This window comes from Anopheles maculipalpis, chromosome 2RL (assembly GCF_943734695.1).
Source record: "Anopheles maculipalpis chromosome 2RL, idAnoMacuDA_375_x, whole genome shotgun sequence".
In the NCBI taxonomy this organism is placed as follows: domain Eukaryota; kingdom Metazoa; phylum Arthropoda; class Insecta; order Diptera; family Culicidae; genus Anopheles; species Anopheles maculipalpis.
This window is the reverse complement of record NC_064871.1, coordinates 60,335,431-61,395,543: the sequence shown is the minus strand read 5'-3', so window position 1 is coordinate 61,395,543 and position 1,060,113 is coordinate 60,335,431. Positions and strand designations below refer to the sequence as shown.

Sequence of the window (1,060,113 nt, the reverse complement as noted above, 5' to 3'; positions counted from 1 at the left end):
GTTCTAAGGGGATTCCCATCTTTCTTTAAGGAATAATAATCCATCTTCTTGGCTTAAAGACCTCTAAAGCCATTTCGATGGCCAGTCATGCCGGCCATCGAAATTGCTTTCTAGAATGCCGATATCACGTAGTTGGTTAGTCAGTCCTCACTACGTGGGGACAGCCCGGATGGGATTTGAACCCCGGTCATGCCGTTTGAAGACCGGCGCCGCCGTTGCCTAGACCACCGAACCGCTCCTCCTTAAGTCTTTCAATTTAAAAAGAATGAATTGTCGTTATGAACTTGGAAAATTATGTTGTCATACGCACTTTTCCGTGCAGAGAGGAATTCTTTTTTTTTGCCGGCAAGTTCCTTTGCGACAATAAAAGGGAAGTGTTATGTATTCAAAATGTTTTAATTTCTTTTACTCATAGCTCAAAGCTTTTTTTTACTCATAGCTCCGCATACAGAGAAGGAACTGTTTATATCGACTACATAGATATCCATAGCAGGTTGAACGCTATCTCTTTAGCAACCATGTTCTGATCATCCATAGTAACATCACTACCTTTCGGATGCAGTGGAAACCATCACATTACTTAATGCATACAGAACAAAACAAATATTACACACCACTTCACAACATATTTTCGGTAAGAACCATTTATTGGAAAGCACATCTAACATCAAGACGTACCGATATGCCAAAACAGCACAACAATAGTTCTTACATATTTTCACACATCGCACAACGCTCTTCACCTCTATTTCCACCTCCAGCCTCCTCCCTCTTCACATCACACATATCGCGAAGGATTAGAAAATAACCGTTCGTTCACTTAGATGCTTACTTCTTCTTCGACACACCGACAGTACGACCACGACGACCGGTAGTCTTGGTGTGCTGACCACGGACACGCAGACCCCAGTAGTGACGCATACCACGATGAGCATGGATACGCTTCAGCCGCTCCAAATCCTCACGGAGCTTCGAGTCGATGTTGGACGACGTCAGCTGCATGAATTTACCGTCGACGATATCCTTCTGTCTGTTCAGGAACCAGTCAGGGATTTTGTACTGCCGAGGGTTCGAGATGATGGTGATAATCTTCTCTACCTCCTCATCCGAACACTCGCCGGCACGCTTGAACGGATCGACGTCAGCCTTCTTCAGGACGACGTGGGCATAACGACGACCGACACCCTTGATGGCAGTCAGTGCGGTCGGTACCGTACGCTTACCATCGATGTTGGTGCTGAGCACACGGAGAATGTGCTGGAATTTCTCTGGAATCACGAGCGACTAAAACGAACAGAACAGAGATGCAGATTAATTGTTGAGATTGCAATCCAGAATGGCAACATGTAAAACTTGACCCCGCGCGTCATGGTGGTGTCGTGATGTCAACACTGGCAACTATACGCGAATCAATTCGTCGTACTGCGTTCAGTGCGGCTTCACCTATGCAACCAACAACATATCCACGAGGACACACACGAACTCTTTTGTAAACGGCACAGAAATTAGTCGAAATAAGACGTGAATTACCATTTTCAATCGTATTTGTCCAGCGATGCAGAATGTGCCTGCTTACAAATGGCCGAGTACACCGGAAAAGAGAGAAAAAGCGAGAGAGCAAAAGCGAAACCGAGTCACTGTCAGCGATATTTCCGGTGAAGTGAAGTTAATTTGACAGCGGATTGAATATAACGCTTTTTATTTCAACATATTGCAGTAGTGGCCTGGTCGCGTGGATGACAATTTTTCTTTAGTTCTTTATATACACTTTTCAGCGTGTCAAATTAGTTAGTTGATAAACATTAACTTATTCCTATTTCATACAATATTATATGTAACTAAACACTAAAAACATTGACTGTTTTATGCGGATTGTTTACCGATAATGGAGAATTCATCTCGTCCTTCGTAGCTTTCTTCTTGCTGCACTGTCAGTGCTGCGGACAGCTGTAACATAATCACAATATTATCGTAGTGCGGATTTTTGGTTGGCAATCGTTCTGTGAAAAGTTATCTAAATCGTGTGAATCGAGGGTGGAGCACCGGAATAGAAAAAGGATGATTCATATGTCCTCGCACGTATTAAGTGCATTTGTGTGTTATTATTTCACACATACCCAGCTGGTACACATTAATCTACAAAATAGCGTTGTTTCTCTTGATTGATTGTATTTTGATACGATTTTCAGATGGTAGAAAATATCTGCAATTACTTCCACTAAGCGCACAGTCGTTTATCAAACAAAAGAAAATTTCCCTTCGAGTTTTACAGATGTAAGCCAGAGACAGCCCTGTTAATGTAAGCGCAATAGACAAACAACAACAACAAAGAGTGAAATCGGAATTGTGACACAAAAATGCATTTCTTTTATTAGGAATTGAACTTCTATGGGAATTAAGGTACAGTAGAGGAAGTTTTTCATCATCTCATATCTAGAAAATCATCGGAAATTTGTACAGTATGGCATTCTCGGTAGTAGAATACTACGGGGAGAACTCGTCGTATCGATGCGGATATTGTAAGCAGCCGAACTCATGCTATTCGTACGGTATGATTTGTGTCAGACTTTTCTATTTTATCAAGCAAAGCTTCGGCATTACTCACTGATTAACCGTCACAATTTATTCGGCAGGAATGTGGGCTCACAAGCTAAAGTGCGAGGATTATCAAGACCTGATCGATCGTGGATGGCGACGTTCTGGTTGTTACTGCTACAAGCCTATGATGGACGTTACCTGCTGTCCGCAGTACACCATAAAGTGTGATGCGTTAAACTTTAGGCTGAACAAATCTCACAAAAAGATTCTAAAGCGTGTACACAAGTTTCTGCGTGATGGCAAACGGGAACCGACCGAAAAGAATAGTCTTGGAAGCAACGATGAAGCCACTGCCGACGACAGCGGTGGTCACGAGCATATGGAAGTACCCTCCATACAACCGCATCCTGTAGATCAGCATGTAAAGGAACTGATGGAGCAAGACCACCCTGAGAATCAGCCACCTGATGCTGTTGAAGGCGGCGAATCTAGTGGTTTGAATGTGTCCCATTTCGCCCAAGGCAGCATGAGTGCTTCAACACACTCAACCGATTCAAATCTGCCCAATCAACCAAAGAAAGCCAAACTGATGCGCATTGAAAGGAAGCGGGAAAAATTACAGAAAAAAGGACTGTCCGGCGAAGAGATCGAAAAGATGATGAAACCCAACAACGGTAACAAAACACAGGAAAAATCGTTGGAAGACTTTCTTGCTGAATGTCCGCAAGAAAATGCGTCACCAGCGCATCGTTTGAAGGTAAGCGAGAATTTGACATGTATAGTAAACTTTTCGCGTGATTTATATGTGTATCATTGTTCATTTTACAGGTAAAATGTGTACCTGCTAGTGAAGGTGCCACTGTCACCACATTCAATCTGTACAGCTTATACCAACAAAGCATTCACAAAGATCCAGCATCAAAGCTAAACATGGACCGCTTCAAGCGATTCCTCGTGAAGTCTCCTCTTACGGTAAATGATCTCTAGCAGAATCGTTTTAATATAGATTTTCTTCTTCTTTTCTCTTTCTCCCTTCCGGAACCAACTAAAATAAAATGCAAAAATCCCGCATCTGTTGCGTAGATCGTGACGCTTCTCACTTCTGGAGCAAAGTTTAGAGAAAGTTTGCATGTTTCATACGCTCTGTATCAAAAGTATCAGACGGCCATTCACAAAGATCCGCCCGGTGCGATAGAAGAATATCTGGACTTTTTGGTGAAATCGCCCTTAAAGGTATATTTTGTCTTACTTTGCACGTTTTCGTTGATGAACTGATGCTAATTTCCAATTCCTTACTGTATTATTTCACTGTTTGTCCTTACAATTTGCACTGTTTTGTTTGTCTTGTCTGTTGTTTGAATGGGATTTAAAATGGTATGATTTTAAGACGACAACAGAAGTTAAACTTTTAGTGGCAAAACGACGATGTAAGTAAGGGTTTAGCTTTTTTTCGAATTTATTGAAAAATATAAAAAATCCCATTGATGAGGTGTTCAACTTCAGCGAAAAACATTAATCTTTCACCAAAATCATTAGACGGTAGGCACCATTACGCAGTTGATCGTTACTCTGGACAAGACTAAAAGGAAGCAAGCAAGCATGCCGAAGCGACTGTTAGATTTAATATTCAGTTTGTACGATCTTATAACCGATAACGAGAGAAGGCGTATCGCACAGGTTAGATTAGACGAATGTATGTGTCATGTTAGGTTTAATAAACTTATGATTTTCTGTTTAAAAATACACATAATCATTAAAGCCGGCGTTTGGAAAGGTTAATTAAATTTCACACTAATTTATCCTCTTTCCCTAGGGCTCCCAAGGATTCGGAAGCTTTCATCAACAGTATTGGTTGGACGATCGTCTGATAGCCGTGGGTGTGATCGATGTGCTGCCAAACTGTGTCAGCTCAGTTTACTTTTTCTACGATCCGGAATTCAAGTTTCTGTCGCTTGGCACTTACAGTTCGCTACGGTAAATTGGAAATTGTTAAAGCTATTATCTTAAAAAAAAAAACAATTATCTCCTTTCGATTTCATTCACCCCATTCAGAGAGGTAGCCTTCACACGTTCGCTGAACAGAAAAATTCCTAGTATTAAAAGTTACTACATGGGATTTTACATTCACTCTTGCCCTAAGATGCGTTACAAAAGTAACCTTCAGCCATCGTATTTGCTTTGCCCGGAAACGTATACTTGGCATTCACTTGGCACAATCATGATAGCAAAACTTGATGCACACAAGTACAGCCGACTTAACGATGATGCCGAGGCGCAGGATATAAACAAACCGACCGAGCAGGATGTGAGTGACGTGCTGCTGCTTGTGGGTAGATCCTACATTACGTACGCTGAGTATTTGGTAAATTAACTGTCGAAACAACACATAAGTTAAGGCAAGCTTAAACTCTTTTGTCCCTTTCCTTTGTTACAGACTATGGCCGACAAGGAAGTACCGGTGGTGTCAGAATACGCTCGGTTGGTAGGCAAACACTGTGCAAAAAGAATGATGCTATACCGAGTGTAGAGAAAGGAGCCGAGTGTGATGTTGGAACAATCCGGAGAATGTTCCTTAAATTGTGTGTTGCAGTTATTAAACATGTGGCAATTAACTACTTAATTAATTAAATTGCTGAACTAAATATGTTGTCTTTGAATCGTATTTTAATTGCGTTTGATTGAGGATTAAGAATAAGCCCCCAGTTGATATTACGTTTGGACTTGAAAGTCTTTGGGAGGACTTTCAAGTCCAAAGTCTTGAAAGTCTTGAAAGTCTTTCAGATTTTCAGATTTTTTTTTCGGACTTGAAAGTCTTTCAGATTCGTGGGAAGTTTCCTCTTTGCCTTCGCTACGGATTTCAGTCCCGCACTGCAAATGTGTTTCCCCGTTGCGTCGGAAGAATTAGGGGGATCGTCGCTGGTTGAACCTTTGTCCGCGATTACAAACTGATTGTGGATAGTTCAGGAAAAAAAGATAAACTCTCCTTCCTTAGCCTTTTCAGCGAGCAAGTTCGTTGCGTTCCTCAACAGGAACCATTAGAACAGGATTCAAAACATTGAACCTGGCAGCTTAATTTGGAACCATTCTGCATCCTTGCATCCGGTTTTGTTCCCGACAGCAACATTTATATTAACGTCCAGGAACTGCAACAAAATGCGGATCGATTCAGTTCAGCAAATGTATTGACGGTATGATAAAATCACACTACTACTTAACTTTTTTCGAACAGCTTTACCAGCTTATGTGGCTTATGAGAATGACGATGAGAGCGTCACTATAACTAAGATGCTGATGATGATCCCACCAAGACTCGGAGATGGAAACTTAGTGAATTATCCAGTATAAGTCAATAAAAATCCTGGCAGACGCTGATGATATAGACATAGTTGGTTAGATAACCTCTTATGCAACAGAAGCTTACCAAAAGGTTAAGCAGGCGGTTCAAAATGGCTGTTGGCTGCCAACCGATCATATTACCTTCTCTGCACAAAAATCAAATACTGGTCTAAGGCATGAGCCATGCACGAAACAAACTAAAGACCCTGTTAGCTGTGATCGAGAGGACGATAATCAGAATGAATCCACCGCTCGTGTAGAAGAACAATTGAAATGCTGCTATCATGACGAGCGATATGAGTTGTACGACGATCCCAACATGTCACGTCATGAGGATGGTGTCGAACAACCCAGCCAGATAAGTCTTTTTGGACCGTCTAGATCAGATGCGTGGTGAACTCCAGTTAAGTTGAAGTAAAGACAGTGAACCGTTCACCAGTACATGAAGTGAATTATATTTTAAATATTATATTTCAATTGAAGGGTGGCTTAATGTTTATTATGATGCAAGTTGCGTTAGACAAAAACGGCACGATTAGCTTATTTTTATTATAACTTTACACTCTGGTCCTCGGGTTCTACAGCCTCTACCGTTGCTTTCTCTTTGATTTCGTTCCATTTCTGTACTTTTCCGGAACCAAAAATAACAAACGCGATCCCGGACACAATGTAGAAGCCGGCAGTCAGCAGAAACACATATTTCCATTCTTCCATTGTATTCTAGAATAGGTTGTTAGACATCTGGTAAAAGCGTCCAAAACAGTATTTTCTTATCACTTAGAAATCTTACCTTTTCCTTGGTAAAGAAAGCTACTGTCATGGGTGCTAGAAAACCGGCCGTTGTTGCCAGAAAGTTCATCATTCCGTACAAAGTGGCCGCAAAGTTTGGGGCCAAATCTTGCGCATTTACCAGATTGGTAATAGTCGATGCTCCGTTAAACCCGAGACACGCCACTATGCATGAAACGGTAACGATTGGATCCTGCGCGATAAAGGGAAGTGCAATCAGAAATGCGCCTGGTAAGAAATGTGCTGCGAAAAAAGAGGGAGGACATTATTACTGTGGCATTGTTAGTGAGCGGCGTAATGTAGAACTTACAGAACACGATGAACGATTTGCGCAAAGCAGTAACGGTCATGAATTCCCTTCGCCGTAACCAATCTCCGATGTATCCGAAGAAGAATCCTGAAAACATGCGTGCCAAATAGGGCAAACTGGAGAGGAAACCGGCGTTGGTTAAGTTAAAGCCAAGCACTTCGTTAATGAATTTGGGGGCTTGTGTGACGAAAAAGTTTAACCCCCAAAAGCTGCTGTAATGAGATAGGATGAGGGCAATGAATGGGACAGACGTAACAACTTCCAGCAGTGGAGGTTTCGCCTTCGTTTTCGAGACTGTGTTTCCAAAGGATGCCTCTATGAGATCACGTTCTTCCTTTGTAATTGTTTTATGTTCACTCGGAGAATCGGCGATTAACCATAACCATATACCGCCGATCAGAGCGGAGAGTGCGGCTGGAACATAAAATGCGTACATCCAACCGAAGTGTTCCGTTAGAAGGCCTGCAACAGGCCATGTAATCACTGTTCCGAATGTACTGCCACCGGCAATACAGGCGACGGCTTTACTTTTCTCGTTCGGAGGAATCCAGCGCGAAATTAGATTATGCAGCGTAGGATACACACATCCGCTTAGCAAACCGATTAGAAGGCGACCAGCAATGACAGTCCAAACATTGATAGCGGCAAACAGTGGGAAAAGAGCGGTGACGATTGCGCAGAGCAGAAACGAGTAGCCGATCAATCGCTGTGGACCGTATCGTTCTGCCAGTGGACCAGCCGGAAGTGACGTCAGTAGATAGCCGTAGAAGTAAGCTCCCAGGATGTGGCTCTGGGTGTTTTGGTTCCAGTCGTAGCGTGGCCCATAGTCAGGTACAACCGGTGCAGGAACGATTAGATTATCATCGAATGTCACATTTGCTGTTGCGTTGGGCGTTGAGGAGACCGAGTTCGTGTCGTTCAGCCCGGTGATACTGTTGTTTGATGGTGCGGTAGCAGTTGGTTGTATCATTGCCAAGAGATTGATCGACATATGTACACGCAGCATGAACGACGCTGTGCATGCAACGAATATCATAATCGTAACGATCATTCGTTTGGGGAAAGTTCCTACGAATAGTGGACGTTATCAGGAAAGATGCAAGACTTGGCGGAGTAATAGCACACATACCCTTCAATACGGTTGTTGTAACTATCATTTTTCCAGAAGTTGATAATCAATATCTAAACAAACTGGTACATTCCTACAGAAAAAGGAAATAAATTTCGTTAGGGAAAAGTATAATGCAAATAAATAGCTGGATTCTTATGGAAACTAAAGTGACTTCATCCATAAGGCACTCTTTCTTTGATTTTTAAGCAGCCTACTTCAACTGTACCACAACAGATCTTGACCCTTTCGGTTAAACAGTTCAAATTTCGGTTCATCTGCCCATCAAGAATAGTTCTCCAAAAGTGTATGGGTTAAATTATCAAGCTTCCTGGACTAATTTGAGCGAATTGACTAGTTTATCCATGCGTAAGAAACGTCGGATCCAAATGATTTTTCTATTAAACCCGCGTACATTCCCAGTATAGTACGAGTAAAAAATTGTAACTGCAGGGATTTCTGGATCTGGCGGTCAGTTACCTTTGGGCTTTGTTCTTCCTGTCGATGATCCACACCACTGGACATCCGTTGCTAGCAAATTATGAACATACAAGGAAATGTATTTTGAATTTTGAGAAGCATATGTGATTCGCTATTAAATGAGATGTAATGGATGCAATTAGGTTAGACACTCAATGAAACATGTGATTCAAACTTATAAATAAGTCCATATTTTTTGTCTTTTGGTGTAAAATTTGCAAAATAGCGCAAACTAAGAGATTGAGAATGAGAATATTACCATGTGTTAGATTAATTTTGAACCAAAAAAATGGGAAAAAATACAAAACAAAGAAACACTAAGCACTGTAATAATTTTTCAAAAGATTGAAAATGCAATGTCATTGATCACCGTAAATGTCAATGCCGCGTGTACCTTAAAAAAGCTAGTTAAAACCACACGATCAATGACGATGCGTGTAATTCGCATCGACGAGTGTACATAGTGTTTCAAAAATATGGTTCCCGGTTTGGAAGTTGGAACCACACTCGGTCGTCTGAACAATTTTGCCGATCAACCGTTTCCATAAATATACAGCTTGAATGACACATGACTAAACGACATCGACATAAACGAAGGTATAGTGCAGGAACCTGGCCTTACTACCGGAAAGCGCTCTCTGTCGAAATTGAATTGGTGGACGTTACATGATGGTTAGCTCTTTTGATGCACAGCACGATTTCACGCAAGCTTTTATGCTTCGATGTACAGTACAGCTGTTTTTCGGTTGTCCAAATATTCGCTAATAGCGGTCAAAAAAGTGGTTGTGGATTAAAGTAAAATAATAACGCTTTAACGCACGTGCAGCAATGCGAAAGAGCTTTGAACGCCCTACAAAAGAAGACTTATCAGACTTCCACTTTCCATTAAATCATGCGTGAAAATGTGGTCAACAAGAATTATTTTGTCTGGTGGACAAAGGGCCGAAGTAAATTACGGCGGAGGGTAAATATATGTGGATAATAATTAACACGTTGCGAGATTCGTAAGTGAAAGAAACAAAACCGAACTTTAGTAGCACATTGCATGGCACGAATGTATGTAAACAAATTGGCACACCCAACAGTGTAGTCCCTCCTCTGCAACCATCCATCCAGCACGATCATGTTGAGATGTATGACGGAAAAACATTAAAGAAAACTGATGAAAGTGGCTTCTGTGTGATACCCATGTGAAAGGAGAAGAAATGGCCAAAGTATCGTTTATTTTGTTAAAACTACGCTGCGAAACCAGCTCTTTCGAGCTTTAAAAAACAGATAAAAACAGAGCTAAAACAGATCGCCAGAATCCAACAAACACAACAAACATCAATTCGATCGAAACGAGGCAGAAAACAATCTGAAAAGTTCAATGGTCGTAAATAGCCGGTTTTACCGACATAACATGCACGTACGGTAATGGGCAAAAAAACTGGATCCTGTTATCATTTGCTCTCGGTCATATCCTTCAAGATCGCCACCATGGACAGGCTTGGAAGGTCAGGCTTGTTTTTCGCATCTGTTACATTCGTTGTTAGATTGGGATGTTTGTGTTCTCCAGTGCGAGGTTACAATGGGTTGGAAAGGGTCCACCAAAAGCCATTTTAAAGCATTTTATTTTCATATATTGGTAAAAAAAATTTGCTATGAAATGTTATCCGATAGTTAAGTTGCTATGGAGCTGGCGAAACATTCGTGTGGTTCTCAAGTTCCGGTTCAGCTGCTCGTAAAGGGTAAGGTCTTTCCTTTCGATAGCCGTTGGCAACTTGTTTGACCTCCGTTCATATTTTTAACACTTTTAATCACTTTTGATCACTTTTGATTTTGATCAATTCGTCTCAGTTGAGTGATTTTTGTAATTTTATTCGTAATTTGTAACAACCACACTACATTTCTCACTTTAATCCATATTTGCACTTTCATGAACATTTTCTTAAATTGTTGTACGACAAAAAGCTTTTGCGATACATTTTGCATATTTAAATGAAAACATATCTTGTTAACAACACACACAGCATAGCTTTTTATGCGCTAACATACGTCGCGGGTCCCTAAATCACCAAGCCCGTTGCAGTTCGGTTGTACTCACACGATATAGCAAACGGCACCGCTATAGCATTGTATTCACCGTTTTCCCACCGTTTTGCACTGATCGGAGATGCGTAATATGTACTTGAAAGCAACTGATTGTTGTGGAAAATTGGAATTCAACCTAGTGTTATCGAAACGTATGGCGCACGGAACCGTTGATCGGCGCGTTCTGTAGCGTGATCGATCGAGCACGCATCTGATTCCTCAACATGATTTTTTCCACTGGTTAGCTGCTGTTCCAAACGGTTGTTATTTCACTCTCTCTCACTCTCCGGGATTTCATGTCGCACAGTAGAATAAGCTATTCAATCCAGCTTTTGTATGTCAGTCAAAAGTTCCAAATATTAACGTTTTGTTATAAGTATGAACGGTTTATGACAATATTCAAGATCTACTTAGCGTATACCATTAATTATTTTTAATTTTTTTGGAAGATGTACTATTGTTAAACGGTTTGCCTGTTAAGCCAGCCTTGGGTGACTAACTGTAGTTTGAATTTTACGGTAAAACCATTAAGCTTATCAGCATGTATATAACCTAAATAAAACTTATATTAACAGCTGACGCGTGTTGTTCAATCGTACATTCACGTTTACCCACCTGTCATATTATAAATTTTGTAAGATAATAGTTTTTTGTTGATTCGTGATCCATAGTACATTCGTCACATGGTATGTGGGCCGTTCTCCCGTAGTGTGGAGTGACTATCCAACTACGCGGTATCGCGCAAGCCATTCGCAAGCCAAATCTAGCAAGCCATTCGATAATCGATCGCAGTAGGCCCAGTTTTTAGGCGAAGAAGAAGAAAAAGAAGACGAAGAAGCGAATGCACAATAAAGTGTATTTTTATTTATGTATTTTAAGTATGACGGCTTACGCCGTATTGTTAATAAAGTGTATTTATTTGATTTATTTTTTGTATACTGGAGCATTCTTCTTCTTATTATTATTATTCATGGCCAAACGACTTGTGAGTCTACGTAACCGAATAGTCAATACTTGTTACGGTTACATCACCGAAAGTATCACACAAATGAAATTAATAATAAAAACATAGTATATGGCAATTGTAAGCCGTAATACTATAATGCGAATAAAAATATTATCTGACAATACGATGGTAAACCGTCGTACTGAAGTATAAATAAAATAAATAAATAAATATTATGCAAGGGGCGGCCAGAAGGTGAGACGAAATCGGCACCGGTCTTCCAGATGGGGTTCAAATCTCATCCGGTATCCGGTATATCGGTATCTACGTGGTATCAGGAAGTCTGGTAAGACATATTAGATGGTCGGCTCTTCCAAACTGTGAAAAAGGTTACATTTTACAAACATTTTACATGTTTACTCTATTAAAACCCTAAAGGACTTTTAAAGCCTTTGAAGCTCAGTATTGTTCGGACAATTTTAAAATTTACAAATAAAAAACGCAGGAGTACAAAAGCAAAAATCAGTTGAAAGTTATTTTACACGAGTCCTTTTCTGCTTCGTCGGGGAAACTAAGCATCGCATTTTCGCTTCAAAAGCTGCGGATTCTGTGAAATGTTCCGTCCATTATTGGGAAAAGCTTCTCCCAAAATCCCAGTATTAGCTGAAGTCCACGCTAACTATTTACTAATGAATTTACACTTAATATATTTAAGCTTGATGAACCTTCATCGAAAGTGGTTTACTCTAACAGTTCCGTTTCTGAGCTGTTGTACCCATTTCCCTCACAAAACATGAAACGTACGAACTTTATTTTATTTTAACAATTTGAAACTCAATCGTCCCAATGTGCAGTACACAAGACCGGAGAGAAGTGAGAGAGTGAAATAACAACCGTTTGGAACAACAGCTAACCAGTGGAAAAAATCATGTTGAGGAATCAGATGCGTGCTCGATCGATCACGCTACCGAACGCGCCGATCAACGGTTCCGTGCGCCGTACGTTTCGATAACACTAGGTTGAATTCCAATTTTCCACAACAATCAGTTGCTTTCAAGTACATATTACGCATCTCCGATCAGTGCAAAACGGTGGGAAAACGGTGAATACAATGCTATAGCGGTGCCGTTTACTATAACGTGTGATTGCTACGGGACCCACGTCGTGTTAGCGCATATAGCTAGTGAAAAATATGTATAAAGTAACGTGTCTTATATGGATTTGTAAAAGGATCAATGAAAGTACAGATTCGGTACAGAGATGAAATGAATGGTGATCAAAAGTGTTAAAAGTATGAATGAAGGTCAGATAAATCGCCAACGGCTATCGAACGGAGAAAGGCATCCACTTAACCCTTTACGGGTTGTTAAACTGAGCTCCGTGAAACAAAAAGAGAGGAAGTTATGATTGTATATTATTTAGAACTAAGCAATATAACTTATTATTTCATTGCCTAATTTGACTGATGATGGTGTGTCAATACTGTTCATAGGAAAAAGGTTCTGATGAGATTTCTTAAAGCGTCCCTGTACGAAAAACCCATCCATCCTAATCGCTAACGTAAAAAATTATAAAAAAGTTCTTCATTTTTCATTCACTGACCTTAGAGGTTGTTAAGCTAAGAAGAAGATACAAAATCCATTTCGCTCAAATTTATAAGTATACGATTTTGAATGAAAAAAATGGGTAATTCCTATTGCTTTCCACTTTTGACACTTGTACATATATAAAATTCCATTTAAATATCTGAAAAATATAACACGCTTGATCAACGTTCAATTCCTTCCGGATAACGTTAGGATTTTTTTTTGCATCGTGTGTACCATTCGAAATATACTGTTTGTGACAAATATAATTTGTCAATTTGTTAACATGTTGGGAGTGGCTGTTTGTGCAATAAATGTTCCATCAAAATGCTGCTTTGTTTCGTCCGTTTCGTTTTTGGATTTGAAAGTGTGTTAATTGTAAATTATATATTTACTCCTGACGTTGACACATATCCACGTCTTTCTTCCTTTCTCTCTTAAATATTACTCAAGTGAGCAATACAGTCAGGCGGTCCCTGAGAAAATAATAAACAAAAAAAAAAATACTCAAGTGTTAGTGAATACAGATATATTTTTTATTACCTAAAAGACAGATTTTTGCAAACAACTGTTGGCAAATATTTAGTAAATTCACCACGTGGGTTGTATTTGAATTCATTGCATGTGGTGTATGAGATTAATTGAATGGAAGAGCATTGTAGAACTTAGAAAAATCTGCTTACAGGGTATCTCGGTTATTTTTTATGCTTTCGCATATATTTTGATCGCAGGTTGTTTTTACGCTTTCGGGTATATTATCCTTTATCGAAACAGTTATTTTTATTATTATTTTATTTATTTATTTGCTATATGACGGTTAAACGCCGTATTGTCAACACCGCTTGTGATGACTAAATTATATGAACATAATGATAAGGCATTTCATCCTTATTCTGTGCCTTATCACAGGCATGTACGGTTATTTTTATTATTATAATAGCGAACACCGAAAATGTTAACAGGGAAAGCGTCAAAAATGTTCGGGCAATCATTAGTAAACCATGGGAAAGCACTTAGGGGACGACCCCGGGGGTAAAGGTTTAAGCGGCGCCGGTCTTCACAAGGCAAGATTAAAGTTCAAAGCCCATCCGAACCATTCCCTCGTAAAGAGAACTGATTATCCCACTACGTGGTATCAGATCATAAGTAGGTCGTTAAGTCAAGAAGAGAGAGAGAGAGAGAGAGAGAGAGAGAGAGAGAGAGAGAGGGAGAGAGAGAGACGCTGTATAATGTAAAGCTTAAATTACAAGTAATTTTCCGGTGTAACCATGTAACACGATACACATAATTCAATGCATGCAACTGTATTTACGATTATCACATTATTTAACATGTCTGCTATTATACTCTTGATTAAACATGCAATGCACGCACAAACGAGATTAAACCAGTACAATCATAGACGGACCAACAGCTTATAGTAAATTGAAGTAAGCTGAAATCCTATATTGCATTACATTTTTGTCAGTATATTAAATTTTTAAGTTTTTTGCGTGCAACTTTAGGAAAAATCCATATTTTTTTAGTATTTCGTATTCAGTACTTAGTATTTTTATTTTTATTCATTTAATGTTTTATGGTATTATAAAGCTTTTTTTTTTTCAAGATTTGATTGGGATTATTATCTATACATCATGACGATTTTCTCCGGTTTTGCTACTGTCGCGGGAAACAGCAAGAACTTTTGCAATGTGTTAACATGAAGTAACCAAAACTAGTTTTTGATAAACCTACAGCTGCCACTACTATTCCTGGGCTAGCCTGTGTATAAGTGAAAATGTAGAGTCCCTACCGCGATACCGTAAATTTTCTGCTAGCTCTTAATACCTTATCAAACCACACATACGCCACAATAAAGAATTAATTTGAAAAGGGAAAGATTTGTGTAATCATTTGCTTAGTATTTTTCTAAATACTTGATACAAAGAAGGGTGTGCACAGTTTCCCAAATTACGGATAACGGTACTTTTCTGACTTTTCGCAAAATAACACAGAGTATCCGAAAATGGTTTCATTCTTTCTCGTGGTTTTCTTTCATGGGTTTGCAAATAATTTTAGTTTCAACTCGAGGCAGTCTTACAGTTTCCAATCCATTTTCGGTTTCGTTCCGAGGTTTTTCCATCTTAAACTTTATCCCAGATGTTTTTGGATTTGTTGTAATATTTTTCAAAAACCGATTTTCTTTTTAGAATAATGCAAAACATACATATGGTCCCTGAAAAAGCTTTATATATGAACTCCAGCCCGCATACCACGAAGAATTAGTTTGACATGACTGTTAATCGTGATCGTTCAATTGTGTGCAACTTGCACGCAGGAAATGTTTCATGGATAATTTTAGCAGCGGTGTGATTATGATTAACAGTGCAGCAAGTTATTTCTTCCTCGTTGAAAGACTTGGCGATTGGATCGAAACCAGTGCGAAAAGTAGAGAGGCGAATTTAGTCTCTAAGGCTCAAAGCCTCTATAGCACTAAATTGTGGAATGAGTACTGAAAGTACTTTTATGTGTTTTTTTATTTATATTCTATCCTCACACGCCTGATTTGATGCTACTACTAGTTAATTCATGCAAAACAAACATTTTATTTATCCCGCAAAGTTGTAAAAATTATTCGTCTTGCCCATCAATTTCATAAAACAATTTTGTGTCTTGACAAAACAAAACCATAAAACAAAATATTTTTGTGAAATCAACGTAAAAAAATTGTACGTACAACAATTAAACACACAGTTTATCGGACTCGATTGGTCAATTTAATCCGTATGTCCACCTTTCCCTGCTCTGCAAACGCCTTTATAGGCGGAAAATAGGAAATTTGCTGCCATTCTTGCTTGGGAAACTCTTTTAGCTAGTATAGTTTCTAGACGATCCCACAAATTCTCTATATGATAGAGGTCTGGAGATTGGGAAAGATGCGTTAGCGTTGTTTTGATGTTGTGCAGTAACCCTTCCTTAGCCAACTTATAAGCATGTTTCGGTATATTATCTAGGACAAGGTAAATAATGGCTCCATGGCCCAATTTTACAGCACTTGCTTTCAAGCTATTTTTCAGAATGTGTAAACACTTGGATCGATCCATTGTAGAATCAAACAATGTCATGTCTTAAGTACCATTTGCACTGAAGGCACCTTTAATCATAACAAGCTCACCATTATGCTTCACAATCGGCCGCAGAATTTTTGGATTTTCAGTTGAGTATTTGGATTTCGCCACACTCTCCTCCATTTTGAACATGAACTCCTCCATTTTGACCAAGTAGTTTTCAGAACACTTTAACTGCTTTTCCATGCTTTTGGTAGATTTAAGCGATTTCTTAAGCCAAATCAATGCTCTCTTCTATATGGATAAAATTCCGTAGTGTTTGCGGACTGACTTTGATACTTTCGTGCTTTATGAAGCTCGTCAAACGGTTGGTATGAAGCTTGCGGCCTTTAAACGGAGTGGTCTTAGTGGATTTTATCTACTAAAAGGTCTCACGTCACGTCCGATTTTGTGTATGAATATGTTATTTGCTCGAGAAAAACACTTAAAATACAGATATTGATCCATCTCAGGCACGAAATCGTATCATTGCCGTTTGTTTTCCATTGAAAAAAAAAAGCAAACTTTATTGTGTTATTGTAATAAGTAATCGAAGGTAAAGGATGATTATTATTTGTATTTCGTTTTATTAAAGAGTTGTTCAAAATTAACCTTACTCAACAATGCTTTCCAACATGGTGTGTTTGGTTGTACAGTCTCATTGTGGTAGATTGGGCGGAAATGTGTTCATCCTGTTTGCCTTTCTGGCCTTTCAATTTGTGTTGTTGCGCGTATGACTATGACGTTGTAATATTTCATAACACATTCATCTAGCACACATTTCCAGTAAACTGATTCCAGCTACAATGCTTTGTTTTGATGTCATATAAGAAACAATAGGGTTATAATAATATTATTTTAATATTATAGTTATAATAAAATTATTATTATAGCAGTTAGATTACGCTAGGGGGCTGACAACTATGGGTTACTTCAAGATGTTTCGAAGTGATCCTTGTGTATATGGATGAAGCATAAGCTGTAAGCATATAGTAAGTAAGATATCAATTTTACTACATCATTGATTGGATTTATCAAATTTATCTGCGAACTCAAAGTGCATTTATCATCGATGTTACATATCATGTCATTCATGCGGGTTTCACCTATCGAGGCGCGCATTATCAAATCTGTTATGGATGATGATAATGGTGATACATTGAAAGCGTCTGAGATGAGTGAAGTTTCGAGGGCCATTTCGTGTAGTTTATGGCAGATCATTCCAAATATCCTGGGAAGTACCGGACTAGTACCGGATCTTGATGATAGCGCCGCTTACAAACACAAATCACACACGGTATAAAATTTTCGCCTGGACCTTTCTGCTGTATGCAGCTTTAACTATTCAGCTACGATTACATTAAATCAAGAGAGCAGGAAATGACCAAGGCCTGTAGATATTGTTGTTTCAAGAAGTGGAAGAAGCAAACCAATTAGAAAAACCAGTATACATGTACTTGTTCTTTAATTTTATACACATTGATACGTCGATCCTTACTTATTTATTTGTCAGTCGCTACAAACGCTTCCTGGTCTTGGTCTGCTGCAGAAATCTTCGAAACCATTCACGGCCTAGCACCGTTGTGTGCCAATCCAATATAGTCGAATCATAATCGAATCCCTGTCGAATCGGATAAAAACCTTATCGGCTCTCAATCGAATCCATATGTAATTCAATTCGAATCATTCTAGGGTTGGATTTTGCGAATCTTCTTAGTCGCGAAACTGTCAACACTAATCCAATATGCCTCTTCCTCTCTGGTGGACCCATCAACGCCATCACTCTATCTCATCCTGGACCGAAGAAATATCTACCACCATATTTCTTCTGTCCATGTCCGGATTTTGTCGCTTGCACAATTATGAGATCATCGTACAGATCTCGTAGGGCTCGTCATCATCTAATTGTACATCAATGGCTTCTTGGCATAGCTACTAGACTTGCTTATTGCGGGGGAACGGTTCAGAGAGGACTTGAACCCCGGTGTGAAGACCGGGACCCTGCCTCTGTCGTGTGAAGACCGGCGCCGCTGTCGCCTCAAACAGCGAGCTTCCCAATTTGTACATCTCTCTGACGCAAATCAGAGTTTGTTAGCAGGGCCGCTATTGTTGCCACCATAATTTTGGTTTTCGGCTTTTTAATCGCTATCCCGAGGTACTTTTGTACTTCCGGCGCCTGCTCGATCTTTTGGTAAGCTTCTGCTACATCGGAAAGCCTCAAACCAATGATGTCTTTGGCACCAGTGTATGCAACGATTTTAATTGACTTATATAGGATGGTCCACAAAGTTTCCATCTCTGAGTCTTGGATAACGCTCTCTAACAATAAAAATTGAGCGAAGACAGCCATCTCCCTAGCGACGGCCGTAAATGATAGCAAACGGCCTTCATTTTTTTCCATCCATGTTAGGTCATTGTCAATCTTACAAGTCTGATAAGCTAAGGGCAGGATTCCAAACGAGCTCGCCATGATTCAAAATTATTTGTCTGGGTATTTGCTTTGAAATATTTTAATAAAACAAATTCTACGAATGCTATCGCCAGAAACATAGTTAAAGGGTCAACAGAGTTGTACTATGTACCGCCCTTTTATTTATTAAATACGCAGACACGGCTGACCTTTGACGGTGGAAGTTATGACGCAGGAACGAAAAAGAAAGAGCAAAAGTTTCGCTACTACTGCGAGTCAGCATATGGCACGGTCAAAATTGTAAACATTGTTGTGCTTGAACTTGTACCATTTCTGGTATGCATGGTAAGGTGCGTCTTCTTTTGGTCCGAATTTGTACCCTTTTGGCAAAGGAAAATGGCAAGTTTTAGTGCATGTTATCGGAAGCAAGAGTAAAACATACGCTTAAGTATGTTAAATCCTGGAGCGGGTTTTTGGCCGCTACGGAGGGGGACATGATAAATTTGAACCATACCGGATATCGCTCTATCAGTCACAAGGTACCTAAAAACCGTATCATTACTTTTATTTTTATTTGTATAGTGCGTGATGTGTGTGTGTGTGTGTGTGCATGTTTTTGTTTCAGCAAATGCCGCACTTTTATCAGACTACAGTTAGCAAAGAAACTATTGTTTGATACGTCACATTCTGTACATGTGCATGCTCAGATGGCCCCAAAAAAATGTACACTGGCTCGTTCCTAAGTTTTCGGAAGAGCTTTTCACCCTACCATCCCGTAAACGGGATATGCTCATGTGCCAAGGAAACAGGTAAGAGTTGGCCCAAAATCTTAAATGCACGTTCCATTCGCATTCAAAGCAAGTTGTTTGTTTTTATTTTACGAACTCTGACGGTAGAGTGTGTCATTTTGTACACCACGTTGCGTGCCTTGCCGACCCTTTGGAAATAAAAAAGGAATATGAGGAAAGTGCCATGTAGGTTTTCATCGCTGGAAAAGCTTTCAGCTAAAACCACTCACCGTTGGCCTGTCATACTGGGAGATAGTGCGTGGTTTATAAAAGCCCTTGCTATCCGGTGTGGCCATTTTAGTTTGGAGCCGTATGGTTTGCCTACAGGGAGCATCTGCTCGGCAAGGTACGCAGCAAATAGGCGGCAGTGTAGTAGAACTTTAGTGCAAGTGTACCTAAAATAAACGATGATGGGTTCGAGAGGACCGTCACTTTGTCCGGTTCTGTTCGTGGTGCTCAGTGCAGCCTGGTTGGTTCTGAGCGGAAACCAGGTTGAGAGCGCCCATACAACCCCCGCCTTGTTTCTTACTGTGAAAAGTTGTAACTTTTGCATGACAAAGGTGGATCATGTACAGTGTGGTTATCTGGTAGTGACAGACATTTTGATCAGTCCCGATGGAATGCCCCTTCCATTTTTCCACGACAACAGTGAGTGTTTTTAGTTGGTGCAGTGAGGCGCGAAACGCGCAGAGCGTCGTGCAATAATGTTCTTTTTCTTTCCGAAAGGTGTCTCCAAGAAGAAGACCGGATTGAAGATAATTGCTTCGTTCGGTGGATCCGTTGTGCCGTCAGAGCTGTTTGCTTTCCTAACGTGTGATGATCGACGACGCGGAGCTTTTGTGAACAATTTGATCGAGTTTACGTTAGCTCACGGATTCCATGGCATTGATTTGGCCTGGCTGTATCCAGCACCCCAGGAAAGGGTATGATCGTTGACTGCAGCGATGGGTTCATAAAGGATACTCATTGCTTTTGTTCTGCAGGATCAGTACGTACGACTCATCAAGGATCTTAGGAATGCCTGTGATCGCAATGGATTGGTGCTCACGATAACCGTTCCTAGCCGGCCCTCTGTCATCGAGGTGAACTATCCGGTTGATAAGCTGGAAAAGTACGCGGATTACGTTATTTTGAGTACGACCGAATTTCGGAAATTACGAAAAACATCCTTCATCGCACCGTTGTACTCTTCTAGTCCTGGGTCGTCCAATAGCATAGTGAGTATATGTGCATTGGAGCCAAATGGCAATCAATAACTGGGTTTGTTTAAATTGTTCTCATTTTAGGACTATCACGTCGATCGATGGAAGATGGCAGGATTAAGCAGTGGCAAAATCGTGATAGTAATTCAGACAATGACCCTAACGTACAAGCTTTACATTCAAAACGAATATCGCGTGGGCACTCCAGCGCTACAGCTTAAGATTCGGCCATACTACAAGATATGTAGGAAGTTGTACAGCGGATCGCTAGAGATTTGGGACAGCAATGTGAAGAGTCCGTATGCTTTCCGCGATCTTTCCTGGTATTCATACGAAAATGAAAAATCCGTCAAGGAGAAGGTCTGCTTCGTCGTGCAACAGGGTCTTGGAGGATTGGCGGTGTTCTACTACGATGAAGACGATCCGATAAACATTTGCGGCGATGGGCAGTATCCTCTAACGGCGATCGTAGTGGCAGCGTTACAATCACAGTACATGCCACCTGCGGTCATTTCCGATTCGCAGATTTATCAATACGATTCGCCTTCCCTGACACCCCTGTCACAGATAGACTATCGGCATTACAGCGAGCTCGACAGCAACCAGCCTGTGGTGGTTTATGTAGAGGAAAAGCAACCCCATAAACAAACATATGTACCAAGCGTGCCAACCACTCAATCCACCGGAACCAATTTCGCTTCAAACTCAATGCAATACATGTTTGGAATGCAAGTTTTCAATACGAGTGACACCTCATCCACGATGCAATTGAATGATCCAAGCTCCTCCAAGGACGTGTACGATGCAGTGGAAAATATGTTCAGCGGTTTTGAATCAGGATCGGATGAATTTTCTGAGGATTTTATTATTCCATACGATTTAATAGAAGTTGGAAAGGGTGTCGACATGGTTGCTCCCAAAGGCGAACGTCCGACGATCTTCAGCGATGCAGAACCATTACCCTCAACCGTGCAGCTGTTTTCGGAAACTGTACCGACCCAGAATTCACATACATGCAAACTGTTCTCGGAAAAGACAAATAACCATCCGGTAGTGTACACATCGAGTGCCAACTGCAAGGCGTGTAGTAGTACACCAAGGCCGTGTGCCCATTGCGCTTCTCTATCGTCTTCCGGTTTACCTGCAGGGCATAGGACGAGATGTTCATGTCCGTATCCAGGTATTAAAATTTTTGCCACTGGACATGCACCGACACCGGCACCGACAACTACGACAACCACTATGGCACCGCCCATGATGCACTTCTTTACTTTGGGCCCGGCAACATTAAAGCCTCCAACATGTTGCCAGGGATGCCAGCAGTGTGTTAAAGTGGTAGCGACTAGCAGTGCTGATGTTCCACAGATGGTAGATCATGCTTTACCTTTCCCTTGTTCAACTCCCGCACCCGGTCCGCTAGGTCCCCTGTACTCGGAACAGCCGTGTGCATCGTCGGTGTCTGGTTTAAAAATTCAAGCACAAGCTGTTGGTGCTCAACCGATTGTTCCCTTTCAACCGTTTGAGGTAAACATTTGTCCACACGATGGAATCCTACGCGATCCTCACGATCGACGATCGTACTATCTCTGCAAACGTGGCTTGTGAGTATTCGTTGATATGGTAGCAGCACTCAACTGTGCGCATTGTGATGGTTTCACTGACACTGATGCTGATGGTCTTATCCTACTTTCAGGCCTATGTGTGATGAGAATAAGTTTAGCTGTGCGCATGGTTATATCTTCAACGAGACGAGTAAAAAATGTGTCCCCGAGGGATCCTTCAAATAGTTTCATCGCACGGTTTGTACGGATGTTTCTGCCTACAGCAAAAGATGTTGATCGTGCGATCAACAATGAAGGTCACGGGAAATGCTTGCATGTCACCTAAACAATCCAGTGATTGTGTCGGTCTGTCTGGGTGAGCGTCGGCAAGTAATGTGTAGGAATAATTGTAGATAATAAATAGATCTTTAACCTTAAGTTGTAACGCGTTTTCTACATGGATTTAAAGCAGTTGACAAAAGCGATACAGAGCGATAGTGCATTGCCGCTATCCGTTACAGGGAATGACCACATGGAACAGTCCAAAACTGTGCCCTACGCAAGATTTTTTCCACCATGTTGGCGATGTTGGTCACGTAGTTATCAAAAACCGTTACGAAAAAAAGTTTGAAACGTGCTCTTGGTTATCAACTGTAGGTTATCACCTTGCAAATGATACCAAACATAAAAAATGAGTACTTTTCGCTCTCAAACCTGAAACTTTTACTTTGAAAAGCATGGAAGAAGATTTTGATCGAAAAACATTGTTGAATTGTTGGTAGTTTATAATTATTTTTATTGACTTCTTTACAATTTGGGTGAATCGTTTGACGATGAAAGCAACAAAACGTATCGTTGGTATGCCTTTTCGTAAACCATTTTATTGAACAAAAAGTCCCCCCCCCCCCCCCCCCCCCCCCCCCGGTGTCGTCAAATTCTTTACGATTTCTCATTTACATATCACTACGTTAGCAAAATTTGTACGATGATCAATTTTAAAAACGTGTGCCAGATTGACCTAAATTAAACTATCCAATATTAAAGCAGTTTCGCTTGGCTGAAACGTTACCTTCGGTATTGATCAGCGTTATAACAGAAAACAAATGCCTAGGAGTAGTACCACTCCAATTGAAAACGACGACAAAAATGCGAAGTTTTACAGATAAAACTTATCCTGTATGGTACGGCCTAATGCACATGATACTAGAGTAACGTTTGATACAAATCGAATTTCCACGCTCCTTGGCCAAACGCGCGCTGTACTGCTGCAGTCGCTTGTAAATGGCTAAGGCGTGTAGGACGTGTTTGGACGCATATAAAACGGATCTAATATAATACATAAAGCTAGATGTAATGCAAGAGCACGGTTTTTCCTTTCAATGCTAATAATACTTGTTTTCGTTCCATTTTGCCTAGCCAGTGTGTGTGTGTGTGTGTGTGTGTGTGTGTGTGTGTGTGTTACACCACCTTGCTCGTAAAGCTCGATTTATCAACCATAGTTTTGTCCTGAGATTCAAAGGAAGGCCAGCAAAGGAGAGGAAAGTGAATGCGCCGTGCAGGAACGTTTATGCTTCCGGGCTGCGGTCCACCGTAGGTGATTTGATGTGCAAGATTAGGTGTGCTCGTGAGCTGGTGTCGCTGGTGTTTGCTTCGGTTCGTTCCACTGCTGTACCTGGCCTGATCCGAACACAACGAATATGAGCGCTGGCACGATGTATGCGGCGGCGCCAATCATGAAGACATACTGCCACTCGTCCATGGTGCTCTGTTGGGCGGTAAAGTGAGCCACCAGGATCGGAGAGATGAAGCCACTGGACGTACCGACGAAGTTAATGATGCCATATAGCGTACCGGCAAAGTTTGGCGCCAGGTCCTGAGAGTTTTGTAGATTGGTCATCGTGGATGCACCGTTGAAACCGAGCGAAAGCGTAATGATGGCGACACAGACGTACGGATCAAAGCCGATGTAGATCAGCCCAACGAGAAACAGGCCGGGTATTATGTGAGCTGCAATTAAAATGGAATCAGCAGTTGCTTAGTCAGTTAGAAACGGTCAGCTGATGAGTGTGTGGACGAGATATGCACACCGAAGGTACGCGCCGGCCGCCGACCGATCGATCCGCCGGCCCGCACCGTGTAAGTATGAGTCTATTTATAGGTCGTGCAGTGCAGCTGAACCGCTGTACATGAAGTACATGCGATCTGTTTATGTTGGCAATTTCCTGCGAAAATTGGCGTCAATTATTTATGCCAGTGGAAAGATGAGTGGTTGGTGATTTTACTATTCCGTAACGCTTGCCGCACATGCACATGCACATGTGCATTTGTTCCACTGTGTCGCATTGCCATTGATACCGATTGGAAAGCTTTTAAAAACGTCAGCCCTGATTGAATCGACGTGCTTGCAATGCTGACACGGCTATACCGTACGAATGTGACGTTTGTTTAAACTTTTTTTCCATTACTGGACAGTTTATCGAGTACATTTTTTTATGTTGACCATGTTTGATGAAACGATGTGATGTTAATAATCTCAAAGGAAAGAAAAATAACCCGAAATGTGTGTTAAACAACTTGAACTTGTGTCCAATCACAAGTTTTGCGGGAGATTTCTGGAAAAAGCACTTGAACCTGAACTGGTTCAAGGTGCTTCACCTCGTATAATATTTTAATCGACCGGCAGAAAGCACCACCGTGGTACAGCATGGCAACAGTAGTTCCCAACGCAGATGAAAGGTTTCACGGTTTTTTTTTGCCTCATCAACTATCACGTTTGGCATATGTATATCTGGCCGGTGTGGAGTTTAAAATGGAAATGAGCTATGTGTGATCTAATGCTGTTGAAAAGCTGCGTTCCACAAACAGAAGCGGATCGGTTTTTTTTTACAATATTTTCTGTAATGCCGTGCGTTGTGATTTTGCTACCAATGACCTAATATTTATAACGATAAGAAACAATGTACAATAAGCTGAAGATGAGTGTATCAATACTTACAAAATAAGCAGAAGGACTTGCGTATTGCCGTCACGCCCATAATCGATTTCTTTCGTAGCAAATCACCTATCGTTCCGAACAAAAAGGCTGCCAACGATCTAGCTAGATACGGCAGGGCAGATAAGAATCCAGCTTTGGCCAGCTTAAATCCGAGCACCTGCGAAACGAGGAAAAAGATGCAGATGTACAAACGAACAAACAAAAAACTCCGACTGATGCAACCCGGGACGTACTTCGCTCATAAATTTAGGTGCAGCAGTTATCAAAAAGTACAGGCCCCAAAGATTTCCAAAATGCAAAACGAGCAGCGCCAGGAATGGTAACGATGTGGCAAGCGAAGCAATCGGAGGCATTAGCTTCGATTTGGAAATGGTATCGCCTAGTGACTTCTCGATGTAGTCCTTTTCTTCAGCCTTGATGCGAGGATGCGTGGCAGGGCTATCGGCCACGATAATGTACCACAGTACTGCTGCGATGGCAGCGATGGCAGCAGGGATGTAGAATGCGAAGGACCAGCCGAGGGTTTCGATCAGTACTCCGACTAGGGGCCAAGTGATCACCGTGCCAAATGTTCCACCCATCAGAGCAGACACGAATTTTCCCTTCTCGTCCGGTGGTGCCCATTTGGAGATGAGGTTGTGCAATGCTGGATACAGAAACCCCTAGCATAAAGCGGAAATAGAGTATGATAATTAGTAACATGCAACTAGAACAAACAGGTGTTTGTAGTAATTCAATATTTTTGATTCAAAACAGAGCAGTAATTGCTGTAACTACAATAATTAGGAGCGCGAGAATTCCTTTGTAAACGTTAGACTCTCGAGGCTATAAAACAGAGGCTTAATTACTTGCCTTTCACTAGCATGCATACAGAACGGGTAGATTAGCGCTGGAACTGTTGTGTAACAGCAGTTACAACGGATTCAATAGGTGAATGAACTGACATTTGAATGAGCTCATAATCGAATGAAAAACTATTGACCAACCACATTTGAAGCGAGCCTAAAGCAGACATGTAAAGCTAATGTAAACAATATAATTTTGGCAACAGTTTTGGCCCTGGCCAATGATTGCCGTAGCCACGTGTATGCCCCGTGGTGTTTACTTTCACTTATGTGTGTAGCGGCTAAAAGCACAAAACTTGAAACCTTTTGTTGCATTGATTTAGGTAGGTTAAAGACGTTTAGCACAGGTGTTTGGGCTATCCAAAGCTAAAAAACGTTTCCTTCGAAGCAAAACTGCACCAAGTGCCGGGGTAGCAACCGTGTTTACTTACACCTAAAATTCCAAGCGCCACGCGGTTGGCGATTGTGGCCCACATGCCATTGTCGGCGGCCAACGGTGTCAACGCGGTGAGGAGTGCGCTAAATGCCAACGACAGTCCAACCATGTTACGTCCACCGAAACGCTCCGCAAAAATACCGGCCGGCAACGAAGATATCAGATAACCGTAGAAATAGGCGCCCAAGATGATGCTTTGGTCGTGCGAGCTCCAGTTATACCGTGGACCATACTGAAATAATGGAGAAAGCAACGGAATGGGAGAAAAATAAATTACACACATACACACATTCACGCATACAAGCATGCAGCGATAAATATGATCGAATCGAATTGATCATGCATCACCTACATCGGGGATCTTTGAATGTCCTACGATTGTCTGATTAATCGCTTCGCCAGAGACGTTGTTATGGGAGCCGGTTGCGGATTGTTTGATGCTGCTTTGAATCGGCTGCACCATGGCCAATATATTGACGGACATGTTGACTCGCAACATATAGCTGATCAGGCATGCCATAAACAGCATAATAGATACATTGAACCGGGTCGGTATGCGATCTGTGAAGTAGAAAGGGGAAAGGGAACCTCAGATGAGAAAGGTGCGCGGGGTGGCGTGATGAAAATTGTATCATTTTTGCTATTGGTGAATTATGTTCGAATTTTGCACCGGACGCTAATCGTGCTCTGGTACCATTCATTGCAATATTTTGTTACGTTACGGCGTAGGCTCAGGTGACATGTGTATAGGCCGCCATGACTATTTTCGTGTGGGGGAGCATTTACGAGTTTGAATGTTTTTTTTTTAATGTTGCTTTAAACAACTGTATCGATGCTCACAACTGCAAGTGTTAAAACAACTGCTGTTGTTTTACTGTTTGGACAGTTGTTGGTGGTGGTGTAAATTTGTCCACCAACACTTGCTAATACTATAATTTTTCAACCATACTAAAACATGATCACGCTTTGTATTAGCGCCAGGGAACACAATAACAGAAATCTGCGTAAATATGACTCTGCTTGCACATTTGCACATCACGACTATTTGTTTCACACGATTTTGTTTATGGAACAAGCTCACGCGGAACGAGAAAAGATATTGGAGAAGTGGTCTACACTGATGAAATCAACTTTTTTTTTTAAAGCAAATTCATCAACTATCAAAAGCAAAATAGTTATTACAGCTAATTGATGATTCACACAGTTACGCAAGCATTTTTCTGATAACTGGTTATGAAGAACCTAACTTCCATCTTGTTTGCTTTGCCACCAACTACACTCAAACCATTGGAACAAGATTCTTCAGGTGCACATAGCGCCAGTAAAACCTGCGTAATCGTACAGGATCTTGCAGGCAGGCAGGTGTACATTCATGGCGGTCGACATAAGAGATTCTTTGTTGCGTCAGCTTGTTTAAACGATCATTAACCTAGCGCTGACAAGTTTACGGCCATCGGTGTGCTATCAATTTGATTGCTTAAGAAGGAAACACATAAGGTTTGAATGTGTAGCGATAAATTCATGTACATACAAGGTGAAGCTGTATACCTGAGCTGGATGAGCGCAATATCTTAACAGACTCTGTACGATTGACGGTTTTGCGAACTGACACATATTTGTCATTTACGATTGCAATAACAAAACACAATGCAAGATGATCAGTAAATATCAGTACATCAAATAGATTCGTTGGAGTCAAATCACTTGAGAAAAGGCAAAAGTTTGTAGAATTATAGTTTACAAATTTTACTAATTCTGTCAAGGTCCTTGCTAGACGTAAACAACGAAAATACGGTGGTAATTGAATTTGGGTTTAACATAATTATTTAAAAGGAAATGTAGCTGATTACATGCACAAACCAGTAGCATAGAACATTCTTTGTTACGATTTCTTGTCCTGTTACATAGTTGACTGACCCCACACGCTAATCACTAACAACGATCATATGTTGTTACCTTTGGGAGAATGATCGATCAACGGTAAAGTAATGTTTCGTTATTGAAGCAAATGAATGCAATTGACAAGAGTTTTGTCCCAACTTCACTTCTTAACAGCAAGGTTAAGTATAAATTATGTGTGCCTTAAGGACGCACCCATCAGTACCCATTTTCCAAGAGTTCAACATGCATCTTATACTGAGCAGTCTCCTCTCCTTGGCCGTGCTAGTGTATACGGCTCCCGGTCCGTGCGAACTACCAAACTTATCGGAAGTAGGCAGCCAGTATCTGGTGTTTGGCCAGGATTGTCGACAGTACGCTTACGGGTACAATGCTGGATCATCGGCAAAAGTTGAGGTAAAGACCGCAAACGGTACGGTATTTGGAGCATATCACTACATCGATGCCAACAACGTAACTCAACGGGTCAACTATACGGTGACTGATGAGGACGGGTTTGTGGTGGATGCATCAAATTTGCCCATGCCTGTGAAGGACACGGCTGTGGAGGAGTCAACAGTAACCGAAGTCCCGACAACACTTCCAACCGTTTCTTCAGAGGAGCCTAGTAGCCAATCAAACCTGGTACGTGAATCTGTCGCGGGTGGATCTGCCGATGGAACCTCATTTTTTAAACCAATCCTGTCGGTATGGTTCCCAGCCAGTTCGTACCATCGCGATCAAATTTCCGTGCAACATGGGGAACTAGCAGGTCAAAAAACAAAAACGGTGTAAATAAAAAAGAACTGCCAAAGTGGCAGTGGCAAGTAGAGATACATAATTCTACTAATATGACATTTTTGTGCTCTTCCTATGTTACTCTTAAGTCACATGATTAATAATCAATAAAGAAATTGTAATGCTCTGCTTTAAAATACTCTCATCATTGATGTTACTTACCTATCGCTTTGATGAATTGTACCAGTGGTCCGTGCATTGTAGAAGATTTGTGATAACTTTTTCTACTTGACGATTCACTCAGATAACCCGCACGCAATATATCACACTATATGCTTGAAAGACACCCAATTTTCGACGTTAGATTTCACCAGACACGCACAAGTTTTTTTTTTAGCACAAATCAGGAACTAAAGTGTACCGTCCTAATGTCCCGAACGGGGTTACGCTTCCTTACTACTCGACCACCGCACTTCAATAACCATGAAATGACGGAAGATTCACCTTCACTTGCTGCGTTTTATTTTATTTTGCGAACCGTTCCGTTCAAACGCGCTTAGAATTGATATTATACGATCGGTGCAATCGTGTATTGCTACCTGTTCAGCAACAGCTGTTCATGGCTCTGCACACCGTTCATCGGCAGATCCGATGGTTGAGGTCAAGTGCCTCGATCGAACGCACCAACTAGTAGATGCTGGTGGGTTGTCACATTACACACCGCATGGTTGATGCACTCTACCGTGGCGAGGCGTGTATGACGCGGCAACAGTAGTGAGATATCTGTAAAAAGAAAGAAAAGACACGACAGGGAAATATTAGCAATGCTTAGCACCTTGCGGTTTCAGACTGTACGCTTTTGATGAATGTTGTTTTCCTTAAGGTATGCTAATAGATTTTTTTGTTGCTTCTATCGATCACAAGTTCATCAAATTTACCGTGCGGAAGGTAAGACGTGTTTTGCGCGTATTCCTGTGATTTGGAAATACGACATTACTTAAGCTGCTCGCTGACGACTAACGGACACGCTTTAAGGATTATTGTACGACAAGGGTAGCAAAATTTCCTCTCCGTATCATCCACTGTGCGATCAATAAACACAGCAGCAGTGCGTTCACGTGGCCAAATGTAATAGCCTAGGTAGCGGTTCTATGTCCGAGGTCATCGTTGCAAGGTAGATAAGAGGACAGGTAAAACAGGAAGCTAGAGAAAAAATGTCATTAGAAGCAGAGAGGCGGTAGTTGTGACCCGTAGGCACAGCACCAACTCTACAATATAACCTTGCTATTTAGGTAAAAACATTCCAGTCATGTAATCGTGTGTAACGGTGGGTTTACAGAACAGATCATTTGGAGGAGCTCGTCTCCGGCGCGACAATCGTATGATAACAAGTGCTAATTCGTGTGTGTCAATTACTTTAGGGGCAATGCAGTGAACTGTATCGTACAGCAGCTGTACCGAGCCGGTGGTCTGTGTTATTCACGTTTCGTGATTGTATTTCACTCTTGCCATAAATTACCTGTTATAATATTGAAATAAGTGGGCAATTATCAAACTCCTGCAAAGGTTATGCTATTTTATAATAAATGTGATAATATGTTCATTTGACTACAAAACTCAGCATGAAAGTTAAAATGGCTCTCAGATGTTTCATCGACCGAAGTACGGAACGACGATTGTTTTGGTGCTCGTTTTTCTTACATGCGTTATTTTTCAGCGTTACAGCGTACGATAAGGTTGTTGACGAAATAGTACACATACGAAAACGTAGGAGTTATATAGCTTGTACCAAGCCTAGACATCTATATAAAGCTGTACAAACAAGTAATATCGCGGTTGTAAATGCGAGATATTAACAAGATAACAAGCGGTACAAAACCATCTATAACCATCTAAAGATCCATGCTAAGGACAAAAAGACAGTAAATACTTCAGTGAAGACGCACGTCAATTAACACTAACGATGGGAATCCTTGTGATGCTGAAGCATCAGGGTGACCCATTAAAATGTTTACACCAAGGACAAGTTGCACTACGATAGGATGATGCTAAGGGCACTATTTCACTACTATAAACATTAACTTGTTGCCTTTGTTTACGTTAGCGGCCTGAATGTTTGAACCATTATTTGTCACCAAATATGATGTCAGTGCACTAGTCAGATGCACTTTCAAAGGTAAGATTTTACCGGAAGCAATAGCTACTAGTTACTAATTCAATTATCGGCAGTTACGAATTATACGGTAGGTATATCATCAATGCCCTGGTAGCAGGAAGATGAACGAATCAGTAGCAGTAGATGATTACAGCTGCCTTCGCGATAAGCTTATGATCGTTACAAACAAGTCATAGAGTACTTTCCCAGCTTTTGTGTTTTCCATCATGATAAAAAAAATCAACCCATTATCGCGATCGCGATGCTACCGCAAATACGTTTCAAATGTTTCGTGATGACAACACAAAATATAAGCCACAAACGTGTCACGCATTAAAAAAAACTGGGCAGATGATGAAACGTTTTTCGCACACTGTTTCAAGCCAAAGTTATTCACGAGTTTTCACGAGTATATCACACCCACAAACTTAATTAAAAGTCACGAAATATTACCTCGACTGATTATTTCCCCACTTAACACTGAGACCGTTCTCACCAACGGTTTGCAGCGAATATTTTATCTTTCATAAGATAAAAAGTAAAATAAAACTGATTAAAAAACTGCAATGCTCTGAACCACTTTGTGCCACGCGCTGGTTTTCAACGTACACTCGATCAACTTCACTAGCAGCAACGGTCGCGCTGATGATCGTGTGTACAATGTGCGGTGTTGCTGATCACAGACAGACTGATAGAGAAAATTTCCCACCAGACAGTTATATTGGCGAAAAAGCTTTCTCGTGTGCGATCTTCGCTGGCTGCTGTCACAGTGCCACTGAATGTGCTAACCGATATCGCCGTGAGCGAGCTGATATTTTTCCTCGCAAAACTGGCTCCGATCGAGCCAGTCGAAGGTGTCATGCACACATAGGACATCGGCTGATCGGCACCACCGTATGAATGGCAAGCGTTTGAGTTACATACTAGTCCTACGCATCAAGATCGCACGAATCTTGGGCAAAGTTTGTTTATTTCGACATTGAAATGTGCCATTCGAAGATAACAGGAACCCGGACAGGTTGAAACTGTTTGTATTGTTTTCTATGTTTGGGCGCGTTTTATGTACAATAATTGACTAAATTTTGTTTTCGCATGCATGTTCATGGACAGGCTCCATGTGGAGATCCTATGAACATGAACATCATTTTTGAGAGTGATATATTTGTTTACCGAAAGTGTTAATGAAAGCAAACAAATATGTCTGTTATTGCCATTAGTCATCTATAAATGTATGCATTTTTGGAGCTTGTTTTTTCTCATGCAAATGCTTACTTTCATCCTTACGATCATAAAAACGATTCTTAATTTTACCTTTTTTTTAAACCAGTTCTATATCGGTTGCCGGTCTTTCTTCTATTAGTGGCTTGTTTTACAGCTTCATCCAAAGCTCCAATGCATGTACAGAGCAAAGCGCCCAGTCGAGATTTGGTCCTGCAGCTCTAACATATGTCGTTTTTGAATTTTGAAACTGTATCTCATCGTTACTACATAAATAGCGTAACTGTTTTACTAGACACTTAAAGAGCATAGAGTATATTATAATTTAAAAATATAGAAAAACTTTATTATTAGACTTTGGTACTATCTGTCTTCTTCTATCTTCTATCCGGAAATGATTGCAAAAAATAAAATCAATTAAATAAAAAGGCCATTCAAACCAGAGCATATGATGAGAATAGAAAACATACTGTGTCTTTTGAATGTGTATATAGTTGTCTGTATCATTTTATCACCTTCCTCGTGAATGTATTTTAAACAAATCAGTTGCAGGCAACATTGGACTGTATTGGAATACTGCATGCAACGTAATTTTTCTGCCCAGTTCTGGTTGCAAATTTATTGAAGATTTGTGATAATTAGATAAAGTTTGTCAGGTCCACTAGCTTACGAATGTCTATAGGTCCTATAACGACGCCTATCTTCTTACGACGGGACCGGGGTTCAAATCTCACCTGCACCTTCCACCCGTAGCAAGGACTGACTATCCTACTACATGGTACGGGCAAGTCTAGTAAATCATTAGATGGCTGGCGTGACCTAGTAGAAGACCGTTAAGCAAAGAAGAAAAATGAGAAGAAGAAGATAAAGAAGAAGAAGAAGACAACCAAGAAGAAGAAAAGGAAGAAGAACAAAAAGAACAAGAAGAAGAAGAAAACAATAATAAAAAGAAGAAGAAGATGAATTGATGATGTTTGTCTAATAAGTGTGATTCGTTTATAATATGGGAAACGATCATCCCGAAACGTGTGTTTGACATCCCTGCGCTACCGCTGCATGGTCTTCTTCTTCTTGGCTTAACGACCCTAAGGACAGGTCGGTCATCGAATGGATCACTAGACTTGCTGATACCAAGTAATTGGATATTCAAACTACGCGGGGACGGTCCGGATGGGATTTGAACCCCGGTCCTGTCGTTTGAAGACCGGTGCTGCTGTCGCCTGTCCCACCGGGTCGCCCCAAAGGCCCCAAAGGGCAACGCTGCGTGCTCGTTTCCCTTTTTATATGCATGAATACTGGTTGGAGAAAACAATTTCCATTGAAGTGGTGTATTAGTTTTGTGAGATATGATAGATATGATTGTGAGATATTTCTGATCAATAAAGCATAAAATAATGCAATTAGCATCAAAAACATACAGAATATTGTTTTCCTTTGTAATATAAATCCGCCAGTGATAGATTTATGCTCAGCAGTGTACGAACTCTTTGTTGACATGTTGTTTTCTCTGTCTATCGCTCTCGGTGAAGCAAAAGCCGATTTGACAGCTGGTCGCAGGAGCCAAAAAACAAAACAATAATTTAGCGTTCGCATTCGTTACTGGAAGTAAAAGGATTTTTGTAATTGCATCAAAACTTAAGTGTTATTAGCATCCTTTTCTTTGAAAGAAGAACATGTGTTTTGTATAGAAACATCGGATGATTAAGTGTATATTTTCGTGTGAGTCTTTGACAGACCAGAATTTACATCACACACACCACCGCTTGAGCTAAATGATAACAAACACACGAAAACTGATAACCGGCCGCGCAATCGAGCATCGTTGCTGCAATATCGCAGACTAAACCAAAATTGTGTTGCAGGAGGACGATTTTAAGAGCGACCTGCTACTTCTTTAGATTGTGCCTTCATTAGGGTGTAGTTTTTTGTAGTTAAAATCTTGTTGGCATAATGGAAGTAGACGGCAATGCAGTTTTGGCGAAGGCACTTCGAGAGCAGGTATGTAGAAAGATGAGTGGCTAATTAGACTAGCACAGTCGTAGTTTAAGACCTCGGGTCAAAGTTTAAATTATTCAACGATGTCAGTCTTCTGACCATAAATTTGCTCTTATCACGTTCATGTTGGACTGAGTTGCAGATAAAAACTTGCTACGTAATTGTGATCATCGAGTGTAGAGCTGTTTGTTTAGTTGTTGTGTGTTTGATTAATCCGATTATTGTTTGCATCTTTTTTAAATCTTTTTTAAGGGAGTCGAATATGTCTTCGGCATCGTTGGAATACCGGTGGTTGAACTGTCGATGGCTATGCAGGCCGAAGGATTGAAGTATGTCGGCATGCGCAACGAACAGGCGGCCTGTTACGCAGCTCAAGTAAGTGTGCTAGGCTGATATGATTCTATGTGGAAAGGGAGTGCTACACCTACTTTTTTCGCATTGCAGGCAATTGGATACTTGACCGGCAAACCGGGAGTATGTCTAGTAGTATCAGGACCGGGTTTGCTGCATGTGACCGGAGGAATGGCGAACGCGCAAGTAAACTGCTGGCCGCTGCTTGTTATCGGTGGTTCTACATCCCAGGACCACGAGGGTATCGGCGGATTTCAAGAGTGTCCTCAAGTTGAGTTGAGTCGACCGTACTGTAAATATGCAGCACGACCTCCAAGCGTGAGCTTAATACCGCTTCACGTCGAAAAGGCTGTGCGCTTGGCGTGCTATGGAAGGCCCGGTGCAACGTACCTAGACTTCCCCGGCAATCTTTTGACGGCAAAGATAGCGGAAGATGCCGTACCGGTGCAGTATACCCATCCAGCTCCACCGGTACCATTTCCCGATCCGAAGCTTGTTGAAGAAGTGGCACAATTGCTGTGCGCCGCCAAGCGTCCGTTGGTGATTGTAGGCAAAGGGGCGGCCTACGCACGAGCCGAGCTGCAAGTTCGTCAATTGATACACCAGACAAATTTACCGTTCCTTCCTACGCCTATGGGAAAAGGTGTCGTACCAGATCTTGACCCGCAGTGTATTGCTCCGGCTCGTACACTGGCACTGCAAAAAGCGGATGTCGTACTGCTGCTTGGCGCCCGTTTGAACTGGATACTGCATTTTGGACGTCCGCCGCGTTATAGTTCGGATGTAAAAGTTATACAGGTGGACATTAATGCAGAAGAGCTGCATAATAGCGTACCGAGCAGGGTGGCTGTTCAATCGCACATTACACCCTTCACCGAGCAACTGATTGAGATTCTGACAAAGAAAAAGTTCCGTTTCGGGAACGACAATGAATGGTGGAAGGATCTGAAGGCAAAGTGTGAGAAAAATCGTAACACAGTCCAGCAGATGGCACTGAACGTTGAGGTGCCGTTGAACTACTACGCAGTTTTCCATCACTTGCAGCAGTACATTCCCAAGGACGCCATAATAGTTAGCGAGGGTGCTAACACGATGGACATTGGTCGTACTCTACTGCACAACAAGCTTTCTCGTCATCGTTTAGATGCTGGTACATTTGGAACGATGGGTGTGGGTCCTGGATTCGCCATAGCGGCGGCTCTATACTGTAGAGATCGTTATCCAGGCAAGAAGGTGATCTGCGTGGAAGGAGACTCGGCGTTTGGATTTTCGGGAATGGAGTTGGAAACAATGGTACGGTATGAGCTGCCGATAGTGGTAGTTATAGTGAACAACGGTGGGATATATGCTGGATTTGATAAGCAAACATACGACGATATGCGCACCGGTGGAGATCTTACGCAGGTGTAAGTATGCTCAAATTTATTGTACTAGTATTGTATTGTATAGAACTATAACTGTGCTCTCTATTTAGAACTCCGGCATCAGCATTGACACACGAAACGCGATACGAAAACATGTTGAACATGTTTGGTATGAAGGGACACTTTGTACGTACCATTTCGGAACTGCAGGCTGCCGTCAAGGAATCGCTTACAGCAACGGATAGGCCAAACATTATCAACATTGCTATTAGCCCGCAGGCGGATCGCAAACCACAAGATTTTAAGTGGCTCACCGAGTCGAAACTTTAATGTGAACACAGTTTGGGATTCTGAGGCATTTTATTTGCTGTTAATTTAAGAGGTGCTTGGGTGCAATAGTAAGGTATGTCGAACAAATTCGATTACATTGGGGCCGAGATGTTGTTATATGTAATTGGGAAAATAAAGGTGATTAGTCGTGAAATTTAGCGCCATATTTCGTCCAGTTCTTGAGACGTTCCATGTTCATTTGACCGATGCGCCATCGTTGAGATTCTGATGTACTACTACAGTGGTTAAGGAAAAGCCTGCGATTTTTCCCATCGGCTTCGAAACAAAACTGCTTGTTTTTACCGACAATAATTTGTTTGGTGTCCTGAGGTGCGAAAAATTTGAAACATTAGCACAATGCAGTTCGTTGGTAATGGTATTGTATTTTTATGAACCAGTTGTTAGGATGGATTGCGTCTGGTATTATTTGATGAATGTCCATGATTTGTTGCATTAAATTGTTAATGCATGATAATGAAGTTAAATTCGTTTTATGTTCTGTTGATGCTTTTTACCTAAAAATGAGTCAAGCATTGCTAAATGTAACCGGTACAGTATGCTTACCACGTCATACCGGAACATCTGATTACCCTGTTGGTTGTGGCATGGGAAAATTTGCAATCCGGCTCCAACGGAATGATTGAAAACATCAGCACAGTTAGAAGAACGCACTGCTTTGATATCGCGCCGCCATGTCATCCTAAAGTGCTGCTCAGAACGTTCGGGGAGTGATTTATTCTTGACACACAACGATAAGACAATGCGCTTTTCAGTAGAACCATAATCTTCCTCCAGGCAAAGGTTCTCGTAAGCTACGTTTTGTATAGCACCGGAGGCAAAATCTTCCGGCTCTACCGGAGGATAATGGTCAACCAAATCTGGAGCTACTTCCGTCATGAACCACCGAAAGGGTTTACAGTTGAGCTTTTTGCGCAGTTGCTTCATCGTGGAAAGATCTCCAGCATCAATAGCGTATTTAACAGGATCCCTAGCATAAACATACCGTTTATACTCATCCATCCACACTTCTGCAACGCGTTTATGATTTTTGGCCACGTAGTTATACGTTTTGGCATTAGGGAATGGAGAGTAGCTGCGATAAATGTGGCCAACCCTAGAGCAGGGAGCATCGAGCATGCGACCACCACACATCCATATTTTGAAGCTTAATTCATACTGTTCCGCTCCCCATATTTCGAGCTTTTCGTCATATCCTCCCAGCTCCCAGAAAAATTGAGCACTTATAGCAAACAGCCCTCCTGCCATCACTGGACTGGGAAAAGGTTGTGTCGGATTAGCCAAATCTTGCGGCCTTAGAGGCAACCGTTTGTACAGCATGTTCCAATCGAAAGCACCGCGAGCACCTTCATCCTGTGCCACAAGCGCGAACGTATCGTCTTTAATAACATCTATGAAGGGACAAACGCACGTACGATAATTTTGAGCGATAGGCTCTAGCAAAGGTGGAAGCCAGTTGATTCCTGCCTCGACGTGCGAATCCAGGAACAACAAAACCTCTCCTGTGGCAACTTTCGCTCCCGTTAGTCGGGCCGTGATGAGACCGCTTCGTTCTGGGTGATGAATGACCCGCACCAAGTGCTTCAGATGTTTTGCTACGTAATCATCCAGACGTTTCTTGAGAAACTGCTTCACGCTGCCATCGTCGACAAGAATGATCTCTTTGAGCAAAGCTGGTGGTGTCCGTTGTATGATACTGTACACGGTACGCAGTAGTGTTGTCCAGTGTTCGTCGTAAAATGGCACGATAATGCTTGTCTGTGGTAAAGTTTTAGAGTAGTTGATGAGCCGACATCTGAAACATGGAAGAGATTGTATTGGCAGGAATCAGCAGGTAATAGTACTGATGAACGATAAACAATTTCTACGTAACATGGAACGTTTTAAATGAATTAAGACCACGCCAATGAAGCTGATTAAGAAATGTTATCTACAGCCAAAGTACGAAGAAAAATACGCTGTAATCTTATTGATTTATTCATTAATTTAATGTTTAGCTATCACATAAATTTAGCACCATAAGTTTGCCATTGTTTCAACAACTTCAAGTTCACGCTGCCAAACTTCCACCGTTGTGTTACACTGTTCGTATCACAAGGATTCACAAACACCTCCTTTGTTTGTGGATCGCTATCAATGCACACCCCATTTCGCTTAATTTGTTGTGTTTTCTGCAACAAAAACAGCATTAAATAGTTAGCTCAGTAATTGTTTTTCTATGCTTGCTTATTAAACGAACTTACATGATCGTATCGGAAAAATTGATTTCCCTGATGATAATGGCAGGTGAATACGGTGACCATTGAACGGGGCTTATTATCCGGAACATCAAAACATTCTTCGCCATACTTGAGCTGTATATCCCGGTGCCAGCTATGTACAAAGTACTGATTGTGATTCGTTGGTGTTGCCAGATTGTCAGAACAAGGATATAATCCGACGGGCTTACCACGGCCTCGTTGCATAGTATCGATGCACAGGCTAGGATCGGCAACATTCTGAATAGAACCGGAAGCAAATGGTTCAGGCTCGACGGGAGGGTAAAGCTCAATGATTTCCGGAGCCACCTCCTGCAGGAACCATTTGAATGGTTTGCAGTTGAGCTTTTCTCGTATCGCTTTCATTTTACTCATATCTCCTGCGTCTGCTTTGGCGTAACGGTCCGGGTCACGATCGTAAATGTACTGCTTGTACTCATCCATCCATATTTCGGCCACACGCTTGTGGTTTCTTGTGATAAAGTCATAATTTCTAGAGTTTGGAAATGGGCTGTAGGTGCGATATATATGACCAAACCTGGAGCAAGGTGTGTCCAACATACGCCCTCCGCATTGCCAGATTTTAAAACTTATCTCGTACTGCTCCGCACCCCATATGTCAAGCTCTTCGTCGTAGCCCCCGAGCTCCCAGAAGAAATCGGCCGCTATCGCAAACAGTCCACCGGCCATAACGGGACTGGGAAACGGTTCCGTCGGAGAAATTCTGTCTTCATTCTTAATCACAATGCGTTTGTAGTGGAACGTCCAGTCGAAAAGTCCTCGGCCACCCTCATCCTGGGGATGCAAGTCAAACGTCTGATCGTTGATGACATCGATCAAAGGGCAGACACATGTTTTGGGGTTCTCAGCAATTGGCTCCAGCAGCGGAGGTAACCAATTGTATCCGGCCTCGGTGTGAGAGTCTAGAAACACTAGTACATCGCCAGTGGCAACTTTAGCGCCGGCAAGGCGTGCCTTGATCAGCCCGGTACGTTCCGGTTGTCGAATCAGTTTCACTTTTGGAAGATTTCGTCTTACATAGTCTTCGAGCTTTTCATGCAGGAACTCCTTTGTGCTCCCATCGTCCACGATGATGACTTCTTTTAACAGATGCGGTGGCGCTCTGTTAAGCACACTGTATACGGTTCGGAGCAAGGTACTCCAGTGTTCTTCATAGAAAGGCACCACAACACTTGCTACTGGTAGTTGGCTCAGGTATGATTTTAGTTTGCAGCTAAAATGGAAGCATTGAAAGTATACTTTGTTATTAATCATGGCAGCAGTTGCGTTCTTCACTTACGGATGTAGAGCACAGTTTAAGTCGCCTTTGACGAATGTGGCCACCGCAATAGGCATAAAGTTTATGATGAACTGATGAACATTACGTGGGGTGAACAGATGTTAAAATTAAAGTTATTGTACTTGATAAGCTTTTATATTAAAATCTTACACCTTAAGCTATACGATTATAATAATGAAGCTATCTACGTTTCCTGTCGGGAACCAACCAACCGTTGATGTACTGAAAACAGTGGTGACGACTGTCTCTCTTAAAAAATAACAAGAACCGAACCTGACACGGAATATGCAGTTGAGTAAACATTATTGCAAACAGTAGGATTCTTACTTTGGCAGAAAGCTACTTTCAACGAAATTCATTGTATACATGAGTTCGATATAAAGCAATCAAAAATAGTTGATCGATTTTTTGAACATTTTTGAACGCGCCTCGGATGCTTAGAGGTGAGTTTATATCACACGTTAGAACACCGGCTATACGAGGTACCAACATGACACGTGTATAAAGCACTTGGGTGCCCGCTTACACTGTACACGTAATCAGTTTGCATCGGGAAACTGCATTGCTAAACACACAACACACAGTTGCTTGTTATGATACTTACCCTGGGTGTCTTAGGTCGGCTATCGATCGATTAATGCTGATCTTATCACTGAGCAGAGCGTTAAATCCATTCTTATAATAAAGCTCTTTGCGTCGCTCGCTGTCACTTTCTTCTGGGCTGAGAGTGGCCGCTTTGCCCTGCTCACCGGGACCGACACGGTTCAAATCATTTTGTATCTGTTCATAGTTATGGTAATCAATTTTCTCTACCACACGGTTTCTGTACCGCACATCTTTAAAGTGCTCTCCGAAATGGCCAAATCCACGATCGAATATTTGCTGCTTTTGCTGACGAAACAGTAGCACTAGGATCACTGTAGTAATGATCAGTAGCAGGTATCTGAGTGGGTACAGAATTTTCACGGTGGTGCGAATGATCGTTCGTACACGCGCCCGGCGAGCTTTGTGGAGTTTATCGTCCATCGTGAAGCAGACGAAGCTACAGAGCTACCCACAAACCTACTACAAACCGTGAAGGGGTTGAGTGTTGCACTGAAACACGATTGGTTCGATAAGTTTGCAGCACCCGGCAAATGCGACACGGCGCGATAAATGCGTGGAACAGTATTGCCGCATTGTCACGCCGACGAGCAAGCACTCTGATAATGTTTTCGTGCGATGTGCTACGCACCCAGATATTCGGACAGCTGTTTTGAGCCGCTATTACCACACATCACCCTGAAGCATACTTGTTGATGTAGATTGTCGGGCACGAGTTGGTGATAGTGTTGACGTAGCTCGTGCCTACTTGCGTTATGCATTACAGAACCGACCGGTATCGCCGGTATAAACATTTTTGCGTTAGCGGTCTGCGAAAGAACACGTTTGCTATTTTTTTAAATATCGCTTTATTATGTTCTCCAGCTTTAAGACATTTCTTTAAAAAAAAAGATCAGTAAATGTGCATTACGCCAAATTTTTAGCTAACCTCCAGGCACTGAATTTACTTTGGCCTATGAAAACAGAATGAAAGGACGATACTTTGGCCACACGTGATAGTTTTTTTTTACCAGTTTGGCATATGGCCAGTTTTTGGTCCATTTTCGGGTCGGAAACTCTCGACTCACTATTTTTTGGCTGTCTGAACAATGACCAAAGACAACGTTCTTTCACCAAGACTTGGTCCAGCCTTGTTATCCAGGATGTAGGATAACGAAATATCGGCTAATCCCTCAAAATGACTTTTTCGATCATTGCATGAGTCATGAGTGCATCAGTTTAGAAATATCTTTTCATAATTAATTAATAGACTAGAGCTTAATATGTTTGATAAAAAAGTAATCATCAGTCCAACAAATTTCATGGAAAATAAATTGCTATTATTGTGGACAATAGAAAAGCGCAATTGTTGCACAATCTTGGTTTCTATCGTTACTGAATAAACTAGCGGATGAGAAAACCAATTTGGACAACTTTCACCGAGTAATGGCTATAAAATTATTATTATGACAAAAAAATGAATGAAATGACATTTTTTGTAACGAAAATACCACTTTGTGTCTAAAAATTTGATTTTTTTTTCTGCGTCATGCATAGCTCAGCCATGTGACGTAAACAGCACACGTCATAACTAATGACTTTGTCAAGAGTAGGTTAAATCCTAGTACAATCGCTTTTCTCGTTACATTTGTCTCCAGTATTTCGTGAGCACACATTTGCTATCCCATATCGCGCAAATTCCCTGTGTGCCTAATTAGTGGTTCGTGATTGTGCACTCCAATTCCTTGGAGGGAAATGAATCATGGTGCGATTCTTGAAATCGGTTTCGATTACATCTATCTCACGGTAAAAACTGGCTTCTCTTTATGTGTCGTAAAAACGATCCAATAACAGGAAGGAAAGTTGAGTCTAAAAATTATTCGCGTTTGATTTGCTCCAACTACTGGTTAGTATGTATTATGATCTTTTTGGAGCAAAAATGAACAGACCGTTCGACTGCTTCGGGGACAATGCGTCTCGAGGGAATTCAAGTAATGAGTACCCATTGGGAAAACATTTGACCTATTGTGATCGATTAGCATATCTACAAGCTGTCTTTTGTCAATGACAATGACAATGTTACTCAATAGTGTTACCAAAATAATGAGACCGAGTGGCACAGTTAAGAATTCATTTTTGAAAGAGTTAAGGAATGTGGCCGACATGGTAAACTGGGTTCATGGCTCTGTGGATTATCGATGATTTTCGCTTATAATAGCTAGAAAACAGAAATAAATGAGGCTTGCATAGGGTTGCTTACAACCGTTTTATTGATTCAGAAACAATGTAATCATATGGATTCATAATATTTCATTTCACGCAGCAACAGACGTTGGCTTGGGTACTTGAAAAGCTACCTTTTGCCCATTTATAACCTTGTTCACCTCACCAAGCGCATGCTGGACGGCAATGGAAATGGTTTCAATGAAGTTCAGCTCGTTCTGAGCGATTGGACAGGTCGAGATTTTATTTTTACTGGCGGCATCATTAGTAAGGGTTTTATGTACCTCCAGCTTTTGGTACTGGGCGGTATTGTAGTTTGTGAGCGCAGCATCGATTTGTATCGAGCGCTTGCCACGCAGATCTCCCATTCCTCCCACCACTTTGCCAATCAGTTTGCGACCCACTGCGGATGAGTAGAGTAGGGTAGATCGTGGAAAATGAGCTACCTCAAGCAAGTAATATCAATCGCAAACAAATACTTCACTTACCTTCACTATTTTTCAACTTTTCAACAACGGCACTAGCAAAGGCCATACCTTTCTCCACGGCTGCATTTGCCTGCTCACTGATGGCTCGTTTTTCCCTCGGATGGGCCGTATTTTTCGCTACCGACTGTTAGTGTGTGTGCGTATGGGGGGTTGAAAAAATCAGCAAACGAGAGAGGTTACCAACAAGACGAGAGTAAATTTATAGCCATGCCAGAAGGTTGGCCGTATAAGGTCATTAATCAATGGATCGTGGAAACAAGATTGGAAAGTCGAACTTACCGCAAGGATCAACGCGCCAAGGATTAATAGTGCACTTGAGGTCCTCATAGTTGAAAAGGTTATTTCGGAACTTTGCTGTATCTGTTCGGTTTGAAAGGTTCAACTGAGCCGTGTGTTTATATATGGACAATAAATCGATAGGCCGGTGGGCGGATTGATCATGATATTGACACCGAGAGTAATTGGATAAATCCGTTCGACATGGGCTTATTTAAAATTATTCAAGCACGAAAGTAGTAATTAAAACTTGCATGGTTTACCTATGTGCTATGATCGATGTAATTCTAGCGATAAGTTACGATAAGTTTCAACGTTTACTGGAACACATTTAATAATAAAACTTAAGCCCCATATAAGCCATTTTTTGACTGAAGCAATAGCACCAGAAACGAATGACCGCTTGAAACAATGGCAAGCTCATAATAGATTTGTAATTCACTATATAATTGGGTATCTCGCTCTCAACTTTTAAAACATTCGGCGTCTCAGCGTCTCGTGTCGTAGTGGCCGTTATGTCCGAAAAAGTAAGAAATTTGTACAGCATGCACGATGGAGCATGCTGTGCCTGTGCATTTGTCCAGTACGAGCGCCGGTATCGTTTTTAAAACAGTGTTTTACGACCGTGCTACTGAAGCAAGCGCCTCAGGGTACAATGCACTGCACATCTAAATGATGCACTGGAGTGACCGGAAGTCTGAGACTTTTTTTGTTGTTGTCATTTTTAGTTTTATCATATCCAAGTTCAACAACCTTATTGTCTGCGGCTAGCGGCATTCAAAATGTATGGGATGGGATAATTTAGAACGAATGATTTGTTCAATGGATTTTAAAAATTTAGGTACAATGAGTTTCTTAAAGGTTTAATTTAGTATTCGGACTGGTTTTAAGATAGGTTTTTGATGTTTTAAGAAAAGAGTTGAGGATTTAATTTTCTTTGTGGTGATCAATAAGAATATTATTTGAGCGTAATCGTAAAACGAGGTTAGCGTAAAACAGGATTAGTAAAGAAATGCTCAAAAACGAACGGAACTGACTAAATACCAAGTACGTTAGACATGATCATCAAGAAACTGGGGCATGCATAATTTGAATGCTGGACTTGGGGCACCAGTAATGAATAACTCATAACGATGCATGTGAATGATGTGTCAACGCTGACGCGTTTGAGTTTTTATTGCTGTTATTAAATAAGATTGACCGGATTCCGTGTAGGTCACAGATTTCAATGTATATTTAGTTACTTCTTATGCAGTATTACAACCTAATAGTTGACATTGACTTCCCCGTGACAGTAAAATCTGGATGTTGTTCCTAGTCCTAGCAATTGTTACAATCATATTGGATGTTGAATAGAAAAAAAATCTTACTTACTTATTACTTTGTGTCCTACTGGCTGCCAATCTAATATCCTAGGTGTTTAGTATCCCACTCTAATGTATGTATTAGAATCCATCTTAGTTTAAGCCTACCACGTCTCCTATGTTCATGAGACGGCCTTAATAGATTTCATGGGCTGGGTCGTCCAGAGTCAATCTCATGACATGATCAGCCCACCGGAGATTGATTAGTTTTAATTGTTGCACAATTATGATATTTCCGTACAGCTTGCACGAAAATGAGTATAATTAAATAAACGGCGTAGCCTGTTCTCGATAAATAAATTTAATAAATCATTTATTGCAAACAATCCCCAAGATACTAAAACAGGAACAAAATCTTAAAGATTTTAAAAGATGAACTATTATGAAAAATGTATCTTTTTACGTTGCTGCAGATCCGCTTAGTATGTAACCGGCCGCTCCAATCTAAATGTTCGAGCGAAGGGAGTTCATTCCGAGTGTTCACTCAAAGCTCCACGCAGTGAACAAGCAAAGCCATGAATGTTCATCCCGTCCAATCAAACTAGATATTTGTTTTTTCGATTCCAGTAAGATTCTAATGGTTTAGGCTTGTGGAATGTATACACATTTGGATTTTCCACCACGTATTTTAACAGTTTGATTTTTATGCTGGAAAAAAAGGTTTATCAGATCTGATATCGTTGTTCCAAGGCTTAACGTTTTTGGTTTTAATTTTCAATCATGTGTTTGGAACCTTTTCGCAATAATAGAAAAAAGTTGTATTATATTTTAATATAAGATAAAAAAATCGGCGTAAGTAAACGCGGGACAGCATCGGCATTGGCAACAGGTTCCCCCAATGTTAATGGGGTGGAAACGATATTGATGCAAAGTTAAGCAATGGCTTTCTTCGCAAATGTCGCCTCGCGTAGCTTATCACTTTCTATTTGGTTGACATTACTTGATGAGCACGAACAGTCGCCGATAAGTAGTAAGAACCTAGAAGCTCTCTACAAGTGTCCGGGCATACAGCTCTCATGTAAAGCATTACGAGTGTGGGCTGTCGGTTCTGAATTCTCCAATTGATGCGGTAAATGCTGTTGCTTCTTTTGCCGACGGTATCGATGTGTTGCTCAATATTCGCGAACCGAGCCGCATGAGGATGCTTGAGTTTGACGTATGTTTGCAAATGAGAAGGCTTGCGAGAATGCCGAGTGAGAGCGACCCATGCTGGGTAAGGAAGGTCGTTCTCGTCAAATTTGCGCTAGGTCGCCAAATGCGCAAGCGCCTACGCTCGGGGTTTCCGTTCATTCATATAAAAAGGATTGCTGAATCAGGCTATAAAGGACATCGGGATATAAAGAGGATTGCACTTGGTTGGTCAGGCGATTCCAGTCGCGACGCTGAGTGGTTTGCATAGTGGATTCCCGTTGCTTAGCGGTAGTGTTTCGTTTAGCGTGCAAGTGCATGTTCTTTTATCATACTTGAAAGGTCTTGTGTGGGATAATTGCAGTGCTGGCGATTGTTGATTTATCAGGACTTTATTTGTGACGAGGCGACGGCAGCTTTTTCGCGTTGTATTGTGATCCAATTGTGGAGCTAGATGCAACAGTACATGGACAGTGTTGAAACAATGTAACTCTTGGTGGATTGGTGGAAAACTGAAATGTGCCCCGGGATATCATTGGTGTGGTTTTGGTGAAGTTACTAAGACTGATGGATTTACGCGAGTAATAAAGTGTGTTACCTATAATCGTTTTCTGTGTTGACAAATTGAAAATTAAAAATCTATACGGAACATCGTTGATCCCTCCTATCAATTCATTTCGAAACTTTATCCTCAGTAGGTCTGGTGTTACTACTGGAAACGAAGGCTACGTCATGCACCTACACCAGTAGGTTTCTGTAGCATCCGGACGGTATATTTCCGTAGCATGAAGCGAAGGGACACGATGTGCTTGTATTAGCGAGTAAATTTTTGATTACGGTTTGCGGTTGGTTTGGTGACCTTTACGAGAATACGTTTACTCATGTGTGTGTGTGTGTGAGTGTGCTTGCTCTTACGTATGTGTGATGCTCTAGCTGTAAGTGATTGAAGAAAAACAGTGATTGTACTCTATTGCTATGGCAATAGATTGACAAGAATTGTGCCAGAATTGTGTGAGAAATAACTACAGCGGGTTTTGTAGCTACATTCTCCACGACCTTGCGAATCGACTTGTGTACCTAAACTTAGATGAATTTTAAATCGTTGTAATGCGGTTTAAATAAATTACATGATACAAATTGTTTAATTTTGAAATAGTGAATATAATGTTTCTTTTTCACGTTTATCTATCCAGTTAAGTGCAATAGCTATAAATGAAATTTGAGTCGGTTGTGACTTAGTGCATTAGAGATATTGTTTAAGATTCAGGAAAGAAAAGTTTATTACTCATTTCGTGTGGAATACAAGCGAAAAGGTGAAAAAGAATGATGCTGCGGAGTGAAATGGTTTTACCGCCAAAGCTGTTTTTTGTTCGTGCGTTTCTGCTGCTTTTCTTAGTTTTTCAAAATGTAAGTAAACTTTTTAATTGTGTTTGGAAATTATATATTTCAGGAGTGTAATAATCAACTTTTGTTGTGAGAAGAAACGCAAGAAATTGTATATGTAGCAATTTTTAGTTTGATTTATTTGATTTTACCCATAGCTGGTTAGTTACCATCAGTGCTCTGAAAGGCAGTCCTTATAGTTTGGACCATAAGAGACCGATGCCACTAATCCATTGCTCATTCATAAATAGCACAAACCAGCTACGAGTAAAATTAAATCAATGAAGCTGGTAGGGGCAGACCGACGACATTAGGTGTTATTTCTTTAAGTCTTAGATTCTTAGCAATATAACCAGGCCATCCTAACGGAATAAAAAAAAAGTTTTAGGCAGACACAATATCCCAATACAGGCCCAAAATCTGTGAGTAAAATTCCAAACAAACAAGCAATTTTTTTTTCTCGAAATTTAAACGGAAATGGTTGATTGACCTGGAACAACAACAAGATATAATCGAACAAATGGTCCTTGTACCTTGAGCATTTAAACAATATTAAAAAACGCTGCGTTGCGTTCTACCATAAACTTCCTTTTCTTCCAAAAATTTGATCAATTCAATAGTCCTTAAATGTTCGTGATGTTTTTGTGTATTTTTTCGAATTTCAGTACTGTCTTCTTCAGTCTTGTCCAGAATATACAAATAATATTTTTAACAAATGATTGTTTTGATGTACCCTGTCTGATTAGAGTTACTGTCATTAAAACGTTGGTCAAACACGGAAGAATCTAGCTACTTTTTCCAATGTATTGTGTTGGGAAGATGTGTATCGGTCGCTACTTCCTAGTCCGAATAGTTACACCTAATCGTGTGTGCGCGTGCGGATAGCCTAACCTAAAGGCGCGAACAAATCTTTTTGGTTGTACGTTTTGATTGGTTGCATTTATGGTGTAACTAAACCGCAGTTCGATGATTTAATAAATGTATCTCAACGTGTTTTATGTGTGTTACGTTTTTTGTTGTTACAGGTAAATGCACAAAACTATGATAGTCGACGCTTGAAACCATGTGAGCTGGAATCGCTGCTCAGAGATCTTACCTACCCGGACGAAGGTTACGAAATGCATGCCGTTGCACTTCGTAACCAGCTGCGACATATTTTGGAGCGTGATCCGTCTGAAAATTATCAAAATCTCGATGATAGTTCGGAAGTGAGCCGTGGTCCGTACGAGGACAAGCGGTCTTATCGTTCGCTGTTGCGTGACGGAGCCGTCTTCGGAAAACGAAACGTGGGCGCACTTGCACGGGCCGGATTACTACGAAACCAACCGGAATACCTCAAACGAAGCTTGGCAACACTGGCCAAAAATGGACAGCTACCATCGCGTGACACCGAATCCGAGGACACAACACCCGATGGCGAATGGAGTGAGGATAAGCGGAATGTCGTGTCGGCGTTGAAGTCGGGCTACATGCTTAATGGCAAGCGTAACATTGCTTCGCTCGCCAGAAAGTATGAATTGCCCGGCAAGCGAAACATTCAGTCGTTGCTGCGTACGGGAATGCTGCCATCAATTGCTCCGAAACGTAACATCCAATCGCTTGCTCGTGAAAATGCGCTCGCCGGATATGGAAATGTTGATAAGCGAAACATTCAGACGCTGGTGCGCGATTGGAGCTTACCGAAGCAACACAATAAACTTTCCGAAGGCAGCAGTTCAACAGGTGATAACGGTATGTAGCTTTAGAAGAATGAACTGGCTCAGATTGAATTATTCAATCGAACTTTGAGCCACACAAAAGAGGGATAAATGTTTAAGTAATGCAAAACAAAACCAAAAGCAAAAGAAATGTTGAGTGAGAAGCCAATAATGTGCCGAGTCGTGCTAATATCAAATGATTGTCTTCTTGCCTGCTTGGACAGAGAAACGTAATATTCAATCGCTGAAGAATTCACAAGGTGGTGGACGCAAAAAGCGGTCGCTGTACTATGACGAGTTGGAGGAGAGCAGCCCGGAAGTTTTGGAACCCGTCTACCAAACGGCTCCATTGGACTACGAGGAGCTTATGGAAGCGATGGTGCAAACCTATCCACTCTACAGTACCGACAATCATCTTGAAGAAAAGCGATTTCTTGGTGAGTAGATGGGTTTGTTGGTGGAACCGTAAATAGCACATATTGTACTTTAGCATTGAAGAAAACAAGTGCAACACGGAGTTAAGGCTAGTTATGAACAATTTGAGTGTGTATTAAGCAGCCTTTACCAGTGTTTTGCTACTTTTTTGTACCTATGAGAAGTAATGGTTGAAGTGGAAGTGAGAGCAGTTTCGTTTGCTCGCATAAAATAGCATTAAATCGTGGAAAAATCTGTAAATGAGCAATTGATACCTGTGTAAAACGGATGTGTGCGGTACAAGGCGTACGTAGTATAATTGATTTTCTGGTCAACACAGGCCTCAGAAGAAGCGAAGACACCACCAATTATGGAGATGACAGAACGGACGCGGATCTGCCATTGCGAAGCACGCCACTCGTAAAGCGTCACATTGCCTCGATAGTGCGGTCCGGCTGGACACCATCGTTCCGGCCGTCGCGTGGAAATCGCTTCAGTCGGGCCGGCAGGGCGAGGTCTCACATAGTAGGAAGTTGAAACGATTCATTGTTCGTAGATGTTTAATCAAAGGAATGAGCTGGATGATGGTCATGATGATGTTTGATTCTGTTTGCCTATTGATACCCGCCTTGTTTCCCCTAAGTCCTTACTGGAACGAATGCTACACACGTGCTTCCCAATGTGCCTTCCATTGCTCTAGACAAGTCCGACTGAACCAAAAACAAAAAAAAAAAAACAACCTTGCTATGAGTGTTTCCTTAGGTGCCTATTCGACCTCTTTAATATAAGCTAACCATAGAGTTGCATATGTCCTTTATCTGCTGTATAGTCAGTCCTTCCGACACCCTTTCTTTGTTGAATGTGAAATTGGATTAGCTAGTACTCTTCGCAAAGCCTCGTGAATGCAAACCATACGTGGCTCTTTACTATATTTTGATAGATGTACCATACTACTCTAACGAATACTGCTCACACAACATAAACACACCTCTTATACATGTACGGCAACAGATATGCGGATAGATCCACTAGCAGGTATAGTGTTTCTTCAATTGAATGTTTTTCTGGGTGTACACTACCCAGGCTTAGGTCAAGCTGTGAGCTGTTTATTGATGGAAAGAAAAGATCCTAGACTAAACGTTTACGAAGCTCCGTACAAGTGGATAGTACATTTGCAATGTTTGAGGCTTTCGAGCACATCCGATGTTTAATGATTTAAAATGAACTATTAAAAGTGCAAACTTGCTATTAAGGAAGTGCAACAACTCATGAATCGAATTCCTTTCTTCAAATACGACGGCATGCTGTTACGATCGAGCTTGGTTCGTGAATGTTTGTCCTCATAACAGGTTGGCTGATAAGTCCCCGGTCTAACAAAGAAAAACACATTTTTTTTTGTCAAAATTCGTTTTTATTATTCAACATAGTTCCCTTCAAGAGCGATACAACGATTATAACGACCTTCCAATTTTTTGGAAGGAGTACTACCATTTTGGTAGTACTCCTTCGGTTTTGCCTCAAAATAGTCCTCAGTTTCGGCGACCATTTCTTGATTGCAGCCAAATTTTTTCCCTGCGAGCATCCTTTTGAGGTCTGAGAACAAGAAAAAGTCGCTGGGGGCCAGATCTGGAGTATACGGTGGGTGGGGAAGCAATTCGAAGCCCAATTCATGAATTTTTGCCATCGTTCTCAATGACTTGTGGCACGGTGCGTTGTCTTGGTGGAACAACACTTTTTTCTTCTTCGTTCTTTTTTCGTTCGTCAAGCAACCAAAAGTTGCTTGACAAAAGACGCTCTGTCTCACAAACTAATTGACATACAGACGTCAAATTGTGACATGAATCATTTGAAGGTTGGTGCTATATAAAAATAATATGCATTTAATACTAGCGGCGCATTTTATGTGTCAGACCGGGGACTTATCAGCCAACCTGTTAGTCGTGCTGTCATTTCGAATAACGTGCTTCTCTTCGCTCTACTGAATATTTGTAGAATGTTTTAATTAAAAAATAAAAAACACGATATAATTTTGTTACAGCCTGTTTGCTGTAGTTCAAAAGCATTATTCTCTTGTTGTTTCCATTTAGGGCGCATTGAAAATCATAAACTATTTGTATGGGAGTTTTGAACGTTCCCGGGTTTTCTTTGCTGTCGGATAACGTGTGTTCGCGTACTGTGTGCGGAAATACAAACCGTTTTAAAGCGTATAAATGATTCAAATAATTTTGCTCACTTATTAACATTTTTACATTAAATTAAACACAAAACTTTAGGGTCATGAAATATGAGTTAGAAAGGATATCAAATAAATGTTTCGACGCAGGGACGTATTTGAAACAGATCGCGATGGAAAACTGTTTTGCGACTTAAAACAATTTTTACGCAAGACCCTGAATAACTTTCTTGTAGTTGATCGTATTACGAGATTTAATAATAATTTATCCCCTTCATTTCTACTCTTCTTTTTTGTGACCATGTGACACAAAAAACTAAAACTAAACCAACAAAAAATACCTCAGCACGACCTCGAAGCAGGTGATGAGCGTTTTACAATTTAACATACAATTTAACGGTTGATTGCACTAAAAAAATCACACGATCGTTAGTCAATAGTGGATGGATGAATTGTGTGTCTTGTTTTTCACTGTTTTTTTTATACACAAATTCAATCAAGTTAAACGCTTTTCTAATCTTTGCATGCTGTTTATGAAAGTATATGGTTGATATTTGTTTTTTGGTATTTTTAAGATAAAATCATGTTTATCATATTGAAACCATATGCCACTTTTTGTGAAAACTTGTATGTGTTTATGTTTATTTTAATTTACTGATGCACATGTATATCATAATGTTCGTTTTCGTTTACTTATACGTAGAGTAACTAATGGAAAATTTCTTCCCCTAATGTTAAGATCAAATTTTGTTTGTTAGATTGCACGTCATGTAAGCAGAAGTAATTTAACACGTTTACCGCCCGTAGACGATTTTGATGGCGTGCCAAACAGTGCCAAATAATGATAAGATCTGACCATTAACACCTTGCACTATCCAGTCACTGGTGGTTGGCTTGGTGTGAACCGAAAGTCTAGTTTTGAATCAGCTCACGGTGGTCAACGTGTTAAAGTACATGTGATTTTTTTTAAGTCTCCAACACCTTTCTATGTTTGTAGAAAATTCGTTGAATGTAGAGTGTTGAATATCTCTTATGAACATTGACTTATACGGTTTATCACATTTGTTTGGTTACAAACTAACCAGGTCGAATCTTACTCCCGACCCGAGCCACTACGACAACCAACCAGCGGCGTATGTAGACAATGCATTTATGGATTCCGAGGTACCGCTAGTTGGGGAGCTCCAGGGCTACAGTCCACGTGGGGTGCTGCGCCGCCCAGAGTTGCCGCGTTACACTGGCGAGGCCTTCGCGAGTCACCCGTACGTGCAGGAAGAGTACAGTGAACGTGTAAATCCTTTCTACACCGATGAGGAATATCGTTGCGCCAGCCGTCTCCGTAAGTTACTTTACTATCTGAAAAAACAGTATTACCTTGACAATAAATACATTCAAGCAACTTATGGTCGGAATGCGGGTTACTATAAGTAAGCAAACAAAGCTCGCAGTGAATATATAACATACCGGACCTGTTGCATTGGAATTGTGAGCATTGATCCCAAAAGTTGCCAAACATATGGAACAAACGTATGATTCTATTTATCAAACCAAGCATGAACGAAAAATGGCTGATTGTTTTATTGCATTTATGAAAACTTTTAACTAGACAACTAAACGTATAAATATACAATCAGTTGATTTTGTTCATATTTTGCAATGTCCTTTTCCAATATGGATCTTTAAAAAAAATTGTAATCGAGTATATGACCTGAGTTTTAACCTATATCTAAGCAATTTGGGAGAAAATGCAGCTCAAGTCTAGTTTTAACTTTCTAACTATCAAGCACAATAAAGTGCGCTCAAGAATTTCTATACTACAAAAAACAAAAGTAATATCCAGTACGTTCATATCCGTTCGCTCATATCAAATCGATTAAATGATTACCAATATAATCCAGATGGTAGTGAATGTCTGAAAGATCAGTACTATACATTATACAAGAATCTTCCAACTAAACTCCTCTTGTATGATCTACACGTTTTTTTTTGGTGGAATGAAAGATGGCTAATGTAAGAATTTAAATTATAGACATCAAAACTGAAACATTATTCGAATAATCTGCAGACGGTAGACCATAGACTCCGAGCAGAATGTGAAGGTTATTAATACATTTCGGTATACCACCGTAAATGGAGAACAGTAGAACTGACATTCCAGCGTATGCACCTGTTCTGTCTTTTCGGTGGTGGCTTCGAGGCTTTTCGGACTCCAAAGAGCATTCCGAGATTTTCCGAGCAGAGGGATGGAGTGGGATAACGGAAATTGATAACGAGTGAACAAAAAGGGAAAAACAAATCACGTTCAATTACAAACTACTAAACAGCAACAACATCAATGGTTTCAACATCTAACGTCAGTATTTGGTGCGCCTCTGCTCGGTAGATCGTGCACATTTGCAGCATGTGTCGAATGGAGCTAAATAGCTGAATCTACACTAAACAATGGGAAACGGTAACACACGGTGTTTTTCTACCATCTGAAAGGCTTTGGTGGATAAGTTATTTGGAATGTTTGGAACGGGTGACAAACGTTTCAGCACTGCTGCTCATGGCTGCTGACAGTTCTGCCAAAGTCTATGAGCCTACAGGGGAAGGGACAGATATGAAAATGTGCTTTGAAGTCATTGGTATGTGTTACGTTGCATTATGTTGTTGAACAACTAATTTTCACCAATCCAATCACCTTCACCAATCAATATGCCAAGGTGTACCAGCAGAGTGAAAGAGTGAATCAACGGTCTCCTTGGTTCTCTTTGACTTCTTCAGCTCTAACCGACTCACATTTTGAACGGTAGACTTTTGGTTCTGTCATATTCAGACAACTATTTATGCTACTGGGCAAAGTAAGTTCTTAACTAAAATAAGTACAGTAAAAGATGTTGTGACTCGCTCATCACAAAGTTTAAACTATAACCCAACCGAGTGCTACAGAAATAAAATCAAGAGGACAATAAATACAGCAAACAAGTGTTCGTAAGCGAGTGCAAACTTATCTAAGATTGAGCATAACGGTCAATCAAAACATATTTTTAGATAGCACAGTCAGAAATTGACTGACTGCGTATGAATGGACAATAATGTTTGGTTTGCATAAAACGGAACTAATACAACAAACACATCATCGCACAAATCCCACACAGCATTAGTTCGCTTGCTAGATTTGTTTCGAATCACTTAAAGGCGATGATGCGTTGCTCTTTCTCCGAACAAACTATCGTACGAGTGATGTAGTGCAATCGACAATATTATAAACAAAAAGGAAAAGAAAAAAATAACGTCAATACTGAAGGCTGAAACTAAAATCAATGTTGGATGAGTGTAATGAGTGTAAACAAAACAATGTATTATATCTACAAGGGACAATAAAAAGAAGTAACAATAATACAATAACGGCAAGTAAATGTCGAAGCGAAATGAGCAGGACGAAATACACAACAAAGCTAGCAATTAAGATTGTATGCAGTGCAAACGAGACAATAATTTATAACACATACACACACACACACAAAGCAAGGCATGCACAAATCCATGCGAACATAGGTAGTGTTACGTACGAACATCGTTTATACTTGAATGTTAAACATCCACTAACTTTGTATGCATATTCACTGTACTCCAAAGCTCCAATGAAATCAAAATCAAACCAACCAAAAACCATCAATTTACTTGCTTACCTACTGAGCTAACGCAGCACAAGGAATTCATCCTTCACTCTTCATCCTAGTATTAAACGTCAGTGGTACTAGGCGGGAGAACACTCGTTTGTCTTCAGCGGATATTCAAAAGAAGGTGTTGATTATGTTAGTAAAAGTGTGTAATATAAAACGCTTTTCAATGCTACTGCTATCAATAAAGTGGAGCTAAATGGCAAAACGGCAGTGAAGGAATTATATACTACCAGCATACATATTCTTATACATGCTATATACACACACGTTATATACATACAGTGAAAAGAAAAAAAAACCAACAACTCTATTTATCAGACTCTCCTTCACCTCCTCCTAATTATATGTGCTAAGGAAAACCAAACCAACCCAAATAAAAATTATTATAAAATCATGTAAGAAGAAATAAGACAATGGAATAAAAATGTGCATAACAGCAGTCACAATTTACGTGCACACATCTATTTACGGAATACGGTTGTTTCTCTTTTTGTGGTAATTTGGGTCAAGGGTGGAGCATGTTTGTCATACCGGTGCCGCTATCACCTTATCAGTGGTGCCAGCGGATGCAGTAGTGCTGCTGGTGGTGACGTTGGTTCCAATTTTAGGGGTTACGGTCGTTACAAGCGGAAGTATACCATCGATTTCGTCGTATGCGTTCAATCCTTGCGGGCCCCAGCTTGCGTGTCGATTTGAAGGTGATGCAGCATTCTCTTCGTCACCGGTGTCATCCGTCATCTGATCGGGAGCCATTACAGGGGCGTTCGAACTTCCCAGCGTTATGGTGGGCGCTTTGTTGGCACCATTACCACCTATCCAGTCCAGCATGGATGGGTTGTTATTGCCGGAGCTGCTGACGATGCTGAACACGCGGTTGTTATTGTTTTCTCCGGGGAAATTAATCGTGATGTCACTTCCATTCGCTACCAGCACCAGTACGGGAGAGCTGTTGCCAACCTGCAACTGGACAGTGAAATCGCTCGGCGGGTGTCAGCATTTAATGTCAATGTGAGCCATTTTTTTCCGCCTCTGAACTTACCAAACCCATGCAGCAACACATAAAATAGCACAGTTTTAGCTTTGTCCAAAGCAAAAACATTATGTTTGATTCCAGCAGTGTCCACTTTGCTTATTAAAAAGTCGGAATTACAAAACGCTTCACTGCCGATACTAAGCTTGAGAGGACGGGCCTGGTACTGCAGCAGATACCTCTGCTCTCGAGATACAAAGGTTGCACAGTAGAATGATCTTTGCCTTGGAATCGTTTATGGTGCCTGTGTGGAAGGTGAGTAAACTAGCAAAACAAACGAAGGTAATATACAAATGCATAGAAACTCGTGTGTTACACAAACGTGGTACGTGCTGTATAGATAATAGAATGTGTATTACAGGAAAGTGATATTGGGTCGCGGTTTCGCATCCCCTCGATTATGGCTTCTTAATTTGTTCTCGTTTATTAATGTTCTCGCGGTTTGTTGTTAGAAAAAGTTCACCTGGGATTAGAATTTTGCACTTTTGTTTCTAAGGTATTGCATCAAAGCTGAGTGTGGAGAAAATTTGGGAGGAAAATAGTTTAAAAAAATATTTCTTCAAATTGGATGTGAACCCAGTTTTAAAAGTGAAAGCGGGAGTACCTATCTGTTGATTGATTTCATGATAAGTTCAAACACAAAGATCACAACGATGACGCATACAATGACGAGAGCTGGACATAACTCTTTAATTGGTTGTCGAAATAAAAAAAACTGTACCACAAATGTGCATAATAATGTTTATTGAATGATTGGTTATAAAATTAATTATATACTCCAATAAAGGACAATGCAAATAAGGCTTCGATGGCTATAATACCTATTAGGTGCAGTATTGCAGGCGGCTGTTGAATGTCAAATCGCCAGGACAGAGCACTAAATTGTATCGTAGGCGTCGGTTTGCCCAAAAACATTGAAAGTATGCCCTAGGATTGTTACTGTTTGGATAGTTTCCCTGTCCAGGGCACAGGTAAGCACACTCGCCAAACGTGGAACCGGTGATAAACGCAAAGTTGGCTCGTTTTGGACATTTAAAAACAAGCGGAGCCTGTCCGGAACCATCACATAAACCATAGAATCGTTGGGACAGACCGTATCGCACATGTCCAACGAAGTTAGCCGTGCATTGCATCTTTACGCAGCGTGAAAACACATTTTCTAAACCGCATAGCTCCAATGCTGGATTGAACGCGTATCCTGCGGGACATCTGTAAATGGACGAGCTTTGTCCTATATTGGTACATCCATGATAGATACGACAGTTACTAGCATCTGTTTATTGCAAAAGAAAAAAAGTAAACCAATATGAAGGGGGTTTAGAGATAGATCTTTTAGGACTACCTACCTGGGAGGATTCCAACAGCTGGGCATGTAACTGGGTTGTCTTCAGGAGCCACACTGCATACATTTGGAATTGGAACGTTGGAACAGTAATCTGAGGTGGTCCCGTAGTTACAATACGGCTGTTCAGTAGGGCATGCGACCGTCGCCCCAGGTTCCGTTCCCAAGCAAACGCGAAATGTGTTACATGTATCACATACAAGTTGTTTTACACCGTCACACACACCGGTTATAGTTGATAAACGTTGCAGCTGGCTATCTGAGATGTTGACCAATGTACCCGGTATGCCAGAACCTAAATCATCGGTGGAGCTATCAGACTCTTCTTCGTTAACTTCTAAGTCTGCAACGGTATGCGCAAGAACCACCGCGATGAAGAGGAAACCCGTTCTAAAAAGCATTTTGCTCAGCACTAGCAGCATTTGCTGTCCATGGCTAGTTTATAGAAAACCAGGTTTGTGGAATTGTATTGCAGGAGGTTATTATGATTGACATTTCTTAATCTTGTTTTCCGCCAGGATCCAGTATGCTTATCTTAATTCATGGGTTTGTATACTTTTACCACACGTCAAGAGTACTGTTTCGAGAGCTTTGCTGTTTCAAAGTGTTGGTTTCAGATGCAAAATAATGCAGGGAAAGCAGCGTATTATGGATATGATTCTTTTGTAAATATTGTTGAGGTAGCAGAAGCCATTTCTCTTCGAATCGTTCGCAGTTAAAAACGTTGTGTAGATACGACCAGATTTTGAATAGTTCCACAAACAGCTGCAGTACATTGGTGCAGGTTCAATCAGATGATTGTAGAATGTACGGCCAACTCATTAATAAAAGGGTAATGTTGTTGCTGTTCTGTTCTCAATATTCCGCAAGGTACAGATGTTCTTTATACAAAAAAGTTATACGCATCAGTATTTAAATAATATGTGCGCAAATAAATAACAGCCTTTTTTCATAAGCTTGTTTTTACTCGTGGCATTTTTATTTGTAAAAATTGGGTAAATTTTTTTTTATAAAACATTTATTAGAAAAAAAAAACATAAAAAACCTTAAATTCTAGTTTACAATTTAAAGAAAACAAAAACTGGGTATGAAAATCAACTACAAAGTTTACAATGAACATTTAAGGACTTCTACATCAATCACAGCATTGTTGTTTCCAACAATGTGGATGATGTAGTTAGCAAACAAACGTAGGTTTGGGATCCGCTTACTTTTACTAACATTTGTTAGAACAGGTAAGCGGAGGGATTGGAATGAGGGAGTAAGGGAGGTTCGACGTTTTGGATAGCTTGCATCAGAATACTCCAGGCTGTGGACACTCTGGAACACAAAGCAAATTTGTGTTCAATTGTATCCACCTGGGAGCACTCTGCGCAAGCTGAGGATCCACGATTCATCCTGGAAAATAGCTCTCCGTGAGTTATTTTAAAATGTGCCAGCAAGTACAAGACTGATCTCTGTTTGGAAGACAGCCGTTGCGAACCGATGTTGCTCCACACTAGTCGCCAGTTTACGGTTGGAGATTCCTGCTCGACCTTTGTGTCGGGAAGCCTCTCAACTAACATCCGACGAATCGCAAGGGCGGTGATCTTATTTGTTATGGTTGGTATGTATGCTAGCTGCATGACAACCTTTCTGAGGCACGGGTAAGTTGTTGGAACAGGGTTGATGTTCGGCGGGTTTCCCGCGTACAAAATTTGCTGGCCACCGACTCGCAGATAGTCCTGTTCTGCGACATACCTGCTGGTCAGCAGCGCCTGGGTGTTGATGGCCGGAATATGCAGATTTAGCCCTCCACGTGAATAACAGCCTTTTTTCATAAGCTTGTTTTTATTCGTGGCATTTTTATTTGTAAAAATTGGGTCAATCAAAGTATTGGCTTTTGTTATTTTTTACTTTCTTCCACCTTTCGGGTAAACCGCGGATTCTTTTTCGGTAAATGATACGTTTTTTGACGACGAATCCAGGTATCCAACCAATTCTGGATCTGTTCATAGGAGGAGAACTGCTGGTCAGCTAATCCATATGCCATGGATCGATGAACAGATGTAAATCCGATGGTGCCAGATCCGGTGAATACGGCGGGTGCTGTAAAACATCCCATTTGAGGGTATTAAGGTAGTTTTTCACAGGTTGCGCAACATGTGGCCGAGCATTGTCATGTAGCAGAATAAATTTGTCATGGCGTGAAGAGTATTCTGGCCGTTTTTTCGCAGTGTTTGGCTTAAACTCATCAATTGTTTCCGGTAGCGTTCACCAGTGATTGTTTCTCCCGGTTTCAGAAGTTCGTAGTAGATGACGCCGAGCTGGTCCCACCAAATACTCAGCATAACTTTTGAGCTATGGATGTTCCCCCGAGCTGATGATTTTGGGGTATGGCCGGGAGATCCCCAAGATAATTTGCGCTTAGGAATGCTGAACAAAATCCACTTATCATCTCCCGTCACGATGCAAGCTTTTCTTGACTTTGGCTATGCTTTTCTTCTAGTACAGCCGTCAATTTTTCATCGGCGAACGTTTTGGGCCTTCCTTCACGAATGTTGAGCATTTTCCACGGCTAAATCACCGCTTCGAAAGCGTCGAAACCAACCTCAACGCTTTGTTTCCCTTAGAACAGCATCGCCGTAAACACTCGAAAGCTCTCGACGCGCTTCGGCTGCCGTTTTCTTCGCTCGAAACAAAAACAGCAACACCTCCCGTATATGGCCTTTATCCGGCTCAAAATCAGACATTTTCAAGAACTAGGAACTTTTACTCGCACGAAATAATGACTAATTTGTTTACACAGTTTGATTATGTCGTTTGACTTGATTTATGACGTTTATAAACGTCAAAATCGCGTCACAGTCCACAGTGGCTTCATCGATTTCAAAACGGCCGTTATTTATTTGCGAACCTAATAGTTAGCACTACTGCCAGGTTCTACTCGAGCGCGGTCTCGTTGATCCGAAAGGTATCTTGCCCCACTGTGTATCCAAGCTTGGGCACTCGTGCCAATCCCATCCTCAAAGGCGAATGATGCAGCATGGCTATTATCCCCAAGCCGCCTTCGGCCAACGATTTTAATGGACTCATGGTTCTGACGTACTCTCAACGAAGCTGGAGCCTTGAAGAAACTACGAGAAACTCGTATATAATGCCCTAGCCACACCGAATTTGGACCTTGTAGCACTACAAGCGATTCGCTGGTTGAGAAATGATGTACACAACAGGCATGGTAGAAACTGCTACGACTTCGTTTATTTGTGATTTGTGATTTGTGATTTGTTCGTGATGATTTGTTCTGCGTCCGCCAGGATTAAACAATTGACCAGTGTCCTAGGCATGACCTTATAATTATCCTGGGGGATTTCCATACAAAAGACGATAGGAGGTCAAAGTTTGGTATTACGTGGCAGTTGACTTGAGCACAGTAAAGATGATAATATTAGAAGAGCTAGAGGGGAAGCTGGTCAGAAAGATTATGGGCCCCGTATAAGAATGAAGGTTCCGATACCATGACGAGCACTACGAGCTGTACGGTGATCGTACCATTGTACTGGGTTGGTCATGTCGTGAAAATGCTACGCTTTTTCTTGGCTTAACGTCCTTTTGAGGTCACGCCGGGCATCCAATGGCTTACTAGACATGCCGATACCACTCAGTTCGATAATCAGTCCTCACTACGAAGGGACGGTACGGATGGGATGTGAACTCCTGGCATTTGAAGACTGGCGCCTCTGTACACTTCACCCCCGGGCCACCCTACGCTGTAAAAATGCTGCACTACGACCCATATAATCCTTTTAGACTCATTATATGAACGGAGGTGGGTTGGTAGATCCAGACTGAGATTCAGTGATGGTGTTGAAGCGTCTGCTAGGAAGTCCAAATTGGCAGATGACAGTGCAAGTTCTAATGTAAGTAATTGAGTGAGATTTGCTTGATATAGTATAGTATAGTATAGAATATTCACAATTACTTGCGGATATAAACGATACTTTATTTCTTATCATACGAATATAAATGAATTGTAGAGAGTAGAAGATGACCGACCGTACTTTACTAACACACATATTTATTTAGCATAGAAATTCAAATGGTATAACAGCTGATGAACGTTTCATTGTCGTGTACAGTATCGCAAAGTTTGATTGAATACGGTGCCTGTCGGACAATCGAGCTCATTGTATACTAAGCGACCATTTGAAATGTAGCATTGAAAGTATGAACTGGGATTATTACTGTTAGGATAGTTACCCTGGCTTGAGCAAGTGTACACGCACTCGCCGAAAAGTGAGCTAGATGAGAAGTACGTAAAAAGGGCACCGTTTGGACAACGTAGTACTTGAGTAGGCAGAGTCACACCGTTACACAAGGCGTAATAAACTCGACTAGTGCCATAGAGAACGTAGCGAGGAGATCCAACAGGACAAGTCACGGTAACACAGTTCGCTGTCGTTAGTTGACGAATGCAGGAAGAAGTTACGATGTCAAAGGCGTATCCTGGTGGGCATCTGTATACGGTGGAAGACTCGCCAATTGATAAACACACATGGTAGTTGGAGCAATTGTTGGGATCTACAAGCGAGCGAATGAAAGTTTTGATGATAAAATCTTGATGGTTAAATCTTAAGCATAAGCAAACGTACCAGGAAAAACCCCCGTTGAAGAGCACGTAAATGATGTGCTTTCTGTAGTCGTCACACATTCCTCCGATGGTGTCGGTCCACAACGATCAGATGCCGTGCCTTCTATGCAGAATAATCCTGTGGCACAGGTAAACGTAGCATCAATTTCTTGGGTACCAATGCACGGTCTTCGTGATGTGCAAGAATCGCAAATGTACGTTTTTACTCCATCGCATCCCTTTTTCACAAAGGCCCTAGCATTTAGCGCTGTACTGTTACTGCCCACTTGGCTAAAAGTACGATCGCAAAGAAGAACTATTGCAATGTATGTTATTGCCAAATGCCACTCCATGTTGAAACCACTGTAACTATTCGGACATGCAACACAAACTTGTCTTTAAATAACTCAGATCATATGGAAATCACCGGTCACATTCGCTTGGATCTGCAACGTTATCAGCGTATTAGATCAATGGAATTAGTTTTCCGAGAGCGTGTGCAATAAAGATAAGCAGATTTGTTTTCCTTATCAAACGTCATGTTTCCGTATAGTAATTACAAGTGTTGTTTGAAGTAAGTGAATGTTAGGTGTTGTCTGTTACTTGTGTGTGTTGTATGCATGATAGTACAACTATTTAGTTTATCAACAGAGTGAGAGATGTGGATTCAAGATTGTAGTAGCGCTGGTATAGTTTTGATGCTGCAGAGATAGGAAAGGATGGAAGAATAACAGAAAAGGCGATAAAAAATAGATGTAATATTTTTTTTTATTTATTCATTTAAAGTATGACGTCTTGTTCGGCATTGTCACGGATGGTCGTGCGAATAGTAAGATCAAGCATGGTTACTATTTTTGTGGCACTAAATTTAGTAGATTTACTGTCACAAAAGATTTCGGAGTTTAGCTTGATGAGAAACTTTGTTTTCAAGTTCATATCGATATCAGACTGAATAATGCTGAATAAAATGCGTTCTCGATTCTCGTAGAACGCGTAATTCTCACATCCAGCTTTACCTCTTTACCTCCTTTTTTAGCTTTACCATACTTTACCTCCTACCTTCTTACCAATGATCTGGTTGCTTCCGCTCTACTTTCCTTGATTCCACTCTATGCTCTTTCACGTCACCTGCGCGATTGACACCAACTCATTATTCTCTCCCGCCATTCACGTCACGGCCAAAATGTCCCATTACTACGAACGCTTTCAGTTTTAAAAGTTTCGTACCTCCTATTCGATTACAACGCTCCAAGATCCCAATTCCGCTTCCGTTTTCTTGAATCCTCGTCCCTCTTGCTTACCTAGTTTAAGTCCTAGTTTTGAGAAGATATTTGTAAAATCGTAGCATCAAAAAAATTGATAATAATAATAAAATAATAGTGTATATACATTACAGTCATACATGGGGTGGCCCGGTGGTGTATGCGACAGCAGCGCCAGTCTTCAATCGGCAGGACCGGGGTTCAAATACCATCCGGACCGTCCCCCCGTAGTGAGGACTGACTAACCAACTACGTGGTATCGGCAGTCTTAGTAAGCCTTTTTCGATGGCCGGCATGACCTTAGAGGTCGTTAAGCCAAGAAGAAGAAGAAGACATTATAGTCAAAATCAGTATCTTAATTTCAAAAATATTCGTACAACAGTTATAAGGAAAAGCAATCACGCACGTGATAAGCAAGATGATTAGAGTTTCGAGATCAATGCGAATTGGAAAGATCTGAGAAGTAAAATATGAATTGAAAAACAAATATGATTTTGTGTCATACGATTTGGGGCCTACGATTTATTAACCTTGTACGATAGTACAATCAGAATCATTTTTAATACCCGTAAATTACTGATGTTTTTGGTGAGGCCATGATGAAAAATTCTATTCTATATTTTACGATCGAGTTGACAGTGATTGCGAAATTTGAAATGGTACACATACGTAAGCAAATTTACGAACTGTTAATTATTAAAACTAAACGATTGCTCTAAACCACGAGAATATTAAAAGTGCTGTACTGAATATTAGAAGCTAATAAGAGAAACCATTGAAGATCATCTATGATTGTGTGAAACTTAAATTGGTTCATAAAACAACACGTTTGCTTGAATTCTTGAAATAGATCGCAATAAACTCACAGAATTTGATAATTTTTTGCACGTGTGCATGTTTTGTTGCGATCTTCATAGTAAAATATTTGCATTTTCTGACTGATGAACTTTGAAGGTTACAATTTTATCTTAGCCAGCTGAAAAATATGATCATCTGACAAAAGATAACTGAACTGGATGCTCAGAAACCATCGGAGGACTGATAAAGCTTATCTAGGTACTTTGGGTTTTTTAGTTGGCTACAAAAGTATAAAATCGGCTTGCCAAAAACTTGCAACCATTAGTTCACAACCAGTCAAGCGCTTAGGAGTATTACGTCACGATAAGTTTAGCTGCCATCATGGGAGTGTCTGTTTGGCTTTTGGGGCTATTTTGTGTAGGCGCTGTTTTGTTACAGGTAAAGTTACTGAGCAGCAAGGTTTCATACGATTATGTGCAAAAGAACAATTGTGTGTTTTCATTATTTCAGACAGTCGTATCTCAAGACAGTTTGCCGATCATCTTTGCGAGACAAAGAACTGCTGTAAATCAATCAGATGATTTAGAAACGAATGATTACACCTGCAAAGAAGAGCGAATTACTTGTGGCAGTTGTTCGAAAATTATGGTAAGCTTTCTGATCTGCAAATAGCTTTATATAAAAATGGAAAGTTTATTTATTTTGTGTCATCGTGTTAGATTTGCAACTACCAAAAACAGAATGTTGGTTCGTACGAGTGTAGTTCTATCGATCCACAACGTCCGTACTGTACTGATAATGGAGTTTGTTCAGCTGAAAATAAATGCACAATTCCAAGCGACCTCTGCCCCACCAAGGAATATTTCTATCCAGGTAACTTGTTGTATAGCACAAATATAGCATCCAATTATGTTGTTTTCGTACTTGTTTCAGTCCCCAGCAATTGTGGTGAATCGGTTTACTGTGGCTCGGATCTGCAAGCAACCAAGTATTCTGCTCCTTCCTCAGCGTACTTTTTTGATTTTAAATCTCAAAAATGGGTCGCTCGCAAAACAGCAGCCGACTGTTTCCAAATTAACTGTGCCACTTCTGCAATGCTGAACAAATTTTTTGCATATAAACCAAATCCTCAGCTATATTTTTACTGTGCATCAAGTGGTCCAATGACTTTCAGATGCGATGCCAATAAGATATTCAATGAGGCGAAGAGAATGTGCGAGTTTGGTTGCATCGAGGAAGGAGATTTCCCGATAGCTGGCGTAGACGATCGCTACTACGCATGTTTACCAGGAACGAACGGAGTGGTAAGGGCATTGCTTCGATAAAAATGTTGAATTATGCTTCATTTGTAATGTAAAACTCTATTGCAGTTACAAAAGTTCGAGCTGTCTTGTCCGCCTGGTCTGAAATTCGATGGCAAAGTATGTGCAAAAGCGACATCAACATAAAGAGGATTAAGCAGATGATGAAACCACGCATGATCTGAAGAAATATTTTATGTATAGAATAGGAATGGGCATCAAGTGTAGCTGACCTAACCTAACATAACACCAGAGAAAGTGGTATTAAATAGCGAATAAAATATGGGATAAAATCACCGATCAGGGAAACATTACACTGTGCTTCATTATTGATTTTTACTAATTGAAAGCAATTATTTCCGAAATTATATTACAGTACGTTTCAACTCTCTTTTCCTATCCCAGAGATTCAAAACCATGTAAAAACTTTCAAACAACAGCATGTATCACTTCTCACTTTGATATGTACAATGGATTGTTGAAAAGTCGGAGATAGATTGGATAGATAGAGATCTGATGCGACCAACCCCAAGATGCGACAGGGGCGCAGGATTTTCACAAGGCAGGACTGGGGTTCAAATCCCATCCGGACAACAACATGGGATCTGCAAGTCTAGTAAATCACTTGATGGCTGGTGTGACCTAGTAGGTCGTTAAACCAAGAATAAGAATGCTGAAGATAGTCAAATAATGCGGTTTATGATTAACTCGGGTTAAAAAACTGGAATATTCAGCCGTTATCTTTAAATTGTGCAACAATCCTGAAGAACCTCTTTTGTAGAACCTTTGGGTCTTTCGGACCTTATTCGGTTTTTATCCTGAAGCAATTTGGCAAGTAAAATAAGACCAGATACATTAATTGCAATTGATCTAATTTTGTTGATTATTGGTAAAGCAGACGAAAATCAAATGGCGTTCCGATGGTCAAGCTGCACCATACATTTTCATGTATGTAGGAAGGTTTAATTTGTTGTCGTAACTTATCTATTGAATAATAGAACAATCTGTTAAAAGAAATGTCAATATTTTCTTCTCTACTTTTTTCTTTACGTCTTTTCTTCTTCTACTTTGACTTGCCATTGTTAGCTTCCCACACTTAGCTTAACCGTAATGAGATAGTCAGTCATGCGTAGAGGGAGCTTGAATTACAAATTTGTTAATTTACTTATCTGAATGTGGAGGAATGATAACAGTTTTAAAGTCTTGGTAAATTGCGGTACCGCCGGTTCTTCTTGACGACGGTACCAATGCGAATACAGCAGTCTGTTTGGTAAGCTTTTTCACCTTTTTTTGGTATGTGCAATAAACGGTAAACTCGGTTTTCTGTCCACATATTTACGATGCAACCGAGCATGCCCGGGATAAGGCAAAGAATTAGGAGGAAATGCCTTATCATTATGTAGACAGGAGGTGTTGACAATACGGTATGGTACCGTCATAATTGATTGTAAATAAATAAGCAAGTAAATAAATAATTTAATAAATAAATAAAATATTTACGATGAAAGTGTAACAAAGAAAAATATTTGTTTTTGAAAGTGAAAAAGTCACATATAAGCAGAAAAATATTTCAAAATGTTTTTAATTTCATGTATAGCGTTCAAACTGTATTAGGGTTTGGAAGCTGATAGTACATCTTATAACGAATTTTCGATTACAAACTCATTTATACTTATCGTAGAATAGGAGTTTTTGAGATAAAGCTTAGTTTTAAACTAATACAATGAAGGCTCAAACGGAGACTATGCAGCAACTTAGTGCACCAATACAGGCTAGTCATTTAAACAGGGTTTACAACACAAACGAAAGTTAAGGAATGTTACTTAATGTCAGAGCAGATCGTTTTTAGATTTCCAATCCTAATAAACTATTACATTCCTTTAATGGTAGTAAGAAACCACTATCAAATTGATTCGACACTGCTGATAGTGCTCTAAATAAAGCTGTTGATCTTGATTTTAGCCATTTCTTAAAAATCTACCCTCACTCTGTACTGTGTAAAACATGCTTTGTAAATTTTTACGGCTTTGATGACTTTTTTATTTTTATCAAAATAAATATAAAAAAAGCCATCGATTGATAATCTCAATTGGCAAATATACAATCACAACATAACAACTTAATGTAGTTAGTTTCTTACATAAAAAGTACAGAAGATAACGATACTAACTGACACTAAGGCTCTCCGTCTTAAAAGCTTAGAGCCATACATTGAAAATATGTATGAATAATAAATACGAGCACTAACACGTAGAGATATTCTTAATAAAAATAATCATTCAGCTTAGATACGTTTCGTACATAAACGAATTATGTTAAAAATAAACATAAAGAATCGTCTTTCATGAAACATTTGGAGACATTTCGACCCAGCAAAACTAGAGTTGTTTAGTCATTGTCCACCTTTAGTTTTGGCACACGCTTGTGTTCGTTTCTAATCGTTGTTCGTAGTTAATCTCATTCGCGACAGATCGCTCGCTCGCTAACCCCCGCTCCCCAATTGTTGCAAATTGTCGCAAAAATTGTTGACCAAGGAAGTTGAATAGTCTTCCCCAGCAGGAGTTTAGGATAAAGGATAAGGTCGGCGATACTTCGAAGTATCGAAAAGCCCGTCGTAGCATCACCATCTCGATCATCCAGATCGATTCGGCGACTCTAATGCTTCGACCTCCTTCTGATCACAACACATTGAGCGAGCAGTTAAGAAGATCATTATTGTATTTTTGTAAATATTTGGAATGAATGAAGCTTAACGATGTTTTTGGTGTGGTTTGATGCTTAGCTGGACTGTTTTTAGTGAGAAACATTTACAGAAAAACATATATTTCTTGAAACTGTTTGAAATCTTCGATAGCTACGATTTGTATCTATGTGGTATGTAAGTTTGTTTGTAAGACCTGTTTGGCCAAGTGTAAATATTTGATGACCATTGAAATAAAATTTAGCTTTATCTATGCCTGGAACATGTATGACTAGCAAGATTGGGGGATAGGGTTTATGTATCTTAGATAAACATAAATATTAGCATAATAACTGTGCGGGATATTATGTTTTGGGGGATATTACACAATATTTGATTAGAAAGTTATGTTTTTGCATAACAAATCATTAAGGTGTTGCATGAAACTATAGAGTAATTTTTTTATCATTCACATTTATTTCAATGGTAATGGTTGGGTAAAGTCTAACAAAATAACGGTAAAAAAAAACATTTAACTAATCTTGATCAAATATTGCCGCTGTGTGCCGTTTTGTGTGTGGTATCTTATCTCATGCTTCTGCTATAAAAATATTCAAAATTGTGTAACAAACCATAACACAGGTAGCGACTATATAATGAAAGAGTGCCGCGTTATGATGCGCATTACATTCTAGAAGTCTTGAATGAAAATGTTGGTTCGTGCATTAATTTTAGTGCTGTCAGTTTGCGCAACAGTGAAAGGCGAGGTACTCAGTGTCTATTTACTCAACTTCAACTCTCTTAACGAAGCTACTTTATATGATGATTTATAGGAGCAACATGGGCTTCGGTCTTTGTTATCGTTACGAGGACCCTTGCGTCGCTCACTAACATCGTGTGCTGCAGGACGCCGGCAGGATTGTGAGGATTGCAACACGGTAAAAATTTGCAGCTACGACCAGATTCCTCTCGCACAGTTTCGGTGTCAGGATGTTGATCCTTCCAAACCTTATTGTACTGGTCAAGGTATTTGTTCTAATGTTCCGGACGTCGATGTCATTTGTACGAAGACAAATGATTTGTGCCCGATGAATGCCGCTGGATATTATCCGGGTTAGTTGATGATTTATATTTCATCTTAGCGTTTCGTGGTTAGCAAATCTAATTATTACGTACTACATGTTTAGATCCATCAAACTGCACCCGCTACTTATACTGTGATGAAAATAGCGTAAGCTACGAACAAACTTGTGTGGCAACCAATAATGTGTACAACCAGACGAGCGCATCGTGCTTTCTTAAACGTCGTTCGGCAGATTGCTTCCAGGTGGACTGCACTAATTCGCGTAACAAGGACAAGTGGTTCGTTTACGACCCTTACCCCCAGCTATATTTTCTGTGCTCATCAAATGGACCGCTGATGTTCAAATGTGCGCGTGAAACAGATGTTTTTGATTTGACATTGAAACGATGCGAATTTCAGTGTCGCACTGCTGGGCGTTTCGTGCACCCGTCTAGCTCCAACAAATATTACGAATGTGCATATATCAGTACTACGAAGGTAATGTATTGAAGCTTGACTTGCATATTTCAAAAACTCATAAATCGAATTTTATCTCCGCAGCTGGAAAAGTATGAACAAACTTGCCCTCCATTGTTACAATTCAATGAAAATGATCAAAAATGTGTACCGGTATGATGCACGTGCTGCAAAAGGAATAACAAAAACTGATGAAAACAGGAATAATGAGAATGTAAACGTATTGTGACGGATGTAACGGAACAGGTAACTCAGTAGAAAAATAATAAAAATAGATTGAAAATAAAGCACATTTCATGAATTATTTTGTAGTAGATTTCAAGGTCGTATATGATAGCATAGCCAGGGTAAAACTCTACGAGGCCATGAGCTTTTTTGGAATCCCGGCCAAACTGATCAGGCTTGTTAGAATGACCATGACCAACGTCACATGCCAGGTGACGGTGGATGGAAAACTCTCAGGGTCCTCTGCTACCACCAAAGGCCTGCGTCAGGGAGATGGGCTCGCCTGTCTCCTATTCAACTTGGCGCTAGAGAGGGCCATCCGTGACTCGGAGGTGGAGACTTAGGGAACCATCTGCTATAATTCAACCCAGATCCCGGCATACGCTGATGATATAGGTCATCATTGATCTGCGGCTCTCCCAGGTAGCAGATTCTTTCCAAAAGATCGAGCAGGCAGCAGAAAACCTTGGATGTACGGATAGGTTATCGCAAATTTGAAGTCGTCCGAAACTTCACCTATCTCGGGTCAAAAGTCAGCACCGAAAACAGCATAGAGACGGAGTTGCGTGCTAGGAGGCTGGCGGCCAGCCGGTCATTCTACAGCCTGAGGAAACGTCTCACCTCAAAAAACCTGTCGCGACGGTCGAAGCTGGGACTGTATCGTACCTTTTTAGTCCCAGTACTCACATACGCCTCTGCGACAAGGACCCTGTCTAAAACAGACGAAGCCCTCTTAACCGCGTTCGAGAGGAAGATGCTCAGAAGGGACGTTGGCCCCGTATGTGTGGAAGGACAATGGAGGAGCCACTACAACGACGAGCTGTACGAACTGTATGACGACCTCACCGTCGTGCAGCGAATTAGGCTCGTCAGGCTCCGATAGTCTGGTCATGTTATACGGGTGACATGGCATGGCCGTCCACACAGACAGAGGAGGCGTGATAGGCCCATATTGAGGTTGAATGATGGCTTGTAATCATCCGCCATCAAGGCCGAGATAACGGATTGGCGAGCGACGGCGCGGGACCGTGAGCGGTTCCGGATTCTGCTGCGGCAGGCCAAGACCGCAAAGCGGTTGTGTTGAGCGAATATTTATGTTCATATCCGCAATGATGCTGTGACAACTGTAGGAATGAATCATTTTTCATTTGGTCATTTTCTTGAAATGAAGTCGATCTTAACTCATTGATTATTTATGCGGATTGCATTAAATACCTTCTAGAAACCTTTTTTTGCGATAATCTAAGAGCTTTCAATCAATCCAAAATAAAGCTGTCGTTTTGGAAAATGCAGTAAAACGTTCTACGTGTGTGTGGGAGAAGTTCTTGTTCAAATAAAAGATTCCTAGCACAGTGAGAAGGATATGAAGACTCAAGCTAGAGTCAAGCTAGAAGAATAAAAAAATATAAGCGTATATTTTTTTCGATTGACTCAAGCTTAATAACTCCTTATTACTAAAATAGGTTGCATATTATGTTGACGATCTATTGAGTTGAAAAAAGTATAAATAAGAAATTGTCGTACGTGTCCTGTGTCTCTGTGCGTCGGTCGCTTATCTTGTTATTTTTCCGGATCATATGGTTAGATAGGTTCCGTATTACCCTTATTATTACCCTTATTACCTATTACCTATTATTACCATTTCGTATTACCCTTATTATTGTATTACCCTTGTGGATGCAAGTACGCAGAGTCCTTTTTTACCATCACATTTTTGAACGTGCGCTTTCCTATTCTTAATCTGAAACGGATATATTAGGGCTATATGTTAGCTAGCAGCGCTAGTAGTGAGTCGCTCCGGTTTTACAAGCTACCTGCAGCTGGGCTATACAATTTCATCAATTTTGTTCGTGGTCTAGCAACGTACAACATCCGTCGTAGTCCATTTGGATCCTGCAGAAGCGTAAACCGAACCAAGTGAATAAGCGTTGCATCTGTCATTAGCGCGCCGGTAGAGCAACTTAGGCAATCATACAACAGAAGCATATATCAAGATCGACTGTACCAAAGAGCAATAAACTATCTTGATTTATTTCTTCGTTTATTTAAAGTGTTTTACAGAGATAGTTTGAGTTTTAAAAACTGCATTAGCCTTGTGTGCTACGATTGCATCAGCAAGCCGATCAATTATTTCCCCCGTGCTCTAGCTGAACGTGAAAGTTAACTTTTCGTCAAGGAGTATTCCTAAGTCAGTAACACAATTTCTGCGCTAAATTGTAGAACCGATGCGAAATTTCACATGTCGCAAGGTCTTTCGTCACGAATAAAATTAAATCTAGAGTGAATGTTCACGGTATACAATTACTATTTCCAAAACTACTTTATTACAACTATCACGATGCGCTGTCGGAAAGAGAGTGTCCTTCCAACTCGATCACTCTCGATCCTGAACCCCCACAGCGTCTCATGGGATGCAGCCACTAATCGTTAAGGTTGGACCACGTTAGAATTCACCATAATATACGAAAGGACACCGCTTTCTCGCAGTGATCATGCAATGAGCACCCGAGTTACTACATTTATGCGCACAAAGAACAGAAGCGGTCCAAGACTGCTCCCTTCGGAAATCCCTACTCATCACAGCATCGATACATTGTAAATTCTCATAAGAACGCATACAGGTCAGTAGATGCACGGGTAGAACAATCACTAGCGACGAGATTTTCCTGGGGCAGTTTAAATGACTTTAGCAATTCACTGTGTTGGTTTAACTATGTTACAAAAGAGATAAACTGTTAAACTGTAGAGTTCTTAAATTCTGTATTCACACGTAAGCTTTTCACACACAAAGGCGTAGTGTTTTTGCAATGTTCATATGCTAATGAGGAGCTCTGATATCCGCCGCTGAGGGAAGCATTTTTGTTGTAGAGGCTTACAGAAGCACTGGGTTATAAAGAGCATATGTTCTAAGAAAGATGGGTGCCAGTTCCAGTATGCTTTTAAATCTGATGTAGTACAAGGACACTCGATACACGGAGATGGAAGTTTCGAGGACCATCTTCTATAAATCAATCCTGATACTGACATACGATGATAGCATATACTGTGACGAACGGTCGAGCGCGAATCAACGAGGCGAAAGTCAAAAATGGATCACAATATCGAAGACTTTCTAAACATTGGCTATCCGGGATTAGAATTCAGCTTCTTCCAATAGCATATGCGATGGACGACTTAGCACATTGTACGTTTTTTATCTGCACTTGCAAAATGATAGGAATCGACGCTGCCTAAAACAGATTAAAACTTTCTTAGTTCGAGAGGCAGATAAGGGTTTCTTTCGAGAAAGGGCAATGGAGGAGTTCTATGAGCTGTACGATGTCGTCAGTACTGTATTTCTATGACGTGTTAAATTCGCCTGACTGACTTCGACGGATTTCGGATGACCCATTTTTCATTGTTATAAGGCGTTTAGTTGAAAACATTAAGTAGTAGTAGGCGTAGTGGCATTAATGTGTGAGTGGTTCAGAATACTTTTACTGCAGACTAAAACTAAAAAGAGCCGCAATGGTTAAGAAGTAAGAAAGTAAAATAAATACCAAAATAAAAATTAAAATTTGTTAACAATTAGCACATGTTTCGGTAATATACCTGCAGAAAGAACAAACCAAAATAGTGTGAAGCCCACAAAATCAGCAATGCAAAGCTGATAAAGACCAAACTTTTTATCTTATCAATTGTTGTAGGCGCATATCGTACAACTTTGGACGTGATGGTTCATATAAAAAGCTTGGCGCATGATTTTATTGACAACTAGAACATCTTCATCATGTGGTGGAAACGCATAGTTTGGTGTTGTGTTGTCATTTGTGTGCAAGAGGTAAGCCAATAAGAAGATATAAAAACAGTCCATGCATGCATCATATCTCATTTCCAATATTTTAAAGGCAGCTTCGTTGAGTCTATCACCTGTAGTTTCCGGTTCCCGCGTTGTGAGTGATAAGTGTGAATCCGGCAAACGTCAAGGTTGTGGTGATTGTCGTACGGTGAACATTTGTAGCTATGATCAAACTGTTCTTACTAGCTACAAATGTCAAGATGTGGAACCAGATAAACCTTACTGCACAGGAAATGGTGTCTGTTCTGCGGAGTATGAGTCAGAAAGCACCTGCGCGATGGCAGATGATCTTTGTCCCTTGTCGAAGGCTGGATTTTATCCAGGTATGATCGTGAAACAGATCGTGATAATGCTTACTTAGGTATGTTGCTATTGCTTTCATCATTTATCCAATAGATCCAGCCAACTGTACGCAGTACATTTACTGTGACGAAAAGCAGATAGCTACGCCTTTGAGTTGTTTAGCAGCGAATAACGCCTACAATCATTCGTCCTCGTCGTGCTTTCTACGAAAAACTTTGGACGACTGCTATCAAGTGAACTGTGATTTGCCGTTGAATCGTAATAAATGGTTTGTCTATAAACCGTTTCCACAACTTTACTTCTTTTGCTCGAGCAGAGGATTACCAGTGATGTTCGAATGTCCTAGCGCTTTGGAGGTGTACGATGTGAAACTGCAACGGTGCAAATTTGAATGCCGAGAAAGTGGTCGCTTCCCGTACCCGGGAGATAACAAAAAATACTATGAATGTGTTTACGTCACACCTTTCAAGGTAAGTGGTACGAAACGTCGTGCATTGCAGGCCTGTGTGCTTCTTTTCCTAACAAAAGTTTTCATTGTTGTGTGTCTAACTAATTGGTACAGCTGGAATTGTTCGAGCAGCGATGCCCTTTACAACTCACGTATGATGAAGAGAAGAGGATCTGCAAGGCTTTAAAAGAAACAATTTAACTAGTATTCTCTAATACCCTACGGTCAAAATAGAACGAAAACTGTTTGAATAAAGTGAGTTGATCGATATAAACTTCAAGTGACATTTAAATTGGCACAGACAAGAATTCTCATCCGAGAATGTTTATTTGTGTTCTTTACTGCTTTCAAATTTGTCATCTTAAGACAAATAAGTATAATAGCCAGAATAGGCGGCCTGTTCACTTTTCAACACAATCAGTATGTGTTAAGTTGTCCAGCAAAATCGTCAAAATTCTGTCGTCTACTTTTCGTTCGATTTCGGGGAAATCCATGCATATTTACAATAGATCATGTTTATTTCACGCGATACAGGGCTCTAACATATGTTTTCATATTGATATTGATCATGATGATTAGAAGTACTTCACACTTCCCTATTGCTCTACTTTGCAAAGCAAATGTGGGTTGTAAATGGCAATAACAGTGGCGCGATGGTGAATAAAAGGCTGCCGCGCATGTTTGCCGATCGAGTAGTCGCTATTCTGACTATTGATGTTGCAGACAACTATGGCGCTTCGTAAGACTGTTGGTTTGCTTTTGCTGGTAAGTTATTGTACAATTTAAGCTCTGCATTTACATGGAATAACACAACGTTTGCCACTTCTTTTCACGTTTACTCACCAGCTTTTCCTAACCGTTGCCACCAAGGGACAGGGAATGTATTCGGACTCTTTGGAAACGGGTTTGTTTGACCCCTTTGCTTCATCCGAGGAAAACTTGTTGCCAGATAACGAAATGCCCAGTTCATTGTGGTACGGTGCGTTGTTTAGTTCGAAGCTTTCTCCACCTTTCATTGACAAAACATTGGCTGGCAGCTGCACCAACACCACTACGATCGTGTGTACCGGATGTCGACGAGTCCGTGTCTGCATCCCAGGAATTAATGATCAGTCATTGTTGCCGGAAAATAATTGTCCCCCTTCAACGTTTTGTAACACGCTTGCTACAGGGATGGGAGGTTCCTGTCTGGCCACTGTTGATCCCACATTTCCCGAATGTAGGTATACTGCTGGTGTAGACGGCAATTATGGAGAGAGTGGTGATAGCCGTATTGGTATGTTGTGCACCGGAATAGGAGTGTTTCCTGATCCTCTGGATTGTAGAAAGTTCCATTACTGCACCTCAATTGGAAGTTACTCGCGAGCATTCAAATGTCCTTCGGAATATGTGTACAACTCTAAGAAAAAATCATGCAGCCGTAATAGCCAATGTCGAACGATACAGTGTCGTTCAAATGCGAGATCTATATTCATACCGTTTCCGCAGGATCCCAACTACTACGCGTACTGCAATTACAATCGTAATCGGAATCGTCCTACGTTAAGAAATGTATTGGTGTACAAATGTGCTGAAGGTTCGGAATTTAATACGCTATCGAACAGTTGCGTGTTTAAATGTCCACGGGAAGGATTCATAGCAAAGCCCGGCGATACTTCCAAGTTTTACTGGTGTCGTAAAGTAAGGGGCAATTTGTTTGGTTACGAGCAAGTGTGTCCAGGCGTGGGTTCCATATTTAGTCCCAGACTCGGAATATGCTTACCTCCTCCGGTGTTGACTACTACCACGGCCATTCCTTCTTCCACCATGTCAACGATGAGTGAATCTAGTTCGACTACACCAGTCACCGAAGAACAAACAGAAAGCTCCACCGACCCAACGATTGTGGCGGATACACTAGTGCAACTTCCACCTTGGCCAAAATGGCCCTCTATTTCTGTATCTTCGCTAGTTTAATACGTGTAAGCTCATTGGTCGCCGCATTCATCACAAATACTGAATAAACTGGGTACACTTTTTTTATAACTATAGCACTTTTTGTTTTGAATCTCATTCTAATTTTACTGCCTTGTGTAGTAATAATTATCCGTACACGTAAATAAATAGATAAATAGGGAAACATTTCTCTATTCCTCATCTCCTACATTCTTCAGTAATTGCAGTTCAGCAATTTAAAATATACTCTGGAATTTGCATACAACTCGGAGCGGTATTGTGAAGCCCCAAAGTGTATAAGCACTATCGAGCCTATCAGTTAGTAACGCTTAAGTGAATTGAAAGTGCGCAAGTATTATAGATTATGTAATAGGATTATAGACATTTCATATCTTCTGGAAGTAAATACATAAGTCATCTCGTTGATTTTAATGGTTAAGAATAAATTTTAAAACCTAAGAAAGTATTTTTAAATTTTAACGGGAATGGGCTGAGCATAGCAACGATCCTATTTAGAGTCACACTTTAGAGTGACGAATGTCATCTCAGAGAATCAAAGCTTTTGTAAATAAACGGAAAAAATCCCTTTACCCAGAAAATTACATTTTTTACCATCGATGGCTGTTTGGCTGTAAATAATTTATTGGTAAGCTACATATTGGAATAAATGCTCAGGTTTCCTATCCAAAACTCCAGCTAGCTAAAAATGGTGGGGAAAAAGAAGGTAAACCGAGTTGAACTGAATCTTTTCCAACATACAAGCGAGAACATATGTATTTTGATTGCATACCTTTAGGCGCTTGTAATTGATCGACGTTCATGGCTGCTAGGCAGGCATGTCAAACCTTTTAATGTATGTAATCATTGAGCTTTTGGAACGTAGGTTCGTTCGGTGGTATTTATAGAGAATTTTAGTCATTTCCGTTTCCTCAGTTTAAAAAACGTAGGACGGTTTAATCTCTGCGTTGAGGTTTTTTCCTGAAATGATCTTAATTTAGCATTCATTAGTTCGGAATGCAGGTATATTGCGTTGATAAATTTACGTTCATAATAATTTTACTATTATTTTAGCGCTTTTCACACATACGTGTATGGCAACCGAGACGTCTCAGTCAAATCGTGCAAAATATAATCAAATAATTTTTTCTGATTTAGTATTTCTAAACCACAAACAATTTAAAAACATCAAATTATAAAAATAATAAAACATAAATTATTATCGTTGTGCTAAGACGCTCCTTTCAATCACTCGTATAGGTGAGACCAGTGAAAACGATTAGTTTTATCGTCTCAAAAAGCAGTCTCACTTTCAATATACAATTCTTTTTGGAGAAGTAATGCAGCAAGTGCTACGTCCTGCAGCCATCTTTCTTTCCGATACGTTGTACAGAACAGCTTCTTTTAACAATTAAACAAACATAATTTCTACTCAGTTTTAAGTCGACATTCTTGGTTTATACAATAACAATGCTTAATAAAACCTTAATCAATTTCGGACTGATGCACATCTATAAACTGAAAGAAATGATACCTTCATGATGGTTCCGATTTGCAAACGCTCTAATCGAACAAATTAAATAATACATAGCGTAGTAGGTGCAGAGCAAAAGATTTATTTGACAATTTTTGTATCATGAAACGTGTTCTTATGCATCTAAACAATGTAGCAATTATTTAGCTAAATTCTTACTTACAAATTAAAGCAGAACGAGAATATCCAAAACTGCTATTTTACGCTAAAACGTTATGCTAAAAGCAAAATAAATATAGAAATTGCCTTACCTAAATAACTAATTAGATCCTAGAGAGTCTAGCGGGGAACGTAATCACTTGAATGCTAAGCTGCGCTATTGCTAGTGCGCCAAAGAGTCTTTTTCGTCGCGAGAGAAGCTTCTTCGTTTGCAGTCTATTATCAATCAGCATCTTTATCTGAATAATGAGGTGGTGTGCGTGTTTTTTTTTTTTGTCGCATAACGGTGCTTTAGCGTGAAAGGATGCATTCTCAAATGTATTGCGATGCGAGCGTGCGAGTACCTAATATCACGATAACCAATCAGGACCAGTATTTGTTAGGGTAGGATGTGGCCGCCTGTTGCATTGAATGATAGTCTGCTGCGGTAGCAGTCGTAACGGGGGGCGGACAGCCGACCAAGTTGGTAGCATACGCCTGACCCGGATGATGGGGTGGATAGGATTGACTCCATGGTGTTTCCTGGGTCACGATGGGCGCTGCCGCCGGTGGCGCAGGTGGTACTTTGGCGTAATTTTCAGCCTGCGTCGCAGAAGGGCTCAGTTTGATAGAATTCTCGTGTGCCGGCTTGATGTACTCCTCGCTCATCATTTTGGTGTACTCTGAAGGAAGGAATTCTGAAAGCAAGCAATGATCGATTACTGTAAAGTTTCGTCAAGGCAGCGCTTGGGTAGCTTTTTCTCTTACCTTGATTGTTTTGGTGGAAGCCCATGTGGTTGGTCGAGAAGTTTTGCCCTCCAAAGTGACCGTGCTGGAAATGGCCGGTGGAAAACGACGAAGGATTTTGCGCAACAAACTCATAGTTCGCTGCTGCCGCCATTTGGTACGAATCGTTGGACGCCACTCCGGGGTGATACTGTGACATTGGCAGCGTGCCCAAACTGCTGAGCGGGGTGGACATCTGTGCTCCAGCGTGCTTGCGAAGCCGAGCGCGCCGATTGCTAAACCATACCTGTATGCGTGCTTCGGTAAGGTTGGTGGTGGAGGCCAGCTCTTCACGCGTGTACACATCCGGATACTGTGTACGCTGGAAGGCCTTTTCCAACGCTTCCAGCTGCTCACCCGTGAAGGTGGTCCTCGATCGACGCTGTTTCCGCTTCAATAGTATTCCCGGTTCCGATTCAGTGTCACTCGAGTCCGATCCGCGTCCTAGCAGATGACGAAACACCGATCATGTCGCAATGGACCAACGATCGATGGGGACAAAATGGAAAGAGAGAAGTAGAACGAAAAAAAAAGAGGTTTGAAATTAGTCACCGCTACGGACGAATGGTGGTGGTTGGTCGGTGGCATAATGTGGCGTGTAATTGAAATCAGTTAAAACTTCGACCCACCAACGACACTGGTCGGGCAGAGACACACCAGATGTGGTGGAACATGAAAACGCACCAAACAAGTGACTGTATTTATTACCCTCTTCATCGTTGGTGGTTTGTTACCGAACTGTTTCGTCATGTCAAAGCAAAAACATACCAAAATTAACGGAACTGTTTCGGAAAATCAATACATTGCCATAAATCTGACGCTAGGTTGGAGTGTCCAGATGTTTCAACTACATAAAGATTTGACATGATACCACCATGTTTTATGCTCGTAAATCCGGTAACGCGTAAACAGTAATTATAAGAAATGAATCTGTATAAAGAAACCATGTGTCAGTAAAAAATGCAATATCGGTACGTATCAGTTCCTCACTACTATAGGAATGCTGCTATCCTTTGGCAAAATTATACGTCGTCCAAATTTTGCAATCTATGTCAAATAAATCGCATTGTCGTAAGAATGCTGGTGTGTCCATTCATGAATGCGTTTCCTTAACACTCCGTTGTGAGCCACAAGCTTACGAAATCGTACATTTCAACGCTTTTTTGACAGTGGGTTTTTTTATGTACATTATAATTTAATTTTGGAGAAAATAATTTGAAGAAAAGGAGTAAAAAAAACGAGCACTTATATCCGCAAAACATGTCACGTGTTTTTTTGCGTAGAACCAGCACAAACGATGTTTCTGCATTGCAGTAAATGTGGCATAGATGCTTTAAGAATTATTGTTAAAGCACCGTTTAGCAGTTAAATTAATTCACATTGGCCAAATAGTTTCACATGCCATGGTAGTCGTATGAGTGATAAAATGAATATTGTGATTTTTTGGCTTTTGATGTCTTCAACTTTGCACAATATAACATAGTTGTTAACATGTTATACAAAAATATTGGTTGGTCAATTGGTTCCTCCCAATAACTCACATCAGTTGAATGGAGTGTTAGTTAAGACGCTCTACTCTGCTGAAATATTAGAAGAAAGAAGCAAAGTCCTCGCATACGGAACAACAGCAGGTACCATTAGAGTGTCACAATATTCACAAATCAACTTTAAACGTTCTCCGATTTTTATGATCCTCCAAAGGCTTGGAAGTGTTTGTTGCTGTTCAGAAACCGTGCGAGATATTATTCTTTTTTATTGATATGTAGCATATACAACACAGGAAAAAGAATGTTCGTTAAAAAGCTATTAAAGCGAACTGGTCATTAGGGTTCTGTGAGTCGGTTTACAAAACCGAAGCAAAATTTAGGACTTTCCTGTGGTGGATGAACCTCACGGATCGATAGCAAATGACCAGCGACAGACGAAAGGCTTCTCATCACAACGAGACCGACGCAGTCCACTCAAGATCAGACTGACGGCGTTGGTGCTAATCTGGAAGCAAAATAGCTCATTCACTGCACCGACACCATGCAGACGAATGGAGAAAGACAGAAAGCAGCAAATTGACTCGCGCAGACAGCGTGGCTTTCTGGGAGATGTCTGGAAGCATCCATCCACTTGAAATAAGACGTGCGCAAGAGCTTAACGTAAAATGTCGTCAGCACGCGCGAAATTTCAACGCAGCGTCGATGGACAGTATGTTCAGCGTTTTTTTTTTTTGGTTGGAAGGTGCAGACATTTGGGCAGTCGTTGTTCGGTCGATTGTCTTTTGCAATATTTCTATGAAAAAAATAATATCCCAAAAATTAGGCTTTGTCGCAAAGGAAGTTAAAATTAATCTCGGTATACACACAATGGGCTGATAACGGCAGAAAAGTCCAGTTGTAATATTTCGATAAATGTTAAGTGTATTTGCAATGTCCCTGTAGGTATTGAAAATATTTCAAAATAAGAACTGTAAGCAACATGTGTCGTGATCCCGTTCGTCTTATTGTTAATTCATTACCTAAAATGTGTTCAAACACACAGAACATGCTTGCACGGTGGTTTTCCTCGTATGTTTGAAGTTTACGAGCATACCAAGTACGTCATAAACTTTCGAGGAAACAGCGCGCAGCTCATAATCGGATATTGAATGTCATTTTTCAGTAATCAGTGCAGCAAGTACAGGAAGTTGTGACCGGTGCTGCAATCGTGTGAGACACCATCATGTTCAACACCTTCGGTGTCTGTTCGGTAATGGTGTTTTTTTTTTGTATTCTCTTTAGCGTTTTCTTCGAAACATCATCCTCGGCTCGGCCGGTCTGTTCTACAGTGAACAAGCGAGAACAAGCGTCACTACGTCTGACGGTTGGAATCCCCTTAATAAATTATTATAAGGCTAAAAGGTTTCGTTTACCAATTTTTCATTTCATTTCGCCGCGACTGAGCGTCTATGGTGTACGGATGAGCCCTCTGCACTTGAGCAGAGGAGTCCAGAGAGCCTAAGCTTTTGAAACGAAGTACCTTCATTTATTTGGCTGGCCGTCGGTTTTCCTTAGCTCGTTCGGACATTCCATCGCGTACAGTACGTAAAAATCGAATCCGAGCAGGTCCGGAGGAAAGAGATCGCTTTGAAGTTTACCGCCACCAAAGGTATATTGGCTTCGGTATCATGTGACCCATTGTGTCGGTTGACACTTAGGTACAATTTTGCGGTATTAGCTGCTGTAAACTCACACTCATTTATTAGTTGGTCCCTTTTATGAAAGGATTTCGCCTCATTTGTTCAGTGTTGGAGGGCACAAATGGGAGTAATATCGGTCGGTACGATCAAGGGATGGACGACACGGTACATGGATAGTGCGTGTGCTGTGTACGGAACACACCGAACAACAAGGAAGGATTAGTGTTGCATCAAACGCTTTAAACATATGATGTAACCATGAGAAAGGCGCTTCGGTATTAGGTGTGACCTAATTTCCGGAAGACATTTGATATTGAACCGTTTTCGGAAGTAGCTTTAAATCTGGATAACGAAAATAGACATTTTCGGCATGGGACAAATCATTGTCAGGAGTAATGGAACTTTAACTTGAAAAAGAGTTCAGCGAAAGCTCTTTAGTAGGAAAACTAAATTTTGTTTGATTTGGTGTTTTGTTTAAATGTAAGTTGTCTGTGTTATGTGTATGTTGATTTTCCATATACAATTAGATTTTGGCATAATTATACAAAGCTTGAATTAATATCTGTAATAATATGAAACTGTTTATTGTTATTATCACATTTACTACTGTTATTGAATAATATTACTGATATAACCACCGGGGACGGCTCGATGGTAAGGCGACAGCGGCGCCGGTCTTCAAACGGCGGGACCGGAGTTCAAATCCCATCCGGACCGTCCCCTTGTAGTGAGATCCTACTATCCAACTACGTGGTATCGGCAAGTCTAGTAAGCCATTTCGAAAAAGAAGACTATTAATACGGAAAAATGGCTTTTGATAAAGTAGCTAAGGTGACGTATAATCAACATTAGAAATTTAGACTGCCTACTATTATTGTAATAGTAAAAAATGAGATTGTGTTGCCCTTCTATAAGAACAAACACGCTTAGCATAGATGTTCGCTTTATAAACTACTGTAGTTTTTCACAATGAAATTAAAAATACGACAGAAAGTAAAAATGTATTGTACGATGTTTCTATATTTTGGCATGGCTATACCTAGTGTATCGATAGTAGTAGTTTCGAAATCGAATACTTAGGAAATGTTTTGTTTTATATAGCAAGAAAATAAATTAGGTTTGTTATTTAGGAACAAGTGTTGTTGTGTGTGAACAAGTGCATACCAGAAATGACTTTAGAATACCTCCCATGGTAGAGTCAAACAATGTTTCAATGGACGAAGTAGTAGTAGATGGTTCGAAGAACGTAGAAGATACTGTTTTATATATAAAGAACTGCTAGCGTAGAAGATAGTATTAGAAGCATTAAAATGATTTCCCTTCGCAGATTGAACTGTTTTCAAAATTGGTCCGCGGTGATGTTCAAAGCCATGAATGTTTGTTTCAAACTACTATACGATGTGTGAACCAACACTACTTACAAAGGAAGCAAACCGTCAGGACTCCTATCCTTCACATAACAACCACTGAAGAAGAAAAAAAAAACGATGTAAAGCAGCAAGAGTACGAGTAAAGCTTGGAATTGCTGCAGGTGCATCAGGGCATTTCAAGATTAATGATGCATGTATTACTCATCAAAATAGATTCAAGAAAAACGCCGACAACTTGCCACCAAAAGCTAGAAGCTACGAAGTAAACTTCAATTTATTGTATAAAACTGTTATTTCTAGAGTGTTAACTTCCTGTATCCCCTACATGATATTCTAGATAGAGAAAGTGTTTATGTCAAGGAGAAGAATGAACATTGTGTAAAAAATGATCCCGAAGAAGACAGATAAAAACTAATAGATAAAATAAGCAAAAATGTGTACATTGTTGTCTAAATCGAAATCTAACATTTGAAGTATGAAGAAGAACGATAATTGCATAAAAACATATAAACAAACTCAAAAGCTTCACTCCTATGATTTTGTGTTATTGTGCAAAAGTGTTACCGTGTTACAAAAGTCAGAAAGCCAGAGCAAGAGATTTTTACTTGCTCGAAATTAGAAGCTATCATTGAAGAAGGATAACACGCAATAATGTTGGGTATACGCGGCGAGTTACATTTTGATTTATTGCTAACATGTGGCGAAAGATTCTCTGCTCTATAAAAACCGATGCAGTAGTATCTACGACCACCAACGAAATCTGTACCACTACTATCCAGCTGTTGTAGGTGCATGCCCTTACCTTTGAGCGTTAAGATTTAATTGCTAAGGAGCCCGCTAGAATCATTGGTTTGCCGTCACTCCGTCTCGTATTTCCTGGTTCTCAGATCCTCCTTACGCGCTCGGTTGCGTGACACATTAGGAAGTCAACCACCGAGACGAAAGTGTAACCATCGATAAAGAGCATTCGGGAGTTACACTGCTCTAGATTTTCAAGGTTTCATTTGTGGCGGTCCCGCATCAAAGCGGCACTACACAGCACCGCCAAAGGATACTAACGGTTAGGAAAGTTAGAAAATGATGTTGTACGACAACCTTTTGATTATTGTCACCCTTCCCGGGTGGCTTTTCAGGTCGGAATCCTTAGAAAACCGATGCCCGTGTACATCGTCGGTGGTAAATGGTGAAGAAACAGTAAGAGAGCCTTTACCACAAATCACCGACTGAAAGAGGAAACCACCCGGAAGAGACGCTGGTTGCTGGTTGGCGGGGCTGATGCTGAGATGACCGTTTGCTGGAGGCGAAAAGAAATCCCTAAAAAACTGGCATCAGCAAACCGAAAGGGATGGGATGCGATATGGGATTCTTTCGTTTAGGTGTGAGCCTTGTCAGCCTTGTGAGCGTGTATCTTAATGGTCGTTTTGTGAAGTGACATTTTTCATGTTTTACTTTTCTATAGCGCGTCCCTACATCAAGGGACAAACATAACACAAAAACAAAATAGCGAGTGTTTGGCAGATAATTGCTACCGAAGGCGGGAGAGATCAATGATCGAAATGATTTGATTGATTATTGATGCTTTGCAGAATGATAACATAAGAGGGCGATCTTATTGGCAGGAAAAGTTTGCGAACAATGCTATGAAAAAGAATAATAGTTTCGTTGGAAGGTTCTGATTTAATCTTCAGCATTGGTTATTTAGGTTATAAGAGAAAGGATGGTAATAGGATGAATGCCGCAATTTATTGCCGGTTGTACCAAGATCGATAACTGCATTGAACATAGTTAACAATGTTAAGTACTTGTACGTAAATGATTTAACTAAATAATTTGCAATTTAATAAACAATGAAAACACTCCGTTTTGAAGTATTTTACAGAAGTCTTTCTAAATCTAAATCAAAATCTTAAGTAATAAAATTTTATAAGCTTGGTTTCTTCACATTACTTTAAAATTGAAAAAAAAAAAACATTGTTATATGCTTTGCAATAACAATGCTTTTGTTTCTATGTTTACCAACAATTTATTGTTTGCATTTGGCTGTTTCCATTGTTTCCTTTTTCTCAAACAGGTGTGTCAAGTTGCATGTATCGAGGTTTCCGCACTCCGACCGGATAGCAGCGGAAAGTGCAATAAAACCTTTTGTCATGCTCGCCTCACTTTTGAACGATGCCATGCAAGCAGACTTGTTCGGCAGCCAGCGTCAAGATTGCCATAATACTGAGCTAGAAAATAATGGTGCAAACTGCAACTGTTTGAAAAATCCTCTTCCGGACATCCGGTTGGATAGTTTGCAGGGAGACCCCGTTGGCTTTGATGCAAAGTATGGCCTTCTCAGTCGTCGTTCATCGTATTATTGGACATTGGTTGGACTTACAACTACTCTGCAGGAGGCATAGATGCACTACCACATGGGCACATGCTGCATAAATTTCATGCCTGAAATGCGCATTGTTCCTCATGACCTAGAGCAATAGCGGTGTGCAGAAATTAGTCAACACGTGGTCTTTGTCCGATGGCATTGTTTAGTGAAATAATGATTGACCAGTCTGTCTTTGGAAGCGGCAGTTACAAAGAAGATCAAACTAATTTCTCAGGTATCTGGACAAGAGATGTTCATTCATGTGTTTAAAACCAACTGTCAAAACAGCTGTGGACCACCAAAGCTGAAAAAAACACTCTTTCTTTAATTGTTTGAATATAGACTAGCAACAAAAGTTGTTGTTAGTGAATAATACTAAGACTATATCTAACAACAGTTTATTAGTAGAAAAGAAAGAAAAAATATTGATAATCTAGAGAGAATCGTTTTAGCACAAGAAAAATTTCAAGTACAACATGTGTTCCTCACGTAACGTACAAAAGTGTTTATGCAATGACAATCGCCATCACTTGAAATGGCATTGAGCGTATTCTACGTGGTCAAACAGCTATTTAGCGACAAACCTGCTACTTTTTCAATATTTGTTGTCTGACCAAAACAGTCGCTTGGGTTAGAGGCTACGGGTAACGGGTACGGGTAAAACGATGTACATAGTTCGTGCTTAGAATATTGGCGTACGAACTTGAACAACTACTCTGCTTAGCGAAAATAGTATAACCCAACGGTAGAAGCTTCGAACGAAACAAAGTGTCACGGAATGAGCATGTAGTTATCACCGAGTATCGTGTCAGTCAACTTGTGCTTTTTTAGAGCGCAGGACGTGTGACTGAGAAGGGAGCTAGTTTTGAGATCTCAAATCAAGTGTCTCTCCTTTGAGATTGCGCTTGCACCAGAACAGCATCGCCCAGGCTGTAATGTACAGATTAAGTCATTTCGAAAGACCGGTTCAGTCCCCGTGACAGCTATGATGTCTGGTTTCACTGTCGTTTCAGTGTCTGCCACACTTAGAGCATGAAGTAAAGGCCAAGTTTGTCCGATTACGTGGAACAGTGGCTGGCAGCATCTCTCCCAAACATTAAAATTTGTTAGGCATTATAAATTGCTGGAAAAGACCGAAATAAATGCAGAGACCTAAACTCTTCTCAATACCACAGTTGGATAAAGAAAATGCTTTAGCTACATTAATTGTTGGCATTTCGTAACGGGAGAACAAAGGATTTTTTGAGCAAATATTCTATGAACTGGTAACATTCTAGGAAGCGGCCCAGCGATAAGGTGACTGCAGCGCCGGTCTTCACACGGCAGGACTGGGGTTCAGATACTATTCGGACCGTACCCTAGTAGGACTGATTATCCAATTACATGGCATCAGAAGGCGTGGTCTATAACGGATTTTTTATTAGATTCGAATCCATAGTCCGTTGTGCGTTAGAAACGGACTATGTAACTGTAACTGTCACAATGTGACAAATGTGCAAATGGAGGAGGTAAATGATGCTTCATTTTCAGTGCAGAACATACAGAAACAAAAAAAAACACGTAAACAAACAGGGTGCGCCAGTGTATAACTTACCTCCCAGAATACCGTGTATGCTGTAGTCCTTCCGGCCATCATCGTCTTTCCGGCCCGGCTCAACGCCACCACCGCGCAGTAGTCGGCTTATTGAAGAAACACTGGGCGGATCCGTTACTCCTTCCTGCAAGCAAAACCGGTCAAACAATGGGAGATGATCAAAAGCTGCTCGATGAAACAAATATGGAAGCTGCTCGTTTGTTCGTTTTATTTAATTCTCATTAGACTTGTTTCCGAAGATTCCTAGCCGGTTACCCTGCACTGTTTATCCCGACAGCATGGCAGACAGGTTGACTGTTTCTTTGGTTTGAACCTGAGGCGTTTAGGTTTCGTTACACGAAAATGGTATTGTTTTACGCGGCGATTTCAGTGAAGTGGGGCAAAAAAAAAAATCTTCCGATTCTGAAGCTGTAAATTTGTAGGTGCTAACACTTTTCACAGCTTTTAATTAAATTTTCCCACTATGGAGAGCCACAGTCACACACATCGTTGGAATGTCTTCTTGGCCGATCGCTTCCTATTACGTTTTGTGTCCTGTTAGTTTTTACCCATTTTCTTTTCGCTGCGCTTTGAGGACGTAGGTTTAAGGGCTCATGTTTACTTTTAGCATTATAGACTCATTTTACAACCATTAGGCATTAGGAGAGATGTTAATTGTCTGGGTATGTAAGTGTACGTGGAAAGATGCGTTGAGTTTCTGTATCTTTTCTGTATTATGGAGCATTTGAGGGAATAAAATTGTTACATTCAATATGCGTTGTGTGTACATTTGATAATCTTTCAAATGAGTATGCCACGAGCAAAACTAAGCAGTAGCTAGTTCTAGTTCAAATTTTCAATCAATATCCACCTGTGGCACTGTATTGCAAACATCTATGCGTTTAATGCCGATAGTTTCCCGCGAAATTGTGTTCTTCCATTATATTTTAGGCCTCACGTCCAAAGCAAAACAAAAACCATCAAATACTTGCTGTCGGTCTTTCCTTTTTGGTCTTTAATTTTTCAATTAAATTTACCACAATCACGATTCCCGACCGTCATCAGACTCGTTTTGTGGTGGTGTCATGATGACGCCTCGGCAAAAGCGAAAGGATAGAAACGCCGAAATTCAAATCAAACAGGAATCAAAGATATTGACCGCTCCCTCGCGGAAGACAGAGTAAAGCAAGAAACCCAAAACGGGTCTCGTGCCTTTTCCACCATTCCTTGCGCGTCCCGATCGTGCGTTTGTTAATTAAATGATGATCATGATAACACCTATTCGACATTCAGTCAGGTAGGTGAGAAAGTCAATCATAGACGAGAGGGAAAGAAAAAATGAAAAACAGCATTGGCAGTTAGGTGTCGCGGAAGAAGATATTAGAATACTGCCGAACGGAAAACGTTCAACATATACCGACATTTAAAAGTTTTAAAAACCTACAAAGGCGCACTTTTTAAAGCTTTAATCAGATAAAGGATAATAGGTATTGTTTAAAACAAAATGCTTTAATAGGCTTTTAAGGTGCAATTTAACAGCTGAGGTAACAGCTCTTGGGACAAATCCTACCCATCTAGCAGTTTTAAAACTTTTTTTTTTCAATTAATAAATTAAATTTCGGCAATTATTGTTTCAAAACCTGGGAACTGGGTAGGGATAACGGATCAAACCATTGCTCTGTAGGACTAACAATCCAACTACGAGGTACCAGAAAGTCTGATAAGCCCAGAAGGAGGAGAAGAAACCCAACCGTCCATGCTTGAAGTGTCTATCAATATCACCAACAAGCAGTTTTGCAGAGATTATTGGTAATCATTGTTTTGGGTATCGCATTTATTTCCCTTCCCGACTGTCTAATCCATCAATCTTTATGTGTTAATTAGAGAGAGTTTGCGTGATGTTCATACTTGCAGCAAGGTAGACAACAGACAAGTATTAATTTGCACGTCAACAGTTGTTACAGCCCGTGCTCTTAATTAAGGGTCATTCTCGCCTACGCCTCGCCTCAGTCAAAAACGTGTGGCTTGCTCAATTTAGCTCTACACCTTAATCCCTGTACCACTCGTCTCGTTCGAGATCTTTGACAAAGACTGTGTAAGCATAAGGAAGAATAATTGCTTAATATTGTATTGCACATCGGATGCATTTTGGTGGGCGTCAAAAAAAAAAGGAACTTCGCTCACCACTCAGATTTGCTGCGGTTCCATGGGCAACAGGTGTCAGGGACTCGCTTGGTACATATGTTTGATTTTTTTTTTGGGTTAGGTCCAATGTCAACAGAGCGTTGACTGGAGAACGAACTAGGAACAGAGAAAATTTAGGCGATTTACCTACCGAAAGATAGTGAGTCTTTATTGTACAACTGTGGCAAAATTTGAGTTAGATCTCTATGGTATAATGAAAAATTTACTTGAAAAATCTTGCGATGGCATTGCTCAATATGCACTAAGAGTTTAACGCTGTTTAGCGAGTTTGATAATGAAAAAGGAAATCCGTAAAAATGAGGACGGCTAATCAAGTTGTTAATAGTGACATACTGACTCAACGGATGAAGTGATAAAAGAAAATCGAATCAACAAACCGAAAGAATTTCAATCCGCACTGAATAATGCCCGGACACATTATACGCCGGAGAATGCACAGCTCGATTGTCATATTAAATCCTCTTTCGTACACACCGAAGGCAGGCGTTATGAAGGTTAAGTTCTCATGTCGGATTTAAGGTTGTTTCTGCTGTTGCTGTTGTTACTTCGTTTTGTTTTGTTTCTGTACTGTGGCTCTTTCTTTTCTTCTCATCAACATGGAATATATCTCGGGCCCGGGCAAGTATGCGCTACAGCGCCGGTAGATGCTGTCGCTCTGTTGTGCAAAAAGCGGGTTCTGCTCCAAATGAATTATGCCGTTTTCGATCATTTACAGGCCCTGGGTAAGCTGTCCGCAAAATTACGAGCGGCGCTGAACACAAATGCTGCCAGCTGCCTTCTTGTTTGATAGCGCCCGAAATGCTGTCGCCTAATGTAAATAAGCGTTATTTATTTCGTGCCGCTTTTCAATAATTCCATTGACATTAATGACAGGATGCCACGACATTAACCGCGATGCTGGTGCTCAGATTGTGATGGATATAATTGCAGAACTTAATTACTTTCCTTGGCGATTCGGCCAGATAGAACTGCTTTATGTGTGTGTGTATGAGTGTATGGAGTTGATACTGTGAGCTGTATTATACAAGAAACCCATTTCTCAAAGTCATATTGATTTATGTTTTCATATTCGATTGTCATAACATGGTCTGCGAATGCGAATTTTCGGTGATTCTACAAAGATTTGCTTGAGAAATTCCTACTTCAGGATTGTTTGTGTTTAACGTAAGAATAATTGAATTGCATACATTTATGTTATGTTAGACTTTGGAGTTCAGCTAGGATTCAGATAAACAATAAGCAATAGTGTTCATTGTCTGCTGAAGGACTAGTATCAAGATGGGAGGTTTTTGTACTACAAAAAGGCATTTACCTGCCGGTAGCCCACATCAGGTCCTAGTTGACCAGAATGTCTATTATCGCTGGGGTCGTCCGAGCCGGCCGTCTAGAATGGTAAAAGAGCAGAAAGGGAAAAGTTCTATTCCATAATCTTGTTTTTTTCCTTCGTTTTATAATTTATTGTTTGTTGTCTTGCGCTTCCTTTTTCTACCTATTCATTGGGAGGTTTGATGTTCCTTTTGGTGTTGCCGACTGAATGAACGCACTCCTGGCAGAGCAACACTACCGCACGTAAGATACACGCCGTGAGATTGACATGACAGCTCGGGGTGAAAAAATAAAGAACTTATCTCACAAACTCACCACCAAGCAAGGTAAAGCAGTTTTTGCTCCAATTCATCGAAAGCAAGATAAGAAGAGAGCTACCTTCCGAAAATGCTTGTTTTATCTCGTGTATTTGACTGTCAGCTTCGTCGAGGTGTCCCGTTGACGTTTCGTGCCTATCATTTCAGGAGGTTGATAGAAAACAAATTTCATTAATCGGATCATCGCGGTGTAATTTCCCATGTATTCCACGCGCGATCTGCGAGCCAGGTACGTGCCTAGTAGCGGCATCGAAAAGTTTCCGGGAATGAGTGTCAGTAGTCGGCAGATTATGCGCCTGATCGGTGATGTGTGATCGCGATCGTTCAATGCCCAGGCATCTGGCCGCCCAGTACAGCGGTAAAGGCGAAGCATTTCATTCATTTACCAAGTGTTGGAATGACTTAAATAGCTCCATCGACCTATCAAACAGATACCCACAGATTAGAGTCGAATTATTTCGTTTAGCTTGCTGTATAGAAAAGATAAGCTTGGAGGGGGAGCACCGCACCGTACATGCGATGGGAGTGGAATAAATTAAACTGTTCACAAAGAATCTCATTTGGAATCAATCAAATTCGGCAGATCGATTCTTGGGAGCGAGAGTTCCTTATTTATTCCTTCTACCGCCTTACGACCAACTCGGCTACTGATCGTACGGCCCCTGGTCCAACACACGACGCAAGAGCGTGTTGAGGAATATTGGGATCCGGCAAACAATTGGATGTATGTATTTTTAAACAATCCGTGACTAAAGATCAGATACGCTACCGGAATTTCCGTTGGGTGAGAAATGTTACACGGTTTCAGCGTTAGGCGTAATCCGTCCCTCGCGGGAGATCGGTTTTAATGGGTCGCATTGACTGCGAGCTGAAGCGACCGTCTTGGCCGCCCGTGGCCGCCCGCTCTTGGAGCTGGCTGGAGCTGGCTTGCAAAGAATTTCATTCACGACTTCATACGCATCTGGACGAATGTTACGTCATGATGAGTCACGGTAGTAGATTGAAGTTTCATTGTCGAAACACTTTTCACTGGGTGGAAAATAAATTATGTTTACTGCAAACAGCCGCCACACGACCTGCCATCGCCCAACGCTCGTACGTACGTACGTTGCTCACACCCGATTGAACGGGTGTTTGTGAATGATGTTTGTATCAGGCCGATTGCAAAAGTCTGTGTCGATCGACGGCTACTTTGGACGAAATGATGAGCTTTTTTGTCAATTTTCAACTCGCTTTACGTCTCATTCTCGCTGTCTTGGGGTGCTACATTTCCCGCGATCGCCTTTCGTTCTTCTTGCCTTTCCGCGCTTCGGCAGCTTCCCGTGATGATCTTCCATATCATCATTCATCACAATTCGCCGGCTAAAGCTAATATTCCACAAACACCTCCGGACGAAATGAACAGCCGCCAAAAGCGGACTTTCGACTACCGAAAACGACCCCGAGGGCTATTCATCATTGACGAAAGTCATTAGCGGTATCTGGGAAGTAGTAGATTCGGGCACCCCAGCAAATTAACACTCAAAAATGATTCCTAATTTTGGTACCCTCCCCTTGGCTTCTCAGCACTGCTGAACACTGGTATCGGTGTTGATGCTAGCTACCAAGACCTCCAACCGCAAGAGAGAGAGAAAAAGGAAGATTGATCAACGTAAAGCTTCATTGAAAGTACGCTTGGGGCTAGTAGCCGCGTTTACTTGCTTCAATGCAATTATACGGCTTGACCATTACTGTGTGTTGGAAAAGCTGAGTGAAGTGAAACAAAAAACTCAAAACAAAACAGATCAGCATCATAACATTTGTATCGAGTGTTGGATATCCACGAAAGTAAAACGTTTGTCTTTAAAACGCTTTTAATGTTACCATTTACAAGCGATTGATAATAAAATCTTCACGTGCATAAGGTAAAATAGTAAAATGTTGAATATTTTATGCATATGAGCAGGTGGATCTCTTATTGATACTTCAAAAGTGTAAACTATGCACAACGTGCGCTCAACGGTGTCATCGAGAATAAAAAGGGATAAACAAAACATCCAGTCCAGGAAGCGTGATCACGCTGTTCAATATATCCTCATTATTATCACATGTTCATACGCTAAGAGAAAATCGATTACACCGAGCTAATAACAGCAGCATGACTGAGCTATTTGCATTATCCTTGACAGAACTGCAGAGCATGAATCGAGAAAGGCAATAAGACTATTGATGTATTGTGTAACGCGATGGTGGTAGTGGTAGAGATGAGGCAAATGGTATGGTATTTTTCTATTGCAGAGCTCAGATAATGATGGTGATGCTACCCAGAGTGAATAGCCACGCGAGAGATACAATCTTTGATTCGGTTTTATCAATATTGGGATGCTACTTCTGCCTGATGATTAGTTTTTGTTCTCGCTGCGTTCTGCGATACACTCACACGATACAAAAACCTTAGAGAGGAATCATTTTATACTTAAGAGGTTTTTCTTCTAGAATTCAAAAGTTGGTTTGTATGTACCTTGACATCAAAGTCTTTAACCACTGCTCTAGCAATGCTTACCTTAATCAACTTTTCTCGTATTTCCCAGCTAAAAATTCCCGGGTTCATCTTCTTCATCTCCTCGATTCTAGCTTCCACTTCCGGTGTCGCTACTTTGGGTTTTGAGCCACCTATTACGCCGGGACGAATCGAACCGGTTTCTTGGTAGCGGTTTAGGATCTTCGATACACATCCATGAGAAACGCGCAGTTGGCGTGAAATCACGCAGGGCCTCACCCCTGATGCGGCCATCTCGACGATTTTCAACCGAATGTGGTTCGGCAACGGTCGCCCATTGATAAAGACACCCCCCAACTGGTTCACACGTCCTTGACCTGGGTAGGAAAATGAAGAAAAATGTAGAATAGCTATTAGTTTTATACACAGCAAGGTTTGGTCGGGTTGTATTCGTTTGCAATCAAGTGAAGTTTAGATTTCTGTAGAAGTCGTTTGGATGGAACCACGAACTCGGTTTATGTTTGCGCTGGGGTCCCCGCGAGCCCCAACTTTGCTCAGCAGAAAAATTGTACCTAGAAAGTTGTCATCGAACCAGATGATTGATGTCTCAAATTGTTATTCACAATTATGCTACGGTCCTTTACCTAACTATGCGAACATACTGTGTTTTATGAATAAACCAAAACTAGCAGAGATAGGCAACATTTACTTTCTAGTGAGTTGTAAAGAATTATAAAATACACATTTTAAGCACTTTTGCGTAATTTCACAAACTTTGACATTTTCTTTTCGCAGGTGTTTTTTTTTTCATATGTCTTCATATATAACTTTCGTGTATCGCTTCACCCTTCGATCACGCCGGATACGAACATTTAACCATCGTTTAACACTTTTAAACCATTTCAAGCTACATTTGGTGTTTCACCGAGCTTCAGCTACATCTTATCCTAATAAGTTTAAAATTGATCTTAAACCAGTTTAATATAAATTACATTTTCGATTAACGTGACACAAATACAAGTAAACCTTGATTTTTATAATAAATATTACAAGAAAACTATAGGTAATTAGCTTTTGGGAAAAGCATATTGCAGTCATCAAACGTCATCGCGCTAAGAAAAATAAAATTTAAGAAACACTCCAAGATTTTTTTATTCGTAGCAATACTACAACTTCCAACGCACAAAATTGACCATCGTATAAAATGAAACATCACTGCTCCTGCAACAATCTTTCCTCACTAGAAAATTGCGCACTGATGCGCATCCATTAGCAGCTCTTTTCGGTAGATAATTTTCAGCTGCTGCACGCCCGGTGTGAAGAAAATTGGAAAATGTACAACATGCATTCTTTCATCCATTCGCTTTCATCACAACGCTTGCTGTCGATGCTGACACGAGCGACGAAAAAGATGCAAAAGCACTTAATTGACAGCGACACTCTGACGTCACGTATGGACAGTGTACACGTGGGGCGCACGCTGCATTCTATACGTCTTTTGTGGAGTTGTTGCTCGTACGCATACATATATGTGTGTGTGCGTGTGTGCGTGTGTGCGCGTTTTTTGAGCTTCAAAAACCGATGATCTTATTCCAGGAGCCATCATCGATCGAACCGGATCGATCTTGGGCAGGAAAACATCTGGTCCAAGCGTGAAAAATTCCGATTTTCCGGTTTTCCATTTCTTCTCGCCCCCGGTTGACCGGGTTTGTGTTGTGGTCCGATTCGTCGGAATTCAGGTATGGCTAATTTGTACACCATATGCCTCACCGCTGCAACACTGCTGCCACCGCATGCCTACTACCATACCTTGCGCCTCGCCGTACAACGAAACTTTTGAAGCTCGCGAGAATATTTGCCTCTGCGTGTGGCGGTGTAGGCCGGCAGAGGATAAATGTGGCCAGTTGGGAGATTAGAATGATCATGGGTTTGAGAAATAAAAGGTGAGATCCTTTTCCTCAACTCTCCACTATTCTTTTCGTCCATCGGAATCGACGATAGACTTGGCTTCCCGACCATCGTCTGTTGTTCGGAATGCGCATATCGCCACGGTGAATTTGCGCTTCGACACCTTGACTGATTAAGCAGACGGCACAGCCCTGGAGCATCCTTAGCTTTTGAGCTGACAATTGAAACGATAAAGCGTGTGGTGTATGTTATATGCTAGACATTTGTATTTGAAAGGACTACATGTGCCGACGATTATTGTTCTGATTCTTCTAGTACTTGGATTCTAGGTAAACTAGCTAGAATTTTGATCTCGCTGTAATAGATCTAGCTTGAAGAGTGTATAACTTACTTTAATTCTGTATTCTGTAACTATAAAAAATGTTCAGTCTTTATGGTTGCAAGGTTGAGTAATTTGTTTAACCGAACGGGAACTTTCCAAAGACTTTAATACTCTGTAGGTTTCTCAAGCCGTTTTCTGTTTACTGATTGTCTGATAATGCTGTTATTTTACATGAATTAAAAATTTATATCCAGGGTTAACTTATAATACAAGACATAATTAAGAAAACCAGTTAAACGACATCGTTATTGTGTGTAAGTTATATTTTCAGAACCTTGATTGCTTGAGGCATACCCTTAGTGTGGATCTACCTCGTAGAAGGATAATGAATAGAATAAGAAGGGTAGGAATATTGTGTTTACCTTGAAAGGGATAACCGCTAAACAAAGGTCTCATGTTTAGGGAATTGGAACCGGACATATCCATGATGGTTTCGGTTGCGAGATTGATTTTGAATACTTTATTCCATACACTTTTAGCAAAAAAAAGTTTCTTTTAAGTTATCACACGTGTTTCACCTACACTTAGCTTCTTTTCAATTCGCAGCAAGCAAAAACTACATTTTTGACTTCAGTATCTACAAACACTTCGTTTTGATAACACTTCGACCATTGTAAACACCCGAAACACGATCGTAGAACATTATTTTCATTAGCGCAGTAGTAGCAGGATGCAAGGATGCTATTATCAGCTACACTAATCACTATCATCTGCCACTGCACGCATTAATGCACAGCGAAATGCACTTCTACAGCATGTCAACGATCAACGTGAAAGTCGCGCGATGGCTGCAAAGAGCGTAGAATCACACTTTTATGTGGCTCGAGACACTTTTCTGAATCTATATCACCCGTAGCAACATTGGTCATCGTCGCTCCATTCTTGGTTAGCCGTTCGTTCGCGAGATCGGTCTTTGATGAAATTAAATTAATTAACATAAACAACAAAATTGCCTCCGCCAAACACTATCATTAAGCAAGCAATCACCGTGCTCGTGCTGCTGTTAAGAATTACACGCCCATCTGGACAGCGGGGTGAATAAAGCTGGCTGGCACCAACACTTGTTCTTCTTCGTGTACACGCGAACCTCCCGAATTGGTCTTAGCTGCAGAATCTGAACAGAAGGAAAACTGTGCCGTTTGATGGAGCTACGCAAGCGCCAGCACGACAACGTCAGAACACTGGAAACTAACGACGCCAATGATTGAAGAGCGCTAACGCACGCGTCTGGTAAAAGAGATCAACGCGTTTTATGATCGATTTAATTATCTGCTTCTCAGTAAAAAACTAAACAGGAACTTTTGTTTGCACTAACGACACACTTTGGTAAAGCACATGGAAAGATCGTTTTCCGACAAGAATGCTTGCAATCACGCTTTTTGTTCGACGAAACGCCACATGAAGATCGCACACGTTGTACCGTCGGTTCTCCGGTCACATGAGAGCACGATTGTAGCTGGGTTTGGGACACTCGTGCATAGAAATCTTTCGTCTGGACGGAGAAATCTGGACGCGCACACAATGCCGTTGTTCCCCAAGTTGCGACGGGGATCAGCAACACGATCGTGAATTATTTCAGATCACGTTTCGGAGCGAACCGTACCGCGTAATGCGTTCGCGCGACCGCGACCGTTTGCCGAAAGTATTCCCAAGGAACTGGTTGGCCATGGGCGAGAAAACAAAAACACTACTCGCTTGTTTCTCGGCGGCAAACTGCGATTCCGCGCCACACTCATACTACAACGGCGCGCTGTTTGATCGATGGGAGGGAGTTGCTTGTGTCGATTGCTCCCACCTTTGCGAGGCTGTGATGGAGATGAAACGAGTTCCCTTTCTCGCACATGGCAGCTACCGACGCTAAGGGCGAGTCCCAAGCGGTCTATCGTTCACCCTTCTCCCTAGCGATCTGCTCGTTCGGCGGCGTGTAAGACCTTATGCCTCTGTGTGCGGTTCATTATTAGCTAGCGACTTTGACTACCACCAGCGAATGAGGTATCAAACTGGAACTGGGGTCTTCGCTTTGGTGTGTGCGTCAAGGGAAGGGGACAGCTGATCTTTGATGTGCATTCTCGATTCTAGGGGACAGGGGAAGCGGAACCCTCACGAAAAGGACCCTATGCCCTGATGCTTCCGGTGATCTGGACGGGTAAAATTGAAAACCGAAACATTTTCGGCCTACCTCGTGTCTATTCTGGCCGCCGCCACCACCGCCGCGGTGCTGGAAGCGCGAAAGGGAGCCAACACTGTGGCAGGCGATGATAGGCGAAAGCCGGAACACGCAATCAGTGTAGGGGAAGAAGCGTCGTTGTTTAGTGTGGACATTAGAACCTAAAACAAAACATAATACCCTACGTCGTACGTACGCTGGCTTGGTCGGCGCACGTTGATTCAAAAGCAGCAATAGCAAGGGGTTACCGTGACGAGCTTCATAAAAGCGGAAGAGATATATTTGATCGACGATGATGGTGGCCGGTTTATCGAGGAAAAATAAAAATAGAGTAGGAAAAAACTCCGCCTACTTTTCGTATCAAACTTAACTGCTTATGAAAGTCGACGATGGGAACTTGCGTTGCGTCCTCGCTTTCATCGATTTGATGTTCGTCGACTGGCGGAGGTATGAATTAAGGTGTTATTTATAGAATTTTAAATATGCAAGATTTACACGGTAGTGTTCATCCATCACGTGTACTGTAAATAGAATATTCGGGTCCAACACCTCATAAATGTAAGTTTTTGTCAACGGTAAGCTACGGACGACATGCCAACTGTTGGTTGGCATGTCGTATCAGCTTTTTGCCGTTGCTGTTTCCTGCCATCATAGCCGCTTTCAGTGTTCTCCATCGAAACTGTACCAAGCGTTTATGCTAGATGCAGCCAGTCTTGCATTCATACCAACATTTTAAAGCAAATGGAACCGTAATTTATGGTGGCGTACAAATTTATGTTTGTGCAGAGGGAGCTATGAATTGCCTGTTGCCGATGTGACTGGGACCTTTGATTGTGATGCCAGATTGAAATAATTTATGTGACACTTGGCAGGCTTTTATACGATACAAAGTCTGTAAATACTGCCATCGTTGGCGATCGTACCGGAGATGTTGCGGTCGGTCAATCGGATGATGCTGGACCACGTTTAATATGATTATGTTCACAAACATTCAACATTGAAAGATGAATTAGGTAGTTTAGATCAATTTAAACTTACAACCTCTCACCTCGAGTCGGTGAAATTAAAACGAAAATTCGAATTGATAGGGGTCTAAAATATAGCTGTGGAATATGGCCAACTGATATACTCGAATCAGTTTCACGTTTGATTTGTGTCGAACTTGACATTCCCTGCGCTCGTTGATATCTGCGTACAAACTGCATGAAGGCGTTTAACTCAGGTTCTATTAAATATTGGCAAATTTGGATAAAATCATTCGGAGTAGCATTCGGAGTAGAGACGCTTGAAAATTCATTTAAACAAGAAGAATTTATACATAATTTTAAATTCTTGGAGGACCTGGCCTGGCCATATTGCTAAGTAAAAGATTATTGTTTATTATTAAGTTTATTTATTTATTTTAGAATGACAGTACTGCGCCGTATTGTCAATACCGCTTGTGATGATTACGTGATAAACAACAGATCTATTATAAAGTTGTTGTTTTCGATATTTTTTACATATTCATTGAAGAAAGAAATCTATAGTCTACATAACTATCGTAAGAACTTTTTATGAGTTACCGAGGAATACTTACATAATATTACAATCAGGTATTTATGGAAACTAGCTTAGTGAAAATACAATGTAACAACTACCAAGTTGCCATTGTTTCAACATCTGTTGCGCAAGATTACCTTTCGATTACTTAAACTGACACTGAGATCGACAAAGTTGTTTACTGAGCAGTATGAGCTAACTATGCAATTTCTTAGCTTGCTGTTGTAGGCTTCCTTGACTTGGAAAACATTACAAACCTTGGTGAGGCCCTCGGCCATTACATTCAAATTTTGTGGCTCACAAATTACCTAATTGAGCAACTCCATGACCGGAAAAAGATTTTTTCAAGAACGGATAAGACGGTAATAAATGTTTTAAATAAATTTGTGCAAGACAATGGATGGTGGGCCAACCATTCATGTACGTTCGAGGAAAGTCCAGTCCGAATTTAATTCGCCTAGTACAGTACAGAAGGATCTAGCAATCCGGCCAGGCCAGGGTCTCTCATGAAATTAAAAGCAGGAAGAATCATGTGATTTACATACGCTAACTAAGCCCCTAACTGAGCTGTAAAGTTCTTTTAGTCCGGTTTTAGTTACTACTGCATTAGCGAGTGACGAGATAATCATGGCTGGTCTGCCAGTTCAGACTTCTTTGACTTCTTCTTTTTCTTTGAGAATTAACGACCTACTAGGTCACGCTGAACATTGACTGGTTTAGTAGACTTGCTGATACCACGTAGTTGGATAGCCAGTGCTCACTACGGAGAAACGGACCGGGTGGGATTTGAACACCGTTCCTGCCGTTTGAAGAGTCGCTTCCCCAATTTTAATTGTCCGTCTTGTATATAGGGAGATGGTCTAGATGGGATTTGATGCTCCGTTCTGCCTTGTCTTTACAAGGCAGAACGGAACGGAGAGCTATCGGCTAGACCGTCGTAACATAAATTATAAATTAAAAATGGCACGGGAGTTTTAGTTGCTACATCAGTTTGGGATAGTCCCTCTCTCGATTATTACTGAAACAGATAACCGAGGTTGTCGGCTGGTTTTCTTGAAAGATATCCTAGAGCAATTTTCGTTGTCAATCACTGTTTGTGAAGTAGAAAGTGTTCAGGGCGCTCAATATCCTGTTGAACCGAAATATTTTCAGTGAAAACCACAGCAATGTGCATAATACCCGTTTACTCATTCTGTTCACGTCCTGTTTTTTTATTTCTCCGTGGATTCCAGTAGGTTCAACCGTTCAACCTCACTACGCGGGGACGGGTCCGGATGGGTTTTGAACCCCGCTCCTGCCGTATTAAGCCCCCGGCGCTTCTGTCGCCTATACCACCGGGCCACCCCCTATTATATCGACACTTTATGATATCGAAGGCAAATAGGACCATGGGCCTGATTCGAGGACTAAATCAGGAGATGAGAAACCCTTCTTGTCTTAAAGTTTTGTTATGCAGTCTTGATCGTTCCTCTTTGAAATATGCCTCGACCGTTTTTCTCGACCACGAGTCTTAATCATAGAACGAATTTTTTTAATGTTTTTTTTTTATTAAAAACTGTTTGCCTCACCTCACATTCATAAACTGAATCTAATGTTAAAACTCAATACTGTGGTAAACTGAAGGAGCCACAGTAAAAACTGAGCCAGGATAAATTGAACAAGTTCTGCGTTACTTCAACAGGATGGTTATCAGATGGTTTCTTGGCCGTACAAGCTCATCACTTCTTTCCTGCCAAGTCCGATATCGGATGATGAGTTTGGTGTCACTGGAAGATCGGCGTTATGTGACTCAAGCCGTGTTCGTTGGAGCACTCTGCATTCTCCAACTATTCTTTTCATTTTCTATTTCCTAGTGAGCCATCGTCAATTCAATGTTTTCAATTCCTTATTCGATTTTCATTTAAATCGAACACCTTTAAGTCGATGGATTTGAAAGACATTATAATTAAATTTCGTTTTAAAATCCGAGTTTTTTAAATGTTAAGGTAAGGTAGGTTTAAGCTTCTTAGGATTTGTATAGCCGTAGTGCGAAACAAATATAATTTGCAATAAATATATAAATTTATGTTTATAATTCTGTCCAATTTTTATGCAAACGAAACGACTGTAAGTAATATAGAGTAAGTAGAGTTAGAATTTTAAATCTGTTTCAGGACGGAACTATCATTGCAAAAACGTCAGTATGTCGAGTTAAAACCAATGACATAAGTTTGTTAGACGAGTGTTAGGACTTATAATCGTTTAGAAGTATGGAGAATCTATTTCAGTTTATAGCAGTTTTTCTATGACTGCTGTTGTTGAGCCGGACCCTAGTCCCGTACAGCGGATTGAGACCGGAGGATGCATCCGACTTGAATGAACAGACTAAGGTGTTGGTTAGAATGCTGCTTTATTCAAATTCTTACTTGCTAGTTAGCGTATATATCTGATCTAGTTTAACTGCTTTCGTTAACCTTTCACTTTTTGGCGCATCTATAACATACGGCACATCGGTGTGTCATCAACAACTATATTCTCACATTTTCCATATTTCACTGTCACATTTTCCATACAATTAAGCTATATTTTACTAAATTATATATTAGCCTAATATAGCTATATTAGGCACAACCGAGTATGCCCGGGATAAGGCAAACGACACGGAGGAAATACCTTGTGACATTTTTGTAAAAAATAATTCTTGTTTATAACGTAGTCAACACAAGCGGTGTCGACAATACGGCGTAGAGCCGCCATACTAAATTAAATAAATAAATAAATAAATACAAGCTATATTTACTATATTTTCCATTACCATGCGAGGTACTATGAATTCTCTTCAATTATTTATACTTTTTTCTATTTTTATCTACAACTTTAGTTAAGTGTAGCTATAAAAAATCCATTGAATGACTGTCAAAATTTTCAAAGTATTTATAACTTTTGGATTGTTGTAAATTCATTCCAAGAGCAAAAGAAATCAAAATATCTAGCGTTCTCATAACAAGCATGTTTCAAACAGAAGCTGACAAGTAAATTCTTTAGCCACTAGTTTTGTCTTTACCGGATGTTTCAAAACATACAGCTTCTGTCAACTGAACCTTTTCTTATTGTCAATTTAAATGTTCCTACAATCTTCGCATTTGATGCACAGGTCGTTGTTACTCATTGTGCAAAAGTGCAAGGTTTTGTGACGATCATTACCTCATAGTATGGAACCCTTGCTGATATCGAGACTACGTTATTGATTCACTTTTCCACCTTCTTTCATTGACTTTGACTACTTCTATGCTCCATTGATTGATCATTGCCATCCTCGGGTCCGTCTAATGCATGGGTCAGCTTTTCTAGAAGCCCCATATGCAGGTCTCCATTGTCTTTTCGAGGCGTATGAGATCATCACTCAATTCATCAACGATCGAGTCCTGCAATGAAGCAAACCTTAAACAAAAGCCATTTGGCGCTCGCTATGTGGCTGGATGAGAAGGAACGACGGTGAAATGGTGAAGCGAAGATCTGCGTTACTGCCGCTACTGCCCAGACTACGGCGGCCATTAGTGTTTTGCGTAATGATCGAAGTAATTCAAGTAGCAGCAGCAGTTAATGATCCGCTGTTTGAAATTGCCACAACAATAGCGGCTACCGCTGGAGCCACTGTGGAAGCAGTGCTTGGCAGTTGCGCATTGTGCAGCTGTTAACAGCGATGATCTTTGATTGCATAGCAGAGTGTATCGTGCTTGTAATATTACTATTTCTTACACAATTTGTAGGTAAATGATTAATTTTTAGTGTTAGTTGAGGCATCAAAAGTGAGAAGGCATCAACACAACACTAAAAAGTGTTGGACTGTATGCTTAACTCAATAAATACTTTAAATTTCTGAGAGACCGATAGGTTCTCAATCCTCGAATTAAGTCTTCCATTGGGCTTTGGAAAGTAAAATTTGTACTAAATAGTGCACACTGCAAGCAACAATTTTTAAAAGTCATTTTAATTTGTAGAAATTATATTGAAACTACAGTCTCTTTTTCTATAGCTCAAATTTCATTGTAGGTAAAAAAAATGAACCAGAAACTGCAGGCTTAAGTACTGTGCTTTCCACAGCCATCGATGGAATGTTTCCTTTGTAGCTTGCTCATGTTTCTCGTCTGCGACTGTATCAACCTATGTGAGTTAATATTTCGTAAACTTTTGGTGCTAGAATGATCAACATTTTACCCGTTAGCTTCATACCGTCTATTATCGGCACCGTTTTTGGGCAGGAATTGGAGAAGCGTAAAAGGGAGAAACATTTAATTGAACACAAGTTACCAATGCTACCGAAACTCAACTTCCATTTTCCATTCTATTTTCAAATTTCCTTTCCAATCAGCAGATTCGGCCAATCAATGATTGGCAGCCATTACGATGATAGATTTGATGATAAAGAGAAAAAGCTCAGGTAAGTAGAAAACCCGAAACACCAACTCAAATCAGGCAGAACAGTAGCCGTGGGACGCTAGGTGTATCTGCGTGAGGGTAGCTTTTGTGGCGTTCCCTTTGTACTCCGAAGGCGGCAAGAGCGATGGAATAAAATGTATATAAAATTGAACTGTTTTTCTTCCTTCATTTGGCCGCTATTGGATGGGAATAAAAGGAAAGTACAATACGGGTGGCAAAACGCTCGATGAACAGAAATCAGCTACCAAGTTACCCTCGGCCAACGTTGCTGCATCATTCATAAAATGGTGTGTAAAAGAGACCACGTTTATTGTTTGTGTACAAACAGAACCAATAGTAAAGGAAAACTGTAGAAAGCTATCTTTTAGTAATAAAATATATTTTATTATTGAACTACATAAACATGCTGAAGTAGTTAAAATGGAAGCATTAGAACAAGTTAAGTTTTCTAAACTTTTAAACAAAATATACACTAGAAGTATGTTGAAGAAATTACTTTTATTTGCGAAGTAGTTATGGGAGATAAGGCAAGGAATTTGGAAGCTTTTTTAAAAATAATAGATCATATACAAAAAATAATAACTAAAAGAGTTTTAATAAAAACAAACAATTATAAACAGCAGTAATTAAAATTTGTTTTCAAATTAGCTGATGAATTATGGATATTCTTGGGTTTTTTTATTAATAATGAATTAAAGTATATTAATTTTCAACAGTGTCAACAGTCAACATGTAGTATGGAAAAGTCAGAATGGATGTTTACTTTTTATTAGAACGTTCTCCCGTATACAACTCTTGCAATCCAGCTATGGGTGTCTCAAAAGTCAAATAAGCCAGAAATGTCAGACCAAAAACTCCCAAGGTGTCAACAAAGCCGAAGAAGCATTAACCCTTTTGCAGTGCGACCCTTGGGACGGTGTCCTAGAGGTTGGATTCCTATAAGATAGCTGCAAGACTATTCTGGCAAACAAAGGGAACGAATCGATCATTTCACTCTCTCCTGCACAATCGATCCACTGACGATGAAGATAAATCACATTCGGTGGGAGGTTTGACTGTTCTATGAACTCTTCAATCACTACCAGATTCGATTGCATTCAAAAGAAAATCTAAAAGTAAAGAAATGCCCGACTACCTCACAGGTTTTCGCATCGTGTTCAGGTTTTCAATTTGCCAGACACCATGTTTGCATTCCACTGCAAGTTACACCAAAAAAACTCTGAAACGGTGGCATTAACTCACTAGTGGCTACTCTTCTCTAGCATTCCCATCATCCTTCTGTCCAATACATTGTCTCATCGTGCTCCCTTACACGCTACTGTCGTGCATCGTGCATTTTTTTCTGTTTAAAATAGACTGACAAACTGGTTTGAGTGATTGCTTCCCTAGGGAGAAGCTTATGAGTGCTTCTGTAATACTTTTCCGGTGGTCAAATGCATTCCCTGCCGAATATTTTACTGATCGTGTTAGGTCCCTTTGGGTACAACGGCACATCATCGGCGAAAAGTGTGCAGAAAGTTAGAGCATTGGCGATAAAGCCATCACGCCATAGGAACATGCAATGATGGACACTTGTTATTGCTATCACTTCAGTGAGTTGTTTTGTGTGAAGTTAGATGTAATGTAGCCAGCGTCTTATTCTCCTTGGCTTAACGATCTACTAGGACACGTCAGCCATCGGATTGGCTTACAAGATTTGCTGATACCATGTAGTTAGATAGTCAGTCCTCAAGAAGGAACTGTTAAGGAAACTTGCTTAGAGCCATATAATTTCAATAAAAGCTGTCAAGAATTTCAAGATACAAGAAGGAAGAGATACAATAATTCGTACCCGTTAGCACCGTTCCATGATTGTATTTTCAAAACAGATCGTACTCTTGAGCGTATATGATCTCGTAATATATCAGTTATTCTCCACTAGCACACAATATTACTCTCCACTATGCACAATCAACTTCCGAGGAACGCCGATTCGAAGATGCCAAGTTTAGCTAATAAATAGTAGCTGATAATTAGCATCTCTAATTAATACCAACTTGAAAATAAAGTCCTGAAATACGTATAATATAGCATTTTATTCATTATTAAGTTTGGCGGCTCGTTGTCACGTATAACATAGCATATTTTATTTATTTATTTACAATTGATATTGACGGTCCAGTGCCATATTGTCAACACCGCTTGTGTTGAATAAATTTTATAATCTTATTGGTAAGGCATTTCCTCCTTATTCCGGGCATATTTGGTTAATAACAAAGCATACGTAAATGTAATTTTTTTTTCTGACATACCCCAAAATGGAGTAACAATAATATCCCATGTCCTATTATTGTTATTTATTTGTGCCTTCAGAAGTTAGTCTTGTGTTGTTTTTAAATATGTCTTAACTACTAAATAAATTGTATCTGAAATAATATTCGAAAGAGTGGAAATAAAACAGTCACAATTTTATTCTCACTATAGTATGGATAGACTCATACTAGATTAGGGACGGAAGACAAAAAAAATGCTTTCCCGTAGACTGAGCGTGGGATTTTTACGGTGTTTTCACTTAGAAAGTGTTCGATATTCACTTATATAATAAAACACCTTTTCACCAATTTTAGCATAGTCTTCAAGTCACAGCGTTGTTTGCTACATACGTTTGGTTATAAAATGGGAATTATTTCGTTTTTTATATGATACGCATAATTTTTGTACATTTAGTTTAAAGTGTATAAATATTTATCATACACAATACATGCCACAACCCAACAACTAACATACTTAAGGCTTGAAGAAAACAACATTCAACTGGCTGTATTGATTGAATGAAGTTTAAAAATTGTACAGCCCGTCGTTAGTTGATTTGTTGGTCAAGGATTGTGTGACGATCGCTTTTGCGCTGCTAGTTTTTATCTCCTTCGCCGGCCTGGCTCATTGACGTTCCTGCAGCAAAAAAAAAAACAAAAAAAAAAACGTAAGCCCCTTCGAGTACCCTTGGCATGAATTTACGATATTTCTACAAATATCGACAGAGGTGACTACTGCGTCTCCTTCCAGAGATCACCTTACTAGGGTCCCCCAGCACCACACAGCCAGCACTGGGGGTCTTTGGCTAAAGGAAATGCCTAATTATCTCGTGGCTAATTGTCTTCCTTCATGTTACGAAGACCATTTTTCACTGTTTCCCATTGTCTGCTGTGAGGGGGAATGGCAAGGAATGGCATACGAACTCATGCGCGGAGGGACGGAAATGAAGTGGGGTCTCTCCGCTTCGCTGTCGATCGATCATTCGATCGATCGATCCATTCATTTCGAGACCCAATCTTTACGCCATTCGTTGTAGTAACACGGTAGCGCTCTAGCAAGAAGAAGTGGAACGGGCTGTGCCCAAATGAGTCAAGAAACTTTATCAATAGACAACGCGATTGCCGTAGCTCGTGGAGCACCGCAATCTCACCCACCTCAGCCCATTGCCGATCTTCTCACGCGGGGAAGGCAGCGATGCCTGGTAGCTGGTCATGATTGCACCGGTGCCGGGTTCCGAGAACGGCGGAGCAAAAGTATCGCTTAATGATTTTAAAATAACTCTCACACCCATTTAGGCACCTTCAGGTGTTTGCGGGCCCGTAAACAGAGCCTGACGGCGGCACACCGGCAAAGGTGCCCCTTCCTCGACGTGTTGCGCAGGTTTTATGAAGTGAGTAATGATAAAATGATGATCGCGGTTCAATCAAACAATAAACAACAAACATCCTGCCGCGCTCGCTGCAAACCGTGTTGCCGTGCCGAAACTTACCCGTGTTCGATTGGTCGATATATCCCGAAAACATAATCGAACCGTAAAACGCAAGATCATCGTGCTAGTATGGCGTGCGCTTCTTAGATTCCGTCTAAAGACAGACGTACGGGGCATAGACGTGTTCGGTTGCATGTGTGTGTGTGTGCAATATTCTAATATTCTTATCCCGGCTATAGTACCGAATCACACTTTGCCTCCAATGATGAAGTATTGGCCAGGACCAAGGAAGGCGTCAAATGTCATAAGCATAATCCTATTTAACTTGTTAAAGACAATCCAGTCGTCGCATCCAGTCGTCACTCACATTAGCAGTTATCTAAAGACAGTCTGTTGTGGGATATTGTTCCCGAAATGGGTAAGAAAACTATTTGAAAACCGATAAAAACAGCAGGGAAAGAAAATTTCATCATCGAAGGTGTGAACTATAAGGCAACATTTAATGTTTCACCGTGTTCTATAGCTGAAGCGTCTTCCTTTCCGATTCATTCTTCAATCATTTCTTCACCATGACAAGGCTGAATGTTAAGTTTGTGTATTCCGTTTTTTTTGTTGCTCCAGAGCTTTTTCTCTTTCTAACTACACGTGTGATACACTGAAAAATCCAAGGGAGCGAATCAACCTGCCAGCGCACACAACGGACACAAATCGACTCAGAAGGGCGAAATCAAGGGCAAAGAAGAAGAAAAAGAATGAAATCAACAAAACCATAAATCGGTAGTGGAAAAAATCTTTAATTAACTATTATCTTGCTACCGTTTTGTGAAGGACGGTCGTGCAGGAGCGTCTGGACGTGTTCCTGCTCCTTTCAGAAGTTTCGCCGGGCGTTTGGTTGGAGTTGGAAAGCTGTGGTGGTATGCTGGAGCACTCCGGCTTGCAGCGCGAAGTTTCGGAAAGCATTGATTACGACGTGTTACCACACCCAATTTCATTCACACCATTTGGCATATCCAATCGACACTACAAAATGACTCGGCGGTACTGGGCTGTAGTCGGTTGAACTGTAGCAGGAGTACCCGTGTTCAAATCCCAGACATTTGCTCTGGGAAAACGATAGGTTCTGTAGTGGTTACCATTTTAAATATTCGTTTTATTCACTTCTCCATTTTGTTGTGGGAGAAATTCGCAGAAAAATGAGTGACATTGAAGAAGTTCTAATGAAAGCCTTAATGCACCCTTTAGCCTTTCTCTTTACCGGCCCCGTTCAACATCTGTGTCCATAAGTAGCTAACCAAGTTTTCAAACATTGTCACTGTAAAGCCTGTCCACCGTTGCTTCGTTCGCCCGTAGAGTGACACTGACTGTTTAAGCATAACATTTGAATAATTGAGCTGTTTTTCACAGCTTTTTTACAAACAAGAGAACCTCCGTAGGCATGCTGCGCTTACCGGAAAGCCACAATAGGTATGCGAAGCCGTCAGAAGCAACCAAAAAGTGCTTCTAGTAGCTCTTGTAACAGGTTTCCGTGTCCTTCAGTGGATGATCAAACGGCTACGCTGGAGTGCATTTCTATAAACTAAGCGTGAAAGATACGAATTCGACCTCGTCCCAGTCACCGAGTCGTTGAGGTACATTAAGAATTTCATGGCTCACCCCGTGGTCGGTGTAGCCAATATGAGCTTCTTTTTTTGTTTTGTTCACGATACACACAAAACTTCCAACTGTGTCACGGGAATACTGTTCTGGGCGAAAATGTCCAAGAGCGAGTTTAATACTTGGTGCGACCTTCACGTTTGACCATCGGAAATGTACAACCTAATGTCACAGTGTCCCTTAGTATCGGGACAAAATCAGTAGACACCAAAACCAACAACAACGACGCTAAGCAAGGCCACCGCAACAGTGCAAGGGATCCGACAAGAGAACGAATGCATACTGTTTTGACGCCTTAACCGAAACCGACCGAAAATGGAAGGAACAGAAATGTGTCATAAAATAGTAAAATAACCATTTTCCAGCACTGAGAATGGTGAGTTAATTTATGTAAGTAACGATAATGTACTTTAAATGCATTTCTAAATGTTAAAAAAGATTGTTTTCACTATAAAAACTGCGTATTTAACAATGTTGGGTGCTAACATCAATTGAAGCTTTGAAAATAATTAAAGACAATCGTTGCTTTTTGTAGAATACAATTTGATTAACTACATGTTTGTATTTGGTTGATATAAAAATACACTTGCAGTAGTTAGCAAACATGGTCTTACTCTACATCAAGGAAAAAAGAGCTTTCTGGATCAACCGTTGTAAGTGTATAAATATTTAGAATCGAAAGACAAATACCGTCCACACACTTTTCTGAACGTTGTAATGAAGTCAAAACGGAAAGGGTTAATCGGATTAAAAGTGTTAAAGCTTCAGTTTACATTCGGGTAGCAACTACAGGTACGTTCTCTCGCTCGTACAGTTCCCTGACCAGCAAGAAATGGGGATTTCTGGAAAATTTTGCTAGATCGTGCAACAGTGAGCGATCTTAACCACGCATGCAACAAAAGTCGTCTGTTTCAAAGGACGCATTTTGTTGTCTAACGCTTCGTTTCGAGAACATATACAAACATGACTTGCCTCGAAGGAAAAAAAAAACTGTTACAAACAACAAACAATACAAATTGGATTAGAAGGTAGAATAGAAAAAGGCGATACCTGCACATGTCCTCATCCGTCCATGATCTTTTCTCCTGCTCCAGCTAATCCTTTGATGCGAAAGTTGCTTTCGCTCAGGCACCGTTGAAACCTTGAGATTTCGGGGTGAGAAGTGTTAGGCCCGGAGGTCGGCGAATGGCAGTCAAAAGCGATCGGTGCAAAATGCCGCACGCCGTGAGCAATATTGAAGTTTTATTTGTTTATTAACTTGTCGCTGCGTGGTGCTGGAGGCGAACAGGGATGTACCTCCGAATTTGCTACAATAAACACATTATCCTCTGTTAATTTTTCGCTCTAAGCGGTTCCCCCACCAGGAGGAACGATTCCTTCAACCATGTTCGGTAACGAGATTGGGCGATGTTTCGGCTTCTTGCAAGAAAAAGGACCCAGAGCTCAATATTGGATACGAACGGTGCAGCATACAGCTTTTGCCTAACCTTCCAAAGCCTTCGATAATTGTCAGTACACGGCGTCATAAATGGATAGACGAACCTATGCACACAGAAACGATCTGCGACCAATCTGCATACGGAAATAAATGGCGATGCGATCGGTTGACTTTTGCTGGAGAGGATCAACCCAGCCGAGAGGTAGCCTCGACGAATGTGACTCGACCACGGTAGGACGATAGACAATCCCTCGCACTTTTTTCCCCATGGGAGTTTTATACACGTAGTTGTCCCCGAAAAACGCACAAAACCGGCCTTTATGATACCGTCGTAAAGCGATCACGAAAAGATGGCTAGAATCGGATATCTTGTGGACAATAAAGGAATAAACAATTTCATATAAAATGTGGTTACATGTCACTTTTGCTTGCCTGTTAGTTCACACTGTAAAACGGCATTGACTGTAGGTTTTCGGTACCTTTTAAAAGGGTGATCAGTTTACTGAACGTTACTTATTATTTTATTTGTACCGCTATTTGCACGAACTCGTTGTTGGAGCGAACGAGTCGGCTAGTGGCAAGCAATAAAGAATTGAGCGGCGTTGAGTGCCTGGAACGAGGTACTCCGACAGCCGTAATGAAACGCCAACGCGCGTCAGTTTAATTGTAGAATAATTATGAAATTATTACGGTTATATTACGAGGCGATATGGTTTGCTTAGCACAGCATTATGGCGCACATGAACTACAGCGGTTGACATCCAATCCGGTAAGCGCAACGATACGATGGAAGAAATTGGTCGTAGATTTATGAACAATTTACGACGGATGTTACGAGCATTGGGAGACTTGTGTAGCTTCGAACCCGCCGCAACCAACTGACAACGCAACCAACGCGCACAAGAGCAAGTCGATGAAGATGCTGAACAAATTAATTAGAGCCATTTCTTTTGCCATCGCTGGGTTTCCACTGGAACGAAGCGATAAATGGTGGTTTTTTTTATACATGTAAGAATCGTACATCAAGGGTGCCCAGTAAATGCCAAGACGACGGATGAGCTTTTTACGACTTTCCTCTCGTGTGTTTGTACACGTGTCGTGACAATAAGAATCCGAAAGTGACATTTATGATGTTCTAATATAAACAAATTCGATTCTTAGAGCTCTCGTTGGAGAGATCAAATCGAGTACACAAATGGGACATAAATGGTTTGACAAGCGATTTTTACAGGAGGAGAATAAAGAATAAAAAGATTTCTTAAGTCTTCAAGCTGAAAAAAGAGAAGATAGTTAGCAATGACGGTTTATCAAAAGCTGATATTTTAGCTGGTAACACTAAAGTACATTCTTTTTTATTCCGTACATTGCCTATCACAAACGCTAAAAAAGGAAAGTCCAACAATGAAGGTCCTAAACGAAACATGCTCAATATAATGCCTTAATTCGTAGTTCATGATAGACGATTCGACTCCTCGCTTCTGGGTGGCCGGCAAAAATCAAAGAAACGTCCGATCTTTTCACCTTCATTGAAGTCACTTTGCCACAAACGTGTTCGGTGTTGGAGTTCCCACCAAAGAAAAAAAAAAGGAAACCTGCTCGCTCCATACACCTTACAGTCAACTTGAACGCGTCCTATTCAACGTGTCGGGAATAGGCTGGCTCTTTTCCAATTGTTGTCTTCTGCTTCAAGTATGTGGGGTGTGCTATTGTGTTTGTGTCTGTACCGATCCGATCGGTAATGATGTGACGATCCGTGGTTAGATATCATCCTCTGCACATATTGCTCGGACCGACCGTTAGGGGATTCGGGATAGCGATTTGGGATGTGGATGGGAATGAAGGAAGGAATTGGGAATAGGCATTCTCAATTTCCAAACGAATCGGAGATGATCTATTTGTAGGCAAATTTACCAACCGAACCGAAGCTGGAAGGCCCTGTGCGAACCGACAGGAGCTCGTCAAATGGGACGCAGAAGAACGTGGATTAACAAGTATGAGCAGCCCGTGGCATTCTTTGTGTTTCATCTACAATTTTACATCCATTCTAGGTTTGAAGGCTCGGTTCCATTGGTGGACGGTAGGCGGCATGCGTCGTAGTCTGGCATTTTGGATGTATGATACAGCAATAAAAACGATTAGTTTAGATTTTGAGATCATGTAAGTGTTCGGGCAGGTGCGTTTAACTGGGGTTTCGATTACTTACTTTCCGCGTACGGGTGAAATGATCTAACCAACCCTGGAACCTGTAGAAAAATGTGTATCTCTACTAATTGTATCTCTTACCTTTTGAAGAATGGACCGAGAGAGAAAAAAGGGATAAATGTTGCAGGTGTATTAAATCAGCTTGTATTCGTATTAACTGGGAAAACAACAGACAAACAGCTAATCACTTGTTGGGTATGAAAGAACACAAACATCAAGCTAAAGGCTCAGTTTAGGGGTCTCCAATCTTTCAGACTTCAATATCATAGTTGCGCTCCGATATTAAAAGGATCTTTCCTGGGCAAGGACAGCGAATCCGTTTGAAGTGCCTTGGACCAAGGCGCTTTTAGCTGTAGATTTTAGCTTTACTTTAATTTTTTTTATTGATTTTCGTACATTAATGTCTATTTTCTGCTGCAAAATCATGCACTGCGTCTATATTATCAAACATTGTCTATCCAGCGCTTCATTTCTAGGGCAAGTTGACGAGATGTGTTTGATTTCAGTTTCTTTATATCACCGGAATTGGGGCGCCCCGGTGGTGTAGGCGACAGCCTTCAGACAGTCTTCAAACGGCAGGACCGGGGTTCAAATCCCATCCGGATCGTCCTGTCGTAGTGAGGTCTAACTAACCAACTATGTGGTATCGACAGTCAAGGTTAGCCTTTTCGATGGCCGGCATGACCTTAGAGGTCGTTAAGCCAAGAAGAAGAAATATCTACTGAATTAATACAGGTTTTATACAGGATAAGAATGTGCAAACACTTTATTAATGGAAAATTGATAAACGTTCTTTGCGTATAATAGAGATCGTGATAGATTGGATTTACGTATATAATAGACGAATGACTCAAGGGCTTCATAAAATAACTCACCCATAAACCACTTTAAGCCGAAATGGACATCGGTTTTATGCAGAACAAGATGCGAATTAGTTGATAATAAAACTAATAACTAAATTAAATTTCCTAAAGGCTTCTCTCGGGCTTCGTTGCGAAGTTTTGCCAGTTCCATTTGGTCCGTGGAACCTAAATAAGGGCTCCCAGATTTTGAAGTATTTATGTGTGCGTGCACTATTGAAGTTTTTTTTTCAATTCATTAGAACACACCATCAATTGTGTAGCGTAAGAATGAAATGTGCACTGAATGTGCGATTCCCTGCTAGTTGTAGCACTGTATTACTACTCGGTGTACGAGTATTGCGACCAACTATTGCGACCGGTGGGTTGGTGAATAATTGTTTCTCGATACGTTAAAGCGAAAATTGCCTATCGATTGAGCGATTTCACCGACAAACGGATGAGCACCGGAGCGAGATGTGCCTTTCATGTACAGCATAGTGTGGAACATCGCCGTAGGTCATATGTCACAAAGGCTTTGAAAAGCCGCAACAGGTTACGCTGAAACGCGCGGATAGTTCAAAGCGAGCTGCGAAACGAAGCCGACATACTCATGAACGGGTTTTTATGATCCAGAAATGCAGAGTGGTTGTACGTATTGAACTTTCGACGGCTGTTCCAACTATTATTCATTCATACGCTTGCCGGGGCGGCATACAGCATATTCATTGCTGGTGCATGAATTGTTAAAAACGATTCGTTTTTGGTGATTGATACCACCCAATGAGTGAATTTAATGTACGCGTTGGTGTGTAACCTACAATGGATACAGTTCTAAATGACGTGAGTTTGAGATAGTTTATATCTACAGAAAGTGAAACATTATGATTTTGCTGTTGATTATCTTATCGAGAGGTTGAAAGCTACAAAAATTTACGTTACAAAACATCACAAAATCGAGGTTAAAACTAGAACAAACTTCGATTGACTGTCATTTGCTATATTGAGGATTTGCTATGCGAAAAGATAGCGGATGATGCGGTCAGAGCAACGCGTTTTTTCAGTTTTAATTTATTTCGCTTGGAGTTCTTGGTCATGGCTTTTAGAATGGCCACCTACCACATGCGCTTACCTCGTGAGGGCATTAAAGAAAGCACTGACCGAAAGGAGAGAGATCATATCATTGAACTATTTTATGACCGCACCGAAGTAGCGGTGGCAATTTACACCGCTGACCTCCGAGGTGACCAAGAACAGGGCCCCATCGAAGCTACTTGCTATGATGCGCGAAGCTGCAAGTCAACTTGTTAGAATGTTACTACTTCGTTTGCTTCACCCTCTGCATCGTCTTGTAATAGAATGTGCGAGGAAGCGTTTCCTCATCATAGGTGGGATGCCACTTTGGCCTGGTTTGTACCTTCACCTAGCAGATCATGTTCGGTGCAATTTTATAGGTTTCGACAGATGCATCCCGGGCAGAACTTATTGCGCTTGGTCGATTTCCTCATTGCACCGGGCGAATATTTCAATTACACAGCTATTACAGCCCAGCCTTGTCGGTATCATGTTATGACGTGTAGCTAATAGGAAAGCATGCAGAACAATAAAAAATCAGAGCTCCTTAAGACGCGCTCGAGCCGGTCTGTATGGTGCGAATTGTACCGTGCATCGTGGAACGTTTCGCTAGCCAGACCGGCACCGGCAAAGCGTTTTTCTATTAGCTGGTGGTGCGCAGTGTTTATGTGCGCCCACCGGGTGCACCAAGTTTATTGTTGCATAGAATGCATAGAAAGCTGGTAGGAGCGTTCGATCGCACCGGGAACACCGAAATGACCAGCTGAACTGCGGCAACCCGATGAGCTCGCGATCGTAAAACATGCAAATGTGCTACTGCACATGTATGACTTGATGACCTCAACGTTTTACAGATTTGCGATAAGTTAGGTTCGATGTTACTGTTGCCGAACATGTACGGATGGATGGTAGATTCAGCAATAAATGTATTTTGCCTGCCAGAAAGCAGAACGGCTACCAGTGAGCATGATAAATTCGTGGCATTGTTTGGCAATTGCGATTCGTTAGATGTGGTGTTGCAGTAGCACACAGATTTCGCGATTAAGGTATCTGTACGTATCGTACGTACGTAAGGTTACTCCCGGTAATGCTTGACCAGCACCAAAAGCGGCACAATATTGAATTTATTCGAAAACGACAAATAAATAACTGCCCATATTTCTCCAACCCAAGCCGGTCGGAATCCAGAAATCCCAGCTCACTTCTAGTAATTAGAAATACGCATTTGTTTGCCACTAACTTGCATGATATTGGTGGGTCAAGCCGATTCTTACCATAAACAAACTGTGGTCGTTCGATGAAAATGAATGAATGAACTAGCTCCATCATTGAAGCCTACGCGTACCTGCCAGAGCCACTCACGCTCGGTCGCTTCAACGACTAGAAGCTAATCCAATGGTTGCGAGCATAATAAATGACCGAAACAAACATGATTTCCTTCAAACTGCGGGAACGTCCTGTCTGCATATGATCCACGGCCCAATTTCTTTCATCCAAGTGCGGCAATCTTCCTTCGTTATCGAAGCAATCATTCAGCATCTACCGGAACCATATCTATCGGTCTCTAAAACTAAGCGATTGAATTTCATGGGGTGTATCCAAAACGAATTAGAGTCCGCACAACCGTCCCTGGACAGTGTGTGTATGTGTGTGTGTGCGTCCGGGGCGCCAACGTAGCCGCCAGTATTTATGATGAAGTAGGTGTTCTACGTGGCAGCCAACCGAACCCTTTTACAGTAAGTTTGATCGTAATGCGAAGGATACAGGTAGATTGATTTTGTCCATATTTCATCATCCTTTAGCGACGCATAATTCCCTTAACAAACAAGCAGGCTTGCTAAACCTCCGGTCAAAATTGATTACCACTTGACTCGGTAGTTACAGGTTAATGCATTATATGGGTTACTACTGTCGAATGAAGCAAGCTTTTTTATGTTTATTTTGGGGAATGTAAACAGTGTTTTTTTGTTGTATAAACTTTCAAATGACCGTGTGTTGTTTCGCAGTGGTGATAATGCATCCGTGAATGCTTTGCTGATAACTAGCCATGAAGATAGATATTTAAATCCAAGTTAGAAGTTTCACAAAGTATGCAACAATACTTGGATGTATGGTGCAGAAGAAATTAGATGCCTGGTTCTCCCGAAAGAAGGGCTAGCGTCTCAAAAGCACCTTGTAAGAGGCAAAATACGGAGCTTGTATTTCTTGAAAGAGGTTATTTCTGGAGGTTTTACATCACTAGCAGAATAGTGAAGGCCTATGCCAATGCTACGAAAAGTTCCTTTTTTTGGTGCTTGAACTTGATCTGTGTTTTTTAACAATCTGTCACGTTATGTTATCAAACATTGTTTTTGATCCAGGATCAATTAAAATTAAAACAGAACAACAGAAGGCTACATAAGTCAAGCTATCGCTATGCTATGCTATGCTATGCTATGCTGGATGTTTCATTCTGCTTTGGCAAGCATAAAAATGATTTTTTGGTACGTCTAAATAACGCTACGTTGGCATCATCTTTCGCTTCATTCTCAGGCTGTACTACTCAAAATAAATGACCATAATCAATAAATCGTTACACTACGGAAAAAGAGGATCGCAAAGTACAGGCTTCAGGGAGGGAGAAAACTAAAGCTTCTGCTCTGATTGAGCTGATTGATCGCTTTTGTCGGAAATACATGGAAGCTCAAGCATCCAATTATGCATCTGCGGACGTCTAAACATCAACCCCGCACGCTAGACGCCCGGATCAATGTTTAGAAAAACTCGTTCATCCAATCAAACGCACATATTTCTTCCTCACTGGCGTAAACAAAAAAAAGAAAAACAACAACACGACTTATGCCTGTAAAATGCTTATCTCTTAATGAAAATTACAGCGCATCTAAAAAGGAACCAAAAAGTGGTTCGGGTTGTGAATTTTTTTTTTTTTTTTAGTTTGCTTTTGGGGAAGAAGCTTGGAAGATTAAAGTATGTGGGGAAAATAATTGAATTGCGGTCAAATAAAACAACCAACCGCAAGCGGGAGACGTAACCACCGGTCGGATCCGGTATTAAAATGCGATCGGTTCCAGCAATTTCCCAGTTGCTATTTTTCCTTTTATTTTTAAATGCATGCAGGACGGCTGGTTTGTACAATCTTCGCTGAGATGGATTAGAGAAAAAGTTGAATCGTGTTATAAAGGCTTAATGAATCTCTGTCTTACCGCCAACATTGAAGTTTGGCTATGAATGAAAGACGCTTCGGTTCGCTTAATTATCCTGATACTTCCTGTCAGTAATACTGACAGCAAGAAGCTCGTGGGAAGAATCGAACTTATCGATCTTCTTAGGAAATTTTGAAAAATTGCACACATAAAGGTGTAGTTTTTCGCTGTTTGTGCAAACTCACACCATGTCTTGGGATCGAATCTCTTCTGAACATCTGAAGCTAAGCAAAATGTGGAGAACTAAAACATAGTTTAAGTGAAAATTTAAGAAGAATAACTAAATTCAGGTTTTCTACTTGTTGTACAAATAAAATAAAATGCTCATGCATTCATGCATACATATCGTAAGAAAAACAATTAATTAAAAGCAAAGCAATGTAGCAATTTCTATCATTTCATAAGCTGGTTTTAATATATTAATAAACTAATCAATTGATCTTCATATGTCACACAGCTACTAACTCATTCCTCACGTTAACACCATATAACCATACCGGGACTTCAAACGGCTTTTCGAACCGAGCGGTCCTTTTGACTTCATTGTTCATCACCGCTTGTTTCGTTCTAAACTGTCTCATAATCTTCTGGCGCTGATAATAGCCGACCGACAGAACAAATGGTTGGCACATTTGTCATTACATTCGGCCCGCTAAGAAAAGTTAAGTTGACATTTATTTCCTTCGGCTGTGCGATCTTGGTGGGATCGACTGTGCTGGTGGGCGCTCTAATATCCATCGAGCCAACGCTGCTGATGTTGCAACACAAAGTCGAATCAGCATGCGTAGAATGTTTCGAGAAAAAGTGGGCGCGGCATCGAAGTTACACTTCATGTGTGCGTGTGGAAGCGAGATACAAAACAGGGCAGGTGAACGGATCGGCATCGAGACAAAGCGAAATAGATAGAAGAAGGATGGTACACAGCAGAAGGCAAGAGAAAAAACAAACTTCTCGACGAACACAGCCCAGAGTCAAACCTGTTCATCCGAGTGGGTTTGCAGTTAATCGAGTGCCAACATCCTTGCGAGCAGCATCTTGGGAGAGATCTTCCAAACACCGAAGTTTGCTTCCGAACAGAAGGTGATCGTACGCAGTGAAATTGAGCTAAACGATAAGTGATCCCGTTGCAATAAGTTAAGCGTGTTTGGAGAGTTTGGTGTCTAGTTGCAAAGCTGGTGATACAGATACAGGCACAGTGTGTATGCTTGATAGTGTTAACGATTGTTGCTGTTATTCAGAAGAATTCAGACTATTCCGAAGAACGAAAGAGTTGGACGATTCTCAACGGAGCTTGCAACCTGTAGTGGTGTGATCATTGAACCGTGTTTTGGAGTTTCAACAGATAACAGTTTTCGATGGCTGTTGCTAGCTTAAACATGTCTCCAATCTTCAGCGGATACCCTTTCCAAGGTAAGTTGTGAATTTTCATCCACCGACGGTATAAAAGTGTTAGAAGGATCATTTGTAAGAGGCTACACACTTTTTCCATTGGAGGATTAATAGTAGCATATGCTTCGATCAATTTCCACTCTAGGGTGTGAGCATGATCATAAATCATTCCATACACCTTCGGATAACGGTGTGAAACTGAAATCGATAGCTAAATATAATTACGATCACATACAACAGCTGCGAAGCACATGTATCGATGTGCGGGTAGGCGGAACTGATGTTGTTCGGCAACATCAAGAATTTGGTCACTTTTACCTAGGATCGAATCGAATGTTCGGTACATTTCAAATGAATCGGTAGCAATGGTACTTTCAAACGAACGAACATCAAATCGTTGCGTCATGACATAGGAAGCACTTGGGAAGCTGTCTCACTTTTTTCTTCTTTACGGCAAACTAGTTCAAAACGAACGTTGGGATGAACCGAGCGCTATAGCCATGATCTACCTGAACCAGCCTGGCTAAAAATTTCTCCCACATGCTGCTTCTGACGCTCACAAGATTAATGGTTGTAAATATTTTATTGTTGGTTATTGTGCGCTTCTCATGCTACGTAATAAACCCGGACCAGAGAACCAACCCACACGTTCCATTCAATTAGCTTTGAAAAGAATGCCCTTCAAAGCGATCGGCGAGTAGAATGACGATTATGAGAGGTTTTAAAGAAATTCAAATTAAGATCAGAACTTGCATAAACAAAAACGAAATTTCCATCGACCAGACGTGTTTATCCGTACAGCCACGGGAAAGGTGGAACTGTGAAGCAATCCACCGGCAAATAAGTGTCAGAAGGGCTTGCTTAGAGATCAAGGTGTACACGGTGTACATGGACTGACCGCGACCAGTTCGCCGTCGGGAAAATTGGTTGGGAAAGCAACACACCGAGAATGGAATCTGCTTCAGAACAAGCGCAGAACGTGGGCACCGAGCTTGAGGCTGTCATTGTTTTCACGGACTGGCAGAGGATGCCCATCGATCGTAAAAATTCGACAGACAGTATGGCGCGGCGTAACGTACGAACGCAAGTCTTGGTAAGGTTCGTGCAAAAGTACTTTCCGCCTGAGTTTGGTCCCTTCGCGAAGAGCCAAGAAGAATCGTTGCCGTCGATGACAGCGATGATGATGATGATGATGATGATGATCTTCAGTGTTCGTTTTGGTGTTGCTTTTTAAGCTCCCAAACGCCTTCCGATCCCGCCGCAAGACTGAGGGCGGCATGGTGGCTTTGATGTTATTTTTGTAATTCCTGTTTCTCAACAACACAACAACAGCTTAAGAAGCTCGCGCGTCACATTCCACACGGCGCGATGGCCATACGGTTCGCGATGGCCCAGCGGTCTGCCCAACACTCAGACGGTGGTTGCACAGCGCACAATCGTACAGACCGGGGCTTCAAGCGACCTTAAAGGTGAGCTGGGTGATCGACTGAAGCTGGAGCGAGCGTCGAAGGGAACTCGGTCGGACCTTCATAATGATAATGTAATGGGTGCCCCGGAATATTTTATTACTTTCTTCCTTGCAAAGAAGGGTAACCCTCAATGCCTCACGGTGTCCGAGTAGAAGGAAAAAAAAAACCCCCAGCTCAAGATCAGCCAAAAGCAGATCGCTGTTGATCGCCGGAACACGAATAGTACCGCACCGCGTTGTTATTTCGGTCGTGATCAAACCCCTTTCGGCTTCAAAGGCCTAACCCCACGATACGCACCCAGTATCTTGGGCCGAGTATCAGGCTCCAATTGGCGAAGCTGCTTTCAACACGTTTTTCCGTTTTGCCCGCAATGCGTCATCTCTCCATATGCCACACGTACGCGTGAAATAAATCGTCAGGAATTTATTGACGTTCGCATCGCATTCGGTCCTCTTGCCGGTTGGAATTCCTGCATGACGCTTCACACTAACAGCCTCATTCGATAGAGATAGATAGAAGGGGAAGCTGAAAGACAAAAGCAGGTAGAACGGGAGAGTGATATTGCTTACACTAATGCAATAATTTATACGGATGTTTAATATATTTATAAACTAAATGATCAATTTATATGATAAAGCACTGTGGGCGATGGAGCCGCTAGATGATAGCGGGAGGCCGAAAAGCGAAAGCGTCCAATGGACGCTTCCATTTTTTGCAGTGCGAAGGGGTCCCAGTGTCGGTGTTTTCAGATCCGGCAGAAAAAGGGCGTATTCGGGTTGTGCAAGAAATCCCCTTGGGGTCGACCGATACATTTTAATCAATTGATCAAATTTGGATACCGTTTCTTCGCCTGCAGATGGTTTTCACGCAGTGTTCATTGCGTCCATCCATTACGGTTGCCCCGTTCCGCGAGTTGTTTAATGAAACTACATCACTAAACATTCGGCCGACTGGTGGGGCTGGTGCAGAGCGCGAGAAATCGAAACCTGTATGCGCCAGCGCTCAGAAAGGATGATCATTGATGTAATTTATCTTTTCAACGCCTGGCTTCTTGGGATGCTGTTCTTGGAGATCATCGTGAGAATCGAGAGCGAACGGTTGGTAGTTTATCGCTGCGGTTTGCAACAATGACGAAATTAATGGAATACTGATGAACAATATTAGAAGGAACGACACAAGTCGGCGATCTTGCATTTGCCAACTTGTGTGAACGAAACGAACTTTAAATGATTAAGTAATTCTATGCCAAACTGACGTATGCATGGGTGTGCATATGAGCCTAGAGCCAAACCAAACCGCAGCATTGCACACATCGAAACTTTAACAGCGAGGATTTATCTTCTACACCTATTTTGAGCGTCCCCAACGAATTGGAAATCAAACAACGCGATCGCAACTGCCGAGGTGTGTAATTACGTTATATCAGGAAACCTGTAATTGAGATACTGATTGATCGATGCACGATGGGTGCCCCAATCGATAGCAGTTTCCTTTCACTCAATCCTCAACGTGCGAGAGTATGTGTTTGTATCTATAATTTGGAGGAACGCGTTCAGAAGCTTCGATGCACAAACATCATTAGCAGTCATTCTGCTGCTTTGTACCTCACACATGTAGTTGCAGAAATTGTGCACATTTATCGTTCAGCAGCACTAGCTTAATCATCTATAAAAGTGATGAAATGGATTCTGTTTGTAGTGCACAGCAAAAAAAAAGGCACTTCCAAAGCACAATGAATTTTTTTCAACTACCATAGCGAAGGTGTTTATCAGCAAAATCTTTCCACAAAATTAGGAAAACGTTTTGATGATGATACCGAAAAGACCATTAAATTCAAATTAGGCTAGCAAAGATTTGGCTTCTGTTTCGCGTTTGTGTGCTTCGGTTGCATGCGCTTTACACTTTATGAATGTGATGATCATCACCCACCGAAAACGAAAACGGAATTGGTGTTAACAAATGGTAACATAAGACTGTTTGGCCTTTTCCGGCTGCTACTCTGCTACAGTAGGAATGATAAATGGACTGTTCCCCCTGGGCTTGGTACTCTTAATAAGCGTAACCCATGAAAAGGTGTCCAACCTGGGATGGGTTGGGGATTTGTTTCACCCCCTCCTACGTTTTTTGTTGTTTCCTTGCTTTAATTTCGGAAACATGTGTTTCTGGTGGCAATTCTAAGCATAAAGTTTTAACCTAATGGTCCAAAGGCCGTTTGAATATTTTTACACTCTTGTCGCTGTTATGTAGTTGCGTTGCGTGTGTTTGAGTTTATTGCAATTTACGCCTAATTGATGACACTGATTAGCATGTACACTCATGTAACTTCGACTGGAGCGGTTGTGTAGCGTGAACTTCTTTGACCACATCATGCTGCAGTTTTTATTACACGGCCGCCGATGCAAACGGCGGCAAACCGGTTACAGAGAGGGTGAAAACAACGTTTAAAACGAAGGCGAAAGCATATCATTTAACTTTTCATCGACATGATTGAGTTGATGAACGGCAGTAAAACTTAAAGATAGAGAAGAAAAAGGCAATTTGTTGTTGAATTTCCAACCCGACATCATATTCTTCTGGCTCGGTTCGCGAGCGAGGGTTCAATCGGAGAATGATGAGATTGTTTATAAGCCTCGGTACCGGAAGCGTTCGTGTCGAACGTGTCAGAACGGAACGCCCAGGCCGAGCAGCGGAAGTGTTTTAATTGATTTAAAGTTCTCACCCAATCGCCGTCCACGACAATACACCTGAAACGCTTGTAATCCGGGAGTCGAGGTTGGGAACTGCTCAATCAAGGGACGTAAGGAAGTCGTTAGGGACCGGGACGGTGGCGGTAAGCGGTCGAAGAAGCAAAAAGGCCCACTAATGTGACCGAACAATGTGACACCATTGCTAGCGCCTTGCTGGCAACTCGCCAACACGAGCCGTCTTAGCCCTCGCTCTGCACACTGCGGCGGCATTTTTGGGCGATCGCTTTGATCTTGATCTCCGAGGACTATCGCCATAGGTCCTAGCGCGATACGATCGCATCGCCGAGTGTGGTCCTCTGGGTGTGCTGTGTGACAATGTGTCGACGAACATGACACGACCCATTTGTATTGTGCGCTTTGTGGCAGACATTCTGGACTACCTTTTTTCCCTCATCCAATTTTCGTTCTACAACAGCTCTAACGATCCGTCTTTTCCCTGCTTTTTCCTCACTTTCTTCTTCGCACAGGTCAGGGACGTGTGAACCAACTCGGTGGTGTGTTTATCAACGGACGGCCCTTGCCGAATCACATTAGACTTCGCATTGTAGAAATGGCGGCCTCCGGTGTAAGGCCCTGCGTCATATCGCGTCAATTACGAGTATCGCACGGTTGTGTGTCGAAAATTTTGAACCGATACCAAGAAACGGGCTCCATTCGCCCGGGCGTTATCGGAGGCTCCAAACCGCGCGTGTCAACCCCGGAAATTGAAGCTCGCATTGAGGAACTACGCAAAGCGAACCCTGGCATCTTCAGCTGGGAAATCCGAGACAAACTCATTAAGGATGGGCTCTGCGACAAAACGTCCGCACCGTCCGTCAGTTCCATCAGCCGGCTGTTGCGCGGTGGTCGTCGTGATGACCTAGACATGCATGGTAATCATTCTATCAACGGCATCCTGGGAGGATCTTCGTGCGATGAGGACAGCGATACCGAATCGGAGCCTGGAATTACGCTGAAGCGCAAGCAACGCCGATCCAGGACAACGTTCAACGGCGAACAGCTCGAGGCACTGGAAATTGCATTCAGCCGTACCCAGTACCCGGATGTGTATACACGCGAGGAGCTTGCCCAAAAGACGAAGCTAACCGAGGCACGCGTCCAGGTATGGTTCTCGAACCGTCGTGCACGACTCCGCAAACACATGAGCTCCCAGCAAATGGTGGCTTTTGGTGCTTCGCAGTATCCTTCACAGTTCGAGCAACAGGCCGCAGCTGTAGCCGCCGTCACTGCATCGTCCGGAACTGGATCCGGTTCACCGATGGGAGCCGGCGCCTGGTCCCAATGCTACTCCGCATCCCCGAACCAAACTGCTTCGATTCATGCCCCGTCACAGTCTTCCTACAATCCGCTAGCCCATACCATGATCCATCCCACCTCGGCTACCATGAGCCCACCGGCTTCCATGAGCCCCCCAAGCTCCATCAGCCCTCCGGTGTCACATGCCGGAGCACACTCGACCTCCGCCTCACCAATTCCACAGACCTCGGTACCGAGTGGAATAGCTCCAGTCGGCAGCGGCACACAGTCGGCGGCCGGATACAACTACTTCTCCATGTTGGATAGCAACCCGCAGCATGTCCAGCTGCATCCACATCACGCCCACGCAACCCATCACCATGCCGGTCAAATTAGTGCCGCTCAATCGTACGCAGCACCCATCTACCCATCTGCTCCGGCCGGTGCCAACATGGACTCCAACACACAGTGGCAACGCAGTTCCGGCACCGCATCGCACAAATCTTCCACCAGCGAGTGGGACGCTTATAGGTAGGTTAACTTTACGGCCTCTTTGTGCTGTGTGTGACGGCATTTGTCTTCCGGTGGCTTTTCTAATCCGTGCCCACCCACATCCTTCCCCCGTGCAAATGTGCAGCAATTAATAGGCTTTTATCGTTTCTTCCTGTGTTTCTTCTGCTCAGCTCATTTTTCTCCAACAACATGGGCCATCATCATCATGCGCACAGTCACCCACACTACTCGTCGGCAGCAGCAGCTGCAGCGGTGGCGGCCGAAGCAAAATCAGGCTATCCGTACTTCGGGCAGCTCGGGGGACTAGAAATGAGCCGACTGCATTGTTAGGACAATACGGTAGAGGTTTGAGCATATTACACGTAGAGAGTTGAAAACCAAAACTGTTCTGTGCAGGGCCGGTTAAAGCCTTTTATTATCAACAGGATTGATGATAGGCTTTGGAACGGAAATAGTGGACCGAATAATTCGCAATTTATTTACAGTCATAATAACTGCAGAGTTTACACTACTGCTAGTACAGTGTTACCTCCTGATGTATGGATAGCATAAGAATAGAGCTTTTACTGTCGGTTGATCTTCTTAGAACCTTACCATGATGCTACCATGGAAGATGACTTTAGTTTGATAGGAGTTTCATATGCCTTAATGTAGAGTATCGACACAAGAAGAATAGATAAGATTTAGAGCGATCAAAATTAGCACGTAGCTATCGAACGTTGAATGCATTTAAATTTCTCTTTAAAGATAGGACTTATGCAGATAATTTATAATACACTTAAAACCCACTATACTGTACTGACTATGTTTAAGAAGATTATTTGATTAAGAATAAACCCAAATCAACGTATGTTATAAAAGCTGAAAAATTAATCGTGATTTTTCTTTAATTTACTACATGAAGCCTTATATCACATTTATCATAATTGTTGAGTTTTGCTAAAGCTTTGATGTGTTGGTTCTCCTGTATTTCGTTCCGAAAATAAAACATTCCCTAGTATTGCCAATCACGTGTGTGATACAAGTGTGAAAAAATGTCCTCATCGTTGTGATTTACCTCAACATTTATCGCCAGGTGCTACTCCAAATCGTCCATCAATGTGAAACGATAAATCGCTTTGATAACTCTCGACCACGATTGCATTCATCAGCATCCATCACGTACGAAAACACCGAGTGAGATGTGTAGCAATGTACCTTTCATGGATGTTGGGCACGCTGTAAACTCGCCATAATGTACCGTCCCACCCAATTTATCGGTCCCGATGAACTACTGCCGCTGTGCTGCGTGTATCGGCAATGTTAGGCGTGAAAAAAAAAAGAACGTCACAAAAATGCACAAATTTTTATTACCAATCATCCTAGAACGGTGCTTGACGCACGAAGGCTACTCCACAGAGCAGCGTCCAGACATGTTTATGGCGGACCGTTGATGGGTCGGTTGTAAAGTGCTTATTCAACCTTGTTAGCGCTGCTTGATGCTTCGGCAGGGAGGGAAGAAATTTGGAAGAGTCAAACGGGATGCGTTTCCAAGTCATCGGATGTGTACCTCCAAGGAGCTGGAAGCAGTGGACTTCAATGAATTCACCCGGAGCACACCATTCGGGGGAAGTGGCCAATAAAACAACTTAAGCAGTATGGAGTCCTTTTCGTGAACTGGTCGATTTTCCTTAAAGCAAACGGAGCATCCATCCAGTGGCTGGCTGGCAACTGGCAACGAACGGAACGGAAAAAGGACATCCCGGGACAAATTCCATTCCGATGCCCTTTTTTGTCCCAAGCATGTTGGTACAGCTTAAGGCTCATTACCATTCTTCTTCGGGTCGGGCCTCCGAGTGTGTGTGTGTGTGTTCCTATGTGAGTGTCACGCCAACCTCTGCACAAATTCGTAAGCCTTGAACCATCACTAAAGCCTTAATTATTTGCCATCGCCTCGGGCGGCAATTTAGAACTAGCAGGACGCACGTTTGCAGGGCCCGATGATGACAGAACGCACACTGTGCGGATGGATTGTTCACATTTCAACACTCACTCGGAGGGCCGAGAGCTTACCAGCTTCTTGCTTCGTACTCATTGACGATCATCGGGGCGGAACAGCGGGAAGCGTGGAAGGCCAAAAATCTAGGACCTTGGACGACGAATCCTTGCAATAATATGCTAGCCCTGGTCAACACATTGGACATGAGTGGCAGAGATAACGTGCCTGCAATGATAATGTGATGAGCAGCAGTGAATAAGACAGAGAGAGAGAGAGAGAGAGAGAGAGAGACCAAAGAGAACGAACCGTGTCTTAGCCATGATGCTGCACAGCGAGAGGAACTGAAATTGTGGAAATTAATGAATTTTCTGGTTTCATGGATAATTTTCGTTGCTGCATTCCACGCCGGAAGCAGTATCGTTTGCTTTTCATTCCAGCGTTTGTTTTCCTTGACTCCTTCAGTGTGACCCCCCATCGGTGTGGGACAGTTTTCTGGCATCGTCGTGGTATGAGACGACGCAGCAGTGCAGTTTGTTTGGGCGACTGTGGAATACGTAGTAGCGAAGGACATGGTTTTACGGGAATTCATTTCAATGTCGTGCTCAGGCTGCTATCACACACACACACACACACACACACACACACACACACACACACACACACAGCAAACACGGGCAAAGTAGAACAGCAGCAAAAAGGACATTTCTTTGATTATAATTCTAGCCATTCCATCGTGCAAACTTATCGTCGGAAACAATTCTAGCTTTGCTATTGAGATAACAATTTTAAGTGTTGTGTCACTCACCAAAGGAAAACTCATTTTCAACAGCACATTGAGCGTTGGTATAGCGCATATTCATACCACAATTCTTCAATGTAGTTTTTTTAATGACAGTCATTACTTTTGTATTTCCAAACGTTAACCATTGCCAAATGTTTACAACATACCTTCAAATGTGTCCCGTTTTGCCTTGCGCCATCTTTGAGGATCAAGTGCGTTCTTAGTCATAGCTAATTACATTTGTGTATAGGAGCATTGATCTGTTCTCGTCTGTAAAAGCCTGAACTGATTTCCAGGCAGATTCTCACAAAACTTGACTAAGCCACTTCACCGGACCGTTTTGGACCGAAACGATGCACAATGTAGAACAAGAGCATCATTCTTTTCTTTTGTTGCTGATGCTCTATCCCATAGGTGAGGGTATTACGTTTCGGTTAAGCTGCTTTCGATGCTCGGTTCATGTCCTGGCGATCGATTGACATTGTTTCACAGGCATATGAGCACATACGAGTATGTATGTTGCCATTTTTATGCATATGTGCTTCCTTTACTTCATCGCAAATTAAGCGAAACCAACGCCTTCACATACTGCTTGTGCGCATCAGACAACGGACGCATTCTATTTCGTAAGTTACCCGGCGAGAATTAAACGGATCAACAAATTCGGTAATTTTCGCTTCGCTCAAGTTTAGCCAATTAAAAGCGCAAACGCCCAGTGAGAAAGACCGTAAAGAATGAAATGGCTAAGGAACGGTTTAACAGGGCCTGGGTAGGGTTTTTGCGCTAGCCTGCCCTTTAACAAGATGCTGTTCACATAGAAATAGACACGGTACACACGCTCTTTCGAGCACAATGGTGTCATCGTCTGCAGGATGGAAGCTAAGATGTAAGATGGAACACAACCACTTGAATTGCAATTCCCCACATGAGCACTGCCAGCCGCAGCTCGTCAGAGTTTGCTAGCGTAATCTGGCTTTGTTGCAATTCAATTATCTTTTAGGAGTCCGCCACCGAAGAAGCTGGAACTGTTGGTACGGCGTGAAGATAGGCTCACGTAAGTAAATTATTACGGACAGCTGGGACATCCCGGCTTTACAATGCTTCGGAGACGATTGGTTTTCTGCTACGCCAGGAAGAAAAACGATATCGTAAATACAGTTTAGAGTTGGGTTTCTCGTGCAAGTTTGGCACATTCCCTCCGGTCAGTAGCATTCGTTTAATGCCCATGACTGGTGGAGTTTGTTATCTTGCACACTAGACGATAAGAACGAGTTTAGGTTCGTAAAATGATGATGCATGAAAATTTGACCTTTTTGAGCACACTTCCCGAACGAACGAAGTATCGCTAAGATGCGAATATTTCACTGCAGAGGAAGGAGGATTGGAAACGAGCAAGTGTGACTAAATTGCTGCACCTGGTACACGAGCCGGTGGCTCGATAGTCCGTGCTTGTTCGATTATCAAACTCGGACAGGTTGTTTTGTGATAGTTTACTTTTCTTTTTTACTTCCTTGCTCTTTCTGCAAACGGTGAGCTAAATTGAGGAAGGATACCCTATAATTGATACCTGCGTTGTGGGCTCCGTCAATAGCACGGTATTCATCATCCTTCTTAACGCCGTTGATCGGTTGGTTCTAATCCATTTGAAAATAGAAGCCATTTAACTTTGTTGCCTGAGTGACTGTTTATTGACACGTGATGCCTTCATCTATATTAAGAAGATAACACTAAGATGAAAAGCCTATTGAGGCTATAATTAAACCAAACCTTTTGGTACACGCTGTCGAGAGTTGTTGACTTACTTGATTAAACATTCATTAATAATTAGAATTCTCAAATGACAATACTGCAGTAAGCCGTAATATTATAATATAAATAAATATAATGCTCGGATATGACTAGCTGTTGATCTTAACATCCTAATAGACAGTTATACAATGCTGGACGTTTGTTGAAATAATATTTCAAACCACATTCAAACCGTTTACGAATTGTGTTTGTGACGTTTCGAGATCAATGCAGTGCATCAAAAGGGTTTCCATAAGCAGAATCGAAACTCTTTCGTAGCGTGAAGAAACGCCAGATGAAAACACATTGACTTTCGACCTTAAATGGCTTACCATTATTGGGTGATCGGTGATCTCTATCATTTTCGTTCGACAGATGCCGAATGACGATTGATCTTGACCGTTCATTCGTCTTCGTCAATCTTAATTCATCGACGTTTGTTCGACGATGCTTCGGGGTGGCCCGAAAAGATTCGCACTTAGACTAGTTGAAACCGATTCATGCACGGCAGTATACGAATCACTGGATCAAGCAAATGTACGAAGCATACGTGTTGAAATACTGTGTTGCAATGTGTAATTTGCTCAAAATAACTTCACCTATCTAAACAACAACTCAAGAGAAAAACTCAACATCATCGTCGCCGAAGATCGGAGAAGAATTACATTTACAGAATTTTTTTTTTAATTTCATTGGTCTGAATTGAAACATTCTTATGTCAAGCAGAAGCTATCGCTATCACAATTGATCAGTGCATAGTTCTGAGTGTTATAATGTTATAAATTTTGTTACATGCGTGACGTATGATTTCATTTTATGGAGCTACATACTTTAACTGGCTAAAGAAAATGTTAGACGACAAAAATGCACACACCGAAGGGTATAGAATCGAACCAATATTTAGTTTGAAAAGTTTCTTAGCAACGCCAACATAAAGGTTTTAGATACTATCGTCATTGTTTGGAAACCAATTCTTCAATGATGTGACCATTGAGCGCAATTCCATTGTGTAATAATGGCAGGAAGGTGCATCGTAAAGTAATAAACATAAACGAACCAACATGGATTGAATGTACGGTTCTTCAACTGTGAGATAAAGTTGTCTTAATGGTCAGATATTTTTTACAATTAGAGTTGTGAATGAAACTTAACACAGCCAGTCCCGAGAGCTGCGTTGAATCGGTTACCGTGGTGTTTGTGATTTCTCCATACGGGTAAAGGTTGTCATTTCCAAGAATATCCAATATCATGAAGATATTCTTTTTTTAATAAAAGAACTTTTGGTAAATGTTTGTACTAAAAAAAAAAACAAAACAAAAAACTTAGAAAAACATTTATCTGAATCGTACATCGAGTGATAAGATTTCACTTACCCGTGGCGACAATGTAAAACATACGACCAAACCATTTCGAACAATTTCCAAAGCAACAATGTGTGGGGGAATTCCATCCATTTTCGATGCCTAATGAAACTATTAGCACACGAGCTCCAAATTATTCCCCAAAGGCGATCGCGCCGCCAGGGGCTTACATACCGATGGACCACCACCGGTTTAGGAGCCTCCTTTAAATTTCACGTAAAAGTGGAACGAAACACATCAACATTTCAATTACATCAAATCTCTAACCTAAAACCACAATCCCGTAGATCGTAGTCGCTGGGTTGGCTCAGGTTGGCGATGAGCAAGTGTGCTCGAAAGCAGTCACGGCGGTAAAGAATATCCGAATTATGATGAGCATCGTCGAATCGGATGTAAATGATGATTGATACGATGTGATGTGTCTCTTGCCACAGCTTTTCAACGGCCAACTACACCGAAATGGGCCGCTCTGCTGCTGGCCGCGTCCGATTCAGAACCGAAGGAGTGTTGTGAACTAATTATACCACCATCGAGTTTTATTTTTCGGCCCGATGCGAAGCTTCCTTTGTACGCTTACAATTCAATTGCCTGTGGGATGGAAGTTTGATTCCGTGATGCTTTTTCTTCCATTTCTTGATGGTGCGAATCATTTGTTCAAATGGCCCCGAGATGTCTACGCCGAGTTGCGTCCACATCGTCTATCAAACATTTTTCCGCAACAGCAAGGGTTCACTGATGGTGATGATGGACCAACCGCAGACCAATAATGAACGAACGACAATTTTCAGACAATACTCAACACCTCCGGCTTTCCTTTTTTTCTTACCCATGAAACGCAGGAAACACAAAACATAGTCTCGTTTGGTTGAGTGTTCGTTTAGTAATTTAAGATTTGATTATTAACTGCTAAATTGTTTCTTTCCATCGTTTTCGCTGGCTGCTGCCTGATGCTTCTGGCGACATTTGAGTGCGTTGATGTGTGTGTGTGTGTGTGTGTGTGTGTGTGTGGGAAACGTTGTTTTGGAAACTTTTGGTTTGCCGGTTTCATGCGCAGCTAATTTAGAAGACATTCAGCAACAATGTATTTTTGCTGTGCGAATCAAAAGGACGTGACTAGAAAGAACGAAAATCCTATTTTCTAAACTCTAGAACTTCAACAAAAAGGAAGTATTTCTAGCTCATTGCTTTTGTAAGCTAACATCAGCACGTTCATTTTGGAAGTGATCTTCTTTTATAAGCTGTTAAAGATCGAGAACCCTCTCATTAGCTTACTTTAAGTTTATCAGTGTTGACAACGAAATTATCTTCCCGTCGAAACTATGGTTTACTGTCTTCAATCAAACAACTGCTAAGAAGCGTAGAAAATCTTGCCGAGTAACCGCATCCGCTGCAATCGATTGGATCCAATGGCAAGGAACGCGGGCGCAGACAAACCAACCGTCAATTCATCCGTATAACTTTATCACTTTATCCGTTCGCTTCGTACCCGTTTCGTGATCCGATCATCGCGATAACACATCTCGATCGGGCCACAATCGAGCGGATAAATTTGGAACGCCTTTGGTGGCGGACGTCGCCTTTGGGTGTTGCTGATCAGTTGACCGTGGTTGACTGGCGCAGGATCACCAAAGCGGACCGAAGAAACGCAAACCGCTCGAAAACTGCTGTCTCGCAAACGCAAAGCCGTTCGCAGTGTCAGTGGGAAAAATAACCAACCCGTTCCCGTCTTCCGTCCATGTTTGTGAGTGTTGAGTGACGAGTGTCGAAGGTCCGTGGTCGTCGTCGTCTTCGTCGACGCGGGAGCGCAGAGATGCATGAACGTGAGCAAATTACATGCCATAAAGTGTTGCAGTATGTAATCAAATTAAGGTATTCGGGCCCTTTAGTTATCTTCGCAGCCGCATCCTCAGCCACAACCGCAATCTCACGTGTGCATGCACTGCACGTTCCCCGATCGACGGGCAGAGCACGGGCACAGCACAGCGGTGCACCGAATTTCGCGACCTGAGCCCTGGACCAAAGAGGCACGTAAAGCTTGCTTGATTTAGAGTAGAAGAAATTGGACCAGCACAATCAAACGGCAAGAATACGGAAAACAATAATATCGAGATATGAATCGTCTGGCGCTGGGTATGTCCCCTTGTACTCCACCGGGCGGACTGTATCGCATCCTTCAGGCTCAATCGTATTCGTACCGATGCCTGATGTTGTTCTAACAATTCGAAATCATACAGCAATCGGAGGAACAAACAGAGGGGGAAAAAACAGTCGTTCGCTCCAAATGGAACGGGAATACGACCATTTTCCCGTAGTCCTGCACACACACACCCCGTCAGACCGATTCCAGCAGACCTATCATTAAGACATTGCCCTCCGAGTCCTGAAGCGGGGTGATAGTGTGATAGTAACCATGCCACGGCGGTACTTGGTACCTGATCTGTGTAAGCAATGGGAACACAATTCACGTCCACGCTTAGACAAGAATGCGATGGGGCCGTTTCGTGATGAAAAGCTAATAGCAAAAATGTGTATCTTTAGTGTGCCCCTTAAAGCTTCGTTTGACTTTTCGTGCAATCGTGCCAAAGGTGTCTGCTCTAACTGTTGGGCAAATGTTGAAATGTTGTATCAATAGAATTTCCATATTTTGCTGACTTTAAATCCACGATTTCATAAAACTAAGAACACTTTAATGTTGTCTAAAGTGCGCCCAGTGAAGGAAAAATGGAGCCACCCACGAGATTTATTGAAATGCCAACATAATAAGACGATTTACAGTGCGAGATGGCACACGTTGAGACAGGTTAAACACACACAGGTCAAAGTATCCCAGCCTATTCGCCTGCTATGTGTGTGGCAAACCAACAACACGACTTCTGTCCTACGGCGTACGCACCGTTGTCGGACCGTTGGGTAGTTGCTTTCCCTACATCGATGTAGGCCCGCTGTACGCAGTTGCTGATACGCAGTTCAAAGCAATGCCTCTAGGCAGAACAAGTCCTTTTGTCACTTCCAGCCGACACTGGCCTATGGGGCCGGTAGTTTTCAACCTGTCGTCACTTTATTTATTGGGTTCCTTTATACTTTTTCCGAAATTGCGTTTTCATCCTGAACGTATTGTGGCTCGTTCTCTGATTCTCGTTTAGGATGTTTAGGCCCCCGCCGTGGACCTTCGTCCTGGCAAGCTCCTGGAGTTATCGTAAAACGCCGTCGGTGTTCTTCACAACGTCTCTCTCCTTCTCTCTCTCTCTTCGTCTCTCTTATCCAGTCGACTTCCTTGCTGTCAGCGTACGTTTCTGACCGATAGCCTCGGCAAGATCTGTTCGGCCAATCCTGCCGATCACGGGAAGCGCTGCCATGTTGCATGGGCGACAAAACGGTCCGAAACGATAATTAATTATTTTGTCATAGCTCATTTCGTACGCAAAACGAGACCATGCGTTCGGTAGCGTTTGCTGTGAAACATGAGTATGAATTAATTTCGGTGCGGTACTTTGTCATGGTTCTAGGGGTTGTTTTCTGCACACGCAAAAACTCCATTTCCCTTGAATGTTCGTCGGGAGAACTGCAACCACCAAATCATTCGAATGCTCTGGTTCGACATGTGTGGGTGAGTTTGTTTGTGTGTGTGTGTGCGTGCTTTTTTTTCTGTTGCTATCGCACTTCATTAGTCATGTTACAGAAATATTTTCCAAAATGCCTACCAAATGATTGTGCAAACCATAATAAATAACCCGACTCGTTGCACGTTTCACAACCATAAGCTGCGTTGGGACTTTCCATGCTTGTAATTAATTGTCACGCTTGCAGAACTTGCAACCTGCAACGATACTAATTAGCACTAATAACAATTGGTTTGTTTTGCAGCACCACAGGTTGAACATTTTGTACATTCCACACGGAAAAGGCATATCTCATACAATTGTAATATGAAAAGTATTCGAAGTTAAGTGCAGTCTATTTTCCTTTATTTATATTACTCCTGCCGAAATTATATTTATGCCGAGCCCTGTTAAAACTGCGCTAGCTATAAATCCTTGCAGCACTCAAAATAAACGTTATCTATTGATTTGCATTCTACACGATGCTTGTAATCGATGTTCCACAATTTATTTTAATTTGGTAACGGCTAACAGTGCGCTTTATTAGATATGGTCAACAAAATTGGATATCTGATCTGGCTCGTGGCACTTCCTGCTTCGACCGTGAATTTCCCAAGAGGCTGTATCAAGCATCATTGATGGTATTATTTTCCACTTCCTTAAGTAGGTCATTCTTTACGCCTTATTACAAGGAAAGCACTGATTGTAGAACTTAATAGCCACGAAAACCAGTTTAAAAAAGTACCAACATTCGAGGGCAAAAGTTACAATAATTTAAACATGTTGTCACACACGTCACATGGCTTTTATTTACACATGTCACTGCTGGCATGCGCCTAGCTGTGGTTGGCTTCCCATTCCCTCCAATAGGTGGATCTCCATCCTTCACACGTCCCTAGCCGCACCGCTCTTCGACAGTTCACGCTCTAATGTCCTGTGGCAGGGTGATTCACATTGGTTTGGAGTAACAGCTTCTTCCACTTGTAGAGGAGCTTGTGTGTTTGTTGTGCAAGCCTAACACACCATACATGGCCGTGCGAACTTTATCAAATCGAATTTGCTCGGTTGAACGTACCAGAAAAATGTTAATAAGTCATACTTCTTAAGTAGATGTAGATAATCAAATTATGAACGATTGAAAGACGGTCAACTCACGGTCGAGGGGTAGAGTTAATCAGGCGCATCGTTTACTATGCGACAGGAAGCCTCGGTTTGCGTGTGGCTTCATTCATAAACGCAACATTCGTACAGCCGCAAGGGGCACCGGGGCAATCGGGTTTTTAGCTACATACAGGCAGAGTGGGGCCTATTCCTAGTCCATCAATTAGTTCTATCGTACGGTTGCTTCCGATTGGATCAGCCAGCAAATAAACTGTTCGAGTGTTTATTTACCCGACTGCCGCCAGTGCCGATGCGAGCAGCAACAAAAAGTTATAATACGCCAAAACGCAAACCTTGCGCCCGAAACGAATGACCGTACCGACGACCGTACCATGCCGAAAGTTGGGACGCTGAGAAGGAAACGATTTCCGGATTGGACTCGAAATTGGACCAGAGCAGAATCGATTATCCATCGAGTTTTTGGGCTTTCCAAACGATTCCAGCCGATCTCATTCGCAGTCTATCTTGGTAAGATTCATTTCATTTCATTAGGAAATGAATGTGCGTTGCTTGGTGTTTGGACTTTCCATTTGCCAAAGCACGTGAAACAATGCGTACGAGGGAAAGGTGCTGCTACTGCTGCTGCTGCTGCTGCTGCTGCAGGACGCTTGCTTTAAATCAACGACAACATTCCCAAAAAAAAAAAATACATTAAATAGAATACAACATTTCGAGTCTTTGAGTGCCCCGCCACACACCGCTACCGGCAACCCCGACAAAAAAAGAGCATCAACGTCTCGTTGCGATCCCTTTGGCTGCGACAAACCACAACTACCCAACGCTGTAAACTCTGCCAAGTAATCAAACGGGTCCGGAGACTGGCACGGAAAGAGCAAGACTGGCAGCTGCACCAAAAATTTGGAAAACTAATTTTCACGGGTCTCAAACCTTACGTTCGACTGGAACGAATTTTCTTTCAATAAAATACCGAAATGCGTTTGCTGAGGCAAAGGTAGCAGCACCAGTCCCTTTTCCGTGCTGTGCTTTTCCGAGACAGACCGAGCGTGCACTGGGCCACGAGAACGATCTCTCAGGAATGGTAAGCTTTTGCAGTGGGCCGCTTTTGTGCTGTTCGTCCGAATGAAATTGTAGAAAATTCCAGTAGGACTTGTGAGTGGTGATAGTTAGGCAGTTAGTTAGTTGGTCAATGGTTGATGCTTGATTTCGTTACTCATCGCTGAATGTAAAGTTGTGAGTCTGTTTGAAAACTATGCGCAGGAGCTGGTGTTGTGGGAGTTTCATTTCACGTTTGAGCTTCAAAGCATTCCATCTCCGGTCTAGGTAAATGTATTAGATGCTTCAACTTTCACAAGCAAAAGTGCTCATATAAATTGAAAAATGTCTTCCGAACGCGAAAATATCGGTGAATATTCATTGAAACTATTTTAGACCTCATTTATTGTATTCCTATTGATGCATAGCGTTAGACTTTTACTAATTAGAGATTTACTCTATATAAACGATTCACAGTTTCTTTGTTCTACAATCAAATCTGAATTGTTCAAGTCCACTTGACGAGAAGGAAAACCCATATAAAGACCCATACAACCAGTAAATGAAAGCAACAAGCAAAGCGTGAAAGCAAACCAATATTACCGTTTGTATCAAGACACTTGACACAAGGTTGTCTAATAGAAATTGCTGATTGTGGAAACGAAATTCTATTACGCGACGGATGCTTACCGGATAGACTGACAGGTATGGCGTAAAAGATTTTTAAACTTTCCTTCCACCGACAGAGACACACACCGTTTACGCATGCTCTCATCTTCGATCTCAGGACCGAATCGAGCCCGTGAATCGCGAGCTACGATCGGTGTGACGGAACGAGTATGGCGTGATTTGGAACTCATTGATTTTACACTTGTTCCGAAATACAATATTACCAAGCGCTAGGCAATTGGGAATGCTGGAAGGAAATGGGAATAAATAACTGGTAGCACCCGGCAGCAGACTATATCACCACCAAGCTAATGGTTGATTTCAATCAATCGAAACCGATCGAAACCGGAGTGAACGCAATGCACAGCGAAAAATGCGCTCCATCATCCAATCTTTCCAAAAAAAAAAAAGCTCCGCCACTCCGGATCAGGATCATTCTGGCCTACTTGCCCAAGCTCAAAACCTTCCGAAAACCTTTTCTCACGTCCCTTCTGCCTGATACCGGTTGATGTGATTGCTGTTTGGCTCCCATCGTTAAAGTGGGAGAGCCCGTTTAATTTCAATTTCAATTTCCATACTGGAAACAGTCCATGTGTTGCGAATCGACGACGGGATGGATTACATGCTTTGCACTTTGGATATGCCTTGGGATGCTTGGAGATGCTGGGACTAGGCAAAAAGTATTCGATTTTCAGTAAAAATCATATTGTAAGTAGCGCCAAACTGGCCAAACCCAACCCAACCTTCAGGAAGATCCTGAGATTCGTTCTTCAGCCATACTTTCCTATCAAGGACGTGTTCTGGCCGCATCCATAATCAACCTACAACACGAGCCAGAATGACGAATTAGGCGAATCTTTCAAACGAAAGCTACCTACCTACAGGTAGTGCTGCATCTCGTACACTGTTTGCTCTACCGTTTATCATCTAACGAGTCATTCTGACATTTTTTACGAAACTCATAAGAATCCGTAGCTATTTGTAACCCTTGTATCCGTAAAACGGGGCAGTGCAAGTAATTATTTTTTCCTAACTCTTAAGACAGTGTTCCGTGGCCGGACCGCACCAGCCGAACTCTCATTAGCCGATTGAGAAACCTAAAACCAAAAAAACAAAGCGAACCACCACCAGCGCCTAATTAATGCTAAGCAATAAACCATACCCATCCCTCATCGAACAATCAGTCAGCCAAAATGCTTCAATGGGAGAGAATAAAATAAATGTTAAGCAATTAAAGGCAAGCCTTTCTAGTGGAATGTTCGATTCTGTTGGTAAGGACGACGATGCTCTAAACAACTCGGCAAGGATGATGCGGTGGACCATTGTTATGAAACGCTTGTTTTCAATCAAGCTGACTCTAAGTGCGGTTAAAATGTTTGGAATGTTTGTAGTGATGTACTGTTTGATGTCGTTTGATGTTGTTTTGTTTTTGATTTCTCATCTCTCTCCAGGCCGGACCAGGTATACATCATAAATAACGAATATTTTCAATAGTATAATGATTATTTCTAAATTATTTTCTAAGCTTGATGAGACGAAACTAGTGTTGTTTAATTTGTAATAAAAATGAACCAAAATAGGTACAATAGAAACCAACTTTTTGCCTTTTTATTCTAAAACCTTTCTTGATCATTTTGTTTGGAATGTGACGTATCACCGATGCAACTGTTTTACAAATGTTTATCGTTTATATTTATTTAATCTATTCATCGGACCATTGGCTATCAGGTTGCAATAGGAGCACACATAAACGCTCAAGGAATGCGGACAAAGACATAATAATGATGATGTGTCCCTCCTCATATCCCTCACTGGATTGAGATGGGCGAAATAACTGGAGAAAATATTTTTTTTTTTTTTTATTCATAAGGGACGGCCAGGCCGTATTGCTAACTGGAGAAAATATATACATTTAGAAATTACAGAAGTTACAGGGTAATGACGCGATAAGAGTCACTTTGTGATTTGAACACTGTATTTCGTCGATTCTGATTTTTTTTTTTCGTTTATTTATGAAGTGAGTCTTTGAGTCTTAGAGACTGCATTCGCCTCTAACGATTCTGAGATGCTTTTCCATATCTGTCGAGCAACTCCATGCAAAGCATCTCAGAATCGACGAAATGCACCGTTAAAATCGCACAAGTGACTCGATAAACCCTGTATTGATACAAAGAAAAAAACATCATCATCAAGACAGTTTTTACAATACGGCTTAGAGCCGTCTTACTAAATTCAATAAATAAATCAAGACAGTTGTCAGTCGTAGTATCTACATTTTACATGCAAACTACACATACATTAACTAACACAACTTTGTACATAACTAGCACACATCTTCCTGAACTTAAACAGCGGCTTTGCTCAACTCAATTGGAATCCCTTAAAACAGCTTCAATTTCTGGTTACTACCGGCTCTTTCTGGCTTTGTAGTTAAGATTTCTTGCCTCTCTTAACTTCTGCGTGTAAAGTGGTCATGGACGTCATAGCCTCTAACTATTCTAATGCTTAGTCAGCGAGGTAAGTACCCATTGAGCAGTTTATAAATAAACGTCATCGTCTGATACATTAACCTCTGGTTAACAGACATCCACTGCAAAATTTGACGCATTACTATAGAGTGAGTGTACCAGCTCACAATCAGAACGTCAGAACTCTATTTTGCAATTGCTGAATGCTATCAAGCTTTTTTACATTTGCCAGGTAGAATAGGATCGATGAATAGAAGTCAACATGAGGAGCTACTAATGATTGGTAAAGTTGGACTTTTCCATATAAATTAATATCCTTCCTAGCTCTACCGATCACTCCCAATTTTTTTGCCATTTTTTTAAATTACATTGTCAATACGAGCGGAAAATTTAAGATATTCGTCCATTATCGCAGGTAAATATTTTATTTGGTTATCTAACTTAATTTTTGTGCCATCAATTTTGACTATTGGTGCGTTGTTATGGGTGTTCCGAGCCATCGACAACATTTCATTTTTATCAAGATTCAGTTTTAGTTTCTTAAACTTTATCCACCTGTCTAGTGATTTTATGTCTTCATTCATTGGATTAGCCATGTTTTTTTCTGATCTTCCATTGCCAATTCATTGCATTGGAAATATAAAATCTTATTGAAGACGCTCTGACCGAAACTGGTGCGTATAAAGCGACTATAGACATATTAACCAGGACTTCTTTTACTTCTTCCTCTTGGCTTTACGACCTACTAGGTCAGCCCAGCCTTCAAATGGCTTACTTGACTTGTTGATACCACGCAGTGGGAGAGTCAATCCTAATTACAGGGGGAACGTACCGGATGAGGCTGGAACCCCGGTCCTGCCGTGTTTAGACTGGTGTCATTTTCGCCTACACCACAGGACCGCCTGCCGGTGGTTCTTAACCAGGACTAAGAGTCCCAAAAATTTGAGTCAATCTCGCAGCTGCCACAAAGAAGCGTTGGGACTCTCGTTCCTAAGGATTCCTAAGGAAACTGTTTAACGTTATCAATGTTACCATTGATAACGATGTTAACGTTATCTTTGCTGCATATTTATACAATCTTTTTATAATTATAAAACTGTAAGTTGTATTAAACATTGCTTTCTAACATCGTTTTCGAAATTTTTGTCTAAGGAAATGAGTCATGAATAAATTGTTTCTCGCGCGCAATTATATTATCACATCATCGAAAAGATACTTTTTTTCATTTATGAAGTTACAAGCGAAAATGGCGAATAGTAAAATAACCTTTAATCATTGGATTTAATCATACGAACGGCAAAGGGTATGATTTAATAGGAAAAAGCGATGCACAGAGACTGAATATTTAAATTGAATAACAAAACGATGCACAGTTATACTGAAGTTTGTGGATTTCTACACTCGTATGTGGAGTTGACTATCTAGCTATGGATCAAATCAAGAAAAGAAAATCGAATAAATGGCAGTCGAAGAAGGCCTTTCGAGGTTCTGATTCCAAGATGAAGAATAAACTTCTGACTAAACTATTATATTTGCCAAGAATGTCACCACCGCTTAAGCTTCGACTGGATATAAACTCGACTGAACGCGAGTGGAAATAAAATTCTTTTATTACGAAAATTTTATCAACCAATCGGATATATTAGCAGCTTTGAAGGTAATAATATACAAAATTAGGGCAACCATAATCGGACGAGACGTCAAATGGAATAACCACCTATATCGGTGGATTGGTTTTTCGATAAATTGGCTTCATTTTGCTGTTCAAGCTCAGGTATTATTTATTAAACTAAGACTTTTCATTCCCTTCTAAAGGACTGTTCATTTAGAATTCGGTCACACTATCTTAAGTATAGTAGAGTCTCCAGTGGCGCTATATGGAATTTCTGGAGCACTCTTCCCTCTTATGGAGTGGTTTTGGTATGATCGTGCTTGTTTCAGTTACTATTAATGACGGAGTTGCAACGTAGACAATTAATTGTGCACACGCACACGCAAAATTCAACTTGCTCCAGGATAAAAATAGGAAAATTTATTAAAAACGCATCTTCTACTTATGAATATGTTTTGAAACGGTTTCGGAAACGTCAAAGCGTGGCTAGAATGTTTGAACAAAATCGTCGTACAAGAACAATGTCCGCTGAGCTGGAAGATGTTGAGAGTGTTACAGGCTAAGCTTGGACTTTCGGATGGAGATACTTAAAAAAAAAAGAAAATACGGTGCAGCCTAAGTACCGTCAAAAGAATCGGATTGAGTGCAGACTAACGCTCTTTTCGTGCCTCAAAGCAACCAAACAGAACTCTGAAGCATAATTACAAATTGTATGACCAGATTGTAACGAGGTGCGTGGCAGAAAGCATCTTCTTATGGATGACGAAACATACATAAAAATAGATTTGAGGCAGGATTCTGGCCAAAAAATTTATGTTGCCACAGCACGGGGCGATTTTCCCAACAAAAATAAGTTTGTTTTTGCTGACAAATTTGCACAAATTTGAGGGCACAAAACACGGGTTTTTATAACAAATCAATCGATGAACTCGACAGTTTACGAAGACCAGTGCCTGGAAAAGAGTGTTTCGCTTTTTATTAAAGTTCATAAAGGCCCAATTAAGCTCTGGTCAGATTTGCCAAAAACTGACGTGGATAAACTAGTTGGGCGGCAGCTTATGAGAGGTTACTTAAATTTATCCGTACATAAACAAATAAATTGTTCTTGAATTTTGATATAAAAAAAACAATTAAAAAGAACCTTTTGTTTGATGTTAAAATTACATTTCTACGCTGAAAATTAACAATAAATAAGAGTAGTTGGAAAAAAATACACAAGTTACAAGTTATAATGTAAGAACATAATACAAGCAGACCAAAAGAACAGTAGATGCTTTCGCACAAAGATCGACAATGTTGTATTTGATTAGGGATTCAAATGTCTGCGATCTAAATTCAATACTAACATAAGTGGTGGCTTTAAACTTGCATCATCAGCTAGGAATTGTTGTTCCAGTGACTATTATTGATTGGCAAGTGAGTTTGTTAGGGTGTTGAAGAGTTCATGTAACGCTCCGATTTCAGAGAAAATTCATAATCCTATTAGAGAAAAACTTGTGTCTAAGAATATGAATCCTTTATCACAAATTAGCAGACATGAGACATTTACGGCTCGGGGGCGACAGCGGCGCCGGTCTATCCAATTACGTGGTATCAGCAAGTCTAGTAAGCCATTCGATGGCCGACGGTATGCCATGAAAAAGAAGTGCAGTAATTAAAATATTTAGAAGTGAAGCAAATTACACAAGAGCGATTGTTATAATAATAATCAAATGTTACGCGCTCTTTGCATAATTAAGCTTTACTTCGAGTACTCCAAAAAAGCGTTCCTAACTCCGAAGTTCTACACCATGTGATTCGATAACCAGAGCTAACAAATATGATCTGCATGTTGTAAACCATTTCACATTTACGATAGTGTGATGTCTTACGCTACTGCTTCATGATGATGAAGATTTTCCAAAACTGATTATTTTGGCCTCAAGCCGGTAGACAAATATGACAAGGGTAATGGGATCCGAAACAACAGCAACAACAAAAAAACACACACGACGTTTTTTTTCCCTCTCCGTTCATTTCACCCATTAACACATTTTAACGATCTTTGCCGATCTCCTTTGGAATAATGAGACGTCCCGGGGAGTGTTTTTCGAGTCCGGCAGGAGAAGAGATACCACACGACACCCCGAACCCGGTGACATTTCGACGAGGGAAAATCCGTAGAACCCCTCCCCTAAATGATGCTCCCTCCTTCTCGTCGGCATCATTGAAAGCTCCTCCTCGAGGATGGTGATGAATTTATGGAAATCACCACAATACCTGCCGCGGCTGCATAGGCTAGCTGCATTGGGAAAACTCACGAGCCGTACGAAAATGCACACGGGCCCCGCACACATCGCAAACGCGGACAGACGAAAAGGAGACGAACGAACCAAAATGTATCAGCAAAGCAAACCAAAAAAAAAAAGAAGAAAAAAAAACGAACGAGATGGCAGAGGCCCGAAAACGAGAGAAAATGTTTGATTTGTTTGATTAAATTAACCGTGAAGCGTGCAAAAATTCAGCATGCAGCTGGAAACACAGTTTCCCTTTACCTTTCGCCGTTGGAACTTTGTATGCGGCTCGTTCTCCAATCATAGTCGGGATAATAAATAGCGTGCATATGTGTGTGTGTGTGTAAGTATTGGGATAGGACGAACCGTTGACGACCCAGAAGCTTTTCCCCGTGTCGCAGGATCAACGCTTGTCTCTCGACGCTAAATGCCACCGTGTAAATGGTCGCCAAACACTGCTAACGCACTGCGACGTGTCGGTAGCAGCAGCAGCGAACGAATCGGATTGAGGCAAAGTGTCATCAATATTTCATAAATGATCGTGATGGTGGCCTCCGTCCTTCCTTTCTTCAACCTTTCGCCTATTGTTAGCGGAACAGCGGAAAAAATTGGATCTCCGTCCGTCCAAAAACTTTATCGTCACCGCACACCGCTCAACGATGCTAGTCCTCCGGCTGTTCCAAGGATCGGAGTTACGAGAGACGACTCCAACGTTCACCATGGACCGTGGCATACGACAACGGCTGAGGAAAAAATATACACCCCGAAAGGACACCGTAAGCGGACGTAACGACACAACGTCGCTAGGCCGGGTGCGTTTGGTTTGATTAGTTCCGGCAGCTACATAGGCCTGATGACACGGTGGCATACTTCATGGCCATCGACGACTGGCACGACAGCACACGAGCTAGCGTCGCTACGACGGGGCATTAGATTTGCCTGGTTAGCCCGTTCGTCCTGTGCCGGATGCAACGTCCTGGTGGTTGGGCTGCTCGAGCAAAAAGATTTATTGAGTGCTGCCATTGATCGGCATAATCAAGTTTATTGTACTTTGGGTTGCAGTGCATTGCTTTTTTTTTTTGCTGTTAAACATGCAACTATCATTCGTAAATCCTAATCTCATAGTTGTGCATCTGAAACCTTTTCAACTATCGTTCGCTCATTCATGGCCCGTTGTACGCAGTACGAAAAGTTCAAAACAATGCAATACCAACCTTGAAAATTTATCCAGAACCGGTTGCTACTGCTTAGCTTAGTCACTGGGAACGCATGACGAAAACAACGCCGATAAGCTCCATTCGCTTAGGGCGAAATGTCGCGCTTGTGATATGACCTCGCACGGTGTGCTCCCCCGATTCGCCTTCAACAGCTTACGTTATGACGATAAGCGCAACGGCTGTATTATGGTTCGTAGATATCCTTTATCGCGAATACGTCTACCTGTTGCAGCGCCCAGCGGCTTGCAAAAGTGTTTTCATCGCAGACTTGTGCTCAGCTCAATTCTCACGGGGAAATAATGCTGAAGAACGTGTTTTGTTCTCGCACTTTTTTTTGTTATTGCTTGTAACCATTTTCAACGGTTAAATAGCGTGCGAACCTACTGATGAACCATCTGAGACATCCATCCGTCTAGCCATCTATCGTTTTCGTGCATATCGTCAGCAAACGATAGTTCATGTTTGGGTTTTTATTTTTATCACCCATGTGCGTTTCATGTGCGAGGACTTTGTTGACGATGGTTTTTATATTCTTCAGAGTTTGCTCTCTACCTGTTTCCTGGCTTTATTTTCCTAAATATTCGCATAAAGGGGAACAATTATTATCAGCAATGTAATTCCCTTAAATTATATTGTGTTTGATGGTTTGATTTTGTAGTTAATGCTTCAGTCCTCCATCCACGGCTGCATCCGACCTCTGACAGGTTAGACTCCACTTGATCCTGCCAACGAGCTCGCTGTGCTCCTCTACGCCTCGTGTCGAACGGGTCGCTGACGAGCACCTTCTTGGTGGGGCATGAGTCCGGCATTTCTCATCAGTGATAGTCAATAAAACTCCGGTAGTTAGTATTGGACGAATAAAAAGATAGAATTATCACAAAAAAGTCATAGTAAATCGATGTTTTTGGACTTAAAGAGAACATAGTTTCAAGGCCATTGTTATTTGAAATACTAAGACTCTTTGGTGTTAGGGATAATAAATATTAAATCATGGTTCATGGTTCATAAACTTGCTCCAAAGTAGAACCCACAGATTCTATTAATAACTACCTCTCTGGGCGCCGATCTGAGGCCCGTCGGCTACAAGAAGCGATGATTCACAATCCTTTAAGGCTTAAAGAGACCTCGGTTTACTATGTTCTCCTTATTGATAATGTGATAAAGATAGCATCAAATTAGAAGCATGATTTGTAAATCATTGTAAAGTGACGGCCCGGTGGTGTAGGCGACAGTGGCGCCGGTCTTCAAACGGCAGGACCGGGGTTCAAATCCCATCCGGGCCGTCCCCTCGTAGTTGAGGACTGACTAACCAACTACGTGGTATCGGCAGTCTAGAAAGCCATTTCGTTGGCCGGCATGACCTAAGAGGTCGTTAAGTCAAGAAGAAGATTTGTAAATTGTGCTAGCAGATTGAATGAAACGGAAATTTAAATTGAATTTGCACATCGTAATTCCATACCGGGATTTTTGTTACCCTAATCTACGTATGTCCACAGAAACTCAATTATTGGAAGTGGCAGAAATGGCAAAAGAAGGAAACGAGAGATATTCTAGATTGAAGGCGATAGAAATCATCTCTACCACAAATGTCAAATATCCTGCAATGGATATCTTTTTATCAAAGGTAGGTACAAAGAACTATTATTCTAATTCTATCATTCTAAAGAATGGTTAGAAAACGATATAAACACCATCTCTATTTTTAAAAACTTCGTCGTGGTTGCCACATTTGCAAGCTAGACACATTTAAACATCAATAATTCAAACCACTTAATCCAATGAAGGGATTAGTGGCAAGTATTGTCGTTATCATCAATTCAGTTCAATTGGAAAAAAAAGAAAATCCTACCAACAATCACAAGGAATCCGATACAACCACTCATCCCCAATGAGGCCACCGTGCAAGTATGCGGTCCAAATTATACGCCTTGCACCGAATGAGCTAGTTTTTCACGCCCAGCCAATTTTTCTTACCATTATGTTGCCACATCACCGCTCGCAACACATCCAAACGCATCCTGCCCGAGCTGACGACGGTAAGCGCTGGTCGGACGCACGTCTTTAGCCCAGAACTGACGCTGTTTCCTTACACCAGTTGGATGGGTAAAGTTTCCACGTAAGGGAGAGCACATTCCATACCATGGGCCACCGTTTTCCTACATCAAAGGGCAGCAAGGCGTACGGGTTCGCCGATTCGCTCACTTTCGCTTTTCATCGGGTGTGGAAATAATTAATTAGCATCGATGCGTTTTGGAGCTCTGGTGCATCACCGCTCGCTGCACAGCAGACACGAGCAAATGCATTTTTAACAAGAAATTTAGCACCTACACCACACGCACAGCCGTTCCAAAGATGCGGTGTTTCGTGCCGTGGTACGAAATGAGGCGTTCCAAGCGTCGATGTTAGACGATATTTTATTCTAGCGTTAATTCGTGGAAAGCTCCAAGTAGCTGTTATATAGTTATGTGTGTGCTAGGCAGTGCAGACAAGTTTGGATCATCTCTGTTTGATGTTGGCACCAGGGGGTTGATTCCCTTCTGTTTGAAACTATACGTTGCCCCACAAACTATCGAATATCTCATTTTATGATTGCACACCCGGTGTTATAAATTATCTCTTGTCATCGAAATACGTATGACGGCCTTTCGTCGTCGTAGAAACTTCGAATATTACATCGAAAAGTATAGGTTGGCATCTCGTAAGATTGTATCCAAAAAAAATGAAGTAAAATATTACCACAAGTAACTACAACAAGCACTAGAGAATTTACGAACTAATCGTTTTCGTGCATTCGCTAAAGTCATCGGAAAGATTCCTAGTCCTAGGTTTGTAGAGGTAGATTTCCTAAAACTATGAATATTTCGTAATGACTGATCGATTTCTAACATGCAAGATTCGGTATTATATCCTGTCTGTACTGTTCTCCTGAACATGGGACACACATTCCAACCAAAGACACACAAATTGTCAAACTAGGCACCAGTGACAAGACCAGGGACCAGATGATGTTGATACGTCAAAGTGAAGAAGAAGATTAAATGAATCCGAAGTTTCATTTAAATTATCTTCTGTTTTTTTTTTTTGCAAAATAAATTTTGCAGCATCTGAATACTTAAGTAAGAGAAGCTATGTCAAAGGCAATCATGGAATTTTATTTGATGCTTTGCTCGTAATATCTGCTTTAAGTGAAAATAAAGAAGTGAAAGATTTTGCTCTAATTCCTTATCGGCTATAGTCGAATTCTTCCAGGAGAAAAGCGTGAGCAGCAAACATGGACCAGATTTTGGTCACCCAGCAGTATTGTGGGACTTTAAATTACACCGGGAGCTGATGAGTAAAATCCAGGTGTATTGATTCACATCACATCACATCCAAAGGGTCTAATGGACAGAGTATCCGTTCTAATAGCCAAGACCTAAATAATAACAACATATTTGTACTAACTCCCCTGGCCAAGTCGTGCATATCTTAAAAGAGCGCCTGTCTTATTCCCAACATTGAGCGTGCAGTTGATAGAAATGACTCCCAAACCTCAATGAGGCCATTTCCAATTCTGTGCCAGATACAGAGAAATAAATAAGCGAGATGAAAATATATGATCATTAATTTTTGTGCTAACTATCGCAAAGGTGCCAACTAAATTCCGAAAAAAATGTATTTGTCGCTTTGATTTTGTGAAAGGCTTGTTAGAAAGAGGTTTGAAGTAAAATTAATTTTATCTAATTTGAATGATAATTGAAAATAATGAATTTCTATAGAAGCTTTATTTTAATACATTCCGGAAACATATCCAAACAAATTTAAACCATGACTCATCACAGTGAGTATCGCAAATTTATATTGTGCAGTACAGTGATGAATACAGTACAATTAATGTATCATCAAATTATCAGGCGCTTTGCTCAACCAGATGCCTAACACATGGCCTTGTCACAACCGGCTGAAAGTCTCCAATAAAATAATTCAATTTAAACTGAGTAGAAAAATCTATGTATCTATGCTAGATCCAATCCTTGCACCCTTGTTGAATATATATTATTTCTAGTACTCGTTCCAACCAAGCGACATTGCATTCATCCTCACTGTAGCTAAATCAACATCATCTAAAAATGGCAACAAACCATCGTCCATGGATAAGAAAAATATGGCTTCAAGGCAACATAACACACCAGTTTCAAAAGGATTCAACGTCATCTAGTCGGGGTACCAATGCTCGCGTGCTTGGCATACAAGTCAATTCATCAAAACACTCATTCATTTGCTTTCCATTCTTCTTCGACCTGGAAGTTGTTTTTCCTCCCTGTTTGTGTTGAACGAGAAGGACTTTTTTTTACAATTTTCTTGTTGAATCATAGATGGGAAAGTTGTTTTCTGTGAAAAATTGTCTGCCCGTTACACAAGCTTCAATTGACTTTTAAATGGCAGCTTACGATGACCGATGAAATATGGTATCGTTTATTACGTATGTGTGTTTTATTCATTCCACTATAAAAAAAATGAAGCATATCAATGAATTTTGCATTCCGTATGCGTCCAATGATGGTTGCCTGTTTAAAATTCTTCTCATCAAATGGAAAAATTCAAGAACCAAGCAATACTATCAGTCGAGCAACAACTTACACTGTCTTGTGACACTTGTTGTTGTTGACATGTTTATTTGTGTTTATTTGAACGCTGCTTATTCTTTCTTGCTTCAATGTCTTTCTTTTTTGACGTCTATACTGTTCATCTATTTGCAAGCTCTCTTGAAGATAATCCATCCAGGATGGATAAACCTATTTAGAAAAGGAAAGTATCAACCTATCCCTAAATCTATAAGCTAATCTGGAAATCTAGTTACCGGCCTCGACCGGCATCTTTGGCACTGTGCCACAACGGAACGTGTCTCCATTCCTGACTACCTGTCGTAAGGAACTGGATTCAATATTGCAAACTTGTTCCTATCGCACCATTTCTCTGTTATTGCCTTTCGCTGATAAGCTGCTCGCATGTGGATGCCTTGGGATCGGATCACGAGCCTAGCCGCAGGATGAAAGGATCAACCCTCCTGTATTGCTAAGGTTGATCTAGCACACAGGTTACCAGACCCCGACCAGCCTCAGGCGCTTGCCCAAGCCCAGTCTGTTTTAAAGCATGTTTCCATAACATCGGCGCAAATGGTAGGGCACAGCAAAACATAATATCCTGATGAGTGAAAAAGTCAACTCCTTAATCTCAAGATTTCTTGCTGCATCTTCAATCGTACTCAAAAGCAATCAGTTTCTATTTTCTAGCGTTTCAACAAATTTCTTTCTGTACACATTCGTTCGAGAATAGCTCAAAATGAATCCGAAAAGAGTTGATCGAATGACAAAGTCAGGAACTATTTCTCTTCCTTGGATCTGCTGTTAACCTGTTTAAGTTTGTTTGTAAAAAGGTCAACGTGGTAAGATTTCTCTGCTTACCATGCATAATCTCGATGCAAAGGATAGAATAATCTTGAGACTCGCTAACACTTTTTTCGATTTTCTGCGCTGTTTGGGCGATATGCTGACCAAACCCGATTAACTTTGCGATTAGCTTAAGCAAATCATCCCAAAACCCTGCCATATCAAACATTCCAACATTTGATCTGGTTTATGACTTTAACTTTTTCTGTTGGGTTACTTTATGAATAATAATATTTCTTAAACTATGTGATAGTGTGTGGTATTGCATTTATCTGGACGGGTATCGAATCCCGTCCGGACCGTCAAGCGTTCACAGGACTATCAAGCTACGAATATAATTGACTCAAGAAATGTCTGAAATGGCAAGAATTAGATAAAGAAATTGTACAAATATATCTTATGGACCATAATGATCTTCCGGTTGACTTAGTCAGTCCACACTACTTTCCAGGAACGATTCGGATGCAATTATTGCACAAATATATCTCATAAACCACTAGATTTTTCTCCACTTAAGGCTTCTGTTCCTCAGTACGTTAACATCTCACTACTATAATTTACAATGTAATGTATTAGAAAATGATCAAAATACTTTTGTCACCCTCTGTTGTATAGACCAGCGCATCGGTAGCATTGGTGTGCTCAAGCAGCGAACCAATCTCTATCTAACCAGTTGGCTAATCAAGCTACTAAATTGATAACCACCTCACTGTCAGCTTTGATGCGCCATGAGGGTAAAGTTAACGAGATGATGATCCATGTTCGAACAGGTGTAATGAAGATTCTATGCGCCATAGACCACTGGATGTGTCATGGTGGCACATTTCACCTATCACTTCACAAAGTGATCATGGCGAATGGATCGAGCAGCATTGGGAAAGGGTAGATATTGCTTTACCCATGATCTGTGAACAGTGTCGAATCATGAGATAATACAATTTATGATTGTCTAGAAATAATCATTTCTATACGCTTGTCAAAAATATGTCTCACGGGCGGTAATCACAGTGTTGATTGATTTAACGTGTATATTCTTAGTTGCATTATATTACGGTATTAGAAATCAAGCTTCAGCATGATGCTGTGATCTATATTTATTTTTTATACTATCGTGAATTCCAATTATACGAATGCTTATAAACATATTTTCTCTTAATTTTGATCGAACGTCACATTGCTGCATACATAAATTAAAAAAAAAGAATATATTCCGCTACAAATTGCCTTTCTATTGATTAAAATTAATTTATTAAGGAGTAGATGTGAATTGGTGATTTATTCTTTGGAAAATGTTAAAGATTGATACTGCCGTTAAACGACACTCATCGGTTGAAAAAATGAACTGTGGTAGTCATTTAAATGAAACATTTCAGTTTTTGAATTTTTCATCATAATGAAATTTAAACTGAAACATTTCATCAAGTCGTGTAAGCGGTTTGTGATTACCGATTGAACTAAGCGATAATTCGGAATACAAGGGAGACAGTTGTGCGAGAAATTAAATACTTTTGACGAGAAAGACACCATCGATCGAAAGAAATCAATATCTTTAATTCGGCTTCTTGATTCAAACGGCACATCGATCATTTCTTTTGCTATTTGCATCAGGTTCATCGATCGAAACGCAATCCCTCCCTTGATATAGAGATATTTAAGCATTAGTTTCAACTTTTTGCTAGCCACTCACTATCGCAAAACTTTTAAATAATTGTTTTGTTTTGGTATAAACCACTTTATGTACACAGTAGAGAGGCGAATGTTATCTCAGAGACTCTAAGGCTGTAAGAATAAACGTAAAAAAAGAACATCGTTTCCTTTCCTATGAATTCCATGCCGTTCGTCTGAATTTATTTAACGTTGATATAAAATTGACATGCAAAAATATCGTTATTTTCCTATTTTAATGCGTCTCGAATACGACAAGGATAAATAAAACTGGTCCCCGAGTGATATCTATTTATTGCTGTTTATAAAAAATGCTCTCGAATCAAATCATTGAATCGAATCGTATAAGTGAAAAATAGAAATTATAATTTAATAAATAATACATTTGTAGTAATAAATTGAAGGAGAAGGAAACCCTCCATATATAAGCATATAAGTTGGAAGAAGAAGCTAGAAATAAGATTAGATTTGAAAGAATACGAATAAGTAATCCAGGTGTCGCGATTCATTAGGTATGACATATTTTGTATAGTAATTAAAACGACGGGACAGTGCAATGACCTATGCGGTAATGGCACTGTTTTCCGTCCAGAACGTTTCGCCATACGTTACGGGTATGATCATGTCAAAGAGAAGCCAGAAATAGGTCAGAAAATCTCTGGTGACAAGTGACAATAATAGTTGCAGAAGCAGTAATAGAAGTTGAAACTACAGTTCAAGGACATTTTGAAGTAGCTATAGATGAATAGAGACAACGAACCCGCTCGAAAGATGGGTACAATTTTGTTAATGAATACTATCACAATGACAATGATTATACGATACCTATGTAAACACCTTTTGCGATGGTGGAAAAGTTATTCAAAATGCTTTTAAGCCAACGATGAACTGTACATAGCGCAAAATTACCATTTAACAAAGGGGAACGGTGTAAAAGGGAAAAATCCTAATGTTAAACTAAATATTAATGAAGTACCGTATCATGCCCCGTATTTATATTTATATGTTTTGAAATATTATGACTTGGCTTTATTTTTTAGAGAAAATATAAAGCTAGAGCCGTGTCAGTTAGCTGCGAGGTTCAATTTAGATAGCTAGAAAGTGTCAAATCCTTACATCTAAAGTCCCTGTTTATAGAAAATCGTACAAAGTAACAAATATTGATGAAAGTATTTGATTTTGTTTGTAGCTTTAAAAATGGCGCGGTAAGTTTGCGAGACTTACAAAAACAAAGCAAAATTGATGTCTTCCAATCACAAAATGTCACTATGATATTATTACACTGCTGCTATTGAAGAAAACAGAAGTATTCTTCTTAGTACACGTTCGGTTTTTTTCTTTCTGATGTATGTATTTTTAAGGCGTAAAGTATCATTAATATTTCAGCTCATATGAAGGCGCCCATACAACACAAGAAATATACGGTACACTCGCTTAGAGAAATGCAAATGGAGTTCCAATCAGCCAAGAGAAGTAGACACTTACAACAAAAGAGGGATGAGCCGTACTAATAAAAATAAAGAAACAATTCGAAGAACGAATGATAACTTGAAACACGGCAATGCGGCCTGGCCGTCCCTTATGAATAAAAAAAAAAACTTGAAACACGGCCGTGATATTAATAAAATACTCTTCTGCAACTAACAGCGTTATGGTCGGCGCTTTGTAAGTTATTTTATTTTCATTTCAATATCCTATTAGCACACTATCGGTAGCTCAATTTTAAAGCCAAATTTTCTAATAACGGCTATTGGCTATGTTTTCCTTAGTCGAGTAAATTGACGGAACATTGTTAAGCCATTGCATATCCTGCTGCTGCTACCATAGTCTAGTAGTTGTAATGCAATTCATAAATAAAAGGCAAACCCAATACGAATAAGAGTACATTCAAGCGTTGGATTTACACACATACTCTCCCACATACCAATCGTGTTCCAAACAACCAATTAAGTCTTATCCTTCCTTCTACTATTGTTCATTGCTTTAACGCTACGAGTTTAATTCTGTTTATGACTAACTGTCGTATTCGTCCTATCTAACAACAGAAAAATCTATCATTCAATTTGCGTTGGAATAGGATTTGGAAAAAGTGTTTAAGTCGGAATAGTTTCCAATATGTGTGCACTGCGCGGTGTTTGAACAACCGATCATCAGTGGCTGAGATAATATTCTAGAACCTGTCTGGCAACTGTCTACTGTATTTAGTTTTAGTCACTACTATCGTTTTCCTTTCCAGAACAACGTGTAACGTCTTTGTAGTTGTTTGGTGGTATGCTATCGAAGAACAAGGTTAAAACATTAGGTGCCGTACAAATGTTTTGTTTTTTGTTTTTTTTTTTTCTTTAGGAATTCCCATTTGCTAGTATTATTTGTTGAGAGTGCCAAGAAGTAGTCTCTACGATGAAAGCTCTGCTCGTTCCGTAGGAGGATTCCATAGGAGGGATAATTTATCTCTTTAAGTCCACCTACTTCCGGAATGCAGAAACCATTCCCTTTTGCAAGGGGACAATCCTTACAAACACAAGCACACACATCGCTATCGTCTCCTCACCGAAACTGACTTACATATGTCTACGTCTGTACAGTCTCACTCTATCACATAACGTATTTCGATTCATCATCAACCATATTACTTGGGTGGAAGTAGGAAAGCGATCATTATCTATCATCGTGCCATAAATTACCTGACGATCTTCGGTACCGATACCATCGATTTAATCACTTTTTCCGCGTCTCCTTTTCGTCGCCCCGTTCCGATCGCCTGATGATCAGATCGTTATCACTGTTTGGCTCCGTCTCGTCCGACACATCCTCTTCGTTGGAGTAATCAATGGCAATTTTCAGATCCTCGCACGTTACCACATCCTTCCGATCAGTCGACGAGCATGAGGAATTGCGTGACAGTGAGCAACGTCGCTTAGCATCGATCGGATGTTGCATAATGCGCACCTCTGCCGGTTCTCCAGCCAACTCTGTATTAGCCTTGGAAGTGGTAGCTTCGGTAAAAATTTGCTCAAGGCCGCCATGGATGCATACGCGCAATGAGCTGTCAGTATCACAGGGTGCTGAAATCGATTGAGGAATTAAGTTGCGAAGCGGCGTTCGTACTTTACGTGGCTGGCCGCATTCAGTTTTGTAAAATTTAAATGGAAGGTTTGAGTTCGATTGCTGCACACTAGTATCTTCAGGAGCAGCATTTGTTGGCTGATGGTTTTGGTAAACTCGACCGCTGCGGTTGTCGTTGTACGGATACGGGTGATAATGGTCCGGTGGATTCATTCCACGACACGATCCAGTCGAATGGTTTCCCTTGTATTTCTTTAACGTTGCTGGAAGGCTTTTTGATCCGTTTATTTCAGTGCCATAAGACTAAAACGAAATCATCGATGAGTGAGAAAGAAAAGCGTATGTCGAGGTTTTACGCTCGTAGACTATATTTGAATATACTTACATCACTGTCTCCATCTTCTTGCACAGTTGTATTTTCGTTGTTCTTCTGCTTCTTGTTCAAGGCCGCAGCGAGACATCCGACACAAATGTCACCGTCTTGTTGTGATTTTTCATGCTGCTGTCGTTGACTATCGCGCTTGCTGCGTCCTTGCGCCGAACGCCTACCTGACGATTGCGGATTAACACAGTCTTCATGCTCCTGTTCCGTTTCCGAATCGGAAGAGCTGCGTGACATCTGAAGTAGTACCAACCGAAAACGTGCGATTCGATGTTTAATCGTCATAGCTGGAAAAGCATTTAGTTTTCAACTGTTACCTGATTTTCATTAGAAGCTCTTATCTGTGGCAAAGGGCTGACGCTGTTCCGTCTTTGATACCCTCCATCAGTGCTGCTTCTGTCGTCAATCAGATCTCCTTCTTCCATGTCCATGTCTAACTGAAGAATGCTTTCTTGACTACCCGTAAACTAGGAAAACAAATGGTAAACCACGAGGCAAGGGTTGTTGTATTTTACAAATGAATGATGTTCTTATTAAATTGTTGATATAGTATGGAGAATTTTGTATCAACTGGAAATTTGATGTCGTGGTCTACAACTCAATAAAATATGTCAACACAGAGCAAACTAGCGCGAACTACTAAGAACTATTGAAATCCATTCTCATTTCGTACCGAGCGTCATGCACTAAAAGCGGTATAGAAATGTAACATTTTCTGAGCAAAATTGATGTTCAATGACTTCAAAGAGTAAAACTGCAATAGTTTTTTTGTTTGTTTTTAGTGTGAACAGCGAATATTTCAGTACTCATTATGAGTGCAATATTAAGTTAATTGACAAAAGGCAATTAGGAGAGAATATTATAATTAAGTCTTTTTAAAAGAATCAAGCAGTAATGTTAGCTAACTACAAATATATAATTTTTGTGTTATTAATTGAAAAAAAATTATCAAAAGAAGTTTTGAAATACACTAAAAACTACAAAACTACGAAAGTGATCATTAATTACAAAAAAAGGATTTAAAAAGCTGAGCTAAAAACTATGCTCTTAAGTGTAACGCACAAAATTATAATAAACAAAACATAATGAATGAAAACCATATCTTTTTTATTGTTCTTTACATGTTTTTTGTTGATGCTCTTATGCCTCAGTTTGCTAAAAGCTGATTCGTCATTCGCTAATTTTTACCCGTCGTTATGAGCCAAAACTACACAATGGGTTGCCGATTTCGAGGATGAAAAATAGCCATTTTCTATCATGAAATCTATGTCGCACAACGTTTCCGAGCCGAACGTACGCAATGCCATTTAAGTTTTACTGTTTTTTTACGGTTTGTTTTCATGCCATGTGCATCAGTTGTATCTAATTATTTCATTGATGCAAATGACATTATTTTCAATCATCCTTATACTGCTTTGATAATAAAAAAATCCGAAATTAAGAAATTAAGTAGCTCACACACTGTAATTACATATTAAGCGCAGCACACAAACTAGTGCATTAATCTATGATTTCGTCAAAAATGACCAAGCTGTTGTGCTATCTGCTTAACAAAATGGGTTTAAATAAATCATAAAACCATTGATTATTGTTGTAGAAGAATCTATCCTTCTTGCATTAATAATGCGAATCACTGCGTTAACTAAAAAATTCCTCTCTGCTACCTACTACTACTGATGTAGATCGTTCTATTCAATTCAAATATTGCTTCAGCGAAAAAGGGACTAATAGTAATTAGTAATAGTAACACAAGCATTCGTTGCACTAGCTACGACAAAAAAACAGCGTTTACGGAGGCTGATTGGTTTCGATTACGATAGTGAAAATAATAATCATAATAATGTCTCAAATTGTATCACAGAATCTTACACACGATGCTAGTGCTAGTCAATTAAGTATTATTGCGCGCGTCCGATCATACGGTACCCACTGTAGTAAACACTAACCGTTGCATCCTAAATTCATTCTTCCCAGTTCTTCCCACCGAGAACTTGTTCCCTCTTTCTATATGAACCGAACATTAAAGAAAGTACAAAGAAACAAAATCGACATGCAATCATTGTTTTACTTCCAAATGTCGACTCTGCAATGTTAAACGAGCCGGCTCGCATGGCACATTGTAATATTGCCTTCAATACAAAGCAAGTGTAAGACAAAACCTGCCTAGTTCCCTTGTTCTTGGTCTTACTTTACCATTTGCAAATCGCAACACATCGGTGATGCAGGGAACAAATGATGGACCGTATGTATGATGAAACCGTATTTTGAGCTGCTTTTCTCTCACACATCGGTTATTTGTTTGCTTATAAGATGACTGTCGCTGTTACTTTCGCTATTATCGCCGCTGTTTGTATTATTGCTATCACAATTACTATTGTCCCTGTTATTACTGCTAGTACTGCTAGCGGCACTACAATTTACATCGTCATGTGTTGAAAGATCGCACAATACACCCATCATACTGTTGCTACCACCACCGCCACTCGTACCGCTACTGCCCCCAACAACACCAGTATCATCGCGACCGGTGGAACTCTCGTTATCATCGATGTTGATAATGATTGTTACGATATCGGTCAGCTGACCAACGGAAGTGCCACCATTGCGACCGGCAATATAGTTATTGCCGAACAGCGTCGTTGGTACGCTCCCGTCCACTGTGGCAGACGTACTTGGCAGACCCATACCTCCTGCCCCAGTGGACCAGGACACTCGTCTTGATGATTCTTCAGTCGACGCAATTGAGGACGTAGTGATGGTTGACGTGTTAGAGGGCGGTGGCGGTGGTGCAACGTTTAAATATTCTGCGATCGCTGAATTGATTTGAGAAGACGAGGAAGAACCCACCACAAAGCCGTAATGCTTGAGAATGTCCATTTTGCACATTGGGCAGGTACGGTGCTCAAGTAGCCAAGGATCTATGCAGACCTTATGGAACTCGTGCCTGGGCGAAAATGAAAGAATATTGTGTTACAAGTTGTTATTGGAATTTCTGCGTTGTGTTACGTTTTTCACTTTATCACAATCTACACTTTGCTTTCGAGTACTTACTTGCAGGGAAGAACACGTATGACATCAGTTACTTTATACGGTTCGATGCAGATGGCACAGCAATCATTATCAATTTCCTAAAATGGTGAAATGATTTAATTCAACTGTTTAGTTACATTTTGCCCACCGAAAGTAAGGGCTTTATCATCGATACACGAAATGGATCGTACCTTGTCATCTGACTTAATACTTTTGGTTGGAATTTTGGCTATTATACGTTTTGCTACGCTGCAGAGTCGTTTCTGTGGAATAAATGACAACAACGTTTATGTAATCTTGCCTGTTCAACCAACTTGATCGATTACAAACAAAAAACAAACAGACAATTCATATGTATAATCCAGATAATACTTACCGATTGTTTGTCTTTGGTTTGCAGATATCTGAACCGCTGAACGTAGTAGAATACCAACCACACCAGAGAAATGATCATCAGCACAATAAACGAAATTGACACAAACAGGACCGAAGTTCTGCAATATAAAGCGTTTACAAACAATTATAACAAATGCTACACAATTAAACGAAACAACATCCAACTCACCGATTTATGTTTCCTATGGTGCGAAACTGACGAGATCCCTCGATGATCTGCATCTGCACTTCATATTTCTGTGTTTCTAACAGATCGACCAGCAGAAGCCCGACTCCTTTGGAGGTGAAGACTGCAGTAATATTTCCTGAAATGATAGAGAACAAAACAACATTTTATTTTTGGTCGTGGAATAGTTTTTAACACACCACCAACACACTGAAATGAAAGCAGGTCTTTTTTTTCACCCGTGTACAACAATACAAGCAATTGTAGCACATAATCATTACATGGCATCATTATGCAGCTATGAAGGCCTACATAAAGCCCAGTGAGCACCATGTAGATGTACTTATGCGCAGCCTGTTTTTCATTGCTTTAGGTGCGTACATTTCTTACAACCGTCTGATAACTTAACCTTCTGATAGCGTACATAGCCACATTCCAGTTGGAATTTGTTGGTGAATTGGACAAGTAAGTAAACACAAAAAACGATGAAAAAATTTCTTCGTTTGACCCTCGGCAATGGCATGACAATGTAATGACAAGTCGAATATGCTTGTTTATTGTCAAAATCTCGCTTAGTGAGGTTCATTTTTATAATCGATAAAGAAAATCAATTGACCGAAGCGTCCCAAAGTTCACCTAAAATAAGCAATATTTTCAACCATTTTTAACCAAAAAATCACAGTAATGATTTAGGTAGCGTGAACTGGACGTGGTCTGTAAATATTACATACAATGAAAAATCAGCTAGAGTATCAAATAGCTTTATTGATTATCATCAGGTAAAGAAACAGTGTTTTGAGGTTCATTTTTATAAAACACGGATTTATAAGCACACAAAAATCATCTAAAAATATGATCATTCTTCTTTGCATTAATTAAAAAAGTGCTTTATTTCGCTGCCACATTGTTACAGATACGTACATGTTGCAACAAGCAGATTCTTATGAAACCAGTATGAGAACAAATTCATGAATCCACATACATCGGTTTACAATGGAACAATTCTGCTGAAAAATCATACTCTCACAGATCGCCTCTAACACATTAGGCCACATGGCGAACAACAGATACAGCCAGTCTGTGGTACCAATGCCATGGCATTAGCTGTGATGTGTGGTTTTACGCCGACGATGAGGAGGTCGCTCAGCGTCACAAGTGAAAGTAATCCACGAGCATCGTCGTGTATCGTACTTGCGCATCGTTGTCTATATAAGCATTGGTGCTTGCGTGGGGTAGAGCTAGACGGACTAATGGCTAAACCACGTTGGGGTTATTGCTTTCATGTTATGGCGGATACTGTGGATAAAAGGCAGATGCAGTTTTGCTTCCCATTATAGCTGAGGTTTTGTTGAGACCAACGCTACGATTTCATTTCCCTAACGAGGCAACAGATTTTGTTCTGCGTTCGGCCGCTAGCAACAATCTGTTCCGCAAGTTTATCAATCGTTTTAGTTACCTCTGGCACTTTAACAATATTGCATCAACAGTGCTAACAAACATTGTGCTGGTGACATTTTGTTTCTGTCTGGTAAATGATGACGATATTGGTAGAAAGAGAACTAGCCTCTACAACGATTGTCTGCATGCATTATGATTTACTAGACTAGCTTGTTAGTGAAAAACATAGAGATTCGCGATTTGAAATCAAATACGTTCCCCTTTTTAGGTAGGATTGTGACTACGATCGTCTTATTCGATCTTTTTCTGTCAGTTTCTACATGCAGTAAGTTTTATACTTCTGCGTCAAAATATAAGCCTTTTCTGGAAGTTATGGACAATACAATCTACCTATACGCCTACCCTGCCGTTGTATGACATCTAATACTTACGCTCTTTATCGTTGATCTTCATTTTATCTAGCCTGGTATCGTCTTTGTCGTTGTAGATAATGACGCCCCCTGCACCGTGTTCGTAGCCATGTTTGACTTTGTCTTCAAAATTGCAACCACCGCGTCGTACAAGCGCAATCCAGGGTGTATTGCGGTCCGGGATGGGTTCGCCCAGTGTGCCGCTCCAGTGCTTGTAACACCCGGTGTGGTCTGAGCGATTGACACTGCTACTAACATGAACCAAAATACCGCTTCGATGCAGAATTCTCCCTTCACCGTATTTCGCGCTTTCGTTACCACCAAGCTCCACCAGGTGGCCATCGGACCCTATGTAGCTGTAGTTGAGCACAGCCATCGTGAAACTCTCGATAGCCATGCGCTCCTCTGCCGGCAAGGCAAAGGACGACACGCCATTGCTGAACTCTGTCGGCTGTGACAGAGATGCTATATCGTGGCTCGGAGATGAATTGGCCGCAACTAGGGAGGCGCCTACCAGCAGCGATAAGAAGTTGTTCATATTCACCTGATGGCTTAACGCTGACATCATGCTTACTATTTGCAATATTTATATCACACACCGCACAACCGAATGAGCAATTTTTTCATAAGTGTATCCCGGCCGGCTTCCGGACGCAAACACTTGGGCACTTTGTGTGAACACAATCCGCACCAGTCGTCGTACACAGACACACACAAGCAATACACTTAGTTTACATTAACCAATAATGTCATTCCGCTTTCTTTAATGTAAGCCAACGATTGTAAGCACTTAATTAGAAGAAGCTTTTCTGGTTGAGATTGATCTCCAGAAGGTTAGCAGATTGCACCACACAAAACACCTCGAAGATAAACCAATCTAAATAGGAATTTGGTTTTGTTGCACTTTAAAGAACTGATAAATCTTTAATGTGACCACATCAGCATATAAAACCATTGCCAAGGGATAAACGATGCACACTCTAACAAGCTCGTATTTTTCACTTTTCACTTTCGCTGTGTCATTAAAAATAGCGGTAGAAATGAACACTGCTGCAACTAATGATGTCCGATCAGTTCAAGGATAATGCACAAATGCAGCAGCAATGCATCAGTCAGTTTGACCTTCCTACTGGTGGTGGTGGTGTACGTACATTCGTATGTGTGTGTGTGTGTTCGATCAACTTTACCACCCGCGAAGGTTGAACTCTACGAAATGCGATCGTTCTGCGTTCTAACTTACTTTAGAGCACGTTTTTAAACTGCTGGAAGAGAAATAAAGAAAAGAAGATAAATCTATAGGTCGGTGTACAGTCCAGGCTGTTATTAGAGCCGATGTATTCCCGATCATTGACTACGGTGAGTTCGAATTTGCCCCCTCCTCATATGCAGGCACATGCAAACGGAGGCCGACCTTTGCATTAGTAGCCTTGAAGTTGAAGTATGACGCTTAAATGACAAAGCTAACCAGCGTTCCTTCGGCTTCCTGTAGGCACCTTTACCACGAACCAACAACTCCTATCAGTTGTATAACGCGATTAAGTGAACCTGTAGAAAAATGGAGAGCAAAAAAAAAAGAAGAATGGAGTGGTTATGTTCGGAATCGTAAAAGCGAAACAGTTGACAGTCTCAAGCTCCTCGAGACAACCAAATTTATCTTCAAGTGTGTAATTGTATTAAAAACTGAGATTCTGTGATGCAACACCTGAGCTACCGGGGGTAGAATGTGTGAACCGTAACCGTATTGGCAGAAGATGATGACAACATATTTCCACGACCCGTCTCATAATATGATACGCGCAACAACTTCTTACATGACGAACTTATCCAGCAACGAAGGTAAACATAAATAAAGACGAGTCAAATTCTCATTTCTAATATCGCTCTGTTCCACACAACGGCACGATTGAAGGCCACACGAATATTGATATGTACAGGCAATACCGAAAACATTGTGCTCGATTTTCACGGTTCGCTTGTGCCATTGACCTCAAACGATGTAACCGTACTTCCTTTCTTGTCCTTCGTAGTAACGATTGAAAGCAATTTTCTAGTGCTCTGGTTTACGTTTTCTACGATACAAAACTCTATTAGCTGTAACAAAAAATAGCAAACAGTCATGTAGAAAATAAAGTTTATTTCACAACTATTCAAGTTCTATTCATATGCGAACACCATATATGTAAATGATCCATGTAAAATAATAATAAACATAACTAAAAAAGGGAATTATTATCATTTCCGGCTCATCGTACTCACACACATCCTGTATCGTTTTTATACAACAAAGATGCAAAGTGATTGTATTTCCCTTGGGTAGGGATTGGTTGCTGATGGCAACCTTTAGCTCCACTGTTACAAACACCAAGCCTCTCTGTGAACTACGTCAAGCTTAAGTGATATCTAATCGGATCGATCTGTTTACTTTAAGTAAGCAGGGTTCAACGCGAATCAACATGCTCAGTCACGGTATGCGCCTAGTGTTGGTGTAGAACAGGGGTCGGCAAAAAATCCGGCCCGCCATCTGATTTCATCTGGTACGCGATAAAATTTTCTTTTTAATGCATGATGGCACAACACCTAGAACGGTAGATATGAATATATAATTGTTTATTAGCTATTTTTTGTACATTTCATGGTTTAAAAACACACAAAAAAGGACATGGAATTTTCAACCCCTTTCCGATACAAGTTTGCCAACCCCTGGTGTAGAGATAATACACAACCACGTGCACACTTCAATAGAATAGTTAGTTCATTATCGATTGTGAACTTCCTCAAGATGCATTATCTAGTTGAATACGGTTTACAAGCGATATCTCGCTACAATTATAGTTTTGAACAGCTCGTGTGAGTAGATATTTGCTGATCATGTGTGTTTGTGTGAGAGAAGGTAGTTTATACCGCACTTTAGATGCAATTTGGTAGAAGGGAAATTGAACTAGTAAACCCGTTTTGCAAATCTTTTTTATTACAAGAACCAGCACATACTGGGTCACATATTGATCTTTCTCTCTGCGCGTTGTTCGATGTTTAATCGAGCTTGAAGCTTGTACCATGATGCAGCTTAGGTCAACACCAGCAACACGATCAAGCAGAAGGTACAATGAACCTATGCCATCGTATTATTTGTGACTTCACCATTGTAAGCAACGTGACTTTTATTGTTCAAGAAATCAAACTCGATAAAAATCCATGACATAGTGAAGATGAAACAGTTGAGCCGTATTTAAAAGAGAGATTCTCCAACGACCTGTGTAAATAGTGTTTTTCCAATGTTTTCCTCAATTTCAAATATGGTTGCTCTCATCTCCCGAAGCATTAAAAAAAACCAGTTCGAACGAAACAACGCGTCGTGTATGTGTGCCCAACGATACATTCAATAGAAGTATGCCCTGTTCGTGTGCTGTTCCGATAGTAATCATTTTTGCAAGACTAGTTCAATTCACTGATGCTCTCTAGAACCGGTTCCAGCAGTGCACTTCCCCGGTAGGATCAGGCGAAAGAAAGAATTTCCAACCTCAACGTTGTTTAGACCGGCGTGCAAGAATGCGTGCAAACGTTATTTCAACTGTTCGTTCCATCTTAACCCAGACTACTATCATCTGCCGCGATCCTACAACAACGGAACGCGATGGGGTCGAAGAAACCGGTAAAGTGTGGCTTGCTTGTAAACTGTGAATCCATCCAACCTGCCCGACTTGCTCCTCTCCCTCCTGCCATCAGTTCCCGGCACTTCCGATCGAGGAAGGTGGGTCATTGAATGCGCGAAGGTTAGCGTGAGTTTATATTTATGTTAACGAGTTGAATGCATCGCCCCACGACGCGTTGGTAGCGTTTGGTGTGCGCTTCGTCGCGTTGTCCACCCGTGGATCTAGTGACTCGCGACAAACAACGAACGCCGATCTTCCCACACTGAGACGCCACTCTAGGGGAGGTGCGAGATATAGACAAAGCCCTGGGCCGTGGTTTCTTCGCGTCAGCTGTCGTCAACGAACACGCCAAGTAAGTGCGTTGTTGTTTTTACAAGTTGCTCTCAATATTAGCAGTCGATTATCTTGCGCACAGGTACGTAAAACGTAGCTCTTATCGTTGCCTGTGTATGTATTTTGGTGTAGGTTGCACAGAGCAGGGGGATAAGATTTGAAGTGACCAACCATTCGTTCGTTATCTCAATTCATCATAAAACTAGCTCTTGACAGATTTCTATCTTATGTGTGTGTGTGTGTCTGTCTCGACAGACGACGGAGTATTAAAGCCAAATTCTTTGACTAATTAAATAAGTTCGTCCTGCAACTATTCAGAACTTTGGTCGATTGCTATGCGCATGATAGACAATCAATCAATCAAGAATGATAATGTAATGTGACCAAATACCAAGATGATACAAAACTGAACTATTGCTTGGGAAGGAAGTTATGATTCGCTATGGAAATGAATGAATGAATCGATTAAGTATGAAACCGATACTCCATCATTGAAAGCTCCTCTACTAAGAAGTAATCATTCCCGGCGTCAAGAGAAGCCTGCTCTCAACTGATTTGGGTTCTTGTGCTGTATCCGTATTCTATCCGCAAAAGGTTTTCACGACAAAATCTCCGAGATGTGCGCTTCCTGGCAATATTTGCATAGCGCGATTAATTATTCTCCATTGGCGACAATGCTATGCTTGCCCATACAGCCAAGTACTACGGGGATGGATGGTTGGGCGCACCATTCGGGAAGCGCTGGGTGGTGGCGCAGATATGCACGCTCAGCTCAGCCACCCGGACGATGAATTATTCAGCAGCTGATGCGTGATGCGGGAGGCTTTCAAAAACAACGCATTTCAAGTCTATTTCGTGTTGCCAATCATTTGCGTCGAATATTTCAAACGAAGCTGAAACGTGTGCAGAGTCTCTACAAAGCGCCATGAACTTCAAGAACATCATGCAATGGGTATCCTTTGAATTTTACGACCCTATCCAGGAAACTGTATCCATTGATAGCATTTAAAATCAATGGTTTGGTAAGGTTCTTTGTTTTGGATGATATTGGATGTATTGAACAGGAGCTAAATCTATCGTTTTGCAGCTCACAATAAACGCTATCAGTGTATCGCAGTTTTGCAGCGTGACTTATACGACAACTTTCATAGACGTTTACTGCTCGGCTTGATGACTGCTGCTATACAGTAGACACGATTTAGTATCAATTGCGATATTTTACATTGATTTTATACACATACACATAGACCCACAACTCTATAAAGAAAAACGTTGTATGTAATTATCGTCACAAATAGCACTGTTGCCGTTTCTTAACGCGATCAAACTTAAGTAGCCTGACGCGATCAATCTGCCGCTAACATCCGCGTTTCAAAGTCATGCGTATTATTAGCGGCTCAGTTCTAAACCACACGCGCGTCCGACTACAAAACGCGCTGGTTGCGTGTATTAATTTCATTTGAATAATTTTCCTCTCATTAAGGGTGTGCTGAACACACACTTTGCCACATCATACGCATGTATGGGCAATGTTTGTATGCACCACCACATCTTTGATGTTTATTGTGGTTTTTGGTTTGTAAACTACATATGTTTTAACATAATTCTTGTTGTCCAAATGATGCTCATGTGGCCCGGTACCTATAGATATTTTCAACAGCATTGACCTCCTCTATTGTCTACAATATTGTCGACTTCGAAGTGTAGGGACCTGGTATTTCTAGCTCCCTTGACTCAATTTTCATGAATTCGAATGGTCATTCCGGCCTATAAGTTTGCAGCCCTAGTTCAGTGTCTTTCCTTTAGTTTCTTCTTCTAATTCTGACAAGAGGGCTATTTCATGCCCTCTCAAGTATTTCTACATTTGCACCTAAAGCACTGTACCAGAAGAATCTAGTCCGCTTCAGAGAACAGTCCCTGCCTGAAACAAGTGCAAATTCGCATATCGTTAAGTGGAACAACATTTCTCACACCTTTACCAATGATTAATGCAAATGAAACGGGAACCCTTCCACTATTCAAATCTAACGCAACAGATGCTTCTCGAAGTATTATTTAACAAATTGTTTAAACTAAATTTGCACTGCTTAATCCACATAAACCATTGTTTGAACGAAGAACTATTCGTTTGATGCTTCGTGAAAGTATTCATGTAGTATTCTGTATGTCCTTCCAGCGACACTAATTAATGCTCTACCTCAACAGTAGTATATCCATTTTCTGCGCTAATAAACAAAGAGCATTGGGCACCCTTTGTCCCAACCCGATCAACGTTTCGGCTCCACTTTGTGTGCACGTGTGCACATATGTATGGCCACGGGAGGATTTCTTGTGCACGAGGAGATCAATAGCTTTGCGACGATTGGAACGTACTACACGCTTGTCGTCTTTTGTTGCCACGGCTAAAGAGGTATCCCGTTTTAATGCTTCTCTGCATTTTCAGCACCACAGTTGCAGAACTCACGTGACGAGAATGGTAGAATAGACAAATAATCTACAAGAATACCGTCCATCCGGGTGGACTGTGAAGCAATTGCTCAAGGCCATACTTGGCTTTTTTCTATTTATGTTGGCCAGTGAGCTAGCAAATGGGACGGCCGATCAATTTAAAACGACGCGCGACATTACAGTTTGCCGAATGTGACTTTCCAGGCACACGTTGGTCCAGGATTATAGAAGGTCTTTCGCTCTGGACATGCAGGCATGCTCCAGTCTTAAACTAATCGGTGATGCACGTTTTAGTACCGATCATGCGACATCCATCCTTCACGTTGTCTGGTAACGTTTCCAGTCGGATTTACCCATGCACCACCACACAATCGTTACAACGGAAACCATACTTGGTAAGAGCATTTTAACACCTGCTCTAGCCAGTTTTTTTTCTTCTTGACCAATGTTCATTCTTCCATCCTTCCTTCGTACTTCTGTTAGTCTACAGTCAAGGAATGGCCATTGCAGGACATGTGAATACACTAATTTAATTTACTTCAGTAGTCTTTTGACGACTATTTTGGTTTCGTGTAAATGGTTTCCCCTGCAAATGGTCATCAACCAAGACCAACATGATCGTAATGTGGGGAAATTGTTGGGGCCGTCCTACCTCAACGTTTTAAAACAAGTGATAACTTTGACCTATCTTTGCAGGTTCTAGAGCCTTTCCCTTTCGAAAACCCCAAGGACAACATTACCTTCGGATTACCCCCGTAAAAGAGACAGATTAATCGAAAACGCATCGCATCGCGAACCGAACGCATGTTACGGAAGCAGTCAGATATGACGTAAAGCAATAGAATAACAAATCCCAGGCAAAAGTGGACAGTCCGTAAACATTCTCCGGACTGCAGCATCAGCAGCAGCAGAATCTCTGAGCGCTGAGCCAAAATAGCGAGCAAACGACGCGCTCAAAACCGGGAGCATCAGCGACACAACCACAGGGCGACAACGTTCTCCGGATGCTTTTCTGTTTGACCCACTTTGAGCCACCGTTTTGCGTGGATGAATGTATCGTAGTGGGTGAAATGACGACGGGAAATAACGTACTTTTATCACTTTTTTTTTTAAATAGCTCCCGTCTAGTGCCGATACGTGACAGAATCAGACAGTATGACATCTGCTGTGCTCATTCTGTTCCCGCAGCCCTGGGATAAACCGCGACAAAGCGACAAATCAAAACATATTGCACGCCACAAAACCCCAACCACGCGCATAGTACAAATAGTACGGAGGCATTGGGATGGCGTTTGTTAGTCATTGGACTCACAAACACCGTTATTCTAATCTTGCCGTTCGTTCTTGTTGCGCTAAAACGGCGAATGAAGGAAGAATTATGTAAATACGTGTGGCTGTGTGCGTCTTACCTGCGACGTCTTGCTTGCGCGTTGATCTCGTCGAGGCCAGCTGGTTCCGATGTGCCTCTTGCTACCTTCCGGGTGTTTCTTCCGGGTTGTTTTCGGTTCGTAGCCGGTTCCGTTTCAATTGTGAGGCGCACAACAGCACACGACAATTTTCACCGAAAGTGCGCTATATTTTTAGCCCCCTCCCTCCCGAAAACACACAAAGGAGAACCTGTGTTCGTTGTTTGATTGAATCACGGGGGTGCGAGAGACAAAAAAAGAAAACAAGAAGAAACCTCCAACAAACTCGGGTTGTGCTCTTCACCGCGTACGGTGAGGTAGGATGCCCCACTTTAGCGACGAGAGCGCACACAAACAATACACTGTTTGAGATTGAGAAACGGACCACGATTTTCTCTAGTGTTTTTTGTTGTTGTTGTTTTGTTCTTTTTCTCACGCCCTCACCACCAAGGGAACACTGCGCTCAAGGAAGGTTTTTTTTACTCTTTTGCTGCAGTTTGTAGCTTACAAGCACCACCTACCACGTAAGGTATCCGACCATTATCACTAGTACGTTTGGTTTTTTTTGTTGTTTAGTCACAGATAAAACAGTATTGCTTGATGAATTTCAGAAATTGGTATCTTTCCCATTCACCAACTCAACACACGCACGCACGCTACTGCTCTCGCGTCGTTTCGGAATGAAAAGTGTTGCGAAAATGTTGATGTTGTTTTCCTGCAGTGGATCGACTGGCTGTCAATATACGAATGTCAGGCGCATTTTGACCGATCGAAAGCACCCACTGTGCTTCGGCAATTGCGCAGTTTGACAGTTTGGATTCGAAGCTGATTTGAAAGTAAAGCTCAATTGAAACCGTTTTGTTGTTTGGTGTAAATTGGTAAGAAACGCTACGTTACCACAATTTTTTCTAAAAATCACCCAGTAACACAAATAATAGCTGATAACACTAGATTAAAAAATCATTCAGAGTTTTCTAGAGCAATACGTCAATGAAGAGTTTGAGCGTTAATTTGATTAGATTATCAGTTTTTATTTTGCTTTATTTCGGTCTCTGGATGACGTCATCAGAACCGACGGTGATAAAATAGGAAAAAGCTTTCAGCTTCAATAACTGTCTAGCTTTCTGTTTCGCTTGTGTGCCTGCGCAGCTTTGAGGGGCATGCGGCGAAAATGAAAATTAAAATAGTCATGATAGGATCCGCCTAACGTCAGGGAATAGAATGTAGAGACCGCTAGCATCGTTGCAGCGCCACCTCTAGAGAAGTAGTTGAACTAAACTCATAGTTTCCATTTGGTATTCCTCGGTACACCAAATAACATTTTTCAGCAAGAGGATATTTGGTTATTTATTTCAAGCGGTTTGAAATATTTCAAGTTGAAATCTAAAATAACTCGGTACAGGAAAAGCGACATCGATCATCAATCGAAAAACTACCCAACGATCATCCCGGTTTTGTTCAAGACGTTGTTTTTGTATCTTTTTATTTAATTTTCGTTATTGTTTTATAACAGTAAATATCAATTAGTGCCAAATATGATCATTACACTTTTTTCACAATTTTGAAGAATTTTCTTATGCTTCCAGTTAGGAGCGGCATGCTTAATTTGGTTTTAAGTTTAAGTTACGTCTGTTCGTTCCTCGGTAAGTCGGCCTTTATACAGTGATCGTTCAGTAGAATTTTGAACTTTGGACTAGACTCTTCTGACGGGGCTTTATTACCCCGGGGAGCACAAAAAAGGGCTTTGGTGTTCAAGCTCTATGATGTTCTACTCCCTACATTCATCGTGTGGCTTTATTTGTTAGTAAAGCGATCGATCGTCACAATCTTGTTGAGCCCTATTGCAAACGAAAGGGATGAACTGAAACTCCCCATCCCAAGGCTCTTTTGACGATTGGATTGGATTGAAACATAGGCTTAATACTTGTAAAACGTAATCGATTACACCAACTGAACGATACGTTTCCAACTAATGTTTTTAATTTTTTTTTCCGATAGGTAAATTTTATCCTTCTAACCTGTCCTGCGTTTGTTGGCCCTAGATCCATGCTAGCGTGCCGTATGATCCTTCCGAATGTGGAAACACGTTACGCACTACACTGCATTAGCTGCTTGCTGCCGATGCAAATAATTATCATAAGTTTTATGTTTAATTTGTTTACTCCTTTACAAATGCTATCAAATCATGTGACTGTCCGACTGACTTTGCATCTTTTTGTTTTGTTTTAGTTTTGTTTTCTTTTTGCTTGCACAACGCACACATACACATGTTATCTCGTATCTCGTAGACAAATTTTGGTTAGAGTTTTGGTTTGCTTGTTAGCTTGTTTGTTTGTTTGTTTTTCTTTAGTTACTTACTTTTCTTACTTTTGCAATCATAATTTTTCGTCTAAACAACAGTGAAGTTAGAAGTTATTTTCCTAGAGAGTTTTGCATTTTATCCTTACTGCATGCTACATCGTCTACGTTTTTTGTTTGTTTTTGTTATAAAGAGAATAATACAAGAAAACGCTCTAGCATGGGCATCCTACATCCAGATGGGTTTTCTTCATTTTTTAATATTCGCTTCCATTATCTTGTTCCGAAACTGGAAATTTTTGTTCGAGTGTTTCAGTTTTTGGTTGTTGTGTGTCTTACTTGTTATTTACACAATTGCTAAAGTTTGTATGAGTTCAGTTCACGAAACTGAACGAACGAATGCGTACGGATACGGACAAAAAAAAATGAACAGAACTCAAAACGAATCATATCACATTGTATGTTTCAGTTTAAAATTAACCATAAAAGTCACCATTAGTCCACTTGACTGCTGCGTTCATACTGACTGGTAAGGTGGTGTATAGAAATATTGACATAAATAGTTTTGGGTTTCTGTTGGGCGTTTCGGGGAGAGAATGCCAATCACACATGGCCGATCATACTGCCCAGTTTTGCATTTGCTTTTCTTCTGTTGTCACGTGGTGTACAGTCCATGCCGTAAAAATAGAACATTTACCAGTGTCTGCCGGTGACACGCTTCATTAGACTATATGTATATGTGTATTGTAGCCCCCCTTCCAAAACACTGGTTTTAATCTCCGCACATTAGCGGCCGGTTGTAAAGATTAGATCGTTAGATCGTTAGAAATTGCGCTCAATTTCCTGCCGCCGATATTTCGTTGATGGCTCACATGCGCACGCTCACCTGTTTGTTGATTTGTTGCACTAAAACTGTTGCTCACCTCTCGCCGGAACATTAGTTAATGTATGTATATGAAATTCATTAAATTACCCTGTTTTTTTCTTATTCATTTGTGTTTGCTTAAAAACGGTTTGCTGGTTTCATTTCAGCAGCCTTTTGCGCGTTTACTTCTTCCACTTCAATGCGAGTGTGCGTGAACTTTGTGGCGTGTATTAACTATCCGAATGGTGAGACAAAGGATTTGCCGTGTTTCAGATGGAATTGGAAAGTAAAATTAGCTGTCTGTGTGGGTTTGTGTGTTTGTGTCCTATCTAAAACAGGAAGGTTCGATACCATGTTCGATAATCGGATTGTCTATTGTTGTGATGGTGAACATGAAAACGAGGATGGAATTGTACAGCAATACAGGGTGGTGATCCATATAATGAAGAGGTTGGATCATTCAGCATAAAGTTTGACATAGCTAGTGGAAATTTGTAATCGTACAATGACAATCACGTGTTGGACCAAGGTGGATGGAAAATTTTCAGGGCACCATCATCAAGAACGATGTTTTCTAAGTTAATACAGTTAAAAACATAATTGGTTAGAGGTTATCCGATGTAACCGAAGTTTACCAAAGGATCGAGTATGAGGCATCAAAATGCCTGTCAACTCTTTTATCAAATACAGATTTAAGTCGTCCAAAACTTCACCTATCTCGAGTCAAAAGTCAGCATAGATTTTGCATGCACTGCACAATAATTCCACATGTGTGGAATTGGATTCACCGGACGCTGGTCGGCTGGTCATGTCATGCAAATGGTACCGGACGACCCAGATGAGGCAGTTGAATGATAATCTTCTCCATCTGACTGCTGCTGATGATTCCAGCAGGATGACTACATATTTCCACTACCCGATAGAAGCATTCTCCTGACTTGTTCAACATTTCCATCATTCAGATCACATCCCTGCAAAAAAAGGCCTTTCTTTACTTTCTCTTCAATCCTACTCGGTTTGCTTTGTGTATGTTTCCTGCAATTAAAAACTAGAATATTAAGCAGCCTTTCTTTGTGTTAAGCAAATGTACTTAGTATTGTTGTGGCACCATGTGGGTAGAATCAAACAAACGAAACAATTACAAAAATACACCCTTAGATTCTTCATACTTAGAATACACGCACTAGCGCGGCCGCGCGCGCACGCACACATTCTCGCATTAGTGTGATGCTAGGTTCGAGTTCCTGATTTGTACATATGGTTTACAATAATATTTTATCCTGTTCATGTTTTACGGTTTTGTGTCACAGATGTGTTTTTTATGTTCTTTTTCCCATGTCCGTTTTGCGTTGGTTTGGTAAACCTATACAGCTCCACTATTTTACATGCACTGTCATTAAGTTGTAATGAACACCAAGGAATCTAGCTGTCCTCTCTCTTTCTCTCTCTCTCTCTCTCACTAGCTTTCTCGTTCTCTCTTTCTGTCATTCTTCGTATACTATTCACTAGTAAGAATGACACTAAAAAGACAAATGATAAAAGATAAGTTTGATTAGCCTGAATCGCTATTGTACCACTAGTCTTCTTCGTCTAGCTATAAATGTCCCATTCCGTTAAGGAACTGTCCTCCATCTTTAAACGTTATAGCTCTTATATAGTATATATGTATATATCCGTATGCTGTTCATACACTTCTTGCGCAGCGTACGTGGTTTTGTAGCTTTTAGATTTGTACATTTACTTTTTACAACTGTTTGTTCTGTGTTTTACGGTTTTCCACCTTTCAATGCAGTTCTTGAATAGCTGCTCTGTGCGGCTACGACGATCCTTACCGTTACCGTTTTTGACACCTTTTTATACTATTGACACCATTAGCAACAGAACTGTAGTTCATTGTTTGTATGTGTGGATTTGTGTGCGCGATCGCATAGTAATAAGCTTGCGCCCTCGGATGGCCCAAAATACCATGAAGAGCGTTTTGTTCGGTTGCAAACTTAACACAACACGCAATCCTGTTTCGCAATTCTGTGTCCGTTCGGGCAGTCTTTGCAATGCAGTTTCACATTTCCATTCGTGCATTGGCCGTTTCCGGGTTGCTTTTCTTGTGAGGTGCTTGATAATACTCTTACCCGCCCTATTAATCCGTTGTTCCGCTTATCAAGATGTCAACTTAGTTTATTGAACATGATTTTCGTTTGCCGGTTTGCGGTTGCTTTCGGCAAAACTTTACTAGTCCCGATTTGCGTTTCGATTCCTTTTGTATGTAAAATACTCATCGCTCTCGCCCTGCTCTCTCGGTTGCGTACCTAATTGTGATCTATTGGTTGTGTTTGTATAAAAATATTTGTAAAAATTGTTCTCGTTCTCGTTCACGTAGTTTGATGATCGATTTGGCTCGATTGATCCTGGTACTGTGTTTTGTAAAAATGCAATGTAAAAATTAGTTCATTCAACTCAGCTATGGATATTGTAACTGTTTCTAACAGCTTTTGGCGCTATCTTGTAAATAATAATAAAAAACGAATGCATCAATTCCAGCCGACGCCCTCTCGTCGCACCATGGCTGGAAGGAAATAGTGCGGGAGCCGCAAAAGTTGCTCCGTCGATCCAAACCGTGCAAGCTGCACGGGAGACTTTTGCACGACTTGCCGCCTAATCTTGGCTAAGGATTCCTAGCGGGATCTTGGTACGTGTCACGCAAGGGCGTCTGCTGAGAGGAATCAGTGTTTTTCTTTATTTGCTTCGTTGGCTTACTTGTTAATATTGTTCAACAAATAACTGTTGTCAGTTTTATTGTATATGTATATTTGATTGAGGAACTATTGGTTGTGGTTGCTTGCGTTTTATATCTTGCTTGCTTGCTTGCTAGACTTCTGTTACCTGTTCTATCTATTGCATGCTAGTTTGTCAGGTCAACCGATTCATATGCGCGCCAACATGCGCCTTTAGTGTTGCACGAAGAATGTCAAAACATAACGGTTTAACTCTTATTACGCACGAATAGTAAACTCTGTCACTGTACGGTTTCAAATGGGTGTTTGGGTGTGTGTATGTGTGTTTGTATGTTTTGAACGCACAAAAGTGCTGTTCGATATTTACGCTATTGTGGTTAGTTAACAAAAAAACAAAAAAAAAAAATTGCTGGCACGCCTCGTTCTCGAATCAATATCAAAAAGGTGATGCTGGCAATATAAACTTTAATAAGCAGCAATTATGATCGCGATCTCATCCCCAGTTGGAGGACAGTTATGTGTAACATGGTAGCGTGTGTTTATCGTTAGAAACAGTGTAACATCTAATAATGCATTAGAATGCTTTTAAGGTGTTTGGAAAACATTTCAAACGAAATCGTTCACAGTGTTGCTGGTGGTACAAATAAAGCACAACGAAAATCACTCTGTAAAGAAGGATGATGATAATAAATAAATATAAAACAAAGAATAAAAAACACAGCAATACATAAATTATGCATATAATTCGGTGTGATGCAGTTCAGTCTTATAACCATGCCAATTTCGATGCGAATTGGCTCATCGCGGGTGTGTAGAGTTTGGATAAGATTTCCCCTTATTTGTTTATTCTAGTACATGCTCCCTACTGAAAAAGAGTAAAGCAAAAAACGAAATCATACAAATGGAACGCAAGAAACACACAAAAAAAATCAAAACACAAAAGTAAAAGTAATTACTACTTTTAATAATATCTGCTTTATTAATACTGTATTGTTTATCTGGTTTTACTTAGCTCTTCTTTGAAGTTACGCCTTGTTTCGATGTGGTCGCGCTCGATTGCTTCTACCGTACTGGTGACACAACGTAAAAGTTAAATTATACCGTAAAATCGTTCGTACAACTTAATAGGAATCAGAAAGAAATCAGGAAGCAACGTTGTTTTACTTAAGCATCACGTTTTTCATCAAAAAAAAAAACACAAAATAAAAAACAGTAGAATAAAATAGACGGAATTTAAATTTCAACGCATTGTATACATCATATAGAAATGTAAAATAATCCTATCGCTCTACCAAGAAAATAAGGCCAATTACTAAATAAATTGCATTCACAATTGCATTCATCGCAGTGATGATGATGACTTACAGACTAACCAAGATCTATCTGTGGTGCTTTTTTATAAATAATACAAAAGTATATGAATAATAAATCGTCAAAAATCTGCTGCAATCATAACAAAACAAAATAACTGAGAGTATCGCTATGTAAAAACTATGCGCGATCGCGATTCATTGATCGATGTGTTTGTCTGTCTGTTTGTGTGTGTATGTATGTGTGTGTGTGTGTGTATGATTGCTAGTAATACAGTACCAGCTACCGGTTATGGTTGGTTCTATTGATTCTTTGCGTTTAAAACTTACACAAAACTTAAGATTACTCTTCAGGAAGCACGTATTTTCAACTGTTTTGATGTACAACCTCACCTCACTGTGCGGCAGCACACAGCAAATCGTTGCACCGTCCATTTGCTTTGTATTTCTATTATTTGATTTGCTTGTGGAATCATTTGACACGTGGTTAGACAACCTTTTACTATTCTCTCCCAACAGCAAGGGGCGAAGAAATCGCCCCTTTTGCGCGGGTTCTTATCAATCTGTCCACGGTTCGCTTCGGGTTTCGGGGCGCGTTGCCATTATGGATGGAAGGAAGAATATAAACATAACTTAACAGAATTTAAATAGCCAAAACCCCCGCTGTACACATTGAACTAAGATACCTCGTTAGGCTGCAAAATTAAGTACTTTTAACACATTAAATAGGTTGTGCAGTTTCGTGTTTCATGTCAGTATAATCCTCGTTGCTGCATCTCGTCTCACATTTGCCGCTGCTCTACGCTTCGTTGCAAATGACCAGTCTTAGATTCTAGCCGACTATGTAGGCATGTTTGTCTGTTTGTTCAGCTGTATCGCTTTAGATATTGCCACGGAAAACTTCCTTTTGTCTTCCATCCACCGATATTGCTGCATCACTTTCGCGTGCGCATTAAATAAGGTAAGAATTTTTGCTAACACATATTCACTACAGTATTGCTTGAACTAAACACATTCATTCATCCCGGACGCCGAGTCCAATAGACTCCATATTCGATCTTTTCCAACGTTCGTTTCCACAGTAAACGCTCGATTTTGTCGCTTCACTCGGTTGTCCAAAGTTCCGCACAAAACTGAACCCGCCACAAACAAAAATCATACTTCGTGGGAAGTACACTATTGTAGGAATTTTGGGAGCGAATGATCTGCCCGGTACCAAACATAGGGTGAACAAAAATTATGCTAAAAAGGTGACAAACAACAACTAGAGGAAGGATGAAACAGCTAGCCTTTTATCCATTCGGCCAAACCTAGGGAGGGTTCCCACTTCCTAGGCATGGGCTTGCGAGTGGAGTGTGCTAACGAATCTTAAATATTAGTCCTGCCCGTTCTGTTGGTATATTTCTCGCCGGCTGTCCGACAGCTGCTCCGATGAAGGTCGGTTAAGGGCCAACGGTTGGGGAAAATCATCGTCCAGCGATTGTTTCGACCGATCACTCTTGCAATCCTCGTCGACGGACATCGGTAGCGTGTGCGGTGGGTGTCGTTCCGGTGGCAGCAGGTTCAGCATACTCAGCGGCAGTCCCGGAAAACCACCCGGGAAGTCTGGATAGAAACCGCCGGGGAACGGGTTGAACAGAGGGTTCGGGCTAGACAGCAGGTCCGGTTCCGAGGAAGCGGATCGAGGTCCTCCACCACCATTTCCTGGACCACCACCACCACCACCGTTCGGTCCACTGTTACCATCCCGACCCGTTCCACTGCCCGAATGGTGACTGTGGTGGAGGTTGGAGTCTTTGCCTTCCTTCTTCTCCTTGTTGCTATTGCCAACGCCCATCTGCAGCAGCTCGATCGGTGGCCCACTAATGCAGTCTTTCCGCAGCTGCTCGAGCTTTAGGCTTTTGCCGTACTTGCCCCTCACGTACATTAGCAGCGAATTGTACGGTATGCCGAAGATGCGCGACGCTTGACTCGTCGTCATCTTCTTGTTCCACACGTGCTGCAGCGCTTCGGTTAGTTCTGCGTTGGTCCACGATCGGGGTGGTCCTCCGCGTGGTGCCGAATGTTGTCCTTTTGGTCGGTTCACTGAAATTAGACAAGAGAAAAGGAAAGTGGGGTTTTTAGTATTACGATTAGTTTGGCAAGTAAAGTTTCACGTTAGTAGAGACGAATGCCAAAATCGTACGCGCTGCAGGGAAGTGAAAGGCGATAGGAGCGTCTTCTGAACGAGAAGTGATCTGCTGCGCACTGTTCAATTGTGTGCTTCTGTTGTTTAAAATGCAGTGATTTCGAAATCGTGACCAAAGGTGGCAGCTAGTCTGCGTATCATCCACCGTCAGCGATGCCGACATAGCTTGTTTGAAGTGTGCAGCGCTGAGCGATTGAGAGGCGTACACCCCCTGACACATTCGGGGTAGTAATCCATTTGTCCAATTACAGAAACAAGTATCCCGTCCGGTTCGATCAATTAATTATCGTCGAAATCAGCCATCCCCCTGATGGCGTGCGGTACACCTGGTTCGACTGAAGCGTCATCAGCTGGATGTGTCATTTGCTCAGCCGGTGGTGAACCGAACCGAACCGGGAGTAGGACGAAATGGCTCAAAGCAACACGTTTGTGCCGGCGAGGTGATGATCTTCATCCAAATCTGTTTGCCGCATCCACCACAGCACTGATAGAGCGGTGTTTCTGGCAATACCTGCATGAAAGCATGAGGGTCTGCATTTTCGCCGACTCATCATGACCTGTCCACTATTCGGGCGCTGGTTGATCGCTGCTACGGATTTTGCCATCCGCGCGAGCTCCAAAATATCCGTTTAACCGTGTTTAGTTTTCATCAATATAGATTCGTGCGGTAGGCTTTGTGTGGTTGTTCAACATTTCACGAACCGGCGGGCATCATTTGAAACTGCCGTCGCTGCGACCGTAGTGCAGTATGATGATTGGAATGATTGCAGCAGGGCGGGATAACGCGTCTTGTTAGCGTTTTGGTTCCTCGCAACAAACGCAAATTGAACATTTGCCTACTAATCTAGCCCTCGATGGGTATATGTGTGAAAGGTGAAATGTATTATTATTTTATTGCTACAGTCAGCGTGATCGTGCAACTTAAAAAAAAGCAGGTTAGCCCGCTTTTCACATCAACCTGGGATGGTATTTGCTATGGTTTTTTTTTTTTTTTTTTTGGGAGATGGAGGAAGAATTGGATCTCTTCTTGCTATTTTGCTCGCAATGCCTTCACCCGTAGCCCGTGCGCGTATGTATAGAAATTGATCTACGTGATATTTATTATACAAACAAGCCACACATTGATAGACTTGATCTCCATTCTTCCCGCCGTGGTGGGAATGATCTTTATCGGGTTACAGATTCTTTACACTGTTTAATTGAATTGAATTGAAAGTTAAAAATGGACAAGTAAACTGGGCTCATACGAAACACTGGTATTTCGTGCGTGGTTCAAACACTCAGTACGAAAAACAGATATTATTGTGTTGGTCAGTCAGCAGTTGGTGGTCAGCAAGCTAACGAGATATGTTCATTTCGACGCAATTGCATGAGCCGAGCCGAACTAGCGAATTGTATACTGACAGGCTTCGAAACAGCAAAGTCGTGACCGCACTCTCTACAGCTATCACACCAGATCAGTCTCATCATGCGGTGCGACTGCATACGATCGAAGACTCGGTACCGGATATGAATCTTGAACCGGTGACTTTCAAAAGCGCACCTTTAATTCAATTCTGTGCTGAGGTGAGAAAACTCACGTCTCTCTGTCTCTCTCTCCATCATCAAACTGTCGGCATCTTTTAGATTGGCTAGCCTCTGGAGATGTTGCTATGAAATCATCTGCAATATGGTTCCACGGGGGGAAACCTTTTTCAAGTGGCGTACATTAATATTACCACATATCCTCTCCACATAGAGCTTCAGTTGGACACATGACGGAAGAGGTACGTGTGTGGATCGTATTTTGGAAATTGTATTACTCCACCAAAGCTCGATCAAAATGCACTCGAGGCTCACTCACCACAATTAAACCCAAAGAGAAGCAAAAGCTCAATACGTTGAGCCGTTGAGCATCAAAAACATTGTTTACAAACTGTTTTTATTGGCAAAGTAAAGGCACAATCATTGGTACCGCAAAGCAAGTGTTTTTGTGCAGCCACGGGGAATAAAAACTTTTGGAAAAACTCCGCCAACGTGACCGTGCTGATGTGCTGGCTTTTTTTGTGACCGCTGGTAATCCATACATGACTGTATCCTGCACTCCATAAAACCGCACCGAAGCTCTCGGCAACAAGTACGATCGCATGATAGAGGGGCTTTTTTTTATCGCACTCGAGACACTTCCGCTTCAGTCTGGCAGGAAAAAGCCAAGTGATTACTTCTTCTGAGTTCTTCTTTTGTGCTTCAGCAACCGTGTGAACCGCAGGATCAATTGAAAGTCCTTCATTTTCAATTTGTATTTGCCGTTCAAGCTGGCACGATGATGATTTCGGTGTGCGATAAAATCCTTTCGCTTCAGTGCGACCTTTTTCTTCCTGTGTTGCACTAGTTGTAATGCACTTGACTGTTTATCCATTACCAGTGACCATCCAGGTGGCTAGTAAGAGGTTGTGTTGAGCTATCATTCGATTAATGCTGGAGGGGCGGTCTCTGACGATTAATAACGATCATTTATTTCGAGTGAGTCTTAAAGGACTATTTGACGACCTAACGTCCTAAAGGTTATTCGGCTTTCAATTTGGCGTACGTTGGAATTGATTACAAAATGGCAGAGAGGGAAGGTCAACACTTATTTTATGAGTCAAATTCATAACAACAAAATCGTTAATTTTGAGCTGAATTGTAATGGTTACTCAACATACTAGTTCTATTTAATGAAAGAATATGTCGCTTAATATCGTTACTCGAATTATTGTATTCCTTAGAGCTACGGCCGAATTATACAGTTAGCGCGCAAAATTGCTTTAATTCAGCCGATAATCATCATGGCGCATTGATGTCGAATTTAGCCGTTTACCGAGCATCAATAGACCGCGGACCTCACAAGCCCCCGATCACGGGTCTTCATTTCAGAGGCGCCCACACTCGTACCGTGCTTTCGGTATCGATGTGCTTGAAGTTGATTCGGTGGAGATGTCTAAATATGCAATTAATCGAATTGATTGAAGGAAGAGAGAAATTGATTGAATTAAAAAAAAAGAAAATAAAAGAAACTTACACGGTCGGGAGGAAGTAGAGCAAACGGACGGCAGGAGGCAGCCAAGAAAAGGAAAGAATCAACGAAACGCAAGCAACACGAAACCAGTCAATCCGACCAGCAAAACGGCCCCAAATCCCGTCCAAAAAGAGCGCTCTGAAGCGGAGAGTGTTCAAATGGAACACGGCAAAAACGGTAGTCGCACAGTGTCTTGAGAAACAGTAGGTGAGAATAAAGGCAAAAGAGTTCTTTTAGCTGGACAATGGCCAGGAAGGTAAGGTGTATTATTATCTTCTCTGTGGTCCATTGCTCTTTCTCGTTCTGGACTCCTCTGCATCTCCGGGTCTTCCGGATGGGAGAAGCGGAAGGGAGAGAAAGATTATGCGACGGGGGGAGGGGGGGGGGGGGCGGGTGTACAGGCGCCAACTCTATGGTGTGTGGTATTGTAGGCCGCTTAAATTCTGGCGCTAGTTGCAGCAGCAAGTCCTAAGCCTCGATCGTACTGGGCTGTTGTGTCGGGGAGTTGCTTGCTTATGGGAAAGTTGTACGTTGAATGGTAGCTTAAGTGAGTCTCCGACAATTGATTGGCGTATCAACGAATGCTAAGCCTGCGCGGAAAGAATATGAGTACTGTTAGATTCATCCTGTGGTTTTTGGGGTTTTCGAGCTAAAGCTCCCGGAACCACGACCGGTAAACGTTTCCGGATCGGTTAAGAAGCGCAGCCACATCGCACCATCGCCACTACCATATGACGTTTCAACGCATATGATCGAATCGATCAGCAAGACGAATTAGCGAATAATGTGAATTAGCTACGCATTCCTCGTAACAGCTAATTGGCACATGATGGAAAGCTCTTAGCTAGCGTGTATTCCATTTAACCGTGCGTTTGACATCGAATAGCTGAGCACCAGTCTTCCCAACGATTGCCAGAACAAGACTCGAGGGTTTTAGGAGCAAAACTACTACTACACTTGTCTTTGCGTCTTGAATCTGCACCTTCAAGTCTCCCGTTCGCGCGATTGTGGCATATTGGGTCAACATGTACAGTAGACGGCCCCGGATGCAAACCCTCCTATCGATCGGTCAAACGTGTTTCATTCAATAGAGTCATTATGCTCTACCGCTCCTTTTTTTACCTTGCTGGATACAATCATTCAATTACTCAATTTTCTTCCGAAAAGATCACCGCGATCGTACTCCATTCGCAGGGTCCTCCAAGTCCTCCAAGTCCAACCTAAGACACAGGACAGCGACTTGGCCAGGAGATGCCTGTATTTAGCGCCCCGAAGGCATAAGGGGGCGTTCTTGCTCAAATACAATCAGTTTTGACCCATAGTGAAGACAGATTGAAAAGGGCACAATCGTTTGAACAATTTTCAAATTAAGGATAGTTCAGTCCGTTAACATATCGGGCCCGCGTGTAATGATAGTCATTTCGTACACATTTATTCTGCATATGCGCTGCACTTTATGGCTTTGTGGCTCTGCTGTCGTTCGCCCGGTTCCGCTCGTCTGCTTCTCAGATTACCCAAAACACCTCAATTACCTTCCACCCACCCGAGGAGGATTGTCAGCAGCCAAACTAAGCGTGTGTGTGTGTGGAGTTGGGAATTTAAAAAAAAATCCCCAAACGGTGTGTCTTCGAACAATTGGTACAGCAACGCCATCGGCATACGGGACTGATTGATGATTTATCTTGATCGTTTGCGATGGCGGTTATCTATGGGTTTGTTTTTGCTTCAATTTTTACCGATCCCTTTCACCCAGCGTTGTTTCTTCACCGTCGTGCAGACGCGTACCGGCGCTAGTAATGCGCAGAGTAAGCAAAGGTATGGCACTTTTATTTATTTGCTTACAGCAAATTGCAGCGAATTGTGCAAGTGAGCCGACGAAGCAACGCCTGGCTGTGTGGCTGTGTGGCTGTGTGTGTGCATTTTGTACCCTTTTAGCGTAAAAGCACGGAGCAGGCAGGCCGAACCGGTGGAAAAGCGGCTCGATGAAAAAGGTCGATTGTCGATAGGACGGCAGCTCGGCTGCGTAGTGGCATGCAGCCAAAAGAAGTCCCCGATATCGATCCACATCCTGGCCCTCGACTGATGGGTGGCCCTCGTTTTGTGGGTGAGAACGAGAGGTTGCCGTTGATGTTTTGGCAAGACATGGCATGTGCGATGGAAAAGATCCTCTCGGAGAGAAGGTTCCCAACAAGATGCGAAAGCAAAATATGGTAAATAGAAACAATGCAACCCAGGGAGGTTTCTGGCGGCATTTACGATTTTTTTTTCTTTTACAGGGCTGTGTAGCATCTATTCTTTCGTCAGAATTTGCATATAAAGCTTATCCTAGATGCAGATCAATTGCACAGCTGGAATCATGATGATTAAAGGCGCCACTTTCTAGGGTAAACCCTGCCTGGGTTGGCGTAAAGTGTTGAAACATATTTATGAATTAAAGTGAATGAATACGCATGAGTTAACTTTAAATAGTTTGAGTCAACTTTAAGCAGTTAAATAATAGATTTTTAATTCGAGATCGTTTTATGACTTTGGATAGTTGAATAACTCTACGCAGCCTTTCGAACGAATATTAAAAAAAAAAAATACATGCAAATGTATGGAAAGATTTCGTTTTCTTGCACTAGAGCATGAAAAACCGAGAAACACATCGAGACATACGAGAGACAACCCGTGCAAAAAAATGTTGCATCCTTTCCTTGTATCCTTTCAGTCCGGACATACGATACGGAAGGTTTTAAGCAACACGTGAAAGTTTTCCGCACAAAACGCTCCACCAAACCACCAGTATGGAGTAAAAGAGCCAACGGCAGTTTCGCTCAGAAGGTCCTATCCTATCCGTAGCGGTAGCTTCCTGTTCCACATTGTCAGCCCCAGAAACTAGATGTATGTAAAAGGAGAACAAAATGATATAATGTCTTTGATCACATGCAAACGTGTATGAAATCGGTTCAAAAGTTACGCCCCTATTACTTCTGGTGGACTTGTCTCGAGGGTATAACAGTGAACTTTTACCATCAGAAATGTACTAGATTTTGTTTATGGCCAAGTAAAGTTCAAACGACGAGGACCTTCATGTGACGATTTGTTTTCGTTTTCGTCACTTTTTGCTCTCACATTTAGCTGATGCGGAAGTTGCAATTAAGAGCACAGTAAGAAGTGAAGGTGGTAGCAAAGGTTTGCGATGATGCTCCCCATACATAAGGATGGTCGACAAGTAGTTAGTTGACTGCACGGTGTATGTAAAGTTTTTATAACTGTTCTAAGAGGAAAAGCAAAACCGCACCATGATTCTAAAACAAAAATCACGAAGAATGATGTTGCTCCCTGGATCGAGACTTTGACCTATCTTGGCCGTAATCACACCCCAGCATAGTTGGCGTAGCTGTGCCCACCACGAATCAAGCGACGATCACGATTCCGGGATGCGAGTAAACCAGTTTACGCTGACCAACCAGGCTCGCACACAAGCCATTGTGACTAGGGCACTTTCCAAAAATAACACGACATCGAAGCCACTCCAAGCTTGTGGACGGGGGCTTGCCCTTGCTAGCGATCGCTTTATTTCGCGCCAAAAACAATCGGAATCGGGAGCTTTGATCTTCTAGTACCGCACCCAGGGTGATGAAAACCGCCGGCAAGGGATCGATCAGGGCGGCTAAACTCCAAACGCAAAACGCAAAACGCCGTTGTGGGCCAAATTGTTTCAAGAATGTGCGACCAATAACGACGACGACGACGACGCTACGCACACTGTAGGCGGCAGTGATGTACTTCTAATCACGGGATATGGATGATCTATGCGGTAGGAATCTTGTCGAAAGTTTTAACCCGTCTGTTCGGCTTGCCTGAGCCCCTCCTGTTCCTAGCGAGCATGGTCTGAGTGTGGTCCTGTGCCGTACAACCGTTCGCCTCTTCTCTCTCTCTCTCTCTCTCTCTCTCTCTCTCTCTCTCTCTCTCTCTTACACGCATGTATGTTCTCGGTGCGCTTTCGTCAAATTGATGCGGCGAGGATTATCGCGCTGAAAAAAGATTACCGCCTGATGGTCCGCAGGTCGGTAGGTTTCCGTTTGGAAGTATGATGATTAATAATTTCCCACATTGTCATGTCGTTTCATTTGAATCATTTATCTCTTTCTACTGTCGTGCGCTTTCCTCTCCTTTTTACCATGCGATAGGCATTTGATACACATTCTATCATCATCATCATCATGGACTTCATCGAGCCCGTCTTCGCCACCATCAGAGGGGCTGGGTTCCGTTCGGCACCGAACGCCCCAAGAAGAGGCACACAGTTTACGCGATCACACAATCGACCATTTATCCAGTTTGTATACTCCCAGAACTCCTTTGAAGCATCTCTTCCACAGCCAGCTCTTGCAGCATCGATACATCCATCTCCGTGTAGCAAGGTTAATTCACCATACGTGTGTAAAGTTCTCCACTTCCACAGTATCATCACCCGTATATACGCTGCAGTGAAGTGTTGTGCGCGGTTGTTTGTTTTTTGTGATTCGCTTCACTTCGTTTCTGCCAGTCAAAATATATATTGTGAAAGTTTCTGGTGCATGCTATCAGACCCGGGACTCGATATGATAAACCCACAGCCAGCTACATTTATGATCATAACTCTCCTAACCTAATCAGCAGCACAGTGTGTAACCGGCAGGCAGCCGGTGGACTGCTTCATCCTTCACGTGGAACAGTGGAACACGATAACGATTTCAAGCTTACCGCGGTTATTGAGCGTCCCGTGTGAAGACACCGAAGAAGAGGTAGCTACTTAGTAAGTGATGAATTCGGGAGGGGAACAGTATTAATGACATGTTTATGAGGGACGTGTTTAAACGTCACCAGGAGCGTGTTGAAAAATGTCGTCAAAATCGTTCTACCGTCGAGTGACTTCCACTTCAATCTAATCCATCCATTTCGGCATCGTGCAGTAAAAGGAGGAGTGCCAAGGAAGGATATATGTCATGATCGAATAGCGATAACTCGATATGAATAATTTTATCGTTCGCCGCATTGGGAGGTTGGGTAAAAATTAGTTAGGACGGACGGAGAGAGATTTTCAGATTTTTAATGCCACGTTTTTGTGGAGGTAACTTTTGGGCGTAAAAGTCTAGCTTGGAATATGGTTGACGTTAATTTGACAAAACGAGCCATTGGCTCGGATGATGCATGTGCGGTCGAAGTATATGTTGTACTTGTACCGGTTAAAAATAAGTGTAAAAGTGATGTGTCACAGCTGATGCAAAGTTGATTTGATACGTTGAGTGAGTTGGAGACAACTCATCTCAATTACATTTTAAATCAAATCATGCAGACTCAACACTGAATTCTGCTGTTGTATGATGTGTTGTATCCCCGGTAAAAACTATAGTGCGTGTAGAAATGAAAACAGTTTGAAACAAACTGTTTTTTTTAAACAATTTTTTTGCCACGATCATGAAATGCGACAACAATAGTTCACGTTTGATCCCACACACCCGTCACACACAACCAAGCTTTAATAAATTATGTTTTTATTCTTTGCTCGTATGATTTATTGCCAGACACGTTGATGGCGCTGCACATCGCTACCCATACTGGTCTACTCCTCTTCCAGCTTGTGTTACGGGTTTGTGGGGGACAAGAGAAGATACGTTCAATGTAAGGAGTAGCAAAATTCTGAAAAGATTTTAAATGATTGTTTTCTTTTAAAAAAAACGAAAGGTATGGCCTTAAACTTAAGATTTAGAAGCTTGTAAATGTAAATTCGCATTTACAGCAAAGTTGGACTGATGTGTAGACATCACTTGTGCGTGACAAAAAGTAAAGACGTATCCAAAGCACACAAACAGCTCAACACCGCGTCATAGATCGTCAGTATCGCACTCACCCCTTCTTCTGTAGTGGTTAATCCGATTGCTATAACTGCAGCTGAAACAAGCGATTAACGACCGATGGAAATTGTATCTCTGAACCGAAACCAACCAAAGTCAAATGGAACGAATCGCATCGCACATTGGTGATGGCAGTGGTCACAAAACTCACACACACGCACACACAACCTTCGCAAGAAGCAAACGACAGAGTGACAGAGTTGTTCGATTGCGCAGCTGGAGAAGCTAATCTAACCACCACACATTTAGAAAAACGGAGTTCTAGCCTTCTGAATCCACGACTTTGAAGCTCGAAAGCGTGAATTCATTTTCTTTTTCAGACCCTTGAACGTGTGGGGGATGTAGCAACGCTTGCAAGTATGTGGTAAGTGTTAGTGATTGGTTTGCGGTTTCGGCAGTTTTCTAAGTGCGGTTTCAGCTGTTCCTAAATGCTGTTTTTGTTTTTTTTTGTTTTTCAACTTAACTCGAAGGAGAAATCGGCGAACAGTTGATTTGGGTTTAACATGGAAAGTTGGGTTGTTCTATAATTTAATTACACCTGTTAGTTTGCGTAGGATATTGCCACGCAGGAAAAGGAAAACATGAAACAAAAGAAGAAAAAAAAACATCATAAAAGCAACGAACTTTGAAGGATCTTACTCTGGAAGTTGATCGTCGTTCAACTCAGCATAGCTTTACTATGTAGAAACGTTATCAAGCTTTAAATGTATGAGATTAAGGTTCGTTAAGATGATTAAGATCGTAGAAAGCCTATCAAATATATTTGCCAGCTCGTCAAGAGTCTTCCAAGAAAAGTAATCTCTAACTAAGGCTGGTGTCATTGCTCGGTGGCATGCCACTAGTTGCAAGGGAAATGTATGGTATTTGACAGTTGAGGTTGCTGGATTTGACGTCAAACCTCAAATCCTATACATTTCCCTTGCAACTAGTGGCAAGCCACCGAGCAATGACACCAGCCTAATATTATAACTGAAAAAAAAACTGTTACTTTGTGAGTTTTTTTTTTCGTTAATTAAGTCCAAATAACATCTCAGATATATGTAAAACTACATTGAAACTCCAGCATTCGCAATCTCGCAACAAATACTAATGAGAGCTATCGCTGAATTACTATAAAATCTATAAATACGTAAAGTCCGTTACATGAAGTCTAAACTCTTGTATCTGGATGGAAAAAACTGACATAAGTGTTTAGCTCACCAGCATTTTTCTTGGCACGGAACTGACATCTCTCTAGACGGTCTTTTTTTGGACTATCTTCAATGGAAAATAGTGGTGAAACAGCTCAATTGAACTGGCGAATGTTACTATAAATACGCCAGAAATTATCATTATTTTCGATCAACTCGTTATAACCGGATTATGAACTAATAGCAAACAAAAGAAGGAGTTTTAACAAGTATTCATATTTTAAGATGGTTCAAAATCAATTTTCTAGTATGATTGTAAAAAAATTTATTACTTTTTCGTTTTGAATTTTACTGTACAATACATTAAAAATAAATGCAAACCGATGAAAACATTGCATATTTCATTATCACTATCGACACCGCAAAATAGTTGATAATTTGATTTTATGTTTTCTAAACGCAGCATTCATAAAACGATTTGATTTGATTTGAAGCGTGCGGTGATGCCGCTAAAATCTACATGTCTTTGTAAAATCGTTTCTATTTCAAATAAATAATACGTCTGATTTGATTTCCATCACTACAAAAGCATAAAAACAAGCGAAACAAACCAACAAATCAAAAGAAAACTAACCCACAGGGAGATGTTAATATATAAAACAAAATCATACCATTTGACACGGAAATTGATCAGCTCATTTCGTTGGCTGTTGCACGATGCCGGCCACCGGCATCGCGTTGGCCGGAGCAACGAATTTAAATAATGAATTTTATGGAACAGCAAGAAAAGAGAAAACACAAAAACTATACCATCGACAAAATATATGAAACCGTGCGCGAACCCAACATGAAACATTAGACGGTTTAATGTTTTCGTTTAGAGTTTTTTTGTTGTTGCTTTTTTTCTGTTTTTTTTTTGTTGTTGTTGCTATTTACCCTTCTTGCAGCGACTCCCGATGCCGGCCCGATTTTTATTGTATTGTGGGCAATTGAAGTTCCCCACATCAAAAATTCGTCATCGTGTAGCGTAAGGTAGGTCGGTCGTTTAAGTTGGCAGGTGCATGAAAAGCGCAATGCGCCGACATTTAGTTTTCCAAAATTGCTGCTTAGATTTTAAAACAGACCGGTCCTCGATCGATTTCTTAAATGGTGGTGCTCGTCCTGAACGTCAAAGCAAAGTTTGCCACTTCAGAGCACGAATAGCGTCTAGTTTGAATGACATTTTTAGGATTCCGGTACCGGTGGAGCAGCGTATTTGCATGGGCAGCTCGGCTAATAGGTAATTATATTGAATATTTAACGCTGAACAATTGCTGAACACGTATTGCTGAACAATTTCGAACGAAACGCAAACGATAATTCAAGGTTGGGTGGAAGCATATAAGTCACTGTTATTGATGCTATAATTACAGCATTTAACTCACCCCCTGTTGTTGGTAGAGACGTTACGTGGGATTGAATTTATCCATCAGGAACAGGTGATATATTGTTCGATTTCTCCGGCCACCTACTAAACCATCGACATGCGTTTGTGCGGCAAACACCACAGGGCTCGAAACGTTCGAAGTAGAAAGCTAAACTAATGCAACCAAATAGCCATTAAGGCGAATCAAACAAAGCACACATTTGGAGTAGTTTTAATTTCCAAACATATACCGAGCAAAAAAGCACATGTATCAATTCATTAGCTATCATTCACTTTCCATGTGTCGCGTACACAGGAGTGAAAACAAGCTGCTTCTACGATTGGATTGGCAGCGAATGAATTTAACATACCCTGAGACTGTTAACCATACACAAATGCAATCAACGTGCGAAAAATAGCGTTACTAAATTACGAAGAAAAGTAAAATCTACCAAAAAACGGTTTCAAAAACTTTTTCTGCCAGCTCGTTTCCACCTGCTCCCGTCCCGAACTGCAGCTCATGCACGATGTAATGCGGTTTGCGCGTTCCATGTGTTGCTCTGCGTTGCGATTTGCATGTCCATTCGGTTGCTCCACACAAAAACACACACACAACGAACGGGTTGAAGGGGTGAACAAAACACACCCCACCGTTACCACCTTCCGAGTATTGAATCTGGAAGGAAAAATGAAGAATCTGCCAAAACTAAGGGCTCACGAAACGATGTCAGCAACGGCAACGGCGACATTGTTTAATCGAAATTTTAAAAATAACAAATCAACATTGGCTTCATGGGGTGGGTAAAACAAAACAAAGCAAAAAAACAAAAAAGCTTGCTGAACAGCTCAGAGCACCTACGGGTCTTACCGGTTGAGCCATCTTTCAAATTTGCTACCGAACGGCTCCCGAAACGTGGAACTGTGGGTGATGCACGGCCTCGCGCGCAAAAAAAACCTCCATCACCACACAGCACGATAACACGCTGAACGGGTTTTTGGATGGTTTGCGGAAAATCGATTCCAGTTGTTTGAATGCGGAAAATGGAAACTTATAAAATTGGGCACAGCAAATAAAATATACTGAATCTACACACAAACACACATACACCTACCATGCTTCCTCGCAAATATGTCCTCCTGACGCGCTAGCGAAAGAAAGCTACAAACAGGAGTCGCATCAAAAGACGCTTAACAAAACCGATGCGATTCGGTGCGGGTTGGGTGCATGCACCCGAACATTCACATAAAAGGCGCACCAGAAAGTGCAAAACTCCCCCGCCCCGGCTGCACTCACTTATTCTATCCGCTCGGCGTCAAAGGACACGAGGCAACGATGCTGAAGATTATCCTTTCGTCTAGAGCAAAATGTTTGAATGCCTTGAAATAATTGTTTTGCCACCACCGAGCGGTGCGGAGCCAAGAAAATAAAACTGCACAAACAAAAACCTTTCGCAAATCTTTCGCACAGATTCGCACAAATGACAGTCAGCGCTACGCTACGTACGAAGCGCAGGAAGAACGAATCTTTCCTGCTACGTACGTACGTCTACCACATCTATCATCGAGCAGCACCAAAAACGGTACCCCCCCCCCCCCCCCCCCCCCCTACACGGCTGACAGCGATGGTACGATGTGTTATTGCGCGAAGTAGTAGAATGTGAAAACTCCACCGGGTCGTCGAAATCTCGACACCGGGCATGCATTGACTCATTTGTGTGTGATTTTGTTTTCACTTCTGGGAACGGGTGTACGGGTTTTGAGCATGAAAAGCGAATGAAAAGTGATATATGCAACGGGCTTATCATCTGTGGCTGTTTACGGAAGATCGGCCGGCGGTAGGTAAGTTGTAAGAAAAGCGAGCATCAGCATTACATTTCTTTTGCAGGAAGAAGTTTTTCCTTGAAGTTAATCACATAAACAAAACCCATGTGTGGTAGGGGTCTTAAGACTGACTTTCGCGATTTTTTCATTCGTAGGTTTTGCGTCCTATCGATACATTCAATCGCTAGTCGTCTGTTAATCATGTGTTATATGCTTGGAGAAAGAAAAAATGTTAGGATTATTAGTAACTCGAGTCCAGGATAAATTCTTCCGAGAGGCAAATGTAGTCTCTAAGACTTAAAGCCTCTATCCGCTGCCACGACGATAAGGTAGCTAGGGGATCCTGGACTCTGGACATACGCGAAAGCGTCGCAGAGAGGAGACCATGGAACGCTGGCAAAAACAGTGGACAGCTGGAGCGGAACAGCAGGGATCGCCGGGGATGAAGACGAGGAGACTTATCCCGGACATTATGTCCTGGGTAAATCGTAAGCACGGAGAAATTGATTTGTATCTCTTTCAACTCTTTACAGGGCATGGGTTTCTTCGGAGCTACCTCGTCGAGAAAGGCATCCTCGACGGCTCGCCAAACTGCCCGGTGTGTGAACACGACGTGGAATATTTCGACCACGTAATGTTCCACTGCCCATGGTTTGCTCGGACCCAACAAGAGATGCAGCAGCAGAGCCACTCCCGCTTGACGATGGACAATCTGGCGGCGGAAATGTGTGCCAACCGCGACACATGGGAAGCAGTACGGACTGCCGCTCGGACCATCTTCAGAAACCTCAAACTGAGGAGGAATGAGGAAAGTCCACCAACGGCAAGACGGAGGCAACAACAACGACGGCGGAACACGGAACGAACAAGGCAGCAACAGCTGCCGTAGTAACCGCCCACAAAGGACGACAACGTAAGCAGCAGCAGCAGCGACAAGTAACCAGAGCAGCAGTAGTAGCTTAGACCCAAACAGGAGTAACGGCTACGGACGGGCGAATCTGAGCAACAGCAGCGGAAAGGAAGGCACGAACCACAAGCAGCAGCTGAGACAACTAGGACGAATGACGAAGCAGGCGCGCGTCAACTGGATGAGTGCATCGCACAAACGATCCTGCATGGAGTACTACGCACATCAGCGCATCGGCAGGTTTCGGATCAAGTCGAGAAGTGGTTTAGTTGGGTCGCATCGGCTGCCGGGTCCGCTTAACGGGCCCAACGTCACGATGAATCCCACATACCCCATCTTGAGGGTTGGTCTGTAGCCGCAGACCACCTACCGAGATGGGGACCTTTTGAAGGTTCCCTCCCCGTTACCAAAAAAAAAAGACTTAAAGCCTCTATAAATAAATTAATAAAAATAAGTTCTTCCTATTGCCCCGACGCATGTTTGAGAAGAACGGAAGGATGTTTAAATCATTTGTACTCTGACATAACTTTAATTTAAAATGAAAAAAAGTAAAAAAGTAAAGTAAAGTCCACTGATTCACATCTGTAAGATGACCAACATGATGTTGCTGAGGAAAACTGGGTCTCATTATAATCTTTACATAAAAAAATCAAGAACCAAATATTTGAACTGATTCACTGCAGTACTAAAACACCATTCCTACTTGCTTATGGCTCTAGGGACTACCCTACGAAGCAGGAAAATCTAATGTATCTTAAATAAGTCCCGTAAAATCGTCAATATATGCATTTGATGTGTATAATCTTTTGTGAATAATAGAAGAATTTGATAAAGAAAATTGAGACATTATCGTTGTAAAACTTGGTTTGCATAGATCAGAGAAACCAACTCATAAAACTCGTCTTCCATGTCCAATGTCTGTGACGAAATCGTTGCTGGTGATAATTACGTGAAATATCGTTTTGAAAGTTATCGCGTCGTCGATCAAAAAGCTCTCCTAAAATCGTTTTCTAATAACAAGAACTAATTGAAGTACTGGTCTGGATTAAGTCGTCAACAATCTGTTGCTGGTTCTCATGACCAGTTGCAGTATTATCCAATACATGCATGTTGGCAAATACATTTTTAATTGCTTAGCTAATGGCTATCCGCACAAAAAACTAACATAATTTACTACGGAAACACTGGAATGCTCATTCATTTTCATTCATCTCACATACCACATTTTGCAACCCCAAAACCAATGTGTGAAACTTCACACATGTCCCCGATCGAAGCGTGTGAACACGTTACTTGCCAAGTGTATTTGATTAGAGTAAAAAAAAAACTTCCTCCCTCGGGGGGTTTCCAAGCGATGGAAGTACAATAAAATTTAGCTTTGAAAAGCAGGAAGGATACGTTTTCGAAAGGCACCCGATGTTAATTGTTCACATGTGGCGAGACACATCGTACATCTCAATAATTTCGATCAGATGTTGTGTTCGGTCAGGCGTATCAAGAGATCACCAGTACACACACACATCCCTCACCACACCTGTCGATCGAACAAGGTATCAGGGGGGAAAAAGAACTGTGAAAATTGCATTAACCTAACTGTGCTACAAACACAACACGTGCTTCGTGAAACACGTCGACGTTAGCTAAGCATGGTGTCGTTTGTGTCATGTGGCTGCCAGTTGACGGTTAAGAAATGCATCTAAGCGTAACCGTCGTACTACGAGAAAACGTCATTTGAAAAAGCTTTACTTTCTCGCTTCATTTGGCATTCTGAAAGGAGAGGTTTTACCTTCGTTTCTACACTAAACCAATATGAATGTTAACGCTGTTTTTTTTTCTCTCTCTCTCAAATGGATGAATTATATTAGTTTGTCATTAAACGCTTTACATCAAACCAGCACAGTTATGGAATACATACACTTACTTTTCTTCTTTAGGAATGGCGGTCCGTCGTGGTGCAAACTTCGTGGGTCCGACATTTCCATCAGGGGGCTGTATATTTTCCCCGGATCCATTCCTGGCGGAAAAAGTCCTAGCGGCGAATCTAGTCCAAACACTGTGAAAGAATGAATAGAGGAGATTGAGAATTGTGATGAGTATACAGAGTGTAAGAAGAAATCTGCGTGTCTTTGGCATAGCGCAGCGAATGCTGCGCTCTCTCACATTGTGGTGCGTCCAGTCCGGACGGACCATTTTAAAACATATATCAACGCTATAATTTTGAAGCGTTCTGTAAGACGCCTGACGCGTGATTACAACCAACAAAATAATACACAAAAATCCCACGATACGCGTGAAATCATAATGAGCAGGAGCATAACAAACGCCCCCTAGATAAACATACTCACCGGGCGGACACACGGGGCCGTAGGTTAGATTCGAATAAATTGTACCCATTCAGGTCATGCAGCGCCCTTACCTTCACTATCTCACATACATTAAACCAAACTCGAAAAAGCTGGCGAAATTGTAGATGAGCTAAGGAAGCCGAGCCCCACCGAGCTCACCTCCAAAAGAAGAATGGACGGAATTAAGGAAGGAATGTCCAATGACCTACGCGCTGTGTGAGACCATGCAGCACAGCTTTTGCATTTCGAGCGTTCACATGCCACGGATGGGACGGACGTTGGATTTCCCAAAGTCGTCCCCGAAGCAGCGCAGTTGCGAACTTTTTCGTCCAAGCAGAAGATCAAACCACTCCAATTCCACTCCAACTAAAACAGACAGCCCAACTGTCGTGTGAACTTTTCTACACACACTCCCAACCGAATGTATGTGTGTTGGTACACTCATGCATACATACATAGTTGGTTAGAAAAACAAAACGGCCCAAAATGAGGGGAAAACAACTAAAACAAAAGGAATAATGACGCGTTCGAGGAGGGCGGCCGAGATAGTTGAGATTTTTCCCGTGCTAATCATGTGCCATTGGTTTGTAGGAGAAGAGGGGCATGGCAGGGGTGGCTAGAAGCACTCCCCCAATTTCAGTCATTCAAAAATCGTCTCACGTCATGTAGAGAACAGCCGAAAAAGAAGGTTAACGGGATCGGTTCCAAAAAACGACACCTTGTGTCTCAGTGCGTTAATTACGCGTGGTCGCCGGCAAGACGCACTGAGCGACATGAAGAACGGACGTATTTTTGGAGGTTTTCCTTTTTTTTGTTTTTTTTTTTGGCTGACGATATTATCATTGACGATGGAGCATTTTTCTCGTTCAACTGACCGGTGGAAAATCACATGAACGTCGACGTCGACAACCCCGACGCCCGTGCTACCGAGCGCACCTGTGAATGAACGAATCATTCGGATCACCTCAACGCACCACACGGACGGATGGACGTCCGCGACCTCGCGAGCGTGTATGATAAAATATGTAATTTTATATGGTCATTGTTGACCGCATGGTTCGCGGACGGTTCTCGTGTCGGGCGCCACCACACTGGGGCGGTTGGTGAATCGAGACCGCAAAATTTCGGTGGAAAACAATAGGGGGAGAAATATCTTAATTTTTATTTTTATTGCCCGCCTATCGGTGAGGCGGGGTGGAACACCGAAAAGGAAAGCCAAACGGGTAGTTGGGGCAGAACATTCGAATGCTTGAGACATTTTCCGTCGAGAGCAGTGCGTGTGATCGCAGATAGAAAGATGTGGTCTTGTGGTTGGTGTTACAGGTGGAGATAGTGTTGTTAGCAACACAGCAATACAAAGGTTAAATGCACGTAAGTCGCGCTCAGCAGGAATTATTAAACCTCATCAACATTGCGGCAAGTTTTTGGACAAGCAATACATTGTATGGATAAGGTTTTGGGCCACTTTCAAGCATCTCCGTGAGAAGAAGGTGTCCATATCTCTGCATCGATTTGCCATCCTCTTACCACCCGAAAGCTGTTACTATTTCGTGCAAGGGGCGTGCATGATGTGGATAGAAACGTTAGTAGGACAGACTTAAAATCGGCATCAGAGAGAGAAAGAGAGAGAGAGAGATTTTGACGTATGAATCTTTTTCGTTAATAGGTTAGGATCTTCCGGTAAGAACAATTCACGAGCTGATTCTTCATATCGTAATACTTGTAACGTATCCCAAAATCACTACAGGTTGGGGTGACTATGCTTCCTACGAAAATGTACTGCCTATATGTTTAAAATATTTCCACAAAATACTTACTGTGGGGCGGTGTGAGCGTGAGTGACGAAACCGACGGCATGTGCGGAAAGGGAAGTGGCGAATGGGTCGGCCGCGGTGGTCCTTCCGAGTGATTGAAGAAAGGTGGAAAGTTGAGGGTGGGACTGTGTAGAAAGTCTTTCGGCCCTCCAGCAGATCCTTTCGGACCATTGTGTGGATGATGATGCGGATGATGACCGTGGTGAAGACTGTTGTTGCTGCTGGTACTATTACTGCCAACGTTATTGTTGTTGTTGCTGTTTCCGAGGTTGGATGAATGCTTGGGAGTTCCTGGTCTGCCGCCACTACCACCAACCCCACTGGGCGGGTGGTGATGCTTGTTATTTGGGTTGCTGTGATGCTGGTTCAGGATACTGCTGTGATTGTTAGCGTCGGCGCTACCGTTATTATTATTGCTGGAGTTACCGCTATTATTCTGTTTGTTGCCGCTGTTAGTGCTGTTATTGTCGGTGCCACCGCCATCACCGGTGGGGGGTCGCAGATGGGGGGAAGAATTGCGTAGATGGTGCTGATGGGCTAGATGATGTGCTAGTGGATGCTGATGTGTGCTGAGCGCCAGATCCATGTGGTCTAAAAAATGTGGCGGTTCCAGCATATCGTCGTGCAGCAGCGAACGTTCATCCTCACGATCTTCCAGCTTCACACGCTTCGATTCGCCGTGATGATGATGATGGTGATGGTGGTGATGCATCAGGCTCAGGGCCGGATGCAGATTGTTGTTTAGCGACGCGAACGAGGGTGGTGGTGAGATCGATCCGAGCGAGCGATTCAACGCCGCACGGTTCAGGTGCCGTATATCCTTCAGCGAAAGAAGCCCCCGACTGCTCATGTGACCACCGACGGTGTCGGACAGTGGTGACGTGTCCTTGCTTCCTCCGTCCGGCAAGCGTGCCGCATCGTCCCGACAAGCGGTCCGGTCATTCGTTTCGGTGCTCGCAGTATTGTTGTCCGAGGCGTCGATCGACGATATTCGATTACGCTGCTCACCGACACCTCCGCTCGCAATACTTCTAATTAGTTCGGAGCTACTGGAAGAGGATTTTTTCATGCACAGATTTTCCGGTCCATCAGCCACCGGTGGAGATTCGGCCGAGGCCGGCGCCGTCTCGGTGTGGAGATCGTCTCCCTGCAGCAGAAGTCCCGTGCTACCCTTCGAGGAAGATGTTTTGCGAGGGCTTAATTTGTGCAACGAACGTGATCGCCTTTCATCGTTGTTCGTCGTCGTTGTCGGTGCTGTGGTTGACGTCGTCGTCGTCGTCGGCGGGGTTGTTGTCAAGCTGTTGGAAGATTGTGTTCGTAAGTCTTCCTTTGCTACCAGTGCCGCCAGTTTTTCATCGACCGATTGGCTTCGGTGCAAGATGCGCTTCAGATCGTCGTCATCATCATCGTCCAATTCCTCTAAATCATCTTCATCGTCCGGACGATCGTCGAGCAGGTCCCGCTCGGTGTCGTCATCGTCCAGGGTCTGTGGGATGGGTGTGGAGGGTTTGCTGCTTAGGTCCTGCGGTGCACAGTCGCCCGAGCGCCTTCGTGGGCGAGCCTGTTTACGGCGAGGCATTGGGGAGGTGCACGGATCAACGGTAGCACTGGGGAGACTGATCGACGGGTCCGCAAACACTTGCGGTGGTAGCAACAGTTTCGGCGCGGTCGTTGGATGATGCCGAAGCTGTCCCGATTGGTGACTCGTTTGAAAGTTTGGCGAGGGTAACGAGGGTGATGTTGGCGATATCAGTGAGCTATCCAGCAAACTAAAGTCTTCGGGAGACTGGGCCGGTGTCGGGGTATTGGCTGCTACCGGGTGGTCTACTAAGCCTCTGACCTGTAGCGATTCGCCGGCCTGTATCAGTACCGAAAGCCGTTCCTGTGGTACACTGATTTCACCACGGTACATAAAATCTACGATCGCTTGCACGACCCATCCGCGGAAGTCCTTCAACACGATCACCGGATGTTTGCAGGGCGTTTCGGAGAAAACACGCTGAAAGAACGGGGAGCAGGCGGACAACACTACCTTATGCGCTCGGATGCTAGTTTCGGCACAGACCAGCGTCACATCGACGAGCGTTTTGGTCTGCAGTAACGTGTCAAACGCACGAAGTATATGGTTTTGGTGATTGTTCCACCGAAGGCTGTAGTGTTCTTGATCAGGCATGATTTCGAATGATTCTTTCATAGTTTAGCTGTGTGTGGCTGTAGTTTTGCTGTTTGTTTGTACCACTTTACTTTCTGCTTCCGCATTCAAATGTTTGCCCTGTAATGCGTGTGGTGTCTTGAAATGCTCAACAAAACGAGTAAAAATATCAAAGAGGTCTTGTTCTTGTAAAAGTGTTGATTCGATCGGTTTTCTTCCAATGTCACTATAGCCAGATAACTCTCGAAGGATGTTAGTTGCGTACGATTCAAATCAAAGTCTTACGGCATTCTAAGATCCATTGTACGGCAGTTGCAATGCATGGTCTGTTATGGGACCGTTTTGTCTGGTTGGAGGATTTTTGGTTCCTTGCGTAGTTCCTTACGATGCACGGTGTGCAGCTGTCCCACCCTGCTGTCTTATCACTGTTTCTCTGATCTCTGCATAAGCATCGGGACTTTTCTATTCATTCCATGGCATGATTCATCTCACTGCTCGTGTTCGTCGTGTCTATTGTACGTTCTGTGGAGGGGGAAAAAAAGATAGAAAAAGAAAAGAATATCATATAATATGATTGCGAGACGAATAATGATACTCAAAAACAGAACAATTTCAACGCAACGCTGCGGCTGTAGCAAACATTTAAGATGTTTGAACAAATTGTGGCTTTTGTTGCAGTTGGCCATGCATGCATATGACGGCTGTTTACTTGACAAAAAATTGCACAACCAAAGGGTAACCAGAAAAAGAAAACGACACGTTTTTTTTTTCCTTTCTCTGGCCGAAAAGTGACATACACCAACGGATGTTTGTTTTGCATTGCATGGCTTTTTGCTTGTCATTCTCAGTAATTCATATTTTCTTCTGCTTGGTGACTGCTACTGGTATTTAAACAATTTGCAAAAGTACTGTAAATGATTGAAAGTTTGTTCTATGATCGTCATTTGTTTATGTTTATTGTATCCCTTTATGTTTTGTTTCACTACATTCGGAAATAATTTAGCATACATTAATAACTACTTGTACGTAATAAATCTAACACACTAACGTACAATAAACATGAATTATTTACAATTAATAATGCCGTATTGTCAATAAACATGAATTCGAAAAATTCACTTTTGCTTTTGCTTTTGCGTTCTATGATTTTGCTATCACATTTAAAGGTGTCATTTAGCCGTTATCGTTTTTTGGCTTTGATTCACAGTTTACGATTACAGTCGATTTACGATTACGATTACGATTCAACAATAAGTCGAGAAAAATTTATTTCTCTTAACAGTGTGAGAACCTATTTGTGCTCCTAACAATAAAAAAACGTTTTTTTATTCCAGGAACGAAAAAATGTTCTCTAAATCCTTCTTCTTCTTGGCTTAACGACCTCTCAAAGGACATGCCGGCCATCGAAATGGCTTACTCGATGGCCGATACCACGTAGTTGGTTAAGTACGGATGGGATTTGAACCCCGGTCTTGCCGTTTGAAGACCGGCGCCGTTGTCGCCTCTACCACCGGGCCGCCCCCGAGTTCTCTAAAATAAATAACGCATTTTAACGTAATTTCAAAATTATCAACGAGAATTTCTCTAATTGCCTAGCCAAACGAAACCATGTGCTTGCCTATCATTCGAAAAAATTAAACACAACACACACTTGAAGCAATTAATGTAATTTTATAGCTATGAGGATTCGTCGTATGCCTGCGTAGTACTGTTTTATGCAATTACATCTTGGGAACCATATGAGTTTCGTTAAAAAAAAAAAAAGAAATACTAGCAGCTTTTGTGTATGTGTATGTTTGCCTCCCCATAGGCAATGTGACTGGGCACGAAATTCTAATCGACGAAATGACGTGAGAGTTTGTTCTGTTAAGACCTATCACTGCAAAGAAAACCACTCGCATCGGGGTTGCTTTCACTATGGGTAATTGTAAAGCAATAGTTGTTATGTGATGTTCGTAAAGATATATTTTATTTATTATCTAAAAAAAACCGGTCACAATTGTTTGTGGCTTAAACCAATAAAAATGTCTGTTTGCTCAGATAACCACTAGTAGTTTCACGTCATACTTGTCATCTATAGAAAAAAAAATGTCCACCAAGTCTGAATTATCTTGGCCCACAGTGTTTTGGCTGCAATCATCAGCAACTGCAGCATAACATCCATGCACGGACCAAATGGGTAGCGCTAGACGAGAGTCTACAATACCACGAAATCGAGGTAAGAACAGGACACATCTATTCCTGAAGCAGCAGCAGCAGCAGCAGCAGCATGCTGGTTTGCCGTGTACACCGTCTCGAGTTAAGTACAGCTTCCGCACATTTGCATGAACCGAGCATACCATAACGAGGGGTGACACGTATTAACACATCATAAGGAATATGTTACGTCGGGTAAAGGTTGCCCGAAAGAAACCTACAGCCCAGCACTGTGGGGTGGGCGAACCGCTCACGAGAGCGAGAGGATTTCTCGGTGGACTAGATCTGAAAGACTCGAGGGTGGCCTCCACAGGTTGTTCACTGGTGTAGTTGCGGCCCTTTAAATGGAGGAGGCGCATTATTGCACACTGCTAACGTTAACGTTGTCGTCACAGGTGCAGAAAAGCCAAGCACAAGCCCCAGCCTGGTTGTCTGACCTGCACCGTTGGTACCGGGGCCGGGATTGCAGAACGAGTAGGAAGGAAAATTGAAATGAAATGCTTTCGCTCGAAATTGTCCCCAAGCAGTGTCGCGTTGGAGTACACGAACCTGGTAAAACCTAGCTCCGTACAGCAGTGTAAGGCTTAAAGCAAACTACAGCATAGTTTTCTGCATTTCTGCACATCGCTCAACAGAACATATCACGTGCTAGACGCAAGGACAGCAGAGGGATTCGTTGTTCACACCGTCTCACACAATCACACACGACGTACACGGGTGTATCGTGGCTACTAATGCACGGTAACACGGTTGAGAATAGTAAGGGGGTGTTTTTTGTGCTAATTTGTGTCAAAAATTTCACTGCCGCACCAAGGACTAGTGCGTCACTACCCTGGGAATGTTATTATGGTTCAGCGAGCGGGTGGCGAAATGAGCAGCAATATATTTGATTAATTGGATGCTTGCTTCAAGTTACGTTTCACCACTGCAGTCAGTGTTGGGAATAGCCTGGGCAATTTTGAACAGAGACACAGCAGAGCACTTCATCACTTCCAATGATTTCAACCAAATTTTTAAGTTTTGAAGTAATTTTCTGATGGAAAGCTTTATGTCATTCAATATCGTTTCCAACCAAAGGAAATTGTAGAATTTCTTCAACAGAGCTAGCGAGTTTAAGTTATTCTTCCGAAAACAACTTATATTGACACATAAGCCTTTAATTGGTACAAGTTCTCATATGTAAATTTCGTTCTGTATTCAAAGAAATCACGCGTCCATTCGGTTGGCTCTGAGGAGGGTGAAACTTAATTAAACAATTGCTCTGATTTCTGTCTTTACGGGTATTTCCCTTCCGGTTGCTCGCACTTCCGAACGAACTTACACACATATAATTATCGACGTTGATTCACACCAACACGCAATTCTCGTGAAGGAATAAACTAGGGTGACCGGGGTTAGCCAGCCGGGTTTGCCCTTTCGACGTTCGCTTCAACGGTCGCTTGACCAACAAACATATCCTTTCCTTGCCTTGGCTAGCTCTACCTTACCGTTACTATGTTTGTAACTGATCCCGTTTTTTTATGAGAAACGGGGTAAACTAAGGATACGTGGAGTGTTGATTGTTACCACACATTTGTTCAGACTACTAGGCCTTTAACCAGAGTGGTTTCGAGTAAACCCGAAGTATCGAGTCAGGTGTTGCAAAAGATTTGATTTATTAATGGTTGTGAAGAATGTTGTTGCTACATAAAGTTCTTCTACGGGGAACACACTTTTCAAAACTGAACCCTGCAGCACACACACACGCACGCACGCACACATTCGGAGCGTGTTGTTTGTTGTGTCACATAAAAGCATCCCCACCGCCTAGATTGAGGTAAAATCTGGCTACTAAATGCTTTCCGTTAACGGCACCAATCTTAACATAATGCTCCTGTTTTGTCAAGTAAGAAATACATACGACGAAAGCTGCCTCTTCTCTAGTGTTTGATTTGAGCTGCGAAGAATTAGACCTATCGACCGATTAGTGTTCCTGTGAGATCGGAGCATGGTGTTAGCACATTAATTATCATAATTTATGCCATAGCATGCCTTCGTTCGGAAAAATTCTGATACGAATGAAAAACACACCTTATGAACTACATGACACCTTCAACATAAGACATGATGTTGTTGTGAAACAAAGTTGGACGACTTTAAGCGCGTAATTAAATATCTATCACGCGGGGAATATCTTTGCACATTATTTCCGGTAGAGAAACAAAAAGCACCAGCACTCACGTACAAAATTTACAGAAAGGAGCTCTTACAGAACTATTTCGTTTAACCACAAACGTACCTTTGCTGTTCATCCTTGTGTTAATGCTGCAGAATTCCACGTTTGCTTCACAAATTTCATAACGCGCTCGTCGAAATGGATTCATAACATAATTTTGTTTTGGTTCGAATCAACTTTTTGTTTTTGTATTCGGTTAAAGTTAATTGCTTGTTTGGATAACTTTAATTCGATTTTTCACCAACTAAACTGACCTTTGCTTCACCGCAATCACACACATTTGCAGAACAAGGTTTTCTGTTTCCAAACCAAACTAAGTGTTACTTTAAATGTTGCCGAAGGACAAATTTGGTAGACCACAAATAATGCAAACACCTCGATTAACCGCACACAAGTCACTTTCACATTGCACGCGTACCCAAGCTGATGTTGCACTAGCCCGTAACACTGCACCCTTTGCTTTGCGAATACTATTTTGCCACACACCGTAAGACAATACTAAAACTTTTGCCTTTTTTTTTTAAATTTCACTACGGCTACTACACGGTTGCACAGGAGGATACACAATCGATGAACTTAACACGTAATATCGGTCGAAATCTTGCATCGATAGTTTTGATGTTGTTGTTGCTTACCAGACGTTTGTTTTGCTTTTCTATCACATTTTTCACACAATTGCACACAAAAACGGAAAGGAACACAAAAGTCTCGAAAGGAAACTAAAGCCGTTTTACCGTTCCGAAAGTTCAATTTTGACGATGCATTTAAAACCGAAGCTTGTGAGACGTTCACTTAACTCATTATTATAGTTGTTTTCCACTCCACTGCTGGGTACTTTCCATCCTTTCGATTCGAAGGACTCGTTCGATTATTTGGTGACGAACTGGATCAGCGTTCCATGTTAGTGTTTGCCGAGAACAACGTTTCCAACTAACGTTGTTCGGTGCTTGTTGTGCTGCGTTTTCTTTGCAAGCACTAGCATGATCGGATTCACAAGGTTTCGTTTCGGCAGATCGTCCCCACATAGAAGGACCGGTATAGAAGCCGTGTTGATGTGAGTTATAATAAGCTTTTCATTTCCATTTCACAAACACCAGACATCAGACACTGAAACGATAATAGAGAGAACGCTGCCTTTTAGCATTTGTCTCATTTTCGTTACACTTTTCACAACTGCCCACGAAAGGATGCATCAGGAATTACCACAGGCAACACTAACGACAACATCACTGCGATGGATCCGTTTGTATTATTTTACAACCAATTTCCTTCGTTTCTTGTTTAGAGCTGTTGTTGTTGTCGACACACACCTTTTTTCTGGATGTTTTTTTTATTTTTATTGCACCTGCCAGGGGTAAACTACAGTAGCTTAAGCACTATGTCGCCCTCCTTTCATCTTATTCCAGCATGATCGACGACAACGCTACAACGCCATAAACGCCTAGCCCAGCGATCTACTTTACATCTTGCATCAATTCACACACAACACAGGTACGATGGCGATCCCGAGTGAAACAACATGTTGTACAGTGCTGGTAAGAAGGTCATTGTTCTTCTAAGGATGCAGTGTATGCAGGTGCATTAGCAGCTCTTTTTTGTAATTGCAGAAGTTGAGAAAATGGTTTCAAATTAAAGATCAAACTCCGCCCTGTTATTCCTGCTCCTTCCAAATGATAACTTTATTTTACCCGAAATCACTTCACTTTCGAATTCTTTGCCAAGTTTTGCTCTTCCAGATGTAAGTGATTTTATGTTTTGGTTTGTTTTAGAATTTTTTCTTATGTTACACTTGTTGTTACGAATGCTACACACATCACTTGCACACCGTTTGAGAATGAATGTCACCAATAAATAATATGCCGTCGATACAATTTACGTGTTGTGCCAAAAAATCTGTGCATTTGCCCTCTTTTTTTTTTTTTTTTTTTTGTATCGGATGTTCCGTACAACCGTGGCACGACACTTGCTTTTCAAACGAAATGAGACCGAATTTCGACTGCCGCCGCCAACCGAGTGCACATTTTGACCGACCGAAACAGATTAATTCCCCCTTTTGCTGGCAGCATAAGCATAACCCTGATGTGAGTGTGAGCGCTCGTCGAGCCGCTCAGGTTCACCTTATGTTGAGCACCGGCACCGCTGCGTGGTAACGGTGCTGCGGGTGCTCGTGAGCTAGCTTTCCAGTGAGCGATCGCATTTACTTCGTAGCTTTGAGTGACCCGAAGCGGGTAGTTGTGGATATGTGAACAATACAAGTGCCAGCTTGTGTGGCTGGCTGCGTACTTTAGTAAGTGTTTAGAGAATTAGACTTTACCAGATAGTTCAAGAATGTTTGAGGCATGTTAAATACAAGTCTGGCTTAGAAATAGGGTTCTACAAATAGTAAAAATGTATTTTTATTCATCATCTTAAGTTACGAAACTCAAACATATATACTGACCTATCAAACTGTTTGGAAGATGATAGTCTCCATTGTTTATAGTTCATCTTCGTATGCTTAGTTTAATGCTCATGTGAAAAAAAAAATCATTGGCTGGAAAGTTTATAGAGATCATTAGACTTCATTCGACTCAAATGCTTCAGTTATTATGTTAAGAAAATAGGTTGTTGTACAACATCTCTTGCAGTAAAAGGTAAATAAGAAGACAAATATCAAAAATTAAATCAATCAAAGGACGCAACCTGCAACGTTAGATGTTATTCAAACATTACATGTTCACATTACTTCTGCCAGGCGTTCGGGTCGCTCAAAGCTACGACGTAAATGTGTTCCCTCACTGGAAAAAAAAGATCCATCTCACGAACACTCAGCATAAGGTGAACCCGAGCGCCTTCAGAGTGCTCACACTCACCTCAGAGCTAAGCTTATGCTGCCAGCAAAACGGGGGTATTAATCTGTTTCGGACGGTCAAAATGTGCACTCGGTTGGTCGACGGCAGTACGGGATTCTGTTGCCGTTTCGTTCAAATAGCAAATGCTAACAACTGTTGTTGTTGTTGTTGTTGTTGGTGTGCAATATTGAGAGTAAAAAAAAAAACGAAGCCGACTTGGAACGAGGGCCACGATAACTCTACACCTTTCTCTATTTTCCTAATCTCCTTTTTCCGTTTGAACACACCATGGTAATGCACATGCGCATAATTATTTTACATACACACCCGTACCCCATATATTGAGAATTAGAGAAAAAGGACAGCAAACGAATAGGTTAAACGAGTAGAAATGAGTGAAAGCGACATGTTTCTAATTTCTGATTAGGTACTACTGTTTGTGCTTGTGTATATGTGCGAAAGGGTAATCTTAAAGGTAAAGCACACTCATCCTGAGCGGCCCTTCTTTATCCATTCGAGTTGCCTTTTTTATGCCAACTGGCTCGTATCGGGTCGGCTCATCTGTGACACAGATTTGGCGACAAGTATCGTGCATGAAGTTGCGTGCGTACGTTTGTCTTTTCCATTGAAACAGATCAATTTATGTTTTTTTTTTTTGTTTTACACATCGCTATTATGTAGTAAAAAGAACTGAAGTTTTACAGTCTACGGAATGTTGCAGAAGGCACAATACACAACTGTTATTATTACTGTCCAACGGGATGGTCCGTATGAGTAGCTCAAAAAGGGGATGTACCTTGTATGATAGGTTTCATATAGCAAACATGTATGTGCTCTCACTCACCTAATCTCTCACGGCGTGCACACGCCCAATGCAGGTTCACATACTGCTGAAGCACGACGTCAACTAGCATCCAATAGAAAATAGTTCGTTCCAATAAAGAATCGCATGCTCCACGAGTGTGTGCCATGTATAGTTCATTTAATTAGAAGTTCACAACTGCCCCAGAAATTGATCTTCATAGTTATTCTGTTCTCTGTCCTTTCTGGACTGCTCACCGTTGCGTTCATTATATTGTTGTTTACAAATAACGACAGAAGAACACCTTTAACGTAGACCCTCGTTGAGAAAGACGATATTCAAAGTTACAACAAAAAAAAAGGAACTTCAAGAAATTGGCACTTGCAACGCTACGAGACATAAATATAATAAAGAAAACAGAACTAAGAAGAAAAAAAATCATTCAACACGCTCGAGGGCCAAAGTAAGCAGGAGCGGCTTTGGGGGGGAGGGGGGGGGGTTGAAACGCAAGGTCCAGCGTAAAAGTCGCGACCGCTATTTTGCGCGTTGGGTCGACCCGTCTGCTTTAGGTTAGGTTAGTTTCTTTTTTAACAGCGTGCGCCTTCACTTCAAGACGGTCATTTAGACCGTTCGGTTTTTCTTATTGTTACGCCATTCTCCTCACGCCGCTGCTGTCGACGCCCGCTTTCGACTTCTTTGTGATTTCTCTTCCTTCCGGAAAGTTTTCCCGTCTTTCTTCTGTTTGATCCTGCGGACCGTTAACGGTCAGTCGGCCGGTCATTCGAAGCCTTCGGTAAAGATTTTTACGTCGCCGGGTGACCGGGTGACGGAAGGTACGAAAATACGAAGATGGAAAACTGTCCACCAGACTAAACGTTTTTAGGAAGGATGAGTTTCCGTAGCCGTTGCGGAATGCATCGGAACGGTCGAGGAAAACGGCTGCAAACAAAAAGGCAAACGAAGAAGGCTGCAGAAAGTTAAAAGGGAAATTTCAAGGCTACGGAACTTGCCGCCCGATTGCCCCATCCCCGCATTCTGATTGACCTAGTAACGTCGCGAAGATTATCTATTCCTTTTTTTGTGGAGTTCGTTTTTAGTGTATTTTTTGGAGGATTTTTTCTTGCGATTGGGAGCTTCGGTCATTTTCAAGCAGTATCTAACAGATCGGTGTGTTTTTGTTAAACTTGCTGTAAGTGAGCGAAATTTTCGCCTAACTCTTAAAAATCATTAAGCGAATAAAAATATTTTTAAGGAGCAATTCGCTCAAGCACTTTCGATTTCATGAGCATTATTTTCGTCCTGAGAAGCGAGCGTAGAAAAGTCTCGATAATTGTCACCGGTATCGTTATCCTCGCCGTTGTTGGTACCATGTGAAGCAGGAACTAAGTTAAACAAGTTAAAATTCATTAACGCTCTACTCATCGGCCATGACGAAGAGGGCAAGATTAATTATTTTATAATCTTGGTACGAGATGGCCTTTGGCTTATTGCAGATTCAGTGCTGGAGGTGGTACAGGTTGGTGACGAACTGCTCATGATGGATAGCTGTAATAGTTTAAACTAAAGGGGTTTTATCATGGTTGTGAAGTGAGTCTAGAAATAATATTTTGCATTTGAATTTTTATTTTCAAATTTTATTCCTTCACACACTTTATGCACCCAAACAAGCAAGCTTATGAATTATGTTTTTGCCCGAATATATCTCGCTAATTGCGCTTTTCTTACTATCTTTACACTTTGCATTACTTTACGCCGACATACTCATTAAAAGCTATTTCGTATGATTAAGCTTGCTGCAGTTGGAACAAATTAACGTTCGTGAGTGAAGCCTTGCTTGAAATAATGCACGGCGAACTCACACTCAGGATTGTACCAATTTAAAGCAACCAAAATTTAATTGCAATCCTGTGTTAATGATGGCATTTGGTTGGAGTAAATTGATTTCGATTTACCAATATACCGATTTCCGGACCATGGGTGGTGTTGGATAAAACGTCACCAGAATTAAATGGTGTACATTCTGCATGAGTTGAAATGGCATGTGCATAACATACTGCATTCGATTCTTTTTCTTTTTATTCTTTGATTTTAATGTTTGAATTAAGAATTAACGACCTGTTGACACCTCGTATCTATCAAGGCCCGGTAGTAGAAACAAGAGCGGTGTCTGTCTTTACACGACAGGACCAGAACACAAACTCCATCCGTATTCTCCGTTCCCGTTTTTGCCTCTTGAAGTCTTCTAACAAGCACACCTCCACTGTCCTTGTGGGCGGCCTGCAAAGAATATATGCCAAGTCAAGGATCTATGACAAGCCAACGAACCTTATATCCTGTACAATAGTGAGGACACTGCATTGGACTGCATTATAAAGATTTTTAAGCAATAGTTTTTAATAATAGGTAAGCCACATTCAAAATAGTTTTGTATTAGTATAAACCACTTTTTGTGCACAGTAGAGAGGTGAATGTAGTAAATGCAGTAAATAAACTAGAAAAACTGCATAGTTCATAGAGTTCATTTCTATCTAACAGCATTGTATCCTTTTTTCAACTTCCACACAAATGGGACCAATAATTCTTTTTCTACATATTTTGCTATCTTTTGCCATGCGCCTGTGAGGATCTCATCAGTTCTGAAAAGATTCCTTAATATCTAAGATGTGTATGGAATTACTAGGGCTGTAATTGTACCGTTGATTCCAGGCTGGTGTGATACAGTCATGACAAGTGTTTTCAATAGAAAACTGCATACAGTCAATCGTCATCACTTTTGCGCGTGTCTATAAATATATGATGTTATTGGTACTAATTTTTGACAAAAGATAGGTGAAGTTTTGGACGATCTGGTACGGTCGCTAATGGTGCTATAATTTTGGATTTTAACTCAATAATCTCTAAACTAAGGCGAGGTATTTGTTTATTTATTTATTTATTTATTTATTTTTTCTTCTTCTTCTTCTTGGCTTAACGACCTGTAAGGTCATGCCGGCCCTCGAGTGCCGTCATAGACTAGGCGATACCACGTAGTTGGTTAGTCAGTCCTGGCTACGGTGGGACGGTCTTGATGGGATTTGAACCCCGGTCCTGCCGTTAGAAGACCGGGAAAAGTTGGAAAGTTGAAATCGAAAAGCTCGTGATCTCTTTTGAAAGAAATGCAATCTCTTAACCAAGGATCATTCTGGCCAAAAACCGAACGGCAGGAAGGGATAAATATGGGTGGTCTATCACGAAGTCGACGAGAAGGGACATACAGGGGTATAGAAGATAGAAGTTCAGAGGAAAGGATACATGCGATCAAGTAGGACTGCGACTGTGCGAATGGCGGGATCTAATATCTATTAAACCCTACATATGGCAACGGAGAGAATATGAGGACACAGGAACGGTGTAGCCGTGTAGAATTCTACGGACAGCGAGGCGCATAAACTTCCTCTGAACCCTCTCTATTCTCTGCATAGCGGTTTCTCCGGCAGGGGTCCACACTGCGCTTGCATAATCCAGAACGGAGCGAACCCAGCAACAGAACAGTGCCTTTAAACGAAAAGAATCTCTGATCTCAGAAGCCTTGCGGAATATTAGGCCTAGTGCTCTATTAGCTTTATACACTACATGGTTAATGTGTTCATCGAACGAGAGTCCCTCATCCAACCAGACCAAAAAAGATCTTTCACGGTGAATACTCCACTTATTTGGGTGCCGCATAAGGAGTAGTCCCATAACAGCCGACCAGCAGAAGGCCTCCAGAAAGAGACGACATAACATTTAAGGGGGGTATGTAAGAATATTTGCTGATTCATAGAAGATTTCCTCCCAAGGTTTCACCTACGAGTCTCGGGTGGGTTTCATTAAAGCTATGAAAAGAAGACAGAAGTTTGAGGGCACCACACGTCCACTGTGATACACTTCTTCTTTTGCGCTTCTTTGAGACTGTCTCTTCGAAAGATCTTTACTGAGGTTTACTGCTGCCTTGACCTAATTTACCGGTAGCAGATTAGAAGCATGTATCATAAGAGGAGATGGTTTTGAGAGCATATGGTCTCAGTCTATTCATGTTGTTATCCGATGATGCTATTTCAATAAATACAATTGTAGAATATTATATTGATAAAGTTGAGGCGGCTCGGTGGTATAGGCGGTCTTCAAACGGCAGGACCGGGGTTCAAATCCCATCCGGACCGCCCCCCCGTGGTGAGGACTTACTTACCTCACTACGTGGTATTCATAAGTCAATACGGCCAGGCCGTTCCCAAGAAAATTTTTTTTTTAGAATATTACATTGAAAAGGTTGGTCGGTGGTATAGGCGACAGCGGCGCGGGTGTACAAACGACAGGACCGAGGTTCTAATCCCACCTGGACCGTCCCCCCGTAGTGAGAATTGACTATCCTACTATGTGGTATCGGCAAGTCTTGTAAGCCATTTCAAGGCCGGCGTGACCCAGAAGGTCGTTAAGCCAAGAAGAGAGAGTAGGTGAGTACTGAAACATTGAGGTGATATAACAAGATCGGAGCTTTGTTAATGTTTTTTGAAGGAAGGAGACTAAAAATTTAGTATTTTGAAAATGATACGGGAATTTTCTTCATTTGATCCTGTAGCACACATTTCTATCAAATCATACGTTCCTACAATACCTCTGCAAACATGTGTTACGTTACAACCGCTTTGACCCGAAGAGAGTTTTTGCCCAAACGCAAGCATCAGACTGAAGAAACGTACACTTAATTAGAGCACGAATTTTCTTATTTTCACTTCCCAAATTTGTACATGCATGCAGTTCGTATGTTTCCTTTTCCCTCGTACGGATTAATCTCCGCCGATTGATATGGGACCTGTGTTCCTGCACTTTGTAAGCAGTTTTAAAAACTCGCTCGCTCGTGTGTGTGTGCTCCGCTTCCGTGTGGTGTTCTGATGTTTTTGCGCTCCTTTTCATTCGAAATTATGTTTATGCAACAGCTTCACAGTGGTTGGGCAGACGGGTACGAATGTTTTTGAAAATTCTTTATCAACTCTCGAAGGAAATCATACTCATGATGGCTCGAATGTAAATCTCGTTCCACTGTGTTTTTTTATTTTTTGTTGTTGCTTTTCTTACTGGTTCACCCCCTCACGGAACGGCCCTAGAATAGGATCACACCGTATCCTTAAAACCACATACTGCACAGCTAACTTTGTTGCACTCATCAAGAACAAAACTGGCAGAAAAGGAAACGGGCGCTCGCTCGCTCAAACGACTCGTGCACGGTGGCCCACGGTGTAACACAAGCGCCGCTTCCAACTGATGAGGTTCATGATGTTAGCAGCAACTGCCACGGGTAGATGCAGTCGAATGTAAAAATACACATAAGTTTTCACTCCTTTGCTGTGCGAGATGGTGAGCTGTTTTGCACTATGTTGTGTGATGCTTTTTTAAGCGTCGTCTTATTTCTGTTTTCCGCTTCACTCCTTAGCACGTCGGTTTTTCACTTGTCGTATCCTTTTAAAACGGTGGTGCCAACATCTTTCGGTAGAAGGCGCAGGAGCAAGTGAAATGGCGTGGGCAGCGGTAGCGTTAATTTCGATAAAAACTAACTAAAAAACTTAACTTATTTATTTGCTCTCTTGCGTGATGCGGGATTTTCTAGCGTAAGAGGCAAAGCCAGCGTACCAGGGATGGATGTACCGGTGCAATAAGCGTTCCTCACGTTCCCGCACCACATGCGCGCCCACCTGCTCTATCTAGTTATCAGATTGAGTTTGCGGGAAAAGTAACGTCGGTGAAAAAAATAAATGCGAGTAAAACAACAACTCAAGTGTTTGCAGAACTGAAGAAATGATACGTTTTCCTTGACTGTGCTTTACCTCTTAAAAGCATACACACATCATCGCAACTCATGCCCCAGGTGAACTTGTTCAGACTTTCATTCTATTTCTGCTTATCCTGTTTTCATCGCACAACCGACGACCTAGATGTACCGTATGGGTTGGGTGTTTTCCGCCTGGGATGAAACCAAAACCGAGTCTGAACTCCAAACGTCCTTACGGAGGGTTTTTTTTTGTTCTCTCCATCCTCTTCCTCTTTTTCGTCTTCTTCATTTACCTCTCAATCTTCAATTACCACAACCAGAACTTTCCGTTTTCGTAACCATCTGCAATCGACTGCAGCGTAAAAGCTGCATACGAGCTGCTGCGTTTTTTCCCCCCATCTTTGCTTGTCTTCCCACAGCATAAAACAACGGAGCGGAAAAAGGTTTTAAGAAGCGGAGCGCCTTGAATGGAAAATATAAATTCACAAATGGCATCAGTAGCACACAAATGTTCCTATTTGCCTTATCGGTCCGTGTTTCTTAAAAGTATTGAGCTATTGTATGTTGTCCTGTATGTTCGCGAACGCTTTTACTTAGCTAGATGAATTATTTAGCCACTTAATGCAAAGTTATTCAATGTCAAGGCTTCACAGTTTTCATCCAAAAATTAAAATATTGATAGCTGTAGGTTTAGGTTTTTCTGCTCTGTGCCTTAGATATTGGGTGACATTATTTGGAAAGGACATGTCCTTCAGCACAAGCCAGGGTATACAGCTGAAGTACCGTGATACTTAATTAGCAATCTTCATACCAACATTGCACAAGATCCACATTATCCATACCGACTGCACGAACATGAAGATGCACTCTCGGCAAAGCACTTGCATGCAGTCTAGCGTTTACATAAACATAGGCGCTTATAATGATCGCTACAAACTTGTGGCCATGTAAGGCAAACCGTTCGATGGAATGATCCAAATAATGAACGATGCTGTAACGATAAAAAACCAACAGTCCACTTCCACCAGCAAAAAAGAAAAGCCGGCATCTCGGTAAACTTACCCACATTTAGACATTCCGCTCGTCGAAGGCATTCGAGTGGCTTTTTGCTTCCATATTTCCCCATTCGGCAGAGGAGGCACTTGGGATTTGAAAAAGAATTCATTCACATGCATACGCCATAAAACTCCGTGAAGCATTGCTGTTCCTCGCAGCAAACTTATCCATCCCTTTGTGATACGATGCATTTTCCACTTGTACTTTTGGGTACGGCTACAACCCTTCTAAATGTCGCGCATCGTCATTGTCGCTTTTCATAGCCCAAATTAGTGGAGAAAAGTAGCAACTATGAAGAACCCTTCTGGCAGTACTTTCGGAACCAGAATTGCCATGCCACAAATAGTCATCGGTAGAAAGTTTCGGCCTGGGTTAGGTTAACACATTTGTTTTCGAATTGGGTTTTGGGACGGTATAGAGCATGTCCTTGAGAAGCTGCACTTAGCTTCTTGAAATGTTAATGCCATGTGGAGGAACTGCAAGGAGTAGGCCCAGCTCGATTGCATCAGTTCGATGTAATCGACCAACCACAAAAATAATGTTGGAAATGTATGGAAATCGGAAGTTTAGAAAAGGATTCTTTATAGCACAATAACCGGATCCTAAGAATATCCTTAGAAAGTAGTTGAATGTTTTTTCCAGCAAGTTTAGATTTAACTGATTTTAAAATGCCTTACATCTTCAAAGGTAGTTTTAATTTGTAAAATACCTGAAGAGAGCAGATGCAAGAGTTGGATAAGTCAGTCAACTTTCGGGTGCCATCACAGTCCTGAATGTTACCAATAAGATCCTGAAGAACCTTGCTACAGATGTCGGCGAAAGTTACCAATTTTTATTTGTTGGCGGATCTCCACTTTTCAGCAGATCCGCCATGCAAAACCTGGTCATCGATTTCGAGGACTATGATACTAAAGTATCAGGCTCAACTATGGAATATCATACAGCAGTACTGGCAAACTGGTACGACTATTGAAGTCCACAAAGGAAGGCCAAATGAAGTGTCATGATAAAATGCCGAACATGCATTAGTGCAATGAGATGGGAATTCGGACGGACATCTCTGGAGGTATGTGAGGCGTACACCTGCGTACCTTACTGATGCTCGAACCATATAGGATTGGTGTTTAGGTCGGTTTATCGTTCATGCTTTGGCGCATAGTTGAACAAAAGTGATTATATTTTGGTAGTAAATACGGTCCATGTGATTCTTACTCCAGAAGAGCTTAAATTGAATACTTGTACAAGCTATTTTGCTCAATGACAATGCTCAATGATATGAGCGTGTGAAGTAGCCTTTAGTACACGACTGTTGACTGTGACAACGTGAGCAGCTACAATGAAAATCTTCACAAACTCCTGCAATCCGAAAGACTCTAGCACACGAAATTATTGATATATCGCACACTGATACATGTTGTGATGTTCCACAGGCACGAGTCCTAGACTATGCTGACAGGGGATGCCAATGCACTTGTCTAAGGACTAACTTTGGTGACGTATGCAAGCTGCTGATTTGTTTGTCTAAGTCTGGTAGTCCAAGTTGCAAGTATGAATGAGGCACGAGATGAAGATACCGGACCCAGCAGAACAAGCTGATTGGTCAAATCACGTGGAGTTGAACCTGTTGTCGATCGGATCCAGTATAGGATCATTTTTAGAAATATGCGGCACAGGATCGAGTATATTGGAAAGGATTTGTGTCCGCGAGGAAACAGATTGATTGTTTGAAGATCTTCAAGAGAAGTATGACCGTTTGGAGGTCTTCAACCGTGCAATCATATGCAAAAAAATAAAAAATAAAAAAAGTATATTTGTGACTGCCAAACTGTTCTTGGACATTACAATATATTCGTAAACTCATCTTGTAAGACAACCGGGACGAGCATTTCAGCAAATAAAATTCTTCTATTAATTCTAGTAAAGAATTTATAGACTGGCAAAAACATGTGGTAAATACGATCATTTGCGGTCCAAGACGGTAGTGGTGCCAGTTTATCTAACATGTTAGTACTTGGTGTGTAATCCCATCCGGACTGGCCATTTACTGAATATCTAGCCTCATTAACCCATAGGTAGATGAAGTCCTGGAGTCAATTATGGCATGGCAGGCGACAGGCCGAGTCAAGAAGAAACGGTTTGTGGTACATTCCTTGTATACTTTCTTATTTTATAAAATACATTTTCTTACAAAAATATTACAATATCACATCAAAGGTGTAGATTTCAGTTCATTGTCAGCACGCTCACAAATAAAATTACTCTTTATGTTCAAATTTCAAGTCTGCGTAAAAAATAACTTTTGTTACTGTACTAAATCACTTTGATGCTGCTGAAACATGCTATCAAACACATTAGTTAAACAGCATACAACATTGTTTAACATCTACTTCACCCGAGCGAAACTTAGGCCGAAAACATACACTTATTACCATGATGTATGGTACAATCACTTTAATAAACTTGTTCATCAACTACCACCCTAGTGTGTGTGTGTGTGTGTGTGTGTGTGTGTGTGTGTGTGTGTGTGTGTGTGTGTGTGTGTGCGGCCGAGGTCAAAAAGGAATGCGTCCTTTATTTTGCCTGCTTTCTGTTTTTTTCGATCCTTACGCACCCACATACAGATAACCGAAACACCACAAGGACAAACGCTAAAGGGTTGACTGCGGTGCGTTAGCGTTTGAACCTGGCGAGAAAATGCGAATGAAATGGAATGGAGTGAGTGTGGAGGGAGCATTAGAAATTATGTAATTTTATGAGTGCGTGTAAGCATTTTTATGTTTCTAGCGAATTAATGTAAATTTCCCATCGACTTGCTGCCCCCGTAGACGAGGTTGAACTTGGTCTTTTTGTTTTCTGGCGTTGCTCCCTGCTTCCTTTCTAGTCGTAGCACTGCCTGCCGAAAACGAGGTTGGATTCATTGCACACAGGTAAGCCGCGGCACACAGGAGTGGATTAGAACCAGGCCAAGCGAATGGGTTTCGCCTGCCGACGCGTGGTGTGGCACTCTGTTGGTCGTAATTTCTTCGACAGTGTGTCGTTTTTTTTTTTTGGGTTCTGGGGGTGGTGGGGTCGTTTGGGTTGGGTGGAAACGATATATGACCAACTTGTGTGCTCCGCGCTGCTACCCTTCAAACGCTGTGGTGCGCACAGTGGCAGTCATGTTATACGGTACCACTTGCGGTGCGTTCCCTTGCCCTTTCGCTTGTCACCTTTGGCTTGCTGCCCCATTCACGTGGCTGAGTGGATTCGTTGATATGAATATATTTTATCGATGATTATTTTTTATGTTATGCTTCTACCACTCGACAGCCCGGCCAGCATGCTTCAGACCCGCTCCGCGTTCGTGTGTTCCCGCATTCTGATGTCACCCATGCTTACGAACACTAAAGGAACGACGTCTTCACTGCGTCGTCCTGAAAACCGTCGACGGGTATGTTCGTGGAACGTTTTACCGTGCGTCATCGGGAAGGAAGCGGACCAGGGCCCAGGGCGCCGGGAGAATGTCAAAATTGTTGTGCAAAGAGAGCGCTCCTTTAATTTAGAAGCAGTTTACTTTTGTTTTCGGAGGTTTTTTTTCCCCCAATTGGCTGGCATTGCTAAGTCGAACTTTTCTGTCTTTTTTTTTTCGTTTTGGTTGCTTTACTCCGACATGAATGTTTTTCCGTTGAGACCGTATTTTGTTGCTGCTTTGTTTCTTTCATTTGGTCATTGCGGGTGAGAGTGTGTGAGCGTATGTGATTGCCCGGGAAAACCCCTACCAAACGAATGCCAACGAAAAACACTGACGAATGCCAGTTGGGGGACGATCGATGAATAGCATGCACACGGCACGTGTGGGTATTGTGAGGTAAGAGCGGTCCGTTGATCTTGTGAGCGTCCTTAAGCGAAAACATTGCGACATTAGTGACATAGCTGGGATTAATTTGTATCAAAAATATAAATTATTGTTGGTAACTTTGCTGCTCCCAAGAATTCAAATTCGATGTTCGTAAACCAGAAGCTAGAGTTTATTCGAGTTTGGCCTAAATCTATCTCGAGACAAACAGCACTTATTTCTATTATTGATTACTCGCCTAGTGTGAATGAGATCCGGTTCATCTGTGAGGTATTACAGACCGATATGATCGATATTTATTGTGAATTACGTTCCCGTTGAATTTGCATGTTCATATAAATTTACCAAAACCAATAAATCATAAACTGCATCTACAGCCGCGTACCCACCAACAACACTCCAGCGTACGGAATTACTCGTCACATCGCTACCTTCGCCCCGTGTTTGGCGAGCTCGGCATATATTTTCCCTCGGCAAAGCGACCGTGCTTGTGTTCCAATTCTCCTCGTTCTCTTTAATCACTTATATTTTCCAACAATGCGAAACAACCGCAGACGCACGGATGTCGTTGACAACTCAAGGATGTGGTCTCTCCTTAACATTGTGTCACCCGATGTCTCCCGGTATGAATATATCCTTTGCTACTCTCTTCAGTTTCTGTGTGTGTGTGTTTTTTTTTTTTTTTTTGTAAATTCCGCTTCCTTCTTTCTTTTCCTATACCCATCTTTACAGTTCGGGAACCTTTTTTTATTTTTGACTGCAAGTTTATCTATACACGGTTTGGGAAGGAGTCTGCTTAGCGTTGCTATCAGCTGAGACATCCGAATCCGAAGCAGCGGATCAGGAAGTGGGCGCTAAAGAACTCCCGCACCATCCCCGGGCGAGAGCCGTAAAACATTCGCTTATGCTGCCGCATGTATGTACATTCATTTCCACTAATTTTCATTCGATTTCTCATCTGTGGGAAGCTCATCCACGGTGCCAGAAGCTGTTACAATCCACTCGCTTCGGGTATGATGGAGGATATGTCTTCTCAGATTCGCAGTTCGTACAAGGAAATAGTGTGTACCACCCGGTTTTGCCGGTGTTTGTTGGATGTTGTAGTTCGGATCGCCTTATAGCGGAGACATATTTCAATGGCACAGAGGATTGTACAAAAGTATGATTCAGCTGAGCACGGCGAGGAAACAGGCAAAGAAGTTTTGCACTCAAGGAGGCTTAAAACCATTTCCGCCTGGGGAATGTGGCCGTACTTTGGGAGTAAATATGCGATAAATGGAAATAAATGAATCGAATGTATATAAATTCACATGAGAGCTGCTTCGCTTTCCCACATCTTCTGGCTGGCTCGTTTCATTTGCTCCTGTGCCATTTATTATGATATGCAAAGGCTGTGAGATGTGTTTTTTCTTCTCTGTGTTGCTTCTAGCTGGTTCCGCATTTCGTCCCGTTACCGTAATGCTGCTGTTTGCTCGTGTACTTACATTTCTGTTCAAGATTTCTGTCTTATGCTATTGTTATACGGTCTCTTCAACGGTTTTCTTCGCTTCAGATGCTCTCGCTTGCATATATGCTGGTGCTAGTGATTTTGAATGCATCCTTGAATAGGTTGGGAATTGATATGACGGAGAATTTTACTAGACACGTTTTCTTACGGTAGTCTCTTATTCCACAGCTTTTTTTTCCTTCATCTGGTCGAGTATTTTCTATGTAACTGTTCTTTGGTGACTGTTTAGCGGGAAGTTTGTTGTGCAGAAGATATTTTGTGTGCTTTAATTTAGCTTTAGAATGAAAATCTTGGTCATGTAAATAGAGCAGTTCTGCTTCTGGAATCCAAACCCTTGAAACCGTGTTACGGATTAAAATGTAATATTCAAATAAATATTTTAAAAAATGGTCAATGGTTAAAGTTAAAATCCTGCAATTGGGCATTGATACTGCTTATGGATTACTGATATATTGAAGTATTTACTGAAGGAATCATCGGATCACTCAGACTAAATATTTCTGCAAAAACCGATTCTCAATGTCGAATGGATAGTCCTACACATCATCACAAACAGATGTCTCTTTTATCTATTACAAAAGAAAGATAGGACGGATTCCCATTATTAGCTGACGATGTGCAACCTTTACACTTTGCACCATCACTTCCGTTTTTGGCGATGGTATCCGGGCGTGGTACAGCACATCCTTACTTCTGCTCATCGATCGATGATTTGCTGTTGTTGTGTGACTCAAGCCATTAAACACATGCTATCATTAGGCATCTACAAATCAACGACTTTCATCGCGTTACATTTTACGTTCAGCTGATAGGCCATGCGGAAGGTTTTTTTGGGCATCTTTCACGCTCATTTGCATGATATAAGGAGTTTTCCGCCAGATGAGGAGTGCTTGAGTATGTGAACATCGTATCATTTGCGATGCGTGCAGAGACAACATAATTTCATGTAGACATGTTATCTAACGATGCTGGCACAAAGCGTCTGGACGAGTATGTAAGCGTATGTGAGGATATCTTACATCCTAACACAAGCACACGATGTTACACACCTAACACATGTTATGGATTTCCTTTCGGCTGTCAATAATGATAATGTGATTCGGCGTAATCGCGTCATGAATACTGAACAGAGTCATTAAGTGGTTTTGCAAGGAGCATGAGGAGTATGTTCGTACCGTTTTTTTTGAGGGCATAATCATTTAAAGCAAAACTTCAGACAAGCGTAGAAGATATTTTTTCACTATAAAAAGGAAAAACTCCAAATATTCGAACCCTGCAGTGGCACGTTAACTTTATCAAATCGAATCAATTCTTACCATGCACAATAATTACAGAAAACAAATTTCCACCCTAGCCGATCACCCAGAAAAAAAAAACCATATACTTTCAAATTCTCACCATTTTACTTGATGGACTCATCCCCTGCTCCAACGGTGCGGTGTTTTGGTAATTTAAATTGTCTAATTTGTATCCAACGCACTTGAATAAAACATACACAGCGCTCGTGCAGGTTCGTTGTTCGGGCTGCGTTTTTTTTTCCCAGATGATAGGATTGGATAAATGATAGGACAAATCTGGTCAATCTTCGGGGGCAGCTTCGTAATTTTCGGTTATGGTATCGTTGGGTTCCAGGTGTATGGCCGTTTCCAACGTTGTGATTCCCTTCTAATTCCAAATTTTTGGCAATTAGCGACCCGAGATGAAAGCCAAGAGTTTCCCGTAGCAAGCTTTTAATTAGGCAACCATCCAACTGATCCACTTTAGCCTTTCTCCAATTTGCGACCATTTGCTGGTGTCGCTTAGCGTTGCGTTAGTGGCAAATTCAATCTCACGCATTCGGGGTAACCGGCGAGGTTTATCAAACTATTGCCAAGTCTCAGGAGAAACTTGCGGTGCAACAGGTGCGCTAGTCACCTAACGAGGAGGTTGAAACTATTCGCATTTACAGCTGATGGAGTGATGATTTGACGAATTCGGACGCGTTATTGATCCAGCCAGCGCTCCGGTAAGCTGTTAAACTGTTGTTTGACAAGTTGTTGTGTTAAATAATTTTGAAAAATAAACAGTCAAAGTACGTCATACTGAAAATAGCCGTTAATGCTGAAAATTTCCTATACAAAAGATTGTAACACAATAATCGTATTATTCAAGGCTAGTCGAGTACCCTTTCTGGAAGATTTCATAGTCCATTCTACAGTAAACTAATACGGTGGAAACAATGGACGCTCTTCTCTTATTATCTTTGACAATCTAACATCACAACGACACCCGTCCTCACATGAAGAAACACATGACTGACAAATAGGTGGCATAAAACGCTCGGCAATCACATTGCCATCTCGCTCCGTGACAACAACGAACTTTAATGTTTATCTGTGAAAGCACTTGTTCAAACTCCCGTGAAAACCTTCATGACGAAACATCAGAGCCAAACTTCCAACTCAATACATACCCGTACACATTGCACTGTTCCCGTGAACGTTTGGTCAGCGTTCGCTTATCCATGGGAAAATGTTGTCTAATTGTTAGTCTTGGACGTCCGACGTTGACTGCAAGAACATATAGAAATGCCGAAAAATAATGATCGGATCTTCGTGGCTAGTGCCCCGGGAAGGGGGCTAGCTGCGCGGGTTGTGCTGCCAGACTCAAGTGATACAGTGTAGTACAGTCCGTACAACGGATTTTGCCGTTGGTTCCCATATTAAAAATTTTAATGATGATAACTGATTAGCCTTGTTTTCGAAAGCATCTGGTTCAAACCAAACTTTGGAGGTGAGAAGTATTGTTGGAAGGTAAATGCTGTGTGCTGTGGAACTGGGAGGAAATGATAGGGGGAAACTTTAGTGACTTGATTTCTCTAGACCTCTTGGAAATGTGTGATGAGTGGGCCGTTGAGAATGTGCAATAAAATGGATGATATATTACAGACAGAACCGTGGAAATACTCTTTTAATCGTTTGTTTTTTTTTCGTTCGTGGCGTTGTTGTTGAAATTTGTGGTTTGGAAATTTTTATCAAAAATTTTGACATTAGGCAGCACTTTTAAAACACATTTTTAAAATCTTGAAATGCTTCGAAATGTACACATTGCAGTGCAACTAACAAATCAGTGTACACATTGGAAGATGAAACCATAGTTTATTATGTTCGTAAACAAAATTTAGCTATTTGATAAAGTCCAGTAACCCGTTGTATACCAACTTTGCCTGTCAAATCGGTACGTCAAAACGGACTTATTAAATTATCGTATGGAGCATGCAACGGTTAGATGTTAAAGAACCACTAAACAAAGCTATGGACAGTAAACAATAGTAAACCTTAATCAATGGCTGACCACTTTGACCCTTGTGTAAGATCTTTGAGTGGTACTCGCTACACGTAACGCATGTCAGGGTGTGTGGTTTATTTTTGTTTTCCCAATTTGCTACAAGAATGGGAACAATGGGTAAATCGTTGATCTTTGGATAGCATTTTCTAGTCGCATCTAAGGATTAAGCAGCTTTGCATTGCTTCGGTGCTGGCGCCGGTCACATATCCCATACTTGGCTGGCGCCAGATCAACCAAATTTGTGCGATGCATGGCGCCCATTAATGAGCCTTCCTGAGCCGTGCGAGCGGTTGTTAACCATGTCATATGCCAGCCTCAAGTACCGAAAGCCATAAAAATCACATATTCTTCATTCTTCGAGTAATATGATTTTGTAGGATTTGGAAGGCTTATCGCATTCATCACCTTGCGTCCTCCTTTCGATGAGATCTCGAAGCAAGTGGCAGAGTTACAGATTGAACCGAACCGAACCACGGCACAAAAGTGAAACGGAAACAGTAGAAGGAAACAGGTTAGGAGGGACTCGTTATACGGATATTCAAGATCACGGAATGTTTCAAGTGGTTAGATGGAACGACAGGTAGAAACGTGCGGAAATCCTTGCTAACGGGAGGCAAGGAGGCATTCCGGTGAATAATCCGTCCCTTGCCTCAAACGGCGAGCGCATATGTCCCGCATGAAGGGCATGCAGTGAGTATTTGTGTGTATGTGTGTGGGTGAGAATGCTGTATTTTTTCTTTACTCTGCCTTAAACGATGAAATCAGGAGCAACCCGACCTGGCGGCGAACGGTATTAGAAGCTAAACTCTGACGCGACATATCCTTATTTCAACGACACGATGGATCAGCAAGCTATAGATAAAGCCATGTGCGAAAGATTTACACAGAATCTCGATTCAATAGCATGATAATAGATCGACAATGGCTCAGAGCACTAGTAGAACTCAACATCAGTCAACATGGACTCAGTTAAACAACACAATTTATACATGCTTGAGGGTTATTAACAGCTGCATATTGATTGAAAATTTGTCGTACCTTTATTGACGATATCTGAGCACATGTGGTTAGCTAAAATATCATCTGCAAAACGATGTACAACGACAATATAAGATATTCACTCTGGGATTTCTATTATTAGTAGAAACCCACAGATGGACAATTTGTCAAGTTATTTCTCGTCTTTCAACAGCATCCTTCAAAGATAGAAAACTTACAAAGCAAACCTCTGCTTGCCTCGAACCATACTTCTTCAATGCCAGCCACAGTTTTCCTTCCCTCCAGCGAGCACATAGTGTTAAATGTTGCGTATAAGTAAAACCGAAAGCATACGTGAATTTAATTTTCTTCCGGCAGTATTTTTCCAGTTGCGAGACGAACTCTAGCCGGGATTTAGCAAGCAGACGATAACCAAATAAACCGAAGCGCAAGCCTCGGAGTCTCGGTGAAGGCGTATTAAGCGGAAATCGAAGAAAAAACTTTTCCCCATTCTAAGGCACGCGTGAAAGGAAGGGAAGGCGAAAGGAAATTTGAATTTTCAGCAAATTCACACTTGTAACTTGTTTCGAATTGAAATTCGCAGGAATCAAGGGGCCAGACAGAACAGACTGAAGACAAGTCATGTGAATATGTAATATTTTTATCGTACATCCGACCGTACCGTCGACTGTTTTGCTATGCCGGAAGCGAATGCCTTCTTATGAGACTTTGTGCGGAGAGAAAGGAAACGTTTTTTTTTTTGTGGCAAGAGATTTCCCGAGAGCAACCCACCGGTGTGTATCTCGCAAATTAAACTCTGGCCGTACACCCGAAATAAGAGTGAAACATTGATTTTGTCTGTTTTTGCTGCTATGGCAATGATGTGCGGAATTTCGAAAAGTGTAAAAAAAGGTTAAACCTGACCTATCTCACACGAGCTGTGAAGCTAATTCAGCAAAACGATGAAAAAATTATAAGATGCGGTTGAAAAAAAATACAAGTTTATGGTACAGCTCCACTAAAACATTAGTCCTAGTCTTCATATTCAATTTATCTGTTCATGTGCATCGATCAAAAATATTGTTTGTGAGAAAAATTCACATAAAAAAGCTTATTTTAAATTCTTGAGCAGAGACGGAGATCACGACATCACATGAAATACTCTACAACGATCAAATACCTTCGGTGCAATAATCTTCTTTTACAATTACTGTGAATTGCTTTTGAAAGGGTGACCCGGTGGTTCAAATCCTATTCGGATCGTTCCTTCGTAGTGAGGACTAAATATCAAAATAATAAGCCAAAGTCGATAAATCAAAGAGAAGATGAAGCTTCTGAAGATGGTTATGATTACGCTTACGAAGTTTAAAACAAGCTGTTGGCGCCGGAAATCGTTACATAAGATTTAAATTCTTGAAAACAATTCACTCTTTCAACGCTGAATCTGCAGACCGGGGAAGGTTTTGGGTGGGTTGTGGGCCCCTTACTTCTCTCACAATTCAATTTATTACTGTTAGTATACTTTAAGAAATATTGTTTAGTGATAAAACACGAATGATTGGTTGAAATCAGTTGTTTTAAATCAATAATCTCCATTACATTCAGCGATCATGTCTGATTTACTATACTTTCCTATCACGGACTGATCGTATTCGCATTAATTGCTGATGAACAATTAAAAAGTAAAATGTTCTCACTTTCTCCCAACCGGTATTCTTCTACACTTCGTGTGGAGCTACCAACCAGGTGTACGAGCGTAAATGTATGTTACTGGGAAAGAGATGTCCATCCAACTGGAACTGCCCACAGTTTGCTTACAACGATAAGAAACTATATTCTTCAATCCGATACCGAAGCCATGAGTAGCATATGGGTGCATGCGATGAATTTAGTTTCTTTCTTTCTAATTACGAACAGCCCACGCTGGTTGCACATGGCAGAGGAGGTAATTGAATTAATCGACTCACCGCCGTACTGTAAGCGGGTACTTGCTACTTCCAACGGAAAATACGTCTCACGGGGTGGATGGAAGTCACAAGGAACCGCATGTAGTCCAACACATATTTCACGCTCGTATGAGAGAGCTCCAGATATGTAGTGCCGATGTATAGCGTGTAGCAGCGTGCGCCTCAGCGTCGGTACCGGCCGCATAGAGACAGCGATACTGCAGAATCAGCTGCAATTGCATGAACTGGATGGATCGCATGCTAGATGAATGGATGGTTGGATGGATGGATGGATGGACAGCGAGTTATCCGTTGGGCAGAGATTTCGCTACAAGAGTACAGTTTTCTCCTGCATGGCTGATGGTGTTGCTGGCCACGTTCCGTTTAGAGGTTTTCTTTTTTGCGAAAATGCGACGACCGGCTCCGGTAAGCAAATTGCACGGAATGGAATTTCGCTCTAGCTGCATGATCAAGAGTCTAACGAGTGAAAATGTGCATCGATGTGTGCTTTTGGCCAGTGACGAAAAAGCCCTTCCAGTGCGTGCAAGCGAGATGGAGAATGGAAATCGAAAATCGCATCATGACTCATTTCATAAGGGTATATCACGGCATCGCAAGCAGAGCATTGAGGCGCATTTAAAAGCAGGTGCTAATCATTGTGCTCATCAGTTGCAGTTTGGTTATCAGCAGTGAAACATCCATCCAACATATCAGCAGCGCCAGCGGTGTAGTGTCAGAGAGTTAGTCTGCGTCGACGGGTTCCGAGTGTATTAGTGTGAGTGAAGGTGCGCGACGGACTTTTAAAAGCTAGCAAAGCCAACATGTGCAACCGAACCATCATTGCGGAGCTCCTGCTCGTGGTCGCCCTGGCAACATCCGCCCTTGGTGCTGCAGGAGGCTGCTCGTGGCGTGCCAGCAGCAGCTGGTTCGGAGGAGAGATCTGCATCCTGCAGAAGGTCTACGACGATTGCCAGGAGACAGCGGACTTTACCGAGTGTCTCAAGCAGAAAGCACTGACCTCCATCTCCCGAGCGATCGATCTGGTAATATGAGTTTTCATTGTCTATTTGCAAATTGGTCAGCGTGCGCATTTACGAACCGTAGCAACTCTTTGGCAGGATTCCATCCAACTGGTCGATGGAGTGACTCTTGTCAAGCAGAAGAACGTGTCCGCGAATGAAAAATCGGAAAGCGCCATCCTCGGACTATCCGATGCTCGTTCGATGGAAGGTCTCGGCGAAACGGATAAGGCTCTCGTGCAGAAGATTGACAAGTTCCTCAAGACCCACACCATCAGCTTCGATCTGTCCGAAGCGCGAGGAAGTGGTAACAAGAAGAACGGCAGCCGGTACGTCATCGCTGCCCTCCTGACCGCCATGGGTATTGCTGGACCGATCGGTCTCAAGACGCTCGGAGCCATCGCATTCAAGGCCCTGGTCATCAGCAAGGTCGCTCTAACCATTGCCAGTATCATGGCGCTCAAGAAGATCTTCAAGGCTGACCATCACGAGGAAACCAGCTTCCAGGTGCACACTGGCCATGATAACCGTCGTGCCACCTATTTTGTGCGTCCGGTGCGGGCAAACGACCCTTACCGGTACTACTACGAACAGCCAGCCCACTAAGCTAAAACTCCGTGCCCCGGACTGATGAGATAGACAACACAGAACCATGTTGCATTCTCAACCATTCCAATCCCGAGACGCCAAAATGATAATGTTATGAGTCCTCGAAAGCAAAGCCCTTTTATTCAGCAATCAATTTAAACCAATCAATACCAATGGGTAGGTAGACCCATCCAAATATTGGCAAATGTTTGCCACATGCAGAAATTCGTTTGAAACCTCATGGGACAGATCATCATTATCGAAATACCGTACGATGTGACCTCAACGTTAAATTATTCTCATCGGAATATTTATTTATTTATTGAACGGAAAAGCGGAACATCAGAAGTTGATACGTTTTACAAACCAGGTAGATCGTACAATTTATCATTAAGGAAACAAAGACGTGCAATAAAACCATACAGTGAAATTATGTACTTATTTATTTGTTAGTCACTGGATAATCAAATGAGTGCAGTTAGGTTTGATACGGTGTCAATAATTGACTTGTTTCAGGGTATTTCTCCAAAGTGGAAATCATACTCATCATCTGTTGAGATCTTTACCATACTCATTGGCTTCAAGCTCTCCTACGTAGCAGAAACTTAACAAAGGACACCTGTACAAATGCTTGTGTTCAGGATTGCCTCGGCAAAAACTGAAATGACAGTGACACAGCCGAACAATCTGGTGGCACTGGACCTGCTAACAAATACTGATTTACGTTGGGTAAGTGTACAGATTTGTAGGTGATCGCACCTAGAAAATTATTCAAAACTACACCTACTTCGAATCAAAGCCAGTGTCGAAAAGAGCCAATATGATAAAGTACGAGCTACATATTTGTAAAGATACAGTAGGTGTAGAATTGGAATGAGTATCAATGAGACGAAGACAAAATACCTGCTTGTCGGAGGCTCTGACCGTGATAGATCCCGACTCGGAAGCAGAGTATCAGTTGACGGCGACGATCTCGAGGTGGTAGAGGAGTTCTGCTACCTTGGTACGATCATAACTTCGGACAACAACGCAAGCAGCGAAATCCGAAGGCGCATTGTTTAGGGGAATCGTGCCTACTACGGACTCCACAAACTCCTGCGATCCAGAAGACTCCAACAACACACGAAATGTACGATTTACCGCACCTTGATACGTCCGGTAGTCCTCTACGGGTACGAGTCTTGGACTTTGCTGCCAGAGGACATCAATGCACTCGCCATTTTCGAACGGCGGGTGTTAAGGACTATCTTTGGATGTGTGAGAATGAGAATGAACCACGAGCTAGCTGAGCTGTTTGGCGGTGCTGATATCCTGACGGTAGTCAAAGCCGGAAGGATACGTTGGCTGGAGCACGTGATGAGAATGCCGGACTCATGCCCCACCAAGAAGGTGCTCGTCAGCGACCCGTTCGGCGAGGAGCACAGCGAGCTCGTTTTATAGATGAAGTGGAGTCTAACCTGTCGGAGATCGGATGCAGCCGTGGATGGAGGACTGCAGCCCTAGACCGAGTTTCCTGAAAACTAATTGGAGACCTGGCCATGTCGACACGACATGCTCAATCCTGAGCAGGCCAAGAAGATGAAGAAGACAGTGGGTGTAGCAACAGGTTAAACTATAGCATGAGAAAACTGCACCCTTCCTAAAAGCTGTCGTGAAGGATGGAGTTGGAACTGTATAGAACCTTTGCAGTTCCAGAACTCATATAACATAGGTTAATGGACAAAGGAAGAACTGCCATAAATCCAGCCGCATTCTATGAGCTGCATGGTGCGGTGAGAAAGCCACCTAACGAGAATGTAAGGTCTTGTTAGGTCTGCTCAGGGTTGAGCCTTGATGACATATCCTGGTATCCAATCCGTTTTCAGAACTCAGTCTAGGGTTTCAGTCTTCCATTCACGGCTACATCCGATCTCCGACAGGTTTTTCTCAAACTGATCGACGATCTCACTCTGCTCCTTCTACGCCTCGTGCTGAACGGGTCGCTGACGAGCATCTTTCTGGTGCGGACTATTGATCCAATAACGTTACAACGAAATTAAGGACAGTAAAGGCATGATAAGCCGAGGATGAGGTGTAATGTCTGCGGTGATATATCCGTCAGAAAGGCTTGGTATATAGACATGGATGAAGACGGCACTTGACCGTGAGCTTTTCAATGCTTGCTTTCAAATTAAATAATAACGAAGCTTAGCATATACCATATTTGAAACCGATGTCTAGTCCTCATTGTATTTAGTGTAAATTGGAATTCCAAGACAAATGGACTCCTCTTTTTATATCATACTTGAACATTTGCACCCAAGATTCTGCAATCGTAAAATAAATTTTGAGTCATACGCCTTCTCTCTCTGCGATCGCACTTACTCGGTACGAATTGGCGACTTTCTTTCCAGCACCATAGTGGCATCATCCGGCATGCCGCAAGGAAGCAACCTCGGGCCACTGCTGTTCAACATCTACATCAATAACATCTCAACGATTCTACCAGCTCATAATCATCAATTTTACACTGACGATGCAGCAATGTTTCGTACGGTTCGCTGTCTTGCCGGTCGAGCTATTCTCCAGGATTCACTCATGCTGTTTAATTTCTGGTGCAAACGTAACGCGTTAGTACACTGTGAGGCAAAGTGCAGCATTGTTACGTTCAGTGATCCGTCGATTTATACCTTTAGAGTTGACGACCATACTCTTGCGTTAAGGATCTCGGTGTCCTGCTCGTCTCCAGGCTATCCTTCAAAGACCAGCTCGAACACGTCATCGCCAAGGGTAATCTTCTTGTTGGTTTGGAAATTAATCTAATCTGCGAGCTCCATGACCCATTCTACGTGAAGATGTTGTATTGTTCCCTTGTTCGTTCGGTACTTGGGTACAATAACGTTGTTTGGCGGCCTACTGCCTCTCAGCCTCTCCATTCAGCGAATGTTTTCTCGCTTTACTCTGCATCCTTGCGAATAATCACTCCGACTATCGGACCAGGTGCCTGCTGCTTGAGCTCCAGCCTCTCAAGGAAAGGATGCTGAACGCAAAGCGATTGTTCGTGGCGGGGCTGCCACGAACAATCCACAAAGTAAATAGCCACATTGATTGTGCCGTTGCTAGTCTCGGCTGTCAATCTCTACGCGCCTGTCCGTGTTTTACGGACACTTTTGCTCACTGTGGATGATCGGCTTTCGGATCTTCCGATCCGTTTCTCCGTATGTGCCGTGATTTCAATGATATTTGTGATGCGTTCAAGGATGCGGTATGTCAAACTCAAACAAAATATGTGTGTAAACAATATTAATGTCCTGCGTGCGACGCTGTCAGAGCTGTAATTATATTTCCAACATACTTTTACGCTATATAGTGTTTCTTGTAGTCCGTCGGTCAATAAACCAAAGAGTGAAATTATGAAATGTGGTCATGGTCTGACCGAATAAAAACAAATTATTAAACATGTTAAGAAAGGTATTTATTGCTTTATAAGACTAACTTTGTTATAAAAATGTCAATATTGTGTAATTTTAACCAAATCTTTAGCGTTAAGCCTCGTTAGTTTTTTTTTTTAATTCAATGCTCTCTCTCTCTCTCCTTCCCTCAGTCTCCCTTATTATGACCGAGCGCAAGTTATAATAGAGTTTATTTTAGTAAACGTATGCCCTGTTAAAAGTTGAGCAAAAACACTCGCGTTTAAAATGTTATTCATTTTCAAACGCTACACATACTCTTGCTCTCCGCCCAGCAAGCTTCATGTGATTCTTTGACTCGTAGCGTGCACCTGGGCTTGGTTGTCATGCCGACCCCATACGCGTGATACTCAAGCCCTGTGTCCGCACAGTTGGGACGATTCAAATCTGATTAATGGTTCCGAAAGCATTGGACTTGTTTGACAATTAATATCTTCCGCGACCGCCAAACGACCATCGTACACGATCGCTGGCCAGTCGATCGCATGCCCTCTGTGTGGGATTGCTTGTTTAAGCAGCAGCAGCAGAAGAGGACGAAGCAAAGAACAGTGCGAGAAAAAGGAAACACTGACAACAGCGACAACAGCGACAAACGCTCAAAGCAGACTCTACAAATGTGCTTTATTTGTTTCTACAATTTCAATCAATTACGTATCTTTCCTACACTTTTGCACCACCATTTCGCACGGAACCCATTTGGTGTAGCGTTTTGGATTATTTTTGAAGGTGTGCCTCAAATTCGACAACCTGTTCCCGTGCTCGTGGTTGGATCTATGAGCCAGGCACCAGGCCTTTTTGGAAGCGAGTTTTTGACTAATGTGAAAAGCTGCGAAATGACTATCCGTGTGTCTAGTGAAGGTCATCGTAATCTTTTCTCACGCCTACCACACCGGTGCGGCGGTCTGGGTTGAGTTCGGCATGAAGAGGAAAATACAGCGCTTGGCGCACACTCACACACATCGTCTAATCCTTTCTAAATCCAGTAGCCCTTTATTGATGAATAACTTGGTGTGTTTAGTGGAAAAAAATGGTGGCATTTGGCCGCGCTACCGGATCTCAGATAAATGTTGACGTAGAAGAAGACAAACAACAAGACACGCACAGAAAAAAAAAGATGCAATGATAAAGCCTAACTTGGGTGAAGCCGAATGATGTGACTACAACGCCACCAAAGTGCAGAGCTGCTTCCGAGGCAGTTTTTATTGTTTCGGGTTGTATGCTCAATTCGAATGTTTATTTGGTGAAAAATTGAAATTTTATGCCAAGTCGCGCCGAACCAAGCTTCTGTGTATGGTCGCGGTCAAACCCATACAACATCAAATCCTGCCATCATTCATCTTCAGCCGCTTCATTCATAACGCTGGAGGTACCGGGGTTGGACTAGGCTTAGAAAGTTTTTTTTTTTGTTGGTTACCTCTTCTTGCCTAATCTTGCGAGACATTGGAGAGACGAATCGGTGGTACAAGTGGGATCAAGCCGAAAAAAAAAACACCCAACGCGTTAATGATTAATAAAGGTGCTAAAAGAGACAATCGAATATCATTAACAAATGAGCATCTTATCTACAAGCAGCCGATGCCTCTTAAGGCTTTCATCGTGTTTCGGTGTGCCGGTAAGTGGCGTTGGGCAAGTACTCCGACCCAACCGAACCGTACCGGTGCGCTAGACCAGCGGGGAAACACTTTAAAGTTTTCGAGCAGCCCGGAGATGCGATGATCGATAGCCGTGTGGCACACTTGGAATTATTGAGGATCAAAACTTGCCTGGTGGGCTGGTAGAGCTAAATGTTTCATATAAACACCGAATCGGGTGCTTTTTAGAGGCTTACACAGCTTCCAAAATAAACACACACACACAAAAAAAAACATCTTCCAGACGTGTTCTCCCACGCACGGGTTTTCCATAAGGCGGTGTAATGTCGAGTTAGATTATCTATTCTGTGGTGGTTGAAAATGTCTTAAAGTCGTGTAGAATGCATGATCTCGCTTTCCTTACTAAGGAGAACATACATCAGCGAGCACAGGTTAACGCTCTCTAGCTGCTCTGAGTCTGACGGTCGAACAGTCGAAACACACAGTTCTCATCCCGCGCAAGCCGTGGATCAGTTTTTACCATCAGCTTATATGACTAACGTTCCCGATCGACACATACTGAGAGCTTCAGCAACGACTGTCACCGGCTTCAAAGCTACCGCCCTGACATTAGCGCTTGCAGCCTACTCACAATAATGGAGTAATTCCGCGATAGGACAAAGCATACAGGTAGCTGGGTGTGTGTGTTTTTTCGCATACAGATTCCGGTGGTAGGAGAATGCCCGTGGATGCAGAAGAACTATAACAGCTAACGATAAACATGGCCAGATAACATCGGAAACAAAATTGATTGTAGCACACCGAAGCTACCGGATCGCTTCGTTGGGGAGCGAGCTTCAACCATTCGTTGAAAGATCGCCCAACGATCGGTGGTCCGACTGCCAGAAAGATGTGAATTTATTATTCCCCATTTGCGTCTAGCGACTTTAAGTACGAATGTAGATCGTTGGATGCAAAAAAAACCCCCAAACAACAACTGGTAGGTAGGTACAATGGCGAGAGCCAGTACGCTTTGGTATTATGATTTTCCTTTTGCACTGACATTCGAGTTTTTATCGAGTGAGACTGATACGAAACTTTGGATTAAATAAAACCCGCTTATCGACGCGATAATCGCCATGCTCGTCGTAATCGTTGAGTCGCGGCATGTACTTGATGTAGTTAATGATTGTAGAATGAATGTGTAAAAGCTGCGAAACGTACTAACATAGTTGAAGTGATGACTATTGATCCTGTTTTGTTTTACTTCTGCGGCGATGTTTTTATGCAATGCCTAGCACAAGCACATCCATCGTCTTTGAGCCGCTTCCAACTTTGTACCTTTACAGGACTGTTTGACTGTTCGAAGCTTAAAGCGTACTTTTCCTAATGGAAAGAAGTTCGGTTCGGTTGAACTGCCGCACGAAACTCTCATTAAAGCGAGATTTATTTTTTCACTTTAAAATGCATTCTGACACATATTCTTCCTTACCCCGATTCTGGCTCATTGAGAAAAGGTAAACATAACAGATAGACGGTATCGAATGGATGATAACATACACGGCCTCATGCCTCCTTGTTACGTTTCTCTATTGCCGCCTGATCCTACCTGTACCATCCAGCTCTTGCGACTTTTATCCTTTCTTCATTCTTTTTCCTTCCTTAATACTCACACACACACACACACACACACACACACTCTCAAACCATCTCACACATCCACACATCTCCACATGCACATGAGTTCGTCATCACCTCGACCAGACAGCAGTGTGATATGTCACAGTCGTCTGGCATATTATTTCAAGGGTTGAAATTAACGAAGGGGAAAAAACAACAACAACGAAACCCAGAGTTGAAAGGCATTAAATATTCACTCTCTTACCAAATTGCTAAATACCCGCTCGGAACGCATCCGTTTCCGGTCTATCACAAACATTGGAGATCTGAGGTGAATGTGAGGATTCTTGCACCGCACACGGCAGCATCTTCACCTTTGTCGCTAGGGCCAGGGGATGGTTTCCAAAAATCTCATTCAAATGCATCCTGCTAAAAACGCTGTCAAAACGTATGTGTGGGGAAGAGCATGAATATTTGATGAATTTAAATACGTCGCCCAAGAGACTTTTTCAATGGCAACATTTTTCGCTTGCCTTCTCCTTATTTCCCAACTGTCCCCATAAACCGGCGAAGCGGCTGGTGTGACGTGTTGCCGGGACTATACAGCCGAAAAAATGATCACCCTCATCGACAGCAGCGTTTAGTCGCCCGTTGCCGTATCCTTCCCAATCATAGACCGGGATTTTCCATCGTTATCATTACCCATTGCCGAAATGTGTGATAGTCATTAAAAATGAAGCCAAAATAAAGAATACAATGACTGCCTGCCGTACCCCGTATGTGGTTTTGCGTAATGTTGCCAAACAAACGCTGCCAGCATGAATTTTAGCATGAGTCGAAAGTCACAGTGTGCATTTGTTTGAATTTTTGTCATCGGCGAGAATTCCTTTGCATGGGTTGTTTGTGAAAAAGGAGCTCAATGAGCATTATGAAGTATTCTCAATCTCAACAATTGCTAAAAAAGCAAACTTTTTTCAACACTTTAAAGTTTCACAAGCAAGAGAGTCTAGTCTAGAACGATGTAAACGAAATGGTTCGATAGTTCTGGTTAGTTTTTAAAAATAAATCTTGATAAACATAGACGACAAAATATGCTGACGTCTTCCAGATCCCAAACATAATTAAAGATTTTCAATTGACTCGATTTGAAAAAGGAGTTTTTCCAACGCATCCTGACACGCTAGGACCTGGGGTAGATTATAGCCGAATTGCAAAGAGAAATATTGGAGCATATCGCTTAGATGAGTAACCCAAAATGAGATCTTCTTGCATCAATATTTTCATAAATTATAATTGCGCATAGTTTTTTCACACACATAAAAATTGATACTTCCATCCAACAACCCACCAAATATTTAAATTCATGCTACCTTTAAATACAAAAACATTTTACGCTTTGTTTTGCGCACAAATTGCTTCCTTGTGTTAAATACTTTTCCTCGGTTCCGCTTTTATGCAACCTAACCTTTGTTGTTTCTCATCATTTTCTTACTGTTTCGTTGATTTTGAATAGCTCCCATTCGCATTATGCATCCTTCATTTGATATATGCAGGACATGGTCGTGCAAATCGTTTCGATAATCGTTGTGAGCTGTCGGTTTGCAACTCCCGTGCAGAGAAAGAGACAGAGCGCTCTCGCAAACAGATGGCACACAGCGGACCAGTGAAACAATCCGCCGAACCCGCGCGAGAGTGTTCCGCGTGTGTTTCATACTGAGCGCGGCGACCACGAACGGTATACGATTTATTTTTCGAATATGAATATATGAATCTTGTACTTATTAATTTACGCCATTCATCAACGACGGCTAGCTCCATGCATTTAATTTGTCATAAAAGCTGTTTCAAGAAGTCAGCAGACACGCTGCGCTTGCGAACCCCCCTTACCCGTACCTGCCTTGGAGTATTTGTGCATCAGCTCGAAAACCTTGGAGCAGAAATCTCTTCGCATGCAATAGTTCTGTATGAATACGTTGGCGAATATCGTCCCAACGCAGGACCACATGATGATAGCGTGTTGTGAGGCGCTGGAGTTGATTGATTGTTTGAAGTTAAACTCTGGTTCTGTTTCCTCAATGGGTATTTGTTTTTAAGGAACTGGCGATGCATAACGTTGTTCTTGTAGGTGTGCGTGTGTGTGTGTGTTTTTTGTAGATTTAAAAAAATCGTTCAACAACGCAGGTCCAAAGCTTCAACATTTTTGAGCTACAAATTGCAAGACCGTCCCCAATTGATTGGAGTTACAATTATTTCTCATGTTTTACCATTACTGGATGAATTGTACATTCATTGGACGTCGTAGAGTATGTTCGCGCAAAACAAATCAGTCTACGACGCAAGGACGCGAACGTGTGTAACACTTCATGCATTTAAATGGTAAAGACTTGCTGTTAGTAATGGGCTGCGTACTCTCTTATTCAGAAGACATTTTCAATATGTTACAAAGTATCCGTTACCATACAACGTTACCATAACACTTCTGAATTCCGTTGACAGTGACAGTTGAGTATTTAGAATTGAGATGGCCTGTGGCGGGGATTTCTCCGAGAATGGTTCTAATAAACCATGCCTCTTAGACTACGACATCTCTTGGTAATGATAATTGGACATTTGGCAGGTATTGAGCCCTGTGGCAGAGGACTGCATGATTACAAAGTCTGTTGGTTCTCGTCGAAGTATTAATAAACAACGACATATTTTAATCGGAGAGTGGTTTTTATCTCTTGGTAGACGATTTCTCAATATAGACGAAGTTCTTAAACGTGAGCCTTTTAGACTGTCTAAGAGACTCTTCTCTTAGTAAGACGAGCACACTTGGACAACTAGTCCGGCGAGCATGTATTTCTGGAATATAGGGAGCCATGAGTGACGCTAGACAACAAGGCTCTTAGGTGCTGCTAACTGTACCCAATGTGGAGCCTATCGCTGTCCTAAATCCTAGGTCAGACATCGAATTACCCATTGTTTATGAAAATGAAGCTAAAAAATCTTTTCACAATCAAGTTGAACAAGCACAAAAATCTTCACAAAAAACAATAACGACAGAAGGCTACAATCGTTTTGCGGTTGCTGGAGAATATTTGTCTCCTTTCCTGTAACATATCATTAGCGATATGTGCCGCGAAACGTACAGTAGATGCAACAATCACTAACCTGGCAAATCGTTGCTTGTCGTTCTGTATAGATTGAAACGTCGCACAGAAAGATTGTACAGTAATTTGCCAAAGTGATTGCCTTCCTGCCAACTTCCCCTTAACCGGCCTCACAAAAGGTAGACAATGATACATTTCACTTCACTTCACGATGAGTGGATTGTGTGGTATGACTTTTGGCCGATATTGAAGCTACACGGGAGGCACAAGAAACTGTACGATTTTCTTCATTTCAACCAATTTCAACTACATTAGCGGTATATAATTGAGTTACAAAGCCAGTGTTCTCCCTCGAGACGCTTTTTTTTTTCTGCAACCGAAACCATCAGCGAATAAAGAGATAAACTCAAAGATTAGCATGCTTTTTACGTTCTCGCATGAATGGTCAATGCAGGCGCCTTCTGAAGCACCGCCAAAGTTGAACGACTTACCCGGTGGGATAAAAACAATCTTCTTCCCAAATTGATCGCCCGAGAAGATGATCGACCGGCGGATGACGATGAGTATCAATCTTCCGTACCCATCGTCAGGGGACCGACGATCATCGGTTATGCTCACGTGTTGCAGTCCAGGCAACTTTGTAGCCAACAGAATTGAAATGACAATAATAAAGATAATAAAAAAACACCGAGCATAATAAAGTCGTCGTCGACTGTACAGATTAATAAGGTGAGGATTGAAGCTATTGCTTTTAAAACTTTAATTTCCAAGGATTTGCTATATCAAAATAAAAAAAAAGAATTTTAATTAAGAATATTTGGAAGAGAACTTGATTTAAGAAAAACTTACACTTCATTGTCGTAGCCACAATTAGTGGATATTCAATTCAGAAAAAAATATTACATTCAGAAAATGTGAGGTTACAGAATCGTTTAGTTATTTATTCATAAAAACAATATTCCTTGTATATCGAATTGAAGACTGAGATTCAATTGTTCAAATGTCCTTTCCATACAGAAGATAAACCGTGTTTGTGTTATCATACTAATACCGTTGCTCATACGAAGAAATTGTGTCACGGTAGTGTTCGGGAAACTCCGATAGGGTGGGTTCAAACAGAATAGCCGCCACGTGCTGTATTACCACACGGTAACCACACGTGAGCTTGGATTGTTTCTTGCCGCAGTTTATCGCCCCTTATTTGCATACTATTCCTTCGTTTTCTTTTTCACTTTCGGAGCGGTATGACTTCGAAAGCCATTTAACGACTGTATATGCATTAACGGCAACCAGTAAAGCAGGTGAGAAGGGTTAGACATACTTAATGAAATGTATCCTCACATACACATTCCTTGCAACTCTCGCCTCCTTTACGGAATAATCGGCATTTTCGTCCTTGATGTGTGAAGAAGTATAGATTTAGAAAAGCTAGAATCGTATAAACGAAATTTTTATGATTTTAAATAGCATAACAACTTATTAACGATACTACTAAGAATCAGAAAAATGAGCCTTTTAGCACTGACAAACATCTTCAATGTTTAAATTTTATACATTTGGCTTCTCAAAAAAGGGGTTTGGGTATGTGAGCTTTCTACATTGCACGTTTAGGCAAATTCTTTATTCAAACGTGAACATGGTGGGGATCCATCAACGGCCCTGATATATGAACACGCTTAATCCACACATAAGAACGAACCTCTCTAGAAAGTAATCATCATTTACATATCACAAATACGTTCTATTCCAACCTAGCTTTTTTATGTTCTTCTCAAGTAAATTGTATGCAAATGTGATGATATGTACGACTAAGCTTATAAGGTACGTGTGAACGATTTGCTGTGTCCAACCCCAATTCTAAGGTGCTAGCAATGTCCTGTTGGTCAAAGGTTTCAATACAATGGGTCATAGGTTACAGCCAAAAAAGAGCATAGCACTTTCATGCCATCTTTTACTATTTTTACCTATGAGTATTTGTTACATGACCTACAGTATGGCCGAGATAAAGAAAATCACTGGATGGAAATGCCTTATTCATTTCTATGTATGTAACATGGTGACAGCTGTTACATTAAAATATAAATACAAATAAAAAACGAAAGAAATAGTTCTTTTATTTACAAAATTATTATTCACCATTAACGTTTTTGTGAGTTTTATTGTGAGGACTTTTATTTTGAATTTCTTTTCATCTTAAGAATGCTTATGAAATGAACTCCCACTTTTCACACTACTGTTGTACAGAAGTAGGAACATTTATATGAAAACATATTTTGCGTAAAATGTTATCTTTAATCTTGCTTTATTTTTCTTCTAAAAACTCTTCGGCTCCCGAATTTTATCATCTATCGAAAATCCTCAGCCGTAAGTGTAAATCGAATTTTCATCTTCGATATTGAAAACTGATTGAAATTTATGTATTCAGGACTGCTAATTCCTGCGAATCACGGAAGAGCATTTCGTGTCGAATTCCGTTAAATGCTCTTTAACGACCTCCGTTTGACTGGTTGTATTTTTTTTTTTCGGCCGATAAAACCTGCGGGACTGCATGACGGCGAAATCCAAAGTAAACAAACTAAGAATGCAAGCCAAAAAAAATACTCCAGTTCACTGTCGTCGTCCTAAAGCTTGGCACGTTCAGCGATATTTGGCATCGTGCAAATCAACCGTTTAAATCAATAAGGATGAGCTTTTTCAGGTGGTTTCCGGCAGTCTTCAGGCTTTATGCTTCTATGTCTCATATCCTTTCATGGGCGAACCTAAGTACACTCCTTGTTGACAAACAATGGGCAAGCTCAGATCATACCGGAACATTTATTCATCTTTGGTTTAAGAACTCTGTGTTTTATTACATGCTTTGAAAATCCAACGAAAAATTATTATTGAGTAAAATATATGTTTACGTTGCATTCAAATAAATGTAGAATATTCAATAATATAGTTGATAATTATATTTTTAAATGAGTAATTATCGTTTTACAAAGTACAAATACTTCACTGAAAATTGATATACTTCAGACATTACCTTCAAAACTACATCGCAAATCTATACCAAATAACAATGATCAATCCTTGATTCGTTACACATTGTCATTGATGAGTGAAGCTTGCATCTGTTCTTGAATGTTGACTTGACATAAGGATTTCTTAACTCTTTTTGTTATTATTTGCGCCCACTTGAATATCACAGTACCAGCCCTTCAATAAGCATTTGCGACCGTAGATCAATTCATATTGCATTACATGTTCTTGTAGTTACCGCCGAGCCTACAGCCACAGAAGTTCATTCGTAAAGACATCGTAAATTGTTCTGTGGAACATTTGTTTTTGCCACTCATGAACATCCCAGCAGTCAGACCGATATTTATATTCTCCCCATTAACACATTCGTTCTAATCTATTTTTCCCTTTACGCTGGTTGATAAAGAACAGAGCCTGTGTTTAAACGACATAAATTCAAACCCCCGTGTACGCAAATTTACATACGCGATGCTCTGAGTACGCCTGAGACGAGTCTTTTTTTTTTTTTTTTTGTTGGACCGTTTGTTCTACGCGGGTACCTTTTCACCAAGAGGGACTTTTTTTTTCTTTCCACATTCATACACTTCACGTTCCTCGCGAACGCATGCAGTGGATTTTTTTTGCCACGGTCTCCTAACAAGGGTATCCACACACAACGACTGGTGCGGTGTGTGAAACCGAACGCACTTGGCCCAACATACCCAGACTTGCACACACTGCTTAATTTCATCCCCGCGATTGCTGCCATGCACCCTGGGTCCCGGACAACCCGGCTAACAATGTTTTAAGGAAAACCCGCGTGTCCTTGCGTTGATGAACGGCTGCGTATTAGTTGTGACGCATGCTGCTCCTGGGTTTCCGCTCCTGCCTGCACCAATGCTAGGACTCCTTCCCAAAAGCGTTCGTACAGTGGGTTTTGTTTTCTCTGCATTAGCGCTATAAAAGAAATCGATACCGATATTTTAAGGCACCCACACGGTTGAGCGCCGTCCGTCCGGGGAAGGTTTCCAACGCTTTTTTTTTTCTGCCACATCATACTCATACGCGACGATTGTACTGTCATGGAACGGCAAAAAAAAACCTCCATCTAATGCCGACAGTAAGAGCGACAGCCAGAGAAAGGAACTTGAATAAAGACGTAACAAGCATACACAAGTTACCCGAGAGAAGTTTCCTAATTTATGAAAAACTTCAGCGCCTATACACAAGAAGAAAATATTGTCTTCCTTTCGCGAACAATATTCACCTAACCCGATTGCTGTTTGTTTAATGGAAAATGAAAGCATCATCAACGCTTCCGTACGATTGTTGTCCTAGAATTTTGAAAATCATGCAAACACTTAAACACACAGACGCCAGAGGTCCTTCGATGAGGTAATATATCTCAAAGATCACAATCTGCCCTCGTCCTCCTGCACATCTCTGTACATCTCTGTAGAATCTGTGGAACTGTCCTAAAACACACGCAAATTTACTTATTTCCCATTCATATCTTGTGTGTCATGTGTGTCCTTAGAGGTTGGTTATAAAGTACCGCGAACGTCTGAAAGATGATTTAAAATATTCAAGATAAAGTCATAAAAGAACGAACGCTGCAACGTGACTCGATAAGCGAAATTTGTATTACAAGCAACAAAGAACTCCAAGTTTGATCAGATGAATACGTGCAAATGTTCTTGTCCAACGTTTACATTGTTAACCGAAAAACATGCGTATGAAAATGCAGCCAAGACATCAACCATTAATCGCGCGTTTGGGAAAATACTGCCATCTGTAGATTTTATAGTGAACTACCCAAGGATAACGACCAGCAGCAAGCGTGCTGGAAGTGTAGCTGTTGAAAAGGGGAATAAGATTTTATTTTTCCTTTCGTGTATGATAACCGTATTATTAGTAACCGTACAATTTTCTATTTTGTTCAATAAATCACAACTACTCCTCAAACTTACACTGAACGTTATACGACAATTAGGATTCAGCTGTAGGTTATGCGTTTCCTTCTTTTTGTCAAATTAAACTCCTTTTTTTCGATTCAAACAACTCGGCAAGAATTCTCTTCACTTTTAAAACTGTGTAGCATATATCTGCATGTACTTATTCTGATTATATGCATATTTAAATCACGAACAGGCACCATTCACCATCGTTACCCGAGGACGCAAAGATGCATAAAAAATTGCAGACAAATAATCTCATAGCCAACGCGAGAGAACAGCTTTATTTTTTTTTATTTCGCCCCCAATCTAGCTAGAGCCGAAACCGAATGATGTACTGCAAGATAATGCCACAGCCGTAGAAGATGAGATGAAAATCTTCCACAACGGCGGGTTTTGACTCGGTAAACATTAGTAAAAATTGTAACTGATTAAATTAAAGCGAGTATGGAAACCGAAGCGAAAATAAAAGGAAAATAATGCTTGGTCGAATGCATTTTGTAAAGTATTTCGTCTGCTTTACCTTTCTCTTCCTAAACACTGACGCTGACCATGGTGGTGCCGGTGAAAATGATCTTCAGGTACATTATAATGATTGTTGCGTTTTTATCATTTGGCTTCGCTCTTTGAGCTGGGATGTTGGTTTTCTTTTTCTTTCTATTAAAAAAGGGTTGGCGCCAAAAGCGCTTGAGTGCACATTGCATTATTTTTGCAATCGTTCGCACACAATCGTTCTGGTGAAAAAGTTATAAAAATGTACCATACCGTTAACGCTAGAATGATGTTTAGTCTAATAAAGCTACTTTATTCCAAGCAAAATGCTTTATAATCTCATCGTAGTTATAGTTCAATGTTTACTGGCCTGGCCGAGTTAGCTATGGAAGATTGGTTTAGTTTAAAATAGATTAAACCGTACAGTTTTGAAAGCAAACAATCCGTACCTTTGTGTCATTGTAACGATTCAAAGGATCATTCATTTAATTTGGCTAAGTTTCTTTACAGCTGCAGTTGAAACTACTCACACACGTACATGATTCTGCATGCACTGCCAAATACCCTGGACCAATGATGAATATCGTTTCGGCATAATAATGGGGTGGAGTTTGAGTGAAGCCTTATGCAAACTTCAGTACCATACATTGTTCTTAGGCCGCATGGGAACAGAGTGGAAACGGAACGGCCATGCATGTGTGAGGGTTGCAAATGCATGTAGGGTGCTGTGATTCAACCATTCTACGAAATAGCCTCCCACTTCTGTTTGCTGAAACTGAAAAGGATATCACAGCGAGGACGTGGGATGTGGCCAGTATCAACAACAGTGATAGAATAACGTTGGTTTATTCGATACAACGATTATGGCTGAACATTTTTAAAATGGACGTGTGTGAAACTAAGCTTCCGATATATCATGTTCAAAATTTACGGAATATTTAAAAAAATCTTTTTTGATTCATTAAGATAGCTCATGTCGTATTGCTAAACAACTTTTTCTTCTTCTTTTTGGCTTAACGACCTCTAAGGACACGCCGGTTATCGAATGGCTTACTAGACTGACTCTCCGATACCACGGTCCGGATGGGATTTGAACCCCGGTCCTGCCGTTTGAAGACCGGCGCCGTTGTCGCCAAACCACCGAGCCGCCCAAGTAGACAACTTATAAGTAACAAATATAGTTTGCTGATAATTTGATAGTTGTAGAATAAAAATCCATCCAACAAACAATTGATTCATATTTTGTTCATAGATTAAACCTCTTAAAGGTCGTTAAGTGAAGAGAAATAAGAAGAAGTTTATTCAACTAGGAGGGTCGGTCTGGCTGTATTGTTCGTTACAGTTTTGAATTGTAATCTAAAATTTTATTTAAAACCTGCAGTTGAAAATTGATCAACACCATGTGTACAAAAATTGATGTCTCCAATATTTATGTAAAAAAAAAACCAATCTTGTTGAATACTAGGAAATGCAAATGACAGGATGCGACTGACCAACTTGACCATTAATACAGAAACCCCCAATACATGGGCCAATCAGCAAAAATAGTTAATGAATCATCCAAAATAGTTACGAAAACGGGTGGAATTGACGTGGAAAACGAAGTTTGAAAGGCCGTCAAATTATTTCCATATCAATTGCACACTCTTCCATAACTAGTTTTGGTGATTCGCTAAAGTATTCGCTACATCAATGGTCGAAGTTTTCATATTCGATTGCGCTATTCTCTAAAGTTAGCCGCACCCTATCATTTGCCTTTCCCTGTAATATTTGAAGCTTTGATCTTAAAAAGCACCAGAAACGTCAAAAACAGATATGAATATAAGTCAATAATGTATTGTTTAATTTATTTAATTTAATTTATCATTAGTTAGGACGTATCAATGCCGTGTTGGCGAATTCTTTTATTTTTATAATTATAGTTATACTTTGAGTGAGTCTTGTTCGGTTCGAAAGCAATCGTTTGAAGCATAACAGAACATTTTATATTCTGCCATAACATTTTTCAAATCGAATGCCTCTTTGTAAAGAAGCTTCATCCTGAATAATCAAGATATATATTTACTAGAGCTGGTACGCCATACACATCAAATAATACACTCGCTTTGTAGAGCAAACAATTTTTTAATCACCAACCGTATGCACATTGGCTTCCCTGTGCCTTGGTATGAAACCCGAATCCTTCTAACGATTTCAATTTATCCATTGGACGCGCAGGGAAAGATCGAAAGCGTTAAATACAAAAAAAAAAAAATCTTTTACCAGTCGAATGCATTCAGTTTCAATGCCTAATTTACATATGTTAGCTACGCAAACCACGGATGCTGTAAGGCTACGGGATGATTCGATGGTGATGTCGCAACGGGGTTAGATTGCAGCCGCATATCAAAAGGTACCAAACAAAAGCAACGGCAGAACGCATACAACGAGTACAACGGTGAAGGTCAGGATATGGTGAAGCCGAAGAGTGTTTATGACGCTGCCAGCAGCTGTTTGAATTGGGTATACATGTTTTTTAATCGTACTACAAATGCTGTAGACAGAAAGCACACTCGCGATGCATATCGATTGGTAAAAAAAACCTGGACAATATAATGAAAATTTTTAAACTTGCAATAATTTCTAATCACTTACTTTCCAAAACTGTGGTGTTAAAAGTAAAAACTGTCCTAAAATATTGTGCTAGAAGTGTAGTTCTTTTCGAGTAAGGATTTTTCGTGCTACCTCCAACTCGTATTTAAGTTCAGGACGAAAGGGGGAAAACTATTTCCTAAACGGATTTCGATAAATTTGAATATTCAATTAGCATAGCATCGGAACATCGACGCACGCAGAACGGCACATATGAACAGGCATATGCATTTTCTATTCAACCTTTATTTCAGCTCTTTCAATGTCCATCTTTACCACGTGATGATTGTAGGATTATTTCCAGTAACGCTCATACTGCTGAATCCTGAAATCATAAAAAAGGAAGTTGGGAAAGCGTAACCGAGTCGTCCAGGTTCACAATCACCAGTTCTTCCTTTGTCGCTAATATATTCACATGCTGACGATTTGTCATCTCATTTTGCATTTGCGGGTGCATAATTTTGCAATTATTGCAAGTTAATCCTCTCACCACTTACTTCACCGGTTCCAGTTCCGAACGCATAGAAACTCGAAGGGAATAATGTTGCAACGCTTCAACGTTGCCAAAATATTGATGTTCATTGCAGGTAGTGTGTGTTGTTTTGTGACAATGGAAAGGAAATGGGATCGATGACAAGAATAGAAAACAGCAACAGATTTGCGGTGTTTCGAAAGCCCACCAGTGTGTTCGTGTGATGCTAGAGAGCAAACCGAAGGGCAAACCGTTTTACACTCACATGCGCCTGCAATTGCAGCTTTCGCCCGAGGGGAAACCAGCGCATGATGAACACAACCGTTTGCATTTGCACACGCTCCCTCGATGCAAGAATGCAGTTTTGCATGGTGATAGCTGTGATTCCTTTCTTCTATTGTCTCCCATTGTTGAGCGGTGAATGTAATACGGTTAATGGTGTTTTAGTGTTCTGCGCTCTCGAATCATGGAGAAGTGTGTGCAATACCGCACAAACGTTCCACTCGTCGGTGCATTCTGTGCTTCCCCGCCGGCTATGAAGGGGTGGATCAAATGGATGCATTTGCCAATTGACTAGGGGTTGCATTTAGCCCACAATTTGCACCTGAGGGGAATGACTGCAAAAAGTGCAACTTTTTGCCAAGTGATTCGGGCCAACTCGTCGCTCGCCGTGGCGTTGTCGCGTTGGCGCAGGGGTGATGGATTTGTACCGCAAATTACCATTCTCGAATCTGCCATTCGTCGGTGCATGGTTTTTCGGAGTTTGATAGATCGGGATTTTATCACCGGGAACCGAATCCAAAGGTTCTGTTTTGATTGGCGGCTTTGTGTGCACATGCATTTGCAGATACTACTACTTGGGAAGCTGCACTTTGCGCGTGGGTTTTTGTGCACAAACACGAAGGGAGGGTCCGAACGCTTGTTGCATTGTGCTAAATGCCTTTGTGTGCCATTTTCGATTTGATGATGGTTGTGTGTTTATTCAAAGGATTTAACAACTTAGCGCTGGGTGCAACTCGAACCACGGCTTCTTTAACATCAATAAAGAAAGTCAATTTGCGTTAATACATTTATGCACTTTCATGGGTGTGACGTCAATGGCTGGGGTAACAATAAACATCTAGCATGGGTGTGACTTTGACGGCTTCTAACTGATGATCAACACATTCTAATACACTTTCAATAGTCGTTGAAATATTTGAATCATGTGTTTACCCATTTGCTAAATTACCTCCAACTATTCTCTTATCAGGCGCTACAACCGCTTTGCGGTCTTGGCCTGCCGCAGCAGAGTCCGGAACCGCTCACGGTCCCGCACCGTCGTCCGCCATTCCTCAATCTGGGCCTACCACACCTACTCTGTCCGTGTGGACGGCCTAAAAGGACTTTCTGAGCTGGGTCGTCCGGTGCCGTGTGTAACATGGCCAGCCCATCGGAACCTGGCGAGCCTTATTTGCTGCACAGTTCGTACAGCTCGTCGTTGTAGCGGCTCCTCCATTGTCCTTCCACACATACGAGGCCAACGTTCCTTCTGAGCATCTTCCTCTCGAACGCGGCTAAGAGGGCTTCGTCTGTTTTGGACAGGGTCCATATCTCAGAGGCGTATGTGAGTACTGGGACTATAAAGGTACGTTACAGTCCCAGCTTCGACAGTCACGAAAAGTTTTTTGAGGTGACATGTTTCCTCAGACTGTAGAATGACCGGCTGGCCGCCAGCATCCTAACGCGCAACTCCGTCTCTATGCTGTTTTAGGTGCTGACTGTTGGCCCGAGATAGGTGAAGTTTTGGACGACTTGGGCGACCAAAAAGTTCCGGAATTCTTAGTAGGGCCGCTGATGGTGCCACCATGAATTTAGTTTTTGCTTCGTTAATCCACAACCCGAGGTTTTCTACCGCCTGCTCGATCCTTTGGCCTTCTTCAACTAGTGAAATATTATTATCTTTTATTCGATTAGATTAGGTATTTTCTAGACAGAAAAGAAGATTTAATTTACTAGATCAACGAGTATACAATAATAAAAGAAATTAATAAAAGTCTATTAAATAGCTTCAACACAATGGTTGGACTTTCAAAGGTTCTTCGGAAAACAGTGTGATTGAGCAAGTTTGCATACTACACATGAAATCATCATCCTTGATGCTACTGGGAACTTACATTTACAAGGAATTTACAAGTGTTATACATCTCTGTAAGGAGTTAAATTCAGATTGAATTTCTAATTTTCGCATAAGACTTTTTCGCATAAGAGACATGCACTCTGTCCAAATCTTACAAAACACTTTAGGTTAAGGCCTTTAAACATGTCCGCCGCATAAACAGATCATACGACCTCCAGAAAGGCAGGGAAATTGTGTGGATCGGCTGACGATTGTAATCCCCCTTAGCAGTTCAGAGGGCTTCTGCAAAAGACAAATAACGCGAAGGCGCTGTTGTAGCTCTTAAGTTAATAGTAAGTAAGTATCAATTTCTGCATTGAGCTCCGCAGTCGTTTTTAGAATTGCGGGAATCTTGTTGCGGGAGACTCACATTCCCTGATCGAAAAGACGAATATCAATTTGATCTCGTCATGATGTTAGCAGCCTGTACAGATAACCAATATACAACTCTTTATTATTCTATTATCACTGTAGCCATCTAACAATTTCAAGCCATCTAACAATAATTAAGTTAAAACTAAAACAATTATGAAAATTTGAACTTGAATTATTTGTTTTTTGCATTCAACAGCGTTTACTCCTTCTTTAATTCAATAAAAATGCTCTTTAATCCAACACCCTGAGCTGGAGCTGGTGTGGTCCAAGTTCCATCCATCATCTTTCAAAGAAAACCAACAGCTGTCGTGTTAGAACAAATAAAACATTTCAAATGTTTTATTTCCAATTCTGTTTGTCGTTTAATTCAAAAATTAACTTCTCTTTCAGTTTATTTACATAACAGGACGTCCATTATGTGAGGTCCTGGCCATAATGCAGCCAAAAATTGTCACAATAAAATGCTTTAAAAACAAAACAACATTCCTTTCTACTCCCTGCAAACCGTACTAGTGCACCATTTTGCCTGAACTGTCGTCAAAAAAAAAAAGGCCAAACCATCCGGCAATGGCGACCATTCTGTCGCTAAAATATACCACCATAAATCTTGCTTAACTTTGTGCCGGTTTCTTCTTAATTCTTCGCACACATGCCACACCGTACGGACGGATCTGCTGCATTATCTCCTCGGCAGCGTCCACCGGTCCCCATTTAATTCCAGTGGCAGGGTTTTGTTGTCCGTACTGCACCACACGGAGGTGGTGGTTTCTTCGCCGTTTTGCTCTCCCCCTCGGAAATCTCCTTCGAAGCTATCATCTTCATTGTTCCATAATCACCCATCTCTTTTCATTAAAATTATATGTGCACACATACAACGCTGCCACGCGTTTCCCGGGCATGGTCACAAGCGGGACAGATCTTCACTCCCCGGACAACACGCGTTGAATTTTTCTTTTCCCCCTGTGATGAGTGGCAGAACCCGTGGCATAATACTCCAGCCGTAGTAACACCCGCGAAAGTGAAAGAAGAATAATGCAAGACCCCATAGGAATAATTTTCCTTCGCCGGGCCCGGAACATCACTACGAGCCCGGAAAAGTGTGTGCTTCCAAGTGTGGGGACGGGGAAAGTCCAATTGAAACGGTGGCCAGATGGAACAGGGAGGTTGGGTGACGTGCGGGTGACGGGTGTGAGAAGTGTGAGAGCTTAATGCGAGTGAGGCAATCACGGTTGGCCGAAGCGTACATGGGATGCGAAATGAGAAAAACACACATCGAACGAAACGGAGAAAACGCGCTGCTTGCCGGGCGGTGCGCCGCCGGCCGAAGGGAAGCAAAATGTCCTGGGAAAACGCACCACCCATTTCTGCGTCACATACAAATACATACACGTACGCGAACCCTCTCTAACGTGCAATAAATTTTTATTTTATATTTCTCTCTTCTTGACACCGCTTCTACACAAAAAGCAGAGAAGACGAATAGAGATGGGCAACAACGAAAAGCGCCATACTTATTTTTCCCCCTTTTTCTTATTAGACTATGCAGAAGGGTGGTGGGAGGTGTGGGGGGGGGGGGAAGTGGTCGAAGAAGGAAGGGAAGCCCTGCTTACTGCTCCCGCTTGCTTGCTCCGTGTCGGTGCCATCCTCTTAGTGTCTTGGCACTTTTCTTATCTTTTCCGCTTTTCTACTCATTGAGTAATGAGAAACGCGCAAAACCACTGTAAACCGGTAAAACTGTAAGGACGCGATTGCTGCTTTGGAACTCGGAAAGGAAACTCGCTCGCCCGTGTGCGGACACAGTCATCTTGGGTCGGCTACCAAACCCATATAAAGCGTAAATAAATGAATAAATAGCTTTTCCTTCGCTGCTCTGCTTGCACGAGAGTTGGGCGCTGCGCCATGGAATGAACAGTTTTTCGTCCGTCGCTGTCGTCGGAAGTGTTGTGTCGTGTGATGGGCTGGTGGTGGGCAGGGGGGATATGAGTACAATTTTACTTTTCCACGTCTGTAGCAGCTGGCATTCATGCATTTCACCAACTACGTACGAACTGCGGAGAGAAAGAAATTGAATTATTTGGGCTTGGCCCCGGAGACAACCGTCCCGTGCTCATTTATTAAAAGCCTTGAGCGCAAGCTTGGTTAAATATGTGTAATGTATTTAAGGAACCGGCATTTACTTATGTGCAAGAAATGCATGCAGGGTTGTGTGTTTTATTTCATTTTAAATAGCGCAAAAAATAGCAAAATTTCTGAAGATTTTGTGTCATCGAAAATGTAGATAAAGTTGATGCTTTTTAATTACGTTATCTCTTTACCTTTTTTGGACTCTTGTCTTCAATTCATCGAACTATTGCAATCATTTTATGCCTTTAAATGCCATCACAGAAATATTGATTTTTTTTGCTTTTTTGTGAAATATTTTTACCCACCGACCGCGACCAGCACGAATCGATCGATTAAACGCAAATCTGCTCTAACTGCTGGCAGAGTGGTGGAGGTGGTGGTGGTGGTGGTCTGTTTTGTTTCCATCAGTCGGTTCTCTCCTACCTCCCCTTTGCATTACGTTGAGTGCCGAAAACACAGTAAGAAAACAAACTCCCGATATGGTTCCGATCACAGCGGCCCCCTTTTCGGTACGCCAACTTAAATGTATTTTTCTTAATTTTGCACCTTCTTCATTTACACACGCACAACCTTTCCCACCGTGCGTTCCTCGTCGCCATCACTCATTTCCATGCTATTAACTTTTGCTTGTGCCACCTCAGAGCTGCTCGCCACCCAAAGCAGCCACCAAGAGGGAAACGAAGAGGAAGAAAAAAAAAAGAAAACAGAAAGGTCCCTTATTCTTCATTCGTTATTTTGGACAAACAACAGAACCGACAACGACATCGATTTTTCTTTTCCCTTTCGCCTTGTCGAACCGACGCACCGTCACCCATCTTCGGCGCCCCAGTCCCCAGTCTTCCAGCTATCACTGATAGCAGAGTGGTCGAACGGAATGGTCCAGTTTTCCATCGGAAGTCATCTCCAGCGTACCGCGTACCGAGGAAAGCTAACCTGAATGAAGGCGGAAGGGATTTCCCATTTTTTCCCCCCCACTCGGTCAGCACGTGAAGCAAGTGTTTAAAAAGCGGAAGAAGCGAAGAAATGAAAAGCAAGAAGTACCACACTAAGCAGATGAAGCTTGGAAGAAGAGGAGAGAAAAAAAAAAAACATCTCCCAAACGTCACCATTCGTCCGCTTTCCCTTTTCAGGCACACATTAAGGACAGTGTGTTGGGCTTACGGAACTCTGTCTGCTTATTTTCCGCGATGCTAAGTCTTACTCCCTATTAGAAATTCGAAGCATTTGGGAATGAGGTGTGGAAACAAAAATCAAAATGGGTCCCAGCAACTTCACAGCAGCCGTCCTTTACTTATATACGCATACACTCACGCACGTACACTAGGCGTATGGCAATCACAATCGAAGGTTAAGCAAAGAAATCGATGTTTGTTTTTTTTTTACTTGCTTCTTAAGGCAGTAACGTCCAGCTCAAGCGTCCTACTAAGAATTTGTAGGCAAATAGCGCTACGAAGCTGCAGCGACGTACGAAAAAGTCAAGCAGGAGAAGATGATGTGGAAAAAACTCTCCCAATTCGCACACATTGACGATGATGCTGCTGATGATGATGAAGATGATGGCCGGGCTGATGATGAGGGGACTACTTATTAATAAAATCAATACACGCTAGGACGACTGCTGATGAACGAAGCTGCGAAAGTGCTGTTTCATCAGCGGAAAAAATTGATCCAAGAACAAAACAAAAAAACCAAAACAAGGAATCATCTAACCCTGGCACGATTGTGTCCTTTTTCGTCGGTCATTATATCAGCGTAGTAGTATCAGTAAGTTTTTTTTTTCTTTATTGTTTGCAAACGCAACTCATTATACAACTGTTGGTTGCAGTGCCAGAAATTGTACTACAGCAAATGGAAAGTTGAAGAATAGATGAAATTGTATCTGCACAAGGGAACGTCTACAAAACTAATACGAATACTCCTCATCATTGTGGTGCAAAATGAAATTTTTCACTCACACAACTCTCCACGGCGCACTGTCGCAAGGAACGATCCACGGCCGAACGGTCCAGCAAGAGGTACGAAAACCGCGAAAAAAACTGTAAGCAGCATCAGCAGCATCACAGTCATCATCCGTGTAAGCGAAGGGTACGGAACTTGTAACGGAACTTATTGGGAATGGGATGGAAAGAAATAAAAAATTAATTTCAAACCACCCTGTTTTTATTTTCGAATATTCAAATTAATTCCCCTGCGCTCACAGCACGACCCGCACCAGGTTCCAGGCTTTGTGCCAAGGACCCAACCGTTCGAACGTGGTGTGCAGCCGGGGGTTAAAACGCGTGTCTATGTGTCGCTAGGGCCACATGGTTCGAGCGTATGTGCTAATGAAATTCGTTCGTACGTTCGCACACACCAAGAAATGCTCACGCAGAACATCTTGCGGAAGTACGTTTTACCACGCACACTTTGAAGTGGTGAAAGCGGGCGAAACATAGAAAGTAGTTGAAACGTGCCTGTCCGTTAATGAAACCTCAGTTTGATACACGGAACTTGGCAAAGGATGCTGATACCTAGGGTTTTTTTTAACTTCCTCCTTTCGTTCAATACGACCGAATCTGTTGGCCTTAGTAGAGTTGCAAAAATATTCTAAAACTCAGAGTAACATCCTGAAGGTCAGTGACATCTCCTAGAATTTGTTTTCGTTGTTCTCTCTTTAATACTTTAATAGCCTATCATGTCAATAGTCCATCAGCTTTTTTTTTCACGGCCAGTTTGTATGTATTTCTATTCTAAACATTATTCTAAACCGACCTAAAAACTTGTTTTTCATACGTGAGCAAGGTGGCTGCCTTGACTCAAGCGTAATATTCTCATCCCAAATTCATATAAAAATGCCGGAAAACCCTGTCTAAATAATGCGATCAGCTCAGCGTGGAAATGGGAATAAAATTTCGATTAAGTTGGAAGCTTGGAACTTGTTTTACTTTAATTTGATCTCATCGTCTTCCAAAAACTCACAACTCCCGCACGCAACCCTTTCAGTATGGCACATCCTTACAATCAGTGTGAAAATACGATTCGCTTTGAATGCTGGATTCCAATCAACATCTCGGTGTCCTGTTGCGAAGGGGTCATATTCTCATTCGCCGTTAATGTATCGTTCCTCGTTACTCCAACGGACTGATATGAGCAGAAATGCTTCTTCGCTCTGCTGTAGTCCCATGCACACGTACTTGCCTACACACATACACATAGCGAAAAACTCGCACAAAAGTCCGCCGGTTTGCTTCAGCCATGCTCTGCACGCTCGTAAAGCTACCCACCCCAGCACAAGTCGACGATTGGGAGAATCGGCCAGCCACCCTCGAGCGCGTGTTTCCGATTTAACCCTTTTTCGTCGCGAAAACTGATACCGTAAGGGACCACCCGATTGCCAGCGTATGTACAACGCGTTATGTGTGAGAGTGTTGGTCGACGGCAGCTCTTGTGCAATAGCGTTAGTACATAAAAAACGTACTAACGCACATCTTTTGCTTACGCAACGCCTACCGTGCCCGTGGACGTTGAGGCTAGCGTAAGTAATCCTTGCAACAGCCCCGCACACGAGTGGTAGTGGCAGCGAAAGGAGGTAAAGGGATATTCGCGAAGAAAAAGCAATATGGCTTCCGATGGGAGGTGGGTAACGCGTAGAATGACGCGTGGTCCTACCGTCGTTAATATGGATATTGCAGTAAGAGAGGGGCCGTCGGAAATAGAAGATCGGCTCGTTTACCGTTTACTGCTGCTGCCCCTGCTTCTTTGATATGGCTTGTGGAGTGGGTATCAAAATGGGCACCTGTACACCTGATAGCAAACGAAAGAGTGCACGAAACCCAAGTCAACGCGTTTGGCATGGGTGCAGATGTAAAATGGAAGTTAAAATGAGCATGAAGAAGAACTCTGCACACTTGAAGCAGAGGAGTTTGGAAGATAAATAGACTCCTCGTGTCGATGACTGCCAGCAGGATGGTAACGAAACGCTAGCAGCAAATGAATGCAGGATACGCTGAATGGAAAGCGTCAGAAACACACATAATGACCGGTTTACATAACCTTTCGTATAAAAATTTCAAACAAATCATAATTGTGAATATTCTTACGAGCGAAACGTCATTTTTAGCGTTTATTCTTTTTTGACGTCGAACGGCGAATACATTTCTTACATTCAATTGTACTTGCGTTATTTAATAAGATCCAATACAAACTTCTATCACTGCGTAGGTATCCGTCGTGTACTTTTATCGGCATTGGTACGACACGAGGTGGTACAGTATTGTACTTCAGTCGAAATTTGTAAAATGGTGGACGCTAAGGTCATGCTTTCAGGATGTCGATATCATATGGGAAAGTGGAACCTTGTCCATACGTTCATCAGCTCCTATTAGATAGAGTCCTCAAACGAGAACCGTCTGAGAGATGGTCACTATTTAGATACAATCTTCTCACACCATAAGGAAGGAAGAAAGTTTAATAAGAATTCTTAATAAAGGTCCGTGTTTTTGAAAAGCCATCAAAAGCAGTTAGATTGATTTATGTGGACATGTTGTCCGTAAACTCTCCGGGAAAGCATGGCTGAACGCAATATAAATAACTTTCGGCAGTCGGAGGCATAGTCCGGTGTCAAAAGCGACAGATCGTTACACGGTAACACCGGATCCCATCTGAACCGTAGTTCCATTGTAGTAAGGACTAACTATCCAATTATGAGGTTCACCAATAAGTTTCGTAAGACATTAGATGGCTGGTCCTAAAACCATGATAAATCCCACTTGATTTTCATTGAGCAGAAATGATATGCAAACATAACGCGAAACAGCACAAAACTGAGCTGAGTTAAACTGGTCATCTGTATACGTTGCTAGAACACATAAAATTTTGTTCATTCCTTGTGCTATATAAAATCAACGGGTTCCGCAAAAGATCATAATTGCATGATATTCATACATCATTCTTGCTCTTAATTACTCCACTAGTATCTACCTTATGAGCTTTACTATCATCAGTCAAACATCCTTTACAGTGTATACGAGAAGTGCCGCATTTCAATTATCTTACGCACTTACTGGATGACGAAAATGAGACATTGCTACTACAATCCTTGTCCCACTGTCACGCAACCTCACCTAGACCAATATTCACTGGACACGAGGATGAACACCCTTAAATACTCATCCACGCTATCGTCTAAATGGATCGTTTTAACCCCTCTGTTGTAGCCAATTAATAGCCTGTTATGCTGTCATTCTGTCGCCTGAGGTCGCCTAATCGTTCTATCTATGGGCAAACAACGGCATAAGTGCCTTCTCGACTTCCTCATCACTTTACAAATTGAGCAGCGTCATTACATCCATGTGAATTGGCTGACCATCGTCCACCAAAACTCGTATCGTTCGTGTGGGGTTTTCAGAGCGCAACCTAAACCCTTTCCGTAGGTAGAGCCGTCTGACCCTGCATATGCCACGTGCATCAACGATGAGTGTGATAAATAGCAATAAAAAATCAAATAAAGCCTAATTACGCTATAAATAACAGAGGATGAGATGACCATTAGTTGTACCTTTGCCGGAAGTAGTGACCTCTCCAGGGGGAACCCTTTTGTGTTTTGCCGTGTTTCGAAACGGTGGCACAATTGAATCAACAAATATTATGACACCATCCACTCCCAATGGACAATGGTCAAAATGGGAAAACGGAATAAAGACCCACCTAAGGACAACACTATTTCGATCGAGCACGTGGCATCGTACCCAATGGTCAAACCGGTTTCATAACAATCCCATAACACCGCTGACTTGACCCTTGCTGACCAACGTACGAACACGAACAAAGGCCGGAAGGGATACCACACATACTGCCCGATTAACCACAGGTTTCGGGGTTGGTACCGCAGATCAAGTGGTCATCCATGTTATGGTCAACGCCGTACAATAATGCCACTTAGTAGGACTATTTGTTGACCCACAGCAAGGGGTCAAAGGGCCTTGGGCAATTATACTCAATTAAAATATGGTTCTCGTGCCATCATCCACCGTAGAAGGCGCATGCCAGGACCTCGGCTTAGTTCTTCCCCTAGTGGAAAATATTCTAAGATCCGCACCGGATACGCCTAGGACCCTCTCTTGCCGAATCGTTGTTAGCCTCCTGATCAAAAAAGTGCAATGAAATATCGTAAGGAAAACCGGTTTCTCACTGGAAAACATTGGCCGGCCAGAAGAAGGAGCAATAAACAAAAACAAATACCCTTCGACCAGTACGACCAATTTTAGCCGGACCCTTGCAGTACAAAGGGTATCAACATGTCACACGAGTCCGGAAATGAAAGGCTGCGGCCAAGGAGCAGCTCATACGCTATGCGTCGTTGAAAAGGGTTGCATATTAGCTATGGACACAAATCGCAGGTAATTTGAGGAAATAAAGAATAAATCCACAACCGACCAACCGATTGGTAGCACGAGCGGAACACGAGCGACGAAGTTTGTCAACGTAATCATTTTTCTTATGAACCTTTTTTTTGTTGAGAGTCTCTGTCATATAAACCCTGTACCGGATCGGAATGAAAAGAGCTTTGTATTGTTGTCGATTGTTGTTCTTCGGCAGTATTTATCAATTTCTGTCCTGGCTGCTTGTTGAGAAAATTCTATTTCTAAGAATAGTTTACAAAAGAAAATAGTTTTCATAGCTAGGTCCAGAATCCAAAAGAATTCAACAATTGTGATGATTATGGCATTAAACCAGTAGATCTTGATAAGATTCGATTGTTTTCTCGAAAATTGTTATCTTATTAATTAGGTCTAGTGGCCTCCTAGCCCTAGGCCTAGAAGCAGATAAGTTAAATTATCATGTAAAGGTATTGCATGTTTTTCGATTAGTATCATAGTTTGTTAACCACATTGTTTGTACTTTTTTAGGTTATTTGTTTTTGAACTATCAATAGTGATATCATATGGGGGCGGCCCGGTGGTACATGTGAAAGCGGCGCCAGTCTTCAAACGGCAGGACCGGTGCTCATATTGAATCCGGACCGTCTCCCCGTGGTGAATACTGACTAACCAACTACGTAGTATCGGCAAGTCTCGTAAACCATTCGATAGTCGGCGTGACCTTAAGCGTGATCCGGCTAAGCCAAGAAGAAGAAGAAGTGATATTATGACCCATTAATTTGAGAATAGTTAGACTCTGAGAGAAAGTATCTTCTACAGAAGGTAGTGAAACGAGTCGTGCCATGCTCAAAATGGGGCTGAATATATCATTTCTGTATATCTCCGCCCAAGCCACTTCAAACTACTGTTTTACAAGTTCCGAAATTTTTAGTTCTCTGTTTTCTTAAGCATTCCAGTTTTTATTTTTTCACAGTTTTAGCACTATATCAATTGTTAATCAATCCTCCAATTGTGTGATTTACGGATGAAATAAGTGGTTCTAATCAACTTCTTTTTAAATAGCATGCAAGGTCCACAAACGTTTTTGATAAAATTGCCTTAATAATCGCTATCAAGAGTATTAATCAATACAAATTTGAGTTAATAGCAAATTTTTGTAAATAGAGAACGTCAGTTTGTAAGTGAATATAATCCACCATCGGAAACACCTAACATATGCGTCCGTTATTGTGATGCTAGTGTGTTATTTGACACACAGTTTGATTTACCAAAAATTGGTGTGATTTGGTTGATAATCTTAGTATAGTAATATCGAGTAGATCTCAGATTTTAAAGTGGTTGTGGTGCCTGGTGAGCAAGTAGTAAGTACCACACTATCTTTGTAATTCGTACGCACTCATCCGGATTGATCTTCTCCTTCTTCTTCTTCTTGGCATGCTCAGGATTGATCACGTCGCGTCGACATGGCCAGGTCTCCAATTAGTTTCCAGGAAATTCGGTCTAGGACTACAGTCCTCCATCCACAGCTGCATCCGATCTCCGACAGGTTAGACTCCACTTGATAGAGCCAACGAGCTCGCTGTGCTCTTCGCCGAACGGGTTGCTGACGAGCACCTTCTTGGTGGGGCATGAGTCCGGCATCCCCATCACGTGCCCCAGCCAACGAATCCTTCCGGCTTTGACTAGAGTCAGGATATCAGCACCGCCAAACAGCTCAGCTAGCTCGTGGTTCATTCTCATTCTCACACATCCAAAGATAGTCCTTAGCACCCGCCGTTTGAAAATGGCGAGTGCATTGACGTCCTCTGCCAGCAAAGTCCAAGACTCGTACCCGTAGAGGACTACTGGACGTATCAAGGTGCGGTTAATCGTACATTTCGTGTGTTGTTGGAGTCTTCTGGATCGCAGGAGTTTGTGGAGTCCGTAATAGGCACGATTCTCCTGAACCAAGCGCCTTCGGATTTCGCTGCTTACGTGGTTGTCCGAAGTTACGATCGTACCAATGTAGCAGAACTCCTCTACCACCCCAAGATCGTCGCCGCCAACTGATGCTTCCAAGTCGGGTTCTATCACGGTCAGACCCTCAAGCAAATAGTTTTTATGTCTTCATTGCATTGATCCTCAATAAAATTCTATTGGTCTAGAGTTTCAGTCGGGTGTACGCCTCGCACACCACCGCAGTTGTCCGTCATCGGGATTGATCTCAACAGCGTATCGAGCCTTTAGTTAAACTATAGCTTAAAAAAGGACAACAAGATCTTCAACATGAGAATGTATCTTAGTAGACGAAATCCCTTACATGGAGAGGTCCATTGGACGAAGATTTCCGTACAAATATAAGGTCTCATAATCAATGAAAATTCACTAAAGACAATTCGTCTGGGATTATTCGTCGAAAACTGTTCATCAATTTATGTATACAACAAGAACATAATGCAATAAACAATTCACAGAATCGTTTATTAACTTCTCATTTTACTTAACAATGTGTTATCATTTATAAAAATATAAGTATTTTAAGCATTAAGGCATCAGAAGAATCAAGTATGAGAAAAAAAGTTTCTGTGGTTTCCATGTAGAGGGAATTCCTTCCTAAGATCCTAACAAGATTTAATCAAAGAACCCCCCAAGGCAAGAAAACAAACCATTTTACAGCCATAATCACGATACATGTAGATGTTTCTCACTTACTATATGGCATTGATTATTTTCTGGTCACCCTGTACTGTTCATGTGATACGTGCCATACCGAAGCTACTCGGACACAAACCGGGAACGGATTGAAACGGAACGGTTCACCGCATGTGAGAGCACAGCATGCGGCATCTACATTCGACCGTGCTTCCCCTAGGCACAAAGGATTCACTTCCGCGTTCTACGTGGCGCCAGCATTTCACATACACGCACGCAAGGGTAGGCACAATAAACCTGCAGATGTTGCCACCCCCTTGTATGCAAATGAAGAAACAAAATCAGTTGGTCTGATCCAGGACATCTAAAAAAGAACTTCCCCCCGTTCATTCGAAACACAAACTCTCTGACACAAGGGTTCGAGAAGTACAAGGGTTGGCCTGTTTTTAGTTCTTTTTTTTTTTGTACCATACCTTGCAACAGAGGACAAGCCATAAGCGTTTGCTACCCTGTGAGTCAGTAATACGCAGGCCGCATACGCAACGGTTGCGCACACATGAACACCACTTACACACGTCGCATCATGCCACAATGGTGATCTAATTTGCATTTGTGTATGCAAACGAACACTATGCTACCGGGCTATTCAGGACTCGCTATCTGTTTTAGATGTTCGTGCCAGGACTACGATTCCTGGGCGTTTGTTTCGCAGAATAAAGGCGCCATAAAAAGGTAAGATAAACTGAACACTACCTACCATACGTTTACAGTAATCGAAATAAGCTTTATCGTGATTTGTTTTGTTTCTGCCAAGGCGTTAGAGTTATTGGAACAAATCCATCCATATCTTACACTAAGGAAGCGATTTAACGTCACCGTAGGATGTATAAAAAATCTAACATGTTCAGCAGTAATTTAAACAGTCTAAATTCTATATTTTAAAACCTATTTCCCTACCTTAACTTTCCACATTTTCGTTTGCGACCTCTTGAGGATGTTTTCATTCGGCTCGTCCATCGCCATGTGCGTTACAGTATTCGAACAAACAATGTTTTCTCCCACATTACGCACACCCATGAACTTCACGGTGAAGTGGTGAGTCTAAGCTATGGAGGATTTATGAGTAATTTGATGAAATATGGCGTCGTTCTGCAACAGCAGGAACACGCCGCACCAAGAGGCTTAGATATACTTTATTTTATCGTCCTGGGTGAAGTATCGTTATCTTTTCCTCGTTTTTCACCGGAGCCACATGTTTTATGCCGAGATGTAGCAAAAGTTTGACTAACTGACATGCCGTGCCCTGGCGCACAGCCTGCCCGATGGTGGTTTTTTCTGTGGCCAAATATGAGCCGAGCCTTCGTACCACTCTGAAACAACAATCGTAGCCATTGTCAATTTCGTCGACCATTTTGCTATTCCGCGCATGGGAGAGTGCGGGATCAGTTTAGTTTCGCACCATATCAGGCCTAATATTCTTGTCCAAATCCTTTCCCTAGCCATTTTCCCGGCCACCCTGCCTACCGCCAACCACCAACACTGTGTATCTTTATTACGGAACATCCCTTGTTTCTTGTACGTCGTAACAACACAACCCCGGACTTGTGCCTTCTCTTTAGGCATCCCTTCGTGGGACACTAAAAGAAGGGATGTATGGAAGACAATGGTTGGTGCTGCTGCCAGGTTGCTGCCAATGCTACTAGTGATTCGGCAGGATCACAAAGGGTCACCCACCATTGTGTGGGTGGTATACTTAAACGGATAAAAGCAAATCCCGTCATCTCTCTGCCGTTCTCACCAATGCCGTTACATCTACATTACACGTAACAAGTTTCAGTCACTGCTCAAAATAATAAATCGTTGTTTGCTGTGTATGATGGCCTACATTTTGCCCTTACCTTTTCTCTACCATCAAAACTCGGGCTTCCGGAAGCTGATAAGATTGACGTAGTAAAGAACAAAATGTCGTCTTATGCTATCGGATCAAGCAGAAGCTTGTTATGCATGTACTTGGTGGAATGTTGAGAAGTATACAAAGCGTTCCAAAATACTTTATTATTTTATTTTAATTGTAGTTGTACTAACATAGGTTGTTTTTCTTTCGATTGAACGTTTGAATGCCCAGACCAACGTCAACCAAAAGTCCGAAAATAATTGTTCATAACTCGCATATTCTAGCGGTAATATAAATATTTTGCCTTCACAAACATTTTCGCCAAATACTATAATTTGATTCTTCTTTCGATATACCAATAATACTCACACAACATCTTCTTCTAGAAAGGGGTTTTGTAAAAGGCGCAAGATTCGGCAACGTCTACCCCATCTAAAGGCGGATGAAAAGGTCTTAGTGTATCTTTGTTTATTGAAATTATTTCTACCCTGTTGGTTCAGTGATGAGATGATGCCTCTCGCCCGTGCTTGCTACCCGAAACCCCGGCGTGCCCTACTCCTCCATTTACTTCTGCCAGCTATCGTTTATTAGTGACGAAACATGCCTCGAAATACAGATTTTTCATACTAACCGAACGTAACAACACGCGTTCAATCAATCCTGCCAAATAAGAACCCGAACCAAAATGGCTGGCTGGAAGTAATCCCGTTTCCTAGCAAAAAATCGCATTTTCTCGACACGCGCGCGGAGGACGATGGATGGAAAATAAATAAATGCCAAATGTGTCAAAACAGAAGTAGATCGCATTTATCAAATTTTAATCGCGCGCGAAGCGCAACATCCATCACTGGCAATTGAGATGAAACGGCCTATGGAATTCGCGCATATCGCGGTGGTGGTTATTGAAGTATTGAACCTCCAGTGTGGGAGAGTGCAATCGATAAAATGTTTGGTTTAAAAGTAGTTGTAGTACGAAACATCGCTCGTTACTATTTCGAAGGAGAGTGTGTCCGAATTTTAATGCTTCTAAGAAACATCATTCGTTATGTGGTTTTATAAATTATTGTATATGTTGGTGGCTTCAATTCTCAACAGAGTTTCAATACATTTGATCAGCCATCGTACACGTACACTTCCCTTTGTCTCCGTAGCGATTCCATCCTGAGACATCCAGAGCCCTAAACACCCAACCATAAAAATACGTTAACAAAGGTAAACCGAGTACATCTCATTTGTGACTTTGTTATCTCGCTTTCTCCTGCACGTACCATCGCGACGCAACATTGTCCCTCTCCGACTCGCTTATCTTGTTGCTAGCAACAAAACCCTTTTGCTGGCACCATTCGGTGCAAATAAATAAAAACCGTACCAACTTATTCATTTTCGTTCAACCCTTTCGACCGACCTCCCTTTATTCCCTTTGCTCGGCATGGGACGCAGGAACAAACGAACCTTCGCCTCGCCGTTCGGTGGCTCGGGCACTCTTCTGCCTCGCAGCTTCTTCATTGCCTTCTTTTGATTCCTCGTCACGTCGTTTAAGATTCGCCACCACGCCAACATCACACCACGCGCGCGCCTTGTACCATCTCTCGAGAAGTAAAAGTTTTTAATTTCACTGAAATTTCGTATTTTCTATTTCGTTCTAATTTTTCCCATTCTTTCCCATTTCGGCCGTTGCTGCCGCCAGCCACCGCCAGCGTCTCAGCCGAACCCCGTTACGCATTATGTTGACGTCTTAGTCGTATATGAGACCATGTTTGGGGTTGCCATGACGCCGTATTTGCCTAGCAGCAGCCGTCCACGGGATGGGATTTTCTTACGGTTTGGTGAAGACGACGACGACGACGACGTCGCCGAGGACGAGCGTAGTCGTCTTTTATTTTAAACAGTATTTTCCTCCACCTTCTCTCGGACATCAGCCAACACATACAACCCAACACATTCAAACACCCATTAACATTCGTTCGAAAAAGCGCGCACACTCACAGAGGTAAATAGTACACGCCGCGCCACGAATCACCGCGGGTCTTCTTGGTTAAACCGTCTTGTTACTAAGCTTCGTGCCCAGTTTCTTCGCCGGATTGTAAATGAGCGAAACGCCACACACAAACAACATCAAACTTCCTTCCCAGCGCGTGGGCACATACACTTATAGCACACATACGCGTTCGCATCTTCATTCGCCGTGCCATGCAAACACGCACATCCCCGCACGATGGCAGAAGATGCTGGGCTGGTCTAACATAGAAATACTTTTAATTTTCTTCCTTTTTTGTTGCTGTGTTTGAGGGTGGTGGGAAGCGTTCCATGTTAAGCTCTAATGAGAGCGACTGTTTCTTCGCGACGTTCGCGTTCCGAACCCTAGTAGGAAGCAGGACCGTAGACAGACTGACAAGTACAAAGGACGACGACGACACACACATAGAGAAACGAGGGTGGATTGGAGTAGCTTGGACTAGGGAGTGAAGGTCAGATGATGACGGGGTGGGATTGGGGGCAGAAGTAGGTGCGAGCAAAAAAGGCTATTACTTCTTAAACTTTGTCTTGGCGGCCATTCTTCACCTCGCTCACTTCATCTCCACGTGGCATCTTTCGAATCGTGCGCCTTCCTTCCTTTCTTCGATTTGGGGAGACCTGTACAAACTACGTATAGGGTTTATTAACGCTACATTGGTCACGAAAGCTGGGACGCGGAGAATGCGAAGAGAATATTGTGAAATGTTGGAAAAGTCTTGCGATAGACACACTCAACGGGGTTTATAGTGTGTTCAGTAGTAATACATATATCAGATTTTTTTATTCATCTCATTACATATTTTCTGAGCAAAAGTGTAACATCAATTGCAGTGTTAGTTGACTCAGCTCAATGTGTTCAGATCAGTTAAGTATCAATCGTGATGCATTAAACGTGAAACGTTTTTAAAATATGTTATAATTCTAGCTAACTTTACCTCATAAAACCGAAACTGTTCCTATCAAATGTGTTGGAGCTGCACGAGCTGCTCTCTACTTTCAACTAGAACAGCCTCCATTTTGTACAGCGACGATACATTCAGTCGCCTTCGTGTGTATGTACAGCGACGCAACCCGAGAACATTGGCGAATAAAATATGCCCATAATTAATATCGCTGATTAAAAGTTAAACATCACTCGGCTGCTCGGATACTCCACGAATCACAAGTCAGTACAAATCCTACCTATCTTCTGGCCCACTCACCCATTCGCACTCGTACTCCTTAACCGTGTCTTCGAGATGCTCATTAAAATTAAGCAGCAGGAATGCCCGTGGTATAGTCTTAGTCTTGTAGGTACTACATTCGACAACCAACTGATGTGGACGCTGCCTGGACGAGACGGGCGGGACGAGGGATGAACTGAAATGAGGGCCGGGCATGAGAGATAGCAGTGCTATACGACGAGTTTGCTCCGTCCCCTTCGGTGGTGTTTTCCTTTGAATGCAGGAAAATCTCAAGAAAAGCAACGCAAACAACACAATGCCAGAATGGCGAACGCTCAAGAAATTAAAACGAAAAATAAGATCAGAAATTAAGGCACTTTTCCCTTCCTGCTTTCCTGCCTATCCTACCCCATCCCACGCCTGCCACACCGTTCGCACGAAACGGGCAAGAACGAAGGGGTTTTCATCCTCTATGTAAATATATGAGCTCAACTATGAGTCTCGTGCACAACGGTCGGGCGAAAAAGAGAGCCACACGAGTGAAGACATCCGCCAGTAAATGCGTATACACATTTAACCGTTGTTTCACTGATGAAAATTTATATACCAACGACAAACTTGCCCATCGTTCCCGTCCGTCCACACAACCCGTCCACGCCAGTTGTTGAGGACCAAGGAATGATGAAATGATGAGCGAGCGCACTGAGGGATACCGTCGCTAGGGTCCACCGGTGATAAGCGGTCACTGGTCCATGGGGATCTTTGATGAAAAAACGACAAAATTACCGAAACACCGTTGCTAAGGAATCGAATAGCTTGGTTGGCGTACACGAAGCAGCATCGGCGCAACAATCTCGGCACGGAAAAAAGTCACAAGGACGTAGTTTGGGGTAATGTTAATCAAATTTCAGCATCGCAAAATAGTATTGCACGAGAGTCTTGTTTTTTTCCCCAAAAATTAATGATAAATACAGTATATTTTGCTGATGTGTTTTGACGTGATACTTTGAAAACGAATCTTACAATAATATTACAGAAAACATGGGCAATAACAACGACAAGATAATACATGAAAGGGAGCTAAGTTTAATTTTGCAATATTGAATCCAATTCAAACTATTTTTTCTGATACGTAGAATACGTCAGCAACCATTTCATCGATTTCTTTAATACATTTTTTTTGTTTTGAGGTGGAGACTTGCTCACACGATCAAATGGCCCGAAAAAAGAGGTTGGTTAGAAAGTTTACTGAAACTTTGACTCATTAGGCTTCAATCGTCTTTTAACTCGATAAGTCCTAGACTTAGTCCTTCACACGGCAGGGCCGGAAATCGAGTTCCATTAGGACCTTTCCCGCTTAGTAAGGACTCGTAGAAGTAAGTCTAGCGCACAAAACAAGCGCATGATCTAAAGTATCTATTAATTGAGAAGAAAAAATCATACATATAACAAATTCTCTCTATTGATAAGTCCACTATTGGATAGATTTATTTGCTTTCTTCGTGAAACTGGGAACACTTTTTCAATGTATTTTTATTAAATATTGTATGAATATATTGAAATGTAAATTATCTGCTATTGAAGAAGTTTAGATTTTAATCGGATAAACGTACGATAAAATTCAACCATTTTAAGTTAAATCATGCAGTGCTGCAAGCCAAGATCTCGTACTCAGCGTTTATCACACAACAAGCGAGGAAACAACCGTTTTGCACGTGAAATGAAGACGATTAATTTCATTCTCCTTGGTTTTGTGTCCTTGTTGGAAGAACACATTATTCACCAGACGTGATTCATCAACAACCATCTGAAGAAACTGACGAAATACTTTTTCCCCCTAAGTTTCTTAGGTTTTAACATTTCTTTTTTGCCGGCAGCACCGTGGGTTAACGGACCGTAAAAATACCAGAACGCTCACAGGGTAACGCTACCTAGGTGTGTAGACACAGACCCTGATCCTTTTTTTTTCGTTCGTTCCTTTCCGTAGAAGAGTTAGACGACAAAAAAACCGCCGAATATTAGGCCCAGGTGCGTTGCGCCTTCAGATACTGTAATGTGCGCAGCGTTTGCATCCGACTTACCCTTTCAATATTGTAGCGCACACAAGCAAACTCTACGTACATGCGATTAGCATTTTGAACTTTTCACTTTTCATTCAGAAAGGGATGAATGGGTTATTCAAAATATCAAGATGCATATTTTTGCAGCATACATTTCTTGAACATACCTTTGAAAATTTACGACAAAGGTAAGTATAAAGAACTTAGCAAATTTTTCTTTGCAATTTCAGATATCATAACATTTATTCCTTCGATCGCGGCTTCATTTTGCCATTACGTCCTAACAATTACCCAAACAGAAACAATGCAAACATATTGTATGCACATATACGATCAATTATTTAAACTATTTCCCTACTCATGATTGCCATTAGTTTGATCTTGGCACACCAAAGCCACTCTAACTCAGATCGTTTGTTGTTTGAGTAATTACACAGCAATTACTAGCTGAATTGTAAGTAATTACACATCTGCTTTCCCGCCGATTCCGATCATCGGAGGAAGCGCTATATTGTGCTTTTGGTAGACATCCGTTGCCGGTGGTCGTTTTGCGGCAACGCTCCGGCAAGCGACATGTAAATGCTTTATTTACACCTTTCTCACCATCCTGCCACGTCCGTGTGGACGAAGATTTAGCTCGTTCCAATTGCTGATACTGTACAATTACCGAGCACTATCGCTTCTTCTCCATCGCAAACTCAATTTCTTCCAATTGCTTTTGCTGCTCTTGCACTGCACGATTCAGATTGCACTGCACTCCAGCAGACACACATGAGTACATTGAGTGACATTCGAACCATGCAAAGACGCTATGACAAGGCAAAGACCCACTTTACTTTTAAGTTACATTTCTGCTTCCTTCCTACATAACCTAACCGGCACCGGTACGATCGACGTGTAAAAGCCATGGCAAGCCCTTGAAGAAACTTTTTCAACCTTTAACTTCGGTGGATCGTTTCCTCAATTATGGGCTTTAAAAATTCTCAATTTTTACAGCATTTCAGGACGTGTTTAAGTAATGTATGGAATAAAATATAAACTTTGTACTCGAATGGATAGACAAAACGTTTGCGATGATATCTGATATACAACCTGTGTCAAAATAGCTACGTTGTTTGACTATACTGTTTAAGGCTAAATGAAATTATGCTGCATAATACACGAAGACCCATGACACCTGCTTCACTCACTTCCACTTCAAATCCGTTACAATTAGATACACTAGAAGCATCAGCGAAACACCGCTCAACTCAACTACGGTAACACTCGCAAGCAACTGAACAATCTGGAACAATGTGTGTAAAGAATTAGATTACCAGTTAATCGACCCAAACGAAGCTACACGTGAGGTAGCTCGGTAAACCACCACCAAATGAAACTCCATCCGAAACGGAAGAAAATGATTCAACCGATCGGTACACGATGGCCACGCACATTACTTGTCTGTCAATCAACTGGAACGATGGACATCCGGTTTGAGGTTTGACGTTCCGTTCGATCTGGATTACTTTCGTGATTATAATTCTCCACGTACGTACAACCGGACGACGAGATTCTGCTTTGTAAGGTTGACTCATTCCTCAGCCCAACACGAAACACATACGATACGTGATATGTCCGTTAGCTGATTTTGGATGGTGGTACGCGCTTCATCCTATGTTTCCTTCACTAAATGAATGAAGTTATGAAAAGTAGTTTATTTGTATTTTATCAGGCACGCAATCTGTTCGCCATATTATCAACAAGGTACCGAGCGAGCTTTATAAAGAGAAAATTGTTACCACGGCTAGAAAAGTAGTGCAAGGCCCATTACGGCGGTGTAGTGTGGATATATTATCTCCCTTTTCCTGCCTACAGCATCCTGTCCATTTCCTCGCGTATCAATCCAATGACGTTCGGGCAATCGGTGCATCGAAAGTTACCGATCCTAGCTGATCACTCACCGTGCCTACGGATGCAACGCTTCTGCTGGCCGCTGGTACTGTCGCAGCGCTCTGCATATTGTGTCTGACACATCCGCACCGGGTATCGGAGATTGGAATGTGCATTTAATTTCGATATTATGATTAAATTGATTCCATTCCCTACGCCCGGATAACAAAGGCGCTAATGTTTGCCATTATTGAAATTACTGGGCCAAAGCTGGGTATGTCAGAGGTTAAATGTGTTCTTACTTTCGTATGCCGGATCGATCGATCGATCGATTTAGTTTCCTTCTTTTCCCTATTCGCTGCATAAATGCATGCCCTCCTCCATTTTGCAGGATTAGCGGTACATTCGGTACCACGGTGTTATTTTTCACGAGATCACGCCCGTTTGCACCCACAACCCCGTGTACTGGATGGATCAATCACTCATAAACAGCACCTTCTCTTGCTTGCTGCAAAACGGGCTGCCTACAGGTGGTGTGGCCATTATTCTATACTCTGTGCAATTTATACTTTCTGCTACATTCTCATATCATACCCGACGCTTTACAAACTGGCTTTTTGGCTTAGGATCTAAGAGTATCGACTCTACATGTATAGCGTGACTTCCAAACGGGTCCAAATAAGTTTTAACCTCAGTAACACAGAATGCAAACCATTCCAACAGTACCTGTTCGGAGTAGACGACTACACTTCAAAACGTACACATCAACAGTCCACCCAGAATAACTCATTGCTTTGGCCTGATCCTTAACCTTACAACTCAACAAGCAAGAGAGTGAGCAGTGCACGCATGAACTTGATGCACTTTTACCACCACCGAGAATCAACGTCGATCCACGCCACGCAAGAACGGCTATCAAAACAAAAAAGCGTCTGTTCCGTTTCCAATCCAATCCAATTCCACGATGAGAAAGGGTTAAACAGAGGGCTTCAACATAGCAAACACAAATAAAAACACGAAAATATATTTAAAAAAAACACGGAACAATGAATGAACATCGCCAAAAAAAAAGGAAACATGAAACATCACCATATGGAAACGGTGCGGCAGCTTCAGAACAACCTCAGATACACGTAAGTGTGTAGTTGCTTTCTCAGGACCGTGTTCAACCAGCTCACCAACCAAATGGTAAAGGTTCTTCTTAAGCCCACGAAACAGCTGTTGTTGACAGACCCGAGCGCGTTTCCTTCTCTCATCAGTTTTCTTCCCAGCTGAGTTCGATTCTCCTCTACGGTACGGGACAGCTCCCGCGACAGTACCGCGCGCGCGCCCGCTCCCTGCTCGATCGGAACAGTGAAATTCACCTTGAAAATGAAACCACACAGAGTGTTCGTCTGCGAGCGACGTTCGTTCCGCCATCCGCCATGAAGCTTCCGCTCTAATTTGGATCATGTGCACGATCGGTTTGCTTTGCGGCCTATGGCTACGTACGAATCAAACCGCTTCATTTACGACAGTACACATGTACGTGAAATTGGGTTGATCAACATCCTTTCGAACCGGTGGATTATTTCGAAGATCACACTGCGTTTGCAAGGCAAATGCGTTTGCTCTCTACTGTGGTATGGGTTTTTTTCTTCTGTTGTTCAACTACCGTGTCAGAAATGGGCAGATGGACACGTCCCTTATGAGCAGCAGCTAATCGGATCACTGTTTGAACAAAAGACAATTTCGTTCTTCTTATAGTGTTTAGGTTAGACTTCTTCAATGCGCTGTGGCACTTAATTTAGTACCTACATTTAGAAGAATCTCTTTGCGAAAAGACTGTATTATAACTAATAAACAAACCTGCTTTCCGTCATCTACCACTACCGTCATCTGCCACAATCAATCCTAACTTGTCTTAGGGTTAGGTTTATTGTTTTTTATTTTATTTACTATTGAGTATGACGAGTGATGGTTGAAAGAATTATTACTAAGGCATTTCCTCCTTATTCTTTGCCTTATTCCATGCATACTCATGGATATCTGGAAAGAGCTCACAGGTCGTAAGGTTTTAAGATCGTAAGGACGAGAAGATTCTTAGAACAAATAAAATAGTTTAAATTACTTTAAAACAACGAACTTTGCTAAATCATATTTTTTACACAGACTTCGACAGTCTATTTTCTTTATAAACATTAATTGGACCATAATCTTCAGAATGTATCCAATTGTTCTGCACTCTTTTGGCTTTAGCACCATTCATATCGTGCACTGTGTTCTAAATTCAAGCATCTACCATAAAAGGTGTTCTGAATTGTTTTACATTTGGTACATTTGGTAATTAATCCGTTTGAGAAGATTTCTCTTTTTTAGTCAATTAGGAACTCATTAGAGGGTTAAACAAATTTACCAACAGAATATCATTACGCTCTAGAGCTGCTTTAGAGTTGGAATTTACGCTAAAAACAAGCTTTGTATCCAGTTTTAACGAAATCCGATGCTCAAACAGCTAATTAGTGCTTGCGATGTAATGTTTCCCCCGTTCTAAAACATGAAAACACTTGGATTTGTATTCAATCGAGTTCGCGCATTTCATAAAGCAAAAAACCCTATACGAGCATTACCGAAAGGATGCTTCATGATAACATTTCGTAAGGTTCCGGTACGACATTTTGCGCCAATAACGCCCCCCACCCTTGCCGCGTATACTGTGTTCTTCTCCTCTTGGACACGGTCTGGTTGCACCCCTGTGCTCCATTCGCAAGGTAATTTCAATGCTGGCGGCCAAGCGGCTAAGTCGCAATGGTCGTGTAGCCGTACCACAATTTTCCTGCATTCCATTTTCATCGAAGCGCACTGTGTCCTATCCTTTCGAATGGTCGTTTGCGTCATTCCATAGTCGAATTCATCCTCAGTGCCATCGTCGGAGCTCGTGACCCGTGACGGTGTCTTTTGTTTGCCATTTGTCACTCAACCGTTGCTCGAGGCTCGGAACTGTTCCTGATATGACCATCAAACGATCAACAGGAGGGAGGATTGTGCAAAAAAAAAAAAAAAAAAAAACAAGAGCGCTCGGGTTGCCACAAGGAGCCGGCGAGAAAGGTGAGATTGTTGGAAACGAATGGCGATGAGGAATTTGCGATGGAAAATCGCGCCATCGCATCTGCATGCAAGCGCATCGGAGACAACCATTTTGCACTTATTCAGACTATTTGTGTGTGTGTTTGTGTGTTGACATCGGTCCAAAACATCCAAACAGACTGCTTAGCGGTCCGGTTCACAATTCGTCGAGATTTGGTGTAGAATAAGCCAGCTCTGAACAAAAGCACCACAATAACTTCCACTCAATCCTTCTTAGCAGAAGGATAAAAATAAATATGCTGTATCTTTCGAAGCAAAACCACAATATACTCACACTCCGCCGAACGAGGATGCACCATTGTTTCTCTCGTTTTCAATTTTCAACCAAGGAACGACGGATCATACATCAGGAAGTAGGCAGGTTATGTTTTTGAAGGATTAAAACGCTGATAGTTTTTCACAGCTTTATATGAATTCTATTCACCAATCCGCATGAGTGCGGATAACTTAGAGACCGGTTCCGATTTGGGTGGAATAGCAAACACAGCACTTATCGAATCGAACCATAGCATCGAACACTACTGGTTTTCCATTATTCAACGGCCTATTCCAAAACCTACAATCATATCAACATTCCCATGCACTGCATCGAAAACCCAAACCGTTGCATCTTGATGACCAAATACCTGTTATTATCGGATCATTTCAAATGCAAACAAAACCTTCTCTTCGTGACGGTGTCGTCCTAGATTACACGGGGGCGTCCGGCTGAAGAGGTTGCAACGATTTTTGCCCTTGCTGTCCTGCTAATTATGCCCGTTAAAAATGATCTGATTGGTCTAGCCTCGTGATCCGTACTGTGCGCGATCGAGAGAACGGGGGGTCTACCAAACTCCCTCTGGCAGGATCATCTTCGCATAAAAATCATCTATTCGCGTTCAAATCGTGATGTTTCATAATTGATTTCGAGGAAATGGTTGCACACCCGTTGCACGTTTGCGACGCGACGTGCATGTTCATATGGGACTACGTTTCATGAGCGCATGCCGAATGAAAGCATGATCGGTTTCAACACTTTTTTCATCAGTACACAGAGCAACAGCAGTTTATTCCGGTCGCCCTTAGAGAAGATAATTCATATCAAACTTATAACATAATAATACATTGCTTTCCGTAGACACGATGTTTTCGATAGCGCAAAACCGCAGCATAGAACACTCTCATTGTTATTAATAACTGGGCATCATCACGGTCACGAGGCAGTACACTATTCATGAGCACATTTCATCACTTTCTTCAATTCAATATCGACCCAACAGCATTGCAACAGCGGCTGGACAGAGAAATTAATTTTCGCCCCATTGCAAATCCACAATGCGGCACTGTTCGCCGACTACGGCTTGGTCCGTTCGATACAAATGTAATCCAAACTCGTGGTTTCATCGATTTCATGATCATCGCTAGAACATGATCCCGATGCACTACACTCAATTAATTCCTGTGTTTCATGTGTCTGATCTCCCGTTTTAATGCTCTCCTCAAATTTTCACATTAATTGGAATGGAAAGAGCAGCACAAAAAGGTTACCCAACACGTCGCTTCTGGCCACAGCTATCAGAGAAATCACGAGTTTCATGTCAACGGGGTAACATACTCGTGGAAAATGTGCAACAAATTGATAGCGAAATAACAGGCGTTCACTTGTCATTTTTGCTTGCTGCACGGGTTACAGCTACCTCAAAATTACTCAAAGGTAGTTTTTAGTGAACAAGATTAATTTTATTAAGTAAGTTTTTCATTGCTTTACTTAGCCTCCTCGTGAGACTCACGTGTTTTAACTCTAAAAGAAATGTATCGGAATCAAGCGTACAGTAGGTAACTTTCCTATCACACTGTCCCTTTCTACGTTTTCTTGTTCTGCTGTAAGGTCATGTGATCTCTCCCCCTAGCTTTCAAAGTTTAACCTTACCGGATCGTATCGTGCAATGTCTTCAATATTCACTGTATCGCTTGGAAAAGCAGCAAAACGCTCGGAGGATCAAGGAAACGACGCTAACAATGTGTCATACGAGGACAATATTGGAAGGTATGGAACAAAACACGCAACACGCTACTATATCAAGCTATCTTTCTTTCGGCGCCTCGTTACATCCAGCCACATCCAATTAGACATAAAAGCTCTAGCCTTTTACCTTCTAAATACTACTCCGAAACGATTGTCTAATAGTGCTAGTTGCCTCGCGCATCTAACACACGCTCCAGGTGACTGTCGTTGCAGTTTATCAGGTGCTACTTTGAATTATTAGCCTAAGTGATGTAAAACACCACATAACAACATGCACAACACATGCCGATCTTGGCCTGCCCGACGTCGATCATGGGAGGACATTTCAATCAAAACCGTCGCAGTTAATAATAACATAAATGCTGCGGAAGTCATTATGATCATAACGTGCGCCCATGAAGGTGAGTTGGACGCGAGCGATGTTTTACAGCAAACTCGGCTTGTCTCTCGTAGCGAGCGATAATTTCTTTCCCTGGCGGTGTTTGGCCAGTTCTTATGCTCACGAACGAATGTAGCGATTGCATACGGCGGGAGGACACGACGAGATCGTAGTTCCCAAGCTTCCCATCGTATCATGGCCGTTGCGGGGGCCTGTGCGCATCATGTCCTCCACTTTCCGGTCGCTCTTCCTCGGTTTTCATTTTATCGCTCCGCTGCTTTACAAAGAGCTGCTCGTATAAACAAAAAAGTCGTGACTTTTCTTGACAAATAATTTCTTCTTTTCCCGCGCATTGCTTCCCGTGTGCTTTTTGTGCGAGGAGCCCAAAGACCCTTGCGCTGGTTCCCCCAAAACGTAAAAGGTCTCTTGGCGAATGTGGATGGATGAACGTGTGACTCGTGCGCGCAGGCTCGAGCATCACATTGAGCGGGCGCAAACGAAACGAACGCATGTAATGTTTGATATCCATGTGCGCGATGCTCTTGAACAAATGGTTGAACTCCCCGTGTCTGTCAGGGCCAACAGTTTGCGCTGTATGTGAATAAAAGTACACCCTCTGCGTTCAAGTTCGTATACGTGCACGCGAAGGTGTGCCAACACCCGATAGCAAGGGTTAGAGCTGTCTGTTAGCAAAATTGTAGAAACATTTCTACTAGCTGCATAATGGGTTGTCAATAACACACCATGTGAGACAGTTTGATGGAGCAAAGAGTTCAAAACAGAACACTGGAACAACATGCGAAACCGACACTCATATTCTTACAAAAACGCAAACAATTATGCAAAACAATAAAGTTGCAATTGGATGTAGAATTTTGCGAAATTCCTGTGAGGCGTCCTATAATCTTTGTTCCATTGGAAAATTCCTTACGGTACAGTTCATAGGCTACGCGGCAGATCGCACCTGCTACTAGTGGAGACGCTTTCAATTAATGTTCACGAACTGTGCATTCAACAGCAAACTCGTCGTTCAACTGACGCTCAAAGATCAACCACCAAACGGAACAGATGATTATTGTGTTCTTCCAGTGGCGAGATCCTCTTTCCTCTTGCGGCAATGTTGAAGCATTGCAGCCGACCCGAACCGAAGCCAGGAACTAAATTGCTTTGCGATCCACGTATGTTCGCTGGTTCGTAATGTGAAATCACATCAGTGCACGTTAGGATTGGCAAAGTTGCATTCAGCATGTCTCCCATGCTGCCATTCTGTTCCTTGCGCACGGTTTTCTGGGAACGTGCAATGTAATGCTTGTACACAATGTAACATTGCCCAAACACGTCACGTCAGTTCGCTCAAACGACAGATCGTTAAACATATTGTAGTAACAACGAGAGCATGATTTCAGTTGCAACCACCGTACGCCAATCGTTAAATTGAACCCCTTTTTACACAACGCACCAATCGGTTGTGTCGGCTTTTGTTGAATAAAGTTACCACAGAAAAGTAGTTTGTTACAAAACTTTATTTTTAAGGTGTATACCAATGTTATAAGATTGAGAATTCACTTAAGAAATACAATTTATGAAATAAGCAAAACAAAACTTATCTTATAATTGATGAATTGATGAATTATCGGCTCTGCTATGAGTTAAAGTGTAGACTAACAATGTACCATAGCCATCAGCCATCGTATACACACATCGATATACCACCGAGCTGCCAGGAAGGAAGCTCAGTAAGAAACTTCGCCGAAACTGTCGAGTGTGCTGCTCAAGTGGTCAATGCGAATACAACCAAAAAAAAAAAAAGGGATAGAACGTTGCACAAGCACAAGAGAAGCAAAACTTTAACTTTTACCATCTCTTGAAAGTCAAACCGTAACGTTCGTGCATGCAGTGATTTTTTAGAAAACTTCCAACGGCAACGATCATGGCCGAAAGCGGAGAGGAATCAATTATGCTTCAAAGTTCGTATGCTCATGGTCTCACCTACTGTAACTTTTACCACGAGAATACACTAGAGCACACAGGCTTTGCCCATGTGATAGTAGTACAAATTTATTTATTGTTTTTATGTCTACAGTTTTCTTCGGGGAAATATAAGGGCCAGTTATGAGTTTTACGCAGTTGTTCGACGTAAACACTTAAGGAGAATGGTTTATAGATTTACACAAAATTAAAGACTACAACTGGGATATTGTCGAGTGCATAGGTGTGCCTTTTGCAACCTCTTGTACATGGCAAGCGGTCGAAACTGCGACCGTCATGATATCGAAAAAATGGTAGCACATTAAATCGTTTATCGTAAGCTTCTTGCGTACGGATGAACACTACTGCAAAGATTAGAAAACCGGGAAACGCGAAGAAAAGTAGAATGAAATTGGACTTTCTGCAGTTAAGTGGCGTAACTTACACCGGAACCAAGAATAATGTTTTTCCTCCAAGGCATGGGATGTAGTTTCGCTGCGTACTGTGCTCCATCTTTCGGTGCCTGGTTCAAGTATGTGATAGTACTCAACCAGCGCACAACGATCACTTGCCTACAGCCAATAGATCACTGGGTGGAGAGAGTGTGAAAATTGCTACACACGCTTTGCAGCCCTAATGGTTGGGTTGGCTAGGTTCAGGTGAATATTCATGGACGGGTAGTAATAAAATGGGCTCCATTTGCACCAAACGTAACAATCGTCTAAGTGATTCCATATTCACACAATAAGGTGTTCCAAACTTGTTGGTGCAGCTTAGGAACTGATGTTGATGCTTTGATTAAATCAAAATGTTTAAAAATGGAGCCGATTACTTTTACTTCCTTTAAATAAAAGCTGACGAACACAGCATACAAAACGGAAGCATCTACAGTGAGGATAATAATTTGAAGAAATTGTTTCCTAACATTTTTTTCTTTATTCTTCGTGTTAAAAAACTTCATATATTCTTCTGCTTGACTTTGTGTCTCATCCATCCTATTATAACGTTAAGCATGAACGACACGAGCATGTTCAGCTACCCATAGCAAATATTTTTAATAGAGTGTGATAAGATGTAACCCCAATGATACATCCTGATGCATAGTTCGTTCGGGTCATAGGAGCAGCTCACGCAAGATTCGTTCGAACCGTTTGAGCACCCAAGAGTCTCAATATCCAACGGAATCGATCGATTATTTGCACCAAACGCCGCCTGCACGAGCTGATATTGAAACCGTCCGTCCAGTGTAGCGTTATGGGATACGTATCGTTTCTGCCCTTTTCTCACTGTCCTGCCGCGATCCACGCTTTCCAATTTCGTTGCTAATCGTACTTCCTCCATCCGCCTAAGGACCTCGGCGGGGTCACACGGGGCATCACGCTAAACGCAGAGGTTGATAAGGTTAATTAAGAAGTTTCATCTGATAAGCTAACGTGCAGTGCTGCCGTGAATTAACACGCCAGTGTGCTGCTTTACAGTTCTATCTGGCATAAAGGGCTCCAGAATTATAGTTTATAAGAGGCCACAACCGCAATATTGCTGCTACTATTTACTAACAAATGCATGACAATTGCTGCTTAGTTTATAAAGCACTACAATCTTATTTGTATTTATCATTATCATATCACTGAACGAACGGAGGTTTTTTTTTAAACTGGGACAAAACTGACATGGACAACAACCCTCCAGAACTCATTATGCAGTGCTCAACACGTGCCATGTTTTCATGTTTACAACTTTTTTGTGATTGAAAAACAGCAAAATTCGTACAGTTTACACTAATCTTCAATGCTCTGCCGATCATGGCCTTCCCGTGTGCCCGTTGACCTTCAAAACGATACATCACCTCTGAGTACGAGAACAAGGCGAACAACCCGTCAAATTAGCATTCAATGGGCTTTCTAGTGCACCTTACCATTCATTCATTAGTGTAGTACGCTCGTGAATGCTCTTAGTCTTTACATCCAATTCCCCGGTAGTAAAAGCATCACATAACCAATTACTTCAAAATATTCACACGATCTCGCACTGTGAGTATATTGATGCGTGCGGCATGCGTTCTCGTGCAACTTTCTACACGAACTAGTGAGTTGGATGCTTTCAATGGCACTAGTTGTTGGAGTTTTTACGGTTCGTGTCAGGTCATTAAAGTTAATTTAATTTACTTAAAATGGATAAATACTTTCGTGAATGAATCTCAACAAACTTAGGCTTCAAATATCGATCATTGGATGCATTGCTTAGTGTGAAACATTGCCTATGAAATGCTCTACATTTGTGTTGTTTGCCTTATAATGCCAAATCACTTACCTGCTCGAAACCTGGAACACAACTCTGAACTTTTGATTTTTTGTGTACACTTCAGCATTCTATCATAGAAATAATCCACATTTATTTAACTCAACATACCCCGCTGTAGCATAATTTTATTTATTGTGTAACTTTATTGCTTAGTCACAGTTTTTATTCATTAAATCACAATTTCAAATACTTTCACACACATTGATATCGAATAAAATATTCGCCTTGATCCTATTTCACAGTTGTTTAAGCATTTGAAAAACCATTTAAAACACACACTGTAAAAATTCTACAATTCTGAAACACTAAATCATCGAACTCACTGTGACACAAGCAAAACATCCAAATACACACACACACACACGCACACACACCAGCACTATACTCAGCATACCCATCGATCGCGGATGCAACGTTTCAACTGCATTTTGTTGCTTCTGATCGCGAGATCATTGAAGACGGAACAAATTATCCACCACTCTCCCAAACGTGTGTTGTATGTTTCACCCCACCCTTTAAGCGGTGGTCACTGGACGCGCCGAAGATAATAAGCCATGCCAGCACACACTAGCGCGGTAAGTACGCGATAACGCCAGCTTCAACAAATTCGTTTAACCAGCGGAAACTCTCACACCGCTCGGGAATGGCCAGTGGATGATCAAAAACACATAAATATACCCGAGATTGCGGTGCGCTTGATCGCGAAAAAGTTAAACAACTGTTCAAACCGTCAGCCTCCACGAGAGGTCAAGCGTGTTTTTCGAATGTAACCGAGTATCCAATTCGCTCTCCCTCTCTCTCTCTCTCTTTCTTTCTCTCAGCTGGATCAGCAAAGAATGAGTTGCTTCTTACGTTGAGCAATAACATAAACAATGATCCGGAGTACAGCGTAAGAAGCTAGTTAAAAGCGAGTGATTCCGATCGAGGGCAAGCAGCGGCACTAAGTTTCGCATGATTCCCAATATGAGTAATAAACGATACATCAACGCTTATAAATTTAAAAGCTTACCTCCGTAATAGTTTGCAATTAGTGATGATTATGAAGCTAATCAATATCGAACCACTGCAAACAACAAATGACAGGAAGAATCACAACTCCGCTTGACAGTTGGCTATCACTGCGATGTGTTTTTATTGACTCCTTTCTTGGGGGCATCGAGCAGTACAGTTTTTGTCGATTATACGTTTAAACATAGTTTTAAAAAATATATTGTTTGCCAGATGAGCAAATCTTAAGGCTTAAGTGATCACAGAGAATCACACACCATTTTATGGTACTCTCTTTTGTGTGAGCTCTATTAGTTAAATTAAAATAAAACGATTTTCTTTCAAACTTCTTATCTTTTGAGTGTTGATTAAGAGACTTCGTCATAGCTTAAAGTGCAAGCGTAAACAATTTTACGCTCTCGAAACGCATACCTGTCGTGTTGCACCTCTACAGCATCAAAATAAACTTTTGTCAAACTCATTTCACTAATTCGTATCGTAGAACATCTTCCACGTCAGCCTCTACCAAACACGTAAACGACATCTTTTGATGACGTTTTAGTCTAATTAGAACTGCCTATAGATCACCCGCCTATAGAAACTCCTTCTAAACTCCTTTCCGATGTGTTTTGCTAACGAACAAATGGCAGCAAACGTCGTGCAGGCAAAGTTTAGGTACATTCTGCCATCATGTTTTGGTCCAATTGCAGCACAGCAATATTGCTGCTGCTGATGCTGCTGCTGCTTCTTGGAAGTTTGCCTGATCTTGTGTGGGTACTGCTACTGCTGCCATCTAAAAACCAGCCCCGTGAGCCAAGCGCAAACAGGAAAGAAATTTGCTAATTGACTAAATTAAAACAGAGAGGCTGCAATTTTCTTTAATTCATACTAATTCAATTCGTGCTGAATGCACATTTTCCCCGGTCCCATGATGCACAATTACAAAAGCATGCAGGAAAAATTGAGATGAAATAGATGAATGGTTGCAGTTGCCTGGCACAATCAAACAGTGTTCATAAACAATGTTTGATTTTGTTTGTAACGAGCAGTTTGTAATATGATGAAACCAAGAAAATAAGACGGACGGAACATAAACATCTAACAAGAGTTAAATTAACATTTAAAGAAGACTTCAATTGTGTTAGATGCAGGATGCCAAATTATAAAACTATCCTGAACTTAGAATGGCTACGTTTTTAAGTTAAGTTTTTTGTTGAATATTCTTTACATGTTGAAATTATTTGTTTTGAAAACCAAATTTACTTCGTATTTTAAGGTTGTTGGCGTGCCATTCATGACTTTCGTTCACTTTATTTTACCCGCAGCTGAACATAAAGTCCTGCATACAGGATCATATACCCATTCCTACCGTGTGAAGTCCGGTGACGGTACTGCCTGGCTACCACCCGAAGATCCTTATATCACACATAAATTTTAAACTGTTTTTTAAGTCCTAGAAGAGACGATAATCTCTAACGCAACGAGCAAGTTGTAGCCCAAAGCCCAGCCATTTACGTTGTATCTTCAGTACCAAAACACATCTGGGCTCAGGTGACTACGGTAGACGATTAACCCCTAGACATTGTAGAGCACATTCATCAGGAATAATAAATTCTGCTAACGAAAAAGATAATTATTTAAACGATGCATACGTTGAACAAAACTTTTTTGCAATATGATTGCATGCTCACAAGAGTTGACGACAATTTTTATTGACCCTAACCTGACGCATTTTCTTGCATAGTACGTATTCTTTTACGTTTCTTTTGTGTTTTAAGAAATCCATTTGAACAATTTTTTTCAAGTACGGTAGGATCCGTACATATCTCATAAGTTGGAGTTAAATACAGGAATAAAATAGAAATGAAAAAATTATTCAAACACAAAAATATTGCCCATTTCCCTTCTCACTCGCACATGCATAGTGCAGGTTAGGGTTAGCTGTAGGTTCGAAACTAATGACATTCCTGACGCTTCATACCGTACCGAGATCGAATGAATCGATCTCACATGATCCAGTGTTGGGTTGACGGACAGCTTCCAATTTCCCGAGTCAAATTTTCATAGTGAGTCCACGGCCTGCTGCCTTCGTTGCCAGGCACGATAAGCGTGAGCAGAAGTAAAATACGCTGCAACTCGATAATACTTCCAATCGCTGATTCCAGTGAGTGTAGGGTACTCGCGAGCGACCCTAACACGAAGCACGAAGTCGAGTACCACACGGCCACCGGGTACTCACTCACCCCCTTATTGCGTTCCCCCATCAGCATCGCATCCCTCACTGGAACGAACGAGTTGGGTGTGTGTGTTGCCGAGCACATATGATGCAAAAAACCACACGCACGCCAGCACATATACGCGTATGGGTTAGTTGTACATAAGCGGGTGTTATGTGCCTACAAGATGCGCACACATGCGCACATACCGCAGAATCCAATCCCTCTCATATGGGGTGGTGGTGGGTGACATGCTTTTCACACATCCGCGAGGTGAAAGAGCACGCGGTTCGCGCGTCCGGTCTCGCTCACGCTCACGGTGACACATGCTTATGCAGTAGGCGTGGCTTTGGTAGGCTTCCAGCGAACGGAGTAATGTTTATGCTCATGTTTTATGCTACACTCGCACATCGTACATAGAGTGAGCCCGAATCGCCAAATACAGTGCGTCACACCAAATGCAAAAGCAAAAACCCCTATCCCTCGTAACTCGTTCCAGTTACGGTACTAGTACTGCTGTGGCTGAACCACACAGGCTAAACACACTGAAAGAGGATGGGAAGGATGGAAGAAGAAGAAGGAAGAGGAGGAACGAATGAGTGGAAGGATGCGAAAAACTTTAGATTATTCACTAACACTTCGTCCTGGGTTCGTCACGTGCTCACAATCTTATCACATGCTGAATGTTTATGTATATGTGTATGTGCGTGTACGTGCGTGTGTGTGTGTGTGTAACACAGGGCTCATGTATGTATACATTCGCAAGGATCGCCCTCTGATGGCGCGAATGCATTACCAAAAGAGTTATCAGGTGTAAAATGTACCGAATGCTTAATTAGAAATCCCCAGAGGATTTTGATAAGTGACTGCAAAGACAAGACAAGCCAGCTTGTTCCCCCCCCCCCCCTCTTTCTCCCCCTGCTATTAGCTTGGTGTTTTTGTTCAGCACTAAAACCGCGTCCGACCAGTCCGCAGTATGCAGTTAAACGTACAAACTACGTGACACGAATCGCGCACTGAACGTGCGGACCAGACTGGACTCTAAACTGGACTGGTGGAATCCTTACGGTGTCCTTCGCCATTGCCAAAGTTGACCAGGGGATTGACCCGGACCCACGGTCCCGCGGACGCCGAAAGACGCAACGAACATCTTACTATTATTGCGCTCGGCGACGGCGAGAGAGGCGGAATAAAGCGAAAGTTTTCGCTTACGATCGAATTTTCTTCCCGAGCGCCTGTTTTTTTTTTTTTCATCACCCCCCTTTTTGGCCTGCACAGTCTTATGCCCTCGGCGAAGGACGAACAAGTTTCACGATCTTTTGTTTTGATTCCATCATTCTATTCTCGTTTATCTTTGTGCAGCGTTTTGTTTGCCTTTTTTTCTTGTATTATTATTTTACCGAATGCTTCTTTGAATGGTGCAAGCCGAGGACTGGTCGAGTGGTCGTGCGGCTGGATGGCTGGACGGCTACACTGCTGTCACGCTGCGTTCGAACGAGAAGAAAAAATACAGAAAATCGTAATAGCTTCACAATTTTTGCCTGTGCTTTCCGTGAGGTTTTTTTTTCTTCCCCCAAACATCGCCATTACTTAAGGTAAGAAAATGAAGGCTAAAAAACCCCGACCCGGCCGACCATATTAAAGCTAATGTCTGCTTTATCAGCTGACAACACTTTTCCTTTCCAACTGGCTTTTTGTTTTTGGCAGAGGCCAGCCTACAAAGGAATGGCTACAAATAAAATGTCACTTGCGTTTGCACATTTACATACTTCATATGCTTTTTCCTGCTGCTGAAAATACATACCGGGATGTATGTAAGTACGCATGAAGCGGTACATATGTAAATAAATAAATACTTGTCCGTCGCCAACTCTTCATGTTCGTGTCGCCCCTCAAGGGAAAGCTCACCACCATCAATAAATAAGCGCCCAAAGTCACGAACAAATAGCCCGTTCTCGCATACACAACTGACGGTATGTGAGATACGATGTTTATGTGACGCATGTATCGTTCGCTCCATCGCCGCTAACCCGAATGTGGACGGCACATGCATCTCCCGTACGCGCGCACAACTACATAACACACGCACACACGCTCTGCGCTCAGTTTCTTGCGCATTTCGTTAGAAAAGCTCCAAGGACTCCATACCGCAATAAGCACGAACAAACAACAACCACGCACTCACACACACACACATCCATTCTCCATACACGTACACTTATTTAGGGAGTACACACACGTACACCGACTTCCTCCTACATCGTGCTTGCTTCGTTTCGTATCGTCGAGAGGTCTGTGCCATGTATTACGATCAGTGTGTTCGAGCTGCCGCTGCTCGATGCTGCTGCTGCTGCTAACTCATATATACACCCGCTGTTGATGCTGCCGCTGGATGCTGTCACACTTTTCACATTTTTCCATCCCCAAACCTCTACCCTGATTCCGCCTTTCCACCCACCCAGGTCCATTACTCTTTCTATCGGGCCAACTCCCCCTGTGGGTGTGTGTGGGTCCTTCGTAACGCTTGTCGTCGCACTTTCTCCTCGTTGGGTTGCACGTCCTTTTTTCCTTTTTTCTTTTTTAATGCTCTCCGGACTCCGGTCTGCCATCTCCGTTGCGCAGTCTCCTCTGTCAATTTTCTTTATGCCAAGGCGTATGTACATGTGGGAGGGCGTGATTCGTCTTCGAACTTCTCCCCTTTTCCTCGAGCCGCCAGCAAGTGCGGGGATGCGCGTTGTATTTTTATTGGTCGAAACAGTTCTGTTTGTCATCATTTCATAACATTTCTTTCAATTTGACTCTTTTCTTTCTCGTACGGCACAACTTTTCCCTTTTTTCCATACATCCTCCTTTCCCGGTGTTCGGCAGGACTTCCGTGCTACAAATCCGGCAGCGCCGAGCACTGTGTGTGCTTGGGAAAAGCTCTATTCTGCTCCCTGTCGTCGTCGTCATCGTCGTCGCCGTCATTGTGTGAGTTTCATGTTTCCTGTTGCCAGCAGCAGCAGCAGCAGCGGCAGCAGCGACGGCAGCAGCGACGGCAGCTAAGACACATCATGCAATTCCGATTTCAATTCCGAATGCCAATTTACCCTACGGGGAAAGCTATTGCTTTTGCGTCCTTTTCGCTGGTACACTCAGCTCATATTTCTCCTTCACTTGATCAAGGGACTCTAACGAAGTGCCGGAGCGCTTCGAAGAAATCAAGCAAGCATCTTCAACTCATTGCTTCGTCCGTGCCACACTCCACGGGCGCAGACGAATTGCCAACGAGACTAGATTCGGTTCGTTCGTTTGTGCTTTTCTAACGTAAATAAAATATTATTTTGAAATAAAATACTCACAACTTTTTGCTCGGTACCGCTCCATCTTTCAAGCGCGGATTTTATCACAGATCTCGGCATCACCATCGACCACATGAAGCACCCGTATTTTGCTCACGCCTGTCGGTCGCCTGTTCGTTTTTTTATTCGCACAACAGAACCCAACATTATAAAGCTACATGCTACAAACGGTACACCGGGCGTACTTGTTGGGGGGGGGGGGGGGGGGGGGCAGTTTTGAGATAACGAATGTAAAGCTGCCCTGCCACGGTATCCTTTTGTACGTGTCTTTAGTTTATAAAACTGAACTTTGGATACTGGCTCTTATTGAGAGTTCGCTCATCAAGGAAAGCTCTGGAGGGTTTACTTATTTCCATTACTGCTTTAGAATACTTTATAAAACCTAGATAAAAGTAAAATGAAAATTTTACCACTAAGTATTCGCGGCTGATGCGTCAATTATAAGCAACTCATTCTTCTGCACTCATATTTGTACTATGGCCTCGTAGACTTTATTTATGACATAACATTTATACAGGGCAGCCCGGTGGTAAAACTACAACGATACCGCGGTTCAAATCTCCATCAGATCGTTTCCCCGTTGTGAGGAATATCCTATTATGTGGTATTGGCCAGCCTAGTAAGCCATTCATTGGCAGCCATGATCTTAGAAGGTCGTTAAGGCAAGCATAAGAACAGCTTATAACATTTTCAGGGTACTTTTTATTATATTTGGATGCCACAAACAATATTCCAACTTCAACTAAGGATCACCACGATTAAAACTCTTATATTTAATTTTCGAAGCCACATAAAAAATCATTCCCATGTTATTAGTCTTAGTTTTCCTACGCGAAACCACCATTTACAAACGCTTCTTTGACCAATATCGACCAATGCCAAATACTATTTCGTATTCTCTCAGTACCGTCTTACAAAATGAAAAACGTCATTACGATAAATTTCTTCAAAATTGTAAAATTCGACCTTCTTCCCAAAAACCCCTTCGCCAGAATCGCTTCCCTATGCTTCAACGGGTTACATAAGTCGCGCTTGGCACAGTCGCTATCGAGCTTCCGGCCCCAGCACGGTCGGTCACCAATGTTGTATTTACTGCCACCCCCGAACCCCGGCACGAACTACTGACTGACGGCGCAACGAGTCACTTCACGTCAGAGATTATCCGATGGTTCTAATTTTCGCTTTCACTCTTTTCAACTGGAATTCGGTTTGCTTTATCTCATATTTACACATGATTGATATTTTCATGGGTATTCATCATTTTAATGAACTAATGAATATTCATCGGTAAGCGCTTCAGTGGAGATTTTTCGCGATTCATGCAACTTCGTCCCCCGCACTGGTGGCGATTATGCCGCGAAATTGTCTTTATCGAAAAAGGACGCCCAGCTTAATCCATCCCCGGTTGATCCGGTCCGGTGCCGGGAATAAAGGATTGCCTCCATCAGCGCGGTACGGTAAGCTGACCCGCTAAAGAACTAACATTCCACGTTAATGAGATTTTTCGCTACGTGTTTCTTTTACGGTGTTGCGATCGGTGGGCCAGTTGTTTCAGTTAAACTTTAAGTCATACATGGAAATAAGTAATTTGCTTCGATGAACAAAAAACCAAGACAATTAAAATACAATCAATCATCAAATATGGACCAGTGTTAGCGCTATATAACTTACACTCTTAGCGTAAGCAAAATACTTTTGCATCAGCATTATGGATGCTGCCACAAATCCTCCTCTTTGTTCCATTTTCCTTCCGAGCAATAGATTATCTGCTCAAGATAGTCTGCCAAAGTGTAATGCAAGGTATCATATGCCCCATTCTACTCCATGCCACACGCTGTACAAATTATTCTCCCTTGACAAACATTGCTGATGTTTCAGTGTAATTCATTTTTGTGTAACACAGTACAATGTGCGATCAGCTTTCATCTTGCACGCCAATGAAACGGATAAACTAGCTTTTTTTCATGCTCTTCATCATACTACACCCTAGCACAGCGGCAACACTCTGCACATACATTTGAGAGCCAATTTGTGAGCTTTGTGAGCAACGGCCTATTGAAAGTGCAAAAGACAAATGATGTTAGGCACACGATATTGGTTACATTAAATGTGTCCTAGTCCTATCCCACACAAGATGGTATGTGACTGTGAGCAACAACGTTTCGACTCTCGGTTGCTTAATACCCATGAGCCAACAAAGCCACCAAGGGTCAATCACGATTTCAAAGTGTCTAGGAAGATTCAATCCATGCGCAATCCGTTTCATTCGTGCATATCACCAGACACATCTTGAATGGGTTAACTAGATCACTATGGGACAGTAAAGGTCCAGTGTTTGGCATTTTTAAGTTTTCAATATTACAGTAATTAAACCTTGTTGTTAAACCACTCCAAGACTCATTTTCCATTGTAATGTAGACATGTTTTATTTTTTATTGTTCTTTTTCGGTTAGTTGTTTTAATACTACAGCTCTTCAAACATTACAAATTACTAGCAAACGTACACAACGAATGTGCTTTGATTTTGTAAGATTATCCAGATGGAATTCGCTCAGTAAGCAATCCACATGACCGTTCTCCGATACAATAGAACGTATGAAGCGTACAAGGCAGTTTGGTGAGAGAATGCACCAGTTTTTGCGTTTTTTTCTCTTCCCTTGCTTGCTTCACGTTATCGCTTCACAACGCAAAGAAAAAGCACTCAGTAAGAACGACTTCATACGTGACTTCATTGTTTATTATTCATTATTATCATCATTATATGATCAGAACTATTATTATTCATTTTCTGGCAACATCAAACAAGCGACGAAAAACTGAATGCGAGATCTTCTTCCCGGCCCAGGTGGACCCAGGGGCCAAGAATGTGAGAGAAAGATAATTCAATATAAAAACCGCATCATAACGTACACCGGGTAAGTAACCTTCTATCATATCTGTTTACATCACACGGCGGACAACGGATCGAACCGAGTAGTGCCAGAGCGACCACCAGATATCGTTCCCAATGAAGGATTTCACCGTCGAGAGGTAATGATTGTGAAGGAGTCGCATTTCATGCTTGAAGCACATACCCCTACCCTTCCCCCATTCGTCCAACACTCGCCAAACAGCATCAGGCATACCGGTGCGGAAAGCTGATATGGCCACGTATCGCTACAGTCAAATCACGCAGGCAAAATCTCACTCTCATTTACATGTGTATTATTATCCGTTTATAAACCGCACATCGCGCTGGTAGAAGCGTCGTGCATGCGGTATGGAATTGCTGTGTACGTATGGTTTGCGATTTAGCCAACAGTTAAACACACGACTCATTTCTCCCGGGATCTGCGGATGTGCGCCCGAGGATCACGTAAATCCATTATTTCCAAAAACCAAAGTATAATGGGTTATTGTAATAAGTTTCCAGAGTTCACACTCGCAAGCACAGGCGCTTAATAGCTGAGCATACCTTTAGAAGTTGCACTGGCCAACACATGCACTAGCGGTTTTTATAAATTTGTTCACAGAAAAAGTTGCTAAACACGAAACAGAAAGGTTTCAAGTATTAAACTGTATGTAAATAGATTTGGAATTGATCTTCACCCAATTTTGCCAGGAGGTAACATGGTAAAATGCTTTCGTTTAGCTCATGTTATAATTGTTCTTCAAGTCAATCTGTCGTATAGAATAATACATGATTGGTGCTACCTTAAAACTTGATAATCCTTGTTGATTATTGTTGCATAAGGTGGCGTCTATAAATTACGAGACGCTGGAATGCATGGTGCATGGCCAGATGGATTACCCCCCTATCCTTACAATTTTGTTACACAAGGTTGAGGAAAGGTCCACTTTGTGTTACGTAAAAGAAATTTCGGGACTTTGCTTACTTACTTACTTATCAGGCGCTACAACCGCTTTGCGGCCTTGGCCTGCCGCAGCAGAGTCCGGAAGCACTCACGGTCCCGCGCCATCGTCCGCCAATCCGTTATCCCAGCCTTGATGGTGGATAATTCTACGCCATCCACCCACGTCAATCTGGGCCTACCACGACTCCTCTGTCCGTGTGGACGGCCTAAAAGGACTTTCTGAGCTGGGTCGTCCGGTCCATCGGTGCCTGGCGAGCCTAATACGCTGCACGACGGTGAGGTCGTCATACAGTTCGTACAGCTCGTCATTGTAGCGGCTCCTCCATTATCCTTCCACACATACGGGGCCAACAATCCTTCGACGAGAGCTTCTTCCTCTCGAACGCGGCTAAGAGGGCTTCGTCTGTTTTGGACAGGGTCCATGTCTCAGAGACGTATGTGAGTACTGGGACTATAAAGGTACGATACAGTCCCACACTTCGACCGTCGCGACAGGTTTTTTTGAGGTGAGATGTTTCCTTTCGGGACATTGGTTTTTCGGGACACGCTTGGTTTATTTATGGCGATTGCTCAAAAATTGTAATATTATTTCATACATATTATAATCAATGTTTTGAACCTTTGTCAAATGTCTCATCGCTGTTTGTATTATATCTCTTCATTAGAATCGTAAATGAAAAACTTCCTGCCGTGTTAAGACCGGCGTCGCTTTCGCTTCTACCTCTGGACCAACCACTTTCTTAATATTTGGGATAAAATGTTTAATCAACTTGACATTTTATCCAAAATTTTATAGCCGGGGAGGGGAGGGTTCCCTCCGTTCGAAAATGGCGAGTGCATTGACGTCCTACGTCAGCATAGTCCAAGACTCGTACCCGTAGAGGACTACCGGTCGTATCAAGGTGCGGTAAACCGTGCATTTCGTGTGTTGTTGGATTTTTCTGGATCGTAGGAGTTTGTGGAGTCCGTAGTAGGCACGATTCCCCTAAACAATGCGCCTTCGGATTTCGCTGCTTCTGTTGTCAGTGTTTGTAGCAATACCGCACTGATACGGTTATGGTCCGACACCTCTTGAAGGTTAATATAGGATCTCCATACCCTACTCCGACTCGTCCACGGCGTACAGAATGTTAACATATCTCTCCAACTATCTGAGCTTGGGTACAAGGGGAAATCATGGGAAAATCGCTCAATAAATTGAACGGTGGGGAATAACTGGCGTCTGTTAGGAGCGGCTGGTTGTCCTACTGTCCTGGCATCCTACGGGATTTTAATCATCAAGGATGCGTAGGCCCTGCAGCGAGACAGGTCCACGAGACAGGCAAGCCACCCCAACACCATTGCAACGAAAGGAATCAATGAAATTTCGAATCGGACCAACAGAATAAGAAATAAATGTCTTATTAATAATGTTGATTGTTTCAGTAATTGCACATGGTGTTAATAACAATAATAAATAAATAAATACATAAAATTGTAAAACACCTGCTTTCATTAAATAAGATATAATAACTTTTCTTCTTGTAATTGACCCGATGACCTACTAGCAAAACTCATTAAAAAAATTTATATAGCCTAGTAAAGCGTAAAAAAATCAGAGATATCTTATAAAATCCTCATGCTGTCCTATTTAATATTCGCAAAATTATAAATATTAATTGACACTCACTGCTTTTTCTTGTAGTGGTTTCAACCTTACACTACAACATTACTTAACAGACAATGAACCGTTTACGATTTTGTAGAATATGTTATGCAGTCGACTATTTGCTAGCGTGCTTATATATTACCACAACCGAACAGGTGAATATCATTCGCGCATATCCCAAGGGACAAATGAACCGGCAAATCGCTTCTAAATGACTACGTAACATACTTTCAAGCAACCTAACCTCGTCATCGTTCGTAAGAAACATTCACCGCCCGGTCTCGGTAGGTTTCCTCTAGCAGATACCTTACCCTGCTTGCATTGTTAGCCAAGTACGGACTGCCAAACCGCTTAAATGAATTCAAATAAAGGATTATGTTTGCGCCTCAATTATTCGACTGTATGTTGGGTTCTTTTTTGCTTGGGATCAAAAATACCCGCGGCGAGCAGCCGCTAGAGTCTGCTGCTGTAAATTCTTTTCAAACTGAAAAATCTCTTTTAAATGGGCAGAACGAAAAAGGGAACAAAAACATAAACACACAAAAAACAAGGTAGAACACCAACCGATTTCAATTGTTTCCGGACTGACCACTGGCTAGCTCGGACCGAGGGGTCTCTTTATCACAGCTCTGGGAAAGGATCATACTAACCGAGGGGAAAGCCCCTGCACTGTCCTGCTAAGGTGGTTTGCGTTTGGGTGAACGTATACTTCTGTCTGTGTGTGTGTGTGTGTGTGTGTGTGTGTGTATTTTTTTTGTTTAGTATTGTTTCGCGCAATTGTTCAAAAGTCATAAAGCTAATTGACTGTTGAGGTTAAGTTCCGGCCCGGGATCCGGTCGGCCAGAACCGTAACGAATGGTCAGACACTCAGGGTAAAATATGAAACTGCTTCTTGTAATATGCATTTTCTGTAGGGCACCTGATGCATCGTTGTGAAGAAAAAGTGACAGAAATAAAGGAGTGATTCGCTTGGAAGGAGATGGAAACTGACCGTAAATTTACGAGCTCATCAAGGTAGTGTAAAACAGTGTTTTATTAAACTTTTCTTTTAGTCATGCAGTTCGCCAGTAATTTTATAATTTTTTTTTTTTACTTCTTAAAACCATTTCACATCACATGGTGCGTTTCCACGTCCAGGTCTGTATGGTGATCCAAAGTGTCAATAAAACAAACCATTCTCCTTGTACGTGCGAGAATTACTGACGTCTGGATATATTCGACCATCCCGACATTCGAGTTGATATCTCCCAAACCAATTCCAGTGTCCAAGTTCACCATCATCCATCTGCTCCCCATTGGCCGGAGGCGGCAAGATTCTAAAAGGCTAATCAAATTAATCATCACTGAACCCAGCATAAATCACGAACTTCGATTTAGTTCAGGTTGATAACACAACTTCAACAAATCTCAAACAACCCTTCCCAGCACATTGTCCTTAAGTTTACCATCGGTGACACATCAATCCTTTGTCCCTTGAGAGGTGAGAAGAATTCACGGTCAGTGTGTAATTTGCCCCGTCCCATTCGCTTGTGCCCGGTAATAACCGGCTAGCAGACAAACTTCAACACAACTGTGAGTAGGTCTGCCAATCCTACCAGGAAGAATGATTGAAATGTCACTCCCGAAACCGATCTCCGAACCGAGCAGGGAAGTGTGTATGTTTTCTTATCTAGTTCTGTTTGGCATGCTTTGTTCGTGTATGCAAATTATTTGGTGAAATTTCACGACAATATACTGGCTTTCCGACCATCAGCTTAAGCCATAAAGTCTCACACCAATGTGCCTGGGACCGTGCACGATGGGAAGAGGTTCTAGCTGTCAAGAATGTCTTGATAGTCACTGCTGTCAAGTTGCTGTTCTTCTGTTCCCTGCTCAACGGTTGCGGTTCAATACAGACGTATGACACCGTAGCTATCCGTGTGTGGAGAATGTGGTTTCGATATCACCCCTGAGGATATGTTTCAAATCAAAATCCGAACGAAAACAGAACCTGTTAGCTCATCTTTCTTGCCGTACTGCGTCTTCTGGCAAGGCTTCCTCAAGGGCCAGTTCTTTCCAATTCCATAAATCTCTTGCTCGACCACCGATCGTCCTTACCTTCCTTAACGATTAGTTTAAGAGGACAATATTGATGGTAATACGAGAAAGCCGGACCCTCCCTTACGGAACGGGCCAGTAGCAAGATGAGGTACGGGCTGCCAAGGAAATCATTCTGCAAACTTTTCACACCAAACCTTCCTCTTCATGTTTTCCCATGTTCACATAAACTCGGACAAACAGAAGCTACGGGTGACGGAGTTGAGGTTTTGCCGCAGACTCTCGCTTCACCACGCAGCAGTGTGAGATGGGACCATTTGTTTTATTTTATCATATCATATATTATTTCATAAATCTTACGTCGGGTCCCGAAGAAGACACGTTTCAGTCGTGAAGGCAAAGGTACAGCAGTTCAGCGACGACGGATTCAAGGACGATAGTTGCGTTGCGGTAACAGAATGAAGGGTGTACCGTCCTGTCGAAAGTAAGCAACTTTGCTCGCATCTTGACGTTTTGTTTTAGTAATGCGCGTATTGATAAAGTTGTTAAGCTTAATGTGCTACTAAGTGTTTGTAAATTTTCTTCATTTGTAAAGAAATTATGTTGTTAAGGAGTCAGCCGACTTTATCAACTACTACTCAATAATAGTGACAGTGGCAATCCTTCCGACTATATTGATTCTCTTGACATCCTGTATCCGTATCACTTTGCAAGCAGGGCACATAATGTTTAATGCGAGCACCTTTCAAAATTCTTTAACACACTTCAGTACAGAAAAGATACACAAAGGGAGTTGGGCAAACAACTAGCGTATTCGATGCTGCTGCCACAGCTGCTGTTGCTGCTGCTGCTGCCGAGAGTTTGTCTACAATTTTCTACTCGAATGCCTCAAGGAAATGTCAGTAGTTTGTGACGTGGGAACGAACGATGCAATCCCTAACCCGCAGCAAGACGACGTACTGCTGCTGCTGCTGCTACTACAACTACTACTATTGCTCTCTCGCAGATTTGACCGATCCCGAAGTGTTATGTGAAATATGGTAAGATTTTCGTTTTCATAGCACCGGGGACGGATAGTGTACATTGCGGTTTCGGTCTTTTATTTTCGTCATTCTCAACCATCTGCAGCGTCATCCGTTCCCGTCCACGGCCGTCACTGGCCGGCGTCGCAATCGCTGCACAACCGAAACGTAAATCATAATCCATCGCCACTTGACGACTGCATTGGCAGTCTTTACTACCGGGAAGAGGTTACCAGGCAAACCCGCAGCCGGAGCTGCTGAAGCTCGGCACACCGTTACTTATGTTGCTAACGTTGTTGCTTATGCGGTTGCTCATACTTATGCCTGCGGTATTTCAGGCAGACAAGACCCCGTATGCAAAACGCTCGCCGTGGTATTTACTATACGGAGAGCAGTAATAAGGAAAGCACATTGAATGATTTTTGTTCCACTTTATTTCTGTTCGGTACGGCAAATGCAATAGTTTATTCGGAAAATTTGCCTTCTCATTGCGACATGCTCCCATTCGAGCGTAACGCATGATAATGGGTTCCATATTGATCGGTAATGTCGACTGCTTTGTTCCGTCTCTTAATTTCCTTGTTTAACTGCAAGTATGTACTGCTGAACTAGGTAATGAACTGAACGTACAATTAGCTCCGAAAAAGTCAATAAATCAAAATCGCTGCAATATGAGCATAACGACAGACGGTACGAATAATCAACCATCACTGTACATGTTCGTTAGAGTGATTCGTCGATTCTATTCAGCTAGAATGTTTTCAAAGGAAGTTTTTTTTATACTTGTTATTGTACTTCTAAGAGTAACATTTTTTCTTTTGATAACGATTATAATATTTGTTTACAGCACTTCCATAATGCTATAAAAAAGACTATAATCTGAGTGATATTGATAGCAAGCATTGATATTTAAGTGATATTTGCTCTTCACTTATTTTCTCTTGTTGCCATACAATCTCGAGAGATATTGACCTATCATTACTGACTGTCTAAACAGTAAACTTGATCATACTATGCAGTCGGTCCGAATGGGTTTTGATACCTGGTGCTGGCGTGTGGATATACCGGTGATGCCACGGTCGCATCTACCACCCGACTATCCAGAAAACCCCTTACTACCAACAAACAAACAATTATCTTTTCTTTTCGGATCTTTTAAGCGGTACAATAATGATAGCGTGTGTTGTCTCTCAAGAAACATTTCCTAAGCCTTTTACTACTCAACAAGTTTTATTAAAGCTCTATGATCGGCCTAGGACGGCTCGTTGCTGATGCCGTCAACGGCGTCGGTCTTCATACCAGGGCAGAACCAGGGTTCAAATCCCATTCGGATCGTTCCCACTTCCGGATGGGATTTGAACCCTGGTCCTGTCGTTTGAAGACCGGCGCCGTTGTCGCCTGTACCACCGGGCCGCCCTTATCCAACTACGTTGTTTTAATACGTCTAATATTTCGATGTATACATCTAGTAGCCATTCGATGATCGGCGTGACCTAGATGGTCGTTAAGCCAAAAAGAAGAAGAAGAAGAAGAAGAATAAAAGGAAGAATAAAAAAGAAGAAGAAGCAGAAGAATAAGAAGAAGGAGGGCGGTCCGACAATCAAATCAGTTTTATCATATTTTTTTGAGTTCAAAGCAGTTTTCTGCATAATCTGTACAAATGCTAGTTTAAATTTAAACCTCCAAAAGCACTATTTAAACCTTCTTCAAGCTTGTTCATAAATACAATCCGAAACTTTGCGTTGAAAAATCAACCAATCTTTTCTTTGCAAGTATTAATGCCATAAGGACTTCGTGTCTTAATATCAATTAACTTTATGTACAAAAATATTAACACTGCAAAGACACTTGTGACCCCTTAAACTAAATTCAAATTACTGGGAGAGTAGACTTAGTTATGACATTCAGGCATTCAGGATAAGATAAGTGTGTATAAGTCTTATTTTTCTTCTTCTTATTGGCTTAACCTCCGGCTATCGAATGGCTTACCAGACTTGCTGATAATACCACGTAGTTTTATAGTCAATCCTCACTACGGGGGGAACTTTCCGGATGAGATTTGAACCCCTGTCCTGCCATGTGAATACGCCGCCGTAGTCCCCTACCACAGGGCCTAATAAGTTTTAAAATGATTATTAGTAAAATGGCATTAATAGCATGATACGAACTGTGATAGAGCATGACATGTTTCTTATGACATTAAATAGTGACTTCTTGACTGAACAAGATGCTTTCACACCAAAATGCACTTAAACCAGCTTCTGAACATAGTTCATAGAAATGAATATGCTCATAAATGTTTGTAAAACATGTTGCGCGTTCGCCATTTGTACGAAAGATGGAAGAATAATCTACCCAACTCATTTGTTCATCTTGTGCCTACACCGATTCTGGCACGTTGATAATGATGTTAAAACTCCTAACCTTCATTCCCGGTTCGATGATAGCGGTAGCACTTAAGCTCATAAAATGCGTTCGTCCATAACCTCACAAATCTTACAAATAAATATTGGCCTCTAAATGAACAGCTTAAAAAGAAATTACTGCACTTACCGCATGCACCTTAGAACACCAACAAGCCAAAGACATACGAGCCACAGTCGGCTTGGTATGTAAGATTCTTTGCACTCCATTCTTTCGCCTCAGTAATGCATTTTTCGCACAAGACGCACAGTTTTTCTCATTCGCTCTTTATTAAAGATTTATAAATCACTGACTCTAATTGCATGGTATTTATTTTATTACATGTCAAATATTATTTATCCATTCCTTAAATATAGCTCTCGTCAGGCACGAACATCACGGCGATGACCAATAACAGCAATAGGGCAAATGTGAGCCACGTTTCGCTCGCTAGTGTTTGATTAACATCGAATTTCATACATATTTCCAAATGGGCCGAGAACAACTGTTGCGTTTCCGATTCTGCCTCAGGATAGCTCGGAATGAGATGCTGTGAGGCAGAGTGTCAGACACATTTAACCAGACTCATCGTACTGCGCTGACTACTACGAAACTATGAGCCAATGGCAGCTAATTATGGGTTAAAATTGGCGTGTTTACTTCTTTCCTTAAAGCTATAACTACACATGCTTTGTCATGAAATACGCCTGTTTGATCACAACAAATAACTCTACATTCTTCCACGTGCTCCGCTTGTCATGGTAAAATTAATTTAAAACTAAACATTACTAATTTTTACAAGGAATGCACAGCACACATTAACATCTTTTTTACCATCGCCAAGCGGTTTCATGCCTCAACTACGAGTTCACATGCAATCGGATTGAAAAGTTGCTCACGAACAAATTATGATAGTGCACAAAATACTGACCCGATACATGAGAGATGTATCTTCCGGCGGCGAAGGTGAAATGTTGGCAACAATGGTAGGTGCGGGGCACTCGCTGTGAATCTCGACCGTGCTGCCCAACTCAATTGCCCATCCCGTCAACTCGATGCGGTCTCGTTTTTCTTCCTTCACATATTAATCAGCGATAAGAAGGAGGCCAAATCATGTGAGAAGTAATGTTTGCACAGACACCCCTCACTTATGCTGCGAAATGCTGGGCAACGGCACGATCTCATGAAAACCGGGCATGAAGCAAACGGTGCGATTGTGGCCCATCGCCGTACAGCGCACGGCACGGACAGACGCCTAGAGTGGCCAAATAAAGGGTAACGAGAATAAATCTTGTTTGCTGGACCCATCGGTTTGCCGGTTCCTTACTCGATGAGCATTCGCTTGTTAAAGTATGTGCACTTACACGGCCATTAAGATTTTTGATAATTTAATAAACACCCTTTGCCGCCTTAATATTCAAGGGTACAGATGATCCCCGGAGATGCACCGTAAAGCCAAAGGATGTAAACACGAACAGAATTGCGAACCGGACGGCAAAGCAGGCGCAGTTTGCAGAGTAAATACTGAAACAACTTAACTCACATACCTTTTTTTTCTGTACCATTTTTTCATAACAATTGAAAAATATTTAAGGTTTGTTTTCTAGTTTATGTTTTAAGTGTGTACGTACTACATTGCACATTATTTTTAACTGAACTTTATTGGTAGGATTTGAAATATAATAAAAAACTGACGTTGGAATTGAACAAACTTGCATCGTTGAGACTTTTTTCATGACAAATTAATTTGCTTTTGCTTGCCACTAGCATCCAACAACTTCACTGTTCCTCAGAAAAAAAACATAAAAGTCACCTGCAGCTCAAAAATTGTTTAACCATTCGCACACCATTTGATGAATTTTAATGCGGCAACAATTTGTTCGAGTTTAGGCGCACATGGAACGGTTTGTAATGGTTTTCACCATAATGCACCAGACTGCTAAAAGGGAGAAAGACTGCTAGAAAGGGGAAAGGAGAAGAAAGTAGAAAATTAACTCCCATCCGGTTCTCTGATAGTAACTTGCTCTATAACGACGGTTGCCTAGACATTAGAATAAGAATATAACCTGGACATGATGTTTTGTTTTGAAAGATTTATGAGTGATGTGTTATTTTGAACAATTAAGAGGATGGAAAATAGCAAGACGAACGGAGTAATCCAAAGAAGAAAAATTATAAAGGGATAACACTTCAACGGTTCATTCTTTTCGGTTAAATGAGCTATACTTCCAGTTACCAGTAAGATTCGTTCTAGGTTTAGTTAGTTTTTGCTCAGGAAGTGTTCATAAACTGTAATCGTCCAAGCGTTAAAACATTATAATCGGCTTTTTTCTACTTCAAACATCGACTACTGACATCTACATCTACAAACTACTCATGGACAAGGACTGCTGTCTGTCATTTCTTTCCAGTAGTACTGATGTATGGATGTTTCATGCCATAAATTGTCTCACGTTAGGTGACCCTTACCTCACTTCTAGGACAGACGAAAGTTTTAAAATCTCAATCCAAAATACTAATTAAAGATGGAGAAAAATTGGTTACAAATATTACTTGCGTTTTGTTCTAACTCGGAACCTGGACAGTCACTTTCGACCCACCAAACCTTTTCAAACGGTTTTTAAAACATACTTCTCAACGAAAAACCTGCAAAATTGCCATGTTCTCATCTATCTTGCTGTTGCAGTTTATTCGAGTTTTTTTTTTGCCCCTGATCGTTGTTAAAATTGTGCAGCTTCTTATGATCGATCACATTGCTGACCTGTTGAACTCTTATGACCGAGCGCGGGAAAAAGCAAATTGAAATCTCAATCTTCTCCTCAAGGTATGCGGTGTCGCCCTGTCCGCCCTCCATCCACGTGCTTTCGCATTTTCTCAGCGCACCCGATTTCTGTCGTCGCTGCGGCCTCTGGTCATCGAAGAGTTAACCTCACGAACCATCATCATCCTACATATTGGGAGCCCCAATAGACAATCAAACAAACAAATCATGGAAAAGAGAGGAGCTGCACGAAAACTCCAAAGAAAGCACACCAAAGATATACATAATTAATAGATCACGTGTATGATCAGCAGATCAATCACTACTTCATTCTTTGATCACGTTCAATCCGTTCAATGATGTGATGATTTGCCGGCTTGATCTCCGCGGCCATCGTTCAACGGTGGTCGTTTGAGCAGCGATGTCTGGTGAAGCAGTTCCCTCGACTACGGTACACCCTACTTTCATCTTTGCTGTCCACCAGCACCGAACGCTTCGCGCTGGTAGTTGTTTGCACCGAAACCTCAATCATTACCTTCACTATGCATCTATTTACTTTGACTTCGAATCGAGCGAAAAGCTTCACTGATTCGACCTCCAATCTGAAGATGCCTCTGTTTCCCAGCACTATCATTATCTTACCATAGAAGAATAATAGTCCAGGCTGCAGAAGGGGTTATTCCAGCTAGTCGACGAAGGGGCTTTGTCAGCAGCATGAGATTTCGTGATAAACTTACAAGTTTTGGCCGTATTTGTTTTTTTTTTTGCCATACAGTATGCTTGACATTACAATAAATAAATCAACATTGTAACCCAACAATTCATCTTTACTTAAAATCATTGATTATGTGTGAAACATTGTGTGACTTCTTTTCTCGAAAGTCTCGTCTCCTGTTACCCAATTTCAGGGTTGCTCCTTACCACATTTATTTTTGTTCTCAAACTAACTCAAGCTACCTTCCAGCTAAGGAAACCCATTTTATTGGTATTTTAACGCTTATTTAAGAGCGTTTTCCTATCGAAAACCCTTCGTAACATTCCTCAAAACAGAAATTGCTTGTTGAGAGGGCGCCCCATGTATCTTGTACTTCATCCTAGCCCAAAGTCGTCGAAAATCTAACGAACCGCTTTGGCATCTCGCCGTACATTCATGGAAAATTTGCCAATAACAGTTACACGAAGGGAACACAGTTTACGGTAATAAACTCTTATGCTTTCAAACAAATTAGATATTTGAATTTGAGAGTTTATTAACGAAGTTGCCCGATTTCTTATATTTTTGATTCCACACTCCGATATCCACAGGCCTCAGAACTCATAGTCTTCAGAACGGTTAAACACTTTCAATGTCAATTGCTTTAATTTTACTACAACACCAGCTATTATTACTTTACCTACAGTCAACTGATGGTTTAAAGAGAATAGAGCCTTTATCTACGGCTATTTTCTTCAGAATCGTACAAAACATACGTACCCGTGCGACTGCCCCAAAAGTAAGACTACTTCAAATCATCTCGCTCAGTATTAACGATATTAAGGGAAAGAAAAAAAAACAACCACCCCATGTGTTCTGCTTGTTGCGTGAAGTATTGAATTCATGAACCGGGAACGATGAATTATCTCATCGCATCTAAATTGAGTTCACAGCGTTTGGAAAAATACCTTTGTGATTCCCCAAACTCGAGGCACGTTCGCCTCTGTCGTGTGTTTGCCTACCAACCATCGAATCGCGCGAGGGTGCGCATATTTACGATTGACAATTCACATCCTGTGGGAATGTAAGCCGTTCGACATTCATCGACGCACGGTGAAGCAGCTTTCACCTATCGGGTAATTTATTGCAAACGAATGTACGTGCATAAATTACTGTTCAATTATGCAAAGCACAACAATGTAGGTCAGGTGGCAGCGAATACCTTTTTGTACATCGTCTCAATCGGTTACAAAATACAATTTTTTTCTTTAATATTCCATCGAGTTTGAATAATCTCGCCGGAAAGCGGACGCTCAATTTTACTTCATCTACCAGCTCTACTTAAAGCTAAACAATGCCCACAACTACGTCGTTCTTAGCATTGCTATCTTCATATTCGTTTATTGATCGTCTTGCTTGTGCTAGCGTACATCATTTTCATCCGGAAGAAAAGTGCCCCAGAAGCATGGCTAAAAAATGCTTTTCTCACCTTGCTGGTGCCCATACACCACCACACATATTGTCTTCGGGGCGTCTTGCATCGTGTGGATCTGTAACAGAATACTTATCTGCAATCAACTCCTCCCATATCCTCGGGAGGTTTTTGGGAATGATTTTTATCTCACGTATCGCCTGGGCAGCCGGCTACACCTAGTGCTTATTTCAATAAATAAAGCACCCTCCGGCAGTCAAATCAAGTTTGGATAAATTATCACACCTTGAACAGCTGTGTGGTAAAGGTTGCATAATCGTAGGATCGTTTTCCGCTGCGGGACCAAATGTTTTTGTGATTTGAAGTTATAATATTGAAATTATATTAGCGGGATTTACCCATAACTACAACGCACTTTTACTTTGTACACATAAATTCTTACGAATAAAGCTTACTGTTACGTATCGACGTAAAAGAAAAGCAGATATTTTAGGTTACAATATTTTTATTAAACTGTACCAAAATTAAGTCTACTCTTCTATCGCGGAAACCATCGAATAATACCGCTTTCACTCGCCCTACTCCTATTTATAATATCCTTCGAAGGATATTCCGCCATCTCCAAACTTGGCTCGTTGACCTTACGCAATTAGATGCTTCAATCCTGCTGCTATAAACACCGCTGTGTTTATGTTTATTCCCAACAGCCTGTTTCTTTTATCCGTGCGCGAAAAGTGTTGCCAAGTTGTCAGTATCTGTTTTTAACACTTACACTGACACAAGAATCTTTAAGTAAAACTAGAACACGATCAAAATTAATCTGCAAAAATTGTCCTTTCCTCATAACCGTTTCGATTATTCAAAGTATCTTACGTGGAAGTACAATTTTTCATCCATCTCGTTCCATTTTCTATTAGTTCTGGTTTTGTGTTCATTTCCGTATGATTTATACCACAAAAATATCACAATCGTCTCGTTAATCACACGACGTGATAACCGAGAAAAGCTGTAAGCAGCAGACTCTATGAAACTGGCACCGTCTGAGCCGTATGTACTTTTACGACATTTCTGCGTACGTTCAATGCACACAAAAAAAAAATGCGCAGCGAACGAAAACATCTTCACGGTTGTGGATAAATTTCGTCCATCCGCAGGAAAGAAACAAACGGTCAAGAAACGTATAAACCACATGAAACAAAAACTGCTTGGTTGGCACATGAAAATTGTAAGCAAGAAAGAACGAAATGTCTCACACTCACACTCAGTTTGCAAAGGAAACTCAACTCAACTGCTCCCGTGCAGAACACTACGCGCAAATGAACTGGAAAACCCAGGAAAATAATGAAAAATTGCTAGGAAATTAAGACAAACTCATTCTTCAGCTGGACGTACGCTTCCTTCGCCGAAGTGCCGGAGGTACACATGGGCTCTGATATTGTTGCCTAGCGGATAAACTCCAATTCCAAGCGCAGGCAAGGGTTGACTGCTATTTGGCGGTTGTGAAATTACTCACAATCCTTACACATTGGAGATTCTTTTTCGTTCGTTTCGGACTAGCTCGTACGTAAACGAGGAAAACCAACAAAAAAAAGAACAGCACGACTGCCAAGTAGAAAAGAACGTAATTAATTGGGGAAAAAGTTAAGACGCAACTCAAAAACATTCATTGAAGCATATATATTTTTTTAAGCGAAGAATGTTGCCTATAACGTACACCCCCGCGTGCAGGAACATTTTGAAAAATGTGCATCGTAACTTGCTTCATCCGATGTGTTTGAATTTTGTTTTTGATTTGAAAAGATGTTAACTTCTTGTTAAATTATTTGTTTTGGAACTCAGCTTCACATCATGACATTTGAATTGGGTTTTATATGTTATTGTTTTCGAGGCGGCCCAATGGTGTAGGCGACAGCGCTGCCGGGCTTCAAATGGCAAGACTGGGGTTCAAATCCCATCTGGACCGTCCCCCCGTAGTGAGGTCTGATTAACCAACTACGTGATATCGGCAGTCCAAAAAGCCATTTCTATGACCTGCATGACTTTAGAGGTCGTTAAGCCAAGAAGAAGAGAAAGATATTACAGCATATCTAAAGTAACTAACAATTTATTACACGCGTAAGTAATTTCGCAAGAAGAGTTTAAGTGTTCTTTAATTCGTTGAAAGTACTCTTAAATCAAACTCTATTGCTGCAGTTGGCCATATTTCTCTTAGCCAAAAAACACTTCTTATCGTACATACAACCTAGACAATACTTTTTAGCGGTAAATGTGGCTAACTCCAACTCAGTTACAGGTTTTAACATGTCGTAGCGAAACCGCGGGCATTGGTATGTACAAGAACAAACATACCGCCAGCCAAACGGATCGCCACCCGTGACGATCAACTGGATCCGAATCGAATAACAAAACCCATAAAGAAACGCATTACCTCAAAGATCGCCGCCAGCAATACTCTATCAAAGTTGCCAGTTGTCGTGGCAGAATCGTGGGAAAAAACTTTGATTTTTTTCTTCTCTCCACCGTGAAACCCACATCTACCCGGTCCGGTTACGTACATGGGGAAAAGAAGTGTATCACTTTGTGTACTCTACTCTCACTTTAAAGATGGCTCTGGCTCTCAAACTTTGCTTGACGAAGTCTAGTGTCATTGCCCAGGAACGGCACGAAACGTGGACGCACCGTAATGCCCTATGTTAATCGGTTCGTTTTGATCTGAACTATTTTCCTATCCTATCCGCCGTAACCTATGCGGGTGTTCGGTCTCATTGATGTAGCGGAATTCCAAATATCAGTTTGGTTTAGAATGTCGGTGTTTTTTTTTTTTGTGCATCGCGGTGTTTCGATGTACGATTTTTATAAGCTTTTTATGTGTGTAAAAACAATCAAGGTAAGTCAATCTTGTTGCACCTATTATTTCAACTAATATTTGACCAAAGTTTAGGAGCGGACTAAAGCTCTCACGAAGCAGGACAATTAATCTCGATTCAGTTCTAGAGCGATTCTACAGATATCGTCATCATCAGGAAAGCATTGATGTCAGCTCCTTCAACACCCTTGGAATGGAATTTTAGATCCCAAACACTTGACACACGTGTGCTACGGACTCACATAAAACTAACTGAATTGAATAATTTTCGAGAATTTCTCTGACCATATGCTGTGCAAAGTTTTCCAAATTAATCTAAACCTATTTTACAATTCCAAAAACCGGGAGGTTTGTAGAAAAGCTTGTGCAGAAAACTCCGTACGATTGATATCTCTTCTTGTTGTAAGAAATTCTTTTAATAAAAGGGACAGATATCCTTTATCCATTCAAACGAGCAAAAGAAAACGGACTTCCAACTAGCCATGGTCAGGACTGTCTCAGCATCTACGAAACACCTTCCAGGACACAGTGGCCGGCTGTGTTGGGTTGATTAATAAATCATTTTAAGTTTTTAGCACCATCAAACGCGTCCGAACAAACGTGTCTTACAGACTGTGTCACATACATTATCTTTCTATATGCAACCGAAGGTGTGAGTGAATCACATTGCGAAAGAGTTGTGTGGAAGACGTGAAGTTGAATAATTTATGGCTGTTGAAACTTTTGCTCGTGCAGGCAAAACTTATTTGATCTGGGGACAATTACAAATTAGCATAAAACGTTCATGTGCTATTCACCCACACCCCACAATCTGCACCATGAATTCTGCGCTGAATTGGTTGTGTCGCTCATCCCTCCACCCGGTTTCCACGGGCAAGATGGTCTAGTACCGAGGGATAATCCATATGAGAAATGAGAAAACAAGCGCTTGTTAGGAGGACAAAATTATACGCCTCATATCACATGAAAGCTACACTCGTACACCAATGCACTAAATACCTCGGATGAGAAGGAAAAAGGAGTACGATCGGAGAATTCTGATAAGTGGTTCAAGAAAATTCAACCTCACTTGCCGGTTACCGTGTGCGTGTGCTATCTTGAACAGAGGATGATGGTTCATAAATCATCCTAGTCAGATGAAACCAGCAGCTCTTGAGTGTTCCGCTTGCTTTCATAGTATTTAATCTTTCACATATTTTTAACTTTTCCATTCTTGCTAATCCATACCATAGCATATGCGTGATACAGTCTTTTCCAGACAAAAAGAATATTTTTTTATGGAAATCTTAACTCTTGGTATACTGTAATGTAGTGTGCGTGATACGGTCACTCAAGATCCTGCCAACAATCATGGCCTTGTCCAATATGCGAAAAACCTGACTTTCTTTCTTCATCCAATAATAAAAGGTTTTCATAATTATTTTATGATTTAAAAAATCTATTTTTTTTTTTTGGTTTTTGCACCAAGTTTCTATTACTAATTCTATCCATAGAAAAACACATATTTCATGCATTTGTCACCTTTAATTGTACTATTAGCGAAGGAACCACTTGCTTCTCTAGCACGAAAACTATTACCTAATGGGTTGTTAAATGCCTAAACACAATGCAACTAATGCAACTGCAATGGCAGTGAATTGATTAGATCAGCAGTAAGTACGGTTCGTGTTATTTGAGTACGGCGCAAACTATTGCTCGAAGAACTATTGAGTGCAGCAATATCGCATGAGCTAGCACACCTATACGACAGTACAATGACCGATCGAAAGTACCGGTTATTACTGGTATCATTACATGCAGCATGATTACAAATTGAAAAACTAATAAACCAAGTTTGCATTCTTCGCCGTACCTTCACTACACCGAAGCGAAACCGTAGCCCGCGGTAAGCTGTTCCCATTTTTATTCAAAACTTAATTAATTATTATTTATTAGTCAAGCTCCAATCTGATCCAGTTTATGACACGAAAAAACACTTACTGCGCCAACTAACGCCAATCTTCGTCTCGGTCGGTCGGTAAGTGAAGACACACGATTTTCCTACCAGCCGGCCGTGTTAAAGTGTTGCAGTAAATGGCTTTCAAATTGACTCGTTTCAATGAGCGGGTGCATCGTTCGTGTTTTCTGCTCCGAAAGAAACAAAACAGCTATGAGAAACAGTTGCCCTATGGCTTTTGTGTGACATTTTGTATGTCGAGCACGAGTGTGCACCAATAAATTATTGAACAAAAACTAAATGTTTCTCAATTCCTTTCTCGCTGTATAAGATTTGAATTTTCGAAATTTAAGTATCTTTTACTTACATACCCAAGAGCCTTACTTCTACAAATTCTAAGATTAATCTATTAACTGTTTGGTTTGGTAAAATATAAATATCTTCTCTTTCGTTGCAATAGATCACGTTTGAATAATTTGAATTATTCTTCATTTTAAATCAAATATTCAAGAAAGCCTAGTACAAAACCATTTCCAAAACATACACTGACTGCAATCGATCATACAATCTAGCCGCATTTTTTGTTCACACCACTTCATTCATTGCTTGCCTAATCGAGAAGCATTACTAAACGCCAATCCCATAGTTATTGATTTTCTTCCTGTCAATCAACCATGTTAATTTGTTTGCTGTGCACATCAAGCATACGAATTCGGTATCCCTTGATGACAGCGAAGGAAGCTGAATATAGCATAAAAATAAAAAAAGGAAGACACACAAACCAACCGCACCATACGATGCCGGGCTCGCAACCATACCCAAGTAAGCACGTGCATTTACACACGTTAATAAGATTAATACCCCGAACGTTGCCGTACATCAGTTGGTTTGGGTTTTTCTTCCTTTTTTTTCGTTTCTTTCCATCATCAAATGCTTTTAATAATAAAGGTGGAACAACAATATTTACATTAGAGAGCTCCACAGCATAATTCCTGTCTGTAGACGGTTGCGCTCAGTGCGTGACTTGGCGTAGGCGAATGTTTAGCATGTACCTTCCAGGACGTGTTTCGTACTCATTGGCTGTTGTTTTATGTTTCAGTTCTATTTTGAAAACAATACAATAACTAGCAAAATTTCATTTATTTTTCATTGCTAACAAATAAGCACTTGTTGGCAGTTGATTGGAAGCAAAAGAGGCACATGTATTTAAAGCCAGCAAATACGTATTGCAGAAGCAAATCATGGTTATTAAGAAAGCATCTGGTCCTTATTCAGTGCTCCAGTTAAGTAAATATCTAAAATTCAAACACAAAGTTCACCTCAGAGATAAGAATTGTCAATAGTATCTAAATAGTATGGAGTAATAAAATTATTGCTTAGAACTTATCATAATAAACATTTCAGAAAAATATATAATAACTTATTACCATTCATTTCTTTACGCTGTAACGAACGACAGATTGGTAGAATGTTTGGACCATAAAGACCATAAGTCATTTGACGTAGTAATTGACGCACAGGTTTGCATATTAAAAATAAAAAAGCTTCGATTTTACCCATTTTTCACATACCACAAAACAATCATATTAAGCTAAAACTAATGATTAAAAAAACCTTTTGAAATGTGGCAATAAGTAAGCACAAATCAATATATATAACTCTCTTCATAACAAATGGCACTTGTATCCGTTTTCGATACCGAATGCAATTTAATCAATTCTCAACTGAGTATCACTTGCCTGAAAGACAAAAATATGTTTGATTTGAATTCCATACAAGAAACGAATAAATTCCTCAGAAAAAGGGGAATGTCCTGGTTTCACAAATTTTCTTAAGGAAGCTAAAGTCCAGCTGTGGCTGAGACCATTATTTCAGATACCTATTTCCATTTCTCCGTCCTTCTATCTTTTCGGTCATGATGAACGTAAGCCGCAAACCACATTCGAAGAAAATGAATGAGGCGTCTGGACAGACCTGTGGACCAAAAATTTGTACACCCCTCTAACCTACTTTCCAACGCAACCCAGCAACGGCCAACATCACCGAGCATGGATACAAATTGACCTAAACTAGATTATGAAATATCAGCACATAAAACATCTCACAGGCTCCTGTCCCAGTCAGGTTAAACGGCAAGCTAAGATGAAATTCTTCGAGAACCCTTTCTACACATCCACATTCAAGAAACCGAAAAAGAAAGGAGGGATATTCTTACCCCATCTTGGCTCCCCGTGTCCTGCGCCTTCCGGTGTAAACCACCAGATACCGGACTGCCAACCCTTTGCGAAATAACAATAACGATTTTGTGTACCGGTGCTAGAACGCAACCGGTTATAGATTGAAGCGTATAAATCATAATGAAAGTAACCGGCAGCCCGGCCAAACACCCGAAACTGGATACTACTGACAGGATAAAACGCATAAGCTGTACATTAGAAAGGAAATTTCACTCCACAAAGTCGCACGCTCCAAGCTGCTAAGGATGGCGCTGGAATGTCTTCATCCTCTTTTTTCTTTACCATCGATAGCTCAACACAGTTACTAGATAATCGTAATTAACGGCCACATGTACCTAAAACCTATGAGAGGAAAGGGTTTACATTTAATCAATAAACCACATAATCGAAGAGCATTACTTTATTACGATCAAAGCTCAATAAATTCCCTGTAATGAGAATTAAGTGTAGACTAAACTGTGTAGACGCCGTTATACAAAAATTTAAAATAATGGTTTTCAACAAACCTATACTACTTGTTGCCTTGCTGTGTGTAATTCACCGAAAAGGAGAGCAACAATACCACCACCATCACCAATATCATCGCATTGTCTGCTAATTGATCTCATCAACAGGGCCATTCTCACGTTTCGGCACTCACACCACAAAGGACCATTTATTATATTTCATACAATATATTTGGTGCAAACCTTTAGATAACACTTTTGCTTCTCTACTGCACACATAGCTGCGCCGTGAAAAGCTACATTAAACCTCCATCAAAGAGTCTCCGGATATCCTAGGGCCCATGTTACTTCTGCAAGTAGCAGCAGATAATCTTTACCCTATTGTTTCGCAATATTACGACTAGGAGCATCGAGCATCTCCGTACTCCAACATTTAATATGTAAATATTTATTTTAGAAATTTATTTCTTTCTTACCCTTTTTTTCGCCAAACTCTTAACATTAATAAATCGTGTTGCAGTAGGTTAAACTTACATTAAAAATTTAATTTCAGTTCTTTCAGCTTGTAATACCCAGCTAACTAGCATACTTTTCAACTCATCTACGTGCGATACTCATACAAAGAAGATTACGTCTGTAGTACTATTCATCGCACTTGGTCGTGTCAAGTACAAAAGCTACCCAAAAACCAAGTAAACAGCCCTTCCTCCTTTTGGTTCCCGAAACGAGGTCTTTCTGCTGCAAGGTTTTGGAATCGGGATGTTGCACCACAATGTTCCTACCACTGACGCATCATTACTACGTGCTGGTAGGAAATGCCTTTCTGCCTTGGTTTGGTCACAGTTGAGAAATTAGGAGTTTTTGTCATTACCTAGCTTAAAGTGTTTTCATTCTCTAACCTTTAACATTACTGAAACCTTTTTTTCCATTACATGGACCACATTGACTTTAGTACTTATAACAGACATCTTATTAATTAGGGGATTCCTTTATAATTGCACAAAATATTTTAGTTTACCTACAATCAAATACAGGATAGGCCTCGATAGGCCGAGAAGAAGAATCATAGTTGCAATGAATAATTAATGAAACGCTAACAAACATATGTTTAACACACTCTCTTGGTTGATTGCACCTCGCAAACCATCAACAAAACCACATTTCAAGCCTCACCAACCTCCATTCCACTTGCAGGCGACTCCCTCCCTAATTGACTGACAGATATTGATCAATCTCTTGGGATACCTATACTGTGTCACCCGCATCAACCCCAACCAAAAAGAAAAACGCATCACAACGACCCTCTAAAACATTCACCATGCTTTTAAAGTGGAAGATTGAATGATTTGCTAAATTATGCCAATCTTCATTCCGCATCCAGCGCTACTCTTGCTGGGTTGAAAAAAATTCGCACGACCATAAAAACGCTTTCCATCCATCGTCGACGTACGGGCTGACGGGCGCCCTTTTCCGACTATCGGGATTACATCTCATCGTCACATCGTTTACCGCATGCTACCTTACTATCGCGAAATGCGATTTGTCAACCGATATTTACACACTCAACCAGGCATGAGGGGGGTGGGAAATTTGTTGACTGAAATACAACGACGGAAACGCAATGAACACGTCTGTTCCGAGTTTGGGAAGTTGCGAAATTTTCCTATTCGGAAGGGAACCCTTACCCATTCATTCGATTGGATTTATATCGAACAATAAGATTTTTAAGTATTGGAATTATGAAAATGACAGAAATAAAAGATAGGAAGAGATTTTGTATGGTATCCACAATTTTCTATGTTTTAATATTTTTTACTTTCATAATTTGATGTCATATTGTAGATACACATATTTGACGATAAAAGATGATTTTGCAGGACAGAGGTATACCACTGGAAGCTGCAGAGAATACATAAATTTGCCAATACAGTTCATGCACCGCCTTTTTAAATTGTTATTTGATGATAAATACTACTATTCCTGGCAAAAAATTACTAAAAATATGCATCAAAATATAAATGCACCTAATAGAAGACTTGCAGAGAGTCCTGCGAGTCCTAGGTGACTCGCAGTGAGCTACTGTTGATGTTTTCTTACTAATTTGCCTAACTAACATCCTCTCTCGTTATGGATTAGTGGTCAATAAATTCTTTTTGCCCTTCTCAAGTTTATAGATCAAGATGTTTACAGATCAAGTATAAATAACATTAAAGCTACAGTGATCGTAGTATTACACCTATCACCAAAACTTTAAGTCGCAAGATTTAAACGCAGCAAGATTTACTGTTAAGTCTAATAACGTGAAGTACAAAGTTGGATATCAATTTTACATGTTTTGTCCCTCTTCATGCTCAACAGACCCCATAGTGAAGAATGTTCATGCACTAGCCTAGCTGTTAGAGCAAATACAGCGGACGTGTCAAAGCTAACCGAAGAACCAACATTTGCTCTATCACTAATCCTGCTCGACGAATGACGTGCATCGGTGCGGTTGTGCAAACCTTGATACCACTGGGTGGTATCACTCAACGTTTTGGTGAAAACGTTCCGTCCATATCATAGCACGTCTGAAACAATTTTATTGCTTTCGACTCGAGGTTCTTCCGGTTGACGTGTTCTTGCGAGAACAAAAGTGCAGTCGCTCCACATTACGACGCGACCGGCGATGGCGATGAAGCGGTTCCAACCGAATCCAAGCGATGCAAACATAATTGAGCGTACGATGCCGCTAAGATCAAGATCAAAGACGTACGTGTTGAATTATGGCCGTGATTACTTTGGTGCACCCGTGAGATAATCGGATCTTGAGCTGATACGTTTCGTCAGCTTGCCGTCAGAAGCGGCACCAACGGTACGCAGGAAATTATCTCGTGTCGAATCGATCGAAATCGATGTGCTTCAATACTGTAGCTGCTGTTGCTGCTGCTGTTGGACCACTACCAAAGCCACATAAATCAAGCGAACACATATAAAAACAATATTGATGCTGCTTCCGCTAGCGAGTATGCCTTCCGTGGTGAACTTTCATTGCCTGCCCTTCCTTCTTCAACGCGTACGCGACCTGAGCCTGCGTCTCCAAATACCGGTAGGAATCGCCATCATCGAACGTGACCGTATCAGGGCGAGTTTGCCCAGAGTCGCTCGTGTGATCATATCATTTGGCTTTCTTTACTCTCAAAAATAGAGCGCTTGATTACAGTCGGCTACTGATTCATTTTCTATAACGGTAGTTTAAATTGCTAATCATTAAGTAAGCGTAACTTTAATATTGTCAATCGTACATCCTTCGCAGTTACAGATACGTAGTAGGATCATGCAGTTGGATTTATTTACTTTGCCTTCCTATAGCGATCGTAAATTCTACTGTAATTCAAAGTTGGTGTATTATACTTAAGTATTTTTTCCTCATACCTTTCTTATTATGTAGAAATAATTCCGAAATTGATAGATTTGGACTGTCATTTCTTCGCATAAATTTCGCAGAACAGGGTATCGGTCAGGATTTGATACTAGTCACCTCATACTAACAACCCGGTCGCACAACGAGACAAAAGTTTTCTTAAGCTATCGCAAACCAATAAGCTTATCAAATTCATTTTGAATTTCTCTCCTCCTTCTTGTCCTTCTTCTTTTCCGCACTGCAATCTTGAGAAGCATACCATTCTTCTTCTTAAAGTCAGTATAGTCAGTACTGTAAACGAAGAGACGGTCTGGATGCGATTTGATACCCGATTCTTCCATATTCAAAATCTCGGAGACGCTACCCTTCTTCTTGGCTTAACGACCTGTAAGATCAGGCCGGCCATCGAATGGCTTATTAGACTTCGCTGATACCACGTAGTTGGATAGTCAATCTTCCACTACGGAGGAAAAGTCCGGATGGGATTTGAACCCCGAACCCTATATCTCTATCGATTTGATTTATTCCACGGTTTACTGAGCTATGTATTGAAAGACTACATTTTTAAACTATTTTCCCAAAACAAAAGAAAGCAAGAAATGCTTTTTTTTACATAATTCTTAATTGCGATTACATCATTTGCCGCTTTACACTCCCACCAAACTATTTAAACCGAATTTGGTTTCCGTTCACAGTTTTAGGATTTCATCAACAAAGTGCCATGTGCCAGGTGTTTGGCCCGAAATCTTTACGACAACGTTGACGTGTTTGAATAAGTCAATTAACTCGCAGTATTACCTCACCGCCTTTGGGTGGGCGGTTACTCGGTTGCCTCGACTTCATTAAAAACCGTTACCCCGGGAATCCTCGCGGTGTTGGCCACGCGAAGCCATAGAAAGCGTTAATTATTAATTTTGCTCTAAAATATCAATTACACACTGATAACGCCCATAAATTAGTTTCCTGAGCCAGAACGCTAGCCTGCCGGCCTGCCCGTCTGCCTGCCTGCCTTCCTGCCTAGGTCCTTCCATGAAGTTAAAAAGGAAAACCCATCAAAACAACTCACCTAATAACTCTTGGATGTGTAACATTTTTAAACCAGTTTTAAGCAGGAATAAGCCAAAACCCTGCAGGAGAAGTGTTGTGCTATGTCCGCCAAAGAATGGCAAAAATTCAATTTTCAGTTTCAAAACTTTTGAACTGGCACGAATATAACTATTGCTTATTACTTTCAAATGTGTTGTAATTTATTGGATTCGAACCAGAAACTTCTAAGCTCGAAACTGTCTTAAGGTAAAGTATGTTCTCTACAAATATGATTATACTAATAATCCTGAATTATTTAAAGTAGTCTATATCAACTTAGAATTAACGTTCATTACCATTTAACATGTTTATATTAAAATCATCAAAACACAAATCAGCCAATTATTATTATAGTTAGCTTCATAAAACAATACATAAAAGAAAATGTCTAATCCACATACCCTCGGAGTGACATCAACTTTAAGGAACAAAAGTTTGCTGTCATATCTAGACCCATATTCGTAAAGTTGCGTTGCTCCCTCCTGGAAGACAACTCACCAACATAACGTTGCGTACGAAACAAAACAACTGCAACAAAACAAACAGCACGAAATTTAACAAATCCCAGCTTTATTCCACAATGCTCATATCCCAGTTATATCTTCTCCGCGAAACAGCTCGGAAGGAGTAAGGCAAATAAAAATACTCGATCCAACTTTGCAGTTCCCACGTTTCCCACGAGGTGAGTTTTCCAATTCGAAAAAGGCGTGGTTTTACTGAGCTCTTCGCACATACAAACATACGTTAAGCGGGTTTAAATACTATACATAAAACATAAAAACATTATATTTCAAAAATATACACACCACCGAAGGATGTGTCTTCATCACAGTCGAAGAAAACTTTGACGGAATGCACGATTCAACCAAGGCACCAAGGTACAACTCTACTATCATATCCTCCTAACGTTTCTGCAATTTCTCCGATTATGATGGACCCACGAGCACTCGAGTGTGCCAACGGTGGCAGAAGAAAAGCTCGGGCAATAAGCATATCCACCGGATGGGAGTATGTTGCTTTCTCCCAAACAGCACAGTAGGGCGCAATAGGGCGCACAGCAAACTGATTTCCATCCTCCCATTCCGCTGGCTGGTGGTGGAAAACAAACGTAAAGAAAAGTTTCCACCCGGCCGAGTTTGCCGAGCCTTGGCGCTGTTGGGCTCTCCCATACAAGCGATACGTAAGCCACGTACCACCGTTCCTCTAATGAATCAAGGACAAAAAAGGACGCTCGGGCAAGGCGTAGTGAAGAAACTCAGTCGATTATATAACACCAAAATACTATACGAGTTGAGCTACAAGACACGGGTATATGTACCGCGGAGAGCCATGTGCTCTACCAATTTTCGACGTTCGTCCTAGGGTTGAGTCGGAGCCCGAGAAGAGTTGCGAGCTTTTTTGGTTCGCTTTCATCCATATTGCTCGCTCTCGCTTCAGCCGTACACTTCACTTCTCAACCGTGCTCAAATCCTTCTTTTCTCCACCGATCCACCAAACATCCGACGCGAAATGTGGCGGCATTCTATCCCGCTTCGTCCCGGTCCCGGTTTCTCGCTCGTTCCTGTTGGGGTTACTAGCGATATGCGTATATTTTTCTCACCCATCACCCATCAAAGCATGTATATTCGCGAAATGTCAGAAACGCGAGCTTGATGTTGTGTATACGAGTGTGCGCATACGCTGCCAACATGTGGCCTTCGGCGGCGTCTTATCGCTGTGGTGGTAGTGTTGATGATGATCCTACAGCATCTACGGCATACAGCATTCCGGCGTGGGCACCGGAAGGCTGTGGGCAGCGGGAATCCACTGCCACAGCAACCAATACACCAAATACTTCTAGGAAATATTGCGCCACGAGGCCACGAAAAGGCTTCAAATTCAAATATAAAAATCAATCGGAAGGGCCAACGCCAACGTCTTACGCTGGATCCAGGCAGAGAATTTCGGTTGGTTTGAGAACCTTGTGGATGTTTATTTCGCCATCCAGTCTGACGTAACTCGACAGTACTATGTCTAAAACGGAATCACTGGGTTTTTGTTCTCTATGTTCCTAAACATACAAAAACATTTACATTGAACTATTTACATTTTATTCGAGTAAGAGGGCAATGCGTTTTCCTTTACATGTGCATTCTACATATTCAATCATGAGGGAAAAGTTTTTTTGAATGCAGTAACTTTCAAAGGGAAAGAAATTAAATGGAGTTTTTATGATGCGTTCGTCTACCAGACTCATTCCGTAAAGGTTTATTTTTCTTTCCGATTTTCCATATTTGTTTTGAACTTTATACATCACGAGTAAATAGTACATGTCTTTCACCTCTCATCCTTCTGGATACAATTCGATGTGACACTCACAATTGCTTTTAAAAACCCTGCGAAAGACAAACGAACCCATCTAGCGTGATCGTATCTCGTTCGTCTCCTCACTTTCAGCTCCACCCGACTATTCCAACGAGAAAAGAAGTAAAACATAAAGCCAATTCCCAGCCAAAGTTAAGACATTACACTAAAACATCTTAGTGAGGATAATTAGTGTTAGATAACAGTCACTCCCAAGCTCACGTCCCCCGCTTATTTCTGAATGGTGCTTGATTAAGGCAACGGCCGTTGTACCGTTGGCGATGCTTGGCGAAATGCAATAATATTTGCTCTGCGTTATAAGCGTATATCAATGAATTCTTTTTCATCGCTGTCTTTCTGCTGTTAGGCGTATGATTAGGTGGATTTTATTGTCCTAGCCGTTTACTTCCGAAGGATTCGGTCGAACATCGACGCCTCGGGCAACTGAATTGTATACTTCTTTCCGCTGCGCTACAGACAAATGGCGACTTTTGTTGGTTTTGTGCCCCTTCCACAGATGGAAAGTGAAAAGTCAATAAAACGTAATATCTTTTCCAAGTTGTTAAATTTTAGATACCCACCAGGTGTCTCCATTGGCACTGGCCGAACAAGCAAGCGCATCTCATCTGACAGCTTGCGACACATAAATCGCCAATCGGAATCGTTTGATATCATCGGGCAAGCAAGTTAATAATATTTTCAAACTTTCATACGAATCATGTCTGTGAAGCTAACATTCACTAATTTATTCTTCTGCTTTGGTCCTCAACAACCTCAAGAGATTTTACTTAGCCTGTCATTTCTGGATTTCGTTGGCTTCGCTTTACCCGTAGCTTAATAGTAAGTCACTTGTTAAGGGGAACAGTCCCCGGACAGGATTCGATGTCCAGTCCTGCCGTATGAAGATCGGTACCGTTTGCCATCAGCTTTTACTTATTTTTATCAACAATTTCATAGCTTTTGATCGACAGTAGATAATGTTTCGGTGACACCGTTGAGATACAGACTGAAAACCATGTTATTCATTTACATATTTAGATTATTGGTGGGGCGGCCTGGTGGTGTACGCGACAGAGGCGCCGGTCTTCAAACGGCAGGACCGGGGTTCAAATCCCATCTCCCATCCGGGGACCGTCCCCCCATAGTGAGGACTGACTAACCAACTACGTTGTATCGGCAAGTCTAGTAAACCATTCGATAGTCGGCATGTCCTTAGAGGTCGTTAAGCCGAGAAGAAGAAGAAGAAGAAGAAGATTATTGGTGATTGTTCGAGCACAATCCTAACGGAATATCGACTTAACGAAAAACGATCGTGTGTTTCGTTAAGCACGGGCTCTCGCAAGGAAACGCTCGGGATACGAGCAGGGGTTTCTCATTCCAAGTGGAAGTTTATTAATATAAATACAATTAGGAAAATAAACTCTGCTAATATTGAATATAGAATTACGGCGGTACAATTATTTTACATTGATTTGATATAGATTCTTCTACATGTCCTGTTTTGCCGAAATAGGTCTTTTCCATTTGTAGTCATACCTATCGCTGATAATCTATGACTTCAGATTGCTCAATCGGCCCTGTTTACATGATTGATATCATCTAATTATATATACAATCTCATGCAGAGATAGTTCCAGTCGTTGAAAGCCATTACACTTGAAAGGCCAAGAGAAAATTAGAAAGCATTGGGAGCAAAAAATACGATGAAAAATTCATTCCTACATGAATATGGCCTCTAATAAGTACAATTCGAACCCAAATCCAGTTTGCTACGGAATAATGTTCCCCATTGTACTTTATCCTTCATCTAAAGCCCAACCTTTTCAAGGTAAAAACATTCCAATACTCTATCATTTTCTTATAAATGAAAAATTATTATTGATAAACAAATTCCTGACGTAACCCTTATACGTGGGAGTTTCGATGCATTTTTTTCTATCCAGCAAGGAGTCCGTCCCTAAAATTTTACAACAACAAACAACAAATCCACATCACAAAATACAAAATGCCGGCCATCATTCGCAGCGCAGCAGAAATGATGGAACACCCTCTTTTTTGCAATATGCTCGCATGTCAGGCATGGGGGCATGGTGACATTCTTCGCGCATTGAATTGGAAAAATGCTATTATTTTCTGCTGTGCCATTTCCACATAGAGCAAACCACGAATCGGCATGCATGAGAAATACTACTATCTGCTTCACTCACTCTCGGCTGCTTCAGCTTCACTTTTTTTCGCACTCTCGCAAAAACGTTACATGCCACAGTTCGGTTTACCCTTCCTTCAGTGCTCAAGTGTCACATTGCTATGTTCTTTCTTCAACTTGCACTTGGTGGTCGGTCGTAACATATAAAAGGAGTCGCACCAAAAACTGCGCAAATACACCCATGCCAGGGAATGGGCCACGCGTCCCACTACCCGCAGTGTGTGAATGGTACACACCGAAAAAAAAGGGGGCGAAAAAGCTCAACAAACCATAACCGGCTCACACACATAAAGTTTTCTCTCCCACAATCGTCTCCTGATTGTGTAGCCGTCTCCATGTATCCTGTGCGATACACCACCACCCATGTGCGATACACCGTTCCTGCTTACTCTCTGTGTCAACTCCTTGAAGAACTTGTCTGTTTTTTTTTTTTTGTTCTGCTCTGTTTTTGGTTCCGCACGTTCCCGCTATATCGCAAAATACTCTTTTATTTCTGTCTCCTTTATCTCTAGTCTCTCCGTGCTAGGAAACTTCCTTTCCAGCGACTGTCCTGAATCGCGATCCATTTTACTTACACATGCACGATTTCAGCAGAAACCGTACGTGCCACAACAGAGCACCCACGATGAGAAGGTACATAAAAACCGAATCCCACCCACCAATAAGTCTGTGTGATATTTCACCCCAGCACCATCGCCATCGTTCCACATCCTTGCTTTTATCGCTTTGCTGCCACCCCATCTCGGGTGCCATCGTCATCCAATCGTCAAAGCCGAAGGGTTTGGCCCTCACATTCGTCAGTATCACACAGTATCGGAGCCCTTCGAGCTCGGTAAAAATGGCAAATGCAAAGTGAAAATCTGCACACACAAATTCTATTTTCCTCCATTTCTTTTTTTTCTTTCTTTTGCATTCCAACTTTCTTCTCTGGGTCTGCTCATCATGTAGGCAGAACTTTGAGGCAAAAGCATCGTTTGACTTGGCTTCGGTCGGCTTAAAATGGTTTCATGTGAATTTTGATTAAAGCACTCTATTTTACTTGAACCCATTAAGGAGGAGCTGTGCCGACGACTACAACCCTCATTAAAACCCCCCCACAGGTCCGGGTTCTCTAGAACACGTACACATACACGCCACAATTCTTCCAAATGTCTTATCTTTGTAATTTTCATTCTGCAAGATGCGGTAGAATCTTATCATCTAATACCCACGCACACTCATTGGTGGCACTACAAACACGTTGTTGATATCTATTTAGTGTCCGCGCACCAATAAACAAGGATCGCGCAAAGTCTTGGTCCTTGTGGATGAGGCAGGAGAAGCGGATTGATGCCTATAAAAGGATGTCACGTTTGCACTAAACTGGGCTGCAAATTAATCGCAACAGTGAAGTTTGTTGTGGCAAATAAATAAATCTTTTATATGAAAAAGAGATTTTATTCAAACTCATTGAAGGTTTCATCAGCATGCTGCAACAAATTCAGTTGTATTATAGTTTATAAAATGTCCTAATACTTGAATATTTATTTTACTTTAAATTTTTATACTCTTCATTCATTATTTGAGAGAAAAAAAACACATCGTTGTCTTCAATTTTTCGCATTATTATCTACCTTCCAACTCTCGGATGTCGACTGGCATCACGAAAGGAGAAAATAAACAGCTCGTGTTAAGACGAAGCATCCGCTTATCTATAATAAAATATCTTAAGTACACATGTAGCCGTTTCGACACTGTTGCTACCTGTTTGAAGGTCCGCTTGCTTCCCCTTCAAAGCAGCAACACATTTTTAAAAACCATGCAGGTCAAAGCAAGCGCCAAAAAGGAACCCCCAAACTTAACCGGTGAAGGTGACAGTATAGAGATTTCGTGCAACACTAGCGATCATATGATACCATTCTGTATGGCTCTCTTTCTGCTGTTGGCTCCTTTTCGTAGCCTGCACTTTTGCTTCCACTGTGCCAATTCTATTAACCTCAAAATTTCGTAGGCAACGATGTGACGATGGCGATAAGACATTTTTTAATTAAAGTGCCTCCCTACCGACAGCCCTAGAAATGGTGTTGCTAGTACACCTGCTAGTCTTTCTTAACGTTTCCTTTCCAGCACTGTCACTGTTTTCTGTCCTACGGTCATCGGTATTTCTTTCTTTAAGCGAGAATATTTTTTGACAGTATTTAAGAATGTAAGTTTGATAAAAGTACCTCATGGCAATGATTGTTTATTTGATAAATCTAAATTTAAGTTTAATCAGGGAGTTGAATAAATTTAACTTCCTGACGTATTCTTGAACAGTTTTAAAGCGATTCGAAACTATAGTTTTGTTTTGTTTAGTTTAACCACTAAATACCCGCCAAAAGTGATGAAATAAATAAACATTCACAATAAATTAATAAGTAGAGATAGTAGAGTTTCACAAGGATATGAGAAAACGAAAGAAGTTTCACAAAGACGCTCATAAAAATCGAACAAAGGAACATTGTAGTCGAACAGGTGGCAAGCGTTGTTGAAGGCCTAAAGGTATGTTTTTAGTCGCCCAAAGTTACATGGGTATTATAGCTGTTTTACTGTTTGGTTTAGGTTAACAGATTAATGTCTATGTATCAATGCATCGATTTCATCAATTTAAATTCATCTGTACTAATTTTACCAAAATTTATTGGTTAACATAATAATTGATACAGGAACGCTTGTTCTTTATGCGAAATAAAAATGAAATCTGACACACCACTGTAAATCCTCAATCCTATTTTTATTCGATTGTGCTCTTGTTAGTTCTTTTTCAAGCAAACACCTGAGATTGATGTCAACGAAATTGATTGGAGTGGAATCGATGAAGAAATGAATGAATGAAAAACAATACGTTTCTATAAATTACTTGAGGAAAATTTCATAACACTTGTTCCACTAAAATAAATGTGCTTCAAAAACAATAATTTGACAAAATTGGACTGTTGATTAGAATGATATAAGAACTATTTTGTAATAACAATAATCGTTCCAAAACGATACTCTTTAGTTAGCAATAACGTTAAGCTCATATTCAAACGCATCACCTGTTCACGATTGGATTCATTTGATTTGTTTAGAACCGTCACATAATTTAACAAAACAATCGATATAACGATTATATCGCCTTCAAAAGACGGACACGATAACCTAGATACGATTCATAACTGTAGTTGTACCCTCCAGTGCTTTCATACTCATTATCTACGGAAACTTTATCATTTTCTAGGACGATTCCGCACAGGTCCTGCCGTCTTCACACCTAGCCCATAAAACGCGCTGCACGCTTCCCTAGCTGAAGAGGCGCCCGGAATCGGTACGTATCGAGCGCGGAGTGGGAGAAATTAACATCAACGTAGAAGACACGACAACTTCCTTCCTGTCAACAGAGGCCTCATCAGCAGTTTGCGTTCATCTATTGCTTGCATACTGCCTTCGCGTTTTTATGCCGGCTAACCTTTATGCTTGGCAGGTGCCACTCCTTTTCTTAGCCCCTGCACTGGTGGCCGGTGGTGGTGGTGGTTGAAAAATTAAGCACGGCCGTGTACGACGAACGGACGCAGAAGCCTGTCAATCAATATTTCACAGCTCAGGAAGTATTCTTAAACAGTCGGCACGTCTCTCTTTTCGCCGTTGCGTTCATCAAACTTGGCGCTAAAATCGGCGCATTAATCGATCCAATATTTCCACTGGCTTAACAAACAAAATCACTATACCGCATACAACACTACTTTGCCGGTCATCAACATGAGTATTAAAGTTTAATGAAAACGTATGAATTAGCTATCAGTTATGTTAGATTTTCGTTTTTTTGTTCATAAAGGACGGCCACGCCGCTGTATTTCTGTTTAATTAAACTTAAATATATTTGGTTCTGCTGGTTGCGGTAGTGTTTCTGCTAATCTGTTGAATATGCTGTGTTCTGCCTACGATAAGAATCTTGTTGTCACGTAATATACTTCAAAACATTTTCACCTAGATGAATCCTTTTTGGAAACTACTGATGTGGCCAATATGCATGGGGTATAAGAATTGCTTCATAAAGAAGAAGCATCAGCAACATTTTCATGATAGTTATGTCTACGCGACGTGTTCTATGCTGAGCAGACCAAGCAGAAGAAGAAGAAGATAACCTATTGAATAGATTTTTCTTCTTCTTTTTGGGATGCTCAAGGTTGAACTCGTTGCGTAGACATGGCGTACAGGTCACTCGGTCTAGAGCTGCCGTCCTCCGTTCACGGCTGCATCCGATCTCCGACAGGTTTGACTCTACTTGATCTCCAATGGGCTCACTTTGCTCCTCTACGCCTCGTGCCGAACGGGTCGCCGACGAGCAACTCCCAGGTGGGCATCCTCATCTCGTGCCTCAGCCAACGTATCCTTCCGGTTTTGACTATCGTCAGGATATCAGCACCGCCAAACAGCTCAGCTAGCTCGTGGTTCATTCTCCTTCGCCACACGCCCTTCGCAGCCGTTCGAAAATGGCGAGTGCATTGACGTCCTCCGTCAGCATAGTCCAAGACTCGTACCCGTAGACGACTAGCGGACGTATCAAGGTGTGGTAAATCGTACATTTCGTGTGTTGTTGGAGTCTTCTGGATCGCAGGAGTTTGTGGAGTCCGTAGTAGGCATGATTCCCCTGAACAATGCGCCTTCGGATTTCGCTGCTTACGTTGTTGTCCAAAGTTACCATCTTACCAAGGCAGTAGAACTCCTCTACCACCTCAAGATCGTCGCCGTCAACTGATACTTCCAAGTCGGGCTCTATCATGGTCAGAACCTCTGGCAGATAGGTATTATGTCTTCATTGCATTGATCCTCAATAAAATACTCTTGGCATCGAGCTTTAGTGGGTTGTACGACTCGCAGGCCGCTGCAAATGTCCGCAGTGGCGGATTAACTTATGGCCAGAGGTTGCTGCCACCAGGGACTTCGCCGACCAGGGATGGCTCACCGACCAGGAAGAGCTCGCCGACCAGGGAGGACTTCGCCAGAGAGAGGACCTATTATGGGGCCTCACGTGATAGGGAACCTCGTGTGGGAAGGAATAATACCTCCAACGCCCACCTCAGGTCAGCACTTTTGATTTTGATAAAGCCCCGCTACTGCATGATGCTGGGCATCAATATAAATTCCGCCATGAGCCTCCAAACACCTTGACCCGTCACTGGATATCCGTCGGATGATGTCAATCTCATCCGCGAAGCCAAGAAATTAAAGAGATCGGATGGAAATCGCGCCCGGATGTTGAAGCCCGCGTTTCGCATGTACAGGAATATACAGGAGACAACGTTCCCTTGACTTGCCTAAAATGGATGAATAAAGTGAACTATTTTGATAAGGAACGCAACAATCAAAATGACAAATAGTAAGGCAAAGTAAAGAATAGCGGAAAAGGATTTTTCAGATCTTCATCAATGTTTTTAACATGAGAAATAAGTCGATTCCTTAAAAAAATCTCCTTCAGCATTGAATGTCTTTTCTACATGTACATGAACATCGTTTGGCGCCATTCCAAAATATCGGTTTTTCTAGAGTACACGTCACAGTGTTTACTCGCATATCTATTCCAATATTATCTAAAGCTCATATCTTTATGGGCCTTCTATATCGTTTTAGACGGCCTAAAAATACTGTACAGACTGGGTTGTACGGTACCATATGTATGACATGACCATCCACCCCACGGAAGCATGGTGGATCACAATGATGAGATTTGCATAAAACTCGAAGAGCATGTCATTGTAGCGGTTTATCGATGGTCTTTTTTCACATATGTATTTGATACAAATTTGATAAATTCATATGTATTTCATACAAATTTGACACAAATTTGATACACTTTGCTAATTACGGCGATGCTCTACGTCGACTATCGATCTTGCGCGGAGCAATCTCGGCGGCACGTATAGGCTAAGGCCAGATAGTAGCGCCGCCGAGTCGATCCGGTTGACCAGGAGTCCCGGAACATATGGAGCCAAAGCATTTTTTTCCCGGAAACTGTTGAGAGAGCTTCGTCAATTTTAGACAACGCCTATGTCTAGAGATAAATCCTATATAGTCCCAGCTTCGTCCATACTAGTAAGTGTTTTGATCGAAGAAATATTCGAGACTAATTATGTTGCAGTTGCTGAATTACTCAATTCAGCAATCGATTACTAAAATTCAATTATGTATTGCTATGCAAATAAGTAACAACTTAAGACGGGGATCGTTTATGATCTCTTTCTTTTCCTTCTGGAGTTTTAAGCCATTTAGATGTGCATCGCATTTCACTATATGGTAATCATTAATCATCAGGTCAATAGTTCATTACGAGAGAACTTAAACTACTGTTCAATGCGATCAATTTACATTATTCAGCTACAAGTCATGGCGGACGGCGGTTCAAATCCCATCAAGGCCGATGACCGAATATCCAACTACGTTGTATCAATAAGTATCGTAAGCCCCTAGATGGATGTCGTGATCTTTCAGGTCTATAAGCCAAGAAAAACTATAAGTCACAATAGCAACCATCTGCTTCTACTAACGTAGACATAAGACACATTAGCGAAAATAATATTGTAACAACTTATATCGAAGCAAAATAAATTTCCATTTCCATCACGCATTCGGCTTCACCCACAGAAACATCAAAACAAAACCGGCCATCAACAGAACAAAATTAAAACATTGTGCTTTGTCCATACCATCGACTCGCTGCTTAAACACATTTGAGTATTTCTTCGTTCTGTGAAAGAACACAAGTGTGATGAAGAAGTAGCCGTCGTGCTACAGCCGTGTGAAGGAAGGGCAGGAAAAGTTAACGAATGAATGGTGCTCGGATGACTAAAAAAGTTGAAATTGTAATATTTTATTCAACATTAAGCCACACAATTCGTAAATTCCAGTTCGCTTCCAGTACACGTCATGTAACTGACTGTACCAGAAGCCAAAACCGTTCAGTGTGCTGTGCGCCTTACCATCCCATCGATGCTCGAAGGCAACGGAACCGAACCGAACCTACCAAGAATGTCAGCAATCGAATGCGAAGCAGTGTGCTGTGGCCGGGCACGGTTCAAGTTCGAGAGAGTATGTACTTATATTTCTACTTTTTAATATTCTTTCGCTCTTCATTATAAATTGTCCCACAAGTTCGCGGCACGATCCCTCGAGTCGGAAAATCCCGTCGAGTGGAAAATGCCGGGCATGTCGCTGGTAAGGACGGAGGTCAAAACCAATGCCGCAATCACTCATCCTCTCTAGCTCTAGCTCTAGCGACTGATGAAGAATAAAAGCAAAATAGAACCAACCAACAAAAAATAAACCACACCACCACCGCGAATCGCAGCACAAATCCGCACAAAAGTCTGCAATTGTTCCCAGCTCCATGCTACCACCTGTGCTTGCACCAACCTATGCAACGAGCAGCAGTAGCAGTTCGAACCATTTTTTGACAAAACAAAAGTCCAGACAAACTTATTTCTTCTGTCACAACCTCAAATTTGATTTCTACGGAATTCAAATTTATTCCTCCTTCGCTGTGCTTACATTATACAAAGCAGTACCAGTCGATCGAGTAGATCGAAAAATGTTAAGAGCCGCTTTTCAAGAAATCTACGCCAACAGCGGAACTTTTGCTCAACATTCCAGTGCATGCAAGTCAAGGTGGAGTCAATATGTTCTCCTAAAGTAACATAAAACGTCTACAAAGTAATGTTGGCAATACACCTTGGGAAAGTTTTGGTCTGCTTGATACTCTATCTCCTGTGCATTTGGGGATTTGTTTGTGGTTCTGTCAAGTTAGAAACCTAATCCAGAATGTACTTCGAATGCTTTTCGATAAATGTGCAATCAAAACAAATAACAAAACGTACTTTAGTTCATAAAAATCTCTCAACTGCAACGAAAACTCCTTTTTATCAAAGCAATGTTTCTGCAATATACGTTCAATGAACAAGTAATCTAAATGCATCAGATTCTTCAGCTAGTATCTGCTACGCAATCCTCACTATTGATTGAAGGAAAATATCTATCAATCCTGTGTCAATTTCATCTATCTTGTTTGCTCAGTTAAAGCACCCGTTCACAAAACGGTGGCCATTCGAACATTATATGCAATTCGAGCGTGTTTAAAACAATCCTACACAAACACGGCTTGACCTACTTCCCTGTGCAAAGCGCAGCATTTTCTAGGAAACCAAATCCATTTCCAATATGTTACGGCATTTAATCAGCTCGATGCTTAAGTAGAAGGGATTATTATTCTTTTTTCACAAAGATCGAATATAAATAAGTCTTTCAAGAGACGCGCATGGGACGCCCGATACAATTTCTACTTCCTGCTACCGCCTGACGTCGGTCGAACGCACGTGCCGATGCCACTGTCCGGATGAAGGGGGAACAGTGAGTGTTTGAGAGATAGTGTGATCCTTTCCCATTTCATTTCCCCGGAATTCACATCTCCTTGCGCAATTTGCCTGACTAGGATTTCAACCCAACCCGCCAAACCGTTGGCGAGTGGCTCCGTGACCTAGGCGATGGAGTGGTTAAGATACTGCCAGTGACTCCATGGGTTGATTGGGAGCACGAACTTTGCCTTTGCAGAAATCAGTCCGATTTACCATCATACTATGTACTATACACACATACACACACAAAAAAAGTCATTTTTTCAGCTTTATTAGATTTCCCGTTTCTTCCGCTATCCTACTCACTTTGGCTGGTAAAATTAACAAAAGGGAGGAAAAAAAAACATCCGCCTTCAATGCTAGGGGATGCCGTAAGCGGAATAGATGAATCGATTACATGCCAAAAAAGCTCCTTTTTTGAACAGGAACTTACTCCATTGCAAGTGTGTGTGTGTGTGTGTGTGTGTGTGTGTGGAAGGAGAGGGAATGGTCCACATCGAATCCGATTTCGCGACTTCAAATCAGTCGATTAATTGGAAAATAATCTTTTATATTTAGGGAGTCTTTTTTGTCGAATCTTGGCGGACTCGCTAGATTTATCCGTTTTTCACTGTTCCTTGGAATCGTGTCAGTACTACTACCAGCACATGAAGACCATCATTAATAACAAGTGGTAATGAATCCATTCAGTTGAAAAGTGAAAATTATCCATTAGATACACGGTACTACATTTGCAGATTTGTACATGTTACAGTCCTTCTGGAGCTAAATAGAAGGATCGAAATAAAAACAATCCTTGCTATTAGTCTGGTGACCCTCTTGAGTGTATTCTTTTTCCAAAATCAAAATGTAATGTATCTTTAACTTGTTGTGGGAGACTGAACAACAGTGGAAACGAAGTGAATACGAATGATTTATTAGACAATACTTTAAAACCACTGCCTTGAACAAGTATTAGAGGCGTAACATTCCTTGAATAATGTTATTCCTCTAAGATTACGCCTGAAGAATTCGATTGATGATCAATGCGACGTTGACGAAATATCTGCTTCCCGGAGGCTCTGATCGTGATAGAGCTCGAGTGGGAAGCAGCGTGTTAGTCGACGGCGACAACCTCGAGGTAGTAGAGGAGTTCTGCTATCTTGGAACCTTTCGTAACTTCGGATAACGATGTCAGCAGCGAAATCCGGAGACGCATTGTTCAGGGGAATCGTGCCTACTACGGCCTTCACCGTCTGCTGAGATCCAGAAGACTTTGAGACTGCACGAAATGTGAGATATATCGCACATTGTTTCGCCCGGTGGTCCTATATGGCCACGAGTCTTGGACCATCCAAGCGGAGGATGCTAACGCGAGTGTGGAGAAGAAGGATGAACCACGAGCTTGCTGAGCTGTACGGAAGACCGGACATCGTGACGGTAGCTAAGACCGACAGGATACGATGGCTGGGGCATATTATGAGGATGCCGGACTCTTGCCCCGCCAAACAGGTATTCGTCAGCGAACCCCAGTTTGGCACGAGGCGTCAGGGAGCACAGCGAGTTCGTTGGCTTGATCAGGTGAAGGGACACCTGTTGGAGATCGGGTGCCTACATGGATGGGAAACTGCAGTCAAGGATCGAGTTTCCTGGAGATCTATTGTTGACCGGGCCATGTCACCACGACGTGCTCTTTAAAAGAGCAGGCCAACATGATTGAGAACATTCCAACGAAAATGTTTCCAAATTTTGTATCACTTTTTGTATCACATCGCTCATCTTCTTCTTGGCCTAACGACCTTCTATAGGTCAGGCCAGCCTACTAATGACTTACTAGACTTGCTGATGTACCACATATGTAGTTGGATAGTCAGTCTCACTACGGGGGAACGGTCTGGATGGGATTTAAACCCCGATCCTGTCGCGTGAAGACTGACGCCGTTGTCGCCCCATCACCGGGAAGTCCCTGCATCGTATACGATGAAAGTTATTAAAATTATTTGATAACACGATAAGCTATATCGTAGAACCTGTTCTATAGTAATAGATGTAGAAAGGGTATTCCGACGGTTATTGACGCTTTCCCATGAATTATTGACGATGGCCCGGATATTGTTGACTTCTTTGCGATGTTTTTCGACATTTTGTCGTATATGTTTGACTACGTCTCAAGGTGTGTTAACGAGTTCCGAGATATTTGTGTTTTCGTCCCGCTGATTTTTCACGGTTTCTCATAAATTTTTCACCGTATACATGTTTTAAAATAGGTGTTTTTATACGAAACTTCACACAGTGGTTAAACATTCACAATATGAAAATTTTAGACTCACGCGTCAGTTTAATCTTTTCAACTTACTGGAAATTGGACAAGCATATGTTTGAGCCGAACATCAAAGGTTGTAAAAAAATGACCAATTTTCTTTTTTTATTGAATTTTCATTGTATCTCACACCTCTGGACGCATTTTGTATCTTATTTTTCTTCCACATCTTAAGAGGCAATGAATCATCACCACCCTGCAACTTCATAGCAATAAGTAATATTTCTACATACAACACGATGTTCGTTAAATTATGTAAGTTAAAAAAATGTATAAAATGTGACAATTTTTTATTACCCATTCGTTCCTCAAACCTTCTCGTATAGAAAATATTTAGGATGAGTCATTGACATGACGACAGTCGCTAATATGCTTAACATTTTCGCTAAAATTGCTACACAATATCATCAGTTATCAATACATATCGTTTAAAAGCAGAAGCCTTGCACAACTGGTACAGTTGATTTTTCAACCTTCCATACTTATACTTCCGCTAAACTCCAAAAGTCAGCAAAAAATAAATTAGATTGTACTCAAAATCGGGCCTGACACACATCCAACACTCCCAGCGCGTGTTGATGCTCAAGAGCGTAACTCAATAAACAGCAGTCGCGTCCCATCACAAGCCATCTCCAAATGTTCTCATTACGTCATGCCACGCTTTTGCGCCAGCTCCTCGAGCGAAATTGGACAGGGAAAGGCACCCCAGCCAACATTCACGAACGAAAATTAAACGTCCGTCTGTAATGTAATGTACAAAGAGGAGACAGACCAACTCCCGGTCCGGCTGGAATGGACCATTTTCACCCTACACACTGCGTAGATATGCGTACCACGAAAACGAAGCCGAGTATTTAAGATTTTATACATCTCGAGAGAGTGCTTTCCTGCGCGAGTTTTCCGGCCCAGCAAACCCACTAGGTGACACACACACACACAAGCACCCAAACACACGCTGTTTTGTTTGTGTTTGCGTCGATTTCAGTTCGTCCAAGGGAACAGTTCGTAGGCACATCTTAGGCAGGTTGAAAGTATTGTTATTAAAATTGACTTTTATTTTGCCTGCTCGTCCGAGGATATGTCTCCGACTGCGTGTTTGCATCAGAACGCCTCGCCCTTAGATGTGTACTAAAGATCGCTCCCGATGGGAGATAGCTTATTACGGGCAACAGTGGTGGCGTTGCAGAAAATATCTAACCAAACAAGAAAAAAAAAGTACTACAGCAACAACATTGCCACATAAAAATTGATGCCACGGATTACTGAAATCTTGTAAGTAAGGAAACACTTTCTCTTGTACTGCTTTTTCTCATTTCTTCTACAACAACAAAAAAAACGCGAAAAACCGTACATCCAAAGCGGGAAAGCGGGAAGTTCTTTTTTTCCTCCCAAGTTTTGCATGGTCATGACCATCGGTACCATCGCGTCAACGATGTGCGTGATGGTAGATCATGAAAATGTAATGAATTGAGATTTTCCTATCCCAGCTTCCCAGCAGCAGCAACAGCAGCAGCTGATGATGAGATCATTCTAATTATACAAGCATACAGCACGTCATCACTGTCAGGTTTTGCTGCCGAACAATATTCGTTCGGCATTATATTCGTCCCACCGAAGAACGCCATCGCCTGGACTCATAATGAACATTTGCCAGCCGTGTCAGCCATACACACCACAGCACAACAGTATCCGAAAAAAAAAATAACAAGTGCAGCAGGGCAGGGAAATATTCTACACCTGGTGGTGGCCCCGTACTGTATGAATCTTTAATAGCACGACGCATCATCGTTTTTTAAGTGAACATTAGTAGGAAGTAGTTTGACCAAGGTTTTTTGGCGTGAGGTAAATGATGATAATAGTCATCATATTTAATGTGTATGGGACCACACCGGACATAAATGCTGTCATTCATGGTAACTGGTGGTTTGCAAGAAGAATGTATTATTTAGTTAATTTTATTAGGCATTTACATAAAATTACTCATTTAAAAATAAACCACTCCCATAGAGATGTACTAAGTTATGAAAAGCTAACGTGTTGCGAATAATTATTTTGTCCTAAACGAGGCACGAAGATTCTAAACATAATTATCAACAGACTCCACAGAGGAATTCAAATTTCACAACTAATTCTAATCTAATGGAAAGTGTAGTCGATTTTTAAATCCTACTTATCAATCTATAGCTCTACTAGTATTTATCAGTCTTTTAGTAACACCAATAAATGTTCGAACCTTCTTTTTTCTATTAATTATGCACCTCAACAGGCGTATTCCCTCCTTGGGCGTGTTGTTGCTTCCTGTTACTTACTACATATACGAAACTATAAAATAAAAATCTTTTAGAGCTTGCTACACGCTTGCAACACTTCGTAAAGGTTGTAAAATTGTGTACGATGTCCATTAGGCATTCAGTTTCAACGGGAAACTTTCCAACAAAGCCTATATATTCTAAAATATCTAAAGAAAAGCTTTTTTTATAAGACCTATATAAAGCTTTTTGAGTCAAATGTAGGGTGGCTCGGTGGTATAGGCGACAACGGCGCCGATCTTCAAACGGCAGGACCGGGGTTCAAATCCCATCCGGACCGTCCCACCGTAGTGAGGACTGACTATCCAACTACGTGGTATCTGCAGTCTAGAAAGCCATTTCGATGGCCTGCATGACCTTAGAGGTCGTTAAGCCAAGAAGAAGAAGAAGAGTCAAATGTGATAAGACTTTTCAATAAATAACTTTTGTCTCCAATAGTGGCACAGATCGCTTTCAATCTTGCAAACAATCCTGAGGGTTTTCGCAACCAGGCGTAGTTTTCGTTTCACACATAACATCCTGTTTATGTCCATATAGTGGATCAAGCCCCCCACTGGCGCTCTCTGAGGGGCTCTAAGCAGAATGAAAGCTATAGGCTGTCTACCCGTAAAATCCGAAACAAACGGAAACACTGTTTGAAACCCTTTTTTCGTATTTCATGAGCGAACGAGCGAGAAAACGAGGCTCATGGTGCCTCTTATGTGAGACCTCCTTATGGAGTTTTCTAAATGCTCGAGGACCCCAGCATCTTTTCCAAGCTGCTTCTAAACATTTGCTTAGTTTTGCTGATAATGAGGTCTTTTTTCATTAACGCAGATGTTAACGTGATTGTTGGAATTTGTGTTGGAAATTTGAAGAACGTTGTACTTTTCTGAAGTTCGTAAAAATGTTCTTAAGAAACGATGATGAATCATAGCACACGGCCCTAAAACGTGAAGGTTAAACGCACAGGTATGTGATCAGACCGTTAACAGACCCTTGACAGACCCTTAACAGAGAAGTGTTTTTATAAATTATACTGAATAGAACATGTATGAGAATGTTATACATAAAAGAGAGTAATTAAATCGGAACTCGTTCCTGAGCCATATTTATAATTATAAAGTATCTCTCTCTCTCTCTCTCTCTACCTTTTTCGCACTCTGCTCATTTTAATTCATCACTTGCCACAATTTAAATCTATTTCTTATCATTTATCATACCAATTGTGGCATTGAGTGCATTAGTTCGATTAGACGCTTTAAAGCAAAAACGGTCAATTCAAAACGCATATTTTTTATCCTATTTTTTGCGACTGGCCTAAACTGAGACAAAAAAAACTGCCCCAGCTCCCGGTCGTTCAGATTCGGGACCAACGTTTTACTACACATCCATCCATCCCCCCTCTGTCCGAGGAGCTAGGTCAAGTGAAATCGAAAGCATAATTTAATTTATTATTCAAACCCTCAAATTGAGTAAAATTTTCCACGCAACGGTCTGGCAGTCGCCAGTCGCCGGTTGGTTTGGTGAAGAGCTGAACTTATTGCGGTATCCGACGAACTTCTCACTTTCTTCAACACCGGCAGGGATGGAGACGGTTTTTTTTTTTTTTTTTTGTATCCTCCACAAAGGATCCTTTTGTTAAGCGAAGGTCAGTTCGCTGGCCATTGCAGAAAGTCTAGCAAAAGCAAAGACAAAAAATTCATTCACACAATTTTCCATCCCTCCCTCCCTTCCTTTCATCCCCCAAACGAACATCTTAGCAAATCGGTTTCGATTCTAAGATCACAAAAAATGTGCAGTGCAAAGTGCTAACACGGTCACGACGAGCGGCGAGAGCGACGGAGGCTAGACGAAACAAGATACAAAAACATCACCTTCCAAGCGTTTTACCCAAACTGGTCAAGAAAACCATTACCCGCGAACTTCCGGTTGGCCGCTTTCACTACTACGACACGATACTTTAATGTGCTAATTTACATCGAACCTATACTTGTGCGAACTGGCACAAGCTACCAGGCGACTCCATGTACGCGACATGAAACTGGCGACTATCGACTGCAATTAACTTCCATTGTTTTTTTTTTACCTTTTGTTGTTTGTTTTCACCATCTTTTAATGTTGGAGAGCTTTAATTTTTACTTGACCAGCTGAAAGGTTACAACAAGGGACAGGATTTTAGACACTTTTTTTATATTTTACTTAGAATTCTGGCCACAAAACACAATGGTAGACCAACGGTTAAATCATAAATTAATATTCGTATGACCTAGAGCGGCCAGGTGGTGTACGCGACATCGGCGCCGGTCTTCAAACGGCAGGACTGAGGTTCAAATCCCATCCGGACCGTCCCGCCGTAGTGAGGGCTGACTATCTAACTCCGTGGTATCGGCAGTAAGTCTAGTAAGCCATTCGATGGGCGGCTTGACCTTAGAAGGTCGCCCCAAAGTTCTTATTATAAAATGTTAGGAGATGAAAAATGTATGATCGTATAAAAAAATACAAGCTGCAGAAAAGAAGTGTAGATGTGTATCTCAAAATTATAAGTGCCTTTTTATTTACAGCGCTCAGGGAGGTATTTCTGAAAGAAACTGTAAATAATTTTGTTCAATCATTTTGCGGCAATTATTCCACATGAATCTCTATCTATTTAGAAAAATAATCTGTTAATTCTGTTTTGTGTCATTTACACTTACAATATCAGATAATTAATGATTTGTAAAGGTAATGTCTAAAATTCCTTCTTTCATGTTTGATTGATTTAATGTCTTGGCCTTCCCATCGCTCGCTCAATCCTACGGGTACGAGGAAGATTGAGATGCGGTTTCATAAGAATTCGACGGGTAAAAAACTTGCGCCCCTATTCATTCAAAAATAAAACCTAATAATTTCAAAAGTTAATTTTAACGTACAAAGATTTACGCGTTGTGAATGATTTTAAACTCAACCTCTGGTAAAGCTGAGCGAGAAAAATAAGCTATTACGCAAAAAGTGAAGTAAAAGAAGTTATATATTAATTTCAAATCTATTTCACAATTAGACATTTATCAGGTCCGTACCAGCCATTAAGATAGAGATATTAAACCTGCTACCCTATACTCTCTGGATGCAGTAAAAACAATTAGATATGAACTGTATCCTTGCAAAGATGCGATAGAGAAAAATAGGTGGTCTGAAAATATCTTTTGCTTCATCAATTCAAATGTTTAGCTTTTAAGTTCTTTCCAGGAAGACTGTAACCGCAGCTTGTTCAGGATTCCGCAGCAATATTCAAGCAGTGATCAATACGCAATTTAAATTTTATAGAATCAAACTAATTTTTTAGACAATACGCCGACAATACGTAATAACAGAAAATAAATAACCCAGATTTTGTATAATTATCCCAAACATCCTGTGTTTGCAAAAATTAAATAAATTAGGTAATTTAAACAGAAAAATAGTTTTTTGTAATAATCAATTTAACGATTATTAACATACATAATTTTTTCGACTTCACAAAGTCAAATAAAACCTCCAGTGTGTCTGCAGGGTTGGTCATTTTTAAACACACTCTCCCACACACCCATACACAGCTTGAACATGAAATGTAAATGGACGAAACGGCGCTTAAGAAGCGGCTGGCTAGGAAGATGCCGATGACTTACCTGCAGTACATGAAAGGCAAGACACTGGGTGGTAGTAAGTAGTATTTCATACTGTACTGTACGGCGACAAAACAAAAGCGACAGTAGACAAAGACAGACGACTATCAAGAAAATTTGCCTTCTCCCTTCATGTTGCTTCCAACGCTCGTACGTAATTTAATGCGGTACGACAGGAATTCAGACGTCAAGAAAAGAATATACCCGTTCCATCAACAATCGGCTCCACCATAATGTTGAGACTGACGATCATCGTGATGGACGGATAGATGCAGACCAAATTGACGCTCTCCCAACGCATCAGACGGCAAAGCAGCTAACCAGCTAGTGGAAAGCAAAAGGGGGGAGGGGGGACTATCTCCCTAGCAGGATATAAAGGAGCAAAAAATTTGCACTTGCTAGAGCAAAATTAACGTGGAGCAGGGGACCCCGCCGAGATGCGCGAATGTTCGTGTGTGTATGTGTGTGTGTATGTTGTGTGCGTTCAAGAGTCTCATCCTTTTCCCAGGCGATCTTCAATGACTTCCAACGACAGGAAGATGTGTATGTGTGTGTGTGTGTGTTTGTGAAAGAAAATCTTAGTAGAGTAACGGTCCAACCGAAAGCCAACCAAATCAACCAACGTGAACATTGAATTGGTCCATCGTGGGTAGTGGGTAGAAGAAGTAGGAAAATAAGTTGTTTTGCACGTCAAGCAAAAGACGTAGGATCTCGTCAACGCTGGACAGTATACGCTCACGAGACACTTTCTCTCTACTTGGACGGCTCTCCCCCGCAAGGGATTTGAGATAATCATAATGAGGATTCATAATAACGAGCATGAACCGTGATGATGACGCCCGGTGCACATTGGAAGGAGCAATGAACAACAGCATCAGCAACTTGCCGTTCGTTATTCAAGCGCATAGGAGAGAAGCAGCAAGATAAAGAACCAATCATTTGCCTTTTTCGAACTGCAAGCGCACCACTGCTTTAGCATGGCATCGAAAAGAATAATCACTAGCATGCACCAACTGATAGAAGGCAGCCATGCATCCCAAGGTTCAGTAGCACGAGTTTTTATATCGTACTTTTTCTGATGAGAAGTCAAAGCAAAGTATGTAAACAAAAAATGTATAAAATTTAAACCCATAGTTTAGTTAAATCTTTACACTGGAATTAGATACCGGTATACTGAAATTGTTATTTGGATTTCTATGTCATCAAGCTACTAAGCCCATAATTTGTCTTAAACACCTCAGTTACCGAACGAGTAGAGAATGTGCATCATTCATCCAGCGTACAACAAAAACGACATACTGAACTGTTCAAACTTCACATTCCGGAATGCTGCTTTCAGTATCCTGTCAGGAATACCCTTCTCGTGCCCGTGCCCGTGCCCGTGAAATCGTGCCTACTACGAGCTCCACATACTCCTCAGAACACTAATGAACCGAGCTTACGTCCCACGGTCCTCTACAGGCATAAGTTAAAGACTGCAGGACTGACAGAGGACTGACCATCTTTGCCGTTTTATGGCGACCAGCTGATCTGTTTGGCACCGTAGATATCCTAATGCTAATGACAGCCCTGGACCGAGTTTCCTGGAATCGACTAAACCAAATGGCCATATCAGCACGACGTTAGATGTTAAGCTCCTTCTCCTTATGCCAATCTCCTAATATGGGCCATTGGCGAATCTGAAGATGCATCAGTTATCAGCTGCGCATCGTTAAACTCCTAACTCACACGGGCAGAAGTATCCTTATATATTCAAATTTATAGAGAGTGATAGCGTTGATGTTACCCTCTGATTCAACGTACTACCGACAGGAATTAAGAAAAGCACTACTAATACCAAGACCGATAAGCGATTGTAGTGGCTACATAAATTAAATAATTAACAGTATTACATCTTTGAGACTCTACTCGGTGTTTTAATTTAATCTATTTTTTTATCGCTGATAGCAGCGACACATACTGATAGCAGTTATCAAACAGTATCCTAATTATATGTATTACCTTCCAATGAAATACATAAGCTCGATCTTGAGCTAGTGATTATGAATCAAATTTATTTTCAAACGTTTCAAAACCATGCAAATAAATCTCCAGATTAAAGGTTGAGAAAATAAGTAACTTATCACAGATCTTAGCAATGCAACCTGTCTAAATACGTTCATAAAAACGATTGAAACATCTTAGCTACAAAACAAAGTTCTGCAAAAGAATATATATATATATATATATATATATATATATATATATATATATATATATATATATATATATATATATATATATATATATATATATATATATATATATATATATATAAACCTACATTTATTGATGTTTATAAAACTATCTAATAACATGTTTAAATGAAATATTACAGTATTATACCTCTTTTTAACTACACCTTATTCTTCGTTTTATATTTTTAATAAATTCTAACCATACACACTTCAACGCAACGCGTCAACGCATATCTATTATGGAATCTTTATCAATCCATTTATAGATATTTTATTTTTATCTTTATTTTGTTCTTATATTATTTAGAGATTTTATCAAATTAATAACATATAAGAGAAAAAGAACCACAGCCATGATTGAGAAATATTCCCATTTTTTCTGAACATTTTACTAATTCTTTCATGGCTTTCAGTTTGTTCAGATCATAACAATTTTACCTAAATTCTATTCTTTAAAATGGAATTGATATATCTAATAACTGCTTACCTTACTAGATTTCCGTAAAAAAACACATTTTTATGGTAACCAATCACTGTCGTAGCTTAGTTCTCCATTTTCTGATTTGTGATCGGATTTCATATCTACATCACCGTTCTCATCATCTACTATTATCACATCACCCGTACTTTGTGCGGTGCTGCCATCATTTCCCTCACCTGATTTCTTCCGAACCGATAACGAGCGAGTTTTTAGAAAAGAGGATGGTTCATTTGGCATAATTACATCAGCACCCTTGACGGGTGTGATAAAATTCGTTATAGAGAGCTGCAAAGCCTTTCGCTGCGGCCGGACATCTCCCTGATACCATGAGGCAGGCACTGTTGGCGTTCGATTTTGATTAGAATTTCCATATGGCACTGTGCTAATTACCTCGCGCGGTCTTATAAACTGTACAAAGCGTTTCAGCTCATCGAAGCTCGAATGTTCCGAATATTCTATACCCACTATGTTGATTCGCCCTCGGTACTGCGGTTTGCTATTTTTCTCCCATCCACTGGGCCGTATAGCAATGACGGTATCGTATCGGTCTGGAAACTGGTTCATGTATTCGTTCAATTCCTATCAAGAGTTTGAATAAAAAAAGACCTTAATTCAGGAATGTCTCACTACCTTCAAATAATCATACTTACATCGTACGAAAGTTTTTTCATAGCCAACACGTGTATATTTGCCTGTACCGGATCAGCAACAAGCAGCGACAGATGTTGCGGATCCGCTATTGCGGTCAACGCTTTCCAACGGTTCGGTTCCGTCCATACTTTCATACCACTCGCCATAGCCAACTCGAGCCAAACCTTCTCCTTGCCTATCAGATAACTGCCGCAAACGATTAGCACCTTCACACCGATGTTCTTCTTCAAGAACGTTGATACAGCTTCACGGGCATCGGCCACGCTTTCCCACTGTGATTTGAATGCGTACTTGGACGAAAGGTACGTTGTGTCGAGATAGATGCAGTCGATTGGAAAGTTCCAAAACTCCGGATACTCTTCCATCTCCGGCGATGCACGGAAATCTCCCGTATGAAGTATATTGCATCCATTTGGTAAGCGGAACAGAAACATAACGCCACCCGGGCAGCTAAAAATGCAAATAACGTGCAGTGTTAATAAGTCTTTAGCTTGCAACGAATAACTTTGTTTACTTACTGATTAGCATCTAGCGCTATTATCTCTACGTTATCAATAGTAATTGACTGATGCAATTCGATCACGCGATAGAATTCTTCGCCGACATTAATAAACGTCTTCACAAGTCTTGCCGTTATCGAAGACATTATGAGTGGTTTGGAAAATGTTTTCTTCAGTCCAATATAGTGGTCTGCATGGAAATGCGTTAGGAAGTAGTGCGTTACACCCTCAATATCACCGTAACGGAACGCATCGACGGCAAAATTGGTGCCCGCTATGATTTTGTACGAAGGACAAATGATCTTTTTGCCACTCTTACTTCGACCACCAGTGGTAGACCCCTTACTACGGGAAGCTTTTGATGCCGGCGTTATTTTGTTGTTTGGTGTTTGTGGAATAAAGCTAAGTCGATTATTCTTTTGAGTCGTTTTGCTCTGTGTTGTTGATGGTTCAGTCTTCTTTATGCTGACTTTGCAGCTATCAAATTCATTGTTGTTGTTTGAAGCAGTCGATACTTCAACCGGAAATGCCACACGTTCCATATTCCAGTCTTCTCGTTCGGGATCGTAGCATGCACTTTGCATACGTTCAATGCGTTCCATAATTTGAGATGGATTCACTGCTGTAGCCGGATCTGGTAAAGCGAATTCCGACGCATGTTGCGAGAAACTCAACCGCTCTGTACCTTCATCCACCGACACACTTAGCATCTGCTCGATATCCATATCGCCGGTAATGATCGCTGGCATGACCGATTCTTTCAGCACCCGGCAATACCCAATTCGATCCGGATCTTCCTCTTTATTGAAGAAGTTTGTTATCCGTTTTTGCGAATCATCAAAGTATTTCTTCGTAAGCATCTTAATGTTGGTACTAGGACAAATCTTGCGCCGTACTTTGCCAACGTCTTTTCTGGGTAGGGTTTGTGGACCATGTTTTTTCACCGATGATTGAGCTAAAACAAAACAAAGCAAATAAGTTAAATAATTTACATAAATGCAACTGCAAGCATGAAACATATGACACTCTACCAGCACTGCTCTTTTTGCCTCCCGTTGTCCAGCTAGCGGTGGCATCCGAAATGTAGCTTGATTGTTTAGTTGGTGTAAAATACTTCCTGATCGACCTCTTCGATGGTGTTTCCCCATCATTTTCGTCTTCACTGAGTATAATGATAGTTTCGGGCGAACACAGATTTCTCCTAACAGTAATGCCACTCATACCGGCAATGCCGATTTCTGTGCTTATCGGCTCCGAGTTTAAAGCATTTTTTCGGTTCTCGTTCACCGCTACTACTTGTTCGATCCTGTCAGACACATCCGGGGTGTACACACATTTAGGCGGCATTACACTTGGCTGTGTTGTCGATACATTCCTTGAACAATTTTCCTCCGTTTTCCCTTTCTTACGGGTTAGTGAAAGTGATAATCGTTTAGAACTTCGTAAAGTTCTTCTCGGCGGAGAAGATTCCATGACTAACAATTTGATGGTTCATCTAACTGCGATTGTTTTCGATTTTGCACGAACTGACGTTTATTTTGGCGCTGCAACGATTTGTTTTGATATTTCAGGTGTGTCAAACGAAGCAATGTTGCTTCGTTTGACGTTCGTTGGGAAACAAAGAAAAAAATATATAGAAAAATAGCAAATTCGTTTTTTAGCTTGTTTTAGCATATTATTATTTTAATTTTCATTCCAACAGTTTCCTTATGTAAATAAATTTAGATTAATATCAAAGTACAATTCATGCATCCAATAAATATCATTTCTCAAATTTTGTAACGATACGATTACGCTGAATGCAACAATGAGAGAGGCTAAATATGGTTCAAAAATTTGCGAGAGCTCTTATTCTCTACACTACACCCCGTTAGCAACAATTTACCACAAAGTTAGAGCGTTCGTTTATTAAGTTTTAATTTTTTTATTAGTTATAATCCCGTCCAAAGAGACATATATCTCAGTAGAACTAATATACTAACCCTACACACGCACTTTTTAAACAAATAGTTTACTGATATCTTCATAAGCAACGTTGCTCACCAATCGCCCTTTCAATGGTCCGGAAGCTATTTCTATCGTCACGCTGTATCGTTCTGTGTTGATCGCTTTCAACGTTGCTGTACAACCTCGATAGCCTCCGTTCAGCACTAAGATTTGTTTCCCAACGGCAGGAATTACGGTTTCCAAATGGGCTTGATCTACCTTCAATTTCTCACCAGTTTCAAGCAACTTCAACTTTGCACGATACTTTTCAATCACCTCCACGACTACGCCTTTCTCCTTGTAATATTTTTCGCCTAAGGAACGGGTGACCAGCTTGACTACAATTCCCTCTGCAAGCCAATAGTCCTTGCGGTTGTTTTTCTCCTTCTTCTGCTCCTCCTCTTTGATAAGCTCGTCCAATGCGGATAACTTTTTCGTTTCTCCCCCACTGCTAGAAGAAGATTTTATCTTTTTCTCCTTTTTCGAGTCATCTATCGCATCGAATGGACGCTTGATTACCACCGCCGGTGTGCCTTGTTGCTGAGGCTGTTTAATACTCAGCTTAAGGTCAATTTTAATCGTTTCCTCCTCATTCGCTCGCTTCAGTTCCGAGTATCCCGAGCTACTGGGTTCGTCCACAGTTTTGCCCCTCCGCACCTGTTCCTCGATAAAATCCGCCAATCTTTCCGCATCATCTTTATCCATTTTTTGCTTCTTTGCCATCTTTTCTTGCATTGCCAGCGTTTCGGGATCGCGGTCAATGTACGTTATGAACCAGCCTTTATCCGTTTCATCCGCCACACAGTGCCCATTCCGACCAAGGTACTTTACAAAGTCGGACAGCGAATGCCATTTGGTAGCGTTCATGTGAAGATGATGACGATCGGCGATGTACTCCTGGTACACCTTGTTGGCAGCAACACGCTTTGTTCCGAACTGTCGCCGCAATATCTGTAGATATCCTGTCAGGAACTCGGAAGAAAATCCATCGATAAAACGGCCAGCATTATCCGCAAAGAGTAAAATTTGTCGCTGATGCGATTCACTCATGGTGTGGCACTTGAACCCGTTCTCATCGCGACACTGCTTTTCACACATCTGGCAATACCAACGCAACTTTTGCAAGCCTTTCGCCTTCATTTTATTGGCCAAATACTTTGGCGTCCCAACTTCTGCTTTTCCTTTACCCATTTTGAACGAGTTTGCCGCACTTTTACGGAAAATACGCTTTAGAAAAAGTATCCCGAGTGGAATGGCTTTTGTTGTTTGTTTACGTACCTATGAAGCATACGAAAAGCATATCTAATTAAATGACAGCTCGAAAACAATCTAAAAACCGCACAGTGGAAGAGCAGCAAGAATTTAGATCTCAATTTTTGCATCTCTCAAATTATGAAAAAAAATTTCAAATTAAGATTTTAATTAATTTAGCAATTACCAACAGATCCTTTCTTTTTTGAGTTTGTTTAAAAAAAATATCGGCGCAATCTGTACAAACGTTATCGATCAGATGAATGTGCCATTCTGGCACTTCCCGCACTAGTGTCAGCTATACACATTGCGTTCGTTTGCCATTGTTGACAAAATAAATATTGTGCATAATAAATCCCGAAATTTTAGCTTATTTTAGTGTTAATGTTAACTCAAGTGGTATTACGTAGTACTTACCTTGTGTATCGGCAAATCATCAACCGGAATGCCAATACGCTGTGCAACATTCAATTAGGGTAATTTTGTAACAACAAATCGATTCGCATGTCGTCACTTCTTCTCTATGATAAATGTTTTACAGGAAGTCATTGGTTTACCGTACGACCAATACGATAAGAGCAGTGCATAATAATCGAACAGTAATTAAGCGAAACGTGGTAGCTTTTCCCAACATGGCAACTGAACTAACGAGCAAAGCACAACTGTCCAATGCTTCGATGTCTCTCCCTCAATCGACTGCAAACGTCCCGTTCGAGCGTATCAATACGATTACAAAATCCATTCAGGACAATCGTGATTACCGCGGGTTAAGGCTTTCAAATGGCATGAAAGTTGTGCTAATATCGGACCCCACCACCGACATTTCAGCTGCCGCTCTTTCCGTCGCTGTGGGCCACCTAAGCGATCCGTTGGAAATACCCGGTTTGGCGCATCTGTGCGAACATATGCTGTTTCTCGGCACCGAAAAGTACCCGAATGAGGATGAGTACACAACATTTTTAAAAACGCACGGTGGCAACTCAAACGCTGCCACCTGTTCCGACATGACAAAGTACTATTTCGACGTTATTCCCGGCAAGCTGGAAGAAGCACTGGATCGGTTTTCGCAATTCTTTATCGCACCACTGTTCAACGAGGAAGTAACGGAGCGGGAAATTAATGCGGTAAATTCGGAGCACGAGAAAAACGTATCACAAGATGTGTGGCGTATTAAGCAGGTGACCAAGTCGCTGTGCAAATCGTCGCACCCGTATAGTCGGTTCGGAACGGGAAACAAGCAAACGCTTTCCGAAAGTCCGAAACGGAACAACATCAATGTGCGTAACGAGTTGATAAAGTTCTGCAATACGTGGTACTCGTCGAATATCATGAGTTTGGCTGTGTTTGGGCAAGAGAGCTTAGACGAGCTGGAAGCGATGGTAATAAAAATATTCTCCCAGATTGAAAATAGGCAAATAGTCGCACCAAGATGGCCCGATATGCCATACAGAAACGAGGACCTGAGTACGAAGACGTACATAATACCGGTGAAAGACATACGATCGCTTACGATATCCTTTCAGATGGAAGATCTCGAACAGTACTACAAGGCTGGCCCCGAACATTACGTGAGCCATCTGATTGGGCACGAGGGCAAAGGAAGCATTTTGTCCGAGCTGAAGGCTAGAGGTTGGTGCAATAAGTTAAGCAGCGGTTACTGCAGCTTAGGCCGAGGATTCGGAAGTTTTGACGTGATGGTCGATTTAACGGAAGACGGATTCAATCATATCGATGATACGGCGAAACTCATCTTCCAGTACATCCACATGTTGCGGGTGAAAAAGCCCCAAAAGTGGATATTCGAAGAGTACTGTAATCTGTGTGAAATGGTGTTTCGCTTCAAAGACAAAGAATATCCGAGCACGCTTGTAACGAACGTGGTTAGCTCGATGCATCTGTTCCCGTTGGAGGATGTGCTCGTGGCTCACTGCTTGATTACGGAATGGCGACCCGATCTGGTGGAGGATCTCATCAGTAAGCTGACCCCCGATAAAGCGAGACTGGTTATTGTGGGACAAAAGTGTGAATCACTGGCCAATGCCGAAGAACGTTGGTACGGTACAAAGTACGGCGTGTATAAAATCGAACCATCTGTATTGGAAGTAAGTAGTACACGTTTGGAATTGGATTGGTTTTGATTAACATTAACTTGTGGCGGTTTTTTTAACCTTCAGTACTGGTCTACGCCCGATTTGAACGACAATCTAAGTTTGCCCGAGCCGAATCCATTCATTCCGACCGACTTCGAATTGTTGCCTGTTGACAGTGGGCTAGAAAATTTTCCCATCGTTATACAGGACACTCCTATCATCAGGACGTGGTTTAAACAGGATGTAGAGTTCCTGAAGCCAAAAGCTTTGATGAGTTTCGATTTCAACAGCCCGATCGTGTACGCCAACCCGTTAAATTGCAATCTAACGCGTCTCTTTGTACAGTTACTTAAAGATCATCTGAACGAGTTCTTGTTCGAGGCAGATTTGGCCGGGTTAGGATTTGGGGTTAGCAACACAACTTCTGGTATCAGTGTAAGTATCTTGGCCGAATTACATTACTTAGCGCAGTGGTATGCAAGAAAAATATGGTATTAATTTCCTTTTCGATGCAATCGTTTAGCTCTCTATAGGTGGCTACAGCCATAAGCAAGTTATACTACTCGAAAAGGTATTGGATAGCATGTTCAACTTTAAAATTGATCGGCGCCGATTTGAAATTCTAAAGGAGCAATATGTTCGGAGTCTCAAAAACTACCAAACAGAACAACCTTATCAGCATGCCATCTACTACCTTGCACTGCTTTTAACAGAACAAGCATGGACAAGGCAAGAGCTACTGGATTCCACCCAGTGTACGTATTGGTTTGGTGGAGCAATGTTACAATACCAACCCCGATTCTTGTGTTTTATTCTTAAATTAAACTCTTTTTCACAGTACTTTCCTTGGAACGATTGCAAACGTTTATCGAACAGTTGCTTGCCCAAATGCACGTCGAATGTTTCATTTATGGAAACGTAAATAAGGAAAAAGCATTACAAATGACACGTTTGGTGGAAGATAAAATGAAATATACCGATGCAACGCTTGTACCGCTGCTGGCAAGACAGCTGCTTCCGAAACGTGAATACAAGATCGGAAAAGGTAAGGAGCAATCAGAACCGTGACGCCAAAGGATTTTAAAAAGTTTTAACAAAACATTCACGTAATTTTTCCCAGGTGAAAGCTTTCTATTCGAGGCAACGAACGAGTTCCACAAGAGCTCCTGCATGGAGCTATACTTGCAGTGCGGTCCACAAGAGCCTCATTCGATATTTGTCGACATTTTGTCACAATTGCTAAGCGAAAAGTGTTACACGCAACTGCGCACCAAAGAACAGCTTGGCTATGTTGTATATTGTAGATCGCGTAAAGCAAATGGCATCTGTGGCCTACGAATCATTGTGCAGTCGCTCCGCCATCCGACTTATGTGGAAGAACGGATTGAAAACTTCCTCAACAATATGTTGGTAAGTGCTAGCAATTTAAAAATTAATGCCGGCAGGCTAACAATATTTCTCGTTTCCTTTCTAGGAGTATTTAGAAAATTTAACGGACAGCGAGTTTGATCGTCACAAGGAAGCACTAGTCGCACTGTTTCTAGAAAAGCCGAAGCGATTGATTACACAGTTTAACATATTCATTCAAGAAATATCGCTGCGCCAGTATCACTTCAACCGTGCTCAAGTAGAAGCCGAGAAGCTCCGAACTTTGACCAAGCAACAAGTCATTGATTACTATAAGGTATGATAAAATAACCACAAATATACAGACAAACTGACCAGACTTAAATACTCCATAGGAACACATTATATTGGGTGCTCCGTCCAGAAGTACTTTATCGGTGCACGTAATTTCCACTGCTGACAGAGATGCTGGAATACGCACGCCAGATGCAGAAGAACCTCCAGCCGAAGCGGAAGTAACAGATTCTACCGTTGTTTTGAACGTTGCAAAGAAGAACCTGATCAGGGTACCGGATCTGGCCAGTTTCAAATCATCTCGCTCACTCTATCCATTAGCTCAACCTTACATGGAGGTTTTGCCGAAGGGAGGGCGATGCAAGCTATAAATATGCCTGTAACGGTGGAACAGATTGGTCGATCGATCTGCATGGCAAAAATAATCCACAATTGTTCACACAACTTTCTTATACCATCTGCTAAGTCAATCCTAAGACACGTAACATATTGATAGCACAAGACAATTGCCGTATAGTGAACAGCTTACTTTCTAATATACTATGTGCTGGTGTTAATAGTGTTAAACCAACGAGCCAACCTTTTATTCACTGTTGAAGCAATAAATCTGTGTAACAACGAAAGGATTAGCCTTTCTCTGTTTTTATTATTGTGATGAATAATGAATACTTTCTCGACGCAACAGTTAACATAATTTAAAGAAATATAATAACCTTAACTAGCAGCTTATCATCCTTCAGGTAAGGCTCTGCTGTCAACGCGGATAGTGGTGCCTCAAATTTCGCATTAGTGTTGGTAAGATCGGTGGAAATTAAATCACTGAATGGTTTATCCTAAAAGCAGAAAACGTAAGTAAAGTATTATTCTCTAAACTGTCCAACTAACTTGTGTTTCTTACTTGGTTGAGAATCATAATCTTATGACGGAAGAATTTTTTCGTTTCCACCTGCCCGTAAAGTGCTCCCGAAGCGAGGATAACGTTCGGAGTTTTTCGTAGAGCATCGTCAGACGCGGACAACTGTTCCAGTTGCACGTGCAATACTTCACCGTTCGGTTTCATTGTTGTTTTAGCGTGCAGACGAAGATTCAACCCGGAGATCACAAACACTGGGCTGGAGAAGGTGGCTCCTTTCAGGCTTGTGGTGGCGGCACGCACCCGACTCATGAAATTTTCAATTTTCCAAAAGTATTTGAATACTTTAGCGTCGCCCGAAGAGATGACGGTGTTGTTGAAGCGATAAACTTCATAGTCTCGTAGCCCTCCACTGCAACGCGCGTGTTGTTTCGTTAGAAATTTGAACAAACAGAATAATATAAAAAAACTAAAATACTTACGTGATAAAATTCTTTTCGATAGGTTTGTCGATCGGTTTGAAGTCGATCGGTGCTGATACTGGTGGTAATGGTTTTTCATCCAGTGATAATCGCGACACAGAACGGGTGTTATTTAATCCGGACGATGGAAGATTTTTGACTAATTCACTATTTTGTTTCTTAGTGCCTTTGTGCAAGCTTTCCGAGCTCTCCTCTTCATCCTCATCGTCATAATCATCCGGGAAGACGACTTTCGCTGAGGGTGTCGTTGTTGATACTGACGATAGTGACGCATTCATCTGCTTAGAAGATGCGGTACCAACTTGCGATCCATCGGTCCGTTCCGCGGTTGACTGCTGAGGAATTGCTGTGTTGGAAGACGTATTTGAGGCAGTTGTAGTTCTTTTGATTGATTTGTAAACAGATGGACGCAGCGGCGGTGGAACAAAGTAAGGATCACGTATCATCTTCCGAAGGTTGTACATCTCCTCAAGCATTTTCATCTCCAGAGTTCGGAAGGCCTCCAACATTTCGTCTAGAAATTAGAACAATATGAGAATGTTATCGGATAAAGGTTGATTGAAATCAATAAGAAATATTACCTGAGCCGCACACTCCTACTAAAGTTTTGCTAATCGACGCTTGAGCACTAGCTTCTATATCGCCGGAAGTAATCGTACATTGCGCCGTTTGCGTCTCGTATGGGGAATCTGGTGGTTCTGAACTCGTTTCTACAAATTAACCAATACTTTCGTTACATACAGCCTAAAGAGTGTTAAACGTGTCCCCAGAGTCTTACTTTCTTCTGTCGCTGCTGATACGAATTGTGCGAGCAATAACAAGTACAACAAACACATCATCCCAACCGTTCGAATCACTTGCTTCTTACACATGTCTACAGTCACGTGCATATTGGCGGAATGTTTGTTTCTTTAAATTCACTCTATGCGTCTTCGGTTTCGCAGTTTTACGGGCACTTACAAGAACTATTAAATCTATCACTGGCCCCTATTATGGTTGCACCTACGACAGTCTAGTTGAAAGTGCAAACGCGTTCTGTACAGCTGACTACAGCGACCCTCCTGATAGATTTAATGGCGTGGGGATTTTGAGAGGTGCTATTTTTAATCGGACGGAAGAGAGAAAACATACACAAAAATACAAACACACTGTATGGCGCCCGGTTTCAGCTTGTTCAGGGAATTTCCGTACGATGTGGTTACCTTTGAGCACCACCGGTCAGGATTGGAATCAATGGCAACTTCAAACCAGAAATCGCAAAACCCCTACCTCGCTCGAACTCATTAGCTCATCAAACGCACAAACACACGTCTACAGTCCTTCAATCGTTCCTGCACTCTATTAAGTTCTTGAACAAATATGCGAAAATGTTTGGAAGAACATTAAAGGTCATGGAAGCGTGACGATGCGCTCGGAAGCGTGGAAGGTTGTTCGCCAAAATGTGGTCAAAACTATCAAATACTGCTTTTGCAAAGAAAGTTACGCTGATCTTTTGGCAATGAATTATTCTTCATATTTCCATTCGTTCCAAAGAATAATTGAGAGAATGATTTCGATAAAAGTCAACAAATATTTGGAAAATGTCTTGATTTATGTTGGTTTAATAAGGTGAAACATAATTCTGAGTTATGAATATTAAGATATTTATTTTTTCAAAACTACTGCATATAGCAGATAGAATAGAGTCAATTTTAAAGTCATACAATTACCATATATTGTATCCCGAAGCTTGAGGTTCATTCATTACCAAAATAGTTTCACACCCTTAATACAATACTTAACTCATCATCAAAGAAATCTATCTGAACTATCTGAAGAACTCAAGTTTAGATAACATTATTGCCATGCTCCATACCCTTTGTGTTACTACATCCACTCGTGCTAATAAATTTACAATGATAATAAGAAATTATGAGACGATCAATTTCAGTTTTGCTTTTAGACTCAACGGTGTCTATGGATATGGCCTTACCCCAGTAAACGCTTCCCCTGATTCGAGGTCTACTCTTTCCGCGAGTATGTGGGGACCTCTTTTGTTGGTGTTTGCCGGTTAATAATTCCCTCGACTAGCGGCGTTCCATTCGCTGCTTTTATTTCCTTGACGCATAAGTCAGATGGCAAACTTAGCGAACGTGTACGCAGTTTGGTCCAGCTGATTCCTAGCATTGGCGTCCGGAAAGTGTGGCGCAATACGGGCGTAACCGTGCGGTGTGTGCACGCATAGAAATTAATTTAAATTCGGAAGCGTTACGGTAGCCAAATTCGAACGGATTACCATTTCACCTTGCGCTATACCGCATGAATAGATCCATTTCCCTCTTCCTGTGTGTCACAGTGAATCATTTTGTGCATCATGATCGGATCGGTCGAATCCATTTAAAGTGCTCTTATTATTTCGTTTGTCATTTTCCATTTCTTAAGCATAGTCTTCGTTAACAGAGGTTTTTTTTTCAGATTATTAATTGTGTTTTATTTGTGTCAAATAAGAAATCCCTTACTTTCTTACTTACTTAAATCATAAACCTCTTTAATTATTATTTAACTGATACAATGAAGAAGATAGCTAACTTTCGGCTGACATTTCCCCACTGATACAGCTCAATTGGGAATGTTTGGTACATAACAAGTGCCCGTATGGAGCTCGTGCTAAGATTAAATAGCTTTCATCCAAACCGTTTGAAAGGCATTTTCTGTAACCTAAATATTTGATTGATCAGGGAGCGTCGTCTCGCGCCATGCCGGTGGATAATAGGAGCAGTACACTTTAGCAATAGAGGACGTATAAAGCATTGCCGCTGTGCCGAACTCCTACCAATTGCTCCATTGCGCGCATTGATGAAACGATATGAGGAAGGGACGTATGTACTGGACGTCGGCACTTGTAACAAGTAATAGGACATTGAAAAAAAAGGAGGCGAAAAAGTCAAGCACATTACGCTCGTTTTGCTATGATGCAATTATTTGTTACGTTATATGTAAGCCTGATTGCACGATGACGCATAATCTGTCGCGTTAACCCGCGGTGGTTTATTCATTAGCGGAAAACCGTACACATCCTCAAACGCTTTGCTAATTTTTAATTAACAAAATTACTATTACGGTAAAACGTACTTTAACTTTTGACAGTTTTTTTTTCGAAAATTTATGTTTAATTTATTTTTCCTTTTCTACTGTTTTACCTTAGTTCTGTGCAGTTTTAAACGCAATCGTAATATGACGATATGTAACATGTAAAACAAAGGTGCATTTTTAAATGAATATCGGAACATTTAAAAACTGTTTTGTTTTCATATATTTTTATGTGCAAAATATATGGATTGTATAAGTAAAATACATACTTATATGCTGTCCTTCAATTCCAGCGATGCTGAAAGCAAGGTAATAGTTGAAGAATCCCAATCAATAAAATAATCGTTATTCTTTTGATCTCAATAGATCAACCTTTCTCAGTATATGAATCCCTTAATAAAAAATCTTGGATGAGCTATCTTAGAACCTAACATTAGATAGCAGTTTATCGTACATGTGGACCGGAACTACTCAAGATTTAAGTAGAAATTTTGAGCGTTGTTAAGGATGACTGTGTATACATCAATTATCAATGAAATTAAAAAGCATACAAAGAATTTCAGTTTAAGTTAAATGTAAAAATAAAATAAACAACTGCAATTTAAAATTAACAGCCCCATGATGCATTGGCTGCTTCCTTCGGTGATGTAGCGGATGTAAACCAACACTTCAAGCCACACATGCTAGTTGATCGTGTGGTTCAAAGCACTGATGCATTCCACTGAATCCGGTTTAAGCGCTCCGACGAGCCGCAGCATGCATATGATGCTCACAGCCGGCCGCAAATCGCATAAGCGAGTCTACCAACTTTACTTTCTCCAAGAAACATCGTTTCTTTCTTTCTTTTCGTTCGAGAAAAAAAATGATAATGAAAAAACAACTAACTATCGCATCCAGTAAGAATAGCTTCGATACACAAATATCTGAGAGTATCCGTGTTCGCAAGTCTTTAGTTACAATTGTTGTTTCTGTTGAAACAATTGTTGTAATATTTTTCCTATTTATTTTTGTTAAAGAAGCTTTCTGCTACACAATTGATGAAAGAAGCTTGAAAGATTTTAAAATACATTCCACTAACAGCCCTTGAATATATTAACGGTGTCGGTGGTAGGGCCGAATGGTTACCAAATTGTTGTTGCCATTGACATTTAAGGGTCTGGCTTTATTCGAAGGTAAAACCAACTGGTTACAAGCGGTTTGAGGTTCAATCATGTTTTCTGGAAGCTTTTACGCTGACATTCATTACGGATTTTGCAATATTTTGGTACGTAGGCTGAAGCATCGCTTTTTCTTCGGTATAAATACGATTAATTAACTATAAAGGTAATTCTCATGGGCGGTGATAAAAGCTAAAAGCTAAAAAAAATCGTTTGTTAATAGAACCCTATTCTACCGGGCTCTAGCAGTATGCCAGAAAACTTACCAACAAACACATCGTGAATAGGTCAATCCTACTTTCTCATCCGTTTGTGCCAATTAGAAAGATAGACCGTAGTCCGATACTATGCTGCCTAGATTTTGGATGGAAAGGTAAATATTCTTTACTTCCGTATAGCATCTATGTTTTATTTTCAAACCATGAGGCGTGTTATAAACATGGACCCAAGTACTGAAAACGGAATAATGTACAAAAACCAAATTTCTACCCCGAAATAAATTAGGCCAACCGGTATCTCAGTCGAAATCACTCCACCCCACAAGGGGCCCAGGGTCCGTCCATTGTTGTGTACTATTCGTACACAGTTATTAAACATGTTGCTCATTGATTCGGCACAGCACCGCACCATAAGGGCGACTGACTTTCCGGCCTAGCGTAATAATGGTCCTATCTATTTATTATGAAATCTCTCCCCATATGTGCCGTATGATGATGAGCGGTCTTTTTCAGTAGTTGCCCAGCGTAAATCTTCGCTAAAGAGGCTCCTCATCGCCGACCAATCACGCCGTTTGCATAATCGAGGTCAGCTGCCCAGGTTCAGTTGCTTATTAGTGCAATTGTCTTACGTTTGGCAATGCTTCTCACATTTCATCAATATAGATTAACGTACATAAAAATAGCCCTGTCCCTATGCTAATGCATGTCGTGCATGTGGTTGAAACTGTTGAAACCATGCGATTAAATGTCTTCCAGCACGATTTCCATTGCAATGATGCACTTCTCCGTGGAATACTAAAAACCGAAACTGTCAATGTTGCCGATAATTTCAGATCGATCGCGTTTGTTTTTCGATCGAGTTTCAACAGGTCAAACCAAACCTTTGCCCCCATACACTGACTGTTCCGTTTGCTTCCAATGCAGTTCCCAGATGGTTCGCTGGCCTCGCTAGCCGTTGCCGCATCAATGGGCGGCAAAGTAGCTCAAGATCGAACCAAAACCTGATAAACGGTTAAAATTGGAAGCTCTTGATACGCAAATTACCTCAGCGGAATCGAAGAGTGGGAATCGGTTGATGATCGCCAAGCAAAACCATACAATGACCAAACGCGCTCGATGCGTACTATCACCTCTGCATACATGTGTGCTTTGTTATCTCTCTTTTTCTATCTCTCATGTTCAGTTCTCACCTGTACCGTACGGTGAAACAGACAGAAAGCTTGCACGATCACGGTGGTTTTCGTAAACCGTGGCGAACGGCCGCCACGGCTTTACTGTTGACCAGAGCGGCTTGCATGAACAAATGTGGTCTTCCTATTTCTTCTTTCCACGAGCTTTCGCGGATTCGCGCCTCGACCAGTTGCACCCCAAAACGAAACACAACAATACCCAGCCGCGATGCATTTCTATTGCCCGGCAATCGTTGTTTATCTGCACTACTAACACTGGCGCACCTTGCCTGCGCACTACTCCAACATTTCTTCGGGCACGGCCGTTAACATTGCTTTCATCACACACCGAAAACAAGGAAAACGCACGGAATGTATGTTGGTAGCACAGTAAGGGACGTAAAACAGCGCATCCGTACCCACCATAACTACATATATTTATATTCGTTTATTATACAATTTGTTTTGAAGGTCAATCAATCCCCCGTTACGAGTGCTCTTGTCACCTCTACCACCGGGATCCTCCTTCTATAATTAACAACTGAAAATGGCTTGAGCGGGGGACGTTGCAAAAGACCTTATCTAGCAAAAGACTTTCGGAGGAGTCTTCACCAACCAAGGATCCTCGTCTACCAAGAGAGCTAATCATCGTAGAGATCCATTATTTTCTGCAAGGTCTTTTTGGTTAAGGAGTCTTGATGTGTATTGATTCAGCAAGATTTAAAAAATATTATGATGCGGTAGAACAATTCACAGCAATGTGGAAATACCTTATTTAAGAAAACGATAAGATATTTGCAAACGAAAGATTGTTTTGTTATTAATGATCTTATAATGACTTCAACGATCACTTTAAATTTGTGTTCCACTATTTCCATCGTTTTTACCACTACTTCCGTTTTCTGGCTTTAGGCATATTCAATGGCGCCTGTAGCGACGATTTTGAACAGCACTGTATTTCGCAGACCCACCAATTCATGGGCAACAGCGAGCATCAGCTGTTGCGAGCTGCGAGCAGAAATTTCGTACGCAGCGCTGTTTAGTGTATAGCGTGGCTTTCGATCAGTTCGGTTCGGTTATGCCCTGCCCGGCAATCCACTACTGATGGGCCGTTATTGTCTACCGTGGCTGCAGATTCGCAACTGGGGTGTTAGTATGTGCGCTACTTCGCTACTCCGCACAAGCACTGTGGTGTCTGCAGCACTAGACGCGAACTTAACCGCACCAGAATAAGGGACCCAAAACTAGCCTGGCCCGCGGTACATGTTTTCGCCACTTTCCAAAGAGTTTTCCCCTTTAGTGGAGTGGACTGTTTTCCTGCGTTGTGTGCTAGTTTTTTTTATCAGAAAATTTCAAAAAACGGGATTTTATTTCAAACGGTACATAACAATTCGTTATAAGTGCAGCATATTGGTGAAGTACTCTGGTATCTCCCGGATATATCCGTTGCAATTTGGTGCAGTGAATTAACAAGTTCTGCTTGTGTATAATCGTGCATGTGTGTGTATGTGTCTTGTTTGCGTGCAATATTTGCAGCAATATTGAAAACCGTTGGTCACATTCCACGGCATTTAAATCCCATTCAGTGTTCACTATTGCCAGCGTGTATGCGATCGAATGATTTCAACGCGAGTAAACTCAGTTCAACGTTTACGCCGCCCTCACGGAAGTGTGTTACAGCCCCAGTGTCCAAGTGCGACAGCCAGTGAAAAGTGTCGCACAGTTTGGGGCTTTCGCGAAACAGCGACAATTTCTGTCCATGCACAAGTTGTCGGGCCATTCCGCATCCGATACCCAGCAGCCGGTGTTGAGTAGCGGATCTCTCCAGCGGGAACATGAACTTTGTGAAACCGTGCAAAAGTATCTGCTTCATTTTTTTGGGATTACTATCAGCACTAAAATGTCAGTCATTAGAAAGCGAAGACTTGCATCACCTGTCGGACCGAGAAAAAGGTAGGTGCAGTGGGATAGATGTTAACTTGCGCGTTTTAATGGCTTTCCATTTATTTAGCAACAGTCTGCCGAACTTTGTGAAGTCCTTTCACTCAATTGCTCCACAAACGCCTAGAGCAGCAACTTCTTTCCTATCGCCTTTCTCACATGAACTATTACTATATTTGCCTGTTGGCTAACACGTGCGTGTGTGCTTGTCTGTGTATGTGCAATCAATTGCATGCTTAGGAATATGTCGATTTAGTCCAACGCTAGTCATTCGTCGTGTTTGGCTTCCTTCTTTCTCCAGCCTTGCGTTGAACTTGACTTTGGTTGGGTTGGTGGCAAAGCGTTGCTTGCTGCCGATTCACACAAACCCGTCGCTCTGTTCGGTTCGGCGCTGCAGAAATAAGTGAAAGTTTTTGAGAAACGCGACGTTCACCCATGATCATGCGACCGAGCCGACACATTCGGTCAGACGTTTTGCCTTCTTGGGTGTCACACGTATGACAAAACGAGTGCTACGAAAGCCGTCACCCTGCATTCAACCCTTTGCAAGATTTGTTAAAACTTGAAGAAGAAGAAAAAAGGCAATTAGCAATGATTTACGAGTTTGCCCTAAGCTTTTATATCGACAGACATTTTATTCTGTAACTAGGAGATACTTGGATAATGTTTTATAAGGAAAGTTTAGTGACTGGGGTGTCGTATGCGGCGTCGATCTTTACGCGGCAGAACCGAGCATTGACTTCGAACGTCGTTCGGACTGCCTTTCTCGTACGCAGCAATGACTATCCTTTTTCGAGTATATTAAGTTTAGAAGCAGGGCATGTACAGCCAAATCCTATGGAAATTTGTATAAATATTAATAATATTTATTTATTTATATTTATTTTATTTTAAACAAGCTTGCAATATAATGTGGCAGATATACCTGCTAGCTAACAGGTAACCAATGCAGTAAATAGTCGGTGCAGGCCGGTGAGGCAGGCGACAGCGGCGCCGGTTTTCAAACGGCAGGACCGGGGTTCAAATCCCATTCGGATCGTCCCCCCGTAGTGAGGACTGACTAACCAACTACGTGGTATCGGCAGTCTAGAAAGCCATTTCGATGGCCGGCATGACCTTAGAGGCCGTTAAGCCAAGAAGAAGAAGAAGAAATAATCATAGAAAAAGACTACCATCATATAACCTAAAAATTAGCTTATGGTGCCGATTTTCAACGAATGCACTTTATTATTATTATAACTATTTACTGAAATTGTCCGACTGAATGGTTTAAGAATATTTAGGCCGAACTTAATCGCTAGCGTTTGCGGCAATAAGGACGAGGAAAGGATAAGGAATGGATAAAGGTAGAGGTGAAGGCACGAAAGAGTTTAAGGTGAGATGGAAGTCAACTAGATCGAAAAAGCTGTTGAACGACCGAAGAGAGATGATAAATGGACTGTTGGAGCAGTAAAAGATTGAAGAGGACTTGGTAAATTTAATGTAAAATTTAGGTGAATGTTCTGAATCTCGTTTTACCTTTACGATGAAAATATTGTCGAAACACATGAGTCAGTAAAACAAGACCATTCATCAATGCTAAAACTTAAATCACAATTTTTATTAGTTTTGGGTATTTTTTCATTTTTTTAACTAAGCATGGAAATAAAGAAAAAGTTACCTTTTCTACATCGCAAATAGTTTAAACACTTATTTTAAGTTTTTGATTATTACACAATGATGAGTGAATACAAAATTGCTATAGAAAGTTAAGATGTCAATGATACCAAATCTTACCAAATTTTGGTGTTTACCTAATTTTACCAGAACCAAGGAAATCGTTTGGATTTTTAAATTCCGATTCTGACACATCCCTATGGGATCTTTTATCAACAGATCGTGTAATTTGATTGTTCTTCTTCTACAGCTAAACTGTAAACTCTGCCCACTTTGCTAATTGTGATTGTAAACCGTTTTGAACTGTGTTGTAACAATAGATGTAAAACAGTAACAAACAATTGATAATTTTTTCCCCTCTCGTTTCCTTTTGTTTTTCCAGTCGAAGCGCTAGTAAAACAATGGGCACCGCTAGTATGGTTGGCACCGAATGAAAAATACATGCCCGGAGATGTGTCCAAGTTTCTCGAGCATGTGCACGCGGAAGAGGCGAAAGTAGTGACAGTTTATCCGGGCAGCGAAATTACAGAGCTCGACGATCTCAAACACTACGACGATGGGATGACTAACGAACTGTCGTACTACGATCCGGTAGATCAGCGGCAGGGGCGCTTTCGCAACAAGCGAAACTTTAAGGATCCTGCCGTATCGTTGGACTTACTGTTCGACTTTCCGATTGGGAATGAGTCGAAAAATTGGTACCTAGTGACCAACAACGACATCGACGAACTGATCACCCACAAGGACTCGTTCCTGCATGGACAGAATCCGCTCAAAGAAAATGTGCCAATCTACGCGGTGGTCAGCATGTGCCGACATTCGCAAGCGGATATATCCCACAACCCGGACACGGGTGTACCATTCACGCAGCCGCCAACGACGACCGCATATCCGTCAACTCATCTGCTTCATGTAAAAAATAATCAAGAAAATGGTACGAAAACGACCAAGCGGAAAAACAAACAGGCAAAGTTGGAATACTTTACTAACATTCCTTTCCAATATTTATTTTAGAAGTCGCCTACACAGCCAAGGAACGACCACCGTACAAGCGAAATCCGTACGCTCCAACGCCGAAAAACATCTTCGAACTGCAACCCAATTTGCGCCAGACGATGAATAAGGTAGAAAAAAGTATACGTCTGATTCGCAGAAAACGAGAACTAGTGGAGTCCACTACACTCGTGGGCCAAACGTCCTCCGACAGCACAGATATACCACCAAAGCAAGATGCTGACGACCTCACCGTGGGAAGGAAGGTTACTATCGATTCCGACGATGGAAACGGTAAGCACAATTTAAACACCGACACGGACGATTCTGTTGAGAGTCTACCGAGAAGCGAAGAAAATGAGGAGTGGGAAACGATCACCGAACGGAGGCATGATACCGAACGATATCGTGAGGAAGTGTCCCATGATTATCCCCACTTTCACGTCACGTATTGGATGTTCTATCCCTACAGTCAGGTATGCAGAGAAAAGATGCTGATGGCCTTTTGTACTGGAGTATTAGCTTAAAAAAACTATCTTTCCTTTGCCTACCGCAGGGTAAAATAATGTGTACCATCGATTTGGGACCGTTTGGTCCATGGCCGATACCTCTAATCTTTGGCATGTGTCTTGGGACGAAGAAAGAGTTCGGCAGCCATGTTGGCGACTGGGAGCATATGAGTCTCTTTTTCCGCGGCAGAAAGGAACCAGATGTAAACTACTATTAGCACTTTAACTAATTTTATCTTGGTTTTCGAAAAGGAGAACTCGCTCACACTGATATCGTTACTGTTCGGTTTGCAGGAAATGTACGTGTCGGCCCACGATGCAGGGGCATTCTATTCGTACGAAAGGCTAACGGGAACGTTCGAATATCATAGTCAGGAAACACGAAAAGGAATTCTTCAACAGCCAACCTTCCCCAAGACGGTCGTTACATCCAGCAATCATCCCGTGCTGTTTGCAGCGGAAGGCTCCCATGGGTTGTGGACGGCACCCGGCAAACACAAATTCGTACGCGTTCCCCGTCTCTACGACATCAATGGATTCGGCATGCCGTGGTCAACGTGGAGGAACGTTCAAGTCATCTACGAGAATGGCCACCAAGGTGATCTCCGCCGAAAGGATACGCCACTACATGACACTCTAACATGCCATTCTTTTTGCTTCCTACCTCCTCCCGGGTGTACTTGCAGGACGCAGTGCACTGCAACCGAAATGGATGAAATTCAACGGACGCTGGGGCAATCCGAAGACGAAATGCCATCCCCTCAAACGGATCGGTTTGCATATATGTGAGCTAACCGATGGTCCAACGGGAATCCCGCGTAAAAAACATCACTTTAAATGTAAAGCATGACACGCCATGGCGCAACATGACCATACCAACAGAAGAACACCTACTGACGTCCGCTCCATCGTAAAGAAAAACAAAAACATGAGACGATGATTTAGTTGATTGCATACCAGTTCCTGGGAGTTTTACTGTAACCTATCCCACCCTTCTTGCTCGAGGAGTATGCGGGAAGTTCGCATAGAATAACTATTTATTTTCCCTTTATTTATTGCGACCCCCGTAGAGATGGTCTCTTTTATGTTGTTTTTTTTTTTCATTTTTAATGATCGCTTCTGCTTCACTTGTCATATCGCGTAAAGGGTAATTAGCTGTTGAGCACACAGGTCTCCTTGTAGCTGATCAATAATTGCTATTCGTTTACGATTTAATTGTATTTTGCTATTCTGTTGTACATAGCGCATTGTTTCGTTTGGTATGTTATCATTTAATGTAAATAAATTTTAAAAATTATAATCGCCTTTTTCGGTGGACTTATTGGAGCCGATCATCAACCGGTTTGCAACTGAGAAATGGTCAGAAAGTGGAAGAAAAATGCTACGATTAAATTTAGGGCCCCGTATGTAAGAAAGCGTGGTCCGGTGGTAAAGGCGATAACTGTGCCGGCGTGACCTATGTAGTCAGGCCTTCTTGCTCCATGCAGAAGTATGTAAGAAAGCTACATTTAACAGTAGGGTGAGGAGTTGAACAATCTATCCAACCATTTCGAAGCTCACCACGATCTCCGGTTCTGAGACTGTGTCCTCAAAGATGCGATTCGCTAGGCAGAACCATTTCCTTATGCTTTCATGCAAGTAACATTGAAGGAATGTTGTTGATCAGTTGTTGTAAGAACGTACATGGGTGACGTACCACCCTATACAGAAATATAAAAATGGAAAAGGATAATGGAGACTCCACAGAATGACGAGCGCTAAGAGCTGTGTTTGGTGATCTCAACATTGTACAGTGAATTAAACTCGTCTCTAATGTGCCGGTTATGTCATGAGGATGGTATCGGACAACCGCACTAAGATCGAGGGATGGCATCGATGCGTCCACCAGAGTGGTCGGGTTATTGGTGATACAGACGCCGGCGCTAGTCTGTGATACATTGAGCACTAAGCTTTTTCAGCACAGTTCTTCATAAATCTGCAAAGCATTGCAACATAATGTCACTTAGACTAATTTGTACCGAATTTCTTTAACGATTTATCAACAAACGGAAGACAAGCGCAGTATCGTTACGATGTATCGTTGCCACAACTGTTTACTACATTAAATCAGCTTCGATATGTTAAGAAAATGCACTTACCTCGCTGGAAATGGCATTAGTCTGGATGAGAATTCCCTGGATGTCAGACCTGGAGGTCTGGATGAGATTGCCTGCCGTTTCGACTGTCGTTTCGTCGATAGAAACGCGGCAATACCGCGGCACTATTTCCACTTCAAATTCTTGCAAAAAATACGTTCCGGCGGCAGCTTGAAAAATATACCCTAAACAAGATTGTTACAGTTCAATCCTCTATTTACCTTGATAGCATGGTTCGGGGATTTCAAATTTTTGCTGCTCATGTCAAGTTTAAATTCATTTATCATAGATTCAATTATAAAAAAGCAATCACATTTAGTTCCCCTTACCTTACCTTACTCAATTGTATAAACATGTGCTCAATGTGCTACTTGTTGTATTAAATTGAATGTACATAATTATAATTGCAAAATAAAACCGTTTGACTGTCGTTGCTGAAGTCCTGATAACAAGCACACTGTGGCAACAGTTTTCCACAACAAACACCTCCCATCACATCTTCAATCAAAACAAACTAACCGCATCAGCGTGGGAAAACATTTTAGTTCAGCGTTATGACTGGAAATACGAGAAACCCGTTTGAGTTGCTTGTCCAACAAGTTCATAAAGGACAAAACTGTACGAACAAGTTACCCGTTCGTAAAATATACATCGATGAAGATCCTGCGAAGGTAAGGCCGCTTGCCGGTTGCTGTTGGTGTCTCTCCTTTTTCATACACGACGGGCTAATTCATCCCATTTCGTGTTGTCTCGTTCCAGGAACAAATGGTACCTTGCCCCCGGTGCCTAGATCGCGACCAGCAAAACATGGTGCGCTATTTGTTCATCAATTTGAATGAAGCTATTTACAAATGTGAAGCTTACGATTGCATGTATCCCTTCCGGGACTTTAAGTTCAAAAACTTTGAAGAGAGTTCCGTGTACCGATATGAGCTGCAGTCATCACACCAGCATGACTTCGATGCGAATTTCGGTAAAATCTTTCCGACCAGTTGCAACAATTACGAAAACCCGATGGAACATATCGCTTCGATAGATTTCAATGTGGATTTCTTATCTTACGATGGTGTCGACGACAAACAACCACATTTTTCATCAGATGCCTCAGAACCACCCGTTTTTGCCCAAACGGCACGTACCAGTGATCCCGCAACTAACTTTGATACAGGATTTATTGATGAAATTCTTGAAGATCTATTTCCTGCATCATCGAACATCGTCCCAAGCACGATGGAAGCAGCGGAAGTGAAGGAAGTTTCGTCGAGAACCATTTCTACTGGGCTAGCGAATAACCATTCATCGTGCAAACCTGCCACACCGGCTAGCAGCAGTAGTGGCCGTAAGCTCGAAAAATGTCTCAAAATATTTGAGAAATCGTTTAAAGCTAGCGAAGATGACGTTTTTAAGAAGCCAAAGTCTCCGGTCAAAAATAGCCTGGTCGTTGAACACATATCGCCTACCAGACTAAAGATAAAAAGAGTGCCGGAAGTGAGCGGAAAACCACACAACACGACCGATGCTGGCAAACACAGGGAAAGAATAGCCAAAGTATTGCCGCTTGATGTTGTCGGTTCGAACGGTACGCTGAAGTCGAAGCAAGCGCGATCGTTGGTAAAAAATAAGAAATTAAAACCACTGGACTTGGTGTGTAAGCTAAACACGATGAACCAACAAAAAGAAGCCACACCATGCTCGACCGCATTGTGCCAACAACCGACAACGGTACGGTTTAGCAGCGCTAAAGTACAAAAAATGCTCAGTTTTATACAGCGCAGTATGAAAACGAGTGGTGAAACTGAGGGCAATCCACCTAAGACTGTGACACATGCCGAGGGCGACGATGATAGGAGTAGAACTTCGAATATAAAAATTGAACCGCCATCACACCCCAGCACAATATCCACACCGATGCAGAATGCCGAAATTTACACTACCGGGAACAGTACCGAGGACCAGATGGATAAGAAATATTCTTCCGAAGCACCAACGGGTTCCGCTTCCGGTGGGATGGAAGTGTTGTTTCATTTTATGCAATCGTAACATTTTTAGCTTAAAAATATGGCAATAAACTAAGTACAAGTAACTAAGGAAGCGTAATTCACTGGGAGGACGTTTTATACAAACGAATGGTTTCCTATCGCTTTAATGTCATGCTTTTGGTCTTCGATTGCAGCACTTAATGGGAAATATTACAATGAATAGAATTGAATTGATCGATAGAGTAACACAAACATCATTCATCTGTGGTCAGATGTAGCCGTTCGGCAAAGTACTCTTCTCGTGCGACCCCAATAATGGCGCACGCAATGCAGTTACCCGAGTTTCCAGTAGTTTTGCTGTAATCGTGTTTCCCACGTCCCAGATCATCCTCAAACTCGGTAATGGATAGTGTCCTGCCAATGATGCTTCTGTCACCCACAAGTGTAATCTTCCTGGCCGCGATCTGTACCTTTGCCAGTCCGGTACTGTACGCCATAATGTTGCCAAGATCGCCAGCATGAGAGTTACTATCGTCCGGTGAACCATGATCATTTCCGTCCGGATTGTAGTGTGGACCGGTCGAAAGACATCCGCGCGAAAAATCACCAAATTCGTGAATGTGAAATCCATGCTTGCCCGGCCGTAGTCCTTCCAGCGCACCCGTAATAGCCACGGACGTTCCCTGGAAGAAGAAAAAAAATAAGGGGATTCCGAAACACTCGCAGAGCAACATTTTTTGGTACACAGCACAGAAGTAGAACAGAGGTTTGCGATCGTTTTAGTAACATACAAAACACACATATCTTTATTTTTTATACATTTATTGACCACAAAATGTACCTGCAGTAGTAGTAGTAGTAGCAGTAGCAGACCTTTCCCACTTCTTAGTAATGGAATTAACAATAATTTTACATCAACTCTTCCAAGCAGAGAGATGGCGGCATACATACATGTGTGTTGTGTTACGGTTGATCATTGAATGCATTTAAACGTATGTAGTTTTGACGGTTTCCCTGCCATTTCTCACATGACCGAGAGCATGGACGCTTAAATTTTGCACAATCCAATCACACCGCAAGCCAAACGTGCGCCGGCATTTCCAGTCGTTTTGCTCAGCTCGTGTCCTCCCAGTCCGAGATCGTCCGGATCGGCGTGTACTACCAGTGAGCGGCCCACCACGTTCATTGGTCCGCTCAGCGCAATTTGGCTTACGACCAAATCCACCTTCGCCTCTCCGCTCGCATCGGCAACGATATTTCCCATATCACCGGCATGACGCTCGTCGGCATCCGGAGCACCGTGTGTTTTGCCGTGCGGATTGAAGTGAGCGCCCGTGGACATGCAACCGTTGGTGTTGTCGCCGAACTCATGAATGTGGAATCCATGATCGCCCTCTTTCAGACCGGTCACCGAGCCGGTCACTTTGACCGGGTCCGATTCCACCTGCGTTTACAAATGGGATGAATCCAAATTAATGCGATTGAATGGATGGCTCCCTAATCACTTATCGGGTATGCATACACACACACGCACACACCCACCCGGGCCGTGCAGCAGCAATCCGATAAGGTGTTATTGCTATTATTGCTCTTATTGTTATTCTTAAGAGCGTGAACTTCAGCGTAATGGCGTCTTGAATAATCAATGATAAAAAAAACAAAAGTGGAACCAGTCATGACATTGCGGTTTTTTTTCTTCTCGATTTTTTTTTAACCAAACGAAATACGAAATTAAGAACAAATGGTGCGCCGAGCTGTAGAATTTCTTCCGCATGCTTTTGTTAAGCTACATATCGTTTCGCAACTACTACCAGCCGCACATTGTACGCATTAAAAAGACGAGATTACATAAAATTGCAATTGATTTCCGGGAACAACCCCCCAAGAAGGTACGGCTTGGCTTGGGTAGCTTTGGTACTTCCTATTGTACGCGAATCCCGCGCCGAAACGCTCTATCCACAAGCAATACTTACACTCTGTTCGAAGAAAATCGTTCCCTTCACTTCGCCATTAAGAACGCACACGGCTTTCAGCGGCATTTTGCAATTTGTTCGAGAAGATCGACTACAATTCTTATCGTAAACGATGAAGTGACTTCACTGTTTCACGGGAGCAAACACTATCCAAGTAGCGGTCGCAAACACACTGGCTGCACACAAATGGTGGTTAAATTTCACAACTGTCACGGGAGCAAATTTAATGTTATGACCAGCTGATACTCCCTTAGTTTACAGTGCGCTACAAACGAAATAATGATTCGCATGCTTATAAACCTGCAATCACACCAAATCGAGAGATGAAGAAATCGTGATAAGCGTGGTCACACGAAACAACGCACGTGGACAAACGGTCGGCTTCTGCTAGGACCGTTGCATATCTGAATCTAGAAATAGGCAACGTGGGAGTCTTCGAAAATTGTGTGAAACATTGTACATACCTGTTGTCGATGTGTTTCCCCATAGTTTCTTGTTGCACTTAGGAGCTTGGACGATGTTTCGCAGTTCTCGGCCAAATTTGTTTCAACAGTTTACCACATAATTAAGAAACATTTAAATATGCACGTCCTTGGTGTCTTGGTAAAGCGAAACAGGCCAGCAAAATCGTTGTACACATTTTATTTGAAAAAGTGTTCACTGGCAGGATATTTTAACATGTGTGGTTAAAAAGCGTATAGATAAAATAACATTCGATTTTATTGTCAATTCAACATGGTTTATGTTCACTCATTCTACGTTTTGATACCACCATTCGGTAGGTAACTCTCAGTCTCGCGGTGTATTTCATCATAAGGCTATTATAATAGTTGATTTGCTGTTCATCTTTTGGCGGGGTTTGTTGGATGGTTTTTTTTCTCTTTTAGTAACAATTTGATATGTTCGAAAGTTTCATAAGGCACCTTTTACAAATAGTTGTCATTCCTGAGATGGGTATGATGATGGCGAGAAATATGTACTACTCGCGTGATGCTCCTTCTTCTATACTATCGATTCTTCCGGCTCCCTGTAATTTACAGAATGGTGCATCAGAGTTTCATTTCCATTTTAACGGATAGATTCAGTTTTTGTTTAACATTGAACCCAATTACCAGTTGTCTATGTCTAATAACGCATGAACAATTGCCTTGTAACATAAAACGAATTGACCGAACCCAATTTATTATGGTAGTTTGAATCGACAATGTGGTCGTACCATCACGATGAATAAAAAACACAATGAACCAGATAAAACCATAGTGAAACTATCAATCCTATAATGCAACAGAATGCTGTGTCCATAAACAACGTTACCATAAACATGTAAAACTAAGAATAAACCAGCATTGCCAGAAAGAACATATAAATCACTAGCACAAACCCCAAAACAAAAACAAAAATACCGAACCAATGACGAACAAATGAGAGGAAATATGTGGTACACAAAAATGAACAGAAACTTAATAAGATGAATCAATTAACTTTATTATACACGCTACACAATGCTTGGATAATGGAAGCAGGATGACAACGTTGCTACTATGCTAAAGATGTTGACACATGATGTATGATATATTAATATAAAATATAAAACAACCTCTAATTACGATAAGCTAGCTATTCATAGTGATGGGGAGGTTCTCTGAAATCTGATATATAAATTATAATACACACCATTTAGTTTAACAAATCGTTACTTTATCAACTATATATATATACTGCAATTTTTCACTGTAACATATGTTGCAAATACTATGTAAATGAGATTTTAAAGTAATTGAGTACGCGCAGTATTTTACAGTAAAGAAATTAAGCAAAACTATATAAAAACGATATGGATTTTAATGGCCAGCAACTGTAACACAGTATAATTCACTAATTCAGTGTGTTCAACGCTAAAAACGAAACGGAAGCAAACGATTTCACAATGTGTTTACGCTTTTAACTTCTAACAAAGCTTCTTTCGAATTCATCTGTTCGAGATGTATACAATAATCAAACACGAACTTGCAATAAATATTGAGACTCTTCGTCGGTCATGTCCGTCAATGTAATGATTACATACTGCAATGTCCAAAAATGCATTGCTTATACATTTGTAGAGGCTTTGTTTTGTTAGCTCTCGAACAGGGTAAATGGAAAGAAGCAATGGAGTGGATAAATTCTTTAGAGAAAACACTTTTAAATCAAGCGTACGCTCAACCAACTCAAAACTAAACAAAACAAAGTGTAATACATGAGATTAAACACAACTTACAGTTCCTCAAAAAATGCTACTCGTGCTTTTGTTGAACCGGACTTAACCTTTTTCAGGGTGGAATATTTTGTCTCACCTAGCCGCAACTGCTCGGCATTGATATCATCCAGTGGACATTGATTCTCACCAATCTTTAGCTGTTCTATTTCCGAGCGTAGCTCCTTCAGCTGATTCTGTACCTGTTTCGATTTGGCCAAATATTCAACCCTACAACGACACATGATGATACAATTTTAAATTAATACATTACATATGACTCACGCCATACCTAGAGGCAACCTAGGATTGTTCTTACCGTTCTTTTTCAATTTCTAAAGAGAGCTGCTCCATATCACCATCGGCCAACAGATCGTAGGAATGCATTTCATGCATTGGAGATTCCGGTGATGATGAGGGTGTTATGAGTATCGATTCGGTGGACGTTCGGCTAAGAAAGTTTAGCAACTTTTCCTTCGCTTCCTTCTCAGCCACCCGTGCATGGATGAGCTCGTTCTTTAACTTATCGGCCTCCAGTGCGCGCTTGCGTGATTCCTCCATCATGTGAGCAGTGAGCATCTCCGCCTCTTGTGTCTTTCGTTCCAGGTACATTTTTTCCTCTTCCGTTTTGCGTGCCGTCATACGCATCCGGTTAATCTCTTGTTCCACCTCCTGTGCCTTATGCGACAGCAGCATTGCCTCCTCCTCGGCAAGCCGATTCTTTTCCGCCAACAATTCTGCTGCCTCCTCACTTCGATGCTAAAAAGAAACACAGGGGACGTAGATGATAATAGGTTAAGAAAATTACATGCTCTTGGTGAAAGAAATTGGCAAATGTAGTATTAATTCAATTTGCAGTGTTTGTAGCAATACCATTGGTATAGGTATCGATTCCGAGCCTCTCGAAGGATATATAATAATAGGTTCTCCAGCTCAATACCAAATATCTAAGCTTTGGGTCCGGGTCGACACGTGGGTGTAACGAGTTTGGGCCAACCAGTAGATGGAGCAAAGTATATGCGAGATCGTGTCGTAGGTTCGGGTCGACTTCTGGGTGCAATGGGTTCGGGATGACCAGCCAATTAACTATGCTAAGCCCACCCCAAGGTACAACACAGATTTTAAAAGACAAGCTGATGGGGCGAGGGATTTCGGGATCGGGCTTGATGATCGAGGCAATATCTTTCGATGACCGCTTGCAATGATGAAGCAAGAAAACAGCAGCAGCACAGCAGATTGCAGACGGGGTACTTCGACAGACACCTGAAAGGAGATGCAGATTCAGGAGATGCCGGGAAGCTCTGGAAGGTGTCATGCGTAGAATCAGATTGCTAATCTGAAACACGAATTTCATCCAATTTCTCGAAATCCTTGGCTTCGCAGATGATATGTCGCAAGACACAAGATCTGAATGCGCATTTTTTAGAGAAATGCCTGCTAAGAGTCTTGGACTATGTTTACAGAGGACGCCTATGCACACGTCATTTTCTGCAACATGTGTTAAAGGTGGTAGACGATGTCACACGACTCCAGGTGATACGCCTGGCACAATTACGGAAATTCTACAACCAACGGAAAGAACCCCCACGGAAACACCACCGCAACATCAGCAGACACAATCGATCACACTGCTCAAATTATGCAATGATATGTTAGAAAATATCTGCCTGTTTGGTACGGTTCATCAATACACCGTTGTTAAATTATGTACATACCAATGCTTCGTTGGCCGCTCGCATTTCTTCCTGCAGCTGCATTAGTCTCTGTTCCATTGCAGCCTTTTCTCGCTCGGCCGCTTCACGCAGCTGCTTTTCGCGTGTGAGCTTATTCCGCTCGACTTGTCTTCTCTGTTTTTCCTCCTTTGCTTGGGCTTTCATTTGCTGAATTTCCATCGTGTCTGGTTTGCGCCGTTTCATGTAGAGATCGTGATTTCCCACGCACAGATCCAGTATCAGTTTGTTGATGCGAAGCTTTTGCGAGTAGAATATCACAGGCTTGGGATTTTTGCTGTCGTTCGTTTTGACCACAAACTTGCGATCGTCGAAGCTGATGTGTAAAATCTCGTTCCATTGGAAGGTCGTCACTGGTAGAAGCTTATTTTCCTTGTTGTATATATTTAATCCTAACGCCGTCACTCCAAGCCACACTTCGGTGTTTTTCTTATTCTACAAAGGAAAACCAAGAAAGCAAAACGAGATTGATAATTGCCTTTTGCCCAACGAAAGATACCACCCGACAGACTTCCTACCGTAATGGGAAAATAGTTTACACCAAACATGTCTAGATCTTGGGCTATCTTGAGATATTCCATCTCTGCCTCATCCCTGGACATGCCTCGATGATCTGCGTACCACGTTTTAATGCGTTCTTCCCACATCTGCGGTGTCATTTGGTATTGATCGATCACTCGTTGCGGTAACAGATTTTCACTGATCAGCATTCCCGGTTTGCACACCGCTTCGTCATAATCGCCGTACTGCACAAAATTGTATAATTGGAATCAATTAATCAGCCCTGACTGCAGCCTAAACCATGAATTAGAATTCTAAGTTACCTTTGCTTGCACGGCGTACGAGGCAAGCAGTACGGATGCCTCCGGAGGGCAGTAAACGTCCATCGACAGAATGGCTTGCTTAATTTGCAGGAAGAACAGATGCTGCGTTACTTCCTGTACTAGTTCTTCGGCCACGTTTTCGGGAAAAAACTTGGCTAAGAACACGAACATACAACTGCCGTTTGTCATGTGTATGCTTTGATCCTGCACCTTCTTATCCATCTTTAGCCACGAAAGATTCCCTTTCAAATCTTCGAACTGCAATCCAAAGTACCATGTTTCACGTAGCCCGATCGTTCGGCATATGAGATCGAACAAATATCTGCCTGTTGCACGGTGCTGAGAAGAAAAAAGGCATACAATTAGACATACTCTATTCTCAGCGCGAGCTACTACTACTGCTACTCTTGGTGTTGGCAGCGATTATCCTACCTCAAGGTGAAATTCAAGCTCCGAATCAAAGGTACAAACTTTGACTGGAAATTGCTTGTTTGTTTTCTTACGGCGAAACGGAACCATCATATCGTACCAGTGGCCAGAGCTAGTTTGGTTGGTTGAGCTTTCTTCCGAATCCAGTCGGAAACGCCCCGTCGTGTGTCGTTCAATGATAGAACTGGAGTTGAGAACGGGAACAGTAAACAGCACCCTGCGGGGAATAGATGATCTGGCGCGCAACCTTCGTTCAATGATGCTAGCAACACCGATTGATGTACGGTTTGTTTTGGCTAGCTTAAGCGCAACTTGCTTATACTTTTTCGTATAAGCGCTCAATTGCAGGATTCAGGATTGTACAAAGAACCCATAAACAGCCCACTGTTACCACTTTGTTTAGGTTACACTGTAAACACCATTGCTACACAACTGAGAATATTGTCGGACAAACATAGAAAAAGGGGTTCTAGCTACAATCCCGATTTATGGCCTTTTTTAGATGCGATTCCACAGCACAGCAGGTCGTAGCTGCGTAACATTCGGATGAAACAAGCGACAACAGTAGGGAAAAAAAAAACTATATCGAGATCATTTTACTGTTTTGACAGCTGGGTTTGTGTTTCGCCGCATGCTTCTCGCATTCAAGCAATTTTCGCCCAACGACTTGATCGAGCTTGAAGCGCATTTTGTTTATAGTATCGGGTTGACATGGAGCAAAGATTGCCGCGGATACTTTTTCTAAAAATCCTTGTACACTGTACGCCATGCACGCTATTGTTTTGAGTTTATTCTTTGTTTTCGGTTTTTCAAATTGAGCATGCAAAACTGGAAGCATAATTTTTTCAATAACTCAATTAAAAATGCAGTATAAAATCATGAACTATTGCTAATAACCCAAAGACCTTTATTTTTTTTCGAACGCTACCGTCTGCAGGGGGCTTCATTCTTGTTGCTCGATTTCATGGCCATCTGATTCACATCCCTTGCAGGCAAGAGAGCAGGAAAAAACGCACACAAAGTTTTCTTACGGAATGTGTGTAGTGCGATTCCAAATTAAGCAGTTTTGTAATCGTCCATAGTAATTCGTCGTTCGGTTGAAATAGATTGTATCTGCTGTACTAGTTGACTGTTTGGCAGAGCATATTATTGGTGGTGTTCATAAAAGCACAAGTGAATCGAGTAGAGAGCAGCAGTTATCGTTGTGTTATTTATGTTGTGTCTCGATGATGTACCGTATCTGAAAACAAGTGGAAAATCGGAGTAGTGGTCATAAATATATATCCCAAGGTAAACGGAATTCCTCGTCCGCAAGGCAGACACAAAAAAAAAACGCGTAATATGTGCGAGAGATGATTCATGTTTGTCGATAGAATATTATATGGCAGCACCGTCGGATTTATTTGCACACAGGGTCGGGAACCTGTAGCAAATGTTTCGGTGTAAAACGGAGCGGAAGTGATATCGGAAATAGATAATGTGTGCTACCATGCCTGTTAGCATAGCAGAACGGTGCGCATTCATAGCAAATGTTTGATGGCATGGCAAATTTCTAAAAGGGGAAACAACGCGTAATGTAACCGTAATGTACCGAATTCTGCCCTGGCCTTGAGCGGTGGCTGAGCGCGAGAAGTGGCGTATGACAAAGAGGAACAAAATTGAAACCGATAGCACTTAATATAAACAACAACAATAACCAGGTATTCTGGAGCACTCAGCAGATTGGTGAATGAAAAGTGTTATTATTTAAGTTTGGAGTAATGCTGATTGTACTGGGTCTCTAGTACTATGGACGTTTCGTATCGTCGATTAGTTATCTAAAGATTTTTTTTTCATTTTACGCATGTACAGCTTACGACCCGTAGGTACACCTTGAACTTTTGCGATTGGAATACACAGGCGACGGGGCCTTGGATTGCCGCATGGAAGCTCTACTTCATTGGCCTCAAAACGATTGTTGAATTGGTGTTACATGTTGCATTGTGTGGGAGACGTAAGACATTGTTTTTGTCTGCACGTTTGCTCATCGTCGTGCGTTGATTCTTTGACAAAAAGCGGAACCACATCGTAAACAGTGTAGCGGATTCTCGCTGGTTACGATACAGTTTTTAATCGGAAACAAGTGAAAACACAGTACGCCACAGTCAAAGAAGATTTGAATTTGGCACGATTTCCCATAGCAACGATGGACTATTCGACTCTATGATAATTTAAAACTGTGTGTACAAAATACAGTAGTGGATTGTATTTTACGGAGTCGAAGGACCGCCTTAAAATGACGTTGTTGAGGTAGCGGTACCGGCTGCTAACGCTTCGGGATCGGTTTCAAATCTGATCTATTAAATTCTCCCGTTTGAGGACTGACTGTCCAACTATGGATGAAGAAAAAGTTGCACAAACCAGAAATGGCCGAGAGCACAAGTCCTCTCGCAATGTAAACATGTAAGAAAATGCAGTTTGAGATTTAGTTTTATTTAAAATCATATCCGTTTTTGGATTTCCGCTTATAGTCATGTAGCAGGAGAAATTAATGAAGGATTGTTGTGAAATTTCCATACAACGGCCAGGACATCTGATCTGAACAAGTTGAACTTCATCTCCATGTTTCCGTTTATAAACGAAAAAGAAGCGGTAGACCACGTCGATCGAAGAGATTCTCAACTGATCTCATCAGCAACAAACATTTTACAGCTTTTGAACAAACCTCTGGAGCATTACCTTGCCCAATCTTTTTCTATTCAAAACCATGTAATTTTTAGCAAAGCCCTAACTAAATTTTCTTCACCTGTAAGTATACGATATAGAGGTATTTATTATCAATCCTTATTTAAAATCAAATAGAGTTTTGATGCTCACGCAACAGATTCCTTAATTTTGGATGATTTGCAATATTCTTCATTCTGGTCTCGTCTCACTCGAATACGCGTTCCTCTTAGGATGGCGATCAGTGATTGGCTAAGAAAACATAACTAAGAAGGCAACCGGTTAGCTTGAAATCGGTGTCGATAATAGCTTCATCGATCTGGTATATTTATCAGTTCAATTGATACCAGAATTACAATGTTAGGAACCAATAGAACCATGCTCGAAAAACCTGCAACTCGTTCATTGCGCATATCGACTAACGTAGATGAGGAGGATCTCATACAAAAACAAAATACTTCCCGTTTTGGTATTAATTGGGATAATGCAATAAAGCTAACCTAATCTGCTCAAAGGTCCTTTAATTGAATAGATAGTCAACATTGAGAGCGTGACTGAGGAGACGATAGGAATGAATGTTTATAATAGACGCGAGAGGAATAACCAATAGTGCTAAACAAAGGTTCAGATTTGTAAAGAAAAACACAACTGACGCACGTAGTATTATCATGCGTTTTGGTTGTTAGTGCACCGGATTGATCATGCAATTTGGTTCTTGCAACGCCCACTATACTGATATCAATGAGTCGATATCGCGTTCCTATGTCTGATTTCAGTGAAAAATAAAAAAAAGGTCTAGGTTCGGATCTCAACATGATCCCTGCCTCCCCCCTTGAATATTCGGCTGTGGCTAATTCAAGTCATATCTCTCTTCCTCGGAAAGGCATTCCAATAAAATCCTAAAAAAGATGTCCCAAGAATGGAAAATTGCCAAGTATGACCAAATAAAAGTTTATTATGCGTACTGCATTTTAAAGGCTCGTGTCCACTAGTGTTTGTGATTAGTAGATTTTTACCGTGTTTAATTTATGCGCCCTATTTGCACTATTAACGATAGCGATACATTCATGTATATATGCAAAACATTTAATGCTCGATATAATGTTAAAGATGCAAACCAAAACTTTAAAAATAACTATATAACTAACCATTCTTAATCGGGATTTTGAGTAACTTAATATCATGTAAAATATGGTGCCATATCGGTTTCAGTTTCATTTATTCATGTATAAACTCTTTTTATTCACAAAAACATCGTGTCTAACGTAAAGTAGTTTTCCTTGTTGTATGTTACAATTTGAATTAAACAAAAGAGAAAATACTAATCTTCATGCAACGTTTTTCTCATTTCTTTTCAAGCTCCTTTCATGTGCTGACAAACATACTCACTTCACCATTAAACATCAGGCTGCCGTTACTCATACACTTCCTTTTATATATTAGTCAGAATTTGCATCATTAACTTCCAAAACTGCTCAGCGACACTAACTCTAGCATTCAGTATTGATACACTTTACATCGTTTCCCTCAAGCCTGCTGAAAATAATCTAATCTACGAAGAACCTAAAACGGGAATAATTGCGCTTGTGTTGTGAATGCTGCTTAAATGGCGATCTTCATATGCGAACTCGATCGAGAGTGTTTCGGCTTGTGGATAGTGCAACGGAAAACAGTAAACCATAACTAATTCCATTCAAATGATACTAGTAATACCAATTTACTGAACACCAGCAAACCCCTCCACGGCAGGTGGTGGTATCAGATATGGTCGATGAATCGGTCCATAGAAAATAATGTAACGCGCGTTGGAGGAGTGGAAGACCACAGCCGTACTGTCATAAATTACATCCTTGCGCGCTGTAAACTTAATCAATCGATAGCAGCAATCCGGAGTGCAAATTGTTTGCGCGAGATAAAGGACAATAATTGGAACAGTGAACATGGAGACTACTCATTTGGTCACGGAATTCATCACGCATACTGGAGCTAATACACAAGACGCCGTCAGCTGTTTGAAATCTTGGGAATGGGATTTGAAGAAAGCGCTAATCGATTACAATGGTATTTATAATCTACGTCTATTAAGATATTTGGTTGATAGTCCTTACTTATTATGGCGGATTACAGTTTACGTTTCATTAAACTTGATTTTTAGTATTTTGGCAAAGTCTTGTGTTTTCTTTCGCGTCTTGTGTGGCTTTAGTTTTACAATTCTTCCACAAAATGGACCATGTTACAACTTGAGTTTTACTCTTGAATCAATAGTAAACCAAATCTGTACAATATCTTTGTCTAATCTACAAAATCTTTGTCGTCTTTGTGTGCATAGTTAGCTTCTTGCGCCTCATCTTGCTCATAAAAAACTAACACTTTGCAGCTTTTTTAAAACATGTCTTTTGTCCAAGCTTTTGTCTAGCAATCCATGTATTTTTTGTCACTTGATTTTTTTTCTTCTAATAAATTGTTGTCGTCCTGCTCCCTAGTCTGATATTCTATTAATTAGTAACTTCAACATATCATTCGATAGATACTTCGACTACGGAATATTTCAACAACAAGAAAAATGAAAATGAAGATCTAATGAAAGCACAATCATCTGCATCCACATCGGTGCCACATTTGTACGGATCGGCACAGTCTCCTTCAATGCTGCCACCGACAACAACGAGATCGATGCTATCGTCGGGTACATTTAGCAAAGTTCCACGCCAGCAGCAACCGCCACAGCATATGCAACATATTCATGATTCACAATATTCATACGTCACTAACGGTGGTGTGATCTGCAAGAACGGCACGTTTGGTGAAAGTAAAAGCAGAATTAGCAATAGCAGCAATAACCTAGCGACCGTGCAAATGCATTCGCCATCGGTAAAGCTATCCACCTCATCACTGTCTGCGGCCGGGAAGCCGCATCGCAATCCATCGTTTAATCATTTTAACAATACCGGGTCTTCGTCCACCGGGATTCCGATGGTGCATCCTGAGAGCTGCAGCAGCAGCAGCAACAGTAGCAGCGGGGTGAACTACACTTCCGCAGCATTACACACACCGACCGTACATCTGAAGCCAATGCTCAAGAAAGCCGATTCAATTGACATTTTCGATAGTATGTTTCACGATTTTCTATACACATTTGCACCATTTCTCTCTGTTGTATCTCGTATGCCAGTTTTGTGTTTTACTTACAAGGTTATTTAAAAAAAATTGTTTCGTTCACCGTTTACGTATTTCTTGTATGCTATTTTGTATGTCTATTTAAAAAACAACAAACCGTGTAAAGCTTTCTCAGTTACCATACAAGGATGCAAAGTAAATACGATTGTTTTTTTTTATTGCTGTCGTGCAATTTTTACAAGAATTCTGCAAACACTAGGCTTTTTACAATCGTTGACGAATCGTTTAGCTCTCGTACGCTCTAAATATGCTTCTATTTTTGTACATGTGTGAACGGTGCCGAAAGTGTGCAGATGCTAACTAATGCTTTTGTTTTATGATCATTTTCATTCTGTATTCCTTCCTTAAAGGCAAAAAATTAGAACGAGGAATTTCACGTGCCACCGAAAATGTGACATTGGTTTCGCGTGCCAGACAAGAGTTTGAGATGGATTTTCACGCTCACATTCACGAGCAGAATGATAAAAATTTAAACTTCATTGATACGCCGGACTATACGTTCACGCTGCCTGATCTGACGAAATATACGGACGACTTCCGGTAAGTGTGATAAAGAGTGACCATTTTTGTATGAATATATTGTGCCAACATTTGTTTTATATTTCAGAAAATTTCTTGAAAAAGATCTTATCGAAAACTCCACCCTCAACTCGTTGGAAGCAACAAACCGGCTGAACTGGTGGTACGAATCGGGAGCCTGTCGCAAACTGTGGCCACTGGCAACTACGGGCGATGGCAATTGCCTGCTACACGCCGCCTCGCTGGCCATGTGGGGCTTTCACGATCGACGTTTAACGTTGCGCCGTACGCTGCATGACATCCTGTCGAAGGAAGAATTTCGTGACGCTCTTTATCGGCGGTGGCGATTCCAGCAGACGCGCGTCAACAAGCAGGCAGGCTTTGTGTTCTGTGAAAGCGAGTGGGCCAAAGAATGGGAAGAAATTGTAGCCATCGCATCGCCCGAACCGAGACGCAATTCGAAAAGCACCGGTCCCTCCCGACGTCGATCTCTGCTGATTGAGAAAAACTTTGACGCCATCACTGGTGGGCCGAGTACGGCGGCGAACAGTGAACGGGAAGATGAAAATGCTACTTACGAAAGCTTGGAAGAGATCCATGTACTAGCACTAGCGCATATTCTGCGACGCACGATCATCGTGGTTTCCGATGTGTTTCTAAGGGACATTAATGGGGAAGCATTTTCACCTATACCGTTCGGTGGTGTGTATTTGCCGTTCGAAGTACCGTCGAACGAATGTCACCGAGCGCCGTTGCTGCTGGCGTACGATATGGCACACTTTTCGGCGTTAGTAGCGATGGAAGCGAGTAACGATAGTCCTCCGGCATTAATACCGTTGGTGGATGAAATGAATCAGCTGCTTCCAATACAGTTTTGCATTGATCCGGGGAGGGATTTCAACTGGAGCGAATACGACGGTAGCGACGGAAACTGGATACTTACGGATCGTGAGCATATAGCGCTGTTGAAAGAATATCTCGACATAGTCCATGCTACCGGCATCGAAAGTCCGGACGATGAGATCTACTACGATGATTACTCCGATGATGAGTATGAGAAGAAAATTGCGGAAGGTGAAATAGTATTCACATCGGACGAGAATTACAATCATAACGTTAGTACAACGATACCGTCGGCGGGCACTAGTGCAGCGACTACATCCTCGACGACGACGACGACGACGGCGAGTAGCACTCCAGTTGGTGGAGGAACAATTGCTTCCATGACGGCTTCCAACCAATCGTTACCCGCCGGTGGCAGTGGGAAAGATGCTGGAGGCAAAAGTAAAGCGGCAAAGCAACTGCAAAGCGTTGCGAAACAGTTTGGTAGCATTGGCAAATCGATGAGCCGTAAGTTGCGTAAAAACATTGGTTCGATTACACGGATCGGTAGTAAGAATAGTCACAGCGGCAGTAGCACGAGTGGAGCGAACGGTAAAAAGTCTCACTATCACGATAAGAGCAATTTCCGGAGCGAGTACCCGAGGTTTCGTATTTTGTGTGCACAGTTAAAGTCTCGTCGTCACGAGTACCAGGAAGAGATGATAAAGAACTATCTCGAGTGCGCTCAGGAGCGTTACCTGGAAGCGGAGAAGATGCGCGATCGGAAGGAAATCGAACGCCTTACCAAGTATGTGGCAGAGGTAGGGCAGTTGCACCGTGAACACGAGCTTGAGTACGCGGGAGGAGATGCAGGTGTCGCGGATCTATCCGAACTGGATGGAGGCGCACCGGTTAACTGTATCAATGCCGGGTGTCTCAACTACGGTACGGCGGCGACCAGTTATATGTGCCTAGAATGCTATGAAATGCAATGCAAACGTGAGTCATCGAACACGAAATGTAACGTCGATCCGATGGACTATACCCCTCGCTATGGGACGGGAAAGTCCAAATTTTACACCGAAGCTGATATGGATGCTCACGATCGGATACAGAAGCTACCGTCGGCAAGACGATTGAATGATCTCGATCAAACGCTCTATCTATCGCGATCTACGTTCTACAATGATACTAAACCGGACGATATCCACTTGCTGGCGGGTTACAAGCAGAGTGTGTTGGAGCAGACGCCTCACGCAGCAGCGCTTGTTAGGCAAAATTCTCACCCGCAACAGCTTCATCACCATCATCATCATCACCATCACCAGCAGCATCAGCAGCAACACCATCAGCCTCACTATCTGAGAGGAGAAGAGGTGACCAAACAGTTACACCAAGCTACCGCCACGTGTATGGAATATTCTACCAGTGCCAAACCACCGACCGGTCCATCATCTTCCGGCTCAACAACTTCCAGCTCTAGTGGGATTGTTGCATCCGTTTATTCACCGGGCGGAACTGGACTCGGCGGGAGTCACAGTTCGAGCACACCGTACACCACTCGTACCGGAGCGGTGTGTGTGGTAAATCTTCCACCAGTATCGGGCAGTGGTACAGATGGCACCGGTCAGTTTACAAGCAGCCACAATGGCATACCATTAGCGCACGGTACAGCGGCTACTGGTATGGCTAATGAAGCCATACGATCGATGCATCCTTTTTCGTCATCGTCGTCCTCGTCCTCTATAGGTGTTGGGGTTGGCGGTGGCAGTGGACACCAAACATCACCGCCGATCGTAAACAGTAGTCATTATGGCAAGAATCAGCTATGCCGCACAGAAGGATGTAAATTCTATGGTAGCATCAATACTAATTTCTACTGCTCCAAGTGTTGTCAAGAGTACAACATTTAAAGTTGCTGCTATATTTTCAAAGTGTGTGTGTTTTTTCAATCCTTACTCTTTTCCGTTGCAGAATTGGGTTGAGGAACAAACCAATACTCAATTTTTTGTCGTCCTGCTATTTTTGACAGAGTGTCACCCTGTCTCTCTATCTCTCCGTTTACCTAATCAGAGAGAGTGTACTCGATCTGCCGAATAGACAGCTATTTGCCAGCAAATTATAATATAAATGTAAATGACAACAACAACAACATGGAAAAACCAAAAGAAATACGAAGGGATACAGGAACACAAAGATTATATTGGCTGTTGATGTAGCTTAGCGTAGTAGCGAAGTCAGTAAAATTGTGATATAATATAGGTCATATCCAAACTGATTATCCGTTTTTGCGAATATTGGTATATTGATGTACATGTTTGACATACCTATGTTCTGTGGATATCAGGATCAAAATTTACATAGTGCTCTATAGGCTTCTTACGAAAGGGTGTGAAGGAGGAGAAAACCAAATGCTTATAGCAATGCTGCGACAATGTTGGAATGTGTTTGTACTGGAACGGAAACGGAGCCGGTGTTGTTAAGAATACTGAAATTGAAACTCAAACTGTTACCTTCATCTATCTTTTTTTCAATTATTTAACAACAATATTGATCCTTGCCTCGAATAAGGATCATTCAATTCAACACGTGACAGTCCAAGATGGACAATGCGTTGCGTTCGTTTTTGTGTGACTATATTGTGCATCATATGTTTACTATCGCTAAGAATCCAGTAACACAATATGTGCGACGAAGCTGCAAGTGTTTTGTTATTTGTTTTAGTTTTGTAGCTTGTTTTATGGTAGTCCCTCGAAAGTGGTAGAACAAGAAAGGTCGGTTTTTTAATTTGAATGGTTTGCACACGTGTGATTGCATGCGTGCGAGTTTGCAATTTTAACAAATTAAAACATGATACACTATCGTTTGTGTTGTGCAGTACAGAAGTTATTGTTTGTACAATTTAAATAACATGTTTCTGTTGAGAGCCATTAAAATTCAAACAAAACACGACGTGGTCAATGTTACCTAAAACTAGAATCGTAAGGTTTCAAAAAACATACAGCGAATGGATGCAACATTTCATTTTAAACTACTTTCATGCGATTGTTATGCACTAGACAGCTTCTTTTGAACAAGCGGACAGCAACATCGAACGATGCTTTTGTATTAGAATAGTTTCGGAAGAACTAGCAGTGAACATTATTACCAAAAACCTTCCAAAGTTTCAGCTCGTGCTAGTAACGGAAAATAATTTTATTTGAAAATGACAAAAAATGACGGCTATTTATTATTCAATCTAATGCAGTGGAGACGAACGAGCAAAGTGCAACTAATAACGTTTAGTTGAGTCAGTTTGTGAAATGATATATGATCACCGACGTGTGTTTCGGCACTACTTCATTAACCTTGTACTATGACGCATCACATGGCTAATTTTATGTGTAGAGTTTTAATTTCTGATGCTCCCAAAATCCGCACGCACTCTTACACTGAGTTATCAAATGCAGCGCCAACACGTGTGATGCTCTGAAATAGAATATATTGATCCTAGCGGCATCCGTAATTAGGTAGTCATACAAGAGAGTAATAAATTATACACGAAGGAACAGATCAGACGGCTCGATATATTTATTCTATACATAACGCATCACCGCAAGAAACTCGCGGCGATCACTACAGGCGAGGCGTTGATGGAATGTTAGGCCCCCAGAGTCAACTGAGAATCAGCAAGAATAAGAAGAAACAAAACTCCCGAAAAAAACCTGGCCCAAGCGCCTACGATATTTATCTTTTATGCATAACCAAAGTTTGTGAATGATTTAAAACAGAGCAAATTGTTCTTGTAGAAAACTATAAAAAAGGTGAGCCGAGAACGTACGTGCGGTGCAAAAGGACTCATGAAATAAACACTGTTGATGATGTGAGCATTCATTGAAGTATTACGCAGTGAAATTGATTCAACATCCGGAACCGTTGAAGCTGTACGATATTTGTTTAGGGCACATACTGTGGAGGATCATTGAAATTTCATCCGAATTCTCGAATTTCTTGGCCCCGCGAGTTACATCGATGTCATTGAACGTACCGTACCTATTGTTGACCGGAAACTCTAACCGTTTGGAAGTAGATTAAAGTGGCGATCATAAGATGGCGAAGTAGAAGCAACTTCGATTAAGTACCTAACCACTGATGTGCATGATTAAAAAAAAAAAAGAAAATGAGTTGGGCCTATTATGTACAAACTCCTGCGATCCTGAAGACACAACAACACACAAAAGCCTTGTCTTTCAAGAAAAATCGCCATTAAGTGACCTCACCTGATAAGAGGCATCGTAGTCGATGTGGTTTCTTCGTCCAACAGATCTTATCTATCTCCTCATCTACAGAGTTTCGAATTATTAAGAGTCCTCGTAGACCGAAGGATCTCTTCTCCCATGCGTAAAAAACACTTTTTCTCATCTCACCAAGAGACCTTATAATCGAAGAGATTTCGTGCCCAAAACTGAATCTATCAAAAGACTTTGGAATCAAATAACTATCAAGAGACCTTAAAGACATACCACAGGAGCAATATCTTTGTCGTCGTATCCTTGCATGGGTCTTGTAATTGACTGACACTAAGAGCCGAACCGGAGCTGGTTCCAAACTAGTGTTGGATGCTGTGATTCAAACCAAGTAAAATAGTTCCGCAACAATGAGAACCAGTCTTTCCGGTTTTCGCTCTCAAAACAGTCAGAAAAACGACTACGTGCTGATATGCTGATGATTCATGTTTAGTCGAAGAATTCATTCTGGACCTGTTTCTGGATTATTCCGATAGTTGCGAGGTATCCTTGATGCAACGTGGTCATGTGTCAACTTGCGTCCCGGTATGGTTGTTTGCGCCCCAAGACGAAGAGCGAATGTACGAGCGTCAAACGCAGGATGCGTTACCTGATCGTACTGTTCCACGCATATCTCTATGTGTTGTCTCGCGACGCAAGCAACCCAGAGGGCTAACTAAATCATTCAGTGAAACTGAAGGATTAAAGAATATTAACTAGATTTCATGAAAGAAGCACTTTCAACCTATGAATAACAAACTTTATTATGCCAAATTTGCTAGAAACCTGATGCACTATTAACAGTATATATTGCCAATTAATATAACGCATACCCCATGCACACGATTCACAACATTATTACAACCGTACTTCTTGTATCGTTTGCGTAACCCCAGCGCGCAATCTCAGCTGCTTTTGGGCGTAGTGGACGGCATCGTGTATGGTCGGGTACGTGCGTACATAGTTCTCCTCGCCACCGATAAAATTGCATTTCTTCATCTTTTCGAACACCAACGGTGAGCAGCCGGCAAGCAGCGTTTGCACATCGATCACCTCCAAATCTCTGACGAACGTTTTGAACGTCGAGATAGCAGACGGATCGATGTAGCTGAGTGCGGTAAAGTCCAGAATCAGGTATTTGATGGCATCGTCCGCTTCGACAAAATCCGGAGCCTTGCGCCGTTTCGTTTCCTCCGTTATGTTAATGTTAAGGAACTGGCAGATGTTGCTTTTGAACACGGCCCGTGAAGCAAAGTGTAGTCCTCCACTGTAATGTATGATCTTGATGCCTCGATGCTCGATTAGCTGGAAAAGAAAGCAGATAGCAGATAAATAGTACCAAACCAAAGGAGCTAACAAGCAGCAACTTATCGTGCAACTAAGGTACGTACTCCTTCGTAGCGCGTTATGTCCAAGTATACATCCGAGTTCGGGACATTGCCCATCTGGCACATGTATGGTTTGAGAGCACGGAAAAAGATGCTCGAAACGCTTAGCGTAAATCCAACCAGCAAACCAACGTCAATCGATACGAACACCACCGATACGAAGGTAAGCACCCAGGTAACGCCATCGAAGAAACCCTGGCGCCAGAACTTGGGCAGATCCTTTGCCTGCATCAACAATCCCTGAACCGAAACGGCAATAATACTGGCGAGAATGCACCGGGGCAGGGGTTGGAAAAATGACGCCACAAACAGCAACACGACCGCTAGCAAACTGCACGAAACTAGCCCAGTAATTTGTGTCTTGCCACCGGCCAAATACTGGATGGCGGCACGGGATAGTGACGCGGCGTACGGATAGCACGAGAAGAACGATCCAAACACATTGCCCGCACCAAGTGCCAACAGTTCCTGGTTGAAGCCGATTTCGTAGTTTTCTTTCTTAGCAAAGATAATCCCCAATGATACCGATACGGTGTAGCCCACGATGGCCACCGAGATGCTTTCTATGAAGATTTCTGGTATTATGTTAAAGTTTGGAACGGTCGGTGCTGGAAGTGGAGAATTGTCATTAGCATAGAATTCTCACGGTACAACCAATTGCTAACTAAAACTCACCGGGCAACCCTTGGGGAATGGATCCAACTACCTTCAAACCATAGTTGTCCTGTAGATTAAACTGAATGGATAGCAGCGTGCCACTGACGACGAGAATCAGTTGGATCGGAATCGGGATTATGCACACTTTGGCTAGACGAGGCTAAAGTAGTTAGAGGACATATGGTTAGAAGCCGCGGAACAGTAGCCATATGATGTTACAAACCTTAATTATTTCATTGTTGATCAGCAGTATAATGATCGCAATGATGGCAATACCCAAGTTCAACAGATTCGTATCAGGTATTCTTTTCCCCAGCTCGTAATAGGTCTATTTAAATAGTAAATAAAGTACATGAAAAGATAGGTAAATCGCCTCTTGATCGATGCTGTCCTGCTGCTTCTACGTACATGGACAATTTCGAACCTACTACCCAGCGGTGGTAGTGTAACACCTAAAATGTCCTTCATTTGCGAAGTGAACACGTAAACCGCGGCCCCAGTAGTGAAGCCCGACACCAACGCTTCGGACAGTAGAAAGGAAGCAGCACCCATCCTGAGAAGACACATTACAAGCTGCAAGCAATGCACAAGGGCGTATTTTTTAAAGAACTTGTCTTTGATTTTTAAGGTTCGTTAAAATTCCGCATGATCAGTACCTGTATTATGCCAACTAAGAAACACAACGCCGTTCCGACCTCTAGATTGGTGTAGCTAGAACCCTCGCCAGAATGATTGTAAACCACCTTACCGGTCATGATGGACACCACAGCCAATGTACCTGTAGTGATGAGAAACAGTGAGAAGGTATCGTGACGCACAGTCGTCCCCACGCTCCCTGGCTGCCACACCTACCCATGGAATTGTGTCTCGATGTTCCTAGCAGGAAGTAAATGAAGACGGGAAAGAAGGCCGTATAGATGCCGGTAATTGGAGGCATGTTGGCGATAAGCGCATATCCCATCCCTTGCGGTATATGCATCACACCGACCGTTAGGCCACTGATCAGATCCCCAATTAAGTCGCTGGGAAACGAGTATTCGGGCAGCCATTGGAAAATTGGAAACAGTCCAGTGAGGCACGTTTTCGTGTCCATCTCACGCATGCTTTCCATCGCTTCTTGGTAAAAGTTCGACTTGGGCTTGAAGTAGTTAAAAGCATTGTTCAGATCCTCCTGCTGGTAGTGTGGACGGGCAACAATGACCTGCGATATTTTCGACCTCGACCGTCGCCCACCAGTCCTTTCGGGTGTTTCGTTGCCATCACGGCTGTACCCGGGATTTGTGACTCCATTCGAACTGCGCGGAGTCGATCGCATCTTGAAGCGGGTTTGTGCGTTATTCTTTTCTCTCCGTGACCCAAGTCACCTGCTGTAAAATAGGAAAAATTAAAACATTCAGTTGTGTTTAGTTTTACCATAAAATAGTCAAAAAAAAAAAACACCATTTAGGAAGCAATTCGTGCCAAACATACGAATCATCTGTGCGTTTGCTTTAGCACACACCGCGGAACGAGGATGGCCAATTGAATGTTTAAACATGGCAACAGACGGCTGTAACAGATTTCAAGGGTAGATATGCTTTTGCCGCTAAGCGACTTGTGTACTTTCGTTTATGAAAGGAATTTTGTTGATAGAACACATTTTCATAACAGGTGTGTTAATGTGTTCATTTGATAGGCTATATCATACGTCGGTTTAGGTTGAGAACCAACATGACACAATTATTGCATTGTATACTAATTGGTTGTACTACGTCGAGAAACCCACATGCTCCAAATCTATTGTGGCTATGAATCGAACTCTACTTGTATTGGCAGTGGGGAAAACACCGATCGGATAGCTTTTGTAAACACGTTTAAATGATGAAACAGAAATTAGCAGAAATGTGGTAAATACCTATTAGAATCTATGGCTACGTAAATTGATCTGTAAAATGGGATAAAATTTAGCTTGTTACAAGCCATGACTGTAGCGGGCAAAATTTTCTTGATTCGATGTCCTGAATCATCTTTACACTTTATTAAAAAAAAATAAGCGATCTGTTCCGACGGATTTATACCTCCTTTAAATAGTGATATAACACAACCACCTTTTTTATGCTACTTTTTATGTGACTTTAAGCACCACAATGTATTTGCACCGTTTTTTCCGATCATTATTGTCACTGCTTTTCAAACTCAACTTTACCAAAATTTGTGTTAAAGTGAAGCGTGTTTGCACTAACCTTAAACAGCAAAACACACTATTCAACTCGGTTGTGGGGAGGGGCACGTTAACCGATAGGATCGCATGAAACGATCTGATCTGGTTGCCGATACACGTAAGACTAAATTGAACACTTATCAACAGAGATATCGATGGTTCGCGCATCTGCTACTTACAGTTCAGCTGTGCCAGAATTTCGATTCGCGCGTCAAATAATCGTATCACAAAGTTGCTAATCGTTAGCGATGATCAATTAGCAGGTCTATACGATCATCCTTTTTGCCATCAGTAGTGTCAACAATCGTCTCACTAATAGAGCGATCTCTCGAATAACGCTCGAGATATATGATAGAGCTTTGAGTTTGGGGCAAGGTCAGAATTTAAAAAGCCCTGTGCACGTGTTCATTCCAGCAGCTCACGGATCAATAAAAGTGTGAAATTGGGTAACCTTCAGCGTGGTTTGTCTAGCGCACACAGCATGAAAAGATGTTTAAAGCTATAGTAGCATTGAAAGTGATTCTGTTGCCTTTGTCGATAGGTGTACAACTTTCGATTAATCTCTACTAAAATATTCATAAGAGGGTTTGAAATTGAAATAAAACTGCTGATGATCAATGATGCAAAGAATGTTGGAGTACTCAGTAATAAAAATTTAAATGTTTCTCAATCTTACCACTCGTGGTGCACTCCTGAAGTCTCCTGATCCGCTTACGACCGAGCGTTGTCTTCTGTTTATCCCAGTTGGATTAAACATATTTTATAGGATGGATTACCGATCCACAGGAACCTTGTAAGTTTATATTCAACGCACAAATTAAATAAGAGGATAGAAAAGGATTGCTTCAGTAGTGGATTGTTGATGATCGACAAAGTACCAGCTTTGTCCGCGATAGATATTCTGAGCAAAGAAGTCTCATTATGCTATACCACAGACTGTTTTACAAATGGTTTCCTACACCTTCGCTCAATCTTCGCTTGGTTTGCGCGGGACCGATGTAATTTCGTGACTAAGTTTCGATCAATGTAAGCAAGATAAACGATATACTAAATGGTACTAGGCATGAGCCAAATAACTGAATGAAGAGATGGCTGAGGGATGGAAAGAATGATCGAACAGAGGAATGAAAGGCATAGGAAACATTGGTATATTGAAGCATTTATAGGATTTATAGGAGTCTCTGCGATGACGAATACTTCTGCGTGCCTTGAATGTAATTGTGTATGCAACAGACTTTTTTTTCTTCTTTGGTTCTACATTTTCAAGAGGACCTGGCCTGTCGTTACTTCCGTTTTCCTTGAATTTGAATTTTTTAGTCGTTTATAGACAGTCCTGCGTGTGGGAAAACGATCCGGACGCGATTCGTTACTCGGTTTTGTGTGAAAATCAACGTCAACGGATCCGCTCCACGATCCTATTTCATTTATACATGTTTTCGATCCATGTAGTGGAATCGTTTATTTGCTTAGTGGAATTTTGCAAATGGATAGTGGAATACTGCAAGTTTCTTGTGGAAATTTTCAATCATACAGTGGAATCTTGCATTTCGTTAGGGGACATTTATAACTCGAGTGGGGAAATTTGCTATCTGTCATTTGCATTTAAACGGCTTTTCTGTTTTTTTAAACTAACGCTCATCATAAAGTTCCACAGACGAGATGCAAATTTTCTCTCACTGAATGCAACATTTCTTTTTACGATTGCCGTGTTTCACAGCGGGTTAGCAATATTCCACTTTCCATTGGAAACATTGGCCTAAGTGATTCTATAATTCTATTATATGGATTGAAATGGATATGTGATTCCGCATATACCTCATCGTGCATGGTAAGTTTCCCAACATTTTTTTTTGCAGTACTCAGAATATTGAATAAATGTGGTTAATATTTTAAAGTACATACTCTACTTAATCTCAATAGCTGACGGTAATTCACAGTACAGTAGTTGTATTCATGCACAAAATATTACCTGTATTTTGTTCAACACCTCGATAGAACAAATATTACAGATTTTTCAGTTGAAATTTCTTATTCCGATCCACATTCCATGAATAATGGGTGATTAATATTTTATTGTAAGTCTACCAAAACCCTTTTTATTTCTTTTTCACTTTTATAATTTCCTTGCTCATTTTCAATCACAATTCATACTTTATTTAAAACTGTCTGACATTATGTCTGTCTACATATATTCTGTATTATGACTGTCTGTCTGATAGTTCCGCGATGATAGAATATTTACCGAGTATCGAAATGGAGTTTGCTGTGGTTCCAAATAGCAATAGAGTTTATTAACATTAATGTACTTATATTTATAATGTTTTTTTTTTGGGTTTTCATCCCCGCTCTTGAGCAGTGTTATTTGGGAAAAATTACACACATGATACTGTTTCGTTAAGTCTATCTCCCATCAGGGTTGTGCTCGAACATAGATTTCTTTATTAAATAGAAGCAAGAATTAAATCTTTGCACAATTTCAAGACACACAAATCATTGAACTCATCTTACCTAAACGTCTTTTTTAAATACTATTTCACGTTATCATGAGCATAAAAAATGATCGATGAGCAGACATCGGCAGTCATGTTTTGCGTAGTTGTTATTGTGAATTCCAAATTCTACGGTAATGCTACCATCCGTATATGAACAGGTGTTGCGCCTGCAATTAAACACAGCGTTTGACATCATGAATGTCTGGTGAGTTGGGGACTCACCGCACTAGATGAACTGCTTGATGAAAGAAGAAGCAAATAATTAATGTAATCATACGAAAAAGAAGAAATGAGCTGAACACACACACACACATTGTGATATCAATCATACCGGATCATTGATATTTGATATTGATATTGATATTTTGTTTGTTGTCCTGAAATTTCTATTGCTATTGATATGCATTTGGCTGCGTTGCTATAGATTTACGTTACAACACAACGACTCTTTGCAACCACGCAGTACATTTGTTAATAGTTCATTTAACAGCCTTGTGTGGTTTTTTTTTTCCTGACATACTTAATATTAACAAGTTGGACTGGACATTGGTCACAAGTAGTTATAAAGATTTCTACAATTCAAATAACAAAGAACGAGAAAATGGGAAAAGCCTTTCGCTATTCAATTGACTTTTGAATATGCTATCGCTTTTGTTATTTCGTTAGCTACTAGCTAACTAGCTACTAGCTAGTAGTAGCTAGCTGCTGGTCTTAGCTACCGTCACGATGTCCGGTTCTCCGTATAGCTCAGCAAGCTCGTGGTTCATCCTTCTCCTCCACACTCCATGCTCGAACACACCGCCAAAGATGGTCCGGAGGATGCGACGCTCAAACACGCCAAAAGCGTTTACATCCTCCGCTCGGATGGTCCAAGGCTCGTGGCCATATAGGACCACCGGGCGAAACAGTGTGCGATATATCTCACATTTCGTGCGGTCTCAAAGTCTTCTGGATTTCAGCAGATGTTGAAGGCCGTAGTAGGCATGATTCCCCTGAACAATGCGTCTCCGGATTTCGCTGCTGACATCGTTAGCCGTAGTTACGACAGTCCCAAGATAGCAGAACTCCTTTACTACCTTGAGGTTGTTGCCGTCGACTAACACGCTGCTTCCCACTAGGGCTCTATCACGATCAGAGCTTCCGGCAAGCAGGTATTTCGACTTCCTCGCATTAATCATCCAATCAATCCAATTCTTGCTGCTTCACGTTACAGTCGGGTGTACGCCTCACACACCTTCGCTGTCGTCTTGCCGACGATGTCAATGTCTTCCGCGAAGCCAAGAAATTGAAGAGACCGGTAGAGAATCGTACCACGGATATCGTTGTCTAGCCCTACGCTTCGTATGACACCTTCCAAGGCTATATTGAACAATAGACAGGAGAGTCCGTCCCCTTGCCTCAGACCCCTGTGAGATTCGAACGATTCCGACAGCATGTTCGATACTCTCACTTTGCACTGCACCCCATTCATGGTGGCCTTTAGCAGCCAGATCAGCTTTCCAGGAAAGTTATGTTCCATAGCTCATTTCGATCTATGGTATCGTGGGCCGCCTTGAAATCGATAGACAGGTGGTGCGTAAGGATCTGGCGCTCTCGGCACATCTGGAGAATCTGCCGAGTGAGTGAAGACTTGGTCGGTGGTGGATTTGCCTCCAACAAACCCCGTTTAGTAGCTGCCGACGAAATATGTAGCTGGGGGGACAAGTCTGCAGAACAAGATCTGGGACAGGGTCTTATAGGCGGCATTAAGGACTGAAATGGCTGGACAGTTCGAGCATTCCAGTCTGTCGCCTTTTTCCTGGGTCTGTCGCCGTAGACTGGGTGAATGACGCTCAGTTTCCACTCCTCCGGTAATTCTTCCTGTTCCCAGATTCTCCCAGAAGTCCATCACTACCAGCAGCCTTGTTGCTTTTAAGCTTGATGGCGCTGACAACTTCCTCCAGAGATTGCGGAGGTACTTCGTCCTCTGCACTATTTCTGTCACTGATGTTGTTGCTGCTGTGTTGCTGCTGCTGTTGACTTGTTCTGCTACTTGCATCAAGCTCTCCTGTCTCTGCTCCGTTCAGATGTCCTTCGAAGTAGCACTTTCACCTTTCGATCACCTTCCGCTCGTCTGTCAAGAGATTTCCGTCTGCGTCCCGACACACCGCGGTTTTAGGAGCAAATCCACATCGTGCCTCTTTCAACCTCCTGTAAAACGAGCGGGCGTCCCCCGACTGAGAGAGCTGCTCCAGCAGCTTTTTATCTTACTCTTCAAAGCGTTGCTTCTTGTCCTGGAAGAGCAGTGTCTACTGTCTCCTCAGTCGTTTGTAGTTTTCCACATTCTGACGGGTTTCATGCTGAAGCATGAGGTCGGGTACTGCATTCTTCTCGGATAGTGAACGAGTGCACTCTTCGTCGAAGCATTCCTTTCGCTGTCTACGTGGTAAGTGGCCAATTTTCAGTTCGGCTGCGTTGCTGATGGACCGGACCACCACCAAAGCCAATTTTTTAATGGTCATCTTCTATCTTTTCCTGTTCTAATAAGACTCCAATGTTGGTCCGAATGTTGGTCTGTCCTCGCTTTGCATCTGGGAAATCAATGTCAATACTTCGAGTCACTTATCGAGCCACCATGCTTTTGTCAATGCTACCCGATTACTCATCGTCACTGGGTTGTTGTGCTCACTTAGTCAGTGTACTAATTTCTATAATTGCTGGCTACTGGTGCTGCTCTCAATGTTCTCCAGATGATTGCTGAATTTTTCTGTTTCGTTTATACGTTTCAATTGGAGTCAGTATTTGATTTACACGTTACTCGAGTTACGTGTATTTAGAGAAACAGGGTTTTGAAAATTTGGCAATACTTAGGGTTTATTAATAATGAGACAGTTCATTCTTGAGTTTAAAAAACCGTTGAAATTAGAATTTTATGTTTGAAATCCGAATGTATGTCAGGAAATATTTAAACTCGCAAATTGAACTCAGACCAGACAGACTGAAAGAGAATCCGATGTTTTCGCTGATAGATAAAATCGATCAGTGTTCCTAGCTTGTCCTCCTTTGGTTCACGTAAAATTAGTTCTGGAACGATTGAAACAACTATTTATGACCTAACGTCCATTGTCCTTAAGGACCTTTTTTGAGGTTATCTGGATGCCATAGATGACACTGAACATGTCTCTTAAGGCCCTTCTCTTCAGGGCTTGTTGGAGACGTATGATAGTTCAACGTCAGAAAAACCACAGTTTACATTGCCTGCAAAATACGGAAATGTTGCATTGACTGTGTACTGGGCCGAAAGTTGGCGACTTCTCAGCTCACAACAACCGCTTAAGTCGTCAATCGTCGTTGAATTGGTTTGCTGACCACTGGACCCACGTGCACTCGCGCTGCTGCTCTCCTCCATTTTCTTAACGAAGGTTCCGAGTACGTTCTCAAGCCGCTTCACGGTGTTATCTGGTTCTTGTCTCGGATTTTCGCGTGACGCATATTATTGGTGCGATTTTCGGATGGCGGTGCTTCCGAAGCCGTTGTTGGTCACCGAGGACGTGGTCACCATCGTCCTTGGCCTAGCAAACGGCTACTTGCCTGCATTTTCATTTGTGATTGTCGCGTGTCGCGGGCTGCGCGAAAAACACCATTGGGGTCGGCCTTTGAGTCGCTAAACGACGGGCGGTGCCCCAGCGACATACATTCGACACATCCATTCTCGATTACACACGGATGCATCCTCGAAGATGCATTCGAGGTGAAAGAAACGGCAGCATCGATCACATGCGACCACATTGTCCAAGATAGCGCCATTGGTAACGAACCATGCCTGTTCCATTTTGCTTATTGGCGTATTAATGTGAGTGTTGCGGTGTGTTCATTGAAGTCCCTCCACGAACACTATTTTTTTGCATTGCACTTTACTTTCTCTCGTCTGAATTCCTTAAACACGTCATGCGTCACACGATCACGAATGGTTTACACCGGGGTTTTTGTTAAACGAATAACGAGATTTTTAAATTCTTGCGTCCTGCAAAAGAGCTGTGCCCCGCAGCTCTATCCTCTCTCCTGCAGGCGATAGCAACAATGCTATTCGCAAAAACCAGAACTAAAAGGTGTCCATTAGGTAAAAGTTAAGCTGGAAAATTTCAGAGCGCTGCATCTCGTCAGTGCGTTCGCGGCTCATAGTACATAGTATGCTCATGTTTATGTACTTATTTATAATTGTCTGGCTTATTGTAAGTTATATTTTTAAGTGTTGCAAAGGCCGCTGCGTGTGCCACACAATAAATTCGAATAAACAGTTACATTTGTGTGAGATGCTTCGATTGAGTAGACTCGTTTGCTGTCAGGAAAAGCTCGGGGGGATCAAAAGGAATTTGTATAGTGCATGGAGACACTAGTGGATAAAGTCTGCGAAATGACGAAGTACATCCAACACCGACACATCGTGCGAACGACCATTCTCATTCCTCGACCACACTCCGACTACTTAGCCCAGATCCGCTTGGAATGGTCATGCCATCGATCTAAACATTGTCATATCAAGTGAGATCATGGCATGGCATGTGGTACAATAGGTTATAGCGCAATGCCACACGACATGCTGTACGTTATTGGAATGCGATGGAATAGATCACCTCTTTGTGCTCTAGCCGCTACCGGAATGCTCAATGTGTCTTCATCGCTAACTTACTAATCTTCCACATCAATTCTCCTGGGCTAACTTTATTTAATTCAGTTACACGCCCCTACCGGATCGCTTCGTTCTCGGGACCTCATCGCCTTACGCGTTTTGGCGATCTGGATCCATTCTATATGATGTGCCGTCAATTGAACACTTTCTGTATAACCTATTGGAGCCCTGCATACCTCGCACAGAGTTTCTAACCAATCTGACGGGTAACCTATTACCATCCAGCTTACTATCCCTTTCTTTCAAACGTCCCAAGAACTTCCTTCTTCTTCTGGGTTTAATGACCTTTTAGGTCATACTGGCCATCGGATGGCTTACTAGACTTGCTAGTACCACTTAGTTGGACAGTCGGTCTTCACTAAGAAGAAATGGTCCGGGCGGGATTTGCCGGAGAGAGGACCGGCGCCTCTGCGGCATATATCGCCGGGCTGCCATAGACTGAAATACTTTCAATAATTATAATTATACACTTAGTGTTACGACAGTTTTGAGAGTAACGGCTGGTGGTGACTTAAATTTGACAGGAGAAATGACAGAACGGAATAGGAGAAAAGGAAGAAGAATCGGTGACAGGGAGAAGCACGGAAACAAGGACGAAAAAAGGGTGCACCGATTTTGAAGTTGAGTTTTTGATTTGGATTTATTTAGAATTTGGTGTTGGGCAGTGTAAATTAGTTCGGAAAATAAACGGTCCCGGTAACGGCGGAATCAAAAACCTACTACAAACACTCTATCAGTTTCCGCGGCTACACTTAGCTTAGTACTGTATTCGAGTGGGCCTTTGGGTCCATCCAACGAATAGATAAAATGAAAATGAAGGTGAGAGAGTGCCAACTTTTCAAGTACTGGACGCTTCGAAGCGGAGAACAATTGGATGTTTTTCCACAACTGTCCCGCCTCGGATCTCGGTGCCTGAACTGAACTGTTCGATACCCTTTGGTGTAGCCATGGAACAGTTTATAGTTTGCTGTATCACTCAAAAAATGCATTAAGAGCCAAATATTTGCAGTAACACGCGCACCAAAACACAACGAAGACATCAACACTGTTTAGGGTGAACCCTATCACAATCTCCAACGTGAATATGCGTAAATCTGGTAATTACTGTACGTTCTTATCGCGACTTACAGGATCTGTCGATAAAGCATGCTAAGTGAAAAAAAATCACGCGCAGCTCAACCGGAAGAACTGTCAGAACGGTGCTAGGCTGTTCACGAAACAAAGAATGCCACTAACAGCGATTTCGCAAACTAAGCTAAGCCAAAATCTCTCACTATCAGAAACTCATATGAGGCGATATGTCCTTGTGGGTATATTTCACAAGCGGTTTAGATGACAGCCGTTTGTTGATAATGATAGGTTGTCACACGATCATTCGCGATTATACCGGTAGATTTTCATCCCAGACACTAGGTGGCGCTGAAATGCCAGAAGAAGGTAATTGTTGCATGATGTTTTGATGCAATTGATGTTGCATAAAATTATCTCTTTGAACGATACATGTCACTCTTCGTTCTGAAGAATACAAATGAACAGAAAGATTGCTGTAGAAAAGCTACAATAGCTCAGTTAAACCTCCATCATTCAAGCAATTCGAAAATTTGGAATATTTGAAAACGCTTTAAAAGAGTCTGAGGAGTAGGGATCATAATGCAAAAATAACCAATCTTGGTAACAGGAATCGGCATTATTGGCTAAGATATAGACTAGTAACATGTGATTATTTGTGAACATTTCAAAATTTAAGAAATTTACTTTATTTCATGATAATTCACAGTATAATATTAGTATTCATGCACAATATATTCCCTGCACTTTGTTCACCACCTCGATAGAACACGTATTACAGACTTTTCAGTTCAAATTGCTTATTTTGATCCACATTCCATAATGAGGTGATTAATATTCAATTGTAAGATTTCAAAAAGTTGCGTTTGATGATGAATATAAATAAATGATTTATATTCGAACAAGACTATCGTGGAAGTCTACCAAAAATCCTATTCCTTTTTTTCCCTTTCATAAGTTGCTTGCACATTTTCAATCACAATTCATACTTTATTTTAAATGCCTTACATTACATACCTCCTGTTGACCCTCGTTTGCATTTCATAGTATCGTACCTATGGTATTACATATAAATTAGTATAAAAATATAGACTAAAGCTTAAATGGTTTGTGTACGAGCTGCAGATACACAACAGCTTTATATCCAAATATATACAGAATAGCTGAAAATTTGACCTTCATGTATATGGTATGTAATGATGGGCGACCACACACCTTGTCGATACCTTATTGCTACTAAATTTTATTGCAGTGCGATTCCTCATGCGATGGTTTTGACGGCGAGCGGTACAATCTTTGGCAAATATGGAAATTTACTTCTGTTTCTTTCCCAGTATTTTTTGCAATCCTTTCGACATAAAGAACGGTCGCTCGGCACTGCCATCATTCCGCTCGATATCTTCCACTGTAAAAAGAAAGCAAGAAAAAAGGCACATTTGAATATTTCGCTACAAACCATATCCATGCGTTTGGATTTTTTGGATGTGCCTAAACACTTACAAAAGCACAAAAATAGGGTGTCAACAGCAACGGAATAAACGCTGAAAAATATCGATGCTATGATATATGTTCCAATGAACACAAATACAGCTGGTACGAACGGATAGTTTAGTGGCGTTTTCGGTAGGTCACTATCGAAATACGTGTACGTTACAGCCGCCATACCGGAAGCAAGCAGCAATTTAGATAGGAAGAACAGGAATCCTGTCACCTTGTCCAAAGCAATTACTCGCAACACGTTACGGGTGAGCAAGCTGAACGCATCCTTTGCACTGGAGCAAAAGTTTTTCCCATAAATTGCACACATGATGTACGCATTCGTGTTCAAAAATTTCAAAAAGCTTTCCAAGCACCAGAAGAAACACCGGCAGCAACAAAGTATGGCACGAGTTACTCCGTTATCATAGCGTTTCAATTTGTGGTCCAGATATTCGAGGAAAGCTCGGATAATTTTACAGATGGCAATTATCAGTGAACCGAATGCCAGCGTGCCCAGATGGTAAAAGATCGTACGTGTGACACCACGCGTTAGAACGAAAAATGGGAGTCGAGACTTCTGGCGCGTCCAGTACCAAGTAGCAAAGGTGAACGCTAATACCATTTCGCTGAACGCAGACACAAAACAAATGCACCAGAAAAATCCAAGCACGTTTAAAGCCTAAAAATATAATGAAAAAAAACGCGACATTATTAACCAATATCAGTTCGCGTACAAAATCGCACAGTGCTTTAAACTAGCATATTTACATGAAAGTAGCCCACTATTTTCGGACTGTCCACTTCCTGAAAGTGACAGGCTGCATCGATGCATCGGTCTTGATCGTAGGCTCTGCTTGTATCTCTACAATTTTCATTGAATACGATTGGATCGCAAATGTCTCCTTCCTTGTAGCCGTTGCTGCACATACAACTAACCGATGAGTTAAGACCATTGATCTTGTACACGGGATCCCCAATGGATGCCAGGAACAGCAGCACTAGCAAAGCAAACACAATAACTGCCGCCTGCAGTACCCATGGTACAAGGGGGAAAAAGACGGTGGAGTAGCTTGCACTAACAGCTCTGAAAATAAAATAAAAGAGAAGCAATTAACAATACAACCTAATAAATGTTTAACATGGGCAACATACTTGCTGCCTTCCTTCACAAGAGCAATTGCAATAACGATCCTTTTCCGCAGAACCAAAACTACCAGCAGTAGGACAATCAGTATAACCGATAAGACAATCAGTATCCAAAGCCAGGTTTGATCCGACTTAAACCAAGAGTTTACCAGCGAACTAAGGTTGGGAGACACATTCACATGTGCTGCGACAGGATTGGCGCGAATTTTCTGGTATTCCCGGAAGCTGTAGTATACGCCGTAGCTGAGTGCAGCGATAACGCCTATAATAGAAATCCACACTAGGGGCTTCGCTATCCATCGAAGCATCGTTATGAGAATTAAACTAGCCAGGACAGAACATGCCACGAAGACCAATATCATACGCCACGATTCCAGTATGTCTTCCACAACCATTTGGCTTGTCTGTAAATGAGACAAACATTGGGTTTATATTATTCGATATTCATATATTTTTTTCATGCTAAATAAAAGCAACAAATAGTTAGCTCTACTCTTCTAAAATACTTTGAAAGGTTCTACAATACTAATTTGCATAAGTGTATGAAATTACAGTCAGTTCGCGACTTATGCGGATTTACATTTACGACAGTACTGAGAGTAAATCATATTTACGAAAAATAGATATCCATGGAACAAGTCCTTTACAGAAATGAAAATTGCCAAGAGTATAAATGATGTGAACAGCAATATGTTCAGGCCGCTCTATCGGAATAATAAAAAAAAAACTATGTGAACCGCAGTGTTCGAGATACGCGGATTTCTCTGGTTTGCATTATCCGCATGTGTTCGAGAAGTGACTGTAATTTATTATTTGAGTTGTAACTTGATTAATGAAGAAAGTGACCAAGATTTGTATGCGTTTGTGGTAGAGATGGTGAGGTATGGTATTATTAAATTTTGAAGTAAGTAGTTTATAAATAGTTTCAAATCAGGATCAAATCCTCGGCACGGTAAGAGCTAAGAGTATATTTTTAAAGCCAGTATAATTTAACAATAATAATATCAAATAACCCAGTTTGACCAATGGTTTGCTATAATGATGGCCGTTCACCTACCCCGATAAAAAGTTTTAAATTCTTTATCGCTTCGTCCACCGATCGCTGAACATTCCGCGCCCCATTAGCGATTGTTCCTACATCTGGAATGCAGCGCTTCGAGACTGACACATCGCATTCGATACCGATCGTGACATGACGTGTAAAGTTACCGTGGATTTAATGATAAAACGGGCGTGAGTGAGAATATATGGAAAGAAAAGATAGGGTAGGCAATATAAGTAAATAGAGCATAAATGGTAATAAAATGATGGTGAATAAAGATTGTTGTAGAATTTCGAGCGAAATTAATAAGCGTCTGTTAACAGAACAAAAGTACATAGTTGTGAAACCTCCCTTTCTAAGTTCAAACAATAATGCAAACAACTGTACAGCTAAAGGATTATTGGTTAATTTGAAACACACATCGTATTAGTACACTTCACTAGGTCATTAGCATTGATTATGGCTACAAGGTGACATAATTTTATATAGCACATCATAACGAACGGTAAAAAATGAACACAAACCTGATGGACGGTATTGTCTTTCGTTATGACGGATATGAGATTATTCACGTATCTTGCCAGAAAAGATTGTAGCTTAACAATTTTTTCTTCCAAAATGTTTTCGAGATCACGCTTTTCTTTACATTGTTCAGATGAAAATTTAATTTTGGTACTTGCTACTACTGGCTGCTGAGGGGATCGCTTGGGCCCAAGTGGGCATTGCACTTCCGGAATGTTAGATACGCATCGATTTGCCACTGGAAGTAATAGTAGTTGTAACGTTAACGAAACACAGTATCTTTTCTTAACCCCAAACATTAAGGCCTGGTTTGCATGATTTTACTTTTGTGTTTTCCATGGATTTTTTTAAAATTACCACACACACAGCACACAACCACAGTCCATGCGTTATTGCTTATCAATGACAAACGTTGTTGGCATTCAATCGAACATTAGTGTAGATTCGGGTTGTGCTGAATGGGTATTTATACTTACATGAGGTGCTTTTTTGAACTGTCTGTGCACATCTCTCCGCTGTGATGTATTCGCGTATAATTTGGCATGTCTTAAGGTCGATCTTTTTCACATTTTGCTTGCATATTAATTTTGCACGAATTTCGTTTAGATTCGATGGATTGCAGTTAGCAGACTCAAAGTCAAAATTTTCGTTAGGACATTCTCTAACACACACCTAAAAAATACAACACAAAAATACAGAGTGTAATGGGCAATAATAATTTTCATAAAAGTAATTCTTTACACATCTGCAGCACGATCTACATATCTAACCTGTGTGGTACTACAACCGGAAATCGGCACATCAATTTTGGCACACTCGGTAATGTTGAAGAACACAAGATACGGTTCATCACGAACTTCGCTGTCCACACCACATTTGCGACCATCGGAATCAATCGGCACAAGCAAACGATTTAAGTCACCATGTTGTACAGCTATTAGTAAGATAATGAATGTTACCATATCATTAGTCGGTTTGTCCTTTCCTCTCCCATCCCCATTCCACTTACCATAATAGGCTACGTATCCCCAAGCACATAAAAACGTGACAAATAAAAATAAACAGGGCAGATCCGTGCACGATCGTTTCGATAAAGGTCCTTTGAAGTCGGGGTCATATTTCAGTGGTTCCGCTGTTTTATTTTAAGATGGAAGAAATAAAAAAGCAAACATATTCAGTATATTCAGTATTAGACGTACACGAGTTATACCACCACATTCCATCGTCAGCCATTTCTGTAATGTACTCAAAATTGTGTCGGCGCTTACATTCAGTTGGATGCTGAACGTCTTCTTTCTCGTGTTTTGTCACACGATCGCTACTACCACAGCACAATCCCATGGCATAAATCAGTTTAAGAATCTGGAGATCTTCACCAACTCACTCACTCACTCTGCGGGCTCAGTCGAAATATCTATTGCAGCTTGTTTGCGGTTTTGGAGCTCTTGCAATGGCTTGGTCAAAAAGGCATACACTTATGATAAGATAAAGTGCTCTTATCTCACACCGAAATGTTTGATGCAGGCAAATGAAACAAACGCACGTATATACGCACTGAGGAAACTCACGCACACATAAAGTCATATAAAAACATAAACAAAACAAAGATATATAGTAAGGCACTCTTCAGAGCTTTGCTGTTGGTGTGGCGTTGAGATACTAAACTTGCATCGCTTATGCTTGAATAAAAAAGAAATAATTTTTTACAAATTTTAGCTTATTCACATCGTTTTTAGAGAAGAATTTCAACGTTGTCTACACACACTAAACACTCCACAGATGACAAATATGTCCAAACGTTTGAGATAATAATTAGCAACGATTCGAAATAGCGTGATTAGCTCATCAATATCACAAAGCACACTACTTTATTCGCCGAGAAATATTTTTTTACTGTTTAAATATATAAAAAGAGTTCCAATAACGCTGCTGCTTACAAAATATTGAACACAACACCGTACCGGGGTGCCGTATGATGTACGTTTACCACCGGGTTTTACATGCGATACACGTCACCATCGCACAAACAAGAAGCCCCTTAAATGTTCTGGGCAGTATTTCGTAATTCTCTGGCTCGTGGTACCAACCAAATTCAAGATTTCCTAGCAAACAGTGACACCTACGCACACTACGCTGTTCACACAAGCTAAACACACTACGCTTGTTCTCAGCGAGATTGTTGTTGGAACGCACTCTATCTATCGCTGATCACTTGTGTCACACATCGGCATTCGGTGTACGATCAACAGCTGAACGCACCGAGCTCCAAACCGCTACTGGCTCGTTATCCCATCGTTTTGCACATGGGCACACTGGGTATATTAGCAGCCAGCGTCAGACACACATTTACGGTGCTGACCATGCAAGTGTAAGCGTTATATGACGAAAGGCTGGCCTCCCCGTGCTGCCCTTCTAGCAGTCATTCGCAAGTGCTTCGTTTCATGGGAACTATACCATAGTTGGGGGTTAGGTTTGCGACTGGGATGCAGCTTTTGTACTTAAACGTATCGAGGCTACATCCACCAGGTCAATCTCACGGTCGTTGCATATACGGCGATGCATTCGGATGCATTTGATCTTTAATTATTGATGTAATGTTACATTTGTCTCTCGCTCTCGCTATTTATTCTAACGCGCTTCGCTGCCCTATCTTCGTACTTACCTATCTTTGTCTTTCTAGATATGTGTATGTATGGAATGTATCGAATATCCGTCATATATTAGTAAAATGAACAGAGCTTCTGCTCTGCTTGAAATTGGAATAAAATGTGAATAAAGTACATCCAGATAAATGCTATTCTAAAATGGTTGCTTTAGAGTTGTAAAGAGCATCCAGATAATTGCACAAGGTATAAAAAACTTGTTGGAAAATCGTTTCACGTCATTCAACAACACAAAAGCAGCAAACGATTCAATGTAACGTGATAATGAATAATATTTTGAAGTACGTGGGGTTGTGTACGATCGCTTCAACTAAATGTGTACACAGTCAGTCACTACCATCATGTTTTGGCATTTTGATCACTTTGAGCCACGCAGTTTCAAGTGAAAAGTGTTTGGCCTTATCATAGAACTAGAACATAAAATTGGAACAGCGTCACAGAGATACACATACGCACACACACACACACACACTTTTGCCACGCTTGGTCGCTGTGTCGCACTGTGACATCTGTTTCAATGCAATCACCCAATTTTAAAAGCACTAAAAACAAACGTTTTTACGTTAGATAAAACTATCAACTTAGAATGTATATGCACCATTACTCACCTATTACCTGATCGCCATTCGAGCAGCAGGGCATTATGCACGAGTTGAGTTCTCCTGTGGAAAGAATAAAAAAAGTGAAATAAAACTGGTTCACATGCGTTTCGATGACTCTTGCATACGATGATCAAGTCGATTATTAAAACTCTAGTGCCACACAATACCTCACTTTTACCCCGACACGTTAGATGTTACTGATTGTACTGAAACGGTGCTGTTAGCAAAAGTGTTCTTTATCTTTATAGAGCAGAAGTGCTTTAGTTTGCTTTGCAACCGGCAGCAATGCAAGTTTACCCCTCCACGGCCCTCTCATTCACGGGCAAGCTAAAAGCGGTCCGCATGTGATTTACTTTGTCCCATGTTGTTTTGTTACTCGATGAATCATCGCACATGCACTCATAGTCACGGAAGTTTAGGCACTCGTGTAAAATGTCTCTTGAATCTTCTTTAATCTCTACCTATGTCTGATAAGAGATTTCAAAAGCAAAGAAATACATTTTTTTATTGTGTTTCAATTACATTACACATAGGATGTTATATATATTTTTTTAATTCCGTTAGAACGAGCAGGTCGTACATTTTTTATAGCAAAAAAAGGACAGAGTTGTGGTAAACATCAAACAATATAGAGTATGATATGTGTGCTAAGAAATTGGTGGATTCCCCATATTTGTGCCTCATCGACCATATACGCCATTGACTATTTACGTTTCAGACCGTGTAATTGCACGAAGAAAGGTTGAATGTCATTATTTTCTCTAACCCAATTGCATTTAATGTCATTTGAATGTCAAAAGGATATTACTGTTTAACCTTATCAGCTCAGTTGCAAGCATGTAAAAGTAAATGTTACAATAAAATAAACGCTTTTTAAACCGTGTAAAATATGCTGCCCATTTTACTTACAACTATTAAGTTAAAATGTAATATACAACTCACATCTCAGTTCTTATGGAATTAATATTTAAATAGTTCAAACCGCAACTCCTCATTTCCTTTGTTTAACGACCTACTAGATCACGCTGACAATCGAATGAATGGCTTAATATACTCCCTGATACCACGTAATTGGATAGTCATTCCTCTTTACAGGTGAACGGCGTGAATCCCATATGAGATTGGAATCACGGTCCTGCCGTGTGCAAACTTGCGCCGTTGTTACATCTTCTTCCGAACCGGGCCGTTACAGTTATCTTTTTTATTGTACGATTTTTGTTATTTAAGTGTTATCTTTTTTTCGATATCAGAACGATCAGAGCGCGAAGCACTCTAATGCGGATAAAGATTATTTTTTATTCCAATAGCGAAGCGAGATTTCTATTAATGAGTTTTAATCGACAGTGACCAAACTTTACGAATAAAAAAGTTGGTTTTTTGGGATAGTTCGGTGGGTGGCTGTGTCATTCCTTACTAAACACAAAGGGACCGTCAAACGGTATCAAATCCCTTTTGGATCGCGTACCTGTGGGTTGAACTTACTATCGAGCTAGGGATTATTTAAGTCAAAGAAACCAGGAAAGGGCTAGACCTTATGAGGTTATATTGCCAAATCAACATATAATTTAACAATATTTTTGGTTAAGTTCTAATGAATTGATTGATAGAAGTATTATCATTATAAATTGTTAAAAATTTTGCAACATTGATTAATAATGTTTCACCGTGGAACAATTTATTAATTCACATGTAAAACTAAAACCTGTATGAAAGAACCAATATTGAGGAATTTAAGATAAACAAAAAAGTTGCAAAAAATTACTAGCAAGGCAAGGGTGAGTCTAATAAAATAATAGATCTAATAAAGGATTAACTTAAATAAAATAAGTAAAACCTACAATCATGTACCCCTTACTGTTTGTTTGAGATTTTTATCGATCCATCAAACGTTATAACTTAACCCATTTTGACTATTACTTTTCGTCTCCAGCTGCATTCCGCTCTCGGTTCACAATCTCAAAATTTTTATTTTATCCCTTTTATGTCGTTTTTTTCTTTAAAAAAAACTTTAATATTGCCTTAACCAATATGTTCCAATGATGTACCGAACGATACAAGAGCGATAGTAGTTTGAAATCTTAAAATATGGTTTATATTGAACGGCACAATAAGTTGCGAACAACTTAAGCAAATTAAAAGAATGTTAAAAAAAAATTTAAATAATGTGCATGCCGCTGTCTGGATACATTTTTCCAATACGAAGTTTTTTTTACGCAATTTACTTGTAATACGAATTTTCTGACGTTTACCAGATTCCATGAATCTCGAGTAGCATCTCTTGTAGTAAATGATGCCCCCAATCAGTTTACCGTTCGTCTGTTAATCACAAAAACTCTCCACAATACGGGCGGAAGTTGAAAAAACGCAAGAAGCAGGAGAAGAAGCATTAGATAAAACTAAGAAAAAATGATCTATTTATGTAAGAATATATGTATCTGCGTGATCTATTTCGACAGCGTATGGCTGAAACAGCAGAACGCACATGTTATTTATTTTTAAACGTGTTCTAATAGTAAAACCATAGGCCAACGTAAGAGATATTGATCCGAATGAACGGAAGATCCATACAACGAAGCGTAAATACTACAAATACGCACGGCTGAAATAATATTCTTTTTTTTTTCCTTCAGTTACTCAACTACGGTTTCTGGGGTTATTTTGGATATTTCTGGATATCACTACTTTTGCATATTACGAAATAACGGCACAATAGCCAAACAGTTTATAGTTTTGTAAGATTTTCAAACGCAAGTTTTCCTAAGATTGAAACAACAGGATCACTGTTTAATTTGTATGATAAGAAGGTCAACAAAATAGTGGATTTAAGGTCAAACTTCTACAGGCAAAGTAAGCAAGCAGCGCATCTTTGCGCCTGTTTAGACACATACAAACACAGTTCCACATTCATCCACTCACTCATAAACGCGTTCGATCTTGTTGCGCCAATTAACTGTTTCCACAAATGGTGAAGTGAAACTCAAATTCCAAGCACGACGGCCGCTTTAAGCGAGACATGCGTTGAAGTCAACCAGTTGCGAACGTAACAACAACCATCCCATTGTGCCCAGGGATTCCCTCAAACAACAAAGAAACTACGTCAAGTATTGTGCGAATATGACCACCGATGAGTGTGTGTTTTGGTAGTGAATCCAACAGTTTTAACACCACCAAACTCAACAGGTTGGCGCTAATCGTTTGGTGGGAGTTTGGTTGGTAAGCAACAGTTGCCACGAAGAAGCAGCGCTTGCTTGTGTTATGCAAATCAAGTTACTGCTCTTTAATAAAAACAGATCGTTTTAGATTACTGGTTGTTTAAAGTGTATTCGCACACTTGTTACGGCACTAAACAAGTTAGAGAGAACTGTAAACGCATATGTCCATCGGCGAGTCAATATCACGTGAATACATCAACACACCTACACGTTCCTAACCGTAAACAAAGCAATGCGAACCATGTTGCCCCTGCCTTGTTTTGGGCTTGCTGCACTGATCAGCTGACAAGCCAGCCTGCCCGTGGAGCTCTCTCTCTCTTCAGGACGGTCAATAAACCGCGCTTTTTTGCGAACCTTTAGGACACTAGCTTTCCGGAATCTGGCTCTCTCGCATCTTCAACATATAAAAAACTCACCTAAAGGGAGAACTATGCCCGGTTACTCTTTGTTTGTGTTGTTATCCTGCTCTAAATGGTACGGTTCGTATACACTCGAATGAAACAAAACACACACACACGCACACTTTCTTTTCTCCAATTCCTCCTGGGTTTTGGATGCTGCGCTTGGCGCGGAACTACATTACATAGAGTGCGTGTCTAGCACATCGAGAGTTCTGCGACCTCTCTTTGTTTTTGAAAATCCGACACACACGAGACTGAAATGCACTGAAATGTACAGCCTTCAATGATACGAAACAATATTCGCCAACTACGATCGTTCTAGCGTCTCTACAATGTGGATCTTTTGCTGATATATTACAACACTTTCACCAACACATTTTGTATTTGTATCGGTATTGAAACTTTCCCACTTTCCCTTTAAATTTATAACCAGAGCTGGTTCGAGCTGCCGAACGAACAGTTGCGTCACAACAGGGCACACTTGTAGCTAGCAGAGATGGCCGTGGTTGCAAAAATAAAGCATTCAAAAACATCACCACGCGAAGGTATTGTCTACGCCCGGACGGGTACGGGTACAATGGCTCAATACAATACAATGGTAAATGCTTGCTTTATTCGTACCTGATCGTGTTCGTGCAGCGGAATTTCCGACGTAAACCAAACTGACTCACAACTGAATAACGAATGAAATTGTGCGTACGTTCGACCGGTTTCCTTCTTTCTACTAAAATCCGTTCTCGTTTCGCTCGCGCTCGCTCACCAAGCAGGCCGGTCTCTCACGACTCTCTGCTGCTCTGCCCCGTTCGTGATGGTAGCGAATGCATAGAAAAGCTGTGGTAATGCGCTCTTGAATAGATGCAACGGGCATGCTATATGGTTGATGACTTTCGTCGAGTGTGGATTGTAGCAAAAAAGCATGCAACTTGTAATTCAAACATTTTCCCATTTCTCTACCATTAGAAAAAAGTTAGAGCAATAGATGGAACAACATGCTCGTACTTACTGGCGCGAATTAGAAACTTAAACAATCTGTTGTTGATCTCCAGTGATAGATAAAAAAGGAATGACTTAAAACAGACGATTGAAATTTGAATTTTTACTGTGCACTATGTAAATGTGAGCTTTTATTTTTGAATTGCACAAACGTACACAAGTCGCTTTTATTCAATTCAATTTCTACTCACCAAATTTTGTTGTTATCTCGATTATAGATCACAATCATTGAATAGAGGCGATTGGCTGGTCTCAAGCTTTTATGTTACATTATTTCCTCAAAAGACACTCTAATTTGATGAATTGTTTACATGGGAGAACAAATTAGGTTTCGAACAATCAATCAAACTGTTACCGCCAAAATTCGCAACAGAATTGAAATTAATTAATAAACGAGTATAAAAAAAAAACCTTTTCATTTCATACATTGCAGTAACAAGAGTCTTGACCCCTGACTGATATCCTATAGGCTATTCACTGTATGCGAAGAGCCGCTGCTTCAATTGACCGTTTTCAGCGTACAAACAGCTTCAAGTGCTTGCAGCTTTTATCCAGTCCTTAAACAGCTTGAGAATTGTGAAGCGAAAATCGACAAAAGCTAATCGCCACGAATGATCGATTCGAACCAGTCTACACGGTATTGCTGCAGGATACCATTGTGTGATACAGTTATCGTTTATATTCCGGCTTTATCATAAATAAACACTTTACAAAAGTGTTCAACAGTTTCGGTGATGACAAAGATTTTCGGTGAGATGGAATATTTGGAAAATTTAATTTAATTTTGTCTTTAGTAAAATCTAATCCGTGTAAACAGGCGTTATGCTTGAAGGTACAAACAACAAAACTGTCAATTATTATGTCCACTGAACCGCACCATGTGCAACCATTTAATTCAACGTCAAAATAGCGTTTCCCAAAAGTGCAGACATCGCGTTCTTTTGTTAAAGCCCGAATGTTAAAGACTATTGTTACGTTTCGGATTAAGTGTAATGTTAAATGTTGATGGATGTAGTTTAGGTGTCGTATCTTCTTAATTCCTTGTCCTGCTTTTGGCCAGGGAAATAGTGGTAAACCGTTGTGAATAAGGATAAGTTACAGTGCGTCAAAGTAACAAGGTCAGTTGCAACGCGTCCAACGCGCATAGCTTAGCTTCCTTTTTTGTTTGTTATGTTCCGATGCATAAATGGAAATCGGACAAATTAGGCCAATCTAGTGTCGCAGAAAGTTGGAAACGAATTAACTTCCCAACACAAAACAGCAAAAAGAATTAAAGTTCTCATCGTGTGCGTAATCTACTGCCGTTTTAATCGGTGGTATTTCAACACAAGCTTCCGCAATTGTTGATAATTGTGAAGTCTTCCACAGTTTTTGCATACATACAACTACACAATGCAAACAATGGACAGTTTTGGAATTAATGGAGATTATTCAATTTGATAACAGTTACGAATGGTTAATAGTAATGAAGTGATCGTTTCGTGTATGATATGTATTTGGTATGAGCTATAGAAAAGCACAGTCGAAGTGGTTATATTGTGGTTAATTACAGTTAAATAAAAACTAATATTGATTTACAGCTGATCAGCCCATGGGTTTGTAGGCATCATAATTCACAACTGATGCTACGTGGCCAGTAAACGTACATGCAAAACGTGCATAATGAAGTGAATAGTATGTCCATTTGGTGTTGTGTAACGCTGCACGACCGTCATTTCCATCGTGGTTGTATTGCTCTTCTATACGTAGTATGCAAAAAGTAACAAAAGTAACGAAGTTTAAGCTGAGCCATGTATGAAGTTGCTGCTCGTTTAAATATTAACAAATGTGTGCGTATAAATGTGTGTGTGACTTAAATTGTAATATTTCAAACACACAGTGAATTAGGTAATATTCGATAAAGTTAATAGAAAAAAAGTAATAAAATTGCAGATTATCGTTGCAGCTTACACTATCGCACACTCAAAAATGGCACCTGGGAAAGAGGCGTATGAGTAAGCGACGAACGTTTGGGCGAAAGGTGGTACGATTGTTTAGTCACAACTGTGTTGAAGTGCGTGCGCAGCTTGAACAAGTGAATACGGTGATTGACTTATTTGTGCAGATATAAAGGAAGTACCTTAACGGTATTACCCCTTGTAATGGCATCCACCACAACGGAAAAGAAATTATTATCAAGTGAATTGGAGGCGAATGAGCTGCTAGAAGCTGTTCTAAAACAGATGGATGGCATTATATCAGGTATGTTACAAACAATTTCCCACAGAACAGTTCGCAAAAAGTTTAACTGATGTTATATCCACCAAGTTGTTCTTTTCCGTCTCTCGATCAATGCGGCATGTTTCGGTTATCTTAATCCATCCTTAAGATAAGCGTAACTTTCGTCTGCGATGGTGTCACAAAGATGAGTATTTTGAACTCTGATATCAATAACGCATCTAATCTTCCAGTCCCCTAAACTCGTCAAAGTCCGAATGTTAATAGATTCTAATGGGCACGTCACGCTATCGCACGAGCTAACTTACGTTAACAAATTGCTGCCATCAAAGATTTGCTAGCAAATTCCATGTTAGCACGTGTAGGGCGTATATTGTATTTTAAACTATCGCGGTTTCGCTTTAATATGGTTTGAGCGTAAGTAAACTGGTGAATATAATTGAGGAATTGATTATTTTTGAATCTTTTCATTGGTTCGATTCTATTTCTCATAATGCGTTAAAAGTCACTTTAATATGTGTTATTAGACTTGCTGATTTACAGCATAGTTGGATAGTCAGTCCTGACTACGGGGGCACGGTTCGTAAGGGATTTGAACCCTCGTCTTGTGGTGTGAAAACCGGCGCCTCACTACCGGTCTGCCTTGAAGCTATGAGTCTAAGAATTTTAAAAAGCTGTGATTTTGCGACATTTATTTTATTTTATGCTACACATATCGATTAATAAGTCTATTGAACATTATTTCATTCGAAACGACTACATTTTTGCATCTTTCCGTCCATATTTTATTCAGCGTTATTGAATCAATTCAAGTTTAATGGTCCGTAATGTTAATCGCTGTCAAATTTTTGTTGTTGGACGGAAATGCTGCACACGTCTTCGGTCGTCTTTCTAATATCAAACATTTGGGTGCCGAACTTTGTTTTGTCCCTGCTACTGGTGAAACAAAGGCTAACGAATAAGACAGCTCGGCGATCTTTTAACTGGTCCCAGTGAAAAATGTCTACAAAAAAGCAGATTACCCCGGAAGTATTCGGTAAATCATACTGTGTAAATCATACTGTGAACGCAAATACTGTGTCCGAAAAATAAAGTGACTTTGCGTTTTTTTTTGTTGAGTGTTTTTTTTACTAGGACAAATAAAAGTCATCACCTTCGAAGTAATCCCCTTCCGATGCAATGCACCTCTTCCACCTCTTCTTTCACTCCACGAAGCAGGTGGAAAACGCGGATGCTGGGATGTTTTTTAGTTCCGCCTTCGCTGCGGATTCTATCTCCTCGATAGTGTCAAAACGGTGTTCCCGAAGCGGCCGTTTTAGCTTGTTGAAAAACCAGACGTCGGATGGTGCCAAATCTGGCGAATACGACGGTTGCGGTGCTTTTGTCGCCGTACGGAGGTCCCGAAAGGTAGACGGGTTGATGTTGTGACTTGAAACGTGTGCAGAGCTGTCAAAAACATACATATTGACAAACCAAAAATAAAAACAAGGGGCTTCTTTTGGTGCGCGAAATTTGACAATAAATGTCACCTTACTTTTCGGACACTGTAGTATTTATGGTCACTGTGCTGACCCGGTGGTGCAGGCGAGAATGGCACCGGTCTTTACACGGCAGGGGTTCAAATCCCATTCGGACCGTTCCCTCATAGGGAGGACTGACTATCCAACTACGTGGTATCGGTAAGCCTAGTAAGTCATTTCGATGGCCGGCGTGATCTAAAAGGTTGGTAAGACAAGACCGCACTTATGGTCACTAGACATTGTAAATCTTCTCAAATTTTTGAGGTTCTATTTTTCTAGTTGAATAGTTTACGGCCAAATTTTGTTTAACGAGATAAGAGTGACTAACAATGAATATCTTGCATTCCTACGTCACATGTCAGATGTAGGTGGATAGGCTTCCTTTTTTCCAATTTGGTGTCACATCTGGTGTCACAGAGGGCCTTCCGAGACAGTACAGATCCTGGCATACACAGATGGAATAGGGATCATTGTTTTGAGGTCCGCCTGTGTAGCATACTTCGGAGGCACTACCTGCGACCCTGCAAACAAATCTGATGTACGCAGAGCTTATTTACAGTGATAGCACTTTTCTTGCCATTCAAAAATTCATCTATCTAAGATCAAAAGTCACTATCTGTAAAAACATAGATGTTGAGTTACATGCAAGGATGTTCCATAGTCTCTCGTTATGGAAGAATTATTCTTCTTTTTCTTGGATTAAAAATCTGCCAGCTAGGTTAAGTCCATTCCACGAATGTGGCTTGCTTGCTGATAATCACGTAGATGAATAGTCAGTTCTCATTAAGGAGAATTTGTCACAATCGGATTCGAACTTTGGTACTGCCGTGTTAAAACCGTCGCAAAAGTCGTTCCACCTTCGGAACATCCCTCGAAGGACGAATAGAACTTTAATATCGTAGCACTCAAATAAGCCTCTGGGACGCTACCGTATTTTTCTCCCAACTGTCCCCGAATCCAACTGTAACATACGCTTATTTTATGGTAAAGAAATTATAAGTTACAGATCAAAATGGTTCGACGCCGTCAAAAGAAAAAGAAATGCGAACATATTATTTTATGTTGCGAGCCATTGGAAATATACATGACGCATCTCACTCGAAGCCTTACAGGGTTTCTGAGTAGAACTAGATAAGTGCGCCAAAACGCTTCAAACCATTTCAAATATGACTGTTTAATTCAACTTGACGTTTGTCCACTTCAACCTAGCGTTTGTCCAGTTGGACTTGATCACTGTCGAGAAAGCGCTACGGTTGTCTAGTTCAACCTACCCGCTGTCCAGTTCATCTTGAGCGTTGTCTAGAAATCCCTCGCACTTGTCTAGTTCTACTCAGAAATCTGTAGTACCGATTTGTCTTCCATGAAATTTGATGAGGTACAATTGAGATTCTTCCGTTTGAGGATGCCAATAAGGGTATATCGGTTCTATTTGAAATTAAGCTTTCAGCGAAAAGGATGAAAACTGTTCAGTCCTTGAAGTGAGCGAAAAGCTAACCCGCGAAAGCTTAGCTAAAGCTATGAGAGGAACTTAAAAGTTTTGTTGTAGTGGGCCATAATGCAACGACATCAAGCGTGTGATAATATTTGCAAATGGATTTGCTATGAAAATTACAAATACAATCACTATAAATTTATTTTATGTTTCGTAAGTATCTTTGCAATAGAATTAACTTACTCTATTTTTTAAAAGATTAATCGTCATCGCTTAATAAAATGATGCATAGCTTGTGTGTTCATTTTATGTTTTAATTTCTCAAAAACTCAAATTGTCAGCAATAAAGATAATCAATAAAAACTATCAGCCTAATGCCTTTGTTCAGAATGTTAATTCATTTGCTAGTACAAGTGTTTAAGTGTACGAAATATTACTTCTGTTATTTTGAATAACAGTGAAATCTTCATATCGTAAATTTTAAGAATGTTGGGCAAAAAAAAATAGTTTTGTTGCCTCCATCAGGCGTCATTGAATTAAACATAAAGAGAACAGTGCAGAAAAAAAAATGTTACTCCAACGCTTCAGAGGCCTATAAAATCTTTTGACTGTTTGAAAATTCTCTTGGCTTTGATTCTCTCGCGTAAGTTCATGGGACGCATGTCCTGCAGTGGATCCTTTCTGGAAGCTGTGTGAGCTTGTATCTGTTGTCGCTGAGAGCAGGTGGACACGAAATGAAATTAACAGTGATAACGCTCCGGCAAGAGCAAGAAACATTTGTTGCTCAGCAGCTCGCACGGGGGTTGATATGATAGCGAGAGCTATTGAGCGTGCCCTTACTTTGCTGCGTATTTATTATGTGAATGTCTGTTCTACGTTGAAGAAGCATTTTTGAGATAATACTTGTTGACAATATTGCCGGTCTCGTAGCCCTCGGTAGTGATTTTAAAAGGCACTGCTAAGTTTAATACATCTGTGCGTATCGCTTTTCGACGTTTCGGTGTCCGGCGTGTCTGTTGTGTTTGTTAGTAATTAGCAGCATTTGGTGAACGAGATTGGTGCAACAGTGTAATATTGGGATTTCTCGAGAAAATCTGTGACTGTGTTTGTGATTATTGAATACATCATTATAAGCATATCGTGCAATCGGAGGGTTGAGAATTTGGGAAGCAAAGTGGGATCGATAAAGAAAAATGCAATTTTCCTATTTTGCATCCACGAAATAGTTTGCGCACCGCCTTTTTCTTGACCATATCGTTTCAATATGAAGCGATGCAGAGCAAAAAAAGGATTATGGTTAACTGCATTGTACACAGATATGAATGGAAGAAGTGTGCGTGAAATAGTTTCAATTTAATAGAGTAGATGTGATTTACTGTCAACATTATACGCAAGGAAACCCGAGGGACATTTTTAATATGATACTGTTATTTAAGGGTAAACTGTGAAACTGTGCAAGATGTGTGTACAAGATATATTATGCTACCATCTGTTAGATGATAATCACTTGTTTCGAACAAAAAAGTTAAGAACCAAATTTAATTTCAAACTTATGATTGTAAAGCGTATCAAAGTAAACTATACTTAGTGATAAATAATGATAAATATGATCCAATTTTTTATCAGTATTCTACAACGTTTGCGACAAGATTTTATCATATCAGAAAAGAATTACAGTCTCTTTAGGAACTGTTTAAAATGCATTGCACACGAGTAAATGCTGAGGGAATGCTACTGAAGCCAGGAGGAAACATGTTATGAAAACGCGTATGGAGGAAGTTGAGAATGATGTGAAGCGTGAGAGAAAGAGATTGTCCATAGGAGAGTAGAAACAATTACACCGTCAAGGTATTGAACAGCAAAGAAAAGGGAATAGCTATTTCTTTTTATTAAAAATAAAACCTAGAGAAAACTGAACGATACGTCAAATATTGGAGAAGCAGAATCAAAACATCATTACGATTGCAGATTTATTGATTGCAATTATACGTTTGCTTAATGTAGGATGAACCGTAATTAATTAGGTTAAGGAATTGTTTTAATTACAAGAAATCTTAAGACGCAAAATTAAGACATTGCTCAGAGTTATTTAAAAAACTTACAAAAAGTCAAACTTATGATTAATTTCCAAGGCGTGATTTCTATTTATTGCTATTTGAAGTTGTGAATAGTTTTAATCTTATTTTCTAATGTTCATCTGTTGATGTAATAAACATTATTTTTTATTAGAAAAAATATCTTTGAAATTTTACCATATTAAGTAACTCCTCCAATGTATTGTATTTTTATTTTTATTTTAAATCAAAAAAATAATCTTCTTTCTCGTTATTTTCATCTTGTTTAAATCATTTTTATGTGACGATTGTTAATACATTCCAAATGGACAACTTACTTGTTGCAGTACAATTTGGATTTTCGATTGAATTCAATTCACGAACTATATTTACTACCTGTTGAATACCTTTATGGTGAAGGCTTTCCCTATTTCTTAACATATTATTTTATAAACTACAGTTTATGTTTGCTTTCAAGAAAATATAAGTAAAGAAAAAAGTATGAAAAACAAGGTAATAATTTCTTAGGATTCTGCTTGTAACGTTCTTAAGCGTCTGTGACGTATCAAGAAAACCTAAAATTCTTCGTTAGAAGTATAGTGCAAGCCTACACAAGTACATATTTATTTGAAAGATTCCAAAGAATAGATAAAGTTTTCTGTTAAAAGGAATCTTAACAGAATAGATTTACGTTGAAAGCACTTATGTAGAGAAAACAAACGCAGAAACGGAAAATGTGTTGAAGTATCCTTGAAGAAATATGGACAATCATTGCTTTTCTAATGCTGTACCTTATTGATTGCGAAGGCCTGGTAGAAAACGATGCATGAGTTTTTTTTTTTACTACGAAGCTACAATCGTTTCGCGGTTTCTGAGTTTTTGGTTTAGCTTGTTCAAAAACAACGTTTAGTCATGTGGACCGATGCGTATCCAGAGCTAATGCAATCTTAACATGGATCGTTGATCAAATTGAATCCTTAGCTATTCGTTCGCATCCTTGTGAAGGTTTTTATTACACTTCATTGGAGGGCTTTAACTACGTCAAATTGGTTCGGGATGTGCATAATATGAGCCGTGTGCTATTGTCTAACCGGTGGCGATTGTGACGTTACAGAAAGCATTTGATAAGGTTAGCAAAAAAAAAAAAAAACTACAACAAAAGAGAAATGTAAAATATATGATGCAACAAAAACCAAAATCCATAATGATGAATGTCCTGAAACTGTCGGTAAAAGTCCGTAAAAAGAATTATCATATTTTTGATAGCTGTGATTGTCAGTTGTGATTGGTACATAATTACATTGAAGTAAGATAAATATCACAGCCAAATAACAGACCCGGCTTTGTCCGGCTAATGCTAGGATTTGGACCGAACGTTTGGTCGTCCAACTAATGAGCCGTAAAAGCTTACCGAGGAAAGCCTACCTACAGCGGATGTTGACTCATTAGAGTAAGAGAAAAGTTGGAAAAGCCGATGGCGACGTTTTTTTTTTAGTCTGTCTTCTAATAATTTTGCAAAACCATGCACAAGGTTATGCTTGTCTTTGAATTGTTTACTTCATAAGGTCAAAATTATAATTAAATCTATAAGCCGCCTCAAACTTTGGATGGTTATTGTAACTAAATTAGAATTAGTTAATTTTTTTCCGCAAACGAGTAACTGATAAAGAAGCAGTAAAGAAAGCTCTGTGTGTCGTTTTTTACGTTATATTGAACTATCTATGTCATTTAGTAGTGCTATCTTCTATAATTACTTTCCAATTAGACTACTGCTGGCTTTTTCGCAGCTGGATGTCCCACAGTTCCTCTAACAGTGACTAGCGACAAAGATACGTGCTCCGGCTGGTTATTGTTGTGTTCATTTTTCAGTTTCTCAATGAAATTGTGATGAAATTGATGACGAAGTTCTTCGTTGTTATGAAAAAAAAAACACTCACTCACTCAAGAAACTGTGTCGCTACTTTGTGTACTGTAAGACGAATCAGTTGGTATTTTCAGTTTTAATGAGAACCGACGTTTCATTATGACACTGTGCCTTCTGCTTCCTGTAGCAGTTTCAGTTAGTGTCATTACTATTTCACTCATTGCACCAACAACATATGTCTGGCCTGGCAGGCAGTCGTTTCTTTCGTACATTTTTCCGCTGTCGGAGATGTTCTAATTTCGCTATTTCCCTTCAAGCTGCATCCGTTCTGCTGAGTAGACAAACCGACCTAGGGATGGTACTTTTATCACTAGATTTGCCTTGAATTTTCGGTTCTAAATTTGCTTAAGTAAGTACAGGAAAGGGAGAGTTTTTTTTCTAAAGGAACGACCTGATTGTATTGCTAAAGAAAGAGTTCGGTGTGGCTAAATTTGGGTTAAATTACGCATTAAAAATGTAAAGCAATAATAAACATCTACTGTTTGTCCTACTAAGTGGAATGGTTTTATTTAGAATAGTCAATGAGTGAGTCGGGCGGCCCGGTGGAGTAGGCGACATTGGCGCCGGTCTTCATGCGGCAGGACCGGGGTTCAAACCCCTTCCGGATCTTTCCTTCGTAGTGAGGATTGACTACCAAACAACGTGGTACATCGGCAAGCTTAGTAAAGCCATTCGATGGCCGGCGTGACCTTATTAGGAGGTCGTTAAGCCAAGAAGAAGAAGAATTCAATAAGTGAAATGATTAATACACACTGCTGTATCAAGCAGCGAGCAAGCATATTGTTGTTACTAAGGTTGTCAAATTCTTACTGAACTGTGCAAGTGTTCTTGGATAATTCTATGTATTTTGGTTAATACTGTGTTGTATTCATATGAAAATTGATGTTCAACAGTGGTTAAACGTGTCAATTCTTAATAGTGCTTACCGTACTGTGGCAGTGCTTCCGTTGTATGTGCGTACAGTTTGCTACGTATTTATTGTAAGTGTTGTTGCAGCTACAGAACTGTAGTGTTGGCGTGTACAAAATTTTAGCTCTTATGACCCGCTGGTGGTGGTTTCGAGCATGTAACAATCCAAATTCACACTCCAGTGAAAATGGCAGCATACCGGCAGATGGTGTTAGCAGAAAAGTTAAAAACTCTTTCACCGGCAGGAGTTGTCTTAGCTGTAAGTTTCTATTGCGCACCTGTTTGAGTATATATGGTGAATTTTAGATATTTTTTGAGTTTGGTAATAGTGATGTGGTCGCGCGTTCGATCTGGCGTCGACTCAACTTTCCGTATGAATGGTGTTAAATGGATTTACGAGCTTCGAATCCTCGTTCGAATATTGGCAATTACCTCTTCGACAAATCCGCCTCTATTGAAGTCCTGGTAATATCAGGGAGAAAAATTTGTAGATATTCTACATTATGATCACTAATGTGATCAAATTAAAAAAAAAACTACTTTCAAACAGGGGCGCAGCGTGTGCATTCAGTGTTTTTCAGTGGCTTTTTTGTTTAATATATAGGCTATTTGTTTGTTTTGTGAATTTATCAAGCTCTATGGATGAATACCGCGACGTCGTAGTAAAATTTTTTGCGAAAGGTGAGCTATTTTGGCAGTTGAAGTTGCAGAGTTTCCCCCTTACTATGCGAGGTCTCAATTTAGAGCCCATTCTCGGAACACATCGACTCGTCGATAAATCAACCGCTTGATCGAAAAGATCACTGGAGACATGGATGTGTCAATCGGGAATGCCCGAACCGCCATGACGAAGGATCTGGGATACAAGCCGTACAAGAAACACTGAGTTCACACAGGAGTAACGTAGGCTATAACCAATATTAAGCTGAGCATAGCCAAACTGATACTGTCGCGTCATGCAGGACGCTACGATTTCATGTTTTCTGATGGGAAACTCTTTGTTTTGCAACAACTGCATTATGTCCAAAATGCATTTTGACTGTGAGTGCTTTCATTGGCCAGCATCCTCACGTTAAACATCCATCGGTTCTATAGCGCCGATCTTGAGCCTCATCCAGGCGTAGGAAGTTCGCACTGGTGATAATCGAGGAAAGGTTGAAAATTAACGGCTAATACAATAAAAAAGGGTCAAACGGTGAAGATTGTGGGCTGGCAGTTCGGAATCTCTACGGGGAGGATGCATTGTGACAAAATTTTTAGTTTTTTTTTTCGTTCATTCCTTTGAAAACTTTGTGGCCTCAAAGCTATCCGGATCAGAATTCCTTAGACTTTTATCCATGGTCTTAGCCAAGCTAATGGAATATGAAGTGAGTCCTGTGGTCCAATTTATTAACAAGTTCATTTCCAAGCTATCTCAGTCTGCTGAAGTCTCTTGTTTTTCAAAGGGTTTAAACGGAAATTTGATCCCAAAAAATATGTCCTAATGGTTCTCTATAAACAGTACTTCAATTTAACTCTGGCCAGAAAAGATTATCTTGTTGCTAGCATCTAAAACCAATCGCAGATAACCATAAAACTGAGTGTGGTGCGTTAAAAAAGGTGTGCATAATTGAATCGACAGAAGTGTATTCAAACTTATTGAACGCCCTGTAAATCGGCAATCATCGATTTACTCGTTACCTGAATATTTCAACACTTCAACACATAAATTTTTACATTGTCATGTTTTTGAAGTATAAATATAATCTGCAAAGAAATATTGCAGCAAAGGCAACACTAAAATATCTTCTTCTTGGACTGCTCAGGGTTGAACACGTCGTGTCGACATCGCCAGGTCTCAATCAGTTTCCAGTAAACTCAGTTCAGGGCTGCAGTTCTCCATCCACGGTTGCATCCGATCTCCGACAGGTTAGACTCCACTTGATCCAGCCAACGAGCTCGCTGTGCTCCTCTACGCCTCGTGCCGAACGGGTCGCTGACGAGCACCTTCTTGGTGGGGCATGAGTCCGGCATCCTCATTACGTGACCCAGCCAACGTATCCTTCCTGCTTTGACTACTGTCAGGATATCAGCACCGCCAAACAGCAAGCCGCCCTGCTCGCACACACCGCCAAAGATAGTCCTTAGCACTCACCATTCGAAAATGGCGAATGCATTGGCGTCCTCCGTCAGCATAGTCGAAGACTCGTACCCGTAGAGGACTAACGGACGTATCAAGCTGCGGTAAATCGTACATTTCGAGTGTTGTTGGAGTCTTCTGAATCGCACGATTCTCCTGAACGATGCGCCTTCGGATTTCGCTGCTTACGTTGTTGTCCGAAGTTACGATCGTACCAATGTACCAGAACTCCTCTACCACCTCGAGATCGTTGCCGTAAATTGATACTCTGCTTCCAAGTCGGGCTCTATCACGGTCAGAGCCTCCGGCAAACAGGTATTTTGTCATCGTCGCATTGATGCTCAATCCAATTTTACTGGCCTCGCGTTTCAGTCGGGTGTACGCCTCGCATACCACCGCAATTGTCCGTCCGATGATGTCGATGTCATCCGCGAAGTCAAGGAATTGCCGTACCAGCTTCCCAGGGAATCCGTACTGCTGCATGGTATTCCATAGTTCGGTCCGATCTATGGTATCGTAGACCGCCTTGAAGTCAATGAACAGGTGGTGCGTAAAGATCTTGCGCTCCCTGCATTTTTGGAGGATCTGCCGTAGAGTGAAGATTTGGTCGGTTGTCGATTTGCCTCCAACAAATTCAGCTTGGTAGCTTCCGACGAAATCTGTAGCAAGAGACTCCAGTCTGTAGAAGAGTATTCGGGACAGGATATTATACGCAGCATTCAGGACTGTTATGGCCCGGAAGTTAGCACAGTCCATCCTGTCGCCCTTTTTGTACACTGGGTGTATGACACCCAGTTTCTACTCGTCCGGTAATTCTTCCTGGTCCTAAATCTTAACAATCAGCCCATGCATGATGGCGGAAATCCTCTCCGGACCAATCTTGAACAATTCGGCCACCAGCCCATCGCTGCCAGCGGATTTGTTGATGAGCTGTTTGATGGCACTGATGACTTCGTCCAAGGATGGTGGGGGTACCTCGTCATCGTCATGCTGGCTGGCGTAGTTCTGCACTCCTCTGCTCTCTGCGCCTAGTTCGGTGCCTCCTGCAACACGAAAATATATTTGATTATTATTTCAAACACTAAAATATATTTGAATTCATATTTCTTAATAAACAAAAACCACCAAATATATTGGTTCATGTTTAGTATGCGAAAAAACAAACCATACATTCATCAACCAACCTCATTATAAAAGGGGTCCGAAAATCACATCGAATGAATAAAACCATTTTAATGACTCTGAAAAGGTTCATGCGGGTCGCACCATCAGTTAGCCTAAAATTAAAAGTAATTAAAATCACATCATCTCAAAGATGAATTGATTTGATCATGTCCAAACAATGCTTGATACGTAACGTAACAATAATGGTAAGAGCTTTAGATTAGAAATGAATCCTAAGGGTGAAATCAATAGTCCCCTATTGTTACTAATTTGGTTCATTGTATTCCATACATTGGAGCAACATAATTTTGACTTCGTTTTTAATAGAATTTAAAACTTTGCTCGTGTCTGTCATTTCCAGATCGTCAATCAATGCTAGCGTACCAAAATAGATTCCATCCTTCGACTATTACGTGAGTGTGATTGAATTAAATCTTGCTCGAATGCTTCGAGGACTTGGAACCTGAAGAGAGTTTTAACGTCAACGTTAGCATTACTTTTGCTTAACAAAAATATGTTTTGAGCCAAAAAGTCTTCCGTGTGTAAGGTTAATATTGCAAGTTATTGCTCATGTTCCAGCGAATTGCAGTGTTTTTTTTTTCATAAAAAGCCCCTCGGATGCTTCTATCGGACAAAATGAATTTGTAGATCTATTGAATCTCCTTAACAGGGTTGAAGGTGTTTTGTGAGTTTGGGGCCTAATGGCAGCTTAGTCCGTGTTCTGTTAATCCCGCCACTGATTGTAATGAATGTGAAAAGCCCAAGTACCTTTTCCCGTTGAGCACTATACCGTCAAGAATATCGACGGTTTGCAATTTATGAATTTCTGGATTTTATATCACTCGTAGATAATCAAACCTGCGTTCGAAGGGACGGTCCGGCAGGGATTTGTTATCCGTTGCAGCTAACAGCAATTCGTACAAAAGATCCCAATAAGTGGGGCCAATTAGGGGCGACCCGGTGGTGTTGGCGACAGCGGCGCCGGTCTTCAAACGGCGGGACCGGGGTTCAAATCCCATCCGGACCGTCCCCACGTAGTGAGGACTGACTAACCAACTACGTGGTGTTGGCAAGTCTAGTAAGCCATTTCGATGGCCGGCATATGACTTTAAAAGTCGTTAAGACAAGAAAAAGAAGAAGGACTCAATACAATAAGACATTAAACAAATGATTGATTGTAACATATCCTGTCTAATGCTTTAGGATGAGTTAACCAATTTTGGTTTGGAATTTAAGGTTTCCTTAAATACTTACCTTAATACTAACTGGAAAAGCGATAGAATGTAGCTACTAATACCTATTACATACGCCCTTTTCAACCGTTCAACGGATGCCTTTAAATGATTTGTTTCAATTCAATGGAATACAAAGCAATTAAGGAGACATTGTTGCTTGGAATGCCGTCAAACAATAATTTAAATAAGCGTAGAAATTGAGATGAAAATATAGAAACACACCTTTGTGATTATAATTATTCAACTGTAACCTTTATTCTTGTTGCTGTACGGTTAGACTGTTCCTTGTAAGCAAAAAATAGTATGCCGGTTGCGCCGGCAGTTCCGGTTGCATCGCGTTAGTGAAAACCGTCTTCCGTGCATTGAAGAGAACGGATGAAACACTTCCGTTCACGGAATAATAGTATGGATGGTGGCGACAGTGTGAAAACCAAGCGCATCAGTTGACAGTAGAAAATCAGCAATGTAACTTTGCCAGACACAGCACGGTGAACACTTGAGGTTTCTGCCCCTTGCCGGTAGAAGCAAAAGCAGGAAAAGACTCTTAAATTTTTAATGATTTAGCATTCTATTCACACTTTCGCTCGGTATGGTATGGTTACAGATTGGCATCGGTTGAGTTATTCCATTAACTCTTTTTTTTCTGTTTCATGTATAGATCATTTTAAAACATAGGAAAATCTATTGACACCGTAGATGTAGCAAAAGTTAAGCCTTTCAAAAACTGAAGCTCACACGACAGGACCGGAGTTCAAATCCTTTCCGAGCCGTTCGCTAATATTGAGAGAGTGACAATCCAAATACGTGGTATCGAGAGGTTTAGTAAGCCAATCGATTGCCAGCGTAACCTTGTAGGTCGATAAACCAAAAAGAGAGACAGAGAGAGAAACGAAATCTATTAGTACATCATGCTTATTTACATGTATGTTACAAAAAAATGTAATGCTATCTTCCTTTTTCTACTTAAACATTTTCCAGGTGATACAGACTACCTTGCATCGCCTGATGATGGAGGAAACAACCCGTCATCGAACGCTGGTTTACAACATGGTATTCGATCCACATCAATCCTGGCAGCTGCTCAGTCGCTTGCTATGGCGCTGCAGCAACAATCATCTAGCTTCCACCCGTCGCCGGATCCCATAACGGCGGATATCATCAATACGTGGCTCGATTCCCATTTACCGGTGAGTAGAAATGATAATAATTTTTGCAATTGATTGTGCCATCATGTGGCGGAATGAAACTACCTCTAGTTAATTTCTTACACCTGTACCTCCTGTCCAGCAAAACTTGGCTTGTAGGTACGAACGGCATTTACTAGTATTACCAACCTAGTAAAATGCTACTTTAACCAGGTATTGGGTGTAGATTGTATTCCGAGAAATAGTTTCATTCCGACGCAGTGCATAATTAAAATGTAATGAAGTACTGGTGCCATGGTTCAATGTTCAAGGACTGGGTTAAATATTATAAAGTTAGTGGTTAAACCGCAACAAAAACATTCTTAAGTCCTATATGAATAAAAGAAGGTTAATATACTTACATTAGTATTTCATAAGGAAAACTCGTACAATAGTTTATCTGTAACGAAGAATATTTTATTTTAATTGAAAGCTTATATTATTATATAAACTTTCAATATAATAATATAATAATATTCAATTTTAATTTAAAGCTTATATTTATTATATATTATTGAAAAGCAATATTACGTAGGCTTTTATATCTTTATCATGTACACGAATCAAGCTGGCAATGTATCTTAATCATTAGTTCAACCTATGGTTCGCTTCTTCACCCATTATTAAGGATTTTCTCAATAAAGCCAAGCACTTGATAAGTGGAAAAGTTTGACAAGAAAGAAGCCCGTACGGCTTTAACGTATGGAACATTCTGCAATATTCGAGTCACTCGCCACTTAAATGATGCGCCAAGTATTCTTGTGGTTCAAAAAATGGGTCAAAAGGTTTTGAGAGACCGGCACTACAGTATTATGAAAAGCGAGGGGACAGCGATCAAAATCATCTTGAAGGTTAAAAAATCAACAGCGGCAGCGTTATGGACGGAGTCTATCGGTTTCTTCGTGATACCAAAAATATACTTATTAAATGATTTGTGTTTTCTTTTTGCATTTCATGTAGTCTTTATTACAGTGTTTTTGTTCTTTTATTGCAGAGCATTTCATAGCAATGCAACTTAAAAAAGACTTGCTAATAATATTTAAAATATTGCAATAGCTCAACGTGTTACTAGAAATGAAATTAAAATGCAAGCATACCTTTTGTTTTTGATTAAAGGTATGTTCATATCGTGAAAGCATTATAATCAGACCCTGCCATACAAATGATTTTTCCTAAATCCACCAAATCCACCTTTTATGTACGGACAGCTGAAGCATTCATTTTTATTGGTTGAAACGCCTAATGAAAACTACAAAAGATAAGGTTGATAAACAAAAACCAAAAACAAACTACAATAAAAAAAGTCATGCGTTGTCAATGTACAGTGCTGGACAAAATAAATCATACGTGTAAAATAAAAATGCTCTTCAAGGAGTATTTTCTTTGTTTTTCAGATAAATTCTATGATTTATTCGGAAAAATTATCGTATTTTCATTAAATTTTTAAGTATTGCAGAGAAAAATATTAAAAATAGTTTTATATGCATACAAGAAGTTGTTATAGCCAACAGTTGGTTTTTAGGCATGGACAAAATAAATCATACAATTAAAAAAACATTTTTTCTTGCCGTGATAATTCACTAACGTTCTTGCAGCTCTGTAAAACTAGCAGCCCTGTGGCTTATTTGGCCGTTCTTTTACTGGAAAGCTAGTGGATTAAAATATTGCGTCATATGAAAAGTGTAAAATGTAAGGAAAATTTATGTGCGAAATATGGTTATAAGCGATCGCAAAAAAGGAATTGCTTTCCGGAAAATTGCTGAAAAGTATTCGATTTCTATTGGAGCTGTGCAGCATATCTGGAAAAAACACGAAACCTTTGGAACTGTGCGCAAATTATCTGGACAAAGACGACATCGCGTTTATTCGTGCCAATAATTCGTATGGCGAAGCAAAACCCTAAGTTGTATTCCAGGGAAATTAAGGAAACGATAAATCTGGATGTCGATCGCCGTACCATACGCCGGCTCCTCAACGAGAGTGTTTTGAAAAGTTGTTTGGCATCGAAGCGCCCTTTCATAAACATGCAAAACAAACGAAAGAGATTGTAATTTGCCAAAAAGTACGCCGGGATGTCCATAGACTTTTGGAAAAGCGTTTTGTGGTGCGATGAGAGCAAGTATGAGCTGTTTGGACAAAAACGTCGATCCAGGGTATGGCGCAAATCTAGTGACGCACTTAAGGAACTATAACATTTCCTTTCCTTCCAGGGCGTTTGGGATAATTTTGACAGTTACATTTTTGTTTATAACTCGTGATGGCATAGGCACAGGAAAACAAGTAATACGTCATTCGACAGCTAAAAGTGTACGAAACAAGCAGCGAAAACATCCCGTGATAAAAAATGCCAAAAAAGAGTACATTGTGGAAGCGGATCACATGCATCATGATGATCCGCGCCAGACGCGACAACCGCCGGCACGGTTAACACCCAGAGCAACCGGTGGCTGGCTTACTGCCCGGCGGACGTGCCACGGGTGCCGCAAACCAAGTTCCCCCAGACAGTGATGGTGTTTTGCTGCGTGTCATCGGAAGGGGACGTGATGCCGCCCCACTTTTTCGAGCAGGGTCTGAGGCTGAACGCGTACGGGTACATTTCCATGCTGGACACCGTCGTAAAGCCTTGTATCACGAGAGTGGCCAACGGCAGACCGTACGTGTTCCAGCAGGATTCCGCTCCGTGCCATACAGCCTCCAAAACGATAAAGTGGTTGGCGGTCAATTTCAACGACTTCACCGCGCCGAATGTGTGGCCTCCCAGCTCCCCGGATCTTAATCCAATGGATTATTTCGTGTGGGGCGCGGTGGAACGGGACACCAACAGAACCTCCAGCAACACCAAGGCGGAGCTGATGGCGAAAATCAGGTCCGGTGTTCCCGGTTCCGGAGACGGGTGGAGGCCGTAATAGAAGCCGAGGTAGGATATTTTGAATAAAATGAATAAAATACATGGTAAGCTACTACTACTAAAAAAAAAAGTTCCCCGATGATTGATTTTGCCATAATTTTTTTTTTCTTTCTCCGTAGGTGACTGTCAAAATTATTCCGAACGCCCCGAACGTACATTCAGAAGACGGTAAAGCATGGAGAGGGGAACATTATGGTTTGGGGATCGTTTGCGTGGGCTGAAGTCGGAAGTTTAGTGAATATCAAGGGAATTATGACCGCAGATGTATTAAATTGTTGAAAATTTGCAGGTTTCACTATTGAAAACTGGCCATGAAACAAATTACATTTTTCAACAAGACAACGACCCCAAATATACGGTCAAAAAAACAACTGCGTTCTTCAAATCTAACCGAATTAAGGTGCTCGAATGGCCGCCCTAATCTCCCGACTTGAATCCGATAGAGAATTTGTGGTGTTATTTGAACGACAAAGTGAACAATACATCGATCTCCAACAAAAACGACTATTTTGATGTTTTGAAAACAGCGTGGGAGAAAATTGATCAGAATATCTACGGAATCTCGTTGAAAGTGTGCCTCGTCGATTGGAAGCGGTGCTGAAGGCAAAGGGTGATTATGCCAAATATTAAGGGTTCAAAAACAAACGGAGATATTTGATATGAGCATAACTTGTGAATAAGAAATCTGGTGTATGATTTATTTTGTCCATGCCGATTCTCATCCTTTCCTGAAAGGTAGCATATATTTAGAAAGTCATGCGTAATTCTAATAACATTTCCACATCATTATTGCCTGATAATAGAGCAGCAACTTTCCTAAAGATAGCATTGTTGTAACTAATACATGGAAGGAAATATTGAGCTTGTAGAAAGAATATTTAAAGAAGAATAGTTAAAGCTTGTAGAAAGAATAGACAAATGAATTATTTTGTCCAGTACTGTAGCATAGCTTCACGGTCGTTGCACGGTCACTTGAAGATGGTTAGAGCGCATTGATGTAAAAATGATGGAGCGCTACGAATTACAGAAAGAAAACTTTAAAATCAATATTGTTCGTGTTAGGTTAACCAGTTCATAAGACAAGCGTTCCAATACTTTTAACATTTTCTTTGTTCTAATAAATAATTGCACAATTTTTATGTGTACAAATCTGCCTCATAATTTACTTTAATTAATATTTAAATTGCACAGAATCATATAAGAATCAACACATTAGTTTCGTAATATTTTTTAAGTATCAAACTATTGATTCGATAGTATTTGATGATACCATGGCATTCACCCACAATCGATTCACGTTTTACCGTTCACAGGAAAGAGAAATTACATCGAGAAACACGCCTATGCTCGAGGTAGTGGCCAATGTTTACATGAAACCTGTTTCAACATCGTACTAAAATTCTTTCTACTTTGTTTATGTGACCGGGGTGTACGGGTGGGAAATAAATTTAATAGGTTGAGTGAGCTCAACACAATTTGAAACATGTTCATAATAAGTATGAATAGTATAATATAAAGCATAAAATGTTCTCTATCCAAAATGTTCTTATGTTGTATAATACGATGTTAGTGCATCATGCATAGAGGTACTTCAAACCATCCTATCATCATCATCATCATCATCATCACCATCAACGGCTCTGATATGTGTCGGACTATCTATTTTTAGTTGGTAAGATTCCAACAATAAGAGAACTCCTTTGTTGATTGTATCATCTGAGCGTAATGAGATTTTACTAAAGATATAAAAGTTATTATCAACTTTAAATAACATTTAATTCGATTACCAATTCGCGGTGCTATTTTTCTGTTGGTTTTTTTTTTTGGCAAACGCCTTTAAATAATTATAATTTGATTGATTTTTCGCACTAATAACTTTGTATTTATTTATGTTTCAGATACTAAAATGTAAAATCTAGTAATGAGTTAACATGATTTGAAATACGAATAATTCGAACCTGTGAAAATAAATTCTATTTGATTTAAAAGTCAAATTAAAAACCATTCCACAGTGTATAAGCTTGTTGCTGCTCTAGTCGAGCATCATTAAACTCGATTTAAATTTTCTAATAACAGCACCTTAACTGCTGTTGGCTTTTCAAACTAACAAAAGCTAGCAAAGGAAGATTGTTGCCTCACATATGGTTTCGTCTGTAATGCTTATTTTATGCGTTCCGTCCAGCGCTACGCAATGCGTGCGCTCTATATTTCGCTCTTCTAAACATCCTCAACAGCAGACCCGAAATTAGTCTCCCGGCTGTCGTCAGCCTATGAAGACCAATCAGATTAAGCATGTGTAGCGCGTGCTGTTGCTTTACTTACAGTTTGTGCTGTAAAAGTTTTGTGTTAGTATAAGTGTACAACCTTTTTATCACATAATCAGTTCAAGCATGAAAATGATAAGGGTGTCAAAAACTGAAACTTAAATGCACGACAAGTGTCTAGTGAATGTAGAGTCATTCTATAGTGTATTTGTAATACAAGCAAAAAGCTTTTTCCAAGAAGGTTATGAATTCTTCCAAGTGTAAAAGGTGTTTTATTAGCGTATAGTGAATCTGCTTTGCGATTTGTTATGTGCCAAATGAGCTGTGATATAGCCTTATTGGATTTTAGTATGGATCTTACAGGGTTATAAGAAATGCACCGTTTATGAGACAATATATGATGAATGAGTAGAACGTGCAAACGAATTTGGTGTTGTATTTTAGCTCGCGTCTACTACACTCAGTGGAATGTAATTGGCAATTGTGCTGATATCATAGATATGATACAAATGCTTCTATATTGTGCTGTGTATGAATATCAGTTACAGAAGATTATAACTTATTCGTCTGCAGCAGCTAATTAGTTATCTGGCTATGAGAAAATTTGAAATCCAGACAACCTAAAAATAGCCCGGTTCTGTTCACTAGTGTACATCGTAAGCTATACTTGCTATGTTGCAGAGTGTCTTAATGTGATGGCAGAATGCATGAGGAGGCAATAGTTACATTGGTTTTTGTGTTACGTTGTGTTTTAAGTGTTAAAAACCTCATTATTTTGTTACAGTGATAGGTATTACAAAAGTGCACATCGCAACAATTTCCATTTTTTCCAAATATTTGGCTAAAAAAAAAGCCAGAAACCAAACAGAAATAGCATTTCTTTGTTTTCAGTAATTTAGACCAACTGGCACGAGTTACAAGCATTAGTTATCGCAAATATTAAAGTGAAACAAAAAACTTTTCTATTCCGAATTTTACACATAAAATCGAAGATCGAACGCAGTAAAAACTAGTGCTGAATTCGTCTATGGGACGTTCAAAGATAAGAGGTGTACTTGTCTGTAAACACAATCACCGAATACGCCCTAGGTTTAACTGTTTTTTTTTTCGAACGAACTCGACATAACTGTTCCTCCGATGTCAAACTCTTTTTCATCGTCGTCCTCGGAGGCGACATCTCCATCTTCTGGAGACGAATCTTCACATTCGTCCGCTTGTGAAGAGGAGGATATGGATATGGATACCAGCTTTGAAGCTTGCAAAACGACACACAACAATCGCGAAACATTACCATGCGCTACATCAAATACAACTTCAGCGAACAGTTCGTCAAAATTGTTGCGAAATGCATCGAACAAACAGGATGTGGAGAATAGCAGTCGAATACCGCTGCGATTACACGAGGCCTCTTCAAGTGTTGTTCAAGGTAAGAGGAGTAAGTGAACTCAAAAAGAAAAGAAAACAAAATAATTCGCGACGAAAAAACACATTATTTTGCACTAATTTACGTGATACGTAAGGAAAATAAATGTCTGTACAAGTCTGACAAGAAATATGCGTGGAATTTTAAGCTGATGCTCAAGCAGTCTTTCACACCGCATATCGAATCCCTTCCGGACCTTCTCCCAATCTGCCGACACATGAATATCTCCATCTAGGGGTAATCTACGAGGGTAATTTATGTGAAGTGAGCCAAAAATCGCAGACTCAACCCTCTCGAAGCTTTGTAGTGCCAAAGAAGCAGGGGAAAATTGTGCGTCACAAAATGAAAATAAAAGTATCGCAACTATTTGCTAAACCAATCCAACGCATGTTTCACGCAGAACGCCGTCATCAATGGGAAATGAACGTTTGAACGCATACGCTCGTATAGGCGTATAGTATGCTTCTTCTTATACAAACAACCCCAATGTAAACCATTGGAATGTATTTAGAGAAAACATCTGCTCAATCTAGTTGATCCTAAGTCGTCTCCGCCGTTTTACCATCAGCGCAGATGTATTAATATCACGAGCCAGCCAGCCAGCCAGTCAGCGTAGCCGGCTTAATGATGTAGTGGAACACCCAATGCTCACGGCCAACGGAAGAGATGGGGACTTTTTACTCTCTTTCTCGTGGAAACTACACATTGACTCATCCGACGGTTCTCTGTTTACCCACTAATACCTAGAGCTAATATCTTTCGTTTGAAAACGTATTGTGACACATACAAACGTTTACGGGTGCAATAACAGAGCGAATGCATGGTGGCGTTTGAACGCATATTCAGTTGCGTACTACTACATTAAATCATCACGATTATACAAATCATGCTCGTAGAATCGTCGTGGTGGTGTTAGTATTCGAACGGTCAGACAGTCGTATCGTCGTGCTTCATTCATTCGGAACCGTAGATCGCGAGTAGATAGACGGATCGGTTATTTCTGTCGCTGACAGTGGTCATAAATGTGGGCGCCTTAGTGTATTATTTTACAAAATATTTGTTTTTTTTTTTTTGCGAATGTTCGATGTGCGAAAATGTGGTTCATGTTTCAATTTATGCATGATAAAGTGAGGCGACAAATCAAAATGCGTGCGTTTTAAGAGAAGCTGGGCTGGGTTGTATTGTGAATCATACGTGTTCCTCACCTGCTTTGAAGTGTGTATTGAAATTGTTACTGATAACAGTACAAGACGTTATCTTTGATTCAATGAGTAACGCATTTTGAACCGATTTAAAAAAATATATACAATCAATTTGTTAGAATTCAATTTCTTTTGAGCATCATCAAGATCTTTTACGATGGCCTGAGAGATAATGTGTTGTGAATATTTTGTGCAAAAGTAATAACTGTGAACGAAAACAATATTTAACGTTGGTTCAGATCCGATGGAGAATAAAAAAGATATGTGCAACGAGAATAACTCATCAGCAACAGGACATCCTGCAGATTTACTGCCAGTCTCGCAGCCCTTCTCCTCATCACGATCACGGTGTCATCCCGTAATATGTGACGTGACGCGCCTTGAAACCATCCGTGAGCGCAATAGCGTCTACAGTGAGGATGGCGAGTTCATTGACTTGCCTCTGCCACCCGTTCCAAACGGCTCAAATGCAGCGAAGGGCGAAGTTTCGGCTGCACAGTACGGCAAACATGACAGTCGTGGGAAGGGTTCCGACATCCCATCGGAAGCAAATGCATATTTGCAATCACGGCTGCATGATTTTGAAGAAGCAGAAGACGTTGCGACAAGCGCCGGAGATGGAATTAAGAAATCAATACGATCGCTTGCGATTGATTGCGATTCTGATGTCAGTTGTGCTGCTGGTGATCTGACTAAAGCAAGTAAAACACTGTTACTTTTAATGGAAGAAGAGATAAAGTCAATCGATAGCAGCACGGCATCAAATACGCTGAACAAAAGCTCGTGGAGTGTAGCATCGGTTGGTTCGACCGGTGGCGAATACTCAAACGGAGATTACAAACCTGGCTGTAGCTCCGAAAGCAATGACAGTAGCGACCAACCGGAGGAGGATGATTATGGCGAACATTCGTCTGGATACCGGGATAAGTCTCCATTTCTTCGCTCAATATCCCTATCACCAGTGGAGCGTCGCTTTCGTAAACTGTCCACTACTCGCGAGCGCCGACGTCGATCTGGCTCTACTGCTGGTTCTGGTCAACCATCCCGAACCGGCGAAGGGTGGAGACGCCAACGATCAATGCCGGGTGCTGCTCATGACGCAGGTGAACAAGAAAGATAATGTTATGTGATGTCTTGTTAATGTTTAGCCTGTTTTACTGACGAAATGAACCATAGCGCAATTAAAATACTTGCTGTAAATTCGGTCTTTGAATGTCCCAGAGTAAGGGTGCTGATTTGGTGATGCTTATAGAATAATGTCACGCCAAAAATAGATTTTTATTTGGGGAGAATTCGTTTCTTGTGCGCGTGCTCTAGTAGTATATCACTGCTACGATCTTTAGTTGTAACCTTGCATGTCAGAATTTTGCAATTCCTTCCAACGCGTAGTCTGTGGTTCGAGTTTAAACGGAGCACGTGACCACGTAGAAAGAGTGTGTGTACTCACAGAGTTTGTAAACATGGTTTATGATGACTCGTGGCTTCACTTTGGAAGCATACACTTGACTATCGCCGAGTGGCATGGAAACTTTAAGGGTAATTTCAAACAGCGTCACATTTTCAGTTGCACACGAATTGCACTTTGAGTGGTAATTGATAATAATTAGTTTGCTAACATTTTGAAGAAAGGTCATGATTGATAGACGAATAGATGGGCGAACGTTATAGAGATTGGATTAGTTTAAAAACGCATGATTGGATGAAGGGAAATAAAATCTGACCATGACCATGAAGTATTCTGAATTATTTTGAATTCTGCTATGAATGGCCTAATATATTCTCTCATACCTAGTATTTGTAAATTCATTCGTCACAAGGGGTCCTTCCACTTGAAGACCGGTGCCACACCAACGAGTCGCCCAATTTGCGATACTTAATAATTTTATTTGTATTATTTATTTACATTGATTATTACGGTCCCGTGCCGTATTGTCACCACCGCTTGTGTTGAATAGATTTTCACATATTGATAGTAAAATAGTAATTGTTGTTCCAGTGTGTCTTGATGAATTTTTTGTCGAAGTTCAACTAAAGCAATACTCTTGTTGGTTTAATTAGTTGCACTAGGAATCACATGCTATGGTCATATTGATAAAAAGATACTTCAGAAAAAATCTGTTCTTGTTGACTTCACTAGACCTACTTCTTCCAAGTAATTGGATAGTCAGTTATTCCTATGTACCAGAATGTACCAGATGGGATTCGAAACTTTGTCGTGCAAAGTGAAAGACTGCTGCCGCTAACTATCGGTCCCCAAAATTATCTTACGTAAGAATCTTTTGCAAAATAACAAGCGTAACATTGGAGTACTTTGAAAAAATGGGAAGACTTCGCTGGACACGTTCAAGACGAACATATTGATGAGAATTCGATTTTTTTTTTTGTATCAATCTTTTCATGCATGATGTACAATATCGTAGAAGATTCTACTTGCTGTGATGATGACTTTACTTGGGTGTATTCCCATGATCGAGCCGAAGCACCAAAGGCGTCTGTTGAATCTGATCGACGATCGGTTTCGCAAACGAAACCCGCGACCCGATCGGTTCCACGTGATCAACGCAGCCTAGAAATGTCACTTCAGAAAAAGCAGCAATGTCAATCGACCGAATCTACTTCTACTACTCTTGGCATAGGTGAGGTTGTTCCTAGTGGAAAACCACCCAGACCTTCACGAGAAACGGGCAGTTTAGATCGGCGACGAAACTTAAGCGCAACTCGTCACGAGCGAGATGGTAAAAGTCGTAGCACACATTCGCTCAAAGAAAAATCATCATCGTCTGAGCTCCACAAACATGACTCTATGTCAAGCAATCTTAGTTTAAATTCCAAAGGTGAGCCACCACACTGTTTGAAACCAACCCCTTTTGCATGGCTGCACTCGAATGCATAGTATCGTTTAGAAGTGCGGTTGCGTGTATTCTAATGATGTTTAACTATCTTCTACGTTGTTTTTTTCTAAACGAAGATCACCTTTACGATTCAGGTAGCTTTAATAACTACAACAGTAGTGGTAGTGGAAGCCAACATCAGTACCATTCTTGTCCACCACCCCATGCGCACAACCCTCGTATGAGTCCTGGCATTTGGGAGCCACCACCACCACCTCCTCTATCACCGTGGGATCCTCATTACTACTGGAACCAACCGCACCATCACCACCATCATCAAAGCAGAGAAGAGCTAAGGTTGATCGACTACCATCGACGACAGCAGGAACTGTACCACCAGCATGGAGGAAACAGTGTCTTAGGCAGTACGCAAGATTTATCCTGCTCTAGCAGCTGCTGTAGTCGGAACTATTACCATTATCCACCAGTACCACCATGCTGTCCAATGGACCATCGATCACAATGGACCAACGATTTGCAGGTTTGAAGAAGCGAATTTAGAGAAAAAAACGTAACATAAACGTAAATCATTATAAAATCAGTATTTCATTGAACCATGCACTAAAGAATATCTAGGAATAAAGAAAACTACATAACAAAACTTTATAAAAAAGAATAACACTATAATATAATGTAATGTTTCCGTTTTTCTTGTCATCAACAGCGTCAAGATACCGATGAAAGGCTGCGACGATTACAAAAGGATAAAGAGTCACTTGCACTGCAGGTCAAAACCCTTACCGAGCAAATGCAATCGCAATCCGCCAAGCTCAGTGAACTAGAAAACATGATAAAAGAGAAGAATCAGCTACTGTCGAACGCGGAAGATCTTCTCCAGCGAGTAAGCGTATTTGCAAAAACAGTTGGCATCCAGATTGACAAACAAAAAGTACCGCGATATTTTACATTTTTTTTCTTATTTGTTCTGAGCATATAGTATGTTATCTCTCACTTTTGTCTATTTCTTCTAACTCTATCGTAATGTTCTTTTAAATTATTATCGTTCGGAAACAACGTTTGCAAATGTATTGTGTATTAGATTCGTGATCTTTTCGACTCCATTGAACTGAACTTGTTTACCAATTGTTTCAAAAGTTGTTTTACACTAAATTTGGTCACTCTATATTGGCGTTCAGTTTTGTACCAAATTTTTAAAGAAAACATAGTTCAATGGACACATTTCTTTGCATTTTCATCCAATTTTATAACGTTGTATGCAGATTTTCTAACTATCCTGACTGTCTTAAATCCCTCTTTCTACTTCCCATGATTTGTTCGATAATGATCATTTCCTATCGCTCATTGTAATGTGTGTTCATCACATTATAGCGTTGCTTGTTTTTATGAATACACAGCAAATAGAGTTGTATGCTACACCGCTACACATGTCAAGCAACAAACAGTTTTAATATTATTATGTATTCCACTATACCATTGCTAAAACTGATATAGATAGGGTTATATTGCCTGCGTTCTATCGAAATACAACTTTTATGTCAAATTTATCCATATTCTCTGTCGAATGTCGATCGGGTCGATCAAAATAACACACCAGTAAAATACGTAATCGTTGCCAAGTGTTTGTCAGTTGGGTTGCCAAAATGCGGTTTATATTATGTATGAATGAAACAAATGTTTTTGTTTGGTACTTGTGGTTACTGTTTAACTATTGCATTCATTGTGTGTGTTGGTGGGTTTCTTTTTTTTAATCTATTTACTCCATAAATCTCCTACTGTGAAACGGCGCTATTGGTTTTGTGGCTTGTTAGTTAATAATTGAACATGTGCTAATTATTAGATTCCATCATATGCGACTGAAACTGTTATATATGCCTATAACTGTTTTATTTTTGAGCAAATTTGAAGATGTATTTTTTATTTTTTTGGTAATGGAATAATTTACATTGTTTTTGTTTTACTTATTTTGCCATGCTAAATCAGTTCTGAACTGAATGTTTGTGTTTGTGATTTGTTTTTCATTGTGGCTAAAATGAAAGATCGATCTCTCGATATTAATCTTAAGTTACTTAGCGCCTCTATTTATCATGACGTTTACTGAATCGCTGAGGGTTTTAAACATGGGGTGGTGAATGAGATTAAAAATGAATTGCTCCAAAAACTTCCTGCAAACTCATTGTGTAAAACTAGTACTTCTTTTGATAGCATCTTCGGTTAACAACACACTATTGTGACACATTCATTTTATATATGAGTAGCGCAATGGTTTAATTAAGGGTTATAGAATCTTTAACAATCTATGAATCTTTTAATAATGGATTATGGTATAAAAATCATTCCATGGACTGACATATTAATCTTTTCAACCTTTTCAACCTTAACCTAATGAATTAACGATTACATCCAGTAGCGTGTTCAAGACGTAACGTATTAAAAGGAACTGGCAATAGAATAAGCTTTCCAGCAATCTCGTGATTGAGCCTGTTGATGGTTTGTGCATTATCTATATATTTGCACAACTTATTTGTATGGTGACTAAGAAATAATAAAGCTTTCAAAGATAAAGTTGCGTAAGATTGTAACAGTCAGAAATGTTGATTTAACAGTCATTTCCACTTTTTGGATTAACACTAGAAGATGTTTTTTTTTTTTAAATTCATATACGGTCTTGCTTTCTGGCAGATGTTTTCGATAAACAAATAATCATGTTCGATAAATTACAGAAATAACAGACTGCAGATGTACATAGGGAAAATAAAGTAACAGTAATATAATATTAGCAATACGACCTTGGTCGTTCTTTATGAATAAAGATTTTCTGCAAAATAATCGACTAGAATGGTAATCCATGTAAAAAATATCTTTACAGAATGCTTAAGATAAAAGTGAGCTACAGGGTAGTTTAACTTTTTAATCCGTTATTAATTTTAATATTAAGCTTCTTTACTATTTGAAGTGATTTTCATTAATCGAACTTGGTTTTTATCGCGTGTAGAGTGTATGTTGAAAGATTTGAACGACTAATAGACCAGTCTGTTCCCTGGCAATCGCAACAATTTTTTTTTTCAATGGATATGGAAATCTGTTCAATCATGGGTTGGTTCATAATCTTGATCTAAGTTTTCAAATATTACTAACATTTTCTTTCTTTCATCGCCTAACCTGATATGCCTTTTATAACATAAGCAGTGCTTTTTTTCATAACGGCTTTTTCCGTTTCCTTAACTCCGGATATTATTCATTTGTACACTGCGTACTAAATAATTGCTAATGGTCCACAAGGGATAATTTACACATTTTTTTTCTTTGTGCCTTATTTTTTGGTATGATTGAAGGAAATGCTTTCACGATCTTCACTTGAAACACAGAAACTCGAGCTTATGTCAGCGATGAGCGAACTCAAACTCCAGCAAGCTGCCCTGGAGAGGGAAAATCTCGAACTGCGTACCAATTTTGTAACAAGTACCGTAGGATCAGCCGCATTGATAAATGGTGGACTTACCAATGGAAATGGAGGTGGCAGCGCAATGATAACAAATGTGCTTAATAACAATAGCATTACGTCTAGTTTGCTCCGAAGACCCCAGATTATTACGAATACCAGAATGGTAGGCATGTCACCCTCAACGCCTGGAGCATCACTGATCTCATCTCCAATACATCATGGCAGTCACGGTAGTTTACCGCAAACAGCAATAAGCCCTATCACTCCGAAGGTAAGCAATGCAGCAAAAAAAAAAAAAAAATTGTCGCTAGAATTGTCGCTAAATACGTTGTGCCTGCCTCATTTGCATTTTCAGACCCCACCGGCATCTTATCGACAGCGCATCGATGTTCATTACAGTAGTCTTCCACGGCAAGCTTTTGCTACCACCTTATCGACAGTGAGCACATCCAGCGGTTCTTCGACGACCACCGACAGTAATGCCAACCCCAAACGAAACGTAGCTTTTGGTAAATGCTTGCTGCCTTCATTAGAAAATTATTTCCAAGACTCTTATGCAGCATCAAACCATGCAGCAGAATCGTTATGTGCACAGATTGCTGATGCAAAACAAAAACCGGAACATAAGTCAGATAGAAACTCGCTGCCCTTAGCCGTAGAGTTTGTAAATGATGCTCCGTCCGGCAATGTTGATGATAAAAAAATCCAAACTTTCGCTTTAGGTAATATGCAGTCTAGCAAAAAACCCACTCTACCAAAGAGTGGAATTACAGCGTCAACCTCGATGAATGCTCTCTTGCTAGCTGCGGCCTTGCAACGGTCTGAATCCAATCTAAAAACTATGAAATCATCATCAGCATCTGCACAAGAGCTTGCATTCGACTCTGGCGCACGCACTGACCAGGGTGATGTTGTAGCACGAACGAAGAGTGAAGTGCATCGTTTAGATAATGAGCTTCGGCAGCAGGAACGCGCAAATACTGAGCCTCCATCGCCAGCATTATTAGATGACGAAGCGAGAGCATCATCATGCATTGCCGATGAAGCTGCACCGAACGAAACCATGACAAACTGCGACACGGCATTGACATCCGATACGCTGCAACGATTAAAATTGCCACGTTTTGATTCAAAGCCCACCGCCGCTAAACCCCGACGCGACGAAATCGATAAACTGCGAGGATTTTCTGTACCAAACCTAGGTTTTATTTTGTATCCTTTTTCAATGCCTGTGTCGGCGTTTTTTATGTGTTTGCGCTTACTGTTCAAATCTGTTGTTTTCAATTGTTTCGTTTTCGGTGTGTTTATTTCGCTCGTTTGGTGTTTTCCAAACCCCCATAATGAACTAATAATAAATCGCGATAGTTCATCACTGATCACTGAGGAAGCATCATGCATCAATAACACACACATATTAAAACTTACTACTAAAACAATGATCCGTATTGCTAGACTCCAAACCAAAATAAGTGTGCTTCGAAAATTAGACACGTGATGTGCGTACGTGTTGTTGTTTAACCTGCTACACATTGATCGAGCTATGTGTGCATAATAATACCGTTATAAATGGGTTTTCAACCCATTGTTGCTTTCTTTTACGTTTCACTTGTTCCGTTGCAAACAAGTTTACTTAATTTCAAATGCATACACCTTTGTCAGTTTTGAAAATCTGACAATTGGAGCTGTAGGAGATCACTACATAAAAAATGTGTTCTTGTTGTAATGATAATTGATCTGATCAGAGCTATATTAACCATTCATTAATCTATATTGTTCGATTTATTATGTTGATTGTGCGATAAGATTGTACTAATATCTTTACAATTTTGCTTCAACCCTCGTCATTGTAGCTGAAACAGAAAATCGAGACATCGGAAGTGTTGACCAAACGGAAGGTGTTCTACCAACCCGTAGCTTCACACCCCAACCATCGCCCTCACCTTCGATGAGCAACAAATTGAAAAACATATTTGGTAAGATCAAACGAAGCAACAGCGGAACGTTGGACGATATGACCTCGTCGGATGGGGAATTCAAACGTGGTGGAGTCCGGGCAACTGCTGGTGCCCGTCTAGGATGGAGCGGACCGTCTCAGTATCGCAAGCCTGACAAACCCTTTAATGAGTGGGATTTGGATGCAGTTTGCCTATGGTTTGACCATCTTGGCTTAAGCATGTACGAAGAAGATCTGCGAAGGTGGCTTAAGCTGAGCTCGGTACCCGGAAGTGAATTGATGAAAGCATCTCCAGTAGATTTTGAAAAAGAACTCCCACTGCGGAATCCATTGCATCGGAAAAAGATAGTGCTGGCTATTGCAGACATTTCGGGAACTGCGAACGACGATGAGCTGTTCAAATGTGCTGGCAAGCTGGATGCATCATGGGTAAAAATTGCACCGAAGCTTTTCCGTCGCATATGTTTTTTTTTCTGATTTATTAAAATTGTCTTTTACCTACTTTAGGTTCAGCGCTGGTTAGACGATGTTGGTATGCCGCAGTACAAGGAAACATTTATAGCAGCACGCATGGATGGTCGCATGCTCCATAAGCTTACGATGGACGATTTGGTTCATTTGCAAATGTCGTCCTGCCTGCATGTGGCTAGCATTCGGCGCGGCATACAGCTTATGCGTAGTGAAAAATGGCATCCTGACTGTCTCATTCGTCGTCCGATGCAGTTAGACCTAAATGCCAAAGACGATGTACGGTTGTGGACAGCGCAAAGAGTGCACGAGTGGTTGAGGGCAGTCGATCTGGCTGAATACGCACCGAACTTGCGTGGCTCGGGCGTGCATGGTGCGCTTATGATATTTGAAGTAAAGTTTACGGCCGAACTTTTCGCTGACTTGCTAAACATACCCACCAGCAAGACGTTGTTACGGCGTCATTTGGCCACACACTTTAAGGATTTGCTGGGACGCGATATCATACAGGTGAAACGCGAAGCAGAAAATACCCTCGGTTTCCAACCGTTGACCATTTCCGCTAAGATAAAGGTATGTATTAAAGAGCGCTTAAATGTGGAAGTTTAATGCAATGATTGAACGAAATTTTCATTTTCAGACTCCAAAAAAGTCTCAATTCTCGTTGAAACGTAAGAAAAGCAACAAAGGTAGCCAGCTGGGTGGAGATGAATGGAGCGATTATGTGTGCCCGATGGGTGGCTCAGGTCAGGAACATTTAGTGCCAGCATCTTCTTCTTTGGCTTATGCTGCAACTAGCACCAATCCAAGCGGCAACACTCCAAGTGCCGCTTCTGCCTTTACTTCAAACGCTTCTTCTGCTAACACTAATATTGTCACTAGCATTGGCGTAAGTTGTATCTTCTGACTAACGATATTTCTATTATGTTTTTTCTTTGTCTAGCTTTGTACTATTCTCTGTAACTCGTTTATATTTGTGGTTATGTTATCATCTTGTAAGGTTTATGTTTGTGTGTACGTATAAAAATCATTTTCACCATTGCTCATTCCAATTTTTAAGTAATGCAGTGAATGGTATAAAAGCATGTTTGCTTGACATTTTTTTACCCAGTCTTATACTTGATGCTTCAAATCATTTGTGTATGTGAGTGTTTTAGTAGTTAATTTGTAACTTGTCCATAGAATATCTGTCCAAAACGAACACTGCGATACATGATTCTCATAGAAATATCTTCCACTCCAACAGATGACGAAGGATCCCTCAACGGCACCAATTGCCTGTCTAGACAGCACACCCAACATCACCACCAGCACAACTACTTCCGGAGTCGGGTCGGAGCATGCTTCACTTCAACGTCAGCCGTCGAGTAGCAGCTCGCAGCAAATGACATCGGCGTCGATAATTAACAATGGCATTGTGGGAAGTGGTGGCGGCGGAGGTAACGATTCGCCGATATCGGCACGCAGTTCCACTACTTCAACCTCCTAGCAGCGGCTGTTTTCCTGTTCCGTTTCGTCGACCGCTTCCTCGCCCGTTCTCAGCAACTTGCTAACGAACAACAATCGTTCCGCAGCGTCCGATAACGACAATAATCCAGCTGGTCCAAGCTTTACCGGTAATGTCATTGCATCCTTCTCGCCAGTGAAGGATGTTTATCACATGAGCTCGGTCAACTACTCTACTTACTCTTCCTCGTCGTCGCTGGTATCGAACAACTCTTCGAAAAAACAACACTCATCGACCGTGACGCTGATCGGAAGAAAATTGGCAGACGTTACATCGCCATCAAACGGAACTGGTGGCAGCCAGCAGCAGCAGCAGCAGCAGCGAGCAAACGATCGAGCCCCAATTGAAAACGATGCATCCAACATTCCAGTGCAGCGTTCGTCTTCGTTCAATTCGGCTTGTACGGTACCGTTGAGCGTTAGCAAAACGATGCAGGTAAAGAATTCCGCTTCATTCAGCAACTGTTCGATTCTGGCAAAAGTGGCTAAAAAGAGCTCGGTCTTGACGAGTTTGACCACAAATCCGCTGCTTAAGTTTACTTCCAATTCGGCTACAAACTTGTTGAAGCAGCAAACCGTACACGTGTCCTCGAGTTCGGCCAACTCCATTTCCTACCAAAGCAATATAACGGAAACACTTGCAAATGCGGGCAGTAATAATCACGTGCATCAGGCTCACGCGCGATGCAAATCGTCCTCTACCGGTGGCAGCCTTTCATCCTCCACCGGTCAGCTACCATCACCTTCAATGACTTCCCTTTCGTCCACCACATCAACCGTGGCGAATGGGCCCACCAGTAGCATTAGCAGTCCCATTTCGCTTAATCAATCGACCAGTACGACAGCTCTTTCGCTGGCTCAATTCAAAAGTAATAGTATCGTTGATTATTACGTTTAACTAGCGCGTGATGTAGTATTTTTCCTGTCACGTAACTACAAAATTTCTATTACTCTCACACAAACACACACTCATGCATCTGTATCTAAATTGAAGTACCTAATATCCACTATGCGGTTTATCGAACTTTGTACATGAAACAGTTGCACCATGGGTTGGATATTTTGATATAACATTACACACAGAGCTATGGAATAATGCAAGCATAATCAATGCGAATCTTTAAAAAATGTAGCGCACGTTTAGTGATTCGAAACCATTTAAATACAACACACGCTACGACGTTGTCATAATGTTTAACTATCTCTACATCATTGGAAGCCTACGGTATGAGGCTTTCAGAAACCATATTTGCATTATAAGTAGTGGACAGGAAAGTACTCTGCTGTGTATGTGGTGGATGTAAATGAAACTACTATGGACCAAATTTATTGTAGACGCAACTGTCTTCGAGCTGAGGGACGAAAATTATTTTCAAAAATTATAGATTAGAAATGATATCACCGAGCACCCCATCCCGTTTGATGAGTTTGACGCTCGGTTCTGATTAAATACTCTAACGTATCATACACATGCAATCACAGGGTAATTGAAGAAGGTTTCTGGATTATACAACATACTGTTACATTTTTAAGATAAACCAAGACCATAAAAAAATATGAGAAACAAAAAACTGATGGTATAGTATGGTAATCACATCCATAAGATACTATTAACGTTAGAGGCGGTACATTCGAAGCATTGTTGAAGCAATGTATGTTACACACAGTTGAAAGCCAAAGACAATAATCAGCCCCTTGCCAAGGGCCCAAGCAGAGCAAGATCCGACATACGACACTTAATAGCACACATATCTTCAAGGGTCTGCGCGCACTATTGTCTCCCAATGTTTGCTTAATGGTTAGGTCGTAACAAGATGACCCGGAGCGCAGGTTTTGATAGCACATTTTGCAGCTAACCTTCCAATGTTTGTGAATTGCCTGGAAACTTTCCGTTTAATTTTAATGAATCGTTTTGATTTTAACACTATTTTTCATCCAAATGTTACAGCCAGACAAACAAACAGGGCTCTACACCATAAGCAAACAACCAACCATGCAAGTTGTTACCATTTTCATTAAACGCTTTTCGACAGACAAAACCTTATCGATCAGTTCTTCTATCAAATTACATTAGAGCAGTTTATTATTGTATGCGATAGTAGACAGCGACTAAAAGATATTATAGACGCGGGCTTTCTCGAAAAAGATTCATTTTGTGAATATACAAGCATTGAACTAAATAGTATTCGATGGGATTTCAAATGAATTTGCCTAACTTCATAGTTTACATCAGCGAAAAATAGTATGCATTATTAATAGGAAAATTTTAGATAAAACAATTTTTTTATTAGACCATTATCGAATTGGCAAATGAAATTATTATACCCGATAATGTTGATGCGACATTTTGCAGCATAAAAGTACACAATTTACATAAATTAGATATCCAAAGGGATGAAGAGACAGAGCGAGATTCTGTGTACGCGCACATCGATTGGCACACACAGTAAATCGATTTTTAAATTTTGTTTTATTTGTGCGGTAGACAAACGCGGTAGTAAATATAGGCTGCTAACTTATGTCTATACTTAATTTCCATTTATATGGTTATCAAAACGTTTGCTTGAAAGAATATTATCCTGAAAAAAACATGCGGAACAGACCGAAAAACAAACACGAAATGCCACCTAACAATTCGATAGCGAACGATAAAATAACGTAGCAACGCGAAACTTACAAACAATGATAATATTGCAAGTAATAATTACAGTACTATAAGCATACAAACGATACAAAATAAGCGTTACACGCATCCGTAGTTTGAGAGTTAAAAGTGCAGTAACATAAACCACCTTTAAAAAAACAGTTGAATAGTGTGAATTTGTGGCGAAAAGTCTGCTGTTGTTCAAATGTGTACACAGCATCGTACCGCGAATTGTTTTTTTGCATGAATAACATGCCACAATTGACATAAAATGTTAATAAAGTGATTTATTGGATACATAACTGTATGGCATTATTATATTCACAATACATGTTGACGATATGGACTAGACCTGGGTGCGTTGTTCTCTCCTTGTGGAGTAGTACATCAAATGTAACATATATACGGTTTAGAGTATTGACAGATTGAGAACAACTTTAACTTTGAGCGAGGAGTAAATTGTGCGTTATAGACCAGGATTTTCACATCAGACTTAAGGTGACCTGCTGTCAAAATAAGGATGTGAATCTGGCCAGTTGTTACCCAGAGGTCCTCCCGCTGTGAACTCTGTATTCGTGCGAAATGTAATCTAGCATAGAGGAATCTCGAAAAACCACTCGTTAGCTCAAGAATCATAGAACCATAGAAGAACAATAATTACGGTGTAGCTCTCGAACAACAAATTCGTCAACTTATTATTGAGACATTGGAAAACGGACTAATGCCTTGTGATTGAAACCTGTGCAAAAGGCATTCAACGCAGTGAGCTGTCATCAAATGCCGGTTAAGGAAACCAGACATGCCCAAGATGGATTGAAAACTATCAGCGCCGATTGTTGCCACCAAGACCATGATTTTCTTCAAGACAATCTGGCCCTAGAGCATGCAAGACTCGATGGTGGAAACTTAGAGGAACCTCTTCTGTAAATCAATAAAAGATTGGATTGAGGCTCTTCTATGTTTTAGAAGCTTAAATTTGATCAACCCTGCTAACAAACATCGATTTAGGCGGAGATGAGGTACTGATAGGTAATCGCACTTTTGAAGCTTTCCAAAGCTTAACCTATCTGGAGTCAAAAGTCAACGTCGCGTAACGGATAAAATAAGACTGCATTCGACCTTTATAGACACTGGTCAAATCTGACGAACTCCTTTTTGCCGCATTCGATAGGAACATGAAGAATTTTTGCTCAAGCTACCGCTACAATGGCGTGCTGTAGAAAGATCTTAACATCGTGAAACGAAATAGACTCGACCGGACTCGACCGAAAATATTCACTCACCTATGGCTTTCCTGAAAATTGGCTTAAAATACAAATTTTCAAACTATCGTTTTGTTATTTTCGTTTGCACACTGAAGTTAAAACACGCCTTCCTTTACTACACAGGGTTAAAAATTAAAGAATATTGAGAAGAACAAAATGAAACAATAGCATTGGCTTTATTTGTGGTTAGCAACGCATCACCCAGCGCTCTAGGGTTAATAAAAAAAATAATAAGGGTTAATAAAATAAAATAAAGCATCAACGCATGCTTTGATTATTCGGAAGAAGCTTGGACATTTGATGTGCGGCCGTTTTGAGTTACTATTTTGGCAAAATACACAACGGTTGTGTTGAAATTAACATGTGTATCGTCCTTTAGAAATACAGTTTGTATGATTTAAACAAAATTCTAAACCTGAGAAAAAACATGCCCGTTCAGGGTGAGCAACCAATACCTCCATCGATAGAAGCGTTAGGATATCGGTGGATAAAGCGCATAAGTGAAGGTGCATTTTCAAAGGTACGTTTGTTTGGGGGAATCTTCACTCGGTACCAGTCCCCTGTGTAACGTTTCCGGGTTCATTCTTTCAGGTGCATCTTGCCGAATATTACAACCGAAGAAACAATCGTCTCGAAACGCTAGCCTGTAAGCTGATCGACACGAAAAAGTGCAGCGAAAAGTTTCGCAAAAGATTCCTCCCAAGGGAATTAACGATCCTGCTCCATGTGCGCCACCCGTACATCATCCGCATACAGGCCATTGTAAAGTGTCGCAGTAAAATCTGTATCTTTATGCGTTACGCTGAAATGGGCGATCTGCTGTCGTTCGTTATCGAGCACGGTCCGCTGGGAGAACCACAGACGCGAATCTGGTGTCGCCAGCTTGCGTTGGCCGTCCAATATCTGCACGAATCGGGCATCGCCCATCGCGACCTGAAGTGCGAAAACATTCTACTGTCCGCGAACTTAAACGTAAAGCTGAGCGATTTCGGTTTTGCCCGATATGTCGCCGAGAAAAATCGTCAACCGCAGCTGAGCACGACGTTCTGCGGGTCATTTGATTATTCGGCACCAGAATTGTTGAAAGGAAAACCATACAATCCAAAAGCGTCGGACCTGTGGGCACTTGGAGTGGTGCTATACATGCTGCTCAACAAATCCGTCCCGTTTAAGGGTAAAACGCGTCAGGTGTACGAGCAACAGATGACACGAGCATGGAAGTTTCGTTCGCGTGTGAGCGATAAATTATCTCCGGAGGTTAAAACTCTTGTGAGGAGTTTACTCGAACCGAATCCGTTGATTCGATGGACGATTGAGGAGGTGCTGGTTTCTGATTGGTTGATACAGGATCGTCGTCTGAGATCATTGAATGCTGAGGAGTTTTCGGCCCTGGCAGAGGCAAGAATTTTTGCCCGATCGTCCATAGATATGGAGCGTGTTAAGGAAAAGTTGCGCCAAATGGAAAATGCCGAACAGTCGGTCACGGTGATCAAAGAAACTGGATCAAATTTGGGTTTCGTGAAGCATTCCGTTTCGTTGGTGTCTATGGCCACCTCGCTTTTAGAGAAGGAATCGATCTTTAAGCAAAGAGATAGTAAATGAATATGGAACTCAGCTCGTAAAAGGCGATTATCTGTTTTATAAACATTACAAAGATAGTCCTGTAGTTTTCAAGCTGATTAAATTAAACACCAAATTAAATTAAACATATCTCATGGCAAGTCCGAATAGCATTTTCAAAGATGCTGTCTATAGGCCCTGGCGGCAGCGAATAAAAATGGAGCGATAGATGACAAGAGTCAAGAAGGAAGGAAGAATAGATCCAAAGAAACTACTCTACCAACGAAACAATCTTTAGCTGCTTCTCTTCGTGGTTTTTATTTTGCCAACCGGTAGCCACATTCCAATCCTTCGTCCTCACTGATCAATTAATGCATTAGAACATTTTAGATGTATTTTAGAGCTACTGCATCACAAATGGTCTGGCATGATATAGAAAAAGTTCTCCCTTATCGACACCTATATCCTAAGCGAGGTTTTGATGGAGTGCAAGCCCCATTTCAAAGACCTTGGAGTATTCCTTGAGTTGAAAAGTTTAGCTTCCATGAACAGTTTGAGTTCACTATCGTTAGGAGGACATAGCTTGTAGGTGTTGCTACTCTTTATTTCGATGTTTAATTGGAGCTGCCGTCCATTATGCTGGAGCTTTCAGAAGGTTACATTGGCACTCTTCTACATACCATGGGTTGAATATTAACGAGGCAAAAATCAAAATGTTTTTGGTACCATCAGTGACTTTTCATCAAACGCAGGAAAGAGCTGCAATGCTCTACGCAGTAGCAGTGAGGTATAGATAGGTTTGCCAACATTTAACCTTCTTCTTCTTCTTGGCTTAACGACCTCTAAGGTCATGCCAGCCATCGAAATGGCTTTCTAGACTTGCCGATACCACGTAGTTGGTTAGTGAGTGAGGTCTGCTCACTACGGGGGGACGGTCCGGATGTAACATTTGACCTATCTTTGGTTAAAAGCTGAAATTTAATTACAATTGTGAGCTTTACAATTTCATCTAAATGAGATTTTCATCTCGAACTCATCTCATCATTAATATGGACGATCTATACAGGGGCATGAAGCATACGGAAGATACCCTCTGTTAGGTGTTTCGTATTTTGGACTTTAAGTAGGGCCGCGTATCACCTTTAAAAGGCATCGTGTTTTTCATTTATCACAAGACACATCAATGGTTGTACTAAATATCTAATTCCGATCAACTTGGACGTGTCTCCTAGGACGCTGCGCACACAAGCAATGTTGGCAATTACCAAAACTCAAACTTACTACATATCTTTAACACCGTTACATTTAACGCCGTTTGCGATATCTTAAGAGAGGCCTATGAAATCCAACGAAATAATAAAGAATACATTTATGAAAAGTTCGAAGCATCTAAAAAAGAAATAATCGCAAGGATGCTGGTTACCAACTGATCATAAGACAAACTGAAATAAGATTTAAACTGAAAATATCAGCCATGGAGCTGTTATTATATGGAATATTTATGCTCGGGGCCGCCCGGTGGTATGGGCGACATCGGTACCGGTCTTCAAAGGGTACGACCAAGGTTCAAATCCCATCAGGGTCGTCTCTCCGTAGTGAGGACTGACTATCCAACTTCGTGGTATCGGCAAGTCTAGTAGTAAGCCATTTCAATGGCCAGCGTGACCTTAATTTAGTGGCCGTTAAGCCAAGAAGAAGAAGAAGATTTATGCTCTCAGTGCGCCATGCGCCTCAGAAACACAGACTTTTTTACAAATTTGATAAAAACCTTCTTAGCTCAGCTTCGAGCTGCACGACAAGTCTGTATATCCGTGAAAACACGTACCGTGATGATGTTTGAACCGTCGTACAAATAAGGTTCCCGTTTCAACTGTACGTTATTACCAGTAATTTATACCACAGTGTTAAAATGTAAAAAAATAAATAAAAATACTGAGCTCACAGTTGTACCATACCAAAATCGTGGCGTATTCGTAATTAGTCGCGTGCGCAAATATAGCAAAACGACATTTCAATCGCCTTGAGGGTGTCACAGTGGAACAGTTAAAAGGGTTTTAGACCGAGAAAAGAATGGACAACTATCCGCGACGATGGCCACAGGTCGTCCGAGGTCAACTCGGGTTCCGAGGGTTATCGCTGCTATTAAAAGGAAAATTAGGTAAAATCCAGTGCGTTTAACAGGGAGTATGGCGAAGGATCACGGGATCAGTGACTTTACGGCAAGGAAGATCATAAAGTTTCCTTTCGAAGGAAGATCATAAAGTTAAAGTTTTCGAAGCTGCAAGTCGAACGATGCCGTCAAGTCGAAGAAATAACAGGTTGGCTGATAAGTCCCCGGTCTAACAAAGAAAAACACATTTTTTTGTCAAAATTCGTTTTTATTTTTCTACATAGTTCCCTTCAAGAGCGATACAACGATTATAACGACCTTCCAATTTATTGATACCATTTTGGTAGTACTCCTTCGGTTTTGCCTCAAAATAGGCCTCAGTTTCGGCGACCACCTCTTCATTGCAGCCCGAAGCCCAATTCATGAATTTTTGCCATCGTTCTCAATGACTTGTGGCACGGTGCGTTGTCTTGGTGGAACAACACTTTTTTCTTCTTCGTTCCTTTTTCGTTCGTCAAGCAACCAAAAGTTGCTTGACAAAAGACGCTCTGTCTCACAAACTAATTGACATACAGACGTCAAATTTTGACACGAATCATTTGAAGGTTGGTGCTATATAAAAATAATATGCATTTAATACTAGCGGCGCATTCTATGTGTCAGACCGGGGACTTATCAGCCAACCTGTTACTTGAACTTCCTGTAGCGAAAAAATCCGGTAGTCCTGTTCACTGAAAAGAGTATGTTTATCGTCGATTCGGTATCAAATTCTAGAACCGATCGATATAATAAAACTCTTCCGGTAAAATACGTGTCTGACAAGCACAAGAATGTTTATCTGACCAAGCATCCTGCTAGCGTTATAGTGTGTGGATTGGTGGCTTCCGATGGACCCGGTGTTCATTCCAGTAGGCGAGAAGGTCAACATGGTGGTCTACATTGGAATTTTAAGTAAGTGCGTTCTTCCGTGGATCATAGTACAGTACGGTCCGAAGCCAAACGTTTTGATTCAACAAGATGGGGTTCTGTGTCACACCTCGAACCGCACTCAGAAGAGGTGGCATGAACAACTTCCGTTTTGGACGAAGCATATGTGACCGCCATCCAGCCTGATGTTAATGCGCTGGATTACTCAATATGGCACATCATGAAGGCCAAGGCCTGTTCTAAACGCCACCCCAGTACAGTAAGCCTCAGACAAATATTGTTCCGTATCTGGAGAGAAATAGATGAAGATTGCATTATTAGAACCTGTCGTGTATTCCGGAAGCGTGTCGAGGACGTAATTGCAACAAATGGAAACTTGATCGATGATTAACATAGTTTGGGACCCAAAAAAACATTCTTCCTTTGAATAAATCAATAATCTCGAACACGAAAACGTTAACAACGATCCAGAATATTTTTCGGCAGACTTGCGCGCGATAAAGACAGTTTTTATACGCAGTCGTAGAGGGAGTACGACCATTGCCCACAACACGACGTCAAGATTGTCATCGGAGATTTTAACGCTCTGGTCAGACGGGAGGAGCTATTTAAACCCACGATAGGAAGTTTCAGTGCCCACCAGCTGACGAACGACAACGGGCTTCGGCTCGTGAACTTCGCCTCCTCCAAACACATGACCATCCGCACCTTCTTCCAGCACGCACTTCGTTTCAGTTACACCTGGAGATCACCACAGCAGACATATTCCCAGATTGACCACGTTCTCGTCGATGGAAGGTACTTCTCCGATATTATCGACGTAAGGACCTATAGAGGAGCAAACATCGACTCAGATCATTTCCTGGTTATGGTTAAGTTGCGCCAAAAACGTATCGTCGCCAATAAGCTGCGCTTTCAGCCTACCCCAAGGCTCAACATTGGTCGGCTGAGGCATGCTATTGTGGCAAGGGACTTCGCAAATGCGCTTGGGGAAGCGCTGCCGGAGGACACCACCACCGAGGCAATGTCCCTCAATGATCACTGGCGTATGGTGGAGCAAGCCATCAGCAACACAGCCGAGCGAACAGTTGGCCGCGTGACACGTAACCAGAGGAAGGAATGGTTTGATGCTCCAGCGCATGACCCAGCAGAACGTGGAACACTACAGATAAATGAGGAGGCAGCAGACCCGGCTCTTCCAGGACAAGAAGCTCAGCTTCAAAGAGGCGGACGAGAAACTGATGCAGCAGCTATCCCAGTCGGGGGAAACTCGCAAATTCTACAGGATGTTGAGTGCGGCACGAGGCGGTTTTACTCCCATGTTCGCTATGTGCCGCAGCGAAGAAGGTGATATCCTGTCGGACGAGCGAGAGGTGATCAACAGGTGGGAGTGCTACTTCGACAGACACCTTAAAGGAGCAGATGCAGGAGGCACCGAACTAGGCGCAGTAAGCAGGGGAGTGCAGAACTACGACAGCCAGCATGACGAAGACGAGGTACCCCCGCCATCCTTGGACGAAGTCATCAGTGCCATCAAACAGGTGAAATGCAACAAATCAGCTGGCAGCGATGGGCTGGTGGCCGAATTGTTCAAGATGGGTCCGGAGAGGCTCACTGCCATCATGCATCGGCTGATTGTTAAGATTTAGGACCAGGAAGAACTACCGGACGAGTGGAAACTGGGAGTCATACACCCGGTGTAGAAAAAAGGGCCACAGAATGGACTGTGCTAACTTCCGGATCATCACAGTCCTGAATGCTGCCCATAAGATTCTGACCCGAATACTCTTCTGCAGACTGGAGCCCCTTGCTACAAATTTCGTCGGAAGCTACCAAGCTGGATTTGTTGGAGGCACATCGACAACCGACCAAATCTTTACTCGAACTGAGTTATGGAACACTATGCAGCAGTACGGATTCCCTGGGAAGCTGGTACGGCTGCTAAAGGCTTCTATGGACGGGGTGCAGTGGAAGGTGAGAGTTTCGAGCATACTGTCGGAATCGTTCGAATCTCACTGGAGTCTGAGGCAAGGAGATGGAGTCTCCTGTTTGTTGTTCAACATCGCTCTGGAGGGTGTCATGCGAAGCGCAGGCTTCGACATCCGGGGCACGATTTTCACCCCATCTCTCCAATTCCTTGGCTTCGCGGATGACATCGACACCATCAGACGGGCAACTGCGGCGGTATGCGAGGCGTGCACCCGACTGAAACACGAGGCCAGTAGAATTGGATTGAGCATCTATGGGAAGAAGACAAAATACCTGCTTGTCGGAGGCTCTGACCGTGATAGAGCCCGACTCGGAAGCAGAGTATCAGTTTACGGCAACGATCTCAAGGTGGTAGAGGAGTTCTGGTACCTTGGTACGATCGTAACTTCGGACAACAACGTAAGTACCGAATTCCGAAGGCGCATTGTTCAGGGGAATCGTGCCTACTACGGACTACTACGAACCAGTACGACTATGCTGACGGAGGACGCCAATGTACTCGTCATTTTCGAGCGGCGGGTCCTAAGGATTATCTTTCTCGGTCCGGTTGAACTAGCTGAGTTGTGTGGTGTTGCAAATATCCTAACGGTGGCCAAAGCTGAAAGGATACGAAGAAAATACTGGTCAGCATTCGGTAGAAAACAGCCTCGGTAGAATTTATTTAGTGTGGTTAGCCTTTTCCGTTATTACGGATTTTCAAACAGTGTTTGACAGAGTATGTCATTCTCTGCTTTTAGCTAAAATTGGCAAACTTGACGCTTTTTTCGGTTCAGGTGAGCCTCAGGGCGATTATCGATCAGAGTGTCAGGGCGAGCCGACTTTAGCTGACATTTGCGAGCGCGAAATTGACTCTGACCCTGGCTCTATGACGTGTGGGAATCGAACCAACAACAGGACAACCGGCATCTTGTCTATCGCTTTAAACGCAGCGCTATTAGCTTTTTTGTGACGGGACATGTGCAAACCTTAAATGTAAACAAAGAGTGGAAAATATACTCGTGCTGTGGTGGAAATTATGGACAATTTTTTTGACTTTGGCATCTCTCTTTCTTCTTTTCGTTCTAGACTTTCTTTCTCTTTTACTTCTTAATGTTCTTCTACTCTAATTATTTGTTATTTTCTTCGATCCTGGCTCAGTTTTTACCGTGGCTCCTTCAGTTTACCATAGATTTTAGTCTTAATATTAGATTATGTTTATGATTGTATGGCCCGTGAGGCGAACTCTCACTCTCACTTATGTTTGCCTGCTCTTATAAAGAGCACGTCGTCGTGACATGGCTCGGGTTAACAATAGATTTCCAGGAAACTCGATCCCTGGCTGCAGCTTCCCATCCGTGTAGGCACCCGATCTCCGACAGGTCCCCCTTCACCTGATCCAGCCAACGAACTCGCTGTGCTTCCCAACGCCTCGTGCAGAACTGGGGGTCGCTGACGTATACCTTCTTGGCAAGGCATGAGTCCGGCATCCTCATAACATACCCCAGCCATCATATCCTGCCGGTCTTTGCTAAGGTCAGAATGTGCGGTTCTCCGTATAGCTCAGCAAGCTCGTGGTTTATCTTTCTTCTCCACTCACTCACAACGCCAAAGATGGTCCGGGGGATGCGACGCTCAAACACGCTAAGGGGGACAAGTCTGCAGAACAATATCAGGGACAGGGTCTTATAGGCGGCATTAAGGACTGAAATGGCACGATAGTTCTAGCATTCCAGTAAGTCGCCCTTTTTGTAGACTGGGTGAATGACGCCCAGTTTCCACTCCACCGGTAATTCTTCCTGTTCCCAGATTCCCGCGATCAGCTTGTGCATTTCGACGGTAAGTCTCTCCGGCCCCATCTTCAGTCCATCACTACCAGCAGCCTTGTTTGTGCTTTTAAGCTGATTGATGGCGCTGGCAACCTCATCCAGAGATGGCGGGGGTATTTCGTCTTCTGTATATTGCTGTCACTGATGTTGTTGCTGCTGTGTTGCTGCTGCTGTTGGCTTGTTCTGCTACTTGCACCAACCTCTCCTGTCTCTGCTCCGTTCAAGTGTCCTTCGTAGCAGGAGGTTTCCGTCTGCGTCCCGGCACATCGCGGTTTTAGGAGCAAATCCACTCCGTGCCTCTTTCAACCTCCTGTAAAACGAGCGGGCGTCCCCCGACTGAGAGCAGCTCCTCCATCAGCTTTTCATCTGACTCTTCAAAGCGGCGCTTGTCCTGGAAGAGCAGGGTCTGCTGTCTCCTCAGTCTTTTGTAGTTTTCCACGTTCTGACGGGTTTCATGCTGAAGCATGAGGGCGCGTGCTGCATTCTTCACGGATGGTGCACGAGTGCATTCTTCGTCCAACCATTCCTTTGGCTGTCTGCGTGGGAAGTGACCAATTTTCAGTTCGGTTGCGGTGCTGATGACCCGAGAGGCGAACAGTTTTAGTATTAAACAATGACAATAACATTGATGTCCATAATGTCATGGTAACGATAACAACGACCCTTTGTTGGGCACGCTTGGAAATTAAGAAAATGCAAGAAAACCAAGCAAAATCTGCTATGGGAGTTCGCCAAATGTCCGATTGTACCTACCTAGACAATACGTAGGAAATCAACTTACTCGTTTTTGTTAAAAAAAATTTAATAAATCTAACCAATCATTAAGAAAGTCCTACAAGCAACACCTAAACTGCAGCTACTTAGTACCCGAATGCAGCAGGCCCGATGAAAGAAACACGTGAGTTCCCGATGCGAGATAGTATGCACCACACAGTGAGTGCCTTATTTCCCCATCGTCAGATGCACTTTCGCTTTCATGAGCGCTCGGTCAATAATTTTCCCCACGCGCTATTGCTTCGCTGCTCAGCCCTCTCCCACACACGCTGAGTTCCCCGCTGTGAGTGATGGTTAGTGCGGTAGGTGCTGTGAGTTCTCCCGGCACTTTGAGTGCTTGCGCTTAGCGATGGTTTTTGGCCGGCATCGCGCGAGATCGTGTTTCAGTTCGATTTTCCGTCTCATGATGCGCACACAGTCGGTGTAGCGCTACGCAAATCGGGTGAAACATATGTGAAATAAAAATAATCCAGTGGAAAATCGGACGGAGACGTTTTTGTTGTGTGGAGAGGAGCGATAACACGGCCAGCCGTTGCAAACCACTCTGCTTGGCATGTGATAATGTGTATGTTACCCGGTCGGCAGTAGTATCCGTGCCAGCACCAGCCAGTTGGGATAGAAATCGACAGTGATCGTGTGTCTGCTTTTCTTTAGCTTGTTGAAAGTGAAATTAAGGATAACGGCTCCGTAAATATTTGCTGCCGTGCTGGAAGCGCAAAGCTCTTCAGGTCTCCGCCAAAGTGTTGGCAGTTATTACGGTTATTTAAAAAAACCGTGGAACGCCGGAAAGCTTCTGCTCGACTGTCAGTATTGCCCCGTGTGTGGGATTTGTGTCTCTGTGTGTAATATATCTAAAATTGGCTCAATGTTGGAATCACTGCTCGAATCCTGCAGTTGTGCTCCAGCAGGAAAAGCCCGAGAGTGTGTGTGTTTGTGTGTATGTATATGTGTGTGTGTGTGGATCTGCTGTGTGTTAGTGATGTGGCGTAGTAAGTGTGTTGTGCTGTGCTGTGGAGAGAGTTTTTCCTTCGCTCATTGCTAAAGAAGGAAGCTCGGTATCCACCGTCAAAGGATACACGCGATAAACTATTCGAGTGTCGCCCGTTGTAAAACGTGGGTCGATCCGAAGAACGATTTAACCTAACCCACCAACCAAAAAAAAAAAGAAGCTTCTTCCCAATGGGGAGTTCTTAAGAAGATGCAGGAGTCTCTTTCATCCAACGATCGTCACTTTTTTGTTACCGGTGGACGGCGCCAAAGTTTTCTGTTCGGTCGGTGTTACCTAGTGCTCGCCAGATAAAGTTTACCAGTACCGTGGGTCAAAGCGGTGGAATTTACTTCTAAAAATGAATAAGTTGTGCTTTTGTGCGATGCAACTGGGTGGATGTGCCTGTGTCTGCCTTCACACAAGGAACATAACCAGCCAAGGCAGCTGGAGAGTTTGATATGGAGGTCAAACGCGGCAACATCCATTGCTCTGCTGCTGCTGGTGGGGATACCTTCCCTGAATCGGTGCCCTAGCCCTAGCCCTCTGTGGCCGGTGTGAGCAAAATTAACACAGCTCAAGTCAAGTACATGCGATAGTGCTTTAGAAGTGAGGTGCTACGTTCAGGATCATTTAAAGTGAAAAAAAAGGTTACACACTTCCCGTGCAGAAACCATTGTGAATAATTCTATCGATTATGACTAAGTTCACGTCACTGTGCCCCATTGTGGCAATTCATAGATCATTGTGTGTGACTCTCCTCCCTGTTCGGATGTGTAGTGGTGAGCACAGGCACTGGTACCGCTTTTAAGGGATGTGCCCCGTACCTTGGAATGTTTGTGTATGGCCCGGTCCTGACAGAACGATCTGACAGTTCCCTGCACATTAGAGAGAAAATTTCCTCCGAGCAAGCTTCCCCGAAAAATATAAAAAAAATTGAACCGAATTGAGCAAGAGATTGCTGGAAAGAGTGCAATGGATTGGATGCCGGGTTCTGCTGGATAAAAATTCTCTCCCTCAACAACAATAAAAAAAAGTATAAAACTTTCCGCAGAACTAACACTGAACTGGTATTTGTAATTAAATATTGTAAGTGAATGTTTTGTTTTCAAGAAACACAAGTGTAATGTAAAGCTCACTTTACACCGCGCTGTACAAATTGTTCGAAAGCAGTCCAGAGTGATGAGTAAAGTGGGGAAAAAAAGTAAACAAGAGATTATGTTGGCTCACGGCACGGGCAAATGTGAAAGGATCTATTGTGTAACAATCGAACACAAGGAAAATCATCAAAGCAATCATGCCCTATTTTAAAACCACCCGAATGCAACGAATTACAAATTGTGCGAGGATTGTTTTTCAATAATACAGCAATTTTAAAACTATCCATCGACTAACAATGGAACAAAGTCGTCCCGTATTATTCATAATCCTGCTCAAATAGGGCGCGCCATCATCATGTTCGCCTCAAGAACTTCCTTATGCGCAATAAAGTTGCATTTATGACTGAATCTTTTTCGTGGCGTGAATAATATGGACCTCCTCCTTTGTATCCTTCATTTAAACCGTGATGTACAGAAAGTTTGTGAAAAAAAGATGTGCCCATAAGATGGGCGCGAGTAAAGTGTGCAGCGAGACAAAAAGGATAACATAATCAAGCGGTTGTGATTGGTGAGGTGTGATGCGAAACACAACAGTGATAAAATGGAAGGAAATATGTGCGATTCGGTGTCGTGTGCTAATTTGCTGATTTTGGAAGTATATGAGCTTCTTATCGTTGCTTAACATCTTCGAAAACATCGAGTGAAATTGTACGGAAACGGCAATCGTTGTTTATGTACCACACCAGTGCCAGTGCTTATTGGAACACAGAGAGAGAGAGAGAGGGATGTGTTTCTTTTTAGCTGTCCATGCTAGTGTATGTGCGTGACTGTGAATGAAAGTTTCATTCAATTTTTATAGTTAAAACTCTTTGAAACGATATGGAAACGCTATCCAATCCAGAAAAAGGGAAATTTTAGGATCCACAAGCTGTGAACACCGTTGCCCCTAAACTAGGGTGGGGAAATGAAGCCAGGCTTTAGTCGGGACACAAACCATCGCTAGTCTGCATAGCATTCGTTTTTTTTTTTAATTGTGGAAGGTCCTTCAAAAAGCTTTTTCTCAAGCCGAAAATGAAACAGGAATTCAATCGAAACAAGTGTTTCTATAAGTGTTAAATGAGTTAAAGAAGCGGTTTAATCAGTGTTGCAAGTGAACACATCCATCTCAAGGTGTGAAGAACGATAAACAGTTCGATCCCCGTGCCATCTCCCTTCGGAAGCTTTTGATAGTACTAACGAAATGTAACTTGCTAGTGATGCCAAGGTGACACAGTTTTGATTTAATATTGCGTGCGTATTGTTTGTACTGTTAAGTGGTTTTAACACACACACACACACACATGCATACATACACACAACCAATTTTAATTGTTTAAGTGCTCTCTCCATCTCTTTCTCCCTCTACTTCTCTACCAAAACCCTAGTGATGAATGAATTCTCTCTGATTAAGTATTTTGTTTGAAATCGGATAACATGAAGTGATTGGAATTAATTTATGACGCTACTACCAAAATCAGGGTTCATTTTGTTTTTCTTATTTTGTTTATTTAATACAACATTTCGCCCAAGAATGGTGCTGTGATCATTCTGTTGCGAGAAATACTAGTCCAGCGCTCGGGCCGGAATTGATCGGTGTTATCGCGGTTCAAATTATGGCAGTACAGTTCAACCTGCTGAAACAAACAAGAATTTAGCAATTTAGCAGTGGCCGGCTATTACTTAACAAGCACTCTACACCAAATGCAGAGGAACTCTGGTGGAAGGGGCAGAGTTTAGAGACGAATATACACAACTGATCTTCAACAAAAAAAAAAAAACAAAAAAAAGGTTTGTATGATTCTATGTTTTTACATGCGTATGTCTTGATTATTTATAACTCATTTTTAGTAAGTGCCGCAATCAATTGATTATTAATACTTTTACTGACCTAACAATCAGAACGGTCAAACTCTGGATCTCTACTTACAGAATGACTAAACTTAAAAAAATGTCATTAGGAGATCCCTAATAACTACTCAAAACATATTTATCACACCCAAAGCCAAAAGATTTGTTTGCTTTGAGAGACTTTGAATCTTTCAAGAACATGCAACGCTTGACCACAACAGTTTGAGCTTAACGATGAACATTTTCTTATACTATAATAGCTTATTACCTAATATCATCCCACTGATCTATCACTCTGGATCGATATACACAGGAAAGTGGATGACAGACCAATAAGATCACCCTGAAGATCGTGAAACCTGGGAAACCATTTTGGATATGTATTATGTTTCTTATATTTACAAAAGATATCCGATCTATTTCCCAATTGGTTTCATTCCAAAACAAACAACAAAGGATTGGAAAAATCTTATCTTTCTTTAGTATTTTTTTGTACTAGAAACAATCGATTTTCTCTTTTAATTTTCAAAAATCGAAATAGCTAATATGACAATTTTTTTGTAGTAAGGTTGCGTTTATGTGGTAAAAAAAATTAAAACAATACTTCCTATATTTAAAAAAATAACTTTTCTCATGAATTAAAAGGCATAATCGTTTTCTCGAGAGGTTAAAAAAAGTCTTACAATATCAAGAAAAGTTGATTCGTTAAATATCTACTCCATAAGCAAAATGAAGCAGCCTGAAGTAGATAATTTGCTACGAAAACAATTAATAAACACCAACCAACCCTCAAAATCATTCGTTCGCACGTTATGGGTTTTGGGAGTGACGACCGCGGTGGTCGTCACTTTCCGGGACGCATACGACGCATACGACGGGACGGGTCCGGCTGGGCAGAGCACATCTGTCTAGGGCTGCAATAGCACACATATTTTCCTATGACGAGTTGCTGCCTACTCTCCGTACGTGCAGCAGACGGCCACCCAAGCACACACAAGCGCCCGCGCACACGCGAGTACTCTGCTGTAAATGGAAAGGAAAGCGAAAAATTAGAGCAAACCGTTCTGACCGATTTTCTCCTCCGGAATATCGTTTGGCGCTTCGCTTCAGCGCAAACACACAGCGACCATCATTTACCTGACTTCCCCGGGAAAAATTAATTCACGCGCTCTCGCCTTCTGCTTAAACGGCCAGTAATAAAGATCGGCGGTGTAGCTTCGAGCCCGATTTCGCATCGCCAGCAGAAAAATTGTGCCCAGCCCATTTGCTGCTGACAGGCGATTGATTTTGGGCTGCAAGTTTTTACAGCCCACAAAAAAAAAAATGAATTAAACAGCACACCCAATAGAACATGATGGCGATCGAAGGGCCCTCCGATTGATCGTTTCGATCAGAACGACGTAAGTTTTGTGTGCGTGTGTTTTTGTTGCGATCATTTTCCCTTAAAGACACAGAATGATCGCGGCTCGCACCTCCGAATGGATCGTGGTAAAGCGCGCCCGAATCGCCAACCGATCGACCGATTGTTCAGCGCGCGGATTTGCGTGCGGATTATCAGCAATAAGGAGGGAATAAGGAAAACGATGAAGATGTGTGGCGATGTGATGTGGGTTAAAATTACAACAAAAAAAAGCAGAAGACAACAGCACCTCACTCAAACATGAGCAGGCACCAAACGTTATTGGGAAAGCATGCGAGCAGCAGGAAGCAAGGAGGGAGCGGGTGGGGGGGGGAGGGTGTTGATGCGGCCAATACAGTGAAGTGCCGTGCCGGGGGAGGGTGGCGAGAAAGCGGCTAAAACGGCGAACGGCGGTGTGGACGGCCGCTTTTACATTACTGACCTATATTTGCTTCTCGTACGCACTCATACCCGTGCAAAGCGCACAAACACATGGAAGAATGGGGAGCACCGCGTGAAGGCGGCCGCGGACGATGTACAATTCACGTGGATAGAAAGAGAAAATGAAATAAGCGAAGAAATTAAAAGCGAGCACAATTGGAAGGAAAATGCCACCCATCGGCCGTGCCGCGTCCAAACGCGGAGGAACGCGCCAAAATGTGTGTTGGTGGTACGCTACACATTGCGAACTAGTATTATTTTTGAACCCGTAATAGTGTTGTCTACTGCTCCCTGCTGCTGCTGCTGCTGCTGCTGCTGCTAGCAATGCACTGGCAATGCAAAAAAAGAGCATGAACGGGTGAGAAGGGACATTGGCGGGTGTGCAACGTGTGGGGCCAACCAACCCTCTCGTGAAGCTCGACACAAGTCGACGACCGACCGAGATCAAACCCGCGCGCGGCACACACTCTCACCGATGTGCAGGCGATACTCACGCGCATTGAGTGGGGTTATGGTTTTGGTACGTTGTGACCTGATTTGCCGCGCTCGGCCCGCCGCACAAACGAACATTACGCCATCCTCTTTCGACACAACGACAAGTTGCTTAGGTTAGGCCCTCCAACGCGCGCGCGATGCCCTATGAGGGAGAGCGCTCACGCTTACCCCATCGAACTCAGCAGACACTCGCCGCTGCAACCACCGCTTGGGTGCAGCGGCACCCACTCTGAGTGCAGTCGTGCCGGTGCAGCAGCGATATAGAGCCACTAGAGGTTCGAGTTCCACAGATACCGCCGCCCATGAACGGTGGCGGTTTAGGCCAATAGGTTTTAGGATGAATGGAAAAACAAGCTTACCATCACCACCACCACTTACCAGCCCAGATCTACCCAGTTTGCTGCTCATTTATCTAGGCCACACTGTGCGTGGCGGACCCGACACGCCAAAACGCAAGCCAAACGCAACAACAACAACAAAAAATGGCTTGCCCGCTTATGGGTCATATAACGCACAGCCGATACGCGATGCGTAACTCGAAATCAAAGCCACGTGGAGCGCACAAATGGCACAAATGGCGAAAGGCCGCCGCCGCCGCCGCCGCCGCCATGCATTAATGATCCACAGCTTCCCTTTGGCTAGCCTTTTTTCCGCGCCGAAACAGGTGGTGAGGCAAGACTGGAAAAGTCCGCAGTCCGCCCCTCATGTTGATAGATTGGTTAGATGGACATGGACATCGGGCAACGGGGTATCATACACACCGCCGATATCGGAGAAAACAGCGACAGGTTATGACAGGTCGAAAAACACTACTAATGCAAAACCTACCAAAGGGGGCCACACGGGCCGCGATCGCGATTCAGATGCATTATGCAATCGTGTTGAACAAATTGGAAACCATTTTGCAGCGCTCCCCCCCCCCCCCCCACCAAAAGGGGAGGGAAGCATGTCTTTCCTTTCTCTTGCCCCTAGCACCACGAGTCAGAGTGTGTGTCATGTCTCGCTTTCTCTCTCTCCCACTCTATATCTCTCTTTCTGGAGCTCCTTTTGCTTCATTCCGACGAGTGACGCCACAGACCCCAGCAAACAAATGCTGGCACAAACAGCGAACCAGAGAATAGAGAATAGTAAATAACGAGTGAAAATGGCCGCAGAGTGGGAGTCGGGTGGCACAAATTCTACTGCTGCTGCTGCTGTTGAAAACGAGAGTTCGAGCAAGAGCGCTAAGGCCGACGTTCGTACAGCAGCAGGCAAGGGTGGCTGACACAACAAGTTGGTAAGAGACGCGCCTACTTCTAACGCCTTTTGGAGCAAATGGGCATTGCATGCCTTTCCTTCGGCGACTGCAGCCAGCTTTTGCAGAAAGTGTTTTTCGTTCGGGTTCGTGGATCCCTTCCTTTCGTGCGACCTTTTAACGAATTATTCCCCACACAGACACACACACACATTACATAAGATGGCTCTTATAGTGGCCATCGATACATTGGTGGAATCATTCCAACACTTCTCAATGATCGCTGTGAATGTGTTGGTGCTGTTGCTTTGTTTTTTTTTCTCTATTACGATCTCTTTCCATTCCACTATCGCTCGTTTGTCGTCGTCGTCGTCTGCTGGCAGCAAGTGGCACTAGTTCTTTGACCTCATTTTGCCAGACGGGTAAGCCGCAGCGAACGCAGTGGCGTAAGTAACACGACACTGGTCTAATGAGAAATTTCCAGGTCCAGGCACTTGCCGGGACCTGCAAGTGCCTCACTATCGTTGAGTTCATACTGTACCTAATTTTTTCGATAACATACAACAAAGCACATCTAATAGGTGATGGACAGTACCGGTGTTGAATCCTAGAGGGGAGTTTGTCAGGATTAACTATCCAGCAAACAAATGGGCTAGCAAATCTAACACGGTTAGGACAAGATCTCACCGAGGTGCTACAGTCGTAAAAGTCTTACACTTTATTGCTCTATGACTTAATAAACAAACGGAATTTTCCACACGTTTCAAGTAAACAGTGGATCCGAACAAGTTGCGGGTCTCTGCAAAAGACCGGGCTCAGGCCAATATGATAGCGGCCGACCCGTCCTTTACGGAGGATTATCGGGTATATATACCCGGTGGATTGGTGGAAATCATCGGTGTTGTAGATGATTTCGAATACCCCCTAGAGGACATCCTAAAATACGGAGAGGGGGCATTTTTGCACCAATCAACTCCTCGTGCAAAGGTCCTTGAAGTAAAAAAATTGTACGCTTCAAGCATGGTTGACGGAAAGAAGGTGTATCGCGAGACATCCTCGCTCCGAATCACCTTCGAGGGTACAGTCCTGCCAAATTCTCTTCTTTTTGAGGGACTTCGAGTACCAATCCGTCGATCATTTGTAACTAAAATCGCGACTTGCATTAACTGCAGTCAGATTGGGCATTCCGCTCCTTATTGCACGAATGCAACAAAATGCAGTAAGTGCAAAGGAGCGCACTCCACACTAGAGTGCAAGTCCGCAGCCGAAAAGTGTCTGCATTGCAATCAGCAATGGCACGAGGTAAACTCCTGTCCTGTCTACCGTAGAAGACAGGCAGAGCACAAGCGGGCCACAATAAAAAGTGCCAGGGGATCGTACGCCGATGTTTTGAAGACGGCCCCAAGCGTGAATCCGTTCGATACGCTCTCAGAAGCAGCGGAAAACGAATCGTTGCCCAATCTGGCTCCACTCACGGGAGTAAAACGATCGATCTTCCCAAGGTTGCCAACAAAAAAGACCGTAAAAAAGGTACAATCTTTACCCAAAAAGGCACCACGGCGTCACGTGGAAACAACGCCACTCCCCCCACGGGACAAACCCACACGTGATTCTCGTAATATTCCCTCCCAATCCCGTGAAAAACCGAGTCCCAAAAACCTGGCGTTCCCAAGTGAACCCAGATCCTTCTCCCAGATCCCTAGCTTAACAGAGATTCTCCAATCTCTGATCGAGTCCCTCCACCTCCCGCAACCACTTGCGGGTATGATCCCTTTGGCTTTCCCTTTCCTAAGAGGAATGGTCAAACAATGGCTGCAACAATGGCCTTGTCTTAGTATGATGGTCCGTATAGACGAATAATATGTCCAATGGCTACCATACTACAATGGAACTGCAGAAGTTTTATTGGAAAAATAGACCTACTCAAAATTTTATTAGGGCATCATAATTGCAATGTGTTTGCCCTAAGCGAAACTTGGCTCTCACCAGAAAAACAAATAACCTTCCCGGGATATAACATCATACGTCAAGATCGTTTTGACCCAACTAGTAATAGGCGTGGTGGGGGAGTATTAATTGGTATTCGAAGTAGTCACAGCTTCAGCAGAGTACCCCTCCCTACACCCGAGGGCATCGAATATGTCGCGATCCAGGCAAAGCTAGGAAATCTTGACGTTTCTATTGCTTCAATTTATATCCCACCGGGAGCCAACATTGACTCTGAGAAGATCAAAAAGGATCTTGAAACGCTAGCTACGGTTCTACCAAAGCCGTTTTTTATCCTAGGCGATTTTAACGCTCATGGGCAAGATTGGGGATGCTTACACGATGATAACCGTGCACCAATCATTAGGGATTTCTGCGACACATTTAGGTTGACTATTCTAAACTCTGGTGAAGCAACTAGGGTGTCATCACCTATGGCACGGAATAGCGCAATAGACCTATCTCTATGTACGTCATCCTTAGGGTTGGATTCAACATGGAAGGTTATCCAAGACCCGCTTGGCAGTGACCATCTGCCAATCAAGATCTCTATTATCAATGGGATTCGTTCAGCCGATCCAGTTCCCGTCGAATGTGACTTGACGAGGAACATCGACTGGACGAAATACGGCGATCTAATGTCTGCTTGGCTACGCCGTAATGAACCCAGTTTCTCTCCAAACGAGGAGCACAAAAATCTCGTTTTAGCGATAAATGAGTGCGCCCTTGGTGCCCAAACAAGGCCGCCCCCACAGGCAAGGAATTTTTTAAGACCCCCTACTCCTTGGTGGGATGCGGATTGTCAAGCGGCATTCTCAGCGAAGAGGAAGGCTTTTGCCCAGTATAGAGCCACTGCCTCCACAGATCTATATGATCAATATAGAGGACTGGAGCGCAAGTGCAAAAACTTGCTTAAGGCAAAAAAGAGAAGCTACTGGAGGAGGTATGTAAATAACCTCTGTCCTTCCACTTCGCTCAGTTCGCTACAGAGCATGGCGAGAAGGATGCGAAATAGCAGAGCGTCCAACGAGAGCGAAAGAGTTTCCGGGGCATGGCTAGAGCCATTTGCTCAGAAAATCTGCCCAGACTTCGCTCAAGCACCTCCTTTCACTCAGAGTGCTCCTGGTAGTGATTCCTCAATGGATTCCCCCTTCACAATGGTCGAGTTTTCGCTTGCACTGTACTCCAACAACAATTCCTCGCCAGGAATGGATCGTATCAGGAACAAGTTGCTCCATAACCTTCCAGATCTGGCGAAGAAACGGCTATTGAGGCTTTTCAACATCATGTTGGAGCTTAATACCGTCCCGTTGGAATGGAGGGAGGTGAAGGTTATCGCCCTGTTGAAACCTGGCAAACCCGCATCAGAGTTCGACTCGTATCGACCGATTTCGATGTTGTCGTGTCTGCGAAAACTTTTTGAGAACATGATTCTTTTTAGATTGGACAACTGGCTCGAGTCCAACGGCCTTTTGTCAAGTACCCAATTTGGATTTCGCAAAGGCAAGGGTACCAACGACTGCTTGGCGCTTCTTGTATCCGAAATAGAGCTGGCGCATTCCCGAAAGGAAATGATGGCCTCTCTATTTCTTGACATCAAGGGGGCTTTTGACTCAGTGTCAGTACATGTGCTGTGTCAAAAGTTAGAAGCTGCGGGCTTAAGCCCGAAATTAAATAACATCGTTTTTAACCTCCTTTCGGAAAAGGCGATGAATTTCGATAACGGCCATCTAAAAATTCGAAGAGCCAGTTTCTATGGACTACCACAAGGGTCCTGCCTGAGTCCCTTGCTGTACAACTTTTATGTCAACGATATAGATACATGCCTAGCTCCCGGATGCAGCTTACGGCAATTGGCGGACGACGGTGTTGTATCAGTCGCCAGCAACAACATCGCAGATCTTCAAAGGCCTTTGCAAACCACACTGGACAACCTAGAAGTGTGGGCCAGAAACCTAGGTATCGAGTTTTCGCCCGAGAAAACAGAAATGCTCATTTTCTCGTTTTTCTACGACACAGAGAATAATAGACGCAATAATTTGATAAACCCCCATTTTGATATACATATGTATAACAAAAAGATATCCATTGCCAGATCTTTTCGATACCTAGGCGTTTGGTTCGATAGCAAGAATGTGTGGAGGGCACATATTGACTATCTCGTCAAAAAATGCACTAGAAGAATCAATTTTCTCAGAACAATTACAGGATTCTGGTGGGGTGCACACCCATCAGACATCCTCAAGCTATATAAGACAACGATACTGTCCGTCTTGGAATATGGATGCATATGCTTCCATTGGGCATCCAAGTCGCATTTGATCCGTCTTGAACGTATCCAGTACCGTTGTCTTAGAATCGCATTGGGTTGTATGAAATCAACCCACACGATGTCGCTCGAAGTGATGTGTGGAGTGATGCCGCTTCCGCTCCGTTTTGAGCTACTGTCGCTTCGCCTTCTCGTACGCTCTACAGTATCAAACCCATTGATAATCGAGAACTTTCGAACACTGCATGAGATAGGTTCTAAATGTAAAATCATGAAAACCTTTCATGATTTTACTTCCTTACAGGTACACCCTAGCACTCAAGCTAATTCAAATCGTGCCAGCTTTCCAGGGTCCTGCAGTTCCCGGTTTAGAGTAGACACCTCGTTGAGAGAGCAAATCAAGTCTATCCCCGATAGTCTTCGCAGGACAGCAATTCCCAGCATTTTTGTGGAAAAGTATGGCCATTGTGACAGCAACCATTTTTATACTGACGGATCCTCATCAGAGCAGGGCATCGGTTTTGGCGTATATAACATCGTATCCGAGGCATATTTCCAACTACGCCAGCCATGCTCGATATATGTAGCGGAGCTCGCCGCAATCTTTTACGCCTTGTTAATAATAAGTGCTTGTCCTCCAGACGAATATTTTATATTCTCCGACAGTTTAAGCGCTGTCGAAGCATTAAAATCTGTGAAGGCTATTAAGAGCCCGGACTACTTCGTAAAAGAAATATTAAAGGTCTTAAGCTCATTGTTTGAGAAATCATTCCGGATATCTCTTGTTTGGCTGCCTGCACATTGCGGTATCTTCGGCAATGAAAAGGCAGACCAATTGGCCAAAAAGGGTGCTTCGGAAGGGTCCTTTTTCGACAGGCTTATCTTACCTCACGAGTACATGCGTGCCCCACAGTCTCTCTGCATGGCTCGGTGGCAGAGTTTGTGGGACACCGATGAGCTCGGGAGGTTTCTTTATTCGATCACTCCCCAAGTGTCCTTGAAGCCTTGGTTCCACGGCATCTCAGGTGATCGTGCGTTCATTCGAATGATGTCTAGACTTAGGTCCAATCATTTCGCTTTGGGCGCGCATCTCCAGCGTATAGGACAGGTCGACTCCAAAGTATGTGGCTGCGGCCTCGGATACCATGACATAGATCATCTTCTATGGTCTTGTGTGGAATACGAGGCTGCTCGACCCGCCTTGTTAGACGCAGTCCGGGGCATTGGAAAGTTGCCGGATACTCCAATTCGGGACCTGCTGGGAGACTGCGACGAGGTCTACCTGAGAGTAATCTTTCTCTTCTGCCGTGCTAACGGATTATTAGTATGATCCCCTTCCCCCTTTACTCCCACTGTTTGTCTGTCTTATACATGTTGTACCTCGCTTGTATGAATGGTGATGGATGAATGGATGAATGAATGAATGTATGAATGAGTACGATGCGTGAAGGGTTGGGTAGCGTATGGAAAAATTGCATCGGCCTATGCTATGGACGGACAAACCAGCGACGGGGTGAAGAAGGACAGTATCGAGACTTCATCACAACAATCGGACACAATCAAGGAACTTTCGGAAAGGAAAATGATCAAGACCCCCGCTACCATCTGGACCACGAGCATGGATACGCCTGACATACCCCGGGATAAGGTACCCTCACACGATAAGACCCCCGCTAGGAACACGACTTTGGCTTTGGATGACGGAACACACGCAACGGAACAACCGAGCACACCCGGGATATGGTGCCCTTTCACAGCTCGGAGAAGGAAATGTCTCCCTGCAAAGAGGAAAGGAGTATACTAATTTTAAGTTTATTGTAAGCAATACGGCCAGGCCGTCCCTCATGAATAAAAAAAAAAAAAAAAAGTAAACAGTGGAAGGGCAAAACAAGAAGACAACCCCTAATATGCATGATTTAAACTGCTGTTCTCGATACTTTTTTCTAAACACACTTAAACTTAATTTTAACAAAACAGCAAAATCTTTACTTTCGGTAAGAAAATGGCGAATCAGCAGGAGAATCCCTTTGAATTTCTTATGGCGGAATTGTATAATTTTATTATTCAACTAATTTTCCCTATGTTTTCCTCCAATTAGTAAGAAATTAATGAAAGTGTTGATTCTTTCTTTTGAAAATTGGCGCCTTTAGTTTGTTTTAATCATTTAAAAATAAAGAAACGTTGTTTTATTGTTTGTTGGTACTAAGCAGAAGCCGCGACACAAACAATAATCATCCCAACAAAGAAAACCAAACTCTCCTAATTGATCAATTTTATTTAAATCGAATGGTAGCGTATAACAAAAGTTGCAAACTTTTAAATACTTCAACTCGCAGAATAGAGGTTAAAATGAAGGTCTAAAGTATAAACACATAATTTACAGGTTGAACCTAACAGAAATTTATAAGGATTCAATTCTAGTCGCGCATATTCACATATTCACTAATATGTAATAGGAAATCCAATTTATAGTAACACTCATATCTAGGGAGTAAAAAAGATTACTCACTTCTTAAAATCATTCACGTTTTATCTCCTAATAATATACTGAGTGCGTATTGATTGATCGCGTTAGTTAGACGAGTACAAAACACTAGGCGTCTCCATAGCTTAGCACGGCGTTTGTCAAGGAAAGCATAAAAATGCGCATTGTTCGTTCTTAACCTTGAACTAGAAAATGAATTCTTGCATCCAATTGAAACCGTTGGATACGCCGAAAATTCCAAAAATAACCCATTCACAAAACTATACCGAAACGTTCCCGTGCCGTAGCCATTATTTATTGCAACACAAACCCTAACCATCACCACCGGTCCTACACTATCTAACTATCCACACACCAGCAGAGAGCGTATGTGGAAAAAAGGGAAAAGTAACGAAACCACTACCATCAGCTGATTTTGGTATGCAACGTATGCGATGCTGCTGCTGCTGCTGCATTCGCGGCGATATCACGAACACGAAGAGGAGGTGGGCCAGCAGTGGCAGCATGAGCGACGGAGAGTAAATATGTTCGCCCCGCAAACAGGTTCTGAACCATGCAGTTGAAATAGTGCACGAGTCAAAACATCGCACGTGACGTCACAGTAATGAGCATTGCCTAAGAGCTCGAACACTCGCTACGTCGTCGACGGCGTGCGTGTGTATCGTGCAATGTAACCGCTGCGCTTCGAGTGAGTGCTCTTTAAAAGCACCAACAACACTGCAATACATAGTGAGAGAACGGCAGCTAGTGAGGGGAATTGAGTAACTCAGCCGGGTGGTGGTGGTGCTACGCAATTGCGGTACACACATGTGTGATGCTGCCATTTTTGCCAGTCTCCACTTTCGTTCGCGCAACCCTCTACTGATCACTCCCGGGACCGGAGGGATTTCAAACCAGACTAAAAGAGAGAAAGAGAGAGAGAGATGATGCATACGTCACACTCACGCCACTTGTACAACAAGCAGCTAAGTTATAGGTTGTCTCGCTAAACTTACGGTTATTCAGGGCGTGACGTTCATCATCGATGAGATCTGTTCATAAACCCTCGCAGCCATCGGGGGCACCCCTCGGTGGGTGGTGGTGGAAGTGTGGGTGGGTGGATCGATGGGCCGCTTTGCCGGTGGCTCTGAAAGTGACTGAATTGCCAATTTAGTCCATAGGGGTGTTACAAGTTTTTTACCTTCTGCTTTCAAAATATTTATACTTACATCTAATGAGCGTTCATTGTAGTAGTTGATATGTTTCTATTGCTTCCAGTAAATAAAAATTGGAATCTATTGGGAAACAAAAAAAAAACAAAAAAAACTTATTAATTTATAATTTTTTTGTCAGATAAGATAACAGTTCGATAACTAAACCAAAACCCCATCAAACTTAACACCTGTTAAGACCCATTCTGTTACCGTGCTGTAGGCTTAAATAGAGTTTTACTCTCACTTCAAACGGTTTCTCAAACGGAGGGTAAAGAAACAAAATATTCTCGCTAATCCTTCCCATCATCTGGCAGCAGATTTAGGGCTCGGAACCCATTCTCCACCATGGTTCCGACCACTTCCACGGTCGGTCATCACTAGCGAAACCGGTTTATCGCACTCACACACGAGGGAGCACGTTTACCTTTTTTTTCTGGCACAACATTCATTCGCGCAAACGTGCGTGGCCTATGTGCAGTCGGTAGCTTAACTCACTTTCGCTTCATTCATTCAATGCGCGTAGTAGTGAACCACGGCCGATGTACACTCCCGGCTGCCAAGCGTGATGACGATCGTACCCCTCGGCGCACACATATTTATGGGTTGGCCGTCTTCGCGATGTCTTTCTGGATTTCTATTCGGATTTCGCTTAGATAAGCCACTTCAGGCCTACTCAACGGTCTGGAACCTTACCCTCCCCCTTGCCTGCCTGTCGGGTGTGTGTGTGTGACGGTCTCGACGTATTGCTCATGCAGTCAAGCGATTTAGTTGGTCATTGGCCCACGGATCGCTCCGCGTGTAAGCGTATGCGAATGAGAATTAGTTTCCCGCGTGTTGGATTGAAAAACGGAGCGGCAACTCTCCACGGCGTGTAACGTCACACGATGGGGTTTGGTACACAGAACACTGGGTCGAGTTTTGGACGCTCATCACCATAGGGGTTGGTTGTGTTATTTTTTTTTTTTTGCATATTTCATGTGAGTGAGCAGCAGCAGTCGTGCGAACGATAATGCACACTGGGATATGGTGAGTGAGAGACCAAACCAAGCGAGTGAACAAGATCGTCCGAACGGACAGGGATGGTGGGCGCAAGAGCGAGAGAAATTGACCTTATTTTCTATTTCTGTGCTCACATGCTTCAGCAAGTATTCAGTTTCTGCATGCTGTTTTAACCGCACTATGTTTTCATTCTGAAGAGCGGTCCTTGTTTGATTTTGTGAGCGTGAGTCTGTCATTTGATTTGTCAAACCAATGAATTTATTCTACCCATCTATGTATCTCCATAATCAATTTAATGCTACATTCGCATCTTGTCCAGTGTATAAATGTTTAAATATTTCCTCTAATCTTTTAGTACATCTAATGGGTCACCATTGATACAATCAATGCTAGTTCTACAAAACAGATTCTTAAATAAATCTATTACAAACCTCGAAGTAATTGGCTTTTTATCAATACCAAAGAACGTTAACATTAAAAATGCAATTGGACGTTAATCAAGAAATCAAGGTAACTTCTTCAGCAAAATCATAATACCGGGCAATGAACACATTGATCAAAGCCTAAGGCTTGTTCCGAAAAAAAAAGGAGAATATAAACATAATGGTGCTCTTATCGTAATGGTTGTGTGCTAATTTAAAAGGTTTCCATTTCATTTCGAACATCTTGTGCCGTGTCCTGTACACATCAATGATCCCTCAGGTGTCATCAAATATTTATACGCACTTTAGCAGCAATGGGTTGCTGGAAAATATATATCCGGTGACGATTAATTAGTGTAATTGTGCTGGCCACTGTGCTGAATCCTTCTTTACTTATTGCCGTTTGCCATTTGCCAGTACGAGGAAAAAGCCTTTCTAAGATAGGTTTTTTACAATGCCATTTTTTCGCAGGTACGAAATCAGTACACTTGCAAATATTTGAAATTGTCGGGATCGTTTTATTTATTTATTGTTTTTTTTTTCTTTTCTTCTCCTACTTGTAGTTTCTCATCCTACACAAATTGGAAGAATTAATGAAGGAACATTTCAAAAGGGCTGGAATGTGAGGGGGGACAGAGTTGATATGAATAAGAAATGAAACAATTTCCTTGGGGCAACGGACCGCACTGTAATGGAATGATACACTGCGAACCGTTAATGAACACGTGTACGACGAGCTCTAGGACGAAAGCACATTTTTATGACCATCATGGTCTGTTGTGATTGAAACCTAAATTTATCGGTATCGGTTTCACATTTCAACCATTTATTTTTATTTGAAAGAAAGACTTAAAAATGTGTCTTCATACTGCACATAACGGGTGTAAAATCAATTTCCCACATTAGGATTCGGTTTAAATCTCTTTTAAACGATCTACAACTATCTTAAGATCATAGAAGGTGTGGAAAAGATATTCTAATACCTCTGTTTCTTTATGCTTTACTAAACCGAGACCTTGATGCTGACTAAAGACGTGAAATAGTTGTGAGAAAGCCTATAATAATAATGAACCAACGACAAGAAACGCAATATTGTTGTGCACCATAAAATTCACGAATAACTACTCATCTACATTATGTGTAACTTCTGTTAGAAAATTGTGCTACAGAAAAACGATATTTAAAAAATTGCTAAAAAGGTTAATTTTACCCACGAAAGTAAAGAAATAAAAAATCAGAGTAACGCACATCGCATCTTCCCAGCCAATCCAGCCACAATCCAGTCTCGTGGTTGCAGCATCTCCCACTCTTTGCTTCATTTTAACCTCTACCAGTTTCAATGGTGGCCGTGGATTGATTATGTAACCAGCGACAGGCATAAAAAGGCACACAACACCACCACCACCATCAGCAGCCGGAGTCCGGGGGAACCTAAAGAAGAAGAATAAAAAAAGAATAGAAAAACGTGTTTGCCAAACCAACCCAAAGAGCTTTGATTCATCTTTGCTTAACTGGGACATTTCAATCGGCATGGGAGCGGGCTTGATAGGGGCGGACGGGGGATGAGGAGTAGGGGGTAGGCCGCCGATGGGATCGTAGGCTGCGGCCGGTTTCTAATGGACTCCCCAACCTCGGCAACGCTTCCCCTATGGCTATGGAGCTCACTAGTTCACTGGGTTGGCTTGGCTGGTCGGTCGGTTGCTTGGTTGAGTGGCTGGAAAGTATGTCACGAGACTGCTGTTAAAGTTGCTGTTGATGGGGAAACACCAAAACGCTCCCTCAGCAAGGCCCATGATGATCGACTGTGAGTTAAAAAAGGAAGAATGGGACCGCGAGTGAGCAGAAAAAGAAGATCGATAATACGATCGTAGATAGACGTAGAAATTATCCCCGGGATGTGCTGTTGTTACGCGTGTTCAAACAAAAAGTAACTCCGCAATTGAACAGTTTGCACCCTTATCATAATTGTTCCTTTTTGAATAAAAGCTCAGGAAGCAAGGAGTTCTGGGTGCTTATCGGAAGCGCTGTAATTGCTAAAAAAAGAAACCATCCAAAGAGCTTCGTTTGTGGCTTGCCAACCGCTTCAGTGGCACTGGTGGTAGTAATCATTATTGCAAAACAGCACAGCAGCAAGTATAAACTGTGCAGCATCTGCATTTTACATAGACAAGACCGCACGTACAACTATGTCGTCTAAGGCACGATCATCAGCGATGCTTTCAGCGTGTGCAATGCCAGAATACCGATCTCGCCGCCGCCATGCCTGATTTCGGAGACCTGCTTGCAACACAGCGCAGCCGAGAGTTCCTAGAGGGGTGTGAAATATCACCGTCATCAGCTGAATGTGCCTTACCTGATCTTGGTTTCCCCGAACCGACCGAGGATCCGTCGTTATTTTATCTCCACCACCTTTCGAAATCGGCCCGAATCCGACGAAACCGTTTCCCTTCGCGTTGTGGCATGATTGGTGGCCTCCAATCCGAGGAAGCCTCCAATTCGAGTGTTTCGGCCTAACCTAATAAGGCAAATGTATGCTGCTGTTGCTGTAGCCCTACCGCTGCTGCTGCTGCCGCCGTGGTTCGTCATTTGGTTTCAGCGCGGCGGCTCCTCCAGTTCTGGTTGTTACCGTATAAAGAAGTGGAAATTATGTTATGGGAACATCGTCCATCACCGGGCTGGCTCACCAATTCTGAGGGCTCCGGGTATGCTGTGCACTGCTACGGCTCACTGAATCTAGCTCCACGATTGTGCCACACATTGTGCCGATGAGGAAGGGGAAGGAGGGAACCGATGGACACTATGGGATCATGAGCAGTATTGTTTTTTAGGTTTTCCACTCGTTTCACCTACATTTGACAGTTTGAAACGAAGGAAAATATCAAGTTTAGGCTTCAAGCCTCACACTGCAGCCAGCGTCAGTTTCGCAATCTACCTGGGAAGACTTCTGCTTTGGATGTAAAACTTCGCAATATATCGTTAACCTTTTTGCCATCTGTACGTTTGTGGACGAACAACAACAGCAAAAAGGCGCATGAGGAATAGGGAATTTATGGGTCAATCTGATGGCTCTTCATTTTCTGACAGAAACCTTGAAGGCCACTCACTATTGAATGGACCAGAACGGATTCCTTTACTTGATGATAACTATAATAGCGTGCAAAGCAACTCGATATAACGACACCGTAGTAGATGAAAAGCAACATAGAACGAGTGATACAAATATATTTCTTTCATTTCTTAACGGTTGATCCGGTTAATAAAGACAAAAGAATTAGAGTTTTCGATTGAATTCAAATCTAAAAAGGACCATCCCTCTTTAATAAAAGCTTGTGACATCTCATTTGGACTACACTCTTGTAGTAAAGGTCTCTTGTAGTCTACTATTAATACGACCGGGGTTCAAATCCCATCCGGATCGTCCCACCGTAGTGAGGACTGACTATCCAACTACGTGGTATCGGCAGTCTAGAAAGCCATTCCGATGGCCGGCATGACCTTAGGAGGTTGTTAAGGCAAGAAGAAGAAGATTAATATGTTATGGTATAGATAAGTCTAGGAAACCAATAACCACTCAGGAAGGAAGCAACTCAAATACTTAGTACAAATACAAAACTTTATCCTTTTAATTCTAGCTTCTTCTACACTTAATTTACACGTAGCTCGATATATTATCCTAGTTAGGGGAACAACCCGAATAGGATTAGATATCGGTTCAGCGACGTGAAAGAACTGTGCCTTTGTCAACACCACCATATAGGTTATAATTCCTACACAATAATAGTCTTGTCCCTGCCAGCAAAGCACTTTAAGAATAAAACACAGCCGGTTTGCAAGAATTTAAATATAAATTAAAGTAAATACTAGCATGCTGCCACTCGTGCTTGTGCGTTAATTACATGTGTTTTCGAATGAGTGGACAGTCAGAAGAGCGTAGGACGTGTTTGCAGAGTCAAATATTTGTTTTCGACTATTTGAGTTTCAATTTCCAAACACACATGTGGTTGATAAATTGTCTCATTTTTTTTTGGTTCCATACATTTAGCATCAAGTCATTTGCCTGCTCATGCGCCTTCCCCGTAAAAGGATCTTGTTCTAAATCCTAAAATCTTCACAGCAAGCATTTTGTGTTAATTTATCTACCATATACACGTAATGGTGTAACAAAATTTATGTAACAATTTAACATACTTGATACCCCTATAGGCAAAATTGCCCTATTAATCACTACTAAGATTCTTTTCAATACAAATTAGCCTTAGTAGTACCTTGGTTGGCAGATTTATATTGATTTTGTCAATAGAGTATGAACAAGTTTAGCGTTCGCGATTATTGATAATAAAGGGATCCTTCCTAATACCAACTTGGAACACATTTTCCTGTTTGTAACTTTTGGTCTAGTGTGTTAATTGGTAGAGTTATTATACTGCCGATCGAGTTATGGTTCAATTTTTCCGTTAAATTGGTAGGTTCTACGTTATAACAGGTTCTATAAGACTGGCATGCAACTGTCATTCTACAGAAGTCTCTAAAGAAGACGCATTCCAGCAAGTCAACTGTCCATTTACAAATGAATGTATAAATGGTTTTGATGGTTGGCTATCCAAAGAATGTTTGCACCTTACGCTTTCCGTAAATTAGGATGGGTCGATAGTAGATTTAATACACCTACACTATCCACCAGTGGGGCGGCTCGGTGGTATAGGCGACAGCAACTCCGGTCTTCAAACGGCAGGACCGGGGTTCAAATTCCATCCGGGCCGTTCCCACTTGGTATCGGCAGTCTAGTAAGCCATTTCTCGATGGCCGGCAGGCATGACCTTAGAGAGGTCGTTAAGGCAAGAAGCAGAAGAAGAAGAAGAAGATTATTCACCAGGCATCACCAAACGTTACTTGTCACACGCTCGCGCACGAAGTACGGATATAATGCTTCCCTAACAGCAATGATACGCCGTTTCAATTCGCAGTCGCACCTGTTCGAATTTTCTCTGTCCAAAATTTGTTGCACCTCAGTCCACTATATGTTATGGATAAGGATGAGAATATTAGGATCAGATTCGATAAGAAAAACCATAACTTTATACTATAGAAATATTAAGAAACCGGCTAAGTTCTCTTTTGTTTTGCTTAAAATACAAAATTTGATAACAGATTGAATAATAAAAAAAATATATATAAAATCAAGTCACTCACATGCAACGCACGAACAATTATTGATAAAAACTGTCGATGTGCTAAACGATACATTAATTTAATAATCATAATCTCTAAATATGCTCAAGGTCTAAAATAGTTCTTTCCTAGTTGTGTGAAACCGAGCATTAATTCCAAAAATTTTGGAAAATACACAAACATTTCGCCACTAATCCTTTATTTGCAAAGCTACATTCGACTGTTTTGCTATTGCGTTGTTGATGATCTAAACGCCAAACTCCCAAGAACTCACGTTCCCCCAAAAATACAGGAATTTGCCAACTTGGGGAAGTATACGATTTCCTCGTGAGTTCCGGTAGCGTAAGAATAATCCAACCGTCACGCGAGCTCCTGTCGATGTCCTGCTCACTCCTGAGGTTACTCGGGTTCATTGTCCCGATAAAATTTCTGGATCCTGCGGCTGTCAGAGCCCCCATGCCACCGTTCCCCAGACATAATGTGTTGCTCCTTTTCTCTCCTGCCCTCCCCCTTCCGCATCCGTTCAATGTCAATGACTTGCGTTCGTTGCGTCGGTGCGTAGACACGGAGAAAGGTCAATGTCCTGACAGAAGTGGTAGTGCTTTTCGGGATTCTCCCGTTTCCTACATAATGTACATAATGTACACAGTCCCTGGTGTGTAGGCTTTTTCGGTAGGCCTGAACCGAGGTCGCGCATGCAAGTTGAGAATGATGGGCGAGAGAGCGAAAATGTAAACGCACTTTTACGCATGCAAGAGATGGCGCTTTCGTTAGGCTGGGTTCACTGACCGAACCGATGAGTGTTGCTCCAGAAGGAACAAAATAACGATTTCCCAGTATACACTTTTCCTGCGTATTGATTTCTTTGCACCGGAGGAGCGGGGGCTTTGCGAGCTTATGGGGCGCCTTCAATAATGTGCTTTTTTTATCACAAGGTATCATCGCGATATGGTATGACGAGTTTATGGTTTAGGGCTAGAAAAGATTAAGGCGTATATTCTTTTCATTTCTATAGCACTTTTGCTAACGTTTTTTTTGCATTTTGCTTTATTGTAAGATTAATCAAAGAACTTGAATTAACTGAATCGCAATCAGAATCCCTGTCCGTGAATGAAGCATGATTTCCACATATGATTGTTATTATCACCTCATATGACAATATCACATTCCACCCGGCGTAGTGCACGATTGCTCACACGGTTTTGATTTCATTTAGAAATGAATGAAAAGCGACAGTGAAAATGAAAGGAAGCAAAAGCCAAAGAACCAGCCGAACGGCAAGCAGCAAACTATTCAGCCGCGTGTAAAGTATCGGCGTCGGCGATGTAGTGTGCGAAGAATATTCATTTTCACTTTCATTCGGAACTGGTTTACGCTCGTGTTTGCGGCCCTCTAATGACATTCGTATGCTGTAAGCGCGTTAGGTTCTTTGCAACTAAGACTCTGGTACGAAGAGAAATACATTCAAACGCCAAAGCTTTATGTGCCAACGGCGCGTAAGACATGTTATCAACATTAAATTGTAGGAATAATTATATTGAAAGTATATGTTTCTTTTTAATATACGTATTTCTAATAGTCACGGTGAGGACTTGACTGTCCAACTACCGATACCAAGACTACCAACTTTTTCCAAAAAATCCAATAATCTATTTACTGTCCGGCGTGAGCTAGCACATCGTTAATAAACGATGTGCAATAATTTTTTTTTCAAAACGATTTTCTTGGTTAAATAAAGAAAAATTTATAATGTACTGTAACCAAAGCTTTGCAATTAATTTTCTATTCATATACATAATATGTACCATATATTCGAAATCGTTGACTTGGTTTAGTGTTGAGCTGAAGCAAAAGTAGTCTAAATCTATACTACAAATAATTTAATGAAAAACTTAAAAGTTTACATGAAACAATTAAAATAAAAACTTAGCTGGCATGAACCTGGAAACTGGAACATGTATTAACTACATCAGGTGGTACATTTTTGCTGAACCTTAAGCTAATTGCGCATCTATTACTCGAATGCTTGTCATCTGCTCGACATCAGGTTAGACATATTCTACAGAAGCACAGCCATCCGTTTAAGACACATTAGGTGATGGAAGGCACAACATAGTTACACTTGACTTGACGCTTTTCGTTCACTACCGATCCAGTGCCACACAAGCCATACGGACCTGCCCAAAGTCCATGGCCTGTAACAGACAGCGCGCTCCTTACACACCGCATTGAGTCTTACACACTCTTGCAAAGAGTAGAGGGGCCGGACCATATACCCTGTATTGAACCTACCTGAAAGCCCTAAGGCTGGAGGTAGTGCCACTGTATGCGGGAGCTTTCGACATACAATCCTAAAATAGAGCACCAATACCCAGAGAGACTGTGGACATCGTGACGACGGTGAAGGAAAGTATGATTGCCCGTTCCTTACCCCATGGACGTTTTCACTGGAGGCTCTGAGGCAACATTGCGGTCTACTGAAGCAATAGAAGTCAGTAGTGCGTGCGTGCAGTTCGCCGCAACGGACCTCATCCATAGCTCTTTTTTTTATATTGAAAAGACTCTCTCCTTTCCTTGGCAAGGCGTTGGAAAACAGTGCCCCGCTGCCAGTGGCCGAGTCGACCATCGGTGAAGTGAAGTTCCCATTTTTCATCACCACGGACGACGTTTGTGATTTCTACTGCTAGTTATGCACATTTTTCATTTTCTTCCTCGTTGCTCGCGCTGCCTCAGCCAGCCTCGCCCGTCCGTCCGGTGCAGATAACTATCTGAGGCAGTTTCTATTTCTTATACCCCGTCTTGCAAGCCGAAGGCTGCCTTGCTGGATGGCTCCTCTCTTTGGAAATACTTCAAGAGCGCAAGCGAAAAGCGGTGGAAGGGTAGGCATGCACTAAATACGCGGTGTGAATTGTGAAACAGCTTCATCGGTCACTACGGAGTGGCGCATGGCCGGGCAAATCTGACAACTATCAACAGCAAAGCCAACTCCGCCGTGGTCCGGGAGAGCAGCAGTAGGTTGATTCACTTGATGTTGAAAGCTCGGTTCCTTCGCCATCGTGATCATCGCTAGCGGTGCCACCGCCGCTTTGGCAATCGTGTAAGCCTTCGAGAGAGGAGGAAACTGGGAAAGAATTAATTATGAAGCCACCGACCGAACGAGGACAGGTCGAACGTGTGCATCGGACCTCGGTAGCGCGGTAGCGGTACGGTGGTTGTGTTGGTGCGATTGTGTGTGGCAATGGTTTCACTGAAAGCAACACCCCACAACCCTTGGCCACTCATATTCTTATGCGTCCAGGGCTGCACACGAGCAACAGCTGATTGAGCGTTAAGTGAGGAACGGCAGCTGGGGCGGCCGGAAATTTTGTGGGTTAAAAGTATTCATTTATGAGCGATGTGTTTATGAAGGATTTTGTCGCTCTTGTCGCATATCGTAAATAGAAAAACAGGTAGTTGCACTACAAAAATCAGCAAATCTAGGAATATTGAGATAAACAGTATTTTCTTGTCTATTTTTTGTTGTCATTTTCTTACCGATCATATCATAATTCGGAACTACTAATTATTGCTCCTAACAGCAACACCCCTAAGCGCACACACCGCTGCGACTGTGGCGCTCTGTAGGGCCAGCCAGCTTGAGCGTATGCAGTAAGTCTTCAAAGCAAGGCCACACATCACTTTACCGTTTTGGGCAAGGTACGCCTATGGGGCAAGAGAAGCAGGGCGATTCAACCAACAGGTTGTTGCACCGAGCTAATTGGGACACCGACGCAGCATTGCGGTGCAGGCGCACGGTATTAGTAGCACTCAGTGAATGCAATAGCGCAGACAAACGAAGGTGAACGGATTACGGGACACAACACTTGTTCGCCGATGGGGCTAGCGGGCGAGAAATGTGCATTGAAACAACCAGGGCAGAAGCAAAACGTACGCAACTGACGCGTCAGGCGTGAGTGGGATTTTCTTCGAAACAAACACTACGTTAAGCGGGGAGGCGCAACCGACGTCTTTTTTTAGTTTCATTTATTCTTTCTGTTTAGATAACTACTGTCGCACTAATGGTTTAAGTGTATCACTGTTAATTTGATACCAAAAATGTCATACAAAGTGCTTTGCTTTGGGTTTATAGGCCATATAATTCTTGATATCAGCGCCAGCCAAGAATAGAAACATAGATTAGGTAATAGGTCAGATACTCCTGAATGACTAACCTATTACGGGTAAAATAAAGACAAGAAAGTCAGGAATGATAGTACAGTTCAATCATAGCTGCCCCATGGGTTCAAATCCCCCTACTGGAGTATGCTGAATCGTGAAGAAATTAGAATCAGCGATAGTCAACAAATCGGCAGAGTAGATTGAGAAAAAAGTATATCATAATTTCAATACGCAAATTCATGACAAAGGATTTTGAAAGTAAATATTAAACTTGTTCACAAGCATTCTACATGACATTTTTCAAATTTGATTCAAGATAGTTGTACTGTAAGTTTAGCTTTAAAAAAATTTAATAAATATTAATATTTGCAGAAATTAGGACCTTTTTAATAATTATTACAAGCTCAGGGCAAAGGAAGAAGTTAATAAACTAATTTAGCTAACCGAATGACAATTCTTAGTTAACTATCTGAAACTGCTCCTGTACTTCAACATACAGTCCAGTACATCAATAGTTGACAGTCTCGTTTTGCAGGTTCCTATTGCCTTTTCGTTTTCCGATCATTCATCAAATGCTATCCAATGATGAAATGATTGAATATAGCTTTTGAGCAATGTGAATTACAGCGCTTAAGTACCATTCGCTAGCATTCGATGGGAATCGATAGGGAAGCAGCACATCTCCCAACGCCCCAATCCGACCGTTGCGGTACTGGAGAAAGCAGGCTGAAACACAGGTGAACTACTACCACATTTTGATGTGCAAGTCTGCTGCACCTCGCCCCCAATTCTCTTGATGAAACCATCCACCGGATGGGTTGCTGGTCTGGTTTTGTTTTCGTTTGGCTATGCTGCGGCAGCAATCAACGCTCGGTTGATGTTGGCCGGATCGGATTCACGCTTCTTCGTTGGAAGCATACACAGCATATGTTTCAGTAAAATGTTGACCTAGTCCGCAATAGGTGACCCGTTTATGAGTGGACTCGATTCGGTTAAAAGCATTCGGACACAAGCACAAGCCGGTCTATATCGGGAAGCGGACTGCGGGCGAGCGATGATTATGTAAATATATGAACTTTAAAATATGATGTGATTGTGCTTTAGTTTACGATTTATGGCATGATCGATGCAAAACTATTTCACTGCTAATAACATAGATTTACACTTTTACTAAGTTGTGGGAGCATTTGAAAACTATTACTAACTATGGTGGCACCAGCCTCTCACACGATGGAGCTGGGCATCAGATCCCTACCGGACAGTTCCTCCTTATGCAAGAGTGACTATCTGTGTGGTTTTGGAAAAAATAAGTCAAGGTAGCCATAAACAGCAGTCCAAGGCCTTCTGAAGATGTATTGCAAAAGACGAAGAAGAAAGGACTTCAAACGATTGCAAAGACATTTCAATTAAATAAATTTGAATTTTTTAAAATGAATTTTTGAAAATATAGTGATTTTGAAGTGGGCCGCTTTGGTGGTAGTGGTGACACAGATCTTCATACTGGAGGACCGGGGTTCGTATTCCATCCGAGTCGTTACCCGGTAGTGCGGACTGACTATCCAACTACGTAGTATCGGCAAGTCTAGTAAATCATTAGATGACAGGCATGGCCTAGTAGGTCGTTAACCCTAGAAAAAGAATCAATTGTGAATTATGTTTCAATGCAAAAATGTTATAAATAGTATTAGTTAGAATTTGATGTAAAAAATAAGTAAATAATATTACAAACAGCAGAATATGTTAAAAAACCATTTATCATATACACATTTTTTTCGTGGTAAAGTGTTTGCGCATTGCTTTTTGTGTATTGTATTATACATGTTTCGTATAATTCAATTGCATAGATCCAATAGTGACCAGAAAAGTCCTGCATTGCTCGTTTGTGTAATGTGACAAAAAATAAATAATGCGTATAAAAAAATAAAAGATATAATAAAGTAGCAAAAACTATTGTGCTATTGTGTTGTTAATTACAAAAGCTACAGTTTTTCACTTTAACAATAAGATTCATTTGTGCACAAAAAGCGCAAAGTGAGACATAAGGCAAATAAGGCAAGACTTAGAGCGTCTAAACACATCGTGCCTAACATCCTGCTTTCCTAAAATGAAAAATATGTTTGAATAAGCTATTATGTCTCTTTCTTCTCAATATCCTGTTCCTTCTTCTCTCATTTATTCTCTAAAACTATCTCCTTGTAAACAGTTTACCTATAAAATTCAAATACCGAAGTATTTTCATACTTTTGTGTAAAAAATGTATTGTGTTTTCGTTTAATAATTATTCATTTAAGAAGCCTGTCCAAGCCTTAACTTAAGTAGGATCTATAGTTAAGTTAATGACTCCTCAGTAGATGGCAATGAGAAATTGAAGTTAGAAAATGAATGACGTTCAAGATTGTTGAAGTTACTATTGAGGTATAAGCTGCTGCTAATGAGCATTATAGACGCAAATTGCCAAAAAAAGTATATTGTTTTTGCTAAAGTGGATCAAGCAAGAAGAGTACTTCTATTTCTTCTTCTTGGCTTAACGACCTCTATCATGCCGGCCATTGAAATGGCTTTCTAGACTGTCGATACCACGTAGTTGGATAGTCAGTCCTCACTACGGGTAAACGGTCCGGATGGGATTTGAACCACAGTCCTGCCGTTTGAAGACAGGCGCCGCTGTCGCCTACACCACCGGGCCACCTTAGAAGAAGAGCACTTTGACAGCACATTTAAGTGTCAATTTCTTCCGAAGGGAGATTAGAATTTTAAATGACTAACGTACGCCGGAATCGTGTTCCAAGCTCTACAAGACCCAACATTTGACAACGGAAAATAATCTTTTCCTCATCCCCACCTTTTCCTAACTTCCCAGATACAAATATGTGGTTATCCAGGCTTTATTTGGACAGTTTTTGTTTCTCTCAATCAATCGTGCTTCAATTAAGGATCAGCAGCCTCTTCTTCTTCTTGGCTTAACGACATCTAAGGTCACGTTGGCCATCGAATGACTTACTAACTAGACTGCCGATACCACGTAGCTGAATAGTTAGTCCTGACTACGGGGGAAAGATCCGAATGGGATATGAACTCAGGTCCTGCCGTATGACGCCCGGGCCGTGTCAGCAACCTAGGCGCCTTGTACAATGAAGTGAATGTGCTAAGAGGCTATCCAAAGGCAGCTTGAGCGCCCGATATAATTACCTATTGAAAATAACTCACTTATATCTTTCAACTGAGCACTTGTGCGTAATGGGTTTCTTTACGTCTTGTGTTAAAGCCTTAAGAAGACTTTCCTTGCGTTTGCCAAAACAAACACTATGTTAACTTATTTTATAACTGAGTACAGCACATGGAAACTTTTATTTGGCGCTAAATCTATTTCTGATTGTCTTTGCGTTGGTTTCACCCGCAGCAGGATTGTAAGTCCTGCATACGGGGGAACGGTCTGGCCCAGTCCTGTCACAACTGCCTCAGCCAGACCGCATTTTAAAATCACAGGAAACGTAACATTAACCTAATTTAAACGATTTGTTTTTCCTTTCAGACGCAGAACGAAGGATCCATTGCTTGAATTGAGTACAAATTTATTGCCAAAATTGCAGCAAGCTGAGTAGTGCATAAAAACAAGAAGATAGTAGTATTGTGCTTGCTGCCGTTCTCGTCTACCAGCTGCTCAACAAACGCCGCAAAACGAAACGTTCCGCGAACAAACGGCGTCGGAGTGTCCGTGGACAAACCCGAACGCCGTGTCCGCTTCCGATAGCACCGATGTCCACTAGTGAGCCGGACTCGGCTGGATCCTCCTCTCATGGACTAAGAAGGCGCACAACGCACGGTTTACTGAAGCACACGGAAGCGGCAGCAACTTCTACGGCCTCCGCCTCGGAAGCAGAAGCAGCAGTGGCCGCGTTGGCTTCGATGATGGAACCACCAGCCAGTATCATCATGAAAGCTGCTGCAGCAGCGGCGGCGGCAGCTGCTAAGGCTGCCGCCGGATCCGTTACCACGAAAGAGGAGCCTGACTGTGGTGAGATGAACGATCGTGTTGCCTCCTCTGTGGACTCTAGCATGGACAGCAGTGCGCTCGCCAGCTGCCTTTCGAGCACCATATCGTCCATGCGTGGTTCTAGCAACATGGGCACAGGAAATGGCGGCGGGGGCGGCAACATCAGTGGAGGAGACGATAACCTTTCGGACAATTCGGAATCTACCTCTGGAGCAACGACTACCACGACAACGTCGAGTGTGGCAGCAGCCCAATTGCTGGAAAACCTCAAACACAATCTCAACCATCATAGCCACAACAACAACAATACCAGTGTGATCAATAACAACAATCCACTGCATGCTAACAACAACAACAACAACAACAACGGCAACCGTAAGCTCTTTGAGTGTGACGTCTGCAATATGAAGTTCTCCAACGGGGCGAACATGCGTCGCCACAAGATGCGCCACACAGGCGTGAAGCCGTACGAATGCCGAGTCTGTCAGAAGCGATTTTTCCGCAAAGATCACCTGGCAGAGCACTTTACAACGCACACGAAAACTCTACCCTACCACTGCCCAATCTGCAATCGAGGTTTCCAGCGACAGATTGCAATGCGTGCCCATTTCCAAAATGAACACGTCGGTCAGCATGACCTCGTGAAGACATGTCCTCTCTGCAGCTATCGCGCTGGTACGATGAAATCGTTACGGGTGCACTTCTTCAACCGGCACGGCATCGATTTGGATAATCCGGGACCTGGGACACCATCGTCGTTGCTGCTTGCACTTGATCAGCACAATCCGGCCAACTTGCTACCGGCGGCCTTGGCAGCCATGAACGCAGTCAATGCCTCATTTGGGGACGGAGGCGCGGCGGCCGCAGCTGCTGCAGCAGCAGCCGATACGATGCAACGGTCGATAGATAACGGCACACCGCCGATGCACTTTCTTACACCCCACGTTGAGATCTCGATGGATAATGCGGACGATGATAACAGCTTACCATTGAACTGTAGCCGAGATGGTTCGGTCGGTGCTGGAGGTTCGGCGAACAGCCAACAGGATTTACAGCAAGGCAACCGATCGCACAATGGAACGCCAATGCTGCATTCCAACGGGCCCAGTCCGGGCAGTAACAACGATCGCAGTACACCGACAACGTCAACCTCATCCGCCACGATCTCGTCTGCACTGGACATTAAAGCCATTGTGCGACCATCTAACGGCGGGACACCAACTGTGGCGTCATCTGGATCACCGGCTGGTTCACCCCATTCGGCAGATTCAAATGCTCCTTCCAGTTCCCAATCTTCGTCGTCGTCGACGACTACCACGATGCTTCCGACACTAGTACAAAGCTCAAGGCATATTATTTTTGATAACCCTATTACACCATCGATTAGCTTAATACCTATTAAACAGGTAAGTACAAACGGCCATCCTTCACGTGACGTGAGTTCTAGTACGTACTATTTCTTATGGAAAGAGCTTTCTTTACTGATGTTGATGGTGTTCAGTATCTGAGGGTGACACTATAGTCCACCGCTAGGAAAAGTATACAAGCTTACATTCACAATGTATCATTGCCTCATTGCTATACTCTAGGAACCAACATCGAACGATGAGTACAACGATATTAAACCCCGAAGTAGTAGTAACACAGAGCCACCAACCTCAAACATCAGTAATTCAACGGAATGTGCTACCCCGTCGTCCAGTTTGACTTCACTCATCAAGGTAATGTGATCTGATGTGTATTTGATGCATTTGTATTGTTTCACTTTGTGTGCAATATAAAAACTTTATTGCTCATTGCAGGTATCGCCATTGAAGTCATTGTTGCGAGAAGACCTGAAACGAAGAATCTCGGCCCGCGCAACGACACGCGGTACCCGCAACGGAATGCTGGCCAACAGTTCCCCTATTCCGGCCAGCAGTCCCATTCCGAACAGTTCAAGCGTTCTTACGCCCGGTGCCGCACAGGAGGGTGGCAATGGCAGCAACAGTTCCAGCAGCTCGAGCAGCAGCTCCAGCAGTAGCTCCAGCAGCAGCAGTAGTACGGCTGCCATCGCTGTCGCAACTACCTCAAATGGTACCATCACGTCCACCGGGCAGGAGACAGACCTGCTACTATCTCTCACATGCAAGGCGAAACGCAACTTGCAGTGTCTTTTCTGCGGCATTGAGTTCCCGGATCAGACACTGTACTTCCTGCATAAGGGATGCCACAGTGAAAGCAACCCCTGGAAGTGCAATATCTGTGGCGAGCAGATGAACAACGTGTACGAGTTCAACTCTCATTTGCTCAGTAAAAGTCATCAATGATGTTAAGCGAGGGAAAGGGAAACAGTTTACTGGTGATGTTTCTCTTTTTCTGATCGCTTACTACACGTCCGACACTCGTAAATCCCACAAGCCGCCGTACACTGTTGTCGAACGCTACCTTGTTTAAGAAACCTTGGCCATGGCTTCCCATCCAAGATCCAGGCCTCGATTCGTCGTGCAGCTTTTGGGCAGAAAGCAACAAAACAGCGCAGAGGTAAGCCATCGCTAGGGTGTGCTACCATTATACAAAATTCGTCCAAAGGTATTGTTGTTGTGTATTGTACCTTTAGTAGTGCCGTGCTACGGCATTATACGGCGGCGTGACTGCGTACTGCGTGGTCCGCACTCCTTCAGGTTTCAGAGCGATAAAAGCAATAGGCAAATGAACCAATAGTAGACCGAAACACGTGCCTACAATACCTACGCGTGGTAACGAGCGCACCGAGTCGAGAGTGCTCTGTTGTCGCTCTGTTGTGGTAGGTAGAATTCCGGCAGATTAACAGTCCGTCCAGTAGACTTTAAAAAAGAAAAACAAAGTGTATGCAAATAATAAAAACGCGTTGCAATTCTAACACTGTTCAACGGTGTGAAGCATGGGTGTGTTAATAAAAGAAGAAACTACTTGCCTAGCAAACTAGCTAGGTAAACGATGAAGAGCTAGCTGAAGAGGGAAGCCTCCAAGGATTCATGTTTTTCTTACTCGAAGTAGCATCGCACAGCAGCGCGTCTGTGAAACTTACAGATTATAGCCAAAGCACAAATTATATGAAGCAGGATATGTGAATAGCAAGTCTCCATCCGTCGTGTTTGCATGCGCAGCAACGCTATCGGTTTATGTAGCTGTTACTCGTACAACACCGCAGTTGGTTTTGCAGCATCACTCATTTCTCAGACCATCGAAATCGTTATCGAGCAGCGAATGTAGCCGGCTCATTTGCCATGAAGATAGCTTGCAACACCAGTAAGCCAACTGCGGTGGTTGGTGGTTCGAGTGTTTAGATCCTTTACTTTATGCATCATCCGACATTATTATTCGAGAATGCATCCCAACATGGAGCCGACCAAATTGATGATCGTGATTTGTACGATCATGAGAGATCGATCCAACCATTGGTCAGACTTTGAGTTGAATGTGATTGATCCAAACGCAAGAAACCACCATTTGTGTGCTTCACAGTACCACCGTGGCGCAACCGATTTCACTGTAAATGAAAAACAAAAAAACACACACACACATAAACACAAAGTCTACCTTTAATAATGTAATTGTAATATTTGAGATTTAACGTCCTCGTCTTAGTGTCGCTTGGCGTATTAAGTTTGTTGTTTGGTTTTTCTTTGGTCAAGAAAAAGTTAGGAATAGATTTAAGGTGTGTACATGTTCATGTTTGTTGTTTGTTTTGTTTAGTTTTGTTTTTTTCTCTTTCTCTTTCATGTCTTCCCATTTATCTTTAATCTGCACACCAACATCACAAACAATTTTAAGGAAAAAGGAACCTTTCAAACACAGTTCAAAATAATTGTGGTTTTTTTTTCTCTTTTGCTTTGCACATTTGATCCCCAAAACAGTATCATCCAATTGTTTGTTTAACGTGTGATTCCTCTGTAGGTGTGTGCGTGTAATCCTACATTTATAAACTTTTTTGTTTTGTTTTTTTTGGAACACATATGTTTGTGTATGTGTTTTGTGTGTTGTCAGCATGTGTGTATTGTTGAATGTGATTTTTGCTTCTTTTCGTTTGTAATTTCCCAACATTTATTTGGTTTGCGTGTTTTGCTTTTTCGTCCTTTCATTAACCCATTTTTCAGCTTTCGTTTGTGTTTAGAGTTAGGTTAGACATTTACCTCAAGGAAAATTACTTTAACTTTAGTAGTAATAGGCATCAGGAATGGAATGAATACAAATGTGGAAGTTTGCTTGATTTTTTGGTCTTTGGGATTGGTTGGCTTTTCGATTGGTTCAGCAAACTCTTCCATTCGGTGTAATTATATAGGATAGATAAAGTATTGAAATGAAATATGTTACAAAGCAGTAATTTGTTCAAGTTTAAGTAATGGGAAGCGTTGTTATAATAGCAAAAGTTACGGGGGATGTATAAACAGCTGCACAGAACAAAAATACAATTATATTTATACAAACTCTTGTTGTTGTTGTTATCGAAACGTTTGAGTGGAGAGCAGAAAATGTTGAACGTGGGTGTAAAAATTCAAAGCATAAGTCACACACACACATTTGATTCAGCACTAAACCGGCATGTAGAATGGCGATACAAAATCAAAACCTCACTTACGTGATGCTGGATTAGTTCAGACAGGAATATGTGGCGTGCTTACAACACCTTATAAAAGCAAGCAAGCCTAAATTTTACACATTTCCAGCGTTGGTAGCATGGAAATCAACCGGCAAAAAGACATTCAATGCAATTACCAAAGTGTCGAAAATATCTACAAAACCCAAGCAACACGCATTGTAGTTTAATTACGTGAGTCAAACGTATCGAACTGTTTTATAGCTGTGCAATCCAAAGTTAAAAAATGGTACATCTTCACAAAATACAAAATTTATTCGATTTTTTTTTCATGATACCGCCGCAATGATTTCAGCCATTCTCTCTCAACAAAAACATTTCAACCCAGGGAAAATTTTAAAGCTACAAAATCACGCATCATAATGCCTTTGGTTATGATCGTTCAATGCTCACAAAACTGTACAGAAAAACAAATGGAAATTAACACAACATTTACACCGTACATTAAAACTTCTTACATGCATCGAAATCTATTGGATCGAATCATCCGAATTACCAAACTACACCATTTTGCTACCGTTAAGGGCAACTCTAAAAAGTACAACAAACTCAGAGACAAACAAAACTTAGAAGGTGAAAGAGTAATATTTTGGTAGCGTTAAGAGAAAACAGTCAATGCGAAATGCATTGCAGTTGAATGCAACAATTTTAGCTTACCTATCAGTACCTAAACACTAAAGTAATGCAAACGGCAAACTATAGAAATCATGGCATAAAGTTACATAAACATTTTCTAAAATATTTTATAGATGTTTTGAATAATGGCCACACATTTGACTATCCCACAGTTCGATCCGTGACGAAGTGATCGCATAAGAGAAAGGCGGATGGCGTACAGGGATAATTAAAATAACAGCAGCAAAGTAAATGAGAAAAGCACTATAAAGATGAATTTAAACGTTGAAATAAGCATTATATAGAAAAGAAAAAAAACTTTCATTGGATCTGTTGTAAGGAACCAAAAAAAGGGAAAAGATTCACTGTACGTTCAGACCAAGGGCATTTCTTTCACAACGCAGATATTGTTCAAAATATTTATCTCTCTCTCTCTCTCCCAAATATTCTGGTTTTCTCTAAGTGGTTTAAAAAAAGCGTTAGTATCTAAAGCAAAGCTAAACTATGCACTCTCAGCTGTGCGGCATTCAATTCAGAGTGAAATAAAAAAGCTAAAAATCAAATTAAGCCAACCAAATGTAGGCATGAATGGATGAGTACCCCATACCGTACACAAGTTCCAACGCAAGCACAGTTAATGATGTTCTTGAACCCATTCGAAGTAGTTCCAAATATGTACAACTTGGTATATTCATCTTGCAAATAGTCATTCTAAATTACGAAAATTTAACAGTAATATCGATTACATTGGTCTCCTTATCGCTTAATATTAACAAAAACAAAATTCGACTCAAATTAAAATTTATATCTTTAAAATTGCTACACACACACACAAACAAAAAACAATTTGATCTATAAATGGCAATGCAACTTTGCAAAATATTCAAAATTTAACAATACACAGATAATCATTGGCAAGTTTAACGGTGAATGAAAAACATGTTTCGTGCGCACTTCTTTCGTACATTTCACACAGAACCCACCACACACACACACACACACACACGCTCAATATGCATCCCAGATTCAAATCTGGCCAGCATAAATGTGACCATAATGAAGAAAATCTACCAGTCACTACATTTCGAGCAATCTCAACTGTTCTCAATCGTGAATATTGTAAATAACACACGAATCGAAACACGCATGATGCACGGCAATTAAATCTAACTGCAATGTTTATCGATCAAAATAACCAAAACAAAAGTTACCTCTGTGCACCAAGTTGTTTGTAACGTTTAAAACATAAAGCTTCTTCTGATCATGAAATATTGGGAACTGCTGCTGAACTGATTGGGAATGAGGGACAATGAGGGACACGCACACACATACACGCAGTATATGATAAGTACAAAATCAAATTGTCCGCCTCGAGAATGGTCGAACGGTTCAGCGTACTGCGTGCATCTTGTGTTTGCACAAGCGAAGAACTACATAAATTGGAATTAATCTTTACTGGGTTATTTGAAACACTTGCAGCTATCCTGGTTTCAGTAAAAGATACGCAAAAATTAAGCAAACACCACCACATTCGTGTGAAAAGTTTTACAAAAAATTACTTAAAACAACCACCAATAATATAGCTCTGCAATAGATAACCTAATTTCCCCTTTTATCCAGTGGTTACGAGAGAACGAAAAACAATAGATAACGCAAATTAGTCGAAAACAACACAAAAAAAGGGTGCCTTTGAACGGAAGCTTGTATAAATGCTGAACAACTGGATTGAAGGACGCTCATGTCCGATTCATAACATATTAACCAACATTATTATCTAGCCAGCAACAACTTGCCTCAACAAATACCTGGTTGAATTAAATTTAGTGAATTTAGTGCTGAAAGTTAAATCTCCAAATGAAAGTGAACATGTAACAAGAGCCAATAGCCATCAGCCCAACAATAGAATAGGAAAGACACAACACAAAGTTTACACGTAACTATAATGATACACGGTAAGTTTAACAGATAAAACACTGTACCAAATCGAAACAGGCAGATGGGAATAATGTGCAAGTTGAAACAAAACAATGAAACCAAGAGCGAATTATAGTCAAACTGGGAAAAAGGATGATGGAAAGGAAATGTAAGTAAAATGTATTGTTGATAACTAGAACAAAAAAACAAAACGTAGATAGACAAGAATATATTTCGAATTGAAAGTGGGAAAACAAAACACACGCACGCACACCGGAGAAGCAAAGAAGAAAAAAAAATAACAAAAACCTCCAAACTCGCCCGAAATAATAATAAAAAAACAGAGCAAAAGAAAAATTAATAAAATGCATTAGTCTACCTGGTAAGTGAAACAAAAAGATTTTTTGCAAATTGTAGTGCAAGCATTGCATAGTAAATGCATATTGATAAAAATGGACAGGAATTCAAACGCAGATGTAATTGTAGTGTAGTGTAATAAAACTAGTAAGAAAACAAGAGAAAGGCAAGAATGCTTGTGTGATACAACCAATGTACCAGGAATTAGAGATCGCAACGAAACTAAATACAAAGGATGTGGCAAAGATGGTCGAGTGAAGATAGAAAATTTTTAACACAAATTCAGGCCTTATAAACAAAAACCATAGAAAATGCAGCAGATAAACAGAAAATGGTAGCATCATGCTTTCCAAAACTCTACAAAACAAACAAACAAATTAAAATATTGCCCTAGCAGGCATGGAAAACAGCTATGGTCATGTACTACTTGGTTTAACCACTTGTACTATAACCATTGTACCATTAGATACTTTAAAGCGAAATTGAATAACTCATGCCAATATACCTCGAGACAACAAAGCAAAGAAAACGTGCAAATCAGCATGCAGGCAAATATGTAACAAAAATAAACAGGTAAAAAGCAAAAGTGAGAAAATTAAACAGGATCAAAATAAGCATATTACAAATTACCTACGGTGACAGTGAATCTAAGCAAAGGAAACGTCTTACAAAATCTGGCAACTCGTTTTCATTTCAACAGTGTATATTTTTCTTATAGTTTTTGCACCGACATGAAGCCAGCGGCTTTTAGAAGAAAGCTAACAGAAAAAGAGAAAAAGTTTCAACACATGCTCCCAAAATGATTTTCAATGTTCCTTGCCTAATAAACGACAGGCCACAAAAATTGTTTGCAAAATACCAAATGAAACACCTTATCAGAGAACCACAACAGGCAGCAAACTATTGCAAGACAAATAACAGCAAAAACACAAACGTAACTCATGCATTCCGTCTTAATGTGATTCAAAAAGGAGGATGTTGTGTGTAGGTTGTAATATGTGCAATTTTTCTAACTATTAGATTTAGTAAAAATTTGAAAATGAAAAACAATTTGCAAATTGCTAAACGCTTGGTTTCGTTCTTACTGACCATGCTACAAGCCACCACCACACACAGGAAAGCGTGCACACATGTAATGTGTACCATTTAGTTGTTCCTTTTTTTATGTTTTTGCTATCGTTACACTAACTGCTGCTGGATAGTTATACTACATACAACGACTTAATGGAAAATGTGATGCATATATAATGTAATGATGGTGTTTGTTGGTTTTTCTTTTTCGTTTTCGTTTTGAACTTTTTATCCCTTTTTCTCTTGACTGTTCTTGTCCTTGGCTAGAACCAAAACGTGTTCTAACTATTATAAGGATTTGAGTTTTGATTTTCTTTTGTTTTTTCATTATATTGCTATTGTTCAATAAGCATAATAACTTTGTACTGTGATTTGTTTGTTCATACTAGACCAGTTTCGCGAAGAAAAGCAAAACATTTGTGCATGTTTGTCACTTTGTTTTGTTAGTGTGAGAATTACAGATAAGCTATGCGAAGGGGGGCAACGGCGTCGTCGGTTTCACAATTTAGAAGAGGGAAAAGTTAAGTATTTTCATTTCGTAAGTAAAACAAAACAAAAAACTAGATGCTGGTACTGGAAACTAAAAAATAAGCTAGAAAGTGATAAGGTTATATGAAAACATAAAACAGAATGCTAAAAATGTGTGTGTGTGTGTGCGTGTGAGTGTATGTATGTTATTTTTCTTCTTCTTCTTTTTTTTAATGCGGTAAACATAAAATAAATTCTTAGCGAACAAAAAGTACCTAATTGAATAATGCTAGCTGAAACGAGTAAAAGCAAAACACAAAAAACCGATATATTTACAAATCACAACCACCAAACACACACTCATTACTGCTCTCCGTGAATGAGATAAAGGAGGAGATAATTTTTGCTAAAAACCTCAAATTTCGAATAGAACGTTAAGACAACATGTGAACAAATATTATGCTTCTGAACAGCATTAACCTACCTCATGGGGTTATGCAGTGAGACGGACGAATTCGAATTCTATTCTTCACCATTCTCAAGTACACACATGCATCCATAAATGGAGAAAAAAAAACACAAACACACACACGCATGATATGGACAAATTGAAAATGTGACTAGTAAATACAAAAAAACATCGTCGTTTATACATTCACTGCATGAAAATACTAAGAATCGATGATTACTATTAGACGATGGTGATGGTTCAAATTAAAGAAAAGTAACGAATGAATTGTGAATTCAGAATCAGAATGGTAATACAAAACTACAATTATATTGACTTATTAATATAATATTAATGATATTTTCAACACCTACAATAAATAATGGTTTTTCAAACGAATAACAAATTGTTCAATTAAGGAAAGAAAAACTTTCTCGTCTCCTAATCTTAATTTGAAATTAGTCTCTTCCAACCTAAACACCATGGTTAATGCTTGCGACACTTGAATTGAAGCCGTTGATTTCGTATTACACTTTATTATTTGTCGTATGTTGGAAACTATCCGTTATGGGCTGTTCTCTATGACTTTAGATTGTGAACTGTTCTGTATGAGACAACTTTGAATTTGAATTGATTTGAAAGACAACTGACCGGTTTGAGTCGCTATTTCCCTTTTACACCCCTTTACATCCATATAAAGAACTATGCGTTGGGTGAAGTGAGACCACAATGCAAGGAAGAGTTGCGCCTAGAAAGATGCGCATCCCGACCGATGCGTAAAGCCTAATTCTTGCGATATGCGACTCCATATTTCCGACTATGTACAAAGATTGTCGTTTTCATTACAGGGTTTCTGAGTAGAACTAGACAAGTGCGAGGCATTACATTACAAGTGCATTACAAGTGCGAGGAGCGGGTAGGTTGAAGTGGACAAACGTCAAGTAGAACTGGACAGTCATATTTGAAATGGTTGGCGAAATGGTTTCGAAGCGTTTCAGAAACGCTTGGCAATAATTCAACCTTGAAAAAATAACTGCTGAAATACACATTTTTTTCTAATTTCTAATCTCAAATAAAATTCCCAAACGTACGTATACTTTCACACCGAATATTTTTACAATCAGAATGCATGGTTTTCTTTAAAAATGTGAGGTACAAATTTTTATCTTTTGACAAAAGATGACAAAAAACGTTTCTGTTTATAATCACTGAATCGAGTTTCGAGAAATGGCGACGGTTGCCCAGTTCAACCTACCCGCCGTCCAGTTCATCTTGAGCGTTGTCTAGAAATGCCTCGCACTTGTCTAGTTCTACCCAGAAACCCTGTAATAACGTTCAAGATGAAGAAGCGGCGATTATGTGGTAGATGACTTTTCCTTTTGAGGAGGCCTCTATCACGTACGAACCCCTTACCACCGTATGCGGGGCCCCAATACGAGCTACTACCCCCTTACGATGGAGCTACTACTGCAAAGGTGCAAAAGCGGAGCTCCTTTTTACTAGACTCCTTTCCTTGTACCAAGCAATTGCCGGTGCCCTAGATGAGCGTCTTGTCCACCCACCGTTAGATTAGCTACTGGACCGGCGTAATCTAATAGCACGTTAAGCCAAAAAGCAGATGAAGATCCTGTCACTTCTCAATCGCATGCTTTCATCATTCTTGCCGTATTCTTCACATGACCTGAATGAGGTCTTAAAGAACTAAAGCCATCAGAAATAATTAAAAAAAAAAACATAACTACAAAAAACCGTAAGAACAGCGAAACAAACCGAAGCAGTCAAAGAAGCGTTACATTTTTAAGTTTCGTTTCGATATGTTTCGATTGTGTGTGTTCCCGGGCCAAAAAAATCTCCCGTGACCCATGTCAACTTATTAGGGGCTTATTAAGCTGCGCTTGGACACTGGGCTAAGCCTGCCGCTTGGGAATTTGGTTTGCCATGTCAATGTCGATTATGTACAACTACGGCCACTGAACTCGAGTTTGTTTATCAACATTACTTTTATGCCAAGAAAAAATCGAGTATTTTTATCAGCCAGCAAAACATTTGGTTAAATTTGGCAGTGAAATCCAATTCAAGTGGAAACGGTGCAAATAGAAAGTGGTAAAACTCCTCAAAACACAACTTGCGTTCTACAAACAGCACTAACAATGTAAGACCATAATACATAAAAGTCCACAACACACCGTAGATATGAAGAAAAAGGGAAAAGCGAAGTGGCAGAATGCTCGTTCAATTTCAAATAAATTAAATGTGTGACTTTGGATTTGGATTTACGGATTAAAGATCGAACTAGCATCCCGTGCTGCTTCAGCCAGTCCTGTAACACTGATTCTACTATTGTGCTTTACGCGATGAAGTAGAGATGATGATTGACTAGCATTATACATTTTTCCTCGTTCTATAGGGCGGATTACTGGAAGTCGAATGAGCGAAAATACTGTGATTTTTGCAAATGCTGGATAGCCGATAACAAATCCGTAAGTCAGCATCACGGTTCCTCATTCTACTACCATCTATAAAACTGATTGTTCCAACATTACAGAGCGTGCAGTTCCACGAAAATGGCAAGCGACATCAGATGAACGTACAGAAACGAATTTCAGACATCAGCCGTAATAGTTACAAAGCTCAACAAGAGCAAAACAAGATCGACGCAGAACTGAAGAAGATGAATGATGCGGCCATGAAAGCGTATATGCTCGATATTAGTTCCGGGGCCGATATAAGCTCGCGAGAGTTAGGTGAAAAGCAAAAGCTTGAACAAGCAAGCGAAATACCGGATCAAATTGGCCCCTATGCCGGTCCGTCGGTAACAAGTACCAGCGGCCCATCCGATAGCAGGCGACCGAGACCGAAAAAAGGTCGGGAAGCCGATCCATTGTACATGCCAGGCCTGGACAGTGACGAGGATCCCGAATCCTCCAAAGCGAAAGCGATGGCCAAGAAACGGCGCCAAGAGGATGTTGCCAAACCAGACAATGGTTCGATGTGGGTTGAGGCGGAAAACGATGAAGGATTTCCGTACTATTGGAATGTTAAAACAGGAGAGTCCGTTTGGGAACCACCGAAGGAGGGTTTCATGAAAAAGGAGGAGTATGAACAATTGTCTAAAATCGCTTGGCAAAAGCAAAAGGAAAATGCCGCTAACGATGCAAGATACGAGCTGGAAAATGCGGATGAAATAGCTGCACGGCTTCGACGCGAAAATATGGCTCACATTTTCAAGCACAACAAAAAGATTAAGGAAGAAATCGAGAAAAAGGTGGATCATGGGCGGGAGGCAGCTATGACCGCCGAAATTGAACGATCCAAAAATCCGTACGGCAACTGGGAATCAGTCGAAGTCAAGTGAGATATTCAGTGATACAGTGATTAGAATAAAGCAGACACAAATAAACAATTTTCATATACTTACCTCCACAGGCCGGAACTACCGATCGATCTACAGCTGCCAGTTGCGCCAGCTCCATTGTACGTTCCAAGCGCACCGCCGGAAAAATCGGAACCGAAATTCAAGGAAAAGGTTATTGACCACGTACCACCAGAGACAAAAGCAACCACAAGCGACACATTTGTGAAGAAGCGAAAAATTCAACGCAACTGCCGACAACGTTTAGACGTAGACTAGGCTGATTCTTGGTACTGTGCGAATACGAAACAAACAAAAAAATGGTCTGATTCACACTCACACTCGGATGTCCTTTTTCTTTGCTGCTCTCTCACTCCCTTGTGGATACACATAGATACAAATTTTGCACACATGTACAAAATTTAGGCTCATTGTCGTGTGCCGCCATTTTTCAGTTAACCATTTGACGTGAAAGGAAGCAGTAGTAGGCCGTGCTTGCGGATTGAGATTTGGAAAATCAGAATCAATCGGTATAGAAATTTCATCACAGCGATGAATCGAAAGAGTAATTACAAATCGAAGTTGTGTCCAACTATGCAGAAAACTCGAGAAAATCCTATTTTTACTGAGGAGGACCGTGAAGCGGAAGCACAACGGTTGGCGGCTTGCATCTGCGCTCGTAAGAACACAACGGTTCAGTGCTTGCGCTGTGGAAATCTGTATTTCGGCAGAATATTCCGTTCCTGCCCAACGCATCCCAAAGTAGGTAACGAGTTTGTGCGTGTGTGTTTATGCTTGTTACTCTCTGCATGAACGAAATTGCATGTTTCCTTCCCCAGGTCGTTTTTCTTTACGACATGCGAGTGTGTTCGATATGTATGGCATCGACGAAGGATCTAGAGGAGCTCCCGATCGACCACGAGACGTACATGAAACTGTCGCGAGTGGGGAAGCCGCGTTCATCGGCGTAATTAAATGTGTGAGTGTGTATTCCTGGAGTAAATATGGTACTACTATCGAATTTATGACGACATCGACATAACAGGCACTAATAAAGCAGGTTTTATTAGCTTACTGTAGCAATATGCTCGATTAAACTATAGTAATGGTGTTTTGTTGGGTTTCAAATCGAAAACCAACCAGGTGTACCGGGCCGGTCTTTGTTTTTGTCCAGAAACTTTTTGTGATTTTTCTTCGCGTCATCAAGCGATTTTTTGTCGTCCTCTATTTTTTTCTTCGCATCAGATGGAAAGATGTCCGGAAAGTCGAATTTCATGGTATTGGGCTGAAAAATGACAAAGAAAGATAAAACATCTAGTTATCCAGTCCTCGCGATGTCGGACCCCCTAGCTACCGCCAGCCATATCGCGTACGAGATGGCTGCTGCTTACCAGTGTGACATAGGCCAGCTTTGTATCTTCCTCCTTCGTGATGTATCCCAGCACTAGATCGCGCTTGGTGTTGCCCAACGCGATGCGCGTACGAACGTTTACCACCGGAATTTTGTATATTTTCTCCAAGTAGTTTTTCACATCATGCCGGGTCATTTCCATCGAACACGCGAACTGTACAACGTTCGGTGGTTGCTTTTGTTCCGGCCGTACAAGCTTCAGCCAAAAGTTGGGCAGAAACACTCGCAGCTGGGGGTTTCCTCGTTGGTAAATAGGGTACCAGCGGGTAGACATTTCTTTTGGTATACTACAAAAATTTCTTCAATTGTGCAAGAAATGCGGCGACTTTTTTTTTTCAAACCATTTGTAAACATTCCCAAAACTGTCATTTACATAATATACGGACAAGGTAATTCAATCAGGGTGGTTCGCTGGGACAGCTGTCTTTATAATCCTTGATTTTTCTTTAACTGAAGGCTCATCTACACAACAAGCAATTTCACCGAATTTCACCGCCAATTCTATCCACCAAACAGCCAAACTTTTAAACTCAAAGCCTCTATAAATAACCGGAAAAAACATTATAATGATGCGTTCAAAAGCAATGTCGTGAGCCACAGGATTTTGAGAGGGATGGTCTGGCCGTATTGCTTGTCACAGGAGTTTTACGAATATCAAAAGAAAAATAAATGGAGATCTTCAAGCTAAACTGAAAACTTAATGTCAAAAATAGTTCTTTTCATTCCGTTCTATGAGTGGTGATAAGAGCTCGTACGTTGTTCGTTGCGTTTTCTGGAAATGTATGAATTGTGACAGACGCACGCTGAACGCAGAAGAGAGCCGAAAAAGTTTTCACCATAGGCGCATGCGTTCACAATTGTCAGTTGTCAGTTTGAAATACTGGTATGAGATACATTCGAGTGAATACATTGCAACAGTTTCCTATTAAAACCATTAATATCCATCGTGCGGTAATATTAACATTCTTAGTTAATAAAAGTTGACTTGCGTAGGTGGCATATCGTTCTCGAAAAACAATTTCTAAGCGAGAAAAAATGACAAACATTCAAGAGAACATGAAATTTTGTTTTAGAAACTTCCTGTGGCCTGTGGTCTGACACGAGATCGGTTGCTTTTTTCCAGGTTCAGTTTTTCAGTTCGTTTTCAAGCTTTCTCTGAGCACTCTCTTAAGGTCTCGAGCCATGCGAAATTTCAAACTGAAATCGATATGAAACTGTCATAAAAATCTCATAATTCGGATTTTTGCTTTTTGCCCGATGTCCCCAGTGGGTAGCTTGTGTATGCGCCAGGTTCTCAAAAAGCGATATCAAAGCGAGAAAATTTCACATACACTCATGAGAACCTGATATTATCATTTTGTAATCTGCCTTGACCCGCAGCCTTAAAACTACAAACTCTTCTATAGGCCGCGAGCCACGGGAGATTTCAAAAACAAAATTTCATTATTCAAGTGGTGGTGAACTTTCATGACTGGCATCGCTTTTTGAGTAAAAGCTGAGATATTTTGACATTTTCATATCAATTTCAGCAGTTCGGAATTTTCTTTAGCCTGTGTCCTTGTATGATATGGACATGATTTGAATAGTTTTTTTTATTCGTTTCACGAAGTGTAGATATGCACCCTAAGCCAAATATCGATATGTCAAAATGCTGCACTGTGGGCAAGGTGAAGTTGGAAAAGTGTCATAATTACCAAATCAAATTGCTGAAGTGACATTGTTTTTCTCTGTCACTGTTGGTCCTGAATAAAAATTTGGCTCCGAGGCGTGTGATTTTTCTTTGGTGAAATTGTGTTGGATTACACCAAACCGCGAAACTAATTGAAACGGTAATTACTCCAAAAACGACCCTCTGTATTTGCTTGAGCATTGTAGTGCAGTTGCCTTGAAATGCAACTTTTCACTGTCTCCAGATTGTTATTATGATTATCCTCTGTACTTAGTTATATAATGTGTGGGTAATGTTTTTCTTCCACTTTCAGCACATTTCTCGGTGTTGCGGGTGATTTTGCGGATTCAGTAATCATACAACAATGGGTCACGGATTCGGTGAACTTGCGAAGGTACGTGGAATTGTCACGCACAAAATCTCCCCCTTCGAGCAGCGCGCCTTTGCGAATGTGATCAGCAAGGGTGTACCGAACACGCTCCGTCGAATTCGGTCCCAAATTTTCATCGTGGCCCCGCGTAAGTGTATTTCTTTCTATAACGTCCAACTGCACTAGGAAGTTATCCACATACTAATGTTTCCCTTTATACTTAAATCTGGGCAGCATTCGTTATGGGATACATGATTTACAACTACATCGAAAACCTGCACACCCAGCTGAATCGTAAGAATCCGGCCGAGTTTGAGAACGACTCGTAAACGTACTATCAAAAAAGAAGGGAAGCCTTTGCATAAATTTGTTAAATGTTTCACCGTTCAGGCAGGATAGCAGCATAATAAACAAACTTAAAATGTGATGAATCGTCGTCGTGAACATTTTGCTCTGAGAAACGGTAATCATCGTCGTTCAAGGTTCGGGTTCGGTTGTGTGCAGTTCAATTCTAATCATCTAGGGTACGTTTGCTTTGTTGTTCAAATGGTACCACTGTAAGTGAAAAGTTCGAACTGCGGTCCGTCTCACCTTTATGAAAGCTTGGGAATTTAACGATTTCTCTAACGATGGAAGAATATATGTTTTAATAAAATTTACGGATAAAACGTTCCCATAGCTACACAGAAAAAAAAACGAAAAATATCAAATTCCGGCAAAACACATACGGCCCGTTAGTCACTATCTCTATGGTAACGATAGTTCCCTACTGTTGTTTGCTTTCTTGATATTGATGAACTCCTTGTTAACGAAATTTCCGTTTGCCACAAAGATAACGATTTAATCAGCAGTGCAAAATATCATTCTACTTTCGAAATATTCAAATCGCAAAGCCAAAAATGTGCACAAAATTGGAAGGATGTGACTTTGAATGGATTGCGTGCTGAGTGTTCAAAAATAGTAGTGCGTTTGCTTAGATTTGCTGCTGCTTTTTTTATGTTTCGGAACCGTTCTTTACTGCCCGCTGGAAGCAAACAAAACGACGTTTTCTGGTTTTTATGCCATCGGTAAACGAGTGGAATGTCGATGGAACCGAAAAGGGTATCAACGAACCTTGCCACCATGTATGGTAGGTAAGTCACAGGATACTAGTTCTGCAGGAAGGTTGTGATGATGGTGGTTGGAAGAGCAGTTGTTGATTTGAGGTCATAGCGTGCATGAGCATGCTTTCAGATGTTTTTTTTTTTTCGGGCGTTTGCAAATAATTCGTACGGCAGGTCCTTGTCGAGTACGTGCATAAATCACAATGACAAAAACGGGACACAAAGCGCTCCATGTCGAAAGGGCAATGCTCTACATAGTGAACGCAAGTTTTGGATATTGAAAGCCCTTGAAATGCCTTTTATATGGCGATCTAGTAGGATAGACACAGTCATGCTGCACATTTGACCCAGCGCACAGTAGTGACGTGCCAGCAGCGATGAAGTGTAGTAGATGGAGTGTGGCAGCAAATATCAGCGAAAAATGCGAAGAGGTCCGTGTTGTGTCCGTTGACTGTAGTTAAAATCTCGTTTGCTCTTTTCTTTCCCTTCCGGTAATGGTACGATGCACACACAAATGCTAACCTATGTCTAGGCTTGCCACAGGTCACGAACGGATGAAAATTTGCTTCTGCACCGATCTGGACAAATCGGTGCTGATCAGCAACTTTGAGAAGCGTGGCTGGGTGCAGGTGACGGCTGATGACGACTGGAACTTCTACTGGGCCGGTACGGGCACTTGTCGAAACATTTTCAGCGTTGACAGTGGATACCGGATGCACGATAACCAGCTCATCAACCACTTCCCGAACCATTACGAACTGTCGCGCAAAGATTTGTTGGTAAAGAACATCAAACGCTACCGGAAGGACCTCGAGCGGGATGGGAACCCGTTGGCGGAAAAGACGGAAGCAAACATTCCTGGAGGTTCCAAGTATTTGTACCTCGACTTCATACCGATCACGTTCGTGCTGCCGGCCGATTACAACATGTTCGTGGAGGAATATCGCAAAAATCCGCAAAGCACGTGGATCATGAAACCGTGCGGTAAGTCTCAGGGTGCAGGCATTTTCCTCATCAACAAGCTGTCCAAGCTGAAGCGCTGGTCCCGAGAGGCGAAAACATCCTTCCATCCGCAAATTGGCAAAGAGAGCTACGTCATTTCAAGGTACCTTGGTCGTAAGCAGCAAATGATTTATTCACAAGTAATGCTAAACGCTTCTTACTCGCGCTTTATTTTGACCAGATACATCGAAAATCCCCTGCTGATTGGAGGCAAAAAATTCGACCTTCGATTGTACGTTCTGGTGACTTCGTTTCGCCCACTGAAAGCGTACCTGTTTCGGCTTGGGTTTTGCCGCTTTTGTACGGTAAAGTACGACACAAGCGTTACGGAGTTGGACAACATGTACGTCCATCTTACAAATGTTAGCGTGCAGAAGCATGGTGTAAGTATCAGCGAGGGCACCTAACGAGAACAGAATTTGCATTGAAAGCTTGCATCCATTTTGCAGGGTGAATACAACAATCATCATGGCGGCAAGTGGAGTGTGCAAAATCTACGCCTGTACCTCGAGGGCACACGTGGGAAGGAAGTAACGGATAAGTTGTTTGGGTCCATCACTTGGCTTATAGTACACTCGTTAAAAGCAGTCTCAAGTGTTATGGCCAGTGATAGGCACTGCTTCGAATGCTACGGTTACGATATCATTATAGATAATACATTGAAACCGTGGCTGGTCGAAGTGAATGCTTCGCCGTCACTAACTTCAACAACGGCCAACGATCGAATCCTTAAGTACAAGCTGATAGACAACATTCTAAACATTGTGCTGCCACCCGACGGAGTACCAGAGTAAGTAAATTATTAGTTTTATCTTACCGACATCGTTGGAACTGGAAGGAATTCATTCCGCGTCGTTTTCCTTCCAAATTTAGCGTGCGATGGAATAAAATTCCAAGCCCGGATATGTTGGGAAATTTTGACCTGCTGATAGATGAAGAAATAGCAGCACAGGACGATAACATACAAAATAGCAACAATGGAAAACATCGCTCAAACAGCAATCGATGGAAATAGCAGTTAAATTAGTGTACAATACAGATACGACACAACCACTGAACGACTGCAATAAATAACTCACCACTAGTCATGTCCGTAAATCCGATGTCCGATAAAATATGTTGTGAATCAAACCAACACACAAACGTACGCTTTATATTTCTTGTTCGTTTATTTGTTCTATTGCTTGCTTGGGCTTCGTGTTAAATGTTTTCCTGTTGTACGAATGTGTCTTTAGCTGTAACATGTACAGTTTTTGTTTTTGGTTGTTGTTGTTTTTGTCATATAATTTCGAGGTTTCCTTTTTTTGTGTATATTTCGTGTGTAGCGCAGCAGCAATATTCATTCACTCTGTTTGTAATTTAATATTCTCTCCTAATAGTTCTTGCTGTTACCGTTGCAATCGTTATAATTGGTTTACTAGTTTCGATTTAATGTTGACTTTTGTTTCCTTGTGTGTGCGTCCATAAATATTCCTACTCCCTTTTTTTATGTGTGTGTGTGTGTGTGTGTTTGTTTCTTTTTTATATATATATTTTTTCTATTCCCAAATTCAATTCGTCCTTAATTCGTACTAACCACCGTACCGTAACGCGCTTTACTGCCGGGAATCTTTGCATGACCCAATTAAAATATACCACTTCCTAATTTTCCACCGTTGTGCGAGCTTTTTTGTTTCATGATAGTTGTTGCTGTTCTAATTTATTGCAATTATGTTTGCTACAATAATATTCTTAACGTTCACCAAAGGATTTTTCATGATGATCAAAGCTTTTGAGTCACTCGACCAGTTACACGCGTTTTCCTTCCTTTTTTTAAACAAACGAAAAAATACTTCGACATTGTGTGTTTGATGTGAAAAAACACAATGTTCGTAGGTAACATGTAAGTGGTTTCCCTTAATAATCAAACATGGCTTTTGATTATATGCTTATGCTATCAAAAGGAAAAGAAACCAAAAACTCATTTATACATGCATTTTTTGTGACTTCACTGGCATGGAGTTGCAAAAAAAAAATCATGGCTAATCATTTATATACAAAGAGAGATTGTCGTACTTCTTCAGTTCACTGGAATAATAGTAGAACTACAAAACATATGGCAGCCTACTATGGACCGAATCCGAAATGAGATAAAACTTTCAACCAGCACTACCGAAAAGAGAACATTTAATTTGAATTTTTATGAACAAACGTTTAAAAAAAAACGGAAAGCAACACGTAAGCAATTACGTTCGCATCAGTTTTGCATGTTTTGTTGCTCCATTTGTAATCATTACAGCTTTAAAACAATGCTTAACAGCGCATACGACAGTTGCTCGATTCGAAATTATTCACATGATTTGCATTATCTTGTTAATTGTAATTGTACAGATTCTGATGGAACATGTTGGTGTAGTTTTACTGCTTTCGTTTTGTTTTAAATCTCAATCTGGTTTAGTTACTTTTCTGTTGTATCCGAGCTAATTTAATGTGTTCCTCCGCTGCCATGCATGAAAAACATTGTTCCTAATTTGATTGACTTTAGGTTTAATTGTTTCGTTTCTGCCATCGCATCAAATCAAACTCAATATCGTGGAAGATTTCCATGGTTAGTGTGTGTTTGTTTTTCTTTTCGTCCCTTTTCAAACTTTGAATTTCTTTCTTTTAATAATTTGTTTAACCGAATGCAATGCGCTTCATTCTTTTTGGGATACATTCTTCATTCAATTTGTCAATTGATTTTAAGTTCTAAGTTTTGTGTGTGTGTGTGTGTGTATGTGTTTTTTTTTTATTTTGAATTTTACTGTTGTTTTCCTAATGTTTAATTATTTTGTATGTGTTGTTCGTTGTTAGCTACCTATGTACATCAGAATCTCTTGGTTATCCTAAAAGTTTTTATACTAATCTAACCATAATAAGTTACAATGCATAGGCTATGTATATATATTTATATATATACTCAATATAGTCTTCATATCCTATATATCCTTATGTATGTGCTGTTTTGAATAAATAAAGATATATAAAATATAAAGACATACAAATACATGTTCAATTTCCAGTCAGTAAGAGACCTATGTAGAGGCTCACTAGCTTTGCATTATCGCTGCTGATAAACGTTTATACTTGCTATAGTTTTTGTTTTATCAATTTCTACAGCTTTCAATACACTTCTAATAAGGACATTTAAATGGGAACATAAGGGGTATGCATTCGTCTTTTCAGCGCAATATTTTGCTCATTAATTTATATATTCCAAAAACTAAAAGTGCTATCATTTGGCTTCTATATACAGTGCAAATAGCGTTAGAAACATTGAAATCAAAACATAAAAAACACAGAAAACAACTTGTACGAAACAATCATCGAACGAATGACTGATCTAAATTAAGTGTGATAAATATATTTCTATAATTCCCTTTACTGACTGACTGATTGACTGACCTGTGGAAAAATCCGTTTGCATTTGCGTTGCTTGTCATTTTTTTTCTTTTTTATGTATAGAAAGCGCGCTGTCTGACGGAGCTTACTATTTATATACTTTAGTGTTTTATTCGGGGTTTGAATTATTTTAAAACTTTCGATTTGAATTAGATAAACTGTTACCTCTAAATGGTTCCTACTACTGTGTGTTAGTTAGCAAGCTGATCATTTTTCCGGCACGCATGTGCCAGTTTTGGTGTTCAAAACAATGTGTTAGGTATATTAAGCGCTTTTGACTCACGTCGTCGTACTTATCGTCCACATAAACAAATAGATGTATTATTCCAACTGTTGTAACCAAATTTCGTTGTAGAGAAGGTATGGTTTATTTAGCAAATTTTCTCACCTTTTCCGCGCGCAAAAAATCCGCGCAACTAAAGTACATAAATATTTTTTTATAAAAACTGAATAAACTTTCGCATTGATTTATCTGTGCTTATACTGCATGTTGAACTCAATTGCCCCGATTCGTTTTGCAAGTGGGTGGTTCTAGTCGTTGTGTATCATTTAGCTTTGTTTAGCGCTGTTTCATTCAACGAGATAGTTAATCGTCTTATCGTATTGATACTTATTTCACTAAACGGCATACATTTGTAGTTGTAACTCTTTTTTTTTATTTTCTTCTATGTTCATATTAGCATTATCGTGGATTGAAGTTGTAATCTTTTGTTCTAATTTTCATACTTTTCAATGGAACAGCACATGGCCCATTAAATGTGTTTTTGCTTTGTTGAGTTACATTTAGTTTGTTTGTTTGTTTGTTTGTTTCCTAGTACTTTCCAAGGCATCGTGAGATGCATCGGTATGTCATCTTTTTCTAAGGCTCCGTAAAAATTTAAAAACACTTAATTTCATTACGCTAATGGTTTTGTTTAATTATACAGATAAAATTTTAATTTCGTAAAAATAAACTTAATGAACCTTGGCTAAACGTTAGTATGAGTCGTGTAATGGGGTTTGTGTAGTTGTATGAATAAAACATGTCACAAATTGCGCTTGTTGGTTTGTCGAATGAATAAATAGTTGGAAAACTTCAATAGTTCCAAAGACGTTTTCCGTCTGTTTTTAATTAAATGTGAGGAGGAGCGTTTGCGTCGCAAACTCATTGCTAGCAAACAACATAATGGCTGATCTTAAACAAAAACAAACAAACAAACGTTCAGTTCAGCAATAAATCACTGCTGTCCAACAAACGCAAGCAGCGTCAGAGAAGTTTGAAATAAATAATTTTCCTTACAGTTCCCTTTTTTCGTCAATGACTAGAACCAAGCAATTTGTTGAACCATTGTGCCAGATTTGCCACAATTACATTAAACTATCTACTTGAACTATGTCTATAGGTTAAGATCTATCCTTTTGCTGTTCTGTTTGTTATTCTGCGCAAACATGCTGCTTAACTGCTTAGGAGTAAGTAAGTACTGATTATCCACCAAACTATCGAACACATAGTACAATTCGGACGAAACATTGCATTCCGCAATCCAATTTGAATGTTTCATCCAGTATAGTTTACTAGTTTGTACACATTACACTATTTTTATATATGTATATATTTATATATGTATAGCCCTTTTTACGAACTAACAACCTTCTTCGTTGGTGTCAAACGTATGCAAAATCCAGAAATTTGGGTCTCCCTTCCGCAAAATTTAATTGAATTTCCTTTTTCACTCCCTCCAAACCCTCGATTCAGGCCAATTCATATTGTTGGTTACTTTCGTATTTATAACTTTCCGCATCTGTTGGAGGAGAGATTTTTTAATCATACAACTTTGCGAGTTAGTATAAGTCGCGAGCGCGCGCTAGTTCGCGCCCGGTGCATTACTTTACCATTGATCGGCTTTATTTTTATTCCATTGTTCATTTTATGCTTTTGTATTGCGTCAAATGTAAATTTTTGTTTCCTTTTTTTCCTTTTTTTGTATGAAGGCGGAGTTGGAGAGGAATGCATTTTAGAATATATATGTATTTATGTACGTGTGTGTTTGAGTGTGTGTTTAGATCAATGGCGCAGGAATCTTTGAACAGTTGAACGTTAAAATTGTCAAAACCTGATTTTAATAATATCGATATTAGTTCAGGTATGCGATTTTGATCAGAGTTAATTTTTGAAATTGTTGTACTGTTAATGAAACTGGTTAATAATTTAGTACCGAATGTAGTTGTGTGTGTGTGTGTGTGTGTATGTGTGTGTTTTCGACATTTAACTTATTCCACTTTGCCACCGCATGCAAGTAGAGATTGTTTTTGTTTTTTTTTTTGCGTGAATCACAAGTGCCTTTTACATGATACTACAGATAATGTCCATGTACAAAAAGTCGCTCCATCACTCACTCCAATGTTTAACCTTGAAACATGTTTGCTTTTCGTTGTATTGATTCGCGCAGTTTTGTCGACAATATAGTAAATTAATTTTGGGAAAAGTTTTGGTTTGCGTTTGAATTACAGGCTTGTGTTGTTACGCGTGACATTGAGAATCCTCCTATCCACGTTCTTCACTACGTTTCGTACGCTTCGACGCATTGGTTCGGAGGCGACCTGGAGCACCGGGAAGATGATCCACGTCCGTATCACTAACCGCATCGATAAACGGGGGTATTTGCAGTAGGGATCGTTTTCGGTGTGTTTTCGTTGTTGCTGGCGCTGTTGGCTGAACGGTGGTTCCGGCTGATCGTTGCTCTGCGTCAGTCGTAAGTTCCTGAGGCGCAGGATCAGAAGGTTGAATTGTGCCGCTACTGGCTGGTACCGTTGGCAGCATATTTTCGTTGTTCGCTGTTGGCTGTTGTGGTGCAACGACCGAACTGCCGATCGATTCTGGAACTGCAATAATACCAGCACCATTGACCTCAGGCGAGGCAACTGCAAAGGTCCGTTCAATTGGTGCTGCTTCATCGGACGCTTGATTAAACGGTTGTTTACTGCTAATTGTGCTGCTTGCAGATATGGCCTTTCTAGTGGATGCTGCTGTTTCGCCTCCACTTTCTCCTCCCACTCTATCTGGTTCCGTTGGCATTGCTTGGCGGCTGCTTCGGTCAACTCGGCTAGCTGCTTTCGATAAACTACTGATCGCCGCTGTCCTGTGAGGCAGACTGTGGTGATGCTGCTGCTGCTGCTGCTGCAGTTGATGCTCCAACATCTTTGGGGTCGTTGCTTGCGATGGTTTATTATGATAAGGTGAGCTAGAGTTGAGCCTACTGTTCGCATTAAGCTCTTCCACCATTCGTAGTGCACCGCGATGATTAGCAATAGTGCAGTTATCGTCGTAACGACAGGTGATTTTGCCGTTCTGCATATGCAGTGCCCCGGGTATGTTGTCGTTGTCGTCACCATCAATCGTTTCCCGTGTTTTGTAGCACGTGTTTAAGAACGAAGGGTTGATATGATTGAGTTGAGATGGTTTGATATTGGAGTTTTTAGATTGTTCAAAAGCAAAACGATGGTTAGGTTTAACAAGTGTGCATATGTAGCGCAAGATGCAATTAATATTTTTATATTGATTTAAAATGTGTGCATCGGTTGAGTTTTGGTTTTTAATGTTGTTGGTATGGTGGTGGTGGTGGTGGTGGTGTTCGGGTGCAGTTTGGGTTGATTATTGTACCAAGTGCAGTTGCAGCAACGGTGCGAATGTTAGGTTGCCAAGACGTGTTTCGGTAAAAGGTGTTCCAAATCGTTGTTCACAGTTGATTTGGTTTGTGTAGTGTGTGTTGGGCAGAATTTTGGTGGTCATGTTGATTGGATGTAATCACCGATGTGCGTGCATGTGTTTGTCGATTGTGTAGATAAAACGTAGAAATGTGAAACGTACGCAGCGATGTAGCGTTGTGGAAAGGGAAAGAATAAGATAAAAACAAATTAAGACACAATTAAATTAAGGGACGCTGATTATATTATGTTTACACATACGTGTACACTACTTATTGTCCTACAAAAAGTATTTTAAAGTAACAAAAAAAAAATAATAGTTCCATTTGCTAGTATGTAAACTTAGATTTTGCAATATTTAAGAACTTTTTGTTTTGCAACACGTCGTACAAAGCAACATTGTTTTGTTGTTGTCTTTTCTTTTGTCAAAGTAATTTGTTTGGAATTTTATGAGTTTGCGTTAAACCGATAGAATCTTTTTGCTTTTTGGTCAGTTGCATGCATCCTTGATGATACTCATATGAGTAGTTCTAATTTCCTATGTTTTGTGACAATTTTGTTTAAGTAAATGAGTTCTTGAATATTTTTTTTTATACGTTTTTGTATATAAAATATACTAAACGAATATCTATAAGATATTTATACATTTTATTGTATTGAATGGAGTGAACACAATCGTTTACTAAGCGTGCGGAAAGGAACAAATAGAAACAAAAACTAAAAAAACATGCTTCTTTATTGCTAGTTTAAATGCAAAATATAATAACTATCAGCGCAGAATTCAACTACGAAAACATCAAACAAAAAGGGTGCATTAGGTAATACTGAAAAAAGAAGAAAAAAAAAACGGAAAGAGAAAAATGGAAATTATAAATACTCGCAGTAATTACCCGAAACATATATAATACATATATGCTTGGCTACAACCAAACAAGAGGAATATAGTGTTGTGCGTATGTGATTTTTTGTTCTTCCTCACTGCCTAACAAGCTACAATATACATGTGTGTATTGGAAGAAGGCAAACCAACTTGTGTAATACATTTGCAATGTACAAACTAAACTCTTCAGATGCCAATCAGTGAATTTTGCAGGGGAAACTTGTTGTGCTCGTAAAGTTGTGTGTAGGCAAACTAATTTCAATTCACTCTTACTCAAACTATTCTCTTTGAATGTGGTTTTTTTATTACAAATCAACCAATATGGGGTATACAATCGATCTAAACGGGTGTACTAATGCATCCACATCTTGAACGAAGTTGAACATGGAGTAGAACTAGAACACTCACGAAAGTGCTGGTGGAGAATATAAGATAAGTTACAGGTGCGGTAAAGGAATTTTAAAATGCACATCAAAACACTAGATCACTGCAAGCGGATAGCAATCAGTGAGTGTGTGTGTGTGTGTAAAAGTATGTAAAAGTGCCCACAACAGTTAGATAAACACGGTGGAATTAGTTACAAACTTGCTTTGGAAGGAAAAAGTGAGTGATGTGATTTCACGTGGTACGAAGTTGCTAAACGTGATTGGTGCAGGATGTTTGTTTTTGTTTAACTTAATATAATCAAACCATAAATGTTAATAAAATTAATGGCGCTTTAATTGTAACATAACGGAACGTTAAATCACATCTATGAACTCGTGTGTTTGCAATATGCACAGCATCGTTTAGTCAATGCAAACGAAACCATGTTACTATACTTAAAACAATGTTAATATTTTTTCTGTAAGTTGCCTGATAGTTGCATTAACATATATTTTATGGCTGAGTTTAAAGAATATTAACACAAAAACAAAACAAACTCCAAAGTTATTTTATCAAAAAGGTGGAACGAAGATTAAGATAGAGAGACAGAGAAAGAGACTATACATATTAGCACAAGTTCTTACGATTGGGTATGTCAAATCCATGAGCATATTTGCAGATTAATGCAGAGGGGAGGTTAATGAAGTGCGGACAATGGTCTACTGCATGATCGGCATTTATGCAAATACATGTTCGATTTTGTGACTGAAAAGACATAACTTGCAAACTCTTAAATAATCATCACATCACAAAAGTACGGGTGAAAAAATGAAAATCTTTTTGCCTTTCCCAAAAACTGTGTGCTTCACATGGATTGTGATTGTAGGTTGGAAAAATCTTTATAGCTTTTGCTTTCATTTTCAAACTTTTGTTCCTAATAAATCTTGCATTTTTGTTTTTGCGTATGGTATGAAAAAGAATGACGAAAATTGTGAAAGGGCTTGCAAGCTATTGTTTCGGTTCATCTGGGTTTGTGTAGGGTTTTATATTTGTTTACATTTGATGATTTTGCACTTGCTCTAAATAGAGTAAAATATCGAATGCACATGGACTGCGTAAAATCATTATTTAAGAAAAACCCCAAAACCAAATATAGTACATAGCCAAATAATAAAAGCCGTTGGCAGAAAACAGAGGACTGCAATAATCAACAGGTGTAAAGTACAGTAAAACGAACTTAAATGATAAACACAACTTTCAACGACAAAATGAATAACAAAACACAGAAATTTAACACAAATTCAAACAAATATCATCGACAAAAGAAACAACCGAAATCATACGTTTAACTCGAATGTTAGTGTATTTAAAGAGTGATTTTTTACCGATGCACACAACACGCGGAATTGCTCACCAGTAGGGCACAGTAGGGGACCTGGAATGTAATTTGTTCGCAGGTTACAGGGTTAAATTAGTTAAGTCATGTAGTATATTATGTTTTTTTTATGTTAATATCGAATACAGAGCTGTGAAAGATAGCAAGTTCTAGTAATCAAAGATATAGAGGAGAGACAGTAATGTAAGTAGGAAAACAAATGTATCTGAAAAAAAATGTGTTTTACAAATAATAACGGGAATGGAACGTATGTCGTAAAGGGGGTTAGCGACTAATATATTAGTATCTACTATTATTCGTTCGATACCGGTGGAGTCAAGCGTAGAAAGTTAGCACGGAAAGCTACTGTGTTAACACGAAACTGTAAATTAAACGACCGATGCAAATGAGTAGGATGTTTAAAATTAAAGTTTAACTGGCCTAGCGATTTACTCGTAAAAACCGGTAGAATCCGTACACAAAAAAATAAGACCATTTGTTATACTTAAACGTATAGAGTGCCAAAGAACAACAAGTCATTAAAGTCAAGCAATTGAAGTAAATAAATTAAAGAAATTCAATTAGTACGCGCACAAATTATGCCCTCGGGAAAGTTGTCTTTTGCACCTTATCCTAAAAATTATCTCTTGTCCAATTGTTAAAAAACTTGCCACAAAAAAAGGTCAACAAATGTGTTAGCACCAGTTAGCATTGACATTCCGTAATTCTTCAAAAGTTCATAAATAAGAAATGAAATAATAATATTTATGTTTAGTTCATAATATTCATTTAGATTTGTTAGGAGTGAAAAAAATCAAACGATTCTCATGGATATGGATATCTTTCCACGCATGATATAGCTGTCCAAATAGATAACAATCATTTATCAGATGTACGAACTATATTGCACGATTGCAGTATTGTATTATCGAACAACGTCCAACAGATGTACAAGCCAATACACATGATACAATGTCACAAGAAGTACTAGATTTTCATGCAGAAAAGGCAAAAAAGAAACGATTAGTTAAGCATGATCTCAAATATATTTTCATTAGCATGTTTCGTTATTTAATATAATCTAGATAGAAGGCGCCCCTCCAAGCAAGGACGTGTATCGTGTTTTTGTTATGCACATTCTTGAAAAACTTAATGTCCGACCAACTTTGGTCGGTGTTCGGTGAGAGTACGCGTATTGTATTGTTATGCGAAATAGAAAAGCATCAGATAGGTAAGCTAAATATAGCCCTTGTCGCACGGTCAGGGACATCAAGCCACATTATTAGTAAAGTACGAGAATGTTGACTCCACAGCAAATACAGTAAAATGTAGTAGTTTGTACTGAGAGTGTCCAAAACAAAACAAAACAAAACAAAAAGAAAAGGGACACACACATTTGCAACTGCTGGTTTTTTTTCTGTTGTTGTTTTGGTAGAACCTAATCTTCATCTTCTCTAACTTGTATAAAAGCAACTCAAAATAATAAAAGTTCTAATTGCTGTGGTTTCGGCAGTGCTACCAATGTTTGTAATATATAGGCCACCGTAGAAGCGAAACCGACACTTACCTTACAGGAACAGGTGGTACATTCTCTGGACGGATATTTAAATGGTCCAGGCGGGTATACATGGTTCCCGTACAAGCATGTTGTTCCGACATCGACGTCTTCAGCGCTACTGCTAGTAATTAGTTTCGTCAGGTTCGCAAACCCGCACCTGTCGTCCGGACATCGTGGACAACAGTCTGCCGGTCCGGCCGGCATCGGATTATCACATGTTAGTGGAGGACACTCAAGCTTCCAACAGTCAAATTCGCCGTACTAAAAAAAGAGAATTGAACACAGAAAAACACAAAACGATCAAATTGAAATCGCGTTTAGTTGTTTGCGGCGCCGTGGTGGTGGTCGTAGTCGGCCTTCGCGTTCGTACGTACCAAACATTCACACGTTTGACATTGATATATCCACTGCTCGCCACTGCGAAACGTGACATGCTTCAGCTCCTGGTGCTGACAGGATTGTTTCGGATCGCACTGCGGGCAACACAGTTCGCTGACGACCCCTGGCCGCCACGACGAACAGTTGCACGGGGGCTCGACACAGCTGATCACACCTTTCGAGCAGGTACACATTTTGCATGGTGCATTACTGGGTGATACTTTGTCACCGTCTCGCAGCTCGCGATCCTCGAACATACAACTTAGTCTACAGTCTGGATCGCCTTCCGCCGGACACTCGCATCTGAAGTGTCCCGGCGTGTTCACGCACCGGGCCGTCGGATGACAGCTATGCGTATTGAGGTAACACTCATCTATATCTACACATTCTTTGCCTTTGGTTTCGAATCCAGCCTTGCACTTGCAGAAGTACCTAAAAATTTTAGGTAAACGTCAGAAAAATTCGTTTGATCGCCACGAAGCAGATCTACTTAGAACGGGTATATATTGATACGTACCAGCCCGGCATGTTTACACAATCCGTCGTGTCCTTACATCGATGCAGACCTGTTGCACACTCGTCCAGATCTTTCTCGCACGATTCACCGATGTATCCCGTGCGACAGGTGCAAACGTTCGGTGATCGACACTCACCACCATTCAAACATGTTTGATTGCACACAGCTGAAATTATAGAAAGAAAAGGAAAAAAGATGCAATTAATGCAATATCCATTTTCAACATTTATTGGCACCTGATTTACTTACGTTTGCAGTCGCGTCCATCGCCTGTGTAGCCTTCCTTACATTGGCAATGGTACGAGCCTAGCGTGTTAATGCAATCTGCATTCTCGTGGCAATTGTGATCGCCAGTTTTACATTCGTCCATCTCCACGCAGTTAAACTTGTCCTGTCTTCGGTAGCCAGGTAAACACTCGCAAATGTACGAGCCAAACGTGTTAACACATCGCGTGTTGAGATGACAGTGGTTACCATTAAGACCACCCTGTTGAGTGCACTCATCCACATCTGGTTGGCAGCATCAGTAGAAATGTAGCGAATATGGAAAAAAAACGAGAATCAGTTGAAAGGTATGTTCTAGTCCGACATCGCAGAAAGAAGACATTAATCACTCATTAAACGTCATATCCATCCATACCCCAAATCCAATCCTCCCTTATCGTTAGTGCATTATTTCGATTTTTTAATCGCGTTGATTTGCTTAGTTTCTAGAGTTACGGACGTTTCTAGGTTTGTAATATTTTGCAATTTAGAAATATGTCTGAACATACATTCTTGACACAAAAAAAATCCTAAACCACAATAACAAAAAACAAAACAATTGTTAGTGAAGCCATCCTGTGATGTGCCGTATTTCTGTGAGCAAAGTGATTAAGCTCTCTTGGTTTAGCTTGTGTTGAATTGTGTGTTGTTGATTGTAAATGTAAGTTGTACTGTATTATTTGTTAGAGTGTGTGGAAAAACGGTTATCTTCTCGCCCTTAGTCATGTGCTCAACTCTATACATGTTAAAGAAAATATGTGTTTATGCATGAAATTGAAAAAAAAAATGTAATTAGATCGTGTAGATTAGAACATAAAATCAAACAAAAAACAAAGGACACAATATTTCACCTTCTGTCGTTTGCAACTGTAATGCTTGTTCGTGCTTCTTTTTCTTTGAATGTTTGTTTCTGTGAGTAGAATTCTTGTGATGTTGCCTCCTATTACCGCCGCCGCCACCACCACCGCCATGCGGTCGCTTGTGTGGCCGTGCTTTTCGCCTATGTGGAGTATCTAAATTATTGAATTTATTTATTGAATTTTCTTATGTCGAGAACAAAGGTGTTTTGGGTTGAATGAAATAGTAAACGATTAACCACCGTTGGCAGCAGCTGGTTGGTGTGTGTTGATCTGTTATCTTTGTGTGAAATAATGCATTAATTGTTGCCTAAAACAGAAAATGACATCCATGTTGGTTATCAAGAAACATCGTGCTTAACCATGTTTAAATGTTCAGTTTATATCAAATTGGATTACATTCACCAATTTTAAATTCTAATAATAGTCATAAATGTACATAATAGGATTAGGTACATAGTCAAAATGCACCCATTAACCCATTGAGTGACATTTTAGATGAATTCACACTCTAAAAATATGTACCAACAAACACTCTCACTGTATTGCCTGTTGGCAAAAGTTTGTACTTAGCTTTAAACGCGAATTTTAACGATATTTCGATTCCGATTGGCAATACTTCAAATGTTTCTATTTTGTGTTAGTGTCGGCGCAAAGCATCCAACAAAATGACAAATCGAAAAATTAATAATGATGTGATAATGTGTTGATGAATGGTGCTGATTTGTGTGTTAAAATCTGTTGGGCCATAGCCAATTGCTGAGATGCGCCTGAATACGTCAAGGGCATAATCGTACCACCGAAATGACAGTCTTTCACACTGACTGTGTATTTATTATTTTACATTTGGCAACAAAAGATTCCTGTTAACCCTTTCTTGAATGTTTTAATCGTCTTAAAGTTGATGCTATTCTGCAATATTATATAAAAGTCGATTGACGTACACATTACTTGGTTACTTGACAATTTGTAATGCTAAAATACAACCACATGATAAACACGTCCTATTGATCGATCCATTTTGTTCTGTGGATAGTCAGAACATGATTTGTAACAAAGTTTGCTATTTTTGATGATTAACTTGAAAATTTTCTTCACAGCAAAGCAAAAAAGTTGAGACGAGAAAGTTGGGACGAGAAGCGATAAAATCCACAAATCTAATCTTTCACTGAAATTCAAATCATGTGGCAATGAAGTCTTACTTCTTTATACATATACAATTATAATCCCACAAGCGGTCCACATAGAAATAGCACTCGTAGAATCGATTTACTTATGGTAGTTTGGTGGACGCATACAGCACATATTGAAAGGGGGGAAAATACTCTACACAACACCCTTAATAAGCATTTAACATCATTTTGTTGCGCTTGCGTGAATGGATATGAGTAGGTTAGGATGTTTAAACCACTACTTACCGAAACATTGATACCCATCTCCGTGGAAGCCCGAACGACAGGTACACGTGTACTTGGTGTTAAGGTTAAGACACGTAGCGTTATTATGGCATGCATGGCCCTTTGAACAATAATCCACGCCTGAGGAATTGTGTTATGTGTGGCGCGCCAGTGCATGAAGGCATGAGTTTTGCAATAGGGTTGGGTTTTGCCAAAATGATCATTAGTATAAAGCATCGTTAAGAAGCAGCAGTAAGGTAGAAGGTAGTGTATTAGTTCCAGATTCCAAGCAGTAGTTATTCAGAAACCATTATCCAGCGCGTAAGAATATAATTTTTTAGGATAATCGGTTAGAACCGGGTTTATTGTTTCGAAGTGATTGTTAATATCAGACATGAAAAGAAAAGAACACATAAGGTTGATTAGTAAATTTTGATTTCTTTTAGCATAGAGCTTTGTTATTTAAAGAGCAAGTAAATTTCAATCAAGAGCCGTAAGCCGTTAAAATTGCTGAATGTCTTGATGTAAATGAGTTTATGTAGGACGATTTGTCAAACGATTTGAATGTTGATAGATTACAGGCGATAGATCAGTGAAGAATAGAACTGTTATATACTCAGTAGAAGCGGAGCGAGTTGGAAAAGCGACAGTAGATACAACTAAACCAAGTACAGTTGTGTGTCCTGTTTGATTGGTGAATGAGCGCAATGGACTGATGGTGATGATGATGATGATCGGTCGTGCACGTTAACAGATTAGGTAGCGTATAGCGTAATGCATTTATGAACTCGTTCAACGTTCACGTTGGGTGAAATTGATGGATTTTGGATTAAAATGAGTAAATGTATGGGGCTGCTGGTGGAAGGCAGTAGTGTTTCCTTCCCGCTATTTTCGTATGTTTTGTCGTATGTATAACGTACTCCGTTTCTAAAACGTTGGACTAGAGCACCATACGCAAAGCATAATTGCATCAGCCCTAATAGTCATCGAAATGCATCGGACTCTCTTGTGAATTTCCCCAATTGTATACTGTCGGTTTTATCAACATCAATTTCTTTGCTTTCTTGTGCCACGTCGATGTGTCTGTGTTTGCTGTGTGTTCGGTCATTTCGTTCCTCATTACGGAAATTCGCCGTAGCATGCGAACGGTCATTAGTGATGATTAGCATCGAGAGAATCTGATCATCCTCATTCAAAGGTTCTTCTTCATCAGCTCGAATCTGGTCGACTGTATCTTCACGATCAGTTGGTCGGCTAATAGTTTTCTGATCGATGAGAAATTCCCTAATAAATTGAGAATTACTGTCGGCACCGAAGGTATCGGCAATCGTACGTCCATCATTGTCATTTTCTGTTAGAGAATTAACACCTCCGTCAAGCTCTGTTGGGCTTGTAGCGTTATGGAGGTTTCCCTCATAAACAAACGAATCCTGCTCTTGTTGCTCTTGCAGGTTAAGATTTCCCTGCTGTGGTTGATGTTGCTGCTGCTGGTGGTGCTGCTGCTGTTGGGACTGCTGATGAGTGTCTCCCAAGAATATATGATCTTGAGATGGTAGTAATAATGGAAACGATGAAATACCTTGACAAAACTTGCAGCATTCATCCGTCACCGACATTTGTTGCTCTGGTGGACACTTCAGCTCGGGACACTGCAGAAATTCACAGTGCATATTACCGTCTACGCACGAACAGTTTCTACAGCCAAGAATTTGGATTTCACCATGCTCAAAGTCTTTCTTAGTAATGTAACAGCTTTCTGCAATTGAAATAGCACAAAAACAAATTATTACACGTTTATATTCATGGATCTTTATGTATCGTGTTATGGGTCGTGTTTGTCAATGTAAAAATAGTTGTCACAACGATGGTGAATGAAGCTATCGTTGATACATTGTTATGAAAGTCAAGTGTTTGTAACCGGTTTTGCATCCATTGAAAACAGATTTCCTTGTTTTGTACCAATCTATGAATTAACTTGAATCTGCCAGTGCCAGTACACAGATTACACTAGGTAATGAAGCCATTGCACGAACCAAGAGTACCGTTTCATGATGGCTCCATAAACAATTTATTACAGATTTAACACAATATCTAGACAACGCCGTAACAATGACTTATTTCACACATTAGTTACCACCGCAATATGGTAACCTGTTCCTTCGAGAGAGAAAAGCACTAGATGGATATTTATCATCGACGCATTGAAGGTCTCAGAACAGAGTACTACGACTCTCCTTTTGCCTTTATCGATCTTAACAGGAGTTCAGTGTTACGGTAACGTAAGGAAACAGTCAATTCTTTCTATCTTGTGTTTTGTTTTTGTGTGCCAATATTACAAACAAAATAAAAAACGAATACTTACTCAAACACACAGGACAACATTCGCCCTCTTTTAATACTGGATGTTTACATTTAACTTCTGGACATGGTCTTGGACCACATTTGACTATGCCTTGTTTGCATTCACATCGACTGCAGCCAATATCCCAGGCATCACCATCGTTCTTAGTTGTACCATTTATTAAGCATGATTTTTTACAATCACATTCCTCAATGTATGAGACGCGCTTCTCTGCTTCCACTAGCTGCAATAGACATGGGACATATGGAAAGGTTTTTGTTAAACTATTCGCTGGCATTTTCGCTTATTGAGCCGCCAAAATGGCTGCTAACCACTTACCCTTTTTGTTAACAGCGACATTGTTTGTTTTAATTCTAATAAAGCATTTTCTAACTCTAAGAACTGTCCACACGTGGGACATTGTGCGTCCATCAACTCGCATTGAGATAAATAACCATAAGACCCAGTGATGAGACGTAAATCTTTTATTTCTCCCTGTTTGCGAGAAGCGAGGCATAAAGAGGGAAAACAATGGCAAAAGTTATCAATTAGTTGCAATTTTGTTGTGAAAGTTTGGCGTTTCACGAAGCGCGAAACGAAACCAGCTTACCTTAAATAAATAATGACTATTTGAGTTTCTTTGCCCGACGAATAATTGCATATTGGAAGCACTAAAATTTCTATCTGGTAAAAAATGTGTCACTCTTTTATACAGTGGATGGCAGTCGATGAATAGTTGCATTTCAGTGCCGCTGACTGTAAGCGACACCTTGTGCTCGATATCGTCCGCTAGTCGATACGGAAACGTTTCCGTCAGAATCTGCGTTGCACCCGCTGCTGTTATGTGTGTGTAATGAAAACGTATTTCGTCACGTCTTCCACTTGATTGTAATTCTAAATACCTTAACATTAATATTAATTATTACAATGTTTCGATTAGGATTAGAGAAAAAGAAGATGAAAGTACATGGAGAAAAAACTGGGCAAAAAAGAAAACACAACACAGGAAGGGAAGGAGCAGGATGTGGGAGGATCTGTTTGCAGCAAAAGGACGAGGGGACAAAGTGAGGGGAATTAAGGAATGTTCAATCATACACCTATCCTCACACAAATTGGCAATGTTTAGGAAGCAAATAGTTCAATTTAAAAAATGTGTGTGAAACTATGGATAATTCAAAATTGCTCAAAATTGCTCAACTTTCTATAAAGTAAATGCAACTGCATGTTGGATCATAAGAGAATTAAATACTTATCCAATTTATTGTAAAGCTTTCGTAACATGTTTTGAAACATACGATATTATTCTGCAAGACTCTAAATCAAGAAACAGCAATCATTTTGTACAAGCGATGGCATTTTCGGCAAGGATATAGCAGGTAGATGAGTTGACATCGGGAAAATAGAATAAAATCAAAGGAAAGGAAGAACGTGTAACTTTGAACTTTGAAACCTACCTATTAATTCCGTTAGAAAATGATATTATGGTCCCAGAATTTGATTGCTCTTGCTTTAGGACAACGGAAAAGGTAAATTCTGGAGATTTTTTCATCTGCTCGACTGCCCGGTGAAAAACCGCAGCCGGAAGAACAAGATTTCGATCGAGACCTGTAGAAAACAGAAAGGACGAAAACATACACATTAGGAAAAGCCAATCGTTTATGTTTGGTAATATGAAGCTGATTTTAAAATTCTGTTAATGTTAGTCCACCACAGTCCATGATGGTTGCCGTTCTCCAAAGATAGCCTGGAAATTCTTTTTGGGTTTCAATCATTTTCAGCAAAATAGACCAGCCGAGTCAACAAACATTTAGGTGATAACATCTAATTGATTTGAACGTTGCAATGCCACCGAAGATAGTACGGAAAAGCGTATACAAGCAAACGAATTGCTTCCGCACATGCGACAGTTCCAGCTCCACACACATTCGCATGTGGCTGCTGCTGTCCTATTTTAGTTTTAAATGCATGATAAAAGCAATAAACATGCACCATATGTCGCTACCGTAGGTGACTAAACGGTAAACAACACAGCGGTGCCGCAAATAATGTCCAACATAGACGGACAATATTCACGCGATATTATTAATTAGTGTCCAGTCCAGTCCGTTTGCGACAATTTCGTTTGCCGGCTAGTGCGTCACGGAATAAAAAAATCGTGCTAGCCAAGATGTCACTGGTTTCTACCAGGGCAAGCGCCAAAGTTAGTCTTTAATGTTTAATGGGTGTCTGCTAAGATATTCGTACAATCTGAAGTGAAGTTGTTGCAATGTCTAATGATCATGGTTACATTATAGCAGTGCGCCACGATTATTTCTCAAATTTCTAAAACCATGTTGAAGAACCCAGTCCACTACTACTTGTTCAAGGACGCAAGGACCAAGTGTCGTGTAGGTCAATGCTTCGTACGTTCGCCTTCAAATGTCACTGCTAGGTGCTGTGTAGAAAATATCGCCATCGGCATTGTAAAGCCATGACATTACAATATTGGTGTGAAATTCGTATTTTGAACAAATACATGCTCTTAACGTAATCAAACAAACTTTAACATTTAGTTTAAAACCTTACCTCTGCTATCGTGAATGAAAAAAAAAAGGTTTTTTTAGCGAAACGACTTACTGACATGCAATATAAAAATAAGTATACATAACAGTCGCTGATAAATGGATTGATAAAAATAGTTTTAATTGACTGAATAAACTATACATAAAAAATAGTTACCAAATACGCTACAGTGTTGATGGTCGCGGCAGCTAATCAATTTTATATAATGGTCTGGCCGTCTAAAACCGTCAATACAGCAAAATCTTACAAACAAATAAGATGTAATCCTGCGTGCTGTATGTATAATTTTAGTTATATAAAATGAACTTAATACTTGACAATCTACCCTTCCCGAAAAAAGGAAAACATTCACAATAAGACGAACCTAACAAATCTGCATTCAACTCGTTCAAACTGGCCATACATTACAATGTCACAGTAAATAGTTAGAGACGCAGGAAATTAAACGAGCGATGATTTATAGTGCACCCTGCATGTTGGATTGGTATGAATTATGTCTGTCATTTTGGAACGCATATTATATGCCCTTGGATAGGTATTCTGGCTCTTGCTCTGCTTTGCGCCCTGTACAGTTTTGATATTTGGGATGAACAATAGTAAGAAACAGTTACAACTACTTCTTGGCTAAACGACCCAGCTATACTAGGTCAGGTCGCCGGTCATCGAATGGCCTATGGGACTCATCGATCAGGGGCATGCGGTACGGATGAGATTCGAAACTCGGCCCAGCTGAATGAGGACTAAACTGTATCATTATTATCGAGAAAATGATTTGTGTTATCATTTGCTAAGTTCTAAATATGGCTTCAAACATAAGTTGCCGATAAAAAACCACAGTTTTGTAGCAATTCATATTTTTATTTGATTATTCCATTTTGTTTTTGCTTTCCCTACTTGATCTTTCAAGCACGAAACATGCAAGCGCTTTTGCAGCTCGATATAAAATTAGCATGACAAAACATATTAAAACTATAAGGGTAGAAAATACATCAATAGAATACTTTGCCATGTATCCTATTCCATTTAAATTATCCAGCATGTGCATGTGCGTTGTTTTATTGTGATTTCTTATCACCCACTCTACAACCCAAAGGGCTTTCATCTGAGCCGTTATTTGTTTTTCACGTATGATTTGGGACATAGCTGCTGTACTCTGTTTGTACCTATGAAAGATAAACAAACATTATTGAAATGAACTTGCAGTTCCGCAACTCCACGTTCAGCAGCATACACGTACCGTGAATCATTCAGAACGTTCAGCAAATTCCTTTGCAATGTATCTGGATTTACATCTTCAAGAAGGAGCCGCCTTGCCATTCCCATGCGTTCCATACGTCGAACGTTTTGATATTGATCCCCATAGTTGGGAATACCGAGCATAGGTATCCCGTACCAAATTGACTCTTGCACACTGAGAAGTCCTCCGTGTGTGACGAAAACATCTACCATTCCGCTGCCCAGCAGATCGTTCTGGGGAAACCAATCGGAGGTTATCATGTTCTCGGGGATGATCTCATTAGTCGGTATGTCTACTTTCCACAAAAACATTACATATGGCAGCAATCGTGCTGTCGCCGTTATGCTTTTAGCTAAGTGATTAGTTAAGCTATTAATCTTTACATTACTTCCAAACGATATATAAACACATTTATCGTATGTTTTATTCGTACGATGGTAGAACAAACCTCTGAGAGGCTTTGGAGCGGTTATATGCAATCCTCCAACGTTTACTACACGCCAAATGTGCGGTTCTGTTGGATCGAGTTGATCGATAGAATTCATCAGCACCATAAGAGCCTTCGTTTCGAGGCGTGAAACTGAAGATACATTTTGAAACCGACTTGTAACTAGCCGATCAATTTGTGGGTTGCTGTAAAATCGTTTAAATAACAATTCGTACACTGTTAACATAAAATTGTACAATCTTTGTCGATATCCCGCTGTCGGTGATGTATCGTGCAGATAGCTTGGAACGAATCCTGGATACAAGGGCGAGCCGAGAATGGGCTCCACACTCGAAAGAACATTTGTAGCTGACGCCATCACTAATGGGGGGAAATCGAATCGCTCCAAAAGAAGTAGCAAACACGGACCGGCAAGATGGTCGTGAATGACAAGATGGAAAGTAAAGTTTTTGGGATAGTTAAGCAAGCTTAACAATTGTTTAGATGATAGAGCATTTTTGCAAACCATATATTCAAGGTCAGCAAAAGATGCTAACAGCTCCAAAGCAGACATCGAGTGCATTGAGAGATGATCCATTTCCTGGTCCTTCGACAGTTCTTCCTCCACTCCATCAAGCTTAAGAAAGTGAAGGTTATGCTCGGTTCCTTCCTTGTAGATGCTCAGCAAGGTTACGTTGTGTCCCTGGTTGGCTAGCAGTTTAGCTAACTGTTGACTCCTGCAAACATATGAAACACTTTGTCAACTTGCACCAGATTTCGCACCACCAGCTTACCATAGAAAGTGACTCGGAGATGCAACCGCACTTATGTAGAGAATGTTGTTGAGCTGCAAACTGTCGGTAGTTGCCACACGCAAAGTTATCAAACATGTGATAAATATCATCACAAAGTGCCATAAATTTCCCATTGTTTTTTAAGCGAACGTTTCTTTTCACTAAATCAAAATCATCGTCAAGTCTGACGGGAGCATACAAGAATACTGACCGAGTTGATGGAAGAGAGAAAGATTAACTCGATAGCATGAGCCTAATGTAGCATGAGCGACTGGTGCTCCGATTTGGAGAACTCTGATTGAGGTGAAGTGAAGATTTACAGTGTGGGATTTAGTTTTATGCTCGAATGGCTGTTTCAAATGTTTTGAAACCAATTATTTCAGTAAACTATACAATTCAAAACTCTAGCAGGTCATATAAAATATTTTAAATGTTCAAAAGTAATAAGAAACTAACAGTATTCGCATCTTTGTTAAGTCTGACACTTAAAAAATCTTCGTAAAAAAGTTTAGTCTGACATCGTAAAAAAAATCTTAAAAATAAAGTTCTTATAAAAAACAAGTTAAACGAACATCGAACAACAAACATAATAGCAGTGCAATGCTTATTTTATGGTTTTTACGTTCAAATATTTAACTAATTTTGTCTACCAAGCATAACGATGCTTTTAACACACACACGTTTTATTTTATTTTCCCACTTGAACGGCAAAACACACCTTGCAGCTCTACTATTATACTACACACTGTAGTGTTTATATTGATAATTCTCGTAATGGTCCCAAATCGGTCGTAACTGTCGCTGTGATGATTTATTAACACAGCAACATTCTGTACAACGATACCGTTACCTAGACGGCACCACAAACACAAAACACTGTACACTCTAAAGTTATTGAATTGTCGTAAAAATAGAAGTAATGTTGACGGTTCACGATTGTTCTTTTTGCTATCGTTACACTTGGAGTTTATTTAACATTTGTTTTTCATACATGTTATTATGAAAATACGTACAAAACTTGTTAAAAGTGGGTTTTAAAACTGAAATTCGTCATTTGCGAGCAATGCAAATGAATCAAAACAAGCTAAAACATTAATGGTGCTATCCTACTCCGTACAACATAAATGCTTCCAAAGGAACTTGACTTATGAAAGTAAAAATAAAGCTTTCTTGCTATGTTATGACTTTTGGCTATTTGTAACAAAGATTACCTTCATCAAGTATGAACCAGCAGAGAAGTAAAATGTTTCGAAAAACATGTTTGGCGCTTTTCGGAGGTTTTCCATGCTGCAGTGAGACAACTTTACAAAACAAATACATTCTACATCGATACGAATACAACATATAAAAACGTTGTTCGATGCCAAGTTTAATGACAGGCCATCTTTATCCTGAATCATCCTTAATCCTTCCTGACCAACGCTTATTTGTGTTGTAAATAATCGACTCCTAACAATACGGCACTGGACCGTCATAATTAATTATAAATAAATAATCGACTCCTATTTAACTATTGCACGGCCAGCCTTTCCTCAAAAATATGTAGAGTCGTTGATGAATCTTTGTTGAAGTAGTTGGTCTCATCGTAACAGTTAATATTTCGTTCCTCGGCTCCATTAATATCGTGTGTATCAAGTAAACGTTCAGCCCAACCCAACGTTGGTAATTGTAGCCTATATCAACAATCCCATTTCGATACATACATACATATATTTTGCAAACCACCTTACGTGAACGACTTGTCGCCAACGCCTAGAAAAAGTGCCGCAGAATCACTAGCATACGCAGCAAAAAATATAGACGCAGTCTAGACGTGATCGCAAAGTGCACAAGCGTAGTGGTGTCATTGTCTAGACTTCTTCCTGGATAGAGGTATGGACGCCAATTCCGGTCAATATAATATACATAAACCATGGAGAAATCTCGGTTGCAAAACTCTGCTGATATGAATGGTTTGACATGAGATATGAGATACGTTTATGCCACAAACGTCCAGTAGAAGAATTATGTAAAAATAATGGAATCAAATATTTGCCAAATCGGGCTGGACGAAGCTCTTTAACAAGCTAATCGCTTAAGGAGGAACTCGCTTAGTTGATTCTAACTTCGATAAGTAAGTACACGAATCAACGGTCAATGAAACGACCATTTATTTCCATCACCGTGTTCTAAGTCTGTAACATTATCGTACAATCTATGTTGAATTAACCAACATTTCGTTCTACGCATAATAATTAACAATCACGCACTATCAATAGCGCAATTAAAAGGTCATAGATGCCGAAGTCGGATAAGGTGTTCTTACCTGACAAATGGAATACTCTGGATGGTGTTATCGTCACCCCTTGGTATTGCGACAGGTTTGAGTGTAGATTTAACGCGTCCAATAAATCGATGCCAGGATCCAGCGCACCACCTAGAATGAAGAAAAAAAGCGTTGAAAATATTGTTAGTTAAATGTGGAAACACTATTTTTTACAAATAAATATAATACCGATGTAGAGGAAAACACAGATGTAGGAGTCGTTGATACATTCGATTGAACATTACGAAAACGGTCATACGAAGCTCATCAACCTGAACCATTTTATCATTTTCAGATTTAATATATGACTTTATTTATTGCATGTCATTACATGCAATGGCTTTATAAGACAATTGAACCAATGTACCGCAGAAACCAATAGCCAACACTCATACAAATGTATATGTATAAAGCTAATAAATAAAAAAAGGCACTCGCTTCAGGGCAATGTTTCTCGACAGTCTTAATAAATCAATTAAAACTGTCACGGTGAGATTGCACTCGGTTGTTTTCTAACTTATTTAGCAATACACACAAAGCCTTGCCGAGTCTTGCGAAAATCTACAACATGGAAGCACTTGCTTCTATTGATTGTACAATATTCGAATCGTAATGACACATGCCTGTGTATTGTGTGATGCTGCAGAACAACATCATGACAAAAAACATACGCAGCTTTCTTACAGTAAACACTACACAAGAATGTGCAACAAGCGTTTTCCAATAAATACAGATAAATGTCTTTTGCGGGTGGCAGCAAGAATGTAGGCTCGTGGTATTGACATCTCTGAAGCAGAGCAACAGCGACGCCATTGTGGTCGTTAACGGTCTCGCCAAAACACGTATCCTGCACAAGCTCTTACACTTCCGTGATTTTATTGTTATGATTTATGTCGCTCTCATAATGCTGTTGTTAGTGTACCTTTTGTACAAGCGAGAGGTTTCCCGTGTTTTGCAGACATGGTTGATGGTTTTGTCTGGTCAGATGAACATTTGCCACAATCTAGCATAGGACACATATTGCTAAGATTTGCTACAGATAAAGCTATAATTGCTTATGTCCATGGAAAAAGTTTCCCCATTCAAATGATTGAAAATCATCGTTCCGATGTTGTCGCATAGTTTTGTATTTGATTCGCATCGATGCTAGTTATTGTACTGGTTATACTATAATCAAGCTTTTACTTTTTACATTTTCAGGATATTGTTCTCATACTCGGAAAATCTCTTTTGACAATTTAAAACGACTAAACTATGCTTATTTAACGCAGCTTTCCGCCCTTTTTCCATTTCGGTATCGCGGGTTTCATCTAGTGAGCTTTCGTTACAAATATGGTTCGACAAATTATGCTTATCCTCGCCGTCGTCCACCGACACCGACGCAAAGCTACACAAACAGCAGATCTGCCGCAATCTAAGCTTACTCATGTCCTGAGAATAGAAACAGAACATTTAATAATGCAATGGTGATTCAAACAGGAAGCAAGAGAAAGTTGAATAAACACAGGCAAAAGAAAACTTCCAACACTACAATAAATCTGTTTATGGTCGCCCTTGGGGCGCCAGTTTCTGTGTTACTGATACCTCCATGATGTGGCGCTCCTTTGCAGCAGTTTCCGCCAACGAATGAGTTTCTCTGTTGATGATGCCACAGTTCTTGCGAGGCCTTATTCCGCGTAGCAACAATAACCATCGAGAGTTGCGAGAAACTCTGCAACGAACGGTAATTCCGATTCCACTTGCTTTCAACCATGTCTAGCCATGGATTACATTTGCTATCACAAACTGTTTTCGTATTGTCCTTTTTTCCGCGTTGAATCAAAACAATTATTGGACGGAAGTTGTCTGTATGCTGATTTTAAACAATTAGAATTTTACTTCTTTTGCAAACTTGCGGTAAATACGTCTCCCGTGCAACATGTTTTTGGAATTTCAATTATGTGAGTTTTTTTTTTTTCATCTTGAATGATATCAATTTTGTCCTCTGTTTATCGTCCAACTTTTGTTAGGTATAAAATTTTGCTGGATGAAATTTACAAGAAACTGGTAGCAGCACTAGAACAAGTTAAGCCTAGAAGAAGAGGGAAGTAAGCTCTTGCAATTGGAGGCTTGGCAATATTTTTTTAATTCAACACAAAGATTTAGGAAAACAGATGTCTGGTTTAGTGAGACTACAGCGGCGACGGTCTTCACACTGCAGGACCGAGGTTTAAATCCTATCCGGACCGTTCCCCCGTAGTGAGTGCTGACTATCCAACTACGTGGTATCGGCAAGTCTAGTAGCCATTAATATAAATTTTCTCATTTACAGTCATGCAGGGCAACATTTTGTTTTTAATAATGGTAGGAAAAAAATAAAATAAAAAGCTAAAGATTACTTGTTACTGTGCTTGTGTGTTACAACTATTAAACATGTTCCCATTTGTCACGATTAGATGATTAATATGGCCAGGCGGTTTCGAAGTCGACAACGGCTGACCATCACCATCCAACTACTTAGGATCAATAAGTGTCGTAAGCCATTAGATGGTCCGCTTGATCTAACAGGACGTTAGGCTAAAAATTAGACAGTTCATCGTAGCAGCATATTCAATAATAAAATCACAAGTAACTTCAGATGCAATTATTCAGAAACATATAAAGAAGAATAATTTTTAGTTTTAGATTAGAGGCCCTGTTTATTTGTTATTGTGGTTAAATTTAAATTCAAAGGAGTCAAACTACGGCATTCAAAAAGACAGTTCATATGATTTTATCGATATGAAAATGGAAATGTTAAGCCATTTTGGTATTTTTGCTTTTATTCCTTTCATATATCCTTCTGAAAAGTTGAAAGTCTTTAAACTTAAGTAATCACAGTGGATTACAAAACGGAATGGATGTAAAACATGTGAAAGTTCGTAATCTTTGAATTATGAGATGAGCTAATCAGCGGCCAGATAAAAAAAAAACTCGATTTTGTAAATTCTGGACGACTTTTACGACAGCTTTCGTGTTTATCCTCTACATTATGATGTTGTCTTACAAACAAGCTGCCATTTAAAGACTGCAAGATTCAACGATCATCTATAGGAGGTTTAATGCAATTTAATTTTACAATTCATTGCTATGAGTTCTTCCTTCATCGACTACAATGTGTCCTTAAGAGTGTCTTTTAGTATTGATGTAGATATCATTTAAACTATTGCTCCACTTGATTGTAGTATTTCTTGATTTCGGATCTCCGGGAAAGTAGTGAGTTTGCAGCTTCGAAGAACTCCAGACTACTGTAAAGGGGTTTAAAAGGCACATCATCATTATCCACTACGATTTCATAACTAGAATTATAAACTATTTTGCCATGCGTGTAACTGTGCTCCACGATTATTGATACGTTGAACGTTATAACTAATGATAAAAAGGTCGTGGCTATGACGCTGCCTTGCTGTCGAAAACTATTAAATGTTCCGATACGTGATTAAGCAGTCGTATCACTTAGTTAAGATGCAAATGTTTAGTTTTTCAATGAATTATAAGTCGTTATTCGCAACTCGAGTGTAAACATGATGGAACATATTTCAACTCTGCGCATAAGCATTTCAGCAAGCACAGCAGGTGTCCTCGATTGGATTATAAAATACGATCAACAAGAGCGTCGCTCAGTGATATCAGCACAGACCAGGCAGAGGCAGAGAGAAGGGCAATCTGGCACGTCGTTTGTTGGGCGGCACATAAAATGACGCACAAGGGTGCTAATTCGTGATCGGATCATATTTCTTTCCATTTTCACAACCGCGCAGCCGACGACATCGCTTTGCAGGACACCCAAAATTTGGGCAAACAGCAACCACCACCCAACCAACCAGCCTACCTACGAAAGAAGATCTTAGCCAGCAGGCTTCCCATTTCGTTGCGGTTTAGATAGTTTACCACTTAGTTATTTGTTGTCGGTTTCCGCGTGGTCCACCACCACCAACATTTATTCTCACAAGTCAGCCGACAGGCCTAGTGTAGCGCCATAAAATAACAGCTCGACGGCAGTAGAGATAAGGATTCGTCCGGATTCCATTCGACAGCCTGACGCACCGTTAACTTATGTAAAAAAGGGCACAAAAACCTGTCAAAGATCAAGACTCTCTCACTGTTGAGTGCGATCATCCCGATGCAGACCATCTTCACTCGGCCTTTTTTTTAACGTGTTGGTGCTGCTTTACCAGTTAATTTGGTGGAAGAAACAAAAAAAAAAGGCTTGCTTTTTATATACCTTCAGAAGCAATCTGATGTTGATGACATGCCTTGCTCAGTCCCAGGGTTTCACATAAAACAGCATACAATCGACAACAGGGAAGAAAAAAAAGCCCACTATCCAGCATCGTTGTTGAGCCTTTTAGCAAAGCAAACAACGAAGACAATCACGTTTTCTTCACATCGATATCATTCTAAAACTTCACCTCTTTCGCTTTCTTTTATTCGCTTTCGTATTGTTTCTTTCCCCCACAAGTTCTTGGTGGTTTGGGAGAGGCTTATGAGACACAGAAAAAATACCAAACCAGACACTCTAAGAAGCTAAGATTCTGATTTATGATACCATAATTATCGCAGTATTAAGCTGAATACCTCTATCTTATATAACCTGGAGGAAAGCAGTTTGTGCACCTTTCTTCAACTCTTTATAAGCATGCAGTTTCGCAATCTTTAATGTGTGTTGTTGTATTCGTTCAATACACTGTGTGTGTTAGTAGGTCGAAACAGTTTTACTTCCAAGCATCATCGACGTTACCGTAATCCGGTACAGTAGGGTACTTTAAAAGCTCAGCAGCTTCGAGTTCGTCGACCTGCTCAGTTACAACAGTTACACATGAATTTACTCAAAAAGCTTGCTCAATTTACTTTTACTAATTGTAGTGCATAAGTCTACTTAATAGCATCTTAAAGACCAAACCTGTACTCTTGCATAGTGTCACCACAATAAACCTGAATTGTATCGTTAAAAATAAAAATCAGCTTTATTATTGTTGTTCTCCTTTCCTGCTTCGTTTTTATCCCAGTAAAGCCGATAGCCAAATTTTGGCCTATGTATGTGTGTGTTTGTGTGTGTTTTATTGCACACATTTTAAAACATATGAATATTCATCCATTTGCTGACTGGTTTAACTAGCGGCTAGCGGAAAATCCTGCGAAATGTCTACGAAAATAATTGTCGAAAAGACGTTTCCCACCTCAGCGTGCTTTGCCCCACGAATCTCGTTCTCTCGTCAGGTGTGGCTTTAATTTGTTTAGTTTACAACTCTTGATTTCACACTCATCCTTTTATACATCGTAAACGGCTTTTTATATCCCCATTACGCCCTCGGTGGACCCTCGGGCAATTTTAAGAAAGTGGGCTGAGGGAATAAAATTCTTCAGTCATCAATTAAGCGATAAACGCCATAAACACATGCCATATAATTTTTCCGCCACAGAATTAAACAATAGATTAGCGAACTACCGAACTGCGATTTTGATCCGCACGTGGAAATTGCGACAAGCGAGATTGCAGGAGGTCTTAAGCTTGTTTGCGGGTTAAAGGATTATCATAATTTGCTGTCTGCTCTTCTTGTATCCCTGCTTCATGCTTCTCTTAGGGACAGCTTGTAAAACGTTTTGCTCTTACTCTATTGAAATGTGAGATTAAACACGACACGACCTGTTCAGATGTGGAAAGAACCGGGAAATTTTAAATGCTTAAATAACGTTTCACTTATAGTAATCTGGCAGATCTGATAGAAAAATAATACGGTCACAATAACCTGCAAGAGCTGGTTGTGTGTTTCGCTAAACGTTAACCGCTTCCAAAACTCGTAAATTCACACTGCACAATGGTGATCCGCTTATTATTACACTCTACAGGTTGGTATCGTTATTATAAGCTCTAACCCTGTTGGGAATATTCATGGTCGAATAGGATAAAAACCCAACCTATCAAGGACCGAAGTCAATCGATAAAAAATAAGATTTATTGATATTGGTTAAGTCTCTTAATTAAATTTTTTCATCGTCTCATCACAAGTTGAAACGTTACCTGTACCTGTCACTGATCGGCGACACGGGAATTTATTCCAGGGGAATATCGATGGCTCTCTGGAGACTCATTCAGTGCAGCAGAATCGTACCTGTTACGCGCCCAAACTAAGTTTTCCCCTAAAATGTCACGGATATCAAACATACAGTAACCTCACGTTTTACTTCTATTCCCCCCGATTACATGATCTTGGATGGCTTAACTTTCACATAAAGGCAACATATGTTCAGCCTCTGGTGAATGAAGACAATGTCGTTCAGATTTGATATCGGATCGGAGAATTGAAACATTTAGCAAACATACTGGCAACCGACGCACATACACACACAACATCCATGCTTTTCCCGGACAGAAATGGTATGGGAGAAATTACTCATACTGCCACTATCAGTTGGTCTCTGAGACGTGGATAAATTTACAGCTAGACATTACGTGACCAACGGACATTATCGTGCCTAAGATGGTGCTAATCCTCGGCAGCCCATCGTCCTAAATAAACTTACTGGAAAGACCGCACAACTCTACTGATCTGGACCGGGAACATTTGGCGGATTGGAATCAAATTGAATATCCACATTAAAAGAATCAACGCAACATTGGTGTTTAACACGGCAGGGTCTGGATATTGAATCCCCATTCTTAGCCGCTAGCAATGGCAGGTCTTTTGAGACTGTGATAAGAAACAAAACCGAAAGACGCAATAATTGTTTTTGCTTTAGAAATGTACAAGTTTTTGCTGCTTCTTTAGTTAAAATAGAGGTTTTTTTCTAGTATCAAGGTTCAAAAGAAGAAGAAGCTGTTTTCCTGCATAACTAATTGCTATAAATGAAACAGGTTCTACTATATACACTAGTAATTGTCAGTTGGTAAAAAAACTTTCATTTTTAATTTATTTTGCATTATAAAAAATAAGTTATTAATTGAAATTATAATCGTTTAGATGCATTTGTAATATGTTTCCAAAGCTTAACATAAACATTTGTTTCACAAACATTGCTTGCAGTTGTAAATATAATGATACGTTTTATCAGTAAATTCATCGTAAAATTGAAAAGCGGAATGCAAAGTAACCTGTTTAAGCGTTCAGTCACGAAACCTCCATGCACCATCAGCATGGAAGTTATGCTTCGGTACCGCATGTGTGTGTCTTAAAGCAAAGAAGACATAAATCAATTATATATCGATTAGTGCAATGGGATAGCTGTCATCGCTGTACACTGTCATGTTGTGTCATTATTTTGCAATTAGCCATCACAAATCGTAAATTTTTCAATTTGCATAATTAGCAATCGTAATGAACCCTTATGGATGGATGTGATGCAGTGTTGCTAAAAATTTCGTTTGCTTGCAAATTAAATACCATTTTATACTACTTGGGCCAAGCTTGAATTGTCTAAATTTATTATTTAATATGGCTCTGAGATATTCTAGGTGGCATTCTGTTATACTTTAGCCATACTCTGTTCTACTCTACTGACTTTGAAAGAAATTAAACAATGGAATTGAGCGGAAAGTAAACATAAACCTTTGTTGAGCTACATCGGAGAAAGTGCACATTTTCACAAGATATCATTGTGCAAGGAATGTCTGAGTTGTTTGCAAATGTTGACGGGCACTAAAATCCGTCATAATATGCAGCAATTAGTCAAATGCCACCACGAAACGATATGCAAAGGTGTCCGTTTTTCGTTTTCTCTCTCACCACAAGTCCTGTCGCAACACACTAGAAGAAGAAGCAGTGAACATTCAATACCAAGAGAAATGGCAATGAAATCAGTAAAAAACACAAAACTCCCTAACCACTTCATAGCTAACCACAACAACAACACGGCACGGTACGAAGTGTTGCAAGATAAATCTTGACACGGTGAACCGCCCGTAGTCGTTGCGCTGCGGCTTACAAATCACCCAAGAGTCTTCCCGAGATTGTACATCGTTCTTCCCAACCGTTTACATGCAAACATCGACCATTGACGAATATTGCCTCCTGGAATGGGTAAGGTCCGTCGTTGTACTCTGCTTTCTTCCATTACCCAACGCAAGCACAGCATCGGAGCACCCGTGCTACAAATGACCAATCGAAAGCATTTTTGCAAAGACGCGAACACATATGTGCTGTCATATAAAATAACCACATCAATCATTCTGCATAAGAAGTATCTTTCGCTCTCGCCACTTGTTTGCGCTAGCCAACAGTAGAGTTTAAATTAAGTTGACGGGGCTTGACTTAGCAATCATATACGCCCATTGAAAAACACAATCGATGAATGTCATTGTTTGCCTGATTCACCACCACCTTTTCCACTAGATTATGAGAAATAGAGAAATTTGTCAAACCACACGCCGCTGCTGTCAGCAGGGGCTGGTATTATTTGTGCAAAGAACGCACATTAATTGTGCATGTGCCGATGTGAAAGGAACGTACACACAGCAGAAAGCCTTTGAATATCGAGCCATTTGCACGTGGAGTGTGTGTGCCTCCTAAATCATTAGCATAACAAATATTGGAAGATCCTATTAGAAATCCTACCAAGAGCAGCTAGCCCGGAAATGGGAAAGTGCAAGAAAGGATTTCAAAGGCAACAATGGGAACAATGTGCTTTACTTGGCGCAATAGTTCATATTAAACTTAGCTCGCTTACGCAGTAGCTTACGGAGGGTACTAATTAACATATTCAAAAAGTGCACAAAGGCAAATACGAAAGAACAAAAATTTTCATTGAAGATAGTTTAAGACAATGTTTTCCCCTTGTGCGCAAAAACAAAAAAAAAACCTGATGCTTGATGCTTTGGAAATTGAAATTTTCGATCCAAATATCGAACGCTTCACAAGGCCACCATCAAAGTCGCATCAGCCGAGCGAACCAAACCGGGTAAAGGAAGAACCAGAGAAGATGCACGAATTTTAAAGCGCTCTTTATTAATGAGGAAGAATTTATGCTTCCGTCGGAGATTTAACGTATTCGTTTCAAACCGGTCAAAGAGAGCGAGCACCAGATAAAGGTGCTGTCGGTTCGGTAGGTGTCGGCTGAGGCTTCTGATGAATAGAGACAGCATAGCCGCCTCAAGCGTTTTCAGCAGGAATATGGCAGTATCATTATGTAGGCCACGTTCACATTGTCCCCACGGTTCAAGGACTAGCCGTTTATCGTAACTTAATTTTGGGACCGTCTTTCGCTAAGCATGAAACGAAACCATCCATACTTGACAAATGACTTGTTCTCGCCGAACTCCAACCGCGTGTCGGAATGGCGGGCAGTCCGACACGTGACGTGTACATAGATTGAAGCCATTAATTAAACTTCATCACAATTGGCAAACAAACAATGTTTAAATTAAGCTCAACACTGCTAGATTAACAGCTGATCTCAGCTGGTTCAATCAAATGCAGTTGAAAATTAATTTCAATAACGAGGAAAAAAATGTGTGCAGACACAAACAAGAAATTAAAAGATAAGACACATGTGTCCATGAAGCTTCTGCAGTTTTAATTGTCCACTGCGCGCACATTATTATTTTGTGTGTCTGCATAAATCAAACGCGAAAAAAACTGCAATCGATTGGTCAAAATTGTTGGCGCCTTCTCTGCCGCGCACCCTGAGCACGCATGGTAACGCGTTGCATAAAGATAAATGCTATTTATTTGCATACTATTTCTGTTCGTTAAAACGAGCCGATCGTTTAATTTCCACCCCACCACCAATTGATTTATGCAACGCTGTGCAACTTTCTGCTAAGCAGTAACCAACCAGAAACCTTTTGCTAAAAGAGCCTAAAATTGAGACCACCACCCTAATGTTTTGTTCTTCGATTTTTACTGTCACATTCTGATGACAATATTTTTCCTTAATGAATTCGCATGAACTTTGTTCGCATTTCCTTCCTTCCTTCTCGCACTGGCTTGCATAAAAGCCAAGAGCTTTTTGGTGGGTAAAGAATAACAAACACACGATAAGAATATGATTCTGCTGATTGATAAGTTTTGGTTGTTCGGGCACACATGTTTTAAACTGTTTTATAAATTGCCATCACAGGTCCAGATGTATAACTTTCCGTGTAAATCGTGGTAGAATATGTACGGCTTTTTTTTGGATGTTTCACTGTATGTTATAAAGATTTAGTGAACATTAATTAACACTCTATTTTGACGATTGTGTAAATCTTTTCTATTTATAGTTTAGAGTTTGTTTACCTCAATAATTCAGCAAACTTGAACCGCAGGTCAATCGGGGATCAGCAGTAACTTCATCAAATTAAATTCGTATTTCACAACATTATCTAACGTACGCCATCTGGCGGTTGGCATTAACAATGGGTGACCCATAGAATATCGAAGGCACAATCATCTGCTACAACGTTTCATTCCAAGTGGTCAATAACTGAACAAACCTTTTTCATGTTCATTCAACACTGGTTGGGTGGGATGCCTCATTTACATACTTGTGAAATTCATCGATGAGATCGTCCAATTTAGATCACGATGAGTTTATGCTTTACTTTTGTTTTTGGGCAATGGAATTCCTCAAACATCGAAAGCCACACACGCACACAAAAAAAAAATTGTGGGCTGTTAGGGTGAGGGACATTTACATACTAGTTAATACATACATTTGTAGAATTATTTCCCGCATGCCACCTTACACGCCCAGCGGAGATGAAACATGCGGGAACCGACAGAAAAAAAGCTACATTCAATGTTGACTTTTTTTTTTTTTGTGCCGAGAACAATAAATCGTCCTCAATCTGAATGTTGTGTGACAAGATATAAAACAAAACCAAAAAAAAAAAAGAGTGAACACCAAGGGAAGAATATGGGATAATTAAATTTGTCGCTCTTCCTGTTACTTTTTGTTTTTTACATTTTCTTTCGGTCTTCTTTCCACACCCCGTTACGCACCTTCTGCGAATACGTTTTTAAGGTGATCCGATTTTACCCCGAAACACATTATTTAAATATTCAGCCAGTTTCCAAAAACCTTCCTCAACGAAATAGCATCGAACAGGATTAGTGAAACCACGGCGGACGCATCTCACCACCTTAACGTCTTTCCGACTATTTTTTCACTCGTCTAGAGAGATAAGCGCGACCGATGCTATGTAACAGCAGCGCTTTCAAAAAAGCTCGGAATCGTCCCAGACGGTTGAATTAAAACCAAAAAAAAACACACACACACACAGAGAGAGAGAGAAACACGAAGAAGCATCCCACCGAAATGGATCCCCACTTGGTGCAGCTTTCATTAGTTTTTTTTTCTCAATTAACCGAGCTGCTGGAGTTTGTTTGGTTGAGGTTTGTCGAAAGGCTCCAATTGCTAGACGCGTTTCATAAATGAATGAATTTTGTCAGCTGATTTCGATGTTTTTTAAAAGCCTTTTTACCCTTACAAGCTTTTTCGACATCTTTCATGGTAAAACTCTGACAAAGTATAAGGTAAATGTAATTGTATTTCGTGTAATAACCGTGTTTGGAAAATATAAAAATTACCAACAATACTGTTAGAAAATTGTGCTCCTTACAAGTAACTTATATGGCGTAACTTATCTTAAATAACAAATATTCCTGATGATTAATTCTATACCTGACTTTGTTGTACTATTTATGAAGAATATATGTTTTTGAATATTTTATCTACCTTTTTTTCTTTTGTTGTAAGTACAAGAACTGTTTTTGTTTAACTTTAAGCAGCCTAAGAACCTTTCTTCGTCGTTTGTTTGTTTGTTGATTTAAATTACGTTTTAATAATTTAATTATTTATTTATTTGCTTACGTTGGCACGACGTTGAAGCTTAAGGTGTAATCTTGTTGTGGTGCGGTTTAAAACTAATGATAACAAGTTAATTATTTTATGTAGGCTTACTGGAAGGATAGTTGAGTAGCTGGATGATAACAAATGTAAATATGAATATTCGTTCACTGGATGAATTGTAAAATCACTCTTTAGACTGCAATCTTAGACTCCCTCCCAAGTAAACATATTTTTACTTCCTCAAGCTACCATTTCACAACATAATAACGTTATCGATTCTTGAGTAAGATGTCTTACTGCGTATAGCAAAATCATGAGCAAATCATTGTTTGATACCCCTTGGGAAAAAAATCTAAACCTAGCCGATGTCTTTCATTGTAGAAATGATTTGAATGCTCTTCCGCATGCTCAAGGGTTCTTTTGTATGTATCTATATGAAGTGGCGAGGTTTCACAAGTGTCTCACTTAGAGCTAAGCCAGAGGAGAAAGATTTACACTGGAATCAACGCTGAGTTGTGTTTAATGCTTGTGACAACTTGACCATCAGTATGGTAAGTGTGTTTTTTCGTTTGTCTGTTTCAGAAAGAGTATAATAAAAAAGTAATAAAGATGAAGTAAGGCGACAACGGCGCTGAATTTTACATGGCAGTACCGGGGTTCTGATCCCATCCTGACCGTTCCTCAGTAGTGAAACAGCATGCCTGGTATAATATTAGACGGCCGAAGTGACCTAGAAATATTTTGCCACGAAGAAGACTCTTTTGGTACGGGATGAAACTCAGGAAAGTTGTATAATTTGATTGTTTATATTATATTTTGATTGCTATCAATTTTTCCATCATATCTTTACAGACTGCTCCGTTCATCTGGACTGGAGCCGGCTGTGGGATAAACTCCACCACGGACAACTGCGCCATCAAACTTCTTAATCACACCTCCATCTTTTCCGCCGAAGTAATAGCAATTTAACTAGCCGCCGACGAAGAACTACAGACTGACCGACCGAACGTCATCTTAAGCGACAGTGCCAGAACACTGGCACTGTCGCTCTGGAACACGGCAACTCCAAAGTCCCCCACATCCAGCTCCTAGACTCAATACCTGCATCCCCGACAGTCGTTTTCGGTTGGATTCCGGGTCATTCCGGAATCAACGGAAACGAGAAAGCCGACCAACTTGCCAACGATGGTCGGCTCTGTCCTGACGAACCATACAACACCCTTACACGCCGTGATACCATCCGCTTCACCAACACCATCATCTCCCAACACTGGAACTCCACATGGCACAACGTAGACCTCAGCAACAAATTCCATCCTATCAAACACAACACCTCTTCATGGGAAGATACCGAATCCAGCCCCATGCAACGAATCCTTTCCCCCCTTCGTATAGGTCATACCCGCCTTACGCACTCCTACCTCCAAGAAAAATCTAATCCTCCACTCTGCAGCTTCTGTGATGTTGACATTACCGTCCGCCACATCCTCACCGATCGCCATGGATACACGACACACCGAGCCACCTGCCAACTAGACACCGATTACACGACTATCACATCACCCGACAAACTTCAACAGAACCGCCTCATTCGATTTTAGAGCAATTTAAGCAATAGTTTTAACTAATCCATTAGCATATGCCATAATCGCAATAGTTTTCCATAATATTTAAGCCACACCTGCAATAGTTTTGTATTAGATTATATCACTTTTCCATACAGTAGAGAGGCGAATGTAGTCTCTAAGACTCAAAGCCTATATAAATAAACGGAAAAAAGAAATTGCTATCAATTAAGTGCTTTCATTGCTTTGATAGTCACCGAGCCACCAGCAAACTAGACACTGATTACGTGACAATCCTATAACCCGAAAAGCTGCATCAGAATCGCCTTATTAGATTTTTAACGCCTTATTAGAAATTTAACGATTTACACATTTCAATATTATTTTCTTCTTCTTGGCTTAACGATCTTCTGGTCCATCGAATGTCTCTCTACGGGGGAATGGTCCGGATGGGATTTGAACCCCAGTCCTACCATTGGGCTCCCCCTAGTAACACCAAAACAGTGCGTTTAAATGAATTGCGGTTTTATCACAAATTGGCTGCTTTAATGAAATGGATTCATTTTCACGAAGGGATGGAAAAATCAATCAACTTAAAAAAGAGGGGTGAATATGAATAACGGCCGCCAAGATGTACAGTGGATACAGCGCGAGGAGAAAAAGAAAAAAGTATTACGTAGTAACGATTTAAGAAACATGAACTAAACGTATCTGCGCTTATTTATGAATGAACTGGAACCGAGCATACGGGAAAATATGTGTTTACCTTTCGTTGTTAGTGTTCCATTATGTTGACAAATTTACGCGCTATAAATACTTTATTAGACTAACACACCATACCAGCAGTGTTCACATGGCAGCAGCTTAGGAGCTTCAAAGAAAAGCAGCTAGCAGCAGATCGAGTATAGGAGACAACAACAAAAAAAAGGAAGATAGCAAACACTTGTTCTACTCGATAGAACCGGTCTAGATAGCTGAACGGCAATGATACGTAAACGTCACATGATTGGACAATGCGTGGAGTAAATGTCTTAGGTTGCGGGTGAATGAGAGTAGCTTAAGAAGAAGCTATTAAGTGGCTGCGTTAGCGATCACTGGCATGAAATCAAAAGGCGGAGATAACATCGCAACCGATTAGCATACTAAAGCTCCAATGAATTTTGACCAATCGCTGGTTACCAGGCTACTCCTTTGCCTCGCTACAGTGCCTTTACCAACTCTGGTCTCTGATGAGATACTTTTTGATGAGCCGGCCTGTTTTGATGATACGCTGCACGACAAACGATTCAAATCAATCCCCGGCATCGAATATTCATAAGCTTCTGCTAACGATATGTGTGAAAATATCGAATGCTTTTGATCCATTGATCTCGGTGAGAGGTTTCAATCGGTTCCTTGTTGAGCATAATCGTCATGTTGAAAATGCACACAATATACCTTTCAACATCATAATTGCTGGCCGATAAATCAATCCCGTTCGAAGGACGATCGATTCCGTACCACAGCATTGCTAACTGTGAAGCGGAAATCAAAAACGAAAAAAAAAATTAAAACATTTGCCATGCATTTTCATTCCCCAGCGAGTCAACCCATTTTATCCCACGTTTGTTCCTTCCTGATTCTGTCGTTTCCTTTATTTTTAACCCTCTACCGATGTCATTCATTCGGTTTGGTTCCCGCCCGTTCTACGCTTTCTCTCGGAACACATTTATTTCACACTCAGCTAAAAAAAAGGTTCATATATTTCATCATTTTTTCGTGCACTGTCATCACTTTTGCAGAGCAGCACTTTAACGTGGGAGAAATAGTGCCGCCTTTTTACCTTATTCTAAATTATCTTTCATTTATTTATTGGCGACTCGAACGCAAGACGCTTGCTCGCAAATGTTTCGCACTGCGACAATTTAAAAACTCAACACCCATTTCATCAGTTTACCTCCAACAACCCGCCTATAAGTGATGCTGGCTGTTGGATGGATATGATCAAAGCCGATATATTCAGCACGTTTAATTGAAAACGGATGATACTAATGTATTTTGCTCTCATCGGTACAGTATTAATTGCCGAAACTGGTATTATGAATCCAGAGCATAAAACAGCCGAGTTCACTTCTTTAAACGTTAAAAATAAGAAAACTTAACGCGTGTACTTTAAGTGGAATTCACTATTTTATCCCTTGTGAGATATTTGCCAACATTTCCGACTTTCTTCTTGGCCTGAACAACCGGTCACGAAGTCTTAGGCCACGCAAACGGTTTGAATGGGATTTCAACCTCAAACCAGGCGTGTAAAGACTGATGCCGTTGTTGTCTCTACCACCTAACCACCTAATTTCCAATCATGTTATTCAAAACTACCCGTTGCTGGAAAGCCAGTTAAACGTCTGAGGAGTATGGAGTTTGATGTCAATTTCTTCGTGTTACCGTTTTAAATAAGGCTCCCATATATTACGAATTCAAAAAAATCATATAGACTTTTTTTTACATTTAAATGAAAATACTTCTTCAGAGGGTAAAGAAATACTGCATAGATTTTTTTTTAAATACGAGGGTGTGTTAGGTGCCGGGGATGGGGGCACATTAGCTTCCAATTGTAGTAGCAAATGATTGTCAGGCAGTGCCAAAAAAAAACTGTAGGCATAAATGAAGATTCTATTCTATAGAGGTTCAATTAAATCAGAATCGACCTGCAACAGAACACCATCGATTTAGATACTATTGTGGCTGCCCTAAAGAATTTTCAAACATTGTGAAACCCAGGATCCGATGGCATTCCGGCAGATGAAACAGTACTCGACGTTATGCTCTCTACTTGTCAGGATTGTCAAATTATCCATTGAAAAAGGCGAGATCTCGGCTATTTGGAAGGCTTGATGGATGATCCCGCGGTACAAAAGTGGGAAAGGCAACTTACAACCAGCTACAGAAGCATCACATCGTTGTGTGCGTATGTAAAAGTAATCGAAATATCCATTAAATAATGCATCCTCATAGCGTCTCTAGGCTGCGTAAAGAAGCGTTGCCCAAGCGTTTTACCTCTATAAGCGTTTAACCTCTATTAATACAATTTACCACCGAGTGGGAGAACCGCATGACCCAGGGTTTACAAGTCCGTTGCATCTACACCGATCTATGAGCCACCTTCGATAGCATATCGCACGATATACTATTGTGAAAACTCCAAAGGATATAGGCTTTTGTAGGCACGTCCCCAGAGTGAGGAGTAGGAGTTCCCCAGGTTAGCAACTTGGGACCACTGCTGTTTATCCTATACATCAATGACGTACGCTCTCTTCTGCCTGACAACTGCTACTTGCTGTATGTTAACGACGTCCGTTTGGAGTTTCAAAAACTAGGGCGTCCCAAACTGTGTGTCCTTATGTACGGAAAAGGGTTTCGTTTTATCCTTCACGCGTGGGAGATCATCGGTGAATTAGGACTATTCTATTAACGGCGTATCTAATAATTATTTTACTTTACCAAAAATTGACACGTGTACTCCATTATGACAACGCTATCAACGTTATCAGGACCACGAGAGCTCAGAAAACCTCGATGACCTTTTCAAAACAGAGCTTTTGAGCTTTTGAGAAAACATAGTCCAGTAGAACATCTACGAGCACAAGTTGCGAGCAATGTTGATAACATTTTTACGTTTGCTCGATAGTGGCCTGGGCGTTTTGTCACTTTTTTGTGAATATGTGCGATACGCTGAATTACGCGATACGGTGATTATCATCCCTCCCATCATATGTAAAGCATTGTCAGCCTCCTAGGCCACGAGACTTTAGAGCATCGACGTCATTTGCATCAGACTGCTTAATAGCATGACTACTTTTGGGCTTTATAAACGATCCTTATTTGTTACACGAACATAGATTTACAACATCTAGATTCGCGCAGATCCTCTCGCCATTTTTTGCTTGTCTTAACGACCTACTAGATCAAGCCGGCCATCAAATGGCTTACTAGACTTGCTGATACTACGTTAGTGGATAATCAGTCCTCATTGCGGGAGAACGTTCCGGGTGGGATTTGAACCCTGGTACCGCAAATGATATATGTTTCACGCTTGCGTACGAAATACGGACATACTGCTCCTCGAAAACCATGATCCGGTACTTCAATAATTACTCACATTTGTTTGACGTTAACTTGTCTCTTTCCTCGTTTAAGAACTTTAATCGTTAAGTCATAATGTCATAAAATGTTTATAAAAAACAAACAGAAATAAAATATGACGAAGAAAACAATAGAAAAAGTCATATATTTAGATTACATGATGGCTCAACGCTTTATTGTCATATAAATTAACATGAAGGCATCGTTTTTTTATTTTTATTCTGCTAGAAGGACCTGACCGTTTTGCTATTTCATTTTGTCGTTACTTCAAACATTTTATTGATATCAACGCGATACACAACTGTGTCACAAAGGCGACTGGAGGCTTGGCCCGGTAAAAACATATACTGAAGTCCTTACTCTTTGAGGTTGGTCTTTTTGAATTGAAACCCCAAATCTGGCGAATATTTTAGTGAAATAATTACTAATAAAGCAGCACAATCCAATTTCCCAAAACAAGAACATTTGCGGAGATTTGTGAAGAATCAATAGGATTTAACGAAGAAGATACTGACGTGTAACAAGGTACAAAACTAATGACCTCCGGAACATTAGAAAACATAACGTTCAATTTGGTGAGCGTACAAAAATGTCAAATCGATAGCAACATGATTAGTTTTTTTTTATGTTTTTATAAAGCCCAACCGTTATTGATAAAACTGAACATGGACAGGATAGCTTGGACCGTTCTTCATAACAAATATACACCCAGCAACGCAAGCTGCTTGCTACCATGGTGCAGCAGCAAAAGGGTGTTCAATAACGGGCACCCACGAACCACGTTCGATGTCTGTATGCCTATGCCCTCACCCAATAACCCTTAAAGCTGATGTTTGCTCCTGCAGGTGAAGTGGTATAAGCGGCATCCAATAGGAAATCAATTAACAGTATTAGTCAGTATCGTCAGTATGCGGGGGAGGGTGGGGGGGGGGGGGGGTGAATGAGGTAGTATCGAAAACAAGGTACATGACAAGAGCAAAAAAACCCTTCAGTTGTGAGCTTATGTCAGTCGACCTCGTCGGCGAAAAAATCAGGTTAGAACCGAACAGCAAGTCTCGGGACGACGCGCTGTACATGTGCCAATAGCCATCCAGCTAACCTCGGCGTCAGTATCGTCAGGTATTACGTACATGTTTTACAGTTCTATCGTAAGTTCCACACATGAGTTCCTAGATTCAGGTGTGCGTGAAACGCTGCCCGAATGCATCCGCTGAAACGTTCCGCTTCCGGATTCCGGTATATTGTGACTGTAGTGATTTTATTTTAACTTAAGAAGAGAGATAGTAGAACTTTACGGCGCATAACAGTGAGATACACTTTTAGTTTGTTTCAGCATCGCAACGTTTGAAAGTCGTTCGTAGAAATCGTATGAATTTCAATACGGGACACGCTTCTCTACGGCTTGTATTCCATTTAAGCCCATACAACTGTACGCCCAAGTGTGTTCGTCCTGCTGCCTAGTCAGTCAGCTAGCCACGGAACGACTGATTTAGAAAACAGGCTTTCTTGAATAATTTTCCCTTCGGCAGGCACCGGCACGGCGGTACAGGCGGTTCGTTTATTTATTCAAGCGGTGATGAAATTCCTCAGTTTTGCACTCGTTTTCCGATTTCGCTCCACGTTCTTAGGACGAATTCTTTCGATTTCTTTAGGTTTTTTTTTTTGTTTTGTGCAGTCCATGCCGTGCTGCAAATTCCACTTCCACTAGCATCATCAGCATCATCAGCATCATCAGCATCATCATCATCCGGTGGTTCCGTGCGGTGCCGAAAGCATCGGGAAACGTGGTGCGACAAGAGCGATGATACGCGCTGGAGAAAAAAAGCGCATCACATCACGTGTTCTTGTCTTCGACATTCAGTGTTCTTCCACGTCGTCCCTTTATTCCCTTTTTTTCTGCTTCGTTCCAGCCCCATCTTCTCATATAATGTTCATATTGTCAGCCACTTCCTTATAGGCCGCATGGCTCTGGTTTCCTTTCTGTTCCACACAGCCAACGGGCATGTTGCCCACCATGTTCGCTGGTGTGGTTTTGATGCGCGAGCCATGGAAGAATTTTAGGTAGATGTCGCGAAAAATTTAAAGCCGAGAAAATCCAAACGCACGCTCTTTCCAGCATACGGCGGTGCCGTTTTCTCGTATTTCATATCCTCTCCCGGTTCTCCTATACTTTGCGACCATTTCCTGTCTCGCTTCGCGTCCGATATTATGCTCTTATGTTATGTTCATGCTCGATTTTATGTTCCCAGTTCCCCCTCCCTTCTCCCCTTTCTTTCCTGCTTGCTTGACTCATGTTAGGCATGTTGTGCGATTCGATTTCCTTCGCAAACACGTGGTCACATTTCAAGCAAAAAAAAAAAAAAGACAAAGATTATATATATGTGTATACCATACATACTACCCATACACATCCAAGGTTGTTCATGAATGATACACTCGCGTGCTATTAGTTCCATACTGCAGCACAGCCCGATCTTGCTGTGCTGTGCCCTCAAATACTGCTGGCACAAGGCATTTTGGCCAAAAACCGATGCACACGTCGTCTCGAGTGCTGAAACTTCCAGTCCAGACCGTAACCGAACCCGAATGAAGCCAAATAGTTTATGTTAGCTGGAATCCCAGCCACTGCCTCAAAATCGCAAGGGTATTAACGGCCAGGCAGAATGAAGCGCCACCATTTCACCCAACCACAGCCCCCACCCATTACGCCACCTTTTGTGTGCTTCGCTTACACACAAACATACACACACACACAAACACACAAAAATCAGAATTTAATTGATGATGAAGCTCATCAAACTCAATTCTGCAAACCAATGCAGGATTTTTAACACTTTTCCAATTAAAATAAGGACAATCTGTGTTCTGTTCGCACACTGTCGTTTGCTGTGCGAGATGTGCAAGCTGGTTCCATCATCGAGAGTTGTTTCCAAAATTATTAATTAACTTGTGGAGACATAATTTTGTTGACGTTTTTTAGACTTGATCGTCCGCAAATAAAAAAAAACAAAGACATATCCATAAATCTGTCTCTAAAGTACACCTGAGTTTGAGACAGTGTTATTCACAATTCTAGCGTGCGTCACGAGTATAATAAAAAGAAACAGTCCTTCAATAAACATTCGCAAATATTGGCAAGAAAAAATAACCTGGCAGCAAGTCTGTAGTCCGACCGACTTTCGCAAAAGCGCTAGTTTCACGTGTAAAATGGTTTGCAAAGGTCTTGTTTATCATTCGTAAATTACTCATTTTAATGAATTGAGTATAAAAACAAAAATTTCACCTGCAAATATAAATAATTCCACACATCATCGCAGCCGTCAGTTCGTGATGGCCGCTACATTTTCATTAGAGCAGCCAAGGGTAAGGACAGTTACCGTTTTGGAGAACACAAATGATTTATGGCCGGGATTAAGAGAGGGGTTGGAAAAATTGAATCGGTTAAATGGAGAACGAACGAACGAGCGAAAAAAGAAACGATCAAGTGGCGATTAAGGGGACTTACCTGTACCGGGCAATAGCAGGATGGTCAGGATCACTGCCAATGCCTGGACACATCGCCAGGATGTATCGCAGTTCCAGAGCTGCTTGGTCATGGCAGAGCTACACGAATCGCGGCTGCCTCAGCCGGTCGGGCTCCTTACGATAGAAATTTTGCACGTCGAGCACCATCACAGTTCAACGGCACGTTAGAAATGAATTGCCTTTTTGTATTGCGCGCGTGTACTCTCCGGTTGTGTCGTACCAACCAATTCGGCATAAATTGATGCAAAACCAATCTGCACACTGCCCTGGATCGATCCACCACCACACTTGACTTGACAGCCGTCGTTAAGCAACCAGACCGATCTGCCAGGCCAACTTTGATTCTAAACTGATCCGCGCGCTATCAATGTAATAATCTCACCACACCGTGGACAATTTTCACCATTAATACCGCATTTGATCGCACATTTCATTAAGGGATACCGACATTCGATGGCATGGCAGCACTGATGTGTACGGAACGAAAGGAACACATCCGATTGATTCAATTAAACTTGCAAATTTTACCACCAATACACAATCACACACTTACACACAAGCACACTCAAATTGCACAATTCTTCGACGATATGAAACCGATTCGCAAAACCGTAGAGAAAAGCATGCTAATTAAACGTGAACACAGAGCCAACACTTAAACATCACATCCACCACACACCAATGTAGGTATCTTCTGGCTGTTGTTTTTTTTTATGTTACTTTTGTTGCTGTTGTTATTAGATCGATTTTCATTATCCTCCCCAAGCACTACTCGCAGTCACACACGCAGTCCTTTTCCTGCGTCCCGATGATGGTTTACTGTTGGTGCTCGATGATGGTGCTTTTATGCTGCAAAATCTGCTCGAACTTCTGCTGCGGAACCGGAATAACAACACATGCGAAAATAAGATTAGCGGGTAAGTACGCGTGGTGTTCTTGCCATTTCTTCTTGGACGGGTTTCGAACGCGAACAATTTAAAGAACGGGCCATCCTTGTTTTATTTTTTTGTGAGTTTTTTCATCTAATTTTTCCCGCAGTCTCTTCTCTGCTGCTGTGGTGTTATTTTTCTCTCTCTCTGTGTGTGTGTGTGTGTGTGTGTGTGTGTGTGTGTGTGTGAGTGTGTGTGTGTGTGTGTGTGTGTGTGTATGTGTGTCTGCGCACGATACGTCGATGCAGTCAAACCGCAAAGCTTTGCCTACTTAGTTCGGCATTTCGGCTGTCGGTTAGTTAGACCTGTACGGGACAAACGGTGTTGTGCCGCTGGATAATTTGCACGCATTATAACCCTCTTCAGTGGCACCCTTTGGAGATGTCAGCCTCGTGGGTTTTGTTGCGCGTTTTAGTCGCTGAGTTCCGAATTTTCATACCGACAAAAACCAGTTTTGGGCATTTTCTGTTCCTTTTCCGTTTTCATTCTCAAATGCCGGTTGAGCTGCTCAGCTAAATATACACATACATACACACATGGGTGGTAAAAAGGCTACATTTTATTACAATTACTTGCTGCGAGCAAGGAGTTAGGACTTTTCACTTAAACTTATTGAACAGCTGATAAAAAAGGAAGCTCGTCGCTAATACTTATATGTTAACCAGAAAGAATGCGTCATAAGTGAGAAGACTTTTCGATTGTGCCGATACGAATATTATTAAACTTTAACATGTCCTGGTGTTCTGGTGTCCTGGTCCCTGCAATTCCACCGTTACGCTACCAATTCTCAGAACCGCATATCGGAACTTTTGTCACTCCGATCGCCTTATTGTACTTTTCATTTAAAACTGCATCGGCAAATACACCACAGCACACACACACGCACACAAACCTACACATACACACACAAATGCAATTTAAATCAACACTTTTCTGCAGACAGTGCCACAGTTCGATAATTGTACTTTCAGGCAAGTATGATTGTCCATTCGCAAGAAGAATAGCAAGAGTTATTATTCACTTGGCTGTAGCAAAGCCTGCAGAAAATGCATATATTTCAAGCTCGAAAATCCTTCACCTCGTGGTCGTGCGAAAGCCTTTCCCGTCAGCGGAAGGTTTCCCCGGTACAAGATTTTGGAAAAACATGCCCCCGCAAGGGCCTGCTATCATGCGAATCTGCTTATATAATTAACATGCCAAGCGTCTCCCAATCGATGCTATCAAAGGCTTCAACGGTTTGGCATGAAAGTAGTGACATTACTTATACGGTTTAATATATGTCTGCACATAGCAGAAAATGTCGATAGCAGTAAGGGCAACTAGCACACAAAAATTGATTTTTCCTGCTGCCCCCAAACACTCACAAGGAAACCTCTCGATGGCCTACTTGGTTCTGACAAACGTCGGCACACACAATTGCGGCTGCACGAGTTTATGTAAAATTTCACTTTCACTCAAATAAGCAAAACTTTTCTAGTCAATAACTTCAACATCCGTTTTTGCCTAACACTTTCGCTGATGATCTTATCGTGAATATTACACTATCGAATTCGTTGCTACCGCTTACGTATACCGCGCAGGATAAAATTCTTGCGCCAATCGCATTCGATACGCAACGATACGCGGTGCGACAGGTCTTCTCAGAACGACGAAGTGAACGAAATTCTTGCGCCAAACGCATTTCATACGCAAGCAACATCGCCGCGACAGGTCGGGTCTCGGTCGGGTTTCTGTTGCCTTCTCTTTTTCGCCTCGCAAGACTTTCTCTGTTCTTCCTCTAAAACAGACACCGTGTCAAAGCGGGAGAAAACGTCTTCGGTCCTCTATCGCTCTGCTTTCATTTTGTTGGTAACGCAGTTTGACCAGCTGTACCCCATGCCCATAGTGCTCAGGTGTCAGCCAGGCAGGAACGAAATCGGCAATCGCATTGCAATGCCTTCTCGTTCCCGTACATGCGCTTATTCGTTTCCCCCCCTTTGCGAACGAAATCAACATAGAAATTCTCTCCTGTGTCGAGCGCGCTGGTACGAAAATAGTGCGAGAGGGAGCGAATTGTCATCTCCTCTCTTTCGAATCGTGTTCGGCTTTTCCAAGCAGAGTTCGAGAGCGAATTCGCTCCAAACCAAGATTTTATCTCTCTTTTATCGCTCGCTGCTCAGATACACACTTTTTGCCTGGAAATCTATCAGGAACAGTGGTCCATTTTCGTTCAAAATTTCGACCAACGTTTGCTTTTCAAACTTTTCCACCCATTGCACTCCGATTTTTACATCACCGATTGGAATCAAGACAATTCTGTATGGAATGCGAAAGGTATTTTAATGACAGAAAAGTTATATACTAAATGTACAGTGAATAACGTTTGTAAATCTGCCCTTCGTTGTGTTATAACTGCACACAAATTGTAGATATCGGAATGTACTACTGAAAATACATACAAGAAATGCATCCACGACTCATGTTGCCACAAAAAATCAATTTTCAGAGCTCCAAGTAACAAGTTAGTTGAATTGTAGTGTTTGAATTGTATAATTCCCATGAGTATTCCAATTTCACACTACTCCATGCTCAAATGGGGAGTCAAGCTCATAGTAATACAAACTTACACTTCAAAGGATAGTAACATTTCTCATTTGGTATGTACATAGTATTGTGCTTGACAAAGCTCTTCTTAAGCTTAAAATTGAATAATAGATTACAAGCAAAAATACTAAAACCTTTGCCAAAAAAACAATGATTATAACACTTTTAGGGACACTTTCTTTTTAGTTTTAATTGTGCTCGTTAAACTGCTTTGTTGAAAAATCGTTTAAAACATTTACAACAATTTACTACGTTCGCGTTTCAAATTTTAATCATTGGTTTGAAATATTCCTTTTCAGCTTTGCCAAAAAAACAATGATTATAACACTTTTAGGGACACTTTCTTTTTAGTTTTAATTGTGCTCGTTAAACTGCTTTGTTGAAAAATCGTTTAAAACATTTACAACAATTTACTACGTTCGCGTTTCAAATTTTAATCATTGGTTTGAAATATTCCTTTTCAGCTAACGTATCGCTATTGTAATTTTACATTTTACACTTGGCCCACTGTGCCGTAACACGAGATATGAGGAAAAGTAAAGGAAAACGAACCAAACCTCCAGGAACACCGGTACATTAATGCAATTTTCATCGTACGATTCGATCCTGTTCTACGGCAGGATACACGGGCAGCAAATGAAATGGGAATTCACCGAGCTTTCTCTGGCTGGTGGCAATAAGGCCAGCAAACGAATGACACATGATGTTATCGGGATGAAATTCCTGCACTGTATAGCTTCAACACACACACGCACACGGCCTATACCACACAGTCACCCAGGGTTGAGCCGAAAATTATTGACCGATTCAAACACTGCGGCACCACAATTAAGTGACCTGCACCTTTACATAACTCCTTAGTATTTCAATACCTTTCAGCGCTTGCCACAGCCTATAACCCACTTGGAGTTCATTGCAATACGTGACTAAAACACCGTGAATGTGCACGGTAGTGTATGCTTCTTTGCAGTATATTATCAATAATGTTACTGTGTTTTTTTATTCTTGTGTGGCCTCGTGGAATTTCGCCTACTCGCTCTTCTAGTTCTAGTAGTATACTGACGCAATATTTACGCAATATTTTCTCTCTTTCAGCATTATCCTTTTATCTCCCGCTCCATTTTCCGAGAGCATTCTTTAACCCCGACACAACTTAGAAAGGGGTAGACTTCATGATAGAGAAACATATCAAGCATATATACCTGGTTCGACAAACTAACACACTGTTATCCGAAGAACACACATTCTTCGCTTTGGCAACAGTTTCTCCGGTTCTGAACTCTTGACTTCCTCTCGTGTGCTAAGGACGAAGCATAATAATACAATCATTTCATTTTTTATAATGTTTTTTTTTCCTTATTTGGATATTGAAAAGCCGGCATAGTCAATTTGGCAGCATTTTTAAATTCAAGCTATACATTTGAATTTTCAACGAGTATGATTTTTTTAATACAATTATACTCACTTATTTTATTTTATTTCCTATTTGTAAAAAACAGCAAGGCAGATGAGTGTATTTACATAAATAATGTACTAAATGCAAGAATTCCAAGTTCCACGTTGCGGAATAATTAGTCTTAATGTCTTACTTAGAACTCAAAATATGTATCTATAACTCTGGAGACGCCCGAAAAGCCGACGACTTATAATGTAGTAAATGGGGTAAATCTTATCGTTTCGATATGGAAATCCTATCTCCTCCGTCCGGACTGAATACGTTTGTTTGTGACCAAATAGTACGTTGCGGGAAAATCAATAGGTCAAAGCAAGTCAGCACTAGTGCTATTTATTTATGTATTTTCTGTCACTTTAAAAGTGACTCGTACTAGAACAATAGCTTTGCAATAGTGTGCAATATTAACATTATTGAAACAAAAAAAATTGGTCTGGGATTTTAAATAAAAATACACAAAGAAAGATTAATTCGACAATTGAAGAGAGATCAGGATGATTCTTTTTTGTTAATAATTTTTTTATTAAATTTACATAAAACCTTAAGAAAAGCATTGCCTTGGGTCTGTAATTTCTGTGTGAGGCATTAACGGCAGACATCTGTTTCCCGAGCAAAGTTAGCAAACAATTGTCCAATACTATTATTCTGTTACAAAAGGGGTTTATTGAGTTCAAGACACACTTACAGCTCCACATTCGAACGTTGATGAATTGGTAGTGTTGTGCAACGTGGAGAGATAATTCGACGTATGGCGTTTGTTTGGTAGCCTGTCGTTGCCCGTGGTAACACACCAGGACTGCAATGCCACTGAGTAGCAGCAGTCTAGGGTCTAGGAGATTACTTGCCGAATGTGGGTTTCAACACTGTCGGCACTAGCTACATACATACACATACGTACATACATACCAAATCCAATATCAATCTGTTGATGGGTTATTACCTATGGAACAGGGTCGTGGCTATGTGGCAGTGGCATTTAATGGCATGTATTGCAGAGCCAGGTGACCGCCGAGTGCACTTGTGTAAACGAATACAGCCGGTCAACCAACTGTAGAAGCTTTTGGAACCGGTTAACGGCATGGGAAATATAGAGGGTGAAGTAATTCCGACCCCTAACTGTACCATTTGGATTTTTACTACTGGGCTGGTTTATTTGCTACCCTAGCTGGGTCGGTAAAGTCGAATCCTGTGTATACACGCCAGTCGAGAAATAAAATAAAAAAAAAAACTATCCACCAGCAGCAAATGCTGAAAATTATTGGTCATTTTTAGGATCTCTTTTTAAGCACTGAGTCTCAGTATCAGTACATCTCTTTAGTTTATTAGTGTTTTGTCACCGTTTTCCAGTGACAGACTTTTCGAGTAAATTTACCAACCGGTTTGGATTAGAAATATATTGCAAGACTTTCCTTAAGAGATATTCTTTTGTGTTATTGAACAACGTTTTTATCATGCACCATTTGTTAATTTAAAATGATGCCTCCATCTCTATCCATTATAATAGTAAATCTTTCGTTTACCTGAGGAACGAAACTGCATGAAAAAATGTTTATTAAGACCACGTTTTTAACACGTAAATACACAACACATAACGCAGTACAAGCCACTTATAATGTACATTTCTTTGCCTAACTAATTCGCATCTTTTACGATGCTACACTAGACCAATTGTCAGTACAGTTTATAAAATTTATGAAGACTGTGTATCTGTTCATCAGCAAAATCAACTCCAAATTACCAAGTCATCAAGAGAAAATGAAAGAACGAGAGGTACCGGAGTCAACGAACAGAAAATTGGTGGTCAGGCTTTAATGTTTTGCAACAATCGGTATGTTGTGTTGCAATTCCCAGAAATCGAAAACGATAGCGCTCTGATAGCTGACACAAGAACGTTACAAAATATTACTTCGTTAGTGCGAGCGCTAAACAACCCAACCCGTGTTGCTAACACCGTGTCCTTCTCAGGACACGTAAAGAAGAAGGCAACCCGTTCTTCCGTAGCAGCCGCGTAGCTCGGTGCCTTCATGCTCGTTACTTGACCTTGTCCTTCATCCTGGTGAGATAATATTTCTGAGACTCTTGATCCGCAACAATCAGCCTCACGCTGGCTCTTAGATATGACAATTTTATACAAACAATTTTTACAAACGCTCCGATTGGACACAAATCCCAGAAGATGGTAACATAACGATCGGCAAACATTAGCGAGTATAACATTTCTCCTCCGCTCCGAGGTTACCTATCAACAAGCTCGTTAAAGTCAGACCGAACCACACTTCGTCTAGATATGCCACACGTATCAGTCGAAAGAAACGTTTGTCCCAATTTACAAACGTTACAAATGGGAAGAAATCAATCTAGAAATTATAGAGCTCTTGGGGCCAAGAAAAAGGCTCGTCCCGGCTTTACGCAGTGTTTCGTGCTTTTCTTTTTAGCTTTGCTTGATGATGATTACGTGGAACGTATCAAACTATGATGAGATACTCGCAGCGGGAAGCATAGAAAACGCGTATAGGGATATATGTATTATCAAATTTCACTATTTAGGCAGCGAGCAGACGCAGTTCTCGTATTACTTTGCGTTGAAGATGAACCAATGTTGTCAAGTGGCCAGCTCCTGCGTATATCACATGTTCCATACACCACGCTAAGTAACCGGCTTTAAAATGCTACTGCTCTGTAGGGGATTGTTCGGTGCTGAACTATGACTAATCGATACACAGGTCTTCCGGTGCATTTTATTTCCTTCTCTTTTTTTTCTTCATGATCGCTCCCCTGGCAGTTAAACTTGATGCTAGTGTGGCAAATGATAGGGAAGGGTAGAACTCCCTCCCGGCTAAGGTCGTATAGTCGCAAAACCGATGGTTACTTTCACCGATGATTTTCCACCTACAGGGAAGCTACACTCCATCTTCAACCAGTCTTTCGAAACACACATTTCCGGTTATATTAATTAGGCAATAAATAGAGTAGGTGTAATTGATATTGGTGCAACGACCACATGGCAGTGAGTACGGCGACATTTTTACTGATTACGCATAGTGTGAATGTTTTCTCTAAAAAGCCATACATGGACGCATTATGTTACTTGAAATTCTTTTATAAAAAAATAATATGTAGTACAATTTTAACATTAGTTACCATAAATCAACCTTAAAGTTTTCTGTGCAGGGAACAAGCAAAAACATAACATTGACATGCAGTTTTAGATGCAGCACCCTAAGTGTAGTAAAAATTGGGACATTCAATATCACAATAGGAATATCAATTTAAAACCTGAATGGTTTTCATTACCTTTAATTGTTTTATTGGGATTGAATTACCATTATCATGTTGCACACTCAGCAGCAAGAAAAACAAGATCCAATCATTAGGTTTTAATTTTTAGTTAATGTTAAATGCTTCTTGGTGTTGATTTGAACAGAATGTGTAAATATAGTTGAGGAAGGATTTAAAACATACACAACGCAGATGAATCATTTGTCACCAGAATTGTTACCCAAACATTGTGACAAAATGCTTATATGTTGCAAAGATACCACCATCGAAGGAAACATCTGTGTCTCCTTCGGTAGCCATCGATCGATACGATCGTGTTGTCCACGTGCCCAAAAAAAAAGGATCATCTTTCTTAACGCTCTCGTGTTCCATCGCACAGCAAATGTACTCTCGCCAGAAGCAATTGGTCGTGACAGTTGTGTAGCGACAGATCCTATTTCAACCCGTTTTTCACAACCTTTTTTCCTTTCCCGGAACATTAGACACCACGCATTGAAATCATGTTTCGCTCATAAAGTGCCAACAACGTTTATTATCTAGAGAATTTCTTTTCCGTATCCACTTTTCGCACCCGTCGGCTCACCATTATCCAAGACTACGACGGACGGAGTGCTGAAACTGTGGTCCGAGCCCAACGAAATATGGGTGAGCATAATAGAACTGTTGTAGCACTTGATCGGTTTCTCTACCGCCAAAATCGAATTTGGTTGTGAATATGACATATAATTTGCAATGTATCCTATTTCAAAGTGGCGCATTTAAATTGGTTTTTTAGTTGAACTTCTTTTACCCGTTTAGAACGTTAGCTGGGAAAGATCATGTTAGTAATATTTGTGCGTAAAATGCAATTCCTCAAAATGAATTTTCATTTGTTCCTTTTTCGTTGGCTAGTCTAAACATAGACGAACACATGTAGTAATTATGTTAACATGTAGTCCCGGCAAGACCCGGCAGTCTTTTGTTGTTTCTCTCAAATGTCCCACGGGAACCGTGCACAACCGTCCCCAAGATCAATCGTCCAGTCGGTGCTGACAAATGGCTGAAAGATGAAACGCTATTCCCAAAATAAAATTACACTCGCCCAAGACTTGGACGACTTTCACCCCATTCTAATGATGTCAATAAACGATGGTGATATAGATGTACGGCCTAGGATAATGGTGAGCCGCTAGACAGAAAGGGATTTTTCGTGAACGTTTGTGCCAAAGGACAGTTATGCTCTGATGCCTGTCGGTAGCATTTCCGGTAAATTACATCAGTGGTGACACTGACCGTAAACCCTCGGATCCGACCCCACATGCACACACGTTCGCGTGCGAAGAAAGGAAGTGAACCACAACGATCGTTGCACATTTCCTGCCCGGTGTCCTTTTCAATGCCTTTCCATTTGAGTTGTTCCTATCTGACGCGGAACGCTACTGGGATGAACGATCCTAACCAGCTTTAGTTTTATTCTTTGTTGTCGTTGTACGTTCTTTGTTACATTTGAAAACATTTGAAAAAAAGAAACCAAATTCCGATTAATATAATGAATATAATTATCGAACTTAATTTAATTTCTCTTTGATAGCTTAATAGAACAACTGTTACAAAAGGTATAATAATAAAATGAATTCACAAATTTTTAGGAAACAGTAGAGAAAATGCAGAACGAAAGCAAAAATGTCTAAGCAAGCGTCAAAAAAGATTGACGCAAGAACGAGCGAAAACGGTAAAAAAAACTATGAAACTGATGCAAAAATATCTGAGAAACTTTCGAATATCATCGACAGGGCGGCCCAAACGTACAGGCGACAGTGGCACCGGTCTTCACACGAAACGACTTGGGTTCAAATGACCGGCGTGTTAGAGAGATAAGAGAATAAATAGTAGTAGCTTAAAAGTAATTTCTTATCATTTGGATTTTTATAGAACTCGTGAAGTTGTCTAGACCTAATGGCATCCTTGACGTAATTTACCTGTAACAGGATAGTTTGTTTTGCAGACATGGAACGAGACGGATACCAAGATAGTGATACTAGACGGACGGACTAGACGAATACTGAAGATACTGAGGTATTTAAAAAATCCATGATAATACTAATATGTCTCTGCTACCCCTACATCACCCACTTTTGGCCAAGGCGAAATTAGCTTTAAGTCTATTTATACTATGATGATCAATGCGTTTCTGTGAGTAATTGGTAATATTCTTAACTTTACATAAATCCCATACCAGCTCGACTATAAGACTAGGTGTCTGTTGTTCGGAGTGTCTTTCCTGTATGAGCATCTTGAGCAGGCACAGGCCTTTTAAACGATAGCATCGATTGTCTAGCATTACTATGTTCGATTAACTGGTACGTGCCCGCCAGATCGCTTCGGACTCGTGCAATATTGGCAATTACCAAACCATGGTTCTCTTTTGGCTCCCGTGACCCGGCCGTGGCGTTTTCGAACTCAGGATCTCGGGTCGAGTTTGTGAATAGGGTCAATGCAGTCCATTGAATTAATATTAAATGAACAAATTTATCGAAACGCAAACGTTTCATTTTTTATAAAACATTTATTAGAAAAAAAACATAAAAAACCTTAAATTCTAGTTTACAATTTAAAGAAAACAAAAACTGGATATGAAAATCAACTACAAAGGTTAAAATGAACATTTAAGGACTTCTACATCAATCACACCATTGTTGTTTCCAACAATGTGGATGATGTAGTTAGCAAACAAACGTAGGATTGGGATCCGCTTAATTTTACTAACATTTGTTAGAACAGGTAAGCGGAGGGATTGGAATGAGGGAGTAAGGGAGGGCTCGACGTTTTGGATAGCTTGCATCAGAATACTCCAGGCTGTGGACACTCTGGAACATAAAGCAAATTTTTGTTCAATTGTATTCACCTGGGAGCACCCTGCGCAAGCTGAGGATCCACGATTCATCCTGGAAAATAGCTCTCCGTGAGTTATTTTATTGTGTGCCAGCAAGTACAAGACTGATCTGTGTTTGGAAGACAGCCGTTGCGAACCGATGTTGCTCCACACTAGTCGCCAGTTTACGGTTGGAGATTCCTGCTCGACCTTTGTGTCGGGAAGCCTCTCAACTAACATCCGACGAATCGCTAGGGCGGTGATCTTATTTGTTGTGGTTGGTATGTATGCTAGCTGCATGACAACCTTTCTGAGGCACGGGTAAGTTGTTGGAACAGGGTTGATGTTCGGCGGGTTTCCCGCGTACAAAATTTGCTGGCCACCTACTCGCAGATAGTTCTGTTCTGCGACATACCCGCTGGTCAGCAGCGCCTGGGTGTTGATGGCCGGAATATGCAGATTTAGCCCTCCACGGTTGCGGGGTAAGGCTAAATGTAAGAGAGGTACAAGAATGCCTCCAGATCCTTGCCAAAGGAATGAGCCAATCGTCAGTGAGACCTTTGCTATGTCAATGGCTCTGGTGCCACATACAGATGCCACGTACCATAGCTTAGGCAGAAGAAACCCATTTAATAGGGCTATCTTCTGTAAAAGGTTCAAGTCTCTCATACGGTGAAGCCAGACCAAACGCCGGAATTGGTTGATCACGATGTCCCAGTTGTGTCCCACCGCTTCACGAACGTTGTTGGTGAAGAGGATGCCGAGAATTCGCAACCTTTCCACAGTCCTCAGCCAAGGAATAGTGATGGTGTTGTTAACCGTGACATGTCCAACATCGAGTGCTTCGGTTTTTCTGACGTTGAGTGTGGCACCGGAACATAAACCGAAAGCGTCAATGGCCGCTCTGATCCGCTCGATTTTTTCGGGAGAGGTAGTCACCACGGAGATATCGTCAGCATATGCATTAACCAAGTCGTCTTGACCGCAACATATACCTTCTAATCTCGTGATGAGGGGTTGTATGTATAGGATAAATAGGTGCATGGAAAGCGGATCACCTTGACGTACAGAGCTTCCTATGGGCAAGGGAGAGGAGAGGGTTCCGTTGATAAGGATGCGGGACGTTGACTGCTCACCAATCCTCCGCAGAAGTCCCACTAACTTAGGATTGAACCCCAACGAAAGCATGTTGTTGAAGAGAAAATTTCTATCGACGCGATCAAATGCACGCGAAAGTTCGAATGAGATAAGCTTACCTCACTTGCGTTTCCTCTGCAAATCAACCACCCGCTCCTTAACAGACAGAACAGGTGGTCCTGTATAGTAACCTGGTCCTGAATAATTGGATAGTCAGTCCTCACTACGAGGGAACGGTTCGGATGGGATTTGAGCCGTGGTTCTGTTGTGTGAAGACCGTCGTCGCTGTCGCCACCACATGATACCTGGAACAGTTCACTATTGGTCCCCCATATTGAGGAAATTATTACTGGAACTTCAGCGATAATAGGTGAACTATGAAATTTGAGAAGAATAATTAGTAAAAGAAAATACTACAAGCAAAAAACTGCGTCGGCAGAATATCATGTGTTAGATCGTATGAAATTATTTGTGTTGCTGGATAGCGTTCATCACACGGAATGAATAGAAAATGTCACGGTTGTTTCGATATTTGTAGAATTATTCTTACAATATTTGACCTTTTGCTTTTTTTTAAGCTGATCGCTTCGTTCAAGCTGGACTTAACAAGCCTCCATGGTGGAGGAATAAAAAAGCGCGTGTTTCCCATACATGTAACCGCGTGTTTGATTAACCAGTAAATCAAGTCACTGGTAGCGGTTTGAATGAAACAAGAGGCTAGGCAAGGCAAGACAGGCAATGAAAACTGAGTTAGACAATGAATATTTGTCATTTTTGCACCTCACATGTCGAAAGCCCAATCCAATACTTGTATGTTGTTATGCACGATAGAATGCTACTCCACTAATTGGTAAATACATGTCAAATTATTGAACAAATCATGGGTCTTATAACGAAAATAATAAAAATTTAAAAAAATATGCTCACCGGGAGTACAGTAATTATCATTTCTATTCATTTTCAAGCTTAATTTTACGTATTATTTTTTACATAATAATGGTATGAATTTCATTCATACTAAAAATGTATTTTCAAAACTCTTTTTCTTTAAACTATTTCCCCATACACTATAAACAGCCTTTTAATTACAATAGTATTTTTTTATTGAAATAATATAAGATAGTAACAGAAATGCTTCCTTTTCATGTTGTTTTCGTATAACTTGCAGTCATTGGAAGACGTACCTCGAACATCGTTTTCAAAGTTATTACCAACCCATAAGGTGGTTTATACATTAACTAAAGGAGTTATTTTAAGAAAGGTGGTATAAAACTACTAATATAATTCACTAGTATATCTCACCTATACGAATATCATGAAACCAGCGGTCTTTTTATGCCAAAATAATGTGTTTAACGATGCGCCACTGTCTACTGTCTACCTATTTTGACCCAACTCGACGGAAACCATACCCAGCCCTATACACTTTATTGCACCGGTTTTTCGAATTGTGTCGATATGGCTAAGCCATTTCTATCGATTTGCTTATTGATATGTGAGATTTGATTTATTTAGCGTACGCTTGCCCGATGCGTTGGCAGCTGCACATCACAAATCAATTACATTTGCATTTATAATCAATATTAAATAAGTAGCCATTCTATGATAATGCATTGGTGCAAAAAAAAAACAGCAAAAACTACTGCCTCACTTGCCATTGATGCGCATTACTAACATGTCATGACTGCCAACACATGCTGTACAGCGCTGGTACAAACTTGTTGCTGATGGAATGCATAAGACCAAAAATTAAAATATAATAGAGTTTAAAAGAGCATTACCTTGTTACCGCTAATTCACTTCCTACACTGGACTGCAGAAGCTAGCCGATTGGTCAGGGGTGCCCCGACATCATAAGAAAGCCTACGGGGCGATGCAAACTATATACAATGAAAATAATTTAAATGGCGCCATAACGACGACTAGTTGTCGGTGTTGTCTATTCCTTGCTGTGAAACCATGTTTCTCTTTGATCCTCTGATCCTACGGCAGCCAGCGGAATCGTCTGGAATTGATTCCATTGAACGATTGCCGACGACTGGCGCTCTGTGTGGTATGGTACGTGTTACACATAAAATTTACTATCACGTTCTCGGCACCCGCAAGTTGTGGTCGCTCGCTGGACGCGGCAACCATAAACTATTTTGGTTAATGCAATTATTAGTCGGCATTTAAATTTAAATACGTTCACCAATTATTTTACCACGATTGTAAGCTATGATATAATAATAGCTCCATGACTTGATGATGAATGAACGCAACGCATTAGACGTAGGAAGAGAAACAATATCATCATTGAGCGAGTCGGACACGTTTCGCAAATGCAAACATATTTCGGCGACAAATTGCCAAATAGAATAAATTTGCATACCGAAGATGCTCCCCGTTGGTGGATGAATTGTTTGTATGATGGCTCATCGTTACACTTACATATCCCTTGATTCAATTTACCTTTTCAATGCTCTATCTACAGCCGAGTTTCCTTATTGCTAATTTTGATAGTGATACAAGAGCACTATCCTTGACAAGAGTAAATAAAACGTTTCCCTTGCAGCGAAGGAATTTCATCATCAGGAATCGGTCAACATAATTCAAACCTTTTAACAAAGATTGCATCGTTGCACACGCACCAACAATGACAACAAGGTCGTACGGCATTGAAACGAAGAATAATAGCGTCTACGTTCATAGAGTTAAATTTCCGATTAAACCTGAATGGCGGTAATATGTTACAAACATTTTCTCAATATTTCAACTGTTATGTCACGACCGCTTTGTCCTGTTGCCAACGTTGCACTACGGCAAGAGGAATGCATTGTGAATGAAAAAAATAAAAAATTCTCGCGAAACACAAAAACTGCAAACTTACCTTACCTTAAGGAATAATAATCTCGTCCATCGTTTCACTGAGATTGATGCGGATGGTATCAATTTTCATACCATTTATCAAAAACCACAGGATTTTATGTCCCAAACCGAACCGAATCTTCCACGGTATATACAAACGCTGCGACCCGATGGAGTAGGTTGGAATAAAAAAATTGCCTTACTGGGGAGCCTTAGTCACCTATGGTTGTCTAAAGACCGCAATGCACTTGGATGGCGTAACTAGCACGGAGCTGTACAATCATTCTATCTAGGATTATTGTTTCAACTAGCGCCAGTGGAACAATTTGTATTAAGCTGTTTTATTAATGATTTATGTCTGTAAGTATCCCAGCCATGACAAGTATCATGTCAATCAACGTGCGTAATGCAATAACTTTATTCATTTACGTATTTAACCCGGCTCGGCACCGAATGCAATGTCTTACTTCCTGTTCAGCATCAGATAGCATCCTGACAGTCGTTCGGCAAATCGGCTGCTAACCTACTTGGAAATGTACTGATTGTCCCGTCAGACGAAGGCAATCTATTTTGCATGCAGTAGTAGACTGGAACAAGATTGGTTACCGCTGAGGTTGAAGTTCCTAATCGATTGATTCGATTTGCACTGCCAGTGGTCTGCGACAGACGGAGCTTCAAGCTCAAACTATGACTAGATTAGCATAACAAGTTTTGGATGCTTTTCTACTATACTACCGCCATCGCTTGGAACGCACGAGTTAATCTTATTGTACGAAATTAATAGAGCTTCAGCTTTTTAATGGACAGCCAAAGGGTGGGTGAGTGCGGGCGGCTGGATGTGATTGGTTTCGATTAATTAAGTTCTGACAATTTAATTTATCATCGTGAGCAACCTGCACAATCATGCATTTCTGAAGCTGACATCACTTAAGTTTTAGAAACGTTGGACTAATGTATTTTTAATTCTGCATATGCTGCTATGCATATTTTGCGCTTTATGAATAATATTTTGAGACGAAACAGTAGTGAAATAAAAAGAAAGATAGTTTAAAAATAAACGGCCGGCCGATCCGTCTAGAGCGAAGCGAAAAAAGACTGAAAAAATTAAACATTTTCATTATGCATTAAATGGCACAAACAGTTATTCAAACCAGACTTTTGATTGTTCGTTAATGACAACGATAAACACGTGACACCTTGTGGAACACCAGATCATGTTCGTTTCTATTTGCACTTTCCTTGCAGTCTCGCCATAGGTATCGCGATTTTTCTACACTATAAAGCTATCAAATTGATAATGGTAGATATAACGTTGTTTTGTAGATAGACACCGCAATCAAACACGTAGTTTTAATAATGCAGCGCTTATTTGATAATTATATTTTGATTAGGATTAGGAAGAGGCGAATTGGTTGTAGAGTTGAGCGCCAGTTTTCACATGGCAGGATCGGGGTTCAACTCTCATCTGTATCTTTCCTCAGTTCTCACTACGACTATCCAACTATGTAGTATCAGCAAGCCTTTTCCAATCCTGGCCTTTCTGGCGGACACAACACTTCCTCAGGCGGCCTAAAAATAATTTTCACACCAGGTTGTTTAATGTCATTCTTATACGGTCGTCAAACTAATACGGGTCCAATACCATACAGTAGCGGGGCTTTTCCAAAAACACAAGGGCTGAACGGGAGGAGGGGGGGAGGTTATGATTCCTTTTCGCAGGAGGTTCCCTAACCCGTGAGGTCCGCAGATCGGTGAAGCTCCTCTCTCATCGGCTCTCCACCTCCCTGGTCGACGATGGCCATTGGTCGGCGAGGCTTCCCCGTGGTCGGTGAGGCATCCCTGATCGGCGAGGCATCCCTAGTCGGCGAGGCCTCCGGCCCACCATTGTGTCTCCACACAAAACCGGGTCAAAAATCCTTGACAATAAATGTTCCATGCAAACTTTGTTAATCGCTACAGGTGTTTTGAGTGGATGAGTTTTGTCAGGCATGATTCTCAGGCTCATGATCGGTTGACAGCCAGCACCCTTGATCGTAGCTCAACAGCATGCATGATAACATGATGATAACAACATGTTGTTGATAGTTGATCAACTCAGATAGTTGATGTTTTGACGACTTCAACGGTGAGATCACCTATCTGTACAACACCATTGCGGAAATTAGTATTGATTTGGAGGAGCCACCATTAATTTGTGTTTCCCAATCTCTATCCTGAGCATATGTTCTGTTTGTTTGATCCTTTGGTAAGGTTCTGCTATATGGGACGGCCTCAAATCTGAATGTGAATGGACTTAGGGTCGTCTATAAACTATGTAACGTTTGAGTGGGGAGGGGAGTTGCCTCTAGCGTTACACAAGGGTTGTTACAGAAGGGAGAGGGTTGTGTACTTTGTGTTAGGTAACAGAAAGATAAATGTAACAAAAGTTTCGGATATTTATATATTTTTCATTGAAATCGTTTTCTCCAAAATAATTTCATTATACTCCTTTTTGTGACCCTTTGCCCTATTTCTCATCGAATTTTGTATCATATATCTTTGCTACAGGCAAAAAATTTCAGAAATATTGATTTATTTGGAGCTTTATTAGTTCAACATTCAAACAAGAGGTATCGAGAGTATGCTTAACTTTTTAAATAATATTCTTTTTCTTATTTACTTAGCGACCTACTTCATCATACAGGCCGTATAATGGATTACTAGGTTTCTTGATATTGAATTGAAGTTGGATAGTCAGTCCTCACTGCACGGTTCTAGATACGGTACGGGTAGGTTTGAACCCCGGTCCTGTCGTGTAAAGACCGGTACCGTTATTGTAATTTATGGACGGTCCCTTGTGCGAAAAAGTCATTCAAGTTTCCACCTCAGAGTTTTTGATTGCCGTAGAGGCCGTTGCCAAAGGCCTTTAGTGATAGCAAAGTTTGATTATTTCCACTCTGGTCAAGTCTGGTAAGATTGGCCAGGATTCCAAAACAATATGTACAATGCAATGTGCTAGACGTCTATTTAATATTGTTCTTTTATCTTACTTCTTTAGCTCTTTAAACACGAAACAAATTAGACAATAAGACCATTGGTCAATATTCGGACGCAAAAGGAAAGCCTGCTTAAGAACACAGAACTCACTAATAGTAAATTATTTTTTTTATATTTTCATAAAAAATATATAGAAACAGAATCGCGACTAGACAACTGTTGCTGGTTAGATAATCTAGTAAGTAACTAAATAAATTAATAAATAGACAGTAAGCTTTGAGTATAAATAAAACTTCAACATTGGCTTAACTTCTTGATTAACTGGCAATAAATTGGCTTATTTTTTTTTTAATTCAAATTTTGGTGATTCGACTTGTACTGGTGTTTTGCTTGAGGCCGTTTTCGAGAAATTTCAGCCCTGGTGCGCCGCGAACGGGCTTGAGTTATACTACAACTACAACTTGAACAGTCATTGAACCAGCTTATACTTGAGCAACCAGCTTATTAGCACATTGGCCCAACGTCTGGCACAAGATCTAGGTGATTCGATTTCGTCGTACGAATACCTGAAGTGGCCTACAGCTGCTAGTCTGGCGCGCTTGGAGTCCATCCATCGAATACTCAACCATTTCACTGTACATTGCGGTCTTCGTGCTATATACACTGCGGCAGCGTACCTGTTACATGCAGAGGTCCTTTTGAACAATCGGATCAACTCGCCGGTTCTTCTCTCTGCGAACCCGACGAGAACTCTCCGAACTAGGAGATTATTAGGCGTTGAGGAATACCGTACTCGTTTCGGTTCCTGAGTAGTAGTAGCTCTTTGTAGGGAATCGTACTTGGCCTCCCTAATGTTCTTGTTTTGCCCCGAAGCAGCTTGTCTCAATTGTAGCTTTTAAACACCAGTAAACTCTTACTTTCTACATAGTTTTCTGGAACCCGTTTGCATATTGCTCATTCCCGCATTGATGATAGTTATACATCTACGTGTACCTATAAAAAAGAATTGGGGTTACTCAATGCTCAGAATTGCTTACAAGAATGATTTTACCAGAATAATTAAAGGCATGTGACCAAGCATCGAATGAGCAACAACATTTTCATAAAGTTGCGATACTACATCGATCTCATCGTCTAGCAGTGTCATGTGTTTTTTATTTATTCCTTCTGCCTGTTTTACTAAACCCATGGTAAACTTATAACAGATCTGCTTTATTTCACTGAATACGTATGTAATATCCAGAACGAGCAGTGCTCGGTAGGTAATTCAATTGATTTAATAATTTTTGATAATCACATCCAAAACTTTACACTTCACTGCGGAAAGAATTTCGAAAAGGAATATTTGGTGCATGTAATCGGCACCCTGAAATCTGCAAAATGAAAACATTGTAAATAAAATAATGTTATTTTTAGGCAGTCTGACAAGTCCTGCCAAACGTATGATTGCACCAAGTTATCTCAAGGACAGGTGTGCTCATAGCAGTTTTGGTTTTTTGTTTTTAATTTCTGTTTGAAAATGCTTTTCTTTTTCAGGTAATTTTTCGCCTCATATGATTTGATTACAAAATTACACAGTTCAAACATAATTTCGCGAATTTATTGATATTTATACATCCATGAATATGACATTACTTGTACCACGGAAACTTTCTGCTTTCTAGCCTTGCGAAAGTTGTGAGCAAATAAGAAAAGTAACTCAAAATGTTTCTTTAACAATTTTATAGCTTTCTAAACAAATTGTTTTTTGAATCATCAAGCCAAATACGTTCGCTTTGATTTAGGCTGTTTCACGCAACACTCCATATTGTGATTAGAACACACAACAATGATTTAATTTGCTTTAAAAAAAATTTACGCATTCGTTAAAATAGTAATTTAAGAAATAGTTTTACTTTCAGAAAACTCAACTGCAATTCATGAATATATGCCTCAAGGGTTAAAACGTTATTCAGGGGTTGCTGCATGGGCACAAAGTTTGCTCTGCTGGAGCATGTGTGTGCGTGTTTCCTGTCAGTTGCATATAAAAGTTGCAAGAAGGAAGTGTGCGTACCCGATCAGGTCTTCTCTGACACAGAATCGCTTTTCAAGTGAATTGAAGTAGGCAGCAGAGTGAAACATCGACAGTGAAAAAAGCAGTGTTAATCGAGGATACAGTTGTTTTCAGTGCACAAGATATTAACGATTACGGCTGGAGACGTAAGCTCCGTAAAATCGTGAAACAGCAGTGTAATACCGTGAAACCGATATCGTTGCAAATCGCCTGGTATCTTCCAGGAATATTAACAAGCAAGAATCAAGCAAAGCTGCAAAATGTCAGTGATTGGAATTGATTTCGGAAACGAATCCTGCTATGTGGCGGTTGCTAAGGCCGGAGGTATCGAAACCATCGCAAATGACTACAGTTTGCGAGCCACGCCGTAAGTATGAAATAGTTATAATTCGTAAAGCTGAATAGGGTTGCTTCTTCTCCCTTGAACTTCCATGCAAAAAGTTGTCCGCTTGGTACACATGTGGATGATCGTAGGAGTATGCGTGTGTGTGTGTGAGTGTAGCTCGAGTTGTACAGCATGTGCAATGCTCAAGATATGGCGTGGAAGATTATGTAAAGTTTAACAAGTTTTTATTTTCATCTTCCGGGGTTGGGCTTTACCGATTCGGTAAAGCTGTAGCATGAAACATTCTGGAAAACATGTTCCTTTACGTTTCTTGCGGCATAATGTAGTTTCTCGAATAGTTTGACAGTTCCCAAGCGCAGCGCATAACATAACCTCAAACTGTTCGAGAATGTTCTCGTACTATTATCGATTTCTCGTCGTATCTGGAACATTTGAGTAGAATCTGCTCTAAATAATTGTAAACAACAAATGTAGCAAACTAAATACTCGCTGTCCACTTTCGCTGTGGCAGCCCTGTGAATGGATTCAGGTCCGCTCGGAAGAAGCAATCGAACGCGAGGGGCTATAAGCAGGATTGTCGCTGATACGCACGCCGGTACGATAGGATTTTGAACAGGGCAACCAGTTGTGTATATAGTAACATATACACCACATTGCATACTCGATGCTGTTAGCCTAGCAACGTGTTTTGAAGGGTAGCCACAGCTGGTATGTGGCATCTGGTTCTTTTTTCCTTCCACAATCTACTCCGGAATACAAAGCTACGTATTTAATTTAAGCGTAGGAAAAATCCGATACTTCAATCATATGAGTTCATCTAAATGAGCATTTTTCGAATTGATTGCTAGCTGATTTTAGGTTGACTTCTACGGATTCCAATATAAAATACAATACCATAGAATCAATGCAACAGTGTTCATGTGCCTTAAACATTAGTTGCACTTGAAATGATCAAAATTGAAGATAAAAATCGTACATTGAATATCATACTGAACAAGTGACAACGGCTTGTTAGCAAGAGGTGCCCATCATTCGCCGAGATATACCTTAAATGGATACATCATCTGTTACAAGGTCCGCTAGCACATTGGAAACGATCTTACTTCATGATTCGAGCATTGTTGGGTGTGATGGAAGGAAAGGGTTTGATGATAATAATTGGACATAAAAAATCTCCAGATCATGTTTAGAAATGAAACAAAAAATCGTTTGTAACAATGCATAGCATTTAAATACTAATACATTGATACATTTGCACTGTTGTGTATGTGTTCAGCAAGTTATGTCCTTAAAAGGAGTGTTTTTGTATGCATGCTTATCGACAAATACAAGTTGTTGCTCCAAACACATGAGATATGTTTATGCTTTTGATTTTATCGTTTTATCTTTTCTGTGTCTCCTGGTAGGGGAACACCATTTCCTAATTTGAAATAGTTTTCCTTGTAATCCTTGTACGGGATATAAGCTGCCGTTTTGTGAATGGTTTTCCGTTTTTAGTGTACCATAAAATCTTGACTAATAGTAGTAATAATCGCAAAACCGACATCTTCGTCTAATTAGCTAGCTCAATTACATGGAGTATTGTGCTGTGTAATTGTATCTTAAATATGACGCCAATTGTTGTCAACACTACGGACTAAAAGAGATATTGAGACCCGTGTGTTCGAAGTGTGTTCTAGTTTAGATGGAAGCAACCACAGTTGTCTCAGGTAGATGGTGTGAAAATAAAGGCCATAAATATTATAGAAATTTACTTTAATACTGAAATAGATTTTGGCTAACCTTCATCTGTGTTCAGAAGACCTTACATCGTGACGGGAACGACCTGATCACCTGAAACTGATCGTAGTAAGATCGTTTCTGTCTCCAGTTTAGGTAGCGGACGCTAAAACTTGCAGGTCGAAACAGATGCGACGTTGTTTTGTAGTGCATTACATATAACGCAAAACGATGCGTTTTTACAGTCACCACCCTCTCGCCAATCGCACAAACCTGTTAGCATTTCCTTTGACGCCCTATTTCTATCATTTTTCTTGCTTTGAATGTGTCGCTCCGTAAAACCGTATGGTCATCTTCAAGTAAGAGTCATATAATAGCAATAACAATAATAATAATGAAGAGAGTCGAAAAAAAGTGTTTTAATAGATGGAGACCACCCTCCATCACCGGAGCGGTGAGGGTGTGCGTGTGTGTGGTGTATGTTATTTTAGCGTGCGATTACTCACAAATCTCATATTTATAAGCACACCAGTGTTCGACCATGGCGTTGTTTTACGGAGGATGACTGAGGCAACTGTATCGGTTTGAACGATACGTTAAAAAAAAAAAAAACACACACACACACACACACATTCAAACATGTACGCACACCACCCCCATGTCATATCCACCCTGTTGGGGACTGGATCATACCATACCTGCTCCGCTTTTGAATCAATGTTCCGTTTTTGGATTGTACATTTGCTGTACACAGGGGCCAGAGGGGTGCGATGTTATTCCATTTGTAGCAGATCTTTTTATCCATTCTATTAGGTTTCATGATTAATATGTTGTACCACAAAACTGTTGAATAATGTTGCAGTTTATAGTATTGCGTTTAACGTTGAAAAAACATTTGTTTGGGGGATTATCTTATTTGCTAGGAAAACATGGATTCATACGCTGTTCTGGATTAGTTTTATTGCACTTGCATGGCGTCGTAGGTTGTTCAAAGCACAGTAGTTTTGGGGATTTTATTGTTTGATTTGATATGGAACTCTCAAGTTAATATTAAACTTACTGAATACAAATAACTACACAACCCCATACATACCTTCAATTTAAATTTTATTTCAACGTATTTTATGTCACGTGTTGCATATTTAAGCTATAAAGCTATAGAATTATTCCAGGTGTATTGGACAAGCAGTTCCAAAAATGTTAATCCATCGCTCCTGTTTCTGCATTTATTTTTAGAGCTTGCGTGGCATTCGCGGGACGTAATCGAGTGTTGGGTGTTGCCGCCAAAAATCAACAAGTTACGAACATGAACAACACGATCGCAAACTTTAAGGGATTGCTTGGACGCAAATTTAACGACCCTTATGTGCAGGAAGAGCTTCGTACGCTACCGTACAGGACGGAGGCTTGCCCGGACGGTGGTATCGGTATAAGGGTGAATTACCAGGACGAAGAGTGTGTGTTTACCCCGGAGCAGATCGTGGCGATGCTGTTCACCAAGCTAAAAGATGATGCATTTAAAGAGCTAAAGGCCCAAATTAACGATTGTGTCATCACGGTACCGTCGTACTTTAGCAACGCTCAACGTCAAGCCCTGCTGGATGCGGCCAACATTTCGGGCTTGAACGTGTTGCGGCTCATGAACGAAACTACGGCTACGGCTTTAAGTTATGGCTTTTATAAGCAGGATTTGCCTGCTCCCGAAGAAAAGCCGCGAAACGTTATATTCGTCGACTGCGGCCATGCATCTTTACAGGTGTCTGCCTGTGCTTTTCACAAGGGCAGTCTGAAAATGTTGGCCAGCTGTTCGGATTCTGTAGGTGGTCGCGATTTTGACCTAGTGCTGGCAACGCATTTTAACAAGGAATTTCAGACCAAGTACAAGATTGATGCTTCGTCTAAGAAGAGGTAAGTGTATATGAATGTGTTTTATTTAAACGCACTCCTTAAAAGGCCATTGGTACAATGAATAAACTATTGGTTTTTGTGCTGCACGTTTGTTTTTTTAGAGCGTTTCTGCGTCTGATGGCTGAAGTAGAAAAGCTGAAGAAGAACATGTCAGCTAACAGCACAAAACTGCCCCTCAACATCGAATGCTTTATGAACGAAATCGATGTCCATTCATCGATGCAGCGTTCGGAAATGGAGGAACTTTCGGCCCATTTGTTCCAGCGCATTGAAGCAACGATGCGCAAGCTGTTGGCCGATTCGAAGCTTACGCTAGAGGACATCCATTCGGTGGAAATCGTCGGTGGTAGCAGCCGCATCCCGGCCATCAAACAGCTGATTGAGCAAATCTTCGGCAAGACCGCCAGCACCACGCTAAATCAGGATGAGGCTGTCTCCCGTGGAGCGGCTTTGCAGTGTGCAATTATGTCGCCTGCTATGCGCGTTCGTGACTTTAACTGCACGGATGTACAGGCCTATCCAGTGCTGATATCGTGGATGGACGCCGATGGCGCGCATGAGATGAAAGTATTCGACCAATACCATGCAACACCGTTTACGCGACTGCTGACCGTCCACCGTAAGGAGCCGCTGACGATCAATTTGCATTACGAGCCGAACAGTGTGCCCTATCCGGATTCGTTTATTGGTGCATACCATTTGAAGGGTATTAAGCCGGATGCAAATGGCGAGGCACAGGAGGTAAAGGTGAAGGTACGCATCAACCACCACGGTATCATTACGATATCCAGTGCGACGATGTACGAGCGCAAGGAAAGCGAAGAACCGGCATCACCTACGCCAGCCACAAATGGTGACGAAAAGAAAAGTGTTGATGCTACCCAAAATGCAGCATCCCCGCAGGGTGACGAATCTGGCAAGGTTGGAGAACCTATGGATATTCAAGAGGTAAGTCTACTGGTGATGATGGAAGGCGATGCGAAAAAGATTTCCGTCTTACGATTTACGTATCTCATTTGTGTGACGAGTAGCTTATCAAACCCGCAATTTAATGCGGTATGTGTAGCACAAGAAGTGTCTTTGGTTAGTCTCTCAGTTTTATCACTTTTTGCTGCAGAGTGTAATAATCGCTCTGCTAATTGGTGGTAATACGCGTACAACTTGATCTCATGTGTATTATCCAAATCAAAATACTTTTCTTTTCGATGTCATGTTTCTATCTGCTTCTTTTATAGTTTTATCATTCATTCTGTGACATGTGTATGTATATGTGTGTGTTTCTGTAATGAAATGCGTTTTCCTCGGTTTGAATTCGAACACCATCAAAACAACTCGGTACCAAATTGTTACTATTGGTGAGAAGTATTTCTCACGGAGAATGCAAATCAAATGGAGGAACCTCGATATATTGTACAGGTTGTTGTCCTTTTAAGTGTCATTTACAACATTAAAACACACAATACACCGTGTATATGTGTATTGGATTCTAGCAAGATCGTGTGATATCATATGAAATTTTTCGTTCGTTATCCTAATCCGTAGATTCTAATGTTTCTTCTCTGACCGAACTGATGACTCTTCTCTCATTCTGTATGTCTTTCTCTCTTTTTCTCTTTGCCTTTGTTTGGCTAACTTATGCGTTGATGCTGGCAATCTACCGTGTTCTTGTAGGGTAGCGATGATGAGCATCCTAAAAAGGACTCTAAACCCAACGATAGTAGTGGAGAGGGTTGGACGCAACGTGTCACCAGATGGTTCACATCGGTATGTGCTACCTTTTGATATGCTTCTATATTTACTTGTTGTCGAAGATAACATGAACTTTGCGTTTCATATCAGAAACACACACCTAGTTTCAGTAGCAGCGTGTCTTGCAAAAGTAAAGAAGAAAGATTTCATCATCACTTTTTATGTTACAAACTGCAAACATGTTTAACTCGTAATCACTTGATCATTTGATGCAACGATTATTTATTCCTGAATGCTTGCTCCGTGGTCTTTTGGAACTGATAACTTGTTCCATATTTTCGCAGTTCTGCTTGCACATTCCTTTTCATAGCTAGCTACTTACTCGATTTACTTTGCTGTGTAATGCTAATCCGATTGAATGAAAATGGTTCTTTATACTTACAGGATAAGAAGAAAAAAGTTACTACTAAACAAGTGGAGCTGACAATTGATGCGAAAACGCACGGCTTTGTGCATGCCGAACTGTCCAAATACTTCGAGGAAGAGGCAAGTATTGATGAAACAGTAATGGGAGCATCATTGTTTTGAGGTTCTCTAAAGTACAAGGAATGGTAACATAATTGGTACTTACTTTTCAGATGAAAATGATTGCAAACGATCGTCAAGAGAAGGAGCGCATTGACGCCCGCAATGCCCTAGAAGAACAGGTATATGAAGTGCGTGAAAAAATTCAAGAAGATGGCGCCCTGCACGCATACATCGATCCTCAAGATGCCGCTGCAATTTGTCGGGAGTTGGAGGAAACGGAGAACTGGCTGTACGAGGAAGGAGAATCCTGCGAAAAAGGTGTATACAAAGAGCGGTTGGAAAAAATGCGCGCCAAGATTGAGCCAGTGCGAATCCGTTGCGAAGAGTTTAGTGGTCAGGAGCAAGCATTTACTGAACTGGGACACGCTGTTCAACAAGCTTTGAAAGCGGTGGAACAGTATCGTGCCAAGGAACCGAAGTACGAGCATCTTACGGAAACGGAAATGATTAACATTACCGAGGCGGCACAAAAGGCACAACAATGGTACGAAGGGGCACGATCGAAGCTGGTCAGCGTAAGAAAAACTGAAGATCCGCCAGTGAAGTTGGCCGACATACGCCACGAGACGCAAACTCTCACGACATGCACGAACTCGGTACTGAATAGACCGAAACCGAAGCCGCCAACTCCGCCAGCTGACCAGCAGAGCAATTCAGCAACGGCGGGTAATAATGCGGGACAAGATTCACAATCAAAAGCCGCGGGAGGTGATTCTAATACCCAGAAACAAACGACAGAAGATTCGATGGATGTGGAATAGACTTCTCATCTTGTTTGGTAGCGTTTAACGTTCAGAGCAACCAGCAGCAGAAGCAGCAGCATAAGGTTATTAACAATTCATAGCACATCCAAAACGCTAGCGTAATTAAATTCTGTAATTTTGTTCCGGAAGCTCCTATTTCCTTGTATAACTTGCTCCTTATTATGGGGTGTTATTGTTTCGAATGATATACACCCTCCTGATAAGAGAATGAATCATATGCTTAATTTATTGCGAAGGGATAGTTAGGTCACATATACACTAGGCTGTCTTCACAGTACTACACGATAGAGTAATTTGAACAAGTTCATCATAGGCAGGTCACAAACAACGGGGTTGATGATTTGATAGATTTATTGACATAGCGCATGAGGTAATATGGTTTACTTACACGAACGCGAATCCCGCCCAGAATAGTAAAATAATTCAAATGGAATAACATTTGCGCCAATACAATAATTCATTTTAACTCTTCGCCCTATTTACAATAGCGAACCGTTTGAACGAGTATCTGGTTGAAGTAATTTACAAGTAATGATTCTTAGAATTCAAGTTATCAACGGTCGCGCTTTTCATTTGGTCAATAGCTGATACATGCTTAGTTTGGATTACTTTGCCCTTTTTTCGCTAAGCAAATAAAGCTGAGCTAACTTAAACACACTACCCTATGTGCATTGGACATGGTGAAATAGGCGGGAAATTTCTTTTTAATCGTTGTCTTATTTCTTTTGGTCGTAGTGAATTACGTTTCCTCGTCATTTTCGATTAAGCATTATGAGAATCGCACTGTGGTTGTATGCTTCCTTCCTTTACTGTTGCAATTATCATATAAGTTCTGTAAGGAGCAGAAACACTTATAAAGAACAAAACAAATATTATTTTCTCATATTTTGCTATAAAACGATGGTTTTTGTGGATGCGATTGGAGCACATGAGCTGAGCTGCCACGTGCATTAAACCTAAGGTTATATGAAGTGTTAGACGTTTGTACTGGAGTGTGATGGATGTCATGGGAACACGCTTATGGAGAAAAAACGCAAAAATTGAAATAGAAACCCCAGAGCATGTAAAGAATAGCTAGATGTTCTTATAAAATAGCACTGACAGCGTTTCATACAGAAAGCGGACAGGGTTAATAAAAATAAGTTAGCCGACATGCACTAAAGTTCGTTTGGTCAGATGTTTTCACCTTTTTTGCACATGTATCACCACTGATAATGTCATTGTGTTGGGTGGAGCTGTGGAGAATGATTTTGAAGTGAAACTAGCATTCATGGCCACCGTTCAAAAACTCTGTTGATCGCTGTATGGTCTGGCATAACATGTAACAAATGACTATGGCATATGAGAAGAAATAATAAATTCCGTATTATGTACTAAATTGTCAAACATTTCTGCATTACTTAATTTTATTTTAAGAGCGTGTGGCTTGCATGTGTTAGGTAAACAGGTTTTCTGAGATGTATATAATTTCTGTGATTATTTTCTGGAATTACGAACTGAACGCTGCTTCCCCAAAATGTTATGGTGAAAGGTGTCAGCAGAATCAATATCTTTCTTAAAAACTATCAATAATAATTGTTTCAACACTGCAGCTTAACGTTTCTAAGACTCAAAGCCTCTATAAAATAGAAAAAAAACTGCAGCATAATGAACCATTGTGCAACCAAAACCTAAACAAATTTAAATAGCTTCCCGTTTGTATAACTCAATCTGATGTGGATGTGTGAATGAGAAACTATCACTAGATGTCGCTGTACTCGATTTCCCGTTGTAGAGGCATAGTTGACAATTGCCTAGTTTTAGGCGTGCAAAATTTTCATTCAAAACCTATTGAACGTGAACCGGTTACAGTGAGTTCGCACGGGTACGAGATTTCGAGTTTTTCTTCTATGTTCGCTGGTGGGTTCACTGCATCTCAATAAAACTAATTCACTCAAATTTAATACTGAAAATGTGACTTGACGAAAAAACTGAGGGAGAGGGTACGCAACACTAATTTTAGCGAATTTGTTGTTGTTTGCCCGTGCAGTATGTGCAGTGCAGTAAGCAGGGGTAAGAATACGGGAATTATCGATTGTCACCGTGTAAATAAAATAACGGATAATAGATTATGGCCACCTGCTATTGTACACAACGTAAAACTCAGATTTAGACGCCAATTTTCGGCAAAAGACTCGAGAAGCCCCCCAACCCCCTCCACAACAAAGGCTATACGCCTAAATGTATGCAAAGCGTAGCTCATGATTCCAGTAGTGTGATTCCAGTGTGGTAAGAAATGATTGTATTTATTAATTGAAACCATGGTCAAAGACTCAAGAAGACTCGTGTTACGTGATAATCCACCATCGGCTGGCTGATGTTGCGTAGTAATATCCTGAAAGAAAACTAGTGTTTGTGAGTGGGAGGAAAAGAATTTATATTCAAATTTCAGCTTTATTTCCCGAATTCAATTATTCGAACATTTACAGGGTTTCTGAACATAACTAAACAAGCGCGAGGCATTTCTAGAAAACACTCAAAATGAACTGGGCCATCGTCGCCGTTTCTCGACAGTGGTCTTGTTGAACTGGACAAACGGTAGGTTGAAGTAGATGATGGTCAAGTAGAACTGGACAATCATATTTGAAAAAGTCACATAACAGAACTCGATTTAGTCATTATAAACAGAAACGTCTTCTTTCATCTTCTGTCAAAAGATAAAATTTTGAAAAATATTGCAAATATTTAATTTCAACCTCACATTTTTAAAGAAAACCATTCAATATGATCGTAATTATATTAGTTGTGAAAGTATATGTACGTTTGAGAATTATTTAGAATAGGAAGGTGACACCCGATTAGCACTCGATCGATAGCGTATGTCGGGGAGCTGCTGTACAAAATACATTTGTCAATTCGTTCGCAGCCTGATACATGATAGAGCCTGCTTGTTCTTGAATGCCATTTAGACAAGTGACAGCAACAGCAACAATAGCCGTTGTCGAATTTAACTGCGCTTCTAGGCTTGACGGCATCAGGATATTTTTTAAACAAAATACTTCGTCGATATGCCGAAAAGACTCTACACCTACTGCTGCCGACTTTGTCTACACGATGGATCTGTGCATGGTCTGTTTGATATCTTTTCGGTGGGAGGATTGTGCCAGAAAATACTCACCGTTTTCAATATAAAGGTATGTAAGTAGCTTCTTCCAGCGCAAAGGTGTGCCGTTGTGGCTCTACAGGGACTGTGGCGAGACACGTACAAATGTGTTTTTATGTATTTTCAGGTCACCTCACAAGACGCATGTACTACCAACATTTGTTTGGCGTGTTTTAACGAGGCACTGATTCTCGAGCAACAACTGCAATTGTTTAACAAGCAGAAACAAACCGTACACAACAACCAGCAGCGGCTGGAAAAGAGTTCCGATCCAGGAACGACAACAAGTGAATTGTGTGCTGCATCACATACAGCTCAGGCGACGGTAGTAAGCGGTGAAGCGAACGAAAGTCAACGCCTTCCGGTTGGTGTATCAACCATTTCATCGCAAGCGCCAAAAACTGCTTCAAATGTAAACATCCGGGATGACGGTTCGAGGCGATTAAAATTCTCCCCAACACTAATAGCTAAAACAGACTCGGATGAAACAAACAAACGGAAGGATACTTCCAAAACGGCAAACGATAAGAAAAGGCACTCGCATTCTTCAAGCACAAAAAAGCCGTGCAGCAAAGGGAAGACATCTGATGAAACGCTGAAAAGCCGTAGCAAAACTCCAGAATCATCTTCTGCTGCGGCTAAACGAGCGCGGTCTACTGTTGAGCCCGCAAAGACAACTGATGGCAATTTGCAATCATCCGGATCTGTTTGCTCAAACGGACCACATGCTGCTGATGGTAAGGGGGCTCCAAACTCGGCGAAGGTCAGGACTGCTGCAACAGGTGTTAAAACCAACGAAGCCCCAAAATTGGACGTACCGCAACCAACAGTACCGTACACACCAGTGAGACATGCGAAAAAAGTCGTCCTTCCTGCTGACAATAATGCTTTGACGATTGTAACCATTGCGGACGATGCAAATCATAATGTCCAAAACACACCTAATGCTGTTCAACGTACGGAACAAAATACTTCTTCGCATTCTTCAAGCACAAAGGTGTCGGGCAGCAAAGGGAAGGCCTCTGGTGAAACGTCTAATAGGCGCAGCAAAACTCCGATATCTTCTTCTTCAGCTGCTAAACGACCGCTTCAGGCGTTAGTTGAGCCCGCAAAAACGACTAATTTGCGAACTGATCTGGGAGGATCAGATTGTTCAAATGGACCAAATTCTGTTGATGGTAAGACGGCTTCAAACTCGGCGAAGGTTTCAGTTGCTGCAACAGGTGTAAACCCCTACCAAGCCTCAAACCGTGGCGTTCCGCAACAAACCGCCTCCTCCACAGTCGGGAAACAAGGGCAACAATTTGTCCCTCCTGTTGCTAATAATGCTAATGCCATTGATGATCTGCCAACCATTGAGGACGATGCAAATCAGAATGTTCAAAATCAGGTTTCGACGACAACCAAAGATCTCGCTCATCGAGAATCGATCATAGTTGAACGAAGAACAAGCGCACCGGTGATACAAAAAGAGCGAGGAAACAAGTCTTCGCTGGGAGCAAAACTTATGCCGACTGCTAAACCATTGCAAGGTGGATTATGTTCTATACCTTTGGCAAATATATCCAGTACGGTGCACCAAAATGAATCTCGCATCGTTGTTGTCTCAACGACGACAAATCTAACTACCACAACTGCTACTACCAGCCTAGCGACTTACGGAGAGCAACCGATAGCAACATCCACTAATGCACTCAATAATGCAATCGTTCCGGCTGCTGCTAGTCAGCTGGTATCGGTGGGCAGTGATACACCCATCAGTCAGGCGGCATCGGTAGGAAACCGGGACGACAGTACCATCAGCAATGTTGTTTCGCCTGGTAACATCATAAAGCGTCGCCACAGTACCTACATTCGCGTGTCGTCCAATCTGTTCGATGAACCACCGGAAAAAGCTCAATTTGCAATGCTTAATAATAATCTCTTAATACGAAATGTTCAGACGAATGTGGCACCAACTCAAACGAATGCACCACCTTTGACAGTATATTCATGCTTGCCGGTACTACCACAAGGTCATCGAGTACAAACCGTGCCTAACCCGGAGGCAACGATGCCCTCTAATAGTGGAATGCAAAATTGCAACCTTATCAATCCATATTCTATCAACGGCAGGGTGCAAACCACCCAACAAGTGAACATGGCTGCTTCCCAAAGGCCTCCGAATCCAGTACAAGCTGTTGCCTCCAACAGTACCAACTCCGGAACTGCTGCTGGAGTGAACTATGCGCAAAGAATCAACGCCACATCGACCAACCCTCAGCCACGGTCCTTATCTTCGGTGGCAATGCAACAGGCAAGCGTAGTAACAAACGCCAGTGTTACGGGATTAGTGAACAACAACAGCCAGTTAAATGCTAGCGTTAATAGAAATAGCGCGTATCATTCCAGCCACAGCGCCACAACACAACCGGTTCGTCCTTGTTATAGGTGCAACATTTGCAATATATACTGTCTGGTAGAAGCTAGCATAGATGCCCATATGCAACAAGTGCATTTGATGGAAAAAAATGTATTAAACTGCTCCAAAGTGTACGATGGTAACATTGTCCGAAGTTTGATGGCGCTTTATCGGCGTAAATCGATCGCCGATCCGTCAATACTTAGTGGCAATCGTACGTAAAGTCGGCGTACGTTCACCACAGAACCATACATGACAACTATCTAGAACTAGAAGTATTGGAGCGAATTTACTATGAATCTTGACACGCCAGGAGTACGTAAATGCAGCCGAAGTGTATAAAGTACACGAATCATAGATGATGGAACTACGAACGAAATCCTTATTTTATCCTTTTCTTTACTTTTTTCAACATTAGTTCTTTAGCCTTTACCACACAAACACAAGTAAACGATTTATTTTCATGCTAGCTCTGCCAGAAGATGTTTCGTAAAGTATGTTTAAAAAAGGTTTTGTAACCATTTTCTTTGTAATCATTGCATTAACAGGGAGCTGCTTTGATATGTTTTGTTTTTGATTTTTGATAAAGTTTGTCATACCTCATATGAAACGTTGAATTTTGCTTAGATTGTAATCACTTGAAAATGAAACTTGTTATTAAGGGCAAGTACACCAATGCCATATTATTCCAAATTTAGCAATTACAAATTGTTAGATATATTCCACTTTATCCGCCTTATCCTTATACACACCAGAGTCGATCGTCTTTCGATGAACTTGACGGGGCAAAGTAATTAGCGTCCAAAGTGCCTTTAAGACTAGGCACTGCATTTGTGTAGTGGACCGTAAAATGAAGAACAACAACGTGCATAATGCACGTTATGGTATGACTTTGAACTTTGATTTTTGTAGCTGTTTTTGAACGATTGTGGGTTTCTAGGGTACTAGAGTACCAGCCTGAATGCGTTTGGTTCTGGGTGATTACATGGGGCGCTAGCAGAAAGCCTTGTTCCGCAAACCATCACGCCATGTAATAACACGTAAACTGTTTTGATAAATTTAGTTCTTGCATAATTTTTTCACCGTTGCTGTTGCATTTCTTTCCTTCATTTTTGGTCTACTTTGAATGAGAATAAGATGAGGATGAGGTAAGGGGCGGCCCGGTGGTATAAGCGACAGCGGCGCCGGTCTTCAAACGGCAGGCACTGGGACTGGGGACTGGGGTTCAAATCCCATCTGGGGACCGTCCCCCCGTAGTGAGGACTGACTAACCAACTAGAAGGTATCAACAAGTCCTGAAAGCCATTTCGATGACCGGCATGACCTTACGGGTCGTTAAGCCAAGAAAAAGAAGATGAGGTTTAAGTTCGAAAAGAGAGTTTGAACATTCAAGAAGAAGAATATTGCCGTTGATTTGGATAACTGTAATTTACCAAGTACCAAGTTTACACAATCGTGTACCTACAGATGCGTTCACAATAGAAGTAACAGTGGCGCAACGTTAAAGTGAAGAAACAAAAATATTAATGTAAAACAAATGTTTTTGATAGAAAAATAATTTTCATAAAAATATTGATTGTTGCTTTCTGCTTGCTTTCATGTATTAAATCAATTATATGGACCTTATTGGATACTGTTCGAGGCATTGAATTATCGCACAATGTTTCTATTCGAGATCTGCTGGGGGGCGAGGATGATGCCTACTAAGGTTCAATTTGAGTTTTGCCGAGTGAATGGTTTAGTAGTTTGATACCTTGCCTCATTTCCCTCCTTTCCTACTGTTTGTCTGATGATGGAAGAATGATAATGAAAGAAAAAATGTATGATCGAGTGTGAAATAAAAAAGGCTTGATACAACATTGGCGTACATCTTGGAGGATCCAGGAGGAATTCATCGTTGTACAGTGTTTCTCAGGTCATAGTGCCTGTGTCTCCATGCTTGTAACAGTGTGTGATTTTAGGTTGAATAACAACAGATTGTTTGAATGGTTTGTTCTGTCAAAATCGTGGATTGTATTAAACATGGAGACACTTGATCTGAGAAACGTTGTGAGGACTACAACGACCATCAACTGCATCCCAGGCAGATCGATGGATAAATAACAGCCCAGGAGATCCATCTAAACGGCAAGCAACGCTCTCAAGAACACCCGGGATAAGGCGCACTTTCACGGTTTGGAGAAGGCAAGAAGAAACGCTTGTCAATTAGTTTTAAGCAATACGGCCAGGCTGTTCTTCTCAAAAAAAAAAAAAAAAAACATTCTTCATGTCAATTATAATGATTTCCTAACGAAATTTGATTCTTAATTTATGATATAAAAAATCCAGAAATTTAGCAATTTATATCGAGTTCGACATCATTCTTTCAAGCTCGGACGGTTAGCCTCAGACAAAGCGATAAAACCTTTTTCTGGTAGATTTCTATTGAGATGGAACCATGAAGACACATCTGGCCACTTTATCACGAAACAGGTCTAACATGTTGTATAGAAGTTTTCCTTTTTTTCTGAATTGAATTTTCTGAATCGTTGCTTAGTTTGCAATTTTTAAGAAAGATAAGGCTTGGTTGAGAATGTTAATAATTATCAATATTTCTGTACATAACTTAAATAAATTCCCGCTTATAATCTAACATCTACTGTGACCGCCAATTATATACGACCACTTTTATGTTCATTTTTCTAAAGGCTGATTTCGATACTTATACTAGGTTCGATACTTATTTCGGAACCAAATTTCGATAGAACGATAAACAGCTTTTGAAGTATCTCTAGCATCTTGGATTTCGTCCAAAAAATCATCAATGATTGTCTAAGAATAAAAAAAAAAATGAAATGTGTTAGAACATTTTTCGACTCAAAAAAATTTGTATTTTTTTAAGCTTGATAAACCAAACCTAGCGTTGAAAAATGTAAAGAAGAGAAAAACAAAACTTTAAAGAATTGTTTGTAGGAATTTCAAAATTGTTGAATAGTCTTTTTTTAAATTCATTTATTTTATAGTCTTAATTTTAAAAATTGATAAATAGTGTTATTTTAGAGTCTTATTGTTTATGCTTTAGCCAAATTTTTATAACAATAAAAAAGCGATAACCCAACTGGCATTGTTGCACGCTTTCCACTCCACTATACTTTCTCAACTCCCTCGACTTCACAATCTTGAATGTCGTTGCAATCTTCGTTGGTTGTTTCATAGCCCATCCCTTTCTAACATTCTACTGCCTTCCTACGCTCTCGCTCTTCTAGGACTTAGTCGTTTTCAGTTTGTATATTTGATGATTTTGATCAAAGGCAGCCAGCTTCATTGTAAATTGAAAAAGTGTGAAGATAAGTCGTAAGGATGTTTTTATCCGTATTTTTCATCCATAATTACTGTAAATTCCACCTTTTTAGATAAAAACCAATCAGAAGCCATCGGAGGACATTCAGCTAAAGATTGAGATGAAGATTTCTCGCAAAATTTCAGGTAAATGAAGTGAAAATAGTCTGTTTGGTGACGACTGATTAACAGTGGTTCGTGTGTCTCTGAAGCTCTGAAGAAAAGCAGGTGAACAACTGATGGATGACCATTTCTTAAGGATATTGGTAAGTGCAAAAAATACCAGCGGAAAAAGTACAAAAAAGTGCGTTTATTGCACTGCTCAAAACACTGTTCTTGGAAAAGGGGTAAAAAATCCGCGAGACCAACTTGACGGTTGTATCGACGGTTTTTGCCATATAGCTATATCAGTTATCTAACTTGAATGAAAACAACTAAAAAAAACAGACCTACCAAAGCCCTCATGTTTCATAATATGTTGAGATGAAAGAAAGAATATAAAAATAGTACCTTTTTTCACGAAAGAATACACTTTTATGTTCTAAAATTATAGACAAAATGAAAACGCATTAGGCTTTATTTGGTTGACATCATTAACACACATTAGCAAATGTATGCTGCAAGTCATTATTGTTTTCTCTCAACGGTTCTTAATGTTTTAAACGTTAGTTACATCTGGGCCACAACAAAATCTAAACATATTCGTTAACGTGTTCAATGGTTTAAAAAAAAAACAAAACAAAAAAAGAAAGGCCCACGAGAGAGGGAGAGAGGCGCCATCGATCAGAAAGCTCGCTCAAAGCATCAACGGCGGCGTGAAGCAAGAGTAGAAGGGATAGAAACATTAACTATCCAATGTGGTGGGGACTCGGGACAAGACTTAGTCGGGGCCTGGGCAGGTAGGTTTTCGACCCCTCGGTTTCGTCGTGCAAGATCGTTGATTTTAATTCGAGCTTTTGAGGCGTACGGACATGGGTCGGTATTTTCGATTTTTAAGCTGCAAGCAGGTGCAATATCTGTAACGGTGTCCACACGGTGGTGTGCTGTGTTGAAATGTGTTGTGCAAAATCTGTAGAAAATTTATGTGTATCGAGTTTACTGTTCACCGGTACAGTTGTGATTATTTCACGAAAGTACGTTACAGCGTGAAACTGCGTGGAAACATGTGGTGCAGTGGGAAACGCTAGTGTGTCAATGTTGCGAGTTTGTTGCAATTTTAGTGCTTGGAGTGAAGATGAAAAGAAAAATGAATCTTGAGTAGTGTCGGAAACTTCAGGAAACACGGCATCAATATAAAATGCAATCAAGCGAGAAAGATTATTAATTTGCAAAATGTTCCTTTTTCTTGCTTCTTGCTTGCAGTGATTTGTGTAAAAATGTGTGCCTTTTGTTTGCGCTTTAAATTCCTACTAATTTTATAAAAGTGTATATTTATTCCATTTTTGGTTTTATAATTTTGGTGACCTAGTATTGTATCCGGTGAAAGGATTGGTTGGCTGGTTCGGTGGTGCATACAAGTGCGAGTGAAAGAAACCCAACCAAATCCTTTGCACGAAAATTTAAAGCAAAAGATTGATTGACCTCGAAGTACGCGTACGAAAAGTGGGAAAGGTGTAAGGAGTTCCAGCGAGTTGGTTCAAGTTTTTGTTTCGGAATTTGTTTTCCGGTAAGTATATTACCAAAAGGCATTACTTGCATAATGAACATAAGTTGTTGCATTCATAAATGTACTGTCTCTGGGGGAAAAAACGATACAAAACCGTGACGAACAAATGCACCTGTTTCGTCATCAATTGCATCAGTGCTTATTCCTTGATTGAAAGTAATGCAACGCGATATTGGAACATTGATATTTATACCCTAAACGGTCGCTAAGACAGCATTAGTATATAATTTCGAACCAATCATGCGTCATGAAGCGGTTGCACTCGCCTGTTCGTGTTGAATAATTTTTTTCTTTCGAATCAGGCCAATTGACTGAAATGCAAAGGTTACAATAATCACGTCCGAGTTGCAGTGGCCATTCACTTTTAAACTCCAAAACTTCGAACCCGTTTTCGGTTGGCACAGGCTGTAATGTAAGCGTGCGGGAACGGCGTTTTTGAACCCTTTTTATTTCATTTTGTTTAACAAGCTTATTAATGCTCCTTAACTACGTGCTCTACGGTCCCCCCCCCCCCCCCCCCCCCGCTCCTGCTTTGCATGTTCCTGTGTGTTTACTTTATTTAGTTTTGCCACGAATGACAGCGTAGTATAATTGTAACGGCGTTGCATAAAACCACCATTATGATCGACGCATGCGTGATCCTTCGTTCGCCAACGCTGCGGGTTTGGTGGAAACGTTATCTAGCTAAGATCATTAGGTGACAGATTTTAGCCATTGTTGTTTGGCGTAACCTCATTCGTAACACCGGTGCCGATTTTCGACGTGTTTCCAGCAGCGCTGCATGACCATTTTCTTTGAGATAGCCAAAAATACCTTCAATAATGAGATTTAGTAAGCAGCTAGTTTACATAGTGATGAGGAAACCATATTTTAAAAGAAAGTACGTTAGAGAAACGAATAATTAGACTGTAAGTAAGCTTAAATGGTTGCTGTTGTTTCCGATCCACAACCTGCCATAATAACTAGATTATTTGCAGCAGAGTTCGTGCCTTTATTGACTGGTTGAATCTTTAATTTTTGATGAATAACTGTAGCAAAAAAAAAAAAAGAAATAAAACCATAAGTTGATCTTTTCCCATGCCCATTTAGTAACATAACTTTCGGGGATGATTTTCCGCCAAAAAATAGCATCCCTTCCAACGCTTTACATTGTTTTAAACGTGCCCGTCTCTGAAATGTTTTCTCCGATCTAGCCAGTCACCCTATTAGCTCAAAAGTGAACGGGTTGATCATCGGGAGAAAACATGCAACTTAAAAGGTTATTTGGCTAAAAAGCATCTTCCCAGTCCCGGTGATATCGTCTGATTGTGTCGCGATGCCGGTGAAAGCACGCAACCGAAATTTGAATATGCGGAATTGGCTGACGCAGTGATGTGTTTGAGAGTAATATTAGCGCGCGCGGCTGACTAGTTCACGATCAACTGATCAAAATGGCGAATCGACACAGAAAAATAAAGATCGAAACCGGAGGCGTATGCAAATAGCTTTTGGGTGCAAACATTACGCAATGTTTAGCTAATCCGGCTGCGCGCTTGTGTTAATAAGCACAATTTGTTTGAGGTAAATCTTTGGGTTGTTAAAGTTTGTCTGTTTGATGCAGTCTGGGAATCTGTATATGTAAAGCACAGTTTATTTATTTAGGTATGTACAAAAACCGCCAGTCTACTTAGGGATATGATGTGGAGATCTCTCACGTAGATGAGCGGAAAGGAATGGAGCACCAATCGAATTGGACAGCAATAAAGCAGGCTTAGATATGAGAATAACTAGCATATACTTTGCTATCTTTCTAGACCATTTGTTGAGAAGAACCCATTTAAAGCAAACCAAACAATCCATACAATAAGCGGACTCTCTGTAAATACACAAATTAACCTTTTATCCTAATTTATCTCCTAATCCTTGAAGTCCTTTATGGCTCCTAAATTATTAAGTTCGCCTCAATTTTAGGCACCGACTAGAATCCTCAGACCACGACCTAACATCCCAACATCGGCCAATGTGGTCCGATGAGTGTTATTTGTGCGGCGTTTAGCGATGTGTCCGAACGCTGAAATGTGGCAAAGAAAGCGTGTCGAGAAAAATCTAAGATAATTTTTATAAATTCATGTGGATAGATGCCTGATGAATAATCTTAAATAAAGTACTTAAAATTATATAACAACCATTTACTGTATAATAGATCGTTGTTAACAGATTCAGCTGAAGCAGAAGCAAAAGTTTTTCCTTTTTATAGTAGCACAGACCTGTTATAGGTTTGCAACGGCAAAATCAAGAAGAAATTTCTATGTTTTTTGAGGGTTTCAATCGCAAAACAAAACAAAACCAAACGCGTTCTCTAAAAAGCGTTGTTCTGCACGAGAGGTAGAGCTGAATTACCGAGCTCGTGTTGTTCCTAATGTATGTTCGTGATTGCTTTGGGCATCGATCACAAATTCAATCGAATTGATTTATTTTTCATCATACTGTAATTGAGTGCAGTGCCTTTAAAGTGTGCCACAACTTAAGAATACAAAATTGTGCCTTATAATTGTATGTATATGTGCGTCTGTGTCTCATTAACTAGGCTGATTTGTATTAAATATTTTTCACAGTTTAAAATTTCGACAAAACTAACGAACGCCATCAAAAATGAACCATGACCAATTGTAAATTGCGTGGCTTCTTCATACGTAACGCGCTCAGATGTTTGGAATTTTCACTCGACGGCACGATTTTGTCAAAGGGCATAATCGATTCTTGCAAAGGTTAACGCCAGCACGTTCAAGGTCGCACACCTTAATGAGTCAGCGGTGTAACAGTCAATTAGTGTAAAATATGTAAAGCAAAAAATACGATTAGGGCAGAGAGTGTTTTAGACATAATTGGCAAAATAGTATGTGTGCCACTGGGTAACATAACATGTGAAGGGTACCGTGCATGGTTCAGATGCTCATTATGCTTATAGGAATAACTGATACAAAATTTATGTTTTCATTATTTCTTGCAGGTTGGTTATAGTGCGCTGGTGTCCAGAAATTAGATGAACGGCCATTAAAGGCTGCTGCTTGGGATTTATAGATGCGATGAAGTGGAACGACCGTAAAATAACGACACTATTGTCGTTATTTATCATCACTAGCTTATGGACGTTAAGCGAGGTAAGAAAGCTCTATAAAGCAATTTTCTAAAGTGTTCGCTTTAATGTGCCAAGCGACTGGTAGCGTTTAGTAACGATATTTACGAGATACTAAATAATGGGCGAATGATTTTGTGTGTATTTCTTTGTTGTAAAACAGTTAATGTTATTAAAAAATGTATGTTATGTATGACCCAATTCTTAACATTTTTTAAACACATTTGCTTCTAATACACTTCAATTAAAAGTTTCCTTCTTAGACATTAATATTTTCCTGTGTGCTTAGATTACCAGATCGGCTAATCTCCTCAATCAGCTGATCGTTTACCAACCACACTGATGAAAATATTATTGTAAAGGTCGGGAAAAAGGTTTCCCTATCGGCAAGAAAACAAACGAAATTTGTGCAATACAAGCATCAGCGCTTAGCAAAACGCAAAGGAAAACACCCGCCGAGAGCCCTCCAAATTTCATGGTGTTTGTGAAACAAATCAGTGAATCCAAAATGAACTTATATAAATTACATCAAAAACCGTAGGCCACCAACCTGCAATGTCCGTTTGCTGTGTGACGCCGCCATTCATGCGGAAAAAGCGCCGAAAAATGGTCACAGTGTAATGGAATGACTTTCTCGCAAGTTTCTTTCAAATCATATAATGATATAAGCGCGTGGTGTCGGAATTAAGCTTTCCTAATGCGACGTTTTTACGGAACAAGTAGTACTAAACTTTGTTCGCGACTTTCTGAAGCTCCTTCGGGAAAGGCCCACGAGTGTGGGTATGGGTGGGATGGGAATGGCCATAGGGGAGCACCGCGCCGCATTTATGTCCCATTGTTGTTTTCCGCCTCATTCAAATCTGCTAACCATTAAGCTGGCGGGCAGCACTGGCTGACTGGCTGGCTGGCTGGCTGGCTGGTGTCGTGAGCAAAGTTTTACAAAGTGGCAACTTGGTAAAATTGGATTATCCTTCTCTGTCCGGGGGGGTGCAAACTTCGTATAATTTACTCCATCAATATGAAATGCGTTCGCTTCCCTAACTTATGTACGGGGCCGATGTACATCTCGCCATCTATTTGCGCCACACAGCAATCGATAATGAAATTGCTACACTTTCACGCAAAAGAAAGGGGATTGTTTGATTAGAAAAGGAAGAAAAAAGGGACCAATAAGCAGCCAACAAGATCGGCAGATCTCAAAACTCTGTGGCTGGTCAATGCACGTGATGTAAATTATCACCATTTGAGTTAATTGTATCCCTTTTATTTACTCTCACAACCCACGTCTTGCATTCTCGATACTTCGTCTATCGACTACGGTGTAGATTCTTGGACCAAGTTGAATAACCTATTTTTCGTATTTAATTTTCAAGAGTTTAGTAATTCTTGAAATTAAGAATGTCAAAATATTCTCTGAAACTCTGTACTGGAAATCTGAAAATTCATGAAAAATTAGTATCATTTTTCTCTTCTTGTTGGTCTTGTAACCTTGCCAGGTCTTAGTCGGTGGTTTTGACTTGCTTGGCTTTTGTTCATCCGTAGCAGAATGTTCGGTCATGACTTCAATAAGCGAAGTGAGCGTTCGCCTAAGGCTTCGTCCTTCAAGGGCTCCCGGTGCCCATGGCTCCTACTAGACCAAGATAACTTGCCGTCACAATCGACGTGGTTCACCTTCCGAAGGGCCTCACCGACTTTGAGGCCCACCGGGTGAACTGGGTCTTCGTCGAGCAGAACCAATCGTCTTGGAGTTTTAACAGTTCATAAAGCATCGTCTTCCAAAAGACTCTGTCGTCTAGGGTATCGCGCGCCCGTGGGACCTAGTTTACGCAGAGACCTTCCAAAGGACCTAACCGACCATCAAGCCTCGTCTACTTAGAGACTTCGTCTTGCAAAGAACCTAAATCCTAAGGAGCCACGTCTTTCGGAGGAACTCTTCGGAACCGTGAGAACATGTGTCTAAATAACCTTTTGTTGCCTTACTGTGCCCTTATTGTCTAGCGGAATCCTTGGTACGCCTTCACCAGTTTTGATGGGAATTCAGACCAGTCCTGGTGTGTAAATAACCGTTATGGATACCGCTTTATGGATATAGCAAAAAAAAAAAAATACAATGATTTACACTTGGTACACTGCAGCTTAGTATGAAAAGATAAATTATGACGGATGCGGTTGAACGAAACCATAACCACCGATTAAAAGGAACGATTTTCTTATGGCAGAAATTCGCTCGCTATTCTACAGCACATGGAGAAATCGTGTTTTGTTCCAGTTACCAACTATAACTAAGATTTTGTGTGGTTTGTGCCGGTTTGTGCCACCACTAACTCACATTGTTATCTACGCAGTACGCATTGTACGAAAGAAAAAATCAATTTGCCTGCATCGACAGTTTACATAAGCAAAAGGCTGATTTTGTTGGAAGTCGACGATGATGATGATGATGATGTAGCGTAAGAAAACTGCAGATAAGGCTTTGCGTAAGTATGAATGAGCGCACGAGTGTTTCGTCGCATTTGCAACGGATGCAAGCTCACACATCCTTCAGGAAGCAAGGGGACACGTAATGATACGAAACGGGAAGTATTTTTCTTCACCGCCAGTCGCCGACTAGCGGCCCTGACTAGGAAAATGGATACGGTCATCCACCGTGAGCGAAAGTAAAAGCGCTTCACAATATTCGTACACGTTTGTATGTGTGTGTGTGTGTGTAAAAGAAAAAGGGAAAAAGTGTTATGAAAAGGGAAGGAAAGTGCACCCGATGCACAGCATTGGCACGGTGGTGTTGTGCAATAATTATTTGGCGTACCAGGTTTTATTGCGTGCGATCCTTAGCGGTGCAATGCATAATTGGTTTAGTAAGTGTCTGGCGAACGCGGCAACATAATTGTTACTGGCGTGCAGATTGGATGGATACCGAGCCCGGATTGACTTAGTAGAACACAAATACGGGGCGCGGTACAGCTATAAATATGTGATTAATCTACGCCATGCATTGGATGTAAATGGCAAAATGGTGATAACGAATTGAGTGAAGTGATTTGATTTTCGTTGTTAAAAACTGATTCGAATTTTAACCAAGCGATGGTAACGCTGAATTCATCAATCATTTATGATGTTTTGTTTTTCTTTCGCGGGGCCATTGACGCTGCTGTGCTTTACAACCGAGCTTATAACGCTTATTGGCGATCGATCATCTTTAACCCGGTCGTATAAATAAAACATCGGCTTTACGACTCAAGTGGAAAGCTTGAAACACCCTGCGTGGTACATGATAATCAGTCATTCTGCAAATAATGAAAAGCCATTCATAATTGGTGCATTTCCTGTCGTTAAGACTGTACGGTAAACGGTACGGTTCATAGAAAAAAGGGCCAGGTGTTGGCTTGATTTTAGAAGTCAGGGACGAAGCAATTGAAATTCTACTTATAATGCCATCCAGGCCAGGCTTAATTGTTTTGCTTTTTTGTTTTTGGTTTGGTTTCTTGTGCGAATTCACGGTGTTTATGCTAATGGTGACGTTGTAAATTATGCCATTAAACACAAACGTAGAAACGCTGCACCAGGGCTGAATGATTGAACGAGTTTAAACAATTGAATTAAGGGAGTTGGTTGCTCTGTGCCGTCTTATTGCACTCCAGAGCACATACGAGTCGTTGTAGTCTTTTGTGCACCTTGCCCTGTATATTGTCTACCAAGGGAGCAGTTGTAGCATAGAGACCACCACCTTCCAAGCGTCTAGATTTAATTGGAATCGAACGTATAACATTCCTTCAAATCGATCGACTGGAATTTTCTCTCGATGCAGTCACACGATTATTTCACCTTTGTCACATTGTTCAGGTGGATCGCCATAACTGCGCCGTATGCTATCGCGCTATCTACCGTCTACGGTGTGTTTTCATCCATGTCATCGTCATTGCGCTTTAATCAATGGGGCCTACACGGTTCAATTTGTTTTTTGTTGCGCCTGAAACTAAATGACATTTTTGAACTGGGTGGCAGTTGATACTAACGCACAACACACCACACTTTATCTATCCAAGATGTATGTACTCACGACGCAACCCCAGCCTTGGCTTTTGTGCCTCTTCTGTGTGGTGGCCTTAGAAAAGCACGGTGCTTTTGCCTGGAAATGGGTACGTCGGACAATTAGCTGGCTAAAGATAAATTGTCTTTCGGTTGACAATACGGCCATGGGAGATAGGAAAATGTGATAGGAAAGCTTTTGTTACGCATGATGAATGTTGGTTTTCAGTGGGCTTAGATATATCTGTGGATACGGTGACGCGTACTCAGCCCGGGCAGCTTTTGAGTGATTTAGTTAAGTTTGAGTGAAGCCGGAGACATGGATAATAGTAAACAAATCAAGTACAGCTCGTTAAGGTTACTTATCGATGATGTAAAAAGACTAATGAGCCGCTCAGGCGACAAACAGCACCATTGAATGCTGCTTAATCTACAGAACAGTTACAGCTTTAATCGTATGTAAACAAGATTTTTGAAACTTTGTAGCCATATTTCACAAATTAATAATTGTAACAGTGATGAAAATCAATGTCATGGCGGGTGATTAGCGGCAACAGCAGCTAAAGAAACAGGAGGAAATTAACAATGTTTTTTTCCGTAACAGGATGCTCATTAATTTATTCTGACAAATTGTAAGAAACGAGCGATAATTGATTGCATCAAAGAAAAGAATGAGTAAACGTCTTCCGTGAAATATTTGCTTAGGACGGGATAGGACGGTAACGGTGGCACGTTACAGCCCCGGGAAAAGCGGAGTTGCATTGGATGCGGGAAGGAAATTTGACTAAAGATAATGTAAACGTTGTGATACAGTGTTTTGGGATTTTTATTGATCGATTCGCCTGCCGCCGGATGAATAAGTCCATAATGGTTTTGTGTTGGGGCTTTTGGTGCCAAATTTTAGATAAATCAAAGGAATGTCGTTTGATGATGGCGGCTTAGGAGCAGGATTTGATACGTGCCTATGCAGTTACAACAGTAACAATTACTTTTTTCATGCGTTGGATGAATTGAGAAGTTGTGGAAGAGTGTGTGAAACAAAGTTATCTGTGTTAGATTATTTTTCATATTTTTCTTAACTGATAAAAAGTATTTTATAATCGTCACTTTACTTATTTTTGAGAATATGTTTGAGCTATTTATTTCTTTCTTAAACAATCTTCTAAGAAGCCTACAGAGGGCGCTATTGTCTAGACTTTAAAGCTAAAAAACGTTAAATACTCCATATTTCATAAGAAGACTCGCCCTTAATCAAACAAAATTTAATCAGCCGAAGCAGTTGTGCCCTCTATCGTTATTTTTGCTGTGATTCGGTACGGATACTTGAGCAGAAATTGTCACATGTGACATGAATGCTCAACATAAATGTAGCACGATTGTAAAGAATATTCATTCAACCTTCACCGACCACAACACAGGAAGAAGCACAGGATAAGTTTCACCCAGAATGTTGTACGCAACCTTGCCGGGGAAAATTAATCACCAGAAGGAACAAAACCCTGAATCCCCGTACTGCGCATCGAAACCCCAGCGCACGAAATCTTAACCATGTTCGGAACGGAGTGTGATGAGTGAATACATTCGCAGTTGAAAGTGAAAGGATTGGTTACGCTCTGACCACTCTTGGAACACTTTGAACAAAGTTGTGCAGCAGGTATAGCCTCTTGACGCCATTCGCTGTGACCGGAGATCGTTAATCAAGGAGGTATCATATGGGCCGATCGAAAGTGGCAGCTACTTCAGTGTAAGAAATGTGATCTTATTTCGAACTTGTACTATAGTCACCGCAACGAGCACTTCTTAAGTGAAGTGTCTCTTATGCTAATACGCTCTCCTGTGAGCTCAGCTTCCTAATGATGAATCTCAAATGCGTTCAAGTTGTGTCATCGTATCGTATCGTGCAACTACCACACCGTGCTAATTGTACGGCTTGCATTGCAATAACTGACTCAAATTCAAACACATAGTATTATGCAAATTGTTTCCTGTGTTGCTTTTTTGCTTCTCTCATTCGATATAAAACTGGATTTTCCCTCACATCCTTGAGATGCTGCACACGTCGAAGATCTAGATCTAGATGATATTTACGTTCTGGTTTGCTGCACTTTCATTTATCAGGTATTGAGGCTCCTTAGCCCGAACGCAAAAAAAAAACCAGTCGCCAAGTAGAATGTCAAGGTCAGAGACGATTTCCTGATTTAAATCACGAAAGGCTTTGGTGTAACGTTCTAAATGGCCTAGCGCAAGTGTATCATGCTCTGTATGACGGGAGTTTAAACTGTCCGTCTGAATGTTACGTAACTTTTGCAAACGTGTGGCCAACAAAATTGAGGATTATTTAGAGTATCCTGTTGACATTTACAAACGCGAATGGACGAAAATATCATCCAGACCGAAAACCGGTTACACACTGCATTAACCTTAAGCTAAGGTTTAAAACGATTGGTATTTTAAAATGATGTATTTAAAATCATAAAAAATACGCCTCAGCGTCGGGGGCACTCGTCTATTATTGATCGTTTGCTTTGCAGGCGTTAGGCAATGCTACGAACATTAGCTCTGCTTATTTCTTTATCCTTTGCGTTTTAAATCATGCTGTTTTAAAACTGTCAGTTCTGACAACTAGAATGTCAAATTTAAAAGATTCATTAATTGAAAGAAAGATCATTTAACTTTTAGTTTCATCATGCGAGTGACCTTCAGGTACCTACTTGTTGTGCAATATAGAAAAGATTATTAAATTCCTTTGAGCAAACAGTCCTATCCTATAAATCAGATGTGTTAAACTCATTTCATTGGCCGGACGCATTTACACATTTTAGATAATTTGACTGAGTATCCAACTACGTGGTATCAGCAAGTCTACTAAACCATTTCCAACGTAACCTTAGAGATCGTTAACCCAAGAAGAAGAAGAAAAAGATATCGAATTCGACGGAAAATTGCCCAACATTAAAAGTAAATAGATGTGATCCAACACTTTAAAATCAAGAAATCAGTTTTCAAACTCCTTACTGAGTTCAGCTGAGTTCACTTTTCGAAGCGTACATCACAAAATTTAAATCTTCGAATTTGGTTTTGATTCCTGCGCAGGGTGGAACGTACAACAGTTCGTCATGTAGAATATAGGGTTTAAGTAATTTCTGCTTTGTTGCAAACGCTTTAAATGAGTCTAGTATATTGTTGTCATTAGCAGATTTTACCATTCTTCTTCTTCTTCTTCTTCTTCTTGGCTTAACGTCCTCTAAGGTCATGACGGCCATCGAAATGGCTTACTAGACTGCCGATAGCACGTAGTTCGGATGGGATTTGAACCCCGGTCCTGTCGTTTGAAGACCGGCGCTCGAAGATTTAAATTTCAAATCCCGATCGTTGGAATGTCCTGTGATATTTGTTAGAAATACGAACGTAGAGAATCTGGAACCATTGACTTCAAGTGTCGTAATGTGCTTATTATATTCATTCTTCAATTTCAAGGATGAGATTATTTTTGGTAAGTTTTTACAGAGTATCGATCGAGTAGTGTAATTGAATCAAATTCAGTAACAGATTGACTACGAAGAGTTTTAAATTGTCGATTATTTTGAATTCGGATCCTTATAAAATTCACAACCTTTGTAACATTTTAGAAAACTGGCTCTAAATTCAAAAATGCTTTCGATACAAAATCTCAATATCATCACTTGGGGCGGCATTTTGACAAACCTGTTATGAATCAAGATATGATTATAGTTATGCAAACACAAATCAAAAAGCTTTCACACAGAAAACAAGAATTTACTAATTTTTGGATCAACAGTGTTGTTCAGGTAGCTGTTACTGTCCATAATTTTGATATAAATTACTTAATAGTAATAATAATAAAATAATGGCTAAATCAACTGTTAGTCGTAAGCGTCTCAAAGATCCCAGTTCTAAGGCACTATAAGGCACTTAGCTCGGTGTCTAGGTATATAACGCCTTCCGGGATCGAGATGAAATGTTTTAAGGTGTATTTTTACTTCTAGGTTGATTCAATTCCATCCATTATGTATCCTTATTGGGCCAATGAATTCTACTATAGTTCTCAGTACTTACTTACTTACTTACTTATCACGCGCAACAACCGCTTTGCGGTCTTGGCCTGCCGCAGCAGAGTCCGATACCGCTCTCGTTCCCGCGCCTTCGCCCACCAATCCGTTATCTCGAGCTTCATGGTGGATGATTCCACGCCATCCTCCCACCTCAATCTGGACCTACCATGCCTCCTCTGTCCTTGTGGACGGCCTAAAAGGACTTTCTGAGCTGGGTCGTCCAGTACCATGCGTATAACATGGCCAGCCCATCGGAGCCTGGCGAGCCTAATTCGCTGCACGACGGTGAGGTCGTCATAAAGTTCGCACAGCTCGTCGTTGTAGTGGATCCTCCATTGTTCTTCCACACATACGGGGCCAACGATCCTTCTGAGCATCATCCTCTCGAACGCGGCTAAGAGGGCTTCGTCTGTTTTGGACAGGGTCCATGTCTCAGAGCCGTATGTGAGTGCTGGGACTATAAAGGTACGTTACAGTCCCAGCGTGCGACAGGTTTTTTGAGGTGAGATGTTTCCTCAGGCTGTAGAAATACCGGCTGGCCGCCAGCGTCCTAGCGCGCAACTCCGTCTCAATGCTGTTTTCGGTGGTGACCACTGGCCCGAGATAGGTGAAGTTTTGGACGACTTTAAATTTGCGGTCTCCTATCCGTACATCACCCTCACGAAGTTCCGGGTTTCTAAGTAGGGCCGCTGATGGTGCCACCATCAATTTGGTCTTTGCCTCGTTATTCTGCAACCCGAGGTTTTCTGCCGCCTGCTCGATCCTTTGGTAGGCTTGTGCTATCTGGGAGAACCGCAGTCCAATGATGACCTATATCATCAGCGTATACCGGGATCTGGGTTGAATTATAGAAGATGGTTCTCGAAGTCTCCACCTCCGAGTCGCGGATGGCCCTCTCTAGCGCCAAGTTGAATAGGAGACAGGCGAGCCCATATCCCTGACGTAGGCCTTTGGTTGTAGCAACGGACCCTGAGTGTTTTCCATCCACCTTCACCTGGCATGTGACGTTGGTCATGGTCATTCTAACAAGCCTGATCAGTTTGGCCGGGATTCCAAAAGAGCTCATGGCCTCGTAAAGTTTTACCTTGACTATGCTATCATATGCGGCCTTGAAATCTATGAAGACTCCACTGTACTGCTGTTCAGCCCTCTTCTCCAAGATTTGCCGCATGGTGAAGATCTGGCCAGTGGTAGATTTTCCGTTTCGGAATCCTCTTTGATAGTTTCCAACTATCTGTTCAACGAATGGAAAAAGCTTATCCTGAAGGATTAGGGTGTCCAACATATTTCCCTTCTTGTATATGGGATAGATGATGCCAAGATTCCAATCACAAGGCATCGATTCGCTATCTCCATACCTCAGTAACACGTTGATGAACCTCCTTTTCTAATGAGGCACCCCCGTTTTTGACCAGTTCGGCTACGATTCCATCGGTTCCGGGTGCCTTATTGTAGTTCCATGTAGTTCTCACTACATGGCATGAAAATAGATGAGACGAGAAATAGATTGAGGCTGTTTAGATCCCTAAGTCCTTCAACTTCTCGTAAGCCAAGATTTAATAAACGGAATACAGTGACCTTGTAGTCCGCTTGTGGTGTCAACCTACTATTTAGCGAAATACCTTAATCACGCACGCACGCCGGCCCGTCGCACTAAATTGCCATCTGATTTATAATAAAAAATATATTGGTGACCTATGGCAATGGCATGAAGCACAAAAATAAAATATAAAAAGATAAAAGCACAAAAATAAAATAATAAGAAAATATTTGACACTGAATTTAGATCGACTGAGGTTGGTACTAATGATCCCGCTTTCAAAAATAATTACTTATAACTTTATTCTAAGTAGTCGATCTCAGCATTAGTTTTAATAATTTCCCCTAAAACATTTTAATTCTGACTCTCTTTCATTTGTTTATTTATCTTGTTCTCTGTAAAGCTTTTTCATAATTATTGTTATCCGTTTAAGAAAAATTAGGATAGTTATGTGGGCTACATTAAGCTAGATGACTTTCTGTAATTAGTAAAAATAATATTATTATACAACACAAATTTTTTCGCTACATCCTAAACGAGAATGAAACAAAAAGGACCGAGAAAAACGTTGGCGCAGCAATTTTTCACGCAAAAGTGGATAATTTCAAAATTTCATCACAAGCTTTAGCCATCATCCAGACCATGCCGGGCTGGCAACGGCTACAGCTAGCGGATGGCTTGCGATGAGGATTTATTTGTTAATTTATAATATGGGATAATCCGCTTTTCGACGCAGTCCTAATTGTACCAGCGAAGAAAACAACCGAGAGGAACGTAACATTTACTCTCGATTGCGCTTTTGTATTTAAGCTCAGCAGGAGAAGGCGAATGTTTTCCCTTTTCCTTTTTTTTTTCTCTTTGGTGTTCGTTCATTTATTCTATTCCAACACCAATTAAGAGTATGGCAAAAAAACGAGAACAAAAATAAAAAAAACGATATACATATTATTTTATACATAACAAAACATCACCACATTGCACACCATTAGTACATCAAGATGTGGGCCACATTTCGTTATCACGTTCATAAGAGAATCAGTAGCAGCAGCAACAGCAAACGCTTTGCGAATGTAGCCGTTAGGGCCGCTGGTGTGTGTTTGCTGGTTTGGCTAAAGCGTCGCGCCGTTCGATAGGAAAAAGTGCGAAAATTAATGGACGGAAATAAAACTAAATAAAAGTGGACCATGGCTCCACCACAGCCACTACCGCCACCTTCACCGGGTATCCATCGGGGCAACTTTAGAAGGAAGCACCATCGCATACACTACACACTTCCCAGTGGCCCTCAGTCTTGCCCTCAATTAATGCAGCTGGTTGGTCAATACGTTGGGGCCGGACCAGTGTTCGGATACTGGTACGACTTTTCCGACGCGCTTTTTTTTTTGTTGTTGTTTTATTTTGTTCCTTTCTTCGTCCTTCTGCGTCTCTTAAGCCTGGCTTTACCGCAGTGCTTGAGCTTATGTAACAGAGTTGAACTGATAAACTGGTTTATGTTGGATGGAATACCGCTAAATGGTCGTACATCAACGTCTCGTGTACTAGAGGGTGGAGACCGGAGAGACGCTGGTACGAAGCGTAAGTGTGTGTTTATAAAAAATCATGCTGGGGGCCTCCCTGGTCTCCCGGTGCACAAGAAAAACGGTAGGGTCAACAAACCAAACTGAAACCAGAGCACAAAACGCGGTCGTCACCGCACGGATTCGTAGCCCAAGCAGGCGGGCAGCCAGGGCAGGTCGGGATGCTGTGTGGGAAAGGTCTGATGCGAAACGTCCTTCGAACTTTAGCACACACACGCCCAGGCAGCAAGTCCGGCATAGCACCGGCAAAAGGCAGGAACAAAACGGGAAAAAAAAGAATAGTTTCACAGAAACTTGGATTACACATATTGGAAAGTGCAAACAGCAGTTGCACTATAAAGCCATGTGGACAAAAGTAGAGCCGTTGTTTCACGATTTTTTAAAAATAACTACTGCCGTAGCTTTTGCATCCTTTCGGATTTACAGCAAGCTTTCATTCGAAGCTATTTAAGTTTTTTGTTGTCACCATTCTGATTATGGTACACTTTATGGGCTCTTTATAGATGCTTTACAAACAACACTTACGTTGTGAGTAGCCTTTGTTTTTTTGTTTTATCTGTTATAAAACTTCTTTTTGTTCGTATTAAATGTAATGCACAGTAAATTATATTGTGTGCATGTGTGGAGTGACCCGCTTTGTGATGATTTCTTGCGATCTGTTGCACGTTGCACAAGGTTGTTTGTATCCGCAGTGGCGACTATGCATTCGAATGTGCCCGAAAGCGTTCCTCCCAGGCCCAGGCCAAAATGTCAGTAATAATAAACTTGATCCGGCTTAGCAGACGCGTAGCCGCAATGTTTCTAGGCTTTGTTCTGGCAACCGTTCCGGCGCCACCGTTGCAGCTATAATTCTCTGAAGAGATTTTTCGACTGCAAAAACCTACATGATGCATTTTGTGTGGTTTTTTGTTGTTGTTATTGTTGCTCACTCTTTTCCTTGTCGCATTGTCGCACGGTGTTTGTGTGTGTAGTTGTTGCCGTCTGATTCCGGTTTCTGTTGGCTGATTTTTCCTACGAGCCTACGAGTATCGAAACATGCAAAATGACACTGGTCCCCGGTGCGAATGTGACCCTTTCGCATTTCGCTCACACGACGCGTAGAACCCACCGAAAAAGCTGGTGCCCATGCACCGAAGAGCATAACCAGTAGAGCAGTGGATGGAGTTATTCTGATGTTCCTTTTTCTTGCTTGAGCCGTTAATCGAGTATTGCAATCAGTCAGATGCGTTTTTTTTTCCAAAGGGGCAATTTTGTCGGCTTTTCACTTCATGTTATATCAAGCGAATGTGTAATAGTTGCGGAACCAGTTTTGATCGGCCGGCAGTGTCGGCGTTTGTGCGTGTGTGTGTACTGCACTGGATTTGTTGATTACTTCAGTACTTTCATTTTCATCCAACGCGACAACGACGAATGGTAGTGTAACTGGCGGTTGCATAAAATATAGGTGCATTAGGTTTACCCGCTCTGTTTACAGTCGTTGCTAGTGAGTCAGAGTACCTGGCTCGAATATGTGTGTTAGTGTATCATCTCATGATGAGCTTGTTGAAAAAATTGTTTTACACATAACATTTATGAATAAACATTTTAGCACCCTATCGCTCCATTCCAATGAGGATAATGTATCTTCGAAAAGAAAATCCTTGTTGGGATTTTTAGACCTTGACGTTGATAGAGGTTTGCAAAAAATATTACGATCCACCTTAAGCACCAAAACAAAATAGCGAAACTCATCTCCTTTGACATGGAAAAGGCTTTTGATAGGGTGGATCATAAATTTCTGTATAGAACTATGCAATCTATGGGCTATAGCGAGAAAATAATTTTGCGTCATCAAAAATTTGAATGCAAATGCGTACTCAAGAGTGTATCTAATTGGCACACTTCTATCGCCAATAGCAATAAAACGATCTGTAAGACAAGGAGATCCACTTGCTATGCTCCTATTCTCGTTATATTTTCAGCCTTTATTTACTAAACTAGAAGAGATATGCAATGGTGAAGATGACTTGGTTAACGCCTATGGCGATGATATTTCGATAATTACAACGAAAAAGGAAAGAATAGAACTTATTAAAAAAGCGTCCCATGACTATAGTGTCACATCTGGAGCAAGATTAAACATCTCTAAGAGCTCATCTATTGACATAGGGACAGTATCGGATACGAACAAAATTGTTATTGATTGGCTTGAAAATACGTATAAAATCAAAATCCTTGGTGTGATTGCCTAAGACTCACCATAAAACTAAACTGGGAAGGAACAACACATAAATTTGCGCAATTACTAAGGCAACACAAAACAAGAGAACTAAACTTCCAGTTATATTAGCAAACACATATCTCACGTCGAAATTATGGTATGTAGGGTCAATATTGACCATCAGCAAAAACTTCGAAGGACGTATAACGCTACTGCTAGGTTCATTTATATGGAATCAGGGAGGACCTCGCGTAAAAATGGATTAACTCGCTTTACCTAAATCAAAAGGAGGGCTAAACCTTCTAGTTCCTGAATTAAAACTAAAGTCATTGTTTATTACATACAAATAAAATATGACATAAAATATATATAAACTAAGACAATCCGCCCAGTGCTTCAAACATTTCAACATTTTTCCCATGCTTGAAGAACTCTAATAATTGAACTGGCTTATCTAGACAAAAAGACTGTTGAACAGTCATCTGCAAAAGCAATACACAAAATGGTGCTTGATTCACTTGCGTCACTCAATGTACAAACACATTACACACATTTGAAATGGAAAAAGATACGGAAGAATATTAATAGTAACCCAATGAACTAGAAACAAAAAAGTCTCTATTACCTTATAGTAAACAAAACAATATTCACCCAGGAGCTAAAGCATAAATTTGGTATGAGTGCAAATGCGAACTGCCAGGAATGCGGAATGACTGAAAATATGGAACATAAGTTCAAAGTCTGTAAAGCGTTAGGAAATATTTGAAAATTATTTTGTGAAATAATTATGGAAAAACAAATAGTTCTACCGTCATTCGCACAGCTGATTAAGCCAGAGCTAGGGAATATAAATAAGAAGAATAGAACGACTATCATGTCCAAACAATGTTGGTTCTAATTCGTAAAGTTTTGGTTTTGAAGGTTCCAGCCCTTGACAAAATGCGACGATTTTTTAATTTAAAGCACCAATCTTTCACTCTTCAAGGGGTCAGCGGCGCCGGTCTTCAAACGGCGGGACCAGGGTCCAATCCCATCCGGACTATCAAGAACTATCGGGAACGGGAAACTATCAAGGAGTTATAGCTTCGAATCTAACGAGTTCTGAATCTGGCAACACTCGTGTAGTACCCGGGAGTAAAGGGTTAGTCAGCAACGACACCAATTGCTAACATGAACAGAATGATATCAAATCACTTCTGGATACTGCCACTTCCATCCCGTACGCAGGACTGACTCTCCATTAAGTCAAGAAAGCCAGACATTGGAAGCCCTTTGGATGTTTTAAAGCCAAAAAAGGTGGCTAGGTTCCCAACGAATAATTATGCTTGGAAATATTTAATCCATCGCCATTATCATAAACAGTCACATCGATGTTTGTAGTGTCAACTTCCGAGGAATACAACCCCACATAAAGTGCCATTATGAATGGAAGTGAGCGAGAAAGAAGGTCCAACGTTGAACAATCTTGTTTTCTAATTTAACGAGACATATTAAAAGGCAATGTAGCCTCATTATCATTTCGTTCACGATTGTTCCAATCAACCAGACGAAACTTTCGCTTCCCTTTGCCTGTTCGTACCTTGGATAGCTGAACTACTCGTTACTGCGCGGGGCAGCGTGCATACAAACTCTTAACCGTTTTAAAAGATAACACATTAAATTAGTTCGCTCGATAGGCAAAACAAATAAAGCGTGCATCAATCGGGAGTTGATTTCCGGCCTGGAACTTTTTTGCCCCAAACTTCCAAACCTCTACGCAGCCAAAACACGTGGATGCACTAATGCTCTGCTACTTGTTTGCGCTGAGGCTTTTGTTAGTTTGTAAAAGATATTTTTCCGTAGCGTAGGATGGCACCTTAGAGAAGGTGCGCATATTCACACGCAGGTTGGAATAGCGAAACCGTGGCCATGTTGTTGCCCAAACAATTCGCTTTGTACAGTTTTTTTCTTCTTCTTCCTCGTTTGCTTCTTTTTGGCGCTTTACGCTGTGACGATTGATGGCCATGAAAAGATACACACTACGGGACTTTCTTCTTTTATGCAATGCCCGAAAAAAGAGAAGAAAACAACGGCAAGAAAAAAACGCAACCCACCACACTACCGGCTAAACTAATCGACTCTGACGATGTAATAGCAAGAGAGACGGAGTAGTGTGTCGAAATGTTTTGCCCAGTTGCGGCAAATTTTGGGTAGAAAATTTCGGAGTTTCACCGGCATCGGCTCGTTGCTTTTCCACGTTGTATTTTTCCCTACGCTTACACCGTGTGCAGATTGTGAGGAAATGCAATTAATCAAAGCTCCGCGGGTCGCCCAAATCGTCAAAAGAGAAAGGTTTTACAAATTCTTCATCGTAGATACAGGTATATTGGCAAAGTGTTTGAAGTATGTGTGTGTGTGGAAAATATAGAATGAAATATGGTCACACCGGCGATACTCATCCGAACCTTAGTGGGAAATAAATCACTCAAAGATTCACGCCTATGATAAGCAGACAGATCATTTGTGGATGGCAGTCTTTGCAAAGCTTTGTAGTAGTTATGGACAGTGACTGTTGCAGGCATCACAAAACATTTATCCAGTATTGCCAGCCTCGATCAACGACAGAAAGCTTGATCTATGAACCGTGTGTCTCTACAAACAGGTAAATCCCCGCATCGTGTGAGGAAATCCATTACACCTTGCATTGCAAGGCTTCAGATTCTCTCTACCCTTCGATGTGCTTGAGCTATATTATTACTAGTAAAGTATACCCTTTCGACCGGCTCTCTCGGTCGCTCTATTAAGGCAGCGGCCGATACCGGTCTAACGGTTACGCGGTATTAATAGGGTGAAACTGTGACGAACAGGGAAAAATGGGGAATTAATGGTTGCTGTTGCTGCTGCTGCATGCCGAAGGCAACTGCTTCCGCGTTAAGTGAGGCACCCTTATTCACTTTAATCTCTTTACAACAGCAATACACAGTTAGGCAGCGGGACGCGGTAAAACAGTAAAACGCCGGCAACCAAATGTCCCAACAAAAAAGGTCCCAAAAATGAGAATTATAAAAGCAGCATTAAGAGAACATTAAGCAGGTTGTAGCAAGCACATTGTACCTGTGTGATGATTTGTCCATAGGGTGTTTGCAATTTTTGTTGACAGAGTGCGTAAAATGCAATCCCACCAGGTACATGTCTAACCGCGAATAATAATGGTTAACATAGCTATTCAAGCGTTGACAGAGGAGAGCTGATAACGGTTATTGTTATTGTAAAGCATCCAAACATTTTTTAGTAAGTAGCTTATAAGGCCTATAATCTTGACAAGGCAAAACATTCAAAAAGACGACAATATTACACTATTGTTATGGCGTTTTTAAATCACGCTCTGTAGTTCGAAATATTAATAATCGTCCCGCAGAACATTAGCACTCCACGGGCTGAGAAGCTCAGAACATCCTAATCTGTGATTTGTACTTGTGCCGTATTAAATCATTAATTTTTTCCCCATCGATTGACGGAGGCTCATCGATTGCTATACCAGCCTTTGCCACCGGACCACTAACGAGCAGGAAACCATGATTGTTTTCCTTTAGAAAACCCATGTTTTCTAGCAGCAGATGTGATATTCAAACCTCTCACATGGACACGGGGTTTAAACCAGGAACGAGGTACATGTATGTACAATGCAAAGAAACCGCTAGTAAGCAACATTTTCCTTACAAGCTAAGCATGGCACTGACCGAGGCAAGCATCGTGGAAATAACCTCGGTCACAGTGGTTACAGACACGGGCACTAGGGAGAAGAAGCAGATTATGCTTTCCAATTAGCATTTTCATACCATCAACCATCGAGAGAGCGAAGGATACGATGACCATAGGGTATTGCCGGTGCTGGTGCTAAATTCCGCTCACTTTGAAGGGCACTTGAAGAAAGAAGAGCACACTCGAACGATGCGTCGTCGGCGATTGTACTGCAATACATCGGGGGTTCCACGGTCGGAATGATGCTATTGGTAAAAGGCTATCTTTGTCCGTCTGCGAGTCGAGCAATGGGCATGATGATGGGTTGTCGTTTAGCGCTGGAGTTGGAAAGGTTTGCCGGAAATTGTGGGTTGAAGTGAAATTGAAATTAAACCATCGAAATCCGAAACCAACCAGCCACAATGTGTGTTTTATATTTCTATGGTGCTGTTTTGACTGTGAAGGGCGTCACAAAATTATTGTTCCGAACATGGTACATTGTTATAGCAACTGAGAGAATAGGTTGATAGTTGCTTGTTGCAGTGTTATCAACAAAGTTATAACAACTGCAACCGCAAACCATGCAATCGGAGCATGAATTGGCACTCTGACAACTTGAGGTTTTGCCATGTAACGCTACTGTGGCGGAGCCGGAAGTTTTGTTTGACCGATCATTGCATCTATATCCGCTTGTATGGGAGTCGGTTTTTTGATTACTTCAGCACGTATATCCTCATATTCCGCACACAATGATCGTAATGCTATGCTTTGTTAATATATAAGAATTGAAGAATTTTAAATTGCTTATGGTTTCTTACTTAAAATGTCTAAAGCTTTTCAAACCTTAATCATTCTATCAAACACACATGCTAATGACGCCCGACCACAAAGAGTTTAACTGATAGCTCAAATAACGTTTTTTGCACTGATTTCTGTACGGGAAACCGCATTCCTTATCCCTACCACAGGGCAATGAGCGCTCATCGTATGAAAGTGCAGTGGTAATACTTACGACGCCGCTTAATACGACACGTGGCCAACATGTGCCAGGGTTTTGAGGTAAAAGTGCGGAAGACAGTGCTTGCCATTACTGGTAAGATAAATGCACAAGCAGCAAACGCAGCAGTGAATGCACTGCACTCGGTTATTGCATCGTTCGTTTGCATAGTTCGGTCATTCAATCGTACGATTGTCCGTTCGCTCGGTTTAGTCGTCTATTCGGTTATGCAGGTGCAGCGATGCAAAACGATTGCAAAACGAGCAGCACGTGTCGGTTGTGCATGTGCGTGGTGGTGGTGCAAAAAAGCAACGTGGTCGAGGGTACCTTAGCTTGCTTCCTGCTGCTTTATATCACCCTGCAATCGGAACATTTTTCATCCAAAACCCTACAGGCATCGGGGTAGGTCCGGTACAATGAATGGAAAACTTTCCTTTTCAATGCCAATGGGCTATGTGTGTAAGATAAACCTGATAGATGGGCAGTGAAGAGAAATGTTGTGGTTGAAGCCTATTATAGTGGTAGGATGTCGAAAGTAATGATGATTGAAAATGAATCGACATTGATACACCAATTCTATGTTCTGGCATTGCCTTGCGAAATAATAGTTAAATTATCCGTACTGCTAGTGCTAATGCTACATACTTTTTTCCTTTCTTTCTCGTTAATAGGCTTACCGGGGATCCGTTCGATTTACATCGGGCACCCAGAGCATTGAGTCACAAAATGTACGTGAATTACCATCAGCTTCCGGCGAAGAACCCGTGACAGTGGCAAAAGCGCGACCTGTTCGAAGGCGACCAATACCCACAGCAGCTACCTTGCCGGTAGAATCAAGAACCGGCAAAGAAAGAAGACGTGGTTTTAGAGATGAACCCACACCATCTACGGCCAGTGTCGAGCATGTAGATGTACAAGGATCATCCAGTCGCACGACTGGTACGAATCGGCGTGTGAAGCAAAATCTTGTGGCTTCCTCGTTGCGGTCGGAAATAGCCGCACAAAACGCGTTTGAAAGACGTTTTGATAGCGACAAAGAGCAAATTATTTCGAATGCTTTGGAGCCAGCAAAAAAGGAAAATCTTCCCCTGTCCAGACGACGACCTAAGAGCAGAAATTTTGACCAAGAACCTTCATCCACCACCTCAAGCACCAACGTTGTAAGCGACCGGGGCGGACCGAAGAGAGCAAACACATTAACAACTTTAAGTCCGAACCTTTCGAATGAAGTGCTGCGAGAAGAATTAAGTGGACCGACGCAACGTTTTATCTCACGAGGGCAAACAAAAGGGTCGAACCTTGTTGCTGCAAGCAAGCGCGATGAAGGCTCCTCGGAGGAAAACTATCCAGAACCGTTTAAGAAGCTATTGAAAGCGCAGCTTAATGATGATAAATTGAAGACAGTGTACGTGAAAAATTTGGAAACCACTACCAAGAAACCAAGCGTGCCCGAGCGTAGGAAAATTCAATCCACAACCGTCTCCAGCACGCTGAAAGCATCAACTACGGAACCCTCTGTCACTGCTAACAAATCTAATCAAGATGGTGCTCGACGCATCGTACAACAACCGAGGGAACAACCCGTCATAAAAGAAAACAAATTTCCACAGCGTTCCACCGTACCACCGAAGTACAGAGAACAAACGCATAGAAGTGAGCAGTTTTCACAAACGAACAATACATCCTCGGAGACTGTTCTACAAACGCTGCGCTCCACCAAGAAAAGCAGCTCGTCCGAAACGTCCGCCGAGCAGCTTTCGTCAGTACGACAGCTTACTGTACGGACACGGTACAGCGAACGCAGTGAGCAGTCATCGAACGAGAGATTTAGTATTGTGCCGAAAGCTTCGGATGAAGTTGAGGAGACGAAAGCTGCTAATTCAAATGTCCGACCGGCGATCGAAGCTAGGAAGCGGGTTACAAATCCAGTCGAACGTCAGGTTCGTGGCAATGTTAGGGTATTAAGTACGACTACTCCAGGCCCAACGACAACTGTGAAGCTGATCACGCCAAGGCCCGTTCGAACGTATACGAGAAAGCAGAACACTTTGAGCTATCTTACGTCAACTACCACGGAAGCGACAACCACGACACGAAAACCATTTTCACCCGCACCGAGGGCGGCATCTCTGGCACAGCGTAAGCCACCGATAGGGTCTGTCGAAAGGAATGGCTTAAAATCCAGCTCTGGGCGTAGCGCAAACCAACCGTCAGTGGACGATCGGGCAAACTTTATTGGAAATTCGCGTGAAGTAACCCAAACAACGACGGATGAAATTGAAGCAGGACCTCAACAAATTTCTCTCCTATACACAAACCCGGTGGAATATCTACGAAGAAAACAAAACTTGGCTAAATCTTCCAAGAGTTCTCCTGTCAAAAGCACAACTTCTACCACAAGAGCAAACGAAAGCTTTACAAAGTCATCGGTAAAGCAAGTAACACGTAAACCGTCACTGTCCACAAGACCAAATCCGGTCTCTGGTAAAACTAGCTCCAGTAACGGGGTGAGTAAGACTCAAAACATTTATTATGCAGATGTTAGCTTAGTTGACAAAGTAAAAGATGAAATTTTAATCAAATTATAATGCTCATTTCCCAAAATCTAAGAAGTTTTCTACAAAAATATTGTCATCCCTGTCTAAGTGGCATCCTGGGACCTTAGCCAAAGTCATTGAAACATTTGTACGCATACTTTAATTCGTTTTCCGGAGCGATGACGATTATTCGTTTTTCCGGGTTGACCACAGAACTATGAAAATGTCCTCCGATAGCAATTTGACTGAGGACTGCTACACTGTTGGATGACCGGAATTTATTTCCTAGAAAGATGGATGCATCTTTCTCCGGAAGTGTGAAGATGTTGCAAAGCTGAAGCTCATTATTTTTAGCTTCATCGGATAGTACAAACCGGAGCTAATTTTCATCTTTTTTTTACCATACATTACTTCAAAACATCTAATAATACTGTAAAATTTTAGCTGTACATAAAAGACACGCTTAAAAATACATTAGACAACGGGGTAAATCGCCAAGGCAACGACTCATCGATTGTTAAATCGTTGACTTTAGCGAATTAGCTGGGTTGGGTGTAACAAATCAACACAATGGGTCCGTCATTTGGATTTTAATGTTTCTGTCATCTTTACAGTTTAAACGGCTCTCATCTTATTCATCCATTCGGTCAAACAAAAAACCTGCCGTATATACGCCAACTATTCCTACATTCACGACGCTTTCGACGGTATGTATTCGTTTGTATGGAGAGAGGGAGATCACCAAACACTCTCCTTAAATTAAGCTACATTTCAACGTTATAAGATGAATGAACCCCTCAAAGCCTGCATGAACGATCAGCTAAATGAGCCAACAGCAATAGATAGTCAAACAACGGCAACACGCTTTAGTGACATTACAATAATGATTAAGTATTTGTTCATAATGGCGGTCTTCATTTTGGTTTACACATTGTACATATATTAATGCTCAGAAAATGCTTTGTAGTGTATGCTAGAATGAATCGATTCATTCATGTTTTGTTAAATGCTTCAAACAATAGCAATTAGGGTTGTAAAAAATTACATTAATAGTTGTGTATTAATTTTACACGTATGATCTTTTGGTTGGATTTCTCACGGGTGGTGTGTGACGCTGGAAGGTCGCTGGTGGTGATGGTAAAAAGCTTCGAAATCATCCAGAGCAACAACACATCTCTTCCAACAATGGTGAATTATTGCATGCGGTTATCCATCTTTTTAGATGCTTTATCATTCACTGATTTACCATTTGTTGTAGGCTGTCAGATTAAGCGCAGGCTTGACACTGCCGATGGAAAAGCTGCTAGAACTCGATACAAAGGATCTGTACTGCCTGCCATTGAAATTCATTCTTCCATTCTACCAGATTGGGTTACATCGGGAGGTGTAGATTTATCGTCATTGGACATCAATGGAGCACAAACAGGGAGTTCCAACAAAAACACTCTAATAGCAAGAGCTTTGATGCCAATTACTGATGAAGTATCAATGCGTTATCCTGATTTACCAATAATTATCAATGGTTGACAATAGATATAACATAAATTGCCTTCAAAGTTCGTACAGCACGTGCGCTACCAGCCATAGACACGAATAATATTAATTAGAGGTGTTTCATAAAAGCGACCTTATATGAAATACGGTTCAGGTGAAGGATGAAGAAAGGATATCATCCAGTTTAGAACGACTAATTTATATGGTAACTGGTTTTACAATTTCCATTGAAAAACAAGGCAGTCTGAATAATTAATTTGCGCCCAGCACTATTGTTCATTTCACCAACATTTCGGCAAGTACAACAAGAATTTATATAATGTACAAACACAATTAAAATGTATTCGCTTGATTTGCAGTTGCACTACAATGCCTTTTGTGATTCAATACACTGCCTAGCGTAAAGTTGCTGCTCGCTGCTGATCGTCGTCAAGTGGCGTTTAATTTTATTTTATTTTTCAAATTTTCTTCCAGCAGATTAACCCTTTAACGATCATCCAGATAACAGTGCGTAATTTTTGGTTCAACTTAAAACACACTCTGTTGTACTACATTTCGTCCGCATCGGCATACTTTTCATAAATCGGGATCATAAGAAAATAAATTCATTATCAAACATGCATCCTCGTGAATTAATTTCATTACTATTCTTACTAACACGCGATTGAAAGGCAAAGTAAGATTTGATGGATTCGTTCCTTGTGTGCATGGAAGTAGTAGATACGTAAATAAAGGTGGAATGGGTAAAACAGCAAACTATAAACGGTACATAGCAATTATACATGTGATGGAATTCATTAAAGGTATTATTTAGAGAAAGCGTTAATAACAAGTACTGTAGAACATTACAGGTAAGCGTATACTTGACCGAAAATGTTGTCTAAAAAGGTGTAATTTAGTGCTTATCCCTTTACTAATCTATCTACTGCTGTTTGACTACATATCGCTGTGGCGTTGAAAGCAAAACGTCGATCAAAATCAAAGCTCCAAAGTTGCCAAGCTGATTAGAAGGAGCGATCAACTCCGCGATCTACCATGCTTTGTAATAAAAGTTTACACGTACTATCCTTTCTCTGTTAAACAAATCACACACACACACATACACTATTCAATATCTGATTAATAATTTGGACCAAACACCATCAATCTAATATTGCATCGATTGTAACAGATGCATTTTCCGACTTCTTCTGGTTACGGTATATAATCACAAAAAATCCAATGCGTAACTCTAATCTATCTATCGTTTGCCAAAGTGTGCCTCTGTTGCATCCACCTCTAAACGTGTAATCCCTCAATTACAGGTAAAGGTTAGCCCCGATGGTCAAATTATACAAAAGCCCGCTAACTCCAGCACAAAACTGCCAAGCCGCATCGCTAGCCTATCTTCCCACTCCACCACCGCTGCACTAGCTAACGAAATCGATCTCGACGATGACGATAGTAGAGTCGCGATCAAGTCAACCGATCAGTACGATACGGCGGACATCGTCGAAGATTACATCGAAAATGAGTTGCAGCTGGAGGAGGCTCAACGCAAGCTATCGTCGACAGTGCACGATCGTACGTCGGAAGGCACCGACAAACAGATCGCTCCCGTTTCGTCTGGTTTGACCCAGAGCCGCATCGACATTGACACACCGAGCCATCGGGTGCAGGACGTGCCGTCTGCCGTGACCGTGTCGATATTCAGCGCTCTGTCCGAGATCCTTTCGCAACCTACCGAAAGTTTACAATTTTTGTCCTCCAGCACCGATGCACCCACTTCTACGTCTGCATCTTCAACAAGCACCACTTCAACTTCTACCACCACCACAACCACCACCACCACCACTACCACCACCACTACCACTACCACTACGACTGTACCTCCGCCTCCTCAATCACCAGAACCGTCTTTACTTTCTAGCAAGTCCAACGACAAGGTACTGGAAATGGTGGGCAACAGTTCTGCCTTTGCTTCCGACGTACTGCCTGTGAGCGCGGGCGATACGTTTGTACATACTACTAGCAGCTATCAGGCATCTACCGATAACCCGAATGTAAATAAAACTGATCTAACCATTGCAAGCACACGGATCGCGGAGGGGAATGTGACGATTAGGCAAAAAGCGTTACCAAGTTCGGGAGAGACTGCATCGACTGCACAGGCTACCGTGCCAGTGGGGAAACAGCTAGTATACGAGCAGGAAGAAACGAACAGCACCCACTACTGCGATCACTGCGCAGAGAACGATATCGAAAACCGAATACTTACGGATGAGTTCCCTTTGGTAGAGATAGAGAGATCGATTGGCAGCACGGTTAGTGAGTCGTTTCTTCCTACTGCTCCCACTGTACCCAGCTCATCGTTCGATGTTCGTGTCCTTCTGGAGGATACCGCTGATGCTGATGTTGTTCCCTTATCCATTACACAGAAACCGTTAGTGCCTGCAGCAGACACGGAAGCGATGGAGACTGTGACAACGACAGCGACACCAACGACTTCTACTACCACACTGTTCACTACCGACGCTCAGGCAACTGAAGACCGGGACCGCACGGAAATGACTACCGCCATTCCTACTACTTCTACCAGCATGCTTCCTAGTACCGCCATTACCACTACCATCAGCGATGTAGACCGTTTCGAATCGGTGTTTACTGTAACAGCTTCCAATAACGATGCCTTACTAATAGACGATGCTTCTTCTTCGATCGCGACCCCATTTTCGTCACAAACCGCTTCGGAACACCCTACAGCTCCTTCTTACAAACCTACATTTCCAACACATTCCCCGACCATTGAACAAACAACTTCCACAACCAATCCACCCGCCACCATTGCGTTGACCGATGTTAGCGAGGTATGGATGGATGCTACCACTGTTGTACCGGGTACCAAAATTGGAATCGCCTCGTCGTCCGAATCCATCCACTCTACTGCTTCGACAACCATCGTTGCTTACACTAACCATAGTTCCACATCCGGCAGCAGCAATGCTCAAGTAGGCCCAAGCGAACCATCGACTACTAGCTCTCCTGACCCTGCTACCAGTAGTAGTAGTAGTAGCACACCATTCATCATCACTCCCATCACCCCAATTGCTTCTACCATCACCACCACCACCATCACCACCACTGGTTCGAATCAGACGAGCTCCACCGCATACGTTACGTCACCACCAATGACCGTAAGTAAGACACTTCACTCTATCCCATCTGTTTCCTCCGATGTCACCATCACCACCACCACTCGCCCATCTCCTTCCGATCTGCTGGCTCGGCTCGGTTTTGCCTCGAATTCTCTCGAACCTACCACCGACGTGTACCGACCGAGATTCAAAATGCGCATACCGATCTTGCCAATTGGTTTCCACGATTCGGCCGCGGTCTCTGTCCCGCGGGCGGTATCATCCCTCAATAGAACTTCGCTTACCTCGTTTACGACTGTGGCACTGTCAAGCACAACTACAGATAGTACGGTTCGGGACAAACCGACGAGTCCCTCTGCTTCCGTAACGTCCACTACCACCACCACCACCACCACCACCAACATCCCAATTCCTGTGGTGAACACAGCTTCGCATTCGGCTAGCAAACGATCGCGCGGGATCGTCGTGTACGGCATTCTGCCAAACAATACCGTCGTTCGGCGGGTGATTGGTGGAGACGACGAAGACGAGGATGTGCGAACAACGACGGAAAACGTGCGGATCGTGTATGGGATCTTTCCAAACGGTACGGTGGCGAAACGCTATCCGAACGGTACGATCGTGCCCGAGGTCAAGCGCCACAGCCCCGTGGAAGTTACCAACATCGATCCGCGTGAGCTACGCAACCCCAACAGTGCCATCTATCGCACCACGGAAGTTCCGCCATTGTTACGATCGTTGGGACACGCTCCTGCCACTAGCACCACTACCCGTACTACTACTACTAGCACTACGATATTCACCAAGCCAACTACTGTTAGCACCACCACCACAACCACTGCGAAGAGTCCTGTTGTTGTCTATAGTACTACTACCGCTCTACCTTCTAGTATCACTTTTTCTACCACAATGAACCAACCCACGGTACTTGAAAGCTCATTTCGAAGCTTTTTCCTTCCTCATGTTTAACGATATGCTAGAATGCTGATTGATCTTTCCCATTCTTGCTACCAGCTATCTAAAACTCCAAACATCCTAGCCGCGCATCTAACAAGTAGTTTGCGACAAACGTTGTATTTTTCTTGTTTTCCCCCTGTTTCAAAATGATTGTCTCTGTAGAAGTAGTTTTGGCGGCCTGGAATAAGAAAGCAAAACAAAAATTGAATCAAAATTTACAACAATATTGCCGGATAAACTTATGTCCGGAAAACGTACTCTTCTATACATCACCCCAATCCAGATAAGTCGTGTCTAGTGTTTATGCATGAACTTGGTGGCTGAAACTGTGCTACTTAAGATATGTTTTTTCTTTGTTTTCTTTCCCTTGCTCTCTCTCTCTCTTTCTCTCTGTCGCGCTCTCCTTCTGTCCCTCCTTGCTCGCCTCCTTTCACTATGAGAGAATTTTTCATCTGCTTCTATGTATGGACTATGTACTCTTACTTACTGCTGAGCTTTACAATTGTAGATACGAGGCTTTACTGTGTACTATCGCTTTTGCACGTTACTATAACTACGGTTTGCTCTCGTTTGCCTGAACATTCAAGTGTGCCATTCGAAAAGTAACATACATTTTGCGTTGCCACCTACAGGGTACGACAACTATTATCGAAATATTGCGCAAGTACAATGAAGCGAACCAGTTGGATGCAAAGGTGAAGTCGGACAATGTGTTTAGCTTAGCGGGAGGCAAAACAAAACCATCAAACAAAACGAATGCAACTACTGCTGCTGGTCCTTCCGCTACGACGACACAAGTTTCCTCGAAGGAAAATTCAAATGTAAGAAAAACAAAGGTGCGTCTCGTTGTACTGCCATGTCTAAAAAGTGTTTCTCTTCTTGCTTGCGTTCCATTCCAGATTGGCAGTGTGCATGAAGACGTGCGAGTCTCACGACCAAATGCTCCGGATTTAGTGTATCGATGGAAACCGATCGTGCCATCGAGTACCGGTCCGAACGAAAACGAATTGATTCCTACCACCAGTGAGGGAACGTTCACAACCGGATCTGCCACACCTAGTGTATCCGAGAATACCGTGCCTGATATGGTAGGAGTTGGTAAAGGAAACTTTGGTTCGGTAGGATTAGAGTTGGACAGTGGTGAAACCACGTTGACCATGCCCAACAGCTCCAGCGGCGATCAAAGCGATGAGTTAACGCTCGAGAAAGTTAGCGACTTGAGTGCGGAGAATGAAAAGATTTTCTCGCCAATTTCGGAACTTAACCTATTTTCAACTTCAAGTGTACCTCCGGTGGATGACACCACTTTATCAACCACTGGGAGGTCAATGATCACGTCAATTGTTGCGAGTACAATACCGTTTCAGAGGCCAACCAGCCCAACAATTACAACTAGCACTAGCCCAACAACTCCTCGGGTAGCAATTTTTAGTACAACTTCTAGTACCAGCAGCAGCACATCAACCACAACCGTGGCTCCTGTGACGAGCACAGTGAGGCCAACGACAAGCAGAAGTACAACACGCAAAACGACAACAATCGTGTATCCTTCTACTACACAAAGAACTCGTACCACAACATTCTCCGATGCGGATGATTTAGCTTTCTTGGTAAGAAATACAGTAGTATATGCTCTGGCGTTGGCCAAGAGCAGTCGATTAATATTTTTTTCTCCCTCAGCGACAATTGGCAAGATTCTTGAACGGAGGACAGTCTCCTAATAGTAATGCAAGAAAAACGACAAGAAAACCCACTACAACTACAACCACTACTACTACTAGTACTACTACAACTCCTAAACCTACCACAACCACGACTACCAGCACAACCACGACAACTACAACAACAACAGCTGCACCGAACCCAACAACAACGCCGGGCTTAAGTACCGTCATCATTGATAAGGATGATCCAGCCTTTCTAAACGATGTGGTACGTAACAAGTTTTACTTGACAAGAGTGAAGCAGAGTGAGCTTAATCTGAGCTTTTACTTTCTAGCGTAAATTGCCCAACTTTGCAACACCAAATCCCCTCGTCGATACACCGCTGGCTAATAGAATACTTCAGCTTGCAATACAAAGGGATCCCAAGAGCATCGCGCGATTGCCCTTGAAAACGGGGAATGAGTTTCCATCGTACGAGAAGCCACGCACCGAGAGTCAGCCGAAAGAAATTTCCAAACCGACCACGCTATCTCCGGAGGAAATAGAGAAAACGAAAAAGCAGCTAGATCGGGAGGTACAGCAGTACAACAATGATTTGAAACTTCTTTCGAATCTACTGGGACGGCCCATTACGGAGAAGGATATACCGAGCCTTACCAAGCAGCTTGGAACAGGTGGCTCAGGGCCATTGTTCGCCAATGCAGGACTGTCGGGGACGCGAGCGGCACCAACCACGACGACTACGACGACGACAACGACGACCACGCGCAGGCCAACCTCAACAGCAGACGGTGAGCTGTTGAAGCAGCTGCTTCTCACCCAGCAACAGCAACACAATAGCAGTCCAGCAGTTATAGAGCGACCAGAGTTTTACGGTAAAACTAATGAAGCAATTTTGGCAGCCGTTTTGAAGCAGCGTGGCATAGGTCCGGCAAACACGAACGGAAACATTGAGGACATTTTGGCGCAAATATCGCCCGGCAGCGTAGTACGGACGTCTACATTACCTCCGATAGTTATCACAACGCCGCGACCCACGCCGAGACGCGTGCGTCCTCCCCAACCACCACCATTACGATCACAAAGCCCTATTCTGGACGGTTTGAGTTGGCTGTGGCGCGAATGGCAAGCGACAGCACCGCAACCACGTAATCGAGTTCCCGGTGCGGGAAGTAGCGCCACCAGCGCCGTCCGTACAGGAACGTTTGGATTGAGTGGCGGTGGTGGTGGTGGTGGTGGTATTGGTGGTGGACTAGGCGGAGGCAGAACGGCTTCCTTAACACAATCGTACGGAGATGAAGGACTAGATCCGGATGCGGTAAGAAATTTCCTTTTTCCCGTGGATCCCTGAAAGCAATTGAGAATAGGCATATTGAAGTGAAAGTTTTCTCATTGCAGAAACCAATCAACCCCAGCGTGACGGAAGAACCACCGTCTCTGTTTGGCGGGTTTGGCATCAATCCCGGTGGACAACTGTTGAATGCTGCGATCGGTGTGACTCGTGCTGTATCACAGTTCCTAGGCGTAGCGCTACAGGTAGGTCGGTGGCGTAGACATTTTTGCTTCCCATGACCAAAAATGAGAACCAAAAAAAAAGTTATTCCTTTAAACAATGATCACAAATCGAAAACTTTCTACCACGAGTGTCGTTCCTTTCCTACTACACAGGGAGCAGCCAAATCGTTTACTTCCGCCTTTCGCCCACAACCACTCGCCGGCGAACCAGCGGCAGCGGACGAGCTGAGCTACTACCGCTACAGTGGTAGATAATGATTCAGACGATTTGCAAAGAATTCTGCGCTGCTAGGTTTCCAACTTTCTAGACAATTGGGATCGATACCGCCGACTAACGGATGCCGTTTTAGTGAGAATTCTTGGCGCAGATCCGGGTGTAAATAACTTTTCACAGCGAAACTAAAAATTTAATTAAAACCAATGCCTGAATGCAACCTTTTTTTTCCTTTTCCTGTAGCAATTCAATTAACATGCCGTAGGTGTAAGTCGAGTACCTCAATAGTTTCAGGTTAGGAAGAGTCAATAGTGTTAGAGCGGTTTGAATAGCGTACGGTTGATAACTTGGTCGCACCAAGTTGGCCAACTACCTTCTTTTAATAGACTCGGGCAGGTGTAATGTAAAGCTTACTTATGACGGAAGTAGACGTTGAGCACTTTGTGAGATCATAATTGATAAGACTGTATTCTTGTGAAAATTGTAGTTACTTGTTCGCTGTGTGTGAGTGTATATTTTCTATTTATTTTATTTTCTCAGGAGGATTGTTGGTTCTTCGATAAGGACTATGTATGAGCTAAGAAACAGAGTGTATGCGACATCACGCGAACTTAGAGCGTCACGTAGGCTTGTTGCTCAAATGAGTTTAGATAATTCGTGTTAGGATAGTAGAAACATATCTAATCGCTCGTTGGCTACCGGGAGAATATTGCTCAAATTTTGTCCGTTTAACGTTGCAAAAGCTTTTTTTAAGTAAAACAGAAGGGACTATAGCATAGCGTAAAGGGTGATTGTGTGCCATTTCCGTGGATAAGCTTCGGAGACGGCATTGATGGGTTAGAGATTGAACAAAACTCGACGGGCTCTCTACTGCTACAGCTGCAGATCATATTAAATGTAATTTACAGGGAAGCAGCGTCTTTGTTACAAGAAGAAAACGTGTAGGCACATTCAATTGATTTCTGTACATAAATGGCATAATAAATATCCGTTTTAAATTTATTATCTATTCTCTTCTGTGTTTTTCATACACCTAATGTGTTACTCTACTCTTAATGTTTCTTAGTTTCTTAGTCAATGACCCTAAGTACACTTATTCCTTCCGTTACAGTTTATATGTTCCTACCCGTAAGGCCGTCATACATATTGATTATCGTTCCACCACTGAACTGTGGGTATACTACTAGTTTTTACATTTAAAACAATTTGTTTTGTTGACAAGTTTCAGATTCGTTCGATTATCTGTACACATCCGTCGGGTTGGCCGGGGATCAATAAATTGCTATGCAATACTCCTGCGTAAGGCATAACTTATTTGGAAGGCTTCCTATTTCTGAAACTGTAAACCCTACTAACGTTTTGAATTAGTAATGTACAAAGAAATAGCCGAAACGCGTTTCATATTGACTACTTTTATGCTTAACCTCCATCATCCTGAGGCACGCGCCCTCATATCCTGATGTTCATCATTACCGACACTGCATTGCATGCATTTTGTAGTATGTTTTTGTTGTTGTTGCGAATGTTTTGTTCAGAGCAAGAATTATCAAAAAAAAAAAAACAAAATGCACCTAAACAGGTAACGTGTTACATGGCTCGATTGCTCCATTATACGCGCTGATCGTCGTATCCATAGATAAGGCTGATGTTGTCCGGGAGCGGATCCATTAGCTCGACTATTGGATCCGCTGGCTTTTGTCAGTCGAGTACATTTTTGAGCTTCACGTACAGACAACAGGAGAGCACCATACCGAACACCTGTATTACGCTCAACCCCAGCCCGATGGCACCGAGTATTATCAAGTGATATTTTAGGTCATCCGTCATCCCGTATATGCAACCCTGCCGAAAAGCCAGAACCATCGAATGATTAGAGAACACGGACCAACGACAAGCAGTCCCAAAAAGCTATAACTCAGTGTATTTGGAGGGAGAATGAACCTGTGTGGCCCAAACGACACGCACACATACTACATACCGTATAGTGAATATTGCTCGGACCATCACGTAGACCGCACTTTGAAACCACAGTTATACAGCACGAATCTGGCACCAAACGTCCCTCGGTGGGTTTTATCAGATCTTTGCGTCGTGACCGCAACCACACACTATGGCGCCAATCTTCGAATCGTACCGCTCCACAGCAGGAAAACTGATGGTACGATGGTAGGTCAATTTAGCAGCATTTCCGTGCCCCCCCGCGTGTGTGACACAGGTGTATTATTGACACAAAGCGATAGGTTCCGACCGTCCGTTCCGTTTCGGCCGCGGATAAGCGTGTCAGGCCAAAGAAGAAAGTAAAAAATAAAAACAAACGGGAAAAGGTATTTAATTACTGTCAAATAGTTATTTTTTGTTTGCTTTTTAGTCAACCAAAGAGTTTTATCTTGGCCAGTTTGCAACGTTAGCAGCTCTGGCTAGCAGCAGGAACAAGGATGTTATTTTGTCCAATCCGTACCTCTTGCTGCAAACTGTCGACAGCTTTTGTTTGCTGTTCACTCACGCCGTAGTGCTCCATGAAGGTTGCGTTAAGGGTGTGCTGCAGCTCCGTCTCGATTTGCGTTTCATAGAGATAAGCTAAGCCGCCCACAATAAATTCCAGCAGGAACACGATCAGTAGAACAAACGTGTACTAGGGGGCGAGGGAAGAGAGAAAAACAAAATACACAAAACAATAGAAAAAAGGGAGAAATAATGGGTTACAATGAAAATTCCACACATAAATAACTTGCTACAAAATTTTCGAGAGCGAACACACATATTTCATAACCCCGCGTCTCTGCCATCGTGTATCACGCGTTGGTAGCAGCAACAGTGTTTTAGAATTTAGATAAAAGTTTGTTTATTTTTTAAAGTGCAACTGGCACACGATACCAACAAAAGTTAAACCAGGGTATCACGATTTTCCATCGTGTTGTTGATGATATCCAAATATTTTTGGCTTTGTATCGATGTTTTTTTACGCTTTCAACGTCACAACGTCCGTATTTTGACGATTTTCCATGTATTTTTTATACATTAATATTTTTTAGAACAAACGTTTTTAAACGAAATTTCACACAGTTTTTTTTATATCGATCAAATTGTACCTAAATATATGTTTACCGTTAAGTTACTAGCCAGAAGCAAAAAACATATTAATAGTTTGTTTTAAAAATATGAAAAAAAAACATATAAAAACACGTTTTTTTTTTTCTTTTGCACACACTAGAACATTATTTTCATCCATCTCTTGAAGCTTTTGTTTTATTATAAAAAAAATATGTTTTAAGTTTATTTCAAAAAAATCGAAAATACCTTGGGACAAAGTCAAAAATATAGGAGATTTTTTTTTATTTAGTCAGGACAATCTGACCGTATTGTTATCGTCTAATCGTGTAATCGGACATCGTCTAATACAATTGGAAAACTAATGAATTCTTTATAAATAACTCTATGTATGTGGTTCACAATAAAATCATCCTTTCACGCCGTGATGCCATCCGCTTCACCAACACCATCATTTCCCTACACTGGAACTCCACTTGACACAACGTAGACCTCAGCAACAAACTCCGTCCTATCAAGCACAACACCACTTCATGGGAAGATAGCGAATCCAGCCTCATCCAACGAGTCCTTTCCCGCCTTCGTATAGGTCATACCCGTCTTACGCACTCCTATCTCCAAGAAAAATCTAATCCTCCACTCTGCAGCTTCTGTGATGTTGACATTACCGTCCGCCACATCCTCACCGATTGCCATGGATACACGACACACCGAGCAACCTGCCAACTAGACACCGATTACACGACAATTCTATCACCCAACAAACTTCATCAAAACCGCCTCATTCGATTTTTACGGATCAGTCATTTATTTGGAGCAATTTAAGCAATAGTTTTAACTAATCCATTAGCATATGCCATAATCGCAATAGTTTTCCATAATATTTAAGCCACATCTGCAATAGTTTTGTATTAGACTATACCACTTTTCCATACAGTAGAGAGGCGAATGTAGTCTCTAAGACTCAAAGCCTCTATAAATAAAAGAAAAAAAAATCACAATAAAATTAAATTTTGAAGATATAGTTAAATAAACAATCAGCGATATCTTATCAAAACATGTTTAATGTAGAATGTTATGTTTCCATAAAACAAGAAACATTTAAGTTTCAATTCATATCTGAATCCCTTTATTTGCGCCCGTCGAATGGGAACTACAGTTATACTACTTATACACACTCGATGTAAGTATTAACAATCAGAGTGCAACTTGTTTAACTACTATCACTGTTGCATCACAGCATCTGCCCGTTCATCGGAAAAGCTCTTGTAATATGAATATTATTGGCAGACGTACCATTAAAATTCATTGCACGATTGGGTGATGCAGATGATTCGATTGACGTGTCAATGACGTTGTAATGGAAAAAAGATGATGCATTGTCATTGGACGTTACGTTATTCTTTTCCTCACAAATAAATAGCATCACGTTTAGGTAATGCGGACAGGCGGCCATGGCAAAACGAGAATAACCTAACCAATTCTTATGGCGGTGGATTGATCAGCGACGTTCAGCTGGTCGTTGGATGCTACTACGCTTTCTGTTCGTAATGTAATTGCAATTAAATGGGAATCGTGACTGCGCCGTGTGCATAGTAATCAAATTTAATTTACAAGTGATGGGCTACTTCTACTTTCTTCCAAACTAAACGGTACCACAAGTCAGCTAATGTGGAAAACCAACCAAGTTAACGTTATTTTTCGTATACTGGGACTCGTGCAGGGTGTTCCTGTGGACATAAAGATCCACTGTGTTTATTGAGCGCGTAGAATTCAAAACACAAAATACACGCGGCGCTAGACAAACGTTAGCATTCAATAGGCAAACACATTTCCTGGGGCGTAAAGCGACGTACAGTATATATGTTTGAACATGGTTGGCTTTTGTACACAGAACGCACGTATGACCATCGCAAATTGTCACATTAACGCCGGCGGGAATTTGAGGTTATGTAAAAACATCCAAAGTATCGAACGTGACATTGTTACCAGTACAAGAACCGGAATTCGGCGGAGGGTTTGACGGAAGATGGCAGAACGATCAGTTGGACGTACCGTGCATTGAAGAGTGGCATAACATTAATTTATCGATTATAAACTTGTCGGTAGGATGTTTAATTGAACATACATCAATGTGATTAACGACGATGTCGAGAACTTGCCTGTCACAACCATTACCAAAAGTGAGTTTAACAACTTGAATGGTAAGCGTGACCACTGCACAAAAACTGGAAGCAAAACAAAAACAGTTTTACTTTTTCATTATTATTATTATCGTTTTAAAGTTCGATAATCCAAAACATGTACGGTGAACATAAACGGGATTTTTTTCCAACTTGACTCACTACTTTCGAGCTAGAAGAAAAACGTTAAATACAAAATACGATACAAGGAAGAATTGGGCAATAAAGTAATTAGAAGCATGCATCGATTTATTTATTTATTTATATTATATTATTACGGCTTACCGCCGTTTTGTCAACATGTATCGATATATCGATTTGAAATTTACATTGCACAGCCACACAGCACATTAGAGAAAAAAAAAAGTTCCTCAAGCCAATCTGCGAGCTACGACTGTAAAGTTGCCGGAGTAATTAAATTATTACAACATTTTATAATCCAGAACAACATCCTACGATATTCACCTATAACAACTTTACACTTTACATATAACATATTGTTATTTTACGAAAATATTACTTACCAAGACTAAAACCCCCCGCTGCTCGTGCCACACACCACAACATCCAAGAACACCACCGACGACGGCTAGCAAACCCGCGGCCAATAAAGCGTAAGTTCCGATAACATAATTGGTAGTTGATAGGAGCGAAATGTATTGATGTTTCCAAAGGATCGTCCACAGGGTAACGCCGATTATAACTAAGCCTGATATCTGAAATGAAACGAACGTAAACATGTTTTAGATAGATTTCCCTGATGGTATTTCATTTTAAGGGTATTAAAGATACTAAAATGTTAATAAAAAAATCTTTTTTTTTTCTTACTAGCGTTTACAATAGCTATTGTAAAAGTAACTACGGCAGACCAAGCCATGCGCTAAACAGAAAAGAACTACATGGCTTTGAAAAGATCATCTATTTTTAATTGATGCTTAATTGAATTCTACCATTACCAAAGTTTTAATGAAAACGATAGTTGAATTTGAAATTTGTTACAGCAATGGTAAGAAGAGCAATATTTTCATTGTAAAGTCCACTTCCGGGCCCAATATATAAAGAATTGAGCACTGGCAGCAACGACAATCACTTGAAGCTTTGCAATAGGATTTTCGTCTGCCTCTCGTTCATTGGCAGCGTGCTTCGCGGCTAAGTGCCAATGCCACCGTCTACAACTGCCAGCTGTGTGGCTGGCAGTGCATCTGGTCTAAAAATGTTCGGCGTTCGTCCTATTTGGAAACGATCATCTTGCGATAGCTATGACGTCTGGCAAGGAAATGGACGGAGACGTACAGAAATCAATTAAGATAGCGATAAAGGCGAGCTGTGCGCACTGGAAACGTTTACATTACTCCAACTTGCACAGCAGGATGATAAAATCTGAATGAGCTGGAGGTTTCGTACCGCTGACCACATCAGTCTCAAGTAGCAGCCAGCGAAGCGTGATGGCACAAGCACCGTAGAACGATGGGGCAATAGTTTGCTTTCGCTTGGATACAGATGCTGTATTAATCGTGAATATATACACACACACATGGCGGCTCTATCGATCCAACTGTTTCTGCTTGCTCATGCTGTGCGAACGTCTGTGGACAAATATTTGCACGAGCGTAAGCCGTAAAATACTGTGTTGGTATAAATCTAAATTATTGTGTTATTTATGAAATGCTGTGTTCACATTATTCCTATCAAATGTTTCACTAAACCTAAACCTGCGATACGTTTCCTTGATATGATTGAGGTTTTTGTCCAAAACATGTAATGTTTTCTTACACGGTATTGCTTTAAATTCTAACATTGCACAAAATCATACAAACGATACGTTTGCTATTCGTGTTCACTGTATTTGAAAAGTGGAATTTGAACGGTAGGAAAATTCTCAAAACATTCCAGATGATATTTTATACCAAAGGCTGAGATCATCGTATTAACACAAACGAACCAGTTGCATTTGCTGCTGTAGCAGAAGTTTAACTTGTCAGTTTACCAGATAAACAAAGACAGGGGATTATCTCTTTGCTCTAAGCGACTTTATAATGACGCTACTATTGGAGACGGCATGAACGTAACATCTTGCGTGCATAACAAGTGTTCCACTCTATCTTGAAAGCGTTCTTAAAACTCAAACCCTAAAGAAGTTATTTCTATGGTGTGTTATCTTGGTACTAATAATTGCATTAATCTTAGTTTTTTGGATTAATGACTTTCGGAAGTACAGATTTTCTGTACCCGAAATAAAGTCATACTCAGTCATTGGAGCTGTTAGTAGTATAGAAAGAAGTGTATTAATGCTGCCTTATTCCTATAAAAATACTAATTCTCACTGCTTCCAATTGGTCTCGTCTGTGAACAGTAAAAATAGGTAGCCACAGCCATGAATATGAAGTATGTAAGTCGCACAAGAAAATGAAAGTTACAAAACAAGACATTTTGTATTATACTCTTGATATCATGTCGTTGATCATTTACCGTTGAAGTATTGTATTGCTCAGAGATATAAGAATGGCTACGACAAGCACGAAACTAAGGGAGACTAAGGGAGAAAGAAAACCTATCAACTACGCAAAGACGCTTCTTCGGTAGCTACTAACTTGCGTCCTGGTTTCATATTTAAACCACATCTCACCAACAAAAAAGGTAAAAAAATATGTCGGGAAAGATATTTTTGATTGATGAAAAGCTGATGAAAACCTAGTTTGCGGTTTTGAGGTTAGTCCTGCATATGGTTAGCCGTCTCTTTCCAATGCCAGCAACAATAAAGTGGCTACGGCTGCCCAAAAATCAATGCTAGGTTAGCTAAGGGCAAGAAAAGATTGTATAGTTTGCTTGTACTTGTACTTGTGCGTTATTCGTCATGGCAGTTTGTCCTAAATTATCAATTGATTAAATCTATCCAACACATTACAACCAAGACAAGACGCATGTCGTTTTGCATTTAAATTTGCTTTAGATGGACTTTCATATTACAGCTCAGATCGATGATTTCCAACGTTAATTGGACTGAGCTGAAACCAATCCAGGACAGTATTAGGAGTATACTTGGTTAAAGCTGTAACTTTTCGTGGTGATAGATTTTGACTTGTTTTCTAAAAGTAGTATTTTTTCTCTCTTTTAGAAGCCAATTTCAAACTATAACATGATTTAACCGTGGTGATTTAAGTAACTACAAGATATCTACAAGAGCTTTTAAGTGTAATTGAAACTTATGTTCCTTACAGGCATCGTTTTCTTACATTACATTTATTGATCACAGCACACAAACAATTGCTATGCCTCTATACGGTGTGCGAACTAATTAAGCATGATGAAATACGTTCTAATTTCGGAAAATAAAAGCGTCATGATTCGTATGTTCATTACTAGGATGCAATTTTCTTTATGCCAATTTAAGGACACTCTTTATGGGCGTAAAATGTGATAATGGCATAGGACTTCAATTCGAATGTGAAAGCAATAAATCTTCATTACCGTCCAAATTAGATGAAACGAATGCCACAGCATATAGGACAGCAAAACTTCATGAAGCACTTGATTTACGTAGTTGAAATTTCTTTTGTGATGTGACTCACTTATGTTATTGTTTACTATAGTTTTTAACTAACTTAATTACCTACACAATCATGTAGTTCACAATCATCATGTGCTATCTGTTTAAGGTTTTTTTGTAATGCTTTCTTTTGAAAGGGTTTCAATTTTGCAAGTAAAGTGCAGTTTTCTAACAACTCCATTAGACACACATTTGATGTTACATACTGCACATCTCATATTAAACGTGGTTCTTTATTTCATTGAACACTAGGGGTTTTCGAAACTATTCGTTTCGAAGAATCGTTTGACAACTTTCACACTACTTCAGCACCGTATTGAACTGCTGCTTGCTAGTGATGATTTCGATCGATAGAGCGATTGATAGACAAACTAGGTTTCAAGTACAAGTCAAATACAGTCGTCGCACGGTGACAGAAGTAAAGCAGTTTTCCTGCAAGTATTACCAACCTGCCAACATTTGCTAGCAGCAGCAAGTTAAAATTCACTGAAGAAAAATAGTTGCACAGCGATGATACAATAGTTCAAAGTGTGAGATGTCGGCAGTATGAATTGAAGCAAACAGAAGTCAGACACTTGATTCTAGCACCTGAAAATGAAAATCCGCAAAATGTGGATTCCGAATGTTAGAGCTATGGACACCTGTGGTGAATTTAAGCAGAGGAAGAAAAAAAAATCCATCACACGAAAACGAATATCTTTAACAGCCATTCCGAAAGGATTCTTCACAACGAAATGCTATTCAATTTCAAACTGTTCCTTTATTTGCAAACCGATTTCCCCACGGCTGGAGGCGGGTGGATTAAATGATAGATTTGACAAGCACATCATTCACAGATGCCCCATGTATGCTAGTATAAGCGTACGAAAACCGGGGAAGAAAATTGATCGAATGGACAAAAGCCATAATTGGTATGTTCGTCTGCCGTTGCAGGGAACATTTGAACCTATCGTCATCGGCAGAAAAACTTTTTCCGCCTGGTGCTGTTACGATGAGGATTGTGAATTGAGGTGTGACTTTGTACAAGCTTTATGGGAAGATGGGGTTTTCAATGGAAACACGATGACTTTTCGCCACACGCTGAGCATAGCAATTATCAATCGAAAAGCAAGTTCCATAGTTTACATAGTATTTGATATTTACTGTTTTTATGGAAATAGGCCATAATATGCAACTTGGAAATTTATCAAAAAATCTCAGATAAACTTTAGTTTCGATGTATACGGTATAAGTCGGTTGAGGCGTACTCATGTAAGTTTCCATGAATACAGAAAAAAGAAAGACTTGTAGAAAGCTTTTTAGAAAAGTCAATCATCCAAACCTCAACATTCAGCGCTGGTTCAATAACATTTAAAATGCTGCCATTATTTGTCATGTGTCATGCACCATAAAAAAGCTTCTATTTACAAAAAAACTAAAAGAAATCTTCTGACTGGAAACAAAAATGTAAGGTAGAAGAATCGTAAGGATGATTGTTGAAACGTAGAAAGCTTCATTTAAAGAAAGACACTTTGGATCGTTCCAAATGTATTCGAATGGCCATCAATTACGATCTGTCAACAAGTTTTTTGAAAAGGACAGTGGAATTCCTTGCTGAATTCCTTTAGAGCACGAATGTACAATGACCACGTGACAATGATTTTCTCAACAACACAAAGTCTAATGGGATTATAAACAGTTCAAATAACAGTTATAAACAGGCGTGGTGCCAGCTGCTCACACGAAGGAACCGGTATCAACTCCCACACGAGCTTAATCTAGACAAGCAAACCAAAAGTGTGCAGAAGTGTGGCACGCCCCAAAAGACCATCTCTTTTGTTCAAGACACCGCGTACTGTACATAGCTCGTGTTTAAAAAATAAATTACTAAAAAAAACACGTTTGTTGCAGAGTGCGGCTCTATTCTGCAAAACGTTTTGCACAATTTTTCACCTACAAAGCAAAAGAATGTATCACTAATCGAACGTGCACTTACCAGAAATATGGTGTTGAATATGTGCAGCGAATACTTGATAAAGTTAATGCTGCAGCAATCAGAGTCCCGCGTTTTCTGCTTTGGTTTGGTCAGTTTCTTATTTGGGCTGTGCCGTGAAGTGCTTTGGCCATTGTTGTTACCAGCCGCAGAGCTGCTAACGATGGTAGGATTCGGTTTGGCTCGTCTTCCCATCATGGACGCGTTGTTGCCCGTCGTCTCCGTTGAACCGATGTAGATTATGCTCTCGTGTTCGAATGGCTCGATTTCGGATGTATCGTCCGGTTTAAGAAAATGCCCCATCGGCAAAGATTTACTCCAAGTGCGAAGTACCGGACAAAGCAAACCAAACGATTCTCCTAAAAGTTAGTCTGTTAACATTATACAATTGGTGGTGTACCAGCACTCTGAGACGCCTTCCTGTGTGTACGGGTAGTTAGTTATCGGTTATTTATGGCATCGAGTTGTAACACAACCCAACTATAATCGATTTTGGCTCCGCGCACAAACAGCCAAATTCTAACGAGCCCGTCGTGATGGTATCATAAATATTCTATCGGGTGTGTGTGAACCTGAGCCTCATGGATATTATAGAGGCGCAAACGTAGCGCATGCTGGTAATGCTGCCGATGAACTGTGGCCTAAGGACGCTTCGTTTGTCTGCATTTAAACTAGTGCCACGCACTTTTTGAACGGCTACTTCCCTACGTTCGTCGTGCTAGCAGTAGTCTGAATCGCACGGACACCCGTTACTGGATTTAAGATTTGTGCATTCGGCAAACCGAGCAAGGTGGTCAATTACGCTCGACCATCCGTAATGGCAGCTGCAGGTTATACTATATCGATTCTCGTTCGTTGTAGCGACCGTTAAATGTTGCTTCCTTCGAACGTTTTATGTATCGGCCCAAGTTTACTTGCCAGCGGATTTGGTGTTTCATAACAAAGACTTACTTTGAATTCGGAATTTGTGTCAAAGCGTGTGGTGCGATGCATTTTCTTCAGTCGTGCATTTTTTTCTATTTACTACCCACAAAACGTTTTGTGATGTTTCTTCTATTTCGAAAACCGGAACACTTTAGTTGAATATTGAACATGATAGGCGATTCTATCTGGTGACGATCTCGACGGACCCCCAGCAATTTGAGTGAACGCTCCTTGCTTATCGATTATCTGTTGACGGTGATGGATTTGAATGCGGGTTTATCTATGCCATTTCCATGATGATTGAAGAGAGGGGTTCAAATTTTATTTTATAGCGCCATATTCCACTTAAATGCAGTCCGTTGTATCCGATTTCGGGATGAGTTTTGTAACTATAAAGGAAAAAGAAACATCGTGGCTGTTAGAGTCTAGCAGATTTAAAACAAATACTTAAGTGATTTAGATTATGGTAAAGCATTTACAGTAATTTTAATTTCCACTTAACGTAGATTTCCACTGAAAAAGAAATACATTTCGCAATAACGCTACGAGTAATATGCGCACTAACCAACTTTACATTCGTTTGGTTCTATTTCAGTTAGATGAATTGGTACATCTTTCGTACACCGAATGGTTCGAGCTCTATCACACACAGTGCACGGTGCAGAGCTTCCGCGAACCTAAGCAAATGCAACAGTGAGCATTTCTGTCTTTCCATTTTGCCCGCTAAGGATAAAACTTTGTATAAATTAACGTTTATCACAGATAAATCTGAAAACTTTCGCTCAACATTTCTTAGAGAAATCAGCCAGAAAAAAAGCCGTCGCCGATAGCGCTGATAGGAACCAAAAACAAAGCAAAAAAAGCTCGGTTCAAAAAATTCTTAGGCAAATAACGATTTCACGCCTTGTGGCAGTGTACCTAGAAAAGTGTAATGCCTCGGTATTAGTATGCTGTAGAAGCAGAAAAAAGGAAAGATAAAAGTTTTCAGACGAAAACCAACTACAAACCGGTAACCGTCAAAATGGCTGAGAATGAGGCACGAAAAAAACTTTTTCCATTACCAAGATAGGAGCGTAGGGCTTTGCTGCTGTTGTTGTTTTTTTTCTTCTGTTAATTGTTGAACATTTTTGCTTCTAAGCAGAGCTTCTTTTACAAAGAGTAATGTTGCAAACATGTTCATGCCCCGTGTAATTTTTTATTCTACGAAAAATTCAATTAAAATATGCATTGCATTACCTTGGCGCAAAGGTTTATACAATGAAAATTAAATTAAAAAAAAAAATGATTATAGAAATTTTGGGGCTTTGCCCGATAGGCCAAGAATCAGTGGTGTCATTCTTCAAACGGCAGGACCGGGTATCGAATACAGTCCGTATCGCCACCAGCAGGACTATCCAACTAAGGGTAACATTAAATCAGAAATGGCAGGTCAAGTCCACTCGAGATTGTCGTGCCAACGAAGAGGTATACCAATGGCCATTCCGTTCCACAGTACACAAGCTACAAGTTAAAAAAGATCAACGTAAGAAAGTAATAATAGCTTCAGCCTTCTAGAGGTTATGGCATCAAAAGATTTGTCGTGCTTGGTTGACTGACTATGCTATTAGTCATTTAGTCATTCAAAGCAGCTTGGAATCTACAGCTGAAGCTGAATCGCTCAGTCATAATCACAAATAGGGGAACTACAAAATCCTCTCACTTTTTCAACAGAACTCAGCTGTGTACATGCTTGAACTATTAACAAAACGAGAGCTTAACGAGGAAATTGCCCAAGTACCATCCCAGTGACGGGAGAGATAGCTTGTACTCCTTAAAAAGTATCATAAAGTAAGTAAAAAACGTACCTATCGTTTCATGGAGCATATTAGCATGAACGAAAGTATCCTTATATGTTCCAGCAACATGGATCTAGTTCAGATGATACATCATTTTGTTTCGTTGTTCTGCTTATGGCCTACTCGAAACATAACCTTAGCGAATGGAAACAACCACACTGGTTGTAAACGTAGACTTCATTTCAGCACAAGAAAAACATCCTTCAAATTTCAAAGATTGTGGAAAACTGCAAAACATTAGTGTAAGTACGCCAGAGTGGATACGGGTTGTGTTTAGGCATTGTGGACGTTACGAATTTTCAATTTGTTTAGAATTGGTAACAAGTATTTCAATGTACTCTTACTGCAGGCTACCGACAACATGCGCTAGCTCACCAAAATGACTTGGACGATGACAAGAAAACTGCAAATGATATGGCTAATGGACTTTGGTTTCAGGATGTTCAGGAGTAGCTCCTTCCTGGTATAGACGAGAGTCGAGAAAAATGCATCAACCTTTATAACAAACTAAATAACAGTTTACATGTTTGTGAGTAACAAACGTTACTCGGAAAGATACACTTGGGTTTTTTACGATAGGTCTGTATCAGTATCTAAGCCTCTGCTTTTACTATTATTCGAAAGAAAATGGTCGTATTTGCGGTTATGACCGATGGCTTTTTTAACAAGTGATATAAATTATAAAACATAATTTTAATATTCTTGTTCAAAGTGATGCTTTTGAAAAAGTAAATTAATCTTTATTGTATTGCATTCCTCATTCAAGCACTGCAGAAATAGAAACAATCAGTTAAACCGAGGCCACTCAAATGATGAAACCATTTTTGGTTTCGTTGCTCCGCCTTCCTTGCCACAACTTCCTTCCCCCCCGTAGCTGGATATTAAGTAAACCCTTGTTTTTAACCCCCAAAACGACCAGCAAAATTATTCTAAACGGACAAACCAACAAAAATAATGGACATCTTCTTGTATTTTTCTGTCAAATCATAAATAAACATTTTATTTTCTGACGCCTCGCATTCCTATGCCTTCTGTCTTCAACCGTAAAATGTCGATTAATTGAAAAAGACAATAATAACTGACGCGTTTGTACCATTATTGCTGTTGGAGCAGTTAGCCTAGACCATCATAATGTGAAAACTCTCTTACGGATTTATAAATTACTTTTCTAGAGAATTCTTTTCTATAAATTACGCTCTATAGTAATGTTAATAAGGGTTGCAAAAAAAAATCAATTGATGTACAAAGTACATTGTTAAGCCCAAATTTACTTACGGTCTGCCATCAAATAATTTCTGCTATTGCAACCAATTCCAAAAACAACATTCATTTACCAATTAACTGATTGACCCGATCCGTGTTCGAAAGGAAAAATAAACAGTGTGTTGACGGCGTATTTAAAATAAATATATTAATAGTAGTGAAGTTTTTTTTTTTTAAATGTCAACCAAAGGTCTGACAATTTATATGAAATAAAAATTATAACACTACAAATAGACTTATAAAGATGATTATGTAGCATGCCTCCATGTAAAGACCAATCAACTTTAGTTTCAGCTTTTGTAATTCCTGTACAATCTGGTTGATTTTGATGCCCACTTTTTTTTAAATCCGTTGGATGGAGAATTTTCGTTAGCAGTGATGCCAATAAGTTAAAACAACTACTTGAAACAGCCTGAGTTCCGCTACATTTTTCCGAGAAGTGTGAAGACTATTTGCATGGCAAAACTATAACACGCTTCGGAAGTAAACGTTCAAACGGAAGGCAACATGGACGGCTTCTGGTTTTCCAGTGTTTCTGGTGAATTTTTCAAACGTATGAAGACTTGGCGGATACTGGGAAGCACGTGAAATATGTGCGGCAATGTAAGCGAAATGTAAACACAAATGTCTACAATGCAATGAAACATGCGATGCCTGCACGTGACTTTACTTGCAAAAACTTGTACGGCTTAAGGGAAGAGTCTAACGACGTTCAATGTTTATAGTAAATACGATACTGTTCAGGCTCGAGCATAGGCTTCATTCGATTTACACAGGAAAGATTGGTGTTTTGGAATTTATGTTTACTGTTTACTTTTTAACTAATATAAGGAAGCAAAATATGCACTGTGAAGATACTGTTTTAAAATGAGGTAAAACATTAGAGCACATTCGCACAAGTTAATGTATTATGCACAACCTAATAAACAGCTCGAAAGAGCATATTATCCGAAGCACAGGAGTTGTGTTAAATAATTCCGCATGAAAGCGATGCATAGTTTGGCTCGGTGGAAAGAGAATTTGGCTAAGTGTTGCGAATGAAATCACTTGCAAAACACACATGAAAGCTAATAGCCTAGCTGGAGTTGAGGGTTTGACTTAAAGCAAAGCATAATTAACATCGTTTTTTTATTCGCAACCCTGCCTTCTCATAAATAATTCAAAAATAAATATTAAGTCAGACAGAAACCGATTCCATTTAAAACAATGTTGAAACGGGGATTCACTTTGCTCCGATAGCTCAGGCAATTCCAGTTCATCAAAATGGATAATGAATTACCTCAAAGTATGTTTCGATGATATTGAGGCCGATGGGCGAGTAAAATTTATCGTTTGCACTACATCAATATCAACTTTCGCGTGAAATATGACAGTTCAGAAATCAAGCTGGAAGCAAAAATGAATAATTTCCAAATGGATTGATTCTTCGCCCTCTCTTGCAGTTCTTGAGCGACGCAATAGCGGTAAACCATTCGATTCGGTACAACTGCTGCAACGTACTGAGCACAATTTTAGTTTTATCATCATTGAATGAGCGCCTCTTTTGATTTCAATCTTCCAGCATTGTACTATTTAAAAAAAGAAGAAAAGTCAATTAATCTATAAATCAATTTTAATGCTTTTTTATTTGGTATTGGAGAATTTGTTAACACGAACGCGTTGGTTTCTGAATGTGTAGCAGGTATCGTAATTAATAATATTTAAATTAATGCCTATGCACAAAGTCCGGAAGCAAATCCACAACAAAGAAAAGAACCCTGAGCAAATTTGTCTTTACGCATAAAACTCTAATGAAGTCAGCTACCACAAAATGGCTTGCCAGGCACATATTTTTCAAAGCTTTCAATTTGCGAAACGTGACAGAGAAGCTACAAAATCCTACTACAGGTAGTTCGGTGTACGTGTAGAGAACATTTTTGCTGAAAATTCCCAAATAATCGATCCACATCCTAACCTGCCTAACCTCCAGGCACGTGATGGCACACAGAGCTCTGATTGTTATGACCCGGACGGTGTGGTGTGTGTGTGTGTGTGTGTGGGCATGTACAAGAATTTTTGTGTCCTCAGTTTTACATGCTTTTTCATTTGCTGGTGGACTCGCACTGTACTATAATGATGAGTTCGCAAGGAAAAGGTGATCGTCCATAATAAACGTTTCCAGACCTGAGCCTCCATAAATTATGGTAAAAGGGATACTATCACGTGTTTGTTATTTCGATTCGTGTTCAGCTACCATAGATGGTCGAAGGTGCTCTTAAATCATAGAACAGGAAAGGACAACGCACGGTAAAGGTAAAACGGATTAAAACAAAAATCCGTTCGAAGCATCAAAATAAAATAAAACATCGACCGGATTTAATAGCAGCGGGTAAATAATTGAACATACAATGAAACATTGTGCTAACACAACTTTCATTGAAAAAAAGGGTAGAAAAACTAAAGTGGAAAACAAACACATTTGATTGTGGAAATGTAACCTCATTCTGAAAGTTGGAGTTTACGTCATGTAAATTTTAAATATGGTCGGTCGGACGCTATGTATTTAATCGTTTGAATTTGAATTTAATGTTTGATTAGGAATGCACGCACGCACGAAATGCAAACCGGGACATTCCTAATTTATGCATGGAATAGTTTACATTGAAGACTTTGACTTTATTTCAAGTGACTTTATTTATCGCTTATTTAAACCTCCTAGACGGCGAAAAACAGTTCACGGAGTTAAAGACAGTTGGTACGTAGTTTTCCTTGCTCATCAACTCAGTTTTAAATAGGCAAGGACACTGAGCTGTCGAGCGTCGTGCAACCAGGGACTGCAGTCCCAACAGTAGACATCGAGTAGCGTAATCTAGGCGTGCGTTATTAGTTCTCCATGGGCGTAGTTTGATTACAAATTGCGCAGACTTTCGATTACTTGTTTCGATGTACTGCTCCAGATGTGAGCTGATAGACACCGAACAATACCAGCGTATTCTAACCCTGACACTAACTAGCGAAGAGGGTTAGAATACTTTTCATGTGTTATTTTATTTTTTTTAATTCAACGGATCATATGTGGCCCCCTTGAACCGACTTTCTACGTTTTACATTTATAGTTAACATTTACAGTTTTGCATACAACAAGTAATTGACCACACTGTACGTATACAATAAAGGAACGCAAAGCGCGACAGGTCTGTTTCAAAACGGTGATCGTTTTGAACGGCGTTGAATTCGCGGCACATGACGAAGAAAAGATCAGAGGCGCCAAAACGAGTACGACGTTCCTCTACGTCAAGAAGTTATCTAGCACGGATCGATCTAGCCCGGGCGTAAATGTTGATTGCAGAGAGCAGCGTCGGCGAGTCGATGCGATTGTCAAGTAGACCTGCGACAAAAAGTCTATGCGCGTTATAATTCCGCTGTTTCAACGACTCCAGGCCAAGTAACGCGCAACGTCCATTGTAGTCCACCTGGACACTCCAACCACGCATCGCAAACCGTGTAAATTTACGCTGGATGGATTCCAGGCGAGCCAACGAGCGTTCCGATATGGGCCACCACAGACCGACCTAAGGAGCAGTACAGCATCTTGACGGCAATAGGGTCGGTAAGATTGCGCGCAAACTTCTTCAGAATGCCAACTAGTTGATTGCCCTTAGAGACGATGTACTCTATCTGGTCATGGAACCTCAACTTATCGTCAAGGAGCACTCCTAGATCTCTGCGCAGCTTTTACGGACAAGGGCAGTGTAGTTAATGGTATACGTACTGATTAAGGGAATACGCTTTCTGGCAAACGTAACCACAACGCACTTATGAATGCATATCTCCAAGCCCTTCTTATAGCACCAGGACTGGAACGCGCTGAGAGCATCCTGGAGATGCAGCTGATCTTCCTGGTTGCGTATCGGAAGGTACAGTTTAGCTTCATCCGCTTAAAGCAGGTGGGGCTGTCAGGAGGAAGCACACGTGTGACGTCGTTCAAGAATATCAGGCGAATAAATAAGAATAAAGGCGTGTGCATTGAACAAATAGAATTGAAACGGAGGGTTCATCGACCATGTAGTTCAATTACTACGTTTCAAGCTTTGTACGTATTATGAGGGGTTTGCCTAAGCGAGGCAGCGAAGAGATTAATCAAGCCAAATGACTCTAAGTCTCTACAAACTAACTAACCAACTTAAGCAAAAATATGCAAAATAGAGAGACACATTTTCTCGGCTGAATTGTCGCTGGGCTGACTATCGTGCATTCAAGGAATGCCAGAACTGGCTGACTGAAATCTCAAGGTTGTAGCGTCAAAGAACTCTCTAAATTTTACAATATCTTTCCCCTTTCTGGAGGAAGCCTGAAACAAACTGATAGAGGATAGAAAACAGATAACTGAGAGTGAAAAACCGAAGTTTTAACATTGTGAAAATTGGTTCCAGGGATCAGAGAGCATCCGCATAAATGGAGAAGAATATCCTGGCAATTGTTGAGATGATATGGCAATTGTTGTACAAAATTCTTGCCGTTCATGTTTGAAGTGATACCCAGAAAGAGGTGACAATAATTTTATTTTAATTTTTTTATAGGGGCTGTCCTGTGGCCTAGGCGATAGCGGTTTCGGTCCTCAGACGACAGGACCCGTGGTATAAATTCCATCCGAACGGGTTAGCCATAGTGATGAGTAACTATCCAACTGCGTGACTACGTGATATCAAATCATTCTTGTAAGCCAATCGATGGCCGCCGTGACTAAGAATGTCTTGAACTCAAGAAGAAGAGGAATAAGAAGACTTTTTGGATGTACGAATTGAGTAAAGACTTGGGATGCATTTTTAGACATTTTCTGCGTCTTGGCTTAAGGACCTACTAGGCCATGAACTATTCTTATTGATATCACCGTTGTTCGAGAGCCAAGCCCTCTATGCTATTCCCTTCCAAAATCAGGTTCTAACGCTACCCGAAGAAACAATACTAAATTTTGTGTTCGTGTATAACAGAATTTCATGAATTTTGTGTCCTAGTTCTTTAGCAAGAACTGATTCAGAAATTTATTTGGTAAATATTTCTAAGCTCTTAGTCACAGACTACATGTTACAAATTTAAGATTTTACATATCTTTAGCATTATTGTGATAGACTTTTAGGCGTATGGATAGACAACAGATGGTTCTAGACATTCTCCATCGCGCCATAACACAAAATGCTCAAAAGTAAGTTACGTTGCGACAAAAATCCTAGTTTTTTTGGATTGTTGTTCATGTTACCGATAACGACACTTTACCACATCCGTGTACAGCCATAAAACATTTGGCAAGCGTTTAAAAAAAAACTCACTTGGATTTGTTCTCCGAATAACAAGTTCAACACATTTCACACACGACGTCAATGATTGCGATCCAATGTAATGCTCTTTGATGTCTTTCAAGTAGCGATTAACCTAAAACAGAAACGATCAAACGCAATATGTTGAATGTTGTGCGGAAGAAGATACTATTTCTCCTGCAGAGCTACAAACGATATGAGCACTTCACTTCCACGCCGAGTACCATTTTTACAAATCATTATCGCACACATTTTTCGTTATTCACATTCGTGTCACGTGGGAAATAAATTTCGCGATGACTATTGACTATTGAATGCTACCCGTCAGTAAAATTATAATTTTTCCATGTATTGCGGTGTTGATTGTATCGTCATTGTTTTGTGCATATGTATGTTATTCAAACACCATTGGCGGGGCAAGGCACGACACAGCACGGTGCTATTACGAAGTAATCAATATCGATTGATTAAGCTCGTTAACGTTTGGCTCATTTGTGAAATCAGGGTTTAATTACAATTAATTGTTTTTCCCTTTTCCATGGATTATACTCAGTGGGAGTGGCATTTGATCGAAATTTACTATGGAAACGAAAATTTACCTATATTTTCTAGAAAACAAAATAACACGAGCCCTCTTCCTCTCGTTCCAGCGTTGGGACACATGGGATTTCTATCAATTTTATTTTTAAACCATTCATTCGCACGCCACTATTGTATCAATAATTTATGCATACACAAAAACACATCACAAACGAATCACATCACATGAAAATATGAGTACTATTTGCAAAAATCGAATTTACTTTTCACAGAATCACGACCCAACACAAAGGCAATCGATTCCTAAATGCTACTCCAGCATTGGAGCCGCTTTTTGTTGATCGATCGATCAATACAACGAACTATCTCACGTACTCGTATCCAATACATCACACAAACACTCACACACAAAATTTAGGAAAACGATGCTCTGCATAGATATGAATTTTGATTTTAATTGATAAAATCGATTGCTCGATGCTTCAATACATTTTTCATCCCAACGATATTTTTTGTGAAGTGATCACTCGTAGAACGAACTCCGATCGTCAAGTGGATAGACTCCCATAATCACGCACACACACACATGCAAAGCAACGTAATGCCCGCATTCCTTTCGAGGTTGATTTTTGTCAATCATCCCCACACAACCGCTGGACAAACGAGATCGTACGCAGAATACACAGAGGCCACGCCGAAGAGCTACACATCTGAGAGGCGCAAGAAATAATCGCGGACTCACTCAAGATAAATATTCCTCACAATAAGAACACTGTTTGTACTGCGTCAACCAGTAAACCATACCAACTGCAAATCGTATGAGGTGTTGAGTAAAGCACGGTTGCTTCATGGTGACGTCACTGCTACACCTTACCGGTACGATCGCAAACGATCGCTTCAGACGCACACGCCCGGAAACAAGTGTAAATCGATGTTGATGGAACAACTACACTCGCACACGACACCTTCCGATCACTGTAGATAATGAATTGACGTTGAAATTAAACGTACCACACCGATCTACAATGGCTTTCACCATTGTTTTTCGTATGCTTTTTGTGCCCTGTAAACTTTGCAAACAGTGTGTCACAATGAAACTGTAGAAATTGGCTAAGAACGCACCATACGCACTTCTGCAGGCAGGCAGCAGCCAGATCGAAAACTCACTCGGAAACGCCTGCAAATCAACAACTGCGTCTGCGGGGCTCGAACTTTACCACTTCACCCTTACGATCTTTAACAGAGAGAGAGAGTGAGAGACGATGATCGCTCTCTTTTTCTGCCGAAATTCCTCTCAATGTTTATTTCGTATCAGTTTTCTCTTAACGCCTGAACTGAACTTGCGGCATTTGCCTGGTTTGTTTGTTATTCTGCGCGGCGGACAGATCGTTGGGCACGATTGACCTTAAGCACGGTTTCCATGCACGCACAAGTTTGGGTGCATGTTGAACAGTTCTAGCTTTGTTTTTCTTTTTTTTTCACTGGAGATAGTAATTAAAGACGTTTTAAATTTTAGTTTAAAGTAGAGAATAATCACATTCGGGTTGGCGCGCCGTACAACAGGTTACTTCATTAATCATGCTCAGAGCATCATGGGCATCAAGATTTAAAAGCGGTCGTGCTGTTCACGTTTTTCAACTGTTTGCTTGAATGCAAGCTCTGTGCAAGCCTGATTTACACCTGGTGGGAAAATGGCTACGATCTTTGTGGTTTGCATCACCGCTAAATCAATTTAAAAAATGCTTCTGTTTTTTACTGTAAAAGTATTAATTTTTTGTAAAGTTCGTCCCAAAGAAGGTTAAAACAAACGCCATTTAAACCAAACAGGGTATATTGTTTTAAACACCCTCACGCGGAAAAATCCCGTTTTAACTATCCCTCTAAATAACACAGGAAACGTTTGTAAACCGGACCGGTTTGAAATCGCTTTCGGATCGTTGTCTCGTTTTCATCGCAAGCGATCGTGGATCAATATTCATATCTGTTGGATTTTAATTTCCGCTGCAGTAGTTGGTCCAGGTCGAGTATTCCCCTTCGGATTCGATTAAATTATTGCTGGGTTCTGTTGTCAGTGTCTGTAACACTACCGCACTGATACGGGTTACGGTCTGTTCTCCATGATAGGGGCGGCTGGTTGTTCCTTCTGTCCTGACATCCGTAGGGACATTAAGCAAGGATGCGAAGGACCTCCGACGAGATAGGTGGTTGGGGGAGAGGCCTTGCAAGCCACCCCTAGAAAACAACTACCGCAACAAAAGGGCAACAACATAATTTACCGCACCGGACCAATGGATACAGATCTCCGCAAGGAAAAAGGACTTACGATGGGAGGCTCAGCACCTGGAATTGTAGATCCCTTATATCTGATGGAAGCACCCGAATCCTGTGAGATGAGGTCCAGGCCCGCGGTTTTGAGATAGTAGCACTTCAGGAGGTGCGTTGGAAGGGTACAATGGTACGGCGTTCCTGGTAATAGGTGCGATGCAATAACGGGTGATTGGATGGTGGCCAGTAAACGAACGAAAGTGCAGGTTGAGGATTTAAGGCAGGTTCTTCAATCTGCGCATCATAAATGTGCACAGTCCGCGCCTTTGGAGCACCGATGACGAGAAGGAGCTCTTTTTTACGCAGCTGGAGAAGGAGTATGACCGCTGATGTGAACACATGATGTGAAGATCGTCATCGGAGCCCTTAATGCTCAGGTCGGACGGGAGGAGGCATATAAACCAACAATTGGAAACTTCAGCGCCCACCAGCTGACAAACGACAACGGCCTTAGGGTCATCAATTTTGCCTCCTCCAAGCACATGTGCAATCGCTGCACCTTTTTCCAGCACGCACCTCGGTTCAGGTACAACTGGAGATCACCACTACAAACCTATTCCCAAATCTACCACGTTCTAATAGACGGAAGGCACTTCTCGGATATTATCAACGTGAAAACGTACAGAAGCGCAAACGTCGATTCGGACCATTTCCTGGTAATGGTAAAGCTGCGCCAGAAACTCTCCGTGGTCAGCAATCAACCGAGCAACGCTATCCCAAGGCTCAATCTGGGTCGGCTGAGGCAAGCTTATGTGACAGAGGGGTATGCAGCAGCGCTCGGGGAAGCGCTCTCGGACAACAATCCCGCAATGTCCTTGGAGACCACTGGCGTATGGTGAAATGAGCCATGAGCACCGCAGCCGAACTGAAAATTGGCCGCTTACCACGCAGACAGCGAAAGAATGGTTCGACGAAAAGTGCACTCGTGCACTATCCGAGAAGAATGCATCACGCACCCTCATGCTTCAGCATGAAACGCGTCAGAATGTGGAAAACTACAAACGACTGAGGAGACAGCAGACTCTGCTCTTCCAGGAAAAGAAGCGCCGCTCTGAAGAGTTAGATGAACAGCTGTTGGAGCAGCTCTATCAGTCGGGGGACGCCCACTCGTTTTACAGGAGGTTGAAAGAGGCACGGAGTGGATTCGCTCCTAAAACCGCGATGTGCCGGGACGCAGACGGAAACCTCCTGACAGACGAGCGGAAGGTGATCGAAAGGTGGAAGTGCTACTTCAAAGGACACCTGAACGGAGCAGAGACAGGAGAGCTTGATGCAAGTAGCAGAATAAGCCAACAGCAGCAGCAACACAGCAGCAGCAACCACATCAGTGACAGCAATAGTACAGAAGACGAAGAGCCTCCGCCATCTCTGGATGAGATTGCCAGCGCCATCAAGCAGCTTAAAAGCAACAAGGCTGCTGGTAGTGATGGAATGGCCGCCGAGCTTTTCAAGATGGGACCCGAGAGGCTTACCGTCGAAATGCACAAGCTAATCACGAGAATGTGAGAACAGGAAGAATTATCGGCGGAGTGGAAACTGAGCATCATTCACCCAGTCTACAAAAGGGCGACAGACTGGAATGCTCGAACTATCGAGCAATTTCAGTCCTCAAGACTCTGTCCCTGATATTGTTCTGCTTGCCCCCCTTGCTACAGATTTCGTCGCCAGAAGTGCCGAGAGCACCAGATCCCTACGCACCTCCTGTTTATCGATTTCAAGGCGGCTTACGGTACCATAGATCGAAATGGAACATAATGCAGCGGCACCATTTTCCTGGAAAGCTGATCTGGCTGCTAAAGGCCTCCATGAATGGGGTGCAGTGCAAAGTGAGAGTATCGAACATGCTGTCGGAATCGTTCGAATCTCACAGGGGTCTGAGGCAAGGGGACTCTCCTGTCCACTGTTCAATATAGCCTTGGAAGGTGTCATACGAAGCGCAGGGCTAAACAACGATATCCGCTGCACGATTCTCTACCGGTCTCTTCAATTTCTTGGCTTCGCGGATGACAACGATGTCATCGTTGGCAAGACGACAGCGAAGGTGTGTGAGGCACCCGACACCCGACTGAAACGTGAAGCAGCAAGAATTGATTTCATGATCAATGCGACGAAGACGAAATACCTGCTTGCCGGAGGCTCTGATCGTGATAGAGCCCGAGTGGGAAGCAGCGTGTTAGTCGACGGCGACAACCTCGAGGTAGTAGAGGAGTTCTGCCATCTCGGGACTGTCGTAACATCGGATAACGATGTCAGCAGCGAAATCCGGAGACGCATTGTACAGGGGAATCATGCCTACTACGGCCTTCACCGTCTGCTGAGATCCAAAAGTCTTTGAGACCGCGCGAAATGTAAGATATATCGCACACTGATTCGCCCGGTGGTCCTATATGGCCACGAGTCTTTGATCATCCGAGCGAAGGATGCAAACGATCTTGGCGTGTTTGAGCGTCGCATCCTCCGGACCATCTTTGGCGGTATGTTCAAGCATGGGGTGAAGAGGAGAAGGATGAACCACGAGCTTGCTGAGCTATACGGAGAACCGGACATCCTGAAGGTAGCAAAGACCGGCAGGATACGATGGCTGGGGCATGTTATGAGGTTGCCGGACTCATGCCCCGCCAAGAAGGTATTCATCAGCGACCCCCAGTTCGGCACGAGGCGTCAGGGAGCACAGCGAGGGGTGACCTGTCGGAGATCGGGTGCCTACACGGATGGGAAGCTGCAGCCAGGGATCGAGTTTCCTAGAAATCTATTGTTGACCGGGCCGTGTCACGACGACGTGCTCTTTAAAAGAGCAGGTCAACATAATGATGATGATATTGCTGAGTTATTTAGGTATCTGTTCACATAGCTAACAAGGAAGATGACCTTATTAATTCACACGAAAAAAAATATAACAATTAGATTTTAAACGTTTTTCATTCAAAGAAGAACGGGACAGGCCGTAAGTTTGAAAAAGTCTAATCAAATGAAAATTCAAAGATCAAAGATTGAAATTCTAGAGGTATGCCATATGATAAAAAATGTTTATCTAATAAATTGACTTCTAATATGCATTGAAAATTATGTACGACATCCACATACAGGTTAATTAGTTATGATAAATGGGACAACGCGGATAACAAGCATAAATTCACGTACCAAGAACGACTGTCACAAATTTGATCATCAAATTAATAACAAACGTAACCAAGCACTCCAACAAAACCCAAGGCCAGTTGTTCCGTGCTAAGGTTTTCACAAGGAAATACTTACCAACTAATGTGAATTTGAACTAATCGTACGTTATTATTCATTGTCATTAAATGTGATTAGGGCCATATCGCACGGAATAAATTATTACGATCAATATTTTCGTACTTTAATTGGCAAACGTTGCGTTGCAGGCGAACGTACGACAGCCGGGCGAAGGAAAACAATGGTTGTTTGAGTTAAATGCTTAATCGTCACTAGAAATTGTTGTGCGATGGCAAACTGTAGAAGAGGCAATTTAAACATATGCCCTTTTGTTTTTTATCATTTCTTTATCAAGCGTTGCAAAACACCAGCTCGATTGCACCTCGGTCGTCGGTTAGTAGGAGATAGCGAGCGGTAAAACTTTTCAGATTAATGGCAAAACTTTCACCCGTCATTTCAACCGTGTTAAAGAGGTCTTCTGTATTGGGAAGTGCCCGTGTGAAGAGGGTCTCCTTGGTCTATTTGACTTTCGCGAAAACTCCTTCCCAAACTGTCTTCGAAAGGCGGCTTTCCAGGCTTTTATCTGTACAACAAGAGCATTGAAAAGTTAAGAGGCCGTGTGTTATCGATTCATTCGCCAGCTTGCCGCAGAAATATGTCTTCGGATCGTGTGTGAAGTTTTTATTGAGGTTTTGAGCGGTGCCAGGTGTTAGGTAGAAGTTCAAACTTTTTGCCACTTATATTCCAAACTTTTTATTTAAAGCAAAACCATAGATTTTTTTTGTTTCCTGTCCTAACGACTGCAGTAATTTTGATGAAGGTCGTTTTGATTTTCGTCATGAATCAATGTAACGGTAGGATCGGAGGGGGTGTAAGGAAACAAGGTTTTGATTAATTTATGTACTTTATGTACGTGACATTGAAATTTTAGGGCTTGTTATGATTACGCTTACAAGAGTCAGGTATTTTCTTCACCATCATTTTGGTAAGATATCGAATAATTTTACAACATTCCCACACACACACACACACACACACACACACACACACACACACACACACACAAGCTTATAGACAGTACAGCCTAAAAATGTGCTCTGTAGTACAAAAGAAAGAAAAATCTGTCTGGAGGGAACATAAACACTCTATTGAGCCAATTTTTAGAACTACGCAAATAAACCTTTGCTTGTCATTGTCATGCTGCAAAGCATGGAAATATATGCTAGGAAGGTTCCAAAGAATAACACCACAATCTTGTTGGAACGGACATTTCCCTATGCTTTGGCTGGCAGTTTGCAAAAAAAAAAGTGCATAGACAAACGGTTCACAATGTTTGCACTGTTTTGTTTATTGGCATCAAGTATGCAGTAAGCATCGTCATACGAGAAGCGTTATTGGATCTGAAGAATCTAAAAGATAAACGAATTGGAAGCATTCTTAAGCCATACGTACGTACCGTCGGAACTACCCGCCAGAGTTCGTATATAGTTGAACCAGTTTGAGAAATCAAATCTACCCGCTGATGTTGGATTTTAATCTCCCAACATTTTTGCTTAAAATGTAAAGAGATAAGCTTGTGCAGGCGTTAGTCGCAACATTAATCTAAATAAATTAATGTATTGTATCAAATTCTGGTTATGATAACACACCAAAACATTGTACCTGTAACAGTAACGGCAAGTGGATGATTGTTATCCGACATCCTAAGGCGCAGATAAATGTTGACGTGATCTGTGACTCTTTTAGCAATGACAAGGGAAACGTTGAGCTTATCAGCAGTATTCTTGTAATGGTGTTTTGTTAGCACTATACAAAGCCACAGTAATAAATTGCACATGTTCTTTAAGGATGATGTGTGATAAGAATCGTAAAGAAAACGCAAATGATCCCACCACGCAACTTTCCCTTCGGTGCCAATTCCCATGGGTGTGCAAAAACACAAAAATGTAATCATTGGATTTTGTCATCGACAATTTTCAACATATCGTAAAAAAAGCGTAGCTCCCAGTGTGAGCTGTAAAGCTGAGAGCCCTACAGCTCCAGTGCTTTGGTGGCCTCGTTTGAAGGCTACAAGGCGGGCTTGGAAAGACACCCGTGCTGATCGAAGTGGTTGATGAAATCTGTTGCATTTTGTATCTCCGGGTGCGAGATTAAAGTGTACACCCTTATCGCCTAGCGCCGGACGATGTTCTTATTTCTCAATCTCCGTTTACGAATGTCATCATCGTAAAAGAGCCCCCAAAAAATGCATAAACAAAGCAAAACCTTATCTGCTTCACCTAACCAGGGCACGTTCGTACCGTGGACCGGCTTCACCGACGGATGATTGAAACATACTGCAACGAGAGATGTAAATTCAACGCCATGACCTGTATTGGTTTTATTTACAAGTTTTTGGAAAATATTTGCTAATAAAAGTTTTCCGCATAAACTACACTGCAAGCATCATCCTAGTGTAACAGTCATCCTGCTAGAGCGAAGGAGCTAAGGAGTTGCAGCGGTAGCGATGCGATTCTTTTCAATTTTGAAAACCTACGAAAAGCATCCGAAATTTTACGACTTGTCGTCATTTTCTCAAGTACCTCTCTCAGACTGTGCCACCTCGCATGCATTCTGTACACTCCGCGCCATTCTGCAGCCCAGGGGTTCTTGGGCCTTAAGAGGGCTTGACGGTTTTACGCACTTGCTCCGGAGTTTCTTTCTGGAAAGTTTGTCAGTGTGCTCTTTGAAAGGCTCTCGAAAATGGATGAAGTCCTTGCAGAAGTGGTTTAAGGGAGCATTCCTCAGTCACTTCGGTTCCAGTGTGGTTCCAGTGGTGTGGTTTGTGGCGAAGATCCCCTTAAAACGAGCGAACGTATTTTTCTTCCCAGGTCGATCGTTGCCCTTTCCCTGTTCTGCCGAAGGTTTTACAGTTGGTACATAATTTATGTTTTTCTCCACATTTCCGGTTGCCTTGAAGATTTGGCTTTTTTTTTTGCGTGTGTTTTGCTTTATGAGCGAACAGTGCTCCGTGGTGGTGGAGTTATGGCGTGCAAAATAAATGAACATGTTACAGTCACTAATAAGCCAAATTTCCCTCCCGAGGCGTGAATAATAAGCCCGGATGAATGAGATCTTATACTGGTGCAAATCAGTTGGAGCTCAGAGTAATGAATGAAATAATGTTTTTTTTAACAACGCAAACGGTCCCTTTTCTCTATGTTCTTAAATTCATGGCCTAAAGTTTCGTTTACTTCGCCCTGCAATAAAAGTGTAATATAAAGACGAACATTGCAATTCTAGAGATGCCGTTGTTTCTTAGGGAGTCTTTTTTTAAAACCTTGTGCTTGTCTGTACGCTTTACAGCATAAAATGCAAAAATTAAAGAGCTTAGAAAGCTTACAAATTGTGAAGAACTCGTAGTTGTAATAAGATAAGCAAATTGTTAGCTGTAGTCAATTTGAGGAAGACTTGTTGAAGAACTAACATTCAACCAACAAAGCGCGCTGTATTACAGCAGTTTGTATTAAGTGTTAGGGTGTAAACATAGAACCAGCGGTAAAATAAAATTATGAAACGACACATTTGTAGCCACATTCTGATGATGAGTCTACTAATTCTTTCGAAATGGTCATTTTTTTCAAATTGACCTTTTAGAAAAAAACGGTCTTAGCGGTCTACCGAACAGAAGATGACCCTTACGGTTTACTGATAGTTGCTATCTTCTTCTGTCATTTCAACTAACAGAAAGTGGCTTACAGCCAACTCCTACTCAGCTAAAACATGTTGATGGAAATGTAGCCAACCATGTCTACCAGGCATTTCTTATATTCACTTGAGCAAGGGAATTGAGACATTTTCTAGCTTCTATTTCAGCTATATATATAAGTTATATGGCAGTCTTCCAACTTTGCAAGTTGACTGTCAAAGTCGGTAAGCTATTATGGACTTCGTTTTATTTTTTTAAAGGACACTGGAACTTGAACATGTTATGCGAGCACACTTCGATGGGGGAGATATGTTCTAGTCACAATCGGCAATAAGATTGCAGAGCTAGGCGAACCTACATACGTTTGTCCATAAGTTTTAAAGTGTGTTGACCATTATTGCTTTATTCGATTTTGCTTCTAATTCTAATGAACCCGTTATCGTATTAGCAAAGATGTCGTTCCAAATAGAAAGCTTGTTTCCGGAATAATAAACCTCTGGATGGGATGTTTAAGTCAGTGCCACCCAACATACTCAACATAAATTATTATTTAAAATAGATTTAAAGCGAATATTCAATGCATAAGGCTTCATACTTCTTATAAACTTTTTTAATGTATGGATAGTGTAATTGGGATTATTTGTTATGTATGGCATTTATGTGTTGTTCGTAACAATAAATACCATGCGGCCTGGCAAAGGTCTGTCAAAGCACCTTTCCAGCAACGATTGTGATTGAGCCTCATTTTCGCATCAGCTTTTGAAGTTTGACGCTTCCTTTTACACCTGCGCTCCTGAGGGCCCTACCAACCCTCGTGACAAAGACCACAATGTGTAGGATAGCTGATGATTTATGAGTTGGAAAACGAGCGGCTCTCGAGTTGACCGTGTTGTATTCGCAAAACGCTCCGGCCCGGTGTATTTTCATCCGCATTAAGAAAACATAATTAATAGCAGTCCATGTTCGGCTCAGTCTGGAGCGACCGAAAAAAACTGTCACTTTCTCCAGTTTTGGCCAATAGCCAAGCGGTACGGAAGCGATCCCGTAACGGTCGTACGGCCAAATCCTTCCGTGAAAAATAGGCAACATGCCTTTGAATCAAACATTTTCCCATGCTAAAAACAAACGGTGTTATTGCTTTGGTTGCGCTTTTGACGACCGGCCACCTCATCGCTAGAAATGGTAATTTATTCGAGCACTGGAAGCGAAATAACGGTGGCAAACGTTACGAGGTGTCACGAAAGGGTAGTTTTCAGTTTGGATAGGTCACTGGGAGAAGTTTTGCTGTTAATCATTATGGTCGGCATTTGTGATATTGTTTGTGTGACTCTGCGTGTGGTGGTGTTGGTGTTTGTGTATGTCTGTGTGTGTGTATAGGCATTTTTACTTTAAGTTTACTTTCTCCACCAAACAATTGAAGTGACTGGAAATGACACTTCCCGTAAGGGGTTGGAGAAGCAAACAGGACATCTTGAAGATCAAAGTTTCAAAGTCAATGTTTTAAATTTGTATTTTTTATTGAACTTTATCAAAAAATTTTATAACACTTCTAAGCGCACGCCATATACATAATGTTATGCTCATTAACACTATCTCGTATTATATTCCAAATGTCGATGAAACGCAAAAGCTCAGAAAAACGACAAATTGCTTACGCAGTGTATCTTCTGTTCAAAAAACAATATAATAACTCTACAATCTCTAAAGCTGTGCCTTATTGAGTGTCCTAGGATTCCGAATTTGTAACATTTCCCCCATTTTTCAAGCATCGTCATAGACGAATGCTTGAAGAACCTCTTGGCCACTCGAAATGTTGTACGCTAATGTACTTATTTAATAGTTTTCCCATGAATAATTTCCGTCCAAACCAGTCGTTCCAATCCTGCGACAGCGTTACGGTTGATGTTGTTTGTTGTCATTTCTATCATAAGTTTCCTGTTCCTTGGAGGGTCGCCTTGTTTGTTCGTCATTGGGGCGTACATGCCTCTTTTCCAAAGATTATGTAGACAAAATCTTTGCTTCTTTATTACTTTTTTCTGATCGTTTTCTTACGTTGGAATCTTCAGAAGATCTTCAGTGTTCAGTACTGAGAAAAGGAGCAAGTTCCGAATGGGATTTGATATCAGCCATATCGTGTGAATGACCGGTGTTAGGTCGCAGTAGACATCACTAAGGCACTATACAGGCCCCAAAAATTTAATCTAAATCTAGTTAAAATGTGTTTTCCATTCAAAGAGCTGGTGAACTTTACCAATACCACTTCTACTGAGGGTTGCACCAGTAACCAAATACCAACTTTTCGGCTGAAGATATCTGTACACAGCCGTTGATAAAACGGAAGATAGAATATGACTTAATTTCCGGTGCCTAAGTCGCATCTAGTTTATCGTAAATAAGTGAACTGAAGTAAAAAAGGACGGTAACAAGCAACTAAATTACTCTAAACTCAATCAGAACAGATACAGCTACCACAATATCCGTAGGGACAACAGCATACTAAATATAGAAAACAGTAAGTAGCATCGCACAAGCGTCATCGAACGATCTTGTCTTCGCTTACTCGTACAGCAAATACAAAAAAGGACGTACAACAAACTTCATTGAGCTCGTCTCCTTTCTAGCACGTAGCAAGTTTCCAACACGGTGTTAAAATTTCGCGATTGAAAGTTGATTAAAAAGCAAAGATTTAGTAAGTTCTTCGAGAGTTCTTTGTAAAAAGATAATTGTATATTCTGAGCAGTATAACCAAGGGAGATAATCAGTGGGCAATGTTTTAACTTCATTATGCAGATAAAGCTTGCGCTTTTAAGCAGTCTTTGAATTTGAACACACATAGATAACTTAAGTAAGTATTGCCTATTTTCTAAATGTGTAAATGGCTTGTTTATTCTTATCCTTTTCTAACAAGGTTTCATTCTAGCCAATGGTTGAAAATGGTACATATTTTTCAACATCATGTAAGCAACATGAATGAAAACAATACTTGATTTCACACCATTGCTATAACCGTGCTAACTAGCATCAGTGTGTGCTATCCATTCTTAAACTTCGAGTTTGCTACCCGATGCAGCAGCTAATTTATTCCTCATGGGTTCCATAACAAAGAGACTATTGTCTTAGTGACTTTATAAACTCCGTGTCTGCTTTGGTGGACTTTATTATGATGCAGATTTACTTATTCTACATTTAATTAATCAATCATTGGACTATGGCACCCGATGCAGCTGAAACGAGCATGAATATTTATGAGCTCACTCTTCAATGTAGAACGTACGTACTTATTTGCTGTCGCAGGAAAAGGAGCATTCGCTAGACAAATCGTAGAATAACTTACCACATTCTTCTCATAATGACGATAACTTTGTCAGGATAAGAGCTCTGGAAGTGTAGGGAGAAGTGTGAGAACGAAAGAAAAAGAAAAAAAACAGTGGTTTAATCCTTGCAGCTAATTAGCCGATTGCGCTTTACTTGTCATGTTCTATCAATTATTGTAAGAATTTTTTCATTAATTATACTAACTCTGCGTAAAACTGCAGATCGAGCAAGAGTGAAAGCAAAGATGTAAACATAAAAGACGTTCGGGAAGTGCATTCGGGACATTGCAGAAACATGAAAAACAAACTTAACATTTTAATTTTTAGGTTAACTCTACAGCGTAAACATCGTGAGCTGCAATATAGACGTAAAAGTTTTAATTAACTTCAATTCTTTACAAGGCGTTTGTAACGACAATTTTCTGCCTAATCTTTAAACCTGTAATTAAAATAAGTTCTTGTTTAAAAATACTTCAACAAGTTCGTTGATCAGTTATTGATGACTTTTTAAATTCAATAGCTATCACTTCCTGTCTCCTGATAAAGGTAAAATAATAAAAAAAATATTACATTCAAAATAAAATATGTATTTTCTTCGAAACCTAGCTGAGACGTGAGTAGCCGAGCTTTTACAGGGTTTCTGAGTAGAACTAGACAAATGCGAGGCATTTCAAGACTACGCTCAAGATGAACTGGACAGCGGGTAGGTTGAACTGGACAACCGTCGCTGTTTATTTATTTATTAAATAAAAGAAATATCTGCCGCTAGGGCTACATATAAGTGACTTAATTGCTAAATGATTTAAAAATTAAACTAACTAAATACACAGAGGCTAAAACGGACGACAATCGATAGGCTTTAGTCAAACTAGGCATTGCAGAAACAACAAACAGAAAGGAAAAAAACTACTACACGCATGGAAAGAACGAATCAAAGAATTGAAGGAGGAGGCGTTGGAAAGACTGATGGGAAAGATGGAAATCAAATAGGTGAGAAGCATTGTTAAACGCCTGAAAACATTGAAGTAGAGGATCACTGGAACCATACATCGTCCGTCTCGAAGGGATAAACAAAAAATTCCGCTGCCGCAGCACACGAGATGGAGCGTACATATGAATTCTAGATAATAGAGCAGGCGAGTCAATAACGTTTCTTAGCAAACCACTTATAAAAGATGCTTGAGAGAAAGCATGGCGATCGTGTAGCGACATTAAGCAAAGTAACCTGCAACGTGCAGGGTACGAAGGAAGGATATTTGACGATCTGCCTAAAAAGCGTTTCACTGCTAACCGCGTAAAATTACGCTGGACTTTTTCAACTCTAGTGCTCCAAGTCTGACTAGTCGGGCACCAAACAATGCTTGCGTATTCAAGAATAGGTCGAACCAAGCTGCAGTACAGAGCTTTGAGACAAAGTGGTTCCCGAACATCCTTAGACATCGTACAGATCATTCCTAAAACCTTGTTAGCTCGGCTGACTGTGTAATCGATGTGATCACTGAATGTTAACTTATCGTCTAGGAGAACCCCAAGGTCACGAACAACATTCACACGATTTAGAACCGCAGAATCCAACATATAATTAAACATAATACAATTTGTAGAGCGAGAAAAAGATATACAGGAACATTTATCAATACTTAAGGAAAGAAAATTAACGGAACACCAGGAGGAGAAACTGTCTAGGGAGGATTTTAAGGACGAGCACAAATCTAGATCGGTTATACGACAAAAAAAATTTATGTCATCCGCAAACATTAAATGAGCCGATGAAGGAAGAACATAACTAACATCGTTAACAAACAGAAGAAAAAGAAGGGAACCCAGCACACTACCCTGGGGAACCCCAGACGAACAGTGAAACTCGAATGAAACACATGATTTAAACTTAACTCTGCTTACACGATCATGTAAGAACGACTGTAACCAAGCCAGTAAGCCAGGAGAAAACCCCAGACGTTTCAGTTTGGCTAAAAGCAAAGTATGTGGTATTTTGTCAAACGCAGCTTTAAAATCAGTGTATACTGCATCAAATTGGAAGCCTCTATCAATGCTGGTTAAAGCAGAGGAAACAAAATCAACCAGATTAGTGGAACGACCAGGCATGAAGCCATGCTGAGTGGGACTAATCCAAGAATTGACTTGACCCATCAGTTGGGTGCGTATTACCGATTCAAATACTTTACTAAAGGCAGACTGATTTGTAATACCACGATAATTATGGATGTCAGCTCGATCACCCTTTTAAAACAGGGGCCTTATCCATGTCATTTTCCAAGCGTTAGGAAAAGTACCTAAGGATAAAGATCGCTCAAAGAGAAGAGTAAGAGGATAGGCAAGAGACTCTCGACAATAAAACAAGGCTGCAGCGGGAATACCATCAAGACCTGGGCCATACGATGGTTTAAGTTTATCTAAAGCACGTGAAACACAATCAACACTAAGAGGGAAAGAATCGACAGGTAATATATTCTCAGGAATATAGGAAAGTGCCCGATAATGGTTTCTCGGAAATGGTCAAGTTGAACTGGACAAACGCTAGGTTGAAGTGGACAAACGTCAAGTAGAACTGGACAGTCATATTTGAAACGCTTGGCAAATATTTGAAAAGTAATCGTTGAAATACACATTTTTAGTAATTTACATGCATAACATGCATTCAATAATAACATTAATATAGTATGTACTTCGAACATGTTTGAAAGCGGTAAAGCAAATGTATATGAATTTTTGTACGTCTGATTTAATATTTTAAATTCTGTAAAATATCCATGACAACAGCTACAAGAACTCGATTCAGTGATTATAAACAGAAACGTCTTTTGTCATCTTCTGTCAAAAGATAAAATTTTGAAGCGGTATTGCAAATATTTTATTTCTATCGCACAATTTCAAATAAAACCATGCATTCTGATTGTAAACATATTCGTTCGTTTGGGAATTATTTAGAATTGGAAATTAGAAAAAATGTGCAGCAGTATTTTTTTTATTTTATAATTTATCAAGCGTTCCGAAACGCTTCAAACCGTTTCACCAACCATTTCATATATGACTGTCCAGTTCTACTTGACGTTTGTCCACTTCAACCTAGCGTTTGTCCAGTTCAACTTGACCATTTTCGAGAAACGGCGACGGTTGTCCAGTTCATCTTGAGCGTAGTCTTGAAATGCCTCGCACTTGTCTAGTTGTACTCAGAAACCCTGTAATAATTGTTTTTCAAGTTTTCTATTGAAAACTGTTGTTTCTGTTGCTTATTTACTTCATTGAAATATTGATGAGCATCTAACATAAAACATGATGACTAAAATCATTCAATGTTCATTAGCGCAAACTTTAACATCAGCTCCTCAATAACTTTTGCTGTGCGAAAAATGTTTGCAGTTACATTTGCAGCATTCGATAAAAAAGGTCTTCGAGCCTGATCAATAAAAGTCCAACTACGAAGAACCGTTTCGTTCTAGTATGGATTTTGATTTGATTGTTTTACGAGCATCTCTGTACAACTTGTTGATAAAAAAACGAGATAAACATAACATCTACTATCCATCACCAGCAATAGCAACAAGATATCGTAAAAGACCAAGCGAGAGCAACCGAAGAACACTGTGATATTTGTACATAATAAAGTAGGGTTCTTTTCGAAGATCCTAATTATGCGCTTTTCCTCATACAACATAAAGCTGTACCGTACCTTATCAATTTGCGCGTAACCAGCATCTTCCAATAAAGTTCTGCAGGACATTGTAGTATCGTTTTTTACCACGAAAAAAAAAACTACTTGTTAATTTTTTATCATCAACTGGATATTACAGCGCACGGCCGTAAATTGCGACTTATATTCCTCGTGGCTCTATAAGCGATACTGCTTAAAGCCTGCGTATGCCCTATCGCTTGACGTTATTTATTGCAAGCTGCCGGATATTTATTTGCGGCGTAAAGATGAAGATCAGTAGAGATTTGATCCATGATGAGTATTGTGTTGGGATGTTCTGTCCATTCATGGGCCGCTTTAACGGGGCCGCTCCATTAGTCGAACATTCAGCAATTCGTTACATACCAACCGGTCATAATGGGAAGAATAAATGCTTAATAAGGTACAGTCTGATTTGTTTCCGAATATTTCTGTTCTTTGCTTTCTACTTGGTTCCTTCCAATGAAATAATATAAACCAGTTGCACGAGCAAAAAATTCTACATCTTCTGCTTGCTTACTTTAAGGATCGCAAAATCCAGAAAACCATGCTCTCGCTCAACCTTGTCCTGCTGCTCACTGTTGCTGTAACAATAATGTACAACAAATTATCCCTACGAAGAACACCAATCTTGAGAAAGTTCGGCGTCCGTGCCCCGTCCGCCTCTAAAAATCGTAGTGCAATCTAGAGCGTGCCGCTGAGCAATGTCTTACTGGTGATAGACACGACCACCGCTTTAAGACTGTGTAACGGGTTGTTTCCACGCACATGCTGGTAGTTCCAATTGGGGAAGCAAAGAAAGCATCCGTCTTAGCAAGACTTATTCATAATTAATATTACTTCGCACTAATTAAAACTCGCGAAATGACTCGCTGGTTGTTGTTCAGGTGAACCCACGCATCCGGAAAGAGTCTTGCGTATTGTTGGACGACGGTTACGGTTGGCTGCGATTTTCTGTCCCAAATTTCCTCGGCCTATTCCATTCACATTTCAGCTTCTTGACGGAACACGTCGTAGGAAGTATGCCCACGACGGTGATAGTCTTTTCGCGTGACATTGTTCTCTTGCTCGTCATTTTTGTGCTACCCTTTTTTTTTACAAGCCACCAAATGTGCACACTGTACTTTATACTAAACCAGCTCAGAATTCATCATGGGCCATGTGGCAATATTTCGTGCATTAACATTTCGCGTTAAGTATAGTTTTATGTAAAAGATAGTATTAAGTAAAAGATATTTCGGTTCGTTTCGATATGGACTCTCATTTATAAAAAAAGTATTAATATTTCGATTTTCATTTTGTGCGCATTTTTATAAAGCTCCACGCTCGAATGAAACATAAACATTTATTTATCTTCAAGGTTGCGTGTTAACACTATCCTACATTATCCTAACTAACTATTGTTTAAAAATGCTCACAAATGAACAAACTCCTGCTGAAATTCATTATACTGTGCCAATTGGCATGAAACTTGTTTGTTTACATCTTCTCGATAACTGTTGCAAGATTTTTGCAATTATGTTCTACGAGTGGTGTCGCAAAGCCCAATGAATGATGTTGCGAAATGGAATCAAACAGCTGAAGGCAAAAGAAGAAACAGTCCTGGCAATGTTTCGAAACAGGGCGGCTTCCTTTTGGCGAATGAATCGTTCACGAAAACGTGCATTTCGAATATTCATCCCGAATGTACGCGAGCATGCGCAGCATAAGCGGTTATTACTGAAATGAACCAAGCATGCGATCCCGATGGATGGACCAGTGTTGGAGGAATCGTCCACACAGTCACAGTGCGAAATAGTGGGCGCTTAGCTTATCCGACGAGATGCGAAACGGGCAAGCTTCGGCATAAGTTCATTTCACCATTCGAAACCGGCTTTTGGCAAGTTGTTCGTTTGTTTGGTCTTTTGACAAAACATGTCAGTTCCTTCCGTACGAGCAGCTGATCAAGTTGCCTGTGATGTGCCAGCGTGCGTTGTAATGGGATAAGAGAGGAGTTCATTTAGTGCGGTATTCTTTCGAATCCCCTTGTACATTTGAGGTACTACATACACGCAAGTGGAGGCTGTGTGAAATAGCGTAAAATAGGCTTCACACTGTGATGATTTAAGATACAACAGCAACCCCGAACGAAACAGCAACAGAAATAAAACCCTTCCGAATGTGTCGTTACATGGGTTTTCGGTGAAGTGGCGAGAGTTTTCTGTGTGTTTATATTTTAATTATTCAGAAAAAGAGTTGCGTAGGATATCCAGCAACAACCAACAAAAAAAAACACGGGAGCTTACAGTTATGCCACGGCAGTAAATTCAATCTCATACATTATTCGAATTGTTTTTGCAACCCACAACAAATGTTCACTAATCAATTTCAACAGCAAATTGTGTCTTGAATGTGATAGTGCTGAAATTCAAATATCGACACGAGTTTGTGTGCTGTAAAGTGAAAGTGATGTTTGTGCGTATTACACACAAGACACATGTAAAAATAAAATCCAGCAAAATTCGGTGATTTCCAATATGTACTGGAGCGTAAATGGGGAGTGGTGTATTAAATATGAAGTCAAACCATTCATACAGTGCGCCAATTAGCGAAAAGTGTTAATCATTCGAAGTTTAATTCCAGTTATGAATTGTATTGTCCGCTAAAGCACACGTCAGGTCGCTGTGTTTCACGTGGAAAGCTCGTAACCATATGTGATTGTAAGTTGCAAATTTTACCTCGCGTTCAGGTGAATGTGCTTTAAATAAAATACAAGCCTTTCATCACGCTCACTGAGCAGCGGAAAGCACACAAAGAGTTTGTCAAAGTAGAGTGTGCTCGTGTGTAATACGGTTTGATTCCTGCGGTGTGTATATCCTGTGTTTATCGAGTTCCGGGTGACTTGGCAGTTGGTTGAGTTGTTGCAATTTTGTGGAGGTTTTTTTTTATTTGTTTCACTGTGTCCACTGTTCTGTGGTGTTGAAAAATGTGAATAAAATTTTGCTGTGAATTTATGTGGCCCGTGAATGGGCAGTTACGGGGCGCCGTTTCAGAGGATGATAAAAATGCGGTGATATGATATGAAGGTGTCTAAAGGAAGATGATTGATGGAAGACCATTTTACATTTGCCGCATAAATGTCAAGGTTAAATGTGTGTTGAGTGTTTCGTGTGTTTTTTTTATGCTAGTGGCAAGGTAAAATGTGAAGATTTCCTTTTTATTCTAGTGGAGAAATGGTGCGTGTTCGAGTGAGTGGTCAATTTTAAACAGTGGAAAGCAAAACTTAACTGCTAACAGTTTGCTAGTTCAGTTAAGTTCAATAGTGGTAGTTTGTTAAGCAAAAGAAGAAATACAAACAAAACAAAGTGTTTGAAAAAAAAACACGAAACACGACATTATTGTCATTTTGGTCATTATGTTATCTATAGAATAAATGTACAACTATGTAAAACATAGGGTAAGTAGAACTTCCATGTTAACAATCAAAATTACTTATTTTGACTTATTTTTATTTCTCTTAAAACAATTACAACAAAGTTCAGTTCAGTTCATTTAAAATTGTAAATTAAATTTGTTGTTGTATTGATCAGTTACACTATTTGCCATAACCAGTGCAAATACAGCTTTTTTAAAAGAAAATTTTGGAGCGTAAACCAGCCAAAGTTAGGAGGAGTTTTACAAGCATAACGAAGATCTATTTCAATTTTGAATTTCCCACCCAGTCCTTACATAAAATGATGTCAAAGTTCTTCACCGCTACATGTTGACTCAAAAAAAAATATAAAAAACAAGAAACTAATAATATTCCGGAATATTTGCCGCTGTTCATGTCCATAGTGTGCAAAAAGCTTTCGAAAATTAGAAAAGCTCTCTTTAAATTTTAAATTAATTTAAATTTGATGACTGTTTTTGTTCTTTTTGTTTCTAAATGAAAGAAATTGTGCTCAACTTGTGCTTCAAACCACGATATCCTAAGAAACTCAACCACGGTGTAGGAAAAATAGCGAACCAAAAAAAAAACCCCCCACAAACTCATCCAGCGTCCAAAGTCCTGAAGCATCATCATCCAACTTCCCTGAGTGGCTGCATAATTGATTATGGATCTTGTGTATTCCCAACTCAATTATTTTCAAAAGGCTTTCGGTTGGACGGAAAACCTTCATGTGCTGCATGCCGATAAAAATATAGCGAATCAAAAATCACTGAGGTTAAGGAGCGAGAGAGAGAGTAAAAAAAAGCCAAAGTACAACACGTACCTCACGTGGAACATAGCTTTGAATCTACCAATCGAAAGCGAAAAACAAATCATGCACACAGCATCTAACCACTTGGGTTCCAGCAGATCCAGATTCTAAAAATAAGGTCACTGAGCTAGAGGAAAATAATAAAAAAGCAGAATGCAGGCGTGTAGAAAGCCTTGCAGATTGCTCACTCTCTAATTATGTTGAGATATTTTCCAAAACCCACGAGTATTCCGGGGGGCCTGCAAGAAACAACACACCGCCAGCCAGCCAGCGACCAAAATGTAAGAAATGAAAGAAATGATGAATTTGCTCCGACCCTCGTGTAAAACGTTTTTCCAGCAATTTTTTAGCCACAGCGCTGCGTCCTGCGTTGTTTCATATTTGCTACGGCATTAGGCCGTACCGTTACAGCAAGAATATAAATTCTTGGAAATCTGTGGATTATCAATCTGACTTGATTTTCCGTACGTTGGCGAACGATAATAATATGGTTCGATGTTAGAAAAGTAAAATGTTATCAAATTAAACGCAGATTATCATGGTTGAGTTTGCTTTCATAATTTTTTTGCTCAAGCTCTATGGATTTTGAACCCCAACCAATAGTGGGTCCGAATTTTGGATAGAAAAATCACTATACAGATGCAGCTTGCGAAATGTTTACGCTTTGCAATCTGGTTGGGTGAAAATGAGTTGCGATGGTTCAACAGAGACGAGCTCATTAATGCTGCATTGAATTAAAATTCATTTGAATATTTAGCTCTATTTTTGCCCATCTCGAACCTCTTGATGATGGCACCGGAGTGTGCTATAAATAAAAAAGTTTCCAAGAAGGTTTGTCCGTGCTGTAGCCATGGACGCAGCGGTCCTTTATTCGCATTACGCACAACGGAACGTAGCTTCCAGAGGACTAGTTATCTCGTATCGTTTCAAGGAAGGATAACAAAGCTTATCAGTAGCTGCGCTTTGCTTAGCTACTGCTTTCATATGGGAAAACTCATCCAGAACAGTCCCCTACAGTGAGGGGGACCGTTCCCGTGATAGCTTCGTTCGAAATCTCGATGTTTTCACGCAAGTTCGTACCAATTTCGAACCGATCACGCGTTCACCCTCGCGAACATAGTCCACCCTTGCGGATGTTCGCCATCGTCAGAGCAGAGGTCTTATGCCTAGCGTCCCGCTAGTTGGTATGCCGGTTGAAGGGAAGGATTTGTTCGCCGAGCGATGGGGACATAGACGGGGATGCTGCAGATCGTGGAAAGCGATAAATTGTGTTATCTAATTCGAAATTACGGCTCCACATCTATGCTGGTGCAAACCTATTTCAACGCAGATGCGTACGTGTGGTGTCCGCCGTGTGTACGAGCCGTGTGTGCGTTTGTTTGTCGACGCATGTGAGAAAGTTTTATTCGTTTCCTAGGGCAGCAAGCAAGGTGACAGATCCATAAGGTGTTGGGAACGTGTTGAGCGTACAGTGCAGGGGCTTCTTGGTGGTGGTGTGGTTTTTGAACCATACCCGAAAGGTCCGTACACCAGAGGGCCGGAGAGAGTACTGGGCCGTGTAGGAAAAGGAGGTAATCGAAAAGAGCTTTTGTATTCACAGCAAATGTTCTTCTTATCGTGCTTCCCTTCCCTGTCTGCCTGTTTGCTAGTCGTCCCAACACCGTTCGGCGACATTATTTCTATTTTAATCGGTATATCCCGGAGTGTTGCTATCAAGGACATGTAAAGCTTGTTACCAACCGTTCGAATGCTCCAAGTGGCAGTGGTATCTTCTTCTTCCTTATCATTGATGTAACAACGAGAATAAAAATGGAAACAGCGGGCTTATGTACCTGTTGTTAGCTTTCAGGTTATGGCTAAGCCACAAACCCTCGAATCCTTGTTCGTGCGTGCATTTATGGAGCTTGCGGCGTACAAAAACTCTCCGTCGGCAGACAACTCTGCGTGCGTGTACACTCCCACATGTGTAATCCGAAGACTATTTTCTTTGCGTACACGATACTACTAAGCTTTTTATGTGCCGGTACCGATACAACCGTTTACTTATGATGATGAATGTTCGTTAGCAGAACTGGGGACATATCTGGCAAAGTTTTTTTTTCTATATTTCTTTTTTGTTGCACCTTACCGTTGAGTATTGAATAAGGGATACGCAAGCAGTGGCGTTTGGGAAACGCAAATGTATTTCGAGACCCATCAAAGCATTCCATATTTTGTGTAAAATTAATATTAAATTCTTGGAAACGCGAAATAAAATCCAAGCATAACGAGGCGTATAAAATCGATTGTTCGCAGAGACCATACTGTTACACAGAGTTTGGTGAAGCAGGATGAAATGTTTGCAGCTAAAATTAACCAAACGTAGCTAATGGTTCTTCTAATAACTTTATTCTTCAAGGAACAAGGCGCACAGGAGAGTTGCACGTGGCTTGCATTTTAAATATTATTACTTCAATAATATACTAAACATGTCCATCCAAACACATCCATCACACATGTCGTAACAAATGTTACTGGGTTGGAAATGTTAAATTATCTTTTGTATTTTATTTTTAACAATCGAGTTAGGAACGCGCTTACGGGGGTTGGAGATTACATCCCAATCTTGCTGTGTGTCAACGTGGGCCTTAACTATGTTCATTCCCCTCGATGCCTTAACAGGCGTGACCGTTGACAAAACCCTTTCACTTGAATGATTTACCATTTTCCTTCTTTTTTTACAGTTCGATAGCTACACTTCCAAGGATTGTACAGCAAAGCTTAGAGTAAAAGAATCCCATCATGGGTTCGTAAATCACAGCATGCGGCGTGTTTCTAGGGACGTATGCAAAAAAAAAAGGGTATTGGATTTTCCACAGCTTTCTACACCACTGACGCCTTTTGCGAGAAAAGACACTTTTCCTCACTTTTTTTTTGTTGTTTGGGTACGCGCAGATTGTTGAAATATTTGCTCGATAACTAGCCTACGTCTGTCACGCATGATTTGCCCTTTCAGACCCTTTCGCTTTTTTTTTTTTTTTGGTCGACCGAATAGTTACCAGTTGAGGCGGAAATATGTGGTATTTGCCTCGTGTCACTACATTGGAGGCTACGGGCCGACAAAAACCAGTCGTCTTTTCGCCTGAACCATGAAATAGTAGAATTGTTTGGAAGCTACGATGATTGCTCAATATGTTAGAGGGCATGGTAACTACGGGCGTGTCCTGATGGTATCACCCAATTTAGGTTTTCAGCGATTACAATTCACTTCATCGTTTTCAAAGAAGGTTGGTCCAAAAGCTGGGAGAAAAAACGGAAGTTACCTCTTATTGCAATAAAAAGCTCAAGATGCAAAACGCTATTTAGTGCTATCTCTCCGCACGAGACAAATAACTTAATCCGGGGTGACTGTTTTTTTTGGTTTTGCTTCGAAAACACTAAGCATTGAAATGCGTGTGCTTTGATAAAATATTGAATTGATAATAGAAAAAAAATCGTTCTTTACGAAGAAGTTATAGTTTAGCATAAATGTTGTGCCAGCAGACAATCCCATCTTCTGCTATCCATTCTCACAAATCTGTAATTTAATTTTCTTCAAATTCACACATCGATTTTCGGACAACTTGGTGCATATAGAAACAGCGAAAGCAATCATAAGAAAAAACGGATAAAACGTAAAACCCAAAAAAATCCACTCGACTTTGATCCGAATCCAAAGTATAAGAGACAATTCAAACGGAATTTATTTCATCGCCTTGAATTCCATTTCACACTTTGTCTGCCTTTGTCTACCATTTCTAGATTCTTTGATTTTTGTTTACCGATAGTTATACAATCAGTTCTACAAACGGTTGAACATTCCAGATGAAACTTGAGGCCGGTCCTATCGTGTTAGAAATCGATGCTTTTTCCTCTAGCCTACAAGTCCGCGCTAAAACCTTTATTTTTTACAGCAAAAGAACACGTCTGATACGTGACGCGTGAACTGGTCAATACAGTTCACGCACAAACTATTTCTTCGATCGATTCAGTTCTTCCTGTATGTATAAACTAATTGAATAATCCTAGATTCCAGTTCTTTCCGGTACTTGCTTACACTATGCACTTTAGTCAAAGCAATTTGTAAGACTCAAACATTTGGCAAAAGATGCCAACAAGTTATTCCATTCTTACAATTATAACCAAATTATAACTTGCACGTAATACATGCTTCTGTTGCCGCTGAGGAGCAACATTTGGGGCGGCGCACACAAATTATGAGAACTGGGCCCATTTGCCGCCAAACAATAGTACACAAAGCAAAAAACAAAAACTCTTTCTCACAGTCTCATGTCCTAATGATGTTTGGTTATCCGTGATGCGCACCGGAATGCGAAGCTTTTGCAAAAGCACTTTCCCGGACGGGTAAACAGATAAAGCGAATGTCAGCACTTTAGTGCTTAGCACCGAAACTTCTAGCTGTTGGCTCAACTTCTTTGTCATTGTAACGTCAACAGAGTTTGTTTTGCCTACACTGAACGCGTTTTTAAACATGGCGTCAACTGACATCGAATGGAGTGGAGTGGCTCGTTGAACAGACCTTTTTATTAGCATTATTTTAATTATCATTGTGTGACAAGGTGACTAGGATTGTGCTTTCGCAGAAAGAAAAGGGTTGTGTATTTTGAAGGAAGTCCTGCAAATGTTCGCTCGAAGCGCTTTCAATTATAAGCCACAGAACGTTCGGTTGAAAGTGTCCCATTTTCCTCACTGTTATCAAGGTTTAAGACTTAGGGTTTTAGTTTTCACGGTTATACTGGCTGCCGAAGATTATGATTGCGTAAAGGAAATTTATGCACACTCATATCGCTGTCATGCTATCCAATAGAATTTTTTTATTTGGTTCATCTCCTTTCCAGTATCAGAATATTTCATTTTAGTTTAATTTGAATTTAGTTGATTTCAGTTTAGTTGTTTCACCATCACTACTGCTATCATCTCTTACATGAGTTGAAAAAATGGATTTTGATATCGTAAATATCAGGTAGAACACAAAATATCTTCTCCACAAGAACGGTTTACATTTTTGGCTTTGTTTTTGTTGGTTTCATCACTTTGACAGATTAATTTTAAAGATTTAACGAAAAAAATGCTTAACGAAACTTGTCTGTCACAAGAACGGTTTCATAATGCAAATTTATTTCCCGTTTGTATTGACAAGCTTGTCTTGAGACTTTTCCGGTTATAAGAGATAATCGGGCCTAATATCTTACTTTTTTTTCTTTTACTTTATATGTACGAACATTAGCTTAAATTAGTCTTTATTTATTGTTGTTATTATATTGATTGGTTTCAAAAATCTGTTTGAACAGTTTCACCAGCAATGCAGCTTTTACTGTGATTGTATTCCTGATTTCCGATCCAAAAATTTGCCAACCTACATCAGCGATCTAGTTCTAATTACCTCTTTGCGCACAGAGAGCATTGAATGATTGGCAATATAGGGCAATACTTCTTATGTGCACTAATAGTATGAATAATTTCGAACCAGTGTTTCTATTTAGACTCACAATAAAAAAAAGCTCTCACGACAAAAACTAGTCAACCAAGTTTAATGATAGCCTTAAATGAAGTGCATTAATCGATTTGAATTCGAACGAAACTCGACACATACCAATGCATGCCTGTTACTGTGCATGCCATTAAAATCACATTACGTTCGATATGGACGGTTTTCCCTTTCATGTAGCTCATTTTTGACAAGAACCTCATTTTTCTTAGCCTTGTCGTGTTGGTTGAAAGCTCGCACCGTACGATATGAGTCATTAATCATCCTTTTGCTAGCCGACAACGTTCTTGCTAAATTGTTTAAAATATTTTCCGCTTGAAAAGGGCTTTGGTGTAAACATTCAAATACCGTAATAACGTTGTTATTAGTGTATATTGCATTGGATGAATTCTAATGAAGTTTATTGTTGTAAAGAACTTAAAGTAAACAAAAAATAGCTAACATTCCCGTAACGTATGCTTAAAGTATATTAAAGATGGACGATTTAACAGAAACGTCTTACTTGTAGGAATTTTGTGCCAAGACCTTCGGAATGGGACACTGCTCACGATTGGAGACCTGTCAAAACACGAAATTATTTTCATGTTCAGCGTCTCGATTTATATGTTTGGGGAGAAAGCCTACGGCTTTGGCTGTTTCCTGCCCCCGTTATAGACGAAACGTGGTTTTGTGGTAAAGAAATTTCCGGATCTGTAATTTTGTGCGCCTCGTGTGTTTCGAATCATGTAATGCTGACGCCCGGTTCGTACGAGAGCCGTTCGTTGAATTTTGTTTCATGTTTGTGTCGCTGATGGTTTGGCTACTCAGCAGCGAAAACCATACTGTCTTAAACACACTAAATGCATATCGTGGCGTTTTGCGAGTGTCAGTCAAAACACGAAACGAAGGCAAGCAAGCACGGCCCCGCGTACAAATTTAGATAATTGAATGAATGTTCCGTTAAAGGGGAAATGATGAGGACAATAAGAATTTCCTTAAAGCAGTACGATAACGAAGTAAGAGCTAAGATGTAATGTTAGGTTTTGTCGTGTACATATTTTTACAATCAATCTTCTTTTCATGTGAAGTAATGACCTCGTTTGGCCACAGGCAGATTTGCTGTAATTTATGTTTCTTCCCAGGGTTTTCTCAAGAAAGTCATTAAAGCCCATGCTTCTGGGAGTTATTTATTTGCCAAATACTGCACAAAAACGTCAAAAACGAGTCTTGTCGATGGGAACTGTGAAGTTAAACCTATTCATATCAAGGAATAAAGAGCCAGTTTGTTATTAGACCAGTTTATAATCCATCTACACCGGGAATGTACTCAAACACATAGACTGTTAAACTCATACAGGGCACAGCTTTTAACACAGTGCTTATTTATAATTTTAACATATCCAACGAAAATATCCATGTGGGTACTAAATTGAATATTTTTCTTTGCAATTCAAGCCTCCATGTACAGAACGAATGATGGCCAAATATGTTTATAGTATGTACATAAAAAGTGGAAACAAATTGCCACCAAAAAGTGCCTCACTCGCCTAGCAAAAATTCCCAACACGATCAGAAGTATGTTATTTCAGCCCTACAGCCACATGGTGTTCAATCATTCCGGTATCGATTTACGAAAGCTCTTGAAATTCGAGCAAGAAATGCACAGTTTGTCCACTCTTTATAACTGAGTTGGCAGAGCAGAACCAGTATATAGATACGGTCCATCAGTGTGTCTGTTATTTGCGATCAAACATGGCAACATGGTGTTGTCTTACCACTAGGGGTAGCCGTGGACATGCGATAGTGGCAGTCATCCTTAAAATTCGATTCAATTTTCCCAAATTGTTTGACATTTTTTGTACTTCGGTGTTTCGGTGTTGATTTAAGCGTAAATTGAAGTTTATACTATTCACAGTTGGATCCGTTTTCACGGCAACTATTACTATAACTGATTTACGATATCCAAGCGCTATCGACTTGCATTAAATGTTTGCGTTCTACTTATGATTAAGCTGCCATCAATTATATAGCAGAATTTTTAGTTTCAGTTGACTTTACTATACTTCAACTTCCAACAAGGATTTTGCTCCAATTAGGCTTTCGAAAAATGGTAGAAAATTGTTATAACACTGATAAAAAACGGTTACCAACAAAATGTTAGTAATACCTTATCGCTCTTTAGGTTATTGTTTGATGATGGTCAAAAAGTGCTGATATAAAATCTGACGCAGGCAACAATCTTCCTAAAGTAAGCTTGGGCTACAAAGCATTCCCGCTTACCTACAAAGTTTATATCGTTTTATGGCGTTTGTCCTCAGGATATTATCAAAAAGATGCTCATTTATGAATGTAACTATCTTCATAATAGGCAACCATTTTCTGTGCCACATTATTAAGCCAAGAAAGCCTCCCTCCCCACCCAAAAAAAAAAAAAAAAGAAAAAGCCTCAGCAATATTAACCCCATTCTGGTGTGTTGTTGGTATTTTTGCAGTAGAAGTATGTCCATTACCATGAACGACCTTTTATGTATTGCCGGAAGCAATCGTTAGTCGCAGACTTGGACACACAAACGCACAATCTGTAGTCTGGTAACGGTCCACGGACGATAGGTACAGATAAGCTCGATCTTCTTTATGTAAAAACTGGCACAAACGGGTTCGAAAATAGCTGCGAGCAGTAAAACTTGTGCGTAAAATTTGAAGAACGATTAAAATCGCCATCAGTCGCCACCAGATTTATTAATGTTATCTACCCAGTTAATGTGGTGGTAATAAATAATGTACACATTGACTTTACGTGTTAAAGATTAGAACATTTCGTGATGTGAAAAATGCCAGAGAAATAGAGCATTCAAACTATCGTCAATCACTCAGTTGTATTTTAATCGGTCTCATATATTTTGGACTGTCGAGTACATTGTTCTTTGTGTATTAATTGTTTTTGGTTGGGTTTTCAGCACTTGTGTAGTGTTTTTGTTTTAATGAAGTGAAATCGAAAATAGAAAAATTTATAATTTATGAACAAATAATTTCATATCTTCTTTTATTGTCTTGAAATAAATTTTGCAGCAGTATCTACAATTTCAGTATAAATCGAAAACTACGAAATATATTAGGGCTGATTATCTCTTACAAACCGAAAAATGTCAAGACAAGCTTGTCAATACAAACGGAAAATAAATTTGCATTATGAAACCGTTCTTGTAACAGACAAGTTTCGTTAAGCAATTTTTTTCGTTAAATCTTTAAAATCAATCTGTCAAAGTGATGAAACCAACAAAAACAAAGCCAAAAATGTAAACCGTTCTTGTTGAGAATCAGGCGTGAGTTTATCTTGTGACTTGTGTGTAAAACCTTTTTTATATGTTCTCGTGGTGGTTCTTTACAGATTTCAGAAAAATTTTCGTGTATCGAAGGAATTTTTCCTCGATATTTATATATTCCTGGACATCCCTGCGTTTACCAAAATGGAACAGGGAAAGATTTTAATAGAGCAATTGCTCAACTAACTTTCTCCGTGGCCTTTAGCAAGCGTTTAAATATTTTGGAAGAAAGCTTTTCGCCCAAATATATTTCATTAGAAATGGAAAGACCAAATAAGCAGCAAGATGCCCGACGACACTTTATTCCCATCCTTTTCTTCGAGAATATCCTTTCTGAAGTAAAATTCTCGCATTTTGGTTAGAATTGCTTAAGAAAATACACTGAACCGAGTGAGTTTGGTGCCTTTCCGTTTCGAATAGGTGACGGAAAACAGCTTGACAGTTACGAGTCTCCATTTGTGTTAGAGAATACAATTTCTTGGCAGTTTACTTGTAAGTTTGCCTTTCGTTAAGTTTTTTTTTCCAACAGACAACGCAAACGGCTGTCATAATACGAATCTTCCGTTTTAGACCATTTGTATGTGATAATCAGGCCTATTGTTTTACTTTCTTTTTTCTTTCTCCCTTTAAGTTATGTGATTTAAAATATAATTGTGCATTTTTCCAGAGTTGAGATTTTTTTTGTTTTTACGTACTGTATTAAAATGCACAAAATTTCCACAAAAATCATCTATTCTTGACACCAAATTGTCTTTTTCATACAATTTTGATTGTATGAAACAACAACAATTTCATTTTTGAAAAATCCGAACACTTGCTAATTGAGTTATTAAGGATTTATTTTGACGACACCTGTCGTCGGTCTAAACTAAAAAAAAATCTCATCCGTTAAGCACTTCTAGCCAAAAAAGTTGTGAAAGGAAAAATTATGACATGGAAAAACATATTGTTTTGACGTTAGACCTCACTGTAGTATATTATTGTCCTTTTCCACTAAAAAGTTCATTCTAATAAACTGGCCATTTGACCGCAAATTCGATTTGACTGTTGAGAGAGCACTTCTATTAAGCATATAAGAACATGTAGAATATTTCACTGATTGTGATATCGTGAGTGGAACGAATGATAAACGCGTCCGATATCTTTGATAGTGTGTATTCAACTGTCCTGTTATTCATTACATTAATTCCTTTTAAGTTCAATTTGTGTTCTCCACCGACGGTCACTCCAATAGATGTGAAGGTTTCACACGAAATCGATGTATTTTGACGACAACTACACATTGTTAAGTAGTTTCCATGTTCTAAGTTCCATTCTAGTTTCTGTTCTATTCTAAATTATATTTTGCTACGTATGACTACGTTATTAAATGTGTTTTAGTTTATGTTACTAACCGAATGTTTGTTGATTTATTGGTTTATTTCTTGAAAGACCGATAAAGGAAAAATACTACAAAAGTGGAGTAGAGAATTAGTTAATTTTAATAATGTCTTTTAGTAGTTTCTTACTCCAATTCATTACCTTCAGAAATAACCCGTTTGTGGCAAGTTTACTCCGCTTTACTGAAATCTCAATTTCCTTATATAAACATCTGCGACAACCGGTATTCCGGTGCGCTTGAGTTTACGCATCAACTATTCATGCATCAATTATCACATCAATCAGTTGAGGTAGAGACTCTATTGTTTACGCACCACGCTAAGGTTCGAGGTATAATGTCAAAGGACAGAGATCAAAGAAAGTAACTGTGTGCGGACCTTCTTAACTGCTGTGAGCAATTTGGGCACACGGAATGATCCATGTCGTTGCGGAATGTTTGTGACACATCCTAACACGTTCATCGCTATGCGGAATGCTGTCCAGGACGCCATTTGTCGCTACTGGGAATGTACCGCTGCGATAACAACACGCCAACATAACAACAGCTGCGATGACCGTTATTCTACGTTGTTAATGAGCACGATCCCCATGAACGAAGTTAATGATATAAATAACAAGTGGGACCGTGAGTGCTTATCACTACAGGGAATAGGAACGTACGTACCGGAGAGTGCGAAACGTTTGCCAAAGCAGCCGTCCAAAAAGATGACGACGCGGACAGCGTCAAATTCGTCCGATATGACGTCTTGTTTAAGTGGCTTTCACACCTGCTTTGTAACATTAATTTGCACAAACAAAAGCTTCACCCGCAAAACGAGAGCAAAGAAATTCAGTAACTTCATTGCTTTTTGCGCGGTTTGGTGTGTTTATTTACCCAGCGCATAATAATGTTGATTGTGGTTGTTTTCTTAAAAAAAACATGTTAAACTAATGATTTTTAATGAAAATGCAAAAAAACAACGAATAACATTATTGGCGCGGTCGGTTGATGGAAAGATAAGATACATTTATCTCCTAAGCACTTTGCCACCAAAAGACCCAAACTTTTTGCCTTAGACATTTTACTGTATCGCAAAATATGCACGGTAAGCATAACCTTTTGCAGAATGTTATTGCAATCATGCCGCATTGTTGTTCTGCGTGTGAGCGAAAACCATTAGTAGCATCTTTTTTAAATCGATTTTATTCAATCACATCGCCATTAATATTCGAAAATGGGGTTTTTCCTGCAAACCACGGCTTCGAAGATATACGCCGAACACATGCAAACCAAACGTTACACATACACACACACACAATTAGGCTTTGAGTGAGTGCCTAGAAAAAGGTACTTCATCAATCTTCCGAATCAGCGGTGAATAATAAATTTGATTCCATAATTCGATTCATTCACAAACATGATAATATTTCCGCTCATTGTGAAAGGTGTTTCTTGGTTTACTTAATTTTGCATAGCAATATTCACGTTTACCTATTCGTTGGTGTTTGAGGTAACGTTTGGCAAGAAAATGTACCGCATTGAGAAAAAATGTCTTTCTGGCGTTTTTTTTAGGCTGGCTAAAATGGCTGGTTAGTTTGTTTTAGTCTGTGGTTAACAACAAATTATCATAAATACTCTAAATTAACTACTTTCAAGCATTTTATGCAGGAACAGAAACGACTGATCAGGCTGTGGATGTAGACCGATCTGTTCTCGAACGTACTCTCGAGCAGCAAATGGCATTAATATCGAAAGTAAGCTTCAACAATTTCATAAGAAATCATTTCATTTCATTGCTGTAAATAAACCAATAAATGCAAATCAGCCCGATACATGCCGGTTCATTGAATTTTTACACTGGCCTGGAATGGCTTAGCAGTAATTTAATATTTTTTTCCCCCCATAACATCCCAAATCTTCCTGCAATTCACATGCCATTCAATTAAGGCATTGTCCCTGAACGGCGAAAAAGGTCAGAAAGGATTTTCTTTTGACGAGCTTAAGAGGCATACTTTCACTCGTCGCACTTTCTATGGACCCTTTATTGAGCGCGGGCCATAGGAACGAACCTAAAATTTTTCTCCCTTTTTATACCAATTCAATCATCAAGCGTCTTTAGTACCAGCGGTCTCCATAGAAAATTTCGGAAACGTAGCACCAAATTTAGGTGTCATCAATCAATTTTTTTACGTTTAACGATGCTTCCACAGGCATGGCTTCATGTTACAATCAATTTTGTGTGCTTGATTTGAGACAAGCTAAGTTACTTTGCGCACGCCTTCGTTCAATCGTTGCTGAGTCTTTTAAATTTAATACTATGTTTGTGTTGGAAAACATGACACTTCAATAAAAACCAATCATTATTAATTCTTCGCTCGTCTATTTCTCTCTTATGAATACGAAAAATATTATTTTTTTACTAATGCTTATGACATGCATTTTTTACTAGCAAGTTTCATTTAGAAAATGTTGTTTGTGCAGTTGCTAAAGAAAATCGGCATTAACATTAACGTCCGTAACCCTACCTTTTTAGCCATCGTTTGATGAAAAGGAGTGTTGAGATTTTATAAATTTTATTTGCTGTATTTTATCTTCTACTAGCATTGCTCACCATTCTCTTAAAGCAAAAACAACGCACAAGCTTCCATTGCCAAATACGATTCTTAAGTTCTGCTTCGTCCCGTCACGATAAGTGTGTAAAAACGAATAATAAAAGAAACATCTAAATTAGCCACAAGTGCTTGCGGCATTAAAAAGGGATTGCCACCGCACCAAAACTTCGAGCAAGACACAAAAAGCTGCGAGGTTAAATGTTAGTTTTTGCTTCCCATTTTATTTGCAACACACTTCATATGCTCTTTCACGTTGGTATGTTACCGCGTACGTAATGACGAACATCTGTCTAGCTGGAACGGTTGTTTCAGGCAGATGGCACACAAACGAGGTCGGTGACAATGATTATTAGTGACACGAAACTATTGATCGACAACCGTTTAACCACACCGGTCTTTCGGGTAGGCAAGAGGAAGATTTATTGATTCATTATTTCACAGAGCCCCATGCTGCTATCGATTAACTATTTACAAACTGTTGAAGTTCAACATGAACATTAACATTACATATTTAGTTGTTCAACTGTATACAAAACTAGTTCTTCACTTAATAATTTGAATATTTTAAAAGATTCAGTTAATCAATGTGTGGTGGTCCGATGGTGAAGTCATTAGCGGCCAGCCAGCCTTTACACTGCACGAACAGGTCTCGTATCCCGTCCAGACCGTCTCCCCGAATGCTGGCTATCCAGCTAAGGGTAAAATTAAGTCAAGGAAAGGTCAGAAATGACAGACCAAACCCTCTAAATGTTTTAATCCCAAAAAGGAATCATTTGGATAAGTATAGTATTTGAATAAAACCCTTCACGCGGAATGGCTGTCGCATGTACAAGAAACGGTTGAAAAATCCACCTTACCCGTAATGACTTTTATACACAAGTTCTAGTTCCAGGCAGCGTGTGGAAACTGCACCCCCTTCGTTACATAATATATTTTGGGGAGTTTGGCGCCCAATATTATGAACGGGATTTTCCAACATCAAAAAGCTCGAGCACAAAACCTACGCCCGTCACCGAGTACTGAGGTTTATCGTTTACTTGTCATCTAACATCCCTCCCCCATTTTTTGGTTAGGAACCGTGTTGCGGGCCTAAGCATTAGAACTCATTAAGATAATAAGCACCTTCTTAACTCTTGATTTTCTCCCGATACGGAGATTTTTTTTTCTAAAAAGCGTCTACTTTGTCAGAAATGGCTGGGATTCAAAGGAAAAGCTATTCAAAAGTCGAGCTTCTCTCCCCCATTATGTTTCCTGATGTTTTTCTTGGAGGAAACCAAATGTTCGCCGGCGGAAGGAAATGCGCACCCAGGTTTGTCAGGTTTCTGGGGTGTTTGTATGCCGTTTCTCGATCAAAAGATATCGGTTGATCCTTTTAGCATGTTCAAGTTCGTTTCTGCACAGTGGTGTCTCTCTCTCTCTCTCTCTCTCTCTCTCTCTCTCTCTCTCCCCCTCTGTAGGACCATATTAGTTCTGGGTGGCAGCTTTAGCGTCATCAAAACCTTCCAGCGTAAGGTATTTCGGCTGGTGTAGTGCTAGCTTTGCAGAATGTGACATCAATTGTGGAAAATTCAAATACCAGCTCATCTTCAACGTTGCCAGATAGAGAGTAGATTGTTTAAATTGGAATTCAATATTCAAAAGCGATTTAGAAACGGTGACCTAATCAGTATCAGGTTTACGCCGGCACCCTTAAGTGGCGTTCGATGGAAATGAAAGCATTTGAAAAGGGTAAAGAGAATCTTTCCACCTGTTTGGCTTTTATCTCCTGATCGTCTTAAAAATTGAGTGTCTGCTTGATAAAAATGTAACATAAACGAGAAGTCAGATTGTGTGCAAGCACAGTGCAAACTCCATGTTGAAAACAGGACATTAGTTTGAAAAACTAAATTATTGAACAAATTTGAAGAACATGTATTTAAATACAAATACAAATATATGAGTTTAGTGAATAGTTGCTTTGTTTGTTTCGTTTCTATTTCTTTACATTTATTCGCATTCAAACTCTTTTTGCGTCGGTCGTTACACGACAGGATCAGGAGGAGAAGTTGAAATTCCATTCGAACCGTCGGCCTTAGTGAGGATCCGACAACGTCGTATTAACAAGTCTAGAAAACCATGAGATGGCCGCCGTGACCTAGTAGGACGTAATCAAAAAAGCCTCGCTTTATAATAATTTTTAATAAAGATCACTATCGACATATTCTTAATAGAGCCCAATCCTGAGATTTTCGTCCCTTCACGTTCCCACAGTTTTTTGTACCAATCATTGCCGAGACATTCGCGTCTTATTTTCCACAAAGAAAGACATCAACTTGGCTATCTTAATAGTGATCTAACATTACAATGACAACCCATGATAGCACGTAGAATCACTATAGTAAATTTAGTCGCCGTGATACACAGTACGCTATTTTCCATCTGCTTTATACGGCTGCTAGGCGCTGTCTGTAGGTGTCCAAAGATTTGCAACAAGCTTCCCTTTTTTGTGGCTTTTAGATAGGTTAGCCAATTCAAGGTCCATTAAAATAGCACGCACACTTTATAGCTATAATGATTCAAACGCATTGCCCCGTTGCGTTCACTATATTAGGTCGGAAACCGTAGAGATTGGTATGAAAAGTTGTTAAATTTTATTGACCATCAACATCAACATCGTGATCAACGTTCGGCAGTGTTCCGAGATCTGAAAATAGCCGTGGCAATTTTCATTCGCAGCAACAATCATAAAACTTCCATTAATTTCCTGTTTCCGGTTTTTATCAACTTTCAACATCCGCTCGCCAGACATGGCCGAGACCACGCCGTGTTAATGTATATTATCATCAGTCATAGCTACCAGTCACTGATAACGCCAATCAGGGCAATACTTTTAAATGTGTTTCCGGACTTGGGCCGAGCGCTTTCTTGTGTTGCAGCTTTCTTTCACCAATACTGACCTTGGGCTCGGGCTATCGTGAAATTTTCATGCTCGTGGAGTTTGTAGACACTCAGAGGGTAATAAGTGAAGGTTAGTGAAATGTTGTAATTATTTTGCAAAAATAATTAAGCTGTTAATTATTACATAGAATATTGGTACAAAAACAACCTAATCGATTGGAAAGTAACACATTCAAAAGAGCAAACAGGTGTTTATGAAGATGTACATAGTTCTCAAAATTCAGTACATAAAAAACCGAATCATTTTAAAGAATATTACCCAAACAACATCAGATTTGCCATCATTTCGAGATTTATTTATCGAGTTTATTCACCCAGTAAGAAGACTTTCTTCTTTAAAGCATAAAACAACCACATCAAATCTTAAAAATGCAACAACAAGCGAAACATAATGTCTATCTTATTTAGAGACAATTTCCTTGCTTATCGCAACAAGATGCCAGTAACGGTAACGAGTGATGATCGCACAACTGACAATTGCGTACGCTATGATAGGGATGTTGCGAAAAAAAAGCGAAGGATATGCAAAGCTGGCTGTCGGTGTACGGAGGTGAGAACGGTTTTTTTTAATACAGCACGCATTCATCTCACACAACATGAATGTAACCCTGATTACTTCTGTCACGCGTTACAGATGATGTTGCTGCTTTCCGAAGGCAGCAGATTTGTATCACGGTTCTGAGATTGACAGATGTACGTCAGGTTTATTTTGTGCGGAAAAAAACCCCACACACAGAAATCGTGGAACACGTTGCATATAGTCTCTGTAACATTGCTTGTTTTTAGAGCTAAGATGTTGGCCTACGCATAAATTGCAAATTTTCTACTAACACTCAATTACCGTTCCTATCAAAAGTATTGAGAAACAATTATAATCGAAAGATATTCTGGAAAATAAATGTACAACAAACGCATGGTTAAGCTATCGGTAAGTGATGTCGTTTAAAAAATGAAACAAGCGTAAAAGGAGCAAGTTCACCTCCACCTACATATCATCAATCATTTCTGGGAACGCAATTTTCCGCAGCAGCAGCAGCAGCAACACAAGAAAATAGAGAAAGAAACAGCAACTTTCCTTCCTCGATGTGTCTGGATGTCGTTACACTAGGCTGCGATCTTCAGCCGGTGGTAAGTTAATCTCATATGATAGATGACGCATACGAGTAAACGGTTACCGCGTCCTCTTGATCGACCGGTACCGGTCGACATGCCTATAAAGGTCGGTCAATATGTGGGCTGGCCGGTGGCAGTCAATTACGTTATGTGTACCGTCAGCGCAACCTGACCGTACGCATAATGAATATAAATGAAAAATATCGACCAGCAAGCAAGGTGTAAGATTAAGTGGCAAGAACTTTGCGAGCTATTCAGGTTTACCTTTGATTGCTACCTTTGCACTAGCCTCAGCCGCTCCTAAACCACCCTTAGAAAAAGAATGGCGCGGCCCAAACAAACGAAAAATCTAATTAAATCAATTCTCACTCCCCCACCAGATTTTCTGTTACTGGAAAATACGAACTCAAGCAATCAAGAAGAAGGTCCTGGATTTACAAGCTCTGGGGGCAAGAGTCCGTACATGATTCTTTACCACATCACGATGGGGGGTGGTTGGCATGGGTTTTTCTCGCTACTGTAAGGTACGCTGCAAAAACAGTCGACACGGTCTGGCCTTCAGCATGAATGGTTTGGTAAATTAATTAGTAAAGTTGTTCCGTTCCCTTCAATTTCCTTCGGACCAGGGACAAACCGACTCCCAGCCTGTGTCGGTCACTGCCACTGCACAAAAGCACAACTCGCATGTTATTCTGGGTGGACGATAAAATATATCAACCCGTTTCATGCAGAGCTAAGCGGTTTTACTCCATTTTTACGATAATATTTTATTTCCTAAGTGCCTTCATATTGCAATGATTCTAAAATTAACAATTAATGTATGTATATGTTACCCGTGTATCGAGTTAACCCAGGTTCAAACTTTAAGCTGAATCCATGCAATGTAGGTGTTGGTAAATAGCATTACTTCGAAATATGTGTGAGAAAAAAAAAACGACTCCGTGTAGAAAAACGTCCAACACTTCTATAGACGCCTTAAGAATGTTTGAGTCTTTGAGTAAGTGCGCTACGAAATGTACCGTCTTCGGGGCAAATATTTCTATCTTATAATGCGATGAGGTTTCCGTTTTTTCCTATTCATTTGCAGCAGTTTCAAACAGCACGTAAGAATAGAGCAGAGCCTTTGCGCTAGAGCCCAGAACAGAGAACGTGTGCGAATAAAAGTTTTGCTTGTGTGGCGCAAAACGTCCATAAAATTTTATTCCCAACACCCATATTCCTCGCCACGGAACAGAGCCACAAAAAATAAAACAGATACGATGCTAGGGGTAGAGACAGCGCTATTGCAGCCATTGCAGACGTTGCTGCTTTTTCCGAAGAAGTCACAGCATCACCGTTACCGGTACGGAGACGGTTCGGTAATTGTCCTCTTCAACCGAAGCAACTTTAAATGCTAGCTAGCGCTATCCTGTTGCCGTGATTGGCTGCGAAAAAGTTTTCAAAAACCATCAAAACATGCACTTCCGGTTTATATGCTGGACATGTGCAAGAATTTTCTGCACACTGGTTGGTCGGCTGGATGGCCGCTTTACGACGCATGAATGTCTAACTAGGCGAGAATATTGCAATTGAAGAAGTTTAATGTTAATTGGTGCCATTTCTAAAACAGAACGAACCTTCTCTGCGCTGAAGATTGTTTGTGGTGAGAGACAGTGTGCTTTAGCGAATGTGATATTCCCGTAAAAGACGTTGGGAAATAAAGGCAACAATAATAATTGGTTTCTTGAGTGTGGATGCTGCATATAAGTTTTTTTTTTTTGTGCAAACGTTTCGTCATGATGTTTAATGTTAGGAATAACCTGTTAGGCCACCTATAACCAAACATCAATTAAGAGCACATGTCGTGCTGGAAAGTATGTTAGCGTCTTGTTTGAAATAAAGCTCAATGTCACCTAATGTGAGACTCCGATAAACCAAAACGTTCTATCAAAAATCCAGAGTCCAGAGTGATCCTACACAGTAGTCCGGTCGGTGTGTACTATGTTAATTAATTTCTCGTACCACCAGAAGATTATCGTCGAGCGACAAAATATGATCTAGCACAACTTTCTCGTTCGAACGCTCTTAAAATTGTTCAACGACAAAAAATGAACTGGAACCCTCTGCCTATCTTACAAATAAAAAAAAGGGAATAACCATTTTTCATCCACATGTGACCACAGCCTTCTGTGGGTCAAACCTTTGCGTTTTTACTTCTTGTTCTTCTTCTGTCCAATCGCCTGGAATATCGTTCGCACTTGTTGATGTTGAGCTTATTTGCGCAACATACATCCCCCTAAGACGAGTGCAAAATTTGCAATGAAATTCACAGCTTTTTGCTGCCGTTGTATTTCTTCTACTGGGCTTTGAATACATGAAAGAACTCACGTCTAGCAAAAGCTTCCCGTTGGCGATGTTTGTGTGTGTGTGTGTGCGTGTGTGTGTACTTTTCAGAATATTTTAGCTCAACGCTTAAAGACGAGCTTTACTGTACCTTTTTTGTGTACCCTCTATCACTTTCTCTCTCTCTCTCTCTCGCTCTCTCTCTCTCTTTCTCTCTTCAATTTTATAGTTGCTTGGGTACTGTGCATCACGCATAGGGTGTCGTCAGACGACACAGATGACGACTGCAGAAGTGTGAAAATGTAGCGTCCCATGAATATTATAGCCGTAAGCTCCGGGTGGTCTTCCATAATTCGCCTGCAAAGGAAAGCGTTGATTCCACAGGAACCCATGATCATACCCGTTGCGATACAGTGAACAGCACATCGCACAAGAGCTATGAACATCAGAGATGAAATAGAGAGATGCAAAGAGTGGCGACTACTTTACGACTATATTATTGTACGAAAATAAAGGCCTGGTTTGTGTATATCATCATCTCGCACAATTATTGAATGGAATACCATGAAAGGGAACAGTTGCTTTTGAATCACTTGGAATGGCTGAAACGAAGTAAGTTAGGCTGGAAACAATTGTTGATTCATGGAATTGTAGACTGCCGTGAAACTTTGGGTCCGAATTTCTACTTCGAAGCTTCCATCACTGTATATTAATTTTTAGTATTTGAAAAACAAATTATGAGCTTTCCCATTACTGAATATAATGTACACTAGGGACAACTGGATTTTAGATCAACTCAATTTTAGATTTACCATAGAGCTGCTGAACTTCTTCACTATCAGCACATAATGTAATCTCTATGAGTTTTTCTCATAGTACAACAATGCGGCATAATGAAATAACGTTTACTCCGTACCCTATGACGGAAAAACGATTGTGTCTGTACGTCTCATGCAGAGGCGTTTTCATGAAGGAATTTTTAATTTGACGAATACTGCAAGTGTACCTGCTGTACATCATATGCAGTCTATTATTAACTAAGGATGAAAAATAGAAAACAGGGAGTAGAATTTACTTTAGACATCCTAAGCAATTTCATACCAGCCATTCATTAGTTACATCGATCATACATTAAAACTTTTAGGGCGGCTCGGCAGAGAGGCACTAGCGGCACCGGTTTTCACACGGCAGGACTGGGGTTCAAATACCTTTTTTTCGTTTATTTATAGAGGCTTTGAGTCTTAGAGACTACATTCGCCTCTCTACTGTATAAAAAAGAGGTATAATCTAATATAAAACTGTTGCTGGTGTGGCTTGTCTATCAGTTAAAACTATTGCAATTATGGTTAGTAAAAAGTTTAAACTATTGCATTAATTTCTCTATATAAATGAATGATGCGTAAAAATCTAATAAGGCGGTTCTGATGAAGTTTGTCGGGTGATAGAATTGTCGAGTAATCGGTGTCAAGTTGGCAGGTGGCTCAGTGTGTCCTGTATCCATGGCAATCGGTGAGGATGTGGCAGACGGTGATGTCAACACCACAGAAGCTGCAGAGTGGAGGACTAGATTTTTCTAGAAGGTAGGAGTGCGTAAGACGGGTATGACCTATACGAAGGCGGGAAAGGAATCGTTGGATGTGGCTGGATTCGCTATCTTCCCATGAAGAGGTGTTGTGCTTGATGGGACGGAGTTTGTTGCTGAGGTCTACGTTGTGTCAAGTGGAGTTCCAGTGTTGGGAGATGATGGTGTTGGTGAAGCGGAAGGCATCACGGCGTGAAAGGGTGTTCTATGGTTCGTCAGGACAAAGCCGACTATCGTTGGTAAGTTGGTCGGCTTTCTCGTTTCTGTTGATTCCGGAATGACCCGAAATCCAACAGAAAACGGCTGTCGGGGATGCAGATACGTAGTCTAGGAGCTGGATGTGGGCAGCCAGAATTCTGGCACTGTCGCTGAAGATGACGTTTGGTCGGCCAGTCTGTAGTCCTACGTCGGCGGCTAGTTGAATTGCTATTGCTTCGGCGGAAAAGATGGAGGTGTGATTAGGAAGTTTGATGGCGCAGTTGTTCGTGGTGGAGTAGATCCCACAGCCGGCTGAGTCCAGATGAACGGAGCCGTCTGTAAAGATATGATGGAAATGTTTGTATTTAATCTGCATGAAGTGAGTAAAGGTACTATTGGCGATGTAGCTGCTCTCTCCGGGGAGCGTTTGCGTTCCCAGTCTATGGCAGGTGTATGGTGATACCAGAGACGAATTCCCCGGCGAGTGGATCGGATGATCGGTGGTAACTTGGTGAGTGTTGTAGTTCTGCGTTTGCACTGGCGATGAGTGCAGGTGCAGACTAGTCGGTTGGTAATGATGTGTTGCATAGGAAGGAGGGCGCTTTCGCAGAGAATGGAGTTAATCGGGCTGGTGACGAATGCACCAGTGGCATAGCGGATGGCTGTGTGGGTTCAAATACCTTTCGGACCGTTCTCCCATGCACAGTCCTAAATGCTGCCTATAACATCCTGTCCCGAATACTCTTCTGCAGACTTGAGCCCCTTGCTACAGATTTCGTCGGAAGCTACCAAGCTGTATTTGTTGGAGGCAAATCGACACCCGACCAAATCTTCACTCTACGGCAGAACCTCCAAAAATGCCGGGAGCACCAGATCCCTACGCACCACCTGTTCATTGACTTACAGGCGGCCTACGATACCATAGATCGAACGGAACTATCGATCACCATGCATCAGTACGGATTCCCTGGGAAGCTGGTAAGGCTGCTAAGGGCCTTTATGGGCGGGTGCAGTGCAAGGTGAGAGTTTCGAGCATGCTGTCGGAATCGTTCGAATCTCACCGGGGTTTGAGGCAAGGAGATGGAGTCTCCTGTTTGTTGTTCAAAATCGCTCTGGAGGGTGTCATGCGAAGCGCGGGCATCGACATCCGGGGCACGATTTTCACTTTCAGTATGCGAGGCGTACACCCGACTGAAACGCGAGGACAGTAGAATGGGATTGAGCATCAATGACGAAGTCAAAATACTTGTTTGCTGGAGGCTCTGCCCGTGATAGAGCCCGGCTCGGAAGCAGAGTATCAGTTTACGGCAACGATCTCAAGGTGTTAGAGGAGTTCTGTTACCTTGGTACGATCGTAACTTCGGACAACAACGTAAGCAGCGAAATCCGAAGGAACATTGTTCAGGGGAATCGTGCCTACTACGGACTCCACAAACTCCTGCGATCCAGAAAACTGCAACAACACACGAAATGTACGATTTACCGCACCCTGATACGTCCGGTAGTCCTCTACGGGTACGAGTCTTGGACTATGCTGACGGAGAACGCCATCGCACTCGCCATTTTCAAACGGCGCATGCTAAGGGCTATCTTCGGCGGTGTGTGCGAGCAGGGCGTGTGGCGAAGGAGAATGAACCACGAGCTAGCTGAGCTGTTTGGCGGTGCTGATATCCTGACGATAGTCAAAGCCGGATGGATACGTTGGCTGGGGCACGTGATGAGGATGCCGGACTCATGCCCCAACAAGAAGGTGCTCGTCAGCGACCCGTTCGGCATCTTTTTAATGGCCGACATAGCCTAGTAGGTCGTTTGAGCCAAGAAGCAGAAGAAGAAGAAGACATATTAAACCTTTCTTAAGTACTTATCAAAGCTTGCACAACCGGGTTTGAAATAGAGCGTATGACAAACAAGCTTTACACGAACATTTATGATATGACAAAACTTACCAAGTGCATAACAGTTTACTTTACAAATCAGTGGTAAACAACGTTTCGTTGTTTCTTGTGTTTCAATGAAACCACCGGCTCTAACCAACATCCATGAATTGCCATAGAAAAGAGTGCAAATGTTGTTGTGAGTTTTTTTTTTTCATTCAACACAAGAGCAACTCTATTCACGTACCACCCGTATTGTTACATGTGTTGTAACACACTTTTGTTCGCTCCGAAGCAACATTAATCACGTATCAAGTTAAGTTGCCCAAACAAATAAGATGAATGAAGACTGAAGATGTCGTCGACATCCATTATGTGTTCTTTTGCTTGCTTGTACTTCAATCATTCAATACTATAATGGACTCGCCATTCCATTTACACAAGGTTTTGGTTATACAGAAACAAACATAAATTGAATCGCTATAATAAAGCACATAAACTTCGTTCTTTAGAATAAAGACTAAAAGAGCATAATTGTAACGATTTATTTAATTTAAACATGAGGAATAGCTATTTCAATTACCAAAAATACTTTTGAAATAACGTACTCACGCCCTATAATGCACTCCAACGAATTGTGATAATCCTTTTTTAATCCTATTATCACTGATGTGTGGATTACATTTTATGCTTTCATTTATTTGTGCACATATACATTTTTAAACTGAATTTAATCTCACAAATAATTGTTCAACGCTATAAATACTAATTCGCTCACAAATATCGGGTTTGAATATTGCCGGTGACTTTACCAAGCGATTTCATGATGTTGTCATTAAAGCAATTAGTCAGAAGCTTGTTTGTTCATGCTGAACTTGGTTTCCCTCGGACGACCTCACAAGTTGCTAATTAATAACAAGGATTAATTGACCCTAAACATCAGGAAACATTATCAAAGATAGAGGAAATATACGTATTTAAATATGAAATAGTAAATAAACTATTACAACCAGCGCGAATGGTCCTTGGTCATGCGAAGATCGACCTCAAATTTCACCCTAATGTTATTTTGATGCCAAAACATAGCATCAGATTGAATTAATTTTTTTCTTCAGTCCTACAGTTATTAAAGAACAGATCGCTCATCTTTTTTCGGCAGCCATTTCTACTTCGAAAATCCAGTTAAAACACCCTCGGAGTTTATGTTAATTGCGGGCCATCATAGGCGTGTTGAAATTGCGGTAAACGCTGCTTCTCGCAAGCAGCAGCTCCTACTCCATAACAGCCCCAAATGGCAAATGCTTCCAGTTTGTGCACGCTTGTGCACTTTGTGTCCGGTAAAATGGGAACGAAAACCCCGTTCCCACTAGATATTGTTATTCTTTGTGAAAAGTTTGTTTTGCCGAAGAAAACACAAGCGTATCTTGTGCCTTTTGGTTGCTATTTGGATCCTAACTTCGTTGCTATTTGAACCCAACTGCAGCAATAGAAAAAAAAAGCGTCCAAAAAACATACATAAGGTTCATACAAGTTCATCACGATTCAAATGTTTGGCTTGATATAATTTGTATTAATGATGGTAGTGGCTTTCGGCAACCGAAATCAAACCCTATGAATGTTTCATGGACTTTAACAAAATCGGTATTGTTTTTATCCGTTTGGTGTAGCATATTTTGTTTATGTTTTGATTTCGGTATTTTCATTCAACTGGAACATTATAAGGGCCAGTGAAATTATCGCATTTTAATGATCCGGAACAGGAAATCTTTTTGGCAGTGTTCGCGAAATCGACGTTTCACAGTAATTTTTTTGATCCATTATATAAAACATTTCCGAAAGGAATTGGCCACGGTTTTTAATTTTTTAAATTTTATATAACGAAATAACCTTAAACCATGCTTAATATCCAGAAAGCTTTGCTTTAAATACACATCTAAGCCGATTTTATGAATTGTCATATAAAAACTTGTATAGTAAAAAATATTTTATGATCTGTCTGCCAACGGCTTCATTACTACTTTACTTTTACTTGTAATCTCATTCATAACTTTAAACCAGCCACCCGTGTGCTCTAGATGAAAGGTTAGAATAACTGACTACGGGATGCCGAAAGCCGTCTTAAATAAAGAGATCTTTGGAAACGTTTTTATCTGACCTTCGTAATGATGGCCCCCTGCTCCGATTTCATGGCCCGTAAATTATACAGATTGGAGTCAGAGATGTTGTTATTTTCAGTGATACACCTCGAGTTTTGCCAGTTGCAGAAGATGGACAGCACAGAGTTGAACAGGACCTTCGTTAAAATTTACATAAAACGTTCCAGTGCCCATTTGCATAACGCTATTGGAAATCACAACTCCCCGGCGTCGCACGTTGGCAACTACCTATTTCAAACCTTTGCACTATGTTCGTAGTAATGGCGCAGTATTCCTGCCTTACACTTTAGTGGGCGATTTGGGAACCATTTAATGCAAAAAACCCGGTGCCACCCGTGAGCACGGGTGATGCTCGAGGAACCTTTCAAAAAGGGAAACAGTGAAACAGTTATTTCGTTTACTTTTATTTACAAAATAGAAATATCGTCGCTGAGGAAAAACTGAAAACAGTTAAAACAATCGCCCATGTTGGTCACGTATCGAAAGATAAATACAATAGAATAAATATAACTCATTGCAAGCACAAAGTATGTTGAGGTAGTAGAAAGTATTTAAATGTTACGAAAAGTTATGGGAAAGTATAACCCTTTTTTTTTGCACATTTTTGAAGTATTGTAATTGTAATTTGTGTGTTTTGTGCATTCGAAATTATAAACCAATTTTCGCAAACCAAAAGCCTTTCTTATCATGAGCAAGACCAAATGAATGTATAGCATATTGTAGCGTATGTTGAAGCACGTTCTCCGCATCAGCACTATTTGAAGGACAATCTATTTGGGGGTGATTAATTATTGTTTCCTTCATTATGCCCCATTAGCCTTAACGCACGTAATTACAACCTTCGCTATCACGTCGAAATGTTGTACATCTTGATACATAAGAGGTAGTTTCTTTGAGATGTAAGCACATAAATCATTCGTAACTACAAATTTAATGAGATTTCACTTTTTGCATGAAATAGTATGCTTTTTTTGCTGTACCTCCGATAGTGTAACAATTTAGGTTAGCAAAGTTTATATATTTTTTTTTGGAAATAAACAGCAAAATGTGTAGGAATACACGATAAATTTGTTTCAATATTCACAATAATTAGTGCATAACTCTTCAAACTTCGAACGGGATTGATAACTTGACACAGTACTTCAATTAAACATTATTTTCCATTCCAAATATTATTTTCCAAATTCAATTGAAATACATTACAATTAATTAGAAATACCTCGTTCTACATCAAACCCACTTGATATGATATTAAAGTCGATCAGATCATCGTTATTATGAAAGAAGTTTAATTTGTAGACAGTAAAAAAAAATCATCATTCGAACGACCTCAGACAGCTCAACAACGCGTGTGTAGCGTGTTGGTTCTCATGAATTAGGCAGACATTGCTTTCACTCCTAGTGATGAAAGTGTGTTTTCTTTGCCTTACGTGCCCGAAGTCAACATTTCGTGGCATGATGAGGAGATTTTTAGATGGATATCCTGCATTCGAGAACGTGATATATGTTTGCTATGTACGTAGAAAGTGTAGACGGTTCGGCAAAACTCGAATCTTCAAAAGGAGTAAATTATCGGAATTCATTTCAGACTCGTTTCCGAGTCCATCAAACACATCCAAATCAAATTCGGAAGGTTTGTTATCTTGTCTTGTTTATTAATTTTTCTCGTGCCAGCGTGGTCTAATTTGTCAGGACTAGCTAACACGTTTTCCACATTTAGCATTAATGCATTTATATTTTCCTAATAATATCCTGGAATGTCGAGCTATCTTACTTTGTACATCATACTCTACAAGAGTTTGTACTGATAGCTACAGATACAAACAAAGGTATTTAAGGTTTCGCTTTGATTTCCATAAAATAGGTCACTAAAATAAAGATTAGGACAATTAATAAAAATCATTATAAAGGATAGATAGCAACTCCTTTTTATATTACACTCCAATGTTTGCCGTTTTCGGGCCGCCTTGACGAACGGTTGACTCGGAGAAGGAATTAACGTCCTCTAAGGTCATGCCGACCATCGAAATGGCTTACTAGACTTGCCGATACCACGTAGCTGAATAGTCAGTCCTCACTACGGGGGGGGGCGGTTCAGATGGGATTTGAAGCCCGGTCCTGCCGTTTGTAGACCGGCGCCGTTGTCGCCTATACCACCGGGTCGCCCCAGTTGCGATTTATTTATTGATATATTTATATTTATTAAATTCAAATTGTCTGCCTCTCCGGGCTACACAATCTATATGCTTAACCTAGGGAAGGGGGGGGGGGGGGGGGGAAATTATGGTAAGAAGTCATTAGAGGTAAAGGATTTTTATGAAGTAAAGGTAGTGGACTCTAGAAAGCGAGTTCGGAAGTGGGAAATAGGAAAGTTGAAGTCTAACAGCTCGTGATCTCTTTTGAAAAAAATGCAACTTCTTAACCAAGGATCATTCTGGTCAAAAACCGAACGGCGGGAAGGGATAAATATGGGTGGTCTATCACGAAGTCGACGAGAAGGGACGTACAGGGGTATACAAGATCGAAAAGAAGGAACGTCGAGTTCAGAGGAAAGGATACATGCGATGAAGTAGGACTGCGCGTGCGAATGGCGGGATCTAATATCTAATAAACCCAACATACGGCAGCGGAGAGAATATGAGGGCACAGGAACGGTGTAGCCGTGTAGAATTCTACGGACAGCGTGGCGCGTAAACTTCCTCTGAACCCTCTCTATTCTCTGCATAGCGGTTTCTTCGGCTGGGATCCACACTACGCTTGCATAATTCAGAACGGAGCGACCCAGCAACAGTACAGTGCCTTTAAACGAAAAGAATCTCTGATCTCAGAAGCCATGTGGAAAATTAGGCCTAGTGCTCTATTAGCTTTATTCACTACATGGTTAATGTGTTCATCGAACGAGAGTCCCTCATCCAACCAGACCAAAAAAGATCTTTCACGGTGAATACTCCACTTATTTGGGTGCCGCATAAGGAGTAGTCCCATAACAGCCGACCAACAGAAGAAAGCAAATCAGCAAAAAGAAGGTGTCCATCAGTTGGAAGAATGTTGATGCAGTCATTGATGAATAGGGTAAAAAGGATAGGGCTAAGTGCACTTCCCTGAGGAATGCCAGACAAGCCCACAAATGACGATGAAAACGAGTGTTCCAATCTGACTGAATAAGATCGATTCGAAAGAAAGGACCTGATCCAGGACAAGATTGGTCCTCCAAACCCAAGTTTCTCCAATTTTGTAAGCAGTAGGTCATGTGGCAAACTATCAAAAGCTGCTTTGAAGTCAGTATACAGGATTTTCACCGGCTTTATTGATACAACCAGTGCGTTATAGAAACGTTCGAGCATACTATTGACTCGTTCGGCACGCTATTGACGTCTTCGGATGATTGTATTGATTTAATCGGCAGTGCTATTGACAACCCTTGGGTGGCACATTTTTCTCCTAGTTAAGGCACCGTCGTGGAAACTCTATTAAAATACCTCGGGTACTAGGAGCTATTCCTAGAGAGCACATAGAATTCTGGTACTTGAGAAATTCCATCTGAGATCAGATTCCGATCCTAGTTACCAATAGTCTATTTAATCCTAACCTCAAATGGCTAGCTATCTTCTTCTACTTTGATCCTTAATCCTTATAAAGTTTTTAATGTTATCTGTCACCTCTGTCTAGATAGTCAGTCCTCCTGACATTCCTTCACGGAATTCTCCAAACTAGTTTTTATTTATTTATAATTGATTATGACGGTACAGTGCCGTATTGTCAACACCGCTTGTGTGGAATAAATTTTATGATCTTATTGGTAAGGCATTTCCTTCTTATTCTTTGCCTTATCGCAGGCATACTCGGTTGTGGATGGGTAGTTCATGGTTGATGTCCAGTCCTATTTTGGCTGTTGCATGTTGGTTGTTTAGTTGGGTGTGGTTGTGGTTGGTCCTGTACTATTGTTGTGGCTATTGTGAAGGCTGGTTGATTGTCGACTTTTTTCCTTTCGGGACTGTAACAAAACAAACAAATGTTGGGTCAGCACACACATTCATTTGCCTGCGTGCAGTGTTCTCCAGTGCAGTCCAGCAACTACATTCCAAGCTCAATCTAGTCAGCGTTCAATCTAAGGATGATCGGCAAGCTCTATCCAGTAGCAGCGAAAGCGACTTCACTACTCTCGAGACTGAATCCGCCAAACACCCCGAACCCGACGCCAACGTTGTCAAACTCAATGTGCCAAAACTGGACTGGAGTGGAGAACACTGTACTTTGAACAACGCCTGCCTCCCTTTTACGGCAGTGTTGGAACCGCCCTCGAGTGCTGTTGCCCAGTCATCGGATCACCCGTTGCACTAAAAAAAATACACTTAAGTCATAGACAACACAACATTTAACAAAAAAAGGAATGGTGGAATACAGATAAGGATTGAAAGGATACTAGGGATGTAGAATAGGACATGGGATGTAGGACAAGACCGATGTCTCTGACGAATCGGTAAATGATCCTCATGTAGGGGAGGTTACTGGTGGCCCAAACTTCTCTAATTTCTGTACCCGGTCGTCTGCCGATATTCTCGACTGCGCTCAACAAGAAGGGTCTTGCGGTTTCAAACTCCACACAGGACCACAGATGGTGATCCACATCGTGGAATCCGTCACCGCAGCCACACACTTTTGTCTGAGCCAGAGTTATACACTGCAGATGAGCATTCAACGAGTCAGGAAAAGTTGCTGTGAGAAACAAAGGGGCCGAGATTGGTCGGTCGTAAAAAGCGCCTTCTTGAACGCCTGTTTTGGCCAGTGAGTCTGCCTTCTCATTGCCGGGAATTCCACTATGAGAAGGAACATAGAGATCCTAAACGCCTTATCGAATATTGAGCCAAGCAGTTCAATGATTTTTATGGTGAGGAAATCCTGACTCTTAACAGCACTCGGAGATCTCAGAGCTTCAATAGCACTAAGGCTATCAGTGAAGATGAAGTACTGGTCCGAAGGCATCGCTGCTATCATCAATAGTGCGTAAAATATTGCTGCTAGCTCTGCGGTGTAAACACTACATGGCTGCCTCAATTTGAAAAAAGCTTCGGTGGACTCGCTAAAAACACCGAAGTGAGTGCCCTCGTTAGAGAATGCTCCATTAGTGTAGTACTGGCTTATTTGATCTAAATGATCATACTTGTTCATGAAAATGCCCGGAACTACCCTCGGGCGACAAACTAGTTTTTAGATAATATTGTAAATTTCAATCATAAGTTCATGTCAATTCCTAACAAATTTTGCTAAAATGCTTTAGCATTGTGATTTCAAAAATGTATCCTCACAGTAGTCTGTACCGTAGTAGTTCCGTTTGTTTTATGCTTTAACGTCATAATTATGATACTAGATAAATCATATCATAGCACAACTCAAAAGTCATCCTTTGTTAGCGAACTCTCTGACAGGGATTTCGAGGAAGACTTCGGAAGTCAAGCATATACCTTGGTACTGTGGAAACTTTTTCCCTTCCCAATGACGAAGGCATTTCTTAGCGAGACATTTTTCACTCCTTGTGTGGTTAAGGTTAAGCAAGCAGCGCGATAATAAAAATAAAACATCTTACTTGCGGAACGAAGCTGAGATGAAACAAAACGAATAAATTGATATTGTCAACCGGGTTCGGTACACATTTCTCATTATGCATCACGGGCGAAGTTTGTAATAACACAACGCAAATGTTTTCCTGAAAGGATTTTTTCTCTGCATGAATGAACAAGTCGTTATGCAATGTGCTTTCCACTTCATTGCTTGCGATATCATTCTTGGGTTGCTTCGGTTTTCCTGTTGAGAAAGAGGCACACAGTTCGCCTTATAACTTTGGTACGCTTGTTTGACACAACACAGCTGAGCGTATTTCTCCAGCTTGTTACTTTTTCGACTTAAACATTTCCAGCAAACAGTGTATTCTGCACAGCAGTCAAACAAATTTTCTATTTGAAAATGATCAGACTTTTCCTAGCTATAGGAAACACCGGCCGAAGATAAAAGAATTTAACGAAAGATATATAGAAATATATTTATAAATATACATTTAAAAACCTTTGAAAATCTACTGTATCTAGGCAGCTTGCTACCAGCTACAGAGGCATCACATCATTGTGCGCGAGTGTCAAAGTAATAGAAATAACCGTCGATGAATGTATCCTTAAAGCGTCTCTAGGCTACTTGAAGAAGAAACAGCACGGTTTCATGCCTAAACGTTCCACCTCTACAAATTTAGTACAATTTGTCACTGAGTGTGTGAACCGCATGGATCAGGGTTTTCAAGTCGATTGCATATACACCGATCTGAAGGCCGCCTTCGATAGCATATCGCACGATATACTAATGAATAAACTCCAAAGGCTGGGCCTCTCAGAATCAATCCTAGCTTGGCTGAACTCCTACCTTCGTAACCGAACGTATCGTGTGAAATTTCGGAATCACACCTCTCGTGCTTTCATAAGCACCTCCATAAGTTCCTCAGGGCAGCAATCTCGGTCCATTGCTGTTTATTTTATAGATAAACGACGTATGCTCTCTTCTACCTGACAACTGCTATTTGCTATACGTTGACGATGTCAAGCTGTTTATGCCCGTAAAATCGACCAAAGATTGTTCTAATCTACAGCAAGCTGTCTCGGTGTTCAACAACTAGTGCGTCCTCAACTGTTTGTCTCTATGTACCGAAAAGTGTTTCGTTTTGTCATTTACGCGTGCGAAATCAATGTTTAATTATGATTGTTATATAAACGGCGTATGCGTTTCAAGAACTGCACAAATGTGCGACCTAGGTGTTTTACTTGACCAAAAATTGTCCCTCGGACTTCACTACGACAACGTTATCAACCGCGCCAACTCTAAGATTAATATTCATACTGACTCGTGACTTTGACGACTCCTGGTGTTTAAAAGCTCTATATTGCTCGCTGGTTAGATCGCTCCTGGAATACTGTTCGCCTGTGTGCTGTCCATACACTAACGAATGGATAAACGGATTTGAGGCTGTCCAAAGAAAGTTCACACGTTTCGCGATTCGTAAGTTAGGATGGGCTGATAGTTCCTCCCTCCCATCATACACTGAGCGATGTCAACTGTTAGGCCTCGAGTCTCTGGAACATCGGCGGTATTTGCATCAAGCCACATTCATAGCAGGACTTCTTTTAGGAACTATCGACGATCCCTATTTATTAGGAGAAGTTAGATTTAATGTCCCCAGACTATCCGTCAGACATCACCTAATGTTACTTGTTACGCGCTCGCGAACGGAGTATGGAGATAATGCTCCCCTAAAATCCATGATACGCCGATTCAATACGCGTTCGCACATGTTTGACTTTAATATGCCTCTTTCCACGTTTAAAAATCTGTTACGCATCCGTCTTACTACGAACTAAATATCTGTACATATGTTTTAATTTACAAGTCTTGTAAAACTGCTTCGTTAAGCCGTAAACGGCTTCGTCCTTCTGCTTCGTTAAGCCGTAAACGGCGAACGATCAATAAACAATAATAATACTAATAATAATAATCTACCACGAGGCAGTCAGAGGACCGAAATTTTGTGCAAACTGATATCCGCACACGTGATCATGTCTTGGCTGTTAGCTGTTCACGCAAGCACATCAGAAAAATCAAACTGTTTTCAACGTACACAATTTCTAACGATTGGTTTTTCCCATTTGCTAAACTTCCGTTACAAACACACGATGGATGATACATAACTTAACAGTGAATTCTGACACAGTTTCAAAATTGCTGCCGAGCTTTCCAATCAAGTTTTTAAATGCATTAAGTTAACTCCGTTCAGCGATTGCACCCAATAACGTTATTGCTCCGTTATTCGCGCTACTGTCAAAAATCAAAATCTTTCAAGACAAAAAGAGCAGCGAAACGGATTTCCAATCAGAATAAAAGCTTTTCTCGGCTCGGAACCATGCAAAGAAGAAAAACTAAAAACCACTAAAACACGACCAGGTTAATTGGTTAGTTTCCTTGCAAGCGATGAAAAATTGCCAACGCCTGTTGACTGCCCCTCCAGCACTGGGAAGAGGATGAGCCTTCGAAAGAACAGCTTTTGACAACAACATTGAGGAACCGCTTGTTGGCAGCCTTCAAGTGTTGATTGGGCCGTGGTGCGCTGGTACACACCAAACAAAACAAAAAAAGTATACAAAATGGCAATCAGTTTGAAGGCTTCATCGATTAGAAGACGAAAGAAAAAAAAAAAGATTGTCCATAAAGAAAAAAAGGACCGTAACTTGGCGCAATTTTGTACCACAAGCTTTACGCCTCGCATCAACAAAACCACCGTATGTGTGTGCTGTCTGTTTTCAAACTAACTGAGACCGTGTCCGCCACCAGCATTGGGGGAACTAACAAGATCACAAAAGCTTGTAGTACGAGGATGTTTGTGTTTTTTGCTCCTACTCACAGGAAGTATGCAAGACAAAGGACGATGAAAAGTAGAAATTCATTCAACCAAAAAACGTCCCGAAAAACCTTATGTGTGTGGGGTAGGGGTTGTTGCTAGTCTTTTCTACAAGGAAAGTAGAACAACGAATAGCATGAATCGGGATCACAGCAGCCGGTTCAAGTACTTTTCCGATGTGTTGTGTTGTCGAAAATGAAAGAAAAGCAATAGTTAAATATATATCGCGTCCAAAACATTATCTAAATTAATTTAGCGTTTTAAGAGCTATGATCTTTTTTTTTTTTGTTCTTCAAACTCAACTTCAAATAGCACTTAGCGAAGAATTGCAACACTAACAGCACACATTTATCTCTCACTATTTGCAGGGTACACGATTGTGGTTTCGCGACGATTACAAAACGATGCGAGTGAATTGATTAAGTATCTTCCGCAATTCAAAATTTACCTATTAAACCGTTGCAAATAACATGTTTCCCGCCGTGCCAATGACGGTAACGCGTTCCGCTGCGTTTCTTGATCGTGCAAAGCGCAAGAAGATGCTTTACTTGTTCTGAACACTTGAAGAAGCAAACGACTCACGCGGACTCAATCATCGCTTCAATCTGCGGCGACTGTGGCGTGAATGTGGCACATTTCTGGCGACCGTCATGATGTATCAATGCTGTTTAATTGTTCTAATGATAGCACACTGTGTATCATCAACGGGTCAACCAAGGCAAGAATATCAACTCACCCACCCTTCTGCATACACCGATGACACTCGAAATACCAGCCAGATTGAACAGCACACCAGCAGTACCGGTAGGATAGAGAGCAATTTCGCTGTCAGTGACTCTGAAGTTGAACCGTTGAACGAGCAGGATGTCTACGATGAGAATGATACATCAGAAAATGACGAAAGCGACACCGGCAACGATCGGCCGGTGACAGCGGAAGAAAGCAGGTACGATGTGGATGACAACAGAAATGGCATTATTCACGACGGCCCGGTACGGATAATGTCCCCATCGAACGGTGCCAAGCTTGCGTCTACATCCGTACACGACAATGTTCAAACGGAATTGAATAACCTGGAAGCTGTTGAGGATACATTTGAATCAGACGGTTCGAAGCGTTTTCTGCAGCACCATTTTCAAAGCCCAAGGGAACCCCGGAAGCAACTGCAGCGCACAGAAGGTAACGTAATGTTCGTTTTAAATTTTCACAATTATTACCACACATACTGCTTCGTCGCTCCCAGAACGCTCCCCTAATGGTTGGCTTACGGGCTGAATTATTATTTTGAAATGAGTTCGAGCAGTTATCGAAAGAACTAGGTCATTTTACACGGTACACGGTAGGATTGCTACGAAGGCTGAAACTACGAAGAAACCTGTGCTGGTAAAATGGCCCGGGGTCATTCCATGACGATAAGTTTCGCTTTAAAAGCAGCAAATGTTCTGTAAAATCATTGTTGTTTAGAATTTATATGTTTAAAAATTGAATTTCTTATAGTATACACAACCGTGGTATAAATAGCTGTAACAATTCCAATCTTCATCAAACTTGAACAAGACTAAACAAAAATATGTTGAGGAAGATGTTTGTACCTCAAACTTCAGTAAATATGTCTCTTTGTATTGATTAACTCCCTTAGCTTACCGGGCGTTAGAATGAATTTGAGTGTATCGACTTGATGCGCTATCCTTAACGATGAGCTGTCTTGATTGTATTGAAGTATTAGCCTTCAGGCTGGTGTCATTGCTCGGTGGCATACGATTTTATCGTACGATCAGATTGGTAGGAGTGTCATTGCTCGGCAGATTAGTCGTACGACCATTTTCGGTTTGACGTTTAAATGTAAACAAACGAGGAAGGAAAGTGTTCTTTATACAAGTATTTTCCTGCCAGAGCAGTTCCAAGGATATGGTTGCAAAACTGATAATTATGCCTCGTATCTGCAGTCCTGTTAGCGATCACTACATTTTGGTGGATCGGGCGAAAAACCGTACTACACGTATACTAAACTTGCGGTATGATTAGGCTGTTTGGCTCAACATAAGAAACCGCTTGCCATTACAGTTGTACCGGTTTAATAATGCTGTAGCTGATTTTTATGCAAAAATATCCTTGTTTACAAATCATCTGTTTACATTTCAATTGGTCAATTCCACATAAACTCGTTTCTAGAAGCGTGTTCAATTTGTTGCAAGCCACCGTGCAACTAAATCTTTTTTTTATTTGGTTGCACGACCAAAATTGACATTCAACCTCATCTGTCAAATCCCATACATTTCGCTTGCAACTAGTGGGATGCCACCGAGCAATGACACCTGCCTCACCAAGAAATTTGTATGAGATAACTGTTAATGTACAGAGGTCACAGCCGTTTATTGTGTGGATAAAATGAGCTTTACGTTGCAATTTTTCTAATATCTCGATAACGACCTGCATTTTGACTTCAGAAATCATTACCTACAATTTCCTTGACGTCAGCCGGGATCTAACATTAAAGTTAGATTTCAAAGCCGTTTTAAACAATTGTTTTAAATTTAAATTAATTTATTTGTATGGATGCAGAGAAACTACCCTTGCTTACACTGTAACAAGCATCGCGCAAATTACGGAATAATATTATAAGCATTGTATGAGCATTATCGGCCTAAATTGCAGCAAAAGACAATTATATGGTTTGGCTTCACTATCTTTATCTGGTTCGCTTATTTTAAGCTACATAAACTAATTTTAAATGAAAAAAGAATGAAAAAGAATTTTATAAAATAGGTCATACATTTCTTTTCACAAGTCTTTTTGATTTTTTAAAACACATGAATGTTAAAGAATTTCAAATGCTCTTTCCGGCTCAAATTCCCCAAAAGGTTCCTTCTTCCTTGCCGGAGACGAAACCTCTTCGAATACAGCATATATATTCACCTTTTTGCTTCTTTACTTTTACCAAAACAACGACCCTCGAGTTCAATTCAATTTCTTATTGGACGCGCTTACACATACAATTTTTCTGTAAAAACTACCGAAATAGCTCGTTCAGCAATTCCAAATTCAAAGTCTCTTTGAACACGTCACTTTTCCTTGGAGAATATAGCGGTTACCTATCACCTTTATGCTAACTTACTTTAAATTCCTGTTCCATATTCTCCATCCAATTTATCGGTTACGCGAACTACATACAATAGCGGTTGGGGGATTTTGATTGGTTTATATTCAACTCGTTAAAGCACACAGACACACACACGCACACGCCCAGTCTAGTGTACGGAAGAATACGCATTTGTATTCTTTTAGTAGCAACTGTTCGTTGCGGAGGGCATGTCAAAATATGTCAATCGCATTTGCTCCAAACGGTCCTGACGATGTACAAGGTTGCTGTTTACTGCTACGGATTTCTCTGGAGAGCAAATATTTCGGATCGCAAAGCTACACGTCCAATAATACATCATCACTCACCCTAAACATGTACTTTACTATTGAAATACAACTCTTTACCGCCTAAGGTTAGCAGGTTGATCAAAAGCTCTTTAAACAGTCCTTGAACATTCAACAGCCGAGTCTTGTCCATTACCTTTGATTTCAAATTATATAGCAAAGTAATAATGCGCATTTTTTGCAGCTCATTTCCAACCCTTATAATCACACTGTCCTAAATCACCAACAATTGATATCGAGCTTCCTGCTTCATTTCACCATTACTGCTATTAAGGCAAACATAAATTTCTTTGTCCTTTTTATCTGTGCCTGATGTTGTTTTCCTTCCCTTTACTACAATACACAGGTGTCCAGCTACCGTCGTCGCTATTGGATCTGACCACTAACACCGACAGCAGCAGTAGTTCTTTTTCTACAACGGACCTCGCCGGCCTCACCGTATCAGCGGCGGCGGAAGATGTGTCACAGGAGCAAACCATTTCTAATCTATCTTTATCAACCCAACGAACAATACGAAGACCATCGTCCAGTGTGCAGCTGGCGGCGGTGAATGTACATAATATAAAAGACGTCAGTCAGCCCGTGCGGATGGAGGCAGCCACCCATTCCCATAACGACCCACCCAAATCGATACAGCAGCATTCCCAAGCACAGCAATCGATATCGGATGCATCACGAAGAAGTAATCCCATCAGCATTTCAAATTTCCACTCCATCGCATCGAACGATACGCTAACAACCGCTACAACGTCGAGCTTGCAGCGCCATCGAACAATTAATTCAATGAATCTTAATCCTACTACGCCGGCGATGGTGGTAAAGCCTGTGGGCGAGCATCGTAAGTTACTTAAAAGCACTGGGCCCATCCTGAACTACGTGTTCGACCATCATCCGCCGTACTACAAATCGACGTATTACAATACTAGGTGAGTATTGGGGGGGAATAAAAAGAAACTTACGTAAATATACACAACACTTCACACGTCCCGAATGGCTCTATTCGCAAAGCCAACACACCAAGAACAATGAACGATGGTCCAATAGTACTTAGTGCAGCCTGGTAGATCAATATGTATCGTTTCAGCTACCAGTAGTTGAGAACCAGAAAATCGTATTGAAAAATACCTAACAACAACTTCTTAATAAAGTTTCGCTCTCTTCACGCCACCCGGCTCTGCTGAAACTGATACGCCCATTTAACATAATCGAGGCGCGTTAGGTGAAACGACACCACGTTTGAATTAAAACTGCAAACACGTACTGCTACCGTAAAATAATTTCATCAAGCATTCTGCCCTGCTAGCATACCACAAGCATTAGACCAAGACAGAAACGACGGTGAAAATCCGATCGGCATCATCGCTATGGCCAGCAGAAGGAAAGGCTCGTTTGAGCAGAAAGTAGTAGTTTCTTTCAGATTTTTGTTGTTGTTTTTTTTCCTGTTTTGCTCCAACATTCTGTGAACAATACTTGGCAGCTTTTATGTGAAAAATGAAACACCTGAATTGCGTTGAAAATCTGTTTCCTGACATTTGGTGCATAACATTGGCTTCTCTGCAGTGGAACCCTTCCACTGCTCTAGTATGGTATGCCCAGTATACCAGTAGCAGTTGGACGAAAGACGAAACAAGAAACCAACTTCGTACCAGCCTGCAAATGGATTCTACGTGACATCATTACTAGCCAGGAGTATTGGAACTCTTTCTGTTCTTGTGAGCGCTGGCTTTGGCCCATGGGCATTTCGGATAGAATCAACAGGAATCACCGTGCACGGAGAAAAGTGCTCAAGCAACAATTTAGTACGATACAACACTTCATTATGCTACAGACCGTTTCCGGTAATGATTCCCTAGCTTAATAATTTCCGCAACTTTGACGCAGTAATGGTTCACGTAGCTTTGCTTGAACTTTTAGCTATATGTGCACATTAGCCATCAAAGTGTTTACCCACCATGTAAAATTGAACGTTACTCGGAAGGATTTCGAGTAATTCCTATTTATGGCAGTTAACATCTGTCAAATCGTTGGTTAATTTTTACGACTCCAAAATAGATGTTCCTCGCAACTTGTCATTTAGAATCTGCAACATAACTCTAGCACGTAACAGGTTGGCTGATAAATCCCCGGTCTAACAAAGAAAAACACATTTTTTTGTCAAAATTCGTTTTTAATTATTCAACATAGTTCCCTTCAAGAGCGATAACGACCTTCCAATTTTTTGATACCATTTTGGTAGTACTCCTTTGGTTTTGCCTCAAAATAGGCCTCAGTTTCGGCGACCACCTCTTCATTGCAGCCACATTTTTTCCCTGCGAGCATCCTTTTGAGGTCTGAGAACAAGAAAAAGTCGCTGGGGGCCAGATCTGGAGAATACGGTGGGTGGGGAAGCAATTCGAAGCCCAATTCATGATTTTTTGCCATCGTTCTCAATGACTTGTGGCACGGTGCGTTGTCTTGGTGGAACAACACTTTTTTCTTCTTTGTTCTTTTTTCGTTCGTCAAGCAACCAAAAGTTGCTTGACAAAAGACGCTCTGTCTCACAAACTAATTGACATACAGACGTCAAATTTTGACACGAATCATTTGAAGGTTGGTGCTATATAAAAATATTATGCATTTAATACTAGCGGCGCCATCTATGTGTCAGACCGGGGACTTATCAGCCAACCTGTTAAATATACGCAAAACTACGAGACTTCAGTCAGTTAGATGACTTAATGTACAGGGTGTAGTTTGTGAACACTGTGCACGATGAAAGAGTGCCGCGATCTTATAGTAAAATTGTTTGTGGGAAGTGAGCAACCCGGCGACATAATCCGGCAGTTGAAATCTCACCGGATGAAGCGGAATTTTATTTATACTACCATCGGTCGGTACCGGGAGACGGGCTCGACCAATGACGAAGGACTTAGGGTACAAACCCTAGTTCACCAATTATGACGAAGGACCTAGGGTATAAGCCGTACAAGAAACGTAAAGTACATGGAGTAACGGAAGCTCCAAAGAAGAAGAGGCTGAGCAGATGCAAATTGATACTATCGCGGCACGCAAGTCAGGAGTTCGTGTTTTCCTATGAGAAACTCTTCGTTTTGGAACAGCCGCACAATGTTCAAAATGAACGACTGTGGGCGCCGACGTTGGCCAGCATCCCCCAGGCCCAAATAAATATCCTACGGTTCCATAATGCCGCGTCGGTGATGGTTTGGGGGAGCCGTATCCAGGCGTGGGAAGCTCCTACTAGTTTTTATTGAGAAAAACGTCAAAATTAACACCGCGTATTACAAAACGAGGTTCTGGGGAATGTTGTGGCTCCGGCACTTCAGGATCTCTACGGGAAGGATCCTTACATTTTGCTACAAGATTGTACTCCGGCCCACACGGCGAATATCGTCCAAACGTGGTGTCAGGAGAATTTGACGCGATTTCTAGATAAGATGGCCACCCAATTCCCCGGATCTCAATCCCCTTGATTACTATGTATGGTCATACATACTGGCCAAGTAAAGCGAGCATAAAGTGTACACTGTTGACCAATTTAAGTACGTTATTTCCAAGATCTGGGATGAAATGCCGATGGTACAGGGGCGTGCCGCCTGCGATTCGTTTGAGAAACGTCTCAAGCTCGTGTGAAAGTGCAAAGGGAGGGAGCTCCCTCGTAACATGCCAAAAAGATAGTAAATAAACATGGCTTCAAGAAAAAAATACTCAAAACATTATATCTTATGTTTACATTGCTTGAGCTCGTTTTTAAACACTGTGTATTCGAATATATTGAACACCCTTTAAGTACACTCTCGCTCCGTACCAGGAATGAGCAGCACCCTTGGGAAGATGTGCGGCATTCCATCAGCAATCGATAAGGCACAATATACCATTTTCCAAATTGACTCAGCTTGCTGACAACTTTTTGATATCACTCCGATTATCCGATCTTGATGAGAAGTTTATGAGACGATCTTCATCAACCGGCAACGCGGACTAGTTCTTTTAAGCTGGTGCTTAGGATTTTTTCAACTGCCTACAGTCGCAATGAACTATGAACCATTGACACATAGTATGACGTGTTGCCTGCATATGCTGGCAAGCCAGAAGCGCTGCAAGAAAAACGCCGTACAGTGGTAATAGATAAAAGAGTTATACTTCGTTCTTCTCGTTTCGTGGTGCATTTCAATCACTAGCGCATGATAGTATGTGTCATACGGAGCGAGAAAAAACACAGACACACCATTCTATCCAAGGTCTACCTACAACGATAGATTTTTCCTGTACGTCCGTCTGGGTGTGTCCTCTGTGTCTAGCGTGATAGTTTTCCATTCTGACTAGAAAGCCAAGCCAACCAGATGACGTTGATAAATCGGTTGTGCAAGCATCGCATATTTGAATGTGTAGTTTTTGTGTGCCCTTTTTTATGCACTCTCTAGATGTGAACACGGCCGTGTGCAATGTATGATGCGTAGTAATCTGGGGTCCGAGGGTCACAATGTGCTAGCACAATCCCGCTACGAAACCCTTTGACATGCAAGGATATGCCTTTAACCCATAATAGAAGGAAGTATCAGCGTATCATCTTCCGTTGATCAACTGCATTCGTTGTCACGGGCGTAATCGACGAACTTGCACGCGTATTATGGTCCCCGGTCCGGTCCCCCTTTTTTTGTAGCGCTGCAGATATCGTTCCAGTCATGCGTCATGTCGTCATGCATCGTCATCGTGCATCTTTTCGTACTCCCATTAGTCACAACATGGTCCATTTCTGTCATCTTTGATTAGAATGCCATCAATCGGTTGGTGACCCTTACATGTACAGTGTACTTATGCTCGAATTAACTGACAGCCAGCTGATTGATCGCAAATAATGTTACATAAATGTTTTTACACAACTCCTGACCGACTTCTTTCTGTGGACGAGTTATCAACACTGTAAACTAGGTAACTTTCTCTACAAACATTGGACGGAAAAAATGCGTTGCTGTTACATTTAATGATACGTTTCACAGAGTCCCCCCCCCAGCAAGCAATAAACGAATTATACGGGGAATCAAATTTGAATGTGTTAAAAATGGATGCATAAATTTAAAAGCACGCCCTTTTTCCCTTTATCTTTCTTAACGCACGGACTGGAATGATGGTTGACGGAAAATGCATCACACAACACCGGCGGCCATTCGGTTTGCAACTGTGTCTCTGTTAAGGTGTTGCTTTGCACATAAAAAGCAATATCCGATCGTCAACTTTTGTGGCACAAAGTAATTGTATACGGTGATGATGCAGTTTTTGTAGCAAGTGCAATTTATGAATAATTTTCTTTTCCCACACACACTGTATCATAAGCCGTGCCTGACAATAGCCTACCCTATTGTACACCCACCGTCAAAAGCATCGGCCATATGTACCTTGGGGGTTAATTTTGATTAACATTTTCATTTTCTGCTCCAATGCACCTATTTCGTTCGGTAAAAAAATATATAATAAGCGAGTATGTGCCGCATATCCTTAACAATACTTTCATTGAAAACGAGTATGCTATAAAATCGCTTTATCTTCTAATAATGGTGCGACCACCAGTTGTGCGTTTGTAACATTTCACTTTTATCGTTTATCAGCGAAGAAAGCAATTCGATCGCTCGTCAATGTTGTGAAAATGCAGCGAAATAAGCTTAATCAAAATTATGCTCATCAACTCACAACAGCGACAGCGACGAGTAAACAAAATCAAGCCAAAATCAAGAAACATCGAAAGTATACAAAAAAATGACGGATAATTGGTTTTGTCATCGACATAAAAATGAGATCCCCAGAAAGCTCATAAACGTGATTGGAATCATAAAAGTTCAATTAGTCCATATTGCACACAGGCGAACGGCGAACCAGTTTTCCAATCAATATCGAAACGGTTTACACTACGGCCATGTTTGTATAATAACATAATTTAATTTGGTACAAATATTCAGTTCTTTTTACTGTCGCTTAGAAGTCCTCGCAGGAGGTTTTTCTTTTTATTAGGTGCGGTGAAGTTAAAGCTTAGGGGAAAAAACGCTTATCAACGATGGCAATCTCTTGGACCTTGGACTTTCTGAACTTTAAACATAGGAAATATATCTTTATGTAAGTCATTAACTTAAAGACAATCCTTTCAAATTCTGTCAAAGATTTCTATCCAAAACGAAAACTGATGAAAGTATGCAGTACATCTAAACAAAGTATCATTCTTCTGCTCCTTTCAATCATACGCAAAAAAAACACCACTATCCATTGAATATTAAATCACTGAATAGCAAGCCTTTTTGGTGAGGCTAACAAACCGTTGCCCTTATCATATCTCACTCTTCTACCCTTGTTTACTGGTAACCAAATACAAATATTTGGCCGTGTACAGAGCAAACAACGTACCAACTCAAGCATTCAACTGAGGTAAACAGCTCCAACAGATCATGAAGCCGAGAATAGATGGAAAAAAAAAACACACTCACACACAAGTAATCTGTTTCCCATAATGGTACAACCAAATTTGTAACAGTTCGAGAATTAGTTTTGTTTATGAATACCTTAAACAACATATTTCTCATTTGTTGTACAAAATTGAACAAAACAGAAAAACACCACACTTGAGCAGCGTGTACACGCGTTTGCTAATTATAATGCACAGTGATAGCACAACGGGCTCATCCTGCAACCCCTACAGAGGTTGTCAGGAATCCATCCAATGGCTCGAAATTACTTTGGGTTATTAAAGGTGTTCCGGTTCGAAAACAACAACGTTAGCTCGCTCACGTCAACCTCCACGCTCATGCTCATGCTTCAAAAGACATCAAAACAACCGTCAAGGCAGTGGATTTCATCGGGACGGACGGATCAACTACCGAATGCTCTATCATCCCTTGCTTTTCTTACTCTCTGTTTTCTCTGCTGGTTTCATACGACACGAAAATGAGGAAAAGTTTTCGATGTTTTCTGAATTATCCTGTCCTGCGACGTGAGCTGAAGCACCCTGAATGATCCCATGAGCTGCAAGTGGTACAAGGTCCTGAATGTACAGTGGTTTTTTTGTGGTTTATATGATGCTTTAGCAATCTTTTGTGTTGAAATATTACTCAAAACATACAAACGCTTCATCTCTCTGAGGTTGAATATTTGTGATTGGGGAATACATATTATTAACCTTCAATATTTCATAAATTATCAATCTAAAAGTGTTGATACTTGCTTTACAACTTGAATTTTTGTAGCTACTCTTTTGAGTTTAAATTGATGCTCAAACAATATCTCGAACATAGGATTGATAGCTTTTTAAAAGGTATTTTTTTACTGCACGAACAAGAAAAATATCGCAAAAATATTTTAATGTTGAAACAACCTGGTTCTGAGGAACGACAGAGGAGCCTATTGTACAGAACACTGAATAACTTCTTTACTAGAGATTCTGGCAATGTATAGAGCAGAACAAAGAAAACATATTCCATCTCTACAACTTACAAGACCATCAATTTTAGATTTCTTTTCTAGTTGGTGTTGGACGGCCTGACCGTATTGCTAGTTGGTTTTTTATATAAGGCTGGTGTCATTGCTCGGTGGCATGTCACTAATTGCAAGGGAAATGTATGGGATTTTACGTTTGACGTTCAACCTCATCTGTCAAATCCATTACATTTCCCTTGCAACTAGTGGCATACCACCGAGCAATGACACCAGCCTAAAACAAAAACTATACTGGAAACATATTGGTTCAAAAACGAACGTATAAACAACTTAGTCAAACACAAACGTCAAAGTGTGAAGGTATGTATCAACCTCGTAAAAATAACAGGAGAGACGTCACTTACGTTGGTGAAGTAAATAGTGAAGAAAGTGTTTTAGCCTTATTCCTTAGGAAATTTAAATTTGCTTGAAACTTTTACGATACCTGTGGTTATATTAAGAACTGCATAGGCAAAAAAGACCAAAACGTCAAGATATCAGAAAGCGTAGCTACTCTGCCGTTGATGTCGAGTGCCTTACACATGCCGTCTGAAATAGAACGGGTGTTGATGTTCTGCTAGAGTTATAGGACTAGAGATATAGGACTTGGTTGGTTGGCTAATCAGTTTAAAAAGACTATTTGAAAAGAAATATTTGACTTAATCCTTCTCCAAAAATGCCTAGGACTAACTATCTATGAAACTAAAGGGATATTAAGGAAGCCTGAAATTGCCAAGCGAAACATTCTCGACATCGTTATTCCTACTGAACAGAAGACATATGCAAAATATACCGGTAAATATTCATATACATTTCATAAACACCGGGAAACATCATTTAAATTAAAGTTTTGACAAACTGTTGTCTAAAATGTCACGATGCTTTTATTTTGTTATTTCTACTAAGACACTGTCTGTTAGCACACAGATAGCTCGTCCAATCGTCCAGAACTACCCCTAAAATGTAAAGAAAATCCTAAGTTGATGAAGAATCGATGAAAATAGCCTGAAACAACAACAAAACCTTAAAGTTACTAAAAGAGCAATCACTACCCATTTGAAAATGTCGTTAGTATAAATATTTCATTGAATTGACTGTTCGACGCGTCTTTAATAAATGACTGACGTTGTCCCTCATCACTCCAACAGGTTATGCTCGTCTAAGCTGCAATTTTCATAATGACTGAAAATATTAAATTCTCTATTACCCTACTTTTCTGCACCTTTTAGAAAGCCTCCAACGGCCGTTACAACTTTACCAACATCTATCAACGCTTATTTTCAACAATCACATTAGATTTTACGCACATCGAACCGCATTTAATTCTAATGATTATTTATGCGGGGTGCTCTGTGTTATCAATACCACAGCCGCAGTCCTGAATGCTCCAGTAAATTTGAAGCCTTATCGCCATCAAACCATCCTCTTCCGGTAGCATATAAAGAGCTGTTGTAATTCATTTGATTGCTTTTGCAGTTCTTTATAATTCGGGTTGAAAACATAAAACCAATTAATTTTTTTTTTTTTTTGTGTAAACCAAACAATTTGTCTCCATAGACAGCAATTTTACCCTTCTAACATGATAACTGTTAAATAACCATGGCACTAGGTAAGCTAAGAGAATTATTTATATTATGAGTAACTATTTTGAATGCTACTTACTATTTTATTGCAGTTAATAGGCATAAGTTAATGTGTACGGGCATGACTTCAAACAAAATGCAAACGGAAAAACTTCATAATTTCACTGAAATTGTATTAAACAACTCAACATCTATGATCGTGATGCAAATTTAACACGTCATATAACATTTTTGATTCGATCTTTAATGTTTTATGTTAACAACGCAGGCAAACGAGTTCATGTCTTATGGCAAAGAGAATGTAGAGAGTCATTATTAGGTTTTTGGTCATTAAACGGTGGTGCATAGTGGAAGTTGCGGTAGTACGTTCACCAAGCGACGATATAATTATTATTTCACGCAGTGGCTGCTGTAGTGATGCTGCACTTTTGACCGCAGTGTAATTTGATTATTTCTGTTGCAGATTGCAAACTGGCAATCCACCGATCAATCGGAAACCATACCTATACACAAACATACATCTTTGACGCACCATTGGAATCGTTCGTTTCTTAATTGCATCCCATTTTAGATCCAGATTTATAGTTTTTGTTTTTGCTAAAATTACGGTGAATGGAACAAGACCACCTTTATGTCTAATGTTCAAACTATTAACAAAACACAAATAAATGTATCTCAACTTAAATAGTCCACATTTAAGTATAAAAGTTGTAGATAGACATAGCTGAGACAATAATTTTGGGAATCTTAAAATAGACGAAAAGTACTAATTCAAATGATCCCTTATTTTACATGTTTTGTATGTTCTTCTTTTCCTCTTTTAATAAACAACCTCTAAAGGTCTTGGCCTGTTATTACTGACTTTTCTTAACTACGCTTTAGCCTTTCACTGAATCGACAGTTCTTTAGTGGATTTAGTTTAGAAATTTAGACAGTCTTAATCTACATATAATTCTAATGCATAAAGCATAGAGTTTGGAAAGTGAAATCAACAAAAGGAAGAAATTTTCGTTGAACAAAAAAGACAAAGGGAGGTCAATTTAAAAAATCTAGCGCTTACAATTGTTTGTGTAAATTTTATCTAGAAATCCTACCTGATTCTGGGTAGTACTCCATCATTAGCTTAAAAGCTTCTACCCCATGCACTAAAGAGCAATATGTACAGTCAACAATCGTCCAGATATTTTGCTTTCCGCTTCTTTGAAACGAAACTCGACTCATTTGAAATTATAATTTTCAATAAACGCTTTCCATCCTGGCCTTTTAAGTGAGGTACACTAAAGTGTTGGTTTTAAGATGCTGTTTCATGGTACTTTATATTCAACGCTTTGGCGTTTAAAGTACTGACGGCTGGTACAGGTTCTCCAAAAAATAGTTTACCGGCACATATCTCAACCAATCTGCTGTTGCTAGAGGCATTTTGCTGTATTAATTTTACCACAATTGAGTCTAGAGGACAAATACAAAACGTTATACCTACGTTAAGAGTTTCTATTTAAGTTACCCTTTTTCCCTTGTCGGCTGGTCTCTAGGGGTGAGAACACTGCTAGTGTAATATGTTGCCCGTGATGGCTGTGCCGTAGAATTAAAATTACATTTCAAACCCATGCATACGCTTACTTCTTTCCCAAAGCACACCTTTTCCACCTTCTCTCTATCACTCTTTTGCAAACGTACGTTGACCATGGCTGCCTTGCCGAACCACAACTGCTGGCTGCCAAGTTTCCTCTTGCGGAAAATCAACAAAACCAAACAACCTAAAGAACTAAACAGTCGGCGGTGGCTGCGACGGTTACTCCGTGCGGTGCGATTAAGCCACGGAAAATAGGCATTACATTTATTTTATGACTCTTGATAAAGCATTGCCTCCGGAGCAAACCGAGGTGCACACACAGTTGCCCGACAACCGCAAACTATGAACCGGATGACCTTTTAAGCACTTTCCCATCTGCAGGCCCTTTAATCGTGAATCATAGGGCAACTTCTGCCGCACCAAGGAACACCGTAGGTAAGAAAACTATGTGTACATTATTTACTCGGCGCTCGGTGCGCTGGGGCACGGATGCTGGCCAGAATTTTTACACCGATTGGACACTAGAGCGTACGGGGTCGGACACGAAAGTTTTGTCATTTTGAACCGAAGCGGCTTACAAACGCTTCAACGAAACAGGAGTTTCGTAACTTTCGTTCAAATATTTTGCCTCGTTTCACTGCTAGTTGGCCAAACGTACGGTGACACTGGCGTTATGTCGAAGCTACGACGGTGCAAGTAAATATTTGTTGCGGTGTATGAGGATTACACAAAGTTGCAAACTTGTCACACCGCAACGAAAACAACAACCCTGTGCTTCACATACATTAACAGCTGTGGAACTATTAAAACTTTTTTATTACTGTTAAATTAACAGTTGTTGAACGTTGTTCATTTTCTTTCAGCCGCACTTTGTTGAGGCTGGTTATTGCAATTGAATTGAATTGAAACTTTAAATTGCTTTAATACACGGTTTAATACACAATTGTCGCAACTTCCTATCGACAACTAGCAAACATGTGAATGATTCCATAAATTTTAGGAAAATTGTACACATTTACACGCAATGTTCTATACGATAACTTCAATCTCATTCATTTGAATTAGTCTCCCTAGTCGTTATACACTGACTTTCTGTTGCATCTTCTTATCATTTATGATAGCCACAAGAGTTATAGGATCAGACGCTAAAAAGGTAGAATTTTCATTATTTCGATAGTCAAAAGTGCTTTTTAGCTATATGTAAAGCTTGTCATTTTTCTGTATTTTATTCTATAAATCATTTAACGTGAACTTAAACTGTATGGTTCAGTGCTTCTAGCTAGATTTTTTATTGATGTCAATCAAAATTTGTCAAACTCGCCACGCATTGACCGCCATCGAAATGGCTTACTAGACTGCCGATACCACGTAGTTGGTTAGTCAGCCCTCACTACGTCAGATTTGAACCACGGTCCTGCCGTTTGAAGACCGGCAAAGGATATTTTAGGAGCAGTTAAACTGTTTTCATTTTCGACAACTGGCAAGCATTTTTTGGTAAATTTCAAGCGTTGATGTTAAACTTACTTACTTATTTACTTATCAGGCGTTACAACCGCTTTGCGGTCTTGGCCTGGCGCAGCAGAATCCGGAACTGCTCAAGGTCCTGCGCCATCGTCCGCCAATCCGTTATCCCGGCCTTGATGGCGGATGTTTCCACGCCATCCTTCCACCTCAATCTGGGCCTACCATGCCTCCTCTGTCAGCCCATCGGAGCCTGATGAGTCTAATTCGCTGCACGACGGTGAGGTCGTCATACAGTTCGTACAGCTCGTCGTTGTAGCGGCACCTTCATTGTTCTTCCACACATACGGGGCCAACGATCCTTCTGAGCATCATCCTCTCGAACGCGGCTAAGAGGGCTTCGTCTGTTTTGGACAGGGTCCATGTCTCAGAGGCGTATGTAAGTGCTACGACACAGTCCCAGCTTCGACCGTCGCGACCGGTTTTTTTGAGGTGAGATGTTTCCTCAGGCTGTAGAAAGACCGGCAGGCCGCCAGCGTCCTAGCGCGCAACTCCGTCTCTATGCTGTTTTCGGTGCTGACTTTTGACCCGAGATAGGTGAAGTTTTGGACGACTTCAAATTTGCGATCGCCTATCCGTACATTACCCAAACGTAGTTCCGGATTTCTAAGTATGGCCGCTGATGGTGCCACCATCAATTTGGTCTTTGCCTCGTTAATCTGCAACCCGAGATTTTCTGCCGCCTGCTCGATCCTTCGGTAGGTCTCTGCTACCTGGGAGAGCCGCAGACCAATGATGTCTATATCATCAGCCGTTACCAAGATCTGGGTTGACTTATAGAAGATGGTTCCCGAAGTCTCCACCTCCGAGTCACGGACGACCCTCTCTAGCGCCAAGTTGAATAGGAGACAGGCGAGCCCATATCCCTGACGTAGGCCTTTGGTTGTAGCAACGGACCCTGAGTGTTTTCCATCCACCTTCACCTGGCATGTGACGTTGGTCATGGTCATTCTAACAAGCCTGATCAGTTTGGCCGGGATTCCAAAAGAGCTCATGGCCTCGTAAAGTTTTACCTTGACTATGCTATCATATGCGGCCTTGAAATCTATGAAGACTCCACTGTACTGCTGTTCAGCCCTCTTCTCCAAGATTTGCCGCATGGTGAAGATCTGGTCAGTGGTAGATTTTCCGTTTCGGAATCCTCTTTGATAGTTTCCAACTATCTGTTCAACGAATGGGACAAGCTTATCCTGAAGCTTATCCTATTCAACACCGTAATACCCCTGTAGTTATTGCAGTCCAACATATTTCCCTTTGTGAAATATATTCACTAAAGTGCTGGATTGTGATATTAGCTTAGTATAAATTTGATGAGAATCAGAAGAGTGCACCTTAATCGCCGGTCTGTTTGCAACTGTGTATTCGTTTGTCCCGCAGTTCAGTACATAATTCATTACAAAGTTCATTCTTGTAGTTCGAGCAATTTATGCATGAAATCCAAATTAGTCAAGTAGTTTTATTTACATCCTATGGTTTAGTTCCTTCTAATTCATATGTGTTTTCTTATTTGAATTCATATTCGAAATATTAATGTTAACCCAAAATCCAACACCCTTCTTGTATAAGGGGTAGATGATGCCGAGATTCACAATCACAAGGCATCGATTCGTTATCCCATACCTCAGTAACACGTTGATGAACCTCCTTTTCTAGTAAGGCACCCTCGTTGTTGAACAGTTCGGCTACGATTGTTCTTTAACCGACCGATAGCTTTGCGCGTGTCCTCGATGTCAGGTTTCGACGGAACGTCGGGACCGTCTCCTAGTGGAGCCTCTAGCTGTTCGTTGAACTGGTCGTTAAATAGTTCATCAAAGTACTGAGCCCATCTCGAGAGGACCTCTGGCTGGTTACTGACCAGATCACCATCTTTGTTGAAACAGCAGAGCGCCTTAGGCATGAAGATGTTTCGGCAGCCTGCTATCGCTTGGAAATAGGTCGCCGTTGGTTGATTGTTGGTTGATGTTAAAACAGATGTAATATTCAGCGATCCAACCGGCCATAAACTCATTCTTGGCTTTGTTATGCATTCAATGATGTAAGATCGTTTGTAAAAGAGACTCATAATTTTTTGTTTACTATTTTAATATTGAAATTTAATCTCAATATTGAAATTATTGTAACGACTTAATATGTAGACTTAATTATATCTTTTAAAGTACGCAGTCATTTTTTGTTGGAAGTTGTATCGATCCTTTCCTGCAAAGGCAAGATTGAACATCACTATCATTATTATTATTAACTGACTAATATTTCTTAATCCGTTGAACCTAACCATATTAATTGTATGAAACCAATAAAACTACTTTTCACATTTCATTTCCTCTTTTTCTTCCATCCACAGGTACGGACCCCACTTTGAAACTGATAACGTCACCAACATCACGGTCCAGAATGGTGATACTCTTTTTTTAAGCTGCAGGATAAGCTTACTGCAGGACAAAACGGTGAGTCAGCTGAGTCCCGGTCGGTACCGTACGCAATTTGCGTTTTGGTTAAGTTTGTTTTACGTGATTTATTTACCTTTTATTGCCAAAACGAACCATAACACCTGTCACAAACTTACCGATATCACATTTCGAAACGATTATTGATTGTTGTCCGCTGCCCTCACCAACATAAATGTTTATTTTCCATTTCATCCGTTTCATTTTTATCCCCTTTTTGTAAAATTAATTATCAATAGAAATGCTCATGGTAGGCGAGGGATGGTTTGTTTTGTGAAATAAAATAACCTGAACGTGTTATACATTATTCAACAACTTTATCTAGCGTTCTTAACTTTCACTTGCATACTCAATACACATTTTCAATTGTGATTGACAAAAAAAAAGGTTAAAGTTGCTGCCTTTCTCAGCTACAAGCAGGTTGCACTAGTTACTTTTTCCGTACTTCCTATTGGAATGTTTCACGGAAACGGGCGGTCGAGCAACTGCAAGTTCTGCTATAACTTATCCTTCACACAAACCGATGCCCAAGAAGTCAAGGATGTTAGGTGCAGAAATCGTTTCGCAAAACGACACGGCAAAATTTCAAAAGAAAGCAAGAAAGAAATTTATACCGTCCCATGAAATATACTCTCTATAGGTTAAATTCAATTTGTGAACACGAGCACTCGGTACAAGCGTTTGCTCGTGTCGTGTTTAAACTTTTTTTGATGTAAGTCGTCTCTTTCTTTATTGTGTAGGTATCGTGGGTACGTCGAAAAAGTGGCGACACAGCTTTGCAGCTGTTAACCGTCGGAAAACAGACCTACTCCGGTGATTCCCGATATCAGATCGAGTTCCAGTATCCGAACAACTGGCGTCTGAAGATTTCACGCGCTAACAAGAACGATGAAGGAGTGTACGAGTGCCAGATATCGACACATCCTCCAAAAGTTATCATTTACTACCTGTATGTTAACGGTAAGTACAAAAGAGCGTTCGTAGATTTTACATATCAAGGATTCCAATCAATCGACAATGCTGTACGCCATGACTACAAGTACGTCTTGTTTAGTGTTGTTCCGGTGAATCGTATTTCGCTCATTTATGTATTATAATCAACGGATATAGTCAGCCAGCCTGACTCTGTGAATTTCTAACAAAAAGAGTGAATTTAGCAAACAGATATCATATACGGCTTATGTGTTCAACTGATATTCGTAAAACCAAAAGTAACGGTTGTACATTTTTATTATTTAAAAAGCATTATTGATAGGCCCAGGATATCACCTGCTGTAAGCATTTTTTATGGAAATTTGCATCATATTTAAGCACCCATAAACATTGTATTTTGATAATTTTTTCTACTAAAAAAAACCAGCTACAATCGTATTGCCATCCATGGTTACTGGTTATTGTCCCTGTTGTAGATGTTCCGCTAAATCAATACCCAACCATCCAGTCCGTGTCAGTTGGACAAGCTTCAAACCTTCCTTCACACGAAAGATTTCCGGCACTTGGACACGATAAACGAGTGCGCTGCGTATCCTATCAAGTATTCCTGGAAGGTACTATTATTTATGTTGTCCTTATTTTGGGTTTCTTATGATGGCCGTGCACGTAGACCGCATAATTCCTGGAGGGTTATTACACTGTTGCCACAGGAGCTACTTCACCATTCTACGCCACCATGTGCAATCAGCTGTTGTTGAGCGAAAAACTTCGCCCACATAAAAGTGTTGCTGCCACAACTTTATTTCCCGCTGAATCATTTCACTGATGCGAAAGAGCTAGCTCCGCACCAATATGACACCATTGTGTCATTAAGGTCGCATTCACTGGATGTTGTTAATCAACGTGTTACTCACAGCAGTAGTAGCGTACGATACAACATTTCCAACCAAATAAGATACGGCAATTCTAATAGAACTTTTGTTATCACTCAAAATGGAGTTTGCTTTTATTAATGGCTTTCCGCAAATCAATAATGATGAAATGAGGTTGCAGTATTACGTCTATATATAATTTTGCTAAAATCTATCAATCAGGTCATGTAGCATACATTACAGTACACAACGCTCTATTTGTCCTTTCGCTTGAATTTAAAACCTCGCTCGTGTCATCTATTGCATACTTCCATACGAATGAACTTCAACCTACGTGTCAACGCCACAAGCCTTCAATCACAAACCCCACAAACAATTGCTTTTATTCGCATATTGTAAAAACAGTCAGATGGACAATATATGCAAGCAGCTTACATTCGTGGCATGGCTCCTACTCGAACCGACGCCAGCGGAAACGACCGCCTTTAGTCAAGGAACATAAACTTGCATAAAATATGACAGTGCGCTGGCGCTCATTTGTTACGATCGGGATTGTATTATAAATTTTCTGCCCTTCTGGTGCGGTATCCTTACACCACTGCGATAGACAGTCAATTGCCCAACGACGTCGACGACACTGACGACGCAGCAGCACAGCACACGGACGCCAAGAAGCAGTGTTACGCGACTGTGGCTTCATGCAAAATTATAAGTCCTTCTCGCCTATTGCGCCACCGTAGCGTGTAGAACTGTTTCTTTGCATTTTCTTTCGGGCATGTACACCAGGGTATCTGGAACTTCCTACCTATTTATGTTCGTTTGCTTCAATGGTTTTATGAACCAAATGTTCAGCGTATGCCGTATAAAGTTGTAGAAACAAACATGTTTGGCATAATGCTACTTGTTCCACACTTATACCAAGCAAATGTATAGAATAACGAGAAGGAAAGCAACTGTTCTTTTAACAAAACTACATTTTATTATCATACTCATTCTCATTTGGCGTTTTAATAGCTAACATAGTATCTCTGCTTGACCCAGTGACATATTAGTGAAGGCTTCAGTTGCTGCCACGAAAAGACTTATTTCAAATCCCAACCGCAACGGATCAAACTGTGCAACTAAATTTAGTGAATGATGGAGGTTTGGTTTGCTTTGAAAATATTCAAATACGATATGACTTCGTTGTTGGGTTACTTTTACTGAGCAATTTATGCCACAGATAATGTATGAGCAAAAATGGCGGACGAACATTTCATAACTGGTCCCTTGATTAACTCTTTTACTGAAGAAAACATCCTAAAGTATCGGATAAACAGTGTTTGCTGCACAATTTAATGTTCGGAATCGCTCTGATTGACTTTCTTTTTGGAATTAGTGAGGTCATACATTCTAATATTTTTTTATTCAATGAGTGTAAGGTCTCCTAAATTCATTTTCAAAAAAATATGTCAATTGAGCCGTCGTTCCCAATTCAACATAAACAGAATAATAAAAGAAAATAGCCATTCAAAATTTCTCAATTTCAAAAGGAACGTGATAAAAATTCAAATTTACGATTTTCCTGCGTTGTCATTTCTCCACGAGGATAAAAAAAAATGTTTCTGTTTCTAAGTTTTTCATGTAATTCATACCTTTCATGAACTATCTCCCTCCTTTAGGTCGTCTGTGGAGTATGACTATGTGGGTGTTTTTTTATTTTATTTCCTCTCTTTATAATCCTTTTACTTCCTTGATAACGGCCATTTCTGTCTCTACTGCCATTGACAGTTAAGTGTGCATCCAGTATTAGTTTGCATCGTTTGACAAATTCGTCCATTCTAAAGCGTAAAACATTGTAATTTTCCTCACGAATCCTTGCTTTTTCTTATTTTCCCGTTTGTTTGATGCACTCATGCTCACAGCAGCTTCAACTACGTTCATTTCCATTGGATAAAGTATGAACATTGGCCCTGCCAAAAGTGGAACGGAAATGCCTGAAATGTAGAGCAAATGAGTTGGGCGTTGCTCCAGGAATGTGAAAATAGCCAGTTTTTCATTCAAAACTCGGTGTGTGAACTTTTTTCACGCAATCAATCGGATGAGAATCTGGGCTTACAGTTGCAAGCGTAATCGGAACCGTTGCCAAAATAACTTTTAAACAAAATGCAATCCTAATATCGGCCTGCAGTCGCGCGCATCACACTGCAAACAGCACCCACAAACAAAGTATCACGAACGGGTTGTTATTTATTTCTTTACGCTTCAATTATGACACAGTCGGCAAGAAAATGTTTACCCGACCTTGGGTTGCATGCCAGCTTTAACAACGAAACATAAAATTTTTCTCACTCACAAAACCGTCTGTCCACAACAATTGTTGAAGCAAATGTTGGTTTTACTACTATCTTCGTGCGACACCAGCTTACGGACGGTACAAGAGCTTAGACGTACTTGAAAAGTTGTGAAACATAAGTAATAGCTGCTCGTACACTGACAGTCACTTTACGACTTTGCAAGGTAACATTTGCAGTCCAGTCGTAATGCGCTAAGCACCAAGCGAAAGCTTAAAGATGTCCGGTCCAGCTGGAAAGCTACTGCCTGCACTACAGGATTAAAAAAAAGCTTTTCCCCCTTTTTGTCCATTCTTCTACCCAGAAAATAATTCAACGATTGTGCAATCCTCTCGTGGCCTTGGATTTCGAGCAAGCTCACACTCAACCACTCAACTACTTCGTCCATTCGAGTCAAATGGATGGCCCATTTTGACGATTATGAGAAGCTGTTTGGCATTTTTTGCTTCTACTCGATTTTGTTCATTTCCTCTTTGGCTCTTGAGCCATTAGCAATTCGGCGAATGTCAGATAGCTGGCAAAGGCGCACACCGCTTGAGAAAAAAAATATTAAGAGTCCGCCACGGAACCTTCCAAATGGCGTTCGATGGGGCAGCTTTTAACGCTAGCTAGCTGACTGGCTGGCTGGCTGGCTGGCTGGCTGCAACTTTACATTCCTTACTCTTTCCTTTTATCATCGTGATCGTTTGTACTTGGTACCGTTGAAGTCGAATACAAAATGCATTACTAAAGTTATAGTTTAATGATGCTACCACTTGCACAGCGTTTTTGTGGAATATTAATCATGCTTGAACGCTTGTTTTCAAAGCAACCTTAATGCATCGATCCCAAGATACTAGTTCACTTAAGTAAATTGTAGAAGATGGACAAAGAAAATGTAAAAAAAATTTATGTAAATTTATGAAGACTTTTAATTGAAACTGTTAGATTACTCTTCTTCTTCTTGGGCTGGTCAGGATTGAGCACGTTGTTTCGACATGGCCAGGTAGCCAAACAGTTTCCAGAAAATTTGGTCTAGGGCTGCAGTCCTCCATCCACGGCTGCATCCGATCTCCTACATGTTAGGCTCCAGCTGATCCAACCAACAAGCTCGCTGTGCTCCTCTACGTCTCGTACCGAACGGGTCGCTGACGAGCACCTTCTTGGTGGGGCATTAGTCCTGCATCGTCATTAAATCACACCCAAGCCCCCCCCCCCCCCCCTCCCGTGTTACATTAGTATTAGTAGTAGATATGTATAGAGTTATAAATGGTACAGATAAATACATAAAGATAAAGTTATGATAGTTGCCATAAGATATTAAGCATAACAAAGAATTATGGATAATTAGGAAGCAAACAAATTTTGCTCGAATAAAATTGCTTGATATCAGGCAGGACAGGTCCGACATCATCAGGGAAAAGCATTTATTTACACACTAGTTAGAGAGATTTGAAACATCGAAATAATTCTTCTTCTGATCACATGATCGCCTCTATGCCATCATTTCATTTCATTTATCTAACATCACTAGTTTATCGAACATTAGATCGTACAATCCCGAGCATAACCACCATTCAAGATTTCGGTACAGTGCACAAAGATTTTTTTCGCTCCCAATTGCCTTAACGCCAAATCATATTCTGCTCGCTTGCGCTTTCCACTACGGTGGTGTGAGAAAAAGTAAATCACCCGAAAAGTGCCACCAAAGCGTGTCGGTATCCGAATCTTGCGCAAAAACTTTATGATCATTGACACTCTTGCTAACCCTTTGCGCGTACTACGCACAGCATCAAAGCGGCATTCAATTTGGCTGGATTGTTTCTTTGAACAGTATCGCTCGTCTCGGCAGCTACATTAAGAAGAAAGCGCACTTTTCCGCTCCATTTTCCTTTCCGACCTTGCTGCTCTACCCATACTTCTGCCATTCCGACACTTTCATCGTATAAGTGATCCATTTCGTTTTAGCACATTTTCCAAAAGTTTGCACACTTCCAAAGACCAATGACAATCCGTTCAGTCGATTTTCGCATCTAAAATGGTTCCTGGAAGCTATTTGGGCGGGGCAGATTTACAGGTGGAAGGTTATGAAATGTAGATTTGCGTTTGACCTTTCCTCCGCAGCGAACACATGGCACTCACTGGCATCACCCTACAAGGTACACGGACAAAAAATAACATACTGGCTGGCTCGAGCACCCAATGCATCGAGTGGCGCCTATCAAAGCACAGGCGGACAAGTTGCCAACAACCACATTCCTATTTACGTGTAAAATATACATTTCAGGTAATGTGTTATAAATCAAACATTAGGGCCTAATGTAACCAAGCACTTCAGGCTCTATGGAACCGGCGCCATCTTCTTTCGACGCTTTTCATGTACATCTAGAGCAAGGTAATGCAAATGTTACCCAGAATCTTGTGCCAGTCGGTTCGTTTTTTTTTACATTGAGATCGATCGTTCGTGGTGGACAAACTTTTCCTTGTCATGTTCTGCTTTCGGAGGGCTTCAGAATATTCTTCTGTCATGATATTCAAGTGATTTTATTATTTTGTGATTTCTTGTATGTACTATATCAGTATACTATAAAGACAAAACATTATGTTGTTGTTGTGTTATGTTTGTACATTTCTTCTATAACACTTACGCTTTCAGTGTTTTCTAGCTCTCTGTATTTTAATTAACAGTATGTGATAATTTTATTCCCTCGCAAAAATTTACCAAGTGACTCGCTTTTCAAATTTCAATCCGCAAAACATGCCTTTCCCTCAAACACATCCCACCCTAAAACTTTTACAAAAAGAATTTGTGTCTGCAATTGCGCTCTGGTGTGCAACGACTGTGATCGTGAACGTTTGCACGTTGCAACACTCCACCGAGACGACCAACATTATCCCGGTACTCTGTTCTGTTTGATGCACCGCGTTGCCAATCTCGTTCTGGCCAATGGCTAGAAATTATGTAACTCTTTGGAATGCTCGATATAGCATACACGCAACCATATCTAGGCGTCCTCCTGGTGTCTTCTTCCGATGCCGGTGGGCAAAGTTGACAAGAGCATGGCATACTATGCGGTCCCGCCGATACACTGTTGCATAAAGGGTTGTCATTGCAATCGCGTTGAAAATATTTCCAGTCCGGCCATCGATCGTGCTCCGATGAACTGTTTAGGCGACATGGTGCACTCTCCGGTAATCGATCGTAGTCCAGCTGATAGCTTGATTTAAACGATGAATTACCAGCACGCTCCTTCCATGGCTGGTCAGCTACCATATCGGCGTACAGCTCGGGGTGTGTCATGGCGAGATTTTTCACGAAACGATTCGCACCACACTTGCTAAATTCTTTCCTCTTCACTTCTGATTCGAAGTTAATGTTCTTTGTGCTACTATCTGCCACAGCCACCGGTACCGTGCATTCAAAAGGTGGTGAAAAACAGCTTCCCGGAAGATTCGCATCTATTTTGTGCTGCAAGGCAAGCTCTCGGTTTTCCAAACGATGCGTATAATCCTGGCTATAAGAAGTTTCAAACGAACGTTCCATTTTCATCTGCCACTGACCGACAAATAATTTGTTTTAGAAAGGCCAATACGTGCGTGTGATTGAAAGGGTATCTGAAGCCAACGAACACGGATAAACTATAGTAATTATCGAATGGAAAAAAATGCACCACCAATCATTGCTAACTTGGATGCATTTTTATACCTCTTTATGGTTTAAACGAGGAAAAAACAATTCAGATCAAAATCCAAATCCAACATCAAAGTAGCTTAGTGGTGTAGTTGATAATGGCCCAACCAGCTGCTACAACAAAGGGACTAGTATTGAATTCTCTTAAGTCTCTTCAGCTCTTAAAAAAATCAACCATATTTGATGCACTTGCAGCAATAGTAACATTATCTAAACTTATGTTATTACCTCTTTTCCAAAACCAGTCGTGCCCTAGTCATCCTTATCCTGATTACACACTCAGCCGCCTACATTTAACAAACATCCATATCCGAGAGCACTTCCGCCTGTAATGTGACACTACAACCAAAACTTCACAGAAAATAATGGATATCGGTAATATCAATTACAGCCTTTTCCGACCATTCTCTCGTGCCTGACGAAATTGAGTCGTAGGCGTATAGTTCGATTCAATTTGTGACGCACTCAACCTTCACAAGGACATCCCAAAGCCTAACACACATCTCGGACGAAGTCGAAACGGCCGAATCTTTTGCGAAATTGGATACGTTAAGTTTGGTTTGTTGCACAGAGTGTGGTCCATGCTTTAAGATAATTTGATACACCGAAATAACATTAGCTCCTCTCAACACTACTTCTGCCATGTTCTAGCTGCACTACACATTGTATTGTGGGCCACAAAACATCTGTCATTAATGATAATAATGAAAGCATTGCTAAATATTTAACGTGCTTGTGCCAGTAACTTTGTATGTGCCCAATTTGTTGGTTTGATTTAGCACCTACCACAGCGTTCACTATTTACGATGCTCTGGCTAACACGAAGATGTTACCAAAGTTGAAGGAAAACCAGTAGTTTCATCAGAACAATATACAATCCTACAAATCAAAACACTGAAATAGCTTTTTCGCCAAGTTACAGCGTAGATGTGGGAACATTTAGCGTCACGTGACATGTTTATTTGCAGAAAAGTGGAACTCAAATTTACCACTGTGGCATTTAATTGAAAATTATCTTCTTCACCGATCTGAAGTAATTAATTCCACCAACTTCAGTCTTCATTATCTGTCCGCTTATATCCACCACAAATGCTATTTTCCGCCTACAACCCGGCGCTTTTCTTTGGGGTTTACAACCCTTTGTGTTTGAACCGCAGTCGACCTGTAGCAGAGCGTTTCAGCTTTGGAACAGTTCTCCACTGCATGAAGGGTGCATGAAGAGCCATGGCCCCCTTGTTTTTACTTCTGCTGCTGTACGAGCAGTCGCGATTCGCAAAACAGTTTTCATTTCCGACAACAGGTGAAAGGAAATTCAGACCAGGCCGTTCCACTGCCACAAACCACTGTGCTTGCTAGTGCTAGAAAAGCTAGAGGGCGTTCCGTTGTCACTTGCAAACGTTATCACCAGCTATTTTCTCGAAATCACTGCCGGCGGAATGTGCTTCACAATGACAGCGCTGATTTGTACACACTCCCTTATCAAACAAAACCCTGCAAAACCGTGCCACTCCTAAGACAATGCAAAGGTGATGATTTACGTTCAACAACTTCCGAATAAAAAAATAACGTAAAACTCCTTTAACCTGCGCAACTGTCAGCCCAGAAATGATTCACCGCCATTACCAGGTTGGGATCGTTTTTGGCCCTTAATGAGGCAAATTAAGATAACTTCGAAACGCCGCGGTTGACTACTGCGTTCCATCTGTCCGGGCGAAAAAGAATGTTGGGTTCGGAGTCGACTTGGAAACGATCCCTTCCTACTTCGCTTACTTTCGGCCAGGTGACGAATGGTGACACCTAGAATGATAACGGTATCAGACTATAGCCTATTCTGTTACTCACAGTGGAAGTCCTTACGCCGTCCAGGAACACCGTGCGGGAACCCGTCATGGCCATTCCGGACACACCGAAACGAACTTACACAATAATTATTTTTGGTCACTGGAAAACTGGCGTCCCTGTTGGTTGGGTCGGTACGGAAACTTGAATGGCAGCAACAAAACAAAAAAGCCCATTTGCTTCCTGACCGCTTATGATTCATTTGTGGCTCTTTGTCTGCTTTAAGTTTTTTGGTTTAGGGATGATTTGGTTACAAAATCTGCTTTGAAATAGTATTCTACATTTTTTGTCCTTTTTTTATAATTCAAGAACAAAACTACCTATACGGAAATTTCGTGAGGTAATGTATACTTTAGCCGGAACCACATATTTTCTCCCAATCATGCATTCGGAGAAAAAAAAATCAATCTTCCTCCGGAGAAATGGAAACTTTTTGATCGTGGCCAGTTATAAATTATAATAATTTGCTACTACAACTCAGTTGCTAGAATCGCAATTTGCTGCCGTAGCGGTATTGCCATTGCAAAACGACTTGCAGCACCGAACGGCGGTGAGCGCTTGGTCAGGGGGAACACTTATTTATGCCAAAAATTCACTATTCCATTTCCCGAGCAGATGCTCTCATAATGTGTTCTTCATTTATTTTCGTCATTTTTTCGCTGCTCGCTTTGCGCTAAATTCCGGACCAAGTAAGACGAGTGAACGGATTGGAAAAGCTTTTAAGCTGTCTCTGAAACTGGTAATAAATTTAAAGTACGTTGCGTCCTGTTCAACTTCATTAGCATCTACAGAAGCTTAATCACATTAAAAAAACATTCCCAAACAAAGGAAGCTTAATAATTTCCAAAGCAAGCGCCGAGCTATGTGATATTCTTCGTTTTGCAATGGCTAAAAGCACAAGATTTGTCTTGATTTCAAATACTAATGCATGCAAAGTACCGAAATGCATTAGCAAATTATTGTGGCATTAGAATTTAAAACTATGCATTTGAGCTGGGCACAGCAGCATTCAAGTACGAATTTCTTCAGCAATAATTTATACAACAGGTGACGCCATAACTTGAATCAGTCAAATGTCTTGTTAATTTCATTTGCTATCAACACCTATGCCCAAAATGGTTGTGCGTACGCTTAGCTAGCAAGGAATGTATTGTCACTTTGTCGCCTCTAATGTATTTATTTGTTCCTTCCGTTTTGGCAAAATCAATTTGAACAAAACATGAACACCATCACTACTCTAGAAAGCCCCATAAAATATGCTTTTATGGATGCAATCGATTTTTATAGCCCTCTCAAATTTTTACGACCGTCCATCGTCCGTTTTTCAACAACCGTGATAGAATAAGAAAGAAAAACATTTTTCAAACTTTCATCACAGTTGCATTTTTCGTGGGTGATTCCGTCGACTCTACAGCTTATTTCTAATCTATGATATATTTTTTCAATTTCTTTTCAAACCATCACCATCACGCTTTTCATTCCTTCACTTTTGTCCATTACTCGCAGTCGATCATTTTATAGCATTCAAACATCGAAAGCGCTTTGTGTTTTATAGCTTTGATCGGTCCCATTCAAGAGAAACAATAAATCCATGATTAGTTTTAGAGGGAATTTTTTAATTCCCATTGTACCTTACTTTTGCTTTCCAGAATCAAAACAAAGAGATTCTAATTGGACGAGGTTTTTTTTTAAATATATTTATTATCCCATGCTTGCTATTTAAACTATCTGACAAAGCTTTTTGAGTACGTTCCCTTTGTGCTCCCATACCGGAATTCACTGGTAAAAAAAATAAATTTACAACTTTTTTATTCCGCCCAGTGGTGAACTGTTTCCTACCGTCCGGCTATGAAATATGTAAGCCTGTGTAATCAAGAAGATTATTTCATCAGGCTAACGTAATTCTTATATTTCGCCTCCTGTAAAATGCTCCCTAGAAAAATCCATTTTCCTGATCCTTCGTCTTCCACACTCAAATCTTCACGCCGACCCCGATGCCAGCTGCTTGCGTGTAAAATATCGTCACCCACCGTTACGCTTCATTCAATTTTCCAACCATTTCTTGTCTACGCTCTGCCGAACCTTGTTTTCGCATACGATTTCCATCCCCATCTACACATGTAATATTTCAACGAATAACAAGAAAAACACATCCCTAGCCGGGGATCAACATGATCACGATTGACCCTACCGGCACACGGCAATATAAACACTTTCTTCCTGCCTTTTGTAAACCTCACAAATCTTGCCGTATATATCAGCGCGTCCCTCGTGTTTGCTTCGACACTCAAGAAACTGTCCGTGCGCTTCCGGACACTCATTCGCTGCTCGTAAAGTCTTGGTCGCCCCGAAAGGGCCATACGAAAAACGCTCCATCCCATCTTCTTAACTTTTAAATCTCATCTAAACCCTTCAGAAAACTCTTAGCTGCTGCTTCGTTCGCCTGCCTTACAGCAGAGAAGACGGGATGCCACGGGAAATGATGAAAGTGTGGCAAACTATTTCTGCCAGATGGATACCTATCCTGGTAATGGCCAGCCTGCTAAGCTACTTTCATCCATTGATTGTCCTAGTTGCTGGCGTCTGGAGACCGTCAACGCCTTAGTTTCAAGGTTTTCTTAAGCGGTCGCCTAACGAACGACTGAGGCTCTTTTGTCTTCCTGAAATGGCCGAACATGAAATGGCCGAGAGCAACAACATAAAAAAAAGAAGGAAAAGAACAGCACACAACCACCGGAAGGAAGCTATCAGCTTCCATTTTGCAGTCAACTAACGACCCAGAAAATGGTACATAAAAACGTAAGACAAGAGTATGGAAACCAGTAAAACAACAAATCAACCCAAAGTAACTTCGATTCACTCCGTCGTACGATTTGCCCCCAGTCACATGCGCCGCTTAAAGATATTTGTTCCGATTCGAGGAGAGTTTATGTGTCCCTGCCGTTGCATCTCTTAAGTTGAGCATTGCTTCCAGCCATCTTGCACTGTGATAAGCAAACAAAACATAAACTCAACTACACACATGAAACCCGATACACCAGATCGATCCGTGCAGTACGTTGGTTCGAGTCGCCTTGCCCAGCCAAACTTGATTTGTGGAATGCTTGTACACTTGCTAAATCAAATTTATTGCAAACCATTTATTTTCTTCGAGGAATACTTTTCCGTAAACCTTGCATGAGTGCTAGGGATTGGTTTGATGCCTCGTTATTCATTCCACCTTACACTATTTCTAGCTTTCACTTTACTTTTGTGTTTTACTTCGGTTACATCAGTTACAAATACATCATACTTGCTTACCTTGTGCTGTGTTTTGTGACATGATGATAGCTTTTTTAAACATTGCCCATTACTTAAGTAAAGATGGCTTTAATAGACGTAACGCTTCATAGAAGTTGGAATAAATCTTCAGTAAAGCCATGTAATTATGGCAACAGTAAACAGAGTTGCTTATCCTCCAGAATGGCATCGACGAGGAGCCACTAATGTCATTTGTTTACGTAAGATGATATCGTTCGATAAAGTTGATTTGGGCGTGAGTTGCAAATGGGTTTGGATACACTATTACAATGCGGAAAGTTTCATTCATTGATCATATTAATAATTACCACTCGTAGCTGCGATTGAACCGACTAAACCTACTCACTCTACCCTCAACAGATCGGAGCTGATAGAACGAGTTCCTTCTTACTTTTTGCTATACATACCCACGTCGTTTCGTGTTGATAAAATATCCGCCAACCGCTATTCAAGCGTGCAGTCATCCTCATGCTAACCTCATTAATCATGCGACGAAACTTTTGCCTATCTGCTTGGAGCAAATTGTTTCATGCCATTAATTAAAGCCTCATTGTAACACATTTCCGGAAAAAAGAGTCAAAAGCATTATGAGTTTCATCCAAGTGCATGTCGATAATTTTTGGTATTAATGTTTAAATGTTCGAGTGGCATTAAGATAATTATACGCTTTATGATAATTTTCTTTGATGTTCTTGTTTATGCAAATAAGAAATGTTTCCTAAACAGAAAACAAATCTGTGCCATCATCAAATATCGTAATACAGAATCTTTATAACACCATGTTGCATTAGAAATTGGTCTCTGCTATTGGTCGCTCTCACAACAAGACCTATACCAACTCATGGGAATAAGATGAAAAGACGTGTTAAACCTTCTAAATACCATTACTATGAAGATCACTATGATTTTCAATATCGAAGTTATTTGGCATGATCGAGAATAAAATAAATTTAACACTGCTCTATGGTATTATGCATGATTCAAGAGTGCATTGAAAGTAAATTTCACAGAGTAGAAACAACAAAAATAATTCCATCCATATCCATATCCTAAACAACATATTAGCGTTCCACATATCCTTCCAATATTCAGGGTGGCCACTCAACCGGGAAAATTCGGGAAAACCGGGAATCAGCCTTAAATTTATTTTTAACGGGGAAAAACCGAGAAAACCGGAAATTTCGCTGAAAAAACCTGGAACATTATTCATATAACTATTGTTTGAGATTCATATATTTTATTATCGTAGCGTAATTATATTTTCATCTAAAACTTTCACTACATTTCAATTGTTAAGGGCCACATTTGCTGTACACTGTTTGAAGGTTCAATGTATCCGTATTGCGTTCTCGTTTCTTCCACCAGTCGAGAGGCAAAGCGAGAAAGCATGATGATTTTGTCGCCAGGGAAGGAATGTGTGTTTGCCATAATATTTTATTTTTCTTCGTACGATTCAGACGAAATACAAACGCATCGAGGGAAAACATTGGTAACATGGTGACAGGGATTTTCAGTTGAAATTGTAAAAGTATTGATCATCTGTTTAAACACTCGATATGAAATGGCAACTGCAACCAAATGTCTTTGTATATGCTTCAGATAGTAGCCAAAACAATTACTTTAAATCTAGAAAATCTACTAGAAGAAAGGCTAACCGCCTCCTATGATATTGTATGGAAATATTCACAGCGCTCAATTTATCAGTGATCTTAAACTTTGTCGATAATAAAAGACATACAAAAACCATGTTATACTGTTGAGCTTATAAGGTTGCTTACGGTAAATTTACGATAAACAAGAACTTACGATTCTTGCCCCGCGTAAATATGATGCTTGTTTCGGGACGATCGCGCGCAGTGTAATCTCTTGCTGCACTTGCTATGAATGTGTGACTATGGATGTGTGATCGATTTCTATGCTTGCAAACAATTTGCCGCTTTGCATGGAATTTCGGTCGCGTTATGATCATTATTATTCTAACGGAAATCATTCTGTTAAATTATTGGAAAAAACCGGAAATTTGAAATCATAATCTGAGTGGACACCCTGAATATTGATCACACAGTTAAGCCTGACTAGCTTAACTTTTCAGGCTTCCAAATTTTTAAGAATAATTCTGGTTGGCCTTTAATAATTTTTTAAAAATTTATTTAGGTTTTTTTTAAATCTCTGCCAAATGTTTTGAACAAACAATGACACACTGAATACTTTAAATGACAAGCTTTACCCTTAAATCATATGAACATAACGAGATTTTTTTGTTCTTAAATACTTTAGTATTCAGCATTTGAATTGGCTGATGCAAAAAAAAAAGCATTACTGTAAGCAAAGCATGTCGCTGATCATAAACGTGACGGTGATGGACGAGATAACGGCACCCAACAAATTTCTTTCACGCTCAATCATGGTTATAAAACTTTCTATTATGAGCTCATTTTTATTCGCTCATCATCATCAGCAGCAGCACTTCTACAAGTTTCCTACAAAAAAAAGGGCTGTTAAATGTCTTCTCTACTCGTTCGGTTTATTTCTCGTGTGCCATCCATAAATAACCAACCATCTAAGCAGGTTTTCTTGCTGTCGCTCAAGTTCACTTGTTCACCCTCAAGAAGAAGGCACCCAGCATCGAAGCCTTTCGCTATTGTGTGAAGTGCATAAATTTACATACTAATCCCCCGCGGTGCACGAACTTCCGTGTGGCTTCGCAACGGGGTTTGTCAATCGGATGGCACCGCTACTAACATTAACGGCACTCGATAACACACATATGCCCGTTCATGGGAAGCTCGCTTCCGTTCTGAGTGCATTTGTCCCCCGAGCGAGCACAAAGTTAGCGAGCACCGTTCTTTGTTAGTTTGCCACCTCATTGCGCCACAAGATTTTACGCACATGGCGCGGGCTTATACTTCATTATATTCCAGCAGCTAACTGCAGTCCAGTCTCTTACCTGGCGTTATTATGCTATGCTTGAACAACAATTACACCTGGCAGGCTTACATCCTGAAACCAATTAACGCCCTTTCTTTCAGGCGGCTTCCATTTTGAAGGTGTAATTAAATACTTGACAACATTGCTTCATGAGACTCATGGTAGTCTAGCTCATGTTTTGTAAATACTATTCAACTGTTATCAAAATTTATGTTTTACGTTTAGTAAGAAACGGAATAATCATACATTTTCAATAAACAAAAAGAATATGTTTCCAAAATAGTGTGTGGGATTACTGAAATATTACCAAAACTTAAGGTTAAACCGTTCTTCTCAATTATTGTTTCACTGTTGAAGATTCTGTAGTGGTTCAAAGGTGTAGTCAGGACTGTACTGTTTAACAACAAACACAAGCTTGGTTCTTTGAGGTCCTGCTAGGATGAGGTTCGACACCATATCACCCAAATCAGGGAGATTCTCTTAGCAGCAGAGAATTGCTCATTATTAAAAGTTTTTCCTCTATCACAAATGAACAAAAACCTTTATTGTTGGAGTGAAATGCATTAAAGCCATAGCTAGAAAGTCAGTTACACGTACCAGAAGACAGTTCGGACGCGATTCGATGCTAAGTCTGGCGTGGGATCGCCACAGCGAGAAAAATAATTGACAGGAAATGTGCTTCCCGCTGAACGTGTTTGGAATGAACAATAGAAAGACAAAGAGAAAAGGACCAGGCGTCTCCATCAAATATGACAGAATCTTTTTAAAATTTGCACGTGCCGTGTATTGGAACGGTCAATGCTTGTGAGCTGCTGCTTGCTACGTTTCTACGAGAATAAATTTCATTCTACTTTATTTTCCTATGATCTTCGAATAATTACAACAGTGACCATCACACTTGATGGTGAAGAAACATGGTGTAATCTTCTGCCTAAACTGTCTGAAGAAAGTTGGCTAACACGATTCGACCGGTGTCAAATCCCATTCGGACTTTCAAATCGTACGCTCGACTGGAGATGGATAGTTCCTCTAGCTACGTGCGATTTCAGTCAGCGGAAATGGCACGAAACGGCAGGTCATGACCCCTCTAGATTGTAGTGCCAACGAAAAGAACCTGGATGACAGTATTATTTATGATGAATGTCCTTGCAAACTTTTGTAACTTGACGAACCAAAAAAAAAACTTTTATAATCACACCACGCACCATCACTGAGAAGTAGGTAGCGAGCACCCTGCGTATAAAAACTCGTTCACTAGCAGAATGACAGTAAATAGTAGCAAACATAAGTTTTTTCTTGTTTTGTTTTATATCCACTAAGACTTCAAACTGTAAATGCACGGCCTGTGGGGATTGTAAACTGTTTATGGTGCCATTTCCATGTCGATTTTACCTTCAGCTTTCGCTGAGGTATCAGCACACCAGCTGTGTTTCTACGGATCGCAATCGCTGGACCTCGAAACGGAAGCTCTATACCCTTCCATCCTGCCATCCAGACGAAGGTGCAATTTCGCCATTACCAAAGCACGCACAAATCTCAAGCGAGCCGTACCATACAATCCCAAGCGAATATATTCAACCCAAGAAACAACGGAAGAACCATATATTTATAACTTTTTTTTTATTCTATCTCTCTCTCTCTCTTTTCTTATCTTTCTTGCTGTTCCTTACCGTAGCACCTGAAGTCTCCATCGTGGATGAGGAAGGTGCCCCACTGTACGATAAGTACTACGAGGTTGGCTCGACGATAAAGCTGATGTGCAAAATCCGACACATCTCGATGTTACGGTCAGTCGTTTACTGGATACACAACGAAAACATTCTCAATCACGATATAACGCGGGGCGGTATCAGGTAAGCGTCATCATCTGCACTCCATGCTTTGAATTCACTCTCTCACTACACTGTACCTTGGAAACACCATTCATCCAGAAGTCACGTCGATTGTTTACGATCAGTGGATCAGATTTCGGCCACAACTCGTACAGCCGCGAAATGGTTCATTTATGGTTTGCTACTTCGCGCAATTGCAAGCACCTGTAAACAACAACGAACCGAGAGAATACAACAAGCAGTACTCTTTGTCTTATTTCTCGAGTTGCTTCTGTTTCCATTTAATGGGTCAATTATGAGTCTCATCTGAGGAATGTTCACTGAGCGTGAGCGAATCGCAACAGAAGCAATACAGAAGCAATGCCAGTAAATTCGCCAAAATTACCAATCCCCCTTCATCAAAATACAATGAGCTCCGACACTTAGGCAAATGAGATATCATTGAGCATCGCTTGAAACGGTCTGTTCAAAACGACTCTACGTAGAACAGTATAAAGTTTCGTTTGCAAATGCAGAAAAATGTATTATTTTTTAAAAAATTATTACGACTTTGTACGTACATCTGGCATGACTTTCGTTTGAAACTACATACCAATCAAAAATACGCGTTTTTGAGTTGAAACACCGCAATATTTCATCTTGCTTCATTGCAAGCCATCATTAAAAAACGTTATCGCAATAATTTCCAGAGTAAATTAGCTTTTATTCTCAAATCGAACAGCAAAATCACATGGCACAGATATTTATCAGCCAAACGAAGCAGCATCAAAAATGCTTCCTCTTATCCATCATCCATCAGACACGGTTAATCAACCGGATTCCATTCAATGGACAAAGCGATCTGTTGCTGTCAGACGATGGCCCGTACCCTGAAACGGAGTACCATTTATTTTTGCTTTATGCGTACGTTATATTATCTGTCGGACTATCGGAACGATTCGGTGTGCCACTTGAAAACAGTTCGAATCTAAAATAACCGTACGATGAAATCGCACCGACTCCATCACTATCGCAAAACGCTGTGTGCAGAAATCCGTGAAAATGTCATCACTGGAGCGACGACGACTTTTAACAAGGTCGTTTCTTTCTTCCCAGTTGAGGGAAATTTTTCCTTAACGAAGATAACACAAAAGACCAGCTTCCCGAAAACCGTAACCAGCCAAAATGCTATCTACCATTCCATCATCACATGCATCAACGAATTTAACCTTCTCTTTATTCCCTATTGCCTTTGAAATCTGCTCCAATGCGAAACGAGCGTGCTCTGTGGTCAATTCAGACTGTCAAGATAGAAAGACAGTGGTGCTGTGCTGCGAAAAAGATGCTGCAAAAATAAAATCAGCTGCTAGGTCGTTATTTATTCATCAAATCCCTAATGAGCACTCAGACCGTCTGTCCTGAAACCCCAAAAAACAATTAAATCATAATAAAATGGTAAGCAACTAGCCTTGCTTAAGGATCCTTCAAAAGTTGCGATTTACCATCAAAAGCCCACTCACTGTTTGATTTCTTCGGCCCAAAAAAAAGGAGTAAAAAAAAGTTTCCAAGAAATCTACATTAAACATCCTTTATTCTCTATTTACCACTTCTCGAAATTGATCCTAAATGCTCGCATCAACTAATATATACGAAATCCCTTTTGCCTGCTTTTAGTGTAAAAACGAATTTAACAAGTATAGGAGCCAACTCAACGCTCTTCGTAGCGAAGGTCAACCGGCAAGACTCCGGCAGCTATACGTGTTCGATAGGACCAAACCAACACTATTCCATCTCCGTGCATGTGCTCAACGGTAAGTCTTCACTAGATGTTTTCCCTTCAGCTTGACCCACCGTCCCAAACTGTCCCTCGCTCTCCTTTTCTCTCTCCGTCTCCTTCCCACCACTGTATACTGGACCCTGGAGAACGAAAGTCAATTTACATTGGTACTCTCTCGACGGGTGGTAATGCAAACGAGCCAGATCGATCGACCCAGCCTGGTTTCCCAAAACCAATAAGCAATGGCGTACAGCAACAGTGTCAAGTCAGTCACCATCGATCGGATTTTATTCGCTTCGTTTTCGTCCGTTTTTTACTGGCGGGCAAATAAAGCTTAATTTACCGACGGATTTGGCATTCGACCGGATTTCATATCATTATCGATCTACGTGGTGTTGCTGCTTTGGGGCTGTGGGAATCCGTAGGAAATGGCCATCGTTGTGATGTGCTCGTAACAGAAAGGCTCACACTCGCCAATGCAGCGGTGTAGATGTGTTGGATGCCTCGCCCCGCAGAGATACATACTGCTAGCAGAAAGATCACGCAAATAGACTGATATATTACATATTAGGAGCTTTCATGGGAAGCTTTTAACATGCATCATTAATTTCGTTCTATAACGGCTAAAGCTAGTGCTATGAATAGCATGAAATGGCCAATGAATGCAGTAAAGAAAAGGTTGTAAACCATCTCGTTTGCCGTGGGAGAGTATACCTTTGGTAAAATTTGTTTTAAAATAATCTCCCATTCCCATTGATCTTGTCTCTAAAGATTTACAAACTTTTTACCTACGACATTACTATACCATTGATGCCAACCAAAGAAACTTAATCCACCGCAAAATCTTTCGATTTAGCACCAGCATTTTGCGAACGTACTGCAATGGCACACCTGCTCCATTCCTCGCGATTTACTATGTTTCGCACAATAATTCACATCTCCAAATAGCACCTTTATGTTGATTCCCATAATGGTGACCGTATCATCGTTGCCGTACCCAATACTTGCATTTATTTGGTCTGTACATGATTGGCTTTGTTTCGGTCTGTTTAAGCAGTATCCATATTTTTGTGATCGTTTACGATACGACACACAACATGGCATAACTGTTATCGTTAACCTGAGAGATGAGTTACGATTGCACGTAATCCATTTGCTCCATTTTATTGATTTCTTTCTCTTCTTTCAACTACACCGATCGATGCATGTGCTTGTGAATTCCGTAGCATAAACGATGCGACAGGGGACTAAAAAAATCGAAACGTCAACGACATTGACCATAAGTCACATGCACCTTCGTCTATCCGTTACCCCAAAAAAATGTCCCTTTCAAACCGACGCCGATAAATTTCAACATCCTTCAACAAACCCAACCGTCGGGTAAAACGTGAATTGTGCGGTTAGTACCGATTTCCATTTAATGTTTACTCGCCCAGTTAACAAACCACGGCCGGTTTAGAGTCGTATTGCTTCAATGTCTGCCACCGCTTGATCCCGCTAGATCCGTCCGGCCAAATGAATGGGGCCGGGATTGGCTGGATTGCTGTGCTAGCTGCTCCGTTTTACATAAGCCCAATTGCCACCCTTTTGCAAGCAAACATTCGATCCACAACCCATCAAAGCCGATAAAAAGGGGTATAATCCCACAAGCGGTCCACTTTTTACGCTCTCGCCCCTAAAGCGAAGACGCATTCAACCATGCTGACGATCCTTATAATCCCTTTACTAAAAACTTATTTAATTTCCTCGTCCTCCCAACTCACAGTCACATTGTGTATCGAAGTCAACGACGGAAATGCGACCAACGAAGTTTGATTTGTATGAAAGGGTGCGGAAGATTTTCTTCAACACTTGGACCTCCGTTTCGCGGTTGTTTGAAAAAGCGATTAGCAACTACCATCTACTGGTGCTAAACGGCACAGCGCCTAAACCGAGCTTCGTTTCGTGCGGATCATGTTCATACATATAAATTCATTACACTACTCATTGACATTGACAATTCCCAGAGAAAAGGTTACGCGTAACTGTTGTCTTGGATCGTTTAGTCGAGGCACTTAAACGTTACCAACTTCAACATTCAACGAAGTCTTGTTGCGCGAACGAAAGAATTCATTATCATATTGCAACTTAAATTATGACTTCATTATGGTGTTAGCACGATTTAATTGAAAATTAAATCGCAACCAAAACTCCGGCTCAACAAAAAGAATTAATTTCATTAACAAGCTTGTGGATGTGGGTTGTGGCATATTTGCAACGTGTAACGCAACAAAGCAGAGTGTTTAAATCTGCCTTTCCTTAATTTTCTAATCTTTAAACAGAAACTCTAACAACCAGTTAACTAAACATCTCATTCAAAATGTCTCAAAATGTGCTCTTAGTTAAACTACAAATTCATAAGACGTCTGGCTATTTCCTTGGTTTCACAGCCAAATATCTGATTGAACCCATCGAATTGATGTATATCCCAAGCTCACGCGAAATGTTACCACACTCACAACCACAAGCAAATGGTACGAACCCACCCCCAGGGGGTGTCCCGTTTTCGTGCCACGCATAAGTGAAAATTTGCTTTATTTTTTGGAATTAATCTCTTGCTTCCCAATACTAAGCCAACCCGAGCGGAAAACTGAAATAAGAGGCTCGGGAAAGATCAAAAGTATGGAAAACTCGCACGAGACATATTAAGCGTTATAGTGAAAAAATATTGTGCTCCAGGGAATTGCATGCCACGTTGCTTTCCCAACCGTTAGGAGGGCGAGAGGAGGTGGTACGGTTAATTGAATGATGTGGCAGTTTTATGAGCCTACGCTATCCCAATACACAAGTACTGTCAGTTGAGGGAGCAACACTTCTCCCTTTTTTTCTCTAGTGATTAATAACCTAATTTTCGCAAAAGCTTTTCTTATACAATTTATTGTCAATTATCTGACCCACATCGGGTCGTAGTCAGGTCAAGAGTAAACAATATTAGCAAACATGTTGATTCTACTCAAATACTATCTGTTCAAGTAAAACTTTAAATAATGTTTCTTTTTCTTTCATCCATTCCTTCCCTCTAGGGACCGCCAATCCGTTCGGAATCTATCAGCGATCGTGTGCCTTTCCAATTATTCTACAAGCCGTGGATCTATGGCTTGTTGTCAGGAGTCTCTTCTTCCTGCTGCTCAAACTATCCGTGGAAAGATAATAGTCAGCTTTAGCGTAGTAAAACGGGGTAAAGAGCCACACTTTCACGGATGGTTTTGATTCCTCTGAGCTCGTGCATGTAAATGTGTATGTGACGCACTCTTTAAAGTCTTCAAATATGCACACAAAACGAAACCTACATTTCTACAAAACACAATGTACAATGCTACAACAGGATTCGGATCCACAGCATGAACAGTGTAATTCAGATGCATCGAAAGATTATGTTTTCAAATAGTGTGTGTAGGAAATTGGTTGACTGGTTGAGGTTCATTTGTTCTTATTCGCACCAGGTTCTGTTGTCATGACGTGTCCGGATGGAGCTAGATGCGTAACGAAGCTACCATAATTTTCATTACATATCATGGAGGCATTCGATCTTAAAGACATGTTAACCCTTCATGGTAAAGCTGTAATCGGCTCTACACTGATAACAACAAATTATGGCATCATAGCAACAGTGATGTACTTAAATACGACATTCTACATAATTCCTAGCTTAAGGCAATAACTAACGAACACATAACGAAAGATAGAAATAACGGAATTGTTAAAAAAAAATATCCTACACACTGTAAATTTTCTTGACCTACATTTACGTTACGTTTTATACGGGTTTATGTTTCAATTTCGGTATGCTGGAATGTTATACATGCCACAAAAAAAAGCACAACACTGAAAACTAAGGAGTGAAGGTATTTTATATGCTCTGAATTTAGCATACGGAGCGAAATATTCCAAAATACCTTGTTGACCCATACTCTTTATGATATGCCGTGCGCGGGAAAACATTGCTAATGACACACACACACACCCATAAATACAATAGCAATACTTTGATAGCAAAGAGGGCAGTAAAATCAAACCAAATAGTCTAACCAAAGTCAACCAATACATGAAACATTTCAATAATATCTCCTTCCTACTATTGACAGTAACGAAACAATTTTTCACTTCAGCTCAGTACATAACAGGAAGCAAAGCAAACATATGTAAAAATACAGTGGCATAAGCATGGCGTTGTACATAGTATGTTAAACTAGTTATACCAATGGTTTTTAGTTATGGAATTTATTTATCGTACTCTTTTATTCGGAACATAAAGTGATTATTACAGCAAGCATTCAAGAGTATGCGGGCTGCAAATGCCAATCGATCGGCTAACACCGTTCGACGATACATTTGCGAAACACACGCACCAAATGCATGCAAACTTTATTGGCGATAATCGTCAAGTATGAAATGAAATAATTAAAATAAATGTACATTAAATTCCAAATTAACAACGATAGATAAACTAGCAAATTCAAATCAACGTAAAATCGGGCGATTTGAGACATGAGGAGTAACGTAATTTGTTTGCAAATACAAGCAACACGATATGATGATGGGAAAATGCCAGCAAAAGGTGTAATTAAGAAGAATAAATATGCAAAAATATGCAAATATTTTATAAGATTGTAGTTTCTTTCTCCACCATCGCATCTTTGCCCGTTGTATTCTGCATTCGAGGACGGTATAGAAGAAATGTTTCGTGGCTTCGGAGAAAATACGAAAAATCGTCTGAATATGTTAATACTTCTGTTAATTCATTACACCCAGGTTGCACAATTCAGGTTGGTACTTTTGCTTTACTACTCCTTTACTACCTCTCACTCTCATCTCACAGGGGTCTGTTAGCATTTTGGTTTTACTTTTCCGTCCGTCACACCTAGCTAGCTATCTGTCACATTCGTGTCTTCAGTGCTGTCTGCTCATTCGAATAGCTCTTTCTTGCTTCAAAGGCTTTGGTTCATTAATATTCGCCGTAGCTTTCATTACATTCCCTTTTATTCTACTAATTGAGAGTAATTTTTCATTTATACTGCCAACGGATTAGCTTAATTGGGATTCTCGTGGTGCACAGGTTGTTGTTTCCTTGCTCTCCAGGACGTTTCTATGCTAGCGCAGTAACGTTTCTTGTGCTTACGAATCATTATCTAACACTTTTTATGATAATTTCTCTGGCTGGCTAATCAGGTAGATATTGCTAAGCATGCCTTAACATACCTTATAAGCACTTATAGTAAATCCGGAAGTATGTTTTTTCATAAATTATGTATGTCCTCTGTTTACTACTACAACAAGTAGTTCAAAAGACAATGTACGCTTCGGCAACCGCATATCAATGTATCAGATGTGGGAATACGTTTACTACGCCCTAAAGCTCCTCATATACGTCAGATAGCCTTTAGTCTTATCTAACTTACAAATAATGAGCACACTTGTCTTCTAAATTCCTCAAATATAAGCTAAACATTCTGAAAGGGTTCTACACATCAAACATCGCATGATGAATAAAAATCGGAGAAATCCATGGCATTTATATTTTGTGGTAAACGTACCTTCTTGGTTGTATGCACTAATACGAGGCTACATTCGCTAGTCCTCATAATGTGCGGGGGATATGCTCCGAAGCATAAGATGTATTATACAAAACACGCTTGACAAATGATAAGCTTAAAATACCATTGTTGACCGTCTACAGAGTGACAGAAATGCGCTACACTTTCGAAGTTACCCTCGGTTAGGGACTCACATTAGAAAGGGCATGGTTTGGCTTCTTACATGAGACTATTTTTCTACTGTTTATAAGTAACTAATTAATCAATGACCGATTCAACCTATTTCACTTGTGGGTATTTTGTATCCCTTACAACCCTATTGTAGTATAACACATGTTGTGAAGTGGATTAAAATTACGTTAATCCTTAACTATTAACAATCCATGGTCAGTTGGGCATAATGGTGATAGTCAAGAAGATTCAAACGCCAAGTTTATTTTCAAATCCAACCTGAACCGCTCAACTGTTAGCAAGCTTCACTTTATATCTTCGGATAATCAAGATCCAAAGTGCCAGAGGGCTGTAGCAAAATAAAAACAATCGCCACTCTTCTTTTGGAACAGTATTAAATATTTTAATTACTTGTTCACCATATTTTCCGTCACTACATTTTCTACAACACATTTCTACGTTTTTAGAAACATTGTTCGATGCTATAAATAGCATAAAATTCATTGCCAAATTTTACATACATTTTTGTTGTAGGAAGCAGCTTTATGGCCTTTATGCTAAAGAGTAGCATTGTTGCGAATTCAACCACGGTGAAATCAAAAGGGACATGCGTAGACAACTGACAGCATGATAATTTGGTATAACCCTGATAGCCGAGACTTGAAACAGATTATCGGACAAATCCTTTGAGAATGACATATCGCTGGGAATCCTACTGCTCTCCTCTGGAAGAAGATCTTGTAATCAATCACAGGTGTCTTAGCGGAAATATCCCACGAGACGATTGTAACACAAAGTATCCTGGGTAGGGTAAGCATTATTCTCCGCCAATGTTACATTTGAGATTTCGGTGACGAACTTCATCTGTAGCAGCTAGATTAAGAAGGTAAGTTAGCCAAAAAGTAGGGATTTTCTTAAAAAGTTGAAAAAGTATGGCTTAATTCTACATTCTTTTGTTGGATCCCTATCCAAGAACATCCCATTTGAATCATCTGCCAATGCAGGATTCCTTTACCGTAATCAGTGTGCAGCTGAATAGTGAGTCCTGCATAAGGCGAGGCATCCCTGGAAGGATTGCTTCCCGGGACTGCCGCGATTGCAAATTCTGTACTGTCCGGAAATATAATCCAATAATTCTTGTATAATTCGTTAATTCAAAAACAATCATAATATTAATTGAACATGACATAAACTAAATGAGAATCACTAAAGCTGTTAATGTCCGTTGCCATTGAAATACTATTTTCAGTAGCTTTGATTTGATCCAGCCTCGAATAACTTTAAAAAAACCTTGCCTAAACTATGTGAATGCATCGTCTAAGACAGAATCTAGAAATTATTTTTAGTTCTTAGTTTGTCCATAAATCGATTTGCAGAATTGCATTTCATCTAAGAATCGAACATTCTGTACCGAGGCCATCAAATTATATCAATTGAGATGTGTCAAGCCATTCAGGATAATTTGAATGAAGTTGTTTCCAACTAAACTCTAAAACCGTAACAAACACATCACATGAATTCAATAGCAGAACAGCGGTACTGGTCAAAACGGATTACGGTTTTTTTTTATTTTTAGCTACGGACAGCTTAATTAGACAAGGAATAATTAAGAAAGGTTCAACCAATTCTGTTATGTACCGGACTTTCAAAAATGTGTTTCGTACGGTTTAGGAATCAATATGAACAGTTTGAGAATTCTTAAAATTCATCACGAAACTGATTTTTATACCAGAAATCACTTTCGATACGTTATTTCAATTAGTGCTACAAGAACCACAAGAACCAATTTAACTTTTCAACAAAATTCCAACATACAGTTTGGTACCTCCATAACACTTATCTTCCAGATTGTAATAGGTTCCCAGACTTGGAGAAAATGTACCCGTTAACGCCCTTTTCCAAATTGCATCCTCATCATTACTATTTGATACCAAAAACTGCTTCATAAAATGATATATCATTTGAAAACAAATCGAAAATAAAACCTTCAACTAGCCGTATACGTATTGAAACAAATTTTCCAACTTGCAGACTAATTGAGTCCAACAGTCTTAAATGACGTCTGAAATCATGTCCTCGTCTGCAGTAAACTGTTCATCTATTCTAAAGTAAGGCTTTCTTACACTCTTGCCGTGCGACTCACCCGTGCAAATGAATGTGACGGAAGTGTTTGGTGAAGCATGGTGTAGTATCTGCCTGCCACAAGCCTCACCACTTATCCTGCGGTTTCAACACCGTTGGAATGTCTTTAATAGTTTCCCAATAGCTTCAAGGTGCGGTGGTACGGAAAACACCTTCATCACTACGTTGCCAACCCAGTGCCAACAAGTAGCAAGCATCTTTCTTTTCCAGAAACTGTGCAGAGCTAACTTGAAGCAATTTCCCACTTGAATCTCACCACCTTAGGCTGCGGATTCAGTGCGAAAATCGTTTGTACAAGGGCTCAACTACCATTGTAGACGTACATAAATATTCTGCTAGAAACTATTAGCAAATCTTTCCATCCTACCTGTACATTGTACGCCACAGCGTGGTGGAAGGTTTTCTGTACAAACTTCAAAATTTTCTCCTCCATTCCAGTTTTGCAGCGAAAAGTCATTGCGGAGTTCTGTTCGCACCAGCTGCTCTGTAATGCCGAGGGCCAACTTTAAACTCTTTTTTTCCTCCAATAGAGTGGGTAGCTTGTGTGGGTTGCTACTGCATGTTATATTGAAACTGATATTAAATCCAAACGGTTCTGGACAAAAACTGTACATACTACTTCTACGGTTCTTGCATGACCAATTGCTTAATTGCTATGTTTTGTACTCCCGTATCCGTACGAACTATTAAGGCGTCGTTTTGGAAGCAAAATACTTTGCACCACTTGTTTACTACATCACACATTGTTTGCATGTGTCGCGCAATGCAAATAAAACAATTGTTTTTCCCGTACGACTGCAACCACCAGCGAGTGTTCTGGTTACAGGCAACATTTTCTATTCGCTTTATCATCAATCTTAACAATCACTTCCTTCCATTGCATTCAATCTGCCTGTCGGAGCGGATACAAACTGCAAGCGATTGGAAACAGGAAACAGTTACCCTTGTTCAAAAGATACATTATTTCCGAAATAAATAAGCTTTACCACGATAACGATCGCTATCGGTGAGAACTGCATGCTCTCACCAGAGCCGCCACCAGAAACCTTTGCTTGTTCACTAACACTAACGGATGCAATTCGTATGACTATATTCGTTCGGTTGCTCCATTCGAACGAACGGGAATGTTTTCATTTCTTTTTTTTTTTGTTTTATCAATTGGTTTCATTGAAAAAAGGTAGTTCGTCGTTACCATAACTTGCTCGTGTATCGAATTATCGGTACACTCCACTTCCTGTCCAGACGATAATTAGATCAATTTTAATCGACCCAACTGCAACGTCTATCCGGTATTACGAAGATTGGAAAATAGAATATCACCATCTAAAGAATAAATAGTGCACCCACAACTGAGACGGATTTTTTTCGTACCAGTTTCGATAAGTGTTGCTGCCACGTGATAAATTGATTTACTCTTTTGCAGTTCTATCAGCAGAAATTGTTTATACGAGTAATACCCAATGGTGTTCGTTGACTGGCCACCATCCATTTTCCCGTTGTTGGATCGCACCTAGCACCATGAACGCCGTACCGAGCTCACGCGTTTCTCCACCATTTTGTTAGATTGTGCAGTTGCTACGGTACTGGCGCACCATTGTACCCTTCCAGCGCAGCTTTTGAAGTGCTACTATCTCGAAGCCGCCGGCCTGGACCTCATCTTACAGGATTCGGGTGCTTCCATAAGCTGCAAGGGATCTACAATTCCAGGTTCCGAGCCTCCAATCGTATGTCCTATTTCCTTGCGGGTGTCTGTATCGAATGGTCCGTTGCGGTAAATTCTGTTGTTGCCCTTTTGTTGCGGTAGTTGTTTTCTATGGGTGGCTTGCAATGCCTCTCCCCCAACCACCTGTCTCGTCGGAGGGCCTACGCATCCTTACTTAATGTCCCTACGGATGTCAGGACAGAAGGAACAACCAGCCGCCCCTAACATGGAATACAGACGCTGGCCATCCCCACCCCCGCTCAATTTAGCCATACAACCCATCCACCCAAGGGGTTCGCTTTCCCCGTATATCCAAGTTCAGATATTCGGAGAGATGTGTTACCGTTCTGTATGCCCTGGACGTATTGAGTCGGAGTAGGGTATGGAGATCCTATATTAACCTTCAGGAGGTGTCGGACCATACCCGTATCAGTGTGGTATTGCTACAAACACTGACAACAGAACTAACAGAACTCGTGGAAAGCTGATCCGGCTGTTAAAAGCCACCATGAATGGGGTGCAGTGCAAGGTGAGAGTATCGAGCATGCTGTCGGAATCGTTCGAATCTCACAGGGGTCTGAGGCAAAGGGACGGACTTTCCTGTCTACTGTTCAATATAGCCTTTGTTACATTTGTAACCGTGCCAACGAACCGCATGGTTATACCACGTTAGGTCAGTTAGGTAAACAAACGACTGTCAGCTTGAGTCCACCTGTAAAGATCTTGGTCGTCAAAGTGACAGTCGATACGTTTTCGAAGATAGGGGAAATAAGGGCAATGATCGCGATGTAACGATGGCACGACGGCCATCGCGGAAAAAAAGTGATAAGAGGAACGCGCGTAGGTCACGTTAGCTCTCTACGTTTTATACCGTGATAGAAGATACCGCGTTTTTAAAAACCCCGCTTAAACTTGTGAATAGATTCGCTAATAAAGAATTGTAATAAACGCAAGTACAATCGCGTCGTTATTTGAAAGGGTATTACGGTTGTCGAGGAGCCGACAAGTTGCATTCGCAACATTTTTTAAAAAACGCGTATAGTTCGTGAATACGTCGCGTAGTCAATTGCCAACGGTAAGGCATCGTTACAGTGTCGCGTGTGTAAAGTGAAGCTTGCAGAATGTCCCGTACACCGATCCCGCATCAAGAAGAACCTCTTCGCGAAGAGCTGGAGCTGCTTCCCCCCTCCGTGAACAGGCCAAGCAGCATCCGTGGATACGGCAGGAACAGCACAGACCCAGTGGCCAACTCTACAATCAGGCCAATGGAAGCTGGACGGGTATCATCGAGGCCATCTTGGAGAGCGTCATCTACGCGAAACGAGACCCTGAACGAATTGGTTACGAGAGCTCGCGAAGCCAAGCGCGAGCTGAGAGCAATCGAACGCGAAATATCTGACATTATGGTAGAAACAACGTCATCGATTGCATTAAAGGAAAAGGACATAGATCAGTGGCTACGTGATACTGATCGTGTGGGGGAAGTGGATCAGCGTCAGCCTGAGGCTCGTACCCAAGCCCCCGCTAACATGCCGACGCGTCCACAGAGCCACTTTCTCCCGCCTTACGCTATTGAGGTGCCGCCCGTGCATTCATCCTTAAGGACTCCCGCAGCGAGGTCTACTGCGATCGAGGATGAATTGCATAGAATAGACAAGCAGTGTGAACAACAGCTGCTTGAAGAGAGACTGCTTGCCGTTGAACGATGCGAGCAACGTCGAATGGCCGAGAAGAAACGGTTGCTGGAGGAATCAAAACATCCTTCTACGAGCATCCCGAGACAGCATGAAGAGCCGTATAGGCCATCAGTTAGTTTTGTTCCCGTGCATCCTGCAGAAACGACGCATCGACCCATGCATTATAACTCGACCGTTTTTCCGTCGTTTAACCAAAGCCAAATCTCGGCTCGGAAGTGCACGAGTAAGGAGCTACCAGCATTCGCAGGCGACCCCAAGGAGTGGATGGCTTTCATATCGAATTATGAACATTCTACCGCGATATGTGGCTACACGAATGGCGAGAACATGTTGCGGCTACAAGCGTGCTTGAAGGGGAAAGCGCGAGAAGCAGTTGGCAACTGCTTACTATATCCTGAAAGCGTTCCCGAGGCCATCGAGATCCTGAAGGAGTGTTATGGCCGTCCGGAGATAGTGGTGAACACACTGATGGCCAACATCAGACGCATGCCGCCCCCGAAGGATGACAGTTTCGACGCGATGGTGAATTATGGTGTAGCAGTGCGAAACTTCTGTGCATCGATTACGGGTTCCGATCTGCACAGCTACTTCGATGGAGGACCACTGCTGGAGGAGCCAGTGGACAAGCTGCCGACTTACGTGCGGCCTCGCCGAGCAACAATCAGGTACCCAGCACCCGTCAGGAAGGATGTCCTGTCAACACTAATTGCAACGTACACTCTGTTTCGCCCGGGGGTGTAATGCTTAAGTACGTTCCGGTTACGTTGTATGGAAACGGTACGCAGGTAGATACGATGGCGCTTCTGGATGACGGATCCTCGGCCACCTTCATGGAGCACGATCTTTTGAAAGAGTTGGGCATCGGTGGCAAACCTCGCCCATTGTGCATTTCGTGGACCGGTAACCAGAGCAGGGTTGAGGACGAGTCTGTTGAGATATCCGAGAGGATATCTGGTGTAGGGGCCCCCAGGCGTGTACAAAATGCGTGCCGTACACACAGTGCGTACTCTCGGGTTGAGTAAGCAGTCAGTAGCACCGTCGCAGTTAGCCGTCAAATACGATCATCTCAAAGGGCTACCATTACCATCGTATCATAACTGTTCGTAATCGTAACTGTTTCTTGAGCCAAACGCTGAAAACCGTTGAGGGAAGAGCGGACGAGCCAGCAGCATCGAAAACACGACTTGGTTGGTCCGTATGGTATGGTCCGTATAAATTCACATCGACAGAGGCGAATACGGAGAGGATTAAGTCCATGAACGTACATATTTGTCCCTGCAGTGAGAAAAAAGATAGTGAGATGGATCTGGTGTTGAAGACTGTCATGTGCTGGATAAATGCGGACCATCGAAGATACAGTCAATTTGTTGCGGTACGAGTAAGCGAAATCGTCGAAACGACCAAAGCTGCTGATTGGAACTGGATATCCACCAAGGCCAATGTAGGTGATGAGGGTACGAAATGGCAGAAACTACCCGACCTCAGTCCACAGAGTAGATGGTACCGTGGACCTAGCTTCCTGTGGAAACCATCCAGCGAGTGGCCGGATACTACGATGCAGCCAAGTGAAACGGAAGAAGAAGTGCGTCGCCATTTACTGCACCACGCACTTAACGAGCCGGTAATTAATTTCACTCGTTTTTCTAAGTGGAAGAGACTACTAAGAACGGTTGCGTACATTTACAGCTTTATGCACAACTCCCGCTCAGGAGCATCCAAAGAAGCCAGGCGAACGGGAGCATTGACACAAGAAGAATTGGAAGGTGCAGAAAATGCAATCTATCGGCAAGTCCAACATGATGAATATGCGGATGACATTCGATCGTTGAGCGACAGTGAGCTGCAAAAACATCCATGGAGGCAGCCACTTAAAAAATCGAGCCCACTGTACAAACTAAGTCCGTTCGTCGATAAACATGGGGTTCTTCGAATAAATGGAAGGATCGATAAATGTGTGTGGGTTGGCGACGACGCTAAGAGACCTATTATCATCCCAAGTCGCCACTATGTGACCGATCTGTTGATCAGTTGGTACCACGAGAGATACCGACACGCGAACCACCAAACTGCAATAAACGAGATCAGGCTGAAGTATCATCTTTCGCCACTCAAAGCAGCTTACAGCCGAGTGAGACGCAGCTGCCAGTACTGCAAGGTTCGTCATGCTATACCACAGAATCCCGCAATGGGAAACCTCCCGTACCAACGATTGGCTGCCTATCAACAACCTTTCTCATACACCGGAATTGACTATTTTGGACCAATGATAGTCGCGGTGGGCAGGAGAACCGAAAAACGGTGGGGAGTGATGTTCACTTGCCTCACCACCAGAGGCATTCACATTGAGATTGCGAGCAGTCTATCTACAGACTCGTGTATATTTGCGATTCGCAACTTCATAGCCAGGAAGGGAACGCCACTGGAGTTTGTGAGTGATCGGGGCACGAATTTCGTGGGCGCATCGCGTGAGCTTAAAGAAGCATCTGCACTAGTCGATTCAGACCGGCTGTTGTCAGAATTTGTGCAACCAGGGACGAAATGGGTGTTTAACCCTCCAGCATCACCCCACTTCGGAGGGTCATGGGAAAGGCTCATTCAGTCCGTAAAAAAGACGCTTTCGTCCTTCGATCTTCCTCATCATCCCACCGACGAGCTGCTTCGTGCTAGATTGAGTGAAGTAGAGTTGATCGTGAATTCGAGACCGTTGACAGACGTACCGGTTGAAGACGAGGCTGATTCCCCATTAACGCCAAATCACTTCATTTTAGGTAGTTCGAATGGAAGCAAGCCACCGTTACCGTTCGACGATTCCATCCCATCCGTACGTAGGTCCTGGAATGCAGCACAACAATTCGCAGATATATTCTGGAAAAGATGGGTGAACGAATACTTACCGACGCTGACAAGACGGACCAAGTGGTACCAACCGACGAAACCACTGGAAGAGGGGGATCTGGTGTTGATTGTGGATGGAAACAACCCGAGAAACTGCTGGCCAAAGGGACGAATCGTCAAGATGTGTCGTACGAGCGACAATCAGGTGCGGCGCGTGACGGTGCAAACGATGAGCGGTTTGTTTGAGCGACCAGCTGTAAATATTGCACTTTTGGACGTCGGCACAACGAAGGTAGGCCACTAAAGCGGCATACCGGTGGGGAGAATTTTACATTTGTAACCGTGCCAACGAACCGCATGGTTATACCACGTTAGGTCAGTTAGGTAAACAAACGACTGTCAGCTTGAGTCCACCTGTAAAGATCTTGGTCGTCAAAGTGACAGTCGATACGTTTTCGAAGATAGGGGAAATAAGGGCAATGATCGCGATGTAACGATGGCACGACGGCCATCGCGGAAAAAAAGTGATAAGAGGAACGCGCGTAGGTCACGTTAGCTCTCTACGTTTTATACCGTGATAGAAGATACCGCGTTTTTAAAAACCCCGCTTAAACTTGTGAATAGATTCGCTAATAAAGAATTGTAATAAACGCAAGTACAATCGCGTCGTTATTTGAAAGGGTATTACGGTTGTCGAGGAGCCGACAAGTTGCATTCGCAACAGCCTTCGAAGGTGTCATACGAAGCGAGGGGCTAGACAACGATAACCGCTACACGATTCTTTACCGATCTCTTCAATTTCTTGGCTTCACGGATGACATTGACATCCGTTGGCAAGACGACAGCGAAGGTGTGTGAGGCGTACACCCGACTGAAACGTGAAGCAGCAAGAATTGGATTGATGATCAATGCGACGAAGACGAAATACCTGCTTGTCGGAGGCTCTGATCGTGATAGAGCCCGAGTGGAAGCAGCTTGTTAGTCGACGGCGACAACCTCGAGGTAGTAGAGGAGTTCTGCCATCTTGGGACTGTCGTAACATCGGATAACGATGTCAGCAGCGAAATCCGAAGGCGCATTGTTTAGGGGAATCGTGCCTACTACGGCCTTCACCGTCTGCTGAGATCCAGAAGTCTTCGAGACCGCACTTAATGTGAGATATATCGCACACTGATTCGCCCGGTAGTCCTATATGGCCACGAGTCTAGCAAACGCTCTTGGCGTGTTTGAACGTCGCATCCTCCGGACCATCTTTGGCAGTGTGTTTGAGCATGGAGTGTGGAGGAGAAGGATGAACCACGAGCTTGCTGAGCTATACGGAGAACCGAACATCCTGACGGTAGCAAAGACCGGCAGGATACGATGGCTGGAGCATGTTATGAGGATGCCGGACTCATGCCCCGCCAAGAAAGTGTTCGTCCGCGATCCCCAGTTCGGCACGAGACGTTGGGGAGCACAGCGAGTTCGTTGTCTTGATCAGGTGAAGGATGACCTGACGGAGATTGCGTGCTTACATGGATGGGAAGCTGCAGTCAGGGATCGAGTTTCCTGGAGATCTATTGTTGACCGGGCCATGTCACGACGATGTGCTCTTTAAAAGAGCAGGCCAACATGAATGAGCGAGTGAGTGAGACCCAATGGGGTTGTCCATTGACTGAAGCTCTGTGTACTTTCACACTAAGCTGGTGGTAAAATGAAATCAAACTGCTGCTAAAAGGGCAGAGACCAATCTAGGTTGAAGAAGAAAATGATGAAGAAGAAGAAAAATGCCCAAAAGAAGCGATGATTTACATAAAAATATGTGTTGGATATTTAACACGCCAGGAGATAGGCAATCCGCTTTACACAAACACATAAACTAACGCCATCTATGCGTAAAAGTAGGAACTACCATAGTTGAATTACTATATTAATCAAGTGACACAAAATTTATACATCACTAACGGAGCACGGTGGCTCACGGTCGCTCGACTAGGAAAACGATGGAAAAAATGAGAGAGTTTAGAGAAGAATCTTCAGCAAAGGCTTTTGGAATAGAATTCTTTTCGTATCCCGAGTCTGCATAGTTCTGAAATCTTATCAAGGTCATTGGCGGGTAGCCGAAGTATGACACTTCAGAGCGTTCTGCGGCAGTGTCTCGAAGCCTGAGTTGGGATTCAAAATCTCTTCCCGTAGTAATCCGTAGCCCTACAATATGATCAAAGAACAATACTTAAGCTTTCAGAATTTTAAATAAACTAAACTTGACATAAAACCAACTAAATTGCTGTAGTGTGATTAAATCGATGCGATTTAACTACTCAGCAACGGATTAAAAAGAGACAAGAAAGCCATAAGTGGATGTAATGCTAGGAAAAGGACGAAGTGTTTTAATTACATCCTCATTTTAGATGAAAAAGTTAAAAAGTGCTACTATTTTTTATCTAGCTAGTTTCAAAGAACAGAAAACAGAACACAACAGAGCATGGCAAACACAGAACTTCCAATAAGAAAGAATTGCCCTAAGGGTACAAAAGAAAAGATTATATTTTTATGTATATAGAGGAGTTCAGGGGCAAATGGGAGCGATGGACTAGCCAACGAAAGAATCACGACTCTTGGATAAGGTGGTGGGTCGACTTCACCAAACCCAGAATAAAGTCTTTCTTTCGTTGGAAAACCAATGAAAAATACAAGAATTTCTGATTCCATCAGGGCATTCTCCACGCGCAATTAAAACATTCATATGAACGTTATCTGCTTCAATCAGATGAACTGAGTAAGATCAATCTTCTTTTCGCACAACATTTTACCCGTATAACTGAGGCTTATATGGATGGAGAAAATATTTCCACTTTCCAATTGGGTGAACGAAGAAGGAAGAGAACACTTATAAACAATTTTCAAACAGATGAAGGGATAAACCTTGTATCTGAGGAGGAGGAACTTTATTCTGACGATACATCAAGGACTGATAATAATTCAAATAGTACAACGAATAACATACTCTCATGCAATAGAGCAATATCTGAAAGTTGCAATATCAACAACGATTGTATGGACTATTTTACTCCACGTGAAATTTCGAATTCAATCAAACACTCCGCCTCTCGTAAGTCTCCTGGTCCTGATGGGATTCACAAGGAGTTCTACGTTCGGACGTTCGACATAATCAACCGCGAACTCACATACGTCCTAAATGACGCACTACATAGGAACATACCTAGCTGCTTTGTGGATGGAGTCATTGTATTAGTGCCAAATAAAGAAAAAGGTAATGGTCTGGAACAGTTTCACCCCATCTCTCTTCTTAATATGGACTATAAAATACTTTCTAGAATATTAAAACTTCGCATGCAAGAGATTATTGACACATGGGAAATTATTTATCCTGATCAAAAATGTAGCAACAAACAAAAAAATCTTTTGAAGCTGTTTTTTCAGTTAAGGAACGAATAGTAAACCTGAAGAGAAAAAATTGATCGCTCTCAGGTCTTCGACCGAGTTTTCAAAGGTTTTCTTTGGACATCAATGAGTTCTATAGGATTTAATCCAGGATTAGTTGAGCTACTTCGATTAATTGGCAATCGGTCTACATCTCGTCTACTAGTGAATGGACAACTATGCAATCCCTTTCCCATCCAACGTTCGGTAAGACAAAGCGATCCCTTGTTCTTTGCATCTTTTTAACCTATACCTACATCCAGTCATCACTGAGCTCCAAAGTATTTGCAACGATGACCTGAACAATGCATATGCCGACGATATCTCAGTAGTGACCACATCCCAATCCAAGATAGAGCGCGTAAGAGAAGCGATCGAATCATTCGGTACCTGCGCGGGGGCTCTGCTCAACCTCGACAAAGCAATAGCACTGGACCTAGGACACACAACGCCAGCCAACCAGATACAAATTCATTGGCTTCGCACCGAAGAACATCTTCGACTGCTGGGAGTTTTGTTTTCGAACGATGTACGCAAAGCTATGAACAGCAACTGGGATATAGTTATCCAAGTGTTTCGGCAGCTGATACGCTACCACAGGGTTAGAACCCTAAACCTGTAGCAAAAAATAACCCTTCTAAACACATTCCTGTTACCCAAAGTATGGTACATTGTGTCGATCTGTGGTGCTCGCTCGATGGATATCGCTACGATCCCCTCACTCATCGGCTACCCATGTTTAAAAATTGTGGTCCAACACCTGACAACTCTTCCAACCAAATATCGAACAGTAACATCATCCAAAGCACTGACAGCTGAAGCAACGAAAGGTTTACCCGATACTAAGGTTGCGTTGGAAACTCACCGAGGAAAAAGGTTTGGAAAAACATCAGTTGCAGGAGGCCTTCTACCGAGCAAAAATCAGGCCTGTTCCTGCTCATAAACATAAAAAAACACATGCTGTTCATTTATACAACACGGAAAGAATACCATCCCCGAAGTGAGCGTACTGTCCTTTGGATGAAGCTTTGAAGCATAAATTCGCCTCATGTCTAGTGATGGGAAAGTATCGATGGACCTGGTGAATCGGAACCGTTACATTAAAGTAACGCACCTGACCAGGTACAGAAATTTAAAAAACCTGGTTACATCATGTACTTATCAGCGTCACAATTCCAAATAAAAAAAAATCCAAAAGAAAACAGGTCCAAAAGTAACCAGGTACACTATAGATTTCAAGGCGACGACCAGGTCCAAAGTAACCAGGTACTTGTAACTGGTAAAATAACACGCAAAGTAACCAGGTCCAAAAGTAACCAGGTACACTATAGATTTCAAGGCGACGATGTCCAAAGTAAACAGGTACTTGTAACTGGTAAAATAATACGCAAAGTAACCAGATACACTATAGATTTCAAGGCGACGACCAGGTCCAAAGTAACCAGGTACTTGTAACTGGTAAAATAACACGCAAAGTAACCAGGTACACTATAGATTTGAAGGCGACGACCAGGTCCAAAGTAACCAGGTACTTGTAACTGGTAAAATAACACGCAAAGTAACCAGGTACACTATAGATTTCAAGGCGACGACCAGGTCCAAAGTAACCAGGTACTTGTACCTGGTAAAATAACACGCAAAGTAACCAGGTCCAAACAGAACCAGGTACACTATGGATTTCAAGGCGACGACCAGGTCCAAAGTAACCAGGTACTCGGTACCAGTACATTTTCTGATCAAGCAGGTACCGGTCCGTTACTTAATTTTTGTTACTTTTCCCATCACTACTCATGTCCTTGGGCCGCTCCGGCAAGGATGATGATGCAGCAAGAAATAAAAACCTTAATTCCCAATGTGATACTTAGCTTCAACGATTTGCATGTTCCTATTCTAGACGAAATAAGACCATCGCATAGAACAATAGTTTTAAAGATTTTTGCAAATTATACCATCCACATCGCTGGAAACAACGATGCTGTGATTGATGTAAATAATTTTATTTGTAATCATGTTATTTCTGTAATATTTATAACACATACACACACGAAATAAACTTTTTTTTAATCAAACTATTCAGCACTGGATTAAAAAGGGACAAGAAAGCCATAAGTGGATGTAATGCCAGGAAAAGGACGAAGTGTTTTAATTACATCATCATTTAAAATCGTAAAGTTAAAAAGTGCTTCTATTTTTTTTTTTTCTAGCTAGTTTCAAAGAACAGAAAACAGAACACAACAGAACATGGCAAAACTTCCAATAAGAAAGAATTGCCCTAAGGGTACAAAAGAAAAGATTTTATTTTTAACGCTTTTTATTTGTTTTGCTTTTCAACGGTTTTGTTTTCCGTGCTAGCTGTAGACGGTACACACACAAAAAAATGGTTTGGGACCATAATAAACATCTTAACAACAAATTCTGACCAACTAATTCGTCAATCATCACCCGGTTCATCACGGGAAGGTACTAATTTAGCACGGATGTTCAGTTCCACGACACCTCAACAAGTGCGCCAGTAGTCCCGTATCCCTTTCGAAAACTAATTAAACTTCATTGACTTCGTTAGCGAAGGTATTGTCGAAGTACGGGTATTCCCTCGCGGTGGCCGCAAAAAGATCACCAATCACGTCACTGAAAAGTAGAAAAGCGGCGAAATAACTCAAACAATGATAAAAAATCAGCCACACCTATCCGTTTCAGGGATAGGGATATGACACAAAAAAAAGACTCCCGTTTCCTTAATAAGATTTCTGAGAAGGTTTGCAAAAGAAAAATCAGAGGATGGGAGGGAGAGAGAGAGAGAGAATGGGCTAATTCCTTCGAACTGTGACTCACCTTTTACGGTCCATGAAATATCCCATCCGGAATCCTTTTGGCCATGCCGGTGAAAGTCGTTTCGTTTCACAATTTTGCTTATTGGGCATGGCTAAAAAGTCATGTTTGAACGCGCTGTTGTACATGTACGGACATAGCCCGTGCGAGCCCTTCGGGTAGGGACCGGCTGCGTCCTGTGATTTACCGCACCGTCCCAGATTCCAGTTCTGGTGACAGTTTCGCTCGTGCGTACCGTAGTTGTCACTCGTGTGGATGCACTGTACATTTTTCGCCGCTTCTTTAGGATCTTTCATGCGATACTGCTGCTCGCCGTCGAAACCGGGGCCAGCTGGTTCACAAACTATGAAAACAATATTGGTCACAAAAAAAAAAAATCATGTCACAACACTTGCCAAACCTTTGCTCTCACGATCCATCCATCAATCATACACGCACCATCCAATGCAGCCAGCTTGCCGGGACCGAACCTTCTTAACGAGTCGAACGCCAGATGGGCACCGTAGCTGAATCCAAACATGTAACCATCATCGAAATCGTACCCAAACTTCTCCAACTGGTGCAGCTTCGTCACCAACACTTCCGATATCGGTAAGAACTGGCGCACCAGCCCGAAATAGTCGTCGTGGCGGGAAAAATTGTTGTAATTCATGCAATAGATACAGCCGCTCCGAACGGTTGATAGATTGCCAATCATGTCTACCAGCCATTCCGTCTGGCAGCTCTCCTTCCAGCCGTGCACGATGACGGCAAACGGATCCGTACTGTTGCAGCCCAGTGCTTCAAAATCCTCAAAGTCCGACACAACGTTCGTAGTCACGTTTTGCTCGCTGTAAGTCCACACCAAAAGCAAACAGTGCCAGGAGAAACCCGATTTAAAAAGTGGCTTATTTTTACACGAGCCTCGTTTGAGATGTAAATAATAGCAAATACAGCTTCCCTTACCTGTTATGAATTGCAAATGTTATTAGGTTTGTATAGAAACTAGCATCTTGTGCGACGACTGTTCTCTCCCATGCCAACGCGGCTATAGCCATCAGCACAAATCCTCGCAATCCACTACGATGGAATACTGGAAACATTTTTTTTTTAACTGCTACGACTAAAACCACACACTGTATCAGAGACTCAGCTCGAACTCAACCGTATCGCCGGCGATTGTCACAAGAATACCTGGATCACTTCACCGGCGAACGCTTTTATGGGTCGAAATTCGTAAGATCACACTATCAATATGACCCACTTCACATTTGTTGACCCAGTCATCTACCGCACCGCTCTTTCAGTCTTTTGGTTTATTTGGAAATTCCTCCCTGTAGGTAGCATGCTTACATCTTCTTAATCGAACACATTGAAAATAGCCCCCTAGCCCCTGCACACCCGTAACCCTGTGACCTAAAAGTAATGAACAAGTTTTTTTCTGTTTGTGTACATTATCCATTCGGTCGCACACTCAACAGAATCCAACAAAAACCCATCGCTAGAAACCACCCATTCGAAACAACACTCTTCCTTTCATAAAATTGATCAATGAGAGGAGGTTCTACTTTTTTCCAGCCCTCAATTTCATCTGCCGCCTCTCACGGATCACAATAGCTAGAACCTGTATAGTAGGACATAGGCCGAACAAAAAAAAACACCACCAAACACTGTAGAAAAATGCGATAAAATGGAAACCAGTTTCGAAAGCTGTTTAATCATCAATCGATAGTTTGCATAGAAGCTGTGTTTCTATTTCCACTTTTATTTGCCATTAGCATCATACAAACATTCAAATGATTAGCACATCTTTCAAAGAACCTTTTCAATGCATTATGTTGGAATGTAGGTTAGGTAGGTAGATTATTTGTATATCACTTCTGGTTTCTTTATTTGGAATATTATTCCTGCGCAAGAAGCAACGATCGGGATGGAATTTCTTACCGGTTCTTGTTAGCTATCAATGGATATGTATGGTGAACATTAGAGTGAGTTCTTCAAATTGTTAGTAAAAGAAGCACATGTTATCATGACTCAAAGTACGATTTATAGCAATTATAGAGGCTATATGTACATATAAGGATGGAATATCCATCCTTATAGTGGTAGAGGCGTCGGTCTTCACACGGAGGAATTGGAGTTCAAACAGGATTCTAACCGTTCATCCGTAGCCGGAACTGACTATTCAGATTAGTCATTTCCGGCATTGCTGGAATGGCTATTCAACTACGTGGTATCAGCAAGTCTAGTAAGCTAATCGATGGCCGGCGTGACCTAGAAGTTCGTTTAGAAGAAAATATTTTACGATGCATACGATTTCATATAAATTGAAACTGAACTGAAGAAACTGAACCGAGGCTCTTGTGCAGCTTCATTGGCCCTATCGGGGAGGGTGTAGGGAGGGGGTTTACTTGGTATAATGATTCTACATCAAAAGAGATTCTCTAGCCTGTAAAGCCCTAATGTCCAGTGAAGCTCCTCTCTCTAGCTTGGCCCCCCAGGGTTGGCAAGGCACCTGGCAGTCGTAAAATCCGCCCATAAGTGAATCCGCCACTGGTGCATATATTATCATTTACTCTTATATTAGTATTCATATCTGCTCAATTTTTATTATATGATTCAATTACAGAGTTCGACTAGACACCCTAAACGGTACATTGGAACATACAATTTATAAGACGGTTTCAATAAGAACATGATGTAGATTTCCTGCGATCGATGAATCTTTTACTTTATTTTTTCCGTTCTAATTTGTTTTTGCTAAAATTCCTAAGTGTTTTTGTAATGCTTTGGTCAAAGCAAAAAATCATGAAATCAATTCCAAGTCAAGATTTGACATATGGCGAAAATTAATAAAAATATGAACTAAAAACAATTTTAAATAAACAAACAAACACAAATGTTTTCTCAGTTTTTGGTTTTGCCACTTTATTTTGGGGCCATCCTTTTTCAGATTTTTAATATTTACGCTTTGGTGATTTGGTCATTTTTTTTTTAGAGAGGCGAATGTAGTCTCTAAGACTCAAAGCCTCCGTGAATAAACAAAAAAAAAAGGCCATTTTCTAACTAGAGCAAAAGCTCTATTCAATTTGAAGATGTTTACGATGCTTCTTCCAGATACCCGATAGAAGTGTTGAGAGCAGTAGTTTGAAGGTGATCATCTTCTAAGGTACGTCTTTGTCTATGCCCTCTCATCCTATCAATGGTTATCTTCGCTATCTTTATACTTACAATTCCATTTAAAATATACTCATGTCATGCTAATTGCCAACCCAAAGGCGCCAATGGCTTTCACAATTTTTTCTCTGATTGTAGCATCGGTAACGACAGACCAGTTAACTGCAGTAGAATATTCTATCAAAAAAAAAATTTTTTTTTTTTTAAATTTAGCTTCTATAAAGGAGGAGTAGGAAGAGCAAACATAGAATTAATCATTATACTACTGTGTCCGAAAAGTAAGGTGACATTGGACGTAAAATTTCGCGCGCCAAAAGAAGCCCCTTGTTTTTATTTAACGTTTGTCAATGTGTATGTTTTTAACAGTTCTGCCACGTTTCAAGTCACAACATCAACCCGCCTGGGAGTAACAATTTGTTTTCGGAGCTGCGCCAAATGTAATTGTGCATATTGACCATGTCCAAGTTTGTGGAGCAGCTCGCATGTATCAATTTTTTTTTGTGCAATGAAATAAACGCTGCATAAACATTGCGGATGTTACAAAAAGCCTTCGGAAGACCCGGAAACAACGGACCTGTCCAGCGAGTACCGTTCCCCGAAAAGAGCCGAGGCCCATGAAGTCGCGCCAAAGCCGGTCAAAAATCAAGGTGATGCTGACGTTATTCTTTATATAATATTGGTTTTTTATTATTTTCCGTTTTTGCATATGGATTTTTTTCGAGTTTCAGCTTAAAAGCTTTTCAGCGAAAGTTACTGTTGTTTGGAGACATTGTCCATCAGAGGTAATGTGTACTTTTCAATTAGGATACCTTTTTTCTTTTTCTTTTTTTTTAAATCTAACTAACCTTATTTTACAACCGAGTATGCCCGGGATAAGGCAAAGAATAAGGAGGAAATGCCTTATCAATATAATTGTATTCTTTTTTTTTCAACACAAGCGGTGTGAACAATACGGCACTGGACCGTCATAATTAATTATAAATAAAAAATAAATAAAAAATAACCTTATTTTACCTTTCTGACTAACTTACCTAATTTTCTTTTTTTTATCTAACTAACCTAATTTTACCTTACCGACTAACTTACCTAACTTTCAATTAATAACTAAGCTTACTATGAAAAAAATATCCTTGATACGGAAGTGAGATGAGTTGAGTGAGTGAGGTGAATTATTATAATGTCCTATAAAGACAAGCTATTACTTTCACTATATAAATTCACTAGTCTTGTTCTAGTGTGTGCTGTGTTCTAGTACAAATTCACCACCGGGGGCGGCCCGGTGGTATAGGCGACAGCGGCGCCGGTCTTCAAACGTCAGGACCGTGGTTCAAATCCCATCCGGACCGCCCCCCCCGTAATGAGGACTGACTAACCAACTACGTGGTATCAGCAGTCTAGTAAGCCATTTCGATGGCCGGCATGACTTTAGAGGTCGTTAAGCCAAGAAGAAGTCTTGTTCTAGGGGGAGCGTTTAATAGCATTCTAAGAACCCTATTCAAGGCGACCTGAATTTTATTTAGGTTAGTACTGGCACACGTTTGCCATATTGCATATGTTGCTGACGGAAGAAAAACTTGTTATAGATAGCCATTTCGTTTTTTAGCAATAATTTTGACCTCCGATTTGTAAGGGGGTAAAGATTTTTTTGTCAGAATTGTACAATTCCGAATCACATGATATATATGGTCGCGGAATAATAACTTTTTATCGAAAAAATCCCTAGCTACTTTACTCTCGGTGACCATGGGATGGTGGAGCCGGCGAGCATTAGGAAATGGGAACCTGGATTTATTAGATTTGGGCGCATTTTGTGTGGTAAGATCATTGTTTGCGTTTGGCCTTCATTTATCTTAATTTTCAACCTATTTTTCCACTCGCTGATTATGTTGAGGCTACGCTGCCTAGACCTGTGCAGCTCAACTAATGTTCTACCCTTTGCTGAGATCGCTGTGTCGTCAGCAAACATGAACAACTGGCTGCCGTTGGGTAGTAGAGGAACATCCGAAACGTAAAGCAAGTAAAGCATAGGACCGAGTATGCTACCCTGAGGTTCATCCGCTGGAACATTTGTGTTTTCTGAAGAAGTGGATCCTAATGCTAAACAGAATGTTCTATGTTTCAGATAACTCTGCAGAAACTTGATGAGGTAAACTGGCAGTTTGAAACGCATCATCTTGTGAATAAGCCCATCATGCCAAACGTTATCAAACGCTTTTTCTACGACGAGTATAACAATAGCAGTAGATTATTTGTCACGTTTGTTCTGCTTAATATTGTTTACAATGCGAAGAAGTTGATGAGTCGTAGAACCTTCACGGAACCCAAATTGTGTTGGTGAAATGATGCTTAGTTCGTTTGACACTTCATTTAGTCTTCGTAGGATCAGCATCTCGAATAGTCTTCCAAAAGCTGAGAGGAGACTGATAGGCCTGTAGCTGGATGACAGCGTTGGCTCCTTCCCAGGTTTGATGACAGGGAAAATATCCTAGCTCGAGACATTCGTTAAAGATGTTTGCTAGAATAACAAATGCTTTCTCGGTCAGGTGCTTAAGCAGAATGTTGAAATGCCATCGAAACCAGGTGCTTTCATGTTTTCAATCACTTAACAGAGCGATGAAGTTCCTCGGGGTGTTATGCGATTTTCAGAAGGGAAGATGACGGCATACTCTCTTGTTGTCATATACTTACGGTAACATCATGTTCGTAAGGGCTACGACTAATACTTACGGTAACATCATGTTCGTAAGGGCTACGAATGTTTTCGCCTAGACAGTGGGCACTGGCAAATTGCTCGGAGAATTTATTTGCTTTCTCTGCGGGAGTCAGTAGAGGGCATGTATTTGATGCCAAGGTCTTGGTTATCGACGTAAAATTTTTTGAACCTTCCAGAATGGTGATGAATGGAGATGAAGGTTAGCCATTTGAGTTGCAAAGTTGTTGCGCAAGTTGGCGACGTATGCAGCTATGACTCTACCTAGGATGAGAGCTTGATGCTTCTTAGTATCATCACCTGTGCGTTGATATTGTCTTCTAAGGGAACCGCGCTGCTCCGTAAGGGAACGTGTGTAGGTGTGGAATCGAAGCACTTTACCCCTGGTTTGAATTTCGGGAACAGAAGCACTTTCTGCATTTTATAGCTCCTTCCAACCGCGAAATTACATTATTGATTTCCACAACTGATGAGACATCAGTTGATGTAATATGACGATCAACAACCGAGCCAAAAGACGGTATTCTTTAATTACCGTGGGGTGGTTAACAAGGAATTTCTTCCGAAGGGCCAAACAGTGCCCAAAGAGTACTATCTAAGCGTAATGCGGCGATTGCGGCCGGATTTGTGGAAAAAAACGACAGCTGGTTTTAATGCACCCTCCCATACAGCCATCATTTTGAGGGAATTTTTTGCAACAACTGCCACCCATATTGTTCCGCAATCGTCGTATTCGCCAGATTTAGCTCCAGTCAACTTCTGGCTCTTCAACAAGCTAAAATGGCCGCTTCAGGAACACCGTTTTAACACTATCGAGGAGATAGAAGCCGCAGCGACGGCGGAACTAAAGGACATCCCAGCATCCGCTTTTTCCATCTGTTTCGAGGAGTGGGAGAAGAAGTGGAAGAAGTGCATTGCATCGGAAGAGTATTACTTCGAAGGTGATGACCTTCATTCGGTCTTATAAAAAATCATTTAAGAAAAAACACAAAGTCACTTTATTTTTCGGGCACAGTAGTATAAGACAGCGCCTCGGTAATAAAGGTTAATTATCCAAATTATACATAAATTTTAACCATTTCAATATGGTCTATATCATCATTTTCCAGTAGTTTATTACCTGATTTCACTCTTACTGTCACACTAACTTCATCAGTTGTTATTATTATCAATTTGCTTGCCACCAGGATTTTACAAATATCTTCTTAAAACTAGGACTTAAACTAAGAAAACCTGTGGGTCGAAGATTCACGAAGACGGGAGCGGAAATGGGAAACAAGGACGTTGCAGTCGAATATTGAGGTACAAATCATTAAAAGTTGAAAGCGCTCGCAGGAATGGATCATTTTGGCCGTGGCGTGAATGGCGAGAAGGGTATGTATGAACTAATGCCAGGCCGAAGTTAATCTCCGATTTGAACCACTTACAGAAAATGTTATCCATTCCAATCATCTAGGAACAAAGCACAGCTAGTTTAACAACCGAAGGATCTATTTATCATTTATGATCGCCCATTTCCGCATCGCGCTTGTAACGTAAATTAATGATTTTCCTTTCGGCTCAAATGCACTTGTATGAAAGTGTTGAAATACAAATATTTCGATACGATGTACAAAAATAGACTGCGAAGAGAGCGAAACATAGAACGAGAGAATTCATTCGCCGCAAGAGCTGGGAGCGAAACTTACATACACCCAACCCAGCCACGATCGTGATCCTCATCATACTCAGTTGCGCTCATCGTTTACTCGTGTACTGACGTTTTATAAACTAAGTGGAAGTACCAGTGATACAAAGCCAAACCAAAAATGTAGCCACTTCCGTTCCGTGTGCAGTTACCTCGGTTTACCTACTTTATAAAGCCATCTGACGATCAGACAATGATTGGCCACATTTTGTTTTACAATTGCTTAAGTTATCGAGAAAAGCGACTATCGCCGTTTCTTTCGTTTGGCGACGCCGGCCCCGTGTGAAAGGCGTTGTGTGAAAATCTAGTGAGATATAAATTTAGAAAATCATTAGCTCGGCGCAACCACAGCTGCAGCCGCACAGCAGGCATCATTCTGCCTCGTGAAAACAGGGACCAGTGTAGGTTGGTAGATGGTTTAATGTCAAAGCGATACCAACATTTCCACGTCTGCAATCACGACCACAGTGCCACTAGCTTGTGTTAACGTGATGAAAAATCGTTTGAATTCGATTTAAATGGTGTGCCGATTCTTCGCTGAAGCTTACTTGCACACAGTGCAGTAAAAAGCCACACCCAAAACATATTTCCGAATAAATTAAGTTTTTTTTCCCTGTGACAACGTATAAACTGCAGAGTGTGCGTGTGCGTTTGGCCAAAGGTTGTATCGAGTGACTACAAATCAAAGTAATGCTAGTTTCCGGAAGCAGCAGGGAAAGGCTTGAATCTACTAAACACTAAAAATATCATGCAAACATCACGTCCGGGTCTCGGCCGAATGTGACTTGTTGAAATGTGATCCGTTGCAAACACACACACACACAAACGAAAGAAGAATAAAAAACACTGTAGACGTGTGAAAGTGCTATTACTTATCGACGTCGCATAATCGTGCGTTGAATCATGCAGAAGCAAACTTTATAAAAGTGGCCATAGTGGAAGTGTTAAAAAGGAATATAATAATTCTACAGATCAATCTCTCCCAGACTCACACAAACACACGCGCGCCCATACTATGAGATGGTAGTGTAAGTGCATATTAAACGTATAAATGTGTGGCTTGGTTCATCATCGGCAATGTTTAATTTTCACGTGTCTACAGAAGAAAACAAAACAGAAAAGTCCTATTTAATTTGAAGGGCAAATAAAACAATCCATACAATGGCGCTATGAATCACAAAACAACACGTTATCAGCACAGGAAATTGCCATTTTTGGGACGGTGCTTGTAACTACAACGCCAAGTGTTGGTTCGCGATCTATTTACATTAGTTCTTAATGATCAATTAATTAGTATGAAATTTGATTTTACAAACATTTGTGCCAAGTTCAACGGTACATTGATATTGATAATGACTGAGTCCGGTTCGTGCTTTTGAAATCATCATCATCATCATCATCATCGAGATTAAAAACCTCATTCGTTGCTTATCGCACTTACGAACCATGACGACCACCCGTCGATGAAACGTAATATTAAAAAATAAATAAATAAAAAAAGCGTTCTCGAATCTTGCGGTTGCAACCTTATCAAAGGTTGGTTTGTATAATAACTTATTTCGAAATCGCTCGATACAATATCAGAGCTTATTGAAAATCAAAAGCGTCTTAAATGCCACCGGGCAGAATCCGGCGGGGGGGATCATATTTCACACCTGTCAACCGAAACAACCGACATAATTCCTCTTTGGCTTATATTCAAGCTATGCGCAGCCTACCCATTTTGACGTCAAATTTTTGTGTGGCTCTTATCATAAAAAAAATCATTTTCGTCATACAAGCGTTGTTTTCTATCGATTAAGCGTAAGCAAATTTTTTGGGAATTGTCAACCATCCACACCACGGTGGGAGGGTTAGCATTCCTAGATAAACATCGCGAATAAACTGATAACCATACACACACACACACACACGCACACACACACACACACACACACACACACACACACACACACACACACACACGTACTGAGGGTCTAAAAATAAACACAAACTTTTAACCATGACCATGTGCTGACGACTTTGATCTTAACGTTTAATGTCTATAGACATTGCGATCAGAAGAAAGGACCTTGTTGGCTAGCAGGAAATTCTTTGGAAGCTATTTTGAATGATTTGCAGCTTTTTCCCGGTCTTTCAAATGATTTTAAGCGCCCGGTTAAAAGTCGTGTTTTCAGCGATAAAATGTGCGAATGTGAATGTGTGGTAGTATTCAATTTCCTGCTCATTCACGACCATCCCTTTATATTGCTCACTTTCCCATCCAACAGCAGTCCTTTCGCCGGTGCGTATGTTTATTTTGGTTCAGCCCCCTGTACAACGTAATTAAATTTGTCCTTCAAATAGCTTACGAATACCCGCGTTTGATAAATAATTGTTGTTACTTTCCGTCTCGCCCCCTTTCTCTGTTGCTACAACGTTTTGTTGACATTCTTACCGATTCTGTAAGGCTTAGCACTTCTTTTGTTGGTGCTTATTTTACGTTATTAATTCCTTCTTTCAGTGTGTGGTAATTTAAATAGTTTTACCAATGCTGCAGCAACGACTGAGCACGTGGGGCAGCATCAAAATTATGATAACAAAATGAATGCCTTCGTCCTTCTCCGTTGAAGTAGTATCGTAGATAGTTGGCCACACTACCACATTGACTAGAATGGCAACTTCGAAAAAATCTAGTGGAAGCATCCACAAAATACGTGAATTCGAGCTTGATAAAGTGGTGCTGTCGGACGAGTTTGACATCTTACAAATTGTCGGCGAAGGATGGTTTGGCAAAATACTGCTCGTAGAGCATCGTGCTACCGACACCGAGATGGTACTGAAGCTGTTACCCAAACCGTTCGTCTCGCTGACAGACTTTTACAAGGAATTTCACTTCAGTCTCATGCTGGGACAGCATAAAAACATTGTTACCACCTATGATGTCGCTTTCGAAACGGCCGGATTCTACGTTTTCACCCAGGAGTATGCACCATTAGGTAATGCTGTACACTTTGTGCTAAACGCATTGACGCTCACGGTTCCTGTTGGTAACTTTTGCAGGAGACCTTACCTCGAACGTGTCGGACAGTGGGATCGGCGAGCTGCACACAAAGCGCGTTGCCAGGCAGCTTGCTTCAGCGATCGATTATATTCATCAAAAGTGAGCAAACGATCAAGGTTCCTCGTTTCGTCCAGCACATTTCTACATTTTCCCCCTCTCTCTTACAGAGACCTCATCCACCGGGACATCAAGCTAGATAATGTGTTGGTGTTTCGATCGGATTTTGCACGCATCAAGCTGTGTGACTTTGGCGAATCGAGGAAACTAGGCGAGGAGGTACTGAGGCGTAATGAATGGCTCCCGTACAGTCCTCCCGAAGTGTTGCTAGTAAAAACGGATGATAAATACAAGTGAGTAAGTAACCTTCCGATAACTACACTCACTGATTACAACTGTCAATTTGCTGTTGTTTCTTCTTTTCCAACTGATTCAGGACTGATACGGCTCACGACGTGTGGCAGTTTGGCATCGTATGCTTTGTGTGTCTGACCGGCTGCTTACCCTGGCAAAAAGCGTCGATCGATGATCCTCGTTACAATCGCTACCAGCAATGGCATCAGGCAACGCTCACCTTCCCGATGAAGCGCTGTCCCAAGCTGTTCAAACTGCTTTCCGCAAGGGCGTGCAAACTGTTCAAAAAGTTTTTGGACCCACGCTCCGACAGGCGGCTTAAGACGCTGAGCGATTTGCAAAAGTATCTGGATGATCGATGGCTTGGGAAAACCGCCGAAAAGGAGATGGCTGAAAATGAGCCCGATGAGCTTTGTCCGTCCATGTACTCCTTCCACAGCAGTGTGGAGGAAAAGAATAAGCTTCTCGGGACGCTGGCCCAGTGTGGCATCGAGACGACCGTTGATCGTGCCGCAAAGAAAAACCGCATTCGAGACTGGATCCAATCGTCGGTGATCATGGAAGAAGAGGAGGAGGATGACTCGGGATCGGCTACTCCCTCATCGACTGTTTCGCGAACAGCGGTTCCCGGGCACGTATCTTCCGTAGCCGCACTAGAACGGGCGGAGAAAAAGATCAACTCTACCGTAAAGGAAGCGTCACACAAACATATCGACCCGAGGACAGGAACCGTTCAGGTTGGTCCGAGTGAGATGGGTTCGGTTAACGTTCGGGACAGCAACAATAATAACTGGTCGTCGCCAAACATTAACGGACATTCGATTCCCCCAAACGCTGGAAAACATAGTCTTCTCATGGCTACGCACGGTCTCGTGAAGGAGGCATTTAATACGGTCGCGTCAGTTACGGTACCAGCCACAGAAATCGGACGTAACGGGTCGTTTGATAAGAAGAGTAGCATACAGGACAGTGGTTACGGTAGCTTAAAGGGCGGTGGGCTCAAAAGTGGACCAAACGGTAGGAAAATTTCCAAATCGCCAACACTTCCCAAACGCTCCACCTTCATACGTTCGGAGAACAATCCCTTCGAAGAACAAGAATCAGGCGAAGAACGCGACAGTCAGAGTATGGAGTTTGACGAGCTGGAAACCGACCGTGGATCGGACGGCTTTCTCAATGCAGTACCCGCCAAACAAGTGCCCGAGAAACCTCAGAAAAGCACATACGACAAGATTTTCTTCCGGAGAAAATAATACCAAGAGAGCTGATCACTACACTCTACCGTTTATCTTACAATTATTGATTCGTGAATCGTGAAGATCGCACTAAAAGAGTGTACGCGTGTGTGTGTGTGTGTATTGTTGCGTTATGCGAGGATGTTTTGGAAGTGTAGTTCGCACCGACTTGTTTGTGTTTTCACAAAACAGCAAATGCAGCACCGTTATACAAACCAACTGCAACGATTTGCAGTTCCAGCACGTGTTTGAATCGCACCATTGCCACGGCTCAGCAATAGGTCTGCAGCGAAAGCTAAAGGCGAATGTTTATTATGTGTAGACCATGGATGCCGTGCAATAAAGTATCACCGTGTATGATTTTTTAAGACCACTGTTATGTTCGTCTCTAACATTCTTCTTTATGGCCCTACTCAGGGTTCAGTACGTTTTGATGACATGATCAGCTCTCCCATTCGTATCCATGAAACTCGATCTAAAGCTGCAGTCGTCCCTCCTCATCCTTCCTCTACGTCTCGTGCCGAACGGGTCGCTGACGAGTACCTTTTTGGTGGGACATGAGTCCATCATCCTCATCAGGAGCGCTTGCCATCGTATTCTCTGGCTATAACTACCGTCAGGATATCAGCTCAGCTAGCTCAGCTACCGCCAAACAGCTCAGCTAGCTCGTGGTTCATTCTCCTTCGCCACACGCCCTGCTCGCACACATCGCCAAAGATAGTCCTTAGTCCATCGTTTACCGTTCGAAAATTGCGAGTGCATTGGCGTCCTCCGTCAAAATACTCCAGGACTCATACCCGTAGAGGACTACCGGACGTATAAGTGTCCGAAGTTACGATCGTACCAAGGTACCAAGGTGTAGGGAATTAACGGAATTATTTGAATTATATGATCAGGAAACTGCTCTAGTTCAGTTAGGATCTAGAATTAAACGATGTAGGAACAATGCGATAGGACGACAGTTGAATGAACTAGACTGGGAAGGATTACATGTAATTGCAAATGAACAGGACGACTGTCAAACGAAAAATCGAACGCGAAACACTAATTTTCAAGTACTCCGAAAGAACGTGCACGTAAGACGAACATTCGTGAGATTTCTCACAGTAGCAGAACTCCTCAACCATCTCGAGATCGTCGCCGTCAACTGATATTCTGTTTCCGGGTCGGGCTCTGTCACGGCCAGAACCTTGGGTATTTTGTCTTCGTCGCATTGATCCTCAATCCAATTATATTAGCCTCGCGTTTCATTCGGGTGTACGCCTTGCACAGTCCAGTCACAGTACGAGTATGTCGATGTCATCCGGGAAGTCAAACTATTTAAAAAATGTGAAAAAAATCTTTCTCCTGATATCACATGACTCCTTCCAGAGCGATTTTTAAGAAAAAAAAATAAGAGAATCCATCCCCTTGCATTAGTCCCCGGTAAGATTCGAACGAGTGCAACAACATGTCCGACATTCTCATCTTGCGTTGCTCCCCTGTCGGTACTGTTATCCGTACTGCTGCTGCTGGTGTTTCATAGTTCGGTCCGATCTATGTTATCGTTGGCCACCTTGAAGTCAATGAACAAGTAATGCGTAGGGATGCTGTTGCTCTCGGCGTTTCTGGAGAATCTCCAACACAGTCCAGCCTGTCGCTCTTATTGTACACTGCGTGCATTACACCCAGTTCCCACTCGTCGAGTAGTTCTTCCTGATTGTTTCACCTGCTCATTGCTACTGTTCGTCTCTTTTATTTAGCATTACAACTGTCCACCGAACGCTTGTGGCACGACGACGACGACGAACCTTGCAGATCGTAGCTAGTGGTGGACTTGCTTACGTCAATTACAATTCTAGCCGTTTAAGTGATGCTTACGAGAGAAACAAATGTTTAGATAGCAACATCTTTATGGACCTCATGCAAAACAACAAACTGTATAGCTCAATATCATGTTTATCAGGTCATTAACTTCTCCACAACGCAACGTGTCATCATGAGCTGAGTACGCTGTTAATTTTTTACAATTCTACGCCAAGCTGATCCCTCAAAGTCCCGCACCAATAAATAAATTTATCCACCTCGACCTACAGACCTACAAAAATTATCATCCTTCACCCTGAAGATACCGAAACGAACCGGCACCGGCGTCGCTAGGCGTGTGCATTTGGCAGGGCAGCAATACTATTTATCGAACTGTTTGGATCAAATAAGCAGACATGTACATCACACAAACGGTCATAAAACGTGATTCAAGGCTACTAACAGCTTTACTTCGACTTTACCGGATTTAGAGAAAACACCAAGCACGAGGTTAGATCGCCCCGGTGCTAATCTTGTCTGACCGTCATGATTGCTTTCGTCGGAATAAGATAATGTGCCCGAAGCTCATCGTCAGCGTGTGCGGTTGTTTGTTGGGGTATTTTTTTTTTCGTTTCGTTTCGTTTTTCGTTTATCGCAAGCATCAGCTTTAAGAAGTTAGCTCTAGAATCAGATAAGCAACGTGCATACCACATTACACCTTAGCAGCTTGCAGTGATACTTATTCAGACACACAGCAGCCCGGCACAGTAGCACAGTTTAGGCTGTCACTGGTCAGTTATTCTAGAGTTCTGCACAGACACACATTTCAAGTGAAGTGATTTAAACCATTGAATTAAATACTATTTGAGACTACTTGGAGTGATTTAAACGTATCGATTATGGAATGTACAACATGTAAGATTATCAAAATGATCGCTAGCTAGTTATCCAGTTGGTTTATTTCTGTGTTTAGTGGTGTGCGAAGTTATCAAGTGATCAAAACGTCCTGCACTATAAGGAAGAAAAAATATTTTAAAAATTAAATTATAATTTTTGATTGTAAAAGCAATTTTTAAATTCACGTCCTTCTACGTTAAAATCGGCATGCGCATCATTGGTAGTGCAACGAATGGTTTAGCATTTTTATTGGATCCTTTTACTGCTTCCAAGATTGCACCAAACCTTCCAAGATGCGATGAATACTTAAGGAAAGCTTTCATCAGTCTTATCTCGTGACTCGTGCCTGCTACTGAATTACTCTATCATTCCTTCCATTTTATCTCGCATCCACGTTGAGTTGCGATCTTCACATTGCTACAACAGTGAAGAGCACACTCGTGCCGGGTAATCTACTGTCAATTATAGCTATTTGCAACTTCATGGATTCTCGATATCGCTCATTGCGTGTTATGTCAAACAATCGGGCGCCCAGCGTCACGTAAGTTGTCTAATTGTTTCATTCATTTAATCTATTACGCCATGAGGGGGTGTTGGTGGGGTCATTTCCGGGGAGGATCCAGAGGGGGGGGGGGGGGGGGTTCCGCCTATCAATCTAAGAAAACACGATGACTACAAACAAAACAGTGTTGATTGCATATCAGGATATCAAACGTCCGTTATCTTTGCATTAGCATCATTCGCAATATAATCTTCAAACATTGCAGCGTCTTAATGCGGCGCTACTGTTTAATAGCTCTGGGCCAAGCAATGGTGTCCAGAAGCGTAATCCAATTTTCTAATCCAGCAAAAACAATACCAATTCTTGCCCAGTTCGTAATAGTCGACCGTGGAAAGTGTTTACACTATTCCTGGCGGAGTTCTTCGGTACCGGGATGCTGCTTTTCGGTGGCTGCATGGCTGGTCTGGACGGGTTCGACAACATCACAACCAACATTAGCCGCGGGATCACCTTTGGCATGGTCGTTATGATGGCATTCATTACCTTCAGCGCTACTTCGGGAGCGATTATTAATCCTGCCGTGTCGCTGGCGGCCTACATCTACGGTACGCTATCATTCCCGGTAAGTATGTCTAACCTTTGCCCTAACTTCCACTTTCACCCGAATGACCGCGCTAAATAATTTCTTACTCGTCGCCGAAACACCCTCACAGCTGATGTTACTTTACATTGTGGCTCAGTTCGCCGGAGCACTATGCGGCTATGGACTGTTACGGGCGGTCACGCCATGGCAGTACTATCTTCAAGCATTGGAGCTCGGTGATGGACATTGTGTTACGGTGCCACACACAAGCCTTTCCGCTGGCATGGCGCTTGCTGTGGAAATCTTGCTCACGGGCATATTGGTGTGGACCAATTGTGGCGTCTGGGATCCGCGCAATAAAAAGGATAGTGACTCCGTCCCGATCAAGTTTGCCTTCCTGATTGCGGGTCTTTCGATCGCTGGCGGGCCCATTACCGGAGCCAGTATGAACCCAGCGCGAACCCTCGCACCAGCAGTCTGGAATCATTCCTATGACGGTCTTTGGGTATGTTTGTCTATCAAACCTTTTGAACTACGTATTGTCAACGTTTTCTTTTTTTGCTCATTTTGCAGATTTATTTTGCCGGCCCCACTATCGGTTCCATTCTGATGGCTTCCATGTATCGGTACATCTTTTGGGAAGAGTGTAAAGGCACCGCAAACTCTGCATGCAACTGTGCGGATAGTCTAGCACAGCAGCAGTTTCGTTCGGCTAAAGCTATGCCTTGATGTTAATTACAAACGAACAATAATGTAACCATCCGCCTAGTACCTTATCGTCGCCGTCAGCCATCATAAAACAAGCCTCCCACAAAAGGGTGCGGATCGTGCGACTCACTAACCCGCAAGCATCCAAAACGGACACGGTGTACTGTAGGATAGGTAAATTAGCCTTCGGAAATTACCTCCGTTTGTCAGCGTATTCGTTGATTGACCTTGTTATCGGCAAAGATAAGCGTCAATCATTGAGTCGACGCAGTCACCACGATGCGCTACCAGCCCAGTTAGTACGTTACGTTCGTCCGGAACGGTTATAGTCGACCTGTTGAGTGCATTAACATTCCACTCACCACCTATCGATCGATGCGCAAGTGGCCACAGTGTACCGCATCAGTAGTCAAGTAGCATAATCCCAAAACACACAGCACGCATTCCAAACAACAGTGTGAAGCATTTTTTTAATGTGTTCAATTAGAATCAAATTGTCCCGCAATCGAACACAGACCGTAGTGAGTAGCGGTGGTAGATATGACGCACAACGGATTATCAAAACAGCATCGACAACAGATTGCTAGCAATGGTGAAGGAACCACCAATGGAAGCCACACATCGGAGGATGCTGTTCAAAGTGGATTGAACCGTCGTCAGACTTCATGGCATGCAAAAAGTGAGTTGTGATGAACAGCACACAAATCATTCAATTATCGTTCGTTACGCCCATATGTTGAATTTATTAGTTTGTTAATATGATAGTGCTATAATCGGTACAAACTAGTTTGACAGTTTGAGATTAAGTTCACGATTCAGAATGTGTAGTTTCATCAAAGTTAGAAGGTTGTACGTTGAGACAAAAATTTCAAGTAGACTTCGAACTTGTGCGCAATTTTCTGCCAGACGGATGTGCATACCAAAGCCTCATACTCCTCTCAATCCGTGATAACAATATCTCTTAAGATAGCTTAAATAGCAGCTTTTTAATACATGCCTATTAATGATTGGTGAAAAATGACGATAATGATGACGACGACAATTAGTGTCTCATTGATGATTTTGTTCAAAAAGGATAAGAGAAGCAGCTACCTTTTGTCATGTGCTACACGACAAGTTCAACATAAAATAGATAAATAAAATAGTTATAAATCATCAAAAAGGTTTTTTTGTTTTGTTTTTGCAAAGCAGACTATAGATTATTAGCATTATCTTCTCTGTTGGTCGTTGCGCAGCATATTGTTTTGATGAATCAGCTGTAAACTGATAAACTGTTGCTCAATATCTAATCTACCATTATTTCTTCTCCTGCTCAAAGTTCAATTAAAGAAAATTCTTTAAAGGAATTAGTGAAGCTGAATTCTGCGCCTTGGCCACGGTTATGCCGGATGCTATAGCTAAACAAACAGTAAAGTTTATCATCACTTGCGAGACAAAGCACACCAAATGATTGTCTGAGCATCAGCAGATCCTCACGCTATAAAATGACACTTAAAACATTATTGCACTTCATGCTTCATTTCAATGCAATCGACATCAAAAGGTTAGCAAGCCGTCTGTCACATGTGCCTAATATTCTACTTTATATCTTTACACTTCTTAATATCTAAGAGACATAAATTTTACAACAATTGACGCATGGGTTGGCTTGAAAATTGTGTGTTCAGTTGTAATATTTAATTATAATTTATAAGCATTTTAACGAATAAACCAAAGAAGGTATTTCTGTCCAATACACGTAAATAATGATTCAGAAAAAAATAAATTCTTGTGATTCAACATCAAAATCTCTATCAACAAACCAACCAACTAACCAACGTAATCGATATTTTTCAAACATTTTTGTTTATTTGAATTCGTTATCGTACACGCCGTTGTCAAGTAGACAAACGACGACGGGTTGTCGTATTGACTAATTCTTGTTTAAAATAAAAATTCCACATCGGTCCTTGTAATGATGACAAAGTTGTTCACTATCAAAATGCGTTTGACCGATCATTGCACCGCATACGATACTAAACTGTCGGTATTCATACATAATGCATAGTTACAGCATTTTTGTCTCATATGTTTTACCCCAGCCACTCAATTTCTATTTATCTTTCAGTAACAAACACATCGTCCTTTGTCGTCCTTACCAAGTTCCTGGGAGAATTTTTCGGTACGGCCACTCTCATGTTTCTCGGATGCATGGGGTGTCTGGATGGTTTCGACAACGTTACTAGCAACTTCAGCCGAGGCATCATATTTGGCTTTACGGTTATGGTGGTGATCCTCACGTTTGGCGTGGTCTCTGGAGCGCACATCAACCCGGTAGTTTCCATAGCTGCCTATATCTATGGTGATCTTTCATGCTTGGTATGTTGGAGTATCATAAAAATCGCACCTTTGCTTAGCGCTTTGGCTCTCTCCGTTTCAGATGGTCCTAGTTTACTTTGTGGCTCAGTTTACCGGTGCTTTATGCGGTTACGGACTGCTGAAGGGTGTTGCTCCTCAGGCCTATTTCGATCAAGCATTAGTTAACGGTCATGGAAGCTGTGTCACGGCTCCACATGCCAGTCTTACAACAGGTGCCGCTTTGGCAATTGAGTTCATCGTTACGGGTATTCTCATATGGGCATGCTGTGGAGTTTGGGACCCGCGTAACGCCAAACATCAGGATTCTGGTCCAGTAAAGTTTGCACTGTTAGTAGCGGCTATCTCGGTTGCTGCAGGTCCGGCCACCGGCGCCAGTATGAACCCTGCCCGAACACTAGCGCCATGCGTTTGGAACAATAGTTATCACAAAATATGGGTAAGAAGATACACATCCACATGCATAACCACATTCCATATTGCAAACATATTTATGATTGGCTCTTTCATAGATTTACTTTGTGGGCCCACCCTTGGCCGGTATCATAATGCCAATAATATACAAGTACGTATTTCGAGGAGAGGTAAATAGTGATGACGAACTGGTTAACCAACCGCCTCCTCGAGAGCAGGTGTGCGTTTGTGTTGTACACAATAAAGAATCACAATTTGAAAAGGTCTGAACGTTAAGCTAAATTTAATAAAAACGGTTTTTTTGTAAAAAAAAAAGAAAAATGTGTTGAAATAGTCAAAACATATTCATAAAACATTGCAATGAATTGATTAATTTAAAACATACCAATGGCTGGCTCAATGTGAGACAGACCACGTGCGAGACATTACTTTAGCTGCGATATGATGTACCTTTATCACTACACTTTTGGTGATCCATAACCAATTTCGTGACAAAGAAAAATCGCACTAATCATTTTTTTATAATCCATATTCCTAATCTTCGAAAAACGATGACAAATACCCTGCACTTTGCTTTAATAACAATTGAACTTTGTCCGCACTTTACCGCTAGAGACGAAAAGATTTTTAAACAAATATCCTCCAATAGTTGCTAGTATCATAATTTTCCATCATAGCATTTTATGTTCATTTAAAAAAAATCATTCAAACATTTCACAACCAAAACATTTATCCACAAATTTAAAAAAAAATGGACCGCAATAGCTCGACACACACTGCGGTGAGATCAAACTGCCAGAAATTCGAGTAAGTGAGAAAAAACTGCTCGAACGCGTATAGCTGGGCACAATGGTATCAGCTCATCGCTCACCATGGTCCGTTATTCAGCACTTATGTACCGTTATTGTTTCTCGATAAATAACAGTGTTAACGACACGGACAGATTTGTTTGTTCCATCCGAAAGTTTTTAGATAGAAGCTTTCTTTAACCTAAATAAAACGTTAAATAATCAAAACAGCCTGCCACAAGGTACTATTTCAACCATAATCCTGTTTAATTTCTAGAAACATGAACAGGTTGTTAGTTGAACTTCATGTTAAGCTAATAATTGAATATCTGTAAAACTATATTTCACTATAGTACAGAAAACTATAGTCCAAAACTAAAATCTAATTATTTAATTTTGTTTCATTGTTATTAAACACCAAAATGATTTTTGAATATCTCATTCAAAAGACTGTAGTACTTCCAAAATGTCGTTTTCACATTATCCGTAGTTTGTAAAATACTTTTAGAAGTGTTGTATCAACATTGAAATATGAAGCAGTTGATTGGTTCTTATCATAGAGTATAAAGAGTATAGAATATTATTTTCTCTTGATTTTTCTACTTTTTAAATATTATAAATGGGTAAATATTAAATGTGCAAGTAACGAATATAAAATACTCTATTTTTTTACGACACTGGTTTTCAAAACCGTCTCTAGAAATTAACGTAAAATTTAGTGAATGAGTTTTGAATGATGGATAAATAAAAAAGTATCTTGTTTTAGCTTAAATATGTATAAAACTGGTTTGCCAAGAGCAGCAATAAGAAAACCATTCCTATAATCCTATACTTCGACTTTAGTCAAATTATTTGTTTATTATAAGATGCTTTAAAGGCCCAATGCCATGATTATTTAGTCCTTTTTCAAACGTATTACGACGCGTATTAAAATTCAACACTATTCTTCTTTTGAGCATAAATTTGTGTACATTGAACCCTTTCCAAAGCTGTTTGATTGATCCTGTTATCATAATTTTTTAAGCCTTAACGAACAATAAATGTACCGCCAAATGTAACCACGCAAACCTTTGAAACGGTATTTTTAATAACAGCATAGCAGCAAGACTTGCAATCGCCTGGCTATTAGTATAGCGAACTAAAACCATAAGATTCTTTAGTTAAATATAGTTGTAAATTTGAAACTATTTTTAGGATTGTTTTGTTGATGTACACTTCCCACCGATGCTAATTCCAAACGGTTAGCGCATAACGACCGCGAACCATGCTGAACGTAACTGATTTGAATACAAAGTTCGTATTGATTATGTTTCCTTGGTTTTTTGTTGTTGTTAAGTTACCTCGGGACGGTTTCTTTTTTTTCAATCATCATTCTTTCACAACTAGGCGTCGGTACGAAAAAGACAGGCACCTTATCCAATGGGCCGCTTGACCACCTTCTTCGTACGCATATTTCCTTTCACTATTACTGAGGGTCAATCACAATGGATTATCCCGTTAATGAAACGATACCTTAACTGATAGCTTAGTATATGTAATATGTACAGTAGTAAATAATGTCTTTTGTTTGTAAATAAATACTTCAATACTTAGTACATAAAATTAATTACATACACCCACTTAAACTTCTGCCATGCCCTGCTTCCACCAATTGAAGATGAAACATAATCCGAACCAAACCGTATATCCATTAACCAATCGGTTTCTAAAGGAAACAATAATATACATGAACAGTGCCGCGTATTGGCCGGAGTTCATCAAGCTAGACATTCTAAAAATATTCCAGCATCGCGTCTGACTCGGACACGGACTGACTTACACACATCTCACGCACGTAGTTCTCCGCGAGGTCGCCCATATATGTCAGCGGCAGTGCGCTAGTCTTGCAGCATCCCAGCTACACTCCTTTTGTCGCGAGCGAAAGGAGCAAACCACAAACGTCTCCACTCCACCAATACTCACGCGGTCCGGTAGCAATAGTAGTAGTAGTACTCCAAACCGCCTATAGATTAAGAAAGCATGGCGTTAACGCAACCGTCCGCGACATCCACGGCAGCCAAAGGTGTCAATACTACTTATCAGCAGCAACGGTCCCCACGGCGCAGCGGGTTTTCAGTGGCATCGTGCGACGACGGCTATCAGTTTGCTCGTAGCATCGAACTCGCTAGCACTCCCAGCAGCAAGTCGTCGGCGCATCGACGAATCCTCGTTGCATCACAGCTCATTTCCGAACAGCAGCAGCAGCTTCTGCGTGAACAGTGTCTTCTGTATCTGCCACGAGTGGCGTTTCCTTTTGCTCCTTTTACGGTGAGTTTTCGAAATTTCGCTCCGGTGGAAACTCGTCTACGGACGCTTAAAAATCCCCAGTGTGTGTCATAAGAGTGTTGCTTTTATTTGCGATCAAGTGAAGAATAAGGTCAATTTTTAAAATTTTAAATTAGTAAATTCTGTCATGAAACAGATAGGAAACACAAAAGCCAGAAGTTTGAATTGACCATCAAAGTTATCCCCACTAATAACAGCATCGAGCTGCTACCAAACCCCCCCTTTGGCAATGACTTTGATTTTAAATGTCGACGAAACGTTACCGGTGAAAGCATTTACACAATTACAATTCGATCGGTTTCATCGGGCAGGGCACATCGGGTGATTCTTTCCCTTCTTCAACCAGTGTACCAGTTATTTACATTTTCACATCGCCACACACACAATGTTTGCTCACCGATGACCCCCGGGGGTAAAAAGGCGACGCGCGATAGCGAACCAACGCCAACCAGCCAGCTCGAGAACGTCCGCGGTCGTTAGAGATTGGTGTATTTAAAAAAAATACAGCCACACGAAAGAAGAACACATAATAAGCACCAACACCCGCGGTTCAGCGTGGCGGCTGTCGGTTGTGGTGTCAAGTGAAATTAAAAAACACCGTATATAACCGATAATCGCGGTCTCATCACGGAAAACAAAAAATCCCGTTCGTTTGTTGGTGACAAAACCGGCAAGCTAGAGTCACTTCATTTTGTCGCAATACACGCATGGAACCGCAAAAATGCATATACGAACACGGAAGTATTTTATAAACACAATAAAACTATGATGCTATGCAACAAGAGATAATGCAGTTTGGTGTACAACACCCTCCAACCGAAGAGCAAATAACCCCCAGAGCACATAACAGCAACAAACAAATTTCAATGTCTGTCCTTAGTCGATTGATAGCTTCATGAGGGTGTGGATGGATTTGGCGGGAAGTAAAATGTTTTGTAAAATGTACGCAAACACGGCGGTTAAGCGCGTGCTGTATGCAAATCCTTCAGTCGATGGAGAAATATGACGACAATGTTGATGGCGAACATCTCTTAGAAATCTACAAACAAAACACTGCTCCCTGATGATATATTGAGTTTTATAAACATTTCAGATTATCAATTCGATTTTTTTTATATTCCTCTACAAAAATCTAGTTCTCGTTCCTACAGAACCTACAGAAGTTACGGTATTAAATTCCGTTCCGTTCCTATCGCAATGTTTCCATGGGGCATCAACATTCCTACACCGCTGCAATTTCTTATGCAGGATGCATTAAACAACTTTTGATATATGGTCATGGTTTCTGCCGATGCATCTGGCAGATCGTACAGTTACCATGCTCCATGCTAATAACTAAGATTGCAAACCACCTTGCTCACTACAATGTCACCGGAGAGCATCGCAACTAGACATTCTCGAAATCAAGTTTTTACTCATTTGAATTGATTATTAATGACGGGTGGGTTCAGTCCTAAATATAAAACTGATAACTTGCACAACATCCGAGTCCGCGTCAGGCCACTCCGGTCAGTCTGTGCCGATTCCGCATACCTAGAATAATGCTGTTACTCAACTAACGCGAGATAATGATGTTCATCTTTCGCTCGAATCTAACCCTCCGGGGTCGCGTCACGCATCAAACCGGTGAACCGCTTTCCGCTGATAACCCTTCTTCATGCCACAAAATATCAAACGCGCGTCATCATTTTCAGTGCTTTTCACCAAACCTTTTTTTTCACTTTCGTCCGTCATGTTACGTCATCTTGGGAGCCTTCAAAAATTAACGACGAGCCCTTCTTAACCGTTACGGAATAAAACTGTTCAAAGGTTATAGCAAAGATTGTTCTTGTTCAATGTTACCTTCTTCTGATAAGAAACTGATAACAAAAACCGATCGGATTTTTTTTACGTCCGAGAGAAACATTTCGATAAGACATCTACAAGTGCAGTAGGTTGCTTCAAACTACAGCTTCAAAAAAAAAGTAGCTCAACGAAGCATTTGTTTCTTAACAACGATCCATCTAGACACATTTTCATCACAACTTGACCAGCTTCAACCGGGTAGATAAAGAATCAGACAAATATTTAAAGCAACCCTCCCAGTTTAAACGGGGAGGAAATTTCTCATTCGCAATGAAGCAGCAGAGAACCACGAGGCACCTACTATATACCTAACTCATCCATTTACAACAAGCTGATACACCTCAACTGTAACAACATACTGCTGGCTGATATAAAACTACCTCACTATACCATGTGATTCTTGATTCTCGTCATGTTTAACTAGCGGTTATCTAAACAAACATCGCCACTTGACTGCGCTGACTGACTTCTGGTTACAACAAGCGGGCCAATGCTACGTGATTCCGAGGACAAGTATTTTTGAAGGATACTCTCATAATTATTTTCTCACTTCTATTTAAAATTTACTTGCCGTCAAGCGTATCTGACAGTTAATGAAACTTTTCGTCGTCAGTTAATTTTTGCTACGGTTACAAAAAAAAACAGTAAACAACAGTTGCGGTAGAAACTCTACTTGCTTTACCAGATACGACTACTGCAAAGATCTTTTACTGCTCACCCATAAACCAGTGCACGGCGGTACAAAAACAGCAGCTTCAACTGCTATCAATGGCCATTATATCTGCTACTTAACACTGATAAGACGGATGACAACTCTGAGCACTGTACTGATTATTGGCGCCATATAAAACAATATCGCACTTGAGTATCGTGCTATGGATTAGTATGTAACAAAGATCAGTTAATCGAGGATGCGTCTTTGAATGTTTACGATACTTTTACTGCAGTCAATAGACACGCATTCAACATGACGTATTTCTTTGCAACTTTAATCTGAATCTGTTGTAGTTGTATTTGAAGCTAAAATCTTACTTTTTTACACCTCTATCTCTCTCTACTTACAGAACAGCACAATGAAAAAATCCACGATCGATAACATTTCGGTATTTCTGGCCGAATTGATCGGCACCGGTTTGCTGGTGATGTTAGGTTGTATGGGATGTGTTTCCGGTTTAGGCCATACCCCTTCGCACTTTGAATTGTGCATCAACTTTGGTCTAATAGTGATGATCATCGTGCAAGTGTTCGGATGCGTTTCCGGAGCTCACCTTAATCCAGCCGTGACTGCAGCCGCCTGGGTCTACGAGTTAGTTTCCACCAAGGTACGAAGGATAGCGCAATGTGGGGTCAACGAAACGATTCCCTAAAATGAACATTTTAACATTATGTTTTTTTCTCTCTCTCTCTCTTTTGAACCGCGAAGATGGCCCTGGCATACGTTGCAGCACAATGTCTAGGAGGCTTCATGGGTTACGGCATCCTGAAGCTGCTAACACCGGTAGCCGTGTTCAGTGATGCCTTGGAAAAGGGAGCGGGATTCTGCGTGACACAACCGAATAGTGCCATCACAAGCATGCAGGCAGTTGGCATTGAATTTGTTGCAACGATGGTATTGATCTTGGTGTGCTGTGGTGTATGGGACCCGCGCAATGCCAAACATCATGATTCGGTGGCCCTGAAGTTTGGTTTCACTGTCGGAGCTCTTGCCGTCGCGGCGGTATGTACAATTTTATCACATCCTCAAGCCAGAAGTATCAGCAATCTTTACACAACATGCATCACTACAAATTCTAGGGCCCTTACACGGGTGCGAGTATGAATCCGGCACGTTCATTGGGTCCAGTCCTATGGAACGGAGTGTACAACGCCCATTGGATATACTGGGTTGGTCCGCTAGGAGCTGCGTTTTTGACTGCCTTCGCCTACAAAGCTGTATTCCGGCGGGAAGCACCGGTTGAACAACTCAACCATGAGCTAGCAGCACTGAACACCGACAAATCCAATGCTTAAACACGTCAATCTTTCGATTTGAGCAAAATCGCCAAAAATCGCCGTTTCTTGCATATAACGACGGTACCGTGTGTTATATGATTACTCAGTTTCCAAGCACTCTTTTCGAGGAGTAGCAGCAATCACTTACTTTGGTTGCATTGCATTGGTACTTAGTGTGTATCGTGCAAACAATGTCTTGACGATTAACCCTATATAATTGTAAGATATGTTGATAAAATAAACAATTAGCCAAAACAAGCCATTACAACCATCGTTAAGGTACTTCCATGCATGTTTGGAACATGGACGATAAATGGCTAAATACTCTATGCTTTCAACACTATCAAATTGTGTCGTTTTGTTCAATGTTTCCTATCTCCTATGGCATCTCTTTTCAGTGTGAATGATTATAGCCTTAATATCTGAAAAACGTTATTGTGTAGTATCCGAAATGGATAATAATTCACTGTTATCTGCATTTTTCTACTCCTATTGTCCTGTTTATCTTAAGGTAATCAATTCACAAATACATACGATTTGAAAGATGCCTATCGTTAAAACTACGGTTAAAACTCCCGGTCCAAATTTCGGTTGTTCCTGCGGATCACTTAAGTAGGTTTCGTTGTACCATTCTGATTAAAACATTATAATTCTTTTAGTAAAATTATTTAAACCTTCTAAACAAATTTCCCAGTCCAACAGCATAGCAGATATCAACACTACAAATTATATTCACTATACGCGGTAAACGAAACATTAAAAATCGCACAAAGTTTAAACCATTTTGTTTACACATGCTCTCAAGTAAAATATACCATCTACCAAAACAACAATGATGCGCTAGTGTTGTTCTTTTCTTTGTCATTTGTTTTCTTTATTAACAGCTTTTTTTCTGAAAAAAGCTATTTACCTGCACATTTTCTTAACCATAACAGCGTCACTGTGCACTTATCATACATACTAGTTTTCTGTGAGGTTCTCTATATTCTTTACTGCAACTTCTATCTATAGTACAAGACAGGGATCTCTACCTACGCGTATGCACTTTCAAAATATTTTTGTACCCTATGCTACACACAAAAAAATGGGAAAGCAGAAAAATTATTAATGCTGACGATGTGTAGGGGTGCCTATGGTTTAATGAATAACGTAACAAATAAACAGAGCCTAATGGTCACTCTATCAGTCTAAAGTTATGTTGACATTCATTCCTTTTTCAGCATTTTTGCCCCGGCAATTAGGACCTGGTGTGCACTCTAACAATTGTCAGGGTACACTGTTACATCGTTGGAGTCGTTTCCAGCAATGTTTCCAAAATAAATCTGAATCACCCGGAGGAGGAGCGCATTGTCAAACTTATGGTTCATTTTTTCATAAAACGTAGCACAATGCTTCTAAAGAACCGTTGTAACATCGAGCTTTAACCATCTTTACACTAATTCGCCTGTCAACCATTTTTCAGGCATCGCAAACGGCTACCACTCGTACAAATAATTTTATTATTAAACTGATTTCATTTCCTCACACCAAGCGTAAGCATTCATTCACTTAATGATATTTCTTCCATTTTCTCTTTACTTCTTCCCCCTTCTATGATTTCCGTTCCAATTTGTTACCCTTTCCAGAAACTTTAGTTCTCTTTAAACCGTCTAACATATTTAGGTACTAATTTTATACAAAGTCTGTCAAGCAATACCCTCTGTTCTACTAGTTTTGCAAACATTCTACCACAATACTCAGCAATGTACCCGCGGCGCACGTGTGTGTGTCGATCATGTGTGACAATTCCAGATTAAGCTTTTGTAGTAAGTTTTGGTTCACAAAACGTTCCGTTTTACATGCATGCAATTATAATAAACAAATTACACCTAACGGAGTATATTTCTTGTCTGTACATTGCTAAACGGTTCTACAGCACACAGGGGACAATGTTGAAAGAATTTTGTTTTCTGGTGACAGTTTGAATCCATCACTGTTTGAAACAATTCGTGCATTATACTGTTGGAAGATATTGAGATTCATAATTCAGTCGCGAAGTGTTCTCCCATCGCTAAAACCAGAAATTGCAACGGATCGACAACACATAAAGCAGGAAGCTTGCAAACGGACACGAGAACAAAGCATCGCACAGAACTACTAAGTAATATACATTTGAGGAATTCACCTGTTAACCGTTTTCATCCCTTTTCACCATCCCTCTCGAATTCTAGTTTTGTTTCATATTTCATTCGTTTGTTTTACTATTTCACTTTTCTGTTTTTCCTTTTTACTCATTTTGCTCCTTTTCCTCTCATTTATGTATATCTTGCTCTATTGCTCTGCTTAATACTAGCCCTACCCACCAACTTTAATAGATGACTTCGTAAACAGTAGCCTTTTTGTCTCCCGAGCCCGTAACTATGTATTTGTCATCGGCGGATATATCACAGCTTAGCACCGAGGAAGATTCCTTCGACTGCAATAAGCAAGGAAAACAAGAAGTATCAGTATCACGGCGAAACAATTGAACCTAGTATTTCCAACACGATGCATAAATATTTCCATTCTTACCTGGAAAATTGAGGCTCCATAAGGCGTTCTCCACGCGTTCAGTAAATTGTCCTTACCAGTCGAAACGAACCATTTGCCGCAGGCGGCAAATTTCAAACTCAGCACACAGCTTTCGTGCAAATGTAGCTGATACTTGTCGGGCTTGGTAGCGTGCAACACTTCCACATTCGAATTTTCCATTCCCACGGCAAGCCATTCACCTAGCAAAGTAATCATCACACGTGCTTTCATCATTTTCAACATACTTCTCAAACAAATCGTCAATATCCTTACCCGTTGGACAGTATCCAAGAGAGAAGATCTGCGAACTAAAATCATGTTGTTGTAGCTGTCTTCCCTCTCGCAGGTCCCATGAACGTACGGTATTATCTAAACCACCCGTCCAAAGCTTGGAGCCATCGGCACTAATGTCAATGCAGGAAGCTCCATCGGTGTGCCCTACAAAATGGAACAAACAAACATACACAGGTGTGATTAATTGCAACAGTATTGCAGACACAATTCAAATTAAGCTTACCTTGGAATTGTCGTACTAGTGTCTGATTTTGAAGATCCCAAACGGCAATGTTACCATCCGAACAACATGAAAAACACACTTTAGAGTCAGGCGAAATGGCAAGCGCATAACAGGCTGGCGCATTCGATGTTAATTCGGCTTTTATTCTAGGCGTCGGACTTGCTAAATCCCAGATGGAAAGGTTAGATGCTTCGCCTCCAACAATCAGCGTTCGTCCATCTGGTAAAAGTTTCACCGAGCGGATGTAATTGTCTCGTTGCTAGAAATATCAATACAAACATTTCATCAGATTGCATTTCTTTCGGAGGATTGTTTTCAACCGATGTAGATTTTTTTCTCTCTCTCTCTCTCTCTTACCAAACAATCTAGCTGCGACACAGGACTTTTATTCCCTGGCTGCGAAATATCCCACGCTTTTACACATCCTTTACCACCGGTATACACATACTTTGTCGGGTTGGAGATCGTTACGGCACACACTACTTCGCCATGGTTCAGGGAGCTAATTTGACGGGCGTGACGAGGAATACCAGGTCCAACTAGGGCATCCTGGGGAAATGGCACTGGTTGCATTTGTCCTTCAGCATTTACATGAAATGAATAAGCTCTGCATTGAAGTTCAAAGAGCAGAAAAAATACATAAAATTCATTTAGAAATCAAAAATACTTCATTCCATTTGCTTTCTTTTTCTTCTTTGCTTAAGATACTGACGGTTTTCCACCGGGGATACCAATCGGGCCGAGGGGAGCACGCATCTGAGGGTGGGGATCGAATGCCAACGGAGCACGGGCGTAGTTGTTCAACGAATGTGGCAGATTATTGTGCACACCGGGGCCACCGTACGCTGCAGCAGCTGCTGCTGCTGCTTGTAAATCGTGTGGAGCACCTGTAATCAAACATTTGCTTTATAGTATTCAACTTTGCGTCCATGCTGTTGTATATATCATACCATTTAGCGGACCAGCAAGGTACGGGGGATAACCGGGATTCAATACAGGCGGTTTATTGACCACCTTCGGCACACCGTTACTTGCAACCGAGTTGGTAGGAGTAGCTGGCTTTGCTATAGGTGTGGTTGGTTTGTCGTCCAGTTTCTTATTCGAAGGAGTCGATGCGTTGGATGACGTACCTGATGGGATGATACCAATTTAAAGGTTAGGACACAAGTGCTGCTTGATACACAACAACAACAACAACAACAGCAACAACTCATCGTACCTGATCGGGGCGAATGTGTTCCAATCCGATCTCGATCCTGCACGTCCAGTTTCTTTTGCATCATACCATTTTCGCGAGGCGACGCTGTTCCTAATAAATACAAAACCGTATTTTTCACAATTAAATACTTTACAAAAGAACAATTACAATTATTTATTTACCGTTATGATGTTGATTGGGCATTGGGCTCATTGGATTGATCTCCGATGCGTCATCCACCACTAAATCTTGATCCGACTTTTCACCATCAGACTGCGAAAGATATGACGCAATTTTTGTCATTACTTTTTCTTCTAATTACATACAACAATAGCACGATTGCTCATTATTTGTACTCACATGGCCCATGTCCTTTTCCTCCTTCTTAACCTTCTTCAGCTCGTGTGTTGATTCGGGGGTCCTTGGACGGTATTTATCACGATCCGATGGAGAAATTGAGCTTCGCTACGGGTTAAACACGACGGAACAAAGATTATCATTAATATGAGCCCATTTTTATGCAAACCATATCTCAACTTACGTGTCTGTCATCCAATGGCATTATGTTACTATTGCTACTTTTCGATTCTTCCGGTCTGTGCAATTCCTGTTTGTTCAAGATTGCTAAGGGATGTTGAGGAGGCGTGCTACCGAGAGCTAACGGTCCGCCTAGTGCACCAGGTCCAAGGCTAGGATGAGGCATACCGACCGGTATCGGTGGTGCACCGTGAGCACCCGGAATTTGTTGAGCATGCATCTGTTGTAGTAACCTAGGCAAATCGGGCCGTTGTTGTTGCTAAAAAGTAAGGAGTAATAACGCATTATTTAGCAGTCAATTACTGATAAGCTTGCTAATAAATATTACCCCAATTACGCTATTCAGTTCCGACATTGTGATTTGCTTCGCTCGTTCAACAGCTGTCAACACTTGCTGCTGATGCTCTTGGGACAGGAACGGCACGATCTGGGTGATTATTGCGTTTAGTCTTTTCGAAATTTCCGTCTGTTAAAGATAAATAAAAAAAAAGACTTTAATTAGGAGCGATGTAGCGGTACACAATTGGGAATAGAAAATATTATTTATTATTACTCCAAATGGATCTTCAAAGAAATGATAGAAGATAGTTCTTGTATGCACACAGACTATACAGTCACTGAATTGTGAATTAAATTCAAACATTTAATAGTTCACAATACACATTTTCTCTCTCATATATTTGTTGTTATCAATATTTTTGTTATCCTTCAATCGCAATCGAAAACAATCCTCGGAATACCCAGCAACATATTTGTGAAAAGGAAGATGTATGTGAATAATCCATCAACCTTTTCAAAACTCATTTATTTTTTGCAGTTATTGATAATTTTTTCATATTTGCACTAGGGCAACAAACCTCAATCCACAGTTCTGATATGAATTCAATTCCCAAGAATCCCAAGTTGGTAGCAAATCCGTTTTGTTCTATAACACACAACAGCCTCAGGTTGCATTGCCATTTCAGGTTGTGATATCAGTATTGTCGAAAGGATTCGATATCCGTAGTGCCGCATGAAAAGCGTGTGATAGTACCGAACACCTGTTCAAGAAATCACTACATGCTTCAATGCACCACATCGAGTCTTAAAATGAGTGTAAACTTGTTTTAACCGACCCAGTGCAAGACACGATAATTGAACACCATTACATTTGCTAGCACATAATCGAAAAGTTAGCAAACGAGAGCTAAGATTCTGATGTACCAAAAACGTAACCATGGTTTAGTACCACACCGTATTAGAATTGTGTATACCATTCATGAACTAGAATATGCTGGACGATTTCGAGCAACAGCGGCAGCAAGATTGAAAATAAAACCACACAGCCCTCTTCTAACTTTACACCAGCGTGATATGTTAAACGAGCCTGCTATCCTCTTAATAGAGGCCATAGGGATAGTTCATCCTCACATTTGGTAAAGAAACGAAAGGATTGGAAGCGAGGAACCGCTGACTTCATTGCTTGTATTTCCTACAGCCTACACCACCTCCCCTTTCATTTGAAATCCTTCCCACTAGCCAGCAATCGGATGTACTACGAGAGGACAACCTTATACACCACAATACCACGACGCCTGAGAACAGCTCAGATATCCTCACACAACCCTTTATCTATCCACCGTACCCTTGGAAATATGCATGACCGCACCCCACATTTCATGATTTCACGAGATGAAGGTTGATGGTTGATCACTCCTCTTCAAGCTCTGTTCCGGCACTGTACTGCCTCTGCTCGATGCTTCATCACAAGCATTCTAGTGGCTCCTAACCACTCGTTTACTCTCTCTCTCTCTCTCTCTCTCTCTCTCTCTCTCTCTCTCTCTCTCTCTCTCTCTCTCTCTCTTTCCACTTGTCTATCAAGTGGTTTTTGTGGATTTTCCATTTTTCCATCCGTATACCAACTTTAACGCATACCACACACTATCCTAACACTCGTTTGCCAGAAGAGATTTTCCTTTCGAGTTTCAGGAAAATTACAACCCAACGCGCCGCCACATGCTGCGACGGTATCGCTCTAGTGGTTGTTAGAATTGAAACTGTACGCTGACGGAAGCTGTTATCTACCCCAGCAGCGTACACTCCACATTCTCATCCCAGAATCTGCCCACTCACACACACACACACGCAGAAACTGCTACATTTAACAACTCTCCACATAGAGGCACAGAAGCTTTCGCCATTGCAAATTTCACTCCTTCTCACCGTTAGGGGTTTATAGCATTACAGTGGATCCCCGTCTGGTATGCCATTGGGAAGAACAGAAATGCCACCCGAACTCCATTCGATGTTGGTGCGTTTTTTAGACCATTGTCGATACAACGAAACACATTGAAGGTGAGCGTCTGCGCGGGACAACGGGTTGGCGGCGTCGGCTATGAATGAAAACGAAATAAACCACCAGAAGGGACGCGATGAGGCGGAAGGTGGGAGAGCGAGAGCGGGAGCTTGTGGTTTGTGGTACATAGCATAAAATAGTTGGAACCAATAGATTTCCCAACGTGCATAATAGTGTGAGAGCAGGATGTGCAGCGGGCGGGTTAGAGTAACTATGTAGAGCCACCGCAACGCTGCGGTTCGGGTGACCGCATCATATAGGATACAAATATGACCACAGAGGAAAACCACCGTCCCACCGTATGACAGAGAGAAGCAACGAGAGTCTGGATTGTTGCGGCTGTAGCGCACACATACACACACACAGAGAGCGCTTTTACCAACCTGCAAACCACCCGGTGTACATTCATTTCATGCTACTTCCTCCAGCCCATGTGCGGCATTTATCCAAGGTAAATGTATAACGGATTGCCTCGGAAGTCAGGATAATAGTACCATTTTTGAGGACAGGTTTTGATCTGGGTACAGGCACAATCACAGCAAGCGAAACAGAACGCTAGCCGCACACGAACTTCGAGCTTAGGTTTGGTTTTAGCCGATGTAGGTGGTTTGCTCCCAATCATTTGGGTCGGAATTTGGAAACACGGAAAACGACATAGGTTGAAGCGCATTATAGCATTCTCTTTACTCGATTATCCAATCAACCACATGAAACATTCGATGTATCGCAGTCAATCGAATCGAAGAATCTACAAGCAGGTTCTTCTTTTCACAAATAGTGAACGCTCTCTTTGTTTCTCATAGCACGTATCGACCGAGTTTCATCTTAATATTTTTTAGTAATTAGGGGAAGCTCAAACGGCATCTGCTTGTTCAAAAATTGTTCCAGGCAGGTCTTTCAACAGTTTGTACAAAACTAACCATGTCCATCCATTCGTCTTCACATGAGAAATTATTAGTTTCATAGTGAAGAATATATGATAATACACAAAAGTAAATCATTACTAGTAATACAATAGTATCAAAACGTAAAAATGTCATTATACAACAGAAATGAAATGCATTTTATGTAGTAAAACGGTCACAATACATCAACAGTTATAAAAGAAATATTTTACAAGTTTGCGTGCGTAGCTAAACTACGTTTAGCTAAACGCTAAGCGCAGCTATACGTAATTTGAGTCGTGCAAAATCTCAGACTTATTTTCTATTACAAACAGACAAACTATAAACCACAAGTTCCTCCAGTCAAGAAAACAATTGGAGCCATGATAAGTACTCATGGAATAATCACAAGATTATTAAAACGTTAAACAAAATTATTTAGCACATACAGACTGGATGAAGGATGTTATTTGACTAACAATCAATCGATTAAAAAATTATTGCTTCTTACACTACAAAATGAACTCTAAACTTGAAACTAAGTTCCAACTAGCTTAACGGTGATTTTTTAACCGAAACAAAAATTCCTCACATAATTTATCAAATGACTTGCCGTTGCGCTCAAATCACCTTAACTGAAACTGAGCTCAAACGCTGCTAAAATTCATCACAAAATTAATTTTGTTTAGTAAGTTTTCGACTCGAGTTTTCGACGATTTTTTATTGCTATTTACCTGTTTGTGCATTTCCACATTGAGACCATATGACATTTCGTAGTACTGAAAATAAAATAAAAACAAAAGTTTTAGTTAGCAGCACACTCTTAACTCATTACTTGGGACTGTCAAATCCAATCTGCTCCAAGTATCCAAGTATTATCTGCTTACCATCACGTAATGTCGCTGCATTTCCGTTTTATCTTGAGCCAGCTTTTCACACTCCATTTTCAGACTGAAAGAAAATGTGCATATTGATTAGTGGTTAGTTGTGATGTTTAAAACCAGATTTCTCTTCATGTCGCTCAGTACTTACTTATGATACTGTGCTTGAAGAAAATTGAACTCTTCTTTTATCCTATCACAGTTTTCAGTTATGGTGAATTTGAATGGCTGTGCGGATTGCGGCGGGCCCTGGGGAAGGCAAAAAATAATGATTAAAGTTAGATTACAATTCAAACCAGGGAGCGTTCAGGGATGTGAAAGCATAAGTTGAAGATTGATCCATTTAACAAAAACACACACAAAATCTTTAGATAGATCGCATACAGTGGGAACGGTCTGGATGGGATCGGCTATTGTTTTAACACTGCGACTGTGATTGTATTTTTCCGCTTATTTAGCCACTCAAGCGCCACTTTGCTCGATTTACTTACATCTAGAATTAATGAATTTTGTTCCTTAAGGCAGAGCGCATCACCATAGAGTAAATTAATAGCAACAGTATCTAGCCATACCTTTTTTTTCTTCAAAATCTCTTCATGACCTTTTCTTCCGCTCTTGTACTTTGCCCTAGTTACACGCTTTCCAATTTTCACACCAGTCACACCACGACGAACACCGCACATGGAAGTAGTAATGTTTTCCCTCATTCCAACGTCAACAATCAGCTAAAGCTGTTTTGTCGACTATACACTGTGCTACAACACAACAAGACCAGACAGGGGAATAAGGAACTTTTTCACCCCAATTGAAAACACACTGCCGTGGTGGCATCAGCAGCAAAACGAAAAGCTAAGGGAACCCCGCGTGTGGCTGGTCCCAATTTAAGGGTAAACAAATTTTGAACCCATCTTCCAGTCCGCATCAACACCACCATATGTGTGTATTTCGTGCGTTTGCATTCAAACAATGAATTATATTCCCCCATTTGCCGAGCAGCAGCATTACCGACGGCTCTTACGGTTTAAATGTTTTGAACCCCGCTTTATTTCACCCCGCTAAATAAACCGCTCTCCAAGGAAACGCTTCCTACAATGAACCCTACTACCCTAATCAGCCATAAACAACACAATCAGTTCCAAAAAGAAGGACGAAAAATAGCAACGCAATAGGACACGCAAACGCGAGAATGAATCATGTTCAACCCGTGAAGTAATTGTTAATTAAGAAGGTTGTGCACGGGAACCACCATCATCATCAACAACATTCGAACAGCGCTATAAAAGTGCCGATGATTGAGTTACGAAATGATTAAGGACAATCGGGATGGCGAAGGAAATCTGGAAACTACACCGCCGTAGGCAGTTGTTGAGTTTGTGTTTTATTCCGATTTTTCATTGCTTGTTCAAACACGTCCTGAGTGTCAATTAATTTTAGTTTTTCAAAAACAAATCCTCTTTTTCATTCTATATTTTTATAATTTAAAGAAATTTTTTATTGCAAGGGCAACATATCATGCCATATTTATTCCAATGATATCCGATCCAACAAATGTTCCCATTGCTACAGCCATTCTTCCTCCAAAAAACGACACCAAAAAAAGCATCCATATTCGCGCCAGCATTCAATTAGAAGTTTTCCGTTTCCGTTGGCTCTCGTTTGACCAGACGCATCATCGTACAAACTGGAAAAACAAGAACGGGGAGGGGAGGGGAGGGGGGGGGATGAAGCCAATGTTGACGACGACGCTAACCAGACGCCTAGATTAATCCGGAAATTATTATCTGTGAAACGGCACCACCCTCCAGTGTGCAAAGCCCGTTCCGGTATTTAGAACCAAGAAGCGTTCACCCCCTGATCATTTTGACGACACACGACACGCCACACACACACACACACACACCCAGGGCGATAACAAAATACCGACCAACCACGCACGCACTCGGCAATATAGGGGTCTTTTCCCCCTATTGAAAGAACATTGGGAAAGCGAAAAATACCCCGCGTGGGTCAAACACAAAATCATCATCCCCTAAAATCTGTCCTTTTTTTTTTTTTTGTTCGATGCATGCTTGAGTTTAACGTTTTCCTTCCGAAATTAATACGGTCTAGTTTCCCTCTACTGTATTCAAAATCGATTTATCACCCAATGGCCTCACCGCTTGCCCTCGGGAGAAATTCCCCCTTTATTTTTTGTGCTTGTTTCTACCCTTACAAGTTACGTATCTAGAGTTTTTTTTTGTTCTTCTTTACCCTACCTATGGGATTCAATGATGCCAAACAACTTCAAGGCAATTATGATATGACACAAGGACTTGGGAAAAACGTGTGAGTATCTCTTTTCGAATAATAACGTTACATGTGTCATGTAATAACCGTTGGCTATCCACCTCCAAACCAGAATCAAATGGCATTGCATTCATCGTTCTCAAACTCTCGTTTCACCTTTTTTTTACAGTGACTTGCTGAACGATAGCAACAAGATGACCTTATTTTTATTAACCGATTAACTTTGTTTTATTTTTTGTCCTTTCATTAGAGCAAAAAGAAAAAATCGATTCTGGTTTTGATTGATGAATAATACTGTAATAGGCCTGATTGTCAAAGCCAAACGGAAAACTTTCCGACGGAAAGACTTACCAAACGGAAAGCAAATTTATATTATGGTCAACCGTTAGAGTCGACGAATGTTTCGTCGACGTTTTGCATACATTCATTCAGGCACAGGTTGCTCAGTTAATCACATTTCACAGATGATTTTATTCGAATTAAACCTATCGGAAATTCATAATACCAAAGCGACATTTATGTGACGTTTGAGAAGACCTTTGGGTTTCACAAACAGTCCTAATGTTTTACCAATATTCTGTAAAGTTCAGATAAGTAAAATAGGTCAAAAGTATTAGTTATCAAAAAAGAAATAAAGGTGATCTGTTTTCTGTTGTTCAACACTGTGTGACTTCAATGGCCGAATCGGTTCTATTTTCTAATAAAAATAATTATTTGTGGGAAGATCTTGGGAGGTTTCTTTATACTCGATTGTCTGTAAAAAATATCCCTGTGACCCTGGTTTGCGAGACTCACAGAGATTCATCATTATCTAATCACGTTAAAGGTTTCGCTGTTATCAACGGCGGATGCAACAGACAGACAAAAAGCTGTCCCACGATTAGAATTATTTGGATTGCTAATTTTTTCTAAATAAATTTCTTTATGGCGTAAAAAGGAAATGTTTGCAAGAAAAGAAGAAATGTTTACTTATGTTTTGTTAATTTTGAACCTTTATCAAAACTATTCCATCTTCATCTTTTCTAATTAATCTAGTTTGGCCTGTCACTACTGGCTTACTCGACTTTTAGATATCACGTAGTTGGATAGCCAGCCATTGTTTCGGGGGAGACGAGTGTCGAACGGCATTCGTTACCTGATCCTGGCATATGAAAAACAAACCGACTAATCCTCTGCCGGAAATCTCATCTCACTCACTGTATTCAATATTCTGTTATATGATTGCAAAATAAAACAACCGAATTGCAGAGTTCCACTATTGATTTGAGAATCGTTTTGGTGTTCCTAAATGATTTTAACAATTGTACATGAATAGAAACTGCGTGCGTAATGTATTAGAACGTTACAGGGAAATGGAAATGATAGAAACCCCAACACATGGGCGGCCCTGGTGGTACAGGCGGCAGCGGCTCTGGTCTTTAAACGGCAGGACCGGGGTTCAAATCCCATCCGGACCGTCCCCCCTGCAGTTAGGACTGACTATCCAACTACGTGGTATCGAAGAGTCTAGAGTAAGCCATTGGATGGCCGGCGTGGCCTAGAAGGTCGTTAAGCCAAGAGGAAGAAAACATTAGCGAATCAGCAAAAATAGATACAAAATCATCCAAAATAGTTACGGAAGCCGGTGCGCGATTGATATTGGAAATGTGTACTAACCGGTTGAATAGTTGAAAAATTTAAACAAACTTTTTCACGTTAATATTTTATAAAATTACCTAGCTTCTGCGCGCCAAAACCAAAGGAAAATTAAATTCATAACGTGCTAAATTAAAAAGTATTTGGTTTTTACCATCAAAGGACAAACATTTAAAAAAAACCAATTCCAAAAACATGCTAATATTTGAATTCGAGATTTGAACCAGTGCGTATATACAAATCCGTTTAAAAATCGTTCATGCGTGCAACGGATCGACAGAACCGTTTAGGTACAAACAATATTTTATGTTCGTCTAGAAAGCGCAGTGCGTAAAGTTTTACCAAAATATATATGTTTTTGCGAATTTTATGTATTGCAAGTGTTATCAAAATAGCACCGTGTCTTAATTTTTGGTGCTTGTCATTGTAAAATATTAACGTAAAAATGATTGTTTACATTTTTCAATTCTCTAACCGGCTAGAATACATTTTCCATGTCAATCGAATCAATCCGTAACTATTTTGGATGATTTTGTATCTATTTTTGTTGTTTCGCTAATGTATTGGGGGTTTCTACACCAGTGGTCCAGGATTAGATAAGAGCTTGCGCTATTCTCTAAAGTTGGCCCGCCGCACGCTATCATTTGCATTTCCTTGCACTACAAAGTTCAAGCACAAATACTCGTTACGGATATTCAAACAACTAGTCAAAAAATGTTTAAAACTAGTGCATTTTTATATGATTCACAACATGATCTTTTTTTTGTTGAACAGCCCACTTAACTTGGAATTTTTATCAATTATATTTATATTCGAAAATACGTCGTTGAGTCATCATACTGAATTACAAATATGTTTGGATTGGTAATATTTTTTATTTTTTTGCAAGGCATTTCTTCACCTCGTTTGTTCCACTCACAAATACACCGCAAGTAAACAAAGCAGAAAAAAACATAACATTCACAGTTATGCCGATATCTACACACTTACACATATCTGTATATACCAGTGCAAACAATTGAGAAAGATAAATACACCATTGAACTGACAAACAAATCATAAATCAACAATTGATCACCTAAACGGTATGACCGGTAGTTTTTTAGACCTCTTCAATGAAAAACAAACATGCACACAATCATAATGATGAAAGATTCAGGACTTGCTAGCAGCATTTTAATCTCCTACCGTCGTATTGTATTTAAAAAAAATGGCTGCAGAAACGCATCACAATTACACGGCAATAACAACTGTTATTGACTATCGATAAAAGCTCCTAATTAGAACAACATTTTGCTGAAATATTGCGGCCTACCACCACGAGGCGCGTGGTAGCCAGACACTTCTCTAACTACAATTAATTTTACGAAGAACAATTTGGTTGCAATTGTGATTGAACTGCCCTAGTCTAAGTGCTCATTTCGTCTAGAAAGGACTAATTGTAATTTAAAAAAAAGCAACAAGTTAGCTTATATCTAACAAAAAAAATGCTTTTCCAGATATATCCTTTTAATTTTTTATTTTCGCTGTCCAAACTATATGTATAAATTGTGCAAGTAATTTGGTTTGAAGCAGGTAATAAAGCACAACGTAAATGCACACCCTACTTGACGATAAATGGTCACTAAAAGCCCCCCTACGTTAAATACGCTCCTCAAGTACCATATTGCTATTATTGCTCTTGACCAGATGACACAAGAGTGTCCGAACTATTAAGCGCAATCATCTGCCTTTTCAATTAAGGGCTAGATATTTGGCTGATGATTTTAAAACAGAATGTTATAAAAATATCTTAATAGTACAACACTTTGTTATTAAACATAATTGGTTATGATTATACTACGGCGGGTTTGTAAGAGATAAGGATAACTATAGGCCTGATTACCACACACAAATTGTCAAGACAAATTGTCAAAAACGGAAGATTCGTATTATGACAGCCGTTTGTGTTGTCTGTTGAAAAAAAAACTTAACGAAATGCAAACTTACAAGTACACACTGCCAAGAATTTGTATTCTCTAACACAAACGGAGACTCATATTTGTCAAACTGTTTTCCGTCAAACACCTATTCGAAACGGAAAGGCGCCAAAACTCAGGTCGTCGGGCATCTTGCTGCTCGTTTGGTTCCATTTCTAATGAAATGTATTCCGGCGAAAACGTTTCTTCCAAAATATTTAAACATTTGTTAAATGAAGGTGAATTAAAATCTTTCTTTGTTCCCTTTCGGTAACTCTCCTCCACAACAAACCGTAGCGTAGCAGCCAAACATTTCTTTTGCGTGAGTCCTTTTGCCCTTACAGGCGGAAACTTTGACTCAATCTCATCAAAAATATCGAAGAAAAATTCCTTTGATATACGAAAATTTTTGTTAAATCTGAAAAGAACAACATATCAAAAAGGTTTTACACAAAAGTTTCACAGGTCAAACTCACACTTGATTAGTAAATTCCAAAGGATCGAACATACCACGAAGCAGTCGACGTTGTTTAGTAAGATCTTCCGTTGTTTCATCATAACTACTCCTATCATCGCGCACATGATATGAAGAAACGTTTTAATATCGTAAATATCAGCTACAACACAAAATATATTCTCAACAAGAACAGTTGTTTACACTTTTGGTTTTGTTTTTGTTGGTTTCATCACTTTGACATATTGGTTTTGAAGATTTAACGAAAAAAAAATGCTTAACGAAACTTGTCTGTGACAAGAACGGTTTCATAATGCAAGTTTATTTTCCGTTTGTATTGACAAGCTTGTCTTGAGACGTTTCCGTTTGTAATAAATAATCAGGCCTTAAAAGTCGGCTGCACACCTCTGGAGGTTATGTACGGCTTAATTCTACAAATTCGGAAAACGTAAATGGGTAGCTAAAATATCGCATCGTATTGATATAATTAAAATCATTTCAATTTCCCTGGTTCAAGCACAATTGATTCTTCCCTTGCTTAAAAAAACACATTCGCAGAAGGTCCTCATAAATGGTGCGTGAGGACGCTTTAAAAAATTTCCAATAGAAGAAACATTGGTGATAGCAGGCAAGCAAAACACCCTAAATCCAATAAAAAAACAACAACTTCTCCCTTTTTACTGCAATGAAAAACAGAACATGAAAATCAAACAAACAGAAACAATAACGAACAGAAGCGAATAATTTTCGAACGGTCATTTTATTGTCCTATCTTTAAACAAAATAACAAAATCCTGCGTTTCGATAACTGTGACTGTTAGTCTAATAACAGTTACATTTAATAAGCTCATCAAGTATCTTTCTCTGACATATTAAATAAAAATAGCCGTTATTTTGTACTGTGAAAAACGGATACCAATCATCTGTGCCAACTTTGTTAAACCTAATCTTTTACTAGCGCTTTTCATACGAAGTAAATTACTCCATTTAAACCATTACACCACACCATTGTGTGTTGCTCGTTTCACTCTCACTTGCTTTTAAAAAGCCGGCCGTCAATCACAACGCGCTGCCTTGCCCGTATTGATCATATCTTGGATTTGCGTTTTGTTAGCTGAAACGAACGGCAGCATAAACTAAACAACATCAACACTCCCCCCACGGTGATGATGTTGGTGGTGGTGGTGGTGGTGGTAACACAGGAAGTTGAAACGGAAACGCGCGTTGGAAAAAATCGAAACAATACAAACTTGGCGAAGACAGAGTCTGGCTGGGGAAAAACAAAACAGAACAGCCAAAAGCAAACACAAGAAAAGCAAACGGAAGCATAAAAGCATGCAGCAGGCCTCTTTTCCTACCATCGATCAGGCCGGGGGTGTATTTGGCTCGAGAGACCGAGCGGTTTGTTGTATGTACCTCCATATGAAACGTTTGTTCCTGTGTTCGCTTAATAAATACCATGCTGCCACCGCCGCCGCCGCCGCGTGCATGCTTCACTTGGCGCACTGGGAGGTTTGCGTCCTCCTGAGGCGTAGTGACAATATTGACAAGAAAGCATAATATTGCTTAAAATTAAATAAATTGCTCTTCTCCATCGAAGGAGTTTGATCCAGTTTGTTTAGTGGTTCAACACCCTTTAAATCCATTCTTCTATTTGGCTTTACCGACCTGTCAGATAATGTCAGCCATTTCATCTAATAGCTTACGAGACGTCTTATTGATACCACGTAGTTGGATACAAAGAAACGGGAACGGATGGGATTTGATACTCGATCCTGGCTTGTGAAGCTCTAATCCATTAATGCAGCATTTGTCTAACATCCATCGTAAACTCAACCTGTTCCGCGATTAAACAATTCAATCTAATCCAATGCTTCATCATCGCTTCTCAAGAGATCATCACCACCTCTTTCCTTCGTACGATTCATCCTTTGATTGGAAAAGAAATAACTTAACCCACTACTGCCGTCCCATAAAAAAAAAACATTGTAGGAAACCATACCCAAAGAGGAAGGTAGGGAGGAAGGAGAACACGGATGAAGAGAGGAGATTATGCTGGAAGCGAAAGGCCACAACAAAACCAATATGGCGTAACGACGCATTTGCTCGCCTCACGCTAATCGGCACCGTTAATTAAATACAACCACCGCTCTCCCCCCCCCCCCCCCGCCATTACTACATTCCTTCTTTTACAACCTATTCTTCGCACCCACCCTCGCCTTACACACACACACATGGAAGCGTCAAAAAAAAAACATTCACATTATTTATCTCCCACCCTTTTTCATTCTTCTCTTTGCTGCTCTTTCGTTAGCCCTACGTGTAGGCAGGAACCTCCCTTCAATGATGATACAAACCGTATCCGAGACACAACCAACAACCGTGAACCATCGCACTCTTCCTACTTGAGCCACAACATTCCCTACGCTTAGTTCTTCGTTTCCAAATTTTTGTGGTGGTGAACCTGCACAAAAAAAAAACACCGGCACAAGCAACAAGAGTGGATTGCAATAGCTTAAAGATCGAATTAGAAGAGGTTAATTACGTCTCGACAACGGATGGTGCACCTCGCAGGAGAGTGGTTGTGTGTTCGGCCCTTTCGGAGGCATTTTGCTTGCTTTCCCTTTTTTTCTATTTTTTATAGTTGGCGTCCAATCCAGCATATGCACGATGATGATTCAGGAAAAAATGCTTGTGGCTGCAATGGAAGTGAACCATCACTCTAGTGCATGTAATGGGATGTTAAAACTAATGCTAAACTTCCCCAAAATGCCTCATAAGACACTCATTCTGATTGTTTCGATACTCTCAAACGGAGGGAGCTGTCTTTTCGTAAGGCTAATGCAATACATTTTAGTAACGCACAACAGTGCTTTCGCAAACAGGATGCGCTCAAGAATTAAAATGAATGAATGTAAAGTTTCGTTTAGTGGCTTAACTTAGACCATATGCATGTATATTCAGCGTAACAGGTATAATCAAGTCGAAGAAGCTAGTAATGGCAGGCCATGACTTTTCAAAGATTTATCCGTTGCCGCCATTAAACATAGATAATTTCAAATTTATCACTGTTCGATTGTTGCAAATGACTTATGGTTGTAAAAATAATGCAAAAGATGTGTTAATCAAATACTTTCATGAAATTATAACTGTAAAAAAAGTGTTTATCACCATTTTACACAGTTGTACAGCAATTTGAACCTTATCCAACAATTTGTTTAAGGTTCTCTAGTTCGGTTTAAAGGATTATGAATGTTTCAACTGTTTGGCAGAAGCAGAGGCAGAAAATAAAAAAATCCAATTTTCTAGTTGAAGTCACCTTCTCAATTTCGCTAAATTTTATCGAATGTTGGCTTGTTTTAGTTTCGATACCGAACCAGAGCATAACATTTGTTTCCAATACAGAGTTTCGATCTATATATTATTTGAATTACTTAGCAGATTATTTAAATATGGACAGTGGATCTTTGCCATCATACAGCGCAATCTTGCAATCAGTAATCAGTTCTGCATCCCGTATCATAAACAGTCGGAGAGATTTAACGCAAAAAAAAATAGAAGGAAAAGTTTAATTTAATCAATGCTTCTTTAAACCAGTGCTGAACTGCAAAATTACAAAGTTAAATTTGCTAATTTCCTGTCAGGTGAGTTCAAAATTCTACTCTACGATTCAAAACTCCACAACGAGCTGGCAGTATTCCACCCTACAATTCAATTATGAGGATCGAAACCGTTTTCGCTCGTTGTAAGGAGATTTTCTTATAATTTCGTTTTTCTCGAAATGTTAAACTCTATTTCAGACACAACAGGACCCTTCCAAATCCCATCCAGACAGTTCGTTCGTACGTACAAATACCCTGACCACCGAAGATGGAGTAGTGTGGCAAGACACTGCAAATTCTTTTTCCTAGCAAATAGTTTTTCCGAAACAAATATCGCTTCAGGTTCCAGCGAAGAATACTTACCGGATGGCGGGCCGCAACCGCTGCGGCGTTAATGCCTGAATTCGGATACATCTCCGGTGGCAGCGTGATTGTTTTGTTTACAGTATTGTATCCTTTAAAAATGCCTTTTGTGAACTTCGCTTCCCGGATATTTCCAACACTTCACGCCTTTTTTTTTTTTTAGTTTTACTCTAAAACCGTCACATCCAACACCACACAATCTGGACACTGGGTTTTGCTTGTCTTCACACTTTTACAGATATCAAGTAATGCAGTGCTCGGGGGTTCATTTGCTACACTATAAAATGGAAATCGAAAAAATACGTGACATGAAGTATTCAATAGGAAACAATTATTTGGAAAACACACACGATGTTTGTGACACCGATACAGTGAATTTCACAAGAACAGCAGGCGGTGCTGTTTGCTTTAGAACGACCGCCCAATGCTTTGTTTGCTCAGCGATTATCTGTCAGCTTGTGAAAAATAAATACACTATTTATTCAAACCTAATGCCAGCCACACCACACCACACACACACACCCCGCAAGCGATACGGCGAATACGCTTTTTGCAGTTTCATTTAGCAGCATACAAATTCCACCAGCAATAAGTTTGCTCATCCCTCTCTCTCTGCTTCTTCAGCGTGTCATTACTGTGTAACCACACTACACCCAAAACAACACGCACATACACACATTCATCACATCCATCCATCCGCCCATCACCATCCGGCACTCATTCGTAAACCAACTTTGCCAACTAATCGAATTTGTGTCGGATTCCTGCATTGCCATCCATCTCCTACTTTCTCGTCTTGGGACGCCGCGATCTAACCGAATGAGCATCGACAATTTTGTACGCAAGGAACAGCAACACGCACACTCACTCTCACACACACACATACACACACGCACGCACGCACTCGGCACAGCCTGATAAAAAGGGAATCAAATTCTCTTGTCGACGATGATGCCAAATTCAATTATCAACCGATTTCACTTTCCACTCGCGTTCATCGTGATAAAAAGGCACTGAAAAAAGAGCGGGAAATTCGTCGACCTCGAGCCAGTGCGCGCGTCCCCTCTTCTTTTGACTCGATCGAGTCACCGTTGGCTGCGTTTTGCTCTCGCTTTCTCTCTCACTGCTCCACCTATTTTGCAATTATTTGCCGTTGCTGCTACGATGAGACATTTCTCGGTAGTATGCTGGTTGGTTGGTGGTGGTTCTTTTCACACGTGCTCGCATCAACCATTTTCCTTCTTTTTTTTTCTCTTTCTCTATGGTACAGCCAACCGATTGCCCATCATGATTACTCATTTGCCGGCCGCCCTTCGGATCGAACGAGTAAGCCGCCACTGCCGCATCACTATCTTCTCAGCACCATCATCATTATCATCAAACGCACCACGATAAACTAAATTGATGCAGGGCAATTAATTATCGGCGACCCGTAAAAAAGGTCTCTCTACCATTGCCTGCCATCTTCGCCTATTTGACCCTAACATTTGTGCGTACTGGATCTGAAACACTCACACACGCACACACTTCATGCACTTTGGCTGTGACACAAGAAAAAGTAACACACTTATAATTGCTCCTAATCTTCGCTTGTCTAGCAGCATATAACATAGCACACACTTTTCCACACTGCACAGAAACTAACACTACAATTCACATCGCATTGCATACAGCTATCGTAGCACCTTAAAACAGCTTCCTTTCAACTAAACCCATCCGCCCCACACAGTGCCTTACACCAATCCATGTTTGTGTTTTGTTGGAAACAAAAGCTAGTACCGCCGTCGCAGCATTTTAAAGCCCCACTTCCGACGGAATGATGAAAAAAAAAAAAACGACTGCCAACGATGTTATGTTGACCCCTTTCGGCACAGCACGCCAATTCACAGGCGCTAATCGATTCGCACATTGTTGTTTCCATTAATCGACACACGTTTTATTCGCTGCCATTCCACTGAAAACGGAGCAACTTTTAAGACCACGCCGAATTCGCACAAGCTATTTCGAATAAACTACGGTATTACAGGGACACGGTATGTTCACATTCCCATCGCAAAAACTTCGAGGGTACCGCAACACACGACAAATTACACCATTTAACTAACCATTATAAGCTGCCGCACGGATTTTGCGACCAAATCGCCAACGAGAAGCAACGCTGCTGCCCGAACGCTTCACAAAACTCACTCAACTCGCTCTCGAACGACGCCTCCTACCTCGGCAACGGCTAGCATCCAAATAAACGTCTGTATGTGTACACCGTTCGGCTCAAACGTCCATCGGCGGTGTAGTGGTGAGAGCACGCGTGTACGTACACGATGTGTACGATACGCCATCCTGAGCGTATTTATATTGCCACGTTCGTTTCTACCGTTTGAGTTCAAGCACGCTTCACAGGTCGAATTTCATCAAAATTAAAGTAAAATACATGTTTTAAATTGTCAAATAACACACAATAATGTCTTATAGATGCTTCTACTTTCAATTTGTTTTAACTTTAAGACTTAACAAGGCTGTGTATTGACTCGTTTTCGATTTCTTCGGTGGATTGGTTTGACTTCGATCCATCTTTGCACTTCCATTCCACGTACATGCCGTATCCCGAGTGCTAGAATGAAGCAAAAGCATGAGGCTTTCTGTTCGGGTTTTGAACATTTTATTTTATTTTTTTTATTGAATTAGCAATGGTAATATTTCCATTTTTTCCAACTAGTCTAGACGAGTGATAGCTCTGCGAAAGTATAGCGAATTAATTTCCTTAAAACTCTATGAATAAACCAAACAAACTTTCCACAATCCAATCCGAAAATAATTTGATATTAAAATTTACTAAATTGTTTTGGTACGCGATTAGTTAGCCTATAAATTTCTACACTCATAAATCAACAATCATAAGCTCGCTCGTTTCGTGATTTGGGCACGTTCTGAGGTGTGGTATCATGACGTTTGCGGGAAATACGTGATAAACGAGATGAAAAGCTTCTCTGTTAATAGCTCAGAAAGAATGAACCTGTAAACGCGAGCCGGATACAGGGATCCAGCTGATATAGTAATTAAAATTTTATGGTTGAATCAATGCTCAAGAGCAGCAGCATATCAACTGTGGGGAAAGGTGGTTTAACGATGCACTCTGGTGCAATTTAACATTCATAGGCATGCTGAAAGACAGCATGCAAAATATAGAGGCTAAATTGACTTTAGTCGCTGCAAATGAGACGCAACGTACTTTATTTACTCAAACAGCTATAGGATTGATTTTTTTTATTCGTCAACATCTCCGAACATTTTATGTTGTGTCACCGTCAACGGTTTCACCGGATACTAAACGAGTGTTATCCTCAAAAGTGATCAATTTTCTAAATCGTTTTAAAGCCTTTAATCGTAGAGCAACAACAAAAAGGTCTCTAAGCCGTAGACAACGGGGTTAACTTTGGTTGAACATTATCGTCAGATTTTTGCCTTTTGATTGCGTAGTTAGACCTTTAGACCGTTGGTGGTGAGAGTGTGAAGCGATATAAAACGTACGTGACCACCAAAATCAAATGATTGATTACGGATCCATTGCACGTTTCACAACGATTTACGACGCCTGTAATTCGTTTGACGCCGCGATGGTACTGTGGCCAGCGGCTCGTACTTATCAAGCAATCGATTCCACTAATAGCTAGATAGGGATGTCAGGCTTGTGCGATCGTTACTACCGAAGGTTGAGAAGTTCCGGAGCTAAAGTTATGAATAAATTACATTTTTATCGCACAGCGTCAATTCACAACCATTTCATCCTCTTCTGCATGAACCACACTAGCCCATGCCCATCAACTGAATGTTCTGTAATATTCGAAAAACTCTAGAAAAGCTGGGAGCAATGTTACAATGCACCTCTGCTGTCAACTGTTTCGCTGCAGATTTTTTGACAATTCTTTGCGGCATCTTGGTTTGATAAACTGGACAAGAAACCCTTTTTAATCCTCGTATCCTGTACAGATTCAGCTCTTAGCCAAATTCAACCATCAAAGCCAGGAATGGCAAATACAGGAGACGAAGTAGACGTAAAGATGACAGTGCAATAGTATAGTTAGTACAATTATTTATTTAATATTGTATACTTCCAAGACTATCAACAAAATTATATTTTAACAACTAAACATGAACTATAAAGCTTGTGTTGGTACTTTGGGATATAATTAAGAGAATTTGAAATTATTCTTTTTCATTCGTATAATTATCCTCACCATTTGTGGTTTTTTAGGAAGGCATTAATTGACGATAAAATTTTCAATAATTGATATCTATGAAAAAAAGCACTAAACAGATATTAAACCCATTTGCCATAGGCTTGACCTGTGAACTCAAAATTAAAAATATTAAACGGTTTTACGAACGCATTGATTGACAATAAAATGTTCAATAATTGATATCTATAAAAGAAACACTAAACATAAATTAAATGTTTGCCACAAACTTAAGCTCAGAACCCACAATTAAAAAAAAAGAAGGAAATAAAATCCTTCAGAGTATCTTTGGCATGCCGCTCATTTGACGTGTGTGTCTGTAGTGCTCAGCAGGAGGAACTGCGCTGTTCAACTGCTGTAACAGGCACAAAGGAAACCGGCCGGCTTCGACAATTTGCAAGCCACCAACAATCATCCTCGGCTCGTCCGTAATAGCAGCAGTTATACCGATCCCATGAGCTACCCCCGGCCAGGACAGTGCGACCAAAGACTCGAAGCTGCCCACCAAACTACCAATCAATTCGTGCGCTTGGTACCCCGCCCGTATTTTCGCTACATGGCGCCATTTCGGTAGGTTTATCTCGATCAGCCGAAATAGCCTAAAGGCTCTTCTTTTTTACGATTCATCATCATCATCATTATCATCAACTGCTTTTGCTTCAACCTTGCCAGTGCCAGTGTGATACGAGCTTTGGTTGTGTAGCGATTGGGTTATGTGTGTTTTTTTTTGGTTTTTGCTAGATTTGAGCACATTGACTTACAAAAAGCATACTTCCATTAAGCGTCTATTTGCATTTGTTAACAAAAGCTATTTTTTACTATATTCATCGCCCTAAAATCCACAAAAAAAAAATTTTTGATTCAAAGAAGCGATGATAAACATCACCACAGAATATCGTCAAAGCTGTCGCTCATAAGACACCGAAAGCCATCTTCAGTATCTCAGTTGCGTTAATTAATTTCCAATTACCAACCAACTGACCACATTGTGAACCAACCCCGTGTTGGATCGGGGGCTGGAAATCCACCGGGAACCCGTAACCAGCAAACCTGACCTGACATAGAGTTGCACCTATGCTGTCTCTCTCACCTTCAATCCGGTGCTTTATGGCTGAACATTACATAATTAATCAATTACTCGCTTTTCCACAGCAAGAGGCTCGCAGAGAGCGGTGGTTTGGCTGCACCGCAGTTTTCCATCACATTCCTAACCGCTGCCACCGCGTAGCCGCGTTCGTACGATTAACGTAGCCCCCGATGTCGTTTAGTTGCTATTATGGCCAACTACACGTGGTAAATTAGGGGGCCATAAATATGAATTCCACACACACACACACACCCTCACGTACGGCCAGCCCCATCGACCTAAACTCGGCCTGATAAGTTGCTGTGTTCGCAGTAGTTAACCCGTTTTGTAAATTAGTGTTATTTTGCTGTAAAATAGTGCAAATTATTATAGTGACATTATTATCTCCAGACTCCCCTTCCTCCAAGGCTCCGAGTGTGAGTGTGGATTGTCATCACGTGTTTGAAATAAATCATAAAATGTGTCAACATTAGTCAACATTCCTTCGTAGTTCAGTGCAAACACACTCTGTCCTGTTGTGGTGATGTTGTGAGATTTTGTAACGTTATCAAGAAGACTACATGAGTACAAAGTTCTTCCCGTTGACCGATGATCGTGTTACTAAAGTAGTGCTACGTTAGGTAAATAGTTTAGACAAATAGACAAATAGTAACCATACCAAATAAATTTTGCTGCAAATGTATATATTGTTTGACGCTCAGCTGCTGTGACACACGGGTAGAGTAAAGCATCTTGACATTAATTTCTAGCTTTCAAGTACACAAATCAGAAAGAAGCTAAGGTCTCTTTGGAAAGTGATCTCTTGGCAGACAAAGTCACTTAGATGGGAAGGCATTTGGATAAACATTCTTCAGGCAACAATATGCCGCTGTTGATAGCCAAATGGTGCCGTATTAGACTGATATCGTCTAAATAATATACGTGATAGAAAGTTAGACCGATGCTACCAACGTTCACGATCTTGGTCCATGACCATTGTCTTCACAATTGTTATTAAAGCGATCAAAACTATAACAATTCTTTATCAGGCAGTTTCGAAAGGCTTCCAATCCACCGACCAATTCCTTCGCCAACCACGATCCTGATCTTACGCTGATCATGATTGATTACCAATAGCAGTCATGGGTAGGGATTTTAACAAATATTTTTCGCACAGAAGCATTAAGTAAATGTTAATGTTGTTATGTAGTATGACAATTCATTAGTTTAATAGGTTAAATGTACCCATTTCCGACAGGTTGGTGGAGCTGCTGAACAAAAAAATATATTTTGGCAGAAGGTTGTGACAGTTTCTTTTTTTTTTTTAATTATTGTTTTAGATAGGTTTAGGGTTCCAGGATAAGGCAAAAAATAAGGAGGAAATGCCTTATCAAGATTATTATAAAATTTACTCAACACAAGCGGTGTTGACAATACGGCACTGGACCGTCATTATTAATTATAAATAAATAAATAAATAGGTTTAGGGTTCCAAATAATTTCCAATTTAAGTATTACTGCTTCGTACCGTATTCTCAGCTCTTTTTATGCTGACTTTGTACAAATGTTTTCCGCATTTTTTTGCCTTTATTTATTATTATTATTATTCACGGGTAAAATATTTTATAATATGAAATTAATAAACGAAAGATGTTTCCAACACTTTTCTTCTTTTCGCTTGCCAAAACTGTTCAAATCAAAAGTAGGTAAATAATTGCTAATGCTGATGCTGATCCTTACCTCTAAGGTCTCCCGAATATCGCACTGAAACCAAAAATAAATCCATAAAAAAAAAATATTTGTAACCAATTTCTTTGCATTGGTTGGAGCTTAATAATTAGAAAGTTGAGGCAAACAAGAAGGCCTTTTCCTGTAGGCAGCTTCCCTGGAAGAAGTAAGTAAACATTAACAACTACAGAAAACATTGCATATTTCCAGGTGGAACATCCTGCATAATCTGGTTCATCTAATTAACGCATACATTGAGTAAATCAGAAACAAAACAAACAGAAAACACAAATCTCCCTAAATATCCTTCACGCTTCGAATTGACATTAGAAAAAGAACTCTCTCTTGAACGATCGCAGAACGGAAAATATGACACCGTTTTGTATTTTCTTCACCACCGAACGGAGCAACCTTTGAAAGTCAGTCTGTTCTTTGCAACTCCCTGCAAGGAACTTCCCAAAAGTTGCCATAACTAATCAATTATATGTTTCTTGCCGTACTTATTCTACAGTTCTTTCAGCCGTTGCGATTCCCTTTCTTTCCTTGTACCATCTCTCACCTTCTCTATGACGCCTTTTTTTTGTGTTGCAGTAGCTCAAAAAGCAATAGCTTCACAGGCAACACCGCTCACCAATCATCTATTCAACGAAACGGAGATGTGAAATGGCGCAAACAAAAAAAACACACACACACACACACACACATACACATACTTCCAAATTAGCACAAAAGTTTCCGATGGTTCCCCAAATCCCAACTGCTCTCTGGCTCAACCCCGCCAGGACTGGTCTTTTGCAGCCGTGGCTACATCTTGAAAGAGCATAAGTGTAAATTATTTCAAGATAACACTTAAATACCCATCTAATATTATACGGATTCGATCCGACCTGAAGCGTCTTCCACCGGTGGCGGTCGTGCTGGTGATGGTGGTGAAAGGGACATGGGAAAAAATTGCTGCCCTAACGTAACCGGGCACGGAAGGAATGGGACGAGGAAAACCATAATTTATTATTAGAACCATTAAAACGGCGCAGGGGAAGAATCGTGTAGCATCGTTAAAGGCACTTTCTACGGCCCCTTCACCACCAACGGCCAAACATGAGGTTTGGTGGGCACGCTGAGGCCGATTAAACGACAAAACACAAGGCGAACGTGAAGGAAGGAAGCAGAAGAGGGGAAGAAGGTGTCACGGAGACGATGAAATCAAGAGCGCGCGTTAGTTGCGCCTCTGCGGCGGATAAACCTCTCATCAGAACGATCTCCGGGGGCCGCGTCCAGCGCCGGCTCGGAGGCAAGTCAGTCTTCCGGGAAGCGTGATCATTATGCATGTATGTGTGTCGAGGGTTCGAGAAACGAGAACCGTCACAAAACATTGGGATCCGCAAATTTGTCATGCTTGGAACGAGGGAACAGAGCGCGATAGAACGGGGAACAAGGGACGACGTCGTATGGCCGTGTACTGTAATGGAAGGGATTGTTTTTAACTATCCGATGTCTATCATCATTTCGTATCGGGGTATGTTTGCTTCCACAGAGGAAACAAATCAGCCTCAAATAGAGCAACTCCTAACCAGAGAAGCTGCTACATCGGGAGGTTCCTCATGGAATTGCTACACTCAGTTGCAAACTTCAGTAGCTAATTCCGTAATTAAATCAATACCTGCTAATGCTTTGTAGCAATAAACATTGTTTCACAAATGTTTTGTGTGTGTGTGTGTGTGTGTGTGTGTGTGAGTGGTTTTCAATCACTTTTCTTACATGCAAATACACACGGTTGCCGTTTTCCAAAGCCAAAACTCCTCCAATTGAGGGATCTATTAGCATATACTTTATGGATGTTTCACACCAATCAATCTTTGCCTTTTTTTTTTTTTTGCTGTTACATCTCATTTCCCATGGCGCAGGATGGAAGTGTGCAGGAAGAACGACAAGAGCTGACGGTGGCCGGTTGGCGTGGATCGCAATTAGAAAAGGCGTCGTAGCGCGTTTCAAAACAAAGAAAATGTGCCAACGTAGTACACACGATACAGGTGGAGAAGAGAAGGACTGGTATGCCGGTGGGGTCAGGTAATGGCGGTTGGAGCCAGCGTTTGAAGCCGCTGGTAATATGTTCTTGTTGTTTTGTGTGTGTGTGTGTGTGTTGTTTTTTTTCGCTGTCTTTAGTTTCCCGACACCCTGTTCTTTTGCTACCTTTTCGTTTTGCGAAACATTAATCGGTTCGGATCAAAATCGCGAAGAGTGGTGAGTGGTTGCGGTCAAAGGATCATAGCAGGCATGGATGCAATTCCCAACGAACATTTTCTAGGCGTTTTATAGTCTTAAATAATTTTTATTTAAGCTTTATTATGTCTGTACCTGGTGCTAAACCATTATGATCAACTAATCTTATATGTACCAATGATTCAGAATGCGATGACTGCTGATTAGTCCTTTGTGTCTTCTTTGAGTGTTTTTTAAAGGGTGTCTTTCTGCCTTTTCATCTACATTTTGAACAATTTCATGGTACTCAGTATATAAGGCACACAAAGCTGCCATAAACCTTAAAGGTCTTGTGCGTTGTCCTTTGAAGTTATTTGATTTATATAATTATTATTATGAATTATGTTAAACTGTTTTATAAACTGTTTGCAGTTTCAATCTCAAACGATCTTAAGGAGGAGTCATGGAAGAAGATCTTTCAATGTTGAATCTTGCCACTACGATGGCATACACTTTTATTGCATAAAGTTCTTTTTTTATGTCAATATTTAGGATTCCGACACAATAACAGCTTTCTTTCCATATAATGGGTGTAGGCTTATGATTCATTTTTATAAAGATAACTGAGGCTAAAGATCATTTTTCGAGGTTCATTGGTCACCAACCAAATTCAGCCAAAGCAACATAAGCAGCTCTCTCTCACACACACTACACAGTTTCGAAGTCTTAAAAGGTTGTCAGCACGGGTGTTAACAGCGCCCGGTAGACTGGGACTGGGTCCTTTTAACGACTTGCTAGGTCATGTAGACGTAGTTGATTATTCAGCCATCAATACGGGGGAGCGATCCGGATGGGATTTGGATCTAGGTACTGCCGTGTGAAGACCGGCACCGCTATTACCGTGTGATAACTATGATAATAAAAAAAGTTTCTTGGGAAGGAAGGAAATTCTAGGAGATGGTGCTGCCGCACCACAAACTCGCACATACAAGGTGGTGTAGATTTGTATATTTATGTGAATCATGTACATTTTTTACCTTTTTTTTTTGCAACTCGGGTTTAATTTCTTTCGGGTTTTATGAAACGAACGGGCCCCAATAGTCAGTAGCTGGCAGCGGTACAAAAATGAGATGCAGAAAAGCAGAACAACAGCAACAGCACAGCAAAAAGCTGTTTGTGCAAGAGACGCACAAAGTTTACGACGACGAGAACGCGAACGGGGAGCGGTGAACAGACGAACCGACGTAGGATGGTTTTTTGCTTCTTCTGTAGGAACTTATGGAACCTGGCAAGAGGAGGAACGGACGACGGCGCCGACGACGCCGACGACGACGACCTCACGACCAACTATCTCGTCACTACCGCCTGTGGGCTTGTGGAGATGGAATTGCGATGCCGATGAACGAGAGAAGGATCGCGTGAAAGAAATCGTCAATGTTGGAAGTGTGTGCTTTTTTTTTTTTTGAGCTGAGGAAATATGTGGCATCGACGGGAGGGAATCAAGCTTCCCGAATCGAATCGCCAACATACGAGCGTGGGTGAGTTGCCGTGTCCACCGGAAGGTGGGGAGGAAAATAGTGAAAACGAATCAGTTATTCTCGAAAACGAGAATGAGAAAATTGTGCAAGTCGTGGCACGAGGGAACTGCAAGCAAAATTCCCCCAACATAAGCCCTTTTTTCCAATACCTTTTCTCTACCGATCGAACTGAGATGCACCCAGATGAGAAACGTAACAGAGCTGTCGGAGGGAACCGGGAAGGCATGACAGAAGGGCAAAAAAACGCGACAAACCGATTTCGAGTTCGAGAACGTCGAGAACTACCGCCGGCCCCAAATGGGATGTCGTTTGTCGATTGCTTGAAGCAAGCAGAAAAGCCAGATGAGGAGGGGACGAGAGAGAGAGAGAGAGAGAGAAAGAGAGCACACGAAGCGTAGAAACGGTTTTTATGCTATAGGGGAAGACCATGGGAAAGGGGTTAGGAAGGGGAGTGTGGCCCCAGAAGGAGGAACGGGTGTTGTGGCGCGGAGCGTAGCAAAGTCTCTTAGCAAAGGGCTGTTGTGTGAAATGAGTGTGTATGGCAAGAGGGTGGACATCGGGCGAGGTAGGGTGAGGACACTCTGGTGCTCAAACTCCGACAGTCGACAACGATGGCCGTGTCAGTGGAATCGGGTTTGGGTTTCCTGTGGCTTCCCCTTGTTCGGTTTTGGTTATACCCGCTGGGTCGCTGGCGGTAAAGTAAGCAGGTTTGAAGGAACCCGGGTAGGGGTGTGCGCACGTTAGCGGAGAACGAACCGTGAGGTAAACATTTTTCAGTTCAACCGAGCTATAGCGCGCGTACCACAGCGACCGACCGAAAAACCGACCCGACTTGACTCCACGTGGAGTCGTCACCGGGCGCTGGTTTTCCCAACCAATCAGACGGCGCGATTCGGTTGAACGTATTATGGCCGTGTAGAGTCGGCCGGCGGGAGTGCTGGCTCTTGCTGCCCTCCCTTGCTCTTGCTGTGTTTGCTGTCTGCTTCTGCTGCTGCTGCTGCTGCTGCTTTGCCCGTTTCCTCCTTCCCTTCTTGCTTTTTCCTTCTTCTCTTCCCCTTTCCTTTTCTATCTTTACGCTATGCCTTGACATACACAAGTCGAACAAGCAGAGCTACAGCGAAAAGCGCATGGATGCGAGAGAGAGAGAGAGAGAACGAGAGCGAGAAGATGCCGGTGGTGGGCTAGGCGGCGGAGCAAAAAGCAACAAAAAAGAAGCGTACACAAAGAGAGAGGTTTACGAGCAAGGACGAACGTGCTGTGAGCGGGGTTCTTGGAAACGGTTGGAAGATCGTCATCACCATCGCTTCGTCGCCAACGTGTTTCCCGTGTTTTTTTTTCTTCGCTTTACTCTGTTTTGCTGGCTGCTGGTGGTGCTGCTGTTGTTGCTGCTATTATCGTTGGTCGTGTTGGTCTCTCGATAGCGGGACAGCTTGGGGTTTGGGTTTGGTTTAGGTCCCTTACCCCGCACACACACACACTCTCTTTCTTTCTCCCCCCCCCTCTCTTTCCTCTTCCTACCGACAACGGGCAGTTATTTGGTAAAGTGGTAAAGAAAAAGAAGCAACCGGGAGGAAAAGATGCCAAGGAAGCAGCAATGTTGAGCTTTTTTATGGCAAGCATACACACTCACACACACCTCGCCCTCCTCGAAGAGTCTTTGCATTCTCGTGCCTTTTCTTCTTGTGCTTCCTTCCGCCGGGCCACGACCGCCGGGAATTGAAAATGGTTCCCATTTGCAGAAGAGCGCTGTTGAGGTCGTTTTATTTATTTTTCTTTTTGCTCTTCTCTACATTTCGTCTCGTTTTGTGAAACAGATCTCAACCAGGAACATCGTTTCAGAGTACAAGAACCCATAAGGGCCCGCGGTACGGTAGATCAAGTTATGCAGAAGGAACTAAAACACAAAAAAAGGTTTTTGCTTGAGAAGTTCTAAAACTTTGCTTGCTGTGCTTGGGTGGGATATAGTATTGCTACTGCTACTACTACTACTACTACTTCTACTACTACTATTACTTCTATTGCCAAAAAAGGGAAAATAAAGTAAGTTCTCTCTTTCTCGCAATTCCATGGAAATTTGAACAGCCAGCCGGCACGTAAACTGCAGGCTAGATAATAACAGCATTAAACACACACACCCCGTTGGCCGTTTGCCCGCCATTATTGTGCCGTTGGTTTGCTGCTGCCGTACGTGAATGTGTGAGTGAACGCAGCCTGCACAAACACCACTATATCATTCGCTGCGAAGCGAGCGTACAACGCATACCATCGCACTGCGGAAGGAAAACATTTCACGCACACTTCCCCACAGACAGTCAGTACCCGAGCTCGAGGATGTACCAAACCAAACTACAGAAACGGCAAAATCCTTGCAACCGTCGCCCAGCAAAAAAACGAAGAAAAAATTAACGAACGATTTTGTTCCATTTCTATTTGTGCGAGGTTGTGAACGCAATCGAAGCAAAACGGGGAGCGTGTTGGTAAAGTGGCCTTAAGAGGGTTTCAAGTTTTGCATAATTCATACAAGATTTCCCACTTGGCTGTTCGCTCTCGTCAGAACAAAATCAAATTCAACGTGCACCCACCCAAGCAGGCCCAGCCTAGGGTGCTCAACTTTCCAAAGAAGTGTACAAGTGTAGTGAGAACACTTTATGAGGTTTGTTTTTTTTGTGTCCTTTTCTTCTGTAATGCATAAATATTGCAGAATTCTGGATACAATGTTGTGCCCATTGATACTAGCAAAGAAAAGAAAATATTGTATATTTCTTAATAAAGTTTCGACATTCCACGTTCCGCGTAAGTAAATTAACTTCAAGAATGTATCGAAGGGGTGGTAGTGAATATTTCATTTTTCATACACTTTTTCCGATACATTATGATTTAATTTATAAATCGAAGGAAACTTTACGAAATATGTACGGAAATTTTATGTTATTTTATACCCTCTTAGAATTGCATTATTATGGCAGTATCATCGGTCTAGTTCGAGCATTGATCACGCGATCATTAAACAAACATTTGAAAACAGTAAGGACACATCACGCACAATTCCTCCTCGATCTTCAGATCGATTTTCTACCGTACTAAAATTAAACTTGGTTCCATCCGGTAGTGAGTGGATTGTTGAAGCAAAAGCCATCGTTTGAGTTATTGGAACCCGACTCAATCGAGACCGACTGAGTTGGATGTTAACTGGCTGGAAGAACTTACATTGACGCCATTGTTAACACTTTGCAACAAATGTTCTTGTGTACAAGGTTTTCACAGGTACCTTGAGGGTAGGTTTGAAACTCATAGGCTGATTTGAATCCAGTTAAAAATGCCCTCTAAGCATTCTCCAAAAATATTTTCAACGATACAGCTGTTCGATCGGTTGGCAGTTAGCTGGGAGCATGGTTAAGATTAGCTTAAGACATACTACTGTGCCCTAAAAATAAAGTGACTTTTCTTTTTTTTTCTTAAATGTTTTTTTTTTATTATGCCCAATGAAGGTCATCACATTCGAAGTAATCCCCTTCCGATGCAATGCACCTCTTTCATCTCTTCGCTCACTCCTTGAAGCGTGTTCCCGAAGCGGCCGACCAAATCCTTGATTTGGAGGACGTGGGCGTCATCGGTCGAGGTGGATGATCTCCCCGGATAGTCGTAGATTCTTCTCCGACATAGATTTTTCTCCAAAGGCTTTTGTAACATCCGCAATGTTTATGCAGCGTTTATTTCATTGCTCAAACAAAATTAGATACATGCGCGCTGCTCCACAATCTTGGACATGGTTAATATGGACAAAAACACTTGGCGCAGCTCCGAAAACAAATTGTCACTCCTAGCCGGGTTGATGTTGTGACTTGAAACATGTGCAGAACTGTCAAAAACATACATATTGACAAACGAAAAATAAAAACAATGGGATTCTTTTGGCCCGCGAAATTTGACATCCAATGTCACCTTTCTTTTCGGACACGGTAGTATGACTATTTCTTACAATAAGCGACCGATTTGTTGTGAGTAGTTAGTAGACAGGTGTATTGAGAGATGCGTGAAAAAAGCATCATAATTGTCTAGCGGTAGACCAATAGAGTCGTCTTTAGAGTCGAGCAATCGATTCGCCATTAAGGTTTCCGTAGTTCCGTTTGAGTTTCCAAACATAAAACATAAAATACAACGACAACGATACGAAAAAGAAAAAAAAACCGCCTCATATTTCGAACAGTTCTCTGTAGTTCCCTGCAGCATCGTCGTGGTACATCGTATATTTCTTTACGATCGAACAACACAAGCTCGAACATCGTCGATCTAATCAACGATCAGCCACCACCCCGTGCACTGCCTGCACAAGGTAGCAGAAGGTCTTTTGTTGTGTGGACGGCTGTATCTGCTGCTGAGCTGTGTGTACCGGTTATCGGTACAGCTTCGTTTTACACCAGTGCTCATTACTGTACAGCCATGGTGCAGCGGGGAAGGGAGAATGAGGCAGCGCGTACTGAGAAGACGGCTAGGGGGTGGGGGGGGGGAGGGGTCTGTCTGTCTTACATACGCGCATAACCTGCCTCTTCCGCCGCGTGTGTGTACCGTCGCCAGCCACGCCAGAAGGATGGTCACGTTACAATCATTAATTAAACACGAGCAATTAAAGACATCAGTCTGCTGCGGTGTGTGTGTGTGTGTGTGCGTGCGTCGAAAGTGGGGATGTGGTAATATACAGTGTAATGGCTCCCGCTGACTACTAGTGGGCGTCGGATGGTGTCATGATTAGGGCCAACAAGCGTGAACAAGTGTTACCTACGATGCGTAACACTGATTTGAACAGAATGAAAATTCAAGTGTACTACTTCCGAGCGGTTGTCTGTCTGTTGGAACCACCGCTACCGTTCACTTCTCAGACCTGGCGCGGCGCGAGTGTGAACCACACATCCTGGTTGGTGTTGGTCGATCTTTATCATGCAGGGTGCAACAATGTGAACGGTAAAGAGGTGTAGGAAATGGCACAGATAATTATGTCCCATTGTTTTCTTCACAACATAAAGTCCTTTAGGACGGAAATGTTTTTTGGCACACTTTAAGAATATTTTGAACCATCTCCGCTTAGAGAATTGGTTCGCAAGTGGCTTTAGTCCAGTTGCTAGTAAACTGTGCACACACCCTGCAAGCGGCGCAGTTTTTCCGGCGTCCAAGAGGAGCACTAATTCTCGCTCAAATATCACCACCCATCACCCATCCCATCATCGGAGTGCGGTGAAGGGAGAGCGTTGTTATCTTTGACCGCGCCGATCAAGTGTGTTTGATTTACCCCGTGAGTACGCCACGGCACGGCACACGGAAAACGGTTGGGTAAACATGTGTAGACAAACAAATGACGGGCGGAATTATGTTGACCGATGTTTGATGGTTGACAATAATATGGTTGGCTTCAAATTGGTGCGGAGGAAAAGGATGGTGCTGGTGTGGCGTAGCAAGCAAGAAATAGTAAAACAAATAATTTACTTTCACAACCTATCCTGGCCGTGGCCGTATGTACTGGTTGGTGCTGGGTTTTAAAGTGCCTGTTGGTGGCGGTGCCATACTGCTTACTTCACCTCACTGACAAAGTAGATGTTTTGCAGTTGTTACACTGCAATATTTAACGATGACGGTAAAAGGAATAAATCGCAAATGAATGAAGAACGGTACGGAACGTAAAGAACAAAACTGTTGTTCCTTTTTGGCACTAACACTAGCAACTAGTATTCGATAGAACATCTAAAGTAAACTCCGTCTGTCGACAAAACGTCGAACAAACATGTCCCCACTATCGTGGAATGTTTACACACCCTTGCGTGTGCGCGGCCCTGTTTAGTTTGTAGAGTAAACATGTATTTTTTTTTTAATACCATGCCGTAAGCAAACACATCCACAAACACACATTTTGGCCTCGTGATGAGGCCTCGAAAGAGTGTGGAAGTTACTGTTTGCCTAACAATCAGTCATTTCTTTACGCGCTGCCAGTAGGAGAAATGGTGACTTGGTGCGGTATTACCACAGGGGCACGACAGGCATGGACAGTTTCTCTTTTGTGGACGAAGTGGTGTGATCGGGAGAAGGCTTATGGGGTGGGGAGTTTGGGTTGTTTGTAGAGAAAATTATATTTTATTATCAACTTCACTGCATACATGTGGCAAAACTGCGATTGTGTACCATGGCCGATGTACATGCGGTCGTTGTTTGTAGGAAATTTGTGCAGCCGGCTGTGCTTCGTTCACCATCCATTCGCAGTGCGGCACACCGTTAGCTTACATACGTTTGAACATCGTTACATGTGTCTAGCATTTATTAGGTGTTTTTAGTTAAATGGAATTCAGTATAAGCTTCCTCATTTCACAAACAAAATGAGATTTACATATGGAATGGTCGCCAAGCCAGCAATATTCTGACGGGTTTGAACAAATATAATCCAAGTTGCATTGGCTTTACTATGCAACGATATGATTGCTTTCGATACATTTACGTAAACAATACACAATATAAATACTCCAAAGTGGGCAGTACTATAGGCTAATAGTAACAATAGTAACAATAGGCTAAATATGCTATAAGCAATGTGAGTTGTTCCACAGCTTTTGATATTATGTTAGAACTAAGTGTACAGAAATCGAATCGAATAGCCGTCATAAATCGAATTGTGTCGCTCCGGTGTCATACCATGCTTCCACTGAAGAGACGAATGTTGTTAAAAAAAGAAAGTCTCTATAAGCCGACAAGCCAGCCAGTCATGTCACCAAAGTTATCCTTACGTTTCTCGAAAATTAAAGACATTGTAAGACGTTGAACCAGAAAATTATTTTTATGAAATTAATATGTTTGTGGAGTCTTGCACAGTTCAATTCAGACTTAGTTAGAATAAATAGATTTTTTTTTTAAAGTGGATACGTATTTTTTAAGTAGTTTTTTTTTCGTTAGAGATGAGATTGATTCTATTGGGTCGTTAAGGTTATTGGGTGGTCCTAAATAAAATATAAATGCTATCTCAATGGTGGCAGTTCGGTAGCTGAGTAGAGTTTTTGGCCCCTTGCCAATCCATTAAAACAAGGTAAAAATAATAAACACGACCATTCAAGGTTTTTACGCAAGAATAGAAGAGGAACGACAAGGATTCTAATGAGTCTAAATCTTTATAAACTTACCAAACAACCTGGACTCTAAATAAAAATTAAAAAACATAATCGCAGAGCTGATTTACAATTTTGGAAATTGACAATACGGCAACGTGCCGACTTTATAACAAAATGAAAAATAACTTTGAAACTTGAGAATTACGGACCGTCCTTCAGGAAATTAAATTAAAAAAGTGTTGTTAGTAATAAATTTACTTTTGACAGTTATAGGCAAAGAGGGTTTTTAAAATACAAGTTTAACAGATGGGTTAGTAAAGATATCTCCTACCTAAGGAAATATACACTTGTTTTTGGCAAAATATAATTTTACTGCATATTAACTATACTACATATTAACTGCTAAATTCGAACTAATTGTAGTACGAATTAGCATTTACCTCAAAAAGGGCCTCTGTTCGGGTTCGTGTGTGGGTCACATTTCTTCCATTAAAAAGCAGTGGTGGAATTTCTTTTTTTCACATTTTTTAAATTAAATAGTGACATTGCTCAAAGTTTTAACGTGATAACGGTTTACAAAAAGGAAAATGCGTTCAATGAACATCCTTCTAAGCATTCGAGGCTCAAAGATTTCTTTGAGTGTGATAAGATGGCAAGCAAGAAAGTGTATGTGAAAAAAAATTAAACGATATCTAGAGATGACTTAGAACATTAAAAATTTTCAAGCTTTCCTCGAGGACATGGGAAGATTTAAATATCCAGGGAGAACTTGATGACTTCCACTGCGATAGTTCAAAGCAACTGATTAGCAGAGGAGATGCAGAAGTGGAATGTTCTCGAATACTAATCAAGTGGAAAAATCGAGCAGTTTGAGTGAAGTGCCACAGTACTTCAACATCACTTGACATAGAATTAATACAAGGTCGTTATACATCAAAGAGTGAGTTGGAGTTGAGAGGAAGTCATTGGGTGAGGTCAGTAACTTTCAAGTTAACAAGGCTTTCGCTACCCTTTACGGTGCAAAATAAGCACTTTTTTCTTTCTTGGCGAAACATTAGCTTCACTAGTTCAAATCGAACTAGGGAAGTTTTTAATCGCTCAGTAAGTTCGATGTCATTACAATTGACATGATTTATGAAGAACAGAAGCTAAATGTATAGAATCATGAAGCTTGTACGAGGATGGCAAGATGAGGGTCATTGCTAGTTTGTAAATTCCAAGGACAAAAGGAAAACCGAAGGTAACAATTATTAAAAATACTGTAAACTGTAACGAAGTACCACATATTTGCTCTTTGTACGAGCTTTAGATCACTTTGCACCTGATCCCACAGTCACCTGACACTTGAGGAATTAAAGGTGACAAAAAGATATAAATCGAACACTTACACTATTTCTCATGCGTGGTGCCTTTTTGAAGGAAATATGTTTGCTTTACAAAATACTTGAAACTATACTTCAAGTTTCGGTATTTTTTCCCCCAATAGATGAAATTGCTTTTCTCAAATCGATTTTTTTATATATTCAAACAAATCCTCCTACCCACTGTTTTCATCCTCTCCCTTTCGCAGATGCTTGTCCCCTCTGCTTCCGTGCTTATCTTCTTTTGAGATGTCATCATTGGCGATGGCGAAAAGATACCGAAAGAGCAAGTAGGCCCGCCCGCCTTGATTTGCCGCCCGTTCGGTCGGTCGGCTTGACGCTACGCTTTAATAATGTCAATATACACAGGCGGCACAATCACACGCACCGAACGATTCGATTCCGAAACGGCCCACCCCTACTTTCCCATGCCAGTACCTGATCCAAGCCTGTGCTCCATCAAACCAGAGCAAGTAAAAACACCGACCAAAATCGAACCAAAAGAAAAAAACACACACAAAACACAGAAAAAGAAACAACCACACACCAGCAGCAGCAGCAGCAACATCACGCACGTCAGTAAGCATCGCTGCGTTACCATGGGGAAAGAGTGTGAAAAGGAAGAGTTTGAAAGGTAAGGGCGGATGGGATGGATACTGGTGGACCGGGGTACCGGAGCCAGAAGCAGAAATATATTTTCGCTCGAAAAACCCCAACGGAGAGCCCCCGCAAGGAATGAGGTTTTTGGGTTTGTGCTATGTGGTATCGGAAGGATGATTGGGTGTGAAGGAGAGGAGGGGGGAGGGAGAGTGGAAATAAGCAAAGTAGGAGGAAAGGGAGAGGGTGGGTGATGAGGTGAAGCACTTTCGAAGGAATGAAAGAAGCGACGAAATTATTGGGCAGGGGGAAGCGCAACGCACAAAGCGACAACGACTGAAATGTGTGCACAGTTGTTGGTTGACGGTGTTGGCGGGAAAGCAAGGGTGTGTGTGTGTGTGTGAAACGGCGGAGGAGGAGAAGAAGGCGCTGTATGGGGTGTGAGAAGCTTGTCAGAAGAGCTCAGGCAAAAGGAACAGAGTATGGGTACAAGGACGCAGTGTGCGGAGATGGCGCAGAATGAAATGCGAAAGAAGGAAGAAGGGAGGATAAGCACGAGATCTAGAATGATTGGTTTGCCATGGTCGAGAGGAAAGTGCTATGATAGGGGAAGGGTCGACAGAGTGACGCAAGGGGCGGTGTGTGTGTGTGTGTATGTCGTTGGCGGTTGATTGGGGTTGTGGGCACGCGGGACTAAAATGGTCTGTCTGTGTGAAATATGAAGAAGCGGCAGGGAGCGGTCACGCGAGGAGGGGTGCTTTTACTAACCCTCAATCCCCCCTCTATTTGCCTCCACCAACCACCCCACACTCATTTGCGACTCTGCATTTCCACTTGACAAACCCTAAGGAAAGGCAAAAAATATTGGTTTCTTTTCATAAATAGTCGACGAATGCTGGATTTTCATTGGTCGAGGCATCACATGGCTGGTGTAATCTTGCCTGCCATAGCGACTCCACGTGGAGTGATCTCGCTTCGCTGTAGATTTGAAAAGGGTCGATGAGGTGAGCGTACGGGCGAGTGTATGTGTAAAGGGATGGCGAGAGAGCAGCGCTCTCGTTTCCTCGCTTACCTCAAGCTATCGTTTTCGTACGTCGCTACCGCTCTACACACATAAGCGCGCACACACACACACGTACCACCGCCCATCCGTCCGTCCGTCCGTCCGTCCGCACTCTTCCCATTAGACACACTCACCTACTGCGATGCTTGTTGTGTTGAGTTGCTTGCTTGGTTTGGTTGGGTTGGGTTTGGTTGGGTTGGTGACGGGATAGCAGAGGGAGAAAAGGAGGAGCGGTGAACGTTTTCATTTGTTCGCCGTCGTCTACGCCTCGGCTATACCTGCTCGCTGGCAACCCCTCAAGCCCTTAACAACTGCGCTCTCGTTCCTTACCACCTCGAACGTCTGCTTCGTTTGCCCGTTTCTACCGATCACAGTGAAATAACAATAACAGCAACAAAAACACGCACACACACACGTATAACACCCAAACAGTTGTTCTCGTTTTTTTCTCGAGGGCTAGCCTCAACACCGCTGATAGTTACCATTTCCTTCCCTGCTGCCTTGCCTGTCCTGAACCCCCTACCGACCCTTTTGTACTGCTCCTTTTCAACTTCGATTACTCGGTGTACCCTAACGCTGGTCCCTCCCGTTCCCTGTCCCTTATGCACGAATCACAACGTCCAGTTTATCCCATTTTCCATGCGCGATTGCCTGTGAGCTTTTTTTGGTGTTGTTGTTATTTTTGCTTTTGCACTCGTTTCAATGCCTGCCCGTCTCGTATCCCCTGCCTACCTAAAGGTGGCTCGAGTGAACTCTTAAGCAGCGGTAAATGCTCACATTTCTCGCTCACTTAAAAAAAACCTCGCGCTTGGTGTCTTCTTATTATTGCATCACGTGCAAATATGTTGCTTTCTCTGTCTCTCGCTCTCTCCCTCTATCTCTTGCAACAGCTGTAGAGAGATTGTTTAGAATTGAATTGGTATGTTTTGGTCTTCCTGGTCCGGTGCATCATCAGTTCTGTAGTGTTCTGAAGGGTATGTGCGCTCACTGGAGATGTAGTTTTGATTTTATTTCTCATCTTATTATTGCAATTATTGGTCATTTTCTTTTCATATGTAATTGCACGTAATGTATATGTGGTTGCTTGCTATTTTGCATTTTGACTCTCACCATGATAACTTGCCGTTTGGGCCAAACTGTGGACATTTGGAAAAAGTTTAATCATATGTGTAAATGATACTGTCGATTAACATAGTGTTAGTATTTGCAATGAATTTGTAATAACAATAAGCGCAGATTTCAAAATCTTTACAAATGACCGTGTAGTCTATCCATCAGGATCAAACATTATCAGGCGGACAGTTATCGATACTATTGATTGAGTTCGCTATTGTTGGGGCATTTTCATTGTTCTACTCACACGACATTCCTTTTCGAATCTTCCTCCAACCGCGATATGTTAAATGTATCTGTAGATCGTTAACCTTCTTTATAACACCTAACGCCAATCAACCAATTAAAGTGATTGCCTAATGTGATAATAATGTGATTGCCAGTATTACCATGCAATGGTTTAGAAAACTGCCCCTGGGTCGTGTTGCTTACGAAGAATGTCTTTGAATCCCGTAATGCATTTCCCGGACCGCTGCCAGGCGCTTATCAGGTCGGTTGGGATAGCTTTTGGGACAGCAAACTGGGCGGATTTGACAGCGCGTGAAGTAAAAAATCGACTTTATGATTTTTGTTTCATAATTTTGGCGTACGCTTATCTCCACGTGCTCTTCTGATATCTTTACTCTTTCCTTTTCTAACATATTCGTATGTCGGAAGCACAAACAGCGTTAAAGCGGTCCTAGCGATGCTGTCGACTGTTGATTGGTGTGGACTCTGACCAGGGGTGGATAGTGATGCAGAGCATGTTCCGTCCAAAATTTCCTGCACATTCGTAATTCAACTATATCCATCGAGAGCAGATTTAACGTTGGAGTGAAACGGCTTTAGATGTCGATTGAATTCAGCTATAGATTTCGCATTTGAAGTCGATGTCAGAGGGAGTTTCAGCATAAATCTTCTTCGCCTAATAACCGGTGAGAAAATGTGTGAAAAACCGCATCACTTAAAAAAGCCACCGGAATGGTCTTTGGATCGAATTTGGACTCGAAATTGATGCGGATTCCGTAACACAATTGATGGAATTGTGTCCTGAAGCGGATAGAAATACAAAGCCTGTCCAAAGCATGTCCCATATAATGTTTTTCTATGTGCGAAGAACTAATTATCGCCCCCTCCTGCAACGAACAAGCATAGGGACTGCACAGACGAACTTCATTTGCTTTCGAGGACCTTTTCCAAATCCGAACGAGCTTTTTTTCAATTTGATACAGGTCGCGCCTCCTCGCGTACACTAGCGGAAGTGACAATTTGACAGAACCGTTGCACGTACGATGTTGATTGGTGTTAGCAGTGTTCATCGGTGTTTGAGAAATGTTTCCTTTCGATAAAATGCAATTATTAATGAAACGATGAACGGTTTTGGTCCTCACTTTGGTGCTTAAAAGTATGTGTACATAGAATGATTGAATTGCATAGCGTTTTCTAGGCTCGTGTGCAGTGTAGATATGCATGGACGGTTTAAAAAATAACATCGAAAATAATCATCGCGCCAGCTGTCAAACGCTGTGACGTTTGTAGATTAGGGAAAAGAAACCAAACATAAACATTAACGATACATTCAGCATTGCCAACATCGTTTGGATAGCGATCACAACTTTAACGTCCATTTGTTTGACTATATTTATTTCTGCAATAAAGCAGAAGCAAATTTCTTTACACAACTATAAAAGTATGTCTGATCCACACGATGAACTCTGTCCGCCCAATCAAGAAGACGATGAACTAACCTTGCCACGCGCGAGTATCAACAAAATAATCAAGGAACTGGTAAGAATCCAATTGTGATTGCAATTGATTGCGGCTGCTGACTTAATCACAACCACATGTCCGAACATTCTTAGGTGCCATCGATTCGTGTGGCCAATGAAAGCCGAGAGCTAATATTGAACTGTTGCACCGAGTTCATACATTTGATCAGCTCGGAGGCGAATGAAGTGTGCAACCAGCGAAACAAGAAAACCATAAATGCCGAGCACGTCTTGGAAGCCCTCGATCGCCTGGGATTTAAAGATTACAAGCAAGAGGCGGAAGCGGTTTTGAACGACTGCAAGCAGGTGGCAGCAAAACGAAGGAGGCAGAGCACTCGGCTCGAAAATCTTGGCATTCCCGAGGAGGAGCTTTTGCGACAGCAACAGGAATTATTTGCTAGGGCCCGGGAGGAACAGGCTGCTGCCGAACAGCAGCAATGGTACAGTGTGCAGACAGCTACACTACAGAATGCTGAACTTTTCCAGAAACAAATGTCGCAAGACGAGGAAGATAGTGACGAATATTAAATGCATACTGTAAATTAAAGCTGTTTACGGTTCCGATCCAGTCCCAATGTAAGCGAAAGAAAAACGAAAACTTATCGTTGGCTCTTTTTATTGATGCATTTCAATGCTTGTATGCCATGTGGCGTTTACATCGGACCACCAAATATACTCCTAGATTGCCAACACATCCGTTTCGTGGCTCAGCTGTGTTTGAAGATTGGACAGCTTGTTCTTCAATACTTGCACTCCCATCAATACAATATTTTCTGGCTTGAGAGCACCGGAAGATTCAACATTGAAGAAGAATTTGTTTGGCTTCAACTCCCAGTTATAATCCGCTTCATCTACAAAATGAAAAGAACAACAGAAATGCTCGCAGGACTTTACGATAGTTGGAAGACAAATTTTAACTTACACTTATCATCATCCAGCTCGGTGTGTTCTGATTTCGGCCATTCGTCGGGCTTTGGGTACAAGGTGTGCCGCATTGCGTTGTCCGGATCGTACTCAAAGCTAACACCACAGGTAGGATTCCATTTGGCATGCTCTTTGCCGAACCCTTTCTTCGCGTATGCTTTCAGCTTCAGCTCTTGTCCTTTTCGAAGTTTAATGATTAGTATTTCGTCCGTTCCTTCTCCGTACTCGTTGTCTTCGTCGTCTCGATGTCTGGATGTAACTGGCAACACGCGAGGATCACTGGACTTCAGATCAGCCGTTGTCACGTGTCGTGTATGCTCCTCGTTGCACTTGACATCAAGGGTGAATTCAACGCTGCACTCGTTACAGAAGTCCAAACAGGGACAATCACGACTGTATTGCATACGATCCACCACTTCATCGGAAATAAGTGGTATCAACCCGACCCGATGTGCTAGAAACTCATCGGCCAGCACTGTTGTGTTTGATTCCAGCTGAACCCAGTCGATTGCCAGAGTTGGCGTTTCTGCTATGAACACCCGGCGCAAGCTGTTTGCCACACTACAAACAAGATCACAAAATATAACCAAACAATAGAGCATTTTTCGTACTAACTTACAAGATTATCTTACCTTAACTCGGTGTCTTCTACTATAAACTTTACATTTTCATCAGTTAGCTCGGATATTGTTACCGATGGCTGATTGGCGTACGGCATTTTTGGGAAAGAAAAGATGAACAAATTATTGAATGATGCTGCTTGCCGCAAATAATGCTTTACTGTCGAAGGTAAACAAATTCATGACGTTTGACGTTTGGAAGCGTCTGTTCCAAGTATTGATATAGATTTTTCACTAGTAGTGAGCATTGTGCCAAACCGTAAACAAACAACAAAGAGCGGCATGGCAAGTGTAATATCAAGTGGTTTTCGTGACGATTGTTTGGAGTTTTTAAGTGAATTTTCCAAGTTGAAGGTGCCAGACTATCAAACCTTTTGCCAGGAATGGAAAAGAACCAATTTCCAGTATATTTTTTAGTAAGATCAACACGCATATCGGTTTGGTGTCCTGTAAACATGTTGTTTGTTTGTTTGTTTGTTCCAGCGGGCGGAATACGGACGCGGAAATGGCGGAATATTTAGGAGAAATGTTTTACACTGTTAAGAAGTGTTTTTTTAGTTCCCACAATCAGTTTGAACGAATCGCATCGTTTTACCTGCTCTACACGTTATACTTCAAGCAACCGCTATTTATGTTTTGCAAGATACGGCTCACAGTAACTGAGTGGCGTAGGATGAAAGATTTTGCTAAGCGTCCATACAACGGTCAGGAACTGCCACAAATAACAGTTATATTGTGGAAGATGTTCAAATCAGATGCATTTGGGTTTGTGCAAGACGAACTAGAGCGGGGTTTTGATAGATTTTATCTAAAAAGCTGTGGTAATAACTTTGACGGTTCTGGACCATTGAGAACAAGCAAGGATTTGGAAAAAGAGCTCCTTACATTGACGGCACCTGGTGGACTTATCAACGCGATGGAGATTCTTGAAATGGGTTACAACGAAATGAAAGAGGCGCTTGATGGTAAGTTCTCTTTAATATGTATTTTTTGTTTTGATTGATAAAATAGATTCAGTTCAAGAAGGATGCATAACAATATTCTAGCATGTGCATTCTAGCATATTCTAGGAGAAATTCATGTGTTGCAAACAATATAAAACTGTGTTAGTACTTACTGTTCAATACGGTTTTTTTCGTGACCCAGAATAGCCGCTCAGTTTGCGTATCGGCATACCCGCCAGTTTAGCAAAATATTTAAATGGCTAAATTTCATTTGGTCAGCTTATGGTGCGAGAGCGATTGATAAAGCTTTTTCACTGGGGGATGTAATGTCAAATAGCTGTCAAATCATTTAGGTCCAAATTAATGAAAAACAAATCGTACGTATTCTGCCCACTTTTCACAATATCTAAACATGTCGGAAACAATGTTTGATGCCCGTGCGTACTGCAAAATAATGCTGCATGCGGCGAAGTATCCCCATTTAGCCGTGAACGGACTGCTTTTGGCAGTAAATGGAAAACCGAATGTAATTGTGGATGTGGTACCTCTGTTCCATCAGTGCCTTCACGTGTCACCCATGGCTGAAGTAGCAATGGTTCAGGTATGTTGGTTGAACTTTTTCCGAATGTGCACTTTTCCGAATTTTTGTACTTAATTGTAGTAGTAAAATTTGTTTATTTCGATCATTGCAGGTAGAAGCAAAAGCAGCTCAAAAGGGTCAACAAATTGTTGGTTACTACGTCGGGTGCGAAAATTTCTACGACAACCGTTTCGAGCGGGCACCGGGAATACGGATTGCGGATAAAATAGCCGAAAATTGTGGTGATGCTTGCATTGCCGTGATCGATAACCGGGCTATTTCGATTAACATGCGCTATCCAGCATTGAGGATTTGGCAGCATCGCGACAATCGCTGGGTAAAAGCAAAATGTGTAGTAGAAAACGATCACGCCACATTCGATGCGGTTTCCTGCCTATTGCAGCGTGGTGCAGCAAAAGAACTGCATGACTATGATAACTACCTGGACAATACGCAAAATGATTGGAACAATGTGCATTTTAATGGCGATTTGAAACAAATACTTTCCATGTACTGAGAAATAAGGCAACTTGCAGTTCTAAGTTGAAATATATGCGTAAAAAATGTGTGAACAAGTTTGATTTTAGTTAAGAAATCTTCAAGAGAAGCAATGAAAATGATCAATAATTTCAATTGTTATTTTTGCCCTTTTTTGCTTTTAAAATAATAATCAACAAAAGATACTGGCGCATCTGCTACAGAACCCACCGTTGGTGAGAGAATACCGCAGTCAACATTGATGCAAAGCCTGCGCCATGATATTGATTCACTTGGAGTCATGCTGCGAAGTTTCGAAAATCAGGGACCCTCACGTCCGAGTTTAAAAACTGCCGAAGAGGTCCCAGACTCAATGGGGGCTAAGCGATATTCATTGCGCAGGAAAGCGTACAAACGAGAAGTAAAAAAGAAGGTATTTCGCATTGCCGGACGAGAGTGCCCACCGAGTTCGGAGGAAACGAGTGAAGAGGAGACTGTCCCAGAAAAAGTCGTAAACCTAGAGCAGATGGAACCGAAACCCAAAGGCTATCGAAACATTCGCCAAAGAGGAGTGAAGCTAAGGTAATAATGAAATAGTTACAGTTTTCGTTAAATAGACTAACAACGCGTATTTCTTGTTTTTTTTTTTTCAGTGACGGTGAGCAAGATAACTCCCAGGAAGAATCCGATTGAAATGTAAAAAATATACATGTTAATTTCAGTCTTGAAGTAATGTTATCTATTTGTTTATTTTATTTTATTTTGTTAGAACTTACAACTAAATTGCGCTAGGCAGAGGCAACGAAATTTGGAAATTTGCTTGTAATACTAGGAGGTCTATTTCTTTGACTTATGTTTACGTGGGACGACTATCCATACTCTTCTAAATGGTATTGTGTAGATGGAAATTAAACAGCGTGTAAAAGGTTAGAGTGGGTCAAGATCGAGCATGTCTCAAGCTATGCCTCACGCGAGACAGAAGTTTATCGTTTTTGTAACAGCTGGTTTTATATCAAATTGTTACCTAATTTCTATCACGGTGGGGAATAACCAGACGAACTCATTGGGCAACATCATCGAACGAATTTTATATTTGTTGTTAGTTCTGGTTGAATAGCAATTCCGACGTTAAGAATTCAGTATCGTATTAACATGTTCAGTCTGGCTTAAGCTCTCCACTTCATGGGTGGTTGGTCACTAGGGGGTCATTTAGCTATTAAACGGAAATAGATCTAGATCTGCAATGGATGTGAAGCAAATACTGGGAGTTTTGAGAATTTAATTATTTTTGTTCCGAACACTTCATATGGGATAAAAACAAGCCATTTATTTATTCGATTGAATAATTTCAAGGACGTATTTACTTTACGATACGTCCAGGCTTTTTTCTTAGAATAAAAATACACTATTGTATGTGTGTTGTATTCAATTTTATCATACTGCACAAGGTGAAGTGTACACCAGAATGCAAAAATTACACATTGTGCAATACCCACATGTGAATCTGTGGAACAATTACTACGTGACGTAACAATACAAATACAAATTACAAATAGGTAATTTTAAACTAGCTTTTTCTAGACTCTAAAACAAAATATTTGGCATTTGACATTTAAGTATCACTTTAGCCATGATTGTCGTAAAAGATAGCTCTTGCCATGAAGATTGCTCCAACTGCGACTCCGACAGAAGATTGCCTAATAAATTTTACCAGTCGTTGCTGTAAAATCGAGTCGATTTACGACTAGCCCAAAACTGCAATTTTTTTTCTACAACTTCGGTAGAAGTCAACGTTTAAGAATGTTTATCAGGATGGTTCATGGTGTTCTCTGTTTAGGCGATTTTTTAAAAATATTTTCTTAATTTGGGTTGAAAAAGTTCAACGGGAGTTTGGAATAACGCATTAGATTGAAGCCTTCCGAACATTTGTTTTGATAATATTGGGGAATGATATTGAAAGACTTGTTCTGTGCCGAAGATTACATTTAAGATTTTAAATTTAAGAATGACGTAATTGTAGCCGCCGATTTTAGACAATTTATGTTATTTGTTATTTATCAATTTGAATTTTTACTACATTCTATACTACATTTATGTCGGTTGGTAAATAGAAATTCGGGAACTCCATACATCCATAAAACCAGGGTTGGATATAGGATAGCACCGTACTAGTGGTTTCTACTTGATGAAGGAAGAAAAGTTTCGTTTAATAATAAAATAAATAATAAAGTTTCGTATAAATTTCATGTCGTATGGATACTACTCCCGATACTACTCCGTGATAGTACTCCCGACTGCTTATGTCTCGAACTATTTGTTAACTGTTTCTCCACCTGGTGTGTCTCTAACTTCCTTCATCTGTGTATTGACAACTGTAGTGTTCTTCCCTTTTCTCGTTCTTCGTTGCCCGTGAGGTACTACTATACAATCAATGGAAGCGCGATTAGTCGTGCTTCCCAAGTTCACATGCTAGGTTCGCGATTTTGGCCAACTCAGCTTGTCGGACCCCTGGTTTAATAAAAAATCCAATGAGTTATCGCATTGCACACGCATTGCGATTAGACGTCTTCACGCTCATTACTATGTTGAACTACCACCCTATCCCCCTGGAATTAAGAAAATCCTATACTCAGGATGCTGTTATTATTCAATCTATTAATCATTAAAAAATTTTATTCTATAGTCAATCTATTGTTATTATTCAATCTATTAATCAATTAATACTTTATTTAACCGTCTTCGTTCTTCGTTCATCTTTTATTCCTATTTACATTTCAACCTCCCTTTTATGTCTTTAAGAGGGAAACATTCTTGGGGTCGGCCAGGTTTTTTTTAAACAATTGGTAGGTTTTTTTTTATATTTTATGTTCACTATTTAACAACCATTTTCTTAGCTTTTCTTAGCCCTCCGTAACCATGGAATATTCCCGCGAGGGACTGATTCCATGGCTAAATGATGCGTTGCATTGCACCTTGACGCCGTATTTTGTTACACAATCCGCAGTACGCCAGCTTCCCCTTCCGCACACCCACCGTTGAAGTGCACTACTCCTCATTCAACGGTCTGAAGAAGCGGCCTCTGTTATAGAGACCTGGTCCGCTGTGGTGAGTATCTCGCGATCTGTCCTGTGAATAATAGGACCGGTGTTTCTCGCCGCCTGCCTGCGGATACGTTCTGTGAGACGACGACGTATCCGCATCCGTGCTAACTTCCGATCAGAAGGTGGCGGCCGACTGCGACGGCTTCTTCCGGGAGGAATTGGTGGTAGTGTTCCCTCCCGTAAAGGGGCCGGCCGTGTGGTACAGGCGACAACCACGACGGACTTCATATGGCAGGACCGGAGTTCAAATCCCATCCGGACCGTCCCCCCGTAGTGAGGACTGACTATCCAACTGCGGTACTGCGGTATCGGGAAAAGTCTAGTAGGCCATACCATGGCCGGCATGACCTTAGAGGTCGTTAAGCCAAAACGAAGGTAACCGAATCATCTGCCGTTCGTTGCCCTAGACGATCACATTGCCCAGACCTACCGGACTGCTCTCACCAACAAATAAACACGCTGGCAGGACTGTTAGCTGTGAGTGACTGCAATAATACAGGGCTCGGCAGGTCGAGTCACAACATTTCCCTTCTATGTATTTCCTTTTGGCCTTGGCCCGACTGCATCCGATTTCCGACAGCTCCTCTACGCCTCATACCGAACGCTGACGACCTTCTTGGTGGGGCATGAGTCCGGCATCCTCATCACGTTCCCCAGCTACTGTATCCTTCCGGCTTTGACTACCGTCAGGATATCAACACCGCCAAAACTCAGCTAACTCAAGGTTCATTCTCCTTCGCCACACGCCCTGCTCGCACACACCGCTAAAGATAGTCCTTAGCAACCGCCGTTCGAAAATGGCGTGTGCATTGTCGTCCTCCGTCAGCATAGTCCAAGACTCGCACCCGTAGAGGACTACCGGACGTATCAAGGTGCGATATATCGTGCATTTCGTGAGTTGTTGAAGTCTTCACGATCGCAGAAATTTGTGGAGTCCTTAGTAGACACGTTCCCCTGAGGAATGCAGCTTCGCTGCTTACGTTTTAGTCCGAAGTTACGATTGTACCAAGGTAGCAGAACTCCTTTACCACCAGGAAATCGTCGCCGCTAACTGATACTCTGTTTCCGTGTCGGGCATTATCACGGTTTATCAGAGCATCCGGCCAGCAGGTATTTTGTCTTCGTCGCATTGATCCCCAACCCAATGTCGAAGTCATCCGCGAAGCCAAGGAATTGGAGAGATCGGATGAAAATCGTGCCTCGAATATCAAAGCCCGCGCTTCGCATGACAACAAACAGGAGAGGGTGTCCCCTTGCCTCCAACCCCGGTGGAATTCGAACGATTCCGAAAGCATGTTTGAAACTCTCGCCTTGCACTGCACCCGGTTAATAGAGACCCTTAGCAGCCGTACCAGCTTCCCAGGGAATCCGTACTGCTGCATGGTGTTCCATAGTTCGGTCCGATCCATGATATCGTAGGCCGCCTTGAAGTCAATGGACAGGTGGTGCGTAGGGATCTGGTCCCGACAATACTCTAGCATCTGCCGTAGAGCAAAGAATTGTAAATAAAATAATAAATAATTTTTGTTGCATTACATAATAATTGTAAAGTCCTTTAAGGTCGTCCACAAGGACAGCCGGAATGTTGAATTGGCTTATTACGGCGCAATACAATTGGCATATTGAGCGAAGCGTGCTTGAACGCGAACATTACAAAGCTAAGAAGTTCCAGCGTCTATTAATTCAGTAAGTAATATTCTGTTTCAACATAACAAATAAGATGTAAAAACTGTGAAAAGTTGAGCGGATCTCTATAACAAAAGGTCATTGAACAAAAAATCTTGAAAAATCTTGCGTGAAGGCACCCCTCAAGCTAAATAATGCTGAACCCTCATGGAAAAATCCTAGTAAAATCCGGCTGTCTAGCCGCCGCGTTGAGACTTTTTGAATTTCGCTATCAAAACCCATCCGTACGTTTCTCTCATGGTAACAGAAGACTATCCTGCCACGTGGTGTAATTCGATGCGAACTAATAAGTCATTAGAAGAAAGAGAGTTTTCCATTACATTAGTGATGTGATTTGGTTAAAATTGCGTAAAATAACTCTCAAAAATCATGTTGGGCTGTACGTTTGTACTATGATGGTTGTATAAATGATATGAACAGCGCAATCGTTATCATAACCCATTAATTTCTTACACGCATGGCAAATTCCTCAGAGCATGTATTTTTACTTTTCCGGTGAATCACTGGAAGTGGAGGAATTACAATTTATGAAACCAATTTTTCGAACGCGTCAAAGCGAGGTACATGGTCATGAGGTGTAGGTATGAAATTGGAAACCATTCGTGTTCCACTGACTGCTTGTCTCATTGATCGCGCAAGTCCAGATAAATGTCACTATTTAAATGCTAATCAACGAAATATAACCCTTACCGGCGCTCCCACAGCCAACAGAGAACTACTCATCTCACATGAGCACACAGTGTTAGCGCTCCTCTTGAAGACGAGTTATTTATTGACTCAATCAACTTATTGTTTCGACTGCACAGTTAAGCAGTATCCTTCCATTCATAGTAACGCATCACTGTTTTGGACGAGTTAATTGTATGTTTTGGCTGGTGGAGATTCGATCGGATGTAAGGATTTTGTGGTGTTGATCACACCTTCGATGCGTAGAAGAAATGATTGAATTGGTAAAGAAGTCGTGCCGAGCATCGTTTAAATAAATTTCTTGCTCCTAAAGCCGCCAAGCTCCAAATAGTTTTGTATTGGAAGTTGTTGTAATGTTGGCACACGCGTTGAATGTTGGAGTCCGTGGTTTAGCATAATTTGCATGCCGTTTTGGTCGCTTGTATCACTCGTGCAGGAGTTGTAATTTATTTCACAGGAAGCCTTAACCAGATTTTGGAGATCATTTAGTAAACCATTAAGCACAAAGTTTTATCGAAAGCTGATGCAACTTGTATTGTTTCGATTGAACTTTTATGCATAGATGTGTAGGACGTATGAAATTTGTTGGAATGATGAGTTCGACGATCAGTGTAGGGTTTTGTCAGGTATTCTAAGCAGTATATATAAGAAAATATAAATGAACAATCAATAGATAATTAAAATTCACCATGATCGTTCCAGGTGTAAATTAACCGTTATTTGGCTTAGGCGCTAGGTACTCTCCAGTTTTTCAGTTATTGATTATCGATAGAGTTTACTTACGATAGAGTCCGTTCACAGTGGAAGATAGCAAATTGTACGTTATTGAAAAAATATAAAAAATATGTAACGTTTTGTAGTAACTGTTGTTTGACTTAAACTACTATTTACAGAGTGGACCAATAGATCTTCGTGCAAAAGATATTCGCTTTGTGGTGAACTGAACATTGGCAACCCCTGCCCAAGGGGTTGATCGAACGAGACATTTAGCCGCGCCAGATCGTCTTTTACGTGCGGCATCTATATGCATGTGGTCATCACGAACATTCAAACCATCGTCGGTTTGTGGGAAAGAGATATTGCTAAGATCTTGTGATGGAGAGAATGAAGCTTGTGCAGATGGTTTATAAATAACGAACTGTACCTTATGGCTGTAGTTTTGTCGTACCACGCATCGGCATGGGACAGGGTAGGAGTGTGGTTAAGGATTTTTTTTTAAAGTCCGATGCCGATTTCGACCAGACATGTCGGTGGATGAATCAGTCTTTCGGTGGATTCTGTGAGTGGCGGATAGAATTTTGTTGTCACAGTCCACAGACTCGGTTGCGAACGGTTGCGTTAGCCGACCAGCGTAAGCCGACGATAGCTGTGAACGTTTGTGAAGCAGCTCTCGTGCGTAGCCGACCGATCGACCGAAATTCCCTTAACCCCTTTCCGTACGCCTAGCGTACTTTGGCGCCACGACGTGCAGCACGAAAGGGGAGCGTCCTAGCGTTTAGCCAAGTTAACAAGTGGAATTGATTGATTGATCTATCGGTGCAGGTTCGGGGCCGAGCAAACCGCCTGTTCCAACACATTGATTGTATTCGTCGTGTATGAAAGGTGAAAACGAATCTAGCTTGAATACATCTAGTGGTTGTGCCATGTGTTTGCGTGTTCCCTTGTTGCTTTAAAACCGAACTGTCGTGCACGGCACACCTACCGTCGGCAGTTTGTAACTGAATTGCGGATCCGGATTGCGTCGCCCTGCATCTCGCCGTACCACCGTAAGTCCGGCACTTGATTGGCGTTAGTCGTGTATTTCTGGTTGCGATCGTGATTGAAGCGGTGAAGTTGGGCTACGGGCAAACTAAAACAAACACAAAAATAATGCACACCAAACTGGTCCTTCTGCTCTCGATGGTGGCCATAACCGTGCATAGGGCCATGGCTGCTGGCAATCCCATCGGGGGTGCCGTTTTCTCTGAAGAAAGTTGTCGCAAGTCTGGGGTGCTGGTTTTCTACCGCATCAAACTGGTAACCAGCTGGTCGAAAAAACTGTTTCCGAAGCACTATCCAGAATTTCGACCGCCGCCACAATGGAGTATGACATTTGGTAAGAGATTTCGTTGCTGAAGGTTGTTCTATGTTCTATCGATCGTTGCTTGTTGAGTGTGAAAATAATTCATTAAACTTGTTTGTTTACAAATGCAACGTATGTTTAAAATAGAAGATCCATGCATAAAAACAGGTTTATGATGAGTCAGCAGATAGAAAAACAGACATTTAGGAGCAGAATGGAAGTTTTAATGTTATTATTTTTTAAATGCCAATAATAATTGTCACAAATTGTAACGATGAACATACAAAGATCTTTATTTCAATGACAAGGTTTATAGTAAGTTCTAAGCTAATTATAACACTTGGGTGTTAAGCATGCACGTGTTCGAAGTAATAACTAGGAACTAATGCCTACGCTTGAGTCGACATATGATAACCGTTTTACTAATTAGCTTATTACACACGACCGTGTCTTTTTTTTTTTGCATCGGTTCATTAGGTCAAACACACAACGACAGCTTCCAACTGTTTCAACTGAAACACCCAGCGTCGGTGCCAGTGGCAACCTTTGCGGAGACTGGACAGGTTGCCGCAATGGAAGAATCGTTGGCAGCTCAACAGGATCTGCTGTTAGATGAGTTTCGACTTCCTAAGATCCGTAAGGGCAAGGGCGAAAGTGAGGCAACGTTTTTCGTCGACGGTACACACTCGAGTGTATCTTTTATGACGAAAATAATACCTTCGCCAGACTGGTTTATTGGGTTGAATTCCTTCAATGTAGGTTCATGGGTGAACAATCGTGAAGTGTAAGAACAGCGTAGAAATATTGTAATAATACGATTTCTGATTGTTGTTTTTCGCTAGTTGTGCTCGCGAGGGCGATGGTTGGAAAAGGTGACGACCCCACTTCATCCACTGGACGCAGGGACGAGCAGTGGTCTTACCTTTACCTCACCGAAATGGCCCACGAATCCGCGTGGTTTGGTGGAACGAATCACTGCCCGATATCCGCTTCATTTCGCTAGCAGCTTTTTCTATCCAGAAATCAAACACCTTCCACCAATCGCACATGTCACCTTCACCAAGGTAAGCTAACGATCGCCAATCTGTACCACAGTCGACACGGACTGCTCATCGAGATCTATTGTATTGTGTCTTTTTTTTGTGTGTGCGTAGATTAAAGAATACCATAATGCCAACAACGTCCACAAGAAGGTGAAGAAACTCAAGTACAAACAACGCACGAAGTTGCTGCGAAAGCTGAACCAACAGCAATCGCCCAGTACTGACAATGGTACCGGCAACGATATCCTCTCCGACAAAGACTGTCAGGTTAGTGCGTGGTCTGCCTGGAGTCCTTGCAGCAAGACATGTGGGCTGGGTAAAAGAAATCGCACCCGCAACGTACTACAACACCATCGTCTTGGTGGTGTTGAATGTCCAGCTCTGATAGAAACGGAATGGTGTGGATCAGCTCGCCAGTGTGCCGAGTTTGACGCGTACTTTAGATGGTAAAGGTTGAAAATAAATGAACTTGATGGTCGGCTTGTTAAAAAGTTGTCTACACTACGATTGGAACCAGAAAGAAATGGAACCGTTTGGTAAAGTGGCTTTATACTTATCATTTGATTAGATGTACTCCATCCTTGAGGTACTCTATGTTACTACATATGTTAATAATACTCTTTTGCGTAACTCTTGTGGTGAATTTTGTGGCTAAATGCAACATGTTTTTAAATTCTACTATATTTAGTTCTACATTGCCACTGATCACAGTGCATCCGTTCTCCAGTACAATAGTAGTGAAATAAAACTTCCTAAAAAAGTGTTGTTACCCATAAAATGCGTCGGATGGTGGTTTTTTTGGTTATTGCATGAACGGAAAGCTAATTTATCTGATATGTAATACTCATTAATACCGTTTCTTGCGCGTGCAACAAATCACAACGCGCTGATGAATTTCGTTTCAGTCTTATGGGTGGAAGAGTACACGGCCGAAGCGCTGAAAAGTCGTGACGTATTAGCGCGTGTGCGAACTGATTTATGGGATGTACACTGCCATGACAAATTTGTGAACTGCAAAGCAAATGTCTGCACAATTTCGAACAACACTGTGGGTGTGAGTAATGTTCGTTTTCAATCATGCACTTCAGCTGGCTTTGTAGTAGTTATTGTAGCTGGAGTAGCTTTTAAAACAGATTTGCAATGTGCAAAAGTTAATTAGCTGTAGTTTGAAGATTGTTCTTTGAGATTATTGCAAAATGCCTGTTGATTTTCGTTCTGATTTTCATAAGTTTGTAAGTATACAGAACTAGTAAGTAACATTAAAATCTTATGAATATGTCAGTATCTGAGAATGTTGAGTTTTGTTTATTTATTTATTTTATTGTTTCAAAAAAGCAATCCGAAGGCCAAGTCCCGCATGTACTAAATGGATTTATACAAATTAAAAATTTAAGAAACTATGAGTTCACTCTCAGGAGCAAGATTTGGAAAAACAATCTCTACACTCTATTTGCTTTCCTATTTGCCGTTTTGAGCCTTGAGTCTCAGCACAGGTAAAGTACTACTGATTGCATACCTTCCCACTACACCAAATCGATCGATGAACAAAGTCAAGTCTTTATGCCGTCTAAAACAGCTTCTCGAATGTAGCCTTTTCTGTTTTCAGTAGAGACACCGGGCATCGACAACAGGTTTGACGTTCCAAAAAAGGGTTTTAAAATTTGTTCCGGAACCAAGTACCGGCATATGCAGCAGCAGTTTACACCGCGAAACGCTGTGGCAAAAATCTGTTTTCCAGTTTTTGTTTTTGAATCATCGACCGCATTACATGTGCGTCTTTATACGGATCCTGATAAATACTTCCTGTGCAGAAAGAGACGGAAATCGTGCAAAATGGTCCGTGTGACATGCCGGCTGGAATGTAAACTTTCAAGCTTGCGAGTGCATGGCGTGGTATCAGTAATTACTATCACGTAATCTTTTACCCTTCGTGGCCTAAAGTAGTTACACTGCTTTGGTTTGGAGCGAACAGCCGCCATTCCCGGTAGTGTGGTGGGAAAAGATAATTATCGCACCACTTCCTCAACAGAAGATTAATTTGCGAAAACAAAAATCTGGTTTGAAATTAGCTCGATGTTATACATTGTGTCATGCACCTAAATGCATTATCAGCTGTGGTTGATGCTTGTTTTTGACTTACAAAAGTAATTATAAAAAATATTATTGAAAAAAATGTTGCTTGCTGCACTTACGATGGAAGAATTGTTTTTGAAGATTCTGAGTCACACGATTTTATTGGAGTGTATGACATCTAACGCATACCGTTAAACAGCGATTATAGAAAATGTTAATAAGATTCTGGCACTTCTGGACAAAGGAAAGTCTTTTGAGCGGAAGATTGGTCGTCTGGCCATTTTAAGCGACCGAGCAAATCAGCAGCATCCATCTATGCCCGGTGTGATTTATGGTACGAGATACCTCCCAGAAGTTGTCCACCAAGATGACGTCGTGGTGCTCGTCATCTAGTCAAAGCGAGCGTTGCAAAAAATAAATGTGTCTCAGCTTCGCTCAATCGAAAATTTCCGGACCAATAGGAAAACGAGAACAAATGTATTTGTAGCGTTTTATGACCGAAATCACGGAAGAATTGATGAAATAGTCGATCTTTTCACTGAAAAAAGGCAAACAAAAAACATTTTTTCTGGCCCCAAGGACAAAGTCCAGGACTGTTTCTTAATGCATACGTTAGACGTGTAGACCTTGTTATAGTTGAAAACATTTTGATTTACCTAAATTAGGTTCACTTGCCGTCGTGTATAGTGTTATTTGTTTGGTGACGATTAAAGGTGAAAGCGAAAAGATTTTTTTGTGTTAAATACCGAAAGAGAATACATAATTCACACGAACTATATTGTCTTCTTCTTGGCTTAACGACCTCCGAGGTCATGCCGTATGATTGATTACTCAGACTTAAGACCACATAGTTGTATAGTCGGTCCTCATCAATCAAGGGAACACGATCCAGATGGGATTTGCTGGCCGGTCCTGCCGTGTGAAGACTCTCGACTCTATCGCATCTACAATCCAACCAATTTCAACAGTATCGAACATTCGATCTTCTGCAGATGGTAGCTCGGGAGGGTTGTGCGATCGGTCCGGATGGGATTTGATGCAGGAACTCGACATTTGCTCGAACATACGATCGGCAACGTTTAATTCCAATCCGTCAAAACTGGTTCCCGGTCCGGCAAAACAACCGTAGGGCTAACTGTTTCATTTAATCGTACCGCCTAACTGAGACATGTTAACTGCAGTTAAAAGATGTTGAGTCCGGGCGCATGTGATTACACAATCGATCCATTTGAAGACGTAACGATAGCCCAAGAAGAATCGCACGTAGCATTGGTCTCAACGACCTTACCTTGGTCGTGATCGTTAAAGTGTGTGTGTGTCTGTGTATGTGTTGAACTGCCCTGTATGGTCAAAGCTTTGGCTGCTTTCTTTCAGTGAGACTTGATGCGATGCTCTCCTCCATGCGCGTGAAAGGGTTTGATATTTTTGTAGATACTAGTACATGGCATCAGATCGAGTCCGTGAAGTGAAATGCAGACCACTGCTGTCGATCCTTTTTGGCAGTGAGAAACAGCAAGTATGGAGCGCCGTTTTTGCGTCGTCCACATTCTCTTATGCAGTCTTGATATCCTGCATCCGATTCTCGTTTCGATTAACAGTTAGCAATCCATTCATCGTTTTTGACACTCACACCTACCATTAACCATGTGGAACGCTAAAAATTTATTATATTTTTTAATCAAATTAAAACGAACAATCGTCTGGGGTTACACTGTTTTGCAAAAGCATGCCAACGCCAAGCAGCAACATAAAATTGTTCCAATTTAGCACAGCAGATTGTTCAGCAGATGAGGGTCGCGCTAAGCGGATGACGAAACAGAAAGATCACCGCTAATATAGCCCAGCGGCTGTCCCGCAGCCAAATGGGCTGCTGCCACTCATTGCTCCATCTTCTCTGCTCGGATAGTGGGGTTTTCAGGTAGTACGAAGAAAGTGAGAGTGAAAATTCGTAATCGATTTTGGCGGAGCCTTTCGTTTCGGTAATATGGATCATTAAAATTTATGTGAAAGAAAGCACAGCACACTTTCGTACACTGGCGTGCTGCGAGCGTGTGTTGTCAAAGTATAGGAAGAAAAGGTCGTAGACAATGGCGCTTGGAGGAGAAAAGGGAAAGGACTTGAAATGGGATATTCAAGTGCTTTTGTTTGGTGATTTGACAACACACAATCAAACGGATTGACGGTTGACGAAAAGTTATGCAATGTAGGTCAGTATACGGTAATGTTTGGACCAAATATTTCTCCATTTTGATACGATGAGCGTAGTTTAATGACTTTCCAAGGTAACACGGGAAGCAAATACAAGCTAGGTGGAGGAGCACGGGAATTAGTCTGCAAGATTGGAACGAAATAAGCACCGAAATCCTAACAGCTTGTGTGCCTTTGGAGCAAGGAAGCTTAACCGGAAGTTGTGGTCCGTTTCCACGATTCATTTAAAGTGATAGGCAAAGTTTCCGAAAAGGTAAATACGAAAGTAATGCACCCAATCCTATTTCCTGACACTTGTTTTTCTTTTATCACGCTAACCTGCACTGCCAAGGAACTGTTTTCATACATTACTTTGCAGTTTTGCTGCGTCGCCCGATCGATTCAATGCTTATATCAATGACATCTTGCCGGTTTTGCGCATTTCTCCGCGAATGTTAAACTACAGCGCGAACCACGTCTCTTTAGCCGGTTTAGCCAGACCTGTCAGTGCTAGCGAACCATTAGCAGGAATGACCGTAAAATAATATCGTGCAAAAATATGTGTACGGCTAAGTGCAAAAATGGCGTTCCCGGCAATCCGCTTGCACCGACGATCGACTTCCTATCTGAATCCGGATTTCAATTCCGTTTTCTGTAGATGGAACGATAAAAGTGCATTTCTTGCGACAGAACAGGGGAGATTTTTTTTTAGTTTTTTTTTTTGTTGTTGTAATGTTGTCTTCGGTGTAAAGCACAATAATCACACCCATGCTGCCTTACTAACCGGGGGCCTAAAGGCCTGGGAATGCGAGCTATTGAATCGCCAGGTGCATAAAGAGAAACGTTAATTTCACGAGAGTGCATTAGTTTAGATGGATATGTGTGGGTTCATAACACCGGATGAATTACATTTTGCAATTCTCACTCAGTACAGGTGAGCTTACTGACAATCAATAGCAAAAGCATAGCAACACTTCATTACTGATTAATAGCGTATGATGATGACGTTTTTCCAACTAGTAAATCGGGTTAAAATTGAAGCTGAGTGAATTTTAATGCGTACCCCAAAGCAAAATAATGAAATTCATTTGTGAAATTCATTGAGGGAGTTTTGTAAACTTTAAAAACTTTAATGGTAGCAACTAAAAGTCAGCAAAGTACTAAACAAAAAATATAATAATATGATGAGGTTGCTGTATGCGGCATCCCTGCATCTGATTGATGACCAAAGAGTAGTAAACGGAAAATAAAATGGAATTAAAACCAAGAAAACTAAAGTTTTTTCCTTCCCAAATCATCATACGGTTTAGTTATTTCTGAAACTTTGTTATAAATGCCTCCTATCACAGTTGATATGCATATTACGATCCTTTGGTTTTGTGCATATATGCAGCGCTGCATGCATGCATGATTTGTCTTATCGCGCTTTGCAAACTTGTTATCGTGCAATCTATGCATGCTCCGGTAATCTGGTTCACGGGTATAGGAGTAGTAATTTGCATAATTTTCAGTGCAAGTAGGAAGTGTAACAATTTTGATACGCACCGTTTTGCTTGCCGACGTTACAACGCTGGCTGGCCCAAGCAAGCCAAGCGGATGTGTTGCGTTTTGCGCAGGCCCTTCGTATTTTCGTTGTTTTTGTTTAAAGTTGCCCATAGTGGCGGGGAAGTAGGAACTTGTCACATGCATCGTCGATCGGAAAATCGTGATCAACGAGAAACGGTTGCGTCATTAATTATTATTTTATTACGCATGATTGATGACTCGATAAAGTTGATTCATTTTCCGTCCCACCGATTTTGTAGGCATACGAACTGATGAAGGTACGCTGGATGGGAGATAAACTCATGACGCAATGAGTGTACAACGGTGATACGTGTAGGCCACTGTTTCTCAATAATTGCTTTAGTTTTGGGTGACAGCGGTACACAGGGAATTTGGTGCCGCAGCACGTTAGTTAGCTGCGGGGGGAACGATGTTTTAACTTATCCGTTTTTCATCTTTCTATCGTGTGTGGGATATAACCATCGGCGCTGGAGGGTCTAGCAGTCATTTCCTTTTTTTGAACTTCTTTCTTCTTAGTTGTTACTACTATCCAAGTACGGCTAGAGCTACCATTTCCGGATGGAATTACTTTTTATTGATACGTAAATGGAGAACCAATGGTTTGGATGATACTTGAGGTAATCCCGAAGGTTTTCGAAGCAAAAGAAGAAGTACAAAAGATGTGTGAACTGTGTATGTATTTTTCATTCATTGGTTTTCATTGACTACTTTTGCTATGGTGCTACCTGATTTTCTAACTTGTTTACTAAGATTGTACATTTTATTCCTTCTTTTGTCAATTTATTTACTGTTTATTAGCATGAATTGCTTTATGGTCAATCAACCATCGCATTAAGTGTTCTAAGTATGTTATGGACCAATTCTGTAACGACTGAATCGGTATCAAATCCCATCTAAATCCCATCCCGTTCCCTCGAATGTCGTATAAAAAAGAAGTAAGTTGTAATGAATATGACGATGTGAATTTATTATGTTTGTTGGCAAGTTCAATAATGTTCTTTTTTATGCTTTATGCCATTCTCTAACCTTAATTCTTTCTTCCTTTGATTAACTGATTATGTTTCTTTTTATTGATAACTGCTAAACGTTTCATTTTATTTGAATAGTTCTTATAGTTTTCCTGTAACTTTTAAATGTATTTAGTAATTTGGGCTTGCCATCTTTTTATGTTTGTCAATATTACTTCAGTAGCATTCTTGCATATGTGCTTCAAAAAAGTTTTAATATACATACATCAATAAAAACAGTATCGTTTCTTGTACTTACACACATTCTCAGATAAAAGATATAGAAAATATATTTTTTATATATTACACAAGTCGAATTATGGGGAAAAAATGGAGCATTAAGCAGCACGTTGTTAAGGTAACTTTTTTTTTTGTAGAAAAGCCGGTTTATTTCCGCCAGATGTGTACTCCATTTTACCATCCAAATTCTCTGCCCGTTGTGCGGCTTTGTGAGATGATGGAAAACTCTCTCGCTGTGAACCGACTGAGAAACTACTACCGGATAGCCCTCCAGAAAGGTAGATCTTAACCGTTGTTTACACTCTCTACGCACTCGCTCTCTCTCGCGCGCTCCATGAGGCACAGCATCACGACCGATCGGTTCCCGGTGGAAAGAAATGTTAAAAATAAGTGAGGTCCATTATTTCGCGATCATTTCTACCAAAACCCTCGTGGTATTAACACGTTCCACTGTGTAGTACAGTTTCTCATCGTGTGGTGTGGTTAAAGGGTGTTAAAGCAGTTATGGTTTAGGTGCGAGAGGTCTAACTTTATTCGGTGCGAATATCTTTCGGGAAGAAATGCAATTCTCCATTGTTACGTTAGCGTGAACATAACCGGAAAGGAAGAAACTGTCGGGAAATTAAACAGAAAAAACAAACGACACGCAAACAAAGCATAACATAGGTGGACTTTGGTGGACAAAGTCACCAAAGTGTGTATACGGTCCGTGTACTCAGTGTACTGGTCAGTGAGAAGAAAGTTAAACCATTACGCGTGACCAATGCGCATTAATGTTTCGAGCAGAACACTCACTTGCAGTGCAAACAATAAAGTTTTGTTAAATATCTTGGTTATGACTGGTTATTTAAACGTTGTTTCATATTAGAACTGTGTTTACGTTTTGGTGATTTGGTAGTACAGATTTATGTGTTTGACAAACGAATTTTTACCAGTGTTGTCATGCTGTTATATCTCATTCACAGTGACTTCTTGTGTTTGTTAGTAAAACCGACTTTGAAACCGTTTCCGTAAACGAATGGACGTTAAACGTTGTAACAATTGTGGCGTTGTATGCAGCATTCAAATTGTTAAAGTTAAACGTAACAACGCTTGTTTTTCCATCGTGTTGATGAATCGCAACTACACACAACAATACTGACTGTTTGTATTATTATGCGTTGATATAATCAGATGTGTTAGTTAAAGGTAAGCCTGTTATTATTGGTTATTCGATGTAAAACTTTGCCTTTAAAATTAATTGCTACTACACTCTTACCAAAGTATCTACTAAAGGTTAAGGGCGAGGGAATAAATCATTTGTTTGAAGCTGTAACCCCTTAGTAAAATGATCAATTGAACAAAAGGAAGGTAATAAGTATGAAACATCCAAGAGTTGTTACTTTTGAATTCTAAACACAAGCCAATAATCAATAATTCCCTCTTCCAAGTGTCAAATAATAATTGTTAAAGCAGTAATACGGTTAGGCCGATCTTCATGAAATTTAAAAAAAAGTTTAACGCTACATTCTACTTGCATTGTAACTGATGCACGAAACTGATAGTTGCTTCATGAAAAATATTTTATTGTTTACTAAAAGTCTCGGTACGAAAAGTGGTATGGAAACTCCTGTAAGCCACAAAGTTCTGTTATTTTTATTTTTTTTTTATTCATAAGGGACGGCCTGGCCGTATTGCTAAGTTCTGTTATTTGTTGTTATCAAAACTATGAACTTTATACAAAAAATAGTTATTTCTGCATCGATCAGAAAGAGAAAACTTTTCATCATACTCACAGGTTGGATCCAAAACACCCAAAATAAGTTGATGTTAATGAACTCCGAAGTCACAGTAGAAAACGATAATTTAATTAATTATGAACGGATCTGCAGACCTTTAGTTGGTGTTATTATTATTACGTTCCATTTAAGCTTTCGCATATTTTGAATTTGATAATGTGACGATTACGCAAGCACTATCTTGATTACGAGGAAGAAAGAGAGAGAGAGAGAGAGAGAAAGAGAGAGAGAGAGAGAGAGAAAGATGCAAACCGAAACGAGATGGAGAAGAGATCTTTCTCTTTACACCTCTTTAACCATTCATGTTTCACCATGCAACTGAAAAGTAAAAGGTGTGACCTTCCAAAAGAAAGTGAACCTTTTTAATGCTCCTTGCGGCTGCGTAAGGTAAAATATCATGCATATTACAATGTTTTGCTTTTCGTTCGTCAACTATGTAGTTCTGATGGGTCTGATTTGGTATTTATTTAATACTTTAATACACACTTTTTGTTTTAAAATGAAATAAAAAAAGGAAAGAAATGACAAAACGATTGCATAAAAACCCAATACGAATGTTATGCTTGCAAGGAAAAATAATACAATTCAATTCAACACATTTTACAAATGCTAGTGCTTTGTGCAAAACAATTTACGATGTCACATATTATTTATGCAACCGTGCTGCACCCATTAAATGGTTAGCAGACGTTTGCAGCTTACAAAACAAACATAATTATCTTTGCAAGTTTTGTTGTACCTTTACGCCGACTGCATGAAATTGCCTGCCACCCATCTGGTCCGTCATCATCTCGTTGCTTATGGCCGTCGTTACCGCTCGAAGATGGCCTTAGGGCTCGCGGTACGCTGACAGTATAAGTTGCAGCTATATAATGCCTTGTAACTTTTACGTTGCCTCTATCCAAAATCCCACACTTTTCACCTAGAGTGTTTGTTACCAGAAAGTGATTGTTTTATGTTTTTCTCTCAGCCATGATTATGCCAGATTTTCTGGCCACTTTGAGGCTACTTGTTACTTTTAACGTTGGACATTTGATCACGCTCGTCTCTGAACGCTTTAGTTTTTCCCAAACCGGTCACCCCAAGCGGGAGTCGTTTTATTTAGCTTTCATTTAACTGATTCCGAATCCAGCCGGTTTCTCTTCCTGCTTTTCTCCTCAGATACGTTATCTTGCGCAAAGTTACACGCTTGGTGTGTTTAACCTGTGAGAATCATTTAAAAAGTTGCACGGGAGCTACAGACTTCTATGAAGCTATGGCTGGTTTGATAGGTAATGAAGGAGTAACAGTATAAAATCACTTCATTCATTCATTCCACATAACTGTAAGCTATGGTTTTGGCAAACACTTAAAACGAGGAATGTTAGTGTAATGCTTCCATGATGTTCCTTAGTTATTCTTTCACATTACAACCCGGTCAGAGGTCTTGGCCTGCCATTTATGACGTCCTTGACTTAATTTTTCTCGAAACTTATTCGGTTTAATGCTTCGTGTCGGGCGACGGTCCGTACAGGATACGATACCTGGTCCTACTCCTAGTGTGTGTCCAGCGTTGCTATCGTCTCAATCACTTTTTTTAAACTGCACTATGTCTTCACATAAAGCTAACGTAGAACTGTGATCGTTGCATTAGCATTCATAGCTAAACATTCAGTTGAAATTGATTCAACTTCTTTGCTAAGGGGTAAAACTCTTAGTATGGACAATTGTTCAATTGCAGTTAATACGACATTATTGTGTCTGTATATAAAATACATGAAACATAAGACGATGGAGAGTAGCGTAGATCACAGGTTGAGGATCCTTCAGGAATAAAATGTCATCAGTAAAATTAAAAAAAAATAAGTGAAATATTTCAAATTATTTTATTACCATATTCTAAGCAAGTCCCAGAGGACATACAGGGCATACAAGGCATTTCCGAGAACAGAAAACGATATGTTGAAATCGAGTGAACCAAAAAATTAGTCCGTTCTTGGTGTGTAATTTAACGTTTATCGTTCCTTATTCAATTACATACCGACCGATCGCTACCTAACTGATCTCAGGCCTGACAAATACTGTCCATTTCGTATCCTTTTTTCTGCTTTTCACATGGACTTTTAACAGACACTTTCTGCTTTCATCAGTATTACAAAACGACTGCATTTTGTTAAATTCCTCATAGCAAGCATTAATTATCAGGCCATACCGCCCATCTAACGGCTTGCAGGATTTATTTATACTACGTTGGATGGGATCCTCCTACACTGGACTGCCCCCATACTACTGGACCGTGACTTTTCCGGCAATGTGGAATGAATAAACTTAGTAAACCATTATAAGGCTGGCATGACCCTGGAAGCTGTTAGGTCAATAAGAAAAAAAATATTGAACCGAGAAACGAAAGTTCCTGTTTTTTATTCACTGAAGAACGGCGTAAATTTCCATTTATAATAGTAAAATAATTTGTTGATACAAAGTTTAGCATGGTTATACCTAAAAAAAGAACCGTACATTAAGGAGGCCTTATAATACTGTCCAATAGTAGGTTCCAGGTTTCTGCAGAGCAAAGAAGTCATCAATCAATTGATTATTAATTACGAAAAAAAAAACAATAATACACACACGATGAAAATATGACATTTTATTTGAATTTAAAATAAAAAAATGTAAATAGATTAATAATTAGTACGCAAATGCCATCTTTCTCCAGATTTTTAAACGTTTGTTGTACGCGTTTAAAGAGGCCATCTTAAGTTATATCAGCGAATTCTACTAGATGACTTAAATGGACTCTTCGACGCCCTTGGAATAACAATTTTAATTTTGCGATAAGAAATGAGTACGTTTTACGATACGGGTTAATTCTAGCCATCTTTAGCTCATTTTGAGGTAGAAGTTGCTCTACCATAACTTTAACATCCATGTTCTTGGCAAAAAAATTCGTTTTGTGCGTGTATGCCATAATGTTATTGTATTTACTATTAGTGGTTTGTGTACAGTAGATACATTTATAACAAGGATTTTGTGTTTCGGTTTAAAACTTATTTTATTCACATTAATACTGAACATATGAACACAATATACCATGTAACGGTGACACGCGCGAGTCACGTTCGTGCCAGGTGGCGAAATAAAATCAAGTCAATCTGCACGATCGAGAGGAAGTCGACTATATCCGTTAAGGTCAGGGTACATGGAGTTAGTGCCGAGCCCAGGATCAAAAACCTATGAATTGGGTTTTTGTGTCGATATCTACGCACATTACCATAATTCTCATTTACCCCCTTGCATTGAGTGCCGGCAGTATGAAAGCGAAGGCCTGCTTGCTTTCTTCCTTAGGCCTGTAGGAGAATACTTCACTCAAAGCGGAATCGAATCGGGCGTGTTCGGGAGTCCATTTCAGAAAAGCCGAATATCAATTCAAAAACCCATTCCAAGAACAAAATCTCTAGAGGGATTGCTGTTTTTCTTTTTGCCTGTCCTATCACTAAACAGTTTACTACTTCATTTACTTGTTAAATGATTTTTCCATCCGAAGAATGATTTAGGTTTAAGCAAGGAACTGTATGCAAATTGTACTCAGCTAAACAATTACCAAATCAAAATAAACATTTTTTAACTGTATTGTTCGCGTTTGCCTGTTTTCTTTGGTCAAAATGACAAAGTAACAATAGTGGTGCGCTTTTGAAAATACACTCTCGAGAATACAGTGTTGTTGACAAATACGGATATACAATTTTCTGCTAACAATAGTAACCGAATGATGTATTGCTCCGATGTGAATGAGAGTTATTGTTTCGATTGTCACGTGTACAGCGTTGTCAAATTTCAGGCGTACACCCGACTAAAACGCGAGGCCAATAGAATCGAATTGAGGATCAATAAGACGTAGACAAAGTACCCGTTTGCTTTGTACCTGAACCTGTTAGTTGACGGCTACGATCTTGAGGTAGTAGAGGTCTATGCCACCGGAGGACTCCAATGTACTCTGAGCAGGCAGAGAAGAAGAATTTTCATAGTTCTAAAATCACAGCTCTTTAATAAAAAGCATTTGTTGATAAACATCAATTACTAACCAAAGGGAATTAAACAGCGAGTGATAAGCTTATTATCAATCAAAAACCATAAGTAAACAGATAGTAAACAGGCATTTTGAAAATTTCACTTCAAATAAATTATATTAACTAAACACCTCATAAGCCGCTCTCAACATTTTACTCAATGCTTCGGTCACAGATAAAACTTACAATAAGAGCTACCGTGCGTGACAAAAAACTACGTTGCGGTTGCATGACCGTAAGAATCCCCTTTGGGTAGAAATTCATACAATTTGTACAGAGTTGAGATAGCAAATATAAGGGCGGACGATTATTCGATGAGTTGCATTGGTCCATAATAGAACACTTTTATTGACAATTTAATTGGTATATTTTTCAAAGAGTAAAAAAGACTATCTTGTTCAAGTAAAATATATTGAATTTCAAGCTCAATTTCTTCGGCATTGCCAATTTTAATACCTGTACCAGTCAGTGAAGATGAATATACCATTCGTAATATGCAAAGAATACAAGTTACGATTGAAAAAAACTAGCTTTGGGATACCAGGGATTCATATTTCAAACATCAAACCAAACATGCTTTCAATAAACGTTAACAATAGGAATGATCAAAGATAGGTAATAGCAGCTGGGAGATTTTGTGTACAACTTGGATTTTGGATTGATATTCGGCTTTTCTGAAATGAACTCCCGAATACGCCCGATCTCACTTTTGATTCCGCTTTGAGTGAAGTATTCTCCTACAGGCCTAAGGAAGAAAGTAAGCAGGCCTTCGCCTTCATACTGCCGGCGCTCAATGCAAGGGGTTGAATGAGGTTTATGATAGTGTGCGTAGACTTCGGCAAAACTTCGGGGTGTTACTTGGGATTTCAACTAATTACACATTGGACACTGGTCAGTTCCCAGATAGCAGCGAGTTTGCGGATAAGCAGTGGTCTCAGCTGGCTGTAACAAAGGCTCTAAGATTTTTCAGTTTTTAATTTTTTATGTTTATTGTTTGTTTGTTAATATTATTGGATTACGGCCAACTCCCATTGTAATTACTATTTTCGATACTTGTAGTAAGCATATTGCTCATAAGCTGCTCATAAGATTAATATTCCAATTACAAATTTCAATTTGAATATCAACAAATGTGAGATATTCCCTTTGAAAGGGTGGTTGAATGGAATTCACAGAGTAACAAGTAGTGGGAGGAAAACTAAAACTACTTGCGCCGTCCGGTTTGCAACTGTTTTTACGTCCTATATATCAATCTTACACGGCACATCTTATAATACATTGCTTTGTCAAATTTTTGAGTTCATGATCCTTAGCTGATGATACATTGTTCAAAATTGCCATCCTAAATATGTTTTGTTTTGTTTTTTTTTGTGGCAGAATAAACTCCTCAATGTTTCCCTTAACTTTGATATTAATTTCCTACAACACCTTTGTTTTTGTGCCATATATTATGACAATTCATTAAAACCAATTTCGTGATTTCGTGTATTTTGAGACTATTATCCAAATTTGAGACAAAATTAAATGAGTCAATTCGTTGAACATCAATTTCATCAAATAAGGGTAAATTGTTCTATTATTTTATGTATGTTGGCAAATAAAAAACAGTATAATACCAGAATGAAATTGTATGCTTATGACAGTTTTAGCCATTTACCATCTATGGAAAACTCTTATTTTGTAACGACTTTTGTACATCAGTTAGTATTTAATTCATAGGAAATATTTTTGTTTCTTCACAGTTTAGGTTCGTATAAAACAGAATGCTGGTCCCACTAGCATTGCTCGTAACATTCCTCTTGCGGATAGAGATCCACGCGGAGGGTTTCGACAACCATAGACACAATCAAAATGATCTAAATTCACTATTGCAACATCAACCTGAACCATCGATTCTGCCAACGATTGTGCCTGGAGAACAGGTAAATAGTAACTCTTTACTTTATCAAACCTCTTTGACTTTATCAAACCTCGAACCTATAATAACGCAAAATTTTGTTTTTTAAGGTTTTCCCTCATGGAGTTGTCCGTTATCAACATATGATCAATAATTCACCGAGCAGCAATTACTTTGTCTACTACACAGACGCTATTGCTAACCATCAAAATTCTCAGTATGTTCAAGGGTAAGAGGATGCATGAATGTTATTTAAAAAATAAATTACAACAACCCTGCTGTATTTTTTATTTCCTTCTAGGTACAGTATCCAAAACAGTGATGATTCGCCAGAAGGTGTTTCATACAGTCCAAATTCGGTTCCTATCCAACTAGTTACATTAGTTCAACCGGCTGTAGGAAACCAGGAAATTCAAAACTTTACCGAAAATACATTTATGGACGAGTCTGGTATTAAGAAGCTCGTTTCAAGCACACAGAATTTAGTCAGCAATGAAGATGTGGTGGACATTAACAATGCAGAAGAGGGTGTCACAGAACGTGCACAAAATGTTTCGGAAGCACAATCCACAACAGCAGACAGTGTGCCAAGCGAAAGCCAACAGTCGGAAAAGGCTGAAAGCTTTGATCAACCAATCATTGTCGGCGATAGTGATGCAGCGGAATCGAGCGATGTTCAGCGCCGTCAACATAACGACCGACATGTCAAGCAAATCAATGTAGAAATTCTTGGTGAATCGGAAGACCATAACAACGGGCAATATTTGAAAGAAACCACTATTTTAGCAACTAAACCGGCCGAACCATGCGATGACAACAATAAGGCAGAGGGGATCCTCATTACCAAACAGGAAGTTACTACTATCAATCCAGTGACGGTTACAGGCCTTCGTGGTTCAACTGCAGCGCGATTGAGCAACAGATACAAGAGCTCACAAACAACAGCCAATCCAAGTATAATCATTTCAACGACACCGAAAACTACACCAACCGCCGTTACGGGGGCACCTAAACCAGTGTCCTCCAGATATTTGGCTCCTATTCAAGCCGGGTTACGGTTGTCGAATACAGAAAAATCCAAAACAGATGACTGTCAGGATGATGGTGCGAAGGTGAAGGAACAAACTGTCGTAGAGGTGCAAAAAAGTGTGAATATAAAAAACATACTGATAAACCAGGAGACCCCAAATTTACGTCACTTTGGTAGCAGAACCAAAATTATCAAACAACCAGTGTACGTGGAGAAACCTGTTGACCGTATCGTAACGCAGCCGGTGTTTATCGAAAAACCTGTCGAAAGAATAGTAAAGCAGCCGGTTTATGTGGAAAAGCAAGTACAACAGATCGTAAAACAGCCAGTTTACATCGAAAAACCCGTGCCGGTTCCGGTAGATAGAATTGTGGAGAAGCCCGTCTATCACACGCGCTATGTTGACCGACCCGTCCCGGTCGAGCATCAGGTACACGTGCCTGTTGAAAAGATAGTTGAAAAACCGATACCGGTGGAAAAGATAGTGACGCAGAAAGTGAAGGTACCATACCCGGTGGCACATATTATCGATCGGCCGGTAGCCGTGGAAAAAATTGTGGAAAAGCCTGTAACAGTCGAGGTGGCACGCTATATCGATCGTCCTTATCCTGTGGAGAAGATCGTTGATCGTCCGGTTCCAGTAGAAGTGCCGGTAGAGAAAATCGTTGAAAAGGTCGTTGATCGCCCGGTGGAAGTAGAGCGTGTTGTTGAAAAGCACATCCAAGTTCCGGTACCCGTAACGGTGGAAAAAGTTGTGGAAAAATTTGTCGATCGTCCTGTGCCTTATCCAGTGGAGAAAATTATCGATCGGCCGTATCCGGTGGAAAAGATTGTAGAAAAAATAGTAGACCGACCATATCCAGTGCAGGTTCCGGTACAAGTACCAGTGCATTATCCGGTAGAGGTCCCCGTTGGTATTCCAATACCTTACCCGGTAGAGAAATATGTTCCGCTCCCGATTCATGAGCCCAAACCAACACATTCTATTATAAAAACGGTTCACCATGAGCATTTCGACATTGGGAAATTTTTGGCACAAAAGAAAAAACATTTTGTAGACCACTTCTTCCCCAAATCACACCATCCTTCCAAAGTTATAGTAGAATCTCCGGGAAAGTATGCTTTTCCGGCCAATCTACGGTATCCCAAAAATGATTTACACTATGGAGCATCCGCATCGATACCTGTGATTGTTGATGGTAATCATCTGAATGGACACACACATTTTTTGCCTGAAAAACATCATCCCGCCTTAGGAATAGTTTTCAATGGCGATGCTTATGCAGGTATGCGATAAGAAAACACCAGAAGAATGTTCTGGTCCGAGCTTTGAATAATAATTTGATTATCTGATTGTTGCAGGCAATTTCGGTTACATTCACCATGAACCAGTAGTGAAGGATGACTACGTGGGGCCTACACCTTTGCTGGATGACCATTGGGCAGCTAAGAGTGATGTGAAATTTCGACGAAGCCCTAGCTATGGCAAGAGTCTGCGCATCGAATACGGTGGATTTAAGCCTCCATTAGTGCCATCTGTGGAAATAGACGAACACGGTATTCCCCTGTCAAAAGCAAACAACTAAGTTATATTAAAAATAGGTTTTGGTTAGCAAATTAAGGCAGTGGCTTAAATTTTTAAATGTCTAATGTCGTTGTCTATGTTTGTTTAACTTAGATTCGAGCAGTTGTGTGTTTTCTATTTATTATTGTTTAATAAGTCAATAAACGTTGTTGAGTAGTAAAGATACAAATATGTTGGAAATATGTAATGAAGTGTTTTTCGTACAGACCAAATCATGAATACCTGGTTCATCAGATAGAAGGAGGTTGTATCCGAATGTGGTAAGAGAGAAACATAGAGAGACATTAGTCGGTTTAATGATAGGATAGGACTTTTTTTAGCAATCAGAAAAGATTACCTTTTTAAATGAACTGTTGCGAGATACTGTTATTTATTGCTGTACCTTGCTGTTTCTATTCCAAAGTAAAAGTTCCGGCCAGTTAGCCGAAACCCGATATAAGACCCTCTTTATATATGATGTTTCCTTCCATCAGTGGTTATAAGAAGATGAGCGAAATATTTCTTCGAAAACCATTCGCTACATGAAATATTCCTTTTATTTAAAATGAAATAATAAAAAATTAAACATATCCTTAATGGTTTAGCGGATCCTAGAAAGTTTTTTTTTATATTATTCCTTTGGTAGACGCGATAGCGGTGCCGATCTTTTCACTGCAGGACCGGGGAATAATTCTAGACCAACAAGTCTACTAAGCCATTTAATGTGCGCCGTGATCTTAGAAGGTTTTTTAAGCCAAGGATAGAATAGAAGAATTTACTGCTCGGACTCTGATGTATGAAAATGATGAACTGATGACCAACTCAAGAAACTGACGAAAGTGTAGGACTTTTCATATATATTGGTTCTTATATTTATCACACGTGGTATAAAGTAACAAGGTTTCGTATCAATTTGCTTTTAAGACTATGAAGTTTTTTGTTGTTGTGCAACCCAAAATTTAAAGACACATGTAAGACTATTGTCGTCGATGATATCAAATCGTTCAGTGTAAATAATTGTGCTAACGACTCGGTAAACGGTAAGCAGAATAAGTTGCAGCATTAGACAAAAAAAAAGAAAACAAAACAGAAAATAAGGAAGTGAAAGAAAAGATTTGGAAGTGGATAACAAGAGGGAACGGAAAAAAGGCTGGGATATGTTGAAATCAAAGTGATGGGAAGAGGAATTAAACATTTTGATGGCAATAAGGAAGGGATCTTTACGGCCCACCGCAGTGCGATGTAAGGCAACAAAAATTGGGGCACAATTTCGAAGGGCGCAGGAGGGAACATATAGAGGGATTTGCATGAGCAAATCTGGGGCATCGATGCAATCAAGGAGAAGTGCGGCAACAAATGAGGATTGGGAAAAAAGAACGGCGATCTTCAAGCGACGCAAGACCAAGCAACCGGCTTCTGTCCTCGTAACAGGGCAAAGCAGAGTATCCATCGCGAATAGTTTTCCGGAGAGCAAGGAAATGAAGTACCTCTGCACCCGCTCTATTCGATCAATGTGGATTCATGCCGACGGGGACCAGATAACCGAGCCATACTCCAGCATCGATTTGATCAGTGAACAGAACAAAGACTTCAAACAACAAGCATCGGAGAAGTCAAGGGCTACACGTTTAAGTACACCAAGAGTCCTCCTCGACTTGCTGACTATGGAGTCAATTTGGTGTTGAGCAAGATGTCCAAGTCCTTAATGACCGAAACACGCTCAACCATAACCTGGTTAAGGAAATAAGGATTAACAAAAGGGGTGCGGGACCAGGTAAACATAATAACACTACACTTAGTGGGATAGAGGAAAAGACGGTTGTGATTACACCAAGCACAGAAACGGTCAAGGATAGATTGAAAAACAACACAGTCAAAAGGAGAGGATATAGGATAGAAGATTTTTAAGTCGTCAGCAAAACAGAGGAAATAATCGGGTGGAAGGACAGTACTGACATCATTGATATGCAAAACAAATAACAGTGGACTTTAGACACTTCCTTGAGGTACGCCTGAACCTGAAGGAAAGGGAGAAGAAAAGGAACCTTTCAAGGAGACTCGATAACTACGATTACACAGGAAAGAACGGAACCTGGCAAGTAAGGAGGTATGGATGCCAAGACAGGATAATTATACATAAATGAGGAGTGCGTGGAGGATCAAAGGCAGATTTGAAATTGGTGTAAACGACATCAACCTGAGAAAACGTATCCAGTTGAGACGAAAGGCAAGAGGTAAAACATATTAGGTTAGTGGAAGTTGATCTTTTGGGCATGAATCCATGTTGTTGATGAATGATGGAAGAACGAGTAACATACAGAAGATAGGAATGGAGAATTGTTTCTAACACTTTGGCTATTGCACATAGTATGGAAATGCCTCGGTAATTACCGACCGACGTCTTATTTCCTTTTTTATGTATAGGAATAAGCCAAGAAAGTTTCCACAAGGAAGGAAAAGAGGACTTACACAATGGCAGGACGAATAGTTTTCTAAGAAGAGAAACAAACGTTACACTGCACCTTTTAGTACAGATGCAGAAATTCCGTCTGGACCAGGCCTATAAGACATTTTAAGCGAGTTAGGGCATTGAGGACGGATATATCATCAATGATGCTGGAGAAGTAACTCGGTAGATCAACCGGAGCATGAGCATCGTTAGATGAAGAGGTTGAGGATAAATCGCCCAGAGGCCGAGAAAAATTGCAGGCGAAATGCTCTGCGAAGAGGGAACAGATGCCGGTAAAGTAAAGCTAATATCTTGCCCGATTGTAAATGCGGTATGCTGCCGCAGCATATTTAAATATCTGGCGATGATAACCTGAGGCAGTGAGCCGAAGATTGCGAAGAGCCCGAGTTCTGTCAGAACGCAAAGATATGAGAGTTGTGTCAGACCAACATGGAGAGGGACAACACAGAGGGAAGGCTGCCAATATAACTTTCGTGAACTTGTCTACCGCTTCATTCACGGAGTTTGAGCGATCTAAGAATGTCCAGTTAGTAGTGGAGATTATTTGAACAAATTTCCCATAGTCTACCTTGCGGAAGTTAAATTCCCGTTTCTGGGCCTTTCTGATACGTGAACGGGCTGGGACACGAATACAAAGCTCAAAAGCATAGTGATAGCTGTCTGCAGGAAGTAAAGGTTAGGGAAAGCTAGAGACGGGCAATATAAATAAACTAAAGACGGGCAATATAAGGCAGGCAAAAGGTATAAGGTAATATAAAGGTCTAACTGTCTTTCAGCGGAATTAATAATACCTGATTTTTTACTTAGATTACATTCTTAAGACTCTTAAGAGGAGGAAAACGATGAAAAGGTAGAGGGAATGTAATAGTCAAATTCGGGAGACCAATTTATAGATGGTTGATTAAAATCACCAAATAGAATTAATAAAACCCTCGATTTCATGCGCTCTTGTATCGCAGAGATGGAATTGCACAATGAGTCAAGAAGTACTGAATTTTAGGTAAGCCCTGGCGGAAAATAAATAGCTCCCACGAAGATAGAATGCTCCCTAAGATGGATTTGTATCCATACAAGCTTCAGGGAAGTATGCGTGTTAGGTATTCTTAAGGATGTGAGCTCTGCTTTGCAGGTTACAAGTACCCCGCCGCCGCGAATGAAGGTACTGTTATCTGAGGAGCGGTCACAGCGATACACGGAGAAAGTGTCGTCGGCAAAATGTGCAGTGGGAATCGTATCATCTAACCAAGTTTCCGTCAACATAATGACGTCGTGACCGGAACGTCGCAAAGAGAGATACGGAGGTCAGTCAGCTTAGCCCTGGTACCAGCTATTGTTGTTGTGGTAGTGGAAGCGAAGGTAGTGTTACGCTGAAGATGTTGTGGCTGGTTAGTGGTGTAGCGGTTTCTTGTGATGCAATGGCGACAGTAGTAATGTTTTTTGAAGTGGTGTGGTTTGTTTTTGTTGATAGAGAGGACGATGTGGATTCCACTGAAGGTGAATTCCTTAAAAATTGTTCCCGTCGGCCAAGTGGATGGGGAAAAGGCTCTCTCCCGCAGCTCAAGCGACATACCGATCTTAAATGATAAGAAGGTCAGTGTGCTAAGATCCTTGTTCGCTGGGAATAGCTTAAATATTGATACATCATCAGTGCCGATTTGGTCTTTTACGAAATCTTGTACTTCTTGAGTAGTGGCCGTTGGGCGACATCGCGACAAATACAACCAGAGTTTGGGCGTTTCTGGCGGTAGTAACAAAGCAGCCTGACATGGTGTTTTGATTTTTGCTGTGCCAGAAAGGAGTGGAGTTGCCATAGTAGTGGTATAGGTGCTGGTCGGCGGGGAACGATCGATGAGGCATCGTTTGGATGGGTCGGGATCCGGAGTGTTGGTAGATGCTGGTGTGGGTATAAGTCGGCGATAAGATGAAGGTTGTTGAGTAGATAAACGGGCCTCCTTGAATTGCTCTAGTGAGGAGGTTGTCGTTCTTTTGAAAAACTCAGTGGTAGCTTCCCAGCGGGACGCAAATTCTGCAGTCAGTTGAGTCTTAAGATTATCCAGTGCAGACGTCAGAGACAACCGCCAAGCGCCCATTGCGTCGGTGTTCAGATCATTGGGAACACAACCACAGGAATCGAGATCCTTCCCTGGTGTGTTCCTTTACCACCACATTGCTCACTCCTAGGCAAGAGTGGTGGATTGCAGTAACCATCGCACGTGTAGATGTGATCTTCCGATGAATGTGCACGCACACACGACAAGCACTGGTCAGCCATGACGAAGCAGTGGAGTTGATATCAACGGAAGCACAGTATAGAAGCCGAAGTTATTCACACAAAATGAGCATATAATTATCTCACTGTAGGTTATTAAACTGTGGCAAGGCGATTCAGTTTCTTGTCAGGAATAGTTCAGTGTAGAAATGGAAATGCCTTTGCGTAAAAAACAACGGTAAAAATGTGTTTGATTATGGAACGACTTGAAACCGCGTGTCTAGTGGAACAGTGCAACGAAAAAAAAAAACATACATTACTTGTTTACTTATCAGGTGCTACAATTGCTTTGCAGTCGTGGCATACTCTAACAGTTCTCGAAATCACAGTCTAGCGTCGTTGTCTGCCAATAAAATATCGCGTTATATCTATCTGGTGGCATTAATGCGATCATTCCATCTTAGTTCGGGTCTACCAAGCCTCCTGTGTCCATGTGGACGGCCTAAAAGAACTTTACATGCTGGGTTGTTCGATACCATTCTTATTGTTGGTGTAGGTTTATTTTAGACGCGTCCAGCTGTTTTGAGCGCGAGTGGGCACACGAGCACTAAAACCCGTCTCGACCTATCTCCTCGGTGGTTGGTTGGAAAAAGAGGGCGATCGCACGACGCAACGTACGCACGATCCTTTTGCCGGATGTGCGTCCTGACATTTCTCTACCATCCAACCCACGTTTACAGGCGTAGGTTCGAGCTTTAGCGCTAACACTTATGATATGAGCAGTCCATCGGAGCCTAGCCAGTGTTCCGATGGACTATATTGGGGCTATAAAGATTTTATACAGTCTTAGTGTTGTGACCCGACCTGCCGATCTATTTCATTATTGCAGTCACTCACCGCTGACAGTCCTGTCAGCGTGTCGATGTGTACGTGAGAGCGGTCCGGTAGGATCGGGCAACGTGCGATCGCTAGGGGCAATGAACGGTAGCTCCTGGCGGCAAACGGAATCATTGGTTACACGATCCTCGAGGCAAACGGTCGCGTAGGTTCACGGAATATAAGTTTAATTATTAGTTACACCATAACTTTTAGCATGTGTTTTATTTACACGTGTTGTGATCGTCTTATACATTATCACAAAACTTAGGTTCGCCTGTCGCGACTGGTTTTGTTTTGAGTGAAAAAGGCGCGCAACCAGCACACTTGCGCGTAACTCAAATTCAATGTTGTTATTGGTGCAGACTTTTTACCCCAAAAAGGTGAAGTTTTGGATGATTTTGAAGGTGCGTTAGACTTGTTAGCACGGCCACTAGTGATGCCAGCATCGTTTTGGTTTTTTAATTTTTTGATTTTGATTATAGATGATGGTCCTCAAAGCTTCTAGTCTCGAATTGCCCTCTATAGCGCAAGATTGTCGAGACGACAGGCAAGCCAGAGGCAACCATTTCCCTGTTGGTGTTGTCTTGATTATGGTTGTTATGACATTTTCTGCCTAACGCTGGCAGAGATCAACAACTGGCTATATGAGTTTAAGAATATTAGCGATTGATATGGACATGGATTTTCAGTAAATCCAAGTAAGCTATCCTTCAGGCATTTCAGCAGTGCTACTATGCAGATAAGGTAAAAGTGAGTTAAGGAAGTTGTACATGGAAGGCGTGTGGAAACGGATTAAATGCGTCATTGAAAGTTTGTGTAATGCAAGAGAAATAATTTATCAGATTATAGTTCAAGCGTTAATGTGGTCATCTAAATGGAACAGCATATTGTACAGTTGCGACGATGAGCTAAAGCTCAATTACACAAATGTGTTGGTGCATTGGCTGACAGAGAAACATGTTATCACGGACAAGCCATTCGATAACTTTCGAGGTCATTAAGCCAAGAAGAAAAAGAAGAACATACTTTGAGTGACAAAATGTTGAAACATGTAACAATCCCAATTGGAAAAATCCAAGACAAAGATCCATGCATCGAAGCAGATAGTGCATTGGTGTCCGGAAGTCTTTGAACATCGATCGACGGTAGGCGTCTGTGGGCCATTCCGGAAAATTCATGAAACAGATCCCCACTCTTGTTTGTTGCTCCACCGTATGCGGAACGAGCATTTTAGCCATCCTCAACATCACCCTTTAAAGCTCTTCGCTGAGGTGGTTTGCAAGTGGGGGTAATTATGGCACATGGAGCTTGTTTGGAGGGGCAAACACCATTTGAACCATGGTCTTCAGACATCCACTGTACAAGTCCACTTAAGTACAATCATCCTGTTAAATCTAGATGCGGACAAGACCGCGATGTTATTTTTATAGTATAGCGATGTTATACATCCGTTAACGCGATTGAAGATATCACAAGAGCTGACTCCAAAATTTTTAACGCAATCAAACCAGAAGCGACTGCCCTAGTCCTTCCGAGGATGTAGTGGGAATACATTTGGAAACCTGATTAATGTACGTATGTAATACATTTGAAACATTCTAAATACTCCATATACAAGCTTTTTTTTAAAAGAACGACCTTATTGCTACAAAATTGCTATTTAGCATTAAGGTACATTAAGCACTCGTTTGAAGCGTGCTAACAATTACGAGATGTAATGTTTTCAAGCAGATTGTTTCCTACACACGGTGAAAATCCAATCATGATCGCTGTAATGAAGGGTGAAAAACATTCAGAAGAATGGAAAAGAGAGAATCACCAAAACAATTATCACCTTTAAAGTGGGCAATCGGAAGATGTTTGGACCGGCAGTTTGTGAAGATTTTCATGGATTTTTTTGTACGAGAAACGATTTTCAAAACATGAAGGTCTGCAAGATCAGAGCGATTTCTAAGCGGTTGGCTCTAGACAAGTATAGACCCTACGATGAACAATCTTTTATGGTATTGAAATCATTTCAATCCCTTAATAATTGTTGAGTCTCATAAGTACGAATGCTATTAGAAAACCTTTCCATTTCCTTTGGTATGTTGCATAAGCGCGAGATCAGCAAATGTCATTGATTTCAGAAACCCATTTCTAGCGTTACAATGCGAAGGTTCTTCGGAAGTATCTAGCAAATTATAAGCTGATTGAATTCCAACACGAAAAGCACATACTGTTGACATCTCTTCCTGACATGTACTATCAACCGTTAAATGAAAAGGAATGTTCACGTGAAAGTATCGTTGTCTATGAAATCAAAAGAGCATCATAAGTATCGATGAGTGGAATATCAAAATTGTGGTACATCACTGCGCGATTCGTGCAAACTGTGTATCGGTGTACATTAATGCATAACCAGAGTCACCAGGAAATTAATATTTATGTCCGTTAAACTTGTCATCTTATGAATTCAATGTAAGTGATGATTGCTAATTCGTGGTGAATTTCTATTTCCGGTCATGTGTAGTTGGTGATCATTATATTCAATATCAGCTTTCGCTGGACAAAAAAATCAAATAAAAAATGACTCAAATTATATTTTCCTTGAATGTGTTTTTCGGTTTTTCGAATTTTATAGCATTGTTTCTTGGTTGAGTATCCGTTTTGACGTGAGAAACGTGATGAAATATTTTACTTTAATACTCCAAGACTAAAACTGTTCAATGTATGGCTGCAATTGATACATTTTTAGACTTTAGTTTTGTAGACTCTTGGAAACCTTTTTTGAGTTTTATTTAACATATGCATTAAAAATACTTTCTTCAGATGCATGATAAAACTAAACGGTAAATGATAATGCAACCAATCAAATTGCATTATATTCATTGATTTATCTTTAATTTAAAAACTAAAGTCTAATCTTTGTCTCGTCACATTGCGACCTGTTGCCGGCACTTAAGCCATAAATATTGTTGGAAATTTTATAAGGCTCCCAACGCCCTGTCAGTTAAGAGGCGCCAAGAAGAAAATGAGAGATAAGAAGGTTAAAAAAAAGGGCAGGATGAGCCTGCCCTGGGATCAGTTAGGGAACGATCGAGTCAGTCGAAAATCAATCACGACCGGACAAAGATCGGAAAAACGAATATAAGCGCGCGCGAACAGCGGACAAATTTTTTGGTTTATTTCCAAGAGCTAATCAATAAAAAAAACTACACAGAAAAAGCAAAAGAAGCCGCGTTTCATTTTTCAACAAATATCAAAAATTAATTTGTAGACCTTTTTTCTGTTGCAAGATTGCCTATTTCATAAATTCATCCCTGACTTTCACCATGCAAATATTTTGATAGATTCCTTCAAATTCATTTATCAAATTGCGATCGAGTGGTTCTGGGACACACTTAGGTTGGCTACTTGGAATACCCCAAAATCTCTAAACGCTCCATTTTTTCAGCGATAGCTTCGAGTTGATAACAACATAATTTCAACATCATCATTGCATCTATTGGGAGGTTCCTTGTACTATAAATCACATGGGTCAATATGATTGCTGGAGAAAATATAACGGAACAAAGTACTTTTACTGTTTTCGTCCTAGCTACTGTAAATTAAGACATAAAGCTCTAAACTTTTGACAGTATGTAGCCAACTAGTTAATATTGACCACTTATCGGTGAACCGACCAACCAGGTGACGGTGACCAACCATTAAGAGGAGCATAATGGATAAAATCAACACATCGTTCCCTGCACCCTTCACCAACTCACCAGCGGTACCACAAGGCAGCATGATCTACTCTCTGCTGTTGGTCACTTACATCAATGATATTACCCCCTAGATTGCTTGAGTAACTTTATGTCCTGGTATTCTTTGAACTATAAGGAAGTTAATGCTCAAAAATCTTCTGTAATAACGTTCTCTGGAAAAACGTCGCAAACACTAAAAACATACCAAACCCAAAATACCAAAAACACAAATACAAAAATTCAATCTTAAGTAATCTGGAACCTCAGATTCGTAACTTATGTGTACTTACAGACTGTAGGCTTCAAGAACATATCTAGGAATCAAATTTCAAAGCGTTTCAACTGTTGGGCTTAGTTCACGTGTAGGTAAGGACTTTAAGGACCCTCACATTATTAAATCTTCAAATTGAGTTTTTGTTAGTGCTGTTGTGCTGAATTTTTATCCTGCTCAATGGATTGGGTCCGATTGATAAGTTCTACTCAACTTTTTAGGACTGGCGCATTGCCTCCGACTTGTTTGGAGTGATTTCGCGTAAATTGTAGACCGGAGAATACCTCTGACTTCAAAGAACAGTCTAAGGTGTTGGCTGGAGACGGTGCCACTACCGTGCTAAGTGCTCAAGGGGCATCCCGGTGGTAGAGGCGATTACGACGCCATTCATCACAAGGCAGGACCGCGGTTCGAATCCCATCCGTAGCCTTTAAATTAAACTTCCATATTCAGAAAAATATAGTGAATTTTTGACAAGTTTGATGCAATTGTTTTCTGATTTTGATAGTTTGGGAATGTGATGTAGGCCATGTCAGACCGATGAGCTTTAAATGTTAACTAATAGTAAATGAATAAAATATAGCGCAAAAGTTAGATTTCATCAGAAAGTCCAAGTTAGAAAGCATTATAGCTTGTATCGCGCTTGTATCGACTCTAAAATGAGCTAAATTATGATATTATTGATTATAATTGTTATGGGTGGATACTCATCTACGTCCCTTATTGTTACGCCATTTCTCGTTGCTGTCACTAAGTCACAGTGATCGATGTAGCGTTTGGCTATCCTCTGTTTATCCCATCGGTGCACAGTGTTTCACAACAAAAAAAAGCAACATGGTGTATCTGAGGTTTTAATGTATGCAATAATTAAATGTTTATCACAACACTTCACTAACCGAAAAACTTATCATAGGAAATAAATCATAACTGACAATGTAACATAGCCGGCATAGAAAATTGCAGTGAAAATAAACACAGCTCACATTCGCGACACGCTGGCACAACATATATTCAAACCAGCAAAATTGAAGTATTTATCTTCAGCTATCATCGCTCACAATGGAACTAGGTGCTAACAAAGAAAAGTTATATAATGGTGGGAAAACATTTGGACTCATGACTGTGTTTTGCCAAATAAAGAAAGCAACAGTTCGGACCAACATTCAACGTTGGTTGCATAGCTTTGTATTTGCTTTTCTAAATCGATGATATGACCACAATTGTTCAAGTATCCTCTTGAATAGCAATAGACACGGTTCACCCAACAATTCAAAACAGAAGCACATAAGCATGGTGAATTGCATCCACTATGTTCATGTTGTGCTGGTGTTTCTGATCGCATCTATACGTTCGGCGAGCAACATTTGATTGCTGCAATTTGTAGGTGAATGCTTGTATTGTAGTTGTATGAAAGTATAGATAATGTGCTGAGTATCCATTTAACACAGATATTTAGCTCAACAATTGAACCAAGCGCAAAAGAGGTCAACTTAAGGATGACTTGAGTTAAGAAGTAACTAGCTTACAGTTGTATGTAATAAGTAAATAGGTGGGATTGGTATTTGGCACGGATTTGGCTCTGATTTGCGATGCAATTTATATCTTGGTGTCATTCCTGCTGTGCGGCCTTGATCTATGTGTGTGTGTTGAGGTGTTTTCAAAATAATTTAACAAATTTGTCTTGTTCCTTAAGCTGTTTGCTTTTCTTGACTTGAATTGCACAGCGAATTCTTAGTTTGTTAAGTCTAGCCAAATAATCGAAAAGATTAAAACATATTTTTGCCATGTCAATCAAAGCAAACACTCAGGTAAAGGCTACATTAATCGAACAACGGTTATAATGAGCCATTTAAAAAAAAAAACGAAGTATCAGTTACGGGATTGCGTGGTACGCAGACTGAAACTATTTCGAATAACTTTCTACCTCTTCAGCCATGAACGAATCATGAAAGGACAATTTGGATGACAATCCATCAACAGGCCTTAGCCCCCAAGGAAAGGCAAGGATGATGGTTGTTTTCACTTTGCACCAATTGGCGCTTGTTTTTGCATCCCTCCTTTTTGACGTGCATTTCGCGTGTTCGTGCACATGTGTCTCGCGTTTCTCGCTTCACCTGCATTCATTTAGCTTGTGTGGCTGTAGATGCGTATGCAGAATACCTGTTTCAAGTTCAAACTGCACTTCGCCTATGCCTGTTCCGTTACCATTATAGAAATGCACTTACGTAATAGGTTGATCGTTTGCGCGGCCAATCTACTGTGCGGTGCGACACGTTGATTGGGAAGAGAAATGCATACATCTACCCACCTAGAGTGGTGAATGCGCGTGAATGAATTTTGTATGTTACGAACTAACGACTGTTGCATGCCGAAATCAATTAATTCACAACATTTGCATCGTCTACCATTTGGCACGTGTAAGACATGTACGACCTGTCCTGCATTCTAATGAGAATAAAAAAATAAAATGCATAACGCTAGCTGCAAACCAATTGTAGTAAAGGATCTATGAAAGCATACACATTCTGTTATTTTTTTTCACTCTAGGCTAAACCATCTTATTTAGATTGCAGACGACCACGTTGGGCCACATCTCCGAAGGTGGGGAAGGTTATGGTTGTTTTTATTTTTCTGTTAAAACCGGCTGCCAACCCTGCTCGTAACGAACACTCTCGCCTGTCACGCCGAAGGCTGGATTTGGTGTGGGCTATTGCGTTTTCATCTGCTTGCTATCATCCGGTTCGACTACTTTCTTGTGCTTCATTAACAGACCTTAGACTTTTATAGCAGCACTACCAGCTGAATGTGCTAAAGTTGGCGGGCGGGCGGATGCAACCGATTTCTTGGCGTTCGATTTTGCCGGAAAACTGTCTATTTGCTTCCGCCATACCTTCCAAGTGGGATGCGTTAAGGGAAGTGTAGCTTGGCTCCTTTTTAATCGTATCGCGAACGGATGGACGTCGGCGGATGCGGACATTTCTATCCACTTCCGAGATATCTTGTCGCCCGGTAGATATCGTCTCTGTGCGATTAATTATGCTAAATCATGACATAACTAACCTGGAGGATGTTTACATGCAATATCTGACGGTAATGCGGTCATCGAAAACGAGATGCAAAGGGAAGTCTATAACTGGGGGTGACATATCAAAACGGAAACGGTTTCAGTCAGTGAAAGGGGCGTATTTGCGTTGATGGGCGAATCGGCGCGATGGGAAGTACACTTCCGATTGAGGGGTTTTTCTTTAGCTTTCTTATGAATTAACTAATTGGTTGCTAGAACCATTTGAATGCTATGCTTGATTTACCTAACATTATCATTTTGTAGCAATCTAACAAACAGACTGAACATACAAAATTGACAGCTTCCCCTGTGTATTGATGATCAGCTTTGTAATAACACGTTGGTATTGTTTTTTGCTCCCTTTCCCGGCACATGTTACAGTAATTATTATCTGCGCGGAGTGCGGAACTAAACGCCTGGCTGTGAATCATAAAGAAACGAGTTCCCACCAATTGTTGTGCATGTACCAGGTGTGATTAAACCTGGTACAAATTCCCTCGTACGCTCGTATACGTATGTCTGTCATGCATAATATGTAAACCAAATATTTAGCCAAAAATATGTCGAGCAGTTTTGTAAAGGTATTTCACTCTACCTGCCATATTTTCTAAGCTCAAATCTGAAATTGAATAAACAGGTTTAAATAACGAAAAACAGTATGTTTTGCACAACTCAAAACAGACATGTCAAACTCTATTTGCGTTGGCTGCAATTAATCAGAAACTTGAAATATCAAACATAGAATGATGTGGACTCTAGAACATTTCTTGAGAGATTGTTCATTGTTTCCTTACATCATTAAAAAAGAAGGTTCTAGCAAGGTAGAATATATCTCAAGTGGAATATGCATCAAACTGTTTTATCGTTGATGTTTGACCGTTGAATAGCTCTGAGTATGTATATTAACATGTTTTGCAATGAAAAGACTTATTAAAAGACTTAAAATATGAAATAAAAAATCTGTGCAATCTTTACACCGTCAATCATGTATTTTTTTCACAAATATTTTCCATATTTTCCATCTAGAGTCCCGAATTATCGACTAGTTGCAGCTAAAATACGTAACACTACTTGAACAGGGTACCAGTTTTGACACGCCTGAATTAAATACTTCTTTCCTTATTAGCTTCACCCTTCTCCGTTTGTATGTGGTAATACATGGGTGTTTGTTTTCCAGCATAAATCCCGAAACAGTTTCCGCAGTGACGAGCGGTACGGGCCAAACCGGTGTATGCTGGAATTAGTTAGGGTATCTCACTCGGGGCCATCACACTGGTTATTTGTATTACATTCAGATGCTTGATGATGCATGCCTTCAATGATGGTGATCGCTTATTTCAACAAGGAAGTTGTGAAATAGTTTCAATTTCAGCGAAATGAAAAATCCATCAAGTGTTAAATTGTATCGTATCAAATGCACAATTTTTAGAAACATAACAATATTTCATACTGCTTAACTTCGAGCTATTGTACAACTTAATGGTATTTGGTTTTATACTGTTTAGTAGTAAGTTGGTCGAGCAATTATCAAAGAGGAAACCCCTTTTAGTAATAAGTAATAAGACTTTTTAACTAATTATAAGAGAAAAAAAGAATTATAAAACGCATCTGATACTGTTTCTTTAAATAACAGTTGTAAGCCCTAGATTAAAACAAAACAAACAAGAGGAGCTAAACTAAAAAGAACCCTTTTTCTACTCTGCTCTTCATTTTCTATTTAGCAAAGCATTAAGTTAGGTAGCAATACATAATTTTGCAATACTATCATTTTATGTGTTTTAGAAAAGTATTTTTACACTTTTTTGTCATTGTACAAGTATTTAATAGATTATTTCGAGGCGTCAAACGTATTTGAATTTTTAAACGGCAATTAAAGTTCGGCCATTTATGCTGGTAACTGATGCGGAACTTTCCCTTTCTTTTCGCCGCTAGCTGCAAGTCACCCGATGTGGTTGCATTATTTCAACGGCTCGGAAGAGGAACATCCCACTAGGACTCGTGCGAGGTGTTGGGAACCAACTGTCAACGGGTGAGCACTTGTTTCGTTGCTTCCTTTCCCTGCGACCAGCCCGAACCGGAGTGGGTAACGAAGTTGTGAGAGAAAGTTCAACGTCAAGCAAAATTGAGCCTCGCCACGGGTGTATGCATGAGAGAATAGTAGCATGTGTAGGGTGAGGTAGTGAGGCGCCATGGTAGAGGAGATGACCGGTTGCAGAGCTGGCTGAGATCCACCTAATGCGGCAGGCTGCAGTTCAAACCGGTGAGCGAATGTGTGCGAGTTTACGTGAAAGAAATTCCGCATAGCATGTATGTTTTGCACCCATTCAACCTGCGGATGTGTGTGGCTTTGGCGATCCGTCGGTGAAGAAAAGGAGAAGAAAACCCATTTTATAGTAAACATTTCTTTCTTTTAAACTCAGTACCGTGTTGGCGGCAAAGGTGTACGGATCGTTGCATGAAGGTGCACAGTTCATTTGGGTGTACAATGTTTGGTGGTTGTTTGAATATGTGATGCGTGGTTATTGTACTGTTTCATTCACCTGCGAGCGACGGATGCTACTACACTTTCAACAACATCAGAGTGGTGCATGTTTGTGTGATTTCATTGAATGTTTGTAAAAGACTTCGTTGCCTTTGAAGAGACGAACCCATGTGAGAAGCGTGCTGTAGTGTTTCGTGATTCATTACGTTGCAAAGTGCTTAAACGATTTTTGCCAAAAAATCTGACGACACATAGCCAAAGTTTCCTTACAGTGAATTATGAAAGAAGCAAAACAGGTGTATCTCTGTTTGAGTTAAAGTGAAAAACTGAAGCCGACAAATTACAGCGTGCAACCGTTAAGAACGTGTAGTGGTGTTTGCTTTACTGGATATCGTTACCGATCCATTCGGTAGCATCTTCATTCAGAGCGAAGGCTGTTACTGTAGGCATCATAAGACATGAGGAAGTGCATGGTAAGTGATGAACGGTGACCGCTTCCAATCATAGCTGCTTTTATGGCGCTATAACCTCAGGATGTCTTTGACCTAGGCGCCAAGTTCTTAAGCGCCTTGGCTTAGCTTTAACTGCCCAGCTGTATGTGATGTTTTCTTTCATACAGAATGCGATTCGAATGATATTGATACAGATTCCAGTTGTGTGAAATATCGGCACCGCCATCCCAATAACACCTTGCGTCTGATAACAATGATAAGTACGTGATAATGAGAATATCTATACCGGTTCACCTCTAGTGGACCTCTCATAAATATTCACTCATTTTTCATCAGCAGTCGGGATTTGATGCTACTTAGTGGACCATTCGGTATCGAGGTCATCGTTGATTTTGGACGTGAATAATAGCGAAGCAACAAACAAGAATCGGATAATAATTTTTGATTACAACGGTAACTGAACTTTTGTATGGATGCGATAATACTTATGGATGCTTCGCGATTGCACAGCCGAAAAAATCGAAAGCCTATAATTTTATGGTAGACGAAGGAGACAAACCAAGAAATGCAAAGTGCGAAGAAGAAATAGCATAATGTAGGTACAAAAAAGGAAAGAAAAGAAGCTTAGTTATGAAGCAACCAGTACACTGGTTTCGCGCTACAAATGTGCTTTTGTGATCATTTGTTGTGGTTCACGCGCAGACGATAATGCACAGCCGAATGCGAGTAACATGATGCGGACAAGAGGTGAACTCTGAAGTATTCATCACAAAGAAAAGATGCGCAATAGTTTTCAATCGAGAAGACACAAAATAGCGCCAAAAATAGTAGTTTGGCCAATGTGGTAATATCGCTGCTGACGCTTGGCGCGAGCTGTTGGCGCCAGCATAAAAACCATAGGAAAGGGTTTAACAGCTAAATTCAACAAATGTATAAATCGACAATTAAACAAAAAATCTTTACATGAACTTGCGCGTGTTACACTGGTTGCACAATAAATACAATTCCATGCAGTTGAATAGTTATTCCTCACTACGGGGGGCTGGTCCGAATGGGATTTGAACCCTGGTCCTGCCGCCCCTAAGGCTAAAAGTTATAGCTAGTTAAAGTCCACTAAAATATGTCATATTTTATTCTTTTCTTATTCCCTTGAAAAAGTAAAGAAAACCTTAAAAAGATAAAGAAATGTTAATTAGTCGCTTATTCAGCTAAAATTAAACATTTCACAATCATCTCATTGCATAGCGTGATTTCTTTCTACTTCCTTTATAAATTCACGAGATCGTTTCTGGCTTTTTGAAACTTTTGTCATGCGAGATTTTGAAATGCTTTGAAATGTTGATCTCATTGGTTCTATTGAATATTTTGAATCTATATCCAAATGATTGAGTGTATCCGGTCATAAGCCGGCTACACATCGACAACGGATGTGGAAGACGGAGAAGAACCTGTGGCCATTTAGAAAGGTTGCACAGATTGCCTGCACTTAAAGAGCGGCACTTGAAACGGAAGCAACTGTAATACAAAACCCACTGTCATGAAGGATTCGCCTTAAGGCAATTAGCAAAAGGTGCAAAAACCAGCACACGAGCTCGTGCGCATGAAAAGAAAGACAGAACATGAAAGCATTGAAATAATTAACGCTTACACTCATATGTGATCTGTAAAGAGTGATCTTTTTTAAGTTACTACTGTGGCAAGAAGTGGGACAAACGAAAAAAAAAAGACAGAATTCCTTTTCAGCAGTTTTTTTTTCGCAGGTTTGCTTTGGCTGCTTTTCGGAAATAGAAGAAAGCCACGGCTTGACCATGAGCAATGGTCGAAGTGAAATAGAAGGTCCAACATTAACAAGCTGACCTTTGTGGAGCTTGTCATGCTTAACCATTCGAAAATCTATAAGTGCCGTGTGTAGATGCCAAAAAAAGTACAAATAAACGTTTCACCACGGGTTCGTTCTTGATCTGATCGATTTGGCGTCAATGGTGTCAGGCTTTTTTTATGTTTGTTCGACATTTTGCGCAATTCATCACGGACGTACCATATGTGTTCGGTTTTTGTTATTTGTGGTTTGCATCTGCTCTGTGTTCCGAAGACCATGGGCAATGAAAGCGCGAGAAACACTGAATCCATTAGCTTTAAAAAGATGGAATCGCTTCCTTAATGGTTTGTCGGGTTTCTCGCTTTCCCTGCGTTGGCGTAAAGAACATTCGACGATTGAAGTATGGTTCTTTTGTAGGGAATATTTTTTTAATTTTTTTTTTTATTTTTTCGTCCTGGGTAGTGCCTGGCATTGTAGTTAACGGGCCGTCCTACGCAAAAACATAACACCATTTGGATATATCTAATGCTATTTATCGATTTTTTCAGCTTCTTCTGCTTCTACCCTTGACAGTCCTGGCGAGTAGATCGCCGGCTGCAGTGTTTGAAGATGTGTTTGAGTTGGGCCGACCAAATGCAGGCTTTCGGGCGACGACTGAAAGTCGGAACGTAAGATTTAGCACCGGAAGTGAATGCAAGAACCAAAAAGGATATGTTTTATTTCTTTTTCTCATTGTTCTAGGGAATGAAGGCATACTTAAGAAAAAAGTATCGCCAAATGCGAGATCCACTGCCACAGGCCTCAATGATGGCTGCTTACACTGCTGCCCACGAGCGGTACCAAAACATGGAAGAGAAACAGTACGATCGCGTACGTGTAGAAAATTTGCGCAAACTGTCATCGGTTCGCACGAAGCGCTTAGATGGACAGCCAGCAGCGGAGAAGAAGCCGAAAAGACTGGAAATAGTTCCACGGGAAATGATCAAGTTTGAGCTGTCCGATGCCATGATATTCACTCCGGACGTCGATTCGCAATCTTCAGATCAAACGAAAGCGCGCACAAAACGAGAAGAACAAGGTTCGCCATCGGTTCGCGTGGAGCCAGTTCCTCGGGAGATACTTCGATTCGAGTTGACTGATGCAATAGTATCTAGACAGAAAAGTGAAACGGTAAACGGTAGTTCGACAGTAGCTCGAAGGCATCGCCGGTCGGCCAGTCCCGATCCGCGTGATTACGTAAAATTTGAGCTGGAAGATGCCAAGCGGTCCGAACCTTACACTGGAAACAACGCAAAGGTGACAGAAAATTTGCGACATCCCTTTACGTCTTCCGACAGTTACAGGCGTGGAAAGGTGTTTGACGAAGTAGTGGAGCGTCCGCAGTCGGGCGGAAGACACTCTGAGTCTAGCAAGAAAGAGAAACGGGAGAGTGTGCAACCGTTGGAAGAAAACGAAGGAAACGATATGAACCCGGAGGAGTCTAGGCGCATTAAGATCAGAGGTAAAAAGCAGAAGCAGATTGCCAACTACGAGGATCTTCCACTTGGTGTGCAGAAGGCGATCGACATAGCGCTTAAGGAGAATGATCGCATGAATGGAAAAGGAAGAGATAGCGCACTGGAGGGTTCGGTAGTTCAATCTACTCCCAAGTACTTCTTCGGTGACAAGAAACCGAAGACAAAAAAACCGTACAGCGCTGCGACAAAAATTTCCGAACCAAAGTTTGTCCCGAGTGCTAAACTGTCCGATACTCAGCTGCCAATAGTAGAAGAGGAGTCTAACGGACAAACTGGCTTTATTCCGAGCAGGCCAATCAGCACTGATGCTGTAGTTTCGTCGGAAACGAGCGATGCAACCAAATCAAGGGGCTCTTCACTGCAGGGCATCCCGAAAGCGTGGTGGTCATACTCGGATCTGCGACGACCGAAACGATTATATCATAAGGTTCCGGTACAACCGTTGGTAATTAGTCCGCAGTACGTGAACACTTTTAAGCCGGCCAGTGAACAGCAGAGTAAGATGAACGATCTTTCGCCGGGTTACCATCCACGATCGGTTTTCTTTTCTCCGGTTACGTCTTCTAATGGAGTGGCGACTGCACACTCCGCTGATCATGAAAGTTATAAAACATCGTTATCGGATGGTCCGGAAGAAGTTGTCATAAAAGAACGGCCCAAGATACAATACGTGATAAAAGAGATACCCGTGCCGGTACAGATGAAGCAGCCTCGCACCAAGATCACGGTACAGCCTAGTATATCGATATCCTATGATAAAGATGTCACAAGTCCCGGAACGGGTGGAGGTGCTAGTGGTCAGGGATATGACAACCCGTATGGACCAATCGAGCTACAGTACGGCCACAGCCAAACGGCAAAAGAACCAGCACAGTCGTTCCAAAGCATGAAAATAGTGATACCAGACTCTAAAGAAGAGTCTCGTGAGCAGGAAAATTACTACGATAGCAAGAAGTACTCGCGGCTAATCGATACAACGCAACCCACCCCTACACAGTCTAACGAAATAGACACATCCGGGGGGAGCATTGCAGCGTTATCGGCCTTAATTGGACAGCGACCGAGTGTGCAATTGCAGGGACTAAATCAGCTACTTCACATGCCCGTACCAATGGGTGGCCATGAGAAACAGCATCGTCCTCAGGACAGCACTGCTCCAGTGACATTCCCGGAATCATCAACACCGACACCGAAGCCATCACGGCCGGGTTATCGATCGGTCCAAATCGATCATGGGCCGAAAGGAGTGTATGATGATAGCATTTATCATACGGTCCAGATGAACCCACAGCTACAGATACCGTCGAGTAAGGAATACACGCCGATCAAAGAAGATGTGTCCGACGTTTTGGACTCCGATTTTGATGGACCCACTATTGGGCCTCCCACTCACACGGCGCATGCTGTCAGATCGCATACGCCTATTCCGGCCCAAATAGTAGAACATCACGAATTTAACGAAGAGGAAGCTGGCCATGAAACAAACGCGTACCGTCACATCAACATCCACAGTACTCCAGCCCCTCCGGAGCACAGTGAATCGATAGCACATCACTATCAAGAGCAGCATCACCACCATCATCACCCTAGCAGCGATCATTATGATGTACGAATGCTAAAGTTGGCAATGGATCGGCGGTTGTTTGATTGACTTTTTAATTATTCTTTTTATGGTATTTTTGCAGGACTCGGAAGGGTATGCGTTTGGGTACAGAGTTCGAGATTTCCACACTGGAAACGACTTCGGTCACGTGCAGAACCATGACAATGGTGTTACGCGTGGAGAGTATCATATTTTACTGCCGGACGGTCGAGTGCAAAATGTGCGCTATACTGCCGATGAGAAAGGTTTCCATGCAGATGTCACATACGAAAGCGTCCATCCGGCGTCACACAGTCGAAAGTGAATCCGGTGACAAATAATAAGCCAATACTACTGATAACTAATAGATTTCGAGGGCAACGTTTATGCGAACAGCAGAAGAAGCTTCCAAACACTTCAAATCTTATGGTTTATGATTAGCAAAGCTACGGAAGCTTCGTGTGAGAGAATAAAAACAAGATTTCTCGGAGGGAAATGTACCTGTCAGTTAAACCACTTTATAAAAATCTTCACTTGCTATACACATGTATAAATTTACAGGCTATTATTAACAAGACCAGCGATGAACTTTTACAACTAACAAATGAACTAATGACTGTCGATAGGATGGCACGTGATTTACATGTAATTTTATTTATGCCATGCAATACGACACTTTTGTGCTGGCAGTAAACAAAAGCAGTGAACATTTTTCATATTGTGGATTGACAGTTTTTCTTTCATTTCTTTAGGAAAACTCTTGAAATAGTATGTTTTTCAAAGCTACCCTGGCGGGTTAATTTGTGATGAAAAGGGATGCGTGCAATACAAGAAATTTCTCTCGGTTTCATTTCTGTAGCCATGAGTGAACCAAGAATTTCTATAGAATTTTATGATTATTTTAGAGTAGAGGATCTCGATAGTTGTGTTATCGTAACGGGCGCATAGAGCAAATTTTCAGCGAGTACATGTCGTGTGCTTAGATACGCAGACGTCTAAACGATCTAACCAGTTTAGAATCATTTAGTTCAAGCCAAATGGACACTGTACCTATTTTTTTTTTTAATGTTTCTGATGTATTTTTGTACATGGTAAGCTGGATGTGTTATTCAACAATTAATAAAATTAATCATATTGATATATGTATATGGGTTAACGATTGATTCTATAGATGATTTTCCGAATTTCCGTGTAGTTGTAGTAGTATAAGTATAGAAATATAAAAGGAAGTTTTCAGAAGTTTCTCATTAGCACATCGAAACGTTGTTTGATTTAAAGGTAAATAATTAATAACTATTAACATGACACTAATAAGCAATACGGCCTGGCCGTCCTTTATGAATAAAAAAAACATGACACTAATAACTTCCACTATCGTGATATTTAAAAAAATAAAATAATAATAATCTAAACGAAGCTTGTCACTTTCAACAGCGTCCTAAAGTAGTCTTAAGAAAAATGAGTCATATGAACCAAAGCTCCAACTTCATGTTTTTAGTTGATAAATTGTCTCATTATTGATTTGACGATTTATTCTTTGCCAATAGAACATTAACTAATTTTACATCATTGTTTGCAGTAGAAATTTGTAAGTCAAATCATATTGTAAAATTATTTGCATAGAAACCTACCAAACAATGTATGCATTAAAAAATAGACTTTCCAATGACCACTTACATACATACTTATTTATTTACCCGTCAGTCGCCAAAGTCCCGTCAAAGTCTTGGCCTGCTGGAGAAATCCTAGACACCGCTCACGTCATCTATCAATCCAACGAATGACAACTACAGATAACTGGAAGAAATAAGAATAGAAAAAAGGGGGGGGGGGGGGGGGGGAAGAAATAAAAATAGAAAAATAAAAAATGGGATTCATTTCGTATTTATTCAACGTTCCGTTTGTCGTTCCGATTGATACTGATCGTCATCCTGTCTAGATCGCTCTTTTATATTGATCTTTTCGAGCGTTGTCGAACCTCCTCTCCCACAAAAGTTTATCATGAATCCTACATTTTGCTATGATGCCATATTTTAGTTTTTTCGACAGTAAGGAGTTGCTTCTTTCGGATATAAAATGATTGAATCAGAATTTTTTAATTCCTTCGTTGACCTAATTTTACCAATTCGTGTAGTCAGTTCTGCATACGCGGCTACAGTCCGAACCGAATTCGATTTCTGGTCCTGTTGTGAGGAGATCGGAGCTGCTATCGCCTCGACATGGATGGTTTTCAGACATGGTCAAGAAGATTTTTATAATAATGTTCATCTTGGTCACAATATTTACCATCGCTTAGACGGATCTTCTGCTTTCCTGGATCCATGATTAATAACGATAAAACCACCATAAAATGAAACCCTGGTTTCATGTAAGTGTAGCATTTGAGCTCACTTCACTGATGAGTAGCCAGGATCTGCACAGATACTCAATAGTTTTGCTTAGGTATATCGTTAATTTAAGTTCCTTGGCTGTTGTGACGATAGCTGCCCCAAATCAATTGATTACGCTATCATACTTTGGCTGTAGGCATTGGACATTGGTTGTAGGATCAATAGGATATGATACAGGTAAAAAATTGTAGAAATCCAGTTGAAAGCATACGTAACTTAACACAACATTAAATTTTCCCCGCCCCGCCGCCCCTTTTTAACAAATTCGAACGCAGAAATTATCTCTCCGTTCATCCAAAGCAACTGTAATAAATGGATGATCCCAAAACAGGGCATATAGAAATGTGTGTAATATTTTAAAGACTGTGAAATTCATGATGAGCAACATTGTTCGAATTGTACACAAATCACACGCTGTACAAATAGATTTACTACATTTGTCTGGTTTACGATACAATTTGTTATAATATGTTGCGAATAAATATAGCATGCAACGGCCATTTTTTATTTCAATAGAACAGTCTAGCCGTATTGCTAGATAGCGGCTCTTGATTTTTTCCATACTCAAAGTAATTCAAACCTGATGATGACTTTTCAAACCTGAGATTTTACAGTGTGTGGAAGACCATGGTACCGGCTTTTAGGTATCCCTGAAAGGCAACGTATGGTTTCATTAAAAGCACTGGCGGCAATTTGTCAGGACGTGAAGCAGTTTGGAGTTTTCGAAAATCTACAGAGAAAAAAAATGAATCTTTATTTGTACCTTACTACAGATTAAAGAATTTCTTGGTGAGATTTAGTTGACTGAATGGGCGGACGGTGCATAGCCGAAGTAGCGGCGACGATCTTCAAACGGCAGTGCTATCGTATCCAGTCTGGATCGTTTTCTCGTACGCAGATCTAACTATTTTCCATTTACGTAACCTAGTAATGACAGGTCAAAACCTCTTAAGATTCTTGAGGTACAACAACACGTAGAAGAGGAAATAAAACGAAGAATGTTGAAATAATGAAAGCGAATAAATATTCATTGACTAAAAACGTTCAAAAACATCTTCTTCTTGGATTAACGACCTTCTAGATCACGCTGACTATCCGATGGCCTACTAGACTTGCCGATACCACGCAGTTGGATAGAAAATTCTCACTATGGGAGAACGAACCAGATGAGATTTCAACCCCGGTCCTGCCGTGTGAAGATCAGGCGTTGCCTTTCCACCGGTACGCCGCCAATAAATATCATAAGAGATTATTTCTGAACACAAAAAACCATCATAACTGTTAAACGAAATTAAGCATTTGTTGGTGCTGCGAACGAATGAATCCTAAAACGATATTTGTTATATTGTAACGATATTGTCATATCTAGCGTCAACTTAAAAAAAGTTCCATGCACTACACTTACACAATTTATTTTGAACATCTGCAATACAAATGTAAACTACAATCTGTCATCGATTGTACGTGATGGATTAAATATTCAAAATTCATAAGTGGAAAAAGTAATGCGATAGCGACAAGATGATAAACATACATAATACACTGATGTAGTTGATGTTGAAAGATGTTCGTTCGATGGCCTTTGTTCGTTGGTTGATTGCGTTGATGCAACGAGCCGCATCAAACAATTGGAACGTCTTCACCGATCGATGGATTTAGCTAAGCGAGTCTGCATTTTGGTTTGGCCTAGCATGGTCAGTAAAGCGTGAAACAAACTAGCAGATTGCTTAGTATGGCGTTCTGTTCCTTGTAAGAGACAAGTGAGGCCAGCAAAGCGACGTTACAATTGTGTAAGGGTGTATATTCTTTCATCTAGCGCTTACTCCTGCCGGATCGCCCGCGTTGTGGTGTTCAGTTTCCCCGAAGGGATTGATATCTTCATTATTTTCTCGCTTCGCTTACTACTTCTCGTTGACTACCGTTTGACGAGTGTGATGCAATTTGATGTTTTTATTTATGTGATTTCAAAGGTTTACCCCGTTGTTTTGCGGGCTGGCTTAGCCTTCTCTTTTGTTCAACGGTCTCGTACCGGCACAATCAATAAGTAAATGACAGAGGACCAAGACCAAGTGTGGTATAGGGTTTCCCGAATGAATCTGGAGCTGTTGCAAATGCCAGCTGAAATAATGAAAGAAAAAAAAAGAAACTCTACAAAATGAAATTTGCCGCTCGGCAATTGTGTCGATCAGCACCTTCTTGTGGGTCTAGTTTAGATGCGTGAGAAGTGGCAGATTCCCACAAACCAGTAAAATCGGATCGACGATGGGTGCAACCCGAAAGCCAATCATGACATTTATTTCAATTGAAGTTCATTTAGTTTTCCCGTGCAGATATGACAACGGAGAACAGGAAAGAGACAACGTTACAGCCTAAGACAAAACATCGGAACCTCGGTCTACAGATGTAATACAACCTTTCAACAGATAATGAACAATAGCCACTTAAAGTCTTCCATTAAACGAAAATTGGGACTTTTACTTTTTAAATCAATTCGACTCTATTTAGCAAGTGTTTGTTGCTCTTCAAATAATACCCTTGACAGTTAACTTGAATTCTTTTGTTTTTCTTTTTCTCTAAACGATCTGATAGGTCATTCTGGACATAGAATGGATTACAAGAGTTATGTATAAAACATGATGTGGAATAGCAACAACTAAACTTAGATTTAAAACATCAGCTATCAGTTATGTAACATAAAATCGCAACGGTATTAGACAGATAATACAAAGATAGCACTAAGTTCTGAAATATTTGTACATTCAAACTGGGTAAAAGAATGACAATCGTATAATATAATAAGTAATATTTTACCCTCAAAACCTACCTCAATAACACTTAATACTTAAAATATGATGTATGAAAAATATTGTATAAAGAAGCTAAGTGTAGTACACAAATATATAATATTTGAAGATGTTAATGTTTAAAGCATAGAGATCAACAATATTTAACCTAATAATTGTTGAATATAAATTTTTTTTTTTATGTTATACTAGTTGAGGTGACGGATCGATGGTATAGGCGATAGCGGCGCCGGTCTTCAAACGGCAGGACCGGGGTTCAAATCCCATCCGGATCGTCACCCCGTAGTGAGGACTAACTATCCAACTACGTATCGACAAGTCTAGTAAGCTATTTAGATGGCCGGTGTGACCTTAGATTGTAAAGCCAAGAAGAAGAAGAAGAGGAAGAAGAAGAAGAAGCTAGACAAAGCTATGTGATTTCCATTTCAAGCTGCATAACTGGTTGACGTAAACCATTTCTTTATTTTATTGTCTCGAAAAGATAAATTTCAGCAGTCGTTCCTGGTATTCTTTATTAAATTTGCTGTAGCTAAATGGCATGGTTGGTACAATGTGATAGCGTCCTAAAACCACTATAAAACAAAGCTAACCATATCTAATATTTTAACACGCGAGTAACTAACCTATAATTTGATTCGAACGGATGGTGCGATTTTCGTTCAGCGGAAATGGGTGCAATTTATATAAACTACAGATTATGTTGCTCTCGATATGATCATCGGCGAAACGTTTTGACCATGTACAATTCAACGATCCACCGATTTATGGGTGCGAAATAGTGGCTGCATCAATACAAAAGTAAAATATTCTTCAGGTAACATCACCACACAGCACCGTTCGCACCACCCTAATGGTGTTGATTTATTGTTGTGTAGCATAGCGTTGGCAACGTTTTGTTTCAACGCTGAGGTTACATTGAGACAAGGAAGACCACTCTTCGCATATTGCAGCGAGTAGCAATGCGGCGCCATTGACCTTGTCCTCGACATGACGTGGGTTTTTGCGGTAGATGCACACAAAACCTGTCAATAGGACGGTAGCTTAGAGGAGGAAAAAAAAAACTGTTTCACCTATTTACTACAGCGATTGTTCTGTTGATTGCTAATTGTAATATGGATGAGTTACAGTGTTTGTCTGTGCGATGCTATGCTTTGTTAAATGTTGCAATCACCTTCTGACAGCACATTAATCGTAGTGCAATCGATTTTTTTTGTATTAATTGTTCTTTTGTTTACGATAGCATATAAATTACAATTTGTTGCAAATAGTGAGGAAATCAGATGTTTAAAGCTTGAAAATTTGTTTCGTTTATTTACAGATTTATAGTTTATTTGTTGAATCTCTGAGACTACATTCGACTCTCTATTTATAGGTTGTATGAAATTTTGTACGCTCATAGATGATCTTCAGTTGATTTCCTGCAAAGATCAGAACATTAAACCCTTAACTAATTGTTTGGAAAAGTTTTCTCATTCCTAATATCTTATTCATCGTTGTTATTATTCACTTGTTTGTATCATTAAACCAGAGCAAAACCTCGCGTCAAAATGAGCATTTTGACAAATAAGTCCAACTGTAAGGTATTTTCCTCGAAGAATTCCCCGGTGGGCAATTGGCTGAGCGAAAATGCCACATTCACTTCCTTACATCCTCCAATCTGGGTTGCACCACTTAGCAACTTGCTTCATATGTTGGTATGTTTCTGATCGCAAAACATCCGCTTGCGAATCACAAACATTTAAAGAAGATCATAGCTAAAGGTGTTTGCCAATAAGGCTGTGTTAGTGACTAGTGACGATCAGTGGATGCTGGCGCTTGCAGGTGGATATATGTAGGCTTGCGCATACAATCACTGCCTGCAAGCTGGTATATTCATCAACGGTTGCACGACCATGGCCCGTTCTTGCATGGCTGAGAATGTTTTGTAGCAGTCGAACTAGGAAAAATTGGCTTACCCTATAGGAGTGGCGCGCATCAAACCGTAACGAAATCATCTCCCACACTCTAAAACATCCGTGAAGATTGGTAACGTTACGAATTCTTCGTCGCTGCGGTGTGGTGGTAACCGTTGCGCAGTTCAAACTTGAGACGTTATATTTGTTAAAACATAAATATCAAGGCAAACGCTGTGTGTATTGAGGAGATGACTATTACCGACCCTCCCCGTATGGTAGATATTTAAAGCAACTTCAAAGGTGCGGCTACAGCTCCAGATTCTCTTGCTATTAATGTAGCGATGTAAAGACAACTGTTGCCTATGCTATATGAATGATGCGGCACCTAGAGCATCAAGTATGGGGCACCTGTGACAGAACAGTGTTAACGATGTGAATGTTTGATGATCCGATGACATCAGACATCAGCAAAATTCATTTCCAACCTATCGGTTTGAGAAAGCTTATAAGAATGTTTACTTAAAAACTTATTTAGTACTACTAAATGATGCAACTGCAAATCTAGTTCGAACCTTCCTTTTTCATATCGTAAGCATCTCTGGACTGAGTGAGTACTTCAATCACAAAACATTTCTTCCTCAGAATTTGTCACATTCTGGGCATGGTTGAATTGTATCCTCCCAAACATAGATCAACCATTAAAATATCTTATTTTATTTATTTGAAGTATGACGGCTTGCGCCGTATTGTCAACCATTGAAATATAACAACACGGATAATAAATGCAAGATATGCTCAAACTTAAATGATACCGGAATCAATGCCATCGCGTGATTCGCCATGCCATGCAGCGTACAGTACAGTCACTCAAAACTACTAACCGATTGTTGTGTACATCGCGTACACAATAATTAAGAAATTTCGTAAAACAAATTCTCAGTCCAGTTCATTTCTGGTGGAGTAACCGAATTGCAATGACTATCGTACCAACATGAAAAGACCAGCTCCCGGAATTTGGCATGGCTATGGCTATTACGTACGTACATTAAACTTATGATCGATTCATTATAAGTTTTCTTCCCAATGAATGGTTTAGTCTCCCGTCGATACGCTCGACTGCAAGGTATTCCAATTACCGTAATAGTTGATTTTGCTTGCACTCATCTTTCGTTTCTCATGCTGCGACTCGGTGCGGTTTATTGGCAAGGAAAAGGCGACTTGTCAGCTGCGCGTCACTGCTACACCGACGCTCTCAGCGGCATTACAAATATCACTACAAGTGAACGATTACAATCGCGTTTGCTAAACAAACCGAACAGTGAATAACTTAACGCGTTAGTTTTGCTCAATAGAGCCAAGCAACATCGACGCTTTAACTACGACATTTGGAGAGCGACTCAAAACTGGAACACAACACGTAAAAGTATAGCCCGCGATGGACTTGCAGGTATCGGTCAGAAACAAGCGAGAAGAAAACACAAATGATTGCTCAATTTCTCTACGCAAATCAGACGAAGAATCTTCCCATTAGCTTTATGGTGTTCTTCGCAGTGTGGTTTAAATGTTTGGAGGCTTCGCTTCGGATTGCATAACAAGCTTAAACGATCGTGGCCGAAAGTGATGGAGACGAAAGCCGGCTCACTTTTCCCCGCTCCGATAAATGCTATGTGTATGTACTTTTTTTTTACAGCCATAGCCGTGTAACCTCCTACATGTAAGATTCACGCGTACTTTCATTTGCCTGTGCAATATGATGCAAATAAATATTTAAAAAAAAAAACTTTGGTGTTTGGAATAGTTTGGGTTTTTCTTTTGATAACGAACGGCAACGTATTGAAGGTTTTTATATAAAAATGTGTAAGGCTGTATTTTTAGACGAATTTTCAACAATGTACGGAAATGATTGAAAAATGTGTGTCTTTTTATATGAACTAACGTTAACAATATTTTTTAAATAAGGTCAGTTATCAAGCTTTTTTAAACTACTTTTGACATAAACGGAAAAAATAAAACTAACCGATCGTTATCGCTTTAAAACAAGAACACTTCGCAACATTAGCTGTACGCATGATCTCCGGCAAAATCGGCAAAATGTTTAAACGGCATAATTTAAATGGCCGAACCAATGTTATTCAACAACAAGAGCAAACTTCTAGATTGTGCGTAGAGTAGGTGAATTTGGTTAATTCGATTGGAGAATTAGCAACAGGTTGCTCCGGTGGCTTTCGTTTTGGTAGGTATTTCGAATTCACCATCACCACCAGTATTGGTTGAGATCGAGAAGAAGATCGGAGCATTCGATGTGCTAGGTTACGCGACAAGTATGATTAATGCTCGCGGTACTGTTACCAAGTCACCAGATAATTAGAGAGCAGTGAATCTTGGAGAAACATTCACTGTCCAATGCCGGTGCCAATGTGCCATACAGCAAACCAGTACAAATTGGCGTCGGATTTTGCAGATTCGTTCTCAATCGCATGCCACACATTGCGCAGCGGCGCCTTGTATCTTGAACGTGATGAGCACACACTTTATGCAGAGAAGATCAAGGTCGAACGGATAGATGCAGCAAAAACTGTGGATAGCGTTGTTGGATTTGGAATTTGATATACTGTACGATGATTTAAGGTGCGAACCGTGCCAGTAAAGGTCAGGTTCGTTCACGTCGGGTTTGAATTTGAACCCAATTTTGCTTCCCGAATTACAACACTACACACAGATCAGCCGGAACCGATAGTCACAGGACAATTGGGGCCGGTCAAATAGCATCTATTTGTTTGCCCTCGGGTCAAAAGCTTCTTCAGCAGCGTATTGAATATTATCTTTCTATCACACTCAACACTCCAACCTGCAGACAATAAGCCATTTCGATGTGCCATTGAAGATGATGGCAAGCGGCTTCACCAATCCCATGGAGAATGGTTGTTAATTAATATTGTTACATTCAAACGGAAGACGCAAAAAAGACACAAAAAAACATAAGCATACTTAAAGCATAAATCTGATGTGGTCACGTGTTAATATATTGAGTTGAAGGATATTCAACACGTGCCAATAAAAAAAACATCTCGGCAATGTATTGCATGAAGCAGATTCTTGTGGCGTGCTCATAAATGGTTTCAAAAACATTATTAAGATAATTAGCAATTATAAGAGCTACAGTGTAAACAAGATAAATCCGGCACAGCAAGTTCGATACTATTCGGTACCAAATATGTTTTTTGACATTCGACAATGTAGTCGACGGTCCACAGGGGTCTAAGCAGTGAAGAGTGCATCATTGTTGCGGAGTTGTCAGGTAGAATTCAGATCCACATAATTTATGAACCACCAGTGCAGCTCAAATGTGAACTTTGTAACTTGTTATGGTAACTCTTCTACGGTATTTAAAGTTCCCTTGTTAAGACACATAAACAGATAGCTTGCAAGAAAAGAATGTTGTGCTTGATAACATTAGATGACATGATGAAATTATGTCGCGATTACTAACCACGTGCAACGAGGAGCAAGTTATCGTGCAACATGTAACGAAATCATGCACTACTCATATAAAGATCGTTATCTCGGATAACGAGTAACGGGTTAAGCTTCTATCTCTCGAAAATTAGCAACGTGAAGTGTCACATTGAGCAAATCGCCATAATGAACAATGGTCAGCTCATTATGTTAAATAACGCTTGGGCTGAATGATTTTCCTGTGAAAACCATATGCAATGATGCAAATAACGAGGAGCGTGGGAAGCAAGAAATGCATTTTGTTAAAAAAATGCAGTTTTATAAGAAGCTTTATTTAAAGAGTTTGAGTGAAATGGTGTGAAATTTTGGCCAATAGTCAACGGTGGAAATTCAATTCAGTTTTTTCGATTGTATCAAAACACCTGTCAAATTTATCATTTCCGCATAATAAATTGTCTTAATTATGAAGAAAAAACATTACAGATAGACGATTGCTGCACCAATGTTGTATGAGAATGGCAGTTTATAACGCTGACAAACGGTGGATGGTTACAGCTCGAAACCAATACGCATACAGTAGTAATATCTTCCTATTGGGGCGCTTTATTTCGATACCGGATTTTATGCTTGCATCCAATTGATGAAACATTGAACCAGTCTAGGTAACGAGCACTGGGATGAAGCACGAGACAAAGAACAATTCTATGCAACTGTCAGGTCGAAATGATGGTGCGATCAAGAAGAGGTCTGGGAACGCGCATGTTCGTTCTTCACATCTGGGTGGATATGAAGCATCTAACAGCTTTAGGCATCGTGTAGGATTGCCTCTTTAGGTAGTCACGATCTACGCTTGTTTTCATCGCTCTAAATGCCACCAAAGCTGTGCGCAGGTAAAGCGCACACCGTCCAAAAAATGTGGAACTGTTTGCTGTTGCGTTGCGATGCTGCTCCAGCAATCTATTTCGGGTCAAAATATCGTTTTTGAGTGATCGGATTATGACAGAGAATACGTTTCGTAGCTGTACACGAATGTAAGGAACAAAATAAACTGATCGTCTTGATTTCGGGACCCTTGTATAGCTTGCCACTAGCGATCATCAAGGTTCATCAGTTAAGCCGTTGTCAGCCGTTGATGATTGTTAAAAAAGAAGACTTCGATCTCCAATTACCCTTGCTTGTGAATATATTTTTTAGTACTTTCAGGTACAAATGTTAATGATTACCATTGACCTATCAACCAAACGTTAAGCAATATGGAAGTGTGTTGAAAGTACTCAAGAAACATTTATGAAGTTACGGATTCTTTCTACTTTATGCAAAGCTGCCAGAACAGAACGGTCAAGGCCGTTTAAACACTGTAACATCTTCCAACGATCACCTGCACAATATATCCATGAAAACAACGCATTTGGGATGTATAAATAGTACCATGGACAGCAACTATCGTATGCGTTACCATTAAATTTAAAGATTGCGTTTTTGGGTATTAACGATTTCTTGTGAAGACGAGCTACGATACAACTGGAATATTTTGAAAGGTGGACCGTTTCGCTTAACGGTTGATGAGATGATGCTAAATTTTGGCTATCGATATCAATGTGATCAAGGTTTTAACGTATTTTAGCACATCAAACAGCTTGATCATAATTTTAATTCTGTTCTTAAAAATGTTTATCGAAACAATAACTACTAAAACCAATAGAGATCTTCTTTTGTCGAGTCTACTTTGAAAAATAAGTTATATTTTTGGTTAATGTTATCCACGAACAATGCGCTAATTGTAATCTAAAATTCCCAACTTCACAATTTTGACTTTGAAGTATGAAACTTTTTACTGCATTGGATGTTAAACAAGGTGTTGCTGGTGGGGTTATATTGAGTGCATTTTGAAAGCATGTTGAAAGAAAACCCTTCCCCACTGAGATCATCTCCCACCTACATTGGTGGGTTCACTGCTATTCACTTGTAAAGTGTAAAGCATTTTTGCCTTCCGCTAACCAGCAAGCTCAGAGCAAACTCATCGCAGGAGAACATCTCTCTCCTGTGTATCAATGTACAGCAGATCGTGTCGGGCACCTGATGCGTCTCGCAACGTTAAAAAAAATGAGTTCTCCGATTTTCTTACGATTGCATAGTGGTAGGAACCAAGCGATGAATGGTACCGGTAGACAACGATCCTCGGCCAAGTTTTTCTCACAAAACCTATCTCATCATCTTCACAAAACGTCCGTCACTTGAATCTTGTGGTGTGGTTGTGTGCGAACAACTGCTCAACACAGATTCGGTAGAACGGGCACCTTTCACGTGTACGAATGTGCACCGCCATCAAAAGCAAAATGAGTCGGCGCTGCAAAATGGGTAGAGATGGTAGCGTAATTACTGCCATCATATTAACAGTTGGGCATCTTCAGTGGAAGATGCTACGGTTCATATTATATTGTAGAGAACCGCCACACACAGAGACAGGGATGAAAATGAGAGAGGTTTGTTGAGCTTTCTGTTTTCATTAGTTTTGGTGTTTTTTGTGAGTACAGAAACAAGCCTTCAATTCAAAACGCAAGATGCTACACCTAGGGGAGGAAAAAATGTACACACACGGTTGGGGCTAGAAAAATCAGAGGGGTAGAACTGCCCTCTCACCGGATGGATTGTTCGCATAAAGGCTGAACACAATGTAGAACCGAGCAATAGTCCATCACAGGATACGGCAGTGTATACATCCGATAAAAGGCTTGCTTGCAGTGCAGTGTGCAACATTGTTCTAGAGGTGACCGTGTGCGTTCGTCAACTAAGGTTTCATTCTTCGACCAAGTGCCACAAAACTGTCGCGATGAAGTTTCTGGTGAGTAGTGTTTTGATTAACAACAACTATCTCTGAACAACAGTGTTGATATCTGAGATAAAAGATTTGCAAAATTGTGATAGTGGTTTGCGTGGAAAATTCTATTCGGTTAAAAACAATGTGACAGTGAACTTGAGTATTCAACTTATTTGGATATTATGAAGTGGATATGATAGCTTGTGATATAGTCGTTTGTTACATTTTGAACCATCTAGTGTAATGGATGTATAACATTCGCTCATCGATATTATTCTAGAGATAGAACTTTAAAAACTAAATAAAACAACGCTTAAATTGCCCACAATGAAATTTATGTGATGCTTCAGAACGTCTTATTGCAACAAACTGACAATGAATAGGTGTACATAGTTCAGTGTTTATTAACAAGCGTCCAGAATTTTATAACAAAGCGCGTTTCGAAATACACAACAGTCTATGAAACATTAGGGTGTATCTCGAACAGTACTGTTATCTGCATTCGAACATCTACTTTTGTTTTCCTAATCCTAATCTAATAAACACACCATCTCGAGAACAGTCCACGAAGTAGAACAAAAAGAAATACTTCATTTATTTACAATTGATTATGACGGTCCAGCGCCGTATTGTCAAGAAATACTACATCTAGCACATATTATAGAGCGGCGATCGTTATTTCGCAGGTATTCCAGTACAAATCGTTTTTAAAAGTATAAATCAACTGTACATAAGTTTGCTTTTAACTGCTCTTGTTTAGCACAAAGAAATCGAAAGGATTAAAAACAGAATACTCCGATGGAAATGGTTTAATAATTGTGGGAAAAAGTTCAAATATTGCAGCCAAAATAAAATATTTTCAATGCACATACACGAGCTACTTCTTATTTTGTTACATTATGATCCATTTTCATAGAATTTGTCAAATGTAAAATGAAAAACTGTAACACTCTATTGTGTTATATACGATTGCAAAGATTTGTGTTAACGTTATTTAAAACATTAGTTTTGGTTGACAAACATAACATTAGAAATAAATAAAAACACATTCAGTGTGCCGCTTTTGTGACCTTCATTGTTTCACTTGGAATTTGTGAATTTGAAACCCCTTTTTCGCAAAATACTTAACTTCCGACTAACTTGCACAACAGGGCATCAGTGTGTTTTGCTAGTAATAACCTGAGAATGTTTAACTAACGAATCTAATTTTGAGGGCAATGCAAAATCCGTTTTTAAAATCCAACCCAAAAATAAAACATCAGACACCAAGTTATACAATCGAATTTCATACTTATTGTATTAACATCGCAGGATGTATTTTTCAGAGGCGCAGAATGTGTCTTGGATAGGATGCCAACAAATTAGCAGAATAAGTCATCGTCATTTTTTAACATGAACTAGTTGTATAGGCACACAAACGAGTACTACAAATTTCACAATATTTATAACACTTTCTGTTACACCACGTCGGTGGTGTCGGTGCAAGAATAAAAGTATCAAAATGTCCATTGATCTCAACAATAAACATGTAAAATAACAAGAGAGAGGCTGTATACAATATGTACCAAGCAAAAACAAAACAAGAAAAAAGACAATGAGTCGTGAATTTGTGTACGATAATCACATGCATTGCAATTAACCCTAGACCTTAGCTACTGCCTGTTAAGTTATGTGTTGACCCTTGACGGTTGTCAACGCTCACTCCGCAGCAATCATAAATTAATACTAAAATATCCTTCCCCCTCCAGTGCGTCGCTGTTTGCCTTGCCGTGATGTGTATTGAATCACTAGCTCAAAACAATCAATACCTGCCTCCTGACAAGGGTTATGCCTACGACAAGCCGAACCAGCCATTCCCTTCATCCCCTCAACCTCAGAATGTTCCACGACCGCAGCCCACTCCCGGTCGTCCAGCACCTTCATACGGTCCTCCCGCTCAGGACGATGTTAGCATGACGATGCACTGCACTGACGATGTTCGGATGAATAATTTATTTATTGTTTCGCAATTCTTTCTATTCAGCACCACCATGAACCTGGAATGCCTTTCGATTTCCAGTATAACGTGAATGACATTGAAACCCAAAATGATTACTCTCACAAGGCAGTAAGTGACGGCGATGTGACACGCGGCGAATACCGCGTTCAGCTTCCTGACGGACGTACGCAAGTGGTGCGTTATACTGCTGACTGGAAGAATGGCTACAATGCTGAGGTACGACTACTATGCCAACTCTGCTACTATAGAACATCGTTTAAATAATGTTAATTGTTTCTTCTTAGGTATCGTACGAAGGTGAAGCCAAATATCCAGAAGGTCCTGGACAGGGTGGTGCCAATGCAGGTGGATACAAATACTAGAGTTCGATAAATAAGAACAGTTCTTCATGGCCTATTTGCATGATGGACGTTGTTGTCTATTCTCGCGTTCGATAAGACTCGATTTTCTTCTGCATTACGGTAGAATCACCATTTTTCTATACATGTGTTTCCTTTCAAGCTGCATTGAATACGATAAGATTATAAGTAAAATAAGAGTCATTATGCAGGTAATATCCAAATGTGAATAGCCACTTACATACATTGAGCACATTACTCATTGTATGCGAGAATCAGGATATTGTTCGCATACTTGTTCATTCCTAGCTAGATGGTTGCAGAACTTACCGAAGTCATGAAATACGTACTGCATGATTCTGCATCCACCTACCGTGCGATAAATCATTAAATTAACTTACATTAACTCCAACTCAAGCCAACCTGTTGTTTAGAGACAATAACAGCGTACCCAGATTTTATTTCAACAAAGCGAAAAAATACATTTAAAACATTTGATGAACGTTTAACGAGAACAGTATGAAATTGTGCAACGAGATATCTCCGAAAATCTGTAGTGAACATGAGAACAATCGATAAGAATCCTTTACAGACATGTATTGGCGAAAGTATCAGATAAAAGGTATAATCCGCAAACATTATTTTCGCGTCGAAGAATCTCAAAATGGTAGCAGATGTGGTCGAATTCTTCATGTAGAAGAAAGACCCATTGCGCCTAGCAACACTTGCGCCTGGCCTTGCGCCTTGTCAAATTTAACGATCTTCCCGTACCGTCCCCGATAATCCGTCAATTACTTTCAAATTTTCGAGTGGTAAGTGCATGAATATCTACCGTTTTCGTTTAAGGAATTACAATGTCTCCATGCGAGCAGTAAGTTGCGGTTTGAAGGTCTAGAACTTTCACATTTTCTGTTCTTGTTTCTCGATCCAATCTAATGCGTTTATTCCTATTTCAATGTTATTAACCTAACTCTTGCGACTGCACATATTTCTTACGCATTTGAGATCATCATGGGATCATCCTTCCATTGAAATCGTTCATGGTACTTAGACAAATAATCATTGCTACCATTCGATCATGGAACGAAATATTCCTTTACGTCGTACCGCACAGTATATCTGCAAGTGAACAATTGTATCACTTTCTTCCGCTTCCCAGTGCGCTGTTACTCTGTAGTCACCGGCTGGAACAGATAACACTGCCAGCAGGTCTGCGTTCATCCAATTTAAATAATATGTTACCAGTTATTATACGATCACAAATAAGCTTACGCCCATTAAATTTAATCAGGTTGGTATCGAAATCCTCAATTATGTCATTAAAAAGTAATTACCACCCTACCATATTTAGATGATGCTGATGAACACATCCTCAATGTATGCAACACTAGTTACTTTTTGCTTTTTATTTGTGAGACAATTGTGGAAAAAGTGTTAGTTGCGATGCAGCACTCAGCTCGCAAGAGCTCCATAGCGACCGATAGATGGCGCTGTTCAGTTTGCTCGATTCGTGTACCATGGCTTAAAGAACGAAATGAAAGTAGGCGTGTTCTTAAGACCAAATCAAATAGTTTTACCCTTTCACGACGACCAGGATCGTAACCAGGATTTCCAGGCTCGACCATTACCGTGAGAACGGACAAAGAAGCGAGTTAAGGAAAATTATTGTGTTAACCGCCAACGAGGAAACAGTATGTGTACATGTTTTTCAACCAGGACATTTACTAGACAGGAGGAAAGTATACAGGATAAGTAAAACATCAGAAACCGGATTTACCAGGACAACTGGTAAAAGAACAGATTAATGAAATTAAGATTATCATAAAATATGATCAATCGTTCGGCTTTGAAGATGACTGTGTTACCCTGCCCATGGGCCATGATTCTGTTTTCACACATCTTTGTGTACATCCGCAAAATCCGGAATACAATAGAAAACAATTTTTGGGAAGGAAAGAATCTCGTCTAGTTATGACTGTATGTAAGGGTCTTTGCAAATGCCGTATTCGAGGGTGGTCAGACACTAACCATTTTGGTGAAGATAACGTCGGATTAATCGTTTCAAAATACTTCATCGGCGGCTAGTTGAATGGCTATTGCTTCGACAGAGAAGATGTAAGTATGATTAGGGACCTTTATGACACAGTGGTCGAGGCTTGAGTGAATCCCACAGCCGGCTGTGTCCTGATGAACGGAGCCGTCTGTAAAGATATGGTGAAAGTGTTTTTATTTGCTTTGCATCAAGTGAGTAACGATACTGAGCAAGTAAGTGAGTAATGAACCCTTCAAGATAAAAAATAATCTTCAAAGTCTGACAGCTATTGGATTTTAAGATGTTCGGATTGTGTTTGAATCACTATGTGTAAGCTCCTAGGTATGTACAAAGAAAAATTTCTTGCATTAAGCTGCTGTAAAGTTTGTCTTCTCACTAGGTTTTAATATCTTTTATTTTGCATGCACACCATGTGGATCGCCCTGTCGGATTATTTGTATTTTTTTCCTGGCTTAACCATATGCTGCTTTGCTAGAGTTTTTGCTAACACGTTGCTGGATTATTGGTCTATGGCTTGAAACAACTGGAGGTGAAAAATCGTTGTTCTGTGTGAAAGATGGCCTGTATCGAGGTTTTAATGAAGATCAGATATGTTGTTCTGTCATTTTACTGTATTTGCTTTTATCTTACAAACGGTACCTTTAACTTATATTTTATTTCATTTTAGGGCCTTCTTCTTATTAGTCCATCGCTGATGTAAAATTACGGAAAAACGAACAGGAAAAAGGAAAGCAAAAGAGCGTGGACATATGTGCTGGGCATTTTTGAATTATATCTATATGGTATTGGCTCTAAACCTTCTTTTGACGAAAGGTTTAATGGTTTCATCATTCAATCATGAATAAAAAATATCATTCTTATGCCTAGGAAATTCCTAGTTCTTTCCTAATTGTACTGTAAGTTACCGGCTTTGACAACGTAAGTTCTAACGTGCCGAAATGATACATCGCATCGCTGTGAATAGTATTTCATTGTCCGGTCGTTTACTCGTAGTGATGCCGCTGTTTCACTTAAACAAACCCCGTAACCAAAGGCGGATCTTCCTGTTAGCGAACTGAGCAGCCGCGTGGAGCCCCCGACTCGAATGGGTAATACATTGGTTAGTGTAAATATTGATGAGTTTACCGGCGCCTGCATGCCGCGAAAGCTGTCAGGTGCTTCAGAAGTTCTTGACGGTTTATTCTCCTAGTCGCAAGTGAAAACGGACTAAGGAAAGCAATGATAATTTCTCGAGTCTCCCTAATGTTACAACTTTTTTCAAATTCGTTAACGAAATATTCCATTCGTGAAAGTGAACGGAAAGCTCTCGACCTCGTCTTCGCTCTCTGCCTTTCACTCAACAAGTATCGCGATTGTACAAAAAAAAAGTCCCATCCCTCATGCATACTTCGGCGATCAAAAACGGGCCATCGGTTCGCCTGTCACAATTGCGATTAGCCTGGAAACATCGAAGAAATAGCGCAAATTCCTTTCTAACACTGATGATATAGAAATCAGTGGTTTGTGACTCTCCTACGTAGCAAGAGGTTGCCCTACGCAGCGATACATTAAATAATAGTGGCACCTCCAGCGATCGTCTTAGGAAATTGTAATAGCGTTTGATATGTACAGGGGCGGTCTGGTGATAGATTCGACTGCGCCGCTAGATACCACGTATATAGCACAAATCTCAGCCAAGTTGTTGCCTCTTTGTGAGGAATAACTATCCAACAACGTGGAATCAAGTCTCGTAAGCCATTTGATGGTCGGCATGACCTAGTAAACAGGTCGCTAAGCCTAGAAGAAGAAGTACAGCATTAGGATACCATCTTGTTTCACATTTTGACCACTCACTTAGATCTGAAATGTAGCAACAAGAGTATAGGAAGGTACTAACATAATAAAAGATTGGTAAGCGGCAGATTTGCATTTCCACTTTCTGCACTAAGAAACAGGAATGAAATCGTCAGTAGTGCTATAGGCCATCAGTCGAATTCGATAGACAAGTCGATTAAAGCGTTACAGGAGAATATATTTCAAATTTGAATCCTTTACATTTGATTTCTGTATTGATAAATAACTTGCTCTACGCAACATAATCCGCATATTCCACCGACAACTGCATACAAAACTCTTGAGTTCGTTGTTATTATTCATAGTACTCAGATAATTCATCATTGCTACCATTCGATCATGGAACGAAATATTCCTTTACGTCGTACTGCACAGTATATCTGCAAGTGAACAATTGTATCACTTTCTTCCGCTTCCCAGTGCGCTGTTACTCTGTAGTCACCGGCTGGAACAGATCGGGGAGACAAACGCTCATCCATTGTCCATAAAATGTCGTATGTTCTGTTCTGAAAATAAGTTTAATAATATCTCAAATATAACCAGCGATCATACGATCATTCTTAATACAATAGTATGCTAGCAAGGCTTAGGATTTGCAAGCTATACTAAACTCTTCATTTTGAACACATACTCCATGTGGGCAGGGATGTATCAGCATCGGAAGCGATTCCGCGAATATTTCGTATATATAGAGTGAAAGCGGATCGACTGGTCTATCTCGCAAAAATTTACAACCTTCTATCTTTGATTGGAACAAAAATGGCTGATACTCATTGAATTTGTAATCGATTTTGATACTAACATAACAAAAATTAATCACAAACGGAATAGTAATCGATATATTCAGCAAAGTGGGTTGGTTACGACGTAGGACGGTTTTGCAATGATGCAGTATAGTACGATTATACGGTTGATCCACACACAGTATTTTCACAAGTCGTAATTGAAACGGTCTAGAAGAGTTATCTTCGCAACCCACATCGATGTAAAAGAGAAACACTAGCCACATGATGGTGTAACAATTCCATTTTAATAGCATTTCTGTAATCAAAATCGATACTATAACAAAATGCAACACTGCGAGCAGCTGTGCGTTCACCGAAACGAAATTTAGTTGTGTTTGAGTTTGGAAAATAATGTTGTTTTAAATAAAAAGTTATCAGCCTTTTTCCGATCACAAATAAAGTTTTTTTTGTTCATATGGAACGGCCAGGCCGTACTGCTATCACAAATTAAGATACTCCCATTAAGTCCAATCAGATTGTATCGGAGTCCTTAATTGTATTACTTACATTGACATCATTAGCCTGCAGTATTTTGATGATGCTGATAACTCATCCGTGAATCCGTTGTATTTACATTTATTTTTTATTAAATTTATTCTTGGCTTGTTGACCCACCAGGTCACGCCGGCCCATCTATTGACTAGACGGGCTGATATCACGTTGCGGGATAGTCAGTCTTCACGATTGGAGATCAAGCCGGATGAGATTTATATACCGGTTCTCTCTACCATTGGGTCGAACCCGCTGTTCCGAAGGAAGGTCTATGAAACCGTCGTATCCCGAATAGCCAACATAGATTTCTAGCAAATGGTTGGTTAATTAGTAAGTTCGTATGAGTCTTGTCTGATCATCAGAAGAGTTCATATAAATAAAGATCCTGAAAACTAATCACTAATCATCGCTAACCAAAGAAAGTTTTTCTGCAAATATCACATCAAATCGCAACATCACATTCATATGAATTCACGATCAGTCCAAGAGTTCCCCAAAGACAGTGTTATGGGGACTCTAATTTGGGTGATCTTGTGCGACATCAACTGTATGAGTATGAACGATAATTGTTGTGTATTGTTTTGTATTGTTAATTAAGAATTGTCCACCATTGGTTTAACAATATTGTTAGTACTTATGAGGAAGGAAACACTTATGAGGAAGCTGGAAAACGAAGGCGTGAACGGAAAGATGTTAACGAAAGGCTAAAATCGAACAGAGCATAATTATAGTTGAAGCAACGAATGGCACTCGGGCGCCTATTGCCGTACGGCGAGTTTCTACAAAGATGAGAGGGCGTTGGCGCAATTGGTGCACGGGTAAATAAAACCCAATTGAGGACAGGAGAGGAGAAACATCACAATTATTAAGGAGCAGGGAAGCAATGATAGTGGCTTGCTCATGAAATCGGCATGTCTCTAGAGTTTCCAGACCTAATAGTTGCCAACGCATCAAATAAGGCGATGCTCTTCCGCCTTATTTGACGCGTGGAGTTCGTAGGCATTTGCAGATCCCAAAACGGACGAACAGTGAATGAAAATTTGCAGTCCAACTAGACACCCAGATCCTTTACAAGTTGGTCGAGGGTCAACGCCAGATATGAGCAAGTTGTTTGACAGACACCACATGTAGAAGTTGTCAAGATTGAATTGTAGGAACAAACAGTCAGAGTAAGAGGATGTACGGGAGAACAAATTAAGGTCATCAGCATAACAATAAAACAAAGGACCTCGGAAGGAAGGTAGGAACTCGCATCCTACACCTTAACGACACCTTAACAGAGCAGATGCAGGAGGCGCCGAACTAGGCGCATGAAGCAGAGGAGTGCAGAACTACGACAGCCAGCATGACGTTGACGAGGTACCCCCGCCATCCCTGGACGAAGTCATCAGTGCCATCAAACAGCTGAAATGCATTAAATCACCTGGTAGCGATGGGCTGGTGGCCGAACTGTTCAAGATGAGTACAGAGAAGATTTCCGCCATCATGCAACGGCTGATTGTTAAGATTTGGGGCCAGGAAGAACTAACTGAGGAGTGGAAACTGGGTGTCATACACCCGGTGTACAAAAAGGGCGACAGGATGGACTGTGCTAACTTCCGGGCCATCACAGTCCTGAATGCTACCTATAAGATCCTGTCCCGAATACTCTTCTGCAGACCGGGGCCCCTTGCAATAGATTTCGTTGGAAGTTACCAAGTTGGATTTGTTGGAGACAAATCGACAACCGACTAAATCTTCACTCTACGGCAGATCCTCCAAAAATGCCGGGAGCAAAAGATCCCTACGCACCAACTATTCATTGACTTCAAGGCGGCCTACGATACCATAGATCGGACCGAACTATGGAACACCATGCAGCATTCCACCATACGGATTCCTTGGGAAGCTTGTACGGTTGTTAAGGGCCACTATGGACGGGGGTGCAGTGCAAGGTAAGAGTTTCGAGAATGCTGTCAGAATCGTTCGATTCTCGCCGGGGTCTGATTCAAGGAGTCGGACTCCTGTTTGCTGTTCAACTTCGTTCTGGAGGGTGTCATGCGAAGCGCGGGCTTCGACATCCGTGGCACGATTTTCACCCGATCTCTCCAATTCCTTGGCTTCGCGGATGACATCGAAATCATCGGACGGACAACTGCAGCGGTGTGCGAGCTGTACACCCGACTGAAACGCGAGGCCAATAGGCCAGAGTATCAGTTGACGGCAAAGATCTCGAGGTAGTGGAGGAGTTCTGCTACCTTGGTATGATCGTAACTTCGGACAACAACGTAAGCAGCGAAATCCGAAGGCGCATTGTTCAGGGGAATCGTGGAGAATGAACCACGAGCTAGCTGATCTGTTTGGCGATGCTGATATCCTGACTCTAGTTAAAGCCGGAAGGATACATTGGCTGGGGCATGTGATGAGGATGCCGGACTCATGCCCCACCAAGAAGGTGCTCGTTAGCGATCCGTTCGACACGAGGTGTAGAGGAGCACAACGAGCTCGTTGGCTGGATCAAGTGGAGTCTAACCTGTCGGAGATCGGATGCAGCCGTGAATGGAGGACTGCAGCCCTAGACCGAGTTTCCTGGAAACTGATTGGAGACCTGGCCATGTCGACACGACGTGCTCAATACTGATCAGGCCAAGAAGAAGAAGAAGAAGAAGAAGACATGGATTTAACACACTTCCTTGGGTACGCCAGAGGGATACATAAAGCATTACGAAAAGGCATTGTCAAGTTTGACTTGATATACACGGTTTGATAAATAAGAATGAAGCCACGAGAGCATGTCGTCCGATAGCTCAAGTTTTTTCAATGTTTTAGGAGAATACCGTGAGGTCAACGGTGAAATGCCTCTTTGAAGTCATTGTATCAATTTGGTAACCTGAGTCAAGTCAATGAGGTTTGTTGTTGTGGATCGGTTGGACAAAAAACCATGTTGTTATGGCATGAGTATGTTTGATGTTAAATCTAACAGAGTATTTTTTTCGTTTATTTACAGATGCTTTGAGTCTTAGAGACTACATTCGCCTCTCTACAGCATAAAAAAGGATGGTTTAATCTAATACAGAACTATGGCACATGTGGCTTAAATATTATGGAAAACTATTGTTTATAAAACATTGGAAACTATTATGGCATATGGTATCGGATAAGTTTAAACTATTGCTTAAATTTCTTTGTATAAATGACTGATGCGTAAAAATCTAATGAGACGGTTCTGCTGGAGTTTGTCGGGTGATGGGATTGTCGTTAAATCAGTTCCTAGTTGACAGGTGGCTCGGTGTGTCATGTATCCATGGGAATCGGTGAGGATGTGGCGGACGGTGATGTCAACACCGCAGAAACTGCAGAGTGGAGGACTGGATTTTTCTAGGAGGTAGAAGGCGTAAGGCGGGTATGACCTATGCGAAGGCGGGAAAGGACTCGTTGGATGTGGCTCGATTCGGTATCTTCCCATGAAGAGGTATTGTTCTTGATAGGACGGAGTTTGTTGTTGAGGTCTACGTCGTGCCATTTGCAAGGCCGGCTTTCTCGTTTTCGTCGGCTTTCTCGTTTCCGTTGATTCCGGAATGACCCGGAATCCAACAGAAAACGATTGTCGGGGATGCAGGTATGAAGTCTAGGAGCTGGATGTGGGGGTCTTTGGAGTTGCCGTGTTCCAGGGCAGTCAGAACACTGGCACTGTCGCTGAAGATAACGTTCGGTCGGTCAGTCTGTAGTCCTTCGTCGGCGGCTAGTTGAATTGCTATTGCTTCGGCGGAAAAGATGGAAGTGTGATTAGGAAGTTTGATGGCGCAGTTGTCTGTAGTGGAGTGAATCCCACAGCCGGCTGAGTCCAGATAAACGGAGCCGTCTGTAAAGATATGGTGAAAATGTTTGTATTTAGTCTGAAATCTAACAGAGTATCCTAAACAACTGTTTCGAAGACCATGGCTGTACAACGAAGCTTAGCAATGCCAAGCTTTGTGGTGAATGGTGATGAGATGCTGTGCAGTAACTTTCGGTAACAAAATCTATTATATTTAGTTCTATAAAATCTGATATTGTCATCCCAAGCTATCAGATAGCTTGTCAGCAAGCTATCTTTGTAAAACCACTAGGAAGTTCTGTTCACTTAAACGCTACTCTTCTTAGTTTCGATAATACGTGGATGCTCATCGACGCTTTTGGTTTTTCTTTGTATAGTACAATAGTCCGTTCAGTTGTAGAACATGGGTATAATTCTCTAATCTGCTATTGCTGTCCCAGTTTCCAAAATAACTCGCAGAAATGAGCTTACTAGGTTTGTTTGAATCCTGAACCTGGCATTTTCTTTCCAGTTATAGCTTGTACAAAACTTCTTAAGAAACGATGGCGGAATTAAACTGGATTAAATAATATGATAACAAAAGAGATGATAGAATTATTGTGAAACGCTTTTTTTATAATTCAATTAAACCTTACATTTACTGCGTATTGTTTCCAGGGGCCCGGTGGTCGACAGAGGCGCCGGTCTTTATGCAGCAGGACCGGGGTTCAAATCCCATCCGGGCCGTCCCTCCGTAATGAGGATTGACTATCCAACTACGTGGTATCGGCAAGTCTAGTAAGCCATCCGATGGCCGGCGTGACCTTAGATGTCGTTAAGCCAATAAGAATTGTTTCCAGGATCAAGTTGCCATTAAATCGACAGTTAGTAAGACTCTCGCTTATCTGAAACCCCTTCTCATTCAACAGGAATATTGTTGACTAGCAAATTAGAGGGAGTTCATTATATGTGTTTATGAGATACCTCTTGGTGCTGTGATGGCCAAGTGACAGTATAACCTGGCTGCTGTTTGAGCTAATGACATTTTAGTAGCTAATATGGTTGCCGCTGCAGGGCCGATGGATAATAGCCGTTAAGTTTTACCTACATGGGAGCCTGAAGTCCAGTCTTGAAGAACTCGAGCAGGTGCACAGCCCCGAACTCCATAATCCACTCGGATAGCAGAATCCACCTCCACCCGTATGACGAATTTCTGGCAGAATGTTAAGCAACTCTACAAATTTACAAGACAACACAACTACAAAAATTGATGGGACCACCAACGATTTAAGTAGAATCTTCAGTTAAAGCACTCCGTGGCTCTTTAAGTTCCATAGTAGTACGAGCAATCTTCTTCTACTGTCGCCGGGATGCTTGTAGAGACTTTGTGTTTTCTTTCGTCTATTTATATCATCGTGCAGTACTAGTTTTGTACGGGGGTTTAGGTCTCTTATAACTAGTTTTATTTACTACAGAACATGAGCATAATTTTAACTTAAGTTATTTAGAAAAATTTTCACCATTCAATCATGGAGCGAAAAACTCCCATTCTTCTAATTATACCATAAGTTTGAAGCTTAAGCAAGGTTGTGTTGTCTTTGAAAATGAAAGCTATAGTTAATCGATAGTCGCCAGCAGGAAGAGATTTTGGAAGAGTTTGTTTATCCACCCAATATTCAACGCTGTATGTACGATTCTACGAATGTGGAAAAATAGTTTAACCATCTAATTACACCCGAAGAGTTGATTCAATGAATAGACGTTTTGGTTTATATTACTTATATAAAATTACTTACACCATGCGGACATCGTTTAGCGATACTACTAATCCTCGCAAACACCACCTTGTATGCAATTTCTGAAGCAGGATCTCGATTTTTTTGTGACACAAATTCGCACGCCTCTATTTCTAAATCGAATAGAAAGGGGCGATAAGTGGAAAATTTGTACTCCGCACTAAATCTCATTTTCAAATAGTTGAAGCTTTCGGGAACTGTTATTGACAAATTTAACATAGTTGGTTGATCACGGCGAGCTATTGTTTTGCAATAATGAAGCACACTTCGCTTATAAGGTGTATCAATGCACATGAACTTGGTAATTTTGAGATCATAGTCTCTATCGCTTACAGCTAGATTATGTTGAATAAACAAAAATATCGCTATTCCCAGTATTACGCTGTGTTTAGACTTCATGTTTGATGGTACACCGCGGTTCGGTATCTGAAGTTGAAACCATACCAGCAATAGGTATATATTTTTAAAATTGTAATCATCCATCATCATTAAAAAAACATTTACTATGCACGCGTGACAGAGAGTATCTAACCAGAGTATCCACCAGATAAGGTGCGTCCGTAATGAGTGCTTAACCATGTTCCCATGATAGAATCAAGAAGCGTGCAACAGAAAGTTACTGTTGCTGGAGATTTAGTCTATTGATTTATCGGATGGTTACTTGTTCATCAATTTGGTTATTTATTGTGCAGACTACTTGGCAAGCTTTTTTGGAGTTGATGTGATTTATGTTATAATTATTATAAGTTGGTGTTTTAAGACCAGTGTGGCGAAAAATTTAAACAAGAATAAAGCACTTACACGTTATACTTACTGTGAAAATCTTGGGCATTTAAATATTATGTAAAATTTCGGACGATCTCGGGACGATTCTACTCCCGGGAGAACAACATTTCCAACGCCTCTGCCCGATAGAGTAATAATGGGAAGGTTCTAATTTATTACCACTTTCCTGGCTTTCTGGCAAGAGCTTTCTACTCCTGGGTACTCTAAGAATAGCACTACCTATTAGAAACGTCCGGTACCAACACCCTAGAGCTCGTCAAATAAATTTGACAGTAGGATAATATCGAAATTAATTTTTTAGGACTATTTTTGATATGATTCGTCAAATATAACCAATAATGAACGAGTTGTTTCATCTCGCTACTTAAAGGTATTGCGTGGGGACGGAGTGACTACGGTCACTAGGTAACTACGGGGGGACGGTCCGGATGGGATTCGAACTCCGGTCCTGCCGTTCGAGGACCGGCGCCGCTGTCGCCTACACCACTGGGCCGCCCCATCATACTCATCAGCATCATACTATGAATGAGATAAAATCGATTCGTGCTCAGAAATATAGTACGTTTCATCTACATAACAGTTTGCCAAGAAAGCCAACATCCCTGAAATATCTAAGAGGTGAATGGTCAATTTAGACATCATCAGAAACAACATCTTGTTGTGACCGATCGACCGATCCAATTTTTCTCTATAAACATATTCTGGGATGACTGTTACGCAAGCACCGCAATCTGTTACGAATATCATATTTTTTCCATTCTCTTCTAATTCGATTATTTTTGCCGCATTATTGCTTGCTTCATTTGACACGTGATTAAACATTCTTGACCTCTCAATGAACTTTGTGTTCCTGCAGCACGTAAACACATGTCCTTTCTTTTTACACACGAAACACATCTACTATCGCGCTGGACAGGTGTTCGGGTCGTGCGCTCTACCACACCGATAACACGCTCCGTCTTTACGCACACGATCGCCGATAATCTGCTGCGTACCCTGCTGCTGGTCGTTCTTACGCACACAATCTCCTGTTCTTTGTTGCGATGACTGATGATGCATGTGGTGTGGATGTTGGTGTCTAACACTGTTGCTCGATACCGCTCTTACTGCTGGTACTGCTGCCATTTCTCCAACATGTGGTTTCATCCTCATAGCTTCGTTATCATCCTTTCCAGCTTCCCAAGTGCGTGCGATTGCCGTTGCTTTCTCAAACGACACATCTTCTTGTCGTAAAAGCTGCTTCCGCAATTCACCATCACGTAGGGCTTCGTTTAAAAAGTCGTCGAAGCTACACTATTGCGCCGCTGACTTTAGCATTATTAGTTTTATTATTATTAATATTGTTCATTGATCGTCCGCCGTTTACGGCTTAACGAAGCAGGAGGATTACAGTTTTACAAGACTTGTAAATTAAAACATATCTCATGTACAGATATTTAGTTCGAAGTAAGACGGATGCGTAACAGATTTTTAAACGTGCAAAGAGGCATATTAAAGTCAAACATGTGCGAATGCGTATTGAATCGGGATTTTAGGGGAGCATTATCTCCATACTCCGTTCGCGAGCGCGTAACAAGTAACATTAGGTGATGTCTGACGGATAGTCTGGGGATATTAAATCTAAGTTCTGCTAATAAATAGGAATCGTCGATAGTTCCTAAAAGAAGTCCTGCTATGAATGTGGCTTGATGCAAATACCGCCGATGTTCCAGAGACTTGAGGCCTAACAGTTGACATCGCTCAGTGTATGATGGGAGGGAGGAACTATCAGTCCATCCTAACTTACGAATCGCGAAACGTGTGAACTTTCTTTGGACAGCCTCAAATCCGTTTATCCATTCGTTAGTGTATGGACAGCACACAGGTGAACAGTATTCCAGGAGCGATCTAACCAGCGAGCAATATAGAGCTTTTTTACCCCCGGAAGCGTCAAAGTCACGAGTCAGTTTGAATATTAATCCTAGAGTTCTATTGGCGCGGTTGATTACGATGTCATAATGAGGTCCGAGGGACAATTTTTGGTCAAGTAAAACACCTAGGTCGCACATTTGTGCAGTTCTTGAAACGCATACGCCGTTTATATAACAATCATAATTAAACATTGATTTCGCACGCGTAAATGACAAAACGAAACACTTTTCGGTACATAGAGACAAACAGTTGAGGACGCACCAGTTGTTGAACACCGAGACAGCTTGCTGTAGATTAGAACAATCTTTGGTCGATTTTACGGGCATAAACAGTTTGACATCGTCAACGTATAGCAAATAGCAGTTGTCAGGTACAAGAGAGCATACGTCGTTTATCTATAAAATAAACAGCAATGGACCCAGATTGCTGCCCTGAGGAACTTATGGAGGTGCTTATGAAAGGACGAGAGGTGTGATTCCGAAATTTTCCGAGTTCAGCCAAGCTAGGATTGATTCTGAGAGGCCCAGCCTTTGGAGTTTATTCATTAGTATATCGTGCGATATGCTATCGAAGGCGGCTCTCAGGCTCTCAAAACCCTGGTCCATGCGGTTCACACACTCAATGACAAATTGTACTAAATTTGTAGAGGTGGAACGTTTAGGCATGAAACCGTGCTGTTCCTTCTTCAAGTAGCCTAGAGACGCTTTAAGGATACATTCAGTGACGGTTATTTCTATTAGTTTGACACTCGCGCTTATTGATGTGATGCCTCTGTAGCTGGTAGCAAGCTGCCTATCGCCCTTTTTATACAGAGGAATCATCCATGACGTCTTCCAAATGGCCGGGATCTCACCTTTGTCCATAGATAAATTGAATATCCTGACGAGAAGGGGACATAACGAAGCCGAGCACTGCTTCAGCACAACTGCAGGTAGGCCGTCTTTACAATGTTTAAATCTATGGTGGTTTGTTGCAGGTCAATACGGTTCACTGGAGTGTTGCTAGATGCGCGAGAAACGGCGATAGGATCGGGGACATATGAGGATAAAACGTCAGAGAGTCTCCTTGCGAAGGTTTCGCATATTTCATGGTCGGTGTGTGCTATAGAGTTGTAGTGCAGCGAGGAAGGTTCCGCGTTGTTTCTTTGACATGACTTTACGAATGACCAGAAGATTGTGATGTCTCTGTTTTCAAGAAATTCCCAATAAGTGTAAGAAATAGCCTGATTTATGCTGTCGAAATTTGCTCGCCTCAAATTCAAACGTTGAGTTGGGCCAAGGAGTGTGCGTGTGCTCGATGGATAAGCAGAATGAACGGAAACTCGAATCGGTGGGTGATGAGCGTCAGCAAGCAGAAGATGTTCATCAGATGATAGCGTGGATACTTGGGTTACCAATGCTGTGTTAGCGTTTGCGAGTACCAGATCAATAACTCTTCCCAGGGTATTTTTTGCAGTGTTAAGTTGTTTCGATAAGTACAGGTGCAATATATTGATGAAAGCTCTGCTGTGCGTGGAAGTGCAATGTGGGTGAAGATCAGTCCACGTGATATGTGGCTGATTAAAGTCACCAAGTAAAATTAGTTTGTCGTAAGGCTTCATGTGTTCCGATATTTTTTCGATTGATGACAAAAGGCAGGATAATGTGTGTGTGTCTGAACTTTTATCAGGCAGTATGTAGAGGTTTGCCAGGTAGAGCGTCCCTTGGTTCAGGATTATTTTCAGCCACACACACACTCTAATGAGTCTGCTTCAGTATAGCATTCGCGTGAATTAAGCCTTGACAAGACGGCAATTAGAACGCCGCCACCGCGCGTATGAGTGCTGTTGAGTGTGCTTCGGTCAGTGCGATAGACACTTTTTGTCACTTTTTGACACGTATGCTTTTTGTCGAAAAACAGTCCTGATGGAATGGAAGCTTCCAGCCACGTTTCGGTGAGTGCAATCACGTCGTAGTTGAAAAGTGACGATGAAGAAAGTAGGTCGGAGGTTTTTGTACGTAAACCGCGAACATTTGAAGCATGATGACGTACTCGTGGATTTGTCCACTTCCCTGCACACTGTTCCGGAATTTAAAACGCTCCGCAACTACACTCACTACCGGACTTAAATGCGCTTTTAATAGTCCGCACAGTTTTTCATAAGGTTTCAGACGCGGTTCCTCCGGATCGCACACTTTGCTTGCAACCTTGTACAAGGATGTTCCGCCTAACGTAAGCAACAATCCGATCTTCTTTTTTTGCGTGACGTTCGAAGTGACGTCATTCACTTCGAACAACACACTTAGTCAACACAAATATTCCGTAAAGGATTCGCGTAAAACGAAAGTGCCATTAATTGTGCCATTGTACTTTTTCGTTTTTCCTCGTCGCACAACACACTAATACTAACATACTAGGTACACTTATTACTAATTCCATATACTGCACTTCTACAGCCAGATAGAAATGTTATTTGATTACAGAATGTACAAAAGGATTCCAAATGACACTTTCGAAGAAATTACTTGAAGATGTTCTCTTAACTAGCCGCACACACCTCACATTTTTTCTGCTTTGGCTCTACGACGTCCTTCCGTTATTGGCTCGATAGTCAGTTTCGCGTACGAAAGTAGTCTGGACGTAATTCGATACCGAATCTTATCGTGTTCAGACCAGTGCCGGTGAACTAAACTGCCAACCTCCTCCGCGAGACCCAAAGCACATTATTTCATCAGAAAATTTTGATCATGTTTCTGATAAGTTAAGGAAACCGACCTGCTTAAACTAAGTGATGTAACTGATTATTTAAACAGAAGAAAATAAGAGTCAATTTCAAACAACTTATGGCGACAGAACATGAAAACCGTAGAGGTGAATGTAGTCTCAGCGTCTCAAAGCTACTCAAAAAAACGAAAAAAAAATTATGAGAACAAAAATATAAAACCATACGAAAATCTGTTCTTTTGTTTTTGTTTCTTCCTAACAGTATCCCAAGGCACGTAAGCGATATGCCAGATTACTGAACGTTTTATGCCACACAGTCAAAAATTTAATCTTAAGTATGGTTCTGAAGGGATTAAATACTATTCTTATTGAAAACTGAACTGGTAGTGAAACTATTGATGTATGCTCCAGTTTAGCTTGGATAACTTTATCATTGTGCAAAGATAAACTAATCACTTCAAGGTTGCTTGGGGATAAACACACAGCTTAATTAGTTCGACATCATTCATCACCGAGAGCTGTCAAACATCATTCAGCAAAATGCAGGAAATCATGCTCTAGCAAGACTTCCATGTGCTTTCTGGAGAATGGCTATCAACTGCATGTATATAGCAACGGGCTTCGTTAAATTGCCGTATTGCAGCATTTTTTTGCAACTAGCCGGCCCCGCACTGTATGGATCGCAGCCAATCACAGTGTTGAGAAAATGTTGGGATGCGATCCACAATCAACGACAGCGATGTGGTACTGACTGCTAATCTTTAACGTTAATCACGAAGCAATCACCCAGTCGAATCTTCATTTTATTTTTCGTAATCGGTTCTTTCAAAGTTAAGCGATTGTGCTTTTGCTTTTGGTGCTGTGACATCGATCGAATCCTATCCAAGCCCATCTGACAAGGGTTGGCAAATGTTGTCATCAATTTGCCACCATTACCATTACCAAACGGTTTGACAATGCTTCTTCTCGCTAATGAGGAGCTGGTAGGGAGCTGCACTACTAAAAGAGCTCTGGTAGGATATTTCAATTGAAGAGGATCAATTGTAAATCACGATAGTGTTCACCGGTGAGAGGAATGAACTGATTGAAATCGAAACTAGAACTTCGTATAAATAGTTTGGCGAGCGGTTCCAATCAGTCAGTGTACAGATGTTTGCCTGCTGGATAACAGAAACTAGCCAGCGCAGGTTCTTTTGAGTTGCAAAGTGAAAATTTGTGTTTTGTTTGTACTGTGCTTTAAACAAATGCGTAAGAATAGTGTACATTAATATTGGTTTATTTGGGCGTGTTGATAAGGCAGCACGTGATTTGGTATTTTAAAAGTTTTGTGAAAAAAAAAGTTTTTAAATACGTTACAAATCATAGCAATGCTAAAATTACCAAAATGTGCATGTGTGCTAAAGGTAAGAATAGTGTAAATGCAATACTGAACTTATGTGAAGCATGAAACATAATTTTCTCGATAAGGACTGTTCTGACAGCTTTTCTACAGTAGTTGTCATTCTTCTTCTCGTCTAATCAAATTTTATCCAAGATTTGACAGACCAAGGACAGACGGAAATAGCAGGTCAGGATCGCTAGAGGTTGTGGTACCAAAGAAAATGATAAATGATCTACATTTTGTAGAATAGTCAGCCGTCAGTTACATATACCAACAGGATTCGAACGCTACCAAAATGTACCGAAAGTACAAGAGCCGAGTAAAATCAACTTTCAAAGCACAGCAGAATTTTAAATCATCTAACACACGTAGCGCATAGAGATTATTTGGTGTGTCAAAGTTTAAAAGACGGTGTGTTGAAATCAAAAGCTTTCCATAAAAAATGTGTTGCTCGGATAGCTGAAATGTTTTAGAGCCAAAAAATTCACACATTGATCAAGCTAAGCAAAACAGAACTAATGACAAAAAAGAGTCCACAACATACGCTATTTAATATTTAAAATATGTTGCAATCACGCACAAACAAAACACATGATATACTTGAAAATCCTCATTGACCAGATTTTTTGGTCAAAATTTGAGTTTGGACAAAATTGTGCTTCAGTACAAGAACAGCTTAAGAACAGCCTAGTTTCAAGTACTAGGATTTAAAGGAATCTCTGCCACAAAATTACTCTCAACTGAACTCATTTTTTCCTCAATTATTTGTTTTAACATTGTTCGAACAATATTGAAAAACCTCAATCTCAAGGTCAATATTGAACAAAAAAGAACTCATTTAACAAAGCTTTCTACCCTTCGTGTACGGTAGATTCAAAAAGTTTGCTCTTCATTTGGAGTGGTAGACAAAACCCTATCGTCAAAAATATTGAGGCTTCGAGAGCTAAAAACTTGGGGCGTAAACTTTTGGCGTATCGATTTGGACTTTGAAGTTTGATTGAAAAACAAAACTGCTGAGAAACGAAGGAATTATAGTCTGATTAATTTTAAATAAATGTCGTGCTTTAAAAATTACAATTAATACGACACGAATGCAATGAAGGCTGATTTCTTGACAAAGGTTGATCGGAGGCGGTCCGATAGCAAAGGCGACAGCATTGAAAGTCTTCACACGAGCATTATATCTCATCCGACACATTTCTCCCTAGTGAGGACTGACTACCCAACCCAAAGAACATAAAGAAGAATTTGCTATTTACAAACCCTCCGATGCATGAAACGTGAGCCTTTTGTCATATTTATTTGGTTAAATTTTTACAATATGTTTCGTGTACCGGGGCTTTTACTTTTTGCTATCGTAGAATGAAATCTTCACGGCACTTACGGAGCTTTTATGTATGTTATAGACCACAGCCTACGAAAGCATAAAAGCTCATTCAATGAGGTATTGGCTTTTGTGTTAAAAAGCTTCATCCGTAGCTTGCACAGTGTAAAAGCTCAACATTTATAGCAAGTAATATTCATTTCTCTTCCTAGCATTGCTGCTATATTCTGTTCGTTTCCGTAATTATGCGAGTTGAGGCCGAGGCTCCAATCAACTCCTACTTACCGCCTGCTCATGGTCATGGTCACGGTGGAGAAGGTGGGCATCATGATGATCACCATACAGACTTAGTACCACCATCCAGCAGTTACGGAACACCCGATTCGAGTTACGGTCCGCCTCATCACCAGTCTGGTTTTCATCCGGATCATCACGAGTACGAGGACCATCACGATCACCATGATAACCACGATGATAGTGGATCCTTTGAAGATGTAACTGGTTCTTTGAGCGTATATTATTCAAAACCATGCACTTTGACTCTAAACAACTTGTATTTTGTGTTATCACAGGAACCGGCTAAGTATGAATTTAGCTACGAAGTAGATGACGAAGACGCGGATCTGTCTTTCGGGCATGAAGAAATGCGTGATGGAGATTACACCACTGGAAAATATAACGTATTGCTTCCTGATGGCCGTCGGCAGGTAATGGGAAAAGATGCGTTTATTCGTTGCAAATCTAAATTAAATATTTTCATAACTCTTTATTTCTGTTAACAGATTGTAGAGTATGAGGCGGATCATAAGGGATATAGGCCGAAGATAACGTACGAAGGAGGTGATGAACATCCACATCACCATGACCATCCTCATGAACATGGACACGATCATGGACATGGAGGATATTCAAAGGAAACTCCACACACTCAACTGGGCTATCCTAGGGAATCGCATCATGATTTTGAGCACAATGGTATTGCGCACGGTTCGAACGAGTACGATTCACATGGGCACGATAACGGACATAGCCGAGCTGATCACGGAATTCACGATGGGCATCGAGGTTATGACAGCAATGCACACGATAACCATGGCAACGGGCACGGCCATGGACACGGGCACGGACATAACGGACACAACGGTCATAACGGTCATCACCATAATGGCCATAATGGTCATCATCGCAGAAGAAGCAGTAACGCATACAACCATCAACACCCGTCAAATCACCACAGTAATGATAATCATCGTCACAATGGATACCACTAAAGCTATGACACCACAGAACGGAAATCGATTGATCGAGAATCTATGACGAATTAACGTAATACAAAATAGTATAAAGCGTATAAGAATCTGAGCATTATAAAACTCTTCGTAACATATGTATTCAGATTCTTGTGCGTCAGATCGCTTACCGCTTACCAGTGTATCCCGGAGGAGGAAGTAAAGACGCTGAGGTAGGCATATAATTTACATTGCTTTAGTTTTTAATCAACACCAATCTTATACAGCCAACAGCTAATTTATAAGCTTACAAATACGCAATATATGCATCCTCACAAGACGAAGGACTCCAAAGCATAATTCGAGCTTGATGTGTTACGTTTTATAACCCGATGACACCCTTCTACATGAATCATTTAAAATGCCACAGAGTTTCATCAATGAATATGGATCATACAATTGATCAATGATCATTAACTTATTAAAATTATGGAAAACATTTCATAACCTGTTGTACCTGTTGCCATATCATCCTCTTCCTTCCATCACACGAGTATCGATTCTTGGGAATCAGTATTATCGGTAATAGTACTTTCTACGACTTGCACGTGATTCAATCACCAAAAGAGACGAGCCTTCGGCCAGTTCAGCCCCATAGCGGTTCATTCACCATCATTGCTACACCTGAATCAGGCACCAGCGAGATTTAGCGTTCTTCGACGACGTGATTCGTGCTGTCAAAACATAATTGACGTCATATTTTACAGGTAAGCGCGCCAAGCAATTTGTTATTTGAACATTCTTTCCAACGGCAAGCGCCTTCGAACCGTTAGAAGCCAAATAGGTTGCACAACAGTGATGATGCGCCAGCATAAGTCGTTCGAATTCGTTCAAATAAATTTGAAAGGCGGCTTGCGCTTGTGCATCCGACGACCATCTCTGACAGAATGGATCGTAACAAGTTTAACGTATGCGTTATACATTTTCGATGCAAATCTCTGAGCAAATTGCTCTCACCAGTACGATGGAAAAGTGCATGCTGTGCTAAAATTAAATACACTTTAGTTGCTTTTTTGTGTTGGTTTTCCTACCAACGTGCGCTGCTTTATTCGGATGTGCAGCAAAACTGATCAAAATGAACCAAAACCAATGAATTTTTGGCACAAAATTTTGATTAATATTCTACTTTAATGCAAATTGAGAAAAACATTATTATTGCCAGGACATTTGTCGTGAGGTTATCAATACAAAAAACTGCCTTAAAACCTTCCCATGTTAATGGAATTTGACATCTTAAACCTTTGTCCTTGATCTTGATCTCACATTTCTTACGCCATAGATAATCTTCGGTTTGATCCGTAGTTGGATATTTCATATGATGCTAAAATCAAATCCCTTACGATTCGATCAGCCGCACCCGCATCGATGGACAAATGTAGCATACAAAAAAAAAAACAACGTTAACAAACCGACTTTAACAGAGTATGCCCGGGATAAGGCAAAGAATAAGGAGGAAATGCCTTATCAACATGATTATAAAATTTGTTCAACACAAGCGGTGTTGACAATACGGCACTGGTCCGTCATTATTAATTATTTATAAATAAATAAATAAATAAAACAAACTGACTTACATACTTTAATTGCATGTTTATGAAAAAAAAATCCCTAATACTACAAGCTAACATGTTCCAATATCATCTCTTCAACAATTAAGGGAAACAATGGAGGTCAGTTAACGTAAGACGATTCGTCACACCAGTCCTTTTGCTGCGTCATAAAGTTCAAGGACTTGTAATGTACGTCGTTTTTATTTCCTCCATATAAGCCTATGTAAGCTAGTAGTACGAAAATGATCCTATGAACTTATTTTGGTTTCGGTATCATAAACGAAAGCGACTACTCCTGGCAAATCTTCCATCTCACCGTTTCCGAACAATCCGAATTACATTTAGCGAATGTAAAAAAAAAAACATCAATAGTCCTTACCAAGAATCACTTCTGGTGCAATGTCTAAATCAACCTGCCTCGCACCTTGATCAATCCAAAAACATCGTATATCGTGGAGTGAACTCATTAAAAAGATTACAAACAGCAGAGCTAAAGAATGAATTAAAATGTATGAGTAACATTTCTGAAATTTTGTAATAAGTATTCAAGCTTCGGTCTAGCCAAACAAATGGAAACTTTTTGGAAGGATGGCACACGTAAATCATCGCAAACCTTCCATTCACTTCACCTTCACAGTGGTACGTGGATCCATTTGTTTTACAGAAGAAAAATATATTTTATGTTTCTGTAGCTGTATGGGAACAGAAGTAAAGAATAATACATCCAACAATGGTTAGGACAGGCACTTAAATATTTAAAAAAAGTGAACTAAAGTGCGACGCTAATTCGGTACAGTAATATAATAATAAAATTTCAGCAATAAAGAAATCTAAATTAACTATACGCACATTGAATGATACTAATTTGATGTTTATGATCACAAGTTTGAAACTGGTTTTGTAGAAACAAAAGCTTGTGTAAGATATCGAACAGAAATTATGATCAACCAACAAATCATTACATTTGTAAGGCAAAACAATTACAGTTACATTTTAAAAGCTAAAGAGTGGAAAGAATTTACCCACCTGCCAAACAATGCTCATCAGTTGGCTATTTTGATCTAGAATGGTTAAAAGTCGCCAGAATGGCGCTGGGTGAACGTTGAACGATGGCGTCTTGTGATTTGGATTATGACAAAAAAACTGACTTTTGCCATCTGAATCAGAGCACAGCACACTTCTGGGAAGTGAACCTTGACCTGAACCACATCTATTTCTAGCCAACTCGCTTCTCTAGCCCGATTCCCCAATACGGTACAAAGCTGCGAGAGGGCACAGCGCGGTCTACCAGACTGCCATCATAGTAATCATGAAGCTTGTAGGAAGATACTTTCAAAATGTGCCTGTCAGGGTCCAACAGAGTCGTCGTTGCTAAGAGTATCTTCCGTTCTGTTTGCTTACTTAGTGCATAATTTGGAAAGTTGCTCCATTTGCACTGCCTGTCTCTCGCTAATGATTGCAAAAATTCGCTCTCATACCCATTCGCCGAGGATTCTGAGCGGGCTGACGATCATTCCAATTTGTTGCTACCCATAGGGTGGGTCACAAGGTTATGAACGGAATAGCTTTGACACTCACATCAACGACCTATCGAAAACTATCATCGGCGTTTTAGTTGCCCCTGTGTAGCCTCTGTTTCGAATGGTTTGATGAGACGATGGCAGATTAAATTGTAATTATTAATTAAATGCATCTAATGCGTCTGGCATGTGTTGGAATTTCCATGATGCGCGGTACGAGATAATAATGCATGTATGTACATACTGCAAAATTATAACAAACAGCGTGAAATGCTTTATAATTGAGCTGATTTCAACGCGATTGCTATAAAGCTAAAGAGTAGTCAATCATTACATGGTCAAATTAGATACGCTCAGATTAAGCGAAGATCGCCCTAGTCTCAAGTACATTTTAACGCTCCGAAAGACCTCTCACCTAGCACCTAGGTATAGATTGTTTTTAAGTAATTTTGATTCCATCGACCCATCGCATACCTTTACATACAGTCGATGTTTCTGCTGATCAATAGCATCGAATGAAGAGAATTAGAAAGGAGAGCAGAGAGGGGACTAGAAAAAAGGTTTTGGCTATATGAAAAATCTGAAAGTATATGATCGGTCAAATATTGGTTACTGTGTTTCCCCTCGGCGCAAGTCTACATTTGTTTAAACAACTAAGCACCAAATGAGTACTAATTGAAGGTTGTACGGTGATGATTTTCGCGCGCAAATGTCAGATTGAACATGTTTCGAAACGGATTTGGATTTGGGGGCGATGATGACCGCCCGTGTCGTGGGATAACCATGTTTCACCTAAACCGTTACAGACTTTTCCCAAGCCATAGTCGTTGACTAAACCATAAAACTACTTAAGTTCATGGGCACATTTCGGGTGCAGACGAGCATAATTGGGTGCAATACTGTTGGTTTATTACATGTCAGCTCCAAAACTGTCCCATTACATAGTTAGCAGAATTAATGTTTTATACAAACATAAATGTTTAACCGTCTCGAAATATGATTGCTAATGCTTTATTATAAGCGATAGCGACACTGTAAGACTTTGCAAATCATCAAAATTTGTTAAATTACAATGCCAACTCAACTTTAATTGTAAAATTGATAATATAAGTTGATAACAACATTGATAATTTGATGGTATAAGTTGTTTTAGGTTGAAAAGTATCCTATTCCTGAATCCCATTTTTACAACAGACTTTATAGTTTAACAAATGTAAAATGACTAAATTCTAAATTATGCATTAGAAGAAGAGGATTAATTTGCTTCTTCTTCTTGGCATAACGACCTTTAAGGCCACGCCGGCCATAGAAATGGCTTACTAGACTGCCGATACCACGTAGTTGGTTAGTCAGTCCTCACTACGGGGGGGACGGTCCGGATGGGATTTGAACCCCGGTCCTGCCGTTTGAAGACCCTCGCCGCTGTCGCCTACACGTTTAGTTATTTTGTGTAAAATATGGACTGAATAATAAATTTGTTGTTTCGATTAATGCTTGGTACGAGGAGTAATGAAATTTAATGCATAACAATAAAGGCCATGCACCATGGCTTATCAAGATCATTTTTGACAAGCAGGTCATGTGGGTATGTCTGTTATATTGGAAAAATTTAAATACATTTACTTGCTGGTTGTGCGATTTTGCGTGACATTTTTATTTATTTCATAAGAAAGGGCCTGGCCGTATTGGTATTTTTTTATATTAAACCACATTAAATTAACGCACGGAATTGGCGTTGACTGTATACTTCACGAGTCATCATATTCGATGTATTTGACATCCTTGGTATGTCCTTGCATATCTAACGATAGTTTCTATCCTGTATTGACGCACACATGATGCATATTAAGCATTATACTCAAATAAAATCTTAGAACGATACAATATCATACAATACAATACAAAACAAATTCAATAAAATGGCTTAAGATCATCACATGTCTTCATTCCGGTGTTCTCGTAACTAACCTCTGGCACCAGTGACTATTATAAGTATGCTCCAAGAGCATTGAAGCTTCAATCCAAGAGCATTGAAGCTTTGCAATAAACCTTTGTCTATGTAACAAATGCTAAACTACGTTTTTTTTAAATAGTTACCAAGTTTTCACAAAAGGGAAATGGTTTCAAAGAAAATCACTGTTAATAAAAACGATTATTGTTTATGTAAATACAGCATACACAACTTCAAAAGTGCACAACTATACTTAAATAAAAAGTATGCAAATTTTGAGCGATTAACAAAACATAACATACAAGGGTACAATCCGGTGGTAGAGGCGGTGGTAGACCGGGTTCAAATCCCATCTGGACCCGTTCCCTCGTAGTGAGCACTGACTATCATCACATGTGTGGTGCCAATAAGTGTCGTAAGCCATTCGACGGCTGGTGCAACCTAGAAGGTTGTTAAGCCAAGAAGAATAAGAATAAGAAGAAGTAGAAGAAGAAGAAAAGGAAGAAGAAGAAGATTTACTTTAAACTACAAAAATAGCAACAACAAGGAAAGACAAACATTTTCCGTAGCGTTTTCAATTATAAGCATTATCTTGCTTTTAATAGTTCTTTAGTTATTCACCATCTTGGCGCAACGGTGGTGGCTTTTTTATTTTACGGCAATATTTCAACCTGCAGCTTGACGTGGGAGTTGCTAGAAATGCTGCTGCTGCTGCTGCTGCTCTATCATCTTTACTGGGCTTCAATTAGCTAGCCCGTTGCATACCACAACCTTGTTACAACAACCATACCATCACATTCACGAAACGTTTTTTCCCTTTCGTTTGGTGTGCCGGCCATCCGAGCAAAAATTTCTGCATTTGTCCCAGCGTCACTTCACTTCAACAGTCTGCTATGCCTCAAAGTATTAGTATATGGCTCAATCAGATTAATGATTTCAATTCACAGGCACCGTGGTTGCTTCGCTCGTCACCCCATCAGCTCTATCGCGATCTTGTGCAAAAGTAAGGCATTAACAATGGGAAGCCAGTGCATCCATCACTTTAGTGAATGAGTGCAAACCTTTTTTGCAACGAAAGATTCACTTTACTTTTACTAAAACATTTTAGTTTCTCGATTTGCATCCAAATCATAGGAAAGGCGCATAAAGATCAAACCTCATGTACAGGATGTAGATAGAATTATTGAAGAATAATCGGTTGCGTTCGCCTTTACTTTGCTGCACAAGACATTTGTTTGTAAATGTGTCGTGCCCGTCAAAAAGCCATTCCTGCTGTTAGAATAATTTCAACCTCTGCTCCTAACCAGTGAACTGAATACATTCGCCATTTGATGTATCAAGGGTCAGTTGTAGACAGGTAAAAGGAAATCTGTTTACCAAACACTTGTGCAGACATTCAAACGACGCATGCACTATTAACACCAACGATGTATTTCAAGTTCATTCATACTCTACCACCTTCTTCAGGGTCACGTTCTGCGGTATCGGTAAAACACTTAGATTCAAAGCGAAACATCTAGTCCTTCGCCGGGAGAAGAGCTTCCTTTCATGTTCAACCTCCAACCGTGCTCGGTACGAGAACACCATTAATTATTGCGTTAACTAATTGTGTGGAACGTGAAGGAATGAAACATTCAATATGGTAAAACAGTGTTGATCGCTGCCAGGTCAAAATTTGGACGGTTTATTATTTACGATATCATGGATATCTTTATTTACTTATTTTACTTTCATTTAATCTTTCTGTCTCTTCTTGAGACGTTTGACATAATGATAGAGAAAGGCTCATTTTATTACGCGAAAGAGTACTTGCATAAATTTACGACTGTTTGATGGAGTGTAGCACAATTATTGTTTGACGAAAGATGGAGGAAATACATTTTCTGTGACGCTTTTCATTCATAAAGAAAGTATGAAACCAGGCCAAATTAATTTCTGAAAATCTCATAAAGTGTCAATAATGTACAGTTTATGTAATAACCTCATTAACCTCACTTTGTATCAGCAACTCGGTGGATAATTAATGATCGTGAATGGCGTTGCAGTAATTAAACTCTCTACAGTCTTTGGAACAGACACAGAGAACTGTTTTTCAATCAATGCAAGTGCACGTTTGATAAATTCGAAGCAGTCTGTCAGAAGACCATACATAGTTTTCAAGGTCATCGGCATTGTCTGATAGTGCCTTCTATGGAGGTTGTCTTAAAGGTAACAATTTGTCAATAAATTCATATTTCGTCGAAACTGAGGGACAACCTTACCACAAAAATGAAAGTACCACTTAAATACATATGGGCTAGGTGGGGTGGTGACACGATGGCATCTATGCATTGCAACCATTCTCATCAGCTCTCTCGATCTGCTTTTTTCTCCTCTCTATGGACAGGGTTAATATTGTTATTTATCAATCAATTTGTCGCATCACAAACAACTTTTAAAAATTTTAAGCATCTTTCCAATATTTTACAACGTTAAAAAAATGAAACAAATGGAATTACTTTTGTCACGCGCTGTTCATGCCGTTCGACCTTACGGCTCAATAATGCGGAATTTCGTTCACTCCCTCTCTCGCTTGCTCTGTCACGTAAGGGGCAATAAGCAATTCAATGTCATTTGTTTTTCAAGGAAGAGGATCAACACTTTAGCGCCATTTTTGGAAAGAATGAATTAAACGTTCCGAAATTAAACGATCAATTAAGCGGTTAGCGAAAGACTGCCCTTCTCCAGGCACAATAATTGAACTTCGTCCAACATTCCAACACCAGCCGCTGACCGCCCGCATTATGCTTCATAGAAGCGCAACGGTTTTAAATGACCCACTCTCCGAAACCCATCGAAAACAATGAATGTTAAATGACAAAGGTGAATGCACACCGCATCACTACACCCGCCAGACACATAATCCTCCCACGTATACGTGAATTATTTGTACAGCGTTAAGTTTTTTTTTGTTATTTATTTATGGAGGATTTGAGTAACATTTATGGAGGATTTCAAATTCTATGTTTGGAATACGGATTTGCTTGGCCATGATCGTGTTTGATGTTTTCCATTCTTCTTTTAAAAAAAATTTTTCATGCATGTCCTTGGCATTGTATTGATAATCGATAGCGTTACCGTTTTCCGTTTGAATCTACGACGGCAAATGTTTGATAAAACGCAGCGAATATTTGATTATTAATGTTTAGTATATCGACAGGACGTAAATAAATGAACTTGACAAAATCGAGTATGACGGCATATTTTTGCCTGTGCATGCAAACAAGTGTCTTAACTATTGAAATAAGATTTAATCGGCTATCAACATGATTTGTGTCTAAAAAACTGACATCTGCTGCCAAACTTTTTTTTCGAAATAGAGCTTTTACTTGAATGATCAGTTTGTTGCTCCACTTTTGATTGCCGGTCGGAATTCCATCCTAGCATCCAGTGATTCTCATCATCGTCATCATCACCATCATCATCTTCAGGTTTCAACTGGACCTCGGCAGTTCAAATCAGGTTGCTTGGGTATCGATTGTTCCAGTTGCCAAACGCAGGTTTCATAAATCAAAACAGAAACACAACAAAGAGAATTACTGAAAGGTCAACAGTAAAATTCGTGATTTCGGCAGTTGTTAACCTGTTGGACAGTGAGCTATGTTTGGTAATTTATTCAACATTGCAATAACGTTCTTTCCCTCACTTTTTTTTCCAAACACCATACATCAATCATTAATATGCACATCAAACTGTTTAAATAAATATCGGGCTTTGGGAGAAAGTCAAACGAGAGAATAGAATCAAATTTAAAATCAACTGAAATACAGAAATTAATTGACCCATTTTTGTTACTTAAAAATTAATGTATCGTATAAAAAGAATTCCTCTAAAATCACGATTACGATCACTTGTCGCTTGTAATTATCAGCAAACAGTAAATATCGGGTGCTACTAATTCATCCTAGTAATTGGTGATTCAATGACAACGCAGAACGACAGACTTTCAGACTACGTAGACTGTTCAAGTTCAACCGGTTAGTGGGTGCACTAATAGCAATTGAACACGCGGGGTTTTCGTAACCGTTGATGCATTCCGTTAAAAGGGATAGCATTTGAAATACACGTTGCACATTCTATTTCATATCAATTTACACGTACGAAGATTGCTCCAGAAGATGTAACGGCAATCGGGAAACACGAACTGCTCTTCACGGCCGCTGTCTTCGATATGGACCATCGTAAATATGAGTTACTGTGGTACGCTATGTACTTATTGCAGCATTTTTACACGCATTGAAGTCACTTTATGCAACTGACTTTTTAAACTTGAATGCTTGACTTCCTGAGGATGCATGTTTTTGCATTGAAATGGTAACTCGACATCTTTTCGTAAGATCTCTGCTCGAGTGTCGCATCATCGTAATCATCTTAAATAAATTGCACCTTCGTTTTAAACCTCAAAGTGGAGACTAACGAGGCATTCCAAACAGTTGAAAGATTAAATTAATAACTACCTAAACTATTGTACGTACCAACATCGCACAGTGTAACGCAATATCATCACGTTTATGCCCCAGATTAAACAAAAACGCAAAGGCGAAGCTGGCAAAGATAATCGTTATTGCTGTTGAATTGCTGTTGAATAAAAAATGTGTAATTCGTTAATATTTGTTTCGTTGTTTCTTTATACGTAATATTAGAACGATTTTAAGCTTCCCTCGGCTTATGTTTCGAGGTTTGAATTTAAAAGCAAATGGTTTATTAGTGCTAAGAGTACCTGTTGATGACAACAGCTAAACCGCGTAAATATTGTGTGAACAAAAAACAATTGCAAAGTGGCAATCTATTTAACACTCATCATAACATGCATGTAATTCTCAAGCATTTTCTTTTGGATCGCAATGCATACAGAATGAACCGTTTAATAAGATTTGTAAAGTTTTACAAAGCAGTGTTTCACATGAACCGTCAGCAATGTGCTTGTCGTACACAACACACGAATGCTTCATGGCGCTAGGTTACCATATTAGCTAAGGAACGCTTCATGCGAGCGCATAGAGCATCAGATCCACTTTTCCCATAGCCGTTCTGTTACACATTCTGTTACACCTCACTGCAAAGCGTTGATACGGATATGTGGACAATGAGTGAGAGCTTCACTAAACTGTCTGATAATCTCGTACACTGATGCTGATGCTGAAGATGGAAAATGTAAGGTTCTCGCACCACGATGCTAGCCCAAACATACACTTCTGGTTCAGCTTTCGGGTTTAAGATCGGATTCGTTCCCTTTGCCACGTCAAGCGCGTGGTGTACGGCTTGCGCTCGTGAAGTACTCCCTTCCTTTCAGAGAGTGGTCTGATGAGTACTCCATTCTCTTTTGATCATCTTCAATCTCTACAGCCACGCTAGATGCACACTGCCGGCGAACGTTCTCTAGTTTTTATTCATTTTTTCGACATGAAGCATTTTTTGTCGCTACTTTTAAAAGCGAGATGCACGCGTTTCGCGATGGCCATGCTCGTTCATTCGCTCCTTCCTTCGCACCCAACTCATCTTTTGGCGTGGGGCTCAGATTTGGAAGCCTTTCTCGGCACGCTTACAGATGGCGCGAAAATGCCCGTTTCCCGTAGTAACTGCGGCCAACCGAAACTCGTGCCAAACCATTGACCAAAAAGAGACAGCGTTTGTAAAGAAGATTCATTTACTTAGTAAACTTTGTTGGACCGAAAGTACAGAGGCAGCTCACAGTTTGTGATGCTGCGAAGAAACCTCGTATATATACCGCAGATAGGACTGTATCAACCCATAAACAAATTAACCATCATCAAGAGCACAAACGCGAGCGCAGTTCGGTCGGTGCAGTTCAGTAAAGTTTGTTCTTATTTGTTCTTGAAATTTTCGTTAAATTGTACAAGCATTTTGTTCTGACGTGATATTCCTGCTACGAGGAAATTCTCGCGCAAAAAGTGTTGTGTGAACAGTTCAACGGTTGAATAAATTTGAATTGCAGTGCTTTTTCCTACAACCATACAAAATGAAGGTATGCATTAAAGTTCTACGCACAAATATTGCGAACAATTTGGATTATTTGCTTAAAACAGTGCGTCGAAGTGTGTGAATAATTACAGTGAATAAAAATTTAAAATAGTTTTCAACCATCCTACGTTTCTTTTGCTTTGATAACGGTCGAAAGTTATTGAAGTAAATTTAATAATTAAGATCGAGTGATTTTTTTTCTAAGATTCATTAACGAGATTCTAGGGTGTTTCATGTTTGTAACATGTTGCAGTGTGCTAAATATTGTAACGTCCAGCATTTATAAAGAAGTGTTTAAAGCCAGGTGGATGTGGTGGAAATTAAGTGATATTTCCGCATAAAGCTGCATAACTACAAAGACAAATTTAATTTAAATCATGCATTTGTCTGTAAAAATATATATTTTTTAATTTATTAAAGATTTTTACCAACAAAAAGAACAAAATTAAAAAAAAAATTTATATTTGCAAAAACCAACCAACAACTAAATCTTTTGCAATTTCAAATAATATTAGCCAACGACTTTAAAACCAATTTGAAAAACCGATCAAAATGAGCACGAATTACACAAAACTTGTTGCAAATAGTTTCATACCACGCATGAAATATTTCAAGTCAAATCTTGGTAGCAATGCTACAAAATTTCAGATCCACCCATTATTGAGCAATGTTGCCTAGGTGACGTAAATGGAGGTAAAATATTGAGGTTTAAAAAAAAAGCATTGGTAGATATTGAAGCAAAAACAGTTGACGCCAAACACTCAACCGTGACGCCAATCGCAAACGGTGAAGGTGACTGAATCAGTTATGAAGCAAAAGATCTTCACTTCAAACCGAAACGTTTGGTGAAGCTAAACGATCTCGTTTCTCTCTTTGCTATAAAAAAATCTATTCGATTTATTCCGAATCTGCGAAACCTTAACCAACTAATTTCTAATAATAATCCAACTAATACAAATTACAGTTCTTCGTTGTTGTCGCCGCAATCTGCTTGGCTGCACTAGCCACAGCAGAGCCACCTGCCCCACGCAACGGCTTTACATCTCCTTCGAGCAACTATCTGCCGCCTAACCAATCGTTCAATGGGAATAACGGTTACAACTATAACTCAAACGACAATGGTTACAACTACCCCTCGGGCTCCAACGGCGGAAACTATCCTGCCCCATCCCAGCAGTACGGAGCACCCTCTGGTAACGGCGCCAACGGCGGATACAACTACGAGGACGCTAATGCTCAACCTGCCAAATATTCGTTCGAGTACAACTTGCAGGACTTTGCCTCCGGCAACGACTTCGGACACATGGAGTCTCGTGATGGCGACCGAACCGTTGGACGCTACTATGTCCTCCTTCCCGACGGTCGCAAGCAAGTAAGTGCATCTGTCATTCATTGCTTGGCTGTTTTCACTGCTTTGATACTACATGTTTTGGTACTTTGATACTTCATGTAGATAACACAACAACTATCATAAATTGCAACCCATTATTATTTGTAAATTGTTTGCACAGGTTGTAAACTACGAAGCCGATCAAAACGGATACCGTCCAACCATCACCTATGAAGATGTTGGAACTGGAAACGGAGCTAATGGTAACAATGGTGGATACGGAGGAAACGGTCAGTTCAACGGTTACCAATAATCTTCCGGCATCTCGAGCGACAACAACCCGTTCGATATTGTAAATATCTTCATGGACTCTATCGGAACGGTTGCTATTCGATGTAGTTAAACGAAATTGTTAGATAATGAATCACACTGTAAGTATTGCACTGTAAGTCATTTCATGGGGCACTAATACGTTGTTATGTTGCACCAGTCATTACAAATAACAACTGATATGCGCCAGTTATCCTCACAGTCACCACGAACCCAAACCACGATTCGACCCATGCAATGTTTCAAAGGAATTATTGATGAATACGTCTTACTAACAGAGAAACAAACAAATGTTAAAACTCTTCAATAGAATTTAAGTAACCTATTAAGAACAATGTGAAGCAAATATCTTTATAAAAAATACCCCATATCCCAGCAAAAGGGATGGAGCAAAAAAGTGAAAAATATTGTAAACAGTTGTACTATAAAATATTATAATTTTTACGAGGAAAAGAGGAAAACGATGATGAAGGTACTGCCATGACCATTGAAAAAATCAACTGTACGCGTTACAACACTATACCACCAATAACATTATTAGTGCAAAATGATAGCAACAAAACTGAAGATAGCATGAGATATGCTCTACAAAGCTGTAAATTCACAACACGAGATTGTTATCGGATTGCGCGAGTAATGTTATATGTTGAAACATCTCGTAACCGTAGTATGAATTAGCTTAAGGTTAGTTCATATAGAGGAAGAATGTTTTGTGAACTGAACATGACAATAAAGTTTCAAAGAAGTCTCATGATGAATGTTCGAAAAGGAACAATAATGCAAGAGTAATGTGTTTCACTCAAAATAGAAAGATTATTTAAAAATGAGCTATTCAAACCCTCTCCTAAGCAAACTACTCATTTCATGAATGTGTTGCTGTTTTTTTTGCACAGTTGTGTACCAACTTTCACTTCTAAGCAGAGCTCTATAATTATAGTTTAAAATTAACAAACAAAATCGGATCAAACTTAAAACGAAAATATGTCTCGTAGCTTTGCATTTTACAAAACGGAAGAAGGTGTTTCGTTCTCAGTTACAAATCTGCTGCAAATCTGTACACTGGAAACGAGAACATGTGATGTGAAAAAATCCGTCGCACCAACCGCGTATCGAATCATATGGACATAGCAAGGACAAGAACCAACTTATTTTCCATGCTCGAGATGTCGCATTCACGAAGGACGAACTACCGAAACCATTATTGCATTTTTGTTCCCGACGCATGCTCCTCAACCATTTCTACTGCAGGAGCAGAAATCCATCAAATTTGGTCGAATTCAACGACCGCAATCTCACGAACGCAACTCTGCTATAAAGCTCCAGGTGTAAGTTGCAAAAGCTATTGATTGGATTCATTGAAACTTTTCATCGTTCATCTAAGAAATACAGGACGTTTTCAAGCTACGCGATTAGTGCATCTTGGATTTTTACTTTCATCTGCAAATTTAGACATTTTCAGCACATTACAAAATCTGTGTTAGTGCGCGCTTGTTTAAAATAGTACATGTTGCTGTTGTGTGAAATCATTTCATTTCATTAGACCAACTATGTTCCATGTATCAATCAATACAACAGTGCAGAAGTAATATGTAATGGAACATGAATAAACCTGTGAAATTTTTACATCAATTTTAGGTAATGAGCACTATAAATTGTATTTTTTCACATTGCACATATTTTGAACCGAATACGGCGAATGTTTCCAAGAAATCATGAAGGCAAATAAAATAACTTTAACTAAGCTTGACGGCAAAACATTTCTTCAAGAGTGTGAAGGAGTTTTTCAATATAGTTCAATTGTTGAGCTATTGTTTAAAGCGTAATACTTCTAAGAGAATAAGAGAAATACTTCTTAACGAAATTATTGTTTCGATATGCTTCCTTAAGTAAAGTTTAATGTCAGTAATGTAAAATTCATATTGGATCCAGATGGGATTACATTTTTGGTTCTTTTGGGCATCACTCCGCTTGATAAATGTAGTACGGGGCTTGTTGCGCGGATACTTTGTAGTATTTTCGTCAGAAAAACAATCGTCTTCTCCGTTGTGCAACTAAACTGGTCGATTCGAATTTGGAAAAATCCATACATTTTGGCAATGCGTTTGAATATTCGTCGCTTCTGTCATTCCATACATTCCGCCAACTACGGTAGGCAACGCATAATTCATGTATACGCTCGAATAACTACGCGCATTTAAGCTCTACAGCAGGAAACTTAACTACGAATTGCTATGCAAAAGAAAAAGCTCTCGTTTGGACGAACACTAAAATAATCAAACATCTTCTTCTTTTCGACCTAAAAGGCTTTTTGTCTGCTACGATACGCCGCTCACAGATTGAGTTAGTAGGCTTACTGATACCACGTAGTAGGAATGTCCCTCACTACGAGAGATATCAAACTGTCTTGTTCAAATGAATGGAACTATTCCTTGTAACTGTATAAAATAGTATCTATCGGGATGTCTTGTTCATTTTTTATTATTTTTTTGTAATTTACTGCAAATCATAGCCGTTGTTCTTTTTCTTACTCGTGTTTGTTAAAAGGGCTTTATTGGAGCACCTTCGATACGAGGCAGTTTCAAATTTTCAAACAAAATTTCATGAAACATGATCATATCTATCATCTCTTCATAACATCTAATTCTTTTCCATTTGACTTGATAAGGTTTGCTAAAAAGTTCCACCTTAGTTTATCATCTCCCAGGATCAAACGTTAAATAGCTTCTAACAGTTCATGTTCTGTAATCTTAAATGTTCGATTTTTTTAGAAACACCTGGTTTTCCTCGCGCCGTTCATTTCCTCGGGCTAAAGAAAGAATTTTTCGGTTTTTTGCCCTTTTCACTGCTTTCTCACTTTCCGGCATTCTGTTCCGACACCTAATCTGACCTTCTGCGCAGTGATAGCGGCAGTCGGCGTAAACAGGATTTGTTTACAACACTTACTCTACATTGCCTGAAAGCTCAATGTAGTGTAGAACACCGGTTTGCTTAAATTTGCATTTTTTCCAGAAACTTAAACCGCATACTCTTCTTGGTTTTGTGAAACTGATTTTTTTATTTCATGAAAACCGTTGGCTCTCAACCCGTTTACGTCACACGCTCGACGAGTTGGACGTGTGCGTTTACAATAACCCATTGAGGTTGCCGTAATTCACTCAACACTCACTAAGGGTGTCGATAGTGATAGTGAGGACTGAATATCTAACTATGTGGCACCAATAAGTCTAGTAAGCCATTGCAGATAGCCGTTGGGAAACCTAGTAGGGTCGTTTATGGGTTATGAGTAGTAAATATTACTACTTGTGTTATACCAGCACAAAATCACAAAACCTACAGTCAGTGATCGGTGAGGTTTGTCGAATTGGATCATCGCCAGATTAATTATATTCCATAAATCGAAAAATCCTAGAAGAACACAAACTCGAGGCACTGTATATCTTCAACACATCTCACCCTCTCTGCTTTATGAATCCTAGCCATAGCACAGTAGTGATGCAGTGATTTTCTCTTTTTTTAAATTTTATGCTCCGTGAAGCAATCGCATAGGACTCATTTGGCACCATATACCGTTCTCTTATAACTCTCCAAAAATACCTGCTCATACGCTTGAATATGTTGCCGGGCTCCGTTGTCATACAAACTGCATGCCTTAGTAGCTCCGTGCTCCTGAAACATGAATACACTCTCTGCTGGCTCTCCATTATTTCTGGCTCTCCTATCGATTTTGTTTCTCGCCAACATTGCAGCCGTGAGAAAATCCCACAACACAACATACATAGTAAGTGGCCTCGAAGAATTTAGTTTTTCACTTGAGCTAACATAGGAAAAAAAGAGTGATAAGTGAACGCACCGCAGATAGTTCACTTGAAAATTATTCATCCCCGGGGCAAATATAGTGCACATTGGTTCAGTTTTACTAAGTTGCCTCGAGCCTGGGATGTAAATAGACGGTAATTCTTTTCAATTCGGTCAATAATCAAGTGTTCAGTTACGACTGCACCTGTTCAACATGCTTGTATAGTGAAACTTTACTTTGCGAACTGAACTCATTGCCCAGCACTCGAACAGTATTTCTCCCGGGGTCTAACATCAAACCGAAACAATCAAGGTACTTGGCTGAAGGAACCGGGTGCATAGTGTGTTTTGATTAATTACATTATCAGTGCTCACTGTGGTTAAGTAACACTTTCTTCGTCGTCGTCGTCTTTTTTTTTTGTTTTTGTCCACGCCAGAAAACCTTAAGCCACATTTATGCAATCGTGTAATAAAACTGTGTGTAACGAATCGATCCAATGAAAATGTCATACCCTATGATGAAAAATTTGTTTTCGCTGAGAATAGATTAAACAACCCGTTTTCAATTACAAGTTTAGTGCTGGTTACATTACTCTTCCATTCATCAAACCATCGATGCATCAATGAATGCAACACATTTCATCGCAAGTGCATAGCAAGTGTCGGTGCATTTCAGCTGAAAGATTCAAGGATATTTGGTGCCGTATTCTGAGCGAAAATCTCCATACTTTGTGTTATGTATAATTGTTTTTTTTTTTTTTTGAGCCACACTAATATCAGCAACTGTTCGTTGGTAATTGCAGTTCGCAATGTTTCGTTGATATTTAATGCTCTGAACAAAGTGGTAATATCTCGTCACCCAAGTGAGTAAATCATGGTGCAACGATAGCAGTCTATTAGATGGCGTAGAAGCACACATTTGCTCTGCCAAAAACACACTATAAAAAAGATGCGGTGACTCACTAACACTTGCTGACTTGATTATTCGGATCAATAAGAAAATACTCCATTTAGAAAAATGAACATCACCTGAATGCGGCTGGTATGTACAAAAAAAAAACAGAATTCACAAAAAACATAAATTTAATTAATGTCAGTTCCATTGAATCAGGCAACGTTTCACACCAAAGCTTCCATTTTAACAACGTTATTTACGATTATTCGTTTTAATACAAATACGGTGAAAGCATCGATAGCAATAGCAATATCTATCAGCGTTTTATTTTGTAATGTAGAGAAAAATTTCCATAATAACGAAATAACTCCAACGACCTACTGAAGGTTTAAGAAAACTGCAACACAAATATTCTCTCCGGCTGCTATAGACGTGATCACATTGCACCCGGTTCTCTTCGGTATGCGTCTTATATGCATTTTGCTTGAATGTCATTATAGCTACGATCCAAAATGCATATAAAAATAGAGAAGTATTAAATGTCATGGCCATTTGACTTTACTTTTTTCATCAGTTTCAACGCTGAATGTTGACAGCATAACTATTCGTTTCATATGCACACCGGGCTACATAACATACACGTCTTTCTGAAAAACTATGATTTATGGTTGGGACAAATTTCCTTCTGCCCACTATTTAATACCCCACATCCCAAAGGTCCCATCTCGGTAATAAAGTATAAGGCAAAGCCTTCCAAACGCTTTTTCCTCTACTTGAGCTATTTGTTGTGAAAGAGTTGTCCATCATTATGCAGGGCAACCGACAGTGGTGTATGCAATGTAAAACGCGTGTTTTGTTGTCCAGGATAAATAACGGTGGTTTGGGCCAACCTACATATTCCGGAGAAGTTTGAACCTTAAACGTTTATCGATCGCGCTTCTTACTAGGTTCTGAGTGGAACAGAGGCTTAGGGTGCGAGAGCTTTTGTTTTACTTTATTATTGTGTGTAAAAATATGTGTTAAAACAGGTGCCATTTATACCATGAGTACGGAGGCATTAAAGCACCATTTACGCTAAATGATTCAAAGGAAACTGTCCCATTTCTCACGATTAATAGCTATTACATTTTACCATATCTACCTACTCCACATGTTTTTCTTACTTGGATAGGCTTTATAATTTCTTAAACCATTTAAAAGATTCACAGGCTTGTCCCGTTTTAGACGTTTTAGAGCGTAAAGCAAAAGTGTATTGATTTATTGATTAAGATGAATTGTAACAATTTGCTATTATGAATGGTTTTAGTTATTACGATAACAACGAATTATGGATTCATAAATTCTAGCAATAGCACATGAATCATTGTATGCTCAATAATCGACCGAATAACCATAAGACCGTGTACATAGTTAAGCGTTCAGATCTCATCTAAGCTAATTTGACCATAGAAAAGAGCAAGTCCTTAAGCCAAGATGAAGATGAATATTTTTGGCATTGTAAAGATTTAATAAAATAATGGTAATTGACTTTTTCGGATTAAATTTGTAAAGCTGTGAAAATGTTTATAATTGATTTTATTTTTCACAATGATTCGCAAAAAAAAAAATTGTGATTAATTGACAGAATGAGACAAAAAAAATTTAGAATGTATTGCACAAAAATTAAAAATGAATTATGTTATTATAACTAAATTGTTTTTCTTTTTCTTTTGTTCACCACGGTGGAGCGATATGCGATGGGATTCAAATCCCGATTCTGCCGTGTGAAGAGCGGTGCTTCTGCCGTCTCTAGTCCTCTTATTATTATTTTTATTATTTGAGTAATTGTTATTATTTTTATGAAAAAACTATTTCATTTTTACGAAGGTTCGACATCACGTATATGTTGGCAGAACCGGTAAAAAAATTCACACTGCACTGCAGATCTAATTATCTTATTGCAAATTTGTTCAGATACTAGTCATTAAGAAGAAAAGGAAGAATTTTAAATATTGCTAGAAGATTAAACAAATGATACTTTTGTTCAGCTAAACCCTTAAGTCCCGTGCTTTGGTAACGGCGACTGTCTTTCACTATTCATAACCGGTTACAAATACCATCCGGAACTGTTATCCCGTATGTAAGGATGACCTTAAATGTAACACATAACAAATGGGGGCGGCCCGATGGTGTAGGCGTCAGCGACGTCAGTCTTCAAACGGCAGGACCGGGGTTCAAATCCCATCCGGGCCGTACCCCTTAGTTGAGGATTGGCTAACCAACTAAGTGGTATTGGCAGTCTAGAAAGCCATTTCGAAAGCCGGCCATGACCTTAGAGGTCGTTAAACCAAGATGAAGAAGAAGACAAAACAAATGATCAGGTAGTCGAAATGTTAGTGACGCCGGCCTGTCACACTACATGTCCTGATGTAGAATCCCATGCGGACCAATCCAGTAATGAATATGTTTGATGTATGAACGGAACAACCCATTCTATAGCTAACATGCGCTAACAGATCGTTCAGTCAAGAAGAAGAATGAATAAAAAGCAAAGACAACTGAGCTTTGTTGATAACAAAATAATAGTAAAGAGTCTCTCATTGAGCAGCTGTAGATAGGAAGAAGTAGTCGCTAATAGTCAAGTGGTTCGTGCTGTTGCCCGCATATTTGCTCTGCAATTTGATTTAATCGCAATTTTGTAGCAAAATTTAGTTTATTCACTGTATGACAAATTGTAAACTGTACCATTGAACCGTAGTTTTTAAAGAAATTCCTAGTCTCCAATATAAGGTTAGTACATTTTCCTTTGTTATTCTGCGCGAATTTACGTGTATTGTATGTATTATACAGTTGATATCGAACCGAGCAAGCCCGGGATAAGGCAAAAAACAAAAACAAGGAGGAAATTTGTAGAAAATCAGCTCAAGAAGAGCCGAGAATTCGGCACGGAGCCGTAATCCTTAAGCTTAAATAATATTTTTTACGTTGTTGAACTTATGTGGAACAAACAGGCCTGGTTGTGTTTTTTTTTCCATTTCATATAATTAATCGACCTTGAAGGTCGATATAAGAATAAGACATGGATTGAACTATGTAATTTAATCGTCAAAAGACATTTGATGCAATATTAAGTTTATCATTATGTGGTTGTTTTTTACATTTATTTATAGAGGCGTTGAATTCCTAAAGCTACATTTGCCTCTCTCTCATGTTCATGGCCCACTTTAACCTTTGCTTATCTCGTTGTTACTTATAGATTCAGCCTTGGCGCAATTCTATTGCAATAAGTGTTTCCTCTGTTAATTTAGGCTTGATTGTTTCAGTGACTCTTCAAGTGACTCTACTGTTGTTAATCGAGAGCTAATCAGCATGCTGCTCGATCAGTTGAAACAAGTGATACGTCTAATAAGGATTCAAATCTTGACTGGATCGTACATTCCATTACCACCTTCTTCATTCTGGCTTTATCTTATTTATCTGATGATACCCGTATTAGGATAGTCGATCCCGCATGCAGAGAGACGGTTTAAACGGGATTCGAAAGCCGGTCCTGCAGTTCGAAACTACCATCCAAACTACTACCCAACCCTCCAGCGATATATTATTAGCCCGGCCAAGAATATATTCTAAAGGGTTCTTATGTTGCAAACAGCCTGTCGATACGTATTGTCGAATGTTACAGAACCAAATATTTTAAAGCTTTCGTAAAAACTGTGGCAATCGAAACAAGCGAATTGAGCAAAGAAAACTTCCCCATGTCAGCTGTTAATAGTGATCATCAATCCCTCAATAACAACGCATGTTCCTCAGTACGTAAAGCGTTAGGTTCGTTTATCGATTGAACTCACCCTTGTACCCTGCAATGTGATAAACTAAATCGATGCTAATTCAATTTGTATACCGTTGCACACTATAAGAAGCGTGTAATTTAATATAGTTAACTCATGACAACCCGGTTGTATGTCGTAACAGTAAAGAACATTGCTGCGCTTTCTTTTTACTTTCAGATGAACAGTAGAATCAGTCAAATTCAGTGGTACCGTGGATTGGTATAGGTCATCGCTCAAAGTACCGATCTTTCAACGGTAAGCAGCTGAGCGTTTGAGATTGAGTGCCAAAGTCACAAGCGATAAAACCAACTCCTTTTTATTTGCAGCTTTCTACAATGCAGCTCAGCTGGGCGTACGATGGCGTCAACGGGTCTGTGCCACGTAATACTGGCCCGGAATGTGCAGAATATCTTTCACCCAGTCGAAAACTTATGGAAACGATAGTCATAATACCGCTCTGCCTGATTGCAATCAAGTGTTCCGTTAGCAGGCTGAAACCCATCACGTACCGACAGTTGGATCGAGTGACAGGCTGTGCGCTCGGTGTAAACCGATCGCTCAGCAGTAGCAATCACAATCTTCACCATTTGCACTACCAGCGCAATCTAATTGATTCAGAACCGCGAGATCTGCTGATGCCTCACCATCGAGAGCGATCGTTCTCCTCCGCCTCGATTGCCAGCGGATTGGTAGAGGAATTTCATTGCCAGCGATGTGTTCAAGCAGGCGTGGTGTCAGGTCGTGGTACGGCTACTCCTGGCGAAATCCTTGTACCAAGCTGGGGAAAGCAGTTTCTACTTGTTACTATGACACTAACGTTGGGAGTTGAGCTGGGCTTTAAATTCGCCACTAGAACAGTGATTTACATTTTAAACCCGTGTCATATTACTACCATCATGCAGGTAAGGTGGTTGATGATAAGCAATAACGACAATACTTATTTCACTCCTGATGATTTTTTCTATCATTTTTAGATATATCTTTTAGCCTGCAATAAACCGACAAAAAGCAGTACAGTGCTCTTTCGACTACAGATGAATTTTTTAAACGGTCCGCTGTTAGCATTTATGTTTCCCGAAACCGACAGTCGACAGCTACCATTAGAATCTTCTATCTATTGGATACAGCATGCGCTGATGTGTATAATACCTGTATTCCTGTTGAGAAATGGAGGTAATATGAGCATATAGGCATTCCCATTCACAGTTATTGAAATACCTGATTCTTGTTTTTCAATTTGTTGCAGGAGTTTATAGCATGGAAGCATTGAATGATTTCACATGGAATGTTATAGGCTATGCTACTTTAATTATTTATCACTTTGGGGTCCTTCAAGTAGTAGCAACTGTGAGTAATTTATAAAGACGATATTTATTCCTTGATTTTTCATATGGTATCAACGGTACGATTCAAAATTGATCAAATGGTAGGACAATCATATTACATTGCGAACAGAACATTAACATAAAGTCAACAAACAGCAACTCCGAATTCATTGGTTTGATGCTTCAGCGTTCGTTTGGGTCAACGCAGATTTTGATTTAGATTCCGACATGCTGCAATTATTTGCATTTAAATATTAATTTAAGGTTTTTTGTTTTATTTCCAGCCAGTGCAAGTTAACCTAAACCACATGCTGTGTCCAGCATTAAAAGATCCTTTTGAAGGTCCCAACTATCGCATATTTGCCGTATTCCATGAGGCAATTCTTTGCACATTGCTATGCAAACTAGTCACGTTTCTGTTTAGTCCGGTGCCATCATCAATTATAAATCATCCGACGTTTAAAAACGGAAAGCCTACGGACTCATCGCCTATAGCGTCGGCGACTAATATAGGATCATCTACGTCTCTGCCGCCGCACATAATCTCCTCATCTCGCCCATCATCGCGATCGTCATCGCCAGCAAAATCCACCTCGTTGCTGCAGGAGAACAATATTATTATAAAAACTAGCAAAATCGACTAGTTTCAAATTTTTTCCTTCAGGCTAGGGCTAGTGATGATGAACAATACTAGTTGAAGATTCTTCGCATCAGTATATATAAAGGCTGTTTGTAGATACAATATAGATACATTTTCAATCTCCTACCTTGCCTATTTTAGGATAGTAGTAGCGAAATCCAAATCATTAAACTAAGCAGTAAAACTGACAAGTAAAGGTTCCGTAAGTGAATGACTTTTAATTAAAATTGTAAACAAGTTTCAAAGTTACATAAAACGTTTGTAGCTGATGGGCCACCAGCTGCTTTTCATGCGGTATTTCTTGATAAGAAAAAAAAAGCCGATCCAGTTCAGCACAGTAAGTTTGATATAGCAATAGTTATAATGAAAAGAGTTCTCCCTTTTTGGTATTGCTTTGAATGATACATTCATCAATATACATAGCATAGCAAGGGATAGCAAAAAGCACTTCGTACTTTGATTTCACGTTGCGAGTTACTCGATCTTTGCTGCCTTATATTTGCTTACTAGCAAGATTATTAGTCCCTGTTGTAAAATTAGAGTTTCTACTCCGATTCGATCCAACGATTCGTGAAAAGTCAAACGAAACGCTTAGCGTGGTAATACAGGAAAACTTCTGCTTAGGTAACCAAGGTACAGTAAGTTCCCGCAGTACGCAATACACGATGTGCATGGAGTTTTGAAAATTAAATTAAACATTGTTTCTTTTTACAAACTACTGTTAGATGGTTAGTTTTGCATACGTTTCAATCGAATTAAAATTAAACTAGACACCAACATAACTTAAACAATCCGACACTTACAGAACTTTGAAATAAAATACGCATATTCATGCACATTATTTAGTACCGTCACATGAAACGTGATTTCATTCGGTCTTGTTCAGTAACGTACAGCGGGAACTATGTAAAAAAGCTTAGTTCAATGAACCCATTTTTCCTCAGTTTAAGGGGTTTCATAGATTGTTTGTTAAAAAGTTTACATTGATTGAAACAATTCCATCATCATTTACAAATTCATGTCTGGTTCACAATATCATTTGAAAAAAAAAAAACATTGGTCATTCTAATCTATCCGTTAATTTATCCGAAGACTTAACGCAAGCTACAAACTAAATATTATTATTATTATTTATTGGAAAAATTAAAATGGGATTATCTCGGGGAGATAACCATAGTGTCGTATCGAACGATAAACGTATATCATTTAGTTAGCGTATAAGCTTTAAGCTCAACTCAACTAAATTTGAAACTAGCCCTACCTTTCAACTAATGCGATGCGCATTGATGAATTCTATCGTAGCATTAGGTTTAGACCACGATAAAGCAGTAATTCTAAAATGTCAAACCAATTTAAACAATTCAGAGAGAGTGACACTAAGTTAACCATAGGAAAACACGCGTAGTGCTGATGGATGTCAAACTTATGTTAGGGAAACAACAAATATAAACTGTTTAAACCACAACCTTCGATGATGTCGATTGTCAAACAAATATAAAATGCTTTTCATTTGTTGGCTAACTTTCCACGATTCATAATAAATACTGAATAATTATGAATGAATGATTTTGACAAAAGATACTTCTTTCTGTAAAACTGCTAGCTAATGTGTGATATTATTGAGTGTGATATTATTATTGATATTACGCATCTCTCTGAACTTATCATTACATAATTTTTTTCTTGCATCAGCCATTGAATGGCTCGAACAGCCTATGAATTGAATAACACAAAAAAAAGATCTCAAATATCTTTGCAATAATAAAAATCTCATAATGTAATCATTATATCAACTCAATGAGTTAGTGAAAGTTAACACACTTAAACCAGTTGCAATACTTATCACATTGGTTCAATACTAAGCATCTTGTAGGAAAGATTGTTTTAAACAAATTAAATTATTTACCCAAAAAAAAAAATATCGGCCTGACATCAGACAATACTGTTTTAACAATAATCACTTTCTTCATCCAACGATTTCTTTATCATCATTATAAATTTATGTTCGAAGTAATGGATTAATGCTCCGAGGGTTATTATGTAGGATGATTTCAAATAATAATATAATGCAAGAGTGAGACTAACCAACAACTACAACTAATCTATTTAAACTAAGTCAATTTTGTTTTAAAAACTGTATCGTTAAAAATGGGAAACTATTCTACTCAATTGAACTGTGTCATTGAAGCTAATTTATTGTTTGTATATGGAAATTTCATTAGAGTATAACTTTCATGGAAACTCATTTGATTAAAGCTCGAATTGTTTTGGCAGGAAACTTTTATCAATTCGGCGTGCCTTTAAGAACTCGTGTAACATTTAGTAAAGCGTTCAAAATAAGCACATGTATCATATGTAATATTTTGCATCAACTGTACCCGAAAGTTTCTCGATAAACGCCTTCTTAAGAACGAAGGAGGGCGTGAAACATAAACATGCTATGCTGTATGACATTCATTTAAAACTATGATAATTGCAATAACTTTAAAGATATCCCCATTATGTTTTGCTGTATCATTTTGCAACAAGAAATACCAATGTAAAACATAACTTAATGTAAGCTATTCTGCTACGATCCGAGAATACGTTCTCGCATATTCCAAAAACGACATCTCATAATTCTTTAAACTAAAATCCACAAAATATAACTTCATTGAAAACCAAAGTCAATATACAGCAAAATCTACAACACACTAGAGATAAATCATAACTCAATCAAAGAAGAAAAAAAGTTACTTCCGCTAAGAAAAACCACAGAGAACCAAAAGTTGAAAAAAGATTAATGAGATGAAGATTATGACAGCATTTATCGCTACTGTAGCACACACGAATTCCCCTAATAAAGAGCAACCATTTTAAACCCAATATATTTTATAATTTTCATTGTATTCAAAACGTCTAATCAGCAGCGGCTTCAACGATAAGCGGAGTGAGCTGCCGCAGGGGGCCCCGAGTTGATGAGCCAACGAATCCTCTAACAACTTCAATTCCTTTTAGGGCCTCCGAGAGATTAAATCCGCCACTGCGTCTAACAGTGGCATTCGAAAAGTACATTATTACGTTTTTCACATCACACAGTTTAAGTTCGGAGCATCTTATGAATTCCTAAGTTACTTTAGTTCACCCCTGCCCAGCTGTCTTAGTGGGTAGTGTGTACAACAAAGACTTAAGCTTAATACAAAATATTGGTTTTCATATTAAAGTTTCATTAATTCCAGGCCGCTCTAACGATGCATATGCATAACTGTAAGTAAATTATCTTTTTGACAAAGAAAATTCAAGGACAGAAGACGATTAGGCAAAACTTAGCGGATCACAGAAGATACATGAAATTATGCCATAAGTATTGGGTCCCTTGCGTGCATTCCTGTTAGACGAACGTAGTATCAACTTGCTGTAACTTGTTGTTAGTTTTCTCCGCACGGTGAAGGAGTATCGCGTCGTAAGAGGAATTGGACCAAGGACCGTCAGGACTCTCGATAGCGATAGTCCTGTACCATTATAACGAAGGGCATAGGATACATGGCTTACCAGAAACGTATAGATCAGGAGACTACAAGTAAGAAGAATCGAACAAGGCCAAATGATGCTTTTGTGGCACGCAGATCAATAGTCTATATTTTCGGATGACTAAACTCTTTGTTTTGCAACAGCCTCCTAGTATCCATCATGATTGGCTGTTAACGCTAACATTGTCAGTATTCTTCAGTCCCGTATACAGATGATGGGGTTCCAATGCATCGTGTCGCTAATAGTTTGGTGACCCATAACCAGGGATGGGAAGCTTGCACTGAAAATCAACGCCTGGTGAAAATCAGCTCTTCGTGGTCTCTACGAAAAAAATCATTATACCTTTCAGGTAGTGATGGGTCATACGACGCTTTTTACGTATCTACACAAAGTCTGGTTCGTTCCTATAAGAATCCAACCCGTTCGACCCGTGAGTGTAACGAGGTCGGATCTGCCTGAACGAACAGGTCGCATATGTCTTTGCTGTATCTAAGGACCAAACTCATTGGAATCGGGAACACAACCCAAACCGCTCCGAGTCACAGGTCAATCATAGGCACAGGTCAACCCCACCTATCACTATCTTCAACGCTGTCCGGAGATTTTAACTGCTATTTTTATAATATTTGTTTATACTTTAGAAGACTTTGTGTCCTCTCAGCTCACTGCATCTTAATCATACAAATTTTTTTATGTTTGATCGTACTTGCTTGCCTAGCAAATCATTGAATGAGCTCTCTGCACACAAATATGAAGTTCATTTCAAATTAAATTGAAATGATATGATTGAAATGAAATGATTGAAATGATATGAAGTTAATTTCAAGGATCCCAGACTTAAGCATTCCTTCGTTTGAATATTCATAATTTCATTTGCTAGACATTAAATTTTGTAATCCTTAAAGCATCTTCAAGATAATTTCGGCCCTCTGGAACTCATAAATCACAAATGAGGTGTGCTTGCTACAAATATATCAAAATGGTTCGAATTGGTCGTACTTTTATTTCTTTTTTATGTACAAATTCAAACTAACCCAGAAAAGAATAATCTGCTGATGTTCATTTTTATACGCATTTTAAAAATGTCTTTATTGAGCATCGTGTAATTTTTAATAATTTTATAACTCATTTTGAATTCAACGGGCCATGAGTGGCCCCCTTGAAGCATTTTTTGTTTGTAATAAAATCATAAATTAAAATGAAGTCAGACGCACAGAACTTTTACAACTCTAAAACGCAGGCCGCAACTTGTAGGAGCCGTTACAATGACGAACTCCACGAAATGGACGGTGATCTTTGTGAATGCTATATTCAGTTCTCTCTCCGACTCTAACGAGTACACATGCAGTTTCTCTAGAATAAACCCATCCGAAATTTCCTTCAATAATATTAATGCATATGAACAAGTAGACAACATGATTGAAAAACTCACATCAACAATACTATCAGCGCACGACACTGCAGTTCCATTAAAATCTCCAGGAAAATACAACCTAATTATCCCCTCAGATATTCTCTCGCTCATTAAACTTCGCAATACATATAGGAAAAAATGGGAAAGACATAGGCTCGATATCACTATAAAACGGTCTTATTATTTCCTAAAAAAACTACTGATAGTTTTGACCCAAAACTATCAGAATTGCGAAATGCTGCCTGGTCAAAACATTTAGAATCAATGAACAAAGAAAAACATAACCATACTAAACCGTGGAAATTTGTGAAAATAACTAAAAACAATCAAAACATTTAAAATAGATGCAAATCATGTGCTGTGTATGTTGGCCAATAAAAATGAGTTGGTTGATTGGCAACGCAAACACTTGAGGACACTTGAGTTACGGCGGACTAAAAAGGATCGAGAAAGCTAGTGGTAGCGTGAAATTCGCAGACACAAAATAAACTATCTCCAATTGTGAAACGTGTGCGAAAGGAAAACAAGCAAGGAAAGGGTTTTCCAAGAAAGAGAATGCAACAATTAATACCAAAGGAATCCTCGAGTTAGTGCATGTAGATCCGTGTGGTCCAATGAGTCCGTCTTTAGGTGGTTCAAAATATTTTGCAGTCTTTGTGGATGATTTCTCTCGAAAAGTTTTTATTTCGTTCTTAACCGAGAAATCAGCGTTAGCTCCTGTTTTTAGAGATTTCATAGTCAGGATGGAAAATCAGATAGGAGTAAAAGATCGCAAAGCATTTGCGATCGGACAACGGGGTGGAGTTTGTAAATGCGGAAATGGCAAAAAATTGTAAGCAGTTCGGTATTGTACACGAAACAACAGTGCCGTATACTCCCCAGCAGAATGGTATATCCGAAAAAATGAATCGGACGATCATCGAACGAGCACGGTGCATGCTTGTGGACTCTGAGGTTGATCGAAAGCTTTGGGCCGAGGCAGTGAATCATGCAGCTCATATAGTTAATCGTTCAACAAATCGATCTTTGGGTGATCGTTGTCCTGAAGAGATTTGGACCGGCAGAAAGCCAGACTTGTCCAGGTTGCGAACCTTTGTAGAGCCTGCGATGGTGCATGTCCCCAAGATAAAACGTACTAAGTGGGACCCAAAAGCCGTAAAAATGTTGTTTGTTGGATTTATGATCACAGAGAAAAACTACAGGTTTTATAATCAAACGGATGGAAGAATATATATTAGTAGAGACGCTAGTTTCTTCGAAAGTGTGCCCAACAAACAATTCATTGTTGATACGACCGATGATTGTGACCAGCTAGTAACTTCAGTTGGGGTTCCGGACGTATCAAATATGAAGAAGGCAGAAACGCCAAATACATCATCGGATGACGAGGAGCAAGGTTTCATAGACGCAGTAGCGACTCCTGAAAGCGAACCAAGGCGGTCCCAACGTATACGTCGTGCGGTATTACGTGAAGATTTCATCTTCTATTTCTCTACAGATTGCGAACCAGAAGATCCGGAAAATCGAGAGAGTACATTGAAAGGTAGAACTTCCACAAGGCCGTAAGGCACTGAAAACGAAGTGGGTTTATAAACGCAAGCGTGCTGGAGACGGATCGATCGTGCGGCATAAGGCTAGACTTGTAGCCAAGGGATGCAGTCAGCAGCGAGGAATGGACTACAACGAAATTCGAATAAGTCGATTCGAATACTGATAGCCCTAGCAGCACAGAAGAATATGGGCATCGATCAGATGGATGCAGTATCTGCTTATCTACAAGGACCTATTGATGAAGACATTTATATTCAACAACTCGATGGTTATGATGATGGTTCCGGAAGAGTGTTCAAATTAAAGAAGGCTATTTACGGGTTGAAGCTGAGTGGAAGATGTTGGAACATTTGCCTAGATAAAACCCTGCAATCTTTTGGGCTGAGGAAATCAGCAGAGGATCCATGCGTATACCACAATCATGACAGCAATCTGATCATCGCTATATATCTGGACGACATCCTAATTTTTTGGAAAGACGCTATTCAACCGAGATGATCTGAAATCGAGATTAACAAAAGCCTACCAAATGAAAGACATGGGGAAGGCGCAAACATGCGTAGGAATGACAATCGAGTACGAAAAATACTTTATACGCATCAATCAAAAGCGATATGCGTAAGAATTGTTAACTCGTTTTGGAATGGAGAACTCTAATGCTGTAAAATCACCTTGCGACATAGTACAAAAGCTAATCGCTAGATCGCATACGAAATCTCACATAGATGTGCCTTATCGCGAAGCTGTTGGTGCGCTGTTGTTTTTAGTGCAAGGTACAAGACCCGATCTGGCATTTGCAGACAGCAATGTAAGCCGATTCAATGACAAACACGATGAAACACAATGGGCAGCAGTAAAAAGTTCCTGAGATATTTGAAAGGGACGACAAATTATAGTATTGCATATCGGCGTGGATCGAAGGATACTATAAATGGTTACGCGGATGCAGACTGGGCAAACGAACTGGATCAGCGTCGATCTTTCTCCGGTTATTTCTTCAATTTGGCCGAGGGTGCGGTAGCCTGGTCGTGTAAACGACAACAATGTGTGGCTGTGTCGAGTACTGAGGCTGAATACGTGGCGATTGGGCATGCGGCTAAAGAAGCGGTATGGTTGTTCCGTTTCATCAAGCAGTTCGATGACATATCAACCATCCAGCTGTACTGTGACAATCAAAGTGCGTTAATAATGACAGAAAGGGAAGCATTTAGTACAAGAACGAAACATATCGATGTAACCTTCCATTTTGTTCGGGATATTGTGAGACAGGGATTAATTACAATGAAATATGTTGCATCAAATGACAATCTCGCTGACTGTCTCACGAAAGGTATCAGCGGACATAGAATGGCGTTTATGATTACCGGAGTAGGATTGTTTGTTTCTTAAACTTTAGTTGTTGTTGCGTTTTGGTCCGAGTTGGGGTATTGGATCAGCAATCATATAATATCATATCATATCGTATTATATGATATCATATCATATAATACGTCCCAAAAGCAAAAGCTGAAAAACTGACAGTCTGGCATCACTGCCAAGCTCATATGTAGCTCACAAAATTGCACGAACTAAACTCACTCGCCTGCTATCCGTTGAATCGCACGAATGTGAAATAAAGCGTACAGAAAACAATCCCACTGTGTGTAGTGTAATAAAGGACTCGTTTCCGAAAGACATTATCCGACGTTTTCCCAACAGTTGGTTAGTCAATCCTCACTACGGGGGGACGATTCGGATGGGATTTGAACCCCGATCCTGCCGTTTGAAGACCGGCGCCACTGTCGCCTACACCATCGGGCCGCCCCCGTCAAGTCAATGTTACGATACGTAACGTAGCTGAGCGATACGTTTCGCTCAGCTCAAAATCATAATAATCAAAATTCAATTCAATTATCCAAACCCAAAGAAATTTCCCATATCTTAAACCTTAAACCAATTGAAAACTAGTAAATCAACTGGTTTTGACAAGATAAATAACAACGCTCTCAAAAGGCTACCTCCGAAAGCAATTATAACAAAATAGGTTGTAACAAAATACACATCGCGAATTCAACATCAAGCCCCTACACCCCATCAGCAGAGGTACCGCAGGGAAGGGTTCTGTTCCCACTGTTATTTAATATATACACGTTAAACATTCCAATCATGCCGAAGTGCGAACAAGAGTTTTACGTTGATGATGTCGCACTATCAGCTCATCAGCAAAAAAAACCGAAGGCGGTGATTAAAACACTAGACAACACTAAAACAAAGCCCTTATAAAGTACTCTAAATACTGTAAAAAGTGGAAACTTAAAGTTAATGGCGCCTTATCTGAAGCCATATTTTTTACAAGACATACCAGCTCCCGCCAACTTCCTTCCTTAAAAATTAACTGTAACGAAATTGCATGGTCAAGCTCCATTAAATACTTAGGAATATTTCTCGATTGAAGGTTGACATACAAAACCCACATAGAAAATATAACCATAAAATGCGAAAAAATATTTAATACTCTATACAGCTTCCTCAACAGAAAATCTAAGCTTTCAATCCATAACAAATTGTTATTATACAAATCATTAGTTCGCCCAATCATAACATACATGTATGCATCACCAGTATGGTCAAACTGTGCTCCAACACACGTAACACCGCATAAGTATCTGCAAAGATCGCAAAACAAATTTTTAAAAGCCATTCTTAAAGTTCCCCCTTGGTACAAAACGTCTACAATTCACTTAGAATGTAACTTACCCACTATAGAGGAAATATTGAAAAAAAAACAAAAAGCGGCATATGGTGCCAAGTGCCTTTCCAGCACGTTGGAAATGCTAAAAGATTTGCCCTCTTAGGCTGGTAGTTTATAAGCGTGTCGTCCAAAGTAATAGTAAATATTTGTTTAAAAAAAGTGCTAGCAATAAGGATACGTTAGAACCAATAGTTTTAGTTTTCTTTTAATTAACGGGTTTTTCAATTTCTAACACATTTTTTTCCTTAATATTTAAAACAACACAATCGCCAAATCTCACTTCAGCCACGTTGCTAATAAGGTAAAATACCAATGAGGAGAGAAGATGCATTCGTACCCATTAATGTTAACATCACAGCCACTAGTGTAAGATTAAATTTGTTAAAATGGAAATATACTTAACTTAACTAACTAACTGTGAATGCTATTTGCCATGCAAATGGTACCGTACATCCCAACCCACTTTTTCTTTTTGGACCGTCCACAGGGAAAGAGAGGATTCGGTAGGTAGAAATTAAGAAATATTGGAGGCCTGGTTGAAGCCATCAGATGGGCCAAGATATTGATTTGACCTACGGCGGACCTTTTACATTTAAGCCCAAAAATCTTTTGAATTTTAAGGCCTCGTACGGGGCCACCAGACCGCCAACGTGGGATGCAAACAATGACAAAATGTGTGCAATATATCTACTTTTCCTGCTTCTTGGCTTAACGAATTTCTAGGTCACGCCGGCAATCGAATGGCTTATTAGACTGCCGATACCACTTAGTTGGATAGTCAGTCCTTACTACAGGGGGACAGTCCGAATGAGATTTAAGCCCCGGTCCTGCCGTATGAAGACCGGCGCCGCAGTCGCCTCCACCACCGGACCACTCATGTACAAGTAGATACATACACATGTACAATATACTACATGCTCATGTACAATATATAAAGTTGTCAATTCTTATAACATAAAATGTTACTTCGATTCCGTATAAGTTTTTTAGTCTAAATTTGGTACAATTAGTCTTATTAATTGTCCGTTCTATGACCTGAACAAATAGAGTCCGAAATAGAGTTACAATCAAATATCTTAAAGAAAACTTCAACCACCCTCGACCGCGAGCCTATGCAGGGGTTTGGGTGGGATTATCACCATCATTTTTTCAACTCAAAGAACTAGCTGCTACGCGCAGAACTATGACTATTGAAAATGTATGGTTCTAATGCTCGTTAAAAAAGAATCATATGTCCAGCTGAAGTATCGCAGGCCAAGAGATAGGTTGTGGCTACCTATTGATAGATGAGTTGTCTGTGTTTAATATTATTAAAACATTTAGGTTTAGTAGTTTTGGTTATGTATGATTTATATTTTCATATTAGCAGTAGTGAAGCGTTCGCCTTAACTGCCGACATATTTCCATTCCAAACAACGTCTTCTTCCAATATATGTGCATAGTGATCGCTGTGCAGATCGTGAACGATTCGTATTGAAACTAGAATCATGCCTCCAATTATGCAGAGCTGCAAAACTCAAAAAAAAAGTTATGTTCTTTGGTATTTACTTATATATTTACTTATTTTTTATTTAAATTTCATAAGATCAATTTCTGAATGTCATGTTCCCGAATGCCAGTAATTAAGAAAAAATATGTTAGCCTGCCGTTCATTCAATGACCAGCGTGGCCTCGTTAAGCCAAAAATAAATTAGATGGTTATGTTTAGAAGCTTTACAATATATAATCGAAATGTTGATAAGAAAAATAAATCAAAAGGTTGCTTCTAACACTGCATGTAATTTTTCTATCATTCTTTACAGCCGATAGTTCTATGAAGGTCAACAAAACAATGAAAGAAAATAAATTATCTGTTCTCTGGCTGGATCAGTCCATTTTCTATTCATACGTATACGTATACGATTAACCTTCGCTTTCAAATGCCGTAGTTTTAATCACTCCAGATAAATTGTCAATCGATTGTGCTAATAAACGGCTCGTTCAAATGCTCCACTATATGCAATTAGGAAACATTGGACGACATTGGCAAACAGCAAATTAAAAACTTCCATTACTGTGTAAACGTAGCAATATATATATAGCATTACTAATTTTTATGACAATACGGCATTGTACCGTCATAATCAATTATAAATAAAGATACTTATTTTTATTTATTATTACATACGACGACACGTCGCCGTATTGTCGTATATAACATTACTAACATAAAGTAAAATAAATAACTTTATGAATAAAAGAACAAAACTCTCGGATGGATAAACGATTCGTACAGTGTTCACTATTTAAACGATCACTGCTGACTAGGCACTCTGTGCACTAATGTGTTGCAAAAATGTTCTTATCGCTTGGTGCGCTGTACATGTATTTGTTTGTTGCATCGTAAGATATCCGATATGATCAAAGTTATGACAGACAGCTACGGAGATCATCAGTTCTCGATTGCGTGTATCGGGAACAGTCGGTCAACATGCCTAACCCCGCCGCTGGATGCCACTTATTAGTTGTTAGATGACCTGGTAGTAGCGTACGGCACAAAACAAGGAAGTCACAGCAAGTGGGGCTGAGCGCAGGAAGGGATCAGTAGTGTATCTCTGGAGCTATTAGCACAACTCTACAATATTTATCGCTGACGTGCACAGCAATGTTCTTTCATTAGTCTGAGAAAAGTTGCGCTCAAGTGTACAAGCATGGCCAGCTATGGCGTACTGTAAGTGACCGGTGCTATCTTAAATGATGTTCAAGCGTGCTTGATGCATCACGATTCCTTCATTATTTATCAAATCCAACCGTTTTTACTAGTGTAACAATTATGCATTCTTTCTTCGAAGGACGTTTATGGTAGTTTCATCATTATGTGTGTTTGTGCAAGGACGGTACAGTCACGTTTCCTGCCAGGTAGTGGAGAACAAATGGTGCACCGTGCAGCGGCTACGAATCACAGCACGAACGGATGTCCGTGGCTTAGTGTTTCCGGATGATCGATACGAAAAAATCCGCATCGGCCAGTACTATGATTTCGTCAACACAGACAGCACGATTGTAATCTTTTCCGGAGAGTTATTCTACCGTATGCGCCGCGTTAGATATCTACAGATGAACGGCGTTCGCATGGTAGGACTCGATATGCCCGACACCGTCATCGAACTGGATGTGGCTGACAACTATATCTCCCGGGTGTACATAGACCCAGACAAGAGCTACACCCTGCGAAAACTGATCATGCGCAACAATCTTCTCACTAGCATTAATGGCTTCAACTATCTCAACATGCTCGAGGAGCTAGATCTGAGCGACAACATGCTGCATACGGTGAACTTTGCCGTGTTTTCGTTCATGCCTTACATCCGGTTGATCAATCTGGCTCGGAACCGCATTTTCAGCACTACCGCTGGTAATGGCGTTATTTCACTTGGCTTCCTTGAACAAGCAAATCTAGCAGAAAACATGCTAACAAAACTGGATGTTGGTGTATGGCTGTTCCCTTCACTCACAACTTTAAACCTCACCGGCAATCCTATTAGACGTTTATCGTTGTCCAGTCAGCAATCATTTCCACGATTGAAACAAGTTTTGTTATAAGCTAATTCGGCCACGATTATCCTCATAGTAATAGCGATAGTTTGCAGCTTTAAGCATGAACCGATTCATGCATCATCCGATTAGCAGATATTCAGATACGATTCATCCGAACACTTCGGCGTATATTTTATCACTTTCCAATCCAAACAAATTAAACGCCGTAAGTAAATGTTTATGTTTTCTGAAAAATATGTTACAAATTTACTGTCACATGTTTATCAGAGCTACATTAAATTGTTTGCTCACTTTTATTGTAATCAAAACTATTGCATCCAACATTGTGCAACATAATATTGAGAAAAAAAACAACCTCTATCAACGAATTACGGTCGAAGAGCGATTAAAGTAAAATTACACTGGAGCAAATTAGCATATTTATTGGCCTACACGTTTCGTTCGAAGAAAGTTTTTGCCCACCGTTATGCTCGTCACGAACTAAGATGATACCAAACACCTTTAAATAGTGTTCGATCGTTGGTTGGCGTTATTTTATTACTATAAAGACATTTATGATACGTTTCTTGAAGTCAGGCAGTTTATTAAATGTTATCGATGAGTGCACACAATATACACACTTACTTTGCGTATGAACATGTAAGCTTGTAACAGTTTTATCGATTATAAAAGTTTTTTTCACCTTTCGGAATTATATTTATATGTACGCTACTTAAAAGCGACGGGCAACTAAAACACTTCTTGAGCAATAAAAAAACACCAACATTTCAAAGTTTCCAAGCATAAGCATCTGCAAATCTTATGCCGTCAAGTTTTGTTTCACAAGCGCCACTCTGTCGCCTTTCAACGAGGGCGAATGGAGAGAAATAATTCAATTTGAAATTGTTAATTAGATCAAAAACTCTCAAGACGAGTTTTCGCTTCAAGTCTTCGATTACAACAAAACAATCCTCATATTCGAACGAAGAAACATTTCACATGGACACTGACCGCTTGATGATCTCAGTGAAGATATTCCTTAAAAGCGGTGCACGACAGATGTTAGGAAAGTATAAGTATATCGGAGAGATTGCGCGCGAAAATTCAAAATGCTTTACACGCATGCTGACGTCATGTTGACTCCTCCCCAATGCGAAGGAAAACCAAGTGCAGTGATAAGAGTGCTTCATCGCGCAATGTCTCGTGTTTCTTATCACTGGTGAAGAGAAAATTTTGTGTATAAATACCGCATGCTTTACTGTAAGGATGTGTAGTTTTCCATTAGCCACGCAAACGGTAGTAACAAGTGCCGGACTGCGAAGATCGTGCATTTGAACACCGATCGAGATGGGCGACAATAAATAGAGAAAGAGTAGCAAATAGTGTAGAGTTCATGTAATTGCGTGCCAAATAGTTCACTTGTTGCATGGTGTGGTTCGAATCAGATTCAGCATTCCAAACCAAATTTGTGTAAAGCACAACTGTTCGTGTATCAAAATGAATTCCGCTGCTTATATATCAATAATTTTAGGCTGTAAGTGTTACTAACGAAAACATAAAATTATTGTTAAGTGTTCAATCGATGATTGTGTAAAACCATAAATACACATTGTGGATAAATACACAGCATTTGAAGAGAAAGTGTAATTAGTGAACGCATACATTCTAAAACATTTTTAATATTCCCTTTAAAATGTTTCCCACTGGTTTATTTTGCTATTAGCATGTTTAGCATTATATGAATTGCTGAACGAGTACTAAGTTTCCAAAAGAACCAGCACAAGTTTAATTTTTTTTTTTTTTTTAGAAAAAAATGTCACACTCGGTTGCGTACTAGTAATGATTCATAAAACTCTTTTTACGGATCGACTCAAAGTCGGGTTCGTTCCTAAAGATCAAGATCGACCCAATAGTGCAACGAGTTTGGATTTACTAGTATGTACAGCTAAACATAAGGTCCTCCCGAAACCATTGTACCTACAATTCAATTCGTACCCACAGGTCGACCTGAACCAATTAGTCGAACTCGCATATGCTTTCTTGCACCCATGAGTCGACTCGTTGGAATTGGGAAGCTCCGTGTCGCTTAACTCCAAACCGGCAGATTCAGGTCGACCTGCCCATCACAATTACATACCAATTATGTATCCAACATTATTTTTCTCTGCTTTTTCGCCCTCATGTCACTCATATTTAAAACTATCTAATTCATTTCTACAAACAGATGAGAGTTTATAAGTTTAGACTTTTTGTTACCCAAACTGTTAAGCTTATTTATGGCGTACTAGACTTATTGATAACCATATATGTAGTTCAATAGTCAGTGTCGTCACTAAGAGGGGACAGTACGAATGGGACAAGAACTATGCATGATATTTTTATACCAATAAAAAAATTAGATAGATAATCCTGATGATCTGATCGTGAACAAGAATCATTTACTGCATTGAATTTAACGATTTACACGTTTCTACATGTACTTACATGTACAAAAACGATAGTCAGACACAACTTGGAAAGGGTTGTTACCATACAAAATAAAGATTTTTTTTGAGCGTTGCGTTGAATACCTTCCTTCTTCGTATTCTTTGAAATTTTACTTATAGTCGGCATTAAAATTAATATTTTGCCTTGTCATATCGAACATTCGTCATTGGTTGTCCCGAAAGGTCATGACCGGAAACCAATTCTTACGATACGCTTCCCATGCCTGCTTGGTAGGTTTTGTTTAATGGTATCTTTTGTTTCGCAGTAGCAATCAATTAAAGGTGCCATAAAATTGTACTCAGTTATCTAATGTACAATCGCACGCATTACTATGATTAAACATTAGCCATATCTCGATCATAAATCACATGTATTCAAAATTATCGTTACGATTGTTTCTACGTTCAGCGTGAAATTGTTTCATTTTGCTATTTGCAGGTTGCGTACTGTGGGTGGCTTGCTCTTTCCCAGTAGCACTGTCGTGCGATTCATGTGGCCGAGAATGCGCATCTGCTTGTGGTACGAGACACTTCCGGACGTGCTGTTTTAATTACCTCCGAAAACGCAGCTCACCACCACTGCGAGACTCTGTCGGACCAGATAAACAATTGGATCTTTGGTATGGGGCGAAAACAGCGGAACATAAACCTCAGGAAACCCATCGAGACTTCAATAATTTCCTGATGAAAAATGCAGAAGCAGATATCGACTATGAATACGTACCGATTGTATCAACAAATCATCTTGCGCTTGGAAAAACTCAGACTGGAACGCGGAACAGTTTACTTCGAAACCCTCCAATTAATCAACCAGAACATGATGAAAATAATGAAAAATCTTCGGAAGAGGCTCAAGCAGGTTCATTGCAATTGCTTTACGAAGCTTAAATATTATTAACTATAAAATGGGTTTCCTTTACTAAGGGCGTTATCTTGATTAAGTCTATCACTAGTTTTGTTCGTACTACTTTCCATTGATTTATAATTTATAAATTGCCTAAAGGGTTTATCTTTCCGTAATTCCGGTTTCTTTCCGTAATCGACCACAAACTTACATTTAGGCTGGGTAAATGTAAGCTTGCGGTGGATAATCGAACATTGTAGCTCCTTATGCGAATGTTTGATCACCTTTAAAATTGTCGCACATTAATTATTGTATCCCTAAAAGATAGGCAATTCCAATCTAATTGAAACCCCACAAAAACAACCTTCATACAATCCATTCCCTCCCCCCGCCCCACCCCCCAAATATTCAATCATCCCCAAAAATCGATTATGCTAGTAACAGGTCGTCTCGTCATTACCCTAATCACCCGTCCCAAATAAAACACATTCGCATTGTGACAAATGGGTCTGCTTAACAGCCGTTTACTACGTGGGATTTCTCAATTTAGCGACTTCAAAGCACAGACACTGAGAAACGGCAAAAGGGTTTCGCCACGAAAAATATCATTAGGACAACAAAGAGAGCAGGTAATTGCTACCAGAAGTTATTAATAGTTATTTCAACAAAACGCTAGGATCGTGACGTGTTGAAATTTGAAAACGATTGGAGTGTACACTTGAAGTTAAACAATAAACGCAGAAATCTGCAAAATACTTATAAATGCATTTTTATTTATACTAATTATTTCATATCCTCGGCTCGAGTGCACTGAATTCAAAAAGCTTATGCCTTATTTCTATAAATGTAAAATATTGTTACTTCGGATCAGTCACTATCAGTCAGACCATCATGACAGGATATTCCTACATAACATTTTCTTCTCGATTTAAAATAAGAATTGATCTACTTCACTCCGTTTTCAATCATTTCTGTAACTCCAAAAAATCGGTTATTTCTCGGCGTTTGAGTATTGATTGATCGTTATTACTCATTCATAATCACTGTTGAGTTTCTTAATCTTACACTACTTGATTTCTTAGCAGCATGGCCGAGTGGACAATAGCACTATCCGAGAAGAACACGGCGCGCACCCGCATGATCCAGCGCGTAACCCGACAGAACGTGTGTAGTTACACACGTTACACTAGAACAGCTGATGCATCAGCTGTTCCAGTCGGAGAAAACTCGCATGTGTGCTGAATACGGCACGAAGCGAGGTTTCTCCCAAGATCATTGAGCGCTCCATCTCGAAGAGAGATATCCTTTCGGACGTGCGAGAGATCATCGACAGGTGTAACTGTTACTTCGACAGACACCTGAACGAAGCAGGTGTAGTAGACACCGTACCGTTTTTGGGAACGTTGGCTATATGCAAAGGAAACCATAGAGTTAGTGGTGCCACCGAAACGTGGTGGCGTTTCGATCCAGTAAAGCCAAATTGTTTACTTATGGTTTTGGGCGTTTTTTAATCCCTTCACCTACTCAACCATGGTTCGTTGACAACGCTTCATGCAGCATTTGCTCAATTTAATATCCACACGATAATTGCATCCTTTTCAAACCTTTGCTAAGGAAAGAGGTGAAAGTAATGGAGAGCTGCATTCCGACAGTCAGCATGACAATTACGAAGAACACGTTCGTTGATACTATACACTAACAAGCTTTTTGGTAACGACTGCTTTTGTTTCTAACAGGATTACGCTCCAGCCCATAAGGCTTTGATCATTCAGGACTGGTGCAAGGAGCATTCGCCATGTTTCATGAGCGCATCGGAATGGCCTGCTTCGTCTCCAGATTAGAACCCGTTGGACTTCAGCATATACAGAGACGGACAATAATATAAGACCAGCTCAGCTTTTGAATCAGCTTTTCGAAAAATGAAGATAAAAGTGGTCGTATATTATTGGCGGTATCTGTATTACATCTATCTTTTTACTTCTGTTTGTATAATAATTCGTTATTCACTCCTACCTCCTAAACTCCTCCCGGTCCATCATTATTCCGCAACAACACGTATTTATTCCAAATAGATCCACTTCCTCTAACCTTATGTGCTTTACGTCCTTTATATCCTCCCAACTCGAGACGGTATCGCATGTCGGTACCATCTATACCGATTTCAAATCCGCCTTTGATCGTGTACTCCATCACTTTCACCTAGAGATAATATCCCAAAACGGAATACATCCGTCCTTTATTAGATGGATTCGTTCCTACCTGTCCCATCGTCGATACTGTGTGAATATTAATTGTTCCTTCTCCGATCCATTTCCCTCAAGCGCAGGCGTACCCTAGGGCAGTGTACTGAGCCCCCTCCTATTTGACCTGTTTATAAATGATTTTAACTCTGTGTTATCAGATGATTCTTTCTTATGTTATGCCAATCACCTGAAAATATGTTTTTCGATCTCTTCTTGTGGGCAGCGCCGGTCTTCAAACGGCAGGACCGGGGTTCAAATCCCAACCGGACTGCCACCCCCCCACCCCCCCCACCCCCTTAGGGAGGACTGACTAACCAACTATGTGGTATCGGCAGTCTAGTAAGCCATTTCATGACCTTAGAGGTCGTTAAGCTAAGAAAAAGAAGAACCCTTAAGCCCCATTTTTTCTCTTCTTCTTTTGGCCCAACGACCTATTAGGTCATACTGACGATCTAATAATCACGGAATCACGCCAAGGCCTCTTGAGATTTTAGAACTAAAGAAAAAGAAGAAGTGGTATAAGAACATATCTCAAGCCCGAATTATCTAAAAAGAAACAGTAATTGTGATTTCCAAGCGCCCGGATTTGCAATAGTAGGAAAAAGTATATATACATAGGCTACGCTCCAGGTACGTTTTCCTCCTTCACTACGGTGAGTGGTACTTGTGTACGTATTTTTCACTTAATAACTGTAATATGTATTTTACTTCAGTGATTTTGGGTAAAAATATTTTAAAATCAATTGATAGCCGCTTTTTAAGTACTATGGTACTAAAAAGTGCCGATATAGTTTCGGATTGTACCGGTGTATTAATTGAATAGGCATAAGACAGTCTATTAAATATGCTTTTTCATAAAATTTGCAATGCGTCGAAAACAGCGAATGGTTGTTCTTGAAATTTATTTACCTATGTCACAATCAATTTATACATGGAATGTTTAAGTCAACGATGCATCTCAATTGCGATGCAAAAAATTGCACTAATCCAAAACAAAAGAAAGAAAAACAAAACAATTGCATAGCCTGAGTATTGCTCAAATAAATAATTATCTACAGTTACAAAGCGATATAACGTGACAAAAAATAGGGATGTTGAAATAAATAATGAAAGAAAACAATATATCTACTTAAAATAAATAGCTACACACGAATAAATGTGCTTATGGTATTTGCTTTGGTCAAGTTGCAACAGACTTTCTGAGTTTCTATATAACTAAAAATACTAAATAAATATAATTAAAATTTTGCTCTTCTACTGTGCGTGCAGCGACTGAAGGCGGATTGCACACGGAAAAGAGGAGACGAGGGTTACTTTTAAGCTTGGATCCCATTTAAACTTCGTTGAAAAAGTTACACCACTGTTGCTTCACTTTTCAGTACCCAGTTTACCCGTCCAATGGTGGCCCAAGGTATACCATTGAAATCTCCGTGTTTCCATAGACTGCAGCGACAGTTGGATAGTACATTTTGTCAGGTAAATCTGTTATATTTATCAAAAAATAAAAATAATGTCAATTTAAGGTTTCTCTTCCGTCAATGCACGGACACATTTTACCTGTAAAAGCTACTCCCAGGAATTCATAATTCTTTTCAAATGACAATGTATTGTCATCGCAGTCTAATATAACTCGTATTCTTTCTCCTACCTGGTAAATATTTGTTTAATTAACCAACCACCATTAACCGTTTCCATTACGTTCTACTTACCTTGTATTTTGGGGCATTATTCAGCAAAGGATATATTCCATGAGCATCGCCGTTATGAAGCAAGAGATTATCGACTAGATTCCAACCCCAGCTTTGATCGTCAGCACCTGCCGGTGTGCAAATTGGTTAGATTAATCATTTATCCTCTCTGTTGTCCTTTATCCGCTTACCAAGCAACGCGTAATATCCATGACACTGAATAGCTGCATCCTTGGTGGCAATACCAACAACCGCTACCGTTCCAAGGGGACCTTCCCATCGTACCTCCCAGGCATGTCTACCATGTTTGAACCCAATTTTTCCTCTGGAACCATCGGTACTCTGTGCCACAGGATTGCTGAAAGTATATCAATGATGAAATGATATGTTAGAAAACTGTCTCTACGAATACACGCATCGACCTCTGCGCTTCACATTTGTCATACATACCGGTGAAGCGTGAATCCATTTGGTTTAATGTACACATGGCGACTACAATCGAAAGGATTCCATGCATGGAAAAATGCACGAAGCTTTGCTTTGTACGATGGCACTACCGACAAAAGATCATTTTTGAACGCTTCCGTCGGTACTTTTTGCAGACACTGCGCCCGCCAAACTTCATTGTTTTCATCACATAAAAAGCGATACCAATTCTTGCAAACCAACGCACAATTGCGCAAATCCTGCAGCTTCAGGTATGAAAATATTAGCTCCAAAACATTATCCGGAATGTTGGGTGCATATTCGATCAGATCTTCATCCATCGCATGCGTCTACTACGATGGATATACAACTAGTGCACTCCAGATTTATGGGACCAACTAGGTTTTGATCAAGTCCGCCAATCTACACAGTACACTTAAAAAATAATCCGTACAAACGAATCGGTAATACTGTTTATCGCATCATCCGGGAAGAAATTTTCATTCCGTACTTGTTTTGACAAGCAAAATAATTCCAGTATTGTCATCAATGCACAGCGGTAGAACTTCAGGCCCATGCGCATGACACTTCAATCAACATCTGCCGAAATGACAAACACAGAACTTATGAAAATAGAAACATTTTTTAAAAAATTGATTAATCTCCTACACCCAAAATAATTTTTTTTTACTGATTTACACGATTCATCTGGAATGCCAAGGATGAATACTATAACAATTTTCATATAATTTTGGAAAGTATTCAATAATTTTCTGTCGTATTTCGCTCCACATAAACGATTGAATTTACATTTTGCACTGCAAATTGTAAAATTTGAGAGTTCGATGGAAATTATTAAATTTATTTCTATTTATGCTGGAACAAAGTATTTGTTTTAATATTTCGGCATCTTATCACGGCACCACTATTTAATGAACTCCTGAGCCCCTAAAAAGATAAATATGTTTTGTCTTCAGAGTACGACGAATCCGATCGAACTGCTTTCTATTGATTGTGAAAACAAAGCATCAAAGTACGACTCAAACAAATTCGATGTGTCTATTCGTCCACTATCGCCGCCTAATGAATGTTTATAAATGTAATATCTGACCAAATTTCTTCCGTCCACTGCCGTTACCCCAACCAGAGCTTTCGGCTGTGCTTGATCATATTAATTGACTTTTAATTGTTTACTATTTTATAATCACAGCAACTGTAGGCAACAGTTTACGTCAATAATCAGCTTCGCGATTTCCAAATTTGATTACCGCCCTATAGACAAAAATGCCTTAATAACCACTACTAAGATTTTTTTTTTCAAGTTAAATTTTCTTAGTTCCTTATTTGGCGGTTTTTAATAAAAGATTGTGTCAATAGGGCGGGTATGCCATCAATTTCAGCAAAATCTTAATCGCCTTTTGTATATACCTTGAATACATATCATTTTCAGACAACTGAAATGTCAATACCGCTTTGGTGCCGTTTATAGTATGCAGTCCCGTTCTCAACAAATATAACCTTTTCTTTCTTACTTTTATGTTATTAACTATTATTTTTGTATAACTTTTGCTCGGTAGCTTTAATTGAATTGGTTGTTTTTATTTAAAGTGGCAAATTTTGTTTGCTGTATTATGGAAACGTTTCGATGTACTTCGTATTATCGAATGTCACTCCTATTTCCTCGACAGTGCTGGGCTATCCCATTGTTGCTAAAGCGAGGATGAAACATCGAAACTGAAAACCCGCCGAACTCGGTGCTTCTGGCATCGTTGTGCGAACATTTTTGCATAAGGAGGTGGTTTTTTGTCAGGTTCTGGGGTGCCGAATTCTTTGCGAATCGCAACGTGAATTACATCAAGTGATTGCCGAACGCGTCTTCTTTCTAGTAGTGCAAAAATAACAATAATCGTGTGCGAATCCGACTGGCTAGACGGCGAAGAAAACTGCCCCGCTTAGCTTGTAGCGCGACTGTCGCGAATCGCCATTTTGAAGTGTGGTATTCATCGTTGTTGAGGCGCATATTTTAACAAGGAAAATTTTCACAAGTCCCAGCGATTATCAGTGAGCCCTGCGATATTATTGCAAAGACTAAACGACTTACACAAATACTGCCGACCGTACTACGTCTGGACCCTAGTAATTCGGGCGCAGTACACGATGGCTCAGCAAACCAAACCGGTTAATTTTTTGTTGCAGGATACAAAACCAGGTATGTTTTCCATGCATTATCATCCGTATCGGCTTGTTCTATTCACTGAAAGCAACACCTTTTTCGTGGATCATCAATTAATTTGGTAAATGTTATCAGTATAGGCAGGGCGGTGTTAAAGGTCATTTCATATCCATCTAGCGCACAATCGTACCTCCCTCCCTTGAAGCGGCAAGGTGTACATGAAACCGATGAAATTTTTTCTCAAATTTAGACTCCATGTCCTTGAACTTATGCCGCGGTAATCAAAGTTTGGCATCAATTAAGTGAGCGCAATCAAGAGAAAATAAATCCCTTCTTCGTAAACATTACTGGGGATACATAATGTTATCTTCCGGATGGTTTGTAGATAGTTATAATTTCCATCATCTTTATTAAATGCAGTGGCGAATTTTGTTTAGTATTTTCAAACATCTTCAGACAAGTAGCTAAATGCTGTAACCCAACCCGGCTGCATGTTATTGGTACTTGCGGGTATTGTTACTGCAATACACCACCCATGTTGTCCACGTAAACATAGACTTTTTTATGAATTTGGTTTATGATAATCAATAATCGAAATATAAATCGCAGATTGATCTTTGCTTTTGATGCTGATGTACATTAATATAGCGTATGAAATGCTATGGAACTATACGATAACTGACATGCACAAAGTAATTTTGCTTACCATAAATATAGTTTTTTTAGATTTAAAAACAAAAATGTATAGAATGGAAATATGTTACGTTGTTTTTATACCTATGAGATCAAAAGAAAATGTGAAACATGAGTTAATTATTGCGATTAATATACTTTATCTGTAACGTAGGTATAACAAACAAATAGTATGAAATTTTTAAAATGTTTAAAAAAAACCTTTAAACTATTCCTTTGAAAACCATTATGTTGCTTATTAAGTGATTGGGAAATTTTTTTTATTTAAAATTGCATTTGAATAAGCTTAAATACAGAAACAAAGAGTATGATTAAGCCACGAGCTACAAAAATACAAAGTTTACTACAGTTCGGTGATCAGTGAGGAAAATGTTACTCACTGTATGGCAAGATAGTTATAAAAGTTTGCAATCATCGTCATTTGCAATGGAATCAATGATAGTTACTATAGTTTTTCTTTTTTATTGTTTTAACGGTCTACTAAATCTTATCGACCACCAATGGATTACAAAACTTGTTCAAACCGCGTAGCTAGATATGCCGTATTCACTATGGGATAAAAGTACGGATGGGATTTGATTCTTGGTCCTGCCGTGTCGTTATTGCATCAGCATCCGAGCAATTCCGGTGGAGTTATTTTCGTTTATAGAGGTTTTGGCATATTATTATAATATGCAATCATCCAGATATCCAGATATTTAATCTAAATACGACTAAAAAAAGGCAATATAGACCGATTCTTACGAAAAAAAAACATTTATTTATAGAGGTTATGAGTCTCTGAGGCTACTAGCTTCGCCGCACTAAATTCTCACGAAATAGTAACCGATAGTAGCAATACGGCCTGGTCGTCCTTTATGAATAACAAAAAAAGTAACCGATAGTAGATCTTTGTTTTGTTTATTGAAATTAAAAGAGTTTTTTTTAAGTTTATAAATGTTTTTCCCCTTTTCTTCGTCATTTTATATTGCAGGTCAAACACAAATATTTCATGTATTAAACACAACAACAGGTACGCGTACCCCATTACCTGCTGGAGTAACCACTATGAAAACCATCGTCACAAAGGATTTGAACATCAGTGGCATAGCAAATCATGGACAGGATGCAGTAGGCATAACTCCCGAAAGTGTCGGGATTATAGGATCGGTGGGCACTACCAATACGGCGACAGTAGTGGGTGGCCAGGTAAGTGTTGTTCAATATACATATTTTAAAGTGGCCATCGAGGTATTACGTTAAAGACAGAAATCAGATGAATACTAGCGTGCATTAACATTATAGACAAGAAGAGAGCAAAATGGTTAGCAAAAGGAACAATAATATAGGCTAAACCACAATCAAATAGCTACACTGACACTGAACACTAAACTGAACAAGACACAGTAAAGACTAACTTACTTATCAGGCGCTACAACCGCTTTGTGGTCTTGGCCTGTCGCAGCAGAATCCGGAACCGCTCACGGACCCGCGCCGTCGTCCGCTAATCCGTTATCTTGCCCTTGATGGCGAATGATTCCACGCCATCCTCCCACCTCAAACAGGGCCTACCACGCCTCCTCTGTCTCGTGTTTGTACACAGCAAAGACACTGAACAAAATACTGACAGAATACAATTTCTAATTATTGACTAACTAAAAATAAGATTGACAAGGATGACCATTGTACCACATTCAACGAACCAGAAAGAAAACTTTAAAGTATAGTTGGAGCGACAGAATACGAAAGATAGCAGAAAGCAGAATCAACCACTTCGACGTAAGTCCGACTGAGTATGTTAAATTTGTTCAGAACTAAAGGAGCATAGAAGGATATAATTTTTATCTCGAACACAACAAGAATAATTTATTTGAGTTTCGCAGTTTTGTGGTGTAACTATCTCGGCGATTTTATGAATCAACGTAATTTTGTACAGCAGAATTAGATTGGTACTGTTTTACTTGAACTCCAGCAGGCTGGCCTCATGATAAACTATAAGATATAACACGAAAACAGGCGTATCACAAGGCAGCAACCTCGGGCCATTGCTATTCATTTTGTACAAAAAAGTTCGGGGAAAGAATAATTCGTCGCAATTACAACATGTTCTTAATGTCTTCAGTAAATGGTGTGATTGTAATAGGTTAACGCTTTGTGTTCAAAAGTGTTTTGTCGTATCGTTCTCTCGTGCTCACGTACCTGTGAACGTTAACTACACGCCCAATGGCGACATCATTCAGAGAAAACAGAGAAATTAAAAGAGACTTTGTTGATCCAACATGTATTAAAGCTTTGTACAGCACGGTAGTAAGATCGATTCTAGAGTATAGTCCAATAGTAACGTTTGTTTACACCGACAGAACATTTAAAACAGAGAATCGAAGGTTTACAAAGGAACATGACTCGTTATGCTATACGTAAGTTGCACTGGAATGATAAAAGCGAACTGCCACCATACAAATCCCGTTGTTTACTGCTAGGCCTTGAGACATTGGAACACCACAGAAAAATGCATAAGCTCTGTTTATCGCACCGGATTTTTAACCGGAACCATCCATCCATCAACGCTCCAAATATTCTCAGTTCATTGTCAATATGCTTGCATAGACGGGATCCCAGGACACGGCCATTCCTAAGGTTTAGTTTCTAAAACACGCGATACGGCGCACATGACCCAATAGAAGCTATGACTAGAGAATTCAATTATGTGTCCAATATGTTTGACTTTCATGAATCGACTACGACCTTTAGGGAGCGACTACGTTGCCGTTTATCATAATCCCCAAAGTAAATCTTATTCATTAAGCTACTTGTTAAGCCAATGTATGGCTGACAAGTTAACTCGTCATAACATTAAAAAATAACATGAATAACAAATCCATAATGTCATTCCAACAAATCCATGTTACATTCTGATATTGACTACACGAAGGAAATATTTTTACATTTTGCCATAATCTAGTGCAACAAAGCCGAACGAGATCTGCGACATTCCTCTGCCGCCAGCCAACGCTTTATCCGACTCTATTTGTAAATTCGTAGATCATCAAACATTACGTTCGCAGTACAATTTCTTCTAGGTGAACACATATTTGTGTCATCCAAATTGATGGCAGTAAGTTCACACTCAATCATGGTTTCATAAGTTCCTATACAAATGGGATCTTTTTTAAATAAATAAATAATTAAGAATTGAAGTACTAGTATCGCCCTTAGATCATTTTTCACTATTATGACTGTTTTTTCAAATGGATCAAGTTTTTAATTTTGCTTATTATTTACTTAAGTGTGGTGATGTGCATCTTTTACATGTCTTGCTTATTAAACTTAAAGTCCCTCCGGGGGGTTGCGGAGGTCCAAAAGAGGATATGACAGTGACGCCGCTATTTCTTACAACAGGACGAAGTATCGCATCCCTTTTAGATAGTCTGTCCGTACGCAGGATCGACAGTCTAGCTGCGGCCTTCGTTACAACAATCGTTACCGAATCCATTTTAATGATTAAACATTCGATTGCCCAATGTGTGTCCTAGCGATTCGCCCATCATTACCATCACCCTGTTTGTCGTGAATTTATTTTTTCAAATATTATGTATAAGAAAATATAATGTATCGGAAAAAATGCCAGTATTATAGTAGAATGCTTCTTGAATGTAGAATTCGAGCTAAAGCTATAGCATTCCGGGCTGGGCTGACCGTTATTTTTTATGTATGATTAAGTATGATGGCACGTTGCCGTATTGTCATTGGCTGGCCCTTATATATGAATAAAAAAAATCAGTTTACTTTTTCTTAATACATAAATTATTTAACTTACTTTATTTTCAGAGTTTCACAATGCCTATGGTGCGTAAACTTTCTCCTGGCCAAAAGATAATCCCCATTGCCAAGCACAGTAAGTGGCTTCTCTTTCGGTATATAATGATATGAATTATTGATTGCTATTTCCATCCCCTAACAGAACTATTTCTTCCCACATCAGCATCTAACAAAAATGTGAATGGAAAAGTTGTGATCGGACCCAAATTGGTAAGCGACTTTCACTGTGAATAACAAACACAATTCTCTTTCTGTAGAATGTTATATCTAATGTTGTTGTTTGTATCGTTCTAGTACAAGGTTGTTTCGACGACATCACCGCATTCCGTCAGCAGAAACTTAACCTTTTCTCCTCCTACTGGAAACAATTCGTCTGGCACGACCGTTGCAGCTAATAGTGTGGCTTTTGCTAAAACGTTGGGTATCGCCGGCAGCAATAATGCAATTCCATCGACTTCTGTAATGACTAAACCACCGTCATTGGCATTACCTACCAGCAACACAGCAGGTAACACCGTCCGGTTCAATGCCAACAGTAAAACACCATCCTCTTCCGCTGTGAACAATTCGTCAAATACGAACAGCAGTGAGATAGTTTCGATCGGGAGCAAAAATATCGCCAACGGAGCTGTCACTAAAACCTACAGTGAAAGCAGCAACGATTGCGCAACCTTTGTACAGGTTTCCGGTGCCTCAACTCTACCGGCAGCGTCAGTGAAGACACTGCAAGCGACCCATAACAACAAAGAACATTCTCAACAGCAGCAATTGCATTCATACAGCAAAAAACAACCTTCGAGCCAGATACATACGCCGGCGTCCCGCCGCCAGAAAACTGATAAAGCTGGCCGCGGTCTTCGACACTTTTCTATGAAGGTGTGCGAAAAGGTGAAAGCCAAAGGCACAACCACTTACAACGAGGTAGCCAACGAATTGGTTGCAGAAGAAACGCAAAACCATCATCCGGGCGTGGATCCAGCCACTTACGATCAGAAAAACATTAGACGGCGTGTGTATGACGCGCTAAACGTGTTGATGGCCATGAAAATCATTTCGAAGGAAAAGAAGGAAATCCGTTGGCACGGGCTGCCAACAAGCAACACGCTACACGAGTGTGAAGAGTTGGAAAAAGAAAACGAAAAAGCCCGCCGCCGGATTGAAGTCAAACAGAAGCAGCTGCTCGATCTGGTACAGCAGCACGTCGCGCTAAAGTCGTTGATTGCGCGGAATAAATCCAACGAAGAACGTGGTTTGGTGCCTAATCCGAGCTCGGCCGTGCAGCTGCCATTCATCATTGTAAATACCGACCGAAAAAACCACATTAACTGCAACATTTCGAATGATAAGTAAGTAAACGATGAAAAGCATCTAATTTAAGGGGAGGAATCATTCATTTACAGATGCAGTAAACATTTTTCTGTCTTTCTCCATCGTAGATCTGAATATTCGTTCAAGTTCGAAGATTCCTTCGAAATTCACGACGATGTGCAAATTCTAAAACGCATTGGATTATCCTTAGGCATGTATTCTTCTTATTGTAACGTTGCTTTTATAGGTTTTATAAAAGTAACGGTTGTATTAAACTTACAATCATTCCCTTGCATTTACAGGTTTGGAGAAGGGACAGTACACAGAAGCAGAACTGAAAAAGATAAAGTCCATGGTTCCAAAATCGGTGGAAAAGTATATCGACGGTATGTTGCTGTGTATTAAAATTAGAAACTTTAGATCAGTGTGATTGTAGATTTTCTATTAATGCTTGGATCGATATTATTTCCTTTCCTGTTGTAGCGTACGGTCTTGGGTTCGAACACGACGATATGGACGACTGGGAAATGAATTCACTGTACAACGGGCAGGACAATGATGACAGTTTATCTACTCAGGAGATGCTCGGTTTCAATGATACCACGAACGATATGCTAGATGATGACATGAAATTCGAGGATGACGAGGACGACTAAAGTTTAGTTTTTCGTTGGTAAATAATGCCATCCCGTCAACGTTTTCGGTTCGGATTAACGGTTAAATGCACGAACACATGCTGACGCGAATAATCTAAGGGTAGCCCGATTGTCTCGGCTATAGTTTTTGTAATGTTTTTAAAAATCTTTCAATTATTGTTTACATGTTTTTGTTGCTACTTTAGTGCGTACTTTAGGACGGCATCACTAACATCGGCATCTCGATCAGGATCGTATGTTGCATAAGTATAAATTTACTTATTTTATAATTTTGTAGATTTTATACAAATGTCGATAACACACACAAACACATATAATACTTAATTGATAATAGCATCGGTTTATAAACAAACAAAGCGAGGTAGTTTTACCACTGATTCTTTTTTTTTACATTTCGGGCAAACAAGTGCGAATTGAGAACATTTTAGTGTCATTGTATTAATTAAAGATTATATTTTCTCCGTACTGCTCGTGATGCCATTTGTAAACATATTTTTGTATTCTACCACAAGCTGTGCCGACACGTGCGAGCGCCTAATTTAGATAGCCATTTTATGAATGCACCAAAAAGTACAGAAAACAATTATTGTTGGTCACAATAAGCTACCATGCGTAATGCGGTTTATGCGACGGTACGGGAACATTCTTCTTTAACCTGATTGATCTGATGTAGACAGACGACCATGTTTCCATCATATACGAACGCGCAGATGTGGCATCCTTCATCATCTGATCTATACTAAATACAATATTTGTTTCTTTTTTGTTTTGTTCTGTTTTCATTCGTTTTAAATCCTATGTTAAACAGTCGTAAATCTTAAGCTTTGCAAATGGTGATTCTACTTGCCACTTCTTCAATATTGAATCTGATTCACTTTTTATCCCGCTTTAGTTAAAGTGGTAGTAGAGTTACTGATCCGTCTCGATCGAGATATCTGCTTGTAAATGTTAACGAAGGTTGATTCCAATTTCTTGTGTAATTTGGAGGAAAATATCTCACGTTGTTTTTCTATGATGATGAATACACATTAAATGTCCGTTTTATTGTATGCCTTTAAGTTTATTGTTTTTTTTCTAATTCGAAGTTAGACTCTGCAAATGAGTTCATACTGTATTTTACTATTGTAGATATAGTCTCGAAATGTAACGTACAATATCAATCTTACGATTATCTGTAACATAGAAATAATTTTGGCAAAAGTAAGAAAACAGAAAGCATACATTCGCTTAATTTCGATTCAACTATCTGAAACGACTTGGAAGACGATTTTTTTAGAATTCTACGACATTTTAAATTAAAATTAAGCAACATGTCTGTTTTATTTCAAAGCAATCGACTTCATGAAACACCTGCCCGCAGCACCAAGCAGCAATTGCAAAATAGGGTGATCTACTTTGCAAAGCTAATTGTTAGTATCAGTTGTTGCGTTAATTCATAGGCGTTCATGCCTGTTACGATCAGCAAGAGAACTTCATGGAGAAGCACTGGTTTTGTGAGAAAATCAACGGTTTGTTTTTTCTCATAAACTTGAATGGTAAAATTACTAAACACACAAATCGAAATTAGGAAAAATGAAAAGGTAATAGAATAAGATTGCATCCCCTAGAGTAGTAGTAGTAGCATTAGTGGTGGTTGCAGTAATGATTTAAGGGGAAGTGTATGTACACACTCAACAAATTCAAACCTATGGTGGTAGTAAAAAAGCATGGTTCTACAACACTCTGTACAAAAGAATGATGGATGAGGGGGGGGGGGGGGGGGGGATAATATTGTTTAACATGTGTCCATTAGGTAGCAAAGCTTGTAAAGTTTAGCTGGAGGTGTAAAAGAAGTAATGGATTGATTTGGAGATATTAATGATGCTGCATTAATAACATCGTTCAGCAAATTATGCAACCGGATGTGTACTGATTCGTTTAACAGGAAGATAAGATAATCAAAAAATAAATCATGTCTATCATATTCTTACTCAAGTTTAAGATGTGCCGTAATTTGTTTTCCGATGCATAGTTTCAACAGCAACTCGACGAAATACGTATAACGGCTGTTGAAAGAATATTGAAAATACCACAAGCGCATTTTCTCTAGAATTCTCGCGCCGAGATGGATAAAATGACTGAGTATCAGAAAAATCAAGTGTTCTCGCAACAGCATATCATATGGCAAAGGCCAAGTGCACGGGATGCACGAATTGCTTTTATGTTTGGTGGAAAAATCCTCCACGCTATTCCATGCGGTATCCGAAAAAGTATGCAGAATCAGCCTACGATTAACCAGTATCGTCTATGCATCATTCATACCGCTGCAAAAGAGACTGTATGTCATCGCATTTCTGTAGTGCTATATTTTGTACTATGGAGTCTAAATTCATATATGTTCCTGTAACATGGTAAAAAAATGGCAACTGTAAAGGATTGCATGATATACACCAACCCAGCCCAGCTCATACCCCACACTTGTAGTAATTTTAGCAAGACGATTCACAATAAAAGCTCCTGCCCTTTTTTTATAGACATAGTTTTACCGTTAGATTTTTATCACATTGTTTTCGCTGTACACGTTTTTCTTTGCATCTTTTAAATGCCTTACTGCGAAGGGAATTCAATGAAATAATGTCATCATATCGAAAAGGTGAATAAAATCTTGAAGAACGTTCGAACTTCTTGCTCAACTCGTCATGTTTTTGCCTTTTCAATAGGTTTCACACGGCATGCTTCTTAACGTCATCTACATCTGTGCCTCTTCCTCTTCGTCAAACAAATCTTCAAATTCTGAAAAAAACATGTTTAAAGCAACAAAGCTCGCATGAAAAAGAAAGCAACATAGTGTACAGCTTAAAGGTAATGTTGACAATAATCGTACCATTGAAAAAATCAGCATGTACATCCTTCTCGTTTGCCGCTAAATCCATTAACAATCCGGATGATCCGCCTGCCTAAAGATGGGAAGAAAGAAGATTATTCACGAATATACGGGAGTCGAAAACCATTGCTTTGAGCACTTCATACCTCTTCTAGATCCATAAATGGTCCTGGGCCTTCTGGAAACATTTCATCGGCAACCACGATCGGCTTCATGTTGTTATTGTTGTATTGCAACTGTACACGATCTTTGTTGACAAGCTCTGCGAGGGAAATCAGCTGTGCGTGCATTGATCGCTCCCGCTTACCCTACAAACATGTCAACCGTGGATGACATTTCCCAATTAACATATTGCTTGTTACAAACAAGGTCTGTAGAACATGCATCGCCCTATCGACAAAATTACCTTAATAACCACTGCTAGAGGATTTTCTGTACAAATTTGCCTTAAAAGTGCCTTAGTTGGTAAATTTTTTTAAAAGAATCTTTTTAATAATTTCAATCTGAAAGTCTGGTGAAAAAAAGGAATTGGATTTACGACAACCCATTTGAAAAAGTCCACTGCTTGGTTCGAGGGCGTGTATATGTTTTTTTGCATTACTTCTTCTAGAAACTACAAACGTAACCATATTGCCAAAATTACCTTAATAACCACTAACAAGGATTTTTTCAACACAAATTTGCTCCAATAGTGCCTTAGTTGGTGGATTTACAAAGATTTTGTCAGTAGGGAAGTTAATTTTTTTACTAATTTAGTTGTTATGGGGTACTGTTCTACAATTGTCAAACTGTTGTTGTACCTTGTCAACACATCAACCATTACCATCCTGATCTAACCTTTCCTGTCTGTATTGTTCGTATGAAAAAGCTCAAGTTATAGTTTACCATCGATTTTCCTACCAAAAGGTGTTGTTTTGTCGTGCATAAATTCAATACTGGTGGAAATACTAGGAGGCAAATAACACTGATCAACGGTCAAATCAGCGAACCCTTGCGTTAAGCATGAATCGGAATCGTGGAAATTTTAGTTTCCAGATGCGTCGCAATCGATCAATACAGCCACAGCATAATGCAAAGGACCAAAGCCGCAGCTACTCCCTTAATGCAGTTCCCCCACCAAGTTCTCTGTGTGGCCGATCATCAGTAGTGCCACCGCCAAAATCCTTCAATCAGGGTTCGGGGATTTCCAAGCATGGCTATCACACCATCGAATCGATGCATCAGTTTTCCAACCCATCGCAGTATTCGGTAGGAAAACGCCGAGGCAGAACGGAAGACGAGTAAGCAGTTTCTCCGTAACAGCAGTCCATTCGGGTTTGTGCTAAATCATGTTTACCATTTAGATATTTTGACGAGGAAGACGAACCAACCGGACAGCATTTAGAGTACATACCAGCGCCGGGTTCTCCATCGGCAGCCGATTCAGCTGTAAGTAGCCTAGTTGGACAAGCTTAATATATTTTGTTTCGGAATGCGCTGATCCCGTGTCTTCTACATTGGATCCTACAGTCGAAGGACAAAGATTCATCTGACGAAGAGGAAGACCCACTAGACGCGTTTATGGCTGGCATCGAAGAGCAGGTGAAAATAGAGAACAAAAAGATTCCTCAATCACATGTGGATCCTAAAAAAGGCACGCGAGGCGACATTGACGATGAAGATGACGAGGAAAGCTATTACCGGTAAATGCATTAGGCGCTCGCTGAAATCGATGTGAGCCAACAGTACATTTCACCGATTTAATATCAATCTTTCCTTGCAGATACATGCAAGAGAATCCGCACGCCGGTCTAATAGATGAAGGTTCCGACGCGGAGCTGGAATACGACGAGGATGGTAACCCGGTGCCACCACCAAGACGCCGTGAAATTGATCCCCTGCCCGCTATCGATCACTCGGAGATTGAGTATTTAAAGTTTGAGAAAAATTTCTACATCCCCCACGAGGACATTGTTAATCTGTCGCTTGCAAAGGTGCAGGAACTTCGCCAGACGCTGGGCGTTAAAGTAAGCGGCCCGATGCCACCGCATCCGGTAACCAGTTTTGCTCACTTTGGGTTTGATGAATCGCTGATGAAAGCGATTCGTAAGTCCGAGTACAGCACACCGACACCGATACAGGCCCAAGCAATTCCAGCCGCACTAAGCGGGAGAGACATCATTGGTATCGCAAAGACGGGTAGCGGCAAAACGGCCGCCTTCCTCTGGCCAATGTTGGTTCACATTATGGATCAACGTGAGTTAGGGCCTGGTGATGGTCCTATCGGGTTGATTCTGGCACCGACGCGTGAGTTGTCGCTGCAAATCTACAGCGAGGCAAAGCGATTCGGTAAGGTGTATAACATCAGCATTTGCTGCTGCTACGGTGGAGGCTCGAAGTGGGAACAGAGTAAGGCGCTCGAGCAGGGTGCGGAAATAGTGGTCGCTACGCCTGGTCGAATGATCGATATGGTGAAAATAAAAGCAACCAATCTGCAGCGAGTCACGTACCTGGTGCTGGACGAAGCGGACAAAATGTTCAACATGGGCTTTGAACCGCAGGTCCGTTCCATCTGCAACCACATTCGTCCCGACCGGCAGACACTGTTGTTCAGTGCTACGTTCAAGAAGCGCGTGGAAAAGCTGGCCCGTGACGTGCTGACCGATCCGGTGCGCATCATTCATGGCGACTTGGGAGAAGCCAATTCGGACGTAACGCAGCACATCGTCATACTACCGAATGTACCGAACAAATGGAGCTGGCTGCTAACCAACCTGGTGCAGATGCTTTCCGAGGGCAGCGTGTTGATCTTCGTCACGAAAAAAGCCGACGCCGAACAGGTAGCCAACAACCTGCGGCTCAAGGAAAATGATGTGGTGCTACTGCACGGTGACATGGACCAATCGGAACGTAACTCGGTAATTACGCGGTTTAAGCGCAGAGATGTGGACATAATGGTAGCTACGGATGTGGCAGCTCGTGGTCTCGACATTCCTCACATTCGCACCGTGGTCAATTACGATATTGCGCGTGACATCGATACCCATACGCATCGTATTGGGCGTACGGGTCGTGCCGGGGAGAAGGGTACGGCATACACGTTGATCACTGACAAGGATAAAGAATTTTCCGGCCATCTGGTACGCAATCTCGAAGGTGCAAACCAGGAAGTGCCAGAAGATTTAATGAAACTCGCCATGCAAAGCTCCTGGTTCCGGAACAGTCGCTTTAAGCAGGCGAATAAGGGCAAGAATTTAAATGTTGGCGGCGCGGGGTTGGGTTTCCGCCAGCGAGCAGTTCATCGAGGTCCGATGAGTCGCCCATTAAATGCTACCCCTGCATCGGATGAAGCCGAACCATCCGACCCAACGCCGGGCTCCTCAAAGGGTCCGGCAACCGATCGTTTGTCTGCCATGCGAGAAACTTTTCGCGCTCATTACAACGCACAGTTTAAGGCGTCCAGCGATAGGACGTGGGAAAAAACGGTACCGGAAGGAGGCGTTTTCGTGAAACCATCCACCGTATCACGATCTGAATCGATTACCGGCGAGGATGATACATACGAGCAAACAGCAGCCGACACGGCCCATGACAATGATACGGTTCCGCGGAAGAAAAAAAGCAGATGGAACTAAAACGCGCCATCGTTGTTCTGTGAGGTTTCAATCAGGAGCAGACCCCATACAGATGTGTGTGTAATTATGGATAGCAAGTTCATTGTGGAATAAATTATCTTTTAATGTTAGTAGCAACATAACGCATAGCTTTCGAGTCACTAACATTGAAATGGATCGATCTCCAAACCGGTCCGGTTTGTCGTAGAACCCATTAACCAGTCCAAATATTTTTGATTAAGTTGTTGGTCGACAATACGTCTGAAAAAAGCCGTCAAACTTAATATAAATAAGTCGTTGGTTGATTCGAGCAAGTTCATCCTTTAAAGATAGCTAAGCAATGAATTGTTGTATATCTTCCCATACCAAAAGGATGGCTCTCCATGGTACTTAACCGATCAAGCGCGACCGTGCAGGAGGATAACCGATTAAAGGGAATGATCCTTAGGTTTTATTGGATTAAAAAATACTTTTAATAAACATAAGAGTCACGAGCTCATAGTTCATGTTCAGCTTTTAATCGATCTCTGCCAAAGTCTATAAGAATAATATTTCTTTTCATACGCCTTTTACATTTTACAATATCAGTGCATTTGATATGAGATGCAGCGAATATAATACTCTCAACAGGATTGGCCCGATGATTAAGCCTTTTATGCTGCAACGATTCTAGCAAAAGTGTAACCGAAATATTAAATAGAGCAACCCAAATGTCAAACTCAAATGTTGACATTGAAATTGTCTATAATGAACCAGCCTTGGTATTGCGCCATTTGTACTGCTGCATCAAACTGCGTCCTCCATCTATGTAGAGCGTATTTACCGAGTGTTAATAGAATATTGGCGCAAAACAGTGCAGCTGATCCAAGGTAATGGATAAACCCGATTGCAAATATGGTGCGAGCTGTTATCAGAAAAATCCCGCTCACAAAGAAAAATATGCACATCCGGTGAAAAATACAAATAGCTCAACGGAGGGCTCAACTTCAGAAACGTCGGCTCTTCCGGAGAATGGCACGATCAACAAACGATCTGGAGACGGAATCGAACAGGAACTGGAGAACATTAAACGATGCAAACGTCCACCAACGCCAGAGAAAGATGTGCATAACACGGAAGCAGAAGACACTGGTTCCGAATACCATGGCATGTCGCGTCAGCGCTATACCTTGCCAGCGGTTCCAATGAGCGTTGGCATGATGAGTGATTTGTATGATCCACAAATTGAATATTCCAAGCAAGCCGAGTATAAGGAGCTGTGCGAAGATCCAAGAAATTTCATCAAACACAAGTTTCTCGTTGAAATGGCACCATGTTTCCTTAGCCTGTGGGAGTTTTGTGTAGAACAACAGGCAAAAGCTAACAGCAAGCCGGAAGAGGTATTTCTACCGTTCGGATTACAGCTGGTGGGACCGTACGATGCGCTTGCAGGAAAGTTTAAGAATGTAAAAATTCATGAACCAGGAGACTATTTACGCCATTGGCGTTTCTACTTCGATCCGCCTGAGTTTCAGACAGTATTTGTTCAGAAAGGAACGGGCATGCATTACGGATACTGGCGAGATAGTCCGGATGATGTGGATGGTTTGGTAGCTTGCAACGACGTCAACAAAGGTTGTGAGTTTCAAATTGTTGGCGAAAACTTGTTCGATGGGATCATGTAAGTACACAGCATGATGCTGACAATAATACACGAATTTATTATAATATGTTCTTTATATTCTTAGACACTATTTGGAAAACGTTGTAAATGTCACTCCATTTAACAAAAGCAAAATATCAGACATGAAAAAGCGTATCAATGATTGGGCTCAGCGAAAAGGCATACGCTTAAAAGCTAACAGCAAGCAAAAGGAGCGCAACAAACACATTGTTTGTAAAACATTCCACAAGGTTGGGCTAGTTGTGCCGTACGACAGGAAGGAGGATGTAGGGTACAGACCACTGCTTGAGAGTGACGCCAAACTCCGCAAAATTCTGTCCAAGTTTGACAAACTTGACCGATCGGTCGATACGGACCAATATCAAGAGGCAATGAAAGATTTACAGCCGGTACTAACAGCTGCTCATCTGGCGGTAGACGAATGTGATTTTGGAACGATTCTTGAACTCGCGATGGATCTATTCTGCTCTGGTGCGAAATGCTTGAACGAGGTGATGAAGCCACTCTTTTTTACCGGCTACTCTATGGCTAAACGTCCACAATACGTAGCCATCATCAAGGTAAGCCGAGTTAGCCGATGAGATGTCAGCACGATGCGTTAACGAGTACATTACATTTACATTTACAGTCTCATTTGGATAAGCGTACCGAAGGAATTTGTTTGGATCTGTTGGCGAACAATTAAATAAGCTTTCTTACACTGCCTGGTACAGATGTCAATGGAGTTTCAATAAATTAATATTAATAAGTTAATAGAATCTTTCATTTCCTCATTTTATTACCTGTAACAAAGATCATTATACCTGCTATAGTGGTGCCGGTCTTCACACGGCAGGATGGGACTCAATTCCAATCCGGACCATTCCCCCGTAGTGAGAAATAACTATCACGTGGTATCAATAAGTCTAGGAACGATCGCCGACATGACATTAAAAGTTCGCCAGGTCCAAAAGAACGTATATCAAATCGTATCGTCAAAGAAAGAATCTTCTAAATCGATTGATAACAATCTGAAATGAAAGCCCAGAACATAAACGGTCTCAACGTGATTTAACAAGTATTATTCTTAATAAACAATGAAAAATTAAGTGAAGAGAGCTAGCTCAAAAGCTAAAGCAAGCTCATTGCAGCGCAGAAGCAAACTGTCTATAGTTTTGAGCTTTGTCAACAAGCAGAATGTTTAAAATGATTCAAGGATCGTATGGGAAGCTGTGATATGGTCGTAAACAAAACTATGCGCACAACTGTCATTCTACCGCTGAGAAGTACCAACCGGGTCGTTCCCCAAATTTTCAATTTGTCAAAAGCAACCGCTAAACACTATAAATCCAACAAGCACAGTTTGTTTACCATATTGCTGTGAATCACGCGTGTGCGTACTGCAAGCTGTTCCGGAAAACACACCATATAACCAATCGAATCGTTGTTCAATCATGGATTCAACAGAGCCAACTGAGGGACAGGCTTCCGCAAGTACTTCGGGAAAAACGGATCATAAAAAGGGACCTGTCTGCATCATCGTTCTCGGCATGGCCGGTTCAGGCAAAACCACCTTCGTGCGGAAATTAGCCCAATACCGGCACGCGAACGGGTCCTTACCGTACTTGATTAATTTGGATCCTGCATGCCGCGAAACGCCGTATCCAGTAAATATTGGTAAATAATTTATTTCTGTGTGCTTTTTCCAGTCCAACATTTTACGCTAACTTTTCCTAATCCCATGATATTCAGATATCCGTGATACGGTGAAATATAAAGAAGTGATGAAACGATACAATCTGGGACCGAACGGTGGAATCGTGACTGCATTAAACTTGTTTTCCACCAAATTTGGGAAGGTAATTGAACTGATAGAGAAAGCGAAGCAAAAGCATGAATACTGCGTCATAGATACGCCGGGACAGATCGAAGTGTTTACCTGGTCGGCATCAGGCACTATCATTACCGAAGCACTGGCCACCGCATTCCCGACCGTTATAGTGTACGTAATGGACATCGTGCGTTCCACTAGCCCAACCACCTTCATGTCCAACATGTTGTACGCCTGCTCCATTCTTTACAAAGCGCGTTTGCCGTTTGTTATTGTGATGAACAAAATAGACATCCAGGAGCACAATTTTGCCGTGCAGTGGATGCAAGACTTTGAAACGTTCCAGGAAGCCCTTGCAAACGAAACAGCTTACGTGAGCAATCTGACCCGTACGATGTCATTGACACTGGACGAGTTTTATCGTAACTTAAAATCGTGCGGTGTATCGTCGATCTCGGGAATTGGATTTGAACAGTTTTTCATGTTGCTCAACGAAGCAGTAAACGAGTATGAAAGGTATCAGTTGGCCCATTGCTCCATTATTAAGCTTCCGTTAAACATCCACATCCTTCTTTTTGCTTGTAGTGACTATAAACAGGAGTACGATAAATTGCGCGAGGATAAAGCGAACAAGAAACGTACGGAAGAACAATCGGCAAAATCAGTCAACGATATGGGTGAAGAAGTGCCTCTTGGTAGTGAGAGTAGCATCGCTACGGATCGTAACGATGCCATCTATTTGAAACACCCAGCAAATGAAAGCTCTGACGACGATGAAGGGCACGAAGGCGATGGTTCAATTGTGGCCGTAGGTAAGTTTAAATTTTAATTCTCAAATATTAACCGTTGAGTAAGTTGCCGGGACCATTCAAAAAGTTATCTTAAATGACTTTTTTCTATCGTGGTATTCGGGGGATATAACACACACACACACACACACACACACACACACACACACACACATGTATGAACAATTATTATTTTTATTATCAATCGTTCTTTACTTATATCTATATATGTGTGTGTAATATATAGCTATATCTCAATGACTAATTTCACAGGAGACGATGAAGCTGAAGAGATTAATTTTAATAATTTCACCCAACAACACCGTCGACAACAAGCCGAAAAGCAACAAAAACAATCTACCAAATAAAGCAACAATGACCAAAGAGGTATGCATAATGAATCCTTTCCCTGTCAGCAGCTTCAATTCGCAGTAGTAAAATCAATTTTAACCATTGTGTACACTTTTAGCTGTGCTGCAAAGCTCGCGATATCATTTATATGCTGATTATGGTTATCTAACTCGCTTTGTGGCTGAACGTACTTTAGATGAAAACTCGTACTATCATACGTATCCTGCTTACCGGCGGGTAGTGTGACATTGTCTTCCGCCGATTTCTCATCATTACCAATGACTTGCACGCAAAGTTTTCTCCTGCTGGTTGAATCCACCACGAGGCGATGAAACAGTGCGGAAACATCTGATTTGGCTAGTTTTTCAATTTGCTCTACCTCAAGCTTGTTTCGGTTGAATATATACTCCTCCGTTGTAATTTCACCCCAATGGCGGGAAGCTTCATTTTTCAGCTCAGTATCGACCACTTGCTTCCGGTGTTTTAAAGATGTCTTCACCAGCTCAAAGTCCTTGTCAGCCATGTCTTGCAGCACTTGCCAAAAGTGTTGATTGAATAGCTCAATCCGTTCATCGATGTGATGGTAGCTAAACTTGTTCTCCTGCGAATGTACGGTTACTGAAAATCCTAATATTCCTGCATTATCGCGTAGGGTGGTGGATACATCGTAGCCCAGTTGCTCTTTCGTGCGAAGCACATCAAACAATGGTTCTTCTAGTAGCGAAACTAACAGCTCTAAAGATGCGTGCAGGAATGGTGTCACTGGTCCTGCTTGATAGAACGTGGTAGTTACAGTATTCACATCCTGTTCCCGGAAATTCGAAACTCTCAGATAATTGTCTCCGATAGGAATCTCACGTGCTTTCGATTCTATGCTTTTAATCTGTAAGAAAAATCCACGCACACCCAAAAATATAAACATTTTCCAGGAAACCTTAATGTAATACTATCGTATAAACTTACATCTTGAATCGGTGATCCATTCAGATTACTTAACACTTTGCACATCACTTCCTGAGCCACCTCTTTGCGCAAATTACCTTGCACCAAGGCTTGGATTTTAAAGCCGTTGAAAAAATCTTTCCCAAACTCACGCACATCGTCGGCAGTGAAATTTTTCATGTAGTCAAACTTTTCCCACGTTGTCCAATGGTTTAACTGCACTAGCTTTAAACGAACGTCTCTGTGAGGGGGTGAAGACGAGGGCACATTAAGAATCACGTTACGATTAGCGCTGATGTATACTGCTTACCTGTTTAACTTATTCGGTTTCATCAGCTCGTTAAAGTAGGCCTTTTCCAGCTTTACTTTGATCACATCAAACACACTCGCGCTGAACAGTTCCGAGAAGCGTCCCATCGAGGCCGAAATCTCGTCCGCTATGATGGGCAACTTTTCATTGTATCCATCAATTTTCAGTATCACCCCTTTCTCAGCTGGATATAGCTCATAGTTTAGTCCCGCCACCTCCGCCGGGTATAGTTCTTCTGCTAATTGAAATTTTACCATCGATATGAAGAACCCAACCAATGCTGAGCTGAGGTAATGGAAAGAATTGAAACCAATATATTGCAGACTTGTTATCAGAACAAGTAGGGACGGATGCTCTTTTTACCTTCTCGGATTGTTGAACGGCAATGGAGAAATGATGTAAAAATACATTAATGCTAACGGAAGTTTGAATTTAGTATCTTGCCGGAACCACATTTCACACATTTCATTTTCCAAAAGCTTTTCCGGATACGGTGGAACCTAGGAGGAGAATGTGTTAACGAGTATGTTTCAACCTAAAATTTACTCCCTTTTACTTACCTCGGGCCCATCATCCTCATCCGCTAGTATAGTAAAGTTGGTTGAGATGTACTGATTCTTTGCTTGAAGCTGTATTTCTGGCATCGGTTCAGCTGTTTCCCACAATCGCTGCCACTCTTCCGGAACATCTGTTACACGCACAAACGATAAGCCCAAAAACAGAACGCTATTAATAACCTACCCACCCAAAGCTATTGGCCTTATCTTAAGCGTTGCTTACCCAGTTCGACATATTCCGTTCCGAACCAAGCTTCCGTGCGGTTGTACGTGACATTTCGGAAAGGTTTGGTGGACGATATCATAAGATTAAACCTTGGTTCATTTAAGTTGTTTATAACCGCCCATATTTCGGCTGGATCGTACTTAAAGTACAACTCCGAACCCGTGATGATATGCTCCGGTGGGTAGTAGCGCATGTTAACGACCAGTTCTTCCACGTTGTCACTGGCTTCTTTTTCTTTGCGGTACCGGAAAGAGGTTGCTTCCAGGTCTTGCAACTCCTTGAAAAGTCGTTCCACAGGTCCTTCGCGCTTTAGCAATCGTACAAACGAGTAGACGGCTTTTAAAATTTCTTCCACATTTTCCAACCCCTGATCGGTCATCGTTATCGAGACGGTGTACAGTGTGTAAAGAGAATTCTTCTCGAACCCAGAGCTAGCACCGGTATGCACATCCAGTGCTAATGACCTAAGGAATGAAAGAAAGACGATAGAAACATGTTCAAAATGTTGGTTTGAGCTGCATTTTCTGCACTTACTTCTTGCGCAGATAGCTGGTTAAACTATGTTTCCCCTCGTAGCCCATAACGTACGAGATGTAATCGATTGCCTTCACATGGTAATCCTTTTAAAAGGGAAAGCTCTACATTAATCAATGCTGCAACGGCACACCAACACTCCTATACCCCTGTTTTCGTGCACTTACCCTCACACAAGGCGGCAAACACCACGTAATGTCAAGCTGACAGACATCCGAAATTGGCTTCACAACGTACAGTTTGCTGTAGTATTCGTTACGGAAGGCGTTGGTTTCGTTGTACATCGATGACAAATTGTCCGCCGGCAGCCAATTGGAAGGGATGGCCGAAAAATACTTCACCGTTAGTGCCTCCAGTTCGTCTAAGCTCATGCGTGCTTGCACCGCAAAATGCATACGATGGGCGGAATAGTGGCGGCGTTGAAAGTTGTGTAGCTCCGAGTACAGCTCATCGTCGGTGATGTTTTTTTTCAGCGTTTCTAAATTGCCCCACGAAAACAGACTGATCGGATGATCGTCGCGCCCCAGTGATGCTACCAACTGTTCACGTGCGGACGAAAATCGATTTTTGTTCGTTTGAAACTCACTTTCCACCGCATCCCGTTCCCGGCAAACGGAATCGCGCAACATAAGCGGTTCGGTGAAAAGGCTGGCAAATCGATCAAGCGCCCCTTCGAGATGTCCCTCATCAATCTCAAAGTAGAACGTGGTTTCTTCTAAATCAGTTACAGCGTTGTCAAAACCGCCGCATTTCTGTTAAGAGTAAAGCGAGTACAACGTTTTGATATGTTCCCGTTGGAAATGTCCTCTCTACCACACCAGAACTTACACTGATGTACGAATCATATTCGTTTTCGCGGGGATATTTTTTGCTGCCCATAAAAATCATATGCTCCAAGAAGTGTGCAAGGCCTTGTATGTTACGGGGATCATTGAACGAACCAACACCAACGCATAGCGCGGCGGCAGCCAGTTTCTCACCCTCATTCTCATCCATAATTATTGATTCATTAGCACTATTGCTGCTTTCGTCATCCGATGCAGTACCAAAACTCGTTTCGCTGTGTGAATGTTCATCACCATCCGCCTCATTCGGATGATCTTCCGTATCGGATGATACAGAACTATGCGCAGAATGGTGGAGCCCATTTGCTTCCTCCGCTGTATAATGGGCCTTCAACCGAGGAGCCGTCGTTTGGCTCGTCGGGTCAGCAATCAATAGTGCATGTAAACCATTCGCTAGCAATATAGACCTGTAGATTGAGCAAACAAAATCAGCAAAGCTCATGGATATCGTTCACGAGCATCGAATTAAAAGGAAATCCAACGCTTTCGATTACCTGTACTGCTTATGGTCGGAAAATGATGTTTCCGGTGGTGGCAGGTAACTTACAAGCGGATGCATTCTTCGCTCCTGATCCTGGCTATTGCCACTGCTGGTGGAACTTTCACGCGCAGACATTTTGCTCGCTGGACTTGCTAGCACTTGTTCACTATCCAGTGCTGGTCGCTTGCGAGTCATTAACGATCCTCGTGGGTTACGACAGGCTGCACGTGCGATTAATAAACTAACAGCTACAAACATCAACATATGATCTATGGTGGTAAAGGAAAGCAAATGTTTATTAGATTAGTGCTTTTGAAAAGATGTCTTGTCTTTCTACACGCATTCTTCACGGCCGATTGAAAATTTGTGTTATAATTGCTACGTAAATTCGCACATTTTTTACAAAACCACATCCGACGAACCATTGTTTCAATAATCCCTTCGCTTTGAGAGGGAAACTCACGCACGAGACTTGTTTTTTGTGTTTTGGTTTCTCCTTACTGGAATACTCTTGTGACCCGAACCACTGCGTTTGCTAACCAGTTATGATCGGTTTCTGCACAGCTGGTTTACCGTAGCTAACCGCCACTATCGCTCGAACGTCACAACAGTTGTTTGTTAGTTAATGAAACGCAACTACTACGCACGTTCTCCCCTTTATGCGTGTTGGCCGTGTTTTGTTTTCATCGGTACTTTTACTTTGTTGCACGACCACATCGACGAGAGCTTTTGTCGTACTTGGTTACATATTTTTGTATTAAATGGCTTTATGACCGTCTCACAGAAAGGTGTAAACTGCCATAAGAGTTGCTCGCAAATGCAAGATGTAAATATTACACAGCTGCGATAGCATGCAAAATAATGTAACCATGTTTAGCTGTTTTTTAAAGTCCGAGCTTAATTTCTAAACACATTAATGCTTGCGAACTTTTGTCACTCATGTTGCGGACGTCATTCAAGTCCTTCTTTCACCCATTTAGCTGCAATCGTTGAGATACAATCACTTTTCGACGAGGGAATATGGTGGCTTTTGGATCTAACGTTTAAGGTAGCTACTCTTTACGATCCCGTACACGCTATCAGGTGGTGAAATTTATTACTAATTTGACAACCATCCATCTATCCATCGATTAATAACACATGTACACAAAGCTCTTCGTTTTCCCTCGATTGCCCTCGCCCAAATGTCTGCAGGCAATGTGGAGCCGCGCTTCCGTTGTGGCCCTGCCGTAAGTTATCTTACCCTTAAGGACCTGTTTTTTCTCGAGCCGGTCCCTTCCGGTTACGCACAATCGGCTCGTTAACTATTGTGCATATCGCGTGAACACTGTACTAGGGAATAGGAATACAGGCATATAAAGCTAAAAGTGAAAGCGAGTCGATGCCGCAACACTGAAATATGCTAAGCAAAACCACATGCTTCCTGCGATCGACACACTCGTGTGTTGTTCTGTTCTGACAGCATCATTCAGTCTGTTTAATGTTTATGTTTGCTTGGGTCCCATTTCTGACAACCCAAAAATACCCCTACTTGCCGTGACAACCAAACTACCCCCAGCAGACTAGCAATTTTGAATTCAAATCGATACTGACCACGTGTTGCAATATTGATTTGTTTTTTATTTTCATACTTAATATGACGGCTTGCGCCGTGTTGTCACCGCGTGTTGCAATAATTATACGCAAAATTACGCTTGCTTTCATTTAATTTTTTACAACTTGCGCTTGACACGCGCGTTTTATACCCAAATAGTACAATATACTGAGCTACTACATACTCTTCTTTTTTAGCTCATGTTTAATACCAAAAAATCAAAGATTACAGAAAATTTTACCTACATGATTCGTAATTGTTAGATATCACGCACCAGAAGCTTGTTTTTGACTGACTCTGCAATCCCACCAATTCCAGCTTTCATACTTAATTTTTAAATACCTACTGAGATTGATCTATACATTATACTCAATCATGGTTTGTCACAACCACCATCGATCGACAGGTCGATGATGCTGAAGACGGTGCTACCGTTGTGTTGCGAAAAGAACTCTTCTGGAGTGGGAAGTGGATAGTGATTTGCCTGTAATGCTTCATTCAATCCTGTAGAATAGTCGGCGCATATTCTCACACGTCCATTCTTACTGCCACAATAGGAGTTGCCCATTCGGAGAAATATACACTTTCGATAATACCCAATGTTTTTAATCAAGTAAGATCTGCATCAACCGACGGTATGGTGTTGAAAGGTACAGGACGCTTTTGTCAGAACACAGGTTTAGCATTTGGCTTGAGGAAAAGCTTCACCATAGTTTTCTGACAGTGTCCCAGTGTATTCTAAAAACATCCGAATGTTTCGCTTGAAATTCACGCATTTGCTGAGCGATCGATTTTGTTGTTAGCTGATTACAAATCGTATCGATTGGAATGGACCATATCTTGGAAAGTTCAATCCACTCGATGCCTAGAAAATTCAAATTGCATACTGTTGTGACAAAACATCTTTATTGTTCGGTTTTGCCGTTGACATTCACAGTGCACTGTAATTCACCTGATAGTTGCAACCGGTGTCCTGAATATCCTGAAGCATTGATTGCTTCGATGGTTGTTGGAATGGTGTTCGGTTTACCCAATTTCGTCCGTTTGCTTCGATATAATCGTGTTGTCGCTTGCTGTGTAAAGTTGAAGTTTAGTTACAATGCCATTGATTGTTACAGAAATAAACTTCCGCTTACTGGAGTGTTGTGTGATATGATTCACAACGTAGACACCTCTTAATTTTGTATTTTCACAACTACTTGATGTTCCTGGTTTTTGTGTCGATAACTTCGGATTCGCCCTCTTTTCTTCCCTTTAATGTGACAATCTCTTGTCTTTGCGTGTCATCAACGGTGAGATGATACGTTTACGCCTGAAACCATTTTAACTGAATGGAATATACAGTTTATTTCCTTCTGTTACATCGTGTTACCATTTGTTCCTTCCTCACGTATATGCAGACCAGCCAATGTACATTTGCGCGAGATTGTCTATATCAGTGGCTTCTTTGATCAGATGATCTACCTGACCTTCGATCGACAATGGCATGTGTGATGGTTTGCCCTTGATTTTCACGTATCCTTTTAGTCTTTCCTCGATATTCAACACATTATGCATTGCCTGGGGATCCGTTCGTTCGACGTAGTTATCCCGGCTGTTCGGATCACCTTGCCCCAAATTGGCATTGCCAACCTTACTCCACGATACCATGGGATCGTACACAAACGGCTTCAACACAGACATGAAGGTTGACGCGTGCGTTTGCAATATTCTCAAAACTATTTCACAACATCGACGATACAGTCCTTCCACTCCTAGTGGTCCCATAGCGTGGACCATATTGTGCGTTAACCGAAACGGTACCAACTCTGGGATTGTAAATGTTTCTCCGCGGTTAAACAGACAATTGAAATCTACGTGCACTGTATCGCCGTTAGATGAATCGAACAGAATGTTCTCACCATGTCGATCGCCCAGCCCCAAAATGTAGCCAACCATTGAAATGACTGCGGTAGTCTTGATGTAGGACGAGCGTGCCTGGAACCAGTTGTTGGGATTGGGGAAACAGTCTCGAAACCATTCCCCAAACAGTGGCGGATGACGAGGGACGAGAATAGACTCAAACGCTTGCCGTTTCTTTGCCAGCGGATCGGTACGCTCGAACGAAAACTTGCGCAGCTCGGCCACAGTCATTCCTAGCCCGCGCTGTTTGTAGTATGTACATACGATACTGCGAAATGGGTTCAAGTTCGATATCCACTCAATTATACCACACTCCTCATTTAGCGGCAACACGGCATACGTGCGTATGTACAGTCTGCGAAATTTTGCGTCGGGGTCCTGGGCCAGGTATTGCTTCACTACTGCATTGAACTCCATCAAACGAAAATCTTTTCGTAAATCATCTTTAGGCTTCAGCATCATTGTGTACAGCTTACCATTATGTCCACGAAGTGTAATTTTCCGCGGCTTCTGGAGCGAGAATAACACCGTCAGCTCCTCCTCAATGCCGGCAATATAAATTGTATTCGTCGGATATGGCTGAAAGTTCATTCCAGTGTTCTTATTCAGCACCAGTTGCATGCACTTTTCGATGGGAATTATGACGGTGGAAAAGTTTTTATCAGCCAACAGCTTGGGCAAAGCTTTTACCAACGAAGAAACTGTTATTTTGATCGGGTTGCTACTTTTAATGCTTCTAGCCGGCCCGGGGATGTCTTTGTTGGTAAGCTCGATCAAACGTTCAGCCAAGGCATTGAAGTCTTTTATCAACTTTTGCATATCTTCCACCTGGAGTAACTGGCGATCATTAAATATCTCCACGCATCGCCGGACACGGTTGGTGTACGATGATTTGTAAACACTAAGCATCATCCATAGCGTTTGCTGCGGGTAGTTGAGCAACAATTTCACAATTATCCCTTTCAGTACATGGAATGTGTCCTGTGATGGATGAGCCACTCTGCTTATTAGCTGGGAAAAAGCGGTGAAGAAAAAGTATGGTGATAACGTGTCCTTAAATTTGTTGGCCAACTTGTTCATGGACAGTGCGATTTTGCGACTAATCATGGTAGCCGAGCTCGACGCTTCTTCCGATTTTTGCATGGTTTTGGCGGTGGAGTCGAGCCATATGCTGAGAACCCGTGGCATCGATTGATAGATGTAGTTCGATCCAAACATCATCGATTTTCCGTAACATTTCATTACCTCGAACATCATTTCCCAACAGTTTGCTGAATTCTGCTCGCTGGCAGGACACGAACTGTACAGCTTGTCGATGTACTGAGCCAACTGTACTAGCGCAATTTCACTTTCCGGATTTGCATCAAGCGCTTCCTTGAAGTAGCGCCTATTAAGCGTTGCTGATATATTTGAAGCTTCTGCATTGTACGTCGCAATCAGGCGCTTCCCTTCCGCATATATCAAGCGAAGATCTTTTGGTATAGCTTTCAAATTGTTCCCATCTATTGTACCCGACGCCACATCGCCAAGTATCTCGTTGACTCCACGTTCAAGAACTTTCAGCGCACCCGTCACATCACGCCGATCCCACAGCAGTTTCGCATTTTTAATGAAAAGATCCGGAGGTCGATAGCTTTCCGCGTGCAGAATGTACAGCAGTGCCTGCTGGTACATATTGGCTCGCGATGCTAGTTCCGTGCTCTTCATCCAAAGCTGTCCGATGGTCTGATCAATCAGTTGACGAAGTTCTTTTACGCCATTCTCATTGTCGTTCCCTTGCCACTTGATCGTATCTATGGTGCGGCTTATTTCTTTCAGCAGTATACGCCTCAAACTGATGATTGGTTCTATTGTGGTTGCATTCGGCTGCAATACCTCAAGCCTGTTGTTCAGGTTAATCACAAGATTCTGAACATCCTCGTACAGAGTGGTTGCCATATTGCTTCCCTCGTCCGTACTGTATTGCATAGAGCGCAGATTCTGCATTATACGACCACACTTGGCAAACTCATGGATAATGTGCAACTTTAACACCTGGTCATAGCGACTCTCATATGTGCCCAGCTGTTCATCTAATGGGCGAGAGCTGATACGTTCACTGCAGCTGCCTTGTACCACATGCAGCCTGGCACGTTCTATTTCGGTGTTGAATTTTTCATAGTGAGACTGTCGGAACGCAATTATCAGTGAACCGCAAATTACTCCCCAGTGCCGCTCTTCACCATCGATGGCTCCACTCAACTGGTCGGCCTGACGTTGAACGATTAGTTCCTCGAGCTCTTCAAATCTTCCCAGTCGGTATAATGGTTCAGCTTGTATGTCCAGCAACGGTTTATGTAGTGCAGTATCGTGGAATCGAACAAGTAAGCTTTCTGCTAGCAGTAGAGCAGTTTCCGGCTGGTCAAGCCGTAGATAACACTCAATCATACTATTCACGTAGTCGAGACTAAGCGCTTGCTCTTCCACATTGGTCAACTGCAGTAATCTTTCGTAACATGCAACGGCCTCTTGTAACCGTCCGGTGGCGTTGTGGTAAAGGATTAGCTCATGTAGCGTTGGCTCGGTCGCTTTCAAAGCCATCACTCCTTCAACCGAATCAGAATCACCGAGGCGGGAAAAAATTTCACTCAAGAATGATAATTTATCCTGCAGCTTTCTACCCTTATCTTCGCCGGTTAAGCTGTACTCTACATATTGCAGGGCTCTAGCATACTCTTGACATTTGAAGTTGACCTGCGCGAGTCGATCAGCGTCAAAGTTTTTCAGAAAACCATCAACCACATCATAATTGTGTTGGTTTTCTTGAGCACTATTGCTAACCGCAACGTTTTGCTTAAGATGTTGCCGTTTCCATCGTTCAAGAAAATCAAACAAACCAAAGGCATACTTGGCGCACTGCAACGCTAGTTCCTTGCTGGAAGTGTCTTGCTGTTCTGGAGTGATGCAAACAATTGAGTCGACTGCAGTACTGGCGGCTATTTCTTCCATATTGTTTCTTTCCTCTACTGCCGCCGAGATGGTGGGAACATTTTCGGCATGAGCTATGGCTGCGAGGAACACGGTATGCAGTTCTTCGGCTATTCGATTTCTTGGCTCGGTTCCACTGCTTAGCTGTAGTGCATGAAGTAATACGTATGGTAGCATCATCAGTAGAGTTCCTCTATCACAGCGCAAGCTTGGCTTGAATGCTCGCAGCAGATTGCGCGTGGCATCGCATGTTATGCCTTCGATCATTTGTGACGCCCATTGGTAACACCATTCGTGACTTGAATGAATATTGTTAAACACCGGATGCACCATCGATAGGGATGCTCGCGATACCGTAGTGTAGCAGGACGTTAGCAACGGTTCCATAATCGGGCGCAAGCGTTCCGGGATGGTTTCCCACACTTCCCGCTTTTTGTCTGCCGCTGGGGAAACGCCTCTTTCGTTCAAAATTTCCTGAATTGCGAGCGAAAAACTGTCTACGAATTTAGAATCCTTCTGCCGCTGGTATGCTCGGCACAACTCTCGTAGTGCGATAATGGCAAAACAATCAGAATGAATGCTTAGCGCGAATCCTAATCCCGTCGGGGCATAATTGGGTGGTAAATGGCTGGGTGCAAGGGCGCCCAGCTCTCCAAGACATTCGGCGGCCCTTTCTTGCAGGATTGTATCTTGCTCACACAGCCCACGTATCAACGTTTCTACCATCGTGGCTATGGGGCCAAGTCCCATATTTTGATGCTGGCCCAGAATAGCTTCATTTATCTCTGCCCGGTTCGTTTCGCACAGTCGACAGAGGTAGGCGAGCGCGTATGCTCGTATCTTCAAATTCTCGTGATTGCAGTGTCTAATCAGCTCCTCCAGGCGTAGCACAAATCGATCGGTTCCATCTATATTGTCGTGCTTCGGAATGCGACACGCCACAATCGCTTTAATATCGTGCGCAACATTTGTGTCCTCGAGAAAGAACAGATCGCCAAGATTATTTCCCAGCAAATTATTGTTTTCTATAACCAAATACCGAAAGATATAGCCAATATTATCCGGGTACGCAAGAAGCAATGGTTCCAGGGTCACGAAAATTGTACTTAGCAGCGGACCTAACTGACGCACGTCGACTGTGCATATGAATATACGCCACGTATTTACGCATAGTTTGGTCAGTGCTGTTTCTTCCGGTAAAGCTAGCGCTGTTCGAAGCACAGCAATTATTTTGAACCGAAACGGTGTTATGTGTTCACCGCCGAGCAATCGAATAATGTCACCGAGACTCAGCAGCGCCAAGCGTTTCAGGAACTTTTCTCCGTCGGGATTTACCAGTGTTGCTTCTAGATTTGCTAGCACGCCAAGAAATCGTTCGGCAATGTATTCTGCAATCCGTGCCGTTGATACCTCGTCAATATCGCTGTCCTTGGAGAGTAAGCTGCGAAATGCGTGCATCACACACTCTGGATTGATGTGGTAGTAGATTAGAACTTCAGATACTGTTCGCTGGAATAGAAGGCGAGAAGGAGTAGTAATTTCACCATCAACCATTCACATACTAAAAGATTTCCATTTCCATCTCACCTTAATATCAGAATGCAGCAAATGAAAAAAGCTGTTGCCAGTAAGCTTCATGATGTACTCGATGCAGTTATTAGTGATTTCTACGGACTCGGTGATAAACAGATAGGTGTATATCGTTAGAAAGGATACAGATAACATTGCTACCAAATCTTTCCGCACGATGATGGCTACTTCCCGCAATAAATCGTCGCACTTTTGTAACCGAAGACACCAGGGTAACAGCATTGCCATAATGATTTTGTAATGTTTGCCCACAAAATCAACCGGATCTCTACATTCGAAAGTGTGGCTCACGTTGTTCATCGACTGGTGTAGAGTAATTCCGGCAAGAATATAATTGCTAACGGCAAGGCCCATCATTTGTTTGATTATGTCGTGACGATACCAGGAAAGGATTTTCCAAGGGCTAATGTCTTGTCTTGCGCACATTTCCGCGATCGCAATCGAAGCTTCGTGCGTTACGTGTGATTCTGGATGCATTAGTAGGAAAATCATGATTCGCACGCAGTGAAACAACGTTTCCTTAGAGTCGTTCGATCCATTCTTCACTGTGGCATGGTAATGGGCGTCTGAAAACTCCACAATCATACGGACCACAACCATTTGGTGGGAATACGTGGTTTTCGTCATGATGCAATGCTTTGTCGCTAGCAACAACTGCTCGATCAAGTCTTTTATACACTTACCGTGCCGATCCGGTTCATTAATTAATTTGGCAGCAAGTGTTTGTATGATCGATGGAATGTGCATGATCATTTGTTGGCATACTTTCGTTGAATTGCTTTTAAACAGACTCATCCAAAATGATAGTATCTCACCATCATCCACCATGCATTCAAACGAATGTTTCAATGCGCTAGGGAGAAAATTCGACCAAGCCAATAGTACTGTTTCTTCCTTTGTATTGAAAGTTTTTCTTAGCGCGTCGCGCATATGGCATGCCAGATCAATTCGTTTCCCTTGTGACACCAACTGTGTTGAAGCTGTTGCAACGTGGTAATCTTTACGATGGGCGGCAGATATTCGTTGTTGACAACATTCGCTGCATTTAAAGCTACGTTGATCTTCTGATGTCTGGTTTACGCAGAAACTCTCGTCGTTAGCCGAACAAATGCAGCAAAACAAATTTAGCACTCCAATCATATCCACCAGCATCGTTTCATCGTAATCCGTTGCCAGCAGTGGTACAAACACGTTATCAAACAATAACTTCAGCACCAGTTTGGAAGACAAAACCAGACGCTGAAAGGCATGTAGAAGTGTTCGTTTCATTGCTATACAATCGTTTGATTTGGCAATGAACATCAGAAGTGAGATAAGTTGTCCCTTGATACAGCTGTCTACTATTTCGTCGTGCAGATTTTCGATTTGCAATTTACACAGCTGTTGCAAAGCGTAATGGCAAAGTGCACTGTTCATATCGGAGTTCCATCGAGGCTTCGGGTTTTTGTCGTTACTGGGAGCATTTTTTTCAAATGGGGCAAACAGGGTTTGGAGCAATGCATGCTGCTGACTTGCGCTTAGCGATTGGCAATCGGTTACATGAATTATGCCAACCACTACATTGAGCAGATCTTCCTGCTTTTCGACGAATTTTTCCATCACGAACGCTGCATCCAGGAGTGAAAGTTTTGATTCGAAAAACAGAAACTGTTGACCATCTAACTCCAAGCGATCGTTGACGATAGTGGCGTTATTCTTCTTACGATTGCTTACTTTATAGATGACTTTATTGGCCACTGTTAGAGCGCGCTCTAAGAGACTGTTGTTTTGGGTGACTTTTTCGAACAGGTTATCCCATATACTGCTCACCAGACGAATGGATATTTTGCGGGAGAGATCTACTTTACTTTGATTGTGGACCCTAGATAGTGCGCTATTGATTTGCTTTGCAATTTGTGTCGCCACTAACTCTTCAAAGTCCACAATTCCGGCACAATTGATCAAGTCCATAAAACTAAATCCGATATCCGGTAATGATGGGCAAAGCTTCCCTCGGAATGTTAGCATCTCATGATTTAATTTGTGTAGTTGCAGTTCGTTCATCCTTATTCCTTCAGATGTTTGGTAGTTTTTGCTGCTACGTAGCAACTCCATCAGAACAGTGCTTATTTTGTGTGTCCATTCTTGTTCAACCGGGGGCGAAATGTGCTTCGTATTCATTACAGTGTAAAGATCTGTTACTGTGCGCAAAAATGTGTCGACTTCTCGTTGATTTACCAGTCTACCCGAGCACCATGCACCGATACGATTCAAAGCAACAGCTAGCAAGCTCATCATGTTTAATGTTTTCTGCAACGAATAGCTAGAGCATAGTGCCTCATCATTCTGATAGAAATACATCTTGAAAAATGCGATACATAAGTCTTTCTCTTGCAGGTTGCCCAATGATAACGTTTTCAAAATTGTGCACATGCTTCCGTTTACGATTCCGAATGATTCATCATTCTGCTGGTTAATTATCAGGGACATGGATTCCGTTATGGCATGTAAACAATGCTTGCGAATCATACGGCAGCGGACCATGCTGTTGATCTCTACTGTGTCACACTTATATTCTGTTCCCAGTATGGTGGCGTTGTTGAATGCATGATAAAAAGTGTCAACCGTATCGTTACAATCAGTTTGATAATCATTCATTTTGTCCAAGAGCTTGATAAACTCAGTTGTAATTTCCAGGGCTAACCACCGTTGCTTGATGAAGCATGCCTTAATTATTTCCTTCTGCAAGCTGGTATATATGTCTGCAATGCTGCAGTAAAAAGTATTACAAATTAAATAAGTACATGTGCAAATGAAGAAGAACAAGTTTATCGTCCACATAGTTTCCCATCCTGTACCTTACCTTTCATAGGCTTCGCACGAAGCTATTCTAAGAAGCTGGTACATCAGCCAATAAATGAAACTACGACAGCTCTGTCGCTCAGCATCCGTTAAGAGCGTCCTCGGGAAAAGACCGGGATCATCGTATGTAATATCCGTCCGAATCATGTTTAGAATCTTTTCCAGATGTGATCCATGATCGTTGACGATGTCGGTAAATGTAACCACCAACGTTTTCCACATGCTTTCTGTGTCTTCCACCGAATACCGCTTATCGTGCGTTGTTTCCATTGCCGGTATTGCTGTGCTACACATACGCTCCGTCCTAATCGATGCTTAGCTTCGAAATCCTGTATAAAACAGCGAAAAACATTAAACTTTTGAGAAAATTACACTTCTATTGCTTTTCAACAGCCGTTCAACACAATATAGCCACAGTACCAACAATTCACAAGCATTCGCTTATCAAGCGCGGGAAATGGTATTTGTGAAAGCGTACAAAGGTAAACAAACCTATTCTGGAAATGTCAATTGTGACATTAGATCTTGGATGCCCGAAAATTGCTCGAAAACGAAAAATGATAAAAAAATCCTGGGAGCTGTCAATATTGCTTTTCGCAAAAAAGTAAAAGCCCCAACTTCTCCTATTCATAACAATAATCTTCTTGTCCAGAACAACTTATCTTTACAATTTATCGATATTTTAGGATGACTGACATTCTTAACAGTGTTCACAACTCTGATAAAGTGTCCGCCCTCATAAAGGAAGCCGAATGTCTTAAAACTAAGCTGGAAGAGGAGCGCCAGAAGCTGAACGATGTTGCTCGTAAGATGTTGCCTATTGATCCTTTTAATGTGGACTGCGCGTGGATTATCTTTCAATTTTTTTTCGTTAATTTTAGTATCGTCGGTGGCCGAACGCTTGGAAATGATAAGTTACTTGAATATCAAACCACGCCGTGTTCTGAAAGGCCACCAGGCAAAGGTACTGTGTTCAGATTGGTCCCCGGATAAGCGGCATATTGTTTCCTCGTCGCAAGACGGGAAGTTGATCATTTGGGATGCATTTACTACCAACAAAGAGCATGCAGTTACGATGCCAACAACATGGGTTATGGGATGTTCATATGCACCATCCGGCAATCTTGTGGCTTGCGGGTTTGTATCAACGTTCACTCTCTAAATGACACCAAAAACTGTGCATTCTATACGATTTATCTTTCGGTTTTAGTGGACTAGACAACAAGGTGACGGTTTATCCAATTGCACTCGAGGAGGATATTTCATCCAGAAAGAAAACAGTGGGAACGCATACAAGCTACATGTCGTGCTGCATTTTTCCCAATTCTGATCAACAAATTTTAACCGGTAGCGGCGATTCTACTTGTGCTTTGTGGGACGTAGAATCAGGACAGCTGCTGCAGAGCTTTCACGGCCACACAGGCGACGTAATGTCGATTGACTTGGCGCCTAATGAAACAGGCAATACTTTCGTATCGGGCAGCTGTGATAAGATGGCATTTATATGGGATATGCGGTCAGGCCATGTGGTGCAATCCTTTGAAGGGCATCAGTCGGATGTGAACAGTGTGAAATTTCATCCCAGCGGTGACGCAATTAGTACTGGATCAGACGACAGCACCGTAAGTTAAGATGTCAATTGTTATTTAAACAAAAAACTCAACATTTATCCTTTCCTTCTAGTGTCGTCTGTTTGATATGCGAGCCGACAAAGAGGTCGCCGTTTTCAGCAAAGACAGCATCATTTTCGGAGTAAATTGTGTCGACTTTTCCGTGAGCGGTCGTCTGCTATTTGCAGGGTACAATGATTATACCGTCAATGTATGGGACACTCTTAAAGCACAGCGTGTATGTCTACTGTACGGGCATGAAAACAAAGTTTCTTGTCTTCAAGTATCTCCAGATGGGACGGCATTGTCTACAGGCAGTTGGGACTACACACTAAGAGTAAGATAAATGCAAAAATGCCCTAGAAACTTTCTAATCCCTATATTTATCATGATTGCAGATTTGGGCTTAATTTGAGCTGGAATTTCATCTTCACTATATTGACAGTATTACTATTCAAAAGCGCTCTGATTGTGAAATTGGATCAAGCCAGATCTCGGCTTAACGTAAACCTTATCCCAATATGATACCAAAATTACTGGATGTTAACCAAATTAAACGGAAGATATTAATGGAATCGAAAACCAAATAATAGACATATGCTCCCTTGAATATAAGGTTCGTCGTATCCGTGTTGTGGCGTTTTTTTTTTAATTAGTTCCAACCGCTTATCTGTCTAGCGAAGGTTACCAAAGTATTGTTCAAATTATAGAAAATAGAGTGCGGATTATAATAACACAATAAACTAGAATTTAGTGAAGATAGTGAAATGTTTGAAGTTGCAATGAACTTTCTTTGAATAAATTTTAATCAATAAATGAAAAACAAGAATCTATTGACGAATTCGGTCTAGTGTACGGGATAGTTCGTACAGCCTTACAGCCGCGTTTGCGAGTGTGTTCGGTAAGCTGTCTTAAGTAATCAATCGATAATCGACATCGTAATATCAGTTTCACAGAAATAAAAATGAAAACCATACAGATCGCGTTTTGAGAGAAATCGGTGGGGTATCGTGATTTGGAATAATTCAAATTAGCAATCCTTTTGGATTGTTAAAAGCAAAAACATCGCTATCTATGAAGTCACTCTTATCCTAGAAATGCGATGTTTTAGCGATGTGGGGCATTCATTTTATGCCCGCAGCGCCATCTAGTGCATAATATGGTGTTTAGCGAAGGTTGATATAGAGCGGATGGCGTATGAAACAATAATGTATATTAAACAGTTTTTGCACCTCAATATCAACTAGCGTGAAGATTTTTATTTTCTGCTCAACCTTATTGACAAAATCTGAATACTAAGACATTAGTAAGGTAAATATATATTACGAAACCCCTTAATAGTTCTCATAAAGGCTGCGGGCCACGGTGGATTTCAAAATGAGAATTTCAGGTTTACATGAGTGTTTGTGAAATTTTCTCTGTTTGAAATAGCTTTTCGAGAACCTAGCGCGTACACAATATAGATACTCGGGGCAATGGAACAAAAGCTCAAATCGCAGTTTTGATATTTTTTTACAGTTCCGCATCGACTTCAACAGTTTGAAATTTTCCGAGGGCCGGGGCCTTAAAGACAATTTTGTCATCAGGGTTCGCCGTACAATGTAGGCCGCGGTCCACGAGGGATTTCAAAATGAAAATTTCAGGTTCTCATGAGTGTTTGAGGAATTTTCTCACTTTGAAACCGCTGCCTACATGGGGCAATTGAGTTAGTTATGAGGCAACAAGTTAAAATAGTAGGGCCCTAGGCCCCGGGAAATTTCATACTTGCAAAATCAGTTTTTTCTCCGTTGCCCTGTGTAGATAGCGCTTTGAAATCGCTTTTTGAGAATGTGGCACATACATAAGCTACCTACTCGGGACAACGAAGAAAAAACTGAAATTTGAGTTTTGATATTTTTTAACAGTTTCACATGGATTATTGAAACTTTCTGGGGACCGGCGCCATAACATTTTGTACTAAAAAATATTGTATTAATTTACACAAACTGTCATCTTTTTATTTGCTTCGATGTATGTGTTTACCTTGTGCAATAGCGATACATTTTGTGTATGGCAGCCTTAACCATTGCAATACGAAACAGAACGAAGGCAGATGGTAAATACATTGGTATGTGTATTGTACTGTCTGAAGGTGCAGAGACTCGTGAGGAAGTGCGTTAGACATCGTTTTGACCAGAAATTTACATTGCATGTACCTTTTTTCTTGACGATGGCCGGTACCAACAGTTGTTTAACATGTACGCAGAGTTTGTGAAAAGTAAGCGTGTCGAAAACGCTCCCAAAAATGTGCTTTCTGCTGATGAAATCGATTGTTCCGCTACCTACTTGACATTTTGTGTTGATGTGTGAGTGCGCTTGTAGGCTGGTGTTTCCGGAGAAGATACGGAATGTGAAAGAAATAACCGAAAGAAATGGTGGAACAATCATTAATGGTGTGTCCTATGTGTTACTTGTTCATATTTCTCCGGAAATGCACGGGACCGAACGAACGAACGCAAGAGGAATAAGGATCCTGCGTTTTTGTGTGCACGTGAAGTAATAAAATCGTGTTCGGTTTCGTAATAGTGATTTTTTTTTTCATCTGGTTCACGGATACGTGGTGTGTGATGTGAAATATGGAATTGGTACAGTGTTGGCAGAATTATGTAAAAATGTTTCTAGTTTGGATGATTTTACCATGCCTTAGCTACTACATATGAATACTGTACAACAGATAGGTCTGTGCAGTGCTAAAGTGCCCGCTTTTCCTAATGAATGAACGGGGGAGGAATGGTGTATCGAAAGCAAGTGAAAAATGGTAACAATTTTACGATGCGAATGGATACCGTCTTCAAACATTCGCTCTAGTCATACTTTTGTAAAGGTGTTGTGCATTTCTATAAACTTTACCGAAACTTTATGGAATGGCATCTTTAGGGAATGGTGATTGTGCTTAAGTTGCTCAATGAAATTATGTTTATGTTATTTATTCGGATGTCCAATGTCCATGGTTACATTTGTTGTGTTACAAAAACAGTTTCCTCGAATGTAACAATCTTGTAAAGAAACAATGTAAAATCTCATTTAGATACCTTTTAACAATCTGTTGATTGTTAAATTTACTTAATTTAATGTTTTCTTTTGTGATTTATTCCTTTGTTTTCTGGTATAAATCTTATCCCGAAGCAAAGGAAAACTTCTTAACAAAACAGTTATATGTATTTATTCGTTTCAGAAAATAGACGAAAGTGTTGATAATTTGTAAAAATAGTGACGAAAACAAAAGAATGTGTATTGCGCTTCTTTACCACATAATGTCTTGAAAATGATCAACTTGAAACGAAACAAAACATCTTGTGAAAGTTTTTACCACTTGTCGCGAGAAGTTTGTAAGTGTACTTGTACTTAACGCGTACTAGTAAGCAAGTAAATCGAGTGAACAAATACTAACCGCAAATGGAGGGTTCATATGCTGTGGATAGCAAGAAGAGACTACAAGAAGCATCTACCTGCAATACTGTCGATGGTAGTAAAGTGATATGCTTTAAACACCGTTCAATCGATTCAACTACTCGAGACAGTGAAATAAACAATCGAATGATGACGAACCAGATCGACAGACTTTCGGCGGACGTGACCTACTATGCAGCACATGTAATCGAATTCTACAAGTTCCTGGCACGAAATTCTGGTAAGTATGGTGCCACATCATCAGGTGGGTGGGTTTTAGAGGTGTAGAAGTTAAATCAATCTTGGGTGTCGCAATTTGTTTCGCAATCATACACTATCTCACACAAGCCAATCGTCTTGAGCGATCGCCGTTATGGGACAGAAAAGTATCCCTTCAATACAATAATCATCTGCGACGAATATATATTGTTTTTAACATTTTTTTGTTGCTGTAACTTTAGCCAAACCCCATAGCTTGGATTCGAAACCATAATTTACGGTACGGATTTAGCATTACACTCGCACCGCTGTGTGCTATAGAGTACGAAAATGTATAGGGTTGAACGGCATCCCCTTATCTCGTCTTAGATATGCTTCTCATTTCCGTGAGTTCTCTACGATAGGTGTATATTGTACCGTATATCGTGTATCGAACATATTTAGAACGTTCGGTACACCTGATAATGGCAACACCTGTTTAGCAATGACTTATTAATCATTCTTTTTATTATCAACCTGTACTCTAAAGATCGCATGATCGAGCTATTGTAATTTGTAACATCGAATCCCTTTCGTACAATTCTCCCCACGTACACCAAACTGATTATTCTACTATCTTGAAATCGCCATTCTAGACCTCGTTGATCTTATCGATCGATTTTAGTTGAATTTTAGCAATTGGAACTATACATAGGTAAACAATCACAGCAGTCGGCTTCGTTCGTGACAAAGACAGTAAAAAGTCAAATGTGTCGATTGCCGGATTTTCTTCGTTCGTGCTCGATGGTTTTTATTAAATATATTCATATCATAGAATCGTATTCTGAAAGCTAAATTACTAAGTAAAGTACAGAACAGGCATTACGTTCACTCACTTGTGAAACAATGTTGTTTTGGCTCGTTACAACCTCCTAAAGTTTTGGCTTTCCGTTACTGACTTCCTTGAGGTTTGAAGATACCCGTACTGCGAACAGTGAATAGATAACCGCTGCCTGCCGTGTGAATACGAATTCGCTATACTAACATAATATTTAACATCTGGTGCTGCCGCTGCTAACTATTTCATAAAACCCATTTACCGTACCAAAATAGTTTCCTTGCATAGGTTTGGCAAACATTTGTTGAATGTACCGAGTTTTACGGTGTTCAAGATATCGCTGCAACTGGACGTATCGTTGATTAAAAGGCAATGGACAAGAAAGGTGCAGAGTACACAGACTGATAGAAAGAACATTGCAGAAATGAAATAACATGCTCATCATTCATTGTAATTTTCTCCCTGTGTTTGTTTCATTATTCAGGGGGCCAACATGGAAAGTTTTCCTAAGTTTCATCGGTTTATATTTTTAAATACACTATTTTAATCACTTTATGTTTTATTCTCTCTTTTAGGACGAAGACGAATGCAATTTCAATTTCAAAAACTATACCGGAAATCCGTGTGTTGTGTTGTAGTTTTTTTAATTGTAAGCTCTATTTTTACAACGACAGGTAAGTTTGAACAAGTTGTATGTGTTACATGAGAGTAACAGCCTAAAAGAATTTGTTTTAAGAAATTGTATATTGTCTCAACATAGCATTAATAAGCATTCTAGGTTTTCGTTTTTTCTTAAAATCTGCCATCAAAATATTATATAAAAAATAATGTTAATAAGGATAAGCAAAATGGGGCGGGGCCCGGTGGTGCAGGCGACAGCGGCGCCGGTTTTCAAACGGCAGGACCGGGGTTCAAATCCCATCCGGACCGTTCCCCCGTAGTGAGGACTGACTGAAACTACATGGTATCGGCAGTCTAGTAAGCCATATCGATGGCCGGCATGGCCTTAGAGTTCGTTAAGCCAAGAAGAAGAAGAAGGATAAGCACACAACTGTTCGTAATGCTATTGTTTTTTATATAAACATTCGCGTGCTTCAACTCTGATTCAATTTACAGTTAATTCCTAGACCGACATAAATCGGTGGATAATTGGTGAAGAAAATCTTCATCCTTATGGCTTTTAAAGTATTATTCATACTACAAAAGCAACCAATTTATATTCGCAGAACTCCCATGTGCATCAAGAGGGATTCCAAAACCTATTCAAACCCGGTCCTGCCGAGTGAATAACCGTCACAGCCAGCTCTATGCCGGCATAGGGCAAACCTATATGATGCAATGAGGTTTTCGTTATCCAGTTATTCCACGATCTGGAAATTCTCGATGGAGGGAGTATCTCATAGCAAGAATCAAATGTTGTCGTAATTATTTCTTTTCATTTCGCAGTTACGGCCAGGCTTATCCTGAGTGAGCTCGGATATGTTCATTATTCTATTGGTAAAACAAAAAAAAAAAAAACCTGCATAGAGCTGGCGACAAATTCATCGTTATTATGCAGTAGAAGTTAAATTTAAGCTAAATCCTAGTGGGAACACCAGGGGCGTTCCTCATAAACTTATCATGATTGACGCAGCGGTGTTTTGCCGATTTTTACAGAGAGTTGTTCGGATTCACACCATTCCTGTTTTCCTGTCCAGCGGCGCCGGACTTAACATGGCAGAACCGGGTTTCTAATCCCATCCGAACCGTGTCCCCGTAGTTAGAACTGACTATCCAACTATGTGGTTATTGGCAAGTCTAGCAAGCCATTTTTCGATGGCCGGCGTGATCTAGAAAGTCTTTCAGCCAAGAAGAAGAATCAATTAGCTAACTATATCATACTTAAAAAAATGCTAACTCTCAACTGACTAAAGCTAAGTAGCTTACCAACAGTGTGATAGATTTATTCACTTGTTTGTCGCCTCTCTTTGTGCTCAAATTTTTTACTATGAAAGTTGAAAACAAAAATTTGAAAAAATTGCCAACCAACACTAGACGCCTCTACAAAAAAATTTACAAAAGATCTATTTATGAACCGATGTGTAACAGAGATAAACGAAGATGAGAGGAATATACTATCTTAAAATGGTCCATATTGAGCAGATTGAAAAAGGGCCACCTACGCGTGGTGTCTACGAACACGTGTCGATTTGATCAATGCTGGTTATAGGAAGCAAAAGGAAAGAGAACGGATTGGTAAATGTGTATGTATTTTCTTGTGTTGCCGTACTGCTTGTTGTCAGTTTTGTCCGTCTGACCTTGCCCATTTCCTTAAGCTAATATTCTAGCTAGCTGTTACTGAACTAAAATATTCTCTTCCACTTAAGATATGAACATTATGTTTCGCTGTCCATTTGTTATTTTATTGTAGTAAAATATCAGTGTATTTATATATTTATTTTCTAGCATTACGGCTTACCACCGTATTATCTAAATTATCAAACTTTATAAACATATATTAAGAATTGATAATGAAGAATTTGTTACATGTGTTGTTGTTTTACAATGCCAACCTGTTAGCTGTAATATTTATGAATGTCTTTAAAAGTAATAAAAATTACTGCTGAGGCAACAACCCAAAAGCATTGTTCAATTGGAAACATTATTATTCTAGCCAGTGTAATCGAAAAATAATTTTAACATTGACAAAAACGAACAAGGACAGTTGGAACATCTGTTCCAGCGGTGTATGGAATATTAGAAAGAGAAAATCGATTATTGTTTTCCGTTTTGAGCGTTTTCTTATGGAAGACTACAAAATTGAGCACAGCACCAACGAAGAGCGTAAAACATATTTGAGCAAGAACCGCACCAGGCGGCATATTTGGGCACGTTGCCGTTCTCGCGCCTTAAGGTTGCATATTTCATTCTCTTTAAAAAATGAAAGAAATGATCTTCCAAATGCATGCTGTTCAAATCTTTCTCCTGCACCCGGCCGTGTTGCGCTGCAAACTAAGCGGAGCTAAGAATTGGACTAGAAAGAATGAAACTCAAAACGAAACGAAAGGTGCACATAAATCCAGTGCGTGGATGCATTGTACGAAAAGCAAGAGACATGCTGGTGATGTTTCTTATTCTTCCTGCACAGACAGATGACTACTAGCAAACATATGTGCGTCTGTATTTTTATGGCTTCTCTGGCATTTTCCTTCATGCTTTTAGCTGATCATCATAAACTACACGATCGTGTTATGCCAACTGTTGATTTTTGAGATCACCTGCAAAACTCTCGTCCACATTTGCTAAACTAATGGATTTCATCACTCAACCGATAAAATTGTTTTTATCGTTGTAAAATAGGGTAATGTTCGATGGTTGTATTTGTTGTGTACGCTTCATTAATTTGTAGAATCTCAGCTTTTTCCGAATGATCTATGAGCTATGAAGAAACAGTAATTAATAGCTTAAAGCTTTGAAGCCTTCAATTTCTCAAAAATGTTAGCTTTTACTCATTTCAAGCATTGTATTCATAACATTTTTGATTTGCTCGTTATGCGGAAAACCTATTGAAATTGGTCTGGTTAATGAGATGGGGTTTTTTTTATCGATATTATCTGAATCCTTACAGTGGTAATTAAAACTTTGAGCAATCTTTCTGAGGGATGTAATCGGTAACACCGTTCCATTTTGCCCCATGGATCAATGCTTTCAAAAGTTAAGTACTAATCAATTTTATCTTGCCCAATTGGAGAACCCCTAAAATTTCTAGTTATTTTTGCAGAAAGTGCGTATTGGAGTGCTTCGTTACTCAATTTAGAATGGAAATGAATATGAAGACAGGATTTTTCCCATCACTTTACATTGTGAACGGCAAATTTTCGACGGTCTTGATATGTACATATACCTATATATGGCAAGTTAAAATGGAATTGAATTAAAAAAAAAAAAAACAAGTTTCTGGGGGTACTTCTTTTATGAAACAAGTATATATTTTAAATTTATTAACGCCATAATTTCACTACATTTCACAAGTAATAATAGCAATCTATTGGGTTCTAAGCGCTGGCGGGATTGTCGAGTGTCGAAAATCACTCGACACAAACGGAAATATACATCAAAATCGACAAAATATACGTTCGGCCGTTTGTAATGGAAAAAAGGAGATGAACAATCAGTTCGTACCATCTTACTTGGGAATATTGCATTTATTTCATCTACTACCTGCAATCAGAATTAAACTAATTGCATCCTGATCGTTTGTGAAATGATTTTAGTGTTATGCTAGGTGGTTGCGGTAGTAGTTGATTTTATTGTAGTTACCTGCAGAAAACCAAATTGATTTGAGATCTAAACCGGACGATCTATTCCTCGGGAAAAAATGGAATATTTGAGGATGGTCTTTTTAAATTTATTAATTTATTTACGATGAATAACACTAACTAATAACTAGTGTCTGTTCTCCATGTTAGGGGCGGTTGGTTGTCCTTCTGTCGTTGCATTCTATGGGATTTTTATCTGCTAAGTTTGGATTGGGGGAGAGGCCTTGCAAGTCATCCCCAATACTACTGCAACGAGAGGAAACCAAGAAATTTTTAATCGGATCAACAGACGTGAACCATCAAAAAATACAATAATTAAATTTCTGATCATCGTGTTCCAGAAAAGTTTTTTTTTTTATTCCCAAAGTAACACGGTCAGGCCGTCCACTCGACTCTCAACCGTAATTTTTCCCATCATATCACACTAGTCGTCGAAGCATTAATCGGAAATTTATCTACACGGATTTTTCAATGCTATCTTAACTTCCTTCAAGCATTAGAGGTCAAGCACTTTTCTCATATTCACTTTTCTATATATATTTGCAGATGCTTGTTCGAGTCGAACAACACCAAAGCCACGGCCACCCAGCTCGACACCTAGACCAAATATAACGTTTCATACTTATAAGTGTCCTCCAGCCTATGCGGCATGGTATTGTCTCAATGACGCCACCTGTTTTACTGTGAAGATTGGAGATTCGTTGTTGTACAATTGCGAGTAAGTGTGTATGATTAAGGCGCAACCTTATTTAATCATCTGTTTTGACAATGAAAATGAAATAATTTTAGATGTGCTGATGGATACATGGGCCCCCGTTGCGAATACAAGGATTTAGATGGTTCATATTTGCGTGAGTATTGTGTATTAGTGTGGATTGTGTTCAACAGTATTATGATGTTCACATATGATCTTTATCTAATCTCTTTAATACAGCCACTCGTCCGAGAGTTATGCTGGAGACAGCCAGTATAGCCAGTGGGGCCATCGGATCATTAGTTTTAATTGTAATTGGCTGGTGCTGTTGGTGTATTCGAAGACATCAGCAACGCAAATGGTCGGGAAAAGAAAATGGTGTTGACACGGTCGATTCTCCCGGTGTGGTACACATTGTACACAGTGAAAGATTACTTCGTCCTTTTGGTACTCATCATCTAAAAACGATTCCTATGAGTGATTCATTTAAGTGATTAACATTCAAATCAAACCAGCAGGGTAGATTGTGTTCGACTATCTGAACGAAGATGAAAGGAGCGAAGTTAAATGTTAACTCATGTCAGAAAATTTAATAATAATAATAATAATAATGATAAAGACACTTTAAAATAGAAAGTTTGCTTTTTAAAAGGTATTTGTGCGGGACAATTTTATAATCACCACATTATTATGTTTGGGTGTTTCAGCATTTAGACATTCAGTCGATTTGTCTAAACGAAACTAACAAAAAAACAATTTGATTCAAAAGCAAAATTTCCAAATGTACCAAACTTTCTTACCCACGAGATAAACGAATGTATTATACCAGTTTTAATAAGAGGTACAAGTATATTTTGAGTTATTCTAATTAAACAATCGACACAATTTGCTATTGTGCTTTTCCATCGTGTATAAAAAAAACTATTATGTTCTAATTGCTACACTAAACCATTTTGTTATCAGTTATTTTAATATTTTATTTGTGTACTCTCAATTCCACAATGACGAATAAAATCCGTAGACTTATCTTTTACGCACAAATTGCTTTCATGAGACTTTTGAAGGTTCGTCGTTTCGACAAAATAATATTTAATACATTCTGAAGACATCATTCTTGAACCAGTATAATTGCCTACGTCATTAATCCATGTGCCGCCTATTGGTTTACTATCATGAGCACTATCATATTTATTGCATATTTATTACGTTATAATAGATCGGAGACAGGACAAGAATGTATTACTGGAATAAAACCGTTGTCCGAAGCGCCTTACGGTAATATAAGATAAAATTAAGATTAACGAATCTTATTGGATTTTTTAAACGAGATATATAAGTTATGAAGTGAAATAAAAATAAAGTTATGATTTTGATATAATTGTAACATAAAGTGGTTATTAAATACATTAACATTCAGCAAGAGAATTTGTACGGCAAGTAAGATCGGATTTAGCAAAGGAGGCAGATATTTTTTTCATAATTTAATTGTCTATTTAAAAAAAACCGAATATAAATGCAAAAAGCATATGAATACATAGAAGTAAGCTAACACTTCGATACCCTTTTACATTATATATGCATAGCAATATGGTGAATATGCAAAGACAGAAACATAATTCAGGTTTAAATAATTTCAGTTGTTTTTTTTCTTTTTGCTATACATAATTCAGTCATCACTAATGTAGGTCGGATAAGAAAGTACCAGAAAAACAATTTGAACGAAAGCCGATATCTGCTATGATTTGAAGGCTGCGTGTTAATCTTTGGCAGTTGTTTTTTTTTACTTCTAAAAATATTGTGAATTACTTATCTAAAATATAATAACAACGAAAAGCGATGAAAAGCATTCTTTCATAAAGCAAAACTAGATTTAGAATGAACAATTCTAGACAATGCAATGATATTCAAATTTAAACACATTGCACTTAACACTGCCAACTAAAAACGAAAAACGAAATCAAACGGCTTAGCGCATAGAAATTGCCTTATAAATTTTTTTTGCAAGATAATATACAGCTGAAAAACGTAGAGCAACAACAAAGCATCAAGCATCAAGGATATGCTACTAAACTGTAATGTATATAGCATTTGATAAACTTATCGCACCACGAAAGTGTCTTAAAATGAACGCATCTGTACATATGCCTTTTAATTTATAGTTTTTTATGGTGGGAATATATTATCTAATGGAGATAAAAACAGAAAATAGAAAATCCTAATTCTTTAAAACACGAACATATTGTCAAAGATTTACGTGAAATTATTTTAATTCGCAGTTGAAAACGTTTCATAGCCGGTTAATATCTACTTGCTTAATTAATATTTTACTTTAGTTTCCTTATTTATAATCTATTGTATTATACTCCGAGCTTTAATGAAACAAAAAATGTTGCTGCTAAAACTAGTGCAACTTGAAGATGAAACGGCATAAGAATAAAAGTAGCTAAAAAATCCCATATAAAGTAGTTTTTTGTAAACAATATAATGTATTATACGCTATCTGTTATTTATTTGAACGCATTGTGTGCCCGTAGGGTCTGAATAAGTACGCCAAAGAAAATAGCCTAGGCCCGATATCGTCTATCCTCCGACGATTCCCGATAAAGCATATGGCATGTTGGAATGGTGTTGGAAAACAATCATAGTGCATTGTTTCTGCACTTACCCGCAGTTCGTATTAGTCCCAGCCCAGCCTATTAATCCAGCCTAGAGTGGCCAGACAATGCAAGCAAAAGGGAGGGATGTTCGGACTAAAGGGCGAACAAGACAAATTGGATGGTTTGTGTTAGCTGTAAATCTACCGATAAAACTCATAAAATATTAAACGGTTTGCAGATAATGATTACGAGTTGGGCAATGAAAGAAAGTTTGGTGTCAAGGATCACATGCAGGTGACGGTTAACATGAACACGACTTAACTGTTTAATAAATGGTTACAATGTGTGGGTTTACGAGTATGATTGAAAGAAAACACGATTAGAGATACAAACAGTCATATAGAACAGAAAACGGGAGACATTTTTTGGGACGAATGAAGAGGAAAGAATTAAGGGCACGGCCCTGGGGAAACGTCGACTTGCTGATGACAGGCAGTAATGTTACTTTACATTGTAGTTACAATCAGTGCCGGATTTAGTCCCTAGGAGGCCCCAAGGGAATGGATGTGGGGGGACACATTGAATATGCTCACCTGGGTGGAAGGTTTTATGTGTATTCGGGGGTTGAATTTTGTCGAAAACAGACGAGAAGTTAATGTAGATCTCATCCAGCTGGTATTCCACGATCCATATAGTTCATGGTGACCTATAAAAAATTGTATAACGGTTAGTAGATGTCGAACGTCATGGTGTACTCGTGCTGATCAGAATTGACACGCTGCACAATGTTTACTCGCATATCCCTCTAGCTATGCCGACTGCTGTGAACTGTTTGTTGATTGTTTTAGTGCTGTACATGTGTTAGCGATTCAATTTGTAAAGCCTGGTCATTGTTGAAGATGTTGTAGCTCGTCGGTTGAATTGTAACTGCACAGGCTCAACAGGAACCTATTGGTGCTAAATAAACGGATAACTTAAAAAGTGTAGGCGGTTGGTGGTTGTAGTACCGTCATCTTATCATAGAGTCCGACGAATCCTAGGTATGCCAGCAATTGCTTGCTCACACTGTTTGCCTACACGATTTTTCCGTCAATATGAAAAGAAAGCAACAACCTATTTGCTCTAACTGAAATAATGGATGTTTTGAAGGACAAACGATTGGATTGTTGCGATTTATTTCTTTTATAACCGACCCATGATACTATGCCCATGATACTAAGTTCTATAAAACTTTGTAGGGTCGTTTGCTCCTGCACACACACAGCCTTATTTCTTATTTTTGTACCATGGCGAGAATGCAGTCTAGTCAGACACACGATGTTTGCTGGGAAATGACAGTATCCGATGTGTAGAGGATATAGTCCTGTCTATTTTTACGTTCTTGGCGGCTTTGTGGCTCCGATTCCTGGCTTATGATTCCGAAACAATTATTTGAAATCTCGAAATTTCTCGAGAGCTGCTGCCTCTCGAGGCAGTAGTCGGGGCTCCATCCATCAGATCCGCCTATATACTGGCGGATTCGTTTTGGGCTTCAACGTGGTCAATTCCGCGCGCGTTAACGACCAACAAATCAAAACGACGATATTATATACAAAACCAATTTATAAAATGGAGGCAATTGTGTGTTGATTGCATTTTTACTGCAGCTTAAATATTAAAACACTCTCCCTGGCAGGAAATTTTTATTTAAAATATAATTGTTATTATTATTTTAAGAAATTGTTCGCCTTAAAAGTTAAACAACTTAACTAACTTAATATCAAACGTGTGCAGTGGTAAGGAGGAGGAAAGAATGAAAATTGGAAAAAGGATAAGGTCAGGGCACGAAAAGAGTTCAATTTGAGATGGTACAGCTCCAAAAATCTGTTGAAGCACCGAAGAGAGGCGAGAAACGAACGGTAAGAGCCATACTGAGTGCTCCGCGGAAGATTAGAAAGGAACGCATAGTGGCGTATGGAGCGGGAAGGGCCAATAGGGGGACTAGAAAAAGGAGGAGCAGGCCAGCAATAAATAAAGCATGCGCTCGACTCCGTCTACCCTTCAATGTGTAGGGGCCTAGTTTGGAAGCAGTTCGGCTAGCAACAAATTAACTGCTGTAAAACTACTGAATGCAGTTATTGCTTCGGCGATGAGCCCAGCGTCTTGCAAAAATAGGCCGTACCAACTAGAGAAAACGCTAGGAAATAAATGGGCATTCTTGGTGCAACAGTTAAAGAAGCTGGTTCTGTGTGTAAATAGTAAGAGTTGACAGATTGGTGCGTAAAATAAAGCCAGTGCAAATGATTCCAGGTCAACCATTTGACGCCTAAGATGGCATTTGGGAAAACGCGAGTCCCCAAAAGCGTCGGAATACAATTTTCGTAAAATAGCGCTGAATCTGTTCGAGTTTAGAGGAACAAATTTGAGCAGGAGTCCTCCAGACACTGCAGGCACTCGGGGTAGGTGGCAAAAAGGTGTGATCAGAAACATGAGAAGACAGCTTCCTAATGAGACCAATCATTTTGTGGAATTTTTGATATAATCGCAATGGGCATCGAAAGTTAGTTTGCAGTCCAGGATCACACCTAGATCGCACATAACGGAGACAAGTGAAAGTTGAACAGAGTTTAGGGAATAGTTAAAGACAAAAGGATGATATAAATGTTCAGGGCCAAGAATACTGGTAGATATTTCGTTAACAAAAAAAAAAGGAATAGAAATGGATGAAAAACGCTGCCCTGGGAGAATCTAAGCCCTGACGAACTAACGAAAGAGCAAGAAAAGCAAGAATCAATCCTGACTTTGTAACACAGGTCAAGAAGAAAGGAGGAGGAAACCAAACGATGAAACGAGTTGAAAACCAAAGTTTTCTTTTCTTTTCTAGTAGCAATCTGTGAGGAAGCTAATCGAATGGCCGTTTGAAGACGGTGTATATTGCATCAACTTTCAAAGCCGCGATGGAGACAGTCAAACGTTGAAGAAACAAATTGTAAAATGTTGGTGACGGTCGACCGATCAGCCATACAACCGTGCTGATTTAAGCTTATACACGTTGTACATTACAGCAAAGGTCAAGAAACACTCGCTCGAAGACTTTAGCACAAGCAAACAGGAGAGCAACTTCTCTGTAGTCATTAATACAAGAGCGTTTACCCTTTTTGAAGATCGTACATAGCCATGTCAATTTCCAAATGTCCAAAAACAAACGCTTTAAGAAAAATAAATTGAACAGGAAAAGAAAATGCAACTCAATTTTTTTTAAAACTGATGCTAAAGAGAAGGACGTTTTAAGTGTAGATTATGCACATTTGCAGCACTAACATCGACCACGTTGATAAATATCATTCGCTAGTCCGGCAGCAATAATTAAAGTAAGTAAGTCGATTAGTAATTTGGCCAGTAAATTTATTGGGAAAGTATTTAGCAAGTATTGTACAATTTTCAGAAGGTATATCTAGAGAGGACAAATCCAAGAACATACTCGACGGAAAGGAAGTACCTCTCCGGTGAGTACAATCAGCCTGTAATCTGTATCCTCCGTGGTATAAGAACGGTGACGAAGGGGAGGAGGTTAAAAGAGTGGAGGGCAGCGGACTCTTTGGAGAGGAATAGAAAGACCATAGTATTTATGGATGAACACGAGTGTAGAAAAATTCAATCGGTGGTAGTAAGGATCGTATGAATCCCTGGTTCTGCGTAACAGATGCGAAATATTGGAGTTATAAAGAGGACGGTGCAATATATCTACGCCTATCGGAGGTATCAGAATTCGCCTGTCGTAAATCCATGCTGTAATGTTGATTGGCTGATTGATTAGTCTAATAATACTGTGAATTGATGTTGTAATGTTTAGAAAGTGGTTAACAACCATGAACAAACACCGTGGATGCTTTGCTGCTTTTATATTTGTTTTTTTTTTTATTCATAAAGGACGGCCAGGCCGTATTGCTTACAATAACTTAAAAATAAGATACTCCTTTCATCTTTGCTGGGAGACTTTTCGTTATCCGAGCCGTGAAAGGGCACCATATCCCGGGTGTGCTCGGTTGTTCCGTTGCGTATATTCCGTCATCCAAATCCAAAGTCGTGTTCATAGCGAGGGTGCTATCGTGTGTGGGCACCTTATTCCGGGGTGTGTGTGGGCGTTTCCATGCTCGTATTCCTTATGGTAGCGGGGGTCTTCATCGTTTTCCATTTCGAAGGTTCCTTGATTGTGTCCGATCATGAAGTCTCGTTACTGTCCTTCTTCATCCCGTCGCTGGTGACCCGTACAATAAATATGATTAACCAACTATGAATTGTTTTACATTCTATATCGGTCATGTCCGTCTCCCATTTAAACTGGTGTTGGGTCTCATCTTCGACCCATTACTTTGAAATAATGCTCTGAAAAAAAAGCGCATAGATTTTGCCGATTTTTCCTACATTTTTGATTGCAGCGCCCTCTACCAGAATAACTTAGTACTGCCACGGCAGCCAGGGATGGTCAAATAATTTATACAATTTAGGCTGACTGCAAAACATTTTCATGCAAAGATTTTACAAGTTCAGTCCATTGCTAAATATTTATTAAAGTCTCGTATAAAAATGTATATCGGTACGTAGCGATGCATAAAATCAACAAGCCTAGAACTGTGAAGCAGTCAGTTTTGCTTTCTGTCGATGTTTGATAATGTAAAAAACAACGATGCCAGCAAACATTCATTTCAATCGTTACGGCCAGTTTAATCGGCCAGCATGGCCAGTTTAATCGTGAAAGTACTCCATTGTTATCAAACTATTGTTATTCCTTCGACAAAGTACTTGCTTTTCGTGTTATGCACACATTAGCCATCAGTTCATCAGTGTTCAATACGCTGTTTTGAAATAATACTCATTACAATAATCAAGAAAAATAAAAAAAATCGTAACTAAGAAAAGGTTTTTTTCTCAGTAGAAGAATTCAGAAAAGGAGATCAAAAAACAAGTGCGAAGTGAAGCCCGGTTTGGGCCGATGTCCGAAGCAAAAATTTTTTTACGAAGTACTCTAAACGACATTAAATGCCCTATCAATATGATTATTAAATTTACTCAACACAAGCGGTGTTGACAATACGGCACTGGACCGTCATAATTAATTATAAATAAAAAAATAAATACTCAAATCGAAATGGATATTATAAGTAGGATTAAAAAAAAAAAAATTGGTCGACATTTTCCAAGACAAAACACTTAAAAGAAGGTATGGCTAAATGATATAAGAGTAACGATAGTGTACTTGTCCTAGATCTAACAAGCCCAATTATAGGAACCGTAAAACAAGGAACAAAAATACATCAATATGCTTTAACAGAAAATCTTCACTGAATTTAAACATCCATTTACTTATGATTAACTTACCTCACCTTTGTTTCCGACTACCATGATACTACGCATGGTATCTTGGCAAACGGCAAATATGCGAATAATTTATTCGTACCCAACACAATAAATTCTGATTTGGAACACGACCTAAATATATACATCGCTTATGTCGCAACAGTTTCGGTATATCAACATTTTTAGTCTACGATCTTCCGAACGTGTAACACCAAAGACGAAGAAAGGGATACACATGTCCTTGGAGGCTGTACATAGTTCGAAGGTTGGTTCGGATAATTGTAACAAACATGCGATGCTGATATGGTTGTAGACTTACCATTTATGCATTTTCTACATATGTTGTCGATCAAAAATTGGTAGACGATATTTTATTAGGAATAATGCACATATATAGAAGCTGTGTATCACAGATAATGACTGTGGAAGAAAGAAGTTCTGCGGAAAGAATGGGCGCTAGTAATGTTTGCAAGTGAGCCCCGTGTTGTACAGAAAATGATAAAAAAGTCAATAGAACGTTGGTGGAGCGTTAGAAGGCTATTGAATTATTATTTAAAGTTTTTATACAAAATATAATTGTAGCATGGTAAGAGCTAAGTTCAAACGGTGCAGAGTTGAACTAAAATTTGACAATATTTCAACATATGAATACAATTTACACTATAAGCTACTGAAGTCTTAGATTCATGTAATCCACGAATTGATGGAAAAAAGCCAGATAATCCGAAAAAAGGTTCCCAAAACCTACATCTAACTAACCGAACTACAACTGACTGTAACTATTTGTGACAAAGAAGGTTCCAAGAATGACAAACAATGATTTAAATTTTGAAACGCTGTAACCTAGAGCTTACAGCAAGGCGGGTTAATGGAATTTTAAACGTAAGACAAAACGTCTATATGCTAGTGTTGTTAGACGTGTAAAACATATCATCTAAATAAATGTTCCAAAACGCTTCAATTTAGTGGGTCAGGTTGTATTTAAAGCATTTTTATATATTTTTATTACAGGAACTCCCCCATCGGTTTGATAATCAGCTCGTGAATCTAAGAAAAAAAATATGTAGAAACAAAATAAAAATGGTAATAGAAATTTAAATGTTTGTACAGAGCATCGAGAAGATAATCATATGCATACGCACTTGCACATTTTCTGGAGTAGTAATAGCATACAGTACCGCTTCTGCCACATCACTAGGTTTTAGCTTCGGCATGTAATTGACAATTTCGTTATCCTTCGAGGTGTTTGCAGAAAGTATGTCACCTTCCACCAGGCCGGGACTAATACTCTGTGAAACATGCGAAAACGGAAATTGTTTAGCTGCAATTTTGTCGCTGGACTGGTTTGGTTATCAAATAAAACTGTGACAATTGGAGTGTACTTTTCGCAAAACGAAAAATAAAAACTTTGATTCTATAAGTGTGATTCAGTTTTTTCTTCTTGTTGATTTTAACGAAATCTATAAGACCTTATTACTAGACTTGCTGATGTATACCACGTAGTTGGACAGTCAGTCCTCACTGCGGGGAAACGGTCGCGGATGGGATTGGAACCCCGGACTTGCCCGCCCACAACCCCTTCCTTCTATTTTTACAATTTTATTTGCTCGCTTTACCGATGCACGGAGTAACATTCGAAAATATATGTTAGAATGTCTAATATATTACCCCAAATTTGTTCCCCAATGAGAGGCATTGCAAACCCTATTACTAGCACCGAAAATGGTGCATTACATTTAAAACAGTTTGTGGAAGCGCACGAATACCTGGGATTGGAAATTATATTTTTAAAAGATATTAAAAAATATGAATAAAAATTTAAATTTATAATTTAAGGAATACTCCACAACTACTAAAGCGTATGAAACCATGATATTGAATAACTACTAAAGCATATGAAACCGTGATATTGGATAGCGATATTTGTATTAGCTGCGATAGAAATACAAAGCACAACCACCAACGGATGCATGGCGCCAGCAAAAGGATCTCACGCAAACTTTAATCACTTACCGTAACTTTACAACCCGTGCCTAAGTAAACGAGCTCTTGTCTAATACATTCGGTAATGGCCGTGACTGCGTACTTCGATGCCGGGTACATGCCATTCAACGGTCGCGTTCCTGGGACAGCTTGGTGCACTTTATGGCCAAATATGCTGTTTACGTTAATGATGTGTCCCTTCACGTCACGGGCTTTCATCGATTTGACAGCTTCCCGGGTACACATAGATAAACCGATGATGTTCGTCTCCATCGTCTTATACAGATCTCTCGTATTGTTCTTTTCTGTTAGCAAACATTTGGTGATGATTCCCGCGTTGTTCACCAGCATGTCCACCCCGCCGTACGTGTTTTCGATCCACCCGAACGCATACTTAATGTCGTCCTCGACAGTTATATCACACTCAACGTAATTCAGCGTACCAGCTACATCAAAGAGGCTGACGCGCAGTTTCTCCACCTTGTCGCGCCGTCTTGACAGTGCGCATACGATCATTCCTGCCTTGACGAGTTCTATCGCAATGGCACCACCAATTGCACCACTGGCGCCGGTCACAACAGCAACCTTGCCCTGCCATCGCTTCATGCGGTCGGCAATATCTAATCTAACCGAGGGCGGTGGCGTTGCTGGTGTGGTCTCACTACTCTCATTACTTCCGCTGTTACCGTTGGCTGACATTTTGACTTGTGCGTTACTACAAACGAACCAACACAAAAGACATATGTCGTTAAGGTAAATCTGATGTTTTAATTTGTAATCTCGGTACTTGAAGTGCTAAAAATATTTTAATCTGCTTATTATTATTGGCAAGGTATCAAGCCGGGACGCGCAATTGCTCTAATCAATAATGCATTGTTAATGCCACAGTAATTAGTGGTTTCAGCGTTGAGTGAGCTGGTTAGGTTCTATGGTTCTGTAAATTTGTTTTCTTTATCCACTTTTCTGATTTTAGGTGATACATTAGAATTAACTCTTAAATTAGATGTCATTTACAATCAGACACTCTATCATTTAAGTGCTCTTTATAGAAATGATTACAAAAAGTTTTTCGTAATGAAACATAAATCATGTTTACAGAATTCAAGTACATTATATTTACAATGTTTGCAACTTTTTCAAATGATAAAGAAATTAACTTCCTTGCTAAGTTGAAGCTTATTTAGCTTATTCTTGTATATTGATAACTTCAAAATCACTTCACGGCCGGAGTAGTTGTATCACTTTTTTCGAAACCACTTATGACAGACGAATTAATCCAGTTCAATCCGGTTCAGTACACTACAAACTGTTACGAAAAAAAGCTTTGTAATGTAATCCATGCATAACAGATATTAGAAAATGTTGTTTCAAACTGTTCACGCGCTCTTCGATGTATTAGATGTTATCCTATTTAACTAACACTTTGTATTATCGGGTGTTGCATCATATTTCAAAAGGCTTTTCATTCGAACCACTTTCTTTTATTTCAACTTACTTTAACTGCCAAATTATTTGAATAACTTCGCTTGTGTGAAGAAGAATGATAGCGGAAAATAGATGCTCGAAGCTTCTGGGCAGTTATATATAATTTTCAAACAGAAAACTTTTCAAGATCACTACACATTCCACTAAATGCTCTTAGGGTTGATTTAAAATTAATCGGCTTAGCACGAAAATGAGCACAGTCTTCACCAAAGCAATAGTACAAAATGTCGAACAAGATTTTAACCACAACCTATTTATATAAGCTTTCCCGGCTGGCTTAATGATTTTGATTTGCATGATCTCTTCTACACTAGTACATCTTCAGCTTGCCTCAATACAATTACAAATTGAATATCATTCGCTGCGGTCCATACACGGTTGGATGAATTTATAAAAAAGATGCGGATGCGAAAAAAAATTGCTGCTACTTCGCACGCTTTTCCCTTCTTTTTCATACACTATTGTAATTAAGAAATAAACATTGGCACAGAAAAACAACCGGTGTTTTAAGGCCGGTGTACTGCATTTCTTTTCCAACTAGAACTGTTTAGTCTAACAATAAGGCTAGCTTGGTTTTGTTGTGCAAGCGTGAGGTGCGGATATTTTATTTGTTTATCATCTCCGGAGGATCCAACATCGACTGACTCCTGCTGATTGTTTACGAAATTTGTATATCTTTCTTAGAAGTTTGAAATTTAAACTTTACATTACAGTTAGTGTTCTATTCTTGCTAAACAACGGATTGATTACTTCTAAATGGGATGGTCTGTCTAGGGATCTAAACCGTGATATGGGATATTGCGAACGAAAATCAAACTGAAGTGATTACAGAACAAACAAATGCTTCCATTGAATCAGCCAATTTTATTGTACAAATATCATAATATCAGTTAAATTAATTCGATAACTTTTGTTGTACGTTAGCCTGAAAGAACTAAATTATTTTCCTAAAACAATAAAAAAGAACAAATTTTCAAAAACTACAACAAATTGTAATGGTAAAAAATACGTTTGTTAAAATTAATTTTTAATCAGTAAAATAATTTGCTTTTTCGTTGCGCGTGTTCGTTAGCATCGATTTTTCACTGCAAACATAAACTCATCTCACCAGAGTGTTCTGATACACCACCCACATTTTCCATTTTATTTAAGCAGCCGTTATGTGAAGGAAAAAGATATATTTAAGCTACAAGCGTTTGTTCGTTTCATAATGTTTTTAAAAATAGCCTTGAAATTAACTGCAGTTGTGTGTCAAGCGGAGTATGATTTATCAACATCTTATCAGACGAAGATTGGCTATTTTAGTTAAAAAGTGATGGTTTTCCCTTCTTTTTCATACACTATTATAATTAAGAAATAAACATTGGCACAGAAGAACAACTGGTGTTTTAAGGCCGGTGTACAGTATTCAACACTTAGAACATCTTATCTTATCATAATGTGGAAAGTAATGCATAAGATGTGTTATTCTGTTGTTAGATTTATAATTTCGCTAAAATCATCAAATCAATGAGGTACAGTTTTACTGTAAAGAAGAACTAGTGTTTTATTTAGTTAGTAAAGCAAAGGTAGTAGTGGTGTAAACAACACCCAAGAATATATTTATTCCACCCTACGCATCAACTTGTCCGTCAGCGTTTTTTTACGGTTTGATTAATAGGATGGCAAGCATTCGCCAATTGAAATACGCATTTTTAACGCTGAAGTATACGATGGTATTTCATACTATTGCCCGCTTCTCTTCATCGTTGTTTCTGATTTTTTCTGACATACGTCCAAACATTTCACTCGTCGGTAAAACACACGGGAAATGCCTCCCTTGTATACAAATACTTTGTAAAGCGCGATTCAAGCTAATTATCGTGTTGATAAAGCAATTCTACTCGTAAACACATGCGTTGTAGCCTTGATTAGCTATGAAGGAGCCACTTATGTATATAAACTGTTAGCTGAAGTAAGGCATGGTAAAAGATTTGTGGTAGTAAAAGTAAGTAAGTAAGTAAGTAAGTAAGTAAGTAAGTAAGTAAGTAAGTAAGTAAGTAAGTAAGTAAGTAAGTAAGTAAGTAAGTAAGTAAGTAAGTAAGTAAGTAAGTAAGTAAGTAAGTAAGTAAGTAAGTAAGTAAGTAAGTAAGTAAGTAAGTAAGTAAGTAAGTAAGTAAGTAAGTAAGTAAGTAAGTAAGTAAGTAAGTAAGTAAGTAAGTAAGTAAGTAAGTAAGTAAGTAAGTAAGTAAGTAAGTAAGTAAGTAAGTAAGTAAGTAAGTAAGTAAGTAAGTAAGTAAGTAAGTAAGTAAGTAAGTAAGTAAGTAAGTAAGTAAGTAAGTAAGTAAGTAAGTAAGTAAGTAAGTAAGTAAGTAAGTAAGTAAGTAAGTAAGTAAGTAAGTAAGTAAGTAAGTAAGTAAGTAAGTAAGTAAGTAAGTAAGTAAGTAAGTAAGTAAGTAAGTAAGTAAGTAAGTAAGTAAGTAAGTAAGTAAGTAAGTAAGTAAGTAAGTAAGTAAGTAAGTAAGTAAGTAAGTAAGTAAGTAAGTAAGTAAGTAAGTAAGTAAGTAAGTAAGTAAGTAAGTAAGTAAGTAAGTAAGTAAGTAAGTAAGTAAGTAAGTAAGTAAGTAAGTAAGTAAGTAAGTAAGTAAGTAAGTAAGTAAGTAAGTAAGTAAGTAAGTAAGTAAGTAAGTAAGTAAGTAAGTAAGTAAGTAAGTAAGTAAGTAAGTAAGTAAGTAAGTAAGTAAGTAAGTAAGTAAGTAAGTAAGTAAGTAAGTAAGTAAGTAAGTAAGTAAGTAAGTAAGTAAGTAAGTAAGTAAGTAAGTAAGTAAGTAAGTAAGTAAGTAAGTAAGTAAGTAAGTAAGTAAGTAAGTAAGTAAGTAAGTAAGTAAGTAAGTAAGTAAGTAAGTAAGTAAGTAAGTAAGTAAGTAAGTAAGTAAGTAAGTAAGTAAGAAACACAAAGGAATAAAACATGTGATCAACCTACCTAAATTTATTGTGAACGTCGATCCGTCACTAAACTCGTTGTATGCAAATAAACGAGAGACGTGATTGTTCAAAAGGTGAAAGGTAATAGCAATTTCTCACTTGTTGCATACGGTTCGCAAGTGAGAACAGCATTGTGATTAATGGATTTAAAGGTTGAATCACTTTAATGATAACGATCTGTCACTCCAGTGTAAAAAACGATGCATGGTGAATGACATCTTTGGTTTTCGAACAATAAACATGAACCTAACCCATTCTTCAAAGCATATAAATTACTGCTAAAGCATTCATCTGCTTGAAGGTTGACAAGATGCCATAAATTATTCATCCTGACACGCTCATTTTGTTTATTTTTCTTGTACTTTTTCACATCGTTGGACGAAACCGATGTTCTGGCAGCAATGCTTACATGCTCTATTTACATATGTATTTTGCTACACGGCACACAGGAAACAGGGAATAAGTCAAACTAGACAGCGTGTGGGATAATTGTTTGACCACTACCCTTTTTCACATCATCCGCTCTATTCGCTACTAGCTTTGCGAGATAAATACTGACACGATCTCTAATTCATTTAATGCTCAACCAATCCTTCCGAAACAAATGTGTGATGGTCGTAACGGATCGTGGTTATTGATAGGCCAAAAGCTGTTGTGTGTTTTTATGAACACGTTAACCATTCATTGAAATTGATTCAATAACTATCTTGCGCTCTGTAACTCTTCGGCCACGAGCAGAAAAGAATCTGTCTTCGAATACAGTAGTATCTATGTATACACGGATATGTCTTCATCTCTCTACATGGGAATGTGACTGAAGACAACCAAAAAACAAATCATGCAAAACATAATGTGGTATGGAAAAACGTGGTTTAATCACATCTGAAAAAAAAAACATACAAAAATATGACAAAGTGTGTATGACAAGGATTATTTAAACAACTCTTGATAGTGAATGCTGCGAGGGTAAGACGAGTGCCAGTTGTCTCCCCATACACAGCACTGATTATCCAGCTACGGATTTATAATATAGTAAAGAGGATCAGAAATAGCGCGACCAACGCCTCTCGAAAGAAGATGATGATCGTGGGCCTTCTTTATCAAAATATATTAAAAACTTTCCGAATTAGGCAAAGAAACAAACAAGAAAGAAAAAACTTGCGAATACTGCTTACAGTCATAACTTTCAAACAAATAAATAATTAATAGATAAAGTGATTTTTTACTGATCCTTGGGATACGTGGAACTGTAGCTATAGTTGCATAATTTCACACTAATTTCCATTAACATTCATTCAAACAGGTAATTTTTTTTTAATGTGGATGAATTTTAATGCAGGCTGTTAAAGCGTGAAATTGATTTTTCTTAGTTAATTTGTGCGTGTCGTATTGATTGTGCTGGGTGCCAACAGAAATACTTCAAACAGAAATATGTATAATCCACGAACGGGTTTTGTTCATGCAGCTGTGATCACATCATTTTAACACCACCATTTCATCACTGGCCAAAGCAAAAAAGAAAATTCAAGAATGTCACGGAGATAAAAATATTAAATTGGTGATTTTTCTATGACAGGTGTTATTAATGGTGTCGCAGGAAATAAAGGTGCCGTTTGAATTTTCTTCTAGTGTAAAATAGACTATCTCAGTCCATTAGTCTGAAATTGAGAAGGAATTCGATTTGAACACTGTTTGATGCGTTCAGTAAAAAAAAACAAGGTTCGTTCGAGAACTTTTAATATCAGTTCTCCTTTTACCAACTTCCTTAGCTAACTTTAGCATATTGGGAAGGAGGAAATAAGCAGGGCAAGAGAGGGGTTTGAGGAAAATTAAGAGGACTGCGGAGAGAAGGAAGAAACGTGCTGGTTATGTTGAGATTTCTACTCACAACTAGCGTGTGTTTAAGTGGCTCGTTTATCGATTGCTCCATTGCGCACTACCATAGTTATGCAGTGCCGTATGCTCTCGGTTGTGCTGCTCTCTAGCAGATGAAAAAGAGAGGTATTTATATTTCGTTTGCACCGACTACATACAGCATCATTGTATAAGCTAATTAACACCTCAAACGATCTTGAAGCCCGACGATAATGTTGGCCGATGTGACGAACGCAGGGACCATGAACTTGTCTGAGTGGAAAGTTGTTTTTGTTAATAAAAATTTCATGAGACCTTGAATGTCAAGCCGTAAGCCTGGCAGCTGCTAGTTAGATTTACTTTTCACATTCATGTTCTATAGACCTCTTTAATAGTGCTTAAAAATAGCAGTCGATAGCAATAAAACAAGTGTACACGTGGTGTGGTTGATAATGTACCCAACCTAGCTTGAGCTATACCTACCCTTAAAGAGTGATTTGGTTTACGGTCTTCAATCATTCATTCAAACTGTATACCACCGCTTCGTAGCAGAGGTAAAATCTGAGAAATGTGAGTTATGAAATTACGCACAAAACAAGATGTCGAGTATCTTTCGACAGCGAGTATATCACTGTTACATATCCGTTTTACATAAAGCAATTTATTGCATGGAGTTGATTTATTGGAAGCTATGTGAATAAAATACTACGCCAATTCAATCGACGCATTTCGTTTGTTATGCTTGCCAATGTTTATTAATTGTACAAAACACAACGTTCTAACCGTTTGCATTAAATGTTTTTAAAGTTTTTTTTAATAGCAATAACACCTAGCCATGCAGCGATGGAAAATATTTTTTTAGTTAGTGTTCTTTAAAAAAAATATTATTTTTCTGCATATTTGTCAGTCGGGGTGCGGCTCGGTGGTTAACCAGCCATCAGGACCGGGATTCAAATCTCATTTGGAACATTCCCACGTAATGAGAACTGACTATTCAACTACATGGCTATCAACAAGTCTCGTAAGCCATTCGATGGACGACGTGTTTAAGTAGGTTGTTAAGCCAATTAGAAGTAGAAGAAGAAGGTATTTATTTACTTTGCTAATTAAAATTTACTTGCTATTTAAAAGATAGCACTGCGACAAATATCTTCTTTCTCTTCTTTGGACAGCAACACAACCTGGTGGTGGTGCTATTTTTAGTTTTACTAGACTTAATTTTACACATATTAGTTATATTTTATTTATTTTAATTTTTTGGTCTGCGGCATGGGTTTCACAAACTTATTAGCTAAGGGATGTGAGGAAAACCCAATAGGAAGTTGATAAAACACACGGATCGTTAAAGTGGATGAACGAGAACGAGGACTCGCGTAGACGAGAACGAAAGCGGGACACAGGGACATTATAGTCGAACAGATGATACGAGCTATTGAAGTCCGAGAGCGCTCTGATAAATGGCTCGTTTGGTCCGTATCGCGTATATCGGGATGGGGCGTAAAGAGGGACAGCTGATAGGAACTACCAGGCCACGGGAAAGGAGGCTTGCTATGAAGCAGAAAGTAGAAATGTCGTGTTTCTAAGGAGTCTAACCCAAGAAGCCGACAGCAACCAGGGTATGATGGGAGAGCTTTTTGATAGCCTGCAAGGAAGCGACGTATAGCTGCCCGGGTGAATCTTCGTTGCAAACTCGCCAGTCTAACCATTTCTGTTGACCCGAAAGAGAGAAGGGGGGGAGGGGGGGGAAGGGTTGGACCAGGCAACGACGACGTAGTCCAGAGTGGATCGGACCCAGCAACAAACCCCCTTCAAACAGAGAGGGTCTCTCAGCTCGGAGGAAAGTCTGACAATAAGACCCAAGGATTTGTACCCAAGGACATGGTCAACGTGTACATTAAAGGAGAGGAGTCCCATCCAGCTACATTCCCAAATCTTTTACGGAGGTTACCCGACTCATGACCGTGTCATAGAGTGTGTAGCTTAAAAGATATCCCAAACGAAGTGACACAACATTCATAGGGACATAATAACATAATAACTATTGAGAAAAACTTGAAGGAAACGCCATGATTGCCGTTCCCTTCAAGTCCAGCGGACTCACAGGAAGATACATTTTGAGGTCATCAGCGTAGAGCAAATGACCATTGGGAGGGAGGGAATACACACAGTCATTGACAAACATCAGAAATAAGAGTGTCTGAGGATACTCCTCTGAGGAACACCAGAGGAGCCTACAAAGGAGTCGGAAAAACGGGACGACACTTTAACTCTATACATACGATCCGCCGATGAGATATGAATCGAACCAAGTCAGTAGCTGACCTCCGATGCCACGCTTATTCAGTTTCGCCATCAGAAGTTGAAGCGCTGGATAGTTAGCTAAATTAAGCTAGTCGGTCTTGTGTACGGATAGACACCGTGCGTTATCTTGGAGTTGAATAAAAAATAAAAATAACTGTGAATCAATTAAAAACTTCAGGAACTCCAAGGTACATGGCATTCAATAAGTTCGTATAGAGCTTCTCATGAGTGTTTGTAGTTGCGAGCCTTGTGTATTCTGTATATTCTTTTTTTATTATGTCATGATCACGGTCAGGTCATATTTATTAAAATCTAAGCGAACTTTAATACTTCTTGGAGCTTAGACGCTCTATATGGCAAGGCCACTTGCAACGACTTATGATATCTTAAACCCTGATACCAGAAACAGCGCATATCGGTGTTATTGGTTGAGTGTTGGCCGCTCCGGTTCGAACCTAGCAATATAGTTCCATTCCTTTTGTTGATTGTTCCGTTCCTTTCTTCAAAATGGTTCCGTTCCGATACTTTTGTTACGATCCAGTTTTTTTTGCTCCGTTTCGATAGTTTTTTAAAAGTTTTGTTCTGTTTTGCTTTTCCGTTCCTTTTCGGATATTTGCTTTTTGTCCACAAAATAATAGTACAAAAATGTTGCGGTGAGTCTACTTTTCCCCTAATCCTAAAAGGGGATGGACGAATAAGGACCCCTTCCCACTCCGAGCAATGCATCGAGGTTTTTTTTAAATCATTTCTTTCGCACTTCAGATTTGTGTCCGTTCCCTTTTTCAACAAATTTCCCAACACTATATTGGACGTCACAAATTCGGAAATACCAGGCGGAAATTGAAGCTGGTGTGCCATGAGGTGAGGGTAACTGAGCCACCTCGCATTTTTTGCAGTAAAACATCATTTAGGTGATCAAGTGAGTGTACATAATTTTTGTGTAGGCCATTGCAGGCAGCTGACACTGTATCTAGTGTCGCAAATTGTATGAATTATAGTTAAAAAGTCTTATTTTTAACATGAATTGTTAGTAGATCAAAAACATTGTGTATGTATAGGATCTCGCTAATTTGGGTCCCTTCTCATTGTGGAATTCCCGGCAATGAGAAGGCTCATTGCCGGGAATTCCCGGCAATGTTTTGGCCATCGAGTCGATGGCCAAAACAGGCGTCAAAGCAGGCGCTTTTTACGACCGACCTATCTCGGCCCAGGAGTTTCTTCGTTTTCCACAGCAAATTTTCCTGTCTCGCTGGCAGAACATGTGGGAGGCGGATGAACTCGGGCGTTTTCTCTTCTCGATCTCTCCGCAAGTGTCCCTGCGGCCTTGGTTCGATGGGCTCTCTGTAGACCGGGCATTCATAAGAATGATGTCTCGACTGATGTCGAATCATTTTGCGTTGAATGCTCATCTACAGCGTATAACTCTGGCTCAGACAAAAGTATGTGGCTACGGTGACGGATTCCACGATGCGGATCACCTTCTGTGGTCCTGCGTGGAATTCGAAACCGCAAGACCCTCCTTGTTGAGCGCAGTCGAGAATATCGGCAGACGACCGGGTACTGAAATTAGAGAAGTGTTGGCTACCAACGACCTCCCCTACATGAGGATCATTCACCGATTCGCCAGAGACAACGGTCTTGTCCTATGATTCCACATCCCAAGTATCCTTCCAATCCTTATTCGTATTTCCCCATTCCTTTTTTGTTAAATGTTGTGTTGTCTATGTTTTAAGTGCATTTTTTGTAGTGCCACGGGTGATCCGATGACTGGGCAACAGCACTCGAGGGCGATCCCAACACTGCCGTAAAAGGAAGACAGGCGTTGTTCAAAGTACAGTGTTCTCCACTCCAGTCCAGTTTTGGCACATTGAGTTTGACAACGTTGGCGTCGGGTTCGGGGTGTTTGGCGAGCTCAGTCTCGTGAGTAGTGAAGTCGCTTTCGCTGCTGCGGGATAGAGCTTGTCGATCATCCTCCGACTGGACGTTGACTAGAGTGAGCTTGGAATGTCATTGCTGGACTGCACTGGAGAACACTGTACGAAGACAAATAAATGTGCTGTCTTAAAAATATTTGTTTGTTTGTTGCAGTCCAGACCAATCCACAAAGGACAACAATAGCTCTCAAAACACACAGAAGCAAAATAAAAACGGAGAACGGCATAGTTGAGACAAAAAGAGGGAAAGCTGAAAAAGGAACACTACTTTTTCATGGAAAAATATTGTAGCATATCTGCTAACCATCTCACTACAGTATACATTATCTTGAATACAACAAGCGTTACGTAGCATTATACGGTGAGTAGAAATTTACCAATTTAACAAATAACCTGCATTAGCCAAGAACGTAAGAAATGTACATTCAGCTATTTTGATCAAGCGCACGCCTTAACATGAACATTCAAACATTGACTCGCTAGCCGGGCGCACCAGGGCGCAACGATAACGCATGAGAAATAGATGAAGCCCAACGAGTCAACTCCTAACCCCAGTTTAAACCTAAGTTCTGGTCATCACGAAACTATTTTTAACGCACAACAAGAGGAGAAGTTGATAAAGCAAATGTACCCCTTAAGTGCACATGCAGAGGATTTTCATTTCTTTGGCGAAGATAAATATAATTCGCGCATATTCGTAATCCTTCAGACCCAGAATGTCGCGTATCTTCCCGAACCCGGGTATTGCTACATCGTATGCCACACATGACCGGAGGATGTGATCAATATTGCCTGGGCTATCAATGATCAATATGTATATTCTTCTTATAATCAGCCGATATAGGTCTAACCATCATGTGAGTGAACAGACGATCTACGGAGAGCCCGTGAAACCAGGGACGCAGGAATACCTTTGGTGAGATAGAATGCAGTAGCCTCCCGAGTTCCTCCTCATCTTATATGCTCTGCCAGCAGGTTGTTGGGGGGTGCGAGGAAAGTCGTGACTGGAAATCCTGTCAAAAAAGCTACCCTGGGAGGAACCTCTTTTGGCCTCTACTGCCGAGAATACCGCAGTGAACAGGCAGCCATATACGCGATACTTATCATACAAAGAGTTATGAAGAGTCTGAAGAGAGTTTTTTGTAACAAAGTAGTCGGGTATCTTTAATACCTCGACGAATGTCAGTGCTACAAAATATTAAATGCTGATCCGGAAGGTTTGTGCTTATGAGGCAGCTCAGCTACATCAATAGAGCATGGCGGTCTAAGTTTCGGTGTAAGTGTTGAATACACCGAACCTGTGCCAACCCTCGAAGTAAATCCGCGTGCCTTGCCGTTGAATTTCAAGGACTTAAACTGCAGACAATCAGATCCTGTGTTAAAGAAGGTTCGTCCAGAGAGATTGGCCGAAGGGTGAGGAGAAAAGTTGCGAGCTAAAGCAATTCTTCACACGACGGGAGGCTTTATCCACGGTGGGAAACTGCCTTTTATTCGGAGAACGGGTTTGTTGTTCCAGCAAAATTGCAACCAGTATTGATGCTCATGCACAGAGGGCACCCTGGAGTTTCTCGTATGAAGTCGCTAGCGAGAATATATATCTGTTGGCCAAGGATTGACAGTGAAATCGAGGACGTTGTTAAAACGTATCAGCCTTGGGCAAGTGCAACAAAGTCGCCAAAGCATTGTACACCTGTAGATTGACCGAAACCAACTGCTCCCTGGCAGCGTAATCATATTGACCACGCTAGGCCCATTGAGGGAGAGTATTATTTTCTGGCAGTGGGCGCTTATTCTAAGTTGGCAGTAATATTTCTTATGCAGCATACAACTGCAGAAGTTTCAGTGGGTATAATACGATGACTGTGTGCACGGTTTAATATACCCGATACGATTGTTAGCGATAAAGGTATGCAGATTAGAAATTCGGAGTTCGGGGACTTTTACGCTCAGAACGATATCCACCGTATGCGGACTGCACCGTACCATCCACAATCGAACGGCCAAGCCAAACGGTTTGTGACGCTGTAGCACAAATCGCCAGGGGAGATGATGCTGAATCGAAAAGTTCGAACCACGTTTGAGCTTTTGCGACCATTTTTTCGGGATTTTGCAAGAGGGCCAGTGGGGGATAACAATATGGTGACCTTTAGGAGATAAGAATGGAATCTGTGTTCAACAATTTTGGCACACTGCATTGAGGGGCCGCGGTATTTTGGGGCAACATTATTATTTACTTTTTTAACGATAGTTACAAGTCAGGTACATACATATATTGCATACATTAGGAAAACTAGGAAATGAGCACAACAATATTCGGAATATTTTAACTTAGTTTAGATTTTTTTTAAATTGCTGTAGAACGGCCTGGCCTGAGCTTGGCGTGTCATTGCTGGAATGCACTGGAGAACACTGTACGCAGACAAATAAATGGTCGTGCTGTCTTAACAATGTTTATTTGTTTGTTGCATTCGAATAGAATAGAATAGCAATAGAACAGCCACAACACCACAATAGCCGGAATTTGGATGCAACCAACCACCATCAATACAATAGCCACAGCAATAGTACCTGACCATCAGAACGCACATCATCATCATCATCATCATCATCACTATCACAACAACCATAACCGAGTATGCCCGGGATAAGGCAAAGAATAAGGAGGAAATGCCTTATCAATATGATTTTTTTTTTTTCAACACAAGCGGTGTTGACAATACGGCGCTGGACCGTAATAATCAATTATAAATAAAATAAATAAAAGAACGGCCTGACCAATTACTGAAACCGTCAGAACCTCGAATCATTCGGGCCGTTCTACCGTAGTTAGGACTGTTCATTCAAATAGTAAGTAAGCTATTTGATGGCCAGCGTGATTTAGTAGGTCGTTAGGGCAAGAAACGATTTACATGGTTGCAACTGTCGGCAACAGTCATAATTGTAGGACGGTTTTTAACCTCGATGGATGGTCACTATCTTCCAGCGTAAGACCTAGTCGGACTATATAAGAGAGTTAGATGGTTTTTATGATGAAAAAAATTAATGAAACCTAAAGGCAAAACCCATTTCAATTAATACTCATTTGTGTAGCTGCTTAAGCACTACTCGGTAATGATAATGATAATGGCAGGCGTGATAGAGAAGGGTCTTTAAACATGATAAGATAAACTTACAATTATCGCTCAACGGTTTGGTAATTTCTTTTTTAATGATCGAGTTTCAATCGACAAAAAGACGGGGTGTCCAAGAAAGTATAGCCATGATGATCCCAAAGCGCTTCAGTTATTTACAGACGGCGTTGCAACAGATGAAGTGTGTATGTGTGTGTTGTGTTAATATTTCCTTATTTCAATCTATGCGGTTCAAGCAATATTTCCTTACAATATATCGCAATTCTACGCAAAAAACGCGAAAAGGCGTAAAAATAGTCCGGAGTAAATCAATAATTTAATATGCTTTTGTATGACCAGTGCTTTTGACCAGACCAGTAGTGGGAGTAAATTTGGCGAAAAAATCGGTAAAACACACATGGTTGTCCGATACGAAGCAAACGGAGATTCGTACCAAAGCCGATCAATCCTCCAAACTTTCCACAAGCCTGTGAAAAGTTTCCGTAAACGTATGCAAATGCATAGCCAAACAGTATGTGTTTCGCCAATGAGCAGTGTTTGATTGAAAGTTCGCTCCTTGATGTACACTTAGAGAAAATGTCTCGTACGTACACGTACACTTAGAGGAAAATGAGTAGAAAAAAGCAAAACAAAAATTTCCGAACGCGTTTCATTTCATTGTCATTATAACTGAGCCGATAACTATGAAAGCATACATACTACAAGCAATTTTACCTTGTGTTACATATAACATCTATTTTATTGTGCTTGTTTCTCAAAGTAAATGTGTCTGTAATAAGACTAAGACTTGCTTATAAAAGGGCAGTATCATGACACTCAAACAGCAGTTTGATCGATCCATGTTTTGTGACTATATACATCCACAAACACATCAGGCCAACGGCCATTGCACAGGGTACCGTAGTAGTAAAGCCCTACAAGCTTTAACGTATCAAGCCGTACCAAAGGACCACCCTCGTCGTGCTGTAAATTGGTATAAAAATTATATTATTTTGAAAGGTTGATTTTAAGACTTCGTTCAGACTTACCGTGCAGGCCGATTGTCCCACTTGACTGATAGCACATATATTTCCGTCCGATAGATTCGACAGGCCACTTCGTGTGCGACAGTCACCTAGTGAAAGTGTGCGTCGGTAAAGCGTCTGTAAAGAATTCGAATATCCAGGGCTACCGTACGCTACTGTTCCCCATCCGTAAAATGTGACAGACGTATCGGAAGTAACCGGCTGATCGTTCAAATCAATTGTTGTAACTCTCGTTGAAAGTGCAACTGATTCAGAAAGTTGCAATAAAGCAACATTATATGCACCGTTTGACACATTATACGAGGGATGTACTTGAATTGTGCTAACGGTGTTCAATTTCTTGTTGGTAAGCAAACGATGAGAACCAGATAGAACTTGTAAATCTGCTGCCGTCCTATCAGTTACGCATTGAGCTGTGGTAAGGATCCATGAAGCTTTTACTAACACGCCAGCACAGACAAATGCAGATGCAGTAGTTGTTTTGATGGCAACAACATACGGGGCTGCACCGGGTAACGATGTGTGACCACCAACGATGGAAGTTACTGTGTAAAAAAATCAATTTTGAAAACCGTTACGTTGCGCGTTATGTACCGATACCACGCCGCAATAGGCCACTGAATGGACGAGTGAATTATTCGACTTTACCTTCAGGCGTGGCAAAAATAATGATAACCAATGTAGCAAGCAACACGTTAGGCGTAGCATTCGTCATTTTTATATAAAAAATAAAACTATGTTTGGACGAGTGCAATTCAGCAGAGTGTGAAGAACTTTAGACACTTTTCGTGACAGAAGCAAACTGCAGGCATCGAAGACCTTTTATAAACGATCTTTTCCAACACAACGCAGTGTAAATATTTGCACGATGTGCACAGTCAACAAGATAAAACATCATTGAATGGAAAACACCTTTTGTGATACTATCCCTTATTTAACAAGTGCTTCAACGACAAAATGTAATAATATTTTCTATTCAATCAATTATCTTTGGTCGTAAGCGTATTTTGTTGAAATGTCTTTTAACCAACATACATTTGCAATAACTCGTTGTGTAGGAAATTGATATGCGCTATAAGGTGCACTTCTACATTCATGAAGAGCTGGACGATCAACACTGCACGCAACACGGCATTGAGTTTTGAACGAGAAAAACTACAAAACAATTAAGACTGTCGGCAGCAGTTACGACTCATGCAGGAACGAATGTTTGGAACCCTATGTTTTAAGAAACCTTTTAGTACCTTACAAAATCGAATAATATCCACTTTGCGAAGCAGAAACAAAACATTGTTATGCGGTATCGCCTCCATCATTTAAATAATGATATGATACGAGTCACGGTTCTATATAATGACTTAACTTGCTATATAATGACTTAACTTAACTGTATAACGATTTAAGTATCAATCATTGAAAAGCTTCACCATAGTCCATCGTTGAGTCACTGGCAGCCGTCTTTTGAATTAATCTTTGCGAGGGACTGGAAATAGGACGCAGATAGTGAGAAAATTGGGCGGTGGTGTAGACGACACCGGCGCCGGTCTTCAAACGGCAGGTCCGTGGTTCAAATCCCATCCGGACCCTCCACCCGTAGTGAGGACTGATTATCCAATTACGTAGTATCGGCAAATCTAGTAAGCCATTCAGTGGCCGGCGTAACCTTAGTGGACGTTAAGCCAAGAAGAAGAACAAATGGATGCAGCTCGGTGGTAGAGCGACAATGGCGCCGGTATTCACTTAATGATGGGTAAATCTTCATTTTTTCCCGGAACCAGAACAATCCGGCTCCGAGGCAATCCGGAACTTCCCCGGAGTAATTACTCCGGAGTTGGATTCTGGCGTAATTACTTTCGAGTTCACTCTGCAGTAATTCGGAGTAATCTCCAATATTCACTGAGTGCACTGAGGAAGCTATTGCAAGCTACTCCGAATTATTCTGGAGTCAACTGCTGATTTTTCTTCGGATTCTAAACCGAAATCGCTGTCGATTCTGGAGTAGTTCCGAAATCTCCTGAAAGAAAGTATTTGTTTTGTTACACAAGCTTGTTTATTTGTTGGTTATTAACTTTATTACAACAGCAATACGGCCTGGCCGTTCTTTATGAATAAGAAAAACTTTATTACAACAAACTTCCAAACAAAAAAGTATTTGTTTTGTAAGTATTTTGATACTAAAATTTATTTATTTGTTGGTAATAATGTTTATTTGGGAGAATCCAGAATTATTCTGGAACCGATAGCGTTTCTGATTTCGATTTTGAATCCAAAGTAAAATCAGAAGTTGACTCCAGAATAAATCGGAGTAGCTTGCAATAGCTTCCGCAGTGCACTCAGTGAATATTGGAAAATCCCCCGACTTAACTCCGAATTAGTGACATACAATTGATTTTGCACCGCACTCCGTAGTTGAATCAGAAGTTTATATCGTACATTACTCCGGGTTGCTCCGGAGTAATTACTCAGAATTAATCCGGATTTAATTACGCATAACTCCGACATAAACTCCAGAATGCCTCGGAGTTGAATTAATCTTACTCCGGGAAAAATAAGGATTTACCCATCCGTATTGTGCATTAGTTGTCAGTCTAGTCAGTCTTCCTGTCTATACAACAATGCCTAGGATGAAGGACAGCCATTTATATAACGTAATGCGAAACAGATAAGAGGTTTACACAAAAATTCTATTAACTTAGCACATGCCCAAAGTGATGTGACACCTCGATGATTGAATGCCATTGTTTTGCCACCTTTTTTAAAATATATTTACCAAGTAAGGGTAAGAGCAAGTGTACGATTTCCTGGATTTACATTTGTACATACGCAAATCAAAACCAATTCCCTCGTATAATAGATGAGTTCGATTCATGAAAGTTAAAAATGATCAAGTAATACGCAGCTCACACATTTCCTGGGATTACCTTTGATTACCTTGTATTTTTTTACTCAAATGTATTGAATTATCAAGTAGAGAACCTTTAGTTTTCTTTGTAGCAACAGCTTCAATAAAAGCATGTGTAAATGACTGCACTTTTCCATTTTGTATGTATCTTTTCTTCGTCTTATTTTTTTACAAAAAACAAAGGGAAATATGCTCTTGCAGTGTAAACATCTCCAAGGATAAAATTAAATTACCAGGAATTCAAGTACGTTTAACAAGATCGACCGGCAGTCGATCAAACTTTCATATAAACAGAATACTCGCATATACAAATAAAATCCAGGGTAAACCGTTTGTGGTAGCATTTTTATTTTTCCGTCATTTAAATGAACAATTTAGAGTTTGAACTAAATCTAGCGATATATATATGTAGTTGCTCCCATCTAAAATGGGATACCTAGGAATTTTGTCTACTCAAACGCTTTTTCTGCATTGCTTTATAAACCAGTAATGACAACGGCTGACGATATTTTGAGACCTGTCACAATTCAAGAATTATTCTTTGACTTAAACAACGCGCCAATAAATGAATTGCAAATCGTTCAACTCCTTTGAAAATTTGGAAAATGTCTTATTAGCGCCTCGGCTTTCTTTTAAAGTGTCTCATTTTAGATGGGAGCCACTGTATCTATATACCCATTTTTCAATGAAAGGCCAGTTATATGGCAGACATGAATCACCAGGTCGTTAGCCAAAAAGTAGATATAAAATGGGGTGGAGGTATCAGATTGCATATTTTAGGTTGTTGTTTGAGAGTTTTTTTTTTGTAATCATAAGGAACGTCCTGACTATATTGCTGTTTAAAAGTAATGATAAATTTTCTCAACGATCTCTATTATTGCGGTTGCAAAACGATCAAAGGCATTTAAACGACATAATATGAAAAAGAAAATGTGAAAAACAATTGCTCACACCCATAGTATTCTGCATATTTGCTTATTGTTACTTTTATTAATGTTTTGTCCATTGTTCATGTCCTGGGTTTATTTATGTGCCGGGCTTTTATATCTTTCAATTTAGAACATGAAATTTCGCGCTTATGTTTTGCTTTATATATTATTTAGTTTTTAAGATCGATTGGAAGAGGTACAAATCATTGATTACCTCTTTCTTCTCTATGCACATTCAATCATGCAGCGCCAGCCTAACGATGGTTTAGTAGTCTTCCAGATCGAAACAATCATTATCCAACTCATCCAGCTGCATGCTTTGAAAGTCTACCTTATAACGCAGTATTCCTGTAAAAAGTAGGAGTTTATAAGTTTTAACAATTGTAACATGTTTCATTGATTACTTTTCGTGTTACTCAACAGATGAATGGTAACATTTGCACTCAATGGCAATGAACAAAACACAAACGAACAATACTACAAGCCATATCTACAAAGTATGGTGATATCATGCATGTACAATGTATGTAAGGGTAAAATATAAAAAAATAAATATACACTCCATGATAAACTTTACTGCGCAAACAGCATTCAGATGCACATTTTTTTTAAATATATTTTTTTGTTCCTTGCCATTCAAATTAAATATTTATCGTTGTTGTAACAATTACAAACAAAACTTCAACATAATAATCAAAAAAATATACCTATAAAATACAAAAAGAAGTAGCAAACGCCTAGACAACATTTGGTAAAATTTCGCTGAAAAATGACTCTTAGTAACTATTTCAATAGAATTGCACAAAACAATCATGATATAATCATTCAACAAAACAAAAACTAACTTTTGTGAATATTCAATTCAATTACCTTGCTGAAGGAACGTGTCAGAATGAGGAATTCAGTAGTAAGTACGAAAAATATTATAATGGTTGAAAAGCGCGTAAACATTGGATGGTTTAGTGTTACTGTGCTCATGTCAAAATAAACCTATGGTACTAAAGCATGTTTTTGGCTTAAAGGTACCAAGAAGCCAAAACAGGGTTTTAAAGAAAATCCGGATCGTTTCTCTGTACGTAGGACCGATTGTTTAGCGACGTGTACAATCAAGTTAACAAAACCGGAAATGGAAGGCCTAAACCTTTCAGCGATAATGTCCAAAAGACGAAATAAAATAGCAAACTCGTTCTCTTGAAAGTACAGTTGAGGAACTGTATACTTTCGGTAACGAAAACATATAAAATGATCATAAACACCTTACTGAACCGGTACATTGACTGAGTGATTGCGAATTCAATCATGTTATTCTTCAAACATGCACGAAACGAAATTAATATTTTGATGCTCTACAAGATTCACTATACATGTTCTCAAACATGCAAGTTGGCAGTTTTAATTTGTTTTTTTTTCTTATATCGTTAAATGAGATTCAAGTTTATCTTCTAGTAGCTTTTCTACTGATAAGTGGGGGGGGGGGGGGGGGGGGCTTACATCATACAGATCTAAAGCACGAAAATAAACTGTTGACATGGCCCAATTGATCGACCTTTACTCGTACGAAAGAGAACGCGGAATACGAAAAAGCATTAAAATCAACAGCAAAAATCGTACAAAATCCTTTTGTTAATAAGTTAATGCACACAGAAGGAGGAAAAAGTGTGTACCATGTTATATTATTGAAAAGAAAAGCAATTCAATAATCGTCTAAATCAACATCATCCAACGGTTCATCCGCTTGCAACGATTGAAAATCGACTTTGTAGCGAAGGATTCCTAAATGATATTTTTGTTTTAGACGATGCAAAAAAAAAACAATCGACAATATGTTACATTAATCCATTGTTATAGGAGTAACCCCCGCATGAAAGCATTCAGAAAGGGAAGAGAAAATTATTAGCAATAAGTTAGCAATACCAGGTTTTCTTACTCGAAGCACCATCTTTACTTACCTCCGATTCCACCGAATCCACGGACAAATTGACTACCTTCCTGGGATTTATCCGTAATAATTTCCAAAGTTGCACCGAAACACTTATAATTGTTAGCTAACCATTCAAGCAGTGGTTGCGACTCGACCAACTCCATTTCGACACCACTCTAAAAGGTATAGTAAAGTGTAAGTTAGGAAATGCCGCAACACCCCACCCATATCAAATTTTCACCTCCTTGTCAGTAAAATGAGATTTGTCCTTTTCCTGCTCGGGCGTTAAGTGTAATACTGTAGTAGACGTAGCGCTAGCATGGTTCTTCAATATGTAACGCTGGATATCCAGGTTTTCCCAACATATTAGAGTTTCTACAGATCCCAACTCAAGTGCCTTTAGAGTATCTTCGACGCCGAAACAGTATTTTCCAGTATCCTGTAGGGTATACAATGGAGAATGTTTGCAAAGATGTTGCGACCATATGGTAGGTGGCCAGAGACCCTTAGAGCTACTTACCTGCGATATTTCATCAAAGTATCTACCAATCAATTTTTTCTCTTGAATGAATTTCACATTTTGTAACGATTCAGCTGCTAGCTCGATTGCCTGATTAAAACCGTTTTCACCTCCGTAAGAAACATCGACGAGCTTGATAACCTTCGATTGCAATCTCTGTTGTAAAGAAAATAGAAAAATCATTCCCTTATTTCCGGTTTTAGGCAAACAACATACTATATAATCAACCGACCGGATCGAACATATCAGACTGGCTAAGCTCTGTTTTGAAGTCAGCGCTACCGGCCAGAATCAGTCCAGCAATGTTAGGTTTGTCATTCGTAATGAACAGTTGTGTGGCAACTTCAGCTACCTTCCGCACATAATTATGGCGCTTCTCCATTCGCAATCGCGCAAAACGCAACGCAGATTGACCACCACGGCCGTGTTTTTTCGGTAGATCGACGGTGAACTTGTGCAACACTTCGCGAGTGTTCCCCTAGATGGATTGAGACGAGAAATCCAAGAATTAAAACATTGTACTGTTGCCCATCCTGATGTTCCGAAATTGCAGCACACTCACCTGTAGCGTGCCGAACAGTGCCCCGTTACCATCCATCACAATAAAACCAAACTTATTGTCATCGGCAAGAAGTGCAGTTAATGCTTCGGTGTGAAATTTGTTGTCACATAAATAAAGGGAGGTATTGATTGGTTTAAACGGCTCGAAGTCGATGTTGACCTTCTTTTCTTTGCCCTCTTCAGTAACGATCGTTCCACAATAAATCACTAATCCATTAGGAGGCACTTTGGTGTAAAGTTTCAATCTGTGTTGAACAGACGTTATAGCGCCGAGCACGGACAGACGGTTTACGCGGGATTTGATGTTTGATGCGGTTCCAAACTCATCTGCTAACATCTTGCTTACACGACTAATTTGATCCTTTGGTGGTATGATTAACGAAATCATACTCGTCCCATTACTGCAACGAAACGAATTTGCGGATTTAGATAACGCATACTGTACGGAACACCGGAGGTGCGGATGATTGTCGTATGACATTATGGTACCTACCCCCTTGCCATTTCCAAGCTCTTAATAAGCTTTTTAATCTTCCAAATCTCCACATTACGATCCGCCGATGTCTCGTCAAAAGACATGTTGCTAGACTTGGTTGTTGTCTTTTATAGTAAAAAATGTTCAATCACGGACACACAAAAGTGTGCAGTTTTCGAATTGTGAACGTATATATGTATGTATATACTTTCACGCGACACGTTTACGTTTTTCCTTTGTGTTACAGCGTATTTCTGCTCATTAGATGTGGCGGTTATGTTGCGGCAAGGCGTATTCTGGGTAGGAAGTGTAGCGCCAACGAAAGTGTAGTTTTATTGTGCGAACGACTGATTTAAGCACTCCATCACCAATCCGAAGCAGTCGCGTTTAATGCAATCCGATAAGAAAACATAACATGCATTAAAATGAGAATAGATTAGTTCATCGTAGCTAGTAATAAATTAACACAATGTCTTTCGTGGCACAAATGACGTAAAGTTATACTTGACGGGGTTTTTCTTCGATTTTTCTTCTTTTTTTCTTTTCTTGTTGTACACCCTAGCAAGTCTGCTTTTCAGTAATCTCGTACCTGCTGTCACATCGTTTACACAAACCCTTGCATGTATTGGTGACCTGTCAAAACAGGCCAATTTGGATACATCTCTCGCACACTAGCAAACTTTTTACCCATATTGCTTAAGCTGTGAAAAATGGTCTCATTGTAGGTCGATTGATGAATGAAAGCAGTGCTTTACTTTCGTGCGAATATCACCACCTTCATTGCTTCGATCCTTTCTAACTAGAGCCAATTGGTGACTGGTACAGTCATACAAACGAATTGATATTTGGTTATTTGGCACACCTTGTAGATTGCGGTTATAAAAAGTCGACGAGTTTACTCCGTCTTTTTGATCATACACGATTCGCATTCATATTACTTTGTTCACTTATGTTTGCACGCATTTGATTTGCACCGACGGAATGAATAATTTTGTTGGCTTTAACAATACACTATTCCTTGGGGTTTTACATTATTTTAATGCCACATGGAAGCTGTCATATTGTGGTGCGATTTAGCCTTGCAGTTCGTTTCAGGTAAGCTGCTCCAGTTATGCACACACGCATTTGTCGCCTATTTGTATCGGCTTACAAATCTAACGATTGAGAACACTTACGATGGACTCTGCGGCAGAATTTTCACGAATAATTTTCACTATTTGCACAGTAATAAGTTAAAGAAACCAGACATTTACGGGATAATTAAGGTTACTTTCACATGTGGTTTTGCAGTATGAAACAAGTGTGCACGCGTGTGTGTGCGTGTGTATGCAAAATCATTACGAAAAATGTCATGCTGACATTTGGAAACTGTCATAAGTGCTGAATACCGAAATTATGTCGTGATTAGAATCCCATAGTTCTTTCCAAAACTTAACCCATATGGACTGTTTTCAAGCTGAATCCCCTGTCGGTAGAGAATTGGTTAAACGTTAAAATCATGGTTCGATTTAGCCACAAAAACAAACTAGCATTTGTGAGAGTGTTTTATTTCTATATTTGCTTTATCAAAAACACATACACAAATAAGAAATAATGTAAGTTTGAAGCAGTGCCATCTGTCGAGGAATTTAATAAAAATATTCCATTATGGCACTATGTTTACAATGGGGATCAAAAACATCCCATGTAAATGACCCGTTATTTTTCATTATAGCATTGCTGTGTGAATTATAGCATTATCGAATAAATATATTTGGTATCAGTCATTATAGTTAACAGTCAGTTATTAGTTAACAAAGCATATTATTAAATACACATTTGCCGTCAACATAATTAACTAAAGTAAATATCTTCTTCCTCTTCTTCTTCCTGACTTAACTCTAAGGTCATGACGGCCATCGAAATGGCTTACTAGACTGCCGATACCACGTAGTTGGTTAGTCTGTCCTTACTACGGGAGGACGATCCGGATGGGATTTGTACTGCGTTCCTGCCGTTTGAAGACCGGCGCCGCTGAAGTCTACACCACCGGGCTCCCCAAGTAGATATATTTTCTGTAAAAAATTCTGCTATTTAAAATACTATGCAATTTTAATTCAAATGTTAAGAAAAAAGGTGTAGTTAAATAAGCCACAAATATGGCCGTTATAGCAAGAGATTTATCTCTGGCACATTCCAAAACTTAATGCTGGATTAAAAATATTGACTGTGGCGGTTCATTAGAAAACAATGTGTATATTGTAGGTTATTATTGATGTAAATACAGCCAAAAAAGTGACCTTACAGATCTTGATAACGTCACAGTTACATGGTTTTCCATAATCAGTAATTCGTGCATTGTAATAATATTCCAGGAGAATTTTATAAATTTCCAATCAAAATTACCTGCTGCATGGGTTATTATAGCAAAAAGATCAGTTTATACTACAAATTCACCTTCCATGAAATAGTCTTTGGTGGTGGTGAAACAGCGCTGCAATCCCAAATTTAATGCAGGCCAAATACTGGCTTATTGAACTCACTTAAACCAAGAAACCGTATAGTCAGTCGCTGCTACGGAGCAACAGTTCGAATGGAATTCGATGCCCGGTTCCTGTCTCGTAAACGGCTAATGTAATCTGTGCCGAAGAGGAAGTCTGATGTTGAACGCAAAGAAGACAAGTTGTAGAAGAAAATCATTATTTACACACACTCCTGCTAATACTTGGTGTCGTCATCATTTTTCCAAATCTAAATACCAAATGGTATTATTAGGAATTTATTTGATCTCAACCCAATGAACTTGTTTTACACAAAGTGACAATTCTTGCCATTTCTTGCTAACATTACGGTTGCACTATTTTCCATGATAAATAATTGCTCATAGCAGTATTGAATGGCTGCCTCAGCATATTGTCTTATTTTATTATTTATGACACGTCGGCTGATATCCAAAACATGTATTATCTTAACACTAAGCTTATGCGCGTTGGTATGATTGAAAGCAACATTCCTTGAACTAGGGCTGGTGTATGAAACGGATTTCATTAAAGCAATATGGCCAATCGTTTATTCCAGGTACCTAATGCGCATTCGAGGAATGCAAAATATAACGCTGGAAAAAATCGTTTTCAAAACTTCTTGATGCTCAGCTATAATTTTAAACTACGTTATTATGTGTATAAGTAACAAAATAGCAAGGCGCGAAATGTATCTAGCTTGGCCAAAACCGTGTTAACTGGTTGTGCTAAGAAATTATTCTGACATTTTGGTTGTCAAAGAAAGCTTTGCCAGCGTCATAATTTGTGGTATTTGTTCTTTTGTTAACCTCCTTTTAATCCCCGTATTAATACTGTTTGATTAATTGTCCGTTGGAGCTTTGAGATGAGGCAACTAAATTTTAATTTCCATTTGTTTGTCATATGTTTGGCATTTTGAGACGTGTGGATTTGAGGCTTGACTTGCAGCCAAATACTAAAACCAAAGTAATTAATCTTGATTGATTTTTGTTTGAGAAAACACATTGTTTTTGTTTTAAACATTGAATGTTATTGAATAGTTATATTCTTTTTAATGGAATGCGTTTATAAAAATATGCTCCTGCTACGTATTGTGAAACTCATGCCATGCTCTTCACAGGGGCTCATGCGCGAAAAAATTAGCACGAGTTTCATCTTTATTTGTTAGTTTGCTTTCATTCTATCATGTAGCGTTATGTTAATATCGGTTGAATATGTTTTACACACCCACATTCGTCATCCTCTGTTTGTGTGTTATTTATTTTATTTTTTACACGCACTTTTAACGGTTAATAGTCTGCCGGAATACGGTATAAAGGGTTCACAGTTGTGCGACGTCGTTTGTCTCGTTTTGAAATTTCCGTGCTCTGACTTAATACAACAGGTAAATCTCTATTCTTATTAGTAAAACTACTTTCCGAATTGGGTACGTTTCGGTACTGTGTATACACACACTTGTTTCGGTAAATTTTCTATGACCAAAACCGTACGAAGCATTACAAGTACATAACAGATTGCTCCTTCCCAATTACAGCTTACGCAGCTATTGTTTAGCAGGTATAGGTAATGTTTCATATATGTATATGTATAGATATGTATATATGAAAACATCGTCATCCGTTTTAGGCAACATTATACTCCTATAAGAATATTTACATAATTAGTTTTAAGTACGCTCTGTAATACATATTTGTTTGTTTGTTTTTTATTTTTATATTAATGTATTGTTGTTATGTTACTTGTGATGCATTGATGCTCTTGTGCATGTTGACGGTCAGAAATATTCATTTATCGAAAACAAATAGTTTTTTCATTGTCTATCATGCCTTAGATGAGATGTGATAAGCTGCCAGCACAGTTGCACAAATAACTATGTAAGTAGTAAACTTGTTATAATGCTTGCATCTGCATATATTCAGAGCAATGGCGACGGATTCCACTATTCCGAACCGTACTTGGGTGGGTACTTCTTACCGTGAGTACTTCTTGCCCGAACGATAGCTTAAAGTTATTATTTTGCTGATTGTAGTTGTACACACTGGAAATGTCTTTTGACACTCATGCGAAAAGTAATCGTACATTTTGTTACTTAGTATTAAACAATAGTCGTTCCTGGAACAATTGAATCCCACCATTGCTCTGATTGTTCTCATTCTGCCAGTTGATTTGTGCACACATGCTATTTTGAGTTCATCATAGAAAGCATTCCCACCATGTACTTGTCCATAAAAGCTACTTATTGCTCTTTGCAAATGGATCATTCGCTAACAAAATCTTTCTTCACCTTTGCGAGCCTTACACCTTGGTTTGCATTTTGTAAATGTTTGTGCGGCAAATGTTTGTTTTAGTAAAGCTGCATTGTGCCAAATGTTGTGCTAAAATGAACCATTTCATCCGTGGAAGTACTCCGCAAACATATCATAAGCTTAATTTGATATTACCGGCAGTGGCTTTAACAATTAGTTTAACAATTGTTGTGAAGTTAACACTTCGGTTATGCTTTCTCAATGATGAAATGCAATGATTCCCAACGTATTCAGCAACTACACCCATCTCATCTAATCGTTCGTATAAAGTGTTTTAAATCTCTTAGTACCTGCTGCCGAAAGAAGGATAAATGTTTAAGGTTATTTTGTCTGTGTGCGAGTGTGACGTCGCATGTGTTTTATGTTTTTGCTTAATAATATTGGCACAACTGGTTTCCCGTGATCCGTCCATCCTAGGTATGGTTTGTTGCGTGTTAGTGCACATTTTATAGTTTATGTTGTACCATACAGTATACAAATGTTACATAATTATTGTCCTATGCATTTACAAGTATATGATGACTGATTGACGAGTATATTAAAGTTTAGCTTCACTAATCGTAGATATTACACGTTTATGTCATATGCAAGTCTCCACGCAATATGCGTGTAAAAGTTTTCTTAAACTGTTGGTTGGCAAGTGCATAGCAGAATGGGTTCATGGGACTGTTTGCATAACAGAGAAAGTACGAAAACATAAATAGATGCTCGTTAACGCAGGGGGGTGTTGAACAAAACCCCACCACCAGTGCCAGCACGTGGTACGGTGTCCAACAAGCTACAAACGCACCCAAGATGAAGGAAATTGTTCGAAACGCTTTCCTGGCACGGTTTTCGGACTTGGATTTTTGTCGACAGATTCCACCAAGCGGCCCATCGGGATTTGGTTTTTTAATACCAGGCTTCAACCGTTTACCGATCGATTGGATAAAACCTCGCTTGCTTGAAGAATCTCGTTCGATCGTCAACGTCGGTTTGTTTAGTGCACTATAGTTCATAGTAACTGATGTCGAACATACTACACTCGTCTGTCCGAAGGATCGGGTCGGTTCATCCTCTACTACCGCTTTCGAGTAATCGGAAACATCCGTAAGCTCTACCGAGGTATTTACTTTTGCGTCTGTATCTTTGTTATAACTAGCAGAACTTCGATGCCCTGCGATGTTGACATCGCTTGGTCTAGCTTCGCCCAACTCTAAGTTTATGGTATTAAGGACAGTTGTAGGTTTTTCCGGACTTTGAGTACTGACGGTAACTGTAGTGTTATAAATGTTTTCCTCCTTTGAAACAAAGCCATGCTGGGCAGCGTCATTCGTACAGGCTTGAGGAGACGTCGTCCCCGTACCAAAATAGGAAGAACGAATGAGAACGGTTGGCGATGGCTGTTTGCACTGAGCAGTGGCTCTTATAAGTGCCTTCTGCAGCAGTGTAGGATTGGCAATGCTTTGCCCATTGTACTGACTGACTATCGATCGGGAATGGTGTTGCTGCTGTTCGATACCATTCATAAACGAGGCTAGTGAAGAATCAGAGGCGACATTTTCGAACTGCGGTGAGGGCAGCATTACAGAGCTTTCATCCATAAAACGAAGATCTTCACTATCCATACTTATCAACGGATCGTAAGTAGCCATGATGTCTCCCATGCTGGTTGTACTCTGTGGTCTCTCCGTTTCGGAATGTGTGTCAGCTAAAAGAGGCGTTTGAAACCCGCAGGGTGGTGTAAAAATTGTAGATGTTGAGTCCTCCACTATTTTTTGTAATGCAACCGTTCTACCCGTATCGATTGCCCTTGGCTGCAATTCTAATGCCGGGGAGTGTGTATGCGCGAACGAATGTCCCAAGTCCTTCATTTCCTTCTTAACGTCCAGTTTGTGATCAACAGCAGCTGCTTGGCTAGTAGTTTCATTGATTTTAGGTAGCATCTTATGCTCAGGCTCCGCTGTTGTTGCTATTGGTTTGTTCGGCAATACTGTAGTGCGTTCTTCAGACATCGATACAGGAGGATTGCTAGCTTTGGCTGCTGTTGTGCTGTCTTTGTATCGGGATGAAAACACTGTAGCGGATGCAGCCCCTACTAATAAACCAGCGACGGAAGATCGTTTGTTAAAACCTTTTACGCACGGATCATTTTCCTGTTTGGTCGCGGCCGGATGTTCTTCGTCCGAATCAAATGCAGGGCTACTGGAACGCTCGCTTTTGTCACCTTCGACCTTTTCATCTTTCATGCTAAAATCTGTCATTACATGCGATTTGTTGCTGTTGGGAATGTTCACATATGCCATGCCGAACAATGCAGCTGATGCATGTGATGATGCATTGAAAGTTTGTTCGCTTTTCAGTAACGATGTGGACACGTTCGCAGCAGCAGCAGTTGTTGAATGCGATGCGTCTGAATGTTGAATCTGTGCAGAGGCCGATACACCACCGACGGCTCCCTCATGCTTTGGCAGTAACGGTGCAGTAGATGTGATCGGTTTATCAGCGCACAGCAAAGTGCTCTGAGTTTTGGAAATTCCTATACCCGCTGTTCGGCTGGCCATGCCCGTCATCGCACTGCTAAGTGCCACCATGGACTGCATCTTGCGCTGTTTGGCCTCACTTTTCTTCTGCATATCGTAGGCAGTCTTGTAGATGCCGCCATACAGCACAAACAATACAACCAACGTCGTCCAGTAGTACCCGATGATGAGTGCTGTGTTGAAGATGGGATCTTTTAAAAACTGCACCGCACACTGCCCAGGTAGCAGATCTCGATAGCCAACAAAGTGTTCCCAGCCAAATATGGATATGAAGAAGAGCAGTGCGGGAATAATCCAGGTGATGGTTACCATCCAGATAACTTTATTTTTCGTGCGCCAACTTCTATACTTTGCAGCTATTTTAACGGAGCAGAAACGATCGATTGTAATTAGTAGAACCGTGTACTGCGACACTAGACAGACGGTATAATCGACCGACAGCCATAGGTCGCACAGTAATGGGCCCAAATCCCAATAGCCCATCAGAACATACACCGTGTAAAAAGGCATAGATACAGTTCCTATGTGGCGTCGGAAAAAAGGAAAAGAATCCGGTAATTTTTAAAATAATCTTTTGTAGAAGCATGCTCGCTACTTACCGATTAGCATGTCCGTTGCTGCGAGCGAAGCGATAAAGTAATTGCTTGGTTGTCTGATGCTTCGATCTACAATGAATGCCAACAGTACTAATATATTGCCGCCTATAGTAAGAATTATGCAAATGGCTAAGCATATAGCAATTAACACGGTTTGCCAAAGTTTAAACGGGGGCAGCACTTGCTTCGAACTTTCGTCCCCAATGTCTATGCCGTAAGGAACGATTGTGAAATTGATTGCATTTGGATGAAAATTGGAGCTTTCGTTGCCTGCATAACCGGTGGATCCGTTGAACCAGTCCAAAAGCGTGAAGTTACCGTAGGAGAACCAGTTTCCAATGTCCCTGAAGCTACCAATGGCCGGGCTCATCTCGTCACGCGAGTTGTCAGCTGCAGTTCGAAAACCATTACCGCTTAATTTGTTAGTTGTTCCGAGCGATTTTATAAATTCAGATGTTAAAACGGGAAAACTTTTTCCCTTTGCGTCAAGATAATGGCCCAGCAAATTTAGGCATTCGGGATAGTTTAGCAGGTCTAGGTGCGAAAAGAGTTCTCCACATTTTTTTTCCTGCTTGCGCTTTAGTTTCCTGCAATGGAATCAAACAAAAAACCATGTGCAAATTGTTTAAGCAATAAATTAGCAATTTTTTTTTGCTGTAATGAATTGCAAAATTATTCACATTGAAGTTAATAAAATAAATCAAATAAATCATAAATAAAGCTTGCAACGTTTCAACGAAAATGAATGCAGTTTATTGTCATAGAAGTTTAATCGCTCGTCATAGAAGTTTAATCGTCATAGAAGAAATAAATTTTATAACTGCTCTGTTTCTAATGATATTGTTCATTGGTTTTGTGCTAATAACATCGTTATAAATCATAATTATAAAACACACTTGCTATTAATCGGGTAGTTTTCGTTTTCACTCAAGTTTATTCTGTGGATGTGAAAGTAGCAAACCGTCAATTTTTAATGTATTTTAAGTTTCATTTAGAATGAGTTGACGGGATCATTTCGGTCATGTTCGTTATAGTTTATGCATGCAAAAGGCATCACCTTTCAGTTGAAGGTACAATTAAGTCAAGAAAGTCAACTAATAACTGGTCCAATAACACAATATCGAGGCCGTTGCTATATTGTATATCGTGGAATACGTGGATCGACTAGATTCTCTTTGCGTTATGTAGTTCATTAGGAGTTTGGTAGGTCGACGATCGATTTTATACGAGGATCGAATTGCACCTTCCAAGGAAAGATTGATCATTCCACCATGGAGTATATAAACAAGTGCTTCAAAGTGAATAAACTAATAATTGTATTGTATTGCAGCTCGTGTACATTTGCATAGAAATAGACGGCACAATACGACGACAATACGTCCGAAACGCAGGTGCTATATGTATGTATTGGGGCGGCCCGGTGGTACAGGCAACAGCGGCGCCGGTCTTCAAACGGCAGGACCGGGGTTCAAATCCCATCCGGACCGTCCCCCCGTAGTGAGGACTGACTAACCAACTACATGGTATCGGCAGTCTAGTAAGCCATTTCGATGGCCGGCATGACCTTAGAGGTCATTAAGCCAAGAAGAAGATATGTATAAACAATCCAAATGACTTTTTTGCCTGTTTATATCATATAATACTGTTGTTTAGCATTTCTAACAATACTAAAATCGTATGTGTTTTACACATTTGGTTGGGTACTATGTCTGGGTATCTATATCTGGGTTATAACGCATATCGAGTGGGTTTTCTTGTCCATCGATTGACGAATAACCATTGAAACATTAAACAAGGGAAGATAGTGGAGTGTAAGATTAACCGGTTGCAATATTAAACAAACGTTTTCGTAAGCGATCCATCCATCCGTTGGTTCCACGGAGAAGCAATACAATTGCTTCCGAATTGTATAACATTCGTATCAGTGATACACTCCTCTATATACTACGGATAAATTCTCACATAAACATTACCCTACGTTAAGTTTAACAGATCAGCTTCTACATTCATTGACAAGCGTTTTGCAACATCCTCATTGAAAATCAATGATAATCAATGTTTACTTCGATGCATGAACAAAGTACTAATTGAAAAAAAAAACCAACCATTTATTCTTTCTTACAAATCGCCCTCCTCGAAAGAACTGTAGTAATCCATCAAAATCTGAAAAGGAGATGATTGACTGCTAATGCTATCATGCTTGGTCTTGCGTAACGCAGCAGAACCTTAAACTGTTTCATCGTTGGTTTAATACAGCTTGTGAACTATAAAAATATCCCCATTCATGTTGCCTTTAAACAGCAAGCAAGCACTGCTGCTGCTGCTGCTGCTTCTATTCCTATCGTGTTTAATACTGCCGGGTGGAAAAGAACCCTTGCTAGGGTGTCGCCATATTCTTAAGGAATCAAAGAAGCGGGGACGATTTACAAGAGTCTATGCGAACTGAGTGAGGTGTTTCGATTGGACAAACTTCTATTAAACCACCAGCCTTCATTATAGTCATCAACAGCATCGTCGTTACATCACCATCAGTGTTATCATTATGTTTATCTTTACGAGCGAGCGAGGACAGGATGTACACAAAAATGTAGTCTCAAGAGCGGAAATGATGATTTAAGACGTACTTCAACGAACATGAAACACTTTTTTGGAAAATATTTTCATTTAATCACTACAACCTCCAATAATGTAGCATTGATTGCTACTACAATCTACATACGACATTATTTGAAAAATCTGTGCCTTATGCTATGTAAATGTTTATTCATTTATAGTTCAATGTTTTTACTGATTTACTGTTTCAAAACTAGAAAATGGCATCAAGCATTACCAATACGATGTTATACAAAGTGTACAAATGTGTCTATATGTAATATGTAACAACATAGAATAATAACTTTACATACCAAAGGTATGTTTTGCAGTAAAGGAAAGTATAGAAAAGCAACAATCCTGCTGTTCAGAAAGAACAAACAGTTTTCATTGCTTTGCGCTGTTTTGTTGAAGCATAGTTTGGGATGCTGTGAAGTTCATATTTATGTTTTACATAACACATTAATTTTATTTAAAACTTGTAAAATACACCCAAATCTGTTATCTTGGGATAGGAAATATAAAAACCTAACAATATAACATATTATCAAAAGCGAGCCTATTCAAATGTACAAGCACGAAACACGGTTGTGCTCGGCATGAAATCAATAACTTCCTATTCTCTACACTTTGTATGATGTATTATATGCTACGGCTATAGCACGGACACTTCAGATCCAATAATCGTTGAAAGCCACCAGCGAGAAGTAAGTAACTAGACTATATTTTTCTCCTTAATGCTTTCATAAGTAGAATAAAGCAGCATAAAGAAAAAAAGTGCGAAACAAGCAAGAGTAATGGAAAGCGCTAAAGGCGAAATCGTTACATCAGAAAAGCATAAAACTATTCAAATCAGTGTTATGTGTACTGTATGGAAAAAGGAAGGCTTGCATGGCAGGGAAACACACAAGGACAACCTAAGAAAAATGTGTATTTGTGTGAAAGAGAATGAGAAAAACTCACTATATACGTTACTATACATATACACCGCAACGGTATTTACCGTGCAATGACCTACCAAAAGCAAAATGATGGAAAATCCATCTCGAACAGTGTGGCCTAGAATAAAAACAACATTCATTCATAAACGCTAGCTTTTAAAACACTCCCTGGCACTAGTTGCATAGCGGTGAGCCAGTATAACTGCTGCAAAGGCAAACAAACAACTTTACCCACACAAATGCACAATACACATTGCGGAATAAATAAAATGTGTGCCGAGTAGTTGGAGCTGTCTGTAGAATTTTAAGCTTAAAATAGTTTTAAGCAAACGTTTCAAAGTGCACCTTCTATCTTAATCAATTATGAAAGTTTTATCGATAGATGCATTTTCGGGCAGTAATTGATTGATGCAAAAGGTTTACTTTATTAGACTGTTAGTTGTTGATAAATTAGCCTTGTATTGTGTGAAGTATTGAATTTCAAAATTTTTATTTCGGAGCGCATTTAATTCTATATAGTTTCTAGACTAAAACTTTAAACATAATTCATTTCACTTTCGATTACCTTTCGATTACCATTGACTCTTATGAAAATAATACAACGATTTTCGGTGCTTGCTTGAGTACGCTTCCAGTAGGCAGACAGTAGCCCGGTTGTAAATCTTGCCTATTTATTTGCATTTTTATCATTCAAATCGTGAGTGTATTGATGGGTGTGTGTATGTGTGTATTTTTCCCCCACGTAATCTTTATCTATATTCAGCAGAATGTTATTTCTCTGAACAGTCATGATTTTAAAATTGTTGCGAACCGAGTACGAGAACCGAAACACATCTCGCTTCACACGAGACTAGTACAACCTTTAGGGGATCGATATTACTCACGGCATATCTGTTTTCCCTTATCCATCATCTTGTTCCATATATGTTCCCCTTTAATTCTAATTATGTACATCTACGGCGGGAGGACTATGCGTGTTAACTGCTGTTCAGTTACCGTGTTCGGATGAATAATTAACTCAAAATCGAGAAATCAATCTAAGCTTACTCGAGCCATCCGGTATTGACAGGAACAATTTAAATTGTTAAGTGAATTTCTTTGCACTTCGCGTAGGTTATTGCATCTCTGCATATCGTTGTTTTGTAGCGCGCTGAAATTAAAATTGGCTGTGCTAGACATTCTGCGGAATGTGCAACAGATCGATCGTTGGAATCAAATTCGGAACGACCGGTTGAGTGGTTTTCAATTATTTTTCCAAAAATGCATCCCTACCATGGTTTACTGCCACGGAGTTCATTGGCTCTAATATCAAGCGAGGATTACCGTCAAATGGAACAAACCATTAGTTTGCTGCCATCTCTGCCATCTGAGCGTATATGCCTGCAGCAATGCCTTGCATTAAGTTTAGCCCTAGACAGAGGATTCTTTATGGATTTGACACGCATAGTCTGTTATCATGCATATTACCGTTTAACGGACGGAATGAAGTCAAATGACTCCAAATCTCTATATAATCTAACGCCAACCACACATCATGACGATCACCCTGAACATCCATCTACACGTTGGTGTTTGACATGACGGATAGAGGGCAATCTTGTGTTTGGTTTGCGCTGTAACACACCGAAACAGATGATCTACAAGAATCCAAAATTGAAATAGTAGCTTTATTATCTAACACAGGCTTCATCTAACGAGACGTTGGATATCCCTGCAAGGAGACCCGTGTGAAGAAGACCTGTAGCATATTCTCTATAACATGGACACCGATTGAATGAAAATATAAACTGAGGGTAATGATAGTATTTGTCTCTGAGGTGGTTTCAAAATTTAGTGAACGCCTTTAAAGTTACCCAGGCACACCATCAATACAATTAGTGCTAACAACCACAACCATGGGTAAAACATGTTAACTCGCCCTGCAGCCTTATCTCTACATTCTCTTGCGGTTGCTATTAGATCCGATGCAACAAACTATGGTGGTGTTAGGTGAAGCGTTAAATAAAGTATTATGAAATCATCATGCACAGCGTTGGGGATGATACATTTTCCAGTTGTGGGAAATGTATAAACGTAATGGAGTTTCCAATAGGGCATGTTCGGTGGTTGAAGCGATCTGTAAATTTGCAGCCGGCGACAAAAATATCTGTCGTTTGTGTATCACGGTAGCGTCATCTAGCGATATGAGTAGGTAGCTTTCACGATAGATGAGAATGTAGACTGAACTACATCGAAATATGGAAAGAAACCTCGCCAGGTAGCGCAGCTATCGTTGTTTGATCGTCCTTATTACTGTTTAGCGACATCTAGTGGCAATCAAATGGCTTACTAGACTTGCCGATACCACTTAGTTGGATGGGACGGTCCGGATGGGATTTGAACACCGGTCCTGCCGTTTGAAGACGCTGTCGCTTACACCACCGGGGAGCCCTGTTTAAGTGCTTACGCCGATTAAATAGCATAACACTCGTTTTTGAACAATAGATATCCATCAAGCACATACCTCCTTCCAGGATATATAAGAATTGTCTCAATAGTCTTTTTTCTTATTATGCTTGCCTTTGAAGATACCTAGATCTTTCAAACACGTGTGAAAAGTTGTTCCTCTGGTATAGGCAATACACGTGCATTTTTTTTCTTAATGAGAAAATCAAAACAAAGTTCAAATAATGAATACACACCATATTAAACATAAACAAATGCAAAGTCAACTTAGTCAAAATACTCAAGATTTTGAAATTGACAGTGTTTTGAGTACCCTTCTGTGCGTATCTTTGAGACAGTGAGCGCGTATCGATCGCGTTTGCTTATTCTCACAATTGTTTGTCGTAAAAGACTGAAGGTATGAATGAACTTTGTTTCCGCTAGTGTATAGCCTTCATAATGATCATTGATAGCGAACAAGTACAGCATTAAGATACTTATAAAACCTTGTAATATAAACCTCAACCATGCTCGTTTCCGAGTCGCATGGAAAAGTTTTACATAAAGCAATAAAAACTTTGCAATATTTTAAATCATTCATCCTCATTTTATTCTTCTCTGCATTTCTTCTACGATGATTATGATAGGCGTGCTACATAATGATGTATAACAAATGAGAAGCAAACTTTCTACTAACCAGATGAACATAAATAAAAGTAGAATGTCCATCAAGTCTGACGGTAATTTCATGCATCTTTGTTGCAGATAGTAACAATTAATGTAACAATAATTAATACTTGCTTGATGATAACATCTAACATTTACTTGTGGAAGTGTTAATAAACATTATTTTGGATACATTCATATAGTCTTGACTTTGGTTTAACACGTACAACACTATCACAATCATGTGAGGTAAGAGAATGTAAGTTAGTAAATTCAATTTGAATTAAAAAGTTAACTTAATCAAACATAAAAACATAAAATTTCCTGGCTTAGTATGCAGCCAATTCTTTGTCAAAGTCAAAAGCTTTGAAGTATAGTACCGTTACAGTTTAGGTACGACATTGCTTTTTAGTTGATCCATGAGTGTGTCTCAATAGGTCAACAATTTTTTAAATACATTAAAAGTACTTAGTGGCAATACTGCTATACCTTCAAATCTCACATAAAAGCATAAAGTAGTAAGTGCTACACTCGTTAACATATTACTTGCATTTAATTTAAAACCCTAGATGCAACCGTCGAACAGCAAGACAACCACTTCAAAATCAATGAAACAGCCCTTATCATGTTATCTGCACCGTACAAATATGTGCTGTGACAACAAAAGCCATGTAATTCATCGTTAATATATTTTGCAGCTTGTCGCCACATTATATCATGATACGTTTTTCGTTGATTGCTGCACCGTATCGTACAGTGACTACAAGCACGTACGAAGCTCTAGACTACACAGAGCAAAGGACACAGTTAGTTTGCTAGTTGAAGCTGAACCACATTTTGTATCATTCCCAACTTTTCCATTTTAAGCGTAAACACAAATTTATAAATAATACAAAACTATGGTTAAAGAAAAACGATTTCAACTAGTCTTGTAAAAATTGTATTCATCCAGGTTTAAAAATGCATGTAAACAAAACATATAAAAAAGGACAATATGGCGGCAAGCTGTAATGATATAAAATAAATTTATATATAAACAAATAAATAAATAAAATAAAATAAATTTGGCGGCCCGGTGGTGTAGGCGACAGCGGCGCCGGTCTTCAAACGGCAGGACCGGGGTTCGAATCCAACCCGGACCGTCCCCCGGCAGTGAAAACTGACTTACCTCACTACGTGGTATTCATAAGTCAATGCGGCTAGGCCGTTCTTACGAAAAAATAAAATAAATAAATATATAAATAAATAAATTGAAATTTATAATACTCCATTTCAATTGTTTGCAACGGAGCACATAGTAATGAGCTCAATGTAAACAGATTTTTCCGTAAGAACGGCCTGGCCGTATTGCTTGCCTTATGAATACCACGTAGTGAGGCTCGTCAGTCCTCACTACGAGGGGACAGAAAATTTATCTCAAAACCAATTTTTATAACCAAAAATGTTGTCTCAAAAACAATTTTTATACGTACCATTGTGCGATGAAATCGGGATTGATTGCAAATATTGTGGAAGTTCGATTGGTCGCGTCGGTTCCGTTGTATTCGCCGGCCGATGATACAAAGTTGTAAGCATCCATAGCAAGATGCGTCAGACGATGATATATTAAATGGATAACCGATTTTGTCCCAGTTGTAAAAGCATAAATATCCGCTTGTTCAGTAATCTTACTGCAGTGTCGAAGCGATATAAACAATTTGCTTTTCTTTTCTTTTCGTTACAAAAATTTGACTCAATTATTCATCAATATTCCAGGCGATATGCGTCAGCAGGCGTTCGGTATAGTTTGGATTACATTACTGGTTGGAATAGCCGAACATGCTACGTACAAACGTAGCTTTTATTTTTTCGATGCATTTTAATAAATCTGCAACACAACGAAAAGTAAAATAAAAATTATTCTAATGCATAATTTTTTATTTTCACTAAACAATACGACATTCTACCGTCATAATGAACATAAATAAAATAAAAATAAATAACTGTTTCACTACATTTAACTAAATGTAATACACATTGTTCTTCTTAGGGCGGCTTGGTGGTATAGGCGACAGCGGCGCTGGACTTCAAACGGCAGGACCAGGGTTAAAATCACTTCGGGACCCTCCCCCCGTAATGAGGATTTGCCTATACAACCACGTGGTATCAGCAAGTCTCTAGTAAAGCAATTAGATGGCCGGCCGGCGTGACCTTAGAGGTCGTTAAGCCAAGAAGACGAAGACATTCTTCTTTTTGACTTGATGGCCTGCGAGATCAATACCGCCCTTTTAATCGCTTACTAGCTTTGATGAAAGCACGTACCCGTTCAAAACCTTTCTACGTGAGAACGGTCCGGATGGGACTCGATAGCCAGTCCTTGTCGTACGATTCAAACCTACCACCGGACCGCATCGTAATGTGGTGCATTATACATACATAATATACATAATGAGAATCAATTACTAGTAAAAGACAACATAAAAAATAAATAAGGAGGATAGGCTGAAAATAGTCAGCCTATCAGCTTGATCGTGTGTCCTTAACCGCGTTGAACCATGCACAAAACCAAAAACAATTATGTTGTTTAGAATAATACTATACCACATTGCATTAAATCTACGTTAAAATTGTTCATGCTACAGATTTACCTTCAGTCAAAAAGGTAAACTATTGGAAAATAGAGGAAAGTCATTGGAGACAATGGTGAAATCATTTAAGAAAACGAAGAATAAGATAGCCCAATCGTGGATGTGTCGAGGTACATATAACTGACTAAAAGAAAATAGGTCATATTATTACACTACAGTTCAAACACAACAGTACAAAACCACTCTAGGTATCACGGTTTGTGCTTTCGGTTTGATCATCTACTACGAAAGTTCGGGATCATCTAAATTATATTACTTTTACATACTACAGCACACCTATACTTATCGTTGGCGGTATTGCTAATAAAGTAGAATTAAAGTTGTATTTTAAAGTTTGGTGTAAAACATGTATAGATGTGTCTATTTTGTATTTCGTATTTCTGTTGGGTATTTACACAAAACTCGTTACGTGCTACCAATCTCGAAGGTACAATTCTTTATATTTGTTTTTTGTTTCCATTTTGTACACAGCTTTAAGAAGCATGCTTCACATTGTGCGTCACCGCAACCAGTCATTAAATCTCAAGTCGTGAACCTCTCTCGAAACTTGTGAAGAAGGTAAACTAATAACTACTATAATATTCATAGAATTCTTTTCATACTATTTCGTAGAAGGGCAAGCGTGTTTTATCGCGTGCTAGCATCGTCTACCATGTAAAGAGGCATTTAGCGTCATACTGCACAGTAGATATAACAAATATGGAACAAAGATAAACAATAAAAAAATAAAAAAAAAACGATACGATAATCCTTGCTAAGGCGTAGATAAGTCTCAGTTCTAGAGAAATTAAAGTGCATAAGAGTAGAACATTTCATGCATTGATTCAAGTGTTAATTTTTTAAATCGAATTTCTTAACGATTACGATTAGATTCAAATTACAGCTTTTGAAAGCGAACGCTTTCTTAAGCTGTAATTTGAATCTAATCGTAACCTAATGATTTTTTTTAAATCTTGCGTTATAGAATACAGATGCACCATTATGTAGCAGATTTGAAAAAAACAAGTAAAATTGGAAAATTACAGCATTTTTATCATTTAAGTAAGTAGCTATGAGAAATCGAGTATGCCCGGAATAAGACAAAGAATGTGGAATAAATGTCTGATTAATAACGTTCATTGTTTCAGTCATCACACAAGGTGTTGGCCGCCGTCATACTTAATAAAAAATAAATAAATAAATATATAAGTAACTCTGAACATGGTTACTGCCACAGGTATTGCAATTCTGTGTTGTCTGCTGTCGCAGTGCTTGGGGATAAACCTCAAACAGGATTTTCGCACCACTTCCGCTTCCTACCCATTTAAGGCAACCACTCTGACACACTCTGTCAAAAAGATTTGTTGAAAGTATATATATAAGTGAGCTTTAAAACATGTATTACAGTTGTCCCAGCCGAACAACAGTGTGAGCAAATAGAGATGGTTTATTTTTATTACTCCTGCGGAGTGAATACAAATCTCACCTAAACCATACCGGCCATATGCAGGACACATCATTCAGCTATGGGTAATTCCAGTCCTGATTTGAGATGGTCAGAGAATGGGAAACCTAAAACTTGTTCGTAAAGGCCAACAAGTGTTGGTGAACCAGAAAAAGCTAGATATACATAAATATTCCTTTTTGCAGCTTAAGACAAGAGTCAAGACAAGCAAACATAGTGCATCATGTGTTTGATAAGCAAATTATGGAAAATTCACGTTTCTCTGGTAAACTTTTTTTTTTGCCTATACAACGGCATAACATTTAATGCGAAAGGTTGAAAGGTTTTATCTAAAAATGTGACTTATTCCCATATATTTTATCTCACTATCACAATTCTTATGACAAAACTAATACTTTCTACTGATAAAACTCGATTGATCTTTCCATTTTTGAGTCATGGGATCAAACCTAAGGGGCACAATTTTTAAAATAACCACACCATCGCGATAGACTAGTTTATAGGTATTTCATTCCCTACAATCTGTAGGGAATGAAATACACTCGCTCTTGCGTCGATGTGACTTTGAAGCACGAGCGGTAATTGTGTTAGTTAAATTTCCGCAATCAATCACACACAGGTGATGAAAAATATTCTGCTGCCAGAAGGATAACAACGTTAAATTTCAATTTCTCGGTGCTTACAGTTTATAGCCCTAAGCGTTTACTAGGGCGTTCGGAAGTATTGTGCCTTTCTGATAGTTTACTAATATATGTGCAGTACTTGTGCCACACTTCAGCGAAGAAAGATTGCAGTCTGTTTGGTGAAAAACAAAGATTTTTTTTATACACTTAGCAAATACAAACGTGAGCATATCTTGCACAAGTGCACTACCACTTAAAAAGTCTGGCAACTTCTTTCGTAAAGCTACCGTCTGATGAGAAAAATTTAAGAAACAAATAAATTATTATTCAGTTCATCAACCTTAGTGTAACCCATTTCATTGACTTTTCCAAATGCGATCAATCAAACAATCGTAGCTTTGTTATTTTATTTTGCGAAGCTTTTTGGTTTTCTTAAAAATACTCTCCGCTTTACAGGAAGCACTTACCGAAATAAAAGCTTCAACGATTCCACGTAAAAAAATTATGTATAATCCGAGTATACCCGGGAGAAGGTAAAATCCAAGGCGAAAATGCTTTGTAAAATTTGTAGTTAGTCAACACATGCGGTGTTATCCATGCTGCAAAAATCCGTCATATAGGTTAAATTAAATAAAACAAATTAAAAAATAAAATAAATAAATAAGGTAAAACAAAAAAAACTTGAGGAACAGTTTAACCGTATTGTTTGAACCTAAAATCTCATTCTTTTACACGCTCGTTAGCCGATTCGAGCCAGTCGATCAAATGAAGCGAAGAAAACTGTTAATGGGAAAACATACTCTTAAAGGTCACACAGGTATAAACATCCCGCCCCAGTGGGTAGCTAGTTATTCGATTCTATAAACCACAACAATTCCTAAAATGTTCATGTTCAACTCGTATACAAACAATATGAAGTTTTAGATTCGCGAGCATTGCATCGTTCAGCGCCGGTTAGTCCTTCATAGATAGGAAAATAAATAACAATGAAACATAAATGCAACTTTCCCGTAAAGCTTACATTCAGCACTGAAGCCCAACAATATCTGCTGGCTGACGCATAACCAGGGATTCGTTTTTTTAAGTTGTTCACCTTGGTAGCGGTCAAGGCGCGCGCGCGCGCTCGTATACAACTCAGACGATCGTGCAGGGTAGCTGTTGGTGTAGATGTGTGCGTATCATCTGTGCTGATGACTAACCAGAAATTCCAGATGTAACGGTGAATCCACAGCCAGTCAAAACAGACGAATCATAAATAGAACTAGTAACGTAAATCACATTAGAAAGCTAAGGCCTAATTGAAATGAAAAAGCATATTTTAGTGACGAAATCGTATGCAACAAGTGTGCGACAAGATGGTAGATGGTTGCACTCAGCTGTTTCAAATCAAATGATTGCTCCATTCCTGTAACAAATCACCCACAGCAGCTCATTTTTCGAATATTTACTTCGAGCCGGTTGATACTTACAACCGTCAACAACAAGTTGTTTCGTCAACATATTCACCATTAACGCAGAGATAACTGCAGTTGAGCTCGTAGCCTATGAACCTGTAAACAATAAACAATGAAACAAATACCGACATATTCGCATACCCACACTACTATGGAAACCGGTGGTAGTTTGTCTGTACAATCGGATTTCTTGAGATTATAGGTATAACTTCGACGAAAGATCAAGCGGTCAGTGTATGATCGCTCGTTGAAATAGCAAGATCGCTTATTTTTTACATTGCAGATAGTTGCTTCCGAGGTCAGTAGCTGCTGTTGAAAGTGAATGTTTTGCCGTAGAGAGATATTATTTTCCAACCTACCTAATTGAACAGCGCTGTACATCATGCGTAAAATTGTGCTTTTGTTTATTGTGGTATTGTGTTTTTTGAATGTTGGTAAGGTACGGAGTCAAAATAAAAAATGTGCTCAAAATAATGAATATGTAAGTATGTGACTGTAAGACTGTAAGACTGCTGACGCTTGTGATAATGAGCTATATTGATCGCTGAACATCTCATTTCAATCATGCAACAGTGTCTGACACATCTCGATTGTTGTTCAGGAAGTTGCCTGAGCTTCTCGTACAAGTGCGTTCCAGTGCCAGCAGGTGCATCCGTAAGTTCGGTATTAGTACCAGTCAACCCGACTCCAATAGACACTGAAAATCGCTTTGGAGGTGATGACGGTGGTGCAAGTTTGACCCAAAAAACATGTGCACTCAATGGAGAATATGTAAGTATTGTGTTTTTGTTCAGTGCGCCTGTTTTGGTACGCTGGTTAAGCGTTATTTTTTTTTTTTTTTGTAAAATCATTCATTGCTTTACTAAAGAAATCTATTTAATCTTTCTTTCTACAGTGCTTAACACACGCAGAATGCTGTTCGGGTAGTTGTTTAAGCTTCTCTTATAAATGTGTGCCCCAGAGTTCATCTGGCTCAACAGTGACCGTATCAAAAGAATCAACGCCACAAATCGCATCCGTAAGCTTTACGAATCGTATCGGCGAAGAAAGTTCAGTCAATCCTACAACTAATCCAAGTTCAACTACGAAAAAATGTGCTGGAATTGGTGAATATGTAAGTTGATTTTTTTTTTCACAGATAGTGTTAATGAGCCAATCGCTATTTTGTAAACGTACACAATGTTTCTTGCGTATAAAGTGAATTCAAATGTTTCCACTAACAACAAACTGGCCGAATGAATGAAACACGCCGAACAAGACTTAGAAACTTGGTCATACACGTATGCCGTTGTTGTTTGTCGTCCTAATTGTTGCTTATAGTCTTTTATATTGATTTACGGTTTCTTTTTTACAATACAGTGTCTAACGGCTTCAGAATGCTGCTCTAAAAGTTGCTTAAGCTTCGCGTATAAATGTGTCAACAGATACGACCTTTATGCTGGCTCTGATCCAAATCTTTCCACGACACCAATTTCTACCGCAAATCGATTTGGCGATTCATCAGTAACCACGAACACAGAAACACGAAAATGCACATCAAATGGATTATACGTAAGTGTAGTACCGCCAAAAGGATATATATAAATATATATTTATCAAAGCATTTAAATGTACGCTCTTGGGGTTTTCCTATACTTCGAACCATATAGTGCTTCCACAATAAAGAATGCTGCTCTGGGGCTTGCTACAAATCCATATGCTCCACGGAGATCCGACTTGGTGTACCAGAATCAGAATTAACCCGTCCTTCGGTTGCTAATGGACCCTATATTCCTGTAAATAATTTGGATGATCTCATCTCACGGTTTGGAGGATCAGTTTCAACCACCGAGCAAAATGTTAAACGTCAAGAAAGGCAATGCAAAGTCATTGGTGATATCGTAAGTAGAATGTTTTTATACATGCGTTATGCATAACTAGTATTCGTTTGGATAGTGTCTAATTAACATTATTGGTGTTTCAGTGTAATCGTCACGAAGATTGCTGCTCGTCAAATTGTCATTCTTACAGACGAAAGTGCGTCAACTAACTAGACGATAGATCTGTGGCAGATGAAAAACTATACTACTTGAATTATTTTAAATACAATAATCCGATCTGTTTATTGCATGTATTACGCTAAAAGTGATGCACAGTAAAACGTTATCATGATCCGTTGAGTCAATGTGGCAATGTGGTAATAAAAAAATGATATAAACATAATGACATCGGTCATCCTGTTTCTCAACTAAGCAATACAACCACAATATGTCTTTACCTGGAATAGCTGACTGCTGTTGATTCATATGCCTGTATATGGGTACTCAGTCTGTACTACGGTAGAACAGTCTGCATACTTGTTTCGGTGATGAAAAGCAGAAGTGGGGGACATCATAGAATTTGATGACAAAATACTAGACATATCTAAAAATTTCATATTCTTTGTTTCTTCTTTGAGGAACGGCATGGCCGTATTGTCTTATTACTGACTTATTAATACCACGTAGTGAAGAAAGTCAGCCCTCACTACAGTGGGACGGTCTGGATGGGGTTTGAACCCCGGTTCTGTCGTGTGAAATCCGCCGATGCTGGCGCCTACACCGCTGGACCGACGGTGCAAATTCTTGCTTACGTTATGATACAATGGTATAATTATTGAGAAAATTTAAAACAAATACAATCCGCAATTTGTATTTATGATAGCCCACAAAGCCCACAAGAGATTATAAGCTCTTTTGTGGAGGACAGGTTAACTTTCTATGAATAGATTCACTGGTGCATCCTGTTCATTAGAAACTATGAAGTACAAAACTCATGTGACCGCGCGTTGTCCATACATGTGACATATGATCAACAGAGATAGAACGTTTTTAATTTATCTGGTTAATATGTTTGCCGTTTTTGTAAAAGAAGTGTGTTACTTATGATGCTCAAATTATCCATTTTGTACACATGGGTTTTAAGCGCATTGCAGTTTATTCCAACGTGATGTCAAATTGGCAATCATATGGTTGAGCAATTTGGCAGTTATCTATCTGTAGATAATAGTGTGGGCTCTCATGGTTGCTTTCACAATTGAACAAATATTAGTAATTAAGCTTAAGCATCACCGACATTACAATTGGTAGAACGAATATCTCATCCGGAATGTTCGCCCGTACTCAGGAAACGACAAGGAAGTTAGAAGAATATCGGGATTGTAACGGCAGATAAAGAAAATGTTTGAAACAACGCCTCTTTCTGTAACTGTATTCATTGTTAAAATAATTAATCAGTTAATTACTAAACGGTTTTACACCGGGACGAGCCAGCGGTGAGATGACAACGTCGTTGGTTCAAATCCCATTCGGGACCGTTACTCCCTGAGTGAGGAATAAACATTCAACTGTGTGGTATCAACAAGGTTAGTCTAGCCATCAGAGATGGCCGCCCTGACCTAGAAGGTGGTTAAGCCAAGAATAAGAAGAAGGCTAAGCGGGGTGTGTTGATGTTAACAGAACAACACGATTTCCATGTATCACCTAACTCATTACGTTGGCGTTATTTATCATTTTTTTACCAAGCCCCACAATGCTTGCATAGTTGTCCCCGAAACCCCATAGGATGCAATGATTGCGGTGTGCTTTTCAAACTGCTAACTTTGGTTAAAATTGACATACAAATAAAAGCCCCCACGCATCGTCAGAGCACCAAAAGCACAAAGATAACTAATTTAAAATTACATTTAAAAGGCAATATCGATTGAATCAATGGCTCGATTCTTAAATCAATTCGTGTCCAATTTTAGGTTGCTCTCAACGATGTCATGCATATCATATTGTTTTCAGTTACGTTGAAATACATTGCGCATCATTTTACGGTACATCACATTTTCCATCCATAGGTGAAATCGATATTCGTCATCAAGTATAATCATATCAAACTTCCGCATCGTCCGTGCACTAGTTTGAGAAAGTTGCCTATGATGGTAATACAATATACAAAGTTTGTGTACACTTGTTCGTTTACAAAATAATATGTAGTTTGTTATTCAAACAGAATTGGTAGGTCGTTAAGTGTTACGACTAATAGCATACGGTTCTGGAATAACTGACAGCTGAAGTATAAAATTTTGAAATACAGCAACTGGTTCTTGTTGTAAATAGGTTGTTTACTGACTGGTTTACAATATTGTAATCTTTTATGCTGCACTTGAATTTATTTTACCACAAAATAAACTTAACTTTAAAACTATATAATTGCCTGAGTTCTTTAACTTCTTGCCTGAAGTTAATGTATAATTGCCTGAATTAACTTCTTGCCTTTTAACGTTGAAGGTTAAGATTTGAAATAAACGTTTTATCGACTATACATATATATATATATATATATATATATATATATATATATATATATATATATATATATATATATATATATATATATATATATATATATATATATATATATATATATATACATATTTTTATAGGAAACACATCTAAATACACACATATATACATGTACATACATTATACATACAAATATATATAATATGGGTCAATCCAATCAAATCCTACATCGAATGTCAGTTCCAATCCAATCCTACGTTAAACGTACGGAACGTAACAAATCCTGAATCGGCGTGTTACCTTACTTAGCTGTGCGTTAGTTGATTCTAGAACTCACTGTTAGCTTATACATAAACGCAAATACTACTACTTGCATTTAAATCAACAAACACTTTAGATCAAACATAGTTTATCAATTGATTATTCTATTCTTGTACATAGCTTGCACTACATTTAGTTCAACAGGTAAGAGTATGAACATGTGCTTTTGTGCATTTTAATTTCCCGCTGCATCGTTTGAATGCATCGTAAATCGTAAATCACTGATGTTTATCCTCATTGGTTTTGATGATATATGATGCTGCTTCAGATGCTGCTTTTCCGATAGCAATGAAAAACTACAACAATTTAACAAATATGTAGAAACACATTTAATTTTGTAGCATAAAGAAATGTTGATATCACCAAATAACATTCAAAGCACTTAATACAAAGATATAATACCAGCTATACATGAAATGAAAACAATCTGGCTAACGTAGATAAATATAAACAAAACTTCATGTAACAACATTTTTACAAAACAAAACCAACGTATAATAACCTTTTATTTATCGTTGTTAGGAACACTGAACTCACTCATTAACACATTTTATTTTAGTTCATGTGTTGGAAAATGTGAGTATTTTATAGTTACATTTAATGGCGCACCTAAATCCAACTATATATCAGCACTTTCACTTAGTTGTGTTTATTAAAACTGCCATAACTTGAACCACTTCACCACGCAAGAAATCACTTGAATAAAAACAGAATCACTCAAATCAGCTTGAACAGATAGCAACGACTGTGCCGCATGATTCAACAAGGCAAACTACAAAAGCAACAGTTCTAGCCGAAATATTTCGGATGCCATTCGTGTTTTGGGATGTGCATGCGCACTAGCGACAACAATTTTAAAAGGATATTTTATGACACATGAGGACATTCTGTTTGTTGTAATAAACAGGTTTTGTACAGATTTATTTAATGTATGTATTTTCAGGGAATTTTCTGCAATCAAAAGCAAATTCGAGTTTGAGCTTCCCTGCATCAACGACGGTGCGGCAATATGCTATCTCATAAACAAGCATTACACTGTTCATAAGACTAACATACAACTATTGGCAAATAACAGGGTATGTAACACATGAAAATAACACGTTGAATCTTAGCAGGAGAGTGTATAGGAATAGAAAGTAGATTTAAGAAAAAGTAAAGCCAAATAATATCATAAAAATCATATCATATCAGAGTGTATTACTTACTTACTTACTTAGTTACTTACTTATCGGATGCTACAACCGCTTTGTGGTCTTGTCCTGCCGCAGCAGAATCCGGAACCACTCACGGTCCCGCGCCGTCGTCCGCCAATCCGTTATCCCGACCTTGATGGCGCATGATTCCACGCCATCCTCCCACCTCAATCTGCGCTTACCACATCTCCTCTGTCCGAGTGGACGGCCTAAAAAGACTTTCTGAGCTGGGTCGCCCGGTGCCATGCGTATAACATGGCCAGCCCATCGGAGCCTGGCGAGTCTAATTCGCTGCACGACGGTGAGGTCGTCATACAGTTCGTACAGCTCGTCGTTGTAGCGGCTCCTCCATTGTTCTTCCACACATACAGGGCCAACGATCCTTCTGACCATCATCCTCTCGAACGCGGCTAAGAGGGCTTCGTCTGTTTTGGACAGGGTCCATGTCTCAGAGCCGTATGTGAGTGCTACGACACAGTCCCAGCTTCGACCGTCGCGACCGGTTTTTTGAGGTGAGATGTTTCCTAAGGCTGTAGAAAGACCGGCAGGCCGCCAGCGTCCTAGCGCGCAACTCCGTCTCTATGCTGTTTTCGGTGCTGACTTTTGACCCGAGATAGGTGAAGTTTTGGACGACTTCAAATTTGCGATCGCCTATGCGTACATTACCCCAACGTAGTTCCGGATTTCTAAGTATGGCCGCTGATGGTGCCACCATCAATTTGGTCTTAGCCTCGTTAATCTGCAACCCGAGATTTTCTGCCGCCTGCTCGATCCTTCGGTAGGTCTCTGCTACCTGTGAGAGCCGCAGACCAATGATGTCTATGTCATCAGCATATGCCAGGATCTGGGTTGACTTATAGAAGATGGTTCCTGAAGTCTCCACCTCCGAGTCACGGATGGCCCTCTCTAGCGCCAAGTGGAATAGGAGACAGGCGAGTGGTAGATTTCTGGTCAGTGGTAGATTTTCCGTTTCGGAATCCTCTTTGATAGTTTCCAACTATCAGTTCAACGAATGGGACAAGCTTATCCTGAAGGATTAGGGAGAATATTTTGTAGGCGGTATTCAACACCGTAATACCGCTTTAGTTGCTGCAGTCCAACATATCTCCTTTCTTGTATATGGGGTAGATGATGCCGAGATTCCAATCACAAGACATCGATTCGCTATCCCATACCTCAGCAAAAAGTTGATGATTTTCATGTTCTCGATAGGCACCCCCGTTTTTGACCAGTTCGGCTACGATTCCGTCGGTTCCGGGTGCTTTATTGCCCTTTAACCGATGGATAACTTTGCGCGTGTCCTCGATGTCAGGTGTCGACGGCACATCGAGACCGTCTGCTAGTTGTGCCTCTAGCTGTTCGTTAAACTGGTCGTTAAGTAATTCATCAAAGTACTGAGCCCATCGCGAGAGGACCTCTGGCTGGTTACTGACCAGATCACCTTCTTTGTTGCGACAGCAGGTCGCCTTAGGTATGAAGTTCTTTCGGCGGCCTGCTATCGCTTGATAAAACTTTCGGGGTGGACCGTACGCCTCTCTGATCTGTTCGAGTTCCCGCATTCCCTGCTTTTCCCAGGCGTGTCTTTTGGAGCGGAGAACTCGTTTTTCTACACGCCTGTGCGTACCGTTGCTGCACGGCTCGGTATGCAGCATTTTTACGTTCCATCTCTTGTCTACATTTTTCGTCGAACCAGCCAGATCTGATATTGCCACGACGTGGTGGGAGTGGGAGGTGCTTGCACAGTTTAGTATTTTTGTTATTAGAGCGTTCCACCTTTCGCTCGTAGTTCCGTGCATCGTTTGTGGTTACAGCGATTCGTCTAAAGCGGTTTTGAATGCCTGTTGGACATAGCTATCCTTTAGAGAGTCCGTGTTGAGTCGAGGCTGCGTGTTTTCGCCACCCACGTGGCGCCACCAACACGCGGTCGATCTGGTTGGAAGTGGCTCCATCCGGGGACACCCACGTGAGCTTGGGAATGTCCCTGCGCGCAAACTTGGACCAATCTACTACCATTGTCGTTACTGTGCTCATGTAGACTGTGGCAACCAATGTATCGGCGGTACATTGGCTCCCTACCGACTTTTGCATTGAAGTCCCCCTGGATGATTTTGAGTTCATGCCTGGGGCAACTATCCAAGATTTTGGTAAGGCGCCCGTGAAAAGGTCCTTCTCCCTTTCGTCCTTGTCTTCGGTAGGGGCGTTTATGAGGCTAATGTTGAAAAACTTGCCTCGCATGCGCAGGGTGCATAGCCTATCATCTATAGCCCCGAAGCCGATGATAACGGATTTCAGCTGGGGACCTGCGGCGAAACCCGTTCCGAGACCGTGTTTGCGGTAGTGACAGCTGTAACAGATGTCGTAGCGTTGAGTGCCACGTCCTCTTTGTAAACCGCTTCCTAGCCAGTGTGGCTAGGGCGTCATTTTAAACGTAGTCCGGGGGCATAGCGATTTATCGTTTCCGTAAAGTCCGTTTCGAATAATTCTGATTTGGCTTTCCGTAGTCATTGAGTTGCGATGGGATGGGACTGGTCCCGTGCTCTCGTGGCAGTTTTGTTTACTGTCGAGCTACCCCCCCCCCCCCCCCCCCCCCTTTCAGACACCCCAGGTACCCGTGATGCCTATACCCTTCTCAATTTAGCCTTGCCTCGTCCCCCGGGGTTGATTTTACCCGAGCTCAGATATTCAAGAGACAAGTTTAACGGCCTGTACGTCGTGAACGTATTGAGTAAGAGTCGAGAATGGAGAGCCTGTGTTGGCCTTCTAGAGGCTTCGGATTCATTATCGTGTCTGGAAGCAGACGACAGGCCAATGAATTACATGTTATGTTATTATTTTCAAGTTTAACAGCTTAAATAAATAAAGGCAGCCATTTTAAAAGGATCAACCAACTATAGTAGCACGATGGCACACGAACAAGATCTGTAAGAGCCATTATAAAGCTAAAAAAAAATTCAAAATATTAAATCCATTCCGATGCACTCGAACTCGGCCTGCTTTGTACATTTTGCGGTTAGTATATGGAGACTTTGTGACATTCGACTTCATTCATCTTTGGCTTAATTGTGCCGTCGAGTATTATAAACATACATCCTCCATTCTTCTTAGTACCTGTGGTAGCGAATCATAAAAATTTACTAAAATTAAATTTCCACAGTTTATCGGGAATATCGGGACGATGTCAGGACTAGTGATATGTACTTCGGAGTATATGATCGTACGTAAAGCTACCTACATCTGTAGATGCGTGGTAGATGTTCGATGGGAAATACAGTGCACTGCTCCTTCACATACTCAACATAAACAACATTATATTATGGTAAATTTTATTTAGAAACTATACGGATTTCGCATTCTATCGCGCATCTGTAAATGCAGGTGTACTTCTTCTTCTGATCTTACGTACATGTTTTAATATATAGAGCAGCCGGGTGGTATAAGCGAGAGCGACACCGGTCTTCAAACGGCAGGACTGGGGTTCAAATCCCATCGGGACCCTTTCACCGTAATGAGAACAGACTATCCAACTACGTGATATCAGCAGACTAGTAAGCCATTTGATGACCGACGTGACCTTAGAAGGTCGTTAAGCCAAGAAGAAGAAATCATCGGTAAATCCTACCACCTCAATTTCTTGATTTACCAGTTTTCCAGAGGCTGTTTTTTCCTGTTTTTTTCTATTTATTTATTTATTTATTTATTTATTTATTTATTTATTTATTTATTTATTTATTTATTTATTTATTTATTAATCCGTAAATAAATTGGCCAGCTATGGCCTTATCCATGTCACAAAATTGAAAATTAATTTACTATAACAAAAAGCAACTCCTGCCTACTGGCCTGCTGTCATAAGAAACGCGGTGCTGGACAACGACATCCGTGGCTCGATTCTCTACCGATTTCTCCAATGTCTTGACTTCGCTTGTGACATTGACATCACCGACAAGACGATAGAGTAAGTGTGTGAAGCGTACACCAGACTCAAAAGTAAAGCAGCAAGAATTGGATTGATCATCAATGCGACAAAGACGAAATACTTCGTCTTCGTCAGGAGAAACAGCCCGTGATAGGGCCCGATTGGAAGTCCGAATTAGATGACGGCACGATATGGTGGAGGAGTTCTGCTATCTTGGGACAATCGTAACATCCGATAACGACGTCAGCAGCGAAATGCGGAAGCGCATTATGTAGGGGAATCGTCGACACTACGGCCTTCAAAGTCGGCTGAGATCCAGAAGAGATGGATCGATCGAGAAGGCACGAAACGTCGGATATATCAGACACACTGATTCGCCCGGTGGCCACAAGTCTCGGACCATCCGAGTAGACCAAGCTACGGCGAACCGGTCATCCTGGCGGTGGCGAAAGCCGGCCAGATGCGATGGCTGGGGCGTGTTAGGAGGATACCCAACTCGTGCCACACCAAAAAGGTATTCGTCAACCCCCCCCCAATTCGGCACGAGGCGTTTAGGAGCACAGCGAGTTCGTTGGCTGGATGTGGTGAAGCGGAACTTGTCAGAGATCGTGCACCTACATGGTTAGGAAGCTGCAGTCAGGAATCGAGTATTCTGGAGAATTATGGACTAGGCCATGTCACGACGACGTGTTCTTTAGTGAGTAGGTCAACGAGAGAGAGAGAGAGAGAGAGAGAGAGAGAGAGAGAGAGAGAGAGAGAGTGGGGGGGAAGAGGGAGAGAAAAACTTGTACAAACTTATAACAAGAATTTCGGAGACATTGATTACTTAATTTGGGTAGAGGGACTCTCGATACACTTGAAAGGTGACGCGCTATGTTAGGATGGATGTTCTCCATGCCTGACGGTTTGGCGTCGGATATTCCGTCGTCTAACGAATTCTGAACTGTCGCAGGCTAGACCGTTATTTATATCCATTATCAGTGGCATGTTTCACTCTACTTTCGTTGATTTTTCATGAACGCTTTGTGCCAAATAGTTTCTTTCTCTATACGTTTATCAACGTTAATCTTGGTTGATCTTGGTAAATTTTCGCATAACTACAGGCATAGAAGTTCCTTTTTCTTTCCTATTATTCAGCGTTTGTACGCTATCGAATAATTTGTACAACTTTACAAAAATGCAAAATAAACAATGAGCGAAATGGTCGCACATTATTCTTTGGCGACGCACACGGGCTATAACTGCTTATCATCAGGAATTCCGTCTTATTGTCAGGTAATGCGCGAAGCATCGACTAGTCCCAGAGCTCCGAGTTTCGTTTCACAAAGGTGTTACCAGTATTGAGTTCTGTCGAACGCTGGTCGTGGTGTAGCCTGTCTGGGCGCTTCGTTGTGTCTCGTACATCGTCCAACTCTGTTGGACTAGGTTGTTCCACAGTTGCGGGGGCACCGGGGGACTGTAATATTGTCATTCGTTACGTCGATCCTTGCGACTGCCAATCGAACAGTGTTTGGAGTAGCAATGGTGGAGATTGCCAAGAGGCTTCGGCTACCTTTTGTACAGGACCACGATAAAGGGCTTTGTTACTCTTAGAAGGAGCCTACAATCTCTAGAAGACTTGAGTTGCCATTAGTGCCATTTACTTATAAATGTAAATTAGCTTTTGCGTATTACGAGAAATAGTGTTTTGCAATTTTAATTACACGAACAACAAAACTAGAAAGCATTATAGCTTTTGTCAGAAAATATAACACACAATAGCAATAACAATCTTTTTAGCGTTTGCAGTCAAGAAGATTTAAATTGTCTTCATATCAATATCAAGAATGCTTGACACATGAATGACAATCATTATTACCTTGCTAATGAACAATCTCCAATCGTTGAACACTATCAAAAATTGATAAAGCATACCTTGGTCAACTTACCGGCACATTCTTTGAGCGTACTACTGCAAAACCCACTCCAATTAAAAGGTTGCTCGACATTTTTATACCGATAATGGCGCAAGATAACATCATAATGTACCAGTACGATTCTTTCTCTGACCAGGAATCAGTACTTGTTTAGTTATTCATCAGAAAGGATGCAGTGGCAGAGGTGTGAAAGTGCATTCCGTTGTGCCTCGGTGCATACAGTTTTACACATTTTATTTATTTTATGGTCGCTTGGACTTTCTCACGCTCAAACTGAACCATTAAACTATCGGCTACCAAATCAAACCTATCCACTTAAGTACAATATTGAGCTTACAACACGCATTCACGATGATACCATAGGTGAAGATCGATTCCGTTTCGAGGGTAAAGTTACGATACAGTTGATAGCCACTGACGATCACAACGGCGTAACGGATACAATTACGCTCAACTATCGGCAGATTGATATTACGCATGTCAAACTTTGGAACCTGATACAAAATCAATGGGAAAACGTAATTTTGGATGACAGTAACAGTTTTACTGTTGACCCCGTTCGCGAATTCCTTACGATTCAATCCCCTCAGCCGTTAAATGGAACTTATTTTTTGGAAATAAAATATAATGGCACATTGCGGGAAGACAATGGTGGTTTTTATCGATCTTCCTATCGCAACAGCAACGGTAACGTACAGTGGCTTGCAACAACCCAGTTTTCGCCAACCGATGCTCGCCACGCTTTTCCTTGCTATGACGAACCAGGCATAAGGGCTCCAATAGCATTACGTGTAATTCATGGCAAGAATTATTCTGTTCTCTCGAATAATATACCAATTGACGTAAGAGAAAGGTAATTATGCATTGTGCAACGACCAATACGCCTATTCTAATATCCTTACATGTTGTAGCATTATGGAAGGAATGATCATAACAACATTTCCAGAGACGCCAAAAATGCCGTCCTACTTATTAGGGATTGTAGTCAGTGATTTCACCGAGGCATCTCTGGCTAATTTCTCTCGACAATTGGCCTATGCGCGTCCGACAGCATTAGGTACTCCTGTAGCTAACTTTATAATAGAAGCAGGATTTAAGGTATTGGAAGCGCTGGAAGATCTTTTGCAAACTTCATACATACTGCCAAAACTAGCGCATGTGGCCATACCAGATTTTTCTCCCGGTGCCATGGAAAACTACGGCTTGGTAAAACTAAAATCGCTTTGTAGCAGTTAAGTGCAAACTTACTATGAACAATTTATTTCATCTCGTTTCAGATTACCTACAAAGAGGAAAACTTCATGTTTGATCCACAAACTTCGCCAATGAAACAGAAAAAGAAAATAGCTACTACTGTCGCACACGAAATTGGTCACCATTATTTTGGCAACTATGTTTCACCCGCTTGGTGGAGTTACTTGTGGATGAAAGAAGGATTTGCACGTTTTTTTGAGTACACGGTGGCACAAATGGTGTTTCCCGAAATGGAGATTGGGAAAATGTACACCATTGACAAAACGCATAATGCTTTTCAAACAGACTCCCTTAGTTCATCCCGGCCCATGACATATTATGTTAATACACAGAACGAAATCAGTAACATTTTCGACGACATAGCCTATGATAAAGGTAAGTTAACTTTAAAGCTGATGTGATGTGATCTTGATTGTAAGTTTACTGCTTCTTGATACGGGGTACGATCACTACAAAACTAATCCAAATTCCAGATTAACCAACCGTAGTATTTATTCATTTATAATTGATTATGACGGTCCAGTACCGTATTGTCAATCAACCGTAGAATATTGTAGCTATTTTTTAACATTTATTTTCGCTGTTTTAAATATCAGGTGGAGCAGTCCTGCTGATGTTTTACCATGCCTTCAGTCAAGAACCATTTCGTGACGCGATGATAAAATACATTCGAGATAATGCTCTACAATCGGGTACTCCAGCCAAATTTGCAGAAGCAATGCAATCAACAATCTTTGACACATTGCCATCTGATACACTTCAGTTCAATGCATCAGCGCTTCTAGCATCGTGGACAGAGCAGGCTGGCTATCCTGTACTGTACATTTCTCGATCAGGTGACAACTGTACATTGCACATCGAACAACAACGGTATCTATTGAAAAGCAACGAAAACAGCAACACAACTGTAAAGTGGATAGTACCGTATAATTTTGCAACGGCAAAAAATCCCAGCTTTCATAACACGGCCTACGCAGGGTGGATCACGGAGCGAGATCATACAATCGAGCCAACGAACGATTTGAGCTGGACGTGTGACGAGTGGATCGTGTTCAACAAACAGCAGACGAGCTATTACCGCGTAAATTATGATACTGATCTATGGCAATTAATCACAACAGCTCTGCTCCAAAACAGCACTGCCATCCATGAAAATAACCGAGCGCAACTGATAGACGATGCAATGAATAACGCACGCTCTGGAAGATTACAATACGCTGTTCCTTTGCAGTTGCTACGATACCTGTCGAAAGAAACTGATTACGTCCCTTGGGCAGCGGTTGACCGCAATCTTGGTTTGCTAAATGTCCTCATGAGAGGTACTAATAAGTACGACCTATGGCACAAATACTGTTTAGAATTTATCGAACCTACCTATGCTCTCATGGGTATGACGTCGCTTGTCCAGGATACATTAGCGCAACGTATGGCACGAGAGATAGTAGTTAACTGGGCTTGCAAAGTTGGTTCCCTCAGTTGCCTCAACAATACAGCATTTATTGTACGAGAGATTGCTGAAAACCGACTGAAAGATGCTGATCCCGATCTACGAGAACCTATCTTCTGCAATGGATTGCGAACCACATCTGCAGCCGTGTTTGATGCCGTTTGGCAACGTATGCAAGCATCGCAAGATCAGACGTACCGATCAGAACTCATCCGATCGCTTGGCTGTGCGGAAGATGAATCACTTGTTAACAAATACCTCGACAGTACGATTTCGACCAACGGCAGCGATTATTACAATCAAGAGCGTGAGCGTGTATTTATGGCAGTTTACAGAAACGGAGAATTAGGTATGAGACTAGCGATGAAATTCATGCTAGCAAACATGGATCAAGTCAACGAACTGTAAGTACGATTTGAAGAAAAAAAAAAGCTTAGTCAATTTTGATACATGATATGATTTTGCCATTTGTTTATAGGCTATCGTGTGTAATATGCATTCTCTGTTGTTGTTTTTTTTTCAGCTATAACAAAGGCAACTTTGGAGGACGAGCAATCAGTTCCATCGTTCGTAACATGGCGCAGCAAATCACCAGTGAAGATATGCACACACAATTACAGGACTTGATGGAAAAATTACTGGGAAAAGGATTTCTACGACCAGCCGATATGCTACAAGCTTTGGAATACTCAAGCGAAAATCTGATGTGGATTCAAGAAAGGGGTGTTCAAATTGCCACATGGTTAGATGAGCAATATCCTGTAACAACTACAACTTCAACAACCACATCAACAACAACAACAACAACAACAGTTACCACCACCCCAACCTCAACAGTGACTGCTACCCCAACCAATACATTAGGCTCGAGCAATACTTCGACATCTGATGTAATATCAACTTCTAGTATTTCTATGACGAGTATTGGTTCTTTGCCAACTAGTATTTCTACCCGTTTCGATATAATAAGTAATGTTTCAACTTCATCCATGAATTCAATGACTTCGACTGAAACTTATGACAGTAACAATTCAAATCAGGCTGGGCATGATGTATTCTGTACAAGCCTATTAATCGGTATCAACGTTCTATTGATTATTTTTAATCAATAATGTGCTGAAAAAAATTATAGTTTCCATTCGCAATTGGTGGCAACCGAACACCGTCATGGTTTAATTAATAGTTTACAGTATTTTTTCGAACCTGCTTCACGAGTAGAACGCGCTTAAGAAATCACAAAACCGAAATACATTGTCTGATTTGCTAACGAATGAGCGACGCAACACAACCAAAGCTGAAGTTAAGAGTTAAAATACAAATCTGCAAAACCCCT

The 1,060,113-nt window shown here is 40.8% G+C and overlaps 83 protein-coding genes and 1 pseudogene across 93 annotated transcripts; 48 read left to right on the top strand and 36 right to left on the bottom strand.

The window, feature by feature from the left end:
• Nucleotides 1–761: 761 nt before the first annotated feature.
• On the bottom strand, nt 762–1,637 carry LOC126559318 (40S ribosomal protein S18). Its single transcript, XM_050215454.1, has 2 exons — nt 1,531–1,637; nt 762–1,284 (listed from the first exon to the last, which is right to left on the bottom strand). Exons 1-2 carry the CDS (start codon nt 1,531–1,533, stop codon nt 829–831), a joined length of 459 nt encoding a protein of 152 aa, XP_050071411.1. The 5' UTR covers nt 1,534–1,637; the 3' UTR covers nt 762–828.
• An 821-nt stretch (nt 1,638–2,458) lies between these two features.
• On the top strand, nt 2,459–5,065 carry LOC126558589 (arginyl-tRNA--protein transferase 1). The gene is made up of 7 exons (XM_050214626.1): nt 2,459–2,549; nt 2,634–3,295; nt 3,367–3,510; nt 3,622–3,771; nt 4,352–4,512; nt 4,591–4,900; nt 4,973–5,065. Exons 1-7 carry the CDS (start codon nt 2,462–2,464, stop codon nt 5,063–5,065), a joined length of 1,608 nt encoding a protein of 535 aa, XP_050070583.1. The 5' UTR covers nt 2,459–2,461.
• A 1,358-nt stretch (nt 5,066–6,423) lies between these two features.
• Nucleotides 6,424–8,130, bottom strand: LOC126567331 (putative inorganic phosphate cotransporter). Its single transcript, XM_050223559.1, has 4 exons — nt 8,103–8,130; nt 6,974–8,041; nt 6,665–6,906; nt 6,424–6,594 (listed from the first exon to the last, which is right to left on the bottom strand). Exons 1-4 carry the CDS (start codon nt 8,128–8,130, stop codon nt 6,424–6,426), a joined length of 1,509 nt encoding a protein of 502 aa, XP_050079516.1.
• Nucleotides 8,131–19,857: 11,727 nt separating this feature from the next.
• On the top strand, nt 19,858–22,439 carry LOC126567329 (uncharacterized). The gene is made up of 5 exons (XM_050223558.1): nt 19,858–20,098; nt 20,177–20,373; nt 20,434–20,667; nt 20,737–22,253; nt 22,346–22,439. The coding sequence occupies exons 1-5, from the start codon at nt 19,858–19,860 to the stop codon at nt 22,437–22,439; spliced, it is 2,283 nt and encodes a 760-aa protein (XP_050079515.1).
• A 1,366-nt stretch (nt 22,440–23,805) lies between these two features.
• LOC126557875 (sialin) lies at nt 23,806–29,381 on the bottom strand. The gene is made up of 6 exons (XM_050213783.1): nt 29,308–29,381; nt 26,822–27,030; nt 26,465–26,701; nt 25,422–25,850; nt 25,189–25,345; nt 23,806–24,200 (listed from the first exon to the last, which is right to left on the bottom strand). The coding sequence occupies exons 1-6, from the start codon at nt 29,342–29,344 to the stop codon at nt 23,806–23,808; spliced, it is 1,464 nt and encodes a 487-aa protein (XP_050069740.1). The 5' UTR covers nt 29,345–29,381.
• A 4,998-nt stretch (nt 29,382–34,379) lies between these two features.
• Nucleotides 34,380–36,498, top strand: LOC126557577 (2-hydroxyacyl-CoA lyase 1). Its single transcript, XM_050213391.1, has 4 exons — nt 34,380–34,456; nt 34,706–34,828; nt 34,898–36,210; nt 36,279–36,498. Exons 1-4 carry the CDS (start codon nt 34,409–34,411, stop codon nt 36,496–36,498), a joined length of 1,704 nt encoding a protein of 567 aa, XP_050069348.1. The 5' UTR covers nt 34,380–34,408.
• Nucleotides 36,499–36,640: 142 nt separating this feature from the next.
• Nucleotides 36,641–41,100, bottom strand: LOC126557446 (N-acetylgalactosaminyltransferase 6-like). Of its 2 annotated transcripts, XM_050213228.1 has the most exons (4): nt 40,679–41,100; nt 38,794–40,008; nt 37,063–38,302; nt 36,641–36,823 (listed from the first exon to the last, which is right to left on the bottom strand). In XM_050213228.1, the coding sequence occupies exons 1-4, from the start codon at nt 41,098–41,100 to the stop codon at nt 36,641–36,643; spliced, it is 3,060 nt and encodes a 1,019-aa protein (XP_050069185.1). The 2 variants fall into 2 exon arrangements, with proteins under 2 accessions (XP_050069185.1, XP_050069183.1); XM_050213226.1 differs by lacking the exons at nt 36,641–36,823; nt 37,063–38,302 and adding an exon at nt 38,517–38,687 and having other exon boundaries at nt 38,760–40,008.
• A 1,871-nt stretch (nt 41,101–42,971) lies between these two features.
• On the bottom strand, nt 42,972–43,727 carry LOC126559287 (uncharacterized). Its single transcript, XM_050215419.1, has 3 exons — nt 43,647–43,727; nt 43,368–43,491; nt 42,972–43,282 (listed from the first exon to the last, which is right to left on the bottom strand). The coding sequence occupies exons 1-3, from the start codon at nt 43,692–43,694 to the stop codon at nt 42,972–42,974; spliced, it is 483 nt and encodes a 160-aa protein (XP_050071376.1). The 5' UTR covers nt 43,695–43,727.
• Nucleotides 43,728–47,458: 3,731 nt separating this feature from the next.
• LOC126557799 (neuropeptide-like 1) lies at nt 47,459–65,825 on the top strand. 4 transcript variants are annotated; one of them, XM_050213682.1, is made up of 6 exons: nt 47,459–47,542; nt 48,544–49,249; nt 49,440–49,652; nt 49,970–50,144; nt 52,888–53,249; nt 65,814–65,825. In XM_050213682.1, exons 1-5 carry the CDS (start codon nt 47,459–47,461, stop codon nt 53,231–53,233), a joined length of 1,524 nt encoding a protein of 507 aa, XP_050069639.1. In that variant the 3' UTR covers nt 53,234–53,249; nt 65,814–65,825. The 4 variants fall into 4 exon arrangements, with proteins under 4 accessions (XP_050069639.1, XP_050069642.1, XP_050069641.1 ...); XM_050213685.1 differs by lacking the exon at nt 49,970–50,144 and adding an exon at nt 52,149–52,164 and having other exon boundaries at nt 47,462–47,542; XM_050213684.1 differs by lacking the exon at nt 65,814–65,825 and having other exon boundaries at nt 47,462–47,542; nt 49,970–50,154; nt 52,888–53,231.
• On the bottom strand, nt 55,991–56,569 carry LOC126559290 (uncharacterized). The gene is made up of 2 exons (XM_050215422.1): nt 56,510–56,569; nt 55,991–56,433 (listed from the first exon to the last, which is right to left on the bottom strand). The coding sequence occupies exons 1-2, from the start codon at nt 56,567–56,569 to the stop codon at nt 55,996–55,998; spliced, it is 498 nt and encodes a 165-aa protein (XP_050071379.1). The 3' UTR covers nt 55,991–55,995.
• On the bottom strand, nt 57,318–58,253 carry LOC126558742 (uncharacterized). The gene is made up of 2 exons (XM_050214801.1): nt 57,847–58,253; nt 57,318–57,773 (listed from the first exon to the last, which is right to left on the bottom strand). The coding sequence occupies exons 1-2, from the start codon at nt 58,241–58,243 to the stop codon at nt 57,325–57,327; spliced, it is 846 nt and encodes a 281-aa protein (XP_050070758.1). The 5' UTR covers nt 58,244–58,253; the 3' UTR covers nt 57,318–57,324.
• Nucleotides 61,932–62,816, bottom strand: LOC126558817 (uncharacterized). Its single transcript, XM_050214889.1, has 2 exons — nt 62,474–62,816; nt 61,932–62,402 (listed from the first exon to the last, which is right to left on the bottom strand). The coding sequence occupies exons 1-2, from the start codon at nt 62,802–62,804 to the stop codon at nt 61,945–61,947; spliced, it is 789 nt and encodes a 262-aa protein (XP_050070846.1). The 5' UTR covers nt 62,805–62,816; the 3' UTR covers nt 61,932–61,944.
• On the top strand, nt 64,887–65,959 carry LOC126567328 (uncharacterized). The gene is made up of 5 exons (XM_050223557.1): nt 64,887–64,949; nt 65,022–65,159; nt 65,231–65,384; nt 65,445–65,815; nt 65,882–65,959. Exons 1-5 carry the CDS (start codon nt 64,893–64,895, stop codon nt 65,957–65,959), a joined length of 798 nt encoding a protein of 265 aa, XP_050079514.1. The 5' UTR covers nt 64,887–64,892.
• Nucleotides 65,960–69,196: 3,237 nt separating this feature from the next.
• LOC126558905 (uncharacterized) lies at nt 69,197–70,191 on the top strand. The gene is made up of 4 exons (XM_050214990.1): nt 69,197–69,259; nt 69,326–69,605; nt 69,680–70,053; nt 70,117–70,191. Exons 1-4 carry the CDS (start codon nt 69,197–69,199, stop codon nt 70,189–70,191), a joined length of 792 nt encoding a protein of 263 aa, XP_050070947.1.
• Nucleotides 70,192–73,550: 3,359 nt separating this feature from the next.
• Nucleotides 73,551–75,388, top strand: LOC126567327 (uncharacterized). The gene is made up of 4 exons (XM_050223556.1): nt 73,551–73,589; nt 74,145–74,418; nt 74,492–74,868; nt 75,356–75,388. Exons 1-4 carry the CDS (start codon nt 73,551–73,553, stop codon nt 75,386–75,388), a joined length of 723 nt encoding a protein of 240 aa, XP_050079513.1.
• Nucleotides 75,389–75,499: 111 nt separating this feature from the next.
• Nucleotides 75,500–76,802, top strand: LOC126558217 (uncharacterized; annotated as a pseudogene).
• Nucleotides 76,803–78,823: 2,021 nt separating this feature from the next.
• Nucleotides 78,824–96,750, bottom strand: LOC126557995 (protein gooseberry-neuro). 2 transcript variants are annotated; one of them, XM_050213924.1, is made up of 6 exons: nt 96,687–96,750; nt 94,098–94,411; nt 91,225–91,296; nt 87,729–87,852; nt 79,219–79,680; nt 78,824–79,148 (listed from the first exon to the last, which is right to left on the bottom strand). In XM_050213924.1, the coding sequence occupies exons 1-6, from the start codon at nt 96,748–96,750 to the stop codon at nt 78,835–78,837; spliced, it is 1,350 nt and encodes a 449-aa protein (XP_050069881.1). In that variant the 3' UTR covers nt 78,824–78,834. The 2 variants fall into 2 exon arrangements, with proteins under 2 accessions (XP_050069881.1, XP_050069882.1); XM_050213925.1 differs by lacking the exon at nt 91,225–91,296.
• A 23,183-nt stretch (nt 96,751–119,933) lies between these two features.
• LOC126557811 (protein gooseberry) lies at nt 119,934–126,266 on the top strand. Its single transcript, XM_050213706.1, has 3 exons — nt 119,934–119,992; nt 124,655–125,954; nt 126,107–126,266. The coding sequence occupies exons 1-3, from the start codon at nt 119,938–119,940 to the stop codon at nt 126,264–126,266; spliced, it is 1,515 nt and encodes a 504-aa protein (XP_050069663.1). The 5' UTR covers nt 119,934–119,937.
• Nucleotides 126,267–155,463: 29,197 nt separating this feature from the next.
• LOC126557286 (E3 ubiquitin-protein ligase goliath) lies at nt 155,464–162,435 on the bottom strand. Its single transcript, XM_050213001.1, has 9 exons — nt 161,800–162,435; nt 159,974–160,109; nt 159,785–159,902; nt 159,600–159,671; nt 159,430–159,506; nt 159,226–159,322; nt 156,696–156,845; nt 156,382–156,615; nt 155,464–156,299 (listed from the first exon to the last, which is right to left on the bottom strand). The coding sequence occupies exons 1-9, from the start codon at nt 162,344–162,346 to the stop codon at nt 155,649–155,651; spliced, it is 2,082 nt and encodes a 693-aa protein (XP_050068958.1). The 5' UTR covers nt 162,347–162,435; the 3' UTR covers nt 155,464–155,648.
• Nucleotides 162,436–178,147: 15,712 nt separating this feature from the next.
• LOC126556916 (protein jim lovell) lies at nt 178,148–199,545 on the bottom strand. The gene is made up of 3 exons (XM_050212475.1): nt 197,353–199,545; nt 195,106–195,243; nt 178,148–178,905 (listed from the first exon to the last, which is right to left on the bottom strand). The coding sequence occupies exons 1-3, from the start codon at nt 199,541–199,543 to the stop codon at nt 178,196–178,198; spliced, it is 3,039 nt and encodes a 1,012-aa protein (XP_050068432.1). The 5' UTR covers nt 199,544–199,545; the 3' UTR covers nt 178,148–178,195.
• Nucleotides 199,546–226,659: 27,114 nt separating this feature from the next.
• Nucleotides 226,660–227,605, top strand: LOC126558908 (uncharacterized). Its single transcript, XM_050214994.1, has 2 exons — nt 226,660–227,022; nt 227,098–227,605. The coding sequence occupies exons 1-2, from the start codon at nt 226,801–226,803 to the stop codon at nt 227,602–227,604; spliced, it is 729 nt and encodes a 242-aa protein (XP_050070951.1). The 5' UTR covers nt 226,660–226,800; the 3' UTR covers nt 227,605.
• Nucleotides 227,606–336,601: 108,996 nt separating this feature from the next.
• LOC126557156 (DNA cross-link repair 1A protein-like) lies at nt 336,602–339,224 on the bottom strand. The gene is made up of 4 exons (XM_050212833.1): nt 338,748–339,224; nt 337,735–338,671; nt 337,216–337,666; nt 336,602–337,144 (listed from the first exon to the last, which is right to left on the bottom strand). Exons 1-4 carry the CDS (start codon nt 339,187–339,189, stop codon nt 336,602–336,604), a joined length of 2,373 nt encoding a protein of 790 aa, XP_050068790.1. The 5' UTR covers nt 339,190–339,224.
• Nucleotides 339,225–339,713: 489 nt separating this feature from the next.
• LOC126558256 (DNA/RNA-binding protein KIN17) lies at nt 339,714–340,924 on the bottom strand. The gene has a single exon (XM_050214233.1). The coding sequence runs from the start codon at nt 340,891–340,893 to the stop codon at nt 339,715–339,717; it is 1,179 nt and encodes a 392-aa protein (XP_050070190.1). The 5' UTR covers nt 340,894–340,924; the 3' UTR covers nt 339,714.
• A 379-nt stretch (nt 340,925–341,303) lies between these two features.
• Nucleotides 341,304–345,057, top strand: LOC126556884 (insulin-degrading enzyme). The gene is made up of 8 exons (XM_050212429.1): nt 341,304–341,429; nt 341,495–343,055; nt 343,128–343,478; nt 343,567–343,798; nt 343,882–344,088; nt 344,164–344,453; nt 344,518–344,727; nt 344,786–345,057. Exons 1-8 carry the CDS (start codon nt 341,338–341,340, stop codon nt 345,053–345,055), a joined length of 3,213 nt encoding a protein of 1,070 aa, XP_050068386.1. The 5' UTR covers nt 341,304–341,337; the 3' UTR covers nt 345,056–345,057.
• Nucleotides 345,058–345,379: 322 nt separating this feature from the next.
• LOC126558135 (uncharacterized) lies at nt 345,380–346,909 on the bottom strand. The gene is made up of 5 exons (XM_050214090.1): nt 346,798–346,909; nt 346,601–346,729; nt 346,020–346,533; nt 345,583–345,949; nt 345,380–345,517 (listed from the first exon to the last, which is right to left on the bottom strand). The coding sequence occupies exons 1-5, from the start codon at nt 346,907–346,909 to the stop codon at nt 345,380–345,382; spliced, it is 1,260 nt and encodes a 419-aa protein (XP_050070047.1).
• Nucleotides 346,910–353,464: 6,555 nt separating this feature from the next.
• Nucleotides 353,465–357,581, top strand: LOC126559797 (uncharacterized). Its single transcript, XM_050215971.1, has 6 exons — nt 353,465–353,585; nt 355,612–356,163; nt 356,244–356,698; nt 356,779–356,934; nt 357,026–357,329; nt 357,418–357,581. The coding sequence occupies exons 1-6, from the start codon at nt 353,468–353,470 to the stop codon at nt 357,579–357,581; spliced, it is 1,749 nt and encodes a 582-aa protein (XP_050071928.1). The 5' UTR covers nt 353,465–353,467.
• Nucleotides 357,582–359,420: 1,839 nt separating this feature from the next.
• Nucleotides 359,421–360,906, top strand: LOC126567326 (uncharacterized). The gene is made up of 2 exons (XM_050223555.1): nt 359,421–359,537; nt 359,626–360,906. Exons 1-2 carry the CDS (start codon nt 359,421–359,423, stop codon nt 360,904–360,906), a joined length of 1,398 nt encoding a protein of 465 aa, XP_050079512.1.
• Nucleotides 360,907–361,099: 193 nt separating this feature from the next.
• On the bottom strand, nt 361,100–361,579 carry LOC126567325 (uncharacterized). The gene has a single exon (XM_050223554.1). The coding sequence runs from the start codon at nt 361,577–361,579 to the stop codon at nt 361,100–361,102; it is 480 nt and encodes a 159-aa protein (XP_050079511.1).
• A 306-nt stretch (nt 361,580–361,885) lies between these two features.
• On the bottom strand, nt 361,886–362,888 carry LOC126559313 (superoxide dismutase [Cu-Zn]-like). The gene is made up of 2 exons (XM_050215448.1): nt 362,819–362,888; nt 361,886–362,289 (listed from the first exon to the last, which is right to left on the bottom strand). The coding sequence occupies exons 1-2, from the start codon at nt 362,882–362,884 to the stop codon at nt 361,894–361,896; spliced, it is 462 nt and encodes a 153-aa protein (XP_050071405.1). The 5' UTR covers nt 362,885–362,888; the 3' UTR covers nt 361,886–361,893.
• A 924-nt stretch (nt 362,889–363,812) lies between these two features.
• On the bottom strand, nt 363,813–368,317 carry LOC126557497 (moesin/ezrin/radixin homolog 2). Of its 3 annotated transcripts, none has more exons than XM_050213291.1 (7): nt 368,038–368,317; nt 367,606–367,944; nt 367,300–367,527; nt 366,767–367,216; nt 365,371–365,810; nt 365,076–365,282; nt 363,813–363,845 (listed from the first exon to the last, which is right to left on the bottom strand). In XM_050213291.1, exons 1-7 carry the CDS (start codon nt 368,125–368,127, stop codon nt 363,821–363,823), a joined length of 1,779 nt encoding a protein of 592 aa, XP_050069248.1. In that variant the 5' UTR covers nt 368,128–368,317; the 3' UTR covers nt 363,813–363,820. The 3 variants fall into 3 exon arrangements, with proteins under 3 accessions (XP_050069248.1, XP_050069250.1, XP_050069249.1); XM_050213293.1 differs by having other exon boundaries at nt 365,152–365,282; XM_050213292.1 differs by lacking the exon at nt 363,813–363,845 and having other exon boundaries at nt 365,013–365,282.
• Nucleotides 368,318–372,657: 4,340 nt separating this feature from the next.
• LOC126556939 (uncharacterized) lies at nt 372,658–377,179 on the top strand. The gene is made up of 4 exons (XM_050212515.1): nt 372,658–372,798; nt 373,265–373,846; nt 374,265–374,454; nt 374,522–377,179. Exons 1-4 carry the CDS (start codon nt 372,678–372,680, stop codon nt 377,166–377,168), a joined length of 3,540 nt encoding a protein of 1,179 aa, XP_050068472.1. The 5' UTR covers nt 372,658–372,677; the 3' UTR covers nt 377,169–377,179.
• A 3,199-nt stretch (nt 377,180–380,378) lies between these two features.
• On the bottom strand, nt 380,379–382,880 carry LOC126557308 (sulfate transporter-like). Its single transcript, XM_050213028.1, has 7 exons — nt 382,418–382,880; nt 382,222–382,343; nt 381,974–382,138; nt 381,789–381,893; nt 381,584–381,725; nt 380,912–381,516; nt 380,379–380,825 (listed from the first exon to the last, which is right to left on the bottom strand). Exons 1-7 carry the CDS (start codon nt 382,878–382,880, stop codon nt 380,379–380,381), a joined length of 2,049 nt encoding a protein of 682 aa, XP_050068985.1.
• A 10,413-nt stretch (nt 382,881–393,293) lies between these two features.
• LOC126559758 (choline transporter-like 2) lies at nt 393,294–397,527 on the bottom strand. The gene is made up of 9 exons (XM_050215931.1): nt 397,452–397,527; nt 397,193–397,315; nt 396,954–397,117; nt 396,660–396,855; nt 396,186–396,421; nt 394,626–395,023; nt 394,242–394,557; nt 393,495–394,152; nt 393,294–393,399 (listed from the first exon to the last, which is right to left on the bottom strand). Exons 1-9 carry the CDS (start codon nt 397,522–397,524, stop codon nt 393,308–393,310), a joined length of 2,256 nt encoding a protein of 751 aa, XP_050071888.1. The 5' UTR covers nt 397,525–397,527; the 3' UTR covers nt 393,294–393,307.
• Nucleotides 397,528–427,853: 30,326 nt separating this feature from the next.
• On the top strand, nt 427,854–437,922 carry LOC126559663 (uncharacterized). Its single transcript, XM_050215834.1, has 11 exons — nt 427,854–428,712; nt 430,030–430,443; nt 430,578–430,981; nt 431,165–431,389; nt 433,794–434,174; nt 434,259–434,412; nt 434,626–435,105; nt 435,754–436,286; nt 436,365–436,898; nt 436,966–437,214; nt 437,572–437,922. The coding sequence occupies exons 1-11, from the start codon at nt 427,854–427,856 to the stop codon at nt 437,812–437,814; spliced, it is 4,476 nt and encodes a 1,491-aa protein (XP_050071791.1). The 3' UTR covers nt 437,815–437,922.
• Nucleotides 437,923–437,985: 63 nt separating this feature from the next.
• Nucleotides 437,986–438,729, top strand: LOC126567324 (putative protein TPRXL). The gene has a single exon (XM_050223553.1). It carries the CDS (start codon nt 437,986–437,988, stop codon nt 438,727–438,729), a length of 744 nt encoding a protein of 247 aa, XP_050079510.1.
• A 3,438-nt stretch (nt 438,730–442,167) lies between these two features.
• LOC126558399 (testis-specific serine/threonine-protein kinase 3-like) lies at nt 442,168–443,342 on the top strand. The gene is made up of 2 exons (XM_050214410.1): nt 442,168–442,260; nt 442,332–443,342. The coding sequence occupies exons 1-2, from the start codon at nt 442,168–442,170 to the stop codon at nt 443,340–443,342; spliced, it is 1,104 nt and encodes a 367-aa protein (XP_050070367.1).
• A 37,435-nt stretch (nt 443,343–480,777) lies between these two features.
• LOC126557194 (serine-rich adhesin for platelets) lies at nt 480,778–483,522 on the top strand. The gene is made up of 3 exons (XM_050212878.1): nt 480,778–482,527; nt 482,711–482,842; nt 482,924–483,522. The coding sequence occupies exons 1-3, from the start codon at nt 480,884–480,886 to the stop codon at nt 483,428–483,430; spliced, it is 2,283 nt and encodes a 760-aa protein (XP_050068835.1). The 5' UTR covers nt 480,778–480,883; the 3' UTR covers nt 483,431–483,522.
• A 9,485-nt stretch (nt 483,523–493,007) lies between these two features.
• Nucleotides 493,008–494,263, top strand: LOC126559265 (WW domain-binding protein 4). Its single transcript, XM_050215393.1, has 3 exons — nt 493,008–493,092; nt 493,158–493,963; nt 494,039–494,263. The coding sequence occupies exons 2-3, from the start codon at nt 493,194–493,196 to the stop codon at nt 494,241–494,243; spliced, it is 975 nt and encodes a 324-aa protein (XP_050071350.1). The 5' UTR covers nt 493,008–493,092; nt 493,158–493,193; the 3' UTR covers nt 494,244–494,263.
• Nucleotides 494,264–495,083: 820 nt separating this feature from the next.
• LOC126559332 (probable 39S ribosomal protein L23, mitochondrial) lies at nt 495,084–495,650 on the bottom strand. The gene is made up of 2 exons (XM_050215478.1): nt 495,356–495,650; nt 495,084–495,249 (listed from the first exon to the last, which is right to left on the bottom strand). The coding sequence occupies exons 1-2, from the start codon at nt 495,647–495,649 to the stop codon at nt 495,088–495,090; spliced, it is 456 nt and encodes a 151-aa protein (XP_050071435.1). The 5' UTR covers nt 495,650; the 3' UTR covers nt 495,084–495,087.
• Nucleotides 495,651–497,077: 1,427 nt separating this feature from the next.
• LOC126559555 (cytochrome b-c1 complex subunit 8) lies at nt 497,078–497,772 on the top strand. The gene is made up of 3 exons (XM_050215724.1): nt 497,078–497,204; nt 497,358–497,562; nt 497,649–497,772. Exons 2-3 carry the CDS (start codon nt 497,409–497,411, stop codon nt 497,741–497,743), a joined length of 249 nt encoding a protein of 82 aa, XP_050071681.1. The 5' UTR covers nt 497,078–497,204; nt 497,358–497,408; the 3' UTR covers nt 497,744–497,772.
• Nucleotides 497,773–498,494: 722 nt separating this feature from the next.
• Nucleotides 498,495–500,539, top strand: LOC126558055 (polyglutamylase complex subunit TTLL1). The gene is made up of 5 exons (XM_050213989.1): nt 498,495–498,547; nt 499,050–499,622; nt 499,701–499,902; nt 499,969–500,309; nt 500,393–500,539. Exons 1-5 carry the CDS (start codon nt 498,495–498,497, stop codon nt 500,532–500,534), a joined length of 1,311 nt encoding a protein of 436 aa, XP_050069946.1. The 3' UTR covers nt 500,535–500,539.
• Nucleotides 500,540–505,463: 4,924 nt separating this feature from the next.
• Nucleotides 505,464–545,093, bottom strand: LOC126567323 (protein kinase C-binding protein NELL1-like). Its single transcript, XM_050223552.1, has 14 exons — nt 544,861–545,093; nt 523,882–523,992; nt 518,011–518,161; nt 517,167–517,458; nt 516,896–517,051; nt 516,578–516,800; nt 515,795–515,971; nt 514,237–514,356; nt 511,947–512,207; nt 511,698–511,863; nt 511,177–511,612; nt 510,812–511,063; nt 509,284–509,304; nt 505,464–506,267 (listed from the first exon to the last, which is right to left on the bottom strand). The coding sequence occupies exons 1-14, from the start codon at nt 544,949–544,951 to the stop codon at nt 505,464–505,466; spliced, it is 3,261 nt and encodes a 1,086-aa protein (XP_050079509.1). The 5' UTR covers nt 544,952–545,093.
• On the top strand, nt 518,973–925,996 carry LOC126558181 (uncharacterized). The gene is made up of 5 exons (XM_050214147.1): nt 518,973–518,976; nt 924,212–924,787; nt 924,860–925,058; nt 925,132–925,232; nt 925,495–925,996. The coding sequence occupies exons 2-5, from the start codon at nt 924,221–924,223 to the stop codon at nt 925,852–925,854; spliced, it is 1,227 nt and encodes a 408-aa protein (XP_050070104.1). The 5' UTR covers nt 518,973–518,976; nt 924,212–924,220; the 3' UTR covers nt 925,855–925,996.
• LOC126557721 (UDP-glucosyltransferase 2-like) lies at nt 519,984–521,712 on the bottom strand. Its single transcript, XM_050213590.1, has 3 exons — nt 521,577–521,712; nt 520,356–521,519; nt 519,984–520,281 (listed from the first exon to the last, which is right to left on the bottom strand). The coding sequence occupies exons 1-3, from the start codon at nt 521,708–521,710 to the stop codon at nt 519,984–519,986; spliced, it is 1,596 nt and encodes a 531-aa protein (XP_050069547.1). The 5' UTR covers nt 521,711–521,712.
• Nucleotides 565,139–572,047, top strand: LOC126559725 (heat shock 70 kDa protein 4). Of its 2 annotated transcripts, XM_050215896.1 has the most exons (6): nt 565,139–565,355; nt 568,290–568,961; nt 569,063–569,909; nt 570,633–570,725; nt 571,095–571,196; nt 571,289–572,047. In XM_050215896.1, exons 1-6 carry the CDS (start codon nt 565,249–565,251, stop codon nt 571,997–571,999), a joined length of 2,532 nt encoding a protein of 843 aa, XP_050071853.1. In that variant the 5' UTR covers nt 565,139–565,248; the 3' UTR covers nt 572,000–572,047. The 2 variants fall into 2 exon arrangements, with proteins under 2 accessions (XP_050071853.1, XP_050071854.1); XM_050215897.1 differs by lacking the exon at nt 570,633–570,725.
• LOC126567322 (mucin-19-like) lies at nt 575,014–577,767 on the top strand (the record flags this gene model as incomplete). Its single annotated transcript, XM_050223550.1, is given in 4 exon segments — nt 575,014–575,175; nt 575,272–575,440; nt 575,486–575,881; nt 576,218–577,767. Coding segments are annotated over 4 exon segments (2,277 nt in total), but the record flags the coding sequence as incomplete, so codon positions are not given.
• Nucleotides 585,535–615,334, top strand: LOC126567321 (mucin-3A-like). The gene is made up of 10 exons (XM_050223549.1): nt 585,535–585,669; nt 604,449–606,284; nt 606,929–607,021; nt 609,113–611,866; nt 612,532–612,720; nt 612,799–613,509; nt 613,580–613,831; nt 613,899–614,882; nt 614,963–615,100; nt 615,233–615,334. The coding sequence occupies exons 1-10, from the start codon at nt 585,595–585,597 to the stop codon at nt 615,332–615,334; spliced, it is 7,134 nt and encodes a 2,377-aa protein (XP_050079506.1). The 5' UTR covers nt 585,535–585,594.
• On the bottom strand, nt 616,856–626,379 carry LOC126558542 (CD151 antigen-like). The gene is made up of 5 exons (XM_050214566.1): nt 626,047–626,379; nt 621,049–621,240; nt 617,752–617,925; nt 617,272–617,445; nt 616,856–617,135 (listed from the first exon to the last, which is right to left on the bottom strand). Exons 1-5 carry the CDS (start codon nt 626,344–626,346, stop codon nt 616,992–616,994), a joined length of 984 nt encoding a protein of 327 aa, XP_050070523.1. The 5' UTR covers nt 626,347–626,379; the 3' UTR covers nt 616,856–616,991.
• LOC126557431 (uncharacterized) lies at nt 690,367–730,393 on the top strand. Its single transcript, XM_050213206.1, has 7 exons — nt 690,367–690,910; nt 693,504–694,083; nt 707,631–707,733; nt 708,474–708,693; nt 725,284–725,461; nt 727,094–727,230; nt 730,259–730,393. The coding sequence occupies exons 1-7, from the start codon at nt 690,382–690,384 to the stop codon at nt 730,384–730,386; spliced, it is 1,875 nt and encodes a 624-aa protein (XP_050069163.1). The 5' UTR covers nt 690,367–690,381; the 3' UTR covers nt 730,387–730,393.
• LOC126558876 (uncharacterized) lies at nt 714,645–715,394 on the bottom strand. The gene has a single exon (XM_050214955.1). The coding sequence runs from the start codon at nt 715,392–715,394 to the stop codon at nt 714,645–714,647; it is 750 nt and encodes a 249-aa protein (XP_050070912.1).
• On the bottom strand, nt 747,263–748,650 carry LOC126567320 (pancreatic triacylglycerol lipase-like). The gene is made up of 4 exons (XM_050223548.1): nt 748,514–748,650; nt 748,007–748,398; nt 747,572–747,911; nt 747,263–747,367 (listed from the first exon to the last, which is right to left on the bottom strand). The coding sequence occupies exons 1-4, from the start codon at nt 748,648–748,650 to the stop codon at nt 747,280–747,282; spliced, it is 957 nt and encodes a 318-aa protein (XP_050079505.1). The 3' UTR covers nt 747,263–747,279.
• On the top strand, nt 757,775–759,768 carry LOC126557506 (serine/threonine-protein kinase meng-po). Its single transcript, XM_050213302.1, has 4 exons — nt 757,775–758,099; nt 758,164–758,263; nt 758,332–758,514; nt 758,598–759,768. The coding sequence occupies exons 1-4, from the start codon at nt 757,775–757,777 to the stop codon at nt 759,766–759,768; spliced, it is 1,779 nt and encodes a 592-aa protein (XP_050069259.1).
• LOC126559576 (COP9 signalosome complex subunit 9) lies at nt 763,068–958,035 on the bottom strand. Its single transcript, XM_050215747.1, has 4 exons — nt 957,897–958,035; nt 957,751–957,823; nt 957,594–957,659; nt 763,068–763,079 (listed from the first exon to the last, which is right to left on the bottom strand). Exons 1-3 carry the CDS (start codon nt 957,963–957,965, stop codon nt 957,616–957,618), a joined length of 186 nt encoding a protein of 61 aa, XP_050071704.1. The 5' UTR covers nt 957,966–958,035; the 3' UTR covers nt 763,068–763,079; nt 957,594–957,615.
• On the top strand, nt 763,101–764,246 carry LOC126567319 (aquaporin AQPAn.G-like). Its single transcript, XM_050223547.1, has 4 exons — nt 763,101–763,146; nt 763,306–763,556; nt 763,648–764,022; nt 764,091–764,246. Exons 1-4 carry the CDS (start codon nt 763,101–763,103, stop codon nt 764,244–764,246), a joined length of 828 nt encoding a protein of 275 aa, XP_050079504.1.
• Nucleotides 766,370–773,963, top strand: LOC126567318 (uncharacterized). The gene is made up of 7 exons (XM_050223546.1): nt 766,370–766,583; nt 766,645–767,019; nt 767,093–767,222; nt 769,839–770,089; nt 773,017–773,274; nt 773,376–773,669; nt 773,747–773,963. Exons 1-7 carry the CDS (start codon nt 766,401–766,403, stop codon nt 773,960–773,962), a joined length of 1,707 nt encoding a protein of 568 aa, XP_050079503.1. The 5' UTR covers nt 766,370–766,400; the 3' UTR covers nt 773,963.
• Nucleotides 776,252–793,213, bottom strand: LOC126557196 (protein groucho-like). Its single transcript, XM_050212880.1, has 16 exons — nt 793,145–793,213; nt 782,998–783,095; nt 782,853–782,916; nt 782,700–782,744; nt 779,075–779,212; nt 778,751–779,005; nt 778,570–778,674; nt 778,392–778,482; nt 778,231–778,320; nt 777,962–778,141; nt 777,724–777,898; nt 777,369–777,618; nt 777,012–777,270; nt 776,768–776,932; nt 776,495–776,694; nt 776,252–776,399 (listed from the first exon to the last, which is right to left on the bottom strand). The coding sequence occupies exons 1-16, from the start codon at nt 793,193–793,195 to the stop codon at nt 776,292–776,294; spliced, it is 2,274 nt and encodes a 757-aa protein (XP_050068837.1). The 5' UTR covers nt 793,196–793,213; the 3' UTR covers nt 776,252–776,291.
• LOC126559218 (protein Dr1) lies at nt 816,740–817,399 on the top strand. The gene is made up of 2 exons (XM_050215344.1): nt 816,740–816,890; nt 816,965–817,399. The coding sequence occupies exons 1-2, from the start codon at nt 816,795–816,797 to the stop codon at nt 817,397–817,399; spliced, it is 531 nt and encodes a 176-aa protein (XP_050071301.1). The 5' UTR covers nt 816,740–816,794.
• Nucleotides 817,550–818,514, bottom strand: LOC126558766 (DNA-directed RNA polymerase II subunit RPB3). Its single transcript, XM_050214827.1, has 3 exons — nt 818,428–818,514; nt 817,794–818,356; nt 817,550–817,722 (listed from the first exon to the last, which is right to left on the bottom strand). The coding sequence occupies exons 1-3, from the start codon at nt 818,511–818,513 to the stop codon at nt 817,550–817,552; spliced, it is 822 nt and encodes a 273-aa protein (XP_050070784.1). The 5' UTR covers nt 818,514.
• Nucleotides 818,675–821,109, top strand: LOC126567317 (uncharacterized). The gene is made up of 4 exons (XM_050223545.1): nt 818,675–818,831; nt 818,899–819,381; nt 820,636–820,998; nt 821,070–821,109. The coding sequence occupies exons 1-4, from the start codon at nt 818,698–818,700 to the stop codon at nt 821,107–821,109; spliced, it is 1,020 nt and encodes a 339-aa protein (XP_050079502.1). The 5' UTR covers nt 818,675–818,697.
• LOC126559128 (ER membrane protein complex subunit 8/9 homolog) lies at nt 819,677–820,494 on the top strand. The gene is made up of 2 exons (XM_050215243.1): nt 819,677–819,960; nt 820,052–820,494. The coding sequence occupies exons 1-2, from the start codon at nt 819,772–819,774 to the stop codon at nt 820,454–820,456; spliced, it is 594 nt and encodes a 197-aa protein (XP_050071200.1). The 5' UTR covers nt 819,677–819,771; the 3' UTR covers nt 820,457–820,494.
• On the top strand, nt 827,737–829,462 carry LOC126558429 (spondin-2). Its single transcript, XM_050214444.1, has 4 exons — nt 827,737–827,985; nt 828,430–828,707; nt 828,795–829,016; nt 829,107–829,462. The coding sequence occupies exons 1-4, from the start codon at nt 827,760–827,762 to the stop codon at nt 829,443–829,445; spliced, it is 1,065 nt and encodes a 354-aa protein (XP_050070401.1). The 5' UTR covers nt 827,737–827,759; the 3' UTR covers nt 829,446–829,462.
• On the top strand, nt 843,656–846,411 carry LOC126557116 (uncharacterized). The gene is made up of 4 exons (XM_050212780.1): nt 843,656–843,814; nt 843,900–844,018; nt 844,091–846,105; nt 846,182–846,411. The coding sequence occupies exons 1-4, from the start codon at nt 843,656–843,658 to the stop codon at nt 846,403–846,405; spliced, it is 2,517 nt and encodes an 838-aa protein (XP_050068737.1). The 3' UTR covers nt 846,406–846,411.
• Nucleotides 861,945–867,181, top strand: LOC126557032 (uncharacterized). Its single transcript, XM_050212672.1, has 4 exons — nt 861,945–861,959; nt 864,306–864,425; nt 864,499–866,880; nt 866,960–867,181. Exons 1-4 carry the CDS (start codon nt 861,945–861,947, stop codon nt 867,179–867,181), a joined length of 2,739 nt encoding a protein of 912 aa, XP_050068629.1.
• On the top strand, nt 880,200–883,034 carry LOC126559288 (pro-resilin). The gene is made up of 4 exons (XM_050215420.1): nt 880,200–880,243; nt 881,968–882,165; nt 882,243–882,434; nt 882,503–883,034. The coding sequence occupies exons 1-4, from the start codon at nt 880,232–880,234 to the stop codon at nt 882,578–882,580; spliced, it is 480 nt and encodes a 159-aa protein (XP_050071377.1). The 5' UTR covers nt 880,200–880,231; the 3' UTR covers nt 882,581–883,034.
• Nucleotides 893,011–893,689, bottom strand: LOC126567316 (uncharacterized). Its single transcript, XM_050223544.1, has 2 exons — nt 893,291–893,689; nt 893,011–893,190 (listed from the first exon to the last, which is right to left on the bottom strand). Exons 1-2 carry the CDS (start codon nt 893,687–893,689, stop codon nt 893,011–893,013), a joined length of 579 nt encoding a protein of 192 aa, XP_050079501.1.
• Nucleotides 900,058–902,666, top strand: LOC126558683 (histidine-rich glycoprotein-like). The gene is made up of 4 exons (XM_050214733.1): nt 900,058–900,093; nt 901,608–901,889; nt 901,968–902,102; nt 902,178–902,666. The coding sequence occupies exons 1-4, from the start codon at nt 900,058–900,060 to the stop codon at nt 902,664–902,666; spliced, it is 942 nt and encodes a 313-aa protein (XP_050070690.1).
• LOC126559159 (pro-resilin-like) lies at nt 914,381–915,410 on the top strand. Of its 2 annotated transcripts, none has more exons than XM_050215274.1 (3): nt 914,381–914,419; nt 914,691–915,098; nt 915,238–915,410. In XM_050215274.1, the coding sequence occupies exons 1-3, from the start codon at nt 914,414–914,416 to the stop codon at nt 915,367–915,369; spliced, it is 546 nt and encodes a 181-aa protein (XP_050071231.1). In that variant the 5' UTR covers nt 914,381–914,413; the 3' UTR covers nt 915,370–915,410. The 2 variants fall into 2 exon arrangements, with proteins under 2 accessions (XP_050071231.1, XP_050071230.1); XM_050215273.1 differs by lacking the exon at nt 914,381–914,419 and adding an exon at nt 914,518–914,566.
• On the top strand, nt 937,643–938,697 carry LOC126558842 (leucine-rich repeats and immunoglobulin-like domains protein sma-10). The gene is made up of 2 exons (XM_050214915.1): nt 937,643–937,766; nt 937,888–938,697. Exons 1-2 carry the CDS (start codon nt 937,747–937,749, stop codon nt 938,636–938,638), a joined length of 771 nt encoding a protein of 256 aa, XP_050070872.1. The 5' UTR covers nt 937,643–937,746; the 3' UTR covers nt 938,639–938,697.
• On the top strand, nt 940,070–941,946 carry LOC126559282 (U-scoloptoxin(20)-Cw1a). The gene is made up of 2 exons (XM_050215413.1): nt 940,070–940,106; nt 941,498–941,946. The coding sequence occupies exons 1-2, from the start codon at nt 940,070–940,072 to the stop codon at nt 941,944–941,946; spliced, it is 486 nt and encodes a 161-aa protein (XP_050071370.1).
• Nucleotides 945,471–946,672, bottom strand: LOC126558832 (F-box/SPRY domain-containing protein 1). The gene is made up of 5 exons (XM_050214906.1): nt 946,284–946,672; nt 946,025–946,191; nt 945,855–945,961; nt 945,703–945,793; nt 945,471–945,627 (listed from the first exon to the last, which is right to left on the bottom strand). The coding sequence occupies exons 1-5, from the start codon at nt 946,598–946,600 to the stop codon at nt 945,533–945,535; spliced, it is 777 nt and encodes a 258-aa protein (XP_050070863.1). The 5' UTR covers nt 946,601–946,672; the 3' UTR covers nt 945,471–945,532.
• On the top strand, nt 947,985–954,900 carry LOC126559788 (transcription factor Dp). The gene is made up of 8 exons (XM_050215962.1): nt 947,985–948,468; nt 950,099–950,313; nt 952,933–952,999; nt 953,066–953,133; nt 953,218–954,269; nt 954,360–954,442; nt 954,534–954,617; nt 954,715–954,900. The coding sequence occupies exons 1-8, from the start codon at nt 948,417–948,419 to the stop codon at nt 954,885–954,887; spliced, it is 1,794 nt and encodes a 597-aa protein (XP_050071919.1). The 5' UTR covers nt 947,985–948,416; the 3' UTR covers nt 954,888–954,900.
• A 683-nt stretch (nt 958,036–958,718) lies between the features above and the next one.
• LOC126557146 (ATP-dependent RNA helicase DDX42) lies at nt 958,719–961,364 on the top strand. The gene is made up of 4 exons (XM_050212822.1): nt 958,719–959,030; nt 959,094–959,178; nt 959,260–959,432; nt 959,513–961,364. Exons 1-4 carry the CDS (start codon nt 958,753–958,755, stop codon nt 961,362–961,364), a joined length of 2,388 nt encoding a protein of 795 aa, XP_050068779.1. The 5' UTR covers nt 958,719–958,752.
• Nucleotides 961,365–962,215: 851 nt separating this feature from the next.
• LOC126558007 (histone PARylation factor 1-like) lies at nt 962,216–963,691 on the top strand. The gene is made up of 3 exons (XM_050213939.1): nt 962,216–963,003; nt 963,071–963,566; nt 963,635–963,691. The coding sequence occupies exons 1-3, from the start codon at nt 962,216–962,218 to the stop codon at nt 963,689–963,691; spliced, it is 1,341 nt and encodes a 446-aa protein (XP_050069896.1).
• A 748-nt stretch (nt 963,692–964,439) lies between these two features.
• On the top strand, nt 964,440–965,982 carry LOC126559846 (GPN-loop GTPase 1). Its single transcript, XM_050216019.1, has 4 exons — nt 964,440–964,662; nt 964,738–965,332; nt 965,402–965,628; nt 965,878–965,982. The coding sequence occupies exons 1-4, from the start codon at nt 964,440–964,442 to the stop codon at nt 965,970–965,972; spliced, it is 1,140 nt and encodes a 379-aa protein (XP_050071976.1). The 3' UTR covers nt 965,973–965,982.
• Nucleotides 965,983–966,025: 43 nt separating this feature from the next.
• LOC126556834 (nardilysin-like) lies at nt 966,026–970,325 on the bottom strand. Its single transcript, XM_050212357.1, has 11 exons — nt 970,245–970,325; nt 969,864–970,119; nt 969,353–969,776; nt 968,692–969,276; nt 968,525–968,610; nt 967,988–968,454; nt 967,768–967,895; nt 967,571–967,707; nt 967,208–967,492; nt 966,919–967,138; nt 966,026–966,838 (listed from the first exon to the last, which is right to left on the bottom strand). The coding sequence occupies exons 1-11, from the start codon at nt 970,273–970,275 to the stop codon at nt 966,026–966,028; spliced, it is 3,432 nt and encodes a 1,143-aa protein (XP_050068314.1). The 5' UTR covers nt 970,276–970,325.
• Nucleotides 970,326–972,830: 2,505 nt separating this feature from the next.
• On the bottom strand, nt 972,831–981,028 carry LOC126556570 (serine/threonine-protein kinase ATR). The gene is made up of 3 exons (XM_050211884.1): nt 980,746–981,028; nt 977,901–980,652; nt 972,831–977,822 (listed from the first exon to the last, which is right to left on the bottom strand). The coding sequence occupies exons 1-3, from the start codon at nt 981,012–981,014 to the stop codon at nt 972,831–972,833; spliced, it is 8,013 nt and encodes a 2,670-aa protein (XP_050067841.1). The 5' UTR covers nt 981,015–981,028.
• A 378-nt stretch (nt 981,029–981,406) lies between these two features.
• On the top strand, nt 981,407–983,122 carry LOC126558432 (guanine nucleotide-binding protein subunit beta-5). The gene is made up of 5 exons (XM_050214448.1): nt 981,407–981,549; nt 981,626–981,881; nt 981,955–982,366; nt 982,428–982,691; nt 982,753–983,122. Exons 1-5 carry the CDS (start codon nt 981,432–981,434, stop codon nt 982,762–982,764), a joined length of 1,062 nt encoding a protein of 353 aa, XP_050070405.1. The 5' UTR covers nt 981,407–981,431; the 3' UTR covers nt 982,765–983,122.
• A 2,667-nt stretch (nt 983,123–985,789) lies between these two features.
• On the top strand, nt 985,790–992,374 carry LOC126558765 (uncharacterized). Its single transcript, XM_050214826.1, has 5 exons — nt 985,790–986,024; nt 987,395–987,493; nt 991,664–991,835; nt 991,907–991,968; nt 992,052–992,374. Exons 1-5 carry the CDS (start codon nt 985,790–985,792, stop codon nt 992,303–992,305), a joined length of 822 nt encoding a protein of 273 aa, XP_050070783.1. The 3' UTR covers nt 992,306–992,374.
• Nucleotides 992,375–1,000,750: 8,376 nt separating this feature from the next.
• LOC126558722 (farnesol dehydrogenase-like) lies at nt 1,000,751–1,002,455 on the bottom strand. The gene is made up of 3 exons (XM_050214780.1): nt 1,001,759–1,002,455; nt 1,000,888–1,001,034; nt 1,000,751–1,000,792 (listed from the first exon to the last, which is right to left on the bottom strand). The coding sequence occupies exons 1-3, from the start codon at nt 1,002,425–1,002,427 to the stop codon at nt 1,000,751–1,000,753; spliced, it is 858 nt and encodes a 285-aa protein (XP_050070737.1). The 5' UTR covers nt 1,002,428–1,002,455.
• Nucleotides 1,002,456–1,016,198: 13,743 nt separating this feature from the next.
• LOC126567315 (chymotrypsin-1-like) lies at nt 1,016,199–1,017,137 on the bottom strand. Its single transcript, XM_050223542.1, has 3 exons — nt 1,017,071–1,017,137; nt 1,016,426–1,016,967; nt 1,016,199–1,016,360 (listed from the first exon to the last, which is right to left on the bottom strand). Exons 1-3 carry the CDS (start codon nt 1,017,135–1,017,137, stop codon nt 1,016,214–1,016,216), a joined length of 756 nt encoding a protein of 251 aa, XP_050079499.1. The 3' UTR covers nt 1,016,199–1,016,213.
• A 3,255-nt stretch (nt 1,017,138–1,020,392) lies between these two features.
• Nucleotides 1,020,393–1,023,840, bottom strand: LOC126558047 (eukaryotic peptide chain release factor subunit 1). 2 transcript variants are annotated; one of them, XM_050213981.1, is made up of 7 exons: nt 1,023,749–1,023,840; nt 1,023,257–1,023,656; nt 1,022,927–1,023,172; nt 1,022,695–1,022,850; nt 1,022,416–1,022,613; nt 1,022,203–1,022,350; nt 1,020,393–1,020,601 (listed from the first exon to the last, which is right to left on the bottom strand). In XM_050213981.1, the coding sequence occupies exons 1-7, from the start codon at nt 1,023,832–1,023,834 to the stop codon at nt 1,020,519–1,020,521; spliced, it is 1,317 nt and encodes a 438-aa protein (XP_050069938.1). In that variant the 5' UTR covers nt 1,023,835–1,023,840; the 3' UTR covers nt 1,020,393–1,020,518. The 2 variants fall into 2 exon arrangements, with proteins under 2 accessions (XP_050069938.1, XP_050069939.1); XM_050213982.1 differs by lacking the exon at nt 1,020,393–1,020,601 and adding an exon at nt 1,021,928–1,022,026.
• A 5,269-nt stretch (nt 1,023,841–1,029,109) lies between these two features.
• LOC126556897 (uncharacterized) lies at nt 1,029,110–1,039,861 on the bottom strand. The gene is made up of 3 exons (XM_050212443.1): nt 1,039,748–1,039,861; nt 1,031,656–1,032,239; nt 1,029,110–1,031,577 (listed from the first exon to the last, which is right to left on the bottom strand). The coding sequence occupies exons 1-3, from the start codon at nt 1,039,852–1,039,854 to the stop codon at nt 1,029,110–1,029,112; spliced, it is 3,159 nt and encodes a 1,052-aa protein (XP_050068400.1). The 5' UTR covers nt 1,039,855–1,039,861.
• Nucleotides 1,039,862–1,044,805: 4,944 nt separating this feature from the next.
• On the top strand, nt 1,044,806–1,046,452 carry LOC126558507 (uncharacterized). Its single transcript, XM_050214531.1, has 6 exons — nt 1,044,806–1,044,904; nt 1,044,997–1,045,194; nt 1,045,319–1,045,537; nt 1,045,783–1,045,974; nt 1,046,073–1,046,303; nt 1,046,387–1,046,452. Exons 1-6 carry the CDS (start codon nt 1,044,806–1,044,808, stop codon nt 1,046,450–1,046,452), a joined length of 1,005 nt encoding a protein of 334 aa, XP_050070488.1.
• A 9,782-nt stretch (nt 1,046,453–1,056,234) lies between these two features.
• LOC126557060 (aminopeptidase N-like) lies at nt 1,056,235–1,059,892 on the top strand. Its single transcript, XM_050212703.1, has 5 exons — nt 1,056,235–1,056,932; nt 1,056,991–1,057,285; nt 1,057,357–1,057,708; nt 1,057,930–1,059,184; nt 1,059,304–1,059,892. The coding sequence occupies exons 1-5, from the start codon at nt 1,056,250–1,056,252 to the stop codon at nt 1,059,890–1,059,892; spliced, it is 3,174 nt and encodes a 1,057-aa protein (XP_050068660.1). The 5' UTR covers nt 1,056,235–1,056,249.
• Nucleotides 1,059,893–1,060,113: the final 221 nt, after the last annotated feature.

Excerpts from the sequence above, each read along its gene's own strand:
- LOC126558589 (XM_050214626.1), top strand. The coding sequence starts at position 2,462 with ATGGCATTCTCGGTAGTAGAATACTACGGGGAGAACTCGTCGTATCGA. Across the intron at positions 2,550-2,633 it reads GAACTCATGCTATTCGTACG|GAATGTGGGCTCACAAGCTA; the intron begins GTATGATTTGTG and ends TTTATTCGGCAG. Across the intron at positions 4,901-4,972 it reads TTACGTACGCTGAGTATTTG|ACTATGGCCGACAAGGAAGT; the intron begins GTAAATTAACTG and ends CCTTTGTTACAG.
- LOC126567331 (XM_050223559.1), bottom strand. The coding sequence starts at position 8,130 with ATGATAGTTACAACAACCGTATTGAAGG. Across the intron at positions 8,042-8,102 it reads TACAACAACCGTATTGAAGG|GAACTTTCCCCAAACGAATG; the intron begins GTATGTGTGCTA and ends CACTATTCGTAG. Across the intron at positions 6,595-6,664 it reads CTTTCTTTACCAAGGAAAAG|AATACAATGGAAGAATGGAA; the intron begins GTAAGATTTCTA and ends AACCTATTCTAG.
- LOC126567329 (XM_050223558.1), top strand. The coding sequence starts at position 19,858 with ATGATGGGTTCGAGAGGACCGTCACTTTGTCCGGTTCTGTTCGTGGTG. Across the intron at positions 20,099-20,176 it reads TCCATTTTTCCACGACAACA|GTGTCTCCAAGAAGAAGACC; the intron begins GTGAGTGTTTTT and ends TCTTTCCGAAAG. Across the intron at positions 20,668-20,736 it reads CTGGGTCGTCCAATAGCATA|GACTATCACGTCGATCGATG; the intron begins GTGAGTATATGT and ends TTCTCATTTTAG.
- LOC126557875 (XM_050213783.1), bottom strand. The coding sequence starts at position 29,344 with ATGCACGGACCACTGGTACAATTCATCAAAGCGATAG. Across the intron at positions 25,851-26,464 it reads TGGCGCTTGGAATTTTAGGT|GGGTTTCTGTATCCAGCATT; the intron begins GTAAGTAAACAC and ends GCTTTATGCTAG. Across the intron at positions 25,346-25,421 it reads CACCTAAATTTATGAGCGAA|GTGCTCGGATTTAAGCTGGC; the intron begins GTACGTCCCGGG and ends CTCGTTTCGCAG.
- LOC126557577 (XM_050213391.1), top strand. The coding sequence starts at position 34,409 with ATGGAAGTAGACGGCAATGCAGTTTTGGCGAAGGCACTTCGAGAGCAG. Across the intron at positions 34,457-34,705 it reads CGAAGGCACTTCGAGAGCAG|GGAGTCGAATATGTCTTCGG; the intron begins GTATGTAGAAAG and ends ATCTTTTTTAAG. Across the intron at positions 34,829-34,897 it reads CGGCCTGTTACGCAGCTCAA|GCAATTGGATACTTGACCGG; the intron begins GTAAGTGTGCTA and ends TTCGCATTGCAG.
- LOC126557446 (XM_050213228.1), bottom strand. The coding sequence starts at position 41,100 with ATGGACGATAAACTCCACAAAGCTCGCCGGGCGCGTGTACGAACGATC. Across the intron at positions 40,009-40,678 it reads GCCGACCTAAGACACCCAGG|CTGCAAACTAAAATCATACC; the intron begins GTAAGTATCATA and ends CTTCCATTTTAG. Across the intron at positions 36,824-37,062 it reads AGATGTTCCGGTATGACGTG|GACACCAAACAAATTATTGT; the intron begins GTAAGCATACTG and ends TTCGCACCTCAG.
- LOC126559287 (XM_050215419.1), bottom strand. The coding sequence starts at position 43,694 with ATGAGGACCTCAAGTGCACTATTAATCCTTGGCGCGTTGATCCTTGCG. Across the intron at positions 43,492-43,646 it reads TTGGCGCGTTGATCCTTGCG|TCGGTAGCGAAAAATACGGC; the intron begins GTAAGTTCGACT and ends ACACACTAACAG. Across the intron at positions 43,283-43,367 it reads AAAGTTGAAAAATAGTGAAG|TGGGTCGCAAACTGATTGGC; the intron begins GTAAGTGAAGTA and ends ACTCATCCGCAG.
- LOC126557799 (XM_050213682.1), top strand. The coding sequence starts at position 47,459 with ATGATGCTGCGGAGTGAAATGGTTTTACCGCCAAAGCTGTTTTTTGTT. Across the intron at positions 47,543-48,543 it reads TTTTCTTAGTTTTTCAAAAT|GTAAATGCACAAAACTATGA; the intron begins GTAAGTAAACTT and ends TTGTTGTTACAG. Across the intron at positions 50,145-52,887 it reads AGTCGGGCCGGCAGGGCGAG|GTCGAATCTTACTCCCGACC; the intron begins GTCTCACATAGT and ends CAAACTAACCAG.
- LOC126559290 (XM_050215422.1), bottom strand. The coding sequence starts at position 56,569 with ATGTTTTTGCTTTGGACAAAGCTAAAACTGTGCTATTTTATGTGTTGC. Across the intron at positions 56,434-56,509 it reads TGTGTTGCTGCATGGGTTTG|TTGCAGGTTGGCAACAGCTC; the intron begins GTAAGTTCAGAG and ends TTCACTGTCCAG.
- LOC126558742 (XM_050214801.1), bottom strand. The coding sequence starts at position 58,243 with ATGCTTTTTAGAACGGGTTTCCTCTTCATCGCGGTGGTTCTTGCGCAT. Across the intron at positions 57,774-57,846 it reads AGCTGTTGGAATCCTCCCAG|ATGCTAGTAACTGTCGTATC; the intron begins GTAGGTAGTCCT and ends TGCAATAAACAG.
- LOC126558817 (XM_050214889.1), bottom strand. The coding sequence starts at position 62,804 with ATGGAGTGGCATTTGGCAATAACATACATTGCAATAGTTCTTCTTTGC. Across the intron at positions 62,403-62,473 it reads TTCAACGGGGGTTTTTCCTG|ATCCCAACAATTGCTCCAAC; the intron begins GTACGTTTGCTT and ends GCTCGCTTGTAG.
- LOC126567328 (XM_050223557.1), top strand. The coding sequence starts at position 64,893 with ATGGGAGTGTCTGTTTGGCTTTTGGGGCTATTTTGTGTAGGCGCTGTT. Across the intron at positions 64,950-65,021 it reads TAGGCGCTGTTTTGTTACAG|ACAGTCGTATCTCAAGACAG; the intron begins GTAAAGTTACTG and ends TCATTATTTCAG. Across the intron at positions 65,160-65,230 it reads GCAGTTGTTCGAAAATTATG|ATTTGCAACTACCAAAAACA; the intron begins GTAAGCTTTCTG and ends TCATCGTGTTAG.
- LOC126558905 (XM_050214990.1), top strand. The coding sequence starts at position 69,197 with ATGAAAATGTTGGTTCGTGCATTAATTTTAGTGCTGTCAGTTTGCGCA. Across the intron at positions 69,606-69,679 it reads TGCCGCTGGATATTATCCGG|ATCCATCAAACTGCACCCGC; the intron begins GTTAGTTGATGA and ends CTACATGTTTAG. Across the intron at positions 70,054-70,116 it reads CATATATCAGTACTACGAAG|CTGGAAAAGTATGAACAAAC; the intron begins GTAATGTATTGA and ends TTATCTCCGCAG.
- LOC126567327 (XM_050223556.1), top strand. The coding sequence starts at position 73,551 with ATGGAGGAGTTCTATGAGCTGTACGATGTCGTCAGTACT. Across the intron at positions 74,419-74,491 it reads GAAGGCTGGATTTTATCCAG|ATCCAGCCAACTGTACGCAG; the intron begins GTATGATCGTGA and ends TTTATCCAATAG. Across the intron at positions 74,869-75,355 it reads TTTACGTCACACCTTTCAAG|ATCATGTTTATTTCACGCGA; the intron begins GTAAGTGGTACG and ends TATTTACAATAG.
- LOC126557995 (XM_050213924.1), bottom strand. The coding sequence starts at position 96,750 with ATGGATATGTCCGGTTCCAATTCCCTAAACATGAGACCTTTGTTTAGC. Across the intron at positions 87,853-91,224 it reads CTGATGTGGGCTACCGGCAG|GAAGGAGTAACGGATCCGCC; the intron begins GTAAATGCCTTT and ends TTTTGCTTGCAG. Across the intron at positions 79,681-87,728 it reads CATACACGGTATTCTGGGAG|GACGCGGATCGGACTCGAGT; the intron begins GTAAGTTATACA and ends GTCATCTGCTAG.
- LOC126557811 (XM_050213706.1), top strand. The coding sequence starts at position 119,938 with ATGGCTGTTGCTAGCTTAAACATGTCTCCAATCTTCAGCGGATACCCT. Across the intron at positions 119,993-124,654 it reads CAGCGGATACCCTTTCCAAG|GTCAGGGACGTGTGAACCAA; the intron begins GTAAGTTGTGAA and ends TTCTTCGCACAG. Across the intron at positions 125,955-126,106 it reads AGCGAGTGGGACGCTTATAG|CTCATTTTTCTCCAACAACA; the intron begins GTAGGTTAACTT and ends TCTTCTGCTCAG.
- LOC126557286 (XM_050213001.1), bottom strand. The coding sequence starts at position 162,346 with ATGATGTCAGCGTTAAGCCATCAGGTGAATATGAACAACTTCTTATCG. Across the intron at positions 160,110-161,799 it reads GAAGATCAACGATAAAGAGC|GAAATATTACTGCAGTCTTC; the intron begins GTAAGTATTAGA and ends CTATCATTTCAG. Across the intron at positions 156,616-156,695 it reads GAGCTTCTAATGAAAATCAG|ATGTCACGCAGCTCTTCCGA; the intron begins GTAACAGTTGAA and ends GTACTACTTCAG.
- LOC126556916 (XM_050212475.1), bottom strand. The coding sequence starts at position 199,543 with ATGAAAGAATCATTCGAAATCATGCCTGATCAAGAACACTACAGCCTT. Across the intron at positions 195,244-197,352 it reads CACGCTCACACCGCCCCACA|TGTTTGGACTAGATTCGCCG; the intron begins GTAAGTATTTTG and ends ATTCTTTCACAG. Across the intron at positions 178,906-195,105 it reads CCTAAAGAAGAAAAGTAAGT|TGAACCGACCAAAAGGACAA; the intron begins GTATGTATTCCA and ends GTCTAATTTCAG.
- LOC126558908 (XM_050214994.1), top strand. The coding sequence starts at position 226,801 with ATGTGCAACCGAACCATCATTGCGGAGCTCCTGCTCGTGGTCGCCCTG. Across the intron at positions 227,023-227,097 it reads TCTCCCGAGCGATCGATCTG|GATTCCATCCAACTGGTCGA; the intron begins GTAATATGAGTT and ends ACTCTTTGGCAG.
- LOC126557156 (XM_050212833.1), bottom strand. The coding sequence starts at position 339,189 with ATGGAATCTTCTCCGCCGAGAAGAACTTTACGAAGTTCTAAACGATTA. Across the intron at positions 338,672-338,747 it reads AGGCAAAAAGAGCAGTGCTG|CTCAATCATCGGTGAAAAAA; the intron begins GTAGAGTGTCAT and ends GTTTTGTTTTAG. Across the intron at positions 337,667-337,734 it reads ATAGCGCTAGATGCTAATCA|CTGCCCGGGTGGCGTTATGT; the intron begins GTAAGTAAACAA and ends TTGCATTTTTAG.
- LOC126558256 (XM_050214233.1), bottom strand. The coding sequence starts at position 340,893 with ATGGGTAAAGGAAAAGCAGAAGTTGGGACGCCAAAGTATTTGGCCAAT.
- LOC126556884 (XM_050212429.1), top strand. The coding sequence starts at position 341,338 with ATGTTAACTCAAGTGGTATTACGTAGTACTTACCTTGTGTATCGGCAA. Across the intron at positions 343,056-343,127 it reads TCGAACCATCTGTATTGGAA|TACTGGTCTACGCCCGATTT; the intron begins GTAAGTAGTACA and ends TTTAACCTTCAG. Across the intron at positions 344,728-344,785 it reads AAGTCATTGATTACTATAAG|GAACACATTATATTGGGTGC; the intron begins GTATGATAAAAT and ends AATACTCCATAG.
- LOC126558135 (XM_050214090.1), bottom strand. The coding sequence starts at position 346,909 with ATGCACGTGACTGTAGACATGTGTAAGAAGCAAGTGATTCGAACGGTT. Across the intron at positions 346,730-346,797 it reads ATCAGCAGCGACAGAAGAAA|AAACGAGTTCAGAACCACCA; the intron begins GTAAGACTCTGG and ends GTTAATTTGTAG. Across the intron at positions 345,950-346,019 it reads ATCGAAAAGAATTTTATCAC|TGGAGGGCTACGAGACTATG; the intron begins GTAAGTATTTTA and ends CGCGCGTTGCAG.
- LOC126559797 (XM_050215971.1), top strand. The coding sequence starts at position 353,468 with ATGAACTTTGTGAAACCGTGCAAAAGTATCTGCTTCATTTTTTTGGGA. Across the intron at positions 356,164-356,243 it reads AAAAAATAATCAAGAAAATG|AAGTCGCCTACACAGCCAAG; the intron begins GTACGAAAACGA and ends TATTTATTTTAG. Across the intron at positions 357,330-357,417 it reads CTACGAGAATGGCCACCAAG|GACGCAGTGCACTGCAACCG; the intron begins GTGATCTCCGCC and ends GTGTACTTGCAG.
- LOC126567326 (XM_050223555.1), top strand. The coding sequence starts at position 359,421 with ATGACTGGAAATACGAGAAACCCGTTTGAGTTGCTTGTCCAACAAGTT. Across the intron at positions 359,538-359,625 it reads TCGATGAAGATCCTGCGAAG|GAACAAATGGTACCTTGCCC; the intron begins GTAAGGCCGCTT and ends GTCTCGTTCCAG.
- LOC126567325 (XM_050223554.1), bottom strand. The coding sequence starts at position 361,579 with ATGTTGCTCTGCGAGTGTTTCGGAATCCCCTTATTTTTTTTCTTCTTC.
- LOC126559313 (XM_050215448.1), bottom strand. The coding sequence starts at position 362,884 with ATGCCGCTGAAAGCCGTGTGCGTTCTTAATGGCGAAGTGAAGGGAACG. Across the intron at positions 362,290-362,818 it reads CGATTTTCTTCGAACAGAGT|GTGGAATCGGACCCGGTCAA; the intron begins GTAAGTATTGCT and ends TTGTAAACGCAG.
- LOC126557497 (XM_050213291.1), bottom strand. The coding sequence starts at position 368,127 with ATGATGGTTCCGTTTCGCCGTAAGAAAACAAACAAGCAATTTCCAGTC. Across the intron at positions 367,528-367,605 it reads CGTACGCCGTGCAAGCAAAG|TACGGCGATTATGACGAAGC; the intron begins GTAACTTAGAAT and ends AATTTTGTGCAG. Across the intron at positions 363,846-365,075 it reads GTAGCATTTTTTGAGGAACT|GGAGCCGGAAGAATCGATAG; the intron begins GTAAGTTGTGTT and ends TGTAAATTACAG.
- LOC126556939 (XM_050212515.1), top strand. The coding sequence starts at position 372,678 with ATGGAGACTACTCATTTGGTCACGGAATTCATCACGCATACTGGAGCT. Across the intron at positions 373,847-374,264 it reads TTCAATTGACATTTTCGATA|GCAAAAAATTAGAACGAGGA; the intron begins GTATGTTTCACG and ends CCTTCCTTAAAG. Across the intron at positions 374,455-374,521 it reads AAATATACGGACGACTTCCG|AAAATTTCTTGAAAAAGATC; the intron begins GTAAGTGTGATA and ends TTTATATTTCAG.
- LOC126557308 (XM_050213028.1), bottom strand. The coding sequence starts at position 382,880 with ATGCGATCGACTCCGCGCAGTTCGAATGGAGTCACAAATCCCGGGTAC. Across the intron at positions 382,139-382,221 it reads TCTTAGTTGGCATAATACAG|CTTGTAATGTGTCTTCTCAG; the intron begins GTACTGATCATG and ends CATTGCTTGCAG. Across the intron at positions 380,826-380,911 it reads ACATAACGCGCTACGAAGGA|CTAATCGAGCATCGAGGCAT; the intron begins GTACGTACCTTA and ends TTTCTTTTCCAG.
- LOC126559758 (XM_050215931.1), bottom strand. The coding sequence starts at position 397,524 with ATGGGATTGTGCTGTGGTAGTAGCGATCGTGTGACAAAACACGAGAAA. Across the intron at positions 397,316-397,451 it reads CGTTCAGCATCCAACTGAAT|CGGAACCACTGAAATATGAC; the intron begins GTAAGCGCCGAC and ends AAAATAAAACAG. Across the intron at positions 396,856-396,953 it reads CCGGTTGTAGTACCACACAG|GTGTGTGTTAGAGAATGTCC; the intron begins GTTAGATATGTA and ends TGTATTTTTTAG.
- LOC126559663 (XM_050215834.1), top strand. The coding sequence starts at position 427,854 with ATGGAGAATAAAAAAGATATGTGCAACGAGAATAACTCATCAGCAACA. Across the intron at positions 434,175-434,258 it reads TAAGCCCTATCACTCCGAAG|ACCCCACCGGCATCTTATCG; the intron begins GTAAGCAATGCA and ends TTGCATTTTCAG. Across the intron at positions 436,287-436,364 it reads GCAAGCTGGATGCATCATGG|GTTCAGCGCTGGTTAGACGA; the intron begins GTAAAAATTGCA and ends TACCTACTTTAG.
- LOC126567324 (XM_050223553.1), top strand. The coding sequence starts at position 437,986 with ATGAGCTCGGTCAACTACTCTACTTACTCTTCCTCGTCGTCGCTGGTA.
- LOC126558399 (XM_050214410.1), top strand. The coding sequence starts at position 442,168 with ATGCCCGTTCAGGGTGAGCAACCAATACCTCCATCGATAGAAGCGTTA. Across the intron at positions 442,261-442,331 it reads GTGAAGGTGCATTTTCAAAG|GTGCATCTTGCCGAATATTA; the intron begins GTACGTTTGTTT and ends TCATTCTTTCAG.
- LOC126557194 (XM_050212878.1), top strand. The coding sequence starts at position 480,884 with ATGTCCACTAGTGAGCCGGACTCGGCTGGATCCTCCTCTCATGGACTA. Across the intron at positions 482,528-482,710 it reads GCTTAATACCTATTAAACAG|GAACCAACATCGAACGATGA; the intron begins GTAAGTACAAAC and ends GCTATACTCTAG. Across the intron at positions 482,843-482,923 it reads GTTTGACTTCACTCATCAAG|GTATCGCCATTGAAGTCATT; the intron begins GTAATGTGATCT and ends TGCTCATTGCAG.
- LOC126559265 (XM_050215393.1), top strand. The coding sequence starts at position 493,194 with ATGAACGTACAGAAACGAATTTCAGACATCAGCCGTAATAGTTACAAA. Across the intron at positions 493,964-494,038 it reads TGGGAATCAGTCGAAGTCAA|GCCGGAACTACCGATCGATC; the intron begins GTGAGATATTCA and ends TTACCTCCACAG.
- LOC126559332 (XM_050215478.1), bottom strand. The coding sequence starts at position 495,649 with ATGTCTACCCGCTGGTACCCTATTTACCAACGAGGAAACCCCCAGCTG. Across the intron at positions 495,250-495,355 it reads AGCTGGCCTATGTCACACTG|CCCAATACCATGAAATTCGA; the intron begins GTAAGCAGCAGC and ends GTCATTTTTCAG.
- LOC126559555 (XM_050215724.1), top strand. The coding sequence starts at position 497,409 with ATGGGTCACGGATTCGGTGAACTTGCGAAGGTACGTGGAATTGTCACG. Across the intron at positions 497,563-497,648 it reads AATTTTCATCGTGGCCCCGC|CATTCGTTATGGGATACATG; the intron begins GTAAGTGTATTT and ends AAATCTGGGCAG.
- LOC126558055 (XM_050213989.1), top strand. The coding sequence starts at position 498,495 with ATGTCGATGGAACCGAAAAGGGTATCAACGAACCTTGCCACCATGTAT. Across the intron at positions 498,548-499,049 it reads CTTGCCACCATGTATGGTAG|GCTTGCCACAGGTCACGAAC; the intron begins GTAAGTCACAGG and ends ACCTATGTCTAG. Across the intron at positions 499,623-499,700 it reads GAGAGCTACGTCATTTCAAG|ATACATCGAAAATCCCCTGC; the intron begins GTACCTTGGTCG and ends TATTTTGACCAG.
- LOC126557721 (XM_050213590.1), bottom strand. The coding sequence starts at position 521,710 with ATGGGAAATTTATGGCACTTTGTGATGATATTTATCACATGTTTGATA. Across the intron at positions 521,520-521,576 it reads TCTCCGAGTCACTTTCTATG|GAGTCAACAGTTAGCTAAAC; the intron begins GTAAGCTGGTGG and ends ATATGTTTGCAG. Across the intron at positions 520,282-520,355 it reads AACGTTCTGAATGATTCACG|GTACAAACAGAGTACAGCAG; the intron begins GTACGTGTATGC and ends TATCTTTCATAG.
- LOC126567323 (XM_050223552.1), bottom strand. The coding sequence starts at position 544,951 with ATGACCAAGCAGCTCTGGAACTGCGATACATCCTGGCGATGTGTCCAG. Across the intron at positions 516,801-516,895 it reads TGTCGCTGTTAACAAAAAGG|CTAGTGGAAGCAGAGAAGCG; the intron begins GTAAGTGGTTAG and ends TGTCTATTGCAG. Across the intron at positions 512,208-514,236 it reads AGATGGGTATCAATGTTTCG|ATGTGGATGAGTGCACTCAA; the intron begins GTAAGTAGTGGT and ends GCTGCCAACCAG.
- LOC126559725 (XM_050215896.1), top strand. The coding sequence starts at position 565,249 with ATGTCAGTGATTGGAATTGATTTCGGAAACGAATCCTGCTATGTGGCG. Across the intron at positions 569,910-570,632 it reads AACCTATGGATATTCAAGAG|GGTAGCGATGATGAGCATCC; the intron begins GTAAGTCTACTG and ends GTGTTCTTGTAG. Across the intron at positions 571,197-571,288 it reads CCAAATACTTCGAGGAAGAG|ATGAAAATGATTGCAAACGA; the intron begins GCAAGTATTGAT and ends CTTACTTTTCAG.
- LOC126567321 (XM_050223549.1), top strand. The coding sequence starts at position 585,595 with ATGAAGTGGAACGACCGTAAAATAACGACACTATTGTCGTTATTTATC. Across the intron at positions 612,721-612,798 it reads CCTCGAAGGAAAATTCAAAT|ATTGGCAGTGTGCATGAAGA; the intron begins GTAAGAAAAACA and ends GTTCCATTCCAG. Across the intron at positions 613,510-613,579 it reads CGGATGATTTAGCTTTCTTG|CGACAATTGGCAAGATTCTT; the intron begins GTAAGAAATACA and ends TTTCTCCCTCAG.
- LOC126558542 (XM_050214566.1), bottom strand. The coding sequence starts at position 626,346 with ATGGGGCATTTTCTTAAACCGGACGATACATCCGAAATCGAGCCATTC. Across the intron at positions 617,926-621,048 it reads AGCGGGGGGTTTTAGTCTTG|TACACGTTTGTTCTACTGAT; the intron begins GTAAGTAATATT and ends CTCGCCCCCTAG. Across the intron at positions 617,136-617,271 it reads CGAGCAATATTCACTATACG|GGTTGCATATACGGGATGAC; the intron begins GTATGTAGTATG and ends GCTTTTCGGCAG.
- LOC126557431 (XM_050213206.1), top strand. The coding sequence starts at position 690,382 with ATGATGTATCAATGCTGTTTAATTGTTCTAATGATAGCACACTGTGTA. Across the intron at positions 694,084-707,630 it reads TCGACGTATTACAATACTAG|GTACGGACCCCACTTTGAAA; the intron begins GTGAGTATTGGG and ends TTCCATCCACAG. Across the intron at positions 708,694-725,283 it reads TTACTACCTGTATGTTAACG|CACCTGAAGTCTCCATCGTG; the intron begins GTAAGTACAAAA and ends TCCTTACCGTAG.
- LOC126558876 (XM_050214955.1), bottom strand. The coding sequence starts at position 715,394 with ATGGAACGTTCGTTTGAAACTTCTTATAGCCAGGATTATACGCATCGT.
- LOC126567320 (XM_050223548.1), bottom strand. The coding sequence starts at position 748,650 with ATGTTTCCAGTATTCCATCGTAGTGGATTGCGAGGATTTGTGCTGATG. Across the intron at positions 748,399-748,513 it reads ACATTTGCAATTCATAACAG|CGAGCAAAACGTGACTACGA; the intron begins GTAAGGGAAGCT and ends GTGGACTTACAG. Across the intron at positions 747,912-748,006 it reads CAAGCTGGCTGCATTGGATG|TTTGTGAACCAGCTGGCCCC; the intron begins GTGCGTGTATGA and ends TTGTTTTCATAG.
- LOC126557506 (XM_050213302.1), top strand. The coding sequence starts at position 757,775 with ATGGCAACTTCGAAAAAATCTAGTGGAAGCATCCACAAAATACGTGAA. Across the intron at positions 758,264-758,331 it reads ATCGATTATATTCATCAAAA|AGACCTCATCCACCGGGACA; the intron begins GTGAGCAAACGA and ends TCTCTCTTACAG. Across the intron at positions 758,515-758,597 it reads AAAACGGATGATAAATACAA|GACTGATACGGCTCACGACG; the intron begins GTGAGTAAGTAA and ends CAACTGATTCAG.
- LOC126567319 (XM_050223547.1), top strand. The coding sequence starts at position 763,101 with ATGACTACAAACAAAACAGTGTTGATTGCATATCAGGATATCAAAC. Across the intron at positions 763,147-763,305 it reads TGCATATCAGGATATCAAAC|TTCGTAATAGTCGACCGTGG; the intron begins GTCCGTTATCTT and ends ATTCTTGCCCAG. Across the intron at positions 763,557-763,647 it reads ACGGTACGCTATCATTCCCG|CTGATGTTACTTTACATTGT; the intron begins GTAAGTATGTCT and ends ACACCCTCACAG.
- LOC126567318 (XM_050223546.1), top strand. The coding sequence starts at position 766,401 with ATGTTTCTCGGATGCATGGGGTGTCTGGATGGTTTCGACAACGTTACT. Across the intron at positions 767,020-767,092 it reads ATAGTTATCACAAAATATGG|ATTTACTTTGTGGGCCCACC; the intron begins GTAAGAAGATAC and ends GCTCTTTCATAG. Across the intron at positions 770,090-773,016 it reads TTCCTTTTGCTCCTTTTACG|AACAGCACAATGAAAAAATC; the intron begins GTGAGTTTTCGA and ends CTCTACTTACAG.
- LOC126557196 (XM_050212880.1), bottom strand. The coding sequence starts at position 793,195 with ATGTATCCGAATTCAGGCATTAACGCCGCAGCGGTTGCGGCCCGCCAT. Across the intron at positions 777,619-777,723 it reads GGTATCCCCGGTGGAAAACC|AGCTTATTCATTTCATGTAA; the intron begins GTCAGTATCTTA and ends ACTTCAATGCAG. Across the intron at positions 777,271-777,368 it reads TGTCGCAGCTAGATTGTTTG|CAACGAGACAATTACATCCG; the intron begins GTAAGAGAGAGA and ends TGATATTTCTAG.
- LOC126559218 (XM_050215344.1), top strand. The coding sequence starts at position 816,795 with ATGTCTGATCCACACGATGAACTCTGTCCGCCCAATCAAGAAGACGAT. Across the intron at positions 816,891-816,964 it reads ACAAAATAATCAAGGAACTG|GTGCCATCGATTCGTGTGGC; the intron begins GTAAGAATCCAA and ends GAACATTCTTAG.
- LOC126558766 (XM_050214827.1), bottom strand. The coding sequence starts at position 818,513 with ATGCCGTACGCCAATCAGCCATCGGTAACAATATCCGAGCTAACTGAT. Across the intron at positions 818,357-818,427 it reads GTAGAAGACACCGAGTTAAG|TGTGGCAAACAGCTTGCGCC; the intron begins GTAAGATAATCT and ends TCTTGTTTGTAG. Across the intron at positions 817,723-817,793 it reads CGAGCTGGATGATGATAAGT|ATGAAGCGGATTATAACTGG; the intron begins GTAAGTTAAAAT and ends TTCATTTTGTAG.
- LOC126567317 (XM_050223545.1), top strand. The coding sequence starts at position 818,698 with ATGGCAAGTGTAATATCAAGTGGTTTTCGTGACGATTGTTTGGAGTTT. Across the intron at positions 819,382-820,635 it reads ATGAAAGAGGCGCTTGATGG|TACAGAACCCACCGTTGGTG; the intron begins TAAGTTCTCTTT and ends TGGCGCATCTGC. Across the intron at positions 820,999-821,069 it reads CAAAGAGGAGTGAAGCTAAG|TGACGGTGAGCAAGATAACT; the intron begins GTAATAATGAAA and ends TTTTTTTTTCAG.
- LOC126559128 (XM_050215243.1), top strand. The coding sequence starts at position 819,772 with ATGTCGGAAACAATGTTTGATGCCCGTGCGTACTGCAAAATAATGCTG. Across the intron at positions 819,961-820,051 it reads CTGAAGTAGCAATGGTTCAG|GTAGAAGCAAAAGCAGCTCA; the intron begins GTATGTTGGTTG and ends CGATCATTGCAG.
- LOC126558429 (XM_050214444.1), top strand. The coding sequence starts at position 827,760 with ATGCACACCAAACTGGTCCTTCTGCTCTCGATGGTGGCCATAACCGTG. Across the intron at positions 827,986-828,429 it reads ACAATGGAGTATGACATTTG|GTCAAACACACAACGACAGC; the intron begins GTAAGAGATTTC and ends TCGGTTCATTAG. Across the intron at positions 829,017-829,106 it reads CACATGTCACCTTCACCAAG|ATTAAAGAATACCATAATGC; the intron begins GTAAGCTAACGA and ends GTGTGTGCGTAG.
- LOC126557116 (XM_050212780.1), top strand. The coding sequence starts at position 843,656 with ATGCTGGTCCCACTAGCATTGCTCGTAACATTCCTCTTGCGGATAGAG. Across the intron at positions 843,815-843,899 it reads CGATTGTGCCTGGAGAACAG|GTTTTCCCTCATGGAGTTGT; the intron begins GTAAATAGTAAC and ends TTGTTTTTTAAG. Across the intron at positions 846,106-846,181 it reads CAATGGCGATGCTTATGCAG|GCAATTTCGGTTACATTCAC; the intron begins GTATGCGATAAG and ends TGATTGTTGCAG.
- LOC126557032 (XM_050212672.1), top strand. Across the intron at positions 864,426-864,498 it reads CGACGACTGAAAGTCGGAAC|GGAATGAAGGCATACTTAAG; the intron begins GTAAGATTTAGC and ends TCATTGTTCTAG. Across the intron at positions 866,881-866,959 it reads CTAGCAGCGATCATTATGAT|GACTCGGAAGGGTATGCGTT; the intron begins GTACGAATGCTA and ends GTATTTTTGCAG.
- LOC126559288 (XM_050215420.1), top strand. Across the intron at positions 882,166-882,242 it reads GTCCTCCCGCTCAGGACGAT|CACCACCATGAACCTGGAAT; the intron begins GTTAGCATGACG and ends CTTTCTATTCAG. Across the intron at positions 882,435-882,502 it reads AGAATGGCTACAATGCTGAG|GTATCGTACGAAGGTGAAGC; the intron begins GTACGACTACTA and ends GTTTCTTCTTAG.
- LOC126567316 (XM_050223544.1), bottom strand. The coding sequence starts at position 893,689 with ATGAAGTCTAAACACAGCGTAATACTGGGAATAGCGATATTTTTGTTT. Across the intron at positions 893,191-893,290 it reads CTAAACGATGTCCGCATGGT|AATCGTACATACAGCGTTGA; the intron begins GTAAGTAATTTT and ends CCACATTCGTAG.
- LOC126558683 (XM_050214733.1), top strand. The coding sequence starts at position 900,058 with ATGCTAAAATTACCAAAATGTGCATGTGTGCTAAAG. Across the intron at positions 901,890-901,967 it reads ATAGTGGATCCTTTGAAGAT|GAACCGGCTAAGTATGAATT; the intron begins GTAACTGGTTCT and ends GTGTTATCACAG. Across the intron at positions 902,103-902,177 it reads TTCCTGATGGCCGTCGGCAG|ATTGTAGAGTATGAGGCGGA; the intron begins GTAATGGGAAAA and ends TTCTGTTAACAG.
- LOC126559159 (XM_050215273.1), top strand. The coding sequence starts at position 914,534 with ATGAAGCAAAAGATCTTCACTTCAAACCGAAAC. Across the intron at positions 914,567-914,690 it reads TCTTCACTTCAAACCGAAAC|TTCTTCGTTGTTGTCGCCGC; the intron begins GTTTGGTGAAGC and ends TACAAATTACAG. Across the intron at positions 915,099-915,237 it reads TTCCCGACGGTCGCAAGCAA|GTTGTAAACTACGAAGCCGA; the intron begins GTAAGTGCATCT and ends TTGTTTGCACAG.
- LOC126558181 (XM_050214147.1), top strand. The coding sequence starts at position 924,221 with ATGCAGCTCAGCTGGGCGTACGATGGCGTCAACGGGTCTGTGCCACGT. Across the intron at positions 924,788-924,859 it reads ATATTACTACCATCATGCAG|ATATATCTTTTAGCCTGCAA; the intron begins GTAAGGTGGTTG and ends TATCATTTTTAG. Across the intron at positions 925,059-925,131 it reads ATTCCTGTTGAGAAATGGAG|GAGTTTATAGCATGGAAGCA; the intron begins GTAATATGAGCA and ends AATTTGTTGCAG.
- LOC126558842 (XM_050214915.1), top strand. The coding sequence starts at position 937,747 with ATGGCCAGCTATGGCGTACT. Across the intron at positions 937,767-937,887 it reads ATGGCCAGCTATGGCGTACT|GACGTTTATGGTAGTTTCAT; the intron begins GTAAGTGACCGG and ends CTTTCTTCGAAG.
- LOC126559282 (XM_050215413.1), top strand. The coding sequence starts at position 940,070 with ATGAATTCCGCTGCTTATATATCAATAATTTTAGGCT. Across the intron at positions 940,107-941,497 it reads TATATCAATAATTTTAGGCT|GTTGCGTACTGTGGGTGGCT; the intron begins GTAAGTGTTACT and ends TGCTATTTGCAG.
- LOC126558832 (XM_050214906.1), bottom strand. The coding sequence starts at position 946,600 with ATGGATGAAGATCTGATCGAATATGCACCCAACATTCCGGATAATGTT. Across the intron at positions 946,192-946,283 it reads AATGGATTCACGCTTCACCG|CAATCCTGTGGCACAGAGTA; the intron begins GTATGTATGACA and ends ATATACTTTCAG. Across the intron at positions 945,962-946,024 it reads TGGATATTACGCGTTGCTTG|GTGCTGACGATCAAAGCTGG; the intron begins GTAAGCGGATAA and ends GCACACCGGCAG.
- LOC126559788 (XM_050215962.1), top strand. The coding sequence starts at position 948,417 with ATGGCTCAGCAAACCAAACCGGTTAATTTTTTGTTGCAGGATACAAAA. Across the intron at positions 953,134-953,217 it reads TTGTGATCGGACCCAAATTG|TACAAGGTTGTTTCGACGAC; the intron begins GTAAGCGACTTT and ends GTATCGTTCTAG. Across the intron at positions 954,618-954,714 it reads GGTGGAAAAGTATATCGACG|CGTACGGTCTTGGGTTCGAA; the intron begins GTATGTTGCTGT and ends TTCCTGTTGTAG.
- LOC126559576 (XM_050215747.1), bottom strand. The coding sequence starts at position 957,965 with ATGAAGCCGATCGTGGTTGCCGATGAAATGTTTCCAGAAGGCCCAGGA. Across the intron at positions 957,824-957,896 it reads CATTTATGGATCTAGAAGAG|GCAGGCGGATCATCCGGATT; the intron begins GTATGAAGTGCT and ends TCCCATCTTTAG. Across the intron at positions 957,660-957,750 it reads ACATGCTGATTTTTTCAATG|AATTTGAAGATTTGTTTGAC; the intron begins GTACGATTATTG and ends TGTTTTTTTCAG.
- LOC126557146 (XM_050212822.1), top strand. The coding sequence starts at position 958,753 with ATGAATCGGAATCGTGGAAATTTTAGTTTCCAGATGCGTCGCAATCGA. Across the intron at positions 959,031-959,093 it reads CGAGGCAGAACGGAAGACGA|ATATTTTGACGAGGAAGACG; the intron begins GTAAGCAGTTTC and ends TTTACCATTTAG. Across the intron at positions 959,179-959,259 it reads CATCGGCAGCCGATTCAGCT|TCGAAGGACAAAGATTCATC; the intron begins GTAAGTAGCCTA and ends TGGATCCTACAG.
- LOC126558007 (XM_050213939.1), top strand. The coding sequence starts at position 962,216 with ATGGATAAACCCGATTGCAAATATGGTGCGAGCTGTTATCAGAAAAAT. Across the intron at positions 963,004-963,070 it reads AACTTGTTCGATGGGATCAT|ACACTATTTGGAAAACGTTG; the intron begins GTAAGTACACAG and ends TTATATTCTTAG. Across the intron at positions 963,567-963,634 it reads AATACGTAGCCATCATCAAG|TCTCATTTGGATAAGCGTAC; the intron begins GTAAGCCGAGTT and ends TTACATTTACAG.
- LOC126559846 (XM_050216019.1), top strand. The coding sequence starts at position 964,440 with ATGGATTCAACAGAGCCAACTGAGGGACAGGCTTCCGCAAGTACTTCG. Across the intron at positions 964,663-964,737 it reads GCCGTATCCAGTAAATATTG|ATATCCGTGATACGGTGAAA; the intron begins GTAAATAATTTA and ends CATGATATTCAG. Across the intron at positions 965,629-965,877 it reads TGGTTCAATTGTGGCCGTAG|GAGACGATGAAGCTGAAGAG; the intron begins GTAAGTTTAAAT and ends CTAATTTCACAG.
- LOC126556834 (XM_050212357.1), bottom strand. The coding sequence starts at position 970,275 with ATGGTTCGTCGGATGTGGTTTTGTAAAAAAT. Across the intron at positions 967,896-967,987 it reads AACGGAATATGTCGAACTGG|ATGTTCCGGAAGAGTGGCAG; the intron begins GTAAGCAACGCT and ends TGCGTGTAACAG. Across the intron at positions 967,139-967,207 it reads AAACCGAATAAGTTAAACAG|AGACGTTCGTTTAAAGCTAG; the intron begins GTAAGCAGTATA and ends ACCCCCTCACAG.
- LOC126556570 (XM_050211884.1), bottom strand. The coding sequence starts at position 981,014 with ATGGAAACAACGCACGATAAGCGGTATTCGGTGGAAGACACAGAAAGC. Across the intron at positions 980,653-980,745 it reads TCGTGCGAAGCCTATGAAAG|CATTGCAGACATATATACCA; the intron begins GTAAGGTACAGG and ends TTTTTACTGCAG. Across the intron at positions 977,823-977,900 it reads TGCTGCATTCTGATATTAAG|CGAACAGTATCTGAAGTTCT; the intron begins GTGAGATGGAAA and ends CTTCTATTCCAG.
- LOC126558432 (XM_050214448.1), top strand. The coding sequence starts at position 981,432 with ATGACTGACATTCTTAACAGTGTTCACAACTCTGATAAAGTGTCCGCC. Across the intron at positions 981,550-981,625 it reads GAAGCTGAACGATGTTGCTC|TATCGTCGGTGGCCGAACGC; the intron begins GTAAGATGTTGC and ends CGTTAATTTTAG. Across the intron at positions 981,882-981,954 it reads GGCAATCTTGTGGCTTGCGG|TGGACTAGACAACAAGGTGA; the intron begins GTTTGTATCAAC and ends TTTCGGTTTTAG.
- LOC126558765 (XM_050214826.1), top strand. The coding sequence starts at position 985,790 with ATGGAGGGTTCATATGCTGTGGATAGCAAGAAGAGACTACAAGAAGCA. Across the intron at positions 991,836-991,906 it reads TCGTTGTTGTACAATTGCGA|ATGTGCTGATGGATACATGG; the intron begins GTAAGTGTGTAT and ends AAATAATTTTAG. Across the intron at positions 991,969-992,051 it reads TTTAGATGGTTCATATTTGC|CCACTCGTCCGAGAGTTATG; the intron begins GTGAGTATTGTG and ends TCTTTAATACAG.
- LOC126558722 (XM_050214780.1), bottom strand. The coding sequence starts at position 1,002,427 with ATGTCAGCCAACGGTAACAGCGGAAGTAATGAGAGTAGTGAGACCACA. Across the intron at positions 1,001,035-1,001,758 it reads GCACGGGTTGTAAAGTTACG|AGTATTAGTCCCGGCCTGGT; the intron begins GTAAGTGATTAA and ends CATGTTTCACAG. Across the intron at positions 1,000,793-1,000,887 it reads CTACTCCAGAAAATGTGCAA|ATTCACGAGCTGATTATCAA; the intron begins GTGCGTATGCAT and ends TTTTTTTCTTAG.
- LOC126567315 (XM_050223542.1), bottom strand. The coding sequence starts at position 1,017,137 with ATGACGAATGCTACGCCTAACGTGTTGCTTGCTACATTGGTTATCATT. Across the intron at positions 1,016,968-1,017,070 it reads TATTTTTGCCACGCCTGAAG|TAACTTCCATCGTTGGTGGT; the intron begins GTAAAGTCGAAT and ends TTTTTTACACAG. Across the intron at positions 1,016,361-1,016,425 it reads TGGGACAATCGGCCTGCACG|CACGACGAGGGTGGTCCTTT; the intron begins GTAAGTCTGAAC and ends ACCAATTTACAG.
- LOC126558047 (XM_050213981.1), bottom strand. The coding sequence starts at position 1,023,834 with ATGTCTTTTGACGAGACATCGGCGGATCGTAATGTGGAGATTTGGAAG. Across the intron at positions 1,023,657-1,023,748 it reads AGCTTGGAAATGGCAAGGGG|TAATGGGACGAGTATGATTT; the intron begins GTAGGTACCATA and ends GTTTCGTTGCAG. Across the intron at positions 1,022,351-1,022,415 it reads CTCATTTTACTGACAAGGAG|AGTGGTGTCGAAATGGAGTT; the intron begins GTGAAAATTTGA and ends TATACCTTTTAG.
- LOC126556897 (XM_050212443.1), bottom strand. The coding sequence starts at position 1,039,854 with ATGGATGCTTACAACTTTGTATCATCGGCCGGCGAATACAACGGAACC. Across the intron at positions 1,032,240-1,039,747 it reads CCCGATTTCATCGCACAATG|GAAACTAAAGCGCAAGCAGG; the intron begins GTACGTATAAAA and ends ATTCCATTGCAG. Across the intron at positions 1,031,578-1,031,655 it reads AGCAACGGACATGCTAATCG|GAACTGTATCTATGCCTTTT; the intron begins GTAAGTAGCGAG and ends GACGCCACATAG.
- LOC126558507 (XM_050214531.1), top strand. The coding sequence starts at position 1,044,806 with ATGCGTAAAATTGTGCTTTTGTTTATTGTGGTATTGTGTTTTTTGAAT. Across the intron at positions 1,044,905-1,044,996 it reads GTGCTCAAAATAATGAATAT|TGTCTGACACATCTCGATTG; the intron begins GTAAGTATGTGA and ends ATCATGCAACAG. Across the intron at positions 1,045,538-1,045,782 it reads GTGCTGGAATTGGTGAATAT|TGTCTAACGGCTTCAGAATG; the intron begins GTAAGTTGATTT and ends TTTACAATACAG.
- LOC126557060 (XM_050212703.1), top strand. The coding sequence starts at position 1,056,250 with ATGCAGTGGCAGAGGTGTGAAAGTGCATTCCGTTGTGCCTCGGTGCAT. Across the intron at positions 1,057,286-1,057,356 it reads CCATGGAAAACTACGGCTTG|ATTACCTACAAAGAGGAAAA; the intron begins GTAAAACTAAAA and ends ATCTCGTTTCAG. Across the intron at positions 1,057,709-1,057,929 it reads CGACATAGCCTATGATAAAG|GTGGAGCAGTCCTGCTGATG; the intron begins GTAAGTTAACTT and ends TTTAAATATCAG.